The sequence below is a fragment of the Lynx rufus genome, unplaced genomic scaffold, assembly GCF_022079265.1.
Source record: "Lynx rufus isolate CCGP_SWC_20201006 ecotype Redwood Valley unplaced genomic scaffold, mLynRuf1.p SCAF_7, whole genome shotgun sequence".
Classification (NCBI taxonomy): Eukaryota; Metazoa; Chordata; class Mammalia; order Carnivora; family Felidae; genus Lynx; species Lynx rufus.
Window position 1 is genome coordinate 62002281 of NW_025814889.1, and position 1153433 is coordinate 63155713.

Sequence of the window (1153433 nt, forward strand, 5' to 3'; positions counted from 1 at the left end):
TGGTTCTATACATGCTGTTACTTTAGACCCAAGTACAAAATGAACCCATATTCACTACTTTAAATCTCTTACTTGTTCCATCTATAATATATCATGATGTCCTAGGAGCTCTTTTGCTCTTAGGAGCAGTTTAGATGCCATTTTCTCAGAGAAGCCTCTGCAGATCACCCTATTCATGGAACAGTCCCCCCACCCCCACCCCACCCTGGCCGGCCAGTCTCTCAACTACATCTCCAAGTTTGTATCCTTTGAAGTACTTCTGAATCTCTGAGGTCACCTTACTCATTTATTCACCTGTTTATTGTGCTTCTCTCGCCACTAGAATATGCTTCATTATGGTAAGAAGACCTTATTGTCCTGTCCATTCATGTGTCTTAAATGCCTAAAATAATTCCTGACACAGAGTAACTGCACAGTATTTATTGAATGAATAAATGAGTAAACAACCAAGATTTAAAAAAAAATGTGGCCCAGTTTCATAATTTCATCTTGCTCTTGGAGTTTTTGCCCCTTGATAGAAGAGTTTCATAACCATAGTAGTATCTGTACAGTAAGTTATCTACTGTACTCAGCAAGCCACCAGGTAAATTACATTGAGGACATTTGCTTGAGGAAATATGTCCTTGCCTGGAACTTTCATAGCCCATTGAGGCAGCTTTTTCAGGAAACTCTGTATTCACGAGAAAACACTGAGAATATTTGTTATTGAGTCATACTTTTGCTGTATATACATCATCATTTTCAGGTAGTTACCTTTCAAAATAGGCCTCAAATCTGACCATCCCTTTCCAGTTTTTCTAACTCTACCTCTGCCAGGATTACTGCAACACCCTCCAAACTATGTCCCTAAATCTAGTTTTGTCTTTCTCTAATCCAGACTGCAGTCTGCATGATCTTTCTGAAACAGAAATGCTATTGTTCTCCTTCGCTAAAAACATAAAACCCTCCAATATTTTCTACTGGTTATCAGACTAAGGTCCAAACTTCTTGATATAGTTTGCAAGGAACTTGTGACCCACTGTCCTCTGCCCTCTATAATTTTATTTCAAATCACTCTCCCAACATTCTTTCGGTTCATAGAAGAATATTCTCATTTTCTCTCTCTTTCTCTTTCCCCCCTCCTTTCCCTCCCCCTACTTCTCCCTCTCCTCCTCCCCACAGTAATATTCTTTATAAAGGGAATCAATTTCTTAATTTCATTGCTGGATTGCTCATTACTAATATATAAAAATATAATTGAGTTTTGTATATTGATTGTTGGTCTTGTATCCTGCAACCCGGCTAAACGCACTTATTAGATTAAATTTTTTATAGACTCCATAGGATTTTGTCTACAATCATACTATCTTCAAATACAGTTTTACTTTTTCCTTTCCCACTCATATGATTTTAACTTCTTTTCCTTGCCTTGCTTCTCTGGCTAGAATCTCTAGTATAGTGTTGAATAGAAGTGGTAAATGGACATTGTCACCTTATTCCCAATCTTAGAGGGAAAACAACCAAGCTTTCACCATCATGTGGTGTTAGCTATATATTTTTCATAGATTTTTTTTATCAAATTGAAGAAGTTCCCCTTTGTATCAGTTACCTACTGCTTCATAACAAATATCCACAAACTTAGCAGCTTAAAGCATCATATATTTATGATCTGGACAGCATGCAATGTGTTCTTGAAAAGAATGTGTGTTCTGATGCTGTTGAGTGGTGTTTTCTCTACATGCCACTTAGGTCAAATTGGTTAATAATGATACTGAAGTTTCTCACTCTCTCACCCTGCTGGCTTTGAGGAAGCCAATAGGCATGTCAGAAAACACCATTGGGTCAGGAGCTGAAGGTGGCCTCTGGCCAACAGCCTACAAGAAACTGAGTTCTCAGTCCAACAACTTCTAGGAACTGATTCTGCCAACAACCTGAGTGAGCTTAGAAGAAGATTCTTCTCCAACTGAGCCTCAAATGATACTGTACCTCACTTGATTGCTCTTGTGAGATCCTCAGCAGAGGATCCAGTTAGGACATGCCCAGATTTCTGACTCAGAAAAACTGGAACAATCATGTTTAGAACATCAATATAGCTCTCTTACAGTCACTGTTTGTGTTATGCTATTTGCATGGCATATCTTCTTCCATCTTTTTACTCTGAACTTATTTGCATCTTTGATTCTAAAGCATATCTCTTGTAGGAAACATAGAACTGTATTATTTGTATTCAGTGTAACACTCTATGTCTTTAGCTGGAGTATTTTGTCCACTTACATTTTGATTTTGTATTCTATATGTCTCACATTGTTTTTGTTCCTCTATCCCTCCTTTATTGCCATCTTTTGGTTAAACAGATATTTTTTAGTATATAATTTACATTTCCTTATATTTTATTAAGTATATGTTTGAGATTTTTTGCTCTGGGAATTACAAAAAGAATCTTTAATTTATTATAAGCTCATCAAAATCCACTTCAGGTTACTATTGATTTAATTCTAATAAATATAACAATGGTGCAAAGCTGTGAGTTTCTGTCCTCTGCTACAAATCAAGCTTGCCTCCTTTGGTAGCAAAGCTGAAAACTTTGAAGTTATTCCCAAGCTACTAAAACTATAGTTATCATCAAGTTGTGGTGGGGGTGGGGGGGGGAGGATGGGAGAAGCCCCTAGCAAATAGGCCATAGACTCCCATGTTCTTACCTGACACTCTAGGAGTTTTTCAACAATAAATGATTCTTAATTTATTGTCTGTCAGTAATCAACAAGAAATGTTTGTTCTGAAAATTTTGTCTAGTTTGGGTTTGTTTGTTTTTTTTTTTGAGGGGGGAGGGAGGATAACAAACCTCACCACAATATAAATGGAAGTACCAGGTGCCCTCTTCATTTTTAACCTTACCTCCAGTTTTCTTTAACCAGGATTGTCACAGATTCATGCCTGTTATTTAGCAATGGTGAAAAAAATCCATCAATTTAAATAAGACTGTTTCCCAGCATAAAAATTCACAAGACTGGGGCTGATGTCAGCAAGAAGTCAGAATAGGAAGTACCCTGCTATATCCTCTCATAGAAACAATAATTTGGCAGCCATCCATGGACAAAAATACCTTCATGGGAGCATTAGGATTCAGGTTGGGAAACCCTGGTGGAAACCAAGATTGAGGGGTCCATTTTGGTAAGGCACCCACAAGCAGGTAGCAGGCTTGCTGACCCTGGTTCTGCCTACAGACCCAGAAAGAGCTCTGCACCACTGTGGATGCAGCTACAGCTCTGCTTAGCCTTGGTCTAGCCATCAGCACCATCCCCAAGGGACCTGGGAGAACCCATGTCCACCCATTCCTTGGGTAACTGACATGTCGACCTTGGTCCTGAATATGAACCCTGAGGCAGCTCTAGCTCCTCACCATGGTCTAGGAGTAGTCGTGCCTCCCCACAGCAAGAGACACTCCCATCTGTAACCCTAGAGGTAGGCCTGGTAGCCTGTCTGTTAATCCTGAAGTGGCCCTATGCCTGGACTCCAGTCCCACTCAAACATGGTCCAAAAGTAGTCCTGCCCACCAATGAACCCAGCAGCAAGATCACCCATCTGGAGCCAGGCCTACAGACCTTAGTCCTGGCTATGGATCCTGAAGCAACGTTGTGACTTTATTCTAGCCCCTATCAGAGGCAGTCCAGGCCAGCTCTGTCCACCTAGGCTCTCACCAAGTGACATGATAGGACCCTCCCAGGGTCCTGGTTAGAGCTACATCCATCTGTGGACCTGGTCACAGGCTTACCACCTGCAGACCTGTATGAAAACCAAGTGATATGAAGTATCTTTTCAGACCACAATAGTATGAATCTACAGATCAATTACAGGAGGAAAATGGGAAAATTCACAAATATCGGAAATTAAACAACACAATCCTGAACAGCCAATGTGTCAAAGAAGAAATCAAAAGGAAAATCAAAAAGTATCTTGAGACAAATGAAAATGGAAACACACACACCAAAATTTATGGAATGCAGCAAAAACAGTTCTTAGAGGAGAGTTTAGAGTGATAAATCCCTACAAAAGAAAAAAGAGATTCAAATAAACAACTTAACTTTATACAATTTTAACCTAACTTTATAGTAGAAAAAAGAAGAAACTAAGACCAAAGTTAGCAGAAGGAAGGAAATAATAAAGATTAGAGAAGAAATAAGTGAAATGGAGACTTGGAAGACATAAAAAATATCAACAAAAACGAGTTGATTTTTTAAAAGATAAACAAGGTAGGGGCACCTGAGCAGCTCAGTCGGTTAAGTGTCCAACTTTGGTTCAGGTCAGGATCTTACAGTTCATGTGTTTGAGCCCCACCTCAGGCTCTGTGCTGACAGTTTGGAGCCTGGAGCCTGCTTTGAATTCTGTGTCTCCATCTCTCTCTGCCCCTCCCCCCACTCACATTCTGTCTCTCTCTCCCAAGAATAAATATTTAAAAAATTAAAAACAAAACAAAACAAAAACAAAGTCAACAAAATTTTATGCAAACAAATTGGACAACTTATAGGAAATGGATAAATTCCTAGAAACACACAACCTAATAAGACTGAATCATGAAGAAACAGAAAGTCAGAGCAGATCGTTAAGGAATATGGAGATTGAAGTTATAATCAAAAACCTCCCGATTCTGGGAAGATGGCGGCGTAGGAGGACGCTGGGCTCACCGCGCGTCCTGCTGATCACTTAGATTCCACCTACACCTGCCTAAATAACCCAGAAAACCGCCAGAGGATTAGCAGAACAGAGTCACCGGACCCAAGTGCAGACGAGAGGCCCACGGAAGAGGGTAGGAAGGGCGGCGAGGCGGTGCGCGCTCCACGGACTGGCGGGAGGGAGCCGGGGCGGAGGGGCGGCTCGCCGGCCAAGCAGAGCCCCTGAGTCCGGCTTGCAAAAGCGGAGGGGCCTGACGGACTGTGTTCCGACAGCAAGCGCGACTTAGCGTCTGGGAGGTCATAAGTTAACAGCTCTGCTCGGAAAGCGGGAAGGCTGGAGGACAAAGGGAGGGTGAGCTGCGGAGCCCCCGGACGACAGAGCTCAGTTTGGCGGGGAACAAAGGCGCTCGCCAGCGCCATCTCCCCCGCCCATCCCCCAGCCAAAATCCCAAAGGGAACCGGCTCCGGCCAGGGAAATTGCTCGCTCCGCGCGAACACCCAACTCTGTGCTTCTGCGGAGCCAAACCTCCGGCAGCGATCTGACTCCCTCCGGCTGCCACAGGGCCCCTCCTGAAGTGGATCACCTAAGGAGAAGCGAGCTAAGCCTGCCCCCCCTGCCGCCGTGCACCTTGCCTTCCCACCCCAGCTAATACGCCAGATCCCCAGCATCACAAGCCTGGCAGTGTGCAAGTAGCCCAGACGGGCCACGCCACCCCACAGTGAATCCCGCCCCTAGTAGAGGGGAAGAGAATGCACACACCAGTCTGACTGTGGCCCCAGCGGTGGGCTGGGGGCAGACATCAGGTCGGACTGCGGCCCCGCCCACCAACTCCAGTTATACACCACAGCACAGGGGAAGTGCCCTGCAGGCCCTCACCACACCAGGGACTATCCAAAATGACCAAGCGGAAGAATTCCCCTCAGAAGAATCTCCAGGAAATAACAACAGCTAATGAGCTGATCAAAAAGGATTTAAATAATATAACAGAAAGTGAATTTAGAATAATAGTCATAAAATTAATCGCTGGGCTGGAAAACAGCATACAGGACAGCAGAGAATCTCTTGCTACAGACATCAGGGGACTAAGGAACAGTCACGAGGAGCTGAAAAACGCTTTAAAGGAAATGGAAAACAAAATGCAAACCACCACGGCTCGGATGGAAGAGGCAGAGGAGAGAATAGGTGAACTAGAAGATAAAGTTATGGAAAAAGAGGAAGCTGAGAAAAAGAGAGAGAAAAAAATCCAGGAGTATGAGGGGAAAATTAGAGAACTAAGTGATACACTAAAAAGAAATAATATACGCATAATTGGTATCCCAGAGGAGGAAGAGAGAGGGAAAGGTGCTGAAGGGGTACTTGAAGAAATAATAGCTGAGAACTTCCCTGAACTGGGGAAGGAAAAAGGCATTGAAATCCAAGAGGCACAGAGAACTCCCTTCAGACGTAACTTGAATCGATCTTCTGCACGACATATCATAGTGAAACTGGCAAAATACAAGGATAAAGAGAAAATTCTGAAAGCAGCAAGGGGTAAACGTGCCCTCACATATAAAGGGAGATCTATAAGACTCGTGACTGATCTCTCTTTTGAAACTTGGCAGGCAAGAAAGAATTGGCACGAGATTTTCAGGGTGCTAGACAGCAAAAATATGCAGCCAAGAATCCTTTATCCAGCAAGTCTGTCATTTAGAATAGAAGGAGAGATAAAGGTCTTCCCAAACAAACAAAAACTGAAGGAATTTGTCACCACTAAACCAGCCCTACAAGAGATCCTAAGGGGGACCCTGTGAGACAAAGTACCAGAGACATCACTACAAGCATAAAACATACAGACATCACAATGACTCTAAACCCGTATCTTTCTATAATAACACTGAATGTAAATGGATTAAATGCGCCAACCAAAAGACATAGGGTATCAGAATGGATAAAAAAACAAGACCCATCTATTTGCTGTCTACAAGAGACTCATTTTAGACCTGAGGACACCTTTAGATTCAGAGTGAGGGGATGGAGAACTATTTATCATGCTACTGGAAGCCAGAAGAAAGCTGGAGTAGCCATACTTATATCAGACAAACTAGACTTTAAATTAAAGGCTGTAACAAGAGATGAAGAAGGACATTATATAATAGTTACAGGGTCTATCCATCAGGAAGAGCTAACAATTATAAATGTCTATGCGCCGAATACCGGAGCCCCCAAATATATAAAACAATTACTCATAAACAGAAGCAACCTTATTGATAAGAATGTGGTAATTGCTGGGGACTTTAACACCCCACTTACAGAAATGGATAGATCATCTAGACACACGGTCAATAAAGAAACAAGGGCCCTGAACGAGACACTGGATCAGATGGACTTGACAGATATATTTAGAACTCTGCATCCCAAAGCAACAGAATATACTTTCTTCTCGAGTGCACATGGAACATTCTCCAAGATAGATCATATACTGGGTCACAAAACAGCCCTTCATACGTTTACAAGAATTGAAATTATACCATGCATACTTTCAGACCACAATGCTATGAAGCTTGAAATCAACCACAGGAAAAAGTCTGGAAAACCTCCAAAAGCATGGAGGTTAAAGAACACCCTACTAACGAATGAGTGGGTCAACCAGGCAATTAGAGAAGAAATCAAAAAATATATGGAAACAAACAAAAATGAAAATACAACAATCCAAACGCTTTGGGACGCAGCGAAGGCAGTCCTGAGAGGAAAATACATTGCAATCCAGGCCTATCTCCAGAAACAAGAAAAATCCCAAATACAAAATCTAACAGCACACCTAAAGGAAATAGAAGCAGAACAGCAAAGGCAGCCTAAACCCAGCAGAAGAAGAGAAATAATAAAGATCAGAGCAGAAATAAACAATATAGAATCTAAAAAAACTGTAGAGCAGATCAACGAAACCAAGAGTTGGTTTTTTGAAAAAATAAACAAAATTGACAAACCTCTAGCCAGGCTTCTCAAAAAGAAAAGGGAGATGACCCAAATAGATAAAATCATGAATGAAAATGGAATTCTTACAACCAATCCCTCAGAGATACAAACAATTATCAGGGAATACTATGAAAAATTATATGCCAACAAATTGGACAACCTGGAAGAAATGGACAAATTCCTGAACACCCACACTCTTCCAAAACTCAATCAGGAGGAAATAGAAAGCTTGAACAGACCCATAACCAGCGAAGAAATTGAATCGGTTATCAAAAATCTCCCAACAAATAAGAGTCCAGGACCAGATGGCTTCCCAGGGGAGTTCTACCAGACGTTTAAAGCAGAGATAATACCTATCCTTCTCAAGCTATTCCAAGAAATAGAAAGGGAAGGAAAACTTCCAGACTCATTCTAGGAAGCCAGTATTACTTTGATTCCTAAACCAGACAGAGACCCAGTAAAAAAAGAGAACTACAGGCCAATATCCCTGATGAATATGGATGCCAAAATTCTCAATAAGATACTAGCAAATCGAATTCAACAGCATATAAAAAGAATTATTCACCATGATCAAGTGGGATTCATTCCTGGGATGCAGGGCTGGTTCAACATTCGCAAATCAATCAATGTGATACATCACATTAACAAAAAAAAAAGAGAAGAACCATATGATCCTGTCAATCGATGCAGAAAAGGCCTTTGACAAAATCCAGCACCCTTTCTTAATAAAAACCCTTGAGAAAGTCGGGATAGAAGGAACATACTTAAAGATCATAAAAGCCATTTATGAAAAGCCCACAGCTAACATCATCCTCAACGGGGAAAAACTGAGAGCTTTTTCCCTGAGATCAGGAACACGACAGGGATGCCCACTCTCACCGTTGTTGTTTAACATAGTGCTGGAAGTGCTAGCATCAGCAATCAGACAACAAAAGGAAATCAAAGGCATCAAAATTGGCAAAGATGAAGTCAAGCTTTCACTTTTTGCAGATGACATGATATTATACATGGAAAATCCGATAGACTCCACCAAAAGTCTGCTAGAACTGATACATGAATTCAGCAAAGTTGCAGGATACAAAATCAATGTACAGAAATCAGTTGCATTCTTATACACTAACAATGAAGCAACAGAAAGACAAATAAAGAAACTGATCCCATTCACAATTGCACCAAGAAGCATAAAATACCTAGGAATAAATCTAACCAAAGATGTAAAGGATCTGTATGCTGAAAACTATAGAAAGCTTATGAAGGTAATTGAAGAAGATTTAAAGAAATGGAAAGACATTCCCTGCTCATGGATTGGAAAAATAAATATTGTCAAAATGTCAATACTACCCAAAGCTATCTACACATTCAATGCAATCCCAATCAAAATTGCACCAGCATTCTTCTCGAAACTAGAACAAGCAATCCTAAAATTCATATGGAACCACAAAAGGCCCCGAATAGCCAAAGGAATTTTGAAGAAGAAGACCAAAGCAGGAGGCATCACAATCCCAGACTTCAGCCTCTACTACAAAGCTGTCAGCATCAAGACAGCATGGTATTGGCACAAAAACAGACACACAGACCAATGGAATAGAATAGAAACCCCAGAACTAGACCCACAAACATATGGCCAACTCATCTTTGACAAAGCAGGAAAGAACATCCAATGGAAAAAAGACAGCCTCTTTAACAAATGGTGCTGGGAGAACTGGACAGCAACATGCAGAAGGTTGAAACTAGACCACTTTCTCACACCATTTACAAAAATAAACTCAAAATGGATAAAGGACCTAAATGTGAGACAGGAAACCATCAGAACCTTAGAGGAGAAAGCAGGAAAAGACCTCTCTGACCTCAGCCGTAGCAATCTCTTACTCGACACATCCCCAAAGGCAAGGGAATTAAAAGCAAAAGTGAATTACTGGGACCTTATGAAGATAAAAAGCTTCTGCACAGCCAAGGAAACAACCAACAAAACTAAAAGGCAACCAACGGAATGGGAAAAGATATTTGCAAATGACATGTCGGACAAAGGGCTAGTATCTAAAATCTATAAAGAGCTCACCAAACTCCACACCCGAAAAACAAATAACCCAGTGAAGAAATGGGCAGAAAACATGAATAGACACTTCTCTAAAGAAGACATCCAGATGGCCAACAGGCACATGAAAAGATGTTCAGCGTCGCTCCTTATCAGGGAAATACAAATCAAAACCACACTCAGGTATCACCTCACGCCAGTCAGAGTGGCCAAAATGAGCAAATCAGGAGACTATAGATGCTGGAGAGGATGTGGAGAAACGGGAACCCTCTTGCACTGTTGGTGGGAATGCAAATTGGTGCAGCCGCTCTGGAAAGCAGTGTGGAGGTTCCTCAGAAAATTAAAAATAGACCTACCCTATGACCCAGCAATAGCACTGCTAGGAATCTACCCAAGGGATACAGGAGTACTGATGCATAGGGGCACTTGTACCCCAATGTTCATAGCAGCACTCTCAACAATAGCCAAATTATGGAAAGAGCCTAAATGTCCATCAACTGATGAATGGATAAAGAAATTGTGGTTTATATACACAATGGAATACTACGTGGCAATGAGAAAAAATGAAATATGGCCTTTTGTAGCAACGTGGATGGAACTGGAGAGTGTGATGCTAAGTGAAATAAGCCATACAGAGAAAGACAGATACCATATGGTTTCACTCTTATGTGGATCCTGAGAAACTTAACAGGAACCCATGGGGGAGGGGAAGGAAAAAAAAAAAAAAAAAGACGTTAGAGTGGGAGAGAGCCAAAGCATAAGAGACTGTTAAAAACTGAGAACAAACTGAGGGTTGATGGGGGGTGGGAGGGAGGGGCGGGTGGGTGATGGGTATTGAGGAGGGCACCTTTTGGGATGAGCACTGGGTGTTGTATGGAAACCAAGTTGTCAATAAACTTCATATAAAAAAAAAAAAAAGAAAGTAAAATGTAAAAAAAAAAAAAAAAAAAAAAAAAAAAAACCTCCCAACAAGGAAAGGCCAGAACCAAATGGCATCATGGATGAATTCTAGCAAACATTTAAAGAAGAATTAATACCAATCATTCTCAAACTCTTCCAAAAAATTGAAAAGGAAGAAACACTTCCAAATACATTTTTTATGGCCAACATTACCCTAATAAAGCCATATAAGGGTGCCACAAGAAAGGAAAGTTACAGTCCAATATTCTTGATGAACACAGATGAAAGATGTTCAACAAAATACTGGCAAATCAAATTCAACATCACATTAAAAGCATCATACACCATGATCAAGTGAGATTTATCGCCTGGGATGCAAGAATGGCTCAATATATGCAAATCAATGAATGTGATATACCACATTAACAGAATGAGGGATAAAACTGCTATGATCATCTCAATAGATAATTATAGAAAAAACATTTGACAAATTCAATTTTTTATGATAAAAAATCTTGATAAATTAGGTATAGAAGAAATGTACTACAAAATAATAAAGGCCATATATTACAGTTAATATCACACTCAATGGTAAAAAGCTGAAAGCTTTTCCTGTAAAATCATGAACAAAACAAGGATGCCGAATCTCAGCTAGTCAACATAGTACTGGAAATCATAGCCAGGGCAATTAGACAGGAATAAGGAAAAAAAGGCATCCAAAATAGAAAAGAAATTAACTTGTCTCTGTAGATGACATAACATTCTATATAGAAAATCCTAAAGACCCCATCAAAAACTATTAGAACTAATAAAGAAATTCAGTATTGTTTCAGGATATAAAACCAACACACTAAAATCAGTGCAGTTGTATTTCTATACACTAACAACAAACTATTTGGAAAAAAATTAAGAAAATGGCACCATTTACAATAGCATCAAAAAGATTAAAATAGGAATAAACTTAACAAAGGAGGGGGAAATATGTGTGCACTGAAAACTATAAGACATTGGTGAAAGAAATTGAAGAAAACACAAATAAATGGGAGGATATCCTATGGTTATAGACTGGAAGAATGAATATTTTTAGAATACTGCCCAAGCAATCTACATATTTAATGTAATCTCTATTAAAATTCCAAGGGCACTTTTCATAGAAATATAAAAACCAGGGCGCCTGGGTGGCTCATTTGGTTAAGCATCTGACTTCGGCTCAGGTCGTGATCTCATGGTTCCTGGGCTCTGTGCTGACAGCTCAGGGTCTAGAGCCTGCTTTGGATTCTGTCTCCCTCTCTCTGCCCCTCCCCTGCTCATTCTCTGTCTGTCTTTCTCAAAAATAAATAAACATTTTTAAAAATTCAAAAAAAAATAAAAACCAGTCCTAAAAAATCATATGGAACCACAAAAGACTCTGACTAGCCAAAGCAATCTTGAGTGAGAACAAAGCTTGGAGACATCACATTTCTTTATTTCAAACTATGGTACAAAGCTATAGTAATCAAACAATATAATACTGGCAGAAAAGCAGATACATAAACCAGCAGAACAAAATAAAGAGCCCAGAAATAAACCCACACATTTACAGTCAGCGAATCTTTGGCAAAGACACCAAGAATACAAAATAGAGAAAGAATAATCTCTTCAATACATGATATTGGGAAAAATGGATATCAACATGCAAAAGAACAAAATTAGATCCTTATCTTACATTATACACAAAATTTAATTTGAAATGGATTAAAGACTTACGTGTGAGACCTGAAATGATAAAACTCCTAGAAGAAAACATAGGGAAAATTTCCTTGACATTGGTTTTGGTAATGATTTTTTTTTAGGTATGACACCAAAAACACAGGCAACAAAAGCAATGACAAACAAGTGGGACTGCATCAACCTAAAAAACTTCTGCACAGTAAAGAAAGCCATCAACAAAATGAAAAGGCCAAGGCTGGGGGTGGGGGAAGCAGGTAAATGTTGCCCAAAGCATACAAACTGTCAGTTATAAGATGAAAAAATTCTGGAGATCTAATATACAGTATCATGACTGATGATGAAAAATACTATATTGTATACTTGAAATTTCCTGAGAGTAAATCTTTTTTTTATGTTTATTAATTTTTAGAAGAGAGAGAGACACAGAGTGTGAGTGGGAGAGGGGCAGAGAGAGCGGGAGGCACAGGTAGGCTCTAGGCTCTGAGCTGTCAGCACAGAGTCCGAAGTGGGGTTTGAACTCACGGACCACGAGATCATGACCTGAGCTGAAGTCGGACACTTAACCAACTGAGCCACCCAGACACCCCTCCTGAGAGTAAATCTTAAGTGTTCTCACCACACACATAAAAATGTTAACTACGTGACATCATGGGTATGTTAATTACCTTGATTGTGATAATCATTTCAAGACATATATGTATATCAAATCATCATGTTGTACATCTTAAATATATTCAATTTCTATGTGTCAATTATACCTCAATAAAGCTGGAAAAAAATTAATAGTCCTGATTTAGGGAAAAGAATTTCTAAAACCTATTGTTTTATACATATCTGCTATAACTAAATGACTAAATGATTAAAATAATTAAACAATTAAGACTTCTTCTTGGCTCTGTTGCTATTTTTGGCATTCTCAGATGCCCTTTTGTGGCATATGTTCCAGTGGCTGTTTGAGTTTAGAACATATTTTTTATTTTCAAATTTAAAGTGAATTAAAGAAAATAATTAACTGCTGTATCTGGAATATCTGCAATAGAATATTTCAGCATTAAACATGAATATGTATAGTTTTTTTACTCTCAACCAAAATGGTGAGTCTGAACAAGACAAGAAATGACATTTACAAGATTTCATGAAGTTAACGAGAAAAGATTTTTAGTTAAAAAAAAAACACTAAACTGATTTTACTGAAAAAAATGTAATTCATTTCTTACAGCATATTCATCTGAAAATATAGGGGCATGTTGCCCTTAATGAGGATTCAGTACGGTATTTCCAGCAATCTTTTTGCAGACGAGAAAGAAATACAAGTTAGGAAAAGAAAACTTCAAAAACTTGAATACTCTGATACTAATAAATTTTGAAAATGCCATTTGTTGGTGACAATAGTCTCTCTATATAGGGCAGAGTCTTTGCAAAGACTTAACCAATTCATTAGGACCATTTCTGCAGGGTCACCTGATCACAGGGAAGTTGAAGCACGTGAGAATGCAAATGACGACTTGAAAGGAATTCAAACATATTTAGCATCAAAGGCATGTAATGCAGATTGAAGGGAGGCCAGACATTGTGCTATATTTATTAGTTTACATTAAATCATCGACATATTATGTCATTCGGTCTCCACACCATGGCTGTGGGACAACCAGCACTTTGGGGCACATTTCATTGAGGAGGGGATTGGCAGTGACCTCCCACCCTCGGAAACTCTGCCTAGCACCTTGGGAATGTTCTTGGCCTGCTAGGCGAAGGTAATGTGAAGCTGTTCTTGGGCCACAAGCAGTGCAGTTAGCAGTAATTACCTGGAAACTCAGCAGGACGATAGAGCTTAAGAAGCCTCCACAAATGACTAAGTTTTTCCTAGAGAATTTCTCAAGCCCTGGAAAAAGGTAGCTTATTATATGTAAACATTGCTGAGGGTGTTTCTGTGTGAGAGTGAAGAGTGAAGTGTTTGGGTGGCAGGGACATGAAGGGAGCACTGAGGGAGCTACAAGACGAGACCTAAACAGGAGCAAGAGGATGAAAAGATGGCCTGCACTGGCAGGCAGATGCAGTGGATTGAGGAGTCTGGGGGCTCTGAAGCCAAGTCATGGAAATTGAACTCCCAGGAAAAAAAAAAAAGCATTTGAAAATAAAGAGTAAGGCAAGAGCCTCAGAGAAACATCCAGAAATTTCAGGAGGGAATTAGGTTACATCTCAAAAATAGGTATCAGAAAGATGGTGGTGCCAGGCAGGCAAGACCAGCTCTAGGAGGAAAACATCATTGCACAGTGATGGGGATGACCCCCACAGTTCTAAAGAGGACTCTCTGTAAACAGCTGCTGGCCAGATGTCTCAAAGCGAATGGCAAGTGATAACACGCCCCTTCCCAGGCGCCCCCCAGCCAAAGAGCCCAGTCAGAACTGAAATTCCCTGCAGAAGCCGCCCCAAACCTCAAGTGTCAGTGCCTCCAATTCTGCCAACTTTTCATTGGGGAATTTGTTTTCCAACCCCAGTGAGGAGTTTCCTGAAAGAGCAACAAACTCTATCCTCACCAGTGTGACTCACGCTGGGAGTGGTGAGGGGAGCCAGGTCTCCCCAGGCTACATGCTATCTGGGCTCCCAAAGGTGGCCTTGGACTGTTTCCCAGGGGTGGTGCCAGTGTGCGGCTTCCCCGTGGCCTCTAGAGAGGAATTGGTTCTCGGCGTGGGCAGCTGTTGTTGGCGGGAGATTCCCGGGCATGTCTCATCACCAAGGCACCATGATGGCGGCGCTTGTTGGCATGACCTCCCTTTGGCAGTGGCAGCACATTCTCTGTCAGCACCGTTCACGGGGCCCACGCTATTTCTCTGAGTCTCTTGCTGTTCCGTAGAGACAGTTAAGCGCCACCTCCCACTGTTGCCTGCAGCAGGGACCTACCGCACGTTTCAGTGGGAGTTACTCTACACCAATCTGTAAGTGAACTAGTTTAACAGCCTCCATAGGTGTAATGGGGTACAAACCTAAGTAACACTGCGTATGTCATTTCCCTGCGTTAAGCTCAGAGACACTGATACTTGGCTTAGGTTGAGTGCCTGTACTCACAATGATGCCCTATCAGGAGATAGAGCCCATCACTCTCTCAGGCAAATGTCTACACTTGTTAAAAGACTCCGATCAAAGATCATATCAGCTAGATATGAATTTTAATCCAGTCTGTCCCACATATTAATGCTGTTTCTTTTTTAGCTAACTTATTAACTTGCTTAGCTCAGCCTCAGTTTCCTCATCTATAAATATTTTATCTCACAAAGGGGTTATGATTGAATTAAATTCAATAATTTATAGTACAGTAAAACCTTACTTTGCAAGTGTAATTCATTCTAGAAACATGCTTATAATCCAAAGCACTTGTATATCAAAGCAAACTTCAAGAACCATTGGTTTAGTCATGATCATGTGACATTAGGTGTCATGTACTACTCGTATTGCAAAGCATAGCTCGTTTGGCAAGTTAAAATTTATTAGAAATGTTTGCTCGTCTTGTGGAACACTCACGGAACGAGTTACTCGCAATCCAAGGTTTTGCTGTACTTATTTTAGACTCTGGTTGTATACTTCCTTCCCTAATAAAAAGAAATGAACCTGAACACAACAACTCCCTGAGATAAGAGATTACTTGGCAAATACTCTCTGGGTGTCCCTGGGAGAATGTCCATCTCCTTCATGCTGGGTCAGGTGCATCTGCAGCAAGGAGACAGCTGGGGTGGCCCTGATGAGCCCCATTTGACCACCTCACCTGGAAGCCAGGAAGCCTGGCCTGGGCCTTAATTTCCCAGAACTTCAAAAGCAGTAGGTGAAATGTCTCAGGAGAGGAGGCAGCTACAGGTTAGAGGCCTTCCCGGGAGAGAGGCAGGGAATGCCATACCTCACACCAGCAGGCAGAGAGAGGAAGAAACACAGAGGCGCCTCCTCTCCAATTTTTAATAACATCAATCTTTGTAGAATCCATCTATCCTCTGGCACACCTGAACACATCTGGTGACTTGTTGACCAGATCTGCCAGAATTTGCATGAGGAACTATGGAGAATTTATCATCCACTTAAAACTATCAATATTTATTAAGTATCAATTATGTACTAGCTGCTGTACAAAGCCCCCATATACAGTGATGTGAACAAATAGTGTTGTGTAGGAAGAGAGAAGCAGGCAGAGGAGCATGCCCAGTAGTGCAGTCTTGGCTGAGGGGTGATTGGGCTGGCACACGGTCACATGATGTGGACCTTCTTTTCAGCTCCAGAGGCATGTGGAGAGGAGGACCGTGAGGGACAGTGTCCTTCTCACAGACTGAACAATCTATAGCATGCCTTTAGTTCCAAAGGACTTCCAGGAACACTGTGTTGGCAGCCACCTGGCAGACAGAAGTTTTCAGGGGAAGCCACAGTTGTGACTGGAGGAAGTATCTGTGGACATAGTGAAGGGGTTTGAGAAAGGGGAAAATTGGAGGAGAAAAAGGAAAACAGAGGGCCCCAAGCGGGAGCTAACAAGACTTATCTATGAACACAGGAGACAACTGTGTGGATTCCCAGACATAAAAAAAGCAGAACTTTGGCTTTGGCTTTTCAGTGTTTGGAGAACTTCAGCAAGAGGTGTGTTCAAGAACCAGGGCGAGCCACAGGGGGCGCTCTTCTACTATCAGAGCAGGGGCTCACACCGGGCTCACAGCACAGTCTCGGCGGTGGCTGTGGCAGCCACAGCAAGAGAAGAGAATGCTTCCTCCTTTGACTCCATCAAAGACAGTACCTCGTTAGCTGTGTGGGGTGCAGAGGGTGTAGACACTGAGGTGTGCGCACTCAGGGTCGGCTCTGACGCAGGTTGCTCCTCAGAGTCAGGGCGGAGGGCTGCGAAGCTATGAACATGGAAGGGGCCCACTCCTGTACACACCTGTAGGGCCTGCAACCCTGGTTACATTCCTAAACTTCCGCCAACCTATGTGTGCCCTGCACGATGCTCATGTTCAGTCTTACCTTGTGTAATTTATAAAATAGTATTGTCATTTACTTCCTAAGATACACATTTTAGATCCTGCTTAATACTAACACTGACTAAGCTAACTCCTGGTTCAACTAGTATCTAAATGCATACCGGGGAGGGGCGCCTGGGTAGCTCCTTGGGTTAAACGTGGGACTTTTGATGCCAGCTCAGGTCATGATCTCACGGTTCATGAGTTCCAGCCCTGCATGAGGCTCTGCACTGACAGCGTGGAGCCTGCTTGGGATTCTCTCTAAAAATAAATAAACTAAAAACAAGATTTAAATGCATACCTGGGGCAACTACTTAAACCAGTGCTTCTCTTACACAAGAATCACCTGGAGAGCCTCTTAAAATGCAGATGCTGATTCAGCATTTGTGGGGAAGAGCCTGTCATTAGGCGTGCCTTGCAGGCAACCAGGCAATGCTGCTGCTGCTCCTAAACCCCACTCTGAGTAGTGGGGACTTAACTCTTTGATCCTCAGTTTTCTCATGTGTAAAATGGGGATAATAATGGTTAGGTTGTAGTGAGGTTCGAACAAGATGGTGCACTTAGCACAGTGTCTGGCAACTGTTAGGTATTCAATGGGACCAAATGTTTTAGGACTATTCGTTAGTTGCACTTTATGGAAAACCCACAAAAAATATACCATATTTGGTGTATTTGGTATAATTGGCATAATTGATATAAATTTGTGTGTTCTAGAACAAATATCTCATTGCAAACTTTCTATTTTACATTTCCAAACATTGCAGAAATTCTTTAAATAGTTATTTTTTGTTGCTTATACAGTCTCTTCAGTGCAATGAATAAATTTATTATTAGTAGTAAGAATAAAAATAATAATGTATTTACCTTCTACATAGTAATGTATAGTAATCCTTGTAATCAAACCTCTGGGACAAGCTACAAAAAAATCAGACATTTATTCATCCCTGGTGGCTCTACCTCTGGTAAAGCAAGTGAAAATGTTCTGACCTACTTTCTAGAGTTAACTTTTAAGTATGGAATAACTAGTTATGGGTCCCCCAATACTAGTAACAAACTGTTATTAGATTTACAGAGTTTTTTTTAACTAAAAGCAAATACCATCATTGTGCAGATTCTTCCAAAAAAGATAATAGAGAACTTTCAACTTACATTTATCTCAAAGTAGCTTAAAACTTTCTTTAAAAACCTATATCAAAACTTTTCTAACTGATTTCTCATTTGAAGTTTTATTTATTTATTTATTTATTTTCCTTTTTTTTTTTCCCCCACGTTTTTATTTATTTTTGGGACAGAGAGAGACAGAGCATGAACGGGGGAGGGGCAGAGAGAGAGGGAGACACAGAATCAGAAACAGGCTCCGAGCCATCAGCCCAGAGCCTGACGCCGGGCTCGAACTCCCGGACCGCGCGATCGTGACCTGGCTGAAGTCGGACGCTTAACCGACTGCACCACCCAGGCGCCCCTGAAGTTTTATTTTTAAAAAATCAAGTGTTTTAACATTTCTATATGACATATCTGTAAATTCATATGTAGTAATTATTTTTACTCATTTAAAATGGATTTTCCCTTTAATTTTACATCGGATTTTTTAAACCACTATAGTAAAATATCTCTTAGTAATAACTACTGAAAAATTGGTTTAAAAAAATCTTGCTGATATTAAGAATACTGATCTCTGCTCTCTCCATAGAGTCTATAAAACCACACCACAGGCTTTTGTACATGCAAAGGAAAAAAGGAATGCCATATGTGATTCTCTTTCTCCAGTGCTGCTGACCACTTGAGGGTAAGTGAGAATGAATGGGTTATTTTTGTAGTTCAGAGACTCTCATCTTCTTCCTGGTGGCTGAAGAAGTGTTGCCATTTTAAGTTTCCCAAGAAGTTAGTCATCCTCACTCTCGAATGATGATTGCTAACATTCACTGAGCTCTCATCCAATAGTTTTTAACACTGGCTGCCCATTAGGATCTTCTAGAGGCTTTAAAAAACACCACTGTCCGATTCCTACCCTAGACTGGTTGCATCAGAATCTCTGAGGCTCAAGCATTTATATTTTTTTAAAGTGCCCTAGGTGATTTTGGTGTACAATGAGGTCTGGAAAATAACTTAACCTAATTAATAGAACAGATTCAAAATTTAAATACAGGCTAGTAGAATGAGATTCACTTTGTCATATAATCCTTTTCACAATTCTGTGAATTCAGTATATTTGGTCATGCCATAAATTTAAGCTTAGAAAGACTGATTAATTCAATCAAGGTCACAAAGCCAGGACCAGTTAAGTGGTGGCTGCATAAATTGAATCCAAGTCTGTCTAACTCTCAAGTCTCTAGTAGTTCCACTAAGCTATATTGCAGGGGAAAAATAATAATAAAATAATGAGAATAATTAAATTAAATTTTAAAATAAGTGAAAAGTAGACATTCCTCTTTGACATTGCAGTAAGATTAAACACAGTATTTCTGTTTTCTAGAGAGTTTTATCACAATTTAGGCCCAGAAAGACCCAAACTGATACATGTCCCAGAAAGAAAGAGAAGACATCCAGAGAAGATGGTTTTAGGCATAGTAGTAATCAAGAATGATAGGCAAAAAAAAAAAAAAAAAAAAAAATTATAGGTCCTGAGTAATAACACGTTCTGGATGTGCAAACATGTATAGCCACATTCATCTGAGGTTGTTTAACATCCCCCAGTTGCTCAAGAAGACATTGAGATACTGACTGCTTGAAGACAAACCATAGTCTAGGTTAAGCCCAATGCATGAGAAATGTGATGTCTATGTAGAAGATGAAAATATCAAGAAAGTCAAATGAAACCATGTTTAGCATTATGTTGGGAAGATAACACAACCACTCCATATATTTCAAATTCCACATTTCAAATTCCTGCTTCCAAAGTTGTCCAATATTCAAAGAGCAAATCTAAAATCTGCTTTGGAAGCAACATTTTCAAAGCTCCTGCTTAATTAACTTCAATGTGGTTTCATTTTAGACCACCATTCTAGTCCAAAGAAACCTCATTTGATAAGCCAATACTGAATTAGTATTTACCCAGTCACCAGAAAACTGACTTAAGACTAAGACTATCCCCATATAGGCTATAACAATAGAATTGCTATGGAAATGACCCCACCAAGATTATGAAGGCAAACATCCTTTTTCTTTCTTTCTCTCCAACATCAGTTTCCCAACTTAAAAAAATTCAATGCAGATATACATTGACCAAAGTTGAATTAAGGGTAATACTTGTTGAACAATTAACCAGGATATGAGTATCTAAGAGAGACTGCAAACATAATGAGATAGAGAAAATTGAACATATGTGAATTCTTTTTAGGCAGAGGACCATATGAGCCACATGGATAAGCCATTAAGAACTCCCACCACCTCCACCAGCTGTACTACTTCACTTACAAGAGCATGTTTATGCAATAAAGAGTGCCTGAAATAATTTGCAAAGGGTTCTAGTTAACTGCAAAGCTTTCTTTATCCAAAGCTTCTCTTTTTTACCAAGTGGGAGATTGGTAAAGCTTCTCTTTTTTACCAAATCCTCTTTCTGCAAATTTGGGGCCAAAAGAGTCACTGTCACCTCTGGTCCTCTTATCCCACCCTTTGATATACCATCTCACCCCTCTTCCAAATAAAATTGAACTGAAATACCAGTTTGAAAATGTCTTCCCAGAGCAACCAGCCATTGGTCTACCTGGGCCATTGGTCAGTCTGACTCTGTTGCTGATTCTCCCATCTTATTGCCAGTCTACTGAATTAGATGTTGATTAAAAATAATTTATAGACCAGGCTCATTTCTAGCCAAAGGAAATTTTCATTCCTATTTTTTAGGAGCTATGTGCCAAGAAAAAAGAGGAGTTATGTGTGAGCCTGTCCATGAGGAGCTCTCAATCTAATCATGGTTGGGATCAGAATTTTAAAATTCTAAATTTTGAAATTCTAAATTTGAGTTGTTGTACAGAAACTGGCAGGAAGAGAACTCATCTCCTTTAATAGAAAAGTCCTACTATATGTGAAGAAAAACTGATGTTTCTCAGAAAACAAAAGTTTTATAGAATAGGATGTTCCCTCCTGTTGTTTCACATTTAAATGCCTGTGATTCTAAGCCACCCATTCTGCTGACATTTACTGAAAATCTCTTGTAGTCTAGGCACTGTGGGATAAGGGGAAGCTAAGACTGCTCAACCATGGTGGATGACCACAAGCTCAAATCATGAAAGTAGAGAAATTTTTGAAAAAAATTTTTAACAGTTATTCATTTTTGAGAATGAGAGAGACAGAGCATGAGCAGGGAGGGGTAGAGAGAGAGGGAGACATAGAATCTGAAGCAGGCTCCAGGCTCTGAGCTCTCAGCACAGAGCCTGATGTGGGGCTAGAACTCACAAACTGTGAGATCATGACCTGAGCTGAAGTCAGATGCTTAACTGACTGAGCTATCCTGGCACCCTGAAAGTAAAGAAATTTTTAAGAAGATATAAAGTAGAGAGGACAAAGAGAATAAGGGAAACAAGAACAGTAAAAAGAAGGTCAAATACAAACTAAAAGAGGCCTAGGTGTAAGATTCTATAGTGAATGGTATCTTAGCTTTGCCCTTTGGGGATGCTGGCAGCTAGCCATAGATCATTCCCAACCCTACCCTCCACAGAAGACTGGTGAGGTTTTTTTTTTTTCCTTTGGTGAAAAAGAATAACTCTAAAGCAAAAACTTATAGATACTGATATTTGGAGGTCCCCTAATTGATTAGCCCACCATTTGGGCTAATTATGAAAAGTAAAAATGAAAAGTAGAGACCACAAGAATGAAAGAAAATAATGAACTTGAAAGAAATATGACTACCCAGGAAACATAAGACAACTTTTAAAACTGTGACTTTGTTAAATATATTTGGACAAATAAAAGATGATATTGCATCTCTTAAAAAAAAAAGAGTAGGGTGTCATAAAAAGGGAAGGAACAGAGAAAAAGAAGTTTTTGAAAATTAAAAAAAATTGATAGCAGAAATAAACAATAGAAGATTTGGAAAAATAAAGTTAAGGAAATCATCAAGAAAGTAGGGCAAAAATAGAGATGGAAAACTGGAGATAAAGTGTAAGAAAATTAGAGAATCACTTCTAGAGGGCCAACAGTTAGTGACTAGGTATTCTGAAAGAGAGCAGAGAAAATAGAGTATATTGCTAAAGAAATAATAGAAGAAAACTTACCAGCACAAAAAGACATGAGATTCCAGCTAAATAAGTGAAAAAGACCAACACCCAGGCACACTCACAACGTGAAATTATGTAACACTAGGGATAAAGAGAAGATCCTGAAGACTTCCAGAGAAACAATTACATCGTGGAGAAAAAAGAGGGAATAAGCATGGCTTATGGTCTAGTAAAGCTAACAGATTAAAGTAAGGTAATGCATTAAAAATTGTGAGGTGTGTTTTAACCTTATTATTGAGTAATTACAAATTTTAAAAAATTGATATTTCAACTATCAATCATATATGTGGATACAAGAAAAATAATTTTCAGTCATGTTTGAAAATTACTTACCTCCCATCCCTTCTTTCTCAAGAGACTTCAAGGAAATATGCCTCACTAGAATGAGGGAATAAATCATGAAACAGAAAATTCCAGAACCAGCAAAAGGAGAAATTCAGCAATGGAGCAAAGCCTAGGTAAACTCACTCACTCCTTTTCCTTAATTAGCGTAGGGTTATAGCTCCTGGGGTGACAGGACCATACTCCTGCAGAAGTCCCTGGAATTTAACCATAGCTATATGTCCCTGGGACACAACCATTGTCAAACACTAGTCTCCATTGTTTATCTTAGTAGCATATTCCTTACCTAAAAGAATGCTCAGTAGTCTGATAATCTGCAAGGGTCATCACTTATGTGTAAATATCCAAAAATGACTCAATGTAAGGGTACACGTACCTTAGAAGCTGTTAATAGTACAGCCAACCTGACTTTAACTTGGAAAAAAAGTCACCATTTCATACCCCTCACCTATTTACTAAAAGGCAAAATAGTGGGGTGATTGTACTAAGTCAGTGCTTTCAAAATATGGCTCAGAATGGCCTTAGCATCACCTGGGCTATTTATTAAGAATATAGATCATCAATAGCAATCTGTCCTTCTGGTTTTTTGTTTTGTTTTGGTTTGTTTTCCTTACTAATTTGCACTACAAGATGCTCTGGACTCATCTTGGATCTTCCCTGTCACAATTTTTGGAATCATCCATTTCTCCAAGTCATGTATATTTTAAATAAAAATATTTCAGTACCAATACCATTGTAATGAATCAGCACTGCCTAGGTGGAGGTTCCACAGGAAGGTCTGAGACAAACCAAGACACCTGAGTTCCTCCTAAGTTATACAGTATAGTTCTAGGTGAGCCACTAAAGTTTACTTCAAATCTAATTCTGGGGTCCACCCCATTACATGGCCTGTATTTGGACTACTTACTTCATGGTGATGGAGGCTTTTTCCTGAGTCTTTGTTCCATACATTTTGATGAGAGCATCCAGAATATTTCCCATCTTACACACCTCACCTGCATGAGCAGAGCAAGAATCTGACATTTGGGGCATGTGTATACTCCTGCCATGCACACCTGTGCTCGCAGAAACCACACCTCATTTGTACTGATGAATGAAAACTAAGGCAGCTTGTGTCTATTTTTTAATTATCACAAAGATCTGCATTGTAACTTAAAAAAAACCTTGGCATTCTTAAGTGTGAACAGATTCATGTAACATTAGTTGTTCCCCTTTTTTGTTTATAAACTGTGATAGTATCTCTTTCCATCTCTTCCAATTGGGTGCTGCCAAGACTTATTAAGCTGATATGAGTTAGTCATGCCTGGTACTAAATGAGTTAGCATTGTAGTAACTTTAGGAACTTCACTGGGGCATGATTTATTTTAGATAAACAAACTTGCCTATAAACATTCCAAAGTTCAAAGCGTGTTTTTAAAACCAAAATTTAATAATAAGACACTCTCATTTGTGTTCGATCTTTTCACAGTAAATAGTCACTCAAGCTATTTGAGAACAAAGGAGTTAAAAATACTCTTTCACAGTTCTTTCTCTTTTCTGCCCATTTTATTATTACTTTGTATCATAGAGAAAAGGGATTTAAACATGGTTGGTTGCTTATTTGTCAACTTTTGGATTTCAGATGACTTGTTTTTACTTTAGGCTCATTTTGTTTGTCAGAAGACTGCCCCAAGCAGTCTTCACTGTTGATGACTCTTTCATAGACAACATCAATGGAGTCTATCTCTGCTTTGATGTCTGCAAAGGGGACTCCATAAGACTATTAGATATTCTTATATGGCTTGATAGTGGTCCTCACTTCTTAGAAACTTAATTTTCAAAATGATCTGGTTACCATGTTTCAATGTATTACTTCTGAATGTTAAGAGTTTGGAGTACCTTCCATAATTTAGCTCTACATAGAATCACATAACTAAAAGAAACTTCAAAACATATTGCTGAACACTATTGTGTTAAAAAAAATGTATCACAGTCTGAACCTGAGATGGATCTGTAATGATCATGTTTCCCGGGCAACACTAGTCTCAGCACATGATGGGGATATTGTTAACCAATGAGCAAGATTCTGTGCAGCCTCAACCTCAGAATAGGAGAAGCCTGATCCAACCCTAATTTGTCCTCACAGATTCTAGAACTCAGGAAAGACCTCTCTAGGAAGATTATCTTTAAGCAGAAACCTGCATGAAATGAGACAGGAAGTGAGGTGAAGATCTGGGGAGAGGCAGGCTGGTCAGAAGGAAAGCCAATGCAAGGCCCGGAGGCTATAGTAGATTTGGTTTGCTTGAGAAACAGCAAAAGAGTCATAATGGCTGAAGCAGAAAGGGAGAGATTATGAAGGGGTAGAGCTGGTGAGGAAGGGAGGAGTCAACACACAGAGTTTTGTTCACCTTGGCAAAGAGTTTCAGCTTTATATTGGGTATGGTAGAAAACTACTAGAGAATTCTGAAGAGTGTAATAATGTCATCATGATTCAGACAATGGTGGCTTTAAGTCCTCTGTCATTTTGTGTGGTGACATACATTCTTCTATTGTATTTTCCAGTGTGCTCCTATAACCTTTTTAGTAAAGGGAGGGAAAAAATCCTTTATATGTAACTAGCATTGTATATATGTACCAGTATTTATGTGGATATATATCTAACAAGTATAGTACATAATGAGCATCACCTTGAATTCAAATGTCTTACAGCAATTTTATCCATATATTCCTACTTTTTATAGGCCCCTGTCTCCAAGTATCTGGTCCAAGTCCCTGCATCAGACTCTGCAAGGCTTTAGAAAAATAAAGTAACAGATATTCTGCTATTCTCAAAATTCTCCCTTTAGCCTCACCAGTAGTTTATCGTCCCTGGAATAACGTTTCCCAGTGAGTCCTCTTCTGTTCTTGGGGTTAGGTTTCCTTACACAGTTCCCTGGAATCCCTGTGAACAGAACTGTGACAGGTCCCTCCTTCTTGTCCTTCAGAAACAGGAACTTACATTCATCCCCTGGCATCCCTTCATAATACATGTCTAACATGAATGATGCTTTAGATGAGTCTTGGTCTCTGGATCGGTAACTCATAACATCAGTCCATTACAACACAAAGGGATTCTTCTGTATCCTCTGCAGAGGGACTCCCTCTAACTTTCCAATAAGTGATGTCATGAGACCTCTTGAATAATTAACTGTCAAGACCAAAATGTCCATTTTCCTTACCCTGGAAATTTTTGCCTTCCGTTAGTTTCCCATACCTTCATGTCTTCAAGGAAGATGAGTCCTTTTATTTAATATCTACTCTCTACCCTGTTATTGTTTGCAAATACTTACTAAAGTGACTCTGTATTTGACATCTGGTGAAGAATGAGCTACGCGTGTAAACTGAAAAGTCAGAGATGATAAGGTGCCCAAAGAACACATGGATTTCTCGAGTTGAACTACACCACTGAGGATTTGTTTGTTCATCTGCAGATTTTGTTATTGTTTTGCTTTTGGCAAGGAAAGACTCATTAGTGGCTGAGGCAAACAAAACCTTCTGCCACTTTGTAGAGGTACATAGAATGAAATGGTTCTCTTTTTCAACCAGCAGCATAACTTTAGACATGATTGTCTGATCTGTTCACCTGGAGAGTTCACACAGAAAGTGATGCTTTTATTGCTGTTGAGGAGCTCATGGTGCTGTACTCATAATGCACTCAAATGCTCAGAGAGAATGTTTCCTTTTTTCCATGGAAAGCTTGTCTGCGAAATGGAGCCATGACTTAGCACTCTATTAGAGTTTTAAATGTCATAATCATCTGCTGGACCCACTTTGATAGCATTTATCATTTTACACGATCTTTGATGTCTCTGTCCTATTATCAACAGCCCTTTTTTTATGAAGTTGGTTCCTTTGGGGAACCTAGGTGGCTCAGTAGGTTGAGTGTGTGACTTTGGCTTAGGTCATGATCTCACAGTTCATGAGTTTGAGTCCCGCATCGGGCTCTCTGCTGTCAGTGCAGAGCCCACTTGATTCTCTGTCCCCCCCCCTCCCTCCCCTGTATGCCCTCTCTCTCTCTCTCTCTTTCAAAAATAAAGAAACATTAAAAATAAGAAGTTGGTTCCTTCTTCAGTTTTTATGTCATTTCAAAGTTTCACTCTTTTACTTTTGTTTAAAATCTAAAATATCATATCCAAAGAAGTCTTCATTTTCTTCCATAAGGCTGTCCTCTGCAATGGATATTGTGACCAAGGATACAGGAATAACTTTAAAACACACGGAGTTCTTAGAAAATATTCATTCTGCAAACTGACTTGAAATGGTAACAGCCAACAGTCCTGCATTTTCTTTAAAGCTCAGGCTGTGTTGTGGCAGAGAATGAGATGCCAAGGGGGGACTTGCCTGCCGCGCTCCGGCAGCATAGGGAAGGACCAGCTGTCCGTTCCTGCTGCCTCAATCAGACAGCACTTGTGGGGCAAGATCCTAACATCGCTGTACATTTTTGGACCAATTTCATTTTGAAAAGCTCATACTGCTGCTTTTTTAAGGTTTCTTTTCTTTTCTTCTTCTTCTTCTTTTTTTTTTTTTTTACATTTCCCAGTTACAACTGCTTTTCTGGCCCTCTTTCCTCCGCTCTCATCACATGCTCTTGGTTTTAGGGACATTTACATTAAGGACATTTATTTCATTCTGTTTTAACCTCAGGTTTCTGAGTGCTGTATTTTTACTCCATTGTTGCTTTTTGTTTTGTTTTAACTTGCTGCCAGATGTGCCACGTGGGACTGGAACACACCTTCTGCCAGACGCAACCCTGAATTCATTAATTTGCCATTTTCTTTACTCTCTGTGGGACCTGACAGACAAGCACCTCCATGAAAGGAGTATTTACCCAACACCAACACCTGCCAAGAAAAACAGAGAGAAAAACAGGATGCAAAGAAGGTGGAAAGGGTAGGAGTGCGCATGTGTTTAGAGACTGGAAGAACCTTTAAAAAGTTATTGTTTCGGGGTCTGGAAACACGATTCCTGCTGTTGCCAAAAGCATCCCATCAGTGACATATGGGCTCATATTTTAGCTAAGAGAAAAACCTTGAACTCTTTACTTCCGAGACAACATGAATTAAAATCACAGCAGACTTCTGACAGGGAAATGAACATTGTGATCTCAGCGGGAGTCTCTGTAGGGTGGTAGTCCGCTGGATTACAAAATAATCTCTGTAATTAAACACATTTGACCTCTTCAGTGTGTGGGAGAAGTCACGGATGAACAAATAGGAGGATTTGATTTGACGCTGGAAGGAGGGTGGCCCTGCTGAGGCAGGGTCAGCTATCGGGCAAGAAGGCAGGAGCAGAAGCATGTTGTTTGGCTGGCTGACATAACCCCTGGATAATTAGAAAACTGAAATCATGTCTTGATATTCTCGTCATCCCACAGTCCCAGCACATGCAGAGAGAGGGGAACAGAGATGCACTCATCAGGCCACACTTATGTCAAGCAGAGGCCTTCCTCGCTTCTCTGTACCCACTGTTTTTCTGCCCAGTGGTTCCTCCTCCCACAAAGCTAATGAACACAATACAGCCTATTCTTCTGTTCATCTCTAACACTGATAGAAAAAGGACTTTCAGAGAATAGGGATAAATGCACAAAATAAGAATGCTACCTGTTTTCCATTTCATTGCAGAGAATAGATTGTGCCACCTGGGCTACACCTTCCAGAATGATCAACAGTCAGCCACAGGAATGAGAAGCATGTTACACGCATCGCAGCTTTTTGAGACATTATGTTTCACAGCTAAATGTTCTCCTCTGTCATTGAGAACCATCTGGACATCTCCACTCAGGCAGGACTGATGATAGTTCCTCTACCCTCTCTCTGGGATCACACTTATCATCCTTGTCCTCCACATTCTTCTGCACGGATAAACAGAGCCAGTGAGGGAGTGAATGCACTGGGCTGCTGGAGACTCCAAGTGTGGTGGAATAAAAACCAGTGGAACACACAGAGCCCAGACCTTTCTTGTTTCTCCCTAATGATTTAAGTTCCTCCATACAAGTGCAATGGCATTCCACTCAAGTGATGTTGAGGACCTCTCCTTTGGGAGTTAGACCTTGTTTCAGAGTATTCTGCATCTGTATAACTGCAAGTCTCTGGAATGCTAAGTGTGTCTCACGAACAAGTGTATCATAGGTCAGTACTTCTTCACTGATGGATTTTCCAAATCCTTATGATGCTAACATGTAATGCAGAACTCTAAGAGTCCCACAATAGGTAGCATCTCCAGAATATACCTGACTATGAAGTCCTTATTGTTGTAGCTAATGAGAGTATATACCAGCATCAAGCTGTTAAATTAATGTTAACTTGGAGAGATCTCTAGAGTGACTTGCATTGAGGCTCTATCCTTGATCGTATTCGTCTCAGTATTTTTATCAAGAGCTTGGATGAAGTCCTAGAACGCTTGCTTACCAGATATCCTGAGGACCCAAAACTGGAACGGATGACAAATTTGTTAGATGACAGAGTATGCTCTCACCCAACAGACAGGGTGATGGACCAAATCCAGCAAAGTGAAATATAATCAGAAGAATTTAAGGTACTTTCCTAAAGCCCCCAAATCATAAGTGCAGGGTGAAGAAGATGTGACAGTGTAAAAGAAATAAATACTCAGTGTCTTCATTTGGCTATATGATCAATATGAGATAATGATGAAGGGTTTGAAGCCACACAGAGGTTAGAAAAAGTGTGTGAAATACACAGTTTGAGGCAAGATGAAGGCCATTTGTGTAATGTCTGCAATTCTTCAAGAAGGGCCACAGGCTTGAGTGAGGTTATGTCCATAAACACTTCATCCCCTGTGAGTGAACAGGCCGGTATGTGCAAGAATGTGACTGTGCACCAGGTTATGCTCCCTGGTGCAATAAGTGCAGCGTGACTCACTGGAATTGTAATTCAGGAATTGTTGCACATTTAAACAATACTTGTAACGTTCTCTTCCAAATTCTTATAATTTAAAGTAACTCTGGTTCGTTGACAAGTCCTGACACTTTCCTTGGCTGGTAAAACCTCTCAAACTGGTACCTACCACTTCACGTATATGAATAATACTTTCACTGGAGTCTCACAACTACCCTGTTATAACTATCATCTCTCATCTTCCTGGCTTGCAGGTGTGTGTGTGTGTGTGTGTGTGTGTGTGTGTGTGTAAAGTTGGTGTTTCACCTGAATTATTAATAGATTATATTCACAACCTAAAGTAATAATTTTTGTCTTTTCCCTTATCAACACTCTTTTTTGGAGAGCCTAAACAATATTAATGGTAAAAATGAACATTTATGGAGTGTTCATTATGTGCCAGGCACTGTTATAATTGCTTAAAATAGATTCTTTAATTTTCACACCTCCCTATTTCCCTCTCCCTCTGGCAACCCCTGGCAACCACAGTTCTATTCTCTACTTCTGAGTTTGACTATTTTAGGTACTCCAAAGTAGAATCATACAGTACTTGTCCTTTTCAACACTGGTTTATTTCACTTAAAATAAAGTCTTTCCGGTTCATCCATGTTGCCACAAATGGTAGGATTTTCTTCTTTTTTTTAAGGCTAATATTCCATTGTGTGTGTGTGCGCGCGCGCGCGTGTGTGTGTGTGTGTGTGTGTGTGTGTGTGTACAAGCAGTAAAACCTTGGTTTGAGAGCATAATTCGTTCTGGAAACATGCTTGCCATCCAAAGCACTTGTATATCAAGGCAAATTTCTCCTTAAGAAATAATGGAAACTCAGATGATTCGTTCCGTAACCCAAAAATATTCATATGAAAATGATTACAATACTGTAAAATAATACAAAATAATTAGAAAATACAAAATACAAAGACAAATAAGTTAACCTGCACTCACCTTTGAAAACCTTTGTGGCTGGAGTGAGGGAGACAAGAGAGAGGAGGGTTACTGTGTAAGACAACTTTCACTATCACTAACAAAATCACTGCTATCTATTGGTTTAATGGAATCTTTTCCTTTTCGTGAAACTTTAACAAGGAAGCTATCCAAAGACACTTGCTTTTGCCTCCTTTTGAGGATTTTGCGGAAATGTGACATTGCATTGACAATCACCCACAATCCTGCAGCAAGAGAGTGAGAGAGAGAAAGAGAGGGGGTGACAAGAACCATTGGCTCACTTGTGATCAGTTGACATTCGGCATCACATACTACTCGTATTGCAAGACATCGTTCACTTATCAAGTTAAAATTTTTTAGAAATGTTTGCTTGTCTTGCAGAACATTCTAGGAACGAGTTACCCACAATCCAACATTTTACTGTATATATATACATATATATATTTCTTTATCCATTCATCTGTTGATGGGCATTTTGATTGTTTCCATAACTTGGCTATTGTAAATAATGCTGCAGTGAACATGGGAGTGCAGATATCTTTTTGAGACCATGAATTCAGTGTTTTGGGGTGCATACACAGAAGAGGAATTGCTGGATTATATGGTAGTTTTGTTTTAATTTTCTTGTGGACACTGTATACTGTTCTCCATAGGAGCTGAACCATTTTACATTCTCACCAACAGTATACAAGAGTTCCAATTTCTACACATTCTTGCCAACACTTGTTATCTTTTGTTTTCTTTTTTGATAATAGCCATCCTGATAGTTGGGAGATGTTATCTCATAACCTGATTTTTAAAATGGGCACAGGACTGGACTAGACATTTCTCCAAAGAAGGCATACAAATGGTCACCAGGTATATAGAATGTGCTCAACATCAATAATTATCATGGAAATGCAGATCAAAACTATGAGATATCTCCTGTACTTGATTTTATCAAAACTTTTAAAATCAAGTTTTACTGAGGTATAGTTTATAAACGATAAAATGTACTCATTCTAAGTGTACAGTACAATGAGTTTTGACAGACGCATATCTACTTGTATCCATCAGCAAAATCATTTGTAAAATATTTTCATCACCTCCAAAAGATTCTCCTGTGACTCCTTCCTGGTAAAGTGCCACCCCATCCCAGGCTCCAGGCAACCACTGATCTTTCTTTTTTTTTTTTTTAATTTTTAATTTTTTATAATTTACATCCAAGTTAGTGAGCTCATGGTGCAACAATGATTTCAGGAGTAGATTCCTTAAGCCCCTTACCCATTTAGCCCATCCCTCCTCCCACAGCCCCTCCAGCAACCCTCTGTTTGTTGTCTATATTTAAGAGTCTCCTATGTTTTGTTCCCCTCCCTGTTTTTATATTATTTTTGCTTCCCTTCCCTTATGTTCATCTGGTTTGTATCTTCAAGTCCTCATATGATTGAAGTCATATGATATTTGTCTTTCTCTGACTAATTTCATTTAGCATAATACCCTCTAGTTCCATCCATATAGTTGTAAATGGCAAGATTTCATTCTTTTTGATTGCCAAGTAATACTCCATAGTATATATATACCACATCTTCTTTATCCATTCATCCATTGATGGACATTTGGGCTCTCTCCACAATTTGACTATTGTGGATAGTGCTGCTCTAAACATTGGGGTGCATGTGTCCTTTCGAAACAGCACAGCTGTATCCCTGGATAATTACCTAGTAGTGCAATTGCTGGGTCCTAGGGTAGTTCTATTTTTCATTTTTTGAGGAACCTCCATACTGTTTTCCAGAGTGGCTGCACCAGTTTGCATTCCCACCAGCAATGCAAAAGAGATCCTCTTTCTCTGCATCCTTGCCAACATCTATTGTTGCCTGAGTTGCTAATGTTAGCCCTCTGCTCCTGGGGATTCTCTTTCCCACCAGAATACTGCCAGGTATCTAGCTGTGGAGTTTCAGATTCTGCACTCCCCCTGTTTCTAGTCTTAATGGAATTTAAACCCTCTCCTTTATCCTTTCTCCCTTTTTTGTTCAGTCCCCTGCATACTCTTTTCTCTCCAGCTGCTTTCAGGCAGGGGGTGGGGGTGGGGGATGCTTTCTATACTCCTCCCCACCCCACCCCCAGTCTCAGTCCTCTCTCCACAAGCAAAAACAGCTCCCTTTCCTCCGCAGCTTCTCTCTCCCTCAGTTCACCTCTTCTTGCCGCATACCTGATGAGTTCTCTGGTTCAGGTTGTACAGATTGTTGTGTGAATCCTCAAATCAGTTTTCTAGGTGTGCAGGATGGCTTAGTGTTGATGGCTTCATGATTTCAGGGATGGGAGATGCAAAAAAAACACAAAACTTCCATGCTGTTCCGCCCTCTTGGCCCCTCCCTCCGTGATCTTTCTATTACAATACATTAGGTTTAGCTTTCCTAGAGTTTCCTATAAATAGAAGCCTACAGTATTTGCTCTGTTGTCTTCTTTTCTTCAGTGTAATATTTTTATGGTTCATTATGTTGTCTATATTAATATTTCATTCCTTCATATCACTGTGTAGTATTCCACTGTATTATTTTACCACAATTTGTTTATCCACTTACCTATTGAGGGATATTTAGATTATTTCCAGCGTGGGCCATTGTGAATAAAGCTAATGTGAATGTTTGTGAATAAGCCCTTATGTGGACATGTTTTCATTTTTCTTGAGTGAATATGGATTAAAACTACTGGGTAGTATAGAAAACGTTATTTCCCTTTATAAGACACTGCCAAACTGTTCTCCAAAGTGGTTGTGCCATTTTACATTTCTAACAGAAATTAATAAGAAGTTCAGTTTCTCCACGTTCTTGCCCAAATTTGGTATGGTCTCTCTTTTCAATCCTACCATTCTAATAGGTGTGCAGTGGTATCTCGTTGTGGATTTAATTTACATTTTCCCAATGAATATTGATATTGAGTATCATTTCATGAGCTGATTGGGCCTTCATGTAGTTATTTTTCTCATGTGTTTACTTAAATTCTTTTCAAATATCAGGTTGCTTGTTTGCTTATTAAGGAATTATAAGTTCTTTATAAATTCTAGATATAATTTCTTTAATCTATAGTGGAAAAAAGCAAATATTTTGTTCTTAAGCTTCCTTTTTATTATTTTTATTTTATTTTTTATTGTTTTTTTTTTTGAGAGAGAAAAAGGGCACAAGGGAGTTTGAGAGTGCAAGTGGGGAGAAGGACAGAGAGAATCTTAAGCAGGCTCCATGCCCAGTGGAGCCCCCATGCTGGGCTTGATATCACGACCATGAGATCATGACCTGAGCCAAAATCAAGAGTTGGACACTTAACCAACTGAACCACCAATAGAAAATAGGCCACCCTGATTTTTTATTTTTTAATGGTGTTTTCAAAGCACAAAAATTTGGAATTTTGATGAAGTCCATATTACAGTTTTTTTTTTCTTTGTAGTCCATGGCTTTTTGTTCTAATTTAATAATCTGCCTGCTCCAACTTTGCTAAGATTTTCTTCTGCTTTCCTTAGGAATTGCATATATTTAATTTTCTTGCATATATTAGTTAATGTTATTTCATATTTTAATGATATAAATTATATTGATTTCCTAATTTCAAGTTCCAATTGTTTATTGCTAATACAGTGAAATGCAACTGAATATTGTATTTTGACCTTGTTTCTTTTAACTTGACTAAAGTCATTTTTAGTTTGAGTAGTTTTTTTTTAAGATCCCTAAATTTTTTTCCAAAAAGATTATGCCAGCTGCAAATGGAAACAACTTTATTTTTTACTTCCTCCTTTCTAATCTACATGCCTTTTAATTATTTTCTTTCCCCCCTTATTGCATTGGCCAGAACCTCCAATACAACAGTGAATGGCAGCATTGAGAATTAATATGTTTGCCTTGTTTCTGAACTTAGGGGGAGATATTTCAGTTACTGTTCATTAAGTATGAAAATAGCTTAAGATTTTCATGGATTCCCCTTATCAGCTTAAGAAAGTGATCTATTTTTATTTTGCTGAAAGTTTTGTCATTGATGGGTTATCAAATGTTAAATGAACCTAGCACTCTCAGGACAAATACCACATTATCATTTTAATTACATTCTTGCATCTATTTAAATGATATTATAAACTTTTATTATTTCTTTTATTAATTTGGTAAAGTTCATTGATGGGTTATCAAATGTTAAATGAACCTAGCACTCTCAGGACAAACACCACATTATATATATAATTTATATATATATATATATATATATATATATAATTTTTAATCATATATGTACACATACACACACTTTACTGCTGGATTTGATATCTTAAAATTTTTACCATAATAATATATTATTAATATACATATATACATATACATTAGATATACTAAAATTATTTGCTCTATGCTTCATTGCAGTTGGCTTCTATTATTATGTCTTCAGCACAATGTAATCTGTCGTTAGTCTAATCCAGTGAACTTGTCATTTTAGACATTTTATTTTTCATGTCTGTGACTTCATTTGGTTCTTTTTTATAACTCCATTTCTCTCATTCAGTTCACATTTTCCTTTATATATTGTAAGAATACTTCTAACACCTTTGTCGGCTAATTCCATCGTTTCCATCTGTTTCATCATTTTGGTCCTTCTCTACTGAGTGATTTTTCTCCTAATCAAGGGTCACATTTTCCTGTTCTAAAGGTCTAATAATAAATGATACATTTTTTAAGTCTGGATTTTGTTGACTTTCTCTACAGACTGTATGGCTTTGTTTTTAAAGGTAGTAAAATTAATTGCAAATTAGGTTGATCTTTTTGAGTTTTATTTAAGCTTTGTTAAGGAAGGTCCCAGAGTAACCTTTACTGGAGGCTTTCTTTCTTTCTTTCTTTCTTTCTTTCTTTCTTTCTTTCTTTCTTTCCCTCTCTTTCTTTCTTTTTAGTAGAGTTGACACACAATGTTACATTCATTTCAGATGTACATACTGATTTGATCGGCTTATACATTATTCTGTGCTTATCACAAATGCAGCTACCATTTGTCCTGATACATTGCTGTTATAAATTTCATTGACTATATTTCTTATGCTGTGCCTTTTATTCCTGTGACTTATTCATTACATAACTGGAAGCCTGAACCTGTCACTAGCCTTCACCCATTTTGCCTACCCACCACTCCTTGCCCTCTGGCAACCATTAATTTGTTCTCTTTATTTATAGGTCTAATTCTGCTTTTTGTTTATTCATTTTGTTGTTGTTGTTGTTTTTAGATGCCAGTTATAAGTGAAGCATACAGTATTTGGCTTCCTTCGTCTGATTTATTTCACTTGGCGTAATATCCTCTAGGTCCATCCGTGTTGTCTCAAATGGCACAATCAAGGGATGAAATCATCTTATTCATAAGGTCTGACCCATACAGGGTCTCTAACAAATACCCCAAGTGATCACTGTGGACTTACAACCTTGACTTCCTGAAACTTCATGTCCTGCATGAGTTCTTGGAATCATGAAGTTCACAGATTCCCCCAATTTTTTCCCCAACCTCATGGAATTTTACCCTTTGCATGCCTATCTTAGTATCAGGAGACTCAAGAATACCTGTGTGCAGATTTCTGGAGTCCATTTTCTGCATTGCTCCCTTGTCTCTGAGCTCTGCCAATACAAGGAAATTCTGTTTCCAGCCATGACAGAGCAAGGCCCAGATTTACTCTCCCACTGGAAGCATTTGAAAACTGAACAAGATAAATGAAATGACCATTTTCAGGCAGTGGACAATAGGCACCCCCAGACTGTGATGCCTGAGAGAAAAAAACCAAGGTGAGCTCTCTGCCTAAAGTATGTTCCTTTCTGCACAACAGGGAGAATAATCAAAAGCAATGTTTGGTTATCTCACTGAACTAAAGAAGTACAAATTGGGGCTCTGAGAGTGTGAGTTGGTTGGAATTTCTGGGGCAGTACAGGGAGGAAGGAACTGTGAGAAAAGAAAGAGCTTCAGAAATCTACTTGGGAGGCTCCATTAGTTTATCAGACTTTTTGCTTTTTGCCGACCAGGAGGGTATGAAATCATAGTTAAGCAAGGTCTTCATTTGAATTCTGATTGCTGAGAAGATTGCATATCTTTCAATATATTTATTGGGCACTGTTTTCTCTCTTCTAGTAAAGTGCCTGGTCAAATCCTTTGTCCATTTTTCTTGGCCTTTTTTTCTTATTGTTACTTCTACCTTACTAAACTCCCCTATTATATCTACTAATTTGTCTGTAGGTTGTTTGGTGTTTTCTATGAAGGAAATCTTAAAATGTGGAAACAATACGTTGCCTCCTTGTTTCCAATTCTCATACCATTTTATGTTCCCCTCATTGTCATGACTCATAATGACAATAAGTGTTGAGAGCTGATATTCTCCTGAAGTAAAGGGGTTTTTTTTAACTTTTTTTTTTAACATTTATTTATTTGAGAGAGACAGAGCTGAGCAGGGAGGGGCAGAGAGAGAAGGAGACACAGAATCCAAAGCAGGCTCCAGGCTCTAAGCTGTCAGCACAGAGCCTGACATGGGGCCCCAACCTACGCACTGTGAGATCATGACCTAAGCCCAAGTCGGAGGCTCAACCAAATGAGCCACCCAGGCACCCCATGAAGTGAAGTTTTTAAAAATTTTGCCATTAAGTTTGATGTTTGTTCTAGGTATTTTGTTTTTAGATTCCTTTCTTGGGTTAGGGATGGTCCCTTTATTCCTAGTTTCTCAAGTGTTTTTATTTATGTATTTGTTTTTACCCAACAATCCTGAAGAGAACTAAAATTTCTCTGTCACCAACTTGTGCTGGCAGAAAAAATGTTTTTTCTAATTTCCCCTTTTAGAGTCCTGATTTGTGTGACTTTCCAGTTCCATTTCTCTGCCTCATGCCACTTCAAGGCCACCACCTTCTGTCTTCATGCAGGGAGTGAAACTCATGCCTGTGGATTAGAAAGATTAATAACACCCCACATATATTTCATTCCTTGTTCTATATCAGATAATAAGCTCACTATCCTGATTTTCAGATTGCTCTTGTTCATGTATATGGATTTTCTTTTCTTTCTTATGAATGTACCTATGTGTTTAAAATAATGCATATTGTACCTTGTCCCAGTATCTTGGTGTGTTTGTAGCAAGTTAATATTCAAATTATCCAATCCACAATATTGTAAGAACCAGAAATTCTCCAAATGCATCATCATAATTCAGAGTTCTAGGAGAAAGGAAAGAGAAGGGATGGACTGTTAGAAATTGGAAGAAATACTCTAAAGTAGTTTGTAACATGAAAATTACCAATGTTCTAGCCATCTTCCTTCATAAAATCCCCATTAATTCCTCCCTGATGTTGTTGAATAGTGTCTCTGACAGACAATTTTCCACAGTTGCTGAGTGTACTTCTTCTGAACGTATCAATGAATTGATATGTAACCCAAAGCTTGGAAAGAAGTATTCTTTATAAACCTGTAGACAGCAAAGGAAGGAGCGAAGGAAGGAAGAAAAAATGAGAAGGAGAGAGAGAGAGAGAGAGAGAAAGAAAGAAAGAAAGAAAGGGAGGAAGGAAGAGTGGAAGAGAGGAAGGAAGGGAGAGAAGGAGGGGGAGGAGGGGGGAGGAAGGAAGGAAAGGAAGGAGAAATAGAAAGAGAGAAGGAGACAAAGGACAGAGAAATTCACAGAATATGGTTGAATGCCTTTTATAAATGGAAACCTCAAACTCTAACCAGGAAAACCTTGTAAATGCATTCCTTAAGTCATTAGCTTATTCCTCTAAGGGAAAAATAGCTAAACATTCTTAACTTCTCTTTAAAAAAAAATGAAGTCTTAGCTTCATAACTATGTGTGCTCCCATTCCAGTGAGCCACCCTGTGACTGCTGCATGGGGATGCTTGCTCCAAGCTGAAGAAACACCACTCTGTACTCAGCTGACACTGAGATGCTCCATTCCACTCCCAAGAGTCAGCTGCTCATCTGAGGACATTGCAGCCTCTAACATGATTGAAGCTCCCTCTGTTCCAGAGTCATACTTGTTCCCTACATCACGCTCTTAGAGGAGGAAAAGTATGCAAGGATCAATTCTGTTCTCTCTGACCTCTCGTTATGGCCCCACACCTAGAGAATGGGAATAAACATTTATGGTTCAACCTTTTGAAATTATTTTCTTTAGTGCCTTTCTGCCCACTGAAAGGACATTCTTCCCTGCTCTTCAGACCAAGGCAAATGACCTTGATCTGGATGCAAGCCACCTTCAAAAGATATATTTGAAGACCTGTGCCTCTCTTTTCCTTTTTGTCATGGAGACTTACAATACAGATATGGCTCTGCCTACTAAAACTGTCACATAGATGGGTGAATCCAAGGTCTTCACTGAGAGTTGGAGGAAGAAAATATGAGGTAGTCCAGCCATGGCCACAAACATCTAATTTAACTTCATCAGTTAAAAACAAAACTGATATTTTGTCTTCTAGATGTCTCACTCATAAGTCATATTTCTCCACTAAGTATTTGAGATAGGCAGAAAATTTAAGATTGTCAGCCTTAAATCTCAAGTCCTGCTTCCATTGCTGCCCTCCTCCAACTTCTTTCTCCAATCTTTAACCAGCAGTTTCTTGCAAATGCAACTTTGGTAGTGTTACTCTACTTGCTTAAAGCATTTCAGTTGCTTTATTAGTAATGTCTAATGCCTTAACACACCACCATTTGGCACCTGCTTTCCTCTGCAGCCTCCGTTTTAACTTTTCTAGTTACACTGTTTTCCTCAGTCGTAAATGTTCTAACCAAATCTCTTTCTGTTTCTCCACTTTTACACAGTTGTGGCAAGTTATTACTCTTGAGCCATAGAAAACTTTGAAAATGGCTTTTTGAATAATCCAAGAGAAATCAAATGATGTTTGGCATTGACTAAGAATGCAGTTTTAAATCCAAAATATTTAACAATTCATTGTTTGAATGTATGTGACAGCCATTTAAAACATTTTTATTATAAAAGCAATATATGTTTGTTACAAACAGTTGAGAATCATAAAAAGTGAAAAATAAAATCCCTTCTCCCTTCTACAGTCTAACAAATTCTACTCCTCAAAAGAGATTATTAATCTTTTCCGATATTTTCTGTGCATTTAGAATACATATATTCAAGTGTTGTTACTTAAATTAAGTCCAATCTATACTTTTTTGCAACTTGTTTATAGGATATAAGATGTGTGTGCACACATATATATGAATTTTTGTGAACATCTGTATATTCCATAGTGAGGACATGATATTATTTATTTGTCATAAATTGCACTGTCGTTTAAATATTCTCTATTTTTTTACTAATTTCAGTAGTCTATATTTGGGTTTTGGTTTTAATCAAAGCTAATAATCTTTTAAGTTTATCCAGTTTGTATTTGCGATAGTAGGTATATTTGGTCATTTTACTCTATGTGATTTTATTTTATATTCTATCATATTATTTTATGTTAGAGCTTCCCTGTTATCAATTCTTCTTCTGTCTACTTAAATTTTAGACATGTAACAGTTTTTGTGTTTCTTTTTGTACTCCTTTTATTCTCCTGATATGCAGTTCTATTACCGTTTGATTTTATAATTTTAAATAACATACTTAAAACTCTTCCAATTTCTCAATTTTAAGCAATACATATTGATTCTCTTAAAAGAATGAGTAAAAAATTTAAAAGATTACTCCTTCAGTAAGAGTGGAATATGACTACAGCCACAAACCATGGATTTTCAAACATTTGTAAAATCTGTGGAAATTAGGACCAAATTGAGGGAGTACAAATGAGAACTTATATGTAATCCTACATGTTACTTTATGTTGACTTCAACAAATAATTCTTTGTATTTTGTGACAGAAACTAGGATTTGGGGTGGGCCAGAGAAAAAGTTTGAAACTAGTCTATGGAGCTTTAACTCTAAAACGTACAGAGTTAAGCAAGAAAATTCTGAACAAGATATGATAGAGTGGCGCCATCTTTGATTTTTATTGATTAGATTCCTAAACCCAAACCAGGTAGAAGAGAGAAGGAAAGTTGTAACCAGCTAGAGTTATATCCACTCCCATAGTGAAAATAAACACTAAGTCACCAAACAGAAGGACTTGGCAGAACTATGCTTCAGGGCAAGCCTTTTTGGCCTCCCTCTGAGCAATCTGCCCACTCCACAGTGTGGTAAGGGAGATGTGGAAGTAATTCCTGGAAGATGAACACAGCCATTCCACTGATGGCTTGAGATTCTGTATTTGGTAGCTTTGCCATCTTCCTTCCTGATTTTTGTAAGTGCAAGTCTTCTTAGCGCTGAGAACAGACTGTTTTCTAGCCCACAGATGAAGCCCTGATCACTCTTCCTCCCTTTTTAGAACTTTAGGTTAGGTGGGTTGTCAGCCCAAATCAACGGTGATTGTCCGTCTGCCTAAAGACAATAGTCAACAGCACTGTACATTTTTGGAAGTGGTTTACATGATCAATACATGTCATCATCAAAAGAACCATATGAAGTAGGTATTATTATCCAGTTTTATAGATGAGAAACCAAAGATAAAGATTAAGTGATTTGCCCAAGGGCACATGGCTAGCGGGTACAGAGCTGGGAGTCAAAGGCAGTCTGACCCCAGAGCCTGAGAACCTCCTCAACTCTGCTTTCCTGCCTCTGAGTATACTGAAGTGCTTACTAAATGCTGCAGATTCCTGGAGAGCTAGGAATTTCTACCCTACCAATAATTTTCCATAATATTCAGCTTGTGTTGTAGGTAAAAATATATTTTCCCTTCTGCCATGGCTATCACTTTTCAATGGACACCACCTATTTCCTTTTCCCTTCAATGAACATCTGTTTCACAGCATCTAGGTGACCTGGTTAGAATATTGCAACTGGAGAGAGGTGGGTGGTGTTACAGTGAATCCCAGCCAAGGCAAACCTTAAAACCCGGCAGCTCTAATGCTCTCCAACACAGTGCACAATTTTGTTTGGTGGACCAGTTTCGGTTTAGCCATCCAAGTAACTTGTCACTGCCTGGTTTACATAAGAGAGTGTACTGTGTGTGAGCATGCATGTGCATAAAACTAAGTTTCTTTCCACCTTTATATCTGAGGCCAAATGGCTCCAGGGATATAACTTGAAAGCATTGTAAGTGGAAACAATTCTACTTAGTTTTCTACCACACATTTTCAATGTAGAAAGGGATTCTTTTCTGTTTTTTTTTTTAATGCTAGAGGACAACATTATTTTAAATTTATATCATAAAGACAATTTATTACCTTTCAACTTTGAAGCAGTTAACCGATGTAAATTGATTTTCACAGCACTCCTGAGTGTAATGCTAGTATGCCCCACTCTGTAAATACAAAGCAGAGAGAGTGGTTTTGAGTTGTGAGTGGAGTTGACATTCAACCAGTAACTGTAAAACTCTGTCCTCTCTGTTAGAAATAAACTTTACCTTCATTCCTGCCCCTGGACATATAAGCCTCTGTGTTCTGTCTGTGAAATCATAATAATGAGTGGTTATGTCTTGATTTCCACTCATTGCTCCATTCATCATTCATTCATTTATTCAAACAAATATCAGAGTTTACTCCAAGGACTGTGTCAGGTGCTGTGATTCAAGTTATGACACGGCTCTGGAGAATCCTCTAGTCTAAAAGCTGAAACATACATGTATACAGTGTTACTACATGCTATGAGAACCCTGTTAGAACTCTGCAGAAGACTCTGGATCACTGGGGATCACTCAAGAGGTACAGGGAGCTGACTGGTCAGAGGAGGGAGGAAAGCACAGAAGGCTTCCGAGAGAAGGTGATGACTGAACTGTGTCAAAGATAAATAGGAAATTTTTACATGGTGAAGGGTGGAAAGGTACTCTGATCAGAGGAGACAGCATGTGTAAATAAAGGACAATATGATGCATGTACCGTGGCACATTCTGAAAGAGGGTGGTGTGGTATGCTTGGAGTGAATCTAGGCTGTGAAGGGCCAGCACTGTGAGATCAGAACATTCTGAGGATGGATTGGGTTGAACCATCTATTTTGTGACAAAGAGTTTGGATTTTATTCTGTAAGTTCTAAGGAAATGTGTGTGTGAAAAAGAGAAAGTGAGTGGATGAGAGAAACAGAATAAGCAGCAGGATGGTGCATTCTTTTTAATAGAAAACAGAAGACAAATCAGAAAATACAGTACAAATTATTCTTTTGACCTTTCAATTTGAATTTAATTTTTTAAATTAAGGAGATTTTCCATGAGTCAACATTATTTTTTACACGTTCATATATATTCAGAAAATGAAGGCCCTTTAATTTTTTTGTTTTTATTTAATTTTTTTCTTTCTTTTATTTATTTTTTTTTAATTTACACCCAAGTTGGCTAGCATATACTGCAACAATGATTTCAGGAGTGGATTCCTTAGTGCCCCTTACCCATTTAGCCCATCCCCTCTCCCACAGTCCCTCCCACAACCTTCTGTTTGTTCTCCATATGTAAGAGTCTCTTAGGTTTTTGTCCCCCCACCCCCGTTTTTATATCATTTTGTTTCCCTTCCCTTATGTTCATCTGTTCTGTGTCTTAAAGTCCTCATATGAATGAAGTCATATGATATTTGTCTTTCTCTGACTGACTAATTTCACTTAGCATAATACCCTCCAGTTCCATCCATCTATTTGCAAATAGCAAGATTTCATTCTTTTTGATTGCTGAGTAATACTCCACTATATATATAGACCACATCTTCTTTATCCATTCATCCGTCGATGGACATTTGGGCTCTCTCCACAATTTGGCTATTGTTGATAGTGCTGCAGTAAGCATTGGGGCGCATATGTCCTTTTGAAACAGCACACCTGTATCCCGTGGATAAATGCCTAGTAGTGCAATTGCTGGGTCGTGGGGCAGTTCTATTTTTAGTTTTTTGAGGAACCTCCATACTGTTTTCCAGAGTGGCTACACCAGGTTACATTCCCACCAACAATGCAAAAGAGATCCTCTTTCTCTGCATCCTCGCCAACATCTGTTTTTGCCTGAGTTGTTAATGTTAACCATTCTGACAGGGGTGAGGTGGTATATCATTGTGGTTTTGATTTGTATTTCCCTGATGATGAGTGAAGTTGAGCATTTTTTCACGTGTCAGTTGGCCATCTGGGTGTCTTCTTTGGACAAGTGTCTATTCATGTCTTTTGCCCATCTCTTCACTGGATTATTTGTTTTTTGGGTGTTGAGTTTGATAAGTTCTTTATAGATTTTGGATACTAACCCTTTGTCTGCCATGTCTTTTGCAAATATCTTCTCCCATTCCGTTGGTTGCCTTTTAGTTTTGCTGATTGTTTCCATTGCTGTGCAGAAGCTTTTTATTTTGATGAGGTCCCAGTAGTTCCCAGTTTTGCTTTTGTTTCCCTTGCCTCTGGAGACGTGTTGAGTAAGAAGTTGCTGTGGCCAAGATCAAGGAGGTTTTTGCCTGCTTTCTCCTCAAGGATTTTGATGGCTTCCTGTCTTACATTGAGGTCTTTCATCCATTTTGAGTTTATTTTTGTGTATGGTGTAAGAACGTGGTCCAGGTTCATTCTTCTGCATGTTGCTGTCCAGTTTTCCCAGCACCACTTGCTGAAGAGACTGACTTTATTCCATTGGATATTCTTTCCTGCTTTGTCAAAGATTGGGTGGCCATATATTTGTGGGTCCATTTCTGGGTTCTCTATTCTGTTCCATTGATCTGAGTGTCTGTTTTTGTGCCAATACCACACTGTCTTGATGATTAGAGCTTTGTAATACAGCTTTAAGTCTCAGATTGTGAGCCTCCTGTTTTGGTTTTCTTTTTCAAGATTGCTTTGCCTATTCAGAGTCTTTTCTGGTTCCATACAAATTTTAGGATTGTTTGTTCTAGCTCTGAGAGGCGTGCTGGTGTTATTTTGATAGGGATTGCATTGAATATGTAGATTGCTTTGGGTAGTATCAACATTTTAACAATATTTGTTCTTCCTATCGAGGAGCATGGAATCTTTTTCCATTTTTTTGTGTCTTCTTCAATTTCTTTCATAAACTTTCTATAGTTTTCAGTGTATAGATTTTCCACCTCTTTGGTTAGATTTATTCCTAGGTATTTTATGGGGTTTTGTGCAACTGTAAATGGGATCGATTCCTTGATTTCTCTTTCTGTTGTTTCATTGTTGGTGTATAGGAATGCAACCAGTTTCTGTGCATTGATTTTATATCCTGCAACTTTGCTGAATTCATGAATCAGTTCTAGCAGTTTTTTGGTGTAATCTTTTGGGTTTTCCATATACAGTATCATGTTATATACAAAGAGTGAAAGTTTGACCTCCTCCTGGCTGATTTGAAAGCCTTTTATTTCTTTGTGTTGTCTGATTGCAGAGGCTAAGATTTCCAATACTATGTTGAATAACAGTGGCGAGAGTGGACATCCCTGTCTTGTTCCTGACCTTAGGGGTAAAGCTCTCAGTTTTCCCCCATTGAGGATGATATTAGCATTGGGTCATTCACATATGGCTTTTATGATCTTGAGGTATGCTCCTTCTATCCCTACTTTCTTGAGGGTTTTTATAAAGAAATGATGCTGTATTTTGTCAAATCCTTTCTCTGCATCTATTGAGAGGATCATGTAGTTCTTTTCCTTTTATCGATGTGATGAATCACATTGATTGTGTTGTGGATATTGAACAAGCCCTGCATCCCAGATATAAATTCCACTTGGTCGTGGTGAATAATATTTTTAATGTATTGTTGGATCCAGCTGGCTAGTGTTTTGTTGAGGCTTTTTGAGTCCATGTTCATCAGGGAAATTAGTCTATAGTTCTCCTTTCTGGTGGGGTCTTTGTCTGGTTTTGGAATCAAGGTAATGCTGGCTTCATAGACGAGTTTGGAAGTTTTCCTTCCATTTCTATTTTTTGGAACAGCTTCAAGAGAATAGGTGTTAACTCTTTCTTAAATGTTTGGTAGAATTCTCCTGGAAAGCCATCTGGCCCTGGACTCTTGTTTTTTGGGGAGATTTTTTGATTACTAATTTGATTTCCTTACTGGTTATGGCTCTGTTCAAATTTTCTATTTCTTCCTGCTTCAGTTTTGGTAGTGTATATGTTTCTAGGAATTTGTTCATTTCTTCCAGGTTGCCTATTTTATTGGCATACAATTGCTCATAATATTCTCTTATTATTGTTTTTATTTCTGCTGTGTTGGTTGTGATCTTCTCTTTCATTCTTGTTTTTATTTATTTAGGTATTTTCCTTTTTCTTTTTGATCAAACTGGCTAGTGTTTATCAATTTTGTGAATTCTTTCAAAGAACCAGCTTACTTTTTAATTGATCTGTTCTACTCTGGTTTTTTTTGCAGGGGTGGGGGGATTGATAGCATTAATTTCTCCTCTAATCTTTATTATTTCCTGTCTTCTGCTGGTTTTGGTTTTATTTGCTATTCATTTTCCAGCTCTTTAAGGCATAAAGTTAGGTTATGTATCTGTGACCTTTCTTCCTTCTTTAGGAAGGCCTGGATTGCTATATACATCCCTCTTATGACTGCCTTTGCTGCATCCCAAAGGTTTTGGACTTTGGTGTTATCATTTCATTGGATTCCATGTACTTTTAAATTTCCTTCCTAACTTCTTGATTAGCCCATTCATTCTTTAGTAGAATGTTCTCTAGTCTCCAAGAATTTGTTATCTTTCTTGTATTTTTTTCTTTTTTTTTTTTAATTTTTTTTTCAACGTTTATTTATTTATTTTGGGACAGAGAGAGACAGAGCATGAAAGGGGGAGGGGCAGAGAGAGAGGGAGACACAGAATCGGAAACAGGCTCCAGGCTCTGAGCCATCAGCCTAGAGCCCGTCTTGTATTTTTTTTCTTGTGGTTGATTTCGAGTTTCATACTGTTATGGTCTGAAAATATGCACAGTATGACCTCAATGTTTTTGTATTTGCTGAAGGCTTATTTGTGTCCCTGTGTGTGATTATTCTGAAGAATGTTTCATGCGCACTGGAGAAGAATGTGTATTCTGCTGCTTAAGATGAAATGTTCTGAATATATCTGTTAAGTCCATCTGGTCCAGTGTGTCATTCAAAGCCATTGTTTCCTTGTTGAATTTCTGTTTGGATAATCGGTCCATTGTTGTAAGTGGGGTGGTGAAGTCCCCTACTATTATGGTATTATAATCAATGAGTTTCTTTAAGTTTGTGATTATTTGATTTATATATTTGGGTGCTGCCACATTTGGCGCATAAATGTTTACAATTGTTAGGTCTTCTTGGTGGATAGACCCCTTGATTATGATATAATGTTCTTCTGCATCTCTTGATACAGTTTATTTTAAAGTCTAGATTGTTTGATATAAGTATGGCTAGTCGGGCTTTCTTTTGTTGACCATTAGCATGATAGATAGTTCTCCATCCCCTTATTTTCAATCTGAAAGTGTCTTTAGGTATAAAGTGGGTCTCTTGTAAACAGCATATAGATGGATCTTGTTTTCTTATCCATTCTGTTACCCCATGTATTTTAATTGGAACATTGAGTCCATTGATGTTTAGAGTGAGTACTGAACGACATGAGTTTACTGCCATTATGTTTCTTGTAGAGTTGGAGTTTCTGGTGGTGTTCTCTGGTCCTTTCTAGTCGTTGTTGCTTTTGGTCTTTTTTTTTCCCTCTCAGAGAGTCCCCCTTAATATTTCTTCCAGGGCTGCCTTAGTGGTCATGAACTCCTTTGATTTTTGTTTGTCTGGGAAACATTTTATCTCTCCTTCTATTTTGAATGACAGCCTTGCTGGATAAAGATTTCTTGGCTGCATATTTTTCTGATTCAGCACATTGAATATATCCTGCCACTCCTTTCTGGTCTGCCAAGTTTCTGTGGATAGGTCTGCTGCAAACCTGATCTATCTTCCCTTGTAGGTTAAGGACTTTTTTCCCTTGCTACTTTCATGATTCTTTCCTTGCCTGAGTATTTTGTCAATTTGACTATGATATGCCTTGTTGAAATAATGGGAGTCCTCTGTGCTTCCTGGATGTCTTTGTCTTTGTTTTATGTCTTTGTCTTTCCCCAGGTGGAAAGTTTTCTGCTATGATTTACTCATATAATCCTTCTACCCCTTTTTCTCTCTCTTCACCTTCTGGGACCCTGATGATTCTGATGTTGTTCCTTTTTAATGAGTCACTGATTTGTCTAATTCTTAAATCATGTTCTTTTGTCTTTTCTCCCTCTTTTTTTCTGCTTCATTATTCTCCGTACGTTTGTCTTGTATATCGCTGATTCACTGCTCTGCCTCTTACATCCTTGCTACCTTGGCATCCATTTGAGATTGCAGGTCAGTTATAGCATTTTTTATTTCATCCTAACTAGACATTACTTCCTTTATTTCCACATAAATGGATTCTAATCTGTTTTTCACCCCAGCTAGTATTCTTATTATCGTGATTCTAAATTCTGGTTCAGACATCTTGCTTGTATCTGTGTTGATTAGGTCCCTGACTGTCGTTTCTTCGTGCTCTTTCTTTTGGGGTGAATTCCTTCATTTCGTCCTTTTGAAGGAAGAAAAGGTACTAATAAGGCAAAAAAATTAAATTAAAAAATTAAAAACAACACACACACACACACACACACACACACAAATCAAATAAATGATGCTAGATCCTGGTGTGTTTTGGTCTGTTTATTGAAAGGATCTTGATAGATTAGAGAAAAAAGGGGAGTGGGAAAGGGAAAATGTTTGAAAATTTGAGAAAGTGAATACAATGAAATAGCATAAAATGAAATGATGGAAGTAAAATAGAATTTGAAAAGTTTATAAAAAAGTAAAAAATATAGTAGAAACAAATAAAGAAAAATATTTGTATAAAAATTGAAGATAACAATATTTTTTTTCTCTTTCTGTATTCAAGAAAAAGAAAAGAAAAAGAAAGTTGAATAGATGGACCAGCAAACAGACTGAAATATGATTGAAATTACACCCGTTTCCCCTAGAAGTCAAACTATGAAGCACTTTTTAGTCCATAAACTAAGCAGGCGGAGAGACTTGTCACATTCCTGAAGAGCGAGGTTGGCCCAGTTAGGCAAGGCTTAGTGTAACGACTCCATTCTCCACTAGATGGTGCTGCTTAGCTTACTGGGGTGGATTGTTGCGGCACTTGTAGGTGCCTTGCGCATGCATGGGAGGGGTGAAAATGGCGTTACCCAGCTACCCAGTCTCTAGTACAAGAACTCTGTTCTCCCCAATCAGCAATTGCGTACCCGTCCTTTTCTCTGGCTTCCATCCATTCCCGCTTTTACACTGTCTGTGACCAAGCCATCAGGTTGCCAGGTGGCACCTCCCTCCTGAGTTTTATCTCAAATGCAGCTGTGTTTCTCTACCCCTCACTTCTGAGGGACTGCAGCTTTGACCCACTCAGATCCTCTGGGGGAGGGTGTCACAATGCTGGGTGCCAGCTGCACCCAGGAACATTCAGGAGACCATGATGCTGCAGATGCCCAGAGATAGACTGGGTGCCAGCCCACCCCAGAAAAAGTTCACGCAATCGTGCAGCAGCAGCATTTCAGGGATTATGGCAAATCACAACCCACATCTGGCACCAGGCTTCACCCCAGCCACCTTGTTCCAGCACCAGTGAATGTGGTTGTTCTCTGGGGTCTGCTGGGACCAGGTGCCTCACAGCCTCTACCAAATGTCCTTCTAGTGGTGGAACCACTTCTCCTTATGTGGCCCGAGGACCTTCTGGACCCCACTCTATTTCTTGGGGATTTGCCCTTCCCACCAGAGCACCAACAGGTATCAAGCTGCAGTGTTTCAGACTCTGCACTCCCCCTGTTTATAGAGTCTTAATGGAATTTAAACCCTCTTTTTTCTCCCTTGTTAGTTCAGTCCCTGTGGCTATTTCCACTTTTCCACTTTCTCTCCAGCTGCTTTGGCGGGGGGGGGGGGTGCTTTTCCTGTACTCTCCCCACCCCCATCTCCGTCCTCTCTCCACATGCAAAAACAGCTCCCTGCCCTCAGCAGCTTCTCTCTCCCCCCAGTTCACCTCTCCCTGTCATGTACCTGCTGAGTTCTGTGGTTCAGGGTGTGCAGATTGTTGTGTTAATCCTGAAATCAGTTTTCTAGGTGTGCAGGATGGTTTAGTGTTGATCTGGTTGTATTTCATGGACACAAGACACAAAAAAAATTTCATGCTCTTCCACCATCTTGGCTTCTCCTGCATCCTTTCATTTCTAAAGATGTGTTTGCTCTGGGCTCAAAGCAGGAGGCTGGGTGGCTGCCTAGGACCCACAACTATAATATTAGTATCACTATTTCTTTGTTTCAGTATATTCTGGTCTATTGTCTAAAAAACTCATCAGGGCAAAACAGCTTCTTTATGAAGCTAAAACAAATTTAAACTTCTCTGTTCTGAGGCATTGCCTCTAAACAAAAGAAAATGCCTTTGTAGATTCCCAAGGTAATGTGTTTCTCGCTTTGTGTTTGGGAATATACCTAAATGTTGCCTAAAGTCAAATATAGGGCATGCGTTAGTACATGGATGGGCAGAAAGGCTGGGGACAGGCAGAATGGAAAATCAGTACAAAAATGATGCACACATACACACACAAAACAAGAAAACAAACAAAAAACAAACAGGAGTTGCTGAGAGAAAACAACCAAGCATTCTTTTTTTAACTAAATATTTTTTATTCTGTAAAATTTACCCTTTTAACTATTTTTAGGGATACAGTTCCATGGCATAAAATACATTCACCTTACTGTGTAACCAACATCACTATCTGTCTCCAGAATTTTTATTCTTCTCCAGCTGAAACTCCGTGCCCATTAAACAGTAACCCCCCATTCCTTCCTCTCCTCAGTCCCTGGTAACCACCACCCTTCTTCCTGTTTCTATGAATTTGATTACTCTAGAAACCTCATATATATGGAATCAGACCATATTTGTTCTTTTTTGACTGGCTATTTCACTTAGCATAACATCTTCAAGGTTCACCAAACTTGTAGCATTTGTCAGAATTTCCTTCTTTTTAGGGCTGAATGGGATTCCATTGTATGTCTATACCACATTTTGTTCATCTATTCATCTTACAGTGGACACTTGAGTTTGTTGTATCTTTCAAATGTTGTGAATAATGCTGCTGTGAACATAAGTATACAGATATCTGAGCAAGGGGATTCTTTATTAGCACTGTAAGGAAGAAACTGAAACAACATGCTGGGGAAAGAAAATTTGGGCAACATTAGACAAAGTGTAATAGTATGATGCCATTACAATCTTTGAAACACCCCAGTTTTTATGAAAAAAGATAGTAAGGCCATTTTGTTTAGGGGAGAGCCAATATCATTTGGTTGAATATAAAGATAAAATTGAAAATGAAAAAAGTATATTGAATTAACATAGAGGAGGACATTAATTATGAATAGAGAAATCAGAAAATGCTTCACCAAAATCGTGGCTTTCAGCTACACTTGACCTTTCTCTGCCAAGACTGCCCCTTGGATGGGAATGACCTTGGTATAGTGGCCTTTGGAAGGTCAGAAGGAGAAGCTTACCAGTTCAGTAAACTCTGCTTGTTTCATAAAACTCAACCTCAAGAGAGTATCAATTTTTCACTATGCAGCTTTGGTTACACGTGCAGAGGTAGCTCAGGGAACTGATCTCCATTTTCCCCTCCTTGTTCTCTCAGCTCTTCTGATCTCATTTAGAATGTCTGGTTCCATGAAACAATTCTTCTAGGGAATAGCACACATATGAGTGAGTGCAAAAGCTCCTTACTCTAACACCCTATTCCCACATTCCCCCAAAATAAACTTTAAGACACAACTTTTCCTCCATTTAAAGATGGTAAGTGAGAACTGACAAATGCCTATAAAGGGCACAAGGGACTTTGGGGTAATTAAAAGGTTCTAAATGTGTAATTTAAATAGGCTCCAAGAAGAAATGGAACCTTCCAGGGGTGTTTGAAATGGCAACTCTCTAATGCAATAGCAGTAGGCAGTAATGGAAAATCCAGCTTTGGTGGAAAAAAAGAAACAGGTTTCATCATTAAAGGTGTGGCAATAAGATTTTGTAAATTAATTCATAAATCAGTCAACTTGTATTTTAATTAACTTAGCCAAAAACACTAGGAAAAAAAATTTGTTAGAGTTTAGAATGAAGTATAAATCACTCACTAATTTAATGATGTATAATATGCATACAGAAAACTGCAGAAACCATGAGTATACAGCTCAATGAATATTCACAGACATCCATGTCACTGCTGTCCAAATCCAGAAAGTAAACATTATTAGCATTCTAGAGGGCCCTGACTTGTTCCCTCCCCATCACTATCTGCCCCATCCCCAAAGGTAACCACCTTTCTGACTTTAAACCACAGTCATTAACTTTGCCTATTTCTGAACTTGGCATACATAGGATGAATATAGATGGAATACTACTCTTTTGTGTCTGGCTCCTTTTGATCACTATTATTTTTGTGAGTTAAATCCATATTGTGTAAAAGTCTAGATTTTTCTTTCTCATTGCTGTATGGTGTTCCATTGTGTAGATATACCACAATTTCATTATCCATTCTTTTATTGGTGGACATTTGGGTAGTTTCCAGGTAAGGGCTGTTACTAATAGAGCAGCTATAAGCATTCTAGTGCGTTTTATTTTTTGGTATATGTATATTTCAGCTGGGTACATGTCTAAGGGTAGAATTGCTGGGTTGTGGATTTTGCATATGTTCAGCTTTATCAGATACTACAAAAAGTTTTCCAAATTGTGTGCCAATTAAAATTTATATATGCAGTGTACAAAAATGTGAATTGTTCCAGATTCTTGCAAACACTTGATATTTTCCATCTTTTTCATTTTAGCCATACCAGTGATCATTTATGTTTCTATCATGACTAATGAATTTTGCCAGTTGGATATCCTCTTTTTCAAAGTTCCCTTTCAAGTTTTTACCCATTTTTTTTGTGTGCCTTATTGATTTGTAACAGTTTTTACACATTCATGTATTTTCGAAAACATCTGTATGTGTGCATGAGTTATTTGTCAGGTAGAATTGCAATCAATTATCCTTGTCCACTCCATAGGTTGACTTTTTTACTCTCTCAGTGATGTATTTTGGTGAATAAAAGTTTTTATTTTAATTTAATTTAATTTAATTTTATTTAATGTTTATTTATTTTTCAGAGAGAGAGAGAGACACATACAGTGAGTGAGTCGGGGAGGGGCAGAGAGAGAGGAGACACAGAATATGAAGCAGGCTCCAGGCTCTGAGCTGTCAGCACAGAGCCTGACATGGGGCTCAAAATCATGAACTGTGAGACCATGACCTGAGCCGAAGTTGGACGCTTAACCTACTGAGCCACCCAGGCACCCCAAAAGTATTATTTAAAATAATAAAATATTTTATCACTTCTTTTCTTGATGGTTAGCACTTTTGGAGTCCTTTTTACATTTTTCTACTAAAAGCTTTTTTGCTTTACTTTTTATATTTAGATCTGGAATCCATGTGGAACTGATTTATGTTTTGATATTAGGTAGAAGTTAAAATACGTGTGTGTGTGTGTGTGTGTGTGTGTGGTGTCCATTTTGCTCAGTATCATTTATTTTTAAAAATGCCTTTCCCCATCACACTGCATTGTCGCCTTTGCCATTGATCTATTGATCTAATGAATGGTTCTGTTTCTGGTCTCTAATCTATTCCATTGGTCAGTATATTTATCATTATGTTAATCCCATGCTGTTTTATTTACTATAACTCTGTAAAGGTCTAGCTATATCTAGTATTGTAATTCTTCCACATTTGTTGTTTCCCTTCTTCAAAATTACAGTAACTATTCTTGGTTCTTTGCATTTCTATACTCATTTTAAAATAATTTTATCAATTTTTATAGCAAAATATTCTGTCCTTTTCAAATTGTGTTAAATCTATGGTCTAATACAGAAAATACTAATATCTCTAAAGCGTTGAATCTTGCAATTCGTTAACATTATATATCCCTCTGTTTATCTTGCTCTTATCTAATTTCTCTGAATAATGTTTTTACTTTCAGTGCAAAGTTCACACATTTGTTTTCTACTTGTTGGTGGTATGTTGAATTTGTACTGAATTTTACAAATTGACCTTATATTCAGCAACTTTGTCAAATGGACTCTTACATAGTTTCTCTATGGACGATGATGGATTTTCTATCTACACATTTATGTCACCTCTGAATAATTCCATTTCTTATTTTCCTATTTTTATACATTTTAATATTCTGCCCTTGCCTACTGAGCTGTCTGGGAGTTTATTCAGTATAATGCTGGATAGAGTGATGCTAATGGACATCCATATTTCATTCCCAACCTCAAGACCAAGCTTTCAATATTTCACCTTTAATTATGTGCTAGCTATATCATTTGTATAGCTTCCATTTATTAGGTTAAAAAGTTCTCATCTATTTTTCTAGTTTCCAGAGAAATTTTTGACCTGCTATTTAACTATGCTAAGTGTACTTTCTGTACTTTTGAAGAGATTGCATGACTTCTCCATTCGTTCTCTTAATGCATTAAAATATATTGACTGATTGTCAATGTTAAATAATCTTGTATCCCTGGGCAAGGTTTTTTGAATTTTTGCATACATGTTCTTGAGAAATCGAACTATAATTTTTCTATCTTGAAATGTCCTTGCCATGTTTTGGGATCAAACTTCTCTTGATCTAATAAAAAGAAATAGAAAGCATTTCCACTTTTTGAATTCTCCAGAAGCATTTGTGTGAGATTAGTATTCCTTCTTAAATATTTGGTAGAATTCACTAGTGAGGCCATCTGAGTGATCCTGATATTACTTTTTGGAAATATTTTTTTAATTAAAGACTCAATACTTACATGACTATTCAGGTTTTTTTATTTCTTCCCTTTATTTTTTTTTAATCTGAGTTTTGCTAAGAATTTGTCCATTTTATCTACCTTTTCAAAATTCATTGGCATAAAGTTCATAGTAAAATCTTATTACGTCTTTGTAAGGTCTATAGAATTTGCTTTAATGATTACTCTTTCAATCCTGATGTTAGTAATTTTATCTCTCTCTTTCTCTTTCTCTTTCACAGTCTCCTTACTCTGTCCTCTTAGCCTTGATGCAGATTTGTCAATTGTATTGGATTTTTTTTTAAGAATCAACCTTTGATTTTTTTTGTATTTTTCATATTTACAGTTTTACATTTTTACATTTTACCTTTATTTTTCATTGTATTTATTTATGCATTTTTTTTGCTTGCTGTCCTTATTACTTTCTTCCTTCTGCATCATTGTATTTAGTTCCTTCCTTTTGAGGTGGATGCTTGTTTTTTAATCTTTCTTCCTTTCATATTTACTTTACAGCTATAAATTTCCTTATAATCACTGCCTATCCCACAAGAGTTGATATGTCACATTTTTATTATCATTCAACATAAAATATTTTCAAATTTCTGTTGAGAATTCTTCTTTTACCTGTGGATTATTTATACCCATATGTTCCTTAATTTTCAAAAACATACAATTTTCTTATTTTTTTTCTGTTATCCACTTCTAGCCTAATTGTCTTATTGTACTGGCTAAGGCTTCTAGTACAATATTGAAAAGAAGCAGTACGTTGTCTTATTTTCAATACTGTAAATTACTGTTCAGTATTTTTCCTTTAAGTAAGATGTTTGCTATAGGATTTTTGTAGATATATGTTGTCTTATTAAGAAAGTATGACATGTAATCCTAACCACTATGATATACTTCTTCTCATTAACTAATATTCAGAATACTTTACCTTATCCCACTTGTCTCTTAAATTTGGCCTGAGCTAAGAAAGACCTGCATGGTCACTGAAGTCTGCTCCTTATGAAGAGCAGGGCTTCCAAACTAAGCCACATCCCAATATTTTAATTTTCTGCGCCCCCAGTGGATTTCTGTATACACTACATCTTCTGAGGAAAAAAGTAACTTCTTCCTCTGCTGCAGGATTCAATGAAGCAGGTTTGTGGGTCATTTCAGATCTGAGAGTTGATAACCGAGGGGTGAATCTTAAAGCATTGTATTTTTGCATCATTTGTTCCTATAATTGGGCATCTATTGCCTGTACCTCTCTCCATTCCTCTTGTCCCCTCCACATATAAACTTCCATCGTCAAAGAAAGAGAATCCCCCTATCAGTCACCCAAGTCATGTTTTTTTCCTTACCCTAAAGTATTCACATTGCAATGTCTGTATTTGTGGGCTAAAGAGATCCATTCAGTCCCTTTCTACTTCCTTAAGTAATTTTCCATTCTCAGCATCAACAGATGAAATGCTTATGTGAGTAACAACTTATGCAGGTGCCTCTGAAACCATACTATTTAATGCAGAAATACCAAATAGACAATGTTTGTGCAACCCTGTTGCCCTCAGGGACCAGGCAGACATTGTTAATCTTTCACAGAATAAAGTCTTACTATCCTTTCTGACACTGAACACTGGGCTTCCTCTAAGAGCATTTCTTCCTTATGACTGGGGCAGACACTTAGTCCTCTCCTTTTTAAAATATCTTACTCCACTGTTATCCCTGAAGTTGGGAAGTCCTTTGGTGGAGGATGTGAACTTCAGGCTGCTTTTTTTATTCATTTATTTATGTTTATTGAACAGCCTTATCTTTTCTTTTTTTTTCTTTAATTTTAATTTTTTTTTTTACGATTTACATCCAAATTAGTTAGCATATAGTGCAACAATGATTTCAGGAGTGGATTCCTTAGTGCCCCTTACCCATTTAGCCCATCCCCTCTCCCACAGTCCCTCCCACAACCTTCTGTTTGTTCTCCATATGTAAGAGTCTCTTAGGTTTTTGTCCCCCCACCCCCGTTTTTATATCATTTTGTTTCCCTTCCCTTATGTTCATCTGTTCTGTGTCTTAAAGTCCTCATATGAATGAAGTCATATGATATTTGTCTTTCTCTGACTGACTAATTTCACTTAGCATAATACCCTCCAGTTCCATCCATCTATTTGCAAATAGCAAGATTTCATTCTTTTTGATTGCTGAGTAATACTCCACTATATATATAGACCACATCTTCTTTATCCATTCATCCGTCGATGGACATTTGGGCTCTCTCCACAATTTGGCTATTGTTGATAGTGCTGCAGTAAGCATTGGGGCGCATATGTCCTTTTGAAACAGCACACCTGTATCCCGTGGATAAATGCCTAGTAGTGCAATTGCTGGGTCGTGGGGCAGTTCTATTTTTAGTTTTTTGAGGAACCTCCATACTGTTTTCCAGAGTGGCTACACCAGGTTACATTCCCACCAACAATGCAAAAGAGATCCTCTTTCTCTGCATCCTCGCCAACATCTGTTTTTGCCTGAGTTGTTAATGTTAACCATTCTGACAGGGGTGAGGTGGTATATCATTGTGGTTTTGATTTGTATTTCCCTGATGATGAGTGAAGTTGAGCATTTTTTCACGTGTCAGTTGGCCATCTGGGTGTCTTCTTTGGACAAGTGTCTATTCATGTCTTTTGCCCATCTCTTCACTGGATTATTTGTTTTTTGGGTGTTGAGTTTGATAAGTTCTTTATAGATTTTGGATACTAACCCTTTGTCTGCCATGTCTTTTGCAAATATCTTCTCCCATTCCGTTGGTTGCCTTTTAGTTTTGCTGATTGTTTCCATTGCTGTGCAGAAGCTTTTTATTTTGATGAGGTCCCAGTAGTTCCCAGTTTTGCTTTTGTTTCCCTTGCCTCTGGAGACGTGTTGAGTAAGAAGTTGCTGTGGCCAAGATCAAGGAGGTTTTTGCCTGCTTTCTCCTCAAGGATTTTGATGGCTTCCTGTCTTACATTGAGGTCTTTCATCCATTTTGAGTTTATTTTTGTGAATGGTGTAAGAAAGTGGTCCAGGTTCATTCTTCTGCATGTTGCTGTCCAGTTTTCCCAGCACCACTTGCTGAAGAGACTGACTTTATTCCATTGGATATTCTTTCCTGCTTTGTCAAAGATTGGGTGGCCATATATTTGTGGGTCCATTTCTGGGTTCTCTATTCTGTTCCATTGATCTGAGTGTCTGTTTTTGTGCCAATACCACACTGTCTTGATGATTAGAGCTTTGTAATACAGCTTTAAGTCTCAGATTGTGAGCCTCCTGTTTTGGTTTTCTTTTTCAAGATTGCTTTGCCTATTCAGAGTCTTTTCTGGTTCCATACAAATTTTAGGATTGTTTGTTCTAGCTCTGAGAGGCGTGCTGGTGTTATTTTGATAGGGATTGCATTGAATATGTAGATTGCTTTGGGTAGTATCAACATTTTAACAATATTTGTTCTTCCTATCGAGGAGCATGGAATCTTTTTCCATTTTTTTGTGTCTTCTTCAATTTCTTTCATAAACTTTCTATAGTTTTCAGTGTATAGATTTTCCACCTCTTTGGTTAGATTTATTCCTAGGTATTTTATGGGGTTTTGTGCAACTGTAAATGGGATCGATTCCTTGATTTCTCTTTCTGTTGTTTCATTGTTGGTGTATAGGAATGCAACCAGTTTCTGTGCATTGATTTTATATCCTGCAACTTTGCTGAATTCATGAATCAGTTCTAGCAGTTTTTTGGTGTAATCTTTTGGGTTTTCCATATACAGTATCATGTTATATACAAAGAGTGAAAGTTTGACCTCCTCCTGGCTGATTTGAAAGCCTTTTATTTCTTTGTGTTGTCTGATTGCAGAGGCTAAGATTTCCAATACTATGTTGAATAACAGTGGCGAGAGTGGACATCCCTGTCTTGTTCCTGACCTTAGGGGTAAAGCTCTCAGTTTTCCCCCATTGAGGATGATATTAGCATTGGGTCATTCACATATGGCTTTTATGATCTTGAGGTATGCTCCTTCTATCCCTACTTTCTTGAGGGTTTTTATAAAGAATGATGCTGTATTTTGTCAAACCCTTTCTCTGCATCTGTTGAGAGGATAATGTAGTTCTTTTCCTTTTATCGATGTGATGAATCACATTGATTGTGTTGTGGATATTGAACAAGCCCTGCATCCCAGATATAAATTCCACTTGGTCGTGGTGAATAATATTTTTAATGTATTGTTGGATCCAGCTGGCTAGTGTTTTGTTGAGGCTTTTTGAGTCCATGTTCATCAGGGAAATTAGTCTATAGTTCTCCTTTCTGGTGGGGTCTTTGTCTGGTTTTGGAATCAAGGTAATGCTGGCTTCATAGAAAGAGTTTGGAAGTTTTCCTTCCATTTCTATTTTTTGGAACAGCTTCAAGAGAATAGGTGTTAACTCTTAAATGTTTGGTAGAATTCCCCTGGAAAGCCATCTGGCCCTGGACTCTTGTTTTTTGGGAGATTTATGACTACTAATTCAATATCCTTACTGGTTATGGGTCTGTTCAAATTTTTTATGTCTTCCTGTTTCAGTTTTGGTGTACATGTTTATAGGAATTTGTCCATATCTTCCAGATTGCCCGTTTTATTGGCTTACAGTTGCTCATAATATTCTCTTATTATTGTTTTTATTTCTGCTGTGTTGGCTGTGATCTCTCATCTTTCATTCTTGATTTTACTTATTTGGGTCCTTTCCTTTTTCTTTTTGATCAAACTGGCTAGTGGTTTATCAATTTTGTTAATTCTTTCAAAGAACCAGCTTCTGGTTTCATTGATCTGTTCTACTGTTTTTTTTTGTTTGTTTGTTTGTTTGTTTGTTTCAATAGCATTAATTTCTCCTCTAATCTTTATTATTTCCTGTCTTCTGCTGGTTTGGGGTTGTATTTGCTGTTCTTTTTCTAGCTCCTTAAGGCATAAGTTTAGGTTGTGTATCTTCCCTCTTTAGGAAGGCCCGGATTGCTATATACTTTCCTCTTATGACTGCCTTTGCTGCGTCCCAGAGGTTTTGGGTTGTGATGTTATCATTTTCATTGGTTTCCATGTACTTTTAAATTTCCTCTTTAACTTCTTGGTTAGCCCATTCATTCTTTGGTAGGCTATTCTTCAGTCTCCAAGTAATTGTTACGTTTCCAATTTTTTTCTTGTGGTTGATTTCGAGTTTCTTAGCGTTGTGGTCTGAAAATATGCACGGTATGATCTCGATCTTTTTGTAATTGCTGAGGGCTGATTTGTGTCCCAGTATCTGGTCTATTCTGGAGAACGTCCCATGTGCTCTGGAGAAGAATGTATATTCTGCTGCTTTAGGATGAAATGTTCTGATTATATCTGTTAAGTCCTTCTGGTCCAGTGTGTCATTCAGAGCCATTGTTTCCTTGTTGATTTTTTGATTAGATGATCTGTCCATTGCTGTGAGTGGCGTGTTGAAATCTCCTACTATTGTGGTATTACTATTGATGAGTTTCTTTAAGTTTGTGATTATTTGATTTATATATATGGGTGCTGTCACATTTGGCACATAAATGTTTACAATTGTTAGGTCTTCTTGGTGGATAGACCCCTTGATTATGATATAATGCTCTTCTGCATCTCTTGACACAGTCTTTATTTTAAAGTCTAGATTGTCTGATATAAGTATGGCTAGTCGGGCTTTCTTTTGTTGACCATTAGCATGATAGATAGTTCTCCATCCCCTTATTTTCAATCTGAAAGTGTCTTTAGGTATAAAGTGGGTCTCTTGTAAACAGCATATAAATGGATCTTGTTTTCTTATCCATTCTGTTACCCTATGTATTTTAATTGGAGCATTGAGTCCATTGACATTTAGAGTGAGTACTGAAAGATATGAGTTTACTGCCATTATGTTTCTTGTAGAGTTGGAGTTTCTGGTGGTGTTCTCTGGTCCTTTCTAATCTTTGTTGCTTTTGGAATTTATTTTATTTATTTATTTATTTATTTATTTATTTATATTTTCATCTTTTCTCCCCTCAGAGAGTCCCCCTTAAAATTTGCACGGCTGGTTTAGTGGTCACAAACTCCTTTAATTTTTGTTTGTCTGGGGAACTTTTTATCTCTCCTATTTTTTAAATTTTTTTTTGATGTTTATTTATTTTTGAGACAATGCGAGAGACAGAGTGCAACCAGCGGAAGGGCAGACGGAGACACAGAATCTGAAGCAGGCTCCAGGCTCTGAGCTGTCAGCCCAGAGCCCAGTGTGGGGCTCGAACTCACGAGCCATGAGATCATGAGCTGTAGTCGGACGCTTAACCAGCTGAGCCACTCAGGTGCCCCTCTCCTTCTATTTTGAATGACTGCCTTGCTGGATAAAGAATCCTTGGCTGCATATTTTTCTGATTCAGCACATTGAATATATCCTGCCACTCTTTCTGGCCTGCCACATTTCTGTGGATAGGTCTGCTGCTAATCTGATCTCTCTTCCCTTGTAGGTTAGGGACTTTTTTTCCCTTGATTCTTTCATGATTCTCTCCTTGCCTGAGTATTTTGTGAATTTGACTATAATGTGTCTTGTTGATGGTCGGTTTTTGTTGCATCTAATGGGGGTCCTCTGTGCTTCCTGGATGTTGATGTCTGTGTCTTTCCCCAGGTTAGGAAAGTTTTCTGCTATGATTTGCTCACATAACCCTTCTACCCTTATTTCTCTCTCTTCCTCTTCTGGGACCCTTATGATTCTGATGTTGTTCCTTTTTAATGAGTTATTGATTTCTCTAATTCTTAAATCATGCTCTTTTGCCTTAATCTCCCTCTTTTTTTCTGCTTCATTATTCTCTATAAGTTTGTCCTCTATATTGCTGATTCTCTGTTCTGCCTCATCCATCCTTGCTGCTGCAGCATCCACTCGTGATTGCAGCTCAGTTATAGCATTTTTAATTTCATTCTGATTAGTTTTTACTTCTTTTATCTCCGCAGAAAGGGATTCTAGTCTATTTTCAACTTGAGATAGTGTTCTTATTGTCGTGATTCTAAATTCTGGTTCAGACATCTTGCTTGTAATGTGTTGGTTAAATCCCTGGCTGTTGTTTCTTCATGCTCTTTTTTTGGGGTGATTTCTTTCATTTCATTATTTTAAAGGGAGGAAAGGAATTAATGATGTAGAAAAATTAAAATTAAAAAATATTAAAATTTAAAAAAATTAAAATTAAAATATTTAAAACACACACAAAAAATCGGATAAATGATGCTAGATCCTAGAAGTGTTTTGGTCTGGGTGTTGAAAGTGGTTTGATACATAGAGAAAAAAAGGGGGAAAACAAAAAGGAAATCATTTGAGAATTTGAAAACAATGAATACACTGAAGTAGACTAAAATGAAATGATGGACGTAAAATAGAATTTGAAAAAATTTACATAAAGTAAAAAATATAGTAAAAATATTAAAGAAAAATATTTTTAATAAAAATTGAAAATAAGGATTTTTTCCCTTTCTGTATTTAAGAAAAAGAAAAGAAGTGAAAAAGAGGAAAAAAGAAAGAAAATTGAATAGATGGACCTGCTAACAGATTGAAATATGAGTGATTACTTTGTTTTCCCCTAGAAGTCAGAGTATAAAGTGTTTTATAGTCCATAAAGTAAGCAGGCGGTGAGACTTGGGTTACTGAAGAGTGAAGTTGGCCCAGTTGTGTGGGGCTTAGTGTAATAGATCCGTTCTCCACTAGATGGCGCTGCCAGCCTCCTGGGCTGGAGTGTTGTGGTGCCTATAGGTGCGTATGCGCATGCGCAGGAGCCGTGAAAATGATGTCACCCAGCTACCCAGCTTCTATTATCAGAATTCTTTCCTCTCCGAAAAGCAATCGCGCACCCATCTTCTGCCTTCATCTTTCATCCAGTCCCCGCTTTTTCACTGTCCGTGACCACGCCCCAGGCATACCTCTCTCCTGAGTTTTGGCTCAGACGCGGCTGTTTTCCCTGGCCCCTTACTTCTGAAGGACTGTGGCTTTGACTGGTTCTGCCCCTCTGTGGGAGGGTCTCACTGAGCAATGGCTGAATGCCGGCTGCACCCAGGAATGCTTGCTGGGCCCTGCTTCTGCCGGTGCCCTAAGACTGCAGTTGAGTGCCACCCACCCAAGAAAAATTTCATGAGATAGTGTAGCAGCAGCATTTCAGGGATTACGGACAATCACAACACACATCTGGCACCTGGCTTCACCCTTAACAACCTTGTTCCAGCACCAGTGAATGTGGCCGTTCTCTGGGGTCTCCTGGGACCAGGTGGCCTCAACAGTCTCTGCCAAATGTCCTTCCAGCAGTGGAACCTCTTTTCCCCATGTGGCCCAAGAACCTCCTGGACCCCACTCCGCCCCTGGGGATTTGCCCTTCCCCCCAGAGTACCTCCAGGTATCAAGCTGCAGAGTTGCAAACTCTGCGCTCCCCTTGTTTACAGTCTTAATGGAATTTAAGCCCTCTCCTTTCTCCCTTTTTAGTTTATTCCCCACGGCTGTTTCCACTCTTCCACTTTCTCTCCAGCTGCTTTTGGATAGGGTTGTTTTTCCCGTATTCTCTGCCCCCATCTCCATCCTCTCTCCACCCAAAAAAGCGGCCCCCTGCCTTTGTGCGGCTTCTCACTCCCCAAGTTCACCTCTCCGCACCGCGTACCTGCTGAATTCTGTGGTTCAGGTTGTGCAGATTGTTGTGTTAATCCTCAAATCAGTTTTCTAGGTGTGCAGGATGGTTTAGTGTTGGTCTGGCTGTATTTCATGGATGAGAGACACACAAAAAACTTCCATACTGTTCTGCCATCTTGTGCCACCCCCCCCCCCCCAGGCTGCTTCTTATAAACAATTATGGGCTCTCTTTTCAGGTCACCATCAAGAGAGGGGAGGAGGATACTGCCATTAATATAGCATGAAAATATCTTTATTTATTTAAAAGTGTATTTTACTTTTTATATAGTGAGAAAATCGGTGTCTTAGAAAATGGAACTAGTTACCCAAGTCATGTTTTTTAATGGGGCAGGAGTTGACATTCACTTGCATCCCTGATATTTTTAAATGGAAAAAAAAAATCAAAGCCAGATGAGTCACTGTATTGTGATTGGTTTTCATGTCATTTCCTCCTCTTTAGTTTCCAATATTCATCTGTCCAGTCTAATCTCATAATTTGGAAGTTTTTAAAAGTCCTTTCTCTTTTCCATCTCTTTTCTTTATGCCTTAAGCTCCCAGGGCTCCTCCAATTAAATGAGTAAGTGATAAATCTTTTCATGACTCGTGCAGCTAACCAGAGATTCTTTCTTCCTCCAGGCTCCCACATATGCCTCAGGAGCAGAGGAAAGGCCTGGTCAGTCCCGGTTACTCCAGAAGAGGTAAAGGGAACTACGTTATAAATTAAGTGCTTCGTTCCCTTCTTTGGACAATTACTGACAGCTTCTTTGAGTCATAAAATGCTTTGCATATATAGGGAGTGGGTTGAATGACCCATTGAGTAGGTAATCATGCATTCTGTATAGAAATGATCAAGAGCCTTTTTTAACAAATAGGAGAAAAAATAAATCCTCTTTTTTGTTCTTCTTGACTCCTATGAATACATTAGTAAAAAGGTAATTCCCATACAACTTAAGGTCCACAGTAGTGTTCCAAGGATATTTTTCACTGTAAACACAGAATAAAAAAATGGTATTGTGGAATAGCAACTACGCTGCATGGAGCAAGGGGCCACATTTCTACCTCTCTGACCTCCTACGACCTTAAAGATTGACTATTGGGTTGTGAGGGGACAGGTCATGGTTGCTGAGATGATCTCAGTTGTTTTGCTCATGTCTGGATCTGCAAATACTCTCTGGGCCCCTCCAGTCTCTCTTACTCCCCTCTTGCCATCTTTCTTTGCTGGCATTCAAGAACAAGCACATAAGGGACTGACACATGAAAGCCCCCCTGTATTTAAGAAAACATGAAGAATTTGGGATGGAGTGGGGAGGCCAATGCATCAGAGCCAGCTTCTGTTCTATTTACCTCATGTGTATTTCTCAAGAGAAAGATGTTCCCTTTCAAGAGCCTGGGACCACCCAGGACAGTGAAGCAGTCTTGAGACAGATGGCCTCATCAGGTGGGCCTCTTTGGGCACAAGTTGTCTTACTTCTCAAGAGATTGGCTGAGAAATTGAGTCATATTGCACAACAGATCCTGGAGATTCAAACTTTAACACACACAAATTTCAGGAGGGAGGGAAGGTGAACTTGCGGCAATCCCTATTACATCTTGCTTTCCAAGACCCTTGCTGTTCTCCCTGAATCCCCTCTTCTTATTTATTCCTTGACGCCCCCACACCACCCCCATCAAGTCCCTGTAAGAGTGCACTGACCTACTTGAAAGTTGGCTGTGGATCTGAGGATCCCAGTCCTTTCCCGGTTTCTGTGGTTGCCACATTCATTACTCATAAAAGAGACAGGGAGTCCCAACTCTCCACGGAGTCTCTGGCCTTTACTTTACTTTATTTGTTTGTTTATTGATTTTGCCACAGCTCACACTGGAGCCCAGGGAGGGTCCGTCTACTCGACCAAGCCTGTGAGTGTGCAAGTTTTGCTAGAAAGAGCCGCCAGTTCTAACATCTCAATCAGGTGAGGGTTGGGTGGTTTTTTTTGTTTGTTTGTTTGTCTTTTAAGATTACCTCAACTAAAATGTTATATGTTTTTATGAGTGCTCATACATGTATAATTTTTTCAAACACGACTATTAGTAGAGGCAAAGGAAATGAGTTTTCCCGCATGTGCAATACTTAAAAATAACAATGCCAAATGTAAATAAAAAGGGAAGGTACTTCCTGTAAGTTTGTGAAGGATTCTGAAAATAGCTTCAAGCTGAAGCCAATGTTAATACAGTTACACAGCCAGAATTTCCATGAAAGCATTGGTACCTTGGGTGTTTGTACTAGTAAAATTGTGCAAATATCTGCAGCCTGGATGCTCTGCTCGCCACAGCTTGACTGTCCTGCACACAGTGACTTGAGATTCCTTGGTTCTGATGCCACTTTTTAACCCCCAATTAAAAAGGTGGCAGTCATGTAATTTCTGATGTCCAAAGGTTTTCAAACCTGTGCTGTGTTTTATAAAATAGCATGAAACCAGACTGTGTCATTAAACCAACCGGCTGAAGGGGTTTTGATCATTCTGTGAGTGTGGATGTGGAGGTGTGCACATGTGCATGGGGTGGGGGAAGGGGACAGGGGAACTTTCTTCTCATTTAGCACACTGCTGTTTACAGTTCTGTACTCCATACAAAACTGAAAGTCTTTCTCAATGTTGATCAACACAATCATGACTCTTCCAAATATGTTCTCTTAATTATTTCATTTAGCCTTCACAAAAATCCCATGCAGAGCAGAGTTCAGAAAATACTATTTTCACTTTGGAGATGAGGAAACTTAAGAGACTCAGAAAAGTATAAAATTGAGTAACTCCTGGGGGTGTTATACAGGGGTGCCTGGGTGGCTCAGTTTGTTGCGCATCTCACTTTGGCTCAGGTCATGATCTCACGGTTTATGAGTTCAAGCCCCCATAGGGCTTTCTGCTGTCAGTGTAGAACCCACTTCAGATCCTATGTCTCCACTGTCCTTCTCTCTCTCTCTCTGCCTCTCCCCTGATCTCTCTCTCTCTCTCTCTCAAAATTAAATAAAACTTTTTAAAAAATTGAATAATTCTTGAATTTTCAATTTCACTAACTATTACAATTTTTAAAGTTGTTTTATTCATTCATTCAGAGAGAGAGAGAGAGAGAGAGAGAGAGAGGAGAGAGAGAGACAGGGGTAGGGAGAGAGGGACACAGAGAATCCCAAGCAGGCTCTGCACTGTCAGTGCAGAGCCCAACACGGGGCTTGAGTGCATGAACTGTGAGATCATGACCTGAGCCAAAGTCTCACCCAGGCTCACTGACTATTACAATTTTTAAAAAGCTAATTAAGGAGGCCACTTAGAATAGAAATTAGTATTTTGCCCAATGAGGACATTAAAAACATGCTCATCGATAATTATGATGATGGTCGACTCCACACACTGTGGCACGCACTTACCATGGATGGTGAAGTTGGATTTCACTGGTGAGAATTACAGTTCTGCCACTCAGCAGCCATGTGATCTGGGCAAATAAGTTAGCCTCTTGGTGCATCCACTTTCTCACCTACAAGATCAAAGTAATAGCATTTATCTCATAAATTTATTGTGAACATTAAGTTAATATTTGTCAAATGCTCAGAGTGATGTCTGGCTTACAGAAAGCACTATTGCTATTTGTTAAATAAAGAACTAATCTCATTTACTGCCCACAGCAGCCCAATGAGATGAACAGCAAAAGTAACCAAGTTACCTAAGGCCACACAGCTAACAGGTGGCAAACGTAATGTTCTAACCCAGACAATGTGAGTCCAGAAGCCACAAAGCTAAGGGTCATGCAACACCAAGCATAAGCCTTGCAATTTTATATCAGAAAGGGGACATTTTTACCACAAAATAAATAGGACATGATGTTAGAATAAAGGACAGCTCTCCTAAGAAAAGATAATTAGAAATTATACAAAGGTATTCATGTATATTTTTTTATTTACTTAATATATATTACATATAAATACATATGTTTATATACACTGTGTTGTGCTTCTTTAAAAATTTTTATTATGTAGCAACAAAAACTTGGCAGTGGGTGGCACTGGCCTATGGAGAACATTGGCACTATTGATGTGGTTCTCTGTGTGCTATTTGCCCAGAAAGAAAGTTCCAGATGTTGTAGCAAATAAAAGCTATAATACTTCTTCCATTCTTTTGATGATGTTGTTAGAGAAGAGAGAGCATAGGTCCCATGGAATGTGCCTCAAATAAGTAATAGAATCATGAGTATATGTTACCATAACCCTGCATTACCTTCAAAGGAGATATAATCAGGAGTTCAGAGCATTCTCAAACTACTACCACCGCTTTGAAGAGATCATTGGGGTGGGGCACCTGGGTGGCTCAGTTGGTTAAACATCCAACTTCAGCTCAGGTCATGGTCTTGCAGTCCGTGAGTTCAAGCCCTCATTGGGCTCTGTGCTGACAGAGCCTGGAGCCTGCTTCAGATCCTGTGTCTCCTTTCCTCTCTGCCTCTCCCCCATTCATACTCTGCCTCTCAAAAAAAATGAATAAATGTTAAAAAAAAAAAAGAGAGAGAGAGAGAGAGAGAGAGGTCATTGGTTGTCTCTGTTCTCCATCCACAAGAATAAAGGCATAGTGAAAAGTCCAGGACAACTGAGACTTGAGATAAGAAAAATCTTTCAGCAGAGGGATGAAACCTGTGTGGACAATAGTTGAATAGGATTTAATGATATTTAGGATAGAGAATAAGAGTCAAAGGAAAATATTTCACTGGATTCTTGGTACCCTGAACATTCTATCTTATTGCTTAAAGTGACTCCTGACTTGGGTAGGGTCCTGAACAATTCCTCAAGTTTTCATGACTAATAAGTCAGAAAAACTTCCTGACCCTTGAATCCTAGTTCTGGAGGATTTTTATCCTATGATACTGGGTCTTGGTGGTTGTGACTATCAGAGCTTTGACACACAGCCTGGTATTCTGGCGAAGTTTTCTCAAAGGTCTTTCTTCAGCCTGATCTAACCCAGTGGACATGGTAATTATCCATGTTCCCTATGGATACCAGAAAGACCATGGTTCTGGAAGCTTTGCATCCAATCACACTGTAATCCTTTTTAAAAAAATATATTGTAGTAAAATACATATAACAAAAAATTTACTTCATCATTTTAAGTGTATAGGTCAATGGTATTAAATACATCCGTAATGTTATATAACTATCTCTGCCATCCATCTTCATTAACTCTTTTAATCTTATAAACTAAAACTCTATATCCATCAAAAAAATAACCCACCATCATCACTCCTCAAGCTCTTGGCAATCACCCTTCTACTTTCTGCTTCTATGATTTTGACTACAAGTGCCTCTTATATGTGGAATCATACAGTATTTGTCTTTTTGTGACTGGTTTATTTCACTTAGTCCTCAAGGTTAATCCATGCTATGGCATATGTCAGAATTTGCACACTGGAATCCTCTTAAGTTTGAAATAAAATATCTGATTTTGCCTACTGTATTTGGGAGTACTCAAAAGAAAAATGGCAATCTAACTTTGAAAGCATTAGCTGATCTCCTTACTTTTTCACCACAAAGATGGAAGGCAATACAGAAAATATATTGCTCATATAATTCTCATGGTTTGAAGGCCTTCAACTCTGTTACCATACAAGGTGTTCTTCTCTATGGCAAGTAATTATTTTCCGTGTCCATTTCACCTTCTAGTCTACTGTAATTCTGAACTTCCTGAAACACTGATTTCTTTCTGCCATTTCCTAACATAAAAGAATGGATGACTCCCTACCTGTGAACCCTTTTCTAATTTTATGGCCTTCCATCACCTGTCTACTCCCCTGTTCATGACTTATCCAGTCTGATTTTGATAGTTTGATTTTTTTCACACTTCCTCCCCTCTCCATTCCTGCCATGACTTCCCTTTGAGCAGAGTGTACTGCTCCACCCTATTGATACAGGCTTGGATATGTCACTTGGTTTTGCCAACTGGAGTGGATGGAAATGACAGGTTGTTAGGTATGAGCCAAAGATTTAAAAGGCATGGCAAGATTCATTGAGTCCTCCTAAACTTCTGACATCTTCCATTACATAGCATATGCCAAGTTGTCACATATCCTACATCCTGAGTCCTTGGATGAGTAAATATGGCTTGTATCCTAGAGCTAAATCCAGTTGAACCCAGGAAATCTTAGCCAAACCCAACAGAGGCATACCTAACCTATAGACTCATGAGCAAGAAATAAAGGTTTGTTGGTGTAAGCCACTAAGATCAGGGGCTTGTTTGTTACACAGCAACACTGCACCAAAACTGACTGATAACATTAACCTCAAACTATACTCTTCATCTTGAAATATATCTCCCACTCTAAATAAGGTTTCTGGTCTTTGCATATACCAGACTTATCCTGCCTCAACTATTATTCTTGAGCCCTTTCCCTCCTCTACATTTGTAAATCCCAAATCAAGCTCCTCATTATATGAGAAGCTTCTCTGACTCTCCCTCTACAATGTCTGAACATTCTTCTGGTTTAATATGGACTGAAATGATACCATGTATTTTATTCTGATTTATTTCATTTTTAAATGAAACAATTGACTCATATTTACTTAGTGTTCTATTTTATGACATCTTATTGAAAGAGTTGATCATCAGTATAGTAGAAAGTACTTTGGCATTGAGTTAAAAAACAGGGTTCAAATCTTGCTTTTTTGCCTTACAAACTTAAGCAAGTTATACAACCTCTCTGAGCATCATTCTCTTCATCTTAAAAATTGTTGCTATTATATCAGATTCAGAAGGAAGTATAAATAAGATGAAGTATACTCTATGTTCTATATCCCTTCCTTACTCACATTCATGAACCCACACCCCATTTAAATCATTTTGTTTTATTCCTTCTGTTGTGATGCAACAAAATCATTTCACTCAGATGTTCTAAATAGTTGGAAGATTTTACATGCATTTTTATCAAATCAATTTTATCATGCAATTTTATCAAACAAATCAATTACCTAGATCAACTTGATCTATGCAACATCAAATTTAAGCCCAGAACTGCTAAGATTCATGTTAACTACAGTATAAATTTAAGATATATTTCCTTCTTTACAAAATTTAATGTATAGCCTAGAAGTCAAACTAACAAACCCACTTGAAAATAATTTTCAAGCAATGAAGGAATAATTGCACAGTATGGATTTGTTTAAGTTCAATAAAAATAAGTAATCCAAGTAGTCTAAGAAGTAAAGAAGTTTTTAAGAGGGCACTTGGGATGAATATTAAAAGCTCTATAACAACAGGGTAGGCAGAAGCTGAAGGAAGGGTGTTCCAGGTAGGGTGTAAATAACATCAATGAAGCCCAGTGGTAAAGGAATGGGGCAGTTTATGCAAAGACAGTGAAAATAAGAATGAAGACATGCACCATCCAGAAGACAAGAGATTGGTTTGATATAGTGGGGCCCAGTTAAGAAGAACCAGGAACTGTTACTGTGATTTTGTGCTATTCACCAAGAGTTAACTATTATGTATACTTGGGCAGATCAATGATCTAAAGGATAGACAGATGACAAATGTAGTTTATTGTTCTCTCAGCTCTTGATAATTATACAAAAGCATTTTGCGTTTGTTATCACTTCTTTCTTGTCTCCCTCCTAGAGCCAACAATGCATTTCCCCCAAGTGTAGACTTACCAGAGGTACAACATTTAATCAAGCTTTCTAAGAATTACAGTAAATAATGATATACTTTGAAATATTTTTTAAAAAAATACAGTCTTTTAATATTTATAGTATATTGGTACTGATTCCTTTCCTCATCCTCTATATATCCTCTATACATCCTTCTAGAGAACAGCAGGAAAGATGGGGGAAATTATATAAATCCATCTTATGATAAAACATTATAATACTTAGAAACTTGAAAACCTTTATATCATGATGATCTTTGTCATTTGGGACAAATCATATTTACAAGTTCATTATGTGCATATTGTCTATGCTTGAAATACAGGTTATTATCCTTTTAATTTGCTAAGTTCTCTTATGTTAGAGAGAGTTTTTTAGAATAATTATTGAGTCCATATGATAAAAGGAGTTGGTTTTGAATTCCTCATCATGTTGATAGAAAGATTGAGGTATTAATGTCCCTGAGAATCATACCCCATCTCTCTAAAATTGCTCGGTAGGTAGATCAGAAAGCCCTGAGCTATAACTTACTCTTCTCTTTGTTAGTAGTCACAAGGAAAAAGGCCAGTATTTATTTTACAACTTCTTGGCTTTTCTAACATATTCTTACTCTGAAAACAAAAGAAAAGTCCCCTTATTTACTTTGCCAAAATATGAGTCTGATATTAACATGCATTGGCTAGACAATAAACTACATGGTAACAATAGAGAAAACTGATTTGTGGATGAAAAGACAGATGACAGATACTGTTTGGACTCATTATCTTTTTTCTTTGCTAAAACTTCTTTTCTCTCTCCATAGACTTGAGTCATAGTGACATTAGGACTCCCAGTTTGACTGCCAAATCCTAATAATGATCCCATTCATGCCATTCAAATGCCATGTGGTGGGGGGGGCAGGCCCAGTACAGTGTTTCTACTCTGAAGTTTGCTTATGTTGCTCCCCTCCTCCTGCTGTATGGTACATGGGACAAAATCCCAAGAACTTGATAGAAATTTCTCTTTCTCAGTCTGAAACTAGTCACCTTCAAGATCAATGAATGCAATACGCAGAGGGAGAAAAAAAGAATGATTACATGATAATGGAAATATTTTCACAGTGGGTATTTGTGTACTAAGTGAACTAGCTTAGGGGGTCCTGTGTGACAAAAACTGCCAAAATAACACGAATATTGGGAGGGCTAAAGAAAAGAATAAGATGCTTTAAGCCTGCTCTATGAAGTCTGAATACGTGCTATATCAGAAGTAAATGTATGATAAATCTGATTTGGGTACTAGTTTCTGCTTCCAAAACTCTGAAGAAAGAAGAAGATAGATTTTGAGTTTGCCTTACTCCACTGCCAAGAGGAGCATGGGATTGCTACTATTTCTGGTGCCAAATCCTTTATAGTGGTTTGCTATAAAGGAAAATTCCAGAGAAGCCTTAGGGAAGAGAAGGGAAAAGAATATTTGAAGGTGACATGCCTATCAGTAAAAAAGTTAGATCTAAAATTGAAGGATTCATTATTCTGCAGTTTAATCCTATCTTTCCAGCGCATTCCAGCCCAGTCTTTTCAGTTCAGTTCAGTGTTTCCTTTAATTTTCATCCCTCTTGACCAGCTCTTTCTCTTTATTATGAGAACTACATTTCCAAGTCATGGAAATTTCCTATTCTCTGGCAATTTTTAGATTATAAGCCTTCCAGTACCTGTTGTCATCTCTTCCCTTTGGTTTGAAGACATTTTGTATGATGTCTAATACAATGCGATCTATGTGCCTAGTAGATATTCATTAATTCCTGAAAGACCACTGGACTGCTTTGTAGAGTGCCAGAATAAATTGAGTTTTTACAAGAACACCCAAGTCCTACAACAACAGAGTCCGGGTAAACACACTGATAACATATTTAAACAGCAGACACTCAAATAGTCCACACACTACTTATTTTCAGTAGCAGGAATCTAGACATAGCCAGCATAAGAGTTTGCAGAGGTGGGGGCACTGGTGGGGAGGAGGTTGTGGCTGGAGGAGATGGAATCCTAGGATGAGCCAAATAAAACTTTAAGCTGAATCCTTGATTTCTCAGTGGCAGGTATGGCTCGGCAAATAAGGATTGCCCTTGGAAATATTTAATAAAAACACCCTGTTCTGTTCTGCTTAGTGGTGTTAGGAGGTAGACCACACTGTTGAGTAGAGTCAAGCATTGCGCTTGTTGTCTAGAAACCTGGCTATTCTTTACAGGTAGATCAATAACACCCAGGAAAAACATTCTCCCCTGGCTTGCTCATCTGAAAACAGAGTGAGAGCATGGTGGCATCTTTCTTACCTGCCATACAGTACAGTTTTAAATTCAAATGATGAAACCCAGAGTTTAACAAAGAGTAGGCATCCAAAAACCATTTGTTGAGTGAATAACGAATGTGGACAATTTAACCTGACCACATGTGAGTTTGCACCATGCAAATTATTCAATACAGTTCTCATTAAATCAGGAAAACAGAACTAGGCATTTTCTGAGAACTTTCACATTTTACCTTTTGTGTGTGTGTGTGTGTGTTCTAACATTGTTGTTATTACTTCTTGTGATTACATACATAGTATGATTTTTAAAGGAAAAAAACTTAAATAATCTATATAAATACTGCCCCTTCAAGGAGGTAGAGTATCACACCTCATCTCTTAAGTGTGGTCTGTGCATAATGACGTCTTTCCAAAGAGTATACCATAAAAAGGAGTGAAAAGAATAATGTTACAGTGGAAGAAATCAGACAAACACTGACTCAGCCAGATGATCAAGGTTAATATCAACAGTACTAAGTCATGCTGATAATACGTAACCTTGATAGTGATGAGAATGGCACTTAGGTTCTGTCATCTTCTTCCCCAAAGCTTACAACCACATTCTAATCATGAGATATACATCAGACACCCCAAACTGAAGGACATTCTACCAAACACCTTACTTGTCCACCTCAAAACTGTCCAGGTCATCAAAAATAAAAGCCTAAGAAGCTGTCAGAGTGTAGGGGATCCTAAGGAAATATGACCAATAAATGGAATATGGTATCAAGATGAGAATCTGGAGTGGTAAAATGAACCAGAGGTAAAAACAAAAGAAATCTGAATAAAGTATGGACTTTAGTTAAAAAAGAATTCAGTTAAATGGGTGCCTGGATGTCTTAGTTGGTTAAGTTTCCAACTGTTGATTTCAGCTCAGGTCATGATCTCACGGTTCGTGATTTCCAGCCTGGTGTCATGGTCTCCAATGACATCACAGAGCCTGCTTGGGATTTTCTCTCCCTCTCTCTCATGCCCTTCCCCTGATATCAATATAGATATATATATATATATATAGATATAGATATAGATATAGATATAGATAAATAGATATATAGATATCTTCCTTTCAAAAATAATTAATAAATTAATTAAATTAATTAAGTTTATAATGTATCAATATTGGTTCATTAGTTGTGACAAATTTATCACATTAATATGAGATATTAACAGCAGGGCACACTGGGTGCCATGTATAAGGGAACTCTCTACTGTTTTGCCTCCTTTCTGTAAATCTAAGCTTTTTAAAATAAAAAGTTTATTTTAGAGAGATCAAAGCCATGATCATCTCAAGTCAATTTTAAGGGGAGTCCCCCTTTGCTCTGCATATTCTTTGTAGAACCTGGCCACATGGGCCCTGTTCTTTTTTGAGATACTGAATCCTGAGTTCTGATTCCTGGATTCGTGTGTGTGTGTGTGTGTGTGTGTGTGTGTGTGTTCACTTTATCTCATATAAAGTAGTTATGGTTTCATACACATTAATTAAAACAAGGCTTTTGGCAGATGCCAATTTGACATATTTACCCCCTTCCTATTTAGTAAATAACATGAGTATATTGTCAGTAACATGACATAGAATTCTTCTGGGAAGGATTATAACATATAATTTGAGCATCCAGAATTCTGCCTGAAACATTTTAGACAATGATAGTAAGTGAAGTTAAGAACAAAACAATAGATTAGGAATTTGAAGAATTAGACCTTAGTCCTATCTCTGTTACTAAATCACTGTGTGACTTAGACAAATCTGACCACATCTCTGAGCTTTAGATGTTTTATTTTAAAGTGATATATTGGGGCTCTGGGCATTCACCTGGAAAGTGGTGTTCATTGTTGCTCACCCCAATTTGCTTTATTGCCACTTGAGAAAGTTCCCTAAGCATATGTTTGTCATGACTCCTTGCTACAAAAAGGGGAACTAGATATTTAGCTGGAAGGCAGAAATTATATTGCTAAAGCTGGAGCATAAGCACAGTCAACTAACCCTTCATTAGCACTGGACAGGAAAACACACACACACACACACACACACACACACATTCTCTCTCTCTCTCTCTCTCTCTCTCTCTCTCTCTGTCTCTCACAAGCACACACACACACACACAGACACAAACCCACCACCACCCACACTGCTTGAGAAAAGTGACTGGATCCACAGATGATCTTTCCATTCCTCTGTACTTGTTGAAAAGTTTGAGGTGCTAGATGCTACAATCTACTATTTATCTTTGCTTAAAGAAAACAAGAGCAGAGAAATTCTTTTCTGTGTTCCTAGAATATGTGTGAAGGCTGTATGTATGTGCCTAGTCCTTATATTTTCTCTTTAGTGGTGAAAAATTAGTTACCTTCTTTATTAATGAGGCATCAGGGGATGACAGAGGTGATTTTTGGCTGAACTTTCATTGTCTTAATTGCAAATCCAGAGTTTGGTGCCTTCATTGATTCCCGTTAGAACCAGGGAGCATATCCTCCTCCTTAATGTAACAGTGCCACTAAAGAAACTGCACTCTGGGAACAGCCATTTAACATGAGTAAAAACAGAATTTCATTTAAGAAAAATCAAAGAAGTAATTCACAAATGATTCCCACAACTCTTTGGAGAAGCTTGGGTAGCCACAATAAGTTTATCATGTTGTTGATATAGACAACAGTCTAAACCACCCAGGGGTCTGTGGGAAATCAAACCCCTAGGGGTGGGGTAGATAGAAGCTTTCTGGGAGAAATTCCCAGGCAACTTGTGAGTGTGGTTCTAAATGAGACTGGTGGGAATTTCCAATGTAGACGGCACTTTGGGGGGCCAGGGCAGGACAGGGAATGGGAAATCTTTTTCTTTTGGAGTAGGGCTGGGAATGTTTCTTTTGAGCAAAAACTAAGCACCCACAAGTTGGACTGGTTTGTTAGGGCCAAGTTATAAATGATTAATTTTATCAAGGAAAAGAAACAGTGCCTCTTTGCTCAGCTTTGTAACGGGGTTCATATAAATTTGCGTAAAATATTATGTGGGATTAGCATAGCCAGCCAGGAATTGAGCCACAGGAGCCAAGTGGAGGGTGGGAGCTCAGCCAACAGGAGAAGCAGGAGATGAAGTGGATAGAGCTCGCCAAGCCAAGGAGGCCAGCCAAACCAGAGCTACAGTAGCATAGAAATGAGAAGTGAGAGTCTGGTTCATCTGAGAGGTGTTATCATTATTAGTATTGCTGTTTGTTGTTTATCAAATAGATTTTCATCACCTCTTTCCCCAAAATAATATTCTCCCTCCTTTCAAGTTTAGTGAGAATATGTGATTACTAAAGATGACAACCAGGAAGGTCATTTGCTTTTTAGGTTAAGTTTGACCTAGCAAAGAGATCTAGTGGGTTGAGAGGTGGAAGAGGAGGGACACAGATGGCCCTCCAGCCCCACAACTGCTGGAAGACAGCAGGGAGAACTGAATATAGAACATGGAGCCTACATTGTTGACCCCAGAATCCCATGTGGGAATCAGGTCCACAGGGTCAAAAGCATTTTGTCTAGAGAGTCCACAAGTCTTCACTTTGGCTATCTTATTTTTTCCATGATGTCTTCCTTGAGCTACTTCTCCAAGAGTTAGAGTAAAAGCTGCCAATATTTATATCAGGATAGGCCTGATCATGTCTCCTCAGCTCCATTCTGGACAATTGGGTTGCTCACCCATATTCTTACTGGAAGAAAAGTACAAGGTATTGGTCAAAATGAATACATTTGGACCACACACAATATCTGCCTCTGTGGCCAGATCCAGTCAGAACCTGACATATAACTATGGACCCTTCAATCCCCTACCCCCCATGATGGTCCTGGGCTCCTGGCAAAGGCTCCAAGTAACAGCAGGTATCCTACCCACAGAGGGTGTATGTCCCTTCTCACATTCCAGCAGGCTTTCTTAACCAACCCCGCCCTACAAGTCTGCCCTACACATTCCCCACATGGAGGTATAAACAAAAAGGACCCCAGAAATCTGTCAATAGCAGCTCCTTCAGGGAAGATGAAGGGGAAGCCACCACCTTGACCAAGCCATTAGGAACTGTCCTGCTCTGTCTCAAGAGGGAATTATTTCTGGCCCCACTTCCAAGCCCTAATGTACAACACACACAGTATACAAGAGTACAAGGCAAATCCAAATTCTGAGGCCATTATTCCAATGTGACTCCTGTCTGGACCCCCCACACAAACAACCCCTCCATACCTTCACCAAATTCTGTGGGCTCTGCTAGACTGAGAAGAGGATGACATTCTTTTTACTTTCAGCAGCAGTGAAGCTTATAATCTTCTCATAAACACAAACAGAGATTTCTTGTTTTCTGGAAAGAAACAAAGTAAAGTCTGGACTTTTTCCCTAAGCCATGGTAGAGGGAGTTTCCCTGTTGGAAAAGGAAGTCTTGCCAGCTATGGCTGGCATCACCGATGCCTAGAAATGTGTATTAGCATAGCCAACCAAGCTCCCTTTGTCTGAGACTTGTTTTCATCTCGTCTTATTTTGGCAAAGACTACTTTTGATTTGCTGGAGTCCTTGAAACAAATTTACCTGGTTGCAGGTGCCTTCTGGTGATCTAGGGCCCAAGAGACCTGTGAGCTTCCTGTGAGACTCTCTGGTCCTGCCAAACACCATTTTCATTGCCCGTGTACTATCTGAAGCGTGTGTTTGCAGACAGGAGGTATGGTATACAGCCATTTATTGATAACTGGGACATTCGATGTTTTTCTTTTAATTTTCCTGACAACTTCATGAGGTACGTGTTCATTTTACAGATACAGGTACATCACTTCCCTAAGGAAAACTAGCTTAATAAGGTCTCCTAAGTTCTAGCCTGAGGATTCAAACTCATGTCTGTGTGACATCAGAGCTCAGGTTCATGACACTGGGTCCCCTGTCTTAACAACACCCTGGAATTCTGTGTCCCAGAGGATGAGTACTTGACCTAGGCGCCCCGCATATGCCCCCCTCAGAATCAGACCCTGATAATGCCTGGGCAAAACTTTGAGGTCTCTTTGCTCAAGGAAGAAAAGCCACCCTGTGTGCTTCATGTAACAAAGGGAGGAATCTTAGGTCCCACAGACGTGATGTACCTGAGGTCACATAGTGACCTGTGGAGTCAACACTCACAAATACAAGATTTTTATTTTCTTTTCTCCTACAATCATTTGATAGTGAAATAAAATCAGTAAGAAGGAAATAAATGCAGTCCCCCCTTTAATTGTGAAATGGAGATAGTCTAATGCTGCCAGGTGAAATTAACCTAGGACATAACTGGTATTTCTACTTCTGCTTGTGAATTTTCCATCTTGCCCCAAGATAGATAATAAAAGCTACCAGAAATGGAAGATGATTTAGATGATGATTTAGAGGGATGAAAATAACCTTTGCAAAAACTTCAAACAAAAAGAAAACCTTCTATACTTGGTTTTTTGTTAAAATTCATGACAGCTAAATAATCACATAAAGAGCAATCTTCTATACTTGCTTTTTAATTAAACTCCATCACAACTAAATAAGCACATAAACTCAGACTTTTCCTTAAGTAGGTGGGCTTGTGCTGAAACCCTCATGTTTAGACCATTCTCTGATTAGTAAATGAGTCACTTTCCTGAGTAAGAAAAAGTAAGATGATCCATCACTATTTGCTGATACTTGATCTCTGTGCACATCATCTGTATGCTATATCAGAAACTCCTTATGGGCAGGATTTTTTTTATTAATCTATATATTCTCAGTGCCTATTTGAGAACTATGCAAAGAGTAATTGATCGATAAATGTTTGAAGGATTAAAGATAAATGAGTAGGACTGGCTGATATTCAAATTATCTATTCTCTTCCTCCAGAGAGTAAGGATCTTTACTTAAAAAACTGATAGGGAAGGAAACCAGATTCCTTTTTTTTTTTTAATGTGAAGAAGCCATTTATTCATTAATTTTCCACCATTTGTTTATTTCATGCACTTGTTGAAGAATTCACCTACTCCCCCTGCCATATACCAGACACTGGGCTTGGGTGCTGTTAGCAGCTCACTTTTCATGAGAGGAGGTAGATTAGCAAGCATGGGTAAGTGCAATGATAAAGTAGAGGAGAGAAACATCTAACCCAGCTCCCAGGCCCCAGAACTCCTTTAATCTTAGAGAGAAAAAATAACTTGGATGCTTGAAGTTGAAAGGCACAAATAAGTTTGGTTATTCTTTGGGTAACCACAAGATATGTTTCAAAGTATTACCCCCAACTCAAGGTATCATTGTTATGGCTCTGCCCTTGGTGACATCATGTCGATGCTCTTTATTCAGATGTCTCAATTCCCTTCCTCCTACCCTAAGTATATTTTTGCTGGACAAATAGCCCTCTCTAGTCTCCCTGGGGGTCTATTTTCCCAGTCATTTTTCTAGCTGACCCTTCTTTTGTCTATGGCAGATGCCCACATTATGGCCTTGTTATCTGAGAACCTACCATTAACAGGATTTTGTACTAGATAATCAGCAGGCAGACATGGGTGTCACTCTCGAAAAAAGCAAGGAAGTTGCTAAAGTTTTATGTTTTGTTTCCCTGAATCATTTAGTTAAATAAATCTACTCTACCTTTAAGAAGTAGTACAGTTTAGGGACACTTTGGTGGCTCAGTTAGTTAAGCGTCCAACTTCAGTTCAGGTCATTATCTCATGGTTTGTGAGTTCCGTTCAGAGCCCGGTTCAGATCCTCTGTCCACCCCCCCCTTTCTCTGTCCCTCCCATGCTAGCTCTCTCTCTCTCTTTCTCTCTCTTTCTCAAAAATAAGGAAACATTTTTTTCTAAAAAGTAATACAGTTTGAAACATGCTGTCTTCCATTTAGATCCTTTCTAAGAATCTTCTTGTCCTCAAAAACTCAAAAGGAACATGTATTTTATTCATTCATTTAGACTTAGATATGGGCACTTTCTCTTAGCCTGCACGGTGCTAAGGACTGTGATCATATTCGTCCTTGGTGGCATTGACAGTCAGAGAGACTCACAGTCCAATGGGAGGATATAGTGAGTGGTATAGTGCTATTGTAGGGTGTTTTGGAGACAGAAGAGAAGCACCTCAGACAAACTAAGAGTTAGAAAGGCATCAGGAAGAATGTACATCTAAGCCAAGACTTGAAAAAAGAATTTGAATTAGCTTGATGGTAGAGTAAGGAGAGAGAGTATCAGAAACAGTGGGAATAACTTTTAGTTATGAAACATGCTCAGAGAATCTAACAGTCTTTCACACACAGAAAGACAAATATTGCCTTTCCTCATTTATACATGGAATCTAAAAAGAAAAAAAGATGTTGAACTTGTAGTAACAGTAGAATGGTGGTTATCAGAGGTTGGGGAATCAGGAAGTTATGATCAAAGGGTACAAACTTGCAGTCACAAGAGACATCTAATATATAGCATGGTGACTATAATTAATAATGTATTATATACTTGAAAAAAAAGAAAACATATGTCAAAATAAAAACACAAGAACACAAATGTTCCTAGCAGCCTTATTCACAATAGCCAAAGAGTGGAAAGAACCCAAATATCCACCCGTGGATGAATGGATACACAAAATGTGGCATATCCATACAGTGGAATATTATTAAACCATAAAAGGGAATGAAGTACTGATACATGCTACAAGGTGGATGAAGCTTGAAACAGTGTGCTTAGTGAAAGAAGCCAATCACAAAAGGTTACATATGATATGATTCTATTTATATGAAATGACCAGAATATACAAATTCATAGAGACAGAAAGTAGATGAGTAGTTGCCAGGGACTGAGGGGGAGGGGAGAAATGGGTGGAGGAAGGGAAAAAGAATGAGTAATGGGTACAGGGTTTCCTTCTGATGTCATGAAAATGTTTTAGAACTTTGAGGTGATGGTTACACAACACTGTGGATGTACTAAATGCCACTCAATTGTACACTCTAATGTGGTTAATTTTATGTTGTGTAGATTTCACATCAATTTTTTAAAATCAGTAATTAATAATGAAAAATAAATATATAAGATTTCAAAATAGGCTTTGTATGAATCAGTTATATAGTAAGACTTGGAGGGACCTCTGAATCCATGAGATTAAAGGCCAATTTCAAAAAATAAAAGAATTTTTCTAGAGTTCATCTAATACTTCTCTTTTACTCCTAATATAATTCCAGGAAAATTTATAAATTACTTTGATATCATTTCCTTTTTAAAAAAAGTTTATTTATTTTGAGAGAGAGCATGCACACACAAGTGGGGTAGGGATATAGAGAGAGGGAAAGAGAGAATCTCAAGCTGACTCTGTGCTGTCAGTGCAGAGCCTGACATGGGGCTCAGTCCCACAAACCATGAGATCATGATCTGAACGGAAACCAAGAGCTGGATGCTCAACCGACTGAGCCACCCAAGCACCCCAACTTTGATATCATTTTCGACATAAAAGATGCCTAAACCAGGTTTACAGAAGTCACAGAATAAATGAATCAGTGCATCCCTAACCTGCAGTGCAATGCAGGTATGCCAGAGATTTTGGTGGAGGTGATGAAGAGCATTCAAGACAAGGAAAGGGTAGGAATGTCATTTTTCTATTGATCAGGACATGAGTAATGAACAGTTATGTTTCTTTATGTAACTGTGCATGTGCACACACAAGTGTACATGTGGGTACATATACTATGTCCCTATCTTTAGAATTACTGCATAAAAGAACACAACGTTGTAGAAGTAGAGTAGATTGGAATGAGAAATATAATTTTTCTATTTGATTTGTGTTTTATGAAAAACATTCTAATCTGAAGAGTCTATGCAGGTTAATTTTATTATAAATCTGACACATGGTTAGTTACAAGCATGTCGTTAGTTGCTTCTTGGCAGTTTCCTTATCTTGACTATAAATTCAGTAAGTTCAAGGCTGTATACCCTACTTCACTTGCTTATCCTATGTGCTAGTATGGTATGGTTTAATGTAAGTCCTTGACAACTATTTGTTGAGTGAATGTGAGAGCTCCCTGCTTTAATCAGAAAAGACTGCACAAAGAAGGAAGGGTTTCAGCCTGGCAATTGTTACAAGTATGGGAAACAGTGAGGGGAAAGACTAAATTTAGGACCTGGGACTTTGACCTTGGATTGTGAGTATGTTTTCATGGCTAAGCTGTCAGTCATGCACAGAGGATACGTGAAAACTAGATGGTGCTTGCATTACAGTGATTAAGGAGACTGTAGCTTGCAATAGAATTTAGGACCAATGGTAATGTTATGGAAGCTATAGATGAAGAGATGGTTTTAATAAGAGATTTGTTATATTATGTAGGAGAAGCCAGCAGGATGTATAAACTCTGTGTGAAGTCCTCAGCAGAGTTTAAAGACTCCCTGGGTTCACATCTCAGCTCTGCCATTTACCAGCTGTGTACCTTGGGTTAGCTTATGCAAGCTCTATTCCCCAGGCTTCTGATCCATCAGTGGTGATAATCATATTTACCTCACAGTGTTATTGTAAAGGTAAAATGAGTTAATATACTTCAAAATCAAAGGATAATTATTGCACATATGAAGTGCTTAACAAATGTTTACTTATTATTTTATTACATGATTTACAGAGGATCAAATGGCCCTACCAGCCCAGAAATTTCTTCCATGGTTTACTCTTAGCTCCCACCTGGCTTAAAATTCTCACCATGCAAAATTTAAGTGTAGAGAAGGCAAACTCTGAAGAAAGGTTTACAGCTAGCCACTTTGAAAATGTACATAAATTACTTGAAAAGGGGGAAAATCATTAAATCATTATAAAGTGGGTGTGGTGGTTAGTTTTATGTGTCAACTTAACTGGTCAATGCGTGCCCTGATTTCTAGGTGTCTTGGGGGGTGTTTCTGGATGACATTAGTATTTGAATTGGTGAACTCAGTAAGGTACATTGTCCTCCCCAAAGTGTGTTGGTAGCATCCAATACACTGAGGGTGTGAATGGAACAACAGGTGTAGCAAGGAGGAATTAGCTTCTTTCTTTAGCCCTGCTTTGCTGCTTGAACTGGGATATCTCCTCTCATCGTCTCTGACTCTGAGCCTGAGATTTACAATATTGGTTTTCCTGGTTCTCAGGCCTTTGACCTTGGAGTGAATTATACCACATGTTTTCCTGGGTCTCCAGCTTACAAATGGCAGCTGTGGGACTTTTCAGGCTCCATAATCATGTGAGCCAATTCTTCCTTATAAATCTCTTTCTCATCATTTGACCAATGAGAAAAATAGATCCTCAAGAGGGGAAAGTTACCTCTCAAGACTTATTGATGAACCCAAGATTATCATTCCATGTATCTACCTCTTAGTCACTTTTTTATTCCACATCTACATCAAATCTTCTTCCATTAATATAATTGCAAAGATGACAGCACACTGGTTGACTCTTGAAGGCCTTCAGAGAAGACCCTCAGTAGCTTATGGGCAAGTAGGGAACACCCTACCTTCTAGGCAAGGGGCAAAACAAATATTATCAATCAAGGAGCATCTTCAGATAATGAAGAGGAAGAGAGGAAGGAGGAGGAGGAGGAAAACATTTGCTTAACTCAGAAGGTTTCTTTTAATATGTGAAAAGGTGAGAGGTGCCAGATAGAGGTGATTACTGCATTCCCCAGGGTATGGTTGAGGGGATGAAAAGGAAGAAATGGGAATTAAGAGAGGTTGGGATGGGGAATCTGGGGGGCTCAGTCACTTGAGCATTCGATTCTCGATTTCAGCTCAGTTATGATCTCAATGTTCAGGAGTTTGAGCCCCGCATTGTGCTCTATACTGTTAACATGGGGCCTGCTTGGGATTCTCTCTCTCTCCCTCTCTCTCTCTCTCTCTCTCTCTCTCTCTGCCCCTCCCCCCACTCAAACTCTCCCCCCCTTTCTCAAAATTAATTAATCAATTAATTGGAAAAAAAAAGGTTGGGATAACTGAGTCTGGCTTTCTTTGGAGATTTGCAGAGCATCTATTCCAGAACTTCACACTTGGAGGGAAGTAAACACCCAAACCCAGTGAATGTTCTAAAAGAAAGCATCCCTTGATAAAGAGTCTAAATATCTGTTACCCTCTCAACAGAAATTGGAATTTAATGGGATTTTTTTTCCTTTTTAACAAGATCGAATGTCATACAAGAAATCTCAAATCATGTGTAGCTTTTCTTCTGAGAAATCTGAGGGTCTTCAAATTTTCATTTCAATAGTTGATGATTGCAGTGTGACCCCAGAATAGCATGACTGTGAGTAATGGTCTAGGACATCACAATGTTTTGACTTGATGCTTTTTTCTTTTCTATAATATGCAAGCAACATGTTTTATTGGTAAAGTGGATTTTAATTTATGTTTATTCTTTGCCACTAACATATTATAAGACTAGTAGTTTTCATAATTTGAGAGTCAGGACACCAGATATTTGCTATGTAATTTTTTTTATATACTCAAATGCCTTTAGACAAAACAAGAACCTAATTTAGCCACCCACTAGCCATGAAAGCATCTGGGGCACATAATATTTTTTCCATGGGGCCTGGATGACTGCTTTCAGTGCTTGTTTATTTGATCTGGGAAAACCTAGCTCACAAACAGCATCTGGATTTCAGAGAAGGTTCCTATATTTGCCCCCAAATTCTCCCTTTCAGTCAATGGTATCCAAGTGACTCATCGGCAAGGTCAGAGAGTTGAGTTGCTCAGCAGAGACTAAAATGCAAAATTCTCTGGCTCATTCCTCGTAACCACCAAGCCCCACAATCTTCTCCATGGGCGTGTGGCATGGGAACCTGCATGAGGTTTTGCCAAGACCACCAGAGACTGGGAAGAAAACCAGACCTTGTAGCCAAAAGTGGGCAACACAGTTCTGACAAGGGTAAGAGGGATCCTGGAGAGGTTTTAGAACTTGTTTGCTTTATTTAAAGAGTTCCCTGCTAAGAGCAGAAGCTGGGGGGCAGGAGGGTGGGATAGAACTTTTTTTTTTTCATTAAAAGGTGTGACTGAGAACTTGCAATTTCTGATGACATGTTTCTCCCTGAGAGATCTTCACTACTGGCAGTCCCATTTGAGTCACTGATGAAAAGCTGTGGGGCACCATTTTCTGAGGTCTCCAAGAGAAACCCAACAGTTTTAACTTAATCCAGTTTCAGTGGGGGCAAGCATCTTGCAGTAAATGAAAAAATAAACAGCAAGTAGTGCTTCTTGAACACGTGAGCAAAGGTGAAACAAGGCTAGGCCATGTCAGTGTCAGCTTGACCTGTACAGCCTCATATCAGCTTGAGAATTACAGCTTCCCTGGTTTTTGCCCAGATCCTTCATTTACTTTATTGAACAACCTCTGGAAACAGGACACCTGTCTAGCTCAAATTCCCTACCACTGTGATTTTTTAGCAACACCAGATTTAACTCCATAGCTGATTTATTGTATTGTTATTGAATCATCAAGACATACTTCAGCAGAAAAGGAATATTCAAGGAACATGGAGACTTCTGTTATTTTAACGAATGCATAATAAAGTTAGACAAAGGGAAGAAATATCTACTCATTTCTCAAACACTCACTAGCTGGTGACCCAAGATAATGTTTAATTCTGGGCTTCTGCATTTTTTATCTTTTATTTCTTTCTTTTCTTAAATTTGATTTTTGGCATAAGGAAGAAGACTCCAGTTATTCTACAATGTATGAGGTCAAGCTCTAGTTATACCTACAAAACATTGTAAATCTGCTAAGAACTGAAAAGTATGATTATGTTTAAAAGAATATACAAAATACAGGTTAATACTTACACAACAGTAATTACATAGGGTCATATCCTCAAAACAAAAAGAAAAAAAATCCAGCTTTTCCCTTTATAAGTGGCACAACGTAATATTTAAATGTTATTAATTTCCTAAAAAGAGAGTCAATATTTAAATTCCTTGACTTCTTCCATAGACATGTGATGGATTAGATTCCCTTACTATTCTTACTTTTTAATTTTTTTCTCTTTCTTTTTCTCCATATTTTCTTTCTTTCCTCCCTTTTTCTCTTTCTTTATCCATGAGTTCACACCTTTTGCTCTAGGACATCATTTGGTTTGCTTATAATTTCTTTTGCCTTAAATAACAGTGCTTCTCTTGTCTTCATGTAACATTATATTCTTGAGACTCACAGCTTTCTTTGTCATCTTAAAATGAATTCATTGTTACAGACCAGACCTATGCTTGATTTATGTATCCTACAGTTTTGAAGAAATGTGCATGGCATTCAGAAATCTTTTTAGAATTCCTCTCAAATCTTTCCAATGCTTTTATGGTGAAACACTATCCATCCCCAAACTAGCTATCTCTTGTGACAGCCATGGTCCAACCCTGAAGGATAATACTGGCAATGAAAAAGTAGAGGTGAATGTACCCAATTTTGCCTGTAAAGAAATCCCACACCACATTTCCTTTCCAACATGTTCATAAAGTCTCATGATCAGGGGAGGCAGCATTGTAGATTAGAACAATCATGGTCTTTGGATTAGATAAACCTGACTTCAAACATTGGCTGTGCTACTCACTAGCTCCATAATCATGGTTGAGTTCATCTCTCTCTGCCTCAGTTTCCTTATAGAGTCTACTCCATAATATTGTGGTAAAGATCAGTAAGAAATGGCATGCATAGTATTAATGTTACATAGTATGTCACACAGTATGTGCCTAGTTGTACTTTAATGTCATAGGCAAATATTTTTCACTGATGGTAAAAACAATATCAAAACTGCCACCTCACATAAGTCACATTAGCTTAAATAGCATAAGAGAACATTTCTACAGTTTCTACAGCTTTAACTCAACGCTGGTATTATGTTTTTCCTTGGAGAGACAGTCTGGATTTGAGTCTTACCTGAATTAATTTGACTATAGACTCTGACTTTGGGAGGTCTGGTACTTCACTCTGGATGTGAAGCTCTTTTCTGAATAAAGTCCACTCCCTACAGTGGTCACTGGCTGGTTGATGGCAAGGCAACATTAGTCATCATAAGCACATTGTCTTTGTAACGTGATCATTGACGGGCTCTAAGTCTGTAACTCCTCAGGAATAATTACCTGAGCTCATTTATAAACCAGGTCTAGTCTAAGTGAGAGTATCATAAGTAGAGCCCAGAAATTTGTATTTCTCCTGTTTTTCTAGGGATTGTGAATACATTTAAGAATCATAATGAAAGCTATATGTGATGTGCATCACTTTTCTCATCAGCTCCAGAACCTTCCTGGGTCTGTATTTTTGAAGTCTACACAATTCATGAAATTACAAATGCTGAGTAACACTAATCTTTACTGGTCATCAGTGCCTTCATGGAAGTGAAGAACATTCGTGAAAAAAATGTCTATTTGTATCTTAGAGGGAAGCTGGGTGGGGGGGATGGGTGAAAGAAGTGATAGGGATTAAAAAGTGCTCTTGTGATGAGCACCAGGTGTATGGCAGTGTTGAATCGCTACATTGTACACCTGAAGCTAATAGTACACTATACGTTAATTAATTGGAATTAAAATAAAAACTTTAAAAAAAGAAAAATAAAACTGAATGTAAAAGCAATTACCTTGAATTTAAATGGCTTAATGCTCAAAACTTACAGGCTGGATTAAATTAAAAAACAACTGACTACTCTTCTGATTTTCAGAGACACGTTTGAGTATCATGGCACAGAATAGTTGACACTACAATGACATTACAAGGATATCATATCAAAGAAATACTAACCAAAAGAAAGATGGTACATCAGGCAAATTTATTTAGTATTAAAATAAAGTAAACTTTAAGACAAAATAAAATATTATAAAAGATTTAAAAAGGATGTTTATGGTAAAAAGGTTAATTCACCAGAAATAAACATGAATTATAAATTTCACGTATCTAAGAATATAACCTCAAAACATATAAAGAAAGATTGATAGAAACAAAAATAAATAAGTGGAGGGAGATAATAGAGGGAGATTTTAACACACCTCAGTAACAGATATAACAAGCAGACAGAAAAACAATCAAGAAGGATATAGAAGAGTTTAATAACATGATTAACCAATTTAATTAGTTGATATATAGAACACTGTACCTGACCACTGGGAAATACCCATCTGTCACATATTCCCATGTGGAATATTTAGAAAAATTGACTGTTAGAAATGAGGGGAGACATGAAACCAATTTCAAAATATTTAAGGCATACAGAGTATAATTTCTCACTGTGCTGCAAGTAAGCTAGGAACCAATGATAAAAAGACAACAGGAAACTCCTCTTATGATTGTAAATTAAGAAATACACTTCTAAATAATCCATGGGCAAAAGAAATCTCAGTGAATATTAGAAAATATTTTGTTCTAATGGAAAGTCAAAATACAACATTTGAGAATCTGAGTCAAAAAGTTATAATGAAGGGCACTAGGGTGGGTCAGTCGGTTGGGCATCTGACTTCAGCTCAGGTCATGATCTCACAGTTTTGAGTTTGAGCCCTGTGTTGGGCTCTGTGCTGACAGCTCAGAGCCTGGAGCCTGCTTGAGATTTGGTGTCTCCCTCTCTCTAACTGTCCCCCACTTGCACTCTGTCTCTCTCTTTCTCTGTCTCTCAAAATTAAATAATAAACATTAAAATTTTTTTAATTATAATGAAAATTCAGCAATATTTTGATGTGACTGAAAATAAAGCTACATATCAAAATTTGTGAAATGCCACTAATGCCCTATAATTTATTAGAAAAGAGGAAAGGCTGAAAATCAGTGAGCTAGCATACACGTTACGAAATTAGGGAAAGAACATCCATTTGAATAAAAAGAAAGTAGAAAGAAGACAATAATAAAGATAAGAGAAATTAATGAAATATCAAAAAATAATAGAAAAGACTAATAAAGAAGCAACTTTCATTGAAAAGTGTCATAAAATTAACAAATGCCAGCTGAGACAACACAACCAGGAAGAGAAGAGAGGTCTTCGATAAGCAATATCGAAAATGAAAAAGGGGGGAAGCACTGCTAAAGATCCTACCAATATCTGACAAAATCGTCAGATGCAATGACATGGTGTCCAAATTTGCTTTAAAATAATCCAGGGAAGGGGCACCTGGGTTGCTCAGTGGGTTGAGCATCTGACGTCAGCTCAGGTCACAGTCTCACAGTTCTTGAGTTCGAGACCCGCATCTGTCTCTGTGCTGACAGCTCACAGCCTGGAGCCTGCTTTGGAGTCTGTGTCTCCCTCACTCTGCCCCTTCCCTAATCATGCTCTGTGTGTGTGTGTCTCTCTCTCTCAAAAATAAGTAAACATTTTTAAAAAATTAAATAAACAAACAAAAACAAAAAACATAATAATAATCCAGGGGAAGAAGGTAGAGGGAAGAATATAGACTAAATTATTTGGCATGTGTTAAAAATTGTTGAAGCTGAGAGATCAGTACAGTCCTTTCTAATTTGGTATATGCTTAACATTTTCCAGGATGGGTAATGAAAGGAAGGAAGAAAGGAAAGAAGGAAGGGACTGAGGGAGGGAGGGAGGAAAGTAAGAGAGAATTTAGCAGAGTACTATTTGTAGAATGACTGCATGTCTAATTTATAGCTTTTGACCTGGTATCCCAACTACTTCCTATTTCACCTGAGTTGCCTTTTGTAATGAAGTATTAATTTTAATACTTGTAATAAAATAATCCTGGATGGACTGTGTAGATCTCTTCTTTGTACTTTCACCTTCTGCTGTGGCATTATCTAGTGGCATATGAAATGTATGTTCAGTGAACAAAGTTCTCACTATCAAACTAAAGATACTAACTGATAAACTGTCATTCTTGTTAATCCTAACTAGACATAGCATGGTAGACACCTCCCTTCACAGGCAGCAAGCAAGGTACCCACTGATTAAATTAGTGCATTCTGTAGAACAGCAGCAGCAGCTGATACTGGGCTCCAGGGAAGATAGAGACTGGTCATCTGACTGTCCCTGTTAGCTACTTGGTGTTCTAATGCCATGATTCATGCTGAGACTATAGGATGCATGAACCCACTAGGGTGTTAGAGGTGAAGTCTGTGAGCAAAGTGAAAATGTGCAGGTTACATGAGGAATTTATGTGGGAAGATAGCTGTGTAGTCCTACTAGAAGGGGTATGGACTAGAAGAATCTAAATTCTCTTGCTATAATGGTTTTGTCATTCATTGAATGCAGTAAAATGTATAACTATATGCTTCTTTTACTGCTAGGTAATGTTTTTTTATTTTTTTAAGCTTATTATTTTGAGAGAGAGAGAGAGAGAGAGGAATGGAGGGAGAGGCAGTGAGAGAGGGAGAGAGAGAGAATCCCAAGCAGGCTCCACATTGTCAGGGCAAGTACCTGAATTTCACTTTATCAAGGATGCCACTGATAAACATGGTAACTACACAAAATATTTGTTTACATTATCAGTTATCATGGGAATCCAACTGTTATTCCTGACTAGACACAAAAAAGATAGAGACACAAATTTGCTAACGTATCACAATCTTACTTAAAAATTAATATTTACTTTGAGATTATTTCTGAAGACAAAAGTTAGCAAAAGCAGCTGCAAAAGGTACATTTATATATTATTCTGTGAAGCATGACTTTTCATTTAGATCAAATGACTGTTCTAAACTAATTTCACTCATTTTGTTAATATAAGATTTCTTGTACACATATGAAAAGTGAAGTAACAGCTATGAATATATTGCCTCCTTAATAATTTGGCTCTTTAATAACTCCTTAATAATTCAACCTCAATGACCTATAATGCTTTTGAAGTTCTTCAAAAACATGACTTCTAAAGTCTGGTTGTATTTTTCTCAAAATCGGTTGTAAATCTTTAATGAATATATTCAAGAAACAGAGCAACAGGGGCGCCTGGGTGGCGCAGTCGGTTAAGCGTCCGACTTCAGCCAGGTCACGATCTCGCGCTCCGTGAGTTCGAGCCCCGCGTCGGGCTCTGGGCTGATGGCTCAGAGCCTGGAGCCTGTTTCTGATTCTGTGTCTCCCTCTCTCTCTGCCCCTCCCCCGTTCATGCTCTGTCTCTCTCTGTCCCAAAAATAAATAAAACGTTGAAAAAAAAAAAAAAAAAAGAAACAGAGCAACAGAAAGCTTCAGCTCTTAAGATTTATTAATTACAATTAAGTAAAAAAAATACTTTCAGGGAAAGAAATACAAATGCATCCCTTCAAAAATGAGGAGGAACTGGAGAAATCAACTACGAGAACTTAAATGGCATGCAAGATTTAACATTAAAATGTTATCATTCAGATTTGTGATATGTTAACTTGTCATGAGAATCTTTTGATAGGCCTACTATTTGTAATTGGATAAATTTACATTCTGAATGAGGGTAGAATGAAATTTAAAAGGCCCACAATTTTTCAGCTTCTAAATTTCATGAATGCACAAAGAATCATAATTGTAGACCACTTGCTTAATGAATTTTGCCTTGCAAAAAATATTTTTCAGAGAAATGTACTTTCAATTGAACCAAAGAGACATAATCTATGAAAATATGTGGACTGAAATATTTATACATTTCATTATGAAAAAATAAAGAAATTTATTCTAGGAAATTACTATGAGCTTTAAGGTACCTCAACACCTGGAGAGAAAGTATGCTCTCAATTAAAAATATCTTGATCAAGTTGTAGGGGCACCTGGGTGACTCAGTCAGTTAAGCATCAGACTTTGGCTCAGGTTATGATCTCATGGTTTGTGAGTTCAAGCCCTGCGTAGGGCTCTGTGCTGACAGCTCAGAGCCTAGAGCCTGCTTCGGATTCAGTGTCTCCCTCTCTCTCTCTGCCCCTCCCCCACTCACATTCTGTCTCTCTCTCTCAAAAATAAATAAACATTAAAAAGCAATTTTGTAAATATAAAAAAAATATCTTGATCTACAAAGAACATCAATTGAGATTGTCAACAATTGCAAATTTATAAAGATAAAATTCAATTTTGAAAACACTGCAGGAAATTATATGAAAAAAATTAAAAATAGTAAGACGATACTATAAAAAATATATTCTTCAGAAAAATATCAGTGATACAATAATATCAATGATAAATACGTCCAAGAAACTAATAATTAAGTGTCATAAGTATTTACTAAAAACAAATATGTCATTTTATAATGGTTAGGTAACCAGTATCAAACTTTTGTTGTATTAATAAAAATAAGTAAACTATAGAAAGACTTTTATCTTTGAAAATAGATATAACACCAAAATAACAAAGTCAGTTTCAGGTAAAGAAATAAGTACTTCAGAAATTACCCAATTTTAATCATATGCACTTCCTTTCTCCCTCTCAAAAGTGTTCCAGTAGGATTACAAATTATATGGTCACTATAATCATAATCAACTTAAAGAAAATGAACTTGGAAATTTACATAAGTGAACTTCAAAAAGAAATTCAACTTACTAAAAAATATATTATTACCAGAAATGAAAGAAGAAATCAAAGACATAAACAACACTATAAGTATTAAGTAAATAAACTCAGTGGGTAAATATTTACTTGAAGAAAACTCCAGGCCAAAAAGGTTACCAATAAATTTTAGCAAACATTCAGGAAGGAATAATGCCATTTTTACACAAACAGAGAAAAAAAAGGGGGGGAGTGGAAGAGCTTCCTATTTTTATTTTGTAAGACCAGCATAACCTTTTTTTTTTTTAATGTTTATTTGTTTTTGAAAGAGAGAGAGAGAAAGAGACAGAGCATGAGGGGAGGAGGGGCAGAGAGACAGTGGAGACACAGAATCTGAAGCAAGCTCCAGACTCTGAGCTGTCAGCACAGAGCCGGACATGGGGCTCAAACCCACAACTGCCAGATCATGACCTGAGCCGAAGTCAGATGCTTAAACAACTGAGCCACCCAGGTTCCCCAACCAGCATAATCTTTATAACAAAACTTGACAAAGACATTCTGGGAGGGAAAATTACAGACAAATCTAACTCATGAACATAGAAGTAAAATTCTTAAACACCATATTAACAAGCCATGCCAAGTTAATACATCATGATCGATTTAGGTTTAGACCAAAGAAGCAAAGTTGTTTTAACAATAAAAAATAAGTCAGTATACTTCACCACATTAAAAGGATTGTGGAGGAAAAAAAAATATGGTTATCTCAATTTTCGCAGAAAAACACTTGAAAATATTCAATATATATTTATGATTTCTAAAAACTAGTGAGCTTAAGTAAACTTTCTTAATCTGATCAACAATGTCTACAGAAAACCTTCAGGAGACATCTTCCCTTATAGTAATAAATTTTGAAAGCTTTCCCTTTGAGATCAGGAACAAGAATGAGAGGTGCACTCTCACTACTCAAAATCATCATGGAAGTGCTAGAAAGAGAAGTGTTGTCAGAAAAATAAGTAAGAGGTGTAAGGATTGAAAGAGAAGAAACAAAATTATTATTCACAGATAATGTGATCATATAGAAAATGCAAAGTAATAAGCCTCTTTTCAAAATTTCTAGGTAAAAACCAGTATACAAAAAATCAATTGCGTTGTGTTCAATTGCAACTAACAAAATCAGAAGGTGAATTTTTAAAAATATGTCATTTTCAGTAGTATCAAATTACCAAATTTCTAGGAATAAATCTAAAGAAAGCCCTGTAAGGCATCCACACAGAAATTTATAAAGTATACAGCACAAAAATCATAGAAAACCTAAATAAATAAATAGATGGATATATCATGTTTGTGGAATGGAAGAATTAATATTGTTCAGATGTCAATTATCCCCAAATTGATCTTCCTACCCCCCGCAAAAAAAAAAAAAAATTCTAAAGCATTTTTTAAATCACTGGTGGGTCTTGAAAAGCTAATGCTAAAACTTAGATTAAAAGATTTAAAAAGTGAAGGCTATTAAAGAGCCATTTGAAGGAAAACCAGGTAAAAGGATTTGCTCTCCCAGATTCCAGACACCAAGATGCATTATAAAGTGGAAGTAATGAAGACAATGTGATATAGGCTCAAGGATCACCAAATAGATCTACAGAAAAAAGAGACTACATAGGCCCACCCGTATGTAGACATTACAATGAAGACAACAGTGTTACTATACAACCATAGAAAAATAATAATATTTTCAATAAATAGTGTTGGGACAGTTGGACCTACATACAGACAAACTGAAACATCCTCTACCTCAAATTATATGCAAATATCTATTTTCCAGAGATTATAGATCTAAACGTGAAAGGCAAAGCAATGATGTTCTGAAGTAAAATATAGGAGAGTATATGCATTACCTAAGGGAAGGAAAGATTTCTTAACCAGAGCAGAGCAGAAAAAGCATTATCCTGAAGGAAAAAAACACAATAAATTGAACTATATTACAAATAAAATATTTAATTTTTCAAAAGACATCAAGAGAGTGAGAAAGGCAAGCCACAGAAAGAAAGACAAAACTTACAACCCTCAAACAAAGGGCTCATATCCAGGATATATAGAGAAGTCCCACAAGTCAATAAAAGGATGGCCTATTTGATAGAAAAATGATTGAAGCAATACTTCACAAGTGGCCAATAAACATATAAAAATGCTCAACTTTATTGTCATCAGGGAAGTGCAAATTAAAACCATAAAGCAAAACCACTATGCACTTGCCAGAATAGCTAAAATGAAAGAGATTTAACAATAGCAATTGTTGACAAGGATGTAGACAACTGGAGCTCAGTGCTGGTGTAAGTGTAAAGCGCAGAACCACTTAGGAAAACTGGTAGTATCTATTAAAGCTGAACATACACATATCTGTAATCCAACAATTCTATTCCACAGAAATTCAGGCACATATGCACCAAAAGACTGGTACAAGAGTATTGTTAATATCATTATTCACCATAGCTCTAACTGAAAACTTTCCAGATGTCCAGCTATGGTATATTACTCCCTGGGAAATGTATTCCTCATTGAGAACAAATGAGCTACAGTTACTTGCACAACTTAAATGAATTTCACAAATATATTGTTGAGTGAAAAAAAGATACAATATACACTATAATACTACACTATGCACTGTATTACTATAGTGTAGCATTAACAGTCAGGACAGTCACAGAGGAAATGACCAGATAGTTCAAGGTTTTTAAAAGTAACTCAGAAAAAAAAAATCAGACTATTTGATCATTGAGTAAAAAACACTGTTTCTAATTGATAAATCTGAAGTCGAACTATAGAAGTTTTTACTGGAGGGAATTATGCATGCTTGGTTAGCGGACTTGGAGGAAAAAAGAGTGTAATAATATTCTTGTGTCATAGTGTGTGGGTCCAAATCTTGATTGCACCATTTACCCAGCTGTGGGATTTTAGGCAAGTTACTTACCTTCTCTGTGTCTCAGTTAATTCATCTGTTAAAAAAAGAAAGAAAAAAAGCTGATAATATTTACCTGACAGGATTGATTGTTGAAAGGGTTAAATTATACAATATAGGCAAAATAAGTAAAGATTCTAGTATTTAACAGCCACTTACTGACAATTAGTGGCTGATATAATTGTTATTATATACTTGGGTGTTCTAACAGTTAAGTTCTTGAAAAGGAAGAGAAATAATATTCCCTGAGTCTATTATGCTTCAGGTACTGCATCATCCTATTACTATATTAAAAAAACATTTTTTTTAATGTTTATTTTTGAGACAGAGAGAGACAGAGCATGAACGGGGGAGGGTCAGAGAGAGGGCGACACAGAATCGGAAACAGGCTCCAGGCTCTGAGCTGTCAGCACAGAGCCCGACGTGGGGCTCGAATTCACAGACCCGAGATCATGACCTGAGCCGAAGTCGGCCGCTTAACCGACTGAGCCATCCAGGTGCCCCATTAATTTAATCCATAAAATAATGCTACTGAGTAAAGATCGTTCCTAATAGAGCATATTAGGGAAACATTATAGGAGAGGTTAAATAGCTTGCCCAGGCTCAAACAGCTTATTTTGGAATAAAGGCTTCTTTTTCATAAATATTTTGAATGTCATTTGGCAGTAAACTTGACATCTTCTACAAGTGTATCTGCCCTTCTGTTTTATGAAGTAGCCTCCCCACCCACCTTTTTTCAGAGTAAGAAAAATTCTTAGACTCCCTTTCTTTACCTGATATCACATTTCTTGCCTATCTGAGTAGCCAATACCTCCCCAATCTCTAATCATTTCCCTGTGGATCCAGATCTACAATTAGACAAATAGGTAGAAGGTATGAAATGGATAGAAGGGGACATTCTGTCAATGGCTTTTTTACATGTGTCCCTCTAAGGGACAACGGTAAATGGATTTACACCTTAGGAGGAGAAGTTACACTTGTCCAACCCTGATTTACCACCACCACCACCACCACCCCCTCCTAACATACACCATTTTGCTGTTATTTGGAGATTTATTTAGTCTCTAAGTAAAACTTAAAGCTTAAAGAATAATGAGTTTCTAATAACCCCAGGAGCCTACAAGGGAGTCAAATTCAATGAAACAGTAACCAAGAACAAGAAAATGGGGACTGGAGGGTCCTTTCCATTTCTAGCAAGAAAAACAAAGGCAATATTTTGCTTCCATCAGAAGTAAGGGACACAAGCTTGAGGGAACAAATTCTATAAAGTGTTAAGGACCATCCCAGTGGTGAGGTAAAGGAAAACCAATCATGGCATCCACTCCTTGGCTGAGGCTGCTCTCCAGAAGGGCTGCCCAGTTTTCCTGTGGTAAAAGGGGAAAGGAACTAGCACATATCTTAGGAGCATAACCATTAATGGACACTGACGCAGTGCTCTAAAAATGAATGGGCCAATTCTGACTGATTGAAGTTCCTAAAATTTGTAAGCGTGGAGAGTCTAAGATGCCAATTGTCTAGACTTGTCTCTCTGTAAAGGAAATTAAATCATGCCATTTATCACCTAAATTATATAATTAATTTTTAATGTAAAATAATAATCAAAGTTGTATTGGTTTTTGGTTTGTTTACTTACTTTTTTATTTTTATTGAAGTATCATTGATACACAATGTTACATTAGTTTCAGGTGCAAGGATGTCTTGTTGATATAGATGTAGGCATGGGAAATGAACTCGTTTTCTCTATAACTAGTTTGGCCACATCATTATAATAAAAACTTATAGATAATCAGGTAGTTTAAACAAATCAGACCCCAAAATCAACATTTTCAAAACAAATAGACCAGTTGGTGATTATTCATCTCACAAAAGTCTGTTTTTCTAAAGCATCCACCATAGGATTTCTTTTTTAAATAGAAGAGCTATCTGGTGCACTTAAAGTAGGATTAATTTTGGGGCGCCTGGGTGGCGCAGTCGGTTAAGCGTCCGACTTCAGCCAGGTCACGATCTCGCGGTCCGGGAGTTCGAGCCCCGCGTCGGGCTCTGGGCTGATGGCTCAGAGCCTGGAGCCTGTTTCCGATTCTGTGTCTCCCTCTCCTCTCTCTCTGCCCCTCCCCCGTTCATGCTCTGTCTCTCTCTGTCCCAAAAATAAAATAAAACGTTAAAAAAAAAAAAAAGTAGGATTAATTTTTTTTTTTTTTTTTTTTTTACACCAGGGACTCAAACCAAGTGAAATATCAGGTCGGTCAAGTTGGGTTTGGAGAGTATTTTGATGTTCTGGTTTTGTTCCATTTCAATTGCTTTAGAAAAATTTATAATGTCAGTCATAGCTCGAAATGACTCACAGAGGCTTTTTTGGAGGGGGCAGGGTTGAGAGTGAGGAGACCTGTGGTTTGTTCACAATGCCACAGAAAAGAACAATTCGGAGTTTTAATTTCTTTCAGACTTGAATCTATAAATGGAAGTCCTCCTGCTCTTTAGCTCATAGTTTGATTTTGGTAAACACTCTTAATTTACATATAGTTTTTCAGGAAAGAAAACTTATTTGCCTAAAATAAAGTAAATCTGAAACACAAACTAATCCTTCTAACTTCTGTGAAAATAGAAGCCAACAAAAAAACCTGCAATTTTTATAATGGTATTAGGTATCTGTGAGTGGTACTCGATCTTTTCTGCTAAACTGAACAACGCAAAGGCCATTAACATTTACCCATAATTCCTGTCTTCAGTCTCTTCCATCTTTTGGCAGTTTTTTTCTAAATCATTTTTATCTTTCTATCTTTTTTTTTAAGTGTACATCAAATTTGCAGTTAATATGTTAGTAAAGGCTTAACCATTTCTGGGTATATGAAGAAACCTCATTTTGCCAGTCTCTCTCTGTTCAATTCTATGCCATAGACTGACTTAACTCTTTTCTTTTCCTCTCTTTTTTAAAAAGGTAATTCACATATATGTTTTACTTCTATATCATTTTCAGATTAGCTTGTGTCAATTAGTCATTCCCTATTTTGTATTTCATTGCTTTGATTAAATACTTGCACTTCTTTCCATTAACCATCATTCCATTATTAATATTATGCATTTCTCTTTTTAAAAAGCAATCTTCTGAGATATTATGATCAATGTCTTAACATAGCATCATTTACAAGTCTTTTGAGCTAATTTCTACATTTATCCTTCATGTCATTGGAAAGAAGATGGAGTGACAGCAGCCCCAAGATCTATGTGATAACCACCTGTCTTATCCTCACAAGTCACAGATCAGCCTTGTTTGAATAGAAGTGTCCCTGCTGAAGAGCATGGATTTTGGAGCAAACAGACTTTGGTTTGAGTCCCAGTCGTGCTATATTGTCACCATGTGACCTTGGGACATTTACTTAACCTGTCCAAAGCCTCAATTTCTGCCTCTGTGAGGGGATCATTGAATTACTAGGAGGAATAAATGACATAAATGTCATCTCTATGGAAACTGCTAATACGAGGTACATCCTTAACACTACTTTTATTATTTTTACTGTCATCTTCTTTTGCCCTGTGGGTAAAGTGTTATGAGAATATATAAGTCTGGTAGAGAGGAAATTGAAAAATTCTCTGGGGAGCACATGAGCAGAGAAGTCTGACTGTCTGAAATTTCTGGGAGATTTTCAAATCCTCTGCTTCTCCAAGAGATGCATTTGTTGACACTGACTTACCAAAGTGGATGATGTAGAGCATAAGACAGAATCATTATAATTACCATCATTTAAAGTCATTAATTCACAGTCATTTTCAAAAAGTGCCATGCTAGTTCCTACCGTCTCCAAGCACAACTGATATCATATACACTGACAGAAAAAGAAAAAGAAAAAACCAACCAGAGCAGCATTGCTGGAGTAGCTATAGGAGAGAATAATCAATACATACATTCTATCAAGTAGTTTGGGAGGTGGGGGATGAGTATAGCATATGCAAGGAAATCCGTAGGCATCTGTGGTTCAAAAAAAGACAATCTTCTTCTTTATATGAAAAGAGTGTCTTCAAGTTTTCTTAGTGTGATGCTTGAGGGTTGTTGGTGCCAGGAAATCACATTGCTTTATGTTGAATAAAGACTATGTGTGTACAGGACTGTGGGTCCCAACATGAATCGTTATGCCTTAGAATAAAGCCTGACTATTTTCTGCATATTTAACCAGAGCCTCCCATAGAAGCTACTCAACTTTTTGGGAAATGTAGTAGTATTTAGAATTCTATTTAACAAATTTACTAATTACTATGCTAAGCATTCATGAGCCATGGTAAAAGGGACTTCAATCTAAAGTCTTAGACACTGTGCTTAGTTTCTACTTGCTATCACCAGGTGACTTGCTGGTTATAGTTCTATTTTCTGAGTCTTAGTGATCAGGTGCCAGTCATTCTGATAACGTGTTCCATTTTCCTTGGAACCCACTACCTGCCTTCTCCACTTCAAGATTTCACTCAGAGGGATTTTAATTCAAATTCTGTTTTGGGGTGCCTGGCTGGCTCAGTCAGTAGAGCACATGACTCTTGATCTTGGGGTTGTGACTTTGAGCCCCATGTTGGGTGTAGAGATTACTTAAAAATAAAAACTTTAAAAAAAATCCTGTTTTATTGTTTAATGAGAAGGGAAATAGTATCAACTCTACCTTTGTTCTACTATAAGAAGTAGAATAGTGGGAAAGTAAAAATGCACATCCTATCTTTTAAAGTCACAGTTGGCCCTTGTTTTAACTTCCTTCTGTTATTCTTAATTCCCTATAATGCTGCTTTTGAGAAATCCCTACTTTATTTTCCTAGACTAGATGTTATGAACTCTTACATACACGTAAGAGTTTGTCTATACATGTCCGTGATCTTGGGATGCCCTTCTCCCCTGTGTTTTGACATCTAATCATGCTTTATATTAAAAAATAAATGTATTCTTTTAGAGAGAGAATTCCATGACCCCTTCACACTCCCCTAGCTAAGTAGAATCAATAGATTCTAGTAGGCATTTCTACTACACTTTTTTTCTTATTTTTAATTTTTTTTAATGTTTATTTTTGAGAGAGAGAGAGAGAGAGTATGGGAGGGGCAGAGAGAGAGGGAGACACAGAATCTGAAGCAGGCACCAGGCTCTGAGCTTTCAGCACAGAGCCCAATGGAGGGCTCAAACTCACAAACCGCAAGATTGTGGCCTGAGCTGAAGTCGGACACTTAACCAACTGAGCCACCCAGGCACCACTACCACACTTTATTTTTTTAATGAATGTGTAGTTGGCACACGAGTGTTACATTAGTCTCAGGTATACAACATAGTGATTCACCATCTCTATAAGTTATGTTATGCTCACCACAAATGTAGCTACCATCTTTTCCCAATATCTATTACAGGTATTGCTATTACAATATCATTGAGTATATGCCCTATGCTGTACCTTTCAGTCCCATGACTTACTCATCCCGTAACTGGAAGCCTGTACCTCCCACTCCCCTTCACCCATTTTGCTTCCTACACTTTGTATATACACCTGTCTTATTTATTTAATGTTGCTTGGGCTATGCTAATACCAGTAGGAGCACTTATGGGCGGCAGTGTCAGCTCAAGCAGGGACCAGTAGAGGAGGCACCCCTGAAGGCCAGCAGTAACGGGATCTCAGTGGATTTTGACAAAGCCAGGAGACATTACCACAATGAACTGGTGTAGAAGCAAACAAAAATTGTGTTTGCAACATGGGGGTCAATGATTTAGTGAGTGGGTCACTCCTGGATACCAATGATAAATTGAAAGAAAATAGAGCCAATGAAAAACTCTTTTGTAAGAATCATTTTGATCCTATGTTAACCCCTGGAAAACAAGAGATGTATTTATGAACTCATTTTTCCCTTTTAAGGTGCAGTTCTTAGAGGCCAGGAATGTTTTTTCTTTCCAAGTCTGGGTTGTGGTCTTGCACATAGAAATTGCTCAGAAAAATCTATATTGGATCACATTATCTCAATCAGCTTTTCTGAATATTAGATCAGAGTATTACTTGAAAAAATTTTAGGAGTCATTCACCATAAGAAAAAGATCAATGGTGATTTTCAATATTTCTCAGACTTTAAAATATGCTTTGGCTTACATTCTGAACAGACCAGAAGGCAAGAACATTTGAGGTTTGACTTCTCTTTCTTCCGGTGCACTGATAAAACTTAATTTCCTATTGTCAGTTTCTTGTCCTTTCTCCCAAAATTGCTTTCAGAAAACATAGCTGTTTTTGGCATAGCTCTTGGTACACAGAACTTTTCTATTCAGCTCTGAGCATAAGAATCACTTCATTAAATAATAACAATAATATACCTAATTTATATATCACTTTACACTTGTAATACACAGACCCATATTCTCTCATATGACTCTCAAACCAACCCTCTTTAAATAAACAGGGTAACTATTATTGAATCCATTATCTATGTGGAAGCTGAAATCATTAGAAGCCAGTAAGTCAGAGTTCAAACTAGGTCTTCTGTCTCCATATTTATATTCTTTCCACTGCACTAGAAGACATCACATCCTGGTACTTTTCCTCAAACTTTGCTCTGGGAACATCTAGAAAGCACTTGTGAGCTCAGGTTTCCTATTCACCGCCATCTCTCTTTTGACCACATCCCTTCAAACTCTGCCCTTTGCAGATTTTGACCTCTGAGTGTCTCTGGACTTACATAATGGATTTGTTCTTCCCAGGGTAACCAAGTAAAATATAACAAATACAAGGAACAGAATGGGCAAACACAAGTATGTATTGGCCTATTAAATCATCTATTCCCAAGAACAATGGTTCACAGAAATTGGAGATGGAAAAGACCTATGAGGTCATCTTATCCACCCCCATGCCAAAGCAGGTTCAAGCCCAGAAAACTGACAGCCAAGTTGTCATTTCATTTCCAGCCCTGCCTTTGAGGCTCTAGATTGTATCTGCTGCTGGAATCTTCTGGAGGGGAAACAGCAAAGTGATCTCCAAGTTGGAGCATAACTGGGGTCCCAAGGGCCTTATTGCATTGTGCAGAGGACAGTGCACTTGGAATCTATCAATCCTCCCCTATCAGATGTGGTTCTGATCAGCAATGATTATTGCAGAAGCTTTCACAGGTAACTGGCTGAGAATGGAAGTCCAAACTAATAAAAGGCCCACAAGCTCAAATCCTTTCTGGTCCAAAGTGACCAGTGGGAATGTCATATTGCAGGCAGACAGTTTGAGTGATGAGAAACCCTGCCAAAACCAGTGCTTTGATTTTTTTTCTCTATCATTTCCTAAATAATCTCTGAGGCAGATCAGTCAGGCAGCTGGAGTGCTGGAAGTTTTGAGAGACCGCTAAGTGTCCCCTAAAAACATCACTATTTGAAGAGCAACATTAACATATAGAAGCATCCTTTATATGGACCTTCTTATTTTAACCCTGTTCTTATTTGAAAGAAAGCAGACACATGTTATGAAAGCACAGGGAGAAGAATACTGTGCTGACAGCTTTACAAAGAGGGATAATAACCAAGCTCAAATCCAGTCATTCACCAGCCATGTGACCAGTGGCAAGGTATTTCCCTCTTTCCCTTATAAAATAAGAGTGTCAAACCATGTTGCATCTAAGATGTTTTCTAGGTCTAAACTTGACCAAAGAGTCCCAAATAACTATTTATTTTCAACAAAGACTGGGAAAAAATGACTCCCCTTTTTCTCTAATTTCTCAAGATGCCCTCAACCTACCTAGGTGAAGAACTTGGAACATTAAGAGACTGGACCTTCGTTTTATGCTTTGCTTTTCAAAACCCAGTCACATTAGTGCCTTCTATGAAGAGAGATTTTAGAAAACAAACAGTAAGTTTAGAAAAACGTGGTGGAGCCCTGTATGCGTTTGAATTCCTACTGAAGCTTTAGGCTGGAATGAGCTCCAAAGTCAGCACCCTCTCTCTATCCCTGCCCCCTCACCATCCCTTCCTAGGTCCCACAGGACTCTCTGTGCCACCTTTGGGAAACACTTCTCTCTTTTTTAATTATTATTATTTTTAATGTTTATTTATTTTTGAGACAGAGAGAGACAGAGCATGAACGGGGGGAGGGTCAGAGAGAGAGGGAGACACAGATACCGAAACAGGCTCCAGGCTCTGAGCTGTCAGCACAGAGGCCAATGCGGGGCTTGAACTCACATACCTTGAGATCATGACCTGAGGCAAAGTCGGACGCTCAGCCAACTGAGCCACCCAGGTGCCCCACTACTTCTCTCTTTTATACCCCAGGCATTCTCAAAGAACTGCTCATCTAAGTGCCCGGCTCATTAGAATATTGTTTGTGGCCTCAATTGCATTAAAGACTTATCTCTTTAAATAATCAATCTTCAGCCAAAATTGTGTATCTAAACTCAGCTTTGTTTGAGGGCCAAGTTGTAAAAGTTCCTTCTTACTTGTCCCATTTCCCTTTTCTTGTCATTTTTAGGTCATTGTTTTCATTACACAAACAATCTTTGTTTCCTTCTGTGAATTGCTTGGCCCTCCCTGAGGACCAGCCTCCACCCCACTTCATCTCTGTTTCCTTTCCTTGTGCCCCACTCCTATGGCCCTACCGTCCCTTGACCATTTGTCAACAGGTGAAATCTTAAATAAACTATCAGGAAACCTCAGGGCTTAAGAATTTCAGGAAAGATTCACCTCAGCCCCCTTCAGGCCCCAACTGATGATCAGGTACAGAATACAGTCTGCCTGTCTCTTCACGGGCCAACAATTGATAAAATAATATATTCCATTTGCACAGATTATTTTTTATGTTCTCACTTGTTTTTGTTAATAGGAAAAAGAGGATAGAGTATTGAGAATGAGAGAAAGAAGATGGAAATGGAAAAACTGAGCAAATGTTTTCTCAGCTCATCTTTGAGCAAATTAAGAAAAGCTGAATCAAAGTATAACTTGCCCTTTACTTGAACCTCTGAATTTGCTCAGGGATAAAAAGGACTGACATAATTGTATCAGAGTGAACTAGTGAATGTTCAAAGTGGACAAAAATAAGGCAATAAAGTTCTGTATGAGAAGCCAGAGTTGGGGAGTGATAGCTCTGGGTACAAAGAGGGTAACCTACTCCAAGTATCTACTGATGTGCATTTAGAAGGTTTGAGGTGGTAGAAGCTAACATCGTTAATGGTGTTGCAGGAGGGAAAATATCAGAAAAGCATCTGGCTTTTGTGCTGCAAATACCCTCATACCTTTGGTGGGTCTGTTAACCTTCTCAGCACCATTTCTTAAGAAAGTGTGAAAGCCCAGTTACCCATTGCTCAGCAGTGAGAATTAAGCTTGATTCTCTTAGGATCCTCTTCCTTACTTGCTGCTTGGTTTGACTGCTTTAATCGAGTGTGTGTTTGGGGATTGGAACTGGGAAAATGAGATTTTCTTTAAACATCAACTTTTAGACCTGAATACTTGAAAAGAGGAGGAAAAATCAGGCAAGTATTATAATCAATAACCATTCACAGATACACAGACACACACACACACACAGACACACACACACACACACATGCACAATTTGGTCATGGTCTGGTTGAGGGAGAAAAAGGCAAGCTGAGGGCAAAGCACAAGCTAGCAACCCTCCCCTCCCCCACACCCCCAGGTGGGACTTTTGTGATATTCCTCAGACACTCTGGCTGCCCAAGAACAAAGGAAAGGAAAAAAAAAAAAACCAATGATTAACTAACAGAGGTCATAGTCCTGCAGGACAGGAGTCTCCATTGATGAGGTTTTTGGGGTGATAGTGAGGTTCATGGGGTCCAGAGCTGACAGTCAAGAAAGAATTCTTGAAGACGTTTTTGGTGACAAACGGTGATTTTATTAAAGCATGGGGACAGGACCCGTGGGCAGGAAGAGCTGTCCCAGGACCATGAGGAGAGACTGGTTTTATACTATGGAGTTAGGGGGAGGTAAAGTCCAGGAAAAGTTTCTAGTGAGATTTTCATATACTAAAGAAGACTCCCAGGATACTAGAGGCCTAGCTATTGTCAAGCTAAGATTGTTTTTACCTCTAGCAAAGCATTAGCATTAAGACAATAAAGAGTTCCTGGATAGGGGCGCCAGGGTGGCTCAGTTGGTTAAGGGTCCAACTTCAGCTCAGGTCACGATCTCACGGTTCATGGGTTCGAGCTCCGAATCGGGCTCTGTGCTGACAGCTCAGACCCTGGAGCTTGCTTTGGATTCTGTGTCTCCCCCCTCTCGCTGCCCTTCCCCCACTTGTGCTCTGTCTCTCAAAAATAAATAAACATTTAAAAAGTTTTTTAAGGGGCGCCTGGGTGGCGCAGTCGGTTAAGCGTCCGACTTCAGCCAGGTCACGATCTCGCGCTCCGTGAGTTCGAGCCCCGTGTCAGGCTCTGGGCTGATGGCTCAGAGCCTGGAGCCTGTTTCCGATTCTGTGTCTCCCTCTCTCTCTGTCCCTCCCCCGTTCATGCTCTGTCTCTCTCTGTCCCAAAAATAAATAAACGTTGAAAAAAAAATTAAAAAAAAATAAAAAGTTTTTTTAAAAAAAGAAAATAAAGAGTTCTTGAAGAAATGTTTTACTCTGCTAGCCTTAATTATTTATCAAGGGTTTCAGGTTATAAGGAACCTGAGTTCTATCTGCCATTTCCTTCTGCCTTTGTTCCCCACATCACGATGGAGGGGTGATAGAGACTTAGGTCCTGCAGGACTATGATCTCTATCAGTTAACCATTTGTATTTCCCCTTTCCTTTGTTTTTGGGCAGCCAAGAGTGCCTGAGGAATATCACACATATCCCACTTGGTAGGGTGGGGTGTTTGCAGCCTGTCAGTTTGCCTTATGCTCCCTCATCATCCATCATTTACAAATTACAAATATCTTAGTAAATTACAAGAAAAAGTCAATCTTATCAATAGCCTAATCTCCAGAAACCCATAGATCCAGTTTCTTAGAGCCCTAACATCACCCTCCCCTCCAAAGTGATGTTGGGAGCAAAGGCAAGAATGAAATGGTAAATAAAATTAAATTTCTTTATAACCTGCAGCCCAGTGACAAATACTTGAGACAGAATAAAACCTTCCTCCAGGAACTCCCCACTGTCTTAGTGTTAATGACTTACTAGAAGAAAAATAACTTTAGCTCAGCAATAACAAGGCCTCCAGGATCTTATGAGCCATCTTTAATGATGAAAATCTTTTTGGAAGCCTCCCTTTTGCCTTTACTTCCTCTAACTCCATAGTGTATAGTCTCTCACTCCTCACAACCCCAGTGCTGCTGTTTCTGCCCATGGGCCCTGTCCCATGCTTTAATAAAATCACCTTTTTGCACCAGGACGTCTCAAGAATTCTTTCTTGGCCATTGGTTCCTGATCCCCATCGCTCCAAAACCACATCAGTCTACTTGACATTCAAAGGGTGATGCCTGGACCAGAAGCATGAGCTTCACTGGGCACTTGTTAGAAATGCAGAATCTTGGGCCCCTGGGTGGCTCAGTCAGTTGAGCGTTCTACTCTTGATTTCAGCTCAGGTCCTGATCCCAGGGTTGTGGGCCCACATCAGAGCATGAAGCCAGCTTGAGATTCTCTCTCTCTCTGTCTCTCCCTCTCTCCCTCTCCCTCTCTCCCTCTGCCCCTCCGCTCTCTAAAAAGAAAGAAAGAAAGAAAGAAAGAAAGAAAGAAAGAAAGAAAGACTCCACCCTAGACCTATGGGCTCAGAAACTACATTTTTTTTTTGAGAAGCACAGTCCTACAGCCATCTGTAAAAGGAGAAAGAGGGTCACAATATAATGATGCAGAAGGGAGACGTGTGATTGGGGAGACTATCCAGTGAATGCTGAAGAACATTTGCCTAACCCTATTTTCAGCCTGTCTCAAGAATAAAGTAGGACAGCAATCAACACGTTGCTCTTTGTTGTTTTTAAGGCAAGTCTGAATATGTCATTATCATCCTAAAAGTTCAATCTGAAATTCCAATAGTGCCTCCAGCAGACAATGGTGTTTCACACACACAATTGCAAAAATCACCCAGGGAGGCTTTCCTCAGGCAATATAACTGGGTCTCACATCATGGCACCCAGTCCAATCAATGTTGTTTTTCTAAGAATAAAATAAACATTTAATTAAACATAAGCATAAGCATAAACACACATCTGCTCTCTAGTTGCTAACTGAAGCAATAATACATGATTTCGTGTAAAATGAAAAGAAATGACATTGGTATCTCTTTCAGTAAATAGTTTTCAATTGCTGTTTAAGCTAATTGCTTTATTTCCATAGAAACAAAACTTACCACAAGCCTTTCCTTAAAGTCAAAATAGCCTTCCAGAACTCCATGGCTTCAGCAGCACTTTGAAGCTCGAGTGCTGTCTGGCAGAACCTCTCTTCTTCTTGCTAGTGATACCATTCAGTTTACACTCTTCTGTGCTCCAGATACCCCCACGGCTCCCTTCTGCTCCACTGGGGCTTTGCTAGTTGGAGAGTAAGCTTTCACATACCAGCGCCTATCATAAAAGCCCCCTCTCCACCTTCGCCTATTCTGCAGGCAGCTAGTTCCTCTGATGAAACCAGACATTCCAGCTTTCTTTTTCTCCCTCCAAGACTCCAAGCTCACCTTGAGATTTTCCTCAGAATTGATTTCTGCATTTCCCTTGCTTTTCCAGAAACTTCAGAAATTGGCTTTTAATTAAAGGAGACGGATCATTTTCCCCTCATGAACATTTTTTAAATAGGTTTTTATATCAACCTACAGACTAGTTTCTCTACATGATGATACAAACCATGTTTGCTTGAAGTAGTCTCCATTGGCACTGCATATTGAAATGGCAAATTATAGGGAAATGTTTTTGTGTGCGTTTTGCTTTACTTCAACATAATTGTTTGCTCGTAAAATACATGAGACGGAGAAAAATTTCATGAGCGTATTTTCAAGATCAGAGAGCTCAGCAGTAGGATTGGGATCATCTGGCCTGAAGATAAAATTTCTTATCCCTACAGAGGTTAAGAATATGTGCCTTGGGGGCACCTGGGTGGCTCAGTCCATTGATCATCTGACTTCAGCTCAGGTCTCATAGTTCTTGGGTCAGGCACCACGTTGGGCAGTACAGAACCTGCTTCAGATTCTCTGTCTCCCTCTCTCTCTGCCCCTCCTCTGCTTGTTCTCTCTTTCTCTCTCATAAATAAATAAACATTAAATAATTTAAAAAAAAAAAAGAATATGTGCTCTGGAGTTTATGTCATGGTTCAAAGCCTGACTTTGCCAAACTATGTTGGCAAATTGGGCAAATTACTTACATGTGTCTTGGTTTCCCCATGAGGACAATAAAAGAACCAAGTTATTAGTGTCATTGTGAAGGCTGAGTTAATACGCATGGAACACCCCAAATACCTAGCATATAGCAAGCACCACATAAATAATTACTATGATTAGGTGCAGACTACCAGGGGGAAAGAATGAAGCAATTCTCCCAATATGTTCAGTGCTATACTTGAATTCACCATAATTCTAGGCTTTCCATAATGTAATTTCTTACTTTTTTTTTTAAATTATCTGACAGCCTTGCCCTCAAGAAGTTTGAAGCATTTCATGTTATCCCCCTACCAATTATCAAGGTAATATATGCATACATCCTTTCTGGAATATGGCAAACCTGAGGAACGAATACTATAGCTCACTTAATTATAGAAAAAAACGAAGGCCAGCCCCTGCCCATCTCTTTTGATGCCCAGCCAAATATTCTTTCAATTAAAAGACAGAACTTTAAAGCTAGTTCAAATCTGTTTTGACATTGGAAGGGTGGAGAACTTCTGGTTTCTAGCTTTTCTATTATTTGAACTTGCCTACCAATAAATAGTCCCACTGCTGGAAATCCCCTAAAAGGCTAAAAGAGAGATGACAGAGGCCTGCATGTGACTCAGAGGGCCTGAGCTAAGCCCATCCTGCACGACAGAAATCGGAAACATGCCCAGCCTTGTATTTCCCTACTTACCCACATAAAGGGGGCCAGGTCTTAGGTAACTGGGTGCATAGTATATGGCTGAAAACAGGAATATTTAAGAAACAGAAGAGGACCTACATCATCTTCTAAAAAAGCAAACAGGATGAGAGAAAAAGGAGAAATGTCTTTACTCTCTCTGGGAATTCTTGGTTTACTGGAAAAACTGAACTGCTCGGAGGCCGCGTTGCTTTGGGTCCCTTATTCCCTTTCCAAGGCAATTGTTCTGTGCAGTGTGATCCACGTGCCCCAGAGTCAACCTTAACAAGTAGGCGATTCCCAGGAAAGGTTTTCGCCCCCACTCCTTGCAAACCCTCCAGATTGTGGTGCTTCTGTGAACTGCATTCAAACTTCTGCCTTCAGTGAATGGAGCTGGAAATCTTTTGAGAACATGTTCCCTGGAGGGTGATTCTGAGACTCCTTGCTTCTGGTGTCAGCCAAGACCAGAGAAACAAAGCAGGAGCTGCACTGGAGAAGGAAAGAGACTGACGTATAGTTGGGGAACTGTCTGCATTCCTAGCAACTGGTCCAGTTAACATCGGGAGTAGAGGCTTCAGTTGGTTCTCATTTAATCTGAGTCTGTTTTATTGCAATATCCTGCACAAGCAATGGTGCTTTGTAATCAGACCCCCCAAAGCACAGCCAATTGTTCTTCCTTATGCTTTGCTCAGAGCTGAAATACTCCGGCAGGGAGGTGAAGCATGTGCCCTAGTCGGGGTTTGGACAACCCCTGCTTTGGTTCCGGGTTGCAGCATGCCCCATGTGCTTCATGCTTCCTCGCCTATGCAAACACCACCACAGTCTGGGAAATGGGTGTCTGCCTGGCTGTGAGTCTGCTGTTGCCATCCCGGGTGGGCCAGCACTGTAGGTTTGGACTCACTCAAACACCTCAGAGCACTTCTCAACTGTTTTGGGTTCGGTGAAACCCTAAAGTGTGTTTGGCCTGCTCATTCCCCTCCTTTTCTCAAACCCCTGCGTGCTTCGAGGGAAATTTAATCCATATGTTTCTGATACATTTACACTTAACTCATCAAAATATTGTTTTGTGAAAACCACTGGATGTCCAGGGCACTTTAGGAGTGCTTTCAATGGAACTTTTGAAAGCTTTTTTTTCTTAGAAACAGGAAGTCACATTTGTGCCAAGAGTGAAAAGAACTCGAACCTCAAAAAAAAAAAAATGGAATTCTATCTGGAGTTCCAAATCCACAGGTTTCCAGGGGGTTCTAAACTTGGCAAACCATTGCCTGGTTTGCAAGCTGAGGGCCTATAAACAGAACCTAGCTAGCATTAGGTTCCACATTCTACCCGTTGAGCACACCCACTTCCCTGCTACAGTATGTGAAATATAAAATGTTCTCGGGAAGGGGACCACGGTGACAGTGCTCCACAGAAAAGAAACCCTTAAGTGTTTTGGTAGGACCAGCAAAACCAGTGCAGAAGATCTGAGCTGCATCCGTGCCTTGGGGTGAATTTGATTGTTGCAAGTGCTGGGTAAATTATAGGTTCCCCTGTCTGCCTAAATCCTTGCTTTTTAAAAATAGAAAGTGAGAGATTTGGGCCAAAGGTGCTTTGTTGCTGCAGAGCCCAAAATGAAAACCAGGGCCAGGAGCTTCAGTTGTAAAACCAGGAGTTTATAGCTGCAGGAGAGAACAAGGCTTTCCCCTCCCAGGGCTATAATTACTATTACTTTGCATCAAGGTCTTGCCAAGGGGACAGCTCGCAGGCTCTGCCCTCTCATCCTGCCTGCTAAGGGTTTCATTTTCCTGCCCAGGGTCTCAAACTGAAGCCCATTAGAGACAAGGTTAGTCATCTGGTTTCTCCCAAAATTCATCAGTCCTCTGCCAGTTTTGTACTTTAAGAATCTCATAAAAGCTATCTCACTATTACTGTCCTGACATGATTCTCTACAACCACTCCAAATTAAATACTTTTCATCACAGTGAAACACAACTACATTTTTTTGCTCAGATCTGGGACAGATCTAGCTATTTTCCTCTAAGACCCAAGATGAAGGAGAGCTTATATCCCATGTTTGCACCCCTCTTCTTGCAGACTGGCTTCCCAACCCAATGTCTCAATAAAGAAGCTTCATGGCAATCTGCCTTCATCCGGAGCCACCTGAGAGTGACCAGAGAGGCCTCAAAAGTTCCTATGAGCTCATTCCACTGAACTTTCCTATAGTTTAATGGACTGGATGCTTGTGTCCCCCCAAAATCCATAGGTTGAAACTCTAATCCCAAGGTGATGGTTTTTGGAGATGGGACCTTTGGGAGGCAATTAGGTCGTTGAGGGTGGAGCCTTCACAACTGGTATTAGTGCCTTTATAAAAGGGACCCAGAGAGATCCCTCAGTCTCTTTCCACCATGTGAGGATGTACTGAGAAGTCAGCAGTCTGCAACCAGAAGGAGGGATCTCTCCAGCACCTGCCCATGACTATGCTGGCACTCTGATCTTGGACTTCCAGCCTCCAGAAATGGCAGAAATTTATCCTTACAGTTTAGAAGCTGCCAGCACTTCGTTATAGCAGCATGAACCAAGACACATGGCTTGAGAGGCAGGTCTTCCCCAAGCAGCAGAGTACTATCCTCTATCTTTATGATACAGCTGCCAGCCCCTTCTGACAGGAAGCAACTTCTTTGTTGTGTCTCGTCCCCACCCCATGCGTGCATTCAGATATATATGCATTGTCCACAGATGCTTTGCCACCCATCAAAAACTGTAACATTCCACATGTATCTCCCTCATTCAGAGCATGGCCAGAGGAGCTCTTTGTCAACATCATTCCCCGTGTCTCCTTCTCCAAAATTTGGACACTTTAATGACTCTGGCACCACGTGCATGCACTGAGTTCTCATTTAGGGATGTGCATGTACTAAACTAAACACACACACACACACACACACACACACACACGGTGTGCCTACTTACAAACAATATACATGCTATGACCACATCTGGACTGGGAAAGCAGCTGGCTAGATGGAGATGCTGGAGATGCTGGAGAAGGTCTTCAGTTTGCTTCAGTCTTGGCTTCATCCCCCATACACAGGGCCCCAGTGAGTGCACAGGGAGAGGAAAGGCCCCGTCTAGGACTCCAGGCACCTTCCTGTTTGCTTGGCTGCATTTGCACAATCTCTCTAAAAAATCAACTGTCTCCCCTTTCAGCCTCCCCCGGGGGAAGGTTCTGGCAGTCCATGGAAGTACTGTGTACAAGGTCTGTGAAATGAAAAAATTCCCAGGAAAACAGTTTTGGCCCAAGCCACTTTCTGTTAACCTTGGGTATGCACTTTTGATTTGAAAGCAGGAAAAAAGAAATGCCATATTGTTTCCTCTCAACTTCTCTTACCTTGCTTGGCATGCCATTTGCCAGTTCAGACCACCTATCAAGCAGACCTGCCTTGGAAGAAAAGGCTCTCTGATGACAGAAAATCCAGAAATTTGTGAAGCAAGAATGCCCTCTAATGGAAATGCAAAGGACACCATATAATTCACAAACTTATTTATCTTACCTGGTGCCTATTTTTAATCGAACTGGCAATAGCACTGCTCCAGACTTTAGATCTTGGGCTCAGAGTAACATTTATTTGCACATGATTCTAAAAGAATGAATACTTCAAATGATCATAATAATGTCTATCTCTAAACCCTGGGATCTCATACACAATGTTTTGAGAAGCTCTTTGGTGTTATTCTGGTCTTCTGTGCCATTCCAGCCTCTGTATCCAGCAAACTATCCAGTCATGCTATGGTAAAGCAGTGCCAAAAAACCAACAAAAACTATTCTACAAGTGTCTAAGTGTGTATAGGTTTTGTATAAAGATAGTTCCTCTTAACAATTTCGCTTATATTTCCATTTAAAAATGTTTCCCTTACTCCGCATCCATGATGGTTGAGAAGTGTACACCCATGCTTAGTTTCTTCAAGTTCAAGATGGAGTACCCAATTCTTTCAGACTCATATCCATCTGGTAAATGTCTATTTTCTTTCATAAAGGCATATGTTTGCCATTGAGACAATTTCATTTGGCCCAGAGCACCTCAAAGGCCCTCTTGGTCATACAGTGTTGGAGGATATGAGTCTAAACCATAGCTGTGTCAGGCAGCATAGGAAGGTTTTGTTCAGACTTGCTGACTGCACTTACTGAGAAAAACCCACATAGGCATTTCCCAGAAAGACTGATGATTAGCTCAAATTGAACCTAGGATAAGGCTTAATCCTTCTGAGTATTACATATCTATTTCCTCTCTTAGCCAATTAAATAATTAATACTAAGTGGTGCAGGGGCAGTATTCTTGGCACTTAGCAGCCCATGTCTTAAAGGACTTCCTATATAGAGTTATTTAGCCATGATGATGGCTCAGGCAGTAGACAGGATCTAGCCAAGGTAGGACTTACTCTACATACCACCCAATCAGAATCCCAGAATCCAGGCCATGGGTGGAAATGCTGACCATGGACTTCTGAGGATGGAGTTTTCTGAGATAAATCTGCAGAGATCAGTGTTGGCAATTTAATGTCATCAGAATCAAGCCACATAGACACTGCTCTTTCCCCCAGGAGGGCAGAAAATTGCTGTGAGGCTTATGGGTTGGTGGGTATTCACTTGACTTCTGACTGGACTAGTCAAACCTGAGCCAGTAGGAGTGTCTGCTCTAGTCTCAGGTTTTGATTACTGGTCTGGTCTCTAACTTTTGTGATTCAGAACATCAAACAGCTTGGGTAGGGGGCTTCTTTGGAAAGATTACTATCTAATCTTTCCTGTAAAGATAGATCTCTTGCCAAAAGGCTTAGGCATCTAAAGCCACTGTTGGAGGAGGTAAGGATGAAGACTACAGTATCAGTGGGACCTAGTTACTTAACATTAGTGCACATGAGCAGAAAACATGAACTAAGCCACTGCCATTAGTACACATGAACTAAGCCACTGCCATTACCATAACCACATCTTGGCTGACCTGAGCCAATTGCTTGCCTGCCATATGCTTCGGTCCTTCCAGCTCTAAAATGAAAACAATGACTTCAACTCATGGGGGTACCAAATGGTTAAGGAAACCAATTGCCTCCAAATGAGTAGACAATTTGCATTTTGTTGGTCAACTTAGAGAGCTTTGGTCTTGAAACATAACAATGAACATGATATTCCATCATTCTCAATTCTGCTGTTGTTGATTTACACAATAGGGAGGCACATAACTAACTAGTTCTTCTGTCTACCTACGTCTCTCGTGAAGGACATTACCCTCTCCTGATTTCTTCTGTTGAAAATCATTCAAGTTGGAGTGATTTGCTTTTAAATGAAATAATTCTTGTTTAAAAATTTTTTTTTTCAACGTTTATTTATTTTTGGGACAGAGAGAGACAGAGCATGAACGGGGGAGGGGCAGAGAGAGAGGGAGACACAGAATTGGAAACAGGCTCCAGGCTCTGAGCCATCAGCCCAGAGCCCGACGCGGGGCTCGAACTCACGGACCGCGAGATCGTGACCTGGCTGAAGTCGGACGCTTAACCGACTGCGCCACCCAGGCGCCCCGAAATAATTCTTGTTTAAACACTGGCAGTGTTTTTCACTGAGAAGACCCTATTTCAAGTTCCACTTTACTTTCCAAACACCTTTCTAGCAGGATAGGTCCTCTAAAATCATTATCCAAAAGTTGAAGTATCCATGAACAGCCAACACCACAGTCTGTCATTCATTCTGGTATATATTAGAGGGCTCTGAGTCTTTGCTGAAAAATTTCATCTTGTTGTGATATGAAATTCTGCCATCAGAACACATTTCACTGAACTCAACATTACATTCTCTCTCTGTATTTTAAACTGTAAATGCACCAGGCAGGGTGATATATCAACCAGCAGGGTAAAGTTGTAGAGAGGAGAGAATGAATTTTGTTTGACAGCAAACTAGAACCTCCTTGGTCCCTTCTTATAGGCCTCCCCTTGCTTTAAGATAGCACAGGGACAAAGGGCCTGGAGGCCCAGATGGAAAAATATCCTAAGGCTCCAGCAGTGAACAAATTACATCTTTGCCCTGGCTGAGGCCTTAGCCCCCAGGGCAGAGTCCAACATGGAAGACAGTGAGAAGCTGGTCATCAACAAAGAAGGCATAACATAGATGCAGTGCTGTAGGTGAGGACTGCAGGTGATTGTTTGAATACAATGCAGGCTTGGGACTTGAGAAGCAAAATGTAGGTGGCCTGTCCTCAGAAGTACATAAAGAACCATGTGGCAAGATCCTTAGATGACCCCTGCCTAAAGTTAACTCAGTATGGATCCAACAAAATGTTATTCATCCCTCATTTTTAAGAGTGACATAGTCACTCACCGACTCCCAAAGGCCTGGAATTAATCAAACATCAGAGAGAACAACAAAAAATTGTGTTTAAGTAATACCTGGTGATGGTCTGTAAAGCTTACAGTGGGGAGCCCTCCAGTGGCCATTGGAAAAATTGAACCTTGATCAGTTTGGCATAAGAAAGTCTCTTAGAAAAGATTCAATCAACATCACAGACTTGCCTATTAATTATCCCCAGTCATGTAACAGCATCTAAGACTAAGCTGAAAGAGATCTCAGAAGAGGAAAGAGAGTCTTGCTATCCTGAGGATATGGGTCACAGCCAGGAAAGAAAGTTGACATTGATATTGGCTGCTGAAGTTTGTTCTCGTTCGTCCACTTGCGAAGTGCATAGCTTTGGGTTCTTTATGCCCCTCTCTGCTCCATCAGCTCCCTGCATTGTTTCTTTCCTGTGGCCCTGTTGTGAAGATTCAGTGAAATCAGGACTCAACCACTAGCACACAGAAGGTATCCTAAGAATGCCAGTTCTGTCCACTTTTCCCAAGATTATAATTTATGGTTGTACCACTAACGTTGGACCTTATAGAACATAACTGTTTTCTTAGTTGTCTACTTCTTTGATTAAGAGATGTCTTCTCAGCTAGCTTGATGACTGGATCTTCATACTTCGTTGCATCCACTAAGTGGTGTCTATCTGGTACGTGGTGAGCACCAGGTGAATGTTGGTTATGTTTATATATATAACAAATATTACCTCAGAATCTACTGCATAAGGTACTTTTATTTGGATTGACCTGCATCCCCAGCAAAAAGAGGCACTCTCTTGCTCTCTTTTTTCATTGACCTAAAAACAAATCTCATTTAAGGAATTTTGGGCTAAGATAATGATTCTTTCCAAGGACCAGTGTGGACACTGAAGCATTAAAATTAACCTTCTGCTACAATGGATGAAATATTTCTATTCATCAAAAATCCCTTGCTTCAGAGACGAGAAGATGAAGATACTCTGAGAATGCCAATAAAGAGGAATATAGCATATAGAACCAGCTCTATAAAAGGTTGACAGAACAAGTAGAAGTAGTAAAAAGATAAGAAAGAAAGAAGGATGGAACAGCAGGACAGATAAGCTCAAAGTTCTGAGCATTATTGCCCACTCTCTGCATATTAGTATATTATGCCATAGACCTTGAGTGTGACTCATTGGGTAAGTATCAGGCCTGGCATAGAACTGAATAGGTTAGGGGCACCTGGATGGCTCAGTTGGTTAAGTGTCTAGATTTCAACTCATGTCCTGATCTCGCAGTTCTTGAGTTCAAGCCCCATGTCAGTCTTTGTGCTAACAGCTCAGAGCCTGGAGCCTGTTTTGGATTCTGTGTCTCCCTCTCTCTCTGCCCCTCCCCCATTTGCACTCAGTCTCTCTCTCTCTCTCTCTCATAAATAAATAAACATTAAAAATTAAAAAAAAAAGAACTGAGTAGGTCAAAGTTCAGAAGGTGATATGATTAAAAAAAAAGAAGAAGGTACAATATGAATGAAAATGGCCATAAGTCTCTGGGGTCGAGCGTGTTTTCACATTATTATTTGTATGTGACAGATTGTATTTTCTAAATATTGTCACAATATCTCCCATCTCATTTGTTCTTCTGCAATGTGACCTTGCTGTACCCATCAAGGGGTATAGTCTAATTACCCTTCCTTTGAATCTGGGTGACTTGTGGACACTTACAGTGATACATTATAACAGAAGTAACACAATAAACTTTCAAGGCCAGGTCACAGAAGACAAAGCAGCTTCCATTTTGTTTGGTTAAACCTTGCACTTGGAACCCTAAACTTTCATATAAGAAAGCTGATTACACTCCCAGCTCCACCCTGAAGAGGCCACATATTGGTGCTCTGGTCAACTGCCAGTCCTGTAAGAGTGAGCCATCTTGGACATCCATCCCAACTGAGCTTTTTTAAGATGACAGAAGCCCCAACCAACATATACCTGCATAAGTGATTCCAAATAAGAGCTTACCCCGATGAACCCTGTCTAAATTCCTAACCCACAAGTCATGAGCACAGTAAAATCATTGTTTTAAACTGCTAAGTTCTGGGATATTGTGTTATGCAGCAACAGTATCCAGAACAATATGTGAAGTGGGTGGCTGATCATTCCCATTTTAAAAATGAGAATGGCTTCAGATCATTAACATGCACTAAGTACTGGGAATTGGTACAAAGAGACTTAAGATGTAAGCCCTGTATTAATGACCTCTCAGACTACTAGAGAAGATGACTTGTAACGAATATGGTATGTGGAGTCATGAATAATATGATCAAAGCACTACAGAGATGAGGAGAACAAGATTGTTTTAATTCGTATGATCAGAGAAGGATTCTTACAGGTGGTGACATTTGAGCTTGACTTTGAATGATATGATAGACCTTTTTTGAAGAAGAAATAATATAAACCAAGATCTAGAGATTGGGAGTAGGAAGTGTTTTTGTGATAGTGAAGTCTTCAAGCAACTGAACATTAGCCCTTTGACTTCCCACTCCCTTTCTGATTATTGTTTACTGATATCTAAAGTTAAGTTACCTATCAGGAAACCATCTGAACAATTTTACCAGGAAGAGCAGCAAGACTTTGAAAATGCCCAGAACTACCAAGAGACACTCCTTACAACATCTCTAAAGTGAGATTTTTAGGGTTTTAAGAATAAATTGTGTGTGATATGTTAGAAAAAGTCTTTGCAGTTGTCCTTGGAACATTCAAAAGAGAGCTAAAAAATTCCCATTGCTCTACTCTGTTCAGTATTTTATACGCTAAGTGTTTATTTAAAAAGTAGCATAAGTCAACCTCGAACCAATGGCAAATATTCCTTATATCCCAAGACTTGATATCTGAGATATTCCAACTGTTTGTTGTTGTTTTAAGACCATGGTTTTAGGCGGCGGCGGAGCTGCGGGCCGGGAGCCGGTGCGGGTCTCTTGGTAAGTGAAGAGCCGCGCATTGCTGAGCCTGCCACCCGCCGCCGTGGAGCCATGGAGATCGGCGCCGAGATTAGCCACAAGATCCGGAGTGCCATTAAGGGGAAATTTCAAGAATTAGGAGTTTATGTTAGCTTCACGGTGTATTAGATAAACTTCGTTCTGTTACAACTGATCCCTCCAGTCTCAAGTCTTCTGATACCAACATCCTTGATAATAACGTGTCTTCAAACAAGAGCAGTTTCGGTCGGGGAGACAAGAGAAGGCCTGAAGCTGCAGTGCCACCCCTCGCAGTTGCTAGCACAAGACCTGAGAAAAGAGATTTCAGGGTTTCTACTAGTTCACAGGAGCAGAAAACCACTAATGTTAGACAGACTTATGATGATGGAGCTGCAACCCGATTAATGTCAACTGTGAAGCCTCTGAGGGAGCCAGCACCCTCTGAAGATGTGATTGATATTAAGCCAGAACCAGATGATCTCATTGATGAAGACCTCAATTTTGTGCAGGAGAATCCCTTATCTCAGAAAAAACCGACAGTGACACTTATGTATGGTTCTTCTCGCCCTTCTATTGAAATTTATCGACCACCTGCAAGTCGAAATGCAAATAGTGGTGCTCATTTAAACAGGTTGCAATTTCAGCAGCAACAAAACAATATTCATGCTGCCAAGCAACCTGATATACAGAACAGCCAGGTATATGAAACAGGACGTTTGTGTGAACAGGAAGTGCTTAACAGCTTAGAAGGGACTTCTAGTCCCTTCTTCAGAAACAACTCAGAAAAAATGAGTACTGAGGAAGAAAACTTTCGGAAGAGAAAGTTGCCTGTGGTAAGTTCCGTTGTTAAAGTAAAAAAATTCAATCATGATGGAGAAGAGGAGGAGGAAGATGATGATTGTGGGTCTCATACAGGAAGCATCTCCAACAGTGTGTCAGTGCCAGCAAAGCCTGAAAGGAGACCTTCACTTCCACCTTCTAAACAAGCTAACAAGAATCTAATTTTGAAGGCTATATCTGAAGCTCAAGAATCTGTAACAAAAACAACGAACTATTCTACAGTCTCACAGAAACAGACACTTCCAGTTGCTCCCAGAACTCGAACTTCCCAAGAAGAATTGCTGGCAGAAATGGTCCAGGGGCAAAGCAGGACCCCCAGGAGAAGTCCTCCCATTAAAGAAGAGGAAACAAAAGGAGATAATATAGAAAAAAGTCAAGGAGCTCCACAGAGGCAGTTGTTATCCCGACTACAAATCGACCCAGTAATGGCAGAAACTCTGCAGATCAGTCGAGATTACTATGACATGGAATCCATGGTCCATGCAGACACAAGATCATTTATTCTGAAGAAGCCAAAGCTGTCTGAGGAAATAGTAGTGGCACCAAACCAGGAGTCGGGGATGAAGACTGCAGATACCCTTCGGGTACTTTCAGGACACCTTATGCAGTCACGAGATCTTGTACAACCAGATAAACCTGCAAGTCCCAAGCTTATAGTGACGCTGGATGGTGTCCCCAGCCCCCCAGGATACATGTCAGATCAAGAGGAGGACGTGTGCTTTGAAGGAATGAAACGTGTAAACCAAACTGCAGCCGCGAGCAAGGGACTCAGAGGTCTCCTCCACCCACAGCAGTTGCAGTTGATGAGCAGGCAGCTTGATGACCCAAATGGTAGCTTTGCAAATGCTGAGATGAGTGAACTGAGTGTGGCCCAGAAACCAGAAAAACTTCTGGAGCGTTGCAAGTACTGGCCTGCCTGTGAAAATGGGGATGAGTGTGCTTACCATCATCCTGTTTCACCTTGCAAAGCCTTCCCCAATTGTAAATTTGCTGAGAAGTGTTTGTTTATCCAGATTGTAAATATGATACAAAATGTACTAAACCAGATTGTCCCTTCACTCATATGAGTAGAAGAATTCCAGTACTGCCTCTAAAACCAGTTACAACACCAGCACCACCTTCTAGTAGTCAGCTGTGCCGTTATTTCCCTGCTTGTAAGAAAATGGAATGTCCCTTCTATCATCCAAAATACTGCAGATTTAACACTCAGTGTCCCAGACCTGACTGCACATTTTATCATCCCACCATCACTGTACCGCCACGACCTGCCTTGAAATGGATTCGACCTCAAACCAGTGAATGACACTCAGTGCTACTTGGGAGAAGATTGTGGAGTTTGAAAGTTTCCATCTACTGATGAAAGATACTCTGCAGAACTTGTCAAACCTTTGAAACTTGGAATATATATTGCTTTCATAATATGAAGTTTATTGCCTATCTGAAGTGTCTAATTTTTCTAGTTTGTAAGTTTATTAAGTGGTTTTAACATTGGGTGTTTTTTGTTGTTTGTTTTGACTGTGAAAAGACAGTTTAAAGGAAAAGCTAAATTCCATTAAAACATTTGAGGCTTGTTTGTAAAAAATAAAAAAAAAAAAAAGACCATGGTTTTAAAACTCAAGCCAATCTTTATTACGTATGTGACCTTTTAACTTTGAAAAATAAGTAATTCTTTCTCTTCCCTTTTTCCTCTGCCACCCTTGAAAATACCCCCTTTACTACTTATGAACTTACAGCCATATCCTAGATGTAAGGGTTTTATTTTTAGTATTGAAGGAAACATTATAAAATAAAACTGGAAAATGCATGAGAAATAAGCAAAGGCCATTAGTTTTGTAAAAACTATTTAAATGTCATGGCCTTTAATGCCTATATTATAATGAAAATTGTTTTTTTATGCAGTGACAGAAATTTGGGGAAAAAACACATTTGGGAAGAAAAAAATCTAAACAAAGCTAATATGTCTCAGAACACAGTGACTAAGAGGCAAGGGTATCTGAGGGTCCATCAACTAGAGCGGTTCCAGTTTGGCAGCTACTAGCCACATATAATTATTTACATTTCAATAATTAAAGATAATTAAAGATAAATAAAATAAACAATTCAGTTCCTCTGTTACACTAGCCTCACTTCAAGTGCTCAATAGCCACCTGTAGCTAGTGACTACCATGTTAGATGGGCAAATATCAAACATTATATCATTGTGGAAAGTTCTATTGAACAGCACTGCTCCAGAGAGTTAGCCATTTTCTTTCATCGATATTCAGACAGAGTGTGGAAATGATTTGGAATGGAAAGGATCTAATAATTTTTGAATCACAAAGCACTACGTTTCTGCTGGAAGAGCACATTAACATCACAACAAAAAGCCTTATTTGTACACTAACTTTTGAAGAGGAGTTGATAAGTTTGAAATACGACTATAAAAATTTATTCATTTTGAAAATTTTCATCGATTTTTGGCTTGTAAGAATCCAAATAGGTGCTAAGTCAAGAAGCCAGTTTGAATTTTGAGGGCAGTTAGAAACTATAACTTTATAATAAGTATGTTGAGTAAGATGAATATTTGTTCAGCTTCCCATATATCTACCCAGACACTAAGTGAAAAAAAAATTGAAAAATAGATTTGTTTTTTTCTGAAATCAGTAGTAATATTCAATACATAGACCAAGTTACATGCTTTATTTTATATTTCAGCTTTCCTCAGCAATACATTTCATTTATTAATATATTCATTTACTTATCAACAAATGTTTGGCCATTATCTGTGAGTTTATATAATAAATTTTCTCTTCTCAAAAGATTTCAGCACATTCAAGAGACAGCAACCAGAATGGGGAAACCATGGCAAGTGGGAACAATTGAAAGAACTAGGAGTGTTTTCTCTTACAAAGAGAATTCTCAGAGAGCATACTGCTTTCTTAATACATGAAAAGGATTTTCCTGTGGAAAAGGCTTGAGACTAGTTCTGTGTAATCCTGGTGGAGAAGTGAAATCAGTGTGAGAAAGCTTCAGAGAAACTGATTTGGAATTGATGTTAGTTCAGAACTAGCTAAATACAGAATGGACTGCTTTAAAAGAAGTGAGTTAAAAGTCATTGATGACATTCAATCCAAGCTGGGTTTGTCAGGGATGTACTGCAAAGACTCCAAAGATCACAGGTATGATTTTACAAGGTCTTCTTTGAGGTCTTTTTCAATTCTGAACTTCTGTGATGCCAAGACTAATCTGCATCACAGAAGCCTTTTGAATCATAATAAGTTGTTTTTTGATGTTCACTGTTAATGATTTTTGCCTAAGGCTAATGTATGTAGTAGGTAGTATTTGTAGAATCATCTATTTTTTGATGATATTCACTTTTATAATCTAGTAACTCTATTCATATATCAAATTCAATCAAAATATCTTCAAAAATATAAATGATAAGCACTAAACATACTGTATTGACTGCAATTTTAAATCAAGAAAATAGAATGAGTCACATAACAGTTGACAACTCTGGGAAGTTTACCACACTTGGTCAATTTTTTTAAAGTTGTCAGGTGACTAACAAAGTGATTAGTTAATAGCGGATAGAAGTTGGTCAGCAAGATGAAAGACCATGTCTAATTTGGGCAGAAGAAAACCTGCAATGTTATCTGAAATACTGATAATGCCACAAATTATTTACTTGGCATTGCACAGAATGCATATCTCTCCAACTTCTATATAACTACTGACTTTATTGAAATCTCTTTCAAAATGTTAATAATTATCTCCATTTGAAAAACTAAATCCAAAACCATTTTTCTTTTAAGTGGCAGACTGAACCAGAAATCGAATTTAAAATTATGGGTAAATTTTGGAATCTTCCAAGTTTTGTCAGAATCTGTGAAACTTTTTTTTTTTAATGTTTATTTATTCATTTTGGGAGTGAGTGAGACGTGAGTTGGAGAGGGGCAGAGAGAGGGAGAGAGAGAATCCAGAGAATCCCAAGCAGTCCCCACACTGCCAGTGCAGAGCCAAATGCAGGCTCAATCCCACAAACTACGAGATCATGACCGGAACCAAGGTCACAAGTCAGGCGCTTAACCGACTAAGCCACCCAGATACTCCTACAATCTGTGAAACTTTTTAAAAGTTATTTTTTTTTATTTTTTTTTCAACGTTTATTTATTTTTGGGACAGAGAGAGACAGAGCATGAATGGGGGAGGGGCAGAGAGAGAAGGAGACACAGAACCGGAAACAGGCTCCAGGCTCTGAGCCATCAGCCCAGAGCCCGACGCGGGGCTCGAACTCACGGACCGCGAGATCGTGACCTGGCTGAAGTCGGACGCTTAACCGACTGCGCCACCCAGGCGCCCCTTAAAAGTTATTTTTAAACAAACACACTGACAGAGGAGAGGAACATGTTAAGCAATCAAACTGAAGCAGAGACTTTCCATTTGACTTATGAGTGTTATCAGAGTTCTGTCAGAGTTTCTTAATATCCTTGTCTGTGCAGTGTATTTACTTGGAGTGAGTTTCATTCAATGATATGAGCCATGAAAAAGAGTGTAATCTGTGCATTTTAATTATTTCATAACTGCTTAGTGTCATGTTAATAATGCTTATAATTACTTATTAATTAATACTGAAAATGGTCTTTGATATATTCATCAAAAAGAAAGTTTTAATTTTTTTCTTCTTATAAGTACTGGTAAAAGAGAAGTAAAATTAAATACATAAATATCTATCAAAGGAGGAGTTTGATTAAAGGCACCCATGTTTTAAAAAGGAAGCGCCAAAAAATAGTACCCTATCTTAATTGAATAACACACATAAAAAAAAATGCCACTAACAACTGTCTTCATTTAAATGATCAGTTTCATCTGAACTTTTATTTGTGTATGGATTTCTTGTCATTCATAGTTCAACAAATGCATCTCCATCTAACTAAAAAGCTTCCACAGAGTAAAAGAAACAATCAAAAAAATGAAAAGGTAATTTTGGGGATAGAAGAAAATATTTGCATATATCAAATAAGGGGTTAATATCCAAAATATATAAGGAATTGATGCAACTCAATAAGAATCAAAAAAAAATCTGATTTTAAAATGAGCCAGCATTACTAATCATTAGGGAAATGTAAATCAAAATCACAATAAGATATTACCCCATACCTGTGAAAATAGCTGCCATCACAAAGATGAGAGATAAAAAGTGTTCGGGAGAATGTGAAGAAAAAGGAACCCTTGCACACTCTGTGGGAATGCAAATTGGTTCACTCACTATGGAAAACAATATGGAGTTTACTTTAAAAATTAACAATAGGACTACCATATGATCCAGAAATTCTACTTCTTGGTGTATATCCAAAGGAAATGAAAACAGCACATTGAAGAGATAAATGGACTTCTGTGTTTATTGCAGCATTATTCATAATAGCAAAGTAAAGGAAACAACTTAAGTGTTTGTCAATAGATGAATAAAGAAGATGTAACATATTGTGACATGTTCTGACAACTTGGATGGACCTTGAGGACAGAGAAAAACAAATATAATATGACATCACTAATACAAATGAATAAACAATTGATATATGCAGCAAAATGTATGCATCTGAAAGTAATCATGCTCATGAGGCATGCAAGATGGGGAAAGAATATGAATAAGGAATTGCAGTGGGGCCTATGAAACTTTTGATCATGGTAGATATTTTCATTATCTCTACTGTAGTGATTGTTTCACAGGTATATAACATATATTTAAAAACAAAATTGTAGCACCTTAGATATATACATTTATTTTATGTACATTGTACCTCAATAGAGCTTGGAGAAAATCTCACAAATACCAACCCCCACCTCCAGCTATTAACTCCAGCTATTTTGATTTAATCACTTTTCCAAAACTTTTTGAAGCGTTTATTCACTATTCTCTCATCTTGATTACCCTTTTCTTATGTTATTTAGGATTTAAACTTCTTCAAAGATCCAGCTCAAAATTTTTAGTTTTCGTAAACTTTACCTATGACAACTACACTAATTGGTTCTCATAAAGACTGAGTCTTATAAATTATTTTGTATATGCACTGAATGCTTTTTGTTATATAGACTTTCTCTTTTTTTTTTTTTTTTTTTTTTTACTTTTTTAAATTGAAGTATAGTCGACACACAATGTTATAGTAGTTTCAGGTGATGCTGAGTGCTTTTTTTTTCATGCTAAATAAATCATTCCCATAGTGAACAACACCTTATATTTAAGCTCCTTTTAAAAATATATCTTTTAAACTGAACTGCTTCCTGGCAACAATATGGTTAAATCCCACAGACATAACATTAAGCAAAGAAACTGTACACATAAGAGTGCATACTGCATCATTCAAAAGTTCAAGAAGAGGCAAAACAAATCTATGGCGATAAAGGTCAGAATGATGTTATATTTGGGGGTTACTGACTGGGCAAAGTAAAATGCTTATGTCTGGGTTGCTGAAATGTGGGTGTAGTGCATATGTGTGCTTTGATATCATAAATGCACTTTTTCTTTGTTACAGTTGTTTGTACAAGTGTCCAAATAAGAACCACATAACATGAGCCGTTATTTTGTCTTTTAAGTCTCTTCCACTGGATCACTGACCTCTAAATTTTGTACTGAAGAAACTAGACTGTCCTATGGGGTTCCCACAGTCCAGATTTTGCACTGCATCCCCATGATGTCAGTGAACATATTTCTTTTCCTCTGCCTGTCCTATAAATTGATTATTAGCTCTAGGTGCTCCATCAGATGCACTTTCAATTTCTTTGGCAACCTGGGTGGTGATATGTTCCTCCTTCAGGAGTTACATGAGTTCTGTTCTTCTTTGTTTTTTTGATTTTAGCAGCTGTTGATGATCAATGACTAATTATTGGGGATGGCAAAATGATGACATTCTAACTCTATTATTCCTTCATTATTGAGAATATTATTGAATTTCAATGGGGAAAAATCACCTTTCTTTTTTCTTGGGTTTCCTTTCTTTTTTTTTTTTTTTTTGAGAGAGAGAGAGAGAGAGAGAGAGAGAGCGCGCAGTGGAAGGAGAGAGAGAAATCCAAGTAGGCTCCATGCCCAGTGCGGAGCCCTATGTGAGACTCGATTCCATGACCCAGAGAGGATGAACTGAGCCAAAATCAAGAGTTGGATGTTCAACCAACTGAGCCACCCAAGTGCCCCTCTCCTGGTAAATATTCATATATATTTCCCATTCTGATTGCAATCATCCATGGATGGCTTGGATCAGAGTAGACAGGATTTGGTCAGATTCAGTATAATTGCAAAATAGCTAATATTTATTGAACTCTTGCCCTTTTGGGGGCTTAACTCAAAGAATATATATAGCAATAACTATGTGCCAGGCACTATTACCAGCACTAACTTATTTTCAGTTCCTTTAATTTAATTATCACAGTAATCCTACTGAGTCGGTATTTTTGCTGGATACAGATTTCCTTCCTTCTTACATACTATAAGGAGTCCAGCTCCTGGCCAAAATCCCATGCATGCTATTCAGGCCCAACCATAGGTGATTACAAAGACTTTACCTGGCCGACCTCACTGGGAAAAGTTGCTCTCTCCACACCAGAGTTGGTCGAAGAGTACATCACGTCTCTGGAAAGAAGGGCAGGCAAGGAAGACCCTGGGCCCCTCTGCTCTTAAGCATCTTTGTATTTCTAGTCGTGGCAACTGCGTTTAGAGACGTGTTTTTGTGGGGCCCTCAGCCTAGGCCTTCTTCAGGCATTTCTACTTGAGGCCTCCTTACCAAGGGGAGGAAAGACTTGAGGACACTTTTCCCCACTCTGAATCCGTCCTTGGCACTTTTCCTCTCCCAGCCTTCCTCTTGTCCTCCTCCCCCTCCTCCTCCCCCTCTTCGGCCCCTAGGTCCACAAAACTGCAGGGACTTTTTGTTCAGGGATCCCTCCTCAGTGAGACACCCCCCTCATCTGTGCTTATCCACCTACCTTGGATGGGTGCACTGTTCGTTCCATGGGGGGGGATGGAATAGGAAAGGGTCAGCACTTTTTCCAGTTTTATACTCTTGTTCTCACGATTGCAGTAAGCAATTAAAGGCTTGACCATGACTTTCATTTTGGTTGGTTTTTAATCAGCTACTCTGACCGCTAATGGTTCCCTTGGCTTTCTACAGCCTAGCTGAACTGGCACACTACTTTTTAACTGACCAAACTCAGAGGGATGAATCCCATTTTACAGATGAGTGTTGGAGACTCTGAGGGGTGACTTGCAAAAGGTCATTCAGCTAATGGTGATCAAAGCAGGATGTGAGCCCAGATCTGTGTGCCATGGCTTTGCTTAGAACACTTTTTTGTTTGTTTGCTTTCAAATTAATGTCATGAATGATTAGTGGCTCTTAAAAATATTTTAATTATTTCAACCAGATGTTTTAAAATAAAAAAAAAGAAAAGATTAGATTTCGCAGATAGTAATGGTAACTACTGTTTTTTGGACACTTTAGTTTCTAATAGATTATTATGGACGATAATCAAAAACCTTTCAAGGTCACTGGCTTCGAAGGGTTTCTTTCATACAATTCACCCCTACAAAAGTCTAACTGATCTCCTTGGGGATAATAATATACATTGCATTGGATTTCTGAGAGGGTTAAATAAGGCAATACATGAAAAGCCCCAACACAGTGCCTGACACCTGCAATCCCATAGGCACTGCTTGTATCACTGTGCTGAGCACCTCCTCTCTGTCTGTTTTCCTGCTCAGTACTCCAGCTCTTGTGCTCTGAACCTCCATCCTGTATGCTCTCTCTTGCTCTTTCACTCACTCTCTCAGAGGTCACTGGTGCTGTTTGCAAAGGATGGTCCCTGTCCCCTCTGGATTCTGAATCAGAGGAAAATAAAAGTATTGGCATCTGCTGAATTAAAGGCCACAGCTTGTACCCAAGACTGCAACAGGCTTTTAACTCCTTTGGCATGAATTGGATTTACCTACTCCTCAGACAGAGCCAATGGCAGCCTCAACTTCTCCTCACCAAGCTTGACCTAGAGGGTTTCCCTGTAGAAGAAAGGAGGATGCTGGCTGCCTGTGGGTCTGAAGAGGGAGCCAGGGAGACTCTTGGGAAGAATCAGTGGGGAGAGTGTGGTGGAAAACAACACAAAAGCTTCCCTCCCACAATCTCCATGAGAGCAGGAATTCCTATTATAATTCCCATGTTTCTTTGGGCTCCCATCATTTTTGTTCTGTAACCTACTATGCTTAAGCATACAAGCCTGCTGTTTATGACTGGTCCTCTAGGGGAGAGATCTCACAGTTTGTCAAGCAGTACTCCTTCCATCCTTCTTCCAGTATGGTCTTCCTCCAAGTCCAAAGACTGTTCCTCTCTGGACTGTCTGGAGACCTGAGACATACAGTATTGACTCTGTTCTGAAGTGAATCAGACAAGGGCATACATTAAGCCATCCACAAAGCCACTCTACACCAGAGGTCAAAAATCCTTGATCTTTCTCCTGTTGCAAATAATACCACATTCTCCATTTTATCTCAATAGAAGTTACATCATGAGTCCATATGACTACATAAATTACCCCTACTTACTATTATAAATTATAATAGTATAGTGCCAGCAATATTAAAATGTCTTCAAGGGGTGCCTGACTAGCCCAGTCAGTTAAGCATGTGACACTTGATTTCAGCTGAGGTCATGATCTCATGGTTCGTGAGATCTACAGGCTCTGAACTGATCATGGTGCAGAGCTTGCTTGGGATTCTCTCTCTCCCTCTCTCTCTGCCCATCCCCCTACACGTACACACATATGTGCATGCTCTCTGTCTTTCTCAAGAATAAATGCACTTAAAAAAATTAAAACGTTCTCAAATTTGAGTATGAGCACCCTTCTAGTAGTAAATTTCTCAAAAAAAAATGAAAGTCAAAAGTTAAATTTCTTTCCTCCTCTTATATGTTAAGCACAAAAACTTTAAAAGCAAAAAAACAGCTTTTCCTTACACTATTCAATCCCAGCCAGAATGACTTTATTTAAATATCTGGGTAGAATTGAGGTTCTTTACATAGCTACTGCCTGGGGTATTTCACCAAAATGGGTAATTTGTTCTGCATCTCTAAAGTTGAATTAATCAAATCCTCAAACCTTTTAAAGAAGTCTAAAGAACAAATCAGATATATGAAATTATTAAAGGGCCAGCTCTATGCTACGAAACTCTAAAAAGCTTAATAAATGCTTATTATAGCAAAACAATATTTTCCAAACCACACATAGTGCAACTTTTAACCACATGAGTTATGCCAGTCAAACATTGTAGTAGATACTTGTTGGACTCCTGAGGACACAGGCGTAATCAATCCATTTCAATTCATCAGTCTATAAGTAGGGAGTGGTGCTGCATATTTTCAACAATCATTACCATCTTTGCTTTGTCCAGATCTTACCCTAATGGGTAACGAGGCTACTTAAACTTTACAATTGTTTCCTATGTTTCATGTCAGTCCAATTCAATGACCTTTTTTCCCTAGCTTTATTGAGATATAATTGACAAATAAAACTGCAATCTAATGACTTTTTAAAAAAATCTTATTAAGATCTCAGTCTTATTTTGGTACAAAATCTCCTTCTTCTATTCAATACCTATAAAGATTTCCCTCCCCTCCATTCCAGGCTGTATTGAGCCACAGAATGTTTGTTTTAGAGTATAATTTTCTTTCATCCTCTTTGCCTTTCTTCTCTTTTCTTACCCTTATGAGGGATGGGCCATCTAGGGGCAGCCATTATTTTATATAATTGCCTGTTGAGGCAAGTTTACTCTCCTCTGATTTTTTTAAAAATAACTTTTTGTCTCATATATATTGTACATTTATCTATTTTTTAAGTTTGTTTATTTATTTATTTATTTATTTAGAGAGTGTGCAAACGTGTGAGTGAGCAGGGGAGGGGCAGAGAGACAGGGTGAGAGAAAGAATCCCAAGCAGGTTCCACACAGTCAGCATGGAGCCCAACTGGGGCTCAAACTCATGAACCATGAAATTATGACCTGAGCTGAAATCAAGAGTAGGCAGCTTAACTGACTGAGCCACCCAGGCACCCCTGTACATTTAACTATTATCTGTCTCTCTCAATGAATGAAAAGCAGTCTTTGTCTGGTTTATTACTCTTACACTCTATCCCTTTGACAGTAACAGCTCTTGACAAATAGTAGGTACTCGGTAAATATTTTGTAAGTGAAAGACTCCCTGCTCATCTAGCTCACCCGGTGGATTCTATCTGTATAGGTAGCTGAGGAATCCAGTCCCTCAAAGGTTTCTTGTCATGAGTAATCCTCTTGAAAGATATAATTGGAAGTTCTATCTGGCCACTGGATGGAGGTGTCTATATTCCTCTGTTTTGTGTGCCTTTACCCCTGTACTGTGACAATTCCTGGCAAGCCTGCAGAGTATTAATCCCTATCCTCTCTATCCCTACATTGGGACCTGTGGACATAGGGTGGAGCCACCTTCCCCATGGAGGCTTGGGCAGGATGAGGGGGGAACTCCATCCTCTCTCCTTATGGGTCTTCTCTTTTGCTGTGGCACTTGCGCCGACCACCATGTCCTTTTAGTCAGCAGTCAGCCTGCTAGAAAACATAAGGCTAGTCTTTGTTTCCTACAGACACCTGCCATCTTCACAAGAAGGGTTCTTGGGGGCTCCCTGGCACTCTACCCCATAGGATAGTTATTGTTATCTGAATTATTCTCTCCTTAAGGTGATATCACCTCCACTGTCTCCAGATTTTTTTTTTTTTTGTATAAACTAGAAGGAACAGAGTTTGCTATGCTGATTCTTTTAGAACTTCTCTAGGAGTTTGGTAACTCTGAGAGACCAGGAAAGGATTATGATAATTCATAACTTTATAATACATTGGAGAAGGAAGGCAGACAAACAATATGACAGTAGAGGTAAGTCAGCGTTTTTAGCTGTGGCAGTCAATCTGTACCAGTTTTGAAGAGCTCATGTGTGGCCACCACCCCCCCGCCCCCACCCTTGCTGCCCCTGGAGTTTCCCTAAGAATTCCAATGAGAAGCAGAAACCCAGGCCATGTTCTTATCCCCAAATCTTGCTTTTTCAGCATTTAATCATTAGACATCAAATAAACATTCCCTGTGGCCATCTGAAACTCCCTTTCTACCACATGTGACCTTCTGCAGCAGAACCAAAATTTCTATGAAGGTCTGTCTCTTAGCGCAAGTTGAGAAACAAGAAAAAAAAGGGTGGGAGATTAAAAGAAAAAAAATTACATCTTTACATCTTTATGCTCAGTACTCCAAAAGTAATGAACAGTAGGGGCACCTGGGTGGCTCAGTCAGTTAAGCCACCATCTTCGGCTCAGGTCATAATCTCACTGTCCGTGGGTTTGAGCCCTGTGCTGACAGCTCAGAGCCTGGAGCTTGCTTCAGAGTCTGTGTCTCCCTCCCTCTCTGCCCGTCCCCTGCTCGCATTCCATCCCTCTCTCAAAAATAAATAGACATTAAAATTTTTTTTTAAAAGTAATGAACAGTAGAGGTCAGGGGTATCTGCTCTGGCTCTATGCCCTCCCAGTCCTGACAGAGACGCCATAAAGCAAGCACTACCTTTTTTGAGGTGAGCATGTTCTCCCTCTGCAAGGGTGTCTCTTCTCCCCAAATGATTTTGACATTGTCAAAAAATAAGCTTGTTCTCCAGAGTCAAAAGAATCTTTTCTGACTGACGAGAAGAAACCCCAATCTCTTCCTGAGAATCTACTCACTCAGTTGAAGGCCCTAATGACCCCAGTCCCTAAACTGAATCCCTTTTCTTGCTAAACCCAGATAGGAATCCACACTTGAAGATACCAGACAAAAAATTGGGTTAATCCTCCAAATCTGGCAGTGCTTTTAAAAACCAATCACACGCCTGTAAACATCAGCCACAATATAAACTGCTACAGCCCACAAATTTAAAGACTGGCAAGGCCTATGTTTAAAGCCATCCACACAAGCCACTCCAAGACACATTTTCTCTATATTCTACCCCGTTTTGTTGGTTTCTTGAGGTTTCCAGACTAATGTACCATGCATTGGGCTTGAGAGAATTAGATGCCTTGTGCTTCCAGATTCTGAACCAGTTAAGATAAAAAGATACAAAACATTTAGCCACCAATATAGCAATAATTGATTTAGTCAAGAATCATCAGTAGAAGCTACACAAATATATCAGTTTGTTGTTTAATGGGATCAAACCATCAAAATAAAGATTGCTTGTCAATTACAAAAGGAAAAATGCTTCCTTTATTGTGGCAAAATCACATAACCAATGATCAAAGTTAACATCTTGAATGGGACAAATGTGGTCAGCTGAGAAAGACTGATCACCTTTATAGTATTCCTGACAAAAATACAAAACCTAACTCTAAATCATGACAAAATAATCAGATAGCCCAAATTAAGAGGGCATTCGTAAAAAAACTAAATCGTATTCTTCAACAATGTCAGTGTCACAAAAGCCAAATAAAGGCTGAGGAACTATTCCAGATTTGAAGGATACTAAAGACAGAAACGCAATGTCAATCCTGGATTGGAAGATGGACCAGGAAAAATAATTGCTGTAAAAGACATTTATGGAGCAATTAGTAAAATGTGAATATGGACTGTGTATTAGGTAACAGTATTGTGTCAATAATTGAACTCAATAATAATAGTATTGTGATTATATAGGATAATATCTTTGTTCTCAGCATACACTTACTGAAGTAATTAGGAATGATGGTTCATGATATTGTCAACACTCTCAAATGGTTCTGAGAAGTAGTAATTATATTAATATGTACATATGTATACACAAAGTATGTGAGAAAATGATAAGAATTGCTAAATCTAGATGAAAAGTATTATGTGTATTGATTGCCTTATGCTTGCCACTTTTTATAGGTTAAAATTCTTCCTAATAAGACATTAAAAATAAATTCAAAGTGTATCAAAAAATTAAATAAAAAAATAGGTCTAAAAGTCAGATTAAAAATACAAGCTTTATGGAGTGCCTGGGTGGCTCAGTTCGTTAAGCCTCTGACTCTTGATTTCTGCTCAGGTCATAATCTTGAGGTTCATGAGATAGCATCCCACATCAGGATCTGTGCTAATAGTGCAGAGGCTGCTTGGGATTCTTTCTCTCCCTCTCTCTGTGCCTCTCTCCCGCTCACACTCTTCTCCATCTCAAAATAAATAAATAAACATAAAAAAATTCAACTTTATTACTGGTAAAACTGGATTAGAGAACATGAAGAGTAAAGGAAAACAATATGCATCCTACTCCTTTCTGAAGTGGCTTACTTGAGAGAAAGCAGCTGGATTTCCCGAAGCTACCTCATCACCTTCTCCACCCCTGATAAAAGTATGCTTTTCTAATGGCTTTAGGATGTATTCTGTTGTTTTTTTTTTTCTTCTTAACTTCTAAACTTCAAATGTCACTTGAAACATACATACAATAGATTTTATTCCTAGAGTTCCTATTTGGTTTTGAAAGTCTTTCTGTTCATTCTTGGTATTTGTGGTATACCCTTCATTGTAATAGTATACTTAATTGTAGTATATAAAATATGTTCTTACAGAGTTTTTCTGCAAGCTGCCTCTGCCAGTTCTAATATTGTCAGTCTTTTAGTATTTACGTGTTTTGTATCCTGTTCTTGTTGACGAGCATTCGCCGGAATTGCTTGACTTACCATTTTTTGGCAATCGTGTTCTGAACTATGTTTATTTCCATCTGTGAGAGTGCTGTCCTGAGCCAGTTCTGAGAAACTCTTCAAATTATTGTCAGCCGTATGATCCCCTGTATGGGGACAATCTCACAATTTTCAGTTATTTTGGCTCAGAGCAGGTATCTCAGACTCAGCTTCCCCTCTCTATGCTCTTTTGAGAATCGATAAGCCCTCGACTCTGATGCTATAGGAATCTGGCCAGCCGTAGGGAAATTCTCACTGCCTGCTGGCTCCGAGAGTATCCGCCATTCTGCTGCGGTAGCTCGATTTCGGCTGGTCCAGCTGTTGCTGCAAGCTTCTGGAACTCTGACTTCATTACATGCTGGTCAGGCTTCCCAATATTCTCACCTCAGCTCCTGGCCATAAATATCCAGGCCCTGTTCCCTAGAAAATCCAGGCTTATTTTTGTTACTGGCTTTTTTTTTTTTTTAGGTGATTACTGACTTTAGTGATGTTCCTTCAAAGTGGTATATTTCCTTATGTGTTAAACTTGGATTATGAACTCATCTTCCCTGTTTTCTTCTCCTGCTGTGAGAGTCCTATAAGCCTTAGGTTGTGAAAATCTTCACTACGCTTTTGAATATTATTCTTCAAAAGACCCTCAAGATTTTAGCTTCTTCTGAGTAATTTTCCAAACTGGATTACTGATGGCTAGGAGAGACTTTGTTTCCTGTGCACATTTCCAGGTGGGTAACAAGCATTCTGTTGTTCCCTGTTGCTGGGTCTGTAGGTGGAGTTATTCTAGGCCCTTTTTTTTTTCCAGAAATATGTGAGACTGAAAGACTCCCAGCTCTATGCAGAAGCTTAGTTTCAGATTCCTCCTTGCATGGACTGAAGACCAAATCTTCTGTCCCGTATCTCATGTCTGCGGCTTGTATACTTTAATAATGCTGTGTTATCAGCTCCTGATTGTGCCTCTGCCTTGAATTTCCTCTGAGTTCTGACACCTGAGAAAATATGTCACTTTTTCTTAGAGTTATGTTTATCAATATATTAATAGCATGGGATGGGGAGAAGAAGTTGAAGCTTCCATGGTCTCTTTTATTTCAGTCTGGCTGTTCTCATAATACTTTCTCTATAATACCACTTAACAACCTCCCTGACTGCAGTCAGTTGGACAGATACTTTGGTAGGATTTAGTCTACCTTCAGGTCCATGGGTAGGAGTAAATCAGTTAATAAAGTCCATAACCCCAGACAAGGTGATTGGTTTAGAGATGGTAACATTCACTCAGTACAAGTCAATGAGATGACAGAAGACATTTTCTGACATACTTGATAAAATCTGCCAAATTTTGAAAGATACAAGATGGTAGTATGCCAACACTATTGACCACAATACATACTGCAGTTTTTATTTGATGATTTTACATTAAATTATATTTAATTATGTATAAAAGTCATTCAAAGTAATGTAATTGATTGATTACAAAAATGTCATATTTGTTTACTTTAGACAAATGGGGCATTTGTATAAATGACAGAAAACCCTCTCCAGAGAGGCCCTACTGTTATCTCAAGATAAAAGATATTCTCCATTATATAACGCAGTTTAATTTTCTTCATACTATGTATCACTAGCTGAAGTTATTAGTTTATTTGATTACTTATTTTGTCTCCTCCATACAATTAATCTCCATGGAACAAATATCTTGTCTCTATCATTAACCACTAAATTCTCAGTGTCTAAAACAGTGTATGACACATAATAGAGACTCAGTATTAGTTGAATAAACCCAGCCACAATTCAGGATATTCCTGCTTAGTCTCTTCCCAATCACTTGTTCATGCCCCAAAAGAAGAAAAGATCATCTCTGTTAATAACTCTTTCAGAAGTATAATGTTGCTTTCTTCCAAGAAGTCACCAAAAACAAACAAACAAACAAACAAACAAACAAACAAAAAAACCCTCCTTATCTCATTGGCCTGTATCAGGATGTGTGACCACCCCTAAGCCAATTACATCAGCCAGAATCATGGTCCTCACTGATTTAAGCCAAGCAAGACACATCCACATTACTAAAGGTAGGAAGAATCCACTGAAATCAATTTTCTAAGAATGTGAAAGAGGCAGTTCCCTGAAGAATATTCTGGTGCAGTTACCATGAAAAAGAGAGAGAGAGAGAGAGAGAGAGAGAGAGAGAGAGAGAGATACACTGGTGTCTCCAACAACTATCCACTCAACCTTTAAGACAGGATCTTACACATGATAATTTTAGTCCAGGAAGGTCAAATGACTCATATATGTCATTAACAAAGATTTAACATAGGAAAGGATTAACATTGAATTCCCAATGGGCTGAAATTGGAACAAAATCCCTAATTTCTCTGCTTATTATTCAATTATTATTTTAAGTATTTTACTTAATTTCTTGATACACCATTCATTCACCAGCAAATATTTATTGATCACTTACTATGTGCAATACACATGTTATGTCAGGTCTTAAGGCTAGAGCAGTAAACTGTACAAACAAGTTCCCTCTCCTAATGGGATTTATATTCCATCATGAAAGACAAATGATAAGCTGATGAATAAGTGCATGTCTAATATCATGTCAGGTAGCAATAAATGCTATGAAAAAAGTAAGGAAGAGTAAGTGGATAAAGAATGGGAAGGGGTGATATCTTATGAAATATGGTTAGAGAAAGCTCACCAAGAAGGTACAGTTGAGCAGCAACCTGTGTGAAATAAGAGCGTGAGCTATGTAGGCGGAAGGAACAGCAAGGAGCAAAGGCCTTGTAGTAAAAGCATGCTCAGCTCGTTTGTGGAATAGGAAGGAGATAATGTGATATAAAACAAACACAGGTTGTATACTCTTGGGCAAATTAATTCACCTCTCCTAACTGTAGTGTCCTCTTTTGTTAGCAGAAGATAACCTACTTTGTCCTACAGATAAAAGGGACCATATATATAAAGTCTCTGACACACAGTACGTTTATGGCCAAAGACGATGCCTTTCTTTTAATGCCCTTCACCTTTCCCATGGGTCCAGTCTTCTCTCCTGAGTCATCCTAGGACACTAACTAACCATATGCTCAATTTGCCTCTATAAACCCTTTTGGTCTTAAGGCAGCTGCTGCTCTGAAGTGTTCTCTGTCCAAACCAAGTGGTTTTGTGATCCTTTTGTTCATGATCCCGTTACACTAACCACAATCCACAAAGGAGACTGAAACAAGCTACCTTCTTCACTCGGGTGGGTTTTTTTTTTTAAAGCTAAGTGGGTTGTGTGGGTGTCTGATCATATGAGTCAAAGGTTCCAACCAGAATATAAATAAAATCCAGCTCTCGGTCAAAAGAAGCCAGTGTCAATTGGCGCAAACCAGACCATGCAATGTACCGTAAACCCTTGTAAACTATTAAAATCCATTCTCCATTGACATTTCCAAATGTATCAGGATAATATTTTCTATTCGGTTTCTACGTTGCTAACTTTTTCTAAATAGTCATGTCTCACTCTATGCATAAAATTATACACATGCACACATATATACATGGCATATATGCATACTGTGTGAACACATGTGGGATGTGTTTGTGCGTATGTGCATGTAAATAGTCTATGAATATTTATTTGCCTAGGCTTTTTATAGACCCCCTTACTGCACTGGTTTTTAATCTCAGCTCCACAAATTCCTTCAGAGCTATATGAAGAAAAATGTGGGGAGTGAAAACATATAAGCACAGAGATGTGAGCCATACGTCATCACTCTTTCAACTGGAACTTGGACTCTTTACCTATTTCTCTTTTTTTTTTTATTATATATGAAATTTATTGACAAATTGGTTTCCATACAACACCCAGTGCTCATCCCAAAAGGTGCCCTCCTCAATACCCATCACCCACCCTCCCCTCCCTCCCACCCCCCATCAACCCTCAGTTTGTTCTCAGTTTTTAACAGTCTCTTATGCTTTGGCTCTCTCCCACATCTATTTCTCTTTTTTTAAAGTTTACTTATTTACTTTGAGAGAGAGAGAGAGAGAATGAGAGAGAGAACGAGTGGATGAGGGGCAGAGAGAGAGGGAGAGGGAGAATCCCAAGCAGGCCCTGCGCAGAGCCTGACACAGGACTCAATCTCATGAACTGTGAAATCATGACCTGAGCTGAAATCAAGAGTCTGATGCTTCACCGACTGAGCCACCCGGGTGCCCCTTTTACCTATTTCATAGTGAGATTTCATTTGAATAAAGAGTCTTTCTAATAAAAAAAATTGAAAATGTCTTAGGATACCAGAACAAAACCAAAGTGAGATATAACTGGAGATATAATTAGGCAAATTATGTCCTATTATCAGGTGGTGAGGAGAAAAGGCTGTTAGATTTTCCTAACCTCCTTGTCAATGACAAGAAGTTATCATTTTGGGCTTCCCAATTACCATTATTTCTGATTTGCCAGTTGTATTAGCAGGGAAATGGCTTTGCATTTAAGAGTATCTCTCATCCCGGGGTGCCTGGGTGGCTCAGTTGGTTAGGTGTCCGACTTCGGCTCAGGTCATGATCTCACGGTCCGTGAGTTCGAGCCCTGCGTCAGGCTCTGTGCTGACAGCTCAGAGCCTGGAGCCTGCTTCAGATTCTGTATCTCCCTCTCTCTCTGCCCCTCCCCTGCTCATGCTCTGTCTCTCTCTGTCTTAAAAATAAATAAAAACATTTAAAAAAATTTTAAAAAAGAGTATCTCTCATCCCATAAAATTATGGTAGTATTTCAAAGTTTCGGAGTCAAGATTATATAACAAATTTATGTAAACTAAGTGAATAAGATCTTATTAGCAGTCGATTTTTTGTTAAAATTCTGATTAGAGTTACATTTCCATAATGAAATTTATCTATATTTTCCTTTGTAAAACTATTAGAATCATCACTTTTTTAAATGAAGTTGAAAAAAATTATTTGGTGAGAAATATGCACTTACTTTCCTAATCAGCAATGTTCCAATGTTGGCCTCCTCAGAGCATCCTATTTAAAATAAAGAACTGGTCCATTTGATCTGGGTGCCATCCAGCTCAAAACTGCTATGGTCCTATGAAATGTCTCCTTGTGGAGTTTTCCACATCTCCCATGTTGTTTGTGCTGGAACACATCAACAGAGTGGAGAACTTCCAGCTCTTTTTACTGATTTGTTTTTGCATTTCCTCCCACCTAGATTCTGACAGAAGGGAGGGCAGTTAATTACCATTTTTTTCCTAAAAAACAAAAAAATCCTAGTCTTAAAAATGCTTTTTAGAAAGAATACATTCTTATTAGGAGTTTCCTGTTTTCTTACATTCAGTGTTCTCTACCTTAGGTGCCAATTTTTCAAAGCCATGGAAGAAATGAACTGTAAGAGATGGCTGAGATTCCCAGGTGGACCCAACCTGCTGGTGCTGATAATGATGAGTCTGCTTTGCCTCCATTTCTGGGAATATAGCCGGCTGGTGAGTTGAATTGTGCAGCTTCATTATCTACCCTGCTCATATTCCTTCAAAAAGGATATGTACAATTTGGGATGTGTCTAGCATCCTGCATAGACTCCCTGAAAGACTAAAGGTCAGAGAGCTGTCTATTTTATGGGCTTTCAATACTCCTCCCTTGGTGTCATCTACTAACATTCCATGTGCTTTGTCGTATTGACCAAAGACTTCCGTTCCCATTTTAAAGTCTTTCTCTCCATCCCAAGTCCTGCCACCATCTTGAATGATGTCATCACTCTGGAAGGGTCCATCCCAGAAATCATCAATTCCAATAATTTAACCATAATTTCCGTTCTTCCATTTTTCCTACCTACTTATTATCATTGCACCTATGCTTTGATAGTACCTCTGTTTTTCATCATCTAATTTATTTCTGTTTATCCAGATGTTCCGTTTTCTTTTCTTTCTGTACCTAGTTAGATTCTATAAACCACCACTTCTATTAAATCCTTGCAATATCCTCAGTCATCTTGCTGCTTATTCATTTAATCACTGCCTGGTAAAACCTAAGCCCTGGGTGAATTCAGCTAGCTGCTTTCTTTTCAATGTCATAAGCCACTGAGACTGAGTATATCCACAATAGAACTCATCACCCTTTCACCAGCTCCAGCTACTGTGTGTCTTCCTCATGGTATCCTTATGCCCAGTACCACCATCTATTCAGTTGTCTCTCAGAAGGTAAAACACCACACTACATTTATCCACCTCTTCACCAACTCCATTTCCAATCTATCATCAGGCCTTGATGATTGAGTTCCAGCCCTTATTTCTTCATTCTCACTTCCACTCACTTAGTCCACTCTCTCTTGGTTTCCCAGACTTTGGAAAGTGCCTCCAAATTGGTCTCCCTGCATTCAGTTTGGGCCTTGTCCAATTTATTCTGTACACTGAAGCCAGAATGATATTATTAAAACACAATTCTGATCAAGTTATTCTTCTAATTGAGACCTTCAGTAACTAACCATTGTTCTAAGAATAAAGGCCAAACTGAAATGGACACAAGGTCTTTCAGTATCTGAACCTCTTTTTGCTGCCTTGTATCTAATCCCAAGGAAGTTCCTCCCATAGGCCCTGTTCTTTCTAGCTTCCAAAACATTTGTTTGTTCTCTGCTTAACATCCAGTCATTTCTCTCATTCACTGACCTGGCTAGCTGCCAATATTAATTTAGGTAACATTTAGACCTCCCAAATATAAGAAAGGATGTTTGCTCTATTCTCATAGCACTCTTTACTTCCCTTATATCCTTTATCATTATCTTATAATTTCCTATTTATTTGTTTGTGCCACCCATGCCCAATGCTAGTGAGACTATAATCCATGACAGGGCAGAAACCTTACCTATGTAATTCAACCCCAGAAACTAGCATAGCAATAGAACATTGTAGATACACAATTAATACTTGTTGCATTAATAAATTCAATGGGTATGGGATAATGGGTATCCATTAACTGAGTCATTCATTCAAAAATATGTAATGCCGGGGCACCTGTGTGGATCAGTCAGTTAAGCTCAAGTCAGGATCTCACGGTTTGTGAGTTCGAGCCCCACATCAAGCTCTGTGCTGACAGCTCAGAGCCTGCCTGCTTCAGATTCTGTGTCTTCCTCTGCCCCTCCCCTGCTCACACCCTGTCTCTTTCTCCTTCAAAAATAAATAAACATTTAAAAAAGCGTATGTATGCCATTCATAGTTACAAGTGCTAGAAATACAAAATGTAATTCTCTGGAAAACATTGGAATATGTTGTTATAATAAAGGTAATGTAATATTAACAACAAACCTTTATCAGATACATACTACATGCCAGTCATTGTTGGGTAACCTGTCTTGTTAAATCCTTAAAACAGCATGATGAAACAGGTAATACTATCTGCATAATACCAATACACGAACTGAGGCAAATGGAAGCTAAATAACTTCTCTCCATTTAGGAAGCAAGTGGCGAGGCCAGGATTTGAACATAAATAGCCTGATTTAAGAATCTTTGAAGTTCTAGGGGTGCCTGGGTGGCTTGGTCGGTTAAGCGTCCAACTTCAGCTCAGGTCATGATCTCATAGTTTGTGGGTTCTAGCCCCACGTCGGGCTCTATGTGGATGGCTCAGAGCATGGAGCCTGCTTCGGATTCTGTGTCTCCTTCTCTCTCTCTGCCCCTACCCCACTTGTGCTCTGTCTCTCAAAAATAAATAAAGGTAAAAAAAATTTTTTTAAGAATCTGTGAAGTTCTAGTTTTTTATTGGGTTGTAGTCACTTCTGTATCTATATGTATCTATAGACCATTAGTTTCCAAAGTGAAGAAACCTTACGAAGCTCATTTAAACAAGAGAGGTTGTCCTTAAGGCTTTCACAATCTCTGTGTGGGTGAGAAATTAGCTGTGTGGGAAAGGTAGAGGGCAGACCAGTACACAAAAAATCACACTTGATGTAATTGGACTGTGAACAGAGCATTCTAAAAGTTCAGAGGAGGTTGTGATTCTCTCTGTGCTTAGGAAGTGGGGAGCCAAGCAAGCCTTTATGAAAACACGTCTGTTTAGCTGGGTTTGGAAGGGTGCATAAACAAAGACTTAGAGGCAAGAGTATGAATGACTTGGAGAAGTGGTCACAGTCCAGGCGAGTTGGAGCATGGGCTGCTTGGAGTATTTCTATAAGCCATGGGGCAGCACAGTAAGTTAAAGATTTATGTACCCTGTTGAGAAAGTTTCAGTATTATTCTGTGGTGTTACTGGTGAGGAGTCTGACCAGACTCTGTCTCCACCTCTTCCTAGCTTTGAGACTTTAGGTAAGTGACCTCAGCTCTCTGCCTCAGTTTCCTCATCATAAAATAGGGTTAATGATGGTGTCTAGTGTGTAAGGTTTTGTGATACTTAGTGTATATATCTAATATATATACATATATATAATTTGTGTGTTCTAGAATACACACACACACACACACACACACACACACACTAGAACAGTGTCAGACACATAGTAAGCACTGTGCACCTGTTAACTATAATTATGGTGTAACTTTCAGACACTTTTTAAAATGAAATTTTACATGGAATCCATACGTAGAGAACAAATTTAAAGAACAAGAAAAGAAACGAGAGCTGCTGTGTTAAAAGAGCTCCATCCCCTTGAATTTTTCCTCAATTTATTACATTCTGAGAACCCTATGACTCCAGGAGAAGAGTTTGAAAGCCTCCATGGTAAACATTGGAAAGAAGCCCTAACTGATAGGGAAAGAAAGGTTTTCTCCAGTCTACATGCCACTCTTGAAATTCAGACTCCAAGATTTCATATTTACTAAACCTATCTACAGTGATGTCTAATAGCCATCTGTAACATGTCTAAATAAAACTCTTGATTTCCTTCCCTCTGCCCCCACAACCAGAAAAATCCATTTCTCTCCACCTTCTCTATGTAGAAAATGTCCCCACCATTCAAATGGCTGTGAAGCCAAAATTGTGATTCCTTCCTGTCTCTCACCTCATATTTGTTCTAACCTGCTTAAAAACCTTTCAACCTTATGCTAGTCATATATCATAAAAGTCAAACTGGTTAACGTGAGCACTCAGAGCGGTAGGTGTTTTGGTCTGATCTTTGCCTTTCTCTCTAGCACTGTTTTGTGTCCCTCACTGGTTGCTTTCCTTCCTGGAAAATGTCAGCTTGCCTCCTTTCTTGGGGCTTTCATACTTGGTATCCCTTCCAATCTATTTCAGTCAGTGCAGTAGGGTTTTCTATGATTTGCAGTGATGCAAATAATATCTCGATGTCTAGAGCTCCATCACTGGCCTGATATTATGAGAACTATTCTGTCTTACATATTCATGACTGTTCTTTCAACTGGGTCTTATGGCTTATAGATTCCCCTTTCACTTCACTTTGTAGCTTTAAGGGTTTATTTGTCTGAGAGAAAGGAAAGACCAGATCATAGAGAGGTTTTGTGATTCACTAGCGAACCTGAACTTGATCCTGGAGGCTATCAGGTTAAAATAAGAGTGTCTTGGTTAGATTTGCATTTTAGGTAGATTTCTCTGTCACTTATATGGGGGCTAGTTTTATCTCTATTTTATAAATGAGTTTTATGCTTAAGAAGTTCAATAAATATACAGAGTACAAGGTGAAGAAGCCAGACTTGAATCCTGATTTTCCAACTTCAGCTTCACAATTACTCCCTTTAGTAAGTCTAAGGAATGGACCTTCTTAGGCCAAATGTCTGTTTATTCTTTCCTTTAAAGTCATTTACTAAAATGCTTACAATATGTTTTTCTGTATCCTAGGAATAAAGACATAAGGAAGATCCAGTCCATTCCCTTCAGAGTTTACAGTCCTTTTATGTTTTTGCTTCAGTTTGATTTCCAATAAGTCTCTACTTCTCTCCCCACTGAGGTGATTTCTTCCTTTCCCTCTTCTTTCCTGGTGTGAACAGAACAGGGAGGCACAGTATCCTTCTGTAGCATTGGTATGGAAACTGCCCACATTTCAGTTTGAGAGAAGTCTGGCCATTCTTGTGGCAGATAAATTGGGTTGGAAGACAAATAGGAATTTGACCAGCAGCTACACTTGACGTTGTTCCTACATCATGAACAAGTGTTCTAAGGATTTTAGTTACACAAACCATCACAAAGTTTCCAAGAAAAGAGAAACTGAACCAGTGAGGCTATGAACCTCACCCAAAAGGAGCATTTGTCCAGAACACTAAATGGCTTCTTTAATATTTAAAGAGAGGAAAAGAAAACATTCATGCATTCTTAGAGGTTTAAGCATTTTTTTCACTGTGTCATCTCTGAAAATATTGCATTCACCCCAAGGGTCATAATAACATTTTTTGGTTTGAGGACTATTTTGATTATAGGAAAGATGATCTTATACAGTGAACAGTGTCGGGTCATATAGCAGATGCATAATAAATTTAATGATGGAAAGTCATGATTAATAGTGCTAAACACTTAAAAAAGACTTTCAGCTTCCTCAAACCACATTCTTTTTAACCTTGCAAGAACCCTGTGGTTAAATGGAAAGCAGGTAACCATACGACAGCTGGAGAAAACTAAAGCACAGGAGTCTCAAGAATTTGTTTAAATTATTGATAGCTTTGGTGGGATTAAAAGTCAAGTCTGTGAACTTCCAGACTGTATCTTGCCTATTAAATTATACTCATGTGGTCGAGTCAACAAAAGCACAGACTCAGAACTTAGGCAGATCTAGGTACAGACAATTTTGCATACTGCTTTATTTGTACCTTTAATATTCGATATCCTGGTAAAAAATAAAGCACAAAAGGTTAAAAAAAATTAAGTGCTGGGTTTTTTCTGTATTCCATATCTAGGTTCACTCTTACTACATTTTAATTTGTATTAAATATTACTTTTTCTTGATCTGGAATATAGAGTCAGGAATGTTGGGTCAGAGAGTTTAAAGTGATATTCATTCAACTTTTTAGATATGACCTTAAGCTCATGTGAAGAATGGATGGACCACTCACATGTATCTTTGAGCTATGCTGCAGTGATAGAAACATCCTAGAGAAGAGAGTCTGATTTCATGTCCTGACTCATTTTTTCCTCTGTGAACTTGGGAAAATTACTCAATATTTTCATACCAAAGGTTCCATATGTATAAAAATTATAGGTTTGAACTCATGAGATGGAAAGGATTAACTGGTAGAATATACAGAAGACACTTAGAAAAGTGCCTATCACATACATGGTTCTCAATAAATGGCAGCTATTATTTTAACTGTTGTAATTACACTAAAGTATCTCTTTCCTTCATGTGTGACAAAGCCACTGAACTCTGGTAACTGGAAGTTGTCTTTTAATTTTAATTATTCTTATCATGCTTAATTATTTCCCCAATGAGGCCACACCATGGCAGCTAGTCCTAAAATACTCCTTCTTCTATTGACCTATCTATATAACTGCCCCATGCCTTATAGACTTCAGACAATTGACAATGGTGAAGACAGCCAAATTTGTTTTAACAAGAAATTTTCCTTTTTAAAACAAATTTAATTTCCTTGGACATTTTTTTTTTAATTTTTTTTAATGTTTATTTATTTTTGAGACAGAGAGAGACAGAGCATGAACAGGGGAAGGTCAGAGAGAGGGAGACACAGAATCTGAAACAGGCTCCAGGCTCAGAGCTGTCAGCACACAGCCCGACGCGGGGCTTGAACTCACGGACCACGAGATCACGACCTGAGCCGGAGTCGGACGCTTAACCGTCTGAGCCACCCAGGCGCCCCATCCTTGGACATTTATATTTTCCTCTGTTGTGAGAATAGATCATGCCAAGGCCATACTTGGAAAACAATTAGCATGTTGAAATTTTCTCGATTCAATTCATTCAATAAACATCCATTGAGCACCTAATGGTCCCTGCCCTCAAGAAATTTTTAGTTCCATAGGGAGAAAAGCATATCAATAAATAATTCTAACATATATTTCCCTTTTAAAGTTTACTTTGTGATAAAGCTTTGCATACAGTGGTTTGAGAATGTGAACTAGGAAGCAGGTGTGAGGGACAGGGACACTGAACAGAGGAAGAGAAAAAAAAATGAAATGTATTATAAAGTTAGCCATTACTTCAGGCAACTGTTGCTTGATTTTATGGAACTGTCCAAAGAATTTTATGAAATATGTCTCAGAGCTATCTGCTCAGAAGACAAAAGGAAGATACATTTGTCCATTCATTCCTATATTACATTGGTCAAGTGTGGCCCCAAAAACCTAACTCTCCTGAAGTTTCTAATTGCATACTGTGAGTGTTGAGCTAATACAAATTATCCCATACTCTCACATCAGAGGAACCACAGAACAAAAAGCAAGAAGTACATATCATGAATTCCAAAATAAGTCACTCTCAAGTCTCAGCTTCATGGAGTTTGTCAAAATCTAAGCATATCTGCTTGCCATTACAATGGCTGGTGTAAAATGTGAGGCTTAGAATATGTGCAATTGTGCACAAGGGTTGCCTGATACAATCCACCTCTTGCCTTCCTCCAAACTGCTCAAGCTTTTCATTAAATCCAGTATGTCACAAGGCTTCTGCAAGGGGATGACCAGCCACAATATCTGCAAAGACTTAATACAAGGGATTAGGTGAAAAAACTGAAGTCCTTGTTGTTGCAACTGGCCCCAAGGCAAAAATTGATATTCATTATCTCCCTCCTCCACTGTCTGTCTTATATTTTTCTTATTTTTGTTATCATTCCAATTTATATTTCCTGGAGAAGTTATATAAATCAGCATCCTTGAGACATCTAAGCCCCTAGTTGTCTTTCTTTTGTCAGGAAATGAATGCTTTCTCCTTAGGGCACTAGGGCCTCTGCTCAAGCAGAAGTTAAGGTTGTAAAGATAATACAAGTTCCACAAGTGGTGTTTGAAAATGATGGCGAGAGGGGCCAATCCAACTCCCGTTTCTTGACTGTTTGACCTATCTAGTCAACCTATTGAAAATATAGCCCCCATAAATTTACTGTTGATTCAATACACATACTGTATCCTAGAGGACAGCACCCCAACCCAATACCCCAACACTTGGCCAGTGGCAACCTCAAGCTGGCACCTTAGTTGAGCTTTAACTGGACATTCCACCATTTTAATATGTCATCTGCTTCAGGATAGTGAGATATGTGGTTAGATAAATGGAGTTCATTGCCATGCACACAGTGTTGTACCTCTTTTACCACTTTCATCATTTGGTCTGAAAAAAACATGTGTGAGATATCCTTTTGATAGATAACTTACTCTATAAGCTCTCAAACAGTGGTGCTGGCCAAACCATTATTAATAAGCAAGGAAAACTCAAATCCAGAATAGGTCATTTTGTTAAGGACATATCTCTGCCCTTATTAGGGCGGAAGGGATCGGATATAATCAACTTGTTTCAAGTAGAAGGTTGATTGTACCATTTTAAAAGCCTAACATTGGCTTCTTTGCTGGCATGTTAGTTATTCAGCCATGGCAATAGCTAAATCAGTCTTGATTAGTGGGATCCCATGCTTCAGACCTATGCATAACCTCTATCATTGCCACCGTAGCTACCTTCATGGGTCCTCTGTAGAAAAGATGGGATGCCTGAGGATAGAGACTGGCTGATGTACTGTGTTAGTCTGCCTGACGATTGTCTTCTCTGTGATGGGTGCTCTCTATGGGCATTAATGTTAATACAAAGTTCTCAGACATTGTGCCCGTTCACCAAAAAATCTACCTGCATGCCACTTTCCCAGATTTCACTATACTGGATCTTGCTCCTTCCAAGTGACTTGCCACTGGCCAGCATTCTTCTTACATCCTTACCATGAGCTATTTCTATAACCACACAAAGGGAATGCCAAGTGCACTACTCAAAGATTTACCCATTTGATGGATGTCCCCACCGCTGTCTTTCAGGACTTTACTGAGTGGGGCTTCAGTTACGCACCATTCAGATTAGAACTAGAATATTTGAATAAATTCATCTGGGAGCTAGTCCTCAGATTTTCTCTCTTTGATCAATTGGCCTTAGGAATCCTTCCATGAGGCATGTTGTGAGTCGAGGAAGAAGTATTTGTTCAATAAACGTAGGTGTATGGGAAACTGGGATAGCAATTCAAAGAATTTACTTGTGCATTCTGGACCTGCCCCGGCCCACTCTTATATATGTACAATGCATCACTACAGTGCACATACAATTGTGTTACTTCATGGGTCTGATAGTATCCAGCTCATGATAGACAACTAGGGTTTATAGTATCTTACTTGGTGCCCCATGACCTAACACTCAGTCTTTTCTAGGGTCCATATGAAACTGGGACCTGCATTTCAAAAGATGGGAGTTCCCTACCAGAACAAATATAACCTTCCTTCACATCCCTAAAGGTATAAACCCTGAGTCTCTTAATAGACCTTACCAAAGTCCCCACATTGTAATCCACCATGGGATATTGTATTAGTTATCTAATGGTCGCATATTGCTGTGTAACAAAATACCACAAAATCTAGTGGCTGCAATTATTTTGCCTTCCAACTATCATTTATTAAATCAGATATAAGTAACTAAATTAGCATACCCATATTGCTGGAAGCAATTATAGTCTGAGTGCCTTCTCTCTCACCCATTCTCATTTGTATCACTTGGCATTTGAACAGTAAAGACCTGGGACTCTCTCACCCACTGGGTAGTAAGTCATTTGCTACCATGTGGCCAAGTTTAGCCAGATGGGATGGGTAGTTCCACTCTTCCTTGCAGATGTGATGTACTCCTCCTTTAATCCAATACAAAAGATTGAATGTTTGTCCCTCCTGTGAGGTTTTCATTTCTACAAAAATGGCTATACTTTTAGTCCCTATATTAACCCAAATATATTTTCCATTCATCCCATTCCTGGCTTTATCTGGAGCCAGGGAATCCACACATGGATCACTAATTCTAAGTAACAGTCTTAACAATGGTTCCCCAGGGAACTGCTTATACCCATCAATAAAGTGGCTCAATTTCCTTTTTTTTTTAAGCTTATTTGTTTATTTTTAGAGAGAGAGAGAGAAAGCTTGAGCAGGGGAGGAGCAGAGAGAGAGGGAGAGAGGGAGAATCCCAAGCAGGTTCTGCACCATCAGTGCAGAGCCCAACGTGGGGCTCAAACTCATGAACTGCAAGATCATGACCTAAGCTGCAATCAAGAGTCAGATGCTCAATCAACTAAATGACCCAGGCTCCCCAAAGTGGCTCATTTTCTTAACTGTATAGCCTCTAGTTTCCATGCTCTCTTGTTCTGTAGCATTTCCCGTGTTTATCATGCGTTTTGTGATTAGCAGTCAAACAAGAGTAGCTTTTGTCTCTAAAATCCTATCTGCTCAAATTCCCTTGGTTGGAGCTTCACTTGCGGGCCAAGCACAAAAAATAATAGTAATAAACAAAAATAATCTTGGTTATCTCTTGTCTGGCAGCAATGAAGCAAATAACAAAATTCACCCTTTGCTGTCAATCTACGTATCCTTCTTGGTTCATTTTTTTGTGTCCCCCTAGGCTCCATATCTATCATCTCTAAGTACCATTATGTTTTTCCCAATCACAAAGCACAAAGTTTTTACGACTTCACAAACCAAGGATGACTTAGTAACCATTTCAGGCATAAAAAATTCATTTTCGTCTCTTCTCATCTGTGTCACTCTGTTCATGCTGCTAGAACAAAGCACCACACTGGGCAGCTTAAACAACAGAATTTTATTTCTCACAGTTCAGAAGACTGGAAATTCCAAGGTCAAGATGCAGCAGATCCAGTGTCTGCTAAGAGCACACTTGGGTGGCTTAGAGGGGGCCGCCTTCTTACTGTGTGTTCACCTGGCCTTTCCTCATTGTGTGTGTGTGTGTGTGTGTGTGGGGAGAGAGTGTAGGAGCAAGCTCTGGTCTCTCTTCCTTTTCTTATAAGGACACTAGTCCCATCTTGAGGACCCTACTCTCAAGATCTCATTTAAACCTAATTACTTCCTAAGGGTCTCACCTCCAAATACAATCACAATGGAAGTTAAAGTTTCAATATGTGAATTTGGGGGAACACAAGGATTCAATCCATAACATCATCTTCACTCTTTTTCCCCGAAAACAGTCTTAGCCACTTCTCCATACAAAGTGAGTCAGGGATAATTTTAGCTATTCTACTTCTGACACCAATAGCACTAATTTATGCTCATGGTGTCTTCTTCAGTGAATTATTTATGTAAACACATTCCAGCCATGTGACCAGCCTCAAACATTGAAAACCCCCCAGGTCCCACTGAAACCAGTTAAAAAGTCATAATTGGTAAGCCCAATTATTATTACTATACAATGCTGACAAGTAATCACATTCTGTCCCCATACAACTCACAGACTCGTGGTTGCAAGATATAATTCATCTCAGTTACTCAACTGTAACTTTAGTTGAGGATCAGAATACTATTCTACAGGCAACTCTGGGGACAAGCATGCAATCTGGTCTGACAGAGACTAACCCATGCTACACACTAGGAGTCAGCCAACTTTTTCTGTAAGGGGCCAGATAGTGAATATTTTAGGGCTTGTGAGCCCTATGTTCTCTGTTGCAACTACTAAACTCAGCTGTCATAGCATGAAAACAGCCATAAACATTGCATCAATGAATGTGCATGGCTGTACTTCAATAAAACTTTATGTAGCAAACTAGGCAATGAATCAGATTTAGCCTAAGTTGGCAGCAAGCCACCCCCTGTACACCATCACTTTTACTTGTATCGGTGCCTTCTCTGAATTTAACACAGAGGAACATCTTAGTAATTGTAATGCTATAACTTGTCGGCGGTTATGAGCAGCCTAGAGGTTACCTGTGCACTTACCACTGACAATGCCATCTGTACTGTTCCTGACTGATGAGTGAGCCAGCTCTATGATCCAATTCTGAGAAGTGGCTTTTAAGAACCACTTCTGTGCCAGTTTTCTTAGTTTGGACTTCCTGAAAGCAGAGGCTGAGACAGGGACTTGGGTGAGGATAGTTCATTTGGGACATGATCCCAGGACATAAGAATGAGGTAGGAGGAGAGAGACAAGGAAAGAGGAGCATTATTAAAGTCTCTTCAGTGGGTAGTGAGAGTGTCAAGGACATGCAATCTAGATGTCCTAGAATTGTCACTGGTACAAAGAATAGGTGGTTGTAGTCCTTAGATCCTAGCTCTCAGCCCACGTTTGTTGACAAATATTAACTACCCTGAATTTCTGGACTGAGCTTGTGCATGGGCCCAGCAGAGTCTTACAGACCCCTGCAGGGCTGGAGAAAGCCCTCAAACAGAAACTGAAAGGATGCATAGTGCACTTCGAGATAGGAAGTTTTCAGGGAAAGGTGACTCAAAGGTTGTGCCAAACTATCATCACAGTGAGGGCTGAGATCAGAGGGACAGTGGCCCAGGGTGCCAGATATATAAAGGGTGAGATGGCACAGAAAGGAGAATTCACTTGTAGCACCAAGTAATAACCATCTAAATAAGTGGAAGTTTCAGAGGACTGAAGTACCAAGAAAAGAGGTGGCGTAGTCTGGCAGATCAAAAGGGTGGAAAACCATTCCACCCAGGGCAGGGTGCCAAAGCTAAGACCAAGTGTCTATACTGGCTTTCACTTCCCAGGTCACAATTACATCCAATTGTATGACCCATGGTTTTAATCCACTTTAAAACAAAGCAGGGGGCACCTGGTTGGCTCAGTTGGTTAAGTGTCTGACTTCAGCTCAGGTCATGATCTCATGGTTCGTGGGTTCAAGTCCCACATCAGGCTCTGTGCTGACAGCTCAGAGCCTAGAGCCTGCTTCAGTTTCTGTGTCTCCCTTACTCTCTGCCCGTCCCCTGCTTGCACACTGTCTCTATCTCTCGAAAATAAATAAACATTAAAAACTTAAAAAAAAAACAGATTCAGGGCAGTTTCTACCTCTGGGTTCAAAATGAGGAGCACCTACTATCTTCTCAGATGTCTCCATGAAGCCAGAGAAGCTCAGGCCTGTCCTACTGCCCAGAGGGACTCTTTCCTCTGCCAAACGAGCCAGCCCTGAGAGTCAGCCCCTCACAGCCTCTCTTCTGAAACCAATAAACCTGTAGTTAGAAAGCCAGAAGCTCCTGTTTCTATTTTATTTTCAATTATACTCCCATAGAGCCTCAGGAGAAATTTAAGATGAGACAAAGAGAAAGTTCAAGAACCTATGTTAGCATTTTGATATACAAACCCAAGATAAGCCTCAAAATAAACAAACCAAAAAAATCATTAAGAATAAGATACTTAGTATACTTTGTGTTCAAAAATGAAAAAAAAGCTAGGGGCACCTGGGTGGCTCAGTTAAGAATTCAGCTTTGGCTCAGGTCATGATCTTACAGTTTGTGAGTTCAAACCCTGCATCGAGCTCTATGCTGACAGCTCAAAACATGGAGCCTGCTTTGGATTCTGTGTCTCCCTCTCTCTTCCCCTTCCCCATTCACATTCTCTCTCTCCCTCTCCCTCTCCTTCTCTCTCTCTCTCTCTCTCTCTCTCTCAAAAATAAATAGACATGAAAAAAAAATAAGACACTTCTTATAATTTTGTGTTTAAAAATGAAAAAAAAAAAATACTAGGGGCACCTAGTTGGCTCAGTCAGTTAAACATATGACTTCAGCTCAGTTCATGATCTTGCAGTTTGTGAGTTCGAGCCCCATGTCAGGCTCTGTGCTGAAAGCTCAGAGCCTGGAGCCTGCTTTGGATTCTGGGTCTCCATCTTTCTCTGCCCCTCCCCTGCTCACACTATCTCTCTAAAAAGTAAATAAACATTAAAAAAAAAAGGTTTTTTTTAAAGTGTATATTGCCTTTTTTAAAAAAATTAATTAAAAAAGCTTTAATAGTATAATAAAAAATGAAAAAAACTAGAATAAACCTAAATGCCAAAATTTAAATAAATTGGCACGTAAGTTGTTGAATAGTCATATTTGAAAATATTACACACTATTCAACTCACATTTTAAAAATACATAAGGATATTAAAAATGCTCACAGTATAAATGCAAATGTGAAAAGGCAGAATATAAAAGGCAAATACTAGTATAGCTTCTTCATTTTAGGTGAATAAGGAGGTATACTTTCTTTTTACTATAGGCTTCTTGCTGAGGGGCTTCCAAGAACACCATAATGAAGCAGAAGGAGATTGTTCACAGAAATGATCACCTGAAGAAGATTGAGCCAAGGAACCTTGCTGGTGGATTCCCAGACTCACATGCCTCTAAGACTGAAGAACTGAGACATTTTGTCCTGGTCACTGACCACAAACCAGAGGTAAAGAACACACAAGGCCTCAGATGACTCAGAACCAGGCCCTTCCGAAATGTCCACTGAGCTTATCAGAGTCTTTGTGGCACAGAATGGACAATAGTATAGGAGTGTGATGACTTGTTGTCCTAAATAATGTTGAGAAAACTGGGGCACTTTCACAAATATAGAAACAGAAGTAAGAAAAGTCTTTCATGGCATAGGAATGCAGCTAGCAGTGACTAATGTCTTGTGGTTCTTTCTAGGATAATAAAATGTAATGTCTACAGAGTTTGGCCTGAAAATGATTTCAGCTATTTCAGGAACACAGTCTTGGACAATTTATTGACACCCTGGCAAAAGAAGGATCATTCTCAAATCAGTAAATCAGTCTTCAGAAGGTAAGGAATCCTGATTTTGTGAAATAAAGACAGCATCACAGATCTGAAGGGAATCCAAGCCTGAACAAGAAGAAGAAAGGGAAAACAAAATTTGTAGGCGAGGATTTTGAAAAAAAGATTGGATGGAAATTTTGTAATTGGATGATCCTCATCTGTGGGGTGGAGGTGGGGCTGGCAGCATTCAATTTCATTTTGAATTCCTGAAGTGATTGAAACTGTCTCCTCCTTAATTTGACTTTTTCCAGGCCTCTCCTTGGGGTTTCACACACAGTCTTAGGAGCACTGACAGTGGCAGACGGATAAATTAGAAGCCCCACAACACCTCTGAAACCATTAGATGGAAATTCTCCTTTATTTTGGTTAGATCTAGCATCCCTTTAATTCAAGAACCATTTTGGACTCTGGTAGAAAGTCTAACAATTACTTTATTCCTGGCCTGGGACTGTTTCTGCTCCTGAAATTCATGGAATTCCTAGATTCTGTGGGTGAAAAAAAATTGCATCAGAAACATGATAAAAAAGGAATCTGTTTTTTTTAAATACAAAGCCTGTCACTTGAAATGTTTCAAGTGTCAGGATAGACAGGTCCTAAGTGAAGGAAATTGAAATTACCATGTATTTGTATTAGACTTTTTAAAAAAAAATTAATATTCTTCCAGTGATGTTTTGTTCACAATGATTTGATAAGGCTGTCTTGTATTTATTATGTTGGCAACATCTTTAGACAGCAGGACCCAGGAGTGATACATCCTTGCACTACCCTTAGAATCAAGAACCGCCAGTAGTTCTCTGATCAATGTTGTCTCTCACATTTTGACAAAATGTCTCTTTCATTTAGTGTGAATCTGTTTTAAGTTGAAGAACAGGCAACATTATCAATCTTGCCTGGAGCAAATGAGTACACGGGGAAAAAATGAGATGCTATTAATAATCTACAGAAACACTGCAGTTTTATGAAGTCATCCACTCTCTTGACGAAGAGAGAAGAATCCAGTTTAACTACTGACCATTACCTAATGAAGAGCTGCTAAAACAAACCAACAGGAACTGGTCATTGCAACATACAACAGTTAGCAATTTAGTACTCTGAGAAAGTATCTAAGTAAATTACTGGCCATCACATTTTAGTGCCAAATGCTCAGAATTCTTGTTTACTATCTATTCCAGAGAATATAGTCCTTCATTTACTATTTTCAATGATATCTCTAAAATAGAACAACAGCAACAACTCAAAGTGTCAAAAGTGAGCTGTTCATCAAGAAACATACACATACTACTTGGTGATGGTACTCCAGATGATTTGGGAAATTTGTTCAGGTCAGTGATTTTTCAAGGCACAGATTTACTCCCATTTTCATCCAGTAAATAGTTGCCATTGATAAAGAGTCAACAGTCTGTCAAGAATGCTCAAGCTATGTTATATAATACAACGTGCCTTTCACAGGGGGGAAACCAAGAAATAACTTATGCGAACTCCTTGATTTCATCATACAAGACAAGCACAGAAGTACCACCCATGCCTCTGAGAACATTGGACCATGCCCCTTTGAAAAAGCTTTGGCTCCTTTATCAAGAGCAATCTTCCTCTGGCAGTCAAGCACGCCTGTGTACATGAGGTCAGTTCCTTGGCATCCTGACTGCATCATCATTTAGCCACAAAGAGTGTCAAATGGAAAGGAAGTCAACGCAGCAACCGTTGTGACAGATTGTGGGATCATACATCTGATAAAGATGTAAGTATCCTAGGGATCTGGTAGCATTCCTTTGCAGGGTCATAGACACCGAAGTAGCAGCTCAGTAGATGATAGTGGCCTGCACAGACACATTAAAGCCTTGGTAGCCCTTAATCCCATCAGATTTGTATATCTTAACCAAGCAGTCACCCAGGCCCCGGGGTTCCCTTTCAGCTCCAGCTTTGCCCACATCAGCTGCTAGGCAGGTAAGGGTAAAATCAAGAGGATACACAAAACAATGATGGGGCCCCAGCTACCAGATTCTGGGCAAAGGAACCTGATGCCGGATTCCGGGCAAAGAAGTGCCAAAACTGGGTTCTCTTGTCCACACCACCCACGAAGATCTGCTTGTGTTTATCTTTGAAGGTGAAGTTGAGAACCTGGTTGGGGAAGTATGTGATGATATATATTGGCCAGGTTACCCTGCCAGGAGGACGGGACTCCCTGCTCCTTGGAGATATGAACCACACAGTCCATAATGCCCTTGTATTGCTTATCTATGGGGATTTGCAATGCTGACATGCTGCACCTGCAGCAGCAGCTTGACCCACTCAGCGGGCGCTACCCTGGTCTTGGAGACGGCCACAGTCACTCCACCCAGCAGGAAGTCCTTGGCAAAGGACACAGTGGCATCTGTCATGTCGAAAGGAAAGAGGAGGCAGGCAACCGCAGAACTGCGGCAGGAACCGGCAGGGACTCCGGGACTCTGGGCTGCTTGTACTCATTTGCTCCGCAATTTATTCTACATTTGTTCACAAATAAAGTAAAACAGAGTAAAAATTAAACAAGTAAGCTAACAATGAAGTGCCTATAATGTCATGGAAGAGAGTTGTCATAGAAGGTACTGGAGAGATGACTACTTGTCAATCTCATTGAAAAAGGACCTCATGATTTAATAAGGCTGTAACACTATATCCTCCATACACCATACCAGGTTGGATATGGTTAGTGCCACAGAGAGAAACTCCAAACTATGTATGCCGAAAGGGATGAACAATGAAGGGAGTATTTTTAAATGGCGCTGACCAAAGAGCAAGATTTCAGTGGTCAGTGAGGGCATTCTGGGTGGGACATACTCTGGGCAATGATGTAGAAGCAGGAGAGTGCACAGTATACTTTGAGATTAGCCAGGAAAGTCATGTCGGTTTCTTTTTTTTTTTTTTTTTAATTTTTTTTTTCAACGTTTATTTATCTTTGGGACAGAGAGAGACAGAGCATGAACGGGGGAGGGGCAGAGAGAGAGGGAGACACAGAATCGGAAACAGGCTCCAGGCTCTGAGCCGTCAGCCCAGAGCCCGACGCGGGGCTCGAACTCCCGGACCGCGAGATCGTGACCTGGCTGAAGTCGGACGCTTAACCGACTGCGCCACCCAGGCGCCCCATGTCATGTCGGTTTCTATAGGAAAGTAATGGGAGATGAGATGGAACGTGTATTGGTTGGTATTTACCCTTTTGCAAAAAATAAATAAGTAAATTAGAGAATCTAATTCAACTAATGGCTACTAGAGGAATAGATAATATATAAAACATTATGATTAGTTACATAAAAGAATTAGTGCTGGACAAAATTGTCAAGGGGATCAAATTTGTCTTTGGTTCCCACACTCTACCCCCTTCAGGACCTTAATGGTTTCCTTAATCCTCTCAAAAATCTACTTGTAGCTCCTCACTTCTTAGGTAATCGCAAAATTCTGGTTAGCGTCTACCACTGTTCCCTCAGAGATGCTCTGTATGTTTTAGTTAGAATAAAAGGGTTATTAAGGATGAAACAGGAAATTCAAGCATAAATTAGTGGATGAAGAAGAATTAGGGAAGATATTAATTAGCCTTCCCAGATTCCTAAAATCAGTTACTACATATAGGGTTAAGGTTTGCTCTAACGATTACCTGGGATCTTAATCTTTAAGATAGAATTATTTTTCCCCCACTGCTATGGAAATCCTCCTTGGAGTAAATTTCTGACATTGTCTAATTAAGGAAGAAATTTTTAAATGCCTGCTAAGGGAAGTTGGAACATTTACGGCTGTTTGGTTAGTCCATATCCATTATGAATTAATTTTGCCCCTTCCGTAGTAGCTAGAGCACATAAACTGATTTATCCAGCCTCCCTTATAGCTCCCTTCTGGCTAAAGAGACTGAAGCAGAAGTCTGTTGAGGAACATCTAGGAAACTTGTGCTTCATTGATAAAGAGGACAGTTGGTACAGCCTCTTCAAGACTTAAACATGAACCTAATGCCTGAAACAGCGGCAGTTGTCCCATAAAAATGAAGATAAAGTCAAGAAAACTTCAGAAATGCCAAATCTGATGGCTTTGAACTGCTGAACCAACACTAACTGCCACATATTTCTTGTTATGGGAGAAGAGATGCTCTTTTTACTCAAACCGTTGTTAGCTGGATTTTCTGTTACAGCTGAAAGTACTCCTAACAATGAAAGGCCAACATCAGAATCAACTGAAAATTTTTTTTAATATGTATTCATCTCAGGGTTGGGATCAGGATGCAGTGGGACTGAGACATGGTACATAAGACCATGAGCATGCAATTGCAATTGCTACGGATCCCTCACTTAATCCTTCTATTTATGGATCAATTTTAGGCTTAGAAAGGAGTATCTCAGTTTTTTTTTTCTTTTTCTTTTAATTTTATTTTTTTTAATTTACATCCAAATTAGTTAGCATATAGTACAACAATCATTTCAGGAGTAGATTCCGTAATGCCCCTTACCATTTAGCCCACCCCCCCCACAACCTCTCCTGTAACCCTCAGTTTGTTCTCCATATTTAAGAGTCTTTTATGATTTTGTTCCTCTCCCTGTTCTTATATTATTTTTCTTCCCTTCCCTTATGTTCATCTGTTCTGTGTCTTAAAGTCCTCATATGAGTGAAGTCATATGATATTTGTCTTTCTCTGACTGACTAATTTCACTCACCATAATACCCTCTAGTTCCATCCACATAGATGCAAATGGCAAGATTCCATTCTTTTTGATTACCAAGTAATACCCCATTGTACATATATACCACATCCTCTTTATCCATTCATCCATTGATGGGCATTTGGGCTCTTTCCATACTTTGGTTATTGTTGATAGTGCTGCGATAAGCATTGGGGTGCATGTGTCATCTTTGAAACAGCATACCTGTATCCCTTGGATAAATACCTAGTAGTGCAATTTCTGGGTTGTAGGGTCATTCTATTTCTTTATTATTATTTTTATTATTTTTTTTAATATATGAAATTTATTGTCAAATTGGTTTCCATACAACACCCAGTGCTCATCCCAAAAGGTGCCCTCTTCAATGCCCATCACCTACCCTCCCCTCCCTCCCACCCCCCACCAACCCTCAGTTTGTTCTCAGTTTTTAAGAGTCTCTTGTGCTTTGGCTCTCTCCCACTCTAACCTCATTTTTTTTCCTTCCCCTCCCCCATGGGTTTCTGTTAAGTTTCTCAGGATCCACATAACAGTGAAAACATATGGTATCTGTCTTTCTCTGTATGCCTTATTTCACTTAGCATCACACTCTCCAGTTCCATCCACATTGCTACAAAAGGCCATATTTCATTCTTTCTCATTGCCACGTAGTACTCCATTGTGTATATAAACCACAATTTCTTTATCCATTCATCAGTTGATGGACATTTAGGCTTTTTTCCACAATTTGGCTATTGTTGAGAGTGCTGCTATAAACATTGGGTTTATATTGCTATAAATATTGGTTGGGAGTGCTGCTATAAACAAGTACCCCTATGCATCAATACTCCTGTATCCCTTGGGTAAATTCCTAGCAGTACTACTGCTGGGTCATAGGGTCGGTCTATTTTTAATTTTTTGAGGAACCTCCATACTGTATTCCAGAGTGGCTACACCAGCTTGCATTCCCACCAGCAGTGCAAAAGAGATCCTCTTTCTCCGCATCCTCGCCGACATCTGTTGTTGCCTGAGTTGTTAATGTTAGCCATTCTGACAGGGGTGAGGTGGTATATCATTGTGGTTTTGATTTGTATTTCCCTGATGATGAGTGATGTTGAGCATTTTTTCATGTGTCGGTTGGCCATCTGGATATCTTCTTTGGAGAAGTGTCTATTCTTGTCTTTTGCCCATTTCTTCACTGGATTATTTGTTTTTTGGGTGTTGAGTTTGATAAGTTCTTTATACATTTTGGATACTAACCCTTTATCTGATATGTCATTTGCAAATATCTTCTCCCATTCCATCGGTTGCCTTTTAGTTTTGCTGATTGTTTCCTTTGCTGTGCAGAAGGTTTTTATTTTGATGAGGTCCCAGTAGTTCATTTTTGCCTTTGTTTCCCTTGCCTCCAGAGACGTGTTGAGTAAGAAGTTGCTGCAGCCAAGATCAAGGAGATTTTTGCCTGCTTTCTCCTCGAGAATTTTGATGGCTTCCTGTCTTACATTGAGGTCTTTCATCCATTTTGAGTTTATTTTTGTGTATGGTGTAAGAAAGTGGCCCAGGTTGATTTTTCTCCAATGTCGCTGTCCAGTTTTCCCAGCACCACTTGCTGAAGAGACTGTCTTTATTCCATTGGATATTCTTTCCTGCTTTGTCAAAGATTAGTTGGCCATACATTTGTGGGTCCATTTCTGGGTTCTTGGGAGTATCTCAGTTTTTACCAAAATCTTTATTAACCAAAGGTCTGTATTCTAAGTTGTCCAGACAAGCTCAGAAATATCCACTTTGTCATGAAGCACATTTATCAACATCATTCATAAGCAAAATTGGAAGGATGAATAATTTTTGAACACCTCCTAGGTACACATATTTTGCTATTGGTTTTACATATATTATGCCACACATTCCATGCAGCTTGGGGAGATAAGTCTTTATCTTTACCAGACTCTCTTACTCCTCTTCTGATGAAGAATCTGAGAGCCAAGAGCTCAAGTGATTTGTCCTTACTCATCTAGTCAAAGACAGAACCAACATTAAAACTCAGATATGCTTATATTCTTTCCATTATGATAATGTCTCCTCTGTAATTTTAAATCTCAATGCTTTAGTTCTTTATAGTCATTGAATTGCAAAATAGTAGAAAATTTAAAAATATGAGAATCGTAAGATCTTTTAAAAAGAAAATGAAGACAGAATACTGTATAAACTCAGCTTCCAAACTAGCTCCTCTTGCTCCACGTTTCTTATACAAAACCAATATTTTAGTAGCTTTCTGTTTCAATACAATTCATACTGCCATTTGCTTCCTGATATTTCAAGTCACAAGTGGTTCATAATCAATTCAATACAAATTTGGGGAGCATGATATGGTAATGTCTCTCTAACTATAAAATTTGTGATTCATAGAGCTCATTTTAGAGCTTAATTCTGAAGGGGGGAAACTGAGCTCCAGAGAGTTTCAGTGAATAGCTCCAGGTCCCATAGTTATTTCATGATATAACTAAGTTATCACACATTTCTTGATATCTAGAGTAATACTGTTTTTATTATGCCATAATTCTGAATCTTCTACTTGCTGTCTGTGTACCTTTGGCAAGCCACTTAACCTCTTAAACTTCCGTTTTTCCCCCCTTCTCCAAAGGAGATGATAGTAATATTTTTTGTGATATATATTGTGAGAGCTGTTCCTTTTCTACCTCCAAATAAACCTCTGATTTCAATTTCTTCCACACAGCTTTAGTAGCAACCCATTTCTCAGGAGTGTATCATTATTAGTCTAAATCAAGCTTCGGGAGCCATCCCCTTGTTAGTAGTTCATATAGGGGTGGACATAGGACCTAATTCTGACCATCGATACTTGAGAGGACATCTGCTGAGGAAATCAATCTGCCAGTAAAATCTTAGTATAACTGAAAAAGATATTACCAAAAAGAGGGGAGAAAGAAAGAAAATTACAGGCCAATATATCTCATTAACATAAACATAAAATTTCTTAACAAAATAGTTCTTGAGCAAATCCACCAGTATGTGCAAGGGATAATACATCACGTCCTCGTGAGATTTATCTCAGGAATGCAATATCGATTGAATGTTTGAAAATTGATTTGCAGAACTTGCCCTATTAACTAAACAAAGGAGTAAAGAACATATTATCATTTCAGTAGTTGCAGAAAAATTATTTAGTTAATTCAGCAACTACTCATGATAAAAACTCTCAGCAAGTAAGTAAAAAAATGAAACTCCTCGATCTAATGAAGGGCAATTACAAAAACTGCACAACTGTGTGTGTGTGTGTGTGTGTGTGTGTGTATGAAGATATGTATAGTATATATATGTACAAGATTATACATGATGGTAAAATTAATTTCCCCCTTATGATCAGGATGTCCAATCTCATCACTACTCATTAAATATTATAATGTGATTCCAAAATTGTATAGCAGAAGGGAAAGAAAGCCAGCATACAGATTGGAAAGGAAGAAGCAAACCTGATGCGTTTTCAGATGACATCATTGACTACATAGAAAATCCTAAGGAACTTACAAAACGATTTATAGAACTAATAAGTGAATTATAAAGCTCATAGAATACAAGTTAAAATATAAAAATCAATTTTATTTTTATATACCAAGAGAAAATAATTGAAAATTAAATTAACATTCCATTTACAATAGTATCAAGTAACACAAATCATTTAGGAATAAATTTAACAAAAGATATGCAGAATGTTATCACTGTAAAGAATACAATATTTCTGACCAAATATAAAGAAGACCCAAATAAATGGAGAAATACCCCATATTTATAAGTTAGAATACTTATTATCATAAAGATAATAATTCTTGTCAAATTAATCTCTAGACTCAACATAATCCATGTCACAAATCTAGCAGGGTTTTTTTGTAGAAACACAAAAGCTGGTTATAAAAAATGTACAGAGCTCAAAGAACCTAGAATATTCAAAGCAAGCCTGCAAAAGTACAAGGTTGTAGGATTTACATTATCTGATTTCAAGACTTACTGCACAAGTGCAGTACTAAAGAGAGTATGGTATTGGCCAAACCAGAGAGAGAGAGAACAATGGTATAAAAGAGAAGGCTCCAAAATAAACACACACCTACACAGACATTTTATTTTCTGCAAAGGTGCCAAAGCAATCCAAAGAGTGGCTTTTTAACACATAGTGCTGGAACCACTAAGTATCCTTATGGAAAAAGAAACTTGACTGCTTTTTTATACTACACTCAAAAATTAAGTAGAGCTTAAAGGAAAACATAGGAGAACATAGTTACCACTTTGGTGTAAGCAATGGTTTATCAGAAGAACACAGAAAGCAGTGAGCCAAGAATGTAAGAATATTTACATTTTACCAAAATGAAAAACGTACGCACAACAAAAGATGCCATTACAAAAAATGAGTAGACTAGTCTAGAAAAAATATTCACAAGGCTGGCATTTAGGATATATAAAGAAACCATACAACTTTATAATAAAAGGACAAACAGTAAAAGTTCTTAATCAACAAAAAAGTTGAACACTTTACAAAATAATGTGTACAAATAACCAGTAAGTAAATTTTAAAAGCAGTTGACGTTATTAGCCAGGAAAGAAATGTAAATCAAAGTCACAATGAAATAAAGCTGCTAGCAAAGCCAAAAATTTTTTCAATATATGAAATTTATTGTCAAATTGGTTTCCATACAACACCCAGTGCTCATCCCAAAAGGTGCCCTCCTCAATACCCATCACCCACCCTCTCCTCCCTCCCACCCCCCATCAACCCTCAGTTTGTTCTCAGTTTTTAACAGTCTCTTATGCTTTGGCTCTCTCCCACTCTAACCTCTTTTTTTTAATTTTCCTTCCCCTCCCCCATGGGTTTCTGTTAAGTTTCTCAGGATCCACATAAGAGTGAAAACATATGGTATCTGCCTTTCTCTGTATGGCTTATTTCACTTAGCATCACACTCTCCAGTTCCATCCACGTTGCTACAAAAGGCCATATTTCATTCTTTATCGTTGCCACCTAGTACTCCATTGTGTATATAAACCACAATTTCTTTATCCATTCATCAGTTGATGGGCATTTAGGCTCTTTCCATAATTTGGCTATTGTTGAGAGTGCTGCTATAAACATTGGGGTACAAGTGCCCCTATGCATCAGTACTCCTGTATCCCTTGGGTAAATTCCTAGCAGTGCTACTGCTGGGTCATAGGGTAGGTCTATTTTTAATTTTTTGAAGAAACTCCACACTGTTTTCCAGAGTGGCTGCACCAATTTGCATTCCCACCAATAGTGCAAGAGGGTTCCCGTTTCTCCACATCCTCTCCAGCATCTATAGTCTGCTGATTTGTTCATTTTGGCCACTCTGACTGGCGTGAGGTGATATATGAGTGTGGTTTTGATTTGTATTTCCCTGATGAGGAGCGACGTTGAGCATCTTTTCATGTGCCTGTTGGCCATCCGGATGTCTTCTTTAGAGAAGTGTCTATTCATGTTTTCTGCCCATTTCTTCACTGAGTTATTTGTTTTTCGGGTGTGGAGTTTGGTGAGCTCTTTATAGATTTTGGATACTAGTCGTTTGTCCAATATGTCATTTGCAAATATCTTTTCCCATTCGGTTGGTTGCCTTTTAGTTTTGTTGGTTGTTTCCTTTGCTGTGCAGAAGCTTTTTATCTTCATAAGGTCCCAGTAGTTCATTTTTGCTTTTAACTCCCTTGCCTTTGGGGATGTGTCAAGTAAGAAATTGCTAAGGCTGGGGTCGAAGAGGTCTTTTCCTGCTTTCTCCTCTAGGGTTTTGATGGTTTCCTGTCTCACATTCAGGTCCTTTATCCATTTTGAGTTTATTTCTGTGAATGGTGTGAGAAAGTGGTCTAGTTTCAATCTTCTTCATGTTGCTGTCCAGTTCTCCCAGCACCATTTGTTAAAGAGACTGTCTTTTTTCCATTGGATGTTCTTTCCTGCTTTGTCAAAGATTAATTGGCCATACGTTTGTGGGTCTAGTTCTGGGGTTTCTATTCTATTCCATGGGTCTATGTGTCTGTTTTTGTGCCAATACCATGCTGTCTTGATGATTACACCTTTGTAGTAGAAGCTAAAGTCTGGGATTGTGATGCCTCCCGTTTTGGTCTTCTTCTTCAAAATTACTTTGGCTATTCGGGGTCTTTTGTGGTTCCATATGAATTTTAGGATTGCTTGCTCTAGTTTCGAGAAGAATGCTGCTGCAATTTTGATTGGGATTGCATTGAATGTGTAGATAGCTTTGGGTAGTATTGACATTTGGACAGTATTTATTCTTCCAATCCATGAGCATGGAATGTTTTTCCATTTCTTTATATCTTCTTCAATTTCCTTCATAAGCTTTCTATACTTTTCAGCATACAGATCTTTTACACCTTTGGTTAGATTTATCCCTAGGTATTTTATGATTCTTGGTGCAATTGTGAATGGGATCAGTTTCTTTATTTGTCTTTCTGTTGCTTCATTATTAGTGTATAAGAATGCAACTGATTTCTGTACATTGATTTTGTATCCTGCAACTTTGCTAAATTCATGTATCAGTTCTAGCAGACTTTGGTGGAGTCTATCGGATTTTCCATGTATAATATCATGTCATCTGCAAAAAGTGAAATCTTCACTTCATCTTTGCCAATTTTGATGCCTTTGATTTCCTTTTGTTGTCTGATTGCTGATCCTAGAACTTCCAACACTATGTTAAACAACAGCGGAGAGAGTGGGCATCCCTATCGTGTTCCTGATCTCAGGGAAAAAGCTCTCAGTTTTTCTCCATTGAGGATGATGTTGGCTGTGGGCTTTTCATAAATGGCTTTTATGATCTTTAAGTATGTTCCTTCTATCCCGACTTTCTCAAGGGTTTTTATTAAGAAATGTTGCTGAATTTTGTCAAAGGCCTTTTCTGCATCAATTGACAGGATCATATGGTTCTTTTCTTTTATTTATGTGATGTATCACGTTGATTGATTTGCGAATGTTGAACCAGCCCTGCATCCCAGGAATGAATCCCACTTGATCATGGTGAATAATTCTTTTTATATGCTGTTGAATTCGATTTGCTAGTACCTTATTGAGAATTTTTGCATCCATATTCATCAGGGATATTGGCCTGTAGTTCTCTGTTTTTACTGGGTCTCTGTCTGATTTAGGAATCAAAGTAATACTGGCTTCATAGAATGAGTCTGGAAGTTTTCCTTCCCTTTCGATTTTTTGGAATAGCTTGAGAAGGATAGGTATTATCTCTGCTTTAAACATCTGGTAGAACTCCCCTGGGAAGCCATCTGGTCCTGGACTCTTATTTGTTGGGAGATTTTTGATAACCGATTCAATTTCTTCTCTGGTTATGGGTCTGTTCAAGCTTTCTGTTTCCTCCTGATTGAGTTTTGAAAGTGTGTGGGTGTTTAGGAATTTGTCCATTTCTTCCAGGTTGTCCAGTTTGTTGGTATATTATTTTTCATAGTATTCCCTGATAATTGCTTGTATCTCTGAGGGATTGGTTGTAATAATTCCATTTTCATTCATGATTTTATCTCTTTGGGTCATCTCCCTTTTCTTTTTGAGAAGCCTGGCTAGAGGTTTATCAATTCTGTTTATTTTTTCAAAAAACCAACTCTTGGTTTCGTTGATCTGCTCTACAGTTTTTTAAGATTCTATATTGTTTATTTCTGCTCTGATCTTTATTATTTCTCTTCTTCTGCTGGGTTTAGGCTATCTTTGCTGTTCTGCTTCTATTTCCTTTAGGTGTGCTGTTAAATTTTGTATTTGGGCTTTTTCTTGTTTCTTGAGATAGGCCTGGATTGCAATGTATTTTCCTCTCAGGACTGCCTTTGCTGCATCCCAAAGCGTTTGGATTGTTGTATTTTCATTTTTGTTTGTTTCCATATATTTTTTAATTTCTTCTCTAATTGCCTGGTTGACCCACTCATTCTTTAGTAGGGTGTTCTTTAACCTCCATGCTTTTGGAGGTTTCCAGACTTTTTCCTGTGGTTGATTTCAAGCTTCATAGCATTGTGGTCTGAAAGTATGCATGGTATGATTTCAATTCTTGTATACTTATGAAGGGCTGTTTTGTGACCCAGTATGTGATCTATCTTGGAGAATGTTCCATGTGCACTCGAGAAGAAAGTATATTCTGTTGCTTTGGGATGCAGAGTTCTAAATATATCTGTCAAGTCCATCTGATCTAATGTCTCATTCAGGGCCCTTGTTTCTTTATTGACCGTGTGTCTAGATGATCTACCCATTTCTGTAAGTGGAGTGTTAAAGTCCCCTGCAATTACCACATTCTTATCAATAAGGTTGCTTATGTTTGTGAGTAATTGTTTTATATATTTGGGGGCTCCGGTATTCGGTGCCTAGACATTTATAATTGTTAGCTCTTCCTGATGGATAGACCCTGTGATTATTATATAATGCCCTTCTTCATCTCTTGTTACAGCCTTTAATTTAAAGTCTAGTTTGTCTGATATAAGTATGGCTACTCCAGCTTTCTTTTGACTCCCAGTGTTGTGATAAATAGTTCTCCATCCCCTCACTCTCAATCTGAAGGTGTCCTCAGGTCTAAAATGAGTCTCTTGTAGATAGCAAATAGATGGGTCTTGTTTTTTTATCCATTCTGATACCCTATGTCTTTTGGTTGGCGCATTTAACCCATTTACATTCAGTGTTATTATAGAAAGATACGGGTTTAGAGTCATTGTGATGTCCGTAGGTTTCATGCTTGTAGCGATGTCTCTGGTACTTTGTCTCACAGGATCCCCCTTAGGATCTCTTGTAGGGCTGGTTTAGTGGTGACAAATTCCTTCAGTTTTTGTTTGTTTGGGAAGACCTTTATCTCTCCTTCTATTCTAAATGACAGACTTGCTGAATAAAGGATTCTCAGCTGCACATTTTTTTCTGTTCATCACATTGAAGATCTCCTGCCATTCCTTTCTGGCCTGCCAAGTTTCAGTAGAGAGATCGGTCACGAATCTTATAGGTCTCCCTTTATATGTTAGAGCATGTTTATCTCTAGCTGCTTTCAGAATTTTCTCTTTATCCTTGTATGTTGCCAGTTTCACTATGATATGTCGTGCAGAAGATCGATTCAAGTTATGTCTGAAGGGAGTTCTCTGTGCCTCTTGGATTTCAGTGACTTTTTCCTTCCCCAGATCAGGGAAGTTCTCAGCTATTATTTCTTCAAGTACACCTTCAGCACCTTTCCCTCTCTCTTCCTCCTCTGGGATACCAATTATGCGTAGATTATTTCTCTTTAGTGCGTCACTTATTTCTCTAATTTTCCCCTCATACTCCTAGATTTTTTTATCTCTCTTTTTCTCAACTTTTTCTTTTCCCATAATTTTATCTTCCAGTTCACCTATTCTCTCCTCTGCCTCTTCAATCCGAGCCATGGTTGTCTCCATTTTATTTTGCAGCTCATTAATAGCATTTTTTAGCTCCTCCTGGCTGTTCCTTAGTCTCTTGATCTCTGTAGCAATAGATTCTCTGCTCTCCTTTATACTGTTTTCAAGTCCAGCAATTAACTTTATGACTATTATTCTAAATTCACTTTCCGTTATATTGTTTAAATCGTTTTTGATCAGTTTGTTAACTGTCATTATTTCCTGGAGGTTTTTTTGAGGGGAATTTTTCCGTTTCGTCATTTTGGATAGTCCCTGTAGTGATGCGGAACTGCGGGGCACTTCCCCTGTGGTGTCTCGAATAACTTGTGTTGGTGGGAGGGTCACAGTCAGACCTGATGTCTGCCCCCAGCCCACTGCTGGGGCCACAGTCAGACTGGTGTGAACCTTCTCTTCCCCTCTCCTGGGGGCGGGATTCACTGTGGGGCGGTGTGGCCCATCTGGGCTACTTGCACACTGCCAGGCTTGTGGTGCTGGGGATCGGGCATATTAGCTGGGGTGGATCGGCAAGGTGCACAGGGGCGGGAGGGGCAGGCTCAGGTCTCTTTTCCTTTGGAGATCCGCTTCAGGAGGGGCCCTGTGGCACCGGGAGAGAGTTAGACACGCCAGAGGGATGGATCCGCAGAAGCACAGCCTTGGGTGTTTGCACATTGCAAGCAAGTTCCCTGACAGGAACTGGTTCCCTTTGAGATTTTTGCTGGGGGATGGGCGAGGGAGATGGTACTGGTGAGCACTTTTGTTCCCCACCAAGCTGAGCTCTGTCGTCCGGGGCTCAACAACTCTCCCTCCCATTGTCCTCCAGCCCTCCCATTCTCCAAGCAGAGCTGTTAGCTTATAACCTTCCAGATGTCAAGTCCCGCTTGCTGAACACACTCCATCCGGCCCCTCCACTTTTGCAAGCCAGACTCAGGGGCTCTGCTTGGCCAGCGGGCTGCCCCTCTGCCCTGGCTCCCTCCCGCCAGTCCGTGGAGCACGCACTGCCTCTCCGCCCTTCCTACCCTCTTCTATGGGCCTCTCATCTGTGCTTGGCTCCGGAGACTCCGTTCTGCTAGTCTTCTGGTGGTTTTCTGGGTTATTAGGCAGGTGTAGGTGGAATCTAAGTGATCAGCAGGACGCGGTGAGCGCAGCGTCCTCCTATGCCTCCATCGTCCCCAGGTCCGCTAGCAAAGCCAAAATTAAAAAATAATGACACCAACTATTGGTGAAGACATGGAGAAACAAATTTTCTTACGTTCTTTTATTGTTGTGTACTTTGGAGGGAAAAGGAAGTCTGAACATTTATTTTAGAACTATAGAACTATTATAGAACTGTGACCCCACAATTCTACTTTTAGGTTTACCAGAGATATCAAAGAATAATCTATAGAAAGACTTGGATAAGAATGTTCATAACGGCTCTATTCGTATTGGCCAAAAATTGGGTGTCCATCAACAGAAGAATAAATCAATAAAATGTGATTCATTTAAACAATGGAGTGTTACTCAAAAATTTTTAAAAAAGGAGTGAACTATCGATACAAGAAGAATCTCAAAAACATTATTCTGAATAAAATAAACCTTGCATAAGAATACATATTGTATAATCCCATTCTTTTTTTAAAAAATTTAACATTTATTTATTATTGAGATACAGAGAGAGTGAGCAGGGTAGGGGTGGGTAGAAAGAGGGGGGAGACAGAATCTGAAGCAGTCTCTAGGCTCTGAGCTCTCAGCACAGAGCCCGATGCGGGGCTCAAACTCACAAACTGTGAGATCATGACCTGAGCCAAAGTTGGTCACCTAACCAACCGAGCCACCCAGGTGCCCCTGTATAATCCGATTCTTATGAAGTCCTAGAATAGCCAAAGCTAATCAATTGTGGGGGGAAAAATCAGAGCAGAGGTTGTACATAGAACAGAGGTAGGAATTAACTGGTAGGAGACATGAGACAATCTTCTGGGATGAGGGTAATATTCTATGTCTTGACAGATGTTTGGATTACATATATGTATTCATTTGCCAAAACTTAAATGTTCACTTAAAATTTGCATATCTTGTTCTTTATAAATTATGTCATGGGAAGAAAAAATACTATAAACAAATTTTGAACTTTAAAGATAACCATACTGAAATATTTAGGAAGAACTATACTGGTGCACTCTATTGACTTTGAAATGCATCCAAAAGCCAGGTGAATTGATGGATGAAGACTAGAATGGATAGATGGATGAATAAGCAATAAAGAATATGATGCTGATTACAGAGTCTAGGTGATGGACGGCAGCATTCCATGTGTCTGGCTTGGATATAAGCCAGCATCAGAAAGGTTTGATTAACTCATCATCAAAACCTCTCTTTTCGGGGCAAATCTTTCAGGGCTGCACAACCCAGGAAATGCCTGTCATTGGTCAACCTGTCAGAATCTTTGAGCACAGAGCTATATGCAGTGACATCCGATGAGAAAGACACGGTTCCTGACATAGCAGTAGTATACTACCAGGACTATTCTATTCTAACAAACAGATTTCTGGCTCGTTGCTAAATGCCAGCTAAAGACAGAACCATCTGGAAAGTGGAGTGTAGAATGATCTCTATTTTTCCAAGAATCAAAGCAAGGTGGAACATTTCTGAATGAAACCATGGATGTTATTCATAAAATCTGGGCCACATGAGGTTAGAGGCATATTGATTTCCAGTCTAAGGATGAATTGGCCATCCTTGGCCTTGCCAGAAAATGACCACAGATTAAAATGATGAAGAACAGATGCAACTATTTGAAGCTTCAATTAGAGAGCCCTAAATGTGCTTAATTGGCAAGACAGCCGTAACAACTCTGTCCTGCCACAGATTGACGGAAGGATGACAAATGTTTTAATGTGGTAAAGACAAATCCTGGGTCTAGCTGCTTCCGAATAAACAATCCAGCCAGTTTGAAAAGGTTTGAAGGAATCAAACTTGCCAATACTTACCAAGTTCCAGGAAGGCCTTATATTTGAGTAATCCCATGTTAGAATTAGGTTTAAGAACAACAACAACAACAACAAACTGTTTTAAAAAATGTTTTCTTAGAAGAGTTCCTTAATGAGAATATCCGTACTTAGCAGGGGTTAGAGAAAGCATAGCCATAGATCTGCCCCTGGCTTGTCTGGAAGGTTTCTGCCTCCCTTTTTCTACCTCTTCCTCTCTCTCTACCTCTTCCTCTCAGCCCTCTCCTTCTCATTACCCAAAAGCTTCATGTTCTCATAATGTCCCAGAAAATATATGTTATATAATATATGTGTATATATTCACCCTAAGTGACAACTGACTGACTAATGTTGGATTATTTGTCTTTGTGGAAAAAAATCTGCAGAGCTTAAGTCAGTGAAATGTATGACTAAATTGTGGACATCAGTGACAAGTTGGAAAAATATTGCAGGCAAAAAGCATTCAATACATACCTACAATTCATAAGGTAGGTATTAACATTCACTCTTTGCACATCTTTTTGTAAGTTATAATGAAAAATACAATGAAAATAGGAAGCAAACTTCCTTCCCTCCAAGAGTTTATAAAACAGAGAAGTACATAAAATTAAATATTTGATCAGTGCCTGATACAGATTATATGATTATTAAATATCGTATATTCTCCAGTAGTTCAAGGAGTGGAGAGAACTTCTAAATAAGGTGTTCACAGAAGGCTTTAGGAAAGAGGTTGATAATGAGTTGCCCATAAAGGGTTCAACTCATGCAGCTGGGGAATAAGGAAGAAAGTGTGGGTAGGGAAAATGAGCAAAGGTATGGAAGAAAGGCACTTCTGGACAAGGGCATCACTAATTCTTACGTGGGTGATCATCTAAGTGTGTTGACTTAGAATGGGCTTTACAGATCAAGGAAATTGCTATGTACTATTTTCTGTTCTCTGAATTGACAACTCTATCACAAGCTAAAAGTCTCTGTATTGTTCTTCATTCTATTACTTTTCATATAAGACTCAAAATTTCTTGGGATGCATGGTCTAATTTGTATATGCCAACTTTGAGTTACTTTTTAAAATAGCAAATACACTTGAGGCAAACCAGTCCTTTGAAAGCTTCCTTTTCTTTTGTTTTGTTTTGCTTTCCTCCTCCTTGTTGCAATTAAATCAGTTCTGTACATTTCCTCTGAATTTACCAGCCTATTTCTTTAATAAAGAGAAAAACATTATCCATACCTGCAGTCTCAAAATAATCTCCAGAGATTATCCGATCAACATTTCTGTTCTTAGGCATTAATGCACTTATTTCATTTCATAAATAAAATAAGTAATACTAGTGATAATAGTCTTATAAATGAATAACAACTCTGAATAATCTGATCTTAACATAATAAATAGTGAAATTAATGGAGCTCATTATTCTAATTATTTAGATAGGGAGTTTCTATTTATGTAACAAGGATTCAGAAGCTTTGTACTTTAAACTAATACCAGAATATTGAGGGATCATTTCTGAGAGGATAATTATCAGTAATAATGTTTGTATTATTTCCAGTTCTAAAAACTTGCATAAATTATAGCCATAGCATGCTAGGACCTCTGAAAGGAAAAGTTCACTCAAAATTTAAAGGGCAGTGCTGGGGCGCCTGGGTGGCTTAGTTGGTTAAGTGTCCAACTTCAGCTCAGGCCATGATCTCATGGTCTTTGGGTTCCAGCCCTGCTTCAGGCTCTGTACTGACAGCTCGGAGCCTGAGGCCTGCTTCGGATTCTGTGTCTCCCTCCCTCTCTCTATCTCTCTCTCTCTCTGCCCATCCCTGCTTGTGCTCTCTCTCTCTCAAAAATAAACATAGAAAAGAAAGAAAGAAAGAAAGAAAGAAAGAAAGAAAGAAAGAAAGAAAGAAAGGAGTGCCTAGTTAGCTTCAGCATACTTGTATCTTCCTGACCTGCACACTTGGACACTTCAAGCCTGAAAGGGAGCAAGCAGGTTGGATAGGAAGGAAAAAGCGTGGGCTTGGCATCAGACCCTCACTAGTTGTTTGATCTTTGGCAACTGACCCAAATTCTCTGAGTCTCTTTTTCTCTCTCTTTTTTCTTTTAATTCTCAGTAGAGATTCAAGTGCCTATGCCATATGTGCGTTGGGTGGATTGGGTGATAGAAGGCCTATAAAGCAGCTGCAGAGAGCCCACACAGGCAAGCATTCGGGAGAAACTATCTTCTGAAGTTGGGAATTACCAATGCTTATGTCTCTGAAATAATAACTTACTCAAAGGATCTACTTTCAGGGTTACAGATGTGTGTAGGTCCACCTATACAGAAGTTCCCTCAGCCCTCAGCCAACAGGAAAATGGCCGATATTTTGGCACCTCATCTTGCCACTTGAAATACAGTATTCGCTACACTAGACTGTGAAGCACAAGCACATTGCCCAATGGCTGGATGATGTATTTTAAATAAAAATATTGAGATATGTTTTTCACTTTACAGAAGAAAAAAACCTGTGAAAATAATGCAGGTGAACAGCACTTCTCCTAATATTACCTTTTCATAGTTTTTTCTGAAGATTTATGAATGGTGCAGTTATTGGCATCTGCATAGTGTTATTTATTATACCACCAAATGAAGTTAGCTTTATTTCTTCCTTGTTTTCATTAACGTAATATTTTTAAACCTATAATAAACATTCATGAAATTTAAAATCAGAGACACAGGATTCTAGGTTTCCAAAACTTCTATCTTCCCTACATAAAGATAATTTTTTCTAACATTATGTGGTAACAACTCAGACTCAGATTAATCAGAGCTCTACATTCCCAGTATAACACAGGTGCCTTATAACTGGGTCTTCCAAATGCTCACTTAATAGATCTGCTCATTCCTGCACTTACAAAGTGTATATGTACAAAGACACAGTCATGTGTGTCCCCAAACCTGTTTATGCCAGTTAAATTTATTATTATTATTTCACAATTTAATTAAGTATTACCAAAACTTCTGAACCAGGGATGAGAAAATAAAATTGCTCTTTCTATGAAAGTCAAATAGAATGCTTTGGAGAGACCCAATAAATATAAATGACAATAAAAATCTCATTCAATTAGGTGGAGGCATACAAATATAAACAAATTAAGGGAAAAAGTAATATAAATCTAGGGTTCTGTACTTAGCATATTTTCTCCTTTTTAAAGCTGTTGCTTCACAGTAAAAAAAACAGAACCTGGACGTTTAAAGTGCTACATAATTGGTGTAGTTAATGGAAGGGAAAGAACTTTGAACTTCAAACAATGGACCCATACTCAAAGAAAAGATTTTAGATCCACAATGAGAAAAAAACTGTATATGAAGATCCATTTATATGTTTAAGTTCATATAAAATACACGTTGGATGTGAATTTTTCACTTTAACCCACTTTATTAATCAACTACAGTTCTAATAAATCTTATTTTAAAAGCTTCTGTTGTGTCGGAATACTTGAGTATTCCTCAGTCGATTTTGGTACAGTGACAAAGCAATCTTATTTGTCATAGTCTTTTAGCAGGAAATCAGAAACATGAGATCTTAATTTTAAAAATAAGTTAAACAAAAATTAAGAGGTTAGCAACTAATTAACAATGAGGTTTTTTTTTTTTTTAATTGCCTGTCTTTAATGATTCCCCATGAGAATGGACCTTCCTTGGTCCAGGTGCCCTTCCTCCTTCCAGATATTAGTCTCCTTCCTGTCATCATTGCCTTTAGCTATCTAAGATTCTTTCATGACTTAAATGACCATACACCCTGGTTACAGAGAACAGTCCTGGTTTAAAGCTGCTGTCCTGACATAATTATTAAAAGCACTCTATTTCACTTCCAGTCGTGTCCCAGTTTGAATGATAAATTATATGGGCTCTATATTTCTACAGTATGTCATACCTCATTGCTCTCTGAATCTTTTACTTTCTCACCTTCTCTTATCCCCTTTCTCTCTGTGTACTCTGCATTGAGGGGAAAAAATGAACTTGCTCAGACAATTATTCTTAGCTTGGAAATCATTTTGCCTCAAGAGGTAGATCTTATTGGGGCACCTGAGTGGCTCAGTTGGTTGAGTATCGGACTCTGGATTTCAGCTCAGGTCATGATCTCACAGTTCGTGAGTTCGAGCCCCACATGGGGCTCTGTGCTGACAGCACAGAGTCTGCTTAAGATTCTCTCCCTCTCTCTCTCTGCATCTCCCCTGCTCACTTGTGTTCTCTCTCTCTCTCAAAATGGCTGAATAAACTTAAAAAAAAGAGCTATATCTTATTCAAGATTTGCAAAAGGAGGAGATTTTTGGAAGGAAATATGGACAGATCACAGAACTCAGATATAAGATAGCATTTTCATTGCAAACCAAAACCTTAAGCAAAAGACCCAAAGAAGCCAAAACAATCTACATCTTCCTGTCTCTCTCTGTCCCTGCATGGTCTGTCATCTCATCCTTTCTTTGCATGGCTATTTTATTCTCTTTCTCTACCAACCAACCTTTTTGGCTTTACTTTCACTTAATCCAAACATGGCCATCTCAGCCCTGACTTTTTATCACCTGCCAGTTCAATTACTCAACACTGACAATCTCAACTGACATGGCCCTCCTCAGAATTCTCAAGAGAATAAATTGAAAATAATTGTATCCTGTATTCTGTTAACAGGGTGTGTCACATTGTTTTTCTGGCATATGTTGGAGCATCCTTGCATGTTCGGAATAAATTCTGCTTGATCATTATGTATGGTCCTTTTAATGTGATATCACATTTAGTTTGCTAGCATCTTATTGAGGATTTTTGTATCTATGTTCATCAGGGTATTGACTTAGATTTTTCTTTTTTTTTTTTAAGGGAAAAAAATTATTTTTTTTCTTCTCAAGCTTTTATTTAAATTCTAGTTTGTTAAAAGATATGGTAAAATTGTCTTCAGGAGTAGAATTTAGAGATTCATCACTTACATATAACACCCAGTGCTCACTACAAGTGCCCTCCTTAATACCCATCACCCATTTAGCCCATCTCCCACCCACCTCCCTGCATGAACCCTCAGTTTGTTCTCTATACATAAGAATGTCTTAGGGTTTGCTTCCCTCTCTCTCTGTTTTTTCCTTCCCCTATGTTCATCTGTTTTGTTTCTTAAATTCCACATATGAGTGAAATCATATGGCATTTGCCTTTCTCTGACTGACTTACTTTGCTTAGCATAATACACTCTAGCTGCACACACATCATTGCAAATGGCAAGATTTCATTCTTTTGATGACTTGTAATTTTCTTTCCTGTGGTGTCTTTATCTATCTTTGGTATGAGGGTCATGCTGACCACATAAAACAAGTTTGGAAGTATTGCCTCCTCTTCAGTTTTTTGGAAGAGTTTGAGAAGGATTGGTGTTAATTCTTTAAATATTTGGTAGAATTCAGCTGTGAAGCCATGTGGTCCTGGACTTTTCTTCGTTGAAAGGTTTTGGTTACTGCTTTAATCTCCATACTCGTTATTGGTCCATTTCTATTTCTTCATACTTCAGTCTTGGTTGGCTTTATGTTTCTAGGAATGTATCCATTTCCTGTAGGTTGTCCAATTTGTTGGCATATAATTATTCATATTTCTGTGGTATTAGTTGTCTTCTCTTTTACTTATATGTTTCCTTTTTAGTTTACAATTTTACGTTTGTGCCCTGTCTTTTTTTCCCTTCTTGGTGAGTCTATCTGTTCATTTTATTTATCTTTTCAAAAAGCCAACTTTTAGTTTCATTGATCTTTTCTATTGTCTTTCTAGTCTCAATTTCATTTATTTCTGTTCTAATCTTTATTTTTCTTTATTCTTCTGCTAACTTCGGGCTTCGTTTGTTTTCTTTTTCTAGAAAAAAGAATAAAGTTAGGTTAAAATGGTACAAAATTAGCTTATTTGAAAAAAAATTTTTTTTCAAGTAGGCTTCACACCCAATACAGAGCCTAAGGCAGGGTTTGAACTCACAACCATGAGATTAAGATCCAAGCTGAGACCTAGAGTCAGGCCCTTCACAGACTGAGCCACCCAGGCACCCCTGAAGTTTTTTTCTTAATATAGACATTTACCACTATAAATGTTCCTCTACGAACAATTCTTTTTATGTCACATATGTTTTGGTATGTTGTGTCTCCATATTCATTTGTCTCAAGGTTCTTTTGATTTTCCTTTTGTTTTTCTCTTTGGTGCATTGGTTGTTTAGAAGTGTATTGTTTAATTTCACATATATGTTCATTTTCTCATTTTCCTCTTGTAATTGATTTCTAGTTTCATACCATTGTGTCCAGAAAAGATACTTGATATGAATTTAATCTTTTAAATTTGTTACCATGAGTTTTGCTGTCCAACATATAATACACTCTAGAGAAATTACATGTACGCTTGAGAAGAGTGTGTATTCTATTGCTGTTGGATGAAGTGCTCTGTATATATCTGTTAGGCCAGTTAGGTCTGAAGCATTATTCAAGTCTGCTGTTTCCTTATTGATTTTCTGTCTGGATGATCTATCCATTGATGAAAGTAGGATATTGAAGTCCCCTCCTATTGTGGTATTGCTGTTTATTTCTCCCTTCATTTCTGTTAACATTTTCTTTAGTTATGTAGGCGCTTCAATGTTGGGTACATATATATTTACAAGTGTTAGATCCTCTTGACAAATTGACCCCTCTTTCATTATATGGTGACCTTCTTTGTTTCTGGTGATGGATTTTGACTGAAAGTCTAGTTGTCTGATATAAGCATAGCCAACCCTGGTCTCTTTTAATTACCATTTCCATGAAATCTTTCTCCATCCCTTCATTTTCAGCCTATATGAGTCCTTAAAGCTAAACTGAGTCGCTTGTAGGCAAAACATAGTTTGAGCTTGTTACTTTATCCATTCAGGTACTCTGTGCTCTTGAGTACAGAATTGAATTCATTTATATTTGAAGTAATTATTTGTAGGCAAAGATTTATTGTTACCATCTTTTTTGTTGTTTTCTGGTAGTTTTGTAGTTCCTTTGTTTCTTTCTTCCCTTCCTGCTGTCTTCCTTTGTAATTTGTTGATTTTTTAGAGTGGTGTTTTTTATTCCTTTCTCTTTATCTTTTGTATATCTACTAAATATGTCTTCTTTGTAGTTATCATTAAGTTTACATAAAGCATCTTGTAACTAAAAGTCTGTTTTTAGCTGATAGCAACTTGTATCTCATACAAAAGATCTGTACTTCTACTCCGTCCCCATTCCCACATGTAATGCTACTAATGTCACACTTTACATCTTTTTATATTGTATATCCATTAACAAATTATTTTACCTATGGCTTTTTAAAATATTATTGTCTTATAACTTTTATAATAGAGATAAAGGTGATTTATCATATTAGAGCATAATTATTTTCACTATATATTTGCCTTCATCAGTGAGTTTTATATGTTTATATATTTTCATATTGTTACTTAGCATTATTTCATTTTTTTAAATGTTTCTTTATTTTTGAGAGAGAGACAGAGTGCAAGCAGAGAAGGAACAGAGAGGGATGGAGACACAGAATCTGAAGCAGGCTCTAGGCTCTGAGCTGTCAGCACAGAGCCTGATGCGGGGCTTGAACTCACAAACCACAAGATCATGACCTGAGCTGAAGTCAGATGCTAAATCAACTGAGCCACCCAGGCACCCCAAGCATTCTTTCATGTTAACTCAAAGATCTCCCTTCAGCATTTTTTGTAAGGCAAGTCTAGTAGTGACGAGCTTTGTTTGCCTGGAATAGATTTATTTTTTTTACATGTGGATGTTCAGTTGTTCCAATACTCATTTGTTGAAATGAATATCTTTACTCCACTCTATTGCCTTTGCTCCTTTGTCAAAGATCAGTTGACTATATTTATGTGGATCTATTTCTGGGCTCTATATTCTGTTCCATTGATCTATTTGTCTGTTCTTTCAGCAATATCACACTGTCTTCATTACTGTAGCCTCATAGTAAGTCTTGAAGTTAGGTAGTATGAGTCCTCCAGACTTTGTTCTTCTCCAATATTGAGTTGACCATAGGGTCTTCTGATTCTCCATATAGTCTTTGGAATCAGTTTGTCAATATCTAAAAAATACCTTGCTGGGATTTTTATAGAGATTGCATTGTATCTATAGATCAAATTTTGATGAACTGAGATGTTTATGATATTGAATCTTCTTAATAATTAATTTGAACTATCTCTCCGTTTATTAGCTATTCTTTACTGTCTTTCATCAGAGTTCTATAGTATTCCTCATATAGATCTTATATATTTTTTGTTAAATTTTTGCCTAAGTATTTTTTTGGCGCTAGTGTACATGGTAATGTGGGGGGGGTTTTGTATTTAATTTTTTTTTTAATTTACATCCAAGTTAGTTAGCATATGGTGCAACAATGATTTCAGGAGTAGATTCCTTACTGCCCCTTACCATTTAGCCCATCCCTCCTCCCACAACCCCTCCAGCAACCCTCTGTTTGTTCTCCATATTTAAGAGTCTCTTATGTTTTGTCCCCCTCCCTGTTTTTATATTATTTTTGCTTCCCTTTCCTTATGTTCATTTGTTTAGTATCTTAAAGTCCTCTTATGAGTGAAGTCATATATTTGTCTTTCTCTGACTGACCAATTTCACTTAGCGTAATACCCTCTAGTTCCATCCATATAGTTGCAAATGGCAAGATTTCATTGTTTTTGATTGCCGAGTAATACTCCATCATATATATATATATATATATATATATATATATATACCACATTTTCTTTATACATTCATCCATCGATGGACATTTGGGCTCTTTGCATACTTTGGCTATTGTTGATAGTGCTGCTAGAAACATGGGGGTGCATGTGTCCCTTTGAAACAGCACACCTGTATCCCTTGGATAAATGCTTAGTAGTGCAATTGCTGGGTTATAGGGTAGTCTATTTTTAATTTTTTGAGGAACCTCCATACTGTGTTCCAGAGTGGCTCCACCAGTTTGCATTCCCACCAACAGCGTAAAAGAGATCCTTGTTCTCTGTCTCTGGTTATTGAAAGGAGCTTGATAGATTAGAGGAAAATGGGGGAAAAAGAAAACACAAGAAAAAAAGAAAAAGGGAAAAAAAAGGAAATGTTTGAAAATTTGAAAAAATGAATACAATGAAATAGAATAAGATGAATTGATAGAAATAAAATAGAATTTGAAAAATTTACAAAAAAGTAAAAAATATAGTAGAAAAAATAAAGAAAAATATTTGTATAAAAATTGAAAATAAAAATACATTTTTTCTCTTTCTGTATTCAAGAAAAAGAAAATAAAGAAAAAGACAGAAACTTGAATAGATGGACCAGCAAATAGACTGAAATATGATTGAAATTACATCAGTTTCCTCTACAAGTCAGACTATGAAGCACTTTATAGTCCATAAACTAAGCAGGCGGAGAGACTTGTCCCGTTCCTGAAGAGCAAGGTTGGCCCAGTTGGGGGGACTTATTGTAATGATTCCATTCTCCACTAGATGGCGCTGCTAGCCTACTGGGGTGGATTGTTGTGGTGCTTGTAGGTGCATATGCACATGCATGGGAGGGGTGAAAATGGCGTCACCCAGCTACTCAGTCTCTAGTATCAGAACTTTGTTCTCCCCAACCAGCAATCATGCACTCTTCCTTTATCTCCGGCCTCTGTCCACTCCCTACTTCTACACTGTCCCTGACCAAGCCATCAGGTTGCCAGGTGGCACCTTCCTCCTGAGCTTTATCTCAGATGCGGCTGTTTTTCCTGACCCCTCACTTCTGAGGGACTGCGGCTTTGACCCCTTCTGACCTTCTGTCGGAGGGTCTCACTGAGCAATGACTGGGTATGGGCTGCACCCAGGAACGTTCACGGGACCATGCTGCTGCTGATGCACAGAGACTGCAGCTAGGTGCCAGCCCGCCCCAGAAAAAGTTCACATGATTGTGTAGCAGCAGTGTTTCAGGGATTATGGAAAATCACCACACACATCTGGCACCAGGCTTCACCCTTAAAGACCTTGTTCCAACCAGGTAGCCTCATAGCCTTTACCAGATGTCCTCCCAGAAGGGGAATCGCCTCTCCCCACATGGCCTGAAGACCCCTGGATTTCACTCTGCTCCCGTGGATTCACCCATCCCACCAGAGCACCGCCAGGTATCGAACTGCAGAGTTTCAGACTCTGCACTCCCCCTGTTTGTAGAGTCTTAATGGAATTTAAATCTCCCTTTTTAGTTCAGTCCTTGTGGCTGGTTCCACTTTTCCATTTTCTCTCCAACTGCTTTTGGGGAAGTGCTTTTCCCATACTCTCCCCCTGTCTCTGTCCTCCCTTCTCTCTCCCCCAGTTTACCTCTCCGCACCTTGTACCTGCTGAATTCTGTGGTTCAGGTTGTGCAGATTGTTGTGTTAATCCTTGAATCAGTTTTCTAGGTGTGCAGGATGGTTTAGTGTTGGTCTGGCTGTATTTCATGGGTGCAAAATGCAAAAAATTTTCCATCCATGTGTTTTTAATTTTAAATTCCACTTGTTTGTTGCTAGCACAATAATATTTTAAAACATTTTGTTAATGCCACTTAATGAATCCACTGATATTTGGGCTATGTAACACACACAAAAAACCCAACAAACTACCTTTGCTTTAGGTGCAAGTGTGTTCCATAACTATTGTCCATTTTATAGATTATTTTCAGAGACTGAGTTTTCAAAGCTCACAAGATGAATTTATGAGATACTTTGACATGAATTATGATATCTGTCAATGTTTGAATCACCGTGAGGAAAAGAGTTGTATTGACTACTGATTGACCAATTTGAAAATGATTAAGAAGTCACAATGAAATTACAATTCATTTTTTACTATAAACATAGTGGATCTGAGAAAGACTGAAGAACACCAGAAAGTTTTACAGAATTCAGGGCAAGTGGAATCTAACCTATTGCACCTTTATATCACATACATGTTAATTTGCATATATAAATGCCTTTTTTACAATCTTTATTCTTATCTAAAACAATTTCTATTAATGAAAATCCTTTAGGGGCACCTGAGTGGATAAGTTGGTTAAGCATCTAATTCCAGCTCAGGTCATGATCTCATGGTTCATGAGTTCATGCCCTGCATCAGGCTCTGTGCCGACAGCTCAGAGCCTGGAGCCTGCTTCAAATTCTTTGCCTCTTTCTCTGCCCCTCCCCTGCTCTCTCTCTTTCTCTCTCTCTCTCTCAAAAATAAACATTAAAAAATTTTTAAATAATAATAATACTTTTAAAAGCATATAAACATAAACATTTAACTTTTCAATGTGTAGAATATTCAGTTCCTACAAGCAAGCCAACTTATTTCTCCTACTGCTCTTTCCAAGGCAAGGGACTAGTCAGCAGAGAGTAATAGAATCGTTTTTTTTTAATGTTTATTTATTTTTGAGACAGAGAGAGACAGAGCATGAATGGGGGAGGGTCAGAGAGACAGGGAGACACAGAATCTGAAGCAGGCTCCAGGCTCTGAGCTGTCAGCACAGAGCCTGACACGGGGCTCGAACTCACAGACCATGAGATCATGACCTGAGCCAAAGTCGGAAGCTCAACCAACTGAGCCACCCAGGCACCCCATAGAATCTTGAAAAAACTATCAAACATCTCCAGTTCAAATGATTCTTGCCAATCCACCCTCTACCTGACCAACCAAACCATATTTTAAGGGGATGAAACTTAAAAACAAAACTTTTTAATACATGTTATATTTCTGCTGTTGAATGAGCGATCAGTAGTATTTACACATTGCAAGTAGGGAGTATTCTACAGTTACAAGTGGGTAAGAAAAAGGAGTAATTTAGCTCCCACAGTTTTTCTACATTTATTTTTCCAGAATCCATTTCTAAACAACCAACACGTCACTGCCTTTGTGTAAACAAATTGTTTACACATGTATCTGAACTGATTTACAAGTTACTCATTTTACATGCTGATAAATAATCCTGTCAATATGTCCAAAATGATGTGTAGAAGCTCATAACTGAGACCCAGAAAAGATCTTAGAGGTTATGTGGTCCAATGTGCTTGTTGCATAGATGACGAAATGGAAGCTAAATTTTATTTAGACACTTATCCATTGTCACATAGTCAGAGTATATGATTATTTTTCAAATATTTTAAACATAACTAAAATATCATTAAATGAAAATAGTAGGTAGGTATGGTATGTTGAGAAAATTAGCACTTCGGTTTATGTTTTTATATACTACATGGTTTCATTTCAGTGGGCCATTACACATCTTGATCCCTCTAAAATGCCTTCCAAGCCTGGAAATCATCTTTCAAAATCATATTCAGTTTAAATGCCTCCCTGGTGGTTTCCTGGACCCCACCTCCAATACAGTTAGCCATTGCCTTATTATTTCTGTACTTGGTACTTGCATTACATCATATGATCCACTAGACATACCTTGTGTCCCACTTCTTTTCCAGGTAACCCCACCTCCAACCACTGCTGTGGTGACTACTTCCACGAGTCATGGACTAGCTTTGTGCACATATAAACTGACAGTGCCTTACTTCATGCCTTTGCTACATACTTTTCACTTCTTGTCCTGGGGTTTCTTTGATACAATGCATGGATCATCTGTGGGTATCCACTCAATACTCAACTCATGGAAGTTAACCCACATGTGACTACTCTTTGGCCAGTTGGGGACAAGCACCAAAGAATACCTTGTTACCCCTTTATACTCTGGGAAGCCAGTTCTCAGATATATTTCTAAAGGTTCTTCAGGGGCACTTGCGTGGCTCAGTTGATTAAGCATCTGACTCTTGGTTTTGGCTCAGGTCATGATCTCGCAGTTTAGGAGATAGATCCCCACATAGGGCCCTGCGCTGACAATGTGGATGCTGCCTAGGATTCTCTGTCTCCCTCTGCCTGTCTCCAGCTCAGGAGAGCACTCACATGCACGTGTACTCTTTCTCACTCTCAAAAATAAATAAATAAACATTAAAAAAAAATAACATTTCTTCATATGGACCTGTAGGATTGAGCACAATTATCCATTGCATAATCAACTTGATAATGCACCCCCCAACCCGTACCGCCTTAATCCTGTCCTTGTTTTACACCCTTTGTTTCTCACTATTGCTTCCTATGATCACTTCCCAATTTAACTACCTACAGCAAGCCATTTTCTCAATAGAAAATGGCAAGAACTCAATGAAGACTAGATTATGGTCTCAGATATTTCAGGAATGAAGGTTTGTGGCACTACACCCATTCAGCTAAAATCTAGCAGAGGGTAAGGGAAATGTGAACCAGATAGCAAAAGAAAAATTTGTGATGATAATCTTTGACCTAGTAGCCAGATACAGAGCCAAGGACTGTAGCAATTATGTATATTTCATGTTGATTGATTATTTTTCTCCCCTTTCCCTGATACCTTATATGAAAGTTGATCATGAAAAATATTACAATTAAAGTTCCCATTGAAATCATGACTGAATGACATTATTCCATCACTATATGGTAGCTGATGGAACTTTGTGTCTCCTCAATGTTAGGGATGATTTCTTCATCTAAATAAAGGGCAAAAATGGATGCTATGTGGCAAAAGTAGGGAACACACCAGTTTCTGTTCATTTCCTGACTCAGATTCATTCCCTACCCTTTCTTGCCTTCTCTATATCAAAAAGGCTGACCTGGAATACAAAAATGCTGATTCAAAGGGGCACATGCACCCCAATGTTTATAGAAGCATTATCAACAATAGTTAAATTATGGAAACAGCTCAAATTTCCATCAACTGATGAATGGATAAACAATATGTGGTATACATATGCAATGGAATACTACTCAGCAATCAAAGAGAATGAAACCTTGCCATTTGCAACAACATGGATGGAACTGGAGGGTATGATGCTAAGCAAAATAAGTCAGAGAAAGACAAATATCATATGATTTCACTCATGTGGAATTTAAGAAACACAACAGATGAACATAGGGGAAGGGAAGGAGAAATAACATAAAAGACAGAGAGGTAGGTAACCATAGGAGACTCTTAAGCACAGAGAAAAAAAATGAGAGTTGCTGGAGGGGAGGCAGGTTGTGGGATGGGCTGAATGGGTGATGGGCATTAAGGATGGCACTTGTTGTGTTACATATAGTACTGGGTGTTATATGTAAGTGATGGGTTCTACTGGGTTCTACTCCTGAAGCCAGGACTACACTATATATTAACTAACTGGAATTTAAATTGAAAAGGGAGGAGGAGAAAGAGGTTGATCTCTATGAATTACATCACTAGAGCTTCCCTGATGACTGGTTTCTAGTAGGAGTTGGCCAAGGGAAGGGACTGACAAATGACTGGATGGCAGAAGAAGAGAAAAGTGGCGTTTCTTCCCTGATCTCTCCCTGTCTGGCACCATTATCTCTGGTGGCAGCCACATCCCTCTCAATTACAGCTCCCACCAGGCTCTGGTCACACTATTTCCTTTTCCTGTCTCAGAAGAATAATGGTTTCTCATTGTTGCTAGTCTGAATGCCAAGCCATGCCTTGTTTGTCTTTGTAAGTGTGCCTACCCTTACCCTAGTAAAGTTCTTCATTTGAACTATCTGAATGAATTCTGGTTTTCACAAGGCCCCTGGCTGATGAACACACACACTTGCTTCCACACACATGCGTGCGTGCGCACACACACACACACACACACACACACAAAGATGTCAAGGTACAACACATTGTCATCTCACTGTAAATGACTCTTCTATGAAGAATGGTCATCAAATATTTCATAAGAATAAAGGGAGGAAGTTAATGAGGCATGGGGACAATTTATTAAATAAAAAACTGCTAACCATTTTAAATTATGTTGTCTGTTCCATTAACAACATTTCTGTAGTAATCTCAAACACATTATTTTGAATTATCACCTCTTTGTCTTCTCGAGGCCTCCTTTGGAGAAGGAATAAAAATTATACAGTGGTCATAATGTGATAGAAAGTGGAAAATATTGCAAGTAAGGACAATACGCCCATGGATAATTCTAATTAGACCAAAAACAATCACTCCCAAGTACTATTCTTTCCTCTTCAACTCCCTTCTCTCATGTAAATCCTTGCATGACACTCCCTTCGTACAGCATGTGGCCTGCCTGCCCCTGTCCCCAGTGTACTTTCCATCTCTCTACATTAACATCCCACACTCCTAGGTCACATAACTTACATACACGGTAGGACACATGAACATAAAAGCTAGTATGGCAAGATTGAGATATCAATTTATAAATAATTTAAAGATGCTTATTTAATAATATATCATAGGGGCGCCTGGGTGGCGCAGTCGGTTAAGCGTCCGACTTCAGCCAGGTCACGATCTCGCGGTCCGGGAGTTCGAGCCCCGCGTCGGGCTCTGGGCTGATGGCTCAGAGCCTGGAGCCTGTTTCCGATTCTGTGTCTCCCTCTCTCTCTGCCCCTCCCCCGTTCGTGCTCTGTCTCTCTCTGTCCCAAAAATAAATAAACGTTGAAAAAAAAATTAAAAAAAAAATAATATATCATAAAGAGAGGGAATAACCATGCCTTAATGTACCATTTTTCACCCCGGAGGCTAAATCACATATGATTATGGTATTTAACATAATTTGGCATCTAAGTTTATCAAAGTTTATTTTTTTTAATGTTTATTTATTTTTGAGAGAGAGGGAGAGACAGAGCATGAGAGGGAGAGGGGCAGAGAGAGAGGGAGACACAGAATCCAAAGCAGGCTCCAGGCTCTGAGCTGTCAGCACAGAGCTGGATGTGGGGCTTGAACTCCTGAACTGTGCGATCATGACCTAAGCCAAAGTGAGGCACTTAACCAACTGAGCCACCCAGGCGCCCCTTCCAAACTTTATTTTAAATAAAAAGTCCCCATCTTCAAACTGAATTATGTCTATTCTCCCTCTAAGCAGAACAGGAACTTCCATGTCTATATATTAACAGTTTGCCATGTATTGAAATAAATGACACAATTCTTTAAATGGATAGGCACAGCCTCTTTATTTAAAATAAAGCTTGGTAAACTGAGAAAGAGGCATAATAGTAAATAATAGGAGAGAAAAATAACCTTTGGAAGTATAAGAAATGACTTCCTGGTCAGATTAAACTTTTTTCCTACTCAAACAAGGGAAGTAAATTGTGTGCCAGAATGCTTTTGTATTTGTTTACATTACCTGGAGGCTGGTACTGTTGTCTGAAAATGGGGAATTAAATGAGCCCTTCACAATGTGCGTTATTGACTCAGTAACACACTTCTCCAAGAAGGTGTCTGTGTTTCCTGTCTGTGATGGTGTTGCAAACCTGGAGAGAAAAATAGAACAACTCAATGCATTCTATGACATCGTTGAAATATAAATCAATACCAGAACCTTCTAAAAATTGTCCTGAAATCGTTATTTATAACATTTCTTCTGCTTTTTAAAGTGCTTTGAATAGAAACATTTCTGCTTAAAAATCCATTAAAATTTTATTGTTCTGAGAAAAAATTAAAATTAAAAATAAACTAAATGTTAATCTTGTCCAAAAACACCCTCACAGAATCACCAGAATAGTGTTTGACCAAATATCTCGTCCCCGTGGTCCAGCCAATTTGACATAAAATTAACCATCACATGTGGCAGGTACTACCCACGTCCTTATTACTTGATTTAGTACAATGTTAGATACGAGCAGTGCCCAAAGTCTGCTTGGCTTTCCAGTGGCCAGACAATAAGTACAAAGATCCATAGGAGCTTTTTCTGAAAAGATTCTAAGAAATCTGAGAACAGAGCAATCAGAGAAAGATGGTTGAAAATGTTGGTTGTGTCCACTTCCATTTAAATGTTTATACTTGTCATTACAATCTGTGCCTCTATTTCAGTGATGCTGTTTTGTATTCCTTGAAGAATCAATATGAGAACCCCATCTTGGGTGTAGAGTGAGATCAAGATAGACTGGAATTCCTCTGAGTGGTTATAGTGTGCTTGAATCCTAGGCACACATCACAAAGTCTAGAAATAGGAACAGAGCAGGGGTGGTTTAGCGAGGGTGCTGGCAATAAAGAGGTGCACAATCTGCAGTTCATTTTTAAAAAGTCATAAAACTGATTACACGTTGGTCTGCTTTTTATTATCACCATATTCTGGCAGTCCTAAACAAAGTCACCCACCAAGAAAAGTCTACTTCCACAACCCATCTCTCTGGCCACTCCTATGACAGAGATTTTTAGAGCATCTGTAAACAGTATAACAGCAGCATCCTTCTTTCAACCCCAACATGAGCAGATGGGAAATTCTATTCAATCACAGCATCTGTCACCCACCCACAAATTCCTGCACCTCATGGTCTGTTGCTGTGGGGAGGGGGGTTGGTGGTGCTGGGGGGTGGATGCGGGTACAGGGAAGACTCTAATTTACTTTACTACAGACAAACTAAACCTCCAGAAAAGGAAAAAAGGCAATTAGGACAAAATTCACAGTGGGAAGTTAACTTTGTTTCACTTACTGAAACACCTACATTTAAGCCTGAATGTACATACACAGAATAATTATAATTTGTATGGGCTAAGAACCAGTCTACAAAATCGGGTGCTCTTTCACCCATGAAAATTGTTGCAACACCTACCGGGTGCTGAGCACTATTCTATTTTGGAGGCTTCAATTTTAACAGTATACATTACAGAGAAAGGAAATGCAGACACTCTTACTTCTTTAACTACTGAACCTGTTAAATCAAGCATACATACTCTTATCTAGCAGAGATATGAACTTCCAGTGACAGAACAGGGTAAACTTATACTAAGGAAGGAAATGTTTTCCTTTATTCCCTAATAACTACTTAATGATCTTCCCTGGAAACATCAAGGTCCATTATCATGCAGACCAGGGTTCAGTTCTGTTCTCTTCCATCTGAGGGCCTATCAGAAAAGCAGAGGAACCACATTATCTATCTTTCAACACCTGCTTCCTTGGTAAACCCAAAAGGGACTTCAGTTTTGCTGAAGAACTCCGATTCTTAAAAGAACTCCAATTATATTTTCTTCAATCTTTCATGGGAGGTGGGGGTGGGGGGAAGCAGAGAAAACAGTTTCAAATGAAGAAAGGCAGTGGTGATTTCTTCCACCTATACATGTAGATACATATATACACATGATAGCATTGAGGGGAGTGAAAAACAATGTTTCTGGTATAATAGACGCATATCCCATTACAAAACCTTTTGACACTTGGAAGGTTCATTCTTGATAATTCTACTTGATAAAGTATTTCCATTATAACCTACAGAGACTGGAATGTACCTTAACTCAGTATTTAAAGTTGGTTTACTGATTCTTTCCCCCCAAAGCCAGAAAGAATTTCTCTAAGCTTCATTCATTGAGACACCAAAGAATGCAGTTTTGAATTGCTCCAAACAAAAAAGATGTAAAATAAGAAAATCATGTAAGCTATGGATGCCAATAGTTAGACCATTCAAAGGTGAGCTCTCTTAGCAGTTCAGTCCTTCATTTCACCAGGACAGAAATGCTCTGCAGAAAGTACCCTTATGATTAAAAGTGATGCTGGTTGGGACACTTAGAAAGGCTTTTCCAAATTCTGCCTCATTAAAATCCTTCCAAACTGTGAGATAACTTGGATAATTCTGGACCATGCATAATCCAAACATGAGTGCTATGTTATACTCAACAATATTTTTGGCCATTTTACTCTTCTAGATGACTCTGAGTGATTTAAGTTGCACTCAAAAAATACACGCAAGTTAAATATCAGACTATTGTAACTACCAATGATTACAAAAAGCACGGATCAAATTCAAACCTATTAAATTAAAAAAGAAGACAGTGAGGAGTAGTGCATGCCCCTCTTTGTCAGGGGCGTTCTAAAGGCTCGAGACACAGTAATAGCCACACTTAGGTGTAAATATCAATGGCAAATGACCATTTTAATTTAGTGGATAGGCAGAGATAACATCATCTGATGCCCTTCTACCATATTAAAAAAAAGCACAAGTGTCTCTATGTTTATTAAATATTTTGTTGTAGATTTGAGGCATGCCCATACCAGTAAGAAGTAGAGGACTACCAAGAAGTAGAAATGCTGTGCACGTACTCGAAATACAGATGAAGAAATCTTCAGTAAGTATCTCTTCTGTAGTCCATTTCAGACAAGATCTGATGATCCTTTGTAACATTAAAATTTCAGGAAAGAGAATAAGCAGTCAGAGGATGTAACTCTTCTATGACACCTGTGATGGTTGAGTTTGTATGTCAACTTAACTGGGTCATGGGTGCTCAGATATTTGGTCAAACATTATTCTGGATGTATCTGTGAGAGTGTTTTTGGATGAGAGTAACATTTCTATTTTTTTAATGTTTATTTATTTATTTTGAGAGAGAGAGAGAGAGAGAGAGAGAGAGGGAGGGAGAAAGCACATGTAAGCAGGGGAAGGACTGAGGGGGGAGAGAGAGAATTCCAAGCAGGCTCTACACTCAGCACAGAGCCCACAAGGGGCTGGATCCCATGACCATGATATCACTACTGTGAAATCAGGACTTGACATGAAATCAAGAGTCAGGTGCTCAACTAACTGAGCCACCCAGTCACCTTAAGATTAACATTTAAATTAATAAATTGAGGGGCTCCTGGGTGGTTCAGTCAGTTAAGTGTCCAACATCAGCTCAGGTCATGATCTTGGGGTTCGTGAGTTCAAGCCCCACGTTGGGCTCTGTGTTGACAGCTCAGAGCCTGGAGCCTGCTTCAGAGTCTCTCTCTCCCTCTCTCTGCCCCTCCCTCGCTTGCACTCTGTCTCTCTCTCTCTCTCTCTCTCTCAAAAATAAACATTAAAAAAAATTTAATTGGTCGATTGCTCTTCCTGATGTGAGTGGAATTTGTTCAATTGAAAGCCTGGCTGAACAAAAAGGCTTCCCTGAGTAAAAGAGAATTCATCCTGCCTACTGTCTTTGAACTGGAATATAGACTTTTTTCTGTTCTTCAGCTTAAAACATCACTTCTTCTGGGTCTCAAGCTTCTGGTCTTCAGAATGGAACTACTCCATGAGCTTCCTGATTCTCAGGCCTTTGAATAAGGACTAGAATTACACCATAAAGTATCTCAGGTCTCCACCTTTCCAATTCACCCTGCAGATTATGGTTAGCCACCATAATCATGTGAGCTATTCCTTAAATAAATAAGTGAATAAATAATGCACAAATACATACATACATAAATAAACACCTATACATACACATATATACATCCTATTGATTCTGTTTCTCTTTGAACCCTGACTAATGCATTGCCCAAGGGTATTTTTCTCAAGCATGAATTTACTTTCCCTTCGCTCCTTTGTTGCTTCCTCCCCTCCTTCCTTCCTTCTTTCCTTCCTCCGAATAATTCAGATATTTACAATTATCTCAAAACATTCACTGAATAGTTGATTGGAGTTCTGGTGGCTACTTTATCTTCTATTAAATTTCTGTATGCATGTGGGTATATTTCTGGTTTTTTTTTTAATTCCATTTCATTAGTTCATCCACTCATATATCCATACCACTCTCTTTATAAAAATTCTTTATTTCTTTTATTTTCTTTAATGTTTCTTCAGTTTTGAGAGGCAGATAACAAGCAGGTGTGGGGCAGAGAGAGAGGGAGACACAGAATCTGAAGCAGACGCTGGGCTCCAAGCTATCAGCACAGAGCCTGTCATGGGGCTCGAACTCACGAACTGTGAGATCATGACCTGAGCCGAAGTCTCTAACTGACTGAGCCACCCAGGTGCCCTAAAATTCTTTATTTTTCTAATTGTAGTACCACTCTTTTTTAATTATTGAGATTTTGTGAATTTTAATATAAGGCTTCCCTTCTCCACCACCACCCCCCCCCCACACACACACACCACTTTTTTTCACCTTTCTACCAGGTATTCTTTTTGTAAATTCTTTTTAAAATTGAGCCAAAATTGGAGCGCCTAGGTGGCTCAGTCAGTTAAACGTCCAACTTCAGCCCAGGTCATGATCTCCCAGTTCTGAGTTCCAGCCCAGCGTGGGGCTCTGTGTTGACAGCTCAGAGCCTGGAGCCTGCTTCAGATTCTGTGTCTCCTTTTCTCTCTGCCCCTCTCCTTCTCACACACTCTCTCTCCCTCTTTCTCAAAAATAAAACAAACATTAAAAAAAATTAAAATTGAGATAAAATTTATATATAGTGAAATGCATAGGTCTTAAATATACACTTTGATGAGTCTTGAAATTTGCATACAACCATGACGATTACAAACAATGTTGTGTTTTGATTTATTTGTTTTATTTTGTTTTCAGAAGTGGTATCTTTATGTCATTGAATCTTCCTTTCCAAGCATAAAGTATGTTTTTGCATGTGATCAAGTCACTTTTTGTGTCATCATATGGAAGGTCACTGAGTATCTGTTTTGAGAGTGCAAAATAAACATTTATTATATTAAGCCGCTAAGAATTTGGAGGATATTTGTTACAACAGTTAGCCTATAGTGACCAATACAATTAGACTTAATGTCAGATTTAGTTTATACTTCGTTGTCATAGCATATCTGTTATATTGGGCTATACGATCTTGATATACTGAGTGCTATTAATATTTAAATGGACTATTTCTTAGCATAAATGAATTTCTAGAAAGCACCACTAGGTGTCCTCTACTAATAATTTTCACGGAGTTACTGAAGGATAGACTGAAACTATTTTTCCCTGTTCATGCATCCTTTTAGCTACCCTGGATGAATTTGTTAAAAGTTGGGCTAGAACTCCACCCTCCTGCCCTCATTGCTAAAACACAGACAAATTCATTGGCAAATTGTGAACTATTCTTTATTTTTAAAAACCTTGTTAAATAGATCATTCCCTTCAGGAACCACAGTGTAACCTTTATCACATTACAAAGATAACCCAGTAAAAGAGACTGGTTGATGATTTATCTTAGAGTTGCTGAAGGACAAGTTTGGAAGGGACAATTTATACTATACACCTCCCTCATCTCCTACCTTTTTTCTCCAGCACCATAACATAGCAGGAAAATGGTTCAAATATCATCAAGTTTAGTCTTGAAGGAGAGAAGTAATTACAGAATGGGGGTATCTTGGAAAAGAGTAGCTAAAGTCATATTTCTTGACTTTATGTATATGCTTGGAGAGATGTATTGGAACTGGTTGAAAATCATCTTATAGGGCTATTGGTTAAGCCATCCGATTCTCTTCTGGATTCATCCCTATTTAAGAAGAGAAGAAGAAAAAGACCAGGAGACCAGATCACAGGCTGTTGAGGTTGAATAGACAATAATCAACAGTGTCTAGAATGCAGGCAGTGGCAGTGAGATAGGACGATATATTCGAAAGGTATACAAGAGAAAAAATCTACAAGATTTGGCAGCCATTATGTTTTTTGGGTGAAAGAGGAGATGTCTAGAAAATTTCCAGAGTTCCAGAATCAAGACAACTGGACATAATGGTACTTCCTCCTGAGGTAGGAAAAACTGAAGATGGAAAAGAACTGTGGTTCAAGGAAAGAAGGAATATGTTTTCGTTTTTTAATGTTTTGATGTCAGTCCATCTGAGGGACATCCAAATGAAAATATCAGTTAGACTAAAATCATTCTGAAAAAGTTTTTGGTTAAAGAAAAGGGAGTAGCAAAACTTTTACTCTTCTCCACTCCCTTAAACTCTACCAAAACCAAACAAACAAAAAGAGCAAAAATAATCGATCTTCAATGAAACATAGAAAAGGACACAACCACAGGCCACAAACTAGGAAACATATCTGCCAACTATGAAAATCTAGACCAAGATGAGAAAAGAAAGCCGGGAGAGCCACCCTTTGCCTCCTAGTATCTAGACCAAGGTAACTAATGTCCCCAAAAGTTCATGTCACCACCTTAAAAATTCCTTTGACTAGTATATTGAGCTCTGTGGGTATAAAGAGTCCAAAGGAAAAGAGGGATGTCTTTACAGAGACCCAGGATGACATCTCAGAAGGCAGCAAAGGTGCAGTGGAAGGACAAATGCTGGGGTATCTGGGTGACTCAGTTGGTTAAGTGTCCAACTTTTGGTTTTGGCTCAGGTCCCATGGTTTGTGGCTTTGAGCCCTCATTGGGCTCCACACTGACAGTGAGGGGCCTGCTTGGGATTCTCTCTCTTTCCCTCTCTCTCTGTTCACACTCTCTCTCAAAATAAATAAATAAACTTAGAAAAAAGAAGAAGAAAAAGAACAACAACAACAACAACAACAACAAATGCTGACCCAGCCTGTATCTGCCATGAAGGGTGGAAGAAAGGTAAATGGGGGGGTGGGGGGGAGAGCAGGGAAAGGGGTGTTTGTATGTGTGAGAGCAAAGGGGAGGGGAGGGGAGGAAGGGAAAAGATTCACAATATGCTATTCTAGCCAAGGACGACCTCTAAAGGTGATGTGGGGTGAAAAAAGGGAGGGAAGGCACTTATAGCCAGACTGCAACAGAGCTTGTGACTTAAAAGACTTCACTATTATCCTCAATCACTGCTAACCACAGTATTTATTATTTTATTTATTTATTTATCATTTTTTTATTTATATTTAGCTGGTGGCTGGCTTCCATTTGAAGATGAGTAATAATTAAATAGAAACCCATATTGGCCGATGCATAAAAGCTTTGCCAGAAATAGAGAGAATGCACACATAGGCAAAAGGCAGATAAAGAGCATAATTTATCCAAAGAAAATAGAGGAATTTCCCAACAACATAGATAAAGAGTAGTTCTCCACATGATATAAATATGTTGTGATCTCTGTTTAGAGGAGACAACATGAATGAGATAATGTTTGTCATAGATATTTGCTGGTTTTGTTGCCTAGCATCCACTTCCCCTTCTCTTAGTAACAGGACCAACGCTGCCCTCATGCAACCAAAATGCTTTGAAAGAAAATGACCCCACCCTCATATCTAAGTTAGTGTTTCAGCCACAGTAGTTGGCTCAGGAATGAACCTGTGACCTAAATTAGTTAATTCATAATGAAACCATTATTTCTGTTCAGAATTTGGGTTAGATAAACCTTTCACTGTTTTATTTCCATGTGAATGAAAAATGAAGTTCTAGAAGTGCTGGTAGCCATTTTACTACCACAAGGCGAGCTCTTGTCTAGGAATGGAGCCAACACTAAAGGAACTAATTTGAGGAGAGAGGGAGAAAGAGAGAGAGAGAGTAAGAGAGAGAGAGAGAAAGTCCTGAACATGTAGCTTTAAGCCTGGATAAACTCATTCCCTGCTCTCTTCAAGATCCAGTCAATGTTCTCTTATTATTTAAGCCATTTGAGTGAAAGTTATTTATTAAAACACAGAGATCAAGAAAAGAAATGTAGTATTTATTGTTGAATGTTTGTTTTGTGCCAGGCACAGTACTAAGATCTTTATGTAAACATCAAGCCCAGCCTCTATAATAGGGACTATTATTATCTCCACTTGATAAATGAGGTAACTGAGTGACTCAGATGAGATAAATAACACTTCCAAAGTCACAGAGTTAGACACAAATTGAGAAATAATTTGAACCAAGTGACTCTAACTCCAAAGCTATACTGACACAGCAGCAAAAGATCATTTAGACAACTTAAGAAATTAAGTATATATATCTAAAGTGGAACATAGTCAGCTATATGTCTTTTTCTATTTCGTCTGATTTCAGTTTGCTTCTTCTTGAATACTTATTATACAGAAATTTGATCTCCTTATCATCTTCCATATCCATGATCTCTTCTATAAAAATGTTTATATCCTTGTTCTTTTCCAATTAATTTTCTGAGCTCTTTTCAAGATTCCTCAAAGTATTTCGGTGTTGTTTATCGGGTGTATTAAAATTGTGGTTGTTCTGCAATATTTTCTATTTACATCTTCCTTTTCAGACTTTTCATCTCTTCTTTATTCACAGATGACATGATCACCAGTGTACAAAAAGCTACAAAATCTGTGAAAAAGCTACTAGAATTAATAAGTAAGTTTACTAAAGTCAATGGATACAAGGTTGGTATCACTTGTATTTCTATATACTAACACTCAGCATTTGGAAATTGAAATTTGAAAGGCAATACCACTTGCAAGAGCATGAAACAATATAAAATAGGGATAAATTAAACAAAATACATGTAAGACTTGTACACTGAAGAGTATAATGCATTGCTAAGAGAAATCAAAGTCCTGAATAAATAGAGAGATATGCTGTATTCATGGATTAGAAGATTCAATAGCATAAATCAATTCTCCCTAAATTTGTGTATATATTTAACAGAATTCCAATAAGAATTCCCAAAGGCTTTTATGTAGAAATTGTCCAACAAAATTGGAAGACTAACATTAACTAACTTCAATACTTACTATAACACTACAATAAATAATACAGTGAGGTGCTGACATGTAGATATAAATCATGCAACAAAATAAAACCAGAAATAAAATCACATATATATAATAAAGTGATTTTCAACAGAAGTACCAAGAAATTTAATGAGTAAAATGATAATCTTTACAGCAAATCATTAATAATTCCATATACATATACAATCAAATGAATCTCAACTCTAAACTGGGATCACATATAAAAATTAACATGAATTTGATTACCCAACTAGATGTAAGAGCTAGGATTATAAAACTTCTAAAAGAAAACACAAGGGAAAAATCTGTGAATTTGGAATAGTAAAGATCACCAATCTTGGCATAGATATCTTAAATAAACCAGATACACACACAAAATAAGATATAAAAGAAAAAGCTTGAAAAGTTATACTTCATTTAAATTAAAATTGTGTCTTTCAAAAAAAATAATGTTACAGAAATGAAGAGACAGCCCGATTGGAAGAAAATATTACAATGCATCTATCTGAAAATGGGCTAGTATCCAAAAGAAAATGTTTACAACTCAATAATAAAAAGGCAAGCAACCTAATTTTTTTGAGAGGCAAAATATTTGAACAGATACTTCACCAAAGACATAGGAATAGCAAATAAGCACAGGAGAAAATAATCAGCATCATTGTTAGGCAAATTCAAAGTAAAACCACAGTGAGATATTACTATATATTCACTAAAATGTCAAAAAGTAAACAGACTGACAACATCAAGCATGGACAGGATGTGGAGCAACTAACCCCACTTATACAATGTTGATAGAAATGCAAAATGACAAAGACACTTTGGGAAACAGTTTGAAAGCTTCTGAAACCATATACATGCAATTCCAATAAAACACAGAAATTCATACCTGAGTATTTACCCAGAGAGAAAAAATGCACGTGCCTACAAGATTTATATGGAAATGTGAAAGATAAAAACTGGAAGCAACTCAAATGTCAATCAACTAGTAAATGGATAAGAAAAATGTGGTATAATCATAAAATGAAACACCACTCCACAATAAAAAGGAATGTACAACCATATACGTAACAACATGGATGAATCTCAAAACCATTATGCTGAGTGAAAGAAGCCAGACATAAAAGACTACATCCTGTATAGTTTCATTTACGTGAAATATTGCAAAGGCAACCTAGAATAACAGAAAACAGATCAGTGATTGTGAAGGACCTAGAATGAAGGACAAGGATTTCCTACAAAATGTGAAAAAACTTTTGGGGTAACAGATGTCATGATTAGTTGCAACTATCAATACATAGATGTATGCTTATGTTAAAACTCAGAATTTTTCATTAAAATCATAGGATTTTATTTATGTAAGTTATACTTAATAAGGTTTATTTTAATAATCAAAAAGGCTCTTATGTACATATCATAGCCATTAGACATGTAAAGTGGTGAAATTTTAAATGACTGTTAGAATCTCCAAACAAACAAAATCTTTCATTAAAGAACAATCATACAACTGGACAACAGGTATATGAAAATGTATTCAACATCACCAATCTACAGGGAAATGTAAATCCAAACCATGATGAGCTATCACTTCCCACCTGTTAAGAGGGCTATTATCAAAAGCCAAAAGTTAACAAGTGTTGGTGAGGATGTGGAGAAAAGGGACTACTTGTGCACTGTTGATGGGAGTGCAAATTTGTATAGTCATTATGGAAGATATTATGGAGGTTACTAAAAAAATTAAAAATAGGAATACGGTATGATCCAGCAATCCCACTTCTGACTATTTATTGAAAGGAAATAAAATTGCTATCTCAAAGAGATATGTGTACCTCCATGTTCATTGCAGCATTATTCACAATAGCCAAGGTATGGAAACAACCTGTGTCTATCAGCAGATGAATGGATAAAGAAAATGTGATGGATACATATCCACATCAACATATATATTCAAATGGAATATTATTCCCCTTTTAAAAGGAGAATATCCTGGTATTTGCAACAACATGGATAAACCTAAAGGACATTATGCTAAGTGAAATAAACCAGACACAGAAAGACAAATATCCCATGATCTTACTTGTATGTGGAATCTAAAAAATAAGTCAAACTAAAGCAAAACAGAGTGGAATGGTGGTTAAAAGAGACTGGAAAGTGGAGGAATGGGGGAGATATTAATCAAAGTATTCAAACTTTTGGTTATAAGATGAATATGTTCTGTGACCCCATTCACATCCTGGTCACTATAGTGAATAATAATGTATTATATACTTAAAATTTGCTAAGAGAATATAACTCAAAAGTTCCTACCACACACAAAAAAGTTGATTATGTGATGTGACAATATGTTATTTAGTTTGATTATGGCAATTATCACAATGTATACATATATAAAAATATCACCTTGTGCACCTTAAATATATACAGTTTTTATTTGTCAACCATGCCTTGATAAAACTGGAGGGAAAAGTCAAATCATTGAAAGCCTCGGGGATCAAGTTGTCTCATAGCAGGATTTGTTGCCACAGGAAGGCAAATTCACACACAAAAAAATTTTGTAAAAATTGCATATGTTGGCAAAATTCAGGAAATAATGACTGCTGCAGAGCTTCCCAAAACAAGCAAAGCCCAAGGTATATTTAATGTTTTGTCATCATATCTACATATCAAACGAAAAGTCTGTGGTGGCACTTGTACGGATGTTGCTCCTTCAATTATGCCCATGGAAGGTTTCAACTCTTGTAAAAAAATATGAAAATTTCCACCTTGTCACAACACACTTCTTTCTTCACGGAGGGATGCTGGTGTCAAATGTTTTTTGGTATGAAAATGAAAAATCATCTGGATGAAGCTAAATGGTTAGCTCTGTTGAACAAAGACACATTTGCTCAAGAACATAATAGTGTGAAAATTTAGACTACGAACACAGAAATTTCCTGCTACACACAGAAGTCTGGTGGATTAACTGATGAAGAGCTCTTAACAAGTTGTTTGAGTTGGAAGATAAATTTCAGAAGCAATTTCAAGAAGGTAGTACTCTAGATTTTGTTTTGTGCTTTGAAGATGAAGAACGGCTGCAGAAATTAGGTTCCCTATTTGTTCAGCTGGTTTATGTGATGAAAATGGCTGCCAAGGAGCCTAGTTGCTAATATTATACTGGATGTTAACTACCTGGAATTTAAATAAAAACTCTAAAAAAAATAAAACGCTGAACAAGTCTCTGCAAAACCTGGAGAAAATATTTTGACTTCACATGACCTGATTCATGGACTTAAAAGAAAACTCAACCTTTGGGAAAATCATGTTGCAAAATAAAATCTTTAAGATGTTTCATTGCTGCTGGGACTTGAGAGTGAGAAAGGATATTGACACATTTCAAGTACTGTAGAAAATCAACTGGAAGAACCACAGATTGGAATTGAATGATATTTTCAGTCTGTTTTCTCTGAATCTACTGCTCAGCCTGAGTACATGACTGACAAAAGAAAAAAGATTTTGCACCGACAGAAGTTCTGGATTTCAGGGTAAGAAGATGATCGTGCAAGTCATGGGAGAGTAGTAAACATTCTGCTGCAGGTTTTAACATCTTAGCATGTGCGATCAAGGTGCTTCTTGTGTAAACAAGCATTAGGAGCAAGAACAGAAATCTCCTTTCAGGTAAAAATGTGTGTGCCTATCTCAAGTTTAACCCAGAATTGGGTATTTGTGTAGCAAAAATCAAAGTTTCACAAAAGACAGGTGAATTTCATTCTTTACTTTTGGTGTCAAAAATACCACCCTTTACATAAATATTCTATTAAAAAATTCAAGAATGCTTGTATATGAATTTTTAAACACTTAGGACTATGAGCTTGATCACGTTACCTTGTAAGAAACTGTTTTTCAAAGTATTGTGTAAAATTGCTTCTTGGGTTATACTTTCATTCATATAGCTTCAATTTATGGCTTTAGTAATTTTACTGTTCAACATTGTCAAGAAATTTGTATGTTGTAAATTTGTATTAGTTAAAATCAATTTAAAACATTACTCAAATGAAATCCACCAAAGCCATCTTTACAAAATTGAAATTCCATTTCAGCTTAAAGTAGTAATTTACCAGAAATTTATTGTTTGTCTTATGATTTTTAAAATTTATAAAAATAAATACTGATTGTGAGAAAAGTAAGCAAAGCTTAGTTGGCTAGTTATTTTTCAAGAATGTTGACTAAAATGTCATTTTTAGCTATAAATATAAAAAAATACCTTTCATATACCATCTACTACATATACCACATATCACACTTACTTAGCATCTTGCAAAGAAAAAAGAATTGTTGTGAGACTTGTAAACCTACATAGGATAGGTAAAAAGTTAAAGTAAGAAAAAAATTACTTTCACCATCTTTGCTACTGACTTGGATTAAAGCTGACATCACTTATGAAGAAGGGGCTATCACACAAAAAGAGAAAACTAGTTAAGTTGGCCAAAAGAAACAGATCATGAGAAAAATGTTATTATTTACTCAATAGAGCATCAATAATAAAATTGTCTCATTATACCTACAATTTGCTGGCCACATTAAGATACCATGAACTGTAAATATAATTTTGATGCAGGGTTTCCTGATACCTGAATATTATTGCAAAGATTCTTCAAAGGTAAAAAGATTAAGAAAGGCTTCCTTAGGGTGTCCACTGGAAAAGCTTCAAAGCATCCAAAAATCCTCTGAGATGGTATGTAATATTTTATAATAATTATGATTCTGTGATAATTTCTAGAAATTTCATTGTTTTGCTACTATATCTCCTTTCATTGTATTCTACTGGTTATTGATATTTCATGGGAAAATTATAGTTTTGTGAATATTTTTAAATCCAAATTCCTCACAAAGCTCTTATCTTTCCTTTTATTTAGCTCCAGTTGATTCCCATAGATATTGTAGAACTAAAATAATTTCATCTTCAAACAATGATCATAAATAACAGCAATGATAGTAAGGTAGTAAGCATGTGTCATTTAAGGTTGTCAAACATCTCAGTCCCCTCTTCCTATTAGCACCCCACTTCTATTTGGAGGACACTCTTATCACATGAAGTATTGTAAGTTGGTGGGAGAAACTCTTGACTCACAGTTAGCCAGGTGGCCCTCTCCTGGGACTCTGCATCTTGAACCAGTGACCTGACAACGTGCACACTGTTGGAAGTACTAATCATTGCAGCCAAGGCAGCCTTAGTAGATGGGCTGCACCAGGACTGCTTCTACCCAGACAGCCTCCCTGCCATGTATCTTGCTTCCTGACCCTGGAGAGTTCCTCCAATCCTGTGGTTTCCAAGCCTGTAAGCCCCTGAGAATTTTCCAACAAATTCCCTTTTTGCGGGGCGCCTGGGTGGCGCAGTCGGTTAAGCGTCCGACTTCAGCCAGGTCACGATCTCACGGTCCGTGAGTTCGAGCCCCGCGTCGGGCTCTGGGCTGATGGCTCAGAGCCTGGAGCCTGTTTCCGATTCTGTGTCTCCCTCTCTCTCTGCCCCTCCCCCGTTCATGCTCTGTCTCTCTCTGTCCCAAAAATAAAAAATAAACATTGGAAAAAAAAAATTTAAAAAAAAAAATTCCCTTTTTGCTTCAATTAAATAGAGTTCTAACTTATGCAGATTTCATACTTAATTTCTCCTTGGTTTTAATAAGACTGTTACTAGCATCTCACTTTTCTTTTAATTTTTTAAATGTTTATTTATTTTTGAGAGACAGAGAGACAGAGACTGAATGTGAGCAGGCTCTAGGCTCTGAGCTGTCAGCACACAGCCCCCGATGCAGGGCTCGAATGCACAAACCACGAGATCATGACCGGAGCTGAAGTCTGATGCTTAACCAACTGAGCCACCCAGGCGCCCCTCTAGCATCTCTTAAGTAGTATTTTGGCTATTGGTCTGTAGCAAATATTCTTTTTTGTTTGTTTGTTTTTTACAATAAGGAAATTAACTTCAAAATCTGATTCTCCAGAAACCGTTTTTATTTTTTTATTTTTATTTTTTTTTTTTAAAGTTTTTTTTATTTATTTTTGGGACAGAGAGAGACAGAGCATGAACAGAGAAGGGGCAGAGAGAGAGGGAGACACAGAATCGGAAACAGGCTCCAGGCTCCGAGCCATCAGCCCAGAGCCTGACGCGGGGCTCGAACTCACGGACCGCGAGATCGTGACCTGGCTGAAGTCGGACGCTTAACCGACTGCGCCACCCAGGCGCCCCTCCAGAAACCGTTTTTAAACAAGGAATAGATATTGAATTATTTATGCCTTTTTTAATAGCTACTGAAAGGATTGTTTTTTGTGAACTGACCTGCTGCTTACACAACATATCAATTTTTCCCACATTACTGGCATAAAGCCCACTTGATTGTGGTGCACTCTCCTTTTATTTTATTGTCATTTTCTGAGTATTTAACTCGACTTCCTCACCTACCTTCATAAATAAATATCCCATTGTAGGCCACCTTTGTCAGTTTTGGGTACCAAATTTATACTTAGCTTAATATTTTCATATTTTTCCATAATACAGAACAGATTATATGTTATTATATATACATATATATTATCAGAAATATATATTCTGTAAGAGTTGCAAAGAACTTGGGGTGCCTGGGTGGCTCAGTCGGTTAAGCATCCTACTTTGGCTCAGGTCATGATCTCACGGTTCGTGGGTTCAAGCCCCGCATCGAGCTCTGTGCCCTGCAGCTCGGAGCCTGGAGCCTGCTTCAGATTCTGTGTCTCCCTCTCTCTCTGGCCTTTCTCCTCTCGAGCTCTGTCTCTCTCTATCTCTCAAAAATAAACATTAAAAAATTTTTTTAAAGAGTTGCAAAGAACTTAACAAAGCCATAAGGTCCTCAAGCATTTATTGAAAGTAAATTCTTGATTGTAATTAGACTAAGATAATAGTGAAGAATCTGACAAGAATAATATTTTTAATACAAGGTTTAATTATATTGCTTATGCATATTTTCATTTTCATTTTTTGAAGGTAGTGGAAATATCATAACTCTCTTCTAGATCCTAGATACAAAACACATGCTTCAATATCAGATCACAAGTGCTCTTAACCCAATCTCTATGCCTACCAGATGACAGGTTATCCTAGTCAAAGGCTAGATAGATATCTAAAAGAATTTTCTCTTTTCATGTGTTAAGATTATAAATCTGCATAAGATGCTTCTCCCTATTTCTTGTTAGTTTGAATATAAAATGGAAACTGGGTGATTTGTTATGTAGAAAATACAATTATATTGTACTCCTGCTGCTTTGCATATATGTAGATTATGAGGAAACAAGGGATGAGATTTTATCTGGATTCTCTGGGGTCCTTTTCAGGTTTTTTTATTTTCATCTATTTCTGTCAGGCTTCTGTTTGAAATCAGGGTTCATCCTTTCCATTGAGAACTGTGGGGCATCTCTTATTTTTTAAAGTATTTTACAAATTTCCATTTGCTTCTATTCACTTCACCTCTCCTTGAGATAAAACCATTTGCAGTCAAGGATCATAGTTACTTTCCTGAAGTTGGCAGACTGATGATTCATTCTTCACTGAATAACAAGAAATGGTAAAGCTATACAAAGAGCAAAGATTGTTTTACCAGTACCTTATCCATGAATGCTACAGTACTACTTTGTTGACAGCAGTAATAATTGAGAATACACTAATGGGGAATTTTTAAAAGCAAAGAGATGTTCAACAATTCCAATTCCAATTGAGTATATATCCCAATAAATTAAAAGCAGGGACTTGAACAGATATTTGTTCACCAATATTCATAATAGCATTACTCACAATTACCAAAAGGTGAAACGAATCCAAATGTCCATCAACAGATGAATGATAAACAAAACAATATAAACATACTCTGGAATATTATTCAGCCATAAAAAGAAATGAAATTCTGAAACAACAAGAGAATGAGAAGACAAGCCACAGACTAGGAGAAAACTTTTGCAAAAAAAAATATCTGATAAAGGACTGTTATCCAAAATATACAAAATACTCTGAAAACTCAACAATAAGAAAACAAACAACCCAATTAAAAAATATGAAAAATATATGAGCAAAACTTCACCAAAGAAAATAGAGATGGCAAATAAACATACAAAAATGTGTTCAATGTCATATGTCATTAGGGAATTGCAAATTAAAACAAGATATTTCTACATACCTCATAAAAAATCAAAATCCCAAACACTGATAACACCAAATACTGGTAAGAACTCTCATTCACTGCTGGTGGGAATGCAAAATGGTACAGCCACTTTGGAAAACAGTTTGTCAATCTCTTACAAAGCTAAACATACCCCTACTATGTAATTCAGCAATCAGGCTCCTTGGTATTTGTCCAAATGAGTTTTTAAAAAAACCTACATCCACATAACACCTGCACATCAATGTTTATAGACGCTCTATAAACTATTCATAACAGCCAAAACTTGGAAGCTCTCAAGATGTACTTTATTAAGTGAATGGATAAACTGATACATCCAAAATTCAGTGCCAAAAAGAAATGAGCTATCAAGCCACAAAAATACATTGAGGAAACTAAAAAGCATATTACTAATTGAAAGACATCAATATGAAAAGGTTATATACTATATAATTACAGTTATATGACATTCTGGAAAAAGCAAAACTATTAAGACTGATGAGGGAGTATAAGGCAAGCTGAGGGCAAAGTACAGGCTAACAGCACCCTACCCCACCCCTCCCAGGTGGAATATGTGTGATATTCCTTGGACATTCCTGGCTACCCTGGAGTTTAAGTGCTTGCCATGGTGATGTGGGAAACAAAGGAAAATGAAAAATTAAATTCCCTTACTGCCTACAGCCCACTGACAAGTCCTTGAAACTTGCAGAGTGACCTCTCTCTAGAAGCTCAGCTGCCTCTATGATGACACTTTGCTAGGGACAAAAGGGAATCTTGGCTTAACATTATCCTGACCCCTCAAGATCCTGTAAGCCTACTTTAACATATAAAAATTCCTTTGGAAATTTCCTTAATCTCAATTCCCCCAAGGTATATGCCGGCATTCATACTTCAAGCTTATGGTCCCTGACATGCATCTGAAGGGTCTCATGACCAAGATTTTACTAAGCGATATTAAATGACATTTTCCTAATAGCAGCTAACCCCCAAAAGTCCTGGAAACCTTACTTCCAAAATTCCTTAGAGACTTATGCTGTCCCTGACCCCCTTCCCAACCTGAAGGTATATAATCAGTCACTCTTCACAACCCCAGTGCAGCTCTTTCTGCCCACGGGTCCTATCCCTGTGCTTTAATAATATAACCTTTTTGCACCAAAGACGTCTTCAAGAATTCTTTCTTGGCCATCAGCTCTGAACTCCACCATCACCCCAAAAACCCATTAAAGACAGTAAAAAAGTAGTTGCCAGAATTTGGGGGAAGGAAAGGATGAATAAGGATAACACAGAGGACTTTTAGGGCAATGAAACTATTCTCTATCATGTTAATAATAGAGTTTTAGGGTAATGAGGGGCAGTTCAGAGCTGATGGCCAAGAAAGAATTATTGAAGACATCTTTGGTGCAAAAAGGTGATTTTATTAAAGCGTGGGAATAGGACCTGTGGGCAGAAAGAGCTGCACTGGGGTTGTGAAGAGTGACTGATTTTATATACCTTCAGGTTGGGAAGGGGGTCAGGGACAGCATAAGTTTCTAAGGACTTTTGGAAGCGAGGTTTCCAGGACCTTGAGGGGCTAGCTGTTGTTAGGAAAACGTCATTTATTATTGTTTAGTAAAATCTTAGTCATGATCCTTCAGATGTATATCAGGGGCCACATGCTTGGAGTATAATTGCCAACATATACTTGGGGGTTAAAGATAAAGGAGGTTTGCAAAGGAATTTTTTATCTGTTTCAGGAAACTCACAGGATCCTGGGGGGAAAGGGGGCGGTCAGGATAATATTAATCCAAGATTCCCTTTTGTCCCTAGCAAAGGGCTATCATTGAGGCAGCTGAGCTCCTAGAGGGAGGTCACTCTGCCTATGTCAAGGACTTGTCAATGGGCTGTACACAGTAAGGGAATTTTCATTTGCCTTTGTTTCCGCATCACCATGGCAAGCACTTAAACCCCCTTACATCTTGATGAGGGTTACATTAGGGTTCCTGGAAACAGAGTCTATAGGTTTCTGGAGATTAGGCTATGGATAAGATTGCCTTTTTCTTGCAGCTTAGTAAATTATCCATAAACTGAAGGAGACTTCTGTCCTGCATGACTGTGATCTCTACCAGTAAACCATTTCTTTCCTTTCCTTTGTTCTTAGACAGCCAGGAGTGTCTGAAGAATATCACACACATCCCCCCTTGGGGTGGGAGTGTTGTTAGCCTGTACTTTGCCCTCAGCTTGCCTTATGCTCCCTCATCATTATGTTGATGGTTGTATGTCATTATATATTTGACAAATCCTGTAGAATGTACACCACCAAGAGTGAACCCTAATGTAGTGACAATAATGATAATGGGTGATGATATGTCAATGTAGATTCACTGACTGTAGCAAAGTACCACTCTTGGGCAGGATGTTTATAACGGGGAAGACTATGGGGGAAGGCCAGAGAGAGGGGATATATAAGAAGTCATTACTTTCCATTCAATTTTTATGTGAACTTAAAAGTATCCTAAAAAATAAAGTCTAATAAAAAGAAGAAAAATTCTTATGCATACTATGATATAGATGAACCTTGGAAACATTATGCTTAGTGAAAAAATCCAGACAAAAAGGGACATAAAATGTATGATTTTTTTATATGAATTACCTAGAATAAACAAGTCCACAGAGATAGAAAATATAGTAATGGTTACCAAAAGCTGGGGCTAGGGGTTAACAGGAGATTGTTATTCAATGGATACAGAGTTTCAATCTGAAAGCATGTAAAAGTTATGGAAATGGATAGTGGTGATAACTGCACAATGATGTGAAAGAACTTAATGCTTCTGAATTCTTCAAAATTGTTAAAATGGTAAAGTTTATGGTATGTTCATTTTATCACAATAAGAAAAGAAAAGGGAGGAAAATCTTCACTTTTGTATTTTTTAGATTTATCTGTGTTTCCAGTGAATTTAAGTCATGACCAAGTTGAACAATTATATGAATAATCCTTGTACACAAGAATTGTGGTTGTATCTGACTTAAGATTTGGCAAATAATTGGATTTACTCTTTTTCTTAGTCTCTTTGGTCAAAGGCCTAAAATTCTATGTGAAATGTCTTCCATCATTGGACAACCCATAACTCTCCTGATATGCTTTACATTAAAGTTGGAAAATTCAAAAGAGATCATACTGTGTGACAGAATATAAGTTAGTCCTGAGAGAAATGATTCCATGGTAATAGTTTTAAGAGTAGGGATAAAATTATAGTAAATTATAGACAATATCTTGTGATCTGCTTTTCTTCAACCTAGAACTTCTCTCCATGTTCTGACACATGAAAAAATATTCACACATCCTCAAACAGGACAATTAAATTGGAATATTCAAATGTATTAGCTAGCCCCCATTATCCTGAGGTTCTAAGGTGTTGAACCATTAGTCAATAAAATTATTTAGAAACTCTTTGCTTTGTCTTTGGATTAAAAATAAAATAAATCAAAACAGAAAACTGTTTCCATCCAACAGTAGCAGGATACATTTTCTTCTCAAGTATCCATGGAATATTTAACATGATAGATCATATGTTATAACACAAAGCAATTCTTTTTTAAAAAAATTTTTTAATGTTTATTTATTTTTTGAGAGAGAGAAACAGGGCATGAGCAGGAAAGGGACAGAAAGAGAGGGAGTCACAGAATCCAAAGCAGGTTCCAGGCTCTGAGCTGTCAGCACAGAGCCCAATGTGAACCTCGAACCCATGAACCGTGAGGTCATGACCTGAGCCAAAGTCGGATGCTAAACTGACTGAGCCACCCAGGTGACCCAACACAAAGCAGTTTTTAATAAATTGAAGACTAAAATTATACCATGCATTTTTTTCTAGGCACAGTGGTATGAAAATAGAAATAAATTCCAAGAAGAAAACTGAAAAAGTCACAAATATGTGGATATTAAATGCTCCTGAACACCAATGGATCAAAGAAGAACTGAAAAGTGAAATCAAAAATTTGTATGGAGCCACAGACACACTTAATAGCCAAAACAATCTTAAGAAAGAAGAACAAAGGTATCACACTTCCTGATTTGAAACTATATTATAAAGCCACAAGAATATATAGTGGGAAAAGAATAATCTCTTCGATAGTGTTGGGAAAAGTGAAATCCACCTACAAAGAAGTTGAAAATAGAACTATCATATGATAATTTCACTTCTGGCTATATATCTGAAGGAAATAAAATTATCTCAAACACATATTTGCACACCCATGTTCATTGCAGCGTTATTTACAGTAGCCAAATATGGAAACAACCCATGTCAGCTGACCAATGAAATAAAGAAAATGGGGTGTAAGTAGGAATGAAATATTATTTAGACTTAAAACAGAAGGAAATCCTGCTTTTTGTAAAAACATGGCTAAACCTGGAGGGCATTTTGCTAAGTGAAATAAGCCAAACACAGAAAGATGAGTATTGTTTGGTTTCACATTAATATGGAATCTAAAAAATAGTCTAGCTCACAGAAGCAGAGGATAATGGCAGTTGCCAAGGGCTTAAGGGGTGGGGAAACAGAGAGAGGCTGGTAAAGGGAACAAATTTTCAGCAAAAGATGAAAATGGTCTGAGGATCTAATGTATAACATACTAACTATAATTTATAACACAGTATTATATAATTAAAATTTGCTAAGAGTGCAGGATTTAAGTATTCTCAAAAAAGAAGGGTAAATATGTGAGGTGATGCATGTGTTAACTGGGTGGAAATCCTTTTACAATGCATATATGTATTAACTCGTTATGTTGTATATTTTGTATTACAATTTTATTTGTCAATTATATCTCAGTAAAGCTGGGGGAGGGCGGGGAAAGAAATAGCACATTTGCTTCTTAAAATAATCTTCTTATGTAAATATTGGTATGGACTTTCTCCAGGCAAAGAAATGAGAGCTTAAAGGATGTTAAGCAATTTGCCTGAGATCATTGTGGCAGAGTAAAGAATAGAACCAGGGTCTTATTTCAAAGCTCATACCCCGAATCATTATAGGATTTGTACATACATCCATTGTGGTCCATATCACAACATAGTATGACTTCTTGTACATATATTTTTGGTTTAAAATTAAAAGACATGATAATGAACAAGAGAACAACGCATGATTTCCTCTAGTCTTTAGCTGTATATGTCCCTTTGCTTGCCCGGCATTAGATTAGTCTGATGCCTAAAATTTTCTTCTATCCTGCTTTCCTCCCCAAAACTTACCTTTTTTGGTAGGAGTAAGTAGATACACATATATTTAAAACTCTATCTTTTAGCCAGAGACAGAAATGATGGAAGAAAAAGACGCGGTGCTTCCGACTCACTACCATCAACTCAGGAACATCCTCACCAGCATTTGGTGTTACCAGTATTTTGGATTTCATTCATTCTAACGGGTGTGTAGTGATATCTCATTGTTGTTTTACTTTGCAATTCCCTGATGTCATATAATTTTGAGCATCTTTTCATATGCTGTTTGACATCTGTATTTCTGCTTTGGTGAGGTTCAGATCTTTGGCTCATTTTTAAAAAAAATTTTTTTTACACCTATTTATTTTTGAGAGACAGAGAGAGATAGAGCGTGAACAGGGGAGGGGCAGAGAGAGAAGGAGACACAGAATCTAAAGCAGGCTCCAGGCTCTGAGCAAGCTGTCAGCACAGATCCCAACACGGGGCTGGAACCCACAAACCGAACCACAGGATCATGACCTGAGGTGAAGTCGGATACTCAACTGACTGAGCCACCAGGTGCCCCTGGATCATTTTTTAAATTGAGTTGTTTATTTCCTTATTGTTGAGCTTTAAGAGTTCTTTGTACATTTTGCATTATCAGATTATCAGATAAGCCTTTTGCAATAGTGTTTTCTCAGCCTGTGGTGTGTCTTTTCATCCTCTTAACAATGCATTTTGTGGAGCAGAAGGTCTTCATTTTAATGAACCCTAATTTATCAACTTTTTTATTTTATAGTTTGTGCTTTTGGTGTTGGATCTACAAAGTCACGGCCAAACCAGAAGTCACCTAGCCTTTCTTCTGTGTTACCTTCTAGGAGTTTTATAGTTTTGTGTTAACACTTCAGTTTTTAAAGTACTATTTCCTACTAGTCAGAACATCTGAAAACTCCGAGAAAAAAAAAATGTGTTCTGGCCTGGTTTTCTGGATAATTATTTTCTACTTTCTCTTATGGATTTAGATTGTCGCATTCTGTAAGTCTCTTAAAAAAAATGAGTACAACAATTTTCTTGCAACAATTTTCTATTTCCTTTCTGTTAATTGCATGAGTTAAGAATAGAGTTCAGAGGGGCGCCTGGGTGGCACAGTCAGTTAAGCGTCCGACTTCAGCCAGGTCACGATCTCGCGGTCTGTGGGTTCGAGCCCCGCGTCAGGCTCTGGGCTGATGGCTCAGAGCCTGGATCCTGTTTCCAATTCTGTGTCTCCCTCTCTCTCTGCCCCTCCCCCGTTCATGCTCTGTCTCTCTCTGTCCCAAAAATAAATAAACGTTGAAAAAAAAATTTAAAAAGAATAGAGTTCAGAGGGGATGCAGAATTAGAATTAGAGAGGACTACTATGTTTACAATAATGATGAGACGCCTCCTGGTAAAACTTGACCTATACTTTCAGTCATCTTTAGCACAACTGAAGGATTGACTTTACCACGGAGTCTATAATTGTCCAGGTCCCATTTTCAAGGCCAGGACAAACCAGATTGAGGAACAGGACATGTGAGCAGAGAAGGTGGAGGTAGACGCAGCAAGAGAAGTCTCCCAAGTTTCAGGTTTGATAGGCCCGTGCCCAGGGCAGGCAGGCATAAAAGAGTGTTAATTAGGCTTTGTGGAAATATGTGTAATTGTTTTCTTCGGATGTTATTTTAAACTCCCAATAAACATCCAATTTTTATATTTTGAAGCATTTGGAAGTAATTCGTTTTAATGCAGAAAAATAAAATTACAAAACTTAAATACATAAAAAGATTGAAAAACAGCAATATTAAATATGGAAAAAATAGATTGGATAAAATGAACTACCTCATATCTGTACTTCTCTTCACTCTCATGAGACAGAAAAGGAAGGATACTGTGGAATGTAATGAAAGCATCCAAAAAAGAAACTGAAATTTTATTAAACACCTCTGGGCAGTGAAGCCTTTCAAATGTTGATACAATCTATAGTTACTGATGATATCAAATGTTCTCCTCATGATGAACACACAGCAGAAACACTGATGTCATTCTTTGAATTTCTTTCTATATCTAACTTAACACAAGGTCATGCCCACTATACAACTTTGCATCTTGAAAGTACGTCAGTAAGTCCAGGATTGTGTCTTCTGGTGAAAACACCTGAATTCCCTTTACTTTTATCATTCTGATAGAGTTGCTTTTTTTCTTTCTGTGTCCTTGATGGAATAAAAACGGTGTTTATGGTTTTAGTTGGAAGTGCGGTTAGATTATCTGGAAATGTCCTCACTATCCCTCACTATGCCACCTGTTTTTCATTTTTCTCCTCATTACGTGATGATCATAGCTAACATGTACAGACATGTATTTCAGCAGGCGTGGTGCTGCGCCATTTGTATTGACTATCTTGTTTCATTTTCACAGTCACTGGTAAGAGATCGTCATTTTCATTCCCACTTAACACATTAAGAAAATGAAGCTTGGGTATGAATCACTTGCCCAGAGTCACACGGGTGGTTGGCCAGAGTTCTCACTCAGGCCATCTGGCTCCAGAGCCAGCGCCCCCTACTGCCTCATTGCAACGTCATCTCGCAAAGATCACAAAATTGAAACGGAGCGATTATGTCCAATTTCTCCAGATTACTCCAGATCTCTGACTGCTTTCTTGCTGTCGGGCTTGTTCCTCTCAAGTTTACCCCATACACAGCTACCGCTGTGGTTTACAGAAAATGAAACCTACTCCTGTTATTTCTTCCCTCAAGCCCTTCAAAGCCTGGGTATCCACCCGGCCCCCCACCGCCCTAGAATAGGGTCTAAATATCTATGCATCCGAAAGCTTCTCTGTGAGCAGGTCTCTGCTTCATATTCCTCAGCGTTCTCTTCCCACACTTACACTGCAGCCTCAGGGAATGCTTTGTTCCACACACACATTCCATGGTCTCCTAAGTAATTTCTGAAACACACAAGCTATTTTTCCCGCACGGGGAGTTCTCCCATGCTAGACCAAAGCCTCGTTCTTTCAGGAAAACACCTTCTGCTTCTTACCAAGAACACTTTCCCTACCAAACACTCCTTTGAACCCCAAGGAGTTCACTCCTTTGAGCCCCACTGGGGGATATGCCCTCTTCTGCACTAGCAGATGGTCCTCTAGAATTGTATTTATGTCACTGTGTTATAGCCTTAATACAGGGGTCGGGCTCTCCCCCTAGACAACAGGTTCCTTGAGAGCAGGATAGGCCTCATTCACTTTTAACCCCATCTAAACATTGGGGATGAGACTGATGCTGGTAGATGAAAAAGCCACCCGGTGATCAGCCTGGTTCTTGAGCCAGGGTCTGGGGCTTCCAACTTGAGTCACTGTTTAAGAGGGAAGCTTGGTAGCACCACATCTCACCTGAGCCACATCTGAGGCCTGCAACTCCAGGAAGCTTACTGAGCCTCGGTTGTGTCTTCAGCTCCTGAGCAGTTTGCTGTAGATGGGGCAGATCCTAAAAAGAGGGGCTTGGTGTGTATTAAAGCTGAGTGTTCTGGTCTCCAAAGACGACCAATGCTAGCAAACACCAGATCCAGGCATTGAGTCAGTGTTAAGGAAATTCCTCAAATACATCCAAATGGCTCCATCAGAAAAAGCTTCACTGAAAATACCCATGTTTTATTTTACATCATGGCCCTTGAACGTAACTGCCAGACCGTGTATCTTTATCCAACAGGCTTCCTGTTTCAATCAAAAGCAGTCTGGTAAAGAACAAAACAGCATGCCTTGTAAGATACAGGGTTACTTTTCTCTCCAGTTTTTTGTTTTTTCAGAATGAAGTGTGATCTAATGACACCTCCTTTTTGCAAACCTAACACTGCTCATTTATTTCTTGGTCTTAATAAGTCACCTGCTTCAGTGTGTCAGCTTTCACAAAGAGAAGACAACCCATGATAGAACTATCTTGATAACTTAAAAATTAAGGCCAAGAAAGCAATTTTTAAAGGCACCATCCTGCTATTTTAAGTTCTTTGGAGATGTTGATGTCAAATCATGCTATTGACATGAACCCAGATGACTTGCATTTCAATTCATTCATTCAACAAGAAGTATTGAGTCCCTACATTTATAATATCACTCTAAAATAGGTCAAAAGGCTTGTTGTCAAGGAGCTTGCTAAGTAATCTCCTACATTTGTACACATGAATAACTCCTGATTTATGTTGAATAAAGAGAATTTGTAGAACTGAAGTGTTTATTCATCTTCCTGTTTAGGGAAGGGAAAAAAATGAGCTCTCTGGAGAGGGGAAAACAAATCACAGAACATAAAATAATAGAGCTAGAAAAAGAAATAAAGACTATAGTAAGTCCACTGTCCACAAGATATAGTCTGGAACCTAGGTGTTCCCTGAACTAATAGCAAAGATGCCATAGCAAGAGAAGGCCAGGTTATTTATTAAGCATCTTCATTATTTTGTTACAATTAAGTCTCAAATGAGAAATGTCATATCCAAACACCAGTGGGAAAAGGTATTTAAGCACCTGACTTTTAAACAGATTTTTTAAATTAATCATGCTGCTAGATTACCCATCTCTCTCTTCTGTTTGTGAAATAAGAAAATTTGTTATATCATTTCCAAAGACAGTGATAAACCAGGGATGTAGAAATGCAGTTTTTCTCACATTAACACAACCTAACACACACACACACACACACACACACACACACACACACACAGTGTTTCAGGCAAAGACACTACTACCATTCTGCACTCTCATCAATTCTGACTTTTCTTTCCTAACTATAATTCATATAATTCACCCCAATTAATTTTTTTAGTTGTTTCAGCTGTAAAGTGAGGATAATAATAGTGCTTACTTCCTAGAGTTGTAGCGCAAATTAAATGAACAAATATGAGAAAAGCCCTTACAATAATGTGGCACATACTAGGTGTTATTTAAAGGTTAGCTATTACTATTCATCTAAAAGCTATGATATTTTTAGAAGCTAGACATTTCCTCTAATTTATGCCCACAACTCAAATAGCATGAAAGCAACCCTACTGATAACAAATAGGAGTTTACGTGGTATTAAAAAGCTGCTCTTCAGGAGCACCTGGGTAGCTCAGTCGGTTAAACGTCTGACTTTGGCTGAGGTCATGATCTTGCTGGTGGTGAGTTCGAGCCCCACGTTTGGCTCTGTGCTGACAGCTCGGAGCCTGGAGGCTCTGAATCAGAGCTTCTGCTTTAGATTCTGTGTCTCTGTCTCTCTGCTTCTCCCCCACTAGTGCTCTGTTTCTCTTCCTCTCTCTCTCTCAAAATAAATAAATAAATACAAATTTAAAAATCTCATTTTTGTAAAAAGATGATTGTAAAAGGAGGCTAGGGATGTCTAGGTTGAATTTTTTTTTTAATTTTTTTTAACGTTTATTTATTTTTGAGACAGAGAGAGACAGAGCATGAACGGGGGAGGGGCAGAGAGAGAGGGAGACACAGAATCGGAAGCAGGCTCCAGGCTCTGAGCCATCAGCCCAGAGCACGACGCGGGCTCGAACTCACGGACCACGAGATCGTGACCTGAGCTGAAGTCGGAGGCTTAACCGACTGCGGAACTCAGGCGCCCCTAGGTTGAATTTTAAATGTGTGTGAGGGGCAGTCTTAATTATTTTTGGCAGTGACAAAAACCCATTTGTGTTGCTCTGAAAATAAAAATGAAGATGGTATTCTAAAGCCATGAGTGACTTAGATTCAGTTAGGCCAATTGGAGGCCTACAAAGAAATTGGAGGATGAGGAATTGACAAAGGACAGATGAAGTACAGAACAAAAAGAGAAAGAGAGAGAGAGAGAGGAACTAGAATTAGCTAACTGGGCAGAGATATATAGCGATGGTGCCATCAGAGAGGAAGAGCAAATTACCAAACAGGAGAAAAAGAGAGGGAGAACACAGAAAACTGAGGGTTGGAGTGAGAGCAGAACATGTGGACAGCAGGTGGAAAGTGGGCAATGGAGATACGAACTCACACGGGCTAAGAACAGGCTAACAGCAGTTCCTACCTTAGAAGCAAAAGAGAGGAGAGAACAGGAGGGATTGTTTAAATCACAATATCCCAGTAATCACGGCACCCACAGCAGGATCACTGACTGCTTCTCAATATGGTGAAATTGACTAAACTGTTTGAAACTTTAACGTGTTAGATTCTCTTACTAGTACCTATTTTATACCACAACATCCACACAGAAGAGTAAAGTGTATCTGTGCATCAGAATCATTGTTGTATCTTATTTAAGGAAGCTGGCAGAAACAGAGCAGAGCTGTGGGCCCCGGACAGAACTAAGAAGAATACAGTGGAAATAGAGAAACAGGGGCTGAATTGATGGGCATTTACAAGATGGGCCGGAGGGGCGCTGAATGAATATTGAAAATAATTAATCTAAAAATGTGTCTCCCTTCTCTACTAGAAGGATGGTGACAGTGTTCGCCAAGATAGGTTATACAGAAGGAAGAGCAGGTCTAGGGGAAGATAATGGTGAGTTTAGTGTGAACATGACATATCTTAAGTTCAGGCAAAAGGTAGAAATAGGGGCATCATCAGAAGATTGTTACAATAATGGGTAGAGATTTCCAAAATCCATTAGAATGGTAGAGGCCAAATGGCCAGCACCAAACTTAGATCTTTGTCCTGGAGGACTTTGGCTGGCAATGATATCAACATGAAGCTTTAGAAATCTGCATTGTAGGGGCGCCTGGGTGGCTCAGTTGGTTGAGCGTCCGACTTCGGCTCAGGTCATGATCTCGTGGCACGTGAGTTCTAGCCCCACGTCGGGCTCTGTGTTGACAGCTCAGAGCCCGGAGTCTGCTTCAGATTATGTGTCCCTCTCTCTCTCTGCCCCTCCCTCGCTCATGCAAGCAAGCAAGAGAGAAAGAGAAAGACAAGCTAGAACTATAATATTGTCTTGTATTGTAATATTCTCTTGTGATATTGCATCCAGCAAACTGTATTACGTTTTTAAAACTTTTGTTGTCTCCATTTTTATAAATGATGAATTATACATTAACAATGAAATGATTGAAATAATGCAATGTTTTGTTTTTAATTCCAAATTTATCTTTTGATGTCAGGCCTTCATCTTCTAAGAATCTTCCAGGGAGTATTCACTCTGCTTAACTCTGGTAAATGCTTGACTTATGACATCTTCCTGCTAGACTCGTAGAATCTTCCAAGAATGAGGGCACAGAATTGCTCAAGAGCAAGGATTTAGTGCTGTATTTGAACATGATTCAATTCTAACCAATTTGAAGGCTGTTGATTTAAGGTTTAACAAAGAGTCCTTCTTGTTTAAAAATACTCAGGGCTTTTGATTTTGCCACTGTTCCATCATAACCAGATACTTTACTGAAACAACAAAAAGAGGAAAAGGAAAAGTTATCGAATTTTTAGCCTTTTTCTTTAACTTTCTAGACTTAGTTGAGTGGTATCCTTAATTTTTAAGAATCTAAGTGTATCTATTGGGAAGAGCTTATTCTTTACCAGATGTACTCAATAAAAAAAGGTTCAGATTTCTTTGTTTAACAAAGCAAAAATGTTGACTGGAAATATCACCAAAATTATTATCCTCTCAATTCATGTTTCTTTGATATTTGTTCTTCGGTTAAGCCACCTAAGAGCACTAACAAAATATCATAATATCTACTGTGGAAAGATATCAAATGATAGATTATATTAGTTAAGGTTTTTGTTGAAATAAAAGTAAATAAAATCTACTTAACTTGAGCAAAATAACAATAATAAATAACTTCATGGAAATACTGTGACATTTATTACAATCCAAGAAATAATGAACAGACCTTGAGAAGGACAGAAACTTAGGGAGTTCTGAGACCAGTAGCAGAAATTCATGGAATTTCTAGAATGCCATCTGGAATTATTAAACTTCCAGAAGCTTTCAGAGTCCGTGTCTTTTGGGTCAAAAATTCCAAATTCCTTGAAAGGAAAACCTGATTGGTCTAGCTGTCAGGTGATCACCCTTGGAGGGGTCATTCCAGTCACAATGGCAGGGTCTGAAAATCCTTCTTAAAACCCTTCAATGGCTCTGTTGTACTTCCCGTCAAGTTCAAATACCATTAGATACCTACCTATTCTCCAAATTCATCTCAAACCACAGACCCAGGTGCTCAATATACTTCCCCTCCAGAATCCTTATATATTCTCTTGCCCAGAACTTTCCCCATTACCCCTTCTCTTTCTTTAAGTATCAACCTAAATGTAATTTGACAGAGTTGTTGTTTGAACCTCCACATCTTTTGTTTTAATACTTATGTATTTATTTTGAGAGAGAGAGAGAGAGCATGTGCACAAGCAGGAAGGGGCAGAGGAAGAGGGAGAGAGAATCCTAAGCAGGCTCTATGTTGGCAGTGCAGAGCCCGATGAGGGGCTCGAACCCACCAACCGTAAGATCGTGACCTGAGCCAAAATCAAGAGTCAGATGCTTAACCAACTAAGCCACCCAGGTACCCTTGAACCTCCACATCTAAACCAGGTTTCCCCTATTATTTTCTCAGAGGTCTACTCTATTCCTTCGTAACACTTGCTGAAATTTGTAAACAGATACTTACTTTGTTTAATCTCCATCTTCTACTATCACTAACTATTATTTAAAGGAGGGAAGAGATTTTAATTCTTTTAACCCAGTTTTAAAACTGAGATAGTGTCTGATACCTAGCAAATGATCCATGGATATTTGTGAGTGAGTGAGTGAGTGAGTGAATGAATGGTGGTTGATGGAGGATCACCTTTATGTTTCAGGTGCAGTTCTCAAAGAAAGAAACTGGGCATCGCCTTGCATAGTATCTAGCACCTGAACATGAAGACAACTGACTGCTTAGTTGAAAACTTGAATGTGAAATTGGCAGAATGTTTACCTAAAAATGATTTATATTTAATATTTTATGAAATCCAAGTAATTTTTTTACTTTACATAGCCATTTTTTCCTTTAAAGAAGAGCAAAATGTGGTAATATTTGGGGGGATGGAGGTGGAGATAGGATTTCTTTTGACTCACACGTGCTGAACGCTATGGTTAGATGGCCATTGTAATATGAAAAAAGTGTAGAGGTGAAGAAAATAATCAAAATATAACGTGTCTTTGAGTACTTGAAACTCATAAGAGCATGAAACAGTAATTATTAAGCAAACAGCTGAAAACTTATGTTTAGTTTGCCTGCTTAGGAAAGGTAGTAAAGGAAAGACTGTAGAAGATTGTGTGGATACCCATTTAATAGCAGGTCTGGTACTAACCTAATTTGTGGAGGACAAAATGTGTTGTTTTATATTGGTTCCCACTTGAAAATTGGAATTCTTGGCCTGGGAATTCATGCCCAGATCAGAATATATTCACAGCCTTTAATAGCACATGTTGGTAGACAGCCAGCCTCTTCATCCTTCCTCCTCAAATTCTAATATATTACAGAAGGTTATTAGTTATTAGGTTATAAGGTCTAATATATTCTAATATATTACAGAAGGTTATTAGTAATGGGCTCCCTAAATCCCAGCTGTACCACCACATCCCCAAGGAATAAGGGTGTTGAGGGGGTCACTTAAGTAGAATTGGTGCTTTGGGATGAAACATAGTCACCCAAACCATCAAAGATCTACAAGAATGAGCCCCTACAAGAATGGTGGTCTTCTTTCACCAAAAACCAACATTAAACAAATCATCATGGAAGAAAACTTCACTGCCTGTGACCACAGCAACAAGAAAAGCAAAACTTGTATTAATATTATACCTATTCTCTTGATTTGATCCACTATTATGCAAGGATATTGACCCAAATTTATGTCTAGACTTTATCTAAGGCTCAGTTGGATTTAAAGCCTGGTAAGCATCCCCCCTCCTTACCTTTCCTCTGTCCCATCTACCACTCCTCAGGTTCCCAGTAAAATGACTGGAAATTTTATGTCTCAATGCCTACTACCTCCCTTCCCCATTCCTCTTATACAATCTGAGAGTGGTCTTCTAGTCAAGCAAGAGGATCTCCTTCCCTAGGATCTGCCTTCCAAAGGGTTTCACATATCACACACACACACACACATACACACACACACACACACACACACACACACGTATTAAATGCAGGAGTGTTTTTGTCACTTGGGGACTCAGCAGTCATTATTGGCACAAAAGAAGGCACAATCCCAAACATCTACTCTCGTGACTAATGTCATTCAGTTCTCAGAAAATGCTGGCTCTTTTGCCATTTATCCTCAGAACACAATGTGACTGCATCTAAATGCGGTGAAGGTCTGGGGTTGTGCCATTGCTGGCATCAGTGAGAGTATTGCTTGGGAATGTGAAGTAGACTTCAGTGGCAGAAGCACTTAGTAACAGAAAAGAAAAAATAATTAACATCAAATCCTGTTTCTCAGATATTATGAATACAATAAACTCTTGCATAATAAAGTCTCTTTTCCTAGTAATGCTGAAATTCAAATGTCCTGTTTCTCTGTGTTGCAATTTCTGACTCCAAATTAGTGAATATTGGCAACAGTGGCTTTTTTTTTCCCCTCAGCTCAGGAACATTTTGCCATAGTAAACAATTCATATTACTCAAGTTTATGTACAGGTAGCAGCAGCTCAGTGGAGAGCACGGTCTCCCTGGACTTGAGGAGGCCAGCTCTGTAGGGTCCTCGAACCCCCTGAGTGAAGTTTTGAAGTCCCTGGACTCCACTTCAGGGGACCAGACTCTGTGCAGTGGAAGAGAGTTGAAAGACTGAATTGATTGGGGGGAGTCCAGGAAAAGGTTGGCAACCTCCTCTTCCTCCTCAGGGGTGGTTTGAGATGGAGGAAGAGGCTCCTTTATTGCAATAAAATAAAGTTGAAAAACTGAGTTGTATATGTGGAGATCTCAATGTAATACCATGAAGCATGTTAACTGACTTGATCTTTTTCTTTCTTACATTGACATTGGCAGAAACACTGAAACACTAGAATTGATAATAATCCTATTTGTATAAAAGTTCTTGATAATATATATTAGATTTTTCAAAACAATAAAATAAATGTTACCTTGTTTCAATAATTTTTGCTTAAAACTTTGATATTCAAGAATTTAATCTGTAGCTTGACTTTATTTTAATAGATAATTTAAATGTTTTGGTAAAAAATATTAAAAGTACTATTTTCAAATTTTCCATTTAATTTAATCTGTATTGTAAAAAATGCAAACTTCATCGCTTTTAAATATAATTCTACTTTATTCTTTGATCCTTTTAATTCTTACCTAAATTAATACACCAATTTATGCTATTGTCTTGATTCTAATAATGTAGTTAGTGGTTTCTTTAAATTTTTTAAATGTTTTTATGTATTTTTGAGAGAGAGAAAGAGAGAATGCAAGCAGGGGAGGGGCAGAGAGAGAGGGAGACACAGAATCCAAGGCAGGCTCCAGGCTCTGAGCTGTCAGCCCAGAGCCTGACACAGGGCTTGAACCCATGGACCGTGAGATCATAACCTGGGCCAAAGTTGGATGCTCAACCAACTGAGCCACCCAGGTGCCCCCCCCTCCACTTTTTAAATTTTTAAAAAAAATTTTTAGAATGTTTTTAGTGATTTCTTCAAATGCAGGCAAGAAAAATTCATTTGTGGGAACAAATAAGAAATAATTTGTGAATTATGTACATCTTTATTTTACATCAAACATTCAGATGCACAATAATTACATTCAATTGTCTTGATTCTTGGGTAACTTCCAGTCATATAAAAGTCCTAGCCTTACACATGTTATTGTTTTGTCATTTGAAAGTATATTTGTCAAGGTGGGAGAATAGAACATATCTTATATAACAGTTTGCTAGCCCGAATTGTGATTTAAATATCCAGTTTATTGAAGTAAGTCAATATTTATTTAAACTCCATTTGACTCCTGCAACAGACCTCTTAATACTAGAGGTAGATGTGGACTTATGGTTTCCTCTTTATAGCCCTTCTCTACTTTATTACGTTTTTTCATATGCTGCTCTTGGACCCTTAATTTCAGCATTGGCCATTAAGCACTGCCAGCAAATCTAGACAAACCATGGGAGCAAAGTGAAAATGTACATAATCATGATTCAATGTTTGGAGAGACTTGCCCTACTGGTAGGAGCTATACTGTGTACAATGTGGCCCCATGGAAACGGTGTTGATTTAAGCTTGCACAGAGATACTAGGCATCATGTACACAATTACTTGTTGTTTGGGGTACAGTAAGACTTACACTCTTGTCCTATGACACATTAGGGAGATGCCTTTAGTGGCCCATAACCATTTGATTCTAGCTGCTATCACAAGGTCCCTCTTTTAGAATGTAAAGCAATTCCTTTATTTGAGGAGGAGAAAATAAGAGAAAAGCCACTGATCTTCTGGCTTCAGGATGCTGCAGTTATATTTTTCATTCATCCCTAGAGCTCATGACTTTCCACAACTGTCTTCAATTTGATTTCACTCTTGATAACTAAACATACTCATCCTCTTCAATTAATTGAGAAACTTTAATTAATAAACATTTTTAGAGCAGTTTTAGATTCACGGAAAAATTGAGCGGGAAGAACAGAGAGCTTTTATATACCCTCTGCCCCACACATGCACAACTTCCCATATTTTCAACATCTACACACCGAAGGGATAAATTTGTTATAATTGGTGAATTTACATTGATACATGATTTTCACCCAAAGTTCATCTGCAAAGATAGTTTTATCCCCTCACTCCCAATCTGTGTACCTTTTTTGTTTGTTTTATTGAATTAGCTAGCCTTTCCACTACTGTGTTGCAAAGCAGTGGTGAGAGGGAATATCCTTACCTTGTTCCTGATCTAAAAGGGGAAAGCTTCAAGTTTCTTGTCATTAATATATGGTAACTAGGTTGCAAATGTTCCTTTACCAAGCTGAGGAAGTTCCCCTAAATTCATAGTCTTCTGAGAAGTTTTTTGTTTCTAATCATTAATGGGTGTTGAATTTTGTCAAATGATTTTTTCCACATCTATTGATATGATCATGAGATTTTTTTTTCTTTAGCTTGTCAGTATAGTGAACCACAATAATTAATTTTCATATGTTGAACCAGTCTTTCATAAATCCCACTTGGTTTTGGTGTACAATTCTTTTTATGCATTGTGGATTCAATTTGTTAATATTTTGTTGAGGATTTTTGCATGCAACTATATTTCATGAGAGATACTAATCTATAGTAGTTTTGGGGTGTTTTGTTTTGCTTTTGTGATGTCTTCATCTGATTTTGGTATTAGGGCAATGCTGGTTTCAGAGAATGACTGATGATGTATTCCCTCTACTTCTGGAGGAGAGTCTAGAGAACTGGTGTAATTTCTTCCCTAAATATTTGGTAGAATTCACCTGTGAACCCATCTGGGCCTGGTGATTTCTGTTTTGGAAGGTCATTAATTGTTGATTCGGTTCCTTTAATATGTATAGACCTATTCAGATTATCTAGTTCTTCTTATATAAGCTTTAGTTGATTGTGTCTTTCAAGGAATTGATCCATTTCATCTAGGTTATCAAATTTGTGAACATAGATTTATTCATAATACTTTATTATACTTTTTATATCCATGGGATCTATAGTGATGTACCTTCCTTTACTTCCCATGTTAGTAATTAGTGTCTTCTCTCTTCTTTTCTTACTTAGTCTGGCTAGAAGTTTATCAATCAAAGAATTTGTTGATTTTCTCTATTGATTTCTTGTTTGAAATTTGATTGGTTTATGGCCTAATTTTTATTGTTCTTTTCTTCTATTTTATTTAGGTATAATTTGCTTTTCTTTTTTGATTTTCCTACAGTGGAAGCTTATATTCTTGATGTTACGTCTTTCTTATATTCTAAAAATAAGCATCCAGGGGTGCCTGGGTGGCTCGGTCGGTTGAGCGTCCGGCTTCGGCTCAGGTCATGATCTCGCAGTTCGTGGATTCGAGCCCCGCATCGGGCTATGTGCTGACGGCTCGGAGCCTGGAGCCTGCTTCGGATTCTGTGTCTCCCTCTCTCTCTGCCCCTTCCCCGCTCATGCTCTGTCTCTCTGTGTCTCAAAAATGAATAAACGTTAAAAAAATATTAAAAAAAATAAGCATCCAATGCTATAAATTGCCTTCTAAGAACTGTTTTCACTGCATCCCACAATTTTTGATAAGTTGCATTTTCTAGTTCAAAATTTATTTTAATATATCTTGAAGTTCCTTCTTTGACCTGTGTGTTATTTAGAAATGTGTTTTTCAATTTCCAAGTATTTTAGAATTTCCCAGCTATGTTTCTGTTACTGATTTCTAGTTTAATTACAGTGTGATATGAGAGTAGATATTGTACAGTTTCTATCCCTTTAAATTGTGAAGGTGTGTTTTATGGCCCAGAATGTGGCTTCTCTTGGTGCATATTCCATGTGATCTTGAGAAAAATGTAAATTTTGCAATATCAGATAATGTAGCCTATAGATGAAATTATATCCAGTTGACTGATGGTGTTACTGAGTTAAACTATGTCCTTACTGATTTTGTGCCTGCTGAATCCGTCCATTTCTGATGAAGGAGTGTGAAGGTTTCCAACTATAATAGATCATTGATCTATTTCTCCTTGCAGTACCACCAGGTTTATGCTCATGCATTTTGACACTCTGTTGTTAGATTATTATGTCTTCTTAGAGGATTCACCACATTATCATTAACTAATACCCCTCTTTATTCCTAATAACTTTTCTTGCTCTAAAGTCTGCTCTTTTTGGAATAAATATAGCTAGTCCTGCTTTCTTTCATTTAGTGTCAGCATGTCTTTCTTCATCCCTTTACTTTTTTTTTTTTCAACGTTTATTTATTTTTGGGACAGAGAGAGACAGAGCATGAACGGGGGAGGGGCAGAGAGAGAGGGAGACACAGAATCGGAAAACAGGCTCCGGGCTCTGAGCCATCAGCCCAGAGCCCGACGCGGGGCTCGAACTCACAGACCGTGAGATCGTGACCTGGCTGAAGTCAGATGCTTAACCGACTGCGCCACCCAGGCGCCCCTTCATCCCTTTACTTTTAATCTCGATGTCTTTATACTTAAGTGGATTTCTTGTAGACAACATAGTGTTGGGCCTTATTTTTTGATCCACTCTGACAATCTTTTAATTGGGTATTTAGAACATTGACATTTAAGGTAATTATTGATATAGTTGGATTAATATCTCCCATATTTATGATTGTTTTCTATTTGTTGCTCTTGTTCTTTGTTCCTATTTCTGTCTTCTGCACTTGTTTCGCCTTTTGTGGCTTTAATTGAGTATTTTATACGATTCCATCTCCTCTTATTTCTTAGTGTAGTAATTATACTTCCTTATTTACTTTTTTTGAAGTGATTGCTTTAGAGTTTGCAGTATACATTTACGACTAATAAATTACACTTTCAAATAACACTGTATAGCTTCCTGGGTATGTGAGCGTCCCATAGAAACGTAGTATTCCCATTTCCTCCTTTCTATCTCTTCGCTCTATCATTGCTATCATTCATTTCACATATACACAAGTATATGTATATGGATAAGCATATACAGTCAAATACAATGTTGCTATTACTATTTTGAACAAACTGTTAGCTGTTAGATCAATGAAGAATAAGGAAAAAAAGATTTTATTTATTTCCACTTATTCATTTACCAACCCTCCTCCTTTCTGTATGTAGATCTGAATTTCTGACCTCTATCATTTTCTTAATCTCCAAAGAACTTCTTTTCACTTTTCTTTTCTTTTTTAATTTTTTTAATGTTTTTATTCATTTTTGAGACAGAGAGAGAGAGAGAGAGAGCATGAACAGGGGAGGACCAGAGAAAGAGGGAGACACAAAATCCGAAGCAGGCTCCAGGCTCTGCGCTGTCAGCACAGAGCCGGACGCGGGGCTCGAACTCACGGACTGTGAGATCATGACCTGAGCCGAAGCCGGATGCCTCCGACTGAGCCACCCAGGCGCCCCATTCTTTTCACTTTCTTACAAGGCAGTTCTACTGGCAGCAAGTTCCCTCAATTTTTATTTGCTGAGGAAGTCTTTATTTCTCTTTCACTTTTGAAGGATAATTTCACATGGTACAGAATTCTAGGTTGGTGTGGGTTTTATGGGTTTTTTTCCTCACCACTTTAAACATTTCACTCCACTTTCTTCTTGCTTGCATGTTTTCTAAGAAGTTGGAGATAATTGTTAGAGGTAAGGCATTTTTTTCCTCTGACTACTTTCAAGAATTTATCTTTGATTTTCTGAAATTTAAATATGAGATACCCAAGTATAGTTGTGTGTAGTTGTGTGTGTGTGTGTGTGTGTGTGTGCTGTTGTTGTTTACTTTTTCTTCATTTTTAAGCATTTATCCTACTTGTTTTCTGAGCCTTCTCAATTGTGCTTTGGTGTTTAACACCAATTTGGGGAAATAATCATTAATGCTTCAAATATTGTTTTCTTCCTTTCTCTCTTTTTTCTCCTTTTGGTATTCCCATCCTGCATTTGTTACATCTTTTGCAGTTTTCCTTCAGTCCTTTGATATTCTGGGGGGGGGGGTTCCTGTCTTTTTTTTTTTTCTTGTTTTTCAGCTTTAGAAGTTTGAATTGTCATATCCTTAAGCTCACAGATTCTTTACTCAGTCATGTCCAGTCTATCAATGAGTCCATGACAGGTATTCATTTCTGCTACAATGTTTCTATCTCTAGCATTTATTTTTTATTCTTTCTTAAAATTTCTATCTCTTTGCTTATATTATCCATCTGTTCTTGCATGTTTCCTTTTTCTATTAAAGCCCTTAGCATTTCGAGGCAACTGGCTGGCTCAGTCAGAAGAACATATGACTCTTGATCTTGGGGTCATGAGTTTGAGCCCCTTGTTGGGTATAGAGATTACTCAAAATAAAATAAAAACTTAAAAAAATTAAATAAAACCCTTAGCATTTTAATCATAGCCGGTTTTGTTTTTTAATTCATGGTCTGATAATTTCAATATTCCTTCCATATCTCACTCTGGTTCTGATGCTTGTTCAGTGTCTTCAAACTGTTTTTTTGCCTTTAGTATGCCTTGCAATTTTTTGTTGGAAGTTGGACATGAATGCTGGGTTAAAGGAACTGCAGGAAATAGGCATTTAGTAATGTAATGAGAAAGTTCAGGGAGAAGGGAAGTCTTCTATAATCCTATGATTATGTCTCAGTCTTTTGGTGAACCTGTGCCTCTAGGCTGTGAACCTCACAAGCGCTTCTCGTTTCCCCCCCCCCCCCCCACTTAAATGGGATAAGAGGGCTGGAGTGGCTGGACTTGGGTATTTCCCTTACCACAGTTATTTTAGGCTCAATAAAACCCCAACAGGTTGGGCTATGGTATAATAGTTTCTCATGAGGGTAAGCCTTGTTAAGAACAGAATGCCCTAGCTTATTTCAGATGGTGATGGTTCCTTTTCCTTTCCTCCTGCTGGAGGCCCGAGGAAATTTTTCTCAAGTATTCAATGTGAAGATCTGGTAGAGGAAGTAAAAAGAGTATGCCACCCTCCTGCCCCATTAGTGGGTCCCCTAGAATTTTTAACTCACAATGGTCTACACTGAGTCTCCAGCAGTTTATCAAATATAGTTCAGCTTTTCTGATTTGGCACTGGTAACATGGAGGTTTATTCTCATTGGTTTATATTCCTGTCAGTTATGATGTTCCACATGCACTTGTCTGTTTCTCTAGTTTCAATGGTGGCGACAGTTTCACAGGCCTGTCCTGTGGTTTTGCTTCCCTGACAAATAAGGATTGTTTACTTCTCAGTGTGTTCAGTTTTTGACTTGTTAAATTTTTTTAATGTTTATTTATTTTTGAGAGAGAAAAAGACAGAGTGTGAGCCAGGGAGGGGCAGAGAGAGACCCACAATCTGAAGCAAGCTGCAGGCTCTGAGCTGTCAGCACAGAGCCCGATGTGGGGCTTGAACTCACAAACCATCAGATCATGACCTGAGCGGAAGTCAGACGCCCAGTTGACTGAGCCACCCAGGCGCCCCAGCTTTTGACTTGTTAGAATGGCGTGGCAACTCATAGCATTCTTTTTTAATTAAAAAAATTAATAATATATTTAAATAAATGCATGAGTGTGATCATATGTTACCTTGATTTACATTTTAGTCTTTCTTTTTCTTTGTCCATCTTTGCCTGCTGCTTCTGTCTCTATCTTCCTCCATCAGCATTAGTGCCTCTCTTTTAAAAACTCAAGGTAACATGTTAATAGCCTTATATGTAACCTTCCACATTTTTCTCCATGCTTTCATAGACCGGTGTATATATGTACACATGTACATATTCTATGTTACCTGATATTGGTTTGATAGGAATGTGATCATTTCACACATGTTTTTCAGCATTTTATTTTCTTCACAAACCAAACCTCTTAGAAATTAGTGAAATTCAACTGGCATAGCTTTAATTTATTCTTTTTAATGTCTGCATAGCAGTCAATAGAGAGAATATGCCTTTAAGTTAATCAGATGTAACCCTATTGCATTCTCATAAAAGATTCTCAAAAGTTCTCTCAAGACCATTCTTAAAAGACTCTTGAGGTCTGTGACCCAAGGTTTAAGAACCATCAGCTCAGAGTGCATTATACTTGGAATCAGGAAATACAAGTTTAGCCCTCACCTGTTACACTTTTACTATTGTCAATAAAAATGTTATATAATTTTTAAAGACCTATATATCTACACAGGAAAAAAAAGACAAGAAAAAAGTTGGGGGGCGCCTGGGTGACTCAGTGGGCTAAGTGTCAGACTTTGGCTCAGGTCATGATCTCACAGTTCATGAGTTCGTGCCCCACATTGGTCTCTCTGCAGTCAGCACAGAGCCTGCTTTGGATTCTCTGTCCCCCTCTCTCTCTGCCCTTCCCCACTTATTCTTGTTCTCTCTCTCTCTCATTTAAAAACAGGAAAAAAAGGTAGAATCCATATCTACCTGCTTCATAAAATGGCCAGTTAATGAACAACAATTTTTCTCATGCAAAAGGAACATCTCAGTAGAGTAGGAAGTAATGCTCTATTGCTGATGCTGCTGCCATCTACCATCTAAGTGAGTGAGAGAGTGGCAGGATTCTGAGATGGCCTCCAAACTCACACACTCACTCCAGTGTATGTGCTCTGTACAACCCCTTCCCCTTAAACAGGTGGGACTCTGCCCATGATGGCTTTCACTCCTGTGAGTACATTATACAGTGAAAGTGAGAGCCCGAGTCCGTTGATTTTGAGTTACTCAAAAGGGAGGCCATCCTAAGTGGCCCTCACATAATTTCAGCTGTTAAGTTATGTGAAGATTGGAAAGTTAGAGATTTAAAGAGAGAAATATTTTCTTCTTCTGGTTTTAAAGAAGCAAACAAAGGACGCCCGGGCAGCTTAGTTGGCTAAGTGTCAGACTCTTAATTTTGGCTCAGGTCATGATCTGGTGGTTCATGAGTTCAAGCCCTGCTTTGGGCTCTGTACTGATATGAAGCCTGGAGCATGGAGCATGGAGCCTGCTTGGGACTCTCTCCCATTCTCTCTGCCCTTCCCCTGCTCTCTCTCTCTGTCTCTCTCTCTCTCTCTCAAAGTAAACAAATAAGCGTTTAAAAACATAAGCAAACAAAAATGCTGTGAGAGTGTACATGGTTAGGACCAGAAGACAGCTTCTAAGAGCTGGAAGCAAACCCTGGCCAACAGAGGTGCCTGGGTGGTGTAGTTGGCTAAGTGACTGGCTCTTGATTTCTGCTCAGGTCAGGATCCCAGGGTTCATTAGATCAAGCCCCACATCCAGCTCCATGCTGAAAGCACAAAGCCTGCCTGGATTCTCTCTCCCTCTCTCTCTATGTCTCTCTCTTTATGTCTCTCAAAAATAAATAAATAAACATTAAAAACAACAACAACAACAGGGCCCTCAGACCTATAGCTGCAAGGAGCTAAGCCCTGTCAACAACCAGTGAGGAGCTTGGAAGAGGACCCCAGTCACAAAGTATATCAGAGTCCAGGCTGACGTTGGGCTTTCAGCATTGTGAAACCCTGAGCAAAGAACCCAGTTACTTCATGTCTGGATGACTGACCTACAAAATTTTGAGATAATAAATGGGTATTGTTTTAAAGCACTATGTTTCTGGTGATTGGCCATGCAGCAATGGAAAACTAACACAGCGACCATAGACAAGACATAAAGTCTAGGCTTCCACTCCAAAGTAAGATAGTGGGCCCAAAGGACTAGCTTTCTAGTTCCAGAACACTGTATTTTTATGATTCTACTGTAGATAAAAATCAAATGTCTGCATCCTTAATACTATTAGTCAACAGAAACAGCATGTGTTTAAAGAGATAGCATTCTTTTGGAACACTTGTTTATTCTCAACCTCCCACTTTACAGTGTCATTAGAATGATCTGACATATTATTTTTGGTTTGGCAGATTTTGTAAGTATTTGGCATTATAAACAGAAACTTCCAGGAAGATTTACAAAGAAACATTGGTTTTATGGGGTTGAATAAAATGGCAAGTCACTGAGCAATGGTGAGGGAGAAAAGGCTTTGAAAGTAGAGGTCAGTCTTGTAATAGCCTATGTCTCAACATTGACCATCAGCAACAGTGGTTTTGAGATAAAACACTGAAGACTGGCTTCTAATCAAACTGGCGTGGAGCTGAATTTGTATTAGCAGGAGTTGTACGTGCACCATGTGTGAGGGTCCAGAACAAAAAACACATTTCACCAAATCAGAACACTTTGTAGTTTTAGCTGCACTTGAGACTACTGGAGGGTTTACTTCACAAGATGATGAAGTCATTAGCATGTCCCCTGCCTATTCCTTCAAAAGTGAATGAGAATTTTAAGATAACTCTATTAAAATACCCACTTGAAAGGTCTTTTTTTATAATTTTATTTTTTAATTTAATTTTATCTTTTTTGAGAGAAAGAGGGCACACGAGTGGGGGAGGGGTAGAGAGAAAGGGAGAGACTCTTAAGCAGGATCTAGGCTCAGCACAGAGCTTGACACAGGGCTCAATCCCATGACCATGAGATCATGACCTGAGCCAAAATCAAAAGCCAGCCAGTTAACCGACTGAGCCACCAGGATGCCCCACTTGAAAAGGTCTTGATGCATGTATCTCTCTTTTAAGAAAAAACAAAAAAGCAAATATGTAGCATTCTACCACAAACACATTCTTATATTCGTTTCCTAGGGCTACTGTAATAACTTACTGGGTGGCTTAAACCACAAGAGCTGATTTCTTTTCACGGTTCTGGAGCTAGAAGTCTGAAATCAAGGTGTGGGTCATGCTCCCTGCAGATGCTCTAGGGGGAAATCCTACCTTTTGTCTTCCAGCTTCCGGTGACTGTCAGCATTCCTTCCTTTCCTTGGTCTTCATTTTTGTTTGTTTGTTTTGCCTCATCACTCCAATCTCTGCCTTTTCTTTATATCTCTTTTTCCAACAGATTTCCAGGTTGGAAATCTTCCTTTGTCTTTCTCTTATCAAGGCACTTGCTATGGGATTTAGGGCCCACCTGGATAACCCAGGATGATTTACTCTCAAGATCTTTAGCATTACATTTACAGAGACCCTTTCATTCAAATAAGGTAACATTTATGGGACCCTGGGATTTGCACCATGACATATCTTTTGGGAGTCACTATTTAACCTACCAACCTACTACATTGTCTGTTTTTGTTATTATCTGTTATGGGCTGAATCTGCCCTTTTCCAGCCACCTCCCCCAATCATATGTTGGAGTCCTAACCCTAAGTACCTCAGAATGTGACTTTATTTGGAAATAGGTTGTTGCAGATGTAATCAATTAAGTTTAGATGAAGTCATTAGGATGAGTCCTGATTCAATATTATTAGTGTCCTTATAAAAAGGGGAAATTTGGACATCAGGGAGAACACCATGTGAACATGAAGGCAAAGATTATATTTCCACAAGCCAAGAAAAGCCAAAACCTACCACTGAACCACCAGAAGCTAGGTGGGAGGTCTGAAATATTATCTCACAGCCCTCACAGGAAGAGCCCTGCAGACACTGGTTCTTGGACTTCCAGCTTCTAGAACTGTGAGACAATACATTTCTGTTATTTTAGCCGCTCAGTCTGTGGACTTCAATATGGCAGCCGGTGGACGAATACATCATGTACACATAAATGTCATTTGAAATGGTGATAATCAAATTATAATTTTGTAATCTATAATAATGTTGCATTTTATTTGCCAACATTTCACTGAAAGTCTGTTTATTTTCTACTTTATGAATAATGCTGTAATAAACCTGTAACTTTGTCCATATGGCATTTCCCTTTTTTGTGGGTATTTCCTGTAGGGGATAAGCTTAGGAATGCCCCGGGCTTACACCAATGGGTTAACAAGGCATAAAGAAATACAAAGCCATAAAATGCTCATGCCTGGGTTTGGGCAAACCAGATTTGCACCCCAAGAATAGGGAGGTGCAAATGCACCCCAAAATAGAGAGGGGGCGCAGAGCCCCCAGAATAGAAAGGAAGGGGCAAAGGCCTAAAATAGGAATGGGCACAAGGGTGCCTAATACATAGGTATATGAAATAAACAAGATTAGATGTTCAGGGTGGAAGCACTCCCAATTTAGTACTATGGCAGAAAAGCTGCTTTCATAGGAGGATAGGGCCAGGTTAGGTAAATTGGTGAATTGGACTATGGACCTCTGTGCAGCAGGTGAAGCAGCCCAGAGTAGAGATGGTTAACACAAGAAAAGGTGCCTTGTCAACTCTAAGGCTATTTCCCCTATCTGCCTCATCCCCCTAGGCTAGCTAAGATAAACAGAGGTGCTGCCTCATGTTCGCTGTAAACAACCTTCCTCCCAACTGCCTGGCACCCAGATTTTGTTTTGTAATTAACCCAAAGCCCTAACCCCAAATATCTTCAAGACCCCCCTTTCCCTCGCATCCCCAAGTGAACGTTCACAGATTCATTGTTTCTTTGTGCACGTCCATCACGTCCATCACCATGTTTGTAAGCCTTCTTATCCTAATAAAAATGGGGCAAGGCCCCTTGTTCCGGGCTCTTGTCTTGTCCGGGACATTAACCATTTCTCGTTTCTCATCCTCTGTGCCGCTCTCTTGCTAGACAAGAGAGAACTTTAGACCCAGAGTCTACCACAATTTCCTTGGGACATATTCTAAGAAATGGGACTCCTTTATCACAAGGTTCAGAACAATAAGAACATTTTGAGTGACGAAACATTTTATGCTTTGGGAATGTATTGCAAAATTGCTTTCCAAAAAGTTGTAACAATTTACCTTCTATCTGCTGTGTGATAAGGGATTTCAACATATTCTCACCATCATTTGACAGTATCATTTCAAGTACTGTCATACAGGTTTTTAGAACACATTCAGATGTATTCTACAGTGGGGGAAGGGGTAACAGTGTATTTACTTGGTCCTAACTTTTTCTTTTTCTCTTACTTGCAGGCAGTCACCAGAGGAAATTAGTCAGAGTGTCTTTAGGCTACACACTTTGCTTGCCATATTTAATCAAAGAGAGCCCAGTGGAAGAGGATTCAAGATGGGAAGTGAATTCTTTTTAATGCAAGAAATCACTCATTTCATTAATTCCAACCTTCATGAATTAAATTTTATTTCTTTATTTGTATGCCGACTGTTGGAATGAGGATATGTGAAGACAGCTTCCGGGGCAATATTCCTTTTTGGCTCCTCTTAACACACCATATTTATTTGGGAAGTTACCTTCCACCTTGTTCGAGGAAGTAGGTTGGGCGTTGGCCTGCGTTCAGCACTTCCTCGCTGAGGACGGCTGACTCCCCTGCCTGTCCATCCCTCTACAAGTCTTCCCTGACAACGGATCCAGTTTTTCCGTTTAACTGTTAACAATGACCAAACCGTATCTGCAAAAAGCTACCAGGCTAAGAAGCAAAACGTCTCTCTCTCTCTCTCTCTCTCTCTCTCTCTCTCTCTCTCTCTCTCTCTCCTTTAATCTGTTGAAGCGCTGCTGAGCAAAGCTGGCGCGCAGCTGTTCCCGCAGCCTGCATCTCGGGTCCTTTCTAGTCTCTTCTCCACCTGCCCACTCCCACTCGCACCCTACGCAGGCAGAGCCTGATGTCTGCCCTCCAAACCCTGGGTATGAGTAAAGCGTGCCTCCACCCCTCCTGGATTTTTAGGACACTGCGCTGGTCAGTCATTGCAGGGCGCCTCCGCAGAGTCTGGAGCAGATACAAGAACATCCCTCCCACGGAGTGTGTGGTACCCAGAACCTCAGTGAACTCGGATTTGAGCCTGTCTTTTTCTACTAGGGCGGATGGGGAAAGGTGTGTCCTCCAAGCGTTCAGACCAGAACCTTAGACTTTCTGGGTCTCTCTTTTCCCCCCTCCTTCCCACCTCCTCTTTCTTTCTCAAGGTGTGGGAGCTCTTCTTTTGCAGACCAGAGAGGGGCGCCTTTCTAGCTCCCTTTACCCTCACCCACAGATTAAAGAAAAAAAAAAAATGGAGAAAAAAAAAAAAAGCCCGGGAGTAATAGCGAGCGGCTGTGCTGGGTGCTGAATGAATGGAAGCCGCGGGGCGGGCCTGCGCGCACGATGCCGTCTCCCGGAGGCCTGTAAAGGCCCTCGCCAGCCGCGCGCCCTCCTCCCGCCCCGGGCTCCGGCTGCCGCCGCTACCGCGCCCCACGCGGAGGCCGCGGCTGCAACCGGGAAGGTCGGAGGGAGGGTGGTTTCCTCCCGCCCCACACCCAGTCTCCGAGCCGGATATACAGAGTGTCACGTTTGGGAGCCCAACGAGGAGAGCGCTCTCCCTGCGGCGGGAGTACCTGCCGGGGCCTCGGGGAAGGACTGGGATTTACAGGACCACTAGTTGAACCCCACCGCGTCGGAGGAGCAGGTACGCCGGGGTCGCAGCCCAGCTCTCGCCGAGCCCACGCCGCGGAGGCCACGCCAGGCTGGGGGCAGCCCCGGGGGCAGGCGCGGGCGCAGGGGTCGGGGGGGGGGGGCGGATCCCTAAGGGCCCCGAGGGAGGGTGGGCGTGCGGCCCAGAGGACAGAGGAAGAGGTTTGGGAGGCTCTGCCCCCTGGCAACCGCCACCCCCCGCCGTCAGCCGGCGCTTACTGCCCGCCGAGGTGGAGCGCGCAGAGGGTGGCAGCGGCGGCGGGCCAGGCAGGGCCCGAGAGGGTTAACCTGGGAGCCGCGCCCGGCAGCCAGGATGGAGGGAGAGAGGCGCCTGGCCCGGTCTGGCGGCGGCCTCCTTGGCCCCTGGGGCTATTCCTGAAGAGAGCGCGGTGACTCCAGGCCACGTGTGGAACTGCTCCCTGCCCGCGGTCCTTCGGGCGCCGCAGACAGCCGGCGCGCTTCCCGACCCTGCAGCGCGTGCTCGCTCGCCCTGAGCCCCATCCCTGGCCGCGCGTCCGGACCCTCCCACTCCCACTCCCACTCCCACTCTCACTCTCACTCCCACTCCCGCCTCGCCGAGGCCGGGAGCCCGAGGCCGAAGTGCTCAGGGGCGTCTAGGGTGGGGTCTGCCGCTGTTGGAAGTTTGCCTCCTCTCCCTGTGGCCTGCGCGTCTTGGAAAGAGCAGGGGAGCAGAGCAGGTACCAGGAGACTCCAACCGGAGTAGATGGCTTGCGGGAAGGCTGGGAAGGCTACTCACATCCCTGGCGAGGAAGAGAACCCCCGGGGCAATTACATTCAATTAAAAGGATTAACCAGCTTAGTCCTAGAAACCGTAGGAAAGCATCCCATCTATCTACCAGCTTCCTACTCTTTCACCTTTTGGGTTGGGTAGGATTATGAACAGTTACTCTTTGATGGATGAGATACCTCGTGTGAGCTACCAGGTCCTCCAAGGATATGAGAGGGCTTTAGCGGCTGGTTGAACCATGTGGCGTGCCCCATTGTACCGTGAGCAAAGGCAGAGTGGGGACAGCTGACTGACCAGGAAACTTAAGTTACTCGTACTTTTCTTCTTGTGGATGCTGCATCAAGAGAAGTTTGACACTGTGGGAAAAGAAATTTGAGAATTACCCTGTGGTTTCAATTATTCATCTCTCTACCTCCATTTATATTATTTGGCTAAGGAGCACGTTTAGTCTGAAACGGCACAGGGACTAAATAAAATTTTAAGTCAGCCACTCGAATTGCAAGAGCAGGTTTTTCAGCAAAACCCACATTTAGGGATCTTTGTGCATGAGACTTCCGGTAGATGGCCGTGGGGTTTTACCAGCCAGACTCAGGTGTTGAAATATTTCATCTGTAGTGTTTTTGCAGGACGCTGGTCTTTATAGGACTCTTTTTTGTTTCTGAGGGCATTTCCTGCACCTGCCTTATTAACAAATTCCTACCTTACCCCAGTTTCTAACATTGGGTTGTAATTATCCATAAAATATAGGTAATATAAATCACCATAAGTTGGTAAATCTTACCATGAAGCATTTCTCCTTTATTTAAAGGAGGGACATGACATCTAATTACAGAAGAGGGAGAAGCTTTCTTTAAACGGGTGAAAAATCAATGAGATAGCTCAGGTTTGTGTATCTTGTTGGGGTTTATGAAGAATATGGTCGTCTTGAACATCTCACCATTTGCTTTCCTGTCATCTGAAGATGTATTTTGAGTGTATGTCTGGCAACATCTGGGCAGCCTTAAGAATTCTTTGTTTTTCTCTTAACTCCAGTGCAGCCATGAAAACTCACTCATTCACAAGCACAGTCTCCAGAAGGATCATGAACAGTGACCAGGAGCATGGTGTTCCCTGACACTCTGGGCTCTGTGAGAACATTTTTTTTTTTTTTTTTTTTTTACTCCTGAAGAGGCATTCTTAATGCTTTTGTTAACAGAGCACTTTGAGAACCTGATAAAAAGCTATGGGGTATGAAGCACAAACATATGCACATTAACACGGAATTCTGCCTATGGTTTCAGGAGCTCACAGCCTCCTTGATACCCAACCAGATGTTAGCCGTTCACAGACTTTGGGCAGGGCCAGCTTCATGGAAACAAACCGCTCAGTCACACGGGGCTCTGAACTCAGAAGGGCCCCGCACTAGTTTTAAAGTTCTGCTGTCACTGTCAGCTCTCTTAATAATTTTCAAACAAGGAGCTCCAAATTTTCATTTTATACTATATATCCTGCAAATTCTGTGGCCAGCCCTGATCCCAGCATAACAATCCTGTTCTAGAATTTACTGCATAAGTTATGTCATAGTAATCCTACGTTTCAGGTGAATTCTCCAACACAAACTTGGACTTTAGCTGCTACCTACCTGTATCATTCAGCCCCTCTTCCTCATGCGCAGTTTCCTTACTGATTGAATAAAGATAGCAGGCAATATCTGCTACTCTTCCTCTTAAAAAGTAGTTCTGAAGATACACTAGGTAAAGAGGTAATAATTGTAAAAGCATCTGCTTCCCTTGAACAATTTTATACTAACAAAGGCTTGACTTCTACTCCTTGTTTCAGAAGTAGCTTGAGGAAAGTTGGTTAAGTACATTAAAAACGTTGCAGAACTTTTATAATAACCCTTATATTTTAGTGGGGAAAAATGAAAAGTAGCTAAGGTATTCAGTATTTTACATGTTCCTTAAAAACCATTATTTGGACAAGATTGGAATTGTCAAGTAAAAGTGCAGAATAACTTCTTGGATTCCAAAGATACTTCCTGAATTAAATATGATGTTTGAGTCTAATCCATCCAAAAATTGAACAATGTGTAACTGAGTCAATGATTGACACTTAAGTTCTAAAAATCCACATTTTCAAATCTTGAGCAAGTAATTTTTAAAATACTCTAGGGCATAGCCTAGCAGTGTAAAGTACACCCAGTCCTTCACCTCCTTTAACACTAGGGAAGAAACTGAGAAACTTTTGGCAAGTTCTCTGTCCTCACTCTCCTCCCTTAACTACTTCCCTCATCTCAGATCTTCTCTTTACCCCAGCTTTCATTCCCAGTATGATGACAACACACACCAAAGTGTTGAGGAAGAAAACAGTGAAAGGAAATGAGTCAAATCCTCATATCAAAGTCTTAAAATGGGGGCACTAAATGGGGTGGTTGGAGACTCCTTTCATACAACTACTCTGTGCAGAGACATGCTGTGTACTTTAGCTTATGAAGTACTAGGTCCTATACTCGATAGACACGACATCATTGGCAAGACAAAATATGTCAATATAAGGTGTTAATTAACAGTAGTAGATGAGTTGTTACAAGGCAATAGAAGAGTAGACACCAAATGAATGGTGCAGATAGTAAGTGAAGTGAGTTCCCAAGAATAAAATGCATTAGTGAAGCTTAAGAGGAAGGTTACATGAGATGTTCCTTAAAGCTCTGCTCCAAACAGAGGTGAACGAAGGAGTCTTCTGGCTGATTGGTGTGCACAAAATGAAAATCTGGATGGAGCTAAAGTTTTATGTAAGGAAAAGGCAGGAGACAAAACTGTAAGGGAACTTTCTAGTGGTTGGCTTCATTCATGTAATAAATAATTATTAAGCCTCCTCTGTGACCAGACACAGGGTCAATTTTTCTGTATTTAGTGTTGAATAAAGCAGACATCTTGTAGAACTTATAGACATTTAAAAAAGGAAACATATAATAACAAATTGTTGGAAGTAGTATGAAGAAGAACAGGGTGCTATTAAAAAAAAAAAAAACAACAGGCTGGCTCAGACTTGGTGTTCTGGAAAGGTCTGTTAGACGATGAAAGACTTAAATTGATACTTGAAAGAAGCGCAGGGATTGGCTTGGGAATAAAGTAAAGGAAGGAAAAGCAATCTGGGCAGAGGAAGTAGCAATGGGAAGGCTGCAAGGAGAGGAAAAGGCTGGAAGTATTCAGGGAACAGAAAGGAAGCATGGCTGGAGTTTGGGGAGAAATTGCTGTGAAGCTGGACAGGAGTATGGTGAGGTAGGCAAGAGCTTGATCATGGAAAACCTCACAGATCTTGACATTGATTTTGAATTTTATGTTGGTGGGAAGCCATGAAGACTTTGAAGTCAGAGACTATGTAATTTACATTTTAAGAGATCTTTATGGGTACAATATGGACAAAGGACAAGAAAGAAAAAGAATTGGAAGAAGGAAGACCAGTTAGGGCAGAGTGTCATAAACAGCACTGACGGAGAAGGTAGAGAAAAGTGGGCAGACTTGAGATCTATTCTGAAGGTAGAATTGATACAGCTTGCTGATAGATTGGATATAAGAGGTGCGTGAGGCAGAAAGAAGTGGGAGAATGAATTATTTCAGTAGATACTGCTGGATGTTTGTAATCCAAACCAGTAGACTCATGTACATATGACTTAGAGTTGCTAGAAGAACTGAAAAATGAAGTGAAAGCTGGTAACCTAGCTTAGTACCTCTGGGAAATATACCAGCTACTGGGGTAGAAGTGAGAGAGAGGAGGGAGATACTTTTGGTTTTTATACTATCATTTCTACTGTAGGGATTATTTTTTTTTTTTAATTTTTTTTTTCAATGTTTATTTATTTTTGGGACAGAGAGAGACAGAGCATGAACGGGGGAGGGGCAGAGAGAGAGGGAGATACAGAATCAGAAACAGGCTCCAGGCTCTGAGCCATCAGCCCAGAGCCCGACGCGGGGCTCGAACTCACGGACCGCGAGATCGTGACCTGGCTGAAGTCGGACGCTTAACCGACTGCGCCACCCAGGCGCCCCTGTAGGGATTATTTTTAAGCCATCACATTTTATCATTTCTTAACAAGTTACTGCAGCAACAAATATTGCTCCTGTTTTGCTGGTTTGAGCACATGAATGGAACATGGGGCCATTTCCTACCATGACAAAAATAAGGAGAGAAAAGTCTAATCCTTACCAAAGTGATTGGTTCTAAAACATAATTCATAATTCTGAAAACCTTTCCATTCTTCCCCCTTGTTTATATTGGTGTTTCCCAAAATGTAGTCTGTGGATCATTACTGTTTTGGGATATTAATAACAGTTAAGTGAAGAAAAAAAAAAAGCTTCCCTGATCATTTAAATTTGAGAAACACTTGATTTAACCTGGGTAACCTGTCTTATTGCAGGAATCCTCAGAGCCTTTAATTTACTAATTAGCGCATTAAGAATCAAGAAAGAAGGGATATTTTATGTCACATTTCCTAAACTTATTTGACCTCAAAATGCTTTTTTGTTAGAACATCTGACAGAGTCGGCATTTAGCATAATGTGCTTTGGGAAATGCTGCCCTATATTAATAGATTAAACCTTTTAACATTTACATCCCTCTATTCACCATCAACTTCTCTCATCCCTTTCATGCCCCTCAGCTGGAAGAAAGTGGGAGACTAGAATGGACTCTGTTAACAGGCTGTAAGTTGATGATGAAACCATTCTGCTCTATGGATAAGAGATAAAGAGATATTCATAAGCAAGTTTTACAGTCTGATTAAAAAGAAGCTTTAATTTATTGACTGATTGATTGATTTAAATTTCTACTTTCATGATTTCATTTCTACTTTCAGACCTCCCTGAAGTATGTTCTGTCAAGTCTAGATTTACACAGGAGGAACCTTAAACATAGGTAGTGGGGAAGACTTCACAGGGCCTCTCTTGTTCCATGGCAGGTCTGGGCCTTACTTGATGTTGATAATGTATCTTTTACAGGACAATACAATGAGAATACATAGGGTGTCTGTAGGAGCAATGATTTTGCAATGAATCTCATATATCTTCTCTCCTTCTCCCCAGTGCATTTGCATGGTGGTGGGTTGGAGACAGGAATGCAATTTATGACCAAAGAACAGTGCAACCAAAAGAACAGAACAGGAGAAACAGGTTCACACAGCTGTGGACTCTGACCATGGCTTCATCCATTCGGTCCTCTAGCCCAGGGGTGGGCAAACTATGGCCTGAGGGCCAAATCTGGCCCCTGCCTGTTTTTGTGTATCCCTTGAACTAAGAATGGTTTTAATATTTTTAAGTGGTTGGAAAAAAAATCACGAGAATAATGTTCTGTGGCACGAGAAAATTATATGAAAACCAAATTTCAGTGTCCATAAATAAAGTTTTATTGGAAAATAGCCAGTGTCATCTATCTATCATCATACTATCTTAGGAGCTTTAGTGTTCTACCCAGTGAGTAGTTGTGACCAGCAAAGCCTAATACATCTAGCCCTTTACAGGAAATGCCAACACCCCCTGGGTTCTAGGTTATTAAACTCACTGGCCACGATTTTAATCGCACAATTTTAATCGATTTGTTTTTCATTTGTTTTATATTTTAGGGGATAGTGTTAGCTGAGGCTGCTATAGCAAAGTACCATAGACTGGGTGGTTTATAAAAACAGAAATTTATTTCTAACAGTTTTGGTGTCTGGGAGAGTTCCTGGGTTCATAGATGCTCTTTTACAGAGTGGCTGCACCAATGTTCGTAGGTGATCCAAGAGATTACTGCCTGTGTTTTCTTCTAGGAGTTTTATGGTTTTGGGTCTCACTTTAGGTGTTTAGTCCATTTTGAGATTATTTTTGTGTATGGTGTAGTAAAGTGGTCAGTTTCATTCTTTTGCATGTAGCTGTCCAGTTTTGCCAACACCATTAATCAAATCTTTCCCCCATTGTATGTTCTTGCCTCTTTTGTCATAGATTAGTTGACCGTATCAATATGGTCTGGGCTCCCTAACCTGTTCCATTGTTTATAGATGCCCATCTTTTCACTGTAACCTCACATGGTGGAAGGGAAAGGGAATTCTCTGGAGTCCTTTTTCTCTCTTTATAAAAACAAAATTTAGGGGCACCTGTGTGGCTCAGTTGGTTAAGCAACTGACTTCGGCTCAGGTCATGATCTCATGGTTTGTGGGTTCTAGCCCCACTTTGGGCTCTGTGCTGGCAGCTCAGAGCCTGGAGCCTGCTTTGGATTCTGTCTCCCTCTCTCTCTTCCCACCCCCAATTGAGCTCCATGTCTCTCTCTCTCTCTGTCTCTCGAAAATGAATAAATGTTAAAAAAAATTAAAAAGAATTTATTATTGAAGTATAGTTGACATACAATACAACGTATTAGTTTCAGGTGTACAACATAGTAATTCCACAAGTCTATACATTACACAATGTTTACCACAATAAATGTAGTTACCATCTGTCACATGCAACATTATTACAATATTATTGGCTATATTCCTGATGCTGTACTTTTCATGCTTGTGACTTATTTATTTTGTAACTAGAAATTTGTACCTCTTAATCCCCTTCCTTTATTTTGCCCATCCCCACCTTCCTCCCCTTTGGCAACCACCAGTTGTTCTCTGTATTTAAGAGTCTTTTTCTGTTTTTTTGTTTGTTTCTTTTTTAGATTTCACATACAGTTTGGCTTTCTCTGTCTGACTTATTTCACTTGGCATGATATCCTCTAGGTCCATCCACATTGTTACAAAAGGCGAGATTTCATTGTTGTTTTTTTTTTTTTTTTTTTGTGGTTGAATTAGTGTTTTCATTTTCTTTGGGTAAACAGTAGTTGAATTGCTGGATCATATGGTATTTCTCTTTTTAATTGTTTGAGAAACTGCCATACATTTTTCCACAGTGGCTGCACCAGTGCAATGGCTGCACTTTTGCATCAATTGTGCGCAAAAGTTCTTTTTATTTCTTGTGTGTTTGATACTAGACATTCTGAATGGTGTGAGATGGTATTTCTTGTGGTTTTCATTTGCATTTCCCTGATGATTAGTGATGTTGACCATCTTTTCATATGTCTGTTGGTGATCTATATATCTTCTTTGGAAAATATTTGTTTGGGTCCTCTACCCGTTTTTTGAGTTTACTTGGGTTTTTGTTCTTGTTGTTGTTGTTGTTTTGGTGTTGAATCGTATAATTTCTTTCTATATTTTGAATCTTAACTTCTCATTAAATATATCATTTGTGAATATCTTCTCCCATTCAGTAGGTTGCTTTTTTTTTAATGGTTTCCTTCAATGCACCAAGGTTTTTGGTTTGTGTAGTTCTAATAGTTTAATTTTTTGCTATTCTTTCCCATCCTGAAGAGATCTATCCAGAAAAATGTTGCTAAGGCTGATATCCAAGATATTAATGCCTACATTTTCTTCTAGACGTTTTATGGTTTCAGGTCTCATATTAGATCTTTACTCCATTTTGAGGTTATTTTTGTCTATGGTGTAAGAAAATGGTTCAGTTTCATTCTTTCGCATATCCAGTTTTCCCAACACCATTTAGCAAAGAGATGATCTTTTCCCCATTGTATATTTTTACCTCTTTTGTTGTAGATTAATTGACCATATAAACATGGGTTATTCCTGGGCTCCCTATCCTGTTCCATTGTTTATAGATGCCCATCTTTTAATTGTAACTTCACATAGTGGAAGGCACAAGGGAGTTCTCTGGCATCTCTTGTATATGGATATTAATCCCATTTGTGAGGATTCCACCCTCCCAACTTGATCACCTCCTAGAGGTCCCACCTCCAAAGACCATCATACTGGAGAGTAGATTTCAACCTAGGAAGTTTGAGGAGAGTCAAACATTGTCTATAAGTTGTGAATAGATTTCCTAGAAGCTCCTCAATCATTATTGCCATTGGAGTCTTGACAGTGCTATTTATTGTCCGTAATTAGTGTAGCTAAAGTTACATGCCAATGTGAGGAGCAGAAGATAGTGTTGAAGGTAATCATTTTTGAGAGTTACTCAAACATTTGAACTACTAGATAAAGGATGGGCACTCAGATAGACATAACTAGAACCTGAAGAGATAGGGTAATTTTAGTTGTTGAAATCTGCTACCTGTGAGCATGGACTTACTGTAAGGTGTCACCTTCAATTTTTATTTCAATAATGAAGCAAATCTATTTTTTATTTATGTAATCTTTTTTGTAAATATTCATGTTTTTCAATTTTTTTAATGTTTATTTTTGACAGAGAGAGAGAGACAGAGCACAAGTGGGGAGGGGCAGAGAGAGACACACACAGAATCTGAAGGAGGCTTCAGGCAGCACAGAGTGCAATGCAGGGCTTGAACTCATGAACTGCAAGATCATGACCTGAGGCGAAGTCAGTTGCTCAACCAATTAAGCCACCTAGGTGCCCCAAATATTTATGGTTTAAGGGTGATAGTCTTAACTTAGGGATAATGAAAATATACATTTTATTGTCCCCATCTTACTTTTATTGAATCAGGATTTTTAGCATGATCATCCTATGTGCTTCATAAATAACCAGCACAGCTCAGGTACAAAATGTGTGAGCAACTGATCCAAGTTCTTCCATGGGATATAGAACCAGAAGATAGGGTTCTTGAAGCTTGGTGCTTAGAGTTATCATTGCTATCATGAAATCCTTCCAGGTGCATGTATGTAGTGGGAATCAATATGAAATATGGGACTCCTTGCCAAGTACACTGATCAGGAGATTGCATAATGACTAACTCAGAGGCCTACCTTAAAAAAAAAAGAATTGATTTCAGGTAACATCTTCATTCAGTAGGCTTTTTTTTTTTTTTTACTTAACATCTATACCAATGCAAAGAATATTACAGTAAAACCTTGGCTTGCAAGTAACTTGTTCTGCAAGTGTTCCGCAAGACAAGCAAATATTTCTAATAAATTTTATCTTGATAAGTGAGTGACGTCTTACAATACGAGTAGTACATGATGCCAAATGTCACATGATCACAACTAAGCTGGTGGTTCTCTCTCTTTTTCTCTCTCACTGTCTCTCTCTCTCTCTCTCTCTTTTTCTGTCTGTGGGATTGTGGATAATCATCTTTCGTGCTCATCTCAGGCCACATGTTTGGCAGAAATCAGTGACTTTTCAGAACGTTGGAAGGTGCCCACAACTGGCACTAGTGAATTTTTTTCACTTCAAAGCACCGGTGGACAGTCCTTTGCTTTTCCACACAAGAGTAAGCTTCAGAATGCTTTGCTTCATTCTTGGTCATTGGATACTTTCCTTGTTAAAGTTGCATGAAAAGAAAAGGATTCCATTTGAGCCAGTAGATAGCAGTGATTCCATTAGTAATTGTGAAAGTCATCCTACACAATAACCCTCCTCTCTCGTCTTCCTCATACCAGCCATGAAGGTTTTCAAAGGGAACTGCAGGTTAATTTATTTTTATTTATATTTTGTATTATATTATAGTATTGTAATCACTTTTATATGAATATTTTTTGGGTTGCAGAATGAATTATCTAAGTTTCCATTATTTCTTATGGGGAAATTTGCTTTGATATACAACTGCTTTAGATTACAAGCGTGATTCCAGAACAAATTATGCTCGCAAGCCAAGGTTTTACTGTATATATTTTTTTGTGTAATCAACAATGTGATTCAGTAGACTGTGAAAAAAATTGTTCTTACTATAATTATCAAACACTAAGAATAGCACGCGTTTCTTGTTTTAGTCATGATTTATTTAAAAAGTCCTTGATAAGTTTGTATCCTTAACTCCTGCAGTCCAGCAAAACCATTTCCAAGCTGTAGCCTACAACAGGTGTTCCCTGTGGCCTCTGGACATATTGTTTTTTTGCTTGTTTGTTTTTAAGGTATTTTAACTTCCCAGTCCCCTCCAGAGATGGCCCAAAGCCTTGAAGCATACATTTGAGGTGAGGAAAGGAAAGCAGACACTTCCCTGTGAATCTGTGTGGAAGGGACAAAAACTACGGCCTCTCCTATCCCTCAGCTGAGGAGTTGTTGGGTCAGTAATATTTGCTGGTGAATAACAGGATGACCACAGGAGGCAAGAATAATATTTCCTGAGCCAAGAAATGAGAAAAAGTCATTGTGAAAACATTGCACATTTTAGATCATTTCACAAAAATGATGCTTTATTTATCACAGGTCAGTGAGAGGACATATCCCACAAAAATCACACATCCTTGAGGGCAGGATAGTTGGAAATTAGGAAGACCATTAAATTATGTGTCTGGTCTCAACATATTTGAAACCACTTAAGCACTTCCAGAAGAATTAGATATGCCAATGCACAATATTGTCAAGAAACTGGAAGAATCTGCCCAGAAGAATGTGATAAACTGAACAAAACCAGCTGTGTGTAACAATTCAGTGTGAGTGCGTGTATTGAAGGTTTTTGCTTACTATTTTCAAGAAAGGATTTTAAAATTAAAAGATGTGTGGGGTGCCTGAGTGGCTCAGTCAGTTAAGCATCCGACTTTGGCTCAGGTCATGATCTTACGGTTCATGAGTTCAAGCCCCACATCAGGCTCTGTGCTGACAGCACGGAGCCTGCTTTGGATCCTCTGCCCCCCTCGCTCTCTGCCCCTCCCCCACTCATGTGCATGTGCACTCTCTCTCTCTCTCAAAAATAAACATTAAAAAAAGATGTGTGGGTAGTAACAGCATAGTTTTTTTCAGTAATAAAATCATCTTCAAGATGGACAATATTCATTTAATAAAAATAGAGCCACTTATCAAAAACTTAAGAGAAATTGCCACTTAATTTCACATGAAACAAATATATAAATAATATCCTGATAAGCATTAATGAAATCAATTTCATGTCAGTCTGTGTATTTTCATTTCTTTTACACTGTAACTGTTGTCTCATTCTGAATTGAATCGTATTTCAGTTGAGTTTTGTTTATACAAGACCTTCAGGACCTATCTGCCCTGAATATGAGCAGAAGATCTAAAAGATGGGCACTTGTTCTCTTACCACAAGACTTGGAGAGCCTTAAGATTTACTTCCGAAAGTAGTTTCAAGTCACGGGTATCTCTGATGGTTTGAAAGAGTTAATTTCTCATCCAGATGAGCCATTGTACTTGTCAAAACTCTCTCCCTAGTAGAATTCTGACCTTGTCTCTCCCTCCTTTTCCTTCTGCTATTTCGGTGCGGTCCTGCCTGAAGCAACAGTTATTCAAGAGCCACGGAGTGTGTTACAGATCTCAGGACTGCACGTTTGGTAAATTTAGGCCTCGGTTTCTGTAGGACAGCAGGAAACTTTCTCAATTTAGACTTCCGTGAACTCCTAGACATACTGAATGTCGCCACATACCTCACTATCTTGTCTTCTGTACAGAGTGGGCACAACAAATAGCTTTGCCTTACCTAAGTATACTACTATACTAAGTTGTTGAATGTTCGAGTACCTTCTCTATATGTGGTCCAATTCCCTCATTTTATAGAAAAGAAAAGCCAGTCCCAAAGACATCAAATGACTTGTCACATATCCATTTAATGGATGAATGTATACCAGTATCCAAATCTTATGACCGCCAATTCCAGGACCATTTTATTCATTCATTCCTTCATTCAGTCAACATTCATATGATTTTGGAAAGTCTGCGATGTACCAGACAGGGTGTTTAGCTCTGCAGATGTATGATGAACAAGTTATAGTACCTGCCTTTAAACTTTAGTGTCCCTACTCTTTGAGCAGTGTTTAACCAGTTACAGCTTTGGAGTTTGTGAAATCTTTCAGTAAAGATCTTCAGCGTAAAATATAAACTTCTCATAGGTTTTAATTCCCTGCTTCTTCTCCCTCGTAACCAGCCCCAGTCAATGGTTTAGCTTCCCACAGTCCTGAACAATTAGCATCAATAAGAGTATGCTGGGAAATGGCTGCATTCTTTTGTGTCTCGCTTCTTCATTCAGCATTATGTTTATAAAATTATCCAAATTGTATGAATTTATAGATTCTTCATTCTCATTGCTATATAGTACTCCATACTGCGAATATACCACTTTCAATTTTTTTGTTTCACTATTTTTTTAAATGCTGAATACTTTTATTTTTTATTTTTTTAACTTATTTTTTTTAACTCGTTAGTTAACATACAGCATAGTATTGGCTTCAGGGGTAGAACCCAATGATTTATCACTTACATATAACACCCAGTGCTCATCCCAACAAGTGCCCTCCTTAATGCCCATCACCCATTTAGCTCATCCACCCATCTGCCCCCCGCTCCAGCAACCTCAGTTTGTTTTCTGTATTTACGAGTCTCTTATAGTTTGCTTCCCCTCTGCTTTTATCTTATTTTTTCTTCCCTTCCCCTATGTTCATCTTTGTCTTTCTTAAATTCCACATATGAGTGAAATCATATGATATTTGTCATTCTCTGCCTGACTTATTTCACTTAGCATAATACTCTCTAGCTCCATCCACATTGGAAATGTCAAGGTTTCATTCTTTTTTGATCACCAAGTAGTATTCCATTATACACACACACACACACACACACACACACACACACCCCACATCTTCTTAATCCATTCTTCAGTCGATGCACATTTGGGCTCTTTCCATAATTTGGCTATTGTTGATAGCACTGCTGTACACATTAGGGTACGTGTTTTGTTCCACTACTGATGAACACGTGTAGTTTCCACTATGGGGTTCTTAACAATAGTGTTACCAAGAACATTCTTATGAATGTCTTTTGTTGAATATGTATATACATTTCTGTTGGGTATACCAGGCATGGAACTGCTTTACATAGAGCACTTTGGTGAAATCTGCCAAAGAATTTTCCAAGCTAGTTGTATACTTTATACTCCCAGAAGCAGTAGAGAGATTCCATTGTTTCATATCCTTATCAACACTTCTTACTTTCTGTCCTTTTCATTTTAGCCATTTTGATGGGAGAGTAGTTGTATAGGATCATGGATTTGTTTGTATTTCTTTGGCGACTGACAAGACTGAGAATCTTTTTATATATTTTTTGGCCATTTGGATATCTTCCCTTGAGAATTACTCAAGTCTTTACCCACCCATTTGTCCATCTTTTTAATTATGTGTGCATATACTTTATATATTTTAGACATAATTCCTTGTTGGATATATGTATTGTGAATGTCTTCTTCCAACTGGGGCTTCCTTTTTCACTCTCTTAATTTTTTCTTTTGATGAACACAAATTCTTAATTTTAATAGAGTCCAGTTTATTAGTATTATTCTTCTGTAGTTAGTGCTTTTTGCCTACTCATAGATCAGAAAGATGTTCTCTTCTAAATGCTTTATTGTTTTGCCTTTCATACTAAGATCTGCTATCCACCTGGAATTAATTTCTTATATGATGCAAGAAATAAAAATGCATTTTCCATCTGGATATCCAATTGACTCAGTACCATTTACTCGAATTCTGCGAATGATTGCAAATCAGGGGACACAGCAACAGTTTGGACACCTCAAAACTAACACGTTTAAGCATAAAGTCAGTTAAAACACATCTCAGTGTAATAACTTCTGAAGCCCATGTGACTATGGGTTAGGGTCAAAGCACTTACTTGACCTGCATATTTGGACCTAATTTCTTGTCTAATGGGTTAGGTGAAATAAAATGAATTAGTTTATTTCACAAAAGTCAAAGTATAAAATTCAAAACAAACTCATGTCTAAGATATGGATAAAAAAATTACTATGTTAATAGAGTGATGAGTTTATGACCAAAAGTTTAAGGAACAAAAATCAAAAGGCTTATCTTCAGTTATTAAGGAAGATAAATAAAGGCCCTACCTGTCTTCATTGAACTTACACACTAAATGTCTCACTAGTTACCTCCTCACTTCAAAATGAAAGATCCCTGGAATGATGAGAAATTGAAGGCAGGAAGATTAATTAGGTGGCCATTCATTCTTTCATGCATTCATCTAATGTATTTATTTAGTGATTACTGTCAAGTATTATGTCAAATCCTGTGAATATTATGAGTAGTAAAACATACTTCCCTCAAGATGTTTGCAATCAGGTGGAGAAAGACAAATCATTAATTATATACAACAGTATTGAATGGGGGCTCTGCAAATTTAACAGACCAGACTTTCAGCTCAGCCTGGGCTGAAATGGGGGGTAGAATTGGAAATTGCTTCCCAAAGGACATAAGTCTAAGCCTTGCCTAGTGAAGGGTAGGGTAGGATAGGGTAGGGTATATGGCCAGGTGATCTCTTCTACAAGTGTATATGGCATGGCCTCTGGAGCTAGTCTACAAGCTTAGTGATCTAAGGTAAAAGGCTTTGATTTCTCTGTGCTTCAGTCTCCTATTTGTAAGATGTGGTTTATAATAGAAAATTACACAGAGTTCTTATACTAATTCATGAATTAATACATGTAAACCATCTAGAAGAGTGGTTGGTACAGAAGAGGTGTTTGTTGAGTCCCGTTATTGTCACACACAAGGGTTAAATATTTTAAATTTGTCCTGGCTCTGGAGAAACAAAGAGGTGTTATCTACCACATCTATAGTCCAATGTAAAAGCTAAGGCAGAGAGAGAAAAGACCAGAACTTAGGAATCAGACTCTCATGCTACCTGCTCACTCAGTGACTATGTCTACCTTAGAACATGACTAGATTATCTGTGAAGTCCCTTCCAACTCTCATGGCCTATAATTCTACAGCTCTTGCTGACATGGATTTAATAAATATGTTTTTTTCTTCTTGTGGTAGAGAAATAAAAAAAAAAGAAATTTGATTTTGAGATTTCCAGCTGAGTGATTGGGTGAGCAGTGATATCACTTCAAAAGAAGTAGGTATGTCATGAACAGACTGGCATGTGAAAACCCATTCATAAATAGAATTTTCCGGTTGGGAGAAACCACTCTGTCTTTTTAATTCAGTGTGGTGGAGAGGCAGTGCATTTTGGTCGTTAATAACACCCACAGAAACAGGAACCTGGTTGCCTGACCCAAATAGTTGGATACTTTTTAGCAAGTTACTTAAGTGCTCTGCATCTAGGTTCCTTCATCTGTAAAATGCAGACAAAATGCAGCCTGCACTATACACAGTCGCCATTTGTAGGTGAAAATGGTTGAGTGTTGGCAATTCCTCATGGTTCAGCTTAGTAATAGATTCTTTCTAAGGGGCTATACTGAGAAATAAATGACTTCATATGTGTCACGTGCAAAGGATAGTGCTCAACACAATAAGATAACATAGAAATGTTTTCTTTATTATTAAGGCTATTTGGCTGGTTCAGAATCTACTACACCAAGTTTAATTTGGTCAGGATAATTAGGCATTGCATAGTATGTCTGTTTAGGCCTCTTTTCCATCTTTATGCTTACATAATCATGAGGCTTTGGTTGGGTAATTTGTCTATAAGGTACTGTTGTGTTCACTTTCATTGCTGCAACCCACTTCCATTTTGCTTAATTCCATTGCTCTCCTTGGTTTCTTCTTGAAAGGGAAATTTAGCATCAAAGTTCCTGGGTTGAAGCTAGCTTCCTGTCCCTCTTGTTTTCTCCTCAAAGCCCTACCATCCCTCCCCAGCCTGGTCCTTGGCATCTGTGGGCCTAGGGTCCATCTCCTTCAGAGGGTAGTATGGGTCCTGGCCATCCATCCTCTGAGGGCCCTCGGCATTCCAGACACCAGGTTTCTCCTGCAGGGAGGGTGAGAGGAGCTGAGGACATCTAAGAGTGGTCTTGGGGGAGGCCCAGAAAAGAGGAGAGCAGAGAGGATGGTGAAAGGAGCCCCAGCCAACCCTAGGGAGCAGGAGAGTGGGGCAGAGCCTGTTGGGAAGCCACGCTCTGACTGCATGACTTTTGACGAGTATTAGTGTGTCTGTATGATGAGGATCCGATTGTGCGTGAACCAAGATGCAGAGAGATGTTAGAGAAGTAGCAAAAAGAAGACAAGAAACATGCCCTTCCTGAGTAAAAGCAGTACTAGCTACAGTTCCTTACAAAACTGTTCATTGGCTGTTGCCCAGTGTCACCCATACATTAACCATGATTCACATTATTGGGTTGGTCTGATGTACATCCTGGTTTGTGACTTGTCTTTTTCTTTTTTTTTTTTTTTTTGTACATTCTTTCTGGTGTTTTTTTTTGAAGAACAGATGTTCTTACTATTACTGTTGGTGAATTTACCTCATGTTTTTTCTTTGTATTGAGATTTTTGTGTCTTTAAAGAGATCCTTCCTTATCTGCTTCATTTATGAAGTAATTAGTTTGTGGGACATCTCCTCAGTTAAACTGTAGTTTCAGACTCAAGGTTGCAATGATCCTTCCTCTTGTTGGTGTTAGCATGGTGACACCATTTACACAAAGGAGGGAAATACTCTAATGATAAAATGCAGGATAAAAAATAATGACTGATGGGGAGCCTGGGTGGCTCAGTCGGTTAAGTGTCCGACTTTGGCTCAGGTCATGATCTCGCAGTTTGAGTTCAAGTCCTGCATCAGGCTCTGTGCTAACAGCTCAAAGCCTAGAGCCTGCTTGGGATTCTGTGTCTCCCTCTCTCTCTCTCTCTCTGCCCCTTCCCCTGCTCGCACGCTGTGTCTCTTGCTCTCTCAAAAATAAATAAACGCTGAAAAAAATTTAAAAAAAATGGCTGATGAAAATCACCTGTACTATTAAGTGGTTAACAAGTCAAGATACTGTGCTAGGTAGGCAGTTCACAAACACTGTATCACATCAGCCCTGGGAATTACACATTTTGCAAATGAAGACAATAAGGCCAGTTTAAAATATAGTCATTAGGGAAGCATTAACATAAAAATATAGTCATTATTGAAGCATAACTTTAGTTAAGAGAGACACTTCCAACTCAAAAATCTATTTGGAGGGGTGTCTGGCTGGCTCAGTCAGTAGAACATGCAACTCTTGATCTCAGGGACATGAGTTCAAGCCCCATGTTGCATATAGAGCTTATTTAAAAAAAATTATTTTGAGGGTGAGTCTAAAGAATGCTTTTGGTATTGAAACACACCCATTGTTTGAATGTGTAAACATGTTTGTATTGAGTATCATCAGATTTTCCTGGAAATCAATGAAAAATGATTCTATACTCATTTTTGATGGTCAGTTTCTCAGGAACAGAATCATGGATTTGTCTTTATTACTAAGAGACAGTTTACAAAATAATTATGCTGGTAGGCAAATATTTGAAGCCTTGGAGAGGAAATTGACTGTTGAGGATATTGTCCTTGCAAATTCAGAACCTTTGAGCTCCTAGAGTTCTGATATTCTAATCTACAATGGTTGAGAAAGAAATATAGAACAGAGAGTTATCAGGAGCACCTGGGTGGCTCAGTCGGTTAAGCATCTGACTTCAGCTTAGGTCATTATCTCACAGTCCGTGGGTTTGAGCCTTGCGTCAGGCTCTGTGCTGACAGCTCAGAGCCTAGAGCCTGCTTCAGATTCTGTGCCTCCTTCTCTCTCTGCCCCTCCCCCACTCACATTGTGTCCCTCTCAAAAATAAATAAACATTAAAAAAAAAAAAAAAGAGTTATCAGGTGTACCTGAGTTCTAGATGTTGTTATATAGGGAAAGCAGGAAGCAAATGAACACCTGGTGAAAGCCTTTTTTCCTCATTATCTATGGGAGTTAGGAGACTATAGTTTATTTTATCAAAATTTAAGTCTTGGCTCTGTCACTGGACTTGGCCTTAACCAAATCACTCAGTATCTCTGTTCCATAGGTTCCACATCTGTGGATAATAACATCTACACTATTTACCTCCCAGGATGGTTGTGAAAAAATACTAAAATGTGCACGTAAAATTCTACAAGAATTGTTAAGATAAAGTGTAAGATATGACAAGAGTTGCTACTGTTAATAGTAAAGCCGTATTGATAGCATATAAGACTGATAATTGTATGTGTGTGTGTGTGTGTGTGTGTGTGTACAGGCTCTAATACCTATACATAATTTTGTACACAAATAATAATAATAGTAACAATAGTAATCTTTTGTATTTAAATTCTATTTTACACTCCTTGGAATGCTTGTACAATTCCTTACTTCATGTGAGCCTCAGAAGCACCCTGTGAGTGGTTGTCACACTTTTCCATATTCCTCACATGGATCTCTACATTGTCACCAAAAGAAAGCCTCTCCTCTTTTGCAACTTCTGCAACTTTTGTCAGTCCCTGTTGCTATTACCTTTCACCTCCAGATCATTATCTGGTATTTGGCAACTATGTAACTCACACATCCCTTCCTTTCCAAATTCTGAGAGTTTCTTCAAGTTCAAGACCCATGTGGAGGACACACAACACTCTAGTGCCTTGACCTCACATCTTCATTAGCTTTAGTTTCAAGCACTAAACCCTGTATTTTTAGAAACCTATTTCCAAGGCCAATCCTAAGGCTTCCAAATTGTTCCAGACTCCTGCATCTAAATGTGACCGTCACATGTGTAGAGTGACATTGTTTTGTTTTGTTTTTAATTTTTTTTAATATTTATTGTTTGAGAGAGAAAGAGAGGCAGAGCACAAGCGGGGGAGGGGCAGAGAGAGAGGTAGACACAGAATCTGAAGCAGACTCCAGGCTCTGAGCTGTCAGCCCAGAACCTGACACAGGGCTCAAACTCATGGATCTTGAGATCATTACCTTTTTTTTTTTAATTTTTTTTCAACGTTTTTATTTTTATTTTTGGGACAGAGAGAGACAGAGCATGAACGGGGGAGGGGCAGAGAGAGAGGGAGACACAGAATCGGAAACAGGCTCCAGGCTCTGAGCCATCAGCCCAGAGCCCGACGCGGGGCTCGAACTCACGGAGCGCGAGATCGTGACCTGGCTGAAGTCGGACGCTTAACCGACTGCGCCACCCAGGCGCCCCTTGAGATCATTACCTGAGCCAAAGTCGGGCTCTTAACTGACTGAGCCACCCACAAGTCCCATAGAGTGACATTCTTTATTTCCAGCTCTCTTGTTTTCTTTCTCCCACCAAAGCTCCTATTCCAATGCAGGAAGACCTCTAGTCATTTTTTGACTCCTCTCTGCTGATACCACACACACACACACACACACACACACACACACACACACACACGTTTTTATAGTACGTGAGTTTCCTCCTGGCTTCCTTTCTTTTCTGTGCAGCCTAGGTCCCTTACTTAATTCCTTTGTCAGTTTCTTATACCCCCATGTTTTCCATTTGTTTCCCCCAAGTCCATTGTTTGTAACCCCCAAATTTGGATCTTGTCAACAATCCACTTTCCCTGCTCCAACCACAGACAGTCAGGTGTTGCTCCAGGTGTTGCTGGAGAAAACCAGGTATTTGTATTAAATAAGGATAGTACAAATCCAGCTTTAACCTCAGCTGGACTTCTACTTTCAGCTTCTTTGCTGGTTCTAGTTTATTTCTTTTCTTATCTAAAACAGTGTTTACAAATATTTACTCCTTTTCAGGAACACCTTCCTTTACTTGTGGCTCTTTAAGTAACAAAATATGATCTTGGCTCTTACTCCTTAAAGAAAAGGGAAGTAACCAAAAATCTACCTCAGGTTCTGTTCCAACCTGCAAATTTATCTACCTCCTCCTCTGCTCTTATCCCTTTTTCTTTTTCTTTCTTTCTTTCTTTCTTTCTTTCTTTCTTTCTTTCTTTCAGTAATCTCTACACCCTGTGTGGGGCTTCAACTCATGGGCAGGACATCAAGAGTTGCGTGTTCCTCTGGCCGAGCCAGCCGGGTGCCCCTCCTCCTTTTTAGAGGATGAATAACCTTCCTGGGTTCAGAGCTGACTGCTCCATCTTTCTTACCAATTGTATTCCCTCTGAACTCCTCCAGAGCCTCAGTTCCACTTACTTTCATTCTCTCATTTCTGTGTAATTCCTCTCAGATTCAGCCAATGCTCAAACACCCTATTTTGCCAACAAATGAACTTCACACACACACCCTTATTTTGTGTTTTTCTTTCCATTCTTCTGTTGCTACCCTGTCACCCTCTATCAGCTTTCCACTGTGGTTGAACTTTTCCCAGAGGTAATTTACACTAGATCTTCTAATCAAGTAATCTGTCCAGAGCTGTCATAGAAATACTGTAATCAAAAAACAGTTCATGAGTTCTTCTGACATATTGGTGCTTTATTTCATCACTTTCTTCTTCCATGTTGATACTTCGCCTTACTTAAGAAGAATGCTTGCTTTAGATGAATATGCAAGCATGGCATGCCTCTTGCACTCACAGTGAAACCTCATTTGAAAAGAAGAACATGAAGGACAGTGATGGGAATTCTGAAAAGAAATTTGTGATTATCAGTTAGTGATTTGAAATTCTTGGAGAAATGACCCATCAAAAATGAGAAATAGAGTCAAATGTGCATATCGTTGCAGATGAAAAATCAAATACTTTCTGTGCTCAGGATTCTAGAAAGTACCAGTGGAATTCTTGATAATGCATCAGTCAAGATTAAACACATGTGTCAGAAGAAGCCTTTTCTTTACAGTTTATCCTGGCTTGAAACCAGAGGTAAACTAATTGGGAGTTGCTGAACTTTGGTTCTTGCTCCATAAAAGGATAGCATGCAATAAGATGAACCCTCACCTATGTTGACAGAAATTAGTGAGATTTATAAATCTAAGAGACTTTTTAAAAATACTAGAGTAAAAATTGAAAAATAAAACAAAGTACTAAAATTCAATATCGAGGGTAAAAAATGCTAGAGTAAAAATTGAAAAATAAAACAAAATACTAAAATTCGATATCGAGAGTAAAAACTAGGTGACCTCAGTTTATGATACTTAAAGAATCAAAAGCTTAAATATTGCAATCCTTTAGTTGTTAAACCTATGTTCCTATTACTTAAGTTTTCGAAAGCACTAAACATAGGAGGTCACTTTTATGAGCTTCCTTATCAAATTTTAATTTTAAGCTCCCTAAATTGCTCTTGCCGCATATGAAATTTGGGGGGGAAATGTTTAGCAACTTTGTTTAAAGAGAAGATTTAATTCCTAATAGATTAAAGCTATTCTTCAGTAATTGCAAAAGGTAGCCATTGCTGCTAAAGCAAGGTGCATGTCGGTGTCGGTCATTTTACCACTGGGGTGTGCATCACGTCATCATGGTCACTGACCTGCCCCTGAGCTCTGTGATATACAGTCATTACTACTGTAGCTGAGTTTGGACGAGAACAGCAAAAGCAGACGGGTAATTTTGCCAGTGGTAGAGACAATATTTTGAACATTTTCATTTAGTGTGCGTTATTTTCTTCAACGTAGACAAAAACTTTTTAAGGGGGAAAAACCCCTCATTTTTACTTAAAGGAGATGAAGTTTAGATGAAGCAATTGAAAATCTAGAGAAAAATCAAATATAAAATTTTTAAAATTTAAAAAAGAAAAGAAATAAAAAATAAAAAATAATAACTATAAGGGTGACAGTTTAGGATGCCACCCTTATAGTAACAATTATAATTGAACAAAAAATCTAAAATATATAATTGCTCATGATACAGGCTGAAGAAAGGATGCTCCAAATATAGCATATAAAAAATATAGATGTGTTACCTTTGTCCCAGATCTTTAATCCAGTGTGTAATCATTTAAGCTGTTTGATTCCTCCTTAGCCACTCTGTTTCACTTGGGCTTTTCCCCATGGCAGTGTCATAGAAAATGACAAAAAGGGAATTGTACATTAATCAACTAAATACTTTTTCAGAGAAAAAGTAGTGGCTTTGGCTGTAGAAAAGGTGGAAACTGCAGGTGAAATTCCTCTTTAGCAAGCCACCAGTGAATTTCAGGTAGCCATGCTGACGCCCTGTCCTTCGTCAACATGGTTAAGCAAAACAGACCTACACACAGTGCTTACATCATAGAATGAAGCAGTGGCCAACCTATCTGGATCCAAGACCATTCTGAAGTGCAGTTAATTGAAAATAATCCTGGGGAAGAAGTTTATGGATGATGCAACAATGAATAGAGGCAGATCACCTAGAGACAGTGTTGTATGCCCTCAGAGCACACCTGGACATTCAGACACTTGGGCAAATCTTATCAGTCTTAGTCCAGTCCTTTTGGGCACCTGCTTCATGAACTCCCGCTCGTCTACAGAGCAGACAACAGAGCTGACTGTGACTGCTCTCATGATTAGGGACTTTTAAAGGAGACTCTTTGGCTTCTATTTATGTTTTTACTAGAACACATTATTATATAAATGTGTATGTGGAAAAATATGGATAGAACTATTGAGAACTACACCAGAGACTCTGTTCACCGCCACAGGGGCATTTCTCTAGACAAGAATCGGGATATGACCCAATTTTCTGTGGCTAGCCTAGGGTTTTCTCCTACAGTTTGAGAAGTAATAACGCATTTGCAAATGACTAAAATGGGAACTGGCTTGCAAAAAGCATTGAAATGGCATTACTATGACACAGTAGCTGAACTGTCATAAAATCCACACATTCAAAGATCTCACAGCTGGACCAAACCTCAGGTGGGCATTGGCTCTGGGCTCTAGAAGCTATTACTATCTTCATTTTATAGATACGTCCCAAGAGTTCTCCAAGACAACATGTAGTCATCAAATTTATAATTAAATAACAATTATAATGGAAGCCTAAAAAATTCAGCAGCTGAATTTCTGTCCAGGAGATAGATTGCCTTTATGAACAAGAACCATGCAAAAAGAAGTAAGGACAATTGAATTTATCTGTGCTGTTGCTATGAAGGAGCTACATGGAGATACAAAAACAGTAGACAATCTACACCTTGCCCCCAAGGTTTCAAATGCAATCAGTGGTATCTCCTATAAGACACATTGCTCACGGTCTGCTGTATGAAGACTAAACTAATTTTCCTCTGGTGGTCTGTGTAAAAGTGGTGGCCCTCAGAAATAGTGGTCTAGTAGATGCAGGTCTATTATAACAATTACAACAATGAAAATAGCTATGGAAAAGAATTCTCAATAAAATGGATTCCCAGCACTGCCACTCTCTTATGTTCTTAAAACTTACATGACGTAAAAATATTTTTTAAAACATACCTGCAGGGGGCCTGGGTGGCTCAGTCTGTTAAGTGTTCAACTCTTGATTTCGGCTCAGGTCATGATCTCACAGTTTGTGAGATTGAGCCCCGAGTTGGGCTCTGTGCTGAGCATGGAGCCTGCTTGGAATTCTCTCTCCCTTTCTCTCTGCCCCTTCCCTACTCTCATATAGCACACGTGCATGCTCTCTTTCTCTCAAAATAAATAAACATTTTTTAAAATATATGCAATGTGTTTCTCTTAGAATAAAGAGGGAGGACAGCTTTGTTTTTCCAACATGGTAAGGCACAGGTTCTTTGATATTGCTTCTTGGAATAGAACATACAAAAACTAGAGAAACTCTGCTGGACAGCTTATTAAAAGATTATCTTTCTTTGCTGGCAACGTATGCCTTACTTTAAATGCTTATTGGATTTGTAGATGTTACTTCAACTGCATGAATTTGCTAGAGTTGTCATAAAAGGTACCACAGACCATGTAGCTTAAACAATAGAAATGTATTTTCTCCCAGTTTGGTTTTCCCATTCATTAATCCTTACATGTGCAGAGAGAACAGCAGCTTGTAATATATCCTCTCCCTATGCTTTTGGTATGGGGGTCAGAAGACAGCTCCTTTTGCTATCTTTTCCAAGCATTTATATTTTTGCGTAGTCAAAGCCCATTGTATTTAGTTTTATTACTTTTAAGTGTTCGTTAATTCCTATGTACTTACCTATAAAATATATAATTGCATGTTTTTTACTTGATGACTAATGTTTATCTTGTCATTGCATTTACCATTTTTCCAGTATATCATATAATAAGTGGTAAACATTGAAGGATAGGCTTTTATACTAGTTTTCCTGAAGTTTCACAGAATTGCCCATTAAAGATTGAATTTTCGATAGTTAACAGTAATCAAATTTTATTTGAAATGTACCTTTTGGAATATAGTATGTTTATGTTTCTCCAGAAGCTAAAATGAAGAGATAGGATTTATCCCCTAGGACACTCTCTAATTGGAGAGTTTAATTTACCTTGGTGGTCAATAATACCCTAACTTATTTTATTATCATTCATTTATCAAGCATAAACATGTACCATCCATGTACTAAGTGGCTCTTTTAATTCCAAATGGAAGTTTACTGGAATGCTTCAGATTTCCAAATTCTGTACCACATCATTATTTTATTAGGAAACCTCACAGGGAGATGTACTGAAGATTGTCCTCATTGTAAATATCAACACAAATTTGGTACTTGATAAAGGTGATAATGTTTCATCGTGATGTATTAAATGCTATTGAATTGTGCACATTAAAATGGATTATTTTATGTTATGTGAATTTTACCTCAATAACATAAAAAAAATTAACACAAAGGTCGAAAATCTCTGAGAGGCTTATCTCCCTCCTCCACAAAAAGACCTTACATAACTCCACCAAGATAATTGTCTATCCAGGCCACAGAAATACATTTGAATCTGCAGTTCTGGGAGAGATTAGGTCAGGCTTTAAATAAAGAAGTTGTAGGCAAGCTAAATTGTCACTGAATTCTTAAATACCACTCAGAGTCCAAGAACTGTACTACTTTGGAATTACTTGTTCTCACTGTGATAAAGTAGATGGGCTGGTTCCCAAGATCCATTGTAAAGGTTGATCCATCGCCTTTGTTCTTAAAGGCCCCAGGAGAGAGAGTTTTTTCAACCTTTCATGGCATTTTCTAATGTTTCACTCCGACCCTCAAAGTTTGTGAGGCTCAGTTAAATCTCTCCTTCAACTTTGTAAATTCATTTCTTCTCTTTTAAATTCTCAGTGGGAATAGACTACAGTTGATCTTCAATCCACTTCAAAACCAGCATTGTTGCAGACCTTCATTCTCCAACTTTCATAAAGCTCTCCTCAAAGTTTTTTTTAACAAAGTTAAACCATCTTTATTACTCATTTCTCATCTCTTTTCAATATTACAATTTCATACATCATTTCACAGGATTCCAAATTAGATATAATTGTTGCCCCTGTGTAATGGAAAAATTGATTTCTTCTTCCAGCATGCTATCCTCTTGTTCTCTAGATGGATAATAACAACATTACCACCAAGCACTATTGGTGCAATGATTAAAATGTGTGTTCACACCCACCCCTCATTTGTTCTATGTCAGCTCTGTGCTCTTGCAATAATGACACTAACATTGTGTAACTGTGTTATATTCTGCTTTCAGATTCCATTTGAATTCTAAGTCTTTTGCTGTAACTGATGGCTCTTATCTTTCTGAAATGGCACACTGCTGCATAAAGTAGTGTGTTTGCTATTAAAATCCATTCTGGACACTTCATTCCAGCTTGTCCAACTCTTTTGAATTCTGATGCTATTTCCAAAACATCCCTCTACCTGAGTCCTAGCTGGGAAGGGCTATCTTTAAATGTCGTATTCAGATGGAAATGGATGTGTTGCTGACTATACATGGCTAGGAGCAATACTGGGACAGAGCAGAACAAGGATGGAGGGGGGAGGGTAGGAAACAGGAGGCAGGTGAGGACAGTCAAGGTGGTTTGCAGGTCAGGGACCCAGACAGAAGCTTAAGCTTGACAAGGAGACAATGTATACATAGAATGATGAGTACAAAGGGCAAACCTCAAGTACAAGTACACCAACTCCTTCACTACTTGGGAGGGAAAATTCTGAAGCATGGTACATTTGTTTGCTCTTGTTGCCATAACAGAATACCACAGATTGGATGGCCTAAACAACAGACATTTGTTTTCTCACAGTTCTGGAGGCTAAAAGTTGAAGATCAAGGTATTGGCAGGTCTGATTTCTTTGAGGCCTCTCTCCTTGGCTTGTAGATGGTCGCCTTCTCATTGCTACCCACATGGACTTTCCTCTGTGTGTGCACATCCCTGGTGTCTCTTTGTGTGTCCATATTTTTCTCTTCTTGTACAGACATGAGTCACTTTGGGTTAGAGCCCACCATAATACCCTCATTTTAACTCCGTCACCTCTTTCAGGCCCTGTCCCCAAATATAGTCATATTCTGAGGCACTGGGGGTTAGGGTTTCAGCATATGAATTTTGAGGGGAACACACTTCAGCTCGCAACAGTTGGGTGTTACACCATTTCCAGTGTTTCCTTGAGAAATTAAGGCCTGTGTGCGTGTAGTGGTAGTTGACTTAATATCATCCCTTGCTAGATGCTTTCCCTTCCTTATATCACATCTCTACTTCCCTTCAGGTGTTCTCTGCACCTCCCCAAACTTCCACCCAAATCCTTCCCTTGGGGTCAACTTCTGTGGGAACCTGAATTACGACAGACACAAAGGAAGAGACATTACAGTGTCGTAAAGTGACATAAAAACCATTGGTCTAGCATCAGGTGAACTAAATTCAAGTTCTAGATTGAAATTTTGACCCCCCCCCCCCCGTCATCATGTTGTCAATCTCCTTAAACAACAATTTTCCTCTTCAGCAAAATGGAGATGGTAACAGTATCTGCTTTGTAGGGTCCTTTCAGTTCTTAATTAGAAAATGTATGTGATATCGAAAAGCTTTTTTTTAAATATTGTTGTTACCGCAGTAAGTAATTCTCTGCCCTCAAGTAATTCTTCTTACTTTGAGCAATCAGATTTAAATCTATGAAAGTTTAATAAAACATAAAGTAGCATATGGTTGAGTTTCAAATGAATGATATATTCTACCATCATTGTCACAACTGCTGAAAATATTAAATAACACCAGGTTCTAACTCAGTCCAGAAAGCTATCCTAACTGCTGGATCCCTTTACTTCGCTGGTATCTATTATTCATATGTTATAGGAGAGAAAGTTTGTGTAAGAAACTGTTCCTGCCATCAGAGTTTATGATCCTGCTTGGAGCACAAGACATGTATACAAATGAATGAAATAAGAAACAGCCGGTGCTAAGTGCTAGAATGCTAGATGAATGAACTTCATACAAACTTAAAAAATTATACAGGATACACACTAAGAATGGTTTTATAGTTCAACCCTTGAGGAAGCTGTGATTATATACTGATTAATATATTAGTAAAAAGTAATTTTTATAAAACCAAGACCAAAAAAAGGATTTTTATAAAATCACACTGTACAGTTATAAAAATTCAGCACTGGCAAGGACCTTATGAGCAATCTCCTAGCCCGCTAGTTTTCAGCATGGGCTATTATAACCCCACCTCAGGCTAGGAACATTTGGATCTATGAGAGGGACGTTTTTTGGCTATCATGACTAGACATGGGGAAGCATTAGTGGGTAGGACCTAGAAATGCTAAACACACTTCAGTGCAGGGAACACACCTGCTCAACAGCCCATCAAAGAACTGTCCCATCCCCCATCCCACTCACCAACCTTTCAACCTTACCACGCCCCTTGCATAGGAAAAACTAATGCTCAGCTAGGATAAGATATTCTCCCATAATCTCCTGGGTTCAGCATCCATCTGTATTACAGACAGTGCTATCCAGTAGAAATATCATGTGAAACACAAATTCAAGCCGCATGTAATTAAAAATTTCCTAATAGTCACATTAAAATATTTTAAAACTGGTGAAATTAATTTAATAATATATTTTATTTAACCCAGTACATACAAAATACTATCATTTCAATATATAACATAGGGTCATTAATGAGACATTTTATGTTTTGGTTTTGGTTTTGGTTTTACTAAATCTTCAAAGGCTTAATGGCACATCTCAGTTCAAACTAGCCTGTTCCTGGTGGTTCCCATCTTGCAGTTCTAGGAGTGTCTGTGTGTTTTTCTAAACCATCTCTGTCTTTCTTATAAGATGCCTGTCATAAGCAGTTGAGTGAAAGACTTCAGCTGACTCCCATCAACTATCCTTGTCACTGTAACGTAGAAATGATCCTGGTCAGGCCGAATGTGTTTTTCAGAAAGCCAAAGGCATATTGGTTATTATTTTGTATCTTCTGAATCTTCTAAGCAGTTGACAATTGATTTCTTGATGAGTCACTGGAGTATTTAGGTATGAAGCTAAATTGACCATTCTACAATCCCAGGCTTGACATTTTTTCCTGAAAAATATGCAATCTTTTTGTCATTTGCTGTAAATGCTTTCATTATTCAGGATATTACCTCAACACAAATTTCAAGACTTCTTGTTTTAATTTTACATAGCTTAGTTCTTCTTATGGCTTTGTGTTTTATAGTAGTTTGCCTAAATTTCCCTTGTCAAAACTTCAGAAACTATTTCTACATTTCCTTCAGCTAATACAGCTATTTACTTCTTACTAATTTTTTTTAACAAAATCAATTTTACGTGTTACTAAGTTCCTTCTGGCATTCTTTCATGCTATCCTGAATATCGGCATTTTGTCTATTCTTCATTTCTCTAGAACTTGGTTATTAAATGATAAAAATTTTGCTTGGGGTATCATATAATTATTTTTCATAAGTGTTTTATTTCTACTTGAATTTGATTAAAAAAATATCCATAAAGTGAAAAAAAACCATAAGTATGCTTTTTAATATTTGGATTTCGAGTATAGGGCATTTGAACTTTAATCTTTAAATCCACTAAGACATAGATTTTAAAATGTATCAAGCCTGTACATTAGTGGCTTAGATTATTCAATAGAGGCAATCATATCAACTTTTCTGAAGAATTTAGAGGGGAAGTTTTCTCTACATCATGGTTGAAATTTGGTAACTTTGTGGCCTAAAAGTAGAATAAAATAAGTGGGCATTTCTAGCCCGTGTCTGTTTGTTTGTTTAAATTGTCCACTTCTCAACCAACATAGAAAGTTGTATATTCCAGGCAGTGGATCTATGTCTAGTTTTATTTAAGCTTTTGGCTGAATTTTCTGTAAAGACTATAAATATTTTAGGCTTTGCCAGCCCACTGGGTTTCTGTCATAACTACTCAATCTGCCTGCGACTGTAGCATGAAAGCAGCCGTAGACAGTATTTAAAGGTATTGGGTTTTATTACTTTATTTACAAAAAACAGACTTCAGACTGTATTTGGCCCATGGGATATAGTTTGTTGGCCCTTGTTATACATATTCTAGAATTATTCACTTCACTTTGAGTGTATAGACTGACCATTTGATCCCTCATTATGATTCTGGCATAATGTTGAGTTGTTTTACTGAGCTTTGAATACAAAGAAGACAAGTTCAGAGATCACTAATTCTTATCTGAATATGAAAGTATGTTTATTGTCTTTCTAGTTTTCCTGCTACATGTATTTAAAAATCTTTTTTTTTTTATTATTTGAGAGAAAGATTGAGTGTGAGCCAGGGAGAGGGGCCGACAGAAGCAAGAGAGAGACAGAAGGAGAGAGGGAGAGAGAGAATCTTAAGTAGGCTCCATGCTCAGCAAAGAGCCTGACATGAGGCTTGATCCCATGACCCTGGGATCATGACCAGAGCCAAAACCAAGAGTCAGACAACTAACTGAACCACGCAGGAGCCCCTAAAAATCATTTATACCTCTGCTTTTAAAGCAGAATTTATCCAGGGTTTACATTGTTGTTTTACTTTAGTAGTTGCCATAAAACCACACCCACAACTTTGTGTCCATCACTTCCTGTCTTTTGGCTCTTAATTAAAAAAAAAGTTTTTTAATGTTTTGTTTATTTTTGAGACAGAGAGAGAGCGTGAGCAGGGGAGGGGCAGAGAGAGAGAGAGAGCGAGACACAGAATCCAAAGCAGGCTCCAGGCTCCAAGCTATCAGCACAGAGCCCGATGCGGGGCTCGAACTCGAAGTTGGACCCTTAACCCGCTGAGCCACCCAGGCGCCTCTTGGCTCTTAATTTTTATATATTTCTCACTTTGAGTTCATTTGCTGTGTGGTGAATACTCCTCTAAATTTTCTGATTTACACCACCGTGTTAATAATAGTCTCCCAGTTTACTAAAGAGGATTTGTGTTTCTCCATTCAATTGTAGAAACGAGGTTTTATTGTGTTTGTCCATTCAACTGTAAAGACACATTAAAGTGCTGTTGGGTAAAATGGACAATTTTAGGTACATGCGGCTAAAGCCATCACCACTTACACAGGGAGGCCAATTTGAAGAGTTTTCAGTAGTAGAACCTAGATGGGATGCTTTTGAAATACTGATGTGAGTAAACACAACAAAAACAAGTGCAACATAATAGCCAAAACCTTTCAGTGGCAGAAAGTTCTAGAGTTGCTACAGAAATGCTTTCCTTGGTTGTGGGTACTCTGGGTTGTTACTGTTGAAGGGTTAAGTGGCCAAGTTACAATTGCTATAGGAACTGCAACTGAAACTTGACCTTTGATACATTTACATGTTCAACCATAACATTGTATTAACAGACTTTTGCATTTCCTTGTGTTTGTAAGTGGCTTTGTCTTAGGCTTTCATGGAAATTAACTTGAAAAAAAATGTTTAGGAGGAGAAAAGCAGAAAGCATGATTTTTTCCAGAATCGTATCTGCTGCTAGCATCAGAGTTTCCTTATGTAGAATCAATTTGCAACGGTGCTTTTTGAAGAAAGGTAATGAATTCCCATGTAGAGACTACTCCTTTAAAGTAAACAGTGGACTCTTATTTATCAGAAAGCCTGGTTGTGTTGGTTGATTAGAACGTTGGGTACAGCCTATAAGCAGGTAGATTTCTGTGGCTTGTCAGAAAGATAGGGAGGAAAAGCAATGGTCCAGTGAGGAGCCATGAGTCAGAAATAATAATCATTAATTCTTTCACCTTTTTAAAAAAAAATCAAATTAGTTAACATATGGTGTAATAATGATTTCAGGAATAGAATTTAGTGATTCATCACTTACAATACCCAGTGCTCATAATTCCCCTTGCCCATATAGCCCATCACCCCACCCACAACCCCTCCAGCAAACTTCAGTTTGTTCTCTGTATTTAAGAGTCTCTTATGGTTCGTCTCCCTCTCTGTACATTATTTTTGCTTACCACCCCTTGTGTTCATCTGTTTTGGATCTTAAATTCTACATATGGATGGAATCATATTGATATTTCTCTGACTGACTTGTTTCACTTAGCATAATGTGTTCTCATTCCATTCATGTTGTTGCAAATGGCAAGATTTCATTCTTTTTGATTGCTGAGTAATGTTCCTATATATATATATATATACACACACATACATACATACATACACACACACACACACACACCACATCTTCTTTATCCATTCATCTGTTGATGGACATTTGAATCCTTTCCATATGTTGGCTATTGTTGACAGTGCTCCTGTAAACATTGGGATGCATGTGCTGCCTCAAAACAGCAATCTTGTTTCCTTTGGATAAATACCTAGTGGTGCAAGTTTTTCAAGGAACCTTCACATTGTTTTCCAGAGTGGCTGCACCAGTTTGCATTCCCACCAGCCATGCAAAAATGTTCCTTTTTCTCCACATCTTCACCAACATCTGTTGTTGCCTGAGTTGTAACATTTTAGCCATTCTGACAGGTGTCAGGTGGTATCTCATTGTGGTTTTGATTTGTATTTCCTGGATGATGAGTGATGTTGAGCATGTTTTCATGTGTCGGTTGGCCATCTGGATATCTTCTTTGGAGAAGTGTCTATTCGTGTCTTTTGCCCATTTCTTCACTGGATTATTTGTTTTTGATATTGATTTTTTTAAATGTTTTTGTTTATTTTTGAGACAGAGAGACAGAGCACGAGCAGGGGAGGGGCAGAGAGAGAGGGAAACACAGAATCTGAAGCAGGCTCCAGACTCTGAGCTGTCAGCACAGAGCCCAACATGGGGCTCGAACTCACAGACTGTGAGCATGACCTGAGCTGAAGTCAGACGCTTAACCGACTGAGCCACGCAGGGACCCCAATATTGATTTTGATAAGTTCTTTATAGATTTTTGATACCAACCCTTCATCTCATATGTCATTTGCAAATATCTTCTGTCATTCTGTCAGTTGCCTTTTAGTTTTGCTGAGTGTTTCCTTCACTGTGCAGAAGCTTTTTGTCTTGATGAGGTCCCAATAGTTCATTTTTGCTTTTGTTTCCCTTGCCCCTGGAGACATGTTAAGTAAGATCGGCCAAAGAGGTTTTGCCTATTTTCTCCTTGAGGATTTTGATGGCTTCCTGTCTTATGTTTAGGTCTTTCGTCCATTTTGAGGTGTGTGTTTATATGTGTGTGTGTGTGTGTGGTGTAAGAAACTGGTCCAGGTTCATTTTTCTGCATGTTGCTGTCCAGTTTTCCCAACACCATTTGATGAAGAAACTGTCTTTATTCCACTGGATAGTCTTTCCTGCTTTGTCAAAGATTAGTTGACCATACATTTGTGGGTCTATTTCTGGGTTCTCTATTCTGTTCCATTGATCTGAGTGTCTGTTTTTGTGCCAGTGCCATACTGCCTTGGTGATAACAGCTTTGTAGTACATCTTATAGTCCGGGATTGTGATGCCTCCAGCTTTGGTTTTTGTTGTAGACTTTAAAGTATAAAGTTCCCTTTTGGCCAGTAAAAGAGTGGATGCAGGATTAAGGTAAGACATGGCTAATGTCTGGGAAAAGACAAGAGCCCCTAATAAGAGTCCTTGCCCCGTATTTATTTAGATCAGAAGGCTTACAAATGTGATGGGCATGTACAAAGAGACAAAGACTGGGGACATTAACTTGGGGATGTGAGGGAAAAGGGGGTTTTTGAAGATATATGGTGTTTGGGGTTTGGGTCAATATAAAACAAACTCCTGGAGCCGGGCAGATGGTTGTTAATGGCAGACAAGAGGCGCGTGTCTGTTTAACTTAGCTAGCCTAGGGGATGAGATAGATAGGGGGAATAACCTCAGGGTTAATAAGGCACCTTTTCTTTTGTTAACCATCTCCGCTCTGGGCTGCTTTGCCTGCAGCGCAGTGGTCCTTAGTCCAATTCACCAATTTACCTAACCTGGCCCTACCCTCCTATGAAAGCAGCTTTTCTTCTATAGCACTAAATTGGGGGTGCTTCCGCCCTGAACATCTAATCTTGTTTATTTCATATACCTATGTTTTGGGCACCTTTGCTCTGTTCCTATTTGGGGCCTTTGCCCCTCCCTCTCTATTTCTGGGGGCTCTGCATCCCCTCTCTATTTTGGGGTTCCTTTGCACCTCCCTAGTCCTGGCGCCTTTGCGCCTCCCTATTGTTGGGTTGCCAATCTGGTTTACCCAAACTCAGGTGTGAGCATTTTATGGCTTTGTATTTCTTTATGCCTTGTTAACCCATTGGTGTAAGCCCAGGGGATTCCTAAGCTTATCCCCTACAGTACCCCTTTTTGTTTTTCTTGGTTCTTTTAGCTTCATGTTCAAGGACCATCATGACGAGCTCCTGGTCCTTTTTTTGCTTTTGGATGGCTTGGAGGGTGATTCTGCAAAGACATAAAAAGAGACACAGTAAAAACATTTCTCTTCCCAAAGTTATGCAGAATTTGAGATGGGTGCTAGCTGTAAGTGAGAAAGGATTTAGGTCGCTCCACATTTCCCAGGAATCAGCCCATTCGTTTTTAAGCTGATGCTCTGTATGTTGTAGCTGTTGGTACAAAGTCATATATAAATCTATATTGTCAGAGAGGTGAGAAGAAAAGATACTGTGAAGGTGTGTCTGGACAGCATCCCAAGCTTGGGAGTGATTATAAGGAATGCCATTCATGCAGATAGGCTGGTAGGTAGGGTCGCAGGGCAGTTTGGAGTAGAGGAACAAGGCCTCCTGTCGCTTTTCAATAAATTTCACTATGGTCTCAAGAATACTGAGGCTGGCTGAATACAAATTCTTTGGTAGTGTTGACCATAAATTTATTAAGGACATGGGCTCTCTGGATAGTATGATGCAGACTGATTCCAGCTACAGTGGCAGAGGTGATAATGCCTTCTGCTGCATGGATGCCCATGATTAACAGGCCAAAAAATCTTTTTTGCCTTGCAACAGAGTGCCAAGTGTCAAATAAGATTGGAAAGCGCATGTAGTCCTGATGGATGAGTATAGGTCTCAGAGCTATTAACAGGAACCCAGGCTGCGATGCTCTAAGTACTAACAAGGAGGAGACATTTAATTGGGTGATGTTATCATTATTTATGCAGGACATAAACCAATCTTGGGAGATAGAGATATTATAATTATTTCCTAGTTGTCAGATCTGTAAGGTGTAAAGAGAATGTAGGGAGAATGGATGCAAATAGTGGTCCATGCGAATTGGTTATTGTACAGGGAGGCCCAAGTTAGGTTAGCATGTTGTTTTACATAAATTTCACCGTGGCTAATAGTACAAGTGAAGAAGGGAAGCCCTAGCTTCCAAAGATTAACAATCCAAGTTCCTTTTAATTTCCCTTTATGTGCAGAAATTATAGGGGCCAAACAAACTTCTGTTTTTCCAAAAAATATTCTTCCTACTAGACTGGCCAAAGGATATGGTCTTATTAGAATATTTTGTTTCAAGATGTCCTCTAGGACCCCTGTCAATAACAGTCCAATTACCCCAGTGATTATGCTCAGACTCTCCATAATAGGTTGTCCAGGGAATAATGTTCCAGGGGTGGTCTGAATATTTGAGACTAGAGCAAGTTACAACATTAGGAGTGTGAGATATGCTTATTTTTTAAGGTATATCAAAGCTTATGGCTGTGAAAAAGGTAAAATTGTCTGGCTTTGTAGAGGTTTTGGGCTGGCTGTGCATGTGAAAGGCAGTTGATTTTTAGTTGGAGACAAGCAGATAAATTGCTGAGTTTAGTAACACACATAGGAGGTGCTGGAGGAAGCCACCATTGAGGTCTTGGCATATAAAGCCAATGCTCTTGTTCAGTTTGGAAGGGCGGGTTAAGATTGGCTCCTTCCATGAACTCTATCATTATTGCTAACAGGAATATCCCAGGCTAGGAGTGTTAAGCTATCAAATATAGGTGGGTTAAGGAGATGAGCCCAATATGAATATTGAGCTTGGCCTGGACAAATGAGGGCAAGGAGTAGAATTAGGCTTACTTACACCTATTGAATTTTTGTTAATGGCAGAAGTCATGGCTATCAGATGTGAATTAGGGGTATATGCAATATTATTGTGTTGTAAGAGGATGCCGGCCTGGTTAGACAGGTGTTTTAAAGGTTCCCCATGTTACATCAGTGGCAAGGACTTGCGTTTGTAGAGTGGCTTCAGGATGAGGAGTCCATGAAGAGGCTTCTTTCATCTTGAAGAAGGGGGCCAGTAGCTGCTCACTCAGAGTCATTCTCTGGATGTTCTGGTTCACTGGAAGATATCCTAAGGATCTCCATGATGCTGTGGTAAGAGTTTACCGAACAAGAGGGAATCCACAGAAGTCTGGAATCTGAAAGAACACAAGCATATCCTCAACCCCAGATGAGAAGTTTAGTGTACCCAGTCCATGCGGGCCCCCCTTCAGGGGTTTTGCATAGTGCCATAGGGTGAGAGGGTTTATCTTATTTTGAAGAATGTCACTCAGCTGCAGTTAGTCCTTGAGGATTGAGATTTAAAAAGTGAAGAGTAATCCTACCAAGATCAAGAAGGAGCTGAGGTTGTAATGCAGACAGCCAGGGCTATCTCCCCCTTTTTGGTTTTTAACATGTTTTTGAGCGTAATATATGCTCATTTTACAATTGTTTGGCCTGGTGGATTATAGGGAATGGGTAACTCCAACCAAGCCTTAAGCAAAACAGCTTAAAAGGGCATGATGTCCTGTTGTTTTACCGTTTTGGTTAAAATTATATTTATTTATTTATTTACTTACTTATTTATTTATTACCATTAACAAAAATGTATTATTTTTGTGGTTGTTGTAGGATGTACTAATTTTATTTTGGCTCAGCAGTAACTTACATATTGATCATTGGCCATCGAGGGAGGGAGCTAAACGGCCAAAGTCAAGGTCTATTTTCCTGTCCTTTTTAGTAACACCCATATAAATATGTTTTAGCCATATAGATATCCATTTGTGGCATACAATGGACTAAGTTTGGTAAAATGGCTCCCATGTATCTTAGTAAAAGCCCAATATATCATCCCTCTCTCATATGGCAGAGGCATCCATTTCTCTGCTAAACAGGAACAACACAAATGTGGAGGATTTGGAGGCTGGCACCTAGAGTATTGCCATCATTTTCACAGCCTTTGGATCAAAGGAGGAGGAATCTTTATCTTAACCCTGTGTACTTTTAAAATCCATTTATTTTAACCTTAGTCTGTTCTGGCCACACAATTTTTTTTTTTTTTAAGATTTTTCTTTATGAATCTTTTACAACTTTTCTTTGCATTTAGCTTTTGTCCCAAGCCATTTTTCTCCAAGTAACCAGTCTCATTTACGACAAAATTACTTTCTTTTACCTTTAACAAAAATATATTTCCATTTCTTATATCTTTCCTTTATATCTCCTACTTTCCACATACAGAGTTGCTTTTTTAAAATTTTTATCAGTTTTAACTACATTTAACAGAATTTTAACTCTTAGAAACCTTAGTCTCCAGTGAAAGCTAGGTAGTGACCAATTGTGAATTGTCTGTTACATTAGGAAATTTTTTAGGTGGTAGACTTATGAATCCATTAATCATAAAGCATGGATTTAACACTTCTAAATATTCTTTTTTTTTTTTTTTGCAACAAGTCAAAAGCACAGACCCACATCTAGTGATTAGTGTTTTATCTTTTTATCTCATTAGATACCAATGAATTTATCTTAATTTATCATGCAAGCAAAACATTAACGTTTTAGGTTACCAAACACTTTGAAAGCTATCTTAACAATTACCCATGAAAACTATGAGGCAAAGTTAACTATTACTTTAAGTCATCCTTTTGCTAACACAAGATTGGAACAGCGAGAACATGAGCTTATTTGACCTTTAGTAAGCCTTAGTAAAATAAAGTTTTATATTTAATGCTGATAACGTTAAAGACAGATCCAATAGACTTAAATTAAACACCAAATATGTTTCATTTACCACTTAAATCCTAGGAAGCTTGCTAAAACCTCAGGAAGTTATTATAAAGCACATCCTAAATAGGATTACAGATCATTACAAATCTTGAAACTTTATTATTTAACCAACGTGGCAATAAAAGATCCTAAAGGCGAATGTATAGTATTATATAGTTGTTAGCGAAACTTAGCTCCTTTAACAGTGAGAAGTTTCAACTAGGCAATTAAAAACCTAAGATGAAGCCTAAAGCTTTGGTTTTCTGGCAGACAAAAGAGAGAAAAAAAAAACCTTTTGTTTACATTGTCTTATCAAGAACAGAACAGTCCAAGAAAACTTTGCTTTTTGAACAGAGAGAAGAGCAGAATTTTAACCTTATACCGGTGTACTTTTAAAATGTTATTCATCTCAACTTTAGTAGAATAAAGTTTTATAATTTAAAAGACATGCCTATCTTAATAATATTTTATCTGTGTCCCCTTAAAAGTTTACCATTGTTAATTTTTTCCGTGGAACCAGTGAGGAAATTTAAAGTCTAAGAGAGGGTTTTTTGCCTTTTGACAGCCTGCGGAGGAGGAGTGCCTTCTGAGGTTTTGAAGAGTCATGTAAGCAGGCACACCCCAGGAGGTACAGAAACAGGAGGGGGAAGGGAAGGCAGAAAAGGTGAGGAACTACCAAGAGGCCTGAAGGCAGACAGAGGCACAGAGGGCAGAGAAAAGAGTTCATGTGGTCCTAAAGCCTGTCAGCTCAGATAGATGAGCAGATACCGATTTTTGTTTTGTTTTGTATTATTTGTTTTGTTTTGTTTTTGTTTTCCACTAGTGGAATTAAGCAGTCCATGTCGGGCCAGAGAAGACAGGGAAGTTTCCCGAAACAAAAGGAGTTTAAGCAGCTGCTTGGGAATATTCCTTAAAATCTCTATCCCAAGGTAGACTAGCCAGAGACAATTGGTTCTAATCATCACAGTTATTAATCCAGGAAATGAATGAGGGAGAAGCCTTCACATATGGTTACAGTGACCACAGAATATAGGGAGAAACAGAGAGAGAGTTACAGTCCCCTATATCAGGGAGCCTATATAAAATACACTGCACCACACTATTTCAGTGCATTGTTTTATTGACAATGATTGGAAGTTAGGCCACTGCCTTGGTTGGGAACACTGCCCTGTGTCAGACAGTTGTTTAAAAGACACCGGAATAGCAGCGGCAAAGTTTTACATAGCACTAGTTACATAGGCATCATGAAACTCTTGGGCACAGACAGCATACTGGGCTGGGGTCCAAATGATGTTCTTAAGAGAGCCCCAGTCCCAGGCGCACATGGAATGAGTGCCATGAATATTTTCTAAAATACTGATTGTAAAAGGGCTGTGATGGACATACAGCGGAACTGATTTTTGCAATTCTTTTACTTTTGGAAAGAGCAGCCCTTCGTGGCCCCATTGCCCATTTTGCCTGACAATGGGAAAGAGCTGCAGTTTACCAGCCTTATGGGCTGCTTTAATATACTTTTGCATTGGGATGAGGACTTTATCAGAGCCGGTTGGTGAGGTTTTCAGAGGCTCAATATCTTTCCACCCTTTTGGGGGAGGGGGAGTATCTTCTGGCTGTAAAGGAGCCAGAGGCACAACCTGAATATAGGGGAGCCAGGTTTTTCCTCCTTTTTAGATATCTCTGTGTCTTCCTATGCACTGTCCCACCTCTACAGGGAGGGGCAGTGCGGACAGTTGACCAGGTGAGGATTACTTAAGGGGGGACATTAGCCCCTTTAGAATGCCTGTCTTCAACGTTTTCTCTACTCGTTTACACACTTTAAGATCATAAGTTCCTTGTTCTGGGAACCAAGGGCAATTTTGTTGGACAGCCAATAATCTAAGGCGAGCCTTGTAATTTAGAATAGTCCCTGCTGTTCCTCCTAAGGACTGAAGAATTCAAATATAGTGCTTTTGTTCAGGGGCTAGGGAGTCAGGGGGAGGTAATTTCCCATCGGAGATCTCTCAAAAAGTTCCACAGCAGCAAATCCTAATATAGTTTTGCTTTATCCCTTACCTCATCAGGTAGAGACTGTACCCAGTGCGGTTTTTTTTCTGGGAGCTCCTTTACCATTCCACGGGGTCCTGCAGTCCTTGTGTTGCACCACCTGGCCATGTCAGCCCCCTGCATACTTCAGCCAGTAGTCCACTTTCCTTCTGTCACGTTGGGGTCACCATCTGTCATAGACTCTAAGTCTAAAGTTCTCTTTTGGGCAACAAGGGAGCGAATGCAGGATTAAAGCAAGAGATGGCTAATGTCTGGGAAAAGACAAGAGCCCTGAATAAGGGTCCTTGCCCCATATTTATTTAGATCAGAAGGCTTACAAACGTGATGGACATGTACAAAGAGACAAACTGGGGACATTAACTTGGGGACGTGAGGCAAGAGGGGGGTTTTGAAGATATTTGTTGTTTGGGGTTTGGGTCAACAAAATCCTGACGCCAGGCAGATGGGTAGATAGCTTTTAACAACAGACAGGAGGCGCCCTGTCTGTTTAACTTAGCTAGCCTAGTGGATGAGACAGATGGGGGAATAACCTGAGGGTTAATAAGGCACCGTTTCTTTTGTTAACCATCTCGGCTCTAGGCTGCCTTGCATGCCGCGCAGTGGTCCATAGTGGAATTGACCAATTTACCTAACCTGGCCCTATCCTCCAGGATAGCAGCTTTTCTTCTATAGTACTAAATTGGCAGTGCTTACACCCTGAACGTCTAATCCTGTTTATTGCATATACCTATGTATCGGGCACCTTTGCACCCGTTGCTATTTGGGGCCTTTGTCCCTCTCTCTATTCTGGGAGCTCTGCATCCCTTCTCTATTTTGGGGTTCCATTGCACCTCCCTAGTTTTGGAGACTTTGAACCTCTCTGTTCTTGGGGTGACTTTTTACCCCCCATTCTTGGGTTGCCTATCTGGTTTATCCAAACTTGGGTGTGAGCATTTTATGACTTTGTATTTGTTTATGCCTTGTTAGCCCATTGGTATAAGCCCGGAGGATTCCTTAAGCCTATCCCCCACAGGTTCTTTTCCAGGATTGCTTTTGCTCTTTGGGGTCTTCTCTGGTTCCATACAAATTTTAGGATTGTTTGTTCTAGCTCTGTGAAGAATGCTAGTGTTATTTTGATAGGTATTGCTTTGAATATGTATATTGCATTGAGTATATCGACATTTTAACAATATTTGTTCTTCCAATTCATGAGCATGGAATGATTTGCCATTTTTTAGTGTCTTCTTCAATTTCTTTCATAAGCTTTCTATAGTTTTCATTGTATAGATTTTTCACTTCTTTCATTAGGTTTATTCCTAGGTATTTGATGGTTTTTGATACAATTGTAAATAGGATCGATTCCTTGATTTCTCTTTCTGCTACTTCATTATTGGTGTATAGAAATGCAACTGATTTCTGTACATGGATTTTATATCCTGCGACTTTGCTGAATTCATGGATCAGTTCTAGCAGTTTTTTTGGTGGAGTCTTTTGGGTTTTCCACATAGAGTATCATGTCTGTGAAGAGTAAAAGTTTGACTTCCTCCTTGCCAATTTGGATGCTTTTTATTTCTTTGTGTTTTATGATTGCTGAGGCTAGGATTTCTAACACTATGTTGTATACCAGTGGTGAGAGTGGACGTCCTTGTCATGTTCCTGACCTTAGGGGTAAAACTCTCAGTTTTCTTCCCATTGAAGATGAGATTAGTGGTGGGTCTTTTGTATATGGCTTTTATGGTGTTGAGGTATGATCCTTCTATCCCTACTTTCTTGAGGGTTTTTATCAAGAAAGGATGCTGTATTTTCTCAAATGCTTTCTCTGCATCTATTGAGAGGATCATGTGGTTCTTATCATTTCTTTTATGAATGTGATATATCACATTGGCTCTGGATATATCACGTTGGATCTGGTTGGCTGGTATCTTGTTGAGAATTTTTGCATATCGTGTTCATCAGGAAAGTTGGTGGGAAATTGTTCCTTTTTAGTGGGGTCTTTGATTTCGGAATCAGGGTAATGCTGGCATCATAGAATGAGTTTAGAAGTTTTCTTTCCATTTCTATTTTTTGGAACAGCTTCGAAAGAATAGGTGTTAACTCTTCTTTAAATGTTCAGTAGAATTCCCCTGGGAAGCCATTCAGCCCTGGACTCTTGTTTGTTGGGAGATTTTTGATTACTGATTCAATTTCTTTACTCGTTATGGGTCTGTTCAAATTTTCTATTTCTTCCTATTTCAGTTTTGGTAGTTTATATGTTTCTAGGAACTTGTCCATTTCTTCCAGATTGTGCAATTTGTTGGCTTATAATTGCTTATAATATTTTTTGAGTTTCTGTGGTGTTGGTTGTGATCTCTCCTCTTTCACTCATGATTTTATTTATTTGGGCCCTTTATTTTTTCTTTTTGATCAGTCTGGCTAGGGATTTGTTAGTTTTATTAATTCTTTCAAAAAACCAACTCCTGGTTTCATTGATCTGTTCCGTTTCTTTCTTCCCCCCTCCCCATCCCCCCCCCGATATTTATTTCTGCTCTAATCTTTATTATTTCCCTTCTTCTGCTGGCTTGGGTTTTATTTGATTTTCTTTTTCCAGCTCTTTTAGATGGAAGGTTAGGTTGTATATTTGAGAACATTCTTCCCTCTTTAGGAAGGCCTAGATTACCATATACTTCCCTCTTATGACTGCCTTTGCTGCATCCCAGCAGTTTGGGCTGTCATGTTTTCATTTTCATTGGTTTCCATGTACTTTTTTAATTTCCTCTTTAATTTCTTGGTTAACCCATTCATTCTTTTATAGGTTGTTCTTTAATCTCCAAGTATTCATGGTCTTTCCAAGTTTTTTCTTGTGGTTAATTTTGAGTTTCATAGCATTGTGCTCTAAAAATACGCAAGGTATGATCTCGATCTTTTTGTACTTGTGGAGGGCTGATTTGTGTCCCAGTATGTGATCTATTCTGGAGAATGTTCCATGTGAACTCGAGAAGAATGTGTATTCTGCTGCTTTAGGATGAAATGTTCTGAGTATATCTAAGTCCATCTGGGCCAATGTGTCATTCAAAGCCATTGTTTGCTTGTTGATTTTCTGCTTAAATGATCTGTCCATTGTTGTGAGTGGGATATTGAAGTTCCCTACCATTATGGTATTATTATCAATGAGTTTCTTTATGTTTGTGATTAATTGATTTATGTATTTGGGTCTTCCACGTTGTGGGGGGGTATATATTTACAATTGTTAGATCTTCTTGGTGGATAGACCCCTTAATTGTGATATAATGCCCTTCTTCATCTCTTGTTACAGTCTTTATTTTAAAATCTAGATTGTCTGATATAAGTATGGCTACTCCGGCTTTCTTTTGCCAACCATTGGCATGATAGATGGTACTCCATCCCCTTACTTTTAATCTGCAGGTGTCCTTAGGTCTAAAGTGGGTCTTTTGCGAGTAGCATATAGATGGATCTTGTTTTCATATCTATTCTGATACCCTGTGTCTTTTGATTGGAGCGTTTATTCTGTTGACATTTAAAGTGAGTACTGAAAGATATGAATTTAGTGCCCTTGTGTTGCCTGTAGAATTGGTGTTTCTGGTGATGTTCTCTGGTCCTTTCCAGTCTCTGTTGCTTTTGGTCTTTTTTGTTTTGTTTCATCTTTTCTCCACTCAAAGAGTCCCCCTTAAAATTTCTTGCAGGGCTGGTTTAGTGGTCTTGAACTCCTTTAGTTTCTGTTTTTCTGGAAAACTCTTTATTTCTCCTTCTATTTTGAATGAAGACTTGCTGGATAAAGAATCCTTGGCTGCATATTTTTCCAATTCAGCACGTTGAATATATCCTGCTGTTCCTTTCTGGCCTGCCAAGTTTCTGTGGATAGGTCTGCTGTGAACCTAGTCTGTCTTCCCTTATAGGTTAAGGATTTTTTTCCCTTACTGCTTTCATAATTCTTTCCTTGTCTGTGTGTTTTGTGAATTTGACTATGATATGCCTTGATGATGGTCAGTTTTTGTTGAATCTAATGGGAGTTCTCTGTGCTTCCTGGATTATGATGTTTGTGTCCTTCCCAAGTTAGGAAAGTTTTCTGCTATAATTTGCTCACATAAACCTTCTGCCCGTTTTTCTCTTTCTTCATGTTCTGGGACGCCTATGATTCAGATGTTGTTGCTTTTTAATAAGTCACTGAGTTCTTTAAGTCTTGTATTGTGCTCTTTTGCCTTTGTTTCTCTCTTTTTGTTCTGCTTCATTATTCTCCATAATTTTGTTTTCTGTATTGCTGATTTGCTGCTCTACTTCGTCCATCCTTGCCGCTGTGGCATCTATTCAAGATTGCAGTTCAGTTATAGCATTTTTTATTTCATCCTGACTAGCTTTTACTTCTTTTATCTCCATAGAAAGGGATTCTGTGCTTTTTTCAGGCCCAGCTATTATTCTTATTATCGTGGTTCTAAATTCTAGTTCAGACGTCTTGCTTATATCTGTGTTGATTAAGCCTGTGGTTGGTATTTCTTTCTGTTATTTCTTTGGGGGTTAATTCCTTTGTTTTATCCTTTTGAAGGAAGAAAAAAATTAATAAAATAAAAACTAAAAATTACAAAATTAAAGGCAAAAAAATCAAGTAAAAGAAGCTAGATCTTAGGTGTGTTTTGGCCTGCCTTTTGAAAGAAGCTTGATAGAATGGAGAAAAATGGAAAAAAAAAAGGAAAAAGGTAAGAAAAATTTTAAAAATTAAAAAAACATAGAATAAAATGAAATAAAGAAATTTAAATAGAATAATTTTTTTCAAAAATGAAAAAATAAAGTAAAAAAATTTTTAAGGGGCGCCTGGGTGGCTCAGTCAGTTAAGCGGCCGACTTCAGCTCAATTCATGATCTCGCGGTCCGTGAGTTCGAGCCCCGCGTCAGGCTCTGTGCTGACAGCTTGGAGCCTGGAGCCTGTTTCAGATTCTGTGTCTCCCTCTCTCTGACCCTCCCCCGTTCATGCTCTGTCTCTCTCTGTCTCAAGAATAAATAAACATTAAAAAAAAAAGTTTAAAAAAATTTTAAGTGAAAGAATTAAAAATTAAAAAAAATAAAATTTTCTCTTTCTGTATTGAAGAAAAAGGAAAAAAAATTTAATCAAAGAAGAAAAAAAAAAAAAACCACCTAATAAATGAACCAGCAAACAGAATGAAACCCAAATGAATTTACATCCAGTTTCCCCTAGAACTAAAACTATGAAGCCCTCAATAGTCTGTATACTAAGCAGGTGGAGGGACTCTTGCTGGTCTCCTGGGGGATGTGCTTGGAGCGTTCATTTGGGTGGGGATTGATGTAATGGCTCCATTCTTCACTAGGTGGCACTGCTTAGCTTACTGGCGTGGATTAGTGTGTGCGCACGCATAGACAGGAGAGGTGGAAATCAAGTTCCCTCCTTTGTCTCAGACCTCAGTCCACTCCCTGCCTCCACCCTGTCCCTGCCCAAGTTGTCCACCTGCCAATCAGCACCTCCCTCCAGAGTTTTATCTCCGATGGGTTTGTGTTTCAAAATCCCATAATTCAGAGACCTCTGCAGCTTGGACCCACAACTCCTTGGGGGAGGGTCTTACTGAGCAATGGCCGGGTTCTGGCTTGCCCCAGAAAATGTTCCTGTAGTCGTGCAGCAGCAGAGGTTCAGAGATTATGGCAAACCACAACACACAGCCAGCATCAGGTTTCACTGCATTCTGGGCATCTTTATTCCAACACCAGCAAACATGGCTGCTCTCCAGGTTCTGCTGGGACCTTTGCCCGTGGGGAGACCTTATGGCATCTACCAAATGCACTCCAAGTGAGGGAACCATTTCTCCCTGTGTGGCACATGGACCCCTCAGAACCTGCTGCTTGCTCCTGGGGATTTGCCCCACTTCCTCACCAGAGCACTGCCAGGCACTGAGCTCTGGAACTTCAGACTCTGTGCTCCACTGTTTATAGAATTCTGGTGGTATTGAAAGCCTCTCCTTTTATTCCCATCAATAGTTTTGGGGAACAGATTTCTTATTCAGTCCCCTGCGTGCATTTTCACTCTTTCTCTCTCTTTCCTTCCAGCTACTTTTGGGGAAGTGTTTTTCCTGCACTCTCCCCCTTTCTCTGTCCTTCTCTGCAAAAACAGCTCCCTACCCTCCATGACTTTTCTCTGCCCCAGTGCACCTCTCTGCACCATGTACCTTCCAAATTCTCTGGCTCAAGTTATGCAGATTGTTGTGTTGATCCTCAGATCAATTTCCTAGGTGTGCAAAATGGTTTGGTGCAGATCTAACTGTATTTCAGGGATGAGACAAGTTGAGGGTCTCCATGCTGCTCCTCCGTCTTGATCACAATTCCACAAATCAGATAATTTAGATAAAATGCAGAGGTTCCTGTAACAAAGGGGCACCTGGGTAGCTCAGTCAGTTAAGCATTTGACTCTTGGTTTCAACTCAGTTCATGATCCCACCTTTTCCTTTACATCAAATTCAAAAATGGGTGAGTCAATACACCATAGTAATTCCTGCTGATTGTTTTGTTATTACACTTCCACAAATTAAATCGATTAAATTGTCCTCTATGATTGTGTGAGTTTGAATGTTCTGAGTAAATAAGAATTACCAGGTTCTTTATGAAACCTTACAACATTTTAGAGTACCAAAACCCAAAGGACCAGAGGAAACTAACTTGGAAATAAAAGATGTTACTATTTATTAAACACTTCCTATGTGCTGGGTACTATGATGGATGCTTATGTATGCAAACTCATTTAATCCTCTCAACATGCTCTATGGACAGATGAGGCTAATGAACTTTCCCCAGTTTTACAGTAAACAGTGGAACTAGCACTTGAAACTAGTTCTGGATAACTCCAAAATCCTAGAGTTCTTTAAACTTGTTTTTATTGTGTATTTATTTTTGAGGGACAGAAAGAGACAGAGTGTGAGCAGGGGAGGGGCAGAGAGAAAAGGAGACACAGAATCTGAAGCAGGCTCCAGGCTCTGAGTTGACAGCACAGAGCCAGATGTGGGGCTCAAACTCACGAACTGCAAGATCATGACCTGAGCCGAAGTCGGACACTTAATCAACTAAGCCATCCAGGCACTCCATAAAATCCTAGAGTTCTTTAAAAACTACTCATGTTTTTGCAGATTTCTAGTTCAGCAAATAATATTTGTTATATGTTATTCAAGTAGTTCAAAGGTTCTATAAAATAACGCATTTGTACCTGAAATACCAAAGTCAACTAATACATCTAATTTAATTAAGGAGCGACGCCCATTTCTTGAGCATCAGCTTTTATAACAATGAATGCAACATAAGAGTCTGGTCAACATGAAATAAAAGTGAAAGTGGAATATAAAGAAAAAGAAGAGTTGACAGAAAGACCTTGGCTCTTTAAGTGGCACTCTTTTCTCATTTCTGTGTATACCTGTAAATTAGTGGCTACATTGCAGATATCAATATTTTTTTAAATATAATAGCAATAGAATTAAAATACTGACATTTTTAGTTATGCAGCTTTTCAACCTTAGCATTTACAGTAGTGGGTCAGAAGCTTGCCCTGATTTGCCTTTCAAAGCACAGTAAAGTGTTTAATAGACAATGTAATAGACCCAGGCTATCCTGAGTTGTAATACAAAAGCTTAGCATGTCTATTTTCTCTTACCTGCTTCATTTAACTACTGCCCTCTGCAGACATTCTAGTTTCCCTCCCATAAAATAGAACTATTCCTTAAATGGACTATGTATTGTTTCTTAAAGAAATACAGTTGTGTTTCCATATGATAAATGAAAGCAAAAGGTGAAGATGTGTTGTAGTAATCCGTTGGAGGGATTATCATTTCCAAGACTAGTCTTCAGCTTCTCAGTTTCTGAAATTTGGTCTTGGCATCATTAGGTTTAATGGAATGGATTCCCAGTATATGAACTCACAAGAAATTGATGTATAAACTAGAACTCAGTTTATTAGGTTTCTGTTGGATGCAGATTTCTTCCTAGGTACTATAATTATTATGTCTTCATTGAAATGGACCCTCCTTCCAGTGTCATTGTGACAGGGTGTTGTGGCCAGTCCATAGAGTTGAGATGGATAACCACCCAAAATTTGGTTTGGATTCCCAAACTGATGATGCCAGACACACACACACCAAGAAGTGTCAAAAGGTTTTATATTCCCATAATGAAGCTTTCCATAGAGAGTAGGGTGGGCCTCTCAAGCTGATCTGAAAATAGCTTGAAAGAGCTGTGAAAGAAAGGAGACTGGCTTTGAGTTTTCATGGTAGGTAGGGGCTGGAGCTGGAGTGACGGTTTTAGTGCATGGTTTAAACTTACTGCTTGTGGCACAGCACCTGGGCCTTCTTAACAGCTTGCCCGGATCTGAGACAGAATGGGGGGAGGGCGAGGTAAGGCTTGAAAAGTGTCTGTAATCAAACATCAAATAATGGAGTCAGACTTTTTATTACATTGAGTCCTCAGACTTTAAGAAAGGTTGTTTAGTTAACAGAATTAGTGCAACGTGTAGTGAGTATGCTTGAAATCATTCATATAGAGTATGGTGGAGAAGTGTGAGCTTAAGCCCCTCTGGCTTCCACAATATCAGGCTTTTATATCTCTGTCTTTTCATTACCATTACCATTAGGTGGAAAAATCTAAATTCTTGTTCTTTACTTCTACTCATGAGATTTTTTTTTTGAACACTTTCTTTGTTATTAAATAATTCAGTAATTTTTCTGACCCAGTCTTTCTTGCTGTTTAGCCAGGGTATTAGCATATCTTTTTTGGTGATTTCTTCAAATTAGCAAAACTCATCTGTTGTGGGCATAATTGAATTATTTTAATTCACAGTATTCTAAGAAATTGTACTGTCCACCACCTACAACCACTTTCATTTTTTTCTTCTAAATTGGTGATAGTGAATTTTCGTTGTATTGTTTATGAAGGCTCACCTTGAATGTTATTTCAGAACATTGACCTTATTCTCCTATATCACCATTTAAAATGAAAATAAATATGTACATTGTGGAATACTGGTAACAACAAAGAACATTCCTACAAACAACTATTTAATGCATGAAGGGTAAAGCAGCAACATTGAGATCATTTCTGAATGATTGTTACCAACTGTTCTGTACTTCCACTGAGAAGAGAACCAAAGAATATATTCAAAGCAAAATAGAAAAGATTCAGAATACACTTATATCTGCAAAAACAAGGAAGACTCAGAGATGACCCTCCTTTAAAGGACTTCTTTTAAAAATTTTATTTTTAAATCTGCTTATAAGGAGAACAAAGTAGATCCGGTGACTGTAACAGTCTAAGTCAGTGGTTCTTCACCTATTTGGAGTCAGGTCTGTGGGAGAATTGCTAAAAGTCCTCAGTGGAGGGAAAATTCACATGAAGCAACATTTGAATTTGACTTGTAATGTGCATTATATTATTCAATAATAACTTTATGCTTTGTGGCAAATAAAAATCATTCCAAAAGGCAAGAATTGGTTTCATAAGGTATGTGGTCCTTACCAGAACTGTTTCTCATAGTTGGATGGCTGTGTTCACTTACAGCTTCCAATTTGTCTCTAAGCCCATCTTCGTGTTTTTTTTACTCAACTATTACCCCATTTTTGGAACTGAAATATAAAATGCATAGTCTTATATTTATATGAACATGTCGAAGGTACAAAAGCCCTGTAACCTACAAAGGCTTATAGGATCAGATATGCAAACAGTAATAGCAACCTTTGTACCAGGCAGCATACAAAGCAGTATCTCATTTAATTCTCTAATAACTTTATGATGTGGTTATTAATTCCACTCATTGATGAGGGAGCTAAGGCTTAGAAAGAGTCAGTGATTTGCCTGAGTATTCATTGAGCACCTCCTGAACATCTGATCTGATACTGGAGAGGAAGATGCAAATGAAACAAAACATGGAGTCAGTAAGCTTTCAAAACTAAAAGTTTCTTCTTAATTTTTTAAAAGTTCCAGTAATTAACATGTGGTGTTGTGTTGGTTCCAAGTGTACAATACAGTGATTTGCAATTCTATTTGTTACCCACTGCTCATCACAATAAGTGTACTCTTGTTCCTCTTCACTTATTACACCCATCCCCCTACCCACCACCCTCTCCCACCCCCTGGCATAAAAAACTAAAAGTTTTTTTTCTTAATTAATTGCATTTTCAAAATGTCTATGTTGGAAATTATGTTCTAGCCTTGTAGTTTAATGATACCCCAAACTAATGATATGGAGAGTTGACTTCTAAAACTCTACAAGTGTTCATTTAAGAAATGGTGTATTCAGGGGCCTGGGTGGCTCAGTTGGTTAAGCATCCAACTTTGGCTCAGGTCGTGATCTCATGAGTTCATGAGTTCGAGCCCCATGTTGGACTCTGTGCTGACAGCTCAGAGCCATGAGTCTGCTTCAGATTCTGTATCTCCCTCTTTCCCTTCCCCTCCCCTGCTTGTGCTCTGTCACTCAAAAGTAAATAAACATTTAAAAAAATGAAATGATATATTCTGTCACAGGCTTTGTTAATAGTGGCAGCCAAGCAAACAGATATACCCCAGATATTTTAATTCAGGACAAAATATTCAGGATATTTTAATTCGGACTTAATGCAAGACAATTTCTATGAACCAAAGTTCATCTCCCTTGTCTGTACATACATGAAATAATTAATATAGCTTAATGGTGACATTAAGTGTACTTCAAATAGATGTTACATTGCTACCTCTTTATTTATAGTTGTGAACAGCTGTGTACTTTAAAAATAACAAACTTTTTTAAAAGACAAAAAAAGAATAGAAGAGAAAGGAAAACTATGCTTAAGGAGTTTCTTTTTATGCTTACTATTTGAAATAGCTTTATATAAAGGCAATTTATATTCTCTTCCATTATTCTTTTACATTTAAATATATAGCAACTTCCCTTTTAAGGATTATCGCTAATATTCATAGCTTTGTCATAAAGGACAAAGACTTTAGAGTCTTAATGCTTTGATGTAATATTTTCTTTTTTTTGTAAATGGAAATTAAAAAACTGAAGCATAAAAATGTTGTGTGTCAGTGAAGCAATGATCCTATCAACACTATACTTCCACCTATACAGGTAGTGATTTTTGAATCTAAAGATATTTTCTTCATCACAGCCACTGTTTTCCTTTCTACCCCAAATCTCCACATTCCCCACTTTTCCTGAAATTCTGGGAGTATTTGAATCTCCTTAATTTCCTCTCTTTCCTTTCTCTTTGACCTTTGCATTCATCCATCTACTTGGTAAACATTTATTCTAAATTGGCAGATGGTAGGCAGGTGCTAGAGATACAAAGATAAAATCCTATTCCTGTTCTCAAGGTACTTAAAGTCTAAAAGGAAAGGCAGATTTGGAAACTATTGCACTGTCCCCTGGTAAATACCACTGGAGTTCTAGGAAGAGCATTGACCAGTCAGGGGTTGAGCCGGGCCTATTAAGAAAGCCAAATGTGTGTGTGCCTAAAGTGCAAGCATATGTTAGGAGATGTGGGAGAAGTTGAAAATGGAAAAGCATACAAAGACCAGCTTGCCTATCCCTTATTATACACCACAATTGGGAATTCAGACTTTATCATGAATTACATTAACAAGCCATAAAAATCTAAGTAGCTTTAGCAAGAGAGTGACATAATAATACATGCATTTTAGAAAGATCTCACTGGGAGCTTTGTGGAGGCAGAATGAACCTGACTCACAGGAAAGATGGCAGCTAGTAAAGGGGAGTGTGGAGAGGTCCCAAGCAGCTGCAGCATGATGTAATGGGGACGTTCACGGAAAGGGTTAAATGAGGTGGAATCTCCAGGATTCACAGATTGAAGTTATGTTGGGAGTGAGATGGAGATAATTCTCACATTCTGGCCTGAGTTACCAGGTGGACAGTGGTGGTGTTAATTAGGATTGGGGATCAATTCTTTTTTTAATATGTTGTGTTACTGGTGCCACTGAAACATCTGAATAGAACTGTGTAAAACCCAATTAGGTGTGAGTCTAGGGCTCAGGAGAGAAATCTGGGCTGTGGATAACATAACAGTTTAAGAGCCATACAGATAGTGTATAAGTGGTGGTGTATTCATACACATAAGCAGCATGTGTGAATGAGGTTATCAGTAGCTAATTAAAAATGAAAACAACCGAGTGCCTGGGGTGGCACCTAAGAGAAGTACTGCCTTCCTAGCTGCCACATTGGGGGAACTTCTAGGTCACATGGTGCCTTTGTGTGAATTAGGGAACACCTTAACTATCTACTAGAAAGTTGTCATTATCACTTTATAAATTTATGAGGTCTACAATGTGAATGGTGACCCCCGGAGCTGAGCAGTAAAATATCAGTTGGGAAGATTAAGAAGCCATCACCAGTCAGATAAGAAGAAATCAAATGGTACATAAAAACTATAAAAACAGAGTTTCAAGGCAGAAGAGTATTCAACATCACCTACCAACTGTGTCTCAGGAGTTAGGTAAATGTGGTCTGAAAGTTTTCATCAAAGAGCTGGTTGATCTTAGGGGGCACAGTTTCAGACAAGAGCCCCACTCTGGATTATTCCCCTCCAAAATCTGGGATGTTCTCTTTCTCCTATCTCTTGCAGATGCTGTGATACCAGCCACTGTTCTGCCTTTACCCTCTCTACCATGTGAATCTCTACACATAATCTTACTGTCTTATCTGTGCTTTGAGGGCTGTATCTCCTAATTGGTATCTTGGTACATTTTGTTTTGCCCTCCTTCCTTTGGCCATTCACATCTCCACCTGGCCAGTACACCCAGTTTCTCATTAGGGTTTCAAAAAACATACTGGATGGTTTCAGTCACAATTCTTATAGACATCGATTGCCCTTCAGATATACTTGTGAGCATACATCTGTAGTTGAATACAGTTATCTTCTGAACAAGGGATGAAAGGGAGAGTGAGGGCTTCTTACTACTCACTATCCTCTTTTTGGATAAGGAAAACTTTATCAGCCCAATTTTAGACAATCATACCGAAGAAAATGAGATTTCTGCCGTCTGCATCTAACATAGGAGTTAAGAGGGTAAATAGAGGTCAAGAAGATCACTTATCAATAACTTCACTTTCTGATGTCTATTACAGTGAGACTTGTGATAAGATAAATTGGTTAGTCATAAGTTATATGTGTAATACTATTTTCAATTAATTGTGAATGCTGACTTAGATATACCTCCGTCAAATTTGAGCACATTATTTCAGTAGAACAGCACTGCTCAATACTGTAGCCACATCTAGATATTTAAATTTTTTTAAATGTTTATTTAGTTTAGTTATGAGAGAGAGATAGAGTGTGAGCAGAGGAGGCGAGAGAGAGGAAGACACAAAATCTGAAGCAGGCTCCAGGCTCCAGGCTGTTGGAGCACAGAGCTTGACATGGGACTCAAACTCACTAACGACCAGATCATGACCTGAGCTGAAGTCTGACACTTAACTGACTGAGCACCCAGGCGCCCCTGGATATTTAAAATTAAAATTAAAATTAAAATTTGAGGCACCTGGGTGGTTCAGTCAGTTAAGAGCCCAACTCTTGATTTTGGCTCAGGTCATGATCTCACGGTTTGTGGGTTTGAGCCCCACATCGGGGTCTGTGCTGACAGTACGGAGCCTGCTTGGGATTCTGTGACTCCCTCTCTCTCTGCATCTCCCCTGCTGGCTCGCTCTCTTGCTCTCTTGCTCTCTCTTAAAAATAAACAAAAAATTAAAAAGAAATAAATTGTTATTATTTTAAACTACGTTCAAATAAAATTCTGTTCCTGAGCCACATTAGCCACATTTTAGGTGCACAGTAGCCACATATAACTAATGGCTACCATATTGGACAGTACGGGTATGAAACTTTTCCCCATCACAGAAAGTTCTATTGGGGCAGCACTACTGCAGAAAAGTGTTGATTATTCCTTTTAGTTCTCCATTGTTGATGATGACTTGGAGGAAATAAGTTAGTGTCTCAGCAATAATACACAAGTTATATGATACTACCTAGAGGATTTTTGCTTGTTTTTTTATTTGATATAATAATTTAAGAAAAAAAAGGAACCTACTTCCAATCAGCATCTATAGTGTTCCAAATATTTTATACTCACTATCTTAACTAACCTTCACTAATACTATGTTGTCATTACCATTTTACAAATGAGGAAAGTAAGGTTAGGAGAGGGCAAGTGGTAGAATCAAAATCCAAAGTCACATCTATCTGGTCCAAAGTCGACTATTTGATAACTTCCAAAAATCGCCGCATGGTTACATTTTCTTTTCTCCAAGTAAAATAAGGATGTGCGTTGAGGTGTACTCAAAAGATAAAGGCAGAACCGTCTAGACCTTTCAAGGAATTATTTGTATTATCAAATGAATATTTTGATGAACGTGTTGTTAGTCATGTACTAACACCCATTTAAGTACTCACTGAGAGTTTCATTTATTGTCTTACCATCAAAAACCAAGTTCTTACCTTCCAGTGACATTCAAGTAACTTGTTAAACAATAGTCCCAAATCTATTATATACCTTCATGGGAAGTCTGAGAAACAAAAAGGAAATAAATCTCAGCAATATTTTTCCAGAAGATGGATGCTATTTTGGTTAAATTATACATTAGACCCTGAAAATTCATGGAGACAAAGTAGTACAACTGATTTTATAATTCATTTTACATATGTCTTCTGAAGAAAGAACTGATACCTGATATTTAATAGTCTACAGAGAAGAGAAGCACTTTATAAAATGTAATTTTGCTCAAGTTTTGGCTTAAAGCTGTGGTCTTTGGTTTGTGTGACATTCTAACAAGCAAGGAATCTCCCCCTTAAACCACATAAAAGTAAATGAAAATATAGCAATTCTGCCACCATATTATTCTTTCTCCTTTATCAATTTTGCAGCAAAGTAATTCATGCTGCACATCTACTCTCCTTTGCAGAGAATTAATACCTAGGTGAGAGGTTGCCTTGGCTCTTAGGTTCTTATGGGAGAATCACCCAAGAGTGAAGCTCCCAATGTGAATCTTAGGGTCTACATACTTACACTTGGGCCCCAAGAAAATCTTGAGGTCATGGCCACTGTAAGGCCATCCATCTCTGAGGTTACTGAACGTTTTAATTCCCACAATATTGTTTTGTCTGCATGAAAACTTTGTGTGTATGTTAGTGCAGGAATGAAGGCTGTAAATGGGTGGGACCTTGATGACCATCAGTACCTTACAAATTGCAAAAGACTTGAGTTAGATAGAAAATATGTCAGAGGTAAAATGTAATCTTTCAAAAGGATCCAGAGTGGTAAGACACAGCCTGATTTTGTAATCAATAACTTAACAAACACCACAATCAACTGACAGCAACTTGTTTCTTGGGCATAGAAGCAAACAAGATGTAGATCTGTGTATTAAAAAGAAATGAATGTGTACTCCATTTAAATGTAGATCATTAGCTTTTTCCCTAAGGGTCTCCTCTAAGCCAGGACTAGACTGGTACTGGAAAGACAGTGGAGACATGGTCCCTGCCCTTGTTGAGCTGATATTCTCATGGGATGACCGACAAAAGTACATATAAAATGAAGCAATTAAAATGCCATACAAATATGAAGGAGATTAACATGAATCTGAAAGAAGGAAAGATAAAGTCTCATTTACTATATATAGGGTGTTCATGAGGGCTTCTCCGGGTATGTGGCATTGAATCTGATGCCTGAAAGGTAAAGTGGGAACTAGCTTTGTGAAACGTGCTCCCCACAGAGGGAGCAGCCTGTACCAAGGCTCTGAGGTGAGATTATTACCTACACAGCTGCCACAGGCTTTTACAAGGTATTTTTTTTCTTGGCAGGATCATCTGATGATTCCTTTATAATATTATAATAATATACAATATAATATTTGTCATATTGTTGCTTTCATGGAAAAATTTGAGGTTTTCCAATGAATTATTGTTATACAGTGAAACCTGACATTTGGAAGTATCCTTTCCTTTCTGTCTACAAAAATCACCCCACATACCTGTGATTGGGCATGTAGTAAAAGTTTACGCATTTTACTGTGTTCAGGAAATGTTGCTTATCAGTCCCCTACCACACCTGCATCATTACAGATGTTTTCAGAGGTTGTACAGAGAGAGATCTTTCAAACAGGAATAAACTGTTTATTTCTCTGGTCTCAGCAAAGAACAGGCCTGGAAAATTTCAGTGTACCAATGTGTTATACAAACCTTTGCTCTCCTCTCCTGTCTGTTCTGCAAATATGAAGGCACAAAATTTCCACTTCATAGTTTTTGTTGAATGATTAAATGAGGAAAGAAAGAAAGAGAAAGGAAGGAAGGAAAGAAAGAAGGGGGAAGAAAGAAACAGAAAGAAAAGAAAGGAAGGAAGGGGAAATAAAGAGAAGAGAAGAAAGAGAGGGAGGAAACGAAAGAAAAAAGCAATGAAGGAAGGGGAAAGAAAGAGAAAGAAGAAAAAAGGAAGGAGGGGAAAGAGAAAAGGAAAAGGAAAGAGAGAGAGAAAGAAAGAAAGAAAGAAAGAAAGAAAGAAAGAAAGAAAGAAAGAAAGAACCTATGTGATATTTTAATATTTTAAGCTCTTGCTGTTTGGTAAGTACATAGTGAAAGAACAAACCAATCGTACCAAAAGCTACAGGGCAGGCTCTGAAGAAATGGAGACCAACGAAATGTAGAAAAAGCTCCATATGATCCTTTAAATATGAGTGAAATAATGATACTAGCCAAACTCAAAGAATCTCACATAGAGGGAAGAACCAAGGCATCCCTAGAGCTTGAAAGGATCTCAGAGACCAATGAAATTCTCAGGAGTCTCAGTCTCTAGGAAATAGCTGCTATGTCATATAGCTGAACAGTAAGGAAAGTACAGCAGGGAATTAGTGGTCTAGAGAGCATTGATTCTTATTTTCACTTGTCTTTTAAAAAGACTGTATTTCATTTTTTCTGACTTGTGGCTACCAGCTGCCCATTATGAAAAGCTTCTTTTTTAAAAAAAAATCAATTTACTCTGCCTTGATTACAGCCTAGGGACTGTGTCTTATTAATAGCATTTGCCAGAAGTAGAAGCATCATAAAGATGCAGTTTCTTAAATGGTACTTCCCTCAAATTTACTCTCCAATACTTGGCATCACTGGGCAGTGTATTCCATGAGAGCATATCCTTACCCAATGAGAACAGTCTTGTACCACCTGTCTGACTTGTTTCTGAAACTGGGTGAGAATTACCAAAAGATCTGGCAATTTTCACCTTTGTGTAGAATTGGACCTAGCACTTATCTTTCATCATGTTTTGAGTCTTAGATCACAGTGACATTGGTAGCTTACTTGAACCTTCTGAGATTGTTGCAATATTCCTACAAGGCTCAATACTCAGAACATCTAAGGTATATGCTAAAGTAAACCCAGGTTTACCTAACACAAACTCTTGCCTCATCAGATTTAAGACTGATGGAGAAACTGTGCTGGATTTCGTAGACACTGGCTTGTCTTCAACTTGGCACGAGGGCACAAACCCTGACAGCTGCCCCACAACACTGCAAGGCATGCATCTTTCCCATAAGTTTCATCTTGGGATGCCGCGGATGAAGTCATGTTTGGCTTTGCTTCCAGGCCTTTGACCCCTTTCAGGGGATCAAAAATATTTAGTGACCCCTAACTAAATGGAAGGCACGGTGGGATTCAGTGCTCATTGTTTCCACCTCTAATTGGGGGATTAAGATGCACGGACATGTAAGGAAGGGAAAGAACAGTGAAAGTGCTAAATTGGAGGAAAAGAAGACCATAACATGAAATGACAGGCAGTCCATCACCATGTGCCAAAGGACTGACCTGAGCCATAACTGTGGTAGGATTCGTGGCAGAAGGGGACAGGCCTGGATCCCAGAGCAGCCCCAGCAGGTATCATGGATAAAGCAGGATTTGATTTGGGACTTGGATAGTCCAATGGTTCCCAACCTTCCCTGGTCAGGAGGACAATCTGGGGAGACCAGGAATGCCTGGAGAGGAGGAAAGAGGAATGGGGGTGCCATGAGAAGGAAAAGAAGTTTAAAGAAACAAAGCTTGTTTGGTCACAGTAAAAAGTTGGTGTAGGAGGAGAAAAAGAGAGAAGGCAAAAAAGTCAGATTTCATCTGGTTTTTAAACAGTCTTGTGTGCTGGACCAAGGAATTTTGGCAACATATTTGGCTCGGGATAGTGAGCCATGACACCTGATTTTTACAGCTGGAGCAGGATATTAGAATTCCTCTATATCACATAACTCCTCACTTCCCACTTCCACCCCCTGCTTGCAAGCCTAAGTCTGACAGAAATTAAGTATAGACACATGCTAATACTTTACCAGTTCCTCATTCGGATACAGAATTCCCACTGTCACTATGGGGATGTGGTGATTCATAGCAAAGCACAAGTGCCTGTGTAGAATTCCCTTGAGTGATCGCCAGAACCACTGAGGCAGCAGACTTAGCGTCTCCTACGGGGTAGCCAGGCCACACTGGGCTCTCATCCCTCTGCCTGGGGTGAGGGGACTCTGCACTGGCACAGCCTGAATAACACACATGCTTTCACTATGGCTTTGGTCCACTGGCTACTTTGGTTTGTTTTGCTGTCGGTCTGCCTCTTTCTCCGTTTCCTTGTTCGAAGGGTAGGCCTGGATAAGTTTCTATCATATTACTGCAAATACTGGGCTGAGAGAGTTTGGATGGATGGCTGGATGGCTGAATGGATGGATAGATAGTAGATTGATAGATTAGATAGATAGATAGATAGATAGATAGATAGATAGTTTTTCTGAAGAAGTCCACCTAGCTAGAAGAAAATGGTTTAGAGCTTACAGCTGGCATTTCATAAGATTCTTTGCAGATCCAATTCTGTCAGATCTTAAAAGAAGGTAAATTTCACACCAGTGCATGAGTTCAGAACTTGAACACAGCATATTCACCATAAGACTCTGTTTATTCATATAATAACTTAAAAGACTATTGACTAGAAGCTTAGCATTTCCTGGCTGAACAATAGCTTTGAGCAGTATCACAACCTGTATGTGGGGGCAAAAAACCACTACAGTTTGAGGGCAACTGAAGTCCTCTTCCTGTGCTTCTTCCTCTGAATTGAAGTTTGAAGACTGCAGGCATTTCTGGTGAACGCCAGAATACGTCAGTTTCTGCCATCTGTTCACACTCATCTACTCGTTACTGAGCAGCTGCAGGCCAGACAGGGCAGTCGTTTGCCCAAACTTCAGTGACGCAGGGATTCAAACCTGCCATTCATTCCACTGAAATAGGAGTAGTAGATTTTATCAGAGGGGAAGAGTCAAAGAATTTTCCTCTAATTTTTCTGTGTAGCCTTTCTTGACAGGATGTGGCATGTGGCTGCACAAGTGTCACACTCGTTAATCTTGTTCATTCTTCATTTATATTTATACTATCAGATTTTACTGAAAGGTTTATTATTAGTTTCATAAGAAGAAATTTAATTGTCTGATATTCAGGTATGAGAAGGTATTCATTGAGAACTCTTGTCTGGAGCTAAGGGCTAGAGAGAAGAAAGACAAAAGAGGCTTTTTGGCCAGTGTAACTCTGGAGACAACATTATAAAACACGAGCCAGTTAGAGAATAAACACCACCAAAGTGAGAGATACTTACCACAGCTACAGTACACATTTTGAAAAGGAAATGATCGCGTGCACTGGCGTGTTTATATCAAACATGGGATTGGATTAATGAGGGGGACTTAATTTCCAAGTAGTGGGAGGAATGAGAACAGAATCATGGGAGAATGTTCCAGTTGCAAAATGCAAGAAACCACTAGGAACTAGAGTGGGAAAAGCAATCTGCCCTAGGTGGATTAGTCCGGGGAAGATACACAGAATGCTCTATAAGGGAAAATGAGGTTAGCCAGAAGAACTTCTGGCTGTTCCAGAAATTCAGCCAGGAGGTAATTTGGACCTGAACTAAGGACAAAGCACTGCACAGGAAAGGGTGGGGGGGATGATCCAAAGAGAATTTTACCTGGAAGAGTCCAAAGATCAGATGTTTCTAATTAAAAAGGAACATTGGAGACCATATGGTTTCATCAATGACAAGATGTTCTCCTCTGGAATCAGTGTTTTCAGCAAAGATTTTTGTCTTCCGAACTGCTTTTAACTCTACAAAATGTGCTCCTATAAAGTTTTCTCTCACTACTTTTTCTTTTTTTCCAGAGATGGGGTATATTAAGTCAATCATAAATGTACTGATTTTGAGATTGGACTACCTTTGCAGCTGAACTTGTACAGTTCAGGAAATGATGCCTCCCTTTAGAACAAATACCTTTTTATAGTTTATGAAGGCCAGTTAAGTCGGTTGTGGGAGTGGTGATTTCACGACCTCAGACTCTGGAAGGAGGTCCTCACTGCTGCTGAATTCCAGTCCAGGTAGAAAACCGGAAGTTAGAGTAGCTAGACAGGCTGGGTTGGAGAAACGTTGGCCTGCCTCCTTGCCACTAGTGAAAAAGTGTATCAAGGCTTTTCTGCTCCAGGGCAGTACACACACACACACGCACACACACACACACACACAAATGTAAAAGAAGGAATAATGAACTCAATCAAATTAGCTCAGCCTCAGCCCTGCCCCCCAACACTCATTCATAGACACTAATTTTGTGACTTTGACAAGCAACTTAATTTCTTCTCATTTTTCATATTTCTCTTGCTTCATGTCCTAAGCATCATAACAATTGTTATTGTGGGTGAGAGAGCTGATAAGTGATTCTGTGAGATGGACACTGTAATCAAGGAGACAGAAACTCAGAGAGTTGTCCAAAGTCAGGCCCTTGTATATGTAACCTAGGACTGATTTTCAACCACAAATTCCTGTGCCATCTCATGCCAATGGCTAGGCAAAGCTTATGTCATGGTGGCCATCTCTGCAGTTGGCAATGGTTTGGCCTTATTAGTTATACAAATAAAAAAAAAAAACCAATAGAGTCTGGATGCATCAGCTATGCCAATAAGAATAGCTGATTCTTCTGCAGCTACTTAGACTTTTTATTAAACATTCATGCTGATACCAAATTGTCAGAGTATTGTGCTGGCTAGCCCAAATTTGATTTTTTGAATTTTACTCTTATAAAAGTATGTCGTTTGTATAGGTAGGGAAAGCCGTTTTTGTACTTTCATGTCTGTATTGTTTACATACATATTGTTAACCATCTATAAGTCTTCATGTGCCAGACTGCTCTTCATGGGGCTGATCTTTACTCTGGGTTCTGTTGAGTCACATTCTTCTTATTGATATTTTTAAATAACCCAGGCAAAAGTTTAGATGAGCTCCTCCTAGTCTCTTTGTAAGACATTTACAAAGTGCTTTACATTTACAGAGTACGTGCATATCATTGTATTTGACTGACAACAAACTCTGTCATGTAAGTATATAATGGCAAGATGAATATATCTGCAAGTTGAGAAAACAATCCAGAGGAGATGAGTGGTATGTCTAATACGTGGCTGGCTCAGGAAGAGTCCAGAGTTTCCACTGCTACTGAAGGGGACGTACCATCATAAGCAAGTGACTCACTAGGTGATCAGCCTCTGTGTAGCTTCCCTAACCGTGGCTTTAGGAGGTCAGATTGGAAAAGATTGTGGTGTGCGAGTGTTACAAGTTGAATTTTGTCCCTCCAAAATTCATATGTTGAAGTCCTAACCCAGTGCCTCAGAATATGACTATATTTGGAAATATGGTCACTGCAAATGGAATTAGTTAAGAGGAGGTCATATTGAAGAGAGGTGGGCCCATAATCCAGTATGACTGGTGTCCTTAAAAAGAGAGGGAAATTTGGGCCCAGAGGCAAATATACAAGGAGAAAACCATGTGAAGATTGGAGCTATGCTGTGACAAGCTAAGGCTCTACCAGATGCTAGGAGAGAGACCTGGAACAGACCCTCTCCCGGCATCTTGAGGAAGAGTATGGCCTTGCCAACACCTTGATTTTGGACTTCTGGCCTCCAAAACTGTGAGACAGTACATATCTGTTGTGCTAAGCCACCCAGTTTTCAGTACTGTGTTATAGCAGCCCTAGAAAACTAATACAGTGAGTCATGGAGAAAAAAGTGCAACGAAAGAGTGTAAACCATAGCACAAATAAAGTAAATGTAAGCTCTTTTTCTGAACATCAACGTTGATTAAGATCATTCTGAGAGTTTTGATAGAATCAAACACTTTGAAACAATAAAGAAATTGTTGTCCTGATACATCCTAATTTGCATCATAGATTAGTAGACTTTCATGTCTAGAAGGAATAATTAGGTCACATAGCTCAGCCATCCATTGGATAATTATGGATCTTCAGCAATGTACCAGCAAAGTGGTTTTTCAGCCTCTGCTTGGATACATTTGCTAACTCCTGAGGCAAAGCACTGTATCTTTAGCAGCTTTGATGATTAAAATATGATTTCTTGTATTAAACTGAACTGTACCTATTTACAACGTTCACCCATCAATTGTACATTAGCTTCTAAAAACAAGAAAGAACAAATTTAATTCTTTTTTCAGGTCAGTCCTTTTAATGTGTGACAGCCATCGTGTCCTTTCTAAGTCATTTGTTTCCCAGACTAGCCCTTGAGTTCTTTCAACTATTGCACATATGACATAGTTTTTAGTGTTTTAACCTTTATGTTCAGCTTCATGAAATGTGTTCCAGTTTATCTCTTTTAGAGTGGAACATCCAGACCTTGGTTATAATCAAAATAGTGCAGATTGGAATTCAATATGCTATTATTCTAGATGTTGTTCTTAAATAAATGCGACCTAAGATTACATTAACTGGGGTAGGCTCTCACATTGTTCAGTAATAGTGCACTGAAATTAACTAAAATTCCCTAAACACTTTCCCTCTAGATAAGCTGCATGATGAGAAGCTCTGGCTTGATCATCAAGTACATAAGTGGCCTGGCAGAAAATAGGAGCTGACACATAAGTGAATGAATGAATGAATGAATGAATGAATGAATGAATATTAGATATATAGAGATAGAGATAGATACATAGAGAGATACAATACTAAACCATACATTCCCTCTGAACTTTCTGAGTTTTGTTTTTTTAATTCCAAAGAGAGAAACTTATTGTATTCTGTTTTGTTCAATTCAGGCAGAGAATAAATACCTTCTAGTCAGTCAAGAATCCTACCATTCATCTCATATCATTCAGACAGCAAAGATCTTCTGTTTGCAAATTGCTTCTTCTGCACACTGCAATAGCATTGAGAAAAATAGCCATTTGAATACGGTTTATATCTGTTCTTTAGCTAAGACTTGCTTTATATTCCAGACAAGTATTTAAACCCTCTGCTCTCTCCATCTATAAAATGGTGCTAATATAATATGGAGTGTGTGTGTGTGTGTGTGTGTGTGTGTGTGAATTTAGTAGATTATGTATGCATATGTGTATGCATATTTATAGATGACTACATATCAGGATTTTGACACTAATAAAAAAGGCTTTATTGAGTCCTTTGTTAGTAGTTATAATTTTAATGTAGTGATTTATGAGATCAGTTTTGTGCCTATCTGTATATAACAAGCCAAAACTATAACTTTATGTAAAGGAGGAAATAGTGTGAGCTGCATTCTATTTCCACTTTCCCAATGAATTATTCAGTCTCCTAAAATAATTGAGTCAGTCTCTTGTGCTAGATTTTCTATATATTAAATGAAGAAAATTCTCCTTGACCCCAGGGATATTAAAGGGCTGATGGGATTTATTCATAAAGCACTATATGAATTAGAGGAAAATTAATTTTGACAGCATCTCAATAGAGACACGAATCCTCTCCATACCTCTATATACAGGACAAATCAATATTTCACATTCTTTTCTAAGTAAGTATTTTTTCACAAGAAATATTGTGTAATAGCTTGAATTCTTTATTTGACATGCTTTGGCTGTCTTAATTGCCTTTTTATCAAATTAATTTAATTATAGTCATCTAAATGAAGAAATGTTTTGTGTTAGTTTTTTCTTTTTAGATGAAACATGAATAAATCTTCAGCTTTCCATCTAAATGTCAATCAGAAATCCTAAAACAAAACATGAAAACAGATGTTCCAGAGGTTTTATTGGCATAAAATGAAACCAGTGGCATAAAATGAAACCACATTAGTCAACTATGAGTATACCCCATAAATGGTAATGAATACCAACCAAAATGGGTTTCCATTTTGTCTTTGTTGGAAAAGCTGGTAAACTTAAAAGAAAAAAGCTAAGGGAAAATTCAAACTTTGTGTTGGGATATGACATTCTCTATAAATCACTCAAAGGATGTAGAAATGAAGAAGTGACTCATATATAGCTATTTGGTAGCCCATTACTATGGCATATTGCTTAAATGGTTATCTATTTTGGAATAACATGGGATTCCTTACCCCAAACTATTTAACATTGTGCTCATGGTCGTATGTTATTTTCAGGTAAATCCAATTTCAAATATTCTATCATTTCTGTAAGTGTATTCTTATTTTATGAACCAGAAAGCAGATCTGACATATTTTTCACTTAATATATATTGACATTTTTCCATATTATTAATTATGCCTAAAAATTATCCCAAAGTAGGGGCACCTGGGTGGCTCAGTCAATTAAGCATCCTACTTCAGCTCAGGTCATGATCTTGTGGTCCCTGAGTTCAAACCCTGCATTGGGCTCTGTGCTGACAGCCCTGGAGCCTGTGTCTCCCTTTCTCTCTGCCCTTCTGCCACTCACACTCTGTCTCTCTTTGTCTCTCAAAAATGAAGAAATGTTAATTTTTTTTCATTATCCCATAGTATTTAATTACATGGCTAAGCCTTTATTTTCCTATTATCAGATTTTTTTTAGTTTTTTCCCCAATTAGAAGCAATACAATGATGAACAAGGACAAAATGCTATTAGAAAAAATAGAAAATTATAGAGCATGGGGCCAGCCTTGTCATGTCTCAGAAAATACAAAGTTTAAACAGCCTGAGTGATACTGAAGGAAGCTCTAGAGAGATGATAATGGAAACAAAGTGGGCACCAGGAAGGGAGGGGAAATGTCAAGGATATACTTCACTGGCCAATACAACCCTTCCTAAATCATCCTTCTGTTTGTTGAGAAGGTGCCCCTGGCTACAGCAGAAACCTGGAGGCCCTATCGACAAGACTTCACTTAACCTGAATAGAAAATATATTTTAACTACATGTCTGCAGTTGACATGTCCTCTGTTTGTATTAGTGATATTTGGCTAACCACTTCTTAAAAACAGTAGCTAGAAATTCCCAAAGTGTGTTTAGAAATATATTATTCTATTCCTTGAGAATTTATACTCATCAAGATACAATAAAAATATACGAATCTGAACCTGAAACAATATAAGGCAAATGCTTAAAAACTTGGCTTCTACTTCTACCCTAAAAACAAAACAAAACAAAGGTGTTCTCTTGAGGAAAAAAAATTGCTAAATCTGGTGACCCATTTCCAGTCTGTAGTCTTGCTGACCTGCCTATTCCATTTACCACTGCTCACTACTATCCTTGGTAGTTCCTCTTCATGATTGTGACCTCTACTCTTGGTTTCTATTTTACTTCTCTTGCTACTCTTTTTCTGACCCATTTTTCATCCTTGTACTTAGGGTTACTCAGGACGCTCCCTTCTCTCGTGTCTTCTTTTCCTGTCACTTTGCAAAGTCATCTGTTTATACTCTATTCTGTATGCAGATAACCCCCAGATTTGAGTCCAGCCCTCACCTGTTTCCAGATCACCAAGAATAAATTCAATTAGAAAAAAGTAGACACCTAGAAAATTGCTGTAAAACAAAGATAAAGAGAAAAATCTTAAAAGCAGGTAGAAGGGGGAAAAAGTTATGTTCAGGAAAACCACAGTAAAAGTAAGGACTAACTTTGTTGCAACAATGGAACTCAGAAGATAATGGAATAATAGCATTAAAATGTTGAAAATAAAAACCTGACAACTTAAAATTCTGTACCCAAGAATTATTATTACTATTATTGTTATATTATTAAATCATTATTATCACCTACCTCATAGGACTTGTTTGAGAATTAAATGGGTTAATACTATAAACACTTAGAACAGAATCTGGCCCATAATACACTCTAAAGAAGTGATTGTCAAAACAGATGAACATAGGGAATGGAAGGAAAAATAGGATAAAAACAGAGAGGGAGGCAAACCCTAAGAGACTCTTAAATACAGAGAACAAACTGGGGGTTGCTGGAGGAGTGTTGGGTAGGGGAATGGGCTAAATAGGTGATGGGCATTAAGGAGGGCACTTGTTGAGGTGAGCACTGGGTGTTATATGTAAGTGATGAATCACTAAATTCTCCTGAAATCGTTAAAAAAAAAAAAGAGTTTGTTATGCAAAATAAAAACTATATGGTAATTAGGATTGCAAATAGCTACAATCTTTCTTGGAAAAAATGTTTGAAAAACAATAGACAAACATTCTAACATAAGTAGTATTTATTTTCTTCTTCATACTTTTCTACAGTCATGAACTACTACTATTATTAAACAGGACAATTCTGATGGAAGGTATGCTTCCTGAGAACAGGGACTTCGTGTAATTGACTGCATAGTTCAGCACCTAAAACAGTACCTACATAATCAATAAACTAGCTCACATCATGGATATGAGAAAATCTTTTCTTGATAATAACTTATAATATTATGTTGCAAGTGAGTAGAAAGGAAAAAAAGGTGAACAATTGAAGTTTGGACCAATTTCAATCCTTGAAAACTATTTGCAGAATATAGGTAATTCTGCAAATGCTTATATCTGTATTGCATATATCAGCTCTCTCATTTTCAAAAGACCTTAGGGAGGAATGTAATAGCATCATTTGGATCCCTTTCTCTAAAAGCCTTATTTTTTTTTTTTAATAATCCAGAGGCAGAAAACTTTTTTTCTTATTGGGGATTGAAAAATTTACTGAAAAAAAAAAAAAAGAAGCATTCAAGCCAGATTTAGAAACCCAGAGGTCTGAAATGTTTAGGACCAAATCTTTTATTGTGGTGCTTACGCATTACAAATCAATAGTTTTAGAGCTAGAGGAGTATGTAGAAATCACCATCCCTGTACATGACCTGAGTGACCTGAGCTCAGTTGAGTTTACACGGCTAGTTAGAAACAGGGCTGGGCTAGAACTCAGGGCTTTTCTTTGACATTAAAGGTGAATTTTTAATGGACTCTGGCCTTGACAGTTTTTCCTTAAAGGCCTCCCTCGCTTTCTCCACATAGACCCTTTCACTTTCTCCACATAGACCCTTTCACTTTCTCCACATAGACCCTTTCTCTGTTAACTTTTTCTTGCTAATGGATGTCACATACAGAGTCAGATCAAGAGCAGTATCAAACCTTTTTCTGGGAATACAGTGGAAGGTTTAGACTGGTTTCTTCCCATAAATTGAAAGCAATAGAAATCCTATGAGTAAATTTCCTTTAGTATTATGGAAAAATTTTAATTTGCAGTAATTCTAAAGGGAGGTACACTTTATTCTCATAAGTGTGTTGCTGTATTTATTCACCTAGTAGATAGCTTTAATAGTATGGATAAATCTACAATTTGAACTTAAAATCAGACTTTTTACTATTTACAAGTACAGTGAAACCTTGGTTTGCGAGCATAATTCGTTCTCGAAATATGCTTATAATCCAAAGCACTCATATATCAAAGCGAATTTTAAGAACAATTGGCTCAGTTGTGATCATGTGACATTTGACATCACGTACTACTTGTATTGTGCTACTCGTTTATCAAGTTAAAATTTATTAGAAATGTTTGCTCATCTTGCAGAACAAGTTACTCGCAATCCAGGGTTTTACTATACTTCCCTCAGGAAAATGGTGATTTACCTTCTAAAAAAGTAAAAAATCATTTACGATGACTACTGTAAGTATACAATGTTTTCTTTGTTCATCAATATTTCCTCTTACTGCTTTTCCATCTCCTGTTTAAGATTTCAGGAGACTAATATATTTTGAAAACGAAGTGACTGTTGTCACTTAGAAAAATACAGATATCATAACTACTTATTAATTCCTTCTTCTCTTCAAAATATATTCAACTTGAGCTCAAATTTAATCACTTTAAATACCCCATCTAGGGAAGCCTGGCTGGCGACTCGAAGAATGTGTGACTCAATCTCGGGATCATGAGTTCAAGCCCCATGTGGGGTGTAGAGATTACTTAAGGAAAACTTTTTAAAAAAAGATGCTTAGAGTACCTGGGTGGCTCAGTTGGTTGAGCATCCAACTCCTGATTTCAGCCCAGGTCATGAAATCATGGTTTGTGGGATTGAGCCCCACATTGGGCTCTATGCTGATAACATGGAGCCTGCTTGGGATTCTCTCTCTCTCCCTCTTTCTCTCTCTGCATCTCTCCTGTTGCCTCTCCCTCGCTCTCAAAATAAATAAATACTTTTAAAGTTATAAAAATTAAAAATATGCTTAACAACAAAAAACTAAAAACTAAAATAAAATACCCCATCTATTCAATTTATTTTTTGTCCTTCCAATTTATCAATTTTTTGACACCTTATTTCCTGATAAATGGTCTATCCCGCAGCCAGTTTTCTCCCCTGTTTAATCCTGCAGTCAGGCATGATGCTATATGCCTAAAAATGTTATATCCTTATTCCACCCGTGTTAGAAAGTGAGTTTGTTTTGAGGTTAACACAAGTAATTCTCTTATTTTAAATGGAAAAAACAACTACAGATGATGTCTGGGAAGTAATTTATCTTATCTCTACTTGCTTTTATGATCTGACCCTCTTCACCTTTATCACACTACTATCATAGGAAAGGCTGTCTACAAGCTTCACAAACTCTTCCAGTCTATTTGAACTTTTTCCCACTGGCGTATGTAAAGACTTAATCATATCTCAATGATAGTGATATTTGATTATTTGCACTGTTAAAAGAAATCATCCTGACACTTGTTGAGAATTGCAAGGAAGACTTTATTCAAGACTATTGGTAATAGGAGCCAAGACTATTGCAATTGGGAGTGAGATTTAACATAACTCTGAATACAAATAGGGGCAAGTAGGGATTTCTAACTGGCAGAGAGGATGAGGCAGAGGATGGCAAATTAATGCCAAACTTGCTTGGATATAAAGGTGGGGGAGGGGAGAAGAACTTGGTTCACTATGGAAGGTGGAAGAAGAGCTTGATTGGATCAAGCGTGGGGAAGATTCCCTGATTTAGCAGGATTTGTTTTTTTCTGAAACTGGCTTCAACAGGTCGAGGTCAAGACCTGGATGAAGAAAGGGGCTCAGAGGAGCCTGACTAAAGTTCAGTTAAGTAGAGATTCTTTGTCACCACAATGTTTCTAAGTTTAGATTTACCCACTAATAAGGCCGAATTTAGAATGCTAGAGGTACTGTACTAGTTCTCCTGTAGCTCTGGAAAATATTCTCCACCATGATTCATAATGCTAGTATAAATGAGTGACACCAGCTATTCTCCTCAGAACAAAATCTTTTAATAGAACTGCACACACACTGACAATTTGTTCCAAAGGAAATCTAGGAAATCTGATCAGCCTCAGAGGATAATGAAAATATTTGTAATATTTACATTGTGCTTACTCTTTGCCAGGCTCTGCCCTGAATCACTTATATAAATTAATACTTAAATTTTTTTTTTGATGTTCATTTATTTTTGAGGGAGACAGAGACAGAGAGTGAGGGGGGAGGGACAGAGAGAGAGAGGGAGACACAAAATCCAAAGCAGGCTCCAGGCTCTGAGCTGTCAGCACAGAGCCTGACACGGGGCTCAAACCGTGAACCAGGAGATCATGACCTGAGCCAAAGTCGGAGGCCCAATGGACTGAGCCACCCAGGCACTGCTTTTTTTTTTGTTGTTATGTTTATAAATTAATGTTTTTAATCCTCACTACAACCTTCTGAGGGAGGTACTATTATTATCCCAGGATGAGAGACAGGGAAACTGAAGCACATAGCAGTTACAAAACTGGCCCAAAGTTACTTAATTAAAATATGTGAGGGTTGTGATTAGAACCCAAACAACATGACCTTGAGATGGTTCTCTTAACTGCTGTGCATTCCAACTTGTATAAAACCTCTCTCTATCTCCATATCCCCAAGCAAGTGCATAAAACTGGGACACAGGTAAAAGGGAAGTTGATGGATATATATTTGTGGGGGTCCATAGGTTTTGGTGCACTGTTCACATTCAGAACACTTTACAGTGCTTAAAACATAACAAGTCATCACTAATTTTAATTGCTGGATAAAGAAATGATTGAATGAATTACAAGATCATGTTCAGTTTCTGATCATCAGTGAGATAACCAAGTTAAGTTTCTCAAACTCTGGCTTACAAGGGTTGCAATGGCAACATTTTAGGACAGAAGGCATTGTCTGCATTTCATAACACACAGGTGGTTGCAGATATCCATGGAAGCCCAGCCCACAGAATCTCCCACTGTCAGCTTGGGATGAGCTGGACCTCAGGTACCTGGATATAATAGTGCAGTGAGCCTTCCTTCCTGAGGTCCTAGCACTCCCCTGATCTAAGGCTGCTGGTCGTGAGATGCTATGGGAGCCCCTTCCATTGCTCTTTAGACCCGGTTTAAATTTTTCTGCCATCTTCCCTGCTCAGCTCTTACTCATACCTTCTTCTGGTCCTAAGGAAACCAACCTGAAGCGGGAGAAATAGGACGAGAAGGTAAGAGAAAAACAATCAATGAATTAAGTCCCAGATGTTGCTAAAGCTAATAGGAGTGACAACTAAATGATTCTTGAGGTGAGAGCCTGGTCTTTTTACCTCATTTTCACTTTTGCTTGATCTCCACCTTAGCTTAGCAGAACTCATCTAACCTCAGAAATCAATGACTTATTTCCTGTGAAGTAGAATCAATAAATCTGCAATGTTCTCCATTAGTTAAAAATGAATGCTTGGTTTACTTTGGGCTGTGAAGTACAAGCCAAATGATTGTTGCAAGTTATTTAAATGTTTGAATGAAGAAAAAATGGTTTTCACTATGACTGCATGACACGAAATGCTGAACTTTCTGTGGAGACAGGGAAGGGGTTGTGTGGGTTGGAAATGGCTGTCGCCAGTCTGAAACTCAGTTCTGCCCTGACTCTGTGCATTACCAAGCGTCACTTTGGCACATCTGGTGCAGATTTAAAGTCTAAGGATTTTTGTATGGGATTCAAACATAGATTATAGTAGAAAAGGAACTTGAGAGCTCCAGGGAAGAATACGAGACTTCTATTGTATTTGATCATTTTATTAAATTTGCCTGGAAAAATCAATTAAAAACCAGAATTTAATTTTCATACTCAGAGGTTATTCATTCAGAGCTCATGCCTAACAATAGATGTGTGTGTGTGTGTGTGTGTGTGTGTGTGTGTGTGTGTTGTTAAATAGTCAACACCCAAGTGCAGAAGGCTGACTGTTCTATTCTGGTTGGGTATGAGGGAATTGGAATGAAACCTTCATTCCATAAACACTTCACTCCCTTTTTTGCTTCACCTGGCTTCTCCATGGAGCATGTTCAAACCATATACATACCAAAGTAGTGATTTGTTAGACTTAAGCAGTGTTTTTACAAGTTATTAATAGTTTGAAATTGCAAAGTGGAATTAATGCCACATTACGAAAGATGTAGGATTCCATCAACAGAAGGGTCACCAAGTGAGTACTTAATTGCCTCATGTTCTTTTTTGAGCATAGGTACATAAAAACAATGTGAATTAACAAGTAACTAGTTAACTTAGTATATTAAAAACATTTGGGCAAGTTATTTACCTTCTTTGAGCCTCAGTTCTCCCATCTGTAATAATTATGCCTGCCTTGTAGTGTAGTTACTGGCTTAAATGAGATCATACATATGAAGGCCTTAGCAGAAGGTTTGATACCCACAGTCTTAGCTACTGATGTTGTTATTGTTATTACTGTGGATCGAAGTTTATGGTCGGGTAGGATAGCTCTAGATACATTATGCTCTGAACAATTAGCATATAATTTTCCCAGTGGGAAAATTGGATGAAGAGGCTCTTGGAATGCTCTATAATAATAATTTCAGTGGGAGGGGGGGTACCTCAAGGAAGGATCAGAACTCATCTAGGTTCCTGGCCTTTCTGGCTACCTGATAAGCCCATAGGACAACTGCGGATGTGGAAATTTGGAAATGGGTGGCCAACGAGGGCAATGACGTTCTCCCAGGAAGGGAGCTGCCAGAGCTTTGCTCAACAGTTGTCAACTAGTATGTCTTCGGGCCTCTCAGGGCCTCACCCTGTTTCAGCTCCAAAAATGATTACAGCTTGCCTGATTTCTAAACTAAATAACATGTGGAGGTGAAGGTGCGTGCCCTCTCCCCTAGAAAACACTTAGCCACAGTTATCTTACTGGTTTCACGTAGAAGGAAACAGATTCTGGGTACAGAGTTCCCAGGTACAGATTCCCACTCTTCCTCCCTCAGCTTGTCAGACTTACACAAACTACTTAAGGTCCTGGGTAGAAAGTTGTCATTTGTTTCCTCATGGTGTTATTGTAAGGTTTAGATGAGAAAATAATTATATAACACACAGGATATTTGTCTGCAACATAGTGCTGAATAAATGTTAGTGATCATTTTATTTCTTTTGTTGGATGATATTTGCACTAAGTGTTAAGCGATTAACTGAGGCATAGTAAACATTTTAGGAGCTTATTTGAGCAAAAATCAACTTGGGCTGTGCTAAGCCAGAAGCAAAGCAAGGAAATTATTTGATTGGCTATCGCTTAAGCAGTTGCATTAATTGGGAAAGCCTAGCTGGCAACTTGTAATTGGTTGTCCTTAAGTTTCAATTTCCTAACGTTGAGGCATTACAGGCTTAGATTTGGTTTGCTTACATAGGCTACTGAGGCATTAAAGCCACCTCAGTCTAATGACCTCCTTGTTTAATTATTTTAACAGAAGTTAGATATTATTCTGGTTTGATTATGTAGTTTCCTCCATGAGTTAACTTGACTCAGAGTAAAGTTATTGAGAGAAAGGAAAGTTAGAAGTCTTGTTCCCCAAACCCATAGTCAAGCCTCTATACTGGCTGTAATTTCTGTTATTAATTTCATCACATAGGATCTGCAGATCGTCTTAAGATTTAAGCTATTGCTCTTTTCACTTCTCATAGTGAATGTTCACAAAACATGGGGACAAGGTCTTTGTCACTAGAGTAGCTATAAGGAGTTAATTAGCAAAAGTTCACATACAAATTTTGTTCTAGTAAAAGGCTTGAATTGTAAGTCCCCTTTTCAAGCTATTTTAGAAACACAAACCTATTTATGATGGTGAGTTTCTTTTAAAATGAAATTCTAAACCATCCCAAATCATTTTTGATGTAGTACTATAGAGTAGGAACGTATTTTCTGCCCATCTTATCAGAAAGTTTGGATATATATCTAATTTTCACACGGTTTTTCATCCCACCTCGAAATCATTTTAATCCTAATCCCATCCTGGTTTAGAGCCCGTATGTGGAGGCTCTGAATTCCATCAACAGATTTTTTAAAAAAAAATTTTTTTAGTGTTTATTTTATTTTTTAAGAGAGAGAGAGACGGAATGTGAGCAGGGGAGGTGCAGAGAGAGAGGGAGACACAGAATCCGAAGCAGGCTCCAGGCTCTGAGCTGTCAGCACAGAGCCTGATGCGGGGCTCGAACTCAACAGATGGCAAGATCGTGACCTAAGCTGAAGTAGGATGTGTAACTGACTGTGCTACCCAGGTGCCCCTAAAAATATGATTAGAAAATAAAACTCAAAGCAAATGTCACTTTCCTTCTTTAAAAGGAGGTAATATTTTCTACCTTGGTGAAGAGTGAGAGATCCCTTACAGTCTAGAGGTGCCCTGATTTCTGCCCTCTGTGCTGTGATTGTTATATTTCTGACTTCTGGTGCTTGTCAACGGATTTGGCTCCTTGGTTGCTAAGAGCTAGGTAAACATTTTGTTCAGGGCATTTTTATTGGCAACATTTAAAATAACTTATTGGAAAATTTTGAGAAGGGAATTTAAATTAAAGAAAATAGAAACATTATAATGAAGATCTCTGAAATAAAACAAAATCAATACAATCAGTTATGGCTTATCCATTATCCTTGATAGAGTGGTTTCATATTATCTGTTTAACTCTGAACAATTAACATGAATTTCCCGCTTTCATCTATCTTAGGGTTAATGAACAATGAATGGGCAATTTGAAAATATGTGTAGAAAGTAGGTCCCTTTTCTTTTATAGTTTGTTTCTCTATTGAGTAGATACTCTGTATTTATAGCGTTTGCCTCAAGACTATCTGCATCATCCTTTTTGCCATTTTGCCTTTTATATGGGCATATTACAACTGGTTGTCTCCAAGCAGTTTTATCTGGGCAAATTATTAAGGAATCAATTTTTCAAGAACAGTATGAAATAGGAAATTTTAGCGTCAGCGAAGGAAACATAAAAAACAAAACAAAACAAAAAAAATACCTTGACTGCAGGAAAAAAAATGTTTTTCCTAAGAATTTTTATGTTGCATTTTGTTTTCCAGAGCAATTAACACCTGCCCTGTTCTAGACCTAACACCAGGACAGAATAATAACCACAAACTATGTATATTGCATTGGCACTTTGCTAAGGTCTATAAAATTGGCTTCCATTTTGTTTTCTTTTAAAGAGTGAGTTTTTTAAGACTCACTACCTTTACTAACCGAATCTACCTTTTCCTCAGCAAAATATTCTAAGAGTCCTACCTTTGATATAGGTTGTTTTATTTCCAAATTAAACAAAAAAAATTGCCAGTTTTTTAATTGTGAAACATTAGAGTGATGTCTCTGTTATCTTTTCTGAAAAATGACACTTTCTCGCATAGGGTTACATCTACTTTAAAGGTTTAAATGTTAAGCAAGTTATTATTTTTTTTAATATTTTTTTAAATTTTTTTTAACGTTTATTTATTTTTGAGACAGAGAGAGACAGAGCATGAACAGGGGAGGGTCAGAGACAGGAAGACACAGAATCTGAAACAGGCTCCAGGCTCTGTGCTGAGCTGTCAGCACAGAGCCCAACGCGGGGCTCGAACTCACGGACCGTGAGATCATGACCTGATCCGAAGTCGGACGCTTAACCAACCGAGCCACCCAGGCACCCCAACAAGTTATTATTTTTAAGTATTGCACTACCAAGCACCTTCATTTGAGAAACTTGCTATAACATTGATTGTTTTTGGAGTAATTCATTCCAATTTTGTTTCCATCATATTCTCACAGAAAATCTTGATCTTCCCCAAAGTGTGCGTATCCTGACTGGCATCTGCAGCAACTTAGGGTGAAACTCATGAAAGGGTGTCTTTGTTTGGGGCAGAGGAAAACCGAGACTATTAAGATTTTTTTTTCTTTATTTGCAGAAACTCAGCAATGTTCTTTCTGTAGTTGCTCCGTTTTGACACTCTTTGCGGTTAGGTCAACAGTGGTTGTTTTTAAAAGCACATCCACCCACGAGCGGGTGTGTTTCTAAAGCCGGTCTTCCCCGCTGACTGTGGTGTGGTGACCTTCCATCCACAGCTTACCTGTGGTCTGGCAATTGATGTATTTTGTACTCCATTTCTAATTCTTCTCATGATGGAGAAACAAAATCAGAGAAAGTCTGAGGTTCCTGCAAGGTAGCTGGTATTTTTTTAATAGATCCCCCTGACAGACTCAGGTGTGAGGCTTGGGAATTGGATTTGTAAACGAGCTCTGTGGGCAGTCCACATGGGCATCACTATTCCCGCAATCCCACTTTCCATTCAGGATGTACCTGCTGACAGTTTCATCTTTCAATTTAGAGAAAATACAATGAAAAATAAAGTAGTTCTGAGCAGCAAAAGGAAGTTGGTTGGTGAAGTAAAAGTGTCAAAGTTTTGTTTTTTTTTAAAGACCATTTCCCTTTGTTTTTTGATTCAGTCAAGAAATCTGTTGAGTGCCTACTAAGTGGTGGGCTCTCCCCTAAATCCAAAAGTGAGTATTGAGCAAAGGCAGATAGTGTTCCTGTCCTCATGGAGTTTAGAGTCTAACAGGGGGAGTGATTTTATTCAATACATCATCAAAAGCAGCATAAAGTTACAACTGTGATAAGAGCCAACAGAGAAAAGTACATGGAAAGAACATAAATACAGATCAAACCAAATATGGAGGGTCAGCTAAAGCTTCTCAGTAGAAATGATGATTTAACTGCTATCTGAAGGGTGACTAGGAGTTGACAAGACCAAGATGGGCTGGAGAGCATGCCAGTAAAGAGGACAACATTCATCACGCTGTCATTCTATGTGTCCAACACTGTTCTGGCTGCTGACTGAGGACAGAGCAGTGAACAAAATGAATTCCCTGCCCTTGTGGGGCTTACATTTTGGTTGAGGAAGGAAACAGACTATGAACAAATGACCAAATAAATAAATGCTGTCAAGTGGTTATAAGTGCTGTGAAGAAAAATAAAGAATAAGCTGAATAAGGCATACAGGGTGTGGAGGTGAGGTGGGTGTTTTACAGGGGGCAGTTGGGGGAAGGTCCCCCTAGTAAGTCACCTTTCAGCTGAGACATGAAAGGGAGGCAGCAGGTCATGCAGCTATGAGCGGCAGAGGCATATCTGAGCAAAATGAGAGGTGAAGCCTGGAGTAGAGAATCCTGGGATGTTCTAGGGACACATGAGACCATGTCTGAGTGTGTACTGGGGGAGACTGGAGGCAGTGGTAGTAGAGTCACGTGATTCAGTCCCTTTTATGTGAGGACTGCATTGGAAAATTTTAGCGTAGAACTGATAGACCTGACTTGCCTTTGGGAAGGATCACTTGAGCTAATACATAGAGAATAGACTATTAGTGGAGCAAAGATGAGGGCAGCAAGAACCATTTAGAGGTTGTTACCTTAATGGTTTGGGCCAATTTGGTACAAGCAAAGATAGTGGGAAGTGGCCAGATCCTGAATATACTTTGCAGATAGTTGATGGGCTTTGCTGAGAAGTAGAGATAGAGCATGAGAAAAAGAGTCAAGGATGGCCTCAGGATCTCTGCACTGAGCAACACAAAAACTCAAGGCTTTATTTGCTAAGATGGGGAAAGTTTTAAAAGGAGCAAGTTGGGGGAGGTGGTTTAGGAGCTTGTTCTGTGGTAGGTTAACTTACCTCTTAGACATGTGCCAAGCCTAAGGAGAGGCTTGCATGTTTGATTAACACCTTGTCTGAGCAAAGCAAGCACAGGAGAACATGTTGTCTAATGTGCTAGAGAGAGTAGGCTGGTGCCAAACCACATCAGACCTTGGAGATTTCAGCCATTATCCTCAAAACAATGGGAAGACATGAGGTTTTAAGGGATATTTCAGGCGATCAGATTGTCATTGCCAAATGGGAACTGGCTGCAGTGTGGCAAAGAGATTGGAGTTGGATATTGATGTGGATGAGAATGGATGCAGAAAACTTATTAGTAAACACAACAGTCCAGACAAGATGTGGTAGCTTAAGTCATGTGGTAGTGGTAGGTGTGGAAAGGCAGGCAATTAGATGAATTCAGGAGGTGACTGTTAGGAAGTGGTGGGTAGATATGGAGGTGACAGAGAAGGAAGTGCCAAAGGTGACTCTTGGCTTTCAGACTTGAACAATAGAGTGGACAGTGATTTCATTCAAGAATACAGGGAAAACTGGAATGAGAACTATTCTTTGGGGAAAAGATCTTAAGATTAAGGTGTCTATAATATACAAGTGGACATGTCAAGTAAGCATGCGCCATAGTCTGAAGTTCAGGGGCAAGGTCTAGGCACAAGAGAGTAAATTTAAGAGAGATGATTCCAGGGGTGCCTTGGTGACTCAATCTGTTAAGTGTCCAACTTCGGCTCAGATCATGGTCTCATGGTTCATGGGTTCGAGCCCCGCATTGGGCTCTGTGCTGAAAGCTCAGAGCCTGGAGCCTGCTTCGGATTCTGTGTCTCATTTTCTCTCTGGCCCTCCCCCTCGTGTGCTCTGTCTCTCTCTGTCTCTTAAAAATAAATAAATGTAAAAAAAAAGAATTTTTTTTTAAAGAGAGATGATTCCAAAGCTTAAAAGGAAGGAGAGTTTTGAATAAGGCTGATTGATATGCAGGAGAGGAAAGGGATCATCAATCATATACCTCTCAAAGAATATAGAAGAAAACAGAATCCAAACCCAAGTAGAGGAATGAGCCCTGGATACGAAAAGAGGCAGCTTTTTTCCTTATTGGAAAGGATGGGTACAGATTTAAGTAGATTTATTTGTATGGTTTCATTCATTCAACAAACACACACTGTGTGCCTGTCATCTGCCAGGCACAGATCAAACTGCTGGGGATACAGAGATTTAAAAGAAACAACCCTCTCCATCAACGACCTCTCAGTTCAAGAGGAGACATTGTACAAGTGTAGCAACAGAACAGCGTTCATGAGAACCATGGGAATACCCTGAAACTTTGTGAATGTCAATTTCCAAAAGTTCAGAGAAGAGATGGGTATGATATTGTGGCCTATGTTGCTGAAAAAGAGAACATTTCAAGGGAGTTGGGAATCTGAATCCAAGAAATCAGATTTTGCAATTTATCGCTGGGAAGACACAAATGCTATTTCCAGTACAAGGCAAGAGCCCCAGGATTGATCTAACTGTTTGCAGTTCTAGGCTAAGATTTCTTTAAATACATTCCCTCACTAACTTTCTCCTTGAAAACTAGAGCAAAGACCTCAGCCTATGCACGTTCAAGCTTCTAGCACTCCAGAGATATACACTGACCCTGAGTTAGCTTCAAGCTGGTCTCATCCTTTCCACCCTTGGCTAATATCCAAATTCCAAACTTCCCATGGCATCTGTTCTCTCTCATATTCTCATATCCACACTCCTTCATGCTTTCTTCTCTTCTCCTGGCTTTTTCTTCCCTACTGCATCCTTTACACCTATTCTCCATTATGTTTGTGGAAGCCCTCTACATCTTTTACCTCCTTGCTTTAACGGAAATTTGAATATCCTTTTAGAAATGATCTCAAGTAGTTTATTCTCTTTCCTGTGGTCCTGAGAGTGTTCAGAATCCTCTTATGGTCTAAGCATTATATCTTCAGACATCTTTTCTGTAGGCCATGGCATCTGATTATTGTTCTACCTAAGATCTCTGCCATCTATCCACATCATGATTATTCCTCCATACTCTTCCATAGCTTTGGCATCTGAGTCACCATTCACATCTTCACTCCAAGTTCTGCTACATCAGTGTAAATGACCCAACAAATCTGCCCATCCCCACCATTGTTCCTTGGCCTATTCAATTCCAGTGTTCTTTAGGTTAACTCCTCATTGACAGCTATTCCCACGGCCACATCATGGACACTGCCATTCACAGCTGCTTCAGTTCTAGAATCGTGAATTCCAGCATCTCACTCTCTGAAAACAACCTGTCATTGAAAAGCCAAAGCCTTTAGTGTTATCATCACTACACCTATTCTTTGACCTCAATGAGCTTAGCTTTAGCTAAGTTAAAGCTAGTTAGATTGGTCCTGATAAAGCTGTATTTCTAACCCTTGCTAGTTACTAGCCCAATGTAAAATATAAAGAAACTTTTTTTCCTACCTTGTTTTAATTTTTTTAATGCTTTTTTTTTTTTATTTTTGAGAGGGAGACAGAGCATGAGCAGAGGAGGGGCAGAGAGAGAGGGAGAGAGAGTGAGTCCCAAGCAGGCCTCTCACTGTCCGTGCAGAGCCCAACGCAATGTTGGAAGCCACAAACCACAAGATCATGACCTGAGCTGAAATCAAGAGTCAGACGCTTAACTGACTGAGCCACCCAGGGGCCCCTTTCCTGCCTGGTCTTAATACATTTGTGTAATAAGTTAAAGATAAGGACTTCTGTGCTCATGAACAGCACCAGCATTTCCTTTCCACTTGAAAATACCTAAAGAATTCTAAAGTCAAACTGAAAAGTATTATTAAATCCACCTTGAGCTAAGTGCAAAAATGGTTGGAATATGGCCTAAATAATAGTATAGATAATTGGTGCTCAAAGTGTGGTCTGCGGATCCCTGTGGTCACCAAGATACTTTTAGGAATCCACACTTTCAAAGCTAGTTTTATAAAAATATTAAGATGTTAGCTGCCCTTTTTACTATGTTGACATTTGCACCAATGGTGCAAAAGTGATGTGGGTTAAAACAGCACAATCAAGGCAGTGCCCCCAACCTGTCCTCATAGTCATTGTGTTCTTGGTCATCAGGCCCTCAGAGCTTAAATAAAATGACCAGTTTCATTTAAGAATACCTTTGAAGAAACAGTTAAAATAATTGTATTTCAACCCTTGCTTACATGTCTTTAATATTTTGTATGATGAAATAAAAAGTATATTTAAAGAACTTCTGCATACCAAAGAAGGCTGGGCATCTCAGAGAAGAGCCTGTGTGATGGGGTTGTGAACTGAACTAGTTGATTTTGTCACAAAATACCATTTTATCTGCAAGAATGACTTCTAGACAAACTCTGGTTATTCAGATCTGGGTATTTGGCAGACATTTCCTCAAAATAAGCTAAGCGAACCTGTCACTTAGGTAAACAACTGGCAGTATGTTTGCCAATGACAGACTTTGAGCTTTCAAATAAAGATTAGAGTCTTGGAAGACTTGTGCCAATGACTAAGAGCTTGACAGCTTCCCAATAGTTGAAGACTTTTCTGATGAGATTGGTGACCATATTAACAACTATGATTTTTCGATATTATATAATGAAATTTGTCAACATTTGGAAGATTTGCATAACTCAGTAAATCATTCTTTTCCCAATGACCAATGCATGATGTTATAAAATTATGCATATAACTAAAAGATCCATCTAAATAGTGAGAAAGACCAATGGATCTTAAAGTAACAGAATATGAAAATTTTATATGGTTGTAGATTCCACATTGTACTAAACTTTGAGAAACTACAATGTGCTAAGTTTTGGGTATGATATAAAAAAAATCCACAATTATTTGGAAAGGATTTTAAAGTTCTCCTCCCTCTTCCAACTATATATCGTGTGAGGCCAGATTTTCTTCATATATTCAATCAAAACAATGCAACAGATTGGATACAGAAACAGATATGAAAATCTCGTTGCTAAGGCATATATTAAAGAGGGTTTGCAAAAATGTAAAACAGTGCCAATTCTCTCAATGTAGATTTTTTTCATTATAGAAAATATATTCACTTTTCAAAAAAAATCTGTTATTTCTGTTAACATTTAATAGGTTTACCATTTTAAATGATAAGTAAATATTTTTTTAAATGTCTCGGTTTTATTTTCAAATACACTAAATATCGGTGGATATAACCACATGCAAGCTCTTTGGGTACTCAGTAACGTTTAAGAGTATAAAGAGATCCTGAGACAAGAAAGTTTGATAAAGCTAGGTTAGCTGATCATAGTGAGAGAGGGACAGTTTTACTCATGCTGAACTGCAGGTACACAGAAGACAACATGTTTTGTGACCTTTAATCCCAAGAAATATAAGCAGTTTTGTTACTTATTGATTAAAATATGCCTTACAGATTTCAGCCAAGGAATTTTCAAAGAGATCCAGCATTTTATCAGTCAGAGTTCTTTGGCTGAAAGCAACAGAAACCAGCAAGGGCAGCTGGATCCATTGTGTAATGAGTTACCCACAATTTACCCGCTTAAAGCAACATGTAATTATTATCTCACAGTTTCCATGCAGTTTTAGAATTCAGGGAAGGTTGTTTCTTCTAAGCCAGGAGAAGGATCTCTTTCTTATGAAGATAGTCATTCATATAAAGGGATCAGGTCCACCAAGGATAATCTCCCTGTTCAGTTGATTAGGGACTTTTAAAAAAAAATTTTTTTTAACGTTTATTTATTTTTGAGACAGAGAGAGACAGAGCATGAACGGGGGGAGGGCCAGAGAGAGAGGGAGACACAGAATCCGAAGAAGGCTCCAGGCTCTGAGCTGTCAGCACAGAGCCCGAAGCGGGGCTCGAACTCACGGAGTGCGAGATCATGACCTGAGCCGAAGTCAGACACTTAACCAACTGAGCCACCCAGGCACCCCTAGGGACTTTAATTACATCTGTAAAATCCCTTCACCTCTGCCTTTTGAGGTAACATAATCATGACAGTGAAAACCTATCACCTCTGCTGTATTCTATTGATTAGAAGCAAATTACAAGTCCTGTCCATTCTCAAGAGGAGGGAGTTATACAGTGGCATATCATGGGGGTATCATGGGGGGGGGTATCATCTTAGAATTCTGCCTACCATAACAATAGAAACAAACAAGAAATTTATTGGAAGGAAACGAAGTAGCCACACAGTCAAAGGAATGGCTAAAAACAAATAAAAAAACAGCCTTAGAAAGGGCAAAAAGCCCTTTTTCCATTTCCTAAGAGCTATCAGAGACTTTGGTATCAAGAAGACAGGTATTGGGGCGCCTGGGTGGCGCAGTCGGTTAAGCGTCCGACTTCAGCCAGGTCACAATCTCGCGGTCCGTGAGTTCGAGCCCCGCGTCGGGCTCTGGGCTGATGGCTCAGAGCCTGGAGCCTGTTTCCGATTCTGTGTCTCCCTCTCTCTCTGCCCCTCCCCCGTTCATGCTCTGTCTCTCTCTGTCCCAAAAATAAATAAACGTTGAAAAAAAAAAATTAAAAAAAAAAAAAAAGAAGACAGGTATTAATTGACTAGATTATCTAGTCAACATGCCACCGCTAAATGAATCAACTCCATATATATATATGTATATATATATATATGTTTGTTTTTATATATTTTATATTTACCTATTTATATATCAACTTTTATGTATCAATATGCATGTATTTTATAATGATGTGTGCCTTCATGCAAAGTTAAAGTTCTACCCCTTGGCTAAGTGGGACAGAATGTCTTGAGTGATAGCCTCATAGAGACTACCCAGAGTGGAGGGAGAGATGCTACCTCAAAAGGAGGTTTTGATCAGTAGAAGAGATGCTGGAAGGCCAACATGCAAATATCTACTAGTCATCATAACCAAAGATATCATAACTTTTCAAAAAGCAAAGGTAGGAAAATATTATCCTTCAATATATATTTATAATGTAAAACGTGGCAAAATCTTTTATACTTATGAGCTCAGGTTTTGAAAATTCTTTCAAATAGATAATTATTATATATCTCCATTGACATGCTTTTTGACGACACAAAGTAGTTTTGCTGTGGTATTTTGAATATTTCATTTATTATTTATATGGAAGAGGGGCAGTTAGCTATTTGTGTTTTTAAAAAAATTTTTTTTTCAACGTTTATTTATTTTTGGGACAGAGAGAGACAGAGCATGAACGGGGGAGGGGCAGAGAGAGAGGGAGACACAGAATCGGAAACAGGCTCCAGGCTCTGAGCCATCAGCCCAGAGCCCGACGCGGGGCTCGAACTCACGGACCGCGAGATCGTGACCTGGCTGAAGTCGGACGCTTAACCGACTGCGCCACCCAGGCGCCCCGCTATTTGTGTTTTTAAACAGAAAGGTACTTTAGGGATTATTTGTTCACTATATTAGTTCATCTTGGTCTTAATTCCAATGTTACTTTTATCCTATATTTGAGATTGTATCTCCCACTCCAATTTTCTAGCCTTAACTCTTCCATCATTCCAAGAGCTTCCAAAATCATTCTTCCATTATCAAGGAGACAGATGTTCATATTCTTCTGAGACCAGCTTCTAAGAGGGAATCACAAGATTGACTTTCACCACTGCTTATACAAAGTACAGTTTCAAGTATCCCCCCCGCCAAGTGTTTGGCTGGAGTCAACCTTTCCTTTAGCATGCAAAGAGCATAGGTTAGCCCCCCTTTCCAGGTTCTGTGAAGTCAGAATTTGCACCCAAGTTTCCGAGGATTCCTGTCGGGCTTCCATTCTCCTGCTTATTTCTCATTCTGAATTCCTGCTCCCATGGGATCCTTCACCTGCCTGCTAATCCCTCACCACCTGTGCTGGCTGCTCTTTCCAGACACTTCCCAGACACTGCTCCCTTTATGAAGAGTACCACTAACATAAATATATAGCAGACCCTTCCTAAAGTTATAGGGAAACAGAGATTACAGCACAAAATGGGAAGTTTTTTGTTTTTTGTTTTTAATTTCACTTAACTGTTCTTGCCTCATCATCCACAGCACAGATTTTTTTTGGTTCCCATTCCTTCTCCCACCAATGTATTCATGCCCTTTCTCTCCCCTCTGGAATTCCTCTTCCTCCGGTTCCCTTCTTTCCTCCTCCTCCTCCTCTTTCTCTTTCTTACCTATCTCTCTCTTTCTCTCTCTCTCTCTCTCTCTCTGGTAGAGTGGGTGAGAGGTGATGGTTCTCATGATTAAACGTGCCCATGCTTCCCTTTCCTGAAGACAAAACAAAACAAAAAAAAGATCTCCCTGGGAAGGTTCCTGCCATTCTTTTTCCTCTGAATTACAATTCTCTACGTGCAATATTATCACTTTACATTTTATTAGCATTATTTTTTTTCTCTGTGTAAGCTTTTATTGAGAAGAGCTTATACGTGTTAAAAATACTTCTAAAAACATCTAGGCCAACACCAATTCCAGCACTGATGTGAAGAAAAATGCACCAGAGAGCAGTGGTTTCAAACATCTGCAGAGACTGTATTTGTACAGTATGGTGTTTTTGCTTTTGTTTTTGTTTTTTTGATGAGAAGAGGAAGTAAGAGCCTATATAGTTGGAAAGGATAACTGAACTGTGTCATTATTCACAGACAAAAGGTGTACTTTCTCTAAAGTGCTACGAATTTCATTGAATCTTTACAGGCCAGTTTTGCAAATGCCATCTTGAATTTGTACTAAAGAAAGATCAAGTTATGTATGTATTACATCTATAAGTGTATGTGTGTGCACAGAGATAATGGGTGACGTTCAAGTATGTGTGTAAACATACGCTAAAATGCATCTCCCCAAATCTCTCCACGTCTTGTTTTTTCTTCCTCTAATATTACTGTGACTTTTTACTTTATATTTGACAGAAATCTAAAAATACTTTCTCAAGAACATGAAGGAGAAAATTCTTAAAATTGTAGATTTATTTCACCTAGATAATCTGCAAATTTGTGGCTTTTGTTTATGTGTATACACTACTGTATTTCCTGTCCTTCTCTTGGGGGGGGGGGGCGGGGGGAAACTAAGATTGCTCTCCTCCCTCCTCTTGTCTCTCCAGCTGAATCCCTTTATTTTTTTAGTCTCACATACTGAGGTGTTTTTGCAGACTTCACTGCAACCTGATAATATTCCCAACGTTTCCTTTGATGTTTATATTCTGAGTTGCTTTTCAAAAAAAAAAATATATATATATATGTATAATGTAAAATCCTTTCTTTCCTTCCTGTGCCAGCATTTGAAGTGAAAAACAAACAGTCTCCTTTTTCTTGTTGTGTGTCCCAGCAGCGGGACATGTGTAGCTTGGGGGGGGTCTGTCCTTTCTGTTTTTCATTCCTGAGAAGGTACCTCAGCTGCCCCAGGGAGTGGCTGGTTCTTGAGAGAATGGCTGCTGGGTGTTAGCGGAACCCCCTCGGGCGTGCATCAGAGTGGCGTGGAAACTCCTCTTCCTTCCCAGAGTCTACAGAGAAATCACTTCAGTCAATACACTCAGTGCCAGAGAAAAAGGGCAAATGGAGGTGGTGGGGGGGGTGGGGGAGCAACATCTGTTCTTGGAGTGTTGAGCCAGACGGTTCAGCATGGACATGACTCTGGATATCTTTGTGCCTTCCTTTCAGTGCACAACTTTTCATGTTACACAAAAGGATTCACACAGATTTTCAGGATTTCTGTGCACTGGAGAGGAAAAGTCTGTGTAAGTTTGAGGCCTTACCCTTGGCACCTTTATGCCATTAGAACTAGGTAGCTTAAAATAACAGATAACATGTACTAACTGAAATAAAAACTTTTCCTTAAAATCGTATTATCATTAATCAACTGTCCTTCTTGACTTCTGAACATCATTATGCTAATAAATTTACCCGGTACTCTACACATGCTAAAATTATGCATTCTGGAGCTAGCATGTTATTTTTAAATGCTTTTAAAGTTCCATAGAAGTTTACATTCAATAATTGCCCTAATTTAGTCGATGCAACAGAAATGGGCATCTCTGTGGTCCCATGGGTCAGTGACAACACAGAACTATTTCCCCATGAGCAACCCATGTCTCTCCACCTACTGGGCTCTAGTCCTGTTCATATACTCAAATCATGGTAAAGAAATATGGAATTAGAGTCACCATTACAACCCTAGAGATCTCCTTAAACTCTTAATAGTGCACTGAATTGAACTTTCCTGTTTAACCACCAGGCCAGTAGACTGGTATCATTATACTCGGATCACTTTCTTTTAAGAAAAGACAAAAGTATTCCAAAGGTGCAAATTAAGTGTAGCAGAGGACAGTGGAGAAAAAGCTACTTTTATCTTTTCTACGTTTGGGTAATGGTTAACAGAATCAATTTGGAATTAGTGAGATCAGGTTCAAAACCCTGCTTTGCCTCTTGGATGGCTCCATTTAAAAAAAGTTAATCTCTATAAATTCCCTTATCTATAAAATGAGTATAACGGTCATGCGGAAATAAAAGAAAACTAACCAAATGAGAACAAGCAAAATTTATTCTGAGAGCTTGTTGTAGCAAGGGAGTTAGCCCCGGTCACTTGCAGAAACAGGCAGAGGAGCTGGAAAGCCTTAGAGTGGAAAAGGGGAAGAAGAAGGCTTTATGTGTGTCCTGACTGGGGGCTGTTGGCTTGGAGAAGTTGTAGGTGGGCTCATTAGAAGTGGGGTATCATGTGTGGTTGGTGAGCAGCACATACTTGGCTTCCTCTAAGTTGGAAACAGGGACAGAAATTAGAGAAGCTGCCAGTTGTTACTCTGGACCAGCTGTTACAGAAAAAAATTATAGTTCAGCTTCCTGGATTGTTACTAGAGATACCAACTTGAGTTCCTGCATATCTGATTTATAGCAGGTTGGCTTTCTGGTTGGTTTATTGCAGATAAGGGTTTGGGTTCCCCGGCAGGCTGCTGAAGGGGGTAGGTCAAAGTTCTGTTTTTATACATGCTCTAGCCATTGCCCAGTTATCCAGTCTCTCAATTGTATCATTATGGTGTTACCGTGTAGCACATGCTCAATAAATACAAATACAGTCTCTGAATTTTTCTTCACATCAGTGCTGGAGTTTGGATCAGAACTGAGTGGATGTGGGAGAAGTCAGATTGTGCTGGCATAACTAGGTACTTCCCTGCGGAATTAGGTCAGAGTCAGAATGGCTTATCAGTTGTAGGCAAAACACCGGTGGAGTCGTGAGAAGAATCTGAAATTGTCTATCCCATTCATTTCACTTCTAGTAACTGTCCAAGCCCAAAAGTAACTCTGGGGTCTTAATAGGTCTTTAAATGCATCCTGAGTTTAGGATGTATTCTGGGGATACAAATGAGCATAAAGCCTCTCGCAGGTGTTAGAAATTCTATAGCCAGAACTCTCATGTGATGAGAGACAAGGCACCTTATCCTGAACAGGTAGGTGTCTGTTCCTCATTGTATCCCCAGGATCTAGCACAATGCCTGAAACATAGTATATACTTAGCCAGCAGCTGAATGAATGAGTGAGTGAGTGAGTGAGTGAATGAATTTCCCAACTTAGATCAAGTAGCTATTATGAAAATAATAGGTGTCACCTTGCCTGCTATGTAATTTAGGTATTCCTGTGTGTTCTTTTTTTTCACCAAAACTCCTAACATCTGATTGAGCCAAAAATAATCAAATGATTGGTCACAGAATATACAATGACAGGCAACATCAAGCATGACTATTTTGGTTCCTTGTACCCCCCAAATCCTGAATTCTGGAAAGGAAGTGCGAATGGACACATCAAGTGGAATTTTAAAGCAGTGTTCAGTGAACAGGAACCATGACTCGAAGTAGCTTCTTATTCACATCCGTGTGAAGTGGTACCAAGTTTGAACATTTAAAAATGTTACAGTTATTCAAGTGATTTCACAGATGTATATTCCAAGCCAGTTGGTTCACACAGCCTTTTGGAGACCATCCATGTCAATGTGACAGGCTGAGCTTCTTGCCTTTGGTGTGGCAGAGTCCCTGGAGACAAGGATTTCAGAAACAAGAGACATGGCTTAGCATCCAGCCACCACTGGGGTGCACTTGACCACACATGTTTTATCCATTCATTTGTTCATTGATTCATTCGCTTAAATAACATTGATGGGCCATGTAGAGTTTACTAGGCAGTAGGGATAAAAAGTTAATCTACCTTCCCCTCCCCCAAAGAGCTCAAGGCTCTGACATGAGATCACAGATGAACACAAATGCAGTAGCTAGAGACAGGATCTGACAGAATTTATTCATTCGGTTAGAATATATAAAGCACAAAAGGATGGCTAAGGTCTTTGCCCTTGAAGAACCTCAGCTGTTGTACAGCAGAAAACCCGTGTACACAAATATACAAAATAGAACATGGTAAATGGAGGCAGGCCCTTAGAAGACAGGCAAGAATCCAGACTTGGGAATTCTCCTATCTTCCTTCTCCTTAGCCCCACATCTTTATTACACCTTCATTTTTGATTGATAAATAGACATAGGTGTTTGCCCTAGATATGAAGCAGGTTAGTAGTAAATTGGGTTGGCTTATAAATTATGAAATAATGGTTCACATTTAGAACTAGACAGCAGAGGTCAGACGGTGTAACAGGAACCTTAATAATTTGAAATATATTCTATGCCTGGCCACAGTAAAATGAACCAAGAGTGGATTTAACATTCCAGTAAACACTGTGAAAAGCATGTAAAACATAGGTGATTTGACTGGATGGTTCATGTCAATTAACATTGTAAAAGAGAGTTTAAAATGGAGTTAGTATTTGTTTAAATAGCATAGTAACTGGAGGAGAGAACAGAGTGCCTCTTTTTCTCTGTTACAGTGATTGATATTAAATGAGTAGGGCTAGGAACTTGTCCCAAACGCAGCTTTGATGGACTGCGTCTTTCTGATAGCTTGCACTTTGTTGTACAAAACCTGTTATGTTTCTTCTGATATTATATAGCTACAACACATAGTTTAATATAGACATGAAGTATTTTTTTTAGATCTCTAAGTACCATTATTTTAAAGATAAATGCCTAAAATCTTTGTTGCTCTTTAATAGAATTCATTGTACGTTATCAGAAAAAGAATGAATGTTGTTTGTGATTTGCTGTGCTTCTGACACAGAATAAGATCTGATGGAGAGAATTGTACAGGGAAAGCATCAGCCTTAATTCAGAGTTAACCCTTCATAAAGGCCTAACTGCCCATTTCTGAATAATATATCTGTCTATGTCTATATCTATATCTATATCTATATATCTATATCTATATCTATATCTATATCTATATCTTTCTATCTAGAGACTGTCAATTTATTGGCATAGGTCATGATCAGTAAAGTCTGTTATAAAATAAGGATTTCCAATTCACCATATTGATTTATATATAATTAACCTTCATATTAACCTTTTTAAAAAATATAATTTCCCATGTGGTTCAAGAATAATTAGCTGGTATATGGCAATGACTAAGCTCCTGGAATCTCACTACATGAAGTAACTAACTAACTCTGAGTCTTTTCTTTGGATGGATACAGTTAACAAATACTATGTCTGATCACTGACAGTAGCAAATCTTGCTGTCCTACGTGTATTTTTACATATACACCATCATAATATTGTGGTACAAAAAATAATTTGTGCTACGGTTTTGTAGTAATTTCTCAGTGTTAATCTATGAAACAATTGTCTTTTTGGTGGACTGAATTAATGATGTTGAATTGGTCTCGTTTTAATCAGGCCTTGCTGTTAAAGACTTTATACATTCCAGCTATTTTGTTTCCATGCAGTTTCCTGGTTGAATAAAAGGTTGAGATAGGGTTGTTTGGATGAGAAATAGAAATCTCCAACCTTATTTCTAAGGTCTGCTTGAGTGAGTCTGAATAAGTCTTTGAATCCATATGAGTGGCAGACTGTATCTTATTAGAAGAAATTAGGGCACATTGATGTATATATAACACTGGGGTTATGCAACATATTTATTAATCATTGGTATGCTATTCCATGCAAATATCTGTTCATATACTTGCACTATATTTTTAAAAATCCTTTAGGGGCGCCTGGGTGGCGCAGTCGGTTAAGCGTCCGACTTCAGCCAGGTCACGATCTCGCGGTCCGTGAGTTCGAGCCCCGCGTCGGGCTCTGGGCTGATGGCTCAGAGCCTGGAGCCTGTTTCTGATTCTGTGTCTCCCTCTCTCTCTGCCCCTCCCCCGTTCATGCTCTGTCTCTCTCTGTCCCAAAAATAAATAAACATTGAAAAAAAAAATTTTTTAAAAAAATAAAAAAATAAAAATCCTTTAAATAGCTATTCGTTTCAAATTTTGGTTTTGGGAAGCAGGAAAACAAAGAAAAAATAACTTTTCAAAGCTTTAGTTATTTATTAGAAAAGACGTGTCCCCGTTCCACCTCTATCGATACATGCGTTATTATGGGTAACACCTGTGAACTCAGATGCTGGCAGTAAATAATGTACAAAGTCTCTCAATCAAAATTACCTTCATGCAAATGGGAGGTCCTGGAAGTTCAGACTGAGGCTTAGGCTGGACTGAAGCCATGCTCTGCAGTGTCCTGTGTTAGCCACATTCTGTTATTGTTAGAAATGAGAATTCGTAAGTAAGCAGATTATTTTATGTATTTTTTTAAGTAAAAAAAAAGTCATAGGGACAACATAGGCTTACATTAAACATGGGGACTAAGGTACAAAATATGATCTGGAATCAGAACACAATTAAATCCCCTATACTTGCATTTCTGTTACCACTTATATCTGAATCAGTGGGGTACTCATTAAAATGCATCTACTTGGGCCCTGCCCCAGCTTTCTAAATCAGAATCTCAGAAAATGGGGTCTGGTAAAAGAGCCATTTTAGCCAGCTTTCCAGATGATTCAAATACCCACTACACTTTGTGAAACACCCCCTGATTTTTTGTTCATTGATTAAATGAATCGGTTCTTCAGTCTGACTCCTTCATTCACTGATTTAACAATATTTTATCAAGCCACTTTTCATTGCATAGTATTGGGCTAGTTAGCATGTAAGCAATAATGCAATATAAAATACATCTCTGGCAAGTGTTTTACTACCTAATTAGGGTGACAAGGTGTACCCTCAATATCTATTAATAAATAAGCACAAGGTATTTGGATTCAGGGCCAAAGTAGCATTAATTGTATAGGATATAACATCCAGAACAAGGGAAACATCATTCTGTTCTGGTCAGATGACACTTGGAATAATAATCTCTCTCATTTATTACCTTATTTGATAATTAAAACTGCTCTGTGAAGTAGATAGAATATTATTTCACAGAAGAGAAAAAAAATTGAGTCCTAGAAATGAACTCTGCTCTGCTGCTAATTCCTACATCAGTCTTCTTCTCACTGTGCCTCTATTACACCTCACATAATTTTTTGTTGCTGTACTTAAGCTGAGACAGTTCAGAGATAGAAGAGTTTACCAGTAATGAATACTTTGGTTGAAAAACAGACAAAGGAAATAATTCCAAATAACTAAAACTTCCTCCTGTCTCTGTATTTTATGTTCAGCTACCAAGACATCAAGCAAGGATTTTGTTCATTAAAATTTGTGGGAGAAGTCTTGCATATGGTGAATGTGTTAGCAGAAAATATTAATGATTATGATGGTTCATTTTATGTGTCAATTTGGCTGGACCACAGAAATAAATTTGTGAGGGTAGTCCCAAGATCCTTGAAGACCTAAGTGGTTATTCTTCTCTGTAGTCCAGAACTTACAGTGAGGACTGCTGTCACTAAATTGGAAAACCTAAATGCGTTGAAGATCCTCGCATGGCTGGAGTCAAGTGTTGACCCTCCATTGCCAAAGTCAAGGTGGTCATGGTTCCATAATGGACAGCAGAATGAAGCATAAATCAGAATATAATCTGACTTATAGAGTGCTAGGGCATTGACTGGTTGATAATGGTGTTCCTAGAAGTGAAATATATGGGAAGCCTACTAAATTCTTGCTTGATCTGTATAAGCAGAAAAGTTCTAGGTCAACTTGAACAGAAGTCTAACTTGAATCATTAAAACAGAGTTATGACCTCTGAATCAATTCCCAGATGCAAGCCAATTTACAGATGCAGAATGAAGGGGGAAGCCAGGCCCCCTTGAAACAGGACAACTGTATATTGCTAAAAATGCATTTTGTTAATCTTTTTCCCTGCCATCCCCAAAGGGACCTACAGTCTTTAACCAGGTTAACTGTACGCTGGGGAAAAAGAAAATAATGAGAACTTTTGGGGACTACCGGACAGTGGCTCTGAACTGACACTAATTCTAGGAAACCCAAAATGCCCCTGTAGTCCATCAGGCAGAATAGGAGCTTATGGATATCAGGTGATCAGGGGAGTTTTATGTTAGAACCATCTCGCACTGGGCTCAGTAGGTGTCTGTACCCATTTTTCCTCAGTTCAGAAAGTCATAATTGAAATAGATATACCCAGTAGGTGACAGAATCCCCGCAGAATCCCTGACCTGTGGAGCAAGAAAGGCCAAGTGGAAGCCACTAGAACTGCCTCTACCTAGTAACATGGTAGACCAAAAGAAATACCTCATTACTGGAGGGATTGCGGAGATGAGTGCCACCATCAAAGATTTGAAAGGTGCCGAGGTGGTGATTCTTACCACATTCCCATTCACCTTGACTATTTGGCCTGTGTAGAAGACAGATAAATTTTGTAGAGTGACTATGGATTATCATAAGCTTAACACAGTGGTGACTCATTGATTGCAGCTGTTATACCAGATGTGGATTCATTGCTTGAGAAAATTAACACATCTCCTGGTATCTGGTATGTAGCTACAGATCTGGCAAATGCTTTGCTCTTCATACATGTTAATAAAAAAAAACAGAGCAATTTGCTTTCAGCTGGCAAGGCCAGCAAGACATCTTCACTGTCCTATCTCAGGGATATATCAACTCTGCAGCCCTATGCCATAATTTAATTTGCAGGAATCTTAATGACCTTTCCCTTCCATAAGCTATCATTTTGATCCATTACATTGATGGCATTATGATGATTGGACCTAGTGAGCAAGAAGTAGCAAGTACTATAGACTTATTTGTAAGATATCGTTACCAGAGGGTGGTAACTGACAAAAATTTTATTGGTAAAGTCCAACAAAAATTCAGGAATCTTCTATCTCTTTGGGGGTTTAGGGGGCCAGTGGTGTAGGGCACATTGAAATATCCCTTCTAAGATAAAGGATAAGTTGTTGCATCCGGTCCCTCCTACAACCAAACAAGAGATATGATGCCCTACTGAGCCTCTTTGGGTTTTGGAGGCAACAATATCCTTGTTTGGGTATGTTATTCTGGCCCATTTAGTGAGTAACCCCAAAAGCCGCCATTTTTTGATGGGTCCCAGAATAAGAGAAGGCTCTGCAACAGGTCCATGTTGCTGTGCAAGCCACTCTGCCACTTGAGGCATATAATCCAGCAGATCCAATGGTCTTTGAAGTGGCAATGGCAGATAAGGATGCTGTTGGGAGCCTTCAGCAGGCCTCTACTGGTGAGTCATAGCACAGACTCTTAGGATTGAGAGTAAAGCCCTGCCATCCTTTATGGATAACTACGTTCCTTTTAAGAATCAGCTTTAGGCCTACTACTGGCCTTAGTGGAAACTGAACACCTAACCATACCACTAACTTATCATGCAACTTGAGCTGCCCATCACGAACTGGATCTCATCTGACCCACCAAGCCATAAAGCTGGGCATGCACAGCAGCACTTCATCATCAAATACAAGTTTTACATATCTGATCAGGCCCAAGAAAGCCCTGAAGACACAAGTAGACCCATGAAGAAGTGGCCCAAATGCCCATGGTCCCCACTAGTGCTACACTACCTTTTTTCTCTCAGCCTGCATCTATGACGTTGTGAGGAATTCCCTATAATCAGTTGACAGAAGAAGAGAGAGATGTAGGTACCACCCAAAGTGAACAATTGCTTCTCTCTGGGACATCCCCAAAGGATAGTGGTGAAGGGAAATCCTCTCAGTGAACAGAATGTCAAGCAGTGAACCTGGTTATTCACTTTGCTTGGAAGGAGAAATGGCCAGATATATAACTGTATACTGATTTATGACCTGTGGCCAATGGTTTGTCTGGATGGTCAGGGACTCAAAAGAACATGATTAGAACACGAAAGAACATTGACAACAAAGAAGTCTGGGGAAAAGGTATGTGGAATGAGCCAAAATGTGAAGATACCTGTGCACCACATAAATGTTTACCAAAGAGTGGCCTTGGCCAAGGAAGATATTAATAATCAAATGGATAGGATGACCACAGCTACCCCTTTATCCCCCAATAGACTCATAAACAAAGTGGTCATACTGGCAGGGATGAAGGTTATGTGTGGGCTCAGTAACACGGACTTATGCTCACCAAGGCTGACTCGTCCACAAATACACTGGTGAGTGCCCAGTTTGCCAGAAAAGGAGACCAACACTGAATCCCCAGGTGATAAGCCAGCTACCTAGAAGCAGATTGATTACAATGGACTACTTCCATCATGGGTCGGTGTTTTGTTCTTGCTGAAATAAAGGATGTGGATTTGCCTTCCCTGCATGTAATACTTCTGCCAAAACTACCATGAACAGACTTATAGAATGCCTACCCACCATCATGGTATTCCATACAGCATTGCTTCTGATCAAGGAACTCAATTCAGAGCAAATGAAGTGTGGCGATAGGTTCATGCTCATAGAATTCACTGGTCTTGTCATGTTCATCACCATCCCGAACCAGCTGACTTGACAGAATGGTGTAATGGTCTTTAGAAGACTCATTTATAGTGCCAGTTATGTGGCAGTACCTTGAAGGACAGGGGCAAAATTCTCCAGAAGGCTGTATATGCTCTGAATCAGCATCTAATAGATCGTGCTATTTTCTCCCATAGCCAAGATTCACAGGTCCATGAGTTAAGGGGCAGAAATGAGAGTGTCACCACTCACTATTACCCCAATGACCCACTATCAAAAATTTTCTCCCTCTCCCCATGATCCTGTGTTCTGCTGGCTTAAAAATCTTAGTTCCAAAGGGAAGAAAGGTCCTACCAGGAGACAGAACAATGATTCAATTGAACTGGAAGTTAAGCCTGCTGTCTGGCCACTTTGAATATCTCATGCCTCTGAATCAACAAGCAAAGAGGGGAGTCTCTGTGCTGGCTGGGGGAGTATTGATCCTAACTACCAAGAGGAAACACATTGGAGGTAAGGAAGAGTGTGTCTGAAATATAGGCGATCCCTCAGGGCATCTCTTAGCATTATAATGCCCTGTGATCGAGGAGCCAAGATGGCTGAACAGCATGGAAGTTTTTTGTGTGTCTCGCGTCCATGAAATACAGCCAGACCAACACTAAACCATCCTACACACCTAGAAAACTGATTGGAGGATATAATGCCCTGTGATCAAGGTCAATGAAAAACTACAATGACCCAATTCAGAGAGGACTGCTGATGACCCAGACGCTTCAGGAATGAAGGCTTGGGTCATGCCCACCAGGTAAAGAATCCTGGCCCACTGAACTGCCAACTGAAATGTAGTTACAAATACCATGTGACTAGTTACAGAAATGATGACTGTAGTTGTCATGATTATTTTTGTTGTTTTGTTATGAATACATTTGTGTGTCTGTGTAAAACAAATGTTTTCCTCACTATCTAATCCTCTTATGTGAAATAAGATATATTAATTTTATATCTTAGTATTTAACTGATTTCAACTTTATGTCATAGTATTTTAAGTTATAGGATATCAGAAAGAAGAGTAAATATTACCCAAAGACTTTGCATCGTCTTCTGGGGAAAGGGTTAGTATGTTTTAGTTGTATGCAGGATAGTTATATAATGTTGGGCAGAAGTATGAGTTTGCTATTGTCATTATTTTGGAAATTATGGTTTAAGGAGATTTGCGTGGGTGCCAAGTCAACAAGGGTGGACTAATGATGTTTAATTTTATATGTCAACCTGGCTAGACCAAGTGCCCAGATATTGGTCAAACATTATTCTAGATATTTCTATGAAGGCGTATTTGAATGAGATTAGCATGTTAACGAATGGACTTTGGGTAAAGCAGATTACCCTCCATAGTGTGAGTGAGCCTCATGCAATTACCTGAAGGACTCAATTGAACAAAGACTGACTTCCCCCAAGAAAGAATTCTACCTTTGGTCTTAAACTGCAACTCTTCCTTGAGTCTCCAGCCTGCAGATTTTGGATTTACCAAACTTCCATAATCTCATGAGACAGTTTCTTAAAATTCCCTCCCCACTCCCACACACACATTTTTCTCCCCATCTCCCTCCTTCCCTCCCTCTCTCTCTCTCTCTCTCTCTCCCCTCCCACTTATTTCTCTCCTCCCTCTCTATCTCTATTTTTTCTCTTCCTCTGTCTGTTGATGGATGGATAGATAGATAATCTATGTCATGTCATCTTAAAAAAAAATAGTCTTTAGTTCTAAACAGAGCATGAAAAAGTAGGTTAGCTTACTATCCATTCAGTTGGGTTCCTTTGGTCATTGTGTTAATAGATCAACTATTCTTTTATTTACAACCCCACCAATTTATAATTAATCAAGACAAAATAGGAAGCATCAAGATTTCCATTTGATTGTGACTTTTTTTTTTTAATTTTTTTTCAACGTTTTTATTTATTTTTGGGACAGAGAGAGACAGAGCATGAACGGGGGAGGGGCAGAGAGAGAGGAAGACACAGAATCGGAAACAGGCTCCAGGCTCTGAGCCATCAGCCCAGAGCCTGACGCGGGGCTCGAACTCACGGACTGCGAGATCGTGACCTGGCTGAAGTCGGACACTTAACCGACTGCGCCACCCAGGCGCCCCTGATTGTGACTCTTGATACCATTTTAGAATATTCACATGTTGCCTATTGTTTGACTTACCTATAAGTAATAATAATGGTACTATGCATTTTTATAATGCTTTACCATTTAGGAAGAATGTTTACATTTTAATTATTCACACCTAACCCAGTAGGTCCCATATTGTAGGCTGTCTACACACCTATTTAATCAATTATGATGAAATAATGAGTTTAGGTCATATTTTTCCTTTTTCATCTTTGTTAAGTTTGGAGGGCTTTTTGGAACACTTACTAATGAGCTAAGCACAAGGAAACTAAGAAGAATGTGTTAAGGTGATTAGTAAATTTTGTGTTTCTAAAGCCAGCCTGGACTGTCCTTCCCCCTTCAGAACTCTTTCCAAATTGGTTTTTCCTGACTATGGCTCATTGCTAATGTGATTAGTGAGGCTGTGCCCCCAACAGTTGCCCACAATACCCCTGGGGGTTAGTATGTCCCCATCAAGAACTTGAAAGTTCTCGCAGAAAGACTTTATATAACAAGCCCACAGTGAAAGGTATCTAAGTTTATTGCTGAATTGTGGAAACTAAAGATAAATAAAAAAGAAAGAATTCTGATGAAAACTCTTTTTTTCCTACTAAGTACTTGAAAGCAGATATGTGACTTATATACAGACTCTTAAGGCTTGGATTAATGACGTCTCTATAGTTTATTGTAAAAGGCCTGTCCATATTTTCACAAACATGTAAATGCCACAAATCAATAGCCTACCTCTATCCCCAAAGATGGGAAAATGAGACAGATACATTTGCTTCACTAAAAAGGTCTACTCCATAATTGGAGTAAGGTTGATAGGAATTATTGTCAAGTTATTTTACTTATCCCAAAATGTTCATCTCTCTGTTCATGTGTGTTTGTGTATGCATTAGGCTGCTCGAGCTACTATAATAAAATACCACAAACTGGGTGGCTTTAACAGACATTTATTTCTTATGGTTTTGGAGGCTGTAAGTCCATAATTGTGGTGCAGGCAAATTCAGTTTCTGGTGGGAGCTCTCTTCTTGGCTTGTAGACAACTCCCTTCTCTGTACCTACTTACATGGCCTTTCTTTGGTGCCTAATGTTTAAGGAGAGACTGTTCTTTGGTGTCTCTTCCTCTTCTTATTAGGATGCCAGTCCTGTCGAATTAGGGCCCCACCCTGATGATCCCATGTAGCCCAAACACCTTATATCCAAATGCCATCACAGTAGGTGTTAGACTTTGAACTTATGCATTTGGAGAGGACATAATTCAGGCCATAAATAGTGTTTAATGTAATTTTAGCTACATTTTTAAAAATATTTAAACACATTTTAAACAAATGAAGTTTGGGGGCACCTGGGTAGCTCAGTCAGTTGAGCATCTGACTCTTGATTTTGACATAGGTCAAGACCCCAGGGTCATGGGATTGAGTCCCTCAAAGGGCTCTGTGCTGAGCTTAGAGCCTGCTTAATACTCTCTCTCTTCCTCTGCCCCTCTCCCCAGATTGTACTCTCTCTCTCTCTCTCTCTCTCTCTCTCTCTCTCTCTCTCTCTAAAAAAAAAAAGAAAAATAAAATACATAAACTAAGGAGGCTTGTTTTGCAAATTTCTTTGTACGTTTAGTGCCCACAGCAAAAGAAGAGCCTATAAAAATACCAGCTGCCATGACTTTCTGGGAACTTTTTCAAAGTATATATTATTAAATTACCATTTAAAATCATGGAAAGAAATTACAGACATGAAAAGAGACTCTTTCCCTTTAATCCTATCACACTATTATACAGCTACTGTCATTGATTTCACACACACACACCCCCATTCTTTCCCACAGGGGTTTGTAATGGACATTAATGATGCTTCACAAGTTTGTTGTCTCCTTTTTTTCATTGAATAATATTTTGTAAATGCATTTATGTGATTAATTCAACACATTTATTGAAAGAATTTCAACTGTTCAATTTTGATGAAGCAGAACAACTTTCATTTACTGAGTTTTACAAAATAGCATCAATTTTCTTCAATAGATCAGCCCATATTACCAGGCTCATTGCCAACTGACACTCCATTTGCCTACATGAGATATATCTTAATACACATCATGTCTGAATTTTCACAAAGGGTAACAGAATTATCTATAGATGAGATTGGCTCAATTATTTATAGAATTATTAATATACAGTAACCAATACTAAATGGTTTTCCTTGGCTGATCTGTTGGCCCAATTGCTATTCTTTCCAAAGTTTGCCCATAATCAGTTTAGATGGATAAAATTGAGAGGCTCAATCTATATGAAATGTGGGGTTCATAGTCTAACTTAAAGCACAGAGACCAGAAGAAATTTGGTTACATAAAAAGGGGGTAATCTTTCTCTGAAGAAATCTTCCTTCATCTTCACTTTGAGTACTATCAGAATTTGCCATGCGTGTAATTTGCTTGGGTAAATATACTTAGCCATGAAGGATTTAATATAGGTAAAATAGGGGTAGCAGTGGATCTTATTTGTGCTTAGCTTCACAAGCAGAAATTTAAGCCTTGAATCTTGATTTTTTAGTATGATGTGCTGCATATTATAAAATGAGAATTGAAGAAGGTCCAAGAACAATGATTCTCTGAAGAAGAGGCAATTTTTCCCGAGAGCACATTTAGCGAAGTCTAGACATACCTGGCTGAGGAAGAGCGATGTTATTACCATCTAGTGAGTAGAGGCCAAGGATGCAAGTAAAGACTTTACATTGTACCGGACAGCCCCCTCCCCCAAACATTTATTCATCTCTAAATGTTTATAGTGCCAAGACTAAGAAACCTTGGTTATGTAAGATTCCTGAGAGGCAAAGAAACTTGTTGGGTTTTTTTAATGTTTTTTTTCTGAAGGACTGTCAAGAAATTTGGGCAAGCTTGTCTCCCTTACATTTCTGAATCTTAATTTTTTTATTTTCCAGAAGAACCATTCAAAGAATAATTCCCATATGCTGAAACCAGCAAAAATGTATATAACTTGGCACAACAATTATGATTCAGGATTTTCACATCTGTTCTCTAGAAATGAGAACAGCCTCATTTTACTACCAAAAGGATAGTAAAAACTAGCTATTTCTACTCATGACCATGGGAAATGATCTTAAGGAGAAAGCTCCAGAATAGAAAGGAAGAATCTAAGCTGCCTACAGCCTATTCACTGCTATTCCCAGTGCCTACCCAGTATCAGGCACGTAGTACGTGTCCAACAAACATGCACTGGCTGATTTTCATAGGCCCCCTCATTTATCATTCAAGCGTCATACATCCTACATTATACAGGATGATTCTGAAAGTTGTCAAAGTGGCTTAGGCTTCCCACAAGCCATATCATGAGCATGAGGGACAAGAAATTGTCCTTTGCTCTCTGCACTGGCAATCAGAAGATATGAAAGGCAAACCATGACCTGGTCAGCTGTCCTAAACATATTACTCCTTGAAGAGTTGCATATCGTCCATTACTGAATGTAAGGTTATTTTAATTTTTAAAAGAATTTAATTATTTTAATGCATTATATTCAGGGTTAACAGTCCCTGGACCTTGCAAGTTTAACACCCAGAATAGAATTCAGGGAGCCAAATTTCATATAGGAGTTTCTGGGGCCAGTGTTAAGCCATATATTGAGAGTGGAAGCAACAAGTAGAGGAAACATCTCTGTTACAGCTTTGATCGGAGGATGAGGAATTCCCTGACATTTTTCAGAATCGCTTGTCTTGATCAGAGTCTTGGCCACACTCCTCGGCCACCTGCTCTTGACAATTGGGTAATGAGTGCCAGGAAATACTGTTTTATGTTTTGTTTTCCTGTCGGAGAACTCAGTGTTCTCTGCCGTGGTTTGGGTTGTATTTGAGAAGTAGTTGGACCAGACAGAACAGGCAAATTCTGTCCTTTGGGGACACATCAACCCTTCCTTTGTTCTATAAGAAATGGGCTCATTAGAAGTATATTACCTGCTTCCTGAAATTTTTTATCACATGCTACATCCAAAACTGTGTCTGGGATCAAAATATGTGAACAGTAATGGGGCACCTGCGTGGCTCAGTCAGTTAAGTGTCTGACTTTGGCTCAGGTCATGATTTCTTGGTTCATGAGTTTGAGCCCTACATGGGGCACTGTACTGACAGCTCAGAGCCTGGAGCCTGCTTCAGATTCTGGTGTCTCCCTCTCTCCGCCCCTCCCCTGCTCAAGCTCTATCTCTCTCTCTTTCTTAAAAATAAATAAACATTAAAAACATGTTTTTTTATATCTTAACAGTATATTTGCATGGAAAGTAACCCTATCCAAACTCAGTTTCTCTTCTGTATTTCCCTGCCAACCAAACTCATTTATGCCTAATATACTAAAGGGGTATGATGCCAAAACATTTTTATATAAAAAGGAATTGGCAAGGGTCATCATCAAGTAGAGTTGCATTTGGGGAAAACAGTTTACTTGGCTGGATGGTTGATTGAGTTGTAAATCACCTCTTATTTCCAAAAGAGGATATTTAAATGCATAATACAGAGTACTTAAAATAAATGTCAAAGGGAAAAACCAGAAGTTGTTAAGAGGAAAAACATATAATACAGTGACTGTATTAATAGCTAATACTTAGTATATACTATAGGAAACTAAGAGCTTTCTTTTTTTATTGACATTATTAACATACAATGTTATATTCATTTCAGATATACAATATAATAAATAATTCACCAATTCTGTACATGGCTTAGTGCTCATCATGATAAGTGTACTCTTAATCCCCTTTGTTTATTTCATCCTTCTTCCCACCCACCCACCCTCCGGCAAACATCAGTTGGTTCTCTGTATTTAAGAGGCTGGTTTTTTGCTTGTCTTTTTTTCCTTGTTTGCTTTGTTTCTTAAATTCCATACATTAGTGAGATCACACGCTATTTGTTTTTCACTGTCTGACTTATTTCACTTAGCATTATATCCTCTAGGTCCATCCATGTTGTTGCAAATGGCAACATTTCATTCTTTTTATGGCTGAGTAATATTCCGTTGTGTGTCTATACCACCTCTTCTGTGTTCATTCATCTGTTGATGGATACTTACGTTACTTCCATATCTTGGCTATTGTAAGGCCGAGTAAGGCTTCAGTAAATCTAAGGAGGCATGTATCTCTTCAAATTGGTGTTTTTGTTTTCTTTGGGTAAATACCTAATAGTGGAATTACTGGATCATATAGTAATTTTATTTTTAATGTTTTGAGAAATCTTTATACTGTTTTCCACAGTGACTGCACCAAATTACATTTCCACCAAGAGTGCACAAGGAGTCCATTTTCTCCACATCCTCACAACACTTGTTATTTCTTGTCCTTTTGATTCTACCCATGCTGACAAGTGTAAGGTGCTATCTCACTGTGGTCTTTTTTTTTTTTTTAATTTTTTTTTTCAAAGTTTATTTATTTTTGGGACAGAGAGAGACAGAGCATGAACGGGGGAGGGGCAGAGAGAGAGGGAGACACAGAATCGGAAACAGGCTCCAGGCTCTGAGCCATCAGCCCAGAGCCTGACGTGGGGCTCGAACTCACGGACCGCGAGATCGTGACCTGGCTGAAGTCGGACGCTTAACCGACTGCGCCACCCAGGCGCCCCTCTCACTGTGGTCTTGATTTGTATTTCCCTGAGGATGAGTGATGTTGAGCATCCCTTCATGTGTCTGTCGGCCATGTGAATGTCTTCTTTGGGAAAAGGTCTGTTTGGGTTCTCGGCCCATTTTTAATCAGATTATTTGGGATGTTTTGATGTATACTTGTATGGGTTCTCTATATATTTTAGATATTAAGCCCTTATTGGCTATATCATTTGCAAATATCTTCTCCAATTAAGTAGGTTGCCTCCAATTAAATATCTTTTGATAGTTTCCTTTGCTGTGCAAAAGCTTTTTTATTTTGGTATAGTCCCAATAGTTTATTTTTACTTTTGTTTCCCTTGACTGAGGAAACATATCAAGAAAAATGTTTCTATGGCCAATGCCAAAGAAATTACCACCCATGTTTTCTTCTAGTTTATGGCTCAAGGTGTCATATTTAGGTCTTTAATGAATTTTGAGTTTATTTTTGTGAATGGTATAAGAAAGAGGTCCAGTTTCATTCTTGTGCATGTGGCTGTCCCGTTTACCCAGCACCATTTGCTGAAGAGACTGTCTTTTCTCCATTGTATATTCTTGTCTTCTTTGTCAAAGATTAATTGACCATATAAATGTGGATTTATTTCTGGGCTGTCTATTCTGATCTAGGTGTCTACTTTGTGCCAGTAGAATACTGTTTTGATTGCTGAGAGTTAAAAACAAATTTTTAATGTTTATCTTTATTTTTGAGAGAGAGAGGGGGGCAAAGTGCAAGTTAGGGAGGAGCAGAGAGAGGGGGATTCACAGAATCTGAAGCAGGCTCCAGGCTCTGAGCTGTCAGCACAGAGCCCAATGTGAGGCTCAAACTCACGAATGAGAGATCATGACCTGAGCTGAAGTCAGACACTTTACTGACTGAGCCACCCAGGCGCCCCTGATTGCTAACAGTTTTAATGTATTCACTCATATAATTCTTACCACAGCATTATTAAGTGGATGCTTTTGTTATCTCCATTTACTGATGAGCAAACTATAGCATAGAGAAATTCATAATTTGCCTGAGGTCACAGAGCTAATAAGTGGTAGAACTGGGATTTGATTTCAGATGGTCTTGCTTAGAACCTGTGCACTAAACTAGGATGTCATACTGCCTTCTGGACGTGGTGACATCACTTTCCTGAGTTTCAAGGCAGGCAAGACAAAACTCATCAATACTTTTCCCAAGTGATAAAATCTTGAGAAAATCATTGGATACATTGCAGCATGAATAACATTATTGAACATGACCAAAATAATAATTGCTATTTTGCACCAAGTCCAAATGTGTTCTTCAAAATAGTATTTTTCACATCAGCCTTCAATAAGAGGGGTTTAAATAGGGACTCAGGGGATATAGCTAACATCATTTGAAATCCAGATTTCCTAAATTGAATAGTGTTGATGATTGGGTGTGATTTCTGTCACTGATCCCTATTTTATTTGCATTTTTAACAGTCTATAATTATCTTGTTTGCATATTTACTTACTTTTGTGTTGTTGGCCTCTTCTGCTAAAGGGAATGCAAGGGTCTGTTTGCCTTATTCATCTGTTAATCTTTGGAACTTTGCACAGATGCCGGCATGATAGGTCCTCAAAATTACTTGTTGAGTGAATTCATGAGTGAACGAATCCTCCAAAGGCTAAGAGCTCTGCCCAAGAACAGCCTCAAATTCCTTACAGTATAAACTGTGTCTATAATTACAATTTGTAAGTTATGACTATGAGAAGTTAAGGAGTTCGTTGAGGAGTTACTGGCAGAGTAATCCTGACTGGACTTGACAAGGCAGGGTGCTGACTCTTCTGCCTGTTTTTGTCTTCTTCACGAGCTCTGATGTTAGGGCCAGTCCCTGGGCTTGTGTTTTGTAAGATCAACCCAACCCCATCCAGCACATTGCCGGGGAGTGGCTACAGATGGCCGTCAGTGACAATGACAGAAAGGAAGTCTGCACCCACACCACAGCACTGTTTCATTCAAAGCTCTCCACCGCTGCTTCCAATGGACAGTTTTAAACCCGGGCTTAAAGACGAAACACTTCACGTTGCATGCCTACAGCATATGGTGCCTTTTCCAGGAGGCCCAGGATCCAAATGCCGCATGTGGCTTCCCCCTACCAGATTTGCTCCTTCTCTGTGTTCCTGGCAATGGCCGGAAATGGACAATAGATCACCTGGAGCCACTTCAGCATTAACAAAGTCCCTGATCTGTGGCTTCACTTGTTCGAGCTTCTCTGCCCTTTGTCTCTTGCCACATTTCAACCCTAAGAATAGCTACCATACAGGGAAAGGGAGGCATATATATTCAGAAATGGCTAGGTGGGCAAAGGCCTTTTAGTTCAAGTGAGACCAAAAGCTATTTGTTCCAATATTTTCTGTAAATAAAACTGCCACTGTAATGGTAATTCCATCATAAGTTTCAAAAAATGTGATGGCTGTTCTCAGCTTAATTTTCACAGGCTCTGGGGCCACTCCTAGCCTTATCATTTACATTCTCGTAACCCTGAACTCCTTTTATTTCCTCCATATAGCACAATCTATAGCTTGTACCTTTGCTTTTGCTTTTTGGACTGGGACACCTTTACCCCAGCCCTTCTCTGCCTTCCAGTTTTACCTCATGCATCACCACCTATTCAGGCAGGCCTTTCTGAAATTTCCAGATCCTGCTGTACACCCCGCCTCTGTGACCCCCTTTGTTTTAGCACTCATGTATTATATTTAATGATGTATTTAGGTGTTGGCCTCCGTTTGAATAAGAGCAATTTATTGAGGGCAAGAACCATGTCTCACTCATTTTTTGCCCACAATTCCTGGCATAAAGTCTGGCATTTAATAAAGTGATCTCAATAAATCTCGATTGAAATGAATCATTTGTCAATAAACCATGATGTCCTCACTTGGGCCTTTTTCTACATTCAAAACTCCTGGAAGCATCAGAAACATTTTAAATGACTGCATTTTTGATCTTCTGAGAATGTAACATTTTGTTATTTCTCTTCCTTTTCAGGAACCTCTTTCTGGAGCTATAAAAGACAAAGAGAAGAATCATGTCCATGATTGCAGCTTTCTATGGTGGCAAGTCCATTCTCATCACTGGGGCCACAGGCTTCATGGGCAAAGTGTTGATGGAGAAGCTGTTTCGCACCAGCCCAGACCTGAAAGTCATTTACATCCTTGTGAGGACCAAGGCTGGCCAGACTACGCAGCAGAGGGTTTTCCAGATCCTAAATAGTAAGGTATGCCTTAGGGGAAGAGCCTTGGGGCAAGATGATTCACTACAATATTCCCTGACAGCCCCAGATTGCAAGTGGGGGGGCCTGGATGCCTGGGCAGGTAGAGGAGAGGAGACAAGATGGCAATCAGGTGCTCATAGAAATCTGTGGTGTTTTCCTGTAGGAGAAGAAAGAGGGCATAGGCTCTGTCCAGGGCAGGTGAGCAGATACTCTATGTTCTGGAAATTACTGAGTAAGAATCAAAAAAGCTAAAATCCCCAGAGTGGACTCTCCAACCTCAAAATCTGTCAAAGTTCAACAGAACCCTTTCCTACTTCTAAATTCAAGGTAGTCCCCCCCCCCAAGTTTTGGATATTCTATTCTATTCTGAACAGGTATGATTAGTAAATAGCCATGCGATAATACTTGGCAGTTGTCCACACTCCACAAGGTTTAGGTGTTACATACTTATCTATGGTAACTTGGTATTTGTATTATTCCATCGGTTCTTCTAAGGGGAAAACATGGAACATGAAATATTACATACATAAAGGAGCATTTGTGTATCAGACCCCCTCACTCCTTAAATAAAAGATTATACGTATCCTCCCATGTTTTATAAATCTGAAGGTAGTATTGGCTTTGGTCTCAAGCATATCTTAGCTCAAATTCTGGCTTATCGGTTTATTGTCACTTTACCTCATAAGCTCCGGTTTGCGGTGTTCAGCATAGGAACAGAGACAAGGACTTCCCAGGATTGCCACAGGAATTAAATAAAAAAAAAAAAAAAAAAAAAAAAAAAAAAGGCATGTGTCTGGTTCAGAGGCCCCTTTGAAATATACAGGGTCATTTAGGGTTGGCAAAAGGAAAATTTAAATAAGGTGTTTTCTTGTTGTTGTTTTTTTGTTTTCTTTTATAAAAAGCCTCCTTTCCCATTTGTAGGAATGCTCCCATCTAACGGAGGCAGTATCTGTTAGCACAGCACATTACAGACACTCAGGAACCCCAATGATCACATTTACCTGCAGGTACCTGGATGAGATTTTGGTACAAATGATCAAGAGAATCAGGAAGGCCTCTCCTGTTTCTCATGGCTTGACTCAGCAGTGGGACAAATAATAGTAGCTGACAGTTATGTAGTTAGTACTTATGTACTTAGTATTAAGTACTTATGCACCTAGTACATGGCAGGCACCATTCAAAGGCTTTTTTGTGCCTTACCTCATTGATTTTTGCAACAGCCTGATGAAAAAAGAATGATTCATATCCTCAATTTTCATTTTCCAGATTTTATGGATGGGAACACAGGCCTGGAGTGTTAACTTACCAGAGGTCACCCAGGTGGTAAATGAGAGACAGACTCTAGATCTCAGTCTGGCCCCTGAGGCAACACTCTTGCCTCTGCCCAACACACTGCCTGCTTTGTAGCTAGTGGGTCTTAAGACCAAAATGATAAGGTGGCATAAAGCTGAAATCTAGATCTCTCTTCAGACAGCTGTGTTCACTTATATATCCCTAATGGAGTTTGTTTTTCTCACATAGCAGACATGCCTTTTTAGCTTTGTAGCCGGCGAATAGATCTCTAGATAAATATTGTGGCAGAGTCTTGTGGTCAGCACTGTCTTTACCTACTGTTCTTTTCAATCGCACAACAATATTACTTTTGTCCTGGAGATCTTGATTGTACTGTACATAACTTATCTGTGAAACTGACTTGCAGATCTCCACACTTGTTCCCACTATTGGGCTATTTATTGCCTGCTATTGACCTTTATGTACAGTGGTTCTCAAAATGTGGTTTCCAGACCAGCAGGATCAATATCACCTGGGAACTGTCTGTTATCGTCAGATAGTGCTTGAAAAGCATAGGCTTCACAAGGCAGACTGACCTGGGTTTGAACCTCAGCACTAGCAATTAATAGCTGTGTGACGGTGGGCAAGATATATACTTGTATCTATGAGCCTTAGTTTCCTTATTTGTAAGTAGGGTAATAATACCTTGCTCACCCGAGAGTGGTCTGTCTATCCACCTCACTCTATCTCTCTCCCCTACTCAAGTCTTTCTGGATTCAAATCCAAGTCTGACATCATTAGGTATGGTATAGTTTTAACCACTATCCCCTGTGGCCTCACTTTTTACTGTTATGCTAATTAGGGTTTATTGTATAGATTTCTTTTCTCCATAAATTTTACCTAAATGAATTATGGGAGGAAAGAAATCTGTTGCACATTAAATGGCTGATCAACTTAATATCTGTGGTAAAACACCATGTCTGCATGACCATTTTGTGGGGCTTCTTTTCTTTTTTTAGTACTTTTATTTATTGAATTCCTTGGACATCTAAAGAATTTGGAGAAGCTTATACACTATGATTATTTTTTAAGGCACCTTCTATTTTATCATTTATAACAGAAACGTTAATTGCTAAAAAGAACAGATTCCATCACTTATTGAAAACAAGCCTTTGGAGGGGTGCCTGGGTGGCTCAATTAGGTAAATGTCCAACTCTGGCTCAGGGCATGATCTTGCAGTTTGTGAGTTCAAGCCTCATGTCGGGCTCTGTGCTAACAGCTCAGAGCCTGGAGCTTGCTTCAGACTGTGTGTCTCTCTCTGTCTCTGCCCCTCCCTTGCTCACACTCTATAAATCTCTGTCTCTCAAAACTAAATAAATGTTAAAGAAAATAGGCTTTAGTTATCCAAAGACCCATTTTCTTGGCTATGTGGAATTTGATACCTACAAAAAGATTTTCCATGGGGGGAATAATGATGTGCTTTATTTTATTTCTGGGCATTCAAAAACTGAAAAGTTTCCACTACAAAAATCATGAATTCTTGCGTCAGAATATGAGGATGCTCTTGCTGATTGGCTGTCAAGAATGCTGTGTGCAGGGAAGGGACAGCCCAATCCTTATTAATGACTGTGACATTTAAGGTATTATTGCTCATATTCATTTTGAAATTAAAAATTCAAAAGAAAGACAAACCTTAAGATTACATTTTTAAAATATGTGAATAGACTCCTTTTGCACAAAAAAAAAACCCTTCCAGACAATATTAATTTTTTTGTTTTGTTTTTTGTTTTGACTTAGAGTATGTGGCTATTTAAATTCAAATTAATTACAATAATGAACTTTAAAATTCAGTTTTCAGTCATAGTAGCCATATTTCAGTGCTCAATAGCTACGTGTGCTGCTGGCTGCTTTACTGTACAGGTATAGAACATTTCTATAATCACAGAGTTTTAGACAGCATTCATTTAGATGGTTGAGTGTCTTGTATGGAAGGACCATGCTGTGATTAAGATTTTCATGCTGCCCCCTCATTTTTATTAACTCTACACTTACTGAAGTGCTTGCTTATGTGTCACACGTATGCTAGGCACTAAGGATATGAAGACAAAAATGACATGGCCAAGTCAAGTGATGGAGATAGTCATGTAAAACATGATTACAATGCAACACGAGTTCTCCAGAGAGAGGAAACCAAAGGGCAGTCTAAGCAGGAAGAACCACACCTGCAAATGGATGGCTGGTATGGTATATTTGAGAACCTCTGGGTGACTTGCTTAGCCCCAAACAAGTGAGTTTTTAAGAACTAGAAAGGCATGCTAGTTCAGGCCAGATTCTGAAAGACTACACACAATTGTATTAGTTAGCTCACTTAGAGTTGGAAGAAAACTCGATTGAAACCGGCTTAGAAAACAAAGATGATATATTGATTATACAATGGGAAACTCCAGGGCCACAGTCATGGGCAGTGGGCTGGAGCTCTGGCCACCTTGGTCTGTGAATCTCTCAGCCCTGCCATTTTGTTCTAGTTTTATTCCAGTTATGAATAAGATGGTTGTTATCACTGCAAGATTCATGTGTGTGTGTGTGTGTGTATACATATACATATACATATACACATACACATACACATACACATACATATATGTATGATATATGACAGCCTTTGGATAAAGAGAGGCTGGCTCCCCCTGAAACTCTCTTTCATGATTGATGAAACCTCTTTTCTTGAAAACCTCGTATTTCCCCTTATATCTTACCAGCCTGGGGTAGGTTATATGTCCATTTCTGGACCAACCCCTATCACATGTGGTATGACATATACTGATTTATTCAGAAACTCCAGATCTAAGCTAACCACTTAGCAAAGGGTAAGAGTTCACTTAGATAAGTAAGTCTTTCCCCGGGGCTGGGGTGAGACCATCTTCTCCTGAGGCACAGTGGCTACATGGAGAATGGAGAACATCTGAATGATAATTTAGATACTCCTCAAGACCCAGAAGAATGGATATTAGGAAGCAAGCATCCTGAGAAGAGCCTGATCTCAGGAGTCACACAGACCTGAGTTGGTGTCCTCTCCCCACCAAGCAGTGTGCCTTTTCATAACTGAGCCTGAGTAACCCAAATAAGGATACTAATGGCTATTGTCTTCTACACTGTTGTGAGATGTCAGTGAGCTAATACAGGAAAGACACTTAGAATAGTGCCTGGACCAGGATAAGAACTTGACAATTATTAATTTTTAATATTACTATTCAAATATGGAAGCTTGAGCTTTATCTTTTAGGGGATGGCACTCCAGTTGAAGGCCTTTTTTTGTCTTCTGAAAGCTGGATGATTCCAATATTTTAAATAATGGTAATAAAACAGCACTCAGCTGATGAAGATGGGAAATTAATTGTGGGATCTGTGATTGTAATGAGTTTAGCTGAGTAATTGAAACAGAAATCATACTACGTTTTCCCCTTACGGAAGAACTCTGCCAACTCATGGAATAGAGGATCAGCAAAATGCATTCTGATACAGAATACCTAAATGTGTTAGGCAAAATATGTTTTTATAAAATAATCTTAGTGCATCACTGAGAGAAAAAGCAAGAGCAGAAACAACAATGAAAAATTAGCCACCTGAGAATTCTCAATAATCTTGGGGAGGATCTTGAATTGGGAGTGTAATCAATCACAACTCAATTAAGGTGCAGAGAAACCAAAGCTGACTTGTGGGTTAAGAAGGTGAAGTAGAATTTCTCTATGGGTTTTGTTAATGTAAAGCATAAAATAATCAGCTTTTGACATTCACTAATCTAAAACATAGCCATCAATTGGTCATCTCCAATGCAGAGATAACTAAACTGGAGGTTAGTTGTCATTTAAAACCAAGAAAAAACCAACCAGCAGCCATTTGCTGAATCCCTGAATGCTTAGAAGTCTCCATTTCTAGTCCCATAGATGTCTTCCAGTTGAAATTTTTAAACCTGTTCTCCATATCTTTCAAGATAGTCCCAGTAGTATCAAGTCCAGCATACAAAGTTAGCTTTCTGTAAACAGTCAGGCTCACATACCCACCCCTTTGCTAAGACTGTCTTCACACAGTCTCCTAAAATCACCCTCAGAATAAAAATATTTTTCTTTTCTTAAAGTTTTGTCCTCTCCCTAAAAAAGCCTTTGCTGTTGTAAAGTGAAACTACTGAAGATATGTATAAATGAGTGTTTTAAAAGGAAACAATTACTGTAGCATCAAAATGCTCAAGAGATTGGCACATGGAAAAGTCTTCTTAAGTTTCTAGCTATTTCTGGTTTTGTAGCAAAGGCATTCATTATTCTTTCATAAATTTTTGACGTACGTGGTCAGATAGAAGCATGCAGAATGGACAGATCTTGGGCTTCTACCTAAAAGGGGAATAATGTAGTTTAACATTTTTGTAGCATCATATTTTAAAAGTGAGAATATTCCATATGAATTCTAGTTTTCTTCTATTTGGTTAGAATTTGGGGGGAAGGTGCAAGTTGGTTATTCCAAATATGTGGGCTGCCACAATCAACTTTCCAAGATAGGGTTATACTTCAGGGAATATGCCCATAAGCCTTTGATTTCCTAATAATTCTGTCTGCTTTTATGATCTCCTAATGTCAAATCCAGTAGGAGTAAAAGAGTCTTACGTTTGGCAGATAATACACCATTTTCTCAAGTGTATTGGATTAGCCAAAACTAATAACACATTTATTACCCCAACTTTTCCCTCTAAATTTTAAGTCTAAGACCTTTCCATTGTCATTACTCTCATGTGTTATCACTGTCCACTTGGTAGGTAATCAACCAAATTTGTTGAATGAACAAGTTTAATGCATTCTAGTTTCTCAGTGGTCTTGTCTGAGTCCAGGCCAAACTTTAGTTCTATTGTATGGCCACTCTTGCTCCTGGTTTTTACTCAGAAGAACTTTACTATCTGGGTTAGTGTTTCTTCTGATAGGCTTCTGATTCTGCAAATATTTATTAAATATCATCCACAAATCAAGACCCAGTTTCTATTCTGTCACTTAACTTGATTTTGACATAGACAGGGTGCTTTAAATGCAATCATACCTTATTCCTAAGTGAGGCCTGGTATCATTTTTAAGCCATATTTCTCTTCATTCACATGTAGCAATGTATAAATTCTAATTCATCTTAAAGTACAACGGTATTCTTTTTTTTTTTTAATTTTTTAATGTTTATTCAGTTTTGAGAGACAGAGAGCAAGCGGGGGTGGGCAGAGAGGGGGAGACACAGAATCCGAAGCAGGCTCCAGGCTCTGAGCTGTCAGCACAGAGCCTGACGTGGGGCTCGAACTCACGAACTGTGAGACATGACCTGAGCCGAAGTAAGGGACCTAACTGACTGAGCCACCCAGGCGCCCCTCAAAGTACAATGGTATTCTTAAAAGGTAGATAAAGGTATGTTATGTCATATCAGGTAAGTTAGGCTTGGAAGTATGTCTTTTCTTAATTTTTTTTTTTTTTTTTTAGAGAAAGAGCATGAGTTGGGGAGAGGGAGAGAGAGAAAGAGAGAGAGAGAATGAGTAGGCTCCATGCATAGCGCAGAGCCCCACACAGGGCTCAATCCCATGACCTTGGGTTAATGACCCACGCTAAAATCAAGAGTTGGACATTCAAATGACTGAGCTACTCAGGTGCCCATGGAAGTTTTTCTTTAAGACATAATATTAAAATGTTATCAGTTTGCCTTTGATTCCCACTATGTCCCCAGGAAATATAGTCAAGAGAACATCTGTTGTATCTATCAAAATTCATGCATCTGATTCATTTCTTTCCTTTCATTGTATGGACAGATACCACCTCTCGCTTCCTGGTTCCGTGCTTTCAGAGGGAGACAATTAAGTGGGAAATGCTTTGGAAAAAAAGTTGTTTTTCATCCTTTGGCCACATGGAAGTGGGGCTCATGAATCAAAACAGACCAGTTTCTTATATATAACTAAGTTTCTGAAGTATTTTCAGAGCACTTAAGGGAAGTGCTCTATATCAATAGAGGGACAGATATCTGAATTGATGGCAGATTCTTGAAGACTTTCTCACAAAGACAATTAAGCTGGCACTCTAAGAAAACAACCAGAGACACACAAATATTGTACCAATATATTATTGTAGTATGATTTATAGTAGCAAAAACTAGAATCAATCTGAATGTTCCACAGTCGAGGAATGATAATATAAACAATACATACATTTGTTAGACTAGTATGTAGGTATTAAAGGTCATATTTTATAAACTATTAAATGACATGAGAAAACACTTCTCATATATTGAGTGCAAAAAAAGTTATGCAAAACCATATTCAGTATCACCTCAACAAACGTCCTTAAATGCTGGTAGGATCTTGAATTAATTCTATTTTTTGGCACTTCCAACTTTTCAAATTACAGTCATCATGAGCGTGTTTACTTTTATGGTAAGGCAGAAAGCACCCTCTTTCATAGTGAACAAATGAACAAATATTTTCCCTAAGTCTTGCAAATACAGTAACAATGAACATGTTTCACATTTATAGTGGGGCAGGAAACACCCACTTTTTAAAAAAGCCAATAAGCAAGGCAGCAAGGCAATCATGAATTTCCAAAAGTAGGTCATCAGATATAAGTTCAGTTGATTGTGAGTTTTGAAACTGTTTATCAAAATTAAATAATTTGATTTGATTTGTATTAGAAATATGATTCTAGCATTATTATTTTTTTAATCTTCTAGTTTATTTCATAAAATCTGAGAAACATCTAAGGAAAAAAAGCCAGATACCATGTGCTGAAATGTGAATATGCTCATCACAGAGCCGTGCTGTTCAAATCATGGGTCCCCAGGGCTCCCATGCTGTCCGCTTAGTTCTTACTTATGAAAAATGTATTCATTTTTCAACGAACCAGCTTTTCACTGTAGCAAAAACAATTTTAGATAGAGAAATTGATATTTTATCTATTTTGCTATCTTGAATATGGCTTTGCTTAACAAGACCTGGCTTTTCCCCACTACAGCAGATAATGGGTTGCCAATAACTCATTCAGTTATCAAGTTCCAAGAAATGTGTTTTGAGGGTCTTTAGTGCCTTAAAGATGTGTTCCTTTTTACAACAATCATGTCCTACTTATACCAGTTTAGGGTCTTAAATCGGTTGTAATCTATTTCTAATAACTGTTTAAGAAAACATCAAGGAGACAGTGTCCGTATTTGAAAAATAAAACCCCAGGTAGTTGAATTATATTAAGAGGTAGTTAATTAAGAGTGATTGAGAGGTTAGTATCTAAAAAATGTTTTATTGAGAGAATCCGTAGAAAGTTTGGGCTTCTCCTATTAAACTATAGTAATCAAAAAAGGGAAAGGTTGCCATGAGATTATGCTGGGTGTAGAATCATCTGAACATAATAACATTATGCTGGGTTTAGATGCTGGGTTTTTTAATCCTCCGAGAAGACCAGGCAAAGCTCAAGGTTTCCAGGGCGGGACTGTCTTGTACAATGTCACTACGAAGTGGATTTTTAAACAAAGGTAGGGCTTGGCAGGTTGCACTGGATACTTCAAGTCAACTTCTCTGGAAAAATGTGAATTACTCAATAAGCCCTTATTTGCCCATGAGATAAATCAACTCTGAAATACCCTGGAGAGCTGTGGTTAATGTATCATACAAGGTCACACACTGGGCTCTCAGTTCACAGAACTAACCAGGTTTAAGACAATGGGAGACCGTAACATTTTATGAAATAGTTTATTGACTCCTTTCACAAACTATCACTGTTTGGTAGTTTCTAGAAGGCATTAGACAAAATAATCCTTGAGAGGAAAAATAATGCATTTAAACAAATTAACTTTGAATCAAGTAACACCTGCAAAAGAAGTCAACAATCTGACGTTGTTAAGTATTAAGAAACACTCAACAGAAATGTTCATTTCATTTTGCGTAGAAGTTCCTTGTTAATTTTCAAAGACTTTTTCATGAGGAAAAAAGGCGTTTTCATGCTTGGTTCAAGGCTACCCTGTGTAAGATCTGCTTGTTCCCAACTTTCAAAAATGAATTTCTGATTGGCATTAATGGTTCTGTTAAATCTCTATATAAGGCAAAGGCAATTGGAAACAGAAGTTTGTATTTTAAATTCCCAAAGCCAGTTTTGTTCCGTTACTAGATTTTATTTTTCCTGAGAAACCATCCCACAAAAAGCAAGAGGATTCTATGAACTTAGGACAATTAGAATATAATCTTGCCAGGAATTTAAATTTCCCATGATTAACAAATACACAGTTTTAAAAGAGTGTAAATGGCCTTCAGTCTGACAGTTACTCAACTCAGATTAGTTGAAGCATGTTAAGCCAACCCCCTGTGGGTCATTTCCTTTCTCTTAAGAAAAAATAAAAAAATAAAGAAATTGATTTAGTCCTGGGGATATAATAACAGTCCCAGAAGCAGAAGCAATTTATTTTCCCAATCTCTTATTTTCTTTTGCAATACAATTTACTAGGTAATTCAATCTCTGGCATGATTTCACACATCCAACTTCTTTCCTTCTTTTTCAGTTTCTTCCAGTGATATCAGGTCTCTTTCTTAAAAGCTTCAAATTGCCCATACTCATTTCACTCAAAAAGTCATCAAGCTACAAGATTCAACTTGACTCTGGAATACATTCAGTTTGCAGAGGTATCCGGATCACATGGTATAATCAGAAACCTTTCGACGACCCAGCAAATACACACACACACACACACACACACACACAGCCGTCTGATTAGCAGCTTTTGAAAACTGAGTATTATTGTATATGTGGAAAAGGAGTTTTCCTATTATCAAGAACTGAAGTAGCAACTACTATGCTAGGCATCTGACTTTCCTGACCGTGTCTGACCTTCACACAACTCTGTGGAATGCTTTCTTGCTACTTGACAGATGACAAACTAATCCAAGAAAGGTTGTCGCCTAAGGAAATCCCAAGGAAGTAACAAAGATTTTAAACACTGTTCTCTTACCTGTAAAGCTTACACCTTCCCCACCACATTGCATTGCCTCCCCAAGAAACTGCATCCTCCAAGCCCTGGTTGTCTTGGCAGTATACTTGCTCTCCAGGCATTATACTTCCCAATGATGACCACTTCATTAGGAAGGGAAAACCATGGCCACCTCTGGATTAGTATCACCATTTTACCCATCCGTTAGCCTGGAGAATGCAGAGATGCCAACAATTCTGTAGAGAGTGGAAGTAATTTTAAGATTAGTTTCCATCGGAGCGCCTGGCTGGCTCAGTCGGTTAATCGTTCCACTCTTGGTTTTGGCTCATGTCTTGATCTCATGGTTCATGAGTTTGAGCCCTGCACTGTCAGTGTGGAGCCTACTTGGGATTCTCTCTCTCCCTCCCTCTCTGCCCTTTCCCCACTCACTCTATCTCTGTCTCTCTCTCAAAATAAATAAATAAACTTAAAAAAAAAAGCAAAAAAAAAAAAAAGATTGGTTTCCATCTTCCTAGCCACCCTACCTCCTCTTTGGTCCGCGTACTTATTCTCAAGGAATTCTGTGAAAATTACCTTGGGGGCATAAAACAACAAGATGATAGACTGACCACTGTGTCATCTTTGGTGTTTATCATAGATTTTTATGCAAAGTGAATTAAAAAATTTTAATGCAAAATTGCTTTTAAGAATAGCAGAATATATGCTGAATCATTAGTTCTCTGGAACACAGAATGATATAGTTTAACAATTAGCATTTTAGATGAATATGCAAATAAAAACACTGAGGTCCCAAGAAGTGAGTAACTTGCCTCAGTCACACAGCTAATAAATGGCAGCAGTAGGATTCAAACCCAGGCCTTCCTGACTCCAAAGAGCCTGAGATCTTTCTCGTATGCCAGGGGCTCTTACCTACAGTGTATATCAGACTCACTGGAGAACTTTTTCAAAGTACAGACACACAAGCTTCAACTCAGAACTGAGTTAGAATCTCCAGGTTCAGGACACCTAGGGCTTCGTTTTTTGTTTTTTTAAACAACTTTCTAGTTAACCCAGCTGCATGCCAAAGTTCAATAACCACACTGCTATACATACTGCTTTATGGTCCTGTAGAAATGGTCCTTGCTGAGGTAATAAAAACTTCTACGTTAATCCTTTATATCTTATGAGAGTTATTCGTGAACTAGCAAAATCTTAACATTTTGTAAATTTTCATGATAGTTTCTGCCTTAGTTTACTTGCACTTATTTGTGTTTAACTGTTTTCAACTTAGATTATATCCTTTCTTGATAAGTCTTTCTTGTCCAAGAGCTAACTTGCAGAATCTGTTGATTTGCCCTTACACAGCATTCCAAAATTTCTCCCAAAAATGTTGTAAGCTCTTTTCTGCTTTGGACCCCTGGTGCTCCACAGAGATTGCCCTTTAGGTTAAGGGACCTTACCTTTTTTCCCCCAATTAAAAATAGTAGGCAAATTTTGTGGGCTACTGGAACTAAATAACATAGTTATATCTGAAAAGAGGGAGTCAGTACATTGAATAAAGATCAAAGACTCTCATGATTATTAAAGATATTATGACTTTCCACGTTCCCCTGGGAAGTAGCAACAGAATCCCCTGTGGATATCTCCAAAGTCAGGCCATGTGGGTAACAAAGTTGATTGTAGAAATCCAAGTTCAGGACATCTACATTGTTTCAAAAGCATAACATAAATGTCATGCCCCCACCCCCACCCCTTGTTCAATTCCTGCTTCTAATAAAAACAGAGTTGTAGTGTCTGCCTACAGATGTCCTACCCAAGGAGATTATTGAATCCGGAAAATGTCTCTTGTCTTCTTTCTGCTGAATTTTCTCATTTCGGATTTGCAGAGTTTCTCTCTTGCCTCTGGGCTGTCAGTAACTATTGCCATAAATGGAATAATCTCTTGTGTTTAAAACAGATTAAGAGAGAGAGAAATACTTGTCTGTGTAACATCGAATCAATAGAACACTCCTACACTTTCCAAGAGAAATGTGTAGCTTTGTTATCAGTTTGAAATGGTTAGATCGCCTCTCAGCTGTGATCTTCCAGTGACCACAGAAGTGTCCTGCCTTTGTCAAGAAAAGGGTTTCAGAAAATGGAAACACAGCAGTCCTCTGCTTGAGTTTTCATATATGGCAGGTAATTACTTGCTCTTTACCTTCTCACCCCTGTGCCATTAAATAAAATATGTATGAGAAGGAATATGATAAACTCTTAGAACCTAAAGTAATTATATGAAGTTCCTTATTGGTGGATCTTCAGTGAAATTTTTAAAATTTCTATTCTTCACTCATTTTTGTTCCATCTGTTTTTTTTCTTACCTTTAGTGAATGTCTCACATCAGCAAAAGAAACTTTCAGAAGAGCTGGTGTACACTGAGGACCCATTTGCAACATTTCCTCTGTCCTCCGGTTTTGTCATTATTACGAAAGCGAAGGTTCTATGCTGATCCTTTCCAGCCACGTTTGCAGTCAATGCAGAGGACCCAAGGGAACACTTTGTTCCTTCTACTTTTAGTAGTTATCCTCTGTCTTTCATCCCACCAACACAAAAGAGCTGGTAACCAAAGGATTTCAGGAATTTAGCTCCCATTCATGGTTCTGTTACTGTTCTTACAGTAATTCATTTCAATTTAACAAGCAACATTTGAGTTTTTTCAATGAACTGGGTGCAGTCAAGCATAAAGAAATAAACAAGAATCAAGGAATTTACCAACCAGAGGGGGTAATTTAAGCCCCTGACTTTAAAAATGGACACAAACTTTCAAAACTAATTTTCACCAAGTATGGTACCTAGATACCAGATCTGTCGGTGGAGCTGGTTAAGAAATACAGCTTCCTGGGTTGCATGCCAAACCTATTGAGTCAGGATCTCTGAGCGTAGAGTAAGGAAGTCATTCTTAACCAGTGCCTAGATTTCTCTTAGGCCTACACAGGTTGAAAACCACTGATGCCCTGTAACTGGTCTGGACAATTATAAAGGAAGATGAGTCATACACTATTGTTCATCAGCAATTATCCATGTTAACACCCCAGCCGAAGAAGGTCTTTTCTTGGGATCAGTTAAAGTCAGCCAGAGAACTTGACGTGAAATCAAACTCCTGGTGTGCCCCCGTCATTTTGTATTTAGTGGGTGTGGGATGGGCTCTGGAGATGTGCATTTTTAACATGTATTCTGGTGATTTCAATGCAGTTCACTTGTGGATAACACTATGAAAAGCACTGACCTGTTGGATGGCAGTTGGCTGTAATCTCATCACTCTATTTAAGTATTGTTTTGTTAGAGGCTGTAGCAAAACGGTGAGAGTCCAGATGAGACCAGTCGTATTCTTGGGCCTGGATATCGTAAAATGTGACCCTCACTTAGCACTGTGGTTTGAACTGATGCAGCCAATTCACTGATTTATTCCAATTGACCATAATAAATCCCATCTGGATTAGAAAACTTAGATGTTTTAAAAAATAAATTACACTGTGTTCACTCAGATATGCCCTCTCATAAATGTAAATTAATAAATAGAATATAGATTGGAACACTATCTCCTGTAATAGTAATTATCTCCTAAAATAATAATGCGGTAAATGTGGTATTTTGACATTGCACAGGTGGTCTGAAAGTACAATATTGGCATAACAGTATTCTCTGCTTTTAAAGTCATAAAAGTGAAGGCAAAGGAAAATCTATGTGTGGTAGCTTACATCATGTGTGAGGAACCCCACTGCGGGAAGGATGGACACACAAGTCATTTTCCACCTAATACTCTTATGTAGCCAGAAGTCAACACAGGCCAAAGTCAAAGACTCCACAGAAACCCTGAATAAATTTCTTGTGAATGAAATCTGTCATGTAAACTCAAAAAAGAGCCTTCTACAAATCCATTTATTAAAAGGGGGGAATTGTGTGAATTTTAGGTAAATTTATCCCCAGATACCCAATTCGTTGTATGATTAACATGGACTATAAGAAGGAAAGCGTTTGATTGTGAAAAACAGTATTTAACATGCATATGATTCATCAGGATTAGAAAAGCTGTTAAAAACTTTTCTGGAAGAACTAGAATGACTTTTATTGAGAAAGTCCCTTAGACACATCAATCCCAATGTCAGTAAAAGCATTGAGGAGTGATTTAACTTCCAAATTCTTTTCAGAAGTGTAGTTAACACCCTACTGAAAAGGCTGATCCTGCAGTGCAGGAAGACGGTAGGTCAAAGATAGGAGTTTATTAACTTGCCACAACAGTGTGTGAATTTGACTTCCTTCCCTGGTCACCTTCACTGGATTCCCAGAAGGGCAAATGAACATGGTCATGTCTGAGGAGGGACCAAGATGGCGGAGCAGCCTGGAAGGTTTTTTTTTGTTTTTTTGTTTTTGTTTTTGTTTTTTTGCCTCTCGTCCCTGAAATGCAGCTAGATCAATGCCAAACCATCTTGCACACCTAGAAAACTGAACGTGGTCTTGCCTGATTCAGATGAGACATGATTCCTCTGACTACCTAAGATTAACTTCTTACTATTCAATTTAAAAAGCTTAGGGTAGATCTCTAATGGAGAGAAGAAACCTGCTACTCAGGATCAAAGATGATCCTGAAAACATTCTTTTGGATTGAAGAAAAACAGAGGGCAGTCTCTGCTACTGTATTATGATTAAAACCACAGACTAATTTTCTCTGCTCCTAACCTTTTAAAACATTCAGCCTTACTTTTCCTCACTGTTCACATACCATACCAATTCTACAGTAAAATTTCATTTTAACAGAATAGTTGAAGCAAAGACCATTTTATTAAAATTGTGTTTGCTGAGAAAATGGGAAATACCAATTTAACCTCAGGACTTCTGTGTGGAGGGGAAAGGAGAGACTGTTCCATCTGAGTAATTGTAATAAAAGCTAAAACTGCCAGTACTCATTCCTTTTCCCTTTATAAATAAATTAGAATATTAAGAAATCAATTAAAATCCCATAAAAAGTACATAGACTCACGTAATTGTCTTACTAGACAATAACTACCATTGATATTAGAATGAGATTATATAAAAGTTTTATTTGTTTTACCCATTACAAAGTTGCTTCATTTGTTATTTTCTAATTATGTTTGTGCTGCTGAGACATCTTGTTCATCTGGGCCAGTTAACCAAGTTGTTTTGAACTTGTGCCCATAAGACCTCCTTTGTAAAGGCCAGTGATTTTGCCGGTACTTGGTAAAGGCTGGTCATTTTGCGCTGAAAAGCACATTTCCCAGCCCAAAATGGAAACAATCACCAAGGTATGAACACAAAGCTGCCTTGTTGGGGAAAAGAGGATGGGGTGGGATACAGATGACTTCACCTTTCCTTCACCCTGCAGGAAAAGTTCAAAAGATACTCCTTACTGGTAATTAAAACTGATTTTTTTTTTAACATTTATCAAATTAAGAGGAGCGGAAATTGTACTATACTGACCGAATCGCATGAAGTAAAACAAATGGCTCTTGAGTAAATGCCTTCTTTGAGTGATATTACAAACAAAAGCAGGTTTGGGAAGTGACCATGAAACAAGTCAGCGAAATGTGGTGATGCCGCTCTCTGCATATTGATTTATATTTATGTTTTAGCTGTTTGAAAAGGTCAAAGAAGTCTGTCCAAATGTGCATGAGAAGATCAGAGCGATCTACGCAGATCTCAATCAGAATGACTTCGCCATCAGCAAGGAGGACATGCAGGAGCTTCTCTCCTGCACGAACATTATCTTCCACTGTGCGGCCACTGTGCGCTTTGATGATCCTCTGAGGTACATTCTTCGTCTCACAGCTTGTATGTGTACGTATGTGTGCGCATGCACGTGCGTGTGAGTTCCTTCGTGGTCTCTGTTAACAAATATAAATAAATAAATAAATAAATAAATAAATAAATAAATAAACAAACAAACAAACAAGTAAATATATATATATATATTCTCAATAAGTAAAAATATAAAGGAGTAAAACTTCTCCAAAAATTTCACAATCCAGAGATAACCATTCCAACTTTACTTTACACATCCATAATAAAATAGATTTATGTCCAACTTTGCCAAAAAATAATGGCATCATACTGATAATGTTTTAGCAATTTGCTCAATTCTACTTTTGGATGTCTTTCATTGTCAATAAATATTCTTTTGTAATTCCAAATGACTACATGACATTCCATTGTATGTGTATATAATATACTTAACCAGTTCTGTTTTAGTGGATATTTTTGGATTATTCTAATTTTTCACTATTATAAAAAACTCTTCAATGAACATCTCTGTGCTCGCATTTTGTAAATCCTTGTGTGCTTTACTTTGGGGAAATGTCCAGAAGTAAAATTGTTGGAGATGTACCAGATAATGCCCAGGTTATAAACAGTTTATGTTTAATGTTTAACAGTTAATGATAAATTGTTTTCCAAAAAGGCGTGACTGAAGTAATTGTCCCTGTGTGCATGAATGCTGATTTCTGACACCCGAATAGCACTGTGTTAGAATCCTTTAATTATTTTTAATGTTGCCAATGCAATGAAAATGCCATTGCGTATTTTGATTAGAAAAGTTGAAGATGCTGAAATGCTGATTGGCATTTTATTCTTTCATGAAATGCCGATTCATGTTCTTTGACTGTTTTTCTATTGAAACACTCTTCTCTTGTCAATTTTACGACTTCTTGGAAGTCTTAGCATACTAATTTTTTGTCTTTTATAAGGCCCAAAACATTTTAACAGTTTATCATTTGCCCTCAACTATTTTTATTATTTATGCAGTTATTCATAATTTCTTCTAGAATTTTTATTGCTTCATATTCATGTTTAAGTCTTTGACCCATTTAAAGTTTATTTGCCTGTAAAGAGAAATAAGAAAATTCTATAAAAAGAAAAGTGGTGTGGGTGTGAATGTAGAGTAGCTTTTGAGAAAAATTCTAACAGATGGCTACTTCTTAAGCAACATTTATTAAATGATTTGCTTTTACTCTTTATTTAAAATGAACTCATATACTAAATTTCCATTGTTGAGCTCTTTATTTTGTTCCATTAATTAGGCTTTCTCTTCCAATACCACAGTATTTTATTACTGTAATTTTTATATTATTAGACAAGCATACACACATCATTCACCTTTTATAGAATTTTCCTTGCTATTCTGATCTGCTTATACTTCTTGATTAAACTTAGAATAATTTTCCCAAGTTCTTAAAAAGTTGGGATTTTGATTAGGATTACCTTGAATATGTCAAATGATTTAGAAAAACTTAACATCTTTAAACCATTTTCTCTTCCTATCAAGAACAATGTATTGTTTATTCAATTTTTGTGACCCTCCATGAAGTTTTATAATTTTCTTTATATATCCCATTTATTTATTATTCACTTGACATATTTTTCAAATGTTCAGCTTTGAATGTGTGCCTTTCTTCCATTATATTCTCCAGGTTTTTTTCCTTTTAAATAACTTTATAAATAGACACCTTACTGAATGAATTATTGCATATCCCAGGATAGTTGTTTTAGCTTTTTTGTTTGTTTTCCAGAAACACAATTATGTAATCTGATCACAATTTTTGTGACTCTCTTTATAATTTTTGTATCTGTTAGTCAATTTTATTTTCCTCTCTAATTACAAGGTGGAAGTTCAGAACAATAGTTAGCAGCAGTGACTGTAAGCATCCTTCTTGGCCCTGACTTTAAAAGGGGTGTTCCTAACTTTTCAGCATGAAGCAAGATACAAGCCAGCAAAGTGAAATAGACATACTTTAATCATTTTATTCTTGTTTTAGTGAATTTTTAAAAAAATTAATTGGCAATGGATATTGAATGTCATTTTTAAACTTTTCAAAATCATATAGAGGATCATTTAGTTTTTCTTTTTTAGTTAGATTAATAGGGTTCTTAATATTATATAAGCCATATTACTTCTAGAATCAACTATTTCATTGTCACCACATATTGTGTGTATAGAACTTTGTGTTCTGTTAGCTAAAATTCAGGATTTTGACATCAGTTTTTATGTCTGACCCAGACCTTTGCAAGAGAAATGTATCTTTCTCATTCTGTATCCACTGTTGCACCCCTACAATTTATTTGAATTTTCCAGCTTCTTGAGTCAAAGGCTCAGTTTATGTATTTTTATATTTTTAATGGCTGCTTGAGAAGCCCCTTTACAAATTCATAGGATTATGATTTTCCCCCCTTCCGGCTGATTTAGAACCAAGTGATATCTACATGCACTATGCACAATGCTTCCTTGAATAGGATTTATGTGCACAGAATGCATAATCAACATATAACACATTCCAGGCATCACGTAACTGTAGCCATGACCCATACTTTTCTTCATGGTCCTTTTTTTTTTTTATGTTTTATTTATTTTTGAGCGAGAGAAAGCGTGAGTGGGGGAGGGGAAGAGAGCGAGGGAGACTCAGAATCTGAAGCAGGCTCCAGGCTCTGAGCTGTTAGCACAGAGCCTGACATTGGGCTCAAACCCACGAACCGTGAGATCAGGATTTGAGCCAAAGTCAGACGCTTAACTGACTGAGCCACCCAGGCGCCCAATCTTCCCGGTCCTTTGGTGTAGCCACAAAAGTCAGATGGACATGCAAGTTATTGGAGTAGATGCAGTTCCAGCAAGGCAGGGTGCTGGGTTGCCTCATTGTTCTTCCCTCTGCTTAACCTTCTGCAGGCATGCCGTGCAACTTAATGTCACTGCCACCCAGCAGCTCTTGCTTATGGCCAGTCAGATGCCAAAGCTTGAAGCCTTCATACATATCTCTACAGCCTTTTCAAATTGTAACCTGAAGCACATCGATGAAGTCATCTATCCATGCCCTGTGGAGCCAAAAAAAATCATCGACTCCATGGAGTAAGTTGGGTCAGATGAGGGGGGTCAAGAGGTGGGCAGATAGCTGTTCTCTCTGCTTCTTTGTAGTCATTCATTAATGAGGTAACAAAGTGAGTCATCCTTGAAACTGCATGCTTTGAAAAGATGCTTGTTTCCTCTCCCCTGTCCCTGCTATTCCTGTTATTTCCAGGGTGGGAAAGTATAGAGGTTGGGGGGGGGGGGCGGGTGGGGAGGAAGCCCAGGCATAGATAAATCCCATAGAAAAGTTTTGTTAAGTAGTTTAGGATTGCAAGAGGCACTTGGGAATGCTTTCCGTAGAGGTGGTTTCTCACTTCTTAATGAGCTTGCATGGTCACTAGAGAAAAGTAGAGCAGATAGTATGAAAGTGCAGAAGAAAGTCAGACCTACAGGGGTTCTGCAGCTTTATATCTGTGTGACCTTAAGTAGGTTCCTTGGCCTCTCTGAGCCTTAGTTCCTTCATTTGCAAAGTGGGGCTAACAACAATGCCCATCTTGTAGTGATGATGAATTGAGTTCTATGAAGCAGTTGCACTAGAGTGTTGAATAGCAGTTAATCGGTTAATAAAGAAGAACTAATAGGTAAGCAGAAATCCTCCCAGATCTGGCAGAAATTGCCCGTCTTTTGGTCTATTAGGCCCAGATACACTTTCCTTATTGTCCTATTGAGAAGGAAAAATACCATTTGTCTCTTCTTGCCTGCTAATAGGAACCACTTTCTTCTTAGGACGTGACCATGGTCTCAGAATAAGTACATTTTTGTTTTCTGTGTCTTCATTATTCTGTCCAGTTTACCAAGTTTACCTTGTTTAAAAAACAAAACAAACCCTGCAAAAAAAAGTAATACATCAGAGAAAATAGACTATTTCACAGTGAAGTTTGTCAGATTTTAATTTCATATAATACTGGTATTTCTATTTAAGATATACTTTTTAAAATGAAGCTTAGCTAAATCAAGAGTTCATTCCCTTCAGGGCAAACATTTTTATCTCCTACAGCTCTGAGAATAGATATTTTTACCTGTCATTTTAAAATATCCAGGACAAAGAAGAATGAAAGTCATCTAAAGGACCCGGAGGTTACCTAAAGTCACTAATAAGCGATGATTTGCTTAACTGGTGCAAAGGAACCTTCTGAGTCCAGAGCTTGTCGGGATGGCTGGAGAAAAGATGCTCCGACACCCAGAGTCAGTATATGAGAGCAGATGTGGAAACCCCCAGTGTTTTCGGACAGAATCGAATTGTCTGTCAGTCAGCTGCCCTCTACAGTGCTGTCTCTTGTTAAATGTGGTGCTTACGTATTTGCTGCACCCAGGAAAGGGGCAGACCTGCTTTGATTCCAGACTCGACTGCTGAGACTCCAGAGGCCCACTCCACTGTTGACCTGTCCAGGCCCCTGACAGATCACAGCACGATGTGAGGCAGCACTGAAAGTCTCGGGGAGTTGGCCAGAGAAAAGAGATGGGGAATGAGATTCAGTTCCTCCCCAGAAAGGGGCTCCTCCAGGTGCTCCATAGCACTTCCTCCCTCCCAAGCTGTGTCCAGACACTTTATACCCCTAGATTTTATTTTTTTTTTAATTTTTTTTAACATTTATTTTTGAGACAGAGAGAGACAGAGCATGAACGGGGGAGGGTCAGAGAGAGAGGGAGACACAGGATCTGAAACAGGCTCCAGGCTCTGAGCAGTCAGCACAGAGCCCGACGCGGGGCTTGAACTCAGAGACCGCGAGATCATGACCTGAGCCGAAGTCGGACGCTTAACTGACTGAGCCACCCAGGCGCCCCTATAACCCTACATTTTAAACAAGAATAAACTCATCTCCCAGAAGAGGAGTTGATTTATCTTCAGGTGTTCAGCACTTTCCATCCTTCCCCACTATCCATCCCCTGGTAAAGGCAGGTAATTGCTACCTGATTTATGATCAAACTGTAATTGACATTTGTACAAAATTTATGTCTCTCTGTCATGTAATGTTCTCCAAGGTGTATAATTATTTTTAAAAATAGGCAGCCAAACAGAACTAAAAATGAAATAACTTTTGTCTCCACAGAGTATATTTTGCATGCACTTAAGGAACGAAGGTTTGTTTTTTTGTTGTGTGTTTGTTTTTTAAACAGGGAAAAGTCATAAGCGCACGTGATTCACTCACAGTGTTACATTCAGGACCACATTCCAGCATCATCTCCGGCAGCCCTCCCTTGCCACACTGAAGTAGTCTGTCCTCTCCCTCATACCTCTCTGCCTTGGCTCGTGACGGTTCTGTTTCTGGAAACTACTTGCACCTCTGCTTCCCTGGTTAATTCCTACTCAGACATCAGAGCTCTCCCCTGGAAGCCATTGCACTGAGGCGGCCTCCTCTGGAGTTGCCGTCATCCCCCGTGTCCATCTTTATCATTGCTCTTACAAGGGTTATTCTAAATAGCTGGTTATTTATCTGTGTTCTCTCTTGTGCAGTGAGTTTTGCAAAGGAAGAGAATGTCTCTTGTTTCTTCTTGCTTTCACTGCCAGCTCTTGGTAGGGACTCAAATATTTGCTGAATGAAATGAAATTTTGTTGATGGAATGAGATGACCATTTTCACACTGTCCTGGCTGACGTTTGTTTGTTTGTTTGCTCATTTAGACAAACGTGAGAATAGATGGCAGAATTCCATAGCAAGCTTATATTTGGGGATGTGAAGTCCTGTGTGTAAAACACCTGTATGCCCATATCTTATCCCTATTTCTGACAGCCCATTTTTTCTTCTTTTTAAAAAATGTTTCTTTATTTTGAGAGAGAGATAGTGCAAGTGTGTGCAAGCAGGGGAGGGGCAGAGGGAGATGGGGAGAATCTTAAGCAGGCTCCACGCTCAGCACAGAGGACATCGAGGGGCTGTATCTCGTGACCTTGAGATCGTGATCTGAGCTGAAACCAAGAGGTGGATGCTTAACCAACTGAGCTACCCAGGCGCCCCAGCCACATTTGAATAATAACTGAAATTAGGAGTTAATGCTTCTTATTAGTATGACAAACATGGCCATTAATCAGCATTAAACAATGGGCTGTTCTCTCTCTTCTACCTGCCGGTGTCCTCTGCCCTTGTCCCAACTACTACAGACACTTGGTCATGGAATTGTGCCACCATTCTTACTCATGTCCCTGCCTTTATATTTCTAGCTTCTAAAGTTGGTGGTATTTGGGGCGCCTGGGTGGCGCAGTCGGTTAAGCATCCGACTTCAGCCAGGTCACGATCTCGCGGTCCGAGAGTTCGAGCCCCGCGTCAGGCTCTGGGCTGATGGCTCGGAGCCTGGAGCCTGTTTCCGATTCTGTGTCTCCCTCTCTCTCTGCCCCTCCCCCGTTCATGCTCTGTCTGTCTCTGTCCCAAAATTAAATAAACGTTGAAAAAAAAATTTTTTTAAAGTTGGTGGTATTTACCTTTAGAAACTCATGTGCACGACTAGATCAGGGATTGCCAATGAAATTCCAGTTTTCCAGAATAACAGCTTAAGTAGAATTTTTTTAAGTTTATTTATTTTGAGAGGGAGAGCATACATGAGGGATATGGGATAGGGCTTTGGAATTGGTGCTTTCCATATTTTTCAGGCCAAGTTACCACCTCGTAGGGGAGACAGAAGAAAAGGATTTTTGCACCTGTATAACAACTTGAAATAACTAGAGTCGGGAACTAGAAAAGTGGATCCACAAATATTTACTGCTTTATATAGCATACTTAAAACAGTCTAGTAAATATGCATTAAGAAGGGAAGGACAGCTATGAATCATCACTGAGCAATTATTTTGAGTAAAGACACTTTAACAGACATTCAGTTCCTGACCACAATATTCTAGGGTTGATATTATCATTACTGCTGTACTAATAAAGGAACAAAAGCTCAGAAAGGCTAAGTAACTCTTCAGAAGTCTCTCAGCTAATAAGTCACAGAGACACCATTTTTCTCCATGGCCACATGATTCTGGTCACATGGCTGCAGTCTTTTCGGTACACCCACATATTTGGCAGTGTAAGAGATTAAAAGGTGCTTTCTTAAAATATAGACCGTGTTCTCATGGAGCTCATAATAAAACACAAGACAAAACAGGGTAGAATTATATATGGAGTGTGGTAGAGGAAGTGGGACATATTAAGTTTGATGGAGTTGGCGGAGGTAGAAAGGCTCTGTAAACACAGGCAGGCATAGGACACAGACTTGGAAGAGGAGGACACATACCAGCCACGGCCACTGGAGCAGGAAAACTAGGCGCATGTTTGGGATATGGCTGTCAGTCCACTTCGGCCGCACGTGTGTTACATGTAGGGAAGCTGCTAGAGGTCAAGCTGGGAAGATGTCTGGGGCCATACTGAGATTTTGAGTACCATGTAGAGGATTGTACTTAATTCTGTAGGCACTGGGGATACACCGAAGGAGGGTCGTGTGTGTGTGTGTGTGTGTGTGTGTGTGTGTGTGTGTGTGTGGACTGGGGTGGCTTTGGTTATTTGTTCCATTTTGTTTTAATCAAAAAAGACTTTGATGAAAGTGGGCTTTAGGCACATTAATATGGTCGTGGGGGCAGGGGGATAGGTCCACATGGGCAGTCACCAAAGGCAAGGAGAGCCATCACTGGCCATGGAGAGGGGTGGAATCCTAGGACTGGAGAGGGGCAACAGATATAAAAAAACACCCCTGTATCTGGGGAGAGAAAAACCAATAGGACATGGCAACTGCTTCACACATGTGCTTGCACATGCCTGTCGGGTCAACCATCAGATCCGGACACCCACATCTGTCATGGCTTTTGTCTCCGGTGCCAGGGATTTAATTCTCTTAAAGTTCAATTCTACTGAAATTTTTACTCCAAGAAGCAATGCCTTTTCAAAACCTAATACCAAATCATTCAAGTCTTAAACTTGTGGAGCGGTGCTCTTTTAAATTGGCGATTTCCCACTTTGCCTGACCCTAAGACTCACCCCTCCACTTGTTAAAAACAAAGATTATCAAACTGTCACCCCTAAAGACTGATTTAGTGGTTGTAAGACGGTACCCAGGGATCTGAACTTCTGTCAGAGGCCCCACATAAGTCTTAGCGGTGAGCAGGCAAGTTTGGGAAATCATGCCTCGGAGTGCTTTTTCATTCAACAGCTCCATTGGACATGGGGTCAGTCATGTTCCAGCCATCAAATCACCTCTGCTCCCCTACTCTCCTCACTTTGTCTTTCAATTCCTAGATGCTTTACTTGATGACAGGTTCCAGATAGATTTGTACCTACTAAACATCACACTCTTGAAGTCACCTGGCCTCTAGAAGCACAGCTAATCTGCCATGTGCTTTTTGATCAGACACTGACAGCAATCAGCTGTGACAAATATGAAGGGAAGTCAGAGGTCGGAAAGTAGTTTTGCCTTGGTGCCAAAGAACACATTGTTAACACTAAGAAAGTTTATTCCAGGGAAAAGGAAAACACTAATTTTAATATTTGTGGGTTTATTGTCAGGATTGCATGGCCTTATGATGGCATCTAAGCAGCTGACCAAAAAAAAAAAAAAAAAAAAAAAAAAAATCCCTGCAAATTCTGTGTAGTTTTAATGTTACCGGGCTTTAAATACAATCCAGAGCAGGGTTACACTGTTTCCTAAACAAAATGAATACTTTTCATATTATCCGACCACTGGAGGCCAGAATAGGTACTCAGGAAACGTTTAGCGGGAAATGTGGAGGCCAGTTCACCAGGAGCATTAGGCACAGATAATACCCGTCTCCCCAGTAAAAAGTTTACATTTACTCTGAAGCCAACTCTGCCAAGTTGAAGTTGGTCGACATTTAGCCTTTCAGCTCTTCAACACTTTTCATCACTGCCAACTGGAATTTTTAACTCCCAATTTTGCTTCCTACTCTACAAATCCGTCTCCTTTCTTCCCTTCCCACGATCTCCCTACAACCCCACCTCCTTCTGTGTTCACTCGTTCTCTCTTATCATCGTCCATCTCAGCTCCCCAAACACTATGCAGAACACACACTGGCCAATCGAGACTGCCATGTGGGGAGAGCCCTCATTGACTGAATAAGGTACCTGGAAGCAGAAGGGGACTGGATACAGGGAGAAGAAACAAAATCCCTGCTCTCTTGGACTCCTTAGAAAGTGGGGAAACTGACACATGAGCAAGTGCATACAGAATGATAGTTGCAATGATCAAGGGAAGAACATAATTCAGATGAGAGGGGAGAAGGAACGTCACCAGGAGGCAACAGACAGCTTCACCTGTTACACCATTGTCTTGCCCTGCTTGTTGTGTAAGAAACCTAGGAGGAAAGATGCACATTCCTCTTGCTCTTTCACTTGGTAAATACATCAGTCGTTAAATTACTGAGAGTAGGAGAAAGCTTCAATAAATCTCAAGCCCCGCAAAAGGTAGTAATATTTAGAGGAAATTGTATGTATGTTGCTTTCTGAGAATCAATAGCCTTTTGCTTCTTTTGAAGCAAATTTAAGTAGATGTTTATCGGGGCGCCTGGGTGGTTCAGTCGGTTAAGTGTCCAACTTTGGCTCATCATGACCTCACGGTTTGTGAGTCCGAGCCCTGCGTGGGGCTCTGTGCTGACAGCTCAGAGCCTGGAGCCTGCTTCCGATTCTGTGTCTCTCTCTCTCTCTCTGCCCCTGCCCGGTTCTCACTCTGTCTCTCTCTCAAAAATAAACATTAGAAACAAAATTAAGTAGAAGTTTATCTATTTTTTAAAGTTTTTTTAAGTTTATTTGAGAAAGAGAGAGAAAGTGGGGGAGGAGCAGAAAGAAAGGGAGAGGAAGAGAATCCCATACAGGCTGTGCACTAGCAGCCTGGAGCCTGACAGGGCTTGAACTCATGAACTGCGAGGTTGTGAACTGAGCTGAAATCAAGAGTCGGATGCTCAACCTACTGAGCCAGCCAAGCAACCCAGCAATTTAAGTAGAAGTTTAGAATCTAGGCCCTATGGGTTCAAAACATCTTAGGTACACTGAAGAGCATTTGGTTAATTTTAGAAATGTACTTTTATTTATAGAGTGTCTTTTTTTCCCATGCTGTCTTATTTACTATTTTAAAAACAAATTGAGAACAACCAGCAGCAAATCAGACTTTGGTAAAAAAAGAGCATGAACTGGGGCGCCTGGGTGGCGCAGTCGGTTAAGCGTCTGACTTCAGCCAGGTCACGATCTCGCGGTCCGGGAGTTCGAGCCCCACGTCAGGCTCTGGGCTGATGGCTCAGAGCCTGGAGCCTGTTTCCGATTCTGTGTCTCCCTCTCTCTCTGCCCCTCCCCCATTCATGCTCTGTCTCTCTCTGTCCCAAAAATAAATAAACGTTGAAAAAAAAAAATTTAAAAAAAAAAAAAAAAGAGCATGAACTGATTATATGTCCCCAAAAGGGTATCACACAATATATATGTGTGTTTGTTACATCAGTGTCCGCTTTGAACTCAGGAAGTGCCTGGATGAGATAAGTGAGGGACTGTTTGGTTGTATTAGAAAAGGTATTTTGGGGGGCGCCTGGGTGGCTCAGTCGGTTGGGCGTCCGACTTCGGCTCAGGTCATGATCTCACAGCTTGTGGGTTCAAGCCCCACATCGGGCTCTGTGCTGACAGCTCAGAGCCTGGAGCGTGTTTCAGATTCTGTGTCTCCCTCCCTCTCTTCCTTTTCCCCACTCACGCTCTGTCTCTGTGTGAAAAATAAATAAACATTAAAAAAAAATTAGAAAAGGTATTTTGGGGCGCCTGGGTGGCTCAGTCGTTTAAGCATCTGACTTCAGCTCAGGTCATGATCTCAGAGTTCATGAGTTCAAGCCCCGCGTCGGGCTGTCTGCTGTCGGTCAGCTCAGAGCCTGCTTCAGATCCTCTGTACCCCTAGCTCTCTGCCCCTCCCCCACTTATACAGTCTCGCGCTCTCTCTCTTCTAAGTAAACATTTAAAAAATACTTCAAAATTAAACAGAAAAGTTATTTTATTATTTTTTTAGGTTTATTTATATTGAGAGAGCGAGAAAGAGAGAACTAGCAGGGGAGGGGCAGAGAGAGAGAGAAAGAGGGAATCCCAAGCAGGCTCTGTACTGTCAGTCCAGAGTCTGGCACGAGGCTCCATCTCATGAACGTGAGATCATGACCTGAGCCGGAATCAAGAGTCAGATGCTTAACTGACTGAGGCACCCAGGCGCCCAAGAAAAGGTATTTCAAAACCAACTATTACCACGGTAGACACATGCTCCTTGGTTGTTGTCCCCAAAATCAACATGTCTTCGGTTTCTTGGCTCCTTTTGTTTTATCAAATCGCTTTAAGTGCAGTTGCGAATATTCCTGTTCGTTCTCATGATATCCCGAGAATTTAGAACAGATGAAATTATTGCCATTTTTCACAAGTAAAAAGATCGATACTATAGAATAGAAAATGGTATTATGGAACACAGGTAGAGCTATGACTAGTAGAGGGAGGCCATTTACAGGGCACTGCAACTTCCGCAGTTGTGTTCTTAGAAACCTACACAACCAGCACTTTCTCAGATAAGCTAACTCACCAAAGCCTCCAAGTATTACCCTTGCCGTGCACACTAACATCAGTGACAACAGCTGGTGCCAGCCATGTGACGTATAATCCTAGCTCAGGGCCGGGTTCTGATTTTTCATAGATTTTTTTCTTTACAACCTTCTTGAAATCAGGCTCTATTTCCTCCAACGCAGTTTTTGAAACCTCTGTATGTTTGCAGGTGAGACAAAAGGGTCTTAGGTCAGTTAACCCCCTGTTGACCATCAAATAAGATGAGGTAAAGGTAACATTAACATAAAATGGAGAGGTGCCTGCATCATCCCACAAGCTTTAGCCCAACCATCAGGTGGCTATATAATTGGAAAATCTTCTGGTTTTCTAAGTATTTGGAGTTGTTTTTATTCTGGGAACTTCTCGACCTTTGCCTATTCAATTTAAATCAAAAGGCATTTGAGTAACTAGCAAACACTCAGCACTAATAGCAGCAAAACAAGGAAAACCAAAAACATTACAGACACTCCAATATCCAATGAGAGGTGTTAAAATTGAGAGTTGTTTTTCTGAAGTATTGGCATAAGCACATCTTAAATGCTCAATAATTTGTCATGGGAGCAAAGCGGTAACAGCTAAGATTTCCCTATAATCAAAATAGTATGACTGAGCTCAGTCCTTTAAGATAGGAATAAATGTACCAAACACATGGATTATAAAAATCACACTAGCATATTTAGGTAGCCTAATTTTTTTTAAGTGTACTTATTTTGAGAGAGAGCGACAGCAGGAGGGGCAGAGAGGGAGAGTCCCAACCAGCTCAGCCCAATGCGGGGCTCCATCTCACGACCCATCATAACCTGAGCCGATACCAAGAGTCGGATGCTTAACCAGCTGAGCCACTCAGACGCCCCTTAGGTAGCCTAATTTTTAAAACTGTATTATATCAAATGTTTAACCAAATAGACCTTCCAATTAAGAGAAACATTAAATATTTAATTGATGATTTTATTGCTTTCTCTGAGAAGCACAGATAGACTTTGGGATTATCAAAATAGTTCTGACATCTTTAAAAAAGAGATTAGGCTGATATCATGGTAACTCAGTTATTCACGATACTTGTCTTTCTGTAAGTACAGGTATTCAATAATCACTCTGTTAAAGTGGCTTCAGCGTACTATAATCACTCCACTTGACAGACTATTCATAGTCACTAGAGCACTTCAAAATTCATGCAAAATCTCTGGAAATAATTATCAAGCTATTACCATAGACTGCAAATAGAGCTCCAAAATGCATTTCATAGATTTGCTAAAACACATCGTAAGTCTGCCAAATGTAGTTGCTCTTATTTGTTAAGGCATTGAACAGAATTTTAAAAGCAAAAAGCTGAAGGTTGCAAGATCAGTGCACTCGGTGTTAATTGGACAACACTGAATGAGCGGGGCTGCCACGGAAGCACCCTGGATGCGAGCCTCTCAACTCTGTGAATACAGAACGTGCCATGCTCCTGGGGGGTGACTGGAGCTCACAAATGTGCTCCTGGATGTACTTGTGAACCGGTTGGAGAGGAATTGGTGATAATTAGAGATCAAACATAATAAAGCTGTAGATTGCATCGCTGCTGAATTTATCGATCTGAGTGGGAGGAAGCAGGATTCAAGTGATGGGATTGGGCTTAGCAGTGCAGAGCAAAGAGCTCATTCAGCGCACAGGATTTGGATACCCACTCAACTTGGGTATCCAGCAACTGTTCTGAATTCTAGAACTCAAGCAAGAAATGGAAAGTGTTGTTTGATTGTGTCTCACAGGGTCTTGTTTTGGGGAACTTTTCTTTTTCTTTCTTTCTTTCTTTCTCTCTCTTTCTTTTTTTGGTCTATTGTCTTACACACGTTGCTAGAATTCTTTTGTACTCTGACTACCCACAGGTGGTTAGACGATGCTATTATTGATGAGATCACACCCAAGCTGATTGGGGATCGGCCCAATACTTACACATACACCAAGGCCTTGGGAGAAATGGTGGTGCAACAAGAGAGTGGGAACCTAAACATTGCCATCATAAGGCCGTCCATTGTGGGAGCAACCTGGCAGGAGCCTTTCCCGGTAAGCCCACTCACCTGGATTCCAGATTCCTTGCTTTGCTTCCAAACCAGCATCCTTCTCACCCAATTACTTTCTGATGTTCTCTCTCCCTCTCTCTCTCTCTCTCTGTCTCTCTCTCTCTCTGCCTCTCTCTTGTCAGAATATGTAGCTGAGTGCAGCAAATCGAACATGAACCCATTGTACTAGGACAAAATTCCATGTTTGGTTCAGGATCTGTCCAGCATGATGCTCCTCTGGGAGCCTAGACTTGGCTGGAGATCGTAAATTCACTTCTTGTTAACCCTAGTGTGAAAATTCCATGGGAGATAGTTTTAGTTCTTGGCTTTCCCTCTATAGTTTAAATATACCAGAATGTTCTTGATGGCCAAACTGGTAGTATTACAACTGCCAGGGCAAATAAGAATCACAAAGTTCACAGAAGGTTCTCAGGGTAGGAATAATAATTTTTGTGTCTGTATACTGCAATATCCTTTTGAAAGTACACTAAATTATACCATCTTTTTTGAAGCAATTTTGTGAAGCTTTAGGGCCCCCAAATTTGAGCTGTACTACTTACTGACAATGGAGCCTTTTAAGTGGTCTCATCTATAAAACTGGGCTAATACTGTTTTAGCCCAATACTGGACCCACTTTGGAGAGTCAACCAAATGAGACAATGTATGAGGAGTGTTTGTTTAGTGTAGTGCCTGGTCCCTAGTAGAAGACTCAACAATCCCTTCATCTTCTCTTTTCTGTCTCCTCTCCTATTTTCCACACACACTTTGACTTTTACATATAAAGAAACAGACAGAATAAGGTCAACTGACTTGCTTTTAGGGCTTAGGAGACAAACTCAGAAAGACATTTTCCTCTAACTGCTCCTGAACATATTCTCCCTGTTAACATCTCTAAGCAAGCTAATACAAGTGGAGTTTGGACGCATGACTTCTCATTTTTGAGAAATGGATAATTCCTACAAATCATGTTTGATTTGTAGTGTTCCCCTGGAGAATTAAAATCAGGACTGAGGTGGAGAAAAATGATGGTTAATAAATGGATTGGCAGGTTATGATTTTAAGACAAGGTGCAATTTAGCCTGTAAGAGGTCATAAAACAATTTGAAATTCTCCATGACTCCTCCAGAATGCTGGCAGAATCTTAATTCTTGCACAAGTGCAGAAATATCCAGTGCTTTGCCACTGATCTTTGTTTCTGGTCTTAGAAAAACTGGCTTAGACTGTTCTATCAGCCAGGGTCTCAGTGCTCTTTTTTGAAATTTATTAAGATCAGACTGCAGATGTTACAGATATATTATGATTTTCTGACATGTGTAACCAATAGAGATCTTTTTTTCTTTTAGGGTTGGGTTGATAACTTAAATGGACCTAGTGGACTCATTATTGCGGTATGTATAACACTGTAGAAACAACTACTTGAAATGTAGTGGAGGAATGGTAAGGAAATGCTTAGTGTTGCTTTGGCTTCATTGATCCAAAAACCATAAATGTTACTTTATTATTATCGAAGCAACTTAATCTCAGTTTTGCTGATTGGAAAATAGAGGCAGGATGAAATTACTTCTATTGTTTGTAGATTTTATTATCAGGAAAACAGAGGTCCTGTGATATCAATTACGATTTAGGAGTTATTTTTGGAAAAATCTGAGCATCAAGGACCATGTCTGTATTTCCCTTTGATTACCACAAGATGGGAGTGTTTCCTCCTTTTTGCTCTTTATCAATAGCTTGAATTAGTACACCAAACTGGGGATGCAATAAACGTCACATTCCCAAAGATTAAATTTTTTATTATAATACACATATAAGAGTTTGTGTGTGGATAGAAATTTTATGGGGGCGCCTGGGTGGCGCAGTCGGTTAAGCGTCCGACTTCAGCCAGGTCACGATCTCGCGGTCCGTGAGTTCGAGCCCCGCGTCGGGCTCTGGGCTGATGGCTCGGAGCCTGGAGCCTGTTTCCGATTCTGTGTCTCCCTCTCTCTCTGCCCCTCCCCCGTTCATACTCTGTCTCTCTCTGTCCCAAAAATAAATAAACGTTGAAAAAAAAAAAAAAAGAAATTTTATGTATGTATATATATATATATATATATATATATATATATATACATGTGTATATATATATACATGTATATATGTATATATATGTGTATGTATATATACATATATACATGTATATATACATATATGTATGTATATATACATATATGTATGTATATATACATATATGTATGTATATATATACATACATCAATAACTGGTGCTCAACAGATACAAGAAAGAGAACCACCCACTGGAGCAAATTTTTCACATGTAAAAATTGATGACTTTAGTAAATACTTTTCACCAATGATCCTCTCACAGACAAGTAGAAATGTCAGTGGTGCCTGTAAGTCATCATCAGTGGGTTTCTCCCTGCATTGAAGGCTGATGTGGTTGACATGAGCCGTGACCTAGTTCACAGTTCACGCTGAAACACTGTAAGACCAGAACCATTACTCTACTCTTTAGGACAATGAATAGGAATTCAATTTTCTCCCTGAATTTAAATCTTATTAGAAACCTCATGCTTCAGGTTATTTCTGTTCTTCTCAGAGCTAGGTCCAACGTGAACTAACATATAAGAGAGTGAATTGTGACTACCTGTCAAAGACAGGGACAGTGAACTTCCTTCGGATTTCTTTATTTTTCTAGCAGCCCCTTTTTGTTCTCTACCTGTCTTCAATTCTCTCTTCTTTAAAGCTTAGTTGGGGTGAATATTTGGTAACTTAGAACATAATTATTTTAACATGACCCTAGAATGAGTTTCTTTATATTATTTATAAATCATATTTATTCCGATTTTCTAAATTTTTTAAAACTGATTTCTTACATCCAAAGGAAGGGGAATCAGTTACAAGAAAATAAAAATGAGGAACATAAGAAAGTGCTAACCATTGCAAATCGATGCTAGAAATATGCAGGGTATCAATAACTTCATAAAATCAAGAAACATGACTATTTATTAACTGACTTATTTGTTGGCATGACTTATTTATTAATGTTAATAATTCCCGATTCTTACATCTACATAAGATCAGTGATCTGTGAACTAAGATACTTAACACTTAACAAAAAGTGGTGGCCCTTTCCTAAGTAATAAAAAAGTTTTTGTGGAATGGTAGAACTTTATTTATTTTGAGGAGGGGGAGAAGGGGCAGAGAGAGAGAGAGAGAGAGAGAGAGAGAGAGAGAATCCCAAGCAGGCTCCACAGTGTCAGCACAGAGCCTGATGCAGGGCTCGAACTCACGAACCATGAGATCATGACTTGAGCCAAAAACCAAGAGTTGGATGCTTCACCAACTGAGCCACCCAGGTGCCCCTAATTTTTAAAAGTGTTTCTTAAACCTTTAGTGTCTACTACTGTTTGTAAGCTACTAGGCACTAGCAGAAAATGACATCATTTAAGAAATGGTAAACTAGGAATAGAGGGAAATTTGGGAAACCTTAATTCTTAAAATATCTCATGGATTAATTATTAAATGTGAAAAAACTGTTGGTGTTTATTAACTAGATATACTAACCTCTCACAAATCTGAGGAACTCCACTCTCTAAAGGGACCTGAGGACTACTATGGAAATGCTGGCATTTGAGGCGAACTTGGCTGGGGGGTTGGGTAGGCTGAGAAAAGTCAGCCTTGGCACAATAACCCAGTCAGCAGCGAGTCAGTGCTAACTGTTGTAACTAGTGGTATTAGTATTAGCCCCAATTATTACTTAAAACCTATTTTATGTTCTCTTTTCCTGTGCAGGCCGGGAAAGGGTTTCTCCGGTCCATAAGAGCTACTCCGATGGCAGTGGCAGATTTAATTCCAGTTGATACAGTTGTCAATCTCACCTTGGCTGTAGGATGGTACACAGCAGTTCACAGGTGTGCATGCATAAGCCAGCTTGCAGAGCTTTGATGAGGAGGAGGGTGAATATGTTAGGCTTATTATATGCATTTGATTGCAGAAGACCCCAAATGTGAAAGAGGATTTGTTTTAATATTTTACAGAGTTTCAAATATGCCATCACGTATGCATGGAGGTGTTTTATAAATACTGATGTGTATTTTGATCATAAAGTAACAAACTCTTTAAATCCTTTAACCATAAAATTGATAACCAAAAAGAGTTTTTCCTTCTATTCGGTAATTTAAAATACAGCTTCCTTTTTCAAGGCAAAGGAGATAAAAGTGGGTGAAATGAGGGCATCTTTTATATTTTATAGAACTGCTCACTTCCTGATAAATGCCAAAATCTCAGATCACCATATGGGGGCTATTTCCTAGTACCAAAAAAAAAAAAAAAAAAAAAAAAAGTTGTGTATACATTTGCTTTGATAGTAAATGACAAACAGAATTAAAATTTTCTTATTTGAAGTCAGCCATTTAGATGTTTTTCAATCCAGCAGGGCTTAACTGGATTTAGGAGAAAACATAGCCTGTATTTTGCCCAGTAACCATGTCCAGAAGTAAGGAATGTGACCCGCTTTCTCATTGTCATGGTACCTCCATTTGCTGCTTAAATACATCAAACTTTGTGAGCTCTCTGTGTGCACATGCACAAACACCCATATTTCCCTAGTCTTCTTCCATTTTGCTTTTTTACCCAAAGAAGGAACAAAAGATGGAAGTGTTGCTTTCATTATGGAAACTACTGAAACAATCTTGTTTAAATGTTATTTTTCCTTATATTTTTTCCATTAGTCTTTCATTTAGTTGTATTTATTTAATTTTTATTTCATTTTTCAGACCTAAGTCAACATTAATCTACCACTGTACGTCTGGTAACTTCAATCCTTGTAACTGGGGCAAAATGGGTAAGTGTCTATAGAGATGTAACTACCTAACTATTAGTGTCTGCCCTCACACTGTGAATGTCTACCACAGGGGTAGGGGGTGGGGATGGACAAAATGTGTTCTGGAGCTTGGAGTCAAATGGGAGAAAAAGAAAAAAAATAAGCAAAAAAGATAAAATAATTAGAAATTATAAATGTGTAAGAGTTAACTAGAATGTACTATGGTACATCAAAGGGAGTCAGTGGAATATCTACATGATTGTAAGCAATAAGGGGTTCATTGGCTACAAAGATTTTAAAAATCAAGAAAAGTGAGCAAAAGTCAGCAATGATAAGTAATGTCCATGATGAAATATTCCTGCTGGGGCAGCTGCTCCCATGTGCATATCCCTTGCCCCCTTGCTCCCTCACTGAGACTGTGAAATGATCAATGATCAAGTAGATTTAGAAAAGTTCAATACTACTAACTTTTGTTACTGAGTCAGCAATACTCTTCATTGATTTATACAGTGAGCCTTACATGTGACCTTGAAAGTATCTTGTTGAAGTAATTAATCCTGCATGTAAAAGAAAATTAGCTAACCAATCTTGTCCTCCTTTGTCAATTTAGGAGTTGTCTTGCAAATATCTGAAACTTTTAGAACATCTAATTTTGTTTAGATACTAGATATAGAGAAAATCAAATGAACTTCATTTGTTAGAATCTGATTCCCAATTCAGAACACTCTGCTATGCTATTGTTTGCAAAGTTGTTACTTCAGTAAAAATGAAATGATCTACTATCATCAAAGTTCTTCAGATCATATATCCAGCTCTTTAGATAATATATCTAAATAACTCTGAACATATTTGGAAATAAGTCTCCTCTACGTCAGTAACAGAATTATGATATCACTTATAAAAGTGGCATTCGTAGAAGCAAACCAGATATCTTAGGCTCTTAAATAAAACATGGAAATTACATTTCTGAAATTTACAAGTCTTCCTCCGTGCTGAAACTTATTATCTCTGTTTTATCAAATTATACAATATCACAGTTGAAAGTAATCTTAAAAATAATCTAGTGGCCTTGCTTTATTTTACATATGCAGCCCCGGGAGAATAAAAGATCTATTCAAATTCATATGGAGGCTGGTACCCAAAATAGAAGTAGAAGATGCGTCTCTTGACTCTCCCCAGTGGTCAGTAACCACTTCACTAGTGATTCTTAAAAGTGATTATGACTCCGTCTGGGAGGAGAAGAGTCCAGATTCCTGGGCCAGATATTTCTTGAGAATCTTTTCTGTGTAAGGTATATATATTTTATATAGATTTCCAGGTAATCTTGTTTAAGGAGGACAATAGTCATATCACCATAAGAATTGGTATCATTATAATTGAAAAATGAACTTAGGCATAGCCTTTGAAAATTTTACATACATAAAATAAATATTGAATTTGAATTAGTTTTTTTTTTAAATAATTATTTTACAACTGTACATTAAAAGTTTTTAACTAGGTTTTATCTACATAACAATGTAAAAAATTGTGAAAAAAAGTCTGGAGACAAGAGTGGACGATTGAGTCTGGATATTCCTAGAGAAGCAGAAATATCCAAGAAGTAAAAGACTGGTATTTAAAGTGAACCAATATAAGGGAATCCTGCCTTGATATTCTCTATTTTACTTAAACTTTATGAAGCTTTAAGTAACCCTTTATAGGGGCGCCTGGGTGTCTCAGGTGTCTCAGTCGGTTAAGCGTCCGACTTTGGCTCAGGTCATGATCTCGCGGTTCGTGAGTTTGTGCCCCGCGTTGGGCTCTGTGCTGACAGCTCAGAGCCTGGAGCCTGCTCCGGATTCTGTGTCTCTCTCTCTGCCCCTCCCTCAATCGCTCACTTGCTCTCTCTCTCTCTCAAAAATAAACATTAAAAATTTTTTTCTAAAAGGTAACCCTTTTTAAAGGTTTAAGTAAAATGTGAAGAAACTTTCCTGATGGTTCTGCAAGTAACAATCCAGCCTAGGAAATAAAGCCTTCAGGTTCTGTCTTGGGGCTTTCAGAATAGACTAGATATCCTTGGAACCAATGATGGATTTAAGTTTTTCTGAACAGTTCTTCACTGTATTGATTAGAACTATTATTTCCCCAAGAAGTTGCTTTTAGTGTAAGGTTTCAAGAAAAGGACCCACTTTGTAACCCATTCTCATTGTTTGATTTTTGCAGGTGACCTCTTGCCTGGCATAAATAACCTTAATATTGTCTCAGATTGATTCTTGACTCTACACAGCAAATCATTAGTCTTTATCATTTTGACCCATTGCAACCTCGACTACAGTGGGCTTATATGTGCCTGGACTTAGTGCTCTATTTTTTCCACAGGATTCCAAGTCTTGGCAACCTTTGAAAAAGTCCCATTTGAGAGAGCTTTTAGGAGGCCGAATGCAGACTTCACAACCAATACCATCACAAGCCAGTACTGGAATGCAGTCAGCCACCGAGCCCCTGCCATCATCTACGACTTCTATCTACGGCTCACAGGAAGGAAGCCCAGGTAAGAAGCTGAAGTCAATTGCTTTAAGAGTGTTGCCGCATGGAAGGTTAGGATCCCAAAGTCCTTAGCCCTCCTTTCATCTGGGGATCAAAGGTGATAACTAAATCATACACACACACACACACACACACACACACACACACGTATGTATATATTTGGGGACAAAACCAAAGCAGTAGTAGTGAGAAGCCCCAGAGGGACTCCTACGTTAAAAATCCTCTATCATAATAATGGAAGTTCAATATTGAAGAACTTGGTGAATTCAGCAAGTAATCATCCACCAAAAGGAAAGCAACTGAGACTCTAAGTCTGGGGTTTTCTAAATTGTTAGGTAATATTAAAATAACGATAACAGCCTCACTTACACACACACACACACACACACACACACACACACGGAATGATGTGGAATGATCTCATTTTCATTCTCACAACCCAGAGAGGATATTCTCGGTATGCCAGTTTTACAAATAGGATGTAGAAGCTGCGGGGAAGAATTTAAAGTAGACTCCAAGTGACAGAATAAAGATCTGGAGAAACCTGAACCAGATTTACTGCCACCTAGAGGTGAGTAAAGAAATAAAGGGAACAAGGTAGAATGAAATGTGTGGATGCTGAGGCAGCTGTGTCACCATATAGCTGTGTGACATAGGATGTATCCCTTTCTCTCACTTAAATTCTGTGTCTTGAATATTGTCTCTCAAGAGTCATAATTATAAGTACCAAAGGCAATTGCTGCAAGTAAGAATCAGGAGCATGAATAGCATTGCCTTCTGTTCTAGTCTCTCTACAGGAGGAAGCCTCTCTCAGCATGTTGAATTTCCATCCTTCTTAGCAGTGCAAATGACTAAAACTTAGGCAATGTCACTTTTATCCAAATTTTCAGAGACCCAATTTAAAGCTGATAACTCAATAATCATCAGCTTTTTCTTGAGCAAGGTGAAAAGGAGACATTGTGGCTATGGAGAAAATATTTGCATAGGGCTTTTTTTTATTAGTTATTTTGAGAGAGAGCGCACACGCATGTGAGCAGGGAAGGGGCAAAGAGCGAGAATTCCAAGCAGGCTCTGTGCTGTCAGCATGGAGCCTGACATGGGGCTTGAACTCACCAACCTTAGGATCATGATCTGAGCCAAAATCAAGATCGGGTGCTTAACCAACTGAGCCACCCAAGCACCCCATGTATGGGGCTTATTAAATAAAGATGGGAAAAGAAGAAAAACCTATTGTAGGCAGAAATGCTAAAGATTTTAACACAGATCAGGGTTGAAAGAAGACCTGCAGAAAGAGCAAAGTTCCATAAGCAGAAAAGAGAAACAGGAGAAAGGGACCTAATAAAAATCTTTATGAATTTTGTTTGTGAGAAATTAAACTAATATTTGTGGAAAATGGGTAGGTTTGTTTGGTCACAAGTATCCTTCGAGACCCTTTCCCTTCCCAGGTGTGTGTGTGTATAATCTTTTACGCACTTACAACCATATATAGACATGCATAAATATAGTTTTGCGTTGAGGTGTGTGTATGCAAATCAGGCCTGCAAATTTTCTAACTTTTTTCACTAATGGCCCATGAAAATTAAAGTCATTCTGCCTACTGGTGTCCTTTTAACTCTTCCAAACAATGCGGTCATGAGTATCAGTGCACACGCATTTTTTTAGAACATGCCACTGGGTCCGGGGAGGAAGCTGAGGAGTGTGATTGCTGGATTGGAGGATGTCTCTGAGTTTTGTGACTAACTGCCGGGCTGCCCTAAAGGAAGGCTCTGTCAGTTTGACAATTGGCACTATCACATCAGCACATGAGGGTAAAAATTTGTTTTTTCTTACCCTCATCACTACTTTGCCAAAAATCAATCTTTTGAATCGTCAAACTAATGATAATGATTGGCATCTCTTCGTTCCTTTGATTTGCAGTCCCGATTGCTGGAGGGGCTGGGCTTTTCTGTGGTCATTGGGCATTCAGTATTTCTCCTGAGTTGTCTGTTTCTCACCTGTTTTTCTTAGGTTGTCCTTATTAATTTACAGAAACTCCTATGTATGTGTGTAAACTTATATTTAATATATTTTTCCCAAGTCACTTTCTTATCTCATACCTTCGATTAAACTTTTTCTAATACAAGGGAACTACATATAGTGTAGGTCTTAATAGCATGGAGTATAACTTGGCCATAACTTCACCAAATTAACCATATGAGTCCTATCTCTAATACTTAACTGCCTCACCTATAAAAAGGGACAGTTAACATACTTATTTATACTATTTATATAAGAGGGCACAGCATATAGCAATCACTATTATTACTAAAGAAGTTTCAGATTTTTACATGAATCACTCTTTTCCTTTATGGCTTTCACATTTTATGTATTACGAAGACCTTCTCTACCTAAAAGTAAGAAATGTATTCTTTCTTTAAAAAAATTATGCTGATATAGTTCTGTACATAGGATATCACTGTACAAGGATCATTTTCAAAAATTAAATTTATTAAAATCACATCAATTCCATCAGAACTGTAGAATGGATAAAGATGGTCATGATTAGGTCTGCTATAGCAGAATATCATAGACTGGGAGGCTTACAAGTAACAGTTTATTTCTCACAGTTCTGGAGACTGGGCAGTGTTAAGATCAAGATGCTACTGGACTCAGCATCTGCTGAGGGCCTGCTTCCTGGTTCCTAGACAGCCATCTCTCTCTCTCTCGTGTCCTCACTAGCTGGAAAGTCCAAGGGAGAGAGAGAGGCACTAATCACCTCCCCAAGTCTTCTCCTCCAAACACTATCACATTGGTGGGAATAGGTTTAAATATATGAATTTGGGGAGGAGGGGCATACAAATAGTCTATAGCAAAAATGTTAGATAATAATAGCTAAATGGAAGGCTACTGTAATGCTTGTACCAGGGAATAATGAGTCTACCCTCTGCCTAAGAATTTCCCATGATACAATGAGAGAAGTCCCTGATAAGTCATTAGGATCTGACCAGAAACAAGACCAAATTCCCAAAACAGTGTAAGTCATTACTGGGTCAACTACAGTAATCACTATTGGCAAAACGGGCCTAAGAGAAATGTTCTACAGGCCAAAGTGATCTGTAGCCAGAAGATCTAGGTTTCAGCGGTAGCTGTGTGAACTTTAAGCTGTTAACCCTTGTGTAAGATTAAGGAAGATAAATAATAATAGATCTTTACTCCCTCACAGATTCCTACTGTGAGGATCAAATAAGATCACATCTGAAAGTTTTCGATAAATTATTGTAAAGTTGAGAAGTTCACACAGCAGAGCTGGTCCAAGTCCTGACCACAGGACTGGAAGATGTGGGCCATCTGAAGTCATGGGACAGAGTGGTGAGATCATAAAAGCATAAGCTTTTTGAGGGTGGTCAAAACTGGGTTTCAATTTTGCCTTTGACACTCATTATTATCATGGCCACTTCATCTATCTTAAGCTCCTTCTACCCACTCATAAAATGCAGATAAATACCTACCTGACAGATATGAGAATTAGCTGAGGTAGTATTTTTTTCAAAGTATCAGCACTGTGCCACACAGTAGGTGATCACCTAGTTATTTTCCAATATCTGGCTCGGCTTTTAAAATATCTGCCACTTTTGAGAAAGAGAAGGTAGTAAAGAGGAAGAGGAGGAGGTTGTTTGTATTAAAATGCCTAATAGACTCCATTAGTTTCATCCCCTTCCTTTATTCAACAGAGATAATGTGGAAAGAGAAAAAAAGAATCTGTTTTAATGAAGAAATGGGGGCAAGAGGGAAATTCTTTCTCTTTTCTCAAAAAATAACGTGTCCTACATCCTATAGAGTAGCATGGAAGCAGCCATCTGTGGTGTGCTGATATTTGCTTCTACCTGATTTTTACCTCAGGATGACAAAGCTCATGAATCGGCTGCTAAGAACAGTGTCCATGCTGGAGTATTTTGTCAACCGGAGTTGGGAATGGAGCACATACAATACGGAAATGCTGATGTCTGAGCTGAGTCCTGAAGACCAGAGAGTGAGTAGAGTCCTGACAACCATTTGACCTGGAAAGCTGATGGATGAAGAAGTTTTAGTTACATACACAGAATTCTTTTTTCTCTTTTCTGGTCTTCCTTCCTTCCCTTTCCTCCCTCCCTCCCTTTTTTTTTTTTTTTTTTTTTGGCTAAGAAAATCCATCAGTATTATTGACACAATGCAGGAAATAAGTTAATGTAGGTAAGAGTCCTGGGTTCTCAACTTTGATTAGATCCTCCTGCTATCCTGCAGTCACATTTCACATATTTCGCTTCCATTCCTGTTCACCCTTGGTTTGTCCTCAGCAAATCCTCAGTACCTCTGTATTTTCCCTAAACCCACAGCATAGGACTTCAATGAAAAATCACAATTTCATTGCTCATAAACTCACCCACTGCTCTTGTTAAATCAAGATCATTCTGCATCTCCAAAGCTACAGTTCTTTCCTTGCTTTTTATTATTTTTAAGGTTTATTTTTTAATTTTTAATGTTTATTTTTGAGGGAGAGACAGAGTGCAAGTAGAGGTGGGGAAGAGAGAGAGAGGGAGACACAGAATCCAAAGCAGGCTCTAGGCTCTGAGCTGTTAGCACAGAGCCTGACATGGGACTTGAACCCACGAGCCATGAGATCATGACCTGAGCTGAAGTCTGATGCTTAACTGACTGAGCCACCCAGGTACCCCAGAAAGTTTTAGTAGATAGTGTCAACCAAGAGAGTGAAAACTTTAAAATTTAATTGAAAACTCAGGATATGCTCAGGAAACACATGACTCTCTGAGGAAAAAAAAACAAACAAACTGGAAACGTATAAAGTACACAAGATTTCTATACTTGTGAATTTCAGAATATACAAAGATTTCAAGACTTAACATTTATAACTGCCAAGCAGCTAATGTAAAGAAAATAAATGGCATGGCTATTAAGCAGTTAATGTGAAGGCCTGTCTTCAGGAATGAAAATCTGAATTATCAAAGATCATTATAGGGATAGAGGCTATATGTGCTGTACATGTACTAGAGAGAAGGCAGTACTGATGGAGGGAGGTCTTAGTGGGATGCACATAAGAGTTGGGGTTAGCTTTAACTAACCGACTCTTGGTTTTGGCTCAAGTCATGATCTCACGGTTTGTGAGTTTGAGCCCTACATCGGGCTCTGCACTGTCAGTGGGATTCTCTCTCTCTGCCCCTACGCTATTCACGCTTGCTCACTCACTTGCTCTCTCTCAAAATAAATAAAAGTTTTTTTAATTACAAAAATTTTTAAAGAAAAAAGCATTTCTCGATTTATCTAGTACTTGACAGCATGTAGAAGAGACCACATCACACTGAGAAGGAAATGCGAGGCTACTGCCAGCCTCACATGCCAGCTATGGGCTTTACTCCTACATACCAGCCTCAGAGTATAATTCAAATCCAAGCCCTAGAAATACTTCAGGTCATGGAACCTAAGGGTTACTTAAAGTCAAACACCATAAATGTTAAATTAAATACACCAGGTGAGATTTAGAGGGATATTTTAACTGAAATCATTGCAGAGCATCTCTAAAACTGACATGAAATAGAGCTATTTTCAGAAATATTTACATCCCTTGTATAAACAAAATTATTCTAAGTACTTGTTTGAAATGCATGGATAATGATCAAACTATGTTGTTTAAAAAAAAAACTATTGTAAATGGTTTTTAAAATTAGCTACAGGTTCTATGTACAGTTATCTTTATTGCATTTTTCCCATGTAATTTATCCCTCTAATTGAAAAGGCAGCTTAGAGTTTCATTTTTTGACATTTCACTATTTTAACCTAAAATAACCAAAAATTTTTTGAAAATGAAAAGAATCAAATGTGCTATGGATTTAACATACACTTTCAAAATAGCAAAGGTAACAGTCCTGAAAATTGCATATAATTGCCAAACTCTGGCTTAGAATCGGCTTAGAATTCAGTTTGATTTGCCATATGGAATGAGGATTCCAAACAAGGATGTTACTGAAATCTAACTTAGAAATGTGAACTGGTATAAAAATAAAAGCCTCTCTTTATATAAATGAATAAGTAATATTTAGTGATACTATAGTAAATAAACATATCCAAACAAAGTGATGCAGAATTACCTTTGAAAAGCATTTCAGTTGTTGGACAAGTCTATGAAGCTCTCTGGAACTCAATCATCTCATCTGCTCTTTGTTAATACTCCGTATTATTTGAGATAACTTGCAATAAACATATATATCATATAATATATAATAAATTATATATAAATGTAAAATATCATATGTATTATATATAATCTATAATAATAAAAGAAAATAGAAATAAAACACCAAACTAGGGAAAATATGCATTAAAATATGAAGTCAAAGATAAGAATGAAAAAATAGGATGTCCATATGTAGTCTACAAGATCTTACTAAGTCACTGCAGTTAAGCAGAGAATCTGTTTTTGAGCTTTTTGGTGGCAAAGTGAAAGGGAAAATATAGTTCCATGGTATTCTGTATCCAAGAGGAGAAAATACACTATGGTTCCAAGAGAAACACTTAACTCTTACCGCTTAACTCTAAAAGAAATGTTTTTGAAGGGCTTCATTTAACAGCACACATAGTAGATAACATCTCTAAAGCAAATACAGAATATAATTTCTGCTAAACTATTAAGAGTTTGCTTATTCAGCTTACCTTAATCTGCATAATGAAATGGTGATATTGCAGGAAAGGAGGGTAGGCCAAGGAAACACCACCAAAATTTAAAGAATGGAAAAAAGGAGAAGCACAGTTTGTTTTGCTCCCTACCCATCACTTTTAAAAATAATTAATCCCAATTTACTTGAAATGAAATTAGCTTTTACCAGCTAATGCCAGTTCCTTTAAATTTCCTTCACAAGACTTCTTAAATGTCAAATATTTGTGCTTGATCGGTGTCTGAATGTTTCTGTGCAAATGATAATCCATTTTGTCAGTGCCTTGGAAATAACTGTTCAAATAATCTCCTTTGAAGGGGTCCCACCCAAGTCTCCCAAACTGAATTTCACTCATTTATGTAAAAGAAATTTTTCAAAAGGACAAAGTGATGGTCTCCAGCAGTGCAATTCTAGCAATCCATAATGTCTTCTTGCCTTTCAGGTATTCAACTTTGATGTGCGCCAGTTGAACTGGTTGGAATACATTGAAAATTATGTTTTAGGAGTTAAGAAGTACTTACTGAAAGAGGATATGGCTGGGATCCCAGAAGCAAAACAACATTTGAGAAGGTAAGCCTAATCAGTTAATATTTATTGCGCACTTCTCCCATGTATCTGATTTTATACCGGACATGAAATTGGAGCAGGGGAGGAGAAGAATTAACATTTTTCAAGCATTTACTACATTATAGATCCTTCCTTGTATACTATGCCCTCATAATACAGTTTTGCTTAGACTTCGCCACACCCCTATGAGGGGGTATTTTGTTATCCCCCCACCCCTGCTTTTTTTTTTTTTTTTCTATCAAAGATATATTTAGGCTCAAAGAAGGTAAATAACTTGTTTGTGGTAACACATGGGAAATACAGGATCCAGATTTGAACCCGTTTCTCTTTTTCTTCTACCCCATCCCATCATAATGGGATATTAAGAATACACCCAACAAGCAGGAAATTTGACTGTACTGTTTAACATGGGCAACTCACTCAACCACTCTTCATGTCCTTAAACTGCCTCAAGTTTCTTTCAGTCATTATTCCATAAAGGACAATCAACTATAGCAGTCTGATATAATTCTGGTAGAAACAAAGGGCTTTTCATGCAGAGATTATAAGGATGGAAAGGTAAATTGTAATGGAAGAGGAACCTTAAATAGCAGGCTAAGAACTTGAGAACTTACCTTCTAATGAACAAGAACCAGTGAAGATTCGTGATATGGTAATATGATCAAAGTATAATTATGGAAAGGCGATCATTCAGAAGGCATGTTGTGGAAATAGATAAAAAATCAAAATGTCATAAGGTCATGTCACATACCTGGGAGCACCTAACGAGCCAGAAAATGACATTTATGCTTCAGATAGCACAGATAGGTATTTGATGCTTGCTGTTTTAACTTTGGTTATGTATTTCTGTTCCCCAGGCTCCGAAATATTCACTACCTCTTTAATACTGCCCTCTTCCTCATTGCCTGGCGCCTTCTCATCGCACGATCTCAGATGGCTCGGAATGTCTGGTTCTTCATTGTGAGCTTCTGTTATAAATTCCTCTCCTACTTTAGGGCATCCAGCACACTTAAGGTCTAAGAACATTCAGCAATCTCCTTTTATCTGGAATCTCCTGGATACCTCCAAAACAGCAAACTGTGGTTCTTAAGATTAGGAAGTAACAAAGAATATGCCCAAGCTCATTAACTGTCAAACGTCTTGTCATGTATTCATCCTTATTTCTTCCCTATGTATTGTTTTTATTTAAGTGAGAAAAGGAAAGTCATATCTTAGCCTACAATCATACATATCTTAGGAAAATTTATTTCCAGATTGCCTCCTAACACTCTATGCCCTTGAACATAAAACACCAAAGTACATCTGTCTGTTGGTATTTAGGGTTTTTTTTTTTTTTTTTCTTGAGAGGACTAATTTTGACTAAATGAACATGGAATAACATACGACGGAAGCTGAAATATGCTAAAGAAAGGCAGTTCTAACCTTGGAACCATTCCAAGGGTACCCAGTAGAAAAGTTTAAAATCAAGATTAAGGGACACCTGGGTGGCTCAGTTGGTTAAGTGTCTGACTCTTGATTTTGGCTCAGGTCATGATGTCAGGGTTTGTGAGCTCGAGCCCCATATTTTGCTCCGCACTGACAGCGTGGAGCCTGCTTGAGATTCTCTTCCTCTCTCTCTGCCTCTTCTCTGCACACACACACACATGCGTACGTGTGCTCTCTTTCACAAAAATTAACATTAAAAAAGATCAAGTAGAAGAATGGTCTCTGCATCCTCAGATATACCATAAAAGAAATAATCCTCCACTGAAATCTCAGCCTTTTTTTGTGTGTTATACCATGGAGACCTGAGTGAAGGCTGAGAGAATTAGAAAAGTGGGCTCACATTTAGCATTTCCCTCAACTATACTTCTGAAATCTAAAAAACAAAAAATAAAACAAGAGGTTTAAGTAATTATGTACAGAATGAGGGCTCAAGTGTATTTGCACTAGGACTACTTACTATGCTTGTAAGTAAAAATTAGTTCTTATAATTTCAATCTATTATTTCTAAATCTTTTCAATTACCCATTTTCCTGATGACCTTCTCTCAAGAGTTTCCTTCTCTTTTATTGAAGTCACCAAACCCCTTATATTTAAGCTTATTTTGCTCAGGCCTCAGTGACTAATGGGAGGAAGGTACTAGGCTAGAATCCTAAAAAAACCAGTCCCTGGATCTTTGCCAATGAGAAAGCAAAATTCCAAATACAAGTGTAAATGCTAGATTTAGTTTTTTGTATAGTGGGAAAATTACTCCTCTGTGATCATCAGGACTTACTAGTATCTTGATCATCCCAAGTGGACAACGTTAACTGTACAATGTACAGCAGAAGATGATAGACTTCACTAAGTGACTTTATGTTTAGAGAATAGGTGTTGTTTTGTTTAAAAATGTTTTATGTATACTATCAATGAATAGTTTTTGTTCCCAAATTCCTATATTAATAATATAGCTGTTATCCTGACTTTCATCTTATTTGAGATACCAGTGCATGCTGGATTGCAGCATTTCATGTTAAAAACATGAAATATTATTATATAGTATTTGGGGCCTAAGCAATTAAAAATAATCATAACTACTGGCAAATGACACAAGCATAAAATGGTAACAATGGCAGTTACTTATATTTATGCTCTCTGGAATGATATGTAATACTCAGAAAGCACATTCACGTAGTTAAGTGCACAGGGCTTGAAGGCAGCTTCTAGCCTGGTAGTACTTGAGATTTTTCTGAACACCATAAAGGGCATTTGGGGGGAACTGTTCTGGGCAATGTCTTTTCCAATCTCATCTAAGGTCTGGGAACTTCTTTCCAGGGTATATAACCCAGCTCTGAAACAAAGCACTTGGTGATTTTTAGTTTGAGATGTCTATATGATACTTCTGAGTTACATTGATTAAGATACAAACTATAGATACAATAAAAATGAAATCAAGATATAAATTCAATGAGGTTGGATAAAACATAATTATTCTAAGAATTTACTTTTGTTTTTTGTTTTCACTAATTCCATAAATTCCACTAATCCAGTATTCATTTTGATTTTTGATTAAATGAAAGTTTGAATTAAAAATGTTTTCCTCTTCTAGTGTTATATCTTTAACTGCTGACTACTACAGATCTCCTCCCTCCCCTGAGAAAAAGATATAATCTTCCAAAGAAGATTACCAGATGAATATAAATTAACACATAGATACATAATGCTTCACTTTTTTCTGACACCATTAATAAGGTTACATTTACATGCTGGAAGCATCTTTTATCTGTGGCATTAAAGAAATCACATGATGTCTAAGCAGTCAAAATAGGTATCTGTATGAAAGAAAATCCCTAATTATTTTATATCAAGACCAACTGACAATTATTTGAATGTCTAATACATACAATGCAATGAGAAAGAGCCTTCTACTTTTGGGGAGAAGGGGACAGATAGTAACTACAAAGGAGAGGCATCTACATTAAAAAAGAAGTTTTGGTAATTCCTGTATTCTGTAGCCACAACATACCTGATACAGTAATGAATATTTCAGAGTTTAAGACAGTCCCCACCTAAAGAAATTAATACTGAAAAAGCCTGAGGCAGATGGACATACAACTCCAAAAAACATTTCTTACAATTTTACACTAGCTCGACACCATCATCCCCAGTCAACATCTCACTCAAATAGCTGAAATTTAGAATCTGAGAGTAAACAGACGGATCTGAGAAGGGACTAATCCCCAAATATTGTGTTCTGTTATCTCACAATGAATGTAACAAAGTAGGTCAGCCTAAAGTTTCCAAAAACATCAGTAATTTTCAAAGCTCACAAAAATTACATGTAAATTCCCACATGTCTATTTTTCTAGAAGTATGAATCTAACAATTATGTTCTGGAAACATGGACAACTATCTGTAGTAAAAAGGAATGGTTGTCCCATATGCTCACATAGAGAGGTAAGGAAAAATGCTCACTGCTTACTTTGTAAAAACATATTTTTTTAATTTACCCAAAATAAAACTAGAAATTGCTGATTTTCCGATGTAACTGGCTTGAGAGGCAGTAGTGAAGATACAGTTATGGCAAAGGACACTTAAATGAAATTGAGTTTTAACAGCTAGAAACAGTTCTGATACACAAGTAAAAAGTTTAGGTGTGGCCTTACTTTACTTGAATTACTGATCCTAATCTGGAACTGTGACTAAGTAGGGAAACATGAGGCTGATCAACTGTGTCAATTTTACTCTAAAGAAACTAAAGATAAGTCTAGTATGTCTAGTATAAGAAATCAAACTGATTTGCATAACTGCTTGAAAACAGAAATGAACTTACAAAGTATCTTTTAGTTACATCAAGTGTCACTGAAGGTCTGCTTCAGTACACGTTGCTTTCATCAAGCTATACTTTCCCCCACACCTACTCAGTTTTACCTTAAAATTATTACACAAAATCGCATAAATGAGTTATGATATTTGGAAGAGTTGTTCATCTATTTCCTTCTGATAAACATCCAATACAATTTGGAGTTGCTAAGACAAAACTATTTAAATATCTCACCGATTATTGTCAACTTTGTTGACAGTTTTATAGACTTGAGTCAACTGCTCAATTTGCATCACTCATTCACTTTTTAATATGAAAATACAAAAGAAATTCAATCTTATACAGTAATTTAGCTCCATCTGGAGCAAAATCAAATGTAACACACTGATATCTAGGATTGCCACAGTCTTCCTATGAGGAAAAAGGAGCTTAAATATGAAAAGGGAGGCTTATTTGGGGATACATGATTGTAAAAGGACAAAGAAATTGTTTTATGTTTGTCATTTTAGAGTCCGCACATTCAGGATTGATACACTAAATGAGTCGTGTTTTTTCTCTTAAAACAACACCAAAAAAAACCCACAAGAAAACCAAAAAATCTAAGGCAGTTTCCTAAACTTAAGATAATGCAAGGTGATTTCATCACTAAAAAATTATTTCAAAAGGGGGGGGGGGAACAACAATAAGGAAATACTTGGATATTAATCCTGGCATCATACCATAAGGTAGTGAACAAATGGTGATCTAATTTGGATAGTGCTATCTACTTTGTCTTGCAGGTTTGCAATGGAGCTCCAAGCACAAGGGGAGGGACTTAAGTACTAGACTAAAGGGCATGATGAAAGTTTAAAGGTCCTCCGGCTCAGCCTTAATTTTTATTAAACAATCAAAAATACGCATCTTGAACTCAAGTTCAAGATTCAAAGTTCTAAATTTTGAAACAGGTTGCATACAAATTTACTTTCTGGTACTCAAATTACTAACCCAGGACATAAAAAGACAGGATGCATAATACAGCCCTACTTCTACCATTAAAAAGTTAGATCTTAGTCATTCCTTTAAGAATTCCAGTCCAGTTTATATTAAAGATTGCAAACTTTGCTTGCATTAGTAAATTTACTGTGAAAATTCAGTACTTTCATAAAATGTGAGAGAAATGTGATGTTAATCATCTAAATTGAGAATCAGAAGTAATTTTGTAATTCTAAGATTGAGTTAAACTTTTCCCAAGAGGTAGTCTGTACTGTATAAATACTGCAGTAGAGAATTATTCACCTAGATGTTTCTTTTTACAGGTCAATGTATACAAAACACAGTTTTTAAAAAACCTATTTCATATAAATTGAAGTCTCAACGTTTAAAATATTTAGCCTGGAATATATACAAATATTATGAATACCTTAATAAAATGAAAAAGGAGAGCTGAATAATAAAGTTGGGTACCCTATCGGAGACGCCCTCCCCAGGCACAAGCCAAAGCTCCAGAATAAGTAGGTCAGTACAGTGTTCTCTGCAATGGAAAAGAGACATGTGGTGAGGTCAGAAACCCCTAGCAAATCCTAATGTGAAGGTAGACTTCATCATTGCTCATCCAAGAGGCTCGTCAGAATCTTACTACTTTGACTGCCAAAAATCTGAATATAACTATTTGAGGAGTCTCATGTAGAAACCTTTCTTAACTAGTAAAGTGTAAATCAATGGCAAAGCAGAATTTTGCTTTAAAGAAATTCCTTTTATAAGTCAGCTTTAATGGGACAGATTAATTACATTAAAATTTTAATATGGTATTTAGAAAACATGGGAACAATTAAAAATCATATGTAAGTACCAAAATAATTTTAAAATCCTTTTTAAAGACACTTAACTGTTAAAATCCTAGCTGAAAGAAAAGTTTTAAATCAATTATTTTACCTTAAAAAAAAAAAAAACAACTCTGAAACTTGAATGAACTTTCTGGAAAGCAGATTCACAGAACCAAAATTCAGTCTCAAATAGCTAAAATTCTAAGTAAAATTCCGTTTGAGAAATGTTCTGTTAGTTTCTACTCTTAACTTTCTAGAATTAGTATCTGAAAAAAGAAATCAATAACAGAGAAGTCTCATTCATTATTTGGAATTTTCTGGAATAAAATGTCACCTATGTTAATCAGTTAACTTAATGGCTCTTAATGACCAACTGTATATTTTAAGTAATAATGCTTCTGTTATTCTCCACAGAATACCATTCAACATAAGCTCTACTTCAAAGCAGTTTTATCAGTATTTCTCCTCTCCATTATGTCACAACTATTTTCAAGAAAACATTTTTTTACCTTTAAAAAAAAATCCATTTGTGAAACTATAATTTGTGACATACCGTTTTCTAAAAACCACCATTTTAAATCTAGTCCTTTAGACTCGCCCTTGTTACTTACCTGGAATTTTATTTTCCCATTTCTCTAAATGCTTTAAACCATGGGGACTGCTAGTTGATTCTTCTATCATTAAGTATTACAAAAGGAAAATGATGTTGGCACACCTATTCCAAATATAGTTTTTAATGGCACCTGAGTGTATCTCCCTCTCATTATTTTTATTTTTTATAGTCTGGAAATTTAAAACCAATCCTTAAATACTGAGAAAGCTAGAACAACACAAAACAAAATAACAAAATCAATCCCATTCAGGACACTCTGAATGCAAACACTCATAATCCAGTTTTACAGCTTAATGGACATTGTCTAATGATAATCTTACAGATCTGACATTATCTTGTCTTAAATATTTGCCTCATGTTTCTACTTTAAGTTACCCTGTTGTCCCTCACCCAAACATGTATAAAATATTCTACTTTTCCTTTTAATACTTTACTGGCTGATAATTTTCATCATCAGTAGTGGGCCTTGTTATTACTCACCTCCCGCTTCCAAAGTGTATAGAAGGATCAGATTAGAAAATGTAGCATCTTTTTTAAAAAAAAATGTGCTTTCTTCTCCCTGTATAAGTGCCCACTCTACAATTTGTGAATGATACCTCTGTTACATATTATAGCACCTAGGTACCTGCTCACCTCAATCTTCCATGACCCTGCCTTGAACTGTTAGAAAAAGCCAACAGCCAGAGTTTAAAGAAAAGCAGTTACCTTCCTCAGACCAAATTATTGGATAAATGGTCTTGTCATTATGGCTTAACATGGATATGGCTATAACATAGGGACCCATCCCTGTTTTCCTTTATTAACAGTGTGACCTGATCACAACTTTTTAAAGTCTAGACTAGTTTTCCATATGTTTTACATATTTTATTCTGACATATCTTTTAAAAACAAAAGGACGCAAACATTTGCACTTATCAATGCCTTTTTCTTTAGATGTGGTTTGACTTCTTTCCTTCAGGCTCTTTGCAACCAAGAAGCAAGGTCTGATTTCGATACTGCCCATTTGCTATGAAAATATCAGAAGGGGTCATCTTCCAAGCAATATTCCAGTTGGGCTTATTCACTGATTAGCTGCATAATTTCTTCTAGGACATTTGTAACAGACACAACATATATAGGATTTCAGTTTGGGTTTTTCTTTCTTTTTTTTCCCCCTAGGTGTGGTTCCCACTTCTCATTCGTATTTTCTTTTCTTTGAATATATTGCACAATATTTTATTATTAAAAAAGGTTTTATGTCTCAAGCAAAAAGTTTTTCTCCTTCACTCAGGAGGTGCTAATGTGTATTATTTTCTAAAAGAGGTAAGTGGTTGTCTGTGTGGCCATCCTCAAAGGGTACCTAAGGAGAAAAAAGACCAAAGCATTAGTTTTATTCCTTACACTATTCCCTCTAATCACAATGCTTTATTTTGGGCAATCTCTTTCGGAGCACCAAAAACTATTGTTCAGATTTAACAGTGATGCTGTGACTTAGAGGTCAGCGCCATTTCTATTGTAGCACTTACAGAACTGACAGGTTTGTAGGATCCAAGTCGGAAACGACAGTAAATTATTTCAACTATAAATTTCCCAATTCCATGTAACATGCCTGTAATAAAAAATAAGTTTATGTTTTCAATTAAATGATGCTTTAATGAAATTATTTCCTAATCATCTCCTAAATTATTACATAAGAATAAAAAACTCAATTATAATGGCATAGATTAGTAAGGAAACAAAGCAGTTTGCTTTATTCGTTTCCATGGTTAAAAATAACAAGGCGGTTGAATTTTTAAAACAAATGGATTTCCTTTCAAAATCACAAGGCCACATGATTCATGACCTTCACCATGCAGTCTTTTCAAGGGCGCTTTATACAACTCACACTCATACCATTTTGAAAAATAATACCAAGCAGCACCACAAATTTAAACAAATTCAAATGAAGTAGTGACAAAGTCTTTCATAAGAAAACCTATTCATTCATTTCAAAAACATAGTTCAAAAAAAATAATTTAAAGTATATAAACTACATAGCTCCCCGTAAAACTGAATGGGGGGTTGGGGGATAAAGAAGGAATGGTTTCCTTTCTTTATCTATTGTGCTTAACTCTCAGATTTTAATGATTATGATTCTAAAAGTTATCTTTGAGAACATCTCATAATCTCAGGGCAAAAAAGCCCCAAATCAGGAAAACAATTTGAAAATTTTTGTTGCACATATTGCACGGTTCAAAGTACCATAAGATGTGATTTTACATATTGTACAGTTAAAAATGCCTTACGTGAAAAAAAATTTACATTCAAGTGTCTACTATTTCTAGGCATTTTATCATCTAATCCTACAACACACTTGTAAGTATACATTATTATTCCCATTTTTATAGAGGAGAAATTTTAGAAAAGGTAAGTGACCTATACACAAGCCTATCCCCACGTGATAGTAGATGGCAGAACCTGGATTCAATTCTAGGATCCTTCTAGCTCACTAAGTAATCTCCCTTGAATCACTGAATGCAGTGAACTTAGTTATGTGTAATGCTTAACCAATTCAGAGATCTGGAATTCAATCTTAAAGAAAAAATTCTTAAAATATCAAAACATGGGAATGTATATATATTTCTTGCTCCTGCTAAGTAACAGCATCTTAATTTCAGTGTAACACTCAAGAAATTAAACAAAAAAGGAATGAATCTTAACCTGTTGTTGAAAAGATTCCTCCAACAATACCACAGAGTCTTACAAAAAACTGCCAGAAAGGCATATGCTCCTCAGTGACGGTTACCATAAGAGAACTGAGATCATATTTCATAAATATCCCAGAGACTCCATGGCTGCCTGCAGCATGGTTAATGACACGTTCCTAAAAGGAAGGGGAGAGATAGGAGAAGGAGAAAAATGGGATTCACATCATCTGGTTACTTGCACAGGCAATATGAAGCCCTACAGTCCAACTATACAAGGATATCCAAATCTCTTTATGAATTGTCCTACTAGACTGAGCTCTTCAGAGACAACTGAATTATCCTATATTCTTTGTGTCGTTGGCTTCTGAAAGAATCAAAAGAGCAGAGTCATTCTTTTCTATTTTCTCAAAAAGTCACTTTACATATAAGGATTCTACTGAGCTCAAGAGCTTACAACTATATGGCATCTTCTTCATTGATCAAATCCATAAAAACTAAGTTCATATTTTGACATACTTTTTGTAAGACTTCTTTGCTAAGAATTTACAAAATAATTATATTTATTTCCTATCATTTAAATGATCAGATTTAAAAACAAGTAATTTCACTTTCTGTTGTTTATTTAAACTGTAGGAGATATAATACAAGAAGAAAAAAGCATGCACTAATTTGAAACATATCAATATTTGAGTTACTGGTTCAGTTTCTAAAGATAGTTTTATTCTTGAAAGGAATGGGACTAAAATCATAAACCTCCCATAGTGTGTACACTGTCCAAGAAAATACTCTATTTCATTCCATCTTGTTTACACTTCAAAAATCAAGTTTGCAAACTGTCTAATAAATTTCTGTTATAGCTTGAAACAATTATGCTACCACGGTGCGTTGTTGACTTTTGTCATAACAGTCCCTATTTTAATTAAGCTATAACTAAACTGCAAGCTTTAGGAATACAAGTAACAAGGGAAATTAAAACAATTTCGTGTGAGGCATTACAAAACCCCTTCCCCTATTAGAACAGAGCCTTATAAGCCACTGATCGACTTTCCAATAAAGTGACTTCATCTTAAATTTCTGGTATGTTCAATATCATACCATAATTATATTGTCATCACCTGTATGGGCAGAAGCTGCTTGAAGGACCGGGGGGGGGGTTCATGTAACAAAACACTAATAATGATTCACTTTGGGTTTCAGGACTAATGAAGCTCGGCCCTCCTCCTCTCTGTCCCCCTCATCCCCCATTTAACCAACTCTAGTTACTCCACACTTATTTTTTAAGTGAAACACAACTATTTTAGTCACCGTATCAGCGCAAACACACTACAAAGAGGTCAAATGCTCTGAGATTATATATATTTTTTTATTTAATTTGGCTGTTTAAAATTTATCCTGGAGGGGCACCTGGGTGGCTTAGTCAGTTGGGCATCTGACTTTGGCTCAGGTCATGATATCACGGTTTGTGAGTTCGAGCCCCGCGCTGGGCTCTGTGCTAACAGCTCAGAGCCTGGAGCCTGCTTCAGATCCTGTGTCTCCTTCTCTCTCTGCCCCTCCCCTGCTCACACTCTGTCTCTCTCTGTCTCTCAATAATAAAGAAATGTTAAAAAAAAAATTTTTTTTTTAATTTATCCTGGAGTTAATTTCGTATCAATATATGGTTATCTTTTTCTCTGTTTTTTTTTTGAAGTTCCATGTTTCTCCATTGTGAGGATGTACCATGTGAGTTGTTTATAATCTACTATTACAAATAACAATACAATGAATAGCCTCATACACATCATTTTTGTATTTTTTTCACTAGAACCTTGGATTCAATTTCTAGAAGTGAAATTGCTGGATCAAAAGATAAATGAACATATCATTTTGCAGATATTGCCAAACTCTCTTCCATAGAGACTATGGTGTTTTGCATTCCCATAGCAATGTATATGTGCCTCTTTTCCCCAAAGCCTTGACACTATCCAGACCTCCTAATGTTCAGGTGTTGCCAATTTTAGTGAAAAATTTTATCATTCAACCCCTAAAATTGCTGATGGGGCGCCTGGTGGCTCAGTCAGTTAAGCGTCCAACTCTTGGTTTTGGCTCAGGTCATGACCTCACAGTTCGTGGGACTGAGTCCGTGTCGGCTGTCAGCGCAGAGCCAGCTCTGGACTCTCTCTCCCTCTTTCTCAGCTCCTCCCTCACTAGCATGTGTGTATGCGCACATGTGCACACTCTCTCAAAATAAATAAAACTTAAAAAAAAATGCTAAAAAGCACAATATATTTTTTACCTACTTTCTCTCTCTCTGTGTACACACACGCACACACACACTTAAGTTTTTCACCCTGAACCCTTTGAAAGTCAAACATGACAACTTCACCCCTGAAAACTTCAGTATTTAATCTCCTAAGGGAAACTCTATAATTACTGAGGACATAGTCATCATAAGCTAGAAAACTATCAAAAGGAAACTCCACATGGAAGAAAGTAAATTTTTAAAAGCACTTATACTTTGCCTTGGAATTCTGGATAATATTTCAATGTTCAGCATTTTTTAAAAAAAGGTTTTCTTAAGTTTATTTATTTTGTGAGAAAGAGAGAGAACACAAGGGTGGGAGGAACAGAGAGGGAGAAAGAGAGAATCCCAAGCAGGCTCCATACTGTCAGTACAGAGCTCCATGCAGTCAACCCCCTGAACCCTGAGATTACGACCTGAGCCAAAATCAAGAGTCAGAGGCTTAACTGACTGAGCCACCCAGGCACCCTGAATATTCACCATTCTTAAACACAATTAGAAAACATGACCCCAGAATACATGTGAAGTCTGTTAAACTGTCCAATTCCAAAACTATATTCCTCATAATACATTTTTATAAGGCTACTCTCCCTGAGATTGCAGAATGTTCGTCCTTTTAATTAGATGAATAAAAAGCACTAACTTAGGAAGGCAAACCCTCTTAGTCTACTATCTGAGCCAGAAGAACCATGCATGCTCCAGGGTAAGTACATTAATTAAAAAATTAATAACACAAAACCAGAGAATCTGCTGGCAGGTAAGGACTAATTATACCAATACAAGAGAAAACATTACAAAATTAAGATATTAAGAATAAAATCATTAATACCATCATAGTTTAATATTTTGTTTTAATAGAAGTGAAGACATTCCAGATTTTTAAAATCTACTTCTTTTCTTGCTCTACAGCATACTAATAATATCCAGTTATTAGCTTAAAATAAAATATTAATGCATTTCAAAACTTCCACAAATTTTAAATGGGGGAGAGCACCAAGTTGTAACTTTTTTTTGTAGAGGACTATAAAATACTGAAAACAAAAATCATTTTATCAGTTAGATTCAACTTACCCTTTCTGTAACAGAAAACTGATGGGTGTCTGCTGAAATTTTATATGTATGTAGTTTTGTTGGCACAACTGTAATAAAATATTGGAACATCTGGTTGTCTAGAATAAAAACAAAATGTGTTTTTTTTCATCAATCCAATAGCAACAATACTACTGCCAAATACACCCTCCTTCTATTATACACATTGACCTTGAAATTTAATGCTACTTATGATAGTGTTTAACAAAAAAAAATTTTTTAAAGAATCAACGAAAGCAATATACTCATACTTGGTAAACAAGTTCTCAATAAACATAAAACAGTCATGTATACACATCTATTAGTTGTTAAAAAAAAAATGGGGCGCCTGGGTGGCTCAGTTAAGGGTCTGACTCTTACTAATTTTGGGCTCAGGTCATGATTTCAGAGTCTTGACATCAAGCCCCGAGTCAGGCTCTGCGCTGGCCATGAAGCCTACTTAAGATTCTCTCTCTCCCTCTACCTCTGCCCTTCCCCCACTCACACTCTGTCTCTCTTTCTTTGTCAAAAACAAAAATGTTAAAAAAATGAACTAGTCATTAGATATCCTTTATAACATTATCCTTTTATCAAATATGAAAAGTAAAAGTAGCATTTCTTTACAGTAAAGAAACTAGTGAGAATAAAGTTATAATAGTATAACCACCACAAGACATATTTTCAGTTTTTACTAATATCTTAAGATATATAAATAAACCAATTTAGCCAGCCTTTGGATATATACAAAGAATTGATACAGGAGGAAAATAACTAAAGAACCTACTCCATGGTGGTCTAAGGTTATTGCATAATCAAAAGGATCATATTTATATAGCCTTTAGGCATTTCTAAGTTTAATACAAATCATCAATACCAGATTATCAATTATTAATTAACCTTAAACAGGTAACAGTTCACAGAATACAAAACAGGTTAATTTTCTAGATCTTATAGAAAATTTAGAATTAGAAGTATCTATCTAGAGTTTCAATTAGATAAGTAATAGGGCCTCATTACATTTGACATGAAAATAGATGTACTTCACATTACACAATAATAACTGTCTATAGAAACTGTACAGCAATAAAATACACCAATTTTAAATATATGGTCTGATAAATTTTGACAAATGTCTCTGCCCACCACAGTCAAAATAGAAAATATTTTTACCACCTCAAAAAGTTCCTCCATACCCCTTTGCAGTCAATACCCTGTACCTCTGACCCTAGGCCAACCACTAATCTACCTTCTGTCATCACAGATTAGTTTTGCCTATTCTAGAATTTCATATAAATGCGAGTACACAATATGCACTTCTGTGTGTCTCTCTTCTTTTGCTCAACATTAATGAATTTTTATTTCCATCAATCCAATTTCTCTGTCTCTTATCTCAGTGTAATTCAGAATAGGGGAGGGAAGGGTAAACTGTAGATAGGAGAGAGAGGTTAAGAGTAACAGTGTCTTCAAACACGAATATTAAACAAGTTTCTGACAAAATAAAATAAAACCTGTTTCAACTTCACTTACTTACCTACCACCTGTATGACTATAACTCTCAAAAACATGAACAGTGTTTGACTAGTTCCTCTATTATTAACCCCAACACAATAGACTTTAGTCTATTATCACAGATAAGATTAGGGAAGAAGAGTGTCAACTCTGTCCACCACCAATACATGGCTTATTAATTGTGGGTGGTCTTCAGTTTCGTCCTTTGATGTAAGATGAATTGCTTCACCTGTACTTAGTTTTGAGGTTTTTACAAATAAACTCTATTGTGCTGTAAACAGAGGTAGTGAGCTCAAAGTGCTAAGAGAAAAAGGTATGTAAGTATTACATATTAATGAAAAAAAGGTGAAATTGAGAGTGGTGAAGCAATAACCTATAGGTGCTACACACGTGGGTCGGATAATTACTTTGGGAAAAAAAATGGAGGACAAAGGGAATTGTATCACCTGTGAGGAGTGAAGCACAATGAATAATAACCAAAAGGGTCAAAGAAATATGACAGGAAAAAATAGAAAGCATTGAAGCTGTGGCCAGAGAACTACTGAAGATGTAGTTGCCACTGTTAATTCAAGAAAAGGCTATAAATTGGTTAGATAATTTAATGGCTAGGTTTGGAGGTGAGGGTGGGGTGGAGAGGCAGATACTGTCGAATGACATTTGGTTGCAGGTCACAAATTGTTCCAAAGGTTATGGGTCTGTCCAAATTGGTAAAGCATTCAAGATGTAAGTACTAAGTGATCCCCTCACAACTTCTGGGAAACATCCAGGGAATGGTTACCTGACACAACACATTTGTAATGCTAATTTTCTTTTTTCTTTTTGGGAAACAAAGCCCAAGAGAACACATATTAATAAGGAGAAGTGCACACCTGCTTTAAAGCTTTGAGTAACCTACTGACACTCATCTGGTGGCATTTTAAAACATAATTCTAAAAGTCTCTTCGTCCTTGTGAATTTAGGAATAAACTCAAAAATAGCCTTTGAAAATTAATCTGTTTAGAACTGATTCTGTACAAAAATTCAAATTCATTTTAGCATCCTGAAACCAACTATTAACCAACATGTTTTCAAATGATCATCTCATAAGTAACATATAGTGTATTTCTGTATACAATGAACATACACATAAAGATGAGATTATATATTGAATAAAGCTTTTAATTCTCAGAATGTTTCTACTCACACATTTCCAAATTTAGTACACTCAAGTTTCCTTAAGTGAAGCATTTCCATACAAACATAAAATACTCAGGAATGTAAGCCAGGATTCTAAGTAAACCATCTTTGATGCATCTGATTACAACACTATGCTACAAAAGTAAAATACTGAAAATGATATTAATAAATCTATTTGAATTAATAAAAAATGAAATCCTTAATTAGAGTTTTGCAAAGGCTAGAATTCCTAGTAGCACAAGAAGCTTTACATGTCCTTAAAAGGTCCTATAGGTGGGGCATGTCATATGGTAGGACTATTTCAGTAGAGGAAAGGCAACCAAAAACCTTCAAGAAACACAAGATTGATTACTTGTTATAAAATTAAGAAAACAGGGGCGCCTGGGTGGCACAGTCGGTTAAGCGTCCGACTTCAGCCAGGTCACGATCTCGCGGTCCGGGAGTTCAAGCCCCGCGTCGGGCTCTGGGCTGATGGCTCAGAGCCTGGAGCCTGTTTCCGATTCTGTGTCTCCCTCTCTCTCTGCCCCTCCCCCGTTCATGCTCTGTCTCTCTCTGTCCCAAAAATAAATAAACGTTGAAAAAAAAAATTTTTTTTAATTAAGAAAATAATCCAATCAAAAAAAAGAAAAAAAATAATCCATCCATATTTGGATAAAATGAAATTTTAAGTGGAACAGAAGGTTAAAACAGTAATAAAAGGGATCTATGCTATAATGTACTACTTCTGACTGTGTTAATAACCAAAGTATTCTAGAATAACTCTACGTTTCTGATGTTTGTAAAATTCCCCAAGGAGGTTTCTATAATGGTAAATATGCATTTTAGAACTCTGAACCTATACTAAGAAAACATTTCTTATAATGTTGAAACTTTCATTGGTTCTTATTCTTTCTTTAGTGCCCTATTAGGAGTTATGCCCTATTAGCACATTAACCTTCCATATATTCACAGAGCTTTTAAATTCAACTCTTTTTCCTACTTACTTGTTACTCTAATTTCTTATTTTGTTCTTATGGTTCATTTTTTAACGGACAAATTCTCTCTTACACAACTTACCACAGAAAATTATCAATCACTTAATCCACTTAAAGATTTATCTGTTTATTACAAAGGGGTTAAATTATTAAAAATGGGTTAATATTAAAGTTATAAAAACAATTCCTACATGCAAATTCCAATAGTAATTATTAAATACTTACGGTCTACAGCAATTTTTTCAGTTCCATCCAAAGGATTAATAATTCCTGGAACAAGCTCTCCAAAAGACAAATGATCTATTCTGTGAGAAAAGTTGTAAGCTAAGAGGAATAAAACAAAATTAAGTACAGAAATTAAATTATTCAAAACCACATATTACAGATTGGTTCACATTCCTATCTAACCTCAAATAAAATTATCTCAATCTGCAGGTATAATAATATAGTATTTAAAATCACATTATTTTGAGAGAATACAAATAAATATGTGGAATTAAATGTATAATGGTAAGTACATTCTGATAAAATGCTGTATCTTAAATTTCATAATTACATCTATGAAATATTACATCTAATCTTCATAACCAAAGATAATAATAATGAGTCTTTCCTGGTCCAAATCTTTATATAGTGATAGGACTGTATTGTTAGAACAAATGGAATGATGTCCATGTAGCCACATACTGAAACCAATCAGATATATTTTTAATGCACACCATTGCTAAATGTGACAAACTGACTTTTTATGGAATTTATTACTTGGTTTTGTTCTCTAAAACAGACTTTAAAAACTAAGTTTTATGACAATTATTACACAAAACTTGAATACTTTATATGTATACACGTGTCCAGATGTACGTTTATATATTGAAATAAACTTCAAACACATTCCCTTCATTAACCCTAAAAATTAGCAGAAATGTGTACCAAGGGATAGAACGCGCACTAAGGCTCTACTCCCTAATCCCAGCAACTTCTGAGCTATAAATAAGTAGAAACACAGGTAATTTAAAGACATGAGAAAATGAATTAGAGTCAATAAATTTATCATTTATTTTCTCCTTTGGACATCTGTTTCGACAAAAGCCCACTTTTAAAACACTCCTTGCATCTGCACTCAGAACAAAACACAAGAAAAAAACCCACACACAACACTTTTCAATGACATCTTCACGGAAAAAATTTAGGAAACTGCTCACAGTCATGGTTGACAAGTGCTGCCAAGTGTGCATGACCTCGGGGATGTGGAATTGCCCTGAAAGGAAGAAAAAAAGATTAAAGTCGTAATATTTAAATATACAACTAATTAAAATCAGAAAGGGGATCTTTCCTCAGTTATATAATTTTATTAATATATAATGAAAACATGTTTGTCCTATGATTTAAATAGCTAAGTCTACTCATCTCAGCCATGCAAAAAACTGGGGGCTGGCACACTGTTTCTGTGAAGTGCCAGACAGTATTTTAGGCTTTGTGGGCCAAGATGCAACACTGAAAATATATGTACTAGTTACACAAGAGGAAAGAAAATTTTTCGCGACCTTTTCTTAATGATTTGTTTTTGAGAGAGAATAAGCGAGGGTGTGTGAATGGGGAGGGATGGGGGAGAGGGATGGAGGAGAGGGATGGGGGAGAGGGATGGGGGAGAGGGAGGGGGAGAGAGAGAGAATCTTAAGTAGACTCCACACCCTGCATGAAGCCGGACATACCACTTGATCCCACAACCTTGGGATCATGACCTGAGCCAAAATCAAGAATTGGACGCTTACCTGACTGAGCCACCCAGGTACCCTGACATTTAAAATGTAATAGTAATAACTGAGTACTTTTTTTTGTAGTTCAGGTATTTTTGCTGGGAGATAACTTTTCCTTAACTAGGGTTGAGAGTTAGGGTTCCCTATTTTCAAAATTGATCACAAAAATTTATGTTATGATGATCTATAATGAAATGTTATATGTTTTATCTTTGAAAATATTAATCTATGAGCATATCTTTTAATTGAGTATATTCATTGCTTGGAGAGAACTCTCTTACATTCTTCTCTTGGTATTTCCTTCCGGCATGTCATTGCATAACACAGATTGATCACTTGCATTTTAAGATGGAATTTCCTTAAGTACACAGTTAAATGGATTTTGAAACATGTAAATTTCCTTTGCACCTGCATCAAGGTCTGAAACACTTCAGGAACTATAGTTTGAGGTTGCAAAATATATACAAGTATAAGAATGGAGATCTCGTTTCTTGTTTTAACTTTTGACAGTGCAGATTGTCAAAGCACGGGAAGCAAGGAAAACCACTTAAAATCATTTGACGTTACTTATCGCTGAAATAACTTTACCACAATATGAGTTTCATATATAAACACTGCTTTTGCTTAAAATTTTAGGCTAACCTCATTGAGAAACATTATCCAGTCTGCACAAAACTTAACTTCCAAAGCTATTCAGTGCTCAATAATAATGGGTGGCAAGTGTCCTTATTCAGAAAAATTTCAATCTTGGCCCTGAGCTCCAAAATCATACACACACAAAATCTTTACCACTAAGCTGTCAAGCTGTTATGTAGCAGGGCAAGTTGTACCATTTAGCTTTTCCTTCTGACAAGTTCATGAAAATGACGATATTTAAGTCCATGAGAGCAAATGAAGTTCACCATCAACACTATCACTTCAATTAATACATGCTCAATTCAAATATTTTCTGTGAAGTACTGCTGCTGATACAGTAGATAGAACCACAGGCTTTAAACACCTTACATTGTCACAGGCTTTGAAAATTTATATACGTAAGCCTTTTTCTGCTTCATACATATTTACTACCAGCAACACACTGATGTTCTCTCAATTTCTTTAAAAATCTTTTTATCTATAGTTGTTCCATGCAGGCTATTCACAGACAAGTAATACTTCAATCGTTTCAAACTCACATCGACTCCTCAAAAAAAAATCAACAAACAGTATTAGTAACTCCTGTTCACTCAAGACCCAAGGAAACCCACTCAGTATCACCTGCCTTGCTTTTTAACTGACTATTGGCTACTGCTCTCAAGGTCCTCAGTTGCTTAAGCACTTTTCCCACCAAAAGGCTAACCATCCAAAGTCAGTCTATTTTCCCCAGATGCCTTTCTTTGATTGGTGCACACACACACAATTCCATCAGCCTGCCAGTAAGTGGCTTTCCTTCCTTAGCATTAGCTAACCAATTAGTCACGTTTAAACTTAATGTGGTGGCAGTTCTCAGTTTCATTTTCTATTCTTACGAAGAAATTCTACTTGTGTTTAGATATTCCCTTTTAAATTTTTATTTTTCCCAAGAGTTAGTGATGTTGTTATGCGTGCTTAGTCTGCTATTATTGAAGTGTCCTGTATCCTCATAGCACAGCTATAGTGTCATTGCATAATAAACATCCTATTCTGAGGTCAAATTTGATAAAATAATCCACACTCCACTGTGCCTTAAAAGTATATCTGAAACCCGTATTTGTTTTTCTTTTCTGACAGAGTAACACAATAAATAAATAAAATGCTGGAGGACAGCAATACACAGGGCATCTATAATGCTGTCAAGCTATAAGTGTCATAACTTGTTATAATTTGTAGTGCACACCGAGTAGCAGCACAAAGTGATGAGTCACGTACAGCCCTTGCCACAATTACTCAGTCCTCGTAGTGTGAAAGTAGCCATATGTAAACAGGGAAGCATGACTGTATTCTAGTAAAACTTTGTTTTTGGACAGTCAAATCTGAATTTCATGTATTTTTCATGTGTTACAATGTATTGTTCCATGTGATTTTCAGTGAAGGAAAGATTGTTTTGAAAACTGGAAGGCTGGGAGGAGGCATTTTTGGCTGCCACAATTGTCAGGGAGGAGTCACTACTGGCATTTATTGGACAGCAGCTAGGGAAGCAAGGCATCCTGCAATGCAGGGACAGTGTCACACAGAAAAATACTGTCCCACATCTTGCATGACTTCCAAACACTCTAAGCAGCATTCATAAAGGTGAAAAACCTATGAATAATGATCTGAGTCTAGAACTTAAATCCATGTAGCTACACAAAGTACTTTGTTGTAGTTTCAATACATACTAAATTTCCTAGGAAATGGAGAAAATATTTTACTTTGTTTTATTTGCAGTATTACAGAGTTGTTCCCTATTTCAGAATCAACAGAAATAGCATTCGTGATATTTGAACAGCCAATACATGTTTCATTCTGCATACGCAACTGATATATACCTGATGATTCTACATGTAAGTGGTAAGCCTTTGCCTACTCCATTACCTTATCTATAATGTATTCAGGCTCAAACATTTGCATATCGAAATACATATTATCGTGTTACAAATCATGTTCTTTTTATTTCTCCTTTATATTACAGTTGAGAATGATGATATTCTATCTGAGAAGATAAAATGAGATCTTCAAAAAGATCAATATTGAACTTGGTAAACCTAATACCAAATATTAGGAGTGGATTTCATAAGATATCCCGGAGATAAGGGCAAGATACAAACCAAATACTTTCCCATCTGGCCTCCCTTATTCATGGCATGAATTATCACATGGAGAAAGAAGTGAAATTTGGAAACAAGGCCATGATATAGAGGCTCATAAAATATTAGTCAAAGTTACCCTCTTTCTCTTTCAGTTAGTTTGGGAGTAGGATATTGTTTGTATCCATGTGAGCAATAAAACCTCAATTTCTTTGAGCCAGCTATTATCTATTGTCTGCACTATACTAAGAAATTCTAAGGTTCCCAGCTACAGAATCAATCCTGGCAACAGTAAGAAAACAACAAAACATAAATGTCAAGAAGAATGGGACAAGAAAGACAAATGTCTGATCTCATCATTGTAAACACTGAAATAATACTGCATAAAAGACTTATTCTATTTTTCTCTACATATAACAAAAAAAATCTCTAGCAACGTTTTATCCTGCTTTATGGCCTTTCCCTCAGTCTGGATGCCCTTTCTCCTTTATATATAAAATTCCTAATCATTCACTAGTGTTCAAAGGTTTTCCTCAATAAAGCCTCTGCTGATGTGCAGGGTAAGTCAAGTACCCTGTTATGTATAGTTTCTTATCGGCCATACTTCTACAGCTTCAATACAACTATAATTAAGTATTTATTAGTGTAATTCACTGTTCAAAGTTTGGATTCTCTCACAGAATGTCAGCACCATAAAGGCAAAAACACTTTCTCTCTTTCTTTTTTATGGTTTTTATCCTTAGTACCTAGCATGGTACTATGCACACAGCAAGTACTCAAAAAATGTCTTTTACAATGAAGAACTGTTCAGCTCTACAACTCTAGATGGAAGGAAGGAGAATGAGAGGGAGGGAGGCAGGGAGAGAGCCAGAGAATCTATTTATTCAGAACTTTACCAAGTGTTTATATCATATGAGAGTATCTATACTGGTGCTGTTCATGAAGACAGGTGGTCTGATATTTTTCTTAACTTCTACATACTTGATCTTAGGCACTACTAATTTCTAACTACATAAAAATACTTGTCTCAAATTCATCAGGGATTACATTTTGATGATGATCATCAGAAGGAAAAACAAAACAAAAACCTAATGCCATCCAACATGAACAAATTAACAAAACGTCTACGTAAGAGCTTCCTGGCTACTAATACTTGGCAAGTAGAAGGTTTTCATCCATATCCACTTACAGCTCATTTAATTTATAAACTATAACATGACTGTTTTACTTTTGAAGTAGTTTTTAAAGTTAGTAGTCTTCTTGGGGCACCTGGGTGACTCAGTTGGTTGAGCGTCCGACTTTGGCTCAGGTAATGATCTCACAGTTTGTGGATTCGAGCCCCACATCAGGCTCTCTGCTGTCAGCACAGAGCCCACTTCAGATCCTCTGTCTCCCTCTCTCTCTGCCCCTTCGCTGCTCATGTGCACGTGCACACACACACGCACTCACTCACGCTCTCTCTCAAAAATAAACATTAAAAAAATAAATAGGGGCATCTGGGTGGCTCAGTCTGTTGAGTGTCCAACTTGAGCTCAGGTCATCATCTTGCTGTTTGTGGGTTTGAGCCCCACGTTGGGCTCTGTGCAGATAGCTCGGAGCCTGGAGCCTGCTTTGGATTCTGTGTCTCCCTCTCTCTCTGCCCCTCCCCCCACTCACGCACGCTCTCTCTCTCTCAAAATAAACATTAAAAAGTTTAAAAAATAAAATTTAAAAAAATAAATTGAATAAACACTGGGGTGCCTGGGTGGCTCAGTCGGTAAAGCTTGGTCCAACTTCAGCTCAGGTCATGATCTCGCAGTCTGTGAGTTCAAGCCCCTCATCAGGCTCTGTGCTGACAGCTCAGAGACTAGAACCTGCTTCAGATTCTGTGTCTCTCTCTCTCTCTCTGACCCTCCCCTGTTCACATTCTGTCTCACTCACTTTCAAAAATGAATGTTAAAAATTTTTTTAATAAATAAACATTAAAAATTTTCTTAAATAAAGTTAGTAGTCTTCTCTATCCTGAGATTGAAGCCCTGAATGTAAGTTTCAAAATATCAAAAATGCAGATACACAACATTGTAAACAGTCCTTTAGTAGTTATGTTATTTGATTAGCAAAGAATTTACTTTTAAACCAAGCTGCCAACTTGTCTAAAGTATTTTCAGTAAGTTAAAAGAACATACTTGCCCACAGTTATGTGAAAATTCCCCGCTACTTTATTGACATAGAGATGACCATGAATTCTGCAAGCATCTGGAGGCTGTGATGAATCATCTTCCCTGTTACAACATGAGAGGAAGGATTACTTATGGCACACTCAACACAGTCACCGTCCTGTGGAAGGAACACTTTGTAGATGGGGAAAAGAATCTCTAAAAATCAATTTTTAGGTAATGATCTAAATGTCAAAAGTACCACAGCAGTTTTTTGAAGTCTACACATTTATAAAAACTCATACATCTACAAAGTAGAAAAACAATTACATATATATATATATACATGTATATATGTGTATATATACACATACACACACACACACACATATATTCACACACACACACATATATTCGTTCCATGGTTCTTCACATCTGACCACAGGACTAAGGCCAGTAAGAGAAGAAAGATTAAAAGAATTAGTCCAATAAAAACATACTTTTGTCAGCTGTTTCTGGCACTGTAGGGGACAGAGAAAGATGGAAGTAAGAATGAGGGAAGGCATGCCATCCAAGTTCAAACAGACAATGACATCTTCCTAAGCAAATGTCAAACCTCTGTATAGTTTTAAATTTATTTTTTTTTTATATATATGAAGTTTATTGAGAAATTGGTTTCCATACAACACCCAGTGATCATCTCAAAAGGTGCCCTCCTCAATACTGTATAGTTTTAAATTTAAATGATCATTTTCATGATTATAGCATTTCTAAATATCACCTGTTGTAACCTAAAAAAGAGAAAAAAAAGTGAAATAAAAACACAAACTCCTAACCAAAGTTTCTACATCCTCATAAAATAATGGCAAATGCAATTAATTTGTTCTTAAAACCTAATATAATTTTATATGGAAGTATGCCATACACACATAAGAGAAAAATTAAATGAAAATGAAATAATATTATTTGTGATCAGGATGATCAATATCACAGGCTATAAATTTAAGAGTAAAAAGAAATCATCATACAGAATGATTACATCTTCTCTAAGAAATATGAGATTCAGGAACTAAACCAATACTCAAACTTTGTCATAGTCAAATCCTAATAAATAGGTGTACATTTAAAAATTACATCTCACCTTGGTGGAAGTGCTGTTGAATCACTTTTAAAAGCACTTTTAAATATGACATCTTGAAGTGAATGTTCTTCTTGGAGTCTGCTCTGAATCAGCTGCAGCATCCTACATACAACATCAACAAGCAACGGTTACAAATACACCTAGGAATACAAGAAAGCTAACACTTTTTTAAAATAACAATGGTTAGCTGACTTACTTAACCCATATATTTGTTATTACAAGACTTTATTCTAAAATAAAGTACCAAATTTTCTTTGGTCATTTCCTTAAAAGAAGGAAAAATGAGGTAGGGCAGCTAAGTTTAATAGCTGATGGAGTGAATAATAGATGTGCAGTCAGAGTCACTAAGGAGCTTCTCCTCACCTTAGTATCTAAACTCCTTTTTCACGCTTGCATGCAGCTGTTACAAAATTCTTACCTTTTGTCGGGTACGGAATAAAGTGTGACAGGTACAAAGAATAAGACAAGTACAACAGATTTGGTGGACTTAAGTGGGAGACTACTGGGGTATAAACCCATACCACAAGCATCTAATTCTCATTACAAAATAGGCCATTATGGTGTGTCTTTTTCCAAAGAAAAATGGTATAAGACCATTCTGAGCAAAATATTATACTCTACCTGTAATTTTTAAAAAGAATATTAGCATATAAGGCATAAAACTATAAAACAAAGTATATATTTGAGAACCCATACTTAGATTTTCTTTTTAAATATACCTAGCCCCATAGAACAAATTAGTTCAAGTTTTTTTTTTTTTTACAAATTTCTTTATGTTCACAGTAACTTATAAAATTATTTATTCTGAACAACAAAACCAAGAATAACAGCTTTCTCTCCCTCTAACACTTCTACCATTGGGCCATGTTATTTCCTACCATGTTTAGCAATAAGTCTGTATCTTTAAATATAATCCTATTTTACCTCCTTTAACTCTACGTCTTCAGACAACTAAAATCCAAAATCATCTGTTTAAAGTTCAAACTCACCAGGTACAAAAATTACACACAGAGGGACGAACAGACAAAACACAGAGGATTTTGAGGGCACTAAAACTATTCTGTAGATACTATAATGGTAGACATATGTCATTATACATTTGTCAAAATTCATAGAATGTAGAACACCAAGAGTAAACTATGGACTTTGGGTGATAATGATGCATCCATACAGGTTCACAGATTGTAAGCAATGTACCGCTGTAGTGCCAGGTATTGATAATGGTGAAGGCTGTGCACGGGGGGTGGGGGGGCAGTGGATATTTGGGAATTCTGTTACTTTTCGCTCAATTTTGCTGTGAATCTAAAGCTACTCTAAAAAGTAAAGTGTTTTTTAAAAAAGTTTATCTACCTATATAAAACTTGGGGAAAATTATAAACAAATATAGACCCTTATAAAAGGAAGCAAACGTAAATCTCGTATTTCACTCCCCACCATAATGATAAACATTTTTTAGAAGTGCAAGTGAAAGATCAAATATTTACGCACCATTCACTAAAAACACTGGTAAAATAGGTCTATTTAAAATAACAATTCATTTTTACACTGTAAATTTAGTTCAGAATAAATCTTAAATCTAGAACTAAAAAGCAGAAATCAAAAAGGCTATGTCTAGGGTTTGAGATTTATTTACTGCTACAGGAGAGAGACTAACTGGGATCTTAAATATTTTTAAAAAGCAGAATACCAGCTGAAAGAAAACTTCATCTCTTTCAGCAAACTCTAAAGGTAAAGAACCATTTAATATGTACATTATTCAGGATGTTAGTCCTTCGGTATCTCTAGTCCATTCTAGAATATTTGTTTAGAAGCAGAACTGATAATCTACAAAGATTCAACAACCAGATCCCATCTTCAGATTCACACGTCTCAAGACAAAATCTTTGGATCTAATGCTACCAGAAACTGAAAGTTTCTTATTTGATGTGTGTCTTGTATTTCCAGAGTCCAATTTCAGTGCTGAGCAATGGAAAAAGAGGTTGAAGACAGCAAACTCTGTGTATAAGTTTTGTCTCAAATATACCAATATCTAAGCTTATATTCCATTTATGAAGATATGAAAAAAAAAACCACCTCTATTATGGAAAACAGCCATCATTTTAATAGTAAAAACACAGTGTCTTGAACACTGAATAAAATTCCATGTGAAAGGAGGCTTCTCACTTTAATAGTTCTGGATTAAAGTAATGTCTTTCATCTCTGGATGGCTTTCTACTAAAAGCGCTACAAGCCCAGAGACAACTACATTTGATTTCAACCTCAATTTTAAAATCTCCACAAATGGCAAAACTGGAAATTAAAAGAGAAATGCCTTTGAAATGTACTTAGAAAGAAAAAAAAAGAAAAAAAATGGGAAAAAGGGTTTTTGTTTTTTTGTTTTGGCAATAATCTTAAATTAGGTAGAGCCTTTGTAAGCCCTGGAAACAAAAAAGAAAAAAAAGAAAAAAAAAAAAACAGCACTATATGGGAGTAGGGGTGGGGGAACCATTTATAACAAAGGACTACTTTCTTTAATATACAAAGGACTATTTAAAATTATCAGGAAAAAAAAAAACCAACAACCAAGCAAAATGGGCATAGGGCATGAATGAGCAGTTTCACACAAAAAGAAATACAACAGGAAAAAAAATCCATAAAGATATTCAAGTGATTCATTCATAAAGAAATGTTAATTTTAAAAAAAGCATAATACTATTTTCACCCACAGAATTGGCAAAAGTAAAAAAGCCTTGGTTATACCCACTATTGGTGAGGTTGTGTAGAAACAAATACTATCAGTTTTGGAGTGTAAGTAAAGATATTTTGGCATCACCTATCAAAATATATTTTTTCACAGTTCTATTGAGATATACTTGACATATCACATTGTATAAGTTTAAAGTGTACAATACACGATTTGACATATTTCTATTTTGCAAAACGATCACCCCATAAGTTAACAACCATCATCTCACATAGTTACAAATTTTTTTCTTTGTGATAAGAACTTATCAGTATGTTAATTAAATATCCTCTGAAAGAGAAATTCCATTTCTATACACTTACACACACTTACACATATTCACACCAGTATATAAGGAATTAGGTTCAAGAAATTTCATTGAGCATTGTTTTTAATATTAGAATCCTGCAAATAATCTAAATGCCCAGTGATAAAAATCAAATAAGAACTATAGTTTATCAGAATGCTGTATGTAGTGAAATGGGAAGATGTCCAAAATACCAGGCTAGGTAGAAAAAAGCAAGTTCTAGAATGAATGTATAGAAAGACACCATTTGTAATGGGAAAAATAAAACACAAGCAAATATGCAAACATACAGAAAATTGTAAATTAACAGAAAATCTCTAGGCTACAAAAGAAATTTAACTCTAGTTATAACTGCTAGTCAGCAGCACTAAGAGTAATAATGAAGAGGCTTTTACTTTTAATATATACCCTTTACTTCCTACCCTTTATATTCAAATTTAATTTTAAATGATCACATATTGCCTTATAAATTTTTAAATACTTAATAAAATTTTAAATGAAAACTAAAATGTACTTATGATTCAAAGTACACTAGAGAAAACATTATACAAAACTCTCCTATAATTTGACAATATTTTTGAAATTATAAAGATTAAATATTATATTCTGTTAATATTTCACCCCTAAAACTGCCCACAAAAATGTTAAATCTATGAATAATTCAAAATGGACAAAACAGAGAAAATTTGATCCAGATTTCATGGACCACAATACTTTAATTCACTTATTACCTCTGCCACTCTTTTTGCTGTGGTGAAAGATCAAATATTACCTGAAATAAAGGAAAACATAATCACCAGCACTGTCAATTTCTCTTGGCTTTTATATCATGATTAAAAAAAAAATTTCTTTGAGCAAGTAACAAATTTATAATACTGATAAAAACAAGTATTCATGATTTACATTTAATCTTCTGTAAGTGAAAAAATATAATCTATAATATTCTTACTCAAAGCCAATATAAAGGAATTTTACTGATCACAAATATTTATCTGTTACAGTTATCCACATTTATAGGAATGACTATAAGCTGATAATCTGGCATATGTACAAAATGGTATTTTAGGACTTAAAATCATTTAAATGATACGTGCATGAAAGTTTTTATAAAAGAAAAAGAAAAACATAAAGCTCGACTGTAATATCCATGCATCCAAAGCCCACATTGTTGCCAGAAAGATGCCACGATGAAATCAACAATTTTGAAACAAGCTACACAAATTGCCCTATAATTCCCAAATGTATGAATAAAATAAGGAATAATTCAAGAAATTGTATTTAAGTACTATCTTCATAGATTCAAAGTCAGACTAGGTGACTTGTAGAATCAGAGGGAAATATGCAAGCTTTCCATGCTTTATGGCAATATCCACAATTTAACCTTGCAATAAAAAGGCTACTTTTGATTTTTATAAAGGTAATCATAACAAAGCATATAGATTCTACTTTTTAAATTTAGCAATATTAGTTATCCCTCCATAATCGGCTCCTAACCTACTACTCTCTCTCTATAAAATCCTCAGTTTTTTAATCAAAGTGGAAGAAGCCTTCATTCTATCAAATAGTTCTACATCTCTGCCTTTAGTAATTTAATTATACCAACCTGGGAACTTCGTCTCCTGTAATTGTGACCCTCATGTCTGTCAAAATCCTACATACCATATCCTCCAGGTTAAATTGCCTCCATCTTTCTGATTACAATGAAATTGTCTCTGATTACTCCTGCTGAACTTGTCTACAGCATGTTTCCCACCCTTTTCCCACCATAGCACGCAAGGAAAATGCTAACATCTGTAAAACACACGATGGCAAACAAGAGGCTGCATGCAACTGCTTCCCAGTTACCTTGTAAATAAAACTTTTGAAGGTAGGGACTATGTGATTCTTCCTTTGACTTCCCCAAACTGCTTAGTGTAGTGCTTAGCATGTGGGTAAAGGATCTACTGAGTAGCCTACCGCATGCTACGTACTATGTTACTTAATTCATCACTTCATTGAACCTTCAGAATAAGCTCTGAGTTTGTTATTATTCTTGCCTTTTTTTAAGTGAGGAAGAAGCTCAATAGGTTAAAAACTTCTTCCAAAATCAGAGACTGTAAGAGTCCATATATAAACCCAGCTCTCAGATTCCTCATTTTTCCACCATTTTTTAAATTCTTTTAAGTAAAGAAATAGTAATGAAATATGATAGTAAATAGCAAAGTAGTAACTCTCATAGCATAATGTGTGATCACAAGTTGGAAACTAGTAAAGCTATTAGGGTTAAGTTTTTAATATTCAGAGTACATATTAGGATAGTAAGTATGAAAACATAAAAAGTAAACATTTTCTCAAATAATTTTATATTGATAATTTTTAATTTTTACCTAAATATTTTAATATAAATTAGGACAAAGGAACGAATACTTACCAGAAATACTGAACATTTTAAAAATTACTAATAAAAAGTATACAATTAAGTATTTTTAAGTTCCTACCTTTCTGGCCAAGACATGACTTTTAATTATATGACAGTTAAATTTAATTTTTTTGTTGTTGGGGGGGAGCAGGAGGGGAAAGAGTCTCAAGCAGACTCCATGCTCAGTGTGGAGCCCGACACAGGACTTCATCCCATGACCCTGAGAGCCGAAATCAAGAGTCCGAGCGAGGCTCAACTGACTGAGCCACCCACACACCCCATATGACAGTTAAATTTAAATAAAGCTTTCCTATTCCACAAGTGACTGAAAGAGATGACTAACTGTTGACAATGTAATAATCAATAATCTTGTTACAATTGCATAATTCTAACATATTCCTTAGTGCCTATTATCTAACAAGGCACCTATACTTCACATTTTGTGAAACAAAGAAGAAAGGATAAAATTAATGCTTTTCAGGAGCTTAAAAATCTAGCTAGAGAGATAAGCTCTCCAGAAAATATATGTAAACAAAATCAGGGACTTAACAAATGTGAAAAAAGAGTAGGAATGAGAGCCACTCAGAATAAGGAGAGAATGCTAAAGAAAAAGTGTAAGTAAATTTTAGGGGTGCCTGGGTGGCTCAGTTGGTTAAGCATCTGACTTTGGCTCAGGGCATGATCTCACAGTTTGTGAGTTCGAGCCCCACATCCGGCTCTGTGCTGACAGCTCAGAGCCTGGAGCCTCCTTCAGATTCTGTGTCTCCCTTTCTCTCTGCCTCTCCCCTGCTCACTCACTGGTGCTCTCTCTCTCTCTCTCAAAAGTAAATAAATATTTAAAAAAAATTTTTTTTTAATTTTAGAGGGGAGGTTAAAGATGATTAAGTCTCCTCAAAACCAAATTTTCACAATGTTCAGAGAAACATAAAATGAGGACACAATCTATATTATCATTTTAAATAATTTTAAATTTGCATCCCCATGCTAGAAATCATCAAGAAGTTATGCAAGCTTGCATACAAGGGTGAAAGGGAGACTAAAGTGAGAAAAGAGTCCAAGACATAATTTATTTCATGGGACAGAGAAGTTTATATTAGGAAACAAGGAAAGTCCCTAATTCAGAGTAAGAGAGGAAACAGTGATAAAAGATAGTAAGACACCCAAGGAAGAAGCAGTCTCTACCCTAGAAGCACTTTCAGGAGTTCAATCAAGTGCCAGAGACCACATGGTGAGGACATTCCAAAGCAGTGTTATTCCTAGCTCTTATGTGGCATGGACAGTGTTCTAAGTTAAGCAAGAATACTGCCACAGCTGGTTGCTAATGAGGATGGTCACATGAGCTAAAGAAAGAGGAGTTACCCTAGCTCAATTTAGCCTGTCAAAACAAACACAGAAAAGAAAATTTGGGAGGGCCCTGGTGGACCACTCCACTATCCTGGACCAAATACCGACTTCTTCCTTCCTCTTCAAAAGCATCTTAAGCTCTAACATGATTTAAAAGAAACACAATATAGGGGCACCTGGGTGGCTCAGTCGGTTAAGCATCCAACTTCAGTTCAAGTCATGATCTTATGGTTCATGAGTTTGAGCCCCATGTTGAGTTCTGTGCTGACAGCTCAGAGCCTAGAGACTGCTTCAGATTCTGTCTCCCTCTCTCTCTCTGTCCGCTGCTCATGCTCTGTCTCTCTCTCTCTCAAAAATAAGGATTAAAAAAAAAAAGAAAGAAACACAGCATATCTAAATCTATACCCTTTCATCTAGGTATGAAAAAAAAAGTGTGTGTGTTGGAGAAGGTGGGTCAGATAGGAACTGACATAACTCAAGTCTATTTCAACTCTCAATCACTTAATGGGCCACTTTATATCCCTAATCTAAAATTAGACAAGAAAATAAATAAATAAATGAATGTATAAAAAGATTCATTAACTTGAAAAAAGTGGTCAATCTCAAGTATGAGGGCTAATTTTCCTCTATGATACCATTGCTAGGAATAAGAAAAGTGTTAAGTTTTTCTAATTATTTCTCACCGACATTTAGCATCATGCAGACAGGAAAAAAATGGAATGATCTATGAGATATTAAAGATATAGAATATAATCATTGAATTTTAAAATATAATGAAGGCACTGAAAAGAAGATAGGTCATGCTGGATCAAGGTAATTTCTCAGAACTCAGAGAAGTATGAAATACACATCTAATGTAAGAATTGATAAGAATATTGAGAACCACTCCATGAGATTCAGCATCATACAAGAATTTTAAAAAGCAGAGGTAAAACCATTGCTTTAAACAAAATTAAAGCAGATAAACAAGCCCAAAAGTGTGTGTGTGTGTGTATATGAGTGTGTATATGTGTGTGTGTGTGTGTGTGTGTGTATACATATATATATATACACACATAAACTTTAAAATTCAGATCATTAAGATCAACAAGAACCAAAGAACAAACAAAAACAAAAAAATCCACACCCAAAGGGGATCCACACCTGGATATATGGGATAAATATGTGAATTGCAAAAGTAAAAGAAAAAAGCATTCAAGCATGAAAAGGTTATACGTGAAGGAAAAAATAATTGCATCAGAAAACAATGAAGGAAGGTCTATAAAGTTCTGAATACAAAACACCATATCCTGAGCTAAACTCACATGTATGAAGAACAGAACAACGTAGGCAGTTGTGCTAGAGTCCATAAAATATAACCCACATATTCTTACTGATTAAGAAGTCTCAAAAAGTCCTTCTGCAAAATGATAAAAAATAAAGAATGGTAGAAAATAAAAGCAATAAAACAGAGTTAAAACAGTAATTATTCTTAATAGTATGAAATGTAATACAAACATAAGTGTCTAATAATTATCGAGATCTACATCTCTAGATACTAGTTTAATATGTGATAACATGGTACCTGAATGTGTAAGGTACCTAACCTCATAAAAAAGTACTGTGAAATCAGTTTTTTTGAGTGAGAATACAGGAGTTAGGGAGCAGAGAGATTCAGCGTGGCAATAACAAAGTTGTCTTTTCTTTAGAAATCTCTACTTAAAAAGTGTGTTTCAAAAGGCATAAATATATTTTATTGCTATAAGCTACAAATAATTGGGTAATCAAAACTGACCTAAAGGCTTCCTTTTTTTTTTTTTTTCCCATGAAATTCAGCTACTTCTAATCCTTCTCCATCACCTTTAGTCTTCACTTTGCAATTTGCTTAAAGAAGTGTTCACAACTGTCAATGATAAACAAAAGAACTCAAGAATGCATGGATAAACGTAAGTACCACAATGCCAACAAAGCAGTGAGCAACTCAAAGGGGCTGGGAGTTCCATTCCTTATTCCCTAAAGCTTCTTTAGAACTGGTTATCATGACTTATTATCACCTGCTCCTGTAATGTGTTTTACCTGCCCCTGTCATGTGGTGGTGTTTCTGATAAATTGGTTATACACAACTCGTACTCTGCCAACAGTAGAAGAATGTCAGGATTTCACTAACTTTGGGAAATGGAAATATGAAGAAGAGAGAAGTAAATGCATAGAAAATTTCTCCTCTAGATATTGCTTCATTCTTGATTATGATAAGAGAAATACAGCTGAAACATTTCTAGACTTAAATTTGGTAAAGGTACAATACAAATAGGACAGAATTTCCAAATCATTCCAAATCATTCGAAGAAAAGAAGAAAATTTCATCATTAAAGCAACTATAAGAAAAGAGAAAACTATTAGGAAGCATTAACAAAAAATATAAAACACAAATAAGGTTATAAAACAGACTTTACAGCCTTATCCAATTAACAATGGTTATCTCAAGACTTTGGGATTAGATATAACTCCCCCCCACAAATCTTCGTAAAGAATATGGATTACTTTTGAATAAAAAAAAAGAGTCTAGCTCATACAAAACTAAAAGCAAATATCAAAACTGTCTTCAAGAAAACAATACCTCAAAGCATATTAATTTAAAAAAACATGTGCATTAAACTTACTGGTTCATAAACTAGACCGTCGGCAGATGCAACCATTGTTTCTGCTAAATCCAATACATCTGCTCCAACATCTGCATAAAAAAATTAGAAGTTTTACATCCTATGTTCAGAGCCAAACTATATCTGATATAAATTAACAAACAGAGATGACTAACAGAAAATTCAAACATATATAATCATTTGCCTATACCACTTATTTGTTCAAATAAGTAGCATTACATAGTTTTGGTGGAAAGTGTTCCAAAATACTTCTGGAAAGTATTCCAAAAAATCGATAATACTTTTTCTAGTTCTTGTTCAGTAAATACCATGAAATGTAATGTAATTTCATATTCTTATAGTAAAAAGTGTAAACTCACTTCACTGAAGAGCTTTGCAAAAATGGTCAAGAACCTAATCACAAGTACTAAATGGCTGGTATATGAAATATTAAATACAAGAATTATTTTTAGAAATTAAAAGAAATTTTAGGAGAAAACTACTGATGACTTTTTAAAAATCAACAAATAGAAAAAGTTTATTTTGAAAAGACTAAAATTTTAATGGTATGCAAACATCTAAAATAAAGCAAAATATGATATATTCAGTAATAACACAGACTCATAAATATGTGTTTCTTTACTCCTAAAACAACTACCATAAGGAAAAATAAATGAAAAAAGAGATTTAAAGTTTTTCTCAATGAAATCTCCCAGAAATTAATCTCCTTAATTAGATAAAACTATTTCACAGTTAAAAAACTTTTATGTGAAATACTAACTTCTTTGTCTTCACATTTTAGGCAGTAATTCAAAAGATATCTTTCATGCAAAAGCATCCTCATTTTTGACAGCAATACTGATTTAAACATTATCTATCTAGCATATTAACATTTTTCTACTTCTAGCAGTATAATCAAATGAAGCAACAAGAAAACAGAAAAAAGTATCATCATTATTAAGTTAAAAGACTTGAATCCATATTTTAATATGCATAAGTAAAAGTAAAGAGTAGTAAACCAAAACAGTCAAACAGGATATGTTTGTAGAGGATGGGTGTAAAACTGGTACTCCAAATAAGAAATAAATGATACACCCAAATTAGAACTGTAACTCACAAGAATTTCTTCCGATTTTCTTTTTAATTATACTAATATGAAAGCTAAATCTCCTTTTTATGGAGAAGAAATTTAAAGAATATAAGCTGGGTAAAAAAATAACTTGCATTATTAAATAACATTACCATAGCATTTTAAGATATCATAAAGGAAAAAATAAAGCTAAGGCACCACCAGTGGTTTTACTTATTAGCAATTGTTTAAAACATAAACAATAAATGGATTCATCAAGTTAATGTGTACTTACATTGACACTTCATAGCAACAGTAATATCTATATTGATTCTCAATTTGCTAAAAGACAAAAAGAAAGTATTAGTATTGCCAAGTGATCAACAAAATATAAGAAATATAAATCAACTGCTCTATGAAAACTCAGATTTCAAACAGAATAAAATATGTTGATTAGAAACTGGATAGGAGCCTGGGTGGCTCAGTCTGTTAAGAGTCCGACTCCAGCTCGGGTTACGGACTCACATTTCGTGAATACGAGCCCCGCATCAGGCTCTGTGCTGACAGCTCAGAGCCTAGACCCTGCTTCAGATTCTAGGTCTCCCTCTCTCTCTGCCCCTCCCCTGCTTGCAATCTCTCTCTCACTCTCTCTCAAAAATAAAGATTAAAAAGTAATTAAAAAATAAATAAATAACTGGATAGCATTTATTATGGCCAACACAAAGGCATTTTGAAAGTAAAAATTCTATTTTGCAATTCTAAAAGCCTTTCTGATGTCACAGGTTTTTAACACAATATCCTTTAATTCAATAATGGTAATTCAACAAACTCAACAATAACTCCAAGCAACTCAGAAAAGTCTACCTCTGTTTACATAAACCTTATATAGAATATTCTTTTGAAAACGTAAAACTTTCCAAATCAAGAGTAAGGAATTACAAGTCTTTCTCCTCTATTTATCAGATAAATATCATATATCAGGCATTATGCCTGATGCCCTACAAATATTAAATTTTTATTCCCTATCATGGACCTATAAAGTATACAGCTTCACAGTTTTGCAGATAAGCCGGTGGTGTTCAAAGCAGCCTAAATGCCTGACTGAAGTGGTATATTGAAAACTAGGTCTGTGTGGCTCAGGGTAAATGCACAAACTACCAGAAAAAGAAAAAAAAACAACAGTATGATGTTTAAAATTTTGCATGGCCTTTAAAAAAGGCTCAGTCAATGCCTTATTTTCAAATCAAATTAATTTTCAAGTATCAAAATTAATCAATCATCAGTGAATAACAGAATGAGTACAATCATATCAGTCCCATCCTGTACTTCCAAACAAAACCTTTTTCATTCTAATCATTTTATCTTGTTTCAATAGGAATTACAGATTTTTGGAGCTTCCATAGAGTGTTAAAACTGTCTAGAGTTCAAACTGTGCTCCAAATGACTCAGGAGATGCTGTAGGAACCAGAGAATAAGGTGAAGTGGCCAAGCTTCTGGGCATCCCCACTCGGCTTACATGGTAACCTATGAAATACTTCATTGGAAAAAAAGCAAAAAGTGATTCACTGGTGCTTAAAACAACAAACTCTTTGAAAACTAATGGTATCAAGAATAATACTCATACTATAGACAAAGAAACTGAGGCCCAAAAGAAGTCAGTTGTGTTATCTGCCCAAGGTTACACAGCAATTTACAAATACTGCCTTACTTAATTCTCATTAACCCCATGAGGAAGATGCTATAATTATCCCCATTTTATGAAAAAGGAGACTAAAGCACATGCAAATATAGATTTAGTAACTTCCTGAAAGTCACATAGCTAGTAAACGGCAGAGCTGGAATAGGAACTGAGAAGTAAATGTCCCCCTCCCCACCCCTGCCCACCATCCAATGCAGTCTTTTTTTTTTTTTTTTTTTTTACATTTACTTATTTTTGAGAGACAGAGACAGAGCACAATTGGGGGAGGGGCAGAGATGGAAGGAGGCACAGAATCCAAAGCAGGCTCCAGGCTCTGAGCTGTCAGCACAGAGCCCGATGTGGGGCTCCAACTCACCAACTGTGAGATCATGACCTGAGCCAAAGTTGGACGTTTAAGCGACTGACCCATCCAGGCGCCCCCCCAGTGCAGTCTTACTATTATAAACCTGTTATCTTCAATCATTAAAAAATCCAAATACAAATAAATTAAAGAATATATTTTCAAAGGTTTAAAGATGACACTATTTACATTAAAATTTTATTTAGATGTAATTTATATAAATCTAGTTTTAAGCATACACAATGTAGCTTTTAGACACTTTTCCAGCTCACACAAGTCAGTAAGATAGTTCAAAATCTAAAGAGTAAACAGTTTCAAAACATTAAACAATTTCTACCATTAAAACACCTAAATATATATTATGTCCTCCTAACCTTTTTTATACAAGTGCATATTAATTCAAGAAAATCTCTTTTAGAATTTAACCAGGATTGAAATGATTCTAAAATATTTCACCTAATGCATGCAATTAAAGAGAATTTTCCAGTACTATTTCTTCATAACTAAAATAAACCACATATAAAAAGTTAGAAAAATTTTAAAAAAGAAGGTATGTTATCTTCAAAACAATTTGAGTCTAAAAGTATTTCAAGAAGAAAAAAGAAGTTACCTAGAAAAATCCTTATCTACTTCATATTCATACTTCATCCATGTATCTTGATATACTGAAAATTCCATTATGGTTAATAAAGCCATAGTGGTAAATGCTATTAGAGAAACTGAGAAAGCAAACAAACAAAACAGAATTAAAACAATTTTTAAAAAGGAAACAATGGGGAAACTATTTTAAGTGGGATTAAAATTAGCAAAGAAAGCCCTTATAAGATTGCCACGTAAATGGATACTACTATAAAAGGCTTTTCTTAAAATATTCACATAGATTTCTAAAATAGTTAAAAAATGAGGATTTACTGAGCACAAACATAAACACAGCACTTCTACTATTGAGAAAACATTTTATCTCAGCAGTACTAAAGGTATCTCTCACTAAATAGATTTGCCAAAATTTTACCACGCACAAAATTGTTCTTTTCTAATGTACAGCAGTGTCATAGATATGATAAATGATGAAAGTAAGCATAGTTTTACAGTACAAATGTGAAAGAAGTACCCTCATAATTAAAAATGCATCATCCATGCCTGTAGCCCAACCTATAACAAACAAAATTAGACTAATTCCTAGTTTAAATTGCTAATTCCTAATTCCTAGTCTAAATTCCTAGACTAATTCCTAAGCGATAACAATCTGTGTGCCAGAAACTCATATAACATTTCCAAATCTCTAATAAAACTCTCATCTACTTTAGAATCTCCCAAATGTATCACTTCATTTATAAAAACAGGCAAATGATTTGACAAAAATAAGAGAACTATCAGATATTATGACATAACACACTTAAAATGGATCATGCAACAACTTGCACTGTTTTCATTAATAAAACTTAATTGCAGGTTAGAAATAGCAAACCCCTTACTATACTTTACCAAATGAAATATCAATCTTATGTGAAATATGCTATTTTATTAGCTCTTCATGGGGAAAGAAATAATAGTAAATACTGTCATAGTTGCATATTTTTCTCATATATTTCGTATTTATTTATTTTATTTAATAAATACTCCTATGTGTAACAGGTACTGTTTTAAACATTTTATAAATATTAATTTATTTAATCACTAAAGTAACCTTGCCAGGGAAATACTGATACCATCCCCATTTCATGGAAGAAAAAACTAAAGCATAGATGGATTAAGTTAACTTCCTCAAAGTCAGGTACTTAGGATGGGGAAGAGGTGGGATTTAAATCCAGACAGTCTGGTTCTAGAGTCAAAGCTCTTAACTATTACCTCATGCTGCCCTTCTCCAACAATGTGAAACTTAAGAATTTCTGTTATAATGTTTAAATTGATTTATTCTTAACCAAAGTAGAACTCAAGCAGTTCAACATTAAATAACTACCTCCAAGTTCAATTCTATTTATATATAATTATACATAACTCAAGAGCACCAAAGCAGTAAAATTGGATTAAGTTGTTCAGTAATGTTTTAATAAATACTGCTAAATGCATAGACTGCTATGGGTTAGATGCCAAAGAGAATATATATGACAATAAAATTAGGACAGTGTGACATGAGGACGGAGCAGTCACAGGTATGCAATTCACTGATGAGTTCCTCATGGCTACATTTCTGTATGAGCTGACTGGCTCACCAAGAAGTTGCACTTAGTAAGGGAGTTTTAATCTGAACTGATACTTACCTGTACCCCCACTGGCTGAAGTCTCTACATAGCTGTCAGGAACCTTTGGAAAGGCATCCAACTCTTTCACCAAACTCAAGGTTTTTTTCCGATTCAGTCGCCTCATCTTCAGGAAAACCTTCTTCTTCTTTCATATAGTCATGCTAAGGAATAAATGATGAATAAATGAATCCTCCAAAAAAGATACAAAGGTTTCTTTTAATTTTAGGTAAGTAACAAATGTTCTTGAAACAACTTAACAATCTCATTCCTCCTTGAGAAAAACACCTTAACACTTAGCTGAACCTCACCTTTCTCCATCTCACTCTGACAAAAAAATACTAATGAAAGGCAATTTATACACACAAACACATTAAACAGCAAAAAAGTGAAAAGTACTTGACATTCATAATACTTAAATGTATAAATTAAAATAAGAAATAACTTTCCTTCTATTAAATTAACAAATATATTAATATATTCCCACTAATAGATTACAGTGAAGTAAATAAAATAGGCACACTCATCTATATTGCTAGCAAGAATATAAATATTCACCACTACCCTTTTGACTAAGTGAATTCCCTTTTTAGGAAGGTATCCTAAAATAATAATCTGGTGTCACTAAAACTTTGATTGAAAGGATAATTTTCCTTTTTTTTTTTATTTTTTAATGTTTATTTATTTTTGAGAGGGAGAGAGACACAAGGTGATTGGGGGAGGGGCAGAGAGAGAGGGAGACACAGAATTTGAAGCAGGATCCAGGCTCTGAGCTGTCATCACAGAGCCTGGTGTGGGGTTCAAATTCATGAACCGTGAGATCTTGACCTGAATCAAAGTCAGATGTTTAATCGTCTGAGCCATCCAGGCGCCCTATGAGGATAATTTTCATGTCATTTTAAAATACTGAAGCTAGAAACAAATATCTGGTAGTCAATATAAAAACTATAGTGAATTAAAAGCTCTGAATCTATGTAAACACTGAAAATCTTAAAAAAGAAAACATTTAATGACAGGAAAATACTCATATACATTAGGAAAAGACTAGAAGGTCATACATATAGTTTCATGGGAAACAAAAGGAAAATTTTACAAGAAACTGATTCAAAGTCTATATGCAAAAATGTTAAAAGTAGATCATGGGAGGATTTTACTGTCTTTTTTAAGAAAATTTTGGACTTTCCAAATTAGTTTTAAATAAATTAAATAAATAAATAAATAAAATATTTAAAATAAAATAAGTATGTATTGAAATAAAAATATTTAAAAATGGACTGCTTGGTATTCTTTTTTTGATCAGTATGCCAACTATATCTAAAATATGTTACAAAGCCATGAAAATAACTGAATTCTCAAATATCTGTGTAACTTTTGTAAGACTATTGGTGATGCTATAAAGCATTACCAAAAATCAAAGCTGTATTACTAAAATCAGCACCTAACGGAATAAATCAAATAGTTGTGGAAGTCACTAAAAGAAAAAGAAGGTCTCTAGAAGAAAGCACAAAGACTTGTCTGAAATCCATGGGTAGGATTAATACAGAAAGAATAGGCCATATAAAGGGCATTCATGAAGAAAAAGGAGAGTCTGACAAGTAAAAACTGGCAGTGATCATGAACACTGTCCAAAAGACACTAGTCCCTAACCAGGGGCACTACTAATCAGTCCTAAAGTGAAGTTTGGATGCAAAAATAGACTTATTTCATTTGCCATTAAAAACATCCAACTAACTTCTCTTTTCTATTCCATAAACACAACGTGGCCTTCAGATTATAATTTTGGTTCTCATGTGTATGTTTTTCTTAAGGAAAAAAGAGACACGTAGACAAGACAGATGAATTTCTGATCCCCATAACAGTTATAAAACTGGTATTCTCATTTGTAAATTATGCTTCTGTTTGTAAGCATAAGCTGTGCTCCCTAAGTTTGTTCAACTCTGAGCAATCACATTTATTTTCTGTACCTGCTTAGTGGTAACTGCACCAAGACCGATCCTTCTTCAATCTTTCAATTTCTGCTCATTTGTTCCTATTGGGGTTAAATATTAAACACGTTCAAACCGCTTGTCTTTAAAACGAAACTCTGCATTTAAGATCAAGTCCAACTCCAACTATAGATCTCTGGCTGCTTATCTATAAACCAAACTTAAAAGGATGAATTGTCAGGGCACCTGGCTGCGACTCACAGGGCATGTGACTCTTGATCTCAGGGTGAGTTCGAGCCTCACATTAGGGGTAGAGTTTACTTTAAAAACAAAAAAAAAGAATGAATTGTCCCCATTTGTACAGTGTGACTACTTCCTCACTACATGTTCATCTCGTAACTAAATTTGCTGTAAGTCATGAACAACTTTTTTTTTAATGTTTATTTATTTATTTTTGAGAGAGAGAGAGAAAGAATGAGAACAGGGGAGGAGCAGAGAGAGAAGAAGACAGAATCTGAATCAGGCTCCAGGCTCTGAGCTGTCACCAAAGAGCCCAACATGGGGCTTGAACTCACGGACCACAAGATCGTGACCTGAGCCTAAGTCGGACACTCAACTGACTGAGCCACCCAACCACCCCATGAACAACTTCTTCAGTATAAAATTCTATGGACGCTTTCTAGTCCTTACCTAATTTTGCCTCTGAAAAAATAGTTTATCACTTCTTGTTCATCTTGAAACAGCATCTTACCTTGCCTTAAATAATACTATATTCCTGATTTTCATTCTATCTCTAAGACCTTTGGTTTACTATGCAGATTCTTCCACTCAGATTCAGCTCTAGGCCCTCCTCCGACTCTCTTTCCTAGTGATCTCCCCTCCCTTCAATTTCCATTTATATGCCCATTCTTCTCAAATCTTTATTCCCAGTACAAATCTCTCCGCAGACATATATTTTTGCTTTCTATGATATTTTCATGGGGTCATTCCAAAGGCAATTCAGACTCAATTAATTGCTTGTTTAATTTTCTGTTTTCTCCACTCTAATGTTAGGGCAGGAACCCTAACTTGATCTGTGTATTTCCAATGCCTGGCACAGCGGTATACAATAAATATGAAAGGAAAGAAAAAAAGAAAGGTGGGACATTCCCCAAAATATGAAGGAAGGAAATTTTCCCAGAAATACCTATGATAGCACAGCTTACCAATCAAAACAGTTAAGATAAGTAAATATATAAAAATATAAGATCCACAAGGAGAGGAATTTTTGTTTTTTTCATTATAGTAGTCCTAGTACCTAGAACAGTGGTTGGCACATAATAGGTATAGCATGGCTGAGCAAATGACAAAACTGAATTTTACTCCTAAACTTGCTATATTTTTATAAGTTTTATAAATATGTTCTTTTATATTATATATAAATATAAAGATATGACAAGCAGCTAGTAAGTTTTATAAACTTCTAACAATTCACACAGCTTATTCAGCACTCCTCCTACCTGGCTACCTCCCCGCCTCCATCTAGCATTTTCCATTCCTGTTTTCCATGATTACTCTTCTAGAATGGAGCACCTTGCCACTCTGCTACTCCTCCTGTCCCATTCCTGTTAGTCCAGCACTAACCTGCATCATCAAAGAAACTCATTCTATCTCCAATACTTGCCACTCTACTCTACAGAGCCACTGTTCTGGTATGAACAAGTTGTCCAATAACTTGTTTTTCTGAAAGCAATCCTTTTATCTGCTTTCTTCATGACACTTGACATTCTCCTGGTGGTAATGCCCTTCAAATCCTTACTTCATTTCTGAGACTCACCAGGTAAGGCAGTCGGTGTTTTATTATGATTTCTCAACCATTTCTTCCCTTTTCAAGTCTACTTCTAATAATAATAAACACAGGGGTGCCTGGGTGACTCAGTATGTTGAACATCTGGCTCTTGATTTCAGCCCAGGTCATGATCTCATGGTTTGAGAGTTCAAGCCCCATATCAGGCTCTGCACTGTCAGTGCAGAGCTTGTTTGGGATTCTCTCCCTCCCTCCCTGTCTGCCCACCCCCCACTCATGCACATGCACTCTCTCTCAAAAATAAATAAATCTTTAAAAAAATAATAATGAACACATATACTACCCAGAATTATAGCTTTCATATTTTACGTTAGGTATTATTTGAATTATTTATTTATTCATTTAATCCTCTAAACGACTCTATAAAGATGATACTATTTTTATTCTCATTTATAGATAAGGAAACTGAGGCACAGAACAGTCAGGTAGTATCTGCAGGGACACACAGCAAGTGGTAGAACCTGTATTCGAACCCAAACAACTTGGCTCCAGAGTCCATGCTCCAAACCACAGTGCACACTGATACTTCAGTACTTGTGATCATCTTCTAGTAACGTCTGGATCTATTTAAAATTTCCTTAGTAACTTTAGCACCTGGATCATTCAATATGCTTCTCTTCTTCCCCATTCCTTCACAGTCCTTTGCAAGTCATGACCCTATGACACTCATCCTGTGGCATTTATTCACAATGATAATGCTTTTACCATGTAAATGTAACAGATTTTCTAAGCCAGTGACCTCCATCTATGCAAAGCCACACACAAGCGAGACCATTTTTGGCTTCTCTTAACTTTCAAAACAGCTCCATCTCCAAAATCCAAAACACTAGTTTTCCTCTCTGAGCAGAACCAATTATCCTTCCAGCTCTTTAATTTCCTAACTAGGACAGAATTTGTTCTTCATTTTCCCTGTGTTTTCAGTACATTGGACTTCTCCCCGTTCTCCAGGCCCACTGCTCCCATCCCCAATCTATTTCCTTCACCGTCTAGCTTGGTCAGCCACTTTTAAAAATGCATTTAGAAATACACCAAGTCACTGGTTTCCAGAAGTCACTGCCATGCTATTAGAAAATTTTCTGAACCTAAATAAAAAAAAAAAAAAATGAAACTTTCAAGCTAAATTTATTCAATTTAAAAATATTTTATTGGAGATTATTTCCTTCCTTTTTTATGTGTGTCAATTCTTTTATGAAATAATAAAAGTGGGTAATAGAGGTTTTCGTTTCTTTTGTTTTTGGATGTCCTGCTTTACTGAAATTAAAAACTGCAATTCTACATCAGTCCTCAAATCCAGCCTCTTTCCCTGTATTCCCTCTATATTTTGTGCTGGTCCACATAATCTAAAAATTTAGAAGCCATTGCATTAGAATTTTTTGCCCACTGGTTGGTGCTGCTCCTCATACTTTCCCAATGTCCAGACTGTTTTCTTCAATATCTGCCCTAAGCTGTCATGTATATTAAGAAGCAAACAAACAAAAAAAAGTCCTGGAACTCATTGATAATAGTTGAGACTAAGACAATGCTTTGAAAAACTGCATAAGAAATAAGAAACCACCTTTCATACCGGAACACAGACACACATTATCAACCCTCAATCTAAATAATGTCAACAAAGCCCATAGTTCATCACTGCATCCATTTGAATATGAGACTATAAAATGTTTTGCTAAAATTAAAACAGAGTTCATGACACCTTTTACAGTCTGCTCAATTAAGTTTACTTCTCCAAACAAAAATGGAGAAACAATTTTACTCCTGCTACCCACATTTTATGAGCTAACTTCTATTTTTAATATATATTTGGCAATATGAGAAATATTTAATTGGTTAATATATATGACCATGCTGTGGGTTGAACTGGGTCCCCTAAAAGGATACATGGAAGTCCTAATCTTGGTATTTGTGAATGGACCTTATGTGGAAATATGGTAGTTGAATCTTTGAAGATGTAATTAGTTAAGATGAGATCAACTGGATTAGGGTGGCCCAAAATCCAATGACTCTTGTTCTTATCAGAAGTCCATTTGAAGAGACACAACCAGGAGAGAATGCCACGTGAAGACAGCGGCAGAGATAAGAGTGATGCATCTACAAGCCAAGAAGAGCCAAGGAGTACCCAGGTGCTACAGGACGCAAGGAAGGTTCTTTCCTAGAACAGCCAGAGGGAACACGGCCTTGCCAAGACCTTGATTTCCGTCTGCTGGCCTCCAGAACTGTGAGATAATAAATGTCGACGTTTTTAAGCCATCCAGTTTATGGGAATTTGTGAGAGCAGCCCCGTGAAACTAATACAAGCCATTAATAAGAATGACAAAGGACACAAAACAGATATTATTCAGGCCATCAACAAACTTCAGAAACAAAAAGCAAAACTACTTATCTATAACTTTAAATTATTTGATTATATTGCATTAGAATACTTTACACTAAACATTTTTTATGAAAGATAACTTAGTTTCAATTGACAAATACTATCACCCAAAAGTACTTAATTCTTTTCACTTTACAACTTAGACCTTTTACAAGAGTTCTTGTTATTCTTAAAATTGTTTACACCAACATAATTCAAATAAACGTAATAACCTTCAAAGTTATTTTTAAAAAAGTACACTTGGAAGCTGAGTAAGGTGGTATAAATATGAATTTTGTGGTCAGAAAAACTTGGGTTACTACCTAGGCCCTTATTAGCTGTGACAATTTTGAAAAAATCCTCAGTATCACAGAATCCTCTATTACATTTTACTTTAAAAGGAGGGAGGGAGGCATAAAGGCTACCTCATAGTTTCTAACCAAGATAAAAAGGAGTCATTTGATAAATGTTTCTAATTTTCAAAAGAAATACAAACATTTGTAGGATACTTGAAATTTATGTTTAAGTCTTTGAGGAAAGTGGGATAGTATCTGAGGTTAGTTAATGTCACAAACAGAATGAAGATGATATAAAGTGATAGAAAAGCTAAGAGAAGAGACTGTAGAGTGATGGCAACACAATTTGGAAGTGCCTAGTAGCAATGTGAAGCAAGGACAAATATAATCCTCCTCAAATAATACACTGAGTATACTAACTACTGAATCAAAGTGTACAAAATTGAGGGACGCTTGCGTGGCTTAGTCAGTTAAGCATCTTACTCTTGGTTTCGGCTCAGGTCATGATCTCACATGCGGGTTCAAGCCCCACATCGGGCTCTGCCCTGACAGTAAAAAGCCTGCTTGGGATTCTCTCTCTCTTTCTCTCTCCCTGCCCCTCCCCCACTCACGCTCTCTGTCAAAAATAAATAAACTTTTTTTAAAAAAGTATACAAAACTGAAGTGGAAAAAGGTCAGGGACAGGAGAAATACATTTATAACAGAACGAGTATCTCCAAATGCAAGGAGAATGGGTTAACTAGCACCAAGAGCAGAAGTACTGACCTAGACTGTAATAAGACCATATGTAGTAGAAAGGAGCAATTTGTACCTCAGCAATTAATAGAGAATAACAGCTTAAGAAAGCAAGCAACTGGAAGATGGAGTTTAAAGACATATTAACCACATAAAAGAAGAGTGTTTAATCACTTTAGGGATCAGAAAGAAATTACTTTAAAAAGTGTCTTCTTCGGGGGCACCTGGGTGGCTCAGTCAGTTGAGCCATGACATGGGCTCAGGTCCTGATGCAGTTTGAAGAAGCCCCGTTCTTCAGGCTTGCTGCTGTCAGCCTGTCAGCGCAGAGCTTGGATTCTCAGTCCCCCTCTCTTTGCCCTGCCCCCCCCACCTGCACTCTCAAAAATAAACAAACATCAAAAAAAAAAAAGTGTCTTCTTCAGTCTTTAATTTGACTAAGTACCAAGGTAACATCTTTTTTTTAATTTTTTTAATTTTTTTTTTAATGTTTATTTATTTTTGAGACAGAGAGAGAGCATGAACGGGGGAGGGCCAGAGAGAGAGGGAGACACAGAATCCGAAGCAGGCTCCAGGCTCTGAGCTGCCAGCACAGAGCCTGACGCGGGTCTGGAACTCACCGACTATGAGATCATGACCTGAGCCGAAGTCGGATGCTTAACCGACTGAGCCACCCAGGCGCCCCAGTAACATCTTAAGTAACTACAGAAGTTAGGAAACAGAAATATTAAAATAAGAAGAGCTAACATTTAATGCATGCTAACTATATGACAGGCATTGTTCTAAGTGCTTTGCATATTTTAACTCATTTAATCCTCACCAACTACCTTATAGAGTTAGGTATTATTATTCTTATTCCCATTGCAGATAAGGCAACTAAGACACAAAGAGGTTAACTTGCCTATTGTGACATTAAAAGACAGAAACAGAGTAAACACAGAAAAACTATTAAATAGGATTTGTTAGCTGCTAGACTGCCTAAGGTAATGTCTATTAAAAATAAGTTTCACCATTTCTTCCAATTAAACCATTAACCCCTAAATAAAATAAAATTTTTTCTTCTAATTCTTTTTTGATGTTCCAGGAGACGCCTGATTTCCTTTGAGAGATCTTTCAATCTTGATATATTTTTATGATCTGTACCCTCAAGCCATTTCAACTCAGTTGTGTACTACAGTTTACTATCAAAAAAAAAGCAAAACAAAACTCCTCTCCTCCTCCTCCCAAAACAATGAAATTTATTTTTTTTTCATGTTTTTCGAACTGGAATAACTGCACCAACTTAAAGATATCAATAAACAAAACAAGCAAACCTCCTGAATTTTTCAGTGAACAACCCTGGTTCATTTCTTTTAATGGCGATATACCAGAGTTTATATATCAGGCTAGGCAATTACTTAAATACAACTTCAAACATATTAATAACTCCTGTTTTTAAAGGTATCTTTAATTGCCTCTGAAAGCCAGTCTTGCAACATTTTAACAGACATTATGTAACTTTGCATGAAGTTCGAGGGCACTAAATCCCAAATACAAAAGTTACCTAAACATGTTTTCTCAAACAATGACCTATCAACTCTATATATAACCTATATCCAAGGCTATTCTCTACCACGAATTGACAAGTTACCTTCCGAGGGTTTCTTAAACCTCGAGGGTTTAAGAAAAGTAGTTACACTCAGACCAGTCTCTCCTAAAGTTATCTTGCCAGACCTGCCCCTTTCTCATTCCCCCAGGCGGCGTACGAAACTCTGGAGACGAGGCCAAGACCTCGGTCTTTCTGAAAGAGAGCAACCTGCTGCCAAGAATTTGGTATTGGTCTGAATGGGGGCGGGGAGCCAGACACCCGGGAAGATAGGGACACGATCCGGCTGGTCTTCACAACGCGGGACCTTTCTCCCTGAGGACGAGAGGAGCCACCGGGGCACAGGGCACAGCGAGAAGCAATGGGTCAGGGTTAGCAGCTATCGGAGAAGCACTTAAACTCCTTCCGGTTGCAAGACAGTGCACAGATACCGGACTGAGAAGAGGGGAGCTCCCCCGCGCTGCGCTGCCCAGGGTCCTGCCAGTAACGCCCCCGGGGGAGGTGGAGCGGCTCCCCAGTCCGGCCCTCTCTCCAAAAGACAGTGATGAAGACAGGGAACCAACCCCATGACAGACTCTCAGCCCCCTTAACCGCATTCACTACCGGAACAGCCTTGGAACAATCGGGAGAACATCACCCGGCGGGCTTTCAGTATTTTACCTTGTGTTATGGTACCAGCCGACCGCCATGTTTCGCAGAAGCCCGGGCCGCCGGGCTCCCGTTCACCCGAAAATATCGCGAGAACAAAAGCGACAACCACCGCTGAAAACGTCAGATGGGAGACAATGTAGAGTTCTCGCGATATTCCCTTTGCTTACGGAGCCCTTTGTGAATCAACAGGTGTGGTCGATATGAAAGGGGTGTGGCTAAACAGAACAGAGGTTGAAATGTATTTTAGGTGTAACCACGTGGCCAATAAGGAATCAGCTTCTCCGGGAAGGAATGGGTTACCTTTGTAATGACACTTAGGGGCCACAGAATGAATCTCAACGCCTCATAGAGTGCTTCATCACTAATGACAGACTTGGGCACAGGTTTTATCATTTGCAACCCTAATGCGTATCAGTACAATCTGCATCATGTTTTGTGACTTCTGTATTGGCCTCCTTATTTCCTCATGTCAAGAACATTTAGACTCCCTTTTTCAAACGAAATTTCACTAAATTGAAACTATCCCAGAATATAAAAGCAGATAAAGTGTTTCCACTGATGCAATTTCATTTCCAGACTTTTCATGTCAGGGTTAGTCCTTCACATATTTAAGAAGAAGCTTACTGTAGTGGGTAAGAGCTTAGAGCTTTAGGAACTGGTGCTAAATTTTAACTAGGATTTCCTGGGTTAAAATTCCGGTTCAACCATTTATGGGCACATTATTTCATCTCGTTTCCTTATCTGAAAAATGACGCGATAATAATAATTTCATGTGGTTGTTATGAGATCTAAGTGAGTTAATAAATATCTAAACTGTTTCTTTACCTTAGCCACAAAGGTACCAGCAAACCTTCCTTCTTTGTGGGTCTAAGATTATATGGGCTCTTGCTTGCATGGAAGCTAGCTGTTGTTCACTTAGTTACATCTGGTCCCTGGTCTCCAGAGGAGTCTGCTTTCACGATAACAGCTGACCCCTAAGAGTTGGAATTCCCGGTATAGCAAAACTGACTAATTTGATCCTCCTTATTTAAAAAACAACTCACCATTTTCCAGACTACCAAATGAAGACAAAATTAATTTCCCCTGAAGATTGAAACTCAGCTTAACTTCAAAGTGAGGTGAATACTTAATCCTATGTTATTGGTGGTGGGTGTTATATCTGTGAAACAATTTGCTTAACACAAAAACATTACATTATATATTACCTGCAGAAGAGAATTAGGAAATAGGTTTTAAATTGGGGATTTAAACTGGTGCTAAACAACCTGTACTTTTGTTTTTTTAATTTATTTTAATGTTTATTTTTGAGAGAGACAGGGAGAGGCAGAGAGAGTGCATGCAACAAGTGGGGAGGGGCAGAGAGAGAGAGAGACACAGAACCCAAAGCAGGCTCCAGGCTCTGAGATGTCAGCACAGAGCCCAAAGCAGGGCTCAAACCCACAAACCACGAAATCACAACCTGAACCGAAGTCGGATGCGTAACTGACTGAGCCATCCAGGCGCCCCTAAATAACCTGTATTTGTACAGATGCTCAAAAGGTGTTTTCATGTTGCTTTTTTTTTTCGTTATAGTTTGAGTAAAAGTTTTAGCAAGTTAGTAAAATTAAGATAGATAGATATACGAATGCCCCACAAACACCTCAAATTCGATATATTCCAAGTGGATCTTATTATCCCCAAAGCTATTTCATCTCTTCTATGCGTAGGAAAGTCAAGGGTACCACTAACGTTAGATTCAATCAGTTTAGAATCCTGTGTCTCCTCCCCCTTCTTACTAACTACCAGTCCTCATGATCAGACAGTTCCTTTTATAAAACTATTCTCAGTTTCGTGCTATACACCAGGTGCCTTCATTTTTACTTGCTTCTATTATACATGATTATCAATGTTATACTCAAATTGTGTACTTACATTTTCAAACATTGTGCTTTACACTCTTAAATAATTTTATCACCTACCAAGTTAGGACTTAAAAATCATTTTTCATGTGCCAAGTTTAAACTTGGTACGTCAGCTAATGGATAAATATTTTCAGTATGTTTATAGTGGCACTATCTGCCATTTAATATCTCTGTTTCAGTACACTTACCACCAATATCTATAAAGCATTGTGCAACATTTCAGTATGACTAATAATAGATCATAGGGACCATAGATCACTCAGTTAAACCTGTGACCTGGCCATTCATGTATCAAAGATTCGCTGAGTACCTTCTATATGACAAGTGGTGTGTTAAGTACAGAACATGACCTAGTGACAAAGCAGACAATTCTTGTGGAATTCATACTACATTGGGATATACAGTTGCCAAATAATAAGCCCCAAAACAAATATATGACTGTGGCTGGTGTCATTTATCTTAATAGTTAGTAGTAAACTATTTATTTTAATAGTTATTAATAATGTATTATGTGTATGCAACATTTTTTATTATGGTCTTCAATAAATTTCAACACAAAAACATCCAGCTGAAATACAGATTTTATATAATATTCTCTACATTGATTACAACATTTGAGTTGGTATTTTGCTTTTCATTTCCAAACATTCTTTCACTAATATTTTTCATCTTTGCATCATAGCTGTATTGTCTCATCTATTTGATTAGCTGTTTTTTCTGAATTCTCAATATTTTAAAATAAATTGTAGCTCTTTTATATTTCTTAAAGCTTTTATTTTTTAAATATTTATTTATTTTTGAGAGAGAGACAGAATGTGAGCAGGGGAGGAGCAGAGAGAAGGAGACAGAATCTGAAGCAGGCTCCAGGCTCTGAGCTGTACCCACAGAGCCTGACACAGGGCATGAACTCACAAACCGCAAGATCATGACCTGAGCTGAAGTCAGTCACTTAATCGACTGAGCCACCCAGGTGCCCCAAAATCTCTTATTTTTATTTTTATTTATTCTGAGAGAGAGAGAGAGAGAGAGGGAGGGAGGGAGGGAGGGAGGGAGGGAGAATTCCAAACAGGCTCCACACAGTGCAGAGTCCAACTAGGGGCTTGAACCCATGAACCACAAGATCATGGCCTGAGCCGAAATCAAGACCTGGACACTTAAATGACTGAGTCATCCAGGTGCCCCCAAATTTTGATTTCAGTAATATGACATAAATAGAAATGTCTGCAAGCTTTATCACCCATCAAACTCAGATGCCTTCAGGAGTCAGGCTATCTGCATATGTGTCTCATCCAAAAGCTTTCAAAGTCAAATTTCTTTCCAGACCAAATGTCTGATAACCCTATAACAATCACTACCTAATTTTCACCTGTTGATGTTAATATTTATAAATTCATAAATCCAGATGAACTTTGGAAGAGAATATCTAGGAGCAAGTATATTTGTATCTGTGTGTCTTTATGTTTGTATAATTTTTATGTACATGAGCAAACTGGCATAAGTACATAAAAAGGGGGAAATAACAGTATGCTATGAGAGAAAAAAACAATCAACTTTCAATTGAGCAGAGCAGAAGATATTTTTCCATTTTATGGTATAATTATCTAACATTGATGTTGAGCTAAAAAGATGAAATAATTTCCATCCTATATATGGGATGTGTCCCTACAAGGTAATTTTCATATCAGGTCAAAAATACATGAACATCTAAATATATAAATAATATATGGTCAGGATAGAGATGCTTTGACTAAAAAATATATACCTTACTATCACTGTTCAAAAGAACCTAACTTGGCAAATTCTTTTATTTGTTAAACTTGTTTTCCTAAGTAAAGGATAGTTGAGCCATCAGTAGTTAGGGCCTCTCCTTTCTGTCTGGGTCTTAGAAGGAAAGAAGCCAGTGAGACATAAGCATTCTCCTTTACCCTACACACACTTCCTCCTGAAGTAGGATTTGAGGGGGTAAGCTTGGTCAGAAGTTGATTTTCTTCTAATGGAGGGTATTTACATTGGGGGGAACCCCCTTAAAGATCAGAGTCTTGGGCGCCTGGGTGGCGCAGTCGGTTAAGCGTCTGACTTCAGCCAGGTCACGATCTCGCAGTCCGTGAGTTCGAGCCCCGCGTCAGGCTCTGGGCTGATGGCTCAGAGCCTGGAGCCTGTTTCCGATTCTGTGTCTCCCTCTCTCTCTGCCCCTCCCCCGTTCATGCTCTGTCTCTCTCTGTCCCAAAAATAAATAAACGTTGAAAAAAAAAAATTAAAAAAAAAAAAAAAGATCGGAGTCTTTGACACAGATTGGGGCTGCTGCCCAATGGATATCACTTCCATCCTATAAGGGTGGTGTTCTAGAACACACCGATCCCCCTTGGTATTCCCATAATAGCAGTGTTGCAGATCGCTAAGCCTGAGTTAGGAGAAACCACTAACATCAGTCTGTTGTAAGCCAACTCCATGTTGAACGCATAGGAATCCATTGCAGTCTTCCCTTTGGAGGCCAAAGGTGGAAAAATATGAGGCTGGGAGATTAGTACCATTCCCATATTTTTCTCTTTGTCTATACACCAAACAAATTGTTTTGATTCAGTTAAGCTATGAGATTTGTCAGGGAAAAATTGAAAAGATTTAATTATGATAAAGCTTTAAATGCGCTAGCAAAGGCCATAATGGACAGTGTGCCTTCTTCCTTGCTCTCTCTTGGATCATCCTTCAGGAAAATGCAGTTCCGTCACAGGCATACTTAAGAAGTCCAGTGGAGAGGCCCCCATAGTAAAATTTGCTTTAAGTGTTCCCAATGAGAAGTTTAAAGCCACTCAGATTCCTGACCCATTGTATGAGACCTCTTTTTCTCCGAAATCTTACATCATTTTCTTGTCCTTAGTACTCTTAAATTTCAGTGATGTGTCTGATACGGATCCACGTCTTCACTGGTGTGCAGTGTATCCAGTGGCTCATTTCAGCCTGACAGCTCATGCCCTTTGGTTCTAGGAAGTTTTCTTATTTTCTTAATTTCTCTTTTCTATTTTCTCTGTTATTTCATTCTTATACTCCTATTGTTATATAATATCTTCTGGACTTTATAAACATTAAGAGGAAATGGGACAAACAGCAGGGAAATAAAGAATTATATTTTGGGACCCCTGGGTGGCTCAGTCAGTTGAGTGTCCAACTTCGACTCAGGTCATGATCTCATGATTTGTGGTTTGAGCCCCATGTCTGGCTCTGTGCTGATAGCTCAGAGCCTGGAGTCTGCTTTGGATTCTGTGTCTCCCTCTCTCTTGCCTCTCCCCCACTCATGCTCTCTTTCTCAAAAATAAACAAACATTAAAAAAAATTATACTTTTTGCTTTATACAACCACAGTATTGTTTTTTTTTTAATTAGCACTATTTCTTTGCATTTATTTCTTTAAAAGGTATAAATTAAAATTAAGTAAAATTAAAAGCAATGTATGATAATTAGGAAGCGGGGGAGACTTCTGGTTGCCTAAATACTCTTTTCTCATTTAGTTCCAGAACCCTGGACAATAAACTCAAATGAAGAACTATATTCACAAGCTTGTCAAGCAGGGTGAGCAGATATGTAAGTAAAAGTCATTGAGTAGGACTTTTTTTTTTTTTAACATTTATTTATTTTTGAGACAGAGTCAGAGCATGAACAGGGGAGGATCAGAGAGAGAGGGAGACACAGAATCCATAACAGGATCCAGGATCTGAGCTGTCAGCACAGACCCTGACACAGGGCTCAAACTCACGGACCGCAAGATCATGACCTGAGCCGAAGTCAGACGCTTAACCAACTGAGCCACCCAGGCGCACCTGAGTAGGAGTTTTATGAAAGCCATTTGTTCTCTTTTCTCCTTACCTTCCCTCTTCTCCGCTTGGAATGTGTGTGTGATGGCCTGACCCCAGCAACAATTTTATGACTTATGGATTGAATTCATACACTGAAGATGATGGAGGAGGAAGACAGAAAAAGCCTCAGGCTATCATAGCTGTCGAGCTGCCTCCTAGTTTCCTGACTTCATTTAGGGAAGAGAATAAAATCCTAATTCCCTCAAGCTACTGCAGTAAAGTCTTTTTAATTAGCATCTGGCAAGTAATTCCTAATGGATTCAAAGAAATTTTCACTATTTTTGACCTCTGAAAACAGAACCTCCCCTATTACATATAAGCCTTGTTTTTACCTCTACATTTTATTTTCATTCACATGTCCAAGTGTGTGCATGAAGCTGGCCCCATTCCAGTATCTCCCTGCTTCCAGTGTCATTTCCCTAGTTCAAACTCCACACGTACACTACTAGTATTGTCCTCTGAAAACACTCATCGTTGTCATATGGTGATTAAGGTCTGCAATCATCAAAACCTATGCGCTGATTCTGCTGTGAAACTAGCTGTTTAAACATGCTCATGCTCTCTCAATAATAAATAAACATTAAAAAATTTTTTAATATAAGGGGCGCCTGGGTGGCGCAGTCGGTTAAGCGTCCGACTTCAGCCAGGTCACGATCTCGCGGTCCCTGAGTTCGAGCCCCGCGTCAGGCTCTGGGCTGATGGCTCAGAGCCTGGAGCCTGTTTCCGATTCTGTGTCTCCCTCTCTCTCTGCCCCTCCCCCGTTCATGCTCTGTCTCTCTCTGTCCCAAAAAAAATAAATAAACATTGAAAAAAAAATTAAAAAAAAATTTTTAATATAAAACAAATCACTTAACGTCTCTTGCTTCAATCTCCTCATTGGTAAAATGGGAGAGACGATGCCTTTCTGATAGGATTGGGCTTAGAATTAAATTAATATATGTAAAGTAGTTGGCACACAGAAAGCTATTAAGGTAGCCTGATGTCATTCCCCAATTAAATCCTTTAGGGATAAGAAAGAGAATTATTGAAAAAGACGTGGAGACATAAAGAAATGAGTAACTGAAAAGATATATAGGTACTTATATTCTCAAAGAGCAAGTCTTAATGAAATCAACCTTTCCCCAAGTAATATATGACAGTCTCTTCCTGCCACATGTAACAGTTTATTGCTGGATTTTGGCCACATTCAACTATCAGAGTTTAATCAGATTTGACCCATCCTGATAAAAGTTATTAAAGCAATTAAGAACTCTGAAACTACTTGAAAAAGGCTGTGTACAATTCAATGATTTTAGAAAATTTATGGAGTTGTGCAATCATTGCCATAATCCAATTTTAGGACATTTTCATCACCCCCATTTTGTTATCTCCTGCTCTCACCCATAGCCCTAGATAGCCATTGTTCTGCTGTCTCAATAAATGTATTTTTAAGACACTTCATGTAAGCGGAATTACAGTCTTTTGCAACTGGATTCTTTCACTTAGCAAAATGATTTTGAGGCTCACTTTTTAAACTTTTAATTGTTCCCTTTTGTACAAAAATATTTTTAAAGGATTCAGGGTGTGGGGAATCCTCTTTAAAAGCTTTATTTTAGGAAAATGCACAGGATAATAATCACATGAATTGAAAGTTTACTAGGAGCCAGCTACTCTTTTAAGTGTTTTAAATTTATGAACGCCTTTAACTATAGGATATCTCTATGAATAGGTTTCTTTTATTACCTCCATTTTATAGATGAGGAATTAGAAGTACAACAAGGCTAATTTGCCCAGTCATAACACTGATTAATGATAGAGCTGGAATTTGAACCCAAGAAGTCTGGCTTCAGAACCAACACTTAATCCCTATGCCCTGGGCTATATTAATAGCCCAGGGGTTATTAATATTACATTCAAAACATTTTCATAAAGATTAGCTTGAATAATTAAAGGAACCCAATGGAAATATCAGGTAATGTCTGGCATTCAGAAGATATTCAGACACATTTTAAACCCTTTTTCCCTAGAAGAGAATGGATAGTACAAAATGTAACTGCCAGCATTAACTAAGAAAAATTAACAAATAGGCTGACCATTAAAAGTGACATCAGCAAATACAAGTCGCAAGAGCAATTCATGTTCTAGATAAAGGGAATCACAGAAAATGATAGGGCTTAATGCTCTAGATGTATGTGGAACATTCTAATTAACCGGACAGAAGGATAAGTTCTACCCTGAGGAACTAGTGTAATTAAAATGGCCTTAAGTTGGGGAGGGGGATGAATGAGATAAAACAGATTCAGAATACACTGATCAATGTATAGAATTGTTGAATCATTATATTGTACACCTGAAGCTAATATAACATTGTATGGTAATTATACTTCAATAAAAATATTTTTAAAAGCACAGTGATATGGAAAGATCTCCAGCCTGTATGATCAAGTGGAAAAAGCAAGTTTAGAACAATTTACACGTTATTCTTGTGTTTAATGGGAGAAAATAAAAACATGCATTCATGTTTGCATTTATTTGCACAAAAACACTGGAAGAGTATACAATAATGCAATAAAATTTAAAAAGGCCTTTAAGTAAATTTACATGGTGTATTTGATATATACAGAAGCATATATAAGTTATGAAGTAAGATAATATCCATGAAGCCACCACTCAACTTAACTAGAAAATTATTAATAGCATTGAAATGACTTGTGTGTGGTTCCTCCAGCATATCTTACTGCCTTCCCACTACTCCAAATACTGGGCTACATTCCCTGTTTTTTTTAACCATATATGATGTAAGCCTAAGCAAAATAATGTTTAAATTTGCTGGTTTCTGAGCTTTACAATGGCACCTAATCTTTTGAATTTGCGTTTTAAGTTCAGCATTGTTTCTAAGATTCACCTAAAAAGCCTGTGGACTGTTTTCTATTTTTTACTCCTACATGAGTATACTACATTTTGATTATCCATGCTTCTATATGGGGTATTCGGAATTCCAGCATTTTGCTGATACTTACATTTCTGTAAACATTCTTGTACATGTTCAGTGGTCATGGTTGCCTCATTTCCTCTATGACGCTGTCTCAAACCCGACTGCACATTACAATCATGCCAGGAGCTTTAAAAAGCTCCAGATTTTACATCTTATTGCAGCCATGGTTGAAGACAATTCCCTAGGGCATACACCTAGGGGTAGAATTGCAGACTCAGAGGACACTGGCATCTTCAATTTTCCTGATCAAGTCTCAGTCTTCCAAAGCTGGAGTTCCTGATTACTCCCCAGCCCCACCAGCAGTGAGGAGATTCCGCTTGCTCCACATTCTCATTATAATTATATTGTCATACTATGCAACTGTTTGCCAATTTTGGAGAATGCAGAAAGGCATTGTTCCTTGCTTTTGTATTCTGTTCCATTGGTCAATCTCTGCAGCAATATTATAATCACTGTCTTAATGACTATAGCTTTTAACCTGTTAAAATTCTCCCACTATATTCTGCCTTTTTCTTAGTTTTTTTTTAATGTTTATTTTTGAGAGAGAGAGAGAGAGAGATTGAGTGCACAAGCAGGCGAACTGCAGAGAAAGAGAGGGAAACAGAGGATCTGAAGCAGGCTCTGTGCTCTGAGTGCAGAGCCCAGTGTGGGGTTCAAATCCGTGAACCATGAAATCATGACCTGAGCTGAAGTCGGTTGCTTAACCTACTGGCCACCAGGTACCCCTCTTTTTTTTTAAGTTTATTTTGAGAGAGAGAGAGAGAGAGAGAGAGAGAGCGAGAGAGAGAATGAATCCCAAGAAGGCTCCATGCCATCAGCACAGAGCCCTATGTAGGGCTCGAACTCACAAACCATGAGAGATCATAACCTGAGCCAAAATCAAGAGTTGGATGCTCCACTGACTTACCACCCAGGGGCCCCTATTCTGCCTCTTTTTAAGAGATTTTAGATGTTTTGCTCCCAGCAATTGTTTGTGTTGCCATTATTTGACAATTCGATAATTTATTCTTAGTTTATAAATATCTGTAGGGAAAAGAAGAATGAGAGTGATAATCTTGTGACAATACAGCAAAGACCAAGATGAAATCAAGACCAGTGCCAAACACTATTGATCTTTGGTGAGAATTAGATACTTGTTAGACTTAACATTGTTGACTCTTGAACTGACAACATGCATGAAACACTGGAACTAGATTGCTGAAAATCATATGAAAGAAACAATGTGGGGGTGGTGAGAAGAAATGAAGTCATGCAATTTCTGGCTTATGAATGAACACATTTGGGGCAGCTGGGTGGCTCAGTCAGTTGAGCGTCCAGCTCTTGATCTCGGCTCAGGTCGTGATCTCACGGTTTGTGAGATTAAGCCCACGTCAGGCTCGGCACTGATATTTCTCTCGCTCTCTGCCCTTCCCCCATTCTTTTGCACACTCTCTCCCTCTCAAAATAAAATAAAAAGAACGAACACATTTTCCAAAAACATAAATGACAGGAGAAATTCAGAGTATGTAGAGTTGTCGATAGGAAAATAGTTTGATACAGATTTCTTTAACATAAGTGTTTGGCATGTATCACTTTAAAACAAAACAAAACCAACTAATACTTGAGCTCAAATATTGCTTCTGCAAAACCATCACCCATTCCTGCAGAAAGTATCGGTTGTTCTCTCTCAGGCTGCCATGTTGAATGGTAATTATCTTTGTGTATCATTCTTCTCCATTGTAATGAGAATCTAAAGATGAGGGAAACTTCTTTCTTGCCTCTATTTGCCACATAGTAGGGGCTCAAAAATGATATTTTTAAATACATACATGGAAAATTAGGTGATTAGGTTTCTAATTTCTTTAAATTTGGCTATATACCTACTGTATCAATTTACATAGTGTTGATTGCAATCTGGCACACATATAGCTTGACCTTGCAATGTAGGTCAAAGTAAGAAAGTGTATGCCCTTCCTCAATTGAATTGGCTTTCAGCCAGAGGCAGGGCAAGTACAACAGTCTAAGAGGCCTCTTCAATACAGAAAAGATTAAATATGGAAGAATTTCAAAATTATTGCCAACTGAAGCTGAAAAGAGAGTACCAAATAGCTTCTGACCCCTGTAGGAAAATCAGGCAGCTTCCCGAGGTGGTACATAGAATGCTAATCCCACATCCTTTGCTGACAGAGCCCTGAAGTATCACCACCACCAGGTCACTGTCCCTGGAGGTCACAATGGAGATTGTGCCAGCACCAAAATTAACCACTAGCAAATCTCACTGTGAAGCAAAAAAGGCTTTAGACAGGACACTTTAAATTTTTTTTTAACATTTATTTATTTCTTGAGAGAGAGCGAGCAGGGAAGGAGCAGAGACAGAGGGGGAGTCACAGAATGCAAAGCAGGGTGCAGGCTGAGCTGTCAGCACAGAGCCTGACACAGAGCTCGAAGTCACAAGCTGCAAGATCATGACCTGAGCCAAAGTCAGATGCTTAACCAACTGAACCACCCAGGTGCCCCAGGACTGACACTTTAATACAGCCCATCTTTAATCCCTTCTAATGTAATCTGATAAAAAAAAAAAAGAGAGAAATTCAACAAGAGACAAAGTAAAAATTGTACAAAATAGATTAACAGAAGAACTAGAGAATCCCCATTGCAAATCTCATCATCCATTTTACTCAGAGACCCTGTCAAAAAGCATAATTGAAATCAATGCAGGCAGTTTAGAACAATGTTCATGGAAGAAGTTTTTACCAAATACTAGGATATTTATAATACTTTCCCTTTGTAGCATTTGCAAAAGAGACCAAGGATTGAAAGAGAGTGTGTGGGCTGAGGACAAAGAAATGACAGAAAGGGAAAGAAAGATCAGAGAGAGAATGAGAAAATATATTGCCTATCTCCTTATGAGTTGCTCTTTCATGGGGTTATATATGTGCTTCCCTAAAGTTGAACTATACTCTGTTTCTGAATGCTATAATCTTGGAAACCAAATGATAAATTTTGGGTGGAAATATATAAAATAAGAAAAAAAAGTTGCTACAGGCTCTCATTCTATATTACATATTTCTGTGGTGGATTTCATTCAGTCTTCTGGCTCAGGGACCTCCCTTAGTTCCTTCTCCCTTATTCTTAGCTACAACTTAGAAAGATGAGCATATTGGTTCACTGAGGTTCAGATGAACTGCTTTGTAAACAATTGAAATATCCTAACATTTTATCTAAAAAATTTAAAAATCAAGGGATAAGCCTGATAAATAATTCCTTAAATGTCCATTGTTCATTGAAATTCTGAAACTTAGAGGGATCGTTCCTATCTCACTGTGCTCAGTGCACTGTTGTGTGTGAGGGAAATTAAGAATTATATGGACTGAATAACATTTGCTTGTATATTCTAATTTTTACCAAACTAGAAAAATAGTACAAGTGTATATGATTGTATTCAAATAATGACATATACATGGCATACTAAATATGAATTTAATGACATTTCAGATTATAAATTCCCAGGAGGCATGAATCAACATTATCTTTCTGTGTTCAATGTTTAATATTAAACGCATGTACACACCAAATCCAAGCTCCTCTGTGACAAGGGTTGGAGGAAGGGTCACTGGGTCTTTTAACACTGACCAGAGACTTATTTTTCAGAGATGCTGTTAGGTACTTCCTTTCCCATTTACGAACAGAGTTCCACCATGCTACTCTTTAGTGATCACACTTCTCCTCCAGTGACAGATGTGATCCAGTCCCTGTAGGCAGAAATTCTGGCAAAGACTGTTGGTGCAGTGGGCTGGCAGTTACTGCTGCCCCAGCTCACGATACCGATGAGCTTGTATTGTCCGTCCTGCACACACTGCAGAGGGCCTCCCGAATCTCCCTGCAACCGGCAAAAAGAGAAGTTCTTCTAGCTGCACAATTCATAATGGATGCTCACCTCCACCGCAGAGGTGATCAGACAGTGCGTAAGTCATTCTGCCACCTCTCATTTCTGCTCACGACAGCAGAGGCAAATAGGCAGTTGGTGGATATTACAGATCTCTGAATCAGATTGAAACCTCTATTCTCAAAAGGAGGCTAAAAGGTACATTAAACACAAAGTCATTTAATGCTGACAACAGACTGCGTCTTGCAGAAAGTTTCAAGCATCTACTTAATATAAATCACGAAATTATGGCTTTGAGTTACATTAAAATATCTTTATATTTTCAATGCTACTAGAAGCAGATGCTCTGAGCAGTCTAATTCAGCTGTGAAGTTGAGACATAATAAATTATTTTTATAGGTCAAAAACAGTAGAACATCATCAATTTCACACAGTCACCCAAGCAAATGAACGAGCAATTCCTTTTGAGAATTGCATTCACTTCGAGTTTCAAATTAGCAATGACAGTACATCAGCTTAGCAATGTACTTCCTCTTCTCACTTTTCATTTTACAACTACCATGCACTCATACCTCTTTGTGGTCAGCAAACACCCATTCATGAGACACACTGAGAAGAAAACTGCACTCATCAGCACCATCCTTGAATTACCATGCATGAGGATGATCCTGCAGCCCCTCCACATATATTGGTGTTTTTAATATCCAGTCCCCAGTAACTTCGACAAGATGTACTACTGATCAGTGGTATAGCTGCCTGCTGCATTGTTTTAGAAAATTCGTCTTCTAGTAGGAAAGGAATAAAAACACAAAAATGTTTATGGGCAAAACATTTGGGACATAAACATATGGGACAAAATATGTGGGACAAAAATAGTCCATATATATCCAAGGGTTAAGTCCCACCCAATTCTCCCCTCTCCGCACTGTAATGACGCTGTTAAGTGATTTGTAAAAAACATATTATTACTCCAGGTCAGTTATACAACAGGAACCATCGAAAGAAAGAAAGAAAGAAAGAAAGAAAGAAAGAAAGAAAGAAAGAAAGAAAGAAAGAAAGAAAGAAAGAAAGAAGCGAGCCCACTTCATGTGGTTCTTTTATCTTTTGTACAGTCCCAAGAAAATAGAAAAATGACATCACTATACAGAAGGACAAAGGAAGTTTATACCCAAATCAGTTGCTGATAAAGCAAACAACACGTTTCAGTTTTTACACATTTAGTCTATATTCCATTGGTTTCATGGTGTTCTTATTCTTTTGACTTGACTTCACGTTTCAGTGTGGACACTGGAGGTTTCAACTGAAACTGCATTCTGACTTATTCTTTATTTTACTGGATATTTGTTAACTTGTTAACTCAGCTGTAGAATATGGAGGATGTGAGATGAGAGTCATGAGTTTGACCTATATGTAGACTATTTTCACATCATCTTTCCACCACTTACCATTCATACCAGCCTATGATTTCAGAAAAATGCATCACATCTTTGGAAATAGGCTCATGTCTTTAAGTAGAGGTTTTCACAGTAGCAGCCCCTATTCTGTTGTGAAAGCAAGTGTGTGTGCTCACAGTGCAGCTGGGGGAAAATTACATATAAATGAGACACACAAATATTTACTAGGTACTAAAATCACTAGATGTTTTCTAACACAAGTTCTTACAAGTATCAGTGAACTAATACTAATGAATATGATGTCGTAAAACCCAAGTAGTCACTTTTAGATCCATTGTGGAAAAGACTTTTTCTACTATCATTCCTATTAAAAATACAGAATAATTAAAAATAAGTAAACAATATATTAGGCTCCACAAATATTTGTTTGGATTCTAATCTTGGAAGAGGCAGTGAGTATACTCACGATATGGTTCAGTTATTCCCCATCCAGCAGTCATACATTTGGAAAGTAAATTTATTTTATCATATTTCCCTGGCAAACAGATTAGAGATACAAACTCTCCTAGAATGAGAAAAAGGCAAATATCATTTAGTCCATGGGATTGATATTATCTGTACTGTTTGCTCTTCAATGATAGCTCTGAAAGTAACCATTTTGATCTGACAGTACCCATTTTAACCCTGTAATTTAATAAATAAGACTTCCAGAAGATTCCATCTATTAATTACTCAGAAGGGATAACCTCAATTTACATGTTACCACTTTATTCCAGGTATTACCATATTTTCCTAGGACAACAGAAACACATGCCCCGCATAGAGGCATGCCCCGCATGGTTTCTTATCCACTAACCATTTTAAAAAATGCATCTGCCTTTTTGTTTACATGCCTTCAGGACATCACCTTGTTGAATATGAGATGACAGTGCAGAACAATGTAATTATCTTTTCTCTTCAGTGGTATTACATGAAGGATGGAGAAAAACCACATTTGTAGCAATTTAAACTTTTAAAGTATTTTTATAGCTAGTAAGTATCTTTGTGTCTATCTTCATAAGTATATTATAAAATAGATTGATATATGTTTAAACATTCACATTTTTTCTTATCACCAAAATTGGTATATATATGAAATACATTTGTATATATTTGTATATATCATTACAAAATTCATAAATATTGTGGATTTATGTGTATATGTGTGTACACACACATACTCTCTCTCTCTCTCTCTGAATTTGTCCCTGTGTTTGCTCTCCCATGCTGTTTGACTTCAATTTTATCCAGACTTTTACACACTTAAATGTTTCAACATATCTATTGTCCTAGACCATTTATTTCAGTGGTTCTTTATTTTTACTGCTGTCTCTTAGTAAAATCACATAAAGCTCTGTAACTTTTTTTTCTTACTTTTCTTTCTATACACATGCCAACTGATTCCAAATCTTACGTTATGCTACTTTCATAGATATACTTATAATCATTGCTCAATCATATCGATTCCTGACATTTCCTTGAGCTAAAATATATTCCCTCTACCAACATATTTTTTAATCAGCCATTTTTCTTATTCTGATTTTCTTCATTTACCAGATTATGGTCAAATCATCTATATCATTGCATATAGACCTATAATATATTTTTAGTAGTACACAGTATCAAATAGTGAATGTACTACAGTTTATTAAACCCCCCTTGGCAAACATTTAGACTAATTTTTTTCCCCTGAAAAACTGCACCAAGTGTCCTAGATTATCAGTCTGTGCATTAGTGTCAGTATTTGTGGAAAACAGAACTGCTGGACCAGGAGGCACACACTTTAGAAATTAACAGATATTGCGAAATTGCCTCATTTTGGACCAAAAAAAAGAGGATGTATCGACTTATACTTAAGTATTCCTTATGTCAGCAATCTTGAAAATAGTTATGCCCTAAATCTAGCAATTCTACTTCTGGGAAATTTATTTTAAGGCAATCCTAGAACTAGAAAAACACATACATAAGAATAGTCAATGCAGCATTAAATTTAAAAAAAAGAAACAAACTATAAGAATTGTGAAAAGTCTACTATGTAGACATTAAAATTACATTTTAAAAGAAATTTTAATAATATGAAGCAACACTGATAATAAGTGAAAAATCAGGATAAAATGCTTATAATAGGTATATTACAATTTTTTTAAGTACACATAGAGTTGTATAAAAACACAAGAAAGAAATAGGCCATAAATGGTCACATGATGGCCATGGTGAGGTGGTGAGGATGAAAATCATAGGTAGAAATTGTATTGTTTCTAATGGGAGAAAGGACATTTCTCACTCTTACCGATGAACAGAAATGAATGGTACAGATTAAATAAGCTAACCAAATACTTAAGGGGCAGAGGAACACAAAGTTTCATGTTGATGTTGACACCAGGTGGTGCTGAGTGGAAGTCAAGATCCTTGGAGAACAAAATAAGGGGGGAAATTTTCAAGGGCACCAAACTTCACCAATGGTCTTTTCTAGAGCACTGGTTCTCAACTTTGGCTGCACATGGAAATTTCCAGGAGAAGTTTATAAAATACTGATCTAGATTCAGCAAAATCCAGGATACAAGATCAACATACATAAGTCAATCACATTTAATGTAGAATTTAAAATTAAAAACAATACTACTGGGGCAACTGGGTGGCTCAGTCGGGTTAGTTTTGGGCTTCACTTCAGGTCATGATCTCTTGGTCTGAGAGTTCAAGCCTCATGTCAGGCTCTGTGCTGACAGCTTTAGATCCTGGAGCCTGCTTCGGATTCTGTGTCTCCCTTTCTCTGCCCCTCCCCCGCTCATGCTCTGTCTCTCTCTCTCAAAAACAAACATTAAAAAATTTTTAAAAATTAAAAAAAAACAATACTATTTATAATCACTGTTTAGAAAATGCAATGCTTAGATATGCATATACTTAGCAAAACATATACTGGATCTGTGCACTCAAAATGGCAATATTCTATTGAAAGAAATCAAAGAAGACCTAAATAAGTGAAGAAATACACTGTGTTCATGAATTGACTCATCATAGTAAAGATGTCAGTTCTCCCCAAAGTGATCTATATAGACTTAATGTAATTCCTACCAAAATCACAGCAAGTGTCTTAGACAGAGATAAGCTTATTTTAAAATCTACATGGAAAAGTACAGGGCTTCGAATTGCTAAAACAGTCTTGAAAGAGAATAAATTAAGAGCAATCGCTTTTTAATATAAACCCTACTCTACAGCTACAGTAACCAGGGCAGTGTAGTACTGGAGAAGGGGAGAGACATAGACTGACAGAATAGAGATCTCAGAAATAGACCCATACAAATATGCTCAGCTGATTTTTCACAAAGGCACAAAAGCAACTGATTGGAGGAAAAACAGCCTCTTCAACAGATGTTGCTGCCACAATTGGACACCCTGGGGGAGGAAAAAGAACCTTGACCAAAACCTTAAACCTTATATAAAAATTAACTAAAAATGGATGGTGATGTTAAATGTAAAATACAAAAATTTTTAGAGAAATAAGAAAAAATGTTCAGCATCTGGGGCTAGGCAAGGAGTTCTTTGGCTTGACACTTGAAGCAAAATCCATAAAAGGAAAATGAAGAAAGTGGACTTTAACAAAATTAAAATCTATGCTTGTGAAAGACCCTGTTAACAGGGTCTACAGACTGGGAGACAAGCTACAGACTGGAAGAAAACATTTGCTAACCATCTACCCGACAAAGCAGTAGTATTTAGAATACATGGAGAATTCTTAAACTCTACAATATGAAAAACAATCCAATTAGAAAACTGACAAAAGCTAGGGCACCTGTGTGGCTCAGTCAGTTGGGTGTCTGACTCTTGATTTCAACTCAGGTCATGATCCCAGGGTCGTGGGATCGAACCTCGAGTTAAGATTCTCTCTCTCTCTGTCTCTCTCTGTCTCTCTGTCTCTCTCCCTCTGCCCCTCCCCCGCCACGTATAGGTACCCTCTCTCTCTCTTTAAAAAAAAAAAAAAAAAAATTGACCAAAGCTATGAAGAGACATTTCACTGAAGTGCTTTAAAAAAAAAAAAGGCAAAAATAGGAACATGGAGAGATGTTCAGTATCATTAGCTCTTAAGGAGATACAACTTAAAGTTATAGTAAGATATCACTATATACCTATTGGAATGCTTTTAAAAAATAGTGACAACAGCAAATGCTCACAAGGATGCTAAGAAACCAGATTACTCCTACATCTCTGGTGGGACATACAATGGTTCTACGACTCTAGAAAATAGTCTGGCAGTTTTGTATAAAACTGAAATGCAACTACCATTATGACCCAGCGATGGCACTCATGGGCATTTATCCCACAGAAATGAAAAGTCCTGCTCAATTTTCTTTACACAAAACCTATACACAAATGCTCACAGGAAATTTATCTGTAATATCTAAAAGCTGGAAAAAAGGTGTTCTTCAACAGATGAATGGTGAAACTTTGATGTATCCATATCTTGGAAAAGTACTCATCAATTAAAAAGAATGAACTATTGATACATGGACCAATATGAATAAATCTCCAGGGCATTACACAGAGTGAAAAAAACTAATCCCGAAGGTTTACATTCTGCATAATTGCATTTATATAACATTCTTGAAATGACAAAACTATAGAAACAGAACAGATTAGTGGTTTCCAGAGGTCTGGTGGGGAGGAGGAAGTGAGTATTGCTATAAAAAGGCAACAGTATCACTTGTGGTGGTAGAAATGTTCTGTATCAAAGTCAATACCCTGCAAGATGTTTCCATTGGTGAAAGCAGGGTAGAAAGTACATTGGTGTGTCTATTTCCTATAACTGCATGTGAATCTATAATTAATTGTCTCAACATAAAAACTCATTAGGGGTGCCTGGATGGCTCAGGTCATGATCTCACGGCTGGTGAGTTTGAGCCCCTCGCTTGACTCTGTGCTGACAGCTCAGAGCCTGGAGCCTGCTTCGGATTCTGTGTCTCCCTGTCTCTGCCCCTCCCCCTCTTGCACTCTGTCTCTCTCAAAAATAAAAACATTAAAAAAAAAATTAAACATTTAATAAGCAAAATAAGAACAACAACAACAACAACAACAAAAATACTGATGCCAGGTCTCCTGGCCTACAGTTCTTTATAAGCAACCCAAGAGATTATAATGCATAGCCAAGAGTAAGCAGCACTGTTCTAGATGCTCTCTCACTGACTCCGTTATAAAAGCACTGAAAGCAAATGGTGGGCTGAACCATGACAGAGGTTTTGCAGGATGAATATGTTGAAAAGACATTAGAGAGGGAAGTGAGTCTATCGGCAGGGGAACAGCTGAAGAATGCAGAAACACAGGAGAGAGTTGGAAGAGAGAAGAAAAACTGTCCCAGAGCCCCAGGAATCCATGGAAAGACATGGGTGTGAAAGTGGTAACTCTCCGCTCCCCCCCCAATTTACTTTCTTATTGAATGTGGACCCGTGTTAAGTTGGTAGGAGGGTGACTGTTACTCCCTTTCTACAAATGATCAAGCTGAGGCTCAGAGAAGTTACATAACCTGCCCAAGATCACATGGCTGCTGTACGACAGAGCCAAGATGAACCATTCCTCATGACACGTTCACATCAGCCTTGGCTTAAATAAACATTAAAAAAATAACAAGATTTTACCAAGTCATAAAAGGGACAGAAAATTGTATATCTGATGGTTCAGACTCCTGTTTTAAGTATTTGGGTAAACCTTACCTAAAAGTGAGTCTCAGAGAAAAGAGGACATGTTAAAAACATATTTCTTTGAAATTGTCTCTCAACTTCCATTAGGTAAAAACATACAAAAGCAGGGGCGCCTGGGTGGCTCAGTTGGTTGGGCGGCCAGCTACATCTCAGGTCATGATCTTGTGGTGAGTTTGAGCCCCGCATCGGGCTCTGTGCTGACAGCCTGGAGCCTGGAGCTGCTTCGGATTCTGTGTCTTCTTCTCTCTCTGCCCCTTCCCTGCTTGCGCTCTCTCTCAAAAGTAATCAACGTTTTAAAAAAAATTTTTAAAACCATACAAAAGTAAACTGTTTAGGCACATGCTTCAGATTTTAGGGAGAGTAGCTTAGAATGTAAGTTTTGAAATAATTATTGGCCCTCAAAAGTACGTATAGCACTTCTAAGCAAGATGGAAGATAAAAACTGTATGGCAAAGGCTCAAAATCTAAAGAAAAATGATCCATACTGACCTAGTTCAACAGGGTTCTCCAGACGCAGCAAAGACAGATCATCAGTAGGAGGGAACTGGGTGAAGCCAGGGTGAGTGTATACGGCTTTTACTGGTAGCAAATCACCGTTTCCTATGTTTGACAGGGAACTTCTTCCTATTACTAGGCCATCTGTGATGGTACTTGTCATAAGAAAAAGGAGTGGGGAAATAGATACCACTTTTAATGAGGTTATAATTTTTCAAAATTACTAAAAATATACTGTGTAACATTTCTAATCTATGTTAAAATCTTTGTCATTTTGAATTCTTAGAAAATGGGGGTTCTTATTAATTCATCCCTGAGAAAAAGTATCTACTTTCTGGCCTTCATAACATCAAACAAAAAAAAATTGATTTAGTATTGCTTGACAAGATTTATGATGACTCAGGGCAATGATTCCATGTATTATTATGATCATAATATTCCACATTATATGATATCCATATATAATGGTCACTGACACCTATTCTATAAGTTATAGTTACTCTTCTCCCTGATACAATGTTTCTCAAAGAAATGTCTAAGAACTACATGCATTAAATCTGGCATGAGCATTAAAAATGCAGAATCCCAGACATAACTCATCAAATCAAAATTCAGAATTAAGATTCTAAGATTCCATTTATAGCAAACTCCCCAGATAATTCTGTGCACATGAAAGTCTTAAAACTGCATTAACAAGGAGAATTTCTTGTGATTTCTCTCTATCAAAGGAGTGGGGGAATGGTAAAGAAAATGAGTTTTTGATTCGTTGAAGGTTCCTACTCACCAAGTTATTTGAGCAGGTACTTTTATAAAGCCTATCTTTGAGACACTGAAACACTAGATCTACTCATTTAACTGTCCATTGTGCAGCACTGTCAACCATATCACCACTTCTGGAAGACCAGTATTAAAAACATCAATCTAACACTTCTTTGAGGGAGGAGTTTTCAGATACCTCCATATCACATGGAGACCAAGATTCAGCTAAAATGTTTAAAAATGTTTCTTTTAGGGGACATTGGTTAAAATTCTTTAAAAGTAGATATTTATTTTGAGAGTGGGTGTGATGATAAGTCATCAGAACAAGAAGGAAAGGGATTCACATTTGAGCAATGCCTGTGCTCTAGGCACAGTGCTAAGAAACCAATACAAAAATGTTAAGATATGATGTCCACTTTATAGATGAGGAAAGAGGGGGCACTGTTGTTACTTTTTAAATAAACTACACCTAGAGGCAGGAAGCACCTTCTGTAATTAACAGCTCTTGGTAGTAAATGTATTAGTGAAGCATGAGGTGTCATTGACCTAGTGTGCTCATTCGTTTGCATGATGGGGACTGTATCCTTGGGAGCTTACTGTTTCCTGGGATGCAGGGAGAGCAGGAGGATGCCCACCGTGGGCCCTCACACGGCTCCAGTGCCCCCTGCCCCACCCAGGCACACACCTAAAGTTACAGTGCGCTGCGGTCAGGACCCACTGCTTGGCGATCAGAGCACCTCCGCAGAAATGTTGTCCTTGGTGCTGCAGACTGACCAGCCAGGGCCACGACTTTGCAGGTGCTGCACGGCCACCAACCACCCTGGGCTCCCCCAGCCTAGTTGGCGGCACATTTGTGTTTCTCTTAGACCCTTCCATTAGAAATGGGTCAACACCAGGAATTCCACAGGTGTCTGGGGTTGGCTGTTTTCCAGGACTGGTTTCTACTGTTACCTCTGAGAAAAATAACAACAAAACATTAGATAGAGGTGTTTATTAAAATCTATTAAAATCTCAGAATGGAGGTGTTTATTTCTTTTGTAGGTCAAAAACCAGGATTCTTAGCAAGAGAGTAGATTCCTCTTTTCTTTCATTGTTCATAAAATGAACAAAAAATCAATAAAGTTAACTAAAATATTAATATAGACAAATCAAATTGATTTCAAAAATATTATGCTTAATCATGAAATTGCTGGACATTGTTCTTTCTTTGGCATTATTTATGTTATTGCAGTATAACACATCTAGACATATCAAGACTTTATACTAAACGTATTCCAAGTGTGACTTATGTATAAAGGAAAAGCATAATGGAAATTTCTAGCAATGTGTTGACTTCATTCTCAGATTTAAAAAGAAATCCACCAGGAAATTAAAAACAAGAGATTTTTCAAGTATATTCTGAAATATGAAGAAAATTTTCATGGCCTATAATTCAGGAATTATAAGATATGCTCATTTGTTAAATTCTTTACTTGAGAGGGGCTCCTGGGTGGCTTAGTCAGTTGGGCGGCCGACTTCGGCTCAGGTCATGATCTCACGGTCTGTGAGTTCGAGCCCCGCGTCAGGCTCTGTGCTGACCGCTCAGAGCCTGGAGCCTGTTTCGGATTCTGTGTCTCCCTCTCTCTCTGCCCCTCCCCCGTTCATGCTCTGTCTCTCTCTGTCTCAAAAATAAATTTAAACAAACCGTTAAATTCTTTACTTGAGATTTCTTTGTTTACACCAGAAATCCATTCATTCATTCATTCATTCTTCGAGAGAGCAAGAAACAACATGAGCAGGGGAGGGCAGAGAGAGAGACAGACAGACAGACATACAGAGAGAGTATCTCCCCAAGCAAGGCTCCACACTGTCAGCACAGAGCCCAACACAGGGCTCCATCTCAGGAACCATGAGATCATGACCTGAGCCCAAATCAAGAGTCTGATGCTTAATGTACTGAGCCACGTAGGTGCCCGCCCCACCCCCCACCAATGGATTTTTAAAATAGCAACTGCCTTTTATGTTTATCATTATTTCTTAATCACACACACACATACACACACACACACCCCAATTAACTATTTCCTCACATGATCTATATAAACTACCAAGGTCTTGTGCTTTAAGAAATGGTTTGAAATGACACTATGCTGTTTTGAGTATCAGAGAAGGTGACTACCAGGGAACCTATAAGCAGTATTCCACAGGTTCTACTTTGATATATATGGTTCCTGTTTTAGTAAGTATTTTAAATCATTACTTACCATTAATAGGCAATTGGGTCCCCATATTAGTTTTTTGTGAATGCTTCTGAACTGTGTCTTCCAAAATGAGTTTAAAACCTCTTTCTCCCACGGACTGATCAGTCTTAAAATTGATAGTCAGGTAAGCACCACTGGATATTAAGACAAATTCTTTCTTGGAGCCACATAGATGTGCTACAATATGAGATATATTCAATAATTAAAATAGTTCTTCTGGGCAGTAACATAGGTAAAAGAGGGCAAAAAGACGACGTTAAATTCTGTACTGTTAATATTGGTAAAGGAATGATTATTGATAATGTGAGAACAAGATTTGTGGGATGGAATTCATGATTTGACTGCAGCAAAGGAAGGGTATAGATTTGAAAAGATCAAAGGCAAAAGACTGGGCTAGCATTTAATATGAAAATGATATATAATTCTATGGTAATCTGTGATCATAAGAAGGAGAAAGAGACTTGCTGGTGAAGGTAAATGGACAGAGAAACAAAAGTAATAGCGGACAACATTCTGGACTGAATGTTTGTGTCCCCCTCGCAGACTCATAGGTTGAAATCCTAATCCCAAATGTGATGGTGTTGGGGAGGTAAGGTTTTCGGGAAGTGGGTATGTCATGAGTCTGGAGCCTTCATGAATGGAACTAGTACCCTTAGAATGGAGACCCAGAGAATCTTTTTTTTTTTTTTTTCTTTGCCATGCGAGGACAGAGCAAAAAGACAGCTATGGATTGGGAAGTAAGTTCTTACTAGACACCAAATCTTAGACTTCCAAGCCTCCAGAACTGTGAAAAATAAATGCTTGTAGTTTAAGCCATTCAGTTTACAGTATTTTTGTCATAGCAGCCCAAACTGGCTGAGACACACAGGCTGCCCAAACGCAGACTAATGATGATCCTTTCTTAATTCAGCAACTCAAAAGTTGTTGCAAAGGTGGTCCTGACAGTGATAGGACATCTATTGTAATTTAGCTGTACATGCTATAATTTCTCTCAAGATAAAACAGTGATACACTATTGATGCACCTTAAAGATAATGTTGTGTCACAAATCTGAGAAAGAAAGATAGGGAATAGGGGATAGTTAACCTCCACATCATTCTTATCTTCAAAGAATCTGTCTCATGAACTGGATTTGATGGGGATTTGAGATACCCTATGTCAACAAACACTCCAGAAGTTTTAAAATAATGTAAATGGGAAAATGCTACTGATTAAAAAAAAAAGATTTGGGGGCGCCTGGGTGGCGCAGTCGGTTAAGCGTCCGACTTCAGCCAGGTCACGATCTCGCGGTCCGTGAGTTCGAGCCCCGCGTCAGGCTCTGGGCTGATGGCTCGGAGCCTGGAGCCTGTTTCTGATTCTGTGTCTCCCTCTCTCTCTGCCCCTCCCCCGTTCATGCTCTGTCTCTCTCTGTCCCAAAAATAAATAAACGTTGAAAAAAAAAATTAAAAAAAAAAAAGATTTGGAGGTGAGGGCAGTTGGGGAGAAGAGAGAGAAAACATAATATAGGATTTCCAAAGTCATACGTCAGTGAAATCGTGTAGCTTAATGCTTAGAAGTACAGATTCTATAACCAAACCGGTTTAGACTAGCTCCGCTATTTCCTAACTATGTGGCACTGGGCAATTTATTTAACCTCTCTGCCTCAGTTTTTCCATCTGTATAATAGAGATAAAAATTATATTCAAATGGGATTGTATGAGTTGGTATTTGCAAAGTATTATAAGTGCTTTTAAATAAAAATAAACCTCACCAAAATCTTTCAGCATATCATTAGACAGATGGTTGCTGAACATGTGGAGAAGGAATCCATGGTCATGAGAAGCCAGCATGGGATTCTTAACATGCCACATTCAAGTAACCTAATTTCATTTTTTTTGAAAGAGCTAATTAGACGATGGCTAAGGGGAAGGAGATAAACTTAATGAATCTTGATTGCAGTGAAGCACTTAATATAGCATCTTATGATATCCTTGTGAACAAATAAAAAATGTAAGTAGATAATTATATGGCTAGGAAGTTTCACAGTTGATTAAATAGATTAAATAACCATACAACGTTAACCTGCAGGGAAGGTCTTAATGGTGTGGATATGGCTCTATCCTTGGTTCTGTCAAATACAGTATTCTGATTCATAACTTAGAAATATAACACATTTATAAAAGGTGTAGTTTTTTTTAATGTTTATTTATTTTTGAGACAGAGACAGACAGAGCATGAACAGGGGAGGGGCAGAGAGAGAGGGAGACACAGAATCGGAAACAGGCTCCAGGCTCTGAGCTGTCAGCACAGAGCCCGACGCGGGGCTCAAACCCACGGACCGTGAGATCATGACCTGAGCCGAAGTTGGACGCTTAACTGACCAAGCCACCCAGGCGCCCCTAAAATGTGTAGTTTTAAAATGGGTGCCTGGATGAGAAGGGAATAGTGTCAATATGTAATCTTGGAGACTATTTAGTTCAATCTTTCATCTGACTGTGAGTCCTTGCTAAAATAACCCTGAACATGTGATTACTCACCTGGAAGATATGATGTAGAACTTATGAGCATTTTCTCTTTTTGAACGCTTCTAATTGCTAGACTGTTCTTCCTCACGTTGGATCAAAAAACATCAATGTAACAGTTTCTTCCTGGTTCATGTAGTACCCAAGAATATAAGTGTTTGAATCAGAGTGCTGGGGTTTGAATCCCATTGTCTCTACTTATTAGTTATGCCACTGGAAACAAGTTACTTAATCATTTTGAGACTCGGTTTCTTTATATTCTTTATATTTATATTTAACCTACCTCTACAGGATGGTTAAGAAAATTGAGACAGTTGTAAGTTTGTAGGACCATGCCTGAATAATGGTAAATATTCAATAACTATTAGGTATCATCAGTCAGAACAAATTTCATATATGGCCTGAGAGTCTCTATGAGAATTCCATAACTACTTGAAAGGAAGACTTATGATCCTTCTGTCTTCTCCAAGGTAAACACTTCTAAGCACCCACACCCTTCAGCATCCTGGTCATTGTTCTCTATGTTTGTTTCAGTGTTCCCGTTTGTCAGTGTTCCTTAAACACTTGACTAATGTTACTATTTAATAACCAGAATGGCAGGGCAACAGTCAGGCATATTAGACACTGACCATGAAGGTTTGTGAGACTGAGCTAGTGCATGCCTGCTAAGTGCCAACACCAAATTTAATGCAAGGGAACGAATTCCCTTTACTTATAATCCTTTACTAACACTGCGCTGAAATTTTGTCATTTGACATCTCTAAAATTTTTATTGCAAACATCCTGCTTTCTAAATCACCACCTCCTATCTATCCAACTTATCAGTGTTTCTCTACTATAATTGTTTGATTTCACCATGACCTTCTAGCCATCAATCCCACAAACTTTCTAAATCTAGCAGCCTCCAAGAAAGAGATTTTGCTGTAAAGGGAAGCAGAGAAATGGGGTAATAGCTAAATTTCTTGTTCAATTTTATTTAAAATGATGGGTAATACTAGAACATGTTTGAAACTGATGAGAGTGGTAGAGGAGATCAATGATGTCCGAGAAAGGGTCACTTGAGGAAATCTGTTAAGGAGCTGGTAAGTCTCAAATCTTCATCTCTAGCCCAATCTTTTCCTCTAGCTCCAGAGTTCTACCTTTAGCTACCAACTCAACCAGGATGTTGCCAACTCAACCAGGATGTATTATGCCATTAAGAATGTAACATGGCACAAACAGATATCTCCCCATGAGTCTATTTCTTCCTCTAGTATTCCCCATCTCTAGCCTCTCACTCCAGAGTAATCCTTGATTTGCACTTTTAATTTCATATGCAATTCACCCAGAAATCCTATTAGTTCTGTCTCCAGATCTGTCCACTTCACTTGCACTCCACAGTTGCCATCCTCTTATAAGGCAACATCTATCTATTGTCTAAAACAGATAAAATAGAACATTCTGTAATGATGGAACATTCTGAATGAGGGCTGTCCACTATTACATGCAACAATGAGCACTTAAACATGGCTAATACCACCCTTTATTTAACTAATTTCAATGTAAAAAACAACATGAACTGGACAGTGCAGATGTAGAATAACACAAGAGCCTCATAACTTTAGATATTTACCCTGTCACTCTAAAACTCACTCCCGACCCAGCAGCAGGAGCATTCTTCAAATTACTCCCTTGTCAAAAATCTTTAATGACCTCCCATTGGATTGGAACAAAATCCAAACTCATTACCATAGCCTGAGCTGCACAGTGGCAAGGCCTTCAGCCCACCTCATTCCTTCTGTCCTCAGTCTCCAAGCACTCTGACCCCTGACAGTTCCCCAATTTACAAAGCTTTTCCCAAATTCAAGGTCATTTTCTCACCAACTTCTTTTTCGTCAAATATTTACTAAGTGTTGGGTAGTACTCTACCCAAATGCTGGAGGTATAGTAATGAATATGAGACTAAGTCCTGCTCTCAGGACATTTCATTCTGGTGGAAGGAGACAGATTATAAATAAATGAATACTTTGCTAGGTCTTGATAAATGCCAAGAAGAAGACAGAGGAGGCCTACTTACATCATGTGATAGAGGCCTTAGATGAGGTAACATGTGAACAGATACCTAAATGAACTGAAGACATGTACCCTTCCTCTGCAACTTAACTCCTTCAGATTACTTCTGACAATCAATAATTATTTGATTATTGTTTATTGTTATCTCAAATTATCATCTTATTTATCATCTGTCTTTCCAAGAGAAGATGGCAGAGATCATTTCTGACTTGTTCACCATTGTGTCTCCAGTGTGCCTAACCTATTAGGAAATGCTTAGTAATGAATGAATTTAACCTGTACATTTAATGTAGTATTTACTAGTTACGGATATCTTACATTCATAAGATAGGGTAGGTAAATGAAAGACCAGGTGAAACTTAATTTTGATAATATATTTTCAATAAGATATTATAAAAGCATTGCAATGGAAACCATTGGTGGTGCTACGTACCACTCCATTACACTTACACTTACGCTTAAAACCTGGTGAATTCTACTTAGGTAAACAGATTTATTAAGAAAGGATAATGTGGTTCCATTTTATCTGGGAGATTGGCAATGGGGTTCTATGTTCACTAGTTTGAAAATGATTACATAAATTGTATGCTTTGTGGAAATAAATTATATAAATATATAAAATTGTGTTAAATAAAATTGTATTAACTATCAAACAAATTGTGGCTTCCTTACTTTTTATAGAGAGTTATAGAAGCTAATAATAAAAATATGAGTAGCCTTATTTATAATCATTTGACACTTCTGAATTTTTTATTTATCAGAAATTTTACAGAGGAATAGTACTGCTAGACTGAAAATACTAAAGAAAGAGAAAAGTAGCCCCTGACATTCAGAAATGGGTTTGGTGGGGGCACCTTGGTGGCTCAGTTGGTTAAGTGTCTGACTTTGGTTCAGGTCATGATCTCATGGTTTGTGGGTTTGAGCCCCATGTAGGGCTGTGCTGACAGCTCAGAGCCTGGAGCCTGCTTCAAATTCTGTGTCTCCCTCTCTTTCTAACCCTCCCTCACTCATACTCCTGCTTACTCTCTCTTTCTCTCTCTCTCAAAAATAAACATAAAAAAAAAGACATGGGTTTGGCACTCACAACTAGACCATGTTGTTCTGCTATTAGACATAAACATTCTTACAGAACATCAACATCAGATAGGACTCTCTGAATCTATGATAAAGTGTGACAAAACACAGGATTGTGTGCAACCACCAAAATACCAAATATCGACCTCTCTTGGCTAAAATGAGGGCTTGCCACTTCTTTGCCAAGTGGAGTTTTACCCTTGTTCGAGTCAGGCCTCCCTATGATTGACATGCCTGTCATAAAATTACTGTACTTCTTAACAGCAACCAATCTTGAGCCAAGTCTACTTCCTTAGACCCTCTCCAAAACCACCTAACCAAAGCCCAAATCCCACACTAGGTTCTTTCTCTCTCTGAGATACCCCACGGTGTGATCCCGGGGTCTTTGGCTGTAGGACATTGGTGAGAGTTAAGGTTACAGGGTCTGATGCTATAGATACCTTGTATTAATCTCAAGGATAACTGATATGTTTTATCTGCCTCCCGCCCCCCGCCACATTAGTGGCTTGAAATTCTTTGATAGGAAGTAAATTTACTGTTAAGAAAAAGTTAGGTACCTTTAGAATTTCAAAGCAAATTGCTGAGCTTGCTGGTGTTATAAATCAAATGATATCACATTAGAGATCAAGGTCCCAGAAAAAGGTAGTATCAAAACTTTCCTCTTGCTCTTTGGGATAGGTGGATTGTAATGGCATCCTGAGGAGAACTTGTTGGAGACTGAAGAAGGTGATACAGTATTGGATTATAAAATCTTTGGAAAAGTTTTCTTCTATGACTCGGTCTGAGAGCAGGATATTCATTGCCTGACATTCAAGTGTGATGGACACCATGTGGTCAATAAACCTCTGAAGATTATTCAAGCTAATTGGACTTTTTTGCCTTTTATATTTACCCTGTGTCTAAAAAGGGCCACTCTTACTGTGAGGATGAAACCTGAGTAAACAAATTTTCAAAAAGTTACCTAAAAATGCAGTACAGTAATTGAACCTCTTAAAATACAGGACTTCCAGAGAAAAAACAGAATCAGAGCACCCCCTAATGGTAAAATGAGACAGGAATCAGCTAAAATCAGGAAGAGCTGGTGTTACAGGTAAAGATCCAGGGAGTCCAGTGGTCTCAAGCTCATCCCATTGTGCTCAATTAATACTTCTTTGGGATTCTGATGAAGGATCTCATGAAAAATCACTGACAACAAATTACATGTTTCCTAAGGCAAATGTAGGTCATGTTCTCCACATATATGCATTATATAAATGCCACTTAATGTAGGCCATTGAAGAAAGATCAGTTTACCAAGTACTCTTGATTGCTGATCTGGTCCATCATAAATACTGACATAATCCCACTCACAGTTCCAAGATTCTTCTGTTGTAAAGTCTTTAATCACTGCCTTCATTTTATTTCCTGATGCGGAATAAAAAATCCAAGTGCAGTTCAGCATGTTGGGATAAATGTGAGGATAATTGGGAGATGTGATCTCAGTAGAACTAACTGAGATCAAATCCAATACTGGACATCCTGAGGCAAAATAAATAAATAAATAAAATATTTAACACAATAATCAAAGAGTAGAGTTATTTTCTGAATCTAGTTGTAATGACAACCAGGTCATTACAACCTAAACTGCAGCGTACTTTAATTTCTGTCACTCCTCCTTCATACCCACAGTTCCAAATGACTTTTGTTTTGAAAAACTGACTTCTCCAGAAGCAGGCAGACTGAACTCATTTGACTTCAGTTCACAAACTGTGAACCACTAAACCACCCACCATCTACAGTTCAGTGTAGTTTTGTTGCTTATATTTAATACACAATCTTACTTAATGTTCACAATCAGGAGAAATAGATTTTATAATCTTTAGTCCACAGATAAGTGATCTATCACTTTGATATGCAATAGATATGTCCTGAGACTTGTAGGACTTCCCCAGATTTGTAACTACCACAGCAATATTTCATTTCCCACACAGTGCAGGAAAAGACAACTTCGACACCACAAAGTGGGAACGGAGAACAAGGGAAGCAGGTTGAGAAGCTGATCTGGGTACTCAGTTAGATTGAATTCCTGAATAAATTATGTGCTCCTAAAGTTCAGCTTCACAGCATGTACAATTCAAGTGCAAACATTTACTAGTTAGGGAAACTCAGGTCGTGTTCAGATAGCTGAAATATAGAAATTAAGATTCACAAGGGCTAAGGGGCTACACCAAAAAGAGAACTGAAGAAGTCAGTGACGTTTGGGGCCTACTCCAAACGTTATAGGTATCATCCAACCTAAAATTAATTACATCCAAAAACTGATTTACTTCATCAATAATCTTAACATCTTAGTTTCATTCTGCAATGGTCCAGCCAAGAAAAACAGCAAAAATATATATGTAATCCAAAAGATATAAAATATATGGAAAGAATGGCAATGAATAGACTTCAAACAGCTACAAGGATTCCATAGACAAAACAGATGGGTTTCTCACCTATTAATTGAATAAGGTGCTACCTCCTCACCCTCAGTTCCCTAATGTGCCCCAGGTCTCCACTACCCCCAAAATTTGACATAAGGATCACTTCTCAGCCTTTTGGCTAAGATCAAGTGCAAAATTTGACATAAGGAAATTAATACAAATACACATTTTACTATAAAGTGACTAGAATCAGGCCACAAATACCTGAAAGTGTTTGACAAGTCAAAGTACACTTCTTACTAAATTGTGTTTAGCGGCAGTCATTTTCCACTCTATTTTCACAATATCATATAACCAAAGCAAGCCAGCTGGATTCCTTATCTCCTTTTATGGTCTTACCTTGATCATTAGCTTTAATTTTTCCTTTCACAGAATCTAGAATAAGAGAATACTCAGCATCAATGCATCCAACTAAATATTTTATATTCCTTTATTCTTCTGAGTATAAAAGTGATACATGAACCTTGTAAAAAATTTCAAAATACAGAGTCCAAAGAACATAAAAAATCTCTTGTAGTACCATCAAGTAACCAATACTCATATTTTAACAAATCTGGCAAAGTCTTTCCTATGGTAGGTATATATACAATATTTTAAAAAGTTGTATGCCACTTTACGCCATTAAAACCATTTTCCTCCACTTAATATATTGTGACTATTTTTCCATACTAAATATTTCACATAAATTTTTTTTTTAATTTTTTTTCTTTTTTTTTTTTCTTTTCTTTCAACGTTTTTATTTATTTTTGGGACAGAGAGAGACAGAGGATGAACGGGGGAGGGGCAGAGAGAGAGGGAGACACAGAACCGGAAACAGGCTTCAGGCTCTGAGCCATCAGCCCAGAGCCTGACGCGGGGCTCGAACTCACGGACCGCGAGATCGTGACCTGGCTGAAGTCGGACGCTTAACCGACTGCGCCACCCAAGCGCCCCTATTTCACATAAATTTTAATGATTCTATATTTTTGATCCACATAGATGTAACATAATTTGTACCAATGTATTTTAATTTGTAATTTCAAAATATGAAAGATGAGTCAGATCTTTAAAAACTACACACGGGGTATACATTTTGCTGTCATTGAAAAATGTCTACACTAAAGGTTTTCTATGTTTATCTGAACACATAAATTGAATATATGTAATAATGGGCTCCTGAGTTGACACCTACCCATACACTGGTTCTCAGCCAGGAGGATTCCCATTAGTAAACGGATGCATTTCTTACTCATTCACTGGATATGGAGCTACCTCCTTACCCTCTTTTCCCTAAATGGCCCCAGCTGAAATGTCATTTCCTTTACTCAAACAATTGTTGCACACTATTTACTAGGCACGGTTGTAGGTTTTGGAAATAACCGCAGTGGGGTATGTTTGGCGGGACTGAGGAACAGCAAGAACGGTGGTATGCTAGTGCAGAGTGAGCATAGGGGAAAATGATAGGAGAAGAAGTGAAGGAGGTGGTTGAGATCCAAATTATATAACATCTTGTAGACCACTCTAAGGACTTTGAATGAGCTGGGAAAACATTGGAGGATTATAAGCAGAGGAGTAACATGACAATCTGAATTATTCATTTTAAAATAGTCATTCTAGCTGTTATGAGTAAAACAGACTAAACAAAGACTTGTATCAGGATGCTATGGTAGAACTGCTCAGAACTACTTGCTGGAAAGCTCACAGATTAACTATGCACAATATGGGATATGAGAAGATAAGTCAAGAACGACCAATATCCTTACCTCGAACAATTAATTAATAAATGGGACTTGTCATCCACTGAGATGGGAAATATTGGTGAAGGAAGGAATCTGGAGTCAGGGTAAGAAATTCAGAGTTCAATTTTGGTTACATTAAATTTGAAATGCTTATTAGATATCCAAGTGGAGAGGGAGGTGATTGGTGATACAGTGCTGGAGGTCAAAAATAAAAAAGAATTTGGGACTACATTTGGGAGTTATTTGTGTACTGATGGTATTGAAATCTAGGAATTGGGTGAGGTCACTAAGGAGTGAGTACAGGTAAAGAAGAAATGAGAGTCCAAGACTGGGTCCAGGGACACCTCTACCTTTAGTGGTAGAGAAAACGAAGAGCAACCATCCAAGAGACGCTGAAGGAGACCAGTGAGGTAAGACAACAGCCAGAGAGTGGTTTCCTTCAGGCCAAGACAAATAGATTCCAAAAGGAAGGTGAGCTTATCTGGGCCAAATGCTGTTGGGGCTGAGAAGGAACTGTTGGATCTGGACGTGGGGATGTCATTAGTAACTTTGGTAAGTCCAATGCCTGTGGAATGGTAACAAAGAAAGCCCTATGGGAATGGATTTAAGAAAATAATGAGAGAGCAAAAGAGGAGACAGTAAGTAGAAATAAATTTTATGGCCTTTGTGATAAGAGAGCAAACAAACCTTAAGTTTTCCTACAATTCTATTACCATCCTTTACCAAACTAAACAAGATCCCTCCATTGTATATTATTTTTGCATATCATATTTTTCCTTCAAAACAGTACAGTTCTTTCTTCACTCTATACTGTATGATTATTTGATTACTGACTATCTCCTCCACTAGACTATAAACTCTACTAGGGCAGAGACTGTTACCAGACTAAATTAAATGCTTTTAGTAGAAATGTGTCTCCAATTGTATTCCAATTACATTTTTTAATGAGTATAAATTGATTAATCTCTTATTAAAAGTTTATTTACTTTAGAGAGAAAGAGAGGAGGTGGAGGGGCAGAGAGAGAATGGAGACAGAGAGTCCCAAGCAGGCTCCACACTGAGTGTGGAGCCCCACTCAGGGCTCAGTCTCATGAACTGTGAGATCATGACCTGAGCCAAAATCAAGAGTCAGATGCTTAACTGACTCAGCCACCCAGGTGCGCCTAAATTGATTAATCTTAAGGATGGAAGCAATTCTAATAACTTCCAAGTTGCAAATGTTTTCTCCATGATACCCAATTTCTATGATTTGCAATAGTTCTAGATTAATAGTTCTGATTTTTCATAATGTTATCGGTGTCTTCACCCAAACCATGGGAATGTAGGCCAAAGCATATTTTTAAATAATCTGACTGCAACCAATATAAATGAACTATCCACCAAAAAAATGAAAAACAACAAATTGCTCTTGATATTAGCACATTAAGGAAATTAATTTCAAAAGAGAAAAACTTTCTGAAACTTTAATGCTAAGGAAAAAGTTTCCTACTATATTTTTATAATCACCTAAATATCCAGAAAAATAGACAAAATTCTTAGGTGCTATAAGAAAAAAATGATAAATCTGATTGATATTATACTTTATAGAGGTTTAGCTGGAGGCCTCCACAAATTGCAGAAGTCATACTTTAAGCACTGTCTTTTCTTCTCCCCTAAAGCTGACTAATAGAGAATTCAATCTGTTTATTTAATGACAGATTTTTCCTAATAAAGCACAAAACAAAAATATATTCATAAACATATATAAAAGCAATAGACTTACCAGGAATATGAAAAGAATATCTCAAAGAAAATTCTTCCAACGCCAAACTGACATTGTATGTGAAAATCAACATCATTAGAGGACCACGAGATTTTAATGAAGGTGAATTTCCTGCACATAATTTTCCTGGCCCAAAATAAAGAAAAAAACAAAGAAGCATACAAAAACTTACTATTCATCAAAGCAAAGGTTATTGAACAAAGTAGGAGAAAAACAATCCTGTTTTTGAAATTACAAATTTATACCATATGCACTTCCAAGAATATAAAAATGAGAAAATTAAGCAGAATAAAACCCAGTTAGAATAGAAAGAAAGATGTTCCAGATTCCTGGAATCTAAGCAGTTCTAAGGAAGGGGTCCTAAACCAAACAAAACACAGGACTCAGTTCTTACAATGTCTGGAAATAACCTAGATAGATCTCTTTTTTTTTTTTTTTAAGTTTGTGGGTTTTTTTTTTGTTTGTTTTTTAATTTTTAAGTAATCTCTACACCTGATGTGAGGCTCGAACTCACAACCCCGTGATCAAGAGTTGCATGCTCCATTGACTGAGCCAGCCAGGTGCCACTAGGTAGATCTCTTTAAAGTGATGTATTAGAAAAGAAGATGATGTGGTCTAGCTAAGTCCTCAGGGAACTATATATCTATATCTAGGGAACTATATCTATAGCATAGCTAAATGAGTAAGAGGCAAGATGTAGCAATTAGCATGCTTCCCATGACAAACCATTTCTAACTTTAAGTGATCATACATAGTATTTTCTGAAACATTCTAACAAAGGTAGTTTGCTCTAAACACTCAATAGTATCAAAGTTTCAAGTCAACAATTCTAAGAATTAAGCTTTTCACTATTACAGAGAAACTCTGCCCTTTTTAGTAAACAGATGGCCATAGAATCAACTTCATTGTGCCAAGAAACAAAGTAAGAGATTTACTTCAGATTGCATAGTAACTGATATGAGAATATTCACTAACCTTTCTTATCTGTGAAAAGAGGCTAATGGTTAATCAGGGCTTTATGCTCTCAAGATCATGTGGATCCATAGTTTGTCATTTCTTGTAAAATGAGCAGAATAAAAATCAAAGCTTTGGAGATTCTGGTTTTAACTTGAAATTTAATCACAGCTGAGTGATCCAAAGATATTGGAGCCTATACATTTATTTTTACAGATTTGAAAATTTTTAATACTGATTTGTTAACATTCCCTACGTTATTTACCTTAAACTTTTTTCAGAGCTGTTGAAAATCTCAAGTTTGTTGTTTTAAATTTTGTTCCTATTGGGGTAGAGGTTTTTAATTTTATAGGAATTTATTGACAATTTCCTGTTTCTTCCATTGCTTTTATATGAGAAGGTCCTTCTCCATCAATAAATATTTACCCATTTTTTCTACTTTGTATGGCTTAAGAAAAATGCTTAACTCTTTTCAATCAGCTCTTGTACAAAATTATGAAAAATATAATTTATATTTTCCTCTCTGATTTGTAAAGCCAAATTTCTTGTATGTTCCCTTTTGGTCTATTTATTTCTACTCATGTGTGTTTCTGTGTGTATGTACTAGTCTGTTTTAATTATCATTGTTTTAAAGTATGTTTTAATATCTGATAATGTGCCTCATCACAAAAAAAAAAAAATCAAAACCTTTGGGGACTCTGGTTTTAACTTGAAATTTAATCAAGACAGTCTCTCAAAACATTTTCAGATAGTCCTATTTATTGTACAGATAAATAGTTATTATCAGTTTCTTCCTCACTCTCTGAAAAAAAAAATTCCTATGGGATTTTTCTGGGAAATATACTATATTTATATATTAATTTAGTGTGAGTTAATGTTAATTCTGTCTTCCAGGTTTAGAACATGGTACATTTCTCCATTCCTATCTGTATGTTTGTGTGTATGTGTGTAAAGTTTTATATTTGCACAATAAATCTCACAGTTAATTTTAGGGTTATGTCAAAAAAGAAATCAACAAGCCCAAAATGGAGTCATTTATGTGAGGCCATGTCACTAAACTGGGGCTTAATACCTAACCCAATTGCAGTTCAACCTCCCCCAGAAAATTCAGTCTTAACCAGTCAGTCGGGAATATTCTGGTTAGCACCAATGAAGTAATGTGTCATATGGGCCCTCTCCATTCCCCAAAGGAAGAGGAAGTAATCTGTATAAGAGTCTCTTTTCTTTTGCTAACTGTCCTGCTCTTTTTTTTTTGTCTTTAAAGCCCTTCCATTTTGTATAGCTCCTCAGAGTATCTCTCTACTTACCAGATGGAATGCTGCCCAAGGCAGGAGTCCCTTAATAAAGACAATTAAGTCTTCACATTTATTCGGTTGAATTTTCTTTAACAGATATTCTTATAGTTTTTTGTTGCTAATTATAATGATTTTTCCATTCTATCTTCTATTAATTTTACTGGTATGGTTTTAAGGGTATAATCGCTATATGTTTAATTTATATCTATTTTTCCTTATGTGACATAGTTCTACATAATACATTTTTCAATATTAAACTATCCTTGCATTCTTAAGATAAATCATATTTGGCTATGTTTAATAGTGAGTAACCTACTGACCTTAAGCACTGAGTTAACCCCCAGAACCTGTATATTTAATTTGCAAAAATTGAAATTTTAGGAAGTAGGAAATAGTACATATATTTTATGAACTTATTCTAAGATAAACAGGTATATAGTTCCATTAACATTCTGAATTATAACTGACATAGCTAATATACTCTTCCCTCTTTTATTTCTTTGTTCTTCCAAACTTTGTGTACTCTGACAATGCATTCAAGGAGAGCCATTAGTGAAACATTAGTCTAATCTTTTCCTCTAAGCAACACAATTTTAAGAGTAAGAATGAAAACGTATGTTTATAATTCAAAGACAGCAGAAGCCTGCTCTCTTTTATACTGATTAACATGCATTCTTCCATTTAATTCCCAAAACAATCTCATTGGCAGTACAAGTAAAACATCTTATAAGGCAGGAAAGAAAGAAGTGTAGATAATTTCCAAGGATCCAGGGCACAGATTCTGCATACTCCCCATAATAAGCTGTGGCCTTGTTGGTGCTAAATGGGCTCAGGAACCAGGAACTATCAGTGTTTACTAACATTTCCTCAAGTAGAAATACAAAGATTTTGAATGCACCTACTTCTGGGATGGTAACATAAGTTCAAAGAAGAAAAGGACAGTGTATTAGCAATTGGCTGTTTTATCAATTCTGGCAAGATCCTACCTAGGGAGAGAGGAACACTGGCATCTGGGCCTTTCTTAGGGAGTCAAAGGCCAGCAACATGCCACACCTCCTCTTCCTGTCGGCAGTCAGCTGGTTTCATCAGGCATAGGTATGCCTAAGTAAATCGGTGGTAATGACAGTGGGGGGTATAGCACACATGTATGTGTGTGGTGGTAGTGACACTGGGGGGTAAACTGTAAATTACCTGAAGAGCCAAGGCAGTTATTATTATTCTCTTGTCACAATTCAAGAAACAGAGTCTGAGAAAGCTTTGGGAACGCCCCCCAAATCATTTACTATGAGGTAGAAGTGAGACCTGGATACAGCGCTATCACATTTCCATCTGGACTGCTACATCACATCACATAGGGGAAGGCTGGTCAGCCAATTGAAGTCCCATTTTATTCCCCTTGTCTCTAGTCATCTCTCAGCTGGGTGTGGCTATGTGACAAATCTGGCCAGAGAGGCTTAAATCTGCCACAGGGTTCTTGGAAATGTGTTTGTTTTCTCAATGGTGACACTCCTTCTCTGTGTCCCTTCCTTTTTTCTCTATGTAATGGCGAGAACTGAAATAGCCATTATGGGACCATTAGGGAATGGCCAAGAGAACTGCCCTAACCTTAGTCTTGACAGAGTTGCACGGCTGAATTAGCAGTACATCTACAAAACTCTGGATATGTCTTTCAGAAAAATAAATTTAAGTCACTGTAATGAGGTTTCCAGCTACTATCTAATTGATAAACCCACTTAATGCCTTTTCTGGTGGAAATTAGTTTGCCTGATTAATATTACAGTTTTAATTTTCTTGTGTTTCAATTGCCTAAAACTCCTTTATCTATCCATCCCTTATTTTCAGTACTTCTGGGCAAATTTAATCTAGGTATGACCCAGGTAAGCAGCATATAGTTGGGTTTTGTTTTTAACTCCATCTGAGCGTTAGCTTAATCTCAATTACAAATCTAAAAAATACTAAGGCTATTTCAATACTACATAATTAACATCATCTGTAAGTCACACTGAATACAAAACAATATGAGAATATTTCATAAAAAATCAAGAACACAGTTCTTCATGGGACATTAGTTACCTATTAATTTTTTGCCTGATCCAAATCCTTCATAAACCCATATATGACCCTGACAGGCCAAGGGTGTCGACTTCATCTGGAAGTTGATAATATCAAGGCGAATGATGTGATCTAAAGGGGCTAATAACTTCCAGTGGCAACTGTGGCACAGATAAAAGAAAGTCAGGAATGATTTCCAAATGAAACACACTGTTATTTACTTTGATAAAATAAAGTCAGCAATGATTTCCAAATGGCACATACTGTTATTTACTTTGTTCAGAATTTTACGTATCATTGTTACTAACTCAATCTTTGTGCATGGGTGAAAGAAAGATTTTTACTGTAAACTGTAACAATTAAAAAATATTTCTAATATCTAATTTATCAAAAGCGTTAAGTTCACCCATCATGGCAAATGGTTGGTCAATCACATGTACTCCTCTAAATTCTAATTGGTAATCTGTGAGTTAAGGATCTACTTTTGCCTGAATTTGCCCCAAACTCCCCTAAATCACATAAATTTACTTAGGATTGATATTATACCAATCTTCACCCCTCACATCACACTTTAAATTTATTCTCTTGTTTAATTCAAGGAAAGTTCTCTATTTTGGCAATTTAAGAATCATTTATTGGGGCGCCTGGGTGGCGCAGTCGGTTAAGCGTCCGACTTCAGCCAGGTCACGATCTCGCGGTCCGTGGGTTCGAGCCCCGCGTCGGGCTCTGGGCTGATGGCTCAGAGCCTGGAGCCTGTTTCCGATGCTGTGTCTCCCTCTCTCTCTGCCCCTCCCCCGTTCATGCTCTGTCTCTCTCTGTCCCAAAAATAAATAAACGTTGAAAAAAAAAATTAAAAAAAAAATCATTTATTGAGTACCTAATATGTTCTAGAAGATTTTATGTACATTATCTCAATCTCCAAAACTCTTTGACAGAGATGTGACTTTCCACTTTACCTAATAAACGATCCCTTCTTTTGACAAAGTGCACAATTTATCAACAGGGATCATCTTACACTCAGTTTTTGTATAGGGATAATCTTATGCTCAGTTTTTATATGCTGAAGGCCTTAGAGCAGGGATTACTTCAAAGGCTATTCTTCAAGGAGAGGAGGTGGAAAATATGATTAAGCAAGTGTTGCAGTTTGTCAAGTGGTCATTCCTTCAACATAATAAGCATCCCTTCCTCACCTCATAGTGGTTCTGTGAGAGTATCTTGGGATCTGTATGATTCCTCCTGGTTCAGTCAGAATAACATCCTCATAAGTGGCCACATGTTCTCGGTTTGAACTTTGGAGAAGTTTGGGAGTTTTACGGCCTATTGGACCTAAATATTTTTAAAAAGGCCATGAAAATAAAATTAATTTTTGAGAGGCTTATTATATGCCATTTCAGATCAGTCACTTTTTCTCTCAGTTTTAGAAAAAAGTTAACAGGAAGTGGTTAGCCTCACTGAAAAGTCTCCATCAGAGAGCAGCACTTTTCTTGAAATTATCCTTGGGGTAGACTTAAGTCAATGAAAGATAACGTGGAAAAACTATAAATAATGCTAGCTCTCTGCACAGTTCCAACTAAAAGCAACATTATTTTTCTTTAATGTTTATTTACTTATTTACTGAGAGAGAGAGAGAGAGAGAGAGAGAGAGAGAGAGCAAGTGAGCATGAGCGGGGGAGGGGCAGAGAGAGAGCAGACACAGGATCTGAAGCAGGCTCCAGGCTCTAAGCTGTCAGCACACTGTCCAACGCAGGGCTCAAACTCATGAACTGTGAGATCATGCCCTGAGCTGAAGTCGGATGCTCAACCTACTGAGCCACCCAGGCACCCCAAAAGCAACATTCTTAATAAAGTCTTTTAGGAAAACTCTTTCACATGATATGTACACTCTTCTTTATTCCTTATTGAACTTTTTCCCCAAATCTACCTCTGCAATACTTTTTGGTGCCAATGAGAAAAGGCGCAATACTTTTTGGTGCCAATAGCTTGCAGTCACCTATAGTTATCAAGAGTCAAAAAGCTTTATTAATTACTTGTTCTAAAATGCAATCTAATAACTCTGAATTGCATAGCATTTACATTTATATTGCTAGCATTTCATGTTTGTGTAGTTTACCTTAGAAACTCATTCTGACCTTTTATTATATTACTATAAAGAAAACTGATACAGAGATAATAAATTATCCATAGATAATCAACCAACTAAGAGTTAGAACCCTAACCTTCTGATCAACAGAAAAGGCCCTCTGTGGCATAAAATCACATCACAGTAAAAAATGTCGTCTTGAAATGAACATATCTTAGCCACATCCAGAAATCATAATTCTGGATGATTTACAAGTCAATGAAGTTATCCCCTGAGCAGTTTCTCTTTTGAATCTGCACCAATCTCAGATGACTTAAAGAGATTTTTCTTTCAAACACAAACTCCCCACAGAAACACCATCTCTTATGAAACAATATATGCTTTGAAATATTCCTAAAAAGAAAAACACTGATTTTTAACTTTTTAAGTTTATAAAATGACCAAGCCTACCTTGGACTCTAAAGACAATATAACTTATGCCCAAAGCACCTTGCACAAGGGAACGAAATGTCACCCTCACCAGTGGTCCAGAGCTCATGAAAATCATCGGGTAAAGCCCTCTTCCACATAATTCACCTAGTTAAAAAAAAATCAAATCTAGTAAAACACAAGAAATAAAATTTTTAGCAGTTTCTCTATTTTAAGAGAAATAGAGGATTTATTCATGAAATATTTGACATGTAACATTGTGTAAATTTAGAGTGTACAACATGCTGATTTGATACATTTATATATTGTAATATGTCTGCCATTATAGTGATAGTCTCTATCACCTCTCATAATTACCATTTCTTTTTTGTAGTGAAAATAATTAAGATCTAGTCCCTCAGCAAGTTTGATGATTATACTACAAATATTGACTATATTCACTATACTATGCATTGGATCCCCAGGACTTATCTACTAGTTATCAATGAATTAGGAATTTATTCCACTCAACAAAATGAGCAAACAGGGCTCCAGAACTCAAGTGACTCACCCAGAGTCAGACTGGTATGGTGGGGAGTCAGGATCTAAACCCAGGACCATCAATCCAGTATCCAACATAGTCTGCTAGGTCATACTGCTCCCTTAAAGGACAGCAGGGAGTAAATTACTTCATCTTTAAAATGACACTGATATGCCATGTTTCTTCTAGCAAAGTAATCTTCTTATAAAAATATCTCACTATCAGAGATCCATGATGGAAAACTTTCTACCTGAAAATGTATTCTTTCTCTATAGTTAATCTTTTGATGGCTTTAGTTTGAGAACCTGAGTCTAAGATGTAAGGGAAAATTATAATTCCAGAACAATTCAGAGGGCTGATTAAGGAAGGTGTGGGGACATGTGGGTGGCTCAGTTGGTGAAGCATCCAACTTCAGCTCAGGTCATGATCTCATGGTTCGTGAGTTCGAGCCTGGCATTGGGCTCTTTGCAGTCAGCACATGGAGCCTGCTTCAGAGCCTGTTTTCTCTCTCTCTGCCCCTGCCCCTCTTGCTCTCTCTCTGTGTCTCTGTCTCTCTCTGTCTCTCTCTGTCTCTGTAACAAAAAAATAAACATTTTAAAACAGTGTGAAAAGAACCTGGGTTTCTTAGGATCAAACTCATCTATATTAAGAATAGGTTAGTATCATTCTATCATGCTTGTTTAAAAGTCAGACAGACATTTTCTGGGTACACTACAGACAACTGTATGGTACCAACGTCCCAGATTCTTCTCTTTCTTTCCATTTCATATTCCCCCTAGCTTGTCTACTTAATACATATTTTATTTTATTATTATGTGTCTACTCCCCATTAGAATATAAGTTTGAAAAGGGCAGGGATTTTTGTTTTGTTTTTCTTTTTGTCCATATTTCTCACTACTGAACCTCACTACCAAGAAAAGTTGGTCTCTGGTCCTTGCTAGACTCTCTTCACAAGTATTTGTGGAGCAAGAGAGGGAAGAGATTATATCCGAGAAGAAGCAAAGAACAGAAAACATTAGATGGCATAACAGGTTAGGGTAAACGATGTTGAAATACTATTTGAAGAATGATCAAATACTTATTTGTAGCAAGTAGAGATCAATGCAGCTCTGGAATGAGTGAGTTGCTGGCTCCCACAGGGAAAAAGATAGCATTTTACAGACAGAAGAATACTATCTGGCTTGAATAAGGGGTAATACCTGCTAGCTATCACCCAAAGACACAGAACTACTCTACAAATTTCAAACTGACAATTTCATATCAAAGAACTGCTAGGTAGGAAAATTATAGGGTTTCCTCAGTTAATCCACAACAAAGACAAGCATGGTTTTCAATAGGTTATAAAGATAAAGGTAAGTTTTCCAAGAAAATGTTTCTTTTTATATAAGAATCCAGTGTATAAGAGATTGCTACAAGTTGGAGACAAAATAACTTTTTCTTAAAGAAAAAGATATAGTATCACTTTATCATATGAGAAAAATACCCATTTCAGGAGGATTAAAGAAGTTTGTAATTAAATTTTTTTTTCTGAACTCAGAATGAACAATGAATGTTCAAAAATAAAAGCTCTGAGGGGTGTCTGGATGGATTAGTTGGTTAAGTGTCTGACACTTGGCTCAGGTCTTGATCTCAGGGTCATGAGTGCAAGCACCGCATTGGGCTCCACACTAGGCATGGAGATACTTTAAAAAAAAATAGGGGTGCCTGGGTGGCTCAGTCAGTTAAGCATCCCACTCTTGATTTCTGCTTAAGTCATGATCTCACGGTTCGTGAATTGGAGCCCCATGTCCGGCTCAGTGCGGAGTGTGGAGACTGCTTGGGATTCTCTATCTCCCTCATTCTCTGCCCCTCCCCCGCTTGTGCACACACTCTCCCTCTCTCCCAAAATAAATAAATAAACATTTAAAAATAAACAAATAAATAAATAAATAAATAAAAGCTATGTGGTAAATCAAAGATCAAAGGTATATACAGATGGATTTAAACAAATAAACTTTAAAAATTTTTTATGTTTATTTATTTTGAGAGAGAGAGGGAGAGAGAGAGAAGGGGAGGGTCAAAGACAGAGGGAGACACAGAATCCAAAGCAAGCTCCAGGCTCTAAGGTGTCAGCACAGAGCCTGATGCAGGGCTTAAAGTCATGAGCTATGAGATCATGACCTGAGCCAAAGTCGGACGTTCAACTGAGACACCCAAGTGCCCACATACACAAATTTTTAAATTGTTCCATCAACATAGAATAAAAATTAAAGACAAATGGCAATCTTAGGAATAAGTACTTGTAACTTATGACAAAAGGAAAAATGTCTCTATGTATAATAGTGTTCATAAACCAATAAAAAGAATAATCCTCAAAAATAGATGGTAATAAGTAAAAAACGCAAATAACTAACCAACATATGAAAATAAAACTCCATTAATGATAAGAAAATGGTAAAAATGCCTACTAAATTATCACATGAGTTATACATATGCATGGTGAAAGATACTCCCATGTATTGCTAAAGGCAGTGAACACTGATTTAGCCTTTCTGAAGAGCAATTTAGCAGTATACACTTGTGCTGAGTCTGGAGGCATGACACTAATTTAGGATGATACCGAAGGGGACAAAATAGCAAGATCTTTGTTTTCCTGGAGCTTTTATTTTAGCTAGGTAAATAAAGAAGAGGATTTCAGAGATCACGGCTACAAATGAAATAATCGGCATAATAGAACTATGGAAAATGACTATGGAAGGGAGTGAATGGTGCTACTCTAGATGAGAAGTCCTTTTTGAGGAGGTGACATATCATCCATTCCTTCACTCATTCATTCCCTGCCTTCTATCTCACATACTATTCGAGGCACTGGAGATTCTTCAAGTGAGACAAAAGTTTTAGTCTTCAGAAAGCCCTCATTCAATAGAGAAAACACAAACCACAAACAAAAAATAAATCATAGTTAGAAGACAGTAAATGCTAAAGAAGAGTTGAGGAGGGTACTAAGAGGTACTGGGGTAGGAGGTGATGCAATTGACAGCAATTAAGGGAAGACTCATTAAGAAGGTGACATTCTAGTCAAGACTTGAGGGGAGACACAGGATAAGGAGTTCTCTAAACTGCTAGGAGAAGTAGCTGGTCAAGGGCCCTGGGGCGAGAATGGGCGTACTTCATCATGTAAGTTGGGGAGCAGGAGGTAAGGCTATGGTAGGGATTTTGGATTTCATCCTAGCTACAAAGAGACCTTGAGCCTTTTTTTTAAGCTTTTTTTTTTTAAATTTATTTATTTATTTTGAGCAAGAGAGACAAAGACAGAGAGGGAGAGAGAGAATATCCCAAGCAGGCTCCACACTGACAGTGCAGAGCCTGATGCAGGGCTCAAACTCATAAACCATGAAATCATGACCTGAGCCAAAATCAAAAGTCAGAGGATTAACCTACTGAGCCACCCAGGCACCCCAACCTTGAGCTGTTTTAATCAAGGCAGATGGGGAAGGCAATCTGATCACAGGAGAGAAATGTACAAAGTGGATAGGCCAGTTAATAGCTTTTTCCACACTCTAAATGAGATAGTATTTATAAAGATTCCTTAATAAATGTTTGTGCCCTCTACGTCAATGATTTAATCTAGGAGTCTATCTCAAGAACACAGTCTCACCCTCAGAGCAGTTTTCTTGGCCTCCCCATACTCCTGCATCCAGTGCAGGCATGTGTGAGTACCATACCTACTCACAACAGCATACACTTATTTTCTTCCCAGTCTTCCCCATCAACCAAATTACTTCCAGCACCTTCCCGTCTCCCTCTTGACTAAGAGCCAAAGAGCCTACCACACCTACACAGACAAGAGGTAACAACTTTGTTCTGTTGAGCAAAACAGGTTTGCCTATACATGAAATGCAATGACAGCTGGTGTGTTATTAGCAAATATTTTTAATTCTGCCAGATTAGGGGCATCTGGGTGGCTCAGTTGGTTGGGAGTCCAAATCTTGATTCTGGGTCAGGTCATGATCTTACAGTTTGTGGGATCGAGCCCCATGTCGGGCTCTGTGCTGAGCGCAGAGCCTGCTTAAGGTGTGTTCTCGTTCTCTCTCTCTCTCTCTCTCTCTCTCTCTCTCTCTCTCTCTCATTCTGCTCCTCCTCCCCCTCATGTTCTCTCTCTCAAAATAAATAAATCAACATTAAAAATAAAGAAAGGGCTTTAATATATTTTGCTTTATTTTGACATCTAACACCTACCCCATCTGATTTTTAACCATCTTAACTCTTCCTCTATCATATACATTTCTGGAATTCTTGCATGGTTCTGGTATATTTGAAGAAGTTGAGCTCTTATTTTTTTTCTTGTTGAATGCACACACAGCCACATACTCACACTCAACCCCTAGTATACCTGTTTTGTGAAGTCAAGTTTTGACTTTATAACAATATGAATAATATTAAGTGTGCCTGAAAAAAAAGGCATGCCTATTACAAATATCATCAACATTTTGGTGGTATTGTTACCCAAGCCAAGCTTGGTGTCTTGATTGTAAGCTGCCTATATAGAAAAGGCTCCAGCACAAAGTTTAAATGCTAGTAAGGATTACCTGACACCCTTCTCTTACTGTGGCTTTCTTCATAAATAGTCATAACTGAATCTGGACATATTGGAGACCCAGGGAGTGACAGATATTCAACCGTCATTTTTGCCATACTGCTAGGTGAAATTCTGAGCACCCAGGAACATTCCAGTTTTCCTCTATAATCCAGTGGATATCTTGGAGTTGAAAAAAAGCCTCTGGGCTCTTCTAGCTCCACTTCAGAATAACAACCTACAATTCAGAGCACACAGACACCAGGGACCAACATAAACAAAGCAAAGTGAGGTTTTATCACAAACAAAAAATGTAGGCTTGCAAGAAGAAAATTAAAACTTTATTACTCTGTTACATGTCCTTGGATAAAAATTATCATCCCATTTAATGTGTTCTATTTTCTTGAAATGAGATTGTAAGAGTAGAATTCAAATCATTACTATTCAAAATTTTTTTTCACTGAATCTTTTAAATGCCTTAGAAGATGCACAATGGATATGCACTCTACTTCTACCAAGTTTTCATTTCTTTTTGAGATGCAACTGAAGGTCTGTTCCTAAAGCTTCACTAATTTCACTGAGCATTAATCTCTTCTTTTTTACATTTTTAAATGTTTATTTGAGAGAGAGACAGATAGAGAATGTGAGCAGGGGAGGGGCAGAGAGAGAGAGGGAGACACTGAATCCGAAGCAGGCTCCAAATGCAGAACCCAACACGGGACTCAAACTCATTAACTGTGAGATCATGACCTGAGATGAAGTTGGCCACTTAACCAACTGAGCCATCCAGGCATCCCCTCACTAGGCATTAATCTTGCTAGGACAAATGATTACATTCATAGAATTTGTGACTGAGATAAAAAAAAAAAAAAAAGAGGATTAGCTGACTACATTTGAATGTCTCTCACTTCTTCAATTTGCTCTGAAGTCGAAGGGCACCTTTGGATCTCCAGGGATACACTTGGCCCCCTGATGCTGCAATCGGCTGCTGCTTCTTCAGGTTACACCCTTGACTTTTCCTTTTTCCCCTTTGTCTATTCCCTTGACAAAAATCCTCTGAGCAACTACAAACTGAAATGCTCTGTATTCAAATAAACACATTTTAATGTATGAATATTAATTAGTACATGCATTATTATATATGCTTTTCCCTAGAGAAATTAACCTAACTGAGGTGATATACATAAATATACTTTTATGAATAGTAGAAATGAAGAATGACAGAAATTCAAGAAGGGAAATGAAATGCTACAAGAATTCAAGATTCTAGTCAATTGCCTAGTCCCCTGTTATTTCTTTGCAAATTCTCCTTTTCATTTATATGGCTACTATGATATAATTTAGATATTTATAGATCTACTCTGATTTAAGAGTAACCTAACTGATTTCCTGGTCTCTAATCTTTTCCTCATCATGCCTTCAAATCCAAGATAGTGTATGAAACAAAAGAATTAAGTTCTTTCCTTTCTCAAAGCAACTAAAATTTTACAGCTTGCACTGTCTTTCAGAATCTGGCCCCAACATGTCTTTCAATCATTTTTCTTGTCCCCATGAATCCTCTATGACAAATATGCCTGGAAAAGGAATCAAATCATATAATGTCATGAATTCCCAATCAGTCACTTCTTTTTATAAATGGGCTAACAGGGGCGCCTGGGTGGCGCAGTCGGTTAAGCGTCCGACTTCAGCCAGGTCACGATCTCGCGGTCCCTGAGTTCGAGCCCCGCGTCAGGCTCTGGGCTGATGGCTCAGAGCCTGGAGCCTGTTTCCGATGCTGTGTCTCCCTCTCTCTCTGCCCCTCCCCCGTTCATGCTCTGTCTCTCTCTGTCCCAAAAATAAATAAACGTTGAAAAAAAAAATTTATAAATGGGCTAACAACTCCCTTGTGTAAAAAGCAAGTGGTGGGAGTGGGTGATGTTAAAGATAGGATAGTCCAAACATTTGTCTCATAGAATACTCACAGAATTAAAACAAAACAATAACTTGCCATATGTAAAACTTCCAATAACATGCATATGTATTTCTGAATATCTACAAATGGGAAACATCTTTGCTACATTTTAACATATTGTTTTTTTAAAGATTTTAAGTAATCTCTACATCCATTGTGGGGCTCAAGCTCATAGCACTGAGATCAAGAGTTGTGTGCTCTACCAACTAAGCCAGCCAAGCGCCCCAACAATGTTCACTTTCTAATAGCCTATGTGGAACAGTTCAACAAATACATTGGTTGGTCACAATGGCCACCATTTGTTGACTGTTAAAATTCGTCATGCCATCTCTGTTCTAAGTGCTTGACATGTGTTCACTTAGGCACTGATTAACACTGTTCATTTAACTCAAACCATCGAAATCATTAGGTTTTAGGATCTTGGACCTAAGTCTGCTCTCCATCTCAACCCCAATTCCAGATTGACTTTTAATCTACATAGGACTCTGATCCTCGTCTTGTCAGACTGTACCACCCACAGCTGGTTACTCCGCCTTACTCCTAGAAGATTTTAGCAGTCATTTTCTCCACTGCTATTCCTGCCATAAATCTTGCTGAGTTCAATAGCCATACTGATGATGAGTCGAGCACTGAAGCTTCTCAATTTTTCAACTTCTTCCAATGATCTTGTTCTCCACCCAACCTCAGCTATACACCCCAGTGGTCAGCCCCTAGAGACCCAGTACCCAGCAATAATTCCAAGCCTTCTCTAATCTCGATTTCAAGCACTGCCTTCTCCATCCACAACCTTCTATCTTCTCAGCAACTTCCAGCACTCCTTCCATCTTTTGAGACTTGCAATTCATCTACCCAACCACCTTTTCTTTGTCCCTATTTCATCTCTCACCCTCATTCACTCTTGTCCTAGTATAAATTCCAACAACATATCATTTTAATCCCTTCCTCCTACATGCGTTCAATTCCCTTATACACTTGCATACCCACTTATACACTTGGGAAAATCCGCTCTGAATTGAGTCTACTCTCTACCTGTTCTGCACCTATGTGCTAACCCTCTGTGTCTCTGGAAGAAAACATACAATTGAGCTAACTGGCTAGTTTCCCCTAAATTCATGATTGTTAATCTCAGAAGCTTTTATGTTTCCTAGCAATCCTACTACATTCTCCTAGTCCACGTACTTTGTCACTTTTTAAGAGAACTATTTTCATACTTCCCCTTTTTTCCCCTGAAAACCCCTCAAACCATCTTCCATAACCCTGTTTTGTCTTCTAAGAACATAGAAGCAATTAGAAAACTGCCAGAAGCTCCTGTCCTGCCACGTGTACCCACACCAGCATAAGTATTCTGCCTTCCATTCGGCAGCTATGGGTGAACTACACTTTACTCCTGAGGCCAACCTCCCCTGCTGAGCACCAGATCTCATCTCCTTTCTCCTCCTGAAGGTCATCACTCCAGCTATCCCTCCCTCTCTTGTATCCTTTTCAGTCTTCTCCACCTCTTCCTAGTTCTCTACTGGGGTTGACTCCATGTTGGGTGGATGGAGGCAGAGATGGGTGAGAAAGAAGAGACTGTGACCACCTGGAAACCATGGATGATGGTATCATAGAACTTTCAGCTCCCTACAACTCTATTACAGACTCCTAATTCTCCAGCTGCAGTTTGATTTTAACTAAAAATATAAATCCCATTAGCAAACAGACACTGACAACTGTGGGAAAATTAAGAGTGACTGACACTGATGCTGGCTGTGGTTATCTCATATCCAGAGTCTTCACCTAGCAAGATACCTGAAAATCTAAGGACCTTTGTTTATGAAGAAATAAATAGATCAGAGGTCAGAATACTTCTCTGCATGTCTCCAAAATTCAAGCACTCGTTCAAAGCCACAATATCTTTTTTTTAACCTGCAACAGCTGTTATCTGTGGGGTAGAGAAGAAACCCAGACGGTCATAGTAACAACACGCCTCTCATTCAGCTTAAACTACCATCCAGAATGAAAACACAGGGCTTATCCTGTTCCAAAGAAAATTAGTAAACCCAGACATGCAATATTTTTTGCGAAATTCTTACTAGCTGCATAATAGGCTAAGATAAACATCTATTACCTGGTCCAGACTCATTGTCTATTGAAGGTGTGGGTGGTGGCAACTGTTGTCTTGTTAAGGTTTTTCTTTCATTATTTATCCGAAGTGAAGCAGGACCTGTACCTGGAGAGAACATGTTAAAAAGAAATAAATATGAAAGCCTGGAAACAAAATATACCTATGGTAAAATAGCTTCTGTCAAAAGAGAAATGCAAACCTAGGATTAAAGCTGCCTCAGGAAAAGTCACTTTTACTATCACTCTGCCCAAGGAGAATGTATTCACACAGAATTTTAATGTGCATTTTACATGTTTTAGAAACTAAAATAAATGAAATACTACTTTTTGGGTTTTTTTCTTTCATCACACTGATTTCTACCACACTCATCCTTCTCGCAAACCCACTCTAAAGAAAGAGGAAATATTTCCATAATATCTGAAAAATATTTACCTTTGATTTTGGATTGGATCCAGTCCAAGAAGACACTCACCCTGGCAAATACATCTGGTTTCCTTGTTTGGGCACAGCCAGCTCCCCAGCTGACAATACCATACAGGACAAAGGGACCTTTATCATGTCGACATACTAATGGCCCACCAGAGTCTCCCTGAAACGCCAAGAAAATGTGTTCTAGAAAACTGCTTTAATCAGAGTTCCTGCATTCAATTTTGGAACCGGAATAGCCAATAATTTATTGCTAACACATTTCTTTAATTTAAAAATATTAATACTTTGTCAATTTGTATACCTTAGAGTAAACTCAAAATCACAAATGAGAGGAGATATTACAACTGATACCACAGAAATACAAAGAATTATAAGACTACTATGAATAGCTATACACCAAGAAATTGGATAACCTGGAACAAGTAGATTAATTCCTACAAACATACAAACTACGAAGACCAAATCATGAGGAATTAGAAAAATCAGAATAGACCAATATGAGCAAGGAGATTGAATCACTAATCAAAAACATTCCAACAGAAGTAAAGCTCAGGACCAGATGACTTCAGTGGTGAATCTACTAAACATTTAAAGAAGAATTAACTTCAAGAGTGCCTGGGTGGCTCAGTTGGTTAAGTGTCTGACTTGGTATTTGGCTCAGGTCATGATCCCATGGTTTCATGAGGTCTGGCCTCGTGTCAAGCTCTGTACTGCAGCGCAGAGCCTCCTTGGGATTCTCTCTTACTCTCTGCCCCTCCCATACTCGCACTGTCTCTGTCTCTCTCAAAATAAATAAACTTTTAAAAAAGAAGAACAATTAACTTCAATCTTCAAACTCTTCCCAAAAACTGAAGAGGAGGGAACACTCTAAAACTCATTTCATGCAGTTAGAATTACCCTGATACCAATCCCAGATAAGGACATTACAAGAGAAGAAAACTAAAGGTCAATATCCCTGATGAACATAAAAGCAAAAATCCTCAATAAAATACTAGCAAACTGAATTCCACAGCATATTAAAAGACTCATACACCATGACCAAATGGGATTTATTCCAGTGATGCAAGGATAGTTCAACATACACAAATCAATGACTATGATACACCACATTGAATGAAAGTTTTAAAATCATATTACTATCCCAATAGTACAGACAATGTATTTGACAAAATGCAACATCCTTTCATGCTAAAAACCCTCAACAAATTAGGTATAGATAGAGCATATCTCAACATAATAAAGGTCATATATAACAAAGCCATAGCTAACCTCACACTTGATAATGAGAGGTTGGAAGCTTTTCCTATAAGATCAGAAATAAAACAAGGGTGCCTACTCTCACCATTCCTATTCTATATAGTATTGGAAGTCCTAGGTGGGGCATACAGGCAAGAAAAATAAATAAAAGGAAGGAAGGAGTAAATCAGGAAGGAAGTAGTAACATGGTCTTTATTTGCAGATGATATGGCCTAAGGAAATCCTAAAGACTCCATCAAAAAACTGTTAGAACTAAAAACATACAAACAAAGCTGTTAGCACTAATCAATAAATATAGTGAAGTTTCAGGATACAAAGCAAACATACAGAAATTGTTGTGTCACTACACAGTAATAACATATGAAAAAGAAATAAACAGGGGATTAAGGAAGACAATTGTTGTTATGAGCATAGGGTGTTGTAAGTGTTGAATCACTAAATTCTACACTTCAAACCAATACCCCGTTGTATGTTAAAAGTAACTAGAATTTAGATTAAAACTTGAAAAAAAAGAAATAAAACAGTAAAGGAAACAATCCTGCATACAAAAGCATCACAAAATAAAATACTTAGGAATAAATGTAACCAAAAAGGTCAAAGATCTCTACACTGAAGACTGTAAGACTTTGATGAAAGAAACTGATGAAGACACAAATGGAAAACATATTCCCATGTTCACGATTAGAAAAATTAATATTGTGTCCATACTAAACAAAGCCATCTATAGATTCAATACAGTCCATTTCAAAATTTCAATGACATTTTTCACAGAAATAGAAAAAATAATCCTAAAATTCATATGGTCCACCAAAGACCCTAAATAGCCAAAGCAATCCTAAGAAAGAACAAAGCTGGAGGCATCACACTTCCTGATTTCAAAAATAAGTTACAAATCTATAGTAGTCAGCATACTATAGTACTGGCATAACAACAGACACATAGACAAATGGGATAGACTCATGAGCCCAGAAAAACCCTCACATATCCAGTCAACTAATATTTTCCAAAGGAGCAAATACTCCCCGAGGAAAGGATAATCTCTTCAACAAATGATGTTGGGAAAACTGGACAGCCATAAGCAGAAAAATAAGCCTATTGTACACCACTCACAACAAATTAACTTGAAATGGACTAAAGACTGAAACATAAAGCTACAAATCATAGAACCTGTAGAAGAAAACATAGGGTAAAATGTCCTTGATATTGGTCTTGGCAACAATTTTTAATTTTTTTTGGGGGGGGGATAGAAACCAAAAGCACAAGCAGCAAAAGCAAGAATCAATTAAGTGGACCTACATAAAACTAAAATGCTTCTAAACATCAGAAGAGACAATCAACAAAAATGAAAAGGCAACCTATGAGATGGCAAAAAATATTTGCAAACCATGTATCTGATAAAGGGTTAATATCTAAAATATATAAAGAACTCATACAAATTGATAACAAAAACCATGCCAACTAAAAAAAAATGGGCAGAGGATCTGAACAGGCATTTTTCCAAAGAAGATGTACAGAGGAACAGTAGGTACATGAAAAGATGCCCAGCATCACAGATCATCAGGGAAATGTAAATCAAAACTACAATGAGATATCACCTCACACTTGTTAGAATAGCTATCATCAAAAAGATAAGGCAAAAAATGTTGGCCAGGATGTGAAGAAAGAGAACCCTTTTGCACTGTTGGTAGGAATGTAAATTGGTATATTACTATGGAAAATAATATAAACATTACTCAAAAAATTAAACATTAACTACCATATGATCCACTTCTGGGTATATATCCAAAGGAAAGAAAAACAGGTTATCAAAGAGGTATCTGCACTCCCACATTTATTGCAGTTTTATTCACTAGCCAAGATATGAAAACAACCTATTTTTCTATTAAAGGATGAATGGCTAAAAAATATATAATATATATATAATATATTTTATATATGTATATATATATGTATATATATATATACATATATATATATTTAATGGAATATTATTCATCCATGAGAACAAAAGAAATCCTTTCATTTGTGACAACATGTACGGTCTTTGAGGACATTATGCTAAGTGAAAAGTCAGACAGCAAAAGACAAATACTGTAGGATATCACTTACATGTATAAAAGCTAAACTTAAAGAAACCAAGAGTAGAATGAATAGTTACCAAGGGTAGGGGAGTAAGGAAAATGGGGAGATCTTGGTCAAAGGGTACAAACTTCCAGTGATAAGATGAACAATTCCAAGGATTGTTCATGTACAACATAGTGACTATGGTTAACAATACTATATATTTCAAAGTTGCTAAGAAAGTAGATCTTAAGTGTTCTCACAAGAAAGAAATAGTAATTATATGAAGTAATGGAGGTTTTGACTAACTCTACTGCGGTAAGCATTTCACAATACACAACTGCTTCAAATCATCACGTTACACATCTGAACTTATACAATGCTATATGTCAATTATAGCTCAAAAAAGCTGTAAAAAAAAAGCCTTAAAACAGATTTTCTTCTTAAGAAAGTCTAATTTTCAATCAGCCCCTCTTTTTTAAAAAATTTATTTATTTTGAGGGAGAGAGAGAGAGAGAGAGAATGAACAAATAGGGGAGGGGGAGAGAGCGAGCACTGTCAGTGAAGAGCCTGATGAGGTTCTCAAACTCACGAACCATTAGATCAAGACCTGAGGGGAGGTTGGCCACTTAATTGACTGAGACACCCAGGCGCCCCTCTTTTTTTTTTTTTTTGACACAAGTGTACTTAGAATCAAACTAAATCCTTTGTCTCCTCATAAAATAAACTGAGTTGATGATATATTTGATATAGCAGTTTATTTTCTATGAAGAATCTCACAGAAGAAATCCTAAAGTGGGAATAGGGAGATAGATTCCCTAGCCTATAATATAGAGCAATGAACATTTTCTCTGGGTCTAATTTTTTTCCTTATGAAACAAGGTTATATATACTGACGACCCCTTCGAGTTTGAAATGGTGTGATGTGTCAAGTCAGGTTTTTTCCTTAAACAACTTATTCATGCAGTACCAATACATACGAAATACACAATTTTTCAGGCAATTACAAACATTCCAGAGCCTGTCTAATTTATCTTTTATTTCCCATACCTATCACAGGGCCTAGCATACAGTAAATATTCAATCAGCAAATGGTATCTATTTATTTGAAAAAAATATTCAGTGCCTATTGTGAACTAGGCATTTGGAGCAAGAGAGAGTATCAACAAATTAAATGGTGATAACAGCTATAAAGAAAATATTTAGAATAGTAGAGAATAAAGGCAGGTATTTGTGCATGCTTACATGCACGTGTACGTGCATGTAGTTTCAATAACATCTGAGTGGATACATGAAAGATGAGAAGAAGCTGGGTTTTCAAAAACCAGGAAGAATACCATTTTATGCAGAATTGATATCTGGGCTAAGGCCCCAAGTTAGGCAAGTTGTGTGGTCAGAAAGTAATCAGTGTGGCTGAAATATGTCAGCAAGAGAAGTATGAAATAGATTGGAAAATCAGCAGGAACAGGACATACACCACTCTGTGAGGACAGAGATGACTTTGCAGGTCAAAGAATTTGAAATTTTAAAAACTATCTAAGATGTGTTGTGAGCGGAGAAGCACAGGATTCTACACTGGGTCGCCAAAACTCCATGCCTCTGCAGTCCAACATTCTAGCTCACCTTCCTGGATGAGAAATCACATTAGTAAGTCCATTACCTCTGAGCATACACAGGAGGATAAAAATCAACTACCTGATAGAAATGCTTGAGTCCATATCATCAACGTTTCTGCAATCATCTTGCTAGTAATTTAGTGTTCTTAACTAGTCCCACTTATTGGCCAGAATCTCAACTCCTCTATTTTCCTCCCCTTGTATTGGCAGCAAATTCAGTCATGATGCAAAGTGACAGTTTGATGTAGCTGAAATACATGCCCACCGAGGCCACAATATTTGGGTCACCTCTGACATGGACCTAATTCCCTCCCTAGTTCTCCTTTGCTCTCTTGATACAAAATAAGGTGTTCCCTTAATGTCAGATACTGTCAAACATGACAGAGACTAAGAAACCATTTGTGATTTCCTTGATTCGAAGCACAGAGGAAAACCATCCCTCAAAAGGGGAAGAATAAATACATTCATTCAGAGTACTTTTCTATTTGATTTTTATAACATGGCATTTCTGTCCTCTGGCAGACATTGTGAGTGCCCTTCCCATATTTCTCAAGTTTTCCAGTCGCCATCTCGGCCCTGTGCCTGAGGGCTGTTCCTCTCCTCCACTGCATCCATGAGACAGGCCAGAAGTGTGCAAAGTCCTCAGGAATTAACAGACTCCTCCCCCAGCAGCCCTGGAGCTATGACTCTGAGCAAGTCCGGCTCCCTCACCCCTCGGATGGGACCACACGTGCTGTATTTTGCATCGCTGCAGGATCAAGCTCAGTCCCCTTACTGTGGGAGGCGACTTAATAGCACATCTTCCATTTCCTGCCTTCCCTTCCCTATACTGCCCTCCAGACTTTCTGACCAGGGATAGCTGCACTTCCTAAACAGACCATTGTACCTGAATCCTTGTCTCAGGGTCTGCTTCTGGGGAATGCGAATTAAAACACTCAAAAAAAATTTTTTTAGAAAACAGAATCTAAGTAGCACTTGCCACCACAAAAGTGTTTAACTACCATCCGTTGATAGTGTTAAGAGGGAACTTTCTTCCTTTTCACCTCACATTTTCACATGGAAAGACTTCCATCTAGATTAACACCCAGTTTTCTCCCATTGGTTCATGTTTCTTGATTAAGGGGAAAGACTATCAAAAAGCAGCACAGACTAGAGACATATCCTCTCTTCCCTCTGCACTCTAGACCAGTATGAAATGACAGACCTGGAGAAGTACATCTTCCCTGCAGACCCCCAACTTTCCCATCAGTGGGTTGCCTCAAATCCAGACTGAATACTGAAGGTGGGCTACAGACCATTAGAAATCCTTTTTGGTTGTATGTCTAAAGTCACATTCCTCAAGTCGCTTCTTGGATATTAAAGCTGATGTTTTACAGTCCATTTGTCCACATTCTGTCTTCCTTAGCTGATTTGAACTTGCCAATAGCATGCTTGTGCAACTGACATGTTAATATATATCTGCACTGCTTTTGCCTCTAAATATCACTGAAATTAAACTATTGTTTTGTGATTTGTTTTCCACTACGTATGAATAACACTTTTTCAAAGTTTCTCATTTTCTTCACAATTATTTTATTTTAATCTGAAAATTAAGAGTGAGTACATAGGAGATATTAATATTAATTCAAAACAGTAAAAAAACAGGGCACCTGGGTGGCTCAGTTGGTTAAGCATCCAACTTTGGCTCAGATCATCATCTCAGGATTCATGAGTTTGAGCTCCACATCAGGCTCTGCGCTGACAGCACTCGAAGCCCGCTTGATCTCCTGTCCCCCTCCTTCTGCCTCTCCCCTGTGCATGCTCTCCCTCTCTCCCTCTCCAAAATAAATAAAAACATTGAAGAAAAAAAAGGTTTAAAAAATAAAATAAATTAAAAAACTAAAAACCTTAACTCATAAGTAGGATACACTGACTTAGAATCCTTCTCTGTTTGTTCCTCTTTTCCCACAGCCTTACATCTCTCTGAGCACATCTTCCTTCTTGCAGGCCAGTTAGCAGTGCTGCTGTCCCCTGTGTTCTCATGTGCTCCTCGGTCCCCACCTGCTTTCTGGCCCTCTCTCCATCTCAGCAAGTGTGGAGTCAGGAACTCCCTCTTCCCATTGTCCTACTGGCGTTCCTGGAAGGGTGTGGTGTGATGCTATCAGGCACAGGCTGTAATGGTTACCTGTGGTTCTGAGCATGTCTCCTAAGGAGAGTCTCCATCAGATGACCCTGGATCTTCCTTTGCAAAATCAGAGTCGTCTCACCTGACAGAAATCCTTCCCTCCAGAGGTTGCAAAGCCAGCACAGATCATCCTCTCTGTGATCCCTCCTGGGTGAGAGCGGTAAGCGTGTTCACAGACCTCTCTTTCTAACACAAGCACCTGAATCTGCTGCAAGCGCCTTGCGAGGCCGCCACCTGCTTAAGAAACAGATTCAGAAATACAGCTTCTTAATGAAGTAAACAACACATTATGTTAAAAAGACATATTTAATTTCAGACTTCCTTTGCAGTAATGTAATTGCAATCACTCAGTTTGGCCTGAGCTGATGTTAATAAAAAAATGTGTGTCACATAGGGTGTCTTTATTTCCCAAATGTGGCATTTTGGTAAAGGAATACATTATCAAAAGAACAAAACCAGAAGCATTTTTTTCTAGTTTATTTTTGATTTAAAAGTTAGTGTTTCAAACATTGTTACACAAAAATTCAGAAAGAAAAATTCAGCAAAATATGAATTGGTGTTGTATAGGATGTATATGATTATATATTTTAAATGGTATATTTACAGATAAAAATATATTATAAATGTGAGAACATATTTATAAGACTTCCTAATATAAACCAAAATCATATCCCCTTTTCCTCTATTGTCACTGAGACTAATCTCAACTCCAATTTGAAAGGACTAAAAATGGTGGTGCTTGCGTGATTCAATCGGTTAAGCATCCGACTTCAGCTCAGGTCATGATATCACAGTTCGTGGGTTTGAGTCCTGCGTCGGGCTCTGTGCTGACAGCTCAGAGCCTGGAGGCTGCTTTGGATTCTGTCTCTCTCTCTCTCTCTTTTTCTCTGTTCCTCCCCTGCTCATGCTCTGTGTCTGTCTCTCCCTCAAAAATAAACATTAAAAAAATGTTATAAAGGACTAAAGTGAAGGCTATAAGGCTAACAATGAACACTACAATACTTCTCATAACTGACCTTCAGGCAGGACTGTATTAACATGTATTCTGCATGACTTATTCTATCACTTTGGATTCATGGCTAATTTTAAAAAAGCTTAGTATTAGCAAGTACCTTATATTTTTACAGTACCTTAATATTACTCCAACCCAATAATACAACATTGTGAGGTGGGTTGTTCACATATATGATCACGTTGACCTCACACATGAAAAAAAACACAAGTTTTGAAAATCTGATCTCGGGGCGCCTGGGTGGCGCAGTCGGTTAAGCGTCCGACTTCAGCCAGGTCACGATCTCGCGCTCCGTGAGTTCGAGCCCCGCGTCAGGCTCTGGGCTGATGGCTCGGAGCCTGGAGCCTGCTTCCGATTCTGTGTCTCCCTCTCTCTCTGCCCCTCCCCCATTCATGCTCTGTCTCTCTCTGTCCCAAAAATAAATAAACGTTGAAAAGAAAAAAAAAAAAATTAAAAAAAAAAGAAAATCTGATCTCACAGCACATGTGGGGCAAAACTAGCACTTAAGCCTAGGTTGGACTCTAAAGCTCGTGCTTTTTAATGTATCAATCTAATACATAAATAAATTTAATGATTTTTGAAATCCTCTTTTTAGGGACCATTCCTGCCACTGGTCTTTACCATTTCTTAAAATTAAGAACTCATTTTCTCTCAGATTGAAAGAATGAATTCACCTTTCATAAGACTGTAAGTAAGCGCCTTTCACTTGTCTGGTGGTCACGAAGGTGGTGACGGTTGAAGGTGTCAGAGAATGGGCACATTTATTCAAGGTCTTGGAAGCCAGTCAGTCAAAAAAAAATTTACTGAGCATTTACTCTATGCTAGGTGCATCAGTAGCCCTGGAGGAGAGTGCAGAATTAGGCACCTGCCCCCACGAGGCTTCCATTCTAACGGATGAGATGTGGAGAATGATTACATACACTAACGTCAAAGTACAATCGTGTGTGATGAAATGATAAAACTGGGTGGTGCAAATGTGACAGAAGGGCAGTCCTGAGGCAGCAAAGTGATCGGAGGAGGGTGTGCCATTCTGAGCTGCGAGCAGAACGATGAGGAGGCAGCTGGGAGAAGACTGAAGCAAGAGTGTTCCAAGCTTCAGAAAGCAGAACAAGTCTTGTGTTGAAGAGGAAGAAAGAAGGCCACAATGCCTGAAGCGGACACAGGGAGGAAAGGAAGTTGGAGAGGTAAGTGGAGGCCAAATCACAGAGTTTTCCAAGTCAGGCTAGCAGTTCAGACTTTATTCTAAATGTAAAAAAAAAAAAAAAAGAAAAGAAAAGAAAAAAGAAAAAGCACCAAAAAGTATCAGCTGAACCACGCTGATTTTATTTTATTTTATTTGCTTTTTTTTTCAATATATGAAATTTATTGTCAGATTGGTTTCCATACAACACCCAGGATTCATCCCAAAAGGTGCCCTCCTCAATACCCATCACCCACCCTCCCCTCCCTCCCACCCCCCATCAACCCTCAGTTTGTTCTCAGTTTTGAAGAGTCTCTTATGCTTTGGCTCTCTCCCACTGTAACCTCTTTTTTTTTTTCCCTTCCCCTCCTCCATGGGTTTCTGTTAAATTTCTCAGGATCCACATAAGAGTGAAACCATATGGTATCTGTCCTTCTCTGTGTGGCTTATTTCACCTAGCATCACACTCTCCAGTTCCATCCACATTGCTACAAAGGGCCATATTTCGTTCTTTCTCATTGCCATGTAGTACTCCATTGTGTATATAAACCACAATTTCTTTATCCATTCATCAGTTGATGGACATTTAGGCTCTTTCCATAATTTGGCTATTGTTGAGAGTGCTGCTATAAACATTGGGGTACAAGTGCCCCTATGCATCAGTACTCCTGTATCCCTTGGGTAAATTCCTAGCAGTGCTACTGCTGGGTCATAGGGTAGGTCTATTTTTAATTTTTTGAGGAACCTCCACACTGCTTTCCAGAGTGGCTGCACCAATTTGCATTCCCACCAACAGTGCAAGAGGAGAACCACGCTGATTTTAAATCCTAGCTTTGGTAAGTACTAGTTATGGGATCTTAGCAAGTGACTTAAATCTCTTGAGCTATAATATCCTCATTTACAACACGGGGAGGATAAAACCTCCTCATCTGGTGGTTGGGCAGGTTTGAGGAACATGCAGAGTGGCTGCAGGTGGCACAGTAAAGCTATGCTCACAGACAAGCAGATCCCAAATAAATGACAAACACAAGGAAAATGTACAAGGAAACCATTTTCTACAGTGGAAAGAGGCAAAACGCAAACATCAACACATTCAGATCTGCCAGTATTTTGCTGTGGCTTTAAGAACTCTATGATCTAGACCAGCAGTCAGCAAACCACAGCCAGCAGACCAGTTCTGTGCCAGCCCCATCCCCAGACCTCTTCGTAATGATGTGTACACTTTGAAATGGCTTCTAAAAAGCCCCAGAGTAATATTTCATGACACATGAGTATTATATGAAATTTAAATTTCAGGGGCGCCTGGGTGGCTCAGTCAGTTGAGCATCTGACTTCAGCTCAGGTCATGATCTTGCGGTTTGTGGGTTTAAGCCCCGCGTCAGGCTCTGTGCTGACAGCTCAGAGCCTGGAGCCTGCTTCAGATTCTGGGTCTCCCTCTCTCTCTGCCTCTCCCTGCTCACACTCTGTCTCTCTCCTTCAAAAACAAATAAACATTAAAAATTTTTTATTTAAATTTCATAAATAAACTTCTACTGGAACACGACCACATCCATTCTGTTAGATGTGTATGTCTATGGCTGCTTTGCACTACAATGGCAGAGCTGGATAACTGGGACATGGAACATATGGCTTGCAAAGACGAAGAAACGTATTATTTGGCTCTTTACAGATCTAACGTCCCTATAATAAGTCACCCTGAAGGAAAACTATAAAACAGTTCATTCTCTAATCACCTATGACTAAATAAAACATGGGTTCTCTCTTTCAGAGAGAAGAAAGGCTAAAGCAGGTATTGCTTGACATCATTTCCATGCCAAGTTTTTTAAATTAGCAACTGGCAATAATTTTTATGCAAAAGTAAAATGTTCACCTTCACTAATGCTTCCCCATCCAGTCACCGCACAGATCTCAGAGGAAAAGAGTGGCTCCCTGCTTTCTGGGAGACACACCGGCCTCACGACGGAGTTGAACGCCAGAGGAGAGCTCAGTTGTATTAGGGCGATGTCAGAGTCAAAGCTCCAGCTATCAAAGTCTTCATGCACCACAACGTGCTTGGCCCTTCTCACCTGTATCAGTGGTGAGCAAGCAAATTACAAGATAAAGTCAATGAGTCAAACTACTTCTTTGCATAATAGTCCAAAATAAACCTTCAATCTCTGTATTGCCATGCATCAGCAATGAAGGTGGCTCTGTACTGAATTGAAAAGGGCAATCTGTGTTTGTAATTTGCAGGAGGCCATGAACTTTCTGAGGACAGTCCTGGAGAAAGCAGGCTATGTGGACCTGTGTACACAGACTTGAATTTACATTTCCTGACCTGCCTCACTTAATTCTCTGATGTAATCGTGAGCTCAGATTATATCTTTATGTTTTTTATTGAAAAAAAATTTTTTGAACGTTTATTTTTGAAGGAGAGAGAGAGCATGAGCAGGGGAGGAGCAGAGGGAAAGGAAGACACAGAATCCAAAGTGGGCTCCAGGCTCTGAGCTGTCAGCACAGAGCCCGACACGGGACTCCAACTCACAAACCGTGAGATCATGACCTGAACTGAAGTTGGAGGCTTAACCAACTGAGCCACCCAGGGGCTCCACAGATCGTATCTTTAAATGTTGATACATCCGGTAACTGTATAGGGACACTAGGAGATGGGTACCTAATTACATATTTTAGCTAAAGGTATTCCTCAGCATGTAATAACACTTAGGATAGAGGCAGAATGACCCTTCAAAACATTTCTCACCTGCTCAGTTGATTCCCTCAGGGTTCTGTCATGGTCCCCAGCAACAATGGTCCAGAAGAGTGGATTATTTTTCCTGGAGAAAGAACAAGAAAAGTTTGACATGAGGAGTCATTTTTTTACCATTTGATCTAACCCCATGGGGCTCTACCAACACGCACTGTGTTTAGCTCAGCCAAATGCCACTATTCCCCTGTCTGGTGCCTTTGTGTGATCTCCTGCCTGGGAAGGTACACCACACCTCCTGATCTACCTGTAGAGTTCTTAATGATGCATCCCGCCCCTTTATTTTGGCAATAAAATGACCTTGGAGCCCCTACCAAATATCACCAAACACTATTTTTAAGTTGAAGAGTTAAAAAGAAAAACTATAGCTTATTTTCATTTCACAGTGATATTAAGAATACATAATGACATAGCTTCTGGCCTATGTTTTACTGTTAAAAGTAGCCAAACATTATCTTACAGGAATACATCTCAAATTGTTTTCTTTTAGCAAATCACCAGAATTAATGGAACAGAGGTTAAAAAATTTATCAGTTCATAAAACAGGTAAAACTCACCTATGGCACCTATGGGATTATTTTGGGAAAATGATGATTGGAAGAAACATAGGGAGCTGCTGGGTATTGGCAATATTTTGTCTTATGATGTGGGTACTAGTCACATGGGTGCCCACTTTGTGAAAATTCCTCTAACTATAAACTTGACATTTGCACCCTTTTGATATATTTCAAAAGAATGTTTTAAAAAAGTTTAAATCAATATCCATTAATCTGCCACATCAAGATTTTCAGCTGAAGAAATATGTGAGGAAAGAGTCCCTCAATTGTCACAAATATTATCACTTCAGCTTGGAGATTCTTTAATTTTCCAAAATTTACTTTTTTCCTTAGGAAAAGCAAGGTTATTGAAATTATTTTTTCAATATGCTTTATTCAAAGGAAAAGTTTCTTCATATACATGGGCATCTTCTGTCTAGTCTTAACCATGTTCATTTCAATTCCTTGCATGATGAGTCTGACTTATTCATGTGTTTCAATATGACTTATTAAAGGAGCCTACTCAGGTAAAGTGCTTGGCAAATACCTTCCAGATGGTAATGACTCCATAATGGTAGCCATTATCAGTGTTATTATCTGCTATGCACTCTAACTGAAGGATTAAACTTTATTTTCAAAGTCACCCTCTAAATTATTACTTGATAGTAAAGAAACTTATTTTCTAAAGCCACTCTACTTCTTTAAATAGAGGATAGCGTGCACAAAGGAATGAAATTATAAAAATCATGGTATAGTTGATAATGTAGATCACAACTTCTAGTGAAGTTTTATGTGCACAGTCATCAAATTTCCTTTAATTTGGTAGAACACTGTGTAAAAAAATTGTTATGACAGAACAACATACATGTTATGAGGGAACAGGGTCTGAGTTTTTCCAACAGTAGGATAATAGCTCTAAGTAGCAACTGATGGATTTCTCCATCCTATCTCCCCCCTTGAGCACAATCAAATTTCATTTCTTATATCCTTAGGGTCTTAGCCCCAATCCAACAATAGGACATATGCCACTACTGCTTTGGGAGAAGAAATAATTACTGCTGAATTACAGAAAAAAAAAGTGGCTGAAACTGAAAAAATTTAGGTCTTTAAGAAAAATTTAGTCTTTAAGACTGAAAGATTCCAATGTAGAATTGCAAAGTGAATTTAGTTCCCTACAGTAAAACTCCCAAATGAGCACAAAGACCAGTGTGAAGTCAGCAAAAGAAAAATACCAGTTTTCCCTAACTGTGGAACATTACCTGGGAACTTCTTACAAACACAAATGTTGAGGCCGCACACCAGACTTATAGATTCAGCAACCCTCCAGGTGATTCTGGTTTATGCTAAAGTTTGAGAACTAATAAACTAATATTAAGAGCAACCAGTGCCAGCGAAGCCATGGGAGGTGGTCCAGCGTTGCTGTTATCCTTAATGTCTTTGGAGTGCTACCCAACACTGTGAAATAGGCTGGCACCTAGTGCCCTTCAGCAAAAATGATGTCTACTTCAGCTCCCACACTTTGCAGATCTCCCCAGCTGGCTTATCCCCCATGGCAAACTTCCCTTATCAATGGATTTGGATATGTGGAAGCCCCCTTCAACAGAGGATGGGGCTCTGGGTGTCTACCAAGTCAATGAAGATGATCTGGGAGAAACAAGTCCATGAAGGAATCCACTGCAGAGTTCCCACAAAGGCAGAGTATGAGTGGAACATACCAATTTTGTTACTCTGGCCTATCAAACACTTCTGGTGTAAAGAGCCATATACTCCAAGGAATAGCTTCAAAAAGACATTTCTCTGGCGAAATAAGTCAGGCAACTGTGAAGAGTTAAAGAAAAAAATGAGGCACACAGACATTTTCTGTATCATTAAAAATATAAGGCACAATGTTTTGTGCAAAAAATAATATATATGGTATATACAAATACTATAAAATAGACCGTGTGCTTAAATATTAGTGGGAAATCGTGGGAATGCAAGCTGGTGCAGCCACTCTGGAAAACAGTATGGAGGTTCCTCAAAAAATTAAAACTGTAACTACCCTATGGCCCAGCAATTGCACTACTAGGTATTTATCCAAAGGATACAGGTGTGCTGTTTCGTAGAGACACATGCACCCTCATGTTTATAGCAGCACTATCGACACTTTATAGCAGCACTATCGAAATGTTTATATCAACATGTTTATGGCAGCACTATCGAAAGTATGGAAAGACCCCAAATGTCCATCGATGGATGAATGGATAAAGAAGAGGTGGTATATAAATACAATGGAGTATTACTCAACAATCAGAAAGAATGAAATCTTGCCATTTGCAACTACATGGATGGAACTGGAGGGTATTATGCTAAGTGAAATTAGAGAAAGACAAATATCATGTGACTTCACTCATATAAGGACTTTAGGAGACAAAACAGATGAACATAAGGGAAGAGAAACAAAAATAATATAAAAACAGGGAGGGGGACAAAGCATAAGAGACTCATAAATATGGAGAACAAACAGAGGGTTACTGGAGGGGGTGTCGGAGTGGGGGATGGGCTAAATGGGTAAGGGGCATTAAGGAATCTACTCCTGAAATCATTGTTGCACTATATGCTAACTAATTTGGATGTAAATTAAAAAAAAATAAATCAGATTAAAAAAATAAATATTAGTGGGAAATCAGATAATTAAAACATTGTTAGTATTGATCACTTCTAAAGAGGAGGAATGGATTCATGAAATGGAGAGAGTATTTAGATTTTACTTGATAACTTTCTTTAAGTGCCTTTATCCACAAGCATTACTATTACAAAAATCCTTTCTTTTTTTTTAAGAAATCAAGAAATCACCAATGAAATTGCATACAAATTCCTTTTGTGGTCAACTTTAGTGGTTCACAAACATTTACAGCTGACTGTGTTTATTAATCTCAAATGACTCATTAATTTGAATATCCCCTTTGTGAAGAATGGTCTTGCTATGGTCTGTATCTTGCTGCAAGGTGTCTGGTTAATCACATAAATTCCCAGAACAGACTACACTAGTTGACAAGGGAATCTGCCAAAACGTCGCCTGTGCCTCGAGCTTCAATACTAATATTTGTCTTTTCTAAGACATTAATTGTTACTAATTAATCAGCTACTATTGAGGCTTCTTTTCCACGATACATAAAAATGAATTCTGATAGAATTACTTAAAATGGGCATTTCCAAGGGAAGGAAAGCCTAGAATGAATGGTATTGGACTGAGTTGGAAACATCCACATGAACTCATGTTTAGCTTAATATAGATACAGAAAGATAGCTATATTTACAGAATGGATTAGTAACCATAGCTATATTTACTAGCTCTGTCAGCTGAGAGGACCTAGTGCAATAACACCCTAGTAGCAACTAGTACACGCACCACTTAGACCTTGATTTCTCATACCATTCTCCAATAAAGTAGACCAGGGCTCACTGGAGAAATGACTGGTTCTAGGACTGAGGAGGGAATACATCAGATAAACCTGGAGCATTTTGTAGTGTCACAAATGGATAGGGGCATGTCAAAAAGATAAGAGGTGACCCTGAAAGAGCTGACACTGGTCAAAGCTGGAAAAATTTGAGCAACAAAATAGATATGTAGTATTTTAATGTTATTTTTTTTTAGAGAGAGCGTGAGAAGGGGGGGAGGGGTAGAGAGAGAGGGAAACACAGAATCTGAAGCAGGCTCCAGGCTCCAAGCTTTCAGCATAGAGCCCGATGTGGGGCTCACACTCACAAATGGAGAATCATGACCTGAGCTGAAGTCGGACGCTTAACCAACTGAGCCGTCCAGATGCCCCTGTAGTATTTTCAAATAAATATCCCTGAATCCATACCGATATAAATACATTGTTTAACAAATAAATCAGGAAGAATAGACATATCTCCCATACAGAAAAATTTCAAACAATTTATGTAGACACTTTCCACTCAGGAGGTGAAGCTTAATACCCAATGCCTCAAGTGGCATATGACTTCTGTAGTTTTCCTCTTCCAAAACCATAATCCCAGTAAAACCATGAGGAAATAGCAGATAAATTCAAATTGAGGGACCTTCTACAAAATAACAGATGAGTACTCCCCCAAACTGGGAAGGTCATCAAAAACCAGGAAAGTCTGTGATACTTATAGCCAAGAGTAGCCTTACATGACATGCCGACTAAATGTAATGTGGTATCCTGAATGGCAAAGGGAACTGCAACCACAAACACCTTGAGACAGAGGAAATGCAGCATGTTTGAGGAATGGGGCTGGCCCATTACGAGCAAGCAGGGTCAAGTTTGGGTCAGATAGACAGATAGGAAGTGGTTCTTCATCATGGCTGCACATTGGAATCATGAGAGGGTTTTTTTTTAAGTTTATTTTGAGAGAAAGAGAAAAAGTGCATGAGCAGGGACGGGGCAGAAAGAAAGAGAGAGAGAGAGAGAGAGAGAGAGAGAGAGAATGAATCCCAAGCAAGCTATTGCACTGTCAGCACAGGGCCTGATGCAGGGCTTGAACCCATGAACCATGAGATCATGACCTGAGCTGAAATCAAGAGTCAGATGCTCAACCTACTGAGTCACCCATCTGAGGAGTTTAAATAAAAATAAAAAATTAAAAAAAAAAAAAAACTACCCATGTCTAGAAGTCACCAACAAGTGACTTTAGTTTGGAAGGAAAATGAATTAATTACAGTTATACAAAGGCACCTAGCTTATCTGTATACCACTAAGATAAGAGCAATTCACAGTAAAATAGAAACTACAATTCTTTTACATTATCAAAACCAAGAAAAACCAAACAGTGTACTAGTTTTAGGGATTCACAGATGTTAAAATTAAAAAAAAACCCATCAGTATCATAAATACAAAATTTAGCATAGTGTCTTCCTCTTGGCAGGGGTTCTAGGGGGTCTTAAGAAGTGTAAAGAGTCTGCCTAAACTGGGTGGCAAGGACACATATGTACATTTACTATTCTTTAGACCACATATGTGTCATGTGCAGTTTTTCATATCATGGCATAATTCACAATTTAAAAACCCTGAAAATGTTAAGCAAAATTTTAGTTCATTGGTAGTCCAGTGACCAACGTGGTAGATTATCCTACTGTGCTCTCCACTATTTGGACCATATTTTAAGAAAAACAACACTAAATCAATCCAGAGGAAGTTGTACCACATGGCAAGGTATCTGGAATTACTGACAAACAACAAAATGATGAGCCCTAGCTTAAAGATGAAATTAAGGGGCAATGTGAGAGAGATCTTCAAGTATAGGGAACACTGTTATGTGAAAGAAGAAGCAGATTGAGTTTTTGTTTTCGAGAGCTCCAGTAAATTTAGACCAATAGGTTTCTGCTGAAGAGAAACAGACGTGTGCTCAACATAATAATCAGAGATTGCCATAAATGAGATGAGCAATTTCAAGATTTGATCAACATTTTCCTCACTGACATTGTTTAAGTAGAGGAAACGGCTGTATAGAAAGTCGTTGAAAGATTCCTGCTTTAGAATTAGTCTGGATTGGGGCGCCTGGGTGGCGCAGTCGGTTAAGCGTCCGACTTCAGCCAGGTCACGATCTCGCGGTCTGTGAGTTCGAGCCCCGCGTCAGGCTCTGGGCTGATGGCTCAGAGCCTGGAGCCTGTTTCCGATTCTGTGTCTCCCTCTCTCTCTGCCCCTCCCCTGTTCATGCTCTGTCTCTCTCTGTCCCAAAAATAAATAAACGTTGAAAAAAAAATTAAAAAAAAAAAAAAAGAATTAGTCTGGATGACTTTATTCGATAATTATACTTCTACCCTAGGCATGGCCATAAATACATGCTAAGTACATTATTAAAATATCATCAATTTCACTCACGATTGCACACAATGGGCTGCAGTGAGAATCCAGGTTGGGTTGAGGATGGCACCTCCACACTGGTGACTGCCTTGAAACCTCACACCCACCTGCCATGGCCAACAGTGGGGACAGGCTTCCTCCCCCACTACAGTTCTTCTGGAAAGCCACTGGAGACTAAATGGAGGGATGCCACAGATACCTATAGCAGAGAGGATGAAATTAATGACCTATCCAACTGAAGTAAGAAAGAACATACACCTCCTCCAATAGCTGACTGTAGTAATTTCCAAATATCAGATGAGCTTTATAGAGATATCAACTCCCTAACATCCACCTCTGAGGAATCTGATTTTAAAAGCTTGCCTTGGTAACTCTGCTAAGCAATTAGGTTTTTAGTTACTGGCCTACAGAGTAATATTTACTCATTCATTCAATAAATAATTTTAGTGGTTGGTACTGCCAGGCAATGTTCTCGATAGTGATGTTTTAGGTGTCGCTGATCTATCAGTGAATAGAATAGACAAAAGTCTTGGCTGTCATGGAACTTACATTCTACTGGGATGGGTTATTTTTGTTGTTGTTGTTGTTGTTAACATTAGAGCATATAAAGTTCTTCATACATATCCTTGTTTCTTCTCTCTCTCGTGGCATTTTCTCCTATTGCAGCTCCCTGTACAACTTTCTATTATAGCTCATCTAGGCCATATTGAATACATGCATATAGAACAATGAAAGATCATAATTTTTGACCAGATACTTCAGATTACAAGTAAGTTAAAAGTTGCCAGTGTGTGCTAAAATGAAACAAAACAAAAAACTTTGTTTTCTCCCTTTGCCTCAAAATGCATAATCATATATTAAATATGGATTCTAGGAAGATATTTTAAATATCAAGTTTGCACAGGTGCAAATGAGGACAAAGAATTACTCTCTGCACCTTTTTCTTCTAATCATAAAGCTTATTTCTTCTTCCCTCTATTTATATGTGTATATGCAAACCCAAACAAAATTCTGGAAGTTTCATGGACCTAAATGTAAAACTCATTCTTCTTCATTGTAGAGTTATATAAATGTAAAATGAGGCTTTCCAAAGAAGAAAGATTAAACAGGTAGTAACTACGTGACCATCAACTCACCATATGGAATAAGTTTTGCAGAAGATACAAGATTGGTTTGGGGAGGTGATGTTGATCCAACTTGGTTTGAAGAGTCTACAGAGAAAACATTTTTTTAATTGAAAATATTTAAAGTCGTCTACACTAGCTGACCCTGCTTGCTTATCCTGGTCAATCATAAAACCACTCTAATGTTGATTTCACTACTGCAATCTTTCCAGTGCTAAATGCCAGATCCCATAGATGTGATTGGTTATATTTTTCTTAAATTTCTAGTGTATCTTGACCCTTTTAAGCATTTCTTCCTTCTTTGGCCTCATTAAATTACTCTCTCGATTTTCTCAAAAAATCTATGACCATCTCTTCTCAATCTCAGTCTTATTTTCAAGATCCTATCCTCCAGCCTGCAAGATATTCCACAAAGTACAGTTCATAACCCTATTACTATTCATTTGCATATATATGACTTCCACATTTCTCAAGTCTCTTTTCTGAATTCTAGATGTAGAATATGCTAGCTATATTCATCTGGATCTCCCACAAGCTCATACAAATCCACTTGTCTCAAATGAAACCAATTGATTTCAAGAGTCAACACGGTCTTATGTTTCCCTGTATCATTTAGTGGCTCTACCATCCACCTAGCCACTCAAGCTAGAGTCCTCAGAATCATGCTGGAATTTTTCTACTTTATATATCACCTTTGCCACAACATATCTGATCAAGGAATACCCCTAAAATAAATTCTTACAATGATTTATTCACTACTCTCCTTGTAAATTCACTAATCTCTGCCTAATCTTTGTCTCTATCTTCCACATTACTACCAACGTTTGGGTTCTGGCTCCGCCTCTTGGCAGTTATGCATCTTTGGGAAAGCTACTTAACCTCTCTGAACTTTCTTCCTTCATCTGTGAAAAGGAGAGCATTGTATAAACCTTTTAGGTTTGTAAGGAGGAATAAATGTGGTAATGCATGTGAAATGTTTAGTCTATACTTGGTACAGAGCAAGTAATCAACAAATGTTAGCTGGCTATCCTATCACTCTGCTACCTAAAACTGAATGCCCTGAATCCATCATGATACGACTCTTGCCTCTTCTAACATTCCCTCCAAAACTTGAACACTGCCAAATTATTTGTAGTTTTTTGTACATCACCCATTCTTTTCCACACTAGGGTCTTGAAGGAATGATATTCCTTCCATCTTAGTAAAGGCTGCTTTATTTTCTAGAATGGCTAGAAAACTATAAATCCTTCAAAACCCTGAAATGTCCCAAAACAGAGACAGTCAATCTCATTTCTGAATTGCATTCTCTAATCGAAATTATCTACTTTTGATATAAGGTGCTTAAAGTGTTTTTTGATCATTGAGTGGATGTAGTTTCTTAGCTTCACCAGAGGTTCTTGTTAAAGCACAGATTCCTGGGCCCCATCACAGATCTACAGAACCTAAATCTTCAGGAGTGGGCACAGGAATCTGCAGTTAAAAATTTTTTTAATGTTCATTTAATTTCGAGAGAGAAACAGAGAGTGAGCAGGGGTGGGGCAGAGAGAAAGGGAGACACAGAACCTGAAGAAGGCTTCAGGCTCTGAGCTGTCAGCACAGAGCTCGATGCGGGGCTGGAACCTATGAACTGTGAGATCATGACCTGAGCTGAAGTCAGATGCTCAACCAACTGAGCCACCCAGATGCCCCAGAAATCTGTATGTTTTGGGGCTCCTGGGTGACTCAGTAGGTTGAGCGTCCGATTTCGGTTCAGGTCATGATCTCGCCGTCTCTGAGTTCAAGCCCTGCACTGGGCTCTGTGCTGATAGCTCAGAGCCTGGAGCCTCCTTTGGATTCTGTGTCTCCCTCTCTCTCTTACCCTCTCCTGCTTACACTCTGCCACTCTCTTTCTCTCATATAAATAAACATTAAAAAAATGTTTTTTAAAGTAGGCTCCATGCCCAAGACCCTGAGATCAAGACCTGAGCTAAGATCAAGAGTCAGATGCATAACCAACCGAGCCACCCAGGAGTCCCAGGAATCTGCATTTATATTTTGTCACCAAGGTGTTTCAAGCACCCTAAATTCAGGTAAACATGGCTAAGTGATCTTCCGTATAACTATTTTCACAAGCAAAAATAATTACTGTGCTAGTGCTTATCCTCACCTGAGAGCAAAAAGGTGAAACTAGCCTTGAAGCCTCGGAAGTTATTTTCACCATCACTTTTAAAATGAATCACCAGCATATTATGAGGACTGAATATTGAAGTAGGGTTCAAGATCCCACAAAGTTTAGCTGTAAAAGTTTTAGGAAAGTTTGATTTACAGTTACAAAATGTTTTAAGTCAGAAAACAGAGGTAAAACATTATCTAATTTTTTCCCAGCAATTCTGGTTTTCTTCAACTTTGGTTTGTAGGCACACTTTTCCATTGCATGTGGGAGTGAAACACTAGTTTCAAGGTAACTATATGTTGTAATTTTATCTCATAGAAAAACACTCTACAGATAGAGAAAAGACATCTGATTTTTAGTATGCATAGAAATGTCAATTGACTTTTAATGTACCCAGTGTGAAGGGGTGAGTTAAAGAAAATCCCAAACTTCGTATCCTCCTTTCAAAGGGAAGGTGGCTATGCTTTATGTAAGTAACACCTGAAATCTGCTTCACTTGAAGCCCACTCTATACAGATCCTATTCAGCTGGATGAGGGGGATTGTGCCTCCACTCAGCTGCCCTGAATATCCAAACATTCCCAACCCACTTATATTCCTGGGTCTCAGACCCACACTGACATCTAACTAAGGGACAAATAATAGGTACATTAAGGGAGTGGCTGCACAGCTGGAAGAGATAACTTCTTATACTAAGTAAATTGGTAGGTCAAAATGGAAAGTGTATTTGAAGTTTTCAAAAATTAACTTTTAAGATTCAAGTAGAAACTATAGTTTTGGTTACTTTGGTTACTTTTGGTTACTTTTTTTGGTTACTATACTTTTCAGTTACTTTTTTTGGTTACTTTTTAATACAAAAAGGAGTTTAAAAAATTACCTTCAGTAACTGCCAAAAATGTATTCAATGTTACTATTTCCTTCTTCCCTGGGACTTCACATTCACCTTCCAAATATTCTGAAACATTCTCCAAATTTTACATGTTTCTATTAAAAATCTTACTGGTGAGGGGTGCCTGGGTGGCTCAGTCGGTTAAGTGTCTGACTTCAGCTCAGGTCATGATCTCACATCTTGCGGGTTCAAGCCCCACGTTGGGCTCTGTGCTGACAGCTCAGAGCCTGGAACCTGCTTTGGATTCTGTGTCTCCTTCTCTCTCTGACCTTCCCACACTCGTATGCTGTCTCTGTGTCTCTCTCTCTCTCTCTCTCTCTCTCTCTCTCTCTCTCTCTCTCTTTCAAAAATAAATAAACATTAAAAAAAATCATACTGGTGGGGCAGCACCTGGGTAGCTCAGTCGGTTTAGCATCCAACTTTGGCTCAGGTCATGATCTCATACCTGATCTCAGACCTTGTGGGTTCGAGCCCGGTGTCAGGCTCTGAGCTGACAGCTTGGGATTCTGTGTCTCCCTCTCTCTCTGCCCCTCCCCCGTCTCATGCTCCCTCTCTTTCTCAAAAATGAGTAAACATTAAAAAAATTTTTTTTAATCTTCCTGGTGAATCCATTGTTGGCTCATCGGTTAAAGCTAAAGTTTTTTGACACGTGAGTTTCCAGAATAAGAAATCCTTATTCTCATTCAACTTTGTGTCACCCAAGGAGGCCAGTCAGTGTTACAACTACTCTTGTTCTTTACAGATGGAATGTTACCCACCTAACTCGTGCTCCTCTTCAGGATCACCATAAATCACAACAGCATCATAAATACAGTTTGGGCTAAATTCAGTGATAAAGTCCTCAAATTCCAACTGTGCAAATTAGAAACATAACCAGAGAAATGGTCAAGGAAGAGAAGAGATGAACTTTAAAAGCTTCCCTCTGAACATGAAAAGGCTGGCAGTTACCCCTCCTATTCTATTGATATAAGTGTAAGTAATTGCAGCCTCTTTGGAGAGCAATTTGGCAGTGACTATGAGGTTTAAATGCAGAAATCCTTTGACACAGAAAGTCCACTCCTGGGAATCACATACATCCACATGTGCCCAAATACATGGACACAAGAATGTACTAGCACTGCTGGTAAGGGCAAAGACTGGAAACCCACTAAGTGTATATTATTGGGACCTGACTTAAATTATGGAATATCGGGGCCCCTGGGTGGCTCAGCTGGTTGAGTGTCCGGCTTCAGCTCAGGTCATGATCTCATGCTTTGTGAGTTCAAGCCCCGTGCCGGGCTCTGTGCTGACAGCTCAGAGCCTGGAGCCTGCTTCCAGTTCTGTGTCTCCCTGTCTCTCTGCTCCTTCCCCACTTGTGGTCTGTCTCTGTCTCTCTCAAAAATAAATAAACATTAAAAAAAATTAAAAAAGAAATTATGGAATATCACACAATATAATGTATGCAGTTAATGAAAAGTGCTCTGTGGACTCATTTGGAAAGATCTTTGAGATATTTTTAAGGAGAAAAAGCATTGGTAAGCAATGTAAATATATGCATGTTTCTAAATGCTCAGAAGATCTCCCTAGGGACACTCTAGTGTTCACTTGCCATTAGGAGGTATGATGGGTGTTAGATGAGAAGGAGGCCTACTTTTCGATGTATTCTCTTAAACTGCTCAAACTTTTCAAAGCACATTTATAGATCCAGATGTAGGTTGATATATTTATATATGGCGGCAAACTGAAGCTCCTAGTCATAATGGCAGTTTCATAGGCAGGATGAAGCAAGTTCTGCCTAACCAACACAGCTAAGCTCTCAATGAAGTAAAGATCTTCCTTAGCTGCTTACCTTTATAATGTGTTTCTCCGGAGCACGAATGAACCAATGACACTTTACATTCATGGGATACGAGTCAGGATAACTGGCAGAGTGAATCATCCCTTCTTCCACCAATACAGCTACACTCCCACAGCCTGAACCTGTTGAAGTGTCAGGGAAATCCAAAGTGAATGGCCAAAGGCATTCCCTCTTCCTTATTCCCATATCAGATAAAAACATCAGGGAATTAAATATCTGAGATACCAGCTTCTGAGTTCTTCTGAACAGCAGTAAATGTAAGCTCAAAGCTGCTGCCACCGTTTTCTGGATCAGAAACAAATGTAACTGTGGCCTCACTGGTCTCAGTCAGCAATGGTGAAGGCAATTTATCTCCACAGACCTTACCTTAAAAGGAAAAGAAATTGAAATAGCATTACTAAAAATGTCACAAACTTGTTAATTTTTTTTCCTAATACTATGTTCCAGGAACTCTGTGTTCTCAACCCACCAAACTATTTACTGGTTAATTTAATTTTTCCACACTGTCTGTATCTGTGCTTTTTCAAACTCAATCTCACATGTCTAAATTCTACGCATCCTTCAGGGCCTGACTCAAAGTCCAGTTCTCATAAACCGTCCTAAATACCCATTAAAGTAAGAGGTACCTTTTCTGAGTCACCGCAGCACATTTCCTGTACCATGTCATTTTCTACTTTATGGTACACGCTTAGATACCTTATCAGACTGCAATTGCATTAGAGCAGAGACTGTTTTTACTCCACATATGTGTAGGACTTGATATGATATCTGGCACATAGTTGATTTTTTAACAAATGATTGGTTGAAAGAATGGTTCCTAGGTAAATTGCAGGCCTGAATGTGAAATCATTTAGTCAATGAATATTATAACCCTTAGCACAATACCTTATCTACAGCATCCTGTCGATTTGCAACAAGCTATTTGTCCTAATCACTGGCCTAGGGAGACCTAGAGACCAAGGTCTATACCAGCTCTAGAGATCTTCTATCAAGATGCTTAACACATATTTCAATTAAAGTTATCAATTATGCTTATATAGTGTATAAGTGGTATTCCACAAATGACCTGAAATGATCTATTGTCATGGGAGAAAAGAACATCATAAAACAATGTGAAGTTCAATGTGTATAGTTATTATGTATAAATGAATATACAGTACCCCAAAATGTTAACAGCATTTATCTCTAGGTGGTAGGATTTTTAATGGTTTACATTTTCTTCCAGTTACTTACCTGTCTTTACCAAATTTGGCAAACAGGCACCCACTTTTGTGATAAAACCAAAAAACAAAATAGATGTTGCCTTGAAAGGAAGTTTCTGATAATTGTGAGATCAATGTCATTCAAAACTGCTACTCAACCTGAGAAGGGAATAGCTCACTCAACATGCCAGTCATTGGTTCCTCTCTTACCACACACATCTGCCCCTTCAGGAAAGGGACAGCATATAAAGTGTTCTATGGCAGATATCTAACTTCAGGTCCCTTTGCACGTCTTCAGTTGTTCAGATACTCTAACATGACAAGAAAAAATAAATGTAACATACGTACTAATAAGCACTCCATTGCTTGATTGTAAAAATATATAGCCATGGTCACAACCAACTTGATTTTGTATGTCTAAGCTTGCAAATTTTATCAGGATAATTTTATCTTCTGGTACCATTATTTTCCACATACATAAGCTAGACAGGGGAAGGTGGAGAAAGTATAATAAATAGGACAATCAAATGTGACAAATAAGATCTAATATATGGGCTTTAGCTCATAACTTACCAGTAACAAAAATCATAGACTATTAGAAGATAATAGGCAATGGAAGTTCCTTATGTAAGAATAATTTGGATAGGCTCAAATTGCTGGCATTTATCCAACAAATAGAGGCGTTAATTAGAGAGTGGCCGGAAACCACCCTTTAAATTTCATTCTGTTATAAAATGCTAGGATTCTGATCTGTAAATTGAAAACCCTAAGATTCACCTCTTTGTTCTAACTTATTAGCCTAATTGAAAATTCATAGTTTTCACCCAGAAGTCAAATTATGGGTCATGAATTATGGATTGACCATGCTGCATATGTTAACTCTAACCAGCCACATCCTCCAAGGTCAGCCTGGATCTCAGTCCCTGAAGGTGCAATGTCACCTCCCTAACTCCCAGTAAGGTCAGCTGTGACCTTTTATTAACATCTTTAGAAATATGTCTAAACATTTTGAAAGGAGTCTTACATAATTTAACACATAATCTTTTACTTTTATTTTCCTATACGAATTCGTATTATTAAAGAAAAGAAACCCCAGCAGACCGTAAATCCTTAGCATCTTTTGTGCCTCACATTCATTGGGCTGCAAAGCACTCTTACCTGGAATCTAACATGTCAGAACAAACCTCTTTCTAAAACTTGGCAGTCTTTCTCAACAGACTTAGACCTTTTTTGTTGTGTTTTTTTTTACATAATTTTTTTAAGTTTATTTATTTTTGAGAGAGAGAAAGAGACAGCATGAGCGGGGGAAGGGCAGAGAGAGAGAGAGAGAGAGAGAGGGAGAGAATCCCAAGCAGGCTCCACACTGCCAGCACAGACCCCAATGCAGGGCTCAAACCCACAAAACCATGAGATCATGACCTGAGCCAAAACCAAGAGTCAGACAACTTAATTGACTGAGCCACCCAGGCACTCCATCAACAGCCTTAGACCTCTTAACAGTATCACTGCCCTCTAAGTAATAAGTGTTCAGGACTGTAGAAGTTATCCAGCTTTTTAATGCCCTGTTTCCAAAAACCAAATGTAACAATTCTTACTAAATATCTTCTTAACCAGAAACTCCCTGCTTTACTTTTTCAAGTCCATCGTCTTGAACATCGAGGTCAAAATAGGCTGCTTAAATATTATTAAAATCCCTCTTTAAGCACTTCAATTTATAAAACAATAGGCTGTCTAAAATATTACAAAGCTCACTTTTTTAGGCACTTCAATTGAAAAAGCACTCCACATCTATTATCCTTATTGAGGCTCTTTATAACCCTCTGAAGTGGGCAGGGAGAAATTATTCCCCTTATTCCAAATAAGAAAACTGTCATGATATTAAAAGACTCATCACACCTCACACATAATAGGAAATATAGGTTGGGCTTTATGGCTTCAAAGTCAAGTACTTTCTCCTGTTCATCAAATTATTGTCTACCTCAAAATCCCTACCTCAGTGATAGAAAACAGATTTCAAATCATATGCCAACCTGGTTTGTTGTTAGTGACTGCTGTGTTGCAAAGGATTCTGAGGTCTAATCAAGCTAAGTGAGAGAGGATTACCAAAATTAAGCCTTGATTTACCTATTCAAATGTTTACTGAGCATTATTATATGCCAGGCACTGTTCTAGGCTCTTAGAAATGCAATGTCTCCCACAGGCATGGAAGGGGAGAGATGACCTGAGTGTCCTTATCTGCCAGGTCTCAGAATCTAGGTACCACCCAGCAGAATAAAGATAGGCTTGGAGGAACTGTGTAACTCCTTGCTCCTTCTTCACATTATTTGTTTCTATCTTAACATTAGTTAATTAACTCCATCTTCAATTAATCCTTCTACCATTCTCAAGGCTGCTTAGCATAATGGAGAAATCACTAAGATGCAGATTGATTCCGTATCGCATTACATTTCTAAAGCACATGTTTTTTCCTCCACATTGGAACATTCCAGAATCAGAAGGTTCTTACAGTATAGTCTTACAATTAATTCTTTTAGACTTAGATGGACACAGTTCTTGCAGAGAGGAATGATCTCTGGCCAGTCACCCAGGTGCACTATCAACTGCATGCTACTTACGTTATTTTCAGGTGTTTCAGACTATACGGGTGGTGGGAATTTTAGACTACATACCTGCATAAGTATTAGCTTGTGATTCAAAATCTCAGAGAAGATTTTTACCCCTCTCTACACCAGTGTCAAGGTAGGGGCATGTAGCTTTCCACATGGGTGGGCGTGTGCCTGGTTTAGCCTTACACTGAACATACAGCTTTTGGTGTCCCATCTTTATTTGTAATCTCCTGATCTGGGGTATTTTTTATTTCTTTGTTGAGTACATAAAATAACAATTTTACAACCAGTTTGTTTTAGATTTGCTGAAATACAGTATCAATTCATGCTAATACTGAGTTGTAAAGTTGCTGAAAGTCTTCCCATTAATCTCTGGTTGATTCATTTTAGTCCTTACATGCTATTAAGTATCTTAACTATTTAATCTCAACTTCATCCTCTAAACTTGAAGCAGCTAAAACCTTACAATTACTAAGAAGACATCTAGTGTAAATTCATTTAACCTTCCTATAGGTAACCTGAATTTTGTTGTTGTTGTTGCTTTCTCAGGAAAGTGATTATTCTTCATTTTTTCCAAAGCTAAATCTTCTTTAACTGTTCTGTTCTCATGAAACATCCTTCATGTATTTATACATTTCTCTTGACTCATCTTACTCTTTCTTCTGCTCATAAGCACAGTTAAGCCTAACCCACCCACCCCAACACAACAACAACAAAAAAACCCCCTGCTTCTCTTGAAACCTGTCCTACTATCCAAAAGCCACTGTCCTGTCTTCCTCTTTCCCTTCACTGTTAACTGTCTCCTCATCTGAAACAAGGGCAGCAAACCCTCACTCCCATGCCTCCTACAGGTCAAAAACCCTCATGTTAATTTTAAGGCTCTCTCTCTCTCTTACAACCCACATTTTCTTTTTTTTTTTTTTTAATTTTTTTTAACGTTTATTTATTTTTGAGACAGAGAGAGACAGAGCATGAACGGGGGAGGGTCAGAGAGAGAGGGAGACACAGACTCTGAAACAGGTTCCAGGCTCTGAGCAGTCAGCACAGAGCCCGACGCGGGGCTCAAACTCACGGACCGCGAGATCGTGACCTGAGCCGAAGTCGGACGCTTAACTGACTGAGCCACCCAGGCTCCCCACAACCCACATTTTCAACTCACTATCAAATCCTGCGGTTCTATCACTTTCACCTCCTCTACTATTGCAAACCTGGTCCCAAGCCATCGTGCTTACCTGGATTATTAGTGTCGATACCAATGACACTAACAGGGCTCAGCTCTTGGTCTTTCCCTTCCAGAGTCTTTTTTCTTTTTTTTTTTTTTTTAAGTTTATTTATTTATTTAGAGAGCATGCGTGCACAAGCAGGGGAGAGGCAGAGAGACAGGGAGAGAATTCCAAGCAGAATCTGTAGGGCCAATGCAGAACCCAATGCAGGATTTGAACACATGAACCATGAGATCATGCCCTGAGCTGAAATCAAGAGTTGGACGCTCAACTGACCGAGCCATGCAGGTGCCCCTATGGTCTATTTTCAATGAAACAACCAAAGTGATCCTTTTTAAGTGTGTCAGATCATGTTCCTTGTCTGCTCTAAGTCCTCCAATGATAATACATCTTGTAGTAAAATTCAAAAAAGTCCTTCTTATGTCTTCTAAGTCTGACCATGCTAACCATGACCATTTCCACCCATCACTTAGCTCTAGTGCTTTGATTCTACTGTTCCCCAGATATACCAAAAATTTTCCTGCCTCACATATGCCATTCCTTCTGCAAAGAATGTTCCTTCCCAAGATGACCATATGATTCCCTCCCACATCTTATTCAAGTCTTTGTTCAAATATCATCCTTATAATTAGGCTTTTCCTGAGCAACTTCTCTAATATTGCACAACTATCCTGCCTTCTTGCTATGGTTTTCTGCATAGCGCTTACCACCTCCTACTATTATTTATAACGTTATTTGTATTACCCCTGTTCTCCATTTTCCAACTTGTCTCCAAAGGAAGCATTTCTGTCTGTTTCATTCACTGCTTTATTTCTAGCACCTGAAACAGTGCTTGGCACATCTTAAAGCTTTGATAAAAGTGTTTTGACTATTTGATGAATAGTCAACAAGTCTTCAACAACCACTCAGCCAGTTATGAATATAGCTCCTGATCCTACAATTCTACTCAATTAGCTGCCATATCCAATGGCATTTTATCTCACCTCATTTTGCCTTCTGCAATATCTAACACTGATAACAACCGTTTTTGCCTTGAAAGTCTTTCCTACAGAAATCTCTTCAATACTTCATTGTCTAAGTTGAATCACAGGTTCTCTTTGCTTGAGGGTAAATTGGCTGTCATCTGCATGTCTCTTAGTCCAATGTACAAATGCTTTCTACAACTTCACCCATAACCATCCATGCTTTTCTCAAATATCTACTTATAAAGGAAATCCATTACTCCTGAGGAAGGCCATTAGATCTCAGAACTCTTTCAAGTTAGAAACTACCTTCTATTGCAGGGTGCCTGAGTAGCTCAGTCAGTTAAGCATCTGACTCTTGATATTGGCTCAGGCCATGATTTCGTGGTTTGTGGGATTGAGCCCCACATCATACTGCATGCTAACAGTGCAGAACCTGCTTGGGATTCTCTCTCTCCTTCTCTCTCTCTGCCCCCCCCCCAATTGAATAATATAAATTAAAAAAAAAAAAAGAAACTACCTTATATTGGATTGAAATCTGCTTTCTCCTAACCTTCCAGCTCCTTATTCTCAGCTCTGCACTTCACTGGAGCAAGTCCAATTCTGCTTCTGTAGTAGATCCTCAGACAAGACAGTCCCTTCCTCCTCTCAAGACTTCTTTGCATCAAAACCATTCCTGGTTCCTTCTACCGTATCTCCCAAGGTATCATTCCAAATTTCTTTCCATGTTAGCCATTGTCCTTCAGATAATTTCTAGCTTATCAATGCCTCTTTCTAAAGATTGTACCCGGAGACCCCTCCCAATGCCCCTGCCCAGGACTCTAATAAAATAGGACTCTCACTCTTATTCTAGATGCTATTTTCCTCAAAGTTTAAGCAAAAATGGCAAAGCCTTTATTGGTATTACATTACTAGGTTGACACACAGAAAGTCAACTTGGACTTTTTAAAATTTTATTTTAGAGATAGAGTGTGCATACAACCTGGGGAAAGGGGGGAGAGAGGGAGAATCATAAGCAGCCTCCGTTCTCAGTACAGAGCCCAATGCAGGGCCTGGTCTCATGACCCTGGGATTATGATCTGAACTGAAATCAAGATTCAGACACTAAACCAACTGAGCCACCCAGGTGCTCCTCAACTTAGACTTTTAAGCCTTTTAAATATTGACTGAAATTAAGCCACATTATTTCCTTTCTATATTTACAACAAATATCTACAGGTCATTATACATTCATTTTATAAATTATAATCTTGCCACCATTTTAGTTTCCCATTGCTTACAGCAAAAAATTCTAATCTTCTCCTCATGGAATTTAAGACCCTCTATAACTAAGAACTAACCAGCCTTTTTATCTTCATTGTCCACTGCTATACCAGTTCTTACTTATGCTAACATTACTGTCCAGCTGTCCTGTGACTCACACTGTCCAAACAACCATGATATTCTCTACCTCCCTGACATTTCTTACACATTATCCCCTCTACGTGGCATGATATGTTGAAATCTCTTAGACACTAGAGCTACAAACAACTTCATGAGCTATAAAATTATAACTATCCTTCAATGTGTAGTTTCAATACTATCCCCTTCACTAAAACATTCCTACCTCCATGTCTCCCAACCATGGTATAAACACACACATGCCTCACAAACCACTGCAATGTGAATTAGTCTTTCTATTTTCCAAAATACCACCCTACGCCTGGGTAGTGTGGATTATAAAGCTTATTGGTCTTGTTTTACAGTATAGTTTTTTATCCAGCTCTTTCTTCTTACCGATTATAAACTCACAGAACTATGATCTACCTTTGTGTATCTTTAAATGCTCATACAATTTTTAAAATTCAGAACACTTGAGGAAGTGAAATACTTGCAAAACTTATTTCTAAAGCTTAAAGATATCTTTAGAGGAGACAGAGTATGTAGAAAAAATTTAAAGACAGTGAAACATATTCATCTCCAGCTATTTCCCATCTTCTGGGAAATAAAATATCACCATTATTACAGAAATAAGTAGGAAAGGATTCATCACTAAATTCCCGTAACAATCTCACTAGCAGATGCTTTCAACATTGGATATTTGAAAACATCAATTCAGATAAGCTCCAGTCTTAATACTACTTGTGCTGATGATCTGTATTGGTGGATAGCAGAAATACCAACCAGCAAATGTTTGCTAATCAGAAAATATCAGATGAAACATACAGACTTTTATGTTAAGCAGATTAAGAAATTGAAATACTAGACAAAATTCACAAAACATAGCCCCTTAAGTGGCCTGATATTGGGGGGCGGAAACCCAAGAATCATCCTACCTTGGATACATACCAATTATGAGAACAGCTGCTTTCTTTGGAATGGTGGTAACGAATCTTCCCATTTTCTCCAAATAACACTGTTCTCTCAGATCTACAATCTTTCAAAATGTAGAAAAAAGTTGATTATTTACTTCAGCTATGAACAGAATTTCAAGATATATGATACATAGCTTGAAGCTTTGTAATTTATATAATTTATATTTATGGGAATGCATGTTTTTAGATGCTTTGACCTAGACACTGTACTTAGACTTCACTGAGATAATTTATAAATCATAATGTTCTTTTCTTTACCCAAGTTCTTCAGATTTAATATTTCTTTATCCAGCTTTTGCAAATCATGAGTCACATCGAGGTTTCAAATTTATATTACATGGCACTAATACGGCTTTCTCCCCCATCTCTCACTAGGATATCCTGGGTTATAATAAAATACTTTGTATAAAAATACTAAAGTAAAAGTTCACAAGTTTTATATTTAAGTTTTTTTATATTTAAATTTTTAATGTTTATTTTTGAGAGAGAGTGAGTGCACAAGTGGGGGAAGGGCAGGGAGAAAGGGAGACACAGAATCTGAAGCATGCTCCTGGCTTTGAGCTGTCAGCACAGAGCCTGACACAGGGCTTGAACTCATGAACCATGAGATTATGACCTGAGCCGAATTCAGGTGCTTAACTGACCGAGCTACCCAGGCGCCCCGAAAGTACACAAATTTTAGCAGGGACATGTCAAGTCTCTATCATGCACTCAGCAATTTCAAATTCCAGTGTCACATTTTAATTGTTGGAAACTAGAAGAAATAGGCAACTGTGGCATGAGAAGCTTAGATGATGTTAAGGAAGTATTATTTAAATAAATTGTCACATTGTGCTATTATTTGACTGTGGAATTAACCATTACTGGCTGATTTCATTGCCATTTTAAAATATTGTTACTGTTAACCTTTGTTCAGGGCTTATTAATCCTTTTAACCTTCTCTTTCAGGTGATGACAACTGAATAGAATTGCTACCAGGAGAGACTCTCCCTGTGCAGTAATGACAATGAACAGAACACTTTCACTCTGTGGTCCAAATCGGAGTGGCAAGCCTGCTCTAGTCAGAGGGAGCTCTGGTGCTCAGCTGGACCAGTTAACAGTGGTGCTTCTCGAATCATCAGCAAGGTGGCTGATCTTGGACTGCAATGAGGGAAGGCTGAAGGGAGCCCTGTGCTCTGACCCTCTGGCTCCCGGCCTTGAAACGACTTGCTTCTTGTACTGAACTGCCTGGTCCTGTAAGTTGTGTGTCCTCACTCGCTCTGTTCTGCAAAGGCTGCCCTTTTGCGCAGGTGCTGTCCCTCTGCAAGGCAAACCTTGTATCCCTTGGGACTGAGCCCCTCTGCCTTGTCCTCAGTGCTCTGACAGCTCTCAGGGGCTTAGCTCACCTTGTAGCTTAGCTTAGCTCATCTTTCATCACTGGGCCAACATACTCCTCTGTCTTCCCAAATAGTAGGAAAGTTCCCTGAGGACAGGCTTGGCATCTCCAGACCCACATTTGTTTCCTAATTCTAGATTTTAGTGCTGCAAAACAACTACCCTCCAAGGCCTCCCTTATTTTCCCCACTGTTGTCAAGTAAAATTAACAAAGGTGAGTGGGGAAAATGGGAGGTGAGTAATTTATTTTTAGTGCTCTAAACTAGTTTAGGGGAAAAAGGTATGTCACCTGGATAAATGAAGCAAGAATCCTTTCTCAAAGACTATTTTTTAAAAAATCTCATCCTTACAAAAAAAGACCCATATCTCATGAAAATCTACATGAACATAAACTTGAAGATTCAGGCTCTGTCCAAGTTAAGTTCAAGTTAAACTGAAAGCGATCAGTTCTCATGAATTCAGAGATTTAAGTTTATATACATTGGATTAGGAATTGAAAACCAGACAAAGTCATCCTTTCTTTTACAGCTTAGTTCTGATTATATCTGCAACATATCAGAATAACTACCCTTGAAATAAGCATGATCAATTTTTGATTTAGAACAAAAGGCAGAAGGATGAATTCACAGAAATTATACCTACCTGTGAATGTGTTCTGAGTGATAAAATCCATCAACTCAAACACCTTGGAGAAAATGCCAGGTGATGCCCTTCTATGGTTATTTCTTAAAGGCCAACCTCTAGTCCAACCAGCTCCCTGGGAAGTTATCCCAGCAAGGACCCAGATTCCATTGCCTCTTCTACAAACAAATGGACTTCCAGAGTCTCCCTTTTGTGGGACAGAAAAAGATGAAACTTGAAAATATTCACGAGTTAAAAGTATTTCAGCACAGGGGCGCCTGGGTGGTTCTGTCGGTTAGGTGTCCGACTTCGGCTCAGGTCATGATCTCACGGTCCATGAGTTCGAGCCCCGCATCGGGCTCTGTGCTGACAGCTCAGAGCCTTAAGCCTGTTTCAGATTCTGTGTTTCCCTGTCTCTCTGGCCCTCCCCTGTTCATGCTCTGTCTCTGTCTCAAAAATAAATTAACGTTAAAAAAAATAAAAAAAAAAAAAAGTATTTCAGCACAACAACAAACAGCACTCGTCCCAAAGAGAGAAGTAGTAGAGGCATATATACCCACTGGTTACTATCAATCAACATTTTTTTTATCCATCTTTTTGCCTCTTCATCATTAGTTTCAAGGTACAGTCTTTTTGCCCAAATGTAACCTCCTTACAATTAGTGCCTGCAATCTTGTTGAGCTAACACTTAATTTCTCTCTTACCTCTACTTGTTTGTGAACAACCACATGCATTCTGCAACCAGTGAAAGGAGCAGGGGGAATTGACAGGTACATTCTTCCACTCTACTTTGCCATCTGGAATTGCTAGGAAAGACTGGGTCATATCCAAGCCTACAGCACCCGTGAATTGAGTCAAGTTCATGCAATGGCTGAAGGCTCTCAGAACAGAGGCCTAATTTTGTCCCAGGGTCTATATGTATAGACTGTTGGTTCTCAGAGTAGAGGACAAAGAACCCATGATTTTAGGATCCTTTCTTTAATAATCCTTCATAATAATGTAGTGCTTTGGGAACATGGGTCAATTCTGTGCCAGACTAAACCCTCTTCAAAAGGCAGAGAATTGAGGGTTTAACTGCCCGCCCCCCAAAGGATTGCCTCTCAAGGATGCAGATAGGATAAAACACCCTTAATCTACCTGTGTCCCAATTTAGAAAGTGGGATAATTGTAAGTTTCTATCTCTTCCCTTCCAAACTCTCCCCACTCCTTGTCCTGTCACCACCTGCCCCCTTGCTCCAGAACAAAAAAGTCAAGAAATTTTCCAACAGATAATTTTAGGGAGCTTCCTACAGCAGTTTCAAGCTGCTTGCTGGGGAAGAATAAAAACTCCCGACTCCTCCAATTAAAAAAAAAAAGTGGTTTTCCAATTAAATTATCTTCTCTAAAACTTAAAACTCATGTCTTTCACAAATTGGTCTCCTTTTCCTCTAACTTGTGAAGATCGGTCTTCTTTATAAGCTACCGTAGTCAGCCTTGGGAGGTCATTCACAACATGTTTTAACCAACAGTTACTATAGCTGTGCCATCTTTGGTCAAACATTGTACAAACATTGCATTCTGCACTCAACACTTAAAAAAAGTCACAATGTTTAACAAAAAGTGGAATGAAAAATAATTTACAGATAGACTAATCAGATAGAGCCAAAGTGCTCTTGCACCATTGCATTAGGTTGGAAATGTTGAACCCCCCTCCCCATCTTCCCTCCTTCCATCTTCCCAAAAAGAGGGGTGGGGGTAAGAATGGGCACGGAACAGGAAAGAATGCTCTCAGGCCAGGTCAAGTAAACCTTTTCAGTAGAAGCATGGTGGAAAGATGAACAAAAAAAGAATGTTGAAGCAATTATTCCCCAAAAGCAGCTCATGGGAAAAGGCAGAATCCACTATCACTTATATGATACTGAATAACTGGGTTGGCTAATGCTTTTTACCTGACAGGCCTCCTTTTCCCCATCAGGAAAACTGGCACACATCATGGTCCTCCCCAGGAGAGGAAAATTCATACCCGTCAGCACAGAATTACACGTTCTGTCGTCCATGATGGGAAGCTCTACTTCTTGTAGGACGTCTGAATACTCTGATGCTGTGGAGATGGACTGATGAGTTAGTCAACAATTGTCCTCACTGAAACAAATCAGTAAGAACCCTACAAGTATAAAACTATTTCAACCATGTTTAGGGGCACCTGGGTGGCTCAGTTGGTTAAGCATCTGACTTCAGCTCAGGTCATGATATCACAGTTTGTGAGTTTGAGCCCCGCTTTGGGCTCTGTGCTGACAGCTCAGAGCCTGGAGCCTACTTGAGATTTTGTGTCTCCCCCTCTCTCTACCCCTCCCTTGCTCACGCTCTGTGTCTGTCTCTCAATAATAAATAAATGTTAAAAAAAAAAACCTATTTCAACTATGTTTAATCAAAATGTGGAAGTCCTTTTGTAAGGTGTGAATTATATTCTTTCCTAAAATCAGATATGTGATAAAGGACATTTTTTTATTAGCAGATTTTTTTTAAGGTAATATAGGCAACTGTATCTTTCCTAACCATATACTTCAAGTTTTCCTAAGTGGAAAACTTTAGTCAATAAAGCAGTATTTGTGAAATTCTTATTTTTGAAAAATCATAATATTAAAGACAAGGAAATTTAACTATTGTGACTATTTCCTGATTATCCCTTTACTGTATTCTTCTTCATCTGTCATAGTTACTGCTGGTTTTCTTTTTCTGACACATCATAACCAAAATGGTCAGCAGAAGTTTTATGTTGAGCCTTAGATACAGACATTTTTATGGTAAAAACAACAAGAAATTCTCACTGGATTATAACTCGGGAAAAAAACAAAAACAAAATAGCATAAATATATTGCTCGTGGCCACTACAATTTCTGCTTCTAGTGGGCAAAGAAATCTAAAACTACTATATATTTTTTGATGTCTCTTACTCTCTGAAATCTTGCACCATCCACTGGTCATGCAAAGAAGCCCTGCTTCAAATTTATCATCTTTATGGGGAAGACAGATTGGCTGAACAGCAGTTCCTGGAAAAAGAAAATTTTAAGGTTCCTAGATAGGCAAGTGATGCTGAATATATTTAGAAAAGTAACATCCAGTTGTTTTCATGGCTTCTACACTTTCCCTCTAAATATAATATTGATATATATTTTAAGTTTTCCCCTCTCATAAAAAACTATTCCATATTTGTAGAAATTTAGAAAAATGCAGAAAAAGTAAAATAGGAAGACCATAATCCAGTGTTATACACACCACCTTGACCCTCCAAAACTCACATTTTAGGGTATACACTTGTCCTTTTTTTTTTCCTTCCAAGATTTTATTTAAATTCAAGTTAGTCTACATATAGTGTAGTACTGGTTTCAGTATAAGTCAGTGATTCATCATTTACATATAATACCCAATGTTCATCCCAGCAAGTGCCCTCCTTAATGCCTATCACCGATTTAGCCCATCCCCCCACCTACCTCCCCTCCAGCAACCCTCAGTTTGTTCTCTATCTTTAAGTCTCCTATGGCTTGCCTTCCTCTCTGTTTTTATCTTATTTTCCCTTCCTTTCCCCTATGTTCATGTTTTGTTTCTTAAATTCCACATATAAGTGAAATCATGGTATCCGTCTTTCTCTGACTTCTTTTGCTTAGTAAAATAAACCCTAGATCAACCCATGTCATTGCAAATGACCAAGATTTCAATCTTTTTGATGTCTGAGTGATAATATTCCATTGTATGTATATATGTGTATGTATCTTTTTTTATCCATTCATCAGTTCATGGGCATTCCTTAATTTGGCTATTGTTGATAGTGCTACTATAATGCTATAAACATTGGGATTTATGTACCCCTTTGAATCAGTGTTTTTGTATCCTTTGGATAAATAATAGTAGTGTAATTGTAGAGTCTTAAGACAGTTCTATTTTTAACTTTTTGAGGAACATCCATACTGTTTTCCAGAATGGCTGCACCAGTTTACATTCCCACCAACAGTGCAAGAGGGTTCTCCTTTCTCCACATTCTCATCAACATTAGTAGTTTCCTAACTTGTTAATTGTAGCCATTCTGACAGTTGTGAGGTGGTATCTCATTGTGGTTGTGATTTTTATTTCTCTGATGAGTGATGTTGAGCATCAACATCCAAATTTCTCCAAATTTCTCTTCTTTGGAGAAATGTCTGTTCATGTCTTCTGCCATTTCTTAACTCGATTATTTTTGGGGTGTTGAGTTTGGTAAGTTCTTTATAGATTTTAGATACTAGCCCTTTACCCAGTATGTCATTTGCAAGTATCTTCTCCATTCTGTAGGTTGCCTTTTAGTTTTGTTGATTATTTTCTTCACTGTGCTGAATCCTTTTATCTTAATGAAGTCCCAATGGTTCATTTTTGCTTTTGTTTCCCTTGCCGCTGGAGTCTAGTAAGAAGCTGCTATGGCCAAGGTCAAAGAGGTTGCTGCCTGTGTTCCCCTCTAGGATTTTGATGGTTTCCTATTTCACCTTTAGGTCTTTCATCCATTTTGAATTTACTTTTGTGTATGGTGTAAGAAAGTGGTCCAGTTTTCCCAACAACCTTTGTTGAAGAGACTCTTTTTTCCATTGGATGTTCTTTGCTGCTTTGTCAAAGATTAAGTGACCATATAGGCATGCGTCAATTTCTGGGTTCTATATTCTGTTCCACTGAGGGTATACCCTTGTTTCTAAAGGATAGTTTCCCCTAATGGTAATCCAGTACTACTATGTGGCAAGCACTTTTCTAGACTCCAGTAAATTAGCAGAAAGATAAATCCTTTACATACAAGGGTGTGTGTTGGGGTAGCAGGAATGCAAATTATAAATAAAATAACTTATTTGGTTGTTAGGTAATATCACTCCGGAAAAATCAGAGTAGGGTAAAGAAGATCCAAAGTCTGGGGATTAGGGAAGATGGCATGGGAAATGTAGTTTTAAATATGATAGTCATGGCAAGTGCCTTTGAGTAGATAACATTTCTTTTAAGTAGGCTTCATACCTAGCCTAGAACCCAATGCAGGGCTTGACCTCACCACCCTGATATCAAGACCTGAGCTGAGATCAAGAGTCAGACACTTAATTTACTGAGCCACCCAGGTGCCCCTGAACAGATGACATTTGAGTAAAGCCTTGTAACCAAGTGGTTATCTGAGCAGAAAGTATTTCAAGAAAATAAGAAACAGAATGGAAAGTCCCTGCAGTGGGATAATGTCATATATGCTTGAGAACAGTTGGCCAGAATAGCTGGAACAGATTAAGGGGAACAAAATAGTGAAAAAACAAAAAAACAGGCTAGATCTAGGGCTAAGAGGACAGAGATGGCAATTGATAAAAATATTGATTTCCATCTGAGTGTAATGAAGAACCACTGAAGTGTTTTGAACAGAGTGACATAATATAACCTAGATTTTAAAAAGTATTATTCTGGTTGTTAGGTTAATAATAATTAGGCTTTCAAAAGAGAAAGCTAAAGACAATTTAAGAGACCATTAAAATTAACCCAAGCAAGAAAGGATGGTAGCCTGGAACAGGATGGTAAGAGTAGACCGGGTGAGGCAGAAACCATGGGACTTTTGTGATGGATTAGGTACACAATGTGAGAGAAAGATTTAAGACTGAGTGCAAAGTGTTTAGCTTAAACAACTGGAAGGGTAGAGCTGTCATTCAACAAAATGAAAGACTATGGGTAAAGTAGATAGGATACAGGGGATAATCAAGACTCTGTTTTAAACATATTGTTTGAGATGCCGATTAGCCATCCGGGTGGGTGACCAGTAGGCAGTTAGCTATACGACTCCTATTAATCCCAGCAGCATGTGTGATAGGTAACATTTGGGATAGACTTCAAGCAGATGGTGTTTACAACCTTGAACCTGGAAAAGAATACTAAAGGAGGGCAGATACAGAAGAGGTCCAGGGACTGAGCACTCCAACAGAGGTCACAAAGAGGAGGAGGTATCATCATAGAAGACTAAGAAAGGGTGCAAAAAGAGGTAGGAGGAAAACCAAGGGACTTCTGGAACTCAACTGAAGAAAATGTTTCCAGGGAGAGTATGAGCAAGTCTGTCAAAACTTTTGCCAAGTAAGCTGAGGATTGAGCATTTACCTTTGAAATTTAGCAACATGGAGGGCAGTGACTGTGACAAGAGCAGATTTGGTGGCAGGTCGGGGTGAAAGTCTAACTTGGATGTCTAACAGATATCTCAGACCTAATACACACAATTACGAGAACTGAGGAGAGGAAAACAACATACCTCCCATAAGTGGAACTTCATAGCTTTTCTATAAAGGGGAACAGGGAAAGGGGCAATAGTTTTTTTTTTTGGTCACAGGTGATGGGAATTCCAGCATCTAACTTGAATGAGGCTTGCTTGCTCATGATTACAGATCCTTCAGGGAACCTTCCATCCAGAGCCAAGATTCAAGCAGGTAAGTTTCCTGATACCCTCACTTTATGTGCCTTATCTCTCTCTTTTTTCCCCCCTGTCTTTCAAAGCATCACCTGTTGTGAAGTCAGGGGTTACATGGGAGACACAGATCAGATTCACCCATCCCCCACCTCTCCTGCCATATAGGCTCCTTGCATGACAAGTTAAAGTTCTAGGTTCTTAAAGATCAATGGGATGCCTCAAGGGAAGTGGCTTATTTCAATGCCTGGCCAATTCTTCTAGATTTGTGCTCCTTCATTGTTTTGGGTCACGGATCACTTTACTTTTTTGCATTAAAAACAAAAAGATTTTAAAATTTTTTTCTAAAATGTTTAGATTACCTGTGCTCAGTGTCAGATATCTAGTCCATAATGAGGACAGAAAGAAGTCTCTGAAAACATTTTCAAATGTCCCAAAGTCCCAGGCTGGAGCTGAGTATAAGTCTAGAATATAGCCCAGTCAAGGCAAAAGACTTAAAATGCAGATTAAGTTAAGCATATAGAATTTGTGTCTGGGACTTTCAGTCTTTACAGTGCTTTTATATGTTATAAACAAAATTTTAAGAAGGACAAAACTTAGCTATTCTAATAGTACCAGATATACACAGAAATTGTTAACCGGTACAGAATTAATAAAGCACACTTTTCTCCTACATTTTTAAAATATGCTAACCCCCCTTACTTACCAAACTTGACTTTGTGTTTTAAATACAGCAGTGCAATATCAGAGCTCATATATCCAAGTCTGTTGTACTCAGGATGGATAATCATTTTTGAAACAGGAATCTTCTGTTCTTGTTTACCCTCCGGAAAGAGGTTGTGCCCCCCAGTCACAGTCAGACTCTTAATTTGCTTCCTAAAACCAAAGAAAAACGTTCCAATAAGTATAGCTGTTTCCCCCAGGAAAGACGGTCTTGTTTTCACTCACTTAAATGAAAAGTGATTAATGTAACTTGAAGCATTTCTAAGTCTTCAAAGATGTACCTTTATTAATGATTACTACAAACTATCATAATTGCCTATAAATTATAGGGATCTGTAAAGTCATGGCTTTCCATCAGAGTGTTCACATTCTGTGAACCCTTTCCCCTCTCAACAATTGCAGTTCTGCATGAAATATTTAAAAGCAGCCTTTTTCTTTTTTTGTACTAGTCTATATATGCTCTGTCATTTTTAACGAGATACAAAAGTTGTTCCTAGAACTGTCCTTTTCTTATTATCAGCATCTCTCTTAATCTGGCTAAGTATCAGTTCTTTTCACAGTATTGTTTTCCTCCTAATGACTGAAATTCGTATTATTAAAACGTTGGAGCCTCCATTTAACAATAAATGTCAATAATTTATTAGAACAAGTAACCATCGCCCCCACCTCACCACTAACTCCACAAATTATAGAGGACATCTAGGATCTCTGGGGTCTCTAATTAGTAGAGTAGGAGGCACAGGAAATCTTGAGACAGATAAAGGTTTCCTGGGATCAGGAAGGTCAGTGAGTGGGTGGACGAGGTGGAAAAATTCAGAAAGGGATGGGGATTGAACTTTGCAGGGTATTTAGAGCTTCAAATCTCTCAGTCCCATTGCTAGGAGCCAAGGTTTGATAAGTAATGGAAATCCACAACTTACTCATTGAGGCCAACCAAGCAGTGTGCTGCTGTAACAACCAGATCATCTTGGATCAAGCTTCCTGCACAGAAGCGGTGCTCGCCTAATTTTAGGGAGACCTGCCGAGAAGAAAAGTATGAACACAACTAATATGCATCTCCCCATGATGTCATCTCCTTTAGAAACACTTGAAGTCAACTCTCCTTGTATAACATTAAGTTACCGATACAATTGGTTAGGAAGAGATTTCCCCCGAAGTAAACTTTTTGGCAGACAGGGTTGAATGGGCTTAAGAGAAAAATCACCTGTTAACCAGAGCTGTGATATTGGAAACCAGAGGAAAATGTCAGCATTTCTCATTCAAGAGCTCAGTGCTTTGGTTATCCTGACCTGCCACGGTTGTCCACCAACTGCTGAATCCCTCCAGCGAGTACTTCCAGAGAAGAACCCAGAATCCAAGACAGTTGTCCTACGTTCGACATCAACAGCAGGGATCCCACACTTCAGCCCTGTGTGTGAGAGAGAGCACCTGTGTGTGTGGGCACGCACCCGGAGCACCTCAGGTCAGGATTCCCTTGATCAAGACTCCACCTTCAGATTTTCCTGGCCTCACACAGATGTTCTGATATCACCGAGCAGCAGACTATCCCTCTTTTTTTCTCAAGATACTCCCAAGGCTGTCCCACAATTACCCCATGTTGACTAGAACTTGCCTCAGGACTCCCCTGCCTCTTTATAGCCTGAGCTGCCTTAGGAAGTCCCAGGGGACTTGGCGGGGGGGGGGGGGGGGGGGGGGGTAGGATGAGCTCGCTTTCCCTCTGGGGATCGATTTGGGGGTTACTCTGGGAGGGTGAGCATTATGTAAATTAGGTGGTCATAGAACACCATATGTTACTCAGAAAAGAGACATTTGGCTTTAAGCTACTTCCAATTGGCGATTGTTCCGTGGAGAAGGCGCCTTAGCATAAGTGCCTAAAGCCTGGAACTCCAGAATCCAAAGAATTTCCAAAAGAAAACCTGGCGCAGGCCGGTCTTTGGGAACTTCTGGGCCTGTACCGGTCCCTCACCCTTCCCTCTCCGTGGCCGAGGGAAGTAACTTAAGTAACGAAGTCTCTCTCCCTCGCCAGCACTCAGCCCTGGGCCGCAGCGTCGGCGCCCAGAGTCCGGGGTCCGGGCTCACCTAGGCTTTGGGGGAGGCCGACGGCGAGCAACAGCAGCAGACCCGCCCCGGCCTGCGCCCGCATGGCCCCCACGCGCCGGGACCCCGCCCCGCTTCCTCCGCCGCAGCTGCGGAAAGCGGCGACAGCAGCGAGCCCCGCAGAGCGCCCGCCGGGCTCTTCACTCCTGCGCGGGCGCCAATGAGCCGCACCTGCGGCGCCGGCCGGCTCACAGCTGTCTCCGCCCGCGCTCAACCCACGCGCGGCCGCCCCACATTTCACAGCTACCCGCCTTTTGGCCTCTAGGTGGTCGCCGCTCACAGGTGTGCAGAGGGCCCTACCGTCAGATCCAGGTGATCTGGAATCTGATCAATGGCCTGGAATCTGATCAGTGGCCCGGAATGCTCAGCGCCAGGGAATTCTGGCCCAGACCAGGGAGTGTGGCCCAAACCCAGGGGCGAGGAAGCCCCCGACTCCTGGAAGCTTACTGAGGCATTAATAGCACTGCCCCTACTTCTAACAAGCTTGTGGAAGCCTTTGACATTCAAGAATTTCAAATAGAGTGGGTATGAAAGAGCTGGTTTATGCTGTCATCCCTTTTCCGGATGGTTGTGTCATTAGCTTCAGTGGAATGGGCCAAAGCTGTAGGATCCATCATTTAAGATCATTAAAATGAATTCATCGGTAATACTATCATGTCAGCATTATTTCCCATAAATATTACTTTCTAATACGTTAGCTTGAGGTTGAGAGAGGAACAAAGCCAGAATTTGTAATGTATGTATGTTTCATCAAAAAAATTAGAGCAAAGCCCGTGGACATTCTATATATAACTAACACCAATCTCCTAGGCCCAGTTGTCTTCTGTGAAAAATAGAAATAAAAGCTCCTTAAGGTAGGAGGTATACAGATTAGGGAGATAGGCAGTAGACAGATGGACAGGAAAACAGAAGATAGTCAAGGTGGAGGGAATGCAGGTACAGGCAGGTGAGAATCAGCTGGGGCAATGACCCCTGTAACTGTAGAAGGTAGCAGAAGATGAATGGGCACCTTTTGGTGAAAAGCTAAAAGAATGTAATTGGCCCTGAAACTTGAAAGTCTCCTTCTTATCTCATGAACCTAAAAGGGGTTTCTCGGATTTCTGTGTCCCATCTTACAACATTAAGAAGCATTGTCCGATTAGAGGCACATGTGGTTAAATTAGTAGAAACTAAAGTAAAAACATTAGTTCCTCAGTCACACTAGGTATATTTCAAGGGCTCAATAGGCATCTGTGGCTAGCGCCTACCATATTGGAGAGCAGATACAGGATACTGCCATCATCACAGATAGTTCTATTGGACTGCACTGCTCTTGAGAATAAATAGCAAGCACCATTTTATTTATTTATTTTAAATAAAGACGCCTTGGATAACAGTTTTAGTAGATGACTCCTGGGTTTGGGGCTTGGGTGTCCAGGGGACAGTTGGGAGGGAGCTCAGTAAGGTAAGCAGCCTTTCTGTGAAAACAAAGCCCTGCACCACCAGGGCTCCACGCTTGAGGACTGCAAAGGAAATTCGCAGGTATGGTGGCTGCCTGACCAATGCCCCTCACCACCTCACCTTTAAAGTTTGCTTTCACTGTAGTGATCTTACAAGGATTATCAGAGCCATCCCTTGCCCCAGGGGCAAACTACTCTCCAATAAAAGCTCAGACCCTCCAGATGGACCCAAATACCTCTTTCTTCTTAGCAAGGAGTCAGATTAAAACCATTACAAAGCTGTTACCAAACAAAATGGGAGAGGGAAAGAAAAATGCTCATGTGATGTGCAAGTATAGTTGGACCCACAGTGTTCAAGTTCATGGCTAACCTTTACATGGGGCCTGCAGACTCCGTCAGTTTGCACTCTTCTGCACATGATGCACACACAGCTTTGCAGGATATTCAGTGATTTCTTTCATACCCAGAAGTCTCCATGGAGTTGGGCATGGTCTCATTTCCTGTTACAGAACAGCTCTCTTTGTTTCCAGAGTTCAACACTCACAGCCTGAAGTGAGACCTTGTCCTTTTATGAGGATTGGTCTCTTATAGGCCTACCAAAATAATGCCTTCCCATTAAATAGGAAAAGAGCTATTCAATATGAATTGTACACCTATTTGATAGGTTGTTCGTTTTAAATTTGCTAGTAAGATGATGGTTTAAGTATAAGTTGAGTTTGTGGTGATGTCACAGCATCTAAATGGAAATATTCATACACACGCGTAAGGGAAGGATGTCAAGAAGGGACAGAGTGGGCTGAACTATCCCAGATTGCATTTGTGATGTATGAGAAATCTGCCTTTAATGTTAACATATCTTCATCATGGCAGGATATGCTCCTATTGGAGGCCTTCCAAGACCCTTAATGAAGCCCCACCTCTAAGGATAGTTGTACAATTAGGAGTGTTAGTGACTAACCTATGAGCAATGAGCAAATCATGGGCAGATAATGTTTTGAGTAAAAAATTTTTCCCATCCAGACTAAACCACTGGTGTAAACTCTAGAACCCTCTCCCATGTCCCACAAGGGATTTTGCACTAAGATTCAGCACTAAGGGGATTATTGGTGACCTCAGAAACAGCAATTACTTGCATGTTTGTTGCAGGGACAGATCACTGTGAAGCAGAGAGAATGTAAAGGATGGAGGTAGAAAAAACAGGTGAAGACAATTCACTCAAATAGTTTGGCTCAGAAAGAAGAAAGACATGGTAGCAGCTAGAGATGAAAAGAAATACAGCAAGGACTTCATTTTTATTTCCAAATGATTTTGATGGTGGTTATCGGTATATGTGTTTTAAAATAGAAGAGAATTCACAAGAGCCAGTAGAAGGAAGAAGTTAAAGATGAAAAAGAGAGGTTAAGGGATGGGATGAAGCTTCACAAGAGGCAAAATCCAGAGCCTAGGGCCCTCTTCTTCCACTGTAGTAATAGGAGCGGGAAGAATTGAGTACAGGTGAGTTTGTAGAATGAGTATAGGATACTGAGAGAATATCTGTTTTCTACTTTCGTTTATTCTGTGAAGAGGTGAAGACATCTACTCAGCAAGATGAGAGGAAGAGATCAGGACTGCATAAGGACTGAAATCATCATTGTGAGGTGTGCAAAAGAGCAGGCATGAAGCACACAGAACAATGCAGTGAGTGAATGAATGAATGAATGAATGAATCAGGGAAGGAAGGAAGTTTTTTTCTTTTAAAGCAGACCCATCTAGTGACATGGATTTCAATGGGTACTAATCACAGAGCACTTGAGAGACTGAAAGAGACATAATTATTTTCATTATATTTTATATAAAATAAACATTTACATAAATTTTATTTTGGAAAGACCTAGGCAAAGTGTACATAATTGGACTTAAATGGGAGAAATACTTTATGGGAAGTAGATTTCTAACTGGCACAGCAAAAGTAACAAAAATGTACATTTATATACAACTGATCAAAGTAGGAAACAAAAACATGAACAAAGAACAGGCTGCAAGACATTTTCTCCCTGATAAAAGGAGGGATCTGCAAGGCAAATAATTTCCACGTTAGAAAAGCAAGCCATGGCTTCTACAGATATTTTAATTCCTTAGGAGGAAATTTTTAAAAATACTTTTTCCCCAGAAACATAACAAAATCACTTCATTTTCATGTGTACAGACTGCAAAATAAGAGTAACTGTCTCTGCCATGTTAAAGCACTTGGGCAGTGCAGTCCCTTTTATGGTTGTTTGTGTATGTGTTTTGTTGCGGTGATTATCTTAAGAATTTCTAAAATGAAGGGCAACACTAATCAGTTATCTCTTCGATGTAAAGGGCTTTCAATCTGGATTCAGGAGACACTTAGAGCTTGATAGTTTCACAGAATGAACTAGTCTCTCACTGGATGATAAACATGACTGAAACACCAGGTAGCCTGCCCAGGGTGAGGCAGTTCCTCCGGGGCAGTACAGGTCTACCACCCAGATTTCCAGATTCTTGGACTGGTGCACCCCTCTTTGGGCTAGCAAGGCAACCCCAAAAGCATGTTATACACACTGGAAACTTCCCAATGTGACATAAATACACTCCACTTGCACCACTTGAGAATGGGAAGAAACTCTGGGATTTCTGGACATAGACATGTCTTTCCATTTTGGGGTAAATGATGATCTACACTTACAAACTAATCGTGACCATATATTGTGATGGACACTGATTTTACAAGCTACATGCCCTAAAAGATTTTAACTGAAAGGATCTTTGGTGATAAAAAGAACACATTTTTATATGAGCCATTTGACATGAATATCATCAATTCTGTTGCATCATTTTATTTTGCTGATATCAAACCACTCCTTTGATTATAGTTATTTTATTTCTTCCCTTTAAGTTAATGGCTCCTAAAAACAAAAATAATGGAGGAAGTGCTATTTTTTGAAGAACTGTTCAACATATTTTTTTACATCAAAACTTCAAGAATAATTATAAAAGTTATAATGTTTCCTTGTGTGTGTGTGTGTGTGTGTGTGTGTGTGTGTATTTGGCATTGTAAGCTTTTATCTTAATTGCAGCCTAAATGCCAAGATTTGATAGGTCTATACTCTTTTAAAATGCCAAAAGATGTCAGATAATTACATTTTGTCATCATTGGGATAACAACATGCCATTTAATCAAAGTAAATGTGATCTGGAAACTAGGTGAAATATTAAAAACAAACAAACCGCCTACAACTACATTTGCCTTGATTGTTGTTACTAATATCCTATAGGTTGATTAACGTAAGAGGCAAATCCTTAACACATCAGAGCAAAAGTTTTTTCGTTTTCCCCTCAAAAACTGATTCTAATGAGTACAATTAAGAAATAATTAACCAAAGTTTACATGTGTATAACCAAAAGAGAGACATAGGTTTAGGAATATACCCTACGCCATGAACACCTTCTGAGTTTTACATACTGGGTGCCTTGTCTGGTGTATACAAATGGCAATTCCTCTCCATCTGAGGACCAAGAATTCTAAAAATGTAAGGTCAAATTATAGTCCAACTGCCACAAGTGCAAATTACCCTACCCAACCGACCTGTCTGTCAATCTTGAAACAATAGTCTCAACCAATCAACTGTGCCATAAATTATTCTTTAGAATTCTTTGGCTCATTGTAGCCTAGATTTAAAAGCACAACTTGAGAAGGGTTATAAAAGTCCATTAAAGTTGTTAGCCCACAGTGGTTCCGCAGCCTAGCTGCATATTAGCATCTTAACCTGGGCAGCCAGCATCTCAGAGATTTCCAAAGGTCCCCAGGTGATCCTACAGCCCAGCCAGGCTTGAGAGCCGGTATGTGTGAGGGATTAGTTCTCAAGTATCAGCTGAATGTGGCTCGTCAACCTGAGGGGCCTGGAATGTTTAATAGAGACAGTAAGAAACCACACATTTGTTTTTATTCCCCCTCCAATTATAGCTTTTGTAGGTGGGTTTGTATAGAACAGTTTGGATTTTCTCATTTAGTCCCATTGAAGAGCAGTTGCCCAGAAGCATCGTGCAACCACTATAAACCCCTGCATCAGATGAGGTATGACCTGTGACAAATGTCAGAGTCTCATGCTAGGGGCTGTGAAGTATTATAGGAAGTTGTAATTAAAGTGTCAACAATCCTCTTTGTTTTACGATAGACCTCAAAACAAATAAGCCCAAAAGAATATATCTCAGGATTCCCTAAAATAAAATATCCTTTCCTCCAAGGCATTTGAATCTTTGGTTTAGTTTACCTATGTTACATCACGGGACCATGTTTTATGAATACAGACTGAAAACATCTGGATCATTTAAAAAATTCTGAATAATTCTTAGGGTTGAAATAAACTGGTAAAGCCATTGTCATGGTTCCTGTGTCAAGGGACTGTCATTTCCTGGGAATTTTAAAGACAAGGAGAACTGGTTCTAGGTACGACAGAAGGACAGGTTAGATAGACTGGCAGTAAGAAGGGAACAGACGTACACAAGGAACTTGAAATGTAGCTGAGAAAAAAAAGCAAATGCTGCCCAGAGTAACACAGTCACAAAACTGATCACCAGATCAAGTGTTCACCCAGACTAAAGCAACTCCTGTCTTGTCCTCAGTCAACTTCCCTCCCGCTGAGGATACCCTACATATTTAAGGGTCCAGCGCAAAATGGAATTGCAGGATTCGTCGTTCAAAAATTATTAAGAATTTCAAGCAGAGCCTTTGACCAAGCATGGGTGCCTGAGTGCAGGACCCTGAGGGGCCACATGAAGTGCATGCTCATGAAGCTGGCTCTGAGACTCCATCTCAGAAAGGGCTATCAACTCTCATGCCAAGCATGCTTTTATTAAGGGCAATCTAGATAGATCTCCATGACTAGCCTGCTTTTATTGATAAGAATGAGTATTATTTTCATGTTACAAGAACCAAATAAAAATAGTTATAAAATACACTTAATATCTTTGAAAAATAACATGTGATTTATTTTCTTATAGGCACTATTTAACTATGAAAACTATTTCATTGGCTACATCTCAGTGACATTATTAAATCAGGATAAAAATATCTGACCCAACAAACAGTGCTTACTTTTAATGTTCAAAGAGTTGCCAGTGTGTGCACACAGAACGAGGCAGAGTGATAGTGCGAAGGGGAGGGGGAGGAGGGACAGAATGAAAGGAGAGATTGAGGGGAGGGGGAGAGACAGAGAGAGACAGAAAGACATGGGGAGAGAGAAAAGCACCCAAAAGAAGATAGAAGAAGTCTCCTGAAGGTCATGTGACCCCTTCCCTTAGAAACTTTTACACTTTGACTGCCATTTCAATTATTCCCACTAATGGCCCCTCATACCTTTAGCAGCACTTCAAGTAAGGCTGAGAAAAAAAAAAAGCTTTTCAAAACTTGGGGCTTAGTCTTTTCCATTAATTTCCTAAGTGTGAGTTTTGGTTACAGGTTATTTTAAAAAGTTGTGATTAGAGTCTTAGATACTGTTTTTAGCTAGGCTTATGCTTTTCAATTTGGGGGTGGGCTGATCATTCAAAATAAACTCTAGTATATTTCTTGGCCTTAGGACTACACAAGTATAATTTTGAAGACAAGAAAAATATTTTAAATAAAATTTTGGAAAAGGTTATGATATATAAGGCTAAAAGGACTATTAGAAACCGAAGATCATAGTGGTAATACATATATTATTGGATTATTGATCCATACAAATACATGTATGCCAATTCAAATTCTGTAATCCTTTGCATTTAAAGTATTCCTTCCATCATCCCTTTCCAAAGAAGTTTTTTTTAACTAGACTTACCTTGACAAAAAGATAACAACATAGAGGGGCAGTGTTTCCTGATACTGTGTTGAGAAGAAATAGACTTTTTACCCTGCCCTGGTCTGAGCACGTGAAATCTGAGTGCCTTCAGGCTACTACATGTTTAGGCCACCTGGCCCAGGGCTATGAACAACAGCACTTGGTGGTTGTTCTTCCTCCTCCTTCTCCTCTTCTTCTTCTTCTTCTTCTTTTTTTTTAAAGGTTATAATGATGGCCAAATTAGAATCAGGTGTTCCAATTTCTTCACTTCCAAAATATATTACCACCCAAACACTGATGTCTGATTCTTAATTTCTTTAGCTTCAGCAAGTGAATAATCAATACAAAATTTTTGAGGGGCTGTTAAAACTTAACTACTTTGTAATTCAGATTTGTAATTTTTGTATGATCAGTTCTGAAAGCTACTATTAAAACCAGTATGTACAGGAAAAAATGTGTGTACACATATATATTAAATATTTTATAAGTTATGAAATAAATAACACTAAAAAACAAAGGTCAAATTGTAAATTCAACTTTGCTACCTCTATCTTTTAAATATAAATATATATTTTTTAAATTACAAATTGAAATTTTTTCCCCTAGATTTTTTCAGCATTCTCCATGAAATCTCCAAAATTATAAATACAGAGCCAAGAACTCCAAGTTTCCATCACTCATGTTCTAAGCGCAGAATTCTCATTGAGACCCAGTAGACAAATCAATAGAGCTCCCTTTCCATCTGTTTATAGTCTGTGAAGATTTCTGTGATATACTGTAAAGATTTGTCAATGGTTAAATATAGTTTTCAAAAAAATAATAAATCTCTGGATGACTGAACGTTAAGATAACAAAGTAGAACATTTCTCTTAGTTAATATCTTTAATATTTCTCATGTAGAATATACTATTTTTTCTCCACCAAAATAACAATATATGTGGAGGCAGAAACATTTATGATTCTAAAAGCACTTCTGAAATCTTAGAGCAGAACCACTACTCTAGTAATACTTGTAATAAAATTAAAATAATCTTAAACATTTCCATAAAGAATTAGGGGTACCAAGATCCTTGATTTTCCCCTAGGGATAAGAATACACATACACAATTCCAGAAGCTTCCTTTTTTAGATATATTAGGCAACAGGAAAAGATTGCATCAGAGTGGAATTTAATTTACTCTTCAATTGGGCTCTAGGGGGATTATCCCCAGGGGAATATAGGCAGCGCTCACTTAACAAGAGCCCTTTCCCCCATATATTCCAGAAGATTCTACACAAACTATTACTCATCTCCAGTTCTGGAGAATTCAATGAGCTACCTCTTGGTGGAATTTCCCAAATGGTTATCCCAGAGATTTTATTCTCTTTGAAAAAACTCATTAAGAAGAGCAGCTCTCCCTTCATAGCATTCCAAGCCCCTGTATTTCTGGGACATAAAAGTCTACACTAAGAGATGGAATTAGCTTCTCAGGCTGGGAAAGCAGAGAAATAGATGAAGGGAAATCTGGAATTAAAGCCAACAAAAATCTGCAAAACGTGTAGTAGTTGTTTTCCTTCCTCTCAGGCCTAGCTCTTGCTTGCTCTTTCTGTCTTCTTCCATGGAAATGCAAGTCCCTCAGCACAGAGGTGCCAGCAGGTGTCCCTAAATGTGCCCCCCTGAACGCAGGGAGACAGGAAAGCTTCTTTGTTGCCCCCCTGCTGCTGTGAAAGCGAGCCTGCATCACTTTTTCCTCTTCCAGAGGCACCAGCACTGTCCCTCGAGACTGGTTCCAGTGCTGCTTATGTTTGATCCTTTTCTCGAACTTCTTGTAATCGTTTTTCTAGGCGATCCAGTTTGGCGAGATTTTCCTGCAGCAGTTTGCTGTCTGGAACCAGCTGTAAGGCTCTCTCATAATAAGCTCTTGCGGACACATAGTTTCCCTGTGGGGAAAAGAAAGGGAACAATGATCTATTCTGACCCACTGGAACGCTCTTGGAGAACAGGGAGACTAGGAAACAGAACTTCTGGCCCAGTTGAACACATATGTCCTCAGAAGGAACCCCTGACTGCATGGGCAATTTTATCCTTATCTGTTGGTGCTTTTGGAGAATCCATTTGTTTTAAGTACCAGGCCAGCTGGAGAATGTGAGGGATGAGAGTTATAGTGTAAGGTGAAATGGCAAAAAACCAGATTTTCAGTTCTACTAATGTAGGGCATGAGGCTGTCATTTCATAATGGAACTATTCCTTAGTAATCACATGGAGCCATGGCTAGACATTCAGAGAAAGAGGAGAGAAAGACGGAATGGAGGGAGATCTGTGGGAAATGTTTTTGAAACTGCACAAGTTATGATGATTAAATAGGAATCCACTGTAACTCTTTAGTGGTAGAAGTTATTTGCATCTCCAGCTTAAGACATAAAAGCAACTTTTGCCTAATACAGGCTGTAATGGAAATGTAAGTTTTTATGTAATGAAAAGAACTTATAGGAATATGGGGTTAAATTTACCCAAGGCGTGTGACAATACGTACCTGCTGGATCCTCTTAAAGCAGGAAGGAAGGCACGTCACCCTGGACCTGCTAAAGACACCTATCACCACCCTCTGTTGACCCCTATCTGCTTTGTTCAATGGGTTTCTAACTGGCAACCATGTGTGCCCCGTCCCAGATGGTTCTGAGCAAATTAGTCACAATTCTTGTTTTCCAGGCCCATTTCTGCAACTAAATTTTACCTTCCTTATTTGGTCCACCCTCTTTCAGATCCGTGTCCTGCCATGTCTCCTAACTATGACTGTTAGTGTTCTCTCCATTCCCCCAAATTTCAGTTTGCTCTATTTTACGCTCAATTACAGCTCCATGTGGAAGAAAACCGGTTATGCTCTGAATTCCCATCACAATTTAAAACAGCATTTTTTTTTTAATTTTTTTTTTTTTTTTTTTTTGGGACAGAGAGAGACAGAGCATGAACGGGGGAGGGGCAGAGAGAGAGGGAGACACAGAATCGGAAATAGGCTCCAGGCTCCGAGCCATCAGCCCAGAGCCTGACGCGGGGCTCGAACTCACAGACCGCGAGATCGTGACCTGGCTGAAGTCGGACGCTTAACCGACTGCGCCACCCAGGCGCCCCTAAAACAGCATTTCTAAGTGAAAGTACTAGGTCGCGACTAGCAACTAATATTCACTGAATGCTTAACTATCTTCCAGCTGAGTTAATACATGTTAAGAGCTTGGACACTGCCTGATGCACAGTGAACACTCAATCTGATGCTACCATTGTTGTCACTATTAAAAGACCATCCAGGTTTATGCAGACACTGTCCACTTAGAGCACTCGCTCGCCATAGTGGTGAAAGGAGGGTGGAAATGGCAGAAAAGGAAAACATTTCTGATTATTAACCTTGATCCTCCCAAGAGGCTAAACAGAATTCTGAACAAGTGAGAACCTGGGTTTGCTACATTCAATTATTATTTTTTTCGACTCCAGCATTTAACTTCCAAGTGTCTTGTGATGTGTATCAGGCTTAGCACACACATGCAGATGACTGAACATGTGTGCTCTCAAAATATGCTTGTACTTCAGCTGACCTGGAAGTTGCTCTTCCAAGAGTTTTCCCTGAATTTAGCCCTCAGTCCGGTGCGTTAGCATTTCCTTCTTTGATTACCAGCTTTCTTTATCCTTTCATATAAAATGTATTCCTAGAGTTATCTTTTCTTCCTCAAATTGCTCTTTTCTTGATTAAACTGGAAGCCTTATTTTTACTCTTTAAAAGTTATATCCCTTGATTCAATTCTGAGATGCTAAGGTAGCAAATCCGAATGATCTGATTTCTAGGAATGTGCTGTCTACACTATGGGAGTCACTGACCCCACATGGCTATCTAAATTGAAATCAATTATGATAAATTTAAAAACGCTACAGAGAGGGAGGGAGGCAAACCATAAGAGACTCTTGGATACTGAGAACAAACTGAGGGTTGATGTGGGGTGGGGGGAGAGGGAAAAGTGGGTGATGGGCATGGAGGAGGGCACTTGTTGGGATGAGCACTGGGTGTTGTATGGAAACCAATTTGACGATAAATTATATTAAAAAAAAAAAAGAATTCAGTTGCTCAGTTGCACCAATCACATTTCAAGGGCTCAACAGCCACATGGGTCAGTGGCTGCTGCCTTGGCCCGTGCAGATACAGAGCATTTTCATCAGAGAGAGGTCTACTGCACAATGCCATTCTAGAAAACGTGTATTCTTATCATAGGACAGTACTGAAAATAGTACTCTGATGCAATTGTGTGTTTATAAAGAATGTATTTTAGATTTTTATTCTATCCACTCCATCCTTTATAGAGCTTCACAATAATTATCTTTTATTACCAAGCAGTATAAACAAGACACAACTCTCATCTCATCTCTTCATGCTGCCTCCTTGCAAAGCCTTATTCCAACTGGCAACCTCAGTACCCTAAGCTTCACCCGGGCTCGGGGAAGGAGCGAGCCTGGGATGGGCTGACACTGATGGGAGCACTCTGCTACTAAGGGATAACTTTCTGCAAAAAGACAGAAAGCTAACGATTGCTCTTTAGGATCTCATGATAATACTCTTGCATCCTAATGGTGGCATCTATATGACCACATCCCAATCCATATTTACACTGGATTGCATTGTATGAATTCACTGATATGAGGCCATTTTTAAACCCCAAACATGGCCATTTTATATTGTTTAACCTAATACGTGATGTTTGCAGAGATGAAAAGCTGCATAAACTAATTTTTAATCTTGTGCTCATTACATTTTAAAGTCATACACTTAACAGATCTTTCTTCAACCTCCAGACATCTTTTTAGGGGAAGTACCTCTAAATGGAAAGCATGGATTCACTTGTTAATCTGAGAGTCCAATGAATGTACTATTATCCCTGTATTTCCAGACTTTCTGGAAAAGTCTTGAGTATATTTATTGGACTTTTTACATTAACAGGGGAACCCAGCTGCTTTAAGTTGCAGACACACTCCCATCTAAAAACATACTGAGCGTGCATTATTTTAAAATGTAACTATTTAACATGCTATTTAACTATTTAAAATTATGTTACTATTTGAAAAGTAAGTTCATACTGTTGGACACCCTAGAAAATCATTAAGATCAGAGCTCAGGTTATTCTGCCCTGATAAATGTCATGTTTGGATTCGCCATCCATGTTCTTCTATTAGACCACGGCTGTCAGTCACAGAGTAACTATCCCATTATTGCCTTCCAGTTGCATAATCATGAGTCACCTTTTTGTTTTGTTGTGTTTTTGAGAATGACCAGTTTCCATTTAATAGTGAACCCTATTAGGCTTTTGTTTAAATCCTAATCACTATATTGTTATTTTATCAATATAAAGACAGGTAGAAGCCTGGAAATAGGTTAGCTAAACAAGAGTGATCCTTTGAAAACATGTCAGACCATGGCATTTCTCTGCTGAAAGTCCTCCAAGGACCCCAGTTCGTTTGGCATGGCATAAAAGCCAAGGACCCTACAATCCCCCTTCAAGGCTCTGCATGTTCTGGCCCTGTGTCTTCTTTGACTCTGGCTTCTACCATTTCATCTTACTTGCCTCCTGCCTGTTCTTCAAACACAGCTGGTACTCTCATACCTGAGGACCTTTGCACATGCTCTTTCCCTGTTTTGCCACACGGTTTGTTCCCTTCAGTTCTCTACTCAAAATAACTTTTAAAGTAAGGCCTTCCCAGCCACCTTAATTTTAAATTTCAGCTCTTATCCCATGTCACTTCCTATCCTCTTTTTTTCTCCATAGCACCATGATATATTTTATATATGTATGTATGCATGTATGTATTTATTTATTACTAGTCTCCCCTACTAAACGCTAGCTTCATGAAGACAGACACTTTTGTCTTATTTGTTCAACGTTCTATTTCCAGTGCTCCCAAAAAGAGTACCTGGCACATAGCATGCTCTGAATACATGTTTGTCAAATGAATGGATGAACGAGTGAATGTGAGTCTTTGAGTTCATTAGTTACAGACAGCAGTCCTCCCCAGGTCATTTTTAATGCTTCTCTCAAAGGTAGCTTTTTCTTTTGGAAGAACAAAAAACAAACCCACAAGTAAACAGCCTTGTGTTTCAGTAAAAGATTAGGGGGTAAAAGGCACATTCAATACAAGAAATAGTAAAGTGATATGTAAAGTAACACTGTAGTCTTGACCGTGAGTTAAACTGTAGGACAATGAGCTATGCTAAGCTCCAACAAGGACTTAGTTCACATAAGCAGATTCCACTTGCTGTGTGATGATACTTCTCCTAAGTGCACACAATTTTCTTTATGTTAAAGATTTAATTTGTATAGATTTATTTTTAAAATGGTTTCATGATATTCAATATCACGATAATACAAGATGAACATAAACTCCTAATTTCACTTTAAAATTTTTTTTTTCAACGTTTATTTTTATTTTTGGGACAGAGAGAGACAGAGCATGAACGGGGGAGGGGCAGAGAGAGAGGGAGACACAGAATCGGAAACAGGCTCCAGGCTCTGAGCCATCAGCCCAGAGCCCGACGCGGGGCTCGAACTCACGGACCGCGAGATCGTGACCTGGCTGAAGTCGGACGCTTAACCGACTGCGCCACCCAGGCGCCCCCTAATTTCACTTTTAAACACCTATGCTTTTGGTATTCAGACAACTCAAAGAGGGAATAAACAATACTTTCTCAATCTTTCGAGAGAAAAGACAGAAAGAGAAAGCGCAAAGAAAAGCCAGTCCACACGGAAGTGAATTATTCTCCTACCTTGATGTGTTGGATTCCACCCATGTTCATCCAGGCCTGTGCTTGATCTGGATTCAGTTCCACGGCTGCTTTGTAGCTCTAAACATATAAGAAACATCTTCAGGCTGAGGAACGAGAACCCATGCTTCGTGCTACAGACGTGGAAACCACTTTCTTCATCAGTGAGAATTGAAATGGTTAATACAATGAAAGCAGACACCACTAGCTCACAGGTGTTCCCGTTTATTTCAATTATGTTTCAAAAGGGATGATTCGGAAGTGGAGGAAACTGAACTGTGTGATTTGCTTGCAGAGCCTGAGGACACCTGTGGGGAATCCAGGTGGTTTGATTATGGTGCATCATTTCCCTCTGGTCTTGATCTGCAAGAAAACTGCTTTGGCCTTAGTCACTGTAAACGGAGTTTGTAAGAATACTTTTCTTTTTAATAATCAGCATCTTCGAGTATTTTCCCACACAGCTTAGCCCTAGTGTGGCACCTCCTTTCACAATGTCACTGGCATGTTTATTCAGCCTACGCTGAAATACTTGCCGTGACAGGATGCTCTTACTTCTTTAAGGACATCCATTTTCCTAGGGGATAGTTTTAATCATTACAGTCTTCCTTTATCTTCTGCTGCATGAAAGGTCTGAAGAGAGTTACTTCTCCCTCAAATACTTCTTTTGGTCTGAAAATGAGTATCCCATTAAATGTAATATCTGTGCGGCATATTTGTAACATTTTGCACATTGTTTAACGTCACAGGCATGTTCTCCACTGGGTCTGCATTTAAGAGTGGTCGCCTAAATAAAGCTAAAGGCTAAGAGCGCTGCTTTCAATTTCAACGCTAAGGATCCGTGTGTATATTTTAATGTCTTTGCTATTTTCATTAGCAAGACTCCAATGGAACAGATTCATGAAGTAAACAGAATCTGGTCCATTCCTCCTCCACTTTAGTTTTAAGAAAAGCAAGCAAACGATAAGAAACTATGCCTTTAAAAACCTGCTAAAGTAAACCTGAAGAAAGTGTCTCGGGTTAATTTCTATCAACAGAGATGAGGGTGTAGGGTAGAAGTTAGGAACCTGGATTCAAATCCCAGCTCCATCTCTTACCCTCTGTGACCTTGAGCAAGTTATACAACCTCTGAGTCTCAGTTTATTCAACTGTAAGATGGAGACCATGACCATAGCTTTCTTATATGACTATTGCAAAGATTAAAATTCTGAATACATGTAATCAGAAATAAAAATGTTAATAGATTTTAGCTGCTACTGTTAGCCCAAGGCCCTACTCCTACCTTTCATAGATCTAGCCACTTTAATTTTTTAAAAATCTTTGTTTTTGAGAGAGAGAGAGCATACGAGTGGGGAGGAACAGAGAGAGAGGGAGACACAGAATCCAAGGCAGGCTCCGGGCCCTCAGCTGTCAGCACAGAGCCCGGCATGGGGCTCAAACTCATGAACTGCAAATTCATGACCTGAGCTGAAGTCAGACGCTCAATCGACTGAGCCATCCAGGCACCCCAAACTGGCCACTTTAAAATGGTTATTTGATCTATTAGTTAAGCAACTAGAAAATACTTTGGTTTTCAATACAATGTATAAGATACAGATATAGATACCAAATAACTATTTATAATTTAATTACACATTAATCAAATTGTCAGGTTAGGTATAAGTAACTTAAGGTGTTAAAAAATGTTCACAGGGGCACCTGGGTGGCTCAGTCGGTTGAGCATCTGACTTCGACTCAGATCATGATCTCGCATTTCGTGGGTTCAAGCCCCGCGTCGGGTTCTGTGCTGACAGCTCAGAACCTGGAGCCTGTTTTGGATTCTGTGTCTCCCTCTTTCTCTGCCCCTCCCCCACTCGTGCTCTGTCTCTGTCTCAGAAATAAATAAACATTAAAAAAATGTTCACAGGGCAGAGAAAAGTGCACACTTTCTGCTTTAAATATGCCACTGTTTCTGATTTAAGGGTTCACATTCAAATTAGTTTCCCCAAATATCTTTGCATGTGTTTTTGAATATTTTAAAAATCACTCACTGTTTTCAAAAACAATAATATCATTTAAAATTTTACTTTCCCCATGTTGTATTTAGTGTAATTTTATGACTTCATTAATTCCAACTTGTGGCTTTACCAGAAATGCTTGGTATTTCTATAACATTTCTATTTGCTTGCAATATCGTTTTGATTTCAAGCTGTGTATAAATTTTATTTGAATGCCTATAAGATGCAAGATGTTATGTTTTGGAACACAGAAGGAAGCAGTCCCCTTCTATAAGGAGAAGTCTAATCTAACTGGGGAGCAGGCGTTATGCACGGGGCCCGGGGGGTGGGGGGTGGGGAGGCGGGGGACAGAGAAGACAGAGGGAGGGGAGAAAGAGACCTAACAATACAGTGTAATATATGATACTTTCAAATGACTTGTAGAGACAGTAAATGTTTTAAAAGTTCACGGGAAACAAGAAAGGATAGTCCAAGGAAAAAGGATAGGCCAGATGAGCTTCCAGAAGGAGGAGGACACAGGCTGTGTGTCTTAGTGGATTCTGACAGGGAATTTGTGGGGAACTGGGGATGGGGGAGTGTAGAAGGATGTTACAAGGATGTGTGGAAATGCCAAAGCTATTCAGCACTAGTCCACCCAGCACTAGTCCACAGAGAGAGTTAGGGTGGCAGAGAGAGAAAGTGGTTTGAGGGAAAAATGTGGAATTGCTTTAGGCACCAAGTTAAAAGTAATCATTCAGAAAATAATGTGGAGGTATTGCAGAACTCTGAATACTAAAAATCCAAAGGCTCAATGATAAAAACTAAACATATAACATCATGGTAATTAATCAGAAAATCCATTCCACAAACATGCCAATGATCTTAAATTTTGCCACATATGCTTCATTAAAGATTGAGAGTATTAATCTGAATCCCTTCATTTAATAACATAATTTTATTAAGTGTTTATACCTCAAAAGCTTTATCCAGAAGATTCTGCTCTCTTAGTTGGTTTCCTTTTGTGAAAAAAAGTTCAGATACGACTTTAGGGTCCTTTGGCTTCAGCTGGAGAGCTTTGTCTATAGCATCGAGTGCCTATAACAGGTTTGAAAATAAAACAGAATAAGTAGATTAGATGAAGAAAAACTAACTTAAATGATAAAATGTATACTTTTTGTCCTTATGTATTAGCTGGTGTGGTAAATGACAATCAAAACACATTCTTCATTCTCTCTGATGTTCTCACTGAGAAATAATGTGGCCCTGACAAGATAATCTCCCTATACTCCAGGGTTTCCATTTATATTAGTGACAATGAAATGTCCTTGACCATTCCATAGGAAGATGATGTGATAAAGCTGAAAGGAAACAAAACAAGATCTGGCGTCATTTGTTTTGCCCTGCCTGTGTCCATCTGGACCCCTCCAATCATGGCCTCTTCCTAGGTCCTTGGTGCCAACTCTGGCCCCCTCCCAAACCCCCCCCGCCACCCCCCAGCACCCACTGCCCCATCCCCTGCAGCCAGGGATCCCTTCAAAGCACAAACCTCACCATGCTGCTTTTCTCCATAAAATCCCAAAAGCTTGGGGTGCCTGGGTAGCTCAGTTGTTAAGCGTCTGACTTTGGCTCAGGACATGATCTCACAGTTCGTGAGTTTGAGCCCCACATTGGTGAGCTTGAGCCCTGCTTCAAGTGAGCTTGAGCTCCACTTCAGGTAAACACGAGCCCTTCTTCTCTTTTTCTCTCTCTGCCCCTCCTGAGATTCTGTCTCTCTCTGCCCCTTGCTCCCTCCCCACCCCCTCTCTCAAAAACAAAAAACAAACAAAAAAACCCCAAAGCTTCTCCCAAGATATGAAACAAAAGCCTTGCCCTGGTCCTGCACCCTGTGGGGTGTTGTCCCCAGCAACCTCTACAGCCATTATCTTACACAGTGCCCTGCTCCCTTCATGCCCATCCCTCAGACTTGCTACTTGTGCTGCCACAGGGCCTTTGCACATACTTTATCCTGCCTAGAATGCTTTTCATTGCCCTCCTTTGTCTAATAACTCCTATTTATCATTCAGCATTCACCTTCATATCACTCTGCAGGGAACCTAACCTCCCAGATCACTCAGGTCCCTGATTATATGTCTGTGAGAACCATGTCACTCTTCATGACATCACTGAGCACAGCTATAATTTTATATCTGTTTTGCGATTGCTTTTTTAATCTTGGTTTCCTCTTCTACTATAAACTCCATGAGGACAAAAGTGATTTTTGTTTGTTTGTTTGTTTTTCTTATACCGCTTTATTCCTGGTACCTGCCACAGTGTCTGGCATATAGCAGGCATTCAATAAATATTTTGTTGAGTCAGTTCATAAGTTTACTGGCTATGTTACTTTTAAAATGGAGATAAACAATAACAGTTGCAACACAGGGTCACTGACCTATATAAGGGTGTTACAAGGACTCTACAAAAATATACTTGAAAGAACATGGAAAATGATAAAGCATACAAATGACAGAGCATATAAAGTTAGTATTTATAGAGTTAGGTGAAAACAAACTGAGATAATAGCACATAAAATCTTTATTTATTTTTTAAATATTTATTTATTTATTTTGGGGGGGATGGAGAGAGAGAGAGAGAGAGAGAGAGAGAGAGAGAGAGAGAGAGGCAGAGGGAGACAGGGGGAGGGAGAATCCTAAGCAGGCTCTGAGATGTCAGCAGAGCTCAATCTAACAAACTGAAGCTCATGACCTGAGCTGAAATCGAGAGTTGCATACTTAACTGACTGAGCCATCCAGGTGCCCCTCACATAAAATCTTTAGACAAAAGATTAGTCAAGAAAATATTTCAAGGGGGCATATTAGCAGTTAAGGGGATATCTGCAAAAAACATCCAGAAGATAGGCCATGCCAACGGATGATAGTCAAGATTGCTCCGCCTTGTAAACGTGCAGACTGGAGAGTCAGTCAGGTGCACACCATCTTCCACCTGTGGATCCAAACCACTCCCGTGTCCCTCTACCTTGTCGTGGCGCTCCTGCTTGCTGTAGATTGCTGACAACAGGCGGTAGCATTCGAGGCATCCAGTCTCCTCTGACACGATGTGGTTGGTCATCTTTTCAGCTTCTTTTGTCTGACCCATTACGGCCAAAACCTGAGCCTGCAAAACCACATGACCTTGGCTTCAGAGCCAGTTTGTCATCACTTCATCAACGTTTATTTATTTTTGGGACAGAGAGAGACAGAGCATGAACGGGGGAGGGGCAGAGAGAGAGGGAGACACAGAATCGGAAACAGGCTCCAGGCTCTGAGCCATCAGCCCAGAGCCTGACGCGGGGCTCGAACTCACGGACCGCGAGATCGTGACCTGGCTGAAGTCGGACGCTTAACCGACTGCGCCACCCAGGCGCCCCTGTCATCACTTCATCAAATACAGCATCTCTGAATAGGGGCGTGTCAGAAACAGTCCAGAAAAAAAAAAACGTTCAGCTTCTATCTGAGATTCACAGAGGGAGCTGAATTCCCACAGTTTACAGGTTCTAATTTTTTGTTGTTCATTTCTGTTTATTTATTTAGGAGAATAATGCATGCTACGTGAATAGCAGGGACACCAAAGACATCAGTGAAATGACTTGTGACTTTTTTAAAAAGTTGGCTAAATATTTTAAAAAAGAAATGATTTCTTATGGTTTCAACAGGACATTGCATTTATAACGAGTTTGATTTGTTACAAATCTAAAAAAGAGTAACAAAAATGCAAATTTCCAAATTGAAATTAAAAAATATTGTTGCTACTAATTTCCTAAACTTGATAATCATACTGTGGTTGTATTAGAGAATGTCCTTGTTCTTAGGAACTATTTGCTGAAGTACTTAGAAATAAAGGGTGTGGGATCTATAACTGTCATGTGGCTCACAAAAAAGTACTATGCGTTTGCACACATACTTAAATATGTACATAGGTACACATAAGGATGCATATACACAAGGCATTGATAAACAAATTCATCAAAATGCTAAAAATTGATGGAGCTGGGTGAAAGGGTGTACGGGAGCTATTTACTATTCTTGCAAATTTTTTAAGTTTGAAATCATTTCGAACCAAAAACTTAAAAAAGTTTTTAGTGTCTGTGTGTTTGGTGAATGGCTCTAACACTGGTTCCATGGATAGTCAGAAAACGGATGTACTGTAGCATCCTAGTTGCAGTTCTGAGGCTTCTGACTCCAACTCTCTGCACTGCATCCTATGTGTTCCCGCCTCATTTTCTTTAGCAATCTACTTACCAGGGCCAGGCGGAGCTCCCTTTGAGAAGGCTGGAGGGCCGCAGCTTCCCGGTAGATCTGCAGAGCTTCCTCATATCGGCCAGTGTTATAATACAGCGCTCCCAAAGGTGATAATATCTCAGCTTTGCGGGACACCTGCAGTGCGCTAAGTTTTCAGAAAGATGAAGTGACACTTCTAATAGGTACCTTTTGAAAGCTCAAAACGCAGATTTAGGGATGACAGTCCACAGTTGGAGACTCTGCTTCAACATGGTCTCTGGTTTTTATTTTTTTATTTTATTTTATTTATTTATTTATTTTAAAATGTTTGTTTATTTTTGAAACAGAGAAAGACAGAGAGCAAATGGGGGAGAGTCAGAGAGAGGGAGACACAGAATCTGAAACAGGCACAGAGCCCAATGCGGGGCTCGAACTCAAGGACTGTGGGATCATGACCTGAGCCGAAGTCAGACGCTTAACTGACTGAGCTACCCAGGTACCCCTGGTCTCTGGTTTTTATAATCAAGAAGACTGTTTTTAAAAAGATCATGACGCCGCCCTCTGACTATAAGAATGTCTCTAGTGACCTATCAATATGCATACTGAGCTCCAAGGATCGTTTCCATTAATGGTGATAGGCTTGTTCTGATGTATGCACAGTCTTTCCACCACATCCATTTTTGAAACTGCTATTTATGGCTTGGGCTGCAGTCCATAGCCTCAGAAAACAATGGACCGACCAAAGCAGGAATTACATTCCAACCTTGGTTTAGCACCGTGTTCTAACCAGCAGGCAGAAAAGCCATTCACTGGGACACCATTAAGGGTTTGGTTTTATTTTCTTTGGAGATGAGACTCTGTGTTGCCTGAATTGGCAAAATCTGTTAATATCCTAAAGGCATGTCTGCTTCAATTACGTAAAAATTGGAAGGGCAACTACTGACATCCTCGGGCAACTTACAAAGTGAAGAAAAGGAATTTTACCGTTTATACCATTCTTCGGCCAAACTGTTCTCGCCCAATGACCTGTAGAGTCTCCCCAGATTCACCATAGCTACGTGATGACTTGGGCTGAGTGTGATGGCCTGCTGGTAATGGGCCACTGCCTTCTCCGGAGAGCCTGTAATCAGTGGTAGTTGGAAATAATTATACAACACACGAGGCTCTTCAATTTCTCTTCTGATGTAGATCATTCTTCTTTGTATTACTGAGTCATACCATCAATGATTCAGTGTGTCAATTAGCTTGTATTTTGGCTTCATCTCCTTGCCACTGCGTAACTTTGGGCCACTTTACTATTCATTCCCACTTCCAAGGAAATTAATAGTAAAAAAGCAATGAAAACTAAAATCTATTTCTTTTATTACACGTATCATTTTAGCCGAAGTGTTTTCTGGCCGTTGCCCTAGCAAGTATGATGTTTTGAGATCATCAATGATTGTTATTTATGCGAGATATTGTTGCTTCTCATTATACTAAAAAACAGAATAGGCTATTATAGAAACAAAACTGTCCTGAAACAATTTCTAAGGGTTGGTCTCAATTACTGTACTGCAACATAGTAATCGAGGCACTGCTTTAAAGAAGTATGTATCAGCCAGATCTTGAAAATCTTTTTAAAAATGATACATTCTTGTTAAATGGGATTTATATAATGGGGTTTTAATAATAATAATAATAATAATAATAATGCTACCCTGTGTGTATCCAACGCATTACATATTTTAAAATATTTTAATTAAATGATCTTCACAGGTATTTTTGATACTAGTTAGCTGCCTTTAGATACCATTTAGCTGTCTCTTGGGATTTAAGAACTATTAGAAAATAAACAAAAGTATTACTTTAAAGATATAAACACTAAAGTGCAAAGTGCACTTAGGAGACTTGACAGAAATCTCAGGGCAACTGAGGATGAAGACCAGAACTAGAATCAAGCCTCCGATAAGGTCCCCAAAGAAGCTTCCTAGTGAAATCTTATCTAAGTGACTGAAAATGGAATGTTTATTACCTGCAGACATCTTAGGCATTAAACGAGATACCATGTATATATATATACATAGGTCACTGGTAATAGGGAGAATTTCACTAGTATAAAACACATGAATACAAAGGGAGTGATGAGAAGATACACAGGGTGGCCAGTGAGATTTCTAGGGGAGTGGCATCATTTGTTGTTGAAGTAGAAGGAAGAGGGCTAAGAGGAGACCAACAGGGAGGGAGGGGATCTCTTTGGGTTTTTAGATCTTCATGACACTTAATGTATTATTGTGTTGCTAACAAACCAGCAGGTGGCACTACAAAACAATTTTACATGCAAAAATAAGGGACGTTTCCCAGGAGTTTTGGAATGTAAATTTACATTCTATAAAACAGAAAAGTTTCAGATATACTAGAAAATAAAAACCCTTTTGAGCATTCATACTGACAAAATAATTAAAATAGAATTTTACCGCAAGGCAGATAGTCTAATACTCAATGAGAACAAAATGGTGCTTTTGCATTAAATTCAAATATCTTTTGATTCTTTATAGGTATTCATAGCATGCCAACAGCATATAGGACACAAATCATAAAGGAAACAGAATCCCTGCTCAGTAAAGTGTTGCCTTAATAAGAGGGAGTAAGTATATTTTATATAGCATCTGTCATGTAAAAGTACTCTTATCAGTTACAATAATATGGTTTCCCTAATGCATATCAAGTAAAGAATGATGGAACAATTCTGGAGGCTTTTTTATCAGATGTGGAAAAGTATTTTCCATCTGCTCATAACTAGATTCAGAGGCAAGTTCTGCATCATTGCCGAGGAATGTTTCATCATCTTAGGTATATGAACTTGTATAAATGATACTCAAAGGACTGCTACTCATTAAATCATCAAGGCTACTTCCTGACACCTGGGGAGTTTTCCTTAGCGCTGTATGAAATGGGTAGATTTTGCTGAGCTGAGCTTGAAGATTTGGAGAAATGACAGCCCCACAGTACAATGTGACTGTCAACAGTGTGAGTTTCCCGCCAAGCCCAGAAGTGAATGGTACTTCTGAGACATTTTCGGGGTGGTTGCCATTTTGCTTGATAGATAGTATTATCTAATCTCAACAGAACAGGTTCTCTTTAATTTTACTCACCGGTATCAACTAAGAAAACCCCATAGTTGTTGTGTAAGTCTGAGCTGTCTGGACAGTTCTTTATTCCAGCCTGATATATTTCCTCAGCTTCCTTAAATCTCTCCTTTAAAAGAGAACAAAGGAAAGAGACTGTTAAAAACTGAGAACAAACTGAGGGTTGATGGGGGGTGGGAGGGAGGGGCGGGTGGGTGATGGGTATTGAGGAGGGCACCTTTTGGGATGAGCACTGGGTGTTGTATGGAAACCAATTTGTCAATAAACTTCATATATAAAAAAAATAAAAAAAAATAAATAAAAGAGAACAAAGGAAAATAAATGAGAAAGTTAAAAGCAAACAACAATAGGGGCGCCTGGGTGGCTCAGCTGGTTAAGTGTTTGGCTCAGGTCATGATCTCAGGGTGGTGAGATTGATGGAGCCCCGTGCTGGGCTGTGCTGGGCTTGGAGCTGCTTAAGATTCTATCTCTTTCCCTCTGCCCCTCTGCCCCACTCGTGTGCGCACGCTCACTCTCTTTCTCCAAAAAAAGCCCCGAAATACAAAAACTACAACAATAAACTGAATGACATAAATGGAAAAGACAGAAACTAATTTACTGAGGATCTTGTATGCAATAGGCCAATAGGCACTGAGGTCAAACACCGTGTACTTTTAACTGAAGTCAGTGCAATGGCACAAATTCCTACAATTCATAGTTATATTTAGTTTCTTTAGGGCAAACAAGCCTACGTTTACTAAGAAGGGACATCTGAAAGGATTTGCCCTACAACTGGAAAAAGCCTCAAATGGTTGTTTGAATGGGATGCCCTCCACCCCCAGTAACTCTCTGTTTGAAAATGAGGGCTACGTCCATACAGGAGTTTCTTCAGAGGTGACAATGTGACTGGGAGCAGGGACGCCTGCGACGTTTGTCTTACAGCTGCATTGCGTATCAAGCACTCCCTTTACCTACACTGTATGGTTTATTGGCGGAGGTTTTTGAGGAAAGGGGAGGGAGGCTGATGCAGGTTACAGAGGGCTTTGCCTTGACCTTTCTTTACTCAAAATATTTCGATAGCCCACCCAACTGTTCCTTCCCTCCTTTATTCAACCTGTGTGTTCCACCTCAGAGCCACACCCTCCAATGGGAATACAGGTCTTCTCGAAGGCATACCTCCAACTCCTATCCTTGTGATAAGGCCCCGCTCAACTATTGCATCTTCAATGGGTCATTTGCTAACTGTCCTGGTCTTCTTCCAAAGATTCACTTGAGCACACTAACAATTCTGAATTAGCTTTTAGGAACATTGTTCACCACCAGCCGAGATTGTCACGTCATGCTTCCTTTTACAATATCAGAAGGTAAAACCTACTTAATGAATCAAAGCTACCCAGGTTCTAACAATTACTCACAAGTGAACACTTTCATGGTTCCCTGGTCCTGCTGGGAAGGTCAGGTAAAAGGAAATGATGTGGCATAAAGCACATAGCAACTGTTCCTTTACTATGCTCTGAGAGTGGACGTTTTCCACAATTTTATCGCAAGTTACCCCTACTAAGCATTCATCCAGACACATGAAAAGGGAATGTACAGCACTAATTTCCTCAGATGTGACACCTTTGGCTTGTGAATAAAAATGCACCGGGTGTTGAACAATAAACCAAGGAGCCTAAATTTGATTTGACCCAGAAAGATAAAGACATTTGACCCTCTGTGGAATGACTACGGCCATCTCTTTGAATCCACACATTTAAGTACCATTTAGGAAACAAGACGTGGTTTGGATTTGGCAAATTTCACTTATTTGAATTACAAATCCACAGCCCAGCAAAAATTGAGATCTATGTTGCTAAAAAGTATATGCATTTTTTTAAAAAGCATATGTATTTTTGATTGCCAAACAACAAACTGTCAGACTTAAAAAAAAAATAAAGATGAATGAAAATCCCCAAATCATCTCTCAATCTATTAAAGAGAAGAAAAATTTTATGAAGATATCATCCAGGGGCACCTGGGTGGCTCAGTCGTTTGAGCATCTGACTCCTGGTTCTGGCTCAGGTCATGATCTCTCAGTTTTGTGAATTCAAGCCCTGTGTCTGGCTCTGCACCGTTAGCACAGAGCCTGCTTGGGATTCTCTTTCTCTCCATCTCTCTCTGCCCCTCCCCTGCTCACACTGTCTCTGTCTCTGTCTCTCTCAAAGTAAATAAAGTTAAAAAAAAAAAAAGAGAAGATATCATCCATTGAAGGACCAACAAATTTGTGTGTGGGTGTGCGTGTGTGTGTCTTTAGACACAGGCAGAACACAAATTATCTAAGCCTCTGATCAAGTTAATAGCTACAGAGTACTATTGCAAACGTATTCATTTATTCATTCATTCAAGACATATTTACCGCAATGGCTGTAGAGAGCATGGTATAATGATTAGGGATCGGGCTGCCAGTGTTTCACTATACGGATTGGAATCCCAGACCCACCATTTACTTATCTATGTGACCTTACTTCCCCTCTACGTGCCCAGTTGTAACATAGGGATACCAGTAGTACCTATCTCATAGGGTTGTTGTGACAATTAAATGGATTAAAACATGTTAAGTATGTAGAACAATGCGTAGCACATAGCACCTTGTCACGATAGGATATGTCATGTCACATCCTTATCATTACCACTCCTCAGTGCTGGCATTGCTAAGTGTATCACTGGGAGACAGATGCCAAAAACACGCAGATGAATAAAACAAAATCCCTCTGTTTTAGGAGCTCAAAGATGAGTGAACTATCAAATACAACCCAATGAGAGCAGTGTTTTGAAACGATTAAATACAGCTGCTCTTGAGCTCAGGTGTGCTAGAGTTGTCACTGAGGCCACATGGAGCGTCATGGCCCTGTCCAAGTGGCATCTTAGCCAAGAGTTTCAAGTTCCTTTCCTATCAAATATGAAAAATAATTAGCTTAGGTGTTTTCCTTTTAACTTTTCTTAATCATCTTCTGAAACAGAGGTCAATAAACATCTAATATCCTGGAGGCAACCAGAGAAAGAATACGCTGGCTAATCCAAACCTGAGTAATCAGCTCCTGAAAATCTGAAGTTTCCTGTGTTAGCATTCAACTAGTGAGACTGTTTGGCTGTAATGCTATTTTTGTGTTAAAGGATCAAATTTTGTATATCACATGGTACTTTTAAAACACACTAACATAGTCATGATAAAATCAAAATTTAAAAAATCCCACCCAATTATTAAAAATACAATGGATGAGGGGCACCTGGGTGGCTCAGTCAGTTGAGCATCCGACTCTTGATTTTGGGTCAGGTCATGATCTCGCAGTAGTAAGACTGAGACCTATGTTGGGCTCTGTGCTGAGCACTGAGCCTCTTGGGATTCTCTCTCCCCGTCTCCTGCGCCCCTCCACCCCCCTCAAAAAATAAGGTGGGTGAGATTGTCAGCAGAGGAGATAAAAGAATATTAGAGCTGGAAATAATATGAAAAACAGTAACTCACCACCATTTTTAACTAATGAAGAAACCTGGCTGCAAAGTGGTTAAGAGACTTGCCCCAAATCTCATAGCTACACGGGGACAGAGAACAGAATTTAGGTTTTCAGTGGACACACAGGGAATGGGTGAACCCTGAATAAAAGCAGTATTTCTGGAAATAATGGTGTCTCTGCCATCAACAGAAACAATTACACTTTTGGATATCCATCCCCTCAACAAATATTTTGTGAGCACCACACACATGCCAAGCATACAGTGGAGATAGAAGAGTGAACAAGACAGACGATCCTGCCATGGCAGTTGAGTGGGATTCAGATAGGAAGAAGACATTGCAATGTACTGTGACAGCATCAGGGGAGGAGAAGCACAAGGTACTCGGGGCAACCAGAAGTGACATGACATCCAGACTTGAGATGAGATAGATTCTCTACACCTGTCATGATCCAAATACCCGAGAATGCTGGTTACCATTAACTCCAGCAGCTGCATCACATAAAAATGTGTTTGAAAAATATCCCTGGCTACTTCAGATCTTAGAGCCATCATTGTATAACTAAACTGTGGGAGAGCTGAAAGGTGTGTTTCCTAAAAAGAATACAACTGATGTCTTCACGTTCTAACTTGCCGAAGTCAAATACAACATTCAACAACAGTTTTCAAGTACAATTACTCCTTTACCTGATTTAATTTTGCTTTTTCCCACATTCTTGCTACTCTGAAATAGCCAGAGAGATCACCTTTTTCATCTAAAACTTCTCTTATTTGGGGGTTTAGGAGCTGGGTTTCCTCTAGAAATGCAATTTTCAAAGTCCAAAGAAGTAATGGGACTTAAAACACCATGCGTGTCAAGGGCAAGTGATCACATCCCTGTGCCTCCGGGAACCCAAGGGCTATCTCAAGACTCTGGGTCTATGAATAATGTCTTCAATATCTGTCTTTTCCTTTAGCTTGACTGTAAATTTCAAGGAATGATTAACTCCACTTATTAAAAAACAAAAGGGAACCACCACCGCGGGAGAAAAATACCTTCTAGGTGTTTATTTAAAATAAATTCCACCTTCTCTGGAAGGGCAATGCATTTATCTTAACAAGTAGTAGTACTGAATCCCTGAAGCTCTATTTCAAGCACTCACTTTTCATTTACCTCATCTGGCTAGATGTCCTGACCTAAGCTAATCATTCCTAGTCTCTACTGACTTGTGAGATTCAGAGGAAATGAATATAAGCTATTTATAGGACAACTTTAATTAAAAATGCTTGTGACCAGAGAATGGCTCTGACAAATAATACTGTCTGCTTTACACCAGAGTCCCCAAGAACCGCTGCCTCAGCATGAAATCACCTTTGAGGGTGATGGTTAAAATGGGCAGCATGCAAGCATGGGCTCCTCTCCAAGGCTGAAGCATTTTCAGGACTGTGGAAATAAGATGGGCCTTGGGGGAGAAATAAAACATAGTCAACATCTCCACTTCTTACATGCTGTAATTACCCAACACAACACGCTTTTTACCTCAAGGAAAGGAAAGTGAAGAGTAGATCTTTGGAAAAGGCACCTTGACTGTAATTTACTCTCTTGGGTCAACCGATATGTTTGGAAAACTTCTTACAGTTCAAGTTGCAGCAGCCAGGAGGACAAATGGACATGGGCTTAATGCAGCAATCCTCAAAATTCTTGGTTTTGTGGATACTTTTATACTCTAAAAATTACTGAGGACCCCCAAAGAGCTTTGTTTATGTGGGCTACATCTGTCAATATTTACCACAACAGACATAAAGCTGAGAAATTTTAAAAATATTTACTAGTTTATTTAAAATATAATAAACTAAAACATAACACATTTGTATGACAATAAAAAATATTTTTCCACCGCAAAAAACATACTGGCATTATTTCATGTTTTTGCAAATCTCTTTAATGTTTGGCTTAATAGAAGACAGCTGGATTCCCATATCTACTTTTGTGCTAATCTATTTTTCATGGGTGCGTGTGTGCTAATCTATTTTTATGTTTTTAGTTGAAGTATGGGAAGAAACGTTGGTCTCACACAGATATTTAATTGGAAAATGGGAGAATATTTTAATAGTCTTTCCATAATTATAAATATGTCATGTATCCTCTAAAAAAATACTGTACACTCACAAAAGAACGAGAGTAAAAAAGGCAAATGACTTGTCAGTAGTATTGTGAAAACTGCATTGACCTTCTTGGACCTCAAGTGTCCCCAGTCAACACTTTGTGAACAGCTGGCTTAATGAATGGCCTGTAACGTGCACTTCCTGTGCGGAAGGTGTAAGATGTGGTATTCCAAAGTGGTGAAGGACCTACAGGGAGGAGATGGAAAGTTGTGCTAATGCCCTGACAACATGGTCATGCATCTGAATTGTTTTCTGGAAGTATTTTTATGAACACACAGAGCCATAAGTTTATTTCCCCTTTAGTCCAATGCCTTTATTTACTATGACAAACTTGGTAAGTTTAGGATCAATGGATGTTTAAACTCATGTCTCTAAGAAACTCTTCAAGACATAGGAGCTCAAAACACACAGCAGAGATTGCCTGCTTTCTCACCCTCTCCTTTGCTTTTATTTTCTTTATAAAACAGTTCTTCCACCCATCAGTCATCAGCATGGACATTCATGAGAAACGAGCTGCCAATATGTGATGTCTAATTCTCTTTCTCATCCAACTAAAATTAAAATTAACTTGGCATTTCTCCTCACCAAGGAAATGTCAGGTATTTCTTAATCTTGAATTTTTTTTTTTTTATCACCCAGCAGACTGTGATCAACACCACTCTGTAACAATTTAAGTATGCAAGAAGTAATCACTTTAAAGAGGAAATGCTAAGAATTGTTAAATACAAGCTAAAAGTACGACAAGAGTAAGCAACCACAGGTGTAAAACACTGTCAGGAGACCAGGAAAAAAAGGGGTGGGGGGAGCCCACATTTGCAGAGAATTGCAGTTCCCTCCATCTGCAAACTCTTCTCACACTATTTTGTACTTATTCTCTGTAGGCACACAATTTTCTATTAAAAGAAGAGATACCACTTTTCTTCACCCCAGAGCTGTCACACGGTCTATTTCCTCTAGCCAGAAAGTTTTTCATATTCATTTTTACCTTGTTGATATCTAAAAGTTCTTTAGGAATCAGATTAAATGTCACTTTTTGGCCACTGCCCCTGTTCTCCATATGTTCCTTCCCACATTAGGTTAGGTCCCTAGGATATTCTCAATGGTACTTTCTCTTTGCACATTTGTTGTAATTGTGTTAGATATTGGATATGGATATGGGACTGTAATTCTTTGCTTAGGGATAGCCTTCCTAATATACTCTTAAGTTCCATGAGGATAAGGCCCACACCTGATTAGCTCAACAATCCTAATGCTGGGGCACCTGAGTGGCTCGGTTAAACATTCAACTTCGGCTCAGGTCATGATCTAGCGGTTCGTGAATTGGAGCCCCAAGTCTGGCTCTGTGCTGATAGCTCAGAGCCCAGAGCCTGCTTCAGATTCTGTGTCTCCCGATCTCTCTGCCCCTCCCCTACTTGTGCTCTGTCTCTCTCTCTCTCTCTCAAAAAAAAAATTAATAAACATTAACAAAAAAAAAATCCTAACGCTTAGTGGTACCTGTGCTGAATAATTAAATCAATAAATTATTAAGGGAGGGTCTAGTTCAAGTTGATTTGGCCACAATACATGTGGCTGAATCTACCCAAAGGATGGCAGGAGACTTTTCACTCTTGGTCTATATTCCTAACTTATATTTTATTGCTCCAATTTCTTTTCATTCCTATATCATGTGAAGTCATATCCCAAAATACATAAAAGAAAAATATTTTAAGTGTTATGAAATTAATTAATTGAGTTTTTCAAGAGGCTATAAACCTGAGGCTAGCAACAATTTACAGTAGGTCAGGGTCATAAGCAGTGTTAATTTTTTTTCCCTTTACTGATAGTGTAATGCAAGCTATATAATCTATTGTAAGAGTAGGCTGGTTAAAAATGATGGTGGGCTTATAAATGTTTACAATCCTATCTGTGAAGCTGGAGTACAGCCAGCGCTGAGTGTTAATGGAGAACCAGGAGAGAACAGTAAGCCCGAGACCACCTTGACTTCGAATCTAAGAGTTTATTTTCTGTTCTCAGTCTTCTTGACTTCTTTGCTGCAGTAGACAAACAGGCTTATCAGTTTTTTTTTCTGGATTTTTTTTTTTAATGTATCTACATCTATGACAACTCACCCTCCTGGCTTTCCTCTATCACTTCTCTCTTTCCTTTCCACTCCCTCCACACTCTACCTCATTGACCCTACCCATTACCATGGTCCAGTCATGGGACCTCAGTGTCATACAGTGAAAGAGCAGTGCCAATGAGTCAAAAGACCAGGCTTTAGTCCTGGTCCTGACACTAGTTATTTGTCCGACCTTGAGAGGCACTTAATTCTGTGAACTTCATATTTCTCTCTGTAAAATAATCAGGTTAAAAAATTCTTTAAGTTATCCACCCCACCCCCAACACACACACACTATTCTTCATTTTGCCCTCAGAGAAATTATCTACTCATAATATGGTTCCATTAATTTGAAGTCCTAAGTCCATCTTCCCAGTCCTAATCTTTCTCACTGCCATCTGCCCACATGCTATTTCCACTTAAATGTTCCACTAACATTCAACACTTAAAGGCTGGATACTGCGGGCAGCAGAGAATACTGGTATCACTCTTTCAGAAAGCAAATTAGGAATGTATCTCAAGAACAATGTAGTAAGGTATCTCACTGAAATATGTTGATACTCTTTGATGTGAGAATTCCACTTTTAGGAATCTATCATTAGAAATGACTCAAAATATTGTTTTGGAAAAGCCATAAGAAAGGAAAAGTTTGGAGTGCCTGGGTGGCTTGGTCGGTTAAGCATCTGACTCTTGATTTCCACTAGATCATGATCTCACAGTTCATGGGTTCAAGCTCCACATTGGGCTCTGTGCTGACAGAACAGAGCCTGCTTGGGATTCTCTCTCTCCCTCTCAATTGCCCCTCCCCTGCTCTCTCTCTTTGCCTCTCCCCTCTTCACTCTCTCTCTCTCTCAAAATAAATAAATCAACTTAAAAACAATTAAAAAAAAAAAAAAGAAAGGAAAAGCACACTGCCACACACATACACAGAACCCATGTGTACAAAAGGGCTAACTTATTATGTAAATTAGAATATATCATTTTGATAACTAGTAAGTAGCCATTAAAATGGTATTTATGGACCTAAATGTAAGACAGGAAGCCATCAAAATCCTTGAGGAGATAGCAGGCAAAAACCTCTTTGACCTTGGCCACAGCAACTTCTTACTCAACACATCTCCGGAGGCAAGGGAAACAAAAGCAAAAATGAACTACTGGGACCTCATCAAAATAAAAAGCTTCTGCACAGTGAAGGAAGCCATCAGCAAAACTAAACGGCAACCAACGGAATGGGAGAAGATAGTTGCAAACGACATATCAGATAAAGGGTTAGTATCAAAAATCTACAAAGAACTTACCAAACTCAACACCCAAAAAACAAATAATCCAGTGAGGAAATGGGCAAAAGACATGAATAGACCCTTCTCCAAAGAAGACATCCAGATGGCCAACCGACACATGAAAAAATGCTCAACATCACTCATCAACAATGACATACCACCTTACACCTGTCAGAATGGCTAACATTTACAACTCAGGCAACAACAGATGTTGGTGAGGATGTGGAAAAAAGAGGATCTCTTTTGCACTGCTAGTGGGAATGAAAACTGGTGGAGCCACTCTGGAAAACAGTATGAGGTTCCTCAAACAATTAAAAATAGAACTACCCTATGACCCAGCAATTGCACTACTAGGTATTTATCCAAGGGATACAGGTGTGCTGTTTTGAAGGGGCACATGCAACCGAATGTTTATAGCAGCACTCTCAACAATAGCCAAATTATGGAAAGAGCCCAAATGTCCACTGATGGATGAATGGATAAAGAAAATGTGGTATTTTATATATATATATATATATATATATATATATATATATATACACATACATACAATGGAGTATTACTCGGCAATCAAAAAGAATGAAATCTTGCTTTTGCAACTATGTAGATGGAACTATAGGGTATTATGCTAAGTGAAATTAGAGAAAGATGAATATCATATGACTTCACTCATATGAGGACTTTAAGATACAAAATAGATGAACATAAGGGAAAGGGAAGCAAAAATAATATAAAAAAAGGGAGAGGGACAAAACATAAGAGCCTCTTAAATATGGAGAACAAACAAGAGGGTTACTGGAGGGGTTGAGGGAGAGGGGATGGTTAAATGGGCAAGGGGCATTAAGGAATCTACTCCTGAAATCACTGTTGTACTATCTGCTACCTTGGATGTAAATGAAAAAAAATAAATAAATAGAAAAGAGTTGCATGCTTAACTGACTAAGCAACCCAGGTGCCCCCTTTACCATTCTTTTTAAAAACAGAATAAAATTCATTTTATCTTGCAATCACCAGATGAGTCCAGCAGACTATTTTATAAATTTAAAATACATTATGGGATTTTGGTGATCTTATTTTTCCTGTGTCTTGAAAGCTTGCTATTTGCAAGGTGTTTCACCCTTACAAATTACCCTAAGATTATTTCATTATTACTAAACAATTATTCCCAACTTTGCATGAAGGAAAAAAAAAGACTAAAATAAAAGAACAGAAGAATGGTGGGATCACCTAGAGAAGGATAATTTAATATTGAAATACACTGGGGGCTCCTGGGTGGTTCGTTCAGTTTAAGCGTCCAACTCTTGGTTTCGGCTCAGGTCATGATCTCACCATTCATGGGTTCAAGCCACACATCAGGCTCTGCACTAATGGCACAGAACCTGCTTGAGATTCTCTCTCCCCACCTCTCTCTGCCCCTCCAGCACACTCTCTCTCAAAATAAATAAATAAACTTAAAAAAATTTAAAAACGTTAAAAAAATGGTATTTATGAAGGCCATGAATATGTATGATATGCATAATTTAATGGCAAGTGAAAAGGATAGGATACAAATTACTGTGAATGTATGAAAACAAAATATTTATATTGCAAGACTTGCAGGGTATTAAAAAATAATAATATTTGTTGTTTCCAGATATTATATTAATGAAAGGTATATTTTATTGTCTCTGACTTTTCCCCACTTTTCATTTTACATTTTCATATTACTTGTGTAATAGAAAAGGAATGTGGAAGCTGACCTCTTTTCCTCCTTTCCTAAATTCTCCCTTCTCCTTGGCTTCCCCATGGCGTTCAGTGACCATGTGTCTTCTCAGTCCTTAAGGTGCTCTGCCCTGGAATTTTTAATTTTCTATTTTCTTTTCCTTTCAGCCTTCACCTACAAACAGTTCTTAAACACAAAGGGATTCTTTTTCCACAATAACGTCTGTCCATTCCCACACTTTGTGCCAGAAACAAGGCTCTCAACTACTCACACCGCACGGCATTTAAAAGCCTCCTCACAATATCCCACATATTTCCACATATTTTCTTCCTCTCCTGTTTTATAACCATTTGCTTAGACACTTGCCTTTGCTTCTTATTATCTATCAATGTCAAATTTGGGCTCCACTGTGGGCCTTAAAAGGCTCCAGCATGTAATATCTTTTCGACTTATTAACCCATTTTTCAAATTTCCCTTTCTCAATTTCTCTACCGTGCCCCAACAGAATTATTTGTTGCCTTCAGGTTCCAACAGAGCAAGGAATACAATGTTAGTCTCAGATAAATCACAGAAGGGATTATCACCCTCACAGTTTTACCAGCAGTGAGGATGGGAAGAGGTGTCAACAGACAGCCGCATGCATACAGTAAGAGCAACAAGGCAAACGACACTTGTGTTTTTTTTGTTTTTGTTTTTTTAATAGACTCACAACCTTCAATCAGGGGAAGGGTTTCAGCAGGTTTCTGACACAGTGTCTCACAACATCCAAGTAGATAAGATGAGGTGAGCTAGATGCTAATATGATTTGATCAGTTAATCAAAAATTAAATAACTGTACCTAAAGAGTCTTGGGTAAAATAGAGGTCAACGTGGAGAGAAGATCCTACAAACACAATGTAGGGCTTTCTAACCTGCTACTCATCTCTGCAGCATTTTTTTAAACCAAATACATAAATGAGTAGCTAGAAACTATTCTTAGTTAATTCGCCAAGTAAAATATCTGGAAAGGGTAGTTAATACAAAGAATGTCAGAAGAAAGGACTAAAAAGTCCTAGAACACCTGAAATTTCCAGGCTGATAATAAAGAGGTTGAAATTAAATACAGATAAAGATGAATCCTCTTATCCAGGCTGTAAAAACATGCCTGCAAAATGGGTGAGACCTGGACTAACAAGTGTTCACATTGTTTAGAAATTTCAGTTGACTATCACTCATCACCAGGGAAATACAAATCAAAGCGACACTGAGATACCACCTCACACCAGTCAGAGTGGCTAAAATGAACAAATCAGGAAACTACAGATGCTGGCGAGGATGTGGAGAAATGGGAACCCTCCTGCACCGTTGGTGAGAATGCAAACTGGTGCAGCCGCTCTGGAAACAGTGTGGAGGTTCCTCAAAAAATTAAAAATAGACCTACCCTACGACCCAGCAATAGCACTACTAGGAATTTATCCAAAGGATACAGGAGTGCTGATGCATAGGGGCACATGTATCCCAATGTTTATAGCAGCGCTTTCAACAATAGTCAAATTATGGAAAGAGCCTAAATGTCCGTCAACTGATGAATGGATAAAGATGTGGTTTATGTATACAATGGAATACTACTTGGCAATGAAAAAAAATGAAATCTTGCCATTTGCAGCAACGTGGATGGAACTGGAGGGTATTATGGTATGTGAAATAAGTCAGAGAAAGAAAGATATCATATGTTTTCACTCATATGTGGAACTTGAGAAACTTAACAGAAGACCATGAGGGATGGGAAGGGGAGAAAAATAGTTACAGAGAGGGAGGGAGGCAAACCATAAAAGACTCTTAAATGCAGAGAACAAACGGAGGGAGCGGCGGAGAGGGGAAAATGGGTGATGGGCACTGAGGAGGGCACTTGTTGGGATGAACACTGGGTGTTGTATATAAGTGAAGAATCATGGGAATTTACCACCGAAACCAAGAGCAGACTGTATACACTGTATGCTAGCCAACTTGACAATAAATTATATTGAAAAAGGAAAAAAAAAAGAAAAAGAAATTTCTGTTGACTGTATCTCCCATGTGAGCCAAAACATCATGTGGATGCCAGATAGCCGGTATCATTCGTTTTAGGGCATCATTTATTAGACACAAGGGATGTCAAGCCAGGGAAGCATTTCTATTCCACCCTGACCTTGCTGAACTACAGTTCAATATGAGAAGCATACTGTCATAGAGAAAATGGACAGTCCAGAGGCTATGCAAAGCAACATGACCAGAAGCAAAGAATTTGGAAACCAGGGTAAAAGAGAAACAAGGTGAAAGAAACAAGGTTAGCTTTGAAAGTGATAATTAGAGAAGTGATAACATAGCTGTGTTCTTCAGCTATGTGCAACAAGCTCTCTGTTAGAATGAGCTCAAAGGGAGCAAATTATAGGATGACTGACTTTAGCTCAGCATAGGAAACCATTTTCTATCAATAGATTGGCCCACGACCATAGTATGCATGGGCCATGCATGTGTCCAGGTGACACTGGAAGGTAACCTGTTAAGTGAAGGGATGGTTTCACAAGTGTGTTACAGAGTGACCAAGGTTTGTGGTCACTGCTTTGATATACTCTGGGAGTCTGAAATGCTCAAAAGTTATTAAGTAAGGTTGTGCCACCAAGAAATGAATTCATTTGCTACTGAAGAATGTTAAGCTGGTGGATTTTTCTCTACCAGTTTCTCTGTGCCTTGCTTGTGCCTCTGAAGCCTTCTTTTATTACTAAAGAATTCAAAACATGAAGACAAAATGTTGAAAGTCAGAGAGGGAAGGCAATCCTGAGTTATGCCCAACAGCTGTTCTCTTTGATGTTAAAATCAATTGCCCAAAGGAGCAAAGAGAAAACCTTCCAATCTTTCAATTACGTTCTTAGATCTCATAGCATTTTACATTTGAACTTCGAGTAAGAAAGCCTGGCAAAAGATGTGACCCTTGTATGGAAGAAAATATGATGATTGCAGTTTGTTCTTCTTAAAAATTGTTCATAACTTCAACTATGTGACACGCAATGACTTTACCTCAATTTATCACTGTGGTTCACGAAAATGAAATATCCCATAACTGAATTTAAATAAGGCATCTGATACTTCTTAAACATAACAGAGGAAAATGTATATTTCTTGTCCTTTTCAAACTTCCACTTTCTATAAAATCTGTTAGTTAATAGCAAGACACTGCAGAAGGGACTGCAGGAAATTTCAAGGTCACATTTTTAGAAGAATAGCTTTTCATCAACTTGGAGCTCATCGATTTAGAAAGAAAACACAAGTGAAGCTTACAGATATTGATTAAGGCAAATCACTTTTCATAGTATTAACATATTAATGCTGTATTTGTATAGAAACAATAGTACTAATTACAGTGGAACCACAGAGTATTCATTAAAAAATGCCTTAGCACTAAAGGTATTGAGAGTACACGTATACTGCTGAGCACCGAGTAATGTATAGCATTATTCAATCACTATATTGTGCACCCGAAGCTAACGTAACAGTGTATGTTAATTGTACTCAAATAAAAAAATGGTAAAGAACAATTCTAACGACTTGCCAAGTGAAATATCTAGAAAGGGTAGTTAATATGAAGAATGTCAGAAAAAAGGACTAAAAATCACTTAGTTGATGTTAAAGAAGATTAATTTCAGGCACTCAAAATGTTAATGCCATAGATGCAGTAAAGATCATCTAGAATATTTATCAATTTTCATATTTGGAAACTGGGGCCCAGAGAGGTAAAGTACTCCTCACCCAAGTCTGTGTAGTTGGTTAACTATGGAGTAAGGTCTAGAACTAGGTCTCTTAGTCCCCTGTCAATTGCTCTTAGTATCACACTACAGAGTAACTGAATCCCAAAGTAAATCAAGTGAAGACACACTGAATGACTGCATTACACAGTAAACTATCCTAAGCCCTGGAAAAGAAATAGGTATCTAAAGAAGATGCTGCTTTTCTTAAAATAACTTACGGTCTTGTGAAGAAAATAAACCTGAAAAATTGCTTAGATTATAGTTCAAGATATTAACTCAAGAAATAAAAATATGTGATTGGTTTGCATGTTGGTATGTGTTCCCATTAACATTATAGGAGCCCTGAGGAGGGGTGCCTGGGTGACTCAGTCAGTTAAGCATCTGACTCTTCATTTCAGTTTAGGTCATGATCTCATGGTTTGTGGCAATTGAGCCCCAAGTTAGGCTCTGTGCTGACAGTACGGATCCCTGCTTGGGATTCTCTCTCTCCCTCCCTCTCTGCCCTTCCCCAACTTGCGTGCGCTCTCTCTCTTTCTCTCTCTCTCTCAAAATAAATAAATAAACATTTTTTTTAAAAAAGGAGCTCTGAGGAAACATGACTCCCCACGAGAAGGGGAGGTGGAGAAATTTCGGAGGAAGATGTGGGAGTTGAATTGGATCTTGAAAACTCGGCAGGATTTATAGGGGATAAAGAAAAGACGGCATTTTAAGAAGACAGAAGTATATGAATATATACAAGTTCTACTCATATCTGTAAAAAACTCCCCCCAAAACAACATACTGTGTTATCACTGGTCTTAGGTAAATGACAATATAATTTATCTTACTTAAGTATAATTACTTACTTTAAGCATAATTTTCATCAAGAAGGAACAGTTAAATGTTTATTATCTGTCCTGGTGAGTTGGGGAAAAAAAAGATATGAAGTGGGCACTATTGGTGGAATGCTTTATTTACAGTTGACCCTTGAACAACATAGGTATGAACAGTGTGGGTCCACTTATACGTGGATTTTTTTTTGATAAATATAGCACAGTGCCGTGTTTTTTCCTTATGATTTTCTTAATAACATTTTCTTTTCCCTAGCTTACTTTGTTATAAGAATACAGTATATAATACATATAATATACAAAATATATGTAATCAACTATTTATGTTATTGGTAAGGCTTCCAGTCAACAATAGGCTTTTAGTAGTTAAGTTTTGGGGGAGTCAGTATGTGGATTTTCAACTGTGCAGGTGGTCAGTGCCCCTAACCCCCTCATTGTTCAAGAGTCAACTGTATTTACTTACTTATACCTCATTATTCCACGAAGAAATTGAGGTAGCTTTTAAAAATTGAAAACATCCAAGAAAAATAATAAAAAATAAAAATTGAAAACAAAAACTGAATAAAATAAATTAAGGAAAATGATAAACCCGGGAGTAAAAGCAGCACATAGAGAAGAGCAGAATATACAGTCTAGATGGTTGTTAGAGGATGGGGAAAGGGGGATGGAAATACACTTGACCCTTTTCAGAATTTCCAAGATTTTTTCCTGCATTAGATTAAAAATAAAGCAAAAAGCTTGTAACTCAGGAGAAGCTGAGCCTTTCCTAACAGTGAGATGAGAGAAATTTCTCCTGAGTCCTCATAAAGAAGCCACTGAATGATGCAGCAGGTGCTGTCCTCACCCCCACCCCTGACTCTATGGTTACAAAGAATACTTTCTCACAGTGGTCCTCATACTATCTCCGTGTAGGACAAAATCATCACATATAGGTATGATCAATTGCAAAACAGTGTGGCCCACAGGCTTAGTTCTACTGTAATGTAAGAATAAAATTTAGGCTATATACTGGATTGGAGGGACCATATGCTCTCCAGTTCATATGGATTCATTTATTCACTCAAAATTTATTGATTGCATATAACGTGACAGACACTGGGAAACAGCCATGAATAGAAGAGACGGTCATTCTCATGAGTTAAATATTCTAGTGGTGGGAGAACAATCATAGACAAACATGTTAGATGGTGATAAATACTTTTGGGAAACATAAGGCAGGGCAAGGTGAAAGAGAACATGGTGGCCAGTCAGGGTGAGGTTGCTAGTTAAGAAGGGTAATTGCAGACAACCCCTCGGATATGGTAACATTGCAGAGAAACCAGCATGACTTGAGGAAGGATACCCTAAGATGTCTGAGAGAAAACTTGCAGACAAAGGAAACAGTTAGTGCAGAGGCTCCAAGAGAGAAGCATGCTTGGCATGTGTGAGTAACTGCCAGACACCCAGCCAGACAGGGTGGGGCGGGGGGAGGGAGGGGAGGATAAAGGTCTTCTTATGAAAATAAACGAGCCAGGATGAGGTGAGAAAAAGGGATGAAGACAGTCAATCTTTGCTTCAGAAGGTTCCCACAGTGTCCAAGGGTCCCTGGGTGGCTCAGTTGGTTAAGCAGAAAGTTCCCACATTGTCTGCTTCAACACAAGCCAAAGGTAGCTGAGGACTGCCAGTGTATAACAGAACGCAATCATCATCACATCAGCTTGACCATTATGCTAAAACATGCATTGAAATCACCCACCACAGACCTGAGCTTCTGTCTAAAGCCCACCTACACTATACAGAGAATATTAGAGCATGAAAACTAGTCTTAACCATTTCTGACACTTAAATATCCACAGAAAGTTCTAAATTTGCTTCCTGTTGAAACATCCAAAATTTTTTCAATGCAAATTGCACATCTATGTAACTGATATCAAATCATGTATCAGTATCAAATCATTCGTTACATTTCAGCCAACTGAATGCTGCAGGGCATCTTTTGAAGGTGTTGACTTTGATTTTAAAGACAATCTGGCCAATTGTGTGATAGCAGAATCCACTGTCTATTGAGGGCACTTATGTGTGTCAACAAAACTGCATCATCAATTTAGAGAAGACAGTTTATGCTTGTTTCCCCTTAGCAGGGGGCATGCATCCAGAACACTGAAAAATAGTATCCAATCATTTAGACACAAGTGAAGAGAGAAGGGGAATAAGAATATCCCTGTATACCATGAGAAATGTTATCTCTTCAGAGCCTGTTCTATAAGCCTCTGCGATCTTTTAACAGGTATTGAGACACAGGATCTATTATCAGTAATTGGTTCCACATTGAGTTTGGAGATCTGACTCCATTAGCAAGTCCCCAGAAAAATATAAGAAATAGCAATAAAACTAGCAAATACCGTGTATTATTCTTGAGAGATTTTGCCCCAAAGTGATATAGAATACATGAATGACCCCTAATGACCCCTACTCTTTGTCTAAAGGCTACCTTCAGTACACAGAGAGTATTGGGGTAAGAAGCCAGGCTTATAATTTCTGTCAAGAAGAAAACAGACACAGAAATTAGTTGCTCAATATGGGGTTACAAACTGACTCATTGGTACCAAAATCTGGGTAATATTAATTTATATATTCAACAGCAAAAACTTTTAAGTTTTTTTTTTTTTTTTTTTTGAGAGACAGAGAGAGGGCAGGTGGGGGAGTGGCAGAGAAAGGGAGAAACAGAATCCTAAGCAGGTTCCATGCTGTCAGCACAGAGTCCGATGTGGGGCTCAAACTCATGAACTGTGACATCGTGACTGGAACTGAAATCAAGAGTCAGACACATAACTGACTGAGTCACCCAGGTACTCCTCAACAATAAACTTTTTAAAAAAATATGTGAAGTTCAAAGGAAACAATTACCTGCTCGGCCAGCAATGAAGCTAAGCTTGAATATGCATCTGCAAACTCTGGACCGTATTTAATGGAGTCCTTCAATAAGGTGATAGCCTCTTCTTTTTTCTCCTGGGACCTGGAGGTCATAAAGAGGGAAAAAACAGCATCTTTTAATAACACTGTGTTTAAATCCTCTGATTAGATGTAAAATCTCATTTCTTTTAGCAAAGATTACTGATTCCCTCTGGATTACATTGCAAATGAATTAAACTAGATTGTCTCAAGGTACTAACAGTTTCTGTCTCTGAATTCTAAGTGGAAAGAGGTGTAAATGATGCTGCAGGTTATTCACTGATTTTTCTACCTTCTATTTCCTGCTATACACTTTTTGAGAGTTTTATTTAATATTTTACAAGTTTTGGGGTGCCTGGGTGGCTCACTCAGTTAAGCGTCCAACTCTTGTTTCGGCTCGGGTCATGATCTTCTGGTTCGTGAGTTTGAGTCCTGCGTTGGGCTCTGCACTGACAGTGTGGAGCCTGCTTGGGATTCTCTCTCTCTTTCTCTCTCTGCCCCTTGTCCACTCTCTGTCTCTAAATAAATAAATAAACTTAAAAAAAGATATTAATATGTTACAAGTTTGTTAACCAGAAAGCTTGACCACCAGAGGAGCAATGTGGAGGCACTCGAGGGAGCCGGTTTACAATGATGTGAACGACGTGCTGAGCCCCTGGAGGATGAGCTGTACCAATACAGGCTGGGTGCCACGGTGGCCGAGCCACCCGTCAGGCACAAGCCAGCCAAACTGCTCATGTGAACCTTTGCTTTTACACTGAAGAGGGATCTATTTATACATAATTTATGAAGTTAGGAGATACTGTGACTACTGGCTGGCAAAGAACAATCAGCTATTTTATTCCTCACATTTTCATCGAAAATCTGGGCTGGTTCTGTCTTCTCCATTTTAGTCTTTTCTTGAAAGTAATTATTTCTGGTTCGAAGAAGACTCGAGGCCCCAAAGTTATTACCAATGTTTTGGGTAGCAGTTCTCTTTCCTGCAAGTGCCATGGGGGAAACACCGGGTCATTATCCTGATATCGACATTTTGAAGCCAAAAATATACAGTGGCAGTGATCAACTTTGCTACAAATACAATCTCACAAACACTGGACACTTGCTAAGCAGTGGAATAAAAAATAGAATCCCTGGTAGTATAGAAAGCACACAGCTTAAGAGTCCCCCATCTTTACCAGTTACCACTATAGATTTATGTGCCTATGTTTTCACTATTTAGGGTCACCAATCACTCAGCAATGTACCATATAGACTCTGGTCAATTTTTGCATAACATTATAAATTTTCACAACAATCCCACACAGCAGGTGTTTACTGTCCTATCATATTCATTTTTCTAATGAGAAAACGTGGATTCAGAAAAGTCAAGTGACTCATCATGTTCATATAACCAGTCTTCTGGGTCGAGATCCAGTGCTTTTTCTTCACACCACATCTGCTTCTTCTAACTACTTAGAAACCCACCTCACATGACCTTGCTGCTCCAAGTGTGAGTCCTGGACCAGTATCATCACCACCACCAGGAGCTTGTTAGAAATGCAAAGCTTCTGGCCCCATTCAGACCTCCTGAATCAAACCCTACATTTAAAAAAGATTCTCTGGTAATTTGTTAGCATACTGAGATTTCAGCAGAATTGCTCCATAAATTAGCAAAGACAGCGCAGTGTAGCTCCTGCTGCAAGCCCCCTATGGCTTCAGTCTCTGTAGGATGAAGATCTGTAGAGGAAAAACTAATATTGACTCCACAAGCGTCAGTTCCAAGTACTAGAAGCAGCATGCTACAAGGCAATTTTACCTAGAAAGGAGTCTTCTATCATAGACCTTGAAAAAAAAGACATGTTTCCAGCCAAGACCTTCCATTTAACTGTTGGGTTTAGCAAGCATCTATCATTATCTATTACGTGTTAGCCATTTCCTAAGGGAGGTGGCTGTCCATGCACTCCTCTTCTTACTGGGGGCAGAGCTAACCGGGCTCTTCCTGATGCACACTCCTGCCCCTGATGTCAAGGTGAAACACCTGCGTCCTTCAGTGGATTATCTTTGGGATGTGGCTTGAAAGTTGCAGGGTTATAAGAAATTTGCATCACAGCTGTCTTAGTGCTGCTTTTTTTATTGATTCAATCATTTAGTCAACAAACATTTAAAGAGTGTCTGTTAGGCTCTATGGAAGTCCAGGATGTTTACATACTTTGCGTTTTTAATCTAGAATATACCTTGAGGTACTTCTTCCACGGGCGCTTGTAACGTAAAGCTCATTTTTTAATCTTGATAATTTGACTATTGATCTCATGCTTAGCAGAACTCTTTTGCCAAGGATTTCATAAATCTTTATTAACATTAATTTGGAAATCCTCCCAAAATCCACAAAAAGATTTGGATTTAGGAAATTAAAGCTGAAGATTGAGTTCCCCGGGACATAATTGAGCTTGGATATTCTTCAAAATCAGCAGGAAAAAAACCCACAACAATTTGACAGGAAAGATTTAATGATTCTCATTGGTCAGGCTCACATCAGTTAGAACGGCAACTCAAACTTTTTATATATGATTTCAGTGAGATTAATGACCACTAATGACATCTAGGAATCTAAATACTTGAGGCTGTCCATTACCATTCATATGACACAGTGGAAAAGTTAGCATCACAGTTATTCACAGGGAGCTTGATTCTTTTTTTTTTTTTTTACATTTATTTATTTTTGAGAGACAAAGAGAGACAGCACAAGTTGGGTAGGGGCAGAGAAAGAATGACACAGAATCCGAAGCAGACTCCAGTCTCTGAGCTGTAAGCACAGAGCCCGAAGTGGGGCTCGAACTCACAAACCGTGAGATCATGACCTGAGTCAAAGTCAGACGCTTAACCAACTGAGCCAGGTGCCCCAGGGAGCTTGATTCTTTATGAAAAGCTGTATCTCTATTATTCTCTTGAGGGACTGACACATTTTCAGAAAAACAGCTCATCATGTAATTTTGTTTAGTACAGGAGTATTGCAAGATGCAAAGACCAGGCAGAAAGGACATTTCCTCTTGGCTCTGCATTCTCGGATGATTCTGCTTTCCCCTGGGAGCCTTTGAGAGTCATTAGACCCCAACAGGTGTCAGGCACATGGCACCTTAACAGATATTTTTAAACGTTTTTACAAAAGCCCGAGGAATTGGTAAGCAATAATTTTGTTGTTGTTTTGTTTCTGAAAGGGAGAGAAATGGTAAGAAGGGGCATTTCTTCTGTAGTCTCTCTTTTTGCTCAGCCTTTGGTGGGGGCTTGTGAAATAGATGTGGTTTTGACACAATAACTTACAGAGGATTAATCTCAACAGTACTTTCTTTGGTCATACATTACCACGTGAGAACTGAACTTCACTTCAACTCATTTCTGGTTTCAGAGGCATCCCTTTTCCTATCCACATTACAGCCCATGTTTCTCTACTAACTGCCTCATATTAATTAAAAATCAGTGACCATATTACTATAATTCTATTGAATAGACTACACCTTACTCAGTTTTGCTTGCTAACACCTTAGTTCACAACCTGCTTCTAGTCCCCTCTTTCTTCTCCTTCTACTACACGCAGATAACTGACAAATACATATTTTCTACAGCGCTGCTTTCAACCCATTCCTTTATATAAAAATCTTCATTAATGCCCTGCTGCATACAGATAGACCGTTTAAAATCTTCCATAATATGGTTCTGACCAACATTCCAAACATAACCAGGTACACACTAGTCCAGCCAGACTGAGTGGACTTTGGCATTTATCCTACAGAACCTGAGAGATAACCGACTCCGTTGCTTTTCTACCCTCAGTGTACTTTAAAATCACTTAAGGTGCTTCTTAAAAGACCTTTTTATTCTTAGGCTGGGCTTCTTTTTTTTTTTTTTTTTAATTTTTTTTTTTCAACGTTTATTTATTTTTGGGACAGAGAGAGACAGAGCATGAACGGGGAAGGGGCAGAGAGAGAGGGAGACACAGAGTCAGAAACAGGCTCCAGGCTCTGAGCCATCAGCCCAGAGCCTGACGCGGGGCTCGAACTCACGGACCGCGAGATCGTGACCTGGCTGAAGTCGGACACTCAACCGACTGCGCCACCCAGGCGCCCCTAGGCTGGGCTTCTTAAGAGGAAACTCTCCATATGAATATGACAGCCATTCAGATTTGAGAATTATGGCTATAATCCATCCTCCTTGACGTAAACTAGTGGGAAATGAGACTCAGAAGGCCTCAGTGATTTGCCCTGGTCCCAAGTGAAAAGGAAGGCCTCATATAGGTCTCGTGGCCTCTCAGCCTGGTATTCATGCCTGACACTTCACAGATGGCTTTCCCCTCCCCTCCACTCAATGATGTTTTCCCTGTGCAATGGATTATCACCAGCTGACTCACAAGCTCAAAGCATGATCCCTCATCAGATCTACTAAACATATAACAAAATTAGAAAACATACATGTGCTACCTTTCTTATAGTTTTCTTTATGTATCTCTGTAAGGAAAAAGATGGCAGGGGAACAGCCGTCTGGAAGCCCTGTTATGGCCTCCAAAGGGGCAGCTGCCCATTGTTCTTCAGGTCAATATTTAAAGGGTGACTGAGCTCCAACTCATTTTCTTCTCCAAGACCCTGGCGCAGCACGCGAAGCACCCCTGCCCCTGCCTCCCAAGGAAGGAGTGTCTGTCCACCAGGGAGTGGCCATGTGGGCAAGTTGTTAAGGCTTCCCATTTCCTGATAGCTGTTTGCTGAACCTTTACTCTTTGCTAAGGACCCCGTAAGTGATTCTTTTGCATTATTCATTTTAATTCTCCCTAAGTATAATGAATTAGGCATCAGTATTTCCATTTTTAAGATTTAGAAAACAATACCAGCAACTATATATACCCCAACACGAATAAACTGAGATTTGGAGAGCTAAGTGATGTGCCTTCCAGCACACAGCTACTGTGACACCAGGATTCTAATTCAGAACTTCACATGTGTCCCGTTCCGTGGACAGGCCACCCTCAACACTTCTGCATCTACTCTCTTAAATGTTGGGCACTCTGGGACCATTACTAGGTTTTACGCTCCTTCACAGGCAAGACCCATGTCTTATTAACCTTACTTCTTTTATACTAGCGATCTGTACACAGTAGAAGTTAAATAATTTTAGTAAAGTGACCTGTACATAGTAGAAATTCAATAATTGCTAAATTAATTTTTATAAATGTGGTTTTACTATTTTATTCCTAGATCTTTGTAAACCTTAAATAAGCATCTTGGTATTCTAATCAAATTTGACAGAGGTGGGTAATATAATCATTCATTTTATATCTCCATTTCTACAGCTCTTTCAATATTAGAGAAGCAATCCTAAGGAAGACAGAAGCATTTCAAGCTTTAGAAGCATAAGAAAATTACAAGTACAGTTTTTTATTTATTGAGCACTTCCTACTTACCAGGCACAGCTAAAGCAGCTTCACTACCTTAACTCTGCATAGCAGTTAAAAGCACAGACTCAAGGCGTGCCTGGGTGGCTCAGTCAGTTAAGTGTCCGACGCCAGCTCAGGTCATGATCTCCCAGTTCGTGAGTTTGAGCCCCACGTCATGCTCCATGCCGACAGCTCAGAGCCCGGAGCCTGCTTCAGATCTGTGTGTCCCTCTCTCTCTGCCCCTCCCCCACTTACACTCTGTTTCTCTCTCAAGAAATAAACATTAAAAAAAATTAAAAAAAAAAAAGCACAGACTCAAAAACCAGATAGACTGCCTTCAAGTTCTCCTACCATTTACTAGCTGTGTTTCTTTGGGCAAATTATCAGACCTCCCTCTGTCTGAGATACACAGTAGGTACTATATATATATTTTGGCTTTTACTAGCTTGTTCAATGTTTCCAAAATCACCCGTTAAAACCTATCTCCCTCTTCTTCGTTTAATTTTAAAATCAAGGAGAATGTAGTGTTTTTTGAAATTTCCTCAAAAGTAATATACGTCTACATTTCAAACTATACACAAAAAATCAAGAGCTAGACACCAGAGTGTTTTTTCCCTCTGATACCATAATAGATTTTTAATACAACTTAAATCATAATTAAATACCCAAATGAATATGTTGCCCTAAATGTACAATCACACTTGTAAGAAACAGTCACTACCCATGGAAACCTCATTCAAAGGCAAACACCAAGCTGAAAAGACCGCAATTGCAGGCTGATGGTTCCGAATCCACTCAGCTGATGCCCGAACCACTTAAAGGAGTGGGTCTGAATTTTTAGGGGTGGTTGCTAAAGGTGAATATTTGGGCAAGAAAGAATCAGGAGCAATTCCGAGCCTCTTCCTCAGTAAAGCCAGGAAAGCTTCTTAGAAAAGAAAGGTTTAGACAGTTATCCCCGTATGAAAAGATATAAAAGAGGCAGAAGATTTCAAATAGACATCATAAAATTTCTTAATAGCGGGAATTACTATGTACTCCCACAGTACAGCTCACCCCTGGGCCAGTATTAAAACCTACTAATACAGGGGCGCCTGGGTGGCGCAGTCGGTTAAGCGTCCGACTTCAGCCAGGTCACGATCTCGCGGTCTGTGAGTTCGAGCCCCGCGTCGGGCTCTGGGCTGATGGCTCAGAGCCTGGAGCCTGTTTCCGATTCTGTGTCTCCCTCTCTCTCTGCCCCTCACCCGTTCATGCTCTGTCTCTCTCTGTCCCAAAAATAAATAAACGTTGAAAAAAAAATTTAAAAAAAAAAAAAAACAAAAAACCTACTAATACATTCATTTTGGATCCATCATAAGCAGTTTTGGGAAATCAGAAGCCCATTTTCAATGTAAGCCCCATCTATACAGGACTACTCTGCTAGCCGTTCAGACTAAATTGACAGGTTGATTCAAAAGGGGAAAAATATAGAAATAACATTTGCCTCTGAACTGACCAAGCATGTGATTGAAGTAACCAAGTCCACAGGTTGTTTCTCTGAATTACATAGAAAAAGCTTGAATTACGTAGCCCGTAATTGGTGAGTAAACGGATAAAATCAAACCTTAGCACATACCCCATGGGCATACCTTCGGTTAGAAGTCACAGAAATGAACAGTCTGAATCCCTTTGGAAACTCATGTCGCACTAAGGTCTGTCAGAGCTCCCATTAGGGGGTTCAACTGGCACTGGTCGAACTATTAGGGATCCTTACATAGGTAAGAGAAGCTGGGAGTTGGTAAAACTGTCCGGGATCCCTGCTTCCGATTCTGTGTCTCCTTCTCTCTCTGCCCCTCCCCCATTCATGCTCTGTCTCTGTCTCAAAAATAAATAAAAACGTTAAAAAATTAAAAAAAAAAAAAAACTGTCCGGGATCAGGTGATATTTATTGCTCTCAGCATCCTCCATTTCCTTATTCACCAAATAAGGAAGTATCAAGAGACTGCACTAGTGGATGACCGATGATCTAAAATATTTTGTCTTCCCTTTTCCCCTAGATCAGCAGTCCTCAAATTTTAGTGCCTAAGAATCATTGCGTGTTCGGTTAGATGCAGAATCCCAGGCCTCCTAAGATTCAGTATGTCCAGGCTAGGGCTCAGGAATCAATATTCTTAATAAGCGCCTTAGGTGATTCTGCTGAGGGGGGCGGTCTTGAGCCTATGCTTTAAGAAACTCTGCCCTGGCTCTGTGTGGGATTTGCCTGTTCAATTGATCCTGGATATAAGGCGAAATATAAGAGGATGATGAAAGCTAGGAAGAAAGAAGACTCCCCGGGGACAATCAGAGCCAAAGACACAGTCACAGTGGCCAGTTGATTTGGCCAGATGATGGGGAGGCTGGAAGTGGGGGCAGGTGGAGGGGGCACTGAGAAATACTGCAATGGGAAGAGGCGGTTTCTCTGTCATCGAAGCTCAGTTGTGGATGCCTCTATTCCGCATCCAAGTCTTAGTTTCTGTGTCCTCCATGCGGGCATCACAACATAAATAAAAATCTCCTAATAATCTGCAAGCAAAACTCTACTCTCTCAAGTTCCCCCCAGGACCTTCCAAAAGGCTAAAAGTCCTGAGAAGGGCTTCCCGGGACCAATAACATCTTCATCATTGATTTCATGAGAGAAACATTAAGTAGAAATTAGATCTTGCTCATAATGTGCAAATTTTGCCATTAAACATTTGTAGCTTCACAGGGAATTTTCCCTTTGGTTATATAGCAGTGGGGCTGTTTTTCTCATGTGTTAAGTAAAAACATTTGCATCATCTCACTTTCCTGGCTCCATCTCAATGACAGATATTTAGCAAAAGCAAATAAGGCTTCACCATATTTTCTTTTAGTAATTAAGGACCTGTTAAGTTTGTCAATTTAGAAAACTTTTTGGATTCCTGTCTAAAATCTCATGACATATTCATTTAAACTAAAAGCAGATGCTTGCTTTGAAAAAGTATTGACATTTTGGGAGAATTTAGGAAATGCCAGCAACAGAAATAAATGGAATTGGCAATCCACTTGGCAGCAGTAAAATTTCCCATTAACCACCGTGTGAACTTGGGAGCGCTGGGGAGCTCCCTTAATTTCTATTCCATTGTTGGAGTGTTGTGTTGTGGTTGTGTCCCAAAATGATGTCTTTCACAAAGGAAAAAAGATGATTTTTTTTTAGGGTTGGGGGGAACATATAGGCTTGACCAGCTCTTCTGAAAAACTGAATTGTAAAAGTCAAGTTGTAAATGTCTGACAGATGATCTTTTCAATGCATACATTTTTCTATGGTTCTACTATTGGTATTTTCTATGGTTCTATTGGATCTTACTTTATGCAGCCTCTTTTATGTTCAGGTTTACTGAGCACATCTCTAGGCAATGCCCTGGAAATAGAGTATCTAGTTTACTGGTGTTCACGCTAGTAGTTCTACATAAAAACTGAGTTTTTATGGAAGCCACACAGGAAAACTGTCTGGAGAACAGATTCATATTATGTGGTGATGAAGAAATTTTTTTCTTCAATTCAAAACTATGATCACTGTAATTAGCATTCAGAGAGTAGATCACCTGTACCTCACACCCTCCGCAACACAGGTGGGTTTGCAGGATTAGATTGAGGTCAATGCAGCCACAGCTGGGAGGCAGTTAGGGTGCCCACGCTGTGCGGTGCGAGCGGTCAATCTTTGGTTGCCTTTAACACCTCTCTCCCCAGCTAAAAACTGAGGAACAGAATGGTGGAAAGTTCTGACGCTATCTAGTTACAGAGCAGCAGAGATGGAGACACAGTTCACGTAAAAGACCTCATGCAGGAGCTGGCACAGCGTAGGTCTTGAGGAAATGTTCATCTGGGATCCCTCCCCTTTCACTGCTATAGAAGGCTCTTGATATCTTGATCAGCTCCATGAGGTGGCTGCCCTGAACCCCAAAGCAGGATGCCTGCCCCATCGTGCCCCTGCCCCCGCACATACGGAGCCAGTTCTGTTCCACGAGTGCACGAAGGTGAGTAGGAAGTGAAGGGAAATACTCCTAAGCCAGCATCACTTCGGAGCTCACACAATATCTCTGCTAAGCCCTTCCATGATTTGAAGGAATGCATAGAAACAATGCTCCCAGTGTGGTACCTGGAGAAGAAGACAGCTGAGTATAGCCTGATTTAGCCAGGATTCATTTACCCCATAGACAAGGGGTCACTGTGGTGATGCAATTGATGAATGCACATTCCTGGTTTTAGGCTCAGGCTGATTGCTGTCTAAATCCCAGCTCTGCTAATCTGCTAATCTGTTAGCTGTAGGACCTGGATTAGATGTTCTACCGCCACGAGCCTCAGTGGCCAAACCTGTGAAACGTGCACACGGATCCCTACCCCCCAGGCTCCTGTTAGGGTGCAGTAAAGGCACACAGGCTTGGAGAAGTGTCTGGCACGAGGGCAGATGCAGTAAATGTTAGCTCTACTTGCTCCTCAACGTTTCCGCTAGATTCCCATCTGGAATCGCCACCGGATGCCTCACAATTTACTTCTCAGCACAAACAGAATGCTGTCCCAGTGCTTCTACTCCATCTGAAGAGAAAAGGGACTTCCAAGTTCCTTTCTGGTCTTTCTCTTCCCCTGCACTGAAGAGATCAGAAACTTGGAGTCATAGTTAAAACCACAGATTCTTGCAGCTACAGAGATTTACGGGATCGCCTGCTCCCACCCCTTATTTCAAAAAGGAGACTGAGTCTCGAGGAGGTTGAATATTGCCCAAAGCTGTTCAATTGCAGGGGTGGAAAATGCGTTATCTACTTCTGATTCATTATTAATTTCATACCAAGAAGCTGAGCTTCAAATTGGCAGTGGGAAATTATGTCCCTGGGCTAATAATTAATAATAGCTAAAACTTATTTCGTCTTCATGGGGTCTAAGTCCTATGTTAAGTACTTATATGCATTCTCATATTTAGTACTCATGAAAAGAAGTCACAGTATTATTTCCACTTTGTAAGTGAGTAATTAGAGGCAGCAAAAAATAACATTGTTTTCCCAAGGTCACACACTGCTACACGGTGTATAGATCCAAACTCACTAAGTTCTACAGCCCCTGGTCCTGAGGAGAGATGCAGACACAGCGTGACAGATGTAACAGAAAGTGCTGGCTACTGAGTTCCCACTTCACAGAGCTTACTGCTCCCAACCCTGGCGGCCCGGTTCCGTCTGTAATGGGAGAGTGATAGTGCCTGTCCCCTGCCCACCCTGAGCGGGCAGGTGTGTGAGGCCTGAGGAAGAGCTTAGTAATTCATCATTCAAGTGTCAGTTATTCACAGGCTAGTCACCTGTTGGAGGAGAGGTAGCAGAAAAGTTGGGGGCAGAGAGCCCTGCAATGCTTCCCGGCAGACAGGTGGTACCGTATGAAAGCAGCAGGCTGGGTCCTAGAGGGAGGGGAACACGGGAGGAAGACTATAAGGCAAGCTTCATGTCCCCATGGAGCTTCCTGGCCTGACCCTGCAGGCCACAGGTAAGTAGAGAACATGCATATTCCTCTTTCTGCCCTTCGAGTTTCCCCTCCTGGTTTACACAGGGCTAAAGATAGACTTGAAAGCCTTTGACGATCTTTAACAACTCACATTCCAAATTTAGCCTCGGTGTCAGGACAAAATTGATCTACTGGATTTAAGATCAAAAAATTGAGATGTTTGGTCCCCTAAGGTAACATAATGCATGCTAGGAGAAATTTCCAATGGTTACCCTCATTTCCCTCTTTTTCGAAAGTTTTTTTTTTAACTTTTACAAATGTTTATTCATTTTTGGAGAGAGAGAGAGAGAGAGAGAGAGAGAGAGAGAGAGAGAGAGAGAGACAGGGTGCAAGTGGGGGAGGGGCGGAGAGAGGGGGAGACAGAATCCGAAGCAGGCTCCACGCTCTGAGCTGTTAGCACACAGCCCAATACAGGGCTTGAACTCATGAACCGTGAGATCATTACCTGAGCCAAAGTTGGACGTTTAACCGACAGCCACCCAGGCGTCCCTCAAGTTTTTATTTTAATTCCAGTTAGTTAACATAGTGTTATATTGGCTTCAGGGGTACAGTATAGTGATTCAACACTTCCTTGTTCATTTCTTTTATTCTTATAAATTGACTTGTACCTTCTTTAAGCTACATCTCCAGTGAAGAGCTGCTCCAAGTCAGCACCTGGCACAGGATCTTAAGGAGACCAGACTGCAAATGGGGGCAGGGAACGTTTGTGAAGCTTAAAGGAGCGGGGATAATTTTCAGGACAGGGGGGACGGCTGGATACTCTAGCACTTGACAAAGCAGTCTGGCATGTTTAGTTACCCTCTGTCAGAAATATTTATGCAGGGAGAGAAAAAACATTCCAATTCTTTAAGAGAATGTAAATAAAACGAGGGGTCCCGTAAAGCTTGCTCTCCCTCACAGTGCTTCCTGCACAGACTGTCTTCTGGCCTCACCAGTGTTTACTGCAGCCATTACAGCAAAGAAAGGATTGAGGAAAGGGAAGCTTCTTGGCAAACCATACTGTGGGTTTAAAACAACTCACTCATGCTCAATTCATTTAGCAATCCCAGCATGAATGAATAGAGCTTTGGTGGGGGAGAGATACTTAGAAAAATATTTTAACAATTAGCAATCTGTTTATACACAAATAACTTTCAAATCTTGAGGAAATAGGTAAACATTCTCATTATTTCCCAGATAATTCAGTTTCGTGCAAACATTGAACGGAAGATAAAAATGCAAATGAAACCATATTTTAGATACACTAGGAGAGTTCTCACTTTAAAACCTCCGTGATATTCCCTCAAATGAAGTTTGCAGGCTTGTATTTCACATTCGTTGACAAGAGGCCAGTGCGGCTATGCACTGCGGTTCACACGGCATGGGAGGGTGGTAGGAAAGATGGAGGAAAGTGGCAGCATTTATGGAAAGTCCTAAATGCTAAGACATTTGGACTCTGTGTGTGTACATAATGGGCAATCAGTGAATCTCTCAGGCACCCCTCAATTTATAAGGAAGGTGGGAGAGGAGCAGATGTTAGAAATAGAAGGAAAAGATGAAATAAAGAGCTTCAAAACAGGAGGAGGCCAACATTGTCATATTCTTCACTTCAGAGACATCAGGGGAATGAGAGCTGAACGAACAGGTGAGGAGGAAGGAGAAGCACCAAATGCTAACCACTCTTGCCAACTGACAAGAGAAATTTCAGAAAGAGTTAGGAGAACAGCTTGAGGGAATAGCTGAACTGAGAAAGATTCTCTGGAGGAACCTTGTGTGGGGGAGTGGGATACAGAAATTTGTGGAATGGGAAAAATCTGAAGACCTAAGAGACAGCCCACAATAATGCATGGGGGAAGGGGAAAGAAATAAAATCAAGAACACATGTGGATTTTGCACTAATGCCTACTAATGGCTAAAATAAAAAAGACTGACAATACCAAATGTTAGGGTACGAAGCATATGGATCTCTTACCATTGTTGATAGGAGTGCAAGTGGTACAATTACTCTAAAGGACAGTTTGGCAGATTCTTAAAACATTAAAGATACATTTACTTACCCACAATTCTACTCCTAGACGTTCACCTACAAGAAATGAACGTACAAAGACTGGGGGACCTGAACAGTCATAACATGAATATTCATAATCACTCAAACCTGCAAACAAACCAAGTATTCAGCCACAAGAAAATGGATAAACAAAATTACAGTATATTAACACGATGGAATACTACTCAGCAATAAAAGAATGTAATATGGAACCACATGAATAAGACTCAAAACACTATGATGAGTAAAAATATCCAGAAGCCAAAAAGTACATATTAAGGATCAACTTTCAATGAAGCTCTAAAACAGGCTAAACTAATCTATGGTGAAAAGAATCAGAATGACTGCCTCGAGGGGGGAGAAATTACTGGAAAGTGGCACGAGGGGTCTTTCTGGAGTGATGGGAATGTTCTATGTTATCCTGGAGGTAATTATGAAAGTATATAGAATTGTCAAAATACAGATTTGTGAATTTTTTCCATGGTAATTATGCCACAACCTAAAAAAAATACAAATAAACAACACATAAATAAGATGTAAACACTGGCCTTGTTAAGGAGGCAAGACAGTGTCTCCTCCCTTGGAAGAGTAAAAGAAGAGATAGTCTGTCGACATGCAGGGAATTTTAAGATAGGAAGAAGGGAAGCTGAAAAAATTGACCCTGAATGACTTGAATGTTCTTAGTAAAAGTAAGGGATGATGTCATCTTCTGCGTGTGTTTATGAACACGGAGGAGGAGAAGAAGGATACATGTATTAGGAAAAGGAAAAAAAAAAGGAGATATTATAGGATCATAAGGGATGAATCTCTAGCAGCTTTAACTCCTGACCCTGTTTGGTTTCACAATGCTCTCTTCAGAGTTTTGTTAGCTTTGTTTTTCATCCCTAACGCTTGACAGATTACATGACAGTCTAGAGCATACATTCCTGACAGAGGTGAAAATTGCTTCTTGGATTGGAGGTAGTGCTGTGAAAACAATATTAGATTACATATAAAAAATAAAATTAGATAGGACAATGGTTTGTGGTCTCCCAAAGCTCAACCCCTATGTAACAAATCTTATTCTTGAGTATTCATTAGGGATGGAGGTGATTAGGAAAAAATGCTTTAAAAGGCTTCGAGGGTGAGGGTGGGGGCTAATAATGAAAACGAGTTGAGAAATATTGATCTACAGAAAGCAAAATGCAGGCAATGGGGTACACTGAGTTAGGAGCCTGGTCAGGCAAGTAAATGATAGTCAAGGTGTGAAAGAGTCTATGTTGATGTCACATGCATGAGTGAAACAGATAAATTAGAGATGAGATTATAAATTATGAATATAAAAATCAGAGAGAACAGAGATTCTAATAATGGAGAAGAGCAGGGTCGGTAGGAATGAGGGAGTAAGGGGGGAGTAACACTGGTCGTGGAAGGCACAACAATACTAAGGTCTTAAAAGAAGACAACTTGGAGGGCGCCTGGGTGGCTCAGTCAGTTGAGCATCCGACTTCGGCTCAGGTCATGATCTCGTGGTTGGTGAGTTCGAGCTCCACTTCGGGCTCTGTGCTGACAGCTCAGATCCTGGAGCCTGCTTCAGACTCTGTGTCCCCCTCTCTCTCTGCTCCACCCCTGCTTGAGCTCTGTCTCTGTCTTTCAAAAATGAATAAACGTAAAAAAATTTTTTTTAAAGAAGACAACTGAACAGAGAAGAGCTAGAAGGTGGCAGGTCAAAATCATGACCCCATCAGAGGGTTAGTAGGGACGACAGAGGGTGAAAGGTGAGAGGGGGGAGAGGTAAGAGGTTAAGGTCAAAGAGGAACATCAGAATTTAGGTGATACAAAGTAAAAAGGTCTGTGTAAAAATCCCATGGCATGGCCATGTTGGTGGGTGCCCAAGGTAGAGTAGAACCAGAGGGTCTAGGGGAAAAGCTGGCAGAAGAAGTGGGTGACTGATTAAGTTGGGGAGGGGCTGTAATGGGATTGAGACTACACATAAATAAGGTTGGAAGTACCATGAATACTAACATCACTATGGCAGTGGGGGCAAGGAGTGAGATTTCACTAGAAGGAAAGGGTGCAGAACTTGCCCACCCAAAGCTGACATCCTAATGTAGCGGAAAGGAACTCCAAAAGCTTTTCTTTATCCAATGGGCTGGCATTTTGAATTCCCAGAGGCTTCAGTTGAAAAGGAGAGAAGAGAACTACCATCTTGAATGTATCAATTCCTTTTTATAAAATAAAAGGTGGTGTAGCTAGTATCAAAGCTATAAAGAAATTTATCCCAAACATTTAAATTTATTCAAAGATAATGGTCACCCTTCTTTCCATGTCCTTTTATTCTTCAGAATTTAATTTTCTAAAGGACCAGACTAAAGAAAATCAAACGTATTTTTTCCCAAATTCAACTTATATATAGTTCAATTACTGGATATCCCATTTCACTTTCTTCTAAATTTGGATTATAATATTTATTATAATACCCATTAACACCCAAATCCTCTCATGTGAATAGAAAGTAGTTCTGGCAATGAGGGAGGTATGCTATATAATTCTTTAAGAGGGTCTTTTCATATTCTGTTTCAGTAACAAACACTAGCAGCTATTTTCCCCAAGCAGTCACAAAAATATTTTCCTACGCCCTGAATGTAAATATCCGATTATATTCTCTTGAGCCATCAGGGACTTCTGCTCTTTTCAACCATGAAAAGTTTATGCTAATCTTGCCTATTTTCTTTTATGTTTTAGGCTTCAAGCAAAGCCAACAATAATTAATATAAATTAAGAATGCTGGCATGGATAGCTGCTCCTTATCAATCTGTCACACTGTACATATGCTGCACAGAATCATAATAAATTAGCTTCAAAGTCCAGTGAAATGGTCATGAAAGAGGCCAAATATATTTGGATAGCATTCATTGAAATCTATTGCTATGAACAGGTCTAAAGCTATATGTCATATAATTCCAAGAATTCAAGTGACATTTGTCCTCAGTGCCACACGATTTCTGGGATGGTCTGACAGAATCACATTTTATTTAGAGCTTCTGGCCTGGACAAAGACTTAATTTCTCTCAAAGTCAAAGTCATTAATAAAGGTCTATGCTGTGCAATACAGCAGCCACTAACCACACGTGGTTACTGAACACCTGAAATATGACTAGTCTGAAAGTAAGAAACATACACTGGGTTTCAAAGATTAATTGTAAAGAAATACACACTAGTTCAGTAATATTTTTACGTGTTCAATTTTAAAATTAATTTTTAATACGTATTACACACTAAAATGACAATATTTTGGATATACAGGGTTAAATAGAATGCATTATTATAATAATTCCACATTTTTATGTTCTGAAATATGGCTGCTTGAAAATTTTAAGTCACAGATTCTGGCTGTCATTACATTTCCATTGGGCGATGTGGCTCTAGGCTGTATCCCAGTTTTGAGGCAAGCCACAAGGAGGCAGTCGAGTGTGGTCAGACAGCTCTAGGTTCAATTCCCATGCCTTCTGTTACTTCGCTAAGGGACCTTGACACATTACTTCTCCAAGCCTTAGTCTTTTCATTTATAAAATAGGAATGATGACAGTGCCCTGCTCTCAGCGATGAGCAAATCTAACACTTGTGCCTAAATAGGTGCTTGGGTTCTCAGAATGCATATTAAGTTCTAGATTACAAAAAAGGGCACAATTTAAAAAATTAGCTGCCTGATGAGAAACAGATAGGGCAAAAATCTTAAATAGCAAAATGGATCAAATCAAACAAAATTTAAAATATTTTTATTTATTTATTTATTTATTTATTTATTTATTTATTTATGTCTTTGACCCACTGCTAGTAGCAGACATATATTAAGGTTAAGTAGAAATGAAACTCAGAGTTAACTAAATGTGGATTAACTCTATTTTCTGAGTTTCCTCTCTCTGCTACAGGGATATAATGTAAACAAATGTCACTATCCCCCCCCCCCCCCAAAAACCATGACGGGTCTTTCTCCCAGAAGGCAATCACATGCTGTCAAATAGCTGAATATGAAGTAATTCTTGGATTGGAGAGGTATTTGGGTAGCATGGGTCAAGGTAAGTGAATAGAATAGGAATCCAAGGGCAGGCATTCAGTCCTAGGTCTGACAAGGCCTAGGCCAATGTCACATGAGATCTCTGAGCTTTGGTTTCTCCATGTGTAAAACGGGGATGCAGATGATAATACCTCTCACAATAGATTAAAGATTAAATAATGCATATGAAAACACTTATCTGTAAACCGGACAGTATTATATAAATGTTAGCTATTAGCATGATTTTATTCTACTGAATTGTAAAAGGAATCTACATAGATACAGCCACTCTGCTTTCTGGTGTAAATGAAAAGAACAAAAGGCAAACAATGGTGACTTTGTACAAAGCACTCAACTTCGCAGGACCCTGGTTTCCTCTTCTTCCCTGTCTACTTTAAGGAGTCACGAGGAGAGCCTCCTCAAAAAAACATGCACTCAGAAAAGTACAGTCTTACACAAATGTAAAGCATTGTCTTTGGTTTGGATAATCATCAAAAGTTGATTTTGACAAAATCTCTGACAAAGAGAGAAAAAGTCCGATGCTCAGTATCCAGGAATCCCTCCTACTGTGAAGAGTAGCCATTGCCATGCTCCAAAAAATAATCCCTTATCCTTTTAACTCACAGATACTCATTCAAGCTAATAGTGGAATAATATGTGAATTGAAAAAGGAAGGTTAGAGTGTGCATCTCTTGTTCAGGTCTTGGCAAGATGAAATTTAAGGACCGTCTAACCATTATTTTCAAGTAGAGGCCCATTCAGCACAATATTGTAACCATAACTGCAGGACATCATTCCTCACAAGAACTGTCATTAAAGCTGGCTCTTTGGGGGAACAAATACTCATATGGTCTTTAAAATCAATACGATGTAATCCAGTTACCCCAAAAGACACTGATAGGACTTTATCCAGCCATTAAGTTACTTGGGCTCGAAGTTAGGACATAAACAGACCCAACAATGACTTTAAAAAAATGAGTCCATAGAGCTTCACATAAAGAAATAAGAGCTCATAAAAATAGCAGAGTAATATAAAAGCACTCTATTGACCTGCAACTAGTTATCTGCAATAACAGAGAACTCATTTTCCCCATATCTCTTGATTTGTTATTATTTTTAATGGGAGCTAACTGGTAATAAAATGGTTTTTCTGTCACAGTGTGTACCATTTCATTCATAGTTGTTGTTTTTCATCAATCTCAATTTGTATCAAGTTGTAACAATAAATTATCTGATTCAAAAATTACATTTGTTTTTTGCTGACTTATAGTTTTATTTCTTTCATTTTAAGTGTATTTTCCTCACATTTACTTATTTTTGTATAGTCTTCCTTGATTTTGTGCTCCTATAAGTGGATAAAGCCATTTCTAAACATAAAACTTCAGACTCAGGGGGTGCCTGGGTGGCTCAGTTGATTAAGCATCTGACTCTTGATTCCAGCTTAGGTCCTGATCTCATGGTTTGTGAGTTCGAGCCCCACATCCAGCTCTGCGATGACAGTACAGAGCCTGCTTGGGATTCTCTCTCTCCCTCCCCCTCTCACTATCTCTCTCTCTCTCAAAATAAATAAATAAACTTAAAAAACAAACAAAAAAACCCTTCAGATTCAGGATGGTATCTATCACATCATACCATATTAGAATGTTCTGTGATTAATCCACCCAATGCTTCTGTCCAAACGAGATTAGATAAAAACACACATTAACACACACATTAGGAGAAAGGACTATTATCTATCTATATATGTAAAATTAAAGGAGTAAACAAGAAGGTGGAGAAGCTGCATCACACTGAGTTACTGAGATAATTAGAGGACAATCCTGCTGGAGCACCTGGGTGGCTCAGTCAGTTACTCTTGGTTTCAGCTCAGGTCATGGTCTCACAATTCCTGAGTTTGAGCCCCACATCTGGCTCTGAGCTGACAGTGTGGAGCCTACTTGGGATTTTCTCTCTCCTTCTCCATCTCTCTCTCTCAAAAATAAACAAATAAACATTAAAAAAAAAAAAAAAAAAAAGACAATCCTGTTAGGGAGAGGCCAAAAGAACAAAGCAAACCATTCGCTTTAAAAGTACCAGATGAGCACTCTAGAAATTTAGAGACGTGGAAACCAATTCAGTAAGTGTGTGGACTGTCAGCATCCTAACGAGCATCACTACAATCTCATTCCAAACATTTTCATCCTATTTCTGCTTCTGATGTACCATCACCAACATACCAAGACTCTGTATTAATAAAAAGACAAGATGCAAAATTATCCCTGTGTGCTTCAGTCTTCAGTGACACTAATCAACCTTTTACTGGGCAGTGACAGTACCCGGTGACTGGTGACTATACCCGGCAGGTCTTCCTAAGAGTAAGACTTACCATCACTAAGTCCAGGCAGACCTTACTTTGTTTTTTACTGCTAGTACACACTGAACACAAGCTGTGGTTCTGTCATTTGCCTACAGTTTTAGAGCAGATTGCTCTTCGTGGATAAGTACTTTTACAAGGTATACTCATGGAATACCTGGGAAACACCTTTCCAAAAAAAAAAATTGGGAAATGTCGTATTCCATATTGCCTTCTTCAAGATTCACGGGGCATTTAGGATATTAAAGGTTCTTGCAAGAGGGGAGTCATCCTTGTCTAACTTGGCATTTCCTAAGTTTACCTGACCAAGGAGCCCTTCCCTATTCCTACCCCTCCACAGACAATCTGTGAACATATCTCAGAACTAACATGTCCAGAGAGACACTCTAGGGAAATACTCTCTTTGACTGATAAGGGATAGAGTTAATTTAGACGAATATGACCTCTTCTCAAAGCTTGGAAACGTTTATTATCCTACTCTAAGAAGAGGACTGAAGCACGACCAAATGAGTGTTGAGAAAGAAAGGGGTGCCTAAAATGACAAGCGCACCTAATCGAAGGTCCACCTTGTACTTACTTGAGGAGATTCCCCAGATTGAAAAGAGCTCGGTTGTGCTGTGGATTTAGCTGGAGAGCCCTCTGATAGTAGATCTTTGCCTCTGCTGTGTCTCTTGTCAGCGTTCCGAGGTTGTTCAGGGCACTGGCGTGGCGAGGATACAACCTGAAAAATTAGAGATATTAAGCCAGGATTGTTCAAAAACTCCTAAGGTGGGCACAACAATTTGCTTGTTTTCCTCCCTCCTCCACCCTAGGAATGTCACAACCCAAACAAAACACTGAATTCTTCCTTTATTTTAATGGGTTGTCCACGTGAAATTTTAATTATGTATGCAGCTGCAGGCATATAAATGTGGCTGAGAAGTACATATTTGACAGGGGTATATGTAAATAACCCCCAAATGGTGCAAAAATAAACAGTATACAAATCTATCAGGTTTAACCAAATTTTAGTCCTTTGGATCCTACAATTACTTTCAATTTGCTTTGACAGAAAACCCCTATTGCCTCACCACTTCTGAGTTTCTGGGCTGGTAGGACTGCTGACCAGCTGCCCATATAATGCCCACTATGTACATAAGACGCTGGGGGTTCTTTGGATGAGGGCATCTTCATGAACATATTTGGATTGGAAGATGAGTCAGACTGCCATTATGGGGAAAGGATAATACACACAATTTTCCCATAAAAATAAACTTTACTCCCGAAATGGCTTTTCATCTTGGCTCTCTTTTTCCATTTTACCCCCTTTCTCTCCTCCTATTATAATTTGGGTGCCAACTGGCCTGAGAGAGTTCTCAGAATGAAAATCCTGACAAACACTTTCAAAAAAATTAAGTAATGCACAAGGAAGTGAAAATGGCATTCCCAATGTTCAAAAGCAAATGTAAAGGAGGACTGGGGATACATCAGTAAGTCAAATTTATGCTGATTAAGGAGGGAAGGGAATCAATTTACTTCCATAACTCAAAACCATAAAGAAGGTAAATCCACACAGCTACATAGTTTAGTTGTTTCTGCTATATTTAGAGCAGAATATTTAGCAGACTAAGAGGTTCACTCCATCTCTGTCACCCAGAGTACTCAGAATAAGCCTGTGAAGCTGCCTGTTAATGTAGGAAAGCTAAGATAAGGCCCAAATAAAAATAGGATGTGTACTTGTCAAGTCTCTTGACAATCAAATGACATGCTTGGCCTCTCCCACTCTGTTCCACACCTTCTAAGATCAGTTATATTTGGGAGCAGAAGGGGGTCCTATTTAAAAGGCTGACAAGACAAGTCTCATGGTTTGTCTTTTTAAACCTTTGCTTAACCCAAAGTTTCCTAGGTTTATTTGACCATACAATCCTTCCCTACTCCCTTTTAGAGCAGCGATGAACACGATGAACATCTCTAAGAACTAGTATTTTCAGGAAGACATTACAGGTAATGCTCCTCATGACCGTCAAGGACTCTTCACAGACATGTTATGCCCTCCCAAAGCTGGAAAGCCCTAATTACTCTCAGTGGCTGCAGAGATTGTTGGAGGGAGAGAGATATTATGAGAGGAAGTTGGGGAAAAGAAAACATGCTGGGCCTGCACATGGCACTATTGTTCGCTTATCTCTGGTCACCTTTACTCAGGCAAAGACAACCTGAGGTCCCTGGTGGTAGCCCCACAACCCCAAGCTTCACAATCCTGAAGTATGGCAAGTCCTTGGCCTGAGGGACAGCAAGTCCTTGGCTCTCTTTCTCTGAGATGCCACTATGGCACATCAAGAGCTATGATGAGAGACAGAATGCTCTTGTACCTGTTCATTCACTACATACCCACAAAAGTCTCCTGAGAAGCTTATGTCTAAGAATGATTTTAGAAGTGGTTACAGAGAGGATATCACTGCCAGCACTCAAATTCTTCTACAGATTTTTTATTTTTTTTGTGCAGGTGAAGATGTTGAGCAAAGCTCTCTGACTTCCCAAAGATTTAAGGGATGTCCAATGAACGCAGTGAGAGCAGTTCTCATGTCCCTGCTGACCAGCTGTAACAGAAAGCTTTCCGGGGACATCTGTCTTCTTAAACCTTGATCTTTTCCTTGATTCTTTAGGCTTGGGAGCCCTTGAAACAAATATGTGAGGTGAAACCACTACCTATGTATGGGAAAGGACAGTCTAAATTCAATAAGATCTTCCACCATGGGCTCACCCATCTCCTGCTGCACCCATCTGCACGGTCAAGCAACTGCCCTCGGCACTGGCTCTCAGCCCACCTTCTCAAACTTTACGTTCCCTCATGATCCACTGTCACTTAAATAAATAGTCATGCATTTTCAATTTCACTGAGTACAAAAATGTTTCTCTTTCTCCCTCTCTCTCTCTCCCTTTTTTTTTTTGAAATCCACACCAAACTCAAAAACAAAAATAATCAGTGAGAAGGAAATAAAAAACAGATGTAAGAAACAGATATAAGCACTATGAGGGAAAAGGCCTTTTTATGTCCTGTGCTCCGAGAACCTGTCTGCAACTGCAGAACCATGAGGCTTAGGACAGGGATTCATGGCCAACCACAAATCCCTGCCAACCATGAATCAAGCCAGGGAAGATGCTCGGTGTTAACAAAGAGTCCTGATCCATTGAGGAAAGGGATTTCTAGCATCTACAGTGGTTTACTTAATCTAGTACCACTCATAGCCCTCCACTTGAAAAATGTGCAATATTGTTTATTCCTAATAGTAAGGGTTTGCTGGCAATATCCTCTCTCACTGGGTATCCGATTAGGTTCACCTAATCACAAGCAAGCACTGCATTATTTATAAAACAAAGCTGAATTTCATTAAAAGAGTTCTTCAATAACCAAGTCAGCAAAAAATACCACTCCTTATATTGAGTCGTAGATAGACAGAAATTTTCTTCAAACACATACTCTTTTCTTGTTTACTGAAGATCTATAGAAGGACAAGAGTTATTTTGTGCTTTTACTTTCCAAATAAACTTGGGTTTGAATTAGCTTGGGTCTAATTCAATACTGAGGGCTCCAGGAAGGGAATTTTCTACTGGAAAAATGAACAATTTAAGGGCTGTTTATGTTGCTACATCAATGGTCAGAATAAATTTAGCCCATCTTGACTTTTACTTCTACAGGTATGTTTTACAAAAGTTCTGTTAGTGATTGATTATTCCCTTCCCTATCTAAAAAATCTCAGCAAAAGCTTCACTGAACTAGAGTGGAGTGGTGATTTTCAAACCTATTTTTTTTCACATTTTAGTAGCTTTATTTACTTTTTTTTTTTTTTAATTTTTTTTTCAACGTTTATTTATTTTTGGGACAGAGAGAGACAGAGCATGAACAGGGGAGGGGCAGAGAGAGAGGGAGACACAGAATCGGAAACAGGCTCCAGGCTCCGAGCCATCAGCCCAGAGCCTGACGCGGGGCTCGAACTCACGGACCGCGAGATCGTGACCTGGCTGAAGTCGGACGCTTAACCGACTGCGCCACCCAGGCGCCCCAGCTTTATTTACTTTTTAAAAGTACCCCACCCAACACCCTAGCAATCCTCAGTTTGTTCTTTTTTTTTTTTTTTTCAGGAGTAGAATTTAGTGATTCATCACTTACATATAACACCCAGTGCTCATCCCAACCAGTGTCATCCTTAATGCCCCTCAGCCCTTTAGCCCTTCCCCCACACCCAACACCCCTCCAGCAACCCTCAGTTTGTCTCCATATTTAAAATCTCTTATGGTTTGTCTGCCTCTCTGTTTTTATATTATTTTTGCTTTCCTTCTCCTATGTTCATCTGTTCTGTATCTCAAATTCCACGAGTGAAATCATGATATTTGTCTCTCTCTGACTTATTTCACTTAGCATAATACATTCTAATTCCATCCATGTTATTGCAAATGGCAAGATTTCATCCTTCTTGATTAGCAAATAATATTCCATTGAATATATATACCACATCTTCACTATCTATTCATCAGTCAATGACATTTGGACACTTTCCATACGTTGACTATTGTTGATAGTGTTGCTATAAACATTGGGGTGCATGTGTCCCTTTGAATCAGCATTTTTGTATCATTTGGATAAATACCTAGTAGTGCAACTGCTGGGTCATAGGGTAGTTCTAGTTTTCATTTTTTGAGGTACCTCCATAATGTTTTCCAGAATGGCTGCAACAGTTTGCATTCCCACCAGTAGGGCGAAAGGGTTCCTCTTTCTCCTCATCCTTGCCAACATCTGTTCTTGCCTGAGTTGTTAAGGTTAGCCATTCTGACAGGTGTGAGGTGGTATCTCACTGTGGTTTTGATTGTAGCTCCCTGATGATGCGTGATATTGAACATTTTTTCATGTGTCTGTTAGCCATCTGTACATCTTCTTTGGAAAAGTGTCTATTCATGCCTTTTGCCCATTTCTTCACTGGATTGTTTGGTTTTTGGGTGTTGATTTTGATAAGCTCTATATAGATTTTGGATACTAATCCTTTATCTGTTATGTCATTTGCAAATATCTTCTCTCATTCCATCACTTGCCTTTAGTTTTGCTGATTGTTTCCTTCACTGTTTCTTTCACTTCCTTCAAAAAGATTTTTATCTTTTTTTTTTTTTTTTTCTTACTGTCATGGCTTAAGATTTATTCCAGCAAAGGATACAGTGAAGGAATAAAAGAAAAAGTATATATACAGTAAACCTTGGATTGCAAGTAACTTGTTCTGCAAGAAGATTTTTATCTTAATGAGGTCCCAATAGTTCATTTTGGCCTTGCCTCCAGAGACATGTTGAGTAAGAAGTTGCTGTGGCCAAAGTCAAAGAGGTTTTTGCCTGTTTTCTCCCCTATGATTTTGATGGTTTCCTCTGTACATTTAGGTCTTTCATCCATTTTGAGTTTATTTTTGTGTATAGTGTAAGAAAGTGGTCCAGGTTCATTCTTCTGCACATTGCTGTCCAGTTTTCCCAACACCATTTACTGAAGAGACTGTCTTTTTTCCTTGGATATTCTTTCCTGCTTTGTCAAAGATTAGTTGGCCATATGTTTGTGGGTCCATTTCTGGGTTCTCTATTCTGTTCCATTGATCTATGTGTCTGTTGTTGTGTCAGTACCATACTGTCTTGATGATCACAGCTTGAAGTCTGGAATTGTGATGCTTCCAGCTTTGGTTTTCTTTTTCAGGATTGCTTTGGCTATGTGGGGTCTTTTCTGGTTCCATACAAATTTTAGGATTGTTTGTTCTAGCTCTCTGAAGAATGCTGGTGTTATTTTGATAAGGTTTGCCGTTCTCTTTATTTAAGAGTCTCTTATGATTTGCCTTCCTCTCTGTTTTTATCTTATCTTTCCTTCCCTTCCCCTATATTCATCTCTTTTGTTTCTTAAATTTCACATATGAGTGAAATCAGATGATACTTATCTTTATCTGACTGACTTATTTCGCTTAGCATGATAAACTCTAGTTCCATCCAGGTTATTGCAAATGGCAAGATTTCATTCTCTTTGGTTGCCAAGTAATATTCCATTGTATATAATACCACATCTTTATCCATTCATCAGTCGGTGGACATTTGGGCTCAAACCTATTTTTTTTAAGATCAATGTGAACAGCTCCTGGATTTTCTTTCTCATAATCTTACCCAACATTTGTGTTGTTTATGGGGACTCTCTTGCTATTTCTTAATTATTGTCATTTTATTTCAGTGAGTTAAATTCTTAAAAATGTATGATAGAGGAAATATGTTATATTCTCAAGTAGTTCCAGGGTATAAGGAAGTTTATTTTTCCTCTTTAACAATGAAACCTAAACATAGAGTTCCTATGAACTGAAGAGTGTTTTTTTCAAATATCAGATAATTGGTATTCTTTTTTGCTAATGTTTATTTTGAGAGAGAGATAGCACGAGCAGGGCAGAGACAGAAAGAGAGAGGGAGGGAGAGAATCTGAAGCAGGTTCTGTGCTATGAGTGAAGAGCCTGATGCGGGTCTCGATCCCAAGAACTGTGAGATCACGAGCTGAGCTAAAGCTAAGAGTCAGACACTCAACTGACTGAGCCACCCAGGCAACCCTGGATAATTTATATTCTTGATAGGAAAACATCCATTTGAGCATTTAAGGGGTTCTTAATTTTTACCTAGCAGTGTTTTCTTAAGCAGGATTGATAAAATAGGTAGTTGAGGATATATGACTCCCCTTCATTCCCAGTCACCTTAACTCTGAGAACCAACATTGACAATATCACTGGGGGGTGGGGGAGCAGGAATAAAAGAAAATGGGTCCAAAGGGACCTGGGATGTATTAATGATACTTCACATTGTAGAGTACTTTTTCTTCCATTATCTCCTTTAAGCCTCCTAATTCTTTAAGTAGAATTACTGTACTATTTTAGAGTTGAGGAAAAAAATTGAGTAGGTAATAGATTAAAAAAAAAAAAATCTCAGACACATGTGTTCTGTTCCTGTTCCTGTAAATCTATTTATTTTCCCCAAACATTATGAGTCATTTGACCTTCAGCAAATAAATAAACTGCTACAAATTAGAGCTTCCATTTAGAATAATTTCTTTTGGCCAATCCGTTCACCTATGATCTTATAGGAACTAGTTCTCAGTGACAGAAATAGAATAAACTCAATACTCAGGACACTTGGCTATTGAGATTCTCATGCACTGGAAAAATTTGTTACCTGTTGTACAAAATAATCCTGGTACCTCGGAAAAGCATAGTATTAGAAAAAGCTATTCAGTGAGTGCACAAGATGTATATATACTCTCTCATCTACTGTTCTTAAGCTTTAACCTCCAGATCACCTGAAGATCCAGAGACATAAGATATATATGACCAAAGTTTGGTTTTATATTTTCTTTCAGTCATTTACTTGGAATTTTGTACAATGTGTTCAAAAGTTAAGGATGCTCTTAATTTTTTATCGTTTGATTACCCTATAAGGATTTCACTGTGCAAGCAATATTGTATCATGTGCTTCAGTTTGCAATTTCCTTTTAGAATATACACACCGTGATTTATTTGTCTGATTTTCATTCCACACATTAATTTATTTGAGGTTAACTATGCCAAGGGCAGATGTTTATTTTCTATTTCCTGCTGAGAAAAAAAAATCCAAAAGAAAAACATGGCTGGGAAAAAAATTCAACCATAAAATCTGAATTTCATTGGACTAAAAAAATGTCCAAAGCAAACTTTATTTCAGGAGTCAGCAGCATATTTTCAACCAGATTAGTCTCTGGCACTTTTTAAGTGCTTTCCTGTTATAAGATTTGAACTATCATGTCACTAAAATGTACCAGGTAACACTGATTATTGATCTGCTTTTTTACTTTTTTGAAATTGCCATTAACAAACAAGTCTTACCACTTTCTTTTTGTACTATTTAAGATAGCTTTGGAAAAAACCTCGCAAGCAATTTTGGGAAATGTGACACACTCTCTAAAGGGGGCCAACTAAATTATCTGACCTCTCACAATGGATGACTTCTCACAGTGATTCAGAAGGACTCCGCCCAATTGATTTTCCGAGATAATTTAGAGTAGAACCTTGTTCTCTGATGCCCTCAGGAAATGAGTCATTTTAAGTGGCTGAATTTTCCTGATTCCTGACAATTTAACTCTAGAGGTTGGGAAATGTATTCAATTAAATACGTCTCTGCTTTTTGAAATAGAAAATGGTAAACATAATTTAACCTTTCTCAGAGGCTTGGGGTGATTGTAGTGACCTTTGGTTTTTGTGGCAGATGGTGGGGAATTGCTCTGGTGGAGTAGAAAAAAAATAACTGTATTTGGAGTCAGAAGCCATGTGTGACTTTCTAGCTATGTGATTTTGAATTTATGTCTGTCCTTTAGTTGCTTTCTCTATAACAGTAAGGTCAATAACATAATGACCTTCTTATCTTTTCATACCCATCATCATACCTGTTCCACTACAAACATTTAATGTTTTGGGATCGGTTGCAGGACCTCTGGGTAGTAGTACCTGGCTGCCCCTACAGCCCCAATGAACCCATGTCAGGCTGAAGCCACCAGCTCTCCTTCTCTCATGGATTTCTCACCCTCCAAAAAAATCATTGTCTCCACTGTTGTCAGTGGCCTTCAGCTTGCTCCCATCAGTCAGAATAACATCCATTATTTCTTCATCACTAATCCAGTGAACACTCAAGTCATCTTGTATCCATCTGTCTCTCCTGTGCCGTGGGTTCTCAGATGTGAAGGACACATCACTCTCTCCATTTTAAGAATGTAGGAATGTTCTTTGTCAAACCCTTATCCCAAAGCCTGTCAATCCTTCATCATCTAAAGCAAATGATCCCCACAGGCACCAGAGGCACTTCCTCCAAGCCTTTCTGATACACTGAACACCAAGTGGAATTTCAGACACATGCAATTTTAAAACCTACATCGAAGGTTGTAAGGAAATCCAAAGTCCTACGTGACAGATCAATGTGCGCATGGAATCCTTACTGTAATAACACTTTGTAGCATGAATAGTACTCTGCAGGAAAAGTGTGTCCATATTCCTAATCAATAACTGCCAATGAAGAAGATCATGAGGGACAGGGAAGGAGAAGGGTACATATCCTGAATATCCACCTCAGGAATTGGTGGTCACCACTGGCAGAAACTAGGGGTATTAAATGCCTTGTGATACATACGACAGCCCTGCATGATGAAGAGCTGTTCCATCTAAATTGTTGACGGCTCTCCCACTGAGAAACAGTGCTTGTTATTACAGAGGGGTCCTCCGACTCTAAGGGAGCCTGTGATATTTTATGCATTATATTCCCTCAGTCTTTCTTTCAACAATCACTTATTGGGCACTTACTAAGGGTCCACAGGAATAAAGAGAAAGCAGCCCTTGCTCTCAAGGAGGTCCCGTGGCAGAAGAGGGAGAGACAAGGACACCAACTTAGTTTAGTGCACTATGGTCAGAGCACACAGGGCAGAAAGAGACAAAGCAGAAGGAGGGGAGTATAAGAGACAGGAGCTCATGGCAGGAGTGATATTGTTTAAACTGTCATAATTGCTTATATACGAAATTGTAACATAAGCTAGAGTAGTGGATGCTGTCTTACAGCACCCAGACAACACCCATGTCTGAAGCACTTGCTGACAGCTCACATGGGGGTCTTCTCTGGGCATTGCTCTCCGCCTCGGGGGAACTGCCTCACTAGAGGCTACCCGCCCTGCCTGGGGCAGTGATTGGTTGATAAGGGGGCATAAAGGTTCCACTTCTTGCCTCCATTCTTGGCAACCCTGAGGGGCCCTCCCAACTCCAGAGCTTCCTAAGGGGTCAGCTGAAGCCCTGGGACTGCACTGCCCTCAACCCTCCCCCTCATTGACCATCCTGCTTCCCTGGCTTCCTTCCCTGGTGTTCCAGACAGCACTTCTTAATAGACTTCCTGCATGCAAATCCCTGGGGCAGGGATTCTGTTTCCTGGGGAAGCACAGCAAGTTTTTAAAGTGAAAGTGGTATAAGGCAGGGAGAAGAAGAAGAAGAAGAAGAAGAAGAAGAAGAAGAAGAAGAAGAAGAAGAAAACGGACTGAAATATTTTTGTTGTTATTTTAAATGTTTGTTTTGGGGAGAGAGTGTGAGCGGGGGAGGGGCAGAGAGAGAAGGAGAGAGAGAATCCCAAGAAAGATCCATGCTGTCGGTGCAGAGCCTGAGGGGCTTGAACTCACAAACCATGAGATCATGAGCTGATCCAAAGTCAGATGCTGAACCGACTGAGCCACCCAGGTGACCCTGGAAATGTTCTTGAGTAGAAATTACACAACCTTCATTCAGAAATTTAGTCCATAAGTATGGCCATAATATGAGTCAATTCTAGTTTTCTAAATGAAATAGGGCTTAACTTCTTGGATTTAAGGAATAAAACTGCTATTCTTAATTAACACAAAATATATACAGTAAAGTTATTATTTCATCAACAAAAAAATAAAACTAATTTCAACTGTCTACTTGTGATACTGGAAAGTGTATTTAGACTTTTATAAACTAAAATACCACACGGGCAGAAAGGCCTATCTCCACTTGTTAAACCTGGCTAACAAATGGTCCTGGAATTTTAATTTTTTCCAGAAATACATGGCAGCTGGTATCCAAGGTCACTTTCACTCATAAGAGTTATTTTAAATGTTCACTTAAAATAGGCTGTGTAATGAAGGACTTTTAAAACAGCCAATAAATCCTGATTTAAGAAAAAAAAAATGTTCACACGCTACCAGCTTTATAGACAGCATTTTTCAAAGGAATTATATAAAGCAATCTTATTGATAAACTAAGAACATTAGTGAACAGTGGGTTAATTACACATAGTTAGATTTCTTTAGACTCTAATGATAATGCTGTTTCTTCGATTCTTTTATTACTATCTGTTTTCCCCATGCACTCCTACAGTCTAATGGAGTCTCCTTGCAGAGTTCTGGTTATCCACGCAGGAGAGAGTGCAAAGAATGCTATCCGTGGTTGCTATTATCATGGCAAGTCTCTATTTTTTGCATTAAAAAAATGCAGTCAGGGGCTCCTGAGTGGCTCAGTGGATTAAGCATCTGCCTGTTGATTTCAACTCAGGTCTTGATCTCACGGTTTGTGAGTTTGAGCCCCACATAGGGATTCCTTGCTTGGGATCCTCTCCCTGTCTCTATGTCCCTCCCAGCTCGCTCTCTCTCTCTCTCTCTCTTCACCCCCCCCAAATAAATAAATAAACATTAAAAAAATTCCAATCAGGAAGATTTTTAGCTCTATGCTGTCCCACGTGTTAGCTAATTAAATAGCTAGTAGAGATTTCTTTGGTACAGGAGCATTAAAAGCACATTTCTTCCCCTTTAATTATGCAAATAGAAAAGAGCTTGGTGAAGGACTTCTATCCCCTTCGAATAGTCCATTCATTCCCTTCAGATTTTCTGTTTAGAACATCAACAACAGATGTATCGGGAATGGAAAAGGCTGCTCTAAGGGTCCCCTGGCTGCCCAAGCATATTTGAGTACCCTCAGGAAAGGGTAATGTATCTCCTGCTTGATAGGAGTATGGGAAGGTGGAAATCTCAGATGATTTACTGTGTATTTCATGTTGAAAGCATACCTGTGAGAAAGAAACAGCTGTCTGGGTGACTGAAGATCACAGCCCTTGTATTAGGAGGGAATCCTACATAGCACTGATATCCAATCACTGGAGATACTCTGGGTGTAGTGCGCCAGGAGGAAGAGGGCATCTACGCGAACAACTGTTCCATAGAACATGGGACAATTTGCTGCTGACAGTGGGGAGGCCTTCCTGACTCACCTGGACAAAGGTGAACTCTATTCATTCCCAGGTGGGGGGGGGGGGCTCTTGATGGCCAGCCCATTTTAACCAACCAGTAACTGAGTCATGCAGGGAATTTAAATATAAAATGAAAAACAATTTCCATGACTCTATCACCTGTAGTGAAAAATCTTTTAAAATAGTCTCTTCACTATGTCATCAGATTTCCAGATGTTCTCTATTCTCTGGAAATATCCACAACTTAATAAACTTTCTCTATAAGCCTGGGCCTTTTTCATCCTGTAAGTTGAGTTGTATGAGTAAAAGCCAGTTGTGTTTATTGACAGATTTACTGCAGTTTTAGTTTTTATTGCAACTGTACAATGTAATGAAACATTTTGCAAATTGACAAAATATAAATGTGGAAAAAAAGAGAGCTGTTATTTATATAGAAGCTAAGGAAATACTCTGGAAATACTCAAAAAAGAGAAGCTGCTCAAGAAATTGCTGTGGAATTAGATGTAAGAGTAACTGTAAAAGACTGCAGGAGGAAAATCAGAAAAATCTCAGTCATTACATTTTTACTCCCCTTTAAAGTATCAAAACCTGATCATCAGAGAAATGATTTATGGATGCGATTTTTGCAGGTTATAATCAGTTGACTCTTACCCAAAGGAAAAAGCTTGGTTTGATATTTGAAGATTGGTGAATGTATGTACATGTGAAACTTGAGGGTACAATAAATCATTCAATAATGTGCATAATTTGTCTTACGATTCTCCACTTTTAACTGACTTTTGAAGCAAATCAACAGGCCACTGGCCAAGGGCACATGCAGTATCTTCTGCACTTTATCCAGGCAGGGCCACCATCTCTCCTTGTGGGCTTCCTGGATGAGTCATTTCATGGAGTTTTTGTGCAGAAAGAGGTAAGATATTGGGTGGTCTCTGAACTTTCTACTCCCCTCACGTGAGATGGAATGTTAGAAACTTTCTCCAGGTTTTGAACAATGGTCAGCAAGCTCTGGAGGCAAATGGCAGACCCACCAGTGCTGTTCTGATATTCCACCATATGGCATCCCGAACTTTATAGAGCCTGGAATAGGTATAAACATGAGAGCTGCCCCTCACAGCAAAACAAAGCTAACACTTGTGTTCACTGAGGATTTGAGAGAAGAGTTTTGCCATTTTCCTTTGCTGATTTGGGTCTTAATCTGAATCTATAACCTCAGCTGCAGCATTTTCCAGGGGAGATTTTCCTTACACTACAGAAATATAATAAATGAGGTACACCAAAAGGGAGGAGAAGTTAGTGGTGCTTCTTTGTTGTCTAAAACATAGAATAAGGTTTAAAAGAAGCAGAATATTCATGGCATATATAATTACCAATTTAATGTAGCATTATTTCCAGCATTGTAAGCCAGCCAAAATGATATTGGTATAGATACAACCCTAATGACTAATTTCATCATTGCCTTTGGGATCTACCCAGTCATTACAACAAAAATGGATAATTGTTGGGACTGATTTCAGATAATAGCGCCGTTAGCCCTGCATTTTCCTAATCATTCTCTTTCTTGCTGTGTGCAAATATGGAAACCATCAGATACACTAAAGTTGAAACACGGAGGAAGGAGTCAGAGCGGGGGGTGGGGGAGAGCTCTGTCTCAGCAACTTCCACAAAGAAAGAACGATATTAAAATAAGGGCAGGGGCGCCTGGGTGGCTCAGTTGTTTAAGCGTCTGACTTTGGCTCAGGTCATGATCTCACAGTTTGTGAGTTTGAGTCCCACATCGGGCTCTGAGCTGACAGCTTAGAACCCGGAGCCTGCTTCAGATTCTGTGTCTCCCTCTTTCTGCCTTTCCTGTTCACACTCTGACTCTCTTTCTCAAAAATAAACATTAAAAAAAAATTAAAAGATAAAATAAAATAAGGGCAGTCTTCCAGTCATCTCGGATAAATAATCATGAAAATGATGAATAGTCCTGGTATTTTCCTTTTCTCTCTAGCACAAAGAGTGACAATTTATTTAAAAGCAAACAAACAAAAAAACAAACCCAGATCCACTGAAAATTCACCACAGAGGTATCCACACAAAAATGATGCTACTTAAATCAGAAGTATTTTGAGCCTGGTGTGAGAGGATGAAATATTTCACTAATTACTATGCAGTGTATTTATAGCTTTAATTGTTTTCCCCCCACTTCTCAAGGGACATGTTTCTTCCAGAAGCACAGTTGCTGAAGCAAACATTTATTTTTATTGTTTCATGGGAAAAAAGCTGTAGTACCCAACCAGCTACTATAATTCTGTAAAATCAGCTGCTAGAGAATTTTATGTAATTTATACTTTTGCCCCAAGCAGTGCCTTAGGGTCTGCCTTATTTTTCTGTTTGAACTTGACAGAAAATAGTCTGCTGGAATGCAATAAATTTTAAAAGATTCTGATAATGCTTCCTTTCAATGAATACTTTTCAGGCAAACTTACTGCTCTTTTCTTCTCTTCAAGAATGCTCACTCGAAATCCTGAAATATCAATTAACCATTAAGCCAAAACATACTTTATTTGTACCCTTGAAGGAATATGCCTCTTTAAAAAAGATATCTCCTCATTGCCAAAATAATACATGTTCATTGTGGAACATCTGGAGTACAAAATATACAGAAAAAAATTAATCTACTCACCAACCAGAGGGAAGTATTGTAAACATTTGGGTAAACTGGCTTCCAGTGAAAGAATAGAAATCTGAATTAAATCTTAAAAATGATCTTTTATTCCTAAATAAAAAACCTATTTTCCTTAAAAAAAGTTTTGTTACAATTTTCCTCTGGGACTTCCATTTCTTGGATCTTTGGAATAGTATTTGATAGTGAACTTGACGTGCACAGTTTAAAATTTTTATCATATTGAATGCTAAATAAGAGACCCTGAAGTCTAAAATATTTCAATTGATGAATAATATACTTATGTAAGAACACCGTTCAAAGGGATAATTTAAAAAATCAGGCCAGTGACTTTCAGAATGATGATTTCAAACTAAGCTTTGAGACAATGCTAGTACATGCTTCAGAGAAATATCTATTTGTTTGGTATGCATACTTTAAGCATATCCCAAAGTGGAACACTAGCCCAAAATTCAACCAAATGGGGGCCAATCTGCACGGGTATGGAAACCTCTCTAAAAAGCTTCCGTGAGTCTCACAGTACTCAATAAAAGAGAAGACTCACCTGTCTGTGTTTTGACCATTTGGAGATTCCAAGGCTATGTATAGTTCTCCTGCCTCCACATGTTCCAGATTAAAGATATTTATCATGTGGGATCTTGTAGATAAGACCATCTTGAAAGCCAGGATTGCAATTGTGAGTACTCAAGAGCAATAGAGACTGCCACTGGTAATACAGGCTTACATTTGTAGTTTCTCTTAAAGTGACATGTAACGCTCTGTTTAGTATAGTCTCTTCCAAATGAATACAAGGAGATGAGTACAAGAAGAGTGTCAGGGCTGTCTCACACACACACACACACACACACACACACACACACACACACACGCCCCTTATTAACATATTCCCAGCATGGTAATCAAGTGTCTTCTAGTACTCTTTCTATTGAATACAACTATCAGGGTATTTATTTCATTTCCACACTCAAATGCCTTCATATAAATCCTTTCTGATAACGGGAGGCCTGAAGTGAGAAGAATTCACTGGAATACACGTTCTCAGAGTTTACTGGTGTATTTTTGACAACCAACTCCTGTTCTCCTGCATATGTGTATTTGACCGGGTGTCACTTGAGTATCGTGTAGCAATGGGAACTTTTACAGGAAAACACCAAGAATTAGTAGCAAGGCAGAGTTACCACATTCACAACAGACTTGAGCACTGAGCAGAAGATGGGGAGTCCAGGATCCATACCACCTCCAAGGAGATGTTCACTGCCCGCCCCCCTCCTCCCCCCCACACACACACTGGGAGGGTGAGTGAATGAACCTGAGAAGCACAGCAGGGAAACAGTCCTATGGCGCTTACCTGAGGGCTGTTCTGTAGTGGTAGATCGCTTCCCGGTTCCGACCTTGATCCTTCAGGAAATTGGCGTAGTTGTAGTGAACCTTGGCATTGTGGGGCAGAGTTTGAACTCCAGACCTACAATTAATACATTAAAAAAAAAAAAAAAAAAGAACAACAAAGAATACTAGTTAGGAATACTGTCAGTTTCTTTCATGTTTTACTCAGTTTCATGAACCTTCATTTGAAATGTCCATTGCATCCATCTAAGTCAGGTTTTCCAAAATTTGTGAATCGTGTCACTTATTAAATATGCTTCTCTGGAAAATAATGAAGGCAGTGTGTGGTTGTGCACAACTAAACAAACATGCTGACCGCATATGAAGCAGAGGGGGTGGGATGGGATAATTCTCTGGAGAACAAAACTGCATGCTCAGGTTAATTCAGTTTTTTCCTTCCTTGCTTCTTTTGTTCACTTACAACCTTCCTTTAAAAGAAATGGAGAGCATCTACAAAAATATATCATTACTAGACTGGCCTCCCTATTATGTTTTATTGGAAATTAACATTTCCCATGTACCAAGCCTGGGCTAATTAAAATAAATAAATAAACAAATGCAGGTATAATTATTATTTTACAAGTTGCAGACAAGGAAATGAGGTTTTGCTCAAAAAGGTAAAAAAAAAAAAAACAACCTTGCTTAAATGTCACTGTATTAGTCTGCTTGCACTGCCATAACCAAATACCTGGAGAACGCCCACAGGATAGCACTGAAATTTTGGAGACGATTCAAGAGGCAAGTGGGGGCAGGAGAGGAGCCATTTCTCATTCATAACTAGCCCACACATTTAACCTGTACACAACTACACAGCTGGTAAGTGGTGGAAATGGGATCCTAGAGGATTCTAGTTTGGTTCTAGAGTCCCTCGTTCCCTCACATGCAGGGAGGTGGGGGCAGTGGAATGATGAAAGAAAATGGGTTGGAGGGCCACTTGGAAAGAAAACTTCCGGAATTCTTGAGGATTAAATGTGGGAGGGGGACAGTTGATGAGAGAGAGCAAGGAGAAAGCATAACAACCTAGTTTCTGGGCAACTTTAATGCACTACTACCTCTCCCAGATAACATACTTTCATTCAGTTTTTAACTTATTTTTTTTAACGTTTATTTATTTATTCTTTGGAGGGGGAGGGGCAGAGAGAGAGGGAGAGAGAGAATCCCAAAATCGCGGGGCTCAATCTCACAAACTGTGCGATCGTGACCTGAGCCAAAATCAAGAGCTGGACACTCAACTGACTGAGCCATCCAGGTGCCCCTAGTTTTAAATTTAAAGGTAAGATTAATAGAAGGATTTCATACAAAGTGTTAAAACCCTGTTGGGGAAATATGTAAGGGCACTGTAATCTCTGTTGAACGTTCAGTGAAATAACCAGCAAAGACAGTCCCACTTAAAATCCACTGGCTGGACATCTGAGGAACTCTCCAGAGGACAGAACTTACAGAGAGTGCAAGAGGCTAGAGACCAATCCAAGGGCAACATCATCTGAAGCAGCAGACTGCACACCTACCCAGGTTGCTTCAGTGACTTCAAATGTATGGCAGGTTGCTGGGATTTTTTGGTGGGTGGGGTGTGGCTGAACACAGACTAAATCTGTATCAGGAGCAGTTAAACCTCAGATCCTCATCCCTACCCTTAAAAGCTAAGTGACTTTTTTCATTATTCTTTCTCCATCCCAGCAAAAGGCAGGAGTTTTACTCTCTGGAAAAATAGAGTTAGAGAGATCCTGCACTCAGGAACAACAGGTACAGCCGAGGGAAGGGGGAAGAGCTGTACCTTAAAGGTAGATTATGGGAGAATCTGTATTCTGAACGGTGGGATCTCAGTTTGTCCTCCTTAAAAAGCTCTCTGAATAGCCAGGATTAGACTTCTCGGGAGGAGCCTGGAGGAATTTTCTCAGAAACTGACCCACCCAAGACAAAAGATATACAAATGCTGACATTTGGGTTCTCCGGTAAAATCATCAGTATCCTTCAATCGCCCTATGGTGAGGTCCAACAGCTGCCACATAGAGCTAGAATTTTAATGTAATATTTAAAATGGAAATTACCCAAAGTGTTTTTAGTCACAGGGGAAAAATCTGGGTCAGAGTGGTAATAATGGCTTTAAAAAATTCCAATTTTTAACCAGGAAAACTGATTTTTCTATCCAGAAATAAATAGTGCAAGGTAATAGGCAGATTTTAAAGGTAACTTTGATTTCAGCGTGGATATAACTGGCATATTGGAATTGACCCTTCCCTCTGTGTGATTGGCATGGTGACTCTCAATTATATTTCACCCGAGGAACAGACAATTAGGCCTGTGGAAGCAAAGTCCCTGCTCGGATCAGGCATTGTTTAGTGATGGCCAGAGGAAGTAATAATATTCATAACAGGCAAGCTGATGTGGGTGGAGTAACTTGAATCCTAAGAACACACTGCTTTTTCCATTGTTGTTTTTGACCTTTATGTTCTCTCTGTGATATTTTTCTGCTATGTTTTTCCAGTCTCTCATTTTACAATGACTAGTTTGTGGATAAAGGGAAATAAACAACTGGCCAAAGGCAAAACTTTCCACGTTGCTGTAACTGGCCAGGCTGCTCTTGCTTCCAGAACCACGCTTTTCTATTTGCTCTCTTGATGCTATGGTTTCATAACCCCAACTGTTTTAGTGGAACCAAGCAACTTATATGCATTTATTCTACAAAGACATGTAGTATTCATTAATTAGACAGCTGGATCCCGATCCCGATTAATAATCCCAGTGATGATTACAAAGAAAAATCTCCCATTCAAATCAGGATCCTAATTCATGTACCTCATAGTTCTCCTCCATGCCTCTTTTTTTTTTTTTTTTTTAAATTTTTTTTTTCAACGTTTATTTATTTTTGGGACAGAGAGAGACAGAGCATGAACGGGGGAGGGGCAGAGAGAGAGGGAGACACAGAATCGGAAACAGGCTCCAGGCTCTGAGCCATCAGCCCAGAGCCTGACGCGGGGCTCGAACTCACGGACCGCGAGATCGTGACCTGGCTGAAGTCGGACGCTTAGCCGACTGCGCCACCCAGGCGCCCCTCCTCCATGCCTCTTGAAAAATAACAGAAACAGGGGAGCAGGGCTGGCTCAGTAGGTAGAACATACGACTCTTGGTCTCTGCGTTGTGAGTTTGAGCCCCATGTTGGGTATAAAGATTGCTTAAAAATAAAAATCTTAAAAAAAAAAAAAAAGAAAATGAACAGAAACAACAAGAAACGCCACTGCTCTCAGGTGTATCTCTGAGTTTATAGAACATCAATTTGTTTTACTGGTATCACTGGACAATAGGTCACAAGAACCATCCCCAAATTCCTGATTAGAAAACAAACGTAAAAAAAAATTAATGAGCAGCATTCAACCCAAGGGTAACAGGAAAGGAAAGTAAGAAGGATTTGTGGTTCTCTTCAATTCCGACCCTGCTTTGACCTGAGGCAGCACAATGCCTCACTCAGGATGGCTGGTACTCACAGAATGGAATGCTCAGTTTGAATCAAGTTCTGGGCTGAGCACCCATTTCCATGGACTGACTGTGTCCTTTTATCCCTTCAGTAACTCATCGGATGGGTAGAATTATTGCACCTCCATACTACAGATGAGGAAATTGAAGTTCAGAGAGATTAAGACCTTTTTTTCTAAAGTTATAGACCTAGAAAGCAGTTGAGAAGAGATTTCAACCAAGGCCAATACGTGGTCAGAAACATTCCTGAAGCTGATCAACACTTGATGCTAAGCCAGAAAGGTACCACAGGATATAGTAACATTATAATTTCACTATCACAATGTTTATCTTATTGGTAAGCAAACTATGGCCTTGTGGGCCACAGGCGCGCCAATGTGTTTGCCTATTATTTTTGGCGTCTTTCCCGAGACAACAGCAGGGTTGGGTAGTTGCAAAAGAGACTGTATGGCCCACAAAGACTAAAATATTTACCATCTACTCCTTTACAAAAGAATCTGCCAATCCTCAGTATATATTCTCTGCCTTGGGAGGTCTGCTGATCTCTGGCTTAGCAATTCAGAAAGCAAGAAACACAAATGTGTTTCCTACAGAGATGGAGAATAATCTAGGCCATAAATTCTTAATTGATGGTCCATAGATCACTTAAATACTTCATGAATGGGATTCAAAGAGACCCTTAACCACATTGCAAATAAAAGAAAAATGCAGCCTCTGCCTTTTCAGGTATTTCTAACATTTGGGGGGTAGAAGGGATTTTACCAAATTGTGTTACTACAGTATTTTTTACTCCAAACAATGTAAAATTGTGGGCTGTTACCAGGCTCAGCTGGAGCTATGCAGTTACCCTCTTTCCAGGTTAGGATATCAGAATAGTTTCTTGGCACAAAGAATTAAAGAAAATATACCTTGCAGCTATTATTATGAACCAATCCCTCCCCCCACTCTCCCACTCTCCCTCTCTCTCTTTTTTATACTGGGCTTATTTAAGTTAGAAAACATAAAGTAAAAAATGGGTGTAGCAAAGCTTACATATTCTTGTATATCAAACTTGGGTTCAAATCCTGGTTTCTCTTCACAGCTATTTCAGTTTGGACCAATTACTCTCTTTGAGCCTCTGATAAGACACAAGTTCAGGCTTCTTACGCTTTTGTGTGTACGATTCTTGCCAGTGGAACTACAAAGCCGTGAGGGGGGCCTGCATCTGTATCTCCTAAAAATACATCATATGGTGAGATCTTTTTTTGTAAGAGGAGGCCTCAGCTGGAAAGGCTGGGGCTTAACTGAAAGTTGGATTTTCTCCAACGCAAAGGTCTGTCCTAAGACACTCTGTAAGACTGTTCACAGCATTGCCAAGCAAAACCACCCCATGTAGTAAGAGAGGCCTTAATGAGACCATATGTCCAAGGGACGGTCAATGAGTTCACTGTTTAGAACAGAGGAGTAACCAGAAGCAGGGCCTCTGACACAGGGACATCGCCTTATCTAGAACTATTACAAATTTTTCTTACTCAATACAGCCAGTTCTTGATTTTGATCATTATGGCTAATTTGGGTTGTTTTCATCCTTACATACTTGGTTCAGGTCTACGAGACAAGAGTTCATGAAGGGCCTGCGCTGTTCTTAGCGCTTACGGACTGTCCTGCTCTACCTCTGTCTACCAGTGGCTACATTATGTTAACATGTGTTTAGGTGTCTGACCCTACACAGACCTCCAGCTCCTCTTCCTCTTTCCCTCTTCCCCCTGTCAACACCAATCTCTTTCATACCCTAGAACAGAGCCTACAGCCATAACTTGAAAACCTTACACAGTGTTTACCATACTGCCTTCTGCATCTTTTACATAATCATTTATTCTTACACTACACCTGAAAGATAAGCATTCTTGTTATTACTCTAAGTTTCAAACTAAAGAAAACTAAGGCATGGAGTCGTTAAGTAACTTTCCCAAGATCATACAGCTATTAAATGATGGTACTTGGAGAAGACCCAGAAAGTCTAACTCCAGCCCCCACACTCAACCAGTAACCCTATCTTCCTTCAAAGATTCTTGATAAATATTCACTCAACTGATTCCAGCATGACTCAGCACAGATGAATACATACAAATATCTGGTCTTTGAGGAGAAAGAATATTAACGTCTCAGATTCTTAAAACTTTTCTTGGGACATACATAAATTATAATAGGCCAACTTTTCAAAGAAGCTTTGATTTGCATGTTATACAAAATTCCATTTGATCACCAAAGGCCTCTTAAGGGCACAAAACCTCTTCAAGCACATATGTGGAATGGTTATGTTTTAGTAATCCACTGTCACTTACTACATGCTTCCATCTGGAAAAACAAAAACAAAAACAAAGCCTCTGGATGAAAAGTCAATGAGCTTTTTGTTTTTCTGTTTTCAAACTGCTGGCATCAGCCGTAGAGTGTTGGAACATGAACTTGTTATCCTTGAAATAAACTGCTGCCTGCCAAAATCCACCCCCAAAGTTGATCTGATTAAGCAGTAAACATAATTAGAAGACACGACCTCTGTTAGTACCTTTATTCAAGCAAGGGGTTTAGCACAGGGCAGAACCATTTTAAAGTTTCTTATAAAAGCACCAACTGTTGAAAGCAAAAGAAAAAAAAAATTGAAGCCAACAGAGACTAAGAGGAAGTTGTATCACTGGATGTCCATGCCCCTGTATTTGCAGATTGACCTCAGCATGGGTAGAAAGAGGGGACAAGTCCTTTGTGGTCTGTGGGGACCGCATTGAAGGTGAAGGATGTGACAGAGACTAAATGGAATCTGGATCCTCAAAGTGAAAAAACATTAATTAAAAAAATCCCCACAAAAAACTTTACATGCCAACAGGTCTCTACAGTATCCACTGTGAAAATGATTATGACATTGACAATGGTGGTGATATAATAATAATAATAAACCAATAAGACTTGTATGACAAACTAATATTTTTCTATTAAAAAAAAGTTAAAAAGTTAAATTGCCAAGTAGCAAAATCAAATATATTGTTTTGAAATAGTAAAAAAGTGCAGTGAACATTTATCTTATTTATCTGTTCGTTCATTCATTCATTCATTCATTCCTGGCAGCCCAGAGTCTTTGCCCTCCTCCAGTAGTTGGATTCCCTGTGGGGAGTTCTCCCTTGCCTCACTTTGTGAAGTCTCAGTGGTACCCCAAGGGGCCGGGCCTGCCCTAACTCCCTCAGTGGAAGTCAGAGGGGTTCCTTTGGCCAATCATTAATTTCGGTGCCTGGTAGAGACAAAGGGCAGGCACATGACCTAAAGCTCAAGCTCAGCCAGAGGACTTAATTTCCCTAGGACTTTGATGTGAAGATAAAAAACAACTTGGTATAAGTCTCCTCATTTGCTTCCGGGCAGGCGCTCAGGTGCTCTCAAGACACCATTCAGACGTTTTTCCCATCTGCCACATGCCGGCTTCTTCACCGGCCCCTCAATGCCGTGCACTTCCCTATACTCTCCCAATATGTTCCCTTTTATTTTCTCAAGTGATCCTAACTCTGTTTCAGTTGTTTGCTCCCAAAGTAGAAGTGTTGGGTATCAGCTGGCCAAGGAACCAAGTAAAAACCACAATGACCTAACTGGGCAACTGGGTCATAAGTGAGGACAGAAGCTGGAAGAGGGGACACAGATGGGGAGGATCCCTAGAAACTGGGAACATCAGCTGTGGCAGTGCCAGGGAGCCCAGGTGAAGGTCACTGGGGCAGTGGCATTAGGGAGACAGCCTAAGCTCCAGAAAACAGAGCGATGAGCAGGAGTCCCAGAGAATAGTTTATACTTCACAACAAATTCGGGGCTTTAAGTTGACATCGTTATCTTCAGAAACAGCTTCTACACTACATAAAAACCTATCACGAGATGAAAAAAGCCTCCCATTTCTTTGTTCACAATTAATATTCAGAATAAAGCAACTAGATCACAGATCACAACTTGATATGCTGGAATATTCTAAAGAAAATGTATTGCATTTCTTTTCCTGCTGTGTGTTCACCTTTCTCATTTTCTTGTCTGCATAATGAAGTTAGGCTTATCATTTCATTTTGTTTATAGCTGATTTTACAGCTCAGCTCATCATTAGCGACTGTCTCACAGACCCAAAAACCTTCCCGTGAGCCTTATTTTCATAAATTCACTTAGAATGAGCTCACATTAAACTTTATACAATACCATTTAAAAAACTAAAGCTAAAACCCAAAATAAAATTACATCTCCCACTTAAAACTTTACTAAAAAAAAAAAACCTGTGGGTTAATGATTATTGCCAGACCCACGTTACCTCATTTGTTTGGAAACAAATATCTAAGCAAAAAAATACATGGGAAGAGATTTGCTTTTATCCACCTAATCGTACCTGAATAGGGACTCTCTTGACAGCCAAATTTCATTCTGTTTCACCGTTTTCCAAGAGAAAAGCAACAGCAGCAACACAGTGGACACAGTCAGGGTGGTGGCCCCGCATCGATTCAGCCAAGTGCACAGCTTGCTCAGTCCGTGCACAAAAAGGATGCAGTAGCCCATGCTGGAAAACAGTGTGGGAGAAGCAGGATTACTCTGGGGGTGCAGTGGAGGCCCCCTGTGTATTCTGTCCCATATAACTAGCTTTCACATAAAGCTTGTCCTGGGATGGAGAAACAAACATAAACACCCCTCTCTCACACACATTTACATGTTGGTTCTCTGATGGGCTGTACCAGCACATTGCTAGTCCTTTGGCATTTGTGTGGAGAATAATAGGTTCATCGTTTAGGCTCAGACTGCCCGGGATTTCAGAGCTCAGACATCATGAGAAGTCCCTTATGTATGTTCTTGGGTCCTGAATAGACCCTCTGACTCTTGCTTCCTTACGTCACTGACATCATATAACCATATTGGTATCATGTGTCTACATTTACTGTGCTGCAGCCGGTCACATCATGGCTTTGTGACATGGCATTCCCCAAGACTTCCCTAGCAGGTCCTGGGAGGGATGCTGGTTACCAAGGAGCACTGGTGTCTGTCTCTATCTAGGGATGTGCTGCCTGCTGTGTACCCACTCTGGTCAAAGTCCTTATGCTGATGGAAAATCATCTGTCCACAAGCCAACTCCTGAGCCTTGCAGCTTGGAGCTCATCACAGACAGACTGTGTCAATACGATTTTCTTGCTGACTCTGGCTCAGCTTTCTAAACAGACATAAGAATTGCTCATTATCTGAGTGGCATGTCAGTATCACATTTCTAAAAGCCTCTGGCCTGGTGGATGGAATGTGGTGCTTCACATTATCTGTGTAGCCACAGAGATGCTTCCTGCTTGTTGACTGGCCTCAGAAAAACACAAACATTTAATTTGTACCCATTATTGCCACAGGCATTTTAGTTAAAACCCACTTCTTTCCAAAGATAATAAACTACAAATTATAACAATATTTTAAGGATGAAACAAGACTGTGTAAAGAAATCCTACGGGGCGCCTGGGTGGCTCAGTTGGTAAAGCGCCCGACTTCGGGTCAGGTCATGATCTCACGGTTCATGAGTTCAAGTCCCACGTCAGGCTCTGTGCTGACAGCTCAGAGCCTGGAGCCTGCTTTGGATTCTGTGTCTCCTTCTCTCTGCCCCTCACCTGTTCACACTCTGTCTGTCTCTCTCAAAAGTAAATAAACATTAAAAAATTAAAAAAAAGTAATCCTATATTAGACATTAATGCTATAAGAAGTCCAAGTTAATACAGCCCATTTACTTGTTCAATTATTTACTAGGCACTAAGGATGCAATTATGAATGAAACACATGTGCTGCCCTCAAACAACTCCAATCTACTGAGGTAGGTTGGGTTTGTAAAGGAAAACACTTAAGTCATCTCATTTCTAAACATACCTCCTTTAAAACATCTCTCCACTTTCCTTCTGTTCACTTTTCTGAATACCTGTGCTTTTGTCTCAAGGATTGAAAAACAAGAGAAGCATCTGAGGTTTCTGATGTGGAGATGCTGGGAATCAGTTCAAGTTAGAGCTCCAATTCCATACTTCAAATCCCATAAGTTGGTTGGTCCAGCTCCCTAAAGTTTTGGGGTTCACTGTTTAGCCAAAGAGAGTCACCATCCCACTTACCAGTGGGAGACTGTGGTTCGAGCTAAGGGGGCCCATACCTATTTACTGGATTGGACTGCCATAAACACTGTGCAGAAGCCCTGAACATTCCAGAACACAGAGTCACTGGTGCAAAAAACAAAACAAAACAAAACAAAAACTCAAAACCTCTTTCCACTTTCACAACAAGTCAGGTTTGGCCTTAGAGGTGTCAAGGTTTTCTAAATGTCTCTCATTCTGTACAACTTGCCATGCTGATGCCATTACAGGCCATCATGGTTGCTCAAGTTCATGTGGCTGCTTGCCATTTGTCCCTCTAGCCTCATCTGGATCCCAGCCCTAAGTGAGCAGGATGTAGGTCTGGCCACAGGAAAGCCTTCTGGGCTCCATTCTTCCACTCAACAGATATTTAATAAGCACCAACCGTGCCCTGACATTGTTACAGGCACCAAGAACACATCGGTGGACAAAACAGACAATAATGTTTGTGCTTGTGGAATCCACATGGGTGGGGAGAAACGGTCAATAAGCAAATAAAACACAGAGCATGCCACACAGCAGGGTGTGTTACATGGGGGAAAATCTACCAGGAAAGAGGAAGAGGGAGTCCAGGGTGGGGAGGAAGTTGAGATTTTAATGAGTGGTCAAGAACGGAGCCATTGAAAAAGGGACATGTAAACAAAGTCCTGAAACACATGAGCAGTGCCCCATGCAGACACCCACATCTCCAGTGCCAGCTGACTTCTCCCCCTGCCTTCATAAAACAGCCCCACTGAGAACTAATATTTACTGAGTACAATCTTATGTGCCAACCACGTTCCATAGATGGGTTCAGCCCATCCTCACATCCCCGTGGGTCACTCACTGTGTTTAACCATAAAGACACTGACGAGGAGAAAGGTGAACTGATTTCCTGAATTGGGTCACATGGCTCGTACATAGAGAGCAAAGATACAAACCCAGGAATTTCAGATTTCAGAACTCACACTCCATATGCTGTCCTGCTTGTCTGGGTTCTGACCTGACTAGCTGATTCTTGTGTTCCTCACAGCTTTTTTTTTTTTTAATGTTTATTTATTTTTCGAGAGAGAGAAAGACAGAGAGAGACAGAGAGAGACAGAGAGAGAGAGAGAGAGAGAGAGAGAGAGAGAGAGCATGAGCAGGGGAGGGGCAGAGAGAGAGGGAGGCACAGAATCCAAAGCAGGCGCCAGGCTCTGAGCTGTCAGCACAGAGCCCAATGCAGGGCTCGAACCCACAGACCGTGAGATCATGACCTGAGCTGAAGTCAGACAACTTACCAACTGAGCCACCTACGTGCCCCTTGTGTTTCTCATACCTTAGCACACAGCTCCACGTACTTCCCTCCTAACCACTCCATTCATAAAATTGTAATAGTTGTTTTCTGTCTCCTTGTAGGAAAAAGAGCTGCCCATCTGGCAGAGCACTAGGGAAGGAAAACACTGGGATCTCCACACTGGATCTCAGAGCCAGGGCCACAAGATGGCAGAAGACAAGAACAATGAAGACAACAATAACAAAAAGTAATTAGTTAGTTTATACATTTATATGTTTATACTGAGTCCTTTCTATCTGTCAGGCACTGTGCTAAGAGCTTTGTATGGGCCTGTCCACAGGATAAGGACGGTATTGGCTTTAAATATATCATCTGATTTATGGGGCATTTAGGTGGCTCAGTCTGTTAAGCATCCCAGCTTCAGCTCAGGTCATGATTTCTTGGTTTGTTAGTTTGAGCCCCACGTCGGGCTCTGTGCTGACAGCTCAGAGCCTGGAGCCTGCTCTGGATTCAGTGTCTCCCTCTCTCTGTCTGCCCCTCCCCCAGTCGCGTTCTGTCTCTTTCTCTCAAAAATAAACATTAAAAAAACATTTTAAATATATTATCTGATTTAAAAATATAATCCTCAGTATTTTACATTTCATAGATGAGCAAACTAAAGGTAATAAGTGTTAAATAACTTGCCTGTAGCACCCACAGCTAATAACAGAGTCAGGTCGGAAGACCCATGACTCTAACACGACGCTGTACTCCAGAAGTTGGCAAACTTTTTGTGTAAGGGGCAAAAGAGTAAATACTTCAGGCTTTTCTGTCCTTCCCACTCTATCTTTGTAGCAGGAAAATAGCCATCGACACTATGTAAACGAACGGGCATGGCTGTGTTCCAATAAAATTTATTTATAAAACAGGCGGTGTGCCAGACTCCACTCAGGAGCCACAGCGTGTTGACCCCTGCTATAACCAAAGGAAGGAGAACGCCATTCCTTTCCACTCAGCACAGGCATCAGTATCAAGTAACACGGTAATTTTTTTTGGAAAGTCCTTGTATTGACATATGGTTTAAAGAAATGGTAAGCCATATAAAATAATCTCTACTTAGGTTTGCAAATTTCTTAGAGAGTATCACATTCTTAAAAACTTGAACACAATATCACAAAGATTAAGATGCTTCTCTATTATGACATTTCATCCTTCAACATCTGCTTTAATACAGATCTCAGCAGCAGGGGGTGGGGGGAATTTCTCTCTCCATTGCTAGGGGCAGGGCAAGTCCTCATTTTGGAAGCAGAAAAATCAAGCAAATGAGAAGCTACATGCTTTTGTGGCCTCCAAGGAAATGAAACCAGACTCCAGATTGCTTTGGCTAATCTGGGTAAGGGGAAATCTGGGCTCTGAACAGAGACCTCTCCACAGAGCATGAAGGAATCAGTGCAAACCACTGACATGTGACAAAATCGTAACCCGAAAAACCAAGAGCCAAACTCTGGCTGCTGATTGGTTTAGCTCATTACTAAGATGCATTTTTTTTTTTTTAATGCTTATTTATTTTTGAGAGAGACAGAGCGTGAGCAGGGGAGGGGCAGAGAGAAAGGGAGACACAGAATCTGAAGCAGGCTCCAGGCTCTGAGCTGTCAGCACAGAGCCCAATGCAGGGCTTGAACTCATGAACTGTGAGATCATGACCTGAGCCAGTGTCGGACTGCTTAACCGAATGAACCAGCCAGATGCCCCTCCTGACCTGAGCCAAAGTTGGAGGCTTAACCAACTGGGCCACCCAGGCGCCCCGCTAAGATGCATCTGGAGAAGCACTGCTGCTTTTGTGAATGGAATAATTATCTGATCTCTCATTCACAGGCTGAAGGTATCTCCATTTTAGTGCATATTATAACTAGAGACACGGGCATCTCTCCTTATACTTTTATGGTGCACATCCAAAGGGAACTGAATAGGAAATGCAGGTCAACAATGTTGGTCCTTTCATATTAGAAAAATGTTTAAACCTGTTATTTGAGAACTTTGTGAGAAGTTCATCATTGTGTGGATAGTACAGACGTACTTTCATGAACCTGGCCCTGAAGCTCTCAAGCGATAAAAGAAAAACACTTCTCCTTCCTGTTCACATCAACCTGAAGAGACGACAATTTTCTATCTCTGGGGCAAGCATTTTATGATGCTTACTATAGCTTCACTTTTTGTTTAGTTTTATGGAGCAAAGAGAATCTTTTCACTGTTAAGCAGAACTGAAATTCTACCTTTTAACAAACTCAAGCCACTGAAAGTTATCTATAAATAACATTAGCGATATAAGACAGACACAATCTCACCATTTTATTACTTAAAAAACATTCCCAACTTTAGATAGTTGAAATGAAACATATCCCTGGTTAACTTCATTCTGGTCTGTTGAGTCCCCACCTGGCAAATTATGGCAGTAAGATCTTACTCTGGTCTCATGGATGGTTAAACAATAAAGCCCTGGAATGCTGAGCCCAGAACAGGTGTTTGATGCTGCAGCCGGGAAGCAGCAGGGAGCCAATGGTGCTGCCTCAGATCAGATTTAACCCAGGGGAGGCTGCCAGCTTCTGGTGAGCCAAGTCTCCCCCCCTGTTCTTTTTTTATCTCAAATATTTGATGGGTGGGAAAATTTCTCACAAGGTTGAATATATTTGGATGGGAGTTTATTCATATTCCAAGAAAATGACTCCAAAAGCATTTCTTGTACATTTCCCTCTTGTGCAGCTACTTGTCCTATGTGCTGGGCTCCTGGGGTAGGTATGAAGAGCTTCTTTCTATTGACTTCTCCACGAAACAGGTTTCTTCTGTTCTTTCCTCAGCGTATCTACGGAACACCTGGGATAATAATGCCATTGCTTTCACCTTCCAAGAACCTGATTCTCTTTTATCTTTTTGAAGATGAGATGCTCCTCTGAACCTAAGTCACCTACTAGCTCCAAATTTGTAAGACTTCCTGGGTTAAATAAGGCAGGGGTCTGGCGTCAGAAAAAGCCCTGTTTGCATTTCAGTTCTGACACTGTTGTTTGATCTCAAATTAGTTAAGTTCTCTGGTTATTAACAGTCTTATTTGTAAAAGAAACTAATTTCACACTGTGCACAATGCTTGGTAGACAATAAACAGCAAATGATAACATGAACACGATGTTATAATAATAATATTGCTAGGCAATTGTTTTCTGCTAAATAGAGTATGAGGCAGGAAAGTTGTACAGTCTGCACATAATCAGGTAGAAACCAATGTCTCTCTCTGCCAGGCTCCTGTCAATGTAGTAACTTCCTGGGGCCCATAAAACACTAAAGGCTGCTGTGGAACAAAAGTGTTTTAGCGAACTTTAAGTCTGGGAGTTCACAGCTAGGAAAAGGAATTCATTGGAGAATGAAGAGTCTGGAACTGGGTCCGAGGAGCTGGGTTCTTCTCTGACACTTGTGAGTTCTGTGGCTCCGGGAGATTGACTCAACCTTGTGAAGCCTTAGTTGTTTATTGTACAAGAGGTTAATACTGCCTGCCTTAGACACCTTAAAATACAGCTACTTTAAAGGGTTGTCGGTTGGAGTAAATGAAAGCAGGTATGTGGACATAGTCCATGAACTGAATACAATGTGTCAGTGTTTTCAAGTGTTTATGTGTTCATGTGTGTATTTAGTATGCCATATGCTATCACATCAGTAAAATGTGCTGTGCATATCATGAAAATATGTGATGAGATCTGGAAATACAACTTGAGAAATCCAGTTTATCAACGTCCAGATAGACCCAAATATGTAATTTACAGGACAATATAAGTCTTTTAAAAGCATTCACAGACAGGGCCTGGAAGGCTTAGTCAGTTGATCATCTGACTTGATTTCAGCTCAGGTCATGAGCCCAGGGTTGTGCCAAGTGTGGAGCTTGCTTAAGATTCTCTCTCTCTCTCTCTCTCTCTCTCTCTCTCTCTCTGTCTCTCTCTCCCTCTGCCCCTCTTCCCCACTCCCACACTCTCTCTCAAACAAAATAAAAAATAAAAATAAAATATTCAAGGAAACTCCCTTAAAATTACAAACTTCTTGTACAGTATCATTTGCTTCAGAAAGGTTTGATTGACACATCATTTTATAGAACAATACACTGCAGAAAGTAAGATACACTTGTAGTGTGTTAAATATATGTAGCTATGTATTTCCACTCATGTGCATTCATAGTTCTGGAATTCAAAAAGCACTTAAGCAAATCCTCCCTTATACTCACTTCAAATCTTTCTCTACTCTATCTTTGTGAATTAAAGAAGAAAGAAGAAAGGGAAGAAAACACAAACGATAATCTCTCTAATGATTTAATGCACAATAAAGAAGCTTTTCTCTTCAACTTTCATATGAAATAAAGTATTAACTGTTTGAAAGTTCAGGTTGGTTATTTAAGGATAGAGTAACATTTTATTCATTTTGCATCTTGAGCATCAGGTATGACAGGAGCTGTTTCACAGATGTGGTTGAACAATGAGGTTAAAAGTATCAGAAATTAACATGGAAACAAACATAAACTTAAAAATGAATCAACCCAAGTCAGGGGTGAAGATTTTTAAAAATTAAATTTTTAAGCATTTTAATGTTTATTTTTGAGATAGAAAAAAAGAGAGAGAGAGAGAGAGAGAACAAGCAGGGGAGGGCCAGAGAGAGAGAGGGAGACACAGAATCTGAAGCAGGTTCCAGGCTCTGCACAGAGCCCTATGTGGGGCTCAAATTCACGAACCGTGAGATCATGACCTGAGCCAAAGTCAGATGCTTGACTGACTGAGCCACCCAGGCACCCCGATAAGACGCACTTTTATCACCAGGAAAACTATCCATCTACAGAGTATGGATGTTTCCCCTTGGGAGCCTTCCCTCCAGGCCTGGCTTACTTTCCTCCCAGCCTGGTGCAAACAGTCACAACCAGATTTTCTATCTGGGCATGAGATGCCCTTCAGCCACAGCCAAAGACCTCCCCCAAGTAACTCTAAAGCTACTCCTAAAAAGTTAGAAAAACCGCCTTCTCTCTACCCTCCCACAGCATGCCCATCTCTACGACCTGAATTCTATCATTTCTTCTTCCGTAACCCACCGTATTCAGCATCTTCACTTTTGAAGTGAAGGCATAATGGACAATCCATTAGTTGTTGCTGCCCCCTCCTCTATTCCGTGTGTTAACACAGAGCTGACCACACACGTGTATGATTTGTCATGTGTCCAGTGTTCTTTAACTCTCCACAATCCTCTTTTATGAAGCATCTGTTGTGCTGGGTACCATAAGAAAACACAGACATACAAAATGGTGGTCCCAAACCTCACGAGAGAAGAATACTCCAGGTTTCCAAAAAGAGTAGGGAGGATATTTTAAGATTACTAAAATGTGTAGAAGTCACTGGTGTAGTGGTAATCATTTGGCCATGTATAAATGTATCAAATCATGTTGTACACCTTAAACTTACACAGTATTGTATGTCAATTGTATTTCAATAAAGATGAAAGAAAAAAAAAAGAAGTCACTGGTTTGAGATGCATTTCACTGTGCAGAATCTGAGAGAAAAGAAAAGAAATGAATTCACTTATAAGGACAAGATGGCCACACTTCAGTCAGTCCTGTGTTTCAGAACACTAACCTGTGAGGGTAGGGTTGCAGACCCAGGGGAAGAAGAAAAGAAGGAAGGAGAGACCCTTACCTATGTTGCTTTACTCTCCTTCAACTTTGCTTCCTCCAAACTCCTCGTTTGCACAGGGTAGACGGAAATAATGACTTGCAATTACCTAGCGTAGCTTATGGTATTTTTCACATATATTATTCCATCTAGGCTCATCTGAATCCAAATTATACTCTCCAAATTTTACTTTCAAATTGTGGTTTCCAGACATTTGCTGTCCATCACTTAGGACTTAATGGACATAAACATTCATCTTTTATAACTAATAGGATTCTGTAATATGAAGGTCATGATTATAGTTCAGCAAGTAACTGCTCAAGATTACCCTCCTTTCCTGCCCCAGGCCACCCTGAAGATTGGCCAAGTGATCTGCGGCCCACAATCACCCAATATGCCCTCAGCTCACTTCATTTTCACTGTGGCTCTCTCTGTTCTGTTCTGTCTGTGATCTACAATCTCCAGTTTTAGTTGTTTTTTTTTTAATGTTTTAATGTTTATTTATTTTTGAGAGAGATAGGGCACGAGCGGGGTGGGGCCGAGAGAGAGCGAGACACAGACTGAGCCACCCAGGCGCCCCACACCATGTTTTAGAAGAAAGCTGAGTCTGTCCTCCTATGCTGCTCCCCCTCCCCCCATGTCTCCCGTCTTCAATGGGAGACACCTCCACTGTCATGCAGTCGGAGGCTTCTTGCTGGTGTGATAGCCTACTCTGGGTTTCAAAAGTTGATTAAGGTTATCCTTCGGCATATGATGGAGTAAGGGTGGGAATATCTTCATGTCAGGTTGCTTGTCTCTTTCCTCTTACTGTGCCAGAATACACTGTTCCGTCCAGCCCTCTGACACCTGAATTCAGAAGAGGTGTGAGACCTAGAAGCCAGGCCTTGTGTAGTGAGGCTGCTCTCGAAGGCAGTGCCCAGGTAGGAAGGGTCCTTGCACCAGGCTTGTGCAGGGCTGTGTGAAGAGCACGACCAGGAAGGAAAGAAGGAGGGGTTTACTGAGGGACTCAAGTGAATGTGTTCTAAAACTAGAGGCTGTAGGGGCGCCTGGGTGGCTCAGTTGGTTAAGCATCTGACTGTGGCTCAGGTTGTGATCTCACAGTTTGTGAGTTTGAGCCCCACATCAGGCTCTGTGCTGACAGCTCAGAGCCTAGAGCCTGCTTCGGACTCTGTGTCTCCCTCTCTCTCTGTCCCTCCCCCACTTTCTCTCTCTCAAAAATAGACACTAAACATTTTTTTAAAACTATGGTGCGGGACACAGAAGACACTGGATTTAAAAGGACTTGAATACCTCTCCAAAGTAAAAAGACCTATTTACTTCTTTACTCAAATCTTGGAGCTTCCCACTGTTTCTTCTCCAGTGGTATCACTGACCTTCACTCTTTCTCTTCAGATCATTTGCTGACATCACTTTATTGCCCCTCATTTAATAGTGTACTGCATTTCCGCTTTTCCTTTCTCTGCTCTCCTTATGAGAGAACTTTATCTTAAGACGACATGATATAAATACACACACACACACACACAAAATGGATTCAGAGGTAAAACTAAGTAATGATTGAGAGAGTTTGGGTAATTTAGCCAACACATATGCACACCTATACACAGGTGTTCTCAGAGAGCAGGTGCTCTTGACCTTGTAACTGAAAACTCCTTCTCAACCTAATGTTTAGGTTTTTGGCAGAGTGGCTCTTTGCCAAGCCCAGGGTGCTTTTCCCATCTCTCCAATGGATAATACAATGGGAATTTCAAACAAAAATCAAGCTAAAAAGCGAGTATCTGGCTTTGCCTGGTTCCTGGGTTTTCTACTATTTTTGTGACTTGGCCCCATCAAAATCTAGTCACTTGTTTCCTCTTAAGTGACTCAGTCTTGTCACATTCCTATCAGCCATGGCCTCAAAGGGGCTCAACTTGCTCTACAAGGTATCAGTTACCTTGGGAGCAATCTTACTGGTGCTTCAAGCCCCTGTTAAGATTCTACTAGGCTTCAACCCAATTGAGCCGCTTTCCATGACATCATGTGGATGGGCAAACTTTTGACCCATTCTCATGGACTGCAACCTCTCTTAATAAGCTGCCTGTACAACTGCTCCTTGGAAAAGGAGGTCTGGCATTGCTCTTATTGCCATGGCCCCATTTCCTCCTGACATAAGTTCCTTCTTGATGCTTTCCCCACGAACTTCTAAGCATCAGCTATTCCTGCTGCTTATGAGGACACCCCATTATCTCAGAGTAGGGGCTCCACACCCATGCTTCCTGACCACTTCCTGGTACCCACCTCCTGGCCCTGCAAAGTGCCTGTCCCCATGGCAAATGTACTGCCTTCTTTTCTCCTCCCCCCCAGGAGACCCATTGCCCTTTTGCTACTAGGCCCAGCCTGTTGAAAAAGAGCAGACAGAAGTGATCACATTCCAATGCTTGACAACAATCTTTGCTTAAAATCTTAAGCAGTTGGGGCACCTGGGTGGCTCAGTCAGTTAAGCATCCGACTTCGGCTCAGGTCATGATCGGTCCATGAGTTTGAGCCCCACGTCGGGCTCTGTGCTGACAGCTCAGAGCCTGGAGACTGTTTCAGATTTTGTGCCTCCCTCTCTCTGACCCTCCCCCGTTCATGCTCTGTCTCCCTCTGTCTCAAAAATAAATAAACGTTAAAAAAAATTTTTAAATCTTAAGCAGAAAACAAAAATTCATACTCTCCACAAGATTATTCTCAATCACAAAACATTTGAACTTGGGAGTTGAAAGAGACCTTCAAGATCACGTAGCCTAGTAGTTACTGGAGTTTTAGGTTTCCCAAACCTGTAAAATTTCTAAGAAAGGGGAGTTGGGTGCAACCCCTGCTGCTCTTACCATCTTGTCATAGGAGAATATTTTAATGCCAAAAATACAAGAAAGATATAATTCTATAATTTAAAAACTGCATGGATTTAACTTTATGAAACATTTATTACATTGACTTTCTCTCTCTCCTCACCCCCTAATTTGGCCACAGACCAGAGAAAACTCTGTCACAGAGATCTAAGCAACACTTGGGGACCACTGAGCAAGACCAACCCTCTGGTTTTACTGGTAGGAAAATGGGCTACCCAGGGCTGCCAGGTAGTAGGGGACAGATGGGGCTGTGTTGATTCCCAGTTCAGTCTTCTTCCTACTGGATTTGCCAAAATAAGCTTGGGTTGATATCAAATGACGGCTCTGCTGATTTTAATATTTGGCGAAACTTTGATTTAGTCTCAAATAATCATCATTCTCCTCCAGGAAGTTTGAAGAAGCCTATGCACATATGGCTTATCAGAAGGGGTTCCCAATATCAGATAACGGAAATAGTACGACTTCCCGGGTATGGTTCCTCACTTTGCATTCTGAGAAAGGAATACTGCAGTATTGCTTTAATAGCTACCTGTGTAAAATTTAAAATTCTATTTCAAATTGACAGGTATGATTTGAAGGTATTTCTCAAAATCCAAAATGAATGGGAGTCATTATTTTTCCAATTGTCTGTGTCTGATGTGTCCAGAAGCTTAGGGATTATACAACAGAAATGGCATCTTTCTAAGAGTAGGGTAATTTTTTATTTTCCTTTCTTTCTTTCTTTCTTTCTTTCTTTCTTTCTTTCTTTCTTTCTTTCTTTCTTCTTTAAATTTTTTCAATTTTTTTATTTATTTTTTGAGACAGAGAGAGACAGAGCAGGAGCAGGGGAGGGGCAGAGAGAGGGGGAGACACAGAATCCGAAGTGGGCTCCAGGCTCTGAGCTGTCCGCACAGAGCCCGACATGGGGCTCGAACTCACGGAGTGTGAGATCATGACCTAAGCTGAGGTCGGACGCTCAACCGACTGAGCCACCCAGGCGCCCCTATTTTTCTTTCTTTTTTCCAACACATGTTATCTAACTTCTCTTTCTGTGGTCTCAATTCTCATTTTTTTTAATAATGTATTTTATTTTATATTATTTTATTTCATTTCATTTTATAAAATAGAGAGAGAGAGGGAGAGGGAGAGAAAAATTTAAGCAGGCTCCATGCCCAGTGCAGAACCAACACAGGTCTTGATCTCACAACCATGAGATCATAAACTGAGCCAAAATTAAGTCAGATTCTTAACCAACTGAGCCACCCAGGTGCCCCTCAATTATTCTTGATCAATGCTATCCACAATATTGTTTCTACCTTCACTTATTCCCACCATTTCTTCTCTCCACTCATTCATGTTTTCTTAAAGTAGCTTAGAAATTTGCTCTTTGGTGCTAGTGAATAAATCACCCTTAATCTGGCATGTAAATGGATATCTGATCACTTCCTCTGACTTCATTTGAGAGCTCTCAACAACTATTTCTGCTTCATTGATTCAAAGAAATTTTAGTCCTTTGAAGCATTCTAATGTGGTTTTTATAAAATACGAAAAAGTAGCCATAAAATTATTTCCCTCTCTGGAGATAAGAATAAGAGATCAAAAGTTCTGTTAGAAAAATGATTTAAGCAACAAACTCTCCTGCCTGTTCAAAAAGGAAATCCACAAAATAGGCACATATCACCAGAAGAAAAGATTATTCCAATTTCTTTTGGTGGTGAAACTCTGACCCTAAAGCCATGCAATGACAGATGGATAGCCTATTTCTGTCCCTTTTATCCATAGATTTCAAAGTGCAAGTGAGAGGAAGGTGATATTTTGGGTCTTTTCTAAGTTAGGTTGGAGGGAGGACAGAAGCCTGAAGATTTGAGTTGCTTGTTCATTGTTAGCCATAATGGCAGAGATAAAAGACCACTTGGTCTGACTCATTCTGGGCTGTCTTATAAAATAGCCTAATCAGCTCCTGGGATGGATGGGACTCACCCAGGCTTCAGTGAGGGTGTACATGACTTCTGTGGTTTCATGGATAGGATCTAAGGCCAGGATTTAGCTCCAAATAGCTTGAAATAAACACTTAATGAGTAGGAAGTTCAACTTCCTCAGAAGAATTACCAATTCAGCTTTTTACTTTATTGTCCTATTGCTTGCTAAAGTTTTTGGGACAACACAGATTTCTGCATAAAGATGACTGTGTGTATTATCAAACTGCCACTGAGGACACTGTGCATATGCTTTCTTCAAAGACCCTGGAGACTTAATGCTGTGGAAATTGGCTGTTTCTTGTCAAGGACAATAATGCAAGGAAAGTCATGCAGAGAAGATTCCTGTGTGTATAAAAGGCTTGGGAAATGTTCTTCACCATTGCCAAAGCCAATGTGTAAGCATAATACATGCAACAGGCAACATCCAGTGTTCTGGCACTTTCCCAGGGATGCCTGAAGCATGTGCAAAATTTTCTGTGGCCCCAAGGCAACTTTCAGCAGCTCTAATGACTACATCACAGCCAGTTTATAATACTGACAGTTTTGTATGAAAATGGGGGACTTTCTCTGGAAAAGATTTTACCCAGCAGAGACCAGCGGCCCCATCTCAGTGGAGAATAGTAAATAGTCGGGCAAAGACCTGCTGAAACCCTTGGAAAATGATGACTTAATGTCAATACTGCAATGCATAGACGCAGGCACTTGGGGAGAAAAGACAAAGACAGTCATCTTTTAAATGAAGACCAGCTTATCGACACTGATTTTGGAGGACCCAGCACCAGGTATGCAAAATGCAGCAAAATCCAGGTTGTTTCTGAGAGGCGGGCAGTTGTTCTTGGAAATACTGAGGTCTTCTTCATATTCAGAACTTTCATTTTAATCCAAATGAGCTTAGTCCTAACTGGAAAAGGGCAGGGATACTACTTTATTTTAAAGAAAAGAAGTAAAGTCAGAGTAAGGTCTATTGAAGATATGGCAACCCAAGAAAAACCAGAGCAGGCATGATTCTGCAGGCGTTAGGGAGATATGCCTACCTTGGTGAGAGGAAGCCCTTATTTAAGTAGGACACCCCACAAACGGTTGATAACAATACTATGGGCTTCCATAATGTTTATAAGAAAGATCTCTTCCAGAAAAATGACATTTTAACTTTTCGTTTAAAATTCCTGCCCTCGGGGCACCTGGGTGGCTCAGTCGGTTAAGTGTCCGACTCTTGGTTTCAGCTCAGGTCATGATCTCCTGGTTTGTGAGATCAAGCCTGCATCCAGCTCTGCGCTGATGGTGCAGAGCCTGCTCGGGATTCTCTATCTCTCTCTGCTCCTCCCCTGCTAGTGTGGTCTCTCTCTCTCCCTCTCTCTCTCTCTCAAAATAAATAAACATTTAAAAAAATAAAATAAGAAAATAAATAAAACTCTTGTACTTTATTCCCTCAGAAATTGTTCTCTCATCTCTAGATTAGACAAGTTTACTGCACATGCAATTCTTTGTCACCCAGACTCACAGATTCCTGAGGATTTATAACACAGGACTCTTAAAAGCACAAGTCCTGGGGCGCCTGGGTGGCGTAGTCGGTTAAGCGTCAGACTTCAGCCAGGTCACGATCTCACGGTCCGTGAGTTCTAGCCCCGCATCGGGCTCTGGGCTGATGGCTCAGAGCCTGGAGCCTGTTTCCGATTCTGTGTCTCCCTCTCTCTCTGCCCCTCCCCCGTTCATGCTCTGTCTCTCTCTGTCCCAAAAATAAAAATAAACGTTGAAAAAAAAAATTAAAAAAAAAAAGTCCTAATTACCAAATGGAGTTGAGCTGAAAGTACATTACTGTGTTCAGAATTTCTCCTTCTTTTCACTTAGAAAGAATACTGAGATGTTACTCGCAGAGAAGCAATATAGTTCAGAGGTGAGAGGATCCCTGACTTCAGTGGGGAGCTATGAACCACTACACAAACAGTGTGAATTCACTGACAAAGTAGAAGATGTTTAGCACAGTGACTGACACAAAATAGACGTTCAATAGAAGTTTTGATACAATTCATGTTAATTACTGCTTATCCGAAGTTAAACCCTTTGAGGGCAGAAACTGAAATTCAGTTATTTTTGTAGCCTCAGATTCCAGTACAGCCTGCAAATGTGTTCCGTGAATGCCTGTTAAGTGAAGAATGAACACAGATTCCACTTGGAATCCTCAGGACTACAGAGAAAAGCTGACTGAAGCCTCAGGACTACTGAGAAAAGCTGGTCTAAGCAAAAACATATAGAACAGATACCGATGTCCCCTTTGCCCTTCACATCCCCTATTACTGGCAAGCCTTTATAGCCTGTTACCTTAAAGCAACATAGAATACAAAGAATTTGTTGTATTTTTGTCCTAACGAACAGTATTTATCAAGAAATCATTTCCTTCCCAAATTGTACTAAAGACACATAAAGAAAATTAAGGACTGCCCTCTCTCCTTGACCAAGTCAAAACAAGAAGTTGCAAAGACTTTGAGAAACTGTTAGGCACTTGGTTTGGGAGTAATCAAACGTTTTGAAATTAATTTCTAATTATACATATTTTTAAACTTCTAACTCAATGTCAATTAATGAAACTAAATTTTATTGATATTTAAATTATTTTTAAAATAAAATGTAAAGTTAATTAAAATTCCTAATTCAATACCAATAAATAAAATAATGATTTCCTTATAAAATTTTGGTTTAGGATACTGCCTTTTACAAAAGTTCATTCTTATATAACATTCACGATACTACTTAATTTTAGGAAGTTTATTAAAATCCCTATTTTAAAAATGAGACAGGGTGCCTGGGTGGCTCAGTCAGCTGAGCGTGGGACTCTAGATTTTGGCTCAGGCTGTGATCTCAAGGCCCTGTATATGGTTCCATATACAGAAGCCTGCCTGGGATGCTCTCTCCTACTCTGCCCCTCTCCTGGGCTCGCTCTCTCTCTCTCTCTCTCTCTCTCTCTCTCTCTCAAAAACAAAGATATAAAAATAAAAATGAGAAAGCCTGGGTTCAAAAAAGCGTCATATCTTGCTCAACGTTACACAATGGATAAATGGCAGAACCATTTAGGGGACATTTCCAGATATCTGAAAAGAGATGTGGCCTTGAAACACTGACATTTGAATAAGACAAGAGAACAGACAAGCTGCAGCACAGTTCAAACATTCAGAGATAAGTGGCATTATGTAATCACACATGGCTGAATACCCTTTATAATTTTTAACCATTTTTTTCTCAAGGACAAGTTTTCTTGAGATTGTTCCTATTTTTAAAATAAAAGAACAAAGAGAGACAGAGAGAAAGAAGGAAAAAGATAGAAGTTAATTACAATCATGCTACTTAACATAGTTAATAACTTTATGCAAATCAAATATTTCTAGAAAATTACTACAATTACATTTAATGAAACATAGATATTGTGGTAAGTGCTGCTAAAATCCTGAATATACTCAATACTTCATATTACCCAGCCAGCTTCCAACTGGAGGTAAGACATGGTAAACTAGGGTGTACACGTGCGAACTTGATCTCCCCCAAACTTCTCTGTGGCTGTTGTTAAAGCTGAGCTAATAAACACCTCCGCTCCACAAGGACCTAATTGTTACATGTGCAAAGGACCGTCCCTCTGGAACTATCCGTGTTGGAGACAGAGGGCAGGTCTCGCAAAGAGGAAATCACGAGCAATAATTACCTAGGCATGTAAAGGACTCTCTCGGCCACCACAAAACCCACCCTGAAGAAGAGATTGCTGGCTGGAATGAACGGGAAAACCAGGAACAACAAGCCCACTAAAACTTCCTTGTGCTCCAGTCTCTGAAACACACAACAGTGAAGGACAAATTAATTTTTAAAAAATTTCACTCCAGTCTGCATTTAACCATCTCTTTCATTCTCAAGTTCTCATTGAAGGCATGAATACATTAGACAATGTAAACCTTTTGATCAGTGTGCTGAATTCGTCAGAGAAAGCCCTCAGGCTAAAACCTCTGGCACTCACACATTTGCCACCCAGAAACATCGGATAATTGCACAACACGATCAGTGACCATCACTCCTTGTTCTGTGCCTGCCCTACAGCAACCCTACTTCTTGGTTGTGGTCCCTTTCAGAATCTCTGTCCCCCCAGGCAACTGGTTTCCAGAGAGTAAAGCAGCTTGATGGAATCCAGCTCACTAGGACATTACTGTCCTCTCAGAAATAGAATGCATTAAAAAAACAACAACAACAAACAAACACAAAACACAAAACCTAAACACAGAGCTCACCAGGAGCTTAACATAAATGAAATTAAATGCAAATATGGTAAAATTCAGGGAACCAATGAGAGATCATTAGAGCTGAGGAATTTTTAACTCAATTCAGCCAGTATTTATTCCATGAAATTTTTTGGTATCAAAAATCATTACAGTAATTCATTATATTGACAAAGCACCTTTCTCTAATATTATATATATTTATTGTGTATATTAACTTGTAAAGACTTTCCTGTCACTTCTAGTTAACAAAAAAAAAATATGTGTTACTAATAATTTGTTGTAATGGACACTGTAAAAATTAGTTTGCATTCCATGAATAAATGGTATGGACACATTTGAAGGAGGTCTATTTAAAACAAAATTTAATATATGGATGAAATTATATTTTCTTTTTTAAAAAGCTTAAGAAAACCAAATAGAACTCTGCATACTATAGTCACAAACATTTCACAGTCTATTATTTTAATAACTGTAAAATACTAAATAAAAGAATTTTAAAAATATAAATAAAACCGCCTAGCAGAAACTACCAATGCTTTAAGTGTACAAAGATTTTTAACATCTTGAGAGATCTGTCACCTGGATTTTATTAAGAACTTTGTTTTGCTGACTATAACGTATAGAGTAGTAAAATTTTAGAGAGCAATTCCATACGAATAAATGTGATCTGGACAATCTCTCTTAAATAATTAACAGTTCTATAAGTTACAATCTCATTTTTTAACCTAGTGGAACCATCTTCTTTAGAATTAAAAGATGAAAGGAAAAAAAAGGCTCTCGTAACAAGCCTTCAACTGAAATGGATGCAACAGGATGTTATATTTTCTCGGAACATCTAAAATTGAGGGAAAAAATAGGTGAGGAAAGTAGCAAGTTCATTATATTTAAAAGCTGCAACCTATTTTTTTAGTTTAGATTACACGTTGAGTTTACAAAGTACATTTCGTCTCAAGAACTTAAAGTTTACATAATTTAAAAAAGAACCAACATAAGAATCCTGTGACATCAAAAGCACGTATTTCTTGCTAAAATTGAAAATGAATCCCAGAGAATGAGTGTCTTGTCCAGTGCCCTTCATGAACTCCCCGCAAATTACTGAGTACAGAACTGGTGTTCTATTTTTATAGATGCACTTTTATTTTTTAGCTATAGTTGAATACTTCTTTCAAACCTGTCAAAAGCTGAAATATTTTTTTACAAAAGAATTCACATATTGTCCCACAGAAATTTCCAGAGAATTTCGTATGCTCTATTTATTAATCCTATAGAATTATGAAGAAAAGAGTATAAACAGAACTCCAACCAGGCCATCATCCATGTCCCTGGATAGTGTTACATGCAATGAGCCACCCCCCTGGCCCTCTTCAAGGTTATCAGAGAACAGTCCCCATTGGGGACTTGAGGGAGGCATCACTTCCACATCCCCAGTATCACACCTTCTTGCCTGAGCAAAGGCTGCCCTCCTCACTGTGGTGGGCGTGCTTGTGTCCCTTACTCACAGAATTCCCAGGGCTTCAGGAGCACCGAGGTTGGGAGGAGGCAGGTGTCAGGAGACGGCAGACACCCAACTCTTACCCCCCCACACTCTTCTCCCAGCCCTGCAGGGGGGCAGGACCACCTTCCCCACCACACCCTCCCACCCCCTGCAGAGCTCTGGACTCCTGGGCACAGGGAGACGAGAGGGGAGAGTGGAAGAGTCCTTAGTCTCCTCTGAAAGACTGACTTGAACACTGAAAACCCACAACCCCATGTATTCGTTGTTCCCCCACTGGGCTCTTCAGGCCCCAAGTGCATCTTTATTTCCTTCATGGCCATCATCCCAGCTGTAATTGCACATTTATCTCCATGTTTACTGTCTTTAATGTCTGTCTTCCCCAGCAGACTGTGAGCCATGAGGGCAGGGAGCTGGTCGGCTGCGTTCACTGGTGCACGACCTGTGCTTAGCTCAGTGCCTGGCACTTAATGGGTGCTTAGAAATATTTGCTGAATAAATCAGTGAATGGATAAACATACTGGACAAGAGAGAAACTGGATGCGAGAAGGGGAGAGGGTAGACAGAGCATCTTGATGAGGTGATGATCTGAATTTAAAAAAGGAATGCATGCTTATGAGGCAGACAAATGTGGTTGTGGTTGGGATGGGAGGGCAGGTCACAGCTGGGTACACTCCAGGGAGAAGATGTAGCATGTACAAAACAAGGAAAAGACTAGACATGTTGGTGGGTGACAGAAAGACAAGCAAGTAAGTCCATGTCCAGGAGTTGATGTCTAGATTCAAGTTGTGGCCCTGCCACCAACACACCATGAGTCACCCTGAGCAGGTCTGTCAGCCCTTTCACCCCGAGACTGTAAAATGAGACACGTGAGGCTTATGGCTCAGTGGGCTGGATCATCCGGAATATTCCTTAGTGAACGGAACCCCACATCATCGGAGGTGTGAGTTGTGAGCTCAGAGGCCACGGCTCCATACTACTGGTAGGGGGGGCTGGTCCTACAGGGGGCTTTTCTGTTTTCAAAACATTCAATTGAAGACAGCACCCAACCTCAATAAAGTTATTTTATTTTGTCTTGAGAAAAATAATATTCACGAAAAACTCTTTATTCTCAAATTAAATTGACCATAATGCCCTTTGTCTTTAAGCCTCTTCTGCATTCAGACAAAAGAGAGAGAAAATATTCAGAAATGTATTTCTTTAAACTGCAAGTCAATCAACCAAGCAGAAAGTTGTAAAGTTGGGGGAAAATGTCATGGACGTGGCTGAATTTCCTAGAATGAAAAAGACTGGGAGGGAATCCAATTTTGTATCTTGTGGATTACAGATGTGACAAAATTGGCTAAATAATTTAAAGCTTGTTTTAGCCTAATAGATTCAGATGAAACTCAAACAAAATATGAGGGGTGGGGGGAGAGAAACTCTGTGGCACTTTCCAAAGTACACAAAGTGCATTCCACTTCTAAAATAGAGGCAAATGGAAATTTACTTATTCAAATTACAGTAGGGCATGAAAAGACAGGATTAAAAGGGCTAATAATATGGCCATTGATAATACACATTATTTGTCCAATTAACTGTCCAACTTCAGAGAAATTTATTTTTTTTAAATTAAAAAAATTTTTTTTTAACGTTTATTTTATTTTTGAGACAGAGAGAGACAGAGCATGAACGGGGGAGGGTCAGAGAGAGGGAGACACAGAATCTGAAACAGGCTCCAGCCTCTGAGCTGTCAGCACAGAGCCCGACGCAGGGCTCGAACTCACGGACTGTGAGATCATGACCTGAGCCGAAGTCGGACACTTAACCGACCGAGCCACCCAGGCGCCCCAGAAATTTATTTCTTTGAGCTTTAATTTGATTATCAGTAAAACAACAGAAAGCATATTGATACCCATGGCATCTGGAGGAAGAATGTGTGATAGATTCAGTATGACAGACGTTAGCTTTGATTCTTTTCTGCCTTGGGACAATGTGGAGAAGCATGCCCCTGAGCTGCACAGAGATGACGACCTTGCAACACCTCTCTTAGGGTGCTCGGAGAATTGACTGACCGCCATCTGCACAGCCACATATCTGACCAAGCAGCTAAGGCAAGAGCCGTGGTTTTCTCAGGACCGTAATTGACCTCAGAGGAAATGTCGCTCTAGAATCCAAGTGTAGCCTAGCCTGGCAGCTTCTTGTTTATCTCTTCCCCTTCTCACTCTCAGTTCAGTTCTCAAAGCATATGTCACAGATAAGGACACAAACGCACCTGTGCACTGTGGCCAGCAGGGTGTGGGTGAGCGTTCAGGAGAAGAAGACCCCTTTGTGCCCCATTCAAAACAGACATCTACTGCAGGCTGTCCCCTTCCAGGGAGGCAGAGAACGGGCCTCATTATGGTAACTTTTTTTTAAAGATTTTTCAAGTTTAATTTTTTATTTTGTTAATGTTAATTTTGAGAGAGAGAGAGCACATGCACGCATGCAAGCAGGGGAGGGGCAGAAGAGAGGGAGAAGGAGAATCCCAAGCAGTTTCTGCGCCGTTAGCATAGAGCCCCAATGGGGCTGGAACTCACGAACTGCGAGATCATGACCTGAGCCGAGATCAAGAGTCAGACGCTTGACTGAGCCACCGAGGTGCCCCCATTTTTTTAAGTAATCTCTACACCCAATGTGGGTCTCAAACTTAAAACCCCAAAATCAAGAGTCGCTTCCTCTACCAACTGAAGCAGCCAGGTGCCCCCTCATCATAGTAATTATCATCATCATCATCATCATATTTTCTCCCACCTCTACAGTTTACAGAAAAATGCTACAGTGCCTTTAGGGTGAGAGCGTGTTCTCCTAGTTCTACGTGTAGCACAGTTATATTTCAGTCCTAAAGATGTATTTGGCAGCTCTGAGCTCTAGCTGTCTGCATCTAATTTATCAATCTTCAGGGAAGCTGATGACAGTCAAGCTCCCCTCTTCGGCCCCAGGAGTAAGGCATTTGCCAAGCTGACAACCGAGATGGCTGAATACTTATGATGCCCTCCTTTTTCCTTCTGCTTATGGGTCTACTTCTTCCATTAGACTATGAATTCCTTGACGACGGTCACCATCTCATTTAAATCTGTTACCTAGATACCTGGCACTCAAGAAGTATATATTGTGGTAGTAAAGATCAGCGATGAAAGCTGGATACACATCGCCAGGGTTCTTGAGCACACCGACGGCCATTTCGGGGACTGCCCACTAAGGAAATCTTTTACTTTTGGTAACCCTCTGAAACACAGTTTTTGCAACATTAATTTGGGGTGAAAAGTCCTCAGACTTTGAGCATCCAAGAGCATCTTGTAAGGGTCTGGCAGTACTGACCAACAGTACTGAGGTGTTTTAATCAAAGTACACGCCCACCTTGGGGTGCTGGATGACTTAGTCGATTAAGTGTCGGACTTCGGCTCAGGTCATGATCTCATGGTTCGTGGGTTCAAACCCCGTGTCGGGCTCTGTGCTGACAGCTCAGAGTCTGAAGAAGCCTGTCTCGGATACTGTGTCTCCCTCTCTCTCTGCCCTCCCCTGCTCGCGTCCTGTCTCTCTCTCTCTCAAATATAAATAAACATTAAAAAAATACACATGCACACCTTCTGCACTGCTCTGATTCCGTTCACTGCTACTTATTACTACTCTGTCTTGCCTGGTCATATGACTTGTGTGCTCCAGAAAAGTGACATCTTTCACTTTATGGACATTCAATTTTAATTTTTAAAATACTTTAACTTATTAAAATATCCAATAATATTACTATCACTGTCATTGTGAAAGTTCTTTTTAATTGAAGAAGACAAGTTATTTAATCCATTAGAGTCCCCTATTGTTTTATGTGACCGTGTAGTACCGCCTCATATCTTGTGAGGGGCTTGTCCTAAATTCCCGGTTACGGAGCTGGGCACTGACTTAGGCTCATTATCTGGCCAAGTGACTTCCTAACTGCAACCCTACAGCAACCAATCCGAATTTGTTCAAGTTTAATGTTTATTTTTAGTTTTGAGAGAGAGAATACAAGTGAGGGAAGGGCGGAGAGAGAGGGAGACAGAGGTTCCGAAGCAGGCTCCAGGCTCCGCACTGACATCAGAGAGCGCGATGTGGGGCTGGAAGCCACCAACTGTGAGATCATGACCTGAGCTGAAGTCAGACGCTTAACTGACTGAGCCACTACTCAGGAGCCCCCAAATTTGTACAAGTTTAAATAATGATTTAACCTTATAACAACTCTGTGGAGGTTTCACTACCCCTGTTGTAAACCGTTATATATATGTCTTAGACCTTTGGTCCCTTCACTAATAGCTATAACCATAATCAGCACAAACGCCAGAGTTCCTACATGATTTCTGTGAGAAATATTTCTCAAGGTTGCACACAACTTCAGATCTTCTTCCTGAAAAACTTGTGAACCTGGGCTCCCCCTGTGCGGCTTTTGTACATTGTAACAATTCTTTTGTGGCCCAACACTTCTGCTGTCCACAGGAAATGGATTGGTGAGTCTCCACTTGAGCAAATCGGAGGCTTAGGTTTATTTAAAACATCAGGGACTTTAAATCTACAAAAGCCCTTAGACACTCTCAAGGATGGTGATAATACAGACTGCATCAAATGAATATAGAACTGGTCCCAAAACGCTAACCCAGAAGCCACAAAGGATGATTTCGAGACCAGAATGGGAAGTGTCAAGTGAGAAGAAGAAAGACAGAGCTTGGCTGTTTGGGGCAAGAGGATTCTGTCTGAGCTCTGCACAATCGTACCTTGAACTTATTCCGCCTGAGTCGTCCTCGCGTCTACCTGATGTTCAGTCTTGTCTGTGTTTGCCTTTGAGTTTTACAGCCCCTCCCTCCTCCACCTCTGTCTGGCAGTGGCTCAGTTCACCCATCTTCAGGCATAGCTCCTGCCTGGGGTTCCTCTCCGTGGTTACAGTTCTTACCCCTTTGCTTCCTGGCGGCAGTCTTCTCTTTTGCCTCTTTAGGCCATCTAGTAGGTGTCACTTTGCATGTTGGTCCGTTTATCACTACAAACGGACCCTTTGTAAACTCTTCAATCAGCCCGTTAGCCGTGCCATGTACTTCCTGCCGGGATACTGACTGACAGATCGGCTCAGAGTGGAGGCTGCAGGGATGGAAGCAAAGCTGTGGATGCCAAAGAAGGATCAGAACTCTGGCTTTTGTGAGCTGACGGCAGCCACCTCCAGCCCACTCTTGACTTAGTCCCATCCTTACATTGTTATATTTCCATTACGTTCCAGCCTGTGGCTAAACCACTGACATTATGGAAGATTTTAAATGTTGTATAAAAACAGGAAAGACAAATACCAACCCGAGAGAGCTTTTTTTCTGGCAAACGGGATTGAGACCAATCTCTCAATAGCTGAAGAGGAACTTTTGAATTTTTACTGCTATCGCGATATCCAATACAACAGACCGCTTGTTATACCTCAGATGAGACCTAGAATCTAAACTCCGTAAGAACAATGCAGAAGGCAAGAGTAATCTTGGGGCGGTCTTAAAGGTAGAGAGAGTAAGGAATATTGAAAGCTGATTCTCAGAGCTTCAGTCACAGTGGCCAAATCCCTAGGATTGTATCTTCAACTGGGACCCTGAGTTAGATCTAAAGACCACAATGCTGCACTGTGAGAGGTTGAAGGACAGTCCTCCCATGACTTGAACACCCCTCACACCTCACATGTAGGCATGGAAAACACCACTTGTGATGTTTCTCTCCTAGTCTGAGATCAACGGGATAAGCTGAGCTGGGACAGAAAATGGCGTAGATTCAGGCTCTCAGTGGCACAGCTGCCAACCCACACTCTCGCTGGCTCGAGCTGGGGATGTCATTTCCTCACTTCCATGTGCTCTAAAATGTACTCATAAATGCACAGGGAGAAAAATTGTTAAAGGGGAAATGAATGAAGAAATTATACCCCCTCAGAGACAAAAGCAGATCTGTACACTCTGTGTCTTCTCTGAGCCAATTTAAACACTGAGTCTCCCCACGCCAAGCTTTCCTTCACTAAGAAGCTCTGCCAGATGCACTAATGACCAGAGCCGAAGGCAGATTAAAATCAGAGCATTCATAAACGGACATTTTCGATTTCTGGTCTTTGGTTCTGAACTTCGTTTTTCTGCGCCGTTTTTGGCCTGATTTGTTTGTTTTTTTTTTTAAATTTTTTTTTTAACGTTTATTTATTTTTGAGACAGAGAGAGACAGAGCATGAACAGGGGAGGGGCAGAGAGAGAGGGAGACACAGAATCTGAAACGGGCTCCAGGCTCTGAGCTGTCAGCACAGAGCCCGACGCGGGGCTCGAACTCACGGACCGTGAGATCATGACCTGAGCCGAAGTCGGACGCCCAACCGACTGAGCCACCCAGGCGCCCCTGGCCTGATTTGTTTTTAATCAACAGTCCGAACCTCCTTGCCAACACTAGTTCCTGAGATTGAAATTCCTTATCTCACAAGAGCACACAAGCACGTTTCAAAGTTAAATCAGGTGGAAGGGTGAAACTCTCAGATTACCTTACTCTAATTGAGGATAAACTAATTCATAACATTAATGGGAAATGGATGGTATGTTCTGCATACATGTGTTTTAAATGTTTAAAGGAAAGTAAAAGCAAAAATCTTTTCAAAGGCACTTTAGAAGAGGCACGATCGGTAAATATCGGTCTAGTGCAAAAAACTGCCATCCACTTCATCACGCATTGCTAAGGAGTTAAAAAGGAATTAAGTAAATTAGAAAATGTTGTTCAGGAAAGCTTTCCCTGATTAGAATGAAAATTTACAAGAATTTTTGGAGACATGGGAGAAGTCACAGAAAGGAACTTTCTTCATCTCTATCTGTGGTTCTGAACAGAAATGGAAAAGGCACTAGAAAGCCACAGTAGAGGGATGAAAGGTCACACCGAGAAATGATGGTCTGTGTGCTATCATCCATGGGGAGACATGTGGCGGCGGCATGAGAAGGCACCTGGTAAGTTGCAAATGGTAGAGGACATGGGGAAAACAAGTACCTCTCAAGCACAAACCATATGCCAGACCTTTGGCTGAAATTTCCCCACTGAAATTGCATGCTCATATTGAACACAGGTAATTGACCCCAGTTTTATAGATAAGGAAATTGAGGCGCAGAGGCCTTAAGACAGATCTAAGGTGATACAATTAGTGAGAAACAAGGTTTCAAACTGAAGTCTGGGTCACTCTAAAGCCTGTTCTCTCCCAGAGTCCAACTGGTTTTTGGAATCCAAAGTGTGTGTTGGGGGTGTGGGGGGATTTTAGCCCTTCACTGCCTTCTGGTTTTGCAGCAGAAATACACTGACAGCAGATGAGACCCTGCAATTTGGAGGTGACCAAGTAAGGCACTGCTAGGGTAGTCTAAAAAATCATACCCCGAGGCCTGCGACAGAAGGCACCACTGATTCACTTTGCCAGATCAATGCAGATGCCAGTGTTCTACAATCTCCAGGAATGCAGCAGGATGTGTGGACAGAATACGTGTTCCCTGTCAAGTCTTAGGCTTGAATGAATGGTTTCAAGCGGTCCGTCTACTCGTTCTGCCAGCCAGCCTCTGGAAGAAAGGACATACCCATGTCTACCGGCTGCAACAGAATAAGACATAATTTATTTGACTGATCTTGGTTACTGAATTATAAGTCAAATTTATATTTGAGAAGTCTTGAGGGGGAAATAATGGTTTATTTTGACATAAGAAATCAAATAATGTAATGAAACTGCCCTCTTTAGTAAGGAAAATAAGAGAACATTCATATTCTAGTGACCACAGAGGCACAATGAATTAACTAAGTGGGCAGCTAAGTGGGACAAGCCTTCTAGATTTTAAATCTATACATGCTCTGTAACTTGTTATTGCTCTAAGCTTCCATTTTTAATATTCAACCATTTATCTGTGAACTGTTTATGCATAAGTCTTCCAGGAATATAACAACGTGGTAACCACTTACTCTTATATATTATAGTTATATAATATATACTTATATATATAATATATACTTATATATTATAATATATATACTTAATATATAATTATATAATTATATATATTATAATTATAATATATGTTACAATATGTTATATATTATATAACATATTATAATATATATTATATATTATGTTAAAATATATTATATATTATATATAATATGTTATAAGAGTAAGTGGTTATCACATTATATATATTTATATATATAAATAAAAATCAGGATTTGGAAAATCAACAGTGGTGTTGCTCTGAGGGGTGTGTGTTTATATGTGTTGAAATCGAAGCTCGCTGAGGAGGAAGGAGAAGGGGGAGAGGAACCTGAATCGCCATCAGACACCCCTGCCCAGAGGAGGGTCAGTGATGCACTAGACAAGATACCTGTGCAAAGCAAAGACAGAAATATCAACAGAAGCTCAGTCTTGTGCCTGGAGCCTGCCCAGACAAAGTGGGGAAGAGAGAGAGAGTATGATGCCTGGAGGCCCTGGTCTCCTGTCATGTTCTCTATGTCCAGCTCTGGCTGGCAAAATGGAGATGACACAAGTAACTCCCCAGAATCCTGGGCAACTCCATAGGGTGACCCGATGTGGGAGGGAAACAGGAACAATGAAACCTCCCCTCAGTGAGGATTCGGTTAGGAACCAGGATGGATTTAGCCAAGCAAGTAAAGTCAGGAGTGAATTTCACCTGTTTCAATTCGCATTGATGAATTCACTTGTGTGAGCAAACAGAAACACAGAATCAATTAGAAGCATTTTCATAAATTGCTTTGTTCTGGGGCTGCTGGGTGGTTTGTCAGTGAGGCATCCGACTCTTGATTTCGGCTCAGGTCATGTTCCCAGGGTCATAGGATCGAGCCCCACATTAGTCTCCAAGATGAGCATGAAGCCTGCTTGAGATTCTCTCTCTCCCTCTCCTTCTCTCTCTCTCTCTCTCTCTCTCTCTCTCCCCCTGCCCCTCCCCCACACATGTGCTCTCTCTCCCGCTCTCTAAAATTAAACAAATAAATAGTTTTGTTCCTAGGCAAGTACATATGCTGGGCCGAACTGGGCGGCATGAGAAAACACCATCATTGTGGGCGGAAGTAGTTTTCTACCTATAGCTACTGCTCAAATACTTCTGTTAAGGAGATGTTCCTCTGCCAAAATCTTCCAAAGCAGGATGCCATAGACTTATTTTTTAGTTAAGAAAAAGACAAGGTATTTTACTTTTTCACACAGTGAGTCACGCTCACTAAAAAGTATGATTCACCTACTCACTTGGGAATGTCACAGAGGAGACAGACCTTCCCTCTGCAATCTAAAATAAATAAGAGGAAACCACAAAAATCCCACAGTTTCACACAATAAAGATCCAAATATTTTAGAGCAGCATTTCTTAAAATAACTCACCATACTTTATCAAACAAATTACAGAGAAATATTCGGCTTGCTTCAAGTTTATAAAATATGGAGTAATAAGAAATTTAGAAGGCTTCTCTCTTAGCAGATAAAAACAACAAGAAAGTAAGATTTACTTGTATAATTGAGTTCTTAGAGGAACTACTATTAAGAAGTGGATTTGAATCTGCTTATCCATCAAGGTAGTCATCCCCAAATCAAAATATCTTCTATAAGCAAAATATGTGGTGGTATCTGACTGGATAAGACCCACTTCCTGCTTCTGAAACATTTAGTGATAAAAGCTGGATCGATCATTTTGTTTCATCAGAAGTCATTGAAAAGCTTTTTCCAAGCAACCGGCATGATTAAATAATGCTCTTCCCTCATCCCTAACTATGCATTCAAACAGCCGACCTACCACAGCTTAAAAGGACAAATTTAATAGACTCATAAAAGCAATGAAGGATAGAAACAAAGCCTGTGTTTTAAAATAGTTTTAAATATAGACGGACCCTGACTTCGGATGGTTCCACTTACCATTCTAGACTTTACTATAATGTGAAAGTGATAGGCATTCAGTAGAAACTGTTCCTTGAATTTCGAATCTGGATCAGTTCCCGGGCTACCAATACACGGTATTGGTAATACATAATACACGGTATGGTCTTCTCTGTGATATTGGGCACAGAGCTACAGCTCCTGGTCAGCCACAAAGGTAAGCCACTGATCCACTGACAACCATTCTGCACCCACACAACCATCCTTTCACTTTCAGTATAGTACTCAATACGTTACAGGAGATATTCAATGCTTCATTATAAAATAGGCTTTGAGTTAGGTGATTTCGCCCAACTGTAGGTTATGTTCTGTGTTCTGAGCCTGCTTAAGGTGGGTGAGGCTATGCTGTGATGTCCAATGGGTTAGGTGTGTTAGATATATTTCGACCTATATCTTCAACTTGTAACAAGTTTATCGGGATGCAACTCTATTTATTGTAAGTTGAGGAAGATGTGTACTTGTAATTCCAAGTTTAGAAATTCAGATGCCTATTATTATTGTTTCATTAGGACTGCTTTCCACCAAACAGCAACAACAACATAAATCTCCGAAGTATATATGGGAGAAGCAGTTTAATATATCTATATGAGGCTTAACAAAAAAATTAAAGAATTTGACCACATAATCACTAATTAGGAGCCATTTTTTCTCCTTGGTTAATTCTTACAAGGTAATAGGAAAAATGTTTTAGACAAAAAACACAAAGAATACAAGTTTTCCTCCAACAAGCCCTGGCCTGGAATTATTCCCAGGTGAAAACACCGTCATTGTGAGGACCTAAATGTATAATAGGCAAAAAACTAGAGTTCACTGCCAAAGCCACCCAAATCAAAAGAGACTGTGGTACGCTGTAGTGGAGAGAATTTTCAAGGCAATGCCAGAGAGCCTGACATTAATAAATGTTCTTCCTAATTAATCACTTTTTAATACCAAATGCCAGAGTCCCGAGTCACAAACTGATGAAGCCAATTTGGCCATTTCAAGTTGCCAAGTCCTTTTGTAAATACTGGTGGCCTCTGGTGATTAGACCCGGACAGGATACAAAAATGAACGCAAGTTTTAGAGAAAATTCTGCCAAAAGTGCAACCATTTATTAGGAAACAGTCACACACACTGGCTTGTCATAGAGCTCAAGGAAGTCCTTTGTCCGCCAGCTCTCCTACAAGGACCACCCATGAAAGGAACCATATTCTGAGGCAAGAACTACTCAGGGAAGACACACAGCACTGTCTCAGGTGGCTTCTTGTAAATCAACGCCTAAGCAGGTAAAGACAGAATTTTTCGCTTTCTTCAGATACAAGAAAAACCACATGTGGAGAGAGATATGTGGTGTCACTTTGGTCTTACCTTTGAAACTGACACTTAACATACCAACAAATCGAGGTGATACTTGCTTCCCCAAACTGTAAAATTTTATGGATAGCCTTGTAGTGTCTCTCATCCCTCACCAGTCACAGTCACTGTTGTATCAAATGCCCACATACGCATTTCAAATTACAGCCTCAATACAGTGAAAGCCAAGATTCCACCGATCTTTTATTTCACGTGCCGTTGACTGGTTGTAAACCCTAACTCTCAAAGAAATGGTTTCAAAGAAATTCTTTTTTCAGGTGGTATTGACTCCTAAAGGGATAATAAACAGGAAAACTCTTTTGATGATGCTATGGTGGTGGTGGCTATTGTTTTTGAAAGTACAAATAAGGCAAAAATTTAAAAAATGTTCAAACACTGCCCACAAATGGACTCTTAAAAGTTCACTCATCCACCTATCCTTAAATATTTAAGTCAACACTTCCCAAAGAATATTACAAGAACACTGACACTTGAAGTCCCTAATAAGGCTAGCAAATTCAAATAAATTTGGGAAATGCCATTCACTGTACCCCACATTTGGAAACTCAAAAGGCTTAGAGCACAGTCAAGGCTTTTTGAAGTCCTCCAGCAGAGAACTATGTTTAACTTTTGAAAACCTAGTGCTTCTGAAATGCAGAATCTTTATTTAGAGTAACCTTACTTAATGACCTGGACGATGCTATTTTGAAAAATGGTGGTATAAGTCAATCATGCAGCATGGAGTTAAAAGGCAAGTTTTTGCCTTTGGAGTTTTTATAAGCAGTACCAAAAACTATCTCGCTGTCTGCAAACAGAAAATTTTCCCTGAATCTCAGCTGTGGCCTTTATGCTACAGTCAAGACACATTTTTTTGCTACTCATTTTTGGTAGATGTAGAATAGCCAACTGCCATTTTCTGAGTAGAAAAAACACTATATATTTAAAGAAATTTATTAAGTCATCCACCTGGCTCTAACCAGGATAAGTCTTGAGAACAGAAAGGTTTCTCGGCAGCTCAGAGGCATGTTTAGATCATATCTGTATTTAGAAGAATAATTCTCTCAGAGGTGGGGGGATGGAATGGGAATAAAGAAAACTGAGTTCTTCAAGCAGCTACTGGGTTTTACTCTATCTTTATTCTCCAAATTCAGCATATTGTTTGGAACCAGGGAGTGGTCAGTAAGTTAAATATCTAATATTCTGTCTCGCTGTTTTCCTCTAGGCTTTTCCTCTGTGAATGCACCTTCCTGCATCTACATATTCCCTACAAATTTGTTCTGCTTATCTCTAAATGCTTTGTTGGCTTTTGAGACCAGTTTCCATTTCTATCTCATAGCTACATACATGGCTGCTCACTGTGAGTCGTCATGCAACTCACCCCCTGACCTCCTCCACTGAGAGACACAGAAAGTGCAGGAACATCAGGGCTACTATTGGACACTTCCCCCAATTCATTTGCCTTGTCAAAGTATCCTTGAAAACTTTCCCATCCTCAACAAAGGTGCGCTTGGTTAAACATGGCCACTGATCATTCAATCATTCAACAAATACACACTGTTGCCGCCTCTTTTAGAATCTCTTTGGGCATCGTGCTTATAAGCAGTCGCTTCAAGAATTCAGCAATTACTTCTATCTCCTGGTTATTTTCCAGGCACTATTCTAGGTTCTCTGGAATGCGTCAGTTGGCAAAACAGACCAAAAAAAAAAAAAAAATCCCTGCCCTTCCAGAGAGGGAAAAAAAAGAGAGCAAGAGAGCCTGATAAAGGGTGTGTGCAATATGTGGTGGGCAAGAAGTGGGTTGCGATTCTAAACATGGTGATGAGGGCATTCCTCATTGAGAAGCTGGCAACCAAGCAAAGGCTTGCAAGAGTTAAAGGAGTCCATAAATCTCACTTCATAGCAAAAGAGTTCGGGAAGGAACAAGAGAGATGATGAGGTGGGGCCAGAGCACACAGAACCTTTAGAGCTGTTATAAAGGTTATGATTTTTACTTTGAGAGCAATAAGGAGCCACTGAAAGATTTTAAGCATAAGAGAGACAGGCTCTGATTCACATTTTTAAAGAATCATCTGGTCACTCACTGTGTTGAGAAAGTCTGGACCGGCGGCATAAGGGTAGAACTAGGGAAGACCAGTGAAGCAGTTCTGGCAATAACCCAGGTGACAGATTGTGGTGGTTTGGACCAGGAGGGCAGCAGTGAGGGTGGAGAGAAGTGGTCAACTTCCAGATGTATTGTGAAAATACGGTTGCCAGTATTTATTGACAGATTGGATCTGATACTGGAGAGACAGACACACAGAAGAAACGACGAAACCTCAAGAATTTTGGCTTGGGCAACTAGTAGAATGCACTGAGAGGGCAAACATTGTTAGGGAAGCAATGAATAGGCAAGTTCAGGAGTTAAATTTTGGAATGTTGACTTTGAGACATCCGTGTGGAAATGCACTTGTATAGATAGCACTTCCTTCCTGAACGACAACAGGTACCATGTACATTACTTCATTTATGTTTATTAGATTCAAAAAGAAGATTGAAGACCTTACCACCAACATTTTAATGTACAACAACATAAATATATAAACATTTAAGCTCATATTACAAATATGCTTGCTTTCTGGTATTCTGTGCTGCCTCTTTAGGCAAAGCATATGTTAAAATAAGTATTCCTAGGTTTGTGGGAAGGGAAGGGGTTACTCTCCCCAGGCTGTGTTTGTCACCACTTTATAAGCTTTATTGGCATTGTACTGATAGTGAACCACCTAAAGAATGTGAGTAATGGGCATTGAGGAGGGCATCTGTTGGGATGAGCACTGGGTGTTGTATGGAAACCAATTTGACAATAAAATTTCATATTAAAAAAAAAAAGAATGTGGCAATCAATCACTTCAGTCTCCTTTGTATTTTCCAATATAATGGCAAATTCCAACGGACCTTCTGTTCACAGGGACTTGTAGCTCCTTTTATCTCTGAGAGTCCTAATTACACATTTCATGGTTTCCTTACAAAACGATGCTCCTTTAAATAGAAATTTCATGTCCTGAATGGAAATAGAAAGGACAGAATGACTCTAGGAGTTACAAAACTGTCTTTTGACCTTGGTAAAAGTTTAAAACAATCAGAAACATTGCAAGGCTTAGTAGAAACAAGCTGCTTTTATGAGAGTATGAATCATTAAGGGAAATTAACATGTTAAAAAAGTGTTAAGATTATAGGGGTGCCTGGTTGGCTTAGTCAGTAGAGCATGCAACCCAGTCTCAGGGTTGTGAGTTTGAGCCCCACGTTGGGTGTAGAGCCTACTTAAAAAATTTTTTTAATTAAAAAAAATTTTGAAGTGTTAAGATTATCACTCAAAAGGTGTCAATTATTCTGAGTAAAAGCCTATAATAACATCAACTATGAGATCTTGCCAAGAATCATAAAGCATACATTCAAGAAAAAGAACTACAGCTGTTACTGATGCTTGAAAACTCCTTTTTCCATTATGCAACTATCTAACGCTTCCATTAATAAATCCAGTGACTCTTCCAACTGAGGTATAAACATCAAAGGGTAGGTAAGCCATTTTCTTATTAAAGAGTGTGGCTTGTGAAAACATAATTGCCTGGTGAAGGCAAAGAATAAAACAAATTATTTAATGATGTGGAAAAACTCCTGCCAGGCCTAGATCAAAAGCCAAGCAGAGCACCCCAGGTACATTACATAGAACATGAGAAAGAAGGATTCGTATAAGGTTCCGATCCTGTACAAGGAGAACGACTTCACACGTGACTTATTAATAATGGACAGAAAGGAATGCCTGGGGAAGACTTTGCTCAAGGGCCTCTGATTTTTAAGTAGCCACTGAATAAAAAGGTGCATTTCTAGTGTCTATTTTGCTCCAATGGTCACCACCGAATGGAATGGAGAAATCCAGCAATGACAGGAAAAGGTTTGAAGAACAGCAACAATAAAAGAAAATGATTTCTTTCTTATATCCTGTCTATTTTGCTAAACTCTCAAAAACCTTTAAGGACATCCACTCTATCTGTATAGTTTGGACGTTTAGATGATAACTCCAATATTCACTTACAAATAGGTCAGTGATATTTGCCACTATTTTCTTCCCTTAATAAACATTCATTTATTATTTATTATTATTATTATTATTATTATTATTATTACTAAGAGTTGTTTTATGTTAGGATTCTGCCCTTCTGTTACATTTCAACATACCTACTTACAAATTCCAAAATATGCTGAAGCATTAAAAACTTGTATGTTTACTAGTAAACATACTAGTAATAACTAGTATGTTACTACCATTAGCTCTTAGGTCAAGAATTTAATCTCTGTTACATAGGATGGGGGATAAAACGAGGTTTGGTGGGCGGGGGGTGGGGGCGGTGGGAGATTAATCTTCAGTAGCATTACAAGTATTTTTTTTATCGTGAAAAGCATGACTGTATATTGAAATATACAGAATCAAAAAGTCAGTCCAGCTGGATTATGTTTATTTGGTTTTTGGTTTTAGTTTTTATGATTATTCTTACAAATAAAGATGAGAGACCTAATTGTGCTTCTGACGTTAATCTGTGACAATTTCATGATGGTGGTGGTGATGATGATGATGACGATGACGATGACGACGACAAGGACTACAAGGACAGCTGAGAGGTATTCTGGGTTTCCCATGTGCCCGCCACTGTGCTGAATATCTTATGTGGCGTGCCCCGGTTAACTACACAATGACCCTACACCATGATGTAGGAACGTGGCTGGATGAGGTGAGCCCACCCAGTTGGTCAGTGGAGAGCCTGGACTTAGATTCAGGTGAGTGCTGCTAATCACTCTACTCCAGACTCCCTCCTCCCAGTCTCAGAAACCCTTGATCTAGAACTCAGAGCATCTTTCTCCCATGTGCACACCTGGGCTGCCTCCAATATGAAAGGGATTGGCTCCTATTTGAGGATGACAGTCATGAATTGCAAGTAGACTACCAAACAGAAATTAAGAGATGGAACAGAAGTCAGAATTTGTATCACATACAGCAAAGTGATGACATAAAAGGATGTGGAAAGGGGCGCCTGGGTGGCTCAGTCCGTTGAGCATCTGACTTTGGCTCAGGTCATGATTTCGCAGTTCGTGAGTTTGAGGCCCGTGTCGGGCTCTGTGCTGACAGCTCAGAGCCTGGAGAACACTTCAGATTCTGTGTCCACCTCTCTCTCTGTTCCTCCCCCACTCACACTCTGCCTCTCTCTCTCTCTCTCTCTCTCTCTCAAAAATAAAGATTAAAACAAAAAGGATGTGGAAAAAGGCAGCTGCAATGGATCTTTCAGTATTTCCATCTTACAGTGAGGTGCAAATCTAACTTTTCTAATTTCCAACACTACATCTGATGAAACAGGAAGCTTATGTTCACATTTTAATCAGAAAAATGATATAAACAAAAATTTCAGCTTTGGAGTATGGCCTAAGGGGCCAAAGTTGACTATAGCCACTGACCTGAAAAACTATGCCACTAAGGAGTAAGATGCTATCACCATGGGTAAAACAGTGGCAGGTGGAAAAGCCAGCTGAGAGCAGTGACAAAAAGCTGGATCGACTGATCTGGTCAAATGTGAGATAGAGAGACACCCCAGACAATGGCTACTCCCACGGTGCTGGTGGTCAGGGACAGATGGACCATGTCAAGATATCAATAGGATTTCTTTCAGTGATTGCAATGGTCCCAAAGCAGGACAAACTGGATGGGTAGTAAATGGGCTAGAAAGACTGGATCTATAATAGTATGAAGAGGATTTTCATGAATTGAGGATAGAAAAGGATGGAGAACATGGTAGTCTGCAGAAAATGCGAACAGAAAAGAGAACTGTAGGCCAGAAGGAAAAAAAAAAAAAAATCAACCATGGCTCAGAGCCATTCACCATTAAATGCAATCTTCATTCCTCAAGTTAAATTTTATTTTACCACTTGGCATATTAAAACAAGATGCTTATTTTACCAGGTTTCATAATGGCTATTCTGGAATTTAAAAGAGTTGTTCCACAGTGACCCATGCACCATGATAACTTAGCCTATTATCCGGCTGAACTAAATGCAAAATAATATCCAGAAATCTGAAAGCTTGTTCAGTTCAGCTGCATGGGTCTGTGGTGGTACAGTCCACAGTGGCAGAGGTGAATAGTTGTGATGGACAGTGAAGCTCCTAATATTTACAATTCAGTTCTTTTCACACACAAACACACAACAGTTTTTCCATCTCCTGGTCTACTCCACTGTACTGTAATTATAAGCTGCTTCAGTTCTTTCTGAAAAAAGGTAAGAATGTCAATGAGTAAATAATCACTCTCCAACAGCGGTTCTTATTCTAATCTTACCTCTTTGTTGAGATGTGTGGGCATTTCAATGAAAGATCTAAGGCTCACAATCTGTTTGTCCATTGGATATCTATCTGTTATGTTATTGAGAATGTTGATGGAGGTTGTGATACAGACTAGCACAGAGGTTAATCAAGGGCAAGGCTGGGGGGACAGGCATGAAGGGTGGTCCCCGAGATAAACATAGCCACCTCTGTAGATAAAGAGATGCCCCCCCATTTCTACCAAGCTGTCACTGGAGGTCACCTCCACTGGCCAGGCTATAGATTTGTCCCCATGTAGACTTAAGAATTTGACTTGTTTTGAGGCCCCTGGATGGCTCAGTCAGTTAAGTGGTTGACTTTGGCTCAGGTCATGATCTCACTGTTCATGAGTTCGAGCCCCGCATCAGGCTCCGTGCTGATGACTCAGAGTCTAGAGCCTGCTTCAGATTCTGTGTCTCTGTCTCTCTCTTCCCCTCCCCCACTTGAGCTCGCTTGCTCTCTCTCTCAAAAAAATAAATATCAAAAAAAAATTTTTTTAAAGGAATTTTACTTGTTTTCCAGGACTCAGAGATACGGCTTATGATTTATGTTGGTTGCAAGGGAATGATGTGGAAGACTGGGAATAGACAAACTGGGACAAAAACTGTGACCTCTACTAAAAATGAAACAAACAAAACAAATAAATGAAAACACAGCCCTGAAAGCCACATACCTGGAAGAGGGGACCTCCACTGCCTAATGTCCATTCTTAAAGGCATCTCATGGTTAAGGTCATTATGGGAAAGTCAGGTATCACTAAATTCTCTCTTTTTTCTTCAGGTTTTACTTTTACAAGTCTGCCACAAGATTATAAAAGATATTTAAAATAGCTTAAAATGTCTAGACACCCTGTGAGAATGTAATGAAGAATCAATAACAAATAAATTACTCTTAAATATGATTTAGTGATATTTCCTCTGTAATGCAGGGAAATCACATTAGAGAGCAGGGGAAAAGGGCAACTCTAAAGAGTAGGACCAACAGTATTGATTCCTTTAAACAATCCAAATTACACGGGCTGCTTTCCAGATATATATCACTATTGCAAGTCAACAGTCTAACATATAGTCTGTAAGAGGAATAATGAAAAACCTAGATGCATTTTCAGCCTATGGTTCTCCTGGTGCATAAACAGTCACTATTCATAAAAAAAAAAAAAGAATAGAATAATAAGCCTTCATGGTTTAAACACTCTTTCTCTACTATACATACTTCCCAACAGAGTGATTACCCTCAACACAAAGAGTAAGAGCAAATTAGTTCACTTTAAAGTTCACTGTTAAAAAGAATTCAGTGCAATAATGAATTTGTAGATTGTTCTGTACATCATGTAATGTAAGTTCAAATGCATTTTTGGTGAATAAAGGGTGTGAATGGGAGGCGGAGATGGAGGGGAGGCACAGAATACGGCAAATTCTACATTTAAATTTGCAAAGATGCCAAGTATATTCTTTTATGATAAATAATAAACTACTCCTTGAGTACAGTGAAATATGTACTGCCATGAAATCAGAGCAGATTAGAAACAATCTCTAAATTCATCCTGCTGTTATTGCTACAGAAAGAAAGCTTAGCTTTAGCTTCTGTGTCCTAATCCTCCCACTCAGTCGTAGACAAGAGTGTGTCAGAAGTCGAACATCTACTCTTCGAGCTGCTTCCTGCAGGAATACTCCCAACTGCGTGTGGAGGTGGCCTGGAAGAGTCTGCAATCTGTAATGGCATATGACTTAACTTACTTGCATAAAGAATTTGTTTTTGTTTTCAGCAAGTGTAAAAATGTACAAGAACAAAATGTTCAAAGAAGGCCTATAGAGGGTGGGATTGGGGAGCAGGGTGGGTGGGGATTGGGAAGTAACACACCTGCTGTTTTATTCATTACAAGTGTTAATTTTTAGCTTTGTAAAGTCAATGATTAAAATCGTCAAATAAGTGTCAATATAACCGTAACAGGGTAGATTACGCCCCCCTCCTCCAGAACCCTGGTTAACAACAAAGTAGGATGACAGAAGAATAAAACCAGACAAAACCCACCTGACTGTCAACATAGCCACAGGCCAAGTAGAAGAAGCACAGCAGGAGAGGAGAAAGTAGTCAGAGACTTAGAAGATAGAAGCTGAATCCTATGTACACACACACACACACACACACACACACACACTCCATCACCTCTTTGGCATCATTTCATTTGGCTCTACGTTTGGCCCACTCTTTGCCACCCATGTCAGCTTAACTGGCTGTTCTGTGAACACTCCAGGACTTTTCCTGCCACAGGACCTTGGCACTTGCTCTCCCTCTATTTGAAATGCTTTTCCCTAAATAGCCACATGGCTCACTCCTTTACTTTCTTCGTGTCTCTGTTCAAATGTCACTTTATCTGCGACGCCAGCCCTGACCTCATTCAGAATGTTTATCAACACCTAGCAAAGAGTGACATATTTTAAGTATTTAAATATAATCTCTATGTAGACAAGATCTTTGTTCTGTTACTGCTCTAATCCTACTAACAGTCACTCAATCAACATTAAGAGAATTAAAGTTGTGAAGCTAAATAGAAAATATTCTCCCTGGGGCGCCTGGGTGGCTCAGTCGGCTAAGCGTCTGACTTCAGCTCAGGTCACAATCTCACAGTTTGTGGGTTCAAGCCCCGCATCGGGCTCTGTGCTGACCGCTCAGAGCCTGGAGCCTGTTTCAGATTCTGTGTCTCCCTCTCTCTGACCCTCCCCCGTTCATGCTTTGTCTCTCTTTGTCTCAAAAATAAATAAACGTTAAAAAAAGAAAAGAAAAGAAAAGAAAAGAAAAGAAAAGAAAAGAAAAGAAAAGAAAAGAAAAGAAAATATTCTCCCTGAATACAAGCCAGGGTGTCTGTTGTACAATTGAGAATTAGAGGTGAAAATTAAACAAAAAAAAAATGTCCACGATTTCCTGGACTCAATGTCTAGGCCTCTTTATCCAATGTTTCCCCTGCCCCTGCCACACACACCAGTAATATATTATATGGCCTCACTACCTCAAAATTTAAGGACACTGAAAATAATTTCAACCCCCGCCACATAGAGATGCAATACACATATCACTTGGGAATACTCTGGATGGAAAAAGCCGTGTTTCTTTTGCTGCCATTATTACAAACATTTTATCCATTGTTTTCTTTTAGCACAGGAAAACATCCATAAAACAGGACTTCTATTTTCATAAAAGCTTAATCCTACTGTTTATTGTCTTGGGAGTCAGAGCTCTGAAGATCATGTCCTTAGTAACCGATCACCACATTGAAAAACTAGCATTATCCCCATTTTAAGAGGTTATTTACTAACCAGCATAAGAATTTGACTTTTAAGACTTTCTAGTGTGTAAGCAGATCAAGAACAGAGCACAAATATGAGCTAGATGCTAAACCTCTGTGTATGAACTATGAAAGAAGAAAATGTACAAAGTGTAGTGGCCTCCAAGAATTGCTAGAAGCTTCAGTTAATGTTTGCAAAGAACTTTCAAGATGAAAGCCACCATCAAAGAGCTAAGTCTTACTATTTCCACAGCTGGAATGCTTTGCTAATTTTTTTTCCTGATGCATTAAAGGGATTTTGGAACAAATTCCATGAAAGAAAAGGATTAATAGCCTTCCAAAGAAGTTTCCATTCATTCATTTTGTTATCAAAGACACTCTCGAGAGGGCCAAGGCTCGCCTGTGTGTGGGGTCCACTGTCATCATGGAGGTTCATATTTAATACACCTGACCAAGATGACAGCCTACGAATACTCAATACTACCTTTAATCAGTTGGGAGAAAACCCTTACTGACACACCAAGCCAGTGCTCTACTACATTTTCTCCTGTACATCAATAACAATATGGCAGGCATGTCAAACTATAAGCTAAGGCCAGATTCTAATAAAACAAACCTCATCATGACCCCAAACAGTTCATACTCATATTGTGTGTGGTCCTTTTATAGCCTTTTAAAAAAAGTTCTGCATTCCAAAATATAATTGAACAGAGTTGCTAACTCTTTATAGTTTTATTAATTTAGATGATATATACTGAGCAAAAACAAGAAAATTTAGGTGATAAATATTGGATGTGGCAAGCTCTTGATGCTAGAAATGTGGCAGTGAACAAAAGAGAAAAAAAAATCTCTGTCCTCATGGGGCTTACGTTCGAGTTGGAAAGAGACGTTACATAAAATAACAAAGTTATACAGCATTTTAGAAATTGGAAGTATAGTGAAGAAAAAAGTTAAAAGAGAGAAGAGTGGAGCGTATATGATTGCATTTTAAATAGAGTACATATGGTAGGCCTTACCAAGAAGGTGAAATTTGAGCTCAAGTTTATGTAACTAATTGGCATGCTAGAGTTTCTTGAGGATAGTTATTCATACCATACTTGCTTTATCAACTTGATTTACAAAATGATTAGGAAGTGGATTATTTTAGGTAAGGTGTTTGGGGGGAAAAGAGTTTCTTGCAGAGATAAGTGGATAACTACCAGCAAAAAAAAAAAATGAAGCTCAATTCCCATCCCACTACATATAAAAAAATTAACTCAAAAGGGATCAAGGACCCAAATATAAGAGCTAAAACTATAAAATTCTTCTATTAAATAGAGTCATAAATCTTCATGACCTCAGCTTTGGCAACGGATTCTTAGGTTTGAAAACAAAAGCAATCAGTAAAAAGGAGAAGGAAGAGAAGGAAGAGAAGGAAGAGAAGGACGGGAAGGACGGGAAGGACTGGAAGGAGGAGAAAGAGGAGGAGGAGGAGAAGAAGAAGGAGAAGAAGAAGAGGGAGGGAGAGGGAGAGGGAGAGGGAGAGGGAGAGGGAGAGGGAGAGGGAGAGGGAGAGGGAGAGGGAGAGGGAGAGGGAGAAGGAAAAAAAAGAAAAGAAATTGGACTTTATTAAAAACTTGTGTGCATTAAAGGACACTACTGAGACTGTGAAAAGACAATCTAGAGAATGGGAGAAAATATTTGCAGATCATTTAGCTGTTGGGGATTTAATATCCTAAATATATAAAGAACTCTTACAACTCAACAACAAAAAGACAACCCAAGTGAAAAACAAGCAAAGGACTTGCATAGATATATCTCCAAAGATACACAGATGGCCAATAAGCACATGAAAAGATGTTCATCATTGGCCATTAAAGAAATTCAAATCAAAACCATAAAGATGTATCTCTTCTTACCCACTAGGATGCCTTTAAACAAAGTAATGGAAAATAACAAGCATGGATATGTAGGAACCATTTATTCCATTAATCCAGGTAGGAAATTAAATGGTGCAGCCACTATGAAAAATAGTTCCTCAAAAAGTTAAGTACATAATTACCATATGACCTAGCAATCTCATTCTTAGGTACATATCTAAGAGAAATGAAGACATAATGTCCACACAGAAACCTGTACACAAATGTTGTAATATAGCAATGCTCATAATAGCCAAAAGGTGAAAACAACCTGAATGTCCATCAACTGATGAATGGATAAACAATTTGTGGTGTATATATAGCCAATGGAATATTATTCAGCAATTAAAAGGAACTAAGTATTGGTATATGCCGCAACTTGGATGAACTTCAAAATACTATGCAAGGTGAAGGTCACATATTGTATAATTCTTCTTATACGATATATCCAGAATGGGCCAATCCATTGTGACAGAAAGCAGATCAGAGTTCACCATGGGATAAGAAGGGGAGAGTTAGGATGATTGGTGCTTTTAGTGAAGTAATGAAAATGTTTTGAAATTAGAGAGAGCAGGAGGCACCTGGGTAGCTCAGTTGGTTGAGACTCTGACTCTTGGTTTTGGCTCAGGTCATGAGCCGAGGTCGAGGTTTCTTGAGTTCAAGCCCTGGGTTGGGCTCTGCACTGGCAGCATGGAGCCTGTTTGGGATTCTCTCTCTCTCCCTCTCTCTCTGCCCCTCCCCCACTCGCACTGTCTGTCTCTCTCAAAATAAATAAATAAACTTATTTAAAAAAAAGAAATTAGGGAGAACTGATAGTTACCACAACATGATGAATACATTAAGTACCACTAAATTATACACTTAAAAATGGTTAACTGTGTGTTGTGTGAATTTCTCCTTAATATAAAAAACGTTTTAATATTCAAACATATTTTTCATCAAATTTTCAGGATCATGTGTTTATGTTTTATATTCAATAGTCCTGTATTCATTCCTGCTTTTGATGTTTGTAACATTTTAATCTTTTTAAAAAACATAGCTTTATTGACATATAGTCCACATACAACAGAATTCACCCATGTTGCATGTATATTTATTTTGGTGAGTTTTGGTGAACATAGGTCGTTTAGCAACTACCACCACAATCAAATTTTTAAAAAGCAATCAGTATCCTAAAAAGTCCCCTTAAGTCTCTTTACAGCCACATCCCCCTCTGCACATCTTTTCAGTTCCCATTCTCACATATTTTGTCATAATTCTGCCTTCTCTAGGCATTTCTAGGCAATTCTAGAAAAGGTAGAATTACAACGACAGACATTTTGTATGAACGGAATCTTACAGTAGTAGTTTTATAGGTCTGACTTTTCTTTTTTTACTATTTTATTTTTAAGTAAACTCTGCACCTGATGTGGGGCTCAAACTCACAACCCCAAGATCTAGAGTCACATGCTCCACAGACTGAGCCAGCCAGGCACTCCTGTCTGGCTTCTTTTATTTACTAAGATATGTTTGAGGTTCACGCATGTTTTTTTATGCATAAGTAAATTATTTGTTCCTTTACATTTCTGAATAACTTACTATATTAAGTTTACCCATTTACATTTTGAGATCCACTGGAATGTTTCCATTTTTCAGCTATTATGAATACTTACTTACAAGACTCACATGGACCTCTTTCTATCTTTCTTTGAGGAGAATTGCTTAGCTTCATATTTAACTTTTTAAGAAACTGCCAACATTTCCTCATCAGAATGAGGGTTCCAGTTGACCCACATTCTGGCCAACACTTAGTCTCATAAATCTTTTTAATTGCAGTCATTCTAGTGGATATGCAGTGGTATCTTTTTGTGGCTTTAATTAGCATTTCCCTAATGACCAATAATGCTAAACATCTTTCTGTATGTTTATTAACCTTTGCATACCTTTTTCTGTGAAGATTCTGAATCTTTTGCCTATTTTTAATGAGTTATTTGTCTTATTTCTAAATTTTAAGAGCTCTTTAACTATCCCAGATCCAAGTCCTTCGTAGATATGTTTTGCAAACACTTTCTCCCAATGTGACTTGCCTTTTGAGTGACTTAACATTATCTTTTGATGAGCAAAATTTTTAATGAGCAAATGTTCAATTTGTTCATCTTTTTCTTTTATAGTCTGTACTTTACATGTCCTAAGAAATCTTTGCTTAACCCCAGTCTGCAAAGATTTTTCTCCTATTTCCTTTTAGAATTTTTGGTATTATTTAACTCTTTTGTTTAAGACCACGAGCCACTTAGAATTCATTTATAAGTATACAGTATGAGGGAAGGGTTAATGTCACATTTTTTTTTCCTTATTGATATTCCATTATTTCAGTACTTATTATTTAAAAGACTACCCTTTCCCCATTGAATTATCTTGGTCACTTTGTCAAAAATCAAGAGCATGTAAACGTGAGCTTACCTTTGGATTCTCAATTCTATTCTGTTTTCTGCTTACTATTCCCAGCACCCCCCACCCCAAGTTTGAGTCACACTCTCCTGCTCCTTTACATGTCCAGAATCTGATAAAAAAAAAACAACTAGGCATTGTGTGTCATACATTGTAGTGACTCTATATTCCATTCTGTTCGACTGAAATCTGCTGGTTTTACTGTTTTAATATATAATGAATTTGCCTAGACTCAAAATGAAAAATCTACTTTCTCTGCAGAGAGCTGAAATTTTTGCTCAGTTTTTTATTTTTTCTTTTGCCCGAATCTCTGGGGGAATCTCTCTTGTGCCTACACAGCTTTTTGATCACACAGTGATTTCAACAGAGGTTGTACAGTGACAACTCAGGCCAATGAAGCTTCCCCTCTCTGCTGACCAACCCGTGTATGGGTTAAAAAATTCATTCAAATTTGCAGCAAATAAATAAGTCTCCCCAGGCTTTCAATTTTGCTTGTGCTCCCTGGGGAGGCCCACGTTGTTTAGCAGCCAGCCACGAATGCATGCAGAGTATATTACCTCAGCCCTTCTATAGCTCTCTTATTTCCAAAAGTTCCCCCTTAAGTTTTCTGCTGCTATGCTATGCTCCCAAACCAAATCAGCCACCTCTAACCAGTAAATTTCTGGTTTCTTTCACACCAGCTGGTGGGGGTGTGTGTGGAATGGAGTGGGGTGGGGATGGGAAGACCCTTGGGCAAGAAGCATCTCATCCAATGCAGTAGCAGTTTTTCATAAGTAAACATTTTCAAGTTCTTTGCTGTCTTTGGTCATTTTTGAAACGGTTGCATTTGGTGATTTTTTTTCCAGCTTTATATAATTTTTTTTTGAAGTGAGAATCACCCAACCAACTCAGGCAGTCAGGCAGTCATTAGCGGGAGTAGCATCTTAACCATATTTTAAGCACTTATGAATATATTATCATTATCTCATTTATCATTACATGAAATCAAACAAGTTACTTCAAAAATTAGTCAACTATAGCAGGAAAAAAGTTTGCAAATATTAAATTTCAGATCCAATTTCTACAGGCTTGGTAGAACAGTAAAAGATATCATATAATTAAGGTGGCCATGATATGTTAAGTCTATGAAGGTCTTTAAGACGTATATTACTTACCTAGAAAAATTTAAATTTTTCAGGTTTTTAGACAAAAGAGTAGATTCAGTTTAGACCCAGACCCCTGTGGGGGGAGGCAATACTAAGTAAGTTTAGAGTGTCTGTCTTCAAATGCTGAGAGTTCATCTGGATCTTAAGAAAATTACCTTGAAGGCTGCTAAACAATGAAGGCTCAGTAAGGTCATCACAACTGCCAGAAGGATGGTGGCCAAGTTCCGTGTGTCCCATATGGTCTCTACCAGGGGAATACTGCCCACCTGCCAGTCATAGCACAGGGTAACAGGTGCAAGCAGAAGCCACACGTTGAAGGCCAAGAGGTAGGAGTAGGTAAGGAACCTACAAAGAGAAGAAGAATCATTGAAACACGACTCAGGGTCCATGAGATTTCACAAACAGTCATTTACCAAGGTTTAATTAAACAGCATTTGTATACTGTCAACAGGGTCTTACAGGAAAAGACAAAGTAAGGTGGAAGGCCGTTCATTTAGTCATTAAATAGATCATTTTTAAATAGATTTACTAGTGCTAGGCACTGTGGTAGGTGCTGGTCTTTAAAAAGTGAACAAGTAAAGACAGTTTCCATGACATATATTTAAAAATTATCATATATATATAAATACATTACAACCTGAGATAAACGCCAAAAAGGAGAAGTCTGATGAAAGTTTACGACAGAAATGATGTCCTGCTACGTATGATTCCCTGGGTAAGAGACATTTAAACTGTCCTTTTTTAAAGTGCTCAGAAAACTGCAGTAGATAGTAAAATATGTCATCATCTTTATAACAGATTGATCCATACTGAATTATTTCTTTTAAAAAATCAGAATATCTATGGTAGGGAGATGAAGTCTCTTATTCATAAGTGAAGGTGCTACGCTTCAAGAAAAGGGAAGTACAGCCATCATCCCTACTAAGGACAATGGCCAGTTAGACCCAGGGAAGGTAGGAAAATAACAAACGCAGGTGGTGCTCCGGTCTCCTGGCTGTCTAGGCACTAAGAGAAGGTGAAAAGCATTCCAACTGACCCCATTCCTTTTCAGGGTAGAGGAAATGGAATTGATTTAAATGTGAATTTATTGGGGCGCCTGGGTGGCTCAGTCGGTTGAGCGGCCAACTTCCGCTCAGGTCACGATCTCGCGGTCGGTGAGTTTGAGCCCCGCGTCGGGCTCTGTGCTGACAGCTCGGAGCCTGGAGCCTGTTTCGGATTCTGTGTCTCCCTCTCTCTGACCCTCCCCCGTTCATGCTCTGTCTCTCTCTATCTCAAAAATGAATAAACGTTAAAAAAAAATAAAAATAAAAAAATGTGAATTTATTAAAAAAAACAAAACCTGAATCTATTTACATGTGTTCAGTCAACACAAACTCATTAAGTGGTGGTCTACACCCTTGAGAACTGCAGAACTTTCAGCAAACCACAAACTTCACGCAAACCTGTGCACCAGGAGACACCAAACTCCAGCATGGTGTCTAGCGACGTGAGGCTTATCTCGAGGAGGACCCCTGCCCCCATTAGAACCGTGACCTGAGAAAGCTCAATGCCACCGGGAGAATTTACTATTGGCTCTAGCCGATACCTGACAAAAGGCCTCTGACCTCTCTGTCTCAGATCATTTTCTCCAAAGGGTTCACAATTGTGAATACATATCTCCTACAACTCACAAGTCTTTCTCAAGGACCTGAGAGCCATTCCTTTAAAATGCAATCATCAGGAAGGAGAGGGCCTGCCTCCCTGTGTCTGCAAGAGAATAACTGCCAGCCAGCAGACACAGCCAGCCTAAATGCACTTAGATGACCATTCCTTTGTAATTTTCCACTTCTTGGCCTCTTCTGAGTCCCAGCTTGCCCTGCTCTCTCACTTTCCCTCTAAAATGCCCAATCACCTCTGCACAACTGAGAATGGCACTCAGCTCTCTCCCCTGCTGTCAGCAGTTACTGAATAAAATCTATTTTCACTGCTTTAACCGCTGTGTTTCTGCTTGACACCCTATATTAAATAGGGTTAAATAGAATAATTAGATATATTCCTTGTCTTCACAAAATATATAATCCAGTAGTGAAAACAAGATATACAAAATTAAAGAAGCAGAATGAGATGAGCACTGCAACAGTATAAAATGTGAAGGTAAGTCTTCTGTCAGTTGTTGAACTCTTGGAGAGATTCTTAGATTAGCAAAGAGATTAGCTCAAATAACTTCTAAGTTAGCTTCCAAAGTAGAGGATTACTTCATCTTGAATTCCTCTCAGCAAGTAGCTACTGGTTGGGAACAGCCTTCTCAGACCCTGCCAACTCATCCTCTTCCCTTTCCTCCTTTCCCTCCAAAGTTGGCAGTAAAAAAGTCATCAATGATAGCCAGGTGAGGCTCAGGGATGAGGCTTTACTCATTGCCCCAACACTCAAACCCCAACAGAGAACTGGGTTGAAAGAGTGGGGATATTTCAATGGTGTTTTCCAATCCCTTCCTCTCTGTTGGTATTTTTAATAAAATGTTAACATACAAATCGTGCAGTATACACTGAAAGCTTGATGAAGTCCAAGCTTTGTTGTTTGACAAAAATAAAAACAAAAATACTGCCTTATCCCTTTTAGGCTTGGGGCTGAGAAACTGTCTCCTGAGAGAATACTAACTCCACAGGAGGATGATTGGGTCACTTTGGGCTTTGTTTTTTCACAGAGCTTCTAAGCTGATGCAATCTACTTCTTACTTTAGGAAAGATTCTCTGTGACTTGGCTTTAAAAGAGAAGGCAGAACCATCAAACTTAGGAAAATCACAACATTTTGTCATTCGATTACTCTCCAGGTCTTAAAAATTACTTTTATAAATGGTATCTCTCCTTCTTGATATAATAATTACCAGCAATGATTATAAATGGCTGCTAAAATTATTAGGTGACGAGCTGATAGGATACTTCATAATGGATGGATCAGGATAAATGAGGTGCCTAAAGCTGACTAACCAATTTTAACATCATAGAGAGGGAGATTAACATCCAGATGTCCTCCTGATGAATACATGTCACTACCTATGAAGTAGTCTTGTCTAAAAAAAAAATAAGAAAGAAAGAAAGAAAGAAAGAAAGAAAGAAAGAAAGAAAGAAAGAAAAAAGAAAGAAAATTAAACTTGAGCAAGCCCTTTATTACCAGTTTACATCAAATACAAAGAACACCAGAACACGTTACATAACGCCACAGGGATGCAATGTGACAAATCCAGAAAGTTGGCATTCCACAAAACAAATGCTGTCATGTTCTTCAACAAATATATTGTAGTAGGGGCAGGGGTGGGGGGAAGGAGGGAAGAAGGAAGAGGGCATCTGTAAGTTAAATGAGACATAAGAGGGATTCTGGGTGGCTTAGTCAGTTAAGCATCTGACTTCGGCTCAGTTCACGCATCTCATGGTTCATGAGTTCGAGCCCCACATTGGGCTCTGTGCTGACAGTTCAGAGCCTGGAGCCTGCTTTGGATTCTATGTCTCTCTCTCTCTCTCTCTCTCTCTCTCTGCCCCTCCTCTGCTCATGTTTTGTCTCTCTCTCTTTCAAAAATAAACATTTTTTAAAAAAAGTTAAACGAGATATAAGAGATGTATCAAACAAAGTGCAGACATTGTTTAGATGCTATCTCAAACAAACCATTACTAAAAATACCCACTTATGAGCAGGAAAACTTGAAGCATTGATTGGAAATATGATACTAGAGAATCACTGTTAATTTTTAAAGTGTGATAATGGTATTGTGGTTATATAATTTAAGGATCCTTACCTTTCAGAAACCCATACTAAAATATATCCATAGGAAATGAGATGATGTCTGGGATTTGCTTCAAAATGAAGGACTGGGGGTAAGGGCACAGAAGAGGGTGGGGGTATGAATAAAGCAAGATTGGCCGTGAGTTATGATTGTTGTAACTGGTTAATGGGTGTGTAGAGGTTCTTTATGCCCTCTGCTCTACTTTTGTACATATTTGATATTATCCATAATAACAAATATTTTTTAACTCGTGGAAAAAGGCAACAGAATTGCAACAAGAATACTTTCTTATGTCTAACGGCAGCTTGAAGGAATAACTGTAAGTGCTAATGTGGAATAACTGTAAGTGCAAGGAGTAACTGTAAATGCTAATGTGGAAATTTGTATTTAAATTGTGAAGTTCACATTTTGGCCTTACCCTGCAAGTTGTCTTCAGTTTCTTATATTTTCTAGACTTGCAGTGGCATAGTAACAGAAAAGAAATAATAAATAATATTTTTTCAGTTATAATCTCAGTATTGTAACTTGGATTTTTAAAAAAAATATTTTTACACAGGCTACAACCCAAATACGTTTAAAAAGTAAAGTAAACCACAAACCTAAAAGCAACTTACCCTCCTATAACACTAGGAAGGTCAACACTGTTAACTTACCCCTTTTAATACATACATATTGTCTCCAGAAACTCAAGAGACGTCACCTAGTGCATATGAATTCAGATCAATGTTGCTAGTAAACTCTTTGAAAACTATTTGAAATACTGAAACAGCATCAGAAAATTTTTTGCAAATTTAAGTGTAAAGAAGCCATTTGGAATCATGCCAAAAGCTAATTACATTTTAGGGGGCTAGTTGAACTAGCTGTAATCAGCAACTCAAGTCTTTTAACTCACTGACTATGAATTACATTTTAAACTAATCATCTTGTTTATTTCTGCTAAAATTTTAAAAATGAAATAATCTGTTGAATATCTCTGCCCTGCTGGGTTCTTTTTTTAAAGCAGGAGCAAAACCAAAATGAATTATTCACCAATTTTCTACCACGAATGCTGCTAACAGGAGGAAAGCCGCTAGAATATCTTGCCAACAAAATGGATGGAATACACAGGGATTCAGCTTGAACAATTTAGTCATGTAGTTGCATCGCCAAGCCAGGAAACATATGTGAAAGGGAAGAAAAGGCTTTGGGGGAGCTGGCATGTATCAAATGGCACCAAAGGAAACTGGGTGGCCCTGAAAATGTAAATCTTCATTTTCACCAAGAAAAAAATGAGAGTGTTGTAAGGGCAGAAACATACCTGGAATCTGTTCTTTGCCTTCGAAAAAACCTTTTTGGCTAAGAAATAACACGAGCCTAACATAATTCCTTATCCTAGGAAGATGTCTATGATAGGTACAGATGAAAAAATCATGCATCGCAAGCACAAATATACAGCCCTTGCTTGTTTTATATAAAATATTACTGCTCCAAGGATCTTCCTTTCTCATTCACCAAAAAAGCCCTTCCATTGTTTCATAAGTACAGGACATTGTGTCTACTGTATACACAGAGTCCTCCTGGGAAGGACACCGGCTAACACTGTCGATAGACCAGCCTCAGTATAAACCACCTCTACCACCACAGTGATACCCCTCATTGCCCAGACTGTGCCTCTAGCCCCTAGGTTTTGGTGATCTGTCTTACCTGTCCCTACACTGTCCCCTATTTTCAACTCTTGAATTACCTCTGGTGCTTCAAAAGGGTCTCCACGGTCTTGCTGTGCCCCAGCAGTACCAACAGGCCTTTTTCAGGCATAACCGGCTTATTATTATCATTAGGATCTTCTCCTACCTATTACCTTCTCCAGAACTAGCCAAAGAAAGCCCCTTCCTGTACCACCCTTCTCCATAGACAGGACATCCTCACTGGAATTTAATAAATGTTGACTAATTACTCTGTGCACTTTTCTAGGTGCCAAAGGGTAATAAGATCTAGTCCCCTGCCCTCCAAAGGAGGACATTCAGCATTGGTAGTAAGAATGCAAACACGCGTTACATGGCTGAGTAATTGTGAAATATAAAGGTACAATTTCAATGGAGTTCTAAGAAATGAGAGATTAATGAAAAACAAAGGATTAATGACATCCTAAGGGGGTCTGGGTGGCTCAGTAGGTTAAGCATCCAACTTCAGCTTAGGTCATGATCTTGCAGTTCATGGGTTCGAGCCCTGCATCAGACTCTGTGCTGACAGCTCAGAACCTGGAACCTGCTTTGGATTCTGTGTCTCCCTCGCTCTTTGCCCCTCACCCACTAATGCTCTGTCTCTGTCTCTCTCTCAAAAATAAATAAACATTAAAAGTTTTTTTTTAATGACATCCTAGAATCTATGGAGAATTTAAATAAGTGGAAAGATGGGAGACAGAGAGTCCAGGCAGGGCCACCAAATGGCTTCAAGTTGTAAATGAACATGACACTTACTGCAGAGAGTTAAGAATATGGATCACATTGGGACTCCTGGGTGGCTCAGTCAGGTAAGTGTCAGACTTCAGCTCAGATCATGATCTCATGGTCCATGGCTTCAAGCCCCACATCAGGCTCTGTGCTGACAACTCAGAGCCTAGAGCCTGCTTGGGATTCTGTGTCTCCCTCTCTCTCTGCCCCTCCCTCACTTGTGCACAATCAATCTCTCTCTCTCTCTCTCTCTCTCTCTCTCTCTCTCTCTCAAAATAAACATTCAAAAAACTTTTTTTTAAAGAATATGGGTCACACTAAAGTAGAATTAAAAATGTGTAATATAAAAAATTATAAAATGATTCCAGCTAAAATGTCTAAAATGAAAAATATCACATCAGTGTTGGGGGAGGATGTGCAGAAACTGGAACTTTGAAAAACTACTGTAAATTGATGAAGCCACTTTGGAGAACTGCAGGGAGTTTCATGAAAGCCTAATAATAAATGCACGGATGATCAACCAAGTCTACTCCAGAGTTCATACCCAATAGCACTGCAGACAGATGTTGACCAAAAGACATTACATTGCTCGCAACTCTTCTTAATAGCCCCAAACCAGAGATAACCAGATATCCATCTACAATAAAACGGACATATACATACACTGTCGTATATCCATTCAAAGGAAATCTATTCAGCGACAAGAATGAGTGCAACAACAGGGATCAAGGCCGTAACACAGACCAAAATACAGAACAAAAACAGAAGACACTGAAGAAAAGGAAATCATCTACAGACAAGGGCAGGGTGACTGGAAGCAGGACCTGGCCCCTGTGACACAGGGCTGGGGCAGAAAGCCACAAGGCAACCCCAGCTACATGGACTGTGTAGATGGTGGTTTGTCCCCTCATCTCCTTGCTCCTCCGTAACAACAGAGTAGAAGGTGCCAGGACCTTCCAGGCATTCTGGGACCAAGGCCCAGCAGCAGTACCACTCAATACTTGTTGCTTCAGCACCTGGGAAGAGAAACAGCAAGCCTATTTCCGAATGGTGAATCAGAAAAGAGGTCCAAATGACTCATACCTTCTTGTGTTTTATTTTTAAAGTTCTCCTGTATTAAAAGAACCAATGGTCTAATCAAAGCACCTCAATTTACGGTAGGGTTATTTTTAAAATTCGCATAAGAATCTAAAGACAGGAAAGTAAGAGTATAACCAGGCTTCTCACAAACCCAAACCAGGTGCATACGGGAAAGCAGGGCAGCACCCTACCCTCCCTTTGGTCCACAGGCCTTCCTCACGGCTGCCCTGCTTGCCTCTGTCACATGGGGGCTTCTTGCACCCGTTCGGAACTGAGGCTGGAGCATGGTCAAAAGGGCAGCCCCTTCTCCTTTTCTCCTGTCCTCACACACTTATCACTACAGTCTTCACTCTCTCTGGTGTCCAGGTCCTGAGAGCAGTGCCTGTCAACTCCCCTCACCTTCTGGGACCAACTCTTACAAGTCGCTGAACTCCAGCCCCCGCTGACCCTTCCGGTCCCAGTGAGGATGTCACGTCCTCTGACAAACCTGCCCTGTCACAGCCCACTGCTAGGCCAGGTGGGTCCCTCTCTGTGCTCCCACATACTGCTCACACTGCCATCCCACATACTCCCCATACTGCCCGGTAACTGCCTGTTCACGTGCCTGTCTTCTCAGCAAAGCAGAAGCTCCTGGGGGACCGGGCTGTGTCTTGTGGGTAGCTATTTCTCCTGCACCTAGCTCTTCAAATGGATGGATTCTGTGGGCTTTAAAACATTAACCTGATATTAAAATAATACCTAAAAATCTGAAAATATTCCCGTTTTATACTTTTGGTTTTGGCCTGAGGCAACCACACAGTTTTCTATGGTCCTACAAAGATACCTGCTGGGTTTCTAGTTGTCCAGGTATGTAGCTAAAGGGTCCAAACTGGAGATTCTGCTTTTGTGTCTCCCTACCCCCTCAGCGCATAGCTCATGGCATACCATCAAATAGTGAGGAATGTATGACTAAACACACCTCCTCTCTTATGCCACAGAAGCATCATTAAAAAGTGATGCCAGCCTTACATTTTCTTATTTTACATTCAACTGCAACGAATATAGTTTAAGTGAGAACTCATGTTACCATGGATAAACGATAAAGTGAATCTGAAATGTCATTAAGTCTCTCTGACCTTTTTAATGTGCCATTAATACAGTTATCTTATTAGCAGAGACAGCTTCATCAGGATAGAAAAAATGAATTTCAACATGTAAGACTGTCAGCAACAACTTCTAACCCGTACACCCATTTAAAAGAAGTAAATAACACCTTCTGCAAAATAAATACTTGGTTCATTTCTTACCTAAGGTCTGTTTCTTTCTGCAAAGCATTTAACAAACACCTTTATTTCAAACCAACATGCTTTCTCTCATCGAGCACAGGTTTGCCTTCCACTGAGCAAACATGTACTAACTGCTTACTATGCAGCAGGCGTAGATTTCCAGATTTCCATACAAGAATTCTGTTGGTATACTAATGAACCACATCCAATAGCATTAAAACTCCCTTAAACATGTACAGCGTTTTCTAGTTCTCAAAGTATTTGCATATAAGGATTAGCTGATCCCAACACAATCTCTATGAAGTGGGTATTACCCTCGTTTTTTGCAGTTGGGAAACAGCCTAACGGAGGCTGTGACTTGTTCAGTGTCCTGCAGCAACCCCACAGCAGAGCCTATACACAAGACACTGTTTGGGGACTTCACATGGAACCCCCCACCCCCACCCCCCTGCATCATACAGTCTTCTGTTAGCACATCTTTATTAACAAGGAGAACAGAAAGGAGATATAATGGATCAAATATTGGTGTTTCATGGAGAAGAGCCTGCCTGAGACCCTGACTTATTTCTTGAACAGTGAAGCCCAAAGGAACTTCAGTTTTTATATAACATAAACAAACAAATAAAACTCTAACTTTTGGTTAAAGCGGGGCTGACAAAAACTTAAAACCAGTGTGTGATCCCAGCTACAGCACAGTAAACAGATGACTGCACTGATATAAATGTTTGTCAGAGCACCACACAGCAAGAAATAGAATCCTTACATAAAAAGCTGAGGCTTGGCATTTTATTCATTATGAAAAGCAATTTTTGTCTTTATGTTCTAATGTTAGGAAAAAAGAAGAGAACTGTTTCTTTAATTTTTATCAGCTTCTCAGGGATTTAAGATTATAATGGAAACACTATGTAGATTTATTTTTTTTTCTTTACTGTTTATTTATTTATTTTGAAAGAGAGAGAGCATGAGTGGGGTAGGGGCAAAGGGAGGAGAAAGAATTCGAAGCAGGCTCTGACAAAGGGCTCAAACTCATGAACCATGAGATCACGACCCAAGCCGAGATCAAGAGTCAGATGCCCAAAGACTTGTATAGTTTTTTGGTGTGTCTCTAGATGTTTATTTATTTACTTATGAGGGAGAGAGAGAGAGAGAGAGAGAGAGAGAGAGCACAAGTCGGGGAGGGAGGGAAACAGAAGGAGACATAGAATCTGAAGCAGGCTCCAAGCTGTCAGCACAGGGCCTGATGTGGGGCTCAAACCCATGAGCCGTGAAATCATGACCTGAGCTGAAGTCAGAAGCTTAACCAACTGAGCCACCCAAGAGCCCCTTATAGTGAAGTATCAATAAGTGATCCAGACCAACAATTTCCAACAACCTAGAGGTAACATGGGCTACCTCCATAAGCTGCCCCTTCTGGCTGCCATCCTTTCTTCTTCCTTGTATTTCTCTCCTTCTTTCCAGAGTCCAAGATAAATTAGGTCAACTACTATTACATAGAGCCATTTCACTTGGGAAAACTACTCTCAAAGTCTTGATAACCTCTTTCATCCCAAAAAGTTACTTTCTTTTTTTTAATGTTTACTTATCTTTGAGAGAGAGAGAGAGAGAGAGCACGCATGAGAGAGAGAGCACAAGCAGGGGAGGGACAGAGAGAGAGAGGGAAATACAGAATCCGAAGCAGGCTCCAGACTCCGAGCTGTCAGCACAGAGCCCCATCCGGGCTCGAACCCACAGATCGCGAGATCGTGACCTGAGCTGAAGTCAGAGGCTCAACTGACTGAGCCCCCCAGGCAACCTCCTACAAGCTACTTTCTATGAACGTAATACAAAATCCATAATGGAGACAAGAGTCTCCTTGCCGAGAGGTCTTCAACCACAGAGGACACAGTTTACACCTGAGGGTTTCAAAGAGGGCGCCACACACCTGCCTCCAGAGCCACTTAGGCTGCTGGTCAGATCAAGACTGTCTTACCCACTTAATTCTTTCAGAATTTCTGTGACATGAATTAGAAGTCTTTGCTTGTAAACACTTCTCCGGGTAATTGTGATATTCACCCTAGTTTGGTAATCACTGATTTAAATATCAGAATAACTTCAGTTTCATTTTAAAACACACACACACACACACACACACACACACACAGTTTCATTTAAAAAAGACCTTCTAAAAACAAGGCCCTGCTAATTGCTAAAGCAAGAACAGAGCATCTCATTTTGCATAGCTCACCTGGAACACACAATGCATTTTAAAATGATAATTTAAATTTTAATTCAATTTGTTCAGAGTTTATTATGAAATAGTCCTTACATTAGAGGGAGCTATAAAGATTAGGACAGCATAGTGCCCTAAGACTGTAACAATCAAAACCTAAGGTTTTGTTTGTGCCTATTTAAAACTACCAACTGAAAAAAATGGAAAGAGAAAAAAAGAAGCTTCTTTAGAAAGATGCTGAGTTCTACCTTCATCTTATTATTTTGTATCTTGATGTTTTCCTACAAAGTAATACAAGCCTTTGTCTATGTTTCTGAACAGCAGAAACGGATCTACCCACTTAAGTAGATACATTCTATTTGCTTATCCAGGACCACGCCTCATGAAAATACATGATGCTGATAGGGGGCCTTTATATTCTTTCACTGAAAATCCCATTTTATCTATTTCCTGGATTTGAAAGACAACCATTTACAATATTATAAAGGCAATACTTCCTCCATCAAGTCTACATGGCTTTACCTCCTGTCCCCTTCCAGTCTGTGGATGGAAAACCAATTACTAGGCAGGAGCCACCAAGAGGGGCCTTAAGAGCAGATCATTACATTATTTCTTCCGCAGGCTCCAGCCCTATGCAGAAGCCATACTTATCTCAGGATTTTGTTCTTATTTTTAATCCAAGATTTACGAGATTGAATGTCAAAGTATCACATTTCTAAAGAGACTTCCGTAAACAGATGAGTAAATCCTGGGCCAAAAGACAATTCTGTGCTGGAACAAATTGCACGAAAACCTCATCCATCGTTTCTCAAATGCAAGTGCACTGAAACCACTGAAGCAGAATCTTTGGGCATTTGAAGCAGAATCAACCCCAGACTTGATACTTCAGTGTGATTCTCAGGTGCTTTGGAGACACATGCAGGTTTGGCAATCCGGCTGGAGTACAATCATAAAGGCCCTGGATGGCTGCAGTCAGGGCACAATTTTCGGTGGCAATTTACAAGAAGCATCATAAGTGTCCACGGTCTTGGGTTCTAAAGGACATTTTGTTCAGATGGGACTCAAATTCTAAGTGAACCTTCACACTCAAAGGTGGAGTACAGTACAAATCCTCCCACCATTCAGAATCAGCTGAGCTGGCAGATTGAAAGAAACCACCCAAAACCAGAGGCAGAGGAAGGCTGTGGAGTGTGTGGTGTGGGCTCGCTGTTTACTCCTCGCCACCCCGCCCATCCTTTGTCCTCCTGTGAGGAAGAGACCTCCAGAAGACACCCAGTGCTGGTTCTAGGCCAGGGCTGCCCAACGGAAATACAAACAAGCATGCATCATTTCGAATTTTCTATGAGAGTAAAATTTACACAGAGTAAAATCAAGCATGATTAATTTTAGTAATATATTTTGTTCAATGAATATACTCAAAGTATCATTTCAACATACAATCAATATAAAAATTATATTGTACTTTCTTTTTTTCTTACAGGATTTCATCTCCAAAATCCTACATAGACTTTTATTTAATCACAGCACATTTCAATTCAGATTAGCCACATGTGAAGTGCTCAGTACCCTCATGTGACTCGTGGCTCCTGTAGTGGCCAGTGCGATCTAGACATCACACTGGCCCTCAGCCCCATCCTTCACCTCTCCCATACTCAACTTTTCTTTCAGGATTCTTGCTACAAATCCATAACTCAATCCTTGGCTCTAGCCACCTTCCACTCTCAAATCCAAACACAAAATTTTCCAACCTCAAATTTCCCAAATCACTAACCTGATATTTATTTTTATTTTTATTTTTATTTCTTGTCCCTCTGTTTTAGAACATGTTTTTGTTTCTACTCCCTCTCTTTCACCTTCTGGCCCTTGTTCCCACTGAAATTCCACGTGGGATGGGAGGGATGGAGGGATTTGGACATAAGAAGGCAAAATTTCCTAAACTATAAAGTGGTTTAAAAAGTCACAGCTATAGCCAAGCTTTCTAGATGTTCAAAGTGCGAGAACTGTGAAAGCACAGGAGGTTAAGTAGGAGAGCCAAGCTAACAAACAGGAGGGGGACAGAGGGTCCCACAGAGCGAGTTCCCTTAGACACTCCTGGCTAAGGGCTTCACCACCTCACAGTGAAGGAGATGAAAATTAATGCCAGAGCCACCACGCTGTATTTGTATTGTTGTGTTCTGTGTAATCACGCAAATTGACCAGATATCCCACAGCATAAATCCCATCATTCTCAAAGAAACGTTTTGTTGCTTTTACGAAGTTACAAGTAAACAAACCCTTACAGATATTTTTGAAAACAGAAAACTGAACAAGGCATTGAGTTGGGGGGAGGCTGCAACTGATAATTACAACCACACTTCTCGTGTTCCTGAAGGGAACTACCAGGTGTGCAACAATCTCCTCAGAAGGCACCTCAACGAGGCTCACTCCTTTCACTGGGTGCTATAACCAGGACCACCATTCATCCACTCAACAATACACTCAAGATTGATTTTGTGCCAGGCTCCGAGCTGAAGCCTAGTAAGATAATGAAATAGCGTTAAGAGTCACCAAGGCAGCCATTGCTCACAGAGCTATGAGCAAAACTATTCCGTACCCCAAGTCTGCTTTTAGAACACTCTCCTATCCAACTTCCTGACACCTACTTCTGTGAAGTGGTCACCTCTCTTCTTGAAGACACCAGCCCCGAGGTCACCCCAGCCACCTACCCTAGACCTATTCCTCTGACAAATGCTCCCACTGCAAAGCTGCCAGGCTCCAGGCTCCCTCTCCCTTCTAAGTCAACACACCAGGTCCTAAATGTCAAGAAAGGAGCAATCTTACTGAAGCAGTTCACACTCTGGTAGAAATAACTAAGTGTACAGGCTGCGGGAGGTGGGCAGTCACTATGAGTTTTCTATCGGGGAAACCTTCCTGCAAGAGCTAGCACTTACCTGAGCCTTCATGAATGGGTTGGGCTTAGACTGGGAAACAGATGTCACAGGCAAACAGGAAATGGATGGGGGGCTGTGAGAGCCCCAAGACTCTGAGATGTTCTGTTGTAGTGGTTCAGGAAACATGCTTGAGAATCGTTATGGATGCATGATTATATTGGGGGGGGGGTAAAGAACATGTTATTAACATGTTTTTGATTTTTTTTTCTTTTTTTTAAGAAAATACCACCATAGGTTATATCAGACACAAAGCTATGTACTCATTAAGTCTGTTTAATTCTCCTTCCCCTGAGTACTGAGGAGACTTTATTTCCCAGTACCTGGGGCACAGGTGCCATGAATCTCTTGAAGCTTAAATGATATTGACAAGGTGTGTGGCTAAATGAATGCCTGATGATACTAAGGAATTAATGACAATATTTTTAGGATATCATTAAGATATGGTAGTTATATTTAAAAAAAAATTTTTAACAGTTATTCATTTTTGAGAGACAGAGAGAGACAGAGCATGAGTAGGAGAGGGGTAGAGAGAGAGAGGGAGACACAGATTCCAAAGCAGGCTCCAGGCTCTGAGCTGTCGGCACAGAGCTCGACGCGGGGCTTGAACTCATGGAGTGTGAGATCATGACCTAAGCTGAAGTCGGGCGCTTAACCGACTGAGCCACCCAGGTGCCCCTGGTGGCTATATTTTTAAAAAGACATTCTATTGCTAGGGTATGAATGTTTGGGTGAACCCCCACCCCCGTCCCAAAGTAATATGTTGAAACCTAATCCCTAATGTCATGGTATTAGGATGTGGGGCCTTTGGGAGCTGATTAGATCAAAAGGGTAGAGTCCCTAAAAATAAAATTAGTGCGCTGGGGTGCCTGGGTGGCTTAATTAAGTGTCTGACTCTTGATTATGGCTCAGGTCATGATCTCACAGTTTGTGAGACAGAGCTGCATGTCAGGCTCTACACTGACGGGGAAGAGCCTGCTTGGGACTCTCTCTCTTTGTCTCTCTCTCTCTTTCCCTCTCTGCCCCCCCCCCCTGCTTGTGTGCACTCTTTCTCTCTCAAAATAAATAAATAACCATTAAAAAAAAAAGAGCTAAGATTAGTGCTCTCATAAAAGACATGCCACAGAGCTCCTTCACCTCTTCTACCATGAGCAAACACAGTGAGCAGGAGGGGACCAGGAACCAGGAAGAAGGCTCTCACCAGAATATGATCATGCTAGTGCCCTGATCTTGGACTTCCAGCCTCTGGGACTAAGAGAAATACGTTTCTGTTGTTTAAAAGCCACCCAGTCTATGGGATTTTGTTAGAGCAGCCTGAATGGACTAAAATATTTATGTTTTAGAGGCACTACACACTGAAATCATGATAACTGAATTGACATTATATGTGGGACTGGTCTCAGAACTGTTTGGTGATGGTTGGGGAAAATGGAGAGGGGTTGTAAGTGTGGGGGGTTTGATGAAACAAGGCTGAACACAGTTGATAAAGGCTGAAACTGGGTGATGGGAACAAACATGGGAGTTTGTTACAACAGTCTCTACTGTTATGTATTTGAAAGTTTCAACATAAGATGTATGGGACCCTCCGACTTTCTCTTCTTCTGCCTACACTGCCATAGTCATTCCAGATGGTGGGACTCTAAAATGCAAGCAGCATAAAACCCAGGGGCTGCACTAGGAAGAGAGCTTCCCTAGGGAGTGGCAGAATCCACAGCCATCTCCCTATGATCAAAAACTAAACCTTCTCAATGTCAAGCCATTTCCATCTTGGAGCTTACTATTACATCAGTATATATGGTTTCAGAGACGATTTAGTCTGAGATGGCCTATGCAGTCTAGGGTTGTATAAGAAATTATTAGAAATTTGCAGGGAGGAAGAAAAGAATAGGGAATAGTAGGCAAGAGGTAGGACTAATAATAAATAATATATAACTGAGACCAGAGACCTGATGAAAAAAGTCAATGAGAACTCCCCAGGGGAGGAGTAGCTGAAGGATTCTGTCATACAATGATGTCTACTATAAATTATTTGTGTATGGCTTTACAATATAGTTCTGCTCACTTGTCCCCACATTTCAGTAAAATCTCTTATATGCAAATGCCTTACATAAGTGATACTTCAGGGGATATTAAGGTGAAAGGTCTATGATCTCTATCTTGGTTGGCACAAGAAAAGGAAATGAGAATGGCCACAGGCAGTAAAACATGGGTGAGGTGGGAAGTTTAGCAGGAAAAGGAAAAGGAAATGGGAAATGCCCATGAAAAGATAAGGTTCTTGGGAAGCATTAAAAATCAGGAGAGGGTAATAATGGACACGCAGCAGGTGGGAAAAGACTTGAGCCAATTTTCTTTAAATCTCAAAGAAGAGTCAACATGATATTGGGGTTCCATAATCACATGCATTTTTGAATATGTCATTACATTCTATGGGTCATTCTCATGACGGAGCAGAGTTATTCTACGATGCCTTATGATAAAATGAGTAAGACTACATTTTCCATATTGGAGTATACAAAGGCATATCCAGCTGAAAATGTCTTAATGCCAAAAAGCAAGGCAAGGATAAATCCAGAGGTGGTGGTTTGAAGTGGCCATTAGAGGCAGAAAGGTAAATGTAGGTATCATGTTTATAGATGCAACAGACGTATGAGAGTAGATTTAATCATGTCTTCATCTATTATACAATAAAGAGTTATTGTGGCTCTGCCCTGGGCTTAGCACTGGCTAATATGCTGGAGATCCAAAGGAATATGATACGGTCTCCGCCCTTGAGAAACATATATTTAAGTGGGAAATAAAAATTAGTAAATAGTCCATAAAGTGTAATAAGACACAAAAAATATGTGGCCAAGATTTGGAGGTAAGAAGGTTCTGGCAAGATCTAGAATCAACAATGGCTAAAGAATGAAGGAAAGGGCATTATAGGACTGGAAAAGCACCATGTAAAAAGACTCTGAGGTAAAAGGCAGGGCTGCATTTAAGGAACTGAAGCAGATTAGGATAGTTAATGGCTAAGGTTAGGGAGGAAGGTGGTGGGGTACCAAGAGATAAGCCTGAAGAGAATAGCTATGGCCAAATTCCCACTGCTTATTCTAGAGGTACAGGAAACCACTGACCTTTAAAATAGCAAGCCAGTGAGAAATACCATCTGGAAATAGTGTGGAAGATGGATCCAAGGAGAGCAAACTGTAGGAAGAGAGACAAGTTACGAGGATTTCAGTAATACAGGAGAGAGTCCATGAGGACTTTAATGAAAATGGCAGCAGCAGGGGTGGATGTAAGTAAAGAAATTCTAGCAACATTAAGATCGAAGGGACAGGACTGTGTGATGGCTTAGACGTGAGGAATAATAGGAAGGTAGTAGTCAGTCATGATTACTAGGTTATTTGGCTTGGACAATTGTGCCTGGGGGAATCTGCTTGTCCAGAGAAAGCTGTGCAATCAAACTACAGTATCTCCTCCATTCTTTAAATTCTTACACTTTTCTTCTCAGGCCTAAGGTAGAAACATTTAATTCAATCTCATGCCATTCAACTGATCCACATAATCTCAATTAACTACGAGTTGAAAAAGTTATTGATCAGTCACACAGAATTCTTGACAGCTAATACAATCTGAATGTTTGGGTTAAAATGGAAAGATGAAAATTAAGAGCCTCATTGCCAGTGTATCGTGATAATGATGATCCTCCAATTCTTTATCAATTTACCTTGTGCTCTGACATGCCCAATGATCAAGTGTAAGAAGTCAAATTCTAAATGGCTTCCAAACTACTGTTAACATAAACTGTACCAATGTACGGTTTTCAAAATATTTTTAAAAACCTTAATCCTTATACAAATACACAGTAAAAATAAAGGTGTGTATAATTTTTAATAAGGGAACCAGAAACTTGATAAAGTCAGTTTAAAAGAAAATTTGAGGGCGCCTGGGTGGCTCAGTCGGTTAAGCGGCCGACTTCGGCCCAGGTCATGATCTCTCGGTCCGTGAGTTTGAGCCCCGCGTCGGGCTCTGTGCTGACAGCTCAGAGCCTGGAGCCTGTTTCGGATTCTGTGTCTCCCTCTCTCTGACCCTCGCCCGTTCATGCTCTGTCTCTCTCTGTCTCAAAAATAAATAAACGTTAAAAAAAAATTTAAAAGAAAATTTGAGTTAGGCAAAGCCTTCTTAGATAGAAGCACGAGCAACAAAAACAAAATAGACTGAATTTCATCAAATTTAAAAACATTTGTGCTCAAAAGGACACCATCAAGAAAGTGAAACAACAACCCACAGAAAGGTAGGAAATGTTTATAAATCATATATCTGATAAGCAATCTATATCTAGAATATATAGAAAACTAATACAGCTCAGTAATAAAAATACTCTAATAAGATAATAAAATGCCTCAATAATAAAAATAATTAAAAACCGGTCAAAGAATCTGAATAGACACATCTTCAAAGAAGATACAGAAATGGCCAACAAGCATATGAAAAGATGCTCAACATCATTAGCCATTAGGAAAATGCAAATCAAAACCATAATGAGATACCATTTCATACCTGCTTGTATGGCTGTAATTAAAACAACAGAAAGACAATCAAAAAGACAAGTGTTGGTGAGGATATGGAGAAACTAGACCCTCACATAAGCCCTGCAGGCATGTAAAATGGTGCAGCTGCTTTGGTAAATAGGCAGCTCCTCAAAAAGTTAAATACAAAGTTAATACATATGACCTAGCAATCCCCCTCCTAGGTACATGTGTAAGAGAAATGAAAACATACATTCAAACAAAAACTCATACGTGAATGTTCACAGCAGCATTATTCATAGGGGTCAAAAAGTACAAACAACCCAAATGCCCATCAACAGACGAAAGGAAAAATTAAAAAGTGGCATACCCATACAATGACATATTACTGGGGAATTAAAGAATCAAGTATGAATACGTTACAACATGGATGAATCTTGAACACACTATGCTAAGTGAAAGGAGTCAGTCACAAAAGATCCATGATTATTTGATTTCATTGATATGACACATCCAGAACCGGTAACTCAACAGAGACAAAAAGTTGTCTAGGAGTGGGGGACAGCTAAAGGATATAAGGTTTCTTTCTGGGGAGATGAAAATGTTCTAAAATTGATTTTGATGATGGTTGCACAATTCTGTGAGCATAACGAAAATCACTGAATTGTATACTTTAAATAGGTGAATTGTATGCCATGAAAATTGTACCTCTGCTGAAAGGGCGGGCCTACGCTGGCCAACTCCATCTTGTTCGGTGTCCTTCACCTTGACCACGCCTCCTCCCTTTGAGTAACCTCCCGCTCACCTGGGACTCCAGGACTCCGACCCTTCCCCAGCCAATCAGCTGAGGCCACAGCCATTACCTCACCAACTGCCCCTAGGCCCTAATAAAACCTTTGTCCTTTTGAAACTCGCTCTCTCTCCCAGGTATCTCACCGCTGCATCGTTGGTGCAGGTAGGGGACTGAGCTCGAGCTAGCTCGAATAAAGATTCTTGCTTTTACACCGGACTCGGCTCCCTGGCGGTCTTTGGGGATCACGAATTCTGGGCTTCACAGTGCAAAGCTGTTATTATGCATATATATGTATACTTACATCAATATATACAAATTAAATTTGAAAAACTAGTGTTACAAACTAGTAAACAAAAAGGAATGAGATTGGTAAATTAGATACAAGTTTGTCCAATGTCCTACAAGGCAATAAAACTGTAACATTTGAAACCTTATTTCCTATTAGAGAGAAAAGAAATAATCACTGCTATCATATTTCTGTATGTTAAGTTCTAAGTTGACAGAGTTGTAAAATATAGTAGTATAGATATAAATAAGTCAATCAAAGTTGTATTCCTCTAGGTTTGTTAGACAATGTCTTACATTACAGTAAATGTCACACAGTCATCTGTTTTCTTATTCCCTCATCTTTGATAATTTTTAAGAAACTATTCTCAAGAGCAAACCACAATGATTTTGCATCCCAGTGTTGGTAAATAGAAAATGACAGGGTATTTCCTCCTGGCTAATTACATGGAAATAGATTATGTAAAAGTGAAGGGGGGGTGCCTGGGTGGCTCAGTTGGTTAAGCGTCTGACACTTAGGCTTAGGTGATGATCTCACAGTTCCTGGGATTGAGCTTGTCCAAAATTCTCTCTCCCTCTCTCTGCCCCTCCCTTGTGCTCTCTCTTTCTCTCAAAATAAAGAAATAAAACAAACAAACAAGCAAAGTAAAGGAATCTCAGAACTATAAAGTCACAGGAAATCATTTGAAACAAAGGAAAACTTGACCAAGCAACTCTTAAAACTATTAGGATTTTTTTAAAACTACATGTAATTAGTAACTATAGCAATTATTAAAGAAAAAGTCTGAAAACTCTCACCTGATAATAGAATAAGTTATTATATAAACTTTAAAAGATAAAATACTTGCAAGATGGAAGCAAAGATGCTACAAAAGTTGTTCGGAATTTATAAACCCAGTGAAAGAGGTGAGGCATTAATGAGACAGATTGACAAAGCTGAATGACAAACCTGTGATTAGTAATGACGGGCTCACAGAGCCAGCCAAATCATAGCTAAATTGCACAGCTAATGAGAAGAAAAGAAAAACCAACAGGACTAGGAAACAGACCAACGTAATCCAATTTAAGAATCATCAGCCTACCAGAGGTCAAACAATTATTCAAGCAGAATAGAAACCTTACTTGAGAAAGGAATTAAAGACAATTTTCTGGATGCTCAAAAGAGACAATTATAATGCAGCTATCTTAGAGGAATGTGAAAAGCCATTTAGAGGAACTGTCATTGAAATGTCCCTGGGTTTCTATGCATTTTAACCATGAAACACAAAAACAGAAAGATATGTTTTTTAAAAGAAAAAAAAAGAGGATATTGTGTTCTATCACATATTGATTGAATCACCTGAGGACAGTCACTTAGATGGAGTCATATAAAGTCCTAAATGAAATATGTATCAGATCCCTCTGAAAAAGGATACATATGCCTTGAAAGTGAAAGACAGAAGCTGGCAAGTGACTGGCCCAAGGTACTAATTTTGCCAGAGGTTCCACCAAAGAATTTTTTTCTGCCACCAGAAGAGATAAAAAATGCAACCGGCAGCTAAGCAGTACAGGTAGGAAGGCAGTGAGTCAGAGACCAAAGGCACCTTGTCCTGACACTAAGGACCGTGGGGCAGGCACTTGTTTACTGATGACAAGAGATAGGAATGAAATAATTGGTTGGTGAGTTCAGAACCTTCTGTTCTGGAGGTCAATGTAGCTATTTAAGGAGGTACAGAAACTGAAACAATTTATCAATGAGCTAAAAATATCCACAAATGGATCCCAGAAATTTTGAAAGCCAGGGAGAACTAAAAAGGACAAGTAGATTGCAACATTAATAAAAAGTGGGTTAAAGATGTCATGATTAATCAAACAACAACGTTTTTAAAAAGATAAGGTATAAACAATAATGTATAAGGCTCCAGACTACCTCGAAGAGATAAGCCAACACTAGAGGCTGGATATCATATGCCTCATATGAGGCATGGATATCTGAAGGCAGAGTCAAGATTCTTTAATATAAATACATGACAGAAGTAAATAGAAACAATTGTGACATAATGTTTTTGTAAAAACGGATTAATCAAATTGGAAGTTATCTTTTTTGAAAGGGAAACTGTCTTTAAAAAAGAAGAAAGTAAAGAAAAACATAAAAGGCAAAGCAAGTAGAAATGTATCAATTAAAACAAATTAGATAAATGAGTTAAATAAAGCAAAGATCACCTCCTGGCAGAGAAACAGAATCCAACAATGTGCTGTCCCTAAGATACAAGTAAGCCAAATGGGCAATAGGTCAAGGTTTAAGTTTTATTGTGTCTTTGCAAACACAAAAAGAGTGAAGGTTACTATTATGAAAATATTATATGTGAAAAGGTATATATAAAACTATAAAAATTTAATAACGGTGCATCTTAATGTTTTAACGTAATAGCAGCAATATATCCTGAAGAAAAGTCATGAAAATTGCCAAATATAATTATATCTGAAAGCCTTAGCAGGACACCACAGCTCACTGAACAGGTAAGGAATTAAAAACCTTTTCAATAAATCAGATCCCCTGATCAACATCACTTCTTAATCCAATATCTCTAAATCTCTTAAAGACAAATAGTGTGATAGAATTGCTGTATCTCAGCAAAAATCGTTCATTTCTGTTTTCTACTTTTAATCTCTCCACTGATTCTACAAATAGTTTTAATACTCAGTCAACCTCTATAGGCTTGGCGGTGCACTGTTCTGTAACATTTGCCATATGGGCCACTCAGTAGACATTTACCATTGATCATAAGTGCTCAACAAAATACTTGCCGAATAGCCAAATACATACCAATATGGGAACAGTAGCAATAAGCCTGGCAACACAGCACCACCCGCTGAAACGAATTCCAAATGTATGAATAGTAGTTTCCCCCCCCCACCCCCAGGATGGAATACAACCCTTCTTTCCTCAAAAGGCAAAGGCAAACTCTCATTTAAGATTATTTAAAACAATTGAATGAGTACCACATTAAGTTAAAAAAAAATATGTTTACTGACCTTGTAAGAATGTAAGGCGAAAATGAAGCTGGATTATCCTGCTCTGAAAAGAGGGGCATAGATCCTCCCATTATCCACAGACGGAAGTACAAAACGACAATCACCTTCAAAGAAAAGGAGATTTGGTAAGAAAGTCATTGCTCGTTGGGCGTAAACCCCACCTTTCTGGAGGACGCTTCCAGATGCCTTACAAATATTTTGTTTCATAATGAGCACTTCTATAAAATCCTAACACTCAAGATGAGTACGCAAGATGAGAACAGCTGGGTAAGGAGAAGAGTATAAACAATGAAGGTGTTGAGGGAGAGGCAAGCAAATTCTTAATTACAGCTGTCAGTATCAAGCATTTATCAGCTGTTATCCACTGAGCTAAAGACTTTCCATCTTCCCTGCGGCCTCACAGAACCTAGAGGTAGATGAGAAAGCTGAGGCTTCCAGGTAGTTTACCTAGAATCCCAGTTAATAAACTGCAAGATCCAGGAGTTGAATCTATGTCTTGTCCAACCGCTTTCTTAACCATTCCATTTAAACAGCCCCATGAAAGTTAATTTAAAATACAATAAACAATAATGCTGGGTTTTGGATAAACACATTTGAAGTGTTCCAACCCCCCAATGCCCTGAAGGAGAACATTCATGAAGGGTTATTTCAACAAATTCCGGGGCACAGCTTTTGTGTCACCCGCTGGAATTCTATCACTAAATGGTGCTATCCTGTTGCCAAGGTGAATAAGAAAGCCAGAAGGAGAGACATTTCTGTGGGGAGGAGAGTTCGCCCAAACAGGCCTTCCAGATGCTTCTCATTTCAACAGGACCAATTACATTGTTTTTATTAAAGTCAGAGGAAAACCTTTGCTTGAATAAAAAAGCTAAAGGATTAATTTTGGAGGTAGTTAAGGCTGGATTTTTTTCCCCATGAATACCACTGACTTCCTTTATAAATATCTTTTATATAAATAACCTCAAATCTAAAATCCTAAAATAAAAGTATGGTGTCAGCCAAAAGCATATCAACAGTAAACAATGCCTAGGCAGCCAATTAAAAATCGTCTTAACACTCGCAATGTCCTGCTCAAACTGAAGTTAAATTCTTACAGGCTTTATAATGGACAATATCAACTACAAATGTAACAGCACAAGTATCCTGAAAGAATATAAATTCCCTAAAATACTATGAAGAGGAAAAAAGCCGTGATAATTAAACAAGAAGAGTAGGAAGATAAATAGCAGAAAGGGCTTTGATAATAAATTTTTAAAAGAACAAAGGGATTAATAATTTACAACTTTCATCACTCCAATGATGTCAGATTACTTGCATTCCCATACAATTCTAAGAAAATAAATCACTTCTGAAACCAGTGATGAATCATCCTAGCTCTGTGCAAAGATACTAGGGAACACTTTAGAGAAACGTTTTGTCCCTTTTGTTGAGACTGTCCAGTCAAGGCTCTCCACCTTCATTGAAATTTTCCATACTCTTCTTCCATAAACACGCTTTAGCATCAAGAAGAAAATCACATTAATTGGTGACATTACAATTCAAAGACCTTTTTGTAAGTTTCCTATCAAAATTTATCATAAATTTTGACAGAAATTTATGGGAGACAGCAGTGGCATAACAGACTGATCTCCTAATCATGAATTCTTGAATCCAAGAATGTAAGAAAATAATTATTGGGACTGTCACCAGAGATGGCCACCAAAAATTCCTGCCCCCTTTGCATGTACATTCTGCTCTTCTCATCAAGAATGAAGCCAACTGCCCCTCTTAAATCTAAGTTGGTTTTGTGACTTGCATTGACCAACAGAATGTTGTAGAAAGTGCACTGCATCAGTTCTGGGCCTCACCCTTGAGAGGTCCTGCAATTTTGGCTCATTCTTTTAGAACCCAATTGACATGTTGTAAAAAAAAAAAAAAAAAAAATCCCGGCTACACTGCTAGAGGGAGGTCACAGGGAGAGACCCTAGAGAAGGAGATACCACAGACAGACAACCTCGCCCAGCTGACAGCCACAAGAACCTGCCTGTGCAACCCCAGTCAAAAATCATGATGATCAATTAGAACCATCCAGCTAGATGCTGTCCAAGCTAAAGCATTCAGGGTAAATATATGTAGTTGTTGTTTTAAGCCACTAAGTTTGGGGGTGGTTTGTTTTGCAGCAATAGATAACTGATACAGCCAGGTTTGTGCTACTGAGACAATTCAGGATCAGCACCTTGAAAGGGACTCATAAAATACTATAATTCATCCGGTCTGTCTTTGAGTTACCATATTCCCAGAAGGCTTTCATACATACCTTCCAAGGCGTTGTAACATTTATGGCATGTAAACTCTTTGATCCTAACATCATGTTGTTCGAATATATTGCTGATTCTATTAAATAATCTGGATCATGTCTCTGAGCCAAGTTAAAATAAAACACTTCTTATCAGATATTTCAGAAGCATATCTATACTTACATAAGTTATGACCAAAGTGGCCCTTTTTAAGAATGGCCTCATGGTAAGCAGGAAATTTCTATTGGTCCTTGCTGTCAAATACCTGAAACAGGACAGAAAAAAAAAAATTAAGTAAGTTTTAGAGTCCACCACACATAATGTTCTCCATTCAATGTGAATAGGTCATAGCTTGAGAAAAGACTAGAAAGGATCATAGCTAAGAGCATGGCTCCTGGAGTCAGACCACCTGGGTTTCAGTCCCATGGCTGCTTACTGTCTGGAAGGCCTGGAGCAAGTTTCTTAACTTCTTTGCACATCTGTTTTCCTCACTTATAAAAAGGGGGATAGTAGTAATATCTACTCCACAGAAAAGCTGTGGGCAAAAATGAAAGAATAAATGGAGCAGGACCTAGCACTGTTAGCTATGAATATTACTAGCCCATCTACCCAAATAACCCAGGCATTCTGGCAAATATAGGGTTACACTGGTCAAAGGGATGATCTTACACAAATTAAGAGTTTAGCTATTTAATTTAATTTGAGAGACACTACGTCTTCAACCTACAAAATATCTCACAAATATCTTACCCCTAAAAAAATAAAGGATGCCAAGGTTGCCCAAGTTAAGAAATTTACCCAAGGTAACAAAGGTAGTCAGCATCAGTGGTGGGATCACAGCTCACCAATATGCAGTGGGCAATTTTCTCACCTGCCTATGGCCTCTGGAACCAAACTAGGTTATAAGAATGTCAACTTCTAGAGGGGCAGGAAGTTATAAGGACTCTGCGTCTGCCACAGCTCACTCACTTGTACAAAGTAGGAGCTCCATATTTCCACATATAAGGCACATGATTGGCTGGTTTTAATAAAGACTATGAAAGGGAAGCCAAGAGAAAGTTATTAACAAACCCCAAGCAAAAACCTAAAGCAAGTCATTTCACCTACATGCAAATTTCTGTATTTTAATCTACAAAGTGAAGGAAACAAGTCAAATCGAATCATGTAATCCAGCAAGCAGTTCCCACCTCATCCTTATTTTCCCTACCCTTTTTCATTTTTTTCTTTTACCCTACTTAATCCAATTTCTCTTCAAAGTATTTCTTCCCAGAATCTCTTAAAATCTGCACTTGAATGAGGTCCCTTTACACAACGGGAATATTCCCATTATTCCCAATATTCCCAATATTCTATTGGAGAGAGATCCCTTTATAAGGCCTGAGTGGGTTACTATCACAAAAAAGCGTCTATCTTGACAACTGCTTATAAAACATATATGTCCAAATGGTACTGCAAGGAGGTACTATAATGTCACTCAGAAGCAAGTCCTCTCTTCTTGCTTCCCTTTTCCTCTTCCTGGTTCAGAAACAGCTGTGGATCTGACCTTTCAAGTTTTTAATGAGTGGAGAAAATGAGGTGAGCCCAAAAAAAACCCACTAGAGTCAGCTTTTAGCAAAATCTGGACTGGATCCATCCCCAAGCACTGCACTTAAACCTTGGCAAGGAGGAAGGCCAGGGATACTGTCTGCTCTCACAACACAGGTGCATCACTAATGTCCCAAAAATAGGCTTAAGGGAGTCCACCACCTCCTGAATCTGTACACAAGATTTGTGTATGTTTGCATCTGTGCATTTCTCTGAAGCAAAATCCTTGGCTTTGATCTTTAGTGTCAACAGGATCTATGATTCCAAAAAGGTTAAAGCACTGGTAAGTGTCTTGTCTCAGCTCTGCCTCCACTATTACTATCATTTTCAGGATGACTCGACAAAGATCAACCTGGATATTTCTGCTGTTCCTTTACAGGATGTAATGTAAATGGCAGCAGGGAGGGAACAGCAATGCGGGAAGGAAAAAGGTGCTGGGGAGGCCTGAAATTGCAACACATATGAATGAAAAAGTGTTTCTTGGGTTGGTCTGCTCTTGGAAGCTTCATTTCTCAGGTTCCCTCTGTTGCTGCTTTATTTTAGCACAGTGTTAAAAGTTGGAAGTGGCTTCCTCTCTATAAAACAACAAACCATAGGGTTTAGGGTGTTGTTTTCTTTTCAATGTTAAACTTAGGCAAATTCCTAAATTCTGCATTTTGTTTCACTGAAAGCTTACTACAATGGTTATTTCACGGAGTGATATTTATAAAGTGTCCCTTTGTTTAGAAATTTTTCCTCCTTGATAAATCTCATTTCCTTAAGAGGTTAAGCTCTTTCAGACATCAAATAATTTGTCCTTTAAGATGTAGTATCCCAAAGCAATGAAAGCCTAGAATGATACATACAGCACTGTTGAAAAATGACCTCTTTGAAGATTTCTATTTCTAGTTTCTGTCCAATATTAAAAGAGAAAATAAGCCAAAATGATATGGGCCCTTTTTTGGTAAACACTAGGTCAGAAGCTGAGATTCCTAAGCTCATACAGGAAGTACTCCAAGAGCTGAATTCTCTGTATCCCTTCCTCCTACCCAACTCACAATAAAATTAGATAGTGAAATTCTCCCCACTAATTTATGACATACGTATGGTCTGTAAAGTAGAATCAAACATCAACAACAAATAATGACAATATTATTATTAACATCATAAAAATGCCAAATAATTCATATATGCCAGACACAAATCTAAGTGATTCAATTGTAATTATTTACTACTTACAACAATTCCATGAGGAAAAATATTATAATTCCTTTTTCACAGAGAAAGAGACCAAAAAACTAGAAGTAATACTTAGCTATTCTATCAGATTCTCTCAGCTATTCATTTCAATCACAAGCTTAAGTATCTGTAAGTGCCTTATAAACAAAAGGCGCTATGCAAATACCACCACTGATAATGTTCAATTTCAGTCTCTGCTGTTTTCCCTGTGACCCAGAGAACGTTTCAACAACAAAATCAAACGACTGAGGAACCCTCTAAGATGGGAGCTAAGGGTTCTACTCCTGTGCTTCCAATTCATTGGTTATATGACTTGTAACAAGTCCACAAGGAGCTTTGTTTCCTTCTTTTATCAGCGAGAGTTGGACTTAAATGGTTTTAGTCTAAAGTACTGTGATCCTTGGATGTTCTCACCAGCTGATGACATCATAAAGTGACAACTGAAGAAAAACAGAGAGAACCCTACTGAAAAATTTAAAAAGAAATGCCAAGGAGGAAGCAATTGTTAGTTCAAGTGTGAGACTTGAGAGACCCTTCATAATCTGCAGTTGCACATGAAAAAAATATTTTAACATCAGTTTGGGGTGTTGGCATTATCACCTCTGCATTTTTAACAATTTCTGATTTTAGGCAAATAAAAGCAAAAGACCAAGATTATCCAAAGTAAATTCCCTAACCTGTGCTACCCTACATCCTGTACTTTCTATTTTTCTGACATCAAATATTCTATTAACATTTACCTTCTCAGTTGATTGTGTTCAAATATTCAGAGCTAAATGGGATTTTCTGAAGTTTTCCTCCATAGCTTGTCAGTCATCAAATCCCAGGGAGGTCCCAGCTGAGACCAGGACAACCAACCACCCTGGATCACCCACCATAATCTTGAGTGTTAAATAAATGCTCATTATTTTAAGCCACTGAACTTGGGTGACACAGAATTATTGTGTCAGTGGATAATTTATATAACACAATGATCAACACATGCTTACAGACCCAAACCGAGTTTTTAAAATATTTACCTGCCTCCACTCAACTTCCCCTGCCTCTCTCTCTTTTTTTTTTTTTTTTCTGTGTGTTCCTTATCCTCCAATGGTAGACCAGGGTGCAAAATAAGAATGCTCAGTTTGGGATATAGACAGCAAGCTGGAGGAGGAAAATCACGTGGATGGTACTATTTCCCTTAGCCTTAAATCCTGCTGGTTTAAATAAAATGTTATATTATACTTTCCAGCCCTTCTAGGGATCTATACAAATCTGTTTATTTTTGCCTTAATACCAGCTCCTGTGGCAGACATCTCAGATACAAAGAGTTGCTACTTTTTAACATTATACCAATAAATTATAAACTGCTTGAAGGGGAGCAGAATACATGACCCTAAAATTCACCACTTTGGCATGTGGATTATTTTAAGCTGAAGACAATCAAGACCCAGCAGACTCCAGAAAACCTTTTATTTCTCCCTTAGAGAGGGGGCCTTCCTCGGAGAGAAAGCTATACCAGAGAACTGAAAGACCTATCTGTCCGAAAGAGCAAATATGTAACTACCAAACATCCGCTCTTCCTATTGTCTTGTGAATTACCCTTCTCCCCTTCAAAGTGTCAGGCTCCTATCCAATTCCTTAACTCAGGAAGGCAAGTAAGCCTCGACTGCCTGACTTGCCTGTGGGTCTCAAATTTTTATGGGGCTCCCACATATATGAAATGAAATTTGTTTTCTCCTGTTAATCTATTTTATGCCAACTTAATTATTAGAGCAAAGAAGCTAGAAGGGTAGAAGGAAAATTTTTCCTCCCATTAAGCTATATACAAAATTCCTTCTAGAACACCAGTCATACTAATTTAATTTATCTTGTTCATTCAAGGTAATAAAGGAGATTAATAAAGAGTCATATACTACAACCAATTGTTGTTGTTTTTTTTTTAAATTAAATTCAGAGCTCTTTAAAATAGGAATTCAGGAATGTGCTTCCATTTGAAACACAAGGAAAATGGTTTTTTGTTTTTGTTTTTTTTTTACTTGACCAAAGTAACAAAGACAAGGCTCACATTAGAAAAGATTATCAGATTAACAAAACAACAAAAAGAAACTTACGTGTCTTTGGGTTCTTCTTTAATGCACTCTCCTTGAACCCATAAAGTGCCTCATCTAAATCTTAAATAACCAAAGGCATTCTGAAGAGGAGTGAAACAACCTTTGATGTGTCCTTTGATATTCAAATGTAGAGTCTGAAGGAAAGGAGCTAACAATTCTAAGAAGATAAGATGCATTTCTCAGTTCCAGCTATTCAAAAACCCCAATTGACCTTCAATACCCCATTCTGTGGCTGTGGTAAAGTTTCTTCCAGAAATATTAAACTCTAACCTCTGTGTTATATACAAAGTAATATGTGGAAATAAAGACAAAGAAGACATAAGGGAATATCATTTCAGTTCTCTTAACCATTCTGAAAATCAAAGTTAAAACTAGAAGGGATCAGAATGGCTCAGGTCGTTTTAGGGGGAAAAAATGAAGTCCAGAAACTGATTTGCATAAGATCAGGGTCTTTAGGTATCAAAAGTCAATGAGTTTAGGCTTTATTAATTAAACCTAGGGTCTCCTTTATAGTCCTTCTAAAATGAATTTAGTCTCCAACTAGATTTAGTCTCTGACCCCAATTTTTATTTCTTCTACATGTAACAGCAAAAATTCAGTTCTGATGATATCATCCTGGTCTGTCATTAACAGTCCCAGAAAAGTTTCAATTCATTCCTAATAGGGAATACTTAATGCATTGAATATGTGCCATTCACTGTGCTATGCACCTTTTTTGTTTCATGCAGTCCCACACTAGCCCATGAGCCATGCTCATCTCCATCTTGTGAATGAGGGTGAAGGAAAAACTTCTTCAGGATCTTGCAGCTGGCAAGTGGCAGAGGTGAGATACAAATCTAAATCTGAAGCATCCACTACTCAACTATAGCCATGTAAGTAAAATACAGCTGGTTTATTTAGCACACTTAGATTATTTACTAAGTGCATTTCTGCATGTAAACAACACAATGACTTCTACTTAAAAATGATCCTCTGCATCTTCAACCATTCTATAAGTCTACAATGAAACTTTGAGTACAGGTTTTTTCATACAAATGAATGAACTGAGGCAGTGCATAATCTTTAAAGGGTCTTTCATGAAGACCCTTTATGTCCTTAAAGGTGAATGCATGTAGTGGTTACTGCAGGTTGAAATAGAAGCTCCACGTACTGTGGGCTAATTCAGAAATTCTAAATGAGAAAAGATGGCCAAAAGGAGAGTGTGAATAGCTCTGCAGGTGTCACTGCACTGTGAAACAATCAGCCAGCCAGCCCACAGAGACAAGTGGCAAGCAGGAACAGAGAGTTAAGACAGAAAAGGATGCCCCAAAAGAGTGACAATGAAGCTGACACCTGAGGAAGATGAGAAGTGAATTAGGTGAGGAGAGAAGGAGTAAGATACATATACAGATGCCTAGGATTGAGAGAGGGCAAGCAAAATGAAGAAAATCAAAGTTCATTCTAGCTGCAGGATCTAATACTGGCAGAGTGGTGACAGACAGGAAGGCTGCAGAGGCAGGCAGGGGCACTTCATCATTGACCCTCACATGCCACTGTGGAGTTCAGACGTTATTCTAACAGCAGTGAGCAGCCCGTGAAGGGCTTCACATAGTGATGACCCAATCTGATTTCCGTCAGAAACTGACACTATAGGATGTTGCTACAGCAACCACTCTGTGGTCCATAACAAAGAGCAAAGGGCCCAGCAGTCCCAATGGGGGAATGGTAGGCAGCAGTGATTCTGGAAGTTTCTGAGATATCAGATTCAGATATGAGAGGTTCTAGTCTAAGTAGGTAGGCTTTATGGTAGGGATAAGTAAGAAAGTATGTGTTATTACATTTATTTAGCAGTCTAATTTACTGTTAAGTCTTTTCTTAATGTATTTCAATTATGTGTTAATTGGCCATTAATTTGGCATCTATAAAAACTTTCTACTAACCAGAATATTAAATTGCCAAAATAAAAACGCATTACAAGAATATACATATTATGCATCTGTATGGCATTTTCTATGTCAAGGGCTTTTCAGTCCAGTCTAACATTTAATCCTTGAAAGATCCATATGTCGTTGGCAGAATAGAGAATACCATCCCCATATATCTAGACCTAGTGAGCAGTGGATCCTGAACCAGGATGTTTTATGGCCAATTCCATGCCTTTTGGCTGCATCACCAAATGCTGTCAAACAGCATTTGCTGTGAGTTTTCCCTTATTTCTACCAGTCCAAACTTCTTGCACATGAGAGACTCTAAGGAACCCATGCAAATGAAATCACTGCTACTTGCAATACACATTGGTGTGGGTACACAAGTAAACTTTTGCACAAAGAAGATTACAAACAGTGAATGATACTATAATCATATTTTTCTGAACCTCTTATTGGAATATATGGGCTGATAAATTCAAATACAATTCAGCTAGCGAAAAAGAGTATTTGGTATTGGGACTGTCCTGGTAAACCAAGGAAACACATTTTCTGTTAACAATGACAACAATAAAATAGCTGACATTGAGTAAATGCCTAGGGTACCCAAGCACAGTTCCTATGTATAAATCCTTAGCACAATCCTAGAAGATGTACACTATTAATAGCTTCATTTTACCAATGGGGAAACCAAACTATTAATGGTCAAGAAACTTGCCCCAAGCTCCCACAGGTAATAAGCAAGGAGAGTCAGAATGTCAATCTAGCTTATACCCTTAATTACCAATGCTCTGCCAGCTCTCACATCGTTGCCAACTAAATCTCTGTTTTCACTTTCCCTTTGCTTGGATTTCAAACATTACTCTGATGTACAAACATGTCAATAACACATGTTTAAAAGGATAATAGAGGCGCCTAGGTGGCTCAGTCGGTTGGGCGGCTGACTTCAGCTCAGGTCACGATCTCACGGTCTGTGGGTTCGAGCCCCACGTCGGGCTCTGGGCTGATGGCTCGGAGCCTGGAGCCTGCTTCCGATTCTGTGTCTCCTTCTCTCTCTGCCCCTCCCCCATTCATGCTCTGTCTCTGTCTCAAAAATAAATAAAAATGTTAAAAAAAAATTAAAAAAAAAGGATAATAATTCAGGATACCATACATACCTGATCAATTTAGAAAATTAACAAAAAGCCTTCTACAACTTTATCTCTATGAAAAATGACAAGCTATTCCAACAGTAATATTTAATTGGCAAAATATTGGGCACTGAGTTAGGTCCTATAAACAATATATCAAAGAAATAAAAGCAGACATTTAATACTTAAATAATAGCTAACACTGAATGTACACCATGGGCCAGAAACTGTCCTAACCACTTATATTAGCTCTTTCAGCACAAACAACAACAAACTATGAAGCAAGTGGGGTTTTTTTTATGCCTTTTTATTTATTTTTGAGAGGGAGAGACACACATACATACAGAGCAGGGGAGGGGCAGAGAGAGAGGGAGGCACAGAATCTGAAGCAGACTCCAGGCTCTGAGCTGTCAGCACAGAGCCCGATGTGGGGCTCGAACTTACGAACCGTGAGATCATGACCTGAGCCGAAGTCGGACACCTAACTGACTGAGTCACCCAGGCACCCCTGAAGCAGGTGTTCTTTCCATTCTCATTTTATGGAAGGGGAAGCTTGGGGTGCCTGGGTGGCTCAGTCGGTTAAGTGGCTGACTTCAGCTCAGGTCATGATCTCACGGTTCGTGAGTTCGAGCCCCACAGTGGGCTCAGTGCTGACAGCTCAGAGCCTGGAGTCTGCTTCGGATTCTGTGTCTGCGTCTCTCTCGGCCCTTCCCCTGCTCATGCCCTGTGTCTCTCAAAAATAAACATCAAAAAAAATTTTACAGAAGGGGAAGCTGAAGCATAACAAAGTGAATGAACTTGCCTGGGGCCACAAAGCCAGTAAGGAACAGAACTGGGAATTGTACTCATGCATTTTGCTTCCTGAGCCTGTTGCCCAACACTCCACCACATGGCCTTTCTGGACTTGCTGCCCTGCCCCAAGGACAGACGCACACAATAAAGGATGAAAAGAGATCTGGAAGGTAAGAAGTCAGCATGGGCTGGAAAAGGAGAGGAAGCTGTGGGGAACACGTGAGATATGACCTGGGCCAGGAGGGACAGAGAAGATGGAAGAGCGGGGAAGGTAAGAGGGGCCCAGAGGAGAGGTGCCCAGGAAGCTGCAGAGGGACCGGGAGTGAGCACACCGCCCAGGACAACGACGCTCCCTGCAAACACAGCGCAGCAGCCCCTCTCCTGTATCTGGTGCACCCTCAGTGTGTCAGAGTCAAGTGTCTGCAATGTGAATAAGGAAATGTGGAAGTGGAACTTCAAAACCATGGCAGCTTGAACAATAGTAGAATATCCCCATATATAATTGATGTCATTTCCATCTCCCTTTTACTCACCCACAAAAATGGGCAAGGGATCTCACCCAGGCAGCTCCCTCTCCCCTAAGCCTTCCCCAGTCCTTACCTGGCATCAAGCTTGTCAGTTGGGTTCTTTTGGTACCTGGAGCAGGACTGTGTCTCCCCATGGTCCCATCTGTGACCTCCTCCTTAGGTATTTCAAACCTTAGAGTCAACACCCAGGACATAAATTGGGCCACCATACCAGCAGGGTTGGGGGTCATCCTATGCTGCAGCTCTCCTGGTCTCTCTTGCACTTGTTACATCCATGTAAAACGCAGGCCAGGTCAGCCCAGCTGGGACTCTATCCCACTTTTACGCTTCTAAGTGGGTGAGTAACTTAGGTTAGGGTGTGTGCTACAGATGCAGACAGCTTAGATTTTAGACATGCAGCAGAAGTCTCAAACCTTTACGAAGCCACTTTCTCCAATCCAATTCCAAGACAGGGCCATCAGGCACATGCTCTGAAGCAACTTGCAAAAACAGACAGTAAACCCTGAAGCTCTGTAATACACTTGGTTTCGTGTACAGAGTTCGTGCAGAGGCCAAGGAGGACATTTGGCAGCCTGGGCTTCCTGCAGACACGGGCTCCTCCTGAAATAGATCACCTCCCTGCAGCCAAGGCCATGTGCGGTCAAGATAGGTGGCCTAAGAAAACACAGCACCACTCACAGGGAGGTAAGCAATGTTGATGCCGAAGAGAAACCTTTTCTTGGTCCAAACAAATTCATCCAGAGAACAGCCCATTTCCCTGGACCCACGCCCTAATGCCATTTAGAGGGAAGGTCAGAGGGCTGACTGTGACAGCTGCAAAGGCTAGAAAGTGGAGACTGGTAATTCCTGCACAATCTTGGCAAACACCTTTAAAATTCACATTTCCTCCAAGAATCTAACTTTAGGGAGATTCAAGTTTTATTTCACTTGGAACTCTTTTTTATGCTGAGGACAAATACGCTACATTCTTTTAAGGTTTAATTCTAGGCACTTTGGTTTTAGATTCCAGCGCCCATACATGTTGAAAGCTCCTAAGATTTCAGAGTAGAAATAAGAATCACAGTGGCTCTTAGCACAGAATATACATAACATGGGAACAATCATTATTCAGGTAACTGTCATGGTTTTAATGTTTGTGTAAAATGTTTACCAGTATTGCGGAGGTTAGGGATACATAATAATGAAGTCTATTTTTTTTTTCAAATACATGCTTCTTTTGGGTATATCATTTTTAAAAACTTTCTCTTGATTTACCTGTAGACCTGAGTCTCATTTTGAAACATAACATAAAAAGCTATAGTAGGAAAGTTGCCAAAGGAACTAGAAATTTCTAGTCCCAAAGGAACTAGAAATTCCGAATCCTCCCAAAAGAGCAAAAGCATATTTTTTATATATATACTCATATCCAATTATATTTGTCTATATTTTTCGAAGTAAACATTAGAAAAAATGTAATAATGTCAGTTTGCTAGGTCTTAATTATCTCTGGGTATGATGCCTTGGTTGCCAGAGGGATCTCTAAAATAGCCTCTCAACAAACTGAGGGTTGATGGGCGGCGGGAGGGAGGGGAGGGTGGGTGATGGGTATTGAGGAGGGCATCTTTTGGGATGAGCACTGGGTGTTGTATGGAAACTAATTTGACAATAAATTTCATATAATAAAAAATAAATAACATAACATAACATAACATAACATAACATAACATAACATAACATAACATAAAAAAGTAAAATAGTCTCTCATTCCAGGCAGCTCTCAAAATATGGTGCTCGTGCTGTAGGGGCAGCCCAGGTGTGGTGAAGCAACCACAGGCCGTGGGGTCACACAGAATCCTGGCTCTGTCAGTCACCATCTGGAAGACTCGGCAACCCCTTTAGCCCTCTGGGGTCTCAGGGACCTCAGCCATAAAGTGGTCATCATAATTTCTACCTTGCAAGTTCATCGAAAGGATTTCTTTTTTTTTTTTTAATGTTTATTTATTTTTGAGTAAGAGCGAGACAGTACAAGAGGAGGAGGGGCAGAAAGAGACAGAGGATCAGAAGCGGACTCCACACTGACAGCAGTGAACCCAATATGGGCTCAAACTCACCAACGGTGAGATCATGACCTGAGCTGAAGTCGGAGGCTCAACTGAGCCACCCAGGCGACCCTTGTTGAGCAGATTTCAGTGAGACAAAGTGTGTAAGTGGCTCATCACAGCACCCAGAACACAAAGGCACCCAAAGTAGCTGCTACTGGTGCAGCGATCACACCTCAAATGAAAATTCTAAAACCCTATGGCCTGTATTTCATGGCCACGCACAGAAAAAGGAATGAATCAGTGAATTCAGCTAGGTAAGTACAGAAAAACTCATCTCCCTCAAATTCCACCAGCTCCATCCTTCCCAAAAGGAGAAGGGAGAGAACAAAATATTTTCCTAGAAGACTATGCTATAATTTAACTTTTAACATTCTCATTCACTGGTTTCCTCTAATTCAGTTTGGATACTGAAACCAGATACCCAAATGTGTTGTGTAGGTTGTGCCCACACGAGGTAGGCAGCCAGGTGGAACAGAGGTGGCCTGCAAGGGCTGAAATCCAGTGCATGTGCCCTTCAACAACCCATGAACCCTCGCGCCGGCTGCATCCGCCCTAAGGAGGTGGCAGCCTTTTCCGAATCCTCCCAAAAGAGCAAAAGGTGCCCTCAACTCAAACATCATGCACCCGCCATGCCACACACTCACAGCTTTTTTAACTTCATATAAATATCCGCTATTGGCCAGCAGCAACCTGGACGCTTTTCTTTAATACCCATTAAACAGCTTCATTGTCCTAATGACTTTCACAGCAACTTGCTAAATATAGTGTTTCCATTTTCTTTGCAGCCAATTTTATTTTCTCACGGACATACTATCACAGTGCTGCTACATTTCCAGTCACCAAACCCAGTGCAAAGTGACTTAATGTTAACTAACATCCGTTTCTGTATTAACTCGGCTGAATTTCCCTTGCCCACTCCCCATGGTATTTGATACTGTAGGAATTTCACTCATCATAGCAAATTTTAAAAATTCTTAAATCATAGAAGTCTTAACACTGTCTTTACAATCCCCAGCAGTATCAGGGCCAGATGTGGGACTGTCAAACACATTTTTACTGTCCTAAACTGAACTCAAGCCAAACCGAATCCTTTGAAGTTTTCCAGTCTACGTACAGTTTTCAGATTCTAGAGGTTTTATACACGAGACTGAATTGTCAGCAGGGTAACCAAGAAGTCCAGTGTTCCTATTACTAAGGAGCTTGCCGGAACCTGGGACTTCCAGTGATGACATTAAGAAAATCCTGGGAGGGGACGCCTGGGTGGCTCAGTCAGTTAAGCATCTGACTTCAGCTCAGGTCATGATCTCACAGCTTGTGAGTTCAGGCCCCACATCGGGTTCTGTGCTGACAGCCCAGAGCCTGGAACCTGCTTCCGATTCTGTGTCTCCCTCTCTCTCTCTCTCTCTCTCAATCTCTCTCTCTCAAAAAATAAACATTAAAAAAAAGCTCACACTCTGTCTCTCTCTCTCTCTCAAAAAATAAACATTAAAAAAAAATTTTTTTTTAAAAGAAAGTCCTGGGAAAACCAGAGTGAGCTGGTCATCATCTAGCAGGTTAGCAGGGCACAGTAGAATTAATTGCTATCAACCAAACCATTCGTTCTGCAAAATCTCAAAGAATATAATTGGTTTCTTTCTCTTGCCTTGGGCAGCCACACCCACATGCGTGTATACACACGTACATACATACACACACACACACACACCCCTCTACCACCACCACATGTACCCTCTTACCCATGACACGATTCCTTATAAATAAGAGTTTAATCAAAAACAAGTCTTTCTCTGGTGGAAGATATTTACTAATTGACTGATCTGGTTAATTCTGAAAATATGAGAACTAGAATTTTCTCACCCACACTTTCCAGCTGTCAGATAAATCTTTACTACCTGGATAAACCAATATAGGCTATTCTTTATAGTGGCATTTTATTACAGTAACAAAAGGAAAGGGAGGCAGCAAGAAACAAGAATTTAAAATTTCTTTTAACGTTTATTTGAGAGAGAAAGAGAAAGAGAGAGAGAGAGAGACAGTGTGAGCAGGGGAGGGGCAGAGAGAGAGAGAGAGAGAGAGAGAGAGAGAGAGAGACAGAATCTGAAGCAGGCTCCAGGCTCTGAGCTGTCAGCGCAGAGCCCAACACGGGGCTCAAACCCACAAAGCCACAAACCATGCCCTGAGCCAAAGTCAGAAACTTAATTGACTGATTCACCCAGGCATCCCAGAAACAAGGGCTTAATAACCACTAAGACTGTAAAGAATTCACTACATATGCAATCAATGGAACTGTAATGACTTTATTTACTAGACTATAAAGCTGCCTGGTTGATTACAGTAGAGTTGATATTTTAAGCGCTAAATTCAAATCAAACTTATACCAGTAATTAAAAGGAATTTAACAGTCTTGATTTTAAAATGCATCATATCCATAAATGACAGACACAGTAATACCTAAAATGATCAATCTTAGTTATAAACAAACAGAACCAAACATTCAAGCAAATCTCAAGGTCCAAAATCTCGTGGCCTGTAATTCTGATATTTATCTCTTTATACTCTGCGTTATGTAAACATCACAAATTCATCTTTATTTTTAAATACCAGTGATACTTAATTTAAAAGTTTATGAAAGTTTTTCTCTACTTATATGCCCCTCTTTTTTATTGTCTTTTCCTTGTATGCAAGGTTTAATGATGACAGAATTATTTAAAATCATTCCCATTGTTTTTAAACACTAAGGTTTCAATTTCCTGAGCCCTATTACTAAAAACACCATACTAAATAAAGCTAAAAGCAGAGTTTTCCACCGTTCAGTGATCTCCTACTCAAGTAGAAGAACCACATTATGAATATGAAGGAAATACTTTAGACTGACAAAAACAACAGACGTTCATCATGAAGAAAACAAACTCCAGAAGAATCTATTTTGACACATCTCTTGCCCAAGTAAGAAACCGTGGTCCCTCTGCCATGGTCACTCAGTGATTTGTTTCTAGGGGTCCCATCTACACTCTACCTCCAAGCCCAATAGGCCAATTCCAGGAGTAACAAACCAGGCACAGCCTCTCTTCAAGATGTGGCAGCCGGTGAAATTCTATTAGGCAGGTGATTAAGAATCATGCTTGATCGCAATTTCTCTAACAAGCACTTTATGAGAAACCGATAGAAAGTGGGTACCCCCAGGTGGTCAACTGAAGCGTGTCCCGGACATGTGGATGCATGCCTTAAGCGAGGCCTCACCAGTGTGGACAGCTGGGGAATCATTAAGTCCTGACAGAGCTGGCTGGTATGCTACAGTGAACGAAAAAGAAGAACATCTTGTCCTCATATAATATGATTTGGTTGAGAACTAAAATAAGACAATTCACATGAGGCCCTTCTGGTCCTTTGTGAGAAAAGAGGTACAGGCAGGGAAACATACCCATCTGCCTAAAATCATTTACCGTTCCAGAACCCTTAGGATTTTTCAGGTCCACCTTCAAGAAAACAGCATAAAAATATTAACTGACATCTAATTTTGCTATGTTCTTCTTTCTTAGCTAGTTCAATCTAATGGATTTCAGGATCGAGGTTATTGCAAATAAAATGAAAATCAAATTTGCAGCATGAATAACCCCTCTCCTGCATGGCTGTTCTGCACACTGGATTGTTTTTGTTTTCGTTTCTTTGTATTTACACCATATCTGCACAGTATCAATGAGCCTATTCTCTGATAGACACTTACCTTGCAATTACTTCAATATACATAAAATGTGCCCTTAAAATACTCAGAGGACCACAAGCAATCCAAATAAGGTAGGTGAACTAATCCATATTGGATGAGCCATTTTTACACGAGATGATTTAATTTTTTCATTTGCTAAAGACAACCACTTCTATCATTATACTATTCTACAATCTTAATAAACAAATATTTCTGCCATATTCAGAAACTCATCTCCTAAACAACTTCCTCTATTGGTTATACATACAAAAATCAGAGATGAACAAAAATTGCTTATGAGCGACCAAAACTGATGTTTCCAACACCCAGTCATCCAGGTTTCATCCCTGAAGCAAAATCAAACCAGGCAGAAATGTTGCCACAGAGAAGTACACCGTCACAGCAACTGGCTTGCTGTTCCCCAGATCCTGTTTACTCTTCTTCCTGAGCACATAACTTCTCTGCTTCACTGACGGTTAGAAACGGCCACATGACTGAGTTCCAGCCAGAGGAAGGTGAGCGGGAGTAACAGGCACAACTTCCAGGTCTGGCCCTTATCATCTTCCTGCATCGGAACACCTCGGCATTTTCCTCTCCCTCCTTCATGCAGCAAGCCCAGAAGCTGAAGTCACTGCTTGAAGATACAGAGTCACCAATGGAGGGAACCTGGGTTCCTGAATCACAGTGTGGAGGTAACCTGCCCACCAATCAGGAACATGTAGTTCAGACTTAATGTGAGGAAGAAATAAACTTCTATCACATGTAAGCCATGTTCGTGGCTGGTGTTATCTCACCAAAGAGAGATGCCAGTAGCAAGAAGTGGCATCTAAAAGCAAGGAGAGATCTACAAATTCATCTTTGGAAACAAATCTGAGATATTCTAAGGAATTTATGTAAGGAACATTAGCGTCTCACTATTTACAAATACATACTAAGTTTTTGACAACTAAAACAGAATACAGTGTTGGCATGGGCTCTCCGTGAGACAGACAAAATGGTCGACTTCTCATGGGAGTGAAAATTTGTGTAATCCCATGGACTTTTTTCTGAATAGCAGTTTGGCACCATACAGCCAAGCCTAAAACACTTTCCCAACCTTTGGTAATCACACTCAAATCAGAAATGCACAGAATGAATTATGTTCACATCAGTGAAAAACTGGGAACAACCTAAATATCTAATTATAGGGGAATATTAAATAAATGTTACCATCACCAAACATTGGAATAACACCATTTAATCATTTGAGATTATGTTTAAAGAACACTTATGTATTTATTATTTTTGAAAGAGACAAAGAACGCAAGCCATGTAAGGGACAGAGGGAAAGAGGAAGAGAGAGAGAGAGAGAGAGAGAGGGAGAGAGAAAATCTTAATTTTTTAAGCAGGCTCCACACTCCAGCATGGAGGTCAACACAGGGCTTGATCCTATGACCCTAGGATTATGACCTGAGTCAAATCGAGATGGATGCTCAACCAACTGAGCCACCCAGGCACCCCTAAAAGAATATTTAAAGATATGTATAAACACTCATACATTGTTAAATAAATATAAAAGAAGACAATCAAGAAGCCCACACAATATGAATGAATCCAGTTAAAGTGTGTGTAAAAGACTGGTGAGCTATGCACCTGTTACTGACCGCATGTTTGTATCCCTCTACTGAATTCATGTGTTGGAATTCTAGTCCCTAGTGTGATGGTGTTTGGAGATGAGGCCTTTGAAAGGTGATTCGGTCATGAGAGTGGAGCCTTCACAGTGGGATTGGTGCCTTTAGAAGAAGACACAGGAAAGAGCTTCCTCCATGCTTTCTGTCATGTGAGAATACAATGAGAAGGTGGCCGTCTGCAAATCAGGAAGTCAATGCTCACCAAGAACTATATCTGCCAGCACCTTGATCTTGGACTTCCCAGACCCAGAACTGTGAGAAATAAGTATCTGTTGGTTAAACCACCTAGTCTAGGGTAGTTTGCTAGAGCAGCCAAGTAGATTAAGGCAGTGCCAAAACACTAATTGAGGTTACCCTTGGATATTGATATTAGGCATGCCTTTTCATGTCTTCTTCATAATTTTCTGTAGTTTGGAATTTTTCAGCAGTTAACATGAAATACTTTTATAATCAGCAAAAAAGGCAATCAATTCCATTATTTAAAGATTTTTTTTAAGGAAAGTTAAAAATAAGGAAAGAGGGGCACCTGGGTGGCTCAGTCAGTTAAGCGTCCGACTCTCGATTTCGGCTCAGGTCATGATCTCATGGTTCATGGGTTCGTGCCCCACATCGGGTTCCACACTAACAGTGTGCTTGGGACACTGAGACAGCCTGCTTGGGATTCTTTCTCTCCCTCTTTCTCTGTCCCTCCCCCTGCTCGTCTCTCTCTCTCTCTCTCTCTCTCTCTCTCTCTCTCAAAATAAAGAAATACACTTAAAAAAAGAATAAGAAAAGATATGGGCAGCTGGGTGGCTCAGTTGGTTGAGTATCTGATTCTGGATTTTGGCTCAGGGAAAAGATATGGGCACCTGGGTGGCTCAGCAGGTTAAGCGTCTGACTCTTAATTTTGGCCCAGGTCATGATCTCACAGTTTGTGGGATTGAGCATTGCACTGGGCTTTGTGCTGACAGCATGGAGCCTACTCGGGATTCTCTCTCTTCTGTCCCTCTCCCACCCACTCACGGCATGCCTGTGTTCTCTCTAAAATAAAATGAAATAAAATAAAATAAAATGAAATAAAATAAGATAAAATAAAATAAAATAAAACAATAAGCTAGAATCTTTAAAGAACTGAAGGCCAAAGAGAAGACAAAAGGAAATCCTTTGGGCCATCTCAGTGATTCTTAAGGAGCTAACTATTATAACAGTTGCTCAATAAGCAATGTTTATAATGATGATCCTAATATACTAGGGTCTAGGATACATTATTCAGTTAAAAAAAACAGCAGAAAAGTGTATATTATATGCTAACATTTATCTAAGATGGGAGGATGGGGGGTATATTTTAAATTATAGCTAACACTAGAGATGAGAAGGAAAAGGAGGAAGAGAAGGAAGAAAGAAGAAAGGACTACCTATAGGTGAAGTGAGGTGACAGGGCAGGGAGGATTGGGACAGGCCTCTCTGAGTACACCTTATTTTGCAAATTTAGAAGCAGTGTTTATAGGGTTATAAAAGAAATTAAATCCAAGAAAAAAATCCTTCAAAATCAAAAGCAACATGAAACAAACAAGTCAAAACTACACAAAAAGGAACTATATCAAGTAAGTTTAAAACACGGGAATTTTACTGTATATACCTAGTACTATATACTTTAAAAGCAAAAAGCATTATAAAAAATTCACAAGCTACTTTTAATAATCATATTGTTTCTGGTAATGTTGGTATTGTTATTTTGAGACTGTTACATGAGTAACGTAGGATAAAAAGGATAAAACAAATACATAATTATACCTGTGTTGTTAGGAACCAGAATTTTCAGTGGCAGCAAGAGACGTACCATCAATGAGGTTAGGTAAATATCCTTGTAGTTCCAAATTTTAGCTGAAAGTGTTAGCTAGGGTGCAATGGGAAGTTACCCAAATAAGAGGGTTGCAAGCCATCAGGAGAAAGGAGGAGGGGAAAGGACAAAAGCAGGGGAAAGGATGTTTTGCAAAACCAAAAGTTCCAGCCAAGGAGTAGCTCAACTAGGTGTTTCTCCTAAGAGCCCCCTGCTAGGTGTGTTTCACCTAGAGTGACTTACATGAGCCAGTTCGAGCCAGACTGGAGCTGGGGACCTGTGCAGTAACCCCCCGGAGTTCCTCAAGTTACCTTTAGTCCATTATAAAACTAAGACCCACCCCCTATGGGTGGGGTTTTCTGCCATTTTTTGAACATGGATACATGCACTAGCATGCTGACATCCTAGCATGCACAACTGAGCCCAATTGTTTATGCAAGCTCCCTGCCCCCATGCCCCACACACCCAATAAAAGCTTCCTGTACTAACCCCATGGGGAGACAGTGCTTCTGAGACAAAGAAACTGAAGGGACCCCATAAGAGACTGCTTTTCTGGCTCCTTTAATTACTTCTATTCTTGCTAGGACCTATACCCCTGCCTTACACACACCTTATAGAACAGAAAATGCATGTCCTCCTTGTAAAGGTCAAGGTGTTAATACTTCTTTAGAGTCTTCCAGCACAATAGTTAACATCTAAGGAGTGATCAGGCAGGGTCTCTGGAATGTTTTCCAAGACAGCTGACTCACCAAGACCCCCTGGATCTTGGGCTTAAGTGACTTACAGAGATCACCTTAACACTCATCTTTGTTCTTGGATGCCTGAGAAGATAAGTGCACTGGACCACAATCCTCAATAAAACCCCAGACCCCAAGCAAAGTCAAGACTCACTCGCCTCTCCTTTCCCAGATGCTCCTTCTTTATCTGCCCTCCATGCGTTCAACAAACTGCTCTCACTTCCTCTTCACTCACGTTTGATTTCTATTCTGCCTGAAGCAAAGGACCCTCTTCTCCTTGGACCCAGTCAGCCTGCATCACTTTGAGACCTATCTCCCTGTCCCCTTACTTGCAACAATAGTAACAAGTTCTTTGCTTTCAACATTTCCTTGAATTGTGTTCAGTTTGATTCACCCCAACCAGAAAACCACCCTGAGTTCAGTTAAAAGAATCAGAATGAACTCATTACCTGTTTTCATATTTTTTTTAAATTTTTTTTACCGTTTTTTTTTTTATTTTTGAGACAGAGAGAGACAGAGCATGAGCAGGGGAGGGGCAGAGAGAGAGGGAGACACAGAATCTGAAACAGGCTCCAGGCTCTGAGCTGTCAGCAAGCACAGAGCCTGACGTGGGGCTCGAACTCATGAACCGTGAGATCATGACCTGAGCCAAAGTCGGACGCTTAACCGACCAAGCCACCCAGGCGCCCCACCTGTTTTCATATTTTAAAGATAATTGATTTTGACAGAACTTGCCACTGAAAAGGCCTGGAGACACAGTGAATTATCCACTAGCAATAAGTACCACAAATGCCCTGATTTTGTTCCTAAAAATCATTCCCAAATAAAAGAAACCAAAAGCTCTTTGGAGAAGTGGATGTCTCTAGGTCTGGAGTAGAGAATGAATAAGATAAACATGGTATATCTAGAATAATAGGGAAGAGAACTGAAGTCACATCGAAAGGCCTTAAAGGCCAACTTGAAGAAAGCTTCACCAAAATGGGCATTTGAACATCAACAACAGAACCGGCAAATAAAGTTGAAGAATCAAGTGTTTGTCCTGTGTTGCCTATACAAACTGTATCCTCAGGATAACCAAATATTTCATGGAGGAATGTTTCTCTTGATAGATATTCTAGCAAATAAATGAGGAGAGAATGATAGAATTAGAATAGCACATTTTTCAATCCCTACTGAAATAATGGGTCTAGGTATATCGTAACTCACTTCTCCTGAAAATATGTAACGCTGTCTATGAAGTATTCTTACCCAAAATAGAAAACCTGAATGCAATCAAACTTCTAAATCCATCAATTTACGGGAAATATAGTGGACTGACGAACTGATATGTTCTTCAACTGATATGCTGACATCATGGAGATGAAATCAGCAAAAGGCAGACTATGGGAAGCATCACAAAATGAAAAGAAAAAAAAAAGTAAAGAAAACAAAACAAAACAAGGCAAAATTGTGAACTGCAAAGCATTCTCAGCATCACACTGCATTCTAGCAGTGGACTGAGACCTGACTCAACTTCTAACAACCTAACACCGAGTTCTTGGAATGAGCCAGTCCCCTTTTAAGTTCCTCTCCAGAAGATCAGAGTTGTCAAAGGATTTCATGTTTGTTCTAATTAACATCTTAAGATAAGCTCCTGACCTGCCTTTCTTAGAACATTTAATAAAAAGGGTAAATAACTGTCAATCCTTCCTCAAGTCTTTTTGAGATGCAGCAGAAGCATCTCCTACAACCCAGGAGTATCTTTCTCAGGGATCTGAGAACCATTCCTGTAATACATTATCATCAGAAAGGACAGGGCCTCTGTCTCCCACTCTCTGCAGGGGGTTAAAATCCTCATTTCAGTTACTGCTAGCTGGCAAACACCACTAGCCTGACCGCATTTACACTGACCAAATCTTCGCGATTTTCCAGTTGAGTCTTCCCCCTCTCTCCCACCTCATTCTCCCTTTAAAATCACCCAGTCACCTTTGCATAAATTGGAATGGGGTTCAGCTCTTTTAGTAACTAAATGAAATCTGTTTCTATTGCTTCAATATCCAGCTGTATTTATCTCTGATAAAAGCAAACTAACAAACTCAAAAAGAACAGCATTGGAAAGGAGAATTTATGGATTAACAGACACTTTAGAGGCTTATCAACCAATTGCAAGGTACAGATGGACATTACTTGTATTCTGTCTAGAACAAGTGAAAAAGTATCAAAAGGTGAAATGTAATGACTAATTAGCAATTTGATGTATTAGGAATTAGTGTTCTTTTAGATATGACAGTGCCATTACGGTTGTGTTTAAGAGAAGAGTCCTTATATTTTAGAGCCCTACTGAAATATGTATATATGAAATTACATGATGTCTGGAAACTTGATTCAAAACAATTTGAGTGTGGAGAAGGTACTGTTAATCATTAAAGAAAAGTAAGGTTCATTATACAGTTTTATCTAACTTTGTGCAGGTTTGGAATTTTCCATAATAGTTGTTATTTTTTAATTAGGAAAGTCATATGACAAAGGGCTAGCATCTATAGTATATTAAGAACTCTCAAAACTCCACGCTTAAAAAAAAAAAGGCAACCCAATTAGAAAATAAGTGAAGGACATGAAGTGACATTACATTATGAAATATATATGTTTCATAAACATATGAAAAGGTATTCAATGTCACTCAGCATTAGGGAAAGGAAAATAAGACTACAGTGAGATAACACTATGTATCTTAGAACAGCTAAAATTAAAAAACAGTAACAATACCAAATGATGAGAAGGATCCAGAGAAACGGGATCTCTCCTACGTTGCTGGAGGGAATACAACGCAGTACAGCCAGTACGGAAAATAGGTTGGCAGTTTGTTTAAAATCTAAATATACACTTACCAAATGACCCAGCAACTACTCTTTTGGGGCATTTAGACCAGAGATATGAAAATTTATGTCCACATAAAACCTGTACATGAATTTTCACAGTAGCTTTATTACAAATAAGTTTTTCAAATAAAATTATTAAATTTTATTACAAATACAAATTTCATTGTATTTTCAAGCTGAAAACCAAAACAAAAAAACTCAAAACATTCTTCAATAGGTGAAGGTTAAAAACTGTGGCCCACCCATACAGCAAATCCATAGGCTATAATTCTACACAGCAATAAAAAAAGGAGTAAACTATTGACATACACAACTTAAGTGGGTTTCAAAGACATTACGCTCAAGAAAAAAAAAGCCAACCTCAAAAGGCCACATACCATATGATTACATTAATATAACCTTCCTGAAATGACAAAATTATAGAGATGGAAAACAGATTCATGGTTGCCAGGGTTTAGGGCTGTTGGCAGGGTAGAGAGCAGGTACAACTACAAACAGCATAAGAGACATCTTTGTTGATAGAATAATTTGGTATCTTGATGCTTATAATTTGGTATCTTGATGCTTATATGAATCTACAGGTATGATAAAAACAACTTAGAACTATATGTCAATTTCCTGTATTTGATACTGTAGTATGGTTGCATTCTAAGTAACCTTTAGGGGTAACTTGGTGAAGGGTGAAGGGGACCTCTCTGTGCTACATTTGCATCTCCCTGTGAATCACAAAGTGTTTAAAATAAAAACCTTTTTAAAAGTCCAGGTAATCTAATCCTAAATCCCATGTATATCTCCCTGTGCCATACTACCTCATCAATGAAGAACATTAAGCTCAAAACATGAACAGGTGCTAAAAAAGAAAAACAAAAAACCAAAAAACCTCACAGGTGCTCATGCAGCCAGCACAGCGGACACCCAGGACTCCAAGATGGTGTCAGTCATAGCTGTGAAAGAGAAGCAACCCATGGAGAGCTCCATGGAGAGCTCCAAGTTGGATACTGATGGGGGATACCACCCCTAAAGGCATTGCTGGAGCATTTGAGGTTATTGCCATTGTCACAAGTATGTCAATGTGAAAAAAGGGAGGGTTGCTAGGATTTCTACACTTGATCTTAGTCCAAAGGCTGAAAAGCGATTCTTTTTTTTTTTTTTTTAATTTTTTTTTTCCACGTTTATTTATTTTTGGGACAGAGAGAGACAGAGCATGAATGGGGGAGGGGCAGAGAGAGGGAGACACAGAATCGGAAACAGGCTCCAGGCTCTGAGCCATCAGCCCAGAGCCCGACGTGGGGCTCGAACTCACGGACCGTGAGATCGTGACCTGGCTGAAGTCGGACGCTTAACCGACTGCGCCACCCAGGCGCCCCTGAAAAGCGATTCTTGACTGGGAATTCTAAATGATTTTGAACTACTGCCCTTCTTACAAGGAGCTCAAATATGAGTGGTTAAACAAGTACCAGTGAAAATGGCTCAGTGTGGCAGGTGCACTCTGCATTCGTGACCACGACCTTTGCCTGAAACCCCCAAATCCTTTCATATCCCAACTGAGAATTAAATCCCAATAAAAAATGACTGGCACCAAAATAAAACAAAAACAAAAACAAAACAAAACAACTCCCAATAACTCATAGATTCACCATCTGAAGTTCCCTTATTTTGAAAAGGAGCTAGCTAGCATAGGCTGGATTTGGTTACTGTTCTCAGCATCTGAATTATCAGAACTTCTGGCTTCCTTCCTTTAATATACCAAGTTTAGGATTCGATTGCCCAGAGGGTTTCAAAGTGCATAGGGTTTACAACTGAAATCAATGGAAAATTTGACTATTAAGAAGCTAAGTCAAACTTACTTATATCACTCTTCCCCAAAAGCATCCAGAAACTTAATATAAGACCTCAAAAACTACAAGAGAGAAGATGTGTAAAATTGGGATAAACATCGTTATTCTAAGCCAGAGAGAAGTAATTTAATGAAAACCCTCAAACATCTGAACCTAAATTATACTCACTCAAACTCCCCATAGACCTCAACAGCTAAAAACTGACATGTGTATATATATATATGGAACAGTCAATTGTGTGTAACATAAATAAACACTAAATCATAGTCTCTCTTGTTGGGGCGTTTCTGAAAAGTACTGCTAAATGTAACTGTACAATTTTCTCTTTCAGACAATTCAAAAGTTCAAAGAAAACAGAAAGCCCAACACAAGAAGGGAAATAATAAAAACATACCTGAAAGAAGCTAAGCGCGCAAACAACCTCTCCTAATTATTAAACAGTTGAGATGTTTTCACTAACAGGGCAGTCTACAGGGAAACTGAAAATAATTTCTTTCTCATCACTTTGAATAGGAAAACAAATGTAGCGTTAGTAGAACAGAGCAGTCAAAAAATAAACACCAATTTTCCATTTTCACTCTTTTTCTGGGTAAAACATGGGATTTCCAGAGCAGCTCTTAATGACCAGTTAGAGTAAAAGGAGGCTAAAAAGAAAACTTGAGCCTTGTGAACTCTTAACAGCTTGAGTAAAATTAATAGTAAATAATTTCAAACACACTTTCTCATATCAGAGGAAATATACATAGTGTAATCTCATTTGACTATACACATCACATCCAAAAATGATATTTGTGACAACAACAAAAAGATGGCCTTCTCTTTCTTCTTAATCCTAAATTAGTACTAAATTGCTTTGAACAAAGGCACATCTGTTTCACTTCCTAATGTTAAGAAATACCAAAAGGAGGGTCATTGGGAAATGTTTTTTGTTTTTGTTTTTTTTTTTTTTATTTTTTTTTACCTTATTTCTCACTCTTCTAAAGCTACGTTGATCAGACCTCAGTGTGAATGGTGTATAAGTTCTCTGGTTCTAGAGTCAGGTAGATCTGGCTTCAAATATTGACTCTGCTACTATGAGCTATGAGTTGTAGTGAGGATTAAGTGAGAAAATACAGTGAGAACACTTAGCATAAGGCATGGGGGACTCACACACACACACACACACACACACACACACACACAGTAGGGTATCCTCATTATTTCCTAACTGTGTTATTGCAAATGACTGGTTATAACGGACATAAAGAATTTTTCCAACTCAGTAGTTACACAGAAAACATGCTAACATGCCCCTTGTTGTTCCGATGTGCCATGCTTTTTTTTAAATAAAACTCCAAGAACATTTTCCTTTCTGTTACAAACAGTGCTTTTCTACTGCCCATCTAAGAAACTTTTTAAAAAGAGCAATTGGGCATAGGATGATAAGATCATATCTTTTCAATACACATTTTTATTTCTACAAGTAAAATGCATTCACAGACATTGTAAATGAAATGCTGTTCAACACTAAGAAAAGATTTCCCTGACTCAAATATTTATCATTCCGTGGTAGCAAATTAAATGAACTTGTGCTCTATTGTTGGCACAAAGGTTCAGAAAACAAATTCCCCGGCTTAGTATAAAACAGTCTACAACTCAGAATTTATTTATTTTAATGCTTATTCATTTTTGAAAGACAGAGAGAAACAGAGCACAAGCAGGGGTGGGGCAGAGAAAGAGGGACACACAGAATCTGAAGCAGGCTCCAGGCTCTGAGCTGTCAGCACAGAGCCCGACGCTGGGGCTTGAACTCATGAACCACGAGAAAATAACCTCAGCTGAAGTCGGACGTTTAACTGACTGAGCCACCCAGGTGCCCCTACACTCCGGAATTTAAAACTGCCATACTTGCTTCTATGTAATTTTTCACATGATTCTTTGTTCATATGCAATGGTATAGTGTCCCTTGTTCCCAATTTACTATAAAAAGAAAAAACCTTTCCATGAAGCAATATAACATCCAATAAACTAATAGTAAATGTAATACATAAGGATTTCTGTGCTTAACAATTCATTTTTGCTTTGCTACCTAAATTAAACATCAGTTTTTTAAAAAAGACAGAAAGAAAAGAAATCCCATTCTATAATACTTATGGTTCTAAAAAAAATTTTTTTTTCACAAACCTGACTACTGATTCTAAAAGAACAAATTAGTTTTGTAAGAGGCATTATTTTCTATTGAAAACACAGCCATCAACTAGAAGAGATGAAGAGGTCTAGTGATGCAAAATCACAAGTAATATTACTGAAAACCTTGGTAAATGAATACAATTTTTTACTGAAAACTGTTTTTAAGTGTTATGCTATATATTCTGACAAAAACTTCATTGGGAACCACAATACCAAAATTAAAATCAAGCAAACTCAAACTTCCTAAATGGGTTCCCTCTTTTATAAACAAAGCAGGCTAAGACACCCACAGAAGGTACACAAACTACTCTTGTACCTCACGTTCACTATGGTCTAAGATAATAGTCTATGTTACATGGCAAGATTATCAAAAAAAGGTGAACCTGGGGTGACTTTTCTTGGCCCTGAAAGATCCAGTACCACCCATTCAACTTTCAATGGCTATTGAATTTTAACTAAACTCAATCCAGCATCTGCCCAAGTCACTAAATTAAAACTTCTACTAAGGTCATCAAACAAGTGAATACCCTGAACCACATTCAGTCTGTATCTTACTGGACATCTTAGCTACATGTGGCACTGTTCACCAAACCTGTCTTGGAAATATCTCTGCCATCTTGGATTCTTTAAAAATCTTCACCATGAGTTCCCTTTACACATTTCTCTCTCCATCCTTTCTGAAGGTCTTCTGTGGCTTTTCTTCTTCTACCCACCCCTAATATGCCATTTTTAATTAGCACATTTTATTCTTATATTAAACACTAATCTCTTAATGATCTCATTCACTTTCAGGATTTTAAATGGCATATATATGCCAACGCCACCCAAATAGTGGAGTGCTGGTAAACTGGCTGGGGCGGGGTGCGGTGGAGACAAAGCAAAGTGGAAGGAAAGATTGATTTGTATCATTTGCTAATTTCTGTGGTGGATATACTCCCTCCATGGCTGATTTCAAGCTACCCATGTGATGGCACTGAAATGAAGTTGGGAAGAGATACCCATAATGGGCTCTGTGAACTAGGAAATGCCTGTTCTTGGTACACATGCTCCAACCCACATCTCTGCCAAACACCAACCCTGAGCATCAGTTTCCCACATCAAACCACCTGTCTCTGAATTTTCAGAGTTTCAACTTCTGCTTTCCTTTCTAAATCTCTTCTCATTCTCTGTTATACCCAGCCTAGAAGTCAGACAATTATCTTTGATTCCTCCTTTTCATCATCCACAAACTCTTTTCCAGCTAGGACAGTCTTATCTCCATATAAATTAATGGAAGTTTCCTTTTTGTGTCTTATTGCTATTTCACATGAAATAAATGGATATATTTACCCAAATCTGGAGAGTTTACGTGGTATGACACGCATTAAAATAGGAGTCATAGCGTATTTTAATATATATGAGTCTATTTTGGCATAAATAAATATGCAAAAAATGGGGGAGAAAGGAAAGCTCTTCCTAACAGTAGAAAGCCAATAAATACATATACAAGGAATGACAGAAGAAGAAAATCGCCATTTAGCAACCATAGCAGTCGTAAGTGAATTGAGCAAGAAAATATTAGTGGATTCTAAAACCAGTGGGTAGAAGGAGATTTACAGTCTCAGGGTATATCCCCACAATGTATTTATTAATTACAAAAGGGAGGAAGGTAGATTCACAGTAGAGAAACACAGTACGTACCATCTTATTTTTATCTCATTTATTTATTTATTTATTTTGACACAGTGCAAGCGGGGGAGGGGCAGAGAAAGAGGGACAGAGGATTTGAAGCCCGCTCTGCGCTGACAGCAGTAAGCTTGATGTGGGGCTCAAACTTACAATGAGATGATAACCTGAGCCGAAGTTGGACACTCAACCAACTGAGCCACCCAGCTGCCCCCGTACCATGTTAATTAAATGATCCAAGGTAACATGATACCCGTAACGGGACAAATTGACACCGTGTGTCTCTTGGTATACTGCAATGAGAATACAACATCATTTCTGTTGTATTCCTGACAAAAATACATGATCTGAATCTAATTATGAGAAAGTATCAGACCCAAACTGAGGAACACTTTGCAGAGTACGCGGCCCTGTACTTACAAAATGCCTCAATGTCAAGGAGAGAGAGAAGGACTGATGAATTGTTCCAGATGAAGGGAGGGGTAAAAGACATGACAAGTGAATATAACACATGATCTGGGATTCCTTTTGCTGTAAAACATATTATTAGGATGACTGATAAAAATCAAATTAGGTCTGTAGGTCAGAAAATAGTATTGTTGCAACATTAACTTGCTGACTGTGATAACTGTTCTGTAGTTATGGAAGAGAATGCATATTGGTCAACTAGAGACGCCATGACAAATATTGAAGATTGGGTGTCTTAAACAACAAAAATTTATTTTCTCACAGTTCTGGAGGCGTCACATCCACGTCCAGGTCCAGCAGGGTTAGTGTCTGGTGAGACCTCTCTTCCTGGCTGCAGACAGCTGCCCTCTCACTTGTCTTAGTTTTCCTAGGTCCTCACTGTCTCCTAGCTTAATGGCTATCTTTGGAAATCAGTCCCTCCCATAAAACAATTTGCAAACTGACTCATCTCCTAGCCTCTTAAGAGAAATTCCTTTCTTTTGGTAATAGGTGGTAAAAGGGCTTGGTACTAAATTCCAGTGAAGAGAGTAATGCACTCAGAGGAAAACAATGACTGTAATCAGCACATCCTTTGTTTTAAATGCAATGCTTTCTTATGAGACAAGATGGAAGGTAAGGTCTTTGCATCTCAAAACAGGCTAAACCAAGCACCAGGCAATATAGGAGATAGGAAACTCAATTTATTTAAATCTCAATTACTAAAGCATATTGCTTTTGCATCTTATATATGAAGTGTGACAATAAAGTAATGAAATCACTTTTTTATTTGGTTCATAAACTGGCACTGATGGAAATCCCAAAATAAGATTGAGGAATTGTAAAATGGATGGAATAAGTTTATAGCCGAGATCATTCATTTCAAAGTATATAACCCTCATTGAAATACGTAAGCTCTGATCTATTTATTAAAACTATGTCATAGTACTTGATCTTCACAGCTCATATATACACATATATGAATTTGGTGATAAACAGAACTAAACTCTGAAGCGTATGTGTGTTTTCCTATTCTTTGAATTAAAAAAAAAAGTCTTTCAAATTTGAATATACATTTTATTTTACTACATTTTAGAAAAATCTTTATGTCAACCCTTGAGACCAGGATAAAATAACTGGCTTAAGATAAAAACTGTTTTTGGGGGTGCCTGGCTGGTTCAGTCAGTGGAACATGCAACTTTTGATCTGGGGATTGTGAATTTGAGCCCCACGATGGGTGTAGAGATGACTATAAAAATAAAGAAAATAAAAATTTAAAAACTGTTACGGATTCTTTACCACCATGACCATCACCTGAAGCCAAAACTGAGGAAACAATTCTCAGTCATTCAGGTATTCACATTCACGGGGGAATATCTCAGAAAGTTTCGTATGATGATTATGTGTTAAGTTATATGTTAACAACTCATGAGCCCAAAAGTAAAAAACAAAAAACCCTACTCCCCCAAAATGGTGTCCCAAGGACTGTGATGAAGAAGGCAGAGGTAAAAAAAAAAAAAAAAAAAAAAGCAAGGGCTCCTGCGTAGCTTAGTCAGTTAAGCTTCAGACTTCAGCTCAGGTCATGATTTCACAGTTCATGAGTTCAAGCCCCACGTAGGGCTCTGTGCTGACAGCTCAGAGCCTGGAACCTGCTTCAGATGCTGTATCTTCCTTTCTCTCCCTTTACACATTTAATAAACATTTTAATTTTTAATGTTTATTTATTTTTGAGAGAGAGAGAGCACGTGCGCGCACAAGCGGGGTTGGGGCAGAGAGAGAGGAGACACAGATTCCAAAGCAGGCTCCAGACTCTGAGCTGGGGCAGAGCCTGACGTGGGGCTTGAACTCATGTACTGTGAGATTATGACCTGAGCTGAAGTCGGATGCTTAACCGACTGAGCCACCCAGGCATCCCTAAAAAATTTTTTTAAAGGCAGAGGCAGAGAAGAGCAAAAGTGAGTGTACCGCACATAAAAAAGTTTGTTAATAGGAAGAAAGAACATGAAAATTTGAGACTATCCAGACTCAATGCTATGAGGCTCAGATGGACACCAGTGGCCACAAAGGCCTGATGCTGTGTCCAGAAGGTAGCTGACTGATCACTAAAGGAAAGGCCATAACAGAAGACCTTAATAAATCAAAGAAAGAATCTATGAGTAGATGAAAATGTGCTCTTTCTGCAGAGACTAGACAAGTGTAATGGATAATAACTCAAAAATATTTTCAGTTCATGAGCACATTTTGATCTAAATTAATGATCTCAGTATACATTGCCATTACTCTGGATGGAGAATGTTCAAATTGTTACCAATGTTCTTAATGTACTCATGTCGTTTTTATCTTCACTGATATCATTATGATATGATTTGACTCTCCAAGCAACACAATTTTTCTTTTTAATAAGCTCTTCCTTCTCCTCTCTTTCCCATAATCATGCATCGTTCTACTTCATTCTCATAACCTTCCCTCACCATCTTCTTTATTTCATTTTTGTCCTCAATTCTTCTTACAACCTTTTGCTCTTCTTATTGTGTGTTCTATGTACTTCTTGATTTTTAAAAAATGTGTGACTGAGTCTTGAAGACCAAAGATAGGACTTAAGAGCCAAAGTCTACTTGAATGGCCTCAAAGGACACGCTCAACATCACTAGTCATTAGTCAAAATGAAGTACCACTCGGCACCCACTAGGATGGCTATCATCCAAAAGACAGCCAATAAGAAATATTGGTGAAGATGTAGAATAATTGGAAGCTTCACACACATTACTGCTGGGAAATGTGTACCAGCACTGTCAGTTTGGAACACAGCTTTGCAAAAATGACAACATGACACTTACTGTATAACCCAGCAATTTCTCTCCTAAGTATTTACCCACTCTTCCAAAAACTAAAAACGTATGTCCATACAAATATTTGTTTGCAGTGTACATAGCAGGATTATAAAACCATCCAAATGTCCACTGATTGGTGAGTACATAAACAAAATGAAAACATTTATAAATACTATTTGGCAAAAAAAAAATGATCTATGTTATAACATGGATAAACCTCACAAACCTTCTAAGTTACAGAAATTCGATACAAAAGAATATTTTATTACCAGATTTGCATGCAATGTCTAGAAAGGGCAAATCTATGAAGACAGAAAGCAGATGAGTGGTTGTCTGAGACTGGGGTTGGGGGTAAGAATTGATTGCAAATAATCATGACGGGTCTTTGGGGTGGTGGGGATGTTCTAAAAGTGGATTGTAGGGGCGCCTGGGTGGCGCAGTCGGTTAAGCGTCCGACTTCAGCCAGGTCACGATCTCGCAGTCCGTGAGTTCGAGCCCCGCGTCGGGCTCTGGGCTGATGGCTCAGAGCCTGGAGCCTGTTTCCGATTCTGTGTCTCCCTCTCTCTCTGCTCCTCCCCCGTTCATGCTCTGTCTCTCTCTGTCCCAAAAATAAATAAACGTTGAAAAAATAAATAAATAAAAATAAAATAAAAGTGGATTGTAATAATGTTTGTACAATTCTGTGCAATTATTAAAAAGTATTACGTTGTACACTTAAAATGGATAAATTTTACAGTATATGAATTATGCCTCAATAAAGCTTTAAAATACTCTATATCATTTTTATATAGTAGTGATAAATATCAGCATGACAAGTATCTATTCAGTGGACTCCACTATAAAATTAGAGATATATTTTCATGAAAGAAAAATCTGACAGCCTGGGTTGACAAAGGTGTTAAAATGCCCAGGCAGATTCATAGCATGTTGGATGTTATACTTTATTTCCCGTAGTGTTTAAAGAAAAGATGGAAATGTCCCCTTCATGTAGTATACTCCAGCTTAAAAATGCATCAAATTCAAGCCGTTAGACTATTGATTACATCCTTTTAATATTATTAACAAGTGTATTAAAAATAGCTTATTTTACAAAAATGCTTTCATTCATAAGCCAAGCAGAGCCTGCAGCTGACCTAACTTTGGCATCTTTTCAGAAAACCATTGGTATTCTTTCCATGTTCCCATTATTCATTTATGTCTGTATACTTTGTAATAAATCTTTTCACACAGCACTATAAAGGTCCGTCCCATACCTGACCCACTACACTGTGTAAGCCTCTGGTAGGCAGAAACGATTTCTTCCAAGACTTGCATCACAACTAACATATAATGGCTGCTCAAGGAATTGGTTGAATCCCACATGTATTAGTGTCCTGTGACTGCCATAACAAAGTACCACAAACCTGCCAGCTCAATACCACGGAAATCCGTTTTCTTACTTTTCTGGAGGCCAGAAATGAAGGCGTTGGCAGGGCCACACTCCCTCTGGAGGTTCTTGGGGAGAATGGGATTGACTACAGGCTAATGGGAAAATAGGAAGTAACCTTTTCCATGACCAAAATAAATATAATTCACTAAAACATGGGCCAGCTGCATATTCTTCCTCCATGCTTTCCGATTTTTTCCAAATTTTCCTTTTGATTAAAAGCAGTTATTTCCTATGGTTCCTATAACTTCTACTAGTGTTTTTTCCAAAGGAGGTATACTTAAATATATCATAGACTAGAATAATATATTTTATCTAACTATGAAGCAACACAAAAACAAATTTTGTTCTTTATCTTGACATTTTATCATAGCCTCAGTTTCAGAGTCATCTCTATCTTTTGTCTATGTATTCGTTTATTTAGGGAAAAGATGTGACCAGTCACACACACGTCTAGATCTGAGACACTGCAGTTTATGTAAGTATGGAATTCTACTGGTTTCACTGGGAAGAAGGGAGGGAACAAAAAAGTAATGTATTATTAAATATTTTAAAAATGAGAATAAGTGAAGATGGCCATCAGCTTTTTAAAAGTCACTTCTGGATGTGACTAGAACTAAAAAACCCAATGTCTCCACCTGTGAATTAGACTCCTAAAAAACACTGTAATACACTTCTACGCTCTGTCATCTGAACTTTCAAAGATTTGAGTTACTCTTTAATTTCCTAGATATGTCCCAAGAATGCATGAAGTATACATGTTAACAAACCTCTGTATGTTTTTCTCTTGTGAATCTATCTTTTGTTTAGGGGACTCAGCCAAGAACTCAAAGTAGAAGGAAAATTTTTTTCCTCCCCTACTGCTGCATGAACAAAACTCTAGTCCCTGAGAAACCAAAGTACAAGTTCTTCTCCTGGAGCAGAATTCAACTCTGAGCATTTCGCTTTCTTAGAGAGGTTGATTAATTATAGCCTATCTAAGAAAGAACAATCATAATAACAAGAAATAAACAATGGTGTATGAAGAGAAGCTAAAGAATATAAAGGTGTTTATCCTGGAGAATAAGAAAATGTTGCCTGCAAATATCTGCAGGATGCCAGTGGAGGAAGAGTCAGACAAGTCTTCCTCACTCCAGAGGAATGGGCAGCCTCAGGAAGTCTTGAGCACAGGGTTACTCAGAGGTCAGAGTAGAGGCCAAACACAGATAGCAACCCTAAACTGCAGAGGGTGCTGTGGGAGGGGTCGACTCTATTACTACCAAGTTCTCTTCAAATCCTGACAGTCTAGTCCATCCACTGGTCAGGCTAAAAGAACTCCTCTCTGGTCACTCAGTGCTAAGTCTAGTCTGCTCTAGAGAACCCTTAGGATGTGCTTACAGATTGATCCTGGAGAATCACATTTTCTATATCCTACCTTACTGAAGCTTTCTTTTTAAAAAAAAAATTTTTTTAACACTTATTCATTTTTGAAAGAGAGAGAGAGAGCGCGCAAACGGGGGAGAGTCAGTGAGAGAGGGAGACACAGAATCTGAAGCAGGCTCCAGGCTCCGAGCTATCAGCACAGAGCCCGACATGGGGCTCGAACTCACGGACCGAGAGATCATGACCTGAGCCGAAGTCGGCCGCCCAACCGACTGAGTCATCCAGGCGCCCCTTACTGAAGCATTCTAATCCCCAATAAATGTCTGCTTTGGAAAAAAAAAAAAGTACCATAGAAGCTATGAAAAGCCATATAAAGGAAAACTGTAATTCTCATTATAATTTATCTCTTATCCCATCACTGATTCTACCTGGGCCACAGGATGTGTTTCCTTCAGTTCTCCCTGTGCTTCCCAGAAATAAAATCAATCTACTAAAGAGGTTAACTCAAAGGAAGCCCAGAATTTTATCATAATGCACACTGTCAGTATATGGTGCCTAAAAAACAATGCCTCCAGCCTTCAGAGAAAGACGCAATGGGGTACAGAGGGAGAGCTTCATGGAAAGGTGAGATCTGACCTGGGCTGTGTAGGAAAAGAAAGTTTTAGAAAGGGAGAAAGGTATCCATTTCCTAAAGGGCAAGAGCTTGAACAGCCAGGAACATTAAAGGCAGAGACAAGAGCAAAAATAATCCTGCTATTTTCTGTTATGTTGAAACATAAAGGAATTGCATTTCAGAACCATGCCCAACCACTGCACACCTATTTTATCTGTGTTTTAAAGTAATGAAAAGTAGATCTTGGCTTCTGAATGAGCCACAATGCTAATGAGGTGGCACCATTAGCACAAGATTTAGTCTGAAGTAATTACTTCTAGCTATATTTTGGCTTCCTCATTGAAACGTAGGATGTAAAGAGGTGATTCTAGAAGTACTTTTAACAGGGTTTGGAGTGGATGCTGTCATGTGGAACATTGGCTCCAAGAATCTTAAACCACTTGGGAACAGGCATCCATAAAAATAATTTCATTTCCTAGTGTATGGCCAGAACCAGTTCCCTGGAGTTTACTGTTACTTCTGTTGATGACATTCTACATAGGTATTTTTGGTAAACTTTAGTTTTTGTGCTGAGATTTCTCTTTCTATGGCATCATTTTGTTAATGATAACACGTGTTATCATTTGTGCCCCCATGTACATTTGTGCCCCCAGAATCAGCTGGCAGAAAGAGAGGAACAGTGGACAGAACTGAACACAGCCAGTGAAAAAATATCTTACATTGTATGTGGAAAACATGGGAGTTAGCGTGATAGCAGGAGAAGGCAACGGTATTCAAACCCTCGAGAAGAGAAGTGGTTCAGCCTGGAGGCTTTGGATCCTCTGGGGAAGATGAGCTCCCCACAGAATCATTCTTTGTTTTTTGGATATTAAGAAGTGACTCGGTTATATGTTGAGAATGGTCTTGGTTTTAGAACCATTCTTCAGGACCCTCCTTGGGTACAGCCCACCCAAACCCCTGCAGAAGGGTATAGTGATGCTCCTTCTTGAACCACTTCTACCATTTTGGTCCTCATAACGTCCCTGAATCATGGGTGTAGCTTAGCTGTCATATATTATTCATTTCCTTTGAGATTAGGGCTTGCTTGGCTACCACGTGCAATTTCTTTCAGAATAATGAGCGTGTGTGTATGTGCGCACATGCGCGCGTGCACACACACACACACACACACACACACACACACACTCAGCATCTCCTTCTCCTCTGCTCTCCAGCCCTCGGGCATCCTGTGCTATAAAGGCTGGGGTTCAGAGGGCTAAGCACTCAAATTACTCCCAGCACTTCCCTTTCTCCTTTTTTGAACACTGCTTCCCCAACACAAATTGCAAGGAGCCACTAGCCCTTCTTCTCCCAAGCCCTGATTTTAAGAGAGGTGATGGAACACAGCACTGCAACCAGGAGACAGCTGCAGGCTCTGACGTTACCCCTGGGCTGGCCTCTGCACCATGTGGCTGTCCCCACCTTTCTCGTGGATCCTGTTCTTCAATGTGCCCTGAAGGGTTCACTCTGCAATTCTCCTATCCCCCAGGTCCATCCCTAGTCTCACCTCCACAGATAAACCTTCCTGTCTGCTGATCACCCTCCTCCCTATTTTTAATCTCCCCTAGCACTTAGAAACGCAGGTTTTAGGTAGGGCCCTCTCTCCTCCTCTACTGCATTACAAGCTCTTTGAGACTGGGGATCACACAGTATTTTTTGTTTCTATCTCCATAGCACACAAAACTAGGTCAAACACTCAAAGAGCTGGACATTAGTTATTCCCAACAGATACGAAATTAACTCCTGTTAAGACACTGGGCACTCTGAGGAGACACACAAATGTCTTCATTCAGCAAATATTGTCCCAGATCCTTCTATCTCTCAGGCAGTGTGCTCTGCACTGTGGGACACATCAGAGAGGAAAAACGACACAGGCCCTCACCTCCTGTGACTTTCAGTCGCCTGAGAGAGACACCACACACATATATAATCACAAAGTGTGACAGTGGTTAAAACGGAAAGCCCTATGATGGCATAATGACTGTAAAATGAGGTGACATCATTTCCTCTGAGCGGACAAGGCTTAACACAGTGTCTGCACATCAAGAACTTGAAGGATAAATGAGTGAATGAATGAATATAGCTAAGGAATGAGAAATTAAGGTGAAGAAAGCTACCAAAAACTTAATGCACTTTATTTACTGAGTAAATGCATATATGAAAGGCACCGAGAAAATCTAGTTATAATTAAGAAACTCAAATTACAGGAACAAACAATTTGGTTGGAAGCCATTTCAGGGATCACTCAAAGCCACCAAAAGCAACTCCTAATCACAGAGCCCCTCTGAAAATCTGAAAACATACCAACATTACACACAGTTGCAAGGGGGCTCTCTATATCCCATGGACCCCAGGACAAGGACTGCATGGTATTCTACTCATAATATCCACCAAAGACAGGACTCCATTGCACATTTCCAAACATAGCTCCAGTACACCCACGCTGGTAGGTAGCTAGGAAAACTTGGGTTTGTGCAATACATTCTAAAGACACGATATTTTCCATGTTAGAAACACACACAAGCCCAAACATAAATCTAGAATCCATTTAAAAGAGCTTTAGTGCAATGCCTGGCATCGGAAGAAAGAAAACAATGTAGGCAAGAGAGTAAAAAGGGGGAAAAAAAAGAAAGGATAACATATTTCCCCATTAGACACAGATAAGAACAATACATTTCCATGTTCTACTTTTTAAAATCCGCATCCATTCAAAAGAAAATTTGTGAATGAAAAATGCCACAGATTTTCAAAAGAAAGAAAGAACTGGAAAAGAAAATCATAAAAAGGCTCCACACTTCCCTGAACCTTCCTAACCTTTCTCTGCCTGTCTTTCCTTTATAGAAATTAAATGCCAGACAGCAATGGAGCCAGTCACAACTGCACAACGCTTTTCCAGATACACATGCACCTTCCAAAACGTGTTTAAAATTTTTATAATGCCTTTCTATTTACATGTTTTTTAAATGTTTCTGGTATTTTAAGTCTTCTTTACTAGAAACTAGCCTGTGAGATAGGTTTCTTGAGGTTGCTGCAGTAGCTAATGAGAGAGAGAAGAGAAAGCACACTGGAAAGCCTGAAGTGCTCTACCATTGCAGAATCTGTCTCCCTGTCATTACAGAGAAGAAAATGCGGCCGGGAGACAGTCTCCGACATGAGGGCAAAGCACCTTGAAATACCGGTAAGAGAAGAATTGACAGTGAGCATATCATAATGTATAAATTTGTCCCATCATTATGTTGTACACCTGAAACTAATAACACTGTGTGTCAGTTACACTCAGAAGAAGAGCTAGGAAGGGATGTAGGCAGCCCAGGAGAGGCCGTCCCGATGTAATGTGTCCCTCTCTCCAGCTCTTCTCAAACAAACAACATTTGGAGACTATCACTGTTTTTCTCATTTGTTTCTTTCATTTCTACCGAACAACCCTCTTTAATCAAGCAGCTGCCATGCTGCTAACTGGCTTCCCGTCTGAGCTACTCCAAACACAGCCTGCACCGCCTTGCCCGGGTCTGCAGAAAGTCTTTAGAGCTGTTAGGACACAGCGGATCCCTTGTAAGTCATTTGGCCGCTCCTGCTCCCCCTGCATGCCAATTAGTCTGCGGGCTGCTCTTCCTCTGCATCCACTGGAACCACACTCCTGTTTCAGGGATGTCTCAGGAATGAGATGATGCTGATGCCCACTGTGTGCCATCCACCTGGACCTCACCTGTCCTTGGCCAAACCTTCCCGAACCCTTAGAAGACAATATTTAAAAAAGGACATGCAAAAGTTAAGTATTTTTCAAGGTAAGAAGGGAAAGCATAGACACAGGAATTAGTTTTATATGATGATTTGGAAAGGAAGAATATAAAGGATTATTAACATGAAATGGGTCTCTATGAGTAAAACACGCGCATTTAGCATTGGGCTTTCCTTTCCCCTCAAACACACCAATACTATCAATATTACCCACTGTGTTCTAATATCAAAACTTAAGGACATTGAACTAGGTCATTGGTGTCACTGGCTTAACTCGAGCTGTAAACTACAAGAGGCAGGGCACTCCTGGCATTGCCATAATGAAGTGAAAAGGACTGAACGGTGGGAGTAGATGAGGGAGATCTGAATACAGATTTGGGAGCGGGAGGCAGGAGCGGAGCTGCTGGAATTCTGCACGAGCTCTGGCAAAGTGATCTCAGGGCCACTGTACAAAGCAGCCCTGTTTCGGCCAGCTCGTGTCTGAAAGGCTTTTCACAAGAGGTCACTACTGTCCACCATGTCATGGACTTCCCCTCCAACAAACCCTATGTAACAGAGAACCCCCTTCAATTAACCAACCTGCTCATTTCAGACTGTTCATCCTACATCAGATGGAACCAACACCAACACCACTGAGGGATGTGGAAGCCGCTTTTATGTGAAGAATCTCATTACAGCACTAAGGTATTCAGACAGGTTAACACCTCAAGAGAAGTTTAACTCCCAACATGTGCTGTCTTTGTAAGCTATCACCTTTTCCCCAGCTATCACCTCCTTTTTATTAAAGTAACAACTATCAAACAACGTTCTTGCCTAAAGATTCCTTTCATTAAAAAATTACTGAAGAGCCTAGGTGGCTCAGTCGGTTAAGCATCCGACTTCAGCTCAGGCCATGATCTGGCGGTCTGTGAGTTCAAGCCCTGCATCAGGCTTTGTGTTGACAGCTCAGAGCCTGGAGCCTGCTTCAAATTCTGTTCCTCCCTCTCTTTCTGCCCCTGCCCCTCCCCTGCTCACGCTCTGCCTCTCTCTCTCTCTCTCTCTCTCTCAAGAATAAACACTAAAAAAATTTTTTTTAATTACTGAAGAAACCAAAGCATTTTATGTGTGTTATATCTAAGAGAAGAGAAACAAAAACTTGATTTTTAATTCACTATATCAGTAATAAATCCATTACCTATTAAAATATTTTATCTTTAGAAATCTACATTTTCTGAAACAAAAAAAAGTAAAAAGGAGTCAAATTTTAAAAAAATATTTTTGCAAATCTCTTTAAATATCTGACTCAATAGAAGAGAATAGAAACTAAATTCTTGTATTTCCTTCCACATTCAATGTTACTACATGCTGTTTTGGTAAAAGTTTGGTAAAAGAAAATCTGTACTTGCTCAGATGTAGATGGGAAAAGGGGAAGTATTTTTAAAAGCTTTTAAGGTAATTATGGATATCCTTCTTTGATACTACATCACTCAACAAGTGGTAGTTTCTTAAACCTTAGCTGTAACATGGAATCCACTGGTCTATTTCGAACTTTGAATAAAGCTTTTACCCACTGTGAAGGTTAATTTCATGTAGCAACTTGGCTAGGCTCTGGTGTCCGGTTTATTTGGTCAAACACCAGTCTAGCTGTTGCTGTGAGGGTGTTTTGTAGGTGTGGTAAATATTTAAATCAGCAGACACTGAGTAAAGAAGATTATCCTCCATAACGCGTGGGCCTCATCCCATCGGTCAAAGGCCTTAAGAGAAACAGACTGAAGTCTCCAAAGAAAAAGGGAATTCTGCTTCCAGACTGCAACATGGAAATTCTTCCTGGGCTTCTAGCCTTTGTACTCAGAACAACAGCATCAACCTTTCCTTAATTGCCAGCTTCTCAGGCTGCACTGCAGATTTCAGACTAGTCAGCCCTCACAGCTGCATGAGGCACTCCCTTAAAATTCATCTTTCTACCTCTCCCTCTCCCCACCCCTCTCTCTCTATATATATCCTGTTTGTTCAGGTCTCTGGAGAACCCGGACTATCACATCCATGCATGATTTTGTAAAATCATGCATTAATCACTTGGAAAATATTAGGTCGCTGAATTACACAAATATTCAAAATGTTTACAAATTTCATGATACACTATTTTGAAAATTCCTTTTGCTAATATCACTACCAATCTCATCAAAAGTCTTTTGGTATGAAAAGTTTGTCAAGCTCACAATGGCAGTTAAAAGTTTTCCAAAATTCTAATTTCTGCTGAAAAACTTGGATTTTAGCATTAGTAATAAATACCACTGGTTGTTTTCCTTGTAGTACTGGGCTCATTGCTCACTTGGGGAAAAAAAAATGCCTATTAAACACCCAAGTCCGAATAACCACAGTGTTTCAATAAATGTTTCTACTAAAAATGATGTTTCATAAAGAAAGAAAAAAAAGTGGCCAGTAAAGCTCACCATTCAATCGTACAAATAGTTCTCAAGACATCGCTCTCCAGTGTGCAGTAGAGTTGTTTTGTGCACAATACCAATTTCATCATGTGAACATATATCATATGAGTATACATGAAAAAGAGATATACTCAACTGCTGGGTTGAGTATAATTTTTACTGCTTCATCAAGGACATTCTTAAATGAAACGGGAATTTTTTTTTTAACTTCAAGTGTGCAGCAATATATACAATGACCACTAGCATAGTTTAGTGTCACTGGATTTGTGATAAGGGCCAATTATTTTATTCACCACTATCTGCACTGTCAGTGTGCATATCAACACAGTAAAAAAGCCAAAGGATGTCTTTGTATTATTATGGCAATAATTTTGGCCTCACAGACCCCCTAAAAGGGTCTGGAGCCTCCCGTGGCTCTGGAGAACAGCTGAAGAAGCACAGAACTGACCTGCTCTCTCCCACACTCACATACCAACAAAGTCCAGAAGAGAAAACTCAGGCTGGCGGACACTGGGCATGATGTGTTCCTGGTTCATACTGCCCGGAGGAAAGGGACGGCCCCAAGAGCCACGATCTTCAACTGGGGTACATGCAACCAGGGCGCACAAAGACCTTCCAGAACCGATTTGCTTTAGGAGTACAGTCTAGATCGCCACTTGTAGTTCTCGGTTTCCACCTTCTCTTTCATACCAGTCCTGACTCCCTCTCCGTAAAAGAAATGGTATCTCTTACCCGTCCTGTTTTGTAGTAGTGCACGGTCTGGGTGGTAAATCCTCTCGGGCCACCCAACAAAGGTGTAGCTAGAAATGTTGGTACTGGTGTTACAAAGAAAGGACTACAAAGACTGGAGGAAAATCACTTTGCAAGGGAGATGGTTTCCAATTGAATGCTTTCAACAAAACTGAAGCTGGAGCTAAAGGCCTTATGCACTGAAAGATCATTTAAAATGGTATCTGATGAGGGGCGCCTGGGTGGCGCAGTCGGTTAAGCGTCCGACTTCAGCCAGGTCACGATCTCGCGGTCCGTGAGTTCGAGCCCCGCGTCAGGCTCTGGGCTGATGGCTCAGAGCCTGGATCCTGCTTCCGATTCTGTGTCTCCCTCTCTCTCTGCCCCTCCCCCGTTCAGGCTCTGTCTCTCTCTGTCCCAAAAAAATAAATAAACGTTGAAAAAAAAAAAAAAAAAAAAAAATAAAATGGTATCTGATGAAAGATCAGTAAGTGATTTTTTGGCACATCATCCAAAAGGAGTTAAAGAATTGAGAAGTTTTGTTATAAAAAGACCCCTTTCATTCTCTTCTACTCAATTGTACAAAAACTTTTCTTATTCTAAGCATATATATAAATGAAAAATTGAGAGAGCTGTGATGTTGAACTCATATTCAGGCCATCAATAAACAATATTCATAATTTAATAAGAAAATTAACTATCCAAATATTTAAAAGATACCTCCATCTCATTAAAATGCATTTCTAATAACAGTTTACTTTTCATTTTTAGTAAGTATGAACAGAATACTGAAGCAAACGATTATGTAGTATTTATTATGGGCTAGAAATGATCCTAAGCACTTTACATCTATTAATGCTCTTAACCTTCATAACATTCATGTTAGGTGAATATTATTCTTAATGCCCATTTTACAGATAAGGCAAGTGAAGCCAGAGAGCACCAAGAGTTAGAATTTGAATCCAAGACTTTTGGACTTGAGTGTGTGCATCTCCAATACATTATTTCAAATAAATAGTATTTTGATATTTGTGAATTAATAATGATTACATTCATAACTAATCCAGAAGAAATTTTAATACTTAAATCCTAAGGGCACTGAGATTTAAAAATCATATTAATTTGTGGATTTTTTGTGCAAATACGATAGGGAGATTAAAAAAAAACATAAAACTATATTACATGACAATGAGATTCCATAACCCAAAAGTAATGTGAAATAGGAGTTCAAAGTGGAAAAGAATAATGTAAAATTCCAAGTGATAAAAGAGAAGCTTAATGATGTATTTAAAAAATGTATTACAGTAAGTAACAAAGTACTTTAGTATTTGTATTCCATTGGACATATTTAAAGCAGATATAACAATTTTATGTTGTTTTCAACATATATAATACATAAGAAATTATAGTCTTTGTAAGTACTGAAAACTTACCATGAACAATTTTTAAAAAAATTTTTTAAATGTTTATTTATTTTTGAGAGAGAGAGAGAGAGAGAGAGAGAGAGACAAAGCATGAGCAGGGGAGGGGCAAAAAGAGGGAGACACAGAATTGGAAGCAGGCCCCAGGATCTGAGCTGTCAGCACAGAGCCCGATGCAGGGTTTGAACTCAAGAACTGTGAGATCATGACCTGAGCTGAAGTCAGACACTCAACCGACTGAGTCACCCAGGCACCCCTACCATGAACAATTTTAGATGCTAACCTAAATGTAGAGGGAATCCATGGTTTTTAAAAATTAATTTAGAGGGTATGTGGTACAAAATGTTTAAAGACTATTGTCCTACAGAGGGAAAAGTTTCAAGCACCAACTCCTTGGCCTAAAGAATTTTCTTAGAATGGCTTGACATCTACCAGGTCTGAAATGAATGGGGCCTGTAGAACTCACCTGGAATGGCTCAGCCTTAGTTTAACAACCCTGTCAGTCTTCGTTTACCAATGTTCATTCCACGGAAATGTATCTTTCCTCCAGATTTACTAAGAGGAACAGCTTTATTTATGTACAAAGCTTAACAGAGCTGTGTTCCTGAACAAAAACAAAATAAATTTAACAATTTCTAAGGGTCTGAAGAGAGTTTAACAATTAAATTCTTTTGTTTAAATGTTTTCTATTAGATACGAAGAAGTACTATCCTGTAACACTCACATGCAACTTGATCGTAATCATTTAGTAATTATTACGAGATTCTTAAAGTTTTGTCATGTTGGGATTTATAATTCCTTCCATAAATGGAAGGATGTGCACTTCATTATAAACTAATGGCCCAATAATTACTATTCTATAACACAATGCAGATCACTTGCAATACATTAAACCACTCAAATACACTCTTCCCAGTTACTACACAGGTTCTAAGTAAAAACGTCAGAACAAGTATAGGAAGCTCCTGTTTCTAACAATGATGGAGGATCTTGTATTAGACCAACCCTCCCACAAAAGCAATGTTAAACTTGCACAAAATATCAAAAATAACTACCAAAAGCACTGGAAAGTGATCAAAAGCAGGCAGAAACGAGAGGGGAAACTCTGAAGAAGGGATCAGCCCCATTTGTCATGTTTTATGTTTTTTTCCTGTTTTTTATGGCTCTTCCTCTGAGAGGAGGGCAAAGTCTTCTCCACTCTGTAGGGCAGCTAACACTCAGCAAAATTCCTAGTCCTACTGGCTTGGAGAACTGAAAGGCAGAGCCCAGGACAACCATAGTAGCCGGAGAATGAGGGAGATCCCCATAAAAAAGAGAGCCGTGGAGGGCTGTCCCATGAGATTGGAACAGAGATTTCAGCCACCCCATTCTGGGAGAGGGAATTTAGAAGTCTAAGTTTAGCCAAGTTAACTGCCCACTAAAATGAAAAATCAACACTCTTCAGAACAATAAAGAATTTTGAATCTCTATAACATATCATTAACAATATCCAGGAAATCATCCAAATCACTAGACATATGAAGAACAGGAAAATGCGACCCAAGTCCAAAACACAAAACAATCTATGGACACCCAGGTGTTATTAGGAGACAAGAATTTTAAGCAGTTATTAAGACTATGCTAAGAAAATATGCTCCTAGTGAGTGAATAAATAGGGAGTCTCAGCATAAAATAAAAATCATATTTAAAAGTACTAAATGGGGGGGGGGGGGCAGGACCTAGCTGGCTCAGTCAGTGGAGTGTGCAACTCTTGATCTCAGGGTTGTGGGTTCGAGCCCCATGTTTGGTGTAGAGATTACTTAAAAAATAAAAATCTTAATAAAAATAAAATATAAATGAAAGTACTAAATGGAAATTCTACAACTAAAAATATGTCTAAAATAAAAATTCACTGAATGAGCTTAACAGCATATTGGAGAAAGTCAGTAAACTTGGAAGATAGCTTAAAAGAATTGATCTAATATAAAGAAACAACAAAAAAGAATGAACAGTATCTCAATGACAATATGGGACAACATCAAACATTCTAACACACATGTAATTGAAGTCCCAAAGGGAGAAGAGAGAGAAAAGAACAGAAAAAAATATTTAAAGAAATAATGACCAAAATATTCCCCATGTTTGTGAAAGGCATAAATTTACAGTTCAAAAAACTGAGTAAACCTGATACAGTATAAATGCAAACAAACAAAAAACAAAAAACAAAACACCACCACATCTGAAGAGCACATTAAACACAAAGGAATAATAATATAGTATCTAATGACTTGTTATTGAACACAAAGGAAAATATAAGGCAGCAGACTATCATCATTTAAATGCTGAAACAGGCACCTGGGTGGCTCAGCTGGTTGAACCTCTGACTCTTGATTTCAGCTCAAGTCATGATCTCGTGGCTTTTGAGACTGAGCCCCACATCGGGCTCTGCATTGACAGTGAGGAGCTTGCTTGGGATTCTCTCTCTCTCTCTCTCTCTCTCTCTCTCTCTCTCTCTCTCATACACACAAAATAAATAAACATTTAAAAAACAGAATAAAATGCTGAAACAAAACAAGTAGGGCCAATCATTTTAAAAGAACTAATAAGTCTAAGAAACGGAGTATGACCAAATTTGATGAAGACATAAATCTCTTTCCCACAACCCAGTAACACGTTAACAGTGGTCAACGTCTATCAAGGGAAATGGGCAAAACAGTGCCGGCAAGAAGACTCATTTTTCACTGAATGCCCTTCTATATCTCTCACATTGACTTCCAAATACATTCAGCTATTCCTAATATTTTTATTTTTATTTTTTTAATGTTTACTTATTTTTGAGATGTTGAGAGACAGAGGGCGAGCAGGGAAGGGGCAGAGAGAGAGGGAGGCACAGAATCCGAAACAGGCTCCAGGCTCTGAGCTGTCAGCACAGAGCCCGACGTGGGGCTCCAAATCACGAACTGTGAGATCATGACCTGAGCTGAAGTTGGACGCTTAACCTACTGAGCCACCCAGGCACCCCCAAAATATTTTTAAATAAAAAATTTATATCTTCTTTTATATTTAGTTATATTCCTTATTAATTTGCTATTTCATTCTCACTGATATGTTCAAAAGTTATTAAAACAAACATTCATAAATCTAGAAGAAATAAAAATGAGCACCCAAGAAAGAAGTAAATGAAGTCAGTAAAACTGAGGAGAAAAAAATAATATGAGAAAAAAATAAGACTGAGCTTCAGAATAGGAAAGACCATGATTCCATTTGTTTAAAAAACTATGTTCCTTATGAATATTCTTTTTCATTCCTAACAAAATGGCTCAAAATTAAAATATGCTTCATAAATCTAGAAGGAATGGAAAGAAGCACCCCATAGATAAGTACAGTCAACAAGACTAACGGGAGAAAATATGAGTAAAAACCAAGGCTACGCTTCAGGATAGTGAGAGAGAGTCCCAGAAACTGGGAAAAAGCTCAATTTGCATTTAATCTTTACAGTAACTTCCATTTATAGGGCATATGACACAGAAAAAAAATGATGATTTTACATTTAAAACCACAATTTGATTCCCTATACTATTCTACAGGAAAAGCTGAACATAATGGCCAATAGCAGTTTTGAGCTGGCCTAAATCACTTCAAATCATGGTTCTGTCACTTAGTGGCTATGCGACCTTAGGTAAGTCCCTCAGTTTCTTTATCCAGAAAGTGAAAATAGTAACAATACTTATCCAATGTAGCTGTGTAGTTGTTGAAGAGATCAAATGAGGGAACACAGTATTATGTTGCTTAGAACAATGTGACACACAATAAACACTTGATAAATGTTTACATTTTTTATAAATGTTACAAACTATTTTAATGAGGCATTATCAGCATTAATATAAACCCTGTTGCATAAAAACCAATATGTCTTTGTGCCGAATACCTTCAATGGCTTTTATTATTCATTTGTATTTGATTAAACTTCTTAAGTATAAGCTATTGAAATAAGATACAAGAGTTTTAAGTTCTAGAATGGCTATGATGTGCTGCTCAGGGAAAAAGGGAGCCAACTGCCATTCAGAGCCATGTAGGCACTCCATCAGGACTTTTCCCAAACAGAAATAAACATGAGTGCTTAAAGAAAGGACAATTAAAAATTAAAAGTGGAATTATATGATATATGAACTATATCCTCAAAAGCTGTTTGAAAAGTACCCAAACAGGCTCTTCTTAACAGCTAGAAATTTTGCAATTCATTTTTCTTCTTCTACTCAAATTTTCATTCCATTTTTGCCACAGAGTTGCATCTTACATTGTATACTGTAATGGTCAAGTTGTCATTCTTTTTTTTTTTTTTTTTCAACGTTTATTTATTTTTGGGACAGAGAGAGACAGAGCATGAACGGGGGAGGGGCAGAGAGAGAGGGAGACACAGAATCGGAAACAGGCTCCAGGCTCTGAGCCATCAGCCCAGAGCCCGACGCGGGGCTCGAACTCACGGACCGCGAGATCGTGACCTGGCTGAAGTCGGACGCTTAACCGACTGCGCCACCCAGGCGCCCCTCAAGTTGTCATTCTTAAACGAAAATATGTACATAGGTTGAAATTAATTTTTCCAAAAAAATATTTCCTGGGAGAAAGTAGATGATAACTTGATTGGACAGTTTATCTTATTCCAAAAATAAAAATGTTTCACTGATTGGGATGTTTACTCTGTGTGGCCTACGTATCTTCACATCACCATGACCATTTAACAACCCGCACGAAGGTGGGTACAGAAATAAGGGATGTGTTCAACAGCAAGAGGACAGGTGCAATCTTGAAATTCCTGTGAACAACCAGAGCATGTGGTGCAGATTCATTTCTAGATTGTAGATGAGACCTCCATGCAGAGATTGTTCCTTAAAACATGCAACTGAGGGGGCGCCCAGGTGACTCAGTCGGTTAAGCTTCCGACTTCGGCTCAGGTCATGATCTAGCATCTGTGAGTTCAGGCCCCGCATCGGGCTTTAGGCTGACAATTCAGAACCTGGAGCCTGCTCTAGATTCTCTGTCTCTCTCTTTCTCTGCCCCAACCAACCCTCGCACTCTGTCTCTCTCAAAATAAATAAATAAGCATTAAAAAAAAATGCAACTGAGGTTCAAAAGTCACTAACCTGTCACAAAAAGCAGCACAGGGCTCAGTCCACACCATATTTGTAGTTAGAAACAGATAAAGGTGAATTTCTTGTTCAGAAAGTATGGCGGCTAGATCCTCCCATGGAAAAATAAATTTGCCACATAAAAATTTTTTTAATTCAGTTTGCAAATAGAAAAACCTTCTCAATAATGAAATGTCAGGTGAAAGCAAGACACCACAAAGACAGAGGACTATAAAAGCATTTGCTACGTGGCCTTGAAGACACCAGAGAATAAAATAAAAAGATCTGGGGTACCCGGGTGGCTCAGTCGGTTAAGCGACCAACTTCAGCTCAGGTCATGATCTCTCAGTTCATGAGTTCGAGCCCCACGTTGGGCTATGCGGTGACAGCTCAGACCCTGGAGCCTGTTTCGGATTCTATGTCTCCCTCTCTCTCTCTGCCCCTCCCCCACTCACACTCTGGCTCTCTTTCCTTCAAAAATAAATGAACATTAAAAAAGAAAAAGATCCTGTGACCACCCTAGATGGGGAGTCAATGAGAGACTCTCCCTGCATAACGCTGGGATTCTAAATGGTTATGCTCTCATTCTAAGGGCACTGCAAGGAAATTAACTGACTTAAACATTGGCCTTAAATAGAGGGAAGAAATTCTTCCTTCAAAATTCACAATCACAAACTGACCAGCATAAGATTTTACAGCCTGAATGCATACCACCGTATTCTCCAAAAAACTTCAAGGTAAAATTTAAAGTACTCCTGGGTTTTGCACTGTCCCCCAAGAAAATGAAGCAAATGCAAATTATGTGATCCAAGCATCCAAGTATTCATACAGAAAAAGTTTTAAGAAATATGAGCTCAGAGGTAATCTTCAAAAGATATACAAGTAAACAAAAGACCATGAGAAAGCCTGAGGAAACAAGGGGGGGGGGGGTGTCAAAATCACATTCACAAAGACTTCATAAATTGGAATTCTCTGTAAGAGAGTATAAACTCCTGCATTTTATAAAATCTAAATGCCATCAATTTTAAAATGCACCGTTACTTTATTTAACAAAAATAAAAAGAGAATGCCAGCTGTATCCCAAGCTTCAGTGATCACAAAATGTGGGGGGAAATGTTTATCTTAGGAAGAATGGTATGCAGTTAGCATGTTTAAATGACTAAGTAATAAGAATTATCTTGTCTAAAACTGATTTCCCGAAGGCTGGCTTTCTGCAAAGAAAGCTCCATGGAATCCTTCTAGAGCTGAGTACTTGTCAGAAACAATCCTGGTAGCATACTGAGGCAAAAATCCAAGGCAATGGTCTGATACTGAACTGCAGCCACAACACCTGAACATGAGAATCCTGACAAAGCTGAAAGAGGGGCTGGTGTTCCCTTGACCCCTAATACTGAGGTGGCAGAACAGGGACTGGGGTCAAGATTTTACTGTGTCATAATGCTACTACCCAAAGTCTTGAACTCCCCTCATTTATGTTGTTAGGAGAGGAGTGATATTACCCCTATCTTGCAGTTTAAACATTCCACAGCCCTAGACCCATAATCTCTCCTGGTGTCTTACAACCCTCCATGCTAGATCTCTGAACACATCCCATAAAACAATGAGCACAGGGGGATGATCATATCTCATGGACTCTTGTTTCTGGGAGTTTCCCCCAATTAAATACAGTGCCAGATGGCCCAATGTGTGTGCTCTTAAGTATTTCATACTTTCTTGCTCTGTAATGTCTAAAGAATCTGTAAATATACAAAGAAGAAAAAGACTATAAAAAAGACTAAGAACATTTGGATAAAAAAACAAAACTTCTAGAAATAAAAATGTAACTGATACTGTATTATATACTTAATATTTGCAAAGAAGGTAGATCTTATGTTAAGAATTTCTGCCATATAAATGATGATGATGATGATGATGATGATGATGATGATAAAGAGGGCAAGAGGAAACTTTGGGAGGTGAGGGCTACATTTATAACTTTGACAGTGGGACTAGCTTCACAGGAATACATTTATTCCCAATCTCACTGAGTTGTAGACATTAAATATGTACCTCTCCATGTCAATTATACCTCAATAAACTGTTTTTATTTTTTTTAATGTTTATGTTATTTATTTTGAGAGAGAGAGAGAGAGAGAGAGAGAGAGAGAGACAGCATGCACATGGGAGAAGGGCAGAGAGAGAGGGAGAGAGAGAATCCCAAGCAGGCTCCTTGCTGTCAGCACACAGCCCAATGCAGGGCTTGATCTCACAAAACATGAGATCATGACTTGAGCCAAAATCAAGAGTTGGATGCTTAACCAACTGAGCCACCTAGGCACCCCTCAATAAGCTGTTTTTTTTAAAAGTGTAACTGGAATGTTAAACTCCATGACAGGTTTATAAACACAACAAATCAAAATGATGAAAGAACTGAAGTGGAGTTAAACCAGGTTTATTCGTACAGAATACAACATAAAGACGCAAAAGGAATACAAAGCAGGGCTCATGGGAATGGTGGAAGAGTCAAACAATTTAATGCTTCAACAGGAGATGCAGAAGGAAAGATAAGAAAAGATGAGACAGATGCAATATTTAAACAGATAATGATTACAAATTTCCCAGATTGGTAAAAAGCCCAATCCACAGGTTCTGGACTCCTAACATATCTGAAGCAGGATAAATAAATAAAAAGAAATCCACCTCTTAACTATCAAGATGAAAATGCAGATGACCGAAGACGAAGAAAAAAATCTTAAAAAGCAGTCAAAAGGAACATACAGGTTATATCACCAAGAAGTGACAGACTAGGCTGGTGATCCCTTGAAACCAACAATGGAAACTGGAATCAGAACATTATCTTCAATGTACTGTGGGAAAAATAACTGTCAAGCCAGAAATTTAGATATATGAAGAAATATATATGAAACATATAGATTAAAATAACTTTTAAAACTTAAAGTGAAATATAGTTTATACATACAAAACTAACTACCAATAGGTAGTTGGTATTCTACCAACAGGCATTTACCTCAGGAAATCCTAAGAAATAATTTTCAGGGGCGTCAGTTGACATCTGACTTCAGCTCAGGTCATGATCTTGTATCGTGAGTCTGAGCCCCCCCCATGGGTCTCTGTGCTGACAGCTTAGAGCCTGTAGCCTACTTCGGATTCTGTGTCTCCCTTTCTCTCTGCCCCTCCCCTGCTCACACTATGTCTCTCTCTCTAAAAATAAATAAACATTTTAAAAAATTTTTTTAAAGAAATAATTTTTAGGCAGAAAAGTGATTATAGACGGGAGGACTGAGGGCACTTAGAAAGGAAAAACTGATACCAAATTCTGTGGTTGGGTGTGTGTGTGCACACACATGCGTGTGTAGAGATTTGTAAAAACAAAAAAGATGAAAACAAAAGACATGACAAGAATAGAATATATGTCAAGAGAGGGTGAATATACTTTCTGACATATTGAATAATTTATAAATTTGTTTACAAAAGTCACACCTGAAATATAAAGACTAAAATGTTGGAAAGATAGAAAAATATATCAGGTAACACTAACCCAAAGAAAGCCAGAATACCTAAAATAATTTTAGACATAATATACTCTAAGACAAAAATCATGACTGCCTGACAACGAAAAATTTATATCATTAAGAAGATAGTGCATTTCTTAAACTTGTTTACTCCCAGTAGCACAGCTTGAAAACATATAGAACAAACTGACAGAATGCCAAGGAGAAATAAACAAATTCACATTAATGAGACAAATTTTAACATACTTCTCTCAGTAACTGATAAATCAAAAAGACCAAAAGAAAAAAGAGAAATCAATAATAATATGAAAGATTTGAATGACACAGTAACAAGCTTGATCCCATCAACCAGAGGCTCTCAAAGATTTTGGTGTTAGGCCTCCTTTACATTCTGAAAAACTGAGAATCCTAAAAACCTTTTGTTTATATAGGTTATTTTGGCTGATATTCACTATATAAGAAATTAAAACTGAACATTAAAGAAAGTATTTCTTGATTCACAATTTAAAATAACAATAAGCCCATTACATGTCAGCATCAGTGATAAAGTGATATAAAATTACAAAAGTGATATAAAAGGAACATACAGATTATATCACCAAGGGGTGACAGACTAGGCTGGTGACCCCTTGAAACCAACAATGGAAGCTGGAATCAGAACATTATCTTTAATGTGCTGAGAAAAGAAATAACTGTCAAACTTCTAAAACTACACAAAATTGGCGATAAAGAGACTTTGTTTTTTGTTTTTTTGCAAAGCTCTTTAATATCTGGCTTAATAGACGACTTGTACCATCATATCTGCTTCTGCCATTTATTTTGTTGCAACATCATACATCATGTAGCCTCTAGAGAACTCTTCTGTAAACTCATGAGAGAATAAGAGAGAAAAAGGTAAATAATGTTTTAGTATTATTACTAGAATAGTTTTGATTTCATGGACCCCTTAAAAGGGTATTGGGGGGCCCCCACTGCTCCCAATACTTTGACAACTGGTAGAATAAAATACGCAGTAATTTGCACCCATACACAAATGAAGAAAATACATAAAGCTTTCCTAAATGTTAATTATATATGGGCCATAAAATAGGTCTAAATAAATCTTAGAAGATTTATATATTACAGACCACACTCTATGACCACAATGTAATCAAGCTTGTAATCAGTAACACAATCTTTTAAAGATCAGGAAATGACAAGTGTGTCCTCTGTCACCTCAGAGACAAAGCCCTAAGACAGGAGAAATAAGTAAAAATTATAAAGATTAAAAAGGAAGAGGTAATTTGAATATGATAGGATTATAAACATAGAAGACCCAAAAGATTTTACAAACTATTCGAGGAGTTCAGCAATGTTGCTAAATACAAAAATCTATGTAAAAAAATCAGTTTTATTCCTATATACTAGCATCAAAAGGTTGGTGAAATGTCATTTTTAAATAGTATCTTTTATAAGAATATCAAAAAATAATGAGCCTCGGAAGATAAGAGCTTTACATAGAAAATTATAAAACATTATGTAAAGACACTATAAAGACCTCAATAATTGGATATACCAGTCAATGGACAGGAAAACTAAACATCATTAAGATGTCAATTCTGTCAAAATGATATCTTTAGTCTCAAGATAATTCCAATCAGAAATTTCTAAAATTTTAAGGGAAGAGTAAAGGTTAATAAAATTAAGAAAGACAACTCTAGGGGCGCCTGGGTGGCTCAGTCAGTTAAGTGGCCAACTTCGGCTCAGGTCATGATCTCATGGTCCGTGAGTTCAAGCCCGCATCGGGCTCTGTACTGACAGCTCAGAGCCTGGAGCCTGTTTCAGATTCTGTGTCTCCCTCTCTCTGACCCTCCCCCGTTCATGCTCTGTCTCTCTCTGTCTCAAAAATAAATAAACGTTAAAAAAAAATTAAAAAAAAAAAGAAAGAAAGAAAGACAACCCTATAAAAAACTATAGAGCAGCTATCCTGGCAGATATTCGGATTGTTTTAAGTCTACAATATTTAAGACTAGGAAGCATTAGCATTGGGAAGACAAAGAAACATAAGAGAAACCAGAAATATACACCTATATAGAAATTTCATTTATGACAGTTCAGGCACTGTAGACTACTAGACTTTTCAACAAATCACACTGAGACATTTATTTACATGAAAACCAAGAAACAAAGTAAAGAAGACTTGGGTAAAGACTGAATATAAAAGTCAAACCTATGTTTCTAAAATGTTTAGAAACCAATGTAAGAGAACCTCTTCATGACCTCAGAATGGAGAAAGATCTCTTCTCTATTTCTTCAGAATAAAGGTTTCACATAAAAAGTGCAAACAATAAAGGAAAGATTGATAAATTCTACTACATTAAAATTAACTACCCCATAGGAAAAAAATTTGGCAAGACTTGAAAAGGCACTTCCCAGAAAGAAAAAAAAAAACCCAAGTGGCACATAATAATATGAAAGTATGGATAATCCCATTATTAGTATTTATGAGAAAAAATTAAAACATGGTGATAAGATTTCACATACACTAATTTGACAAAATGTTAAAGTCTGATAATATCAAATGTTGACAAAAATATGGGCATCATGATTACACATGCTTTGCTGAATGTAGTATATATTGTTATAATCAGCTTCGGGGGGGGGGAAATTGGCCTAATTAATAATGACAAAGATATACATGCCCTATGACATGAAAAATGTCACTTATAGGAATACAACCTAGGGAAATCCATGTGCATATGCAACAGACACTTAAAGAATGTTCACAAAAGCACTATATTTGTGATTTCTTTCCATCATATTTTGGAAAAACAGTGATAGAGCCATTATGTAGTTTATGCAGCACTACACAGAATATTACACAGCTAGGCAAATGGTGGACTACAGGTACCACAGTAACAAAGAATGAATCTCAGAAACATAATGTTAAGTAAAAAGAGCAAGCTGCCAAATAATATGTATCACATGTCCCAATTTACACAGATTTATCATTTAGGAATACAAACATATTTATGGTAAAACCATTAAGAAAACAAAGGGGGAAATAAACACAAATTCAGGGTAGTGTTACCTCTGAGGAGGTTGGGATGAGAATGGGTTGGGGAGAGGACACTCAATTCACAGGAATCACCGTGCTATCAATTCTTTAAACTTTAGGCAAACTTTAATAAAATTCTTTAATCAAAATTTAACTTTTAAAGTGAAACAAACAAAAACAGTATGTAAAAGTGAACCAACAAACATGAGCTCAAGTGCCATATAGTTCACATTTTTTATTACAAATGACAACCTAAAATTCATTATAACACTTGGCCACATCTCTGCCAAGCTCTTAATGTAGTAATTTCTCATTTTGAATTATCGGATCATCACATAATAAAGGCAGAATTGAAAGACTACCAGTGAATAATCATGTTTATAAAACACTATACCCAGATGAATGACAAAAGTACTATAAAATATATTATTTATGCTTGGTTCATAATTAATTATACGCCCTACAGAGACAAGATGCTCCAGTAATAAAGTTTTTGTCATTTCGGGAAAGATATTTATTTGATCTGCTATTTCACAATAATCTATCATTTGCTACAGCATTCCATCTTCTATAAACAGCATTTCAAAGTCCTCACGGGAGCTCACTTCCAGGGGGAAATAATGACATTTACGACCCCCAATTGTTGAAATCAAATCTTCAAATTCAAAGCTTCATTTTTTTCCTTCTGCCAAAGACAATTTCAAAGAAGTGCATCTGAATCCAAAGAACAGGCTGCCTGCTGGAAGGAGAAGAATTCCATTCTGGATTCTCAACTTTTTTAAGGCCTAAGCCTTTATATACAGACCCGCCTAGGCCCAGGATTCCACAGCACAACGGAGCCGGTTGCCAAGTATTTGGCCTGAGTGGAGTTACAGAACATTCACCGTGTTCTAGTTCACCCAACACGGCTCTGGGAAACAACACTGCAGTCAAGTCCCCAGGGACACCACCTGACCCTAAAAGCCTGGGAGAGCTGCAGCCTGCACTGTGGGCTACTGGGCAGAGAGGCAGAGAGTTGAGGAGCAGGAAGAAGAAGCAGCTCATCTCATGAAAACATCCCCCGATTTCCATCCTCATCTCTGCCTGTTCAATGTCTCAAACCAGCTCACCAGCTGCATCTGATATCTTTATTGTTATAAGCAAGTAACACGAAAGCTGCTCTTTATAGACACGGTGGACATTTAACAGCAGCATTCACTCTCTCAGTAATAGAGATTCCACATCACCTCCCCATCTTAATATAACCCCAGAGAAGCTCTCCCTTGATTATTAATAAAGCCCTCTCCCACCCACATCTGATTCTGCCTGCTCAAGAGGAAATAAGGCACATGGCCAACAAGCATATAAACAGAGGTACAGACCAACTGTGTTCCCCAGCCCTAGCCTCTCCTTCAATGTTTTTGAAGTACTTCCTGTCTTCTCTCCATACTCATCACAAGCTTTGTAACAATGTCTGACACTATTGTACCTCTTATCCTTTAACAATCCAAAAATCCCATCCCTGATTTAGTGCTGGCCATGCTAACATGATGGTTTCAAACCACCACAGGAATAATCACTAGGTATCAACAGTACATAATAAAGATATTCCCGACAACAGACCAGAAAAAATTAGAAAGCCAAGTAAGGCAATGCTCTCATGACAGAGATTATTATATAATTATAAAGACCTGCTCAATTTGAGAAATTAAATGGGCATGTAAAAGATTGTCCCTTCCAAATAACTACATGACTTATAAGTAGCACTAGATGCAGTTAAAGAGATAACGAATCATGGAAACATGGTAATAGGACAGCAAACATCCTTCTCCACAATCTTCCAGAAGGCACTGCTGAGCAGAGCAGGGAGATAACACTGCTGCTCCAGCCTGATTAGGCTGAGAGCATCATCAAATGCAATTAAATCACCCCAAAATGTCAAAATACAGCAAGGAACCCATACACATAATGTTGCAGGAGCTCTGCATCTGGAACAATTTGATGTGTGATTTATTGAGCATGTGCTATAGCGCTGCATGATCAAAACAAAAGGAAGGAAAAGAAAAAGAAGGGGTCTGTATTGTGGTCCCAGAGTGATTTTTCTGAAACACAAAGTCTGAGATTTTTCATATTGCATATGCTGCTGTAGATTACAGCAAAATGGGAGCCCCAAATCACAAGTGGAAAGCTTGGGAGCCCAGGGGACCAAAACAATGACATTTGTTTTTTCAGTGTTTAGTAGTGAGGGTTTATCACTTTCCACCGGCAGGTGCTCACGGCAGCAATGGCATTCTCCAGGCATTGCAAAAGGAAAATAATTTTCAAATTACGAGTTTTAGGCAGTGTACTGACTCTGCTTAAAACTGAAGCCACACAGTTAAGTAACTTCTACACGTCCAATAGTAGAGACCCTTTTAAAAGAAAAACAGCCTTTTGAAGATGCTAGAGGATTCTTTATAGGAGTAACACAGTTTCTGGCTGAAATGACAGAGCACAATAAAAATGATACAATGTGGTGCCCTGAGTATCAGGCTCCGTTTTTAGATCCAGCCCCCCCTAATCAGCTGTGACAGGGAATGAGAATCCATGAGGCAAAACCAAGCAGCGCCAGATGCTGGCAAGCCTCTCAGACGTGGAAGGAAACAGCTGATCACAGAGCAGCCCCTGTCTGTCCAGAAGCTCAAGCACTGTCATCTGAACCCGGCCAGTAGGGAGAAGAAGCCTGTCCACACCAGCTCCCCTGTCTAGAGCCTCCTCGCTGGTCAGGACCAGGAGAACTGCACCAATGACAGCTGAAAGGAGCCTCCTACGTCTGAATCATAGGCAGAGGGGTGTGCAAGGTTTGCAAGCTTGGCTGGGAATTCAAAATCATGCAACTGCTCATATCACACATCAGGAAAAGGAAAAGCAAAGAGATTAGCTAAATTGAGCTAACCAGAGTCTTATCCTTAAGACCGACTGGACTCCACTCTTCTATCACCAGGCCCTTGACCCCTCACCACACAAAGCAGATCAGCATTTGGCAGAAGTGCAGATGCTCAGGCACCATCTCAGACCAACTAAATCAGAAACTATTTTTAAACAAGACCCCCAGAAAATTCCCTGCATATGAGTATGAAAAGCATGGCTCTATACCACACTATTTAACTCTTGCAATCCAGCAAAGCAGATCTAGAGATTAACTTCCAGCTCCCAGTCTCGATTCCCTCACTTACTAGCTCGGTGACCTTTCCTGTCTCTCGGTTTCCATCTGTAAAAAATCATCACAATGCCTACCTCATAGTGTTCTTTTGGGGGTACTAATTAACCATTACTGATTATTATTCTAACTATGTTAAAATGTGTGCTTACTCTTCTGTCTCCCTGACGGGTTGGGAACTCCTTAGTGGCAGGGAATTTGATCTGTGTATTTGAGAGCTCTCCCGATATCAGAAGGCTGGCTCATGGGCTATATCAGTGAGCTACCCTACCCTCTAGTTCACGATGGGGAGCCCTGGAATAAGAGGAAAGATATCAGGAAAGAGATTCGTTGCCCATACTTCCTCTTTGCCAGGTCACCACACGGATGGGGGCTGATGCCTCCACCAAATGTCTCAAAGGGACCTATCCTGCAGGTGCTGAGTAATAACAGCTCTTCTGCTGTTACTGCCCTCACCTGTAAGAGGTCCCTTTGCAAAGAATCCCCACCCTATTATCCTAATGTGAATGCGCCATCTCTTTGTTGATGTGACTCCCATCAATACACCATGTCTTCTTCCACCCGTTCAAGAAATATTCCTGCAAATCAACGATATTTGAAACTGCCAGTTATTGAAGATACAGAGATAACATAAAAATGGCGAAGTCCCCGCACTCATGGCATTTATATTCTAGACCCGATGCAGTGTCTAACACAGGGCAGGCACCTTTCTAAATGGATAAATATAATATCCTCTTTTCATTCAAATGTTTCCTCAGTCTTGAATCAAAAGTGCTAGCCACAGGCTACACCAAGAGCCTGCTGACTACATACAGCAAATGTGCAGACAGGGACCAAGGATGGGGAGTAAGCCGCACAAGGCAATCGGAGCCTTGTGGAAGCACACAGCTGAAACAGGCGCTATGTGGATTTGAATCCAAATCTACTCATTTTCATTTAATAAAGTCAAGGCTCTGAAAACATTTCACCTGAGAAAGATTTAAAAAACAAACACGGGAAGGTGAGTATTGCAGCGTTTCTGTCAGATCAAACCACTGCATGCAGCATTTACTCCTCTGATCTACCAAAGAACGACCTCCCACAGATATCCTGGCTGGTGCTCTTTTAAAATGCATTTTGTGGAAAACAACCACATTTCTTAGGGGGCAGATGGATTAAGCTATGTCTTATCAGTAATATGTGTCACTTAAAATTCTAAGCTTGAGGCTTTGCAAAATACTCTTTTCACATCTGCTTCAAAGTTTCATCAAAATAATACCCGTGCCTTGGGGCGCCTGGGTGGCGCAGTCGGTTAAGCGTCCGACTTCAGCCAGGTCACGATCTCGCAGTCTGTGAGTTCGAGCCCCGCGTCGGGCTCTGGGCTGATGGCTCAGAGCCTGGAGCCTGTTTCCGATTCTGTGTCTCCCTCTCTCTCTGCCCCTCCCCCATTCATGCTCTGTCTCTCTCTGTCTCAAAAATAAATAAATGTTTAAAAATAATTTAAAAAAAAAATAATAATACCCGTGCCTAGAGACCAGAGATGTTTATCAATTCTTTTCTCCCACTCTTACTTCCCTCAAAGTCAGATTTACTGCAAGCAAACAGGGACTCCACATTCAAGAGCCATCTCTGAGAAGGATCAGCAAAGGACGACAGCATTGCCACCTGCAGTAGAGGATGGTGGGAATTAGCACTAAGAAGACGTAATTATTTCGTGACACTAACAAGCGTTTCCACCTGCATTTCCTTCAGTGGCTCCCAATTTGAATAAAGGCTGGAAAATCTGCAGTAATGGGTACTAATAATGTACAAATCTTAGGTTCCAAAATCTTAAAGGTCAACTTGATACTGGTTCATTTGGGATATAAAAACGGGAAGGATCCCAAGGAGATATTCCACTTGGTATTTGCTCAAAAAGGGGGAAAGGTTCTCATTTTGTTTGTATTTTTGTTAGAATTTGTAAATATTCAGCATGAGTTTTTAAATATCTGCTTTATGCAAATAAAGTACAATAGGGCCTCCTGCAAGAACCATCATTATTAACACTAAAGGTAACAGGAGTGGATTCTACATACTCTTGAGAAAGGTCATGAATTGGGATTTGGAGTAACTTAGGGAGTAGTCAAGTCAAATTAATGAAAACCTATTTTCTGCAGTTTTCTGTCAGGGAACTTTAGCTCTTACTAAAAGAGAATTTAATTCAAAAAAGAAATGGGCTGAATAATAGTCTAAAAGTCTAGCAAGTAGATTCTTAACAACATAATAGCAAAGCAGCAGTGAGTAAGGTTTATGTTCTTGGGACAAAAAAAAAAAAAAGAAAGAAAGAAAGAAAAAAGAAAAAAATTGTTTAAAAAGTGCTCCTTTCAAGCAAGTACTAGAAGAAAATGTAGCAGTCTCTAAACTTAATATTAATTTTATTTTCTCTTCTCATTTACTTGAAATAAATCCAATAACCAAATAAAATGTTCTTGGGGTGCCTGGGTGGCTCAGTCAGTTAAGTGTCCAACTCTTGGTTTCAGCTCGGGTCATGTGCACCAACACTGTGGAGCCTGCTTGGGATTCTCTCTCTTCCTCTATCTCTCCCTCTCTCTCCCCCTCCTCCCCCTGCTCCAAATAAAGAAACTTTAAAAAATGCTCATGCTTTGAGTCCATTAAGACACACAAAAAAGGAAAGGAATGCGGCTATATAGCTATACAAATGTGTACAGATTTTTTCCAGTCACTTTAGTTACCACTTTTTGTTACACGTTTAAATATTTTTGGCACAGCTGACCTAATTCTTCTAAACCAGAATATCAATTCCCATGTGGTTCCAGTATATTCCTTCCATTATGATACAGTTTTTCTTGGCTGCTATTTTCTTTTGCTCATTCCCTTTTCTCTACTACAACATTCAAGCAACTTTAGTCTAATTCCCAAAAGCTAGGCAATGTATTATGATTATTTAATTCCAGCAGAATGTTCTTTTCCTGGAATTAGTCATTTGAAGAATATTCAAAAACTCAATATAAACTATATGTGAGATACGGTATCAAACACTGTTGGGATTCCTTTTTGAAAAAAGACTCGCACCACAAAGGCTTTAAAATCTTTTTGAAAAGGGCACACATAATAAAGGTTACAAATACATGGTAGCAAGTGATAATTGCAAAATCAGTAAAGCATTACCAAGCTCAATGGGTCTTAGGATAAGACCACCAGACGGAGCTGCGTGCTCAAGACAGAATGTTCAAAAGCAGGAAGAAATTACTGAGTGAGTGGAAAAGAAGAAGATGTGGAGGGGAACAACAAGAAAGGAAAATGACGGCAACCAGAAACCCAGGATATATAGTTCAGTGAAGTGAGGACAGCCATTTGGCTGAGCAAACCCTTCTAGTAGGAAAGCATGGGGAGAAGAAGATAAACCGATGGGCTCAAAGCCAATCCATCTCTGAATGCCAAGAGAACGGCACTATGGGAGATTCAGAGATTGCCTCTAAGGCCAGACAAATCCTGTTCTAAACCTGCTTCTGCTACCTACAACCGTGGGTTTCCACATCCATAAAATGTTGACAATAACAGCACTTATATCAAAAGAATTCTCTAAGCAATAAATAATAAAACTCTTAGCACAGTGCTCAGCATGTATCAAGGGACAAAGAAAAATATTTTAAGTTTGTTCCTATTATTAGCCACACTGAGAGGTCTAGATCTTGTTACAGGGATCGTGGTATACAGTGACATGATGACGTACTCATCTGTCAAGTAACACTCCCAGCTCTATCCAGCCCTAGCCACCGCACTCCCTTCATGCAACCTTCTCAATGCAACAATATGGATTTGAACTGGCTTCTTACCCAGCCACATCATTCCATTATGCCAGAGGGCTTCCAGAACTAAGCCTACCTTTGTACTCTGCTATCAGTTCCCCGTAATGCTCCAGTGTCTGCTTCTATATATGCTAAGCCTCAGAGTACAGTGAACAAGGACCTGCGTCAAGAAAGGCCTGGATTCAGGGGCGCCTGGGTGGTGCAGTCGGTTAAGCGTCCGACTTCAGCCAGGTCACGATATCGTGGTCCGGGAGTTCGAGCCCCGTGTCGGGCTCTGGGCTGATGGCTCTGAGCCTGGAGCCTGTTTCCGATTCTGTGTCTCCCTCTCTCTCTGCCCCTCCCCCGTTCATGCTCTGTCTCTCTCTGTCCCAAAAATAAATAAACGTTGAAAAAAAAAATTAAAAAAAAAAAAAAAAAGAAAGGCCTGGATTCAAATGCTGACTATGTGTGTTAATCTTGACAAGTTATTTTCTCTGAACTTGGTTATTTCATGTCAAACATGGAAATAATAAAACCAACTTGGGTATGTTATTATGAGGCTTAAGTGAGACAAATAAATAAAAAGCAACTAGCACAACATTAAACACAGAATGCTAGGCACTGCTGATTATCTAGTTAACCCTGAAAACAACTCTATCAGGTACATGATTATTATTCACATTTTGCAAATGAAACTGAGGCTTAAAGAGATTAACAGACTTGTCAAGTCCCAGATGGCCTGGGTAGCACAATTACATCAGAACCAGGCAGGTCTGACTCTGTACCACCCCATGTCCTCCTTCCCACCTGCTCAGAGCCCTGAGAGGGTGACTACCTTCACCAGGGTTAGCCTCTCCAGGCCCAGAACCATACTATCCTCGCTGCATCACTTGTGAGAATGTCTTTGGTTAACATAAAAGACATAAGAAAAGGGGAAATCCTTAATGCCTTCTAGGAAGTTTATTTATTATCACACTTTTTATCCCTGATGTCAAAGACTAACACAGCCATTATGATGACACAGAGAGGTCTCAAGAGTTAGGCGAAAGTCCCAGTTGTTACCACACTCATGCCTCTTTTTCTTCCAGAATTAACACATTTTGAGATAAAATATTCCATCTTCTGAACACATCCTGCCTTTTCCATCTCCTGGCTGCAACCTGACAAAATTTGCAATCAGGTTGGCTCTATGCCTCAGTGTGAGCTTGAATTTCTTATGAGCTACTTTTCCATTCACTCTTTATCAGCCTTTCCCTCAGTTTCCGTGCCATCAATAATTTTTCTGTACACAGCACATCATGTTCTTTTCTTCACCTGTTTCAATATTGCTCTGCAGTTACTCTATTGTTTTTCTTGGGAAGCTTCCCATTTCTTTGTTTTGGCAACCTAAGGCCACTTTTTCTTTTCATTGCAGTTTCCACAGAACATTAATGCACCTAAAGATGTTTACTTATTTTTCTTTAAAGATATATATCCAACATTTTACTAAAGAAAGTAACTTGCTACTGATATTGCTGCTGGAGTGTTTGTACCTTTGCATAATGCAATGATCCCTGTTCTCTCTCGCTCAACCCAGGAACTTAATGTGCCCTAAAATATATCTTGGTACATCTGCTTTCTCACCGAGCCGACAAAAGGTACCTATTTAAGCTATGATTTATTCTTTCCTAATCCAAGACTGCCTTTTGCCTTCTTACATTTTCATGTGTCTCTTAAACTACAGGGAGGTACAAGTCCACAGGACTTATTTATTTCTGTTGAACACCCTGTTGAGTTTGCCTGCCTCTAATAAGGCCACATGCCTTTTCTAACCTGAAGATTAACTGACATGCTCTGATTTTTTCAAGTGGGTTCTAGGAGACGCAAGAATGTGTCACATGGATGAATCCCGGACCCCTTCCCGGAATATCAGGCCTTCTCCTTTCCTTTCCTTACATTTGGCAGACTCTTCCCCTGGGCTGTGGCAGTAGCTAGAAGATCGTAAGTTACTTTGACAGTTCCACAAACCAAATGGAAAATATATATGTATTATGAATCACATTATGGAAATGTCTGAGCAAAAGGCTTTAAGAACACACAAATTTGCCATGCTTTTCCTACTGGATTGCCACTAGCAATTTTTCACAAAGCTCATTTAAAAAAATAACTTAATTTTACTTTAATTTTAATATTGATTATTGGGAGTTTTTGTTTTCTTCTTTTGCTTTTTACAACAGATGCTGTGATGGTCAATATCTGGAGGAGGTATGAATCCTTCTGCCTCAAGACATCTATTGCCATTTAAACTGTGCTACGATTAAAGGGATTGTCTGGAACCTCCACAGCTATCCCAACTGGTTGTAAACACTGTCAGAACATAATTTGATACATCTGTTTGTGTGAGTTCTGCTTCTCCACAGTATTTCACTACTATCATAATAATTAGGCTATTCCAGCCTACTTAAAAATATACCTACCGTGTTCTCAGTAAAGCCCAGAACCAAGCTGAATTACGTGAGCAGAGGTAAAGCCCATGACAGAGGGAAACACCGACAGCCACTCAGAAGGCTGACCTTCATAAAGGCATGAATGCATATAACTTTCTGCATTCTGCAAAGAGGAACATCTTTAAACTGGCAACTTGATCACTTTTTGAAGTTATGAAATTTCTCATCAAATGTCTCTTTGCAGAGGAAAAATATAGTGAATTGATTTTAAAAGAAAAGACTTAGGAGCCAGGCTGCAGGAATGAGACTTCCAGGTTCTGTACATATTAGCTATATTATTCAGGGCAAGTTATTTATCCTCCCATGGCCCCATTATTGCATCAGTAAAATGTGGATAATAATGGCAGCAAACCATGAGTTATTAAGAGGATTGAGTTAATATATGTAAAGCTCTCAAAGCAGTGTATGAATATAGTAAATACTCAATGAATGTTAGTTATTATTATTAACTATACTCAGTATACTCTGGAGGATTAGTTACTGCAATTCAGTATTATATCCATAAGAGAATTGTCACCTCATCATTTAGCATGTGTTTAGTAAATACTTATGACGTTACACTCGTTGAAGTGATGACATTTCATAAAATACTCTAGCATAAAAGTTGATGGGCAAGGAAGAAAGGTGACTGCACTTGTAACTCCAGTGCTAACCCTCAAAAGCTGAGATAAGTATTGCTAAGAGTCACTGTTGGCTCAGATGGGCCAAGGGATCAGGAGGGTCTTGGGGCCCAGGGGCCAGCAGAGCCATATCCACCTATAATGGACTGAGAATCAACTGTACACCAGCTGTTGTTACAGGTGACAAAAAAAAGAGAAAACAAGAAATTTCGGAGTCAGCCTCACACAATTTGGGGCTTTCTCAGATTAGATCTCTCTGCATTATTCCAGATCTAAAGATACTCCTCAGGTCTACTACAGACTATAGGCTAAGGAGATGAAAATAAGGTAAAATCTGGAGATTCCTATGGGTACATTCTCTCCCCAGCCACACAGACGTTTCAATCCATTTTCTATGTGAAAATTGACTATATGACTAGATTAACCAGAGGCTGAAGCATAATTCAAGTGAGAAAGATGTGGTCTCAGAAAACAGCTTGTACATACAAGATCCAGAATGGTCGTTGCCTCTGAGGAGACAGCAAAGGAAATGAGACCAGGCAATGTTAAAGTAGAGTTCAACTATACCAATATAGTTCCATTCCTTAGGAGGGAAAATAAAACCCTGGAAATAAACATGACCAAACATGATATGGGTGCTAGTTATATTATTTTTTCATATTTGCCAGAATATTTTGTATTTCTCAGACCAAAAAAAATGGAAAAAAGAAAAGCAGCCTTTCCTTAAAATTTCCTCTTTAAAAAATAAAAATAAAAACTGATGATATGAAAAACAGACCACATGATCATCTATGTAGAAAATCCAATGGAATAGACAAAAAAATAAAAACATAAAAAATAAAACCTTGGAACTGATAAGCAATTATAGGAAAGTTGCAGGATACCAACTTAATATACAAAAGTCAACTGCTTTCCTCCATACCAGCAATGAGCAAGTGGAATTTTGAATTAAAAATAGAATGCCATTTACATTAGCACCCCCCAAAATTAAATACTTAAGTATAAATGTAACAAATTAAGTACAAGTTCACAAGATCTATATGAGGAAAACTACAACACTTTGATAAATGAAATTAAATAACTAAATACATGGAGAGCCGTTCCAAGTTCATGGACAGCAAGATTCAATAATGACAAGATGCCAGTTCTTCCCAACTTGATCTATATATTCAATGCAATCCAATCTAAATCTCAGCAAATTATCTTGTGGATTTGACAACATGATTCTAAAGTTTATATGAAGATGCAAAAAATCTACAGTAACACAATATTGAAGGAGAAGAATAAAATTGAAGAACTAACACTACCCAACTTTAAGACTTGTCATAAAGCTATAATAATCAAGACAGTCTCGTATTAATGAAAGAACAAACAGACCAATGGAACAGAATAAAGAGCTCAGAAACAGACCTATGGAAACATAATCACCCGATCTTTGACAAAAGAGCAAAGCAATACAATGGAGGAAAGATATTCTTTTCAACAAATAGTGTTGGAACAACTGGATATTCATATGCAAAAAAAAAAAATCTAAACAGATCTTATAGACTTCACAAAAATTAACTCAGAATGGATCACAGACGTAAATGTAAAACACAAAACAATAAAACCCCTAGAAGATAACATAGGAGAAAATGTAGATGAGCTTGTGTACGAAGAAGACTTTTTAGATGAAACACCAAAGGCATGATCCATGAAAGAAATAATTGATATGCTGGACTTCATTAAAATTAAAAGTTTTTATCCTGTGAAAAATAATGTTAAAAGAATGGGAAAACAAGTCATACACTGGGAGAAAATATTTTCAAAAGATACATTTGATAAAGGACTGCTATTCAAAATACGCAAAGAACTCCTAGAACTCAACAATAACATACGACCTGATTAAAAAATGGGTCAGGGTCTAAGACCTTAACAGACACCTCACCAAAGAAAATATACAGATGGCAAAAAAGCATATGAAAGATGTTCCACATCATATGTTACCAGGGAATTGAAAATAAAGACAACAATGAGATACCACTATACATCTACTAGAACGGCCAAAATTCAAAAGCTGACAACACCAAATGCTGATGAAGACTTGGAGCAAAATGCACTCTCATTCACTGCCAGTGGGAATGCAAAAAGTTACAGCCGCTTTGGAAGACAGTTTGGCAGTTTCTTACAAAACTAAACATACATGCACTACAGGACCCAGCAATTGCACTCCTTAGTATTTATCCAAAGAGGTTAAAAACTTACACTCATACAAAGACCTGCACACAGATATTTATGATAGCTTTATTTGTAATTGCCCAAATTTTTTTTTTATTTTTAAAAAAATTTTTTTTCAACGTTTATTTATTTTTGGGACAGAGAGAGACAGAGCATGAACGGGGGAGGGGCAGAGAGAGAGGGAGACACAGAATCGGAAACAGGCTCCAGGCTCTGAGCCATCAGCCCAGAGCCTGACGCAGGGCTCGAACTCACGGACCGCGAGATCGTGACCTGGCTGAAGTCGGACGCTTAACCGACTGCGCCACCCAGGCGCCCCATAACTGCCCAAATTTGGAAGCAATCAAAATGTCCTTTATTAAGTGAACGGATAAATAAACTGTGGTGGGTGGTACGCCTTGACAATGGAATATTATTCAGCACTAATAGAAATAAGCTATCAAGCCATAAGAAACATGGAGAAAACTTAAATGTATATTATTAAGTGTAAGAAGCGAATCTGAAATGGCTGCATCTATATGATTCCAGCTATATGACTTTCTGGAAAAGGCAAAACTAGGGAGACAATAAAAAATTCAATGATTGTCAGGAATTGGGGAAATGAGGAGGGATGAAAAGGAGGAGCACAGAGGAGTTTTAGGACAGTGAAAATACTCTTAAGGTATTATAATGATGAATACATGTCATTATACATTTGTCCATATACAACTGCACATGCACAGCATGTATAACTCCAAAAATGAACCTGATGTAAACTATGAACTATGGGTGAGATAACATGTCAATGTAGGCTCATCTTTAGTAACAAATGTACCATTCTGATGAATGATGTTGATAATGGGGGAGGCTATGCATGTGTGGGAGCAAGTTGACGGGAAATCTCTGTATCTTCTTCTCAACTTTGCCGTGACCCTAAAACTTCTCTAAAAAGGAAAAGTAAAAACAAACAAACAAACAATGTCGGGCCACTGTAACCGCAATGAATTGCTTTGGAATTCCCACAGTGATTGCTTTCACAGATATGCACTAACTTTTTTTTTCTCCTCGCATATGTGTTGGTTTATTTATCATTACTTCCCTCCCCCTTAACTAGGCACAAAACAGGTAAACAATAAAACATTACCGAACAAATGAGTAAGTCACTAAGTTGAGAAAACAATGTTGGGCCGTTGTATACCAGTGAAAGGTTCTAATTTTTTTCTCCTGTATCTTAGTGTAGTTATAGGGTTCATGATTTCTGTTTTAAAATCTCTAGTTCATGTTTGTTTTTTCTGAGGTTCAGCAAGTTAATTCATTTTTGAGACTCTCTTGGTAGTGAATAGCTTTACTATTGCCTACATTCGCTCAGTAGGAGCCCTCATGATTGATAAGCATTCAGAGTTCATAATAAGATATCTGGCTTGCCTGTGTTTCTTTGTTTACAGTCTAGGGTAGCAAATGGTCAGTTTCTCAAAGTATTCATCACTGTTTTGGATTTCCATAACAGCAAATTCTTCAGGGACAGAACATTTTTTTCATTCTTTCTTTTATTTATTTCTTTTAAATATTTATTACAGGGCTTTACTTGAGTTTCTTTATATCATTTCATCCTTGTTTTTAACTAAAGTGCAGTTGACACATAATGTTACATTGGTTTCAGGGGCACAACATAGTGATTCAGCAACTACAACTCATGTTATGCTATATTCTCACAACTATTGTAACTATTGACACCACAACACCCTATGACAATATCATTGACTATATTCCTTATGCTGTACTTTTCATCCTCATGACTGATTCCAGAACTGCAAGCCTGTACCTTTCACTCCTTCAGGCATTTTGCCCTCCCCCCCCCACCTCCCCTCTCTGGCAACCATCAGTTTGTTCTCTGTATTTACGGATCTGTTTCTGCTTTTGTTTGTTCATTTTGTTGTTGTTGTCGTTGTTGTTTATTAGATTCCACATGTAAGTGAAAAACTATGGTATTTTTCTTTCTATGTCTGACTTTCATTTAACATAATACCCTCTAAGCCCACCTATGTTATTGAAAATGGCAAGATTTCTTTCTTTTTTATGGCTCAGTAATATTCCAATGTACATTAACTTTGAAAAGTCCGAATCAAAAATCCACAAAGCAATACTACCTCTCCCTCTCTTTCTTCTGTCTCTCGCTCTCTCTCTCTCACTCTCTCTCACACATACACAATCCATCTTTCAGAAATGTTACACACAGAAAAGTTTCACTGAAAAGCAACACAACCTTCCAGCAGAAAACTCAGCAGATACAATAATCAGGGGCTGAGGATCTCATCTATTACTGAACAGCTAGTTCACTGTTGCTTCACAGAACTTTTGAAAAATGGTATTTAATGACTGCTTACAGATGAAATGTGACACATCTCACCCAGTAATTCTCTTTAAAATGATGAATAGTTTTCTTGGGGCACCTGGGTGGCTCAGCCGGTTGAGTGTCCAACTTTGGCTCAGGTCATGACGTCGCTGTTTGTGAGTTCGAGTCCCATGTCAGGCTCTGTACTGACAGCTCAGGGCCTGGAGCCTGCTTCAGATTCTGTGTTTCCCTCTCTTTCTGTCCCTCTGCTTGTGCTCTGTCTCCCTCTGGCTCTCAAAAATAATAAATAAAAACGTTTAAAAAAATGTTTAAAATGAAGAATAGTTTTCTAAACAGTGCTAAGCTGGGTGCTCCAAGCAGCGAAATCCCCCTTATCTCCAGAGTGATGATGACATGGCCAAGAGCCAAGCGGAGCATCAGCACCCAACATTTAAAATGGAGTAGGGGGCGCCTGGGTGGCGCAGTCGGTTAAGCGTCCGACTTCAGCCAGGTCACGATCTCGCGGTCCGTGAGTTCGAGCCCCGCATCGGGCTCTGGACTGATGGCTCAGAGCCTGGAGCCTGTTTCCGATTCTGTGTCTCCCTCTCTCTCTGCCCCTCCCCCGTTCATGCTCTGTCTCTCTCTGTCCCAAAAATAAATAAACGTTGAAAAAAAATTTTTTTAAATGGAGTAGGAGCGCCTGGGTGGCATGGTTGGTTAAGCATCTGACTTCAGCTCAGCACATGACCTCACAGCTCATGAGCCCCTACACAGGGCTCTCTGCTGTCAGCACAGACTCTGCTTTGGATCTTCTGTCTCCTTCTCTCTCTCCCCTCCCCTACTAGCTCTCGCTCTCTCTCAAAAATCAATATTAAATAAATAAACAAACAAAACAGAGTAAGCTACACAGCCTCCACGAAATGCAGAAAAAAGAGGAGCAGATTAATGCTCCCAGAATACTTCTGCTTTCCCCAGAATAGTCCTTTCTAAGAGCTTCTTATAAATATTTCCAGGAAACACTGTAAAGGGTTTGACCTCGATAACCTGTATAGTAGAATCAGACGGATGTGGGTTCAAATCCTGGATCTTCCACTTTCTAACTATGTAACAGTGTAAAAATCACTCAACCTATTTGAGTCTTGTCTTTCACATACATAAATGTGGTGGGAAGATCTACCTCCCAAGGACATGGTGACAATTAAATGCTTCTCTCCTGGATTGACACAGGCAATCCATATTCTGTCTGTGTACCTCCCAACGAAATGAGGCAAAATTCTCAAAGTTCTCAAGACATTGAACAGCAACACCACAGATATATTAGACAGACAACGTATTTCCCCCATGCCCAACTGTAGAAACACTGGACGTTTTCACATTAGTGAATAATGAGTGCTAATTAGGCTTGTGTTGTACTGGGCCCCAGGCTTTAGAAACCTCATTCCATTTATAAGAACTAATTATTCCTATTTTATGGATGTGAAAATCACTTAATCCAAGTTTATACTGCTACTAAATGAGAAATCTGGGACTTAAATCTGTTTTGTGTGACTCCAAGATCCATGTACTTACCCACTGAGCATACCAGTGCTCCCATCACTATTAAAGGGAAACGAGGTAGGATATTCTAGAATCACTTTTGGGGGCAGAGGCCTTCATGTCAATGTACTATTTTCCTTATGTGGACACTAAACTGTTGTTTCTTATATTCACGCTCAAAGCCTAAGTCTGATGTACAAACTTGGTCAGAATTTATCTTAGCCAAAGTGGATTCTTGGCAGTTAACAGCTGCAGTCTGACATTGAGCTGCACTTGCTACATCACTTATGAAAACGCAGTCAATATTGGGCTGCAGAGCTTCCAATCGACCATGCCAGAAAAAGATATTTGTTTTGCATCTGCTCATATTCTTTGCCAAGTAGAAAAGCAATTATCTGTGCCAATACAAAACACAACAGCTGCTTGGACACAATACACATAAGAAGAAATGATTATTTTAATCAGAAACCAGAAATCAAAATTATGTCAAACTTAGTATACTGAATGCACAATAGGAAGGGATTATCACTTCCATGAAGTTTCCATTACTTTCTATTCTTTAGAAGAAAACCATAAATTGAAAAGGCTTAAATCAATCAACAGGTGTTGATAAAAGGTATAGCCTTTCCCTACCATGGGCAAATGCGATCTTAAGGCTCCTGGTAACTTTTCCTAAATAAATATGAGAATCCTTCCAAACCTACAAAAATGTGTAAAGATATATAAAACACAATCTTGAAAGACAAAGAAAGAATACTGAGTTTTCACAAATACGCAGGATTCAATTATACTAAAAATCTCAGAATCACTGCTTTGTCATTCTCAAAAGTATACAAATTAGTATCAAATGGGTTGAGTTTTTTAATCTTCATATAAATAATATCTCTCATCTGGCTTTATTGTCAGACTTTTATATGTATGAATCTGGAACAAAGATGAACATGTCATTGTACTCGTCACCCTTCATGTGCAAGAGTCAAAGTCCCCTGGCATCTCTCCCAAATTCCTTCATGACAGGGCTCCTGCTGGCCTTCTCAGCCTCATCTCCCACTACTCAAGTCCCAAGCTGCTTGTCATTGTACACACATGTGCACACGCAGAGACTCATGCACACATACACACATGCAAACACATGATGCACACATATACACACATGATCATGCATGCACACGCACACACACATGCACACACACTTTGCAGGTGCATGCCTCTGTGTTCTCCCTCATGCTGTACTCTCTGCCTAGAAAGACTGGCCTGCCTTTCTTCAGCTCATTGTCTCATCTGTTAAGACTCAGCTTGAGCCAGACTTCCCAAGCTGACGACATGTCTTATCCTGTGTATCCCATAATTCAGTGTGCATAAACCAGTGACATTATCTTTTTATCTGTTTGACTTCTCCACAGGGATGTAAGCAAATTGATGCTGATTTCCAACCAGTCTCCTTTTTGGGAATTTGGAGTCAGGACACAATAATTCTAGTCCATCTCATATGGAAAACTGAATTGAGAGGCTGTATGAACCTAGGATTGAGGCAGCCCGGCACTCACCAAATTAAGAAAAGTCAGTCTTTAAAAAGAGACAAAAAGGAAAACAATGTGGATTTTTAAAAAGCAAGAGAACATGAATCCCCAAAGAAGCAAAAAATAAATGTTTTGACTTTGCCAGTTCCTGTGCACAGAAACCAGGCTTGATACCCATGCTGGCATGCTGTTAGATTCTAGTGTATCCTTCTAATAAATACAATTTGCTTAAGCAAGTTTTCAGAAGGTTTTGTTCTCTGCAAGCAAATGATCCCTAAGACATTTTTATACTAAGTGTTTAAAAAATGTTTTTTAATGAAATGAATCAACTGCCTCTGAATAGTCAGCAGCAGTAGTCAGCTTGCAAATGCACAACATTGACTACAACTATGATGGCTGAAGGTAAAATATGTATAAGGCAAAATTTAATCTTTTTTTAAAGATTTTTTAAAGTTTATTTATTTGTTTTGAGAGAGAGAGAGCAGGGGAGGGGTGGAGAGAGAGGAGAGAGACAGAATTTCAAGCTGGCTCCGTACTGTCAATGCAGAGCTCAACTCAGGGTCCCAACCCATGAACCATGAGATCATGACCTGAGCTGAAATCAAGAGTTGGACACCTAACTGAGCCACCCAGGTTCCTCTAATCTTTTTTAATATGGACATTTTTCATCAAGACATTTGACTTAAGTTCTAAAGACTCTGGGTAGTCAAGAATTCAAGACAGAAAAGGAAAAGAGAGAACAACAAAATGCACATTAGCAAAATTTCCTCCACTGTCCATTTAGTTATTTATGAGAGCCTCTCATTATGGTCATCTCTCAGTGTGGTCTCCTTTTAGGGTCAACCTCCCACCCCCCCCCACCCACCCCTCCACAGCTCCCAACCACACACATGCCCATGGAAGACACTAATTCAAAGAGGGAAGAGTTTAGCCAAAACAGACCTTAGAGAGAGTAGCAAATGCCATGAAACCACTCCATCCTGTCTCCCTGTGTCATGTCACAGATACGAAAAACAAAAATCCACACAGAAGTGATGTAACTGGCCCAAGGACCATAGCAAATCAGAATCAGAGTGAAACCCAGTTTTCCCACTGACCAGGCCATGGCTCCTTACACTACCCAGTGTTGCCTCATTTCTTTACACTCACAGCCCAACCTGGAAAATAACTCTTCCCTTTCAAAAAAAAAAAAAAAATAATAATTATCAGCACCCCTACACCTACATTGTTCAGATTTTTCACAAATAGCAATGAGGGGCAATGATGAGAGTTGCAGTGTTCAAGACATCATGTCCTCTTAGCCATCAACTATTATCACACCTGTATTTCCTGCTTAAAAATATCTGGAGACTGGCACCCAATCTTGATTTATGTAAAAGGTTTACCTACCCTTTGAGGCTATACATGACACACTGTAAAAAAGAGAGAAACACAATGCATTGAGGATAAATGCACCGTCTTTCAGTGACTTTGCACGGAAACCCAAGCTACAGTTTTATAATTAAATAGACAACTTTTTAAAATCAGAACTTTCCTTTCATCATAATTGTATTACATATCATAATTCCTTTCACAAAGTCACATTCCTTCACGCTCCCAAAGAAAAATCACTTACAAGAGCCAAATGCAAAGTATGAAAAAAAATCTATGATAAAGACTTAAGTGTCAGGAACTAAAAGCTCTACCACTCAAAAGTTGAACTGTATTGGTTATTCATTAGGGACTGAGGGCATGTTTAGCTCTTAACATGAGACATAAACATTCTTCTTTCCCTCCGTCCAACCTTGACTGGGGGTTTGGGTTTACTTGCTTTATTTCTTTTTTTCTAAATTATGATATTTAATTGCCTTCATTCCCTAAAAATCTATACTTATGTTCCCTTTAAACACTTTACCAATACTTTTAGAGGTTAAATCGTTACTAGCAAATCTTTAATGCCAGGCTCTTCATGGAGACTGCTGCTTAGGGTGACTTTAAAATCAATACGTATTTTCTACATTATACATAAAGTAATAAAAAGATCATGGTTTGAATAACATGAATGGCATTAAAAAATTCATAAATCTATAACATGAAACACATCTTCCTATATGGTTATTAGGTAAATGAAGTCTTTATTATTTTATTTTCAACCTAATGACTTGTTGACTAACGTGATGTTTTATTCTATAGTAATTCTAAATACATAAAATTTTAAAAAGCTGACTATTCATCTCATAAACTAAAAATAGCTCTAAAGACATCTTTTGAGACTTGTAATGAGGATGGCATTCATCAGTTAAGAATAAGTGGTAGCACAGACATTCTAAAATCCTGCTAAACCTCAATGAACTTTCCATCATGGCTACAAGAATCTTTCTCGTTTATAATCATTTCCCTCTACGATATTGTAAACTCATAAAAAGAGAAAATAACTAAATATCACAAACAAGGAAGATCAATACCATACCACTTTCTTTCATAAATGTGGCAAAGAAAAGGTGAGTGTGACAAGAAGAAGATTTTTAAACAAGAATTCTTCCACATTGGTTTTGGTATAAATTAAGCATAGAGGGGCCAGGGGAGCTAAATCTCCACACTACCATTAGTGAAAAGCTATTTTAAGCTCTTTTCATACATTAACCCATTTGTTCCTCCCAATAACCTCATGGGGTAGGTACCGGTATTCCTGCCACCCACCCACAAGGAAATGGAGACACAGAGAGTTGAAGGAATTTGCCAAAGATCACATACATGGTAAGCAGCGGAACAGAATTAGAAACCAGGTACTCTGATATGAACCCCTGGTCTTTACGGCAATGTACACTGTCTCTCTCATAGGTTTTTATAAAAATTAAAATTATAAGCTGCCCATAGAACCTGTAACACGATCTCTGGCAGTTGGTAAGTACACACTCCATGCGAGTGACAGTGGTACCCGTAATGTCGATACGTGATCACGATGCTGGCTTCTGAATAAGGAAATTTTCATTCATTTGTATTTCCACAATTCTTTTTTCCTTCTGCTGGACAAGAGGTCCCTCCAAAGCCTAGTTGGATTTTAAAAAACTGGTTTTTTCAAGCATGCATATTTTTAAGATTCTGTTACATTTAATCTACAAAACATATTACCAGATCGAAACCCGTGGCAGACAGTTTTCAGAACAACAAACTGTACATCTCACCAAATTATCTGAAACCATCATGAATGTATTGCCTGGCATAGAATAATTCCTTGTGAAAGAGTTATTTATATAAACCCTGAGTATTTACAATGTTAAGATGAACTGATACTGCCATCACAATCACTCTACAACCTCTCAGCAGGCTAACATTTAAAAAGATAAAGAGAAAAAAATTATTAACCTGGATGCCAGTAGCATTAACTAAAAGAGCAAAGAAATCAGCACTACACTACCTAACCATCCTAAGAGCCCTCACTGTGCTCTGAAAAAGAAGAGAGAGATGTTTGGTGGCCTTGAAGCCACCCAGATTCTTAACCACCACACAGGACAGAGGTGGAGTGCTCCATATAGAAACTGGTGAGGCAATGAAAAAGTATGAGACCCGGGATCCTCTTCTAAGAGCCTATTGTGGCAGTGACAAAATTGCATGCCAACCAGAAATGCCTACATTCTGATAGTTTTCTCTTTCAACATATGTCCCTGTGCATCCAGTTGGAAAGCAGATGCCTAAGCTTGATTGCTCTACACTGAGAGACGAAAGAACTTATCATCTACTGACTGAAATTCACAGGGGATCGAAGATTGCCAAGAATCAGTACCCAATCAAGATTAAACAGAATGAACCAGGGGCTGTCAGCAGTTAGGAACTCTACCAACTGCTATCCATAAATTAAAAGGAATTTTGCCTCCTTAGCATGTGATTTATTTGGAAGAAGCTTTTAGTGCTAAGTTCTGAATGAATCCAAGGAACACTTTATTGAAATGATCCATTTTAGTGCTGAGCTCAGTTCAAGAACCAAAGCAGATTATAATAAGCTTTCAGTCAAACTCATCAAGATAATTCCTGCCTTACCATATACTCTAGATCTGGTTCAAAAAGAATAACATCACTCCCAACTAATGGTTAAGAAATAGTAAGAGGAGGGGCGCCTGGGTGGCACAGTCAGTTAAGCGTCCGACTTCAGCCAGGTCACGATCTCGCGGTCCGTGAGTTCGAGCCCCGCGTCAGGCTCTGGGCTGATGGCTCAGAGCCTGGAGCCTGTTTCCGATTCTGTGTCTCCCTCTCTCTCTGCCCCTCCCCCGTTCATGCTCTGTCTCTCTCTGTCCCAAATAAATAAATAAACGTTGAAAAAAAAATTAAAAAAAAAAAAAAAAGAAATAGTAAGAGGAAAAAAAAGTTCTCTAGCCATAGAAGAGAATACTTTTCTGGTAAGTTCCATATTTTGGAAAAGCTACTTTGAAAGAACTTGAAAGCCCAGCTTGGCAAATCAACCCTACTAATGAACATTAAAGGCATATTAATGATATTATTGCAATAAACACAGTTCATAACTAAGAAGCCTGATAACACTAACAGAATAGAGAACCCAGAAAGGAACCCACAAACGTATGGCCGACTAATCTTTGACAAAGCAGGAAAGAATATCCAATGGAATAAAGACAGTCTCTTCAGCAAGTGGTGCTGGGAAAATTGGACAGCAACATGCAGAAAAATGAACCTGGACCACTTTCTTACACCATACACAAAAATAAACTCAAAATGGATGAAAGACCTAAATGTAAGACAGGAAGCCATCAAAATCCTCAAGGAGAAAGCAGGCAAAAACCTCTTTGACCTTGGCCACAGCAACTTCCTACTCAACATGTCTTCGGAGGCAAGGGAAACAAAAGCAAAAATGAACTACTGGGACCTCATCAAAATAAAAAGCTTCTGCACAGCGAAGGGAACAATCAGCAAAACTAAAAGGCAACCAACAGAATGGGAAAAGATATTTGCAAATGACATTATCAGATAAAGGGTTAGTATCCAAAATCTATAAAGAACTTATCAAACTCAACACTCTAAATACAAATAATCCAGTGAAGAAATGGGCAAAAGACATGAATAGACACCTCTCCAAAGAAGACATTCAGATGGCCAACTGACACATGAAAAAATGCTCAACATCACTCATCATCAGGGAAATACAAATCAAAACCATAATGAGATATCACCTCACACCTGTCAGAATGGCTAACATGAACAACTCAGGCAACGACAAATGTTGGCGAGGATGTGGAGAGATTCTCTTTTGCATTGTTGGTGGGAATGCAAGCTGGTGCAGCCACTCTGGATACAGTATGGAGGTTCCTCAAAAAATTAAAAATCTAACTACTCTACAACCCAACAATTGCACTACTAGGTATTTATCCAAGGGATACAGGTGTGCTGTTTCAAAGGGGCACATTCACCCTAATGTTTATAACAGCCCTATCAACAATAGCCAAAATATGGAAAGAGCCCAAATGTCCATCGATGGATGAATGGATAAAGGTGTGGTATATATATAATGGAGTATTACTCAGCAAACAAAAAGAATGAAATCTTGCCATTTGCAACAATGTGGATGGAACTAGAGGGTATTATACTAAGCAAAATTTGTCAGTCAGAGAAAGACATATATCATACGACTTCACTCATATGAGGACTTTAAGACACAGAACAGATGAACATAAGAAAAGGGAGACAAAAATAATATAAAAAAAGGGAGGGGGACAAAACATAAGAGACTCTTAAATATGGAGAACAAACAGAGAGTTACTGGAGAGGTTGTGGGAGGGGGGATGGGCTAAATGGGTAAGGGGCATTAAGGAATCTACTCCTGAAATCACTGTTGTGCTATATGCTAACTTGGATGTAAATTAAAAAAATAACACAGAAACAAAAACAAAAAAGAAGCCTGATAACACTGACTTAAAACTAACTTCTTTACTTTTTAAAAATTTTTATTAAGTTTCTCAGGATCCACATATGAGTGAAAACATATGATATCTGTCTTTCTCTGCCTGACTTATTTCACTTAGCCTAATACCCTCCAGTTCCATCCATATTGCTACAAATGTCCAGATTTCATTCTTTCTCATTGCCAAGTAGTATTCCATTGTATATATAAACCACATCTTCTTTATCCATTCGTCAGAAGACCATGGGGGAGGGGAAAGGGAAAAAAAAGTTACAGACAGGGAGGGAGACAAACCATAAGAGACACCTAAATACTGAGAACAAACTGAGGGTTGATAGGGGGTGGGGGAGAGGGGAAAGTGGGCGATGGGCATTGAGGAGGGCACCTGTTGGGATGAGCACTGGGTGTTGTATGGGAACCAATTTGACACTAAACTATATTTAATATTAAATAAATAAATAAATAAATAAATAAATAAATAAATAAAAATTTTAAAAAGAAATTTACCACCATTTCCATTATTCTTATAGCAAAACTCCACCATTTGTTCACCCTTCCCAGGAAAATATTTCTTTCTGCACAGGAAGACCAATACCTACCACAATCAGTCACCTCCTTCTCCAGTGCCTTTACACTCACTAAGCATGTCTGCAGTTCAGTGACACCAAAATGTACCACAGGGTCTTAGCAAAAGCTATGGTCAGGTCACTATGTTAAAGAGAAATTGACAAACTATGAATATGCTCAGGATGTATGGGACAAAAGTCAGAACAGTATATCATTTGGATATTATGCTCAAATAATAGGCTCATGGAGTAAGGACCTATAAAGTCTTTTTTTTTTGTATTTTGTTTTTATTTGATTTTACTTTTTTAATGGTTATTTATTTTTGAGAGAGAGAGAGCAGGGGAGGGGCAGAGAAGGATACACAGAATGTGAAGTAGGCTCCAGGCTTTGAGCTGTCAGCACAGAGCCCAACACGGGACTTGAACCCATGAACTGCAAGATCATAACCTGAGCCAAAGTCGGATGTTTAACCAACTGAGCCACTCAGGTGCCCCATGTTTTTTTTTTTGTTTTAACTTTTATTTATTTGACAGAGAGAGAGAGAGAGAGAGAGAACACAAGTGAGGGAGGGGCAGGGAGAGGGAAACAGAATCTGAAAGAGGCTCCAGGCTCTGAGCTGTCAGCACAGAGCCCGACATGGGGCTCAAACTCACAAACCGTAAGATCATGACCTGACCTGAAGTCAGACACTTAACTGACTGAGCCACCCAGGCGTCCCTAAAGTTGTTTAATAATAAATAATTTTAACAATAATTATACTAGTTGATTTGGTTATTGTCTTCATACAATGCAGCCTGAGAGTTAATTGGTTTCTTGGTCCTCCACCCATCATGTGCCTACCTCCCCCAAATAAGTCATAGTGATCTGGATGAAGTCATCTAAGAACTACAACTAAAGACCAAAGAATTTATACCACTGAGGAAGAGAGAAAATTCCCTGGCAAAATGTGGCCCATTTCATCTTTAAACAAAGCAAAGTGAGGAAAAATGATAAGCACCAACTGAAGAATTTGCAAAGTCTCTTTGTAATAAAATCTTAGTTAATATCTACTTCCAAGAGGTGGTCTGTGTTCTTAACATGGATTCATCATTGAAATTCACACTTGCATTAAGAGATTTTTAAAGTAGGGGAGGAGATTTATTATTATGAACCTACAAACTTCACCTGTAATTGTTGGATAATTTTCTGTGTAGACCTATTAGTTAATGCGACACCTCTTTCATTTGGTCATTTCATTTTTTTTTTTAACATTTTATTTTGAAGTAATCTTTACACCCAACATGGGGCTCGAACTTACAACACCAAGATCAAGAATCACGTGCTCCACTGACTGAGCCAGCCAGGCACCCTTGGTCATAAAATTTTTGAAAGCAGCAGCTGAATGAGATTGAAAATGGCTCATTTTGGTGCAACCGCTCTTGAAAACAGCATGGAGTTTCCTCAAAAAATTAAAAACAGAACTACCCTACGACCCAGCAATAGCACTACTAGACATTTATCCAAAGGATACAGGAATAGTGATTCAAAAGGGGCACGTGTACCCCAATGTTTATAGCAGCACTTTCAACAATAGTCAAATTATGGAAAGAGCCTAAATGTCTATCAACTGATGAATGGATAAAGAAGATGTAGTTTATATATACAATGGACTACTACTTGGCAACGAGAAAGAATGAAATCTGGCCATTTGCAGCAACGTGGATGGAATTGGAGGGTATTATGCTAAGTGAAATAAGTCAGAGAAAGTCAGATATCATACGTTTTCACATATGTGGAACTCGAGAAACTTAACAGAAGACCATGGGGGAAGGGAAGGGGAAAAAATAGTTACAAACAGAGAGTGAGGCAGGCAAACCACAAGAGACTCTTAAATACAGAGAACAAACTGAGGGTGGATGGGGGGGAGGGGAAAATTGGTGGTGGGCACTGAGGAGGGCACTTGTTGGGATGAGCACTCGTATGCTGTATGTAAGCAATGAACCATGGGAATCTACCCCCAAAACCAAGAGCACACTGTATACACTATATGTGAGCCAACTTGACAATAAATTATATTTTAAAAAGAAAGAAAGAAAGAAAGAAAGAAAGAAAGAAAGAAAGAAAGAAAGAAAGAAAGAAAGAAAAGGGCTCATCTGAGATCAGTCAACAGAAAAAGTATGTAAAATTGAGGGTTGGGGGACACAAGAGAACGAAGTTATTCATCAGTAATGCAGACTTTCAACAGATTTTTTTTTGTCACTTGCAAATCTCACTTTGCTGCTAAGTTTCTCTCAAAGCTGATATGAGGCTATTAATGATTATCTGAAACACACTTGCCCTACTCACTGGATCATATGTGTGGATAAAGGTTCAAAATTCCACCTCAGGAGTTTAACCTGCACAGCATTTCTTACTTTGGGGAGAAAGAATACAATGCAAGGTCTACAGAAATAAAGCATTAAAACGACACTTAAAAGATCAGTTACCCATTCCATCAGTGAAGGTCAAAATATTTATATGCCTCCCTAAGTCCCCTGAATTTAATTACCTCACAAATCCACTTTGGTGCTAAACTGTTCTATAGTCCTAAACTTGTCTTAGTTTCTTGATTTGCATGCCTATGTGCAAAGTATTTACAAGAAAAACTTTTTAAAGACCCACTGAACTGAAATATCTAACCACTGTCTTGCCCACAAAGGTAGAAAATGAGCTCATTTTAAGTAAAAACACCATGGCCACCATCCCACCACGTTCCATGAGGGCAGGGCTTTGTTTATTTGGCAGTGGCCAAATTCCTAACACCAAAAATGGTGCCTCAGCAAATACTGTTGAGTGAATGAATGACCCATGACAGATCCAGCTGAAAAAAGAGGAAACGAACAAGAATCTATTGAGCTAAGAACTGTCTTCAACACCTATTGTGATCGCTGTCATTTAAATATTAAATCAATCAAGTATATATACGAAGAGTAACTATATATTGTTATATATAGATGTCAATAGGAGTTATGAGGATAAGATTTCATGTAGAATTCACTGACCTTTCCAACGCGAAACGGAAAGTGTGTCCATGTGTGAATGAATTTAACATAATGAAGAAGATGAGGAAAGGAATGTTGAATACAAAACATTCCTCATTTCACATGGAGTAATTCAGTAAAACATAGTATCAACTGAAATTTTATCTGATTCCAGAGTGTGCACCCCAAGTCTGAGGTTTTTTTATTTCACTTTCTGCCCATAAATCAATCACCAAATCACACAGAAAAACCAGCAACTAAATAAATTTAGGGTTTTTTCCTGGGTTGGGATTTTTCCCTGCACTTAGCAACTTCTGAAATCATTTTTTCTTTTAATGTTTATTTATTTTCGAGAGAGAGAAAGAGAGAGAGCACGAGCAGAGTAGGGGCAGAGAGAAGGGGAGACGCAGAATCCGAAAGCAGGCTCCAGGCTCCCAGCTGTCAGCACGGGGCCCAACACAGGGCTCGAACTCATGAACCATGAGATCATGAGTTGAGCCAAAGTCGGCTGCTTATCCCACTGAGCCGCCCAGGTGCGCCGTCTTCCGAATATATTTTAAGTGATAGTGTCAGCCCAATTTTTTGCCAGCTTAATGTTATACATGCAGTACAAATGTACACTAGCAAATAAGCTCGAGGTCCAATTAAAAAAAAAAAAAGTCCCACACAAACACACAAACTCCTCATCCCCTGCCTGCATACTACAGGTTCACCATTTTCACGATGCATGCTGGTGTTTAGAAACCCACACAAAAATGAAAATATTTTAATATTAACTACTAATAATGATGAAGCTGGCTGCCATGGGCCGAACGGCCACCCGTGTGCCAGGCACCTACTTACATGCTTATTACCTGTATGATTGCTCTTAGTCCTGCCAACCAATTTGAGAGTAAAGTGTTATTCAATGGAGTACTACGTGGCAATGAGAAAGAATGAAATATGGCCTTTTGTAGCAACGTGGATGGAACTGGAGAGTGTGATGCTAAGTGAAACAAGCTGTACAGAGAAAGACAGATACCATATGGTTTCACTCTTATGTGGATCCTGAGAAACTTGGCAGAAGTTCATGGGGGAGGGGAAGAAAAAAAAAAGAGGTTGGAGAGGGAGAGAGCCAAAGCATAGGAGACTCTTGAAACAAACTGAGGGTTGATGGGGGGTGGGAGGGTGGGTGATGGGTATTGAGGAGGGCACCTGTTGGGATGAGCACTGGGTGTTGTATGGAAACCAATTTGACAATAAACTTCATATACTGAAAAAAAAAAAGAGAGTAAAGTGTTATTACTGCTGCTTTCGCCATTTGGAGATGAGGAAACTGAGGCTCATGGAGATAATAACTTGTCCAGGATCAAGTAAACAAAGGAGCCATGATTTACAAGCTCTCTGTAGAGATCTTTAGAACTAGGACAGAGCTGCCTTTTTGAACTTTTATTTGCTTTACCTGACTACCTTCTGACAGAAGTTCAAGTGTAGATTTCAAAAACAATTTTAATACTAATTAAACGCATACTCAAAAATATAATCTTTTTCCTTTACAAAGAGGGAAAATACATGACACTTTTCAAGGGAGGGAAAATGATCCTTTTTGCCCACAAACATGGTAACTCAGCAAGCCTCTGACCCAGTTCCGGCTGTACTGTATACTGCTCTTCAGACACCGTTGTTTCTAAAATAAATACCCTGGTGCTCAGATTAAAAACAAAACAAAACAAAATAAAATGTAACCTACGAAAGCAGGTCATCTGATTCAATGCATTAGCACCAAACCCTATATGAAAGCAAGTTAAAAGGTTCCTCATCTGTGGACCAAGGATGATCGCGAGAATTTTTCTACCTCCTGAGAGTTCAACAGAGAGGCAAGCTCCACATAAAATGATACAGGCATCTCCTCCCCAAAACTGAATCCTCGCCAGGGACTCTGGACTTGAGAGCATGGCCAACGAGCAAAGCACAGGTTTAGGGGTCAAATAACTTGAGTTCCAATCCCGACCTTACACTTACTATGTAAATGTGGACAAGGTTTTTTAACCTCTAAGATCTCTGATTTCCTCCTGGCAGCAGGAACTATCATAGCCACCCTAAATGGATATTGTGATGGTCACACGGGTAACATGGGGGAAGTGCTCGCCCACTTCCTGGTACAGAGTAGATGGATAACAGAAAGCAAATTTTCTTCCTTTTCCCAAAGGACCTTCTTCACTGGTGTGCTAGAGCTAACTCACACTGGCTTATGGAAGATGTCTAGCAAATTTTTAGGAATTCTGCAGGCCAGTTATTAAATATGACCACTACTAAAAATTAAATTAAACTTAAGTTTTACAATTGTATTAAAGACAAAGGTGGTAAACACTCAAAACTCATCGCTTCCTAGTTTACCTCGTTTTACTATTATCTATGCTCTTGAGGTTATGCCTGTTGTCTGCTAGAGAGTGGAAATACTACATAATGGTGGGTTCTGGTACATTTCCCCCAACTCCACAGTCAGTGACATCACATTTGTAGCCTGAAATGAGCCATGGTAGCGGTATTTACGTGGAAACAGGCAAACACTACAAGTCAGGATTTCCTGTTTTGGGAGAGCCAGGTATTAAACATTCACCAGCATCCCCCTGGTATTCATATTTCATCACATCCCTCTCTGCTGCTGTCTTTCATCTCTCCACTCTGCAACTTATCTACATACACACACATGTCCAGTGAATTTAAAATAAGAATGAAAACGAACACCTAACAGCCTCCAGATAACATCCTTTTCCACCATTCCTTCACTGCCAAATTCACTGGAAATGTTCTTTCTGTGATTCATTCCAACACTTTCTTACCATCAACTCATTTATTTATTCATCTCACAAACATCTTAGTAACTACGATTAACCAGACACTATGAAAGTAACTGGGGACACAAATGTGAGCAAAGCCCAACATGGTCCCTCCTTCACGAGAGTCACATTGTCAAACCCACCTTGAAAAGTCTCCAATGTTCTATTAAGTCCTCCTTTTTTCTCCTCCATGGCCTTTCCTTAGAAAATGTACAATTTCCCCAAATGTTATCTTCTTTTCCTCCATGGTCCTCTATTAAAAAGTCAAGATTTCCTCAGTGTTTTGACTATTTATCTGCCTTCTTTCATCTTTAGGAATTTCACACATTTCTGTGATTTCATCCTCCCTCCAACTCCCAGGAAACCTATTTCTCCCCTAGCCTTCCTCTCTCAGTAACTGGCACCACCATCCACTCAACTGTTTGAGCCAGAAACCCTAAAATCCACATTTCCTGCCTTTCCCTTACCCCTCTTCATCCCAAGCATTAGCAAGTCCTGGGATCTATATCCAAGAGATGTCCCAAATCCAACACAGTACTTCATCCCAGCCTGTCACCCTTGGGCAGGACCTTTCTTTTTCACTTAATCTGTATAAAAGCCTCCGAACCCTCCTCCCTGCTTTACTCTTGCCCCCTCACATCATGCACTACGACAAAGTCAGGGAATATTTTTTTAAAAAAGAAATGTAATCATTTCTCTCCACACTTAAACAAACAAAAAACCTTTATTCCACCCAGAATAAAACCCAAACTTGATTTCGTGGACAACAGGGCCCTTCATGATCTGGGCCTGCCCCCATCCTGACCTCTCCCCCTTCTTGACCTTGCCCCCTTTCAATTCCCACTTGCTCATTCCAAGGCTGGAGCCCTCTGTCCAGATCTTGGCAGGTCTTTGCAGGACTAGCTCCTCCTATCATTCACAAGGATTCAGGAGGCCTTCCCGGACCAACCGACACAACTTTGGCCAGGCCAGGCCAGGCAAGCCCACCCCTCTCCATCACTCTCTATCACTCTGTCCATTCCTTGGTGGTTATCTAGTATCTGTCTTCCTCTACTGGAAAATCAGCTACACAGGAGCAAAAACCTTGTCCTCCTTATTCACCAAGACATCTCTGGTGCCCGAAACAGTGCCTGGCACATGAGAGATGCTCAACAGATATTTGTTGATGAATGAAGCAAGATCCAAAACAAAAAACAAAAAAAAAAAAAACAAAAGCAAAAACAAAAAAAACCAGGCAAAGGCAGAAATAATTGGAAACTAAGACCCTGAAACAAGAGTTTTCTGGGACCGCACAGAGGAATAAGAACAGCAATCTGAAATGGTAACGTGCTAATAGAATGAATCTAATTTCCATCTTTATTAAATTCTAACTTGCCCATGGCTTGAGCTATTTTAGAGGCAACCTAATTTAGTGAGTACCCGTTCTGGTAAATCTATGTTAATTTTCATGGCTAGGTCAAAATATTCTTAAAGGGAAAGAAAATTCCGTGACTTAGAAAAGATTTCCTGCATCCTCAAAAACATTCCTGAGAAGCAGAGTCCCCTGGGCTTCCTCCCATACCTGTGCTGTAATAAATTCCTATCACATACAACAAGCAGGTGGAGGGAGCATGGAGGCAGAGTGCTCTCCTCCCCCGGGAAACTGAGGGTGCCTGCTCTCCACTGCAAGGCTCCTCCACCGAGGACACGGTAAAGTGTTTGTTCCTCTTAACTGAGGCCTCAAAGATCCACATCTCACCCCGTGCTTCCAAATCAAAGCAGACAGCAGGGCTTCTACTTGCTTCTTCTTAACTACTCCTTTCTTATCTAAATCTAATATAAAGAAAAGGGAAGAAGGGAAAGAAGGAGGGACGGAGGGAGGGAAAGAAGAATGGAGCTAGGGAAACAAGGAGAGAGAGAAGGGAAGTCAGGAAAAAAAACGTTCAACGTTTGATTTCTCCCGCCAAGCCATGCTGCACCAGGCGGTGCTGGATGGCGAACATGGGCGTGGGGGAGCCCAGCTCAGTACCTCATCATGGACCACATAGCTCCAGGAGACACTGGGAATCCACTGCTCTTGGGTTCTGGTGGCGACGGTGAGTGGCAGCCACCCCAAGCTCCTCGGTGAGGAAATCGATGCTGCTTCCCGTTCTCCCGGTGAGGCTGCGGGGGCAGTGACGCGGGTGGGGGACTCGCAGGCTGCTGCGGGCTGCGCTGATGGATGACCCCATTGCTCCTAATTGTGTATGTGGAACGGAGCAGAAACAAAGTCAGACAGAATGACAAGGTTTGCAACGAGTAACAGCAGTCCCCTGGCCCACTCCACGGTCTTGTTCCCTGGAAGCAGCCATGCTCAAGTCTTTCACCTCTTTTGTTTCTGGTACGTATCGCAATGCTTTAAAAATAACAAGAGAACATATTTCTTTTTATTTTATTTTATTTATTTTTTTTTATTTTTTTTAATTTTTTTTTTTCAACATTTATTTATTTTTGGGACAGAGAGGGACAGAGCATGAACGGGGGAGGGGCAGAGAGAGAGTGAGACACAGAATCGGAAACAGGCTCCAGGCTCTGAGCCATCAGCCCAGAGCCCGATGCGGGGCTCGAACTCACGGACCGCGAGATCGTGACCTGGCTGAAGTCGGACGCTTAACCGACTGCGCCACCCAAGCGCCCCTCTTTTTATTTTAGAACTTATACTGACTTACTACTACAGAAGACTAGGACTCAGTCCCTCTTACATGGTCACCAACACACACACACACCCTCTTCTTCATGCTTCATCCTCCAAATATAGATTTCTTTCAAAATACTTTGTTGAAGTGATATTCGGGATTTACATAATTTTGATCTTGTAAAATACTGCTCATAGTTGATCCATCCAATGTACCGATTACATTTTCTTTCATGAATCATCTGAGACAGAGTTCATAATCACTGAACGAACAGAAACTAAAACGTCTGATACCACTGAATGATGTCCAGCATTTGGAAAAAAGCAAAGGGGGTTCTTAGACACTGCTACAATCATTTCAGGAGCAATGTCTGAGCACGGGACACAGTGAGCGTGCATCTACCCGTGGTCCCAGTAAGTCCACTCCTATGGTTATGCCCGAGAGAAGCTCACATGTATTTGCACACAAAAAAATCCACTGCAGCATAGTTTACAATAGTACAAGCTGTGAAAATTACCTAAATTCCAAATCCAGAAAGAGTTAAATAAATTGTGATAATTAAATACTGTACAACAGTTAAAATGAATGTACTATAGCTACACATATGGACAATGATGTACCTCAAAAATCTCAAAGAGAAAAGCAAGTGATACTATTTATATAAAGTTTAAAAATATATTAAAAGATACTCTTTGGTATTCACTGGTATATACATACAAAGTAAGGGCATAAAGATAATCATAGAAATGAAAAGTGACAAGTTCAGGATTATGGTTACTTTTAGAGAAAGAGGTTAGGGACAGGAGTCAGGGAATGTTATTCTCTGCATGTTGGAAATTATATCAAATTTTTTAGAAAAGAAAGAAAAGTAAAAAGAAACTTAACTTTCAGGAGCTGCTCTTTCACTGAAAATGTTTCTTCCTAAAAGTGATGTCAAATCTAAGAAATGCCACTCCATTTCTATGGTCTAATACTAAAATTTAGGAATAAATTGCTCTTTATGTAGGAGAGTCTCCCAACATTTGTTTCTGTTACTGTTTTTTTCCTGCTCCTGGATCATATGATAAAAGACCTCAAGAACAACTTAGTACCAAGAGGTTTACTCTAAATGAACAGATAAGGGGCGCCTGGGTGGCTCAGTCAGTTAAGCGTCTGGCTTCGGCTCAGGCCATGATCTCACGTGATCTCACATCAGGCTCTGTGCTGACAGCTCAGAGCCTGGAGCCTGCTTCAGATTCCGTGTCTCCCTCTCTCTCTGCCCCTCTCCCACTCATGCTCTGTCTCTGTCTCTCAAAAATGAATAAACATCAAAAAAAATTTTTTTAAATGAACAGATAAAGTGGAAGGAGAGCCCTAAGAATCTGTACAAAACTGTGTGTGTATACATGATTCTGGGGAAAGGGGACACAATTCTGTGAATTTAAAAAAAAATTTTTTTTTAACTTTTTTTTGCTTTTGAGACAGGGGGAGACAGAGCGTGAGTGGGGGAGGGGCAGAGAGAGAGGGAGACACAGAATCCGAAGCATGCTCCAGGCTCTGAGCTGTCAGCACAGAGCCCGACGCGAGGCTCGAACCCACAAACCTGACCTGAGCTGAAGTCGGACACTTAACCGACTGCGCCACCCGGGGGGCCCCAATTCTGTAAATTTTCAAAAGCGTCATGATCCCCAGTACACTCAGAACCTCTGAGCTGACCTCATGGTACAAATGTGAGCCTAGGCCATGAGCAGCAGGTGTCCTGGGAGGTCTCTAGGTCCCTTCTCTGTGTTCCTTCCATGCAGGCAGGGGTGCTCAGGGACAGACCTGCGGCTCTGAAGTCGCACAGACAGGGCTCTCTCAATCCCGGGGTTGGGTGACTCTGGAGGGGTTACCTTCTGTGATTCTGTTTTCTCCTCCGTAAAATGAGGCCAACAGCGATTGTGGGCATTAAGTGACTTCAAGCCTGTAAATGGTGTGGCACAGTGCCTGACACATGAACAGAACTCAAGAGATATTAACCATTTTTGGCCAGGTCTCCCTGGTACATGCTCTCCATTCCTTCCTACCACTTTTCACAACTGTAATCAGTTACTCATGGAATTACTTATACAATGTCTGTCTTCCCTGATATTGCATATGCCCTTGGGGGGAAGAAATCTTCTGTCTCCTTCTTGGTCAGGCACAAAATGAGTATGTATTGAATGGATAGAGAAAAGATGAAGGAAAGAACGAATGTCTCCACTTATGCAGAGCTGCTGGTTATGAGAGCCAAAAGTTTCTAAAAAACAAAGCAGAGGCTAGAAGCTTTTCACCTTCTGAGCTATATATTAGCAATATGATTTCTCACATAGAACTTCTAACAGTTTAGCATAATGAAGGCCAGAAACAATTATTAAAGAAATAAAAGAGACAATTATCCCTTTTGAAAAAAGCCTGGCTCAACAGTGACCAGATGAAAAAGAATGCTGTATACAGGCAACGGTGGCCTGGAAAGTCCCGAGCCCAGAGGAGACACGACTTCGGTGATGAAGTTAAAATGCTCTGGACTGGACCACAGGAGAGGGTCTGCAGCCAGCTTTCTGCTATCAGTGAGCAAAGCAGAAAGGGGTTAGGAGGCGGAGACAAAAATGATGCAAGAAGGAAGTGGGAAGCAAGATGAGCTGATAGGTTGTTTGTAAAAAGTAAGGCAGGCACTGCCATTACTCCCATTGGTTGAGAGGTTGCAGAGGAAAGGCATTCTCATAGAAGCCAAGGGGAGGTTCTCTGGCTCACAGCTTTCTTGGCAGGAGCTTAGGTCAAAATGATAACTGAGCTCCTTCCTTTTACACGCCTCTGAGATTTACAGAGAGCCAATAGAGCACTAAAGTCTATTTAAATTATCTCCAAGCACGCCCAGGCAGGAAGGTGATCAGAATTTAATGACTCATCTCAGCTTGTTGCCACTCAATAACACTGCTCTTATCTTTATGTCAAGGAGTATAAAGAGGTAGGGAATGGGATAAAAAGGCAAGATTTTTTTTTAAGCTAAAATTCTTCATCAGATAAAGCAGAAGAATAAATCAACCACGTTTTTAAGAGTTCAAAAGTAAGGGCCTTATAATTACTGAAAAATGGGGTCTGCATGTCAAACTGTAAGTAATTATGGATTTGATAGAGAAAGAAAAATATAGTATGTGCTTCAACTTTTAATGTGCCACAGCATTCTTACCATCTATAATCTACAGGATATAATGAATGTACTTAAATTCTTTTTTTTTTTTAATGTGCTTAAATTCTTTAAGTGAAAATGGGCTACTAATTAAAATTGACCTTTAATTTGAATATAACCTGTGAGTATTCCTGTATGGTTTAGACTGGCCTTTTGCAGAATTCCAAAACGAGACTCCCAAAACTCTTAAGTAACAGCATCATCCTTAGAACAAGTAAGCAGGTTCCAACTTAGCAGTGCTTTTTGATAGACAACACGCATTTGAATGCAGGGATTCAAGGCAAGCTATTAAAAAAAACCTGTCACCATTTGCAACCACTTCTCTTTGTGAATCAAGAGGTCTCCATAGTATGCAACCGAAACAATCTAGCGATAGAAACCTGTAATCAGCATGGATACTTGCCAATTCCAAATTTGGGGCTCCCAAAATCTTTACGGTCCTCACTGACTTTTATAAAGTGTGAAGAGTTTGAACATATCTGATGCATTTATTTTAACAAAACAAGACTTACTAATTTATGGGCCAAGAGGTTACATTTAACACAAGAGTGTACTTTTATTTATTTATTTTTGAATGAAAGTTTGAAAGCTATTGATCTAAGTAATTCTCTGTGCACGCTCTGCTTGATGGCAAAACTTAAAAATGACTTACGATTTCTCTTGCTTGTGGGATAGGGAAAAGAGATCATAAACCAGGCACACTCCAAACACTGTGATGCCGGTCTCCTTCACCAGCATCGCACAGGTCCCCAGCAACAAACTGAGCAGCAAGAAGAAGGGAGACACCGTGGGAGGGAAACATTCCCCAACATGACGCTGGTCCACACTCCTGGAAAACAAGATTGAGACTCTTTTAATCTAAGAAGAAATATGGGTCACTGACAAACACCAACTTTTTAAAAAATATGATTTAACTCAATTTCATCGTATTCTAAGTAAGTAGGTGAACAAAGATTTCTTCGTGAATATTCATCACTGAGTTATTTGATATTGCAAAGATGAAAAAAGTAAATGCCCAACAACACTGAACTTTGGTATTTAAATTAAAATACACATAAATTATGATAAAAGATGGCATATAACAAATGGATATTGAAAAAAACACTTAAAAATTTTTTTAACGTTTATTTATTTTTGAGAGAGACAGAGACCAAGTGTGAGCAGGGGAGGGGCAGAGAGAGAGGGAGACACAGAATCTGAAGCAGGCTCCAGGCTCTGAGCCGTCAGCACAGAGCCCGATTCGGGGCTCAAACACATGAACCACGAGATCAAGACCTGAGATGAAGTTGGACGCCCAACTGAAGGAGTCACCCAGGCGTTCCCCCAACCAAAAACACTTAACATGATACCATAAAGATACAGTTAGTGACATGGAAGGATATTTGGTCAATATATTTTAAATGAATAATACGAGTTACTAAGCCATATACATGAACTCTGGAGCCAGGTTCCCTGGGTTCAAATCACAGCTTTGCAGTTAACTAACAGGGTATTATGGGGCAGGTTAGTATGCCTCTCGGGGCCTCGGTTTCCTCATATATGAAATGGGATCACAGTGTTGCAGGCAGGATTACATAAATGACTTATTACATGTGGAGTGGCTATCACATCATTATTATTATTCTAGTGAAAGTGTTTTATATACTTCTATACACAAATCAGTCAGTAGATATACAGAATCCTCATTTTTCTGTGATGAAAATACAGATGATTTGGCCTTTTTCTTTTTTTCTGGTTAATTTGCATTTTTAAATTTATTTTCCAAGGAGATGTATTAGATAAAGTGTCTTTTTTCCTCAGTATAATTCCCAGCAGGGATTTTCAAAAGTCTCCTAGACCTATAAATCCTTTTTTCACCTTATATCATAGAATCAGCCCACACCAAAACTCATCACTATTCCTTCAGTAGGTGCCACACCCATTTGCCCCTAATCCTCTGAAGCAAGGCCAATATTTCTGTAGCTGCGACACCTGACTCTCACTGGTATGTCTTGGAACAATCACCTAAAATTATATGCCAAATTTGTGGCAGATACGCATTTTCCTCTTAAGCTGGTCTAGAGCTTACATTGCTAAAATTGAGAATGGCACGCACAACAGAAACTGTAACACCACGGCTCATTATCACACAGATACGGACACGCTGCTGGCCTCATCATGTTCCCGAATATATCAACGACACAGCAAAAGCTGCCCAGAATAAGTTTAAACCCAAAAGCAACTGTGAATCTTGTTCTAATACCGGAGCAAACAGGAAGCAACTACTTGGTGAATTTGGATTTATATTTCTAAGATTTTCACAACAGCACTTCATACGATTAGCTTTGTGACTCTGTAGAAAGTCACAGAGCCAGGAATAGAGGCCTAATACCACACAGGTATCCCCCGCTTTTCAAAAGTTCACATTACTGCCACTTTACTTTTATGAAAGACCTACCTTCGTACCTATTTTCACTAACAGAAAGAAATCTGAAGAAGGTCTTTGCTTTTACGAAAAAAGGTGAAAAGCAAAAACAGCATTTGTTTGTTAGGAACCATTGTAGAGGTGCTGTTAGGAACCCACAGCAGCAGGGGCAGCCCCCAACAAGTTCCTTCCCGGGAACCACACCCAGCATCTCAGTCCCAAGCCTCCAGAGAGCTGAACCGTGTGAGCCTCTGTGCCTTATCTCCATCTATTCCGTGCATTCATTAGCAAGATGTGTCCTAAGATATCAGAAAAAGCCTAAGAGAAGTTGTTTTTTGGGTCTGGGAATGCCCCCAATTTTTCCATAGAAATTAACGGTAATTGCTTCTTCACTTTGAGCCATTTCAGCTTACAAAAGGTTTCAGAGAAATGCTCTACTTTCAGATAGCATGGGAAACCTGTACTAAGAAAAGGCTCCACTCGTTAAACCGAAATTTCGTAAGAATTAATTCTTTTCATTCTTGATCATCCAAGGTCTAAACCTGTTTGTTACAGGGCTTCTCAATCTCAATCTTGGTACTACTAGCATTTTGGGGAAAACGATTCTTTGTTGTTAGGGCTGTACTGAACATTGTAGGATGCTTGGCCTCTACTTACTAAATGCCAACCGGTAACACCTTTCCAGTTAACGACAAGCAAAAGTGTCTCCAGAAATTGTCAAATATCCCCAGGGGAAGGGCAAAAGTGTCCCACATTGAGAACCACTTGTTTAGAATTGTATTTCTCAAGGTCCCGGGGCTCTGTAAGATGGTAGGTCATCAAACTGAGCCAAAGATCAAAGCTCATAAATCCCTAACCAGACATCTCTCCACAAAGTAGGGTAACAGGATTCACTCTCCCCTTTTCTGGGCCACTCTCTGAGCCATCCACCTCGCTCCTATTCTCTTTTTAACCTGCCCCTTTCCCTATGTGGCCATGTCACAACTCAAGTAAGAATCTGAGCACTTTGGGGGAGAAGGGACACTATAATGGGAAATTATTTTATTGCTTTTCAGTATCCCAAAGCAAGGAACTTCTGTGTTTTGATGAAAGGGTGTGTATATTAGAAAACCATGGTTGAGAAATACTACTTCTAATTCAGCCTTGTTATTTTAAGCTCTGAGCTACTTTCGTGAGGATAATAAAGAGGAAAAAAAAATTAGGACCAAAATGAACAGGAAGAATTAAACCAATCATGGCCAAATGGAAGACAGGACCATATCCAATATATACTGGCTCGGAGCGAAGATTTCAAATTCCATTCTCAGTAAGAAATGACAAGTAGGAATAATCAAGAAGCAAGGAGCACTAGGAGAGCAGTTCCTTTAAAAGGCTATGACAAAGTTGAGAATATGGCTGGAGGAGAGAGCAGCCTTGCATTTGGTAAGGGCAGGTTTCCTATCCTGATCTCCATGAAGCTTTCTAAGCTTTTTACCGCCAAGAAGCCTCCCTCATCTCTCAGGCAGATGCTCAGAGTCCGCACTACCCCCCAGCCCCCAACATGACAGAAATTCCCAAGGGGACAGCATTATTGTAACCACACAGAAGGGCATTCTTAGCCATACATACATACATACCTATTGTAGGAGAGAAAGGCCAACAGAAACAGCAGGCATGCTAACACGTCAGCTCTGCCAACAATTCCAGCCACCTAGAAAGTTTGAAAAGATAAAAACCTCAGAAAGTCACTTTCAGGAAACCGTTATAGAATGGATTCGTTTTTAGATGAATGAAAAGTATGATAAAATAAGAAAACACATTCTTCTTCAAAAGTTGACTTATGACTAACCACCTCTTATATCATATATATAACGATAAGTTTATAGGAGGAAAAAAAAGGAAGGAAGAGAAAATATTTTCATGCTTAATTTCATTTTAACCTTTCTTCTATAGAAGGCCAATTCATATCACCAAAGCTTATTCCTTTGTTGATTTATTCAAAAATATTTTCTGAGTAATGACTGAAGTCCAGACACTGTGCTAGTCTTCAGGCAGCAGAGTGCTAACAGAGCAGAAGATATTTACAGAGTACTAGAAAAAAATAAGTTTAGGAAACAATAATTCTGGTAAAAACAGGAATGAGTATAAACTCTTGATGGCCATGTATGTATGTGTGTCTGTGTCAGTGTGTTTCTTAGTTCTGTCACTGAAAGAGCCTAAACGCAAGCTACCCCACTAGCAAAGAGTCATCCTGGCGCTGACCACACACATTTCTCCACTAAGGAGAACGGGGGTCCTTGGAGAAGTGGCTGACTCCAGGGCTGAGGCAAAGGAGTTCGAACCCTGCGTCAGGCTCTGTGCTGAAGGGTTCAGAGCCTGGAGCCTGCTTCAGATTCTGTGTCTCCCTCTCTCTCTGCCCCTCCCCACTCACACTCTCAAAAATAAATAAACATTAAATTTTTTTTTAAGTGACAAGTATGTGTCAAAAGGGCACAGAAGCTGGTGACAAAGGGCTCCCACCGACCAAATATCAGACCATTTGAACATCAAAATAAGTAAAGACGATAATAAAATAAACCATTTAAAAAAACCAGACATCCATGAATGCATACTGATATTGATGGATGGATGAATGAATGCACAATATAAGTACACACATAAATACAGTAAGCAAGTGAATGGAAAATAATAGAAATCTCTTCCTTACATTAAAAAGCAAGTTAATGAATGTAGAGGGAATAGTGCAGCTGACAAATAGCCATTTTGTTTCCAAAAGAGTCAAGATTAGATAGAGCAAGAAACATCACAAAATACCAGTGGATGCTAAATCTAGGGTATAAAGGTTTGGTGAGGCAAAGCGTATTAGTAGGGCTTCAAAGCATGTCCTCATCAATTACTTGTTAAATGAAAAAGTAAAAAGAATAACTACACTATGGAGAAAACTCATTACACCTTAACTGGAGGTTCAAACTTGACTTCAACAATAAAGGGCCAATGGATGTGGCATGCCTCTGCACATGATACCCTGAGAAGGACACAATATCACTTTTGTCAAATTCCAGCCAAGGATGCATAACCTGAATGTAATCATAAGAAAACATCAGACAAACCCAGGATGAGGAATGTTCTATTAAATACGTAAATAAATATATTTTATATTAATAAAGTATAAAATACAACAATTATACGTTATCTGGTAACATTAAAATTCCAGTATTTTAATATGTTCTAATTTATACCATATCATGATTTATTATGTTACAACTCCTATAATCTAACGTATTATAATATTACATATATGATATTATTATATAATACATGTATGTATATTATACCTGCATAATCTACTACATGTGCATATATTATGTATTAACAACTTATATATTTTATATTTTTACATATTTCTATATGTATTTACATACAATATATAGTTATACTATTTTTATTTATATATTATAAATTTTAACATATATATAAATCATGTTATACTTTGTATATGTTATATATATTATAATCATTTGATATAATATCAATGTTTATATATGTTATATAACATCAACTGCAATGTTATAATAAACATCATGTAAACATTTTATATTATGCACATTAAATATAAGTTTTAAATTATATTTAAAGCTGTGAGTTATATTATAAAAAGACAACGAAGACTGGTAACTACTCCAAACTTAAGGAGACTGAAGAGAATGACTAATGGCCTTGGTTTTAGAAAATACACAACTAAATTATTCTGGTGCAAAGAGGCATGAATTACGCAACCTACTCTCAAATACTTCAGAATACAAATAATATTTTTATATATTAAGGGAGAAAGAGAGGAAGAATGACAAAACAAATGTGGCAAAATGTTAAAAATTGATGAGTCTGGATAAAGGGTATATGGTCACTGTATTTTTGAGGTTTAAAATTATTTTTTTAATGTGTTACTTTAGAAAGGTACTAAAATGGAAGAGGGGTAGAGGACAGACAGCTTTTTATAAATCTTTGTATTATTTCATTACTACTTAAAATGTGTGTGCATTTCTCTTACTCTTTTGAAATCCAAGAAACAAAACTGTAAAGGAAAAAAATGGAGGATGGTTCAAAGAATGCTTCAAAAAAGGCTACGTATGAGCTGGATCTTAAAGATGAGTCAGACCTCACAAGGGAAATGAACAGGGTTGACATTTCAGGCACAGAGAACAGCATCACCCAAACCACAGAGGACCTGAAGTCCACAGTGTGTTAGAGAATCAACCATAATTAATAGTGGAAAATAGAGTTCTGGGAAATGTACCTATAAATACTCTCATATAATGAGCACACTTTGCATTCATAAAGAAGAGGGAATGACACATGCATGGAACTAAACCATCCAAGGCTTGAATACAGACTCCTTCTCTTGCCATTTGAATGAGACTCAATTTTGTTATCTTTAATTTCTGGGATTTGGTTTTGTTATCTTTAAAATGAGTATAACACCCACATCTCACGTTACTGTTATAATTAATGAGTTTACATATATATATATATATGTATGTATATATATATGTATGTATATATATACACTTTATATATATAAAGTGTATATATATATAAACTTCATTAGATAAATGAATATATTAGTTGAGAATATAAATAGAACGTAATTTAGTTATATACCTGCATATGGATTGACAGCAAGTCACATATTGAGAAAAATTCAAGTCCAATGTACACCAAGAGAAAACTGGATACAGCCAAAGAATTACACTAGCAGTACAGAGTTAAAAGCTATTAGCTAATGTGGCTGCCTGGACTATCCACTGTTCATTGATCCATTCATTTATAAGGCATTTGCATGCTAAATCAGGAAGATGGCATGACACAAAGGAGGTACACAGTGACAATATGGTGTCACCTCAGTGTCAGAACTAGCTCAGACTTACAGTCTGTAGAGCAACAATTGCACACAGGTTCACTGTGAGCCCAGATCTGCTCAGTCTACACCACCACATCTCTGAGCATTGAGCTCAGCATCACCTGCGAGGCCTCTAGAACACTCAACAGAGAGCCCAACTCACTAGCAACAAAGTCTTGGGAGAAAGCCACACATCTGGACCCAGAGGGACGCTCACCACAGCACAACTGATGTGGCCAACTCACACAACAGCAAGAGGTGCAAGCTGATATTGGGTGTAGCAAGTTGGGATGAGGCAATCACAAGCCAGGCAAGCATAACTAATGTGCTAAAGGAGCCTGAAGCCTACTTCTCAAATTGCAGCCAGTTAGTGCTTCTGGGAAGCAGCAGCAGCAGCAGCAGAATGTGCCAGCTGGATGTGCCCAGATATAAAGAATGTAGTGTCCCTTGGAGCGGAAGCTCAGAGGGGTTGTTGAAATGTTAATGCTAACAGTGACAGACTCTGTGGCCAGTTTCAAACCACCAAGCATTCACTGAACACCTACTCTATATCCCTGTTGAGCTGGGGTCTCTGGGGCAAGAGGGTTAGATGTCTTAAAAACAAGATGCTTGACACCAACTACTATATGTCAAGACCAACCATTCACTTTCACTGTGATTCAATTAGTCGGTAGCATCATGTTCAGTAATTGCATGATTTATTCCACTCAACAAACATTTTCCAAGTGCCTCCTATTTGCCAGGTACTGGGCCAGCTGGAGGGACATAACCTGCCTCAAGGAGTTTAACATCTGGTTGGGAGTCAAAAGAGGGTACTGCATGTATCATAAAGAGGAGAAATCATTGCCATGAGAGAATGGAGAGATTAATTTTGACTGTAGAATCTGGGAAGGCTTCACGGAAAGGCTGGTGTTATACACTAACATCTAAAGGAGAGGCAAGAAGGGCTCAGTAAGTTGAAGACAGGGGAATGTGAATCCTGGGCCAGGGAAGGAACACAGAAGCATTCCAGGCAGAGGAAAGACCAGTCTCAAAACACAGGTGTTTCTGGAAGGGAAAGCATAAAGGGATGAAAGCATGGAGTAAATGAAAATGGACAGGAATGGGCAATGGGAAGCAAACTGGGATGCTAAGTTGGAGCTCCTGGGTTTGATTCTATGACAACGTAGGCTGAACTGTAGGGTGCTGGGAAATACAAAGGACCCAGCCAAAAATACATGCAGATGGATAGCATGTACTTCTGCCTCAAGCTGCAGGTTTTCATCAGCAAAAGGGTAGCTGTAACTTGAGAACTGAACTCTGTAACACATACTCAAGTAATGGAAAAAATGAGTGAACATCACCGGGGTAGAATGGAAACAATGTAACATTCAGATCTAGGTCCTAGTGAGCTTAACAGAATCACATGTGGAAATTACCAATTAAGAATTTAATTTGTCCCCAAAACTTGTTATTTCTTAGAATAACATTCATAGGATTTGTACAAAGTATTGCATGTGTATCAAGTTATTGATTGTTCCATCTGCAAGAATGAGTCCCATTAGTGTTAGACAGGGACAGGAAACACACACTTAACACATCCAACAGCTGAAAGCCAGAATGACTGATTAGATCACTACCAATTCTCTCCTACGTGCTCTTGTCCCAGTTCTGGAAATGTTGACCTTAACCTTCAGCTCCATGTATCAGCATTTCCTGCTCTTGCTTTTGACTTGACGTAAGTCAAGTGCATTCCTTCCAACCAATAATGTTTCTATAATGATTGCTAAGTTTTATTCCTACAAGGGAATTACAATGATATTCCCCATTTTCCCAATTTCTCTACTTATTTTTCTCATGATTCAGGATTCAGAAAAACATACAAATTTCCCATGATTTCCCCAGAAATATACTGTCAGAAACCCTTCTGGGCCACCTGGGTGGCTCAGTCGGTTAAGCGTCTGCCTCTTGATTTAGGCTCAGGTCACAATCTTATGGTTCATGGAATCGAGCCCCAACATTGGGCTCTGACCTGACAGCATGAAGCAGGCTTGGGATTCTCTCTCTCAACCTTACTCTCTGCCCCTCTCCTGCTTGCTGTCTCTCAAAAAAAAAAAAAAAAAAAAAAAAAAGAGAGAGAGAGACAATAAAAGAAAACTCTTACAAGAATCACAGGCCTTCAACGAAGAAAGGTCTGCGTTTACCTTGGTCAGTGCTATACCCTCTGCAATCTATTTGTTGAAAGATTGAGTAAATAAATGAATTTGTTCCTGCATACTTAAATTGGAAATGATTTTTTTTATTACAACATATTGTTTTGTCTTGTATGTATTTATGTGTATGTTCTTTGGCTTTTTTAGGAGCTTGTGAACAAATTATGGGTAGGGACCCCTTATCCACCCACATACCCTCTTGGCACCTAGCACAGTGCTTGCACCAAACAAGTATTCATTTACTATATGCTGATTACATAATTAAGGAAGCAAATCTTTGATCGGACCAATATGTTGAAACTAAACCCCTCCTCCTGTGGGGCACTGGGCTCTGTGCTGACAGCTCAGAGCCTGGAGCCTGCTTCAGGTTCTGTGTCTCCCTCTCCCTGTGTCCCTCCCCTGCTCCCTCTCTCGCTCCCTCTCTCTCTCTCTCTCTCTCTCAAAAATAAACATTAAAAAAATTTTTGAGCCCCTCCCCCAAAAATGTAAATCCTCCATCCTTCCTGGGATTACTTATGGTCCCATTTTTGTTCTTGTTTAACAAAAGGGAGATATATCCCTCTAAATGCCTCTCTAGCCACCCTGTGATCTATTTTCCCTTTTTAAAAACAATTTGTCACTAAGTCTTCCACAACACAATACCTTTTTTTCTATTTCTCTGTCTTCTTCCTTAGAAACCTAAACTATTACCTATAACTGAAATAGTCTCTTGATTTTACTTCCTAGTATAGATTGTTATGTAAGTCAAATTTCTTTACTTCCTTCACCTCCTTCCTACACTTCTCTCATTCCTTGTGAATGCAAACAGTTCTTTAAACTTTTTCCTTAAATGTCCAGCTCTCAGACTCCTTTGTCCCTATAATTGTCTTATCATGGATTTTTTTTTATTAGTACAAAAGCTTATTGAAACCTTTTCATTTTTTTAAGTCTATTTATTGTGAGAAAGAGAGAGCATGAGCAGGGGCGGGGGGGGGGGGATTTGGGGAGGAAGAGGGAGGAGGGCAGAGAAAGAGGACTAGAGAGAATCCCAAGCAGGCTCTGTGCTGTCAGTGCAGAGCCTGATGCAGGGCTCGAACTCACAAACTGTGAGATCATGACCTGAGAGGACACCAAGAGCTGGATGCTCAACCAACTGAGCCACCCAACGTGTCTCCTTAATGAAACCTTTTTTTAAAGGTCACTTCGCTAACAGGATTTTTTTTCTTAGAATTCGACCTAACTCTACCAGCTCATGATCTCGCTGTCCAAGGTTACCTGCTCTCCCTCTTTGCAAGCATAGAATTAAGACCGTTATTGTCCTATTCATTTATTCTTTCCTGGAAAAATGTTCCCCAAGATGTTCCACACACATATTTTCAACTGTACTTTGACCTGGTGTCATATATTCTATATGGCTAGGAGTAATAGTCTTTGACTATTTCTCTTCATATGACATCCAAAAAGAATATTAAAAACTTATGTATCTCTCTCATCTTTTAAAATTCATATCTAAAATTTTTCATCATAATTTTAAATACTTGCAAGGATCTAATTTCCTATGCATTGTAAATACTGACATTTCAAAATAAGGCCATAATATTACTGTTTTAAATGTACCAAATGGAATCTGGAATGTACCACAGCAATTTGAAGCTCATTGTTTTCCATTTACACAAACATGAACAGGCTCTTCATTAAATGATGGATATTTCACACCCATTTCCCCTTGAACTCTTATTTCTATTTTATTTCCTCCTCAGCATTGTTTATTAATGTATTAAATAGTTATGCTTAAAAATATTCTACTTACCATCTCCTCCCTGTAATAAAAATACTTATATATTTAAATTTATTGTAAACGTCCTTGTGATAACTGTTAAATTTTCAATTTTATATTATTATTCCACTTAGTGTTGATACATAATTTTTTAATACATCACAAATTAGAAAAAATGATAAGTAGCTCTTAGATATAAAAATACACTTCTTAATAACAGTTATAGCATAATCTTCCACTTAGAGGCACCTTTTGAGAGGCACTCAAGGAACGGCAGGGAAATTTACCCTAAGTAATGTAATTGTTTGTGTAAAATCATTTTTTCTTTGTCACTCACTCCAAATAGATTTGTATCAAAATCTTGGGCTTATAGATTCACAATACTGTGTGTGGAAAATGTCTATCACATATAGCCTAACTGGCAAAACCAGTCCTCATTATAAAACCAATTGGCCAAATCAAACTTCTTATGTCAATTCAAATGAACATATTATTATGCATTCCCATGACAACCATCTCACTTCTGAATTCAGAAGATCAACACAGGCCACCGTACCCTACTTCTAATGCCATGCTGTATTCTTCGCAGAAATATGTGTAAGACAGAGCGTGATATGAAGCCCATCTTCGGGTCTATAATACCTTCATTGAAGGAGGCTTTGCTGACACCAATATATCAAATTGTTTCTTTGTAAGGTATCTCAGAGATTTCTATACCTGGGGAATAGTAAAAGTCTGATGTATTTGAGACATTCTTTTTTTCTTTTTCTTTTTCTTTTTTTAAATATAGTTTACTGTCAAGTTGGCTAACACACAGTGTATATACAGCGTGCTCTTGGTTTTGGAGGTAGATTCCCGTGATTCATTGCTTATGTACAACAGCCAGTGCTCATCCCAACAAGTGCCCTCTTCAATGTCCTTCTTATTTTTCAATGAGAGAAGGACAATTGAAAGGAGAGGAGGAAGGGGTGCCTGGGTGACTCAGTTGGTTGAGCATCCAACTCTTGATTTCAGCTCAGGTCACGATCTCGGAGTTAGTGAGTTTGAGCCCCACATCAGGCTCTGCACTGCTGGTGCAGAGCCAGCTTAGGATTCTTCTCCCTCTCTCTCTGCCCCACCCCTCTCTCTCTCTTTCTCTCTCTCTCAAAAATAAATAAATAAATAAACTTTTTTTTTTTTTTTAAAGAAAGGGATGACAGAGAGAAGAACCAACTTGACACTTCGACCCCAGGCATGTTCTGAGACAGATAAACTGTAGGAAAGTGTCCAGATGCAAGCTGAGGCTCTGGAAATGATTCTTTTATTTATTTTTTTTTTTAATTTATTTTTTTTTTCTTTTCAACGTTTATTTATTTTTGGGACAGAGAGAGACAGAGCATGAACGGGGGAGGGGCAGAGAGAGAGGGAGACACAGAATCGGAAACAGGCTCCAGGCTCTGAGCCATCAGCCCAGAGCCTGACGCGGGGCTCGAACTCACGGGAGATCGTGACCTGGCTGAAGTCTGACGCTTAACCGACTGCGCCACCCAGGCGCCCCAAGGAAATGATTCTTTTAAAACATACCCCTTAGAAAGTCTTCATCTGCCCCCAGCAATACATATAAAATAAACCAACTGTGGTTACTGAGTTATACTAAAATAAACCAAGTATTACTGAGATGTGAAATGAGGTAAATTGATAATGCCTTCTGGGTGCATGATTAAATCCCTATTGTAAAGAGGACCACAGATTTGAACTATCTTTTAAATAAATTTGTCATCATCCACCAAATAACTACACTTCACACGAAATAACTTAGAAACCTATTTATAAATCCCTCTCTTAAGTCTGTCTTTCTAACTTGAAGAATGTCAGTCTAACTTTTTAGTCTTTCCTCTTACTCACAGCTCAGCATCATAAATATTGTAAATATAAAGCACAGAGAGAAAAGGTAAAATACAAATGCAGAGCAAGAACAATGCCTCGGCAGGACAAGGATCGCAAAATGCCCTGTGCTGTTTAAAACACATTAGAACTTACATTTTATTCAAATAAACTGTGGCCATTTATTACTACGTGTAATAACAACAGTGGTTATTTAGAAAAGCAGTTAAATTCTGAAGGCCATTTGAACATTCAAAAAGAAAAGTTGTCAAGCAGAATGGTTTATACATAAAGACAAACACTTTAGTGGAGCACTGAATTACCGTGGTTTTGAAAGGCTCATTGTGTTGTTGTTGTTTTGTTTTGTTTTTTGTTTTGTTTTTTGTTTTAGTTCATTGTTTCATTAAGTTCCAGGGATACTCACTGCCTCCGTGTGGATAGGATGCACAGCAAAAAGCAACGCCGTAGCAAAAGCAAGTCTGCGATTCCTGAAGACAGCTTTGTCACAGGTATACATCAGGACAAGAGTCACTAGGCAGTGCAAAATCACATTCACTGCATGAAAGTAGAATGGGTTCATACCAGTCAAAAATACGTTCAGCCTGTAAAAAAAGATAAAAACAAAAACAAAAATGGAATCAGCTACAAACAGAAAACATAAGCGCAAGGGAGCGGAGAAAGCAGAGGGAACTGATCATTTAAAAAAGATAAGCTGTTCAATCAATTATTTTTAATGGATGACTCCCAACATCAGGTTACTCTACATATACGAGTATCATTTTTTCCCTATCTCAGAATTTTCCTATCTGCAAAAGTCATTGCAAAAGCAATACAATATTATTTCAGAAAACCCTGTGGCCCGAGAAGACAAGCAGCTAGGTGCTGGACCTGTTTTTCCTTCACTCCGTGGCTAATGCAAACAGCCCCGAGAGACTCTTGCTTTCACTACCAGCTCTTCCCAAGGAGCTGACGGTTCAAAAGCAAGTCCACAGTGCTCTGGGTCAGAGCCGCAGCCCCTGGAGAAGACAGAAAAGCCACAAGACTGTGACTGTGGTCAGAGTTGGGACAAATCAAGCATGAACGTGTTCTCTCACCCAGAATACCCACCAGGAACCAAATTTCCAGACTATGCACCCGGAACGATCATTAATTACCACCCCACAAGGGATCTTCAGTGCACCTAAAGACACTATTACCAGCTGCAGCTGAAATTAAAAGGATGAGAAAAGCATTGCATTTCAGAATCCGTATTAAATGTTTTCTAACATAAATTCCCACAGATCTCAAAATCTGAATTCTAAAATTATGATGAAGAAACTAAAGAGTGTCACAAAAAGAAGGGAAATGTATTGTTCAACATTTTTAAAAATACTTTACTATGAAATGCAGAACAGAGACACTTCTGAAGGTTGCCTTAAATTTAATAACAGGACATAATGTCCCCAATTGACTCTGTGGGGTTACAGAAAAAAATAGTTGTATAGGGCATGATTCTTTGGGGGGAGCATATATACCCTAAGGGGGGTTGCCTGTAGTTGTCTATATTCCAGCTTATTTTACTGAAACAGTAATCCCACGTCTTTATTCTCATGCCCTTGATCTGCTTCTCTTATAGAAACACCTCCTCTTTGCCAAAACAATCGAGAATGAAAAAGTCAACTTTAGCGATGGCATATGCATATTCTAAATACTTGACTTGATTCACGCACAAATTTAACAGAATTTTAAGCATCTCAAGCTTTATTTGGACACATGAATATAAATGTCATAGTTACTAATTGACGCCAATTCCATTCCCACTGAAGTAATCATGGTCCTAACTAAGCCTAGAAAAAATGAACTGTTTTGTGGAATCAAACTTCAGGGCTCCGAGGTAAGATTCAAGCCAGCTGTATGTTGGTGTACTCTGCACACACCCCAAAGTCCTTAAGACAGAAATGTAGTGTGAAACATATGGAGGGAAAGAGGAATGGTCAAGTACAGCTAGAGGAGAAAGAATCGCATCCCATTCCAGTTCAAGAGGACCCACCTATGGTGAGAGAGCTGTTGGAAATCAGAGCTTAAGACGGTGGAGCTTTGAGAAAGGGCAAGACCAGTTCCCTATCCTCAGAGAACTTAGGTGCAGTTCCCAGAGAGCCCATCCTCCTGAGGCTGATTTTCATCAGGCTAAGCTTTCCAGACCAACTAAGCCATTCATTTAAAGTTCATTCACACTCAGGGCAAAAAAACTAAACAGGCAAACTATCTCACAACCACTGGGAAGGTCTCAAATTTGTCAATACATAGCAAAGGCTTTAAGAAGTACGTAACTTTTGGGGGTGCCTGGGTGGCTCAGTGGGTTAAGCCTGACTAAGGCTCAGGTCATGATCTCATGGTTCATGAGTTCAAGCCCCATGTGAGGCTCTGTGCTGACAGCTAGGAACCTGGAGCCTGCTTTGGATTCTGTGTCTCCCTTTCTCTCTGCCCATTCCCCACTAGCACTTTGTCTCTCTCTCAAAAATAAGTAAGAGACATTAAAAAAAATTTTTTTTAAAGAAGTACATAACCTTTGATCAAAAATTCCACTTCTAGGAATTTTCCATAAGGAAATAACCTGAAAAGTGTTCAAAGATAGATATAGATAGATATAGATACAGATATAAACAGACAGATATGACATTGTAATATAATAAATATGCATTTTGGTCTTCATCCCAACTCCTGGTAGAGATGGTAAAACCTTTGTAATTTCTTAAGTTATAAAGGTAGTAGGAGTATCTTTTGTTCCAATTTTTGGTCTTTGGCCCCGGTTCCTGACACAGAGCTCCTAAATCCCTTGGAACTTCCTAAGTGATAGGATTACCTTTTGCTCTAATAACATGACTCTTGGTAGGCTCCTGGATGGCTTCTGGATGGGGGCTGGTCACCAGAAAGATCAAGTTATGATTAGAAGCTTAGAACTTCCAGCCTTTCTCCCCCTCCCCCTCCCCACCCCAGGGATTGGAGAAGGGCTAGAGATTGAGTTAATTATCAGTGATACCTACTTGATGAAGCCTCCATAAAAATCTCTGAGCTACAGGTTTTGGAGAACTTCCACATCAGTGAGCACATCCACAAGCTGGGCAGGTGGTACACCTCAATTTCACAGGGACAGAAGCTCCTGTGCTTGGGACCCTCCAGACCCCACCTAAGCATCTCTTCATCTGGCTGTTCATCTATATCCTTTATTCTATAATAAGCCAGTAAACATTAAGGAAGTGTCTGCTTGAGTTCTGTGAGCCATTATAGCAAATTATTGAACCTGAGGAGGGGCTCATGGGAACACTGATTTAACAACCAAGTTAGACAGAAGTGTGGCAATCTAGGGACCCACAATTTGCAACTGGTATCTGAAATGGGGTGAGTCTTGTGGAAGGAAATGAGCCCTTAACCTGGGGGATCTAATGCTAACTCTAGACAAACAGTGGCAGAATTACATTGAATTGCAGGATATCCACATACTGTAGGACACTGAGAATTGATCACTGTGGAAAAAAAGCCCTACATATCTGGTGTCAGAAGTATGGACTATAAGCAGAAGAAGAAACAGGACTTTTCTTTTTAGTATACAAGGATGCATCATACTGTGATAATCATAAGATGACAATAGAGAGAAGGCAAGACACCTAATAAGCCAAATCCCTGATTTTTGGGGGGAGGATTTTTTTTAATCTGAGTATAGTTGACACACAATATTACATTAGTTTCAAGTGTACAACTTAGGGATTTGACACGTTTATACACATGCTATTATGTTTACCACAAGTATAGCTACCATCATATTATTATTCCTGGAAACTGGTTAGGAAAAAAATGCTTGGTGTTTTAAGCGAATTCATTTAGACCCCAAAATATAGAAATAAATTACTGAATGGGGATCCACCGCAGTGCTAAAGTAACTGAAAGCCTCTCACATGGTACTAGTTACTGGCAAATCTAAGCTTTGAGAAATTACTGAGAATCTAAAGTTAGGAGAAGTTCCCAAGTATCTAAAAAGATAGAGAGTGAACTCCCCAAACTATAAACAAGTGATCTTGAGATGAAATAATAACAAAATGTTATTTGTGAGCACTGGAAAAAGAATCTCTGATCCTGGGATCCAATACGGGTTCACAAAAAGGGGGTTCAACTGATGAACCTCACATTTTAATAGGGCAGGGAATGTGACAGACACATCCTATCTTTATTTTAACAAAGGCATTTATCAAAAATTTTCACAATCACCTTGTGCACAAGGTATAAGAAGAAGGATTTGTAGCAAACACAAAGAGTAGTGAATAATAATCAATGTCTCCTTAGATGTAGACCTTCAGTGTAAGTCACAAGACTCTGACGTTATCTCTGGTCTGTCCCATATTTCTATCAAGGACTTAGCTAGATCTGTAGTGTATGCTAACCAAGCTTGCCAGAAAGCCTGTATCTGGGAAGGAGGGTCACTGTTCTGGGAGACTAAGACTGGCAAAGGGTTTAAATGCCTGATATTGTTAGTTAATTCTTACAGGATTACACAGAATATGGGTAAGAGCAAAATCCACATTTGGACATAAAAGGGAACAAAATACTTGCAATCTAGACTAAAACTACTCACATAGCATTGTCCAAGAGCTGTTAGTTTACTCTAAACTCAGAGTTATTATGTCCTGGCTATCAAAACAGACCAAACCACAGACAGGGTTCTGCATAAGTCCAACTAATTTTCATTTCCATTCACTCTAACAGATATTTATTGAGTACCTACTACATGTCAGGTGTGATGTAGGGCCCAGAGACACAAGGAGAAGACATGGCATCTGCTATCAGAGAAAGAGAGACACTAAACAGATAATTAGCAGTGAAAGAAATCTAGCAAGGGGAGAACCTACCAGGTGCAGAGATAGGAAAGAGGGAGACATTCTGTCTGCATGCGGGACAGTGAAGGTAGGTGGTATCCAATGTGGGGCAGCAGCCTCTCTGAGTGCTACTTAAACCCTGGAGCATCTTCACAGGAGAGCTCCAGGATGCTGAAGGATGGGGAGTCTCAAAGTGATGTCTCAGGAAGGTAGGCTTGAGGAAATGGAGGATGCTCAGCCTAAAGAAAGATGACAGAAATGATACCAAATCCTCCAAGGGAAATGATCTTTGCCATATTATGGCTGTATCCCTAGTATCTAGCATACTGCCTGGTTCACAGTTGTCAAAATTAAGGGGATACGTGGATGGATACACAAATGAATGAATGATGAAATATTTAAGCAATGCACTCACTCAAGTACCTCTCTGAGTGGAAACTAAGATCCAATAACAATGTTGCAAATAGACTAAGGGCCAAGTTTAAGTCTGCAAATTATTTTGTATCATCTGTATACCCTTTCTTTCTTTCTTTAATTTACCACTTTTTTTTTTTTTTGAGAGAAAGAGAGTGCACACAAGCAAGTGGTAGAGGGGGAAAGAATCTTAAGCAGGCTCCACAGCCAGCACAGAGCCTGCCGCAGGTCTCCATCCCACAACCCTGAGATCACGATCTGAGCTGAAACCAAGAGTCAGACGTTGAACTGACTGAGTCACCCAGGGGCCCCGAATTTACCAACATTTTTATTTTTATTTATTTTTTATCTTTTGAAAAAAATTTTTTAATGTTTATTTATTTTTGAGAGAGAGAGAGACAGAGCGTGAGTGGGGGAGGAGCAGAGAGAGAGGGAGACACAGAATCCAAAGCAGGCTCCAGGCTCTGAGCTGTGAGCACAGAGCCCAACGCCGGGCTCAAACCCACAAACCGTGAGAGATCATGACCTGAGCCGAAGTTGGACACTCAACCAACTGAGCCACCCAGGCACCCCACCGACATTCTTTTTTTAAATTTTTTTTAACGTTTATTTATTTTTTTGCGACAGAGAGAGACAGAGCATGAACAGGGGAGGGTCAGAGAGAGGGAGACACAGAATCTGAAACAGGCTCCAGGCTCTGAGCTGGCAGCACAGAGCCCGACACGGGGCTCGAACCCATGGACCGCGAGATCATGACCTGAGCCGAAGTCGGACGCTTAACCGACTGAGCCACCCAGGCGCCCCCCCACCGACATTTTTAAAACAGACGATTTTATATAAAAATTTCCAGCTTCTCTTGAAGTACTACATGGCCGCATGGAAACACGTTGCCTATTCAGAGGGCACAAGTACGCACAATTTACCACAATACGAAACAACAACTGCTATGAGACAGGCCTCAGCTCAAAAACAAAGAAGTAATATTTAAAACTAGAACTGGTGTTGGGACACCCAGAAATGTCCATGCAGGAACATGATAAACAGCACACCTGAAATACCACCTAAGAACAGTCTCTAGGGTTCCATGTCACCCCGAACAGACTCCATTATAGCACACATCAGTTTTTTAAAACTCTTTTACTATATTCCTCAAATATTTTAAGCATTTTTTCATACACTGTAAAACATTAATTTCTTTTCCTCATAGTATCCATCTCACTTAGCACACAGTGAATTAATTCTAAATGAAAGTGTACCAAATGAGCACATAAACTCCCCTTAAGTTGAAAGTTGAAAAGATCATCTTTCCCAGTCAACAGTAAGAATCTCTAATTTTATTTCATTTAGGCTTCATTTCTCACTTAAAGCTAAACTGGCCAATAGGATTTTTTTTTTTTCCAGAAAAAGTCTGAACAGCCATGTCGGACTGCTTGAAAGCCTTCCAGACTTTGGCAAATATGAATGCTAATACCCCTCCTCTGTCTGAGCTCCTCTGCCTCCTTGTAAAACTGTCCCGAAAGGTGGGGCCATGATGAACTCACAGCAATCAAAGAGCACCCGTCCCCAGAAAAGGTTACAGGGTCACACAGTTTGGCACCAAGAAGTCACGGAAGGAGGGGTGGGAAGGGGAGAAGAAAGCCATTGGCCGCACTTCCTTCTCCTCACACCTGCATACCCTGGAGCTCTAGATAAACAAAGCCCCTTACTCTTGATTTTGTTCTTTGGAAAATACTTCTGGTTTAAGAAAACAAAAACAGGCTGTATCTTCTGGAAGAGACTTCTGCTAGGAAATATACTAGGGTCTTTCCTCCAGGGGACCCCAACTCCACATCTATCAAACAGCTCCATCTCAACAAACTAGCAGAGGTCTGGAGCCTCCAGAAGAGGTCATGGCTCACGTCTGGTTTGGGGCCCAAAACCTGGAGTTTTCGTGGTATACAGCTGAAGCAAGATTTAAGAGGGCTGCCCATCTACTTCATACCTAGGGACAATGTGACTGATTAGTCACCACCAATGGTCCCTCTCAGGGGGTCAAAACATTGTGATTACTACTGCATCCCTGCTGCCAACCATGGTAAAAGCACTCACCTTGTCTGTGGCAGCTAAGCATTGCCACTTGGCATCTGGTACTCCAGGGTCCCATCACCCCCACTGAAATCAGAAAGCCTACCTCACCGGCAGCATCTCCCACACCACACTTGGCCTACAGAAAAGAGTCCACGCAGAGCTTCCCGAAGTTGTCGGTGCTCCCCTGCTAATATATTTCTCAATGCCTCAGTGAAGGGAAAATCATCTGGCCCTCTCAGGAAATGTAGTAGAGTGGTGGGAGGAAGGTGTGGGCAGGCAGCATGTGATAAGTGCATTGCAACATCCTTATCTCAATGAGCTTTGGGATTCCTTTTTGTATATTACACCAGCAATATTTGGCATCTCAACCTCATGAAACATATGCTCCCACTGAGTCCCAGTGGTTCACAGGATTCTGAATCCCCTAGCGTGCTAGCTACAATTGCTGATTCCCTTATCCCATCCCAAGATATTCTAAGTCAGTAAATCTGAAATGGGGCCCAGAAATCTGTCCCAAGAAACCCAGTGATTCAAAACAGGTGATACTCAAAACAATGAGAGTCATGCATCACAAAGCTTAAAGGAAGGCTACATATGTTTGCCACACTTACCAGGAGAATCCAGTTTACATTTTTTTCCAATAAGAGCTACAAACTAGGAGAAAGAAAAAATTACATTTACCCCTTTACAATCTGTTTCTGCTATCCAATAATGGGTTCTCCAACACTTGCCTTGTGAGTTCCCACAGCCCAATACTGAACATACGGTATATTCTCCTATCTTCCTCTATTCCCATCCATTTTTCTTCTTCCCCTTCTCCTGCCATCCTCCCAGCTCTCAAATGTTTGTAAGTGGTTTCCATAGTCTCCTTAGATCATTCAACCAATAAATAACAACATCTGTTTTTTCTCGTTTTCCTCCAAGGCGAATCCCTTTGGCCCTTAATCATTCTGGTTGCTCTTCTTCTGCATTCCCTCTAGTATCAAGAATAAATCAGCAAATCATCATCACTTAATGCATCAAAGAACCAAAGGATGTGATTCACAAGCACCAATGCAAACAACAGTGCAAAGGGGAGATTGGTGCTCTGAGACAAAAATAAAATTCATGGTTTTGGTTTGTGCTCAAGGCATCACATCCTCGCCTGGCTATGAGGAAGCCATAGGGAGGGAACAGGGGAGGAGGGGCTTGTCAGGAGGAGCCCACACCCCATGCAAGGGGAAGTTATTGTCACTATTGTCTCATAAGTGCTCAGAGTAGCAATAGCATCAAAGAAAGGGTGGGAAAATTGAGGAAAGGAAGATCAGTGACCACATCTAGAAGGCAGCAGGTCCCAGAAGAAAATCTTCATAAAGAGAGTCAGCAAATAATAAAAATTAAAAGATCAACACCAAATATCATATAAGTACAGTTATAACTATAATGGGGTTGTCAATTTTTAGCAAATTTGTTTTCTTTTACTTTTTTTTTTATTTTAGAGAGAGAGAGAGAGAGAGAGATCATGAGCGGGGGTGTGGAGCAGAGGAAGAGAGAGAGAGAGAGAATCTTGAGCTGGCTTCATGCTCATCGAGGAGCCTAATGCAGAGCTCAATCCCAGGACCCTCGGATCATGACCGGAGCCAAAATCAAGAGTTGGACACTCTATCGACTGAGCCACCCAGGCGCTCCTGCAAATTTGTTTTCTTTTAAAGGTATGTGTTTGGTAAAGTTCCTGGGTGCAGTGCAGTTCTGACAGTGACTACCCAGAGTTTATGTGAGGACAAAGTGCTGCTTCGGACTCCACTCACTTCAGACACCAGCTGCAAGTTCAATGGTTCCCAGGCCACCTGCACTGCTGACCAACTGACCACAAATTAGGGGATTCCCACGATTCTCTCAGGTTAGGAATTTGCAGGAATGCCTCACAGAATTTAAGAAAGTGTTAAGCTTACGACTGCAGTTTTATTATAAAGCATACAAATCAAAATCAATCAAAAGAAAAGATCCATGGAGTAGATCTGGGAGGGTCCTAAACACAAACCATCCATGCCTTCAGGACACATCACCCTCTCAGCACAATGATGTATGATTACCAATCGAGGAAACTCAACCAAGCTTCTACGTCAAGTTTTTAATTTGGGTTTCTGGGCACCTGGGTGGCTCAGTCGGTTAAGTGTCCATCTCTTGATTTCAGTTCAGGTCATGATCTCACAGTTTGTGAGATCAAGCCCCACATCTCTGCTGACATGCAGAACCTGCTTGGGATCCTCTCTCTCCCTCTCTCTCTGCCTCTCCTCTGCTCACTCTCTCCCTCAAAATAAATAAATAAACTTAAAAAAAAATTAAGTGGGGTTTTATTACTTAGGCTGATTGATTCAATCCTTCATCATGTGACTGAACTCAATCTTCAGCTCCCCTTTCCCTTCCCAGAGGTTGGAAGGTAGGGCTGGTATGTGGCTCAAAGTCCCGTCTCTCTAATCATATGCTTGGTCTTCCCAGCAGAGCCAGCCGACGTTCTGAAACTATCTGGAGGCCCATCATGAGTTACCTCTTCCTTAACATAAACTGAAGTGTGGTCTCAGGCCCACCATGAACAACAGAGACACTCTCATCACTCGGGAAATTCCAAGGGTTTAGAAGCTCCCAGGAACCTGGGATAAAGACCAGACAAATTCTTTATTCTGTAATACTTGGGGACAGAAAGTCACAGCCATCATAGTTCCCTTGAGAAAGTATTTTCAGGGCCTTATAATCTATTTGATCCAACCACAAATAATATTTCATGTCTACCTCATTGGCTGGAAAAAACATGGCCATTCTTTATAGACTGTAGGCCACAGGCATGGCTGAGCTTTTGTCCCCTGACAGTAGGGTATGGAGACAACCCTGTGTAATTCTGTGGTTTGCCTCAGAAGGTACAGCTGCTGTGTCCGGTCTTCAAATCTATAGCAAGCATCCAGCAATCAGCACACATCAATATGCCACGCAAGAGGAGAATGGTGGGTCGCAAAGCGCTGTAGATCCTCATTCTCTACAGAGTCACAGTCACAGCAGGTGACAACAGGGAGCCACAATTGCCCCTCTTAGAATCAAAATTGCCCATTAATCGCCCAGTAAGCAGGACCCACTGCAACCATCTGTATGTGCCTCTACTTTTCTCTTTGACAGAGGAAGACAAAAGGTAAATAAACCAAGAAATAAGTCAAGCAGACTTTTTCATCTATATATAAATGTGTAGCCCTACCTAAATATTAACCTGAAAAAGTCAAGCATTCACATAAATTATTAATTAACTCATTCTTTTAACAGTAATTTATGAAGCCCTGACTTTGTATGACAAGCACTGTTCCAGGTGCTAAAGATATACCTCATGGAGTTTACACAGTATGAGAGAAGATAAAAACCAATCATAAATCCATGTTGTCAGATAGCAACGAGGGCTACTAAGGCAAGGAAGGTACAGAGTGAGAGAGTAAGGATGAAATATGGAGGAGAGTCTGCCATTTTGGATTGGGGAACCAGGGAAAGTGCAAAGGATGAAGTGACATTTGAACAGGGACTGAAAGTGGTGAGAGAGCAAGAGGGCACAGGTCTGGGGAAAGCAATTCAGAAAATGCAAAGGCAGCAGCAGCAGGTTTGGCCTGTAAAGGGCATAAGAACTCTAGAATGAGTTGCAGATTGATAGACTAGATGGTAGAGGTCAGGGGTCAGATCAACAGGGGCTCATAGAACAGAAACCATTTCTTATCATTTGGAAAAGTAACAGAGCCATTACTCTCACATGGCCAAGCATTCCTTACCCTGCCCCATCCTTTTAAGTGGGATAACTATGTATTCAAAGTTAAGAAAAACATCGTACGACTAGGTGGTTCAGTTGGTTAAGCATCCCACTCATGATTTTGCATCAGGTCATGATCCCAGGGTCCTGGGATTGAGCCCCATGTCAGGACCCTGCTTGGGATTCATTCTCTCTCTCTCTCTCTCTCTCTCTCTCAAATAAAAAAAAAAAAACACAAGAAATTAAAGAAAATTTTAAGGAAAACATGAATGTAGCTCCAAAGGAAGATAGAAAAGACATTTGTTGATTAAAAAAAAAAAAAAGTGTTTCCAAGCTCCCATTGAGAGATTCACCTACAAAAACCCTCATAATTCAAAAATATATTCCTCTCATTTTCCATCCTTCTTACACTGCCAGACTGTAGTCTAAAGCTTATCTTACATCTAAAGTATATGCTAGCAGGCAACAATCTTAACCCCCTCCTCTTGGGGTTTCTAAGATAAACCTTAGTTGGCATGAAATTTTCAGAGGCCATTTTTTCATTTTTCTCTATAAAATCTCTATCACATCCAATCATATTTTTCCTTGGCTATATCCATCACTGAACATCCTAGACAATCTAGTCAAACAATCTCCATTTGTCCATTTATCATAGACTCAGAACACAAACTTATGAGTTTTGCTGCAATAGACAGACTATCTCAAAATGAATTCCAAAGAGGGCAAATCAAAAGAAACAGAACCAAAATGAACACTCCACCATTTCTTTCAGTTTTGGGGCACAGAGGCTAGAGCTGATTTTCATGGTTGGCGTATCATCTGTGACTAAAAGATGCAAACTGCTGCAAAAAAAAAAAAAAAAAACCCTCTCCAGATCCAAGCATTAAAATGTTGCAAATCCTTACAGCTGCACATATTAAGATATTCTATTTTTTAACTCTGACATTTTAAACCACCCACTTTCACTCTTACGGTTTATATCATCATCAGAAGTCTTCAATAAAATAAAACTTTATAGCAAACTGGTAGAACACTATGATCTAATAGCCTAAACATGGAGAGAGAATCAAGAGTTAAGGTCCTTTAATTTGCCTTCATTTCCCCATCTTTAACCTGAAAACCATTGGATCTTCCTTGTTGAAGGAAGCTTCTCCTTCCTTCCTGATGCAGAATGGCACTGCTAGCAATCCAGCAGGAGCTTCTTCTCAAGAGGAAAGAGGTAGAAAGGAAATAAAATTAAAAAGCTAAGCACCTTTTAAATCAATCAGGGCCATATTTCAAGGTGGAGGTTATGGGCATCATGGGTTTTGGTTCTGTGTCAATTAAGTGTCTACCAAGTGACTGAACGTGGTTAATGTCCTGATTCCAGAGTTAAAAACAGGTCATGGCCAGTGGAGGATAAAGAAGCAAAATAAAAAAGGTTACTGCTGCAGATTAAGTTTTCACAGATGTTTTGATTCTGCTCTACAAGGGTCCAAAAATATTCCTGTGTGCCCTTGGAAATGATCTTACGAAAAGACCGATGTAAGGTTTGACTAGAAACAGAAACTCATTAGAATTCTAAATTCACTTCAGGGAACACAGATGACCGTTTGTATCAGTTAAAGTTTGACTGCAGAAGCGGAACCACAGGGAAGGATACAGCAGAAGGGATTTACTGTAGAGATTTGACCTTTCACAATTGTGGAAGCTGGCTAAATAGCCTACGCAAGGCTGCCACTTCTGTCCGTAACAGACGTCAAAAGCCAGCAGGGCAGGCAGGGCAGGCATTCGGGAGGGAGGAAGGAGGGACTTGAAGTAGGGGAAAGGGAGACAGAGCTGGAAGCCACGAAGATGAACTACAAGGTACCTCTGCTTCTCACCGCCTCGAAGGTTCCAACTTTAATGATGTGAGTGGCTTGCAAACAGGCTGGCACTCTTCCCTACAGAGCTGCACTCGCACTTGCACCATGATACGAAGTAGCTAGAGCACCATGATCTGGAAAGTTCTGGAAGCACCAGGGACCTAGCCACTGTTACACAGCAGCAGTGGGTTAGCCGCCCTGTCTGTGATAACCCACAAGACTCTCTTGACACGAGCCTTCTGACTGGGATAGGCAGTCTCACTTTCACTTTCCATATCTGGAAGAAATTTGTGTACAACTATAACCTAGCGCAATACAGAGAAGGAATTTCCAAGAAACAAAGTTCCAGTTTCATTAAATTGACATAGTACAAAGCCACCCTATCTTGGTAAACTGCCTTCATTTTCCTTTATACCCTGTCCTGCAAACTGGTAAAAGTAGACCCTCTAAAAATCCATTTCCTCACTCAAAATTCAGCTCATTTCTTATTTGAGAAAAACTGTGATTAATATCTTTCTATACATGCAAGTACCTTTATAGAAACAAGCATTACACATCTTTACTTATTAATTAACATATTTATTTATTGTTTATTCTTAAGGTAATTTCCAGCTCTCAGTATGTACAAGGTTCATTCAATGAATCAAAGGTAATAATTTAATAGAAACTAGGTTTGAGTTTTGGACTGAGAAAGACCCTCTGAAGAGGATGAAAAGAGGCTACAGAATGGGAGGAAATATGTGCCAACCACATGGCTGACAAAGGACTTGTACCTACGATATATGAAGAGATCTCAAAATTCAACAACAACAAAAAAATCCACTTAGGAAATGGGTGAAAGACATGAAGAGACATTTTTCAAAAGAGGATATACAGAGGGCAAATAAGCACGTGAAAGTATATTTAACACCGAGAGCCATTAGGGAAATGCAAATTAAAATCACAATGAGATTATCACTGTACATCTATCAGAATGGCTACAATAAAAAAACAATGATAATGTCAAAAGCTGATGAGGAGGCAAAGTAAACTGGATTACTCATACACAGTATGACAAGGTCTGGAAAACAGTCTACCAGTTTCTTAAAAAACTAAATATGCAACCACCATATGACCCAGCAATTGCAATCCTGGTCATTTATCCCAAAGAAATAAAACTTATGTTCACATACAAATGTGTAAATGAATGTTTATAGCAGTTTTATTTGTGAAACAGCCAAAAACTGGAAACAATCCAGATGTCCTTCGACAGGTGAATAAGTAAACGGTGCTACATCTATACAATGGAATAGTACTCAGCAACAGAAGAAATTAACTACTGATATGCAACAATCTGAATAAACTCCAGAGAATTATGCTAAGTGCAAAAAAAAAGGCCAACCTCAACAAGTTACATACTAAATGATTCCACAAATAGCATTCTCAAAATGACAAAATTATAGAGATGGAGAACAAATTAGTAGTGATTATAAAGTAGGGTGGGGTGTTATGAATTAGGGGGTTATTATGAATTAGGTGTTTATAACTATGATAAAGAAGCAGGAAGGATCCTTGTGATGAAACTGTTCTGTATCTTGACTAGTGGTAATGTTAGAAATCTGCATGTGACAAAACTGCATAGAATTAAATACACACTCAACAAAAATAAAAATAAAAAAGAGTATACGTAACTTGGTAAAAAGTAAATAAAAGCTGTGGATTGTATCAATATCAGTTTGCTGGTTGTGATATTATACTATAATTATGCAATACCTTAACCCTAGAGGAAAATGGATAAATGGTATAAGAGATCTCTGTATTATTAGTTACAGCTGGGGAATGTACAATTATCTCAACATGAAAAGGTTTTTTTTTTAATTAATTTATTTATTTTTGAGAGACAGAGACAGAGCACGAGCAGGGGAGGGGCAGAGAGAGAGGGAGACACAGAATCCAAAGCAGGCTCCAGGCTCTGAGCTGTCAGCACAGAGCCTGATGCGGGGCTCAAACTCACAAGCCATGAGATCATGACCTGAGCCAAAGTTGGACACTTAAATGACTGAGCCACCCAGGCGCCCCTCAAAATTAAAGGTTTTGTTTTGTTTTGTTTTGTTTTGTTTGTTTTTAAGGCAAAGACACTATAAGAAAATGAAACCACAGGCCAACTTTCATGATAAAAACAGATGGGAAAGTCTTAAACAAAATACTAGCAAACTGAATTCAAAAGCACATTAAAAGGAACATGCACCATAACCAAGTGGGTTTTATCCCTAGGATGCAAGAATAGTTCAACATGCAAAATTCAACTAATGTTATTTACCACATTAACAAAACGGAGGCTAAATTACATGATCATGTCTATAAATGCAAGAAAAACATCTCACAAAATTCAACACCCTTTTATGGTAAAAATTCCCAAAAACTAGGTTTAGAAAGAATTTACCTGAATATAATAAAGGTCATATACAAAAAGTCCACAATTAACATCATACTCAACAGTGAAAAACTGAAAGGTTTTTCTCTAAGATCAAGAGCAAGACAAGGATGTCCACTCCTGCATTTCTATTTAGGACTCTACCCAGAGCAATTAGACAAGAAAAAGAAATAAAAGGCATTTACATTTGGAAAAAAAAAAAAGTAAAACTATGTTTGCAGATGACACAATCCTTTGCATTAAAGAGCCCTAAAGATTCCCCCCAAAATAAAAAACTGTTAGAATACTCAAAGTCAGTAAAGTTGCAAGACACAAATCAACGTACAAAAATCAGCTGCATTTCTATCAACTATATTTCAGTTAAAAAAGTCAGCTGCATTTCTGTATAATTATGAACTATCCAAAATTAAGAAAGCAATTCCATTTATAATAGCATCGAAAAGAATAAAATAGCACTAAAAATAGAGATGAAAAACTTGTATAATTAAAACCCTAAGTCACTAATGAAAGAAATTAAAGACACAAATAAACAGAAAGACGTCTCATGTTTACAGATCAGAAGACTTAATACTGTTAAAAAGTCCATACTACTCAAAGCCATCTATAGTCAATGTATTCCAATGTATTCCATACATTCCAATGTAGTCCATAGTCAGTGTATTCTATAGCCAATGTATTCCAATGTATTCCAATAATATCCTAGTGGCTTTTTTTACTGAAACAGAAAAAAAAATTCATTTGTAACTGCACAAGACCTCAAATACACAAGACAATTTTGAGAAAGAACAAAGCTTGGAAGCATCACACTTCCTAATTTCAAACTATATTACAAAGCTACAGTAATTAAAACAGTATAGTACTGGCATTAAAAGAAACATACTAGGGGCGCCTGGGTGGCTCAGTCGGTTAAGCGTCCGACTTCAGCTCAGGTCACGATCACGGTCCGTGAGTTTGAGCCCCGAGTCGGGCTCTGGGCTGATGGCTCAGAGCCTGGAGCCTGCTTCCGATTCTGTGTCTCCCTCTCTCTCTGCCCCTCCCCCATTCGTGCTCTGTCTCTCTCAGTCTCAAAAATAAATAAACATTAAAAAAAAATTAAAAACAAAAAAAAGAAACATACTAACCAATGGAAAAGAATAGAGAGGCCAGAAATTAATCTACACACATATGGTCAAAGGATCTTCAACATAAAGGCCAAGTACACACAATGGGGAAAGGATAGTCCCTCCAACAAATGGTCCTGGGAAAACTGGGTATCTGCATACAAAAGAATAAGCCTCGACCTTTATCTTACATCATAGACAAAATTCAACTTGAAATGTATTAAAATTTTTAATATAAGACCTGAAACTGTAAAACTCCCAGAAGAAAAACAGGGGCAAAACTTCATGATGTTAAGGCTTAGCAATGATTTTTTAAATATGACACCAACAGTAAAGGCAATGAAAAGAAATTAGGTAACTGGGACTATCAAACTAAAAAACCTCTGCACAGCAAAGGAAGCTATCAACAGAGTAGAAAGGCAACCCACAGAACAGAAAATATTTGCAAACCATGTATCTAATATATTATTAATATCCCAAATACATAAGAAACTCATACAACTCAAGGTAAAACAAAACAAAACAAATGAACAAATAATCCGATGAAAAAAAATGGGCAAAGGGCTTGAAAAGACATTTCCCCAAAAAAGACTCAGCCATAAAAAAGAATGAAATCTTGACATTTGTGAAAACATGGATGGACCTAGAAGGTATTATCCTAAGTGAAATATGTCAAGCAAAGAAAGATGAATACCATGATTTCATTTACAAGCGAAATTTAAAAAAGAAAACAATCAAACAAACAAAAGAGAACAAAATAGAAACAGACTCACAGATACAGGAAACAAATGATTGATTACCAGAGGGGGGCTGGCTTGATTGGGGGTTGGGGGGCAGGTAAAATAGGTGGAGGGGATTAAGAAGTACAAACTTCCAGTTATAAAATAAATATGTCATGGAGATCTCATGTACAGCCTAGGGAATCTAGCCAATCATATTGTAATAAATTTGTATAGTGACAGATGATAACTAGACTTATACTGAGGATCATTTTATAATGTATAAAAAACATCACATCACTACTAATAGGACATTGCATGTCAATTATACTTTAAAAACAAGATATACAAATGGCCAACAAGTCCATGAAAAGATGCTTCACACCAGTAATCATGAGGGAAATGCAAATCAAAACCACAATGAGTTATCACCTAACTCACACCAATTAACTAGGTTGGATTTTATGAAGAAAAAAAAAAGATGACAAATGTTAGCAAGGATGTAGAGTAACTGGAACCACTGTACATTACTGGTGGGAATGTAAAAGGTGTAGTTCCTATGGAGAACAGTATACAGGTTCCTCAAAAAGTTAAAAATACACTTATCTTAGAATCCAGCAATCCTACCCCTGGTTATAAATCCAAAAGAATTAAAATCATGATCTTGAGATAGATGCACTCCCAAGTTCACTGCAGCATTATTCATAAAAACTAAGGTATGGACACAATCTGGCTGGCCATCATCAGATGAATGGATTAAAAAAAAAAGTGGTATAGGGGCACCTGGGTGGCTCAGTTAGTTAAGCGTCTGACTTCGGCTTAGGGCATGATCTCTTGGGTACGAACCCCGCGTGGGCTCTGTGCTGACAGCTCAGAGCCTGGGTCCTGCTTCAGATTCTGTGCCTCCCTCTCTCTCTGACCCTCCTCCACTCACACTCTGTCTCTCACTCTCAAAAAAATAAACATTAAAAAAAAATTTTTTTTTCGTTTATTTATTTTTGAGACAGAGAGAGACAGAGCATGAACGGGGGAGGGGCAGAGAGAGAGGGAGACACAGAATCAGAAGCAGGCTCCAGGCTCCTAGCCATCAGCCCAGAGCCCGATGCAGGGCTCGAACTCCCGGACCGTGAGATCGTGACCTGAGCCGAAGTCGGACGCCCAACCAACTGAGCCACCCAGGCGTCCCTAAAAAAATTTTTTTAATTGTATATACATGCAATGAAGTATTATTCAGCCTTTAAAAAGAAAGAAATCTTGTCATATGCAACAACATGGCTGGACCTGGAGGACATTATGCTAAGTAAAATAAGCCAGTCACAGGACAAATACTGCATGATTATACTTATATAAGGTATCTAAAATAGTCAAAATCACGGAAATACAGAGAATAGAATTATGGCTACCAAGGGCAGGGGGAATGGAGCCCTGGAGTGTTGCTGTTCAGCAGGTCTATAGTTCAGTTATGCAAGAGAAATGAGTGCCAGAGATCTGTTGTAAATCATTGTGCCTATAGTTAATAATATTTTATCAAGCTCTTAAAAATTGTACATGGCAAATCTTATATTATGACTTCTTACAATAAAAATAAAAAATCGTTTTGAATTCTCAAAGATTTTTATTCAAACATTCCTACCTTAAGATATAATTAAGATAGTTTGTATGTATATTTAACAAGCCACTTTATTTTCACCAACTACCTAAAATAAAAATCCTAAAAACATAATCTGTGTAAAGTGCTTAGGCCAATATTTGGTTCACACTGAATAGTTAATAAATGCGATTCTCTGTCCTTGCTTGCAACAATCTTTAGAGTTGGGTGGGTCTAACATCATCGAAGCCAGCTCTTATACGTGCCCCTCTTTAAGCTATTGCAGAAGATGCAGTATGGAGAAAGCTTCTAGGTCCTATTTAAATCCACACCTGTGAGCACAGAAAGATGAACTTTCTCTTCGAAGAGACATCTACCCCTTTCCAATTAGTGCTGTGTTGCTTTCTAGATTTGCAACTCAACCTTCTCAAAAACAAAAACAAAATAGATGCAATATACAAAGAACAATGGCATTAGACACCAATCTGCATTTTGTGACCAAAGAGTACACAGTGAGGATTTGACCCTGGCCCTCCCAACTCTCCTTTCCCTAACCTTGTTCCCCCAAACCCTTGCTACCATTCCTCTTCATCAATGGACTTGCTTCATTGTCTACTTCCTTCCCCCACTCCTCTCTTTTCTGTCCTTGCCATTTCCTGCATGAATGAAAAAAAATTTTAGAAAGTCAAGAAGTGAAAACATCTTCCCCACTCTCCACCAAGTGGGCACAGGCTTTTGGCCCTGACCTTTTAAAATGGAAAATGCTCAAATCAAGACGGTCTCCAAGGCTGTTACAAGCCCAGCACATCTCATGCTGTGAGCTTTCACACCTTAAATTAACCACCAACCCTCATTGTAATAGATGAAAAAGCAGGTCAATCTAGAAAGTAAACATACATATTTGTGCCATCTAAGGAGATTTTAAGAAACATTTAGAAAACTGAAAGTACTGAGCAACTCACTCAGTAGCTGACGTTATCTTTCAGCGGAACACCAAAACCGCTTCCTAAGCGGACAAATGTTTATAAAATATTCTCTCCAGATTCAAATGTGCAATTTCCTCACTCTCTTTAAAACACTGAACTTTCAATGGAAAAATTAAGTCAAAAGCCCATGAATTACTGCCAACTGCTATGGTTTCCTTTTCTAAGTCATCTGAGCCACCTGTCAAGAGACCTTGGCCTCCTGGCCAGAGGCAGGCTTTTCAAGCTGTCTATCCCGTCTCGGATGACCACTACCATAAAGACGGGTTCATATTACACCCACTGGAAAAGGCTTAAAACACTGATGATACCGAACCAATATTATTTCAAGTTTTTGTCCGACACGCTGTTAAGCTTAAACACTGAGCCAAATTATAAGGGGTTGAGTCAAGCTCATGGTGTAGGAGATAGTACTCATACAAAGCCCTCCTCCCCATCCATCTGAAGCAAGCCCTCTTTTAAATTCAAGAAAATACTCCACCCTACAAAAACCTGGCGTTCTCTCGGCTCCCTTTACACTTTATTCACACCAGAAATGCTGAATCATGACTCTGAGGTTGTGAAACGAAAACTATTTCGACTGGGACACCAGGATCCCCAGAGGATCCCACGCTTCTGCATTCCTTTGCTTTGCATCTTTTAAAATCTAAATCCCGAGCCTTCCGCAGACCAGCAGATTGGAAAGGCTTGGAGAGCAACCAAAGGCTGCAGGTCGGGGGAGAGCCTCTGCTCCCTCCTCTGCGCCTCCCCAAAACCCAAGCAGCCCTGGCAGCTCACAGCTCTCGCCTCTTCTCCGAACGCGACCCCCAAGGGACTGATCCTCTGTCTCCATCAGCGAAGCTGCCCAACAGCCTCTGAGAAATTCCCAACTTGGAAGCATTCCCACCACAGCCCCCCAGTCCGGAACTCGCTGGGCCCGCACCGTCTCACTTGACCACTGTCCGGCAGGGGTGGGGTGCGGGAGCAGCTCTACCAGCCCCGCGCCAAGTCCTTGCCCGACAGACTAGCCCGCTGAGAGCACAGACTCTTGAGAAACTCGATCCCAACTCCCAGCCCGCGCCTCCCGAACCGCCCCGGGAGCCCGGAGAAGCGGGGCCTGGGACCGCGGAGCAGAGTGGCGTGGACGGGAGGACAGAAGGGAGGCGTGGAGGGGAAGGCGCCGCAAGAAAAGGAGCGCCCCCCACGCGGGTCCCGCAACTTCGCCCAGCTCGGGCTGGGGGGTGAGGAGAAACTGCGGCGGCTGTAGGCGCGAGGTGAGGGACTCACTTGAAGGTGAGGACGCAGAGCGGTCGGTAGGACTTGTGGCTGGTGTTCTCGGCCATGCCCTTGCCCCAGAAGTCGTTGGTGAAGATGCCCCAGCGGAGGGGGGCGCCGGGCCGCACGTCGGGGTTGTTCACGATCGCCCACACGTCGTCGTGCACGAACTCGCCCTGCAGGGAGCGGCCGTAGCACAGGCAGCTCGCCCCGGCCAGCAGCGCCGCGGCCCCGGCCGGCGCGAGTCCGCAGCCCCGCCGCCGGGAGGGCGCGCGGTCCCCGCCGCCGCCGCCGCCTCGGGCACAGCCTGTCACTACCATCGCGCCGCCGCCGCCACCACCGCTGCCCTGGCCGCTCCCGGGCGTCTGGCATCCTCCCCGGCCGGGGCCCCGGCGGCGCGCCGCGGCTGCCCGGAGGTGGGCTCGGGCATGGTGCGGCGGCAGCTGGACCCGCCGCTGGCGCCCCGCGCTCCGCCGCCGCCTGCGCCGCCGAGTTGGCCCAGCTGCAAATAAACAGCAGTCCCCCCGCCTCCCCCGGCCATCGCCACCTCCTCCGCCCCACTGCGCATGCCCCGCTCGCTCTCGCCTCCACCCGCCCCCCCTCCATCCCCGGACTAGAGCCGCCCCCCCACCCCCATACCCCCACCCCCGCCCGGCTCGTCTCCACACTCAGCCCCGGGCGCCCGCGTCCCCGGCCGCGAGAGTTCGCACGCAGGTGGAGCGGGGTCGCGGCGCTGGGGCGCCCGAGAGGCGGAGAAGGGGCACCGGGGTCCTGCCTGGCGCTCCGGGCCGCCCCCCAAGCATGCACCCTCACCCCCCCCACCAACGAGGTTGGGGAGGGCCTCGTCTGCGGGCACCCCCGGGCCCAGGGCCAGGGCAGGCTTAGCAGGTGCGCACCCCGAAACCCCCCCACCCCGCGCTCCGAGAGAGGGAAAAGTGGCCGCCGCTTCCCGGCAAGTTCCCGGCTTTCAGCACCCCGGACAACAGCGGCGGCGGCGCCCGGAGACACGCTCTCCTGCCCGGCGCCCGCGCTCGCGTCCCGCCGCCCCGTCCGCGCCTCCTCCCCGGGCCTTTCTGTTCCCCACCTGCCTGCGCCCCGCGCCTGCAGCCTCCGCGTGGAGGAGGCCGTGGGGGAGACGGAGCTGCCCGAAGCACCTTCCCGAAACCAAGAGAAAGGGTCTCCTGGCCGAGGGCTTCCTGCTCGCCCCGCGCAGTCTGTTCAGGGGCGCCAAGGGCTGTTTCTCTTTGCCGCCCGCCAGTTGCTCAGCTCGCACTTAGGAAAAGTCCCAGGTTCGACTTGGGGTTTGCGTCTGGGGGCTAAGTAGGTTTGTGAAACATTTCTCCTCGTTTTATTTCTTACTGAAACTCTTAAGACGATCCAGGAGATGCAGAGCATATTACTTTTTCTTCCCACCTAAGTGGATCACTTGGGTCTGATTATTTCCTGGGCTGTGGGTGTGTTTGAACTTTTCCTGATAAGTCAGTACCACTTGAAAAACAAGAAACGTGGGGGAAAAAATTAAAACGTTAAGACCTCTGGCTTTGACCCCCAATCTCCCTGTTTTTTTGAAAAGTTGTTTTCTTTTTAAAAAAAAAAAAAGATACTAATTATAATACGTAAATAAATTAGGTATCCCAAAATGATGATTCCTAGAATTTCTCCAGGTTTGAAAAATCTGTTAACTCTTTGAGGCCCATCATTAACTTCCATTTCTGTATGTTATTGAAATTACCTGGAATTTGACACATCCAAAGAGGAAAACTTAAAATACAAAATTTGCCAAATATACCCAGCCTCCAGAAATTCTTAAAAGTTTCATTGATCTTAAAAAAAAAAAAGTAAAATAGAAGGCATAAATTGTTCTTATACTAACTGAGCATTTGCATGACTCTTTACTACACCAATTTATTATTTTTTAAATTTTAAGATGCGTCTGAGCAGTTGAAAATTCAGCGAATTAAGACAAACATATTCCAAGTCAAGATTCATTTCATCCATTTCACTTTGCTTTTTGGTGACTTGAAAATTAGTGACTGCAAAATGAAATCGAAAAACCCAAGCATTGATGTTTTTATCCTTAAGTCAAAATTTTTTGACCTCTGAGAGCTTCAATAGCCAGACCTCACATTCACCTGAATCTACGGTCTCCAGCAGAGAACCCACCACAGCCATCTCCTCTTTGCCTGCCCATCAATTTAATAGAAATACTTTAAGAGGATACTTTGTGGTACAATGTGTTAAATACTAGGCTGGATAAGGAAAGTTGTTCAAAGTGTGCCTGTGTGGAATGTGTGTGTAAGATCAACACCATAAGGTCTAACTTTCTAAGTTAACAGCTGACTAGTTGCCTTTGCTGAAATGCCTTTGCTGAAATTATATAGCCAATGTATCAATCCTTACCTATAATTAATAGAAGCTTTCTTTAGACAATGTCTTAATCCCAAAGAATGACCAATAATAGATTTTTAGAGAGAGCTGACCTTTTCTCCCTCACACCACCCTTAAATTGCCCTTGTAGGAATACAGCCCTGTCCATCCCCTTCTTCTCTAAGTTGTTTTCCTTTTTAGATGAAAAGAGCTATCAGAGTTCCATGACACTGGAGAGAAATGGAGAAGGACCAGAGCTGGATTCCAAAAAGGCAATGGAGAAGAGATAAAGGAAACCTCTAAGTGGGATTCCAGCTTTCTGAGCCTAGTTTCCTTAAGTTTTCCTCTACATTCAATGGTATCTCTACTCTATTTATTTTGGATGATAAATTTGGGATTAATTCACTTTAAAATACCAAGACACCTCAAAAGTCTTCTCAAGCACGAACCAGAAAGTAAATACTTTTTAAAACCAAATAGTTCCTCTGCTGCCCCATCACGTCCTAATTCAATATTGTTTTGTGTTACAGGAAAACAGTGTGAAAGTGGTGGTGATGTCAGAGAAAGGTTTACATTAATATGCCAGTCCATCATCCTCTGCTCCTCTCTTAAGGTGTAAAGCACTCATCTTGGCTAATAAAGGGGCCCAAAGGAAATGAGATTAAATTCTTGTTACTTAGTCACTGATTATTTTACTCAGAGCAATACTACCTTCTAAGACACCTTTTGTCCACTCAGTGCAATTTAAAACATAACTTATTACAGAAGTGCCTCTCTGAGACTCATACAGATTAAGTCACTCATGTAAATTAAAGTGGACCGAAGTCCTTAAAAAAATTAGGACAAACTAAAAATAAATCAAGGACAAGTAGGTATTTTAATAAAACACATTTCAAATTACTGCCCACTGTGCTTTTTCAGCCTAATATACACCCCGTTCAGGTACACGCTATATAAAGGGACAAATGCAATGTTACAAAAGCATAAATTCAGAAAAAGTTGATAATGTAATTTATATTAAAAATAATTTTTTGTGGTCTAATTAAACTATTACCTGTTCCTGAAGAAAATCCCGAAAAAAAGAAAAAAAAAGAGCAAGAAAATTACATATACTTACCCCACCTATGGTAGGACAGGCAACATGCACTTTAAGAAGCTGGCCAGCACCAGGGAGGACACATGTGGACAGTCTGGGGTGCCATGTGGTCTGAGGGGTGGCTGTGCCCAGACTTGGCCCAGGCTGGTAGCAGCAAATGGTGGCAGCAGAAATAGCAGCCCCTGGAGAGAGGAGGGGCTCCTCAGGGAGGTAAACTGGCCTCCACTCCCATCCCCGGAATGTATCTCTGTGAATTCTGCCCAGAATTAAAATGAAAGAATATCAAAAATTATCTGTGATCTTGTATTTGCTGTCTCTCAGGCAATAAACTTTGTCAGCGAATTGCTAGAAGATAAAAGCATGCATATGTACATTGAAATAAAGCATATCAAGTACTCACTAGACTTCTTCAAAGGGTTCGGAATCTCCGGTTTTGAAAACTGCTGCACCATCACAAAGCAAATACCCAGTCTTAGAAACAGACATTACATTTTAAGATTAGTGTATTCAACAGAAAAAAAGTATTTTCATATGAATGAAATTTTAATTACATATATTTTGGTTTTACACTTTAATTATATACAAATGAAAAAGGCACTCTTAGTTTCTTGTACAACCTCCACAATGTATAGGATATGTCAGGAAAAAAAACCCACTAAAATGCTGTATCAATTTACATTTAAAATTAAATTCAGGCTTACAACAAACTGATTTGTATAAAGAGTTAAAACTTTTTTAGATAAATTATCCCATCAGATTCATCAGCTCTAGACACACTATGACTTATATTTTGAAATAATTTCTCAGAAATTTATCCTAATGTTGTCACAACCTATAAATACTCCTAACAGTTCTAGTAACAGTTGGATCAACAGAAAGATCCTTCTCAAAATTAAAAAGTATCAAAACAAAATCCTGATTCATAGCATTTACTGAATTTCATGGTGTAAAGATTCTTAGTATGGTCAATTTCATGCTACCCAAGCAACATGTGACATCACTGAATGAATGCAGACGTCATTCAGTGGCATAGAAGTCTAACATTCTACATAATTCTCACCAGACAGATACAGTAGATATGAATACAATCAGGAGCATAGTAACAGTAAAATATAATAATTAGAAAATGATGAGTTTTGAACATTTATCTTTGTTTTTAATCTAATTTATATAATTATATGTTTATAGAACACAATTTTTTATAACAGCTGTGTTTAACAACCAACTTAACAAAACTCCTAAATACCTAACAACCAGTTTTTGTGAATGGATATGAGTTGACTCTGGCACACTCTCAGATGAAATAAGAAAATTATTAGCATCGTAATTTGGAATTTGAGTGATCAGTATGGGCAGAGGCAAAGGGATCACTATACTTGTATAGTGAAGAATTAGCCTTACCTGAAGAGAGGCCTGGCCTTTGCCTGGGCTACTGGGAGATAATCTTTAGGCCCCTGGAATTTCCTGACTGACAGGAGTATCTTTGTTTTGCCTAGGGCTTTGGCCACAGTACAGTCTAACAATGTAGTTTATGGCAGGAACTTTGGGTCGCACGATATCAGCTCTGATTTCTGGGGATTTTAGCCTGACCTCTGGGAGAGGCTGACAACTAAAGTCAGTCATGCAGGCAGTATGTGATGAGCCCCAATAAAAACTCTGGACACCAAGGGCCCAGGTGAGTTTTGCTGGCTGACAATACTCTGGGCATATTATCACACATTAATGCCAGGACAGAGACATGTCCTTGACTTCATGGAGAGAAGACAATGGCCATTTTGTGTTTGGTACTTCTCCTGGACTCTGCCCTGGGCACTTCTTTCCTTGGCTGATTTTCATCTATATCCTTTTTCTGTAATAATCCTTAACTGTGAGTATAACAGTTTTCAGTGAATTCATTAAATCGTTCCAGAAGATTATCAACACAGGGTGGTTTGGCGAACCCCCTAAACTTGCAATTAGTGTCAGATGTGGGGTCATTCTTATGAAGACTGTGTCTAAATGCTCCTTAATACTATTTTTCTGCTTTTAAATTTTTCTGTAATACAAAATTTTTTTGTCTTAACTGGATAGCTATCCTCCAAGAAGAATGGAAGAAACAATAGGCATCCTCAAAGCTATTATATTAAACTTCCTTCTTTTTCCCTATTTAAAGTCTTCGGGAAAGGCTACAAAAGTAAAACAAAACTAAGCTAAAATGAAGAAAGGAAGGAAGGAAGGAAGGAAGGAAGGAAGGAAGGAAGGAAGGGAGGGAAGGAGGGAGGAGAAGGGAAGGGGAGGGGAGGGGTGGGAAGGGAAGGGAAGGGGGATGATAGATTGGGAGAGAGGGAAGAAGGAATAAAGGAAACCTTAAAAACCTAGAGCCACTGCATAAATGCACCTGAGGAGTTAACTTCCGAAACTCATGTGTGATTGTCAGTTTGTAGATGATGAAGCTCAAAACTAAGGACTATTTTTGGGGTGCCTGGATGGCTCAGTCAGTTCATTGTCCAACTCTTGGTTTCGGATCAGGTCATGATTTCACAGTTCATGAGTCCGAGCCCAGTGTCAGACTCTGTGCTGACAGTGCAGAGCCTGTTTGGGATTCTCTTTCTCTGCCCCTCCTGTGTGCTCTCTCTCTTAAAATAAATAAATAAAAACTTTTAAAAAATGACTATTTTAAAAAGAAAGAATAATGAGAAAAATGTGAATGCTTGGTTGGTCTACGTAAAATATTAGTCATCAATATTGTTTTTTGCCCTATGCCATACAACGATACTTTGTTTTAATATATTTGTGTCACATTTCTCTGTTTTATTGAAATATAAAAATGATTTTGGTAAGAAATCCCCCACCTCACAGATGGTCCTGAGGTCCATTCCCCGCCTTTCCTTATAAAGTCTGGGGACAGCCAAAATTAGTACGCTCAGGGCGTAAGGAACCTAATAAAATACCTGCCAGAAGCCAATGACATTGCCTGCATCCTGTATTATTAAAGAAATTGGAGAACCTACCATGCCAGTTTTTCTTTGTCAAAAAGTAAAGATTATATCTGGAGATAAATAATTTCCCTTGAGAAATAACACCCTCCTATCTTTTCTCACTGTGCTGCTAAGTCTTATTTCTTGGCCTATTTTTCCATATGTGAGACAATCCAGGGGGCTACAAGTGAATTATTGCAGGATCCACTGAAGCTTACAAGAGAGAAAGAAAGAAAAAGAAAGAAAGAAAGAAAGAAAGAAAGGGAGGGAGGAAGAAAGAAAGAAAAAGAAAGAGAAAGAAAGAAAGAAAGAAAGAAAGAAAGAAAGAAAGAAAGAAAGAAAGAAAAAGAAAGACAGACGGAGGGAGGAAGAAAGAAAGAAAAAGAGAAAGAAAGAAAGAAAGAAAGAAAGAAAGAAAGAAAGAAAGAAAGAAAGAGGGAGGGAGAAAGAAAGAAAAAGAGAAAGAAAGAAAGAAAGAAAGAAAGAAAGAAAGAAAGAAAGAAAAGAAAGACAGAAAGAAAGAAAGAAAGAAAGAAAGAAAGAAAGAAAGAAAGAGAGGGAGAAAGAAAGAAAAGAAAGAAAATGTCTTTCAGATTTTATTTTTGGTCATGTTTCTATGAATGAGACAGTCAGGGGATTTTTGTTGTGGTGGTGATGGTTGGTGGTAGTGGTTGTTTTTTAAATAATTTTATGTCTTTGCACATCTTGGATTAGGGCTGAATATTGTGGCCTTTCCAGTTAGACAGAAGACAAAGTAGAAACAGATCTTGCTTTATAGTCTGATTCACAGACTCTTTTTCTTTCATTTCCCATTTGTTCAGTCATTTCCTTCTTTCCCTCTAAAGTAGTCGGAGGGATTAGGAGAGCATTTTATCCATTTGACAACCTTTTTCCAAGAGAATGAGCATTATACCTACCTTCTAAGAATCAGAGTACCTTGTAATGCTGTTATTGCGTTATTGCTGACCTAAATTCGTATTTATGGAAACACCCCAATTTTATTTTATTTTTCCTTCATACTTGGCCCAAAATTCAGATCACAATTACTGAGAGGTGTTATCATGAGACACAGGGATGGCAAACCCACAAAACATGTTCTAAACCCTCTTCCTTTCTATGCTTATAAAGATCTTGACTAATCAACTGTCATTGTCTTGCATATCCACTCCACACGCAATCTTAGAATCTTTCTCAACACAGCTCTCCAGACTGCCACTTTCTATGGATAGATTGGCCCTTGAGTCAAAACCCCTTACCAGTGGAAAATAGCTACTGAGTGGCATGGTACTAAAACAGTAATGCTTTCCATAAAAATAGAAGTTTATCATTACAAAGTTTTCATATATATGAATATGAACATATATGTATATGTATATATAAATCTCATGTAAAATAAATATATTTAAATTTTTAACTTTAGATGTGATCACTTCTATTTGAATAAATTTTTAAGCAGGTCTAATCAGAGTATACCTTTTGTATCTGGGGGTACTTTTTAGGAGGTTTCCGTAAGAATGTTCATTGTTCTCAAATATATTACCAGATGAGTGAAAATTACCACACAAGAATTGAATTGCCATATTAGAGTTTTTCTACAAATAAGATGCCTACAACATTTGAAAAATCTAGAAAAACTACGATTAAGAGTCATTTATAAAGAAAGTCAATAGTTTGGGCACAAATATAGTCTTAGCTATAATTTATCATCACTAAAATTAATGCTGAGTTTTGTTGTCTGCCCCCAAATTAAAGATAACTTGTTCATGAATAAAGGAGGATTTTATTTACTCTATGTTCATTAGATGGAGCCAAATTTTGGTAGTCCAATGACCTATTCTTGTTTCTGAACTAATTGCTCTATTTTGCTTCCAGTGGTTTATAGCCAAGGAATGCACAGAGCACGGGCCCCTCTCTGCCCGATCACCACTAGACGGAGTCCCGGTTTCCTAACCTGTGAAAGTACCTCGGAGGGCAAGTGTGAAGATTGTGTGAGCTGAGTCAAGAGCGTCGAAGACTGCCTGACGCATAGTAGGTATGCTCAATAGAAGTATAGCTTTGATAAAAGATGGTGATGGTGGTGATGATTTTTCTCCACCTCTTTTTTCTCAGTAATTTTCTTGTTACTTCTATTTCTTTCCATTATGGAAAACCTGCTTTTAAGTAATACTTGGATATCTGCTTCCCAATTCCTGACCATTCATTCAGTCAGTCACTCACTCATTTATTCATTCATTCTGGGAATGTGGCTATCAGCCTAACCTAGATTTAGGACGACCATACTCTGTTTTGCTCACCGTCATCTCACTGCAGTTGTGGGACTGAGACTAGAAACCTTCTCAGTTCCTGATGCCAGCGAATGCCTCAGTTGCCAGTGAGTCCCCCAGCTGTTCTGCTGTTTCTAATTTGACTGCCAGGATCAAATTGCTTCTCAAAGAAACTTTAATAATATTTCTTCCCAGAACTTTAACCTTTAACATCACATGACGTAAATTTTTAACAATTACTTCATGGGACATTTTTCATATTTCCCCATGGTTACAAAAGAATTACTAGCAAAGTTATTGGGCTATTTTATCATGAATATTTATCCCTTTCCTCGATCTGCTTTTAAAACATTTTTTTAAAGATTTCCTTATGAAGGTGAGTTTATGCTGAAAATAAACTAGCAAAAAAAAAAAAAAAAAAGGAAGGTGTGAAAATACCTGCTTTTCCAAGGATATTCCTTTCCTAGGATTTTCAAGGAAATCTTGGGTTCCTTTCCTTCAAAACTGTAGGTCTGGAGCTTAAGCTCCTTTGCTCTAATGTTGTAACTCTAGGGTAGGAGAGAGTGAACAGATATCCTGGAGAAAACAAGAATGTCATCTGTATTTAAAAAAAAAAAAGTGAGAGGCAAACCTGGATGGCTCAGTTGTTTAAAAGTCTGACTTCGGCTCAGGTGGTGATCTCACCGTTTGTGAGTTCAAGCCCCCTGTTGGGCTCTGTGCTGACAGCTCAGAGCCTGGAGCCTGCTTCAGATTCTGTGAATCCCTCCCTCTCTCTGTCCCTTCCCTCCCCCCCCCCCACCACGTGCTTTCTCTCTCTCTCAAAAATAAACAAACTTAAAAAACATTTTTTTTTTAAGTGAGAGACTTTGCCTCCCTATAATAGGGAACAAGATGATTTCAACCAATCCTCCTTCAGAGGATATGTAGACAATCAGATTAAACAACATTTGCCTCATAACATCAGATTTTTAACAGTAGAGAAGAACCAGGCCAGGAGAAGATAAAGGGTGAGCCCAGCATTTGGGACCCTTTTTGCCTCAGGGATGAGTGAGAGGCTGAGCACATCATTGACACCCTGGAGGCACCAGGAAGAATAAAACACTTAGAATCCAAGTTCCACCCTAAGAGTAGGTGTCCTGGTAACCCAATCTTTACATAGGGGTGAGACCCTGAAGAAGGCATCCTACAAATAAAGAGGAACTGGAAGTCACCACCGCTTCTAATTCCAGCCCCACTTTCTGGGATCTGGATCATCCCAGTAAAGGTGAAAGAAAGACTTTTACTAGCAAAACCGGAAAGAGTTTATCACTGGAAAACCAGTACAAAAGAAAATTCTAACAGATAGTTTTTCTGACAGGATGAAAATGATTCCAGATGAAAGTATAGAGGGAGAAAAAAAATGCAATTTAAATGGTAAATATGGTGATATGTGATTAAATCTAGTCGAAACTGCATGCTTGCAAATCTATAGAGACAGAAAGTAGATTACTGGTTGCCAGGGGCTGGGGAGAGGGGGAATGGAGAGGACTACTAATGAGCACAGGATTCCTTCTTAGAGGCATGAAAATGTCCTAAAATGATATTGTGGTGATACTTGCACAATTCTGGGAGTACACTAAAATCTATTGAGTTGTATACTTTATAAGGGTGAACGGGATGGTATATAAATTATCTGTCAGTGAAGCTTTTTGAAAAAAGAACAGAAAAATGTATGACATCAACAGCATGTAAATTGAGAGGCTACGTGGACTTGAAGTGTTCCGAAACATTGAATTGTCTGGGAAGACGACAAATTAGGAATTAGTCCTTAGGCTTTGCAATGATGTTTTATGCACATGTTATGGGTGTGTTGAATCATTTTTCAAACAACACACACACACACACATTTTTTAAAAAGAATGACAGGCAGCAAAGTCAAAAGGATTAACACCAACATACACTCCACTTTTCCAGTCAATTCCTCCTTAAAGAACCCAAACAAAACAGTGATAAAGTTTGCAAACAGAGAATGGGAAGATAAATTTTCTCTTGTGTTTTCTTCCTAAAATGGTATATGTAAGATAAGTGTAAAATGTAAAGAGTAAACCATATGAATAAACTTAGTAAACACAATAGGTACAATCACCTCAGACAGTGAAAATGTGAAGATTTAAATAATACAACTGGCTTAGGGAAGACTAGGACTTAGACATTTTTTCTGCTCTGTAAATGTTTTACTGTGGTAAACCTTTTTCACTGGCTTTAAATTACCAAAATCAGGACCAGCAACTGTTCTGTCTGCCTCTGAGCTTAAGCAGATTGTCTGCACACAGTAACAAGTCAGATATCTGATAATTGATGGAATACACAAATGTTTGAATGCATTCATAAACAGAAGACAGGACTTCCAGTAGCTGGATGTTTAGGATTTCCTGGTGGCAGGAGGGAAATTCACTTTGTTCTTTTTCTATTACAGTATACATTTTAAGTACCTTCAATGCCTAAAAAAACAGAAAGTAAAATTTATATAATTTTATAAATTTCTGAGTGAAATTGAATAAATTCACACTCTGGAGGTATAGGATTCACTTTCTACATTGTCTGGTCACTTCTACTGAAGGTTGTTAATCCTGATTTCTGATTTGGAACCACTTTCTACCTGCTTTCCTTTTGGAAGGAAACTTCTGAGGTCAGCGCTCTTCCTTCAGACAGCCTGTCTCAAATTACTGCAAATATTCTGAAACCTCTAAAGAAGGAAAGTCCAGTCTCTTATTCTAAAGTTTCTCTTCCCTACGTTTTTATTTTATCTAATATTATTCACTAGCTACAATTTAAGATCATCTCTTTTTACCTTTCAAGTGGGAATGAAGAACAATTCCCAACAAACATTTTTTGTTGTTTTCCTAATTATTGTTAAGTGATTCTCTTCCTTTGTAACAATGTTGCTTGAATGTCAGAATGAACTTGATCCTTTTCAAATTCAATTTACCAAGCTGTCTCGCCCAGCTTTGACTTGGTGGATGGCTTACAGTATCTAAATTACATCTCAGAAGAAACTAGCTCAGAGAAAGCCAGTTCTGCCACACCAGGCTTGGCAAAAATGAGGTCCAGGCCTGGTTTGGTCAGTGATAGGAGCTGCCACGAGGCAGATCCTGCAGCAGAGACAAGAACGGACGAATTGAGACAGAGAATGGGTCTGCGGCCAGAGTTCACAGGAGGAAATGCCAGTGGTTATTCAAATACAGGAGCTAGAAAATCAGAGTGGTGAAATGAAACGGAATCTTGGAGCAGAAGGGGAGTTGGGTGTTTGTGCAGGCAGGCGAGAGCAGACCAGTACTCACCCCCAAGACAAGGCTTACCTTCCTGGGGCTGTGCTGAGACCGACCCCTGTGAAGGGATGCTGGTCCTGCGGTGTCTCAAAGATGACCAGAAGCTTCTGAGCAGTAAGACACAGCTCAGAGATGGATGGGAAAATTGTTTGAAACAGGAAATAGGGGCACCTGGGTGGTTCAGTGGGTTAAGCATCTGACTTCGACTCAGGTCATGATCTTGTAGTTCATGAGTTCAAGCCCCATGTCGGGCTCTGCGCTGACAGCTCAGAGCCTGGAGTCTGCTTCAGATTCTGTGTCTTCCAATCTCTCTGCCCCTCCCCTGCTCGTACTCTGTCTCTCTGTCTCTCTCTCTCAAAAATAAATAAACCTTAAAAAAAGAGAAAGAAACAGGAAATAAGTGTCATAAAAGTGAGATTTCATTCCACTGAGGATTTGGAATCAGATGGTTGGTACAAAAACAAATTAAGCAGAAAGCCTAATTTTATCATCTTGAGAAGTGACTAGGAAAGCAACATTAGCATGGAAAATTAACTTTAGCTAGTGATAAGAAAAGGGGTTTAGAAAAATATAGTAAGAGTTCATTTAAAAAGTGTTGTCCTATGTTTACTTTTTTAAAGTATTTGTTTCTGTATTTTGATAAGGTTTTATTATAGTATGAAGTGTGAATGTTACATTTAAATAATACTGTATGTAAACAATATTGATGTTGTTTATTCCTAGCGCCAAGACCTAAAAGAGTCACATCTAGAGATGATTTTTAAAATTCCATATTTAGTGACTTGTGAGGCATGGGCACTGGCCAACACTGGCCAACCAGAACAGAGTCCGTCTTGAGATGGCTTCTGGAACCCCTTCTCTGCACTTCTCTGCACTGGGCATTAATTCTCTTGTTAGGGGTTAGGAGAGGAGGTCCCAAGGGTAGGGCCAACAGGAAGCAGCAGAAGGAAAGTTTATATCAAAACTTATAAAAACATTTCAATATTTTAACAACCTGTGTTACAGTGCACACTCGTATCAGCTTTGACTACAGTTCATGTGCTAACTCTGACCAGGGGTCTGAAAATACAGTGGCAAAACGCATGCTCTGTGGTCAGACTGCTGGGGATTGAATCCTAGACCCACCATTTACTAGCTGTGTGACCTTGGGCAGGGTTACATAATCTGTAAAAAGCACTGAGGTGAAGATAACAGAATTAATTTTTGTAGTGCTTAGAAGAGTTTACGGCACATATTAAATGCTCAATTTAACCAATATTACCTATTGATAGTGGTTATCTGGAACACTGTATACAGCAGAAAACAAACTGCTGTGATTGACTAGCAATGCATTCCACCAGCCCGGGAAAGGGTTGTGGCAATACTGAGTGCCATCGGCTTGCCAGCTCTACTCTAGTCCCGCCCTAACACCCAGCCAGATCACATCACACATCAACAGCATCAGTATATTCGTGATGAACAAAGGGGGACTCTCACCAGCCCTTCTGTTCAAGTTCCAACATAAAATCAGTGATGTGAACGCCATACTGGCCATGAAGAGTGACTGTTTTAAGGTCTTGTCAGGCAGTGCCCCTCAAAAAATAAACTTTGCTGTTGGGTCACCATCTGGAAACCTTACAAGTTCTGTCTTTCCCTCTGTCCCAGCTTTGTGCTCCCGAGAGTTTGGGAGGTAGAATTTCCCAAAAACCCCATCTATGGAGGCTGACAATTCTCAGATCTGAAGTCAGGGATTCTGACTGAGGGCCTGAGAGAAGAGGTGTAAAAGCAATCCCTGTGCTTTTATCTTCTAGGGTCATTTCATACCATATTAATACCACCCAGGTCAAATGTCTTCCTCTGATATGTACTGTCATTTTAACTCAAATTCTTGTGCATATCTCACAAAACAGTGGGAGTGCACTACAGATAATTTGGAATGTAAGTGGCCACTTTGGTGAACTTTTAATATGATTAAAATTGTTTATCTTAGAGATAATATAGGGCAAAAGGGCAAGACAATTCCTAACATTCAAAGCTTGGCCTTTTTTTCATGGTAAGTGTTATACCCAGAATTCGTGATCCCCAAAGACCGCCAGGGAGCCGAATCCAATGTAAAAGCAAAAGAGCCTTTATTCGAGCTAGCTCGAGCTCAATCCCCTACCTGCACCGACCCAGTGGTGAGATACCGGGGAGAGAGAGCGAGTTTCAAAAGGACAAAGGTTTTATTGGGGCCTAGGGGCAGTTGGTGAGGTAATGGCTACGGCCTCAGCCGATTGGCTGGGGAAGGGTCCTGGGGAAGGGTCGAGTCCTGTTAGGCAGGTGAGGGGGGGGTTACTCAAGGGGAGGAGGTGTGGTCAAGGTGAAGGACACAGAACAAGATGGAGTCCGCCGGCGTAGGCCCGCCCTTTCAGTAAGAAGCTTCTAACCAAAATTCTGACTTCAAAGTAGCTTCATGAAGGGATTTTCTTGGTCCAAATCTAATGAAAAATGTGGAAAAACTTAAAACATTTTGGTTACAATAAAATCGTGTCATTTCCCGCAGCCCACCCTAATTCTGCTTCCTTTGAATCCTGTTCTAATGGCCAGTTCCTCCTCTTTCCCACTCTCTCCAGGATCCTCTCTTCTCTTCCCCCCAAAGCCCTCCATCCTGGCACATCCTTCCCCTCTGCTCCCATCCCCAAAGTACAAGTTCTTCCAAAAATAGTCCACCAAAATAGGATGAGAACCAGGTAGATTATAAGCAAAAGGATTTTCCCATGTCCTGAGAGAGAAGACAAAAATTTCCCACAACTTTTAATACTCCTAGGAACTAAGGATCCCAGCCTCCCTGAACTAAATCAACTAGAACAGCAGGCTCTTCTTATGCTAAAGCCTGGCTCCAAAATGTTGAGTGGAAGGCTTAGAAAAGGCTCTGGCTCTTCCTGATGCCCTAGAACAAAACAGAAAACATAAGATAAGAGACAAAGCTTATTCACTGGGGCCATCTCCTTGCATTTTCAGTAAAGATGGAATTGAATTGATCTAGTTTCTAAACAAAGAAAGGGGAAATCTATAGGAGAGAAAAGCATCTTTTCAATTCCTTCTGACAAAATTCTGGATAGGTCCACAGGCAATTGCTTTAGCTGCATTCCCCTCATTTTTATGCATGGCCTTCCTTAAGCTGGAACTAGAACTTAGCTAATGAATTTTGTTAATAAGCAAGGACTGGACTTGGAAATTGCTTCCCCAAAATACCTGCCAGATTTTGCCAAAGATTTTGAGATGTTCTTTGAACAAAATGAAACAAGGCTTTGCAAATTAAGTAAGGTGGCACCTGACATTTATTTTTTCTCTTATACTTTTTAGAATTATCATTAACAATTAAGGGCAAACTCATAGTTTTGACTATAAGTGTTAACACTGTTGATGATAAGTCCTACTACTATGTTTACTCATCTCCCTCAAAATCAATCAAATACCTCATTGATAAGCACCTCTAACTACCTTCAAACACCCCTGACTCCCATATTATTAACCCTACCTTCCAATCATATAAACGCTGGACCCTGACTTCAAACAGCAAAATACTGAAAAAATAATTACAGTACTGTCCCTGGGGACAGAGACAACACAGAAGTAATTAATATTGGAATAAATATTTGGATTGTCTTTTCTTCACTTGCTAACCTCAGATAGTTTTTCAACTTCACCAAGAACTCTTCCTTTATCAACAGACTACAACTGGCAAATTTTTGTCATTGTAAATAAACCTATATCCTCAACAGTCCCTAGATCCTTCTAGAATATTATTTCTTCTGTGGACAACAGCTTTTACTTGTTTACCACACACAAATCTGATTTATGATTGTGGGGTAATTTTTGGAGACTTTGATATATTCCAGATCCTTTTACCTTCTATGAACCATAGTTCATTGAAGAGTGTATCCAGTAACTTACAAAATGAAGAGTAAATTATACTCAAGATTTGCCCATTTTTTATGCACACCATCCTATAGTGAGGGTGATACAACTGGGAAAATATGATAAATATATTATTATTCAATTTGGCCAAAGTTATAAGAGATGCTTCTACAACTAAAAGATAGTAATTGATAGTATAATTGCTTTTGACTTCCTATTAGGTAATCCAGGCAGTGTTTGCGCCATTGCTAACAATTTCTGATGCATTGGTCAACTAGAACAATCCATTTCTAAACTAAAGGAGATGTGTCCAGATCTCCAAGGTAAGACCAAATGGACGCTGAGAGAAGTGTTCTTGGGTTCACTGCTCTGAGATTGTATCTTCAAAGCATTCTATAAAGGCGAATCACCCTCCTGCTCTTATTTTTCATGTGTATTACACTTGTGTAGTGTGGATTTCCAGAGTTTTAAGTGCTGCCATGCAGCCACGGTCATTTGACAAAAGGAAAAACAAGGCCAGATTCTGTTCTATCCCTGAACTCTTATTTTGAGATGATAAAATCACCTCTAGATCATGATAGCGGTATAGATCTGCACCACACTTGCTTTTATGGCCAACCTCTGGACTAGTCACAGGGTAGCTAAAAGGGAGGTTGTAAGAACGACGACCATCTTTACTAGTTATGCAACTGCAAACTCAGGATGTCTTGTGACTCAAATAACATTTCCTTCACTCAAAATCTCATCTTGCTTGCATTAACCGTTACCTTAAGAAATCTCCTAAAATGAAGACTGAGCTTTTTCTTCTATCCTGCCCTAAGAACTTCTCAGCCAGGGGTACCTGGGTGGCTCAGTCGTTAAACGTCTGAGTTTGGTTCAGGTCATGATTTCGCAGTTCATGGTTTCCAGCCCCACATCAGGCTCTGTGCTGACAGCTTGGAGCCTGGAGCGTGCTTTAGATTCTGTGTCCTTCTCTCTCTGCCCCTCTCCCACTGTGCTCTGTCTCTGTCTCTCTCACTCAAAAATAAATAAAAACATTGAAAAAAAAATGTAAAAGAACTTCTCAGCCAAGCCCAAAAGCAGATTAAGCCCTAAGTTAGTAGATAGAAAGAAATAATAAAAACAATAACAGAAATCAATAAAATAGATTAAAATAAATTGAATTAATGGAATTGAAATTACAATTAAAAACATTTCCATAACGAATACTCTAGGCCCACAGAACTTTACTAGTAAACTCTATCAAACATTTATGGAAGACATAACAGCAACACTGTCAAAAAATCTTTCGGAAAATAGAAGAGGAAGGGACAGTTCTCGACTCTTCTCTAAATCCAGAAGTATGCTATTACCAAAATCAGACAAAGACAGTACATGGGAAAAAAAACTAGTGACCAATATCCCACATGTACACAGATACAGAAATACCAAATAAAATATTTTAAGTCAACTTGATCTATATATTAAAAAGTAAAATATCATAACCAGAATGTAAGGAGGGTTTAACATTAGATCTCAATCATTGGATTAATATGATTCACTAGATTAACATAGAAGGAAAAAATGATCCTTCAAAGATAAGAAACTCTCAGTGAACTAGGAATAGAAGGGAACCACCTCAGCTGATAAAGGTACCTACAGAAAAACTCTGATAAGTATATTCAGTGATTAATGATTGACTATTTCCTTCCTAAGATTAGGCACAATTTATGGATGTTATTTCTCTCATGGCTTCTATTTAACATTGTCCTTTCTAGTGTAATAAGGTAACAAAAAGAAATGACATAAATACACATTGGAAAGGAAGAACTAAAAGTGTCTTTATTAGCAGATTATGTGGTTTGGTATATAGGAAATTCTTAGGAATTTAGGAAAAGCTACTAGAAATAACTGAATTTTAGAAGATCACATTATACAGAGCCAAATTAAAAAACAATTATTTCTAAGCACTAGCAATAAAAAATTGAGAAAGCTGGGGTGCCTTGGTGGTTCAGTTGATTGGACATCTGACTCTTGATTTTGGCTCAGGTCAGGATCTCAGAGTTGACACAGGCTCTGTGCTGGGTGTGGAGTCTGCTTAATAGTATCTCTCCCTCTCCTTCTGCCCCCTCCCCCCACCATTTATATGCACACACACACACTTTCTAAAAAAAATTTTTTTGAGAAAGTAAATTAAAAAGAAAAATAACAGTTTCAATGACATCAAAACCCATGAAATACATGGAATAAATTCCACACAATATATTCCAGATCTGTGAAAGAAACAAAAAACAAGAAATAAACCAAAAAAAAAAAAAAAGAAAGAAAGAAAGAAAGAAAGAAAGGAAAGAAAACATTGCTGAGAAAAATTAAAGACTTAAATAAATGGAGATATATATCATGTTCATGGATTGGTAGATCCAATATGACTAAGATATTAATTCTTCATAAATTAATAAATAGATTCAGCATAATTGCAATCAACCTGCCAGAAGACTTTTTCAGGGGGTGGGGGTGGGGCTGGTGGAAGGCATGGTTTGACAAACTGATTCTGAAGTTTACATGGAAATATAAAGGACTTAGAAAAATCAAACAATTTTTAAAAAAATTTTTAAATTTATTTTTGATAGAGAGAGACAGAGCACAAGTGGGGGAGGGGCAGAGAGAGAGGGAGACACAGAATCCGAAGTAGGCTCCAGGCTCCCAGCTGTCAGCACTGAGCCCGATGCAGGGCTCAAACTCACAAACTGCGAGATCATGACGTGAGCCGAAGTTGGACACTCAACCAACTGAGGCACCCAGGTGCCCCTGAAAAATCAAACAATTTTGAAAAAGATGGATCAAGTTGTAGGAATACTACTACTTGAATTCAAGACATCATAAATCAACAGTTTATAAAGATGAAGTGGTGTATTGGCCTATAAATATATAGCTCAGTGCAACAAAATAGAGTACAGAAATAGATCCACATATATAAGGTTGATGGATCTTTGACAAAGTGCTAAGGTGATTTAATGGGAAAAGATAGTTTTTTTTCAACAGATGATGCTGGAAGATCCATAGGGAAAGAAAATGAACCTCAACTGTTAATTTACACCATATGCAAAAATTACTTCCAAATGGATCATAGGCCTAAACATAAAGTTTAAACATAAAAGTCTAGAAGAAAACATAAAAGAAAATCTCTGTGACCTTGGGTTCTGCAGATTTCTTAGAACACAAAAAACATGAATCATAAAAGAAAAAAAATTGATAAATTAGACTTCATCAAAATTAAGAACTTTTGATCTTTGGAAGATGCCATTAAAAAGAATTACAAGTCCAGGGGCAGCTGAATAGCTCAGTTGGTTAAGTGACGGACTTTGGCTTCGGTAATGATCTCAGAGTTTCTGAGTTCAAGCCCCGTGTTAGGCTCTGTGCTGACAGTGCGGAGCCTGGAGCCTACTTTGGATTCGGTGTCTCCCTCTGCCACTCCCCTGCTCGTGCTCTGTCTGTCTCTCTCAAAAATAAACATTAAAAAATAAAAATTAAAAATTGAAAGTCCCATTACAAGCTGGAAGGAAATATTTTATTTTATTTTATTTTGTTTTATTTTATTTTATTTTTTAAAGTTTAATTATTTTTGAGAGAAGGGGGGAAGAGTAGGCACATGCGTGCACCTCTCAAGAGAGAGAGGAGACAGAATCCCAAGCAGGCTCCCTGCATGCTGCCAATGCAGAACCCAATATGGGCTGGAACTCATGAGTTCCCGAGATCATGACCTGAGATGATGACCCCAGCCAAAGTCAAGAGGACTCTTAATCAACTGAGCCACCAGGTGCCCCTGGAAGAAAACATTTTAAGTCCATATGATCAAGTACTCCTTGGTAAAATATACAAGGAAATTATAATAATATGACAGTCAATCCAATTAAAAAATGTAACTCACACTTCACAAAAGGTTTAAGAATGGACAGTAACCCCATGGAAAAGTATTTAAAATCACTGAGCCATCAGAAAATGCAAACTAAAATGTCAATAAGATACTATAATATACTCACTAGATGGGCTGAAATTAAAGCATTTTTTTCAGGTGTGGCAAAGATATAGAGAACGTGAAACATATGTGTTGCTGATAGGAATGTAAAATGGCACACATTTTGGAAAATAGTTTGACAGTTTCTTATGAAAAATATGTCTGAGCAATTCTACTCCTAGATATTTACCTAACTGAAATGAAAATATATATTCACACAAAGATCTGTACACAAATATTTATAGCAGCTCTGTATAGACCCAAACTGGAAGCAATCTGAATGTCTATCAATAGGTTAGTGAGTAAACAAAATTGTGGTATGTTCCTATAATTCATTACCATTCAGCAATAAAAAAGGAATGAAATACTGATAACTGGAGCAGTGTTGGTGAACATTAAACATATTGTTGTGGGGAAAAGAAACTAGACACAAAATATACATATTTTATTATTCAATTTATGTAAAATGTTAGAAATAAAAAACCTAGTCTACAGGTGACTAAATAGTACATCAGTGGTTGCCGAGGTGAGGAAGTGGGAAGCAGGGATTAACTGGAAAGGGGCAGAAAGAAAATTTTAAGGTAATGAAATTGTTTTATAACTTGATTGTAGTGATAGTTACATAGATGTATACATTTGTCTTTGAAGTGTCCTCCTGTTTTTAAATGAAGTATAATTGACATACAAAATTATATTAGTTTCCGGTATACAATATAATGACTTGAAATTTGCATATATTGTGAAATATTACCACAGTAAGTCTTGTTAACACCGATAACCATACGTAGTTATGGAACTTTTTTCTTGTAATGAGAACTTTTAAAATTTACTCTGTTAGCAACTTACAAATATGCAATATAGTATTAACCATAGTCACTGTACTGTACATTACATCCCCATGACTCATTTATAACTGGAAGTCTGTACTTTTTGACTTCCCTCATGCATTTTGCCCACTCTGCTCTCCCTCTACCCTGCTGCCTATGGCTATTACCAATCTGTTCTCTGTACCTCTGAGCTTGTTTGTTTATTTTTTAGATTCCCCATATAAGTGATATCATAAGGTATTTGTCTTTCTCTGACTTATTTCACTGAGCATAATACCTTTCATTTCCATTCATGTTGCTGCAAATGGCAAGATCTCATTATTTTTTACAGCAGAATAATATTCCACTGTATGTATATAGAATATATATATATCATAAAATAAATAATATATATATTAAAAACTTGGTTTGTGAGCATAATTCATTCCAGAAACATGCTTTTAATCCAAAGCACTTGTATATCAAAGTGAATTTCCCCATAAGAAATAATGGAAACTGATGCTTAGTTCCACAACCCCAAAATATTCATATAAAAATGATTACAATACTGTAATATAATACAAAATAATAAAGAAAATACAAAATATAAATAAAAAATAAACAAATTAACCTGCACTTACCTTTGAAAACTTTTGTGACTGGTGTGAGGGAGACCAGAGAAAGGAGGGTTATTGTGTAGGACGGCTTTCACTATCACTAATGGAATCACTGCTATCTATTGGCTCAATGGAATCTTTCTCTTTTCATGAAACTTTAACAAGGAATCTATCCAATGACACTTGCTTTTACCTTCTTTTGAGGATTTCACAGAAATGTGACATTGCATTGTCGTTAAACAGATTCATCGCTCACACTGCTACAGCCTTATTTGGGTGGTGCTTTTCTACAAAATTTTGCAATGTTTCCCACATTTGACACATCTCCCTAATTTCATTTGAAGTAAGGGATTCCTCTGCCTTTTTCTCCTCCTCCTCTGCAGGTGAGATGCAGATGCAGACCTTTAAAATCTTGCAATTTTGGCTACTCACATACCTCATTCATACTTCTCAATGATTTCCTTCTTACCTTTCGCTGTAATCATCTCCTTCTTCTTACAGCCTTTCTTTTCAACCATTTTCTATATGAAGGCCATTGTATACACTTGCATGGATGTTGACTGCAGTATAGTATTAATGAACTCTTGTCATATTCTGTATTTAATGTAACTGGCAATAAGGCATCAGAGGAAAGGGTCTATATTTGCAGGCAGCTTGACCTAGAATGAAGCAAAGCATTCCTAAGCTTACTCTTGTATGGAAAAGCAGAAAACTGTCCATAGGTGCTTTGAAGTGACAAAAAATATACTAGTGCCAGTTGTGGGCACCTTCCAACATTCTGAAAAATCACTGATTTCCACCAAACACCGCGGCCTGAGACCGACCATTGCCATGGGAGATGATCACCCACAATCACGCAGGGCAGGGGGAGTAGAGAAGAACCATTGACTCAGTTGTGATCATATGACATTCAGCGTCATGAACTACTCATATTGCAAGACATTGCTTGTTTATCAAATTAAAATTTATTAGAAATGTTTGCTTGTCTTGCAGAACACCCGCAGAACAAGTTACTGGCAATCATTGTATATATGTACACCATATTTTAAGAATCCACACCATATTTTAAGAATCCATTCACCCATCAATGGACACTCGATTTGTTCTATTTTTAGTTATTGTAAATACCGCTGCAACAAACATAGGGGCGCACATATGTTTTTGAATTAGTGTTTTTGTTTACTTCAGATAAATATCCAGAAGTGGAATTGCTGGATCATAAAGCAGTTCTATTTTTAATTTTTGGAGGAAATTCCACACTGTTTTCCATAGGGTCTGCACCAAATTACATTCCTACCATCAGTTTATGAGGGTTTCCTCTTCTCCACATCATCCCCAACGTGTGTGTGTGTGTGTGTGTGTGTGTGTGTGTGTACAACAGCCATTCTAACAGGTGTGAGGTGATATCTCATTGTGGTTTTGATTTGCATTTTCCTGATGATTAGTGGTGTTGAGTATTTTTTCATGTACCTGTTGGCCATATGTATGTCTTCCTTGGAAAAATATATATTCAGATGCTCTGCTCATTTTTCAATCAGATTGTTTCAATTTTTGCTACTGAGTTATATGAATTCTTTATGTATTTTGAATATTAACCCCTTATCAGATATATTATTTACAAATATTTTCACCTATTTGATAGGTTTACCTTTTAGTTTAATTAATGGCTTCCTTTGCTGTGCAGAAGTTCTTTAGTTTGATGTGGTTCCACTTGTTTATTTTTGCTTTGGTTGTCTTTGCTTTTGGTGTCAAATCCAAAATATCATTGCCAAGACATGCCAAAGAGCCTACCCTTTATGTTTTCTTCTAGCAGTTTTATGGTTCCAAGTCTTATATTCAAGTCTTACATTCAAGTCTTTAATACATTTTGAGTTAATTTTTATGTATGGTATAAGATTAGTGGTCCAATTTCATTCTTTTGTGTGGTTGTCCAGTTTTCCCAACACCATTTATTGAGGAGACTGTACTCACTCTTAAAATGGATGCATTTTATAGTAAAATATCTCAATAAAGTTAGTTTTTAAAATTTTACTTGCACCATATGAAAAACTGCAGATATTCAGCCAATTATGATATATAAAAAATGTCATTATTATAGATAGCTCAATATAATTTATGAATTAATGAAGATATATTATTTAGAATGAACTCAAATTGAATTTTTGAAGAAGTTTTTACCACAAGTAATATTTGTGTGATAACAGGGAAACTTTTAAAAATGACAAATATCGGGTTGCCTGCGTGGCTCAGTCAATTAAGCTTCTGATTCTTGGTTTCCGCTCAGGTCATGATATCACGGTTTATGAGTTCAAGCCCTGCATTGGGCTCTGCGCTGACAGTGAGGAGCCTGCATGGGATTCTTTCTATCTCCCCCCCTGCCCCCGCTCTCCGCCCCATCCCCTGCTTGTGCTCTTTCTCTCTCTCTCAAAATAAATAAACTTAAAAAAAATTTTTTAATGACAAATATATGCATCCTTCCTTTAAGAATCACTATTAGAGGGCCAATATTTTTGTTGAGTAATTGGAACTAGTAAGAAAAAAATCTTTGAATGCTGCTTAAAAAAATTTTTTTTAAGTTTATTTATTTATTTTGAGAGAGAGAGAGAGAAAGCATGAGCAGAAGAGGGTCAGAGAGGGAGGAGAGGGTGAGAATCCCAAGCAAGCTTTGCACTGCCAGCACGGAGCCCGATGCAGGTCTCAAACTCACAAACTGTGAGATCATGACCTGACCTGAAGTCAGATGCTTAACCAACTGAGCCACCCAGGTGCCCATTAATGCTATTTTTGGGGTAAGTTTTAGGATCCCTTATACCTGGTTTTGATCAACTTTAATCAAGAGTGATATAGCCCCAACTACCACAATGTTAACTGAACAAACATGATACTCTCAACATGTTGGAAGATGGTCTTAAAAATAGTAATTTTATAAGTAAAAAAATTATTTTCTTCTCAGAAAACTAGAAATACTAATTTCTTTAAAAAAATTTTTTACATTTATTTATTTTTTGAGAGGCATAGAGACACAGAGCACAAGTGGTGGAGGGGCAGAGAGAGAAGGTGACACAGAATCTGAAGCAGGCTCCAGGCTTCGAGTTGTCAGCACAGAGCCCGATGATGTGGGGCTTGAACTCATGAACCAAGAGATCATGACCTGAACTGAAGTCGGACACTTAACTGACAAGAGCCACCCAGGTGTCCCAGAAAACTTCTTAAAAGAGTTATAAAAGTATTCTGAAATTGTTGAATCACTATATTGTATGTCTGAAACTAACATAACACTGTGTTAACTTTATTGGAATTAAAATAAAATAAATTAAAATAAGAGTTATAAAAGCACTTAAAAATAAAATTTAAAAAAATCAAATTCAAGGCATCCTCCTTGACATTAAATGAAACAGTGTCATTTGCCTAATTTAGAAATCTTAGTTTAAAAAAACCCCAAATATTCAGACACAATTACAACAATGTAGTCGATTTCAAAAAGCATGACATTCTTGTTTCTCATATTATTTTGTCCTACATGTGTTCATGTTTCTATTTTAGGATGATTGAGAAATGTACTGTGGTCAAGAAGTCCTTCTGGGGAAAAAAGAACCTATTGAGGTGCATTATTATAAAAATAGAATGAAGAATAAAGAACAGCAAATAGACTATGACAACCTGGAAAAGCAATGACAACAGAGTCGGCTTTCACTGTGTTTTTCAGCTCCTTCTTAAATATTTTCCTTGCTGACATCCAAGTGGTTAGATCAATTGTCAAGGAGTGGTTAGTTTCTAAAGGGCAAGCCAAGATATTTGATGCAAACTGATGTAAAACATACACTAGAAGCATTTCAGGTGAAACTGGTCTCTTGGTAGGATTACCAGATAAAATACAGTGTGGCCAGTTAAATTCTTATTTCAGATGTTTTTTTTTTTACTATAGGTATGCCCCATGCAGTATTTACTATACTAAAAATTATTTACTTCTCTGAAAATTACAACTAAATGGGTGTCCTGTATTTTTATTTGCTTAATCTGTCAACCGTTTCTCTTGTAGTGATTAACATAATTTGGTAAAATAATAGTTCATAATCCATTAGAGAATTTATAAAATATACTTAACATATTCTTAAAATTAAAACAGGACTGAACAAGCTGGCAGGGTTCCCTCCTTCCTTATCTTTCAGGTACATTATCAATATTGTTTTCTGGAAAACAAATGTTACTCAGTTGTATGGATAAAAAGCAAGTAATTAAGTAATAAAACTCATTTGTACAGGGGGAAATATCCAACACCCCATTGCTTCAGTAAAGATTATAATGATTCTGGATTGCATATAGTCCAACCTCCAGAAAGAAAAAAAAAACTTTCTGAGAAAGGTTGACAGGAACTACATCTTAATTTCCTTTGGGAGTTTCCCCATGCATTTGGCTGTGACACTATGCTGTATGTACAAACACACACAGACACACACACACACACACACACACACACACACACACACACACTTTCTGTTTGTTTCTGTTGCAGTAGAGTTTATTGTATCTGAAAGAAGTTTGGAAGGTGTTTACTTGGACCATGTCATTAACATTTCCAACTTGTTGAGTGGTTTCCATGTTTCTCAGAGGTCTTCACCCTGTAAAGGCTGATGGATGGGCTGACAGAGCCTTCTAGGCTTTGGTTGGTGTAATGTGAGCTCAGTGCCTGGAAACAATAAAACAGCAATTTTCTGAGAGATTTGCCTGCAAAAGAGCCAGGAACATAAAAGCCTTTTCCGTTTCCCACCCTAAGCCTCTTCTTTTCTCTCAGTCCCAGGAGGGGTTTGGGAGACTGTATCCTGTCAGGTTAATTGAGGGTGACATTAAATGTAGTCTCAGCAGCAGCCGCTGTAATGGCTGGAAGGGAAAGACCCCTGGAGTAGGAATCAGAAGAGCTGGGCTCCGGTCTGGCCAGAGTGGAGGCTTCAAGTCATGAACAACAGAAGCAAAGGCTGCAGGGGTGAGACAATGTCAGATCTTTTCTCTTGAAAGCTGGATGCGGGCAACCGGTCATGTTTTGACAAGCAATGGTTCTGGCTCCAGTAATGGCTTCGAACTAGGAGAAGGTCCTTCCCCAGTTAAGTCCATTAAAGCTGGACCAGACTGTCTAACTTCATGCTGAGTACCATCCACAACGCTGCATTCTCAGAGGGCCGTGCCTTGAAACTGGGCTTTTTTATGTTACAAGACAAGAAGGGAAGTGCATCCTCAACCATGTGTGCTAAAGACAGATTCAGGGTAGGAAGATCAGGACTAGAGGGAGGTGAGGGGCTACCAGGGGGATTTTGGTTCCCCAGGGCAGTTTTGTAACAATAAGCAATAACTCTGGAGAAGTCTACATTCAGGATCCCTTGTCCAGTACCACAGCCCAGTGGATACTTTCTGATTTAAAAATGCATTGAATTGGGACAATTCTGCCTACCACTGCTACTTCTTCTTTGGTAATCTAACGATCTTGTAATAGTTTACTTCCAGGTTCACCCAGTAATCTGAAACTATTCCAAATAATAAATAACTATAAACTTAAAATAAGTACTCTGGAAGGCCTAAAAAATAATGTTGGAAAAGTCTCTTTTAAAAAAATGTTTGTTTTTGAGAGAAAGAGAGCAAGTGGAGGAGGTCCAGACAGGATCTGAAGGGAGCTCTGTGCTGACAGCAGAGTCTGATGTGGTGCTCAAACTCATGAACCATGAGAGCATGACCTGAGTCCAAGTCAGATGCTCAACTGACTGAGCCACCCAGACACCCCTGGAAGAGTCTCTTTTAATGAACTTTTTGGCTCTCATGAGGAAACAACTTCTATTTTCAAGGTTTAAAATCCTAATTGAGGTTAATTTATATGATGTTGTGATATGATAGAGAAACTGACTGTGTCTTATTGCCCTACAAGGAACAGGACTGTCGGTAAAGATGGAAAAAAAGGTTATTAGTCCAGGGTGCCTGAGTTCCCTTTACCTCAGGGGAAGGCCAGAAGGCCAGAAGGCCAGAAGCCTTGAGCTCATGCTCAAGACAGCAAAGGAGAGAGGGGCTGGGAGCAATGCAGCCAGACCCTGAGAAGAGAGGTGGATTCTTCTGAGATGGAGGAAACAGATCGTTAAAATGAGGAAATCGTAGGTTTTCACAGGCAGGCACTTATATTCTTCAGTCCCACACAGTGCCTCAGGTGACAGGACAATGAAGGGGAATACATGCATGCCCAGAAAATGAACTCAAATTGCTACGGCCTTGAAAGCCTCAGCAGGTCCAGTGGCCAAGTCATGAGGTGACAGAAGCAGCAGATGACATGGGCAGCAGGACTGTAAATAGAACACCCACCCACCTCAGAAGGGAGGTATGAACCAGAGATAAAAACATCATTTTCTTTTCTTTTCTTAAAAATTTTTAACGTTTATTTATTATTGAGAGACAGAGAGAGACAGAACATGAGCATGGGATGGGCAGAGAGAAGGGGAGACACAGACCCAAAGCAGGCTCTAGGCTCTGAGCTGTCAGCACAGAGCCCGACACGATGCTCAAACCCACAAACCACAAGATCATGACCTGAGCCGAAGTCTGAGGCTAAACCGACTTAGCCACCCAGGCGCCCCGACAACATTTTCTGAAACTGGAACACGACCCAGTCTTTCATACTGATGCTGGACCCACATCTCCTGCCTTGGCCAAGATACTGGCCCCAAAACAGTTAAGTGTTGGTCATTGTCAACTTCTTCTTGCACAGAGCAGTAATGGGAAGCCCATCTGGAACCATCTTTTCCAGCCACAGCTAGAAGTCAGGGGACAGACTGGCCACCAGACAGAAGCAGAATGGACTTCAGAGACCCTGGCTTGGTGTCAAGAGCCATGGGAAGCATGTGAACACTGGCCAGCCATCGTGAAATCTTTCCAGAAAGACACTTGGTGCTGGTTCAGCTTCCCATCTCCTGTCTAATCTTCCCCCCCCCCTCCCCTCCAGGCCTCTGCCGGCAGCTGCACTTTCAGGACTGATTGTGATGGTGATTTTCTGTGTAAAGGATGAGTGAGCATTTCTATAAGATGCATCTCCTATTACCAACATCACTAATTGCTTTCTTGCATCCAATCCGTCATTTCACTTCATCTGTGGATTTCATGAATGAGCCATTGACTCCCTCCTCCAGGTCATTAGCGAAGATGTCAGATTCTGACCGACCTAATACCACTCCCCATGGCTCAATGCTAGCTAGCTTCACTGAGCGCTCCCGTGGGAGGCACTCATCACTCCCATATGTGGGCCTTCGGTGTCTCAAACCAATGTTAAACTATTTTGCAAGAAGTCTTAGGATGTTGTAAAAACTAATGTTTTCCCAAGGAACTCCCAATTTTCATAGGATCAGAACAGACGGCCGCATGACACAGTACAATATAAAAGCTATCAAATCCTGGCTCCCAGTGGCCAGAGAGTGCAGGCTCGTTTATCCATTCATTTTTGTCACTGGAAGAACAAAAGGATTACATCCTTCTGTGATAATCCTCTATGCTTTTTATGCCTTTCCAGCATCACACTTTTATGTTAATTTGCCTTTTCTATTTCACAGAAGCTTTTGAGTTTAGTCCATCCTCCTGGTTACTGTTAGGGTGCTTTATGGAAATCAGCAGGTTACTGGATTGGCTGTGAACCATACATAGATGGCTGAAATTTCAGTTTAGAGAAGATGATGTTCTCCACGGCCGGGAGAGCAGGTATTGTTCCTGGGGTTTCTTGACTGCTCTTTTCCCACTCCCAGTGTAAATCAAGTTCTAATTATGAGAACTGAATCAAAGAAAATGATCTAGTAGGTCAGATGAATTCTTTTTTTTAATCCCTAGATACTGGTTACACAGAGTATTCAAGTTTCAACACCTACTTTTTCTTCTTTGCTTTGGAATTTCCTTCTGAAAATCAGGAAAAGAGGAGCACTTTTCTTCCCTCTGTTAAAATACTTTTTTTTGGGGGGGGGGGGCGTCTGGGTGGCTCAGCCGGTTAAGCGTCCAACTTCAGCTCAGGTCACAATCTTGCAGTCTGTGAGTTCAAGCCCTGCGTCGGGCTCTGGGCTGACGGCTCAGAGCCTGGAGCCTGCTTCCGATTCTGTGTCTCCCTCTCTCTCTGCCCCTCCCCCGTTCATGCTCTGTCTCTCTCTGTCTCAAAAATAAATAAACGTTAAAAAATAAAAAATAAAATAAAATACTTTTTTTGATTAAAGAAACATAACTAATTATAAACATAACATAATTATAACTCAACTATCACTATAACTTGTGAAAAATGCTTATAAAAGCACACTGAAAAGAAAGCTATAAAATGAAATGTTTGTTTTTTTGGAGTGGCAAAATTGAAGACAAATTTTATTTTATTATAATATTTAGTATCGTTAGTATAATATAATCTGTCATATACTCTCATATAGTCTGATAATAAGTGTTTTTTCAAAGCTGAACAATTAAAACCTTTGGGGAGATAGTTTCTTTCTGCTTGGAGTCCAAACTGAAAATGGATCCCCCATTAGCCAAGTGTTGTGGTATTTCCTGAGCAACACTATTAAACATTTTCCAGGCAACAGGATCTCTGATATTACCATTTAATCACTTCACACCAAAAAGCATGTGAATTGCATCATGTAACTCAAAAACTATTCTGGAGGGTAAGGTACCACAGGATCTTTGGATGCACTTCCAGGTTCTAGTGAGGATTATCTGATCTTGTATTGTAATATATAGAATAGTATAGCATATTAGAACAAATTGTAGAACAAACATATAGCATAATAGTTAGAATACTGACTTTGGCAATAGCATAGGTTCAAATGCCTGCCCTGCCACATATTACCTGTATGATCTTGGGAATATTATTTAATCTCTTTGATCCTTAGTTTCACTGTATGAAAATGTGATAATAAATCTACCAATTATAAGGATTAAGTGAGTATATTAGGATTCTCCAAAGAAACAGATCTATATCTATATCATCTATATCTATATCTGTATCTGTATCTATGTCTATATCTTCAAATATAGACATAAATATATTTATTTATATGTATATATAAATCTCTGTCTTATTAAGGCCTCCAACTGATCAGATGAGACCCGCCCACATTATGGCGGGTAATCTGTGTTACTCAAAGTCTACAGATTTAAATGTTAGTTTCATCCCAAAAAACACATTCACAAAAGCATCCAGAAGACTGCCTGAACAAATATCTGGGCACCGGTGGCCCAGCCTACTTGACATGTTAAAATGAATCATCACAGTGAGGTAAGGTTTATAAACAGAAAGAAAGAGATAGGGCAGGCAACATTTAATAGAAACTTCTCATTATTTTACATATGCCAGTGGCTTGGGGGATAAGGATAAAGTTGCTGGTTTTAAGAGAAGTGCTTTGCTGAAAGTGTCTGATAAAGAGTAGCTGGTATACGGCTAAGGAGAGGTGGAGTGATCGCCGATTTACTGTTAAAGACTACAGGTGTTGTGATCCTGCAAGCTAGCTACTCTCTATCACAAAGAAAGGAGGAGTCTGGAAGGATGTGGAACTACAAATTCTCACACCACTAATATAAAACAACACAAGATTTTTAGGATGATTCATCAGTGATAAACACGTGCACTCTCTTAACTCCAGAGCAATGCAAGGTCAATACTGTAGTAAAAAACAAGTGTATACTCTTCCGTTTTATATTTTTCTGTTCCAAACCATACACAAAGTGAAGAACCAGATGTTCTTTTTTTCAACGTTTATTTATTTTTGGGACAGAGAGAGACAGAGCATGAACGGGGGAGGGGCAGAGAGAGGGAGACACAGAATAGGAAACAGGCTCCAGGCTCCGAGCCATCAGCCCAGAGCCTGACGCGGGGCTCGAACTCACGGACCGTGAGATCGTGACCTGGCTGAAGTCGGACGCTTAACCGACTGCGCCACCCAGGCGCCCCAAGAACCAGATGTTCTAAAAGAGATGCCCTCCTGGGCTGCATGGGTGGCTCAGTCAGTTGAGCATCTGACTTTGGTTCAGGTCATGATCTTGCAGCTCGTGAGTTCAAGCCCCGCATCGGGCTTTGTGCTGACAGCACGGAGCCTGGAGCCCGCTTCAAGTGTTGTGTCTCCCTCTCTCTCTCTGCCCCTCCCCTGTCATGCTCTATCTCTCTCTCTTCAAAAACAAATAAACATTAAAACAACTAAAAATAAAATAAAAAATAAAAGGTATGCCCTCCAAATAGTGGAATAAAAATGCAAATGCACCAATTAATATTGTGGGGAACAAACTCTTAGCACATAAGGTTTTCTACAATAAATCCAACACAAATTTCATTCAGACTTGATACTGATAATGATCTTGCCTGACTGGATCTGATATGTTTCAGACTTAGAAGAACTCAGCAAAGATATTTACATCCTGCACATACACCCACCCCCCAACCCCTGGAAAATAACAACATCTATTAAGATAGAGAACGGTCAATAGTACACAGGCAGTAGACGTCAAGAAGACCACAGGTGTTACGAATGCAAGATTAATCTTTAGAATTGTTTAAATGAGCTTTAATGAAAAGTGCATTGGAATGGAGACAGAATTCATAACCGGCTGATGTTTCCTTTTAGAAATGTTTTCCCCTTTCTGTTGGGAAATGCTTTTTTAAAAAAAATGTTTTTTAACGTTTATTTATTTTTGAGACAGAGAGAGAGACAGAGTATGAACGGGGGAGGGTCAGAGAGAGAGGGAGACACAGAATCTGAAACAGGCTCCAGGCTCTGAGCTGTCAGCACAGAGCCCGACACGGGGCTCAAACTCACTGGCCGCGAGATCATGACCTGAGCCGAAGTCGGACGCTCAACCGAGCCACTCAGGCGCCCAGCTGGGAAATGTTCTAAGCCAAGTTTCCTCTCTTGGAACATTAAGAAAATAATATGACCTGTCCTACTTTCCAGAGGAGTTGTGCTTGTCACATACTGCAAGATATGTGAAAGCACTTTGAAAATGAAATGATGTAAGTAGAGTTACTATTTTTAGTATTAAAAAAGAAGAGAAGAGAGACAGAGTGGAAAATGGGAAAGGTAACAGCTTTTGAATCAGCCAGTCTGGAGGCTGAATACCAACTGTGCCTCTCTCTACTTGTGTGACTGTGAGAAATTCTCTACTTCTTGGAGCAAAAAATATCGGGCTTTATAAACCGAAGTTTCCAGGTGTGTGGACACTTCGAATATGTAGGTGAATGTATATGAATGATACGTAAGAAGAAAGGACAGGTGAAATTACTGCATTAATAGCACAGTGAACGGAAACATACTAATTAACACAGGAAATGCTAAAAAGGAAGTTTTCACTTTGCAGAGCTAAGAATACAATACTTTCGTAAAAGGAAGTTACAGTGGCCCAGGGAAAGTGGGGAAGAAATAAAGGAGCAAAGCTGGATGTGAAGTGAAACTGAAAAGACGTTTCAGGCAGCCAGCTCGAACCTGTGAGGCTGAGCTTCCGGCATCTCAGTAGGAGACAGATCTCAGGGCAGAGTGAAACCACATCAGTTTGAGGCATGGTAGTCTTTCTCAAACAAATCTCAAATTAGGAAAGCAAAACAAAACTGAGGTGACGTTCTAATGACTCTTGGGACTTAGTCTTGGATGGAAGAGAAGACATGCTTGAGTCTAAACTCCAGATGTATTTCTTGGGTGCCTGTTGGTAAGCTATTGTCTCATGGCTCCACACTCACCTTTCTATAGTCAGCATTGTGATTTTGGGTCTGGGACTCTGTAAACCACATCTCTGTTTGGCCAAATGATTCCAGGTTAGGTTCCTTTTGCCAATAGGGGCCACGAGAGAAAGGCTGGAAGTCTGAGGAGGAAGAAAGCCTTGCTTGTTTCTGTTTGCTTACTGTGACCTTCCTGCCTATTTTCCTGTTCCTGTGAGTATCATCCCAGGAATGCTTCTTGGCTACATAGTGGCAGTTTCTTCTTGTAATTCTGTAACACTTGCAGATCCAGATTCATTACACCCCCTTGCAGACACCTGCACCAGCCAGTCAGCAACCCCCCTCCTCACATATCTGGGTCCCAGCCCCTTTCTCTGAGCTCAGAGACACCAGAGTCAGCTGAGCAGAGTAGAGTGCATTCCCCAAAGGATACTCACTCTCACCATGTCCCCTGAACATCGAGCTGGAGGTCTTGGTCACTGCATACTGACAAAAAAAGAAAGAAGAAATACAAAAGAATAATGATCAGGAAAGAAGTAAACTCTTTGCAGATTATATACTTCTTTCTATAGAAATTCCTAACAATATATAAAACAACTACTAGAACTCATGAACTTGTCTGAGGCACAGGATCAATGTTACTATACTCAAACAGTTGTGTTTTTATATACTACAGCAAACGGCATGAATATTCAATTTTAAAATTTTCATATACAATAGCATCAAAACCCTGAGCAGTTACGGTTCTGTCATATAAGATTTAGTGTAAACTTTTGGTCAGGTAACAATAAATGGTGCTGTCTCTCCCATAGCCAGCACACATGGATTGTCTAGGCCTCAGCAGATGGAAGTAGGAATGGGCCTCTCATTACTATACCAAATAGCCCACCTGCAGAGTTTCTGCATCCATCTCTACATCTTTAAGCTCTGCCCTCTGGAGGTCTTGGTTTCTAAGAGAGAAATCCTTACAACAATGGTTTCATGGAACTGGAGTTTGAGACCACCATCAGATCATTTTGAGTTCCTCATACCATGAAACCAATAGGCAAAGAAGGAAGCTGCTCTGCTGGGTAGCTGATCCGGATTATCAAGAGGGAACTGGATTCCTGCCTAAAAATGTGAACAGGGAGGATTATTTCTGGAACCCAGGGAATTCTCTCTGATTGCTCTTTTTTTTTTTTTTTTTTTTTTAAATTTTTTTTTTCAACGTTTATTTATTTTTGGGACAGAGAGAGGCAGAGCATGAACGGGGGAGGGGCAGAGAGAGAGGGAGACACAGAATCAGAAACAGGATCCAGGCTCTGAGCCATCAGCCCAGAGCCTGACGCGGGGCTCGAACTCCCGGACCGCGAGATCGTGACCTGGCTGAAGTCGGACGCTTAACCGACTGCGCCACCCAGGCGCCCCTCTGATTGCTCTTAATACCATCATTTCCAATAGTAAAAGTGAACTGAAAACTACATCAAGCAATAAAGGAAAGAGTCACCGAAGACTTTTAGGTAATAAGCCCTGACCAGCTGAGGTCCTGGCTGATGGAAACAGAAGCATAGAATGTGTAATGGAAGGAGGAAATTATTAATACCAACCAGCCACAGCTTTGCGATGAGTTACAAGAATGAAAACGTTGGTGGCTTCACATAGATTCTTGCTTGCTGTTATGTGTGTTTCTATGTATATATTAACTATTTTCTTCTTCTCTTTCTTTTCCATATTTCTTAACATTTTTACTGAAGGTCAAATCTATGATGGGATTGGGATTGGGATTGAAAACAAGGTATAATTAACATACTCCAGAGATGGCTAGAAATCACAGTATGGGTTTTCCCACCCTGTTGTGTATAGGAAGAAACCATTAAATATCTATTTATATTTATTTTAACCTGTCTTTTAAAATTTGTTTTATAAGCATATAATATATTATTAGAAAAACACATATATAATTAATAAACAGATAAACATCCATACATTAGGGGTGTATGCTAAAAAAAGGCATGCTAGGGTATGTGATCAAAAAAAGCTTGGAGATCACCAGGTTAGGGCACAGTAGTTTGGAGATCAGGAATATGGCTTTGCTATCTATGTGTGGGCTACTTAGCTCTGCAAATAGGCTACTCTATCCCAAAATTACAGGCTACCCTCACTCATCCGTTCTGTACCATCTTACCCACCCATGGTACCAGGTCAGAAATTGAGGTGCCTGAGTAGAATACATCTTTCCTGCTTAGACAATGAGTCCACATCACTGGTGTCAGATCTGAAGGCCAGTGCTTACACATCCTAAACAAATGGGTCTACTGTGGTCACCTGACTTGGTTGGTAATCTCTCAGAGGGCAGTGATCTGGTTTGTTAATAGTTAACTCTTACTCTCACATTCTATCTAGCAGAAATATCTGCAAATGACACCTTGAAACTCCACCAGTACAATGATGTGTGTTGTTCACAAAGGTCCTGAAGAATTATACAATCCTACTCTCCCTCCACAATCAAACCACAAGAGTATAAATTATGCTCAGTTTGGGGTATTCTTAGAGCAGTGTAGCATTCTGTTACCAAAAATATTTCATTAACTAAAATGCTTCCTCTAGCCAAGCCTGAAAATCAGTTTGTACTGTGTTTCTTTTGTTCTATCATCCATCCAATTCCTCCATCCATGTTCTCACTCGCTGCACCTGTATTTACCTACTGAGTGAGCAGGCAAAACTTACAGATGAAGAGAATGTCAAAGTCTTCATTTTCCTTATGCATTAAAATTGGGAATCGAACTCAAGTGACCTTAAAACTCTAACAGAATTAGAGACCTGCAACAAGTGTTGATCCTCAGCATTCTAAGTTCCTTTCCAGTTGATCAAGTCAGCTAAACTCCCTCCCAAAAAGAATCTCAAGATCCCTTTCTCTCAACCTGTTCCCTTTCTGCCCAAGTCTCCCTTTTAAAATGTTACTGGATCCAGGGGCGCCCGGGTGGCTCAGTTGGCTGAGGAGATCTCATGGTTGTGAAATTGAGCCCTGCATCAGGGTCTGCGTTGGGTGTGGAGCCTGCTTAGGATTTTCTCTCTCTCTCCTTCTGCCCCTCCCCCACCTCAAAAAAGAAATGTCACTGGATCCAGAAATATCCTAACAATCATTACCTGTTGGCTACTGGGTCACCACGACAATGAGAAGCTGCTTTGTCTCCGGAGCTGCCCAACAGCATGTCTGACGATGGAGGACCCCTTTTATTTCTACAGACAAAATGTCTCTCTCTTGAAAACAATTGATATTCTTGACAGACTGTGAATTGTAGAAGTCTTGCTCAGAAGGAAAGCTGTCAAGGGAAGAAACACTTCCTTTCTTGATCGTTTGGATAATAGAGAGCAGAGATTTTTTTTTAAGGGAAACCAAAAGATGTTTCAGGTGACCCCAAATCAGAGAGGAATTTTCCTTGTTGATAAAACGAGGCACATTCATCTAAATGGCTGCCAGCACACAAACACATCCACACAGGGTTACATGCCTTAACATTTATCTTACTAATTAGACAGCAATCTCACATCCAAGAAGCCACTCAGAAGTGGGACTCTTCCCAAGTCTTTTAAATAAATCTCACTTGCAAAAACTCCTTCTGTTCCACATTTCTGAAATAAAGTTATTTGAATGCTACTATGTCTTTGTCATATGTCCATTATTTTAATTGTCTTCAGTCTCCTAGTCCACCAGTGTCGATATTTTTCCTCATCTCCAGGCCAGGCATAAAACTTCTTAAATCCAATCACTGATACTGCTGACTAACCAATGAACTGTACCCGTGGATCAACCAGTATTTCCTTTAGCCTTTACTCACTAAAACACTGTGATTGCCAATGTGAAGTTCCTTTCTACAGATAGGATTTGGAGTTTCTTCACCTGGACCAAGAACTAGGGAAGAAAGACTGAGGAGAAAAGACCATAGATTACAGCGCAAAGTCACTTGAACTGCTGCATTTAGGCCAGAGTAGCTTTCACAGTGATTTTTTTTTTAAGAGGAGGGTTGTTTCCTTTTATGTTTGAAAAGAAAAGCTGTATGGGTGGGATAGGATTTTAATGGATATTTATCCTTTATAGTTAAAACGGATTACGTCATACTGAGACCCCTCACCACCCTCTAAACCTGCAGCATGAGAGCGTTCTTTTAAACAGGATGGAAAGTAAACAGTTATGTGAGCACTGCCATCTGGATAGGCTCTGGTGCTAACTTTCAAACTCCGCTTAGCATCCTCTAAAAGATACTTGAAATGCATTCACATGATTCTGAGTAAGTGCTGTGGGAGTCTGAAGGATTTCAGCAGTTCTTCCTCTCTCAGTCAGCAAGAATTTTCTGCTAAAGATCTCCAATTACTTTAGTACTTTGCAAACACTGTGAATGAAAGCACATCAGCGCTACCCACAAGCAAGCTGCTTTCAGAAAGCTTCCTCAGCGAGCACTGGGCTATCTGCTTACTGTGCACACAGTCTCCAAGGGTCCTGATGCCCGATGGCCTTGATGTCCTCCTGGAAGAGGACAGGAGAACCAGACCTTAGTGGCTCTGGTTTCAGTCCACTGTCCCAAGGAGTTCAAAGATTGGTTATGGAGATGTCACCTGAATGGGAAAGCAACCAGTTGGCTTATAGAGAGGTTTTTGATTAGAAATCTTTAAAAACAACAATAAACCCACTTCAGTTCACAAAACAAACCACTGAAATCCAGTAGGGGATGTCTTGATTTAAATACCTAGGAGGTTCTGAAAAATTAGGTCCTTTCATACACAGTGGTAAGACAGTTTATTGGAACAACTATTCTGATAAAAATGTTTCAAAAATTTAATTGTGTATATCACTTGACTAAATAATATCTTTTCTGGGAATTTATCCTAAGAGTACAATCACACAAGTATGCAGAGACATATGTATAAAAGTGTTTATTGTGGTATTGTTATTGGAAACAATTTGAATGCTCATATTGGGTACTTCATAAATAAAGGATAACACATATTTACAAGGGATTATCTAACCATTAAAATAGTTATGGTACTCATATGGAATAAGATGCTCATGATACATTTTTAGGTGGTAAAGGTAGATGATATGTAGAGTATGAGTCAAAATATGTGTACTTTTTAGTGTGTAGATAAAAAATTGAATGAGCTCTTCTTGGGTTCCCCATTTTTGGTACCAAATTCTGCATGAGTCACAATTCAACAAGAGAAATAGAATCAGAAGGATATGTCTATCTATATCTATATCTATATCTATATCTATATCTATATCTATAATCTATATCTACCTACCTACCTATAATTAAAGATATTTGTTACAGGACTTGGTTTATACAATTTCAGGGGCCAGTGAAGCAGTATCTGTAAGGCTGTGTGTCTGTGTCTGGTGCTGGATCTTGAAGTTCACATGACAGAGTCAGGAAGGGAATTTCACACATAGGCTGGAACCTCATGAGGGTTAACTGAAACCTGTGTCTATTGTAGTTGCCTCTCTTCTTGGTGATGAGTGTAGCCCTCAAAACAAACCAACCAACCAACCAACCAACAAACAAACAAAACAAGACAGGATTCAGGGGAAGGCAGAGGCAAGCTTAGCTGCTGCCTCATGGCAATCAGGTGAGTCAGCAGATCAGCAGCAACGTGTGTCAATTACAAAACGGCTGCTGCGTCCCTTCTGCCTACCAAAAATTTTGCAAGGATCTCCCGTGTGATCTACGCTATCAAGAAATATACAAGAAGAATTCTTGGAGATGTAGTTCAGACTAGCCAAGTTGACACATTGCAAAGCCATCACAGAGGCCAAGTCGGGATGTAGCTCGGACTGAGAACCCAAGGGCTGCCTGCTCTCTGACCCCCACCCCCACCCCCAGATTCAGGCTCATTTGTTCACCCAGGCCTGGGTAGGTAAGAATTGCTTACATAGTTTACATGGTTTTCTTCCTTCCCACGGCAGGATTTAGCATCCAGAAGTTAAAAAGATAAGATGTCACTGTTTTGGAGAATGACTCAATACAAATCATGACAAGAGTGTGTGCTTGTCCCAAGTGTATTACATATATTTATTCATTTAGTTCTGACATCAAATTGATACTAAAGATGAAATTGAAATACAAAGGGTTAAGCACCTGGCTGGCAAGCATACAGGTGAAAAGGGGCAGAGTCAAGATTTCAACCTTAGCGCTCCGGTTCTAATCCTATGTGCTTAATCATTATGCTGTACTTGTTCCTCTTAGATAGCTACATTACCTACCAATTGGTGTCTGCTGCGAAAACCCTGAAACACTGCAGAATTCTTAAGAATCTAATGAAGTATACTGTATTCTGTTTACTAAACAGGGAAAAATAGTTCATAGATTTCTCCAGAACTGTTGTGTTAAATAAAGTACAAGATGTGAAATAGCCAAATCATAAGTTCTCATACAAATACAAAATGAACACCTGTTAAATATTTTATTTAATTCATGGATTAATGAGGAAACCAGTACGATATTAAAATTGATTCAAAGGAGTGGGTGATTTACAGATATTTTTATTCTCTGGTGGACAAAATTCATTTGCATCGCTATAAACAGGAATCTTTTGCTTTTCTGGGGACAAGAAATGTTTGCATTGTTATTAGTTTTCCACATGAGTAGAATTCTATCGCTACAGATTTGCAAATAGCCTTGTCAAAGACAGTCAAATATGCACATCCCATAGAGTCAGAGAATCCCTGGAGGGTCTGCTAGACAATCCCACATTCACCTAACAAACACTTTAGTAATCTCTCCTGCCCATTTCCAAGGCTTTAACAACTTTCCTGACAACTGAAATATAAAAATTCTTTACTGAATTAATTGAGCCATCATAAAACATTCTAGCTACTTCAGGGGCAACAGGGTGGCTCAGTTGGTTAAGCGTCCAACTCTTGATTTTGGATCAGGTCATGATCTCATGGTTCGTGGGATTGAGCCCTATGTAGGGCTCCGAGGTGACAGCATGGAGCCTGCTTGGGATTCTCCCGCTCTCCCCCTCTCTCTCTGCCCCTCCCCCTCCTCTCAAAATAAGTAAATAAACTTAAAAAAACATTCTAGTTACTTCAAATTGTATTTTAGCTGACACATTTCCTAAGGATCCTTTCTTTTCTAGAATTTTATGATTCTAAGAAAGTGGATATTTCCTGATTAGATATTATAAGAATAAGATTACAGTAATTTTATTTTCCTATTTTTGTGGGTATTATAATTTTGGGAGTAAGGGGAATTTTTTAACAAAAAAGTTTTACCAAGGGTAATTGTCAAAAACAGGTGAGGAAAGAAATGCAAGAAGAATTAAGTTTAAAAACTGCAAAAGTGAGAATAAGAAAGATAGAACAGGCATAGGAACAAATACATGGATAATTTCTTTAAGTCACGTAGTGGACTGTGGTCTATAGGTACTCCACGCAGACACTCTGTATTTATTTACTCACCAAGAATCTTAAAACCATTGATTCGATGTCGTGGAATCCTAAGTAACTAACCCAGAGAAGTTTTCCTGGTCTGGGATCGGTGGGAAAGTAAATGTTCTAAGATTCCAATTGGGACACTTAAAAGGAATGCTTACTTTTGTCTGATTATAAAAAGGCAGAGAAGAACACAACATGCAAGATTAAAAACAAAAAACAAAGTTCCAGAAGGAAGAATGCTTCCATTGGGTTCCTTCTGAAAGGACAGCCCTGAGACAGTAGGAGAAGCAGAATAAACACGGTAGAAGGCAGCCTTTCTGTGTGTGCTGTGGGACATAGGCGTCTGTGTTTTGTGAGGAAACCAGTTACACAGGGGGCTGTGTGAATTGAGACCATGAACCCAAATCTCCCTTGGAGCCCCCGGAAAGGGGAAGGGCCTATTTGGAAGAGCTCACTCACCTGAGTATACTCACTGGCACCCTACCGGTATCACTTCAGCCCTCGGATTGCCCTCAGAATAGTTCAATGCTGAGAGTGTTGGGCCATTATTCTCAAAAGACTCAACTCCTGGTAAGATGGCCATTAGATAAAGTATTCTTCCTTGAGGGTGCTTTAATCTCTCTCATTACATGGTGAGCAGGATTTGGAATTGCTTAGCCCATAAATTCATTTAATCTAATTTGTTACATAAAGCATCAGAATTAACTTCCAGATTAACATTGTGGCTGTAGGCATGTTCATGCAAGGCTTCCTGCTGAGCACCGGGCCAGTCACCAGAAGAGGGGCCACACCCTCAAGTTGCCGAAATTTTAGTTAAGCAATACAACAAGCATATATAGAAAAAGGCCTATATCTCAGGACTCAGGGACTCAGGGACTTGCGTTCTAGTTTTGGATCTAGCTCTGAGGAAACGTTTGAGTTTAGCATGTTACCATATTAGTTGATCTGTAAGTAAAAAGAGGGGACAATACAATTCCTGAGATCTCTTCTACCTCCCTTGAACAACACAGGCTTGAACTACATAGGTCCACTTATATATGGAATTTTTTCCAATAAACACAGTACAGTACTACAGGTGTATTTTCTCTTATGATTTTCTCAATAACATTGTCTTTACTCCAGCTTAATTTATTGTAAGAATACAATATATAATACACACAACATACAAAATATGTGTTAATCAACTTTATGTTATTGGTAAGGCTTCTAGTCAACAGTAGGCTATGAGCAGTTAAGTTTTGAGTCAAAGCTACACCTGTATTTTCAACTGTGTGGGGGCTCGGCACCCCAACCCCTATGTTGTTCAAGGGTCAGCTGTGCTTAATTCTTTTTCATGAATATGGATTCATATATATAGAATAAATAGAGCTGAAAGCATAAAAAACAAAGTGTTCAGAATCATGGATTTGTCAGGACAAAGTCAGAAGTAGAATTAGGAGCAGCAGTAGTGTAGTGACTAACATTGATTGTGCACTTACAATGGGCCAAGCACTGAGTTTACCACTTTAAAGCATATCTCATGTAAGCGTTGAAACAATTCTATGAAGCAGGTCATGTTAGTAGGCTCACTTTACCGATAAAGAAATTGAGGCATCAAGCGTTAAAGTCCATAGATTACATAGTTTGGGTATTGGGTCACATATCTAGTAGAAATTTTTAAAGTGGAGATAAAATCTTTGGGAGGGGTGCCTGGGTGGCTCAGTTGGTTGAGCTTCTGACTCCTGATTTCGGCTCAGGTCATGACCCCAGGGTTGTGAGTTTGAGCCCTGTGTGGGGCTCTGCACTGAAGTGTGGAGACTGCTTGGGATTCTCTCTCTTCTTCTCTTAAAATAAATAAGTTTTGGGAGGGGTGCCTGGGTGGCTCAGTCAGCTGAATGTCTGACTCTTGATTTTGGCTTAGGTCATAATCTCACAGTTTGTGGGACCGTGAGATCATGACCTAAGTGCCGGATCGGGCTCCATACTGACTCAGTGCAGAGTCTGCTTGAAATTCTCTCTCTTTCTCTCTCTCTGTCCATTCCCTGTTCGTGCTGTCTAAATAAATAAATAAATAAATAAATAAATAAATAAATAAATAAATAAAATTTTAAAAGTTTGGGGAGATAATTACTGAACATCTAGGAAGTCACATTCAGTAGGAATAGGGGATACACACCCCCTAAATAGGTTGCAAAACCAATTATTTCACCCCATGTCCACTGCTAAGACCCTGCTTCAAGACATCATCATCCCCTGCTGGGGCTCCTGCAGTAAACTCCGAACAGCCAACCCCATGGTTTCTCTTGGCACCCCCACCACAAGGCAACTTCCACACTGTAGCCAGAGTGGGCTTTCCATATGATGAGTCTCATGTTGTCCTTCCCTCAACAGATATTTGCTCATGAATACAAGAAAAGTACAGTGAAGTCCATCCATGCCAGAGAACTGATGGTTGGAAAAAGAAGAAGCAAGGTGGAGGAGAGAGAGACAGAGAGAAAGAGAGAGATAGAGGGAGAGAGAGAAGCACGGAAGCTGACCCAGGAAATGGCATGACTGAGAAAAAGTATCTCCAGAAGCTGTGTATGGAACACCCTGGCAAAGACAGACAGCAGGGAGATGGTGCCCGCCTTCCAGGGTGGGGCTGATGACAGCGGCCAGGGTGGGAGCGTGCAACTTGACAGAGGGGCCCATGCCAGGAAACATTCTTGGGAAACCATCCAGGGGGTTGGGGTAGGGCTAAGTGAAAGGAAAAGGGAAACAGAAAGCTTAACCATGATTCATGAGCCTTAGGGACATCATTGGTGGGAAACAAAGCAGAATGATCGTGGTGTATTATTTCTTTAGCATGTTAACTATAAGGAATTTCAAAGGAATCTACTTGTGATAAACCCCGATTTTGTCAAGCTCTTCTACATCTATGTTTCTAACAGAACCAAAACACTTGTCTAGAAATCCTTTATAACAAACAAAAGAAACTTTAATGATAAAATTTCTAGAGCTCATAAATGATGAAAATCTTTGCAGAATGTATCATATGTTTAATTATTTCAGTAACTTCAGATTATATCCATCATTTTATATTATACATTTATATTATACATATCCTCATGGTATAAATCTTTGCCCCTATTTAATCGTCATAATATAATATTTAACTGTGCCAATATGAATGATAGCTTCACTCAACTTTAACTGATGAATTATATAAGAATTTTTGGGAAAGCACTTCTAACACATAAAGCATATTTTTTTAATTCCCAATTTACTGGGCCCAGAAAAGGAAATGTATAATGTTTCGTTCACTACTGCTATCTATTTTAGGTCAGGAGACAGCTCAGAAAAACAAATATCACTTGAATCTTACATCTGACTAGGCAAATCTACACTTTCCAATATGGATTATTTTTGGTCCAGTGAGTTTTGTTTCAATTCTTTTTCTGCTATGTCTAGTTTCACAATGTGATTAATGACTGAACTTTTCTTGTCTTCCCCACAGTTGCCTTGAGAATTTGCAGCATTAGATTTACTCATTTACTATAAGAGCAAAACAGAGATGTGATATCCAATGTAAATGCTGCTGTCAGAAGTGCACATATATTCATCATTAACTATGTTTTAATCATTTTTCACGATAATCCACAAAACAGTTTTATATGGCACACACACTTTTTACCCATACTTTTTAAGTAAAAATAGTGCTAATGAAAAGTGTCAGATTAACATTACAAATTAAACCCTCTCTCTAGATTAAAGGCACCAGAATGGCTGACCATGGTCCTCTTTCTACAATATAGTCTCAGTTCTCAGAAGAGCTACTCTAAAAAATAAGAGTAATTTTCACAGACAGAAAAAAAAAACAATTAACTTGAAATTTCAATCTTAAAACTGAATATCGACAGCAAATTTTTTCAAATGATCAACCTGAGAAACCACCAGACATTTCTCCTCTGAATTCCCTTCCAACCCACTGGAATTTTCTCTGAATCTTAAAGCACGGTTGCTTGTGGAAAGTCCTGACTTACAGAGTTAGCATATTCAAAAACTCATTCTTGCTGTTTGAAACTACAGACCTGTGCAATGGGACTATGCTGTCATCCTGAAATGAAAAATCCATTTCTTCCTGGCTTTTGGGACACCCAAAAATGGCAGCCTAATCTGGATTCTTTGCACATTTCAAGAGGCTGTGGGGAGAATGTCCAGAGCAGGTATTGGAGTCCAACAGGCCTAAATTCTAATCCTGATGCAGTAATTTGTTAGTCAAGTTCCCCTCACTCTCTGCCTCCAATTCTATGATCCAAATACTCAGAACATTTTACATTTATTTTAATCACCTAGGTCCTCTCTCATTTCCAAGCTTGCAGCATGTTTTTCAGTATATTTTCCTGGACTAAACTTTCTGTCCCCTTTTAGCTAAACTAGTAACACTTGTCCTTCAAGTCTCAGTTTAAAGGTCACTTATTTCCTCAGCAAGGCCTTCTCTGCCCACCAGATTAGATTCCCTCTGATATATATTTCCATAACTTCCTGTCTATAACAAAAGCAAGCATCGTATCATACTGTAAAGTACTTCTTTAATAATGCAATATCTGCCTTCTTGAGATTATAAATTCCATAAGGGTAGGGACTGTCTGACCTTAGGGCTTAGTACAGCACCTGGATGGGAACAGGGGTTTAATAAATATCTGTCGAGTGAATGGATGAATGAAAGGTGTCTGTGTAATAGAACCTAGTTACTCATCACTTTGAGATTCTGTGTGGGCACTTCCAAGAATTAAAAGAGCTGATGTACATAGAGTATATAGCTCCAAAAATCAGGAGCTTATTAAATGGAAGCTGTCTTTATCAGAGTAGTTTAAGCACTTAGGGCCATGGTGTGAAAGATAATAGCAAGTTGAAGAGGCTGCTGGAGCCCAACAGAGGCCACTTCAGAATGCCCCAGCTCAGAGTCTTGAGAGCACATTTCTCCATGAAATGCCAAGATTGACTGCCATGGCAACCGAAGAAAGCAAATGTTGTCGCCCCATTGGTTTAGGACTATTTCTTAATGTTGCTTTTGGTGTAGAATCCCACTTTTCAGTTAAAACACAGTGAGAAACACAAACCTAAGCCTAAGGTCATAGGATTATTGATATCGTAGTGAAGCGTTTGCTTGTCATGTCCCCTCACAGAAGGGAAGTGGCTAAAAGGCAGGGATTGTATCTTTCTTGTTTGGACAGAACACCTAGTCCAGACCTTTCCATAGAGTGAAGACTCACATCCTTGTGAAGTAAAATTATTAAAGTAATTTTGGCTTCCTAAAAGACACCTTCAGATTTTACCTGAAATTCAGGGTGATATTTGTAGAAGTCTACTGACTGCCTCCATTCAAGTGCTCTGCTAGTTTCTAGAATTCAAAATTAATTTCCTAGGATTTCAAAATTAAGCCTGTTATTTCTATCAACCCAAACTCCTTTCTCTATCATCTAATATATTCCAGGGGTATCATCATCATCATCATCATCATCAGCTTTAAAGTTATTTTTGAGTTTCCCTTTGCTGAAATAGAGCTTCTATCTCCAATCTGTCACCGAATCAGTGATTTCTCTTTATTGATTCGGGGTGTCATTTCAGGGTTTCATTGCTAACTTCCCAGATAAATATCTTCATGACCAGTTTCCTCAGCATTGCAACTGTTAATCTTCCTAAATTAATATTCATGAATATTCATAAATATTAAGAACTTATATGCCTTCCTACTCACTAACACATTAGGAATAGACCGTTTCTTGGGGTTCAAATAGCCTGCCTCCAATAGTTGATTTATCATCTTTACCCATTATTTCCTCACTGCTCCAGTAAGGCCCATTTGAACCCTGATTGCTTTCCCTCACTCCTCACATAAACACGTAAGCCAGGTTCATTTATGAAATGCCTTCTCCCTTCTTCCTTACTTAATCAAATCTTACTTAAATCATTCTTGGAGGCCTAATTAAAGTTTTTATCTCTTTCATGACCTCTCTAAATCCCACACTGTAGTTGCACTGTTGGTATAGTCATTGCCACAAAAATAGCAATTAAATATTCCCTGTTTTTTTCTATATTCTTCCTTTCCACAAACATCTCAAATATACATGCACATGTGTCAATGGGTTGGGCAGATGAGTAAGACCAACAAGACAAAGACCCTGCTCTTAAGATATACTGACATGGATATATGCTGTATTATCCGCCTGGAATAGCATCGTCTTCGTACACAGCCCTTCTGGGAAATGTTCCTTTATCCACTGAACCAATCAGAGGCAGGGACCATTGTCTTATGGAACCTACTCTCTTATAACCAATGCTGATTGTCCCTGGATACATATGAGATTGCACTTGGGACAGACACAGTAAGGAAGCTTTACCTTTCTTCCTTTCTTCCTTTCTTCCTTTCTTCCTTCCTTCCTTCCTTCCTTCCTTCCTTCCTTCCTTCCTTTCCTTCCTTTCCTTCCTTTCCTTCCTTCCTTCCTTCCTTTTTTAGAGAGAAAGGGAGAGAGACAGAGTGTGTTTATGTGTGTGAGTGGGGAAGAGGGGCACAGGAGAAGGGAGGGAGGGAGACAGAGAGAGAGAGAGAAAGAGAGAGAGGGAGAATCTTAAGTAGGTTTCATACTTGGTGTGGAGCCCAATTCAGGGGTCAATCCCATGACCCCATGCTCATGACCTGAGCCAAAATCAAAAGTTGCACGCTCAACCGACTGAGCCACCCAGGCACCCCAAGAAGTTTACGTTTCTAGCCACAGTTAATTGGAACTGGGTGGAAACCTTACACAAGGTTTGATCAGTTGGAGTCCTTGTTGGACATAATGAATCTCACCATAGAGAACAAATTTCAGCCCATTGTGATGGTGATGTTGTGTGATGTGAAAGCCATGTGCCAAGAGCCATCAGCAGCTGCATTCCTGATGATGGAGAATCCAGGCTGACTGAAGGCTGAATTTTCACGGGTGTGTGCTCAGGACCAATTGCAGTTCCTGGTACACAGTACTCGATACATGTTGGACAGATGGTGTCCGATATCAACTTAATGTCCATTTTATGCACAACACTACATTAGGCATTGTGAGGAAGAAACAGAAAAAATGGAATGAAGATTAACATACACTAATAGGTTTGATAATCATGTCATGACTCTTTTTAAATTTTTATTTTTTTTTAAAGTTTATTTATTTTGAGGGGGTGCGGGTAGACAGCACAAGTGGGAGAATGGCAGAGAGAGGGAGAGAGACAGAATCTCAGGCAGGCTCAGTGCTATCAGTGCAGAGCCCGATGCAGGGCTCAAACTCATGAACTGTGAAATCATGACCTGAGCTGAGACCGAGAGTCAAGAAACCTACCGACTGTACCACCCAGGCACCCCATCATGCGGTGATTCTTTTCTCCATGTTCTGATAAGGAAATAGAGGCTCAGATGGTTAGATGACTTGCCTGAACTTAATACAGGTGGCAAATGGCGGACTCACATGGAGCTGGGGCTCACCGTTCTGTCTGGTCCTCAGTCTATGCTTTCTCCATGACACAGTGGTTCCTGTCTTCTCAAAGCTTACAGATTTGTTGGGAAGATGAAACATATAAACATTAATTAACTTGATAATTGCGTATGTTTACTGATCAAACAGATGCCATTTAAGTTTAGGATGAAGCTTGGTTGGAAACTCAGCATGTCTCAGGACCTACCACAACTGCAGACAGTAACTTGATCAGATCTGGGGTTAGATGATTGGTTTTGGCAGTACTAATTAATAAGGCTTGCCAAAAATATAATTGTAAACAGAAACAACTTCTGACTGTAATACAAAAAGAAGGTAATATAATATATCCTGGTATTCATTCAGATTTTGGCTGTTTCCAGGATGGCCAGAAAAGTGATAATAAAGAGGTGTTCATTATAGCTGGGGTTTCTGGCAAAACTGTCATCACATTTCTCTCTGGAACACATTATATTGTTGTTGTTGTTGTTGTTGTTGTTTGTTTGTTTGCCTCATGTGGTCTATCCTTATTTCATTACCAACCTTTGTAGATAGCATGTGTGTATGTCTAATTTTGTCTCATTTACAAATTCAGTTCAATTTATATTCACATGATTTTCAGGCTCTCCCTTTCTGCTATGACTTAAGCCATAATCTGTGGGAAATGAAGGTGAGCACTGGAGTGAAGAGAATCAGTGTCAGAGGAGAAACAGTTGCTTTGATATTAACATCAGAGGAAATGGGGAGAATGCTTGCGGTTTCTCTTCTCCAGGCTTCCTTAAGGAAAAGACAGGCTGGGGTTGGGGGATAAAAAAGGGACTAGTCCAGCTATGGGCATGGTATTTGTATCAGTCAGGGTTCTTTGGTTGTGAGCAATAGACTTGACTATCATGCAAGGAGGAAATATATTGGTAGGACAATGGGTAGCTTTTGGGATGATTAGAGAGGGTAGAGAGCAAGCCTTATGAAGAGATGGGAGCCAGGACAACACCAGCAATGACTGAGCATCTGCATTTTCATTTCTATCTTTGCAACATGGCATTCAAGATTCAAAGTCCCGGGAAGACCCAAACTGTGCTATATGAGTCACTGCCCTACCCTTGGCTAGGTGAGGCCAGGGCACTTTTATTTAAAAGACTAGTAGTGTCATCAAAAGAAAAGAATAGATGCTGCATTGCAGGAAAGTGATAAATACCCACCGCTTCCCCTTGTTCAGCCCGGCTCTCCTTATGGCCCAGCTCAGAGCTGTTCTCAGAGGCATCACCCAAAGACCAAAGTTTGCACTGAACCTGCGAGATGGTAATGCCTGCTTTGCCTTTCCCTCTGTACGTAGACTGGAGATGTCCTGAACACCCTGTAGACCTGTCACAATCCCATGACTGTCCTGATTCTGTGGAATAAGGGTTAGCAGCTCTGAATTTTTGTTTCCTGCAAGTAATGGAAACTACTCATTCTGTCAGTTGTACATTGTCAATACAAAAAGAATTTCTGGTTTTCTATTCCATTCTCCTGCTCTAAGAGACCTGCACGTGATGGTCAATATAGCTGTGTACCAAAGATAGAGTCATTTCAATGCATTTAAAATGACAGTTTTAAATTGGTATTCAAGATATTCAGTGTTTGTGCCCTAATGTACTGAAGACAGGGACTAAACCTGTTGATATCAGAGACACTTATCAAACAATAGTTGTGTTGTCCTCAGCTCAAATTATTTGACATTTGGCTGGCAATTTTGTCTTCAAAATTATTTTCTCTCTTGGTCTTCATCTATCCTTCTACCTTTCTGATTGGGTCTCCTCTGTCTTGCCCACTAATTCATACACTGAGCATGTTCTAAAGAGAATAATAATTTCTAATTATTTTGAATATGGTTCTCAGTAGAAATAGTGAGTATCCCAATAGGAATGTAGACTATTGTTGTGGGGCTTTGGGGTGGCTAATGTTCAAAAGTTTTGGCAAGCAAGTGCTGGCATCTCAGGGTTCACCATTTGATTCTCGGTCTTCTTTCACCAGAAAGAGGATCAGCAGAAAGGTTACAATGCCCCGGGAAGATCATAGCAAGAAGAGAGAGGAGAAGACTGAGGCTCTAAGCAAATCCCTGGAATGAGACACAGAACCGGGGCTGGAAAGCAAGTATGTTCTGGTGCCTGGAGGACGCTGGTTTTTGGACATGAAGTGTGTGCCCAGAATGAGTAAGCCTGACTTGCCATATGGCCCCAGAATGTGAAGCTGGGACAGCCGACTGCTTTTTGTCTCAGAACCCTCCAGTGAAAGAAGGGCGGTCAGACGAGAGGGGGAGGGAGGGATTTGGATGAAAAGAACAGAATTTTGTACAATATGAAGCTGACACAAAGCTGCAAAGGACAGAGACTGGTATGAGGCTCAAGCATCTGAGTGCAGGCAATTTTTGGTCCAAAGTGCCAATTGTCCAATTATGGGATTTAGTGCAGCTTAATAACAGCTTGTGTGACAAAGACTTTGGGGCTTTTATTCATGGTAAGTTCAATGTAAATCATTATTATGTTTTGACTTTCCCCAAATGTTAATTTGACCATAGACTGACTGTATTAATGAAAGTAGAATACCTTAAAGATCAGAGGTGATAAATTTGCTCTACCCTGTACTGGTTGAATCCCCAGAGTGTTACATTCAGTTCTGACTTGGAGGAACACACACACACACACAAAACAAACAAACAAACAAACAAACAAACAAACAAACCCTGACGACATTCAAATAGGGTCAACAAGGAAAGTAAGATTTCTTTTTTTTTCTTAGTTTCTTTTTTTTTTCTTTTGAGAGAGAGAGATAGAGAGTGAGAGTGGGTGGGCAGAGAGAGACAGAGAGAGAGGGAGACAGAGAATCCCAAGCAGGTTCCATGCTGTCGGTGCAGAGCCCAGAGCCGGGCTCGAACTCACAAACTGTGAGATCATGACCTGAGCCAAAATCAAGAGCAGACACTTAACCAACCGAGCCACCTAGGTGCCCTGGAGAATAATATTTCTTAAAACAATATTGTATGAGAAACAGTGGAAGAAATTGGGGGCTTTTAATCAAGAAAAGAGAAGATACAAAGGTAATAATAGCTACCTTCTAATATTTGAGGGGTTGTCATATGATAGAAAAATTAAATCTCTTCTGAGCTGCCTAATCTGTAAGTAAGAGATGTATGAAATTTTCAGAGAGGTAGATTTCAGTTCAATATCAGAAAGAATTTTCACAAAAGCATAAATATCCAAACATGAAATGAGTTGTTCAGGAGGACAGCAATTTATGTCATTGCTGCTGTTCAACATAAATACTTGAGCATTGCATTGCGTGGATATATTAGAACTCTTGGTTGTGACAGAAAACCAATTCAGGCTAGCTCAAGCAAAAAAGAAAACATAAAAACATATTAATTGTTTTAGCAATCATTTCTTGAGCTCCTACCATGTACCAGACATTGTTCTAAAACCTGGGGATACAATAGTTAACAAAATATTTTAAAAAACCAAGTATCTTTGTTCTCATGGAGTATACATTCTAAGGGGGGAAACAGACAATAAAAGATACAGGCTGATACACACACACACACACACACACACACACACACACACACACACACACTGTACAGTCTGTGCAAAGCTCAATAGTGCCCAGTGGAGAGGGCAAGCGGGGCTGAAAGCAGATTGGAACTCTATCACCAAGCCTTAAATCTCAGTGGGCTGCAATGTTAGCCTGGAGGAAAGGTCAGTGTTTTGTAATTTGTAGCAAGGCACCAAATGTGCTGACAGACAAATGTGTAATTTGTAGCAAGGCACCAAATGTGTCTTTTAGCACAAAGGAATAAAATGTAGATCATAAGAGCGCTGTGAAGAAAGCTAAAGCCGGAGGCAACATGGATGGCATCTGAGTAAAGACCTGAAGGTTGGGAAGTCACAAAGATAAGAGGCAGGGGAGAGCCACTGATAGAGGCTCCTGTGGACCACTGCAAGGACTCCGACTTTGACTCGGAGTGAAGAGGGGAGACGATGGAGGAGTGACGTGATCTGAGTGACATTTCAAGAATGTTGTCCTGGCTGCCCGGCTAAGAACAGAGTGAAGAGAGGCAGTGGCAGAGGCAGGAGGCCCAGGTAATAGGCTGCCAAAGGGACCCAGGGAGATGACTGGCTGTGCTGTGAGCAGCAGCACAGTGCTGACAAGAGCTTGGGTTCTGGATGTATTTTGAACACAAAGCTAGCAGGATGTGTTGATGGGCTAAATGTGGAACCCATTTAATGAGAAAGGCCAAGATTGAGACGAACATCAGGCAGAGCTCGGTCTAGGAGCTAAAACGAGAAAGTCAGGGCTCCACGTCTCCATTTTCAGATGGCTCGTTATATACAGCAGTATGGTGCTCACATAAAGCCCAGCGCTCATATGCCGCCAGCTTGAAGAGTGTCTTCTTCCACGACTGCCAGAGAATCTTAAGTTTGTGCTCTGTGTTTATCCCTGGGTCAACAACTATGGCCAAGTTTGGATTATATGCCCAGTCCCTGCAGGTGTAAGAAGGATGGGTAGGGACAGGCAGGGTCAGTCCAACCAAACTTTAAGTGACATCAAAGTTTTATGGCTAGTAGACAGCCAAGCCAATAAAGAACAGATTATGGGAAAGTCTGTGTGAATATGTAGGAAAGTAGCACATAATTTATGCCCAGAATGGAGTAAAAATGAATGAATCTATAATTCCCTCTGAAGCTGTTTTTTTTTTGTTTGTTTTTGTTTTTGTTTTAATCACTATGAGATGTTTTCAGAGACAATGTTTTGAGGGCCTATGAGTTTCCTGTTGCTTCTGACAAAAATTAATGGCTTAAAATAACACAAATTTACCGTCTATAGTTTTGGAAATGAGAAGTCTGACACAGTCTCACTGGGTTAAAATCAAGGTGTCGGCAAGATTCTGTTCCTTCTAGAGGTTCTAGAGGGAGAGTTCATTCCCTCTCTTTTTCAGCTTCTATAAGTGGCCTGCATACCTTGGCTCATGGCCTCCTCCTCCATCCTCAAAGCCAGAAGGGTAGCATTTTTAAATCTCTGTGTGCCTTTCTTATTGGGTTCACCCAGATAATTCAGTATAATCTTCCCATCTCAAGATCCTTAAGCTAGTCAAATTTGCAAGCTCCCCTTTGCCATGTAGGATAACATATCCATAAATTCTGGGGATTGGAATGTGGACTTCTTTGGAGGATATTATTCTGCATACCACATCCTGCCATATATACTTAGCCTCGTTTTGAAGACAGTTGCTTTTTCTTGGGATTGTAAAAACATTCACAGGTGGTTTTTACCATGATAAATGTAACCACACCCACTCACCCAGGAATGGGCCGTCTGATGCAATGGCTGACCATCCAAAGGACTGTTTCTAGAGTTCTTCCCAGTGGAGACGTCGTATCCAAGAGGGAGAGAGGTCCAACCAATCAGATCTTGTCCTTTGGGGTGCTTGCCATGCACACAGGGGTATGGCCTGTTGGTACAGTAGTGAAGATTAGAGATACAAAGAGTGAAGGTGGTGAAGAGCAACCATGCCCTTGGGAGAAGAGTGGAGAACCAGGTTGGGGGGGGGGGGTGGTCCAGAAGAAAGGCAAAGAAGGGAAGGGAGGATCAGAGACCCAAGAACTCAGGCAGAGATTCTGTACCTTGGGTTGGCTCCTTTCCACTCCCTGTGCCAAAGTGGCTATTGGACCATTAGATCTACCACTGTAAATAAGCAAATAAACAGTTACAAATGAGGCTCTGTTCTCTTTGTATGAGGCAGTTTAGATTTTTTTTTGTACTTTTACATTCCATCTATTCTCACAAGAAAATCACATACCTGATAACCTGAGCACGTCTCTCTTCCCAACCGTCTGGAGAACCTGACATAAGAGTAAGGTATGAAATCTGCCCCCAGTTAAGACATTAAATGAGAGATATCTGGATTTGACCACAGACAGTACAGATCAGCCCCTTAAAAGTTTACCACTATTTTCCCAAGAAACTCCCTCTCTGGATTCCTGACTCTCTGACTTAAAAAAAAGAACTCATGTATGACCACATAGTAGCACCCAGCTTGCTTATGACACTTTGTCTTCAGGGGTGAAAACAAAATTGAGTTGGACTTTACATGTGCATGTGTGTCCTTATTTAGGTTTTTTGAAAAGTAGACTCTAAAACCTAGTGTCATCCACAGAGGCCATGGAAACAAGACAGTGAATCTGGAATGAGTCCAGCAGAATTTGTGACCCCACCCTCTCAAGCCAAAACAATACTGACAGGCATAAAATTGCTGCTTATGAGGTTATAAGTCCTAAAAGGATATATTGTATATACAGAGAAAAATGCCACCCACAGAGCTAATTCTTCTCCATGCTGGAATTTAGACTAAGAGGCTCTGGGGTAAGAAAGCCAATCTTTTTGATTTTTCAAGCTGTATTTAATATCTGGCCAGAGTTCAATAACCACCCTTTTTTATACAGTTGTTCTCAATCTTCTTTGAGTCATGGACGCTTTTGGATACTTTATGAAAACTACTGACCCTATCTTCTGAAAAATGAACATGAACATACAATTTCGCATAAAATTTCAAGGAGCTTATCACGTCCTTGAACTGCCATAGACCCAAATTCACAAAACAAAACCAAAGCTCTACGATATGAAAGGTTAAGGAGGATGCCATGGGTTATTCAACAGGTCACCCGATGCCACAGGTACTACTCTCTCTGATCCTTTACTTCTTTTTCATCCTCTAAAGCTGCTCATAAGCATTTATGGATCTTTGCACAATGTGTGCATTTAAAAAAAATTTTAATGTTTATTTATTTTGGAGAAAGAAAGAGACAGAGACAGAGCATGAGCTGGGGAGGGGCAGAGAGAGAGGGAGACACAGAATCCGAAGCAGGCTCCAGGCTCTGAGCTGTCGGCACAGAGCCCAACGCGGGGCTCAAACCCACTAACTGTGAGATCATGACCTGAGCTGAAGTCAGATGCTTAATTGACTGAGCCATCCAGGTGCCCCATTAAAAAAATTTTTTTTAATGTGTATTTATTTTTTGAGAGAAAGAGAGAGAGAGAGAGAGCATGAGCAGAGGAGGGCACAGAGAGAGGGAGATACAGATAATGTGTGCATTTTTGAGAGAATTTCCAAAAGAATAGCAGTGGTAGTGCCTGGCTATAAATGATTCGCAGACTGTTTCTTGGGGGGACGGGCAGAGAAATGCTGCATATGAGTATTGAGTTAAGGGTACTGTCCACATTTTTCTCTTTGCCGTCCTAGCATGGAGGCTGCTTCCACCTAACTTGTGCTCTTGGTTTCATTTTATTTTATTTTTTCTGTTGCAATACTGTTTTTTTTGAATATATGAGATTTATTATCAAATTGGTTTCCATACAACACCCAGTGCTCATCCCAAAAGGTGCCCTCCTCAATACCCATCACCCACCCGCCCCTCCCTCCCACCCCCCATCAACCCTCAGTTTGTTCTCAGTTTTTAACAGTCTCTTATGCTTTAGCTCTCTCCCACTCTAACCTCTTTTTTTTTTTTCCTTCCCCTCCCCCATGGGTTTCTGTTGTTTCTCAGGATCCACATAAGAGTGAAACCATATGGTATCTGTCTTTCTCTGTATGGCTTATTTCACTTAGCATCACACTCTCCAGTTCCATCCACGTTGCTACAAAGGGCCATATTTCATTCTTTCTCATTGCCACGTAGTATTCCATTGTGTATATAAACCACAATTTCTTTATCCATTCATCAGTTGATGGACATTTGGGCTCTTTGGATAATTTGGCTATTGTTGAAAGTGCTGCTATAAACATTGGGGTACAAGTGCCCCTATGCATCAGTACTCAGTATGTATCCCTTGCGTAAATTCCTAACAGTGCTACTGCTGGGTCATAGGGTAGGTCTATTTTTAATTTTTTGAGGAACCTCCACACTGCTTTCTAGAGCAGCTGCCCCTGTTTGCATTCCCACCAACAGTGCAAGAGGGTTCCCGTTTCTCCACATCCTCTCCAGCATCTATAGTCTCCTGATTTGTTCATTTTAGCCACTCTGACTGGCGTGAGGTGATATCTGAGTGTGGTTTTGATTTGTATTTCCCTGATGAGGAGTGACGTTAAGCATCTTTTCATGTGCCTGTTGGCCATCCGGATGTCTTCTTTTCCCATTCCATTGGTTGCCTTTTAGTTTTGTTGGTTGTTTCCTTTGCTGTGCAGAAGCTTTTTCTCTTCATGAGGTCCCAATAGTTCATTTTTGCTTTTAATTCCCTTGCCTTTGGGGATGTGTCGAGTAAGAGATTGCTACAGCTGAGGTCAGAGAGGTCTTTTCCTGCTTTCTCCTCTAGGGTTTTGATGATTTCCTATCTCACATTCAGGTCCTTTATCCATTTTGAGTTTATTTTTGTGAATGGTGTGAGAAAGTGGTCTAGTTTCAACCTTCTGCATGTTGCTGTCCAGTTCTCCCAGCACCATTTGTTAAAGAGACTGTCTTTTTTCCATTGGATGTTCTTTCCTGCTTTGTCAAAGATTAATTGGCCATACTTTCGTGGGTCTAGTTCTGGGGTCTATTCTATGCCATTGGTCTATGTGTCTGTTTTTGTGCCAATACCATGCTGTCTTGACGATGACAGCTTTGTAGTAGAGGCTAAAGTCTGGGATCTTGGTTTCATTTTAATAAGAATATTGAAGTTTAGCTATGTAAGATCATCTTTTTCAAACCTTCTCAAGCTTTTGTGTATCAGAATCACAGGGAAGGCTTGCTTAATGGCAGATTTTGAGGTTCTATCTTGCAATTTCTGATTCAGTAAGTATGGGGTGCCACCCAAGAATCTGTATTTCTAACAAGCTCCCAGGTGGTCCTGATGCTGCTAGTTCTAGGACCACATTAGCAAGGCACTGATTCCATCTCTTATAAAAATGAGAAACTGAGACCTGCTCCCATTTCCGTTGCCATTCTCCCTGTCTCCCCGAGGATGCACAGGTCCACGTAAACTTTTATGCCCGTCTCACAAAACCAGCAGCAGTGAAGGAGATGAGGATGGCAAACACATCAAGCTCACTCCTGCCTCAGGAACTTACACTTGCTGTTCCTACATCATATGACTTTCTGCCTCACCTCATTCAGATTTCTGCTCAAAGTCCTTCTACTCTACCTTTCTTGACCAGCACGTATAAAATAGATCCCATGACTCTTTTTCCCCCCAAACAAAAGGTCTCACATATTTATTACTACACAAACCTACTAGTGCAGAAGCATAGAAATAGAGAAAAAAAATTTTTTTCCCAGTAAAACACACCTAATTGTTCAAGTAGCAGTGATATTTAGAGAGTGATATGGTATGACCAAGTGACCTTGATGAACATGAATACATGTGCCATCTCATGGGCGATTTCTTTTGGATCCAGCTTTGGTTTTTCTCCAGTGTCTCTTCCTGGAGTTGTAACTGATTTTATTACCAGGTTTCATCCAAATCCCACTGGGGAACAGGATGATTCTGCTTTTTGTTTCTTGACCAGGAATCACTTGATCCTGAAAGTCTTGTGAAAAGACATGGCAGGGAACAGTCAACCACACACACCACAATGGCAGAGAAAAGGAGGGGCCACTCTGTATCTTCTCATATCACATTAATTTTATCTCCAGCCTTGACCTTAACTTGAAACATGTGCTTTGTTCATTGTCTGTGGACATAGCTTCATGAGGACAGGACCTGTCATGTTCACTACTGTGACTGCAACTTCTAGAACTGGCCTGGAACATGATACACTCTCAGTAGATATCTTCTGGATTAATGAATAAAAGTAGTTTGTGTAGTACAAATTCCATTCTGCTTTATATGTTTATAGCCTTCCTTGAAATGATCACTTTTTCTATAATTTTGGTATTTTCCACACTTCTATTTCAGCAGCTATGGTTGTAACAACAAAGTTGGGTAACAATGTTTAGATGCAAGAGAAGCAAAAAAGTATTTTAATTTATTTAAAATAAATTGATTTGAATTAATTAATTTTCAGTAACTTATCTCAATGCAATGCAAATGTTGTTCATTAGTCAATGTGATTGGGAGACTACATTAGTCAAACAGAGAAGGCCATAAATGAAGGATGTATCTCTTTACAGAACCAGGGGAAATTGGTATCCTACCTGATTGCTTTCATTCATTTTTGCAATAAATATCTACTTATGGATGCTAGGTTAGGAATATAGAAGATAATAAAATGGGGGAAAATCACTGCTCTCAGAGAACTTTCATAGCAATGGAAGGAGAGTAGAGAAAAAAAATGTACAATATAAATATATTACATAGTATATTAGCAGGTAATAAAGGCTCATGAGGGCAAAGTATGGAATGAGGGATAAAGGATATGTGTGTCTGTGTGCAATTTTAAATAGGATAGTGAGGGAAGGCCCCAATGAGAAGATAATATAGAGAGAAGTCTTGACTGAGGGAAGGGAAAGAGCTATACAGATCTCTTAAAGTATTATGGACAAAGAGTGGATGTGCAAAGGCCCTGAGGCAGAATCATGCTTAGCATGTTGAGGAAACATCGAAGAGGACAGAATGGCTGAGGAAGAGTGGGAAAGAGGGGAAAAAGTAGATAAGGTTGGAGAGGGTGGAGTGCATATCACATAGGCATTGTAAGGATGCATCTCCATTGGTGGGTTCTGGGGCTAAAAGTCAGGATCTGCCTAGGATTGTGATTATAACAGTATCACACTGCTGTTGAGAACAGTACCTAACACACACCCAGGCTCTAGACTCCCCAAAAAGAAAATCTGAGTCCAGAAATGTTTTTAAATACTTAATTGTTCAAATTTCTCTCTAACAAGTTCCGCCACAGTACATTATCTAAAAATATTTATTGATCATCTACTAAAAGCCAGGCATTGTGGATAACTGTTTCTTAATGTAGGAGAGAGAAGTGAAAACCTCTATTTATCAAGAGCTTTTTTGTGTGCGTGCCAGGCAGGGTGTCAGGCACTTTACCTCGGTTATCACAGACTCTGTGCTCTCCTAGAGCTTTGGGTTGGCAGGAAATATATACAATGAGCATCAGTAACAGCAAAGACTCTATGCAAGGAGCCCATGCAAACAGATAAAGTACCGCTAGCTATGTGAGGCAGAGCAGGTCACCCCTGACAGGAGCTCTGTGGGATCTTCACCAATTGGCCAAGACCAGAGTGGGAGTGTGTTGGATCCTGGTCAGCAGCAGGGAGTAAAAGCTGGTGGGGAACCGAGCAGATGCAAATGTGGGGCATGTGGACTTAGGAGGAGGAGGGGACAGTAGGAGCTCAATAGAGTTGGCTGCATCCAGATTCTGACAGGGTCTTAGGACCTTAGGGGTGGTTACAAGGAACCAGTGAGGTCATTCAAGAAGGGGACAGCACAGCAAAGCCACAGACGTCTGAAAGGGATGTGGGAGAAGGGAGGTCAGGGGGAAGGGGGGCACTCCTGGTGGGGGAAAGGAGAAGAGGAAGGAAGAATGGAAATGCTGTGGGGGGGGGGGTGTGGGGGGGATCTCCAGCCTGAAATGAACGTGTGTTGGGACAAAGCATTTCTGGTTAATTTTTAAGCATTAGCAAACTTTTAAGTCTCAGCTGCAGGCTCCAACTTCTGTCTAGAAAGGGATAGCCAAGAAGAAATTCTTCCATTGGCATGAGGGCTATGATTAGGGGAAAATTCCTCAGGGCAGACAATTCCGTCAGCATATTCTTCTAATTTATATTTTAAATAGTACAAGTGTTCCCAGAGGCCTGGTGACAGACACAGCTTCTATAAATATATTAAAGTCAAACAATCTGCACATAACTGCCAGTCTGCTGAAGACTCCCACCCCTTTCCAGATTTAACCAATTTTTAAAGGCAATTACATTTGGAAATTTTAAACTTGCAGCTAATCAATCTAAGGAAAAACAGAGTTTACTCCAATACCATTGCAAAGGAGCATTTCCCTCACTCTTTCAGTGTCTTCAGCCTTTGAGTGTGGGAGACCTGTTCACATTACCAAGGATATGAAAGAAAACATATAGCAGGGTAAGGAGTAGGCAGATAGGGCGGTGCAAGGTACTGGGGTGAGCAGACTGTAGTCTGTTGTCAGAGAGACTCAGGCACAAATGCCACTGCCAATCCTGGCCCTTCCTAGAGGTGTACACACACACACACACACACACACACACACACACACACACACTAACTCCTACCTACATATATTTAGTTCCATATCTATCTATATGTGTGTATATTAAAACTCATGAGCTCATTCTTATATCTGTAATTCTAATCCTACACAACGGGGTCTTACATTTTTTTATTTGTTACTTTTTTCTCTGATCATGAGCAACCTGGCTCTTATTATCCACAATATGTTCACTTATTTTTTCAATCCTCATGTACACATAGGTAGTTTTTGAATTGCTAACCTACCACACTCCTTTGAGAAACCAATTTACCAACTCAAGTACAATATATGTCTATAGTTCTAGTGCTTTTTGCTTTGGTTTTATAATAAAAAGCAAAAATACTGTTTTCCAAAATTGTTGAGATTAGTATTTTCTACAACTCCTTCAGTGTAGTTATGTTATTCATGTATAATAGTTAAATTTGATTTTTTTAATGTTTGTATTCTGTTTTGAGTTCCCTTATATCCCTGTTCATTAAATTTTTTTTTCTTTCAAGTTTACTTATTTATTTATTTTGAGAGAGAGACAGAGTGAGCGGGGAAGGGGCAGAGAGAGAGAGAGAGAGGGAGAGAAAGAATCCCAACCAGGCTTCACACTGTCAGCACGGAGCCCAGTGTGGGGCTCGAACTCACAAACCATGAGATCATGACCTGAACTGAAGTCAAGAGTCAGACACTCAACCAACTGAGCCACCCAGGTGCCCTGATTTTTTTTGAGACAGAATGAGAGAGAAAGAGAGAGAGAGCATGCAAATGCGTGAGCAGAGGAGAGGAAGAGAGAGAAAGAATCTTAAGCAGGCTCTACACTCAGCATGGAGACCAACATGGGGCCGGATCTCACAACTGTGAGATCAGGACCTGAGCGGAAATCAAGAGTCAGATGCTTACCCAACTGAGCCACCCAGGCACCCCTTTCCCTGTTGATTTTTAATTAATTATGTATTCTTTGAGTATGTGAAATGTTGCCATGGTTCTGAGTCAGAGCTGTGTAGAAAGTTATCATCAGAAAGGTGTCTCTCCCCACCAAGTCCCACTAGCTGGTCCCCATTCCCCCACTCTCATACTCCATTCTTTCCTGCTCCCTGTAGGTAAATCTCACTAGGCTTCAGTTTATCCTTTCTGTATGTTTGGTGTGTAAGTGAGCAATTACATGTATAATTTTTTATACCCCCTTTTCCTTATATAAAGTATAGCATAGTAGACATATTATTTGTACTTTAATCAATTGATTTTTGACAAGTTGCCAAGGAAATTCAACAGAAAAGAAATAGTCTTTTCAACAAATGACGCTAGAACAACTAGATACCCATGAGGAAAAGAAAAACGAACATTGCTGTTTACCATACCATACCATTACCTGGTTCTATACACAAAGCTCAACTTAAAATGGATCATGGATCTCATACAAAACCAAAAAACTAAAAAGCTTCTCAAAGAAAGCATATGTGAAAATATTTACGATTTCAGAGTAGACAAAAAATTCTTAGGCAGGCCTCAAAGTTTTTGTTACTTTAAGATGTTATGGTTGAGGTAATTTGTTCTGGCAGCAACAGAAAACTAATACAGAAAGCATAGAAAAGTCACCAAAAAAATTCTGAAGAGGCTACTGGTCTTGTCCATGTTTTATTTGTGTTGGGATTTGAGGGAAACCAATAAATAACAATCCTTTCCTCACTGGAATTTGGAACTGACTGCAAGTTACACATAAGAATCAGGCAGATGGGAGCTAAAAATATAAGGAGATGAAAACATTACTCTCACATATTACTTATAAAGTAGACATTGGAGAACATAGCTTGGATCTGCTAGTCAAAAGAACTTGCTAATACTCTTTGCTCTCTTTTTGAAACCTTGGAACAGCCTTCACAACGAAAATCTTCTGCCTTTAAGAACAGAGAACAGTCTGGTGCTGGAAGAAGAGGAAGCCAAAAGATATGAGGCAGAAAAGGAACTCAGAGAGAGTGGAAGTATGACAGAGATTCAACATGCTGGCTCCAAGATGTAGGACCACAGGCAAGGACCAGAGGGAAGTCTCCAGAAGCTGAGGGTGGCCCCAGCTTTGCAGCCCTAAGGACAAATGAGCAACTGGCCAGTGGAAAATAATAAAACCTTCAACGAGAGATCACTGCTTAGATGTTTATTTATGTGGCTAAAACCCAGAGCAATAAAATCAAACACAACTTGGAAAGAATTTTATTTTTAAGACTTATTTGAGGAAAGTAAAGCTTATTCGCAACTATAGAGAATATAGTGAAAAACATACAATACTATATAAAAATAGAAGTGGCTTCAGGGTGAAAAATACCAAATGATCTTTCCAACTCTGCTACTTACTTTGGCTGTGAGAATATGAGGAAGTCCTCTGAGTCCACATCTTAAAATAGGAATCACACACTACACCTAAGAACAGAATTTCTGCAATGATCTAATGTAATAATATCTGTGAAAATGCTTGGAAAATTGGAGAATGCTATTTAAAGATATCATTTTCATTAACATTATTAAAGATAATATCTTACCATTACTAAGCCCCTGGGGCATAGCGTAGGCGCTTTAAGACACATCTCAGCTCTTCACTGATACTTGGGTATCATTTATCATATCTCGAGAGCAATTTTCTAAATGAGACATACTTTCTCTTTTCCTTGGTCACTGGCCATGGCATGTCTACAGAGAGCTCTATTTCAAATGAACAGCTGATATAATAATGCCTAAGAAAATGAATGCATCTTAAAGAGGAAAATACTGTCCCTTGGATGTGACAAAATGAAATGCAGCAAAAAAATCAGAATAGCCATCTTAACTTCTACCTGTGAACTATTGCGAGCCCATTAATAAGACTGTATGTTCATTTGCACATCTTGTTGTTCAAGCTCCTGAGAACATTGTAGTTGTATGTGGGGGTTAGCAATTACTCTCTGCCAACTTTGAGGGGCAAAGTTGAGACCTAGAGAGGTTGAGCTCAGTACAGCTACACCTTTTTTCACCAAGGTCCAGAAGAGAGGTATGGGAGGACCTCACTAAAATTTAGAACTAGAATTTCAAATTACGTATCTCAGAGAAAACATAGAGATAAAATTAGCTTCCTTCTCAACAAGTTGACCTTGAATAAGTTGGAGGGAGAAGATACGAAAGAGTACACAAATTAAGATGGATAAATGCTTGGGCCCAAAGGCAAGAAGCTAAGAGACCACTATCAGGTTCAAGAACAAAGAAATCAGAATAGCCTACAGTCTTCCATTGTTCCTGGTCATGACTGAACCCTAGAACATTCTGTGTGACTCTTTATTTCACAAGTAGGGAGAGAGTTTGGAGACATGATTACAGTGTTGAGAACCGAAATTATGACAGAAGGATAAAAGGAGTACTGGAGCTCTGTCTAAAATAGAGAGTAATGGGAGATAATAGAATATTAACACTTCTTTTACCTGATGAAAGCACCTGGGCTGGGGGGTCATGGGAAAATCTTGAAAGGGAATGGTTTAAAGTTTTTTAAAAAAATCCACTTCAACTAGGTATGTAATGAGGAAAGATGTAAATCTGACATGGTAAATGACAAACATTTATCAAGTGCCTTCAATGTGACAGAGCCTCTGAGCCTTCCCTTGAAAAGGTGCTCTCCACCTGTCCTGGGAGGTGGCAAGTACAGTGTGGTTAGTGTGGCAGATGGACTAAACATTCAGCTGCAGAAAGAAAAGGGAAACACACCTAACCCAGGAAAGGTGCCATCTTAGCCACATTTTGAAGGATGTGTGATCCAGGGAAGAGCATTCCAGGCAGACGGAACAGCATGAAGGTTTGAGATGACATGGTGTGATTGTAGGACTAAAAACTAGTTCAAGGGCGCCTGGGTGGTGCAGTCGGTTAAGCATCCGACTTCAGCCAGGTCATGATCTCGCGGTCCGTGAGTTCGAGCCCCGCGTCAGGCTCTGGGCTGATGGCTCAGAGCCTGGAGCCTGTTTCCGATTCTGTGTCTCCCTCTCTCTCTGCCCCTCCCCCGTTCATGCTCTGTCTCTCTCTGTCCCAAAAATAAATAAACGTTGAAAAAAAATTAAAAAAAAAAAAAGCTAGTTCAAAAGTACAGTTTTGTAGAATACAAGGCTGGATAAAGTTTAAGTGGCATAATTTATTGAGTGTCGATTTGTACAACTTATACTTTTTGTTTTTGTACATCATCATGGTTAATCCTATAACAGCTCTTGGGGGGGGTAGTTTTGTTAATCGAGGTTAATATTCAAACCCCAAACTCTTAGTGACTTAGTATAATTAAAGTCTATCTTTCATCTCTAAAGGTCCAACGTGGGCCAGGCAGCCTACTTATGTCTAGTAGCCATGACATCTGGATCATGTGGCCTCTAAGGCCATCAGCACAGAGGAAAAGGGATAGAAGAGATACTCTGATTCATAACTGCTTGCAGTCACTTCTGCTCAGTGTGTTGGCTAGAACTAGTCATATATTCCCAACTTCACTGCAAATGAAATTTGAAGATGCAGAGAAGCACATGGATATTCGATGAGCACCAGCCATCCCTGCTCTGGGAAGGCACCTGTAAGAGTTATTTATCATGGCATAACAATGACCATAAATCTAGTGGCTTAAAACAACACGTTTATTATCTTACTTGCTGTAGGTCAGGAGTCCAGGCACAGCTCAGCTGCATGCTCTGTCAGAGTCTCAGAAGGCTGCAATCAAGGTGCTGGCTGGGGCTAGGATCTCGGCTGAGGCTTGAATAGGGGGGAATCTATTTCCAAGCTTTCGGGGCTATTGGCAACATTCAGTTCTTTATGGGCTATTGGACTAAGGTCCTCAGTTTCTTGCTGGCTATCAACTAGAGGCCTCCTTCTTTCCTTATCTCATGGGGCTTTCCCAACATGGAAGCTTCCCTCTTCAAAGTGAGCAAGATCTATAGCATGTCCTGGACAGGCTGGTGTTGCAGTCTTATGTAATGTAATTCCTGGAAGTGACATCCTGTCCACTTTACCATATTCTTTTGGTTAGAAGCATTACAGGTCTCACGCACATTCAAAGGGACTGGATTACACAAGGGTGAGTGTCCTGAGGTAGGTTCAATTGGGAGCAATCTTAGAGTCCATTCACCACCACACCATTATTAAATCCTTACTTGTTAGAAAAATAAATTGGGCCACAGGGAGGTTAAATGGTTTGTCTAAGGCCTACAAGTAAGGAATACAGATGGAATTCTGCTCTCTTCACTGTACTACCAGATTATGAAGAGCTTTCTGTTTGAGAAGAAAGTTGGATTTTTACCCTGTAGATAGTAGTAACAGGATCAAATTTTCATTTTATTTCTTTTTAAATTTTTATTATTATTATTTTTAATTTAAGTAAACTCCATGCACGATCAATGTGGGGCCTAAACTCACAACCCTGAGATCAACCGTCACATGCTCTACCGACTGAGCCAGCCAGGTGCCCCCAGATTTTTACTTCAGACGAGATCAGGAGCATTCAGGGTGGTATGGCCCTAGACCAGATTTTCATTTTAGACAGATCAGCTGACTGTTGGGATTGGATCTGAGAAGGTTTTACTAATGGCAAGGGTCAATTTAGGAGATTCTGGACCTGACTGATTGGGAAAAGAAGACAGCAGTGACTGGGTAGGATGCAGTTGCTCCAAATGGGCAGGGGATTTTCCACGATGGTAATCATTCCAAATGCTTTTAAGATCGATCCTACAAAGTAGACTCTGTTGTTATCCCTATTCATAAGTGAGGAAAGTGAAGGGTGAAGGGGTAAAGTAAACCAACTCAGAATAAAGAACTGATCTCAATTCAGACCTCATGACTCTTACTTAACTCCTCAGTCCCAGGTTTATTTCAAAGAATCAAAAAGATTGTATGGCTTAGAGAGTCACAAGGCTAATCCACTCCCATAGTCCATTCATTCATTCATTCATGCATTCATCCCCAAATATTTATTAAGTTCCTGCTCTGTATCAGATGCATACTTCCCATTTACATTCATTATTCTTTTGAATCCTCTTAATCACCTTTTTAGGGAGTTGTTGAGAAGTATTACTTTCCCCAATTTATAAAGAAAACACTATTTTGGTATCTCCTACAGTGCTGAGGATAAAGTGAATCCTTCAACAAGTCTAGCTGAGTCTACTTGATTTCAACATGTTTACAACAAAATTGGTTAAATTTAAGGATGGTACCAGCACAGGTACCTCTCTGTTCCCTTAGTACTTTCTTCTTCAATTCTAAATACTTCTATTTGGGCACTACTTATAAAGAAGCTGCAAAATTGATTCAAATAGAACAACAACAACAACAACAACAACAACATGGTTCAGGAGCTTCTGGCCAAAACTTTACATTTCTCCACCCATTACATTATAGAGGGAGAGATGCCAAACTTTTAGAGATATTTAGTTCAGCCAAATTAGTTTCTCTCCTCTCTGCTTGCCAAACATAAGGCAGACTGTCTTTATCCCAATGAAAACTTCATTGTTACAGGCAACAGCCAACTCCCTACAGATTCCCTGAAATCATTGTGATCTCAGCAACTCTTGTTCCCTGCACACACTTTCCAGATTGATCCCATGAAAGTACCTCATTATCTTCACTCTCTTGAGTATTTGTAGCACCTTCTAGGACATGTGCAAGGCTCTGCATAAATCACTGAGGCACAAAGCTTTCAAGGACAGAGACAAGGTAGCTCAATTCTATCACATCATTACTAGAACCTGATTCCCAGTAGGAATTCAATGCGTACTCATAACTTGCCAATTCTTCATCCAATCATCTATAGGGGAGAGGATAAAAATGACAACATAGGTGAATGTTCCCACTCTTTCACTCTGCCAAATAAACTAGGCTTTGTTTTTGCCACTGTTCCTTTTTACCCCCTCCACTTGCCTCTACGCTTGTTGTGAGCTCCAATCACAAAAATGGGCTGAGGGATAAATGCTCTATAAAACAGTAGTGAAAGAGAACGTGGAACTTTCTTTCCCAGAGGACAATGAGTGTGGGGAGCTGACACTCCGGAAGTCTGGAGGAATGTGCTGGTGATGAAGGGCTTGGGAAGAGGTTGAGAAAGGCAAGAGAAAGGTCATGGTCATGGCCAAGAAGAGTCATGGGGGATGAGGGAAAGAAAACTAGTGACAGACCCTGGGAGATATGTGGTGCTAAATCATATGAGAGGAAGAGAATTTTAGCAAGAGTTACCTTTGAGTTTTACCTTCTTTAAGAAATATGTGTGAAGGTTTGGGTTCCTATTGGACTTTCCTCCTTTACATGGTGCCCCTCTTGAATAACCTATGTAGAGCATGGTTATGATGCAGTGACATATGCAACAAGCATTTATTAAACTTGCCTGGTGATCTCAAACATTATTATACAGGACAGGAGATAAAAAGAAAGAAGTGCCGCTTTAGAGACTCTCACAGTTTAGCTAAGGATTCAAATAATAATATCTGTACGTTAGTTGACAGCTTACAAAATTGTTCTTTATCTTAAATGATTTAAGGGGACCATGCAGGTCATATGTAGATTATTCCCATTTTCGGGATAAGGAATCTGAAGCTCAGAGAAGACTTGACAGTGGCTGTCATCTGGCAAGTAGCAGAGTTAGAAACAAAGCTCATATCTGGGGAGCAACAAGGTTGCCCCCTTTCTGCTTTCTCATACTCTCTCTGGTCAGCAAGGAAAATGAAACAGCAGAGAGTAGAGACCTTGATTCAGAAGGGTAAAGTGGATTTTTTAAGATTACAAGAAAGGAGGGATTCAGGTTACCTTTGTTGTGATAAAGGTTGGGATTCAGGGGCATGTCAGATGGCTCAGTTATCACCTCCTTCTTGGTGGTATGGTCACTCTTGGTCCCACACACATCAGCAGTTGACTAGAGAGTAGGTCTCACAGAGAAAGGATGATATCTTTACAAGCTCTGGGATCCACCTGCAGACTTATGCACTCTGGGAATTCCTTTTTTCTAAGAAAGAGGATCTGATTGAGTCTGTTTGTTACTACTCCATACAAAGCACCTGATGGGAAAGAGCTCGGCCAAAGTCCAGCAGTGGTTTTTGGCCTTTTGGGGTGGGGTCCAGCCCACCCCACCAGTGACTCTGGCTTAGGTGACCAGGATAGCATGGCTCATTTCACTCCTTGAATTTGGCTCAAGCTGTAGTAACTTAGTGCACAAAGGAGTATAGGAGCTGTTTTCTTCAGAAGATGGCTTGGAGTGCACCTTGCAGATGGCCTCATGGACCTTTCCCTATGGGCCATACCAGTGAGGTGCAGGGAAGGAAAGATTGTGACTCAGAGGCTCACAGGCACCCAGGAGCCCTGCCCTGCTGCTGTACTTCATGAAATAATAGGTGTGTTACCCTTAGTGCTTACCTGAGCACAATAGATACCCATGACCTCATGTCTCTTATATTTTTGTCTTCTAAGCAGCATGTATTTTTAGTCTTTATTTCCATTTCTTGGTCTGTTTTGCGATTCACAATGTGTTGATACAAATTTTGTCTAATAAGGGAAGAGAGATATTTACATTATTTAATTTCAAATGATTATAGATGCAATTGAAATGCAGTGCATATAAATGTATCACTTACCATTAAATAGTGACAAATGTCTCTGACGAAAAATTGTTTAGAAACTGTCTATTTGCCTCATTAGTGCATTATTTTATCTCTATTTTTTAGGTTTATATGAGAAAACATGAAGTAGTCTGGTCTGTACCTCAAACTTTGATTGCTTTCAAAATAAAAAAAAATTAATAGTACAAACAAATGAACAGTCATGAGTACTTTCAGGGTAATTTAATATAATTCAATTCAATTAAATATCATTGCAGCAGAGAGGGATTAAAGGCTCGACAGCTGCACTCTAAGTATAGCAATTAATGCAGTTGGAATTCAGGAACCTAAAAACTACCCTATTACATCTCACTAAATCAAAGGATCTAAAGAGCAGTTGTTGAATCATTATTGGATTAACAGAGGACTGTTGATGTTACATCACTGAAATCAGAGGTCTTAATCCCTATAATAAAGTCAAGTATTACAGTATTTGCCAAGCAGGACGAGGTCCTCGGACTGGGGAGATCCATTTCAGCCACACTTCCCTGCTGTCACATTGACACCCACTCACAACATTCGGTGGAATGTGTTAACAATGCATCCGGCCAGGGATGTCAGAGTCACTGGAGGCCAGACGTAGAGGCAGGCTGGGAGTGGACAACCTCCTATGATTTGAGGGATTGTGAAAAGAGTCTCTTAACCAAAATAATATCCTCTGCCCTCTGTCAGGATGTCTGAAACCCAGCCACTCGGATTATGATTCTTTGGAACTGGAGGGTTTTCCAGACTTCCTGACATTTCTGTTGCTAAAGAGACCAGTTGTTTCTTTAAAGGCAAAGACTTGCTAGTTGTCACTAGATAGTTGGTGGTTCAGCTAAACATGGTAATGCAATGATTTTTTGGTGGATAACCCGAGGTTTGATGGGGTTAACAATCCAGGTAGTTAAGACTTTGCCACAATCCTATAAAGAGAATAAACAGACCAGCTAAATGCAAGAGCTACTTCATTTAACAAGATTTAAATGAATAACATAACTTTTTATATTAAAATTTCTTATAAATTGGCTTTCAAAATCCAGGTAAATTTTTTCTTAAGATTGCACAGCTCTGACATGATATTTCTGAACCAATTTTTATGTAATTGTTTTTTGTCTGAAGAGGATTTTTTTTTCTGGTTGCACTGAGGCTCAGAACCCAGTCTCCTTTTGCCTCTTCTATTCCTTTTCATAAGCTTAATAACAAAGTTTCAGTGTGTTCCCTCCCTCTCTGCTCTTTCGACTTCTCTCACCATGATTTATACAAGAAAATAATGAAGAAATCATGATAACTGCGTACCAAATTTGGTCCTGTGAAAATGTCTGCCCATTCATTCTCAATATTCGATTTAGCCTTGCCCGCTCAATTCCTGCTACACCAAATGTGCTCCCAAACCTTCAAGAAAACAGTTGACTGAGATGAGCCCAGTCACAATATCCGCCTCAAACCTCAGGCCAACTTCATTTTTTACATCTTTCTTTGAAAGATTGAAAACAGATTTTGAAGAGAATACAATGGCAGTTTTTCTCTTTTCTTTTTAGATCACAGTTGTAGAACTTCTGGTAGGGACATAGTGCCAGCTTAATTCTGGATCTTGCTTCAACTCCTCTTGGAAACCACACAGAGAATTTTTCCAGAAGTCACACAATTTGTTTATAGTGAAGCCAAGAGACAGAGAAAACCTGGAAACTCCATTTACATTTAAGAACTGCCAAGAACAGCTAAATCCAGCAAAAGTCTACAGGAAGCCAGGTGGGAAGCATCAGGGAAGAATGGGAAGGACAGAGGGGTTAGTGGTGGTGCGGCTCAGAAATCTCCAGAGAATTCCTCCCTCAGGAGGAGAATGTTCCACCTATGAGAGAACTGCTGCAGGTAGGGGTTAGATCAGAGAGGTTAGAAGTACCAGGAACGGATGAGAAGAAAGATGTGGAAGGTGCCTGGGGGTCCAGAGTTGGGTATTTTAGAAAGCATCAACAAAAATACACCCTCAAAAAGTGTGGGGATCGCGTTGAAGACAGTCTCCTGGTTGCAGTACTGGTCAAGGAACTGGGGAAGCATAGGCCTGGCTGAACAAGTCAGACAGAACCAGGATGAGCTCAGGGAGGCACAGAAGATGTGGCCACACAACAGGGTCATATTTCAAGGAAACATTTCTCACTATACGAAGGGAGGAGTTACAGCTCTTCAGTTACTAAGTCAAGAGAACTACCCTGGCCCTTATTCCTCCTAACCTATCCCTCCACCTCTAACCTGTTTCAAAAAGTGGTTCAGGACAACATGACAATACATTTAAAAAAAGAGAAAAATTAAAGGAAATGTATGCTAGTCACCCAAAAATACTCTAAGAAAATATGTGAGAAAGAACAGGAAGACATTTATATAAGACAAAGAAAAGTTTTCAGGGAAAGTGATAGAGCAGACAAAAATTATAATCAAATAATTTATCATTATTTTGGAAAAAAAAAAAAGTTAAATGAATCCTGACCATGAAAACCAAGATGGATACATCAGGGAAGAGAGGAGCACACAATAGAAGGTAATGGCAGAATTCAGGAAAGAAAGCAAGACAAAAAGTAACAGAAATAAAACATAAAGTAGGACGGGCATAAGGGAAATCTGACAACAGTGAGGCCACAGTAAAGGACACAGAGGATAGAAATGGGAAAAAACAAACAGAAGAAAAGAGAAATACAGGGATAGGGTTAGTGACAGATCACAGCTACACAAGTAAAGAAGTGAAGCAAAGCATAGCCCTTGTATGCTTAATTGGAATTCCAAAGAAGAAACCCAAAAGAAAGCAACAGAATGAGTGTTTTAACATGTAATTAAAGAAAATTCACGGCACACTGAGCAACAGAGAGTTGACCCAGAACCATCAACAGCAAGTCATACTTTGGTGAAGTTGTTGCCTTTAAAGATACAGAACAAATCCCTTTTGGAATCCTTTAAAGATCTAGAAAGAATCCTTGCCTTTTGGGAAGCCAGGCAACAGATGAAAGGACTCACTTTTAAGGGAAATACAAGCAGGGTGGCATCCGATTTCAGCATAGAAACACTCAGTACCAAAACACAGTGAAGACATGTCCTCAGTACATTCAAGCAATGAACGTGAGTCAAGAATTTCATAGTCAGCCAAATCTTACTTTAAGTAAAAAGGGAAATGATTTTATTATGATGTCATTTATAGAGAATCAGACTAATCAAAGTTCTTTTTATAGTCTCATCAAAGCTCAACCGTTGTTCTATGTATGTGTGTATGTATTATGAATGTATTATGCATGCAGATTTCTATGTAAGTAGGTATTATTTATGTAATAACATAATAAACTCAGTGAACCCAAACATAAAAACTTTATCAGAGATAAGAACTATATAAATCACGTGTGTGTGTGTTCCTAAAAAATAGTTTTCTTTGTTTTTAGCTTTTTGCAAGATTTTGCTGTATATGATCTCCTGACACTTCAAATCTAATACCCTATGAATTATAAGGAGTACAATTATGTTTCTTAAAGTTTATTTATTTTGAAAGAGAGAATAAGAGAGCACACAGGAGGGGCAGAGAGAGGGGGAGACAGAGAGAGAATCGCAAGCAGTCTCTGAGAAGACAACGCAGGGCTCAAATTCATGAACCATGAGATCATGACCTGAGCTGAAACCAAGAGTCAGATGCTTAACTGACTGAGCCACCCAGGCGCCCCAAGATGGTACAATTATTTTATGTACTATTGTATTAGTCAGAAAGAAATCACACCAGTTATTTGACCAGAGGAATTTGATACAAAACACCAGTACCAGGTATAAAGTTGTTTTCCACTGAAAGGGTAAAAAGAGGACTCTAAGATAGCATGAAGGTAGAAACTGCAGGAAGAAACTATCATGCCCTACGGCTGAGAAAACAGAGGAAACTAAGGGAAGAACTTAGAAAAGGGTCTATATGGGGCTGAAACTGAGACAGATATCTGAAGAGGAAGCACTGTTCAGTTGATGCATCTCTGAGCCCAGAGGAGGGGGCTCCCTGGGACACAGGCCTAGGCCTCTGGGGAGGGGGTGGTTGCCCTCCGGTGAGGCAGTGTTACCAAGCTGGTTTTCTGCATGTGACGGGAAAGTTACAACAGAGTTTAGCTGCCACTAAAGGAATGATTTGCCATCGCTGTTGTGAAGAAAGGTTGCTTGGGGGGGAGATCACGGGGAGAGGAAGCAGGAAGCCAACAGGAGGAGTAAGTCCCTTCTTCCTTCTCTGGCACGGAACCCTCTTCTGGTGCCCCCTGTTGACAAACCTTTAACAGAGCCAGCTGGGAAAGCACAGGAGTGCGTTGTGGTCTCTCAGTGCTGTACCACAAAGCAGAGTATAGATGAGATGATTTGGAGCTAAAGAACAATATTTTCATGGTTGGCACAATCACTAATAAAATACCTCTGCCAAGTAAGCTAAGATTTTTGAGACATCATAAGAAAAATTGTACACATTAGAGTAGATGAAATACAGTACATTTCTGACTGGTTATTTTGAAATGCTTTTGGGCTGTTTCCACGTTTTGCTGGGCAACTACTTTGGATATTTTTGTGCATGTCCTCTAATACATTTGTCCAGATTTTTCTCTTGGATATAAATGTTGGTGTGAAATCACTGGCTGTTAGAGTTTGTAAATATTCAATCTTAAAATTGAATACATTACCAAACCATATTCCACAGTAGTTGGAAATAAGTTCCCAAACTATTTTCCATGGCAGTTGTACCAATTTACATTGTAACCTGTGATTGACAGATTCTGTTGTTAGACATTCTCTTCAGGACCTGGTATTATCAAACAGTTTTTGCACACGTAAGAACTTAGGCACCATTGTTCATATGAACCTGGGATCCCAGGGAAAAATTGCTCTTTTCAAGGGAAACTACAGGAAGACACACTCTGGCCAATGAATAGATGATGGGAAATTTTGGCAAAGAACCGGTGGTAAGAACTCTAGTTTCACATATCTGATTGTCTATATGACATCTTCTCTTGGATGTCTAATAGGCATATCAAATTTCACATGTTTAAAAATGAATTCATGCCAGCCCCAACACATCTGTTCTTCTGGTCATTCTCCTCATCTCAGTTAATGTCAACCTCATGTCTGTAGTTGCTAAGATGAGAAACCTTGGAGTCCTCTTAAATCTTTTCTTTTTCTCATATTCCTTATCCAAATTATCAGCAAAACCTTTGGATCTACCTTAAAACTGAGTTGTGAATTCCATCACTTCTTCTGATCCTTATAGTGCTACTACACTGGTCCAAACCACCATCATTTCCCAGCCAGTTTATGATGATAGCCTCCCAACCATTCTCTCCAGTTCTGTCTTTGTCTCCCTTCAGTTTCTTTTTCTCCATCTAGCAGCTTCATTGATTCTTTATGTAAGCTGGGTCATGTTATTCCCTTAATGGATCCCAATTTAGAGTAAATGTGAAAATCTTTTTAATCTCAAAGTACATCTTTCACAATCTCCTACAGGTTTCTGTGTGAGCTGGCCTCCTTTAATTTTTAACCTCATCTCCTACTACTTTACCCTTTCTCACTGTCCTCTAGCCATATGACCTCCTCTCTATTTCTCAAATAAGCTTGGTATGCTCCTGCTTAGAGCCTTCACACTGGTTGTTCACTCTGCCTGAGATACTCTTTTCAGCTGTCTGCCCAGCTCAGTCTCTCATCAAGTCTTAAAAAAAAAAAAAGTATTTTAAATGTCACTTTCTCAAGGGCTTTCCTGACTACCCTGGCTAAACTTGCAAACCACCCCATTCCACTCCCTACTCACTTTTCTATGTTTTAGTGTTCTCTAAAGCATTTATCATCATCTAATATAGACACATTATATTTCTTCACATCTGAGAAACAATAAATTACAAGAAACAGTATAATTTTATGTGGTACTAAGAATTAAATTAAAAATTGCTTTTAAATTATTTTACACTCACTGCAACAGCTATTTTAGATTTATCTATACCTATCTTTAAGTCTAGATAACTAGGTAAGTCTAGTTTTTATTATATGTCACTATTGTGCAAACCAAGGGGGAAATACTAGCAACACAAACTGACGTGTTCCTAAGACTGCATCGTATCCAGAGTTCAACTGCTCTTGACTATGTAACCCAGACTCATCGACAGTGTTTCTCCACCGACCCCTGTTTTGTGCTATCAGCAGCTTTGGAGATACAGCATTTCCCGAGTGCTCTGCCAGTGTCGCCAGGATTTTGTCCCAAATTGCTGACTTTACAAGTTTTGATGAATTATGAACAGGCAATAACAGCAAGGGCTTGATGGACACTAGGCCAACAGCAACTATAAGACACAAACAAGTCTCTGAGGTACAAAAATGTTTATCTTAATGTAAATTAACTATGGTATTTAGTCTCCCCCTGTATGAGAAGGTAAGCTTGAAAAAAAAAATAGACTTTTGGTCTATTCTGTTTCCTGCTGTAGCCTCAGGGCCTAGTACAATCTCAAAATCTCAGGTACATATTTGTTACTTTATACTATTGTACGAAGAACCATCAAATTGCAATAATGAATCATGCTTTCTAGGCTCCACCTAACCTTTGTGAAATGATGTTGAATGAATAGATCCTCCCTGCTCTGAGTTACTCTTTCTTTTTAAAATTGGCAACATTTAGGACTCTTTCTTTAGACCTCTACAGGGTTCTGACTCTAAATTAGACATTTTCAATTTAACGCATTTTAGAATTTGTAACAAGAGTAAGAAAAGTTGTAGTAAAGCTAATGGATGGATAATGGTACTATACCCTGAAATTGTACACCTTTGATAACATTCTGAGAATGTATCATTGCTTAAACAAGGGGATCAAAAACATTTATAAGTAGAAACTGTCATTCATCAGAACTATGAAAAAGGAGGAATATTGCTCAGATGAATCACTGGAAACATTCTTATGTTGGAATGAGCCAAACCAAACTGACCTGGTGTGAAGTCCCCTGATATTATTTTATTGTCAAATGGGCACCTATTCAAACTGCTCCTATTCACAAAGAAGATAGGGAGACAATATCTCATCTGATTCCTTTACTTACTGCCTTTAACATCTTATATTCATTCAATCAGCATTTATTGAGAACCGACTGGTGCCTGATGCATAAGAAATTATGGAATAAAGAAAACAGAGCACAGATAAAACCAGCATGCCTAGAGGAAAGATCATTCCAAATTCATTATTTAAGTCCCCATATACTGAGACTAGCTCCTTCTGAAATGGTACATGGGACCTAACCTTGTACATAAGAAAGCTTACTTCTGAATGTACAATGCAAAAACTTTCATTTTCTAGTGTAATTATGCAAAAATTATGGTAACTTCATCTTTATTTTTTAAGTAAATTAAATTTTTAAAAGTTTAAATCTGTGGCAGTTATATCACTGCTTTTAATTTGATTTGCAGAGTTCACCTGAAATTTGCAACTGTATATATTCTGTTGATTTCTGTTTTATCAGTGAGCAAAACTGAGATAAGAGGAGAGTAAACTTCTAAAGGAATAAAAGTAGTTTGACTTTATTACTCTTTAAGATGTCAACACTTCTTGTCATCTGTGTCAAATTAATAATAATAAAAAAGAAACCCTGTAGCAGTGCTAGCATGCACATCATGTACAAAATCCATACTTGTAACCTCCAGTCTTTTCATCTTCAAAAATAGTGAGGTACATAAGGAATGGATGATGAAGTCAGTTACATTTTCATGCCCTTCAGGTAAATAGAAATGATCACTTTCTTGGCTATGTTCTATAGCTATTGAGAAAAGTAAACAGAATCAGTGACTCAAAAATCAGCAAGGACTGACTACTTAGCGTGTGTGCTCCGCAAAAAGAAGGAGCACTAATTAGTAACAAGAAAACATATGAAAGAATAAATCTCCCTGGAAAGGTAAATATATAATAAAGGTAGTGGATTAGTAACTTATAAAGTTAATATAAGTTTAAAAGACAAAAGTAACTATATGACTGATTACTATAATTAACTAAGGAACACACAAGATTAAAAAAATGTAAAATGTGACATCAAAAATATTACACAGAGGTGCCTGGGTGGCTCAGTCATTTCAGCATCCAACTCTTGATCTTAGCTCAGGTCTTGTTCTCAGGGTCCTGAGTTCAAGCCCAGCATGGAGCCTACTTAAAAAACAAAAAACAAAACAGCACCATACAACATAGGAGATGGGGAATAAAAAAGTCGAGCTTTAGAATGGAATCAATCTTAAGTTGTTATCAACTTTAAATAGACTGCTATAGATATAAGTTATTATACATAAGCCCCATGATAACCACAAAGCAGAAACCCATGGTAAATATGCAAAAGATAAAGAAATATAAGCATATTATGAAAGAAAGTCATAAAACCAAAAATGAGGAGAGCAAGAGACAAAAAAAGGAAACAGAGGAACTACAAAAACAGCTAGAAAACAATTAACAAAATAGCATAATTATGTACCTAATAATAATTATTTTTTTTAATTATTTTTTTAACGTTTATTTATTTTTGAGACAGAGAGAGACAGAGCATGAACAGGGGAGGGTCAGAGAGAGGGAGACACAGAATCTGAAACAGGCTCTAGGCTCTGAGCTGTCAGCACAGAGCCCGACGCGGGGCTGGAACTCACGGACCGTGAGATCATGACCTGAGCCAAAGTCGGCCACTTAACCGACTGAGCCACCCAGGCGCCCCCTAATAATAATTATTTTAAATATAAATGTACTAAATTCTATAATCAAAAGACAAAGAGTGGTTGAATGGATTAAAAAAAAAAAAAGACTTGTCGATACTACCCAAAGCAAACTACATATTCAATGCAATCCCTATCAAAATAACACCAGCATTCTTCACAGAGCTAGAACAAACAATTCTAAAATTTGTGTGGAATCAGAAAAGACCCCAAATAGCCAAAGTAATCCTGAGAAAGAAAACCAAAGCTGGAGGCATCACAATCCCAGACTTCAAGCTGCCTTACAAAGCTGTCATTATCAAGACAGTATGGTACTGGCACAAGAACAGACACTCAGATCAATGGAAGAGAATAGAGGACTCAGAAATGGACACACAAATATATGGCCAACTAATCTTTAACAGAGCAGGAAAGAATATCCAACGGACAAAAGACAGTCTCTTCAGCAAATGGTGTCAGGAAGACTGGACAGAGACAGGCAGAAGAATGAACCTAGGTACTTTCTTATACCATACACAAAAAGAAACTCAAAATGGATGAAAGACCTAAATGTAAGACAGGAAGCCATCAAAATCCTAAAGGAGAAAACAGGCAACAACCTCTTTGACCTCGGCCACAGCAAGTTCTCACTAGATATGTTTCCAAAGACAAAGGAATTAAAAACAAGAAATGAACTACTGGGATCTCATCAAGATAAAAAACTTCTGCACACTGAAGGAAACAATCAACAAAACTGAAGGCAACTGATGCAAGGGGAGAAGATATTTGCACATGACATATCAGATAAAGGGTTAGTATCCAAAATCTACAAGAACTTATTAAACTCAACACCCTAAAAAACAAATGATCCCGTGAAGAAATGGGCAAAAGACATGAACAGACACTTTTCCAAAGAAGACATCCAGATGGCTAACAGACACATGAAAAAATGCCCAACATCACTCATCATCAGGGAAATACAAATCAAAACCACAATGAGATGCCACTTACACCTGTCAGAATGGCTAACATTAACAACTCAGGAAATAACAGATGTTGGAGAGGATGTGGAGAAAGGGGAACACTTTTGCACTGCTATGGGAATGCAAACTGTTGCAGCCACTCTGGAAAACAGTATGGAATTTCCTCAAGAAATTAAAAATAAAACTACCCTATGACCAAGAAATGGCACTAGTAGGCATTTATCTAAAGGATACAGGTGTGCTATTTTGAAGGGGAACATGAACCCCAATGTTTACAGCAGCATTGTCAACAATAGCCAAATTATGGAAAGAGGCCAAATGTGCATCAACTGATAAATGGATAAAGAATATGTAGTATATATACACCATAGGATATTACTTGGCAATCAAAAAGAATGAAATCTTGCCATTTGCAACAACGTGGATGGAACTAGAATGTATTATGCTAAGCGAAATAAGTCAGTCAGAGAAAGATAAATATTGTATGATTTCACTCATCTGTGGAATTTAAGAAACAAACAGATGAACATAGGGGAAGGGAAGGAAAAATAAGATAAAGAGAAAGACTCTTAAATACAGAGAACAAACTGAGGGTTGCTGGAGGGGTGTTCAGTGGAGGGATGGGCTAAATCGGTGATGGACATTAAGGAGAGCACTTATTGGGATGAGCACTGGGTGTTACATGTAAGTGACGAATTACTAAATTCTACTACTGAAATCATTATTACACTATATTTTAACTAACTTGGATTTAAACAAAATTTAAAAATTAAAAAGAATAGGACTCATCATATGCTGCCTATAAGAAATTCACTTTAGAGGTAAGGACACACACAGACTGAAAGTGAGGGGATGGAAAAAGATATTACATGCAAATGGAAACCAAAAGAAATCCAGAGTAGCTATACTTATATCAGAAAAAATAGACTTTACAACAAAGACTATAATAAAAGACAAAGATGGACATTGCATTATGATAAAGAGATCAATCCAATAAGATGATACAACATTGGTAAATATTTATGCACCTAATGTAGGAACACAAAAATATATAAAGCAAATATTAACAGATCTGAAGTAAGAAATAGATACCATACAATAATAGTAAGGGGTTTTAATACTCCACTTACACCAGTGGACAGATCATCCAGACAGAAAATGAATAGAGAAACATAGGCCTTAAATGAAACATCACACCAGATGGACTTAACAGATATATACAGAACATTCCATCTGAAGGCAACAGAATATACATCTTCTCATGTGGAAAAATTTCCAGGATATATCATATGTTAGTCCACAAAACAAATCTTAATAAATTTAAGAGAATTGAAATCATATAAAGCATCTTTCTCCACAACAGTGCTATGAAACTAGAAATTAATTACATGAAAAACACTGGAAAATTCACAGCTTTGTGGAGATTAAACAACATGCTACTGAACAACAAATGGGCCAAAGAAGAAATCAAAAGAGAAATAAAAAACTACCTTGAGACAAACGAAAATGGAAATATACGAAAATTCGTGAGATGCAGCAAAATCAGTTCTAAGAGGGAAGGTCACAGTGATAAATACCTATCTCAGGAAACAAGAAAAGTCTCAAATAAATAACCTAACTTTACACCACAAAGAACTAGAAAAAGAAGAACAAAGTGCAAAGTTTGTAGAAGGAAGGAAATACCAAAGATTAAAGCAAAAATAAATGAAATGGGTACTAAAAAGATAATAGAGAAGATCAATAACACTAAGAGCTGCTTCTTTGAAAAGATAAACAAAATTAGACACGCCTTTAGCTTGATTCACCAAGAAAAAGGAGAGGATTCATATATATAAAATCAGAAATGAAAGAGATGTTACAACTGATACCACGGAAATACAAAGGATAATGAGATGACTATGAAAAATTATATGTCAACAAATTGGACAACCTACAAGAAATGGATAAGTTCCTAGAAACATACAACTTTACCAAGACTGAATTATAGTGAAATAGAAAATCTGAACATACTAATTACTAGTAAGAAGATTGAGTTCATTATTAAAAACCTCCCAACAAACCAAAGTCCAGGACCAAACGGTTTTGTTAGTGAATTCTACCATTCCAAGAAGATTTAATACCAATCCTCTCAAACTCTTCCAAAAAACAGAAGAGGATGAGATTCTTCCAAACTCATTTTATGATTCCAGCATTATCTGATACCAAAACCAGACAAAGACATTCCAGGGAAGGAAAATTATTGGCCAATATCCCTGATGAACATAGATATAAAAATCTTCAACAAAATACTTGCAAACAAAATTCAATAATACATTAAAAGGGTCATACACCATGATCAAGTGGGATTTATTCTAGGGATGCAATGATAGTTTAACATCCGTAAGTCAGTTAATGTACTACATCAGATTAAGAAAATGAAAAATAAAAATCAGACGATGATCTCAATAGATCTAGAAAAAGCAATTTGACAAAATTCAACATCCATTTATGATTTAAAAGACTCAACAAAGTAGGTATAGAGGGAACAAACCTGATAAAAGTAATATTTGACAACGTTACAGTTAACATCATACTCAACTGTAAAAAGCTGAAAGCTTTTCCTGTAAGGTCAGGAACAAGAGAGAAATGCCATTCTTACTACCCTTATTCAACATTGTATTGGAAGTCCATAGTCAGAGCAGTAAGGAGAGAAAGAAAGAAAGAAAGAAAGAAAGAAAGAAAGAAAGAAAGAAAGAAAGAGAAAGAGAGAGAGAGAAAGAAAGAAAGAAAGAAAGGGAAATAAAGGGAAAGAAAGAAAAAAGAAGGGAGGGAAGGAAGAAATGAAGAAAGGTCATCCAAATTGAAAAGGAAGAAGTAAAACTGCCACTATTTGCAGATTACACAATATTATTTACATATAAATATATAAATAATATATAAATATAAATATATATATATATATAACCATAAATATTTCATCAAAAAACTGTTAGAATAAATGAATTCAGTAAAGTTGTACTAGAAAATCAATACACAAAAATATGTTGCATTTCTATACACTAATAATGAACTATCAGAAAGGGATATTAAGAGAACAATCCCATTTACAACTGCACCAAAAAAGTAAAATGCCTATAAATTTATAAATTTAACCTAGAAGGTGAAAGACCTATATATTGAAAACTATGAGACATTAATGAAAGAAATTAAAGAAGACACAAATAATTGCAAAGATATTCTGTGCACATGAAGTAGAAGAATTAGTATTGTTAACATGTCTAGAAGCACCTGGGTGGCTCAGTCAGTTGAACATCCAACTTTTGATTTAGGCTCAGGTCATGATCCCAGGATCATGGGATCCAATCCCGTGTCAGCTCCATGCTGGGGTGTGGAGTCTGCTTAGGATTTTCTCCTTCTCTCCTTCTCTCTCTCTCTCTCTCTCTCTCTCTCTCTCCCCCCTCCCTCTCTCCCTCTGCCCCTCCCCCACTCATGCTCACACATTCTCTCTCAGAAAAAAAAAAAAAAAAAGAAAAAAGCCCATACTATCTAAAGCAATAAACAGATTCACTGTAACCCCTATCAAAATTCCAATGGCACTTTTCACAGAAATAGAATGAACAATCTTAATATTTGTATGGGACTATAAAAGATTCTGAATAGCTAAAGCAACCTTGAGAAAGAAGAACAAAGCTGAAGGCATCATGGGCCCTGATTTCAAACTATATTACTAAGCTATAGTAATTTAAACAGCATGGTATTAGTTTAAAAACAGACACATAGATTAATGGAAAAGAATTGAAAACCCAGAAAAAAACCCATGCATAGATAGTTAATTTATGCAAAAGGAACCAAGAATATACAATGGGGAAAGGACAGTCACATCAATAAATGGTGTTGAGAAAACAGGGCAGCCATATGCCAAAGAGAGAAACTGGGCCACTATTTTACGCCAGAAACAAAAACTAACTCAAAGTGGGTTAAAGACTTGTATGTAACACCTGAAACCATAAAACTCCCAGAAGAAAACATAGGTGGCAAGCCCCTTGGCATTCATCTTGGCAATGATTTTTTAAATCTGACATCACAAACAAAAAGCAAGGAGAGTGAAAATAAACTATTGGGTCTACGTCAAACTAAAACACTTCTGCAGAGCCAAGGAAATCATCCACAAAACAAAAAGGCAACCTACCGATGTTATCGTGAAAATTATGAATACATCATTAGGAGACCAGGAACAATACCAAAATCTTTAAAATAATAAAATAATTTAAATACCTTTTAAAGTTCTACATGTGTTTGCCTCTAAAATCAGGCATACTATCCTATATAATCACTTATCACATTGGATATGCAGGGACTGCAAAATGGTATTGATGCTGGGAATTAAAATGGTAAAGCACCTTGAAGGTATATACATATTTGGGATTAAAATTTTTTTTTTAATGTTTATTTATTTTTGAGACAGAGAGAGACAGAGCATGAATGGGGGAGGGTCAGAGAGAGGGAGACACAGAATCTGAAACGGGCTCCAGGCTCTGAGCTGTCAGCACAGAGCCCGACGCGGGACTCAAACTCACGGACCGCGAGATCATGACCTGAGCCAAAGTCGGTCGCTTAACCGACTGAGCCACCCAGGCGCCCCTACATATTTGGGATTTATATATATGCTGGGCACACATTCTAAGTATTTAGTCAGTCCTTTCTGATTTTTTTCCCATTTTTCTCTTTAATGTTATTTCATATAAACAATAATGTTACTTTATATCCATCAAGATAGGCCACAGAGCTGTGGTTTCAAATAGGTTTTTAGTATTGAATTTTTCTTTTTTCTTTCTTTTTTAGACTTGCACGTTTTTCCTTAATAAATAAATGTGTCTGGTGATGTTTGTTCATTTTTACACATTTGAAAAGAGAGTGAGTTAAGCAAGAGGATGAGTTCATTCATTCCAGCATCTTCCCTTATTACTTGATTTGCGTTTTGTTTAGTAAGCAAATATATTAAAATCCAACACTTAAATTTTTCTGCGAGAGTGTCATGGTGTTAAAACTTTCCCTTGGGATCACATTTACAATATTATGATGCCATGTAGGGGGAAAATAGGGCCATTATAAAGAACTGCACTTTACGCATTTTCTCATCTATTCAGTTATTAAGGTATACAAGATTACATGGAGTCTAATTGAAAGTACAATCCATTATTCTAATTTAGTAGTTCTCTGCATGGCAGAATAAAATTAATGGTGTCACCAAATAACTGTCACAAAATGACAGCTCAATAAAAGATCTGGGGAGTCAAAAGCCTGGTTAGTGTTTTATACAAACAATCCTGTTCCTCTATTTAAACCCATAGCCTATTTTAAACCCAGACATTCATGAAAATTGGATTTCAGGTTGAATATATAAATGAGATGTTGAAAACAGAGCCCAAGGGCAGAAAGTCATGTCCAGACTTAAAAACACTCTTGAATGATTCTGAGGAACAGTTTTGCAGAAATGCAAATCCTTTGTGCACATTTAACTGATGTGTTGAGAAACTGTCTTTGCTCTGCATTTATGAATGTTTGCAGTTATCAAATTCAATCACCTATGGTAGAGTTGACCCACTGAGTAAAGAATAAACACATCTATTACTACAAATGAGCACATTAACAAGTATTAACCTGAGATAATGCCTGAATATGTTTAATAAAGAATTACCCATTGTTCCAAAAAGGGCTTTATGGACATATAAATGTAACCTATAAATTTGATGATGCTTTCTCACTTGTAGAAAGTTTTATGTTAAAAATGTAGATGACTTAATAAAAACAAAGTGGAAGGGATGGGGAGGATAGTCCCTGAAATCAAATGCCTAGTGGATGCAAACCTGAATCTAAGCCACTGAGTTCATATCATAGCTATTTTTAAGCATAATAGTTTGAAAATATACAAGCTACATCATTCTGAAAAAAATTCAGTTCTTATTTACTCTCCGTATTCAAACTCTCACAGAATCTTAGAAAGAGAAGGAATCTTGGAGGTGATCTATTTCTTTCTCACATCTGATGCTGACTTTTCCTCTCTTGTGCTTCTGTGTGCACAACACCTATCCTTCAGTTAACAGCACAAGGTCTGTGTGTCTTTATGTTTCAAAGTATAAGACAGGTATGTGCCCTAATTAAGAAGGACATACTTTCTTTTTTTAAAAAAAATTTTTGATGTTTATTTTTGAGAGAGAGAGAGAGAAACAGAGCACGACCATGGGAAGGACAGAGACAGGGAGACCCAGAATCCGAAGCAGGCTCCAGGCTCTGAGCTGTCAGTGCAGAGCCCGATGCGGGGCTCAAACTCACAAACTGAGATCATGACCCGAGCCCAAGTCGGATGCTCAACCAGCTGACCTACCCAGGTGCCCCAAGAAGGTCATACTTTCAAGTAAGACAAGCATTCTATCTGTAGTTTTCAAATAAGTAGAATGAAAGTTAACACTCCTATGTCACTTATCAAAATGAAAGTTACTCTAGTCTTGTGTAGAATATGTAATTTATTATTTTATTTTATTTTATTTTATTTTATTTTATTTTATTTTATTTTATTTTATTTTATTTTATTTTATTTATTTTATGTAATCTCTACACCCAGTGTGGGACTTGAACTTACAACCCTGAGATCAAGAGTCACATGCTCTACTGACTCAGCCAGCCAGGCACCCTTCAATTTCTATTTCTAATGATCTTTGTCACACTTCCCTCTGTCTTTTTTTTAATATAATTTTTAATGTTTATTTATTTGTGAGACAGAGACAGAGACAGAGTATGAGCAAGGGGCCGGGTGGCGGGGAGAGAGAGAGAGAGGGAGAGGGAGAGAGAGAGAGAGAGAGAGAGAGAGAGAGAGAGAGAGAGAGAGAACGAACTTGGAGCAGGCTCCAGGCTTGGCACTGTCACCACAGAGCCTGATGGCAGGGCTGGAACTCACAAATGGTGAGATTATGACCTGAGCCAAAGTTGGACCCTTAAACTGACTGAGCCACCCAGGTGCCCCCACAGTTTCCTCTTTCAAAAGAAAATAATCTGACCCATTATGTTTCTAATATTGACGCCTCCATATTTCTCACAGATTTCTACATTTCCACAAGGTACTGAAGAAAATGTTGAAACTTTCAGAATTTTATATTTTAAACAATGTCACAGCTCATTAACACTGACTAGGAGGCCTTCAAGTGAGTCAACTCTAAAGGAAAATAAACAGCGATGACAGAGACAGAAAAATGCCAGAATGCATTTGAATTTTTGTTTACGACAGATTTATGTCTCAGGAAATGAGGGGAAATATAAGATTGTGGTTTTCCTAATACTAGGTTCTAGAAAGCAGAGTCTCACAGGATGACTGAAGTACCAGACCTGGCATGGTTCCTGCACCTTGGGGATTGAGATATTGGCACAATGTGAGAACAGTGTCCTTAGTCCCCATACTCACTCCCCCTTCCCCAAGATCACATTAACTTTGGGGCACTAGCCCTGATACACCAGACCGGATAAATTCTGAATGATGCAAACCTGATTTCCTATACATACACTGAGAGGCAGTAGAGAGAGAATAAACTTTGGAGTCATTCCTCACCACACACTAACTGTAGGACTTTATGGGAGTGCCTTAATTTCTCACGCTTCTGTAAAACAGGAATAATAATGCTTAATGTACACAATGGATGTAAGGAATTATCAGGTAGGAGACAACATCTAACAAAGTGCTTATTTTATGGTAGGTTTCCAACAAATTTCAGGTGCCCTTCTTCAATTGTCAGATAGTCTAGTCTCTGCAATAAGTAGTCTGCCCCAACCAAAAGAGAATGGTTCGACCCTGTTTAAGTTTGGCATACATGTGTTTCTCCTAAGAAGCATGTAAAGAAGAAAATGTTTCTGCCTTGTCTCATGTCAAATTTGGTTTATGAACAGAGAATAATAGTTCATCTGGGGCCACCCACCTAGGAGCAAAGTATCAGTTTGTTTCCCATATCAGTGAGCATTCTTGATTTCAAGCAACAGAAACCAACTCTGGCTAATGTAAGTAGAAAAGGAATTTGTTAGAGAGACTTGAGACTGCCCACAGAACTGAAAGGAAAGTGGGAAGTCAGGCATGGGCAATGTCAAGAAGTAAGAGAGCTGGGCAGCAGGAACCAGCATAAAATTGTGCCCCATGACATATACGCCCTCCCCTAGTTGCACCTCCTCCCCTGCTGTCATGGAACAGCACTGCCACAAGGCACTTGGTGCCACCCAGAATTCAAAACTGCCTTCTCTAGATTCTGCTGTTTCATCTCTGATGCTGCTGCCATGAATAATTTCTAATGAGTCTCGAATTTTTGATCCATTCCCTTGAGACTCAGGTTTCCTGGTTGTCAAAATGGCACATATCAGCTACATTCCCTGAGTGCTGTTCACAGCAACAAATTTTGAAATACCAGTCTGAAGGAGATCTTCTTGGATAAGGAGAAAACTGCAGTCATTGCTGAATCCTCTAAAGTGGAAAGTCACCTATTCAAATAATCTGCTCTATCAGATTTCTCCAACTAGAACAACCGCTTCTATTCCCAGGCATGATTCCAAGTCCAGACAAGCTGAGCTTGTGAAATAGCCCCCCTTTCACCTGATTACAGCGGTTCTCAAGTTTGGTTGGGTGGCAGAGAACCTGAATGACAGTCCTGAACAGATAATATGCTTTGGGGTAGACACAACGTCTATTCAGTTCAAAAGGCTTCCTCCAATGTCCAGATAGTGCTTAGAAAGAGCTGAGACTAAATAAATATTTGTTGAATAATATATTATCTTGAAGTGCAATATGACATTTTGCATTGGATACTACCGTATACTGTTGTAAAAGTTAACAAGAACAACTCACGGTAGCTCTTCAAAATGCAATTTTAATTTTACCTATCATTGTCCCTTTAACATTTACTTACTGGAAGAATTTCTTTCCTTTCCATGGATTTCCTTTCCTTTTCCTTGGATAGAATCTTTGCCGGGCTCATTGCCTGCCCTGGTCACTTTTAAGTTGTAGTAAATCACTTTAAATGTGAAGTTGTACAACACGAACTTGGTTCAGAAATGGGAACATCTGATCCAAGGTATTAACCAGCACTTCAGACTTTATTTAAAAGCAAGACATCCCATCTCACCAAGGCCTATAATAATGCAGCCAAGCAAAGAATACTCACTGGAGAGGAGAAATGAGTGGGTGGAATCTTCAAAGTGCAGTTAGGGAAAGAGCACCACCTACAGTTGTGGCTGACTCAGGATATCCCATATTCTGACTAGAAAAAGGAGGTGTACCTTTTCAGGTGTGGTCCTGGATGAAAGTGTGTGAGCACTCCGTTCATTTTATCATCTCTGCCTTCAGAAGTGATGTACTACTCCCTCTTAATGATGAAGCGTTTTAAGAGTCAGCCACAGCCCAATTAAAAGGCTGGCCAACTGGGGAGTGGCCTAGGACACCAGCCAATAAGGAGTCTTAAACCTATTTTTTTTCTTTACTTTGGAAATATGCTGCTAGTTAAGTTAGGTCTTCAATTCCAATTCCTTATTTAACTAGTGGAATACAAGTTGTCCCTGCTCCTACCAAAGCAGATGATGCCCTCAAGTAGAAATGAACATGCCTTGCTGGCATACATGTGTTGAATATGGTACAAATGGACTATAAAATGAGCAAGAGGAAAACAATTTTCTAAGTTTTTCCACCAGCTTTCTGTTCTCTATTGCAGAAAGATCTTGTACTTCTCATATGATTCCAGGACGGCTGGTACAGAAACTTCAGAAATACCTACATCTATGGGAATAACAGAGGAAACTTGGTATTGAATTATGTACTTATTCCATCACGTTTCCTGAAAATATATCTTTGTAGATATGAAAGGTTTTCCATAGATCTATTTACTGTGATCACTGATAATCCTCATAAAAAAGAATGTCTCCAGTTCAAAGAGTAACAGCTAATGATAAGAATCACTACCATATAAATCCAACAAAGAGAAATGGAGAGTATTTTCTCATCCGCTTCCAGGAGTCCAAGTTCCTTGCAAGAACTTATTATGAAGTGCCTTAGGCTATGTGTGGCTGAGATGCTTTGGTTGGTGATCCAGTTGATTAACTCTCTTTTAGCAAGAGTCATTGTGACTCTTATTCCTCACCTTTGCTTCTAACATGGAATAATGGTAGGAATAAGAATATTGTCTATAAACACATTAAAGATGTACAGATGGTGCAAAGTTAATATAAGTAATTAAAATGATGAACAATCAAAATAATGCCAATTCTTTATTTTCTGGAGGGCTGATACCTGTCAAGTTAAAAACAGCATTTAGACACAAACCAGTCTATAAGCTCATCTGCACTACATGTACTGCAATCTAGAAAGTAATCTGGCTGACCCAGCACTGTGCTTCAGTGTGAGCCACCGTGCGGACCTCCTTCAGCGCCCTCCCCTGTTCCTCGGCAGCTGATGGCAAGGAGAATTCCAATTCTGCCCAACTGTCTTTTTGGGGTTGTCATAGGGAAAGGAGGAAAATATAAAGAGAGTCCAATGACAATTCTTAAATCAGACAATAAGTGATGATGTGATCAGGTTACAGTAAAAACATTTTAGGCAGGAAGATACAAAAATGCAGCACTGCTACAAACACAGAGCAATGATGCTCATTCAGACAGCGACACATTTCTGTGTACTCCATTAACACCCACCTCTGCAGGATAGTAAAGAAAATTTAAGACATTATAAGCCTCTGGTTTGTGTAGTTCTTTGGCCATGGTGCTCTTCTCTGCCTCCTTTCCTTTCTGCTGTTTCATTAAGCATATATCACATACAGCGCCCCCCAAATTGAGATCTTGGGCAGCACAAGTGCCCTGCTCTTGTTCGTCTCCTCCTCTGTAAGTCTCGCTACCTGTGGCTTCAGCATCATTTTATACCAAAGACCCAACATCGATACCTTTAGGTCCAACCTTCCTCTATGCCTACTAGCCTTTTTCTATTTGAATAATTTACCTCAAACTCAACACATCTAACCCTGGGTTTAACATTTTACCTAAAAGATCCTCTCGTCCCCTCATCTTCATCACTAGTTCTACCATTCTCCCAGTCAACCAGGCTAAACTTTTGGCTTCTTCAACAACGTCCTCTCCAATCACTTCCAGCCTTTTGGCTAAGATCAGGTGCAACAATGTCCTCTCCACAATTATTCTTGATTTAAAAAAAATGCTTTTCTCCTATGTGCTATTTCCATCAACTGCGATTCTAACACCAGAACAAGGCCTTCTGAGCTGATTCCCAGTCAATAAAGTAACCTCCCAGTGCTTCTGGCTCCACCCCTTTTAGCTCCTCTTGCCTGTGATGTTAATTCCTGGTAACACTCAAGTGTATGAGGTCACGGCCCTTAAGGAAAAACATTCAACAGCTCTCTTGGATATGGCATAATATCGTCTTAGCCCAGAATTTAAGCCTACTACAGTCTGTCCCCAGCTTACTTTTCCATCTTATTCTTTTAAACGAACCCACACTTGGCTGACTACCTAAGAAGCACCTGGGGCATATTTTTTAAATACACATTTCCAGGCCTCACCCAAGACCTAAAAGCTTCCTAGGTGATATCAACATTTGGAATCCATCACCATACAACACGCACTCCTTAATCTCATATCCATATTTAGGCTTGTATTTTCCCCATGTTCTGCAATAGCCTCCCTTTTGCTCTCTGCCTTTAATGGGTGTCTGTCCTTCAAAGACCAGACTGAGCCTGGCTTGTTCCATCTTCCCCCAATCACCCAAGCCATAAAAAACACCTCTCTTGGCTTTTGACTCCCGTAGTACATATTCTATCACATCTTTGGCATTACAACACTACACTAAGTTTTCTTTTTTTGTTTTAAAGCTCTTCTTCATCTTCTCTCTCCCCCTCTCCCTCTTCTTTTTTCCCCCTCTTCCTTCTACTTTCAAATAAACAAAACATATGTTACAATGAGATTTCCTGTATAACCACTTCGTTTATGTTTTACATGTATCTTTTCCTGGGTCTTCAACTACAGCTTTAGAGTCGGGACTATGTTCTCTCTTTTATATCCCCCATGATATATTGCACAAAGTAGGCACTCAATAAATATTTGTTGGAAATATTTCACAATGAGATAGTTTTGTGAGATACAATTGAGACAGTAGAAAGGAAAGTCTGTAACATGAAAGACACAGACCGAAACAAAGATCATGGAAGAAACAGACAGCTCTGGGAGAAAAATTAGCTTTAAAACATCATTCACATCCTCAGAGAGACAGGAAAAGATAGTGCATCCAAAAAACAAGAGGAGACAATACAAAGGGATTATCAAAGAAACAAGAAAACTTTTGATATTAAATACACACTAGCAAAAATAAAAAACTTAGTATAATAACTGGCAGATAAATTTAAGGCAAATCTCCCAGAACTGACCACAACAACATGAAAATAAAGACATGGCATATACATATGAAAGTATAAAATGTACTGGTAAAGGTAAGTATATATAGTAATACATCACCATACTTTAATATGATGGTATATTAATTATTTAATTATTTAACTCTAGTATATAAATTAAGACAGAAGACAGAAGTATTGAAGATAACTACAGCTACTACAATTAATGGAAACAAAATAGAAAAATACATAAATTGAGCAACCAGGGAAGAAAAAGAAATGGCATTCAAATTGTAAAAGAAGTAAAACCATCTCTGTTTGCAGACATGATGTTATGTATAGAAAACTGCAAAGACTCCAACCAAAAAATTGTTAGAACAAATAAATGAATTCAGTAAAGTTGCAGGATACAAAGTCAACATAAAAAATCAGTTGCATTTATGCACTAACAGTGAACTATCTGAAAAAGAAATAAAGAAAACAATCCCATGAACAATAGCATCAAAAACAATAAAATAATTAGAGATAACCCGGATGACGGAGATGAAAGATCTACATGCTGAAAACTATAAGACATTAATGAAAGAAATCAAAGAAAACAAGAATAAAAAGGAAAGCTTTCTCATGTTCATGGATCAGAAGAGCTAGTGTTGTTAAAATATCCATATTACCCAAACAATTTATAAATTCAATGTAATCCCTGTCAAAATTTCAATGACATGGCACAAAAACAGACACATAGACCAATGGAATAGAATAGAAACCCCAGAACTAGACCCACAAACGTATGGCCAACTCATCTTTGACAAAGCAGGAAAGAACATCCAACGGAAAAAGGACAGTCTCTTTAACAAATGGTGCTGGGAGAACTGGACAGCAACATGCAGAAGGTTGAAACTAGACCACTTTCTCACACCATTCACAAAAATAAACTCAAAATGGATAAAGGACCTGAATGTGAGACAGGAAACCATCAAAACCCTACAGGAGAAAGCAGGAAAAGACCTCTCTGACCTCAGCCGTAGCAATCTCTTACTTGACACATCCCCAAAGGCAAGGGAATTAAAAGCAAAAAATGAATTACTGGGACCTTATGAAGATAAAAAGCTTCTGCACAGCAAAGGAAACAAACAACAAAACTAAAAGGCAACCAACGGGATGGGAAAAGATATTTGCAAATGACATATCGGACAAAGGGCTAGTATCCAAAATCTATAAAGAGCTCACCAAACTCCACACCCGAAAAACAAATAACCCAGTGAAGAAATGGGCAGAACACATGAATAGACACTTCTCTAAAGAAGACATCCGGATGGCCAACAGGCACATGAAAAGATGCTCAACATCGCTCCTTATCAGGGAAATACAAATCAAAACCAGACTCAGATATCACCTCACGCCAGTCAGAGTGGCCAAAATGAACAAATCAGGAGACTATAGACGCTGGAGAGGATGTGGAGAAACGGGAACCCTCTTGCACTGTTGGTGGGAATGCAAATTGGTGCAGCCGCTCTGGGAAACAGTGTGGAGGTTCCTCAGAAAATTAAAAATTGAACTACCCTATGACCCAGCAATAGCACTGCTAGGAATTTACCCAAGGGATACAGGAGTACTGATGCATAGGGGCACTTGTACCCCAATGTTTATAGCAACACTCTCAACAATAGCCAAATTATGGAAAGAGCCTAAATGTCCATCAACTGATGAATGGATAAAGAAATTGTGCTTTATATACACAATGGAGTACAACAGGGCATTGAGAAAGAATGAAATATGGCCCTTTGTAGCAACGTGGATGGAACTGGAGAGTGTGATGCTAAGTGAAATAAGCCATACAGAGAAAGACAGATACCATATGTTTTCACTCTTATGTGGATCCTGAGAAACTTAACAGAAACCCATGGGGGAGGGGAAGGAAAAAAAAAAAAAAAAGAGGTCAGAGTGGGAGAGAGCCAAAGCATAAGAGACTCTTAAAAAGTGAGAACAAACTGAGGGTTGATGGGGGGGGGGAGGGAGGGGAGGGTGGGTGATGGGTATTGAGGAGGGCATCTTTTGGGATGAGCACTGGGTGTTGTATGGAAACCAATTTGACAATAAATTTCATTTATTGAAAAAAAAATTCCAATGACATTTTTCACAGAAATAGAATAAACTATCCCAAAATTCATACAGAACCACAAATGACCCCGAGTGTAAAGCAAACTTTAGAAACAAAAACAAAGCTGGAGGCATCACACTTCCTGACTCCAAACTATACCACAAAGCTACAGTAATCGAAACAGTATAGTACTAGCATAAAAGCAGACACCTAGACCAATGGGACAGAAGCAAAAACCCAAAAATAAACCCAGACACATATGATCAACCTAATACTTGACAAGGGAGCCAAAAAATACTCAAAGGAGAAATGATAATCTCTTTGATAAACAGTCTTGGAAAAACTGAATATTCACATGCAAAAGAATGACTAGACCTCTACCTTCTACCACTCACAGAAACTAACTGAAATATAAAATTCCTAGAAGCAAACATAGGGAAAAAAGTCCTTGACCCTGAGGTTGGCTATGGTTTTTTAGATATGACATGAAAAGCACAAGCAACAAAGGTCAAAATAAAGAAGTGGAACTTATTTTTTAAAGCTTCTGCACAGCTAAAGAAAAAATTCAACAAAATGAAAAGGTAACCTAGAGAATGGGAGAAAATATTTGCAAACAATGTATTTGATAAGGGGTTAACACTGAAAATATATAAGAAATTCATACAACTCATTAGGGAAAAAAAAAAACGCAAATAATTGGATTAAAAAATTGGCAAAGGACCTAAATAGATGTTTTTCCAAAGAAGATGTACAAATAGCCAACAGGTACATGAAAAGGTACCTAGCATCACTGATCATCAGGAAATGCAAATCAAAACTAGAATGAGCTATCACCTGACACTAACACGGCTATCATCAAAAAGACAAGAGATAATACGTGTGGGCAAGGATGTTGAGAAAAGGAAAACTTTGTGCACTGCTGGTAGAAATGTAAATTGGTATAGACACTCTAGAAAACAGTATGGAAGTTTCTCAAAAAATTAAAAATAGAACTGCCATATGATGCAGCAATTCCATTTCTGGGTATATATCTAAAGGATATCAAATCACTATCTCAAATAGATATCTGCACCCTCATGTTCATAGCAACATATTTACAGCAGCCAAGATAAGGAAACAAACTAACTGTCCATTGACAGATGAATGGATAACAAAATTGTCACTGTCACACACACACACACACACACACACACACACACACACACACAGGAATATTATTCAGCCATGGAAAAGAAAATCCTGCCATTTTACTTTATTTTATTTTATTTATTTTATTTTATTTTTTAAGTTTATTTATTTTTGACAGAGAGAGAGGCAGAGAACGAGGAGGAGAGAGGCAGAGAGAGACGGAGACACAGACTTGGAAGCAGGCTCCAGGCTCTGAGCTGCCAGCACAGAGCCTGACGTGGGGCTTGAACTCACAAACTGCGAGATCATGACCTGAGCTGAAGTCAGATGCTCAACCAACTGAGCCACCCAGGCACCCCAAATCCTGCCATTTTAAACCTGAGAGCATACTAAGTGAAATAAGTCAGAGAAAGACAAATATAGTATGATCTCACTTATACGTGGAATCTAAAAAAAAACAAATGATAGAAACAGAATGGTGGTTGCCAGAGGTAGGTGGAAGGAAATGAGATGTTGGTCAAAGGGTACAAACTTTCAATTTTAAGATGAGTAAGTTCTGGGGATCTAATCTAAAGCATGGTAACTTATAGTTTATTGTACACTTGAAAGTTGCCAATAGATCTTAAATGCTGTCACCACAAGAACAACAAAAAAAGGCAATTATGTGAGGTAAATGATGTAACTGCCTTCATTATGATAATCATTTCGCTATATATACACATATCAAATAATCACATTACACTTTAAATTTACACAACGTTAATTTCAATTATATCTTGATAAAGCTGGAGAAAAAGACATGGAATATATAGAACATATAATAATATAATAATATATATTATTTTTAAAATTTTTAAGTGGACATTCCTGGATATTATATATAGAACATATAATAATATTATATATATAGAACATATAATAATATTATATATTATATTATTATATGTTCTATATATAATATCCAGGAATGTCCACTTAAAATTTTTTTTAATGTTTATTTATTTTTGAGAGAGCGAGAGAGCGTGAATGGGAAAGGGGCAGAGAGGGAGACACAGAATCCGAAGGAGGCTCCACGCTCTGAGCTGTGAGCACAGAGATGGATGTGGGGCTCGAACTCACAAACTGTGAGATCATGACCTGAGCCGAAGTCGGACGCTCAACCGACTTAGCCACCCAGGTGCTCCCAGGAATGTTCATTTTATATTTTCTCACTCAGAAAACCACACAGACGACTTCATGTCATGTCCTTTTCAGGATACCACATCTGAGGATAGGCACATGATGACTGGTGATGTAATTTGATCATCCATCAAAGTTTTGCTGGATGTCTCTACTATATAATCACTTTTTCTCTCTTGTAGCTAATATGAAGTCTGTGGAAAGACATTTTAAGACAATGGAAATACTGTACTCATTATAGAAAATTTCCCCTAGGTTTAAAATCCACTGATGATCCTTGCTTTACTGTGATGGCTGAAAAATAATGATCTTCTAAGTCTAGCACCCTCTACACACTTACCACTGACACATGGCATTCTACTGTGAGCAAGAGTCTCTTTTCCTTCCCCTCCTCTTCTTTCTCACTCTCTTCCTCTTTTCTTTCTCTTTCTTTCATCATTCATCAATTCTTATTTTTAAAAGCCTTTGTAATTCATTTCTGTACCTAAATATTTTGGCATTCAAATTGTTCCAAAATTAGCCAGTGAGAACCCCTTCAAGCCGAACCCTCTATATTTATTACATTTCCCATCAATTTTTTGAGTATTTCTTTACTTTCTAGTAGTAACAAAATGTTCCAGGCCTATCTTACACCTATTCTTCCCCAGTCTGGAATCAGCCACTTTTACAAGAAGACCTAGAGGGAATGATGTTGGAAATGAAGGTCTTGGAAAAACACTGTTGAATATGGTGATTATGCAAACTTTCAGGATAACAGTTCTAATAGAGAGTTAGAATGAGAGTCAAATTTCACAAGAGCCAATAACGAGCAAGTGACTTTTCCCAAGTGACTGGTAGAAGCAATAAGAGCTATTAGTTCCAAAGAGAAAAGTTCACTGGAAGGGGTTCTCCAAGGAGGCTTATGGAGAAGGAATTTAAACTAAGCACACAGAATCAGAAGGAGTTAGATCAGTGCCTCTTAAGGCAGTGTAGACAGACTGCTATTGGGTGTCACTGTGGCCAGCTCCACAGGATTCATTCCAGGCTTCCCTACTGTCATATTTGCAACTCCCTTCCCCAACAATGAAGCAGGTATATTCTCTATTATCAAGGTGTAGTGTTGGATATAAATCCAAAATGTCTGTCCTCTTAATTAAGTTTTTAAGATCTCTTATAGCTATACTTCTTTTTTGTCCACCTGACAAACAAGGTTTTCAAGTCTATTATAAGTGCATATCTTCTGCATCTTTTCTTGCATCTCCCACCAGTATCTGCAATAGTTACTGCAGCCAGCCCACTAGTGAGTGGTATTCCATGCAGCATAACTATCTTTACTTAAAGCATTTGTCTCCCATATTTTTAGCTAAAGGAATCATAACTTCACTTGCTTTGCAAGTATACCTTGCCAGACCAAAGGAAGAAGGTCAAAATAAACAAGGTCTGTTTACCTTCTCTGGCTATTCTAATCCCAAATGAATGAATGATAATAATTCACTTCCCTGTGAAATGAGAATTCCCTTCTAATGAAATAGACTATATAAACTAACTGCCCAAATAACTAGCATTTCCTCTTGAAGGTAAAAATTCTCTACATATTTTTGAAAATTATTAACCTAAAGTTAATAACAAAAAGGATAAAATCAAATTAACCTTCCATCCAAACAATAAGAGAATCACTTAATTTTCTTGATTCTTTCAACTCCTTGTCCATAGGTACATATTTTCTTGCCATGAAGGCAAACACAATTGAATATTCTCTACTTTTCAATTAAAAACATTTCCCCACTTTGCCACACGGGCTTTATAATCATTTTCAACTATATAATGTTGTAAGAGGTGAATGCCAATATTCTAGACAATTTCCTTATTCTAAAGTCTTTTCGCTGCTACAAACAACTTGCAATTGATATCTTCACATATAAAATTTGGAAAAATATTATCACCTCATACCAAATTTCATAGAATAGAGACTAATATATTAGAGCAGAGCTTGATTGTATTAGAAATTAAGAAAGGCTACAAAGTTAATGAGCTACAAGTCCAACTCAAGAAGTTAGAAAAACAATAGAATTAGCTCAAAGAAATGGGAAATGAAGATGAGAACAGAAATTAATAAAATACCATAAATTATATCAAACCAAAAGCTAGTTGTTTTGAATCAAGGTATATTATCCCAAAATAATTTTTAAAATGCAAAGAAAACTCTAAGAAACAACATCAGGATTGAAATCAGAAACATAGCTATAGCTATAGCTTACAGTATAATATTTTTGTTGTAGAATTATACTATTTTCTCCTCCAAAATAGCGATATATTGCAGGAGGTCATTTGTGATTGATTGATTTTACATTTGTGATTTTACTATTAAATTTTTTTTAATGTTTTTATTTATTTTTGGGAGAGAGAGACAGAGTGTGAGCTGGGGAGAGGCAGACAGAGAGAGGGAGACACAGAATCTGAAGCAGGCTCCAGGCTCTGAGCTGTCAATACAGAGCCTGGTGGAGGGCTCAAACCCACAAACCATGAGATCATGACCTGAGCCAAAGTCAGATGCTTAACCAACTGAGCCATTGAGGTGCCCCTCACATTTGTGATTCTAATAGCATCTTTTTAACGTTAAAGGAGAACAAATATTCTACTATTTATGTTTTAATATTCTACTAATTCTTGTACTAAACCTAAAATAGGTAAACATTTCCATAAAGAATTAACAGTACCAAGCTCGTTGATATTCCCTAGGAACAAAGACATCCATATATGACTATGGAATTTCCTTTTAATATATTAGGATAATGGAAAAAACTTGTATTAGAGTGAAATTTAGCTTACTTCTTAACAGGGATCTAATAATATACTTCTGGATCAATTAATCTCATCCCTTTTCCCCACATTATCCCAAAGGCTCTATAAAGGCTATAGATACTCTACTGCTGGCTCTAGAGAGTTACACACTGCTCCTCTTGCTAGCATTTTTCAAATAACTTACCCCTGGAGGATTTACCATTTTTGAAATATCTTCCTCCATAAAGAGTAGACTCTGTCTCCATAGCCCTCTAAGTTTTTGCATTTTTGACATAAATAACTCAGAAATGGAATTACATCCCCCATTTACAAGTGCAGAGCAACAAACGACGGTAGACCAGGAGCTAAATCACTCATAAATCAAACCAAAAGATTTTTGTTTTTTTCCCTCTCCCTGTTTTATCTTTTCTTGCATTTTATATATTCTGCCATTGAAATGTCAGTCTCTCAGTACAGAGTTACGAGCACCTGTGCCAAACACACCACTCAGAACCCAGAACTCAGAATGAGAAGATATCTTCATTGGTGTTGCCCTTAACAATGTCAGAATTAGAACTTTCATCCCTCTGTTCTCTCCTAGAGGCATCGGTTTTGTCTCATGAGACTAGGTACAGTGCTGCTATGTCTGATCCTTTTCTTGAATATTCTCCAATTTTTTCCTTAGGCATCCCAGTTTAGCAAGACTTTCCCTTAGTAATTTGCTATCTGAAACCAGTGGTAAGATTCCCTCATAATCATCCCTTTGCAGACACCCAGGAAGAGAATGATTTTATCCTGATCCACCAGACTTCTTTCATAATAGAATTGACGAAACTGAGAAAACATTGCCTGGATGAGCTATACCAACCTTGCTGGTCCATGTCTCAAAGAAACTCATTGTTAGTGTTAAGTATATGACCATCTGGAGAATTCAAAGGAAAAGAGTTGTAGCACAAGGTTAAACAACAGAAGAGCAGACTTTTTCAATTCTGCTTATGACAAGTATGAGGATATCAGTTAAACCTTCTGGAAGTAACAGCTGGGGCTAACATTTCATAGTGTTCTCATCAGAGTGTTGGCTAGAGATTCATATTATTGGGAAGAAGGGAAGAGGGAAGGAGAGAGGGAGAGAAAGAAGGAGGGAGGAGGAGGGTGGGCAGGAGGGAGTAAGGGAGGAAGGAGAGAGAGTTTTCTGAATCTGTAAGAGTGATGATGAAGGAACCCATAAGTGTATCATACCTACTGAATTGAGTTATTCTAATCTTCAACTTAAAAATATGTACATGTGAGTAATTCTTACATAGTATAGTTGAAGTGAAAGTGTTCTTTTTTTTTTTTTTAATGAAAAGAACAAATGAAAATAACAGTACCTAATTTGCCCAGTGCCCAAAATGTATGGCAGTACATCCCTCTGGACACTTAAGCAAGAGGGAAGGTACAGTTCCCTAGCCCATCTCTTGACCTGTCAAGCACACTGTCCCAACCCTCTATCAGCCCCCTCTGTTTTGTTCAATGCCCTGTAACCTAAATAGCATCCTTAGGTCTGCCTGGTCCTAGGTCCTTGTGCATAAATCCGTTTTCTCCATTATCTGGTTCACCCTCTCTTTGGATCCATTTCCTGTAGAGTTTCAGAGCTAATGCCTTTTAGTTTTCTCTATTTCAATTAAAATTTTTTTTAATGTTTATTTATTTTTCAGAGGCGGGGAAGAGGGGCGGAGAGAGAGGGAGATGCAGAATCTGAAGCAACTTCCAGGCTCTGAGCTGTCAGCACAGCTCAAAACCACAAACTGTGAGATCATGACCTGAGCCAAAGTCAGACACTTAACTGACTGAGCCACCCAGGGGCCCCTTTCCCTATATCAAAAAATATGACTTATTTCCACTTGATTCTCTTTTAAAGCTCCCATATGGATGAGAAATGTTTACTCCCTAGATTTCAATCTTAGATTGAAACAGTATCTCTTGGAGTGAAAGTACTTTGTGCAACCAAAGCCTAACATTTTCTGATGGTTGTTGTGTTCCAAATGTTGAGGGACCACATGCAAAAGGCCAGAACAGAGCCAGATAACAGTGAACACTCAATGTTCTGCTGTTATTATTGGTGCTTATTACTACTCAGGCATTGTCTAAAAGTGTCTGTCCCTGATGTATCACTTGTGAGGTAGGTGAAAGAGAGTGGGAAGAAACGAAAACCAGCAGGTTTCGTTGACAGGGATCCGCAGGCTCTGTATGTACCCAAGCACATTTAAAAAGCATTCTTATTGGGGCGCCTGGGTGGCGCAGTCGGTTAAGCGTCCGACTTCAGCCAGGTCACGATCTCGCGGTCCGTGAGTTCGAGCCCCGCGTCAGGCTCTGGGCGGATGGCTCAGAGCCTGGAGCCTGTTTCCGATTCTGTGTCTGCCTCTCCCCCGTTCATGCTCTGTCTCTCTCTGTCCCAAAAATAAATAAACGTTGAAAAAAAAATTAAAAAAAAAAATAAATAAAAAGCATTCTTATTATTAACTCTGATGAGGATGAATAACAAAATCCAGAATAGTGAGAACCTGGACTGCTGCATTTCATTACTCTTCTCTTCCTGAACATTTGTCTTACAAGTATCTTCTGATATTTATTAAAGTTCATACACATGTGTAGTCAACTGAGAATTTTCAAAACATATTTCTACTGCGGCTTGTTATCAACTTATTTCTTTGAAGAGGTTTCCCTGAATTGAAGGCTCTGGTGTGAGGCCTTGGAATATCCTTCCCTTGTCACCTCAGGATTCTCTCTTCTGACCCTTCACTCAAAACCCAGGCTGAGTGTGGCAACACTTAGTTTCCCAAGTTTTCCTTTCATTTTTTCTCCCCCCAAATGAGAAACCATTAAAAATATGTGCTGTACCCTTGATTTAATATCTTCATTTTCTGTATCTGAAAGAATTTAAATCTTGCAATTTTCTAGGCAATATTATATTCTAGAATGTTTTTGCAAAGAAAATACAATTTATGACGTGCCACATTGATGTTTCCATTTGTTCATAGAGAATGTTGGCATTGCTTTTTTTTTTTTTTTTTTCAACGTTTATTTATGTTTGGGACAGAGAGAGACAGAGCATGAACGGGGGGAGGGGCAGAGAGAGAGGGAGACACAGAATCGGAAACAGGCTCCAGGCTCTGAGCCATCCGCCCAGAGCCTGACGCGGGGCTCGAACTCACGGACCGCGAGATCGTGACCTGGCTGAAGTCGGACGCTTAACCGACTGCGCCACCCAGGCGCCCCGGCATTGCTTTTTTAATCCAGTATTCAACTGCATCCCAAACTCTAAAAATGCTTCTTTTTGTTACCAAATTTTCTGAGCCGGAGACATCCATGCTCCCCACCTCCCTCACCTCACCCCTTGGCTTCCCTTTCTCTCAGAGTGGCATCTCATCTTGCACCCTTCCCCCTGTCACACCCTCAGCTAATGCTAAGCAGCATCCAGTCTCAGGGAAAGAGTGAGGCACATCAGATGCAGTGCATCTGGGCTACAAATTTACCATCAGTAAGACCAGGGTTGGAGCCAGATGAAGGTCTGCTCACATGCGCCCATTTTGTTCTCTATTCAATCAAGTCCTGCCAGTCACGAGGCCACAATCACATCATCACTGCTTCCCATGCCCAGCACCATGGATGATCTTTCTGGTCTGGGTATTTTGTTGTGCTGTGTTCTTTAGAGTGGTCCAGTTTCTGCAGAACAATAAGCCTTGTTGGCCAGGAGGCACTGTGTTCATCACAGCTGCAGGACGAGGCTGACATTCTGATCTCTGTCCTGCCATTTAACCTGTTTACATTTTTTGGATATGGGCCCGAGAACACAGAGGCCAGGAGGGACGAAGCCTGAGAATAGCTCACTTGAACCACAGTGGTCCTGCTCAAAGCCCTCCAAAAGTCTCCAACTCATCTGACATGAAAGCCAATAGTTACCTTCAGGGCCCTACATACTCTAGCCCCTGCCATTATGATCTGACCCCCGCAATCTCTGACTCAATTTCACTTGCTCCATCTCAGCCATATGGCACTTTGCTGCTACTCAGGGCCTTTGCACTTGCTGTTTGCTTTGTCTGGAATGTTCTTCTTTTAGACTGTCACATGGCTTTTTCCCTTATGACCTTTGGGTCTTTACCCAAATGTACTTCTCACCACGGCCTTCTTTGATGACCGTAATTTTTAATTGCATTCACTACCTTCAGCATGTCCTATCCCCCTTTCCTACTTTATGTTTCTTTGCAGCATTCACCTACATATCTCTATATGCCTTTCTGTTCGTATATGCATATGTAGTGGTCAATGGATCCTTTTCTATTGAATAAAAGCCCCATAAAGTCAGGATTTCATCACACTATTCTCAGTACCTTCAAAAGTACCTGAAGCGTAGGATATCTTTCATAAATATTAACTGGATAAATGGATGAGCAAATGAATTATGGTGAACTTTGGCTTTTATTAGATACCAGCATTACAATATGGTCCCCCTACTTTCAGTTCTCCTAGACAGGGAGATTCGTCAAGGGTAGCTTTTACTATAGCACCAGAACAAGCTTGTTTATCAATAAGAGGAAGTATTTTTACATGAGAAATAGGAAAATAACATTTGAAGTAACACTTTAGCCTTGACACTTAAGTCAGAGGCTGTGAAGAAAAGGAGCCACACAAAGCGCTAGCACATGGTTTCTCAACCTTGACCATACTGATATTAGGGGCTAGGTAGGTCTTTATTGTGGGGACTGCCCTGGGGAACTTAGGATGTTCAGCAGCATCTCTGATCTCTGGTACACCTAGACTCCAGTAGCACTTTCAGGTTGTAACAACCAACAAAGTCTCCAAACATTGCAAATGTTCTCTGAAGGACAAAATCCTCTTAATTGGGAATCGCTGCTTTAACAGGACTTTAGTTCAATAAAACAGATCATAACGGATGTTAAATGATACTTCCCGTAAGTACATATGATCCTCTCTATGATCAGTAAAATCACAATACCCAATTTACACAGACATATCAAAAACAAAACAAAACAAGGGAGTCATCATATTCTGTATCTGGTTAACACATGGCAAAACATAAACTACTAAATTCACTTTTTAGAAATCTCTCCTGTTTTAAAATAACCCAAAGAAATAATAACCTAGTGTTTTCAATTATTTGAGAGAATAAAGATATAAGGAAAAAACCCAGGAAGACTCATTCCATTTAAAAATGATTTCTTTCTTATATCCTGATGTGCTGGAGTCCACACATGTACATCCAGGACTGTGCTTGATCTTGATTTATTTCCAAGACGGTTTTAGAGCTCTAAATAAGAAATTTAAAAATAAATACCTTCATGTCACCAAACCAGATCCCTATAGGTTTGTGGAAAGCACTCCCTTCACACACAAGAATTTAAATAATGAAATGCAATAATCATTGTCATGGAACCAGCCACTCCCAGCTCACAAAATGACCCATTTTCTTCCCATTATTTTCTAACGTCGCATGCACAGTGTAAGTTGCTGATTCCAAAGTGCAAGAAACGGAAATGTGTAATTTCCCTGCAGAGCTAACCTCGTGGATGAAAAGAGGATGAAGATGCCTGCAGGAAATCCCTGCGATTTCTATTACAGGACATCAATTCCCACTGGCTTTGACCTGTATGAGAACTGTGGTTTTCGGCTGTTTTCATTACAAATGAAGTTTGTAATAAAAATTTCTTATTATCCTTGGATCTTCGAGCAGTTGCCAAAGTCCACTCACTCAGCGCTCAATGATGTCTTGCCTTTCACAGTGTTACCTAGTCCAAGCGCAAATAAAGATGAAAACGTCCGGGTGCTGCTTCCTCCTTAGGGAGTCTGTTTCACTGACAGAAGTTTTAATTACTAGAACGTCTTTATTTTCAGCTGAAATTTGCTGCTTAGTATAGAGCAACACACAGTGAGCTTCTCCTGCCATATGAAAGGTCTTCACATGTATGAAGTGCTTCCTCTTACATTTTTCTTTTTATCTAAAGAACAAATATTGTATTGAATGCAATGTCTATGAGGATTCGCTTTAAGTATTTTTGCTTGATTTGCAGTAAAGAAATTCTGCCCAATGATTTTCAGTGTTAATAGCATGATCCTCATAAACTTGTTGACTCAGATTAGGCAAAGGTTAATAGTTGTTGTCAACTGAAATACAAATTATACATTCAAAGATTATGATTTTATATTAAAATATTCTTTATGATTTAATTAAAAATACAACTGAACAGATATACCAGGTTAATGATGTGAACATAGAAAGAAGCAGTCTCTTTCCTCAAAGAATTTTCAATCCTGTTTGGGAGCTTATATATATTACATGAGGAGATTTTATATATTAGGAGATTATATATATTACATTAGAAGATTATATATTAAATTAGGAGATATTATATATTAAGAGATTCTATATATTATATTTTACTTACGTGATGTAAAATTTGATGTATATCATGTATACAATGTATACTTCCCAAGACAGGACTGGAAGCTTCTTAAAACTAAAGGAAGTTCCTATATTTATATCACTGTGTCTTACATCTTCTAGCTTGGTATTCAACAGATACAGCAATGAAATAAAATTCATACACAGCTTGCACATTGCTATGACATTTGCAAATAAATATAAATAGTATGGAAACACGATTCTTTTTTTTCTGGTAAAGCAATTAGTTGATGTTTATGTGGAGTATATATACGTATATGAAATTAAGTATGTGTTACATATTATAAGTACAGAAAGAGTATTAGTTTTGGATATTTCCACATTTGCATCTAAAGACTGATGACATATTATATAAATATAGATATATAGATATATACTATAGAGACCTAATAGTACAAGGCAACATATGAAGGCCTTCGAGTAATCAGTACGGACAGTAAACGACCTGAAAGTATAAGACGACAAGCAAGGTCACTGGGAGCAGGGATGGTCAGGAAGGCCTTTCTAAGGAATGGAGGACACAGTCTTGGTATCTGAATGGGACTCAGGGATGACAGCAACTCTTCCAAAGACACAAGTGCATGTGGATGTGCAAATGTCCAAAACTACTCAGGTGATAGTTAAGCTGGAGTAGAGGGTTCTGGGATCTTGAAAAATAAAAACGGACACCTATTTAAAAAAATTTTTTTTAATGTTTTATTTATTTTTGAGAGACACAGAGACAGAGTGTGAGCGGGGGAGGGGCAGAGAGAGAGGGAGACACAGAATCTGAAGCAGGCTCCAGGCTCTGAGCTGTCAGCACAGTGCCCGATGTGGGGCTTGAACTCACGAATCGTGAGATCATGACCTGAACTGAAGTCGGATGCCCAACCGACGGAGCCACCCAGGCGCCCCCAAAACAGGCACTTATTTACAAAATTAAATGAGGTCAATTAATCAGATGATAAATTCTACAATTGCCGACGATATTAGATTTTACTGTTTAAGTGTGTAAAGACTGAGGAAGCACTAATTTTATCCATGAACATAATTTAATGTCTTGATTTTATTAATTGTTTATATCTTTGGACTTTTGTCACAATGGTTCTGCTCTCTTAGTTGATTTCCTTTTGTGAAAAAATTTACATATGACTTTAGGGTTGGGTTTTAGCTGAAGTACATTTTCTATATAGTCACATTGAATTAACTCATGCACATAAGAGACTGGAAATTAAGACTATGAGTGCCAACTAGATAAAGAAATTCATGCTTAAATAATAAAAATTATGCTCTTGTTCGTATGTATTACTTGGTACAATATGTTAAGTAAATGCAGTGGGGTTAGAAACAAAACAGTCATATAATTCCTGACTTTCTTATTGAGAAATAATGTGTACCTGACAAATTCACACATTTCCTATCTATAAATTAGTGACAATGAAATGTCCCAGATCACTGTACAGGGAGGTCATGTGATACAGCTGAAAGGAAACAACATCTGGGGCTGGACATCTTGCACTGACCACATGACCATCTGGGCCCCGCCCCTAACCCCCTCTTGGGTTCCAGGATCGAATCTGCCCCCAGCACTCACTGCCCTGCCCCTTGCAGCACACATCTGAACACATTTCTCTTCTCCTTTGCATTCTCCATCATTCCTTGAATAACAAATAAACTACTTGAGCTGGCTGTACATTTGGATCTCACCTCTTGCTCCTGCTCCCTTATTCTGCTCCTCAAGTTGGCCATATTTTCTCCTTCATAGGGCCCTCAAAAGTACTCTTTCTCCATCTGGAAACTTGTATTCCTGCCTCCCCTCTTTTGAGACCACATCATTCTTCATGTCATGATTGAGTACCATGATAATTTTATGTAGGTCAGGGTGCGGTTATTTGATTCCTATCTCCCCAAATATCTAGCACATAGCAGGCATTCAATAAACATTGGTCGAATTAATTCATGAATTTAATGGTTGGGTAATCTTTAAAATGGAGATACTGATAACAGCAACAACATAGTGTGGGTCACTTGTTTCACAGGGTTTTTATAAGTCTTTTACAGGGAAAACAGAGACAATGTATTAGGAGAAATGTGGCAAACAATAGAGCACACAAATAAGAGAATTCCTCATAACAGGAATAGCTAAAAACAAACTGAAATAATAACCAATAAACTTTCATACCAAATGTGAATCTAAGGAATTCAGTGGGTATCTGTGAAAAGTGGGCATCCATAAGATACACTATGCCAACAGATGATAGTCAAGACTGCTCTGCCTCGTAAACATGCAGACTGGAGAGTCAGGTGCACACCATCTTCCACCTGTGGATCTGAACAACTTGCGTGTCCTCTCTTGTCTCTCTTGTCATGGTGCTCCTCTTGCAGTAGATTGCTGACAACAGGTAGCATTCGAGGCATCCGGTCTCCTCTGACACGATGTGGGTGGTCATCTTTTCAGCTTCTCTTGTCTGACCCATTACGGCCAAAACCTGAGCCTGCAAAACTGCACTGACCTTGGCCTAGGAGACACTTCGTTATCACCTCATCAAATACAGCATCCCTGAATAGAGGTGTGCCAAAAACACTCCTGACAAAAATGGTCAGCATCTGTTTGTGACTCATAGGGGGCTGAATTTCCCGTTTATGGTTCTGTGTATGTGTGTGTGTGTGTGCGTGTGCATTTGCGTGTGCGTGTGCGTGTGTGTGTGTGTGTGTGTGTGAGACTGGCAAGGATGTCCAAGGAAACTCAGAGAAATAATTTGTGCTTTTTAATAATAAATTAACTAAATATGTCAAATCATGACCCAGAGCCAGAGTACTGAATGATTTCACAAGCTTTAAGGAGAAGAGCACACTTGTAGAAAAAAAACTTCATTGACTGCATATTTAATGAGAAAGAAGTGCATGGAACAGAAAATTGAAATAAAAAAAGAACTTGGGTGTCTATGATTTTGGTGAATGAATCTAATTAAGTGTCACATCAGTATTTATAAAATCGATATACTACAGATATTTTGGTTCCAGCTTTGAGGCTCATCAAAGCCTCCCCACACTGCTCACATGCTCATCCTCACCTTTGTTTTCTGCACTCTTCTTACCAATGCCAGAGATCCTATGTACTGTAACTTTCTAGCAAATCTGCAAAGCTTCTTCACACTGCCAGCATGGTAACATAGCTCTCCCAAAGAAAGTCTCTCCCTTTTATGTACCTCCTACAGTGTGCTCAATTTTAAGAACCAATACTTTCTTTTCAAAAAAGTCCATTTCTAAATGTTGTGAAAGACTGGGGAGGACTATCCTTAGATTGAAATTGCGTTTAACATAATGCTTGAGTTTATATCAAGAGCAAAAATATAAAATAATTATGTCACTATCCTCTGCATTTAAGGATGCTTCCCTCTGCTGAGGCACTAAGATGGAACCAAGGGTCATTCCATCAAAAGTGGTAGACTTGTCTGCTAATGCATAGTTGTTCTTCTATTACCATTTTAAAAATTAAAAATTATTAGTTTTTCTTAGGGATGTAGAGGATAATGGGCTTATATGAAATATAGAAAAATGGATTCCAAATTGAGCTTCGTTAACACCACTGTGTAATCAGCAAGCTGTTCAGTCATTATTAATTAGGACAGTATTTACAGCATTTTATTCCTATTTTTGAGAAAGAGAGTCAATGCTACCTAAATGTTTGACACTTTCTAACACTTAAAGAACTGGTTTCTTACAACCAGCTAAAAAAATTAATGGGCAATGTGTAGGTTTCTACACAATTTGCAAAGTGAAGAAAAGGATTGTCACCATTTTTGGCCAGGCTGTTCTCTTCCACTGGCCTGTAATCTCTCCTGGTTCATCATGGCCACATGATGCTTTGAGCTGAGCTTAGTGACCCAATGATAATGGGCCACTGCCTTCTGTGCAAACTCTGACAGTGAAGGTTTGGTAATACCAGAGCTTTATTTCTTTCTTTTTTTTAAAGTTTGTTTGTTTGTTTGTTTAAGACAGATAGAGGGGAGGAGCAGAGAGAGAGGGAGGGAGAGAGCAGACTCTGTGCTGTCAGTGTAGAGCCCAATAAGGGGCTCAATCCCACGAACCATGAGATCCTGACCTGAGCCAAAACCAAGAGTTGGACGCTCAACTGACTGAGCCACCCAGGTGCCCCAACACCAGAGCTTTCTTAATTATAAAACATAACTCTTCGATCTCTCTTCTTATATGACGCTTTCTTGTTATTAGAGGGTCACACCATTAGTGTCCTCTTGACAGTGCCTAACTTTGGATACTCAGTATGTACTCCAATCATCAAAGAACATAGTAACAAAACAAAACAAAAGCCAAATGCCATATCTCTTTTTATTTGTGGAAGTTTACAAAAACGTGTGCCACCAACATCCTAGCAAATGTGATATTTTGAAATTACTAGCAGCGGTTATTTATCCAGATCATTCTTATTTTACATTAAGATACATGATAGAAAAAAAAATCATTCTCTAGCAAACGCTAAGTCTGCCTCAATACTAAGCTGGAACATCATAACTGATACATTGTTCTACATAACTGTATATTAGTTGCAGTTTGAAAATGTCTTTTCCAATCAGGCATTTTTGTTTTGCTGGTGTATACTTCAGTAGGATTTTTAACCATATAACACATCACCTTGCTCTTGTCTGGTGATGTAATGGATCAAAAAACTTTCATTTGCACGTATGACCTTAATTTTAAAAATATCACTTCACTGCCTAAAATCCCTCTTGGGATGGAAGCGATATAAAGAAGTAGACAAAATCACCATTTCACAAACCCAGAAGCCAAAGCACAAAGAGGTTAAATGCTCGGACAAAGATGTCAGGGCAAGTGAGGTTCTCATAGAGAAGTAGAATTAAGTCTCTCTGGTTTAGGTAATTTTCTCCAAAGTAGCATTTGAGTGAGATTATATGTAGATAACTGAATTTGAGGTGCATTTTCCCTAGCGGAATGTCTCCTCTCTACATCATAATATTTTTAGGCATGCCACGTTAGAATGCAAGTTTGGCAGGTGACAAGAGACAAATCTATATTCAGATATACAGCAGGTGGTGGGGAGAGGATTTGGGGAACTTCATAAGCACATAAGCAGAAAGACAAAGGGTGATGTTCATAAGATAAATAGAGCAGTGTGTGGACTGTTCTGGGGGTTTGTCATGGAAGTAGGAGAGTCATTCTCTTGAATTCTCTTCTGTTTTTTGTCAATGCATTAATTTTGTCAATTTTGTTGATTTCCTAATGTGTGTAACTCCTAATTTGTATTATGTTGCTAACAGGTCAGCAAATAGGAATATAAGACAATTTTAAGTGAAAATTAAACAAGCTTCATAGGCAGGTCATATTAAATAAATCCAAAATATAAATTTATATTCTTGAAAACAGGCGAGCTTCAAATTTACCAAGAAATGAATACCGTTGTGTACGTTTCAGGTTAGAAAAATAATTAAAATAAAATTTTACTGCAGGGCAGACAGTCTACTGGGCAATGAGAACAGGGCGGTCTTTGCATTAAGCTTGAATTTTTTAAATTATTTATAAGTATTCATTACATGCCAAGAGTGTATGTGGTTCTGCCCGAATCATAAAGAAAATAGAATCCCTTCCCATACAGTGTTGCTTTAAATAAACTGCAGTAAAAGCATTTTATAAGAACACCTGCCATACAAGAACATCCTATCAATTATAAGGTATAGTAAATGGGGTTATATGATGTGTTTAAATAAGGAAAAAAACAACAGCACTGGAGGCTTGTGTCATGCATAGAAAGCTAGTGTCTGCCCTGAACCTATGTCTAGATTTAAATGAAGTTTCTGCCTCACTGTGGAGGAACATTTCCTCATTGTGGATTTATAAAATCTTGTATAAATGATGTAAAAAGAAGTCTGCTGCTCAATAAATCATTAATACTACTTCTTGCAGCCTGGGGAGTTTTCTTTAGAGATATAAGAACTGGGCAGATTTTGCTGAGCTGATCTTGGAGAGCTGGAGAAATCACCGTCCCAAGGTACTAGGTCCTGTCAACATTTTGAGCTTACTGCCAAGCTCAGTGAAATTTTATTTCTTGGGCATTATTTGGGTTACTGCCATTTGTTTGATAGATAGACCTGATTAGCATTATCTAATCTCACCAGAACAGGTTCTCCTTAATCTCCTTTGCCAGCATTAAGTAAGAAACCCCAAGACTGTGTAAATCTGAGCTCTCTAGACACTTCTTGGGTCCAGCCTAATTCATTTCTTCATCTTCTTTAAATTACTTCTTAAAAAAAGAACAAAGAAAATGCATGATAGATTTTTAATAATTTTTTTTAGATTTTTAATAATTAATACTATAATCTCCACTGAGGGCAGGTGGGGGGGGGGTAAAATGGGAAAAGAACTAACATTTACTGAACATCTACTGTATGGCAGACATGATGATTCACCCTTTAAATATTTAGATACACTGACGTCAGTATTAACCATGCAAAAATAGCTACAATTCATAGCCATGCTTATTTACTTCAGATTTAGTTAGTCACCCCTAAGTGACTTCTGGTTTCAGCTGGAAGATATTAAGAGCTGGAAAGAATATCACTTCTACTTTTACAATAGGAAAAAGCTGGATATACTGCAATGACTTCTCTTCAACCTATCACATAAATGAGGTCGCAGGGCAAACAACTAACCCAAGAGGCAAATCCTTGCAGGGAGAAATAGGACCTGGGCATTTGCTTACCAAACACCATATAAACCCATAGGAAGATTAGCGAGAAATGTTAACAAACTGCTGCAGGCAGAGTGCAGGCTACTTGGAAAGTGCGAGGCCTCTGGGGATCACAGACATGGGGGTCCATGTGATCTAGGTCCCTACTGGATTTCCCTCTGAGAACCCCATTAGGCTCTATGGTGACCAAATGGCCCATCTGGGACTGAAGGGGACACCAGGATGTGGGATTTTCAGTTTTATAAGCAGGACAAGGTGGTGACCCTACTAGGATTTTACAGGAGAGGCGGCGGAGAAACACAAGAGGAAGCTTCTGTATACTGCTGCCGGGGCAGGGGAAGGACAGTCACTGCCCACATCTACTCAGACCAGCAAGGATAAGGCACTGGAGGTGCTGCCACACTGCTCTCTTCCAAGACCCTTTCCCCCTTTCTCCCAAGCACTGATCTCAGCATCACGTGTAATATAAACATGTACTTTAAAAAAATCCAGGGACACTTTAGATCCCAAAGACACCCTTATAAACAAACGCAGGGGAAGTATTTTTCCTGAAAGGATTAAAATCAATTTCCTCACGAGGTAAGTTCTTGAAACAGAATATAGCAGTAAACAGGAGTGCAATTGCTATCTTATCTGAATTAATTTACTTCTCTGATATTTTTGCTGCTGTAAAATAGTCAAAGAGAGCAGTTTTTCATCTAAAATTTCTTCTTCCTCTACTGGGTTACTCAGCTAGGCTTCAACTAGAAATGCAAATTTTGAAGTCAGAGATTTTAACAAGGGAATTCAAATTAGCACATATATCCAGATCATATAATTACATCTCTTACTTCCTTAGCCCCAGGGAGTGGTCTTAAGATTCTGGTTCAGAGGAAAATGTCCTCAGTATTTGTCTTTCTTTTTCTTTCACTCCCGACTGTGAATTTCAAAGAGGAATTAAGACTCTACTTTAAAAAACATGAAGAGAGATCACTGCAGAAGGAAAACACATGACATACAATATATTCAAACCCAATTTATTGTTTTGTTCTCTGTAGAGGCAGTACATTTATCCCCAATAAAAGTATCATCTATATATTTCATGCAGTTCCTCTTCTGTTAATTTACCAAGTTAGAAGTTCCTGAGCTAAGCCTGTCCATTCTCTGTCTCTACAAACATTATGAATTCCGGAGGAAAAATAAAATAAAATATTTATAAGTCACCTTTAGTTTAAAATGCATGTGACAGTAATACTGCCTGTCTACTGATAGTGGTGTGCTGGATCCAGCTGGGCATATATATCTCTTTCAATTCTGTGGTCAGGGACATCACACAGGCAGCTTAAAATTAGCCACAGTGGGAGAACCAACAACATGGAAATTAGCAAATGTTACACCCAGATGTGTTAACATACACACTGCCTAATGGATGATCTCTAATAACATATGCTTCCTGCCTAGAACGGTAAGGGGCAGGCATTTCAGAGTCATGGAGGAGCTATAGAAAGGGAGAGAGACATGGGGTACCTCCACTGGAAAGTTGTCCTAGTGCTGAACCACTTACTTTCTGGAAGTATTTTTCACCGTAGTTAATGATGAGTCACAAATTATCTTCCATAAACCATTTTTCCCCTACAATAGTGTACCTCTGGTAAATTGAAGACTAGAGTGAGTTAATTATGCCCTCCCCCCCAAAAGATATGTCCACACCCAAATCCCTAGAATCTCTGAATATGTCCTTATCTGGAAGAAGGGTCTTTGCAGATGTAATTGGCTAAGGAATTTGGGATAAGATCATCTTGGATTACCTGGGTAAATCAATGACCAGTATCCTTATAAGGTAGAGAAGAAAAAAAGACACAGAGAAGTTCATACTTAGAGATGGAGGAAGAGAGTGGAGCCATGTGGCCACAAGCCAAGGAAGCCAAGAAATATGTGGAGCTATCAGCAGCTAGAAGAGTCAAGCAAGGATTCCCCCCTAGGGTCTCCAGTGGGGTATGGCCCTGTTAACACTTTATTTCAGACTCTGGCCTCCAGAACTGTGTGAGAATATTTCAGTTGTTCTAAACCACCTGTTTGTAGTAATTTGCTTTGGCAGCCACAGGAGACTAGGACAAAGACCAACGGGAACTAAGATTTATTGTAATTATTTCTCTAAGACACATACTACCCAGACCCACTAATTCAAAGATACAATAGACAGGCATACTCTTTCATCCTCTGCCTTTCCACTGCTACTTTCTATCCTCTGCATTTCCTCTTCAAAACAGCTCTCCCACTCATCTGCCATCAATATGGTCATTTCGTGAGTGACTCACTTTCCATGTCTGCTTCCTAGTTCATCTTTCACAGAAGGCTGAAATGAATCATTCACTCTGGCATTCTCCTCACCCTCATAACTCAGCAAATATTGGTTCTTTTCTAAGCTGGGTTTTCTCAGCAGCAGGCAGGGTGTGATCAATATCAAACTGTGACAATTTAGGCAAGAGAGAAATATCATTTTAAAGAGGAAATGCCAAACATTATCAAATAAAAACTAAAGAAAAAGTGTGACCTGAGCCAGGACTACAGCACTGTCAGGAGACCATGACAAGGGAAAACACAGAAACAACTATCTTTATGTTGTGTACAATTGCAGCTTCCACTTCTCCAGACTCATCTCATGGCATTTTCACAGGTGTTCTATTTCCAGGCACAGTAAACTCTATATATACACCTGGTGCCTTCTGCTGAGAATTACTGTAGATTGACCTGGCCATTCATATAACAGAATGAGTGGTTATGAAATACCTCTCACCTTTGGACTCAGGAATTCTGCTAGGTCTGAAGATGATTACCCCAAATCCATATTTTAGAAGTCATATGCATGAAGATATTCATTGCCACAAAAAATAGAAGGGAATCTAAATGTTCAACAGGGAATTACTAAATAATTTCTAATATATGAATTTGATAACTACTAAGCAGCCAGAAAGATAGTATTTATGAGGGCTCTGTAGTAACATAAAAGACATGTGCAACATTTTATATAATACAATGACAAGTGAACAGAATAGGACATAAATGTGTAAACAACTTCATGTGTGTGTAGGCATATATAGAGAGAATAGTTTTACACATGTAGAAAGAGAATATTAGTTTATACTGCACTGTGACTAGTTTTATATTGCACAAATTCAGCAGTTAAAAACATTCATTTATTATCTCATAGTTCTGTAGGTCACAAGTCTGAGGCTCAACTGGGTTTTCTGCTCAGTGTCTCCTGAGGTTAAAGTCAGTATATTGACTGTGTGGGTTCTTGTTTAGAGGATCTGGAGAAGAACTGGCCTACAAGCTTATTAACGTTGCTGTCAGAATTCAGTTTCTTGCATTTACAGGACTAATGTGCCCATCTCCTTGTTCTCTGTAGACCATCCACATTCCTTCTCACGTGACTCCATCTTTAAACCAGTAATGAAATATGGCCTTTTGTAGCAACGTGGATGGAACTGGAGAGTGTGATGCTAAGTGAAATAAGCCATACAGAGAAAGACAGATACCATATGGTTTCACTCTTATGTGGATCCTGAGAAACTCAACAGGAACCCATGGGGGAGGGGAAGGGAGAAAAAAAAAAAAAAAAAAAAAAAGACGTTAGAGTGGGAGAGAGCCAAAGCATAAGAGACTGTTAAAAACTGAGAACAAACTGAGGGTTGATGGGGGGTGGGAGGGAGGGGCGGGTGGGTGATGGGTAGTGAGGAGGGCACCTTTTGGGATGAGCACTGGGTGTTGTATGGAAACCAATTTGTCAATAAACTTCATAAAAAAAAAAAAAATAAAAAAAATAAACCAGTAATGGTGCATGGAGTCTTTTTCATGAGTTTCAACTCTCTCTGACTTCCCTTTTGGTTTCCTCTTCTGCCTTTTGAAGGTCTCAACTAATTGGATCAGGCTTACCCAGATACTCTCTGTATTTTAAGGGGCACTGATTTAGGAATTTAATTAAATCTGCAAAATTCCTTCACAGCAGTCAGACCTAGATTAGTGTTTGACTGAATAACCAAGGGATGAGACTCTTAGCAGGGCCATCCTTAGAATTATATTTGTCTGTTTATCTATCTACCTATCTATCTATCTATCATCTTTGATAGTTAATTTTATGTATCAGTTTGACTGTTAAGGCATGTCTAGATAGCTGGTTAAACATTATTTCTGGGTGTCTGTGAGGATGTTTCTAGAAGAGATTAGCATTTGAAATGGTGGACTGAGTAAAGCAGATGGGTCTCCCAGTGTGGGCAGGTATCATCCAATCCACTGAGGGCCTGAACAGAACAAAAAGGTGGGGGAAAGTTGGATTTGCTCTCTTCATCCTGGCTTGATTGCTTGAGTCAGGATATCCATCTCAATCTACCTTCAGCTGCATATCTTCAGCTGAAGTTCCCCGTACTTAGGACTTCAAACCTAGACTGAAATTTACACCATTGGCTTTCTGATCTCAGACCTTCCAGCTATACCATGAACTTCCTTGGGTTTCCAGCTTCCAGAAGGCAGACTGTGGGACTTCTCAACCTCCATAATAGTGTGAGCCAATGTCTTATAATCTATCTATATATCCTAATGGTTTTGTCTCTCTGGAGAACCTTGAGTAATACTCTCTTTATCTATTTATCTATCTCTCCACAAATGAAGGAGGACTCCCCATGCAAAATTTGATTCTGATAGTAGGACTAAAGATGCCACATATGCATATATCCTATAGGAAAGACACTTAAATAAATACCTAAATAAATAAATAAATAAATAAATAAATGTATATTATAATTTATTTATTTATTTTTGCTTTTCCTCTTTCCAAATATTCCATTACATTTTTCTGTTACATGTGTACATGAAAAACGAATCTGATTTTGTTTCATCCCTTCCTAAAATTTTGCCTCACCCTAGTGTCTTCATCAGTGGCCTCAGTGGCTGTTCTTCTTGGTCCTCTAGGTGTTTTGTCCTAGATTCCTTAATTTTCTATTTCTCTACTGCTTCTCTCTTCATATTTAAGCTCTCCCCAAGTACAAACAAATCTGCTTCCATGATGGATTCTATCCATTCCAACACTCTCTGCCTACCTCCAGGCTTTCAGCCAATCTCAACAGAATGTCTTCAACAGATCCCAAATACTCTACATACTTCCACAAAAATATTTCCCACATATTGTATCAAAATCCCCCCCTCAAAATATACCTTTGCCTACCAATTTAAATTTAGACTTCAATGTGTGTCTTACTACTCCCTTTATATAATCTTTCTTCAACTCCTACCTTAATTTTAATATTTCCTTATTTTGAATTCTCTCCTTTGGCCAAGTAAGCTTTGCTAGATTCATCAACATGACCTGTACCCAACTGTCTGTCTTTTTCCTCTCTCATTCAAACCTATCAATTTAATGACACCTTATTCCAGGTCTTCTTGGTACTTATTTCCATGGAATTTCTAAATATGTGAAAAGATATTTGAAGATATGCAGCTGTTATGTAAGATATTGTTATAGCATAGCGTAGTCATTTTAAAAATTATGGTTGGTAGAAAAGGTCCCAGAACCCTTAAAATGAATATTTTTTAAGTTTTTTTTAAATTGGAAAGGTGTGTCGTAAAAGTAAGAGATTAGTGAACATAGTATTAGTCACAGGCAAAATAGTAGAAGGGATTAGGCAAAATAGTAGAAGGGATTATGTGGGGATTTTTGTCACTTAAGACAGGAAATATGATCAGTAGACACAATAAGAGTGTTATCTAATCACACATTTTTTTCAGCTTTATTGAGATATGATTGACAGAACTAACCATAGTTTTGATAGATTTCATTAGCTTCCATCAAAGGAATGCTTTCAGCAAGGCACCTGACAAAGAGTCTCATGATATCATTGTAGATGAGACTGAGAACTGAGCTGGGTGATAACCAAGTAGGTAAATTCAAAGCTAGAGGAATAACTACATCCAAGAATTTGAATAAGATAGAGGTCAACTTGAAGAGAGATCCCATAGACATGCCACAAAGTTTAACATCAGCCCACTCTCACTTAACACAAGTATCAATGATTTAAATATTTAGAAGGTGTTCTTAACAAATCTGTCAATTAAGTTAGCTAGAGAAAATTTATTAAGTCATTGAGTAGCAGAAAAAAAATCAAGAAGTTCCAGGAAATTTGAAATTTCAGGCTGATATCAAGAGAAACTAAATACAAATAAATATGTATCCTTTTCCTTGGGCCTATTTCATCATGGGTGAGACATAACAAATGTTTACATTAACAAAAAACAAGAACAAAGGTTTATGTTGACTGCCTCTCCAATCTGAGCCATAAAGTCTTGTGAACGTAAAAAATATATATTATTTCATGTTGGATTATATCAATCCAGTGGCTGGCAAGTAAATAATCTCTCTCTACCCTGAACTTATTGAACTTCAGGTAAAAAAGCCATTTCAGATTCCGGGTGCTATATTTTAATGGGGAAAACAGATAATCTGAAGACTAGCCAAGCAATGTCATCAGAAAGATAACTGTATGAGAAACCTGGCAAATAAGGGGAAAATTGGAAAAAGCGAGGTGTTTGGCTTATAAAAGACATGGTTAGAGAAGGAGCATGGTGGACATTGACATACACCTCACAGGCTCTCAGATGGAAACACAGGGCCCACATGGTGAAAATTATAGCGAGGTTGATTCTAGCTCAAAGTAGGAAAATCTTTCTAACAAGTCAACTGTCCCCCAAATAAAATGTGTCTTCTTGTGTAAGAGTGAGATGCCTCTTCCTGGAAGTTTTCAGGCAGATGTTGAATAATTCCCCTTGGGGTGTGTATTATATGTAGGGATTCCTGCATTTTGTAGGATATTGAATTGAGAAAAGGCAGAGAATAACTAGTGTATGCTGCTGCTCGTATAGTCCTCTCCGCCCCACCCCTCCATAACTGTATATGCACATCTACAATAAGCATGAGCTGTGTGTGCAGACAGATGGTGTCACTGAAAAATGACAGGTGGTTTGACAGGGTTTCACAAGTTGTGATGGATTGAGAAAGGTTTGTAGACAATGATTTCATCTGGTGTGGGTGCCTGAATTGTTGGGATGATAAACAAAGTGGTATCATCACAAAAGGAATTTGTTTTCTGCTAAAGAATGTTGAGTCAAGTGGGTTTTTTTGTTAACAGATTCTCTGTGCTTAGCATGGATTAGGAGCATGCTCTTATTATTATAAAATTCAAAACATGATGAGATCATGAAAGTCAGAGAGAGGTGAATAATTCTGAGTAATGTCCACCAGCTACTCTGCCTCTTTGATGCTAAAATCAATTACCCAAAAAGCTAAAGAAAGAAACTTTCAAACTTTCGATTTATTTCTTAGATCTCATAACATTTCAGCATTGTATTTAATGTGAGAAAGCCTACCAAAGGATGTGACCTTTGTATATAAGACAAGATCATGATCTTACTAATGTTTTGTTTTTCTTTAAAATGGCTCACAACCTCAAATATGTGAAATGAAACAACTTTGCATCAGTGTACCCCTGAGGTTCACTCAGATTAAGCCTGTCACATTACTGATTTTAAAATAGAGCATCTGTCATTTCTTAAACATAAGTGAAGACAAATATATATATGTTATATTTTTTTAATTTTGTTAATATTTATTTTTGAGAGAGAGAGAGAGAGACAGAGCATGATTGGGGTAGGGGCAGAGGGAGAGGGAGACAAAGAATCCGAAGCAGGCTCCAGGCTCTGAGCTGTCAGCACAGAGCCCAACATGGGGCTCAAAGATCAGAACTGCGAGATCATAACCTGAGCTGAGGTTGGACCTGACTGAGCCACCCAGGTGTCCCATATATGTTATCTTGTTAAAACCTCCATCTTTTATAAAAACTGTCAATAGTAAAGATGAACGCAAAGATCAGCAGAAAGACATTAAAGTCAATTTTGAGGTCACTAAACAACTCAAACATTTAAAAAAGTAAAGTAATTTTCATGAATTTGTAGTTGACCAATCTAGAGCCTACATGTAAATATTACAAGCCATGTGTTCAATGAGAACGTCAAGTGTTATTAAAATATAAGCTATTTTAGCATATTAACATATTTGCATTTGGGATAATAATACTGATTGCAATAGAGACAAGTTATTCATCATAATAGTGGCTACTAGTTTATTGATATCAAGGGCAATAGTACTAGACACTTTTGAAATTTTGGAACTAGAAGAGAAAACATCACTGAGAATATTTTTTAGCCTTAGATTTAGCAACTAAGACCCAGAGAGATCCAGCCCCTACCAAAGCCCATGTAGCTGGTTACTTTGGTGTGAGGTCCAGAACCCAAGATTCCCTGTTCATAGTGAAATGCTCTTTTATAACACATGGCAGGGTAAATGAAGCCCAAAGTAAATTAACTCAAGAGAGACTGAAATGGACTTCCTGGTTTATACACCCTTGTAGGAAAAGTAGGTTTACCAAAAAGCTTAGCACTTTAAAGAAATAGTTTTATTTCAGGGGACAAGACTAAAGACCTGAAAATCAACACAAGGCTTAAAGCACAGCTCAAGATACTAATATAGGAAATAAAAACACATGACTGGTTTGCTTATTGATGCGTGTTCAATATGTTTTGCAAAAACACTAAAGAAAGATGGGGAGGTGTGAACATACTCTTGGGAGGAAGTAGAAGTGGAACTGGATCTTGGAGAATAGATGGGGCCTAAAGAGAGAAAACAGGGAAGATGCTATTGAAGGGAGATAAGTAAATATAAATCACATTCACGTGTGTAAAGTACTGTCCCTTCAAATAATGAATATGTTAACATTTGTATTACATGAGAGATACTGTCCCTAAGAATGATTATCATTCAGGCAGAGCAATGACATGTATATTTCCTATCCTGGTTGAGTTCAGAGGGAACAAACAAACAAAGAATTTTAATTCAATGCTTTACTTATTTATTTTTTGCCCTTACTTTCCACAAAGTAATGGAGATAGCATGTGAAAATATATACAAAAATCATACAAAATGAATCACTGAGGGAAAATAATAAACCCAAGAGGAAGAGGAAGACTGGCCAACAGAGAAGTACAGTATATAAGACCTACAGCTGTTCCTCAGGGGCACAAATCTGACTAGCAAAGAAACTTACCTGTCATTTAAAAACAAATCTGTAATTCAGGAAAGGAATTTTGCCTCTGTTTGTATAAGAAGTCACCTGTTGATGTCCAGGTGATGGCCATAACTCCATCCCTAAACCTATAGTTATGAAGAATAATTTCACATGGCTGTTTTTTGCAATGTCACTTAGTATAGGACAAGAACAGAATGCTGAGGTATAACTTGCTAAAGGCAATTCTATGAGGGGCCTCAAAGCAGTGTGCCCTGCACGCCCCAGATTTCGGATGATCTGAACATCTTGATACAAGAGTAAAATTTCTAATACATACAGGAATGGATGGACTACATATTCTTTAGTTTATACTCATTCGAGCATTGTACAATTTTATTGAGCACCTGTTATGTGCAGTGGCATTCAGAGAGGCAGATGTCAGTGAATAATATGGTATTGAGGGAATGCACATACTAGATGAACAGATAAGATAAATGCTTTGTCATGAATGCTATGGAAATATCTAAACCAGGGGGAGGTGACAGAGAACATGATGGGGGGGGTGTGGTGGGCACTGCTACACTAGGAAGAGTTCGCATGAAAGACCTTTCTAATGTGAACATATCTGAATAGAGACATGACTGAAATAAGGAAGGAATCTATAGAGAAAGTTAGGAGAAAAGGGCATAGGAAACAGCAAAAACCCTAAAATAACTGTCAGTTTAGACAATAGCAGGAACACCAATAGGTTCGCTTCTTCATAAACATTATTTCTCAGAACTAAGCGTTGGTGAGAATTTGATGGCAGAGAGTTCTGAGGCTGCAGTCTCTGGTGAGAACTTGCAGCAGAAATGTTCCAGTTTGAAGAGCATTTCCCATTCTTCATAACCAGCTAGGTGGAGGGCAAAGTGAGAGTCCTCTTTTGAACATGAAAGAGTGAGGATTAGGTGGACCAAGAGAACACTGATGGACAGAGCCAGTGTCTTCTCAAGGGAGAAGTTCTGTGTCTACTTCAATACGTACGCAAATGGGCCAGGGATGCCTGATATATACATAGAGCATGGCTAACATTATTTAAGATGTTAGAACCAAAAAAATCCCTCATGCTTTAAACCACATGCACAGCCATAAACAAATCCTCTAAAATATGTAAAGAATATTCGAGTTTTGCTTCCTGGTGGATCTTCCAGGATTAAATGACCACAAATTACAGCCCTTGGTAACTGATCTGTAGCATAGAACCATTTACTGACTGTAAGTCAATTGAATGTTGAGAGCTTCTATTAAAAATGTTGGATTTGATTTAAAAAATTTTTAACGCTTATTTATTTTTGAGAGAGAGAGACAGAGAGAGAGACAGAGAGAGAGAGAGAGTGAGTGGGGTAAGGAGGCAGAGAGAGGGAGACACAGAATATGAAGCAGGTTCCAGGCTCTGAGCTGTCAGCACAGAGCCATATGTGGGGCTCGAACTCATGAGCTGTGAGATCATAGTCTAAGCCGAAGTCAGATGCTTAACTGACTGAGCCACCCAGGTGCCCCTGGATTTGATTTTAAAGATGTTCTCTCTGCCAAAAAAAAAAAATCATAATATAGGACCTGTTGTCTATTTTGGATGTTTCTAGGTATTAGCAGAACTATGTCATCATATTACAGGAGACAATTTATATTTTTACTTTTAATAGCAGGTGGCATGTATCCAGGACATTGGAAAACAATATAAAATCATTTAAAATGTAAAAATGAAAAAGGAGAGTAAAAATGAAAGCAAAGTAAAAATGAAAGAGGAGAGGTCAACTACATGTGTTTTATGCCATTAAAAATATTTTCTCTAAAAAGGCCATCATCACAACTGTCCTTGATCTTCTAAGAGGTATTAAGATGCAGATTCTGTAAGATTATAAGTAATTGGATCCATCTGACTAGTAACATAACCAATTCCTATGCAAAGCCTGAAAAAAGATTAATAAAAGTTGCAGACAGCAACATACAAAACAATAAAACTGGATCACTCTTACACTATAAACAAAAATAAATTCAAAATGGATTGAAGACTTAAATTTGAGACCCATAACCATAAAGTTCCTAGAAAAGAACATAGGCGGTATGTTTTCTGATATCCGCTATAGCAATTTCTTTCTAGATAGGTCCCTTAAGGCAAGGGAAACAAAAAAAATAAATTACTGAGACTACATCAAGATAAAAAGCTTCTGCACAGTGGAAGAAACAACAAAACTAAAAGACAACCTACTCAATGCAAGAAGATATTTATAAATGACATAGCTGATAAAGGGTTAGTATCCAAAATACATAAAGAAGTGATACAACTAACCACCCCCCAAAAAAATAATCGAATGAAAAAAGGGCAGAAGACATGAATAGACATTTCTCCAAAGAACACATCCAGATGGCCAACAGACATATGAAAAGATGCTCATTGCCACTTAACATCAGAGAAATGCAAATCAAAGCTACAATACAATATCATCTCACCTGTCAGATGGCTAACATCACCAATACAAGAAACAACTGGTGTTGGCAAGGATGTGGAGAAAAAGTAAACCTCTACACTGTTGGTGGGAATGCAAACTGGTGCACCCACTGTGGAAAACTTTTTCAGTTCCTGAAAAAGTTAAAAATAAAACTACTCAGTGAGTAATCAAACTACTGGAATATTATTCAGCTATAAAAAAGGATGAAGTCTTGCCATTTGCAATGAGATGGATGGAACTAGAGGGTATAATGCTAAGCAAAATAAGTCTGGTATGTGTATAGCAGCATTATTTATAATAGTGAAGATATGGAGGCAGCCCAAGTGTCCATCAATAGATGTATGGATAAAGAAGAGGTGATACAATAGAATATTATTCAGCCATAAGAAATGATTAAGTCTTGCCATTTGCAAAGAGATGGATGGAACTAGAGGTTATAACACTAAGTGAAATAAGTCAGTTAGAAAAAAACAAATACCATATATGTATTCCACTCACATGTGGAATTTGAAAAACAAGAAAGGAAAGGGAGAGAAAGAGAGAGAGAGAGAGAGAGAGAAACCAAGAAAGAGACTCTTCACTATAGAGAACATATTGGTGGTTACCAGAGGAGAGGGGGACAGGAGACATGGGTGAAATAGGTGATGCAGAGTAAGAAGTGCACTTATCTTGATAAGCACCAGGTGATGTATGGAATCGTTGACTTACTATATCATACACTTGAAGCTAATATAACACTGTATGTTAACTGGAATTAAAATAAAAACTTCTTTAAAAGCTGCAAGCAATCTTTTATTGTTCATGAAATATTTTTCCCAAGGTTAATAAAGAATATATTAATATAATGGATTATTCTGGCCTAGAACCTACCTAACCTGGAGCAGCAAATATGTGTATGTAATATGTGTGTAAGACATTCTAATAAAAAGAAAATAGTCAGGAGCACCTGGGTGGCTCAGTTGGTTAAGTGTCCAACTTCAGCTCAGGTCATGATCTCACAGTTCATGAGTTCAAGCCCCACATCAGGCTCTATGCTGACACCTCAGAACCTGGAGCCTGCTTCAGATTCTGTGTCGCCCTCTCTCTGTCCGTCCCCTGCTCACACACACACACTCTCTCTCTCTCTCAAAAATAAATAAACATGAAACAATTTTTTTTAAAAGAAAGAAAATAGTCAAAGAGGTGCACGGGTGGCTCAGTCGGCTAAGTATACAACTCTTGATTTGGGCTCAGGTCATGATCTCATGGTTCACAAGTTCAAGCCCACTAACGGTGTGGAGCTGATTGGGGATTCTCTCTCTCTCTCCACCCCACCCCCCGGCCTTCCTCTGCTCATACTCTCTCTCAAAATAAACAAATATTAAAAAAAGAAAATAGTCATAGAGATTATATGTCAATTATGACCTTAAAAATTAAAGCCATTTTATGAAAATTTGCTCAATCTTAATTTATATATTTGACAAGGAATTTTTCAAAATATGGTGTGAAATTAAATGGAAGCAATTACTTGTCAGCCAGTTAAAGGCGCAAAACTTGGATACTCATCCAACTCTGAACCATATTTATTGGAATCAATCCTTCACTAAGATGATACCAGCTTCTTTTTTCTCCTGGGATCAACAGATTATGAAAGGGAGAGAAAGAACACCTTTTAAAAACACTTTGTCTAAATACTTTGATCAGATTTCAATAGTATCTAATTTCTTTTAACAAAGATCAAGTGACTTATCCTAGATTTTCGCTGAAAGTGGATGAAACCAGGCTTTCTCAAGGTGCTAACAGATTCAGTGTCTCTGACTCCTCATCAGAAAGAGGTGTTATGATTTAAGTGAACCTGAGGGTAATTCTCAGTGTCCTCTACCTATGTTCCTGCTGTGCTGCTTGGGAGTTCTGTTCCGTCCTCAACAAGTTGTTCACAAGACCTTCACCTGACCTTCAGCAGAGCATCGTCCGGGGCAATACTGGTGGCCGGGAGCCAGAGTCAGAGAATCCGGAGATTGACTTGAGTCTAAGGCACTAATCACAACTGTGGGCTGTGCCCAAGAGCAGCTGAGCCTTCCTCCAGACAGGCCTGGCCTTGTATCACAGGTAGGCGATTTAGACACAATTTATGTTGAAGGATATGAAAGATCAGCTACCCTAACACCGTACCTTTATTGGGAAGAGCTGGTTCTGTCTCCCACCGCTGGCTCAGAGGAGCCTGGAAGTTACCCAAGGCCTCAAAGTTACTGCTTTCTCGGTGAAGATTCTCTCCTGTTGGTGCCACAGGGAGCCATCGTCCAGGTGTCTGTGTCTTTACAGCATCCATTGCTGTGCTAACTGAACTGAGCAAACACTGCCTGAGCACCTGCTCAGCACCTGTGCTTGGCACTAGGGGGGATGAGGTGCTGAGTCCTCTGACCTACGGACAGCATGTGACCTGTGCTTACCATTCAGTCAGTAAGCATTTGCAGAACAAAGGCTGTGTATGGAGCATGTGCCTACATTTTTACATTAAGTTATTCATTAATTCTATAAGGATCTCATAATGTGTCATTATCATCCAATCATCATCATTATTATACCCATTTTCCCCATGAGACAATTTGGATTCTGAAAAGTTAAGTGACTCATATGTGGTCACATAACCTGTCCTCTCCAGGTTCAGTGCCTTCCATCACCCCATATCTGCTTAGTCTGCCTGGTTATTCAGGATTCTTGCTCTTTTTCTACGACCTTGCTGCCCCAAGTGTGTTCCATGGACGCCATGTTGGCGTCACCTGGGAGCTTGTTAGACATGCAGAATCTCGGACCCCACCCAGACCTTCTGAATCAGACCTTGTGTTTAACAAGTCCCCCACCCCCACCCCAGACAGTCTGTCTGCAGGCTGAGATCTCAGCAGAACTGCTCCGTGAACCATCAAAGAAGCTCCTGCTACAGAACCCCTCTGGCTCAAGTCTCTGCAGGATGCAGTAGGGGGAAAACTCACTTGACTCCATAAATTGGGGTTTGTGAGTGCCACGGGAGCTTATCACATGGCGATTTCATCTAGGAGGCAGTTTCCTATCACAGGCATTGAAAAATTCTGTTTCCCACACAGACCCTACATTTAATGATTCAGTTTGCAAACATTTATCACTGTGTGTTATTTGCCAGGCCCTGTGTGTAGTGCAGGTCTCAGAGGTTTCCTGTGGGAAGTGGTGGTCCACGTTACTCCCTGCTTATGGTGATTTGGCCAATTCTTGGTTTTAAAGTTGCATGCTTATAATAAAATGCATCTGCAGCTCTCTACTTGTTGCTACATTATTGATCCATTCATTTAGTCAACAAATATTTGAAGAGTGTGTACAAAGCACTTCAGAAGTCCATTATGTTTACATATACTCAGCTTTTACACTAAACTATCTGATGAAGTAATCCTTCAATGGGCACATATTTTTTAATGAAATTTTGTTTTTTTTAAAGCACTTAAATTTGTCATGGATTTTATGGCTAATATAGTTCTTCAGTTTAAGGATTTAAAAGTTTTTTACCAATGTTTTCCTTGGAGAGCTATCTCAAGGAGGAGTCAGTTTAAGAAACAAAGGCTGAAAACACCCAGGATTTATTGTCTCCATAATAATATAACTTCTATGCTTTTCAAAATCAGCAGAAAAGAAAAAAGAAACAACACAATTTGATAGTATAGATTTGACAGTGCTTAATTTATTTGATTTTACACCAGGATTGGCCTTTTATATAATGACTCTAGTAGGGTATCTGGCACTAAACACACATGATGAATTTATTTCAGTTCCCCCTTTCACATTCATGTGCCAAATTAACAAGTGTTATTAAGTGTCACCTTCACTAGAAAGTGCTTCTTTACAGGAAGATATACCTCTAAAAATCCCATGAGGGACTGACCGCTATAAAGAAAAGCATCTCATTACATAATTTAGTACATGTGTTAGTGTTTTCCAGAGGGGGGAAAAATAATAAAACATATAAATATAAACAGAGAGATTTATTATAAGGATCTGGTTCATGTTATTATGAGGCTGGCAAGTCTAAAATCTAAAGAATGGGCCAGCAGGCTAAAGACCCAGGACAGCTGATGTTTTGGTTCAAGTCCCAGGCTGAAGGCTGTGTGCTGGAGAATCAATCTCTTGCTTGGGAGAGGTTGATCTTTCTGTTCTATTCAGGCCTTCAAATGATTGGATTAGACCCATCGATATAATGGAATACAATCTGCTTTACTCAGTGTTCACCTATTTAAGTGTTAGTCTTAGCCTAAAACACCCTGCAAATTGACACATAAAATTACAGTATAGGAGTATTAAAAATGCAAAGCCTTCTGAGGCACATAGAATATTTCCTCTTAGCTCTGCACTGCAGGATGACTCTACCTTTTCTTGGGGACTTTCGGAGAGTCATTAGACACTGAAGATTCAGGCTAACAAGTCTAGTTCATGCCACTTGGAAAGTTGTTTAAAAACTTTTTAAAAAATAAAGTCACCAAGCCCAAAAAGTTACAAGAGATAATTAGTGATTTTTAAAATCAAAATTATTTACGTAATTTACATATAATTCAGTGCAACTACGTGTACAGTTCATGGAGTTTTGATAAATGTAAATACCCACGTAATCATCATCTCAATCATTTCCATCATTCCAGAAAGTCTCTACTTACGGACCATTTTCTTTCTGCCAGGTATCATGCTTTGTAATGTATAACATACTTTAATTCATATTAAACGTTTTGAAGTAGGCAATATTATTCCCATGCTAAAATTAAATAGGAAATTTGTAAATTTGCATTTGCATTTGCATTAGCATTGGCCCAGTCAACCAGCTACTTACTCAGTGATAATGTTGTAATTTGAACCTGGGCGTGCCAATTCGTCCAATTCCTTAACCACTGCAGGGCACTAATCTCCCAAATACTTCACCACAATTCTCATTTGCAACATCAGACCTAGCCAGTTCCATGGGCAAGCCACACTCAGCATTCCCTTTCCTCCATTTACTCTTAGGTAGTTGTGCACTCCTCTGTAATCCTTATCATATTACAGTTACCCTTGAACAATGTTGGAGTTAGGGGTGACAGCCCCCTGTGCAGTTGAAAATCATGTATAACTTTTGATTCCCCAAAAACTTAACTACTAATAGCCTATTGTTGATTAGAAGCCTTACCAATAACATAAACGGTTGATTAACATATTTTGTGTGTTATATGTATTATACATTGTATTCTTACAATAAAGTAAGCTAGGGAAGGGGAAATGGTATTAAGAAAATCATAAGGAAGAGAAAATACATCTACAGTACTATACTGTATTTATTGAAAAAAAAATCCGGGTAGGGGCCCCTGGGTGGCTCAGTCAGTTAGGCATCTTGATTTCGGCTCAGGTCATGATCCCACAATTTGTGAGTTCAAGCCCCACATGACCTGAACTTAAATAAAGAGTCTGAACCTCAACTGACTGAGCCACCGAGATGCCTCAAGTAAATGTCCCTTTTTTAAATATGATAAAGCTGTTGCTGGCCCCAGTATCCCTCTTTCACAGATGTGACCTTTTGGAGGTTTCTGAGAGAAATGTACAGAGTGGAATGTGGGGTTTGCTTACAAAACACTGGGAACCTTTGTTCCTATTTTGATGGACATTTGGATCTGCAGGAGCTGGGGCTTCAGTGTTTCTCACCTAACTCAAAGTGGGCAATCTCTTATCATTGCAGCATTTCTCAGTACCATCCAACCTCCAGCTTCCTCATCTCACCAAGCAGCCACAATATTATCATCATGAAAATGAGCCACCGGGGGATCCTGGGAAGATGGCAGTGTAGGAGGACGCTGGGCTCACCCTGCGTCCTGCTGATCGCTTAGATTCCACCTACACCGGCTTAAATAACCCAGAAAACCACCAGAAGACTAGCAGAACGGAGTCTCTGGAGCCAAGAGCAGACAAGAGGCCTACGGAAGAGGGTAGGAAGGGCAGCGAGGCGGTGCACGCTCCATGGACTGGCGGGAGGGAGCCGGGGCAGAGGGGCGGCCCGCCGGCCAAGCAGAGCCCCCGAGTCTGGCTGGCAAAAGCGGAGAGGCCTGACGGAGTGTGTTCTGACAGCAAGCGGGACTTGACATCTGGAAGGTTATAAGCTAACAGCTCTGCTCGCAGAATGGGAGGGCTGGAGGACAACGGGAGGGAGAGTTGTTGAGCCCCGGACGACAGAGCTCAGCTTGGCGGGGAACAAAGGCGCTCACCAGCGCCATCTCCCTCGCCCATCCCCCAGCCGAAATCCCAAAGGGAACCAGTTCCTGCCAGGGAACTTGCTTGCACCGTGCAAAACCCAATGCGGTGCTTCTGCGGATCCATCCCTCTGGCGGGTCTGACTCCCTCCTGGTGCCGCAAGGCCCCTCCCGAAGCGGATCTCCAAAGGAAAAGCGAGCTGAGCCTGCCCCTCCCGCCCCTGTGCACCTTGCGGATCCACCCCAGCTAATACGCCAGATCCCCAGCACCACAAGCCTGGCAGTGTGCAAGTAGCCCAGACGGGCCACGCCACCCCACAGTGAATCCCGCCCCTAGGAGAGGGGAAGAGAAGGTTCACACCAGTCTGACTGTGGCCCCATTGGTGGGCTGGGGGCAGACATCAGGTCTGACTGCGGCCCCGCCCACCAACGCAAGTTATTCAAGACAGCACAAGGGAAGTGCCCCCGCAGTCCCGCACCAATCCAGGGACTATCCAAAATGACGAAATGGAAGAATTCCCCTCAGAAAAACGTCCAGGAAATAACAACAGCTAACGAACTGATCAAAAAGGATTTAAACAATATAACAGAAAGTGAATTTAGAATAATAGTCATAAAATTAATCACTGGGCTTGAAAACAGTATAAAGGACAGCAGAGAATCTATTGCTACAGAGATCAAGGGACTAAGGAACAGCCAGGAGGAGCTAAAAAATGCTATCAATGAGCTGCAAAATAAACTGGAGACAACCACGGCTTGGATTGAAGAGGCAGAGGAGAGAATAGGTGAACTAGAAGATAAAATTATGGAAAAAGAAGCTGAGAAAAAGAGAGATAAAAAAATCCAGGAGTAAGAGGGGAAAATTAGAGAATTAAGTGATGCACTAAAGAGAAATAATATACGCATAATTGGTATTCCAGAGGAGGAAGAGAGAGAGAAAGGTGCTGAAGGTGTACTTGAAGAAATAATAGCTGAGAACTTCCCGGATATGGGGAAGGAAAAAGTCACTGAAATCCAAGAGGCACAGAGAACTCCCTTCAGACGTAACTTGAATTGATCTTCTGCACGACATATCATAGTGAAACTGGCAACATACAAGGATAAAGAGAAAATTCTGAAAGCAGCTAGAGATAAATGTGCTCTAACATATAAAGGGAGACCTATAAGACGCGTGACCGATCTCTCTACTGAAACTTGGCAGGCCAGAAAGGAATGGCAGGAGATCTTTAATGTGATGAACAGAAAAAATATGCAGCTGAGAATCCTTTATTGAGCAAGTCTGTCATTTAGAATAGAAGGAGAGATAAAGGTCTTCTCAAACAAACAAAAACTGAAGAATTCGTCACCACTAAACCAGCCCTACAAGAGCCCTAAGGGGGATCCTATGAGACAAAGTACCAGAGACATCGCTACAAGCATGAAACCTACGGACATCACAATGACTCTAAACCCATATCTTTCTATAATAACACTGATTTTAAATGGACTAAATGCGCCAACCAAAAGACATAGGGTATCAGAATGGATAAAAAACAAGACCCATCTATTTGCTGTCTACAAGAGACTCATTTTAGACCTGAGGACACCTTCAGATTGAGAGTGAGGGGATGGAGAATTATTTATCATGCCACTGGAAGTCAAAAGAAAGCTGGAGTAGCCAGACTTATATCAGACAAAGTAGACTTTCAATTAAAGGCTGTAACAAGAGATGAAGAAGGGCATTATATAATAATCACAGGGTCTATCCATCAGGAAGAGCTAACAATTATATATGTCTATGCGCTGAATACAGGAGCCCCCAAATATATAAAACAATTACTCACAAACATAAGCAACCTTATTGATAAGAATGTGGTAATTGCAGGGGACTTTAACACCCCACTTACAGAAATGAATAGATCATCTAGACACACGGTCAATAAAGAAACAAGGGCCCTGAATGAGACATTGGATCAGATGGACTTGACAGATGTATTTAGAACTCTGCATCCCAAAGCAACAGAATATACTTTCTTCTCGAGTGCACATGGAACATTCTCCAAGATAGATCACATGCTGGGTCACAAAACAGCCCTTCATAAGTATACAAGAATTGAAATCATATCATGCATACTTTCAGACCACAATGCTATGAAGCTTGAAATCAACCACAGGAAAAAGTCTGGAAAACCTCCAAAAGCATGGAGGTTAAAGAACACCCTACTAAAGAATGAGTGGGTCAACCAGGCAATTAGAGAAGAAATTAAAAAATATATGGAAACAAACGAAAATGAAAATACAACAATCCAAACACTTTGGGATGCAGCGAAGGCAGTCCTGAGAGGAAAATACATTGCAATCCAGGCCTATCTCAAGAAACAAGAAAAATCCCAAATACAAAATCTAACAGCACACCTAAAGGAAATAGAAGAAGAACAGCAAAGGCAGCCTAAACCCAGCAGAAGAAGATAAATAATAAAGATCAGAGCAGAAATAAACAATATAGAATCTAAAAAAAAACTGTAGAGCAGATCAACGAAACCAAGAGTTGGTTTTTTGAAAAAATAAACAAAATTGATGAACCTCTAGCCAGGCTTCTCAAAAAGAAAAGGGAGATGACCCAAATGATAAAATCATGAATGAAAATGGAATTATTACAACCAATCCCTCAGAGATACAAGCAATTACCAGGGAATACTATGAAAAATTATATGCCAACAAACTGGACAACCTGGAAGAAATGGACAAATTCCAAACACCCACATGCTTCCAAAACTCAATCAGGAGGAAATAGAAAGCCTGAACAGACCCATAACCAGCGAAGAAATTGAATCAGTCATCAAAAATCTCCCAACAAATAAGAGTCCAGGACCAGATGGCTTCCCAAGGGAGTTCTACCAGACGTTTAAAGCAGAGATAATACCTATCCTTCTCAAGCTATTCCAAAAAATAGAAAGGGAAGGAAAACTTCCAGACTCATTCTATGAAGCCAGTATTACTTTGATTCCTAGCCCAGACAGTGACCCAGCAAAAAAAGAGAACTGTAGGCCAATATCCCTGATGAATATGGATGCAAAAATTCTCAATAAGGTACTAGCAAATCGAATTCAACAGCATATAAAAAGAATTATTCACCATGATCAAGTGGGATTCATTCCTGGGATGCAGGGCTGGTTCAACATTCGTAAATCAATCAACGTGATACATCACATTAATAAAAGAAAAGATAAGAACCATATGATCCTGTCAATCGATGCAGAAAAGGCATTTGACAAAATTCAGCAAACTTTCTTAATAAAAACCCTCGAGAAAGTCGGGATAGAAGGAACATACTCAAAGATCATAAAAGCCATTTATGAAAAGCCCACAGTTAACATCATCCTCAATGGGGAAAAACTGAGAGCTTTTTCCCTGTGATCAGGAACACGACAGGGATGTCCACTCTCACTGCTGTTGTTTAACATAGCATCAGCAATCAGACAACAAAAGGAAATCAAAGGCATCAAAATTGGCAAAGATGAAGTGAAGATTTCACTTTTTGCAGACGACATATTATACATGGAAAATCCGATAGACTCCACCAAAAGTCTGCTAGAACTGATACATGAATTTAGCAAAGTTGCAGGATACAAAATCAATGTACAGAAACCAGTTGCATTCTTATACACTAATAATGAAGCAACAGAAAGACAAATAAAGAAAGTGATCCCATTCACAATTGCACCAAGAAGCATAAAATACCTAGGAATAAATCTAACCAGAGATGTAAAAGATCTGTATGCTGAAAACTATAGAAAGCTTATGAAGGAAATTGAAGAAGATATAAAGAAATGGAAAAACATTCCATGCTCATGGATTGGAAGAATAAATATTGTCAAAATGTCAATACTACCCAAAGCTATCTACACATTCAATGCAACCCCAATCAAAATTGTACCAGCATTCTTCTCAAAGCTAGAACAAGCAATCCTAAAATTCATATGGAACCACAAAAGGCCCCGAATAGCCAAAGTAATTTTGAAGAAGACCAAAGCAGGAGGCATCACAATCCCAGACTTTAGCCTCTACTACAAAGCTGTAATCATCAAGACAGCATGGTATTGGCACAAAAACAGACACACAGACCAATGGAATACAATAGAAACCCCAGAACTAGACCCACAAACGTATGGCCAACTAATCTTTGACAAAGCAGGAAAGAACATCCAACGGAAAAAAGATAGTGTCTTTAACAAATGGTGCTGGGAGAACTGGACAGCAACATGCAGAAGAATGAAACTAGACCACTTTCTTACACCATTCACAAAAATAAACTCAAAATGGATAAAGGATCTGAATGTGAGACAGGAAACCATCAAAACCCTAGAGGAGAAAGCAGGAAAAGACCTCTCTGACCTCAGCCGTAGCAATTTCTGACTTGACACATCCCCAAAGGCAAGGGAATTAGAAGCAAAAATGAACTACTGGGACCTTATGAAGATAAAAAGCTTCTGCACAGCAAAGGAAACAACCAACAAAACTAAAAGGCAACCAACGGAATGGGAAAAGATATTTGCAAATGACATATCAGACAAAGGGCTAGTATCCAAAATCTATAAAGAGCTCACCAAACTTCACACCCGAAAAACAAATAACCCAGTGAAGAAATGGACAGAAAACATGAATAGACACTTCTCTAAAGAAGACATCTGGATGGCCAACAGGCACATGAAAAGATGCTCAACGTCGCTCCTCATCAGGGAAATACAAATCAAAACCACACTCAGATATCACCTCACGCCAGTCAGAGTGGCCAAAATGAACAAATCAGGAGACTACAGATGCTGGCGAGGATGTGGAGAAATGGGAACCCTCTTGCACTGTTGGTGGGAATGCAAACTGGTGCAGCTGCTCTGGAAAACAGTGTGGAGGTTCCTCAAAAAATTAAAAATAGACCTACCCTATGACCCAGCAATAGCACTGCTAGGAATTTACCCAAGGGATACAGAAGTACTGATGCATAGGGGCACTTGTACCCCAATGTTTATAGCAGCACTTTCAACAATAGCCAAACTATGGAAAGAGCCTAAATGTCCATCAAGTGATGAATGGATAAAGAAATTGTGGTTTAGGGAACCGCCATCTTCCAGTAATTCGCCAAAATGACCAACACAAAGGGAAAGAGGAGAGGTACTCGCTATATGTTCTCTAGGCCTTTTAGAAAACATGGAGTTGTTCCTTTGGCAACATACATGCGAATCTACAAGAAAGGTGATATTGTGGACATCAAGGGAATGGGCACTGTTCAAAAAGGAATGCCCCACAAATGTTACCACGGCAAAACTGGAAGAGTCTACAATGTTACCCAGCATGCTGTTGGCATTGTTGTAAACAAACAAGTTAAGGGCAAGATTCTTGCTAAGAGAATTAATGTACGTATCGAGCACATAAAGCACTCAAAGAGCCGAGACAGCTTCCTGAAGCGGGTGAAGGAAAATGATCAGAAAAAGAAGGAAGCCAAGGAGAAAGGTACTTGGGTTCAACTGAAGCGCCAGCCTGCCCCACCCAGAGAAGCACACTTTGTGAGAACCAATGGAAAGGAGCCTGAGCTGTTGGAACCCATTCCCTATGAATTCATGGCGTGATAAATGTAAAAAAAATAAAAGATGTCAAGACAAAAAAAAAAAAAAGAAATTGTGGTTTATATACACAATGGAGTACTACGTGGCAATGAGAAATAATGAAACATGGCCCTTTGTAGCAACGTGGATGGAACTGGAGAGTGTTATGCTAAGTGAAATAAGCCATACAGAGAAGGACAGATACCATATGTTTTCACTCTTAGGTGGATCCTGAGGAACTTAAGAGAAACCCATGGGGGAGGGGAAGAAAAAAAAAAAAAAGGAGGTTAGAGTGGGAGAGAGCCAAAGCATAAGAGACTCTTAAAAACTGAGAACAAACTGAGGGTTGATAGGGGGTGGGAGGGAGGGGAGGGTGGGTGATGGGTATCGAGGAGGGCACCTTTTGGGATGAATACACAGGTGTTGTATGGAAACCAATTTGACAATAAACTTCATATATTGAAAAAAAAAAAAAAGAAAAGAAAATGAGCCACCTATTGTGACCTTAGCTCAAATAGTCTGAGGGAAGTCTTCTCTTTTTATTTGTTAGCTGTTACCATTGATACATTTAATCTGATAGCAAGCATCAAGGGATAAGGAAAATTCACATGCTAGTATTCCTCAAAATGTAGCCTACACACCACTTCTATCAGCATCACTATGGTGTTTATTTTGAAAGCTGATCCCTGGGTCCCTGCCGGAGACCCACTATGTCACTGAAGGGCCTAGGGCTATGCATTGTAACAAATACACTAATACTTATGGCACTGAAATTTGATCACTGCTGATCTAGAGGAAAAGCCGAGGATTGTTGATCCTTACTTATTTACACCATTTGATAAGGAAGTGCAGGTTTCTAGAGGGAAATAATACTGCTTTATCCTAGAGCAATTTTTACTTTGCTCATCTCATTTAACTAGTGTCTTCTTCTGTCCAGGCTGCTATCACAAATGCCATAGTCTGGGTGACTTAGAAACAGAAATGTATTTCTCACAGTTCTGAAGTTGGAAGTCTGAAGTCAGGGAGCCAGCATGGTTTGGTGAAGGACTTTGTCGGGGCAGCAGACGTCTCACATGGTGGAAGGGGTAGGGGAGCTCTCTTGGGTCTCTTTTATAAGAGCATTAATCTGATTCATGAGGTGTCTGCCTAATTAAATGACCTAATCACTTCCCAAAGACCCCCATATACTACACACCATCGTGTTGGACATTAGAATTTCAACATATGAATGGTGTGGGAGGGACACAAACATTCAGACCACAGCAACCAAAATTTATTGGTTCTATCCAGTACCAACTGCACAACGCTTAACAGAGGTTCTGAGAGCCACTATATCACATGATTTTCAAAAAAGAATGAAAGCATTCTTTTCTCTGGCTTCAGACTAAAGTGGATCCTTGGCTAATTGTATAGAATATGTACTGAAGTGTTATCTACTTGTACAGCTGTTTCAACCATTTTTATTTATTTGTTCAACACTTATGACTTAGGGATTTTAGGCTCCATTGATATAATATAGAAAAACAACTTCATTACATATGACGCTTGCCTAGTGAACTCAGAAGAAATTTTATTTTACTAATTCTTTTACTTTCTGAATATACCTGTCAATCTGGTTCAGATAATTAACATGATATTCCTTTATAGATAAGGCCTAAGTTAATACGTGCCTTCTGGCTTCCCTAAATATTTATTGCATAGTCAAAATACATGCATTAGGAAGTTTTAATATTGTCTGATGCCACCTCAGGGGTGATCTGTGTTGTTAGAGAAAATAGGTAAATAGTATTAAGAAACTGCGTAACAATTACCTGATATTTCTCATATGTCTTCTTAGTATCCCCTCTTAGTTTTATGTTTAAGTAACTCTTGAAAAAATTAACTGACTAGGAAGCTTGTTTGTCTCTCTAAAATGAAAGTTTCTAAAGACTCCTGTTTTTTTTATTTGCTTTCTTTTAAATCATGTGTGTGAGTGTGTGTGTGTGTGTGTGTGTGTGTGTGTGTGTTTGTATTGAAAACATTCAAGCTCTACTCTCTTAGAAAATTTCAAGCATATGCTACAGTTTTGTCAGCTATAGTCACCATGCTGTACGTGAGCTTCTCAAAACTTATTCATATTGTGATTGAAAGTTTGTATCTCTTGACCAGTGTCTCCACAGTCCCCCCACACCCAGCCCCTGGTAACCACCATTTTACTGTTTCTATGAGCTGACTTTTTAGATTCCACATATAAGTGAGATCATACAGTATTTGTATTTCTCTGTCTGACTTATTTCACTTAGCCTAATGCCCTCAAGATTCATTCATGTTGTCTCAAATGGCAGAATTTCCTTCTTTTTTATGGCTGAATAATATTGCATTGTACATGTTAATGAACACTTGTGTTGTTTCCATGTGTTGGCTATATAAATGGCACTGCAATGAACATGGGGGTGCAGATTTCTCTCCAAGATAGTGATTTCATTTCCTTTGGATATATACCCAGAAGTGGAATTGTTGGATCATATGGTATTTCTATTTTTAATTTTTTGAGAAACCTCCACACTGTTTTCCATGGTGGTGGTACCAGTTTTCACTTCCACCAACAGTGCACAAAGGTTTCCTTTTCTCCACATCCTTACCAGCACTTGTTATGTCTTATCTTTTTGATAATAGTCATTCTAACAGATGTGAGGTGATATCTCATTATGATTTTGATTTGCATTTCTCTGATGATTACTGATGTTGAGCACTTTTTTGTGTACCTGTTGGCAGACTATAGGTCTTTTTTGGAAATATGATTATTCAGATCCTTTGCCAATTGTTTTTGTGCTGTTGAATCATACAAGTTCTTTATATTTTTTGGATATTAACCACTTATCAGATATATACAACTTGCAAATATTTTCTCCTGCTCTGTGGGTTGTCTTTTAATTTTGTTGATTGTTTTGTTTTGTTTTTCTTGTTCGTTTGTTCATGCTGTGTTGAAGCCTTTTAGTTTGATATAGTCCTGCTTATTGATTTTTTTATTTGTTGCTTGTGATTTTGGTGTTATATCCAAACAATTATTGCTAAGACCAATGTCAAGGAGTTTTCCCCTACGTTTTCTTCTAGGACTTTTACAGTTTCAGTTCTTATGTTTAAGTCCTTAATCTATTTTGAGTTAATTTTTCTGGGTGGTGTAAGATAGGGGTCTGGTTTCACTCTTTTGTATGTGGATAACCAGTACCATTTATTGAAGAGATTATCCTTTCCCTATTGAGTAGTCTTGGCTTCCTTGCCAAATATTTCTTGGCCATATATGAATGGGTTTATTTATGGACTGTTGATTCTGCTCCATTGGTTGATGTCTCTGTTTTTACACCTGGACTACATTGTTCTGACTACTCTAGCTTTGTAACATTTTGAAATCAGGAAGCGTGATGCCTCCAACTTTGTTCTTCTTCAAGACTGCCTTGGCTATTCAGGATCTTTTGTGATTCCAAACACATTTTAGGACTGTTTTTCATTTCTGTGGAAAATGCCATTGAAATTTTGATAGCGATTGCATTGCATCTATGGATGGCTTTGGCTAATGTGGGCATTTTTAACAACACTATCTCTTTTCATACATGAACATGTGATATTTTTTCATTTACTTGTGTTTCCTTCTATTTATTTCATCAGTTTTTTAGAGTTTTTCATATACAGATCTTTTATCTCCTTACATTTATGCCTAAGTATTTTTATTGTTTGATGCTATTTTATATGATTGTTTTCTTTACTTTTTTGCAGATAGTTTGTTGTTAGTGTATAGATATGCATCTAATTTTTGCATATTGATTTTGCATACTGCAGCATTGCTGAATTTGTTTATTAGTTCTAACAGTTTTTTTGGTGGAGTCTTTAGAGTTTTCTACATATAAGGTCATATAATACATAAACAGAGACAATTTTACTTCTTTCTGATATGAATGCCTTTTATTTCTTTTTGCTAGCCTAGTTAGCTACTGTGGCTAGGACTTCCAGTACTATGTTGACTAGGAGTGGTGAGAGCAGGCATCCTTGTCTTGTTCCTGATCTTAGAGGAAAAGCTTTCAACTTCTCACCATTTCATATAATATTTGCTGTGGACTTTTCATATATGGCCTTTACTATGTTGAAGTATGTTCCTTCTATAACCAATTTGTTGATAGTTTTTATCATGAATGGGTGTTGAATTTTGTCAAATTCTTTTTTTGCATCTGTTGAGAGGATCAAATGATTTTCCTTTCATTTATTCATTTGCATGTTGAATCATGCTTTCATCCCAGGCATGGATCCTACTTGATCATGGGTAGGATCCTTTTAATGTGCTATTGAATTTTGTTTGCTAGTATTTTGTTCAGAATTTTTGCATCTATTTTCATCAGAGATATTGGCCTGTAGCTTTCTTTTCTTTTATAGTGCCATTATCTGGCTTTGGTATCAGAGTAATGGTACAGCCTCATAAAATGGGTTTGGGAGTATTCCTTCTTCTTCAAACATTGGGGGAATTTGAGAAGCATTGGCATTAATTATTCTTTAAAAGTTTGGTAGAATTCACCCAAAGAGCCATTAGTTTAGGGCTTTTATTTTGGGGAAGGTTTTTTATTATTGCTTGAATCTCTTCAATTGTTATTGGACTGTTAATATTTTTATTTCTTCATAATTTGGACTTGCTATGTATGTTGTAGGTTGTATGATTCTAGGAACTTTTTCATTTCTTCTAGGTTATCTAGTTTTTTGGCATATAATTGTTAATAGTAGCTTCTTTAGTATTTCTGTGGTATCAATTATGTCCCCTCTTTCATTGACAATTTTGTTTTAGTCCTTCCTCTTTTTTTCTTGGTTAGTTTAGCTAAGCTAAGGGTGTTAATTTTGTTTATCTTTTAAAAAACAACCTGTTAATTTCATTGATTTTTTCTATTGTGTTTCAAGTATATTTAATTTATTTCTGCTCTAATCTCTATTATTTCCTTCCTTCTAACTTTTGGCTTAGTTTTTTCTTCTTTTTCTAATTCCTTCAGGTGTCAAGTTGGGTTGTTTATTTGAAATCTTTCTTCTTAATGTAGAAATTTATCACTATAAACTTCCTTCTTACAACTGCTTTTGGCAGATTCTGTCTAGTCCCCAGGTGGACGGGACTGACTCTAATACCTTGTTCAGTAGGGTTGCGCTGGGACAAGAGTCCACTTCAGGGTCCACAGTTAGGTCCTCAGACAGTGGGCCTGATAGCACGTGTGCATAGATGTGACTCCCACCAGGTCCCTGGAAGACTCCTGCTGGGTCACTGGGTAGGTCCCTGGGTGGAAAGGACTAGCCCTGGACCATGGCTGAGAGGTGCTAGAACTGAGCCCTACTGCTATTTCAAGGTTCACAGGCAAGATTATGTCTGCAGATCTTGCCCAGGAGACATGAATGAGTGTGTCTCCCACCAAGTCCCTGGGTAGGTTGGGCTGCCCTGTTATACTATGACTGGAGCCAAGTATATGGTTGTTTCAGAATCTCCTGAGGTACACACAGGAGTGTCTCCTGACAGGTCCCTGTGCCAGCAGGATTGTTTGTGGACTGCGGGTGGGAGGGGTTGAAGCTAACTATAAGGCCCTTTCATTTAAAATTTTTTTTTCTAAAGTTTACTTATTTTTTAGAGAAAGAGAGAGACAGAGCATGAGCAGGGAAGGGGCAGAAAGCAAGGAGACATAAAACTTGGAGCAGGCTACAGGCTCTGAGCTGTCAGCATAGAGCCTGACACAGGCTCAAACCCATGAACCGTGAGATCATGACTTAAGCTGAACTCGGATGCTGATGCTCAACTGACTGAGCCACCCAAGTGCCCCTCTAAGGCCCTTTCAGAATCTCTGGATGTGTAAATGGGAGTGTTTCCTGCTGGGTCCCTGGACTCACAAAAATGCTTGCAGACTGTAGCTAGGAGGGGGCTGGAGCCGAGTGTGGGCTCTTTCAGAATTTATGGGGGAGCAGACAGACATGTCTATGTTTGTGTCCCTGTACTGGCAGGCCTGCTTACAGACTGCAGCTGAGAGGGGCCTGGAGCCATGTGTAGGCCCAGAACTTCTCCTACCTGGTTCCTGTGCCAACAGGTCAATCCATAGACTATGACTAGGTGGGGACTAGTCATAGATCTCTGGGGGTACCTGGGAATGTTTCCTGCTGAGTTCCTGTGCCAGCATGGCTACTAATGGACTGTGGATGAAAGGGTCTGAAGCCCAGTTATTGGACCCTTTTAGACTCTACCGTCAGGCCAAGTTTCGCAGACTTACCTCAAGGATCTCCCAGATCATAACCAAGAAGATCTAGAGCTGATTCATAGGACACTTCAGGGTCTACAGCCAGGACAGAGGTCTGTATGCTTACTACTTAGGTGGATGTGACTCCTTCTGGGTCCTTTGGTATATGATGCTGGTGACAGGATCAAGCCACACAGGGTTGTGGCTGAGTCCTCTGGGATAAAGAGCTATTTCTATTTCTGTGGTCCCAGCCACAGATTTGGCCACCTCCACAAAAGCTTCCACCAAGGCAATTTTGTCAGTGCATGGCTGCCAAATTATTATTGCCAAAGAGGAATACAACAGGGGACCTCTTATTCAGCCATCTTGCTGACCTTTTATTCTTTTTTTAAAAACAGGTTTATTGAGATAAAATTCACATACCATACAATTCAAAGTGTATAATTCAGTGGTTATCAGTGTATTAATAGCATTGTGCAAATACCACCCCAAACAATTTTAGAATATTTTCATCTCCCTCCCCATAACTCCACATCTCTTAGACATCACACCCTAATTCTCCATCCCTCACAGCTCTTGGCAGCCACTAATCTACTTTGTGTCTATGGATTTGCCTATTCTAGACATTTCCTATAAATAAAAATTACTAATATCTTGTCCTTTGTGACTGGCTTCTTTCACTTAGCATCAGTTTTCAGGGTTCATCCATGTTAGATCATGTATATCAAGAGTCTATTTCTTTTTATTGCTGAATCATATACCATTGTATGGATATACCACATACTGGTTATCCATACATCAGTTGATGGATATTTGGGTTGTTTCCACCTTTTGGCTATTAAGGATGCTGCTTTTATGGCCATTTGTGGACAAGTTTCTATATGAACATCTGGGGTTATAATAAGTAAGCATTCTCATTCTCATTATAGGTAATTCAAGTTTAGAAAGAAATCTGATTACGAGTAAAAAACAACTCAAATTGAAACACATTTTAGGTGAATAACAAGAGTTCTCACTTTAAAGAAACCCTTAGGTGATTCCCTTTGTAACATTTCCTCAGATTGAATTTTGGTAGATTTTTGTTTCCCAATTACTGCCAAGTGTTTAGTTTGGCTGGAGGGCTGGGTTTACAGGGTACAGGAAAATGGTGAAAAAAACAGCCATAGAAAGTAACTGTATTACTGCAAACCCTGAGTGCTAAGCCTTTTTTTAATTTTACAGAGAGAGAGAACAAGTGGATAGAGGCCCAGAATGAGAGAGAGAGAGAGAGAGAGAGAGAGAGAGAGAGAGAGATAATATCTTAACCAGGCTCCACACTCAGTGCAGAGCCTGACTCAGGGCTTGATTCCATGACCCTCGGATCATGACCTGAGCCAAAATCAAGAGTCGAATGCCCAACTGACTGAGCCACCCAGGCGCCTCAACTAAGGCTTTTTATGTATACAGACAATATATAATCATGGATTAATTATCTCTGATGCCTGTAAATTCAGAGTGGGTTAAAGAAGGGTAGCCACCAGGGGCGCCTGGGTGGCGCAGTCTGTTAAGCGTCCGACTTCAGCCAGGTCACGATCTCGCGGTCCGTGAGTTCGAGCCCCGCGTCGGGCTCTGGGCTGATGGCTCAGAGCCTGGAGCCTGTTTCCGATTCTGTGTCTCCCTCTCTCTCTGCCCCTCCCCCGTTCATGCTCTGTCTCTCTCTGTCCCAAAAATAAATAAACGTTGAAAAAAAAATTTAAAAAAAAAAAAAAAAAAGAAGGGTAGCCACCAGATACACAGGTTGAAGAAAAATACCACAGAAGCAAAGAAAGAGAACTTTCAAAAGAAGGGAATTAAACAGTGTCAAATTCTTCATTCTAGAAAAATCAAGCATGCTAAGGGCTGAGAGAAGGTCTTGGGAATTCACAGCTGATGTTCAAGAGATCAGCTTGCTTGCACTGAATGGGTGGGAAGAAGTAGAAGTAACAGCAACAGCCCCTCTTTATGTTAAGGTGGCAATCTAAGAGTGCTTAATTCTAAAGAAAGCCAGTGGTAAATAATATAAATCAAGAATAACAATATGAAAGCTATTCTTTATGAATCTCTCATATTGGCACTATGCTATACAGAATCTTGGCTGATTTCCTTCTAGGTTCATGGAAGAACCTAAGTGTTTGTTGAAGAAGTCAGAGTATTCACATGGCATTCAGAGAATTCTTTCACCCTGAAAAGATTCATAGTAAATTGTCGTGTAATTGCAAAGATCCAAATAAAATGTGTTCCAGCACTACAGCACTGTTACCACAGGAATGGAATGTTCTGATATTGCCTCATTTTTAGACCTTCCAGACTGGTCAAAACCTCAGTCCAGGATCTGCCAGAGCCAAGGTCACATGAGATCTCTGAGCCTTGGCTTCCTCATCTGTAAAATGGGGATGCAGATGATAAAAATAGATACAGCTAAAGTTACCATAAAACTTAAGTAAGGTAAAGGACATGAAATAATTCAGTAAAGTGAAAAGCATTATACAGATGTTAACTATTATAATTATTCTAAACTGCTGAACCATATTATCAACGATTCTGTTTATGAAACACACACACACACACACACACACACACACACACACACACACACCTGAGAGTGTAAACCAGGGTGACAATCCAACCAAGTACTGTCATTCATTAGTTGTATGATCTTTTTTTTCAAGCTTTTATTTAAATTCTAGTTAGTTAACATATACAGTAAAATTGGTTTTAGATGTAGAATTTAGTGATTCATCACTTACATATAAAACCCAGTGCTCATCACAAGTGCTTTCCTTAACACCCATCACCCATTTAGTTCATCCCCTACCCACCTCCTTCTATCAACCCTCAGTTAGTACTCTATAGTTAATATTCTGTTATGGTTTGCTTCCCTCTCTCTTTTCTCCCCCCATCCTCTATGTTCATCTGTTTTGTTTCTTAAATTCCACATAAGAGTGAAATCATATGGTATTTGTCTTTCTCTGACTGACTTATTTTGCTTAGTTAACATAATATACTCTAGCTCCATTCACAACATTGCAAATGGCAAGATTTCATTCTTTTTGATGACTAATATTCCTGAGTAATAAACACCTTCTTTATCCATTCATCAGTTGATGGATATTTGGGCTCTTTCCATAGTTTGGCTATTGTCAATAGTGCTGCTATAAATATCGGGGTGCTTGTACTCCTTCAAATCTGTATTTTTGTATCCTTTGGGTAATAACCTAGTAGTGCAATTGCTGGGTTGTAGGGTAGTTCTACATTTAACTTTTTTTGAGAGAGAGAAAGAGAGAGAGTATGTGTGGAAGAGGCAGAGAGACAAGGAGAGAGAAACAATCCCAAGCAGGTTCTGCACTGTCAGCACAGAACCTGATGCAGGGCTCAGTGTCATGAACCATGAGATCACGACCTGAGCCGAAATCAAGAGTCAGACATTTAACTGACTGAGTCACCGAGGTACCCCATCTACTTTTAACTTTTTAAGAAAACTTCACACTGTTTTCCAGAGTGGCTGCACTAGTTTGCATTCTCACCAACAGTGTAAAAGGGTTCCCCTTCCTCCATATCCTCGCCACCATCTGTTGTTCCCTGTGTTGTTAATTTTAGCCATTCTGACAGGTGTGAGGTGATATCTCATCGTAGTATTGATTTCTATTTCTCTGATGGTGAGTGACGCTGAGCATCTTTTCATGTATGTCTTCTTTGGAGAAATGTCTGATCATGCCTTCTGCCCATTTTAAATTGGATTGTTTGTTTTTTGGGTGTTGAGTTTAATAAGGTTTTCATAGATTTTGGATACTAACCCTTTATCACATATGTCATTTGCAAATATCTTCTGGTGTGATCTTCTACAAGTCACTTCATATCTCAGGACCTTGGTTTCTCTTCATCCTGGCCTATTTTGCACACTTAATATGAGTTCTCATGAAATAATGACAAGAACACACTTTGAAAATTGCAAAGTACTACATAAATGTAAGCCATGGTCATTATCTGGGATTGTCAGCAAGAGTTGACTTTACTGCAGTGGACTTAGAGAAAAAAACTTCTATGTTGGTGTTTCTTGAACCCTTTTACTGTAAAAAGGAACCATTTTCATCCCTCAAAATATTTTTTTTTTCTAAATTGAACTGATATATATTAATTCAAGAAAACAGTTACTGGCAATTTATGTGAATCGAAAAGGAAAGATTATAGGATCGATCTCTTCCTTAGGTCTTGGCAAAATGAAATTTAAAAGAATTTCTGCCATCCTTCTTGTGTGGAACCACATTCAGCACAATGTTATAACATAATTGCAGTGTATCTTTCATAAGAACAAAATGTAGCCAGGCCGTTAAAGCTGGCTTTCTTGAAAAGAATTAGCCAAGAAAAAAATAATACACATCTACATGATACTTGAAATGATTTTATTTCATTGTATTACACTATCCAGGGACCCAAAAAAGTATAAAAAGGAGTTTTTCCAGGTCTTCTGTTATTTGGGCTTTAGGTAGAACATATTGAGAAGCGATAACTTCAAAAAATGAGTCTTTAGAACTACACATGAAGAAATAAGTGGCCATAAAATCGAAACACAGTAGGATAAAAAAATAAGCTTCATATAGTCCTGTATTCTAAATAAATACTATAATAACTATACTCATTCTTCTTTCATCTTTGGATTTCCTTTCATTTTCATACAGAACTTCTTGGTACTAAAATGATAGTTCTGACTCACTGTGTACTCTTTCAATTATCCTCAATGTTTATCTTTCTCTGTTTCTATCAAATAGTACCTGGTTTTCAAATTAAGCTTTATTTTTTTTTTTACTGATTTATACTTTTTAAACCTTATTTAGTAGTACAATAATAGCAGTTATTTTTTGCGTTGTGTGTCCCCTTTATTTTGTATTCCATCATGAGATCTAAGGCCATTTTTGAAGATACAAATTACTTCACACCCCTGATGGATGTTATCACCATACACTATATTAAAATTATTCCATAACTGACAAACACCAATGCTTTTGTTTAATGGGACTAAAGAAAAAGATGAGTGTGTGCATGTGTGCACGTGCACGCACACACACGCACACACACACACACACACACACACACAAGCACAAGTCTCCCTATGAATATGATCCTAAGATTCAGGGGGTAAACAGGCAGATGCATTATACTTTCAGTTACCAAGGCAAATGAATCAGTTTTGTTATGGAAAGGCTGGAGGAGCACAAGCAACCCATTAACTTTAAGGGCCATCTGGAGAGAGCCCTTGACAAAGCATTAATGGAAGACAAAACTAAAGGCGTCATGTCAATCATTGTACGTGTATACTCAGCTGGCAACCATGACTTTACAAAAAGGAATGAGAAAAGATTATGTCTGCTTAGAATAACCAGAATTTATAGAATAATTACTCATTGTGATGGGACAAAAATATTTACGAACAAAAAGTAAGTCTTATTGCCTCATCAAAATTAGTTTATACTATTTCAAATTTTAAGAGAAAACACTTGAAAATATTTTTATTCCTAAAGTTTTAAGCTAAAAATATAGAGAAAGGTTTTAATTTTTTATCCTTGTAGATAAAGCAGGACATTCCAATAGCATGATGTATGAAGGCTGAATTTCTGATGAGTTGTTTTCATTCATTTAAAAGCATCATCAATTATCTAGTAAATACATGCTAAAGATGTACAAACATGAATAAGTGTATTATTTGTCCTCTAGAAGTTTATAAATACAGAAGCTATTTCATTATTTGTGTGTGACTTCTCAGCTTCTCAAAAGACATATACAAAATATTTCACTGCTTGCTTTTCTTTGAGTCTGTTTTTTAAAAAGTGTTTCTAATTTTTGTTATTATTGTTTTCATTCTGACTAGTTTGGAAGTAAAAACACGATCATTGACGCTACCATCACAACACATCACCCCCATGTCTAAGGTTTATATCAATAAAAACACAAGATTCACCCAGTTCTAATTCAGTCTTCAATGGCTTAATTACATTATCACCTCATAACATAGATGTAAGCAAAAACCAAATACTATTCATAGGAACCAAGGTCACCACTACTAATCCCAGCTCAAGGTGTTTCTTATTTGTAGCATAAACTGGGCATGATAACTGAATTATAATCCTGAATGTTTCTCCCCAAATTACGTGTTTTGGAATGTTTGTCTTAAGAAATGCTTATCTCCTAAAAACCATCCCTTGGGCAATTGTGTCCGTATTTCTTTTTTTTAAAGTTTCACAAGGTTCTTAGCATATTAAAGGCTCCTGCAATAATCATTTACCTTTGCCTAAGCCTTTGCTTCCTGAATTTATTTGACCAGGCAACTCCCCGTTCCCACCTTGCCCATTTAAGAACAGTCATGGATATCTCTCAGAACTAATATTTTCAGGAAGAGACTTTGAGAAATGTTATTGTTGACTGACACAGGAAAGAATTAATTCAGATGGAGATTACATCCTCCTAAAGCTTGAAAAGTCTAACTACTCTGCCTTAGGAAGACACCAATGCAGGGTACCTAAAACAGTGTTTAAGTTACAATGCTTCTTGATATTCTGCTTCCTTAAAGATAGTTCCAAGATTTCAAGTGGCCCAGTTATGCTGGGGATCTAACTGGAGAACCCTCAGATAGTACATTTTTTCCCCTGCTATACCCATGGTTGTTCAAGGCACTTGCATAGTGGAGACATAACGTGAAAGATTGAAAATGTTAAGCCATTTGTTTGTACAAAAAGCTCTAAATGAGGCAGAGTTTATTTGTTCTTTCGTCCCCAAATATTCCACTATCAAAATCAAACACTGGTAAATTGTCCCTCAGTAAGAAAACCATTGACAGAGAATATTAAAATAAATAACCACCCAATAATGCATGATTTGGAGCTACTCGGGAAAAGCTACAAGCATTAAATAAATTTTAGCTCACGGGGATAAGATTACTTCCAAGTTTTTGCATTAGGAGATCCTCCTTACCTCAGTCAGGTGCTGAGTTTCTGTCCCCCACCCCGTCCCAGGGCTGCTGGCCACCTGCTCCTACATGTTCTCTGTTCGCTCTCTGTTCTCTGTTCACACAAGGTGGTGGAAATTCCTTGGGTAAAGAATCTACATTATGGAGAAAGGAAACTGTACAAAATTTCTGCCAAAATAGTTCTTTCTCTTGATTTTTTTTTTTCTGTTTTATTTCATTTCCCTCTTCTTCTGCCACTAGACTCTGTCTGGCATGATATATATTTTTAGCATTGAAATCCTGGCAAATACTGTGAAAAGTATTAAGTGATACAAAAGTATATGGAAACAAAACAAAAACAAAACAGAAGCCAGGCCAACATTTCCAATATCCAGAAGCAGATGCAAAGGAGGACTGGATGTCTGCACGAATTAAGGAAACAAGAGACTTAGCTTACTAACTTCTTTGACTCAAAACTATAAAGCAGCCAAATCAGCACCCCTACATGACTCAGCTGTTTCTGCTACATTTACAGTAGACATATTTGGCATGTAATAGGTTCCCTCTATCTCTGTCACCAAAGGTACTGGAAATAAGCCTATGGGACTGGCCTTTAATGTAGTAAAGCCAAGATAATGCCCAACTAATAAAAACAGGATCAGTGCTTGTCAAGTCTCTGGACAATTAAATGCCAAGCTTGCTCCCCTGTCCTGCCCTATCAAAACGATCAATTTAATATGGGGCAGAAGTAGATTCTATTGAAAGGCTAAGGAAGACAAGTTGCATTAGTTTAAAAGGCCCACACAAGAGCTTAGGCAGCTGTGATGAGTGACATATAAGAGCTAGCTGGACAAAGAAAACCATGAGCCTCAGAATGACCCACTGCTTCTTTCTGGATATCTTTAATTGGCAAGAACAGTTCAAGGACCTTCTAATCTCCCCAGTGAAGGGATAGCAAATCCCAAGTGCCATCTCTGGAGGCAGCTAGTGGATACCATAGCTACAACTGCAGCATAAAAATACCCTTCTGCTAACCTACTCAGGCCTTGCCCTAGCAACTCTCCTGGGCAGCTGTGTCTAAAAATTGCCTTGCTGCTTCTTAGAAGTGGTTATAAGAGCACATCATAGCCAGAAGTATAATTTAAAATTTTGTTCTATCTATCTATCTATCTATCTATCTATCTATCTATCTATCATCTATCTATCTGTCTATCATCTCCCTATGTATATATCAAGCTAAGCTCTCTGGTCACTAACAGATTTAAGGAATGTCCAGGCAACCTGGTGAGGCAATTCCCAAGCTGGTTGTTTCCTTGATGACATGTAGTAATAAAAACCCTACCTGGGATCTTTTCCTCTCTTCATCACAGAAGTAATTTCTTAAAAGCCTGATCCATTCCCTAGGAGAGAGAAACAAATATAAACTCTGTGAGCAGAGAAGGCCTTTCCTATATTCTGTGCTCAGACACTGTCTGCAGCTGCAGAATCATGAAGTTTATGGGGAGACTTCAAGCTGGCCACAATCAAAGGAGGAACTTTGCTTTAACAAATAGCCCAAACCATCATAGAATGGAATCACTAGTACTTATGGCAATTTAATGATTCTGCTATCAACCATAGCCCTCCACATGGAGAATATGCAGATACTTTTTGTTCCTGGTAACACTAAATTTCTGAAAGCAAATATCCTTTCTTACCAGGTATCTGGTTAGGTGAAAATTCCTTTGGAGTTCACCTAATCATGTACAATCATTGCATTAGTTATGAAACAAAGCTAAATTTCATTAAAAGGATTCTTCAACAATCAGGTGATGAAAAGTATCATACTTTATTTTGATTTTCTAAATCAAATACTCTCTTAAAACATATACATATATTTTTTTATTTATCACAGACTCATGCAGAAACAATACACACTTTGTGTGTTTCCCCTTTAGATGTGTTTAAACTAGATTGGGGTTTGAGGTCCCCGGAAGAGTCAAGTAGGATTATTTTCCTTTGGAAAGATGAATAATTCAAGAGATGTCTATCTGAATAAATTTAAGTGCATCTTGATTTTGACTTTTACAGGTGTGTCATACAAAAATCCTGTTGGTAATTATTCCCTACCCCATCTGAAAAACAGAGTTGCACTGATATAACTCAACAAAAGCTTCACTGAACTGGAGCAGAATGGTGTTTTTCAAGCCCGTTTCGAAGTCCGGCATGAATAGCCACTGGATTTTTGTTCTCACAGTCTTGTTCAACATTTGCATTGTTTGTGGAGGACTCTCTTACTATTGTTTTTTCATCTTTTTCTGACTTGGATTTTAAAAATTTATCATAAGGTACTATGTTTGATATTTTAAGTAGTTCTGAGGTGGAAGAGCTTATTTTCTTTTAAAAGACTAACTACAGAAACATAGTTTAATGTGCTGAAGGAAAAAGAAAGAAATCAGTTACCATGGAAATAATCTTTAATCCACTGAGAATTTTAATCCTTTTAATTAAAACATTAGAAAACTTAAATGCTATTTAAGTTTTAAAACACAACTATTTGATCATTTAAGGGGATCTTAGTATCTAACAGCATTTCCTTAAACACAACTAGTCAAATTGGTGAGGATATTGTTATTTCCTTCCATCCAGCCAGTGCATCCAGTGACATTTGAATAAGACATAGTCTTTGGGAGGGAGAATTTGCCTAAGGGAGAAAGCTAAACCATAACAAAAAGAGGTCCAAATGATCTATGTTAGTAAAGCTGATACTTGATACTTGTGTTACTGTCATTAGATCATGTAATCTTCACAATTCTTTAAGGTGAAATTACTGTTGTCTCTACTTTACAACTGAGGAAACCACAGCTGGAAGAAATTAAGTAAAGAATGTATTATAAAAAAATAAAAATAATTATTACTTCAATTATATTATTAAGAACTGCTCTTAAAGGAAATGAAAGGAGTCCAAGTGTCTCCTGTCAATCTGTGAGTTTTCAAAAAAAGAATTCACGGGGCGCCTGGGTGGCGCAGTCGGTTAAGCGTCTGACTTCAGCCAGGTCACGATCTCGCGGTCCGTGAGTTCGAGCCCCGCGTCAGGCTCTGGGCTGATGGTTCAGAGCCTGGAGCCTGTTTCTGATTCTGTGTCTCCCTCTCTCTCTGCCCCTCCCCCGTTCATGCTCTGTCTCTCTCTGTCCCCAAAATAAATAAACGTTGAAAAAAAAAATTTTTTTTAAAAAAAAGAATTCAGTTAATTTTCAGGGAAAACAGCTCACTAATGAAATGTTTAAATAGCTACTATTAAATCTGTTGGGATAGTTCATTTTGTTTCATTGGCCAATCTAGTCAGCTTTTAAGGGCCACACTAGAAGTCAAACAAACTCAATTTTCAGGAAACTGGGCTATAGAGATTTCTTTTTTTTAATAAAAATTTGTTTCCTATTACACAAAATGAACATTACATTCCTGAAAGGTACAGCATTATGGAAAGCTGATTTAGAAAAGAGGATATTCAGAAAATGTATGAAACTTAGCTTCCTAAGTTTTATAGGAAAATATAAAATAAAATATAACAAAGTAAAATATAAATATAAAAATATAAAATAGTAGAGCATTCAGCTCTACTATTCTTGACTTCAGCCAAAGGTCCAAAGGCTGAAGTCTGGAAAATGGGCCTGTAGTCCAGATAATAAACAAAGATTATTTATTGATGAAATTCATAGGATTAAATCTTAATTTTACATTTGATTTCAGTCATTTCCTTTAGATTTTTTTTTAATTTTTTTTTTTAATTTTTTTTTTCAACGTTTATTTATTTTTGGGACAGAGAGAGACAGAGCATGAACGGGGGAGGGGCAGAGAGAGAGGGAGACACAGAATCGGAAACAGGCTCCAGGCTCTGAGCCATCAGCCCAGAGCCCGACGCGGGGCTCGAACTCACGGACCGCGAGATCGTGACCTGGCTGAAGTCGGACGCCCAACCGACTGCGCCACCCAGGCGCCCCTCCTTTAGATTTTTTTTAACATTCTTCAAAATTCAATGATTTGGGCCAGCTTTTTATTGTCTTAGTCATTTTCTTACTGTCACATGTGAATGCATGCATCATTACTTGTCTGATTGCCATTCTCAAACATTCATTTACTTGAAGTTAACTATGCTTAAGATATATATTTTCTATTTCACGTTTTAAAAAATCAAGAGAAAAATATGACTTGAAATTCATAAATGTAACTTTCACAGAACTAAAAAATACCCAAAGAAACTTTATCTCACTCAAGTTAGCTTGTGTCATTCGTTAAGTGCCTAGATCTTTCCTTATTCCTGGGAAGCATTTGGTCTGTAACCTTAACCTGTACTTAATTCCTGTTATAACATTTGAATTATCATATCAATAAACTGCCACTGACAAATGTAGCTAACCCTACTGGTCTGTTTCCTTCAATATTTGGAATTGCTGTGAACAATTCAGACAGTCGCTGTGGGCGCTAATTGTACTGCTTCTGATCCATAATGGACAGACCTGAAAAAACTCTAAGGTGATTTAGGAAAATGTGGACATTTTCAAATGAGTGGTCTACTACATAACAAAAGGAGTACGGATGACTTCTAGGAATGACCTCAGAGGACACTGCCCTGTTTATTTTCCAAGTGAATTTACAGTAAGACCACCACTGTCTATTTCCTCAGGAAATGAACCTTGGTAAATAACTGAATTGGCTGATAGCCGAGGACTTAATCCTTTAAGTACCAGTAAGCAGGGATTTTATTGAATGAAACTCTTTCTAAATTGCACTATTATACTCTCTGCTGTTTGTTTATTTATTTATTTATTTATTTGTAATTGATGTAGAGTTGGCACATAATGTTACATTAGTTTCAGGTGTCCAACATAGTGTTTGGACAATTCTATAAATTATGGTGCACTCACCACAACTGTAGCTATTATCTGTCACCATACAAGGCTACTACAATACCATTGACTATATTCCCTAACTAGAAACCTGTACCTCTCACTCCTCTTCACCTATACTGCCCATCTGCCACCTCCCTTCTCTGCTCTTTTAATTTTTTTTTTTTACATTTATTTTTGAGAGACAGAGACAGAGCACGAGCAGGGGATGGGCAGAGAGAGAGAGGGAGACACAGAATCCGAAGCAGGCTCCAGGCTCTGAGATGTCAGCACAGAGCCCGACGTGGGGCTGGAACTCACAAACTGTAAGATGGTGACCTGAGTTGAAGTCAGATGCTTAACTGACTGCGCCACCCAGGCGCCCCTCTCTGCCCTTTTAAAGCCCTTCTTGGTGGCTTGGAATGAGAATACTGAGCCTCAGTTTTTGTGACAGAATGATGGGAAACCACTTTGGAAAAATGGAAAAACAAGTGAATTTGGATTCAGCAGCCCTGACTTTTCTGATTATGATACTTTATAACCACATGATTTTAGACTAATGTCTTTGTTTTAGTTTGTCTCTCTGAAAATTAAGGCCAATAACATCTCCTTGAGCTGCTGTATGAACAAATAAAAATGATTTGGGGGCACTTGGGTGGCTCAGTCAGTTGGGCCTCTGACTTCGGCTCAGGTCATGATCTCCCAGTCTGTGGGTTCGAACCCTGCGTCGGGCTCTCTGCTGTCATCACTAAGCCTGCTTTGGATCTTCTGTCCCCCACCCCTCTTAAAAACAAAAACATTAAAAAAACTTAAAAACATAAATAAAATGATTTGTGTAAAACCATCCACTAGTACACATTTACAATATGTTGTTATAGTTAAGTATTTAAATGTGGTTGTCTCCATTCCGAACTTCCCCCAGGGGGGAAGGACCCTTAGCTCTGTCACCTGGAGATGCATCAGAGCCCGTGCAACCACAGGACCTCTGTGCAGTGACGCTGGCTCCACAGCCAGGATGAGCCCAGACCACGCTGAAGACCCGGCTCTGCTTCTCTCCCATCCTTCTTTCATCTTCCCCCAAACCATTCTCGACACACCTGTCAACAGCCTTCGACTTGTTCCCATCAGTCAAAATATCATCCATTATTTCTCCACCACTAACCCAGTGACACTCGAGACAACCTTCCCTCACACTGAGCGCTTTTAGGTGTGAAAGATGAGTGATCATCTCTATTTCAAGATGGTGAGAGTGTGTCAAGAACTCACTCCAAAGTCTGTCAATCCTTCATCATCCAGAGCAGACAATCTTAGACACGTGAGCAGTTTTTCTTGAAGCTTCTCTGAAATGCCAACATCAAGTGGAATTCCAGGCATGCTCAATTTAAAAGTCTACACCTAAGGTGATAATAATGTTCAAAATTCTGTGAGGTGCCAGGGTGACAGATCCACATGTTCTTGGAATTGCTGTTGTTACAATACTTTGTAGCATGATTAGCACTCTGGTTGGTGGATCCACTCAGGGAAGAGACAGAAGTAGCAGGAAGTGTGTGCCTAGTCAGTAACTGTCCTCTGAGGAGACCTGGGAGGCGATATATCCTGTATTCCCTTTCCAGGAATGCAGACAGCACACGGATTTCATTTACTGGACACAGATCATATTAGGCTTCCTGTGAGAAACTCTGAATGGACAGGCTAGGGTATCCACTCATAATTCTCACTGAAAACTTGAGCTCTGGAAATTTCTTTCATAGAACAAAAAAAGATGACAGAATCAGCCAGAAAAAAAAGTCTTTTTTTTTTTAGTTTATTTATTTATTTTTCAGAGAGACACAGAGAGAGAGAGAGAGAGAGAGAGAGAGAGAGAGAGAGAGAGAGAGAGCAAGCAGGGGAGGGGCAATGAGAAAATCCCAAGCAGGCTCTGAGCTGTCAGCACAGAGCCCAATGTGGAGTTTGAACTCATGAACTGCGCGGTCATGACCTGAGCCGAAATTAAGAATCCTATGCTTAGCTGACTGAGCCCCCAGGCGCCCCCAGAAAAAAGTATTTGTGCATCCATACATCTCTATGAGAAACACGGACATTGTAACATCTTTGAGTATTCTGGAATTAAGACATGTTGGATCACCAAATGTTATCCTGCACGAGACCCAAGAATGTTCAAACATAGAAGAACATGCCGTTTCTCCTTATTTTTCTTATGACTTGGAGAACTTGATTCACTTGCAGACAGACATTGGCAAAAACCATACCAAAGTGGACTAGTCCATCAGAAATTAGACTCTTGTTAGAAAATACGCTTTCTGGAAAATTGACAGAATTTTTTTTCTTTTGGTAGTCACAGTCACATCCATTTTCTTCAATGCCGTGTGAATCTGAAATGCCAAAACTCCCCTCCCTAAAGTTAATATGCCTTAATTAATCATGTAAATCTTTGTCCTTTTAAGAAACAAATAGCCAGAAATCAGGAAATTTCTCAAGATCCATTCACAAAAGAACATGGTCTGGGTCAATAGTTCTCAAAGGAGGGTGCTTAAGAATCTCCTATGAAGTTTGTTGAAATGTCCAAGCTTCTCAGAGCTTGTCCCGTGGTGGGTCTGGGGTGGCACCTAGGAATCTGAATTCATAGAAAGCACTCCAGTCACAGTCTGGATTTTACTGTTCTGTGAGCTCTGATTGTGATTCAGTGTTTGCAACTGCATCAAACTTCAATGACTCAAGATGTGCAGAGCACAATGACAGATAGCTTTTCTGAAGCTGGGCATTACAAAGGTAAGGAGTGCTAAAAAATTAACTGACTCTGCAGCAGTTTAATGCCTTTATCTGTTTCTAGTGAAGATCCACATTTTTCTTAATACATCAGCCTTCTGATTTTCTTCTTTTTTTTTTTTTTTTAGACAGAGAGAGCAAGCTCAAGAGAGGGGCAGAGGGAGGGAGTAAGTGAGAGAGAGTGAGAGAGACAGAGAGAGAGAGAGAATATCTTAAGCAGGTTCCACGCTCAGCGCTGAGCCCAACTCAGGGCTTGATCCCATGACCCCGGGATCATGACCTGAACCAAAATCAAGAGTTGGATCCTCAACCAACTAAGCCACCCAGGCGTCTCCCTTCTGATTTTCAGTACAGCAGTTGGAATCTATACAATTAGATAGTTTTAATAAGAGGTCTACTTCTCTCTGATTCCCCGAGTACTCCCACTGTATAAACCACTGCACTACCCAGAGCACCAACCTTTGTCCAGAGATTCCCAGCCCAAGGCAAGCTATCTCCACAAGAAGCATCTAGAAATATGTGTGTGTTTGGGGGTGGGGGGGTGCATTTCTGATTTTAGTGACTGAGGGTACCACTGTGGTGCTAACCATCCTGCAATGCTTAGGACAGGTGCCAGGCTCTGAGCAGAGGGGTGACTTAAACAATTCTACCAAATGGAGTTGTTCCATCCAAAATGCCAACATGTCTCCCATTAAGAAACTCTGCTTAATATTACCAAGTTGTCCTCTCTCCCAAGAGCTCTGTAGCCCTTATACACTCACACTTATTCAGTCTTTCTTTCGACAATTATTAAGCACTTACAAAGTGGCAGGCCCTCTGCTAAGTGCAGAGGACAGAAAAGAAAAAAGAATGTTGTCCTTGTCCTCAAGAAGCTCTCATGGTGGAAGAAAACCAATTTATTTCAATACAGTGTAGTGAGGGCTGAGACAGAGAGGAACAAGGGATGACAGGAACAGCCAGGAGGACCAGGTACTCACTGAGGTCTTAGCAGAGAGAGTGATGTTGGACCAAGAATCGGGTCCAGGGATAGGGGTGGGGGTAAAAGGGAGAAGAGTAAAGGCTTTCCAGAGAGAGAAACCAACACCCAAATAAAAGTCAGGCCACTGAAAACATTTCACTCAGATGAAGCACAGGGAGGGTGTGGGGAGAATAAAGGACCAGGAGTGGGCTTTGGAAAGAAGACAACGAGCTTAGTTTTAGATATTCTGGGGTTGGAGGTGCAGAGGGCAAATGGTGGAAATGCTCTTTAGGCAGTGGGGTAGATGGCTCTGATATTTGGGGGAAAATATGGGGTGAAAATATAGATTTGAGAGTTAGTCAGCATGTAGGCTGTAACCGAAACTGTTGAAACTAAAGAGACCTCTTAAGAAAAAGCAAGCTAGAGTGCAAGAGGTTGGCACAGCCACAGAGAAAGAGGTTAAGAGTAGTTGAAGGGACTGTGATATATCTTAAGCCAAGAGAAGAGACAGTATAGAGGAGGAGTCAGTGGTCCACAAGGTCAAATGCAGCTGAGAGGTCAATGAGGATAATGTCTAGGAAGAGCCCACTGGGTCCAGCCACCAGGAACCTAGTGAGAGCGACCCTGGCAACTCTCTCAAGGAGTAGCTGCCATTGAAACGTGGACGTGACCTAGGAAAGGAGAGAAAGGAGGGGAGGAATAGCTGGAGGGGAAAAAAAAGGTTCAAGGAGGTCTGTTTATTTGCTTATTTAAAGATGAGAGAAATCTGAAACATTTATATACTAATAGGAATGAGCCATTAGGTTTTCAAGGAAAAGTACAACTACAAAGTGAACTTGAGAACCTAGAAGCTTGGAGTCCTGGCCACAGGAGGGAGGAGGGCAGCACAGTAGTAAAGGCAGGTGCCTTTATGGATTTGCTGTAAGGTAGTTGAGGCTCTCCCTCTACAATCACTGACTGATTTCCTTATACCTCAGTCACTACTTTTAATTTCAGACAATGAACCTTAAAAAAAACCCAACAGCATAAGTAGTGCATGTATTCAAAGTACATACCTGCAGCATTCATTCATCCAACAAGTATTTATTGTAGGCCTGACATGAACCTGATGTGCTGAGCACATTTACAAAATATCTGCTCTTCAGGTGGTGGGAGACAGACAATTAACAAAACAGTATGTGATCTATCTGGTGGTGAGGAGAACTAAGGGAGAAAACAAAGGTCAGAGGTGAGGAAGTGCTGGAGGTGGGGGGCTGGTAATTTTATGCAGCGAGGTCAGGGAAAGCCTTGTGGTGGGGACACAGGATCTGAAGGAAGCAGAACGTGAGCCATGCAAGGCTGAGGGAAAAGCACTCTGGACCGTGGGAACTGCAAATGCAAAAGCCCAGATGCAGGACTGAGCCTGTGGATCTCCAGTGACAGCGAGGAGCCTCAGGTGGCAGGGGGCAAGAAGCCAGCAGCAGGCAGTGGGGACAGAACAGGGAAGGCCAGGCAGCGTGGAGTGTATGCACCCACGTGGGGGCTTTGACTTTTCCTATGGATGAGATGGGGTCCAGTGCCAGGCTCTGAGCTGAGTAGGGACTTGAATCCACGACCCATGAATCCCTGAGGCTGCCCAGGTGAGAACTGAGGGGACGGAAACAAAGGTGGGAGCCTGAAGACCTGTGGAAGGAAAGGCAGTGACCCAGGCTGGGTTCCAGGGGACAGGCTGGAGAAGCAAAGGAGGGCAGAGACGTGGGTCTGACTGCATTTGCAGTGCCATACTGTTCTAAGTGCTTAACATGAATTAACTGCTCTATTCTCACAAGAACTCTGTGAGATAGGTCCACTACTCAATCTGAGAGATACCCTCCCCAAGCAGCCATACTTACTCATGTGATGGACTATCAATCTACTTCTGAAGTGCAAGAAAGATATGAGGTCAAAAACCAAACCAAAAAAAACAAAAACAAAAAAACTGAAAAAACAAAAAAACCCCACTTTTTTTGAATAAAAAGTACTGTGCTTTGATTTTGAAATTTGGTTTACAGGCATGACCAGTATGAACTAAAACTGTAGTACACTTTTTTAAATGAAGTAATATTTATTTTATTTAATGAACATTCATTTGTTACTTTTTGCCAGACTTAACACAGAACAGGGAGTGAGAATATTATTTTATTAATGAGAGGAGACAAATAATTTCAAGTTTCTAATTGTGATACCAGAAGGATATTTTGGGAGTTCTACAGGCAAGTCCCAAAATAGTAACACCACTTTAGCAGAGGAACCTCTCTCCACTTGTTAAGCCTGGGTTACAAATTGCCTTGGTATTTTAATTCTTCCAGAAATACATGGCAGCTGGTATCCAAGGCCACCTATAGCCATGAGAAAGCTATTTTAAATGTCCTTTTATTTTTTAACATTTATTTATTAACTTTGAGAGAGAGAGAAAGAGCACGTGTGAGCCGGGGAGAGGCAGAGACAGAAGGAGAGAGAGAATCCCAAGCAGGCTCTGTGCTGAGCACAGAGCCTGATGTGGGGCTGGATCTCAAGACGATGAATGAGAGCATGACCTGAGCAAAAATCAAGAGTCCAACCATTAACAGACTGAACCACCCAGCTGCCCCTAAATGCTCTTTTAAATAAGCAATGTAAAGAAGTGTGGGATTTTTATAATATTCAGTGAATTCTAATTTTTGCTATTTTAAATTTATTGACTATACTTTTCATTTGGAATTATAATAAGACCTTTATTAATGATATCATAAGATACTATTGAACAGTAGGTTAATTTACAACTGAGATTCGATTTTTTTTTGGATTTCATTACAATACAAACAATATGGTGTTTCTCCAATATCCATTCATTGGTTATTTGTTTACTCAATCTATATTATCAGAGTCTAATGGAATTTCCATATAGGAGAGATAACAAAGTAGCATATTAGTGGACCCAGTCTCATGACAAGTCTCTCCTTATGTGTTAAATTCATTTTAATCAAAACTATTTCAATCCTTTTCTTTCCCATGTGTTACCAAATTAAAAATTGAATGAGCATTCCTTTTGTACAGGAACATTAAAAACACATTCCTTCCCCTTAATTTACCAATAGAACATCAAGGACTTCAAATTCTTTGAACATGTATGTGTCTTTCAGTTTGTATTTTCTACTTAAAAGTTCAGTAACAGATACACTGGGAACTGATCAGACATTTCCAAAAGTCCTATGACTGCGCAAATACATTTCAGTTTCCTTCAGGACATGGCAACATATCTCGTTTGTCCAAAATAGCAGGGAGAAAATAAATCCTATTTGATTTATACATTTTTATACTGAAACTAATACTTTTGCAGAAGGAAATGGCCGTCAAGTTTGAGTGAGGATCACAGCCCTTTTATCAGGTTGGAATCCTGCACGCAGCTGATAACCAAACAACTGGGCATATCAGCAAATTTAGACCACTGAATTCAGCAAGTCCTTATGGGGTGGAGTTTCAGAATGGGCATCCAGGTGAACTAATATTCAATGGTAAATGGGTGATTTTCTGGTGATAGCACTGAGACCTTCCAAATCATCAGGCATAGAGAATTTTATTTTACATTCTAAGATGCAGGATTTTTTGATGACCAGCTCACATTAATCAACCAGTAATTGAATCATTTCAATACTATTTGAACAACAGTAAAATTCATAGTTGGTACTGATCCACCTATTATAAATTACCTATTTCCCTTATAATAAAAACTCTTTTTTTTTTTCAACGTTTATTTATTTTGGGGACAGAGAGAGACAGAGCATGAACGGGCGAGGGGCAGAGAGAGAGGGAGACACAGAATCGGAAACAGGCTCCAGGCTCTGAGCCATCAGCCCAGAGCCCGACGCGGGGCTCGAACCCACGGACCGCGAGATCGTGACCTGGCTGAAGTCGGACGCTTAACCGACTGCGCCACCCAGGCGCCCCATAAAAACTCTTTTAAATAATGTCCACTTCATCAGGTCATCAGATTAATAGATACTCCCCATTTCCTCTGTAAAACATATTGGTGGATGCCCACAGCCCAATAAACATTCTCTGGTATGCTCGTGCATTTGTGTTTCCATTATTTTGAATTGCACAAATGCTAAAAGTCAACTGAGTTTACTCCCAAATTTATCCGGGTTGTACTTTTTATCAAAATTGTGTAACGTATCTGGAAATTGATAAAAATGTAAGTGTAAAGGGACTCATTGCTCTTTTAATGAAAACCATTTAAGTGATGTAGAAAGATAATGTCTCAATCACCAAGTGGCCCAAGTAATTGCTGTGAATGAGGTGTGAGTGAGACAACTGTAAGAGCTTGGAAGAAAATATATAAGTGTCAGATTCTCTAAACAGATTGATATGCAACCATATTTGTATTCATTCCACTTCAAAGCTATTGATATTGATAATCACTGGCTATCATTACTGGTGGGTTAATACAAGAAAGATGAAGTGGTATTCTAAACAGTGGATGCTTACTCAAAGAAGAGCCTTGGGTCTGAGGCACCTGGGGCCTCAGGCAGTTAAGTGTCCAACTTTGGCTCAGATCATGATCTCACCATTCCCAAGTTCGAGCCCCGCAGCAGGCTCTGTGCTGACAGCTCACAGCCTGGAGCCTGCATCAGATTCTGTGTCTCCCTCTCTGTCTCTACCCCTCCCCCACGCTCTCTCTCTCTCTCCCTCTCTCAAAAATAAATAAACATTAAAAAATATTTAAAAAAAGAAAAGCCTTGGGACTGATATTAAAATATTGATGAATGCATACATATTTGCTCATTTTAGGTTAAAACAAAGTGTGTGAGATTATATATAATTTGTTTTATGATTCCTTATATTTAACTGACTTTTCAAATTAATCAGCCAACTATTGACCAAGTACCCATTCACGTGGAGGATTCCTCCTGCACCTATTCACCCGGGTTTACTGAATTTCTTCTTATTGGACAACTACTTTCAAGTTCCTGTATAGAAATAGTGAGCTGATTTCAGATGGTCACTGAAGGGGGAAAAATATATATAACTTGTTATTTGCCTCCACTGTAATGAAATGATAAAAAAAAAACATTCCTCAGAATAACTAGGGCTTATTGCTACAAAAGAGCTCCAAATGAGTCACTCCTCCTTGATTTCATACCCTTGGATACAACTCTCCAATATTATTAATTTCTTGGACTGACAAGACATGACAAAAGCAATGTTGTACAAGAACTGGGCCTTGACCTTAAGAAGCCTCATTCTTTTTGTTTTTGTTCTCTTGCTGCCATATCATGCCATGCAAGGAAGCCCAAGCCAGCCTCCTCGTGAACTGCACCTCATGTAAAGAGACAGACTTTGGAAGATAAAAGACCACTTTGAAGAAGGAAAGGCTAAACCACCACCCACTTGTTCCAGCCATCATAGATGATGATGGTGCCAACATATGACTAAGTCTGTCTTGGATGCTCCAGACCCAGTCACAACACCAGCTGACTGCAAACACGTGAGTCTGGCCAGCTGATACCACACGGAACACAGACCAGCTGCCCAGCTGCCCAGCCTGTTTGCAGAATTTTGCACAAATAGATGACTGTTGTTATTTTAGTCCACTAAACTTGGGAGGTAGTCTGTTACACAGTAAAAAGTGACTGTCACAAAACTTTGGAAGCCTATGACAGATGTCCCAGTGGTTCTCTGGTGTCTGGAAATAAATACTCAGAAGCTCTAAGGCACTAGCAACAGTAAAATAAGAAAGCTGCCTCATACAAAAAAAAAAAAAAAAAAAAAGGAAAGCTAGCACTCATGTTTGCTGAAGCTTTAAGAAAAGGGTTCTGACATTTTTCTTTGATTCAGGGTTTAAATTAAATCCATAACCTTAGAAGCAGCATTTTCCAAAGGCGATTTTGCTCGTAGTGCAGAAATAAAATATGCGATGCTAAAAAGAGAAAGGGCAATGGGAATTCTACAATGCTTTAAAAATAAAATGAAAAGTTGAAGCAGAACAGTCAGGCAGTCTATGAATACCAATTTAATAGTGTCCTAATAATTTGAAAAATATAAGCCAGACCAAACAGATTGATCATTACAGATAAATATAACCCTGATGACTAATGTAACTATGATCTTTGGAATCGGTGCGTTCACTGCAGCAGTAACAGACCATTGTTAGAACTGATTTCCAATTCTATCCCCTTATCCCTGCGTTTCCCAATTATTCTCCTCCCTGCTGTGTGCGAAGGCGGAGAACATCAGACACGCAGCACTTAGAGCTGGGAAGGGGCAAATGGGAGAGGAGGAATCTCTCCCTCAGGAACTGCTGCTATATCAAAGTAAAAACAATCTTCCAATCACTTGTGTAAATAACCATTAAAATGATGAATCATCCTTGCATTTTCTCCTTTCTCTCCAGTGCATATTAAAAAATGATAATTTATTTCGGAAATGACCAACGTCATTTGAATATTTACATCAGGGGCTACCCACACGTGATAATATTTTTAAAGCAGGAAGTGCTTTCAGCCTGGTACAAGAAGATAAAAAATTACTATGCGGGATATTTGTGGCTTTATTTTTTTTTCATTTCTCAAGAGACAGGTTTCTTCCAGAAGCACAGTTGATAAAACATGATTTATTTGTATAATTTCACCAGAGAAAAGCTGAAAGTACCTAACCAGCTTCAATAGTCCTGTAAAATTAACTGCTAGTGATTTTTGTTCATTGTATACCTTAGTCTGAGCTTTGCTTTAACGAATGCCTTATTTTTCTGTTTGAACCAGATAAAAAAATAAACTCTCAGAATGAAAATAAATTACTAAAACATTTTTTCATTCTATAGTTGTCTGATAAACTTAGTGCCCTTTATCTTCACTTTGGAATACCACTAAAACTACTAAGTTAATTAATTAATTGTTAAAGTCGCCATCACCTAATTTGTCTCCTCTCAGTTTAAAATGACATCCTCTAATAGCTAAAGTAATAAGACATTTATCCTTGAGCATTTGGCAAATAAGAAAATCTTAAAAAGAAAAAATAAATTGAGAATAATCACACGACCCAGAGATAATTACTGCAAATTTTGGTAAATTGTTTCCCAGTGAAGAAACGTGAATGCTTAATGCATCTCAAACAGATCTTCTATTCTTCAATAAAACATGACACTTTGGTCTGATTTTCTCTTTAAAGTTTACATTTCTTGTGATCTTTGGTAAAGATTTTGATGGATACTGTTTTAAATTATTTGTTAGCTGGATATTAAACAAGTGATGAACAATACTATGGTGCAGAATAAGGTGGAAAAGGATAATTCTTTACACACTCATGTAACCATGACACAATCAAGACAGAGAACACTTTCATCACTCCTATAAATTCCTTTGTGCCCTTTTGTGGCCAATCACCTCTGCTCATCCATGGCACCAGGCAACAATTGATCTGCTTTCTGTTACGAAGAGTTTCACATAAATGGAATCATATAGTATATAATCTTTTGTGTCTGGCTTTTTTCACTTGACGTAATTGTTTTAAGATTCATCCATATTGTTGCATGTAACAATACAATGTTATTTTTATTACTAAGTAGTAGTCCATTATATGGTTATACAATAATTTGTTTATTCACCAGTTGATTGGACATTTAGGTTGTTTCCAGTTGGGAGCCATTATGTTTAAAGCTGCTCTGAACATTTGTATAACAATATTTGTGTGGGCATGTGTTTTCATTTTCTTCTGTAAATAAATACTTAAATGTGGGATTTCCGGGTCCCAACATTCAATATACACATGTTTGATTTGATAAAAAAAACTGCCAAAGCATTTTACAGACTGGTGCACACCATTTACCTTCTCATCAGACATATATTTTTAGTATTATCTCCTCAAGTTTTAGCCATTCTCATGGGTGTATAGTGCTATATCATTAGGGATTTGATTTGCATTTCCCTAATGACTAATGATATTGAGAATCATTTGTGTGCTTATTGGCCATTGATATATTTCCTTTGGTCATTTTTTTATATATGATGTGAGGTAAAGGTTAAGATGCATTGTTTTCGTATGGATATCCAACTGTACCAATACCATCAATCAAAAAGATGAACTCTTTCACTATGCAATTACTTTGAAAATTCATCAAAGATCAATTGACCCTATACATTTGGATCTATCTCTGTACTCTGGGTTCTGTTTCACTAATAAATATGTCAATGATTAAATCAATACCACACTATCTTGCTTAATGTGCATTTATAAGAATTCTTTAAATTAGGCAGTATAATTCTTGTTTTTCCAAGTGGTTTTTGTCTATTCTGGGTTATTTGCATTTCTGTATAGATTTTACATTCACCTTATAAATTTCTTCAGAAAAACCTGCTGAATTTCTTACTTGACACATATCCAAAGGCAAGGGAACTGAAAGCAAAAATGAACTATTGGGACCTCACAAAGGTAAAAAGCTTCTGCACTGCAAAGGAAACAATCAACAAAACTAAAAGGCTACCAACGGAATGGGGAAAGATATTCACAAATGACATATGAGACAAAGGGCTAGTATCCAAAATCTATGAAGAACTCACCAAACTCCACACCTGAAAAACAAATAATGCAGTGAAGACATGGGCAGAAGACATGAATAGACACTTCTCTAAAGAACACATCCAGATGGCCAACAGGCACGTGAAAAGATGCTCAACGTCACTCCTCATCAGGGAAATACAAATCAAAACCACACGGAGATACCACCTCACGCCAGCCAGAGTGGCTAAAATGAACAAATCAGGACTCTAGAGATGCTGGTGAAGATGTGGAGAAATGGGAATCCTCTTGCACTGTTGGTGGGAATGCAAACTGGGGCAGCTGCTCTGGAAAACAGTGTGGAGGTTCCTCAAAAAATTAAAAATAGATCTACCCTATGACCCAGCGATAGCACCGCTAGGAATTTACCCAAGGGATATAGGAGTGCTGATGCATAAGGGCACTTGTACCCCAATGTTTATAGCAGCACTTTCAACAATAGCCAAATTATGGAAAGAGCCTAAATGTCCATCAACTGATGAATGGATAAAGAAATTGTGGTTTATAATCACAATGGAATACTACAGGGCAATGAGAAATAATGAAATATGGCCCTTTGTAGCAACGTGGATGGAACCGGAGAGTGTTATGCTAAGTGAAATAAGCCATACAGAGAAAGACAGATACCATATGTTTTCAGTGTTATGAGGATCCTGAGAAACTTAACAGAAACCCATGGGGGAGGGGAAGGAAAAATAAAAAGGAGGTTAGAGTGGGAGAGAGCCAAAGCATAAGAGACCCTTAAAAACTGAGAACAAACTGAGGGTTGATGGGGGGTGGGAGGGAGGGGAGGGTGGGTGATGGGTATTGAGGAGGGCACCTTTTGGGATGAGCACTGGGTGTTGTATGGAAACCAATTTGACAATAAATTTCATATATTGAAAAATAAATAAATAAATAAAAACCTAAAAAAAAAAGAAGTTGTGGTTTATATACACAATGGAATACTACTTGGCAATGAGAAAGAATGAAATATGGCCTTTGTAGCAATGTGGATGGAACTGGAGAGTGTTATGCTAAGTGAAATAAGTCATACAGAGAAAGACAGATACCATATGTTTTCACTCATATGTGGATCCTGAGAAACTTAACAGAAGACCATGGGGGAGGGGAAGGGGAAAAAAAAGAAGTTACAGAGAGGGAAGGAGGCAAACCATAAGAGACTCTTAAACACTGAGAATAAACTGAGGATTGATGGGGGTGGGGAGGGAGGGGAAAGTGGGGAGGGCACTTGTTGGGATGAGCACTGGATGTTCTATGGAAACCAATTTGACAATAAATCTCACATTAAAAAAAAGAAAAACTGAAAAAAAAAAAGAAAAACCTGCTGAGAATTTGATTGAAACTGCATTAAATTTATAAATCAATTTGGGAGTTTTTAACATCTAAATAAATTGAGTCTTCTTTAATGAACATGGTATACTGTTCTATTTCTTTAGATTTAATTTAATTTTTCTCTGCAATGTTTTGCAGTATTCAAGTGTTCGAGTCTTGCATATATTGTGTTAAAGTTGCCCTAACTTTTTTAGTACTATCGTAATGGTTATTCTTTAATTGTTATTTCCAATTACTGCTTACAAATATAGAAATGCTGATTTTTGTGCATTGATCTTGTGTTCCATTGGTTTGCTAAATTCACTTATTGGTTCTAGTAGCTTTGTTCAAAGATTTCTTAAGATTTTATATAAACAAAATCATCTTTTCTGCCTTTCTTAGACATATGCATGTCATTTCTTTCCTTGCCTAATTGCACTGGCTAGGAACTCCAGTAGAATGTTTAGAATATTGAGACTGAAAGTCCAAGAACTATACCTCCTCCAAGGTCATGCTCATTGTCAAGAGAAAAAAACAAGAACAAAAAACTCCATATACTGGAGGAGACAAGTAAAATAAATAGTGTTCTGAAAAGTGTAAACATGTGTCACACACTTACTTGAGGACAGCAGAAGACTGTTTCACTTTCCAACCTTGGGCTTTCAGAAAATTACCGCAGAAGTAGTGTACCTAGGCATTATGAGACACAGTTGACTTCTGAGCTTAAAACAACAACAAAAATCCCAAAAAATAAAAACAACAGGGGCGCCTGGGTGGCTCAGTCGGTTGGGCAGCCGACTTCGGCTCAGGTCATGATCTCGCGATCCGTGAGTTCGAGCCTCGCGTCGGGCTCTGTGCTGACAGCTCAGAGCCTGGAGCCTGTTTCTGATTCTGTGTCTCCCTCTCTCTGACCCTCCCCCATTCATGCTCTGTCTCTCTCTGTCTCAAAAATAAATAAACGTTAAAAAAAAAAAACAACAAAAACCACGAAAACAAAGAGTGATAATTAGGAATCTGTCATTTTACCTTATGTTTTTACTCATGGATTTATGAACTTCTATTTGAAATGATATATTATATCTAAGCCAGGGATTCCAAAATAAGTGAACTATATAAGTTATTAAACATGCCTGTACACAAAACTACACAGAAGGCAAGAGTGCACATCTAAACAAACATGCCACTTGCACATGAACAAAATGCCATTAGCATGTAAATATAAGGGTTTGTGTCCACCAGAGTCACATGCAGAGCCTGGGCAGAGCTTTGTCATCTTACCTAAGGGACTCCGGGGAGCCTAGCAGGGCCCAGTTATAGACCTCAGTGCACATCATACAACCAGGGAAATGCATAACTTGAAACTACCAGGCCTGTCTGGCTTTCCTAAGCCAGGGTGCAGTGAGCAGCAGATGTGAGGACATTGGGGCTATACTACAGCAAGGCTAGACCCCACAGAGAGTAATTAACTATTCATCCTATCTGGGGGAGACTGGCATTAGATAAACCCTTTCTTCTTTTCATGTCTATCCACCTAAAAAGGGCAGGCTTTTTAATCATGGAGATTTGAGAAAATAGCCTTAGTTGACTGATGTGAGTACAAAAGAACAAAAGATTAAATGATTTTTATAACAAGAAATAGACTAAAATTACATCCTCCTCTGTAAATTAAAAAATTAGCTACAACGTGCAATGTATCTTTGTTCTTTGCTTTTCTTTACCTTTATTATTTCCTCCATTCTAGTTTCTTGTAATATTAGAAATTACAAGATAATTAGATAATTATTCTTGTAATATTAGATAATATTACTAATATTAGATAATTAGATAATTATTCTTGTAATATTAGAATTCAGTTTGTATCTCTGAAGGTTCAAGGACTCTTTTCCATCTCCACGTTTTTACTTTTGTTTGCATAAATCTTAGGGGCTCCATGTTTGGAGAAGAAACACATTCTAGACCTAAAGACTGTGCAGGGGGATTTGTACAGCTCCTCAAGCACATAACCATGGTGGGTGGGAAAGTTGGCTTGGTTGATGTAATTCTCACATGCCTACCCTGGACAACATGGGAAGAGTACAGTTCTTTCTTTCTTTCTTTCTTTCTTTCTTTCTTTCTTTCTTTCTACCTCTTTTAGAGACAGAGAGTGCAAGCAGGCGAGGGGCAGAAGGAGGGAGGGAGAGAGAGAGAGAATCCCAAGCAGGCTCTGTGCACAGAGCCCAACGTGGGGCTAGAACTCACGAACCGGTGAGATCATGACCTCAGCCGGTTGGATACTTAACTGATTGAGCCACCCAGCCACCTGAGGAAGAGTACAGTGTTAAGTAATGAGGGAAGGAGAAGAGAGAATAAAAGTATGTGTGAGCCCTCGTAGAACCATCAAAAGGGGGAAATTCCTGACCTGAAATGGTTTGGCCCAATTAACATCCAGCATTCCTGCGATCTGAATAATGGGTACAGACATTACATACAAAGTGGGGCCTGCTGGGTGCCAAGCACTGTGCTGGCTGCTCAGGCAGTGAGGGTCTCTGTCCCCAGGAAGCTTACAGGCTGGCAGGAAACATGGGCAACTACAAGATGACTTGTAAGAGTGGTGACCAGGGTCTCATGTGAGCAGAAGGGAGGGCAACTGGCCTGGCTGTGGAGTCCAGGAAAGTCAGGAAGCAGCAACAGCTAAGGAGCTACTTTATGGAGATGAGTGTCTAGAGGAGGAGGAGCACCCGGGGAGGGAGGAGAGTCCTCTGAGCAGAGAATCCAGAGAGAGCAGAGTGAGAGGCTTTTGAGGAACTGGAAGAAATTCAGGCTGGGTGGATGGTCGAGGGGAATCTAGAGCAGAGCAATCCTGAAGGGACCTTGGGGGTCATATTAGAGACTTTGGGCTTTAAAAGCACAAGAGAGTCACTGGAAGGTGACTGAGGTGACTGAGACCTCTTGTACAGCATTTTATTAAGACAGCTGTAACCACGGTGTGGAAATGTGGTGGAAGGGGGCAAGGCGGGAAATCATATCAAGGTTTGTTTCAGTGACCTAGGGAATAGGATGTGCAGAACCACAAGGGTGCTGCTAGAAAGAATTACCACAACCTTTGTAACTTAAAACAACACATTTGTTATCTTACAGCTCTGGAGATCTGAAGTTCAAAATGGGTCTCACTGGGCTACCAATCCATTTCCTCATCTTTTTTTTAAGTTTATTTATTTATTTTTTTTTGAGAGAGAGAGAGAGAGAGAGAGAGGAACCATGAGTTGGGGTGAGTTGGGGGAGGGGCAGGGAGAGAGAGAAAGAGAGAGTGCAGAACCCAAGGTGGGGCTTGAACCACGAGATCATGACCTGAGCCAAAGTGAAACGCTTAACTGACTGAGACACCCAGATGCCCCTCCATTTCCTCATCTTTTCCAGCCTCTAGCAGGTGACATATTCCTCACATAATGGTCCCCTTTCTCCATCTTCAAAGCCAGCAAGGGCTGGTAAATTCTCCCTCACAATGTCAACTTTCTGGTTCTGAATCTTCCATTCCCTCTTGCCCCTTTAGGGGCTCTGCCATTACATTGGGCCTCCCTGAAAAACCCAGGCCAATCTCTTTAAGATCAGCAGATTAGCATCCTTAATTCTGTTTTTTTAGACCAATTGCCTTGTAACAGAACATATTCAGATTGGGGATTATGGTGTTGGCATCTTTGGGAGTCGTTCTCCTTGTACAGCGGCTATTGCAACAAGTGGAGGGGTTCAGGAGAAATTGGGGAAACGGAAGTAAAAACCCTTGGTGACATGTGGTTCCCTGGAGAACAGCTGCATGCTCAGTCAATTCAGTTTGTTCTTCTCTCTGTTATCCTATAGCCTTATATTATTGGGGGGGGTAATCTAGGCAGATGACAAAGCTGAATTATTACAATATGAGAAATGTAGAAAAAGAGATCAGAGGTGGCTCAAGGAAAAAATCTGAGTAAATGGCCAAAATTTACCTTTAGAAATAGTTCTGAGATCTCCAACAAACCAGCAAAGGATGCATTCCTATGCTCTACTCATAGCCATGATGATTTCACTCTGGAAAATTTTCAGGGAAGTATTATCACTCACCTTTGATAGCTCTTTAGAAAAATCTCAATAACTACCCATAAAACATCTAGTTTTAAACAATGTAACTTCCTGGTGATATTCCCAAGATAAATTACCACATTTCCTCAATTCTAAAATGCATATTTCCCCACATTATGTTTCTGAAATCAGGATGGATGTGGACATTTAGTATAGTGTTTATTCTTTTTTGTTCCTCTCAAAAGCTGTTTTCAACGGATGAAGTCTGGCAATTAAGGGTATGTGGTAATTGCATAATATCCTTCTAAATAACAAATTGTTCTTCTATACTGGGTTATCGATTATCTAAGGGTGTCTGCCAATACAGAATATAATTATTTTAGAGTAATTGATCTAAATAATGGCACACAAAGATATCAAGTTCCAGTCTTAGAACCTGTGAATATTACTTTATGTGGCAAAATCTTTGCAGATGTGATTAAAATAAAGGTCTTGAGACAGGAAGATTATCCTGGATTATCAGGGTGGACTCTAAGTGCAATCCCATGTACACAGGCTTTCCCTACTATGATAGTACAGTGAGTGTTACTATTAAATCTTTTGTAAACCAAAATGACACCACTGACCTTAATTCATATGGAAATATTTTTTAGCATTCCCAGACCCCAAAAATAACCTCTCTTAGGCTTTTCTGATATCTTAAGACACATCTTGCTAACAGAGGCACAACATAAGTCAAGATAAAGCACAGATGCTCACAGACACAGTTCAAAGCTACAGCAGCTTGAGGCTGAGATGCTGAGTGAGGTTCCCAGGCAGGAGCCTGACGGAGCCACTCTTGCTGCCCAGGGTGCCCATTGCCTCTATAAAGTCTCTGCTGTAAAACAAACACTGCATATGGTGCCTGGGTGGCCCAGTCGATTGAGTGGCCAATTTTGGCTCAGGTCATGATCTCATAGTTCATGGATTTGAGCCCCTGTTGGGCTCCATGCTGACAGCTTAGAGCCTGCTTCGGATTCTGTGTCTCCCTCTTTCTCTGCCCCTCCCCTGCTTGCACTCTGTATATCTCACTCTCTCTCTCTCAAAAATAATAAAGAAACATTAAAAAATTTATTTAAAAAACTACTGCATGCTATCTCCTCTTTTTGCCTTTTTTTCATAAAAGTTAAAATCCTCTTTGGATTGCTTTTACTTAGTGAAAACAGGTACCAATACAAGTCTTTCATAAAAGCAAAGTGGTGTAATGTGAACTTTTGAAAACTGAGGACACCTGCATCCTTGTAAGAGGACACCTGCATCATTACACAGAGAAGGTAATGTGACAAGAGGGCAGAGAGAGATTCGAAGATGATGACCTGAGCCTCCAGAGGGAATATGGTCCTGCTCACACCTTGCTTCAACCCAGTGATACTGATTCTGAAATGCTGGTCTACAATGAGGGACTGCATTTCTGTTGTTTTAAGTCAGCATGCTTCAAGTAATTTGTTACAGAACCACAGGAAACTAATACAGTGGTTTTTCTGACAGGAATTACACAGCAAGACCAGCTCTTTGTTCAGGAGAATCCTATCTCTATCTTGTGACAATAAAACAATTCCACGGGGGCCCAGGAGAATATTTTTCTGTTCAGTCTTAATTAAGCAAAACTGTACTTTTTTGCTTAAAACCTTCAGTGATTGCAGTGAACTTCTTGATTGTCTCTCTAGCAAATACCACACTAATACTTATGATGTAATAGTCATGTAATCTAGACAGGAATATGGATCACCCTCAACTCTAGCGTGGGCTCTGCTTTATCTAGCCAATTAAAAAACCCATTTCTCCAACCACTGTGATTGTCCTACTGAGACAATGCGAATGAGCAAATGACATTTCCTTTGCCACAGACGTTGTTATAGACCCAGATCAGACCAATGAGTTTTGAGATGTTTGAGAAAGATGGCTCCTCACCCTTCCAGGAGAGAAGTTAGAAGACAGGTCTTTTTTCACCGGACATGAACAAGGAAGAAGCTAACAACATGGTAGACAGAATAGATACAAAGATATGATGGATTCTGGATGATAATGTTAACATGCCAAATTCTTTATGGAGTATCTATTTTGAACTAAAAGCTGTTTTATGAACAATTAATTTCTTTAATCCCCATAACGATCCTGTGAGGCAAGTTACAATCTTGAATCCTGTTTCATAAACCAACAAATTCCTTCTGTTATTTGAGTCTGTTTGGGTTTGTCATGTATAATCACATGCATTCACACGGAGGAGGCAGCTAGATAGCTTTATCTGGGGTAGGCATGGGGAAGTACAAACCAGCACCTAAAACCACCAGACACTAAAATCACATGCTAGCATAAGCAGAAATCCCCTGCCGGATTTTCTGACCAGTCCCCAACTCAGAACCAGCCCAACTTTCTGCTTCCTCCTAGGTTGTCAAACCTTGTGGTAAGAGCTATATAACTGAACAGCATGACAGACACTCCATAACCCCATGGTTTCCCACTGCATTTTAAGCATCAGTGTTGCTTAGATATTCCTTCACTCGTTACTGATCACCTATCTTTTGAACTCTCCAATGCAATAATTCCAACGTGTCTTGCTTTCTTCTTGGACCTTAATCTACCTCATCCTCCCGCTCTTCCAGAAGATCTTGCTTATCCTGTCATTGAGATGGGGAACATCACCTGTGAACGTCCTCAACTACTCCACCCCATCCTCCTTTCTCACTCTGCCATGGGTTACACCTGGATTAAGTTGCACCAAGCCCTTCAGCTCGAGATTAGTTCCCATAGTTGTCTATTAGCTCAACCTCCAGACATCCCGCTGGGACTGCATTTAACAAGGGAATACTAAACTCGTTTGTACCCATTCCCCTCATCAAAATCTTGCTTTTCTCCCTGTACTCCATATTATTGTGGTAATTAGAACATGAAGAAAAATGGAAATGGGAGTAAGTGGGGGCATGAGGCAGCTAAATCAGAATTTTCTGTCTTGTAGTCCTCAGAAAGATATGGATATAGCACTGATTTCTCAACTACATCAGGAAGGGCTTTATGCGGACAAGGATGCTGACAGAGCCACGTCAGCTCTCTCACTGACATCTCACAATAATGAGCAACTATTATGGGTAGACCTAAAGGTCTATAATCTTGTACATTCCTAGAAACACTGGTGAGCATTACACAGGAAACCCCCTTAGCTGGGCTGAGATGAGTAAGTACTAATAGCTTGGCCATAGATTTCTATTGACAGTGTCAAGAAACAAGAGGTCAGGCATCACATATTTTTCACAGTTCCCTAGCTTGGGAATCTCCCTTAGCCCTACTAACTGGTTATCTTCCCCAGAATCACCACCCAAACACTGCTCTTCCTCTGCCTGCTACTGGACATGGTAGTCTCAACAGCCCTGTGGTGGATGGTAGTATCTCCACCTGATGAAATCCTGCTCATCTTTCAAAGCCCAATTCAACTATTCTTTCCTCTGTGAATACTACAATGGTGTCTCTCTTCCAGTTGTCCTATCAGAGATGATGGCTCATCCTGGCTCTGACCCAGTGTTCATGCTGTCAATATATCTTTGCATGAATAGCCCTGTGTTGGCAGATGACACTTATTCAACTTTGTGCTCTCTAGTGGGTTGGTCAGGGGGTGGGGGAAGTGAGGGGGAAGAACAGAGACATGATATCTTCCTGGTCTTTATGTGTGCTGCTCCCCAAGCTGCTGTTGACACTATTTGGTTGAACCAAATTTCCTGAATACAAAAATACATGCGTAGGCATACTGCTGTAAGGGCATGATTCTCAGGAAACACAGCGAGTAGAGACTCTGGGATTGTTGTGTGGCATAATTCCAAAATGCAGTGCATTGTGGGGTGGGGAATGCTGTGAATGGGGAAAGGCAGAGGTGTCTCTCCTGCTCAGAGAAACTGCACAAGTCCTGCAACAGCCCTACTGCCATCCCTTCAAGTCAGTCCTGGAATGGCCTGGGGGAAAAGCGCCGGACAGAGTTGTAAATTGGCTCATCTCTGCTGTAGACCAGGGGTGCACTGGGCTGAGACACACACATGAAAAGGACACTGAGATGATTACTTTTCTAAGGGATATAAAACACCCAAATGGTGTAATACAGGAATATTTCAGTATCGCTAAACTCTGCACTGCATTAGAGTCTGTCACCCATATGGAAATAGATGGTTTTGAACTTATCACCCTCATATTTCCGAACTAGCAAATGCAAAAATGGTTCTACATGCTTGTTTGGACAAAACTTTGCAAGCAACAGTAGGTTGCATTGTTTGTCGACTGTTGATAAGCTTTGCTTGGAAGGTTGAATATCACCTCCTTTTAGTATTACTTCCCATGTGCCAGGCATTGTGTCAAGCACTTGTATACAGGCAGGAAAGGGAGGGTTCTCTCGGAGTGGTTTAATGTCATATTCAAGGTCACCATCCAGCAAATGAGAGACCAGAACTTAAACTTCAACCTGATGTACTTCAAAGGCCATGCACTTAACTACTAGGAAGAATATAACGCTTTCTCCTCAGGTACAGGAGGTACAGCCAGCCAAATGCCACCAGAGGTTTGCTACTAGCACAAGGTGGGATATGAAGCTCTCCCCAAGTGAAGGAACCCCTCTTCTCCAGGCCTTTCTCAAGTACACAGAACCAAGCGTTCCATTTTTGTCTTGTTTTCTGTGGAGTTTTCCATCACAAAGGACACTGAGAGGTGGGAACAAAAATAGGACGCTAAAGGTTTTCCTCTCTGCTCCTCTATGCTAAGGCCATCTACTTAGGGACCCTAATCTTTCTGAAGGCAACACGAGGTCTGTTGGCCATTTAGGGCTACTTTAGCTTGAAGGATTCTGTTGGTCTTTTCCTGGGGATCAAGCCATAGAATTTGTGCTTCCCAGAATGCTCTCCTCCATATCCCTTTCATCGTCACTTCCCTTCACTCCCATAGCTACTGTTCTTACCTGAGTCACTGTCCCTACACACTGTATCTAAATCTCTGGTTTGCTGGTCTCTCTCAATAGACTTTAAAGCTCTTAGAGACATGAATTGTGTTGTCTTCACTCTTCTATCACTAGCACCAAGCAGAGTGTCTGGCACTTAGCAGGAGTTCAACAAATAACCTTAGCTCAATGAATGAATGATTTTCTGATATTGCCTGTTATCAGCTTTCATGATCTGAGGAACTGAGGATCAGAATTGATAAGGGGATAAGCTGAGGATGGTGATGAGGGAAGATTCAGGACACAAACTGCTTTTTAAAAAAAATAATTATTTATTTTAGGCAGAGCGCAAGTGGGGGAGAGGCAGAGAGAGGGGACAGAGGATCTAAAGCAGGCTCTGTGCTGACAGGATAACAGCAGTGAGCCTGTTGTGGGGCTCGAACTAACGAACCTCAAGATCATGACCTAAGCCAAAGTCGGACGCTCAAACAACTGAGCTGTATCGGTGCCCCAGGACACAAACTGCTTTTGAGGTGACAATCAAGGAGGGGCACTGGGTGAGACCAGGGTAGATAAGGCTGGTTGGTGTGGGGAATGGGGTGTCTCCACCACCATGGGATCCTGGCACCTGCTGTGATAGTGAGGAGGACTATTGAAAAAGGCAGAAAACAGAAAGGGAGAAGAAAATAACCAGCAACAAGTTTATCAGTTCTCAGTGTTGCATTAGGACAAACTTGGGGCTCTTCCTTGGGTTTCAGAAAATGATGAGAGAAGGAAGGTTTGTAAATTTTTAATCAGGGACTCTCATTTGGCTTAGTTATATTGTTTGGGAGCTTTGCACATGTAAAAAGATTTCATTTAACTCAATAGTTGAGGAAGTACCACTAAGATGTTAAAACTATTTCAAAGTAGAATTCACAGGGTGCCTGCGTGGCTCAGTAGGTTAAGTGTCCGACTTTGGCTCAGGTCATGATCTCATGGTTCGTGAGTTCAAGCTCCACATCGGGCTCTGTGCTGACAGCTCAGAGCCTGGAGCCTGCTTCAGATTCTGTGTCTCCCTCTCTCTGCCCCTCCCTCCACTGGACTCTATCTCTCTCTCAAAGTAAATATTAAAAAAAATTTTAAGTAGAATTCATGAACATACACACACATATATACAACCAGGAATTATGAAATATATTTGCTAACAGATACAAAAGTGGTTGATACCATCTAGGGCAGAAAAACATAATGTTTGAGGTCATCTTTTCCACAGCGTGGAAATCAATTTTATCTTTTTTAAGACAAAATTCCTTTCCTTTTTTTTTATGACAAAGATCACTTGCTTTATTGTGAGTTTTCTACAACTTTTACACATGCAATGTTGTAAAATAGTCTAATCAATGCAAAGGTTATCAAAGATGCCTACGGCTACAGAATCCGATAATGCCAGGAGGTTCCACTGGACAAGATACCAATGCTCCACTGAAAGGATAGCCAGCAAGTTTTCTTTTGCCCACTTGTAAGTAGGGGATAATTTTCCCGACAAAATACGTTGAAAATGAAAATGACTATGAACAGGTAGTTAATTGAACAGGACTGTAGTTTCTAAAGCTTTTATAATGGGCTAAGGACAGCAGCACCTTACACGTGCAGTGCACTATTCTAAGTACCTTTTTTGTGTTATATCTATTCTTTAATCTTTACAACCCTGTGAACTATGTACTATCATTCCCAAATTACAGACTGAAAACTGGGCACAGAGATGTTGAGTTATTTGACTGAGGTCACACCGCTGGTAAGCAGCAGTGAGCTGGAATCACAACTCCAATAGTTTGGTTCTACAGTCTGTTCCCTGGCCTGGACCAAGGTAGTGATTGATAGTGGGGAAACAAAAATAGATAATTTTGAGAGCTGTCTGGGAGGAAATGGCTCGAAACTGCTCTTGATTAGATGACAGGGGAGGGGGTTATGGTGAGGAGGACAGCCAGGAGGGAAAAATAGGTGATAAAACAGAGGAAAGAATTGAGAATGTTTTATTTCATGTTTATCTGCTATTGTGAAGATTGGAGAAAAGTTTGTCAAATTGTACTGTTATGGTGTTATTTTACTATAAACAATATAAGGTAATATAAATTATAAAAATTCATGTCTGGGGATGGCAGTCATCACTGTTTCCAGGAGATAACACTGTTCTTTTTTTTTTTTTTTTTAATTAAAGTACAGCTGACACACAGTGTCAGTTTCAGGTGTACAACATGGTGATTTCACCAATCTATAGATTATACTGTGCTCACCACAACGTAGCTACCATCTGTCAGCAAACAACCCTATTACAGTACCACTGCCTGGGTGCCCTGCGCTGTACATCTCCTCCCCATGACTTATTCATTTCATAACTGGAAGCGTGTACCTCCCACTTCCCTTCACTCATTTCGCCCAGCCCTCAAGATAATACTGTTCTTGCTAATCAAAATTAAAGTTCCGTGCAGCTATAATTATAAGCACCTCTCCTTATTTACATTGGACATACATTAGGCTGAAAAATGCCCTCCTCTCGCAAACAAAAAGAGTAGTGAGGTTTCATATCTCTTAGCTTTTTTTTTTTTTAATTAAATGTGGTTCAAATCTTGGCTCCTCATTGTGTTAGCTTTGTTAACTTAGACATATTAATTTCTCATTGATTAAATAATATGTACGAATCACTGAATACAGCCTTGGCATATAATAAGCATGCCATAAATGATCTCTGTCATTAGCATTACCCAACTTGGTGAAACCCAAGTTCTGTGTTTTTGTGGTCGTCATGCTTCTTGCCAATGAGGCACATCACTCACACAGCTAAAATGACTCTATGTGTTTCTCCCAAAAAGGCATCAGATGGTGGGATCTCTTTCATTCATAGAAGTTTATTTGAAAAGACTGGAACTTGACCAAGATTTGTATTTTCTCTAACACAAAGGCCTATGCTAAGGTATTCTGTCAGATTGCTTCTACTACAAAACCATCTTAGATGCAAAATCAGCAAGATATTTTTGGGCCACTGGCATCACCTGAGGAGGGTTTGAGCACCTTAATCCTTGAGATAAACTGCTGTCTGCCAAAGATCCTGTCCCAGAGGCATGGGTGCTGTTAGACTATGGGTACCTTTATTCAGGCAAGAGCCTACCACAGGACAGAACCATCCTAAGTCTCTTATAAAAGTACCAACATTTAAAAGATGAAAGAAAAAAATTAGGCAGAAGCTAAGAGAAAGTTGAAGTAGCAGATGTCCACACACCTGTGTTTATCAAATGACTTTGGTACCAGATAGTCTGAGGGAATGAGGCCACCGGAGTCTGAGAACTGTGCCAAATAGGAGCCGGCAGGATGACAGACCCTGGACAGAACCCACAGCAAAGGGTGAGGGTAGTCACCTTTGATGGTCTGCTCATTCCAGTCCAGATTACACTGCCTCCCCCACTGCCTTCCCCAAAACCATCTGTGAAATCTTCATAGTCATCTACTCTCTCTTGTAAGAAACAGAGCTGGAATTTAACCATGAAGGGGTGAGAGAAGGACTGGTTTCCCACCCATTTCAGAGAAGTGGCCACATGCCACATGTGGCAGAAGATAACAACGACAACAATAATGACAATGTTTGTTGAGTTCTTACTATGTGCCAGTCACTGCCTGAACACACTCTCACTCCCAACATTGGTGGAGTCTGGGGCACATGTACAAATAGAGCTAAACACATAAAATACATCCGGTCTCTTATTTGACAAATATGCCTTCATAACAACCTGGGAGGCCATGAGACTGAGAATTTAGCTTGCTCAGACTCCTTGACATTCCATGTAGGAATATGGAAGCTCAGGAAAAGGCAGCTCCTTTTCCTGAAAAGGGTCACCCCCCTTTTCCTCCCACTCACTCTGGGTGACTGTGCAAGGGGCCACATGCATGTGTGACACCCACACTGAGAACCCAAGCTCCTCCCCACAGCCCTACTAACTGCCACTCTCTGGCCATCCCTCAGGAGGGGGGATGCTCATACCAGAGGGGGCAGGGGGGAGGTCACCCTTCAGGAGAAGCAGAAAAGAAGTGTATAACGACCCTGTAAGTGGACTTCGGGACAAGTGGGCAGGGATCTGGAGTTTCTAGTGCCTAGAACTTGTTCTGGATGGTGTAGCATGCAATGAGAGACAGGGAGAAGGGAGAGCACTTTCTTGCTACCCCTGCACTCATCCCAGATTCTTCATTTTGTAGAATATTGCTATAAGAGAGCCAGAGTGGAATCCTCTGAAGTCTAAGGCACGGGATGGGAACCTCGTGCCTGGGTCTGAGGTACACTGGTTTTAAAGTTATCATCTAATTTAAAATTTTACTGCTCTTCAAATCCCAGGAAGTCACTACTATTCTTATCATCTTACGCATGAGGAAACTGAGACTTACGGGGTTCAGTAACATGCTCACTGGTGAGGAATGCAATGAGGGCAGCCTTGCCTCCAGAGCCTGCCCCTAACACGATGCGATAACCCAAGACATCTATATAAAATAAAACGGAGATGGTTTTTTTTCTAAACCACTGAAAAGAGATAGGGTTTCAAGCAGCCGTAATTCATCTAAAATAATCTCTACTCGGGTTTGAAAATATCTTGACAGGTGTCACATTGCTTAAAATCCTAATACAAACATTACAGAGATTAACACGCTTCTTCAATAGGAAAGATCTTTCAATGTCTGGTCTAATCCAGACCTCATCAGTCCAAGGTTTTGAGAGAAGTACTCTCTCTCCATCTCCAGGAACAGGGCAAGGCATCTTCTTGAAAAGGGAAATTCAAGTGAAGACCAAACCATGTGTTTTTCTGGCCTCCAAGGAGATGAAACCAGCCAGTCCTGGCTGTGAGGAAAACTCTTTGCTCTGACTAGAGATCTCAATAAGGAGCACAAAAGAGCCAGGGCAAGCCAGTGACACGCAAGAACCAGAAGGTAAACTCTGGTTGCCAAATCTATGAAGACTCTGAAAGTTGGTGAGAAGAAGCCAGGCTGGCTAGGGACTTGAGGACCCAAGGAATGACACGGTGGCTTTTCTCTTTGCCTTATGTATCCCAGATTTGGAGCTGGTTGCCAAATGTTCGGTTTTGCTGCATACTAAGAAGATGCATTTCAGATGCATTTTCAAAGCATGTTGGAGAAACACCACTGCAGTCTCAGGGAATAGAGATTATCCCTAGCATATAAAGGTGATCATTCATTTGCAGGCTAATGGCACCTCCAAATTAGAAATGGGTTTATTGGTAGTCTGTTCAGAATTCAGCATTTAAAATAAGGAAAGACACTGTGCTGCTCTCACTTGTGCTTTTATGGTGCATGTCCAGAGGGGATTTATCAGGACAGGCACATTAGCAATATTTGACTGCAAGTTAGAATAAAACAAATTTTCCAGCTAGGCTTTAAAAACTGTCATTTTAGAACTTTGCAAGCATTTAATTTAAGTGTAAATTGTACAAATGCACTTTCATTAATCACCCCCAGAAGCTTTTAGGTGATAAAAGAACAATGCTCTCCATTCTAACTTTACATAAACAACTTTCTAATTTTGGGTCAAGCATTTTATGGTTTTTATGGTTTTGCTGTGGCTTCATTTTTTGATTTAATTACATGCTGCTGCAAGATCCTCTTTACTACTACTGAGTACTGAAATTCTACTTTTTTTGCAAGTTAATAAGTTCACAATCTGCTAAGTGTACCCATAAATAACATTAATGATATGAGACAGACACAGTTTTACCATTTTATTGTTTTTTTTAAAAAAAATCACAGTTAGCAACTGTTCCCAATGAAAGGAGACTAAGGAGGCTCTATAAATGTATGTGATACTTGATGCTATGCTGAGTCCCGTCCTGGAGGGGAAATCCTATAAAAGATATTGAGTCAATTGAAAAATTTGAGTGCAGATGGTCTGTTAAATTAGTGTGTGTGTGTGTGTGTGTGTGTGTGTGTGTGTGTGTGTGTTATAGGGAGACTGTGTGCAAATGATAAAGAAAATAAAGTGTTAAGTGTTAGAAACAGGTGAATCTGGGTAAGGGGTATATGGGCTTTCCTTTTACTATTCTATTTTTGCAACTTTTACCAGGTGGGAGATTATTTCCCCAAAAAACTTCTTTAAATGGCATGTTACAAGAAAAGGAAAAAAAGTCCCCTTAGAAGTTTTTCTTTTCCTGTAAAATTCTTGTATTCATTATTCACAAGCTCAGCCATATAACTATAAATAAATATTTAATATTTACATTCCTTGCCTTATTATAATCCTATTGGTTCCAGTTGAGTCTGGGGAAGCCTGGCTGAGAATCGGTGTGGCAGCAGGCAACAGAACCAGAGACGTCAAGAAGCTGTACTCGGGGAGAAAGAGGCCAGGCCATGGCTTCCCCTTCCTCTGGAGCCTCTCCCCCCAGCACTAGGCCTTCCTGCACTGACAAGTGCTAAGTGGCCGGCTCTCCCTCAGAGCTCCTACACGAATGAGGGAGTGAACAAATAAATGAACAACAAGGACAATGATGGATCACATAAGTAATTCTGTGTAAAATGTAGGCAGTTGATTTCCACTTCTGGGAAAATGGAACATACATACTTTCCCCCATTCTGCCTGCTAAGTACGATGAAGAGCCTTGGACATTGTAAGTAAAACAAATCTATGAAGACTCTGAAAGTTGGTGAGAAGAAGGCAGACTGGCTAGGGACTTGAGGACCCAAGGAATGACATGGTGGCTCTTCTCTTTGCCTTATGTATCCCGGATTTGGAACTGGAGAAGCCAGCAACTTGGATGCCCACACGGGCAGACAAAAAGGCCCAAAGGAAGCCTGTTCTTTCTAGCCAAAGGATCAGGAAAAGGAGCAGTTAGAAAGACAGAAAACTTTTAGACAAAAACTGCTCTACTCTAGCCAGACACCACAGATAACACAGTGGCTCCTTCTCACCATTCCAGCATATGCTAAGTGGGGAGCCACACTTCCACCATCATAGGGCTGTAACAAAATGCCTCAATCTTCCCCCTCCCCTGTTGCCATAGTATCATATAAGGCCAAGTAAGGAGCTGGGACTGTTATCTCCACTTGGGTGGCAACAAACCCTGCACCTCCCTGACTCCCAGTGTCAGTGGGAACCACATGGGAGCCTGGACTTCTACTCCCACCCAGCAGTAATGAGGCATCCCTCCTTCCCACCCCTGGTGGGTGTCAGGAGAGGCCTCCTAGAGAATCAGGACTTTCACCACCACCTACTGGTAATGAGGCAGCCAGGCAGCCCCCACCCACTTGGTGTCATGGAGGTCATGGAGGAGCAGTATACAGGCATTCCTATCCTTCTGCCAGGGAAGTGTCAGCAGAGACCTAGTGGGGAGGAAGTCTCACCCCTGCCCAGAAGTAACAAGGGGACCCTCCCACTACCACCACTGTGGTGTCAAAAGAAGCCAACAGGTGAAATGAATTCTAATCCCACCTGGCAGTGACAAGGTGAGACCCCACTTGCCTGGCCAGGGAGGTGTCAAAGAAAGCCTAATCTGAAGGTTTAAATAAGATCCAGAGTCTCACAACAAAATACCCAAAATATCTAGATTTCAGCTAAAACTCACACATCATACCAAGAAACAGGAAGATCCCCAAATGAGGGATAAATGATAATCAACAGAAGTCAACATTGAGATAACAGAGATATTAGAAATATCTGACAACAATTTTTAAAGCAGACATCGTTAAAATGCTTCCACATACTGGGGCACCTGGGTGGCTCAGTTGGTTAAGTGTCTGACTTTGGCTCAGGTCATGATCTCGCCGTCTGTGGGTTTGAGCCCCGTGTTGGGCTCTGTGCTGACAGCTCAGAGCCCGAAGCCTGCTTCAGATTCTGTGTCTCCTTCTCTCTCTGCCCCTCCCATGCTTGCGCTCTGTCTCTGTCTCTCAATAATAAATAAACATTAAAAAAAAATTTAAATGCTTCAACAAGCAATTATGAGCATGATCAAAGCTAATGAAAAAAATAGGAAGCCTCAGCAAAGGCCTAGAAAGTTCTAGCAAGAAAATAAAAAAATACAAGAAGAACCAAGTGGAAATTTTTAGAGTTGAAAAATACAATAATTGAAACTAAAAACTCAATGAATGGGTACAATAGCAGAATGAGAGGGTCAGAGGAGAGTCAGTGAGCAGGAAGACAGAATAATGTGTTATCAAATTTGAACAACAGAGAGAAAATAGACTGGAGGAAAAAAAAAATCCACAGATAGCTCCTCAGAGATCTGGACTATAACAAAAGATCAAACAGTCATATCGCTGGAGTCCCCAAAAGGCAGGAGAGAGAGGACATGGCTGAAAAAGTACTAGAAGAAATTATGGCTAAAAACTTTCCAAGTTTGTCTGTCTGTCTCTCTGTCTCTCTCTCTCTCTCTCTCTCTCTCTCTCAAAAATAAATAAACATTAAAAAAAGGTGGGGGGCACCTGGGTGGCTCAGTTGGTTGAGTGTCAACTTTGGCTGAGGTCATGATCTCATGGTTCATGGGTTCAAGCCCCTCATTGGGCTCTATGCTGACAGCTCAGAGCCTGGAGCCTGCTTCGGATTCTGTGTCACCTCTCTGTGCCCCTCCTCTGATCATTTGTTCTCTCTCTCTCTCTCTCTCTCTCTTGCCCTCTCTCTCTCAAAAATAGATAAACATTAAAAAGAAAACTTTCCAAGTTTGTCAAAAGACATAAACTTACAGTTTCAAAAGCTAAGCAAATGCCAAACAGGATAATTCAAAAAAACATCCATACCAAGTCACATCATAAACTTCAGGAAACTAAAGACAAAGAAAAACTCTTGAAGGCAGCACTACCGATAGGGGAAAAATAACTCAGATGCCAGTGGATTTCCCACCAGAATCCACAGAGGCCAGAGGAAATGGCGAAATATTGAAAAATGCTTAGAGAAAGAGCTGTCAACTGACAATTCTACCTCCAGTGAAAGCATCCTTCAGGAAGAAAGGGGAAATGAAGCCATTCTTGGATGAAGACAAATTAAGACAATGTGCCACCCACCAGCAGACCTACCCTAAGACAATGGCTGAAGGGAGTGCCCTAAAAAGAGAGGAAACGATAGAAGGAAACCTGCTACATGAAGAAGAAAGAGAGAACATAGTAAGCAAAAATATGGGTGAATAAATAGACTTTCCTTTTCCTCTGGGGCTTTCTGAATTATGTTTAACAGTTGAAGCAAAAATTACAACACTGTCTGATCGGGTTCTAAATATACGTGGTCTTGAGAGCTATGGCTCATCAGCATCTGCGCAGGAGAAGCAGAGGCAAGAAATGAGGAATGTGATGCACTTGAAAACAGAAATGAAACTAAAAATAAGTTCAGACATGAAGAATAAATGAAAAGGAAGGCATAGCAAATGCATTCAGGATGAGGAAATAATGACAGGATAAGTTTTATAATTTAGCCATGCACATATGCACAGGGCGTGCACTGATACAGAGTGTGATGCAGTGGACATCAGAACTATGAAAAATACATGTTGACTTATTTACTGGTGTTCTCAGTAGAAGGGCTTCTTGACAAGCCCAGCTTGCTCTTCCTGTCTCTTCAACGAATGGCTTTGTGAGATGTCAAACAGAGAATCAAGCTAAAGGCATCTGGGCTCTCTACCCCTGCTGTGGTCTGGTTCCCTTTAAATCTGGAACTCCTTGAGTTATATCAGCAGGCTCAATCTTGTCCAATCCCCACCACGGATGCCTTACACAGAAGGACTTACACTAACTCAACACTCTGAATGGCACCTGTCATCCTATGGGTAGTCTTGCTCTGACCTTAAGCCTCTGCTTAGAATTTGTTTTTTTTCATTCCAGTATATTTTTCCTTTCTCATTCATGTTTTCCTAAAGTAGTTTAGGAATTTGCTTTTTGGCACTGAAGTGAATAAATCACACTTAATCTGGCATGTGAATGAATATCTGATCACACTCTATGACTTTATTTTGAGAGCTTTCATCAACTACTTCTGCTTCATTAATCCCCAGAAATTTTAGACACCTGACCCATTCTAATGTGGGTTTTACAAAAGTGAAAAAAGAAACATAATTGTATCAGTTTCTCTTAGGATAAGAATAAGAGATCAAAAGTTTTAGAAAGAATAATTCAATCCACGAAGACTCCTGACTGTTCAAAAGGGGCACCCACAATCTTTTTTCTACCCCCTCCCCCCATAAACTGTTTTCCCAGATCCAGAAACTCTAGATGAGAAAGGCCACACAAAATGAAACAACTTGGGATTTTGATCCCAGGATCCTTGGAAGTATCAAGGGTTGATCACTTAACAGAATTGAAAGAACTGAAATATTTTACTAAGTTTCACCACTTTAACTATTAGGAAGAATTATGGTTTAGAAGTTAAGAAATTTGGCATTAAACAACAACTATCTTTCTAGCTCCACTGCTTAAGAGCTATGTGACCAGGCAAATTACTTCACTGTTTAAAGCCACACAAAAATTATCCACATTACCTACCTGACAGAACTGATGGTGACAATAATAATTATAAAGAGTTAATGTCTATTGAATGTTTACTATTCCAGACACTATATTAAGTATTTTGCATGATTATGTGAATCTCATGTAATCCTCAAAGGTCAAGGCAATGAGATGTGAGGTCATCACAACTATTGGGTAAGCGGTAATTTGAATCCAAAACCTATGACTGTAGAAGTCATGCTGAAAAAGACTCCTTAAAAGTGGGTATCGTATTAGGTAATGAATATAAAGCACACAGCATTGTATCTGACATGTTATAAGGGATACACAAAAGTTTGCTATTGTTTTTTGTTCATATCAAAAGAATGTTTTGATTAATACAAAATAGAATGAACATAATATTGTTTTAAGGGATATTATAGCTTATAATACCCAAAGAAGAAAGACTTTGGCATTAGTAACTATCCTACAACAAAGGTCCCCGCCTCCTTTTGCCTGTCTGTAATATGGACACAGCCCTAATTACTGGCAAGGCTTTATAAGACTGTTATTTTAAGACCTATTTAAGATGTGAAGAGCCTTGTCCTATTTTTGCCATTATCAAATAGTATCTATTAAGTAACCATCTGCTTCTCAAATTGTAATGAAGTCATATAAAAGAAGCTAAGGGCTGACTACTCCCTTAATCAAATCCAAACAAGACCCTGAAATGTCTCAAGAAAGCTTGAATAATTGGTTGTTGGGAAATAAAAGATTTTGAAGTGTGCCTCTAAGTAAAATATATGGTTTTGATTATTTCTAATTACTAGCCCAGCATCAGAAAAAATTAATTCTTCATATTGTTTTGTTTTGTTATGCTCTCAGTAAATGACATTCTTATACATATTCTTATTCATAAACAATTTTAGAGAATGTTTAATCAAATGCTTTCATTCTACAAGTGAGGTACCACCAAGTTTAGTGTTCTGCTTTTATGGCCATTCAACGAATAGGGCTGAACCAGGACTCTATCTCCTGATTCAGGGTTTTTTTCCAGGCATCCAAAAATGAACATGGCCTTAGGATGATGCAGGTTGAATGAGACAAAAGACAAGCTTCAGAACAGTTCAAATATCCAGAAGCTAAGTGGCATTACATAATCCCAAATATCGCAATACTGCTACAATTTTGAAACCTTGTATTATTTTTCTCAAGGCCAAATTCTTTTTTTAAAGTTTATTTATTTACTTTGAGAGAGAGAGAGTGTAAATGAGGGAGAGGCAGGGAGAGAGAGAGAGGGAGAGAGAGAGAATCCCAATCAGGCTCCCTCTATCAGCACAGAACCCGATGCAAGGCTTGAATTCATAAACCATGAGGTCATGACCTGATTTCAAATCAAGAGGCAGATGCTTAACAGACTGAGTCAAGGTCAAATTCTTAATGTGATTTTCCTTATCTTTAATTTTTAAAGAAGAAAAGCTTAATTAAAACTAAACTACTTAATTAAACACAATTAATTAATGTTATGCAAATAGACAGATTTGCTTGACAACTACTTTAATTACATTCCAGAAAACATTCCAGAAAACACAGATGTTTGGCCAAAGACTTTGTGCTCAACTCCTGCTGCAAAGATCATCTATATGTACTCAAATCAATATTTCAAATTTCCTGTAAATCTTTCAATTGTACAGAGTATTAAATACTAAAGTGGATGGGCCAGAATTTAATCTTGTACAACAGTTTGTGAGGTTGTTTTTAAAGCTGTTGTAATAAAAACCTTTGATCCACATGGATCTAACTGTTATATGCACGAAAGCTTTTCTCTCTGGACAAAGAGATGTTGGTGATGGAGGGCAGGTCTCATTAACAAAGAAACCAAATACAGTAATTACTTAGCCGTGTAAAAGACTTTCTTGGCCCCCACACAACCCACCATGAAGACTCTGGTGGCTGGTGGCTGGAATGAACGGGAAAACCAGCAATAACAAGTCCATTAAAATTTCTGTATGCTCCAGTGTAGCAGATTGTATTTTCTAAAAATGGCCAAAGCAGTATTTCTGGTCCTGCACATCCCTTCCTGAATTTGAGAGGCTTTGTGGCTGTGGGGATGAATGGAATGTGGCAGAAATTATTCTGCATAATTTCTTAGGCTAAGTCATAAAGCAGATAGGGCTTTCTCCTGGCTCCTTTTCTCAGGACACTCATCTTGGAACCCAGCCACGCCGCTGGGAGGAAGCACGGGCCACAGGAAGCAGCCACCCGTGGGTAGTCCTGGTGACAGCTTCAGCTGAGCTGACAGCCAGCATCATCTGCTTGACATGTGAGTGAGGGGAGCTGTCAGATAATTCCACATGAGCCTTCCAGCTGCCCCACCTGACACCCAGTGGAGCGGACAGGAGCTAGCCCCCCTAGAGACCTGCCCAAATTGCAGACTCATGTGCAAAATAAATGTTATTGTAAGCCACGACTGTAGAGGTCTGTTACCCAGCAATAAATAATCAGAACAGCTAGGTTTCTTTCTTTCTTTCTTTCTTTCTTTCTTTCTTTCTTTCTTTCTTTCTTTCTTTTTTTCAGAACATCTAGTTTTTGAAAGGCACAATCATGAAGGACAAATGAAATTTCATTTAATTCTTTGTGTTGGTTTTTAACCCTGATTCTTATTCTCAGATTCTCATTGAATAAATGAATAATTCGTGTACATATTTTGATCAACGTGCTGAATTGAACAGAGAAACCCCATACAGGTGAGAACGTAGCACACCTAAATATTCCCATGTTGCACCTCTGACACCTGAGTGCCATCCAAAAACTTCTGACAGGTGTATGGTGTAGTCAGTAGGCTGGACCTGAGCAAAACTCTGATCAAATGAGACTGCCCTCAGAAGTCCCTGTTCTTTGCTTCCTGCCCCTTTCAGCATCCCTGTTGCCCGGGCACCTAGTCCTCCCTGGCAGCAAAACATCTGGAAAACTCAATCAGTACCAATGCAATTTTAAGTTGTTGTCTTCACAGAAATGACATGAATTATGGGGGCAGGCATGTGGGGCAGGGGGAGCACCAATGGAAGCAAAGCTGAGCATAAAGGGAATTAATGGTGATGTTTTAGGTGCTCATGTGAGAGTTTTCTTGGTACCTCTCAAATGACACTAGTAGCTAAGAGCATTCTACGCAGAAGGTACAAAAAGTACTGAGACGGGAAGATGTAAAATGCTACAGTGTATTTATGAGACATTTGTATTTCCTGAGCGTAAAGCTGCAAGGGAAGAATGGCAATAAGTTGGACCAGGCATGTGGGCAGGAGATGGGAAGTGAGGTTTTCCCATGCCCTGTTGTGGAGTCAACCCTCACCTAGCAGTGACTAGGAAGGTGCTGAAGACTCTCACATGCACAGGAGGACAGCATCCTTGCTGATCCTTGCTGATCAGGAGTCAGCAAGCCCGGAGTCAAGTCGTGGCTTTTCCTGCCTTTAAGGATCTCCTGAGGCTTAGGGCTCAGTGGGGCTTGAGTGATTGCAGACATGTTCCAGCTCTGAAAGTCCATGTTATTTGAGTTACGTTACCCTGAGTCACAAAGCCATCATAGGGTGAATAAGGTGGAGATCCCATAGCATGAGCTCTGAACACTGGAAGCACCACATTCTATTTGTTCCACAGCACTGGTTTGAAGAGGCAAGGAGTGGATCTGTGATTTATTTTTATTTTTTTAATGTTTGTTTATTTTTGAGAGAGAGAGAGACAGAGAGAATGACAGAGACAGAAAGACAGAGGATCTGAGGTGGGCTCAAACCCATAAACCGTGAGATCGTGACCTGAGCCAAAGTCAAGACGCTTAACTGACTGAGCCACCCAGGCGCCCCTATTTTTTTTTTAATTTTTTTTTTTTAGTGTTTATTTATTTCAGAGAGAGACAGAGTGCGAGTGGGACAGGGGCAGAGAGAGAGGCAGACACAGAATCCGAAACAGGCTCCAGGCTCTGAGCTGTCAGCACAGAGCCCGACACGGGGCTCAAACTCACAGACCGTGAGATCATGACCTGAGCTGAAGTCAGATGCTTAACTGACTGAGCCACCCAGGCGCCCCGCAGGCGCCCCTATTTTTAAAATTTTCAGCTAAAGACAAAACTCCCACACTCCCTGGGGTTAATTTTGAAAACAGTAATATTCGCCAACGCTTCTTTAACTTCAAACACTACTGTTCATAACACTCCTTTCCCTCCCTCCTCCCCAATCAGCCAAGTTGGATTTAAAATATCTAAGATGGTATTTTGTTACATTGCACATGCACCTGCCAAGTACAAAGTTGGAAAATGAGGCAAAAATATGTCGCTAAGATATGTCTGGATTTCTAAGCACAAGAAAGACTGGGAGAGGATCCCAATTTTGAAAAGCGGGGATCAAAAATTGGCTAAACATTCTTGTAGTTTGTGTGACAAAATTGTTTTTAAAAATTATAGCTGATTTCAGCCAAATAAATTCAGATAAAACTCAAACACAATTCGAGGAACCAGAAAGGAGGCATTTGAGGCATTTTCCAAAGTTAACATAGTGCATTTGTTTCTGGGAAAAGAGGCCAATGGGAAGGTGCGTATTTCTGATCACACAAGGAACTAAGAGAAGTGAGAATTAAAACAGCTAATGATACAGTCCCTGATAACACACAGTATTTCTGCCTATAATTAACATGACTTTAGACCTCTCTATACTTGAAGCTGACACATATACGTTACCTCATAGCAAACCTGTGAAGACAATTAGTGGGATATTAATAGATTCCCTGCAGCAGATATAACTGAGACTGAATTTCATTTTCTGGCTTGGGAGGGTCTTCCTGAGCCGCAAAGAGGTAGATATCTTTTCTCAACATTCCCGTTAAGAGTCTCTGAGGTGACCAAGTGTAAGCCCACATTACTGTTTAGCTGCTATGGGTACAGCCACGCAGACGGCCAAGCAGCAACAGCAGTGGCCTTCCTCAGTGCTATCAGTCACCACAGAGGAAGTCCAGCTTGGGGCTTAAGTGTAACTTAGAAGCTCGGCTTCCAGAGCATGGGACACTGAGGGGAAACATAGACACACAGACCCACGCAGGTACAGGCAGTCAGACACACAGATGTATACATATGTCCACGCATGTACACAATAACATACAGACACATGCACACAATCCTTCACATATATACACAGAAAAGACAGATGTAGACAGTGAAACAAACACACACAGGTGCACACATATATCCACACATGTATACAGAGACAGAGACACAGATAAAGGCATATGCCCACACATGTACATAAAGATAGATACATACGATACACACAGACACAGAGGCAGACACTGTCACACACACACACACACACACACACACACACGCACGTGTGTACAGACTGATGGACACAGATTGTCGATGCCCGCATACTCCTACCCAAAGACAGACAGGCATACACAAATCCATATATATGCCCACACTACACATTCTCCCTGGACTCAGGCACCATGGCCAGCAGTGTGGGGGTGAGTGTGCCTGAGAGGAAGAGGCACCCCTGCCCTGCCCAAACAACACAAATTCCATCCACTGCAGGCTGTTGCCTTCCCGAGGAGGCAGACAATAAGCCTCATGATATTAATTACAATTATCATTTCTTTTTTTTTTTTTCTTTTTTTTTTTTTTTTAATTTTTTTTTTTTCAACGTTTATTTATTTTTGGGACAGAGACACAGCATGAACGGGGGAGGGGCAGAGAGAGAGGGAGACACAGAATCAGAAACAGGCTCCAGGCTCCGAGCCCTCAGCCCGGAGCCTGACGCGGGGCTCGAACTCACGGACCGCGAGATCGTGACCTGGCTGAAGTCGGACGCTTAACCGACTGCGCCACGCAGGCGCCCCTACAATTATCATTTCTAATACAACATGATGTAGCTCTAAACAAGATCCTCATGTGTTTGGGGGTGTGTGGGTGTTTCACAGAGTTCTACATACAGCAGTTGTATTTCCATCCTAAAGATCTATTTGATAGCCCTAGGCTCTAGCTGTCTGCCTCCAATTTATCAATCTTCCCGGAAGCTGATGACAGCCAAGCTCTCCCCTTCTGCCCCGGATTAAGACACTTGTGAAGCTGACAACTGGCCTGGCTGCGCCTCTGCATCTAGACTCCCTGCTGGATTCACGTCAAAGGCCACATATCTGAAAATGCATAAACTTTCCCACTGACAAGTATTAGACACAGCTGTCCAGAAAAGGGTGGTACAACAGGTAGGAGGCAAAACCCAATTCACAGCTAAGGCTGCAGTTAGGGAGTCCCAGCATCCCCCTCTGGGGTTTCCTCTCCTTTCTGCCTCTCTTCCTGGACTACAGATACTGCTACTTCCCCCTATACTCTCAATTATAATAGTCCCCACTTACCTGCAGGGGATGTATGCCAAGACCCCTGTGGATGCCTGAAACCCCAGACAGCACCAAACTCTGTATCTACTACATTTTTCCTATACATACACACCTATGGATAAAGTTTAATTTGTAAATTAGGCACAGAAGAGCTGAACAATAATAATAAAATAGAACAATTGTAATGATATAAAAAAAGCTACGTGAATGTGGTCTCTCCCACCATGTCTTACTATACTGTGTACACCCCTCTTCTTGTATTGATGAGAAGTGATAAGATGCTTATATGATGAGATGCGGGACCACAACTGACTGCAGGTAACTGAAACCATGGAAAGTGAAACCATGGATGAAGGAGGGGCTATTGAACAATCCAGAGAGTGAAATTCGGTAGACACGGATCTAAATGTGCAGTTGTTTTCTCTCACTGTGTCTGTTTATGCTGTAGGAAGATAGTTGATTTTGGGTAACTAGATCTACTCCACACACACCTCCATCCCCACCGTCCAGCTTAGACAGCCCTCTCCTGGGTACTCCCTGCACCCTCCACGGACTTCTGTTGTTGCCCTTAGCTCACTGTTTTATATCTCTTTATATGGCAATGTTTTCCATCACACTGCAAATTCCTCAGGGGTATGCTAAATGTATTCAAATTTGTCATGTCAGGACCAGGCACATTCAAAATAGATACTCAATAAAAATGTGTTAGGAAAAATTTGCAGTTAAGGCTATATATATTTATCACTGGGGTGTTCAGGCACTCGTGTGGCTTTAAGGGAATTCCCGTGAAGGTAATCGATCTCTGAGAATGCACCAGCATATAGTAGATGGGACATGAAGTTGAGTGGCAAGTTCTCTCAGCCTTGAGCTGAGCACACAAGGGTGTCTCCTAATGGTCTGATAGAATTGACACTTGAGGAGATCTTTTTCATCATGATACAGTGTTTGCCATTTGAAATTCTCCAATTGGGCTTGTTGCTCTTGGTTACCATTCATTCTTTGATATCATCATTTCTCCTAATAACTTTCTTGCTTGGGGGAATCCACATGTTTCAGAGACATTTATTATTTTCATTATTGAAGAATTTCAAAACAGAGAAGGCTAAGCATTTTTAACCAACTGAAACCTATCATACATCATCTGATCGCACAATTCTTGACATTCTTGAGAAATATGTTCAGAACTCCAGTTACGTGAGGGGGCGTGGGGAGTGGGCCATCAGACGGGTTATTCACTAGTTAAATAATTCCCCTGTATGAATCTTGTGCCCTGGCAATCTAAATTTGTGCCAGGTACCAACGAAGTCTTGTTTGATCTCCACAGCAATGTGATGGAGGTGAGTATTATCCCTATTCAAAAGTGGCATATATCTTAGACCGTTGGGTCCCTCACAAATAATTTTCATCACAAACGCTAAGCCAGCAAATGCAGACACTATACACAGGTCTGTACACCATACACTATACCCCATATATAGGTGTGACAGTGGCAAAACTGAGGAGCTGGTGTATGCTTTAAGAGTTTTCTGCAGGGTAATGCCTTTGCTGTTGACCACAGAAGATGAAACAGTATTTTTAATGGAGTGAATCAGAGTACCAGGTTTATTTAAAATATCACAGAACTTTTAATCCAAGCAAATCCTTATACTTGTTAATGCTACCAATGGTAAAGCTAATTAGGATTACAATTAGCCTTACAATTTTATAGATTTTACAATTTAAATTTTTTTACAATTTGGCCTTTCAGAGGCCAATTTCTTCCGCAAGAGGCACTGCCACATGCAATAATAATCAGCGAGCTGAAGCTGAGGAAAATTCGGTGTCCCTACACGGATATTTTCCACTTCTGGGTTTTGAGTTCTGAACTAGATTTTTTGCATCACTCTTTTGGTTTGGTTTTGCTTTTAATCAGTAGTCTTAAACTTCTTACAAACTATGTCATGAGCTTAAAATTCCTTATCTCCTCAGAAAAAATATGATCAGTGCATTTTATTGTGTTAAATTATACCTCAATTAAAAAGACATCTTATCTCATAAGAACAAAAAAAAAAACTTTTCTAGGTTAAGTGGGGTGAGATACTGAAGTTCCAGTTCGTTTGTTTTAATGTAAACATGAATACACAAATTTGTAGCTTTATTTAGAAATGCAAACTACATTCTGCTTATATGTTTCCAAATGTTCAAAGGGAAATAAGGCAAAGCCTTTTTAAAAATCACTTCTCTAGAAGGGGCAGGATGGGAAAGGACAGGGTCTAGCACTGAAATTTCATTCATGGTTTGTGTTAAGCAACTGCTAGAAAGGAGGAGGGTTTATGAGACTGAAAATCATGAATAAATCTTTTCCAATTGGAAAGAAACTATTATAGCTTTTTATGGAGACCTGGGGAGTATACAATACATGCACATTCTTCATCATCTATGGATATGACCAGAAACAGGAAAGGAAGTAGAAAATTGTGTGTGTGTGTGTGTGTGTGTGTGTGTGTGTGTGTGTGTATAAGAGTAAAGTAGAAGAAGGAGATGGAGGAAGGAAGTGGCTTAGTTAATCTGTAAGATTCCTTCCAAATTATAAATTTTATGTGTCCTATGAGAGGTAGACATGTCAAAGGGGGGAAAAACCCCCAAAAGCCAACAAATAAAAAGAAAACACCTAATAAGCTGCAAATGGTGGACAGTAGGAGAAAAATTATCATCTCTTCAAGTGTCAGCTGTGAGCCAGATGAACCTTCCTGGTAACCTTACCAGATAAGTACAATTAGTCCTATGTCACGGGTGAAGAAATTACAGCTCAAGGAGATTTAATAACTTAGCCAAGTTCATCCAGTGAGGGGCACGGCTGGGTTTTAATCTGACATTTGGCTGACTCCAAAGCCTGTTCTCTTCCCACAGCCCATCTGGCTCTGAACCCCAAAGCCATCCTCAGATATGGGAAGTAATTCCAGCCTGTCCACTGCTTAATTGTTATGTAGTTGAAATGCACTCTGCTAGCGGATGAGGTGCAGCGGGCTGGGGTTGCCAGGTAAGACTGCCACAGTGTTTTAGGAATATCTCAACCCTGTGGGTCTCTAGCAATGGGCATCCCTGCTTCAATTTGTCAGCTGAATAGAGAAACAGCTATTCTTTAACCTAGAGAGAGATAACTCCAGAATGGAGCTCCTTACAAATTAGTCTGTCCCATTACTTTGTATGAACCACCTGCTTATGCTAGCACTTAATACACACATCATGAGTACTAGCCACAATATTATACCTTGGGAATAAACAACTATATACAAATACCCTCTTCTCCCTGTTTATTTTAACATAAGCATTGAAGTGCTCTGTTGAAACTGCCCTTCTCAGTAAGAAAAGCTAGAGAAGGCTGGAGAGCATTCATATTCCAGGGACCACAGAGGGCCCATGAATAAACAGCACATCTGGAAATGGGCCAAATGGGACAAAGATCTTAAACATGACATCCATACATATTCTATTAGTTGTCATCACAACCACACTTTTTTAAATCTTTTTCATCCACAATTCTTTACTCCATAAAATTTTCTGTTAACTTCCCAATAACATAATTTTATCATGACCTCTCAACCTTGTAACGTATTTGCTACAGGAAATTACATTTTTCACTAAAGTAATATAACACTTGCTATAGGATTCTAATTTTGCTCAAACTGAGTGGTACATAAATTCCCAAGCCTTGGGTTAATTATTCTATTATTACACAGAACATTCATTCGTTTATTCATTCAGACTACAAATATTATTCAAAAATCTAGTCTGAGCAAGTCTGAGCACCAGGGATACAGCAGTGAATAAAGCAAAGTCCTTGGACTTCACATGCTAGCGGAGTGCTAGACAACAAAGAAATAAATACATGCATAATAAAATACCAAGTGGCTGTAAATGCTATAAAGAAATATCAATTAAGGTAAGGCTGTGCAGGGTGATAAAGGGGGTTATTTTAGACTGTGGTTGAGGAAGTCTTCTTTGAGAAGAGGCATTTGAGTATCGACCTAAATCAAAATATGGGAATAATCCCTGCAACTCTCAGGAGGAAGAGTATTCCAGAAGAAGAAACAGCAACTACAAAAGCTTTGAGGCTTTTTGTTAGAAGGTTTTGGGGCTGACATTCTCCCTTGACTGCGGATAGTAAAACTGCCTATTAGAGTTCTGATCCAAAGTCAATGTGAAGCCTCATTTTTCCCACAGTAAAAACATGCATATATACAGAGGCAAATTTAACATAAACATTTATAATAGTGTTACAGTTTGAGGTACTACAACATAAGACATTATAATTTTCAGGGTTCTTCAAAGAAACAGAACCAATAGGATGTGTATATATCCAGAAAGAGATTTATTACAAGGAATTGGCTCATGCAAGTATGGAGGCTGGCAAATCCAAATCTGCACTGTGGGCTGGCAGGCATGAGACCCAGGAGAGCCGATGGTGCAGCTCCAGTCTGAGGGTCAGCAGGTAGAGATCCAGAAAAGCCAATGTGCAGAGGAAATCCCAAGACAGTCTGCTGAAAATTTCCCTCGTGCTTGAGAAGACCAGTCTTTTTGTTCTATTCAAGCCATCAACTGATTAGATGAGGCCCACCCACACTATGAAGGACAAACTGCTTTACTCCGAGTTCACATTGTTAAATGTTAATTTCATCTCAAAACACCTTCCAAGATGATACATAAAAATTAACCATCACAAGCAGTATGGTTACTGAGGCAACAAGAAACTGTTGTGGGAAGGCAGGATGAGCTGACATCAGGCAGATGTGGGGACAGATATCTACTTAGTTACAAATGCTCACTTGGGAGAATATTGCTGGCTTTTCAGTCCCACTCCCACAGCATTAAATGCTGGGTATTCACTTAAGTGGGCATAGTTGGAAAATCTAAGCAGTGGTATTGCTGTGTAGGAGATGTGTTCATATGGTAGGACCAAAGCTACTTGAGTAAGCGTCAAGCAGGAGATTGGGTAAAGTACCAAGACCCCCCATCAGAATCACTTGGCTTCAGGAAAGACTATACCACAGGGTGAGCACCAGATATGACACTAGACAGGGTAACTCATGAGAACTAAAGAGAGAAAACCTAAGCAAACCCCATTCCTGTGCTCAGAGCCAACTCAGAGCAGAGAGGCAAGAAGAGGTGAACAAGTCAACAGCTCCTTAGATGCCCAGGCAGCACCTCATTCACCACATTGTGGTCCTGGTTGGAGAAGCATATGGTTCAGGTAAGGTCTGATTTATGGCACCCTAAGTCCCTAAGCCCCTAGGTTATGGAATCCTAAATGGAGTCATACCGTGAAGTTAGCTTTGATGAAGTGGAGAAAACAGAGGTAGAGAAAATGAGAAGGTAGATAACATAGATCTGTATAAATTAGAAGCTGGCATTAATAGTTTTGTTCCTGTGGATAAAGTAGCCTTCTAACATTACTCAGTACTGCTTTAATAAGACATTTGCCCACCAAAATCTGTCCACCAAGTTGTCTTCACTCAAGGAATACTTCTCATTCATCTGTCACCACAGTTTTACACACAGAAAGTAGTGCCCTTCATTCTATAATCTAAAATAAACAAAAAGTGGGGCACCTGGGTGGCTCAGTTGGTTAGGCGTCCAACTTTGGCTGAGGTCATGATCGTGCAGTTCATGAGTTCAAGCCCCACATCAGGCTCTGTGCTGACAGCTCAGACTGCTTTAGATTCTGTGTCTCACTCTCTCTGCCCCTCCCTGGCTCTCTCTCTCTCAAAAATAAATAATTAAAAATTAAAAAAAAATAAAATAAACAGAAAGAGTCAAAAATTCCAGTTTCACTCACTTGTAAAGATCTAAATAGTTTAGAGCACTATTTCCCAAAAACAGGTAAGAATTCACTGTGCTTTATCTAACAAATTTGCAGAGAAATTCTTGGCTTACTTCAAGGCCACATAATATGAAAGGAAAGATAAATCTAGTAAGCATCTATTTTAGCAGCTAAGAAAGATGTGAGAGATTTATTTGTATAACAGAGCTTTTGGGGGAGCTACTATTAATAGTGTAGCTGATTCCTGTTATCAATCAATGTATTCATCCAAAAGCAAAATATCTTCTAAATCAAAATACAGTGTATCTCTTTGGACAAGCTCCACTCTCCTACTTCCAAGTTCATGGTAATAAAGCATGATGGATTATTTAGCTTCTTAAGAGGTGGTTAAACAGCTATTTTAAGAAAAAACTCACTTGATGGAATACTCCCCTTTCTCCACTTTTAAGTATGCAAACCTCTACCTTCCATAACTTAAGTGGGGAAATGTTAATGGGGTAATAAAATGTAATAAAGGTCCTATGTTTTTGAATTGGTCAAATATCTGTGTTTTTCAGAATTCAGACTCTCATACCCCTATTTTCACTGTTTCATGGTATGGAAAATGCATTCTTAAAAGGACTGTTTTCCATCAAGTGGCATCAACCCACATCTCCTAAGTGTATATACAAGAGAGGAAGCTTTGTGTCATTTGTATAAGGCTCAAAATTACATTAAAGGTAAGAGTGAAGCCCCAACACATTAATTAATTCCTTTAAGAATTTTAAGGGGCGCCTGGGTGGCTCAGTCGGTTAAGCGGCCGACTTCGGCTCAGGTCATGATTTCGCGGTCCATGAGTTCGAGCCCCGTGTCGGGCTCTGTGTTGACAGCTCAGAGTCTGGAGCCTGTTTCAGATTCTGTGTCTCCCTCTCTCTGACCCTCCCCCGTTCATGCTCTGTATCTCTCCGTCTCAAAAATAAATAAACGTTAAAAAAAATTTTTTTAATAAAAAAAAAGAATTTTAAGTGTCAGGAAACAAAAAGAGTGAAATGGTTTCTTCAACAACCCCTGGCATTCAATTATTCTTACATGAATATCATAATGAAGACCTACATCTGTGGGAGACAGAAGACTAGACTTTGCTGACCAAAGTCACTCAAACCAAAAAAAGGACGGTAGTCGGCTGGGATGGAGAGGGAATCACAGCGTTTCTCCCAATGGATAGTTTTTTGATATTGACTTCCAAATTCCTTTTGTTGTGAACTAAGCTGAGTGGTTTGGCTATCTGAAAACAGCCAAAACCTTTGTAAAAGCCTCTAGCGATAAGAGCCAGATGGGACGTAACAATGAAAACAAGTCTTAGACCAGGGTCTGCTGGGATGTAAACATTTATGCGCAACTAGATAAAGTCTACACCACCTGTTCTTGGAACCTCAGAGAGACCCCCTCTGTTTTCAGGCCTTTTAGGAGAATCTTGCTTAACAGATTCACTCTGAGGAGGACGTCCAGTACTGTGAGGCAGCATCAGCTTACCTTCTAGTCAGGACAGTGGATAGTCTTTTCTGTAGGGAAACACACCCGAACAGAGTTCAGTTCTAGCTCCATAAGCCTGCTGGGCTTGCCAGAGTGGGATCTTGTTCACTTAAGGCCAATAGTGCCCGTACACTCCTTCTGGCCGGCCACTTAGTTTGGCCACTACTTATTTCAATGATGTAAGATTATTTTCTAACAATTCTCATGCTAAAGAACAAAGCTCTGGTAGGAATTTTGACAATATCGGAAGTGTAGACTCTGTGATAGTTTTCAGGCTAGGCTATAGTTTCTAATCGTTTAGTTAAACATCAGTCTAGATGTTGCTGTGAAGTTATTTCTTATATGTGATTAATGTTTATAGTTAGCGGATTTTAAGTAAAGGACATTACCTCCACAGCTAGGTGGGCCTCATCCAATCAGCTTGAGCTCTAAAAACAGAGACTGAGGCTTCCTAAGGAAGAAGTAATTCTTCCTCAAGACTCCAACATAGAAATCCTGCCTGTTCAAGGTTCTGGTCTGTCCCACAAATTTCAAACTTGCCCACCCCCATGATCACCATGAGTCAATTCCTTAAAATAAATCTCTCTTTCACACACACACACACACACACACACACACACACACACACACAGTTTTTCTGGAGAACCAAGAGTAACTTAGATCCCTAATGGGGCATCTTCAAGTGCTTCTTGAAGCACTTCAAGTGCTAACTAACCACATCTAAGAGTGTACATTATAGGTCACTTAATCCCACACACATTCAATACAATATCAAAGTATATTACCATCCAGACAATATGTCACCTTGTTCTGTATGTCCCTTCCCTCACTGTTTCTTCTATATATGTTTTGCCTCATTTCAGATTAACAGTTAAGTAGATGTGGAGATAACTTCTCTCCCATACATCTGTCCAGTTACATTTATGTAGCTCCCAAAAGATTCACTCAAGACCCTGAGAACTTACTAGAGCAAGTGTAAGTAGTGAAGAGTTATGTAGGGTGATAGTTTTGCTTTCCATGGGTAAGATGTCATGTAATGTAGTAGTGAGTAAGCTAGCTATTCTAGGTGAAATTGTCCTCCCCAAATTATACTATCTTATGGATATACTCACCTCTCATTTCATTAGAAGTGTCTGGAGCTGCAATCCTCACTACAGCAAAACTCAACATGCACATTTATAGCCTCTGCCTCTACATTAGCACAAATAATGTGCTCAGAAACCAGAATGAGGAGTAAGATTCCATAAGTCTGTTTCTGTTTCTAAACACTCATTGTTTTCACTCCACTATGGCTCACTGGACATCTAAAACTGTAAAAGAAATTATTCCAAAGGAATCCATATTTAGGTGGTTTTTAAAAAGAGATATCTCTGTGGATTAATTGTTATTGCTTTCAAAAGTAGGAATGTGGCAAGTGAGAATTTTTTCAACATTATGTGAAAGTCCACTTCAAATATGTAGGTCAACATATCTCCCAGAAAGTAACACAGAACACCAATCCTTTAAAAAGCCTCTTTAAAAAATGGGTTATATATGATTAAATAAAGTTTAGAAAGCAGTTTTACTACATGTCCCTAACTCTAACCAGAAATTCACAAAGTATAAAGCAAATGCCATAAAGCCCTTCAGTAGAGCTTTTTCTTTTTTAATTTGTTAAACCTAGTGTTTCTGAAATGCATTTGATAACAGAATCTTTATTTGAGTAACTTCCCTTAACAGCCCATAAAATACTAGAACATACTATGAAAAATGTGGGTATGAACTATTCCAGACAGAATGAGGTTAAAAAGAAAAGTTTCCACATTCAGAGATTCTATAACTTCTCTCAAGAAGTCATCTCAGTGTCTGACAAACAGAAAATCTTTCTGTATCTGAGATAAATCCCTCATGCTACATTTTAAACATTCCCTGCTGTTGTGTACTCTGCGGAGAAGAACAGCTGGCCACCATTTTCCATGTGAGAAATCATTTTTCGTTTAGAGACCTGTATTAGGGCATCTATCTACCTTCTTTGTCACAACAAGAGCAAGTACAATGATTAAATCTTTCTTAGATATTCATCTTCCACAAATGTTAACTATCTTTGCAGCTCTACTTGGAATCATCTACTTTCTCCATTACATTTTTAAGTTAGAAAGACCATAAGTATAGCTACTCTATTAGAAATATGACCGGTACTTAGTACCACAGTGCTGACAGATTACTGTGGAGTAATACCTCATGTGGGAATCGGGTCTAAAAGGCAACAAATGAAGCAAAATCATGTAGAGTTAAAATACTCTTCAGACCCTATTAAAGGCTTGATGGTGAAGAAGGACATGCCATCCCCAAAGATGCATCTCCCTCCAGATCTAGGGGCTGTACCAAATAAAGTAGTTGGCTTCTTCTCAGAGGCCACGTTGTATGAACAATGCATATCTTTAAACACTAGAATCCTGTTCACCACAGCCAGATGCTCACACCAAGAGGACTCAAAGGAGCTGGATCTGGAACTGACAAAAAGAAGAACCAATCCATATCTCTTATTTCCTGCTTTCTCCTGGGACTGCAGTCAGTGAGAGCAATAGTGTGAATTGTATCCACACTATTAAGTTGTGATTTTTCTCTTTCATTTTTGCTTTTGAGATTTAAAATTAATCTACTATAATTGCATTTGTGCAAATGTACCTATGATGCAAATAACTTTATGTCAAAATGCATTTGATTATCATTTTAGTTACGTTTTTAAAAATCTATTCAGGGGCGCCTGGGTGGCTGTCGGTTAAGCGTCCGACAACAACTCAGGTCATGATCTCACGGTTTGTGAGTTCGAGCCCCACGTCAGGCTCTGTGCTGACAGCTCGGAGCCTGGAGCCTGCTTCGGATTCTGTGTCTCCTCCTTTCTTTGCCCCTCCCATGCTCATGCTCTGTCTCTCTCTGTCTCTGATTAATAAATAAACATTAAAAAAAATCTATTCGTTATATTCTAAGTACAAGGAAAGAGGAGTCTATTTATTATTCGTTTTATTCTGTTTCAATGTTCAGTAAACAATTACAATAGGCAACAGGAGGGGGGGAATATTGGGCAAAAACATGAATATGACCCAACCTCTGGTCTCAGACTTCATATTTGATGGAAACAAGCATAAACAAAACCAAAATCAAAATAAGACTGTATTAAGTATCATAATTGTATAGGAAGGGAAGAAATTCATTCTGCTTAAATCATGGAAGAATGTTGCCCCAAAAGTATCAAGTCTTGAACAACAAGGAGGATTTTATTAACTGTGGAAAGGTGCTGTGTGCATGTTGTGTATGTGGAAATGTATAGTGGGGGGCTTGGGAAATTTTTATGCAAATGGAGCAGGAGAAAAGGCAAGTAGATATGAAATGAGTATTCTGTGTCGGAAAGAGCCCATAACCTGGAACTTTGATTCTTGTGTTGCTCGGAGTTGGATAAGGGGAAAAAACAAGAACTGAAACTAGAAAGAAAGATGGCTGGAGCCAGTCTGTGAAGGAGCCTGAATGCTCCACTAAGGAATATAGACTTAATGGAGAACAAAGAGACCATGATGAGTTCTTGACATGGGAGTGACATGTTTACATCATATCCCTGGTGGAGTGAATGAAATGGAAGTAGGGAAGCCAAGCTCCTCAAGGCAGGTAGTAGGTCTTATTCCATTTTTATTTGCCACATTCAGCATAATATCTAGTATTTTGTCTCCTACTTTACCACTGATTTTTCTTGCAAAGGTATTGCCCTGTGTGTGTGTGTGTGTGTGTGTGTGTGTGTGTGTGTATCTCACTACCATGAAAGCTATGGTGTTTCACTTGAATACTTTGTTACTTTCACAGTAATTTTTCATGTCCATCATGTTCTCCAAGTGAGAATCCCCATATAGTGCAGTATATATAGCTATATATGTAGCTGCTAACTGTGACTAGTCATGCTACTCAGACACCTGGTCCCTGCCTATGAGAGACACAGAAAGTACAAGTGGCACAGGGATGATGAAGGGAAATAATGGACAGGAAGCTTCCACTTCACTTCTTTTGTGTGAGTCTTGGAAACTATCCCATTCTCAGCAGTGGTACTCCTAGTAATCCAAGGCTATTGATCATTCATTTGCTCAAGCAATATGCATCTAATACCAAATAAATACTGGTTTTATTCTAGGTTCTTTGGGCTACATTGACAAGCAAATGGGGGAAGATTCCATGCTAACATTCTAGTTGGGAAGGGAGATTATCAGGGAAGGAGGTAATAAGCAGTAAATATAAATAAATTATGCATCATGTCAGAAGGTAATAAGTGCTATGAAAAAAAATAGAGATTGAACAGATAAAGAGTACCTGGAGGGTATCATGGGATGAGTTGCAATTAAATATGATGGGTCAACCTGCTCAACATCATTACTTATAATGAAAATGAAAATTAAAGTCACCATGAGATACCACTTCATGCCTACTAAATTGGCTAAAATGAAAATGAGTGATAAGAGCAAATATTGATTAGGAAACTGGAACCCTCATGTTGCTATGGAAATGTAAAAGGGACAACCACATTAGAAAACTGTCTCAGGTAATGATAGTGACTGGAACTAGAATGGTAGTGGTAGAGGTTAAAAGATTGAATGTATTTTAAGGAAAAAGTCAACAGGCTTTATGATGGATTAAATGTATTATGTAAGAGAAAGAGGAATCTATGGCAATCTAAGATTTTTGTCTGAAAAACTGGAACAGTGGGCTTAGTGATTACTAGATGAGAAAGATTTCAGGAAGTACAGGTTGGGGTGGTGGGAATCAGAAGTCCAGTTTAGACACATTAAACTTGAGATGCATATTTTTATAACCAGTAGGAGATATAATTTAGACAATTTAATATGAGTTTGAAGTTTGGAAAAGTCCAAGCAGAAGACCTAAATGTTGAGGTTGCACTATCCAGATGGTACTTAAAGCCAAGAGACTAGATGAGATCACTATAAAGATAAGATAAAGAAGACAATTCATAGGCTGGAAGAAATCTATGGATCAGCCTTGGAGTATTATAAAATTTAGAAGGGAAATGAGGAGGTGACTGAGAAAAGGTGAAGCCAAAGGCAATCTAAACAAGAGTGAGGACAAACTGAAGGAAGTATTTCATGGAGGAAGAAAAAAATGAAGAGAGTTTAATGAGTTGAAAGGTCAAGATGAGGGTGAGAACTTTGAAATTGTGATTCTTGATCACCTCAGTAAGAATTACTTTCATGGTATAGTAAAAACAGAAGACTACCTGGAAAGCATTCAAGAAAGAAAAGAGGTATAAAGGCAATGTGTGTATACAATAATTATGACTTTTTTCTATGAAAAGGGAATTTATAAATGAGATGGTAGTTGAAGGGAAATGTGAGCTCAAGGGAGGGTTTGGATGGATGGATGGATGGATGAATGGATGGATGGATGGATGGATAAGGTCACCTCAACTGGAGAAAAAAAGCCTTCAAATCACCCACCCTTCCAGTGGGGGTTCCATTGCTTCACAAAATGATGAAAAGATATATCATTGTCATTTTTAGGTAAGTCAGATCTCCGGTACCCTCAACCCCACTCAACATTCTCCCCTTGTAAGTAGGCCATATGATCGTAAAATACATAATAAAAATAACCCCAAACCTCAAGGCACCTTGTGAGAAAGTAATGAAAAACCAATAACCAAATAAATTACTCATAAATAAAATTCAATGATGTTTTTTGTTATGCAGGGAAACCACATTAGAAGACATAGGAAATTGAGAACTATAAAAAATAGATCCAATGACATTGATTCTGCCAATCAAAATTAGACTGGTTATTTTCCTGATTTATGCCACTATTTATTGCAAACCAACATTCTTAGTCCAGCTTAAATGTGCAAGAGTCATAAAGGAAACCCAAGTACATTTTCAGATGATAGTCCTCCTGGGGTATAACATTAACTATTCATAGAAGAAAGAATCAGCCTTCAGTTTTAATTCCCTTTATCTCTACTGTACATACATTCCAATGGGGTGATTATTCTAATCATAATGGTCAACAACAAATTAGTTCATTTAAAAATTTAATGCTAACAGAGGACTGAATTAAATGCTAAATTCTTAAATGATTGTTTGCATGATGTAATATATGTTGAAATTCAGTCTTAGTGCAGGTATAATAGGAGTAGGAGGAGAATATGATAGAAAGGCACAGAATGAACCAAGTTCTACACACAAATTCTCACTGTGATTCTCTTTAAGGGGCACAACACTTAGAGATGAAACCTGAGTTCTTTTGAGATAAATAAGGAGCTAAGCTTGAGATCTTGAATTTCTAATGCTATGAAAAAGCATAAATTTCAAACAATCCATATATTCAATCTGCAATTTTTCTAGAGGAAAACCTAGGTAACATATCTTAGGGCTTTTACCCAATTCTGGACAATATCTTATAAACTTTAAATATCTATTCATTGGGTCTCCTACCTAACCTAACCCTGTAACTAGTTTATGAAAAATTTTTTTTAATGAGGAGACTCAGGGAACCTGGGTGGATCAATCAATTAAGTATCTGACTCTTGATTTTGGCTCAGGTCATGATCTCATGGTTTGTGAGATCGAGCCCCGCATTTGGCCCCTGTGCTGTCAGGATGGAGCCTACTTGAGATTCTCTCTCTCTCTCTCTCTCTCTCTCTGCACCCCACCCCCCCTGGCTCATGTGCACATGCATATTCTCTCTCTCAGAATAAACATTTTTTTAATGAGGAGACATGATTTGTAACTCTCTGTATACTCCTGTATCTCTCTGATTTCAGTTGGTACCACTGTACTCCTGACTCATTGTACTGCAGCCCATTGCTTCCCTATTGGTCCTGAATTATCAGCCATGCTCCCTCCTCAGGATACTGGTGCCTAATTTTCCTCTGCCTAGAATGCTTTTCCCTCAATACTCTAAGTGGCTCATTCCCCTGGTGCCTTCTGGACTTGTACCATGTGTCATCTTACTTGAAAGCTCTTGTCTTAATGTCTACACAGTATTTATCAATACTTAATTCAATTTTATTTATTTATTCTTAATTTATTTATATTGAGAGAGAGAAAATACACATGCATGTGCAAGCAGGGAAGGGGCAAAGAGAGAGAGAGAGAGAGAGAGAGAGAGAGCGAGCATCACAAGCAGGCTCCATGCTGTCAGCACAGAGCCCAATGTGGGGCTCCATCTCATGAACCTCAAAGTCATGTACTGAGCTGAAATCAAGAGCCATACACTCAACTGACTGAGCCACCCAAGCGCCATTATCAACACTTAATTCTAATACAGACACACAATTTTATTTATTAATTATTCCCCTCTACTAAAATCTAAGTCCATGAGACCAGAACCTTTGTTTTGTTCTCTGCTCTAATTCCAGAACTAGACAGGTACCTAGTCTGTACTAGGCACTCAACAAATATTCAATGATGAAGGAAGAAGAAAGACTAGAAAGAGCACCTGCCCTCTCCTTACTGGTCAAGGTGGCGTGGTATACTTAAGAATGAAAGAACTATTTTCTCTGATCCTCTGGATTTTGTGTATATGCTTTCTTATCCAATAAAAAATATACTTTCTGATAATAGGCTTCCTATCCCCTCAAAATTTAAGAATATAGGAAGAGTTATGAGATAAATTTAACACAATACTTATTGAATACAGTGAGCACGTTAATGAAAACATTTCTAGGCCAACAGAGTTGTGCTTATTTTGCTGACAATTCTGTATACATCTCATTCATTGTTTGTTTGTTTTAATATAAATTATCGTCAAATTGGCTTACATTCAATACCCAGTGCTCATCCCAACAAGCACCCTCCTCAATGCCCATCACCTGTTTTCTCTCCCCCCTCCCCCGTCCACCTTCAGTTTGTTCTCTGTATTTAAGAGTCTCTTGTGGTTTGCCTCCCTCCCTCTCTGTTTGTAACTATTTTTCCCCCTCCCTTCCCCCATGGTCTTCTGTTAAGTTTCTCAAGATCCACATATGAGTGAAAACATATGATATCTGTCCTTCTCTGACTGACTTATTTCACTCAGCATAATACTTGTTTTTTTTAACACAAAAGAATGTCTATAAAAGCAAGACCTCTGTTTTCCTATAAGTTCACTCCCTACTGGATGATAAACAGAGTCAGAGTCCTTAAGATCATTGCCTTAGTAACTAATCATTGCACATGAAAAATAGGATGGTTAGAAATAACAAGTGAGGCAGGAAACAACAGGCCTCAAGAGGTTGCTGAGTAGCAGGAGAATCTGATTTTTAAGGGCTGATTTCCAACTCTCTACCAGTGCATAAACAGACCAAAAAGCAGAGAGGCCAGGCCACAAAAACATGAAATAGAGGCCAAACTTCTGTCTCCAACCTTTAAAAGAACAAAATATAGAGTATAAATTGCCTCCAAGGATTGCCTGAGGCATTAGTTAATGTTTGCAAAGAATTTTCAAGATGAAAAGTATCAGAGAAGAGCTAAATCCTACTATCTCAATAACTGGAATGCTATTTTTTTTTCATGCTACATTACAAATACTTTTAAATACATTCTACCAAAAGAAAAGCCTGAACAGCCTTCCAAAGGGAAATTTCCATTCATTCATCACATTAACAAAGACACTCTGGGGACAGCCAAGATTTGCCTTCTGTGAATCTACTGCCATCATGAAGGTCCATATTTAAAATACGTGAGTGAGAGGACAGCCTATGGGGAGTCAGCACTCTCTTTAATTTGTTGCGAAGGAGTCAAGAAAATCACTTGCCAACACACCAATCCAGTGTTCCACTACATGTGCTTCTGCAAGTTAATTACAATGTAGCAGATGCACTATACCATGAGTTAGGGCCAAATGGTAATAATTCATATCCCTCCCCCAAATTTCATGATGCTATTGAGTTTTGGTCTTTGTAAGTTAGTGTTTTTTCAAAGAATGTTTCCTCTACCACCAGTAATAGCACCAGTAACAAAACATTAGAAATGCAGATTCTCACATTAGATCTACAGAGTCCAGAATTTGGAGATGGAGTTCAATAAGCCCTAAAACAAGCCCTCCAGGTGATTCTGGTGCATTGCATTATAAGTAATATTTAACTTATAATTTTTTAAAAACCTAACTATTAAAATCCAATTGGACAGAATAATTGACTTACTACTAATTTATTTACTTATTTAGCCAATGTATATTAAGTGCCCATCTTGTAATAACTATTGCTCTGGAAGCCAGAGATTCTACAGCAAACAGAACAGACACAAACCCTGACCTCATGGATCATTAAACATTCTAGTTGAAGTAGGCAGACAGACAAACAAAATAAGCAAACTATATGGCATTTTAGAAAATAAATACTGTAGAAGAAATAAAACAATGAAAGGAATATGGGGCATTGATGAGAGGGGGCATACATGCATTTGATATGACATGGTTGTAGTTCATAAAATTTGAGCTTTGGGTCACTAATTGGTATGTCAGAGTGGTTTTTCACATCATTTTTCTAAGGCCCACTTATAAATTGATCTAAGATGTCATGGTTACGTAAGTATGTTTTAAGTACTTTACAAAGATTTTCAGAAATACAAATTACATTTTGTATTCAAATCTTAGTTCTAAATGTAGCCCTGCTTTTACCCTTTTTGTATGTTTTAAACTTTATTTTTAGTACTTAAAATTGTTATTTAACCATTATATTAAATCAAATGTTTAATGACTGTACTGTATTTGGAAATGGGGCCTTTTAGGAGGTAACTAAGGTTAAATGAGGTAAAAGGGTGGGGGTTTGCGGCACCTGTGTGGTTCAGTCGGTTAAGTGTCTGACTTCAGCTCAGGTCATGATCTCACAGGTCATGAATTCGAGCTTTGCATTGGGCTCTGCTGTCAGCATGGAGTCTGCTTCAGATCCTCTGCCCGCCCCCCCTCGCCCCCCGTCCCTCCTCCACTCATTCTCTCTCTCTTTCTGTCTCAAAAAAACAAAAACAGAAAAAAGGTGAGGTGGGGACCTAATCCAACAGAACTGATGTTCTTCTGGGAAGAGGAAGAGACACCAGAAAGGTATCTCTCTCTCTTTTCAAGTGCACAAAGGAAAAGCTACGTGAAGACATAGTGAGAAGGCAGCTGTTGGCAAGCCAGAAAGACAGGTGTCAGAAGCCAGCTTTCCCAGCACCTTGATCTTGCACTTTCAGCCTCCAAGACTATAAGAAAATAAATTTCTATTACTTAACCCACCCAGTGTGTGGTATTCTGTCATGGCACCCCAAGCACACTAATATATAAGTATAACCATCTCCTTTTAAATAAAGAGTTCATTTGCATTTTGAGAAAATTTCCCTTAAAGCTCCCTAAGCAATACAGGCTCCCAAGACCATCACGACCACCAAAAGAAATGTGACTAAATTCTGCATGTCCTTTATAGTCTCCCCTAGAGGAATACTGACCAGCTGTCTGCAGTATTACACGATAGTGGGTGTGAAAAGTAGCCACATGTAGAAGACCAGGAGGTAGGACCAAGATAAAGAATAACTGGAGCACAACTTGTGGTCACCTCATTTGTATTAAGTAATATTCAAGAAGCAAGGGGGGATATAAAATATTCACACATGAAATGACTTCCATGTCTAGAATTTGCTTCAAAAGAATTCAGTGTAGGGGAAAGGAGAAAGTAGGCAGGAAATGAATGAGACAAGATTGGCCATGAGTTCATGATGCTTGAAGCTGAGTAGTGCATAGTATAGAATTCATTTTAGTTAATCATCAAATTCACCATTTTTTGACACATTTTCACGGATTGGTTGCTATATTAGGTGCTGACTATTCAATGGTGTGCAAAAAAAGACAGTTTTTTAAACATGTATTAAATAATATACATACAAACAAATATGTTATAAAGATAATTGCTATGAAGAAAAAAGTGCTAGAAGAGCACATGATAGGTTCCTGCCTTAGATAAGGCTTTCCTAAGAAAACAACATTTGAGCTGAGCAGTCAGACCATTCTAGGTAGAGGTGGGCAAATTCTGGATGAGTACAGAATGCTTGTGTGAGATGACACTGAATAGTCAGGCATGGACAGATCATGCAGTGACCATATTATTCAACAAATACGAAAGACAGAGCAAGATGCCAAGTAAAAACATGGGAATGAATACAACCCGGAAAATCTATATTGTAGGACAATCTAGAAAAATAAATGTCTAGTTTCTCCAAAAAATGTATTAGAAGGGGAAAAAAAGAATAAGAAACCCATACTCAAAAGAAATTTAAGTTACATGCTGAGCAATTATAATATATGGATGGACCTCATTCAGACCCTGATTTGAAATGAATATATGGACTATAAAATCTATATGAGATAAAACAGGGAATTTGAGTTGGATATTTGATGAAGGAAGCAATCTCGATTTTTTTAGATGTGATAATGGTATTAAAGTTATTTTTTAAAAGAATCATAATTTAGATATCATGCTAAAATATTTATACATGAAATGACTTGCACATCCAGAATTTGCTTTAAAAAAATCAGCACAGGGAAAGGAAAAGTAGGTAGGAGATGAATGAGACAAGATTGGCACAGCTCATGATGCTTGAAGCTGAGTGTTGCATAGTTAGAGCTTTACTTTGCTTTCTTCTCTTGTGTCTGTAAATTTGAAATTATCCATAATAAAAATTTTCAAAAAGAAAAACATTAGAAGAAAAAGGGCAATAGTGAAAGTGCATGGGGGAAAATCAGGGCTATGCATTTATCCAAACCAATGTCTCTTTTCGATTCATGTATATTGTGCTCATAAAATTCAAGATACCACCAACATTCAGGCCAGATGATTAAAGTCAGATCAATGCTACTAATAAACTTTTTAAGTACTATCTGAAATATTGACACAGCATTGGGAAATTTTGCAAATTTAAGCAGAAAGAATCCATTTGGAATCATTCCAAAAGTAAATTACATTTTAGGGGGTCTATTTGAGCTAGCTGTAATCAGCAACTCAAGTATTTTTTTTTAAACTCATTGACTATGAATTACATTTCAAACTAATCATCTTGTTTATTTCTGCTAAAATTTCAGAAACCAAGTGATCAGCCGAAAATTCCTGCCCTGCCAGGTCTCTTTTTTAAAGCTAAAGCAATTTTTCTGCCATAAATTCTGCTAGTGGGAGGAAAGACATTAAAATATCTTGCCAACAAAATAGAATATAAAACACAAATAAGCCAAGAATTAAGCTTAAACAATTTAGTCATGCATTTTTGTTGGTTAATCAGGAAAGAGTAAAGGAATTCATAACAAAAATATATGACTGGGAAAGGGGAGATAAGACTGTAGGGAAATTGGCATCCATCAACTGGCACTTAATTAGATTGTATAGCCCTTTATATTCAAACTATTTTAATCAAGAAAAAAATTTTTAATCCCAGGATGCCTTAAATTCAAAAAGATGATCAGAGCTCTGTTCTTTTGTCTTTGAGGAACATTTTCTGAGAAGTAACAGGAGTCCAAAATACTTCCTCAGCATGGGGAAGGTACATATGAAATTTTTTTTAAAAAGCAGCAAGTGTTTGTCTTATATCAGAACATTAGTGTTCAAAGCCAAATGATCCCTCTGATTCTTTTACTTAAAAAGTCCATTTATATAATGTTATAGTGGCTTAGTCTGTTTCATAGGACTTGCCTCCGCCTTGGGGAAGAACATCATTTGGCTTTATCAAGGACACTAGTTTCAATTTAAACACATTTAAGACCAGCAAGTGGCACTTCACCCTGCCCTAACTCCTTCTGTTCTACTTGCCAGATACTGGTGATCTGACCTCCTTGCCAAGTCTGTCCCCTATTTTTGCCCTCAACATTTCTGAGTTAGCACTGATGCTTCAAAGGGCCTTTGGTCTGACCTGGCACCAGCTATAATAGGTCTAGGCAGGTATCACCGTCTTACTCTTTTGTCACCTACCTTCTCCAGGACCATCCAAAGAAAGTTACTATTAGCACAACTCTTCTCAACAGAACCACAACTTACTTCACTGGATATGTAGAACCTGTCCCCTATCTGCTTATACTCCAACTAATAGCCACACACACATTCCCACTCACATTGCAAGGTGGAATGGTGTATGGGCCACCAACACCAAGTGTCAAAGGAGTTCAAGAAGTAAGACATTAATGAATAAGGGAAGAATATGGGAAGATGTATCTTTTCTAGCCAGAATTTAGATAGTTGCAATGATGGGAAAAGAACCAGTCTGGCAGGGGCCACTGAATCAGAAAGCCTTAACATTATGAACAAACGTGACATTTTTCTGAGGATGGTAAAAACACGGTACAAAGGCGCCTGGGTGGCTCCGTCGGTCAAGTGTCCAACTTCATGTCGTGATCTTGCATTGGTGAGTTCAAGCTCTGCATCAGGCTCTGTGCTGACAGCTAAGAGCCTGAAGCTTGCTTTGGATTCTGTGTCTCCCTCTCTCTCTACCCCTCCCCTGCTTTCCCTCTGTCTCTCTCCATCTCTCAAAAAATAAAAAACATTAAAAAATTTTTAAAAACACAGTAAAGACTGTGTACCATATAGTAGCAATAATTACGAAATCAGTTTGAAGAGGTTGCCATTTGTCGCAAGCTGTAGAGATCCTTAAATTCCAGGTATACAGCAAAACTTATTTCGCAGTTTTCTCTGGAGAAGATTTGAACAGGAGAGATCTGACAAAATCAATGATACAGAAACATCGATCTTGTGTGAAATTTACTAATAGAGAACAAAATAATGGTCTTGGTGGAGATAGACAGTGATAACAGAAAAAAAGGAAGAGGAGAAAAGCTGCTTCAAAGAAACAAAGCAAAACAAAACAAAAGAAAATAAAACCAGGATTCAGATACTAACATACAAGAAAGGAGGGGGACTTGTCCAAGATGTGACTCCTGTTTCTGGCTTAGTTGGCTGGACAGTGGTAGTATACACTGGCAGAACAGAGCATTCGGGAAGGAAATTCAAGTTTATAGAATAGAGTGTGGGCGAAGAGAATATGTTTGCTTATTGGCAAGTCTGGAATCATGGCAATTAAGGAATTATGGAAAGAAACTTGCTGTGCAAGGATATTGCAGTGAGAGCATCTGCTTCAGACAGTATGGCAGACTTGACTAGATGAGCTCCTGGGACCCCCAACTCTTATATTTCTAGCCAAGTAGATGATGTGTGTGTGAGTTAGAGGAGTCGTTTTCCTGATTATCTCAGGAGTCTGAGTCACTTCAAGAGCAAGAAGACATGGGTTATAGTGCTGATTATAGCCTACAGGTTCTAAAATCTGTCTAATATGGATAACAAATCACAATGTCAGTTAGGCTGGGGATATCCCTTCTTAAAAACATGGGATTTCATTTCCATCCTTTTCTCCCTGGGAGTTCCCATTAGCTTCACTATGGGAGTCCTCATACCAGCTGCTGGCATCACATCTACCCAGCCCACTCTGATGTTATCATATATCATGCAGTAACCAACAATCATTACTTTTTGTTCAATTCTACTGCTGGAAGAAAAGATAAAAGAAAAGTAGCACCTTATATATTTGAGAATTTTTGTTCTGGTAACTTCAACCAACAGACACCCAAAGGTAAACTGGGAAAACAGTGGTAGATTTAGTGTCCTAGTGACTGCATAAGAGTCAAATGGTGATAGATCTGCAACCGTGTCACCTTGAGAAGGGTGACAATCATAGCTCAAGTTCCAGTGGAGTCAAGACAGATTATAATAATATGAAGCAGGCATCAAGACCAACAGCACAGACCACGGTACCTACTGAGTGTTGGGAGCAAATTCTGAGAGTGTGCGACAAAGAGTTCATTGAAGCAAAGTGGCATGAAACTGAGGTTTGACTGATTTGGAACAGGGCCAGAGCCCAGGTCAAGGGCATAGTGGTGGGAAACCACATGCAGTTCCCATCAGTTGATAGGAGAGGGGTAGTACTCCTATCTTGGCCACGGGCCTCTTTCATGGCCACCCTGCTTCACCCGGTGCACGTGGTTCCCCTGCTCTCTCTGCTCATGGGCTTATTGGGCCTGTTCCAGACTGAGGCTGGAGCATGGTCATGAGGGCGGCCCCCTCTCCTTTTCTCCTGTCCTCACACACTTATCACTACAGTCTTCACGGCTCTCTCTCTGGTGTCCAAGTCCTGAGAGCAGTGCCCATCAACTCACCTCACCTTCTGAGACCAACTCTTACAAGTTGCTGAACTCCAGCCCCCGCTGACCCTTCAGGTCCCAGTGAGGATGCCACATCCTCTGACAAACCTGCCCTGTCACAGGCTGCTAGACCAGGTGGGTGCCTCTCTGTGCTCCCACAGCCCCACCCAGACTTACACACCACCCAATAACTGCCTGTTCACTTGTCTGTCTTCCCAGCAGAAGCTCCTGGGCCAGGGTTGTGTCCCATGGATTATTATTTTCTCAGCATCTAGCTCTTTAAATAAATAAACATGGGCTCAATGGGTTTGGATTAACCCTATATTAAAATAATACCTACAAATACGGAAATACATTAAGTCTGTACTTTTTGCTCTTGCTGAAGCCACCATACAAATTTCTACATTTCTATAAAAGCATCTGCTATGCTTCTAGTTGAGGGCACATGTTGAAGGTCTGCTTCTTTTGAATAGTAACTATCTGAAATGAACCAGTGAGAAATGAATGAGAATGCAGTCCCCTTTACAGGCTACAGAAGTATCAATATATATGAACACAGCATAATGTATAAACCTCTTCAATCACTAGGTTGTACACCTGGAACTAATATAACATTATATGTCAACTATATTTAAATCAAAAAAGTAACAATAAAGAGATATCAATATATAAAAAAAGCTATGTGAGATTCTTTCTTACTTTGTATTGAACAACAACACAGTTTAAATCAGGGTTTTTCTCACCCTGAATAAATCTAAAGTGGATTTGAAATGCCATTAAGACTCAGTGAATTTTCTAATACAGTATTAATACAGTTATCTTATTAACAGAGTAAATTTAATAAAGTAAATTTCTATGTCTAAGACTGCTAACAAAATCTAAAGCACATACCTGCAAAAAAGCAAATGTGACATTCTGCAAAACACATACTTGGTTCATTTCTTACCTCTAGTCTAGTTCTGCTCTATAAAGCATTTAACATATTTATTTTAAACCAATAAATTTTCTTTGTCATTTCATTCTCTCAGTTTCATTCAATAAACATGTACAGATTGCATACTATATGCACCAGGCACATGTTTCCGGACTTCCAGACAAGAGTCTTGTTTATCTGTTAACAAACACATTAGCAATCACATTAACAATGCCGTAAGTGGGTAGAATGCTTTGTGGCTCATGAACACTTTCATGTAAGAATCATCTGCTACCAACAAAACCCCTTTAATCTTACAGTGGAGGAATAGCATAGAGTGGTAGTTATGACTCCCTCAAGGTCACTCCAAGTACACAGTCGACTCCCACGTGAGAGTAGGTTGTCTGGCTCCAAACCCAATTCTCTGCTACAACACATGGCCTCTCATTTCAGCTCCTTTATTAATGTGGAGAATGGACAGGGGAATATGTTGTGTCAAATATTGCTTTCATGGAAGCACTGTGCCTGAGATCCAGACTGTTTAGCAGTGCAGCCCAGGTGAACTTGAGTTTCTATGTGACTATATCAGAGCTGACACAAGCTTACAATGAGTGTACCATTTCTTCTAACAGCTCAGTTAATAGATGACTGCTGAAAATTTGTTAGAGCATCACACAGCCAGAAATAAAATTGTAAATTAAAAGCTTTACATAATGTTCACTGGAGCCTAGCAATTTTGTCATTATAAAAATTATTTTTGTCATTATGTCCTAATTTATGAAGAAAAGGATTTTCTCTTAATCGGTTTTTCAGCAACTGAGAATTTAATGGAAATATTAACATGTAGGCTTATGTAGTTTCCTCCATGAAGTAAAAGCCCAGCAGTTAGACTGGAACAGTATTTCTCCAACTGTAGGGCCATTATCCAAAGGCAAATTTTGTCAGCTCCACAGCAACCTCCCCAGACACCATTCCCAGAGACAACACAGATCGATAAGCTTTCCTCTTCACCCTACTTCATACTGTATCTTTTCATTCCCAGGTATGAGATTTAAAAAAAAAAAAAAAAAAATCAAATACTTCACCCAACCCTGGTGTCATTTGAGTTTTGGAAACCAAACTAGCAAACTAGATGATCTCTTCTAAACCCATCAGTCTATTAGTCTATGAAAAAAGCACTAACTATATGAATATCAAACAGTACTCACACCTCAGAGGATGTTATCACTGTGGATCCCAAAAGGGGTGACCCCCAGAAATCCGAGAAACAGTTGGACACCTTGTTATATATGCCTTGGATGCCTTGTTGAGCAGATTCCTGGGCCCAAACCCAGACGTACTAAATCAGAATTTCTGGAATGAGACTTAGAAATATGTATTTCTAACACACTTCCTTGGATGATTCTGATGTTCACCCCCATTTGGGAACCTGGGAACGTTCTAGAAATGAAAGTTCTCAGGTCCTGCCCCAGACCTACTAAATCAGAGACTCTTAGGATGGGGCCACAGAAATCTGTGTTTTGTTTTGTTAATGTTTATTTATTTTTAAGAGGGGGGAGGGGCAGAGAGAGAGAGAGAGAGAGAGAGAGAGAGAGAGAATGCAAAGCAGGCTCTGTGCTGTCAGTGCAGAGCCTGATGCAGGGCTTGAACTCATGAACTGTGAGATCATGACCTGAGCTGAAATCAAAAGTTGGATGCTTAACCAACTAAGCCAACCATATATCCCAGAAATCTGTGTTCTGTCATGTCCTCCAGATGGTTTTGATACACGCTGGAGTTTGAGAACCACGGATTTCAACAAGAGAGAGAATAGTTAAATTTCAATTTAAAAAAACCATATATTGAGACCCTCCTGAGTAAAGTCCCTGCGTTAGCTGCTTCAAGGAAAAAAGAGCAGCTCACTTTGTACTACATCATTTTTTTTTTTGTACTACATCATTTTTTAAACGCATATTTCTTCAAACTTCTATGGAGAATTTACTCTGTGCTAAGCACCGTGTTAGTGGTTTCTTAGGATAAAGGTATTAGAAAGATATAGTTCCTGGGCTCAAGAAGTTTATAATCTACTAAAATAAACTTTTTCTGTCAAGGGCCAGAGATTAAGTGTTTTAGGCATTGTGGGTCACATGCTTCTGTGTAACTACTGGGTTCTGTTACTATAAAAGCAGCCAGAGATAATATGTAAATGAATGCAGTTGGCTGCATTCCAACAAAACTTCATTTATAGATACTAGCACTTGAATGTCATATAGTTTTCACATGTCATGAAATATCATTCATCTTTAGAGTTTTCTTCCAACCATTTAAAAAATGTAAAAACAATTTTGGGGGCCTTACAAAAATCAGTGGGGGCCAGAATTGTCTTATGGGTGGTGGTTCACTCTAAAGTAAAGCCTGTAAGGCAGTAACAAATAAAATCTGAGGGTTTGAGTCTCTGTGATATTGATAGAAATTGAAAAGTCAAGAGAAAGAGAAGGAACAATGATGAATTCTGTCTTAAATAGTCTTTTCTGTCATTTCATATCCTATTGTTTTCCTAAAAAGTATCACATGCTTTTTCTTACATTTCTCTATAGCAGAAATATATCTGTCACTTAAGTAAATCCATTTAATCTTCTCAGGAAAATAATATGATGCTAATAGGGATTCTTTATGTCTTTCCCTATGGGTCCAATTTTATCCATTTATGTGGATATGGAAGCCAAGATGTTAAACATTATAAAGGCAGAACATCTTTGATGAAGCATACAATGTATCACTTCTTCTCTCTTTCAAGTACTAGGAGGTGGAGATTGGCTACCATTTACACAACATTTAGTCTGCCTTGAAAACTGCCAGCTTATGTTGTCTACTGCAGGCTCCAATTTTTTGGAGAATCATAATTAACTTGGGCTTTTTGTTAGTTTGTTTACAATCTCAGATTGTATAGTTAAGTGCTAATTACCCAGTTTCTAAAGATTAATATTCACAGAAATATAATGCCACTACTCTGACAGAACAAGTTACATGCAAATCTATGATATCAGTTCCCAAATTTGAATCCACTCAGTGTACTAAATCAGAATCTCATGGGCACAGCAGCCAGAACTGGTACTTTTAACATGTTCTCCTGGTGTCCTTGATGCCCAGCCAAGGGCTGGGAGAACCACTCTCTACCCTACAGTGGCCAGAAAGTGGAACAGAACAAGTTGAGTGGCTCTGGCCAGGACATGCTACTAGATGGTCATACTTGGGAAGTGTCATAGCACCATTTTGCTGGCTCATGGAGGAAACACCTTCATTTTCAGGTGGATCTTAAATTCTAAGTTATTTATCACAACAAAAGTATAAATAAAACCCAAACCTCCCACCACTGAGAGTAAGCCGAACAAAACATGAGTTGGCAGATTTAGAGAACACCCAAACCAGAGATAAACAAAGGTTGCAGAGTGCACAGTGTCTGTTCCACCTAGTCTTCACACCTGGCCATCCCATCCACTAATCAAGTTTCTTCCATCTCATAAAGTCAAACCAGGAACACCAGAGCTTGTTCCAGAAAATCACTACAGCCTTCAACCCCATCCTCCATCATTGTCCATTCACACACACCATGGTTCTCTACTGACCCTATACTTACTCTCAGTAGTTGGTTGGCACCTCCTTCCACTGTCAAGAGTCCCCAAATCAACATCCTGTTGTTGTTTTTTTTCCCTCGGTCTTGTTGTATTGCTTTTGTCTCTACTTACTTCCTTTGTTTTTGGTGAAAACTTCTGTTCTAGCGCTTGCTCCTATAGAAATTCCTGCTGGGATAAGAGAGAAGATACAGGATAAGAGAGATACAGGACTTTGGACATATGAGAGCTAAACCTTTCTTAATTAGGAAAAAAAAGTGACTAGCTAACTGTTGAAGAACAACATGCATGATATAGAGAAATCTTCTCTATATAGAGTTTACATCTTCTTTTAGATGAAACTATGCTTAAATTAACTAGAAAGTCCCACTTCTCATTCCACTGCATCAGTTCAGAAACTCTCAAGGAAGCCTATGACTGTATAGACTTCTGTAGATACTAAACTTCAAGATTAAAAAACTGGACAAGGAATGAGACACGGAATTTTAAGTTCCTATCAAAACTCTGATGCAGCAGCAGGGACTACAGGTGGATGCTGCTGCTTCAGAGGGTACCTCAACAAGTGTCCCTCCCGTCTCACTGCTAAGTGCATCACAGGCATCAGCAGTCCTTCTTCCCATCGGGGACAGAGGATTTAGTTGGGGGCCAGGTCAGCTAAATTATTTCAATCAGCCAAGGCCAATAAATATGCTAAGAAATTTTGGTGTCTGAGGGGAATAAGTTTAGGAATTCCCAGGGCTTGCACCTATGGATTAACAAGTATAAGGAATTAGAAAGCCATAGGATGCTCACACCCAAGTTTGAGTAAACAAGATTGGATACAAAGGCACAGAGAGGGTGGGGCAAAGGCCCCAATATAGAACAAAAGTCTGTGAGGTAAATAAGATTAGGTATTCAGGGAGGAAACGCCCCCCAATTCAGTACTATAGCAGGAAGCTGCTTTCACAGGAAGGAAGGACCAAATTAGGTAAACAGGTAAATAAGGCTATAGACCACTGCCAGCAAAACTGCCCAGAGCCAAGCTAATTAGCAAAAGAAAGGTGCTTTGTTGACCCTGAGATAGCTCTGCCTTTCTAGACCAGTTTAGGTAAACAGAGGAGGTGCCTCACATCTGCTATAAACAACTTTCCTCCAGAGCCAGGATTTTGTTTTGTTTTAACCCAAATCCCTGAAACGGCATGTTTTCAAAACCCCGTTTCCCTCACGCCCATGAGTTAATGTTCACAGTTTCATTGTCTCTTTGTGCACGTCCATCACCATGTTTGTAAGTCTTCTGATCCTAATAAAAATGGAGCAAGGACCCTTCATAGGGGCTCTTGTCTTCTCCTGGACATTAGCCATCTCTCGCATTTTAATCCTGTGTCCCACTTTCTTGCTGGACAAGAAAGAACTCTAGACCCAGAGTCTATGACAGATGGCATAAAAAGTATGTCATCGGTGCCGCTGTCACCCCCAGGAATATAAGAAAAGCTGAGCAGGAGATAGGTTTGTCGATTAGCACGCCCTCCCACCTAACTTAGTGATAAAATTTCTGCAAGTAAGTAGCTGCTCCTCTTGACCTTAAGACCTACATCCCGGGGCGCCTGGGTGGCGCAGTCGGTTAAGCGTCAGACTTCAGCCAGGTCACGATCTCGCGGTCCGTGGGTTCGAGCCCCGCGTCGGGCTCTGGGCTGATGGCTCAGAGCCTGGAGCCTGTTTCCGATTCTGTGTCTCCCTCTCTCTCTGCCCCTCCCCCGTTCATGCTCTGTCTCTCTCTGTCCCAAAAATAAATAAACCTTGAAAAAAAAAAAAAAAGACCTACATCCCTTTATAGTCTAGGCTCACCCTGAACCATATCACCATATCACCTGTGGCTCACCCTTCTCTTGACCTACTCGATCTACACTTATGCAGCATGTGCAGATACTTCATGCTGCAAAATCACCAGGCAGGGCACCCACTCACTTAGGGATCAGATCCTGGCTGTGCTTCAAAAAGAAAGCACCACGGGCGTATAGCTCAGTGGTAGAACATTTGACTGCAAAAAGAAAGCACGATGACTGAAATAATTCGCAATCTAGTACCAATAACTACTATGTTTAAACAATTAGGGAGTGAAAGTTCACTGCCAGTTTTAGGTCAGGAAAACCTTTCTCCAAAAGAGGTTAACACTTAAATTGGACCTTTATGAAATGTATGGGCAGGAATCACAGTGGAATACTTATGAATTAAGTAAACAAAGTAGATCTGTGTGTCTGTCCCAAAATTCTGAGATGTCATGTTTGAGTAGTTAATGACAGTAGCATTGCTCAATATGCCTGAGAACCTTTACTGATAAACACAAGGGAAGAAAGAAATGCTTAAAAAGAAGCAAAGTGAGCTCAGTAAAACTTATCTAATGTTAGGTTGTGTTCACCAAGTCCTGCTTCGTAATGCTTTTCCTGGGTACACAAAAAAACTGCCTTCCCAGCTTTAGTTAGAGCCATGTGACTAGTTCTGGCCAATAATGTGTGTAATGTGTCTCTTTCTGGCTACAATACCTAAGGGCTGGTGGGGCTGAGTGATTATTTGATAATATTAAGAAATTGTGTCATCTTTTAGATGTGAAAATGGTATTTTGATGATGCTTTTAGAAAGAATCCATGTCTTTTAAAGGTACATACTTAAACATTTATAGAGGAAATTTCTGGGATCATTTTCAAAATCGTCCAGTAAGAGTAGGTATGGTGAGTAGGGATACAATTGAAGCAAAACTGAACTGATGATTGTTTACATAACTGAAATCTATTAACACAAATTTTTAAAAGATCAACTGGTTTGACACCCTCTCCCTTTACCTTCCTATAAAAGTGATCCAAAAACCACCTATTCCAGAAGTAAAGCTTTAGGATAATACTATAGGGTGGAATCCCAGGTCACTGCATAGAGGAGAGTTGTCTTGATAACCCAAAGCAGACCTTTTGTGAACAAGATGGAAATCTTTATGTGGTAAGCCACTGGTATTTTGTGGTTACTTGATACCTCAGTGTAAGTGCGTAGCCTAGCCTAAGCTAAATAATAATAGGAAGATTTGATTTTGAATCTGGGGTAGCCTGTAATAGCCTATATGGTATGGAGCTAGCCAAAGAGGTAACTTATAGGATAGCTGACTGGATAAGAAACTAGCATGAATTTGAGAAGGAGCACAGAGAGGAAACTGAGGATAAGAAGGAAAAGTCAGGCAACACAGTACAGGCAAGGGATTTTCAGGAAAAAAAAAAATCAACAAGAAGTCACCTGTGGCAAGGGTGGCTAAAGAACTTTTTTTTTAATTTTTTTTTAATGTTTATTTTATTCATTTCTGAGACAGAGACAGAGCATGAGTGGGGGAGGGGCAGAGAGAGAGGGAGACACAGAATCAGAAGAAGGCTCCAGGCTCTGAGCTGTCAGCACAGAGCTCGAAGCGGGGCTCGAGCTCATGGACCGTGAGATCATGACCTGAGCCGAAGTCAGTCACTCAACCGACTGAGCCACCCAGGTGCCCCAAGAACTTTTTCAAAAATGGCAACATCTAACAGATTGGATAATCTAAAAAATGAATAAGTTCCTAGAAACATAAAACTAACCAAGACTGAATCATGAATAGAAAATGTGGAAAGATCAAATAATGGGTAAGGGGACTCAGTACTCAAAAGTCTCCCAACAAAAAAAAAAGCCCAGGACCAAATGACTTTATGATGAAGTCTATCAAATGTTTAAATAAGTAATACCAATCCTTCTTAAACTCTTCCAAAAAATGAAGAGAAGAAAACACTCCCAAATTCATTTTACAAAGCCAGCATTATCCTGATATCAATAAGGATACTACAAGAAAACTACCAATATCCCTAAAGAACACAGGTTTTACAAATCCACAACAAAATACTAGCAAACTGAATTCAACAGCAAACTGAAAGGACTCAAGGATGCAAGGATGAGTTGACACACAAATATTAGTAAGAGTGATACTCTAGCAAACAGAATGAAGGGTAAAATTCAGATGACCATTTTAATAGATATAGAAAAAGCATTTGACGAAACTCAGCATCCTTTTATGGTAACACTGTCAACAAATTAGATATGGAAGGAATTTACCTCAACATAATAAAGGCCATATATGACAAACCCACAGCTAATATCTTCCAGCAATCCCACTTCTGGTTATACATCTGAGGGAAATGAAATCACTATGTCAAAGAGATATCTGCACTCCCATGTTAATTACAACATTATTCACAACAGCTGACACATGGAAACAACCTAAGTGTCCATCAAAGGCTGAATGGATAAAAAGATGTATATGTATAGATACACAGATAGACAGATATAGATACAGATGATATGTAGATATATACAATGGAATATTATTCATTCATTAAAAAAAGAAGGAAATTGTGCTATGTGCACAATGAAGGACATTATGCTAAGGAAAATAAGCCAGACAAAGAAGACAAATACTGTATGATCTAACTTACACGTGGAATTAAAAAAGAAAAAAAAAAGTCAAACTTACAGAAACAGAGTAGAATAGGGGTTACTAGAGGTTATCAGGAACTGGACAACGGGTAAAATGAAAAGATGCTGGTCAAAGGGTACACACTTTCAGTTCTTCTTTTTTTTTTTTTTTTGAGAGAGAGATAGAGCATGAGTGGAGGAGGGGCAGAGAAAGAGGGAGACAGAGGATCCAAAGCAGGCTCTGTGCTGATAGAAGAGAGCCTGACGTGGGGCTTAAAATCACAAATCATGAGATCATGGCCTCAGCTGAAGTCAGACACTTAACTGACTGAGCTACCCAGGCACCCCCAAACTTTCAGTTCTAAGATAAATAAGTTCGGGTGATCTAATAATATATAGCTTAGTGACTGTAGTGAATACTATTGAATTTGCTAAGAGCATAGATCTTAAGTGTTTGGACCACAAAAAAATAACTATGTGAGGTGATGGATGTGTTAATTTGCTTGACTGTGGTAATCATTCACAATGTATATATGTATATCAAATAATCACGCTGTACACTTTAAATACATATAAATTTTTGGTTAATTATATCTCAATGAAGCTGGAAAAAACCACTTACTGTAGGTCTATTCTAGATTCAACACCATACAACCTGCTGGAGACATAAAGGAAGGCATGGTCTCAGCCCTCAAGGGCTTCACATCAAAGGGAAGAAGAATCACTAGCAAATAATATCTAGTGCAATAAAAGAAAAGAAAGTACAGGGGCGCCTGGGTGGCGCAGTCGGTTAAGCGTCCGACTTCAGCCAGGTCACGATCTCGTGGTCCGGGAGTTCGAGCCCCGCGTCGGGCTCTGGGCTGATGGCTCAGAGCCTGGAGCCTGTTTCCGATTCTGTGTCTCCCTCTCTCTCTGCCCCTCCCCCGTTCATGCTCTGTCTCTCTCTGTCCCAAAAATAAATAAACGTTGAAAAAAAAAAATTTATAAAAAAAAAAAAAAGAAAAGAAAAGAAAGTACAGAGTCTTAGGACATCAGACATAACAAACATTGGGGATAAGAAAGTTCAGGCAAGAAGTCCTAGAAGCCATATAGAAGCAATAGCAGCCAAGGATAAAGGAAAGAGCATTCCAGGAAAAGGAAGAAGCTTGTGATAAAGCTCTGAGACAAATAGAACTTGGTATATTTGAGGAACCGAGAGTAATTTAGGGTGGAGAGTGCTTAATGTTAAAGAAGAGCAAGGGAGGTGTCAAGAGATGAAGCAAAATGATCAGCAAGGGTCAGATCATAATCATATGCCTTACCAAGGACTATTAGCCTCTACCGTAAAGGTTACAGGAAACCACTTACTATTTTAAGATAATTATAAAGATCAAGTACCAGCAATGTGGAGAATGGGTCTGAAGAGGTATAAAACTGGGGGCATGGAGATTGGTAAAGAAGCTATTTGCAGTAACCCAGGTGAACTATGATGAGAGTTTTAACTAAAGTGGAAGCACTGGGGATAGAGATAAATGGTCAAATTCTGGAGAACCTGAATGATCAAAATCACAGGCCCTGGTGACTGCTTGACTGTGACTGGTGAAGGGAAACAGTAGACAAAATGATTGCCAAGTGTTTTAACATGGACTAGTAGAAGGACTGAACCCCCAGGAGCTTCTATAGGAAAGAGAAAGTTGTTCAGGGACTTTGCTCACTCCTTATACGTTGCTAATGCATGGGCAATCAAAATGCAGTGACTCCTTTATCCTTAAACTTTTAATTACAGTTTTCTACACAACTTGAAAGCAAACACATTTATGATTCAATGTCATATCATTCAATTGACCAGCACACTCTATTCACTACAGGTTGGAAAAGTTATTGATCAAACACACAGAAGTGCTGACAGCCTACAATTGCCCACTTGAGATAAAACAGAAATGTGAAAGATTAAAGGGTTCTTGTCACTAGCATATTTGAATAATGGTCCCTGATTATAATGGTCCTCTGTGTGATTTGACAGGCCAACTGATCAAAATTAAGAAGTCAAGTTCTTAAAGGCATCCAAACTTTGGGGAACATTAACTATTTCTCAGTCATGTTGTTAGGTATTTTTGAGTAGCGCTTGTGGCTGATCTGCGGAATATCTCACTCAAACAAAATATGGTAAGTTACCAGTTTAGTTTGACTTTAGGGCATCACAAAGATCCTATTGGGCTAACATTATCTCTTACTGGACTAAGAATTTTTTCTGCTTAGAAGTCTAGGGTTTTATTCTCTGAAGAGGTCTCTGAACTGCAGGAGACCAGGCACATACCCCAACCCTAACCCTAACACTAACCAGAACCCTAAACCATAAACCCCAAACCCCAACCCTATTTCTAACTATAAGCTTAATCTAAACCCTAAACATAGATCTGAGAAAAAACAATAGGAAGATATGGTGTGTATATATATTTATATAAAATATTTTATTTGTATTCATAAAAAAGTATGTACTGGCATTTGCAATGATATGGATGGAGCTAGAGAGTATAATACTAAGCAAAATAAGTCTGTCAGAGAAAGACAAATACCATATGACTTGACTAATGTGTGGAATTAGGAAACAAAACAATCAAGCATAGGGAAAAAATAAGAGAGAGAGGCAAACAATGAAACAGACTCTTAACTATAGTATACCTGAAACTAATATTGCACTGTATGATAACTAGAATTTAAATAAAAACTTAGACAAAAAGAATTTTTCTGCTTAGTTGAAAGGCTTAGCATTAATTTAGAAATCAGGATCCTCAAACTTTATAGCCAAAATTTATATAACTGGTTTGGCTTTGCTAAGTGACTAAGAGCAAGTCACTGAACTTCCCTGAAACTAAGTTTACTCATTTGTAAATGTGGACAATTTGTCTATCCAATATACCATGCAAGATAGGAAATCACTCTACCATTGCATACTTTTTAATCATTGACAAATTCTCATAAGTATTATTGCCACTATTATTATTTCAACCCTTTTGTTTAAGTAATATGGTGGCAGAGATTATTCTACAGTTAGTGTATAAATGAATTTAAGATGAAGATGATGGAAAAATGAATTGGGGGTGGCAAACACTCTGCCTTTTTACATAAACGTACCACAATGTCTTGGGTTTTTTTCTCCTCAGTTTAGTTAAAGCAAAAGAGAGAACTTCTTGGACAGACTGAAAAGCAAATGACCTCTTAGCTAAATTTAGGTAAAGAGAATCCAAAAGAGAAGGAAACTCAGAGAAAAACTTGCAAGAAGATATTATTTGAAAAAGGAAACTGTAAGAGCAAATGTCAACAAGTTATATAGAACAAAAATAATATTTTTGAAAATCCACATTTTATTAGTAGGGCAACTACTAAAGGGACAGGAAGCTAGACAAAACATCCATTGTCTGAAAGCTGCTTATGTGATTGGAGAGCAATTTATTCCCACTACTTTAAAAGAAGAAATAATTTTTACCCAAACAAGGTGCAAAGATTCTATTAAAAACTGTATGAAATCTATAAATCCTATAAAAGCAGTCAAGCATCAGAGAAGACCATTATGAGCATAACTGACATCAAGAACGAAGAACCTGTGATATTGAAAAGACAATAACAGAACAAATGAAAGTACATCAAGGGTACACAGCAATGACAAAGAAAAGAAACCTACAAACCAGGGTAAAAACCAGGATAACCAATTTGAGAATAATTGATGTATTAAAGGAAATAAAAATGTAAATAAAGTGGAATTTTACTTAGGGAATAAATTAAAGATAATTTTATGGACTGTCAAGAAATCAAATTACAATACAGATATCTTGAACAAACATGAAAAGTCAGTTGGAAACAGGCTTCACTGAAATATACCTGGGTACCTACTTGTTACATTTTTAAAGTCTGACACACATGAACAAAAGAATATGAGGTCTTGAGTAGAAAGGCATAAAAGAAGATAAAGACGTGATTAATGGGATATTTTTATTGCACTCTATGGATTGTGTAACCTGAGTGTAGACACCGGGATAAACTCATATGGAGAAGTCAAAGGTCAAATTTCCTCCAGAGCCCCCTTCTAAGGAGTATTTTTACTCCTATAACTTGTATATGTCTGGATTCTTAGGAGTTGAGGGAAAGGCCTGATAAATGAATGACCTAATGTATTAATTTTGCCTTGAGATCCACCAATAAAAGGGAAGAATTATTTTTCAGGCCATCAGATGATAAGAAGCCATAACACAAGCCCTTGGGCAGCTAAGATGGCACAGTTTGGAGAACAGTAAGTTGGAGATCAAAGGAGTGTAGGACCACTTCCTTACTGATGGCAGAACATATGATAGAAATCACTGCTTGGTGAGTTGAGAGCACTCTGGTGTGAGGATTACACTTGCTCTCATCTAACTATCTGTTTGACCATGCATCTTAATTTTCTAGAGATTGGTGGCCTCAAAAAACAGGCTCCATCTTACTATAAAGGTAAGAATGCCCTGATGCTCAGCCTTGAGGCACAAGGCAGGCTTCAAGGGACATCAACCCAAAGCTAAGGGAAAAGGAGGCATTATAAAAGAACAGAATCCAACAAAGATCATTTTTGTCTTTGAAGACAAAAGATAGCTTTTGAAAATGAAAGAAAACCTCAAAACCCTGGAAAAAATTTGATGGAAATACTCCAGTGAGAAGAATGAAATGACAGATAACTATTAAGAACCAGTGGACTGCAAAATTAATAAAAGGAATGGTTAGAAATACCATGTAAAATTAGACCTCATTTTGAGATGCATATAAATATTTTATAAAGTGTTCCAGGCTATGCCAATGGAAATGCCAGCACAGAATTTAGATTTCATGTCACCTCCAAAACAATGATAAAGGTTAATTTATTTAGTTGAAGTGTATATTAAAACTAATGATGACAAATGTGTCAAAATGTATTGTTGTTAAAAATAGGTAATCAGATTGGTAGATAATCTTTTCAGTTGGAAATAAAAACTTTAAAATCAGGTATCAGACAATATGGCAGCAGAGTAGAAGGGCACTACGCTCATCTTGTCCCACGAACACAACTATATAACTATCAAATCATTCTAAATACCCTATAAATCAACCTGAAGACTGACAGAACAAACTCCACAACTAAAGGGAGAGAAGAAACATTGAAGAAAGTAGGAAGGGTGGAGATGTGGTTTGTGGGAGAAAAGGATCAAAGGTGCTGTGGAGGGGAAGGGGCCATGGTCTCAGAGAAAGGTGAGCACACAGGGGAATGCACAAGGAGGACCTCTCTCCAAAGCCATTAACTGGGAAAAAGCCATTGGGTGGGAGAGGAGCTGATTTTCGTGAGCTCTTACAACCAATGGGGCTTAAAGACAGGATGTTTAAAGGTTGGTGGGCTTGGCTGGGATAGATCGCTAAAGGCACTGCCCTGCTCCTGAAAGAGAAGGCAACAAACAACCTGGAGACAGTGTGGAAACAGTGATCTGAAGAATGACTGGGGTACACATTAGGGAGATTATTTGCTCTTCTTGGAGTGCTTCCTTGAGAAGTAGCACAGAGATGCTTCTTCAGGAACAAAGGTGCTGGCTGGTGCCATTTCTCTCCCTTGCCCCTCAGCATAAACTCAGAACCACCTACAGGAAGCAGGGCAGTGCCCACATTGGCTACTTATTAGGCATAACCTGCTTATACCAAGTGCCACACCCCTGTACTATGGTGAGACTGCCCTTCTCAGTCAAGCTTGCCTCAGTCCTAGCATAGTGGGCCCCTTCCCCAGAAGACCAGCACAAACCCCTACCCACACATCTCCCAACTAGAGAGTTCTGAGGGGCCTCAGTTCTGGTGGAGGTGGTGTCAGGTCCCATTTCATAAGCAGACCAGAGCACACCTAGTTAAAATCTGCCACATTCTGGCCAAGGAACAAACACTGCCCACTGCAGGCAAGGAGTGCCTCTGCAGATGACTGGCCTGAAAGATAGAGCAGCCAAACAGCAGAGCTCACGCAGCACACACCAGAGACACTCAATCAAGCACTAAGCCCTGGACACTATATGACTGCATCTTCATAAAACCATTACTCTTGGGGCGCCTGGGTGGCGCAGTCGGTTAAGCGTCCGACTTCAGCCAGGTCACGATCTCGCGGTCCCTGAGTTCGAGCCCCGCGTCAGGCTCTGGGCTGATGGCTCAGAGCCTGGAGCCAGTTTCCGATTCTGTGTCTCCCTCTCTCTCTGCCCCTCCCCCGTTCATGCTCTGTCTCTCTCTGTCCCAAAAATAAATAAACGTTGAAAAAAAAATTAAAAAAAACCATTACTCTTAGAAGAGGGAAACATAATGGGCTTTTCTAACAGAGAAGGCAGAAACTTAGACAAAATGCCCAGAAGGAGGAATTCATCCCAAACGAAAAAACAAGATAAGGTCTAGCCAGAGATCTAATCAAACTAGATATAAGAAATATGCCTCATGGAGAATTTAAAACAACAATTATAAGGATACTCACTGGGCTTGAGAAAAGAATGGAAGACTTGAGGGAGATACAACAGAGATAAAATAATGTTAAAAGAATCAGTTATAAATAAAAAATATAAGGCACCTGGGTGGCTCAGTCAGTTAAATGTCTGATTTGGGCTCAGGTCATGATCTCGCCATTCAGAGTTCAAACACCGCATTGGGCTCTGTGCTGACAGCTCAGAGCCTGGAGCCTGTTTCAGATTCTGTGTCTCCCTCTCTCTCTCTGCTCCTTCCCTGCTCACTCTGTCTCTTTCTCTCTCAAAAATGACTAAAACATTAAAAAAATTTAAAGAAAGGATAGTTAAAAAAAGAAATGAAAAATAACTGAGATTGAAAATAGGTTTGGTGCAATGAATCCAAGGCTGGAAGAAGAAGAGGAATGAATAAGTGATATAGAAGACAAAATAATGGAAAAACAATGAAGCTGAACAAAAGACAGAAAGATGAATAATGGAACACAAGAATAGACTTAGGGAACTCTGACTCCATCAAATGTAATAACATTCATACCATAGGAACCTCAGAAGAAAAAGAGAGAGGGGCGCTGGGGTGACTAGTCAGTTAATCATCCAACTCTTGATGTTGGTTCAGGTTTTGATTTCACAGCTGTGAGACTGAGCCCCGCATTGGGCTCCACATTGAGTATGGAGCCTGCTTGGGATTCTCTCTCCCTCTTTCTCTGCCCCTCCCACATTCATGCTCTCTCTGTCTCCCTCATAATAAATAAATAAACATTATTTTTATGAAAAGAAGAAGAGAGAGAAAGAGGGGCAGAAAATTTATTTCAGGAAATAATAGCTGAAAACTCCCTAATATGGGGAAGGAAACAGACATCCAGATCCAGGAGGCATAGAGAGCTCCCATAAAAATAAAAAAAAAAAGTGGGGGGGGGGGGAGGACCAACACCAAGACATATTATAATTAAATTTGCCAAATATAGTGATAAAGAAAAAAATCTTAAAAGCAGCAAGATAAAAGAAGTCCTTAACTTACAAGGGAAGACCATAAGGCTAACTGCAGATTTCTAAACAGAAATGTGGCAAGCCAGAAGAGAGTGGCATGACTGTTTCAATGTGCTGAATGGGAAAAATCTGCAGCCAAGTATACTGTACCCAGCAAGGCTATCCTTCAGAATAGGAGAGTTAAAGAGTTTCCCAGACAAACAAAAACTAAAGGGGTTTGTGACCACTAAACCAGTCCTGCAAAAAATATTGAAGGCGACTTTTTGAGTGTAAAGCAAAGACCAAAAGTGACAAAGAAAAGAAAGGAACACAGGGGGAAAAAAAAGAAAGGAACAGAGAAAATCTCCAGAAACAATAAAACAAGTAATAAAATGTCATTTAACACATATCTATCAATAATTACCCTGAATGAAAATGGACTAAATGCTCCAATCTAAAGATACAGGGTGTCAGAATAGATAAAAAATGAGACCCATCTATATGCTGCCTACAAGAGACTCATTTTAGACCTAAAGACACATGCAGATTGAAAGTAAGGGGGTGGAGAAACATTTTTCATGCAAATGGATGCCAAAAGAAAGCCAGAGTAGCAACACTTAAATGGGACCAAATAGATTTTAAACCAAAGACTGTAACAAGAGACGAAGAAGTGTACTATATGATAATAAAGGGGACAATCCAACAAGAGGATCTAACAATTGTAAATATTTATGCATGCAACATGAAAGCACCCAAATACTAATAACAGACATAAAGGAGGGGCACCTGGATGGCTCACTTGGTTATGTGTCCAACTCTGGCTCAGGTCATGATCTTGCAGTTTGTGAGTTCAAGCCCTCCGTTGGGCTCTGTGCTGATAGCCTGGAGCCTGCTTCAGATTCCGTGTCTCCCTCTCTTTCTGCCTCTCCCCCACTCACGTTGTCTCTCTCTCAAAAATAAAATAAACATTAAAAAATTAAAAATATTTTTTTACATTTATTTATTTTTGAGAGATGGAGCACCAGTGGAGGACAGGCAGAGAGAGAAGGAGACACAGAATCCAAAACAGGCTCCAGGTTCCGAGCTGTCAACACAGAGCCCAACGTGGGGCTCAAACTCACAAACTGTGAGATCATGACCTGAGCCAAAGTTGGACACCTAACCAACTGAGCTGCCCAGATGCTCATAATTAAAAATTTTTAAAAAAATAACAGACATAAAGGAACTAATTTATAATAATACAATAATAGTAGGGGACTTTAACAGCCCACTTATATCAATGGACACATCATCTAAAGAGAAAATCAACAAGAAAACAATGGCTTTGAATGACACACTGGACCAGATGGACTTAACAGATATATTCAGAACATTACATCCTAAAATAGGAGAATACACATTCTTTTCAATTGCACATGGAATGTTCTCCAGAATAGATCACATACTAGGTAACAAATCAGGCTTCAACAAACACAAAAAGACTGAAATCATACCATCGATATTTTCTGACCACAATGTTATGAAACTTAAAGTAAACCACACACAAAAAATAATTAGAAAGACTACAAATACATTGAGGTTAAACAACACGCTACTTAACAATGAATGGGTCAACCAGGAACTCAAAGAACTTAAAAAAATACATGGAAAGAAATAAAATGAAACCACAATGTTCCAAAGCCTTTGGGATGCAGCAAAAGTAGTCCTAAGAGGAAGTATATAGCTATACAGGCCTACCTTAAGAAGCAAGAAAAATCTAAAATACAAAACTCAACCTTACACCTAAAGGAGCTAGAAGAACAACAACAAACAAAGCCAAAGCCAGCAGAAGGAAGGAAACAATAAAGTGAGAGCAGAAATAAATTATATGGAAACTAAAAAAACCCACAGAACAGATCAACGAAAATAAGAGCCTACTATTTGAAAAAATTAATAAAATTGATAAACCTCTAGTCAAACTTATCAGAAAGAAAAGGCACAAGTACCCAAATAAATAAAATCACTAATGAGAGAGGACCAACACCACAGAAATAAAACAATTACAAGAGAATATTATCAAAAACTACATGCCAACAAATTGGACAACCTGGAAGAAATGGATAAATTCCTAGAAAAATATAAACTACCAAAATTTAAACAGGAAGAAATAGAAAACTTGAATAGGTTGATAACCAGCAAAGAAATTGAATCAGTAATCAAAAATCTCCCAAAAAACAAAAGTCCAGGGCCAGATGGCTTCACAAACAAATTCTACCAAACACTGAAGGAAGTGCTAATACCTATGCTTCTCAAACTATTCCAGAACATAAAAAAGGGAAGGAAAACATCTAAATTCATTATATGAGGCCAGCATTACCCTGATACCAAAATCTGATAAAGACTCCACTTAAGAGAACTACAGGCCAATATTCCTGATGAACATGGATGCAAAAATTCTCAATAAAATACTAGCAAACCAAATCCAAAAGTACATTAAAAAATCATTCATCATGATCATAGTTTATTCTTGGGTTGCAAGGTGGATCAATATTCACAAATCAATCAATGAGTAGAAGAAAGGATAAGAACCATATGATCATTTCAATAGATGCAGAAAAAACATTTGACAAAATACAACACCCGTTCATGATAAAAACCTTCAATAAAGTAGGGTTAGAGGAAATACACCTTAACATAATAAAGGTCATATATGAAAAACCCACAGTTAATATCCTCATTGAGGAAAAACTGAGCTTTTCTTCTATGGTCAGGAACAAGACAGGGATGTCCACTCTCACCACTATTGTTCAACATAGTGCTGGAAGCCGGAAGTCCTAGCCTCAGCATCAGACAACAAAAAAAAAAAATAAAAGGCATCCAAACTGGCAAGGAAGAAGTCAAACTTTCACTATTTTCAGATGACATGATACTCTATATAGAAAACCAGAAAGACTCCACCAAAGAATTCTAGAATGCTAGAATTGATGGATGAATTCAGTAAAGTCCCAGGATACAAAATCAATGTACAGAAATTTGTTGCATTTCTATACACCAATAATGAAGCAGCAGAAAGAAAAATTAAGGAATCAGTCCCATTTACAATTGCACCCCAAACCATAAGACACCTAGTAATAAACCTAATAAAAGTGGTGAAAGACTTGTACTCTGAAACTATAAAACACTGAGGAAAGAAATTGAAGAGGACACAAAGAAATGGAAAGACATTCCGTGCTCAAGGATCAGAAGAAAAAATATTAAAATGTCTATACTACCCAAAGCAATCTATACAATTAATGCAATCCCTATCAAAATAGCAACAGTATTTTTCACAGAGTTAGAACAGTCACAAAATTTGTATGGAACCTCGAATAACCAAAGCAATCTGGAAAAAGAAAAGCAAAACTGGAGACATCACAATTCCAGACTTCAAGATATATTGCAAAGCTGTCATGATCAAAACAGTATGGTACTGGCACAAAAAAGAGATACATAGATCAATAGAACAGAATAGAAAATACAGAAATGAACCCACAACTATAAGGTCAATTCACCTTCAACAAAGCAGGAAAGAATATCTACAGGGAAAAAATCCTTTCAACAGATGGTGTTGAGAAAACTGGATAGCAACATGCAGAAGAATGAAACTGTACCACTTTCCTACACCATACACAAAAATAAATTCCAAATGGGTTGAAGACCTAAATGTGAGATATGAAACCATTAAAATCCTAGAGGAGAATACAGGCAGTAATACAGGAAGTAACAACTTCTTACTAGATAACGTCTCCTGAGGCAAGGGAAACAAAAGCGAAAATAAACTATTGGGGCTTCATCAAAATGAAAAGCTTCTGCACAGTGAAGGAAACAATCAACAAAACTAAAAGGCAACTGACAGACTGGGAGAAGATATTTGCAAATGACATATTGAATAAAGGGTTAGTATCCAAAATCTATAAAGAACTTACCAAACTCAACCCCCAAAAAACAAATAATCCAGTGAAGAAATGGTCAGAAGACATGAATAGACATTTCTCCAAAGAAGACATCCAGATGGTTAACAGACATATGAAAAGATGCTCAACATCACTCATCATCAGGGAAATACAAATCAAAACCACAATAAGACATTACCTCACTCCGGTCAGATTGGCTAAAAGCAGCAACACAAGAAACAACAGGTGTTGATGAGGATGTGGAGAAAGGGGAACCCTCTTACACTGTTGGTGGGAATGCAAACTGTTGCAGCCACTCTGAAGAACAGTATGAAGATTCCTTGAAACTTAAAAATAGAACTACCCTACCATCCAGCAATTGCACTACTAGGTATTTACCCAAAGTATAAAAAAACACTGATTCAAAGGGATACATGCAGCCTGATGTTTACAGCAGCATTATCTACAATAGCCAAATTACGGAAAGAGCCCAAATGCCCATCAACTGATAAATGGATAAATAAATGGAATATTACTTCTCAGTCATGAAAAAAAAATGAAATCTTGCATTTTGCAACAATATAGATGGATCCACAGAGTATTATGCTAAGCAAAATAAGTCAATCAGAGAAAGACAAATACCATATGATTTCACTCATATGTGGAATTTAAGAAACAAAACAACCAAGCATTGGGAGAAATAAGAGAGAGCAACCCAAGAAGCAGACTCTTAACTATAGGGAACAAACTGATGGCTACCAAAGGGGAGGTAGGTGGGGGGATGGGTTCATAGGTGATGGGGATTAAGAGGGAACTTGTTGAGCACTGGGTGTTATATGTAAATATGGAATCACTAAACTGTACACCTGAAATTAATATTGCACTGTAGGTTAACTAATTGGAATTTAAAGAAACTTTTTAAAAAAGTTTGTAATCTGCTACAGAAATATTATAAAATGGAATAAAAGAAGGTAACAATAGGAGAAAACAGGAAGTGGTAGAAAGTTATCAATTAAAATCTTTAAGGTAAATGAACTAAACCCCAATATAAGGTATAGGTCACTGGCATAAAAATAAAATTTAACAAGCTGAGGCCTATATGAGACATACTTAAAATTAAAATATAAGTGGCTAAAAGTTAAGTGATAATTTAAAGTCTTTTGTACCTGTGCAAATACAAAAAAAAAATCTGGAGTTTTCTACTATGGCAAAAAGTTAGGACAAATTAATAAACAAATAACTTCATATATAAAGTCATATTCAAGAAGACACTACCTAACAATATCACATGTGTCTATTCCAAACAACATAGTAACAACATATTCTGAAGAAAAAGAGATTAAAAATGGAAAATATAATTGTACCTGAAAACCTCATCAGTTTATAATACCAGGTTTACTAGATATCAAATTAAGAATAATGATAAAACAGAATTTTTAAAGCTACATCAAATAATAAATGACAAATAACTTTGTAATAGTAAAAATTTAATGACAAGATGGAAGAGTCACTGGGTTTTTTTGTTTGTTTGTTTTTCTTACTAAATCCATATCTATTATTATTTTTGAATTGCCTAGGTAAATGAAAAAAAGACAGTCTCTTTAGCAAATGGTGCTAGGAGAACTGGCCAGCAACATGCAGAAGAAGGAACCTGGACCACTTTCTTACACCTTACACAAAAATAAACTCAAAATGGATGAAAGACCTAAATATGAGACAAAACCATAAAAACCCTAGAGGAGAATACAAGCAACAACCCCTTTGACATCAGCCATAACAACTTCTTGCTCGACACGTTTCCAAAGGCAAGGGAATTAAAAGCAAAAATAAACTATTGGGACCTCATCAAGATGAAAAGCTTCTGCACTACAAAGGAAATAATTAACAAAACTAAAAGGCAACCGACAGAATGGGAGAAGATATTTGCAAATGACATATTGAATAAAGCATTAGTATCCAAAATCTATAAAGAACTTACCAAACTCAACCCACAAAAAACAAATAATCCAGGGAAGAAATGGGCAGAAGACATGAATAGACATTTATTCAAAGAAAACATCCAGATGGCCAACTGACACATGAAAAAAATGCTCAACATCACTCATCATCAGGGAAACACAAATCAAAGCCACACTGAGATACCACCTCACACTGGTCAGAGTGGCTAAAATTAACAACTCAGGAAACAACACATGTTGGTGAGGATGTGGAGAAATGGGAACCCTCCTGCACTCTTGGTGGGAATTCAAGCTGCTGCAGCTGCTCTGGAAAACGGTGTGGAGGTTCCTCAAAAAAGTTAAAAATAGAACTACCCAACAATCCAGCAATAGCACTACTAGAAATTTATCCAAAGGATACAGGAGTGCTGATTCACAGGGGCACATGTAGCCCAATGTTTATAGCAGTGCTTTCAACAACAGCCAAATTATGGAAAGAGCCCAAATGTCCATGAACTAATGAATGGATAAAGAAGATGTGGTATATATACACAATGGAATACTACTTGGCAATGAGAAAGAATGAAATCCTGCCATTTGCAATAATATGGATGGAACTGGAGGGTATTATGCCAATCGAAATAAGTCAGTCAGAGAAAGACACACATCATATGTTTTCACTCATGTGGAACTTGAGAAATTTCACAGAAGACCATGGGGGAAGGGAAGGGGAAAAAATAGTTTCAGAAAGGGAAGCAAACCATAAGAGACTCATAAATACAGAGAACAAACTGAGGCTTTGGGCGGGGGGGCAGAGGAGAGGGGAAAATGGGTGATGGGCATTGAGGAGGGCACTTGTTGGGATGAGCATTCGGTGTTGTATGTAAGTGATGAATCACAGAAATGTACCCCCCAAATCAAGAGCGCACTGTATATACACTGTTATGTTAGCTAACTTGACAATAAATTATATATATATATTATATATTATTATATATATATTATATATTATTATATATTATTATATATATTATATATAATTATATATATTATATAATATATATATATTATATATGTATATATATACAATAAATTATATATATATATTATAATTATTATATATATTATATAAAGAATTGCTTAAGTAAGAAAAATTAAGTATCAGAAAGGCATAAAATCTATATAACCTATATTTTCACCTTGTGATGTGAGAAATAACAAAAGCAGCCTCTAAAATTGCTCAACTATGTGAAAAATTTTAAATTATACCTTTAATGCTTATGTCATAGAGAAAATTCAGATGATAATAAAGTATTTTTAAAGGATATATAGGGGTTCCTGGGTGGCTCAGTTGGTTAAGCATCCAACTCTTAATTTTGGCTCAGGTCATGGTCTCACAGTTTGTGAGATTGAACCCCATGTTGGACTCCATGCTGACAGCACGGAGCCTGCTTGGGATTCTCTCACTCTCCCTCTCTCTGCCTTTCCCCTGCTCTCTCTCTCTCTCATAATAAATAAACATTAAAACAATATTTTAAAAAATAAAAGATTTATAAATATATAGAATAATAAACATATTATTTGGTATATCTTAATATTATGGAATATAACCCTCACATAGGATAGTAAATGTTAAGAAGATATAAATAGAAAATAATACTCATTAATATTCATTTTTATCTCCTTAACCTACAACTCTCCACCATCTATATTGCTATTCCTCCCAGCTTTCACCGAATCACACATGATAGAAGTTGGCCTATCAAATAGAATAGGAGTAGAGACCTAGTATAACACTGCTGGAGGCTTTTGTTAAAGGTCTATTTGTAAATATCTTCTCATGTTTATTTATTTTTGAGAGAGAGAGAGACAGAGAGAGACAGAGCACGAGCAGGGGAGGGGTGGAGGGAGAGGGAGACAGTCTGAAGCAGGATCCAGGCTCTGAGCCGTCAGTGCAGAGCCAGGTGCGGGGCTCAAACTTACCAGTGATTAGATCATGACCTGAGCTAAAGTCAGACGCTCAACTGACTGAGCCACCCAGGCGCCCCTGTAACAAATGTTGATAACATAATAGAAAACTTATTATTTTGGGGCACCTGGGTGGCTCAGTCAGTTAAGCATTTGGCTCTTGATCTTGGCTCAGGTCATGATCTCATGGTTCATGGAATCAAGCCCCACATCTGTGTGTTAACAGCACAGAGCCTGCTTGGAATTCTCTCTCTCTCTCTGCCCTTCCCCCACTTATGTGCTCGCTCTCTCTCTCTCTCTCTCTCTCTCTCTCTCTCCCCCCCTCTCAAAATAAATATATAAACATTAAAAATGAAAATTTATCATTTAAATCATTCTAAAGTAGCTAAAAATAAGCATCAGAAGTTATTACAGCTGACTTGTTTTGTGATAAAAAGGAAATAATGTGAAGTGTGACCTTTTTATTAAATATGACATCATATTTTTTGTATTACACCCTAGTATAAACAGTTTCAATGGTGTAGAAATTAAGAAGATGTTGATATTCATTAATATTTCACTTTCTCAAATGAAACCCCACCCTGCTTTAGTCTCACTTTCAAATAATTGCCTCTAGCTTTCCATATGCTGTTCAGAATTGATTTTACAGGTTTTGAAAGAACATAAAAGAGTTTATTAGATGCCTCTAAATACATTTTTCATGATTATTGTTACAGTCATCATTGATAGCATGGTGACAATCAATAAATATCCTTCAAAACTTCCCCCACAAATGAAAATCTTGAGTTCCAATTTTTTAAAAAGTAGACCTCAAGGTGAGGTTAAATGCAAAGGAACAAATGTGTCCTAATTTAGCATTATTTATACAGTTTCCCATATAAATACCATATGGATAGTAACTAGACATTTAGTGGTGATCACTTTGTAGTGCATACAGTTGACAGATTATAATGTTGTACACCTGAAACTTATACAATGTTATATGCCGGTATACTTCAATAAAAGTAATAAATAAATATAAACTCCATGTGGTAAATGTACCATATAATAGAATGTTTACATAGCCCCATAACCAAACCAATAATGCCATCAATTTCTATGAAAGCCTTATCATTGAATCAAACTCATTGATCAGCATATACCCTCTGACCTAATAACTCTAGAACTCTTATGGACAAATAAAGACATGACTGAGTGTATCTTTGCAAAAATACCTATTAATTTCTTTTTACTACTCTTAACTTCTCCACACCCTGAACAGAATGTGACTTTTGTTTCCTCAAAGTACAAAACCAAAATAAAACATTTAAGATTACTAAAACTATCCAACAAATACCTAGATGAGGTTTCAAATGTCATTCCTATTGACCTTGCAAAAATGTTAGGCAAGAATGAAACTGGACTGTCTTGCCCGGAAGAGTAGCCTGGACTCTTCCATCATCCACAGGCAGAAATACAGCAGCACAAGCAAAATTGCTCCACAGAACAACAACAACAACAAAGAAAACTAAGGACTAAATAACCACTCAGTGGAGTGATACACCTTTCTGGTCATCTCAAGACACTTTACACACAGCCCTTGTGGTGAGCTTTGCTACCTTAATGACGAACTGAGGAGGAAGAGCAAAATTCACTGTGTGGAAGAAGAGCAAGTAAGGAAGGTGATGAGGCAAAGGCAAAACTGATAAGGTAGCAGCTGCTTGTCACTGTTCCCTTCTATCATTGTGCTAAATGCTTTTCATTTTACTTTATTCTCATAATACTCGAGAATGTAGATATCACTGCCCCCCACCCCACCCTTTACACAAAGATGGAGGCTTAGGGAAGTTGAGTAATCTGTCCAGGGTCACACAACTAGAAAATGGCAAGAGCCAGGCTTTCAGATCAAAGCCCGAGCTCTTAACCATCCTGCTCATGCAGCCTTCTGAAAGTTATTTTTAATGTGATGCATAATGTTGTTGTTTCTTGCATGAAAACAGTTGGAAAAATGCCAATTCTTGAATGACTTAAGACAAAATGCTAGCACAGGTTTAGTTCAACAGACCCCAAGGGAAGATTTTCCTTCCCTTTTTTTCATCTCATTGACCAGTGGGACCCTGTGGCTACCTTGGGCAGGGGACTGCAGAGGCTGAGGTGACATTACTGCCCTGGCAAGTATTGTTCACAGTTGAGGCTGGACATTCTTCTCATTTCTGTGAAGACCAATTCCAGTGATCTGGGCATTCTTCACTTGAATAAAAGACAAAGAATTATATTTTGAAGTAGTTGTGGCTGGATTTTTAAAAAATGAATATCACATGGGGCATCTGGGTGGCTCAGTCAGTGAGAGTTCGGCTTGGGCTCAGGTCATGATCTCACAGTTTATGGTTTTGAGTCCCGCATCAGTCTCTGTGATGACAGCTCAGAGCCTGGTGCCTGCTTCTCATTATGTGTCTCCCTCTCTCTCTGCAAACCCCCCCCCAACTCATCCTCTCTCTCTCTCTCTCTCTCTCTCTCTCAAAAATAAACATTAAAAAAGTGTTTTTAAATGCATATCACAGACTTATTAGTATAATGGCCCAAATCCAAAAATTGGGATACACATGTGGCATCAGTCCAATGTTAGTGTGACAGTAGATATGCAATAATTTAACATCATTTCAATTTCACACTTACACAATGTCCTCTTTTAGGGTGGGTTAAGGTAACTGGCGAATTTTCAGACTAAAATTCTTAAAGACATTTAAGTAGTGATACCAACAACAAAACTGGTAAGAAAACTGATGGTAAAGTGATCTGTGAGACTTGAATTATTCAAAGAATAACAGATGGGTTGAAATTTGACAACTTTCATCACAGTAACATACACACAAACACAAAGATTTGTAGGGCAGGCAATGGCATCTTAATTCTATGCAAGATGCTTTAGGGTATTTTCTAGACACATGGTCCTCCCACTTTTTTAAAAGCTGATCTCCATTTCAGTCCATTTTTAGATAAGTCTCTTCTCCCACAAATATGTTTTAATGTTTGGTAAATAAGCACATTATGTTAGTGACTGACATTACAAATAAGCAGAAAGATATTTTTATAAATAACTGTTGGTAGGGAATTTATGAGAAAGATTAATATCACACAAGGCTGGCCTCCTAAGCTGGCTGACTGGGAGACTCCAACAACACAGGAGAATGATTTGGTTTGTGCGACCATTTATTGATTCAGCAACTTCAAGTGGATGAGCAAGATCCATTGTTATTAGATCATGTTATTAGACTCCAACGCAGAGTTTATGAAATACATGTCTCAGCCAAATAAAAGCAAAAACATTTCTTACCAGACAGTCCAAAAGTATATACATATTTACATAGCTTATGACCAGAATGGTCCTTTTAAAAACAGTCTTATGGGAACAGAAATACCTATTGCTACTTTTTAGTCAGATATGTGAAACAGGAAGGAAAAATTTTTCCTAAAACAATGTTAAGAATATACTACATGTATAATATTCTTTCGAAACTAATTTACTCTACTCTTCAAAAATGTTTCACTCAACCTGCATTAATTTCAGATAGCTGTAAAGAACTTTTGGAAGAGGTCTTTGAGAGGACATAACTGCCACTTTACCCCCTGGAGTTGGTTACTCCCTACTCTATCCTTGGAAGATACATTCTGCCTACTGTTCCTACTGTAGGAGTGGTTCCAAGCAAATAGCCTTGAGATAGTGATGTTCTGTTGAGACCACCTGGACAGTATACAGGACTGAACCCAGTTAAGGCCTCTATATAAACTTTGAAGATTCTGGCCAGCAGGTACACAAATGTACTCTTGTGGCTGCCGAAGACAATTCTTGTAGGTGAGTTCCCTTGCTTACTATACTTGCCACCTGCCAATATGGAGTGGCCTGCCTCTTTCTTCTGTCTCTCCTTGCTCTCCATGTATGGGGGCCTATTTGCAAACCAACAAGGACCAAAGCTAAGGGTATGGCCTCTGGAGCCAGACCAGCTGTGTCTAAATCCCCCAGCTCTGCTAGTTACTCTCTGGGACATCTTAGGCAACTTATTTAACTTTTCTACACCTCTGTATTTTTCTTAATTATAAAATGGGGACAATAATAGTTATCTACCTCGTAGTTCTATTCTGTAGAATAAATGAGTTATTTTATGTTATTGAATATCTCCCAAACAGACCTATTGCTTATACTAAAAAGGAGGGGACACTATAGGTAGGCAAGGTTACGTAATTTCCCCAAAGTCAGAGTTAATAAGCCTCAAAGGTAGGTTCCGTGGCCACCTGCTTTACATCCTGTGTCATCATTTCCTCTATGATTTTCAGGCCCACAATTTTAAATTATGTGATCATTTACTTTCTTTTCAATGTCAAATTTTGCATAAATTCTTTGGTTATATCCAGAGGCAATTACTATGTGCAAACTATATGCAAATCAACTATATTTTAAGGACAGAGAGGAGACAAAGAGAGTTGCATCTAATCATAAAATCCTACAACCACTTCTCTCACCCTTACTCTCCACACACTGCTACTTTATCCTCACCCTTTCACTCTTTTTTCATACAATTTTTCCTCAGAGTATTTCTCCCCATTTCCCTCAAAATTTTGAACTTGAATGAGCTCTCTCAGGGAAAATCCTGTAAAGCCTGACTACCAGAGTGAATCAGTAATTCCAAAAGAAGCTTCTGTTTTGATACTTAGAAAATAAATACATGTGGCCTCATATACTTCCTAACACCTAACTGTACCCAAATGGCACAGAGAGGAAATGACCAGCTCACTCAGATCGTGTGTCTTCTTTCCCCACTCCTCCTTCTTTCTCTCTTAATACCAGGTTTCCTGCTACCATACCAACAATCCTGGCAGAAGTTCCTAGAAAACTGGCTGTGTGAGTATTTATGGAATGGAAAAAAAAGAAAAGAATCTGGAAACGAAACTGAATCCCTTTTAGTAAGCCCTGGACTGGATTCACCCCAAGCACCATATTATTTATCTCCCTCCCTCCTATGTTAGCTCCCTCTCCTCCTCCTATGTTAGCTCCCTCTGGGCTTGGCAAGGAGGAAGCCCAGAGGTCCTACCAGCTCTCCCAGAACAGGTGCAGCTCCTGACCCAGGACTGGCCTAAGGCAGTCCATAACCCTTGAAATTATAAGAAAAATTTTGCATATATTTGCATTAAAACATTTTGGGGGTAAAAGTCTACCTTTGATTTTCAATCTCAATGTGATATGTGATCCCAAATTGCTAAAGCCCAGCTAAGTATCCTCTTCCTCTCAACCCTGGCTCCCTGGTGGAATTATTTTCAGTTCAACATCACAAAGACCAAACTCTGGTTACTTATGTAACTTCTCTCTCTCTCTCTCTGTCTCTCTATCTCTCTTGCTTATTTAATCTAATTTTATTTTATCTTTTTCTTCTAGTTTTATCTATTTATTTATTTTTAATTCCAGTATATTTAACATACAGTGTTATGTTAGTTTCAGGTGTACAATATAGTGATTCAACAAGTCATACATTACTCAGTGCTCATCAAGATAAGTGTATTCTGAATCCCCATCACCTATTTTATGCACCTCCACTCACCCATCTCCCCTCTGGTGACCATCATTTTATAGTCAATAGTCTGTTTTCTTGTTTGTCTCTTTTTTCTTTGTTTTGTTTCTTACATTCTACAAATGAGTGAAATCATATGGTATTTTCCTTTGTCTGACTGACTTATTTCACTTAGCATTATACCCTCTAGAGCCATCCATGTTTTTGCAAATAGCAAGGTCTCATTCTTTTTTTACAACTGGGTAATATTCCATTATGTATAGATACCGAATCTTCTCTATCCATTCATCTATTGATGGACCCCTCAGCTGCTTCCTTAGCTTGGCTATTGTAAATAATGTTGCAATAAACATAGGGGAGCATATATCTTTTAGAATTAGTGTTTTCATATTCTTGGGTAAATATCCATAGAATTACTGGATCATATGCTCCTGCAACTTCTTTATAGGATCAAAATGAAGAGTAGTAAGAAAGGAAAGAGAATGGCAGTGTGGAAAAAGGTACTTGGGGGGCTGGAGGTAAATGAAAAAGTACTCCTGAAAGTTTACTTTCTCCATTTCTTCTTTTGTTTACTTATTTTAACATAGCAAATGAAACTAGAAGTGGTTCCTCTTTTCTGCAATGACAAACTTTGTGTTTGAGGATTTCTTTTAAAATGTTATGTTGAAGTATATTTCTCATGTTCCAGTTCCCTGAAAGTATGCTAGGGGTGTTGTATGAAGAGTTTTATTTATGAGGCTCTTTCTTATTTGGCAATTCTTCCTCCATGAAAAATTCCATTTCCTCAAGAAGTGAATATAAAGGGACCAAATAATTTACTCTTTTTAAAAATTTTTTTTTACATTTATTTATTTTTGAGAGACAGAGAGAGACAGAGCACAAATGGGGGAGGGGCAGACAGAGAAGGAGACACAGAATCTGAAGCAGGCTCCAGGCTCTGAGCTGTCAGCACAGAGCCCAACGCGGGGCTCAAATCCACAAACCGCAAGATCATGACCTGAGCCAAAGTCGGACGCTCAACCAACTGAGCCAACCAGGCACCCCCAAATAATTTACTCTTAATTAAGAGTTAGCTTTCCATAGCAATGAGGGTCACTGACCATTCTATTCTAATTCTAAGAAATTACCTCTATTTCAAGGTTTCTATTTCTCTTTATCAATTCATAATAAAATAGAAAATAAGCCAACAATGATCTGGCCTTTTCCCCACTCTATATCAGAGACTGAAATTCATAAATTCAGGGATTGAGTTCTCCAAATCTCTTCCTCCTCCCTCGCATCCCTGTAAAAGTGGCCTGTGGGATTTTCCTCGTCAGCCCATTTATTATACACAGCCTATAGAACTGAAACTTAACAACAATAAAACCAAAAATAATAATGAGAAACAATTTGTATGTGCCAGAGACTGCTGTGATTTAAATATATTAACTAACGCAATATAAGCCCAGGGGGAAAATCATTATATTCCCCATTTTATAGATGAGAACAATAAAGAACTAGAAATAATAATTATATCAGATGTTCTCAGCTACTTAATTCAACCATGAGATAAAGACCTGAATGTGCTGTGTAAACATAAGGCACTATTCCAATGTCATTAGCTACTTTTCAATTTTGTTCAACTTCTCCAAGGTTTGCTGCTACAAAGACAGTGAATAATAAAAACACTTCAAATTCTCTGAGCCTGAACATCCCCCTTCTCAGCTGGTCACATTCAAAACATCAAAGCCATAAACTCCTTCTCCTTACTTAAAGTTCACCCTCCATGGCTAATCAGTCTTCCCATCCTGTTGATCCTGTTGATTCCATATTCATGAAGGCTATTCAGTCTGTTGCCCTGGAAGTTCCTTAGTTGGGCTCCCTGTTATCTCCCCCTTGATTACCTTAAAGCCCCGCCCCCCCCAACTGGTCTTCCCAACTTGGCTGTTTTTCCTCAATGCCATTCACTTGAAGGGGAGTTCCCTTCTGAAAAGAAAAGATCTCACCAGGCCCCCTAATCAATACCTTCAGCAACCAGAGGTAGCATCTAGGGCAAGACACTTTGTCTAGGCCAAAGGATGTGAGACCCAGTTCTAAGTCTACTACTTACTGGGTCTGCAGCCTTGTACTTCTTTCTTATTTGAAAATAAATTTCTTTATGTATGTAGTGAGATGATGTAATATTTTCCTGACCTACCTCATAGGCTACAAAGACTTTTTTTTTTAATGTGTGAGAAAACTCTTTGAAAACTGTGAGATTCATTTCAAATACATAGCTCTTACTAAAATTAAAGTCCAAATTTCTTGACCTGGCATTCAAAATCTCCAAATTCTGACTACCTGGCATATCCAGATGCTCTCCCACTGTAACACACCCAAATCTCTCCTGGGTTCTCTGGGTCCTCCTCTGTCCTTTGCAACCTCTGACTAAACAGCTTCCTCTGCCCAGAATGCCTTTCCTTCCCATGGTTCCTAGCAGAGATCTGTTCATTCTTTAACATCAAAATAAAATCTCACCTTCTCAAGGAGGGTATCTACAATCTCCCAGTAGGATTTAATATCTCCATTCCCTGGACTTTCCTATCACTTAGTTATCATTTTGAGAACTTTTACCAAATGTCTGACATTGTGTGAATGCATATAGGTGTCTATGCATATAATCTTCTATACCTGTAATTCTCAAAGTGACCCTTAGAGACAGACATTATCTCCATTTATAAAGGAGGACACTGGATCTTTAGAACAGTCAATACCTTGGCCAAGGTTACACAAAATATAAAGAACAGAGCTTAGCTTCACCAGGTCTGGCTTCTTTGGGAGTCTCTGCTCTTAACTCTGTAGATACTCATCTTTGGTGTCTTTATGATAGCCCTTTCAAGAAATCAGCCTGATAGTAGTCAAAAATGCATTTGCCCATCCCTCTCACAAGTTTGTGAGCTCCTGGATAATGAAGAAGCTTTCTTCCTTATTCATTTGTACCACCAAATGACAATGATATACCTAACCTTATAGCAAGATGATCAATAAATATTTACTGAGCTTAATTAAATGAACTTATAAAATCTTTAGTGCTCCTCCAGGTAGAATTTTCATTCCCCACTTCTGCTATCTCTCTTACTCTTTCTCACTCTCTTGATCTCTTTTTTTTCTTTCCAGCCAGTGCTTAACCAGGGTGAAAAATAAGAATGCTCACAGGGGCGCCTGGGTGGCGCAGTCGGTTAAGCGGCCGACTTCAGCCAGGTCACGATCTCGCGGTCCGTGGGTTCGAGCCCCGCGTCGGGCTCTGGGCTGATGGCTCAGAGCCTGGAGTCTGTTTCCGATTCTGTGTCTCCCTCTCTCTCTGCCCCTCCCCCGTTCATGCTCTGTCTCTCTCTGTCCCAAAACTAAATAAACGTTGAAAAGAAAAAAAAAAAATTAAAAAAAAAAAAAAAAAAAAGAATGCTCACAGTTTGGGGGTGCCTGGGTGGCTCAGTCGGTTAAGTGTCCGACTTCAGCTCAGATCATGATCTCATGGCTCATGGGTTTGAGCCCCTCATCAGGCTCTGCACTAGCAGTGTGGGGCCTGCTTGAGATTCTCTCTTTCTCTGCCCCTCCCCTACTTGCACTCTTTCTCTCAAAATAAATAAACTTAAAAAAAAAGAGTGCTCGCAGTTTGGGATATGGACAACAGAATGGAAGGGAAGAACCACTTGGAAAGTATTGTTTACCCACCTTAATATCTGGTGTTTCAATAAAAATATTCTGGTAGAGTTTCAAGCCCTTCATAGAATATATAAACACTTACTAATTTTTGCCTAAATACTGACTCTGGTGACCATCACCTCATTGCAAAGAGTTGTTACTATTTTACATTATACCTATAAATAGCAAAGAGTTTTATATAAAATTTCTAAAACATTACTCATACTGATATAGTTTTCCTTGTTCTTTTAAGCAATAAAATGGAGGAAGAAAGGGTCACATCTTCTAATAAGAAAGAATTGGAATTTAAACTTTTTAGAAGAAAAATTCAGAAATCCTATTTCCCCTTGAACAGTAGGGAAAAAGATTTCTCAGCTGACCTCAACTGCAAAGATGAATCTCATATTAGGAAAGATTACAGTTTAACAAAAATAATAAAGAGAATTTAAGTGTCTATGGGTTCTCTCTGAAATGTACTCCATTAAACAAATGAAGTGCTTCATCTAAACTTTAATAACCAATGGCATTCTACAGAGGAGCAGAACAACCTTTGATGTCTCCTTTGATAATCAGAGGCAGATTTGGAAGGGAAGAAACTGTCCAACCAGTCAAAAAAGACACTCACAAATGTCTCCACTGCATCAAAACTCCAATTAACCTTCAGTATCTTGCTCCATAGCTACAATAAATTCTTCTTCTTAAAATGTTAAACTCATATTCCAGCATGTTACTTGTGAAGAAAAAATTGCGTACAAGAAAATATGTCCTGTTATCATACTAGAAAATGTAGAAATAGGAGATACAGAGGACCTATGGGGATATAATTTTAATTCTCTAAACCAGTTTGAAAGTTCTAGTATACTCTAATAAAAAGGGACCATACGGGCTCTTGTAATTTTATAGATAAGAAAAAGAAAGTCAAAGATATCAAATGATTTATATAAAGTCATATAGTCATGTAGTGTCAAAATGTCAAAAATCAACTGGGGTTCAGATTCTTTATGCTTAGTCCAGTGTTTTTCTCAATACACTATGCCATAATTTAGTCAGAGCCCCCAAAGGAATCATTTCTATTTTCTCTACAATTAATAGCTTTAATCAATTTTGGTGCTATCAGCTACTTATGTGGTTAACAGGGAAGTTCCAATATAATAACAGATTTGGCATTTAGTGCATTTAATATGTGCTGTTCTCTGTGCAAAGCACACTCACTGCATGCTTTATCTTCTCTAATCCTCACAATGGTCTGAGTCAGAACTCCTCCTTGTCTTGCAGATGAGGCTTAGGAAATTTCTTATCCAGAAGCCCAGAGCCTAATAGTAGAGTAGGACACAACACAAACTCAAAGCCATCAACTAATCTAGACCCTGTAGAAGCAAAATAAAAGTTGGTTTATCCAGCATGTTTTTGACTTGATATCTTGTATTTACTGGTATTTCTGGGTGTCTGTAATACAGTGAGTGTTGGTTTTTATTTAAAAAACAACCACCTCATTTCACATATTTTGGATGTCTCCATAAGTTAGAATAGTCCCTGGCACACACTAAATACAAAATAAACATTTGTAGAAATAAAGAAAGAGAAAGAAAGAAAGAAAGAAAGAAAGAAAGAAAGAAAGAAAGAAAGAAAGAAAGAGGGAGGGAGGGAGGGAGGAAGGAAGGAAGAAAGGAAGGAAGGAAGGAAGAACTTAGGCAGTGTGCAGTCCTGAAGGGCCCTCTACAAAATATTTTAAAATATAAATATACATATTGGAAACTGTGAGATAAAATAGAACCCTATATAGAACAGGTTAATTTAGAAATTCCAAGTGGAAAACAACTGACCATAGGGAAAGGGTACACACAGTTGAGAGAGGAAACCCGAGACCAGATCACTACACTATAGCTTCTCAGACCAAACTGTCAACCTGCCCCCAAAACACAGACCTAGCATCCCAAGCTGAGAAAAGCTGCAAGCTGAAGCTGACAGCGGGTCATGGACAAATGCCCTGAAAGAATGGCACTGAAGCTTACACATAAAGAATGATGAAGAATTCATGAGACGACAGAAGATGACTTGGAAGAGCATTAAAAAAATCTTAGAATTGAAAGAGAACAAGTATGTGGAAGGAAATGAAGGAAATTCAATATGGCAGGAGTATCAACCACTGGCATAGTGGTAAGAGGTGAAGCTAGGGAGAAAGGGAGAGATAGGAACAAAACCAGCTTTTGAGGCCTGTTAAAGAATCCTACCTTTATTCTGAGCAGTGGAGAGCCAAGGAAGGGCTTTAAGTACATGGCATGATCAGATTTTGAGCAGGGCAGATTCTGCAGTGTACAACATTTGTACAGTGCCACTCTGGAGTTATAGAAGAATACATCACCACGGAATTGGGTAATGGGTGGAGAGGCAATGTCCAAGGACCAGAGGGCAATAGCAGAGATGAGAGCCAAAATAAGAGGTAGACAACAGTACTTTGGGAGAACATCTGGCATATCATCAGAGGAACTTTCAGAAATATTGAGAAGGCTCTTGTGTCAGGAACTAAATACTCTACTAATCATGGGTAAAGATGAGTGAGAAAAGCATGTTATATGTATATGTCGAAATGATTTAGATGCTAAGTATTTTCTCAATGCATTTCAATCTTTTGCTAATTCGTTAATAATTTGTTATGTATAAGAATTCTCTATTATCTGAACATTTAATTTGCCAGAATATCAGTCACTCAAATAAATATACATATTATGTATTTATATATCAGTGTATAGGTTACATTGGGCTTTTCCATCAATTTTCTTATTTAATCTTTGAAAGACTCTTTTGAGGTTGGCAGACAGTAACACTGTCCCCATATTAAGAATGAGGCTCACAAAGGTAAAGTGGTCAGAGGCAGTGAACAATGAACCTGAATTTGAGTTTTCTGAAGTTCAGTGTTCTCTTAGCTGCATGACTATAAGTATGTGGAATTTAATATCTTTTTTTCTTCTCTTTCCATCTGTCCAAACTTACTGCACAGAAGAGCTCCAAGGAATCCAAGCAAACAAAATCACGTCTTTCAGTACGTACTCACGTAGGTGCATAAGTAAGCTTAGTACTAAGAAGACTTTTTAAAAAAGCCAATATTGCTATAATCAGATTTTCTGAATTCCTAATTGGGATACAGGGGGCAATAAATTTTAGCACACTTAAGCTAGTGAAGTAGAATATTTGACATTGAAACTATCTTCAAAAATTGGGGACATTCCACCTTACAAAAAACAGTAACAACAAATAACATGTATTGAATGCTTACCTTGTGCAAGGGACTTTTCTAAGTGCTTTATTTGCATTAATATATCACTCCTCAGCATAACTCAATGACATGGGTACTACGATTAGCTACATTTTACAGAGGGGAAATTGAGGCACTTAGTAGTCAGTAACTTACCCAAGTTCTCACAGCTAGTAAGTAAAGTCAGATTTAAGCCTAGGTCATGTCCTTAACCATTGATGCTCTACCACCTACATTATCATCTGCAAAATCTCTATCTTTGCCTTTCCAAGAAGATACTTAAACTTCAAATACTATTCCCAGAGATACAAATACATCAATGATATATGTTATAAAGACTGATAACCCAGGATAACAGGATATTACTGCTCAGTTTGGGAAACCCACAAAAGAATAGCTATAACTTCATCACTATGAAAATGATGAATGATTTGGACATCAATATTCAATTTGAAAAGAAATATTAAGCAGCTACCATCTGTCCAGCCCTGTGATAGACTTAGAGGTAATGGAAAAGATAAAAAACATATCTGTGAATCTGACCTCTAGGAACATCCAGGCAAACCGGAATGAAAGGCACATATTGAATATTTTAATAACAACATCTAAAATCCACTGAATGTATACTGAGGTCAGACAGGATGAACACATCTATTAACTTTTTCAATCCTCATAACAACCCCAGGAAGAAGGTGCTATTGTTACCCCTCTTTTATAGAAAAGTGAGGCCCATAGAGTGAATTAACTTGCCAATGGTCATACGTCCAGCAATTAGCTGAGCTGAGACTTGAACCTGTGCAGTCTGGTTTTGAGCCCACATTCTCAATATTGGCTCTCTTTCTCTTTATCCCAGCTTTGTGTCTGAAATTGGGTGAATAATTTAGGCTGGAGCCAGATCTATAATTCCAGACATCTCAGGTTTAAGGCAGGGGGAAGAAGAAGCCTCACTAAAGCCTTAAGCCCAAAATAAATCTCACCAATGCAGCTTTCAGAAAAAAGTGCTCTGAATCAGGGATATTTAATGGTATTCTGGTTTCTAGCCTGCTAGAACTAGCCTAGTTCTTTGTATTTACCTTTGTTAGTCAAGAATCCCACTTGGAGGAAGAGTAAGCAATATGGGAGGGAAGGGTCCACCTTCCTATGATTTCTCCTCTAGATACCTCAAATCCAGAAACAATCCAAATATTCATCAGCAGGTGAACAAATAAACAAATTGTGGTGGTATTTCCAAACTCAGCAATAAAAAAAAATAAATAACTACAGGTAGAGCAACATGAATGAATTTCCAAGCAAGTATGCTGAACACAAAGGGCCAGATGCAGAAGAATATATGCTAGATAATTGCATCTACTTAAAATACTAGAAAAAAACAGTCTCATCTAAGGAGACAGAAAGCAGACCTGTGGTTGCCATGGCTGCAAGTAGGTGGGGGATGGACTAGGAAGGGGCACAGTGAACTTTGGGGTGTGTTGGAAATATAAGGGATTCTTTTGGGAATGGGAAAAATGTTCTACATATTAATTTAGATGGTAGTTACATGATGTATAAATTTGTCAAAGCTTACTTACATGTACACTTAACATGAGTGTGTTTTTATGTGGGATTCTGAAGTTGATCTCGCACCAGAAAAAGGACATTAATGAAACAGTGGCAGGTATTGAACAAGATCTATAGATTACTTAATAAAGTTGTATCAATGCTAATTTCCTAGTTAGTATGATTTTTGCAATTTTTCTCTAAATCTAAAATAATTTCAAAACAAAGAATTAAAAAAAATTAAAGCCCATGGGTTTCTTGAGCTGAGTTCACACAGGGGCTAAAGAAGACAGTCTGCAACCTCAGCTTCTGGCAGACCTACAGCTCCACCTCAAATAGATCACCTTACATTTGTGGTCAAAGCCTTTCAGTAGAGTAGGTGGGCCTAATAAAACACAGCACAATTTAAAGCGTGTAAATACTGTTGATATAGGAGACAATAAATTTTTTCTTAGCCCAAACAAAACTCATCCAAAGAACAGGTTACTATCCTTCCCAGTCTCAATGTGGCTTTACAGTTAAGGTATGAGCATTTGAGTACCCTTGCAGATGGGGCTAGAAAGTGAGGAATAAGTCATTATCTGCACAATCTTGCCAAACACTAAAATTCACCTTTCCTAATAAACAAAACAAATCAAGCCAAATGACAAAAATCACACAAAACATGAGGCAGGGAAGGCCAGTGACCCCTGGACCCCTGAGAGATGGAAACAATTGTCCTAGCTAACTGCCCTGGAGAAAGTTCCCAAGCCTGGAGCAGGCCATAGTAGCCAGAGATCAAAAGGCACAGAGAAGAGACAGTGACCTGGACAAAGAGCTCTGTAGATATGCAGTTGGAACTCTGATTATTGTTACCTTGAGGACAAAGATCTGTGTTATGTTAAAAACAGCCTGTAGACTTTTTTAAACTCTTGACTTGTGAAATATTTGATGTGTATTTTTTTTTATTTTTTATTTTGAATTTTCACTCTCACAGAAAGCTAGCTCCTTCGGGGAAAGCCATAAATAAGATTGTAGAGTAGAAATGAGAACCACATTGACCCTCATACAGAGTATTCAAGACATATATACAAACGTTATTCACACCAGGATTTTAAAGTTTGATTAATATGTCTATCAGTATTGTAGAAGTAATGTATGCATCATAATCATGGTTTATATAAAAATGAAATATGTTTCTTTCAGTTTTGTAACTTTTGAAACCTTTTCCTGATTTCTCCATAGACCTGACAATCTAGATTTAAGGCACAGAAAAGAAGTTTATGTTGGAAAGCTGCTGAAGAAATTAGAAATTCTACTATGTCCTACTATGCAATCTGTATGCCTATTTGCTTGTAATTTAATATTTTTAATCAAATCAAAGTGTTTTTTAATGTAAAAACAGAAATCAATAAAAAACACTCTAATTTGTTCAGCTGTTATGATCCATATCTATGATGAATCCTGACAATGAGGATATCTGTCTGCAGATTCCCAGACACCTACCTCAGTCCTTAAGTGGTCTGGGTGAGGCAGTGAACAGCAACTACATAGCTGCACAAAGAGGAGACAGTAAAATACAATCACAGAGACAAAAAACAAACAAACAAAAACCAAATTTATCCCTTGAAACTTCTTTCTGTCCCTATCAAAACTAGGTTTTTGTTTTTTCTTTTTGATTGTTGTTGTTTATTATTATTCAAGCATTGTCACTGGGTTCGCCTATTACACATACTACAAATAATAGTAGTAACTACATATTGATGGCCCCACATAATCTTCGCTCTAACCAGGTAGGAGTTATTACTATCACCATCTCCATCTTCCAGAATGGAAAATGGAGGCAGTCATATAGCCCAAAGTCACACAACAAGTGAATGACAGACCAAGGATGTTACTGGGGCCCAGATGACCCCACAAATCCAAGCCTTTATTCATGGCACTGATCTGCCTCCTTGTGGCCCCTAAATAGTAACTACTCACTAGTTAGGCTTGCTGATGACAGCTGTTGTTCTGATTCTTGAAACCCTTTAATAAAGACCCTTTTCTCTCAGGCAAACTCTTCTATTTTAACTCTGTGACTTTGGGCAAATCCTTAGACCTTCTGAAAAACCTCTGGGCCTCCATTTCTAGAGTGATCTCTAATGATTCTTTTTATTCTAAGATCTCAAGACTAGGCTTCCTTCTTTCCACAGGACATCTGAGTGTGGAGAGCCCAGGAAGGGAGGCTGACCCATTTATATCTTGGTTCAGCCAGTGATGATATGGGAGACTGGGCAAGCCATTTAACCTCCTTGGCTTGCAGGTGTCTTAGCAGTAAAGTTGTCATCATAATTTCTGCCTTATAAGGTTGAAAGGATTTCAATGAGATCAATTATATGAGTGGCTTAACACAATGTCCAGCAAACATAGGCACACAAAGTAGACATTACTAAAACAGTGAGTATAACTCAGTTGAAAATACCAAAACACTATGTATAGCCTACACTTTTCAGGCCACACACATACAGGAAATAATTGTCTCTCTTGGCCAAAGAATGACTGGATTCAACTTGAATAAGCACAGAAATAGGATATCAAAAAGTCTGTCAATCCCTTCCTTCCTGGAAGGAAAAGCGGAATGTAACACAGTATCATCCTGAAAGGTAAAAGTATAATTTGACTTTGAACATGCCCTTGTTAATTCAGCTGTCATACTGAGGTCAGACCACTACCATGCAATAGTGCGAGGGTGCTGAGCTGAGGTGAAACAGGGGCAGAAACAACACACACCCTTGGACTGGAGCTTGTATCCGTTCAGGGAAAGGGAAGCCTTAGTACTGATGTACAATAGTGGCCTCTGCACACCAAACCATGGGCTCTGTGCCCACACCTCTTTCTCATAAACACGCAAGTGTCCTGACTCTACTACTGTTCAACACTTATGGACTAGACAGCTTCTTATTGCTAATGCCCTTCACAGTGACTTGTTTAATCAAATGTTTCCATTTTATTTGCCATCAATTTCATTTTTTCACTGATGTACTATCACATTGTTGCTGTATTTCCAGTCACCAAACCATGTGTAAATTAATGTTCAAATGAAGAAAGTCATTTAGTTTTTCTAAGCATATTGGAATAGTGGGTGCCTTATTCATCTGTGTCTGCCCTGCAGTCCCAACACAGTGCTTTGCAACACATACATTTAATTCACCCAATTGAATTTATGAAAGAAAAATTCCATTCTTGTCCTTTTAAAAATCTAGTACCATGATCATATTTTTTTAAGTTTGTATATTTATTTTGACAGAGACAGAGAGAGAGAGAGAGAGAGAGAGAGAGAGAGAGAGAGAGAGAGAGAGAGAGAGAGATGTGTGTGAGCAGGGGGCAGAGAGAGAGGGACAGAGAGAATCTCAAGCAGGATTCATGCTGTTAGTGCAGAGTCCAACACAAGGCTCACAAACTGTGAGATCATGACCTGAGCTGAAATCAAGAATTGGACACTTAACTGACTGAACCACCCACGCACCCCACCATGATCATATTTTAAGTTGTTATTTTCTTTTTTTTTTTTTTTTTTAATTTTTTTTTCAACGTTTATTTATTTTTGGGACAGAGACAGACAGAGCATGAACGGGGGAGGGGCAGAGAGAGAGGGAGTCACAGAGTCGGAAACAGGCTCCAGGCTCTGAGCCATCAGCCCAGAGCCCGACGCGGGGCTCGAACTCACGGACCGCGAGATCGTGACCTGGCTGAAGTCGGACGCTTAACCGACTGCGCCACCCAGGCGCCCCTAAGTTGTTATTTTCAAAGATACACTTTTTGACCTGAACCGAAACACATGCCCACATCAAACTGCTCTGAAAATTTTCTATCATTGAGTGATAGAGTCTAGAGGTTTACACATGAGACTAAATTGCCATTTGCTAGCAAATTGGTACAATGCAAAAGAATAATGCAATAAAGAGTAAGCAAAATTCCAAAGAAAAAATCAGCAACATTTCCTTCATCTTGCCCTGATCATGTCTCTGGGGTCCCTAATTCACCCACTGTATATAAAAAAAGTTATGAAAGGCAAATATTTTTCCAGTGGAAAACAAATACTAACTGGTTTCCTTTACTGCAAATAGGAGAACTAGAATTTTCCCATCCATACTTTATGGCTGTCAGATGCATTCTTTCATTAGATTGAAATCAGCCAATGTAACATACTTTTTACACTTTCATTTTATTAAAATAACAAGAAGAAAATGAAGATACAGAAGGAATAAGAGCTTAACAACTTCTAAGACTATTTGGAATAAACTAGTATGTACCATCTAATGTGTTTTTAAGATTTTGTTTAGTGAACCAAAAAGCTGCTTGGTTACTTACTGTGGAGGTTCATATTTTAAAATCTGAACTTAAATATAACATAAATCATGCACTAAAAGCATTCTATCATTAATTTTTAATTATATCATATCTTGCTATATTGGACACTGTGCTACCTATATATAACATTAATCCTATTCTAAAAGACAAGACAAAACAAAACCATACAATTTGGATACAGATCATGTCTTTTTACTTTTTGAATCAACTTTATTGGGTATAATTTACATAGAATAAAATGCACACATTTTACCCATACACCTGCAGTATGACAGATTTATATGTTTTCATCTCCCTCAAAAGTTCCTTTGTGCCTCATCCAGTCATCTTCCATCTTCTGCATGAGATAACCATGCATCTGCTTTTTGTCACTATATGTTAGGTTTGACTATTCTAGAAATTTATATACCATATGCTTTTGGGGGACTGGCTTCTTTCACTCACCATTATGTTTTAAGATGAATTAATGTTGTATCTATCAGTAATTCATAGTTTTTTTTTTGTTTGATATGGATATGGCACAATCTGTTTATACATTCAGTTATTGATGGACATTTGAGTTGTCTCCATTTTGGTATTATAAATAAATCTTCCACAAATATTCACATAAAAGTCTTTTTGTAAACACGTCTTTTCATTTCTCTTGGGTAAATGAATACCCACACAGTGGCATTGCTGGGTCTTATGTTAAGTGTATATTTAACTTTATTAAAAACTACAAATTATTTTTCCAATAGTTTTACTATTTTGCATTTCACCAGAACTATGTAAGAGTTCCAGCTGCCTCACATCCTCACACTTGGTATTGGGTCTTTAATTCTGACAATTCTCATGGAAGAATTATGTTCTCATTGTGGTTTTAATTCGTCTTTCCTTGATGACTCATGATGTCAAGCATCTACTATGTGTTTGCTATAGATCTAGTTTTGTGAAATGCCTGTTCAAATATGCCCATTTGGTCAATTTGGTGGTTTTGCTTCTTGTTGTGCTTAATAAAAGCTCTAAATATATGTACTGTGGTATTTTCTTCCAGTCTGAGGCTTGTCTTTTCATCTTTATTTGCTTGATAATACTTACACTTTGATGAAGAACAATTGATCTGTTTTTCTTTTTATGGTTAGTGCTTTATTTCTCCTAAGAAATCTTTACCTATCCCAAGGTCACAAAGATGTTAATTTTTGTTTCTTCTAATTTTTATTTTATACTTGTGTCCATGATCCACTTAGAATTGATTTCTGAATATAGTATGAGGGAAGTATTGAAGGTTGGGTTTTTTCCCTACATAAAGATATTCAATTCTCCCAACACTATTGAAGAAATCCATCCTTTCCCCCGTGAAATTACCTTGATATATCAATTGACAAGTCATGTGGGGGTCTGTTTCTGGGCTCTATTTTGCTGTATTGGTCTGTCTACGTGTCAGTCACAGTCCCAAATCACACTGAATGATTACCATATCTTTATAGTAAGTTGTGAAATCACATAGTATATGTTCTCCAACTTTCTTCTCATCAAAATTGTTCTAATTCTTCAAAGATTTTAGAATTCCTAGAATTTGCATTATAAAAGTTAAGAAGAAAAAATTTATTTAAGTAGGCTCCATGCGGAGCTCAATGCGGGGCTCAAACTCACAACCTCAAGATCAAGACTGGAGCTGAAATCCAGAGTTGGATGCTTAACTGACTGGGGAGCCAGACACCCCCCTCCAAAAATTTTATTAAACAAGCCTGGTGGGATTTTAATTAGAGTGATGTTAAATCTTTAGCCCAGTTTGAAGTGAATTGATATCTTAAACATATTAAATGTTTTGAGTTATGAACACAGCATTTCCCTACATTTATTTTGTTTTCATTTATTTCTCTCAGCAGTGTTTTATAATTTTCAAGGTACAGTATATATTTGATAAAATTACCTTTAAGCATTTTATGATTTGGGTTATTGTAAATGATGTTATTTTAATTTTATTTTGCAGTTATTCATTGCTACTATATAGAAATACTATTGGTCTTTGCACAATAACTCTCTATCCTGTTACCTTCCCAAAATGGGGAAGAAGAAGGTTAAAATTTCATTGATAAAACCAACCCTTCACCCCCCAGCTGTGAACAATTAGGCTCATCAGCATTTCCTTCAGGAAACTTCTGCTGCTTTATTAGGACTAATGAGCAACAGAATTTTGACTTTTTGATAGGTGGGGTTATAAATCTCCCATCAAGACTGAAAAGGATAACCTAAATTTATGTGCACAGTAGAATCTTTAATTATGGACCCCACAAGATGCTCAACCTAAAAATGTCCTATTTGTTCCAAGGTGGGGGGGGGGGGAAATGGAGGGACCAAATCTAGGCTAAGGAATTATTTTCTTTTAACCAAATTAGACAGTAGGGTGGGTAACAGCTGTGCAGATCTCTGAAATTTCTCTGGTGTGTCAACTAAAGAATCTTTGCTCATGAAATGTTTCTCTGCATGTCTAGACAAAATTTTATTACTTTCATTGAATTTTATAATTTTTTTATGCATTCCTTTATATGAAAATGAATCCTTCAACTCTTTGGAGAGAACACAGTCATGATGAAGGAAACAAATTGAATTTTAGTATGTCTTATTAATAAAATAAAATCCTATGTGAGAGAACAAAAAGTTCTATTAAACCATAAAATATTTTCAAGTCCTTTTAATGCAACTTTATTTTTTAAAGCTCCATGCTTTTTTTAATTCAACAAATTAAATAAATATAGCATCTCATTACACATAAGTTTAATAAAAATGCTTATAATTATAACCAAATTTTGTTTTCAAAATAAATTCCTTTTATAAAGCCAAGAAGCCCCGGGTTGCTTTAATTCGTCTTTGGTGTGCATGATCAGAAAGCTTTTAAACTGGTACAGTTTTAAGCCAGAAATATCTTTAGCTCTCCAATTGGTGGTTTAGATACCTATTCTTTTTTTTGTTTGTTTTAGTTTGAGGGTGATTGACTCTCTACTGTTGTTTTTTTAATATATATATAATTTATTGTCAAATTGGCTAACATACAGTGTGTAAAGTGTGCTCTTGGGGCAGATTTCCATGGTTCATCACTTACATACAACACCCAGTGCTCATCCCAACAAGTGCCCTCCTCAATACCCATTACCCATTTTCCCCTCTCCTCCACCCCCCACCATCAACCCTCAGATTGTTCTCTGTATTTAAAAGTCTCTTATGGTTTGCCGCCCTCCCTCTCTGTAACTATTTTTTTCCCCTTCCCTTCCCCCAAGGTCTTCTGTTTATAGCAGCATTTTCAACAATAGCCAAATTATGGAAAGAGCCTAAATGTCCATCAACTGATGAATAGATAAAGAAGATGTGGTTTATATATACAATGGAATACTACTTGGCAATGAGAAAGAATGAAATCATGCCATCTGCAGCAATGTGGATCAAACTGGAAGGTATTATGCTGAGTGAAGTAAGTCAGTTGGAGAAAGACAGATGTATGTTTCACTCATATGTGGATACCTATTCTTAAAGAGAGTTTGGAGAGACTATTTTGAATATCCAATGGTCTATTTCTCACCTCCCTATATTCAAACTTGCTTTGCCACATCTCCACTCTATTACTTCTAATGCTCCCAGAGAGATATTTCTAGAACATAAATCATTACCATTATTTTCTTGCTTAACATCTTCATCATTTCCCCTCAGAATTCAAAATAAAATGCAAATGTCTTACCACAGCATAAAAAGTCCTTCATGGTTTGGTTCTACCCTCATTTCTGTCTCCTACATTTGGGGTGGCAGGATCTCCATGAGGGCAGGAATTCTACTCATGACATTTTTTTTATTGCTGTGTCCCAACACCTAGCACTAACACTTAGTGCTTCTAAATTGGTGGGTGGATGGATATATGGATAATTTTGTCTTTCCAGGCCATCAATCATTGATAGTGCTCACAGTACAAAGAGTTCATATGATGTTTACAAAGATGTTCATGTACTTCTGGATGGGATTCTGGGAAGTTTGATGTATTTGCATATCTATTAAGCTTCAATAACATTTTGGATAAGAGCAAAGGCTTCAGATTTTTTTTTCCCTCAGAGTGCTCTAAATTCCTCAAAATTCTAATTCCTCAAAAACTGTTGAACAAAATTTAATGTTGTCCATGTTCTCTACATATCCTCTTCTTAATGCTTTTTAGAAATAAATTAACCTACCAAGGTTGTTTTGTGTGTGGCACTGCCACAGAAGGAGACAGAATTGAGGCATGAAACACAACATTTTTGGTGCTCAAACAATACTACCACCAGCTTTTAGAGAAAGATACATCTTGTGGTCAGGAAAACTTCACAGAGAACTTGAAATCTGATCTGACACCTGCAGGAAGGGGAGATTTAGGTGGAGAGGGAAGTATGCATATCACAAAGGGCAAGATCTCAAGCAGCCAGGAACATTAAAGGCAGAGACGAGAGCAAAAGTAATACAATCCTCTACAATTCCTGTCACTATTGCCTTTACGTTGAGACATTAGTATAATAGGATTACATATTCCTTCTGCCCAACAATTCCACTTTTATTTTATTACCATTCTAAACTCATTAAAATACACTCTGACTCCTCACTGAGCCACAACACTAATGAGGTAGTGCCATTAGCATCAGGGCTCAGTCTGAAGTAATTACTTCCAGCTACATTTTGGTGCCTTCACTGAAATGTGGGAATGTGAAGAAATGATTCTGGAGGTACTTTAGCAGGGTTTAGAACAGATGCTTTCATCTGGAACACTGAATCCAGGAATCATCAAACACTTGGGAACAGTCATCCATAAAAATAATTATTTCTGTTGAAAATGAAGGACTAGAATCAGATTCCTAACTCCCAGGATTTTATTGTTGACACTATTGATGACACTCTCTAAGGGTATTTTTGGCAAACTCTAATTTCTGTGCTATGGTTTCTCACTCTACAAAGCCCCTCTTGTTTTTTTTTTAAGTTGATGATTTTGGTGTTATTCTTGTTTTTTAAATTGTGACCAAAACCTTTTTTTTTTTAAGAAAGGGGAAATGAAGCCAACAAATCAGGCTTTATTTAGAATATGTGGTATGCAAGGTGGGGAGCAAGGATGAGAGAAAATAACAAACTGCTAGCAGAAAATCAGACTTTATTATTTGTGGAAAGTATGTGACTGGGAGTTGTAGTGGATGAAGGTACCAGTATTCCTATCCTTAAGAGGATGGAACAGTTACATCTGGGGCCATCTTGAATCTCAGGAGGCAGATACACTGGGAGATAAAGGGGAAAACAATTACTGGACAAAAGGCTAAATGACCCCAAATAGATACAAAGTGAATGCTTGGGCAGGGGAAGGGAATGGTTAGCCTGTGATGTCTTGGTTTTACAGCTACTCTGCAAGATCAACCACACATGCAGGTGTCCCAACCCAGAAGTCCCCACCCCTGATGGTGGTCATAGTGATGTTCCTTCCTTGGCTTGGCTTCTGCCCTAACCATCCTCATTCATCCGCATGAGGTTCACGAGATACATAGATGGTGCTTGGCTCGTGGATATCCTGTCTCCTTCTAGAACAAAACTTGCTTAGCTATTATTATACTTTCCTTTTAGCATCTCACGCTTGCGTTCCACACAAGACTTGCCCTCCTCTGCTCTCCACCCTGGGGCATCCTGTGCTCCAAGACTACCATCAGAGCCTTGCTATTGCTCCCAGTGCTGCTCTTTCTCCTTTTCAAAAACCCTTTCCCCATCACAAATGTCCAACAGCCCCCTAATCTAGCCGTGGCTCTTCATTCACTGATATTAGGCAAATCACTTGTTTCTAGTGCCCAAGGACAGAGACAGAGACAGTTCTGCAACTGGGGAAATTCTATAGACTGCTTGCAGTGGCCTCTGCACCAAGGGGTCTTCCTCACCCTTCTTGCTGATCCTGCTTTTCAGATTACTTGACATGTTCTCTCTACCCATAAGTCATTCCCCATATCAGGTCTCCACTGAGAAGTCTTCCTTCCATGCTGCCTGCTATCTCTTGTCCTTCTCCTCATTTCCTACAGCACCTAACTCAGAACTATGGGTTTGATACTTCCTTTTCCTCTGGTGAATTGTAAGCTCCCTGACACAAGGATCATGTTGTGTTTCTTCTTTTTCTACCCCTCCAACACTCCATAGTGATTACCTATTTACAACAGATATAAAGTGAATCTCAGGTAGATGCCAGGCACTATAAATGGACATGGTAATATATTCATTCAACAGTGATGTTTTGGAGATCCTATTATGTCACGCAGTGTGCCCAATCCCGAGGCTCCTGTAGCTTTTGGCACAGTGAGTAGACATCATACAAATACTTAATTTGTAAAGAGTGATAAAATTACCATGGAGAACTACAGAATGAATTTATAATGGAGTGATCCTACTTAGTTTGAGGAGACACAGTTTGACTATAGCACAATGTAAATGTAATAAATGAATGAAGGAATGAATACGGCTAAGGGGAGGAGGAAATATGCATAAAGAAGCTCCCAGCAAACTTAGTACACTTTATATACTAAATAAATCCATATGAAATACAAAAAAGAAGCTGCTAATCTCAACCAATGCAAATAATAAGGTAAAGAATTTATATTACAATAAATAAATAATAAATATATAAATAAATATATAAATAATTCAGATAAAAATCTGAAAGTAACTTTAGAGATCAAACAAAGCTACACCATTACAATTTCAGGATCTCCTGGAACTCTAAAGCCAAACCAATATTTTCAGACAACTACAATGAGACCCTCTAAAGCTCATGAATGCCATGATAAGGACTCCTACTCCAAAAGCATTTTTCTTACAATACTTTCAGATATATGACATAAGGTACAATCAGGGTATATTAGAATTTTCCAATCACAGCCACAGCATACCAAGAACAGAAAAATATTCACTTGTTAAATAAATTCCAAAGAAAAGATGTTTTCCTTGAGAAGAAAAAATCCACAACAGTCAAAACACAAATCTAGAATATATTCTCTTAAACCTTGTTTTATGGGAGATGCAAAAAAGGAGAAAGAGTCTGAGAAAAAAGGCAGATCCAAGATGTTTGAAAGCTTTGCGAATAAGATCCATATCTTAATAGGAACAAAGCCAAAATGAAATGTTGTCTTAGTTTTCTTCTGAGTAAAGGGAGATATTTTATTTCTCTTGTAAACATGGGAATAAGAGAAAGTGATTTTCTGCCCAATGTACGTGATTTAGCCCTTTCTAGTAGGAGAAAAAGCAGTAAGAAATGATACTGAGTAAGTGTAGAACAGCAAAACCGAAAGAGAAGAGATCACTGTTCTTGTATCTTTATATACAATATAACAAAAGACATGTCTCAAATTCAGAGAAGTTTCAGAGTTTAGGAATACCATCTTATAGAATAATTTTTAAAACATAGGCTATGGAACTTAGTTGCTAGATGCAAATGAATGTGAGTCCTTTCTGAACTGAGTGACCTTAGTCTACCCATTTAACCTTTCCAAGACTGTTTTCCTTTCTTATAAAATGGGGAAAATAATAATAATTAAAATTAGCTTCATAGGACAGTATGAACATTATACAAGATAATCCATGTTTGGAAGAATACTTGGCACACTGACAAAATGCAGGAAAGAAAGTGGAAAAGAAAAAATAAGAAAAGTATTTCCACATTACAGAGAACTGAGTAAAAGCCAAAATATGTTTCTATGTATAACTACCATCTTTTAAAATACTTTCAAAATACATTATCAGAAACAAAAGGGTTTTTTGAGGGGGGAGGTATTTCACAAAGAAATGGCCAAAGAAAGAGGCAAACATGGAAAAGAAATCAGAGAACCCCCCCTTGGCTGAGCCTGTTTATCCATTTCTCTGCTGTTCTTTCAGAAGTCAACTCCCAGATGATAAGGGAACCAATCATAACTGTGTAACATTCTTCCAGCTCTATGTCTGCTTTAGGAAGTTGGCTTTAAAAGTCAAAATATGCCTTTATGTCTCCATATTTTTTTATTTTTTTAATGTTTATTTATTTTCGAGAGAGAGAGACAGAGTGTGAGTGGGGAAGTGGCAGAGAGAGGGAGACACAGAATCCAAAGCAGGCTCCAGGTTCTGAGCTGTCAGCACAGAGCCTGAAGCAGGGCTGGAACTCAGAAATTGTGAGATCATGACCCGAGCTGAAGTTGGACACTTAACCAACTGAGCCACCCAGGCACCCCTGTCTCCATATTAAAACAAACAAACAACAACAACAAAAACACACGATTTCCATAACTTAGCTCAATGTTTACCAATGCTAACCTATAAAATAGGATTATAACATACATAAACATACATAAAACACAACAAAAAGCAAAAAATGCTATCCAAATGCCTCACCATCATATGAAAATACATGTGAAGAAAATAATGCCCAGAAAGACAGGCATTCACAACATGAGGCAAGTTATCTTGAAGTATAAAATCATTAATTTGCTGTGAGAAGGACTAACATTAGGGTAGGAACAGCCCAAGGGAGGTTTTCCTAACAACTCAGCACTACACAAGACATACCCCACATTGGTCTGCTGTAAACGAACATACTTTGTCCCTCCTCGGGGAAGCAAGCAGAGTTTATAATTGATTTCTGTTCCCATTGATTCTACTGAACAATGCTCTTGAATCAAGCAGTTGCCATGCTGCTAACTGGCTTCCCGTCTGAGCTACTCCAAACACAGCCTGCACCGCCTTGCCCGGGTCTGCAGAAAGTCTTTAGAGCTGTTAGGACACAGCGGATCCCTTGTAAGTCATTTGGCCGCTCCTGCTCCCCCTGCATGCCAATTAGTCTGCGGGCTGCTCGTCCTCTGCATCCACTGGAACCACACTCCTATTAGGGAACCACATGTCTGAGAAACCAAATGGTGATGACACCCAATGTTTGTCACCAACCTGGACCTCAAATGTCCTTGGCAATTCCTGAAACTTTAGAAGACCGTTTTCAGAGTGAGAAACATGAAGGCTAAGTATTTTTACAAGGTAAAAAGGGAAAGTATTTACATAGGAACTACATTTTTTTTCCAAGATTTTATTTAAATTCAGGTTGGTTAGCATACAGTGTAGTATTGGTTTCAGAAGCAGAATTTACATGATTCATCACTTAGATATAACACCCAGTGCTCTTCACAAGTGCCCTCCATAATGCCCATCACCCATTTAGCCCATCCCCCCCCACCTCTCTTCCAGCAACCCTGCTTATTCTCTATAGGCAAACCATAAGAGACTCTTAATATGGTTTGTCTCCCTATTTTTTCTTATTTTATTTTTCCTTCCCTTTCCCTATGGTCATTTTGTTTCTTAAATTCCACATATGAGCAAAATCATATGGTATTTGTCTTCTCTGACTTATCTTACTTAGCATAATACACTCTAGTTCTATCCATGTTAATGTAAATGGAAAGATTTCATTCTCTTTGATGGCTGAGTAATATTCTATTGTGTGTATATGTATATATATATATATATATTCACACACACACGCATATATATATACATATATATATGTATATACACACACACACACACACACACACACGTATATATATTACATCTTCTTTATCCATTCATCAGCTGATGGATATTTGGGCTCTTTCCGTAATTTAGCTGTTGTTGATAATGCTGCTCTAAATATTGGGGTGCATGTACCCCTTCAAATCAGAATTTTTGTATTCTTTGGATAAATACCTAGTAGTGCAGTTGCTGGGTTGTAGAGTAGTTCTATTTTTAACTTTCTGAGGAACCTCCATGCTGTTTTCCAGAGTGGCTGCACTAGTTTGCATTCTCACCAACAGTGCAAGAGGGTTCCCATTTCTCTGCATCCTCACCAACATCTGTTGTTTCCTGAGTTGTTAATTTTAGCCATTCTGACAGGTGTGAGGTGGTATCTCATTGTGGTTTTGATTGGTATTTCCCTGACAATGAGTGCTGTTGAGAATCTTTTCATGTGTCTGTTAGCCATTTGTATGTCTTCTTTGGAAAAATGTCTGTTCATGTCTTCTGCCCATTCCTTAACTGGATTATTTATTTTTGGGGTACTGAGTTTGATAAGTTCTTTATAGATTTTGGATACTAGCCCTTTATCCAACATGGCATTTGCAAATATTTTCTCCCATTTCATAGATTGCCTTTTAGTTTTGTCACTTGTTTCCTTTGCCATACATGAACTAGTTTTATGTGAAGAATTGGAGGGGAGGAAATAAAGGAACATTCAAGGTAGACAGATCTCTATTTTCAAAAAAACTTTTTTTAACGTGTATCCATTATTGAAAGAGAGAAAGAGAAAGAGAGCATGAGCAGGGGAGGGGCAGAGAGAGGGGGAGACACAGAATCCGAAGCAGGCTCCAGGCTCCAAGCTGTCAGTACAGAGCCCGATGCAGGGCTCGAACTCACAAACCATGAAATCATGACCTGAGCTGAAGTCGGACGCCCAATGACTGAGCCACCCAGGCGCCCTGATCTCTATTTTTTTAATTCAAAATGTTGCTTTTCTATTCCCTCAAACCTACTGAAATGTTCTACATTGTCCCAAAAAATTAAACGCCTTAAGTTAGGATTTGGTAAATTTTTTTAACTAAGCTATAAACTGCAAATGACAGTGTACTCCTAAGACAGCTGTGATAAGGGAAGTTAATGGAGTAGATGGAGCACACATAGAAACATTCAGGGAGATGCGGTCCAGAGGCAGAGCATGAAAGAAAACCGGTGAGCTGCTGCTGCACACACTTGGTGAAATGTTCCCAGAGCCACTTAACAAAGCTGCCCTCTCTGGGCTGGCTCATCTCAGACCCTCTTTTCTTAAGGCTCTGTCACTCTCAAATGTACAATAGTCTCCTGTGGCAACAAAAAGAAATATGTGGAAGAGAATCCTAAAAATGAATGCCATTTTCAAGCCATTCATCTTGCTACAGACAGAAAACACACTAAAAGTATCACATTGTGCAGAAAGACAAACACTGTATGATCTCACTTAATATGTGGAATCTAAAAAAGTCAAGCTCATAGAAAAGGAGAGCAGAACGGGGCTGGGGGGTGGGGGTCAAAGGGTACAAACTTCCAGTTATAAGATGAATAAGTTTGGGGAATCCAGTGTACAGCATTGTGACCATAGTTGGGAATACTGCATTGTATACTTGAAATTTGCTGACAGAGTAGATCTTAAGTGTTCTCACCACAAAAAGGAAAAATGATAACTGTGTGAGGTGATAGATGTGTTAATCAGCTTGACTGTGGTAATCATGTCACAATGTGTGTGTATATCAAACCATCATATTGTAAACATTGAAAAAATACAATTTTTATTTGTCAGTTATACTTCAATAAAGCTAGGGAAAAAACATTAGGGGAAGAGGGTGAAAGGTATATAGGTACTATCATCACATCTCTTCTGTAAATCTAAACTGTTCCAAAATTTTAAAAAATTTGAGACTATGAAAAAAACATACTGTATGAAGATAATTTTAACAGAAAAATCAGAATCTTTCAGGGTGATATGGGATTACGGGTCTCATTTTTACTATATGTTAATATTTCTGTAATATAATATTATTTCTATCAGTACATAAAGTAATCCAAAGAATATGCTCACAAAGAAGAGTGTCCTTTCATATGAGAAACTACTTTTTATGTGAAAATGTCCAAATTTGTTAATCCCTGAAGACAAAATTTAACCCATAATATGTGCTCAGCCAAAATAATAATTATTTTCTTTCAAATTTCATTTCCTCCTGTTTACTAAGAGGCCACTTTGAGTATCCATACCCAATAGGGGCAAGAACAGAGAACTCAAGTTGGCAGATGCTGGGCGTGATATGTTCCTGCTTCAAACACCCAACAGAAGACAGGGTCCCCAGAGACAGTTCTTCAAACTAAGCCCACACACAAAATCTATCCACATGTATTGTTTCCTTAGATTTGCCTAAGGTCAGCAGCCAACGGATCACACTGTTTCTCTTTCCCGATATCTATCTCCATCACTCCATAGAGGGGAAGCCAACCTTCCTGTCTCTCTGAATATTACACAGGCCCACTGACCCAGACAGTAAAAAACTAATGAGGTACTAGGGGTGCAATCCAAAACCTGGAATGGTGGTTGCAAAGGAAAATGAGTGGGAAGACAGAGGGGAAAAAAACTTTTGCAAGTCAGGTGGTCTCCAAACCCTTGCTTTTGATAAAATTGAACAAGGTCATCCAGTGAAGAATCAGGTAAAATATTTGGTGACAAAAAATGAGAAGTGATTTTTTAGCATGGAATTCTAATTGACTTGGTTATACTTTAAGAAAAAAAAACCCTTCTTGCATTTCTATCTACTGATTTATGAAAACAAGTTTCGCTCTGTAATGTTACAATAGAAAATAGGGATAACATACATGCTGAACAATAACTGAAATTCATCACATGATTATAGGAAAATTTTACCTTTTGTGTGTAAGCATCAACATAAAAATAGTAACAAACACATATATAGTGCTTTCTATGAACTCTAAGTGCTATACATTTTTAACTCATTGAACTTCCTTAAGATTGCTATGGGGCTAGATATTATTTTTACCCCATTTTACAGTTGAGGCAATGGATACACAGAGTTTAAGAAACTTTCCCAAGGCTACCTTGCTGGGCAGAGGCGGGTTTGAATCTAGGAAGTCTGACTCCAGAATATGTCTGTTTTAACCATACCCGGTATTGTCTCAGTGTGTTTATAATAAACACATTTAGGTTGTTTGCATTCATAACCACATCCAGAAACATTTTAAATATTTAGAGGGTTACGCTCATAGTTAATTAAAAATTTGAAAATGTATATGGGGCGCCTGGGTGGCGCAGTCGGTTAAGCGTCCGACTTCAGCCAGGTCACGATCTCGCGGTCCGCGAGTTCGAGGCCCGCGTCAGGCTCTGGGCTGATGGCTCGGAGCCTGGAGCCTGTTTCCGATTCTGTGTCTCCCTCTCTCTCTGCCCCTCCCCCGTTCATGCTCTGTCTCTCTCTGTCCCAAAAATAAATAAAAAACGTTGGAAAAAAAAATTTAAAAAAAAAAATTGAAAATGTATATACAATGCATATCGCAAAGAAATAAGATAGAGTAGTCCATGAAAGCTATTTGATTTGAAAAAGTATTATATCAGCATAAAATACTGTAATTGAAGTGAAATGAAAATACAAGTTCAAGGAGAAAAAGGGAAGACATAAAATTTGAATTTTTTAAGGAAGAGAGTGTGTATTTTTCAAAGAATTTTATAGTTAATATCCAAAAACCCACTACATAGACTTTCCATTAACACTGTTAATGTACTTGTTTTGCCATAAATCCATCCATTTATCCATATAACCTCCTAATTTGTTATTTAAAGCTTTATTGGGTTAAAATTTACATATCATATAATTTTCCCATTTTAAATGAACAGTATGAGGATTTTTATTAAATTTGTAACAATTCTGCAACCATTTTCACAATCGAGTTTTAAAATACTTTCATCACCCCCCCCAAAAGTCCCCATGTATAGTTTGTAATCAATACCCAGTCACATTCTCCCCACCCCCTGCAACCACTGACCCACTTTCTATCTCTATAGTTTTTCCTTTGCTGGAAATTTTATATCAGTTTGAATCATCTGTGTCTTTCATGGCTGGTTTCTTTCACTTAGCATAATACCTTTGAGTTTCATCCATGCTGTTGCATATTCAGGGGTTCATTCCCTTTTATTGCTGACTAAATACTCCACTGTATGGATATTCCCTACTTTGTGTATCCATTCACCAGTTGATGGATATTTGGTTTGTTTCCAGTTTTTGACTGGGAACAATGAGTAATGTTGTTATGAATACTTATGCAAGTCTTATGTGGACATGTTTCCATCTCTCTTCAGTAGATACCTAGGACTGGAATTGCTGGGTAGAATGGAAATGTGTATTTACCTTTTTAAGAAACTGCGTGTCTGTCTTCCAAAGTGGTTGCAGGACTTTACATTCCTGTCAGCAATGCAGAGTTTCTTCACATCCTCAGCAACGTTTGGTATTGATGGACTTCTTAATTTTAGCCATTCTGGTGATGTATAGTAGCATCTTATTGTGGTTTTAATTTGCATTTCCCTAATGACTAATGATGCTAAGCATTTTTTCATGTGCTTGTTAGCCAATCATATTCTTTCCTTGGTTTATTATAATCTCTGGCCCATTTTTACTGAACTTTTTTTGTCCACTTCTAAGAGAGTTAAAAGAGTTCTTTATATAATCTGGAATCCTTTATCAGATAGATTACAAAATCTTTCCCAGTCTTTGACTTGTCTTTCATTTTCTTAATAGTCCATGACCTCATTGTCTCAAACTGAAAAGTGAAGTTTTACATTCTGATGAAGTCCAGTTTATCAAATTTTTCTTTCATGTGTCACACTTTTGATATCATATCTAAGAAATCTTTGCCTACTCAAGGTCACAAAGATTTTCTGTGTTTCTTGTACAAAATTTACAGTTTTACCTGTTATATTTTGGACTATGATCCATTTGAGTTAATTTTATGCATGGAGTAAGGTAAGGTATCTACAATCTTTTGGAAGGAGGGGTAGAGATAGGGCTATCCAATTGTCTCACTTTTGTTGAAAAAGTCCTCCTTTCCCAATTGAAATCGCTTGGCACCTCTGTCACAAATCAATTCACCATAAATGTGCAGTTTGGGGGTTTTCTTGGATTGCATTCTTTCCTTGTTATATACATCTGTTCTTATACCAATATTACACTGCCTTGACTAGTATAGTGTTATATAGTAAGTTTTAAAATCAGGTAGGTTTTCAACAGTTTGACTATATGTATCTGGGTGTGGATCTCTCTGTTGTTTTTGTTTTTTAGCTTAGGGTTCATTGGATATGTAAACTAATGCTTTTCATCAAATTTGGGAATCATTCAACCATTATTTTTTATTAGTTTCTTGCCCCTTTCTCTCTTTCCTCTCCTTTTGGAATATTCATGAAATATATATTGATAGGATAGTTTTTTATTAAGTCCCTGAGGCTCCATTCATTTTTGTCAATCTTTATTTTCTCATGGTCACTGGAATGAATAATCCTTATTGATCTACTTTCAAAATTACTGGTTCTTTCTTTCTTCTATCATCTCAAATCTGCTATTGAGACCATCTAGGGACTACTTCATTTCATTTTTAACTCTAGAATTTCCTTTCTAATCCTGTTATAGCTTCTATTTCCCTAACGATATTCCCTATTTGTTATTATCATTATATTTTATTTTAATTCTTGGGACATAGTTTCTTTTAACTCTTAAGAACATATTTGCACATGCTGCTTTGTCTGACAAACCCAACATTTGGGCCCTCTCGGTGTTATTTCCTCTTCTTTTTTTCCTTTTTTTCTGAACACAAGTCACACTTTACTGTTTTACTGCATGTCTCTTAAATCTTGGTTGAAAAGATCTGGACATTTCAGATGATAGATAGTAGAAATCATGAGCTCTATTTTATTTTTTCTGAGGGTTTTGTTGCTGCTATTGTAACCTGCCTGGTCTTAAACTTTGGAATCTGTCTCCCCTGCAGGATGCAGCCTCCGATGTCTGTGCTCAATTTTTTATTCTTATCTTCATTCTCTGGCTTCATTTCCTAGAGGTTGCTTCTGCGGCTGCATACCTTAGAAGTTAGCTAATGACGTGGGCAGACACTGACTGACCACCTTGACCTATATACCTTCCATCTTCTGTGAGTCCATCTGTTTGTGGTTTGAGAACATATTCAGAATTGAAGGCTTTCCTTAGGTCTGTCTTGCTTTTTACTGTTTGCTCATGTGTGGTTTCCCAATCTACCAGGTGTGAGTGCAGACCTTATCTCAGCCCTTTATGACACTCTCATTTGCAGAACCCTGTCATTGATTTCCTGACTGTCCATAGCTCACCTCAAAGAGGAACATAACCTTGGACTATCAAAGCTTCTAATCAGTTTGTAAAGCTTATTTGACAAAACAGAGATGTTGTTCCTCATCTAAAATTGTTTGCTCCCTCTAGCAGCAAAGTTGTTGGTTACTTTGTTTTGCATCCATCTTTATTCTGGTAAGCTGGCAAAACTACGGCTGGAAAGGTGGCTGGGAGCAATCCCAGGCAAGAAGGCTGCTAATATTGCCTGAAGCTCTGGAAATCTTTCAGTAATAAATGCTTCCCAATATTTTGCCTGCCTTTATTCAGTTTGCACAACCCTGCAGCGGTTGTTTTTGGCAACTTTGTGCAGTTTTATACTTGCTTGTTGTGGAGAGATTTCTCCAAACTCTTCACTTCACCATAACTGGAAATCCCTCTTATTTGCGTATTTTTTAAATGGATACTGATGGAGAACAAATCACTCCAGTATTTAGATTCTATTGGTTTTTATTTTATTTTATTTTATTTTATTTTATTTTATTTTATTTTATTTTATTTTATTTTATTTTATTTTTTAGAGAGAGCGCATGCATGAATGGGGACAGGGACAGCAGGAAAGGGAGGGAGAATCTCAAGCAGACTTCACCCTCACCACAGAGATTGATCCCAGGACCCTGGGCTCAAGACCTGAGCCAAATCAAGAGTCGGACACTCAACCGACTGAGCCACCCAGGTGCCCCTGCTGGGTACATTTTTAGAAAGATAAAACAGTTTTTGTTTAAATCACCAACAATTGTTGTATATGGGAAACTAATTTTTCTCTTACTACTCTTTTGGACATTTAGAATTTTACTTCTAATTCCAAGAAATAAATAATTTAAAAGTATAAAATGATAGAAAATCTTCACCCTATTATGTAAGACATGTTTCTTATTAACTCAGCTATTACCTTTCTAATGAAACTATCCAGTGTTCTTTGAATACACATTAGTAAATCAAGTGTGAAGGAAAAGTAGAGATAAGTAATTAGAGTCTGAAAAAAACAAATTAAAAACAAAGATGGTGAAAAAAAGGATAAACTTTAGGGTAGAGACAGTAAGTACAACATGAATTAAAGAATGGAGAATGTGGAATTCAGAGGGAACTCTAGGTTTTTATTCACTGTTTACAGCACTTTCTACTTTGGGAGTAAATGGCAATCTGACTAGAGAAAAATCAGTGGTTTCAGAGATAAAGATACAATATAATTCTCTGTACCACCAGTTTTTCCAAGATGATTACCTTGCACAAGATGCAAAGTGTAGAGGTTAAGAACACTGGCTCTAAGGTTCAAATTAAGTTTCTGTCAGTTATTATTAAGTGACCTTGGGTACAGTATTTATCTCTCCTCACCACCATTTCCATACCAGGAAAATAGGCTAATGACAGTAACTACCTAATATAGTGGATGCAAGAATCAGTGGGGTAGCACACAGAAAATGCAAAACAGCCCTGGCACAGGATAAGCAGTCAATAGATAGCAGTTATCATTGTTAAATGTTAACAACAGTGTTGATACGAATCCCATGGTTTGAAAACCAGTGATAAAATATGTCACTGTGCAAAATAACCTTCTGCTGTTCTATTATTATTTTTATATATTTGATCAGGCTTAACAAATATGAGTTAACTGATAAGATTAAAAGTTGGTAGATTTTAGAATTTATGACATGCTTCTCAGGGAAAAGCAATCACACTGCCATGGTGTCTGTGTACATGCTCTATGGTGCCCAAATTAAAAGACTAGGAAAACAAGTACAGATGCTGTATTTAAGAAACAGAAAATTTTAAAGTTCAAGAATAAAAACTGAATGAGAAAGCTACCTTATGCCAAAAATAAAAAATTTCACTCTAAAAAAGATATTTACTCTTCATTGCATAGACATCCTGACATCACAATAACTCTTTAACTGAATGTTAAAACAATGAGTCCAAAAATTTAGAATTCTTTAAAAGACAGCAGGACAAAGCAGATCCTAAAATGCCTTGTGAACAGCCAGAGAACATAATTGGGATTCATTTCCAGGCAATCAATCAGCTACTTGAGTCACCAAAATGGAACTACTGCTTAAGATATGTGTGCCTGGTTCAAGAGTCATTGATTTCTGTCCCTTAAAACAATATAAGTCATAGCATACATTAAATCTTCAGTTATAGGAAGACTTAATATCTTAATCATATCAGGCCTCCTAAAATTGATCTACAAATTCAATATGATTTTAATCGAAATCTCATAAATTTGGAATAGTTAACATCCAAGAATAGCTAAGAACCCACCGAAGAAATTGGGAAAAAAATAAACCAGTTGATAGAAGCTATTGTACCGAACATCAAGAATTATTATATAGCTATAATACTTAAAAACCATGTGGTATTAGCACAGGGAAAGTAAAAACAGACACACAGATAGATGGAAACTTCATTGGGCAAAGGTAGACTTTTTTTCTAAATCATACTCTGATCATTGGTTTTTCATATAGTGAAAGAAGAGCTGTACTGACAGGTTACTCTACACACACTAAAAAATCAATTACAGGTTCTTAAAAGACCTAAATATGAAAAAGGAAAACTAAAATATAATCAATGGCACTGTAATAGTGTTGTATGGTGACAGATGGTGACTACACCTTTGGTGAGCATAGCATAATGCATAGGATTTTTGAATCACTATGTTGTGTACATGAAACTAATGTAACATTGTGCACCAATTATATTTTTTTAAAAAAGACTTAAATATGAAAAAGCAAAACTAATAACTTTAAGAAATAGAATATAGGAAGATATTTTCATGAATTCAGAATGGAAAAGGATTTTTTTTAATATTTATTTTGAGAGGGAGCATGAGCAGAGAAGGGGAAGACAGAGAGAGAGAGAGAGAGAGAGAGAGAGAGAGAGAGAGAGAGAATCCCAAGCAGGATCCACACTCAGTGTAGAGCCCAATGCGGGACTCGATCTCATGAACCGTGAGTCAAAATCAAGAGTACTCTTAACCAACTGAGCCACCCAGGCGCTCCAGAGAAGGATTTCTTTTTGTTTTTATTTCTCTTTAATTTTTTTTAATGTTTATTTATTTTTAAGAGAGAGAGAGAGAGCGCAAGCATGAGTGGGGGAGGGGCAGAGAGAGAGGGAGACACAGAATCCATAGCAGGCTTCAACCCAGCTGACAGCAGCAAGCCTGATGTGGGGCTTGAACTCACAAACCGTGAGATCATGACCTGAGCCAAAGTCAGACACAACTGACTGAGCCACCCAGGTGCCCCTCAGAGAAGGATTTCTTAAATAAGACACAATAAGAGCAAACCTGAAAGGAAGTTGTTAAAATTAACTGCATTTGTCTTCTCAGGCCAGCAAAACAAAGTACCACAGACTAGATTGTTTAAATAATGAAACTTACTTTCTCACAGTTCTGGACACATTGAGTCTAACTCACGGTGTTATTAGCAGGGTTGGTTTCATCCGAGGCCTCCCTCCTTGCAGAAGGCTCTCTTTACTGTGCCTTCACATTGTCTTCCCTCTGTACCTGTCTGTGTCCAAATTTCCTCTTATTAGGACACTAGTTGAACTGGATTAGGGCCTACCCTAATGACTTCAGACTAACTTGACTACCTCTTTGAAAATCATAAGATCCCACTAACGTGTTAGGACTCACCATATGAATTTGGGGGTGACACGTTTCAAGCCATAACACAACCCAATAGAAAAGTAGGCAAAGACGTAAAATGGGCACTGCACAGAGAAGGAAATCCCAACAGCCAATTGTACAGTATGGAAATATGCTGACCCTCACTGGTAGTCATAGAAAAAATAACTTAGAAACCACAGTGACATACCATTTCACACCCTCCAGATTGGTCAGAGTTTGAAGGTCTGACAGTATCAACTATTAGCAAAGATACAGATCAACTGGATTGCATATACGTGGTTGATGAGACTGAAAATTTGCCTAATGACCACAGAAAAAAATTTTGGTTCACCCAAAAATGTTAATGGTGCTCATAATTCGTAAGTGTCAATTCTAGGAATATCAACTAGGAAAGGTTTTATACATTTACACCAATAAGCATGTAAAAATTATTCATGCCAGGACCGTTTGTGGTAGTAAAATAGTGGAAAACCAAAGGTCTATCAATCGCATAATGGATACATAGTGGTGTACTCCTATAATGAAATAATCTATAGCCATTAAAAGAATCAATTATAGCTAAAAACAAAAAAGGAAATGAATCTCAGAAACATAAGGTGAGTAAAAAAAAGCAATTTCAGAAATAATACCTACGGAATGATGATTTGATTTATAAAGATTTCAAAAAAATGAAAACCTAAAAAGTGTATTTTTAGGGATATGAACAAATATGGTAAAATCATAATGAAAAAAAGTTAAACACCAAATTCTGGACAATGGCATTTCTGAGGCAATTGGAATAGAATGCATTGGGGAAGAGGTACACAATACAGAGGTATTCACTGAGTTCATTCAAAACTCTGAATTTTATCAAGTGTTTTATTAAAATTTGTGTTATATATTCAACACTTAACAAAAATATTTTAAACTTAAAAAGTTAGAACACATTAAAGTACATGAAAGAATGTGAGATAAAAATGTTATCAACAGTTTTTATTATAAATGAGCATTCTAAAAAAAATCTATGTATAACCCAACTATCTCTGCCAAATTCTAAGCATTATCATTTCTTATTTTAAATTACAAGATCACCATGTAATAAAAGCAGAACTGAAAGACTATTAGTGAATAATCTTGTTTATAAAACACTGTAAACACTGTATCCAGATAAATGCCAATAAAATGACTATTTCCCCATAAATCTTAATTAATTGAATGCTCTGTAAAGAAAAAAAGTTACAGTATTAAATTTTTGTCCCTTCTAATAAATGTTCATTTTACCTATTTCACAATATTTTATGTGAAAATATTTTCCATTTTCCATGTATAACATTTCAAAGTCATCAGAACTACACTGGAACAGGGGCGCCTGGGTGGTGCAGTCGGTTAAGCGTCCGACTTCAGCCAGGTCACGATCTCGCGGTCCGTGAGTTCGAGTCCCGCGTCAGGCTCTGGGCTGATGGCTCGGAGCCTGGAGCCTGTTTCCGATTCTGTGTCTCCCTCTCTCTCTGCCCCTCCCCCGTTCATGCTCTGTCTCTCTCTGTCCCAAAAATAAATAAACGTTGAAAAAAAAATTTATAAAAAAAAGAACTACACTGGAATTAATTTTGAGAGAGGGAACAATGTACATAGGTCCCATTTTTTTATACCAACTATTCCAATTCAAAATGCATGCAGGTGTATAAACATGTAAGGGATATTTCAAGAAAGGGAATCTGAATCTGAACCAGACTATCTGGCAGAGAGAGACAAATTCCATTATGGCCTCTTATTTTTGGCCAGACCCAAGTCTTTATATGCAGAGCTGCTGCTTAGACCCAGGATTCCATGGTCTGACTGAGTTACCAAGTATTGACCCAAAAGGAAGAGAATAGCCATACACCATGTTCTCGTTCATCTAACACTGTTCTAGAAAACACGGTGCAGTCTCATGGGACATGACCAACTCCACAAGCCTGGGAGAGCTGCTGCCTGTTCTCTAGGGCTGCTAGGCGAGGGGTGGGTAGAATATAGGAGGTGAGGCCTGGGAGGAAAAGCAGTCTGTTTTGTGAAATCACCCCAGATTTCTGCCTTAACCTTATCTATTCAATAGATGTTTTTGATATTTTTACTATAATTCAAAATCAATTAACATGGAAGCTGCTTTTAAAGGCATAGGGTCTCTAAATACGGTATTTACTCCGTTAGTAACAATGATTCTACCATCTTTCCAATCTTAGGAAAGTTGCAAAGAATTGCTTCCTAGATTTTTATAGCGCTCTTCTATCTATTCCAGATCTTCAACCCGAGTGGGAATGAAGCATTCAGCCAAGACAGACATATGGATAGAGATACAGACCAACTGTGTTTCTCTTCAAGGGTTTTTGGAACCATCATCCCTCTCTTACCCATCACAAGCTTTACAACAATTTCTTTTACTCTGTATCTTTTATCCTTTAACAATTCTAAAAATCCCATGCCTGGTTAAATACTGGGCATACTAATCCTAAACCACAGTTGGAATAATAATTGAGTATCAATGGTACATAATAAAAACATCCTTAACTACAGATCAGGAAAAATTAGGAAGACAAGTCATTCAATATCTCCAACATGAAGACCATTCTAAAGATGGAAAGACCTATTTCTGCTTGTATCTACTTGAAAATTAAATGTATGCTTAAAAGATTACCCTGTCCCAACATCTTCCTGACATGTAACTAGCCCTGAATGTGGTTAAGAAATAATGAATTATATAAACATGGTAACAGGACAGCAAACACCCTTCGCAACTTTCCAGGAGGCACTGCTGAAGCACAGCAGGGGGATAACACTGCTGCTCTGGACTGATTAGGGTGAGAGCATCATCAGATGCAATTAAATTTCACAAAATGTCAAAATGCAGCAAGAAAACCATCTGGAGAAATTCTTTGCATAATTTATTGAATGTACACTATGGTACTGCATGATCAAAGCAAAAGGAACAAAAAGAAAGGCCTACTATTGTGGACCCAGACTGAAGCTGAAAACACAAAACTGTGATTTGCATAGTGAATACAGAACTGGGGATTACAGTGAAATGAAGCCCTAAATTGCAGGTACAGCACTTGGAGATTTAGGGAACCATAACAATAAAACTTTCTTTGAAGCTTAAGTTATAAGACGGCTTATCATTTTCTATTCATAGGTCCTCACAGCTATTACAAAAGCAAAAGATGTTTGAAAATGGTGAGTTTTAAGCACAGCATTGGCTGGCCACAATGAGTTAAGTAATTTCTGTTAGTTTCATAGCAGAAATCCTTTTAAAAGAAAAAAGAGCCTTATGAAGATGCTAGCGTTTTCTTCACAGAAATATTACAGTTTGGGGCTGAAATTATAGGGTAAAACATAAATAATACAATGTGGTATCTTGTATCAGGCTCCATTTTTAGATTGAGCCCCCTAATCAGCTGTGACAGGGAATAAAAATCCATGAGGCAAAACTGAGCAGTGCCAGCTGCTGGCAAACCTCTCAGATGTGGAAGGAAACAGCTGATCACAGAGAGCCCCTGTCTGTCCAGAAGCTCAAGCGTTGTCATCTGAACTCGGCCCGTGGGGAGAAGGAGGCTGTCCACACCAGCTCCCCTGTCTAGAGCCTCCTAGCTGGTCAAAACCAGGAGAACTGCACCACTGACAGCTGAAAGGTGCCTCCTACGTCTGAATCAAGGGCAGAGGGGTGTGCAAGGTTTGCAAGCTTGGCTGGGACTTAAAAATCATGCAACCTGCTCATATCACACATCAGGAAAAGGAACAGCAAAGAGATTGATTGAATTGAGCTAACTAGAGTCTTACCCTTAAGACTGGACTCCACTTTTCTATCTCCAGGCCCTTGATCCCTCACCACACAAAGCAGATCAACAGCATTTGGTAGAAATGTAGATGCTCAGGCCCCATCTTAAGATCTACTGAACCAGGAATTATTTTTAAAGAAGATCCCCCAGAAGGTTCCCATGCACATTAAGGTTTGAAAAGCATAGCTCTACACTACACTGCTTAACTCTTCCAATCCAACAAAGCAGATCAAGAAACAAACTGCCTGGGTTTCAATCTAGTCTCCTTCACTTAGTAGCTTTATGACCCTTAAACTCACTCCCTCTCAATTCCTTCTACAAAATCATTGCAATACTTACTTCACAGGGTTCTTGTGAGAGATAACAAAATGAACATAGAGATTCCGGGCATAAAATAAATTCCATACAAGTTTTAGCAATTATTATTTTAATATCATTTTTATGATGATTTGATGAGGAAAAAATCAGAAGTTATCAATTATCAACTTCTGCATATATATATGACTCTGCTTAGAAATATGGAATTTTTAAGGCTTTTAAGGATGCATACAGTGATTCCCTAGTGTCTGCAAAGAAGGGAGAAACTTCTGGGCTCAATATAAAAGAGCTGCTTTAGGGGCACCTGGGTGGCGCAGTCAGTTAAGCGTCCGACTTCAGCTCAGGTCACCATCTTGCAGTCCGTGAGTTTGAGCCCCGCGTCAGGCTCTGGGCTGATGGCTCAGAGCCTGGAGCCTGCTCCCGATTCTGTGTCTCCTTCTCTCTCTGCCCCTCCCCCCTTCATGCTCTGTCTCTCTCTGTCTCAAAAATAAATAAACGTTAAAAAAAAATTAAAAAAAAAAAAAGAGCTGCTTTAGCATCTTGTCTCTGCTTTTACTCCAGTCTTTTTGTACCATAATGACCACAGAGTTCTGGATTACCAGTAGGTCAACTAAGCATGCTTAGGACATTTACAAAGCAAGCCACATTTCCACCCTACCCCACGAAAAACTTAGAAAAGTACATTTCTATGAATATATTGTAACTTTGCAATCAGAAAATCTAGAAAGTTGTTTTAATTTCTGCCTACAGGTAAGTTTTGAGTTATTTCAAAATGTAAAATCTTTCTCCAGTTTTTTATGCATGTTATTTCTTTTCCTCACCTAATTACATGAGCTAGGAAAGAGTAAAATTTATTTTTGAATACACACATTGGGAGTACGTTTACAACCTACTAAACTAGTAAACTTAGTACCAACCCTTGCGAACTACTTGTAATGTTTTCAATGTAACATATTCTCTCCGTTCTATGCATTTCTACATGCTGCCCCATTAACTTAAAATGCCTTCTCTCAATTTTAACCAGGGGTAACATGCTCCAACTAAAAACCACCAGGAACACACCGTGGTGGACCAAGTTGAGTTTATTACTCACTGCAGAGATGGATAATGCACACATTGGGGAACTCTGGGATGCCTTAGTAAGAGGCTTTATAAAGAACCTATTACAGGATTGGGGTGAATATTAGGTGAATCTGGGTAGGAGGGAAAAGCTTTGATCAGGACTGGCTGATGCTGGTAAATCTTATCAATAAAGTGGATGAAATGAAGCAAAGCTAAATCTGTAATTTGTAAACAAAGAGCAGTCATTCATATTATCCAGGATGGAGGAATATTTGACCATTTTTGTGATCTGGACAATGTTCAAGCTTTCATCTATGTTCAGACATGATTTCAGAGTGCTCTTGTTTTTTATTTAATCCATCTGAGCACAGATCCATCAACATTTTCTGATGTTGATGTTCTGTGAAATTGTTTATGTGCTACAGAATAGCTAGGCCTAACTGTGAGCACCAAGCCAATTCCTGGCTGTCAGGGGCTAGTTTTCTCACCAGGAAGACTCCTCATCATTCAAAATCCAGGAATGCCTCCTGTGAATCCCTGTAGCACCTTGCCCTCTGATTCAGGGACCTGTCCTCAGTGATCCTCAATTGCACTCTGCGTGCACCACATCTACAGCACATGTCGAACCAGGCTGTCCATGTCTGTTTTCTCCTCATTCTCCCTACTAGATCGGGAGTTTTTATTAGCAGGACATCTTAGCTGTATGTGTTGAGTGTCTCCTGTCTCCCCCGCACCCGCCCCCAGCTCTTTTCTCCACCCTGCTCTGCTCTGTCTATACAGAAGCTTGCCTCATATGGTCTGCAACTTCTTCTCATGCCTTCTGCCTTCCAGTTTGATTTCAATGGGGGCCCTGACAGGAGATGGAAGGAAGGGAAGAAAGGGAGGTCAGGGCACACGCCTATGGCACCCTCCCCACAAGGCTGCCTCAAGATGGATGTGTCATTCCTTATAAGTCTCAAGGGAACATTTCCATAAGACTCTCTCCCCTGGGTTCTAGTAACTGTTTCTTCCCTCTTCCCTTCAGGCCTGGATGCAATCACAGTAACTCTGCCCTTCCTAGACTGAAGGCCCCTGCAGGGCCCCATGCCTGCCTCTGTGAACAACCCGCTCCCCCCCCCCACCTGCCCGCCCAGTTATCCTAACCTGAGTGTGTCTTCTTGTCCTGCTGTGATTGTGGCCCCACACAGTGTCTCCACCTGGTTGTGGGTCTACTTCTGTACCATATACAATTCTGTTGCTGAGAATAAGACCCCAACCTCATGAGTTTAGACTCTGGACCTAGTCCAGTACCTGTCACTCATTTGGATGAATCGATATGTTCATTCTTCACGTTAAACCCTTCCCTTTTTTCTGTATTTAGAACGCTTTCCAGGGTGTTGGTTATGTGTGGCAGATTCTCCTGGAAGGACTCTGAGCAAGATGGGAATAAGGCACAAAAGGGGACTATTCCCAGAATCAGTGGCTGGTTGAGGACTGAAGAGAGCTGGGGGTAGGGGTCCCATGAAGGGTGCTAAAAGTTGGAAAAAAAGTATAATAATTTCCATCTAAATTCACTTATTCTTACCCAATTAATTCAAAGACTCTGAAAATATTTTACTTGAGTGAGATTTAAACACAGAAGGGAGGTTTTAGGACCTTTGCCTAAAGGATCATATGCAGTTCAATGATCATATGCAGTTCAACCCACCACCTTCCCAAGAGTCATCGCCCACACAAAGTTCCAAGGTGGCTTTTAAAAATGCGTTTTGTAGAAAACAGCCACCTTTCTTCACATAAGAGGCAGATGGATTACACTAAATGTATTATTAGTAACATACACTACGGGGCTTAAGTGCCTTGCAAAACCACCTTCCACATCTGTCTACAATTTCAACAAAATAATACCCATTCCTAAAGATAAGGGGATGCTATCATGTCCTTTCTTCCACTTATCCTTTAAAATAAAGTCATATTTGCTGCAAACAAGCAGGGATTCTACATTTAGAGCCATCTCTGAAAAAGACCTTTGGAGGGTGACAGCATTGCCATCTGCAACAGAAGATGGTGGGTATTAGCACAAGGATGATTTAATTATTTCTTGATGCCAACAGAGGTTTCACCTGATTGTTCTCCAGCTGTTCCATATTAAAATAAATTACACACATTTAGAAGAGCCAGTAAACAGGGTAGTAATGATTCCTACGCTCTCACATCTTAACAGTCAAGTTTGTACAGAATTATTTCAAGTATAAATAAAGCAGGAACCACACTGAGAAATTCTACTTAATATTGACCCCAAAGGGGAAAAAGTCTCTTTGAGAATGATATTTTTAATTCCTTTTAATTCAAGGTAATATTAACAATTACGCAAAATAGCTACACTCTGTCCTCTAAAAATATCTGAGGGCAAGACAAGAACATATTCAAAAAAGAGGGAAGTCATGGGAGATCAGATCTCAGATTCTCTTACAAATATCATATGTTAGTATGTGAAATAGAAACAGAGTCTACATATTTCTATGGAAGGTTTGGAGAAAGGAGTGGGAAGTATAACTAATCATGAAAATCTGATTTTTGCCATATTGTCAGGGAACTATAGTTCCTACTAAAAGATTTAACCCAACAAATACAGAAATGGATTGAATAGCAGGCTAAATACCTAGCAAAACAAACAGTTATTCAAAACACACACACATACGTGGCACCAAACAACATGATAAAACTAGAAAATAAATGTTAAGCTATTAGAAGAAAAACTTTAAGATTAGGTAACATATTTAAACTCACATGACTATAGAAATTGCTCGCTCCTTGTGCAACCAAATGTTGGAAGAAGACACAATAAAAATTTATAAATCCAATGCCAGTTTTACTTCTAAATCATCTTTCTCTCATTTACATGAAGAGGATTATTAAATAATGTCACAGTATATAAAAAAATTCTGTTTAGTATGAAGAGTATTAAAAAGACACATAAAAAATGAAATATTACTTAATAGCTATATATGGTATCAATTTTTTCCTGTACTTTAACTGCTGCATTTTGTTACACACTGAAGGATTTGGGGCACTTGGTTGATCAGTCTTCCAAAGTGATAGGTAAACCCTACCATGACTCTGTTATGATCCATCCCTTTTTTTGCCTCTTTATTACAGCTTTTCCGTGGCTATGATTTCCTGCATTTACTCACTTTCTTTTCATTAAAGTAATCAAGATGATAAAGGTGCCTAATCCTAATATCCATAAACTGTGACTTGTGCTATAATTTTATAGATTTGTTTAGTTTCATGTTTTAAAATTATCTCCCTTGATGAGTATAACATTTTCCTGAAATTAATTAATTAATTGATATTTATTAAGTTAGACAATGTGCAAAGTAAGGATTTCTAGAGGTTACAAAAGGAAGACATGGGCCACAGGGCTTGGTGATGTATTTGAAAGCACAAGGCATAGACACATGAAAGACAAACTAGCAATGACAATTGAATACAAACTAGCAATGACAATTGCTGGGTAAGTAAGCCAAGAAGAAATGCTGTGGGTTCTCAGGTTAAGTTGCAATAGGACCAGGCAGGATGTTCATGAAACTGTATCAAATGGATTGCTTTATGTAAGAGAAGATATGGAGGTGGATGACAATACTGGAAAGCCATGGCAATCAGAAAGCAAAAGGTACATTTTGTGACAGTGAGGAAAGGGATTTGGTGAGAGTAAACTACTTCATAAGAGCGGTGTGGAGGTGCAGCCAGATGTGGACATGAGGCCCATCAGCCTATAGCTGCAGAGAGAGTCCACACAGAGGGCTGTTAAGTCATAGGTTCTGACACCAGACAGATGTCCTTTCCAATTCTGGTTCTGCTACCTACCAGCCCCATTTCCTCATCTGCAAAATGGAGATGATAATAGCAACTATCTCAGAGAATTTCTGTAGGTATTAAATGGGAAAACACCTTTCCCAGTGTATAGCACATAGCAAGGGACCCAAAAAGTATGAGTTTCTGTTATCAACACGGAGTCTTAACGTGTCACTATTGGAAGGGTCTTGGTGCTGAGTGATGTAATGAATCATTCCATTATAGCCAGGGCTCTCCAGAACCAAGCCTCTTGCCTCTGTACTCAGCTGTCACTTCCCAATGATGCTCCATGTCTGCCCTCACATATGTTAGGAGTCACAGTACAGTTAACATGAACTTGGATCAAGAAAGACCTAGATTCCGGGGCACCTAGGTGGCTTAGTCAGTGAAGCGTCTGACTTTGGCTCAGGTCATGATCTCGCAGTTCATAAGTTCGAGCCGCCCCGCATCGGGCTCTGTGCTGACAGCTTAGAGCCTAGAACCTGCTTTGGATTCTGTGTCTCCCTCTCTCTCTCTGCTCCTCCCCTGCTCATGCTCTGTCTCTATGTCTCTCAAAAAATAAATAAAATGTTTAAAAAAAATTTAAAAAAAGAAAGACCTACATTCAAACAGTGACTATATGTACTATTCTTCACAACTTATTTTCTCTGAATTCAATGTTCTCACAGGTAAAAAAAAAAAAAACAAAAAACAAAAAAAACATGCCGATAATAACAGCAACTTATAAATGCTGTTAGGATGCTTACATGAGATAACTCAAGCATCCTACCAAAAGAGTGGGTGTGCTATCAAGGTGACATTACCAAAAACACCCTCAGGGCCCCCACCTCATGCCCTGAAGCGAGCATTATCTCATTTCATCATCCTAACAATCCTATGAGAGAGATGTCATTATTGGTCCCATCTACATGTAAGGAAACTGAGATTTAAAAAGCTCAAATAATTTGTCACGTCACAGATGATGTGGGTGACAGAGCTGTGTCTGGACCAGGCAATCTGACCCTAGAGACACCACATCACCTTCTCCTTCCCACCCTCCAAGAACCCCAAGACAGTAATCACATGGGCCAGTGTCAGCTGTCCCAGGCCCAGGGCTTCCTTGGCCTCACTGACTTATCCTCCATGAGGATGCCTTCAGTTTACAGAAAAGCCATAATCAAAGGGCAATCCTTTGTGTTCTCTAGGAAGTTGTTACATATTACCCTGCATTTTACCCTGAAAGTCAGACACTGACAGTCATTGCTAATGTATAGAGAGGTGGCAAGAGCCAGCTAAGGTCTCAGCTGTTCAACTGTCACATCCTTTTTCCTTCCAGAGGAATGTATTTTGCTCAAAATTACCATCTTCTGAACACAGCTGGCTTTCTCCCGCTCCTGGCTGTGACATGACAAAATCTGCACCCCGGCTGACTTTATGCCTCAGTGTGCACCTGAACTGCTCATCACTACTCCTCTATTCGAGCCCCCACTCCTTATCAGCCTTCCCTCGGGGTCTCTGTACTCAACACCCCCTGCTTTTCTTCACCTGTTTCCATACTGCTCTGCATACTCTATTGTTGGTCCCGAGGAGCTTCCCATTTCTTTGCTTTGACAACACAAGGCCTACTTTTTTTAATGTCAATTTCCACATAACATCAATGAACCTGAAACTGTTCACTTAACATTTCCTTGAAGACCTGCATTCAGCACTTTACTGGGGAAAATAAATATAACTTACTTCTAAGAATAGGGATCGAGTCTTTTTACCTTTTTATAGTACAATGATCAACCAATCTCTTAACTAATGCGCATCTTAAAATAGATGTTGAAACATCTGCTGCATCACCAAGCAGCCAAAAGCTCTCTGGTTAAACTATGATTCACTCCTCTCAGATATACGTTGACATTCTGTCTTTTTATTCCTTCACATGCCTCTTGTACATTGGGAGAGAGAAAGTGTGATGCCCACAGGGATGATGCATTTCCTCTCAAGCATCTATCAGAGTCAGCCTCTATCTAATAGGCCACATGCCTTTGCAAACCTAAATAAGTGGTGGCCTCTTCCAATTTTGTCCATGGTTATAGAAGACACAGCACATTTTTCACATGAAGAACCCCTAACCTTTACCTCAGACGTCAGTACTTCTGAACTCTCCCTCACAGCTTCCAAGTCTTTCTCAGGTATGCCTCAGTGAACTCAGGTTCCTCAGTGACTGCATCCAGAAGCTGGAAGATCACAAATTATTTTAAGAATTCTACAAACTAAACAGAAAAAACAAAACCAAAATTATTTTGAACTGCATTCTGGAAACAGCCAAAGAATCAATCGTTTGGGATGTGCCGCATTCCCTGTGCTATTCATGTGGGACCACCATTACCAATCTTTGTGAAGCTCAATTTTATTTAACTTTATGTTACTTCGGACACCTGGGTGGCTCAGTTGGTTAAGTGTCCAACTTCGGCTAAGGTCATGATCTCACAGTTTGTGAGTTCGAGCCCCGCATCGGGCTCTGTGCAAGAAGTTTGGAGCCTGGAACCCGTTTCAGATTCTGTGTCTCCCTCTCTGTCTGCCCCTCCCCTGCTCACACACACACTCTCTCTCTCTCTCAAAAATAAATGAACATTAAAAAAAAAATTTAACTTTATGCTACGTCAATTCAGTAGTTGGTAATTTGTATTTCTATTCTGACTTGTTTTGCTTTTTACAACTGAAACAGTTATAAGGGATATTTCCAGCAATCATAGATCCTCCTGCCATAAGGTGGTTAGTGGTTTTAGCTGACAACCACACTAAGCCATACTGTGATTATGGAGATTGTGTGGGACCTCTAGGGTTACTTCAGTTCTGTGTAAACATTTCAGAACATAATTTCAGTGCATCTCTTGGTATGAACTTTGTTTCTTGACAGTGTTTGGCTTCTGTCTCAATAATTAGCCTATTCCAAGCCAAAGTAATATTGAAGAAGAAAATTAAAGCGGGAGGCATCACAATCCCAGACTCTAGCCTCTACTACAAAGCTGTAATCATCAAGACAGTACGGTATTGGCACAAAAACAGACATATAGATGAAGGGAATAGAATAGAGACTCCAGAACTGGACCCACAAATGTATGGCCAACTAATCTTTGACAAAGCAGGAAAGAGTATCCATTGGAAAAAAGACAGTCTCTTTAACAAATGGTACTGGGAGAACTAACTGGATAGCAACATGCAGAAGAATGAAACTATAGCACACTCTTACACCGTTCACAAAAATAAACTCAAAATGGATGAAGGACCTGAATGTGAGACAGGAAACCATCAAAACCCTAGAGGAGAAAGCAGGAAAAAATCTTTTTGACCTCAGCCGCAGCAATTTCTTACTCAACACATCTCCAAAGGCAAGGGAATTAAAAGCAAAATGAACTATTGGGACCTCATCAAGATAAAAACTTCTGCATTGCAGGAAACAATCAACAAACCTAAAAGGCAACTGAAAGAATGGGAAAAGATATTTGCAAATGACATATCAGACAAAGGGCTACTATCTAAAATCTATAAAGAACTCACCAAACTCCACACCCGAAAAACAAATAATCCAGTGAAGAAATGGGCAAAAGACATGAATAGACATTTTTCCAAAGAAGACATCCAGATGGCCAACAGATACATGAAACGATGCTCAACATCACTCATCATCAGGGAAATAAAACCAAAACCATACTGAGATACCACCTCACACTGGTCAGAGTGGCTAAAATGAACAAATAAGGAGACTATAGATGCTGGAGAGGATGTGGAGAAACGGGAACCCTCTTGCACTATTGGTGGGAACGCAAACTGGTGCAGCCACTCTGGAAAACAGTGTGGAGGTTCCTCAAAAAATTAAAAATAGACCTACCCTAGGACCCATCAACAGCACTGCTAGGAATTTACCCAAGGGATACAAGAGTGCTGATACATAGGGGCACTTGTACCACAATGTTTATAGCAGCACTTTCAACAATAGCCAAATTATGGAAAGAGCTTAAATGTCCATCAACTGACGAATAGATAAAAAGATGTGGTTTATGTATACAGTGGAATACTAGTTGGCAATGAGAAAGAATGAAATCTGGCCATTTGCAGCAACGTGGATGGAACTGGAGAGTATTATGCTAAGTGAAATAAGTCATACAGAGAAAGACAGATACCATATGTTTTCACTCATATGCGGATCTTGAAAAACTTAACAGAAGACTATGGGGGAGAGGATGGGGGGGGAAGTTACAGAGAGGGAGGGAGGCAAACCATAAGAGACTCTTAAATACTGAGAACAAATTGAGGGTTGATGGGGGGTGGGGGAGAGGGGAAAGTGGGTGATGGGCATTGAGGAGGGCATTTGTTGGGATGAGCACTAGGTGTTGTATTGAAACCAATTTGACAATAAATTATATTAAAAAAATAAAGACATTCCAAAAAAAAGTATAGCTCAGCATAAAAAAGGAAACCAATTTGATAATAAATTATATTTAAAAAAAAGAATTAGCCTATTACAAGCTAGTTAAAAATATGGAATAGTTAAGATAACCAATCATCTTACAACTATGATCTCATCAAATGCAGAACCAGGCTGAACCTGGGTTAGGCAGGCAGAGGTAAAACTCATGAGAGGAGAAAGAAACACCCATTCAGAAGACGGCGTCCATCTTTCAAGTGGTGTATAACCCTCAATGTCAGCCAAGGCAGTACCATCTTTAAGGTAAAAATTCTGGCCAATTGTGCAATTATGAGATTTCCTGCCATAGCTAACTTTGTCTTTACATAAGGTGAGTGAATTGGTTAACTGCAGGGACTAGGGGCCAGCCTGCAGAGGTGTGATTTCCAGCTTCACTACATACCAGCTGTGTGATCCTGAGAAAGATTCTGGTTTTTTTTTTTCATCTGTAAAATGCACATAATAATAGTACCAACTGCATAGCATTGTTGAGGGTTAAATAAGTACAAAGGCATAGAGAACTGCGCCCGAACATAGTAAAGCCTCAAAAAATGTTAGTGTGATGGTTAGTTTTAAGTGTCAACCTGGCTAGGCTACAGTACCGATTATTTAAACAAACAGTATTCTAGAATGCTATGAAGGTATTTTGTAGACATGGTTAACCTCTATAATCAGTTGACTTTAAGTAAAAATTAGCATGTATAATTTGGGATAGACTCATTGGTTCAGTTGAAAGGCCTTCAGAGCAAAGCTTAGATTTCCCTTAGGAAAAAGAAATTATGCCTCTGGGCTGAATTGCCAGCCACCACCCAAGAGTTTCTGGCTAGCTGGCCGGACAGCCCTGTAGATTTTGCATTTCCCTAGCCACACCTCACAATTACATGAATCAATACAATTCCTTGACAAGAAGCTGATGATCCGTATTCCCAGTAGTTATACTCTACAAAGTAGCCATAATCACTGAATTCATGCATACGCAACCATTGCTCCTAGAAGAAACACACATTAGGTTCCTTGCTCCTAGGAGAAATACACATTAGGTTCCTGCAAGCCTCTGGTCACAACATTTTTGTCAACCAATCAATACATAATCTTGTTTCATGCGTGTTTCTGTTTAAGGACACCTTATTTAATATATATTTATTATAAATAATTGCATGATCTTTCAATGATGTAAAGCTGGGAGATTTAGGGGCCATCTGCATGATACAGATTTGTTGTCCAGTGTCGTTATAAAACAAGCCAGTCTGTGAAAATCAGCTCTTTCATATAACGCTTTTCCCATCTACCATTTATCAGGTTTTTTAAAGTTCTGATGCTGCCTCCTGATCTGCAGCACCTGCCTCATCTGCAAGTTAATATTTTTCAGGCTGTATCACCTTTTTGACATGTGAGCAAACCAGCACTAGCCAAGACAGGTTTAACATCTTCCTGACCCTGGCTAACATGACCATAAACTTCTTTGGCTTTCAGCCTCACAACATTGTTATCTACTGTGCTTTAATCCTGTGAGTTACTACCTCATGAATCCATACATTTAGCCACTTTTCCATCTTTTCCATAGCTTCATCACACACAATAGTTGTTACTTTAGCACTTTCCAGAGCAACTTCATGTGCAGAGCAGTGAATTTCTTCTTCATTTTTCTGGATATACTCTGTTGTTGATTAATATTGAACTCATAACTAGCAGCACTATAACTCATGCCTGAATGATGCTTATCTAGCACATATATGTTCTCCATAAGGAACAACACAGCCTTCTTGTGCTTAGGAACACTAGACAGCACTTCAGCACTACCCTTGGGGGCCATTGTAAACAATGAAATCACCAACAAAAAGCACAAAAATATGAAAAATGTGGCACTACGTAGACCATGAAAAAGATGCTTGTTTACAGCATGATAGCTGAAACAAGAAGGCAGGCATCACCTTGTTCAACTTCGGCTAGAAGCATCAGGTGATTCAAAATTTTCACTGCTCTGTGCATGTCCATGAACGACCATGCAAGCATTACAAATAGTGGTTTGGGGGTTACAAAAAAGTTTAGCAAATAGGTGAATTCACAAATACAAAATCCAAAACTAATGAGTGTCAGCTATAAATAAATCAGATATAGACATAGATGATAGAGATAGACAGAGATAGAGATAGATAAAGATATATATCTACTCGTTTTGTTTCTCGGTAAAACCTTGACTGTTACAGCTAGTACTATTAATTATTCCAGATACATCTAAAATCCCTGGGGTACTTTTTATTGAATTCAGAATTGCATTTGATTAGTAGGTGTTGAATAAATATGAATAAATATTTGTGTAATTAAACTAACAGAAATGACTATGTTTCATAAAACATTCTGGCATAAAATGTGATGGGAATGAAGGAAAGTTCACCCACAGGTAACTCAGGTGCCCACCTCACATGGTGAGGTATGTGTCACCAGGAGTCACAGTTAGCTCAGTTGAGTCTCAAGGTCGACATGAACAGGAGGGCAGCATCCACCCATCCAGACTGAATGTCAGCTGTGCAGAATGTGCTGTCTTGGCGGGGGTAAGATAGGAGAAAAGAAAAACAAACCACCTAAAAGAGAAATGATAACCATAGAACGTCACTGATCAAGGTAACATCAACTCAAAATAAAGCAATGCATATGAGCTAAAATAACAAAATTAAGGGAAATACTTAAGAGAAAAGGAGATTTTGAGCCAAGGGGAGTAAGGGAGGGATCTCAGGATTATTCTAAAGAAAAAACACAGTGACTTGCAGCAAAGAGGAGTGATTATTCTGAAGATAATAACAATAATAATAAACAGGCTATGGTGGTTTGCCAGGAAAAGAAACATTTAGATGGCTTCTCTGCAATATAGACCCAGGTTTAACAACAAATTTGGCAATAAAAATTGAGAGACAGAACTGTAGAGGATAACTCTGCAAACGAAAAACCATAGCAAACAGCATGAAGTTACATGTATTTTTGTTAACACAAGATGCCTTAAACCTGTAGCATCCCAAAGGTATTATTACCTATAACTGAAATTGCAATATTCTTAAAACGTAGACAAATTTGCCTAAGTACCAAGAGCAATAAAGAGAATACTTACAACAGAATACATAAAAGGAAAGACAGATGTTAGGTGTGAAGAAGTCAATATTTTTCTTGCAGAGGAAAATATGCCTTTTGGGTTTTCTCTCTACTGGAACATATCAAAGAACTATAAACTAAATAGTTACTAAGCAATTTTTTTCTTGTAATAACCTAAATATTCCAGGGCTAATTCAATCTAAATGATACTAGGAAGGGTACCTGAGTGACCAGTTAACAGCTGTTTGGTGTTTCATTCAGAAAACATTTTTTGAGTCTTTAATATGAGCCAGATACTGTTTCAGGAGCTGGGGATATAGTAGTCAACATGAGACTTGAGGCCTCTGCATTTATGAAGTTTATATTCTACTAAGGAGTACAAACAACAAACAAATAAAGAAGCAAACAATAGCAGATAGTGTTAAGTGTTATGCAGAAAATAAAACAGGACCTGCTTTAGACTGAATGATCAGGTCTGGCTTCTGCAAGGAAGTTGGACTTTTAAGCTGAGACCTGAATGACAAGAAAGAGATGACTACACCAAGATCAGTGGCAGGAGTTGGGGGAGAGCATTTCCTAGTGAAAGCCAGCACAAAAGGCCCGCATTGGGATGCACTTGGCACGTGCCAAGATCAGAAGACAAACAAGTATGGATGGAATGTTGTAAACCAGAGAAAAAGTAGTATAAATGGGGGTGGAGAACAGTATGGATGCCATTCATGGAAGGCCTTTTAGGCAGGGTGAGGAAGAGGGATTTCATTCTAAGTGGAATGGGAAGCCAACAGACATATTTAAGCATAATTAAGATGTAATACTGACCTTTCTTTAAGATGACCCTGATGAAGAGTGGATTGCAGAAATGGAAAAACCAAATAGGAGCTTTTGATGCAGACTCGATGAGAAATAATGATAGCTTAGATCAACGTAGTGGCAACAGAGGTGAAGCAAGGTAGACGAATTTGGGATATGATTTGAAGGTATTATTAACAATCTCATCAGGAAACAGGAAAATTCAAGATTACTCTCTTGGATTTCTGGCCTGAGCAACTAACTGGACTGATGCTGATGCCATTTATTGAGATGAGGTGGTCTGGGAAATATTTTAGAAGGAAGTTTGAAACACCTATTAGATATCTAATTGAAAATGCCAGTGGGTACTTAAAAGTATGGATCTAGTGTTTAGGGGTGGAAACAAATTTGGGTGTCAATAGCTTATATATGATATATAAAGCCATAAGACTAGATGAGAGCATTCAAGGAGAGAATATAGATACAGAAGAAAAGAAACCTCTCTTCAGAGACCTAGGGAACGGCAAAACTTAGAGTCAGGCTGACATGTAGCAGCAACCAGCCTCTAAGATGGCCTCCAGTGATCCTCATCTCCTGGTATTCATGCCCTTGTATAGTCCCCCTCAACCCTGCCCCCGCACAATGAATCATGGCTAGCATGTGTGACCAATAGAATACTATGGGAGTAATGGTGTATGTTTTTCAAGGTTTGGTCATAAAAAGAATTACAGTATCTGCACAGCTTTCTTTGTCTTCTCATTCAAAGGCAAGCCAGTCACCATGCTGAGACAACACTCAAGCAATACCACAGAGAGGCCATATGAGTGAGCCAGTCCAAGTTAAACCTTTAGATGACTGTAGATCCAGCTGACATCTGACTGACATCATGAGACCCCAAGCCAGTCCCAAATTCCTGACCCACAGAAACTAAAAAATTAAAAATTATTGTTGCTTTAAGCCAGTCTAGTTTTGGGGTAATTTGTAAAGCAAACTATTACAGTTACTGATAGGGAAAGAAGCAAAGGAGACCAGAGGGGGAGAAAACAATGTATTAGGAAGACAGACAGGAAAACCAAGAAAACAGAAGAAGAGTTACAGTTTTGAAGAAAGAGAATATGTGAAATAATCATTTTGGAGAATGAGAAAGTGAACAGACTAGAAAGCTCAGTAGGATTGATGAGCAGCATTGAGTCCCCATTCAAGATTTATATTTGTAAATCTGCAAGTTATATATTTTTCTCCATGAATATTTAGTTGCTCAGATTCTAGTCAAACAGGTAGAAAACTGCAGTTGAGTTGTGGTTCTCCCAGGTGAGTATAAAGAAGGTAGAAAGGAAAAGGGTAGTTGATGTTGCATGAGAAGGAATATGAAGATGGACCACAGATTCTACCATGGGTAAGAAAGATAGTGTTCACATAGAGGTTGACTAAGAGTGAAAGGCAGTAGGATCCAAATCTTGGAGATGTTGGTGGAATGGAAGAAATGTTGGAGAGGAAGTAGCAGAGAAAGTGAGGTTGAAGGGAAGGAGCCAGTGGTTAGACATTAGTTTGCTTAAAACTGAGATTTTAAAGTTTATTTATTTTGACACAAAGAGAGAGAGAGCAGGGAGGGGCAGAAAAAGAGGGAGAGAGAGAGAGAATCCTGAGTAGGCTCCCCACTGCCAGTGCAGAGCCCAATGTGGGGCTTGAACTCATAAACCATGAGATCATGACTTGAGCCTAAACCAAGAGTCAGATGCTTAACTGACTGAGCCATTCAGGTGCCCCAAAAGTGAGATTTTTAAATACACTATAGTCATTGATGGAGATAAGCATAAGAAAAGAATGATAATTTTTTTTCATTTTTTGAATCTTTATTTATTTTTGAGAGAGAGAGAGGCAGGCAGACAGAGTGTGAGTGGGGGAGGAACAGGGAAAGAGGAAGACACAGAATCCAAAGCAGGCCCCAGGATCCTACCTATCAGCGCAGAGCCTGACAAGGGGCTCGAACTTACGAACCGCAAATTCATGACCTGAGCTGAAGTCGGATGCTTAATCGACCGAGCCAACGAGGTGCCCATGATAATTATTTTTTAAAATAATATCTCATATTTAATAAGCATTTACTATGTGTCAGATACCATTTTAAGAACCTTCCATTTAATACCATTTCTCCTCACAAACATCTTCATTTTACAGATGAGGAAACTAAAGCACCAAAATTAAACAGCATGTGCCAAGTTACATAGCTAACAAGATGCAGCTGGAATTCAAACCCAGGCACACATTCTAAACCAGTGTTCCCCAATGACTACATGAGTGGTAGCCAATAACAGCAACAGCAAGACGGATTGTGGAGTGCTTCCCTTTTTAAAGGAATATGAAGGAGAGGCAATGAGATACGAGCATAGGATGCCTACTCTATATCTACTTGCTGAGGTGTGTTACTGGAGAGAAAAAATATGGTCTCTACTGAAGAGGACCACAGGTGAGTATTTTCATCAGGGGAAATTTAGGTTTCACTTAGTCAAAGTAGTGAAAAAAATGTGGATATAGAGAAGCTTGCTCAAGAGAGTTCTTGGGTGCACAAAGGAAGTGTTTGGGAAGGTAGGAAGAGGTACCAGGAAAGGCCAGATTAGGGGCTATCCAGAATAAGAATAAGAATATGAGTGTCCACACATAACTTGTGAGGTTTAAGCTTCTGGTTGCAATGGAGGCGCCAGAGGATAAGATTCATGAAATGAATGGGTCCTATCATTCTATTTAAACTGGAAGGCTGGGGCTACTGGGCAAGTCTTCTCCCTTGCAGTTCCTAGTGGCATGGTAGCCCCGGGATGAGTGAAGGCCATCTGGTGATCAGATGTTAAGGACCCTGACATAATAAAATCTAGGAGTTTCTTCCATATCATCCTTTCATGAAGATACTAACAGGGGCTAGAAGTTTAGGAACAAGTATAAGGACTCTGAGACTCTTATCACCTCAGTGTCACCTGAGAAACAACTATACTCTGAGCTAATTACTAAGAATTCAGGGCCACTCTAGCCTAGATCTCTCTGGGTAATTTGAGATCCAAGGTAACTTGTTCACATAATACTGTAAAGATTTAGAAGACTGAAAAAAGACAAAACCTGGGAAATCCTAAAGTATATTTTGTTTCACTTTTAATCCAACGTCTATGAGGAAACTGATTGTATGGCCAGATTAATCAAAGGTTGGCATAGTTTACTGGATAATTTAAAAGAAGATAGACAATGTCTCAGAAAAACAACCTATGAGTTGAGGTCTACACCAAACTCACCATAGTTTCTGCCCCTAAGAAGAGGAGAAAGTAATACGATTTTTTGTTTGTTTGTTTTTGTTGTTGTTATACAGTTAAGGGAGACTTTGATGTTCTCTAATGTTTCATTTTTGGGAGGATCTGGAAGAATTTCAGATGTTCAAAGTTTTCTTTCTGGGTCACTAGGAATATGCAGGTGCTTGTTTTATTTTCCTATATACTTTTTCCTAATTTTTTAACTTTTCAGAAAAAAAATAAACAGGAAAAGCAGTCTATGAAAGAATTACTAGAAAATGTTTGAGTAAGGAATAATATATTATAGATAAGAAACTGGAAAGTATAAATACATAAATTGAAATTAGAGGACATTTCATTTCAAATAGGAGACATACTAGACCACTTCTCTTACTTAAATTAACTGCCTCACTTTTTTTTTCCCTTAAGAAACCAATGGCTTGCTTGTGCACGACCATGATCAATTACAGCAAAACATTGTTTTAGCATGCCCACGGTGAACACCCACACAGACATGCATTCACTTTGAAGAGTTTTGGACCAAAAAACTCATAAATGTAATTATGACCTTGCAAAAAAACAGCCTATCCCCCAGAAATATTACACATGAAGTTATTTCACTGAAGAGCAGAACAACTCAACAACAACAACAAAAAACCCATCAGATACAATAATCAGGACCCAAGTTTTCATTCTATCAGCTAGCTGGCTGTCACTTCAGAGCCCTTCAAAAATGTATTAAAGAGCTGCTTAGAGATGGACTGTGACACATTTCATATTTTACTTCAAGGTGAATAAGGTCCTTCTGAAACGTGCTAAGCCCAAGGCCCTGGACGGTGAAATCCCACTAATCTTCAGCGTGATGATGACTTGGAGGAGCAGAATAAATTGTCAATGCCCAACGTGTGTGAAGTGTAAGCTAAAGCCACATGAGACCCATAGGTTATAGGGGAAAATAGATTAGAACGATGCCCTTCATGTTCACTGAATGTTTCTAGCTACATAAGAAAACACTGTGGGGCTCAGCCTCTAGAACATGAGGCAACTAGAAAAAAATCAGGCAGATCTGGATCTTCCACTCCTAGCTGTACAACGCTCTGCAAATTATACAATTTCCTTGAGGCTTCCTTTCACATATATAAGTGTGGCAAAAACAACTACTTCATAGGGACATGCTCACTGTTAAGTGTACTAATTTCCTGGCTTTTAGTAGGCACTCCATGCTATTTCCCTTTTCCTTCCCAATGGCAGAGAGGTAATGAAAAATTAATCTAAAACTTTTAAGAAATTGAAAACAGTACCATAAATGCATTAGACAGGAAGCTTCTCTGATCTGACACTCTTTCCCCCCATTTCCAACTTCAGAAAAACTAGTCAACTGCATGAGATTATCATACAACAATAACAACATCAGTGAATGTCTCCTGAATGCTTTAAGTTCTACTGGGTCTTATGTATTTCTATACTTAATCCCATTTAAATCTTACAACTATCTCATAAGGCTGTATTACTATTATTCCTATTTTTGGAGTGAAGAAATAACCTAACTTTACACTACTACTAACTGATAAAGCTAAGAGACTTGAACCCAGTACTTTTGACTCCAGAGGCTAGCTATGTACCTAATCACCAAGCCATGCTACTCCATCATTATTAAAGATAAACAAGTAAGGAAAGTCCAGAACCACTTTTCAGAAAAAAAAAGTCTATCAGTATAAACCCTTCAAGTGGTTCAATTTTCCTTATGTGAAAACTAAACACTGTTTCTTACTATTCAAGCCTTAATTCTAAGAGCTTTGATATTACAGGCTTGCCATACAATCCTGATCAAAGTGAACCCTTGACAATTTTTTTTCAACGTTTATTTATTTTTGGGACAGAGAGAGACAGAGCATGAACGGGGGAGGGGCAGAGAGAGAGGGAGACACAGAATCGGAAACAGGCTCCAGGCTCTGAGCCATCAGCCCAGAGCCTGACGCGGGGCTCGAACTCACGGACCACGAGATCGTGACCTGGCTGAAGTCGGACGCTTAACCGACTGCGCCATCCAGGCGCCCCAACCCTTGACAATTAATAGCTTCAGTCTGATGTTGAACTGCACTTACTGTATCACCTAAGAAAACACAGTCATCCACAAAAAAGAAAGAAAGAAAATTAAAGAAAACACAGTCAACAGGTTACAAAGCTTCTGAATGATCAAGCCAGATAATTATATTTACTGTGTATCTGTTTACTTTCTTTGCCAAATAAATAACCAATCATCTTCTCTGGTAAAAAGTTTATCAGCTGCTTGCATGAACCAAGCATGAGTTAAATTCTAAACCTAACCCCAATTAGTGGAGCTTCATGTATCAACCAGGCACACCAGAATAATTCAGATCGAAGTGTGTTTAATAAATGAAGTTTATTTTACTTTTAACTGGCAGACCACTTATGAAATACATTTTCTGTTCTTTTCCCTCAGTCTTCAAGGGAACTCAGATGCTTCTTTATCAATATAAACTAGCTGTTGTTTCATCATTATAACAACATTATTACATCACGACTGGATATAACAAATTTTGAAATGAGGCTAAGAACGTTTAATGTGCTTGTAATAACAAGAAAACAAGACATTACTGCCAGTGTATTCATTTTATTCCACTTACCAATTTTGTAGAAAGATATTTATATTTCCCTTCTTCCAAACAAGGTCTCAAATCTCATTGGCCAGTAGACAGCTCTCATTTTACCCAACTATATCCAACTGTACATGTTCAGAAATGATGAAATTAATTAGAAGTCAGAAATAAAATTATAAACTTAATGTCTTAGCTAAATAAAGTTTCTACTTGTTTTTATGTTCTTTGGAGGGAAATAAAAAAATTTTAGAGGCTCGAATCAATTGGTATGAATAATGGTGCAGTTTCTCCATCCCATGTGATAAAATCACACCCTGAAGGCTTCTAGTACCATTTGCAAATATTAAAATTCTTTCAAGCTACAAATAGGTATAGAGAAAATTTTATTTAAGAGGTAATCAATATTAAGCTTTCACAGATATGCAGGATTCAACTAAGGTAAAAATCTCAGAACTAATGCTTTGTCATTCTTAATAGGTAATTGTCATACTCAGTTAAGTGTTAAAAAAATAATATCAAGTGGCTTGAGATTTTTTAACCTTTGCATTTAAGTAATATGTTCTTTCTTGCTTTGATCACTTTTTGCCACACAGAAACCTAAATCGAAGACAGCCAGGCTATCTCGCTTGTTGCCAGATAAAGGAATCCCCTTGGCATCTCCCTCCATGGCAGCATTCTTGCCTATGGGCCCTGCCTCGCCCTGCCCACCACACCAGTTCTGAGCTGGTTGCTGTCACACACACACACACACACACACACACACACACACACACACACATTTTGTAGTTGCAAACCTCACATGCAGCTTGTGCTGCACTTTCTGACTGGGGATATTCCCACCTTTCTTCTGCCCACTGTCTGTTGGGACTCAGCTCCAACTAAACATTCCAAGTTGGGTAAGATGCTCTGTCCTGGAGTCCCAAAGCACCTTGTGCATACATCTATCATTGCATTGTTTTTAATTTATATGACTTTTCTATTATAGTAATCTAACCCATGCTGAACCAATTAGTCTCTTTTATGAGAACTTAGAATCAGAACACAGTAAATAATTCTAGCTCATCTCTTCCCAAGACAAACTGAGAGACCATGCAAAGCTAGAATGGGGGTAACTGCACTCACAAAATTAGGGAAAGCCACTCTTTGAAAAGAGAGGAAAGGATGAAACATGAACAAAAATCAAAAGGGAAGCCACAAATCCAGAAGAGGCAAAAAACGAATCAGTTTAATTTACTGTTTCCTGTGTCCAGAAACCAGGAAACCTTGAGGTCGGAGATTCTCATATCCTTCCAATAAGGTCTCTGTTTTTAGCTAAGCAATTTTAAAACATTACTGTTTCTCACAAGCAAATAATCTCTAAGACACATATATACAATAAGTAGTGAATATACACCTGTTAATTAAATGAATCAGTGACTGCCTTTTAATTTATCAGGTGAGAATAAGGATTCCCTCTCAGCCCCAGTCTTCAGCAGAACCTCCAAGTTTGCACCTACCATTGGAAGAATAGCAATTTTTTTTAAAAAAGAAAAATGGCAGTATAATTTTATAAGATTTTGGATGTAGAAAGACTTTTAAAAGTATTCAAAAACTTTACCCTCCTCCAATTGCTACCATTTTAAAGATGAGAAAATGGAGACCCAGAGAGGTGAAATAACTGGCCCATGGTCATATACCAAGTCAGAATCACAACCCCAGGCTTCTTGTCAGATAAGCCATTTCTTCTCTCCCACTTAACATGTTTTCAAATACCTTTGACTCAAGCACTATCAGGGAAACATCAATGCCATGACATGAGCTTTCAGAAGAGCGAAACTGAGCAGTGGTTTTATATCCTGCAGGTCTTTCAAAAGTAGAATGAAGGTCAATGGTAAGAGTTCAGATCTGGAAGATATTCTGTTCCCTTAGTCTTCACATGTGACCAACCTTAAGGTCTAAAAGATGGTGCAGAGCAGCTCTCAGTCTCAGTTGTAAATGTGATTGAATGAAGAATCACTGGAGATGTAAAAGATAGTCTCTTGTTTTCGTTGCATAAAAATCACAATCACAGTTATCAAAGTAAGTTATCAACCATTTTTACCAATAATATATGGTCCTCATATTTGACATATATGTCATAATTACCTTCACAGTCAGTCACAAAAATCACTTAAAGCTACGTGCAAAGTATAAAGGAAAGATCTATAAGAAACACTTAATTATCAGTTACATAAAGCTCTATCAATCAATAACTAAAATGCATTGATTATTCACTAGGTGCAGATGGATGCCAGCCCTCAAGCTCAGCACAAGCATTATCCTTTCATTCACCCACCTCTGGATGGTTATTTGAGTGTGTTTTATTTCTTTTTCAAACTATGATAAATTAGTTGGATTCATCCCCCTAGAAATCCAGATTTATGTTCTCTTTAAATACTCCATCAACACTTTTAGAGGTTAAAATTTTAAGGGCAAATCTTTAATATCAGTCTCCTCATAGAGGCTACCTCTTAGAATGATTTCAAAATCAATATGCATTCTCTAGCTTATCTATAAATAATGATAACCATGATTTGTATAATGCAAGCAGCCTTAACATTTGTAAAGTCTAGATACAAAAAGCAAAGCTTCCCCTATAAGAATAAAGTTTATTTATCTAAAAATTGGTAAACTACATCTATTTATTTCTTGCATTTCAACCTAATTATTTGTTCATTTAACTAATGCTTCTTTATTCAGTAAAGACTCTAAAAATGTTAAAAGGTATTTTTTCTTGACTAATTCTTAGTTACAGAAAAATAAAGACTAAACACAAGCAATTCTTTTTAATCAATTTATAATGAGGATGACACTCATCAGTTAAATAAATACGCCCTTCTGTTAAGAATGGGTGCTAACCCAGGCATTCCATGTTCTAAATACTGGTGGACTTCAAAAAATTACCCCAGAACACTTTTTATTTTCTACTTCTTTATACTCTGTTTTTACTCTCTTTCAAATGCTGTAAGCTCATAAAAAGAGAGCAATGACTTCTATGACAAATATGTCAAATCAAGACTATCTCATTTTCCCTAATAAACCCAACAGAAAACAAGGAGACATTGTGGAAAAAATATGGTTCTCAACAATAATTCTTCAACATTGATCTGGCAAAAAATAAACATGAGGAAATCCGAGCACTTATTAGCTCCCTCTATGTATATTGGGTTATACGATCCTGTAGGGTAAGTATTAGTATTTTTGCCATTGTACACATGAGGAACCTACAGCCACAGAGTTCAAGAAATTTGCCCAAGATCATATTCCTGACAAATAGTGGAGCTGAAGAGGAGCCCAGGAACTCTGGCATGAAATCATACTCTTAACCACTCTGTATACTGCGTAGTTTGTATGCTTTTGTAAGAGTAAAATGTAAAGATATATGTAAATCAAGTAGCATAGTTCCTACCCTTTAATGAGTACCCAGACATGTGTAACTGTAGTGGTCATCATCATGGTTATTGGGCTGATAATCATGATTGTGAATCATGATGCTTGTTACTTTTATATTCTAAATTATTTTGTATGTACAATCCCATTGTTTTCTGCTGAAAAAATAATTGGCTCTCTAAATGCATCATGGCTTTCTTTAATGTTTCAAACATGAATTTCTGGCATCTGTCACAAGCATTCTACAAAACATAGTATCAGTGACATACGGTTTTCAAGGCTGGGAGTCACTGAAGTTTTTACCAAGAAATTTCAGATCATAGGATTTGCTACCTGCTCTAGAATTATGTTCTCATGAAAGAACTCTCACTTTTTTATATGATATAAACTCTCACTCTTTTATGATTAAAAATAACTGAAACTGCTTTTATTATAATAACAATCTGTCCACAGGATACATTACAAAGAAAAAGGGAAGAATGGAGGGAGACAGGGAGAGAAAGATAGAAGTACAATTTTTTGTTTCAAAAAAAGATGGAGAAATGTTTGGTGATCTTAAAATCACAGCTCTTATCTAAAGCCAGAGGATTCCATATGGTGACTGCTTGATGGGAAAGCTTGAGACCTGGGATACACTAGCAAGAAGTGGTTATGACAGTGACTTAATCGCCTGTCAACCAGAAATGCCTACATTCTGATAGTATCTCTTTGAATATATTATCCTGGGCATTTACGAGAAAGTATGTATCTAAACTTGACTATTTTCAACTGATAAAGGAAAGAATTTATCTTCCATTAACTGAAATTCACCTAGGAGATAAAAAATTACTAAGCACCAGTACCCAATTAACATTAAGCAAAATGAATCAAGGACAGTAGTAGCAAGAATCTTTACCAACTGCTACCCATAAATTGAAGAAATTTTGTCCCCTGAATAAGTGATTTATTTGGCAAAAGCTTTTAATGCTAATTTCTGAATAAAGCCAAGAAGCATTTTATTGAAATAAACCATTTTCGTGTTGAGCTCAGTTTAAATACCAACCAACACAGTTGCCAATAGGCTTTCAAATGAACACATCAAAGTAATTCTTGCTCCACTACTTATTCTGGGGACTCAATTAGAAAGAATAACAATATATGTAAACTACATCCTCTCCATTTCACTATAAAGGAATTTGAGAGTCCAGCTTTACTAAATCAACTAATCCCACCCGAAACAGAGGCAAAACTTTTCACAACAGAACTTTCTTCCCTAATGAGAATCCCCAGTGGGAGATGGCCCATAATTTAGGAAACTAGCAATACTAATCTAATGTAGTATTTTTTATAAATTTCTTAATGGTTCCCATGATTTCTGTTGTTCCTATGCAAAAAATGAGATTATCTGAGCATTTTTTAAGTTTATTTATTTATTTTGAGAGAGAGAACATGTGCATGTGTGCACAAGCAGGAAAGGGTCAGAGAGAGAGGGAGAGAATCCCAAGCAGGGTCCGTGCTTAGCACACAGCCTAACTCAGGGCTGGAGTTCACAAACTGAGATCATGACCTGAGCTGAAATCAAGAGTCTGACACTTAACCAACTGAGCCACACAGGCACCCCTATCTGAGAGTATGTTTTTAGTTAAATATTCCCTACTTAAGAACTTAAGAACATTTGCCTGGGCATTGTATCACCCAACTAACTCTCTAATGCCTTAATAGACACTAAGAATTCTGTACCTCAGGGTACTTGGTGTTAACAAAATCTATGAACAGTTCACTGTACTTAAAAAATAAAAAATATTTTGTAAACAATATAAAATCATTTCTACGCAACTGGGTAAAGATTGGAAAAGGTCATAGAAGTATCTGAATTACTAAATTCAAATAATAGGACATGTTATAAAGTATTTTTTTTGGTTTATATATTTATTTTGAAAGAGAGAGAGAGCATGAGTAGGGGAGGGGCAGAGAGAGAGGGAGAGAGAATTCCAAGCAGGCTCCGTGCTGTCAGCACAGAGCCCAATGCAGGGATCATTCCCATTAACCGTGAGATCATGACCTGAGCTGAAATTAAGCATCAGACACTCAACCAACTGAGCCACCGTGGCACCCCTATAAAGGATTTTTTTTTACTAATAAATTATTTTAAAGCAACCAGGTTACACTAAAATTCAACAGATGATAAGTTCTGCTAGGAAAAAGGTTTCACCTTTGGCACAGAGTGGAAGGACAAGATCACCATTATAGAAGAAAAAAATATGTGAAATTTTAACAAATTCTTAAATGCTAAGTATGGACTAGCCTGTCAGTCTTAGATCTCTAGGGGCCCTAGACTTAAAAAGTCTGTTCTCCTTCATCAGCTTTTATCCAAGGCCCTCTATTGGATGCTCAGGTCAATAGCACAGCACCTCCTCATTGGAACATCTCATATGAAGCAAAACCTGGAAGACACAGGAGGTGGGGTAGGAAAGCCTCCTGGCCTGTTCTCAGACAAAGTTACACTACAGGGGAAGGAGAGCAAGTAGCAACAGCAATATGCAGCCGAGGAAGGGACAGGACAGCTGCTTGAACCCAGGCCCCTAAACTGGTACAAAGCAGAGGTGTACTGTCACTGGGAGACAGCAGGACAAATGCCCCCACTCAAGAGGTCCCTTCAAGACCCCTTTATAAATATAGGGAAGACTACGGTGATGTGGCAGGGTAAGGGGGGAAAGGATTCTAGTGAGGATAGAGGTCTGAAACACTAAGAAAGCTCCACCCCCTAAAGCTCCACCCTTAGGAACAAGGCCTTCCTAAGACTGAGGCTAGATCAGGAAAACCGAGACACACTACCTACCTTCCCCCCAAGTTTCCACGAAATAACAAAAGTAATAGCAATCTGCTGTTTGGGAGGAACAAGACCATGGGAAAATATCCATTTGTAGTTCGGGTATGCAGGACCTGCCGGTAGCAGAACAGGAACCCCGAAAAAAGCCCTGTGCTAATGCAGGCCTTATGCTAAGCACAAAGTGGCAGGAGCCCACCATTCGAGGAATTTGAAGACAGATGTACTGAAGGTAATGTAGCAACAACAACAACAAATCTACTCACGCTACTGATAACCACTCAGGGCCTGACAAAAGATGTGTGCCAGTTTCAGGTGTAAATTGTATTGACCTCCATTTTTTCTGCTCTTTAAAAAAAAAAAAAGAACTAGTATTCAATGAAAAACTGTGATACACAAAAAAGAAAAAAAAAACAAAAGACATATTATCATGTAAAAAAGAAATCAAGAGAACCAGACTGAGAAATGACTCATGTGTTAGAACTATCAGACAGGCAGGGACTTTAAAATAATTATGATAAATGTGCTAAAATATTTAGTGAAAAAGGTAGACAACATGCATTCACAAATGGGAAACTTCAGCAGAGAGATGGAAACTATAAAAAAGAACCAAATAGATAATCTGGTATGTATAAATGCATATATATACATACTTACACATTTATGTACATATGTATATATGTTGGAAAATTCCCTGTATAGGCTTATCAACAAGATACATAGAGCAAACAATAAATGTGTTTAAAAATATGCCAACAGGGGCGCCTGGGTGGCACAGTCGGTTAAGCGTCCGACTTCAGCCAGGTCACGATCTCACGGTCCGTGAGTTCGAGCCCCGCGTCAGGCTCTGGGCTGATGGCTCAGAGCCTGGAGCCTGTTTCCGATTCTGTGCTCCCTCTCTCTCTGCCCCTCCCCCGTTCATGCTCTGTCTCTCTTGTCCCAAAAATAAATAAACGTTGAAAAAAAAATATGCCAACAGAAATTATCCAAATTCAACCACAAAAGAAAAAAAAAGTATGAAAAAAAAAAGATCATCCAAGAGATGTGGGACAATATCAAATAGTCTTAAATATATGTACTGGGAGTACCAGAAGGATAAAAGATACAGAACAGGACAGAAAGAGTATTTGAAGATATCATTTTCAAAATTAGACAACAAACCACACATCCAAGAAGTTCAGAGAGCACAAGCAGTATAAATACCAAGAAAAACTCACCAGGCACATTATAGTCCAAATGCTGAAAACCAAAGATAAAAGGAAAATTTTGATGGTAGCCAGAGAAAAAGAAACATTTCCTACAGAGGCACAAAGATAGGAAGTAGAACAGATTTCTTGTCAGAAATTAAGTAAGCAGAAGACAATGAAGTCACATCTTTAAAAAACTGAAAGAAAAAAAATGGGTCAAGTCATAATTCGGTATCCAGTAAAAATACCTTTCAAAAAATGGAGATAGAATGAAGATTTTTCCAGACAAACAAAAGCTGAGTTAATCACCACAACAAGAACTGTTAAAGAATGTTCTTAAAGGAAGTTCTTCAGTTCAAAGGAATCTGATGCAAAATAGAGATAGAGAGCATGGGAGCAGGAAAAATGGGGATAAATATGCCAGGTGTTTTTCTTAATTTCAATCTCTTTAAAAGGCAATTGTCTGAAGGAAAAATACTTAAAAAGCAATGTATATTTCATAAAATATGTTGAAGTAAAATGTATGAGAACAGCAGCATGAAAGACAAGAGGGAGTAAATGAAAGTACAGTTGACCCATGAACAACATGGCGATAAGGGGCATTGACCCCTCATGCAGTCAAAAATCCACATGTAACTCCTGACTCCCCCAAAACACAACTGCTAATAGCCTACTGTCGATCAGAAGTCTTACTGTTAACATAAACAGTCAATTAACACATATTTTGTATAACTACAATATATTGTATTCTTAACAATTATTAAGGAAGCTAGAGAAAACAAAAGTTTTATTAAGACACTTTAAAGTAAGAGATTAATCTATTAAGCAAACATGACTTCACAAACATTACTTTAACTGGTGGCTATCTATTCTGCGCAGACCCATTATTCAACTTCACACCTTGTTCATTCCATTATTTCATTTTTGACACGTATCAGCTGAATAAAGTGAAGAACTATAATTCAGTCAATAAGAAAAAGGGGAAAGAGGAATAATAGGTGACCAATTACCTTCAGAAGATAATGTTATTATTTATTAAAAATACATGATGTACATATTAAAAATACATATTTTTCTATCACTTACAAATCTCACTGCCCTAGCTCACCACATGTGTCTCAAACCAGTATAATGCTGTTAATAATGATCTGAAATACATTCAGCCTATTATAGCATCACATGTATGAAATAAAACCCTAACATTCCAGCTAAGGAGATGAAATAATATGAGGATACTTTATACAATGTTTTCTAACTTGCGGGGAAAGAACAAAGCACAAGGTCTATGACAATAAAATATTAAAATATTATTTAAGTATTTGGTTACTGCAATGGACTGAATGTTTCCATTTCCCTAACATTCACATGTTGAAGCTTAGATCCCCAATGTGATAGTATTTGCAGATGGGTTTTTTTGAGAGATAATTAGGATATCAGGGTAAATCTCTCATGAATGGAATTAGTGCCCTTATAGAGGGCTGAAGAGATAAGAGTTTCTCCCACAATGTGAGAACACAGCAAAACGACAGTCATCTATGAACCAGGAAGCAGGCTGTCACCAGACATCAAATCTGCTGACAGCCCAATCTTGGACTTCCAGACTCCAGAACTGTGAGAAATAAGTCTATTGTTTATAAGCTACCTAGTCTATGGTACTCTATTATAGCAGCCTGATACAGTTACTCACTCTAACAATGCCAGTCAAGATATTTTTATGTCTCCTTATGTCTCCTAATTTTACATACCCTACAATTTCACTTTAGTGACAAATGTAAAGATGTTCTCTAAATCGAGTCCTGTCTTAGTAACTTGATTTACATGCTTTTGTGCAAAGTAATTAAAATAAAAGAGTTTTAACATTCACTGAGTGGAAATCCAACCAATGTTTCATCCACAAAAGGTAGAAAATGAGCCCATTTTAAGCAAAACATCACGGCCATCAACCAGATAAATTCCATGAGGGCAGGATTTTGTTTCATTGACTGCCACATCGCCTCCCCGAAAGTTGAAATAATGCCTGATAGATAACAGATACTCAACAAATATTGTTAAATTAATGAGGAAATATGAGAGATCCTACTGCACAGGCTACTGCAGAGAAGAAAAATAAATTACCCATGAATTCACTGAGCCAGGAACTGTCTCAGTGCATATTGTTGTGACTGTCATCAAAATGTGAAACACACACTCATACATATCAGGAATAAGGAAAATAAAGATAAGACTTCATATACAAATCCCTGAGCTTTCTAATTTTCTTTTTTCTTAAAATATAATTTATTGTCAAATTGGTTTCCATACAACACCCAGTGCTCATCCCAACAAGTTCCCTCCTCCATGCCCATCACCCACTTTCCCCTCTCCCCCACCCCCCATCAACCCTCAGTTTGTTCACTGTCCTTAAGAGTCTCTTATAGTTTGCCTCCCTCCCTCTAACTTTCTAATTTTAAAGGGAAAAGTTGTGTGCATTCATTTGATATATTGGTAGCGTTGGGGGAAAGTACTTAAGTACAAAGCATTTCTCATTGCACAAGCAGCAATTCAGGGAAAAGACAATAGTAAATGAACTTCTTCTGATCTAAAGCTGGGTGTAACAACAGTCCAGGATTTCCAATTCAATAAATTCTACTTTTAAGCCAATCGCTACAAAGAAGATAAAATCAGGCAACTAAATTCATGAAATGAGAAGAAAAGGATTTTCCCCATGCTTCCTGACATCTGTAACCCATAGTTTATTTGCCAGATAAAGTGTTTGTGTCAGCCTCAGAATAATGACCTCAATATAATTTCACCCTAGGGTTTTTTTCAGAAACAGCTCTCACAAATGAACCAAACAACAGCAAAAAATTAAAAAAAAAAAAAAGCCTCACACAACTTCATTATTTCATTCTCATACTGTGTATTTCAGAATCTCAGATTCACCATTTCTCACAATGCACTTATGCTTTGTTATGGACTGAACTGTGTTCCCCAAAATTCATATGTTCAAGCCCTAACCCCCAATGTAATGGTATTTGATGGTAAGACCTTTGGGAGGTATTTAGATTTAGATGAGATCATGGGCAGGGGGCCCTTGATAGGATTAGTGCTCTTATAAAAAGAAACACCAGAAAAGCTTGCCTCCTCTTTCTCTCTTTCTCTCTCCCTCTCTCTCATTCTCTCTGTCAGGTGAAGACACAGGCAGCCATCTGCAATCCAGGAACAGAGTCTCCACTGGAGAAGTGAATCTGCCAACACTGGGCTTCTGGGCCTCATGAAACAAACTTCTATTGTTTATAAACACTCAGTCTATGGTATTCTATTACAGCAACCTATGGTGCCTAAGACACGCTTAAAAGAAAATAATGGGAATGATAACAAAGTAAAGCTAATTCTCAGTCCCATTGTCAAATCCTTTTCCCTGTATTAGGAGTGTAGATTTGCACCATCACATTTAGTCCTCACAACCTCTCCCAAGGCAATATTACTGTCATTTTATACATGAAGAAACTGAGGCTCAGAGAGATTAAACAAATTGTCTAGGAAGTACCAGAGCCATAATTTAAACCAAGGCCTTCTGCCTTCAGGGTCAGAGCTCTGCAGTCCTACACAGACCACATTTTCAGACTTTTCATTAAGCTCAATTAACCCACCTCCTGATACAAAAGAACAAAAAAAATTTCCCAAAATTACTAATACTTTGACAATATACACAGAATTATAACAGCTTTCTTTTCAAAAGAAAGAAGTTGCCTTCCTTGCTCACAAACATGATAACCTGTAAACCTCTGTCCTGGTTTTAACGGAGCTATGTATTGCAGTCCAGTGATCTCACTTTCTAAAATTGCCGGTTTAAGTTATCATGAAAATAACCTTGAAAGTCCACCACCGGACCCCTCACCTATGCTAACTCTTCATCATGGCCTGGAACTCCAGCCTGTCTACAGCACAGCTTAATGCTAAAAGTACACCTTCCAGCACAAATCCATCTGTGCTACCCCTTACTCACTTGGGAACTTCAGGTAGTGATTCCACCTCTCAGCTCTCAGGCACTCACATGTAAACTAAGAAGTATAATAATATCTATCCCAAATGGCTACTGTGATGGCTCCAGGTACACATACTCCTAAACACCTAGCATACTCTCTGGTACTTAGAAGACTGCACCACATGCTCGTTCTGTCCCTTCTCCCCCTTTCCCTTCCTCCTCTCCCACACCTGCTCATCCTCCCCACTGGCCCTCCTAGGACCTCCTTCTATCAGTTACTCTCTGGCCCCACCATCTTCATCAGTCCTCCTTAGGGGTTTTCTTCCCTGAGACTATAACCATCCTCAGGAACCCCTTGTCCATGACATTGAAAAGAAACATAAAACCTGCCATTGTTCCAGCCAACATCCTTTCTCTCCGTATCTTCATTGCAAAATGTTCATTGTCACTTCCAACACTGTCTTACCACCTGCTCATTTGTTTATTAATTTCACAAATATTTGAGCAGCTACCATTTGCCAAGTCCTGTGCCAGGAATTGAGGATACAACTATGAGCAAAAACTGACGCCCAGCTCTCATGGTGTTCACCAATGTTTGTTCATTTTTAATTATTTACCACCTGTCTTCCTCTACTGGAAGGGAAGATACACGGGGGCAAAGACCTTATCTTCTTATGGCCCAGGGCACCCCTGGTGCTTGGAACATGCCACGTATACAGAAGATGCTCATTAGATTTTTTTTTTTTTAATGAATGGATAGAATCAGGTAAAGGAGGGAATAACTAGGAACAGAGACCCTGAAAGGGCACAGAAGGCATAATTTGAAGTGGTAAAGTACCAATGCTATAAGTAGAAGTTTCATATCTATTAAAATTCTTATCCATTAGAAGCAAGCTAATTTAGTGAAAACCTTTTAGGTAAAAGAAGAGAACAATGAAACTTCATTAAGGCTTTGGAAACTCCCATTCTCTAAACGCATTTCCCTGCCAATTCAAAAGCATATCCTTTGGGCTTCCAAGATTTTTCTGGGCTTCCTCCCATACTTGTGCTGAACCAAATTCTTAACACACACAGAGAGCAGGGAGAGACAGCAAGAAGAAGGCAGAGTGCTCTCCTCTCCTACAAAACCTAGTGCATCTGTTCTCTGATGTCTGGGGCGCTTCCACCAGGGAACCAGCAAAATGTTTGCTCTTCTTAATCGAGGCTTTGCAGAACATCTCTTTCTTCCAAATGATGGCAAACAGCAATGTTTCTACTTCTTCCTCCTTCTCCCCTTCTGCTATGCCTTTCTGTAATCTAATGCAGGAAAAGAAGGAGGGAAAGGAGAAAAGGAGGGAGGGATGAAGGGAGAGAAAAGAGGAAGTCCCAAGGAACTGACTGAGAGCTTTATTCTCCACCATCATACTCTGCATTAGGTGATGCTGAACATTAAAACCCACACAGATGAGGAGCCCAGCACAGTATCTCATTATGGACCACCCAGCTTGAAGAGGCCAGGGGAATCCACTGCTTTTGGGTTCTAATGGTGATGGCAAGTGGCAGCAACCCCAAGCTCCCTGGTGAGGAAACTGCTGCTGCTTCCCATTCTCCCAGTGAGGGTGTGCTGGCAGTAAGGGGGCCTGGAGGCTCCCAGGCTGCTGTGGGCTGTGCTGCTGGGGGGGTCCCCAGTGACCCTGGGTACTCATGGAATTGAGAGGAAACAAACAGAATGACAAAACTTGCAAAAAGAAACAGCAGTCCCCTGATCCATTCATCCTTTTCTCAAGTCCTACTCCCTAGAAGCAAACATTCTCACATTCATTTTTTTTTTCTGGTATTTTCCTCCATATTTTAAAATAACACAAGTTTACTACTAGTACCTGATATTTCAATTTTCAATATTATCACACTGACTTCTTTCTATGGAAAACTAGGAACTAGCTACCTTATATACATCATCATCACCTCAGCTATGCTCACAAACACGCTCACACATATACACACATACAAATGCACATGTCCCTTCCCCACATCCTCCAAAGTCTACATTCTCACAATATCAGTTAAATCAGTTTTCATAGTTCATTACTATAGCCATGTAAATGTTTGTCACTGATTCAAAGTTTACCACAATTACACTTTCTCTCTAGAACCATACCAGGATATAATTTAATACCTATTAAACTGTCAAAAGTTAAAAATCTGATATGACAGAGACACCTGGGTGGCTCAGTAGGTTAAGCATCTGACTTCAGCTCAGGTCATGATCTCACGGTTTGTGGTTCAAGCCCTGAATTGGGCTCTTTGCTGACAGCTCGGAGCCTGGAGCCTGCTTCGGATCTGTCTCTCTGTCCCTCCCCTGCTCGTGCGCTCTCTCTCTCTCTCTCAAAACCAAACATTAAAAAGTTTTTTTTGATCTGATATGACAAAGTACTGGTGAGGATGTAGAACAAAGGGAATTCTCATACACTATGAGTGTGAATGGCTACCTTCAGACTTGTAACTCTGGATGGTTACTTCTATACTTGTTTCCCCCTATATAAAACAAGGATGATGGGATGGCTGTGAGTGTAAATAACTTCATGCCTATAATGGTATGGCATAGTGCCTGGTACATGGCAAGGCCTCCCTGTTCCATACTCTCATTCTGCACACTTCCTTCATAGCAATGATCCCACGTGTACTCAATTTTTCATGCAATGACTTATGTGATGTCTGTCTCCTCACCAGATTATAAGCTCTTCAAGGACAATAATCACACCCATTTTTATTCTCAACTATTCTCTTAATACTAGCAGAACGCCAAGAAGACATTAAACATATTCTGAACGGACATATGAGGGAAGAATAAGTGAATGAGTGCCCCCACTAATGCAGAGATGCTGACTGTGTGGGCTAAAACTTTCCTTTAAAGTACAGAATCAGAAACTCTGAGCTATGAGGTTTCTAAGGCACATTTCAGCAACACAATTCCTTTAACACACTTGGAAATTTCTTATAATGAAGGTCAAGGATGGTTCATGGAACAGAAGGAAGAATCATCCTCTTTGAAAAAAGGAGCCTGGCTCTACAGAGATGGGATGAAAAGGAGTAAGAAGTGTAGATGACAGTTGGCTAGAGAGTCACAAGACCACAGGAGACACCAATTCACAGATAAAATGAAAGCAAGTCTGGACTGGACCAGATGAGAGAGTGTTTGCAGTTAGTTGTCATATCCACGTGCTATTGGAAGCAACGTGAAAAGAAGTTAGAGGCAGCTTTTGTGTCCATTTGAGAAGAAAGAGGAAAGAAAGCAAGGGAGATCAGTCACTTGGTCTCTGATAAGTAAGGCTGGCCTGCCAGTTTCTACATGACATTACATTACAACTGTTTCATTGGTTACAGGGAAAGAAAAGAAAGAAAAACTAGTATAAGCCCAAGGGAGGTCCTCAGGCTCATGGCATTTAGGTACTGGGGCATTTGGCATAAAATCCATGCTCCAGATGAGCTTGGGTTATAGTGATAACTGGGCTCTTTGCCTTTTACAAATGGCTGGGATTTGCAGAGAGCCAACAAAGCAGCCGGCTCTATTAAATGGTCTCCAATTATCAACTTCATAGGCAGGAAAGTGATTAAAATTTAATAGCATATCCCAGCTTGTTGCCATTCAATAGAGCTACTGTCATCTTCCTGTCAAGGAGAATAAAGAAGAGGGAAATGTTGAAAAGAAAAAAAAAGAATATTTTAAGGTAGAATTCTTCATCTGACAATGTAGGAGAATAAATCAGCCACATAAAGAAAAAGATCAAAAGTGATTTTGCCTTATAATTACTGACTTAGCGTCTGTATGTCAAATGGTTGCTATTTATGGATTTAATAGGGGAAAAATTCTCAGTATGTGCTTCAACTTTTAATATGCTTAGTCAGGACATTCTTATCAATATTCCACACATTAAAATGCTTTATACATTTTTCCTTTAGTTAAATGGACTACTAAATAAAGTTATGTTTTAGTTTGAATATAATGTACAACAATAAAGTAATGACAGGCCTACGTATTTCAAACTGACCCTCTGCATAATTGCAATAGGCAATTCCCAAGACTGTTTTGGTCAGTTTTCTCCAGCAGTATCACGGAAGGAAGTAATGGCTCCAAGGTCAGCTGCACCTCATGTTTGGACTTCACTCATTTGGATGTATTCGTCACAATTGAAGTACCAGCCCTAGGGGCTCCACACTGGAAAGGCACAGAAAGCTCAAAGAAAGCCCTGAAGACAATAAAGATAGCTTCAGGGGAAGAGCTGCCTCACCTAAGGTCACATCCCTTCCAAGAAAGCCAATAACCAATGACTGATCAATGAAGGAGTATAAAGGTATTGATCTCGAGAGCACTTTTCCATAAATATCTCGCAGGTGAAACTCCATTTCAAAATGTTCTCTCTGGGACTCAATCTAAACACTTGGTTCCATGAATGATCCAGAAAAGAAAAGTGGCTAAGATGGGGTTTGTAGCTGGATCATGGATCACTCTCTACCAGAGTAATAAAGACCCTTTTTCCCACGTTAAGTGAAGCACACATAGCCCCTGTAATAGAATATCAATTCCATTGTTAAAGCTCCCAGCATTGGTCAAATTGGGATGCTATACTAATAGAAGGGAATGCACTAGCTGGTATCTGAGATATATAGAAAGGAAGGAGCAGCTATAGGATAATGGTATTAGCTGGTTATTGCTATGTTCGATATTACAGAAGAGGTGACAGGGGTAGGGAGGTAGATAACGAGTAGTTGAAAGATTGAGTGCCAGTTAAAAGCTGCGTGTGAGAGCCTCCTTGGTAATGTATGAAGAGGCTTCTCCTCAGCAGAGAGGGCAGAGAAAGCTAAGGAACAAGATTCAGGACTTCACTGTCATCATAGCTGAGCTCCAAAGAATGTTAAACTCCCATCTAAGCCAGGTCTGCTATGCCAAGGTCAGGTTGGGAAAGACTGGATTCTGAATAGATGAAATATCTGGGTTTATGCCCACAAAAAAATTCCTGAATTCCCAAATCAGAATCCCCAGAACCCTCTGAAGGTACAGAAGTGTCCTGTTTCTTCCTGTCAAACTAACACTCCTCTCAGCCTGGCTTAAAGATGATGCAGGGGCCTCTTCCCTCCAGGATACCACATATCCCCCTCAGGGGAGACACTATACCCCAAAGCTGCCTCAATATCTAGCCAGCCTGGACCAGCAATAATACATGTGGAATTGTATTCTGAGGGTACTTGGTCAAGAATGAGATAAAAGAGAAATTATCATTTTGGGCACATTCTTCTAGGAAACAGTATCTAACCCCTTAGCAAAAACCCCAGGAGATAGTGTGAACTTGCTACTAGCAAGCTCCAAGAAGCATAGTGAAAGCCATGACTCATGATAAATTAGAAGTGCCAGAACTGGTTACAGTGGTGGAAAATGGCTTAAAAGGCTGAGAGAAGGGACACACTGAAGTGGATGTTCTATTTAAGGCCTGAAAACCCACCAGATGATTATATTCCCCAGGAAAGCCTAGAGGATATTCCATTTGCTAAGACCACAAGGAACAAACTGGTGGGAAGGTCATCAACCTCTCTCCTCTATACACCAGGATTAGATAGTAGGAAAGGCCATTCCACAGGGAGGCTCATTACTCACAAGGTGGAAGATGGGATGTCCAAGCAATAGAGGCCACTTAGCAGTACAGAACTGTCAAAATTCAGGTGACAGCAACTGTCATAATGAGCGACCTGAGCCGCAGAGAGTTACTGAGATGTTTAATAGAATGCAGTGTCTAAGGGGCCAAAGAGATGAGCAGTCAGAACAACTCAGAGTCATACTACTCAGTTTGAACCATCAAAATAAATCAAGCAGGGATTATCAGCAATGTCTCTAATAAAAAGTAGGGATCCCTTACAGGAGTACTGATGCATAGGGGCACTTGTACCCCAATGTTTATAGCAGCACTCTCAACAATAGCCAAATTATGGAAAGAGCCTAAATGTCCATCAACTGATGAATGGATAAAGAAATTGTGGTTTATAATTTTTTTTTTCAACGTTTATATATTTTTGGGACAGAGAGAGACAGAGCATGAACGGGGGAGGGGCAGAGAGAGAGGGAGACACAGAATCGGAAACAGGCTCCAGGCTCTGAGCCATCAGCCCAGAGCCTGACGCGGGGCTCGAACTCACGGACCGCGAGATCGTGACCTGGCTGAAGTCGGACGCTTAACCGACTGCGCCACCCAGGCGCCCCTGAAATTGTGGTTTATATACACAATGGAGTACTACGTGGCAATGAGAAAGAATGAAATATGGCCCTTTGTAGCAACGTGGATGGAACTGGAGAGTGTGATGCTAAGTGAAATAAGCCTTACAGAGAAAGACAGATGCCATGTGTTTTCACTCTTATGTGGATCCTGAGAAACTTAACAGAAACCAATGGGGGAAGGAAAGGAAAAAAAAAAAAAAAGAGGTTAGAGTGGGAGAGAGCCAAAGCATAAGAGACTCTTAAAAACTGAGAACTGAGGGTTGATGGGGGATGGGAGGGAGGGGAGGGGAGGTGATGGGTATTGAAGAGGGCATCTTTTGGGATGAGCACTGGGTGTTGTATGGAAGCCAATTTGACAATAAATTTCATACATTAAAAAAAAAGTAGGGATCCCTTACAAAGTTTTCAGACATGAACAAGTTTTCATACATGGAACCCATCGACTGAGAAAGAGGGAAAAGTCTCCAACACTAACACCACAGCCAAGTAAACACAGAAATTATTGCCCAGGTCCTTCCCCCAAGGAACCTATGGCTATTTACTTAGGTAACTGTGCACTGGGAAAAGGTCCAAGTGTTTTTTAAAAAATATTAGTTATGTTTAATGGAAGTATGGTTGACATACAGTGTTATATTGGTTTTGAGTGTACAACATAGTGATCTGACATTTGTATACATTATGAAATGCTCACCACAGATCACCATCCGTGATCATACAATGTTATTACAAAATTATTGACTATATTCCCTATGCTGTATTTTCATTCCTGTGATTCATTTATAACTAGAAGTTTGTACCTCTTCTTTTTTTTTTTTTTTCCTTCTGAGAGAGAGGTGGGAGAGGGACAGAGGGAGAGAGAAGAATTTTAAGTAGGCTCCATGTAAGGCATGGAGCCTGAGGCGGGGCTCAATCCCACAACTCTGGGATCATGACCTGAGCCAAAATCAAGAGTTGGCACTTAACCAACTAAGCCACCCAGGCGCCCTGAAGTTTGTACCTCTTAATCCTTTCACCCATCCCCGTACCCATCTGACCTATGGCAACTACCAGTTTGTTCTCTGTTTTGTTTGTTCAGTTTTGTAAATTCTACATATAAGTGAAATCATGTGGTATTTGTTCTGACTTATTTTACTTAGCAGAATACTCTCTAGGTCCATCCATGTTGTTGCAAATGGCAAGATTTCATTCTTCTTACAGCTGAACTATATTACATTGTGTATATATACCACAACTTCTTTATCCATTCATCTGTTAATAGACACTTAATGTTGCTTCCATACCTCAGCAATTGTAAATAATGTTTTAATGAACACAGGGGTACATATATCTTTTTTTTCAGTCATTTTTTTCTGCATGATAAGTGTACTCTTTAATCCCCATCCCCTATTTCTCTCATCCCTCCCCTCTGGTAACTAACGGCTTGTTCTCTATAGTTAAGAGTCTGTTTCTTGGTTTGCCTCCCTGCCCGTCCTTTTTTCCTTTGCCTGTTTATTTTGTTTCTTAAATTCCACATATGAGTGAGATCATATGATATCAGTCTTTCTCTGACTGACTTATTTCGCTTACTATTGTACTCACTAGCTCTACCCATGTAGTTGCAAATGTCAAGATTTCATTCTTTTTTATGGATGAGTAATATTTCATTATATATATGCCACTACTTCTTTATCCATTCATCTATCAATGGACACTTGTGCTAAATCCATAATTTGGCTATTGTAAATAATGCTGCTATAAACATAGGGGTACATGTATCCCTCTGAATTAGTGTTTTTTGTATTTATGGGGTAAACACCCAGTAGTGTGATTACTAGATCATAGGGCAGTTCTATTTTTGATTTTTTAAGAAAACTCCATAGAGTTTTGCACAATGGCTGTACCAATTTGCATCCCATCAACAGTGCATGAGGGTTCCTTTTTCTCCACAGCCTCATCAATGTTTGTTGTTTCTTGTATTTTTTATATTATCCATTCTGACAGGCGTGAGGTGATATCGCATTATAGTTCTGATTTGCATTTCCCTGATGATGAATGATGTTGAGGATCTTTTCATGTGTCTGTTGGCTATCTGTATGTCTTCTTTGGAGAAATGTCTGTTCATCTCTTTTTCCCATTTTTAAATTGGATTGTTTGTTTTTTGGGTATTGAGTTGCATCAGTTCTTTATATATTTTGGATACGACTCCTTTATTGGATACCTCATTTGTAAATATCTTCTCCCATTCAGTAGATTGCCTTTTAGTTTTGTTGTTTCCTTTGCTATGCAGAAATTTTATTTTGATGTACTCCAAAAAGTTTATTTTGCTTTTATTTCCGTTGCCTCAGGATACATATTTAGAAAAATGTTGTTATAGCTGATATCAGAGAAATTACTGCCTGTGCTCTATTCAAAGATTTTTATGGTTTCACATCTCACATTTAGGTCTTTAATCCATTTTGACTTTATTTTTGTGTATGGTAGAAGAAAGTGGTCCAGTTTCATTCTTTTGCATATAACTGTCCAGTCTTCCCAACACCATTTGATTAAGAGATTATCTTTTTCCCAATGTATACTCATTCTTTCTTTGTCTAAGATTAACTGAGCATATAATTGTGGGTTTGTTTCTGGGTTTTTGATTCTGTTTTATTGATCTATGTATCTATTTTCATGCCAGTACCATACCATTTTAATTACTACCACTTTGTAACATAACTTGAAATCTGGAATTGTGATACCTCCAGTTTTGTATTTCTTTTTCAAGATTGCTTTGGCTATTCAGGGTCTTTTGTGGTTCCATACAAATTTTAGGATTATTTGTTCTAGTTCTGTGAAAAATGGTGTTGGTATTTCGATAGGGATTGAATTAAGTGTGTAGATTGCTTTGAGTAGTATATAGACATTTTAACAATATTTGTTCTTCCAACCCATGAGCGTGGAATGTCTTTCCATTTCTTTGCATTGTTTTGAATTTCTTTCATAAGAGTTTTATAATTTTCAGAGTACAGGTCTTTCACCTCTTTGGTTAAGTTTATTCCTAGATATTTTACTGTTTGGAGTACAATTGTAAATGGGATTGTTTTCTTAATTTCTCTTTCTGCTGCTTCATTATTATGTATAGGAATGCAACAGATTTCTGTACATTGATTTTGTATCCTGTGACTTTATTTCTCAGTTCCAGTAGTTTTTAGTGGAATCTTTAGAGTTTTCTATATACTTCTTCCTTACCAATCTGGATGCCTTTTATTTCTTTATGTTGTCTAATTGCCGTGGCTAGGACTTCCAATACTATGATGAATAAAAGCAGTGACAGTCGATTTCCTTGTCTCTTTCCTGACCTTAAAAGTTTTCAGTTTTTCACCACTGAGTATGATGTTCACTGTGGGTTTTTCATATAAGGCCTTTATTATGTTGAGATATGTTCCCTCTAGACCTCCTTGGCAGAGGGTTTTTATCAAGAATGGATGGTGTATTTTGCCAAATGCTTTTTTCTGCATCTTTTGAAATGATCATATGGTTTTTATGCTTTCTTTTATTGATGTATCATATTAATCATTTTGCAAATATTAAAACACCTTTGCATCTCGGGAATGAATCCCACTTAACCATAGTGCATCATTTTTTTTAATGTATTGTTAGATTCGGTTTGCTAACACTTTGAGGGATTTTGCATCTATATTCAGGAGAGATACTGGCCTATAGTTCTCTTTTTTTGTAATGCCTTTATCTGATTTTGATACCAGGGCGATACTGGTCTTCCAGAATGAATTTGAAAAGTTTTTCTTCGTCTGGTATTTTGTGGAATAGTTTGAGAAGGATGGATATTAAGTCTAACTTAAATGTTTAGTAGAATTAGCCTGTGAAGCCATCTGGTACTGGACTTTTATTTGTTGGCAGTTTTGTGATTACTGATTCAATTTCATTGCTGGTGATTGGTCTATTCAAATTTTCTATCTCTTCCTGCTTTAGCTTTGGTAATTTATATGTTTCTAGAAATTTATCCATTTCTTTGTTGTCCAATTTGCTGGTATGTAGGTTTTCATAACATTCTGTTACAATTGTTGGTATTTCTGTGGTATTGGTTGTTGTTTCTCCTCTTTCTCTTAGTAATTTTGTTTATTTGGGTCCTCTTTTTTTAATGAGGATTGTTAGAGGTTTAGAAATTTTGTTGACCTCTTCAAAGAACCAGTTCCTGGTTTCATTGATCTGTTCTATTATTTTTTTTAGTTTCTATATCATTTGTCTGCTCTAATCTTTTTTATTTTTCTTCCTTTTGCTGCGTTACATTTTGTTTGTTCTTCTTTTATCTAGCTCCTTTAGGTGTAATGTTAGGTTGAGATTTTTCTTGCTTCTTCAGGTAGATCTGTATTGCTATATACTTCCCTCCTAGGACCACTTTTGTTGCATCCCAGAGATTTGGGACCATTGTGTTTTAATTTTCATTTGTTTTCATATAACTTTTTATTTCTTCTTTGATTTCTTGAGTGACCCATTTATTGTTTAATAGCGTGTTATTTAACCTTCATGTATTTATTGTCTTTCCAGACTGTTTCTTATTTTCTTGTTTCTTAATTTCTAGTTTCATAACATTGTGGTCAGAAAAGATGCATGGTACAACCTTAATTTTTCTGAACTTGCTGAGACTTGCTTTGTGGCCTAACATGTGATCTATTGTGGACAATGTTCCATGTGCACTTGAAAAGAATGTGTATTCTGCTGTTTTATGATGGACTGTTCTGAATATATCTGTTAAATACATCTAGTCCAATGTGTCATTCAAAGCCACTGTTTCCTTGTTGATATTCTGTTTGAATGATCTCTCCATTGATATGGGATGTCAAAGTCCCCTACTATTACCGTATTATTATCAATTAGTTCTTTTATGTTTGTTAACAGCTGCTTTATATATTTGGATGCCTCCATGTTGGGTGCATAAATATTTACAATTTTTATATCCTCTTGTTGGATTGTTCTTTATTATTATATAGTATCCTTCTTTGTCTCTTGTTACACTCTGTTTTAAAGTCTATTTGTGTGATATAAGTATTGCTACCTCAGCTTTCTTTGGCATCTATTTGCATGATAAATGGTTCTCCATCCCTTCATTTTCTATCTCCAGGTGTCTTTAGGTCTAAAATGAGTCTCTTTTAGGCAGCATATACAGGGGTCTTATTTTTTTTTTATCTACTCTGTCACTCTATGTCTTGTGATTGGAGCATTCAGTCCATTTACATTCAAAGTACTTATGGTAGATATGTATTTATTTCCATTTTGTTACTTGTTTTGTGGTTGTTTCTAAAAATTTTCTCTGATCCTTCCTCTTGTGCTCTCTTTCATGGTTTATTGGATTTCTTTAGTGATATACTTGGATTCCTTTCTCTTTATTCTTTCCATATCTATTACTAGTCTTTGATTTATGGTTACCATTAGGGTTGTACATAATATCTTCTACATGATAGGAGTCTATATTAAGTTAATGGTTACTTAAGTTTAAATCCATTCTTTACTTCTCTCCCTCCCATGTTTTAGATATATGGTATCATATTTTACCTTCATTTTATGAGTCTCTTGACTGATTTTTACAAAAATATTTATTTTTACTGATTTTGTTTTACTTTTCATACTCTCACTTATGGTTCCACTCAAAGGGTCCCCCTTAATATCCTTATAAATCTGGTTTAATGGTCATTAACTTTTTTAGTTTTTGTTTGTGTGAGAAACTCTTTATCTCTCCTTCTATTCTGTATGATAGTCTTGTTATATAGAGTATTCTTGGCTGCAGATTTTTCCCTTTCAGTACTTTGAATATATCATGGCACTCCCTTCTGGCCTGCAAAGTTTCTGCTGAAAATTCCCCTGATAGCCTTATGGGTTTTCCCTTGTATGTAACTGTCTTCTTTTCTCTTCCTGCTTTTAAAATTATTTCTTTATCACTACTTTTTGCCATTTTAATTACTATGTGTCTTGGTGTGGACCTCCTTGTGTTGAATTTGGGGGGATCTCTATCCCTCCAAGATCTGGATGTCTGTTTCCTTCTACAGATTAGGATAGTTCTCAGCAATTATTTCTTCAAATAAATTTTCTGCCTCCTTATCTCTCTCTCCTTCTTCTGAGATCCCTATAATGCAAGCATCCCTATATGTCTGATGAAGTCACTGAGTTCCCTAAGACTGTTCTCTTTTTATGTATTTTTAATATAATTTATTGTCAAATTAGTTTCCATACAACACCCAGTGCTCATCCCAACAAATGCCCTCCTCAATGCCCATCACCCACTTTCCCCTCTCCCCCACCCACCATCAACCTTCAGTTTGTTCTCTGTATTTAAGAGTCTCTTATGGTTTGCCTCCCTCCCTCTCTGTTTGTAACTTTTTCCCCCTCCCCCTCCCCCATGGTCTTCTGTTAAGTTTCTCAAGATCCATATATGAGTGAAAACATATGGTATCTGTCTTTCTCTGTATGACTTATTTCACTCAGCATAATACCTTCCAGTTCCATCCACATTACTACAAGTGGCCAGATTTCATTCTTTCTCATTGCCAACTAGTATTCCATTGTATACATAAACCACATCTTCTTTACCCATTCATCAGTTGATGGATAGACATTTGGGCTCTTTCCATAATTTGGCTATGGTTGAAAGTGCTGCTATAAACATTGGGGTACATGTGCCCCTATGCATCAGCACTCCTGTATCCCTTGGGTAAATTCCTAGCAGTGCTATTGCTGGGTTATAGGGTAGTTCTATTTTTAATTTTTTGAGGAGCCTCCACACTGTTTTCCAGAGCAGCTGCACTAGTTTGCATTTCCACAAACAGTGCAAGAGGGTTCCCATTTCTCCACATCCTTGCCAGCATCTCTAGTCTCCTGATTTGTTCATTTTAGCCACTCTGACAGGAGTGAGGTGGTATCTCGGTGTGGTTCTGATCTGTATTTCCCTGATGATGAGTGACGTTGAGCATCGTTTCATGTGTCTGTTGGCCCTCTGGATGTCTTCTTTGGAAAAGTGTCTATTCATGTCTTCTGCCCATTTCTTCACTGGATTATTTGTTTTTTGGGTGTGGAGTTTGGTGAGTTCTTTATAGATTCTAGATACTAGCCTTTTATCCGATATGTCACTTGCAAATATCTTTTCTCATTCTGTCAGTTGCCTTTTAGGTTTGTTGATTGTTTCCTTTGCAATGCAGAAGCTTTTTATCTTGATGAGGTCCCAATAGTTCACTTTTGCTTTTAATTCCCTTGCCATTGGAGATGTGTTGAGTACGAAACTGCTGTGGCTGAAGTCAAAGAGGTTTTTTCCTGCTTTCTCCTCTAGGGTTTTGATGGTTTCCTGTCCCTAAGACTATTCTCAATTTGCATAATGTTCATTCTTCTTCTTTGCTCAGTTTGGTTACTTTTTATTATTCTGTCGTCCAGGTCATTAATTCGTTGTCCTGCTTTATCTAGCCTGCTGTTTATTCCACAAGAGTATTTTTAATTTTATTGATTGTGTTCTTCATCTCTGATTGGTTCTTTCTTATCTCTGTGTTACGGGTCTCACTGATGCCCTCCACTTTTTTTCTCTAGTCCAGTGAGTATCTTTATGATAATTAGTTAAATTCTCTATCAGGCATATTACTTATACCTGTTTTACTTCGGTCTCTTGCTGTGGTTTGGTCCTGATCTTTCATTTGGGAGATGTTTCTCTGTCTCATTTTGTCTGACTTTCTGTAACTGTTTCTGTGTGTTAGGAAATCAGCTACTACTTTTGTTTTTAACAATAAATAATAGCCTTATGAAAAAGAGATCCTTCATTGCCCTGGAGTACAGAGTTCCCTGTTCCCCAAGGTATGACACTTCAGGAAGTATCTCCCATGTGTGCTGTGTGTGCTCTGATGTTGAGTCTTTGCCTCTTTTTATCTCAGTCCAGTTGTTTGCAATGGCTCTCGTTGCCTATTGTGGACAGCAAGGTGTGTAGTGATCTGCGTGCAAAATGACATTTTCCCCAGCTGCTGCCAGAACTCAGATCCCACAAAACACACAGGTCAGGAGATGTGGTGTTGGCAGGGCTTACACAGGTCTTCTGGAGGAGGGGCCCACAGTGGTGGGACTTATGACTGGGAAGGGCAGATACCCCCAATCACAGGGTGAGGGGGCAGGGGTTCTTGGTTCAAGCAAGTTAGGTAAGGAGTATGGGTGCTGCACTGGTTCCCACAAGTGGCCATTGTTTATGTTGGAAGATAGGAAAGGGAAAAGGTACCGGCCAGTTTCTTTGTTCCTGAAGGGGTCTCCCTATGATCCCTATCTCTCTGGGCCATGCTCTAAGATTAGAAAATCACCCTCCCTCCCATCTGCCCCCAGCATTTTTCAAATTGCTGGGTCTACCCTGTGTCTGCAGGGGTTGTTTATCATGCTGTCTCTTTAAGGGAAAATACTCCATTTCCTAATGCCCTCTGAGCTCTCCCAAAGCCGAGCTTCCTGATTTTTAAAAATCCAGGCTTTAAGCCCTACTGGTTTCAAGAACTCACAAAATTCAGCCCCTCTCACTTTCAAAGGCAAATATTACAGTGATTCATCTTCCCCATTCATGGGATCCCCCAGTGTGAAAGTCTGTTTTCTGCCCTTCTCCAGACCACTGGCTCTCTCCTTACTGTGAACAGCCATGGTTGTTTCTCTCCCAGACCACCTCTTTGCCATTCCTACCTTCATTGATATAAGCTCTTCACTGCCTTTAGTTATGGAATTTGTTCTTCTAGGCTTTGGGTCATTTCCTGGGTTATTTACACTGATATGGGTGTTTTCCAGTTGTATTTGTGGAACAAGGCAGGCTTAGGGTCCTCTTACTCCACCATCTTCCCAGTTGACTAGGTGTAAACATTTTTCAGAACCACTAGATCCATGGTCTGAATTGACTGATACCTGGAGTCCTAAAGCATCACCATAGCCTGTCTCAGACCTGGCCAAGATTCTGCTCACAGTATATCAGCAGGGTCCAGAGACCCACCTGGTAATCTTTTTCCAAATCCCTGAATATACAATTAAAATAAACATACTTAGTAGGTACACAACACCCACATTAAGTCCTTGGCGAATGAAGTAAACACTATCATAACAGAGAATGTCAAATGGAAGCTTCTGAAATTGCTTCCAACCCCATAGATAGCAGCTTTTCATGAGCTTCATTCAAGAGTACACTTGAAAAACAGAGTTAAGAGAAAATTCTCCCAATGGGAAGAACCTGAATAGTTTACCTGATCTTTCACTTTCTTCCACTTTTCCTGGTCTTCTGCTGAAGAAAAAGGGCCCAAGATTAAAATAAATGTGGAGTTATGGATAGTGGAAACTGGCTTGGGTTGTCAGAAGACTGGAAGGAGAAACATTGGAAAATCAGGGACAAGGATGTCTTGGGTAGGGGCATGTGGATGGACATATGGAAGGGGTATGAAGTATAATCTTCATTTCCATATGCCCCCCCAGAGAGCACTAAACAACCAAGTACAAAAACAAATAACTCAACCAGTTGGCACCAATGAACCTCTGTAATCAGCTACCCCAGTGTTGACATGATAGGTGTAGGAAAGAAACTAGGCAGCAGGGATGGAGACTATGTCTGGGTCAACAGCATGAGCCCAACAGCCCAACCAAGGCCAATCTAGCTGCAGCCACTGGCAAATATCCAACCTGCCAGAAACAGATACCAATATGAGTGGCAAGTTGACAACAATGAATCCTTTCATTCTGAGCTTTCTTGCCCAGAGGGTCTCAGCCAGCAGCACCACTCTGAGGAGGTACACAGTATCTGTTTTACAAGCACAGGATCCTGGATTTCATTGTAAAAGACCAGGGGACAGTCTTTATAAGATGTGAAAATGGATCCATGACCATGGTATCCATTGGTCCAGTGGTTATACCACTGTAACCAGAAGCTGCCAGTCAAATAAAGTATTGGAATGGATTATTAAAGGTATAGATGAAACAATGCTTTGGGATGCAATATTTTATAAGGGTGGGACACCATCCTCCAGGATGCAGTATACATATTGAATCAAAGAATTTTCTATGGTGTTGTGTCTCCAAAAGGAAAAATATATGACTCTAGGCACCAAGGGCTGGAAGCTGGAGTGACCCCATTTCCCATCACTCTCAGTTATCTACTTGACAAATTTGTGCTTTTCTCCCACAGCTATAGGTTGTACAAGTTTAGAAATTCTCCTAAACAGAGATCATGTCTGACAAAGGATACACAAACAACCTCATTGAATTATAAGCAATGACTTCTCCTGGGCACTTCAGGCTCCTCATGCCAAGGGACCAGCAAGCATGAAAAAGAGTAACCATTCTAATCAGGAGCAATTTCCCCTGGTCACCAAGAAGAGATAGGGTTGCTGATACACAAGAGAAATAGAAAGGAATAACTTTGATGTCCAAGTGATCCATAAGGGTGCCTTTAGGTACCCTCTTGCCCAATTTTTATTGTAATTAGAACAAGTGTAGCAACCTGGACCTTAGAAGAACATGGTGATCAGGGTGCTGACTTCTGGGTAATAAGAGCCAGAGTCCTGACACCAGGTAAGCCACTAAGACCAACAGAGGTGCTAGCTGAATGCAGGGGGAATCTAGAATGGATACTGGGGAAGGACATCAGTAGTAACTGTGGCCCTCAGCCCAGCATCAGCAATGAAGTTATACTTTCATCCCACTAATCTTCCTCTTCCAAGTTTCCCCCAGCAAGAGATCCACTGGAATCCTGGAAAAGGCAGTCCCACAATGAAAGGGAAAGCCTGATTCAGTCAGCATGAGGAATAGATTGCCCAAATCTCCTTCCAGTGAGGAATTCTCCTGGTGCTGAGAGTGCTGTGGCAGAGAGCCTTTAGCTGTCAGACTGTAGGGATTGCCTTAGTGGCCGAGTACTGCCTTGCCCAAGGTCATCTGCCTTCCCAGAATGACCACATCCAATGACACTGATCATCTGGCCATCTCAACCCAACTCAGGACAACTCTGCAAAGCCATCTTAGCTAAAAAGATCTACCTGGGGCATAGGCTATCTTTGGGCCTGGATCACATATCAGTGTTTCCCTCTGCCCAGTCCTGCTTCCTTCCCTCTCTTCCACAGGTATTAATCCCAAGGACTCTCCTTCATAAACATTCTGCACACGAAGTTCTACCTCAGTCTGTGTCCTGGAAACCAACCAGCCGAGGTCATATAACCTCAGTGTCCTCTCAACTCAAAATGGGGGAAATGCCTATCCTGTTTATTTCACAGGGAAACAGGCAAATGGCATAATCTATAGGTAAGCACTTCTAAAACCATAAAGAATTACACAATTACAATGCTGTAATTACTATTGTTATTATCTAAATAATCATGTCCCCAGTTCTTCCACTCCCTACATTTTTTTTTAGTGTGATCCAATTTTTGATAATGCTAAAACTTGAAAACTACTAGGTGGTTCCAGTTCTAGGGTGGATTTGCTACCCTGAAAAGGCAAAAAGGGGTTTGACTGCGAACATGAATCCTACTTCTCTTTCACAAATTAAAAAGCTACCTAGTACCAGCATTTTTTTAAATTATGGGCTTCTATCACATTTCCTATGCATTGATATAGAAGCACAAAGAAAAAAAATCCTTTACCTTCACAGATTTTAAAAATAGACAAATTATCAACCAAAATAAAACCATCAGCCTCAATCAGGTTGTCCTTTGCCATCAGTGCTAACTCAATGAAGCAGGAATGGTCACCACCTGTTCTCTCCCTGGGGGTGAGCAAACAGTCCAGCTCTGCTCTATTAATTAATTCATGGGCAGTAAATGGGTGTCAAACAGGCCAGCATGTCACCACTATAGTCTTGTAGTCTAAAGAGGTAGCCTACTGGTTTGCAAATCAGTCCAACTGCCCAAATCTGTTGTGGTGGTTCCAGATAGATGATGAGTCAAGAACTATCTGGATGAGCTAGCTACTCAAAAAATATTCAGTGGCTCAATCACTCTACCTTTCCCATTTGATTTAGCTGTCATTTGCTTCATGTCAGACCCTGAAGTCACAGACGCTCTTCCTAAATTTAAGGAGCTCATAATTAAGCTACAAATAGACAATGAAACATGATCTACCCATCTGCTACTGAACCTGAACTTCTGTAAATTTGTCATTAATCTAGAAGCTACATTTTGCCTAGATCATTTTAAAATCCATAGCTGCCAAAATCATCTTGTGGAAAATAATACAAGCAAGAGCACAACCACACACAGGTGCCCAGCTCAAATACATATGACACAAGGCTTACTGGCACTCTCCACTCTTATGAGTAGTTGTCATTATTATAAGTTTTCAGTGGTTGTTAGTGGTGAACACATGGATATAGTTTTTCAAGTTTTTATTTAAATTTCAGTTAGTTAACAGATGGTGTAATATTAGTTTCAGGTGTACAATATAGTGATACTGCATTTCCATACATCACCCTGTGCTCATCACCACAAGTGCACTCCTTAATCACCATCATCTATGTAACCCATCCCCACCCACTTCCCTCTGGTAACCATCAGTTTGTTCTCTATATAGGAGTCTGTTCCTTGGTTTGCCTCCCCCGCTCTTTTTTCCCTTGCTCATTTGTTTTGTTTCTTAAATTCCACATGAGTGAAATCACACGGTGGTTGTCTTTCTCTGACTTATTTGGCTTAACACTATACTTGCTAGCTACATCCATGTCATTGCAAATGGCAAGATTTCATGCTTTTTATAACTAAATAATATTCGTGTGTGTGTGTGTGTGTGTGTGTATCAACCACCTCTTCTTTATTGATTCATCAACTGATAAACACGGGCTTGTTTCATATCTTGGCTATTGTAAACAACGCTGCTATAAACATAGGGGGTTCATGTATCCCTTTGAATTAGACTTTTTGTATTTTGCGGGTAAACGCCCAGTAGTATGATTACTGGATCATAGAGCTATTCTATTTTTAACTGTTTGAGAAACCTGCATACTGTTTTCCATTGTGGCTGTACCAGTTTGTGTATCTACCAACTGTGCAAGAGGGTTCCTTTTTCTCCACATTCTTGTCAACAATAGTTTCTTGTTGTTTTTAGCCATTCTGACAGGTGTGAGGTGATATCTCTTATAGTTTTGATTTGTATTTCCCTGATGGTAAGTGATGATGAACATCTTTTCATGTCTGTTGGACCTGGATGTCTTCTTTGGAGAAAAGTTTATGTCTTTTGTCCATTTTTAATTGGATTATTTGGGTTTGGGGTGTTGAGTTGTATAAATTCTTTATACATTTTGGATACTAAGCCTTTATTGGATATGTCATTTGCAAATATCTTCTCCCATTCTGTAGGCTGCCTTTTAGCTATGTTGCTTATTTCCTTCACTGTGCAGAAGCTTTTTATTTTGATGTAGCCCAATAGTTTATTTTTGCTTTCATTTCCCTTGCCTCAGGAGACATATCTAGAAAAAAAGTTGCTATGGCCAATTTCAAAGAGGTTACTGCCTTTCTCTAGTAGGATTTTTATGGTTTCAGGTCTCATATTAATCCATTTTGAGTTTATTTTTGTGTGTGGTATAAAAAGGGGTCCCGTTTCTTTCTATTGCCTGTTGCTGTCCAGTTTTCCCAACACCACTTGATGAAGAGACTGTCCTTTTCCCATTGGATATTCTTTCCTGCTTTGTCTAAGATTAACTGGCCATATAATTATGGGTTTGTTTATGGGTTTTCTATTTTGTTCTATAAATCTATGTGTCATTTTGTTCCAGTACCATACTGTTTGAATTACTACAGCTTTGTAATATAACTTGAATTCCAGAATTGTGAGGCCTCCAGTTTTGCTTTGCTTTTTCAAGATTGCTTTGACTATTCAGGGTCTTTTGTGATTCCACACAAATTTTAGGATTATTTGTTCTAGCTCTTTGAAAAATGCTGTTGGTATTTCGATAGGGATTGAACTAAATGTGTAGATTGCATTGAATAATATATAGACATTTTAACAATATTTGTTCTTCCAACCCATTAGCATGGAATGTCTTTCCATTTCTTTGCATTGTTTTGAATTTCTTTCACCAGAGTTTTATAATTTTCAGAGTACAGGTCTTTCACCTCTTTGGTTAAGTTTATTCCTCAATATTTCACTGTTTGAGATACAGTTGTAAATGGGAATGTTTCTTAATTTCTTTCTGCTGCTTCATTATTAGTATATAGGAGTGCAACAGATATCTGTACATTGATTTTGTATCCTGTGACTGACTTTATCAGTTCTAGTAGTTTTTGGTGCAGTCTTTAGGGTTTTCTATATATAGTATCATGTCATCTGCAAATACAGCTTTATTTCTTCCTTACCAATCTGGATGCCTTTTATTTCTTTATGTTGTCTAACTGCTGTGGCTAGGACTTCCAATACTATGTTGAATAAAAGTGATGAGAGTCGACTTATCTCTTTCCTGACCATGAAAGAAAAGTTTTCAGTTTTTCACCACTGAGTATGATGTTCACTGTGGGTTTTTCATATAGGACCTTTATTATGTTGAGATGTGTTCCCTCTAGACCTCCTTAGCAGAGGGTTCTTACCAAGAATGGATGTTGTACTTTGACAAATGCTTTCTCTGCATCTACTAAAATGATCATACGGTTTTTATCCTTTCTCTTATTTATGTGACATATCATGTTGATCATTTTGCAAATATTAAAACACCTTTGCATCCCAGATATAAATTCCACTAGTTCATGGTGTATGCTTTTTTGAATATATTGTTCGATTTGGTTTACTAACATTTTGTTGAGGATTTCTGCATCTATATTCATCACAGATATTGGCCTATAGTTCTCTTTTTTTGTGGTGTCTTTACCTGGACTTGTTGCCATGGTGGTGACATGGTTCAAAGAATGAGAACAGATGTGTGCAGAAACCTCTTGTAGCCCAAGCTCAGAACCTCCCCATTATCACTTGGGCAAAGTAGGGCACAAGGCCAGCACAAATCTAAAGGCTGGAGAAACAGAACCTCCCACTTCATGGTAAGAGAAGAATTTGTGGTCATTTTTCTAAACACCTACCTGTTTTTCTTATCTATAAATATAAGAAACCTCATATAATTGTGTATTAAACAGGATAACATAAAAATCACAGGATAAATTGGAAGTGCTCAATAAATATCAGGGCCTTTCTCCCCTCCATTCCCTTTCAGACTAGGGAGGTGGGCCCACAAACCAATGAGGTAAGTTTCCTTGGATAACTTGTGGATATCCATTTTATTAATTTAAAGCTTAAACAGATGTTGGCTTTAGTTAACTTTATAAGATTATCTAATAAATCTATTAATCATGAATTGATAAAAAATCAATTATGTGTACATATATATGTATTGATACTAAGTCGCACTTACAGAGAAATTCTATACCAACCAATACTGGTCAGAAAGATCTCCAAAGAGACCCCACTGAACCAACTCCCCCCAGCATTCAATCCTCAAGTCTGGGCTTGTGCTGCGATTCATAACCAATTGAATATAATGAAAGTAGTGCCAGCTTTCAGGCCCAGACTGCAAAAGACTGGCAGCTTCCATTTCCTGTATCTTGAAACACTAACTTGTAGAGCCCTGAACCACCATGTAAGAAAACCAACTATGCCCCTCCACCTTCAGCTGTTCCAGCCTCCTAATATCTGAAGCATCACAGAAGAATCTCCAAGCAACATGGAGCACAGATGCATCATCCCTCCTGTGCCCTGAATTCCTAACCCACAGAATCATAGATATGGTAATAATAATAAAATATTTTTTAGTCACTATGTTTTAGGGTAGTTTCTAATGCAGCAATAGATATTTGAAACAGCCAGGAAAACCCTGGACATAGCTGAATATTGCCACTGGGAGCAGAAAGCTGGCACTACTGCCCTGTGCTGCTGTTATAACACACACTGGCCATTGATCTGTGAATCTGAGAGGAACTAAGGACTCAAGAAAGCTGGCATAATTTAGAGGAGGCAGGCAAGGGAAGTGTGGTTTCACCACGGTGTCAAGACTCACACCAGCTCTGACACACAGTCTGGAAACAAACGATTATAAGCAGAGCCAAAGGGAAGCCCAGATCTGTTCCATCTACACATAGGCTCCTTGAGTGCTGAGCTTAGCATCACCTGCAAGGCTTCCTGAAGTTTAAAACAGAGAACCAGGCTCATCAGCAACAAGGTTTGGGAGCAAAGCCAGGTGCCTGGTTCCGGATGAACACTCATCATTGCACATGTGGATATACAAAACACAGATAAAACCATGACCTGCCACCTCGAGTGGCAAGTTGGATTGAAGCAATCACAAACTGGGCAAGCATAGCTCATGTTTTATTATTTTTTTAACGTTTATTTGTTTTGAGAGAGACAGAGACAGAGCATCAGCAGGGGAGGGACAAAGAGAAAGGGAGACACAGAAATCGAAGCAGTCCAGGCTTTGAGCTGTCAGCACAGAGCCCAACGCAGGGCTCAAACTCACAAACCCTGAGATCATGACCTGAACAGAAGTCGGACACTTAAACGACTGAGCCACCCAGGCACCCTGCTCATGCTTTAATAGTATGCTGAAGCTCTACTTGTCACCTCACAGTTCCATTAGGCACTACTAGGAAGCATCAGTAACAGCAGAATATGCCAGCCCAATGCACATTGCATTAAAAAATATAGCATCCCGGGGCGCCTGGGTGGCGCAGTCGGTTAGGCGTCCGACTTCAGCCAGGTCACGATCTCGCGGTCCGTGAGTTCGAGCCCCGCGTCAGGCTCTGGGCTGATGGCTCGGAGCCTGGAGCCTGTTTCCGATTCTGTGTCTGCCTCTCTCTCTGCCCCTCCCCCGTTCATGCTCTGTCTCTCTCTGTCCCAAAAATAAATAAACGTTGAAAAAAAAAAAAAAAAATTTAAAAAAAAAAAATATAGCATCCCTTGGAGCAGAGACTCAAAGAGGAAAAGTGTCAGAGGTGCTAACACTAATGCCAATTTGAAAACCAATTACCATGTGAGTAAATGCACTGAGAAGGAGCTGTTCATCTGTCCTCTTCAGCCACACCTGTACATTCATATATAAGCACCAAACATGTATTGAACACTTACCCTGCATCCCATGTTCTTCTGGGGTCCTTAGGAGGGTGGAATCAAATTTCTGAAAAAGAAGGTGCTAGCAATCAACCACTAAATGTCTACACAAGTCACACACTGTGATTCAATTAGTGAACACCACCAGATTCAATAATTGAGTGCTTTATTCCAGTGAACAAGTATTTTTTAAAGTACCTCCTATTTGCCAAGTACTGTTCAAGTTTTTAAGATTGATGGGGAGTCAAGACACTTGAAAATTACACACATCATAAAGAATATTAAGTTCTGTGGGAAAAAACAGAAGGAAGGGAATAATTTTGACTGGAGGATCTAGAAAGGCTTCATGAAAGAGCTGATCTGTGAACTAAGACTGAAAGACAAATTAGGAGAATTTTGGGAAGCAAAAGTAAAGGAAACATGCATTCAAGGTTAGAAAAAAAAAGGTGCATTCTAGGCAAAGTAAGCAACAGGAACAAAGGAACAGGAGTCTAAAACAATGGGTAGGGATACCTGGGTGGCTCAGTCAGTTAAGTGTCAGATTCTTAATTTCGGCTCAGGTCATGAGTGTCAGAATCTTAATTTCCGCTCAGGTCATGATCTCATGGTTGGTGAGATCCAGCCCCACATTGGGTTCTGTGCTGACAGGGCGGAGCCTGCTTGGGATTCTTTCTCCCTTCCTCTCTGCCCTTCCCCCACACACACTCTTTCTCAAAATAAATAAACTTAAAAATTTTTTAAATAAATAAAAATAAAATAATAAAATAACACAGGATAACATAAAATAAAATAAAATGATGGGGGATGTTTCTGGAAGCAAAACATAAAGTGACAAGAGAATGAAATGAATGGAAGGTATGAGGGAGGGTACTGGGCGGCAAAGCTTGAGGTGAGTTGGGGGTCACACTATAAAAAGCCTTGAATATTATGTTAAGACAAGTAGAATTAACTGTATTACTAGGAAGTGCTAAAGTGTGAGGTGCTAGGAACTGCAAAAAGACCAATTCAAAACAATAGAAATAAGCAAAAAGTATCTCTGCCTCAAACTGCAAGCTACTAACACCAGGGAGACTTTACATCCCTTGGCACAATCAGCACCACCAGGAGGGTGGGGACTGAGTCCCTCACGGTCATGGCTGCATCCCAGCTCCTCTCAGGGCTGCCGTGCACTGCTGTGACATAAATATTTGTGAAAAGGAGTAAATTAGTTTCTCCCTGTCTACCCAAGTTGAAAATTGCTTCTCTTGTTTGTATCACAACATATTGCTTGTTCCTGCAGCCATTTATGTGTTTTGGTGTTCTTCTTTGATATTTTAAAGTAATATATGGGCAGAGACAAGATTGTATCTATTCAAATACCTCCTGAAACCTAGCAGAGAGCCTTGCAAACTAGTTACTCATTATTTGTTCGGTGTATAAATAGTATGGAAGATAAAACAGTCTCATTACATCACTTCAACATGCTATTCTACTATTCTACACCAAAAAGAAAACAATCTAAGTTTGCTATTCTGCTTCCTGTAATGTATACAAAAGAAATGAAATCGTGACCTTAAAGAGGTGTCTGCACTCCCATATACCTAGCAGCATTATTTACATTAGCCATGACATGTAAATGATCTAAGTATCCATTGACAGATGAATGATAAAGAAAATGTAATATATATAATGGAATACTATTCAGCCATAGAAAAGAAGGAAATCTTGCCATTTACGACAACATGGAAGGACCATGAGGGCATTATACTAAGTGAGATAAGACAGAAGAAAAAAAACTGTATGATCTCACTTATATATAAAATCTAAAAAAGCCCCAAACTCATAAATACAGAGAACAGATTGGTGGTTGCAGAGGTGATGGTTGGGGGGTGGGGAAAATAGATGAAGGTAGTCAATAGGTACAAACTGTAAGTTATAAGATAAATAAATTCTGGGGATGTAATATATAGCATGGTGACTATAGTTAACAGTACTGCATTGTGTATCTGAAAGTCACGAAGAGAGTAGATCTTGTTTTAAAAATTGATCAATTTATTTCAAACTAAAACAAAAAAAAAAAGTAGAACTTAGAGTTCTTATCACAAGAAAAAATCTGTAACTATGGGAGGTGATGGATGTTAACTAAACTTGTGGTAATCATTTAACAACATATACATATGTCAAATCATTATGTTGTACACCTAAGACAATTATACGCCAATCATGTCTCAATAAAACTGGAAGTTAATCAATTAATTCGCCATCATTTCTGATAGCATTTATGGTCTTTGTTTTTTGTTCAACACGTAACAATGAAGAGATACTTCCCATATATTTTTTCACCACTTTGTCATCTACAAAATGCATCTTTCTTTCCTATTTCATGTTCTCCTCCTTAGAAACCTGAACTGAAGTCTACTTAAATGAGTCTTCTCTTTTTCATATCCTAGTATAACTTGACTCCTACACAAATTTTCTCACCTCCGTCCTACACCTACCTCCCGGATCTTCTTATGAATCCAAATGGCCTTCTCTAACATCCTTCACTAAATAAATGTCCAACTTTTCAGCTACTTGGCTCTTCTATCTTGTTTCCATGGATCCTTTTCAATTAGTGCCAAAGTGTGTTAAAAACCTTTTTAAAAGGTCATTTTACTAAGAGGATATTCACTTTTTCTTAGTCCCCAAGTTAAATTCTACCAGCTGGTGATCACATTGACCAAAATTTCCCTTCAATTTAATGCACTTTCTCTCTCTGCAAGTTTTGAACTGGGAGAGTTTTCTACTCTACTCATCTGTTCTTTCTTCTAATAATTGTCTCCACGCTACTATTAGCACAGATTTTTAGCTGGACTAAAATCAAATTGCTTTCTACAGGTATAAAAGGAAGACACTGCCTACAGAGAATGTCATAGAACATTCTACAGAATTTAGAATAGCAGTATTTGTATTTTTTTCCTCATGTATTTCCTAAGATAATTTCTTTAAACGATGTCTTAAATTTTACCTTTCTAAGTTGATACCTAAATTTTTTCATAATTTTAATTAGTTGAATTAATGTTATGTCCAGTGCACTGAAAATGCTGACATTATGAAAGTGATATTACCGCTTTATACATCCCCCACAGTATCTAAATGCAATAATGACTGATCATCTACTTACACAAATGTGAATACGTTCATTTCATATCCTTCTTTCTTTCTCCTGAAACTCCTACTTCCATTCCATTTTCCTCTCAGCATTTCAGCTTACTGTAAGATACTTTTATGCTTGAAATTCTTTTGTTGATTGTCTTATTTCTCTGCATCAAAATATGCACATAAATTAAATTTTTCCTTTAGACCATAAGGTCTTCTAAATGTGAAAAAATTTTTAATTAAGCTGTTATTAGCTATTATTAATATATAATCAATATAACTATATTATAATATTTAATAAATAAATATTAAATACAAAATATGCACCTCTTAATAAAGATGGAGGTGGCTATTTTGAGTGTTTGAGTGTGGTTTGGTTTGATTGGTAATTCTCATCTCTGAGATCACTATTAATTATTCCTAGAAAAGAACATGCAGCATTCTTTTGCATTCCTGGACCCAGTTTCAACATGGTTGGGAAAAGGTGTGGCTTCCCCCAAACAACAAACAATTCTCAGACACAACCTGGGTGTCCTACAATTCAACCCAATTCTGACACTATCTACCTAAAAACAGCACCAGATTCCAGGTTAAGAACTCAGTCCCACAAGCCTGCCTGCCCCTCACCCCTTCAGAGGACAGTCACAAGCCCAGATTGTCCCTGTGCTTCTGACAGTCCTTAAGTCAGAGGTTCAATCCCCTCCTTGGGTTTAAATTCCTACAAGGGCTCACAGAACTCACAGAAACATTTTACTTACTAGATTGCTGGTCTATTGTAAAAGGATACAACTCAGGAACAGCCGGATGGAAGAGATGCATAGGGCAAGGTAATGGGGAAAGAGCATGAAGCCCTTATAACCTTATAACTTACAAAATTTTGAACATCCCAAATTATAGTTTCACAATCAATCTAATGGGAATAGAAGAGATCACGTTGTCTATTCCCTTTCTGCTGCTATAGGAATACACTGAAGTAAACATATGTCCACCAAAGGCTAGAAAAATTAAATGATGGATGAGATTTAACACCAGTGCTCTGAAGTGAGACTTGATCCAGTTGTGTATTGGCACAGCTTCTGTGTAACTTAGCTTTCTTACAGCCTGGTATGAAATGACTCACTTCCCTGGCCCCTTCTAGAGGAGTGAAAACAGCCAGTGGACAAGACAACAAGCCAGTGGACAAGACAACAAGCCAATGGACAAGACAAGTCCGTTAAGATCTGGACAGAGCATCATACTCCATAAACAGAGAAGTGAGAATACTGCTAGGTATCAGAAAGTACCCGGAGAGCAACACTGTGAGACAAGGGTAAGCTGAGGAGGTCCCAGTCATCAGAAAGCAGGCTCAACTACCTCAGAGCCCATCTCCCTGTGGCTGCCTGTAAACTACCCCCTGCTTCCCCAGACTGAACTTTCCAGAACAACAAAGCCATTGTGTAAAATCATTCACACTTATGGTCACAGTGAGAGGAAAAAGGCAATCTTATACCACTGTTGGATGTCCGGGTTGCAGAAGCATATGTATCAATATGTACCAAAAGCTTTAAAAAAGCACATAATGTTTGACTGAGTGATTCCACCTCCAGAATTCTCACAAGAGAAAATAACCAAGGAAGTACACAAAGATATATGTGTATAAAAATGTTCCTTATCATATTATTATAGGAGCAAAAAATTGAAAAATACAAAAGCTAAATGTCCAACCATAAGGAAATGATCAAATTAATTTTGATAAATAATCAAATTAACACCGTGAACTATTATGAACAATTAAAAATGATAATGTGAAACTATATTGACATGGGGATATTTTTTCATTATATAAATATTTTTAAGAGAAGATAATTAAACAGTGCAGTGGGTTCCTATTTTGTTTTTAAAAAGACATGAATGCATGGGAAACACTTATCTGTGTAATAAAGTAAGTTATGAGCTGAACGGTAGGAGAAAATGTTGATGACACATTGTTAAGTTTAAAAGGCCAACTGCAGGACAGTATTACATTATGACTTCCAGTTAAATAAAATAATCATATATATATGCATATAGTGTGTATATTCATTAAATATATATGTGTGCCTGTTAAATATATACAGCATATACTACATTATCTGTATATGAAGAATGAGAGGATCTACACTAAAATGTTAACAATGATAGGATTACACATGGGTTTTATTTTCATTTTTATATATTTATGAATTGTCCTAATTTTCTACCAATACTTATTTTTCATGATCAGGAAAGGCAATGATTCTTTAACTCTTATCTGCAACATCGCTGCTCATTCCCTTGCAAATAAAAGCCACAAAAAGCCAGTACCAGCCGCCCACTTGATGACATCTAAACACTGGTAATTCCATATTTTCCTTTTGGTATGAAAGCATAGGTGTGAAGGAAGGGAACAAGATAAGACATCCTTTATGTGATATTCTTGATACATATGACTGATTCCCACAGATATAATAATTAAGACCAAACATTTAGATTACACAACATAGCATCATTATTTAAAAGAGACAAAGAATTGGGTGCCTGGGTGGCTCCGCTGCTTGGGCATCTGACTCGATTTCAGCTCAGGTCAACTAAGCATGGAGCCTGTTTGAGATTCTCTCTCTCTCTCACCCTCTGCCCCTCTCCCCTGCTCACACTCACTCTCTAAAAATAAAAACAAGAAATGTTTTAATAAAAAAAAGACAAAGAACTTATTGTATTCCCAAAAATTAAAAAAATCTTGAAAGATGGTATTATTCTGTTACTACATTCTTATGAGCTACATTAAGTAATATAAAATGGAAGATATATATCACCTTGGGTGATCCACATGCAATCCTATCTAAAAATATGCATATACGATCTACATGGATCCTTTTTCTTCTCTTGTGTGATAGATTACAAGAAAGTGCCAGGTGTCTGAAGTATGCCCAGTTGGATTTCATAATATCAAAAGCAATTATCAAATATGGAGTAACTGCAGTAATGAGATAACTATGTGAAATACCTTCACATATAAGAAATCACTGAGAAATAGAGAGGAGCCACGAATCTGGAGTTAAAAAAATTTACTAATCTCTAAAATGCAGCAAGTAAACTCTAAAACTATAGATGAAGGATCTCAACACAAAATGACAAAACATTCTGGAATAGATTGCTAAATAAATGGTTGTAAGCACTTAGAAAAGGATCTCTGATTAGACTGAAAGCCAGTATGGGTTTAGAAAAAATTAAGATCGAACTAATTAACCTCATTTTAAAAATATGATCATTAAACCAGGAGTTCTAGAAATGCACTCACATATTTAGTTTTGGAAAACCTCTCATAAAATCTCTGCATTCAAGATAGAGAAATGTGAGCTAGACAAGAACCCAGTAAGGCGGACTGGCAGGAGTCACAGAGTAGTGATGGATGAATCCATGCCATCTTGAATAGAAGCCTCCAGCTGGTGCCTAAATGCTTATGTGTGTGTGAATGTGAGTGTGTGAATGTGGGATATGTATGTGTTCTTATGTATGAATGGGTGAGTGGACTTAATGGAGAGCTACTACTACTACTACAACACACACACACACACTGCAAATTTCCCTCAATTCCTTTTTTCCTCACCCCACACATCAATGCTGCATTGGGTCCTTAAACTTCTCTAAAGTGTTTGTTGACTTCTTACCCAATCTGTCTACTTCTCTCACCATCTCTCCTACTACCTGGTTGAAGTTCACTATCTCGCAACCACCTGGTTGAAGCCACCACTGCCTCTCGCTTAGACCACAGCAAATACCTCCTGGCCGGTTGTCGGTTTTGATTCTCATTCCCTACAATTCATTTTGTGGAAAATCCTCCAACTTACTAGAATCAAATGAAAGCTCCCTATCCTGACCCCAGGCTCCCTGTCTGACCACTGTCCACCTCTCCCCTCAACATCCAGGCAACTGTAACACTCTCTCCCCTCTCCTCGCATCCCACTCCCACCCTAATGCTCTGAAATGGCTATGCCCCTTGCCTAGCTCCCTTCCCTTCTCTCCTCCCCACCGTTCTGTCTTTGAGATTTTATTTTAAATGTCACCCCCCCACAGAGGCCTCTTAGACCACTCAATTACAAGTAGCCATCCGTCACACAGCCCTATTTTAATTCTCTGCGTGGTCCCGCATCAGTCAAGATCCAGTCAGGAGACAAAAGCCTCACAAGGTATATTAAGAGAGAATTTAATCATAGGACTTCACTCATATGAGGACTTTAAGATAAAAAACAGATGAACATAAGGGAAGGGAAGCAAAAATAATATAAAATCAGGGAGGGGGACAAAACAGAAGAGACTCTTAAATATGGAGAACAAACAGAGGGTTACTGGGGGGGGGGGGGGTTGTGGGAGGGGGGATGGGCTAAATGGGTAAGGGGCACTAAGGAATCTACTCCTGAAATCATTGTTGCACTCTATGCTAACTAACTTGGATGTAAATTTTAAAAAATAAATTAAGTTTAAAAAAAGAGAGAATTTAATATTGTGATAACCAGGTATGAAACTGTTAACCGAGTAACTGAAAAGACAAAAGCAGAAAAGTAAGGTATTGCGAAAGCAGCATCATGGGAAGCAGGTTCCAACCCTAGAGCTAGAGAAACAAATGGAAAAGGTCGGAATTATTCTAAAGAAGAAGGTTGGAATGGGAACCTGGCCGAATTGAAATTAAGTGAAATTAGTATCTTCTGGTGCTGATATTACTGAGAGGCCGGCAATGAAGGTGATTCTGCACATACAGAAAAAAATTGCAAACCAGATTCATCTGCTGCTATGGGAGGCACTGCTATAGGGATGTGAAGAAGCCTGACGGGGTGATATTAGCGGAATGACAAGCAGACAGGAAACTGATGGGAAGAAGCTGAGTCGCTTCTTCCCACCTCCCACCCCAGCCTCCCAGTCTCTCCCTCTGCTCTTTGTTGGTAGACCTAACTAGGGATCCAGCTGGCAAAGTAAAAAAAAAGAAAAAAAAGCGGTTTGCACAGTCTCATCCCTAGCAACACAAAGGTAAGTGGAGAAAGAGCAGAGAAGGGTTTAGAGACAAAAGAAACTAGTTTGATACCTGGCAAAAATACTTATCACTTTAATTTGTCCTATTTATTCATTAATATATTTGTTGTTTGCCTCTCCCTGCTGTGAAGTTGAATCATATGAAATTGCTATTTCTCAAACTCAAAAACCTCTTAAATATTAGCAATTTCATATGGTTCAACCTAATAGATTAAGTTCCTGTGGGCGGGAATTTCATCTGTCTTGCTCAAAGTTAAAGTCTACCATGAAGTTTGTGAATTAATATACTATTGGATTCCTGATGAAGTGTTTAACACCAAAGCATAAAGAACATAATTTCACTTTTCTTTGATAACTAAAAAATACTTCAAACTCCTGCCTCATTAATTTCTATACTATGATAGTATAAAAATTAAAAGTGTAGAATTGACGGTTAACAGAATGCCAAATAAAACAAGGTTGACAGTATAAGATTCACAGTTGAAAGTATACTAACCTGAAAAGATACATATAAAATGCTTCCTTGAGGTCCAGTCTTCTTAAACCCGAGCTGAACTACTTTTGCAGGCAGGCAATCTCAACCTAATTTTTGGAAAAGCAATAAAACCCTCAAGAAAGCTTCTTTCTGTTTCAATTACAAAAGCCCCTTCTCAAAATTAAAGTTCTCTCAGCCTTTTACTGTCAGAATAAATGACAAACCCAGAGTTTTCCATTCAAAGCTGATTTCACTACATATTTCACATTTCACATAGACATAGTGCATTTTAAATCATTCATTCATCTCCATGTGAAAACAAAAAGATGAATTCACCTTTGATAAAAAGGGAGTGTAAACCATTTCCCCTGGCTTTTCCATCCCATAAGACCAAAAGGATTTCAAAGTTAACTGTCCTCAGAGAGGTTGCCTGGCATGATTAAGAGCACAGAGTTAAGGGCCAGCCTGTAGGTGAAGAACAATCCCGGCTTTGATGCTTCTTAGATGCATCAGCTGGGCGGGTCACTTAGCCTCTCAGGGTCTCTGTTTCCTCATACGTTACCTTTAAATAACAATAGAACATAACTCACAGGATAGCTGTGAGGATTAACTAAGTTAACACAAGCAAAACTGTAAGTGCTAAATACACCCACGGTTTCTAAATTTCAAAGTATCTAAGAATCCCTGCATCCTGCAAATGCAGATACCCTAAACCTAGTTCCATAAAATCTGATTCAGTGCATCTTGAAGGAGGCCCACAGGTTTGCCCATTTACTAAGCATCTCAGGTAAAGTCAGGCAGTGCTGAGACCATGAGAAAGGTCTACAGGGGCGCCTGGGTGGCGCAGTCGGTTAAGCGTCCGACTTCAGCCAGGTCACGATCTCGCGGTCTGTGAGTTCGAGCCCCGCGTCAGGCTCTGGGCTGATGGCTCGGAGCCTGGAGCCTGTTTCCGATTCTGTGTCTCCCTCTCTCTGCCCCTCCCCCGTTCATGCTCTGTCTCTCTCTGTCCCAAAAATAAATAAAAAACGTTGAAAAAAAAATTTAAAAAAAAAAAAAAAAGAAAGGTCTACAAACTTATGGGCATCAACTGCCACACTTGCCAGACAAACTCAGCTCTCTCTGGTAACTCAACAGGCATTCACTATCATTTAAGCTAAAATTCCAGCAAGAAAAAAATTAAATATGCTGTTTCATCATCTGTTTCCAGTGTCTCAAATGAGGATTCTACAACACTTTCCAGATGAGTTTCCACAGTCCAATAAAAAACACAGTGCGTTCTCCTGCCTTCCTCTAAAGCTGCTGGATGTTCTTCTCATCTTTTGCCATCATCTCAGCTCTCAAATGCTCATAAGTGTTAAAAAAAAAAGTGCTCATAAGTGGTTTCCATAGTCTTCTTAGACCATTCTACCAATAAATATCATTAGATTCTTATTTTTCCTCTAAGGCAAGTCTCTCTGGCCCTTAATCATTTTGGTTGCTCTTTTTCCACAGTCCATCCAGTACCAAAAACAAATCAGCAAATTATCATCCTCACGTACCTGAAGTACCAAAGGATGTGATTTGCAGGCACCAATGCAAACATTTAGTGCACTTGGAGGTGAAAGCAAAGTTCATGGTTGTGATTCAAGTTTGATGCAGGACAGCCTCACATGGCTTTAAAGGAAAGGGGAGGGAAGGAGCATGGGGAAGGGGAAGGGGAAGGGGAGCCGGGCAAGAGGAGCCATGCCCATGACCAAGTTGAGAGGTAGCTTTTGTCACTATTGTCATCTTAGTATTCAGGGTAACAATTGCACCAAAGAAAGTCACTAACCACATGTAGAAGTTGGCAAGTCCCAGAAGAAAACCCTCATTAAAGGAGGTCAGCAAATAATGCAAATCAGATCAGAAAAACATTATTTTCTTCAAAAGTGATTGCTAGGTTGATGGTTTTTAGCAAAGGTCTGCCCTTCTTTTAAAGATGTGACTGGCAGAGTACTGAACAGAACCGGGATTCATGTTAATTGCGTTGGGGACAAGTTATTTTCTGGTCCTGTATTGTAAGAGGGAAAAAAATTCCATAGCTTCTTGCTTGTGGACTGAAAGAAAAAAAAATGACCCTCTTCAAGAAAGCAGGTTACCAACATAGCAGGAACTTAGTTCTGAGTTGGTGGAGTAGGAAGAGAACTTCCAGTAGTTCTGAAATTCCCTCAGGGTATTTACAGGCTTGAATTTTACGGTACCATCCACCAACAATCATCCTTCACTACACTGTCCTGGAGGAAGTGCCAAGGATCCTCATTCTCCATGGAGAGTCACAGTCAAAGTCACAGCAGATTCCAGCTGAGAGCCACAAGAGCCCTGTTTGGAATCAGTGCACCCTTTAACTCTGCAGTAACCAGGGCCTCTGGTGGGTCCAGGGACATCCTAGTTAGGATAAAGGACCAAGGAAATGTCATACCTCCGTTAAAATTAAAAAAAAAATTAATAAATAAAAATTTAAATTAAAAAAAAGGTAAAGAACAACCTTATTAACCTTAGTTTTCTGGAAAAGTTCCTAAACAGTCACAAAAATAATCATATTCACTAACATTTGTTAAGTATCATCTTTGTGTGCAGAGGAACATCCTAAGGGCTAGAGTTCATCTCTTAGAGCCTACATTGTATGGGGGACAAACCCGGAGAATATCTGGGAGAAGAGAAACAGAAAGTGCCAAAGCCCTGAAGGGGCAGTATGCTTGAGTGTGCTTGGAATGCACAAAGAACAGGAGTTCTAGAATGCAACAAGGATGTGGAATGAACAAGTTGAAAGTGCATGGAAGATTATATCCCAGAGATAACCAGGAGACAGATCACAGAGAACCTTGTGAATAGAAAGTATCTATTATCATGTATGTGTATTGGGTTGGGGTGGGGGAGGGGAGATACTATTTTTTGGCATAATCAAGCATTTCTTTCTTCTTCTGTGTGTGTTAAGTGGACTAACAGTACTCAAAGGTAGGGAAAGTATGAATATTGCTCCAAAGGAAGTCAGTAAATCAGGTGATAAAAAAATAGCTTTAGAAGATGCCTTCATCCAGGGACTCACGAGATAACACACAGGCAAAAACTTCATTATCGAGGAGTATCGAACCCCTGTTTTTCTCCCACACAACAAGGCTGAGATTTGAGTCTCCATTCATTAACTCATCTGCCCTTGATACCTCAGCTACTATTAATTTGGCTGGTACTTTCTTTTTCTCTGTAAAACTTCCATGGCCTTCAATCCTATTTTACCTGAGCTGTATCAATAAGGACCCTAACCCCCAGTGGCTGGAAGAGAAACTGCAAATGAAAGTTATGTTATAAATATTTGTTGAATGAATGCACAGTTTATTGGCCATCTGTAACACTCACTGATCCTTGTTCCCTGGGCCCGGGAAGGTTTCCCTAAGTACTGAAGGCAGTCTATACGCATTTAAGGCAAGCAACCTAAAGACCACTAGCATTCTCTATAATACTTTTTTGTAGAGAAAGTGGGAGTGGTGTCACCAGATGGGGAGGGAAGTGTGGAGGGTGGCAAAACAAAACAAAACAACAACAACAACAAAAAAAAAAAAAACAGAAAAACCTAGTCCCACAACTTCTCCGGACTCAGGGGCCAGCTGGGAGCGCGAGGTGAGGGACTCACTTGAAGGTGAGGACGCAGAGCGGCCGGTAGGACTTGTGGCTCGCGTTCTCGGCCATGCCCTTGCCCTAGAAGTCGTTGGTGAAGACGCCCCAGCGGAGGAGAGCGCCCGGCCGCACGTCGGGAATCCTTGTGCACGCACTCGCCCGCCAGGGAGGCGCCACAGCAGCAGCAGCTGCCTCTGCACACGATGCCTCCTCCGCCCCACTGCGCATGCCCCGGCCTCACTACCGGCCCCTGCCGTAAAACCCTACTCCCCGCCCCCGCCCCTCGAAAATCTGGAGAACACACGCCGGTCTCCCCAGGCTGAGCCCCCGTCGCCCGCGTCCCCGGCCGCGAGAGTTCGCACGCAAGTGGAGCGGGGTCGCGGCGCTGGGGCGCCCGAGAGGCGGAGAAGGGCCCTGGCGCTCCCGGCCATGCTTACCGCAGCCCCCCAATCATGCACCCCCACCACCCCACCAACGAGGCTGGGGAGGGCCTCGTCTGTGGGAACCTCCGGGCCCAGGGCCAGGGCGGGCTTAGCAGGTGCGCACCCCGAAACCCCCCCACCCCGCGCTCCGAGAGAGGGAAAAGTGGCCGCCGCTTCCCGGCAAGTTCCCGGCTTTCAGCACCCCGGACAACAGCGGCGGCGGCGCCCGGAGACACGCTCTCCTGCCCGGCGCCGGCGCT

The 1153433-nt window shown here is 38.9% G+C and overlaps 6 protein-coding genes and 1 pseudogene across 10 annotated transcripts; 3 read left to right on the forward strand and 4 right to left on the reverse strand.

Moving 5' to 3' along the window:
* Nucleotides 1–118547: 118547 nt before the first annotated feature.
* LOC124501469 (zinc finger CCCH domain-containing protein 14-like) lies at nucleotides 118548–120770 on the forward strand. Its single transcript, XM_047065675.1, is given in 3 exon segments — nucleotides 118548–118623; nucleotides 118626–120338; nucleotides 120341–120770. Coding segments are annotated over 3 exon segments (2085 nt in total). The 3' UTR covers nucleotides 120637–120770.
* A 34320-nt stretch (nucleotides 120771–155090) lies between these two features.
* Nucleotides 155091–155999, reverse strand: LOC124501876 (ADP/ATP translocase 2-like; annotated as a pseudogene).
* Nucleotides 156000–233999: 78000 nt separating this feature from the next.
* On the forward strand, nucleotides 234000–385347 carry FAR2 (fatty acyl-CoA reductase 2). Of its 2 annotated transcripts, none has more exons than XM_047065341.1 (12): nucleotides 234000–234119; nucleotides 339327–339555; nucleotides 355404–355579; nucleotides 358484–358663; nucleotides 369059–369236; nucleotides 370576–370620; nucleotides 373021–373139; nucleotides 374004–374071; nucleotides 376406–376577; nucleotides 380453–380582; nucleotides 383699–383826; nucleotides 384681–385347. In XM_047065341.1, the coding sequence occupies exons 2-12, from the start codon at nucleotides 339367–339369 to the stop codon at nucleotides 384841–384843; spliced, it is 1548 nt and encodes a 515-aa protein (XP_046921297.1). In that variant the 5' UTR covers nucleotides 234000–234119; nucleotides 339327–339366; the 3' UTR covers nucleotides 384844–385347. The 2 variants fall into 2 exon arrangements, with proteins under 2 accessions (XP_046921297.1, XP_046921298.1); XM_047065342.1 differs by lacking the exon at nucleotides 234000–234119 and adding an exon at nucleotides 235823–235999.
* A 3052-nt stretch (nucleotides 385348–388399) lies between these two features.
* ERGIC2 (ERGIC and golgi 2) lies at nucleotides 388400–432167 on the reverse strand. Of its 3 annotated transcripts, none has more exons than XM_047065739.1 (15): nucleotides 432103–432156; nucleotides 424673–424737; nucleotides 422730–422872; nucleotides 421079–421187; nucleotides 418725–418771; nucleotides 417382–417452; nucleotides 411732–411772; nucleotides 407972–408073; nucleotides 406861–406956; nucleotides 401397–401452; nucleotides 400420–400518; nucleotides 396539–396636; nucleotides 393203–393365; nucleotides 392029–392111; nucleotides 388400–391862 (listed from the first exon to the last, which is right to left on the reverse strand). In XM_047065739.1, exons 3-15 carry the CDS (start codon nucleotides 422833–422835, stop codon nucleotides 391800–391802), a joined length of 1134 nt encoding a protein of 377 aa, XP_046921695.1. In that variant the 5' UTR covers nucleotides 422836–422872; nucleotides 424673–424737; nucleotides 432103–432156; the 3' UTR covers nucleotides 388400–391799. The 3 variants fall into 3 exon arrangements, with proteins under 3 accessions (XP_046921695.1, XP_046921696.1, XP_046921697.1); XM_047065740.1 differs by lacking the exon at nucleotides 432103–432156 and adding an exon at nucleotides 431488–431567; XM_047065741.1 differs by lacking the exon at nucleotides 424673–424737 and having other exon boundaries at nucleotides 432103–432167.
* Nucleotides 432168–444509: 12342 nt separating this feature from the next.
* OVCH1 (ovochymase 1) lies at nucleotides 444510–529135 on the reverse strand. The gene is made up of 29 exons (XM_047066339.1): nucleotides 529110–529135; nucleotides 527190–527524; nucleotides 526400–526518; nucleotides 526031–526128; nucleotides 525094–525263; nucleotides 520912–521007; nucleotides 519907–520058; nucleotides 518000–518186; nucleotides 515958–516045; nucleotides 509187–509320; nucleotides 507862–508002; nucleotides 507628–507758; nucleotides 506558–506651; nucleotides 504906–505034; nucleotides 501654–501834; nucleotides 495266–495338; nucleotides 494396–494591; nucleotides 490416–490567; nucleotides 483239–483395; nucleotides 482810–482905; nucleotides 478765–478989; nucleotides 473698–473823; nucleotides 472358–472493; nucleotides 471189–471328; nucleotides 453753–454010; nucleotides 449412–449506; nucleotides 448404–448521; nucleotides 445332–445465; nucleotides 444510–444674 (listed from the first exon to the last, which is right to left on the reverse strand). The coding sequence occupies exons 1-29, from the start codon at nucleotides 529133–529135 to the stop codon at nucleotides 444510–444512; spliced, it is 4152 nt and encodes a 1383-aa protein (XP_046922295.1).
* Nucleotides 529136–535938: 6803 nt separating this feature from the next.
* TMTC1 (transmembrane O-mannosyltransferase targeting cadherins 1) lies at nucleotides 535939–806639 on the reverse strand. Of its 2 annotated transcripts, XM_047066851.1 has the most exons (20): nucleotides 806332–806639; nucleotides 785758–785935; nucleotides 776263–776336; nucleotides 772895–773071; nucleotides 768410–768616; nucleotides 682210–682291; nucleotides 679751–679854; nucleotides 657634–657823; nucleotides 629015–629136; nucleotides 611825–611992; nucleotides 603941–604054; nucleotides 588715–588858; nucleotides 568760–568868; nucleotides 550593–550695; nucleotides 548446–548581; nucleotides 547483–547627; nucleotides 546221–546358; nucleotides 544181–544303; nucleotides 541239–541316; nucleotides 535939–536382 (listed from the first exon to the last, which is right to left on the reverse strand). In XM_047066851.1, the coding sequence occupies exons 1-20, from the start codon at nucleotides 806637–806639 to the stop codon at nucleotides 536242–536244; spliced, it is 2841 nt and encodes a 946-aa protein (XP_046922807.1). In that variant the 3' UTR covers nucleotides 535939–536241. The 2 variants fall into 2 exon arrangements, with proteins under 2 accessions (XP_046922807.1, XP_046922808.1); XM_047066852.1 differs by lacking the exons at nucleotides 679751–679854; nucleotides 682210–682291.
* Nucleotides 806640–940213: 133574 nt separating this feature from the next.
* LOC124501486 (60S ribosomal protein L21) lies at nucleotides 940214–940765 on the forward strand. Its single transcript, XM_047065712.1, has one exon. The coding sequence runs from the start codon at nucleotides 940238–940240 to the stop codon at nucleotides 940718–940720; it is 483 nt and encodes a 160-aa protein (XP_046921668.1). The 5' UTR covers nucleotides 940214–940237; the 3' UTR covers nucleotides 940721–940765.
* Nucleotides 940766–1153433: the final 212668 nt, after the last annotated feature.

Excerpts from the sequence above, each read along its gene's own strand:
- FAR2 (XM_047065341.1), top strand. The coding sequence starts at position 339,367 with ATGTCCATGATTGCAGCTTTCTATGGTGGCAAGTCCATTCTCATCACT. Across the intron at positions 339,556-355,403 it reads TCCAGATCCTAAATAGTAAG|CTGTTTGAAAAGGTCAAAGA; the intron begins GTATGCCTTAGG and ends TTTATGTTTTAG. Across the intron at positions 358,664-369,058 it reads AAAATCATCGACTCCATGGA|GTGGTTAGACGATGCTATTA; the intron begins GTAAGTTGGGTC and ends GACTACCCACAG.
- ERGIC2 (XM_047065741.1), bottom strand. The coding sequence starts at position 422,835 with ATGAGGCGACTGAATCGGAAAAAAACCTTGAGTTTGGTGAAAGAGTTG. Across the intron at positions 400,519-401,396 it reads AGCACTTGTCAACCATGACT|CTTACAACTTTTCTCACAGA; the intron begins GTGAGCAGTTTC and ends TATTCCTCTTAG. Across the intron at positions 392,112-393,202 it reads AGGAATCTTTTCAACAACAG|GCATGTTACATGGAATTGGG; the intron begins GTTAAGATTCAT and ends TTTTTATTACAG.
- OVCH1 (XM_047066339.1), bottom strand. The coding sequence starts at position 529,135 with ATGCCCAACTCCATGGAGACTTCTGG. Across the intron at positions 495,339-501,653 it reads GCAGCCCATTGTGTGCAATC|GAAAAATAATCCACTCTTCT; the intron begins GTGAGTGAAATT and ends TTCTTTCTCCAG. Across the intron at positions 472,494-473,697 it reads TATTGTCTTTAGAGTCCAAG|GTCCAATAGGCCGTAAAACT; the intron begins GTAGGCTTGGTC and ends AAAAATATTTAG.
- TMTC1 (XM_047066851.1), bottom strand. The coding sequence starts at position 806,639 with ATGGTAGTGACAGGCTGTGCCCGAGGCGGCGGCGGCGGCGGGGACCGC. Across the intron at positions 548,582-550,592 it reads GGTTTTCTTAGTTGATACCG|GCTCTCCGGAGAAGGCAGTG; the intron begins GTGAGTAAAATT and ends CACTGATTACAG. Across the intron at positions 547,628-548,445 it reads GCCGAAGAATGGTATAAACG|CGCACTGCAGGTGTCCCGCA; the intron begins GTAAAATTCCTT and ends CTGAAAACTTAG.
- LOC124501486 (XM_047065712.1), top strand. The coding sequence starts at position 940,238 with ATGACCAACACAAAGGGAAAGAGGAGAGGTACTCGCTATATGTTCTCT.